Raw genomic sequence first — 1153433 nt, forward strand, 5'->3', positions numbered from 1 at the left:
TTTGTTTCCAGGCATTCAGTCTGTTCAACTCACCACAAGAGCCCTAACTATAAAACAAAGTGGCCCGCACTACACAGGAGCTGTACCAAGATGCTGTGCCTTACCAGGAAAAGCAGCTTCCTTAACCTTAGCGTGGCGCTCACCCAGCAAGAGAGACGCAGGGATGGAGCACAGAGTGCTGAAGTGAATGTATTCGACATGGGAGCCGAGCATCCTGTGGCCAGCTTGGATGGAGGCTTGGAGGACGTTTGTAAGTAGAGGGCCACAGAAACTACAAAAGGAGATTGTGATTTTTCCTCCTGTTCATGGTCCCCCAGCTCCTGGGCCAAGATCAGGGTCCGGAATTCCTAGTGGCCTGACCACACAGGGTGGCCACACACACCATTTCCCACGGAAGATACTACAGGGGATTGACCTCAACTGGGAGCACCAGAGAGCAAGCCACTGGCGAAGGAACAAACATGCAGTACCAATTCTGTTTTATGGCCTTATCTGACGCTGGAACACGTAGAAAGGGCACCAGGTCATCCCTGGTGCCACGGGGACATAAATCAGGCAGCACCCTGCTTCCTGAGTCCCTTGCCGAGGAATACAGGGCTCGGCCGGCTCTAAGTGAGATCAATTACAGGCCGTTTCCCTGCTTGTACCAGTTACTTCCACAGGCTGGTGCAGGCCTGGCCCCAGAAGCAGTTCACAGACTGTGTCTGTGACAATAGGCAGAGCCCCTGTAGGTCAGACCAGAGGCAAAAGAGCTACACAGAGAGGGGAGAAGGAAGGCCAGCAAAACAGGAAGAGCTCCTTCGGTGTATGTGGCCAGCTACCCCATGCCTCAGGAAGCTGGGTCTTAGCGAAGTTGAGTGTCTCGCCTTGGACCACCCACCTAGGAAAGAGCAGAGCCCTAAATCCAAATTCACCTCTGACTGCCTCTCTAGATTGGGTTCTAAAACGATGGTTAGGAGACAGCAGACCCGAAACAGCTTTTTGTTTTCGTTTTATTTGAGTCCAATAGGTTTGGATTTGAATTCTGGCTTTTTCACTTCTTACCCATGTGGCCCCGAAGCAAACCACCAGACTCCAGAAGCCAGAATTTGCTCATCTGCAACTTGGGGGGAACAGAACCCACTCCAGTGACACTGTTATGAAGATTAAGAATAAGGTATGTAATGTAGTTAGATGTGCACGGTAAGTGGTTGAGTTAGTACCATCTCTGCCATCAACATTCTTACCTCTGTATTTATTTATTTATTATGTATACAATATTCTGTCTGTGTGTATGTCTGCAGGCCTGAAGAGGGCACCAGACCTCATTACAGATGGTTGTGAGCCACCATGTGGTTGCTGGGAATTGAACTCAGGACCTTAGGAAGAGCAGGCAATGCTCTTAACCTGAGCCATCTCTCCAGCCCCCTACCTCTGTTTTCCTTAACACAGTCAAGTGCTGCAGATGGAGGCGGGTGCTGGTGAGGGTCAGTGTCTGCCAGCAGGAGAGAGGCAGTGTGTCTGGAGACCGAAGTGGTGGCTGACTGCGAAGGGAGTGGCATAGGAGAGGACTAGCCCCTGCGAGGCGGCTTTGGAAACCAGAATAAGGATTTAAGGATGTATGCCAAGTTAGGTCCGGAACCATTGAGCCATCTTCCCCAGAGGGAGGAGTAGAGCCGTTGGCCTTACACGGCTCTGCGTCAGCTCTGCTGAAAGGCATGGGAGGATAGAGAGGTAGCCTGTGAGGTTTAGCTTCCGATGCCAGGGGAGGAGGAGGGTCATGGGAAGTCAGAAGGTTGAACAATCTCCTGTCTGTCATAGGTAGAGCTACCGATTAGGAGTCACAGTAAATATACTTCACTTTCTGACACTAAGGATGCCAGCAGGAGGTGGGTCAAACAGCAGTGGATGGAAGATGGGAAGTGAGGTCACAGGGCTCGAGTGTAAGACGCTCTTGCGGGTGACCTGACGGGAAGTGGGGAGAGGCAGAAATAGTCAAATCTACAACAAATGAAGCTATCTCTCCCCTTGTCTCTGTCTCTGCCTCTACTCCGCTTCCCTCTGAGGACATTTACAAGCAGGAATGTTTTGGTGGATAGAGTTTGAAGATGGAGGAAAGAGAGAGCCTTCCGCTTTTCTAGTTGAAGCTGACCTCCAGCAGACAGGAAGCAGGGGCGTGGTTAACTTTGATTGCCAACCTGACAGGATTTAGAGTTACCTAGGAGACACATATCCCAGTGTGTGTGAAGTTCCTAGATGACCGGATTTACTGAAGTGAGGCGATCTAACCTGAATGTGGGCAACACTGTTCTACAGGGTGAGGTTCTTTACTAACTAAAAGGGAAAGGAGCATCAGCTTTCCGTTCTCTCTCTCTCTCTCTCTCTCTCTCTCTCTCTCTCTCTCTCTCTCTCTCCCTCCCTCTCTCTGTCTCTCTGTCTCCTTCTCTCTCTCTCTCTCTCTCTCTCTCTCTCTCTCTCTCTCTCTCTCTTCTTCCTACTGTGGATGCAAAGCCACCAGTCACTTCAAGCTTCATTGTCCTGCCTTCCCCAAGCTGAACCCTTGAACTGTGAGCCCCCAAACCTTCCTTTCTAAAGTTATTTTTGTCAAACATTTCATCAAGGCTATGAGACAAGTGAAGTGCAGGGATTATGTGTAAGATGCAGAGGAATGGCCCTGAATTTTTCTCCAAGATGGTGGGAGGCAGTGAGGATGGGTGGTGGTGACATTTGTCGATGGGAAGTGGGGACAAATGCCACACTATTCCTTCCTTAAAGCTTGTTTCTAGGAATGATCCCCAAGGAAAGGGATTCGGATGTAGAACAGGCCATGGCTGAAAAAGAGGAAAGGAACCCATGTCGGGGTTTGGCCTGGTTCAGGGTTTTGTACATTTGACAAATGTATCCAGAGTCTACCAAAGCCAGCCCAAACCAGTCGAGAGACAGAGTACAGTGTGCCTTATAAATCTAAAGGTGTGTGTGTGTGTTTGTGTGTGTGTGTGTGTGTGTGTGTGTGTGAGAGAGAGAGAGAGAGAGAGAGAGAGAGAGAGAGAGAGAGAGAGAGAGTGGTTCTTGACTTCAGGAATATCCTGGTTCCAAGTAACTGTGTAATTCTCTCCCCTTAGTGGTGCCTTAGTGACTGGCCTGGGCACCGGAAATATGGAGGGAATGGGGACTCAGGAACGCTAGAAACTCAGAAGACATCCGAATTCCTACAGGTCTCAGGGACTGAAATAATAACCATATCCAATGCCCAATAATAACAATTCGCAAGCCCTATAACTTCATCTCTAGCTGTCCTGGTGCCCTGCTGTTGTTGTGAGAAAAACACGGCTGAAGGCAACGCAAAGGAGGAAAGAGTTCATTTCATCTTACACTTGCGGGTGTCAGCATCGGGGAGAAAAGCCCATGCAGTGCTAGCTCTGAGCAGGGAACTCACTCACATCCTATGACGTGTGGAGGAATGGCGCCTGCTGGTTCAGGTTCACTTTCCTCACACAGCCCAGGGGATGGTACCTCCCACGGTGAGCTGGGCCCACCACATCAGTTAAAAGTGGAAACAGTCCCTCATAGACATGCATGCATACAGACCAACCAGACAAAGGCAAATTACTCAACAGAAACTCTTCTTAGGGTTGTGTCAAACTGACAGCTAATGTTAACTTGGGCAATAGCCCAGGAACCCTGAATTTTAGGGAATGTCTGGATTGCTTTGGCAGGAGCGGAATACTCTGCCGCATCCCGTCAGAACATAATCAACACCCTGGCATTAGGTAGTCTGAGACACAGTTAAGGAAGGGGAGTGAAAAGCTGTGGGCGGAATTTAGGGAAACAAGTGTAGCAATATAGCATGGAGCCTGCGGCTGTGAGGGCAAGGATGCTGCAGGCCTCGAGCTGAAGGTCAGAGAGAAAAGAGTAGTCGCCTCACTTCAGGGTCCCTTCATGGACAAGGCCACCAACAAGAGCTGAAGTCAGCTGTAGCAAGCAGCAGCATACAGCAGCGTGGAGGGATAGGTCAAGGAATGCATAGCCTACCTCACCCCTCGCTTCCCTTACCAGTCTTTCCTTAGTGCGCCTATTCACCAAAGCCAGCCGAGGATAAGAGCTCATGGACAGGTGCCTGGAGCCCAGCCGCTTGGTGTCTGGAGACGAGTGGATGATGGTAGTGTTTGTGGGGGGTGGTAGTGATATTTCTCATCACTGTGACCAAACACCTGCCGAGAAGCGACTTAAAGACGCACACATGGCTCATGGTTTGTGGGCACAATCCATCACGGCAAGGAGTCATGGAGGCAGAAACAGCTTGTGTCTGAGGTGGCAGGAGGGTGAGGCCACTTGCTCACATTTGGAGGACCAGGAAGTAGAGAATAGACAGGAAATGGAGTCCATCACCTGATGATTTCACAAGTTTTCAGAACACTGCCCCCATCTGGAGAGTGTTGGAACATACCTGGTCCACCAATAGGTGAGCTGTAGAACCACCTTATTCTGTCTTAAGACACTAGCCCTGTACTTTGAAACACCGAGGAAACTCACTAGCAGTTACTACCACAGTCCTTTGACTATATCAGGGACTCTGCACGCAGCAGCTGTCCGAATGAAGGAGGCTGGAAGGAAGACTGAGGCAGAGGAATGGCAATGGCTGTTGGCACCAGGTCAATTATCTACCCATCTCTGGGGATGCAGAGGAAGAACCATCTTTCTAGGTGGCATCTCAGGACAGCAGCACGTTGCCTGTGGCTCGCTGCAGGGGAATACCAGGCAGGACCTAGAGTCAGGGCACAGGTTCTGACTCTAGGAGGGTAGCAGACAGCACTCCCAGCAAGAGGTGAGCTGGGAACACAAACTGTAGGGTGACAGCTGCCCACAGGGAGCAGAGGTGCCGTGCCTGAGGTAGAGTGTGGGAGATGAGCACCCCCAACTAGTCCAGCCAGGACAGGAAGCCGTGATGACGCTGGAAGTTGGGGAGAGAAAGAGAGCAGCCTCAGAGGTCTGGGCCCTGTGGTTACATGGACAGAGTCGGGCAGAATGTGTCCAAATAATGCAGCGGTTCCATGCATATGAACCAGGTCTGCCGTGGCTCCCGTGACAGACAGAGGGACTCATTAGAGGCAAAACTGTACCCTGTGCCTTCCCCCAAAATAGGTATGTTAGTGTTGTAACCCCAGTACCCCAGGATGTGACCTTTCAAGATAGTCTTTCAGAGGACATTGAATTAAAATGGAGTCATTGTCCCAAGGTGACTGGTGTTCTTACAAACAGGAGAAATCTAAACACAGAGGACATCGAGGAAACACAGGGCCCAGAGAGATACAGACAAACCGAGGAGAGAGGCGTGGGGCAAATCTTCCCCCTCACAGTCTCCTGGAGATGCCTTGACCTCACCCTGTGGTAGCCCCAAACATTGTCTCCTGTAGGGTGAATAATAAAAACCCAAAGATGAATATTGGGGTTCAATCTGAAGATCAGAGAAGCAAAATGTCCAGCCGCTAGAAAAGTCTACCTCTGCCAAGACTTGGCGACTGCAGACTGAACCCCGAGCCTCTGTCTTCTCCCATTTTATATTCCCCTTTAGTGCTGGGATTACAGGTGTGAGCCCCCCCACCACCACCTGGATCTGTTTCTGCATTGCTTTTGTGTGACCTAGGGTGGCCTTGAACTCACAGAGCTCCGTCGGCCTCTGTCTCCCAAACCCTGGGATTAAAGGTGTGTGACACCACTGCCCGGCCTCTAGTGGCTTAGTTTTACCCTCTGATCTTCAGGCAAGTTTTATTCATTAAAACATAAATAAAATATCACTATAGCCTCCTGCTGCTGCACATTGTGCAGGAGGTCAGAGAGCTTCAGGATGTGGGGTAGGGGAAAAGATAGGCATGGATGGAGCTGGGAGAGGCGGCTGCGCAGGTCAAGTCCTGTGGCGGAGAAGAGGAACATCCATTGCGTGACTGACGAGTGGCTGCAGGCCTCCGCAGTTGACAGCTGTGCCTGGCGGGAGCAGCTGTGTGAAACTCACTTGGAAGGAAGGACGAGCTCTGTAAGAGGATGTTGGAGGCCCCGGGGTCAGCAGAATGGCAGGACTGCTGTGGGAACAGATTTGTTATCTTAGCATAAGCGAGGCAGAAGACGGAACCCAGGGACCTATAAAACTCGGTGGAAGCGCTTTGCAGGGGGCTGGGGCGAGTATACGATGACTCAGAGTCATAAGCCACAGACTCACAGATGGCCCTGATTCTTTCTCCCCCTCCCCCCCGCCCTCAGCAGCCAAGGTTACCCGCAGCTGGCGGTAGCATCCCTTGCCTCTCTTCCATCTTCTCAGACGTCATTGCTCAAAGTCATCATGCCCTAGCTGTTCCTGCGAGTTCTTCCCACACGAAGCTCTTGAAGCCTGTTTAAAACAGAGTGGGACACATAAGCGCCTGTGCGGTGGGCACTGTGCTCAGCGCCTTGGAATTTAGGAACAAAAGCTGGGGAGAAAGAAAAGGAAGAGCAGGGAAACCATGCCCAGCTGGGCACCGTGTCTCTGGGGGCCCAGAATATCTGTGAACATCTGTGGGTGGTGGCAAAGTGCGGAAGACTTCATAAAAGACTGGGATTGAGGGAGGCCCGGGTCCAATTATGGCTTCTTCAAGGTATCCTCAGAATCCAGCTTAAAATGACATCCATCTCTGGACCTCCCCACACCTTTTTTTTCTTTTTAAAGACTTTCAACTTGCAAAACTCCTGCCTCAGTCTCCCCAGCTCTGTGGTCACAGGTGTGAGCCACCGGGTCTTGCTTTAAGAAGGCTTTTAGCCATATCACTGAATGAGGAGCCGAGTGTGTCTGCCATCTATTGACTCATGTCTGTAGATGGCCGTCCAGGATTTGAATATCTACCAGTTCCCAGTGCTCCGGCCCTCTGTGAATGCATAGCACAACCCCAGATAGCATTCATGTTGCTCACAGACCTGTGGTTGGGGAGAGCTTGTCAGAAACAGCGCATCTCAGCCCCTTTCGGTATTGTGGGGACAAGTGAGATCATCGGAAGGCCCTGGCACTAGCAAGTCTGCAAGTGGAGGCTGGGACCTTAGCTGGGGCTGAACCAGACCCTAGAGGTGGTCTTTCACTGTAGCCTGAGCTCTTTCATGGAGTAAGGACTGGGTGCTATGGGTAGGTGTCCTCAGAGTGAGCGAGAAGCCTTTGAAGTCTTAATACATATTGGGCTACATTCTACTTATTAGCAGCTCACTGGGGTCTGGGGTCTGTCCATCTGGAAAGGAGAAGGAACTATTAAAACTATGCCCTTGGAAGTTTGCCTGCCTCTCTCTCTCTCTCTCTCTCTCTCTCTCTCTCTCTCTCTCTCTCTCGGTTTTTCAAGACAGGGTTTGTCTGTGTAGCTTTGGTGCCTGTCATGTAGCTAGCTGTAGCTTGTAGCTTGTAGTTCTTGTAGACCAGGCTGGCCTCAAACTCACAGATATCCACCTGCCTCTTGCCTCCCGAGTGCTGGGATTAAAGGCGTGAGCCACCACTGCCCGGCTGATTGTCTTCTATATTTTAAAGAAGCTGGGTAACTTGCCAGAATGACATGGGCTCCTAGAGATAGAAGTGGGGATGGGAAATAAGAACAGGTACTGCTCTTGCAGCGGACCTGAGTTCGGTTCCCAGCACATTGATCAGCTCACAGCCACCTATAACTACAGCTCCAGAGAGTTCCGTGCCCTCTTCTTTGACTTCTGTAACTGCTGAGCCGTGTTCCCTGCCTCTCCACATGTGTCTGAAAGTTCCTGATGTTGCTTTAACGGCTAGCTTCTCTTACTTCAATGTGCTCCTCTCTCATTTCACAAAATGATTTGGCATGAAATTCTATTTTCTTTCCACATCACTACGATGACCAAGTTACTCTCTTTTCATTGTTGGCAAGACTTCAAAGTATTTGATTTGGTTTTAGGTTCAAAGACCTGCTATCTGCTAAGAAAATAGGATGGAAGGAAAGAGCCTCCCGATGACCCTGGAGAATTGTTTTGTCTCCGGCAAAAAGCCTCTAAAGAGATGGCCCATCTACAAAGCCATGAACTTTGCAGTATTAATTCATAGTTGATCGCAATAGATAGGCACACAAGCCTTTTCACAGAAGAAGACACATCTACAAAACAACCAGTCTTCCTGAAAGCCTAAGTATCCCCACCCCCACAGTGAGGCAGAACTCACTGAGTCCTGAGAAGGTCAAGCATGACTTGAGAGAGGGAGAGAAAGATGATGTGGGAGGTAGGCAGGGCTAGCTCAGGCCACAGCAAGCAAGGCAATTTTATTCTCAGTGTGCTGGGGAGCTGTGGAAGGGCTGCAAGCAGAACAGGGAGATGCCGTGTGTGTCTTTAAAAAGCTTACTGTCCATTCTGTGTGCAAAGTGGGTTGTAGGAGGCCAGAAGGAGATCAGAGAGGGTCAGGAGAACACAGCTGTGGTTCTTGCAGAAGGTGATGGCCACATCATCTAGAAGTCTGCGGATGGGGATGGGGAGGAGAGGGTAGGGCTCCAGTGTGACCTCCAGGGCTGGCTTCTGGGGATGAATGAAAGAGCAACCAGGAGTGACTTTCAGTTTGTGGATTGAACAACTTTGTACACAGGGTTATACTATGCACTCAGATTTCCTTAGGAAGAGACACGCAGGGCTGGGGTATATAGCTCTGTGGTAGCACATTTACCTAACATGCAAGGCCATGGGCCTGGATCCCCAACACCGTCATAAACAGAGAAAGGTGAAAGCATGTAGAGGAAGTAGGACGGAGCAGGCTGGAAACTGGAAGTTTAGTTTTAGCTAAGTAAGTGTCCAAATTGATTATTTGGTACCCTGCCCCTAAAGTGAAGATGGCTAATGGGTAGTTGCATAAGAACCTGGTGCTCAGTGGGAGGCCAGGAAGTCATGGGTAAATAGATGCTATCTGTGAGCCTGGGGACTGTACAAGACAGCCTTGGGAGGAAACGCAGGGAAAGGGAATTCAGGGGCCTTAGTTTTGTTTCTATTGCTGTAATGCAACACTGACCAAAACCAACTCAGGGAGGAAAGAGTTCATTCCATCTTACACCCTACAGTCCATCATGAAGAGAAGTCAGGGTAGGAACTCAAGGCAGGAACCTGGAGGCAGGATCTGAAGCAGCGGCCATGGAGGAGCGCTGCTTACTGGTTTGCTCCTGATGACTTCCTCAGCCTGCTCTCTCTTTCTCTCTCTTTTTTTCTCTCTCTCTCCCTCCCTCCCTCCCTTTTTATTTTTTAAAAGATAAATTTATTATGTATTCTGCCTGCATGTATCCCTGCAGGCCAGAAGAGGGCACCAGATCTCATACAGATGGTTGTGAGTAACCATGTGGGTACTGGGAATTGAACTCAGGACCTCTGGAAGAGGAACCAGTGCTCTTAACCTTTGAGCCATCACTCTAGCATCTGCCCAGTGGTGGTACCACTCACATCAATCATTAACTAAGATGTCTCACAGACTGGCTTAAAGGCTCATAGTATGGAGACCCATTATCAATTAAGATTCCTCTTTCAAGACATTTGTGTCATGTTGACAAGACTAACTAACATATCAGGGCTTACTGGGACATGCTCATGCATGGGATGATGAAAGAGTGGTGTTTGTGTCTCACCCTAAAACTATGCAGAATCCCAGGCAGAGAGGGATCGTCCAGAAGGTTATAAGAAAGGAGGATGTCAGTGGTCCTCTCTCTTCACCTGAGCACCTACAGTGGATCCCTGGGGTGGCATGGGCTGGGGGAAAATCAGAACCTGTTTCTAGAAGAGTTAAAACCATCCTTAAGCAGGTGTTCTGGGTGGTGATAAGTAGATGAGCTATGAGAGGCACCAGAATAGCGAGGGGCGGGGTTCTTACACCCTCCAAATCCAACCTTTGGTGTGAGTGCAGCCTGCTGGTCCCTGGGAAGTGGTGACCACCGGTAGTCATGAGGCCGAGAAGTGGCTATGGCTGGTCAGGTGGCAAAGTTGAAGCTGAAATAGGAAGTGCAGAGGGAAAGAGAATAAATAGGAGAATCTGTTGCTACTACTGGAGTTAGGGCCAAAGTCTGGTCCACTTGTCCTTAACAGGTCAATTAAATAAAGCACTAGTGGAAATGAGATTTATTCAGCATACCACATTTTATTTTTAAGTATGTGCGTGTATGTGTGCGTTTGTGCACGTGAATGCGTATGCTCACAGAGGCCAGAAGAGGGTATCCTAGCCCCCGGGACTGGACTTACGGGCAGCAGTGAGCCTCCTGGTGTGGGTGCTGAGACTCAAACTCATGTTCTGTGCAAGAACCATACATGCTCTTAACTGCCGAGTCATCTCTTCACTCTTAAATGTGGCCACACTGAGGAAAGGAGCAAATAAAAACATTCGTTGATCCCCACAAGTTCAGCCCTGAGGTCCCGATATGAGACTTAGGTTTAAATAGAGGCCAAGAGGTATTCATAGCTAAGAGGAGGACCAGTCAAAGTGTGGCCCGCGTTATCTCAGCTTTAGTCTGCCTTCCAAGAATGGTCTGCCAAGTTCCCAGAACTATGTGAAATCTCTTCCTGAGAGATGAAGTTCAGCTTTTCCACTCTCTCAGCTTGAGATCCCAAGGGGATTTTCAGTTCCTTGTGGGGGTTCCTTCGGTCTAAAGCCGAAGGGAGGGCACACGTGTCTCTAGAGATCATTTTCCTACCTTCTGCCTAACCAATGGCCCACTCCTGGTTCCCACCTCCCCCAGGGACCTCTCCCAACTAATTTAAACTTCCTTAAAATAGCCCCACTTCCCCCCAGTTAATACTGCCCGGGCAGTTGTAATTTATTTGTTTCCTGACTTCAAAAAACCAAAAAACCTTCTTCAGGAATGTTTAGCTAGGGCGCTTTGGCCTCCTCACAGTGCAGGCTGGTGCTGTTGCCTCCCACTGGTCTGCCCAGCTCTCAGGTCTGGAGTCCTATTCTCTGGAGGGCATTCTGTGTGTTCTGCAGATAAGCAAACATTTCTCTCCCAGTCTGATGACACTTGTCTGGACTCCTCTGTCTATCCCGGCGATGTCTGAACTATCAGGAAGCAAGAATGCCTCTTTCTCTGGGATATTTAAGAATTTGAGAGTGAAGACACCGGGGACAAAGTTGGAAACAAGAAGATATCCATTGTCCAAACTTCCATTCCCTGGAAGCCCAAATGGGGAAGGGGTAACTCAGGGCCTTCTGCAGAGAAAGAAACTATCTTGGAGACTGTGGAGGTCACTGAACTTCCTTGGGAAACAGGTCTTCATCTGGAGGTTGGGGAGGGGGAGGAATTTACGGAAACCTAATCCTGAGGATTAGGGGAACATAACAGGCATGGGACTGTAGCTCAGTGGTACAGCACTTGCCTGGCGCTAAGTCCTCATTTTGATCCCCAACCCTGTGGGGTGGGCAGGGGTGGGAAGGAAGAGCACATAATATATTTTCAACAAATGCTAGTTATGTTTATGATTAAAAGGAACTCTGGCTGGTTAAAAAGGGGAATTTTGGAATATAAAACACTTCTGACTCTGTTATTCAAACGGCTTATCAAGATGTTTGATACACAGCCAGTCTTTTAGTCTGATCTTTCTTCTTCCTTTCTTCCTTCCTTCCTTTCTTCCTTCCTTCCTTCCTTCCTTCCTTCCTTCCTTCCTTCCTTTCTTTCTTTCTCCCTTCCTTCCTTTCTTTCTTTCCTTCTTTCTTTCTTCTTTATCTCTCTCACTCTTCCTTCCTTCCCTCCCTCTTTTCTTCTTTTCTTTCTTTCTTTTTTTTTTCTTCCAAGTAAGAGCTTCACTGTTTAGTTATGGCTGTCCTGGAATTCACTCTGTAGACCAGGCTGACTTTGAACTCACAGACATCCACTTGCCTCTGTGCTGGGATTGAAGGCAAGCGAAACCACCTCTGGGCTTAGTCTCTGAGATCTTTGACAAAATCTCCAGGGAAGGGAAAGAGACGTCTGCAGGAATTCCCCAATTTTCCCACTAAAGACGGTCTTCCTCGGCCCATTCTTCCCTGCACTTGGGAAATAGGATAAAGAAAATTCATCTTCATCTCCCACAACAGAGGGAAACTCAGGCAATCTCATTTTGGCATTTCCTTCCTTTCTACGTGGCTGCAAATTCCAGTGGTTTCACTTTTATTATGTAGGCAAGAGCGGCGAAGGAAGAGGCTCCTTGGCACTAAGAGTTTAATGTCCTACAGTTAGAGGCCAAAGGTTGCTTGTTCCTGCCAGTGTGCTGTCCCCATCCATCCTACCCACAGACTGGGTTCTGATCTCAACCACCACCAGAAAAGGTAACTACAGTTACAATTTTTAGTTCTTTGATTTTTTTAGATTTATGTTATGTGTATGAGTGAGTGTTTTGCCAGCAAGTATGTATATGCACCACATGTGTGCCTGGTGCCCTCGGAGGTCAGAAGAGGGTGTTGGATCCCCTGGAACTGGAGTTTTTGATAGTTGTGAACCACCATGCCGGTGTTGGGAATTGAATCCAGGTCCTCTGTAGGAGCAGCATGTGCTCTTAACCACCGAGCTACCTCTAGCTTCAGTTTTGAATTCTTTATGTAAATGCTCTATGTTATACCTTAGGGAGGGGCACTTAAACACAAACCTTTCTTATAATAGTCCCTTACACCTATCTCTCCCACTAGGCTGTGGCCTCACAAGCAAAAAGGCCATGGTACTTTAACTAGGTGATACTAATGAAATTAGAGGGTTGAGGTGTCTGCTTTCCCATCCACAGCTGATGGAGCTGAGCATCAGATGCTGACGCTGAACCCAATGACATGAGCCACAGACATGTGGGCTTTCTGCTAGTGAAGGCCAGAATCCATTTTATCCATCCAGTGAAGAAAGTGGAGGGAATTTGTTGGTTTTTCTGTCTGCAATTCATTCTTAACAAAATCAGAACACAGAGCAGCAGGTTAAGGTGCATACTCCCAAAAGGAAAGGAAAGAGGAAGGCAGAGGGGGCACACCCACTCTTTCCTCAAACTCATCTTTAAGGTAAGCCCCACTTCCTCTCTGAAAAAGGAAGGAGAAGGCAAGCTGGGTGGGTCATACCGAAGGCGGTTCTCCACGTGCTGCAGGCAAAAACCCTGAATTCAATATAGTTCACACAGGCTAGTGGATATCAACCATCCCTGGTGCTCCAACATCCCAGTGGGTTTTTTTTTTGCTTCCTTTTGGGGGGTGCTTCCCCGCCTTCTAGGAAGGTGGGGAGGTAGGGTCTGGTCATTTCTAGAAGAGAGGAAAGTGCTAGGGAGGGTCTTGCCTTCATCCCTCCTGAGCTGTACTGAGAACCATGGACTAGTATTTGGCAAGCAGGGGTGCCTCACACTTCCAAATCATAAGGCAAGATTCCCAACGTTAGATTCTGTCTTCGGTGATCAGTCCGAGGGGCAAAAGACTGCTCTGTCTGGTTTCTATGCTGGCAGCAGCTTCTGTGTGAATGTCTGGGAGACTGGGAAAGCCAGTCACTAACCACAGCCACATCAGAAGTGGTCTCCCCATGGGACTGATTCTGGTGTGTGGCCGCTAAGTCTGGTTCTCATTGTCCCTGAAGATTCCACAAGTTCACCAGAATCCAGATTTTAAAAGTTTCTTTTCTACTTTAATCAGCCTGCATCAGAGTCCGCATGCAAATGGAACAAAGCCGAGACAAGACTGTGTACGGAATGACTATTGACAACAGGCCCAGGAAACAAGGCTGAGTCTGAGAACCGACTCTCAGGGCTTGCTGGAGCCAAAGACTGTGAAAACTCAGATTTCAGCAGTGTGCTCTACGGAATTAAGACTATTTGGTGAAAGCATTAGAACTTCTAGTCACTCAGAATGAAGTGCCAATTACAAGCAAGGCTCGAAGACTCAGGGTCATTGCCGTATAGCAGGATGACTGTCATGGAGATCTGAGGAACAAGGACGTGGCATGGATACTTCTAATCACGCTGTCCAAACTCATATTCGAACTCCCAAGCTCCAGGGTTCACCTTCAGTTGCTGTGATTGAAGACGCATCTATTGTCTGCAGAGGCAGGGACCAAGGGGAATGCTAGCAGGGCTGCATTCAAAGTTCAGAGCCAAGGGAAGCTGGCTCTAAGACAGATCTGTCCTTTGGGATTTAGAGTGGTGGTGAGTTTCAGAGATAGTTAGAAATTCCACCAATGGAGAGGAGCGGAAGACATACTCCAGGGGCTTCCTTCTCTTCAAGACTCTTACACGGAAGATGTGGAGTAGAGGGAGGGATCTGAGGAAGAGGGAGAGGAGGAGAAGGAGGAGGGAACTGAGAAAAAGGAGGAGAAGGAGGGGGAGGAGGGAGAAGATGAGGAGAAGTTGGGGGAGGAAGAGGTGGAGGGGGAGGAAAAGGGGGAGGAGGAAGAAGTATCTGAGAAGATGAGGAGGAGAAAGGGATGGGAGTGGAGGGAGATGGGAGACAGAGGGGAAGGGAGAAGAGAAAAGATTTTAGGAGACCAGAGATGTAGAACTAGAGATACCTCATTTGGCACTCAGAAAGCAGTTTCTACAAAGTCAAACCCAGGAAGAGAGGCAAAAAGGGCTAAAAAAAAAAAAAATGTGGTGATCTATTGGCAAAATGTAGACGCTTATGGAAACAGACCCAGAGAGTGCAGACCAAGGATGTGATCCTGTAATTTTGGATTGGACTGAATTCATTAATGTGAAGACCGAGATCCTTATTTTGGTAGGAGATTTTGAGTAGCCAGAAAGTTCCATTTGCTTGGTTTGTTGACCGAATCTTGGTTGAAATAGTAATCTACAGAACAAAGCTACGTGATGCCATAAATTCCTGGTTTAAAAATGGAAGCTTGTTTCTATGTGTGATGTGCCCCATGCCTTCACTCCCACCCTCTCTGCATTTCCACAATGGGCCTGAGGCAGAATGAAAAACACAGGGGAAACTTGGGGGACTTGAGAAACAAGAGGAGCCCCTCACACCAGGATCCAGTGGAAAACTCTTGCCAGCAGGAAAGCAGGAACAGAAGCGCCATTTCCAGCTGCCCCAGGACTTCCTTGCTTCCCTGCTGGGCTCTTCTAGCAACCTCACCAGAAGCTCCTTTACAGGAAACGGGCACGGACTAAACCCGTGACTTAAGACATAAACTTCGTGACTCCTGGCTTTACCTTCTGCAACATCCAAGACATTGTTGGAGCCACTTTACTTATCACTGTTGTCAAAAGGGACAGAGAGACAAGACAAAGATTAAGGCACCTCGGTAACCTGTAGAACTATGACTTTGACAGTTACAAAAAGTGGCAGATCCGGCTCAGGCTAAGGTGTTTAATTGCAGCCATTCCTTGAGGAGCCCCAGTTACTCCTGGGTGTGCTTTACTCTGTCAGACTCTCTTGAGGAGCGCTCACCTACGCTGTCAGTGCCTCAGTCTTCCCACTCTCTCGGGGAGCAATGCACACTTGGCTTTGTCTTTCTTTCTGGAGCCTTTTTTCTCCTTACCCCTCATACTTAAGCCTATATTAAAACAGCTCCTATCAAACCAGCAGTCTGCTTCAGGCTGGCCAGACCTGAAACAATTCTTCTGTGTCAAAGCCACAAGTCTTCGTTTAGCCCGGGTTCCTAAAAGGCTAAGGGAATCCCCCAGGCTTCTGAGGGTGACAACATGGAGCTAGAGCTCTGTCCATGATTGCCGACAGCTCTGGAAGTCAATCTGTCTGTGAAAACATTGAGAAATACGTATGCTATTATTTCTAAAAGCTGCTGCCAGGCTTGAAATGACTCTGAAATGGGCTCCCTGGTTTCAGTGAAGGTAACAGTTCCAGAAGTTTCATTTTGTTTAAAACATTTTCCCATCATGTTCATGTTTTCCTTTAAATCATCAGGCATACTAAGCATATTTATATGAGCTAGTCTGCCATTCTGTTGTCTCCAACATTCCTGAGTGTTTACATTGATTGAACTTTTTCTTGTTTATAAATCTTATTTTCTCGCCTTTTCACTTATAAATTTATTAAGTGCCAGACATTGCAAAGGATACATAGCTGGCAAGCTAAATCTTGGTTTTTTTTTTTTTTTCCTTTGGAGGCTATTGAGGTTTGGCAAGCAGTGGTTTGTGGGGCCACCTTGGTAATTCTAACTCTTTTAAGGCTGTGCTCTGGGTTACTTTAACCCTGTGGTGGTGTGAATAAGAATGGCCCCCATAGGCTCACAGATTCGAAAGCTTGGTCACCAGGGAGTGGCATATTAGGAGGTGCAGCCTTGTTGGAGTTGGTGTGGCCTTGTTGGAGGACGTGTGTCACTGGGGGTGGGCTTTGGGATTTCCGAAACTCAAGCCAGGCTCAGACTCTCTCCTTCTCTTCCTGCTCCCTGGGGACCCAGAGCCCCTGGAAGAAAGATGATTGATTAGAATGGCTGACTGTGGTCCAGCTGATCCAACAGTGACTGGCTATGAATGGAGAGTTGAAGAATTCAGTACCTGCTCAGTCCTTGAGTCTGGATGTCTTAGTTGGTCTTCAGTGGATGCTGGAATCCTGGAGAAATAGGCTCTAATGCCAGGGAGGGAATGGCTTTGCTAGCAAGGCAGGAGCAAGCAGGCAAAGAACAAAAGCTTTCTTCTTCCATATCTGTATATAGGCTTCCAGCAGGAGATGTGGACAAGATTAAAGGTGTTTCTTCCAGCCTCAAGATCTGGATTAAAGGTGTGTGTCTTCCTACTTCCCTCACAGGTGTGCCCTTCATTTTTGGATTTTAGTTAATTCCAGAAGGAATCAAGTTGGCAACCAAGAATAGCCATCACAAACCCTAGTGCTAAGCTATGACCCTGAAGTCATTCATTCTCAGAATGCTCTGGGTTTTGAACAGTGTCCTTACTTTGGGCTGCCACATGTACGCAACTCCCCGGCTTCTGAGAATTCTGGAGGTTACTGTTCTCCCGGCTCTCCCCCAGTTAGTGACTGTTCCCACGGCTCCCTACCAGGTAGTGACTGTTCCCACGGCTCTCCCCTAGTTCGTGACTGTTCTCACAACTTCCCAACAGTTATCCTTTGCGTTGGCCTGTGGAGTTTCATTCTAAATACTCAATTTAGTGTTTGGCCCCAAAGGCACCCTATGTGGCTTTCTGGAGCTCAACCTTTCCCTGGCTAGCTCTGTCCTGTACTCTGCCCCTCAGGCAGCAGTTGTCCTGACTGGTGATTCGTTTCTTGATTCAGTAAGACTGGTTTGGTTAGCTCAGCTTCTCTCTTGCTCCCTGTGCTGGCGTTTAGTAAATGCCAAAAGGTAAGAAGTCCTGGTAACTCTTGTTCCTGTCTCTTGGGGGTTATCATCCTTAATGGCCATCACCATGGTTTCCCCATGTCCCTTTCAGAATTCAGATGCTGACAATGTGCTATTTATTTATTTATTTATTTATTTATTTTCATGACACGGTTTCTCTGTGTAGCATTTCTGGTTGTCCTGGAACTTGCTCTGTAGACCAGGCTGGCTTCGAACTCACGGAGATCACCTGCCTTTGCCTCCTGAGTGCTGGGATTTAAGGCGTGTGCCACTACCGTCTGGCGACAATGTCTTATTAAGTAGGGTTTTAAAAGGTGATTAGATCCCTAAAGGCTCCGCCTTTGTGAATGGAATTAAGACTCTTATAAAGGAAAATTTATGCATGGTCCAGCCAGCTTGCCTTTCTACCCGCCGTCATGTGCCAGTTTGGGGGCAGGATGAAGATGTGGGTACCAAGTTAAAGCAGAAAGCAGCCTTCACCAGACAGCCAGGCCTGCTGATGTCTTGCCCGAGGATTCCCAGCCTCTAGACTGTATGAAATAAATTGCCTTTTGTTTTTCAATACAGAAAATAGTTTTAAATAACCATTTTAGCTAATTACTAGGTGGTTTATTTTGGACACTGTAATTGTTACAGTTTGTCTCTCTATTGCTGTAATAAACACCATGAACAAAAACAACTTGTTGAGAAAAGCCTTGATTTCATCTCATTCTTTAAGGTCACAACCCATCATGGAGGGAGGTCAGGACAGGAACTCAAGCAGGAGCAGAGGCAGGAACCATGGAGGAATGCTGCTTGTTGACTTGCTCCCTAGCTCATGTTTGGCTACATTTTTTTTTTTCAGAACCCAGAACCATCTGCCTACGAATGGTACTGACCATAGTGGGCTTGGCCTTCCTGTATCGATTAGCAACCAAGAAAATGCCTCACAGACAGGCACACAGCCCAATCTGATGGGAGCAGTTCTAAATTGATGTTCTCTCTTTCTAGACTTTTCACATTGATAGCCAAGATTAGTTACCACAGTGATCTGGAAGAACGGTGTTTCTGCTTTTTGTTAGCATACAGAATAGTGAGTTTCATTATATATTCCCATATATACCATTATACTTTGACGACATCTTCTCATTGCCTTTCTTCCTTCCTTCCTCCCACATCCTGCTCCCAAGTTCCCATTTATTTTACAGTGCCTGGTCTGCAGTATTGTGCCGAGGCAGCACAGACATCCTAGAGATGGCATCCACTACCTGGGAGAGGTTGTTTGATGTCTCCAGTGCAGAATGACGGGTGTTCGTGGTTGGAATGTGCTACTGTGCAAAGGGGAAGTGGGAATCTTCTTTTTTGTAATTGTTCCTTTTCTAACTTTTTGAGGATGTGCCTAGATTGTGACTTTCAGCTTTTGATGCTGGTTTCCAGATGAGACTGGGCATGTCTGGGAGGTGTGGCTATGAACTTGGTGTGGATTTTTGAACACAGGCATTTAAGGGTGGGTATTTACTTTAGTCAACAGGTTTTGCGACGTAGTATTTTCAATTTTCATTATTATTCAATCGAAAAGCTTTCTGATTTTCAGTATGTTTCCTTCTTTGATCTATGGGCTATTTGAAGCTATTATATTTTGCAGGTATAAGTCCTTAGACACACACACATGTTGCAAGTACCTCCTTCTGCAGGTAGCTTTTCTTCTAGTTTCTTGGTCCCATCCTTTAACATACAACTTTTTGATTTTGGTGAGGTCAAGATATGAAAAACGTCTCTTTATAGCTGGTGTTTTTGTAGCTTATTTAAGAAATTTATGTTTCTCTAGCTGGGCAGTGGTGGCGCACACCTTTAATCCCAGGACTTGGAAGGCAGAGGCAGGTGGATCTCTGTGAGTTCAAGGCCAGCCTGATCTACAAGAGTTAGTTCTAGAATGGGTCTCAAAGCTACAGAGAAACCCTGTCTTGAAAAACCAATAAATAAAAAAATACATAAATTTATGTTTCTCTCAGGACTGTGACAGGATTCTGTTTCCACAGTTGGATTGATGATGCAATGATCCTAAACTTTCCTGATGCTGTGACCCTTTAACACCATTTCTTGTGTTGTGGTGACTCTAACCATAGCGTTCTCATTGCTACTTCATAACTGTAATTTTGCTACTATTATGAACCATAATGTAAATATCTGGTATGCAGGATATCTGATATGGGACCCCTGTAGAAAGGTCATTTGACTCCCAAAAGGATCTTGATCCACAGGTTGAGAATTATTGACTTATGTTGTATCTTGAGTTATCTTTGATGAAGATAGGTAGGCTTAAGCAGGGTTTTCTTGAAACAGGTGACTAGATATAATTATAACTGTATTCTGCCCACTTATCTATAAATTTATTTCAATTTTAAAATTTTATTTTATGTGTAAAGGTGTTTTGCCTACATGTATGTCTGTGCACTGTGTGTGAATGGTACCGACAGAATTCAGGAGAGGGAGTCAGGTCCCTGGGATTGGAGTGACAGATGATTGTGAGCCACTACATGGGTGGTGGGAATTGAACCCTGATCTTTGGGAAGAGTAGTCAGTAGTCTTAGCTGACCCATTCCTAAAGCCCCACTTACCTATAGATTTTTGCATTCTCTTAATCAGTCTCCCCTACCCCACCCCAATGCTGGGGATTGATTGAATTTAAGGCTCCATGTATCCAACTCTTAGACGGTATCCTCAGACTTTGCTGTTTGTTTTGGGACAAGGTCTCACTATGTTTTCCAGGCTGGTCTTGAACTCATCCTGTAGTCCAGAGGGAGGGTGATATTTCAGTCTCCCAGGAAGCCCTGGTTAAAACTGAGCCACTAGATCCAAGTTTAAAATTTTTTATTCTGAATTTTTATTTATTTATTTTGTGTGTGGAAAGAGAGGTGAGTACTTCCAGGTGGGTCCTGGTAATCATATTCAGGTCATCAGGTTGACAGCAAGCAGCCCCCCCCCCCGATCTATCCATCCAGTTCTTCATATATATTTTTTAAGTACTTTTTCTCTAGGTTTGAGGTATTGTTTGTTGTGGAACACAAATGTACAAAGACAAAGTCCTCAAGTCTGGAAGCATTTGATTCATGTGTTTAGCCCAGTTTGACGGGTGTTCATGCTGGGAGGCGTGGGTTACTTCATAAATGGAGGAAGTCGGGTGGTGTTTCTGTTGGCTTATTCCTTTTCTAACTTTGTGGCCTCACTAATTTTCAGATTTTGTCCTTTTCTCCTTCCTTCCCCTCTTCACTCTCGCTCTGACCTTTCAGTCAGTGTCTTTGTATTTAGCTCAGACTAACCGGGAACTCACTATATAGTACAGTGTGAACTTATATTCGCGATCCTCCTGCCTCAGTCTCCTGGGCACTGACTGGGGTTATGAGCAAAGTGTTTCCTGATCCTCGGCTGCCAGCATCTCTGCTGTCCTCCATCTTCTCAGTGCTCAGGGAATTTACCAGGATGGATTTACATATGGGGTTCCCCCTCTGATTTGGGGGCCTATGGAACATCCAAGGACAAGATCAGAGCCATGAAGTTGAGAGAGATTTGAACATATAGACACCTATTTTTCTATGTCTCCTCAGGTACCATTGCTCTTCTGGAGATAGCTTCAAAACTCCTCCAGGGTTCTATCACTCGTGGTCCTTCCTTTCTAGGAGAGGAGACAGCTCTTATGTCTGCAAATCATGCCTGGGCTCCTGATCAACCCATTGGTGCCCCCTCAGCCTGCCTCCTAACCCCTTGTGGTAGGTCTTTTTGCATAGTAAATTCTTAGAGACACCTTAGTTTGAACGTGTTGTCTGTTCTTTATAGTGACGCTGACTAACTCACAGGCATATTAGAAGAATTTTAAGAAACCGGACCTAATACTAACATCTTTTTTGCTGTTGTTTTTCGAGACAGGGTTCTCTGTGTAGGGTTCTCTGTGTAGGACAGCCCTAGCTGTCCTGGAACTAGCTCTTGGAGATCAAGCTGGCTGGCCTTGAACTCATAGAGATCTGCCTGCCTCTGCCATCGAGTACTGGGATTAAAAGTGTGTGCCACCACTACCTGGCCAATACTGAACATCTTTGCTAAATATCCTTTGTTTTATGGATTTGGTTTTAGAAATTCTCAGGTTTCCCAAGCAGGCATCAAGCATCCTGCACATGGTAACCTGATGTGGGATTCCCCTCTGTATGCTGTGATTACCATTGATAAATGAAGGGATTGATTTGGGCCTATAGCAGAGCTATAGGGGAACAGAACTAGGTGGGGAAAATCAAGCTGAATTCTGGGAGAAAGGAGATGGAGTTAGAGAGATGCCATGTAGTCCCACCAGAGACAGACGCCAGAACTTTAGCTGGTAAGCCACAACCATGTGGCGATACACAGATTAATAGAAATGAGTTAAGTTAATATGTAAGGGTTAGCCAATAAGAAGCTAGAGCTAATAGGCCAAGCAGTGATTTAAATAATATAGTTTCTGTGTGATTATTTCCATTTCTGGGCAGCCGGGAAACAAACAGGCGGCCTCCTTCAACAGTAACCTTCGTGTTTCTTCTTTTAAAATACCTTTCATTCCATTGTTTTCATTCCTGTCCTGTCATTCTTTGATCCCCATGCTGAGCAGAAATGCAGTTGGCTCACTCCTGGCTTTACCAAAGGCACTGAGGATGGGAGATCTAAGCCATTTGAAGTCGAGAGGAATCTCTTCTTTCTGAGTTTGTTAGTTTTTCAAATCATAAACAGATGCTGACATGTGCTGAACGCCTTCCTTCATGGTTTGAAGTAATCACATTGCTCCTCTCTTTCTCCTTCTGCTCTCCCATGGGTCCCAGCCCTATTCTGGCAGTGCATGTCACAGTCAAGGATGGGGGACTTTCTTTCTTTGCCCCAGTCTCAGAGAGCAGAGGTGGAGCCCTCCCTACTCCCAGTCCTCTCAGGGTGAAATGACTCTTGGGATTTTTCCTCGCAGAGTCTACAAGATGTCCTTGACAGACTCAGGGTGATGTGTACAAAAGAGAACATTCCCTTTTGTGTTTATCCAAGAACTCCAGGGTGTCAGTAAAGGAAGTCATAATGAAAGTGATGAGGAGAAAAGCCCATGCTGACCTGAATCTCCATTTGCAGCAATCCTACAGAGCAGGGCTTAGTCCGCATCCTGGACAGAGGTGAGAACAGGCTCACAAGAGGTGAGATGCTTTGCACAGTGTGAAAGTCTGACTGGATCCAAATCTTGAGCTTACAAACTCTACTGGTGGGGTGGGGGTGGGAGGTGGGGGTGGGGGAGGGATGCAGATGTTGCTCAATTAGTAGAGTGCTTGCCTAGCACGCACTACCAAAGTCTGGCTTCTAACCCCAGCACTGCCTTAACTAGGTACAGTGGTGCACACCCGTGATGCCAGCAACTCTACACCTTGAGTTTCCAGACAGCCTGGACTGTACATGAGAAAGAAAACAAGAAGAAGAAAAGAAACTCCCTTTGTTTTCTCCTAACAGAGAAGTGAGACCAGGTTCCAGTTCACCACCCTTGGGCTTCCCTGCCCTGCCCCTTGGAGACTCAGCCCCATGTCCCTGAGTCTGGTTCCTCACTTCTTTCTCCCAGCTTCCCAACTTCCACAGCGAGAGGCCCTGTGGCCCTTTATCTATGTTCTCAGACCTTGCAGGGTTTCTGAAGTGGATGCGTCTCCTGCCCGTCTTGTGAGTATTGGCAACGTACACGAGTTCCTCCCTGCTCTGATTCTGCTGGTGTTGAGATGGGCTGGCACTCGCTGCTGCCTGGCCTGCTCCTTTGCCTGCCTCTGGCGACAGGCTGGACTACTTCCAAATGCCTACTGACGGAAGGCTCCCAACTGCCCCTGGTCTCTCGCTACTTCTCTCTCTGCCCTGTCTCCCAGGTGTCCTTCCTTGCCACATGCCTCTCAGTGACCAACCTGACACAGACCTTGGCAGCTGTGCCTCGGACTATAGAGGGGCTCTGCCTCAGCGGCTCAGTGTCTTCTCTGCCTCCAGATGCTTTCTCTGCTTTTCCCAGACTCAAGTTCCTGGGGTTGAATTTGCATCTCACCCAACTCCTGCCAGGAGCTCTCCGAGGCTTGGGACAGTTGCAGAAACTCTCTTTTGTAGACCATCCTTTAAAGAAGAATCCCCTCTTTCTACCTCCCGAAGCCTTTGCCGACCTGATTTCCCTCCAGAGACTCTATATCTCAGGACCCTGCCTGAACAAGAAGGCAGGCATCCGACTGCCTCGCAGTCTACAATGGTTGGCTATCAAGAACGGTTGCCTTCAGGATGTGGGGGAGCTGGCTGGCATGTTTCCAGATCTGGTGCAAGGCTCTTCTTCCAGGGATCCGTGGACCCTACACATGTTGGATTTGTCATTCAGCCAGGGACTGACGATGGCTAGTCCTGGGTCCCTCCAGGGTCTCCAGTTGGAGACTCTGAACCTGGACCGAACACGTCTGGAGGCAGCGAAGGTGAAGGCCCTGGGACTCCAAAAACTCGACATCTTGTCTGCGCAGCTCACTGCCATGGCTGAACTGCCCGCTGAGGCTGTGGCCCACTTCAAGCTGCAGGAGTTGAATGTGGGAAGCAACAAGATAAGAAATATATCTCAGGAGGCCCTGGCTTCCTGCCGCAGCCTGAAGATCTTGAATCTTCCAAGTACTGGCCTGTCGAAGCTACCACCGGGGCTTCTGGCTGCCATGCCTAGACTTCAGAGACTGAACCTGGCTGGAAACCAAGTGCAGAGCCCGACGCTGTGCATGAACGAGACCAGAGACGTGTCAGGACTGATGACTCTGAATCTGGCAAGCAATGGGCTGCGCGTTCTGCCTCCGGGCACCTTCTCCTGTTTACCACACTTGCGGGAACTGCTGCTTCAGGACAACCAGCTGCTCTCCTTGGAGGGGCAGATCTTCCAGAATCTACAGCAACTAGAGACCTTGAACTTGGATAAAAACCCCCTGCTTAACCTGGGTAAGAACTGGTTGACTGCTCTGCCTGCGCTGACCACCCTTAGCCTGCTAGACACCCAAATATCACTGAGCCCAGACCCTGGTTTCTGGGGAGCAGAGACTCTGCATACCTTGAAACTGAATCTTCCCTCTCTCCCTGCTCCGGCAGTATTGTCCCTGCCCATGTATCTGACCAGCTTAGAGCTTCATGCGGCCTCAGGCCTGAAACACTGGAAGCTGTCCCCGAACGTCTTTCCCTTTTTGGAGAACTTAACTATAGGAGGCAGGGGACTGAGGCTGGAGGTGCAGAATGCCTCAGAGGTCTTCCCTGCTCTTCGGCAACTTTCCTTGCTCCAGAATAGCTTGGAGGCCTTCTGCTCCCAAGACACCTCCAACATTTTTCTCTGGCAGCTCCCAAAACTTCAGTCCTTGAAGATCTGGGGTGCTGGAAGCCATTCCAGACCCTGCCTTATCACTGGGCTGCCCAGCCTACAGCTGCTGAAGCTGGAGAGCCTTCAATCCATAACCCAGCCCCGGGCAGTGCAGCTGGAGGAGCTGGTGGGTGAGCTTCCCCAGCTCCAGGCACTACAGCTGTCCAACACAGGGCTCAAGTCACTGTCGGCCACTGCTTTCCAGCGTCTGGCCAGTCTCCGAGTCTTAGCGCTCTACACTGAGAAGGACTTGGTGCTGCATGACAGTCTGAGGGAGTATAGCCCTCAGATGCCCAAGTACATATACATTCTGCACTCACCCTTGGCTTGCCAGTGTGCCAATGCATGGGTGGAGCCGTGGGTTAAGCAGTCCACTCTAACATACATCCAAATACTAGGCCCTCAGTTATGCCCAGCCGAAGCGGGCGAGCCTGCCAAGCATTCCCTTTTCTCCTTTCTCTGGAGCCACTGCCCCCAGACTTTGGAGTTAAAACTCTTCCTAGCTAGCTCTGCTTTGGTGTTTCTGCTAATTGCCTTGCCACTCTTCCAAGAAGCCAGGAACTCTTGGATCCCTTACCTGAAGGCCTTGTTCAGGCTTTGGCTCCAGGGTCGGAGGGGTCAGGGGGATGAAGGAAAGAGATTCCTCTTTGACGTCTTCGTGTCCCACTGCAGGCAAGACCAGGGCTGGGTAATAGAGGAACTTCTGTCTGCCCTGGAGGGCCTCCTTCCAGCTGGCCTGGGGCTGCACCTCTGCCTCCCTGACCGAGACTTTGAACCTGGTAAGGATGTAGTTGATAATGTGGTAGACAGCATGGTGAGCAGCCGTGTCATACTCTGTGTGTTGAGCGGCCAGGCCCTGTGTGACCCTCGCTGCCGCCTGGAGCTCCACTTGGCCACCTCTCTCCTGCTAGCTGCCCCCTTCCCTCCCAGGCTGCTGCTAGCCTTCCTGGAACCCATTTCGCGACACCAGCTCCCCGGCTACCACAGACTGGCTCGGTTGCTTCGGCGAGGAGACTACTGCTTGTGGCCCGAGGAGGATGAAAGAAAGGATGGTTTTTGGGCTTGGCTGAGGAGCAAGCTGGGGGCAGCCAGGCTTGGAGTAGGGTGGCACATGTGAATTTTAGGGTGGAGGCAGGAGAAGCAAGCCAGCTTGACAGGGGGTCAGTGTGTCTGTGGGGGAAGAGGGGTACAGTGGGGCTGAGAGTCTGAAGTCAGCTTTTACGGGTGCAGGAATCCACATGCTGGCGACACAGGTTGGCGGGCGTCGGGGAGAGACGGGGACAGATTGGAGGTTGAAGGAGGAAAGCTGAGAGATGGCAGGTGCTCGTGGGGCATGTGGCATTCCCGTGATCTCTAAAACCTCAGTAAACTGGCTAAATCCGAGAAATGATGGGTTGGTTAATTTTTTTTTATACAGTGGAAATGCAAGAGGCAGAGGGTCAAAGGGGAAATAAAGGTGGGGCATGTTGGGAAGAAGATAAAGCCTTCCTAAGCTATGGGACTTGGTACCAGGTCAAGTTCAACAGGATCCTCAAGAGGCCAAGGGGTCCTTTGGTGTCCAAGGTCACAGAAGATGTTTTCTCGCCACTTCTGTGGCTGCGATAAAACATCTGAGTCAAAATCAACTTAAGGGAGGAAAGGGTTCTTTTTTTTTTCTTCCGATTCTATGCCACCGCTCTTGTTGAGGGACATCAGGGCAGGCCTGCTTGTTATTTCACACATCACTTCCATCAGAGAGAGCACCTCACAGCCAAGAAGCACAGCAAGATCCACGGAGGGTGCCACTTGCTAGCTGGTTTATGCTCAGCTATCTTTCTTATAGGGTTCAGGACCACTGCCTAGGTTTGGTACCGCCCATAGTGAACCTGGTTCTCCAACTGACAATCAAGCTAGTCCCCCAAGTCATGTCCCAGGCCAATCTGTTCTAGGCAGTTTCTCAGTGGAGGCTTTCCTCTCAGATGACTTTAGACCAGGTCAAGTTGACAGCTGGGGGTCACAAAGCTGGGATGTGGTCCAGGAGTAGACAGGTCATTTCTCCTTCAGTGAAAACGCCAAGATAAGCTTGTGTAGATCATCCTCTTGAGCCTCAAAGCCACACGGTCACCCCGATGCTCTAGCACATGGAGTCAGCCACACACGGCTCCCAGAGCACCATGAACTCTTGCCCCTGGACCTTTGCACATACTGCTTCTCTACCGACAAGACCTTTCTCGGCAGGCACCTGCTAAACATCCTTTAAGATTCAGCTCGGCCATCACTTTCTCCAGAGGCCTGTGCTGAGCTCCCAGCCTGGGGCCAGGTTTTGGAAGAAAATATATTAATATTCCCTTCCCCCTCTCCCACTTCCAGCAATCCCCAACCCCAGCCCAGCCTGACTTTGGAGGCCTCTAAGTAACTGGGCTAAGAACTTCCGATCGTCTTGCCTCCTAATCTCAAGTGCCAGGATTATGGGTATGTGTGTTTTCTGGCCAACTATATTTATTTCTCCTTTCTTTTTAAAATCCCACCTTTTCTGAAGCTCGATTGCCTGCGTCTTAACTGTGTGGTTTTGGTACATCACTTACTCTTTGTACCCCAGTTTCCTGCTGTGTAAAATGGGGTTGCCTCATGCCTCCCTCAGTATTTTGTGATGATTAAATGCTTTAATATGACTGAAGGAACAAGAAAAGCAGCTTCCGATTCATTACACATGTGCTCAATAGCAGTTTCACGCTGCAGGGCTGGATTAACAATCTATACTCAGTGGTTAATGAGCCATACTGTTCTGAGTTTGCAGTCTAGCACTTACTTTGGGGCAGCTCACAACCACCTCTAACTCCAGCTCCAGGGCATATGATGCCCTCTTCTGGCCTCAGAGAGTACTGACACTCTTGTGTACATACCCACACCAACACATACACATAATCAAAAAGAAAAAAAAATAGTCCAGCAGTGATGGCACATGCCTGTAATCCCAGTACTCAGGAGGCAGAGGCAGGGGGATTTCCATGAGTAGTTTGAGGCCGGCTTGGTCTACAAAGCAAATTCCAGGACAGCCAGAGCTGTTACACAGAGAAACCGTGTCTCAGAAAACAACAAAACAAAACAAAAAAATGAAAACCAAACCAAACCAAAGCAAAATACCCCCCCAAACCAATCAACCAACCAACCAACCAACCAACCAACCAACCAACCAAACAAACAAACAAACAATCAAACGAACGAACAATAAAAATACTCTTTTAAAGACCAAAAACTAAAACATTGTTTTATATACTATATGCTACATGTGTGTGATTTATGAGCAGATACACATGTGTTGGAAGCATGTGCTTTGGAAGTGTGTTTTACTCCCAGGAATACTTGCTCCAGAAGGTTTGGCGGTCAGGTCCTGTAGCAAAGATGAAGATAGACAGCTTCATCTGTGGAGCCTACTTCTGAGCCCGCTGAAAAGATTCAGACAGGCATGCGCAGAGTGCTGCCAAACCAACAGATCCCAAGGCTATGTCTGCCCGGGATTTGGCCTCTTAGGGATTTTTTTTTTTTTTAAAGTTTTCCACTTCTGTAGTAAAATGCCAGATTTTAATTAGACAAAGGCTAAGAGACACCATACAGTTCCAGGCTGGATTTAGGGCGAGGGGTGCCCTCTTGTGGCCTAGTGGTATATGTCTCTTTTTGTATGCAACCTCTGTTTCTGTTCTTCAGGACAGACTTGGCTGATGTGAAGGTCTCACCGGACAGTCTAAAGCTGTCTTTCCACCTTCGGACACCAACACACGCACTCTCTCTCTGATGTCTCAGCCCACTCAGCCCTCTTTACCGTGTCAGAGTTTACTCCAAGTTCTCTCCTCCTTCCATCTACAGTTTCTTCCTCATGAGAAGTCAGGAAAAGAGCAAAGGCAACGTCTGGAGTTTCAGGGCATCAGATTCCAGCCTAGGTACTTGTGTGTGTGTGTGATATTGAGCAGACTAATTTATACCTCTAAGCCCCAACACTTTTGTAAGTTGGCATAGCAATGCCAACTTCATAGCACTGCAGGGACAATTGAATAAGGTATGCCAATAGTAACCTACTAATCCCAACACATGACATACACTAACTAAATCATGTGACATATTAAGTAAGGCAAGATATAGTTTCTAGCTAAGGAATTGGAAATGGGTTATTAAAACTAAGGCGTACAACTTCCCCTAAATGTAACTGTAGCTAATGTAGTGAGCCCTATCCAAAAGCTAGCTACGGTCAATTTGCCTAAGTTTTATAGCTCTCAGTAAAAAAAAAAAAACAAAAAAACAAACAAACAAACAAACAAAAAAAAACAGCAAACCAGCCAGTAGTCATTCAACTTTTTGAGGAAGGTGACAGACTCTTCACATTCCTTGCCAACCTTTTCCTCAACAGTTCTTAAAGGAAGATTTCACTATTATTCCCACCTTCCAGAAAAGAAAACTAAAACATTAGATGTGTAGGGGAGACAGCTCAGTTGATAAGGCGCTTGCCACATGATCAAAAAGGGTTTGAGCTCGGGTCTCCAGTGTCCATATAAAAAGCCAGGCATCCAGGACAGGCTCCAAAAACTACAGAGAAACCCTGTCTCGAAAGAAAAAAAAAAAAAAGCCAGGCGTGACAGTGCCACATGTAAGGCCGGCACTGGGGGATGGATGGGGAAAGAACGACAGGCAGATTCCCGAAGCTCATGGGTTAGCCACCCTAGCTGAATCTTGGAGCTCTAGGTTCATTGAGAGATCCCACCTCTAATTAACAGGGTGGAGAATGTTCTATGAAGGACGCGCATCCTGACCTCAGGCTTCCCCCAAGGAAGTGCACCCGTGTGCACGGTGCAGGTGCACCTACCCACACAGACACACATGTACGAAAGAGGTGCTAGCTAGCACTCTGCCCGAGGGTTTGCGGCTACTGAGTGTACAAGCATGCGCCCTGCATTGCAAGGTAAGTGGCTTGAGCCCAGAGTCCATGGTTTATCCACATATTATCTTTAATCTTCAAAATACCATGAGACGTAGGTTCTGTTCTGTCCCCTGAATTTGACAGATGAAAAAGAAAACCAAAGACAAACGCTATGTGCTGCTCTCTTCCAGGCTTCACAGCTAGGAAGTCGTGGAGTCGGGATTTGGCTCTATGCCTGACTACAAACCCCACATTTCCAGCTTCCTACTAGATTGCGCATCCCTCAGTGTATTTACAGTGAGCATCTTAGCTTGCGTTACTATTGCTGGGTCACGACCAAAGCAGTTTGGGGAGGGAAGGGTTTATTCAGCTGACACTTCCACATCGCAGCCTGTTGTTGAAGGAAGCTGGGACAGGAACTCAATCAGCCAGGAACCCAGAGACAAGAGCTGATGCAGAAGCTAAGGAGGGTACTGCTTACTGGCTAGCTCAGCCTGCTTTCTAATAGAACCCAGAACCACTAGCCCAGGGGAGGCTCCACCTACAATTGACTGAGCCCTCCCCCATCGATCATTAATTAAGAAAATGTCCCACAGGCTTCCCCATAGTTCGTCTTATGGAGGCATTTTTATCAATGGAGGCTCTCTCCTCTCCGATGACTCTAGCTTGGGTCAAGTTGACATAAAACTAGCCAGGACAGTGATATAGAGCAACCACAAATTATACTAGGATGATTCCACAACAAGGGTTGACTTGTTTCCAACACCCACAAGGATTCAAGCTCCTACAAACCGATTTACATAATAATGGCCAATATCTGCTATCCGCTGTTGGATCCTGCCTCCGAGTAAGCAGTTCTAGGTTTGTTTTACTGACGCCTACCGGAAACCTGTGACATAGGTGCTACTATTGTTCTTACAAGTTAAAAAGGGAGGTACAGAATTCTTCCAAACCACTCAAACTAAGTTGTGACCTGGAAACTGTAGTTTCAACTGCCCAACACTTGCCTGCTCAACAGAATGATCACTGCAGTTAAGTTTCAAACCTGAGGAGCCTACTTAACATATCAAAGCGAACTTGACCTTCCTGCATTCTTCAGTCTCTATAGGCACGTCAGCCATTTGTCCTAGGTTTGAAACCTAACAGTAGCCACCCTCTTTCCCTTTTTTACTATTATTTCTTCCCTACTTTCTCTAGCTTCTTTCCCTCAGAGGGCCCTACCTATTATAATCTAGGCTCCGCCCACTGGGCGGTGCTGTTACCGAAGAACCAATGGAAAGAGTCAGAATCGTCTCGGGCTACTCCCCCAGGCGTTGACCCTGCTAGATTTGTTCCGGTGCCAGAGCCTATGAGAAGATGACGCACTCATTGGCTAACGCCATCTGAGAGGCGGCCGACAGGGGGAGTTGTCCGCAGACGCCCGCGCAATGCGTTTTGGGAGTTGTAGTCTCGGAGACCTGGTTCCTAGACTGGCGCCTTCGGGACTCCTCGTCCCAGCATCCCCCGCACGAGCCTGGGAGCACTTCCGCCCTGCTGTGAAGTAGGTGTCTCGGTGGGTGAGTCCGGGTGGCGGATGGGGTGCCCCGGAGAGTCAGGCGTTGAGCTGGAGACTTGGAAGGTGGTGGTACCCTGGGGGGTCTGGGAAGGTGAGAGGGGAAAGTAGCGTGTGTGTGTGTGTGTGTGTGTGTGTGTGTGTGTGTGTGTGTGTGTGTGTGTGTGTCGAGGGGAGGACAGAGGATGCAGCGTCTGGAGATGGGTCACCGAGGGGTCGGTCCGAAGAGTGAGTTGGAGGAGCCGTCAGTGAGGCGGGGCTTCCAGAGGTCTGCAGGTGAGGTGGAAGGGATGGGTTTTTGCCCCGTAGGGAAATCACCTTAAAGTCTGGAGAGCAGACAAGGGAGAGAGGATTCCAAGAGCCCTGGCAAAGAAGCGAAGAGGCCCCGAGCCGAATGAAGTCTGACCTTAAAGTAGTGTGCTTCATTCTCCACACCCAAGTTCAAGTCATTTGTAATGGGACTCGCTTTAGTGTTCAGCCCCAAACCTTTGCTTCTTCCCTCATTCCTGATGGCAGTGAAAGGCGTCTTCATCTACTGACCCGCCCACCCTCTACTGACCCGCCCACCCTCTACTGACCCACCCACCCACCCTCTACTGACCCACCCACCCTCTACTGACCCACCCCCTACTGACCCACCCACCCCCCCTACAGGCCCACCCACCCCCTACTGACCCACCCACCCTCCACTGACCCACCCACTCTTACTGGCCTACCCATCCTCAACTGGCCCACCCACCAGCTTACTTGTTTGACCAGCTGATTCCTCCTGCATTCTTCCAGAGTTTCACATCTCGCCTTTTCTTTAGTATCTCCTAAAATTACCTCTGTCTTCTGAGGGTCTCTGCAGAAGGGTCCACATTGTCGTTTCTCCAGCTCTGACAAACACTGCAGCCAGTGCGATCTGTTTAGCACTCAAGTCGGACTGTATTTTCAGTCCCCCAGCTTGGGATCCCGAACTGGTGTGCAGCGCGATGAAGGAAACGTGGTATTACAGGGTTTTCGTAACTCTCTTTGCAGCCCACTTTACACACACTCCACATTCTGGGGATTCCAGCCAGAGTTTTCCCCATTTTCTGGGTGGGCCATTTGGTTCTCCACTGTTCTATATCCTTTCTCTCTGCTGTACTCATCTCCCATTCTCTACGAAGAGGTAACCCCCGTTGAATTCCTTAAGTAGATCGTTACCTCCAACTTCCCAGCTCCCCAGTCATACTGGATTTACCACTTTTGATTAATATAATTATCTGTGACCTTTATCTAGGTGGCATCATCAGGACAGAAAATGTCCAGCTCGTCTCTCCATTTCCCTTTGTCCAGCTCAGGACAGTAAACACCTAATGTAGATCAAGCAAATGAATAAATGCTTGGCGAATGTGGGCTAGCAATCGTCAGGGTGAGCTTTGTTAGCCTAGGCTTGAAGATGGCTATGCACTTCCAGGCCTATGACCTTTAGTCTTCCTTCTGCCATCAATGTGGTCTGCAAGCTGAGGCTGAATCAGTGGCTGATGGGGGTTTAAGGACATGAGGCTGAATCAGTGGCTGATGCGGGTTTAAGGACGGGCTTGGCTCATAGAGATGCACGCTGCTGTTTCCTCTTCTCAAGGCCTTGCAACCAATGCTAATTGATCACAACATATATTCACACAGAATTCGTTCCTCAGCAGACTCCTCTAGGTAGCTGCCTCCAGTGATTGAAGTCTGTGTGCTAAGCGAGGCCTAGCTGCTGTCTCCAGTTGAGTCCTTTAGATGTGAGTCCCCCCTGCTTTAAGCCATAGCTTGTATGTTCAGCCAAGTGGAACTGAGAACCTTTGGGAACTTCCAGTTCCTAACTGTCCACAACCAATCTGGTCTCTTTTCAGGTCCCCGGGAGAATCTTCTCTCCCCTCCTATTGTTGCAGGGGCACATGAAGGATAGAACTTATGTCCACATTCGCATTCAGTGTCCCAGGAGCCAAGCCCTTGCTCAACTTTCCTGTGGTTAAGTCATCCCAGTTAAAAACAAATAAGAAAAGTTAAATCTGAGAATTTCATATTATGAGTTCTGGTGGCCCTGATTTTGATGGAACACCTCTCCCTCATTATTTAGTGGCAGCCCATGTGGGGTGAAGTCTGCCATCATGCTTTCTTGAGCCTTCAGGGTGTCTGAAACAATTGTGACTGTTGCCAGCACTTGAAACTCCAGAGGTCTGGTTTCTCTTGGAAAAGGCAGAAGACCTGGGGGCATCCTGGGCCCACATCCCCTCAGGGCCTCATGGTTGGTCATAATCCCTACCCATTCCACATACTTGTTCCATTTCACTTTCACTGCCTGCTTATTCTGCCCGTGTGTGTGTGTGTGTGTGTGTGTGTGTGTGTGTGTGTGTGTGAAGTTTGCCTGGGGCAAGTGCTTAGATAGGTGGCCACAGGAGGCTGTCTGACCTGTCCACGGTCACACAGTATGGAAGAGGCAGAAGCGGATCTAGAGTTCGTCTTCTCTCTCTTCCTTGATGTCTTTTTTTCTCCCATACCATAATTCTAGCAGGTTTGAGGCTGTGAGACGTGATTGAGGAAAACGATGGAAGAAGACTGACTCGGGCCTGTGTCCGACCTCTGCCACTTGGTGGTTCTCTCTCTCTCTTCCTCTCGGAAGCTCAGTTTCCCTCTGTCCTTCACAGCTGTGTCATCCCTTGGTAAGGAGCCATTTCGGTCAGGACACAGTCTTTGCATAAGCTCCCAAACACAGCTGGGTTTTCCAGTGTGAACATGATACAGAAGATCGACTTTGGAGTGGGCTAATGCTGTAGGAAAGCCACCCCACTTCCTTGGGGGACAAGAAAGGCTCACGAAACTGAAAGCAGGCAGAGAGTAGGAACGACATAGGGCTCAGCACCACATGCCCTCTCTGGAGCGGACTCAGATGGAGTCAACTCTGAAATGTAGATAGTGTCCCTTCTCTCTCTCTGGTCTTGTGTGTCACAGGAATTACAGGTTAGTGACTAATGGCCTTACACTCAGCACTAATGGTCCATTTGCTTGCCTGGAGGATTCCTTGCAAATATGGGTGGGAAATCCTGAGATGTACTTAGCGCCAATAAAAGACACCTCTTGGTGACCTGGATATAGTGCTGGTGCCTCAGGACTAGAGTTTGCCCCTGCCCAGCTGTTGGTTGACTGTGTTGACCTCCCTTCCCCCATGGTAGTCCATATGAAGAAGATTGATTTTATATATATATATATATATATATATATATATAATTTATATATATATAAACCCCCAGTGGTTTCTGATGTCTGTTTGAAATAAACCTTAGAGGTTTTGAGGATCTCTCTCCCAAAAGATGTTCTAGGCTCTGGCTTTGGTACTGGTGGCTGCTCTTGTTTGATGATTGTTCCCTTTGTGCAGAAGCACAGGAGTCTTTGCTTGCTGACTTGCTATCTGTCCCAGCTATTGTTGGATCTGTAACTCCCAGTACAATTCAGGGCATATAATGCGTACTCTGTGAGTGCCTGACAGCTTAGTCTTTGGGTGAGATAGTGACAGATATGTGTTTGGATTAGTGTATCAGAAAAAATATGTTTTTACAAAAAGTTATGAATGTTAATTCTTTAATATAAATCATGGACATTCTAGACTTTTGATATAACAGATTCATATATTTAATACAAGGCAACAAAGTTATTTAATGACTTTACTGTTTATCATATATGAGGTGCTGTACTGGCCTTAGTGATACACTGTAGTAACATTGTCCAGTGTGGAAAGAGGTGACTGCAAAGCATGGGTGATCATTTATGTCAGAGGTGTGTGTCAGCTGGGACCAGGATCAGGGATGAAGGTAGGGCATGACAAGGCCCCCCGCCGAAATTCTTCCTGAAGGAAGTGACAGAGGGATGAGCCTGGAGTAGCCCAGTGGCCATGCGTTTTTCGCTGAGCATCTTCCTAAGTATGTGGACATTTTTATAGCCGGCCTCTATTTTTTTTTTGTCACCTTTGCCTTGTTTCTATATAGCCCAGTCAGATGACCCAGAATGTTGTCAGGGTTTCTGTCCTGCCCAGTTCCTACAGTCATTAAGTCCCCCCCAAAATCACACAGAGGTCTACATTAGTTATAAACGGTTTGGCCCATTAGCTCAGGCTTCTTATTAACTCTTATATAGCCCATTACTAGCCCATTATTCTTGTCTGTATTAGCCATGTGGCTCAGTACCTTATTCAGCAGGGCAGTCATGTCTTGCTTCTTCTGTGGCTGGACCAGGGACTGCAGAAAGAGCTTCCTTCTTCTCAGAATACTCCTGTTCTCATTGACCCGCCTCTACTTCCTGTCTGGTTGTCCCACCTATACTTCCTGCCTGGCTACTGGCCAATCAATGTTTATTTAAAAGATAATTGACAGAATACAGACCACTGTCCCACACCACCAGAATACCAAATGCCATTGTCCTTCTCCTCTGGGTTCTGCTGTACCATTCCAGCTTCAATGTAGACATCGATCTCCTTGGGTTGGGTATGTTTTATGTCATTAGACTTGCCACAAAGAACTTTTCTAAGGGAACCCAGTGTGGGTGTCACTAGGGAGATTGTTCTCTCTTTCTTTCTTTAGATGCCAATGTAGCATGATGGCCAGCTTGTTGGGGTATCTGTCTCACCCGGTACCCCACAGCTGGCAAATCCCAGAGAAAATCAATCACACAGAGATCTCTATAAGTTATAAAGCTGATTGGCCCATTAGGTCAGGCTTCTTATTAGTCCTTGTAACTTATATTAATCCATTATCATTATCTATGTTAGCCACATGGCTCAGTACCTTTCTCAGCATGGCAGCTCACATGTTGCCTCTTCGGTGATCTGGGCAGGAATGGCAGAGGGAGCTTTCTGCTTCTCAGAATACTCCCAGTCTCTTTGCTCCACCCCTACTTCCTGTCTGGCTTTCCCGCCTATACTGCCTGCCTGGCCAATCAGCGTTTTATTAAAATATGATTGACAGAATACAGACAACTCTCCCACACCATTTCCCTCTTTTTTTTTTAAACAAAGGAAAATACCCATAGTCCATTTGTTGGGAATGTGGGCGTAGTATTTCAGGCTACTTCCTGCTGGTTGGGGGCATTGATGATCTTATGGGGACCTAAAGAAAATTTAAGAGTTATAATCAAGTCCTGACTGGAGTATCCTGTGAGTCTTGATCATCTCAGGCAGCAGTCTTGAATCTGTTCTGGATGTAGAACTCTGTCATCTGGGCCATCTGTTCTTATCGGAGATTTCTCAGGTAGTCTTCCTTTTTCGAACCTGATTTTTCTTAACTCAGAATGAATCAACAGCCTCTCATTTTCTGTGGAAACAAAAGCAAAATCTCTTCTCCAAAGTAACATACCTTTTGACTTCACTTTTGAAGCCAAGGTATTTTCAAAATTTCTATCTTGGATTAATTCAGCAGCATTTATAAAGAAATATCTTTTAGCAACTATTACTGCTTGCTCAGCATTCAAACAATTCAAAGAGAGCGTAATAGCATACAGTATCAAGATTCTCTGTGTATTTTCCATCTTTATGCAGCTTTATTTTAGCCTCTATTTCTTTTATTTTTACTTTTACTTTTTGAGACAGGTTCTCTGTATATCTTTGCCCTGGAATAACTCTGTAGACCAGGCTGTCCTTGAACTCACAGAGATCCCTCTGTCTTTGCTTCCCCAGTGCTGGGCTCAAAGGTGTATGCTACCACAACTTGAACTCAGAGATCTGTCTGTCTCTGCCTCCCAGGCATTGGGTTTAAAGGTGTGTGCTACCACACCTTAAAGTCACAGAGGTCAATCTACCTCTGCCCCTTGAAGTCACAGAGGTCAACATACCTCTGCCTCCCAGGCATTGGGATTAAAGGTGTGTACCACCACACCCTATTTCTCCCTTTCTTTCTTTTTTATTTTTAATGACTTTAACCTTTAGCCTGCATATATTTTTAACACACTGTAAACCATTTAGAGGTTTTCTTCGTCTTTGAATCTCTCATTACTGTATATCTCTCTTTTTCTGACATGAGTCTTTAATGGGTAGGACTAAAGCCGTGGCTTTGACAGTTAGATCCAGCCCATTCCTTAGCTTTTCAGCCTCATGGCTGAGATACCATAGCCAGAGCTGTGTTCACTGCCACAACTCTATGGCATTTCAAGGTCCTTGCCAGCAAGCAAGCTGCAGCATTCTGCTCACAGACCACACTCTGTCGGACTGCCTGCCTGAAAGAGTCAGAGTTTGCCCTGGCAGGACGACCAGCATTTTAAAACAGCGCAGCTTTTTTCCTGCTATGGCTGAAACTGAAAAGCATGTGTTCAGCTTTTCATCAACACCGTTTAAGTGTTTCGTGGCCGGACCTCTTAAAAGAGCTGAAGGGTTTTGGAGCTAAAGCTGAGTCAGGAAGCCTCTCTTAGATGAGAGCGCTTGCTTGCCTCTAGCAAGCAGAACAGACCCGAGAAATTGCTGCTACCAAGAAAACATGCTTTACTCTATTCTTTCCCAAGCTTACTCAGATTTTCTGTGGATGCAGTTATCCACGTCTGGGCACCATATGTAGCATGACGGCTGGCTTGTTGGGGTATCTGTCTCACCCGGTACCTCACAACCGGCAAGTACCAGAGAAAATCAATCACACAGAGATCTCTATAAGTTATAAATCTGATTGACCCATTAGGTCAGGCTTCTTATTAGTCCTTGTAACTTATATTAATCCATTATCATTATCTATGTTAGCCACACGGCTCAGTACCTTTCTCAGCATGGCAGCTCACATGTTGCCTCTTCAGTGATCTGGGCAGGAATGGCAGAGGGAGCTTCCTGCTTCCCAGAATACTCCCAGTCTCTTTGCTCCACCCCTACTTCCTGTCTGGCTTTCCCGCCTATACTGCCTGCCTGGTCAATCAGCATTTTATTAAAATATGATTGACAGAATACAGACAATTCTCCCACACCATGCCAATATGCACATGTCCCTACAATGTGTTATAGAAGATGGTGTAGTGGAAAGGTAGAAGTTGAAGAGAAAAGAACCCTTTCGACATGGGTGGGAAACCAATTGTTCTTAGTCTAGTTTGCTCCTGTCCTTAGGAATTCACCATCCACAACTTCACTGTTTGTTGTGCTTCCTCTGTGGGCTGAACACAGTGCTAGATCCATTGGAAGCTGTGGTCTGGGCACGGTAGGGTGATCATGGTTGTAAGGGAGTGCCCAAGATGCCACGGAAGCTTGTGACTGAGGACAAGCCCAGTTTCAGGGACTGGGAAGGCCCCATGGAAACGTGCAGTTTAAGGAGAGACCTAGGCAGATGAGGAAGGGCTGCAAGTGGCTCAGAGGGCAATGGGGAGGAACTGTGGGCTGGGCAGCTGGAGCAGGTAGTAGTCAGGTGTTGTGTAGAGTGGACTGGGCATGAGGGTGAGAGCTGGAGAAGGAGATGGCCTGGTCATGCATTGGAGGGCAAGTGAAGGTTGGATGTGATGGTTCTGTGGCCTGATGTGGTGATGGTTGTGTGGATAGATGTGATGGTTCTGTGGACTGATGTGATGGTTCTGTGGACGGATGTGATGGTTCTGTGGACAGATGTGGTTTTGTGAACGGATGTGATGATTCTGTGGACTGATGTGATGGTTCTGTGGATGGATGTGATGGTTCTGTGGATGGATGTGATGGGTCTGTGGACGGATGTGATGGTTCTGTGGACTGATGTCATGGTTCTGTAGATGGATGTGATGGTTCTATGGACTGATGTGATGGTTCTGTGAATGGATGTGATGGTTCCGTGGATGGATGTGGTTCTGTGGACAGATGTGATGGTTCTGTGGACTGATGTGATGGTTCTGTGGATGGATGTGATGGTTCTGTGGACAGATGTGATGGTTCCGTGGACTGATGTGATGGTTCCGTGGATGGATGTGATGGTTCCATGGACTGATGTGATGGTTCTGTGGACTGATGTCATGGTTCTGTGGACTGATGATGTGATGGTTCTGTGGACTGATGTCATGGTTCCGTGAACTGATGTCATGGTTCTGTGGACTGATGTCATGGTTCTGTGGACAGATGTGGTTCTGTGGATGGATGTGATGGTTCTGTGGACGGTTGTGGTAATGGTTCCGTGGACTGATGTGATGGTTCCGTGGACTGATGTGATGGTTCTGTGGACGGATGTGGTTCTGTGGATGGATGTGATGGTTCTGTGGACGGATGTGGTAATGGTTCTGTGGACTGATGTGGTAATGGTTCAGTGGACCAGACATTCAGCTGTGTCTCGAAGGATGGAACATGTCTGTAGAGTGAGCTAGGTGCTGGCTTCGGAGCCTGATCAGGGTCTCATTCTCTGCCCTTTGCAGAGGAGCATCTTTGTGTCTTTCTGTGCCTTCCACAGCTGGAGTGTGTGAGAGAGGTGAGGAAAGCGATGCTCCTGCTCCTCTCGCTCACTCTGCCCTCTGTTTTCTGCCTTTGCAGTCCTTCCCCAGGAGTCCCTTGAAGGACACATTGCCAATGCAGGAAGTCACTGGATGAGGACAGCCCAGCTGAAGTGAAGCTTTCAGGCCCAGTGATGGCTGTGGCCTCGCCTCCACCAGAGCCTGAAGACATCCTGATTGTGAATCTGCAAGAGGACTCTTGGGGATCAGACTCCAAACCCCAGAAGGAGGCGCATGGCCACGTCCCTGGCCCCGAGGTTTCCCGCCGGTGTTTTAGACAGTTCCAATACCAGGACGCAGCTGGACCTCATGAGGCCTTCAGCCAGCTCTGGGCTCTTTGCTGTCGTTGGCTGAGGCCTGAGATCCGCCTCAAAGAACAGATCCTAGAATTGCTGGTTCTGGAACAGTTCCTGTCCATCCTACCCAGGGAGGTGCAGACCTGGGTGCAGGCACGACACCCTGAGAGCGGGGAGGAGGCTGTGGCCCTGGTGGAAGATTGGCACCGAGAGGCCTGGGCTGCCGGGCAACAGGTGAGGCTCATAGTCTGTTCTCTGAGCAGCTGGTTAGACAAGGTAGGAGGCCTGGGACTGAGTTAATAATTGCCCCCAAATCACAATAATAGTAATCACTGAGTAACTGTTATATACCGAGCCCTGCTGTGTAGTAGTTAGTATTCTAAATGCTTGACTTGTATTAACTCATTAAATCCTGCTGCAGCTTAATAAGGTGAGTCGATACTGTTAGCCTAATTTTACTAGTAAGGATATGGAGGCAAAGAAAAGATAGGCAGTTGGTTCAAAGTCACTACCTACTGGACTGTAGAGCCAAGATCTGCACTTGGAAAAGTAACTAGAGTGTGTATAACACCATTGAAACTGCCTCCCAGTACATACAGCGCGCCTCGTCTACACTGTTTTATGTTTAACAGTCATTACACATACTTGGATCTATTTGGGTGCTTGTAGCAACACGTAGACAGAAATAATATTCCTGTAGGATTTTGTAGGTTAGGGCTCCAAAATCAAATTGTTCCCGCCAGAGCCTAAACTCCCATCCTTGGGTTTCAAAGCCATGTTCTTTCCACTCCAGAACGGGTATCTCGTCTGCAAATGTGGACTTAAAATACCTCCGAGTGTGAGGCTGAGGTGAGGGGTTCACTGCCATTTCCTGAGCACCCACAGTGCGTCAGGCCTGCTCTGAGCCTCTTATGTAGATTCCTCATCCAGTCAGCCACACAGTCTGGAAGGCAGGTTCTCCTTTTGCTGTTTTTTAAATGAGTTAACTGTGAGGTAAGTAACATAGCCAAATTTGTATAGTGAAGTGGTATAGCCAAAAAGGGAAGTGGTGTTAGGATCCAACATTCATAGTTTCAACAATTTTTTTTTCAAGACAAGGTTTCTCTGTAGCTTTGGAGCCTGTCCTGGAACTCTCTCTATAGACCAGGCTGACCTTGAACACACAGAGACCTACCTGTCTCTGCCTCCTGGAGTGCTGGGATTAAAGGCGTGTGCCACTACCACCTGGCTAGTTTCAACAGTTTATAAGCAACTTCGAGCGCCTACTATATAGTAGGGCCTACAATGTAGTATGTAATTTTTCTATGACACAGAATTTGAATCCTGCTTGCGGCTGCCCTGTGCAGTGAGCTCTGTAGCTGGCTTCAGGCTGAGGCAGCCTTCCAGACCCTTCCCCTCAAAACCTTGCAGCTCTCCACTTGTTACAATCAGAAATCCCTGTGGATTCGGCCTTGAGCACATTTGGTTGTGAGGACTTGTGTTTGAGAATACACGTGTCGTGAGTGGCAGGGCTTCCCGTCCATTTAGACCGTAAAGCTCTGAGCAGATGTGAGAGTGCGGGGGAGGGGGGGGGCCTCATGTCAGTGGCTCTGCTCTGGGGTTCCTTTACAGACTGGTGGAAGGCCGCCATTTCAAGTCAGAGCATGAACGCATGCCTTTTGAAAGCGTACCCCACCCTGTTATTTCTTTCAAGAAGCCAGCTCTTTGCTGTAAGTGGCAGAGAAGAAACAATGGAAGCCTTAGAACTTTGGAGCCAAGAGATGCAAATGTGGGACCCAGAGGTAAGGGCTGACTTAAGTTGAGGTCTTTTGGATCCTTTGTCTGTAAAATGAAAAGTCAGACTAGAGTTTTCCAAACGACACCGCTGTGAGCTGACCAAAGGTTAAACTGTTTCTAAAACGGAGAAAAGAAATAAAGTAGTGGCATCCTGGCTGGGTCCCCTTCCCTATGACCTACTTTTATCCTCCGGCTTCCCTGCTTGCTCCTGGGTGCTCGCAAACTGCACAGGGAAGAGCTTCCTTCAGCGCATGTGCACAGCTGTGGTCTCACGCCGCCAGCTCCGACTCATTACCCTCTATGAAAGCAAAATCTAACTTTCTATAAGATGATGAAATTTCCGTTCCTCTAAGCCACCACCTCAGAAATGTTGGTGCCTTCGTTTAAGGCTAGGCTGGTGCCTTCATGTAATAGCCCTAGGATATTCCCTGGAAGGGGCCTGTGAGTGCCATTGTCTTCTCATCTGGCATCCCTCATGTGGAGCGCCACTCTTCGTCAGGTATTCTGTTAAGGCGTACATTATTTGTAAGATGGTTTTTGGTTCAGAACTGAGCGGAGAGTACGGTGTTCTCTGAGACGCCCTTGCCCCCAGTAGTCTCCATCACCCCATCAGAGGAGAACATTTATTACCTCATGAGCCTGTGCTCACCTCACCACCCAGATCATGTACTTCACACTGAGGCTCACGGTTGGTGATAGGCATAGTATGGGTTTTGACAGGCACATAATGACATGTGTCCACTATGATGGTGTCATACGTAATATTCTCTCAGCCTCAACAGTCCTCTGTGTTTTACTTACTAACTCCTCCTTCCCACCCCTGGCAACCACTGGTCTTTCTACCATCACCTGGCATGCTTTTTCCTGAATGCCACAGAGGTGGAGTCACGCAGTCTGTGGCCTTTTTCATTGGCTTCTTTTACATGTACATTATAGTAATACGTGCTTTGTGCTCCACCATGTCTTTTCATGGCTTGCTGTTGCTTTTGTTTTTAGCATGGAATTCTGTGTTGTTGTGCTGATGTACCAGTTCCTCCAGTCAAGACTGAAGCACATCTTGGTTGTGTCTTCATTTGGCATTTACGCATAAAAGCACTGTAAATGGTCACATGTAGGTTTTTGTACAAACATAAGATTTTATGCCATCGGGTACAACTGAAGAATTACACTGTTAGATCTTATGGCAAAGGGGTGTTGATAGTCTTGTAAGAAATTGCCAAACTGTTTCCGAAAGTGGCCGTACTATTCTGCATTTGTGAGCAGTGACATGGGTATCTGATGTTGCCTATCCTTAATAGTCTTTGGTTTTTGTGTTTGGATACCAGGCATTCTGACGGTTGTGAAATGGTAGCACATTTTAGCTTGGCGCGCGCGCGCACATTTGTGTGTGTGTGTGTGTGGTTTTTTGAGACAGGGTTTCTATGTGGAACAGCCCTAACTGTCCTGGGATTAGCTCTTGTAGACCAGGCTGGCCTCGAACTCACAGAGATCCACCTACCTCTGCCTCCTGAGTGCTGAGATTAAAGGCGTGCCACTGCCCAGCTAAGCTTGTCATTTTCTATACAATGTGGGTGGGTGCACATGTGGGTGAGTTCATATGCACATGTATGTAGAGGCAAGGGGTGATATCAGGAGTCTTCCACAACAGGGTCACTTACTGAGTCTGTAATTCACTTATTGGCCAGAGTTGCTGGCCAATGAGCTCCAGGGATCCCCCTGCCTCCACTTCCCTAGTGTTGGGATGACAGGTGTGTACTGTTTTTTATGTGGGTTCTGGGGCTCTGAATTCAGGTCCTTAGACTGCTGTGGCAAGCACTTTACTGATTGAACCTTCTTCCCATCCCCTAGTTTGCCGTTTCTTTAGAGTATAAATATCTTTTCATGGGCTTGCTTGGCACCTGTAAGTCTTTGGTGAAGAATCTGTGTTATTCTGGGTCTTTCTCCTCTCCATATAAACTTAGAATCAATACTAGACAAAGATTCAGCAAAAAAATTATAGGGCAGTCTCCTTAATGAATATAGACACAAAAAATTCTCAATAAAATACTCACAAACCAAATTCAAGAACACATCAAAAATATCATCTACCACAATCAAGACAGCTTCATCCCAGAGGTGTAGGGATGATTCAACAGTAATCAATAAATGTAAGCTTCCACACAAACTGATTGAAGTACAGAAACCACGTGATTGTCTCAATGTATGCAGAAAATACCTTTGACAAACTCCAACACCCCTTTGCAGTAAGAGTTTTAGAGACTTTGGGAACACAGGGGACATATCTCAACATCATGAAGGGTGTAATACAAGCCCACTGCCAATATCAAACTAAATGGAATATTTCCACTAAAATTAGGAACAAGACAAGAATGTTCCCTCTCCTTTGCTGTTTAATACAGTGCTTGTATTCTTAGCTAGAGCAATAAGATAGGAGAGAGATATAAGGGAGAAGCAAATAGAAAAGGAAAATGTCAAGATATTCATAGATGATAAACACATTTTTTAAAGTATCAGGATAGAAAGTTAACACATAAAAAACAGTAGCTTCCTATATGCCAACAACAAACACACTGAGAAAGAATCAAGAAAACATGGTTGCTCACGATACCTCCCCAGTCAACCAACCAACCAACCACCCAACCACCCAAACCAAACAACCAACAAACCAACCAGCCAACCAACCAATCAACCAACCAACCAACCAAACAAACAAACCAACAAAAACAAAAACAAAAAACAAAACCTTGGAATAAATCTAACCAAGAAACTGAAAGACTTGTACAGTGAAATCTTTAAGACACTAAAGAAATACCAGAAGATGGAAGCACCTTCCATGCTCATGGATTGTATATTAATATTGTAAAAGTGGTTATTGAACTGAAAACAATCTACAGATTTAGTGTAATCCCCATCAAAATCCCAACACAGTTCTTCATAGAAACTGAAAAAAATCTTAAGATTGATATGACCCAGGATAGCAAAACCAACAAAAACACTGCTGGAGGCTCACTGAGTCTGATTTCAATTTCAAGTTACACTTCAGAGTGATAGTAATAAAACCAGCATAGTTCTGGCATTAAAAAAAAAACCACCACATGTAGCCAGGTGGTGGTGGTGCACGCCTTTAATTCCAGCACTCAGGAGGCAGAGGCAGGCGGAGCTCTGTGAGTTCCAGCACAGCGAGGACTACACAGAGAAACCCTGTCTCAAAAAAAAAAAAAAAAAAGGAAAAAAGACCCCCAAAACCCACATTTGATAAATGGGATTGAAATGAGGAACTAGATAAAAGCCCACACTCCTACAACCACCTGATTTTGACAAAGAGGCAAAACAAACAAACAAAAACCCACATTGGCGAAAAGACATCTATCTTAGTTGCTTTTCCATTGCTGTGAAGTGATACCATGACCATCATTCGGGATGTGTGGTGGTGGACAGACATGGTGCTAGAGCAGTAGCTAAAAACTTACATCCTGATTGGCAAGATGGAGTCAGAGAGAGAGAGAGAGAGAGAGAGAGAGAGAGAGAGAGAGAGAGAGAGAGAGACAGAGACTGGCCCTGATGTGGGCTTGAAACCTCCAGTGATACACCCCCCCCCAAGGCCACACCTTCTAATCCCTCACAAACAGTCTACCAACTGGGAAGCAAACATGCAAACATAAGAGCCAATGGGTGCCATTCTCAATTGAAATACCGCAGTAATGTCTTTAACAAATGATGCTGGTCAAACTGGATAGCTTGCTGTAGGAGAATGAGCCAGATCCCTAACTTTCTGCCCAAAACACCACTCCACAAGGATCTAAGACCTCAACATAAGACCTGATAGCTTGGATCAGATGGAGGAGAAAGTAGGGAATATGCTTCAGTTTACAGGCACAAGACAGGGCTGTCCAGGCAGGACCCCTGCAGCACAGGTATTAATTAAGATTAGCATTTGACAGATGAGACCTCATGAAACTAAAAAGCTTTGTACAGCAAAAGGATATCCTCATTTGAGCAAAGACACAGTCTACAGAATGGGGGAAACTTTGCCAGCTGTGCACCTGACAGAGGGTTAGTATCCACAATAGATAAAACAAAACAAAAACCACCCTCAAAAATTAAACAAAAACAAAAAAATTGCACAAAACCCTAAACAACAAACAACTAGACAAAACCCTTTTAAAATTTGGAGCATGAAATTATACAAAGAATTCTCAAGAGCAGAAATACAAATGTCTGAGACTTTTTTTTTTTAATGTTCAGTATTCTTAGCTACCAGATAAATGCAAATTAGAACTACTTTGCGATTTCATTTTAGCCCAGTCAGAATAGTTAAGATTAAAACAACAAGCTGGGCAATGGTGGTGCAGGCCTTTAATCCCAGCATTTAGGAGGCAGAGGCAGTGAGTTTGAGACCAGCCTGGTCTACAAGTGGTAGTTCCAGGACAGGCTCCAAAGGTAGAAACCCTGTCTTGAAAAACAAAAAACAAACAAAACAAAACAAAACAAAAAGATTAAAGCAACAACAACAGAAAATAACTGGCAACAAATGGTGGTGTGGATGTGGGGAAGGGAAACCCTGTTAGTGGACACGTGAACTGGTGCGACCACTCTAGAAATCAGTGTGGAGGTTTCCCAGAGCTAGACGTAGATCTACCATGGGATCCAGCATATTCCTGAAGGACTGCATTCTGCCACAGAGATACTTTCTCACTCGTGTTCATTCTGCTTTCTTCACAATGACCAGGCAATGGAAACAGCCCAGGTATCCTTCTGACCATAATGAAAATGCACATATATAGAATGGGATATTATTTAACTGTTAAGGAAAATGAATTATAGAATCCACAGGTAATGGATGGAACAGAAAGTAATCATTTTGAGTGTTGTAATCCAGACCCAGAAAGACAAATGACGTGTGGAAAGTAAGGAATGTCATCGAGTCTAGACATGCAGTGTCTCTATAGATCGTAACCACTAAAGAGGCCAACGGGCTTATGAAAGGCTTATAAATTACATTTTCATTTCCCAAAAATTTTATGTAATTTGTCTCTGGGAATCAAAGGCACTTTGAATAGTGATCACCTTCTTGAAATATTTGTACAACCTCCCAGAATTCAACAAGACAGAATTCATTTAATAGTGTAAATGCTGATTTGTTTACTAAAGTCAGTCTGGTAGCTTTCTCATCGAGTCTGAACCTCTCTTTTGAGTCTGTTAACCCTGAAACAGATTCAAACACAGAATAACATTCCCGACTCACTGAAGGGGCCTGATTGGACTGATGACTGGAAGTTCTGACTTCGTATGTAGGGACTGGAGCTGTACACTGAAGACTGCAGATCATCCGGAGCAGTTCAGGAACATCAGAACTTCCAGCTGCCACCAGCGGGTCACCGCTCTGAGGCACAGCGCCGGAAACAGCGGAATACACATCCTGACCTTTCCAGGATGCCATCTCAGCCCTTGAAAGAGAGTGGTCAGTACCAAGGCTATGGGGACGCGAGAGAAAGAGGCCTTTCTTCCCAAGGGACAGGCTTGAGAGGTGGGGAGAAAGGATGCGCAGGATTCAAGGTCCACGATAGGACAATGTCTGATGAATGTTGTCCTTGAGCAGTAAAGTTAAAAGGCTCTGTGGGAGAGGATGCTGTAGGTACCACATTAGCTCTATACAGTTATATATACAGAGTTACACAGAGGTGGGGGTGTGGCAGTGGGTGTGTGCTGCTCACAGGGTGGGGACAGGTACCTCGCACATGGCACAGGAAGATAGTTTAGGACTCCCAGCTTCTAAAAGGAAAGTCGAAGGAGAAGTGTACACTGGGCATGGGATACCCTGGCTTGACCTGACATGACCTTTGGGAAGCTGAGTCATGGAAGGAAGTGGTTTAGAGAACCAAAGTTCATGTCTCACAGGGTTCTTGTCTTCTCCAGCAGTCTTCACACCCCAGGCCCCAGCTGTTCCAAAGATGGGGAGCACTGGAGATTGGGAGGTGGCAGCCAAGTCCCAGGTAAACTGCTGTTTCCTCTTCCTGTTGTCCTCTGCCGTTCCCCTCTCCCATGGCCTCCCCTAGCAGAGGGGTATAGGGCATAGGGTGTTAGCCTTTGCCCCTCTGGGCCTGCTGGTACTCACCGACCATGATGCTAGCTCCCCACTTGGCATCGCTGAAGTGTCCTCATCTTTCTTAGGCCTGGTCAGGTTCCCAAATGCTTTTAAAAGTGTCAGTGACATTTAAGGTCCTTTCTGTGTGTGCCACAGATGGCCCTGAACCCTGGTAGAGGAGCCAAGGAGGACCCCACAGGAGATGACCGTGGGAATGGTGAGTGCCTGGGGAAGGAAACTGCCCTGTTTCAGGGCCTAGCTTGCCTGTTTCTGACACACTCGTTCCTAGACACACTTGTTCCCAGAGAGGGGTTCACCACCCCTCAGAGCCATAGCTCTGCGTGCTCTGAGCTTTCAGGGGAGGAAGAAGGCTGGCTCTCTCCCCGCCTTCTCTCCCTCTTCTCTCTTCCCCCTTTTCTCTCCGCCCCCCGCCCTGTCTCTCTCTCCCCTCTTCTCTTCCCTCTTCTCTCTTCTCCCTTATGTCTCTCCCTGCCTTCTCTCTCCCCTTCTCTGTCCCCCTTCTCTCTCTCTTCCCTTCTCTCTTTCCCTCTTCTCTCTCTCTCTCCCCTTCTCTCTTTCCCTCTTCTCTCTCTCCCTGCCTTCTCCCTCCCTCTTCTCTCTGTCCCCCTTCCCTCTCCCCTTCCTTCTCTTTCTTTCCACCCCTTCTCTCTCCCCTTGTTCCTGCTATCAGAATTTGCTTCATGTTTAGTGTTGTTTTGTCTTATAGGTAACAGTGTCAGTGGAGGTCTGAAGTTTCCCAGCAAGAGAGAAACACACACACCCACACACATACCCACACACACACCCACACACACACACTTGCTCCTTCCCTCCAACAGTGGAGTTGAGTCTGGTTGGGTTGTTTGAAGTCCTGTGTTTGTCATTTGTGGATCTGTACTGGCCACCCTGTTGCATGATGTATTTCATACCAACAGCACAGCAAATGAGGAGCCGGCAGGTCCCTTTCATGTTCAACGAGGTGGTCCTGTTGCTTCTAGGCAGCTTTCTCCAGGGTGATCAGGACTTTCTCATTGGCCTCTTTCAGAAGGACGGGAGTTTCCGGGACAGTGTGGAGAAGCACAGACCAACAGGTCGTTTCTGCTCAGGCATGTCTATTCTTCCTTTTGCATAGGAGTTCCAGTTTCAAAGCCAAGTGTCACCTCCCAGCATGAGCGAAGACCAGAGGATTTGGACCTGAGCCTTCTAAACTGTGGGAATGGGAGCCCTGCAGATCATAGTGTGGGCAGTGAGCCAAACAATCCAGCCGAGGCCTCAGCCCAGAAGGACTCCAGGGCCTGGGAGGAACAAGGCGATGGGGAGGACGTGAAGGTGTCAGGTGTACACTGGAGCTACGAGGAGACCAAGACCTTCCTGGCAATCTTAAGTGAGTCTCCTTTCTTGGAAAAGCTCTGGACTTGCCACCAGAACCGCCAGGTGTACCGGGCTATCGCGGAGCGGCTGAGGGCACGGGGCTTCTTGCGGACTCTGGAGCAGTGTCGCTACAGGGTCAAAAACCTCCTACGGAATTACCGGAAAGCCAAAAACAGCCACCCGCCAGGAACCTGCCCTTTCTATGAGGAGCTGGAGGCCCTGGTGAGGGCTCGGACGACCATCAGAAGAGCCACCAGCGGGCCAGGAGAGGCTGTGGCCCTCCACAGGCTGGGTGACAGTGACGCTGAGATGGATGACCAAGAGGAAGGGAGCTGGGAGCCCGAGGAGGCCACAGAAGACTGCAGTGGTCCTGGCCTGGCTGCAGAGGAGTCTCTTCAGGGTCCCAGGAGTGCAGGGGGTCCAGCTCTGCTCCAAAGCCGCATTGGTAAGAATATGGCGTGTAACTGGATGACTATCAGCCAGACTGTGGCTTCCCAGGTTAGAACTCAGACTAGGAGACGTATCAGTGACACTAGAGTAAGGTGCCAGGTCCCTGGACCACCCTCAGGCTCACACTGTCTTCTCTAGTGGCCACATCTCCTGGTTATAGGAGCAATAATTCTAAAGCCTTGCTAGACCTGGAGAGACCCCAGTTGCTTCCCAGAGTGTCACTGGTGACTCTCCTAGGTGGCACCAGAGCGAATTCTTTCATTTCCATAGGTGTGTTTCTCCTAGTGTGTGTGAGATCAGCCCAGTAATTCCCAGAGAGTGAGTTTGGGTTTAGAGAGAGTGAGGGAGCCCGGCAGTGGTGGCACACGCCTTTAATCCCAGCACTTGGGAGGCAGAGGCAGGCGAATCTCTGTGAGTTCTAGGCCAGCCTGGTCTACAAGAGCTAGTTCCAGGACAGGCTCCAAAGCTACAGAGAAACCCTGTCTCAAAAAACCAGAGAGAGAGAGAGAGAGAGAGAGAGAGAGAGAGAGAGAGAGAGAGATAGTAGAACACAGAGGAGACACTCACAGTGTGGACTTGAGAGTCCGACTGTGACAGACACGCCTCTTGCAAAGGGACAGTCACTGACATCCATGAATGAAGCGTCTGAAGCCTCAGGAAGGAACAGGGTCTGGGCTCCTGCTCATGTTCATAGTCGCCCATCCCACCGCAGCTCCCATGCTGCCTCCTTGGGTTACACGACTTACCTGTACTGGAATGGAGACCGGACTACGGTGACCAGAGAGGGGAGGGTGTCCTCAGCTGTATTCTGTCACCTGGTTATTCAAGGTCCGTTTATGTCTCTGGTCCTTGGGGATTCTCGGATTCCATATGAAAGAATTCACAGAGGAGACGAGATGTATTCTGAATAATACAGGGAGAATCTCGTGGATCTCAGTGACTCATTGACTGAAGCCAAGGGAATGGCTCCCTTGATGCCATTGCTAAAACATGGCCACTGTTTCTCCCTTGAGAGGGTGAGAGAGGATGCCTTGGCTCATTTTCCCAGCATACCCCTGAGAAGCAAGTCTGTGTTCCCAGGTACTTGGACAGTTTCTGAGACCCGTGCTCTAGGGATCTAGCAGTCAGGTGATGCTGGTCCTAATGACCAGGTAAAGCTCCTTAAGTCTCATAACTCTGAACTCTTCACTCCGACAGCAGGTGTGCACTGGGGCTTCGAGGAGACCAAGGCCTTCCTGGCAATTCTCAGTGAGTCCCCGTTCTCTGAAAGGCTTCGCACCTGTCACCAGAACCGCCAGGTGTACCGGGCTGTTGCAGAGCGACTGTGTGCGCTGGGCTTCCTGAGAACTCTGGAGCAGTGTCGCTACAGGTTCAAAAACCTTCTTCGAAGCTACCGAAAAGCAAAGAGCAACCACCCACCAGGAACCTGCCCCTTCTATGAGGAGCTGGACTCACTAATGAGGGCTCGGACTGTGATCAGGGCCATGGAGATGGTAGAAGAAGCCAGAGGTCTTCCTGGATCTGGGCAGAGTGGTCCTGAGCCTGAGGACCAAGGGGCCTGGGCTGAGATGGAAGATGAAGATGCCGTTAGACTTCTGACTCCACATCCCCAGACTCCAGACACAGGTGAGCCTGCAGTCTGGGTGTCGGCAGAATCCGCAGCCAGTGCAAAGAGGGGAGCTGAAGGGACTGAAATCTGCCAATACATCCCAAGACTAAGTTCTCAGCACCAAGGAGGTTCATTTACCCCAGGGGGACAAAGGGCAGGGAATAGGAGACAAAGACAGATGGTAGAGATGAGGGAGAAGGGAAGGGATATTTGCTCCAAGGGACAAAATACTACCTCTGGTTGGAGAGGAGACAGACATGGCCCATAGGCCACAGCAGTTTATAACGGCCAAAGGGGAAACCCCATTTTAGGATGAGTTGGTTTATTTTGATTGGGCATGTTAATTAGGGTGACCAAAGGGGGCTTCTGATGGCTGGACTTCAATACTTTGATAGCTGGACCTTGGTGGTAAGCCTCAGGAGGAGGAAGTGGCCAAATAAGGGACTAGACCTTGGTGCCCAGCTTTAGGAATGTAATCTAACAGTTTGACAAGGCAGAAGAAATGGGGAAAAGAGAAGGCCGGCTAGAGCCATGTTTGCCATGCTCAGGCCTACTAGAGTCCTTCAGGACCAGGTATATTATCTTTGTCTCTGAGCCACAAGAGGGAAGGAGATCAAGTAGGAAAAGATTTTGTGCATTGCCTAGATCCTATCATCTCTGGTTTAGTGTTATCCTGCACACAAGGTGGCCAGTCTGGCTTTATAGGGACACGTCTGGGTAATTATGGAACAGATTCAGTCTTATATGACACAGGATCTGTTCAGTGTACTGGAGGGTGCTATGAGCTGTTTAGTACTGAGTACAGACTTCAGAGGAATGGCCGGGATGGGATTATTGTATTCCAGAACACTCCTCAACTTTTCAGAGTGAGAAGCACACATGTATCCAGAAACATGGTAACATTTATAAGCTGCGGAATATAAGATTCAAATCTGTGTTAGCCAGATTTACAAACTACACGATACAGGTACGTTAATGCTAACCAGTGAACGGACAAAAAACTTCCATTTCTGTCAATTCTTTCAGGTTTTGAGTTGAAGCATATGGATGAAGACGGAATTTCAGAGCAGGATGTTTTTGGGGATTTGTCTGGAGCATTCTCAAAGTATCCCACAGACGCCATTTGCCAGCCCCGTGCCTGGGGGGAGGACAACGAGGATGAAGATGAAGGGCAGCGGCGGAATGCTCTCCCGTGGGAAGAGTGTTCCTCTGAGGAGGACTTAGAAAAGCTCATCGACCATCAAGGCCTGTACCTCACAGAGAAACCCTACAAATGTAACACATGCATAAAAAGCTTCACTAGGAACTTCCACTGCATGGCCCACCAACGAACCTACCTGGGTGAGATGCCCTACAAATGTCCTGACTGTGGAAAAGGTTTTAGTGACCGCTCCAACCTCAGTTCCCACCAGAGAACCCACAGCGGGGGAAAGCCCTATACATATGGGGAGTATCGGAACAGCTTCAGACAGGGCTCAGACCTCCCCGAACGTTGGAGGCTCCACTCGGGAGGAGCTCCTGACCTGTGTCATGTGCCTGGGGAGGAATTGGACCACAGCCCATCTTTCAGTGCTCGCTGGAGAAACTCTGCATGGGAGTTACCCAAACCTGCTCAGGATGTCAGCGTGATAATCAGTTCTCCTGGGCCCTGTCACCCCACCTCAGGGGAGAAGCTGTACCCGTGTCCTGAGTGTGGAAGGCGTTTCTCTAAGAGCTCTGCGCTCACCAGTCACCAGAGAATCCACACGGGCGAGAAGCCGTATGAGTGTGGAGAGTGTGGGAAGAGCTTCAGTAAGGGCTCTACCCTGGCCAACCACCAACGGACGCACACTGGCGAGAAGCCGTACAAGTGTGCGGCCTGTGGGAAGTGCTTCAGCGAGCGCTCCAAGCTCACCACCCACCAGAGGATCCACACGGGGGAGAAGCCCTACCGGTGCCTCACATGTGGGAAGTTCTTCCGCGACCGCTCCAACCTCATCACTCACCAGAGAATCCACACGGGCGAGAAGCCATACAAGTGCAGCGAGTGTGGAAAGTGCTTTAACCAGAGCTCCAGTCTCATCATTCACCAGCGGATCCACACCGGGGAGAAGCCCTACAAGTGCACAGAGTGTGGCAAGGACTTTAACAACAGCTCCCACTTCAGTGCCCACCGCAGAGCCCACGCTGGGCGGAGAGCACTGTAGACCGCACCTCCTCCTGATCGAAGAGCAATAATGCGTGTTTATGTCTCATTATTACTTCTAAAACATGTGAGAAAGAAAGCGTCCAATGTCTAAGCTTGGTGTATACTTAGAGATGTTATCTTGGTAAATTTCAGGTCATTTAGATGTGTTACACCTACAGGGATTGTGATTTGGAGGTACTTGTCAAGTGTAATCTGGTTTGTCTCCCCTCACCACCACCATCACAAAACCCCTCTAGAATCGTTAGGCTGTCCTTACATCTGTCTCTCGAGAGCCCAGCCGGTGTGGGAGGCAGATGGGTGGTGTAGGGTTAGAGTTAAATCTCTGACCCAGCGTATTGACTCTACGTCCTCGCTCTGCTTCTCACTGTTCTACACAGGAGAGTGGTCCTTGGTAGTATGCAGCTGGGGCAAATCCTTACGGAGAAATCTTGGGACTTCATGCTGAGAGCAGGCATAAACTGAGGACCGGTGCCTAGGGCACTCACTGCAGGGTCAGCAGCAAGCGGGGCAGCAGTGGCATCGTGGCAGAATCAGCAATAAGAGCAGAAATAGCTGTGCATTGAACATTTGCTCTTGAGCAACCCGTAGCAGTCCTGCTTCCCAGAGTAGAAAACAGAGGGCTGGGCAGGTTGGGTGACCGCATTGATCACACATCTGAAAGTGAGAGGCAGAATTCGTCCAGATGCATGTGTCCCTGGAGTCTGGGCAACTGTGCGCCTCACTGAGTCCTCTGACAGGGAGGCAGTTAACTAGTAATCGGATGGCAAAATATGATGACCAGTGAGCATCCCCCCTCTAACGAATACAGAAGCTGAGAGTTCCTGCCCATGAAAGGAGTTGGGATGTTCAGAACTGGCGAAGCCCTCTGTGTAAGGCTGAGCTGATGGGCAGGAGTCCCGCCTTTAGTCATGGGTGAGAGACGGAGGTAGGCTGAGACTGCTGTGTCTGCAGGGGGATAGTGCTTTGGTGAAGAAGTGGGTCCGAGGGTCCTTCTTTCAGGTCAGTCCTGCTTCTCCTAGGTTTATAAGCCTTGCCAAGCAGGCTCCCCTCCCATCCCCAGTCACTCCTGCCTTTTGGTCTCTCTGACCCATTTTCTTCATTTTCAGTCCCGATTCCAAGACCGAGGTGGAAGGCGTTGACGCCTTGTCCTCCTCAGAGAGGACTTGGGAATGGTTCCGTATTCTAGGTTCTCAGCACCGGTTCAGCTGGTGTCCCCTTGTCCCAGGCTGCTGAGTGTGGTCACCCAGACCAGCGACTCACACAGACAGGTCAAGTCACAGAGGTTCATGCACAGTGGTTTTGTTTGTAACACTTTGGCCTCCAGAGTTTTTCCTTAGATGGGTTTAAAAGTGTTGACCAAGGGCCTTGTCTTTCGTGGATTTTAAAGGAAGATGAGTTTCTTACACCTGTGTGTGACCTTATGATGCTGTTCATATCCCAATTATTTTATGGCCGTGGGAAGTATTGATTGGATAATAGCTGTGGAGAACTTGGAAGACTTGAACTTTTTCTTTGCATGTGAAAAGGGGGGTGGGAGGCCTTGCCATTCCCACTAAGGAGGTCACTCCCTAGCCTTTCCTTAGTTCCAGAACCCCTTCCCAGGAGCCAGTCCACCTGAGGCTACCTCCTACCTGCTCTTTCCAGCTTACCTTCCCTGGCTTATGTCTGAGAAGCAGAGGTCATGGGATGATCCCTGACTAGCAACCAGAAAATGCCAATAGCTGCATAGAAAGATATATAGAATACTCTGGGTCCAATAGGAGGGGTTGTGAAGGAGAGAAGAACATTCTAGAGAAAGTTACCAAGGTGTGAAATAGCATGGGTTTCAGGTGGAGGTAGAAATCCAGAAGGTTTGTAGGGGTTGGGGATGGGGGTGGTGGCATCCAAGATTATTCAGGTGCTGGGGCAAGGCCATTCTAGATGTAGCAACCCCCCCTCCCGGCTTTTTCCTTTCGCCAGTTGGAAGCTTAGCTGGGTGGGTCCTCAATGGTGCTAATCTCTGTCAGTTCCAGCCTCTCTTCCAGCACATGCCTTAGCTGTAACATTAAATCGCCAAGTGCTTTTTTTTCTCTCTTCAAACTGTACATTTTGTATTTCTTTCTGTCTCACTTACTGTTTTTCATTGTAGACCTGCATAAGACTTACTGGCACTAACTATGCCACAGGTACAATGTTATGCTGTCTTGAAATATTCCTAAAGAAATCAGCTCATTACTTTTAAATTTAGCCTTGGGCAAGTTCTTAGAGCATGGGCAGAAGACAGCCAGGTTCTTTGCCAGAATATCATCCAAATGGCCTCATAGCCCAGTTGTTAATAGACCTTATTTTCTTCTGAACCCTCTTGAGCTGGGCCCACAGTCTACATGGCTCCCAGCACTACTATTGCCCAGCTGTTAACTGTGATGGTCCACTAAGGGTTGCTTACAGCATTCAACCTCAAACAAAGCAAACTGGAATTGGGTGAGACTATAAAGCCATGAAAGCCAGTGATGTGCCTTCCTCCAGCAAGGCTCTGTCTCCTAAAGGTCCCATCACTTCCCCAGCAGCACCACCATCTGAGGGCCAAGTATTCAAATACCCAAGCCTATGGGAACATTTGACATTCAAACCACCACAGTCCCATATATGTGGAGCTTCAATGACAGACTCAGGGTGATGTGTTTTTACATGCATTGTCAAAACTCAACAACCGATTGGAGCTTGAATGTGTCGCTGCCAGGTTGCCGGTTGGGTTGTATGGCAGGGTTCCTGTTAAAAGAGGTGAGGGTTTGAACTGCTACAGTGGCTCTGTTGAGGTGAAGAGACCTTGCCAGAGTTTCGGAGGCAGCAGGAGAAAGTCAAGTGTCTTTGGTGACTGGATGGAGCGTGCATCACTCTAGATTGGGGACACGGGGAAGAGATATAGACTTAGGTGAGCAGAAAATGTAAGCTTAGTTTGACACTTCAAACTCTGGGTGGACCTTTGAGTAACAGTTCATTTGTATGTTTGAGCCTGAAGTTGGGGGAGAGGTTAGGGCAAGAGAGTTGTATATGTGGGCACAATAGGCAAGCTCCCAAGGAAGGGGTTATGTTCAAAGTCAGAGAAGTATTGTGCTTAAGACAGAACTCCAGAAGTACCAAAATGTGAAGGGAAGCACCCCTCAAAGGCAGTGTGGGCTACACCCACCTCGCTCTTGTCATCTTTGGACACTGCCTCCCTTGCTGCAGATTCCTGACTTTAGTGTAGGATCACTGACTTTTGAGCTTTCTGGAAGCTTCAATGTGAAGGACCGAGCTTCCTGTAGAAATGGCCGCCCAGACTTTGTTTGGGTGCCAGTCATTCCTTTGCTGTTGGGACTGTGCTAGTGTCTCTTGTTTTCAGTAATGACTTCTGCTGCCTTTCGTTATCTTTTATTGTCCTTTGTTCCTCTTCAGGAATCTTTTAAGTTCAGCCAGGGTAGCTGGGGCCTGGAGAACCCTTGGCCCAAGTGGTCCCATCTTCTGTCTAGTCTTTGGGAAATCACTCAGGTCATGTCTGTTCTGGAGCTGACCCATCACCTTGCTGGTATTCCCAGGCATCCCCCGGAAGGACTTTTCTGCTTGAGTAAACTGGTATCTGGGTTTTACTGTCCTCTGTACGAGCAGCAATGGTGGGTGGTTCCTCAGCTCTGACTCTGGAAAGCCACAGTGGTGCTGTTACACCAGGAGGACTTTGGTATTTGGTTGCTGAAGGCAGGATTGTATCCTAAAGCTCCCCCCACCCCCGCCCATTTCCACAGACTCTACACAGACCCAAAGGGAATGGAAGGGAAATGTGGGCAGGGCTGTTCTGGAGCCTGAAGCAGTTTCTCTGAGGTCTGGTCCCAAGCACTGAACTCACAGTCAAGACTGGCTTTCCTGACCACTCTCCAAAGCAGCACAAAGCAGATGAGGGTTTTGTCCCAGTGGGGCTAGCTCTGTTACAGGCTGCAGAGAGCTGGGAGGAAGTCTAAAACAATTGGCCTTTATTGGTTTGGGGCTCAGGAAGCCCTACTTTGGTGGCACTTGGTGACTCAGGAGAGAAGGGGGTCTTCTCTTTCCTCACAGAACCTGGGTTTGGGCTTCTGTCTCTCAAGAGGCAGGCGAGACCAGTGTGAGGTGCTTCAAGGGCGCCCCCTGGAGGCGGTGGTGAGAACTTTCTACAAACCTGTGGACCCAGAGCAGGAGAGGGCATCTGTGGGTGGCGGAGGACCACATCTGAGAAGCCCTGATCCTGAAGTTCCCAAGAAGTGAGACTAGGCAAGCCGGAAGCAGGAGTCCCACCAAACCTCTCGGCACATTCCGGGGACACAGAGCAGCTGCAAACAGCAGGGATTTCCTGATAGGCTTGTTGTTAGAAAAGTAGACATTTGTGATCGATTTTTGGTTCCATTGTGGTTTCTGAAATTAGAATTGGTTGAATCTTACCCTGCAAGAGACTCTGGGACTGAAGACCTTAACTCTCAAACAAACCAGCCCTTCAGTTTGTATTGTTACCTGGCTTTCCTTTACCTTATTATCCTGGCTATCTTCTCAAACTTTACTATTTTCTTTCTTTCTATGCTAGGCAAACTCTAATTTTAGAGTGAGGTGGCCTGGTGAGTAAACTAAACAATGGCCACAAAAGGGATGGGGAGGAGAACAAACTAGATTTGGATTCTTATAGGTTCTTTGCCCCCCAACAACTTTCTCCGCTGATGCAGCAAGCCAGATCAAGCTGAACTGAAAAGGCGGAACAACGGTTTATTGAGAACAGCTCCTGGGTGGGTTCTCTGGTCCGAAAGATCGAGGCCAGAGACGTTGCATTCCTCCACTCCAACTAAAAGCGGGGAGATTTTATAGGTTGTCGGTGAGGGGTGATGACGTGTCTGCCACAAGCTAGGTTTTGTTTGAAGACTCTCTGAGCTGGCGGGGTTTGGAGAGGCGAGTGGGGGGGAGGCCTTTTCAGATTGTTTATGGGCGAGCTGGAGTCTCCAACCTAACAGATTCTTCTAGCATCTTCTTTGATAGGCAAAAGCAGTAAAGATGGAAGGGGACAATCCAGGCACAGTATTGCCTTCAGGGAGATGGAGCCCAGATCTTTAGGCCTGTGGGTGTGTGGGGCAACTCCAGCTCCTATTTTCTCTGGGTTTTCAGACATGCTTACTGTTAGGAAAAAGTCCTAAAATGAGCTGCTCCGCCGGCACAAAGAAATCCAATCAGGTCAAATCAAACCAAATTAAAATGCCCATGTTTTATTAAATGCAGTACTCTTGGGTGGCCGACAGCATGGCAGTGGAGACACAAAAAGGAGGAGCACATGCAAAACCTGGGACGCCTGTTGTTCTTCTGGGCACCCACTTAAATACCCTGTGGGAGTGGTCCTGACCCGAGGTCATGCTGGGATTTGGAGTCCAGACCAACGCAATTCCCCGGGCCAGGGGGCTGGGATGGATGCCAGAGGCTGGGTTAGTGCTCCCTACTTAACATCACATTTATCAGTTTGCTCTTCGCAGTTTGCTCAGCTTGCTTTTTTTATATAACCTGGGCCTACCTGCCTAGGCATGGCGATGCCCACAGTGGGCTGGGTTCTTCTAATGATTAATCAATCATTATTCAAGAAAACGCCTCACGGGCATGCTGACAGGCCATCTGATGGAGACGATTCTTCACCTGAGGTTTCCTCTCAGATGATGCAGCTTGTATCAAGATGACAAAGAACTAGGGAGCAGGTTTATGCACAGGAGACCCCAACCAGTTCTGTCCTGTTGGCCTTCTTTAATAGGACAGGGTTTGGGGAGGGTCATTAGACCTTCACCGGAAACTAACCATTCAGTCCTCCCAAGCACCCCCTCTCCCCACTGAAGGAGAAGCTTTTGGGAGACTGTCATCCATGCTGCTACTGGTGGGATTTTTGGTGATACAGCTGTTTTTGATGGTAAGAAATAGACCCGCAGCCGGAGAGATGACTCTGATTAAGGGTCATACTGCTCTTCCAGAGGACCCGAGTTCAGTTCTCTGTACCACATGAGGCAGCTCACAATTGCCTGTAACTCCAGCTCCAGGGGATCTGATGCCTCTGGCTGCTGCAGACACCTGCCCTCAGTGGACATACCCATACACAGACACATAATTAAAAAGTAAAACTAAATTATTAAAAAGATAAGGATCAGGGATCTCAAGAATATGGCCACACAAGTCATTTTTGTTTTTGCCAGAGCAATTGAACAAATCCAGCCAGGTCCTGCCGGTGTTTTATTCCTATCTCAGAGGGTTTCCTGTGGTTCCCTCAGAGTGGGCGGAGCTCAGCCTCACAGTCTCACACCAGTGGCTGATCTGGAGCAGAGCAGGGAGAGATGCGACATGAGTGTGACTTCAAGGGCTGGCCACGGAGGAATTTGAGTTTCTGCCTAGTGGCTTCTTCTTTTCTGAAAATGGAATTTCGTCTTATTTGGCCTTCTGTCAGGATAGACAGCACATTTCTACGGTTTCCACAACTTCCCCTTCCTTTACTACCTTAAGAAGAATGGAATTAATAGTCTGACTTGTGGAGTAGTCATCAATAAGTCTTTTGGTAGGATGTAGGGGGTCTGCCAACGGTAGCTGTTTTCATTAGTCTTTGGACCAGCCCTTGTATGCACGAGTGCTCTTCCCTTTCTCAGCGCTGCGAGTGCTTCTGCAGGGCCTGCTGCACAGTCCCCTGCTGCACCCCCTTAGATGTTCCTACAGATGCCCCTGAAGAGGGGTTCTGTGAGAGAAAAGTGCCTGGCGTCAGGCATGACTCTGCCTCTAGGTTGTCCTCATGAGGCTGACTTTATTGATCATGTCTCCTCCTGTTCTGGACTGCTGCTTCTGCCTGAAGCTCACTTCCTCTGATACCCATCGTCTTCCACAAACCCAGCTTTCTTGATGTCTCGATCCCCAGTAATCATTCCCACTTCATTTAGCCTGGTGCCCTCCTCCTGTTGCTGTGTTAAAATAGCCTAACAAAACAAGTTAAAGGAGGGAGGCTGTAGGTGACGTTTCTCTCCCGCCTGCCAGTTCTCAAATTACTACACAGAGACTTGATATTCCTTCTAAAGTCTCGGCTGATAACTCAGGTTTATTACTAACTAGCTCTTACAACTTAAATTGACTCATTTCTATTAATCTACATTCTGCCATGTGGCTCGTGACTTTATGTCCTCCAGCATGCCCTGCTCCCTCTGCAGCACCTGGCATCTCTCTTGACTCTGCCCTTCCTCCTTCCAGAGTCCTGTGTTTGGTGGTCTGCCTATACTTCCTGCCTGGCTGCCTGACCTGTTAGGTTTTTTATTAGCCACTGAGAGTAATGCATATTCCCAGTGTGCAGAAGGGTTGCTCCACAGCAGGAGGGCTTGCAGTAGTGTGCTCTGTTGCTGTGATAGAACACAGACCAAAGCTAACAGGGGAGGAAAGGGTTTATTTGGCTTATACCTCGACTTCACAGTCCATCACTGAGAGAAGTCAGGGCAGTAACTGTTGCAGAGACCACCATGGGGGAATGTCACTCGCTGGCTGCCTCCCACTGATCCAGCCCAGGCCCACCTGTGCAGGGGGAGCACCATCAGAACGTTGAACCCTTTAACATCAATTAGCAATTAAGAAAATGTCCCCACAGACATGCCCACAATCAACAGAGGCAGTTCCTCAGTCGAGGTTCCCTCTTCCCAGGTGTGGCTGAAGCTAACCCCGAGGGTTTCTTTGGGCTCACAGTTTGGAGCTACAGCCATCCGTCATGTCAGGGATGCCACAGAAGCGGGAGTCTGTGACATATGGTCAGGAGGCAGAGAATGGGGAGTACTTGTGTTCACCTCATCTTTTAAAACAGTCTAGGATCCCTTCGTAGAGGATAGTGCTACCCACAGTGGGTGAGTCTTCTCATCTCCCAACCTAATCAAGACAGTCCCCTCGCCAAGCATGACCAGAGGAGTACCTCCCAAGTAATTCTAGATCTCAGCAAGCTGACAGCTGAGGTTAACCACCATAGCTGGTCTTTCGGAGACAGACTGCTGAAAGCCTCCCTGGAAGCCTTGTCAAATGACTGGTCGGTGGCTCAGAGCCCACCTGCCTCTAGGTGGGGACACAGGTGTGCCGTTCTCTTCACTCCACGCTCACAGTGTCACCTTCTTCTCTTCCCTGTCCATCTGACCGGTCATCCAGAGCTCTTACCTGCGAAGGACCTATGTCCAGCCCCAGTGAGGGTCCCGCACTTTACAAAGAGGCCCAGGTGTCATGGGTCTAGCCTCGATGAGTTCGTATGTTCCAGGGTAGGGGCATGCGGATTAGAAATGTTAGGTAGAATAGACAGAGATACAAAAGAAATACAGAGACATAGGGTAGTACCATGAGGGCAACTCAGTGAATACTGAATCCACCGTATGTATTTTCCATATCCTTATATACCCCAATCCAAAGCAGGGGGTGCTGGTGAAGAAGGCAAGAAACTGCCTTAACAGGACTCAGAGGACAACCAGAACAGTTACTTGCTTCAGTACTTGAGACATCAAGCCACTATTTCCTGAGTTAAGCATTCTGATGTTTTGTGTAGGACATGCAGTGACTACGCCTTAGACCAAGTATCCTGTAGGCAGCCACTCCCTACGTCAAACCTCCTGTTATAAAATGAAGGGGCAGGAATAGGCTTGAATTCTCTGACTTTGGTCAGGGTGGAGTGGATCCACCTCTAGGGGCCACTTTAATGTCCAAAACACCAAGTAACTACACCCTAGGTCAGGATATCTTGTTTGTTAACAACTTCGAGAGAGTAAAAACAAGCTCAAACTCTCTGACCTTTTGTCAAGGTGGAACAGGACTCACTTCTGTGGGCCCCCACACCCAGGTTAGTAACTTGCTTTAGGTAACATTCCACTGCTATGCAGAAAGCCTAAAACACAAGTCAGCTGTAGTATTTTGGCTGCAGGGCTACCCTCTTAACCAGCATCCCACCTCAACCTTGGAAGACTTTGCTCTGAGTCTCCCACTCTCCTTCCCCTGTCTGAGTTGGTTCTCTTGCAGCTTACCAGGACTTCCTCCCCTGACTGTGGTCCTCCTCTGCCTCCAATTCCTGCTGTCACCTTGGCTGACTCGGACACTCATAGGCGGTCAGGTGGGATTGCCACCTTTGACATCACAGTTGCTCACTCCCAGCCTGGGTCTTGAACTCTCCACCATCAACATTTACAATTAGCATGATCTGGACTCCTGCCTCTCCAGTGATCCAGATTTTCTCTGCTGGTTGTTTGGCTTCTCCCTTGGCTCTCAGCCTGTCCGTGTGGATTTAAGACTGCTTACTAATCCTCCACCCTCTTTGTTTCACCAATAAAGAATCCATCCATCCAGACATCTCAGTCAGACATATGTCAGCCCCCTTTGAGTCTCCTCTCCCATTGTTTCTACACCCAGGCAGTCTCTGTGTACTGTGAGATCAATCTCCCCAAGGTATCTCCACTCCAACCATCTCTGTCCATCTTACCATTGCTGCCTCCACCCTAGCTGTGTTTACCCATCCCTACCTGTAATGGTCTGTCCTGTCTCTTTAAGAGACAAGCCATGCCCACTCCCTTCCCTGTTCCACAGGCAAGCTGATCTTCAGATTCCAGTCTGAGTCCCTCCCTTTTTCTGTCTCTCTTCCAGAGAGGTAGCTGCTGCTGTGGCTCCTCTCCTCCCCCACCCTCTGTTTCTCTCTCTTTTTTTTTCTCTCTCTCTGCTCTTCTCCCCTTCCCCCTCCATAACCCACTAAATAAATATTCAGCCTCACTCTGCTTGGTGTGCCTATCTGTCTGTCTCTTGCTCATTAGGTGGCTCCCTGCCTGGGACCAGCCATCTTTGGAGACCTGCAGCCCAGTCTTGTGGTGTACCCATCCATCTGTCTCTCCTCGTGGGACTGGCTGCCTCATCGAGGTCTCTCACCCACCACGCGGCTCCCTACCTGGGACCACTGTCCCTCATGGCCCACTGCAGCCACTTGGGGAACTGCACCGTTCCAGCTTGAGACTGGCTGCTCTCAACCCGTTGCCTGCTGCCTGCTGCCACTTCAGGGATCTGCAGCATTTTACTAAAACCATCAACATTACCCATAGCCAGTTGCCACCCACCCATACCCAGTTGCTGCCCCCACTCATATCCAGCTGCTGAACTGAGACATCCACTGCTATTTTGGGTTCTCATTAACACATGCTCCAAAAGCTGCCTTCTACATTCTCTGACATTGTAAAGCAAGGCACTGCCATTCTCTTCCTGTCTTGGTTGTGTGATTTGGCCCTTGCCTCCTGTCACACGCTCTTCTCCATACTTCATGGTGCTCTGTCTGTGTTTCAGGCAGGTCCTCCCTGTCTGGGCCCTTGCCAGGCTCCACACATGTCATTCCTGCTACTGGAATGCTCTTTCCTTGCATAGCAAGTTATTAAGCTGGGCCTCTCTGGACCCTTTGCAAGCAAATCTGGCTAACTCCCAGTGACCTTCCAAGTCCCAGTTTAAGTCACAGAAAGTCAGGCCCTAACTCCCACGCCAACTTGGGTCATTCCCTACCCTTTGCTCTCCATGTAACGCTCATGATAGTTTGTCAGCACATGATATTTCTTAGTGCCTGTGCTGGACCAGGTTGGTCTTTCCGAGGACACGGTGGTGTTGTTTGTTTAGGGGACTTGTTCCTCTCACGAAGCCAAAGCCACACACGACACAGCAGAGAGACAAAGTTGGAGGTCCTAGCTAGACTGATCTCAATCAAAGGTGGTGTCTGGCTTTCCTAAGTCAGCACACTGTCTCCTCAGGTTAGTCTGAGTTGAATTTTCTCTTCTTTGCTGCAGAGAGAAGCATGCATCAGGACCTTCCTCTCCTCCCCTCCACTCTGTCTCTAGTCCAGGCATCGCAATTCAGATATTGCTACCAGAAGAACAAGCCTTACATTTCTTCTGTGTTTTCATGTGTGCCCGGCACAGTCTATCATGCAAGGATCCCCAAACTGCAAGCTCTCTGTGCACATTCATGCTAATTGACTGTGACCAGAGGAGAAAAAAAAAGCACAATCAGAAAGATTGTCACCAAAATACATTCACAACCAATTAGGTCCTAAACAAAGCCCGGCAATCACTCCATGAGGTTGTTTATGGCAACAATATGATGGCAAAACATTTAATAATGGAAACATTCAATAACAGGGGGTTGGATACAAATTACAGCACTGGCAGGCATGGAAAATAAGCAGCCATTTAAAATGTGGCAATAAGATGCATTGATGTGACTGCATATAAAAACAACCAGATAAGGCAAATAGCTATACAATAAATAGCCCACAACAAAGAGTTAGCAGAGATGTGTAACACAAATGTGCATGTGGCGTGATCACATGCCGGGTTTAATAATACAAAGCTAATGTGATTATCTCAGAGTTACAGATATTTGTTCTTTTGAGACTTTTAAAAAAAGTGTAATGGTCAAAATTAATCTTCTCTAAAGTGAGGTTATTTATTTCTTTATAAAATGAACACAAGGGCCGGAGGTGCCCAGGGACCTTCACTACCTCTTTCTGTTCTTACAATGCACTCCAACGGAAGTGCACAGACTGGGTACTGTGTGAAATTTGATTTGGGATATTATTTAAATTTTTTTATCTTATTAGGTTCACTTGTTATGCTTGTGTTTAGTCTTGGGTATTGGTTTATTGTTTCACGTTTGTGGGGAGTTTTCCTTCCGTCCACCCCTGAAATGATTTATATGGGGGATGGGCCCCATTGTCCTTGGCGAAATTCCTCTTTAAATACCCTGATGTGTACATGTATAAGCCCTCTAGTCACTAGGGGAAGGCAAGTTCCACCATGAGGAGGTTTCTCGTCTCACACCTGTTAGGACAACTGCTACCAAGAAGATTCGAGAGAATGCTTAGGACGTGAAGAAACGGGAGACCTGCACATGGTTGGCAGGGATGGAAATGAGCCCAGCCATTCTGGAAATCGGTAGGGAGCTTCCTCAAAAAATTAAAACTACAACCACCTGAAGACCTGGCTACCCCACTACAGGCTGTTATTTCCAAAGGAAAGGAAATTAAAGTGTCAAAGAAGCATCTGATTAACGTGTGTATCACATCACTGTTCAAAATAGCCAGTAGAAAATAACTTGTGTCCACTCACAGGTGGAGGGAGGGCTAGAGACAATGTGGTACATATACAAGACGGAATATTACTCAGCCTTCCATGCACCCAGAGACGGGGCCACAGGACCGATTGGATCTGGGCAATGCATCAATTGCGTCTGTTTTTCCAGGTGACTCCTGGTTGTGAAGAGCTGACTATAAGAACGAACCAGGACAGAGTGGAGGCTCATGAGCTTCTCTGCTGCTCTATATGAGGATGTTGAATGGATTAACATTGTGTGGGCCACCACACCTGCAGTAGAGTAGGTTCCTGAGTGCAGAGGTCACGGCTTCGCTCTGGTCCTCTCCAACCTCTGGCTCTTATCATCTTTCTGCCCCCTCTTCTGCAGTGGTTCCTGAGTCTTGGAGGGTGTGCACGACACAGATGTCCCCTTGGAGACTGAGCTCTCTCCTGACATTCTCTGCACTCTGACCAGTTGAGTTTCTGGTTGTGGGTGTCTTCATCCACTGCACGGATCCACTTCTTCGATGAGGTCTGAGAACTCATATCCAGATAGGGGACATACAGATTTAGACATAAAGACGACAGCTTGACACTAGGCCTGCTTAGCAGAATAATAGTTGTCGGTTCATGTCTGGGACCTGTGAGCTCCAAGGATGGGTTCTTGGCCAGATTTACTTTAACAGGTATGTGTTTCCTTCTGAGGAGTGGTGGTGGCTGTCATGCTGGGTCATAGCCAGGATTTATTTTAATGAGGTTTACAGATGGCAGCTCTAGAATTCCAGTCTTTATTTACTAACTAGAAACTTCTAGAGAGAAAAAAATCTCCCTTAGTGTTAGCTGATACCTCTTCCTCTTCCCTTTCCCTTCCCCCACTTCCTCTCTTTCCTTCCTCCTCTTTTTCCTCTTCCTGCCTCCCCGTTTTCTCTTCCCCCTCCTCTTCCTCTCTCTCCTCCTCTTTTGGGTCTTAGCATAGCTCACACTCACCATTCACAGTGTGGCTTCCCATGTATCTTTGTGCTCTTATCAGAGAAGGATGATTCTATTGCTTCTTTGCGTATACCTCATGTTCACAGAGGGAAGCTATGCCTCTTTTTTTTTGTTCTTTTTTTCAGTATTTTTTTAATTAATTAATTAATTAATTAAAAATGTCCACCTCTTCCCTGCCTCCCTTTTTCCTTCCCCTCCCCACCTCCCCCTTCCCATCTCCCCCTCCCCACCTCCTCCTCTCCACCTTCCCTCCCTCTCTAGTCTTAAAGCAGTCAGGGTTCCCTGCCCTGTGGAAAGTCCAAGGTCCTCCCCTCTCCATACAGGTCTATAAAGGTGAGCATCCAAACAAACCAGGCTCCCACAAAGTTAGTCCATGCAGTAAAATTAAATCCCAATGCCATTGTCCTTGGCTTCTCAGTCAGCTTTCATTGTCAGCCACGTTCAGAATGTCCATGATGGATCACATGCTCCATCACTCCCAGTCCAGCTGGCCTTGGTGGATTCCCATTAGATCAGTCCCCCCATCTCAGTGGGTGGACGCACCCCTCGTGATCCTGACTTCCTTGCTCACATTCTCCCTCCTTCTGCTCCTCATTTGGACCTAGGGAGCTAAGTCCAGTGCTCCAGTGTGGGTCTCTGTCTCTATCTCCATCCATCGCCAGATGAAGGTTCTATGGTGATATGCATTGTGGCTATGGGACAAGGCCAGTTCAGGCACCCTCTCCTCTGCTGCCCAGGGAACAATCTGGGGATCTCTCCTTGGACCTGGGAGCCCCTCTAGAATCAAGTCTCTTGCAAACCCTAAAATGGCTCCCTTAGTTGAGATATTTACTTCCCTGCTCCCATATCCATCCTTCCTCCATCCCACCCATCCCATTCCCCCAAGCTATTCCGAATCCTCCCCTTCTCCCTTCTCTCTACCCATCTCCCCTTACATCCACCCCCCCAAGTTTGCCTGGCAATCTTGTCTACTTCCAATATCCAGGAGGATAACTATATGATTTTCTTCAGGTTCACCTTCTTATTTAGCTTCTCTAGGATCACGAATTATAGGCTCAAAGACCTTTAATTATGGCTAGAATTCACTTATGAGTGAGTACATACCATCTTCCTCTTTTTGGGTCTGAGTTACCTCACTCAGTAAAGTGTTTTCTATTTCCATCCATTTGCATCCAAAATTCAAGATGTCATTGTTTTTTACTGCTGAGTAAAACTCTAATGTGTATATGTTCCACACCTTCTTTAACCATTCTTCTATTGAGGGGCACCTAGGTTTTTTCCAGGTTCTGGCTATTACAAATAGTGCTGCTATGAACATAGTTGAACAAATGCTTTTGTAGTATGATAGGGCAACTCTTGGGAATATTCCCAAGAGTGGAATTGCTGGGTCCTGAGGTAGGTTGACTCCCAGTTTCTTGAGAAACCGCCACACTGATTTCCACAGTGGCTGCACAAGTTTGCATTCCCACCAACAATGGATGAGTGTTCCCCTCACTCCACATCCTCTCCAGCATAGACTATCATTGGTGTTTTTGAGTTTAGCTATTCTGACAGGTGTAAGATGGTATCTCAAAGTTGTTTTGATTTGCATTTCCCTGATCGCTAAGGAGGTTGAGCATGACCTTAAGTGTCTTTTGGCCATTCGAAGTTCTTCTGTTGAGAATTCTCTGTTCAGTTCAGTACACCATTTTTTAATTGGGTTAATTAGAGTTTTAGTGTCTAGTTTCTCGAGTTCTTTGTATATTTTGGAGATCAGACCTTTGTCTGATGAGGGGTTGGTGAAGATCTTCTCCCAGTCAGAAGGTAACCTTTTTGTCTTAGTGACAGTGTCCTTTGCTTTACAGAAGCTTCTCAGTTTCAGGAGGTCCCATTTATTCATTGTTTCTCTTATTGTCTGTGCTACTGGGGTTCTACCTAGGAAGTGGTCTCCTGTGCCCATGTCTTGTAGACTACTTCCCACTTTCTCTTCTATCAGGTTCAATGTGGTCAGATTAATATTGAGGTCTTTAATCCATTTGGACTTGAGTTTTGTGCATGGTGATAGATATGGATCTACTTTCATTCTTCTACATGTTGACATCCAGTTATGCCAGCACCATTTGTTAAAGATGCTTTCCTTCTTCCGTTGTATACTTTTAGCTTCCTTGTCAAAAATCAGGTGTTCATAGGTTTGTGGGTTAATATCTGGGTCTTCTATTCAATTCCATAGGTCGACTTTTCTGTTCTTATGCCAATACCAAGCCGTTTTCAATACTGTAGCTCTGTAATAGAGTTTGAAGTCAGGGATGGTAATGCCTCCAGAAGTTCCTTTATTGTATAAAATTGTTTTGGCTATCCTGGGTTTTTGTTTTTTCATATAAATTTGATTATTGTTCTCTCAAGGTCTGTGAAGAATTTTGATGGGATTTTGATGGGGATTGCATTGAATCTATAGATTGCTTTTGGTAGAATTGCCATTTTTACTATGTTGATCCTCCCAATCCAAGAGCAAGGGAGATCTTTCCATTTTCTGGTTTCCTCCTCAGTTTCTTTCTTCAAAGACTTAAAGTTCTTGTCAAATAGGTCTTTCACTTCCTTGGTTAGAGTTACCCCAAGATATTTTATGATATTTGTGGCTATTGTGAAAGGTGATGTTTCTCTGATTTCCCTCTCTGCTTCTTTATCCTTTGTGTATAGGAGGGCAACTGATTTTTTGGAGTTGATCTTGTATCCTGCCACATTACTAAAGGTGTTTATCAGCTGTATGAGTTCTTTGGTAGAGTTTTTGTGGTTGCTTATGTACACTATCATATCATCTGCAAATAACAAAAGTTTAACTTCTTCCTTTCCAATTCGAATTCTCTTGATCCCCTTATGTTGTCTTATTGCTATAGCTAGAACTTCAAGCACTATGTTGAAGAGGTATGGAGAGAGTGGACAGCCTTGTCATGTTCCTGATTTTAGTGGAATGGCTTTGAGTTTCTCTTCATTCAATTTGATGTTAGCTGTCGGCTTGCTGTAAATAGCTTTTATTATATTTAGGTATGATCCTTGTATCCCCAATCTCTCCAACACCTTTATCATAAAGGGGTGTTGAATTTTGTCAAATGCTTTTTCAGCATCCAATGAAATGATCATATGGCTTTTTTTCTTTCAGTTTATTTATATGATGGATTACATTGATAGATTTGCGTATGTTGAAGCAGCCCTGCATCTCTGGGATGAAGTCAACTTGATCATAGTGGATAATTTTTCTAATGTGTTCTTGGATTCGGTTTGCCAGTATTTTATTGAGAATTTTTGCGTCGATGTTCATGAGTGAGATTGGCCTGTAATTTTCTTTCTTGGTTGTGTCTTTGTGTGGTTTTGGTATCAGGGTAACAGTAGCTTCATAAAAAGAGTTTGGCAATGTCTCTTCTATTTCTATATTATGAAATACACTAAGGATTATAGGTATTAGCTCTTCCTGGAAGTTCTTGTAGAATTCTGCATTGAAACCATCTGGTCCTGGGCTTTTTTTGGTAGGGAGATTTTTGATAACAGCTTCTAATTCTTCGCGACTAATAGGTCTATTTAGATTGTTCACCTGGTCTTGGTTCAACTTTGGTATATGGTACTTATCTAAAAAAATGTCCATTTCTTTTACATGTTCCGATTTTGTGGCATACAGGCTTTTGTAGTAAGATCTAATGATTCTCTGAATTTCCTCTGTGTCTGTGGTTATGTCCCCCTTTTCATTTCTGATCTTATTAATTTGCATGCTCTCTCTCTGCCGTTTGATTAGTTTGGATAGGAGTTTGTCAATCTCGTTGATTTTCTCCAAGAACCAGCTTTTTGTTTCATTGATTCTTTGGATTGTTTTCTGTGTTTCTATTTTGTTGATTTCAGCCCTCAGTTTGATTATTTCCAGTCTTCTACTCCTTCTGGGTGAATCAGCTTCTTTTTTTTCTAGAGCTTTCAGGTGTGCTGTTAAGTCTCCAGTGTGTGCTTTCTCCATTTTCTTTAATTGGGCACTTAGTGCTATGAACTTTCCTCTTAGCACTGCTTTCATAGTGTCCCATAGGTTTGAGTATGTTGTGTCTTTATTTTCATTAAATTCAAAAAGACTTTAATTTCTTTCTTTATTTCTTCCTTGACCTAGGGGTGATTCAGTAGTTGACTGTTCAGCTTCCATGAGTTTGTTGGCTTCCTGGGGGTAGCATTGTTGTTGAATTCTAACTTTAATCCATGGTGATCCGACAAGACACAGGTGGTTACTAATATTTTTTTGTATCTGTGGAAGTTTGCTTTGTTACAAAGTATGTGGTCAATATTTGAGAAGGTTCCATGAGCTGAAGAGAAGAAGGTATATTCTTTCCTGTTTGGGTGGAATGTTATACAGATGTCTGTTAAGTCCATTTGATTCAATACCTCCAATAATTTTCTTATTTCTCTGTTAGGTTTCTGTCTGATTGACCTGTCCATTGGTGAGAGAGGTGAGTTGAAGTCTCCTACTATTAGTGTGTGTGGTTTGATGACTGCCTTGAGTTCTACAAGTGTTTCTTTTACATAAGTGGGTGACTTTATATTAGGGGCATAGATATTCAGGATTGAGACTTCTTCCTGATGAATTGTTCCTGTTATGAGTAAAAAATGTCCATCTCCATCTCTTCTGATTGATTTTAGTTTGAAGTCAATTTTGTTAGAAATTAGAATGGCCACACCCACTTGTTTCTTGGGTCCATTTGCTTGGAAAACCTTTTCCCAACCCTTTACTCTGAGTAGATGTCTGTCTTTGTGGTTGAGGTGTGTTTCTTGTAAACAGCAGAATGTTGGATCCTGTTTTTGTATCTCTTAGTCTGTGCCTTTTTATAGGTGAATTGAGCCCATTGATATTAAGTGATATTAATGACCAGTGGTTGTTGACTCTGGTTATTATTATTTTTTTTGGGTAGTAGAGTTTGTGTGTTTCCCTTCTTTGAGTTGTGCTTGTGAAGGGTCGCTAGATGTCTGAGTTATTGTAGGCAGTGTTGGCAATGTTGGATTCCATGGGTTGTGATTTTTCTTCTATTACTTTCTATAAGGCTGGATTTGTGGCTACGCATTGTTTAAATTTGTTTTTATCCTGGAATATTTTGTTTTCTTCGTTGATAGTGAACGATAGCTTGGCTGGGTATAGTAGACTGGGCTTGCATCCATGGTCTCTTAGTTTCTGCAGTACCTCTATCCAGGACCTTCTGGCTTTCATGGTTTCCATAGAGAAGTCCGGTGTAAGTCTGATAGGTTTACCTTTATAAGTTACTTGACCTTTTTTCTTTGCAGCTCTTAATATTCTTTCTTTAATCTGTATGTTTTGTGTTTGATTAGTATATGGCAAGAGGATTTTTTTTGGTCCAGTCTATTCGGTGTTCTGTACGCTTCTTGAACCTTCATAGGAATATCATTCTTTAGGTTGGGAAAGTTTTCTTCTATAATTTTGTTGAATATATTTTCTGGGCCTTTGATCCACAATTCTTCTCCTTCTTCTACTCCTATTATTCTTAGGTTTGGTCTTTTTATTGTGTCCCACATTTCCTGGATGTTTTGTGATGAGAATTTGTTGGATTTGCTGTTTTCTTTGGTCAGAGCGTTTATTTTCTCTATGGTGTCTTCAGAATCTGAGATTCGTTCTTCTATCTCTTGTATTCTATTGGTTATGCTTGATTATGTAATCTCTATTCATTTACCTAGATTTTCCATATCCAGCCAGCCCTTGGTTTGTGTTTTCTTCATTGCCTCCATTTCAGTTTTCAATTCTTGAACTGTTTCCATTACCTGTTATTGTTTTTTCTTGGTTTCCCAGGGTATCATTTATGGATTTACTTAGTTCTTCAAACTTTTTGTTATACTTCTCATCCATTTCTTTAAGGGAGTTATTCATATCCTGTTTAAAGGACTCTATTGCTTTCATAATGGCACTTTTTTTCCACTTCTTCTGGATTAGGGTGTTCAAGTCCTTCTGTTGTAGGGTCGCTGGGATCTGGTGTTTTCATGTTGTTTTTCAGATTGTTGGAGGAACTCTTGCCTTGGCGCCTGCTCATCTCTTCCTTCAAATGCTCTCTAATGGATCTTCTGGTACCGGGTCAGGTTTCCTTGTTGGCCAGGGACCTCACTACAAAAGGCCTACCTTTCTGCAGGCAGGCTATTGAAACACAGGAATTCCCTCCTTCTGGGTTGCACTTACCACCCAGTCCCAGTGCTCAAGCCGGCTGAGCTGGGGGATTTTATAGCCCCAAGGAAGGGATAAATAAAGGAAGGGGTTCCTGGGTGAATGCTGGGATGGGATAGGAGGCAAGAGGGCTTAGTAGGGTGGAGCTGCCCCTGCAGAATGACCAGGGAGTCAAGGGGGTCAGGGAATGTCTGAGCTCCTCCTTGCCAGGCTTCTGCCGCCAAAGCTATGCCTCTTAAAGGGTGAGTGACATGTAAAAACTTGACCACACACACCGCACCCATGTGGCTTGGTTCTGGTAGAAACCACACACACCGCACCCATGTGGCTTGGTTCCGGTAGAAAAGTAAACACCCATATTGAGATCTGGTACTGGTGCGCAGGGATCTGCACTCCGCCCCCTTCCTTACTATCACAGCATCTCTCCCACTTAACAGCTTCCTTGCCTCCACTATTTGGCTCTCCCATTTGTTCCCCACTGAAGCAGGGTTTCTGCAGCTTCCCACCACAGGTCTCTACAAAATGCTTCCCCTTTTACAGCGGGCTTATTTTTAAATGAGACTCAGTTCTCTTTTCCCAGAAACTTGGTGACATCTCTTGGCATGTAGGCCAACTCTTCTTTAGTTCTAGCATTTTAAGATACATCTTTAAATATGAATTCTGCCAGATGTATTTAGGCCTCTTCTTTCAGGACTCCCATCGCACATGCGTCAGCTTGTCTGCCTTCTCCCACTTTCTTCCTCACTATTTTTACATTTCTGTTTCTTTCTGTGTTTGTGGATGTTCTGATTTCTCCCATGGGACCTTTATTGTGCTTTTGGTCCTTATCTGTCATCCCCCTTTAGAGCGCTCTCCATTTCTGAAGGATGTCTGTCCATTTCTAATCTGAGTTTTTGAATCTCTGACTTGTGCTGTATTAAAAAAAATATTTGATGTGTATGCATGTCATGTCTGCTTGTGTGTCTGTGCACCATGTGCAAGCAGTGTCCTCGGCAGTCAGAAGAGGATGCTGGGCCCCCTAGGACTGGCGTGACATATGGTGTGAGCAGTCATGTGGGTGCTGGAAATGGACTGGGTTCCTCTGCAAGAGCAGTCAGTGCTCTTCACTGCGGAGCCATCGCTCTGAGCCCCTGTACTGTATTTTAATATTTGTACTTAATTTTATCTAGTTAACATTAAGATGCTTCCAAAAGGCATTCTCTCCTTATATATTTCTAGAGGAGTATTTTAATTAGTTGCTGTGCTGTACTACTGTTTTCTGCATTATTACTGATTTTGTGTGTGTGTGTGTGTGTGTGTGTGTGTGTGTTCAGGTGAGCATGTGTACATGCCATGCACAGGTGTGGAGGTCAGAGGACAGCTTTCTGGAGTCAGATCTCTCCTTCCACCCTCTTGAGCTGGTGTCTTCCCTGTGGCTGCGACTGTCCTGTGTACTTCAAATCAGCTGGCCTTTGAGATGCCAGAGGAGTCTCCCATTCCTTCCCCCACCCTGCTGGAGGAGCGCTGGAATCACAGAAGCATACTGGACTGGATCTGGCTTTTCCACATGGGTTCCAGACTCGGGTTGTCAGGCTTGAGCAGCAAGCGCCTTTACCGGGGCACCTCTTACATTTTATGCTCAAGGAGACTAGGAAGATATGCGGATGCCCCTATTCTTGTCTATGATAAAAGAAGTGTACAGACCTAGCCCAGGTGTAATGGGTAATTCTGGTGGTGGGAGGGGTACAGTGGCTTTTTCTTGCTTATGATTTCTTAGTTCAATGGTGCTGTGTTGGTTATTTTTCTTTTTGCTGTGACCGAGTACCCGTGGGAGCAACTTCATGGGGGAAGGGTTTCTTTTGGCTTACAGTTCGAAGGAATACAGCTCATGGTGGTGGGCAAAGTTTGGTGGCAGGAACCAAGGGGGCTGGTGAGTGCAGTCAGAGGACAGTGGTGAGCTTCTAGTCAGCCCCAAAGCCAGCCCCACTGACTTCCTCCTCCGCACAAGGCAGCTCTTTTTCAGAAGACCCACAACCTTCTGAAATGGCATCAGCAGCCAAGGACCAAGTGTTCAACCACATGAGCCAATGGGGGATGTTTTATATTTAGACCACAACAGGTACCCCCTTCCCTCAGTGCAGAGGGGTGGTGGAGGTCTTGTGTCTCCCCCTCCGCCATTGTAGCTTGGCTTGCCGGTCTTTCTGTGCCCTGAGACTTATGGAAATCTTATCCTGTCCTGGTGTTTGGGGCAGTGAGAAACCACTTGCTGTTCTGATAAACTGGGGTAGGTTTCTGTTCTGAGCCATCTCCTTGGCAATAGGGGCTTACTTCACCCAGCACAGTTCCTGACTGAACCCTGCTAAGCTGAGGGGAGGGGCGTCCAACTGCAGGGATGGGTCTGTCCAGCTGTCCCTCAGTGGCTAGCAGGTAAATACCAGATGTTATGTCCCAGACAAAATGCCTTCACTGAAACTGGGAAAGTTGGTTTAAAGTTGAGTCACCGAAGAGGGGAAGCCGGCACTAACGTACAGTGCAGATGTAAGGTATGATGGGAGAGCAGGAAGCTGAAGGTAAGCTGGATGCACTTTTCACATCAAATGACAGCTGCTTAATTCCCACCAGGCTCCCTGTTCCTTTAGGGGGAGACCCCTGCCGTTGGCCTTCCTTTCCTATAGACATTCTACTTTCTCACCCACATCCTGGAATCCTTGGATCTTGACCTCCACTGTCTCAGCCCAACTCCCATCTCCTCATCACAAGAAATACCTGCCCCCAGCCACAAAAGAGGTCATAAAAATGGAAGAAAACCAATGCAAAAATTTATATTTTATTTGAATTCAAAAAATTTAAAATTGCTTTCAAATTCCGGAAAGTACCATAATGCAGAACCCCAGGGGGAAGCCTCATATACAGAGACAGATAAATTAAATGCGTATACTGCAGACAAGCCGAGAAGGGGTGTAGATTACATATTTACAGCATGTGATGCTTTCTGAAAACCATATTTATACACTTTATTACATTTACAAAAAAGGCTTCCGCTACCATTTACCTACAATAATGAAAAAAAAATGTACACCTTTTTTATGTCTTTTTTTGGTACTGTACAAACTTTGTATAATAAAAATATATCTCTGTACAAAAGATTTTTTTTTGTTTTTGTTTTGCTTTTTTTTTTCCTCGTGGGATGGAGGTGGTAGGTAGAGGGTACAGATGGTGGGCGAAGGACTTAATTTGCCTCGTCCCCTTCCAAGCCTCTGGGACTGAAGAGAAAGTGCCCAAGGCCAGAGAGGGAGAGACGCAGCAGGTGCTCCTTGAACATCTCCAGGGACCTTCTAAGGACACACAGGGGAGGGAGTAGGGCAGGGTTGGGAGAGCGCACTGGGTTGGCTGTGTGAAAGAAGGGGGAGGAGCCCGAGAAACGCCTGTGTTCCTTACCAGGGGCAAGAAAGAATGAGCATGAGCAAATTTGTCTAGACTGGTCCTCTCCACCTGGCGCAAGGATGCTGAGTCCCAGAGTGTGTGTGGGCAGGAGTGGACCCTTGCAGTCTTCAAAGCATCTGCTGGAAATCGAGGCCCCTTCTTGTAGCCCATTGTCATCCAGCTCTTTTACTGGCCCCAACCCTGGAGGGGGCGGGGAGAACTGTGTGGTTCCGCCCCTCTGCCCCCACACGGTCTCTCTATCATTTCAGTAGGCCCAACGAATATCTGAGGCTGGAATCCCCATGAAAGCAAGGGTGTACACTCGTGGAGACCTGCCCGAGGACAGAGAAAGTGACTCTACACGTCATTATGTGGATTCCTAAACTCATGACCACACTCATATGGAGTCCATTAATGCCCTAAACACAGTGACTTTGTCTAAATTAGTGGTTCTCAACCTTCCTAACGTGGTGGTGCCCCTTTAATATAGTTCTTCACGTTGTGATGACCCCCAACCATAAAATTATTTTCATTGCTACTTCTTAACCGTAATTTTGCTACTGTTGTGAATTGTAAATGTAAATATCTGGTAGGCAGGATGGTCTTAGGTGACCCCTGTGACCGGATCATCCTACCCCCAAAGGGGTCTCGACCCACACATTGAGAACCATTGGTCTAAATGAATCCAAGCCACCAGCAAGGAGCTGGAGAGAGGGTGACTTTCACTCAGTTCTTTTGACTAAGGAGCTGCCAGATCCTCTGCTATGGTTGTGGGCTGTTGGAAGTCAAAAGGCGAGCACCAATTCAGGAGGCTGGGTTACTGGGTCCTTGACCTGGTGCTGCCCAGGCACAGACAGCAGAGCCTTGATTAGACACGAGCATCCTCTTGTGGAGATTCCCCCGCCTTCCTGTCTTTGGTGCCCATCATAGCCCTGGGTTGTTTTGGCAGCAGGTGCAGTAGACTTCACGGTCAGAGAGATTCGCGTTGGCCTCAGCTGTGCTCCTACACTGTGGCTCAGGCCTCCATGACCTCTGAGTAGGAGTAGCAAGTCCTGCTTTGGTGGTGTTTTAAGAGCTAGAAATACCACGTAGAGTCAGGCACAGAGAATAAATCAGTAAGCAGTGGCCGCCACCCTGTGGGAGCAGGGCTGCCTTGCTCTGGTCCTTTCCAGCGTGTGCTGTTTGGTGCACAGAGTTTTTGCTCTTCTCTTGGTCAACTGACAGCTGGATGTGACCCTGGGCTTCCGGGCCAGATTCCTGTTCTATCCCCCAACCCCGACACTGCTTTACCCTTCTTTTCCAAACGTGACCAGGACCCAAATGACTTTTGAATTCACTGGGTTTAGAACTCAATGCCGTTATGGTTGAAGAAAGTTGAACTGATCACCAAACTGTATCTGAAGATTCCCGCCCCACTTTCTTCCAGGTAATCCTTGCTGTCGTTTGTGCAAATGGAACCACCCCTGCAGACAGGTGGCTTCTGCATGTACCTCCCATGAGATGTGTCCCCACACATGGGACAGGGACATGTTGGTCAGAGAGGTAATGGTGCCTCCCTCATTTCTTCTGTGTTTGTGGGGAACAGTGTCCAGAGAACCTCTCTCTCTCTCTCTCTCTCTCTCTCTCTCTCTCTCTCTCTCTCTCTCACACACACACACACACACACACACACACACACTTCCCTTTTTAAAGCCTCTGTGGTCTCTTCCATAGGACACAGTGAGGGAGAGGCTGTGTGTGTGCTCAGGTGCACACCCATGATTTACTCTGTTATTTGAATCCATGAACTGCCTTCCTCCATCTGCGACCCCTCTTCCTTTACTGCCCCAAGCCAGGGCATAGTGGAGTCTTCTCCAGGGTGGCGAGCACAGATGGTGGCCGGGCGAGCAAGGGCCTGAGTCCCAGCAGTGGCAGACGTAGGCGGAGGGACAGACGAAGATGGGCACTGGGCACTGCGCTCAGGGGAGCTCCTTCCTGCCCCCTGGGGAGCTGGGAACCAACAGACCACAGCAGGTTGGGAGAAGAGAGGAAGGGGTGGGGGCGGGAGGTGGGAAGAGAAGTGGGTGGGACAAAGAAGCAAAGCCAAGCAGGAAGAAAGAACGAAGGGCATCAGTTGGGTCCATCTTCTACTTTTGGTTTTCAGTCTTCTCAAACTGGGGATGGGGACAGGTAGGGAGTGCATGATGACCGAGCATTTACTACCCCCGGCTGTGTGTGCGTGTGTGTATGTGTGTGTGTGTGCTGTGCTTGAATGTTTGCATATGCATGGGCACACATTGTGCAATGCTCATGCATGAATGTATATGTGTGGAGGCCAGATGTTAACTCTGATATCTTTACACATCAGCAAGTCTGAAAGCCAGCTTGACCCAGACACTCCCTGTCTCTACCTCCCAGACAATGGAATTCTAGGCAGTTGCCACATCCCCCTGGTTTTTATGAGTGCTGAGGGTCCGAATTCCCCCTTCAATCTGTGTGGTAAGAGTTTCCATCTGAGCTGTCTTCCAGGCTCTTAACCCCTGTGGCTCAACTTTCCAACCGGGGGTTACATTCTGATCCACTCTTCTTAGGTGTGTGCTCTTGTTCAAGTTCGTTAACTTTCAAGTGCTTAACTTCAATTTTCTCTTCAGCAATGAGGGTCCTAACACAAGTGGCCAGCTCTTTGTGCCTGTGGTGTGGGGTGTTCATGTATGCAGGACTAAGGCATAAATAGGTCCCTGTGTCCTCTGCCACCAGCCCGTCTCCCACCCTCCAGCCCCCAATCTCACCGGCTGCTGGCGGCGGGACTCTCGGTGGCGGTGGCAGTAGCAGCCAGGCCTGGGGGCTATACCGCAGTACACACTGTGCTGACTGTGAACTCCGCCTCGTTGCTCATGATGTCTGTGGGTTGGATGTTGCGGTCATACATGGGGTTCTCAAATGTGGCCCGAACATTTGTGTTCTCGTGGCCAGCATAGCCGTTGAATGGAACTTTGGGTCTTCTCCTGGGAATAAGAGACCGTGACCTTGAATTAAAGAGACACAGGGTCCAGAGCAAGCGAGGAGAGGTTTTCTTTCTCCCTTTTAGAAAGCTACATTCTGAGTCAGGAGGTGCTGGCTGGGACGGGGCGGGCTGGGTGCTCAGCTACATTCCTCAGCCTCTGCCTTCAGAGTAATAGGGCTGGGTATCAAGTCCCTGGCCTCTGACTTCAAGGTATGGGGGGCGGGGTTTACAGCTGCTCTCCCTGGCCTCTGACTTCAGGGTACAGGGGTGGGGTGGCACAGCTGCTCTCCCTGGCCTCTGTAGTCACAGTACCTGTGCTTGTAGAGATAGAGCACGAAGCCTGCGATGATGAGGGCGATGAAAGGCACCAGGATGGCAGCGGCCACTGAGCTGCTGTTGGAAGCAAAATGGCGGCCGATGGACTCTGGATCTGACTCCAACAGCTTGAGGTCTGCGAAGTGTCAAAGCAGGAAAAGCCAAGTTGCACACTCACCCACTGGGAGGTGATGGCTTCCTGTCGGCCACTCTCCCCCTCAGCAGAGCATCAGGTACTGTCACGTGATCTAGATCAGCTGTGCCCAGACCTCAGCTGCCTGCCTCACACTCTCTGCTTCCTGGAGGCCAATGGGAATTTGCCTGTGCTGGTCACATTGTGTCCAGAGGGCTGTGCCTGGGTGCTGACCTCCCATCTCTCCCCAGGGATCCCAGGGCAGACAGCAGGCAGATGAACCTGAAATTCTATCTGTCAACATGACCTTCAAAGGATGCAGTTCTTTGGAAGTTTCTATGCTTTTCTTGACCATCAAAGCCTGATACCAGATGGAAACTTTCATCAGATGAAGCCATGATGTGTGTGTATGTACGTATGTATGTCTATATGTATGTATATGTACCACAATGAGGCTGAATTGTCATGGCTGGGGTGAGGTATTAAGGCTCACAGCCCAGACCATTGACTCCTTCTGAAGGACCTAACTAAGGGACTAGGGATCAACGGGAGACAGGGAGTTGGCTGTAGAACTTTGTTTGTTGGGGTCTTTGCTGTGCTTAACTGAGGGTTCTGGGACCATGTCAGAAGCTGTAAGGGCTGCTGCACGTTGAGTCCCTTGAGGGCAAAGCTGAGATGACTGTGTGGGGGGAGGAGAGAGGAAGAGGCACCATGAAACTATCTGAGCTGACTGAAGAGACAACTTTCTGGCGGTAGGAGCTGCTGGAGAAGGTATTGGCTTGCCTGATAGGCAGGGCCCTGGGGGTGGGAGGTCATGGTGCGTGGGGTACAGAGGTGGCTTTCAAGGACACATGATGGCCTCCTGGTTTTTCTTTTACTGCTTCCGAGAAGCTAGGACCGGAATCTCTGGGTCAGGGCCTCTGTTTGGAATGAGGATGCTTCTTTGAGTGTTTCCAAGCCTGCAGAGTCCCAGTCTGAGAGGGACAGACAGGAGAAGGTGCCTTAGTGCTTGGGTTTCTTGTCTGTGACATAAGGACAATCCCGGCCTCCTGGGAAAATGCTAAGGAAGAAATGACATTACAGGGAAGGACGCCCTGATGGCTCATGTAGGGGTGCTTCAGGGAACCCCTACTCCTCTGGGTAGGGCCGACGCCTGTGGCACTCGGTGACTGGGACAGCAGTCCAGGGCTGAGCATCAGGTCTAGGGTCTGTTTTTGGAGAGATACCACAACTTTTCTGAGTCTTAGAGGTATTCAAGATCCAGATGAGCCTAAGACACCCTTTCTTAGGTGGAGAAATTCACCAGCTTCCTTCTCTCCCCCAGAATACAACTTCTCCCCTGCCCCCTGAGCTCACACTCCCAGGACACATGCTAGTTACCAAGTCTCTGAAAGCCAAACTGCCCAAAGCCTTGGCCCTTGACGGAACCTTGGTAGACGAAGGTGCCTCCGGAAGACTCTGAGGAGACCTGTGACAGCAGAGATGGGGAGGGAGAGAGGGATGGAGGAATGGGGAGGGGAAAGGAGAGAGAGAGAGAAGGGTTGAGAGGCAGAGAGATGAAAGGCATGCTAGAACAATCTGGAGCTCCTGCCAAACCAGAGCATAGCTGATATGTTTGTCTCAGCTGGCAGAGCAGGGACCCCTACTAGATGTGAGGTAGAAAGAAAAAAAGGTTTTTTTTTTCCTTCTCTTTCTTTTTCTGGATTTTGAGGTAGGGTCTCAGGTAGCCTAGGCAGGTCTCATACTTCTGTAGAGCCAAGGATGGCCAAGTACTGGGACTGGAGGCATGAGCCACTGTCCTTGTCCTTCGGCTTCTACTGTTCAGATCACATTGTGCTTACGTTCTCGTTTGTAGAATGGTAGGTATGTCATGCCATGATGTCTTGAGTGACAGACACAGTGATGTCCTCAGCGCCATCTTTAATGGGCCTTGGGCACATGTGAGCTCTTACTACTGTGATGAAAACTGACCTGTGGGTTGCTGCAGAGCCAACAGAACTACAACGGAAATGAGCCCTGCAGAGTGAATACATTTTGGAGAGTTTCTGGCAGTTCTATAAGATGCTGTTTTTTGAGGTGGCTTGGACATTACCTGACCTGACCCTCATGATGTTTCAATGTGACCTGCCATCTTTGTACCTGGAGTATGCTTGGGGATGCTGCAGGTGTACCCCTTGAACCCATGCCCCAGCCTTGGGGTACCCTTTGTCTTCATCTGTTCCGTCAGACAGACCCTGACTGGTGGTAGAAGGGACTCTAAAGGTTTTCAGTTGCTACTGGCCCCTTGATCTTCCCCTGGCCTGCACTCCCCACTCCAGGTCTCGCCTTTGACCCTCGTCCTTTTGTGTGTGGCGATCCTTCTGGCATGGTCGAGACAACTTGTTCCTTCTCTTCCCTCTAGCACTGCTGAATAGATTTTCCCTTCTCAGCTTTGGAACTGCTATTAAGACTGGTACTGAATCCCCAAGGGACATCAAGATACCCTAGGAATGCCAGGGAACTGACTGCAGGTGCTGGAGAAGCCACTTCCAGTGGGTTTACAAAGCAGACTCTCAGCCACAGTGCTCCACCAACTAGGCCTGTCCTCAGTGACACTGCTCCAGCCCATTCAATCTCCTGTTCTTTCCCCATTCTCTCTCTTCCCTCTAGAAATCCAAGACAGCGAGGTGGAGGCTGGGATAGGTGAATCCCATGCTCAACCCTCCTCCCACTGTGAACTCAGAAGGACCGTCACTTAGGGACTGGTTTCTACTCCATGATTCTACAATGTGTGTAGTTCACACAAAGGCATGGAAGAGATTCTTGCCTCTCTCTTCTGGGTCCTGAACTCTCAAGCTGTGCTAAATAATCCCCAGCCCACATCTCAAATTTAAGCACACATCTCAAGGAGTCATTGGAGTTCACCTTCTTCCAGCCCGTACTCATTGCACTGTGACCTGCACTCTCACACCCTGACCCCCATTTCTTGCTTCCTGTTCCATAGAGGAGCTCATGCTTCCCTCTCAGACATGGCAATCCTCGACTCTGAGTCTTCAAGCCGCTTTTATCCTCCCTTTGCCTGCTCCATTTGCTGACTCCTAGTCCTACTCTCAAGACTCCTCAGGATTCTATGGGACCCCAGCAGTTCCCACACCCTGTCATCCTTTCTCTGCCAACACCCTGGGAACGAGGGTAGGGTGCAAGGTCTGGTGAAGACCAATTTGCCACACTTACATGGCCATCTAGTGCCCAGTGGTCGTCTTTGAACTTATCCACAAAGTTCTCCACTGGCCCCGTGACATGGTAGACCTGAAGCAGGAGGCGAAAATCTTCCTTCCTATAGTTTCCTGAAGAAAGAAAGCAGGTTACACTTGACACTCTGAGAGATCTCAAAACCCCCCTCTGTGGGTGCCAAAGGTATGAGTGAGACTTCCGGTGGACACTGGGGAAATGCCCCCTGCATGACTTTGGTGCATTAGACCAGTACATATGTTTGTATGCGGTTGAACATGGATGTGTGCAAGAATGTGAAGATGCATCCTGATAACTGAACTACTAGGTGGAGACAGTGATTCTATTTTTTTGTGTGTGTGTGTGTGTGTGAGCAAATATATGATTTCTGTGGGACTGAGATGGTCCAGAGGGGAAAGACAGGGGCTGCCAAGCCTCATGACTGGAGTTTCATCCCGAAGAGCCACGTGGTGGAAGGAGAGAACCTACTCCTGAAAGCTGCCCTCTGATGCCTACACACATGTGGCATGTGCACGCGTACATACACAGCTACCTACCTACCTACCTACTTGCCTACCACCTACCTAACTACAATTTAAAAAGTTTAAAAAAGGAATATGACTTTGTGTATTTTGATTTGACCATGGATGCGTAGGTATGTGCACAAGTCCCTGGGTACAGGATAGCAGACACACTTGTGGGAGTGTGTGTGCGTCTGTTAGAACAAATGAGTGACTAGGACTGTGTGGTTGTGTGTGTGTGTAGGGCATGGTTCACACATGGACTGTGTGTGTGTGTGTGTATGTAGGGTATGGTCACACATGGACTGTGTGTGTGGAAAACATGGTCACACATGGACTTTGTGTGTGTGTGTGTGTGTAGGGCATGGTCACACATGGACTGTGTGTGTGAATGACATGGTCACACACGGACTCTCTGTGTGTGTGTGTGTGTGTGTGTGTGTGTGTGTGTAGGGCATGGTCATACATGGCCTATGTGTGTGGAGGACATGGTCACACATGAACTGTGTGTGTGGAGGACATGGTCACACATGAATTGTGTGTGTGGTGGACATGGTCACACATGGACTGTGTGTGTGTGGAGGGCACGGTCACACATGGACTGTGTGTGTGTGGAGGGCACGGTCACACATGGACTGTGTGTGTGGAGGGCACGGTCACACATGGACTGTGTGTGTATAGAGGGCACGGTCACACATGGACTGTGTGTGCTGATTCATCCATCTATCCATCCATTCAGTTATCATCTATTCAAGAAACTCTTGTTTTCTGATCATACAAAAGCTGAAGCCTGAACAAGCTTTAAAAAGTGCAGAGATGCTTGAAGGTAAAAAGAAGTTTCGGGTCTCGCTAGTTACCATGGTGTCCACAGATAAAGAACCTTAAAGAAAGCTGCCGGGAGTGCTTTGCTGGGATGTGTTTTCTTTCCTAGGAACATAGTTTTGTGGTTTTTTAACTCTAAAACTTGGAGACACAAATGTATTACAATGGGGTATATTCACTCTCAAGCTGGCATTTGCTTCGAAGTTTCATTTACCATTATTAAAATGTGTGTGTGTGTATGTGTGTGTGTGTGTGTGTGTGTGTGTGTGTGTGTGAGCGTGCACACACACGCATGTGCGCAGGTACCTGTGAAGGCCAGAAAGAGCTGCCTTCATGTGGGTGCTGGGAATCAAACGTGGGTCCTGTGCAAGAGCAGCAGGTGCTCTTAATCACCAAGCCATCCCCCCAGCCCCCAAATCGGCCTATTTTTTTTCCTGTAGATATGATATAATGAATCAACTTACATTTATCCTGGGGAAACATTGTGTTTCTAGCTTTTTGTAATATAAATATAATTCTAAAGTGAATACTGTTAATAACCCTATACATTTTAAATGCTCCATTTCAATTTTGCATGGAGAAATAATGAATGAGCCCAACAATTTTCAAGAATCCTGTTAGGAGCTGCGCAGCCTTTCCCTGGAATGGGCTGGTCCGCTGTGGGCTTTGCCACTGCCGAGCTGGACCACCAGCAAGGTTTACACCTCAAGGAGTTGGTGGAAACTCACATTTGTGTTTGCTTTTCTCGTCTGATTATGATTGAAAGTATTTTTTCTTTAGTGTATTGACTGCACTTGGGTTTCTGGGACATCTGTGCTTCTCCCCTTGGCCCAGGCTTCAGGCTACTTCTCTTTTCCTTGAGAGAGTTCTTCATGTGTTTTAGTGGTCATGGTTGTCATTGGTTCATGGGCGAGGAATATGGATACGCACTCTTCCCTGGCCATCAGGCCAGGCCGAGCCCCACCTGACCCTATGAAGTAGTGACATAGAGTCATCCTGCCTGGGGTGTGCACTGGTCACCCCTGCCCCTGTCCTGCTTCCCCAGACATAGTTGCTTCCTTACCTGCCAAGTGCAGTTCCACCCCACTGTGGTCGATCATGGTGGCGTTGACCTTGCTGTTGGCTATCTGGAAGCCAGTCACTCTAAGCATGGCTGGCTGTTTCTTCCCCTGGTACTCATAGGCTCCTTTCCACAAGGAATTCTTGGCAAAAACATCTCCTGGAACTGGAAGGATTGGCAAACATGTGAGTTGGACTTTGAATGTTGCTGGAACAGCCAGGATCACCTGGTAACTGATCCTAGCTCATATGTGATGCTTTGTCTTGAGTGTCTGAAATAGGGGTGATGGTAGGGCGCTCTGGTGATCGTGTGATACCCTTGTGTCCTAGAGTGGACAGGTGGAGGGAACTGACACTGGCATATTAAAGAGATATCAGTATGTCCACGTTCATTTCAACTACCTGCAGAAGCCAAACTATGACAACGGCAGTATCTGTGAATGGATGAATAAAGAAAATGGGCTAAACAATAAAATATCACTTATCTCCACAAAAGGGAAATCTTTTCCTTTGTGATAACATGGTTGAACTTGGAAGACATGATGCTACATGAAATAAGCCAGAGGTGGAAAGATTATTGGGAGGTATCACTTACAGACCAGGCTAAGACATCAAACTTTAGAAGTCAAGAGTGGGGAGAAGTGGAATTGGGGGTGTAGATGCATGGTCAAAGGGAACACATTTTTACCTGGGCAGGAGGGACTTTAGTGATCTACCGTCTAGTATCATGGCTATTGTTAATAATACTCTATATATTTTAAATGTGCTTAAAGAGTATATTTTATATGTTCTGAAGTGATGAATGTTAATTAGTTTCATGCAATTATATTACTGCATATGTATGTATATATATACATACACACACACACACAACATTGCTTCATATTGTGCCTCATAAACATGTACCTATCTGTCAGTTAAGAGTGAAATATAAATGTATTTGTTTATATGTGGAGGGGTTAAGTCGATGATAATCATCCATTGAACCACAGAGCTTAGGTATAGAGTAAGAGATTGAATTCAGGGGACAGACAGGACCCCCTCCAGAAGGAAAACAGAATAGATAGTTATAGATGGATGAGAAGCTGGAATGTGAGGACTAAGTGGGCGGGGAAGAGAGGGACGAGGGAGGAAATATGGGGAGAGATAGCTAAAATTATATCTGTGTATTTTTGGAAGTTTTTATTGTGTTAGATTTCCATACTACTCCTCAAATGGTCCTTAACATCTACACAGCTCATTGAGCATAGAGAAACCAAGCTGGCGCCCACAAAAAGCCTTTACCCGTATAGGCTAGCATCTTTTGGACAGGAAGGTACTATGCACAATACCAAAGGAGCAATGTAAATACCAACCTAGTACAGACTCTTTGATCTACAATGGTGCTTTCCCTACAAGATATGCCAGTGCAACAGTCTATGAGATGGAATCCATACCTGATGCTACTTTGATGATCAAGAACCTGAGACTAGATAGCTCAAGGACCTAGGGTAAAACCAAACACTACTGTTCTAAAAAAATTATGTCAGTAAGGTAACTTCTAATGACATTCCGCTATGCTCATAGAACTGCCGTATTCAGCCATCATCAGAGAAGCTTCCCCCTGTAGCAGATGGGAATAAATACAGAGGCTCACAGCCAGACATTATACAGAGAGGGAGAAACATTGGAACACTCAACCCCAAATGGGCTATCTCCATCAAATCCACCCTTCCTGGCTCAGGGAACCCCATGGAAGAGGAGGTGGAAAAAGTGTAAGAGCCAGAAGGGATGGAGGCCACCAAGAAAACAAGACCCTCTAAATCAATACAGTCAATGCACTTAGGAACTCACAGAGATTGAGGTAGGGTGCACAGACTCTTCCTGGGTCTGCACCAGATTGCAAGCCTAGACCTGAAAGGAAAACTGGGCACATGCCCCCATTTCTAACCTAGAAGCAATCTCTGTTGTAGGATACTTGTACACTGTGGGAAGATGTATTGCTATGGTGGGTGTAATAAAAAGCAGGAGGTATAGGCGGGACTTCCAGGCAGAGAGAGGAAGTAGGAGGAGGAATCGAAGTGTGAGGGAAAGACATAACTGGTCAGGGACTAAAACAGCCTCTGAACCAAATCCACAGAACTTTAACACACATGCCAATGTACCCTACTGTTTGGGTCTGCAGTGTTTCCCCAGGAGTTCACTATTAACCCTTAGTTCCCAGACTGGTGCTCTTGGGAGACCATAGAAACTTCAGCCGTTGGTTTTAGGTCAACAGGGTATAACGTTGAAGGGAATAGTGGGGTTCCGGCCACTTTATCTTGTTTTTCTTACATCCAGTGGAGAGGTGAGTAGCCTTTCTTTACAGTGTGCCCCCACCATGGTATTTACTGCCTCACCACCAGTCTCGAAGTTTCAGGGCCAGCCAGTCACCAAGGGACCACCAGAACTGTGAAGTAAGGCAAACCTTTGGTCTTCACGATTTGATTGGATATGATATTTGTGAAGGTAACAGAAAACTAAGAAGTATGGTCAATTAAAAGGAAAAGGCCCATAATAGGACATCAAGGTTGGTAAACATTTTTCACCGGTCAAGCTGCAACTGGGGTTCTGTGTCCAGCTCTGGACGTGACACTCTTAAAGACACAGCACCTGTCTTAAAAGCGGTCCCAGTTTTCGGAAGCTCCCTGAGCATTTCCTGGATCTCTGGGTTAGTGACCACACACTGGTGGGTGCTGTGCCAAGGAGGGCTGTGGTACCCAGTGGTCACTCTTCTAGGGACCTTGGCTTCCTCTTCTGCTGAAGTCTTCCCTGTAAGGCCCACTCTCCCTGAAGTCAGCCTGGCTTAGGAGTTGGCAGAGAACTGTCTTGGTGTCGACAGAGGGTTTCCAATCCTTCCCACGGTGTGGGACCTATGTGCCTGAAGCTGGCTGATGGCACAGCAGAGACAGCATCCGTTTCATGAGCCAGAGATCTGGACTCTGCCTACCTGAGGCTTGGGTGAGCGGTGGCTCACGCGCAGTGTTGATGGGTCTTCCGCTGGGCCGGGCCTCTGCTGGGGAAAGGGAATGGGAGGAAATGGGGTCAGCCTCTGGTCCACATTGTATGGGAAAACAATGATGGCTGCCTTTCTGAGGTTGGGGGAACATGCTCGCTGGGGTCTTGCTTTGGACCCCTCTTCTCCTTCCAGGACAGCGATGGGTCTGGTGATGCTACAGACCATCTCAGAATAGCACAGTACACAGAAAAATGAGGGCCTCAAACAATCATTCACAGATACTGGCATATCAGGTGAGGCACTAAGATGCACATGCTTATGTGGCTGTCGCTGTATTAAATAACAACAATCTGGTGTAATCTCGAAATAGTTAAGAACAACTAAAAATAGAATTATATGATCCAGCGACCTCACTACTGGGTGTACACCCAAAGGAACTGAATCCGGCATGCTGGAGATGAGCCCTAAGCCTGTGTTCACTGCAGCAGTGTTCACAGTGTCCAAGACATGCAATCAACTTATTGGTCCATCTAGTGTGAACACACACACCATACCACATACCACACACACATGCACATTCCACAATATGCCACACCACATACTATACACATACATACACACATCTTATGCCACAATATACCATATTACGTACTACACAAACCTCATACCACACACACACACCCCACACCATATACCACACATATACCCTAGACTCAGTCTACAACATATATCACATATATACACACAGTATATCATATACACACATACCTCATACCACATACCAAATAACACACACATACCATGTATCATGTACATACCTAACATCACATATCACAAGCAAACACATACATAGACCACATCATATATCCCCACAGCATACCTCTCTCATATATTCACCATACCATATAACACACGTCATACATCCACACAAACATATAACACACACAGTGTATCACATACAACCATGTACCTCCATACCATCTCTCTCTCACACACAAACACCAAGTATTACACACATATACCAAATACCACACACACACACACCAGGTATCATATACATGCACATCATTTCCTCTACCACCACACCATATGCCTCCACCACAAACACACACCATACCATATACCACACGTGACCTCCTCCAGGAAGTCTTCCCTGGCTCCTGCCCTCCCCTTTAACAGCCTTCCTCATCCATCCCAGCATTCAGAGCATCTCCTGGCTCCTGAAGCGGTTGTTCCACTGCTCGATACATGGTAATCAGCATCCCTTGCAAGCTTTTGTTATTTCTGTTTTCCACGTACGCAGCAACATAATACATGGTGACATTTAACATGACAACATTTTAAAATACCAGCTGTGTTAGGAGAGCAGAGGCTGCAGAGAAACTACATCAAGGCTAATGTACAGAAGAAGCTGCCAGAGAAAGACTAGAAGCCCCTCCCTGCCTTGGCTTCACACAGCATGTTCAAAGAGAGCCTTCCCTTCACTGTACAAACAGGAGAGGTGGGTGCTGGGTGAGTGACCTAGGAAGGGCACGGCACTGGTGGCCAGTGCTCTGGGGCTCTCTGCTCAGTTCTCCAACCCACCCCCAATCCTGGCAGTGTTTCCTCTTTGTTCCTAAACTGTCTTTCTTCCCACTTCTACCCTCATGGGCCTGGAGACTCTGACAGGTGCCCCCGGGACACGGGGACACCGGGACACCAGGACACCTATCACCTGTAACATGATACTGTGCCTTACTGTGAATTCCATTAGGAGAGAATCACATCTTTCATCCCTCAGCACCCCAGGGCCAGGTCAGGCGTGGCTGAGTGACAATAAGACTAGCTGGAGGAAGGGATAAAGACATGCATTCTTTCAGCCTGGCAGAAGGAGCCAGGGGGACAGTGTGGTGTTGTACTTGCTTAAGCAAAAGGGTTGCCGTGTGTCTGCTGAAGTGAAGGCAGGCGGTGGTTCGATACGGGCTTGTGTGAACTGTTCTGCAGTGGTCTCCTGTCTCAGCAGAACTTCAGCCAGAAGCAGGGCTTGTCCTCCTCCTGGCTATTACAGTACCCGCCAGTCCTTCCTCCCCAGCTTCCGCCCTAGAGAGGCCTCGCTCACCCAGGCAGACGGGCGGCTTGCCTGTCCAGCTGCCGTCAGCTTTGCAGGTACGGTGTTCGGAGCCACCCCTGAGGGAGAAGCCCTCCTGGCAGGAGTAGATGAGTGTGTAACCCATGGATGGCAGGTCCAGTGCCCCAACATTGGCATGTGTGGGCGTCTCTGGCTGCTTGCAGTGGTGGGCTGGGTGAGAGAAAAGACAACGTTAGTCCAAGGAATTCGGGATTTGAATCCTCCACCCCCTTTTCCTATATAGAAGCCTGTTCCTTTCCATCTCTGCCCTTTCATGCGTGAGCTCTCCCTCCTTCATCTCTTTGCAAACTCACACTCCAAGTCTCTAGGAATGTCCTAGCATGATGGCTCAGCCAGCTGCAGGAAAGCTCAGTCTGCCACACTGAGAAAATGAACCCAATATTGGCATTGTTTCCATGACCCTGCCTCCATAGTCCTTAGTTCTTGCTGGCTCTGTATTGCCTATTCTTTGCTAAGGCATAGGGATGGCCTTTGAATTCCAGAAAGGCTTTTGTGTAGAAACATCCATGAGGCCCCAAGACGTAGGTACTATAGAGAAAAGCACTGGTCTTAACGGGAGCACACCCCACGACGCCAGTCTGGGCTAGTGGGTGAAGTATGGGGTTAGGTGAGGGTGGCACTCACGGACACAGTCAGGTGGGGTTCCACTCCAGGTCAGGTTAGGAAGGCAGGTCCTGCTGGTGGAGCCCTGAAGCAGGTAACCTTTTTGACAACGGAAGAGCACCGTGCTTCCGACCTGCAGCAAGGACAGAAGGGCGCATGTCATCTGCCAGCTAGCAGTGCTTCAGAGGCAGCCAGTCACTCGCTTTTCAGGAGAGAATGCCAGCTCAGGCTGTTGCCTCTGCCGGCACCATGAAGCTTCTCTGGCTGAGTCTGAGTCGTCCTTTGGGGCAGTTGCAAGCATGCTGTGTGGCCAGATCAGTGCTGTTAAGGGGTGCAGAATTGGGACACCCATTTCCTCCTTGAATGGAAGACTAAACCCTAGTCTCCCTGGGCACAAAGGATGACACTGGGACTCTGGGACATTCAAGTGTGATGGTGAACTTGAAAGCATCTTATAAAATGTGAAGAACTGTGCAGAATTAAACGATCACTTCTGCGTCCGTTTCTTCAATGAGACTCCACATTCTAAGAACTGGAGACCTGTCCTTGTAATGGGTGTGGCCCCTGGAGACCCTGTGTTTTGGAAAAGTCTGTCAGAGAGAAGTGTTGCCCCCTTTCTGCTTCTCCCTCTGATTGGTCGTGTCCTCTCTGTCCTTCAAGAGTCACTGACTGGCTGGCTCCACGGGCGTCTTCTGCCCATTTGGCTTAATGGACAGGTCAGTTTCCCACAATGCAACTCAGACTGCAGCATCGCTCAGCTCCACTGTGCTCCACTGCTCAGACTCAGACTCGAGGCGGGGCTCTTTATTTCTCCGGTTTCCTCCACACCCAACCTGTCCTCCTAGGCTTCCTCCTTTGGTACAACACATTGGGCACCTTTATCTGCCTCCTTGGCCAAATTCAAACCGGCAAGCTAAGTCTGATTCCTCTCCTCTCCAATCCTGTCATGGGTCCTCTCAGCTCTAGAGATGCCCAAGTGAACACAGAGCCCCCTGAAGGTGCTACAGTCTCCACTCTCCCACAATGCTGCCCCCCTTTCAGCCCAGTTGTGAGAGCAGGGGTTTCCTTGACTACACGGTTCGTGCTTCTTTTCTGAGCCTCTGTTTTCTGTGTTTGGCTCAGCAGCCCCAGTGTCACTTTGAAACAGTGGGTCTGAGTCATTGCCTTTGACAACAACAGACTCCAGAGGACACACATTGGCCTCCGCCCCTACGAGCCACACATGCCATGATGTGATGCAGAGCCACCCCACAACCTGTGATGGCTGGAACACAGGTGCCTCATCTATAAGCCCCCCACCACGTTCCATCCCTCAGCTCTTCTCTGGTAACAGCTATCTTGAATTTTGTGTTTTTAATTGCTTTGCAAAAAGAAATTCTATCATACATATGTCCAAATAAGTGAATGTGTATCATTTTAACCTTCACGGCATCTTTATTATCCCAAAGTATGTTTCTATGACCCACCCATGTCACATAGAGCTGGGGTTTATTTATGTTGCCCGCTGTTTAATAATCCATTCTGTGAGCATAACACAACTCTCCTTGCTGCTTGGTGACAGGCACAAGAGTGTCTCTGGGGTGTGTTTCCATGAGTGGAATGCTTGAGGCACCGAGTGTGTGGCCTCCCGGTCAGCATCAAGGTGCCTTTAGGCCTCACTTAGGCCTCTGATCTCCTTTTTACCTGTTGTACTGCATTCCACCCAGCCTGGTCTGTCACCCGGGCCTCGCTCTGCTCATCCATCCCCTGCCTCAGTGTTCCTGTATCAGGGTTATTTACTCAATCAGAAATGTGGCCCTGTCTTGGATAGGGCTGGCTTTCTTGTCATGAAGCCCACAGTTCAAACATCACCTTTAGGAGGGCTCTTCCCTGACTCCCATTTCTGAAGCAGCAACTCGGCCCATTCGCATCCTTCCATGTGACACCGTCCGGCACTCTGTGCTCTTAGAAGTGCTCAGGTGTGCATGGTTGCTGTGGTCAGGAAGTCCCGTGGGAACAGAGCCCCAACCAGTCCATCCCCCCCCCCCCATGTCTAGAAACCGGGACAGCTCATATTTTCTGGGTGAGAACAGGACAGATAGAGAGAATAAACTATACCAGTTGACCAGATTCCGACCAGATTAGTTCAGCACCCATCTTGGGCCCCAGCTAACTGTCCTGACCTGAGCACACCCTCATCTCCCTGCTTCTCTGTTCTGCTCAATGTCAGCCAAGCTGCCTATGGCTCACTCTGAGACAGATGTGCAGGACTTATGTGCAGAGAGGGAGGCCCTCTGGAAGATGCTGCAGGCCTAGCTCTTGCTGACACCCACTGCCCAAATGAGTCCTGTTTGTGGCTGGAGTGTGCATGTCTTGTTTGTTTTGGTATTTTCACAAACATCCTGCCCCAATTCTTGGGTTCCTGGGAACTGTTCAAGGCTCCACCTTCTGTATCAGTTGCCTTCTGTATCACCCTGGCTGGTGGACCCCAGCACCTTCCATTTCTGAAGGATGCTCCATGGAGCACATCCTTCCTCCCTTTCTGAGGTCTGCTCTCCCTGCACGGCTCCCAGGGCCTCTGGTGCTAACAGTGGCAGGGAGGGACAGTTGACAGGAAGGCTGATTCGAGCTCATACCTGGTAGCCCTGGGAGCTGTTCTGTATCCCGAACTGCGGCATGCCAGGATCTGCACACGTGGTCAGTGTAGGATCTGAATGACCAAAACAAAGAAGCAGACCACATGGTGACTGGTGCTTTCACTGCCCACCTCGTTCTGATCTGAACGCCAGCAGAAGAGACCACAGCAGCCTCTTGACCCCATCTTCTGAGCTTTCCACTTGTCTTAGAGGCCTGAGATACCATTGTATTCCCTAGTACAGTAGCCCTCTGTCCCTCACTCTGCTCCCTGCTCAGAGAAGGGCTCCTCCACTACAAGTAAGACAACGAGGATGGAAGGTGGAGCCATCACTCAGCCTCCCTCTGCCCACCAGCCAGGCCACTACCTCCAGCCCCTCTTACCCCTCTTACCCCTCTTACCAATACAGCTGGGCTGTGTACCGCTCCACGTCCCGTCCGACTGGCAGAACCTCCGTGGGGAGCCCACCAGCACCAGAGGGGGATGGCAGGAGTAGGACACAGAAGACCTGTAGGAGAAACCCCGATCTTCTCTCTTCCCTCGAGGTGGGACCCCTGGATCGCCGCAGAACACGGCTGGAAAGGCAAGAGACAGAAGTGGGCCCAGGATGCTTTTTAGAATTTCTCCTTTCTCCTGCGTGGGGTGTGTATGTGACTGTTTTCCTCTGGTTCGCTTGATTTCTGGAAATGGGGGCATGCCTGGGTAAGAGCTTGGGGTCTCCGCTTGTGTGTGGTCACATGCTTCCCTCTTTGCTACACCAAGGGAACTTATTAATCTGCTCCCATTAACAAAGTAGTGTTACAGGAAGTTCGAACATTGAGGAGGATGGGGTTTGTAGCGGTCAGGTGTGTGCCTAGCCTGTGTAAGGCTGTACAACTGAGCCCCAGCCCCATAAAACAAACAAACTGACTAGAACATTCTCCTCATTTTCACACATGTGGTCTCTGGTTTTTGTCAGTTGTATGCACCGTGCCCAGTTGCAAAGTCAACGCCTGCCCACGATTTCAATCGCTAAGTCATTTCCCCCTGTAATTCCATCTCCATTTTCTACCTCTTCTTAGCAAAAGCAAAGCTGTGCTCCCCTAAAGGCTGAATCGGACATTGGGTTTGGTGGCCCTGGGTCCTGGTGATGTTGCAGTCAGGAGCTGTGCTTTAGACGGCTGAATGATGGCTGGCTCTAGCTGGCCACCTTTTCTGCTGCGCTTACACACACGGCCAAATTTGCGGTAAAGGATCAAAGATTTCTCTGCTTCTTAGGGACTTGTGGTCCCATCAGGTAAGTGCTTTGTTTAGCCTCCCCACTTTTCTTAGGACCACAAAGCAAATAAAGGTATATATAAATAGTTGTCTGTTATTCTTCAATGCCGCCTTGTTGACTGATTTATGGTTATGTTGATATATGGTTATCATGGATAATTGTGAACAACCAAGAAAACTATAAGGAACAACCAAGAAAACTATAAGGAGTGGGGGAGGAGAATGGGGCTGGAGAGATGGCTCAGAGGTTAAGAGCACTGGCTGCTCTTCTAGATGTCCCCAGTTCAATTCCCAGCAACCACATGGTGGCTCATAACCATCTGTAATGAGATCTGGTGCCCTCTTCTGGCCTGTAGGCATACATGCTGACAGAATACTGTGCACACATAAATAAATAAATCGTTTAAAAAAGGAGGTGGGGAGAGAAAGGAAAAGAAAACATGCTCATGATTATTGGTGGGGAACGTAAGGTTGGATGCTCTGTCTGGAAGGCATTTTGGTAATACATGTCAGAAGTACAGAGTGCCTACCCTTTGGCCCAGCACACTCACTTCTAGAACTTTTCTACAGGAGTGAAGAAATGCTGTTTTAGGGATTTTTATTACTTAGCTGCTTATAACGTGACTGACTCTTAATTCCTCACCAACAGAAGGTTAAACAAATTGAAGAATGTACAACAAGGAACACTTTAAAGTTATCAAAAATGGGGGTTGGAGAAATGGTTTGGTGATTAAGAGCACATGTTGGTCCTGCAGAGGACCTGGGTTTTGTTCCCAGTAACTAGGTCAGGTGGTTTACAACCACTGGCAACTCACACACACAAACACACGCGCACACACACACGTAGCACACACACACGCATACAATTAAAAATAAGTCTTTAAAGATGTTTTAAAAACCATTAAAATGATGGTACACAGGTCAGTATGCATTGACAGACATAGGTGCTTGGAAAGCTCTTGGCCCATCAACAAATACAGGTCATAAAATAATGTGTCAGGATCCAATACCATTTATAAGAACTTGAACACATATCATTATAATTATGGGTATGTTTGGAAAGTTTTATTTTTTTTTTCTTTATAATTGTGTGTGTGTGTGCGTGCGCACGTGCGTGCACACATGCGTGTGTACATTCTGGTGTGTGCCATATGGGAGTCAGAGGACAACCTCAGCTGTCATTCTTCAGGCGCAGTCCACCTTGCTTTCTGAGACCCAGTCTCTCACTGGCCTGGACCTTGCCGAGTGTGCTAAGTTAGCTGACTACAAGCTCAGGGCGTCTGTCTGTCTCTGCCTCCCCAGTACTGGGACCACAAGTGTGTGTCACCACATTCAGCTTTTTGTTAAAAATGTGAGTTTTGGGGATCAAATTCAGGTTCCCAAGCTTGCAAGGCAATTACTTTGCTGAGTGAGTGCCCAGTTACTGTACAGTTTTCATTGTTTATTTACAATGACCATAATTCATTGTTGTTTTTTGTGTGCCAGGGATGGAACCCAGAATGCCATACTCATTATGCATGCATTTTGCCACTGAGCTACAGCCCTTACCCTTCATAATGATTATTTAAAGGCAATGCAGGTCTTTGTTTCATGAGGGAAAGCAAAGTTGAGTCCAGTCGACCCTGAGGTTGTGCCCTAGTGTCCTGAGAATGTCATGGGTATTAACCATAAACAATGTCTCCCCCCCTCCTTTTATTTTCCTGAGCTACTGATCCTAAGTATGGTGGCGACTCCCAAAATAAAGCTGAATTCTGATGTGGGATTCCTTTCTGTATGTTATTAATATGTTTTATTACCAATGGAAAATAAAAAAACTGCTTTTAGCCAATGGATTAACAGAATATAGCCAGGCTGGAAATGATATATAGTGAGAGCAGGCAGAGTCAGGGAGAAGCCATTTAGAAGCCAAAGGAGAAAGGAGAAAGACACCCACAAGAGCCCGTTGGAACCTTGTCAGTAGACCATGACCTTGTGGTAATGTACAGATTAATAGAGATGGGTTAATTTAAGATGTAAGAGCCAGCTAGAAAAATATATATATATATGCTAATAGGTCAAGTGTTTTAATTAATACAGTTTCTGTGTGATTATTTCGGGTCTGGGCAGCTGGGAAATGAATGAATGAGAGGCCTCCATCTACAGAATTCCACAGGTGGTGTGGGAGGTCCTTCTGTCTATGTGTTGCTTTTATTGGTTAATGAATAATGAACTGCTTTGAACCTATGGCAGGGAGGAACAGAACTAGGAGGGGGCAAAGCTAGGCTGCATGCTGGAAGAAAGTAGGGTGGAGTCAGGGAGACGCCATGGAGCCGCCGCCAGAGATAAATGTGCTGAAACTTTGCTGGTAGGCCATGACCTCGTGGTGATGCACAGATTAATGGAGATGGGTTAAATTAAGATGTAAGAGTTAGCCAATAAAACGTTAGAGCTAATGGGCCAAGCAGTGATTTAATTAATACAGCTTCTGTGTGATTATTTCAGGTCTGAGCTAGCCGGGTGACCGCGAAAAACAAGTGGCCCTTCCTCCAACACAAAGGAACCTAAAGGTGGCCAGGGTGTGTAGATTATTCCTGAGGGCTAACAGTAGGAGGAAAACTGGTAAACCCTACTGTCGTGTACAGCATAAAGAAGGAAAGATTTTTCCAGAGCCCACTCATGGGGTGCATCTAGAATCCCACAGCCCACTTCCTTTGGAACCCAGGAAGCCCGAGTCCTGGAATGGACTGGAGCTCATTGGAACACAGCCGGGCCAGGTGGATGATGGGTAGTTTCTCGACAGAAAGCTGCAGTCCACCAGATATCTTTTCCATGAAGAGACACATGTCTTCAACATGGGGTGACCTCACACCCTGGGGTGCTTCTCCCACCTGGTGAACAACCCTTCAGATTTTAGGACATTGCTGTTAGCCCTGACTTCATTTATTTCTACTGTGACTAAATTCAGGCCTCCATTAAAATAGTCTCAATTTCTTCCTTTAATCTCCCTCCTGCTTTAATGGTGTCTTGAGAAAGATCTCTGCTTTGGGGGAGGGGGAGTAATGACTCTATGTTTTCCACAGCAGAGCTCTGCATACACACGTGTGTGAGTGTGAGGGGGAATGAGTGCCATCACGGAGGACACGCCTACGGCCCCTGCGAGTCACTCACGGAAGCACTGCGGCAGCTCTCCGGTCCAGGATCCATTTCCCTCGCAGGTGAGCACGGCAGGCAGGGAGAGCTGGTAGCCCTCCAGGCAGGCATAACTCACACTAGAGCCCCACATGAAGTCGGATCCCACCACTTTCCCGTTAGGGATGAGCTGAGGAGGTTTGCACATGATAGCTGTGGGGAGAAGAGAGAGGGCTGAGTCCTGGGGCTGATCTGAGGAAACCAGCCCGATTCCTGTCACCGACACCAGCAGCTACCCTGCACCAGCTAGTGTCCGGGCCAAGCAGAACTGGAAAGGATCTGTGGCCACTGCTCTTTTACTTGACACTGACCCATCCTGCACAGAATACTTCTGTTCTCCCATCACATAAGATGAGGATGTTTGAGGCTCAGACCTTTTCTCGGTACCTTGTAACTTCCTAACCATCACTGCACAGGACCACCTTGCGCTTCACCTTGCACACCTCTGCCATGACGCCAGCCCTCCCTTCTATCTCCTTTGCCCCCTCCCCCATCCACATCCTCAGCCCCAAGATGTACCTTTGCAAACTGGCTTGGTACCGTTCCATGTCCGGTCCTTGGTGCAGCTCAGCACAGAGACTCTGTGTGATTCCATCATGTGACCAGGGATACACTGGAATGTCACCGTTTTGTTGTACCTGAAGTCGTTGCCCAGTCGGATGCCATTGGCTGGGATCCCAGGGTCACCACAGTTTATGACTAGAGTAAGAGAGACACAGCACTGTCCAGTGCTAGCCCAGACCTTGGGTCTTCAGCATCTTCCTCCGTCTCCATCACTCCTGCACCCACCCAAGAAGGAACTGTCACACCAGCCAAGTCCTGGGTACCACTGGGCACAGCCAAATTTCCCTTCATCAGCCGACCCTCAGGTCCACTGCCCAGTCCTATACTATGCACACCATCCAATTGCACTGTGGCCACCCTTCTTATTCAAACCCATTCCTCTGAAAGGAAGGACCACATGACTTTTTTTCCGAAAGTAGATGAAGTCCTGGGCAAGGAGAATTTCTAGACTGAAGAACCTCAGGTGTGTTTATTAATGAATCAAAAAGACAATTTGCCCAAGGATATAACATATTCCATGACAGTCTTTCTTGGAGAGTTTTTTCAGGCTGGAATGGTCTAGAAGCAGCATCTTAGGACCTGTGCAATAACCAAGTCTCTGTTTGGTATGCCTGGTGATCTGTGAATTTAACATGGGGTTTCCAAAGGAGTCTGAACTCTCAGAGCTGACTTTGAAAGGAAGAATGTCAGGGTCACTCAGTCCATCTCTTCCCTCCATCTGGGTCCTACAGTACTTGGCCTGCTAAGGAAAAGGGTCTGGGGTATCTTGAGAGGGCCAGGGAAGGGGAGCTATGCAGACACAATGCTGAGGAACCGGGCTGGGGTGGAGATGGGTCTGAGGAAGGGAAAGATGTAAAGATGGTGGGTGGTGGCAGCTTCAAAGCGGAGGGAGTGTTGTAGCCCTGAGCCTTTGTCCAGAAAGGAAAGGGAAAGCCCAGGGGATTGGCTAGAGCTTGAACAATGGCTGATACATTGTATCAACCTCTCTGAACCTTAGCTGTAATATCTATAAAAATTTATTGATATACTATATTAATACAAATAACAATTATATGACATAATATATTATATTCAATATATTATTAATTCTTATTGTCAAATATTAAGTATATTTTAATTCTTCTTACTAAAACCCAATCCTCAGAGAATAGTACCCACTGCTACCTCATAGGGTTTTGGTGAGTCTCCAGTACCATGTACACGGGAAATGAAGCATTTAGCTCCACGGTTGCTGCACGGAACATGCTCAGTGCACAGAAGCTATCCGACTGTAAGCTTCCATTCTGGCTTACGTTCCCACTCCCATCATTTCCCCAGACTCCCACGGACAGCTTTATTCAGGAGGGAGGGACTGGATGGTCTGAGCTACCATTTGCTCCAGAACCCAGAGGGCCTGGCTCTCACCTGTGCACTCTGGGTCACTGCCTGTCCAGGTGCCATTGACAGAACAGTGTCGGCTGAGCAGGCCCGTGGCATAGTAGCCTTCACGACACTCGTAGACGATGGAACTGGAGAACACTAGACCGTCACTGAACACCACTCGGGCATTGCTTGGGGTTCCGGGGTTCCCACATGAGATTACTGGCAGAGCAAAAGAATGCATTATTCTCCAGAACCAAAACTGCTTGAGTCGAAGACCCACATAGGACCCTGAAGAGGGGGACACATCTCAAGCTGCTTTTGGGTCTGACTGTGTCACTTATAGAAAAGGTCAGACCTGTAATAGATTTCTACTTCAAAATGATTTTATTTGTATGTGTGTGTATGCATTCCTGTGTGCATGCGTGCATGTGCATGTGTGAACACATGTGTGGAGATGAGAGTGGCCACTCCCCACCTCACTTTTTGAGACAGGGTCTCTCATGGAATCTCAGTTAATTGGTTTGGCTGATTGCCTGGCCGATGGGCTCCAGGGAGTCACCTGTCTCTGTCACAAGGCTCCTTCCTCCAGCACCGAGGCTATAAGCACAAACCATCATGCCCGCTTCTCCACGGGTACTGAGGGTCAGAACTCAGGTCCTCATGCTCACACAACAGACATTTCACTGACTGAGCCACTCCCCTGCCCTCGTTCTAATTCCATGTTCCTGCCATCGGCGATAATATTTACATAAGGTTTCTTCTAGACATTTCTCCAGAATGCTGGGTAATGGGCCTCTTGATCTGGTTGATTTTTTTATTTTTCAATTGAGAATAAAGTTATTTTCATACAACATATGAAACATCTCCTCCTAGAACCTTCCTAACTCCCCACTGCCCCAGCTCCCTGCCATCTTTCTCTCTCTGGTTGTTCTGTTTCTTGGGTCTCTGGTATCCACAGAAAAGGGAGTTGAGAGCTGGAGAGAAAGGCAGAGGTGAGAACTTTGTACCCCAATTACCACAGGCCTAGCCCTCAGCAGCAGATACTGACTTAGCTTGTCATACAGTTAGCGAAGAAAGGTTGGCTCAATGCTTGACTGTTTTCCCCCTCATTTTTTTAAAATTAGGCATAAGAATCACAAGTTTTGTTTCCTAGCATTCTTCAAAGGTGAGTTTATTTAGGAGCATTTGAACTCCCGGATTTAAATATATTTAGCATTCACTGCTATTGTTATTACTGTTGGCATTCAAGTAGCCCCACCTTTGGCTGAGGGGAGCCCCACCTTTGGCTGAGGGGAGCCCCACCTTTGGCTGAGGGGAGCTTCTTCACTATGACCCCTGGGTCTCTTTTACATGACCCCAAAGGGTTCCTTGCTGGAGAGGTGGGATATTCCAGGTTTATCTTGTATATTCCATGACCAAGCTCCGCAACGATTTCTCCAAAGAATTCAGATCCTTTTAATGGAGAATAGGTTTAGAACCATAGTGTGGGCACTAAGGGTCTGCATCATGGCCAGGCAGGCATTGATTCCAGATGTCTGGGCTTTGTAGATAACTTTTTGAATAGAAAATATGTATAGTGATACTGCCAGTCTAACCTTGGGATTAGGAGTTTGACTTGACTTTTTTCTTAAAATCCAAAGTCTTTAAGAAATGTGTGTGCGTATGGTGTATGCACACAGAAACATGTGTCTCTACAGAGGTCAGAGGATGATATTGGGTATCCCACTCTACCATTCTCTCTGCCTTAAACCTTTGAGTCAGGGTCTCTCACTGAACCTGGATCCAGGGTGGTGGCCAGCAAGACATAGCAATCCTCCTTTCTGTCCCCTGAAATACTGGAATTATATGTACATTGCTGTTGTAGGAGCCCGCTTGTTTGTTCCCGGCTGACCAGATTCAAAATAATCACACAGAAACTGTATTAATTAAGTTACTGATTGGCCAATTAGCTCTAGCTTCTTATTGGCTAGCTCTTGCATCTTAATTTAACCCATTTCTATTAATCTGTGTATTGCCATGTGGCTGTGGCTTACTGGCAAGATTCTGGCTCATTTGTCCCTGGTAGCGGCTACATGGCATCTCCCTAACTCTACCTTCTTTCTTCCAGCATTCAGTTTAGTTTTCCATGCCTAGATCTGTTCTGCCCTGCTATAAGCTCAAAGCAGTTTCTTTATTCATTAACCAATAAAAGCAAACATATACAGAGGGACTTCCCACACCACATACCTACCTGTTCAATTTTAATGTAGGTGTTGGGGACTTGAACTCAGCTCCTTATAATGTGTCGCATGCACGCCTACCTGTGAAGCCACCTCCCTGGTCCCTACTTCTTTATTTTTATATGCTGAAAATCTTGGCTCTTAATTACCATAAATAATTACTGTTTGTTTTGTCTATCTATTTTACATTTCATATGTAATAGTTTTTGCATAATAATATCAACATTGTCTCTGTTGGGAGCCAGGCAATCCAAAGCTTTCCCTAAGGCCCAGATATATGGAGAGTGAACATTTGTTTAAAACCCAGAATATGCTTGACAAGGTCAGTAATGACCTGGGCTAGGGCCTTGGGGGAGCTGTAACTTCATTCTGAGAGCTCAGCTCTTACCCTGTAAGGGTTATGGTTATCAGTCCCAAGGCCACTGACTGCCATACACTTGAGAGATCTGTGTTCCCTTCGTGCAATATTGCTTGATTAGCTTTCTGTTGACTTCATCCAACTGTAGATAGGTTCTGCTTACTCTGGCCCTACCCCCTCTCCCCGGCCCTGGAAACTGTATATAAGATGCTGTTTTTCTTAATAAACTTGCTTGGGAAAAGACAGCTCGTGTAAGACCTCCTGATCCCATCTTTCCTATCTTCTCTATTTTCTGTCCCCCTAGTCCTTCCTCTAAGTAACCTGTCACTGAAGAACGACCTTCTGGTCCAAGTCAGTTTCTAATACCCCGATGGCTGAAAATAGTTTGAGAATTCTTTGTAGCTTTCTTTGTCTGTAGGATGCAAACCAATCCCACTCGGCTAGAGAGTTGAAATAATTCTCTGAATTATAAATTTATCGACTTGATCTGTAGTTAGGGTCACTTGGGCCCACCAGGATTTTTATAGAGAGGGTGTATAGTTCTAATAGTTGATTTGATTTTGCAGTGGTGAACATTTGGGCGGACCTAGAGTCTACAAGTCTACATAGTCGCTTCTGTATCATCAGCACAGCAGACCGGCCCTGCCTTCCAATTGCCAAACTGATTTTTGTCCTGTTTAAGGAGCCTGGGACACCGTGCACAAGTCACAGTTCCCACATTTAAGGACCTGAAGTCTGTTCTTTCTGTGTGGTGGTATATGTGTGTAGTGCATGCATGGGAACGTGCAAGTGCCTGCACCTGTGCACATACATACAGAGACTGGAGGAGAATGTCAGATGGCCTCCTCTCTCACTTTCCATTTTACTGCTTCAAGACAGGGTCTCACGGAAAGGAAAACTTGATGTTTCAGCATGGTTCACTGGTCATCAAGCTCGCAGGATCCACGTCTCCATCCTCACTGCTGTGGTCACAGGCACTCAGATCCGTGCCTGGCTTTTTATATGGGTGCTGGAGATTTGAACTCATGTCCTCATGTTTGCAGTGCTAACGCTCTTACTCACAGTGCTACATTGCCCTTCCTCCTAGTCTCCGTCAGGCCTCAAGTCTGTTGGTGAGAAATCCACACACTAAACTATGGTATAACACCGTGAGCCAGGTAGCTTTTAAACACTGCAGATTCAGTCACTTTCTACTTCAGAGGCTGAGAGACCCAAGATGAAGAGGCCCATAGATTCCACGTTTGGCAAGAATCTGCCCGCTGGTTTGTGGCCAGTGTCATCTCACCGTGTCCTCACACAGCAGGAAGGGCAGGGCGCTCTCTGGTCCCTTTCATGAGAGCTTGACATGAGGGCTTACCTCATGACCTGGCCCTTCCCAGAGGACCCACCATCTTGGTGATCAGAGTTCACCCTATGTGAATTTGGGAGGATGAAGGTGGTGTGGGAGGTCTTTCTGTCTACATGTTGCTTTTATTGGTTACTGAATAAAGGAACTGCTTTGGGCCTATAGCAGAGCTATAGGGGAACAGAGCTAGGTGGGGAAATCTAAACGAAATGTTGGGAAGAAGAAGGCAGAGTCAGAGACACCATGGAGCTGCTGCCGGAGATAGACATGCTGAAACTTTGCTGGAAGGCCACGGCCTCGTGGTGATGCACAGATTAATGGAGATGTATTAAATTAAGATGTAAGAGTAAGTCAATAAGAAGCTAGAGCTAATGGGCCAAGCAGTGATTTAATTAATACAGTATCTGTGTGATTATTTCGGGGCTAAGCTAGGCAAGCAGCTGGGAAGAACAAGCAGCCTCCTTGTTCTGTGAAGGTATTTAGATCACACAGTGGGTCTCCTCTGGTCACCAATGTGCCTCCAACACAGGCTATAAAATTTAGCACATGATTGCTGAATTAAACTACAGGGAAAATTAATCATCTATGGGCTCATTTAGGTTTTTTTTTGGCTTTTTCTTTTTGATGTGAGGGGAGAGCATATTATCTTCCGATTGCTAATAAAAATGGACATGAGCTGTCTGTTGTTGTCCACTGTCCAAGGCAGGGCATTTGGGGGCGTGACTGGGAGCGGGAGTGCTGGGGCAGGGCAGAGGGGAGGAGCAGAAGGGCCACATACATTACCTCCACACTCAGGCTGTGACCCGCTCCATGAGCCATTGGCTTGGCAGGTTCGCTCTGAAGATCCTCGGAGCACGTGGCCAGCTTCACAACTGAAGCGCATCAGACTGCCCGGGGCAAAGCTGTCCCCTAGACGGATGCCATGGGCTGGGATCCCTGGGTCACCGCAGACACCTGTGCTGGTTCCTGAGGAAGGAGAACCCAGACGACATTGAGGGATTTTTAGTGTGTGTGTGTGTGTGTGTGTGTGTGTGTGTGTTATGGATGCAAGTGGAGCTGAGGTCTGGGGAGAGAAAGAGATGCACTGTGCTGTTAAAGAGGAAGCGACGAACCCATGGATGACAGAGGTGACAAAGGACTGGGCCCAGCCCACAGTGTTTGCACCAACCATAGCTTAAGTGCTCAGGAGGTGAGGTGAAGGAAGGCAGACAACAGGAGACAGAGCCTGCGGGAACCAGGTTCCGTGCTAGGCAGACACACTACAGAGCCCCACGGAGGAGGAAGATGTCAGAATAAGTGTTCTGCCTCACTACTCAGTAGTCAGAGCACACAGATCCAAATCCTTGGTAAGTCCTCAGGAGCCACAAGGAAGGGAAGCTCATGCCGGGCTAGAGCTTCCGTGGTCCAGGTTGCACATTCTCTGTTCCTCCCTCTCACCTCATCTCCTCCCGCAACTGCTGACCAGGGGTGTCCTCTCCAGTCTCAGCATCATTCTTGGTCTTAGCTTAGTCGCAAAAGCCTCCCTAACAGCCCCTTCCTCTTAATCTCTCCCAGCTGAAGCACCAGCCTTCATCACTGACCTTGAAGAACCATCTCGCTCCGTCTCTTTCCTGTAAGAACATCTCTGGGGGATTTGTAGCGCTAACAAAATAAAACCCCAAACTTTTAAAATATTTATGTATGTATGTATGTATGTATGTATGTATGTATACAATATTCTGTCTGTGTGTATTCCTGCAGGCCAGAAGAGGGCACCAGACCCCATTACAGATGGTTGTGAGCCACCATGTGGTTGCTGGGAATTGAACTCAGGACCTTGGGAAGAGGAGGCAATGCTCTTAACCTTTGAGCCATCTCTCCATCCCCAAACCCCAAACTCTTTACCACAGTTCTATCCTCTAACAGCTCAGCCTGAACTGGATTCTTCTGGCCTTTATTTGTCTTCTATTACTTTAATTTTTTTCCTATCTGTCTGTCATGTGTGTATCTGTGTGTGTGCACGTGCAAGCATATGAACACAATCGGCCATAGCATGTGAGCTGGCTAATTTTGTGCCAACTTGGCACAGGTTAGAGTCATCTGAGCGGAGGGAACCCCAACTGAGAAAATGCCTCAATGAAACTGGACTGTAGGCAAGCCTATAGAGCATTTTCTTAGTTAGTGATTGATGGAGAAGGGCCCAGCCCTTTGTAGGTGGTACCATCCCTGGGCTGGTGGTCCTGGGTTCTATAAGAAAGCAGGCTGAGCAAAACAAGAGGAGCAAGTTAGTAAGCAGCACTCCTCCATAGTGTCTGTGTTAGCTCCCACCTCCGTGATCCTGCCCTGACTTTCTTCAGTGCTGGACTATGATGTGGAAATGACAGAGTGTTATGTGGAGATCAGAGGACCATTCGAAGGCACCAGTTGTCTCCCTCCTCCGTGAGTTCCAGGGATCAAACTCACTCAGCCTGTCAGGTAAGCATCCTTACCTACCGAGCCACCTTCTGTTACTTTTAAAGTTTCGTTTTACTTTTACCTGATTAGTAATGATTAATAAATGATATAACAAGAACTGGGTATATATGATATTTTGATGCAATGCTGTCCATGTTCTTGCCTTGAGGAAATGGTAACTATGTGGGGTGACTAATCCTGGTCCTTTAGGTGAAGACTGTCTAGCACAAACTTGACTGCTTTACACTCTGCCATCCCATTTCTGCCCTGCCCCCTCTCACGTTTGCCTGCCTTTTGACATCCTGCAGAGCCTCTCAAGAGGGTGTTGAAGGACCCAAGGAGCCAAGGAGGGCAGACAACAGGAGACAGAGCCTTAGGATCTAGTGTCTGAGGGAACTGGGCTTCGTGTTACAGAGACACACTGTGGAGCTCCGTGGAAGAGGAAGACGTGGTTTGTCATCCCTAGGAGTACACAGACTCAGATTTCTAGATAGGACTAACGCTCCAGGTGGACCTCATCAAGCAGTGCCCTTGGCCTTTGGCTGTTTGGACTCTGTCAGAACTGACGAAGGGCTGGAGCACACTTGAAGTCCATTCTAGCGGTGCTGTCTTGTGAAAGATGGGCTCCAGGCTCCCAAGTTGTAATGTTCTCATGTTCACGAACTGTGCTCCCACCAGCCAGTGCCCCTCAGGTGTCCTGCACACCACATTCCATACCTGAGCAGTGGGGAAGGGAGCCTGTCCAATGTCCATCTAGTCCACACATGCGGGTGGCATTGCCCACCAGAGATCGCTTGCCAGTGCAGCTGTACCGCACGATGGCCCCCACGATGTAGCTGTCTCCGGACATCTGGGCATGAGGTGGAGAGCCAGGATGGCCACAGGACACCACTGTGGGGAGAGAGTAAACATATCAGTGACTCTGTTGGGGACGGGCCACCATCACTCCACACAGGCTTGCTGTGGGAAGCCAGAAAGGGAAGGAAACCTTGGTACTGGTGGGAGTGAACTTCCTTCTGGCTCATGCATCAGGCATTGGCAGACAAAGCCTGCCCACTTCACACTGTTTCTAAGTTGGAAGCAAAGGGTAATAATACCTATGCTGCACATAGTAGGTATGCAGTAACGTTGGTAATACCTTTGCAGTACATAGTAGGTATGCAGTAATGTTGGTTCCTTTTCTTGTCCATTTTGCTCACCTCTCCCTGTTTCCTCCCTGCCACAGGGCAGACCCAAGGTATGCCCAAGTAGAAAGATGGTTTATACAGAACACACAAGAAGCCGTCCTTCCTGGGCTGCTTTCATTGGTTTCTTTCTCTGAACTCAAAGTTGCCTCACCAATTGTTCCTAGCACACCTCCTACACTCTGCAAATTCCTTTGCCTGAAACATCAACATATAGCTGTGAAGGCCAGGGATAATATTAAGACCCCAGAACTGAGCTGCACAGATTAGGGTGCCAGAACTGGGCTTAGTTTTCCCCTTACAGGTCAGCACCTTTCTTGGTCACTGTACCTTGTTTATTGCCTATTGTGTGACAGGCTCCGGTCTGTGTGTATGGGGAATAAAGTTCATGCACTCTTAGATCTTATAATGGGGAAGAGAGGCTAAAAAATGAGTAAATGAATAGCGGTGTTAAGATAAGAGGCAAAGCCAAGAAAGGGCAGGGGTGTTTGGGTAGCAAGCCCAGGGGGCTGCTTTAAAACAGGGTGGTCAAGAATGGTCTCTGCGAGGACAGGTCAGGATTGTGCCATCTGGGGTAAGGACATCAAGGAAGGAACACGACCTGTGCAGGGCTGAAGCCAGGATGAACTTGGTGTGTATCTTAGCTACTTTTGTTGTTTCTATGACCAAGTAGCTGGCAGAAGCAACTTGAGGGTACAGGACTTACTTTAGTTTAGTTTGAGGGGCTATGGTCTATCATGGTGGGGAAGACATGGTGGCAGTCAGTTATCTGGGTCTGAAGTCAGGGAGTAGAGAATGGACAGGAAGTGGAACTGGACTATAGATCACCAAGGCTTATCCCCAGTGGCCTGCTTCTCGAAAGGAGGTTTCACCTCTTAAAGCATTCAGAGCATTCCCTAACAGCACAACTAACTGGAGACTTGGTATCCAAACCCATGAGCCTGTGCAGGACTTTTCGTATCTAAGTCACAGCCGTGTGTAGCTGAACCAGGGAAGGGTGGACCAGGCTGTGGAGGTGGCACTGGAAACAGGTCATGGTGTAATGCTCTGATTTTATTCTAAGCATAATAGGAAACATCAGAGGGACATGACTCAGTTCTTGCTATGTCAGGATCACACTGGTGGCTCTGTGGAGGGACAATCGGGATGAGGCCGCCATGAAGCTGTTTCAGAGGATATGATCATGGTTTTGAGTATTTCCATGAGGCAGGTGTTATGGCATAATCTTTTTGTACACTATGAGAATGTGTTGCTCTCATTGGTTTAACAAAGAGCTAAACAGACAATAGCTAGGCAGGGAGAAGTTAGGCAGGACTTACAGACAGCGAGAGAGCTCTGGGATGAAGAAGGGTGGAGCCGCCAGGAGACCTGGGGAGAAGCAAGTTGAGCATGCCTTGCTGAGGAAAGGTATACCGAGTCACGTGGTAGAGTGTAGGTAAGAAATATGGGTTAATTTAAGTTGTAAGAGCTAGTTAGTAACAAGCCTAAGCTATTGGCTGAGCACTTATAGCTAGTAATAAGTCTCTGTGTGCTGTGTGGTTATTTGGGAGCTGGCTGGTGGGAGAAAATTCTGCCAACAGGGAGGAGGATCTTCACAGTCACCACAGCTTATATCCAGACAGAGCATAAGGCAGGGCACTGATGCTGGGAAGGAAAGAAGACCAGAATACCCCTTATTATGATCGGAAGCCACTAACATCTCCAACTTGGCCAGCACACTATATGCAGACAATTGTCCATTTAAAAGTCCAAACAACTTATCATTCATACAAGGTCTGGGAGGACCATGTCAGGGTCCTCAGGCAAGAGAAATATTGGCAGTGAACTATAACATCGGTCTCCCACTATCCCTAGAAGCAAGGGGCTTTGTATAGAGTCACCCAGACTGGAGGGCTCACAATAGGTGAGGGCTCACAAAGACTGGTGCACTGGTGATGGCCACAGCTCAGTAGCCATTAAGGCTTCAGGAGTGCACCTCTGCCTCTGTGTCAGGGAGATGGGGAGGAATAACCCACGAGATTCCCCTTCAGCAGCAAGAGTGTGGATTCCATAAGACTGAGGGGTCAGCCACCAGCCCCTCCCCTGGCTTCGCTTTCCTCCATACTATCCCTGTAACTTTCCCTAATAGTGATGAATGCCACTATCACTCATGGAGTAGCCCCAGGTGCCAGAGAGTAAAGGAGTGCCCTGTGGATTCACCCATGCAGCCTCTGAACAACCCTGTGGGATGGGTAGCCCAGAATTTTCCTTTTCTTTATTAACAGTCGCAAGGAAGGAAACTATTCAAAGGTGATATGGTGACAAAGACCAGAAAGAAATACATTGTCGAGAATGACAACGGATCCCATGAGTGAGGGTACTTAAGGGCTCCACAGAATGTCTGGGGCTCGCTTTCACAAGGACCAAAAGAAAGAGTTCAGTTGCTAAGTGATGTAGTGTGGGTGCTTCTCTGTTTCATTTGACAGGCTTGGATTAGGTAAACCGTTTCTCACAGTGCATGTTCTGTTCCATGATGCATTTGATTTTTAGTATATGCATGTCCAACTATCCTCATCATTTTCTAAAGGAGCCATGACACTGGGAGGATAATGGGTTTCTCCAAAGATGCATGGTTTGTTCAGTGGCAACGCCAGAGTTAGCATCCAAGCTGACCTGGATACTGGCATCCAGACAGACTGGCAGTTTGCTTCAATCCTCCTGCGGAAAGGGGCTCATGTCTCATGTGATGATTAAAAATTAATTAACAACATGGCAAAATCTAGAATTACCTAGAGGACAGCCTCTGGGCTTGTCTATAGGGAGCTTCTGGACTGGGTTAAGTCAAAGGGAAAAACCCATTCTAAATGCGGTGGTGCCATTCCAAGGGCTGGGTCCTGAGCTATGTAGAAAAGGAGCTGAGACCAGCAACTCCTCACTCCTCGCTTCCTCTATGGATGCAGCATGACCAGTTGCCCCAGACTCTTGCCGCCATGACTTCCCTGCCACGGGGAACTGTACCCTCAGACTGTCACCCAAAAGCATCCCCCCTTCCTAGGTTGCATTTGCCAAATATTTTGTCACAGCTACAAGAAAGATGACGTGTTATCTTTTTGGAAAAGCCAGAAAGGGGTAAAATGATGATAAGGTGTCGCACCACACAGTCAGCTCTGCAGGGAGGGATCCTCAAAGGCCTTAAGGGTTCACTGGCAGTACCAGAGGGGATAGAGAACAGCCCCCATCCAGGAAGAATGTGTGCAAATTAGCATGGCACCTTTGCAGCAGGGCCCCAAGAAGGGTCCTGACGTCCAAAGAGCAGCCAGAACGCTGCAGTGATATAAAATGCATATACACACAAATGAACACATTGTGGGGGGGGGTGGTTCTGTAATATGTCTCTCCACCAGTTACGCAAAGCAAATAGATCTACTTACAGAGACACTGTGGACGGGGTCGGTCCCAGGTGCCATCTCCCTGGCAGCTGAGCGCCGGTGTGCCCAGGAGGTAGAAGCCATGGCTGCACTGGTACGACACAGTGGTCCCGAAGCTGAACCTGTGGGGGCCGCTGGCATGGATCTGCCGGACGCTGTTCTCTTGGTGCCCAGGGTCCGTGCAGTTGATGACTGTGATTGGAAGCGACAGTGAGACACTGAGATCGGGTTGTGAGGATGTCTCAAGTTCTGATGGCAGCTGGAGGAAGCCATCACAGTTTGACGACAACAAGCAGGAAGCTGGTCTGGCCCTGAGGCCGCAGCCCTTCTGCTCTGCCTTGGTCACCTGGTCATGGGTTCATCCTCTATGTCCAGATGGCCATCACCTCCCCTGAGGAGCCGGCTTCCCTTCCTAGACCACTCAGTTTCTCTCCCTCAGCGCTCCCAGTGCTGACTGCCCTGGGCTGATTGCTTCCACCCTCAAGAGCCTGGCTGCCTTGCCTCTGTGTGCCTGATCCCTGGCACAGCGTGGCTCCTTCCCAAAGCTCGCCTGTTGTGACACAGACACACCGAACCTGGTTTGGGTAGCACTTGTTCTCTCTCTGAAACTGTTTTAGTTACGTTTTAGAGTATTTTGAAAGGCATTAGTATCCCGGAGGACTCAGCTGGTTTTAAAATGAGCAAGGGTTTCCAAAGAAGCTGTAAGCAAAATCAGAGTGTTTTGAATCATGACAATACTTGTCATAACCCATACCATGTGCTTTGGCTTCCAAACACTTCCATGTGCACCATATTACATTAGTCTCATATTCATAGAGTCAGGTGGTCAGAAAAAGCATGGGTATATTTTCCGTCTATAAAGTGGGATCTCTACTTTACTATATAAGGTTTTGTTTTCCTGTATGTGCATGTGCACTCAAATGTTTATATATTGGTTATATACAGGTTAGAGGACAACCTCAGGGGTGTGGGCTTTCTTTCTTTCTTTCTTTCTTTCTTTCTTTCTTTCTTTCTTTCTTTCTTTCTTTCTTTCTCCCTCCCCCTCCCTTCCTTCCCTCCCCTCCCTTTCTTCTTCTTCTTCTTCTTCTTCTTCTTCTTCTTCTTCTTCTTCTTCTTCTTCTTCTTCTTCTTCTTCTTCTTCTCTCTCTCTTTTTTGGTTTTTTGAGACAAGGTTTCCCAGTAGCTGTGGGTCAGTCCTGGAACTTGCTTTGTACCCCAGTCTGGTCTCGAATTCACAGAGATCCACCTGCCTCTGACTCCCAAGCGCTGGGATTAAAGGTGTGCACCATCATCGCCCGATCAGATGTGGTTTCTTAGGTGATGTTCACTTTTTAAAAGCTATCTATGTGTGTATGCATGTGCATATGTATATGAACACACGTGTTTGTATGTGCACGTGGATGCAGGACAACCTTGTATGACCACATTGCCCACCTCCTCTGAGACAGGGTTTCCCACTGGCTGGAGCTCAGCAATTAGGCTAGACTGGCTGAATTGAGCTCCTGGGGCAAGCTTGTGGGTTCTGGAGCTTTAGCTCAGGTCCTCACACCCCTCAGGCAGAGGCTTTAATGCCTGGGCTGCCTCCCCAGCCCTAAGGTATTTGCTTGACCTTTGATGAGTCTCTGAGGTTTCACAGATGGACTGTTGTGAAAAACCCTTCACAGCCAGTCTAAACTTATCCGGGCACATCTGACTTCCTCTCTGCATCTCTTACCATCCACCCTGCTTCTTCATCCCAATTAGATCTGTTTGCATTTGCTTTTCATTCCCATTCTGCTGTTTAAATCCTTTCCTCATCAACAGAGCGCGAGTGAATGTGGTTACAAAGAAGCCACAGCAGCAATTTTGCAACCGTGAGAAAAGACCAGGATGTCCCTCAGAGAGGATACAACTTCTAAATTCCTTGTTTATGTGAAAGAAGACCTTCTGTGCGCGCGTGCGCACACGCACACGCACACACACACGCACACACACACAGGCATGCATGCACACATATATGCAGTGGCATTACATGATGATAAATTATTTGTTCTATGAACTAAATAAGGCTTGCAAGATGAAACTTGATTTCTTCTTAAGACCCATGATGAAGTGTTCCACAGCTGTATCTAGGGGTTTAATGGCTCCATTTGGGACCTTTTACAGCTTCAAGGATTCCTTGCATGATGGAAATGCCCCTGGGACTGAATGCCAATGGCTAGTCCTCCTAGGCTGCAGAAGCCTACAGGGTTGGGGAGACAGCAGGGCAGGAAGGGTGACTCACTTCTGCAGGTGGGCAGAGTGTCACTCCACTGACCACTGGCCAGGCACTGGGACCTGGCGGCCCCCTCAGCTATGTATCCTGGGTTGCAAACGAACTTGACCACATCGTTGAGGTTGAACTGGCTGCCCTGAGTGAGGCCGTTGATTGGATTGCCTGGGTGTCCGCAGGTAATTGCTGCAATCAGAAGAGAAGATAGGTGAGCCTGCCTTCTATTCCACAGCCCCACACCAGCCTCTTCTCACCCGGGATGCTGCCTGACCTGCATCTGTCTCCAGGGAGAGGAGGCTTTGGCTAGATCACTGAGGATGCGGGATAGGCGGGGTATGCCTCGCAGTCAGTATTATTTGCTAACTTTGTGCCCGCTGGGCAAAGGATCATGATACCCTCACCAAAGCTAAAAGCCAATCGATCTAACTCAGAAGTGTGATGAATGACATGACAACTTGGGGAGCCCCGACTTTTAAGGGAAGACAGACCAAAAAGCCTTCAAGGGGAACTGAGGAGGGGGTCAGAAACAAAGGTCAGGGTAGTTCAACATGAGGCGCAGACAGAGCCGAGGGAATAATCCCAGGCCTCAGAAGATAATATAAAAGGTTGTCAGATAGTTCAAAGAGGGAAGAGTGCCAGCCTGTGGGTTCACTGGTGACCCAGGTGTGTCTTCTGCTGTTGTAGCCCGAGTTCACTGCCTCCCCCTTACTCCCAGGCTGCAGACCTTGTTCAGGGACAGAAGAAATAGCCACGGCCACCCATTGCTATCTCCTGTGCACCATTCTGCCCCTAGAGCCCTGTGTTTGCTGCCTGCTCCAGAGCTTCGTCTGTAACATCCTGTCTCTTGCTCTGCATCTCCTGGCAGCGGGGCTCAGAACCAGGGCTCCTTTTCATGAGGAGGTTCTTTCTGACCGGAGCAGAGAGAACTTGACTCAAACTCTAGTGGCTTTTGCTGCCAATGAGAGAAGCAGAAGATGACTGGGGTGGACATCTGCGCTACTTCACTTGAACTGTCACCTTGACTGAGTGGAGAAACACCCTGAAGTTCAGAAATGCCCATGTCTGCATGCCTCGATGAGGGCACGCCCAGACATGAGAACAGGGCTGCTCTGACCCAATGAACAGACTAGTAATCCCTCGATGGAATGATAGCGCTATGGCAGTTGGGAGATGGTGGAAAGGAAGAGGCGGGGTCTAGTGAGAGGAAGTATGTCATCAAGGGCTTGTTCTGGGGACCCTGGCTTTTCCTGTTTTGCCTTTCTGTGCTTCCTGGCTGCCGTGACATGAACTCTGGGCCCCACCACCACCTTCCCACCATGATGGATGAATGCTTCTGAATCCTGGAACCTAAAGTAAATCTTTCTGGTTGTTTATGCCAGGCACACCGGTTCACGGGGCTGAAAGCCCGAGTTCTTATCCCAAGACCTGTGACTTTGACCCAAGTCTAACCAGAGTGCCTTTAGGCTAGTGAGGCATTCTCTACCCAGGCCCTGGCATCAGGTATTTTCATGTGAGCCTCTTAGGTGTAATGAAACGTGTTTGATGTAGACACATCTGGAAGGAGGGCTGACTATGGATCGGTTTCACTTTCTGTAAACTCAACACTGAGGAGGTCGCTAAGGCTGGTTTTAGACACTACTGTGGAACAGCCTGCTTGTCTAGTGGCCTGCTCCATGTATGAGGAGTTAGATGAAGAGGAGCAATTAGAGACAAAACTTTGCCTTATAGCAGTGAAGAGCAAAAAACCTTTGCATTTTACATAAAGGCTCACTTTAGGGAACTCTAAAAAGTGAAGAATTTTCCAAATAACTTGTAGGTAGCAGAGGATCATGGTGCCCATGTAAATCCCCCAAAAGCAAATTAACAGGAACAAATAAAAGAGCAGGAAACCTAGGCTTGCGACAACCAGGACAGGACTGCCCCGGGCTTTCAACTGCCTGGAGCTGAAGAATGAACAGGCCAGGCACAGCAGGCCTGAGCCAGACCTTAAAACTGTAATCTAGGAGGAATAAGAGTAGAATGGATGCATTCAGAGACCCACAGGATATCCAGGGAAGCTGTCTTGTAGCATTCAGCTCTCGGAGAAATATTAGACTTCAGGGGCAAAGTGAGAACCACATAGAGGCTCCCTGGAAACCACCCAGTGGGAAGCTAATACACTTCTGCAGGTTGAATGTTCAGATGGAGCGTGGATCAGTGGTTGCTGAGGGAAGGGCAAGTGCGAAAAGGAAATGCTGGTGTGATGATTCAAAGGTGCAGCCACACAGGACTAGGGACAATGACAGAGTCTGGGGCCCAGGGCACAGCACAGCGCCTGCAGTTAACAGCGCTGTATTGCACACTGGACTTTTCCCCCAGAGAGTAGGCTTCAGGCATGCTTCCCATCCACATGAAAAAAAGGAAATGATATTGTAATTTTCTCGACAGTTGTCATCATTTCCCTATGGACATGCATTCTGAAATGTGTTTAAATAAATAGAATAAAAGAGGCGTGGGCTTACAGGAACACATACAGTAACATACACTGATAAAATTATGATGGAAGAATATTTTATAAAAATCAGAGAAATAACTTGTGATCAAGGATTTTATGGCCAATCTGTCTGCCTTTCGAGTGACAGGGAATAGAAAGGAGTTTCAAGCAAGCAAGCAAGCATACCTTTATGTTGGTACACACCTATCACACCAGCGCTCAGGAGCTGGGAGGACAAGGACTGCAAATTTGAGGCTACATAAGGAGACCTGGTCCTAAAATACCAAGAGCTGGGGATGCGGCTTAGTGGTAAAGTGCTTATTTAGTACATACCAGGCCATGGGTTTGATCTATAGTGCACGTGCGCAAACCCACCACCACCACCACCACCACCACCACCACCACCACCACCACCACCATCGGCAGCAGCAGCACACACACATACACAATCACCATTATCACTGTGCGTGCGCATGCGCGCACCCCCGCCCCCCATCATCATCAGCAGCAGTAGCAGCAGCACATACACACACACATGCAAAACACATGGAGGAACTTGAGGAATACTATGTAAAGTGTGGCACTGAAGATCCCACTAAAGATTAAACTTGACCCTGCTGAGAAGTAACTGGGAAGGCTTCAGTGGTACTGGTGATGAATTTAACTGTGGGTCCAAGAATAAAGCAAAAGCGTGGGGGGACAATAGAATTATAATCTATGAGGTCCGTAATAGATGTTCCCAGCCACTGAGAATGAGAAGCGGAATGAGGAGCATGCTGTGTAGCCATTAGGTGAAAGTTCAAGTACACTAGTATTGACAAACTAGGTAACAAAGGGTTGAACAGAAAAATGGGGAACAGAGGGCATTTCGGTGTGACAAGTTCAGGGCCAACAACAAAGATCCAAATATCAAAGAGAATGACATATCATGATGACAGAAAACACAAGAGAATTAGGACCAAACATGTAAGACTTATCAACCTATATGAATGACTTTAACCTATGAACAGGAAAATTTCCATGTTGGCCTGGGAAAGTGTCTGCCATTCGGGGATGGTCCAAGATGTGTCAGGAAAAAGTGTGGCAGTTGGAATTCTAAGTCTGAAATTGAGAAAAGTAAAATTCAAGCTAAAAAATATTAAAAGCAATGAAGAAGATAATCTTAAAGGTGAGAAGTCAGAATTTTCAACAGAGCTATAGTAGTTGTGAATATATATGCTCCATACAACATGGAAACTACTGCGGGAGAGGTAGGGATGAATGGAAATGCACTGATCACAGAAAACCTTAAACATGCCTCTCAAAGAAAACAGCTCAAGTGGGCAAAAGGCAGTAAAAATGCAGAGGCCGTAATCTATAAAGTGCCTCTTAGGAATACACCTGTCCATTTGTATAGCAGAATTATCCACAATGCTCATCTTCTCCAGGGCATATTGGACATTCATAACAATTGATCAACTGTTTTTCACAAGAAAAGTGTCAATAAATTTTAAGAAATAGAATTATCGTTCATAATGAACAAACATACAATAAAAGCAAACGAGACCTCTTTGGTTTAGAAATAAAAAAATTATTCTATTAAAATCTTCCAGGTGTTGGGAGCAATTAATGGCAAATTAAAAAGCTTCTAAAAATAAGCATTTATTATTAGTATGTATGAGATACAATTAAAACAGTTGATCAGAAGAAATTTTATTGCTCCAAATGTTTACAATCATAAAAATGACACAAAATGAAAGAATGAGAATGAGTGAGGTTGCCTGGATATGCTTCTGTTATTTGCTTCCTGTATATGCATGCGTGTAGTATAATTTGCACACAAACTAGAAAATGAGTCAAAAAAAAGCACATTAGAAGAAATCACAAGGGAATAATAAAAAACAATTAATGGCATAGAGACCTGAAGAAATAGAGGTAGTGATCAGATCTTTGGGGGTAGAAAGAATATACAAAACCTTTAGCTAAGAGGTAAAGGGAGGAAGCCCGTGTTGACTCTGAGCCCCGAGGCTAGCGAGAGGGGCTGACATACTTACGCACACAGAAAGGGGTCTTGCCCGACCAGTGATGATCCTGCTGGCAGATGCGCACAGACATGCCAATCAGGCGGAAGCCAGCGCTGCACTGGTACACCACGCTGCCTCGGTAGTTGAAATTTTCCCCGTTGATGTGCCCGTTGACAATGGGCTCTGGGGTCCCACAGTGTCCAGCTTTGGTGGGATGGGGGAAGAGAGTCCATCAAAGAGAAACTCATAGAAAGTGGGGTAGAGCTTAGATAGGTTCTAGAGAAAGGACCAAGTACTCAGCCCCCACCTTCCCCAGAGAACAGCGATCTAGGAGTGACTTCAGGAACCCCAGATGGGACAGGAAGGGGGGCACGGGGACCCCCAACACCAAAGCTGCAGTCCGAATGACCAGGCCCTCTGAGCTGTTCCTGTGTTTGTGCACAGGTCACTGCTCCTCCAAGTCTCTGGGGTTGCTATGGTTTGAGTAGGTCCCCAAAGCTTCATGCCTTGGAAGTTTGGTGCCTAATCTCTAGGAGGTGGGGAGGAGTTAGGTTATGACCAGGAAACTTATTCCTCTGCTCCTGACTCTGTCATTGTGTGCTACTTCACCATAGTCCAGAGAGCGGAGGCCAAGAGATCATGGGCCCCAAATTCTAGAACTTTGAGGCAAGATTAATCTTCCCTTGCTATAAGCTGATTATCTCGTGTATTTTATCACAGTGCTAGAATCTAACAGAGGGACTGTCCCCTAGGCCCCTACCGTCTAGTGAGTATCACAGCCTAGTTAAAGCCGTCACAACTTGTCCTGCTGATGACAACCGTGCAAGACCTGACACCTGGCCAAATTCATTCTTTCCGCGTGTCACCTCAGTGAGTTACTTTTATTAAAGAAAGCTTGGGCACAGTAGTTTGCTGGCATCCCTTCAGCTCCTTTGACCGTGTAGCAGTGACTCATAACTGTATCCCAAGCGAGTGCCCCTGAAAGTGGTTACTGGCAAGGACCTTCTGTGCCCCGGAGGTCATGAGCCTGGATCCCAGGGACAGATCACACAATCTGCTCTGTTGGGCTCATAATGTCGAGACCCTCCTTGGGAACTGGGAGAATCCAGAAAATAGTAACAAGAGATAAAGCTCAGTCAGGGAGCACATTAGCCCTGGGAGCAGTGGAAGCTCTCTCCTTTGTAAGCTAGATGTTTGTGAATGCTCCTGCCATTTGTTGTATACATTAGTGTATGTGGGAGCAGTGGAAGCTCTCTCCTTTGTAAGCTAGATGTTTGTGAATGCTCCTGCCATTTGTTGTATACATTAGTGTATGTGCATGTGTGTATTATAATATGCATACATAGATACATATGGATACATTCAAAACAATCCTCCAATAAATAAATAATATAAAGGATATTTTAGGTGCATTATAAGAATGTGTCTCTATAGGGTGGAGGCCAGGCTGCAGTGGTTATCCTAGGGACTAATTAGATGAGGGAGTTGTTCTTCTGATAGAATGTTAACCCCCAGAAACTAGTCTTCTCATTATTTTGAGTTCCCCAAGATAAGCTAGTCCCCAGATTTAGTCACAGTGGATGCCTGAACATTGGTGCTTGGAGTAAACAGGCAGGTAGGGTGGGGCTGGGGGGGCACTCACCAAGGCAGCGGACTTCAGAACCACTCCAGAGCCCATTGGCCAGGCACTCCCGTACCCTGGAGCCCACCAGCGTGTATCCAGAATTGCAGGAGAAGATGGCGGTTGCCCCATAGACAGACATTGTTCCAATGCGGTGTCCACTTGGAGGTGTGGGGAGCTCTCCACAGGAGATGACTGAAAAAGATCATAAAATGCTCAATGAAGCAGTCCCAAGATAGGGACATGAGACACATGCTGAATAGGATGGAAGCAAATAATGACCAAAGCCGAGGACTGCCTCGCCTTCCGGAGGGTGACCAGAATGCACGGTGACACTGACTTGCCCCATCAACAGGTATCCCAGGAATCCAGGTTCCATCTCTGGAGACGATGCTCGGCTCTACGGGTGACTATATGGAGCTATGGTTAGGAGGAGATGGTGAGTCTGTGGTGTGCTCAGGGCAGACAATGACATCAGTCTTGTCCTTTTCTGCTAGGGCAGTGATAGCCTCACAGTCCTCCTCAAGGCAGCATGCCAACAGCTTCCGGCTGATGTACAATGTGCAGCTTGGCCGCCGAGGCTATGCCACAGTGAGGCTGTTCTACACTCATGACGCTACTGTCAGAAACATGGCATTACAGCACAGGGTCAGGGCTTTCCCTTCCTGTCTGTAGGAGATCCAAGAACACATACACCAATTCATCTAGGTATCGGGGACTGGCCTTTGAGACTCCAAGAACCAGAGGAAAGCAATAAGCCATGGAGAGGAGGCAGACAGACTTGGGTGATTCTCCATGCTTCCTTCTTCCCTCCTGTACACACCCAGCTTCAGGTCTTATCATATATGGATTATAACCTCTTTCTCTTGTCTCTCTAGTAGACTGTAAGCGGCTGACAGGCAAGAGCCACACTCTGTTTTATTTAAATTATGGTGTGTGTGTGTGTGTGTGTGTGCATATGTGTACACACGTGACACTGCATGTGTAGAGGTCAGAGGGAAACTCCAGGTATCTGTCCTCCCTTTCCAACGTGACTGACAGGGTCTCATTTCTGCCACACACACCAGGCTAGCTGGCTCCGGATTTCCCAGCTACTCCTCTGTCTCTGCCTCAGGTCTTGCCGTGAGAATGCTGGGATCATGAACGCACTCATTACCGCGACCCACTTCACTTGGGTCCTCATACCTGCATGGTAAGCTATTTGCCCACGGAGCCATCTCCCCAGGCAGGCCACAGGCTTTGATTTTTGTACCTCTCTGGTACCTGGCATATAGTTGGGCCCTAGTGAATGAGTTAATCAGAGCATGCTGAGCTGGAGGTTTATTAAAACGGAGCTTTTAGTAAGATGACACGGGGCTAAGAAGCAAGCCTTTTCCCGGCTCCGGATGCTAGGTGAGTGTCCAAAATGAGGTTTACTGCACTCGCTGGGGGTTACCCCTCAATCTACCCCATGTATATGAACCAGTTCAGGAAGGAAATACCATGCAAACGGGCCCATTTCGTCCTTGAGCTTACTTTGACAGGTAGGCATAGACTCTCCCAGGCTCCATCTGCCATTGGCCTGGCATCGGATGACCCTCTGGCCAGTGTAGTAGTAGCCAGGGTCACAGATGAGCATCAGCTGGGCCTGGAACTGGTACTGGGTCTCATAGATGAGCCTCCACCGGCCGTGTTCCACACTGATACTGCTGATGTCGGGACAGGTCACAGCTGGGGGAACAAGGAGCAGGGACGAGAATGAGCTAATTGATTATGGAAGACAGCACAAGAGTGTAGCATGAGGAACTGGGGGGACTGAACACCGTAATGATGAATCCAGGAACATTTGGTTCCTAGGCAGCTTTGATGAATGGATGAAGAAGGCTGGGGAGGAGGATGCAGCAAGTGGGGGAGCACAGATCTATAAAATAAAAGGATAAAGCTGGCATTGTGCCAGGATCAGTTACTGGCTGTGCACTGCACAGCCCATTGCTCAGATTCCAGGATATCCCCCTGCCCCGCCCCGTCCATTCTCTTTTGGATGCCTGTCAAATTACCCAGGCTAAGGGAGGCTTTGAAATTCTGATTCTCTTGCCTTCATTTCTGGGGTGCTGGGATTCCAGGCAGGAGCTACCACCCTCAGCTTACGCTGTGTAAGCACTCTGTTAACTGAGGTGCAGCCCTAGCTGGAGATCTCTATTGTTTTTTCCAGAAATCTGGATATTTGTTTAAATTTTCTTGATTATAAAACCTTAAGTAATATGCATACTGTGTACACATATGTGTTTACACACATATATCTACATATTTTTTTTTGTTTTTTTGAGGCAGAGTTTCTCTGTGAAACAGCCCTGGCTGTCCTGGAACTCACTCTGTAGCCCAGACTGGCCTTGAACTCACAGAGATCTGCCTGCCTCTGCCTCCCAGTTGCTGTGTTACATGTACTACAACCACCCAGCTATATGTCCATTTTTAATGAAGCAAACAAAATAAAAATCTGTATCACTGGACTGAATCTGGCCCAGTAGGCTGCCTATTTGTCTTTGATCCCTGCTTTAGAATTCTGTGATCAAGGGACATTCACGCAGCTTAGCGGTCATTCTAAGTGCCATAGTGGTTCATGAAAACACCCCAGAGCATCATGGTCCTTCAGTGTTCTGAGAGTAACTCGAAATGAGGACCATAGTTGGTAGCTGCCCACCTTCATCCTCCCTGAGTCCTCTAAGCCCTGCCCCCCACAAGTTATTAGCTCCCTACTGTACTCAAAGCCCATTCTTACAGAAGTCTTTCAGCTGCATCCCCAACTCCTGACACCTGCCACCATTGCCCCTCGACTCACGGACACACTGTGGGGGGACATTGCTGTTGCTCCACAGGCCGGTGTCCAGACACTCTGTGGTGGCCTCGGCACCCGTCTGGAGGTGGTAGCCTTCACTGCAGCTGTACACAGCCTTAGTCCCCACCGTGTACTCCTTGCCAAACACAATTCCGTTTTTGGGAGCGTCAGGGAGACCACAGGAAAGAGCTGGTAAAGGAGAAAGGATGCCATGAACACTTCTGACTCAGCGTGTTCCAAGACTACACTTTCACATTTCCCGTTAAGGCTCTAAAACTTGAGTAAAGACCGACAAACAAAAAGGGCCCCACGAAGAAAGGGGAACTGTCATTAGCGATCTCAGAAAAGAACAAACCAAGGATGGGACAGAGAGAAGTGTGTTCACAGATTGAATATAGGGAAAAGGCTGTAGCTCAAAACCCACAGGAAGGAGCTCCACAGAAGACTTCCTTCCATTCTGCTCCACGGATGTGGTGTCAAGGCATCCAAGCCTCTGTTTGCTAAAAAGAACACCTCTTCCTTAAGGTGTGGGGACAGAGTCCCTTGAAAGAGTCAGGAGTGCCAAGGTGGGGGCTATCTTTCCAAGGGATGCTCTTTTTAATAAAAAATTTCTCATTACATTTGATTTAATTAATTAATTGTGTGTGTGTGTGTGTGTGTGTGTGTGTGTGTGTACATGTGTGCATGTGTGTACTTGCTTACATGGGGGATTCAGAGGAAAATTCTTTCACCACGTGGGTCAAACTCAGGTTGTAGGGTTCAGCTGCTCCATGGGATTTAGGGTCCCTTCACGTGAAGGCTTACCACTCATCCCTGCTGTGCACCCATATCCAGATTTCATTCATGGGAGAAACTTTACGGGCAAAGACAGCTACACAAAAGAATGGAATTCAACCACCTGCTACCTAGCTTCTACTTTTTCAATATGGACAATCAAACGTTACTACACAGATGGAGGAAACCTGTGGTGTCAATTGATAAAAGTAAGACTAAACACCTGGTGGATGGCAGCAGGGAAAACCCCTCCCAGGAGACAGAGCAAGTTTGGGAAATGGGAGGTGTGGGATTGTTGCACTGGGCAGTCAGGGGTATCCTGAGGTTAAGTGACACACGACATTCATGAAATGAGAAGAGAGAACTTTGAAGACAGCAAAGGAAGGGTTCCTTCAAACTGTCAAAACACACAGGAAGTCGACGTATTAGATATTAAAAATAAAAAATTTCCCAGAATAAAGACCCAAAAGGCAGAGTGAAAACAAGAGAAAGGGACCGAACATGGAAAGAATCTGTCTGAGGTCTGATGTTCAGCTGCTTAGAGCTCTAGAGATAGCAGGAAGTGGGTGGGTTAGCAGAATGATCCTAAAGAAACATTTCCAGGAGCAGAAGAGAGACACAAGTCTCCAGGCTGAAAAGGAACCAAGGGAACCATTCAGAGGTCGAGGGGATCCCGATGGAGGATGGGAGTCAGGGTGACCCTTCTCCTCACCTGTACAAGGTATCCAAGGAAAACTGAACAAAGCCTTCAGGTTTGTGAATGAAATTATCTCTAACTAGAATTTAATCTAGTCACCCTGCTAAGCATATATGAGGGCTAAAGTCATGACACCTTCACACACTTAGAGACTCAGAAAGACTTCCTCTCATGAATCCTCTCTGAGAAATGTACTTGAGGGTATTCTCTACCAAAAAACAATATGAAAACCAAGAAACTGGAAGACAAAGGAATACAAATAGATGGAGTGTCAAAGTGGATGCTTCAGACACATCCAGGAGCATGGTGAGGTCTGTGATTGGATATGTTTCCTGGAGGAATAGGCATAAAGAAAGATGAACAAAAGTCTGAGGACTTGCTACCATCCCTTACCCACAGCCGCTGGTCTAGAGCTCAGGCCCTCTCCCTTCAGAGCCAGAAGAAGCTTTGGCGGTGGAAAGGCCCCTAATGGTGGCCAATGATGATGCATGATTCTGCTGAACTTTCCAGAATTTCCAGAGGCCTTAGTCTAGGACTCCATTTTGATAAGGAAAGGTTAGCTGCCCAGGGGTGGGGAGGTATTTGGGACACAAGAGAGAAAAAGGATTCAAAAATTGGTTATGGAACCAAAAGATGGGCGTAGGGGGTGTCAATTTGGAGCTCATAAGGAATGACGAAGCAGGAAGCATCTAAAGACAAGGCTAGAGTAGGATTGAGCTAGAGTAGGATTGGGTCAGCTAAACCGTCATAGCAGGTGAACTAACTGCTCTGCTTGCCTGAGCCCCCCTCCCCAACCCAGGCAGAATTACCAGATCCCTATAGATGTTCTGCTTGGAGAATGGACCTAGGGGAGCAACCAGAGGCAGTGATGCCAGCCCCTTCTCATAGCCCTGGCCTGACTCCAGTTGGTACAGATAGCTGAGAAAACAAGGTAACTCCCTAGCTGGGGAGCTTGCAGCTCAATGGATGTCCTTACCCCAAAGGTAGGAGGGGCACTCTGTGGGTAGGAAGTTTGAGGAGATAATAAAAGCACAAAGTGTTTAGAAATTCTTGTGGGATGAGGTATTGGGAAGAGTGGGTGTAGAGAGGGCAGTTGGCTGGAGTCATGAGTATGCAGTGTCTCCTAGAGAAGCCACGGCTTGAAAGCAGGGACAGGCAGGATGCCAGGGTCTTCCAGTTTCTGAGCTATATCAGAAATGGTGGTGGTGGGGGATTAACACCCTCTATTTGTGAAGGGGCTATGTATATGTTTTCAGGAGAACCTTCATTGAAATAGAGGCGGGAGGGAGATGAGCCTGCTGGGGAGTAGGTGGGGGCATTTACTTCTTGGTTGTGGAATATGGGTTCCCGAGAATACAGCAGCTGAGAGAAAGGGCGTGAAGAAAACTTTGGGTAGAGAGCCGGAGGTGAGGACACAGACCCCGAGGGACAGGCTGAGACCTAACCGAGACCAGACACTTGGACATTTCCAAATGGATTCTGGAATAGAGTTGTCCAGGCTGATGCCAATCATATCCGCTGTGTGTGGCAGCTAGTCCCTCTGCAGAATATTTTTGGTCTTTTCCAAAGTAGACACGGGTTAGGAGGCTGTGAGGGTCAGAGGTGACGGATGTCATTAAAGACGTCAGCCCACTGGGAACCAAGAAATGTAAAATCAAACAGCGGTGCCTCCTTGGTCCACAGTGGGCAATGCTTTTCTTCTTTCTCCAGTGTAGCACATGATGTTGAGGCCCAGAGCAAAGCACTTTCACTGTCGCTGGGAGAAGCGTGCATGAGGAAAGGAATCTGAGCAGGCATAAGGCAACAAAAACTGTATATAGTGTGTCTGCTGTGGCCCAACAATCTTCTTTCTGGGAATTTCATTTGAGGAAATGAATAGGAATGCTCATAGTGATAGAATTATAACTATATAGCAACAACATACATAGACACAGAATGCTCATAGTGATAGAACTGTAACTATATGATAACAACATACATAGACGCTCAAATGACCCACAGTAGGATGACACCTAAGTAGGTGTCAGTTTTCCCATAATGCTATGCAGCCATCAACAATAATAACAAGGAAGTATTGGCAACTATCTGTGAGATGTTAATTGGTATTTAGAAGACCAAAAGAGACTAAATTATTAATAGTAGTGATCTCAGGGCAGAATTATGGTTCATTTTCACTCTTTTCCTTTGTGCTATTTGCTCTTCTTACTTTTCCAGATGTCTAGTCTGGAAGTATATTGCTTTATTTGTGTGTATATGTGTGTGTTCAGATGCACATGTGTGTGGGGGCATGTGGAAGCCAGAGGACAGTGTTAACTGCTGTTCCACAGGCAGCATCCTAGGTTTTTGAGGCAGCCTCCCATCTTCTGCCTGGGGCTCACCAAGCAGGCCAGGATGAAGCCTTGGAGATCCTCCTGTCTCTGTCTCTCCATCAATGAGATCACGAGCACGTGCCATTACCCCTGGCTTATATATACAGGCTCTACAAGATCAAACTCAGGTCCCAGGCTCGCCAGGTCCGCCCTTTACTGACTGGGCCGTCACTCCAGACCAGCCACCATGACTTTACTTTTTATTTGTGTTTATTGATCATACAGCGCAAGATATTTCATCATGACAAGAATGCATGTTCCTATAGAGGGAAAAGGCCCCATAAATCCTAAAAGGTAATGCATGCAAATTGAATGGCAGATCTCAGGGATTCGCTTGACTCCTTTGTTTTAGGAGCTCCCTGCCTTAGGGAGTCCTTAACTGCTAGGAGGAGGCAGGCGCCTTCTTACCATGGGATTGCTGAGCCCCGCCCCCTTACAACACTTCCTCTTCCTGTCACTTCAAGTCCTCTATCACCATCTTTCCTGTAGGGTTGGGAACAGAGCCCACTGTGCATGTGTCACCCCCAGAGCTGTATATGCACAGCCCTTTAGCAAATGTCCAAACCCCGGGAAACTCACACGTGGCCCGGATGGCTCCTGAGACCAGCCCCAGGTGACTTGGAGCTGAGCCACCAGGTGGCTGCTTTAGCCCCTGCTACTCACCTTGACAGAGAGGAATGGCCTCACTCCACAGGTGGTAGCCTTGCGGGTGTCGGGTGCAAATGGCCATGCTGTGTCCCACCAAACGGTAGCCCCTGTCACAGCCAAAATGGATGGAGCCACCCGGCTGCGTAGTGGTCTGACCCAGGATGAAACCGTGGAGTGGAGCCTTAGGCAGGCTGCAGTAGGGAGCTGAGGAGTGAGAAGAGGCTAGGCTGAGCGCAGGGGTGTCAGAGTATGGCTGCCCCATAGCAGTTCCCGCCTCCTCCAGCTCATTTCTGTGGCCATTGCCAGTTCTTTGCTATTGAGGAAGGCCTGAGTTGTTGACACCAACAGTTAAGTAAAGCCGGAACAAGAGCAAACAAAACAAATCAAAACAAAGGTAATTGAAAACTACACCAACAACAATCTGTTTGGTAAATCACCACATCTCCTTTGCTGCCTGAGCACAGCCCGAGTTGCTTTCAACATCCTCGCCACCACAGGCAACCCTGTAAAGCGGGCCCCAATGGGACTGGTTTCCTAACGTGTGACAACCCAGCAAGTCACCAAAGCTTGTTTAATTTTAGCTTCCTGTCTGCAATCTGCAATGCCTCCTTCACAGGTGCTCGCATAGAGAGAGCGAGAGCGAGGGAGAGAGAGAGAGAGAGAGAGAGAGAGAGAGAGAGAGAGAGACCATGAGAGTAAGGCATCCCAATGCAGCACAGGGCACTTAGTGCTCAATAAACGGCTGTTCTCTGTTGTGTTGGGGTGCCTGGAGATCTGGGATAGACATTTCCCAGCAGGGCTCATTCCCTGTACCCCCAGCGTATGGCTTTGGCATATTTCATTCATTTATCCAGTGAAGAGTTCTCGGGAGTCCATTCAGTGCCAGCTGCTGCTCTACCATGAGGGAAGCCAAGGTCCCAGATGGAGGGAACTCACGCCACAGCCCCTGCCTGCCGGGGATCCTTGTGCTGTGTGACAGCTATCATTGACAACTTGACAAGGCCTAGAATATCCTAGGGGACAACTGTGCACGCTGCGGCGAGGGAGCTGAGGTGGGAAATCGGCCCTCGAGGTAGGCAGCACCATTCCCTGGGCTCGTCCTAGACGGAACGAAATGGCGAAAGCCAGCGGAGCACCAGCAGCATGCCTTGCTCTCTGCTTCCTGACTACAAAGGCAAGTGACCAGGCACCTCAGGCTCCGGTCACCTTCCTATCATCATGACAGACGGTATCCCCAAACCACGTGCCAAGATAAACCACTTCCTCCTTAAGTGGGTTTAGCCAGGCATTTAGTCATGGTAAGAAGGAAATAGCTAACACTGTGCGTGGAGGATGATCCAGGGGCCTCACATCAGCCCCCCCCCCCACACACACCATTTGCCTGAGGGTTTCTGGCTGGGCTTCCCTTCCCGGATAGATAGGGATGAGCAGATTAGGGACCACAGAGAGACCTCTGGCTTCCTGTCTCAAGGCTGCGGTTCTGTGTGGGTAGAAATGGTGTTTTATTAAGTGTGTGTGCTCTGAGCTGGAGAGGGGTTAAGAGCACTGGCTGCTCTTTCAGAGGACCCAGGTTCAATTCCCAGCACCCACATAGTAGCTCACGACTCTAACTCTGCCTCTAGGGGATCTGATGTTCACTCTGGCCTGGCCAGGCCTCAGGCACACATGTGGTACACAGACATATATGCAGGCAAAACACCCATACATGTAAATGTGTGTGCTCTCCCGCTATGCCTCCTGTGTCAGGCACATCTCAAATCTACGTACTTCCCCTTCACCCAGAATCCTGATATAAAATATGCTTAGTCACTGCGACAGACACAGGGGTAAGTCACACACGTCGGCTGGATCTTAATTATTAAGTACCAATTGCTGTACTGTGTAATGAATTTCTTTTCTACATGGCATATGTACTGTAATTACAACTGACTCATTACTTCCAAACACATTAGTCTCCAAGCAGTAAGGCAAAGGGAACTCCTTAAGAGCTCTTAGCTCCAAATTTAACAGCGGAGGTAGGAAAATGCCACCTTCCCTTCACAGGGGCAGCCCCCAGGAACTCAATCCTGAACTCCCCAGTGGGTTATCTTGAAGTTTCTTTTAAACTGCGGCCTGAACAGTTAAGTGCTTTGTCCAATAACCCTATTGCCAGCTAGCAACAGAACAGATCCCTGATCATGGGGTCACAAGGCCGTCTTCTCCCCAACCATGGGCATCTGGGAGAGGAGAGCGTGGGTGGAATCTGCAGAGGAAACGGACTTTGAGGGAGTCAAGGCAGGCCTCCTCTCAGCTCCATCTGGCCAGTTCTTCTCACACCCAGTGGTTCTCCAGAACTACCCATGGGTCCTGACAGTGTGGGCTGGTCTCGCAATGAGGGGACCCAGGAGAAGATATGGACAAATGGTTCTGCAGACCGAACTTGATGGTGTGACGTTCTGCCACCAATATTCTTGTGTGTGTGTGTGTGTGTGTGTGTTTCAGTGTGTGCTGGTGCAGTGATATGTGTGTACATGTGTGTGTAGAAGGTTGAGGTCAACTCAGATGTCATTTAGGATGCCATTCACTATATTTTTTTGAGGCAAAGTCTCTCTCTGGGATCTGGGGCTCATTGATTAGACTAGGCTGGCTAGCCAGCGAGCTCCAAGGATTCTCCTGCCTCTGCCTCCTAGAGGTGGGATTAATATGCATGCCACCACGCCCAGCTTCTTACCTGGGTCCTGGGGGGTTGGACTAGGGTCCTTGTGCGGCAAATACTTGACTGACTGAGTTATATTCCTGGCTCCCTGAAACCACTGTTCTTTGAAACTTTGTCTAATACTTATCCGGCATTCAGGCATGTGGTGGAACCCCCATGATCTGAAGGCATTCCTTGTAGCCTCCAGGACTAACAAGCACTGCCAGCAGTTCACTGGACTGCCCTTCCAAGAGACATCAAGGTTTCAACTTATCAAACAGATCAGTGGTCCCCACAACAAGAGTTCAGAGAAAGTCTATTTTCTCCACCTAATTGTATCCCAGGGATATTTTTATCAAAGGCCTGGCCTTTGATCTGACCATGCCCAGATGATATGTCTTTTCAAAAGAAAACAAAAAAGAGTGAAATCCTGCCAATTGCTGCAGTGTGGACGGAAGTGGAGGACATAATGCTAAAGGAGTCAGACACAGAAATACAGACCCGTGCGTTCTCCTTCATGTGTGGCAGCTAGGGAAGGTTGATTTTACATGAGTAGAGAGTAGGACAGGGGTCGCCAGAGCTTGGGACCAGTGAAGGCAGAGAGGGCAGAATGAGGTTGGTTACCGGGCACAAAAATAGGACGGGCTAAGTTCTCATGTTTTGCGGCACAGAAGGGCAGCTGTAGTTCATAACCCACTGACTACGCATTTCAAAAGTGGTAGAGAAATGGATCTCAACAGTCTCCAACACCATGGAATGAGCTGTGAGCTGGCAAGTGTGCTGATTGCTCCCTCTGATCATTATGATTGTACATGTGCATCAACATGCTGTATCGTACACCTCACAAACATGTCCAGTTGTCATCATTAATGAAATGATAGTAACGAAAGAGATATGGCTTGTGCGACAGGAGAGGGTTTTCTCTGTAGCCTACCCTATGTGATTCTGGGTCTTAGAGTTGTCCCATCAAATGAATTCTAGAAATATTTCCTAACTATTTAAGGGGCTAGGCTCCCCATGGCTCTCATGGGGTCTCATATTGAATAGTTACAATCCTGGAGACTAAAGGCGGAGTATGAAGAGGTCAGAGGCAGGAAAGGACCTGGACATGAAGAGGTAGGAGTCCGCCTCCGGTCTTCTTTGTGCATTGTTGGATGAGGGAGACAGAGGGCAGGAGGAGGCTGCCCCACCTACGCAGGGAAGGCTGCTGCCTTGTGAGTTGAGGCACCACGGCATCTTTGTATGTTTCCGGTGAGAAACTTAAGAGGTCCAGAGTGGAGGCCTCCTTAGAAGTTCTCATGGCCAGGGTGGAGAGATGACTCAGTGGTTAATAACACTGACTGCTCTTTCAAAGGTCCTGAGTTCAAGTCCCAGCAACCACATGGTGACTCACAACCATCTGTAATGAGAACTCATGCCCTCTTCTGGCCTGCAGGCATACATGCAGGCAGTACACTGTATACATAATAAATAAATCTTTAAAAAAAAAAAAGAAGCTCTCATGAGCTACTTACCTGAATACCGAATCTTAAAACCCTTCCGATTATAGGCGTGGTCAGATGACCAGCGCAGGTACACGGAGTTGCTTGAGCTGGTGACAATCAGGGGAGCCGAGTAATTCCCACTGAGAGCTTTCAGCAGAGGGCTTTGTCCTGAGGGACCTTGGGTGAGAAAGACACCGGATTATAGGCTATTCCAAGTCTAGAGAGAGGTGTAAGCATAGACTCAGCTGGGATGGCTGGATGACCTTGAATCTGGCAGCCTTGCTGAAGGATTCTTCTTTTATCCCCCCTTATCTGGAGCAGTGCTCTGGAGCTAGCAAGTGAGAAGAAATCTATTTGCTGGTTGCCAGGGTCAAGTACTTCGTTGATGGAAGTGTTGGTTTTCAAGCTGGGGACCCTCTTCTGATTTCTTTTGTGCATGCTCCAAGTAGCATGGTGCCCACATACAAATTTAGTTTATTGAACAGGTATACGTAGAGAGCCATGGAGCCTGAGGAAAGTGATAGCTCCCAGGCCGTAAGTAATAAAGCTTCCCAACATGCCTTTCCAAGGCTCCCCAGGAAAGTGCTTTCTTTTGTGCCCTACCTTAAATGTCTGGATTGTGTCTTGGGGCTCTGGTTCAAGGAGCATAATAGAAGTCTGGGAAACTCTTAACCCAGGATTTATCGTCCTGGGGAAGACTGTGAGTGAAGGTTCCCATACACCGTCCAGACAGCTCTTGGAAGCTTGGAAGAGCTTGGAAGGGCACAGTGAACAAGGTAGGGGTGTTCGAGCTGCTGTGGCAAACTAGGAAGGTAAGGGTCCAGACGTGGAGGAGATACAACATACTCGAACATTTCTGTCTTGAGAAAGGAACTCCTGCCTGAGAACTGTGTTCCTTGGGAGGGCCTGGGGGTGGGGGTGACTCCACGCACTAAAGCAATCAAGGATGCTCTGGTGAGGACTTGCTGTCCTCAGGAGGCTGGGCTGAGGAAACCAGGTTCTTTAGGAGTAGCAGGGATAAGGAAACTCCAGAACAGAGAGCTCAGGGGGAAACACGTCACAGACTAAAGCAATACAGCCATAACTGGAAATGGGGGATGAGGCTGAGGTGGTAGCTGGAAGGTCCTCGTCTACAGAATCCATGGGGATCATCCACTTGTGGTTACTGTGGTTACTCCTAAGGGCAAGCTAGCTGGGTGGCCAAAGAGAGGAACTAAAATAGGATGGAATTATGAGCAGAGCAGGCACCAGTAGGGAGGAGAGCACCCCACCTTGCTGGTGGAAAGATTCAACTGTACAGACCCAAGCCAGGCTTCCTTTCCCCATCATTCCAGAATAGTTTGGCTAAAGGAGATGTAGAGTCCCTACAAAAAAGGACCCTAGAAAATGACACCAATTGTATACATCAATCATCCCTCTGGTTTTTCCCTTCATACACCCAATGCTGTTTAGCTGTATGCTGAATGCTGTAGACATGAGAACACCTGGAGTTATTAAAGACTTTAGATACAGAATCTGGAGTGATGCTAACTCCCGGGGATCCCAATCCTACCATGGCTACTCTGTCAGGCAGCAGCTCGTGAGGAGAAAAGCCGTTTCTATCCCATCGTGCGAACTTAATCAACTATCCGCAGGTAGCTGAAGGCCCTGTAGCATCTTTACCCGAGCAGACGGGCACAGTCCTGGTTGCACAGAATACAGCTGTGGATCTGTAATGTGCTCTTCTCCAGGCTGCGAGGAAGGAGGAGCAGAAGCAGCCTACACTGGCGTGGGGTAGGCTACAGTATAATTCACAGGGATGGCCCAGAGCTTTGTTGCGAAGCCCAATTTTTATCATGATACAGAGAGAGGGGATGTGGTTCTGGTCATCCTGCAGAATGTAGCCGTCTGGTTCTCTACATAGGATTTTATGAGCCACCAGGGACAATTAATACAGCTATCTTAGCATGTCTCATGCTCCAGAGGGTGGGCGATAAATCCTACAAAGTTTGACATGGTAATTTGATGGTATTATGGTTTGGGACATGCTAAGACTCCTTCTCTAGACACAACAGCAAATGACAGTGCCTCTTGTTCTACTTCTAAAGTATGGAGTTTGGTAGACAGACCTTCTTGGGTTTCAGAGGGAGCCTACTCCTCATAAAGGACCATTGATTGGATGATGTTCAGCGGTTCTAGCATTGAGAAAGAAATGGTTTGTAATAGATTTAGACTACGATGAAAGCAACAGCCACACAGCTCATCAATTCCCTGGTCTCGGGTTTCTCTGGTAGGGGTAGACGGTATGCGGTGCCTCCAGCAAGTTCTGATAGGAGAATGCAGCTCAGATGCCCTCTGGGACCGGGAGCAAGTGGTGCCATCCGTAGCAGAGGACAGCATGGTCTCTGAGGGACTCACCGTCAAAGATCTCAAATTCATCATACTGCTTCTCGCTGAGGAAGTATTCCACCGTGACAGAGATGTTGTACTCCGGCTCCACCCTCACCAGCCAGGAGCAGGTCTGGAACTGTGGGTAGCTTCCAGGGTAGCTCTGGCTGAGGATCACGCCCGTGGAGTCTGTCAGAAGCTCATTGGTTGGGCAGTGTACTGGGAGGAAGAAAGAGATGCTATGTACATGACATGGAGACAGAACAGGGCGGGAAGGTCAGCTTGTCCATAGTGTAGGTCTATCACTGCAAACCTAGTATTGGGGTATTTGAAAAAGTCCCCACACTCCCTGTCAGAGTGCCCCCTGAGAGGAAATAACTTTGGATCCCATGCCAACGTAACAGTATTATTGGAATTCACAGCAGGCCAGTTGGTTGAAATCATTTCCTGGTTTGGGTGTGGGTGCTACTATCTGGATTTAAGGTAGATGAAGGTGGTACATATATCCCAGGCAAGGCATCCCACACTCCAAGAGCCACTCTACAAAATGGGCTGAGTTTGTACAAAGATAGAAGAGGGCAGAAGTAAACAACAGATTATTGTAGACAGAGACCGCAGATGGGTCAAACACACTTGGATTTTAGAGCCCAACTCTACCACTTATGATCTGTATGGCCTCCAATAAATTATTCCCTGATGTGGGTTTCCCTTTGTATGCCGTGAATATGTTTTACTGCTTTTGGTTAATAAAGAAGCTGTTTCCGGCCAATGGCTTAGCATAGTAAAGCCAGGAGGAAAATCTAAACAGAGATGTAGACAGAGAGTAGGCGGAGTCAAAGAGATGCCATGTAGCTGCTGAAGGAGACAGACACTGGACAGAACCTTATGGGTAGGCCACAACCACGTGGTGATACATAGATGAATAGAAATGGGTTAATTTAAGATGTAAGAGTTAGTTAATAAGAAGTATGAGCTAATAGGCCAAGCAGTGTTGTAATTAATACAGTTTCTGTATGATTATTTCAGGTCTGGGCAGCTGGGAAACAAACGAGCCGTCTCCGTCTACAATTCCCTTTCAGTGTGATAACTTTTCCAACACAAACAAGAAATCCCTACCTCACAGGATGGCTGTATCATAGAACACGTGCTACATTATATCAAATCACATTTGCAGCATAGAGTCTCAACACACCATAGAGATGGTGAGGGAAACAATGGTAGGTAACTGCATCAGGAACAGAAAGATCTGCAGGGCTTGGTGCAGCCCGATGCATAGCATTAAGGGGTCCACAGAAAACAATGATGCCCTAGGGAAGACAGTGTGGACCTCCAGAAAGAAGAAGCAGGAGGAGAAGGAGGAAGGCGAGGAGCAAAAGGAAGGTAGAGAGGAGGTGAAGGAGCAGGAGGGGGAGAAGCAGTAAGAGAAAAAGGAGAAGGTAGAGGAGGAGGAGCAGTAGCAGGAAGAGAGACAGGGGAGGAGCAGGAGCAGGAGGAGCAGGAGGACCCACAGCTCACCACAAAGCGGAGGGAAGAGGCTAGAGCAGAGGAGCTCTGCACACACCAGGCCCTGGGGAGCTGCTCTATCCTGTAGCATGGGGAAGTGTCCTAACATTTTGCACGAAACAAATTTCTGGACAATTTGCTTCCATTTACTTGGACCAGGGACCCCAGTTAAGGCTGCAAGGACTGAATCAGTTTCCTTGTGGTCCTCGGTAGCTGTGTAAGTTTTCCAGCCTCACAGCAGCCAGCATGGGTCTGATGCCACCTTCACATGCTTCAAGCCATTGGCCACTCCCCACCTCATAACAGCCCACAGCCTAAGTTCAACCATTGTCCTCAGCTTACAGGGCAGTTAGGAGCTCTGTGCGGCCTTGGGTGCTTCAGGAGTGGGGAAGGGTTGGATTTTATCTGGGTTAGGCATAACTTCAAGGCACTGTCTTGGGATGCAGGAGGCTGAGGTCTGGGGTTGCAGGGTTGCACATACAGGTTACACACACACACACACACACACACACACACACACACACACACACACACACACACCAGTACATTCCAAAACTTAGTACACAATTCCAGAGAATGCTCAGGTAAGGAAGAGGGAGGGGGTGAACTGGCTCTTTCACAGCCCCCACGTCAGAACAGGGGACGCAGCAAAGGGCTCTCAGTTGGCCTTCCTTCACTCATTCATCAGACACCACTGACCTGGTGACCTCTTTTCAGAGAGCAGGAACAGAGCTGAGACCTGGGGACAGGAAGAGGAGCAGAGCTAGGGTTCTATGGGGGAGGAAGGTGCCGTTTAGTGCAATTACCTTCGCATATCGGGGGTGGACCTTCAAACTGCAGGTAGGTTCCTAGCTTGCAGGTCAGAATTTCACTCCCCACTAAGGTAAAGCCTGGAAGGCACCTGTAGCGGACGATGTCACCTGTCAAGAGAAGAGCATGGGCATCCCCTGGAGTAGACTCATTTAGAACGGTTGGCACTTTAATACCTCAAACCCACTTCTGTTGAAGGTAACCAGCACTGGACCATGGTTCAGTAACCAGCTCCACACTGACCTGGTGACCCAGGCAAATGCTCTCCTTCCCAGCTCAGCCTTCTGGATAGCTCCATATTCTAGGAAATTCTAGGATACCCTAAAACTTTTGAATAGCAGAGGGAAGCCATGTTCCCAGCTCCCCCCTGGGTCTGGGTGAAGTAAGGTGGTTTACATTTTCAAACTGGGCTAAACTGCCACCACCATGGGCTGGGCCTCTGTTTTCTTCTACGTATATGGAGCCACCACCCAGTCTCCATCACTTCCTGTCCCCTCTCTGCCACCCTGGTTTGGGATCCCTGCCATGTGGCAGCAGTACCTATGTTGAATTCTTCATTCTCTGTGACGACTTCAGCATTGGGAAGGATGGTTGGGGGAGGACACTTGGTGAGTGGATAAGCTAGGAAAACAGAAAGATACAAGTCAGGGGCGATGCATTACACGTGGGCCTTAGACCAGTTTCCCAGACTCTGATTTCATTCATTTGCACAACAGACAGGCCTTTATTTGTATTGCACTGACACAAGGTGTTAGGATGTATCCCAGGCTTCCCTGAGCTTACTGTGTAGCTAAGGATAAATAATCTTGAACACCTGATCTTCCTGCCTCAGCCTCCCAAGTGCCAAGATTACAGGTGCTCACCACCACCATGTCTGGTTTAAGTGGTGCTGGTGACCCATCTAGGGGTCTGAATGTATTATGAGAGCATTCTGCCAACCGAGCTGCCTCCCCAGCCATTCACACACAGATATGTATTCATGAGCATCCCTCTCTACTCAGGGGCGGTTCGGCCACACACTCTTGGGCTTATCTTCAGTTGTCAGATGTTGGTACAAAACCCAGGAAGACTACTTCCCCACCAGTAGTAAAGCAAGGAAGGGCTACATTGCAGAGCTGCTACTTGAACATGCAGCAGCCAGAGAGGAACCTGCCTGCCGTACCCTGGGTACTCAGTCTTCAACAGTATAGGAACAATGTGCTAACAAGGGTACCTTTGTGCACCCTGACTGCTCAGCTGCCCAGCTCAAACCGGCTATGGCTTTGAGTTGTGTCCTTTCAGAATAGCCATTCTTCAAGGATTTGTCTACCTAAATCATATCACAGCACATGCCATATCAAACCAGCAGTATTTGCATCTAATAGGATCTAAGAAGTGTTCAGTGATGTCACTGGCCTGGAGGTAGGGTGGGGAGGAGTGTGGCCGAGGACATCCTTCCACAGACTAGCCCTCTAAATCTCCCAGCAGCTGACCCTGCAGTGTGACTTGTGAGAGGTTGCTAGATAATAAGGTAAAGTTACTTCCCCAAGAGCCTGCAGGAAATAAATGGTGCAGGCAGGATTTAAATCCAGATCTGACTGCTCCCAAGCCCAAGACTTCCCACTGGCCACAGCCCGGCCTCCCCACCCTGTGTGTGTCTTCTCAGCTGACCTCGGTGGATTCTCCAAACTGGAGTCTAGCCCTTGGGGCAGAGACTGGATGGTGCCTGGGTGCAGAACGGTCTGTGAGGGATTCTAACGGCTTCTATTATCTAGCTCACGGCTGAGTGCTATTGATTGCTCTTAGTGCTGCTGTGGCTGCCGCGGCAATGACTGTTTCTGAAACCTCCATATTCCCAGCTATGTTTTTTTTTTTTAAATGTATAATGTCATTAAAAACCCAGGGGTTTTCTATGAAAACAGTAGGAAGAAAATGAAATGTATCCATTGTCTTCTCAGTCGTAGCTCTGTTAACCGTGTGCCACAGCTTCTTTGGGTATTTGTTCCCGGCATAGCTCAGGGGTTTTCTGTTAGCAGCTCCGCATCATCCGGTATGCACTCAGCGCTGTGCCTTGCCAGTTGCTATTATATCAGAAGAGATTTCCCATACAATAAAATTTTTGCAAGAGTCAGACGAAATGACTTTGTGAAATCTAATCATATGGATTTACTGAATGTATTTCAGATGCGATCGTGATGATAATTGAGTTTCTTAAGTTTTTCTGTTGAAAACTGTGACAAAATTATGTATCTCTCTGTCTACATCACATGTGTCTGGGTTTATTTTTATTTTTAAGACAAAGTTTCTCTGTAGCTTTGGAGCCTGTCCTGGAACTCACTCTGTAGACCAGGCTGGCCTTGAGCTCACAGAGATTTGCCTGCCTCTGCCTCCTGAGTGCTGGGATGAAAGATGTGCACCACCACCTGGCTCTGGATTTTTTTTTTTTAAAGAAAATCTCATGTGCCCCAGGCCAATCTCAGACTCACTGTGCAGCCAAGGATGAGCCTGAATTCTTGATCCTCTGCCTCCACCTCTCTAGAGCAGGGATTTCAGGTGTGCAGCAGCATACTGGCTTCACAGTATCTTTTGTATTTTTTAAAATTCTTCCTTCTTTTCTTTCTGCTGATTCTTTTAAACTAGAAATGATTAGAGTGCACATCCTTTATAAAGCATGCAGACAACCCTTGTCAGATGTCAGTAACCTTTTCCTGTACATTTATGCTGACTCAGACCTCTTTATCAATACTTTAAGAGGGAAAAGATTCTACCGAGTTGGACATCGAAGTCCGAAAGGAAATTAAAACACAATAAAAAAAATATGTGTGTGCATTCAGAAGCCATTACAATAGAAGCTGGGTACTTTAAAGCATCAGTTCAGGATTACCTACAATCAACACGGCTATAAGAATGGCATAGGACATTGACAGGAAAACTGCATCCTGGGTATCACAGCCACAGTGTGTTGTGGAAGACTTTCCAGCGTGGGGGCTCTGTATGGCAGTCACAGTGGGGATGTGTTCAGGATAGGTGTGCAGTGTGACACCTTCCTGAGACCGCAGTATCCAAGACAGTTCTCATTATGCAATTGGAGCTACCTTCCAAATGTTCCCTTGCGAGCTGACATTTCACTGAGGACTGACAACTGGCAACTGGAGACTTCGCCTGTGCCTGGTTTTATGTGAAATGTTGTATTGCATTGGGGAATCTAACTTTAAATTTTTATACAGATGTGCTGGCTCACAAGGGCCATATTGAAAGAGATACAAGCTTTAGCAGTGAGTGTGTCAACACTTGAGAGGCCCTCTTGAGGTACCCAAGTGGCTTTCAGCTTGGTTTGACAACAGAACAATGTCTGCCCTTGTGGATTTGCCTTGTCAGCAGACAACAGCCGCTGTGACACAGGGCGCCATCTTCCTCCTTTCAGGCAGTTCACTGAGATTAGCTGTGGGGTTCATCTTGCTCAGAACTGTGTGGGTTCTGGAGATGCGAGAGCCCATGAAGTTCTTGCTTATTTAGAAATAGCAACCTACTGTGGGCAGACTCATCAACTGACTTGATGAACAACACCCAGCACTTCCTTTCCTTTTGTTTGTGGCAGTGTGTGTGTGTGTGTGTGTGTGTGTGTGTGTGTGTGTGTGCATACGAACAGTTGTGTATGTGTGCCTGTGCATGTAGAGGTCAGAGTTTAGTGTTGCGTGTCTTCCTCAGTTGAAGCTCTCCACTTTTTTTTTTTGAGACAGCATCTTGCTGTGGGGCAATGCTCTTGTACCCTGCAAAGATTTGTCACTTGTATTGGTTTAATAAAATGTGGATTGGTCAGTAGCCAGGCAGGAAGAATATGTGGAGCAACCAGAATAGGAGAATTCTGGGAAGAGGAAAGGCTCAGTCTGCAGTACTCACTCAGATGCAGAGGACTCAAGATGAGGATGCCTCACTGATAAAAGGTACCAAGTCATGTGTCTAACACAGACAAGAACTATGGGCTAACTTAAGATGTAAGAATTAGTTAACAAGAAGCCTGAGCTAATAGACCAACCAGTTTATAATTAATGTAGGCCTCTGTGTGTTTTTTTGGGACTCAATAGCTGTGGGACTGGGCGGGACAGAAACCACTGTCAACAGTGCCTCTTTCTTAACCTGGAGCTCACTGTCAGCTCTGAGAATGTGCCTGTCTCTATGTCCCCACCCACCAGCATCGGGGTTACAGCAAATGTCACTCCCCTCAGTCGTCACATGGATGCAGGGGTCTGAAGTCAGATCCTTAGGCTTGTGCATAAAGCATTTTACTCACGGGACCATCTCCTCAACGACCCTTGATTATTTTTAGTTTTTCATATGCTAATAGGTTTTATATGCTATTAATTTGCTTTTCTCTTTTTAATTGTTCATTCACGTCCTTTGTCCCTGCTTTTCTTGTGGGACTGAAGGACTCTCTGAATGCTGGAGCTTGACCTTGGCTTGTCAATTCTATGCACATAGTTTATCATTTGTTTCATTTTAATCATGTCATTTTTCAATTTCTAGAGATATGAAAATCCTATTTAGTCAGCTGTCATTTTCTTTAACAGGTTAAAAAAATTGATCTCTTCTGAGCCTCATCCTTGCTTTAGAAACTTCTAAGGCATGACCAAATTTCCTAGAAAAAAAATCAATACACAGAATTATACCCGAAATATAGCTTTCAGAGTCTGCATTCTGTGGTTGTTAGGGGGATTTCTCATTGTGTTGCATTTTTAAATATTATAATTTTTTTGTTCCACATAGTAAGCTTGTGGAATAATGACAAGAAGCAAACAAAAGTTCCTGAAATAAAAACAAACAAGCAAATCACTAACCAAAACTAACAGCCAACAAACAAAAAACCTGTCACACGTGGTGGCACACACCTTTAATCCCAGCACTTCAGAGGCAGAGGCAGCCGGATCACTGTGAGCTCAGGGCCAGACTATACATAGGGAGCCACAGGCTGGCCAAGGCTACTGAGTGAGACCCCGTCTAGAAAACAAAGCAAACAACCAAACCAAACCAAACCAAACATTCCTGAAATCCCCCTCTAGGCGTAAGGTGTCTCAACCATTATGAGTATAGATTCAGGTTAGCAACCCTTTATCCCCAGCTGAAGCAGTCTTCCCATGTCTGTCACGCTCTTAGAACCTCAAGACAGACACCTTCGTTTCAGTTTTGCCTTTCCCTATTCTCACTGCGGGTAAGGCACTGCAGTGAATTATGAGGCCCAGAACACATTAGCACGGCCATCAGGGTGAGACACTGCTCTGGTTTACCCAGGCTCTATCTAGTCCACGTTAGTTGGTAGCTAGTGGGTGGAGGGACAGCCGCTCAGGTCTGTTGCAGCCCATATTCCATCTGTAAATTCTGCTCTTCCCATGGGTCATTCCAGGTATGTTCTTCCTCAGGCTGCTGGACTGGTCTATGACTTAGACATTTCAAAGCAAAACATGGTTCATGGGTTCATTTGCACATATCAGGCTACTTTCTGCGGCCTAAATTTGGGGCGCAAGCCCAGGTACTATTGAAATGCCCCTCTCTGCCATTCTTCCTTCTATTCATATCTTTCTCAACAACCTCACAAGGACTGTGGCCTAGTGTAAGAAGGAGCCTGTAGTCATGGCCTCCTGTCAACATTCAAGTTCTGACGGCAGCCTGCTTTCCATTTCACTGAACAACACAAAATAAATCTTTCCTTAAATCAGTGGATTGTAATCTGCACGCATGATATTTAGTGATGACATTTTTATCTGTGTGTATGCGCATGTAGGCATGTGGCTGAGTGTGTACGGATAAAACGTGTATAAACATATAATCTGCAAGCCTCATCTGTTATTTTATACTTAGATCATTCCTAATTCATCAGCTCCAAATACATTTCAAAGAGTGTCTTCAAATGTGTATCTTTTGCAGGAAGGCGGAGGGCAAGGAGCCAGAGGGCCATCAGGACCCAAGGAGTTGCTCCCGTGTGCCTCCATGCTTCCTTTCTCTGCATAGGGTCTTCTGCCTCTCAGTTCACACGACCAGCAGTAGGGAGGCAATCCGCTGCACCGAATGACATCTTGCCTCTTTGGGAGGTAGAGGGGATAAATTTGGGTGCAAGCAGTATCTCTTTGTTTTAGTTTCAAGTTCTGAAGAGAAGTCATTGAGCTAGGCCACACATCTACACGTGGTCCAGGGTGTCCAAGGTGCTGTGGCTACAGGATGTGCAGGGGGAGGTGTCAGGAGGTGTCAATAGCTAGCCACCCACCCAACAAGGGACAGGAAGATCACTGTGAGGGCTGCAGGCACCGTAGAGCAATTTGGTCTAGCTGTGTTCTGCTAAGTCTTTCAGCAGGAGTTCTCAAACTCCTCATCACAGAGGCATTTCCCCCACAGGCTTTGCAACGATACGATTGCCATTTAAAAGCCTGTGCTGTACTGATGCCACCCCGCAGCTTTGAGTGCATCAGCCAACAGGAGGCGGCAACTCATGTCCACCACTAGATTACTAGATAATAGAAAACATGGGATATGCACATCATGGCAATCCTGACACAGGACAGCATAGGTGAGACGTGAAAGGGTTGTGCTGTGTGAAGCAAACCTGTCACAAAGGGATGTATCATGGATGGTCCCATTTCTCTCAGGTACAAACTAGACAGACTCAGAGACCGCAAACAGAAGGGTGGGGGAGAGTGTAATTGACTCACAAGGACCAAACTTGAGTTTCAAAAGATGAAACCTCCCTGGAGATAGGCAGGGGTGACGGTTCCACAAAGAGGTATATACACACAGGGCCTGTGAATTGCTCGATTAAACACGGTGCACAAGCTCTATCACAGCCAGGAAGTATATGCATTCTATGATATAAAACAACTCACTTCTTCCCCACGTCTTCTTTTTTCTTGCTTTGAATTCTGCTTTTGTGTTTCTATTGTTGTTCTCATGTTTGCCAAACATGTCACTGATCACTTGTCTACTTTTGTCCTAAGGTCACACTATGTAGCCCAGGCTGGTCTTGAGTTTGTAGTCTTCCTGCTTCAGCCTGCCATGTATGAACACCCTTTTATTTTTAAACAGTTAAGAAGCTGCCATAGAAAATCAGAGTTGGAGCCTGGTCTACAGAGTGAGTTCCAGGACTGCTAGAGATATACAGAGAAACGCTGTCTCAAAACAAAGAAAAAAAGAAAAGAAAAGAAAAGGGAAAAAGAAAAAAGGAAAGAAAAGAAAAAGAAGAGTTGGGTATTATTTAGTGAAATCTAAGAGTATTTTTATAGTCAGAGAAGTGTACTTCAATAGATTTACACACGGAAGAATAACGGATTCTTTTTTTTTTTATCTACTACTTCATCTTATTCTGTGTTTTCTCTATTTGCTCCTAAATTGTCTCCTTTGCAGTCGACTGTTTATTTGGGATTCTACTGCACTTGCCTCTTTGCTTGTGGTGATCTGGAAGTGCTGCGCTGGCTGCAGTTAATACCCGAAGCCCTTATTTCTCTAACCATCCAAGTCAACAGTTGAATGATTCCTACTGATTCTGTCATCCCCAAGATAAGAGCATCCTCCTGTCTCTCTCTCCGCCTATGGGCACGTTCACTAACAGAGAGACCACTGGTACCCTTTCGCCAACACTGGCATTTCTGCATTTTGCTCTGCAGAAAAATTCCCCATCATTACTTAGGCAAAACTCTTGCTTAGCTGGGATCTGTGCATCCCACTTGCTCTTTTACATATGGTTGGATTCTTGGCTCATGTCCTCCTTGGGTGACCTTGGAGTGATGATTTAAGCTGAGACAATAGCAGTATTGTCTTTAAATCTCTGAGTCCCTGCAAAGAACAGCCGCATCCATTGGCGTATGAGGGAAGCTGGCATATGAGGAAGCTTTCTCCCTCCTCCTCCTCTACAGCAGTGGTTTCTCAACCTTCAACCCTGCAACCCTTCAAAATGGTGCCTCATGTGGTGACCCCAACCACAAAATTATTCAGCTGCTACTTCATAACTGTAATTTTGTCACTGTTATGAATTATAATGTAAATATCTGATATGCAGGACATCTGACATGTGACCCCAAACAGGTTGAGATCTACGATATGTAATCTTTGGGGTGGAGAGATGGCTCAGTCGGTGAAGAGGGCTTGATATCAAGTGCAGGCATGAGGACCAGAGCTTGGATCTTGGGGCCTGCTCTTGTGCATGCCTGTAACCCCGACACAGAATGGGGCAGACAGGGAGATTGCTGGGGCCTGGTCTTGTGCATTTCTGCAACCCCAGCACAGAGCTGGGGCAGACAGGAAGATCACTGAGGCTTATGGGCTATTAGCTTAGCCACAAACATGAACTCCAGGTTCAAGGAGAGTTTCTACCTTGAATGAATATATGGGAACTGATAGAGGAGGCTGCCCATTACCTCCCTCTGACTTGTGCGCACACCTGCATGCAGACATGGGTTATGTGAGCTCTCTCTCGCCCTCTTTCCCTCTCACTCTGTCTCCTTTTATTTTCTTCCATTTAATACCAAAAATTAGTCTGGGAACTGCCTGGTTTGGGTTTCTTTGAAGCCGCTTTCCTCACCCTGGATTCCCGGTCTTATCACTTGAAAACACTGCCGGGCTATTCCCCCTCCAGATATCCGGTACACTGCCGGGCTAGTCCCCCTCCAGATATCCGGTCAGTCCTTTGATTCTCCGCACCAGGCTTTGCTTCATCTCGGAGGTCATTTATTTCTGTTCCACCCACTTCTCTTCCTGCAGGCTGGCTCTCTGTCCACTGCGTGCCCTGCTGCCCGTTCTCACCATAGCGGCGCCCTTACCCTTTGTCCTGCAGCCATTTTCTGTTCTATTCGCCTTCCCCTCAATCACTCCTCTACAGAGCAAGTCTGCCCTGTTCTCATTCTCCTGCCGACTTAAATTGTGCCATTGCATTCTTCAGTCTTCATTCTCATGATTTAGCTCCCTTTGAAAAATGAAAGTTTTAATTTGAAGTAGTCACAGATGTATGAGAGGGCTGGGGACATGAGCTTGGTTGGAAGAGTGCTCATCTACCATTCCTGAAGGCCTGAGTTCCCCCTTCCCCCCTGGTATGGAGCATAACTGTGGTGGCACAGGCCTGTAATTCAACCTCTTGGGAATTGGAGGCAGGAGGATTGATTACAGGTTCACGTAGGTTCAGTGTCATCCTTGGCTACAGAGTGAGTGCAAAACCAAACTAAACCAAAACCAAAGCTATGATTAAAACTAGGAGCACAGCACAACCCCCAATCCTTTGATTTTTGAAATATCTATGAATATTTAAAACAGCAGGCCCGAACCAGAACGCTTCGGTATCTACTTCCTGAACAAGCAGAGGTTCCTGTGTAACCACAGCGGCTGTGAGCATCTGGAAACACACACAAATCCACAACTGCCTTCCAGTCGTCACATCACATGCAAGTTCTTCGAGCTGGGGCTGAGGTGAGTGCCGGTGATCTTGTCCAGCACACACAGCAGGCTGGTGCCATGCCACAGCCACAGAGAGAGCAAACTTGCCTGCTTGTGTTAGTTATTTGTCATGTGGTGACAAAATGCTTGACAAACGCAACTCGAGGAAGGAGGGTTTAGTTTAGGATCACGATTTGAAGGTGCTGTCCATCGTGGCGGGGGAGGCATGGCAGCAAGGGATTGAGGTGGCAGGTCACATTGCGTCCTCGGTCACAGTGCAGAGAGAGATGAATGCTGGTGGTTCCTCCATTTTCGTACAGTTCAGGCTCCCAGCCCACAGGATGGGACCACTCACATTTTAGGGCGTATTTGCCCACCCAATTAACCTTCTCTTAGAAACTCTCTCATAGGCTGATTGCCTCCAGGTGGCAGTCATCACTGTGAGTACCCGCAGAAGCCTGAGCAGAAGGCTGTGGCTCAGAATGGCCACTACAAGAGACCTGGCACCTCCTTTAACGTGGAACAGTCCAAAGCCTTCCCCTGACCTTCAGGGCTTTTGATACTTTGGATGGTCACATGTGGTGAGCTGAGGCCTGATGAAGCTCCTGCTGAAGTACATCTGATCAGGCTTCTTTGGACCATCATTGCAACGAGGCTCTTCTGATTCTGGCATCGCCCCGCTGCCCCATCGCCACCAATGCCTCTTGCAATCCCTTGGTTAAGGTGGCATGCTCCAGCTTCTCCTTTCCCGTTTGTAATTATCAGCCCAGAGGATGACTCGCAACTATGTAAGCATCTCGTCCTTAAACAACTTTCAATTTGCTTCTGTCTGTTTTGTTTGACAGATTACTTACTATTTGTTGCTATTATTAATGACTCTGATTTTCAAGTTATCTCCAACATGGCCAGCAGATGTCCCTTCAAGCCAGTTTCTATGTCTTTCTGACTCATCCCCGTCATTCCCTGGCCATTTCTTTATTTTCAGGTCTAAGATGCTTTCGGCTTGACTTGGGCCCTCTCTGCCCCAGCCCTGGGATTGACTGTTTCTTCATGGACCCTGGTCCTTTTAGTAGAAAATGCTATTTAGAAACTAAGACCCTGTCCTAGATGCTCTCACTACTCCCAGAAATGCTGCTCACAACCTCTAGGTGGCAGAGCTGAGCAATCTAAGCATGCATGTACACACACGTCTCCAGATGGACACACACACACCCTCACACCGCAAGGAATGGTCTCAGAGTGATGGTGCCAGTTTAAATCCAACAACGACAGCTGCATTCTGACCTTTACTCTCCCTTCCTGAGTTGTTGTGGCAGGCGTCCTCTAGCCTGAGAAGCCAGTCTTCTAGTGTCCTTTCCTCAGGTGATGAGCCACGGTGCGGAAATAAGTTCCCATTCTATTGTCACCTTTCCTCCACCCCATCTAGACTTATCTTCTGTATGGACGTGTTCACGCTCTGTCTCCTCATCTGTCCCCGAGTCTGACACCATGTGCCTATTCCCTCCCCTTCAGATACCACTCATCCATCACCGAGGGTGTCAGCTGCCTCTGTCTCCTTGTGTCCCCCACCCCCGTCGCCCTGGCTGAAGCCACAGTAGCTCTCATTCCCTCTCCTCCCTGGCAGGAATAGACGCCATTGTCCCACTTCCTGCCTCAGTGTCTCGCCTTTCATTTGAAGCTCATGCTATCTATATGCTTGATGCTGGAGGGAGATTCTTTCCCCAGCTCTGCTTATTCCTACGCTGCTTCAAGGACATTTTCCCTGCTACTCAAATCCATTTTCTCCTTTTGAAAACATGTCACAGAGCCATTTCATAAGTCTCCCGAGGTATCTTTCCTTCCTGCTTATTGATGCTTACATGAAAACAACGCTAGTGGGGTGCTGCTTAGCTAAGGGAAGGTGAGCACCGTTCCCCGCCCAGCCACACACACGCATGCACGCCCCTTCTCTCCTCGCTCTTCAGTTGCCCTCCCAAAGCACCAGCTTGCCACACTGACTCCAGAGGAAGTAGGGCTCCCCTCCATCCCACCTACCATTACCACTCACTTGCCTCTTTCCCAGCCTGTGCTATCAACCACAGAGGATTTACTGCTGCTGTCTTCTCTCCCTGGAGGGAGCAAGGTCCCTGGGGAGTTGGGTTTTATAGGGCAGGGAGCACACATAATTAATGGAGATGTGAAAGGAGAATCACCAGCCCTACAAAAAGTGGAACGCCATTTGATGGGTCCCCCAGATTGGTCAAAATAGTAAGAACTTAGTTGATGTGGGATGCCCCTCTGTAAATGTGTTGCTTTTATTGTTAATTTTATTTAGTGAATAAAGTTGTTTTGGCTAATGGCTTAGCAGAATAAAGCCAGGTGGGAAATCCAAGCAGAGACAGAGGAGGAAAGAAGGTGGGGCCAGACAGATGCCAAGTAACTGCCGAAGGAGAGAGACGCCATAGCCTTACTGGTAAGCCACAACCTTGTGGTGATACACAGATTAATAGAAATGGGTTAATTTAAGATGCAAGAGCTAGCTAGGAATATGCCTAAGTCATTGGTCAAACTGTTGTAATTAATATGGTTTCTACGTGATTATTTGGGTCTGGGCAGCTGGTCAACGAAAGAGCAGTCTCCATTTACACTTAGTGTTTGTGAGGGCGCTGGACATGAAGAGTGCACCCTCTGTTTTTGATTTTAACTTTATTCTAATCACTTTGTAAGATACATTTTACAGCCAGGCAGTGGTGTCTCATGCCTTTGATCTCAACATTTGGGAGGCAGAAATGGATGGATCTCTGTGAGTTCAAAGCCAGCCTGGTCTACAGAGCCAGTTCCAGGACAGTCAGAGCTACACAGAGAAACACTGTCTCAAAAAAAAAAAAACACAACAACAACAACAAAAAACAAAACAAAAAACCAAAGGTACATTTTACATTCCCTAAAAACCTTGGATATGTGAACGTTTTCAACCTTACAACGCTGGGGGCTTGAGAAACTCTCGTACATGTCTGTAATGAGGAACAGATAATAATGTTTATAATGAGTAGATAAAGTCAGTGCTCATTAACAAAAGACTAGGTAAACTACTCTATTTTTATGCTATTGAATATTATACAACATGAAAAACTGAGCTAAGTATAGTCTTATGCATCAATGTGAACTTTACAAATCAAGCAGGTACCACAGAGTTGCCCCAGCCCCTCGTGACGTCACACAGAGCTGTCAGTATCTAGAATGATAATGGTGACGGTAAAGCTACCATTTATTGGTTCACTATCCTCAGCCGGGCCAGGCATTTCCACACACGGTTGTAGGCAGCCCTGTGTGGTCAGGCACCACTTCTACCCCACTTTGTAGATACTGAAAGGAGACATCATGAAATTCCAGAAAGAAAAAAGTGCCCAGGGTCCCATGGCTCTTATGGGGCAGAGCCAAGACATGAACCCCAAGCTATACTTCTGGAGTCCATGCTTTGTTGCACCAGGGGAGGGTCACACATAGAGTTGAAAAGAAATTCAGAGCCTGGGTCCCCCTGATTGGGGAAGAGGCATCAACAGGAGGGACATGGACACCAAGGTCAATGGAGGAGGTGGAGTCTCACATCTGGGTCGCAATCACCCTAGCAGCTGGGAGTGACAGAGTGCTCTCTCTCTCTCTCTCCCCCCCCCTCCCTTCCCCATCCTCTCTCATGTCTGTCTGTCTGTCTGTCTGTGTACATGTACACACAAAGGCACACGTCATGGCACACATGTGGAGGTCTGAGAACAACTTCCAGGAACTGGTCCTCCCCTTTCCACCTTGTGTTTGAGGCAGGTCTACTGTATAGAACAGGCTGGCTCTTTGTGAGCTTCTGGGAAGTTCTCCCATCTCTGTCTCCCACTTAACCTAGGCGTGCTGGGATTACAGATGTGCCCCATCACATCTGACTTTTTATGTGGGTCTGGGGACTCAGAAGCAGGTGGCCAGGCTTGTGGGTGAGCACTGTCACTTTGGAGCCATCTCCTTGCCACTTCCCTGTGTTTGTGATGTGGAGATCAAACACAGGGCCTTGTGCATGGAAGTCTGCACTGAACTAACCCAAGTCTTTTGTGTACCATTTACTTTGAGACCTGGTCTCATTCTATAGAGTCACCAAAGCTGGCCTTGACCTCACTCTGGCTTATCCCGGCCTTGCACTTGACCCCCCTGCTTTAGTCTCCCGAGAAACTGGGACAGGCTGACACCAGACCCAGCGTGCCTGTAGTCTTGACAGGATCCCTTTCTCTGTCTCCGGGCGCAGGGCCGAGTACGCCTAAGTTCCCGTCAATGTACACATGCTACATCACACTGAAAAGTCACACTAGATCCCACTGCAGGGTCAACTGCCCAAGTGCTCTCCCCTCATTCTGCCTGAGCATTCTGGCCAAGTCCTGAGACTTTTCTTGGTACCTTTTCCTCACTTGTAACATGGAGATATGAGAAAAATAACTTCACAAAAGTCTTAGAGATGGAGGTCACCAGCAGGGAACGGTCACACAAGCTCATACAAACCTGGCCCCAGACAGAGCTAGGAATAAACTTCCTGTTCAACCATGCACACTGCTCTGTAAGCTGATAACATGGCTGTCACTATATAGAGGAGCACATCCCTTAGGGGAGCACAGCCCATAGGGGAGCACAGCCCATAGAGGAGCACAGCCCATAGAGGAGCACAGCCCATAGGTGAGTACAGCCCATAGGTGAGCACAGCCCATAGGTGAGCACAGCCCATAGAGGAGCACAGCCCATAGAGGAGCACAGCCCATAGAGGAGCACAGTCCATAGAGGAGCACAGTCTATAGAGGAGCATAGCCCATACAAGAGCACAGTCCATAGTAGAACACAGTCTGTAGAGGAGCAGAGTCCATAGGGGAGCACAGCCCATGGGGAGCACAGCCCATAGAGGAGCACAGTCCATAGGGGAGCACAGCCCATAGAGGAGCACAGCCCATAGAGGAGCAAAGCCCATAGAGGAGCACAGCCCATAGAGGAGCAAAGCCCATAGAGGAGCACAGCCCATAGAGGAGCACAGCCCATAGGGGAGCACAGCCTATAGGGGAGCACAGCCCATAGAGGAGCACAGCCCATAGAGGAGCACAGTCTATAGAGGAGCATAGCCCATACAGGAGCACAGTCCATAGTAGAACACAGTCTGTAGAGGAGCACAGTCCATAGAGGAGCACAGCCCAAAGAGGAGCACAGTCCATAGGGAGCACAACCCATAGAGGAGCACAGTCCATAGGGAGCACAACCCATAGAGGAGCACAGCCCTTAGAGATGCACAGTCCATAGAGATGTCTATGGTGCTTCTACATTCTGTCTGCTATAATAAGTTTGAGAAACATTCAGGTCCCCAGTGACTCAGACTCTTAGAAGAAAGTAGGCAGCGGGTGAGACAACCCCACCTGGACCATTTATACCCATCCAGGATGAAACCACTATGTCTGCCTTTGCACTACCAAGCAAGGGGTTGCCTGTGAGGTCAACAGAGCCCCAAGAGTTCTGTGGAAGACAGCTTTATAGAAGTGAAGGGACAAGTTGGGGGATCAGGGAGATGGACAGGCCAGCTGTGAGCTGGTGTGGATAGGTGGCTTGGCACCAAAGGCTGGCCCTACATGCCTGTACGCCGCAGTACCATGAGGAAAGCAGTGGACTAAGGGAGTCCTGGGCTGGGGATGCTCCCACAGGCTGTGGACACCCAAGCTTTCAGAGGCCGCACGACTCACTCAAAGCCACACAAATAGCAAACACAGCCTTGATCAGAAAGCTCGCGTGCCCCACCCCGGACAAGCTCTCCTACTGACCTGAGAAGGCGATGGCGAAGATCCCACCCGTGGCCGTGTCCCGGTGGAACTTGAGCAGGACCTGGTTAGAGGAGCTGTGTGCTATTTTCTTGGACAGACTCCGGGTGAAGACGCCAAGCTGTAGAGACGTCTGCTGTGGTCCGTCCCTGTACGTAGGAAAGAAGGCCCTGCATGTCATCAGTTGTCTTGAGTATCTGCTGCTCCTGGAGCCGTGGGGTCTCTGAGAGAGATCTGGAGCGGGTGGCTGTGACTCCGGAACTCTCCAACCCTCCTCCGTGAGCCCTTCTGACAGAGTTGATGGAGCCTTTGTTCATTTGGTTCTTCACTAGTCCTACCCCTCCCCCCGGTGGGCTCTGGGGCAGCAAGAGCACCATGGGGCGGGGCTGCTGGTCTTCTTTGTCAGGGCCCAGGAACTGCAGCGGAACTCTGATCTCTCAGCCAGCCCTTTGCCACCAAGCAAAGGTGCACCCATGCTACCTTTAGAGGAAAACGATTTCTTGCCTGAAACCTTTCATATCCATTGCTTGGAAATTCCTCAGAGTTTTGAGAAAAATTATTCCACACCCTTCAGTGATTCCCAGAATGGCATTATTTCCAAAGGGTTTTTAAAATACTACATATCCTTGTCTATAGATTGAGTTGATTGGGGGGAAATTGTCTAGGAAATTACCCTTAACAACCAAGAATTTTTAAATTTTCATTTTAAAAAACATTCAGGACACTGCCTATGGGGCTCTGTAACTAAATGCTGCGTCGCTCAATTCAGTAACCACTAACTGTACATGGCTACTTACGCTTAAGTTCATTAAAATGAAGCAAAACTTAAAAACCAGTCTGGTGTCTGTCATGTTGGGTGGATGGCATGGGCGTGAAGAGTCACCATCAGCTCAGAATGTTCTGTTGGGCAGCGCTGGCTCAGCACATGACAACCTGAGGAACTCTGTATAACGTCATGCTAAGCCCTCTCTGTTAGTCTGCACAGCTTGGTTAGGTGTATGGAGACGGCGGGAGCAAGTTCTGGAAATATGAAGGAGAGCCTGCATATCCACGCCACTCCCAATCACGCACCCACTGGCACCTTCACTGGCTGCAGAAAGGGATCCAGGTTGGGGACCACTGGCCTTTCATTCCTCTCCCTTCATCGCTCTGGTGACCTGACACTGAGCCTCAGCTTAACCCTGAGCCTCACAAATGCCTCTTTTTGATTTGCCGTGGATGTGGCATCTGATCTTACCAGACAGTGATGTAGTCTCCAAAGGGTTCTATCTGCAGCAGGCTGAGGTTGAGATGGACACCATGGCCAATGGGCACAGTGATCAGCCAGACACAGTCCTGGGAGCTGGAGTAGGGGCTGGGGTATCCAGGTGAGTACACAGTGCCATTGAAAGAGGTGATGTTCCCACCACAGGGGACTGCCAGGGAGGAAACACAAATAAGTGAGTATTTGAGAGTCCTACCCAGCCAGCTGAGAACCCAGATGCCTTCCCTGCAAAATCCCAGCTCTTATTACTGTTTTGCAGGAGGAAGGCGGAGCAGGGAGGAGACACAGGGCCATGTGGTTATGCTTGGTTCTGTTCACCAACACTGCTCCCTGGCTGTCTATCATCACCCCAGGTGCCTCTGTGATCACCCCACCTTGACCTCCTCTTTTTCTTACAGTCCAGTCCAGTAGAGACACGATTACCTTTGAGAACGCCCCTGATCTCTGCACTGAGGATGGGGAGGAATGGGGCTGTTAGGATCGGGGTTGTAATACTTTTACTGGGAGGAGTTGAGGGATTATGGCAATCTCTCTCCTTTCTGACTTGTTCTTTCTAAAGTGTTGCTTCTGGCCTATTTTTTTAAAAATTGAATTCAGCATTTACTTATTTATTTTGTGAGTATGTATGTGTGGGAGATGTGACATATATATATATATATATATGCACGTTTGCGCGCGCGCGCGTGTGTGTGTGTGTGTGTGTGTGTGTGTGCAGGCATGGGTGTGCACTGAGAACTGAGGTTGATGTTAGCAGTCTTCCTTGATCATTTTCCATCTTCTCACTCGGGGCAGGGTCTCTCAATTGAACCCAGAGCTTGCCAATATGGCTAATCTAGTTAGATGGCTTGTTCCGGGGGAATCCCGTCTCCACCTTCTGAGTTCTAGAATTTCAGCTGGGTTTCCACACCCACCCACTATTTATACAGATTCTGGGAATCTGAACTCATGTCTTCATATTTGCATAGCAGATATTTTATTGGCTTTTGGGTTTTTGCAGTGAGGCTAAGGTTGGGTTAAAAATCATAGTTATGTCACTTATCAGTCATATGACCACAGACAAGTCATTCATTCTTTCTGAGTCTGTTTCCTGAGGAGTTAAGAATACTTACGCTTCATGGGATTGTGGGGGTTACTAGATAAGACAATGTATAAGAAATCGTTGGTCAGGGCTGGAATGAAGCTCAAAGACAGAGAGCTGGCTGCCTAGCATGAATGAGGCCTTGGGTTTGAATCCCAATACATCAGTCAATGAGTCAATGAATGAACGAATCAGCAAACAAAATGTTTGGCTCAGCCCAGAGATGCTGTCCTTGTTTTAGGTCTCCTCCTGTACAGAAAGGTACTACAATGCATTCCCACTGCAGGCTGAGCCACTTGTGGGACCTTCTGACTCTCAAAAATGTCCTGCTTTATTAAAGAAGGGAGTGAAACTCAGTGACAAGGCACAGAGAGGGACCCGACAGCTGACCCCGGAGCTGGGATGCTTCCTTCTGCTGGGTTACTGTCCTTGCCGAGCCTCCCCATTTCAAGACTGATTCTAGCATCTCTCCAGGAAAACTGTGGGCTGTCAGAATAAGGTAAGAGGGAATGTGGAAGTGGGGTCTCTTGGTCATCTCCATCCTGGTTCTGCCTAAGGAAGAAGGCCCAAGAACCCTCCATCTCAGCGACCTAAGATTACCAGCTCGTCTCTCACCAAATACATGTAGGAAGAAGGGGGAGGTGAAAAGGAGCCAGAATTCTCAGGAAAAGGTGTTATTCTCTTCCCTTTGGCTCCTCCCCATTCAGCTCCTACAGTCTCACTGTGGCCCCTTCCCGCCTCCTTGGGGGACATTAGCCCATCAGAGCAGATCTTCCTACAGGCTGGATATGCCATTCCCTTGGCTACAGGGCACATCTCCCGGTCCTACACAGAACTTGCTCAGAGCTCTGTCACCTAGGCTCTCTCCCTAGCTGGGCTGGCTCACAGAAACAGGGTAAGCAAAGCTTGCTTCACCTTTGGCGATCCCACAGAGGAACCCCAGGAAGGACCATCAGGGCAGGAGGGGGACATACCTTCACACCTGGGTAGGGGGTGGTCCCAGTTCCGATTGGTGCCATGTTGACATGTGAGGACAGGCTGGCCAGTCAGCTGATATCCCGGAAGGCATTCAAAGGTCACCGATTGTCCAACATTATAGCCAGCTCCCCTCACGATGCCATTAGCAAAAGGCTCCGGGTCTGGGCACTCTTGAAGTTCGTAGGCTAGAAGAGGTCAGGGGAAAAGGTCACTTTATTCTTTCTGGGGCATTTCTTCCCAAATGGAAGACTGTGGTGCCCCAGGACGGGGGTACCTACAGACCTGACTGGTTGTTGGCTTTGGATAAATCCCTCAACTTCTCTATGCCCCCCTTTCTTGTAGTTATGAGAATAGAGTGCCATGATATTTTGTAGCCCTTTGCACGACACTGGCATGTGGGAGGACCCCCATAAATGTTACTGATTGTTCTTAGTTCCACTGGGAAGAGACGCTCAAGGAATATACTGACAGGGGAACTTCCTGTTAGTGAACATCTTCTCAGGGTCAGACGTTAGCCTAGGTGTCTCCATGTTGTTTATCTCTAGGTCACAAACAGAAACAAGGAGATGAAGAGGTAAGTGGGGTCTTTCCAGCTCTGCCAAGTTAGAACCCGTGAAAGCATTTAGGGGGAGTAAGTTAAATCTACAGTCAAGATGGGAGCTTTGGCAGGGGCTGGGTAGCGGGAGGGACTAGGTGGGCCACAGGCATATGTGACTGCTGTACAGGGACATTTCTTGGAGGAGTAGGAAAGCTGCCCTCGTGGCAACAGCTGAGGCCTGTCCAGCAGGAAGAGTCAGCCGAGGCACTGGCTGAGTGTATACCACAGAGCAACGCCTCTGACTAATTGGGTACACTGGATGAAGAATATTCTTTGTGGCAGTAATTGGGCACTCTCTACACAGGGAACTGGCAGAAGAAGGAGATGGACGGTTTCCACAGCGGCTGCACTCAGTAGGAACAGCTGAGCTGAATGATGCTCCGTGGAACCGGATGATTTATAACATGCAATAAGAATAACTGTGACCCCCAGGCTAACGGTTCCTCCATGCCCACTCCGCAGTGGTGGCTGGGTTCTGCATTTCTATTTGACACTGTGAAGGGCTGTTTCGGTGAGAAAATATACACGTTTCACTAGAAATCATTTTTGGAGAAGCTTGGGGAGAAAGCTCAGTTGGTTTGTTCTGAAAGCAGGAGGACCTGAGTTTGAGAGTCAGGATCCACGTGGGCTCGCCTGCCTGTCTGCCTTCCTTCTTTCCTTCCTTCCTTCCTTCCTTCCTTCCTTCCTTCCTTCCTTCCTTCCTTCCTTCTTTTTGCCAGGATTAATAGCAGTGTGCATCTGTAATCCCAATACTGAGGATGCAGAGACAGACCGACCCCTGAGCTTATTAACCATCAGGCCTACTTGGTGAGACCCAAGCCATGAGAGACCTGGTCTTAAAAAAGGGCACATAGTACCTGATGCATGGTGGATGACATAGGAGTTGATCTTCTGTCATCTGCACACACACACACACACACACACACACACACACACACCACACATGTACACCTGCAATACACACATGTACTCATGTGTGTGTGTGCACATACACACACCACCCACACACAGAAATCATTGAGGTGACTGCACCTTTCAAGGAACCGAGGAGCCACCACTGGCATGGGTGGACTAAAGAGAGGTGGCCCTGTCAGTGGAGTGCCTTTGGGTGCTTTGCCCATAATGTCTTGGAGGAGGTAGGATCCTGTTGCCCAGGTAGGCTGCATTGGAAGCCTCGGTTGGAGTTCTGTGGCCTGAAGATGGACAGCGAGGAGACTGAAGGGAACAGCCACAAGTCAAAAGCCAGAGTAGCTTTGACGAGAGTGGCAAGTGTCACTTGAAGAAGAAGCTTTTCCAAAAGGGAGAAACTTCAGGGAGGGCTTCCTCGATTCTTTTCATTCCAAGACAGATCTGGGAGTCCTAGAAGATGCTTCAGAAGGAAAGATAAATTCTGAAGTTACAGTGTATGTGTGTGTGAGTGTGTGTGTGTGTGTGTGAGAGAGAGAGAGAGAGAGAGAGAGAGCATGTTTGTACATGTGTGTGCACGCATGTGTGTGTGTGTGTGTAGGTCTGAGGTCAATTCAGGTGTCTACCACATTTTGAGACCAGACCTCTCACTGAACCCAGCTGTTGAGTAGACTAGTTGGCCAATGAGCTCCTGAGATCTTCCTGCTTTGACCCTCCACTCCCAGTGCGAGGCTTGAGTGGCAAGAATTTTACCTATTGAGCCTTGGAGTGAGTTAAGAGTAAGCAAACTTAGCTACCAGTAACCATTTTCTGTCAATGTCTGCCTATGGAAAGACAGAGGAAGCAGCTGACTAGGGATGCTGGTCTGTCCAGCTGGAAGAATTTTGAGGAGAAAGAGCTAGATTGTTCCAAAAAAAAAGTTAAGGAAATCAAGAGAACTGGGGTCCACATAGATAGCCTCAGCGGGGACAGGTGGCTCCTCTACAAACCGGAGACCTGAAGCCCATTTTCTCTACAGAGGAAGCACAGTGTGTGCGTGTTGGGGGGGGGGCGCTCAGAGCTCAGAGCCTGTTTATACTGAACAACTCTGGCGCATGTGGCCAGTTGGTCAGAGAGAATCATTTGCATCTATCACAAATTAGAGGCCTCAGTGGAAGCAGCTGGGCCTCTGGCACTAGAGACTCCCTAGGCTGAGAGGTCGGGACCATCACAGCAAGAGACCTTAATGAAAGCTGAGTTTCGGCCTGAGAAGAAGCAGGTGGCCTGATGCTGAGTGACATGCGGGCAGACTTGTGACTCAGGGGAGCAGAAGGCAGGTCCTGGTCACAGAAAGGCTGACCCATTTTGCGGTCCTTGATTCCTCAGAGGGACAGTTGGAGACCTCAGGCAGGGCAGGTTCAGCAGGGGCGAGGATGTTCTCTGATACAGGGTGGCAACTGTGTGGGTGGGAGGGGCTGGGTCTCTTGTGGGGAATCCAGGAGCCGGTGGTGTTGTCAACACTTACATTCATGAGAGAGAAGTGTCGGAGGGAGCACAGGCTGAACTGTCTCTGCACAGTCACGAGTTTGAACGCCCAGAGTGTCAGGAAAAGACCTTATGTGGAGAGAGGACCTCTGACCATTTCACATCAACCTGAACGGCTGTAGGGTAGATGATGATCTAATGCGGCTGGTGTCACTATAAAAAGGGGGAGCTTGAGGGTCCTCCATAATACATTCCATGATGTCTCTACTCATTTACCTTTTCACCAATAGCACAGATGATTCCTTTCCTCAGCACACAAGAGAGGACATTTTGAATGTTAACCACATCAAATAAAGTGTGAATGTTTAGGTTGATGGGACTATGAGCTACCTTGATTTGATCAAACACAATGTTCCTGTCTTGAAACATCCCACTGTATTCCATACCTATGCACAATAATTATGTATCAATGAGGGCAGGGGAACTAGAGTTTTGAAGATGGATGCCATATGAAGATGAAGTCAGAGCCTGGGTGATGATTCTACAAATTGGCACAAGGCTGACGATTTCTAAAATCCACGCAGATCCAGTCCCCGATCCGGAGCAGATCCTTAAAACCCTCAGAAGAAAACCTGGCCTCTAACACCTGAACTGCGCTCTCACTTCCATCCCTAGACCTGTTGTTCGAGTCACAGGGCCTTCAGTACTCTGTAATGGCCTCCCAACAAACAGACTCAGAAGTGACGGCAGCAGGGTGTGTGATGGGGGACCACATCTATTCCAGCCAGAGCATGGATCCATGTAACTGGAATCAAGTTTGTCTTCCATAGCAGACCACTGTGACAGGATGACTATGGATGTGTCCTGCCTCGTCGGTCCTCCATCCTCTCCCCCTCGGCCACAGACACTCTTCACAGGAGCAGTTTCTGAGAGAACCCCTCCCCTTCCTTGGGTGTGGCCGCCTGGTCAGTATCATCAAGGCGACACAGTTTGCCTGCAGTATCAGCCTGCCATGCTGGCATGCACACCTACCCTGTGCAACCATTCCAAATGTGCCTACCTCAGGGGACACACTTTATGGCTGTCCCAGAATGAGAAGCCCAGTTCTTGCTAAGTATTCTTGCCTGACAAGGAAGGGACCCCCAGTCACAGGGATGAAAAAGCCAAGGCTCTCAGAATATACACTGTGTGGTATTCTTCTATACTAAAAGCATATGCGATCGAAAACTTTACATTTTCTTCCAAGGTGTAAACACACACACACACACACACACACACACACACACACGAAATAAAGAAAGGAAAAAAGAAAGGAAGGAAGAAAAAAGAAAGAAGATGAAAGGAAGAAAGAATGAATGAATTAATTAAAAATTAGGGGTGGTCTCTAGGAAATAATCCTGCCCCACTGCCATTTTTTCTTGTTTGTTTTTTAATGAGGTGAATGTGTTAGTGAATTATCTGTATAACTGAAGATTAACTTTGAGCACAGGAAACTGCAAGGCTGCACTGACAGTGGGATGCAATGCCGGCTGGACAGAAGATGACACATTGAATTAAACTCCCTCCGTGAAGGGGCTGGAGTGGGTTTATGAGAGCAATGTGACTCCATGACATGTGACATAGCCTGCATGCTCCCTCAGCCAGTACCACACACTGAAGCCTCATCCCCTAATGGGAGGGCATCTGGAGATGGGGAGTCCGTAGGTCTTCCTGGAGAGCTGGACTAGGGTCCCTACAGAAGATGCCTTAGAGGTCCTTCACTCCATCTACCAAACACGGACACAGCAAAGGGTGCCGCCATGAGCTGGAGAGCAGCCTCTCCCAGGCATGTGATTCGCCAGCACCTTGACCTTAAGACCTTTCAGCCCCCAGAAGAGGGAAGAAGGAGTTTCTGTTACCTATGAGCTTCCTGCTGGTTTGCAGCATTTGTTATAGTGGCCTAAGCTGGCTGATGTCCCCTGCTCATGGAAACATCTGTACAGTTTTAGGGTTTTTAAAATAAGCACGCACTAGTTAGTATTGGCAAAAAAAAAAAAAAGAGTCTAAAAGTATAGAGTGGGGAATGAGTGAAAGGAGCTGAGACGGGCTGGAACAGGTGCTTCACTCAGTGACACGAGGGGAGCATTCAGGGCAGAGTTAGGACTGTGTGGGGCTGCCAAGCACAGCCAGGCAGGTTGGGCAGTCACCACTGCCAATAATGAACGAATGGCGTTTCACACAGCAATGCCTGCGTTGGCGTGACGGGGTTCTTTTCTGTGAAAACATACCAGGAGCACTGGACCTGCCATCAGGTTTCACCTCGGGAAATAGAACCTTTGTGAGCATACGGGTGGGCCTCTGCCGCCTGAGGTGGGCGCTGTTAACACTGTTACTGGAACTTTCAATTCTGTTACAGGAGATCTTTGCTGAGACTGAGCCTCTCAAAGCCAAGGGAAATGGTGGACCCTGTTAGGGATGCCTGAGGGGAACTGACGGGCTACTTGTCCAGGATGCTGCTGGTTATTAGCTCTAGCTACTAGGAGCCTCGGTGGACACTGTGGTACCCATGGCTCTGGAAAACCTGGGTACATGTAAGCTGTCTGTCAAACAGGGTTAGGTAGCTACTGAGGTAGCTGCCAATCGGAAGCCTCCACAGAGAGATCTGCTGCCCCTCGGCCCTTCTGGCATCTCTTCCAGGCAGAAGGATGGGGGGATGGGTGGCTGTGGGCCAGACGTGGGGCTGACAGTGGTGCCGCCATGACACTTTTGTCCTTACCCTGGTACTCCAGCTTGAAACCTGGCCGGTTCTGGGAATGGTCGCTGTGGAAATATACAATGGTATCGTGGGACGTGGAGAGCAGGGATCCCGGCAGCTCGCTCCCGCTGAACCTGCCCATCATGCGGCTGGTCTCAGAGGGACCACTCCGGATTTCTAAGAAGTCGTGGTTAGGTTCCGTAGAGAAGTTCAAAAACTGGATGTGAGCACCTAGGAGAAGGACAGAGGCACACAGTGCTGTTTCTGGCAGCATGTCCCTCTACAGTGTCTCCTACAGGGTCCAGAGTCCCCACCACCAAAGCCCCAACCCACACAGGTCTCCCAGGGCAGTTCTGAGTTTTACCCATCTAGTCCCTCCTCTGGCCATCAGGAAGGGTCAGAAAGTCAACAGACTTTTCATTCAGCAACAAAGGCACCAGTTATTTCTGAGTCCCACCCCAAGTCTATTGACTTTATGAGAAGTCAACTTCGGGGTCAAGATTTGATTTCATTTGAATCATGTCTAGTATTGATATAAAGATAGGTTTTTTCCCCCTAGAATAAATGTTTAGTTAAAAAGTAATTACCCCATTGAGTCAAAGGACACACATGACCTTTCTTGCTGGTATTTCTAGAATATTTAGGTGATTCAGAAGGACATGGATCGGAAGTGTATATTGTACCATCTAATCCACTGAGAAGCCAAATGAAGTTTACCCTTCGGGACTTTGGTGGGTTAATCAAGATCACTTAGCCACCTGTCAGGGGACATGGATTTAATTAAGCCCCTAGGGTACATATTTACATAAGCCACGGAGAAGTGAGGTTGGAACAGCAACATGGGTATTTGTTTACAGACAAGGCTTTTCAAAATTGAATTACTGTTGGAAAATGTTCTCCAAAGAAACCTATTCACCATGTATAACAAAGGTCCACACATTACATTGTTAACTGAGAAAAATCAGGTTGGAAAAAATAGACACTGGGAATAGAAAAATGTAGACATCCATTGCAATTTTTATATTTTTAGGGCCTGGAAGAATACTTATTTGTTTGCTAATACCAGATGAGCATATGCCATGGGCTTGTGCCATGCTAGGCACGGCCCTGGATGAACAAGGTGAGATGGTCCTTATGCCCACGAGCACCAAGCTGTTGTTACTAAAGATCTCTTTGTGATGAAGTCGCATATTTCAATTTTAAAATGTGCTCAGCTGTATTTGCGAGTGTGATAGAATGAACACGTATGTGCAACTGTCTGTGTGCCTTGCTATGTTAAGAGCGAAGGCTAGATCTGAGGTGCTGCAGACCCTTCGTTTCCTGTCCTATTCAGTCACCTTAACCATGCGCTACACGATTCCATCCTGGGCACCATCTACCTCCTCGGCTCGTTCCCCTCGCATGAGCATAGCTTACTTCCACACCTTGGACTTCTTCTCTAAGTCTGTAGAGCTCTGCCTTGCTTGCCTGTGCAACCTCCCGTGTGGGAGAACTGCAGGCAGCCTGTGAGCCCAACCCTGGGTTCTTTGAGCTGCATGGAAAGAACAGGGCTGTGTTCGTCGTCTTGCAGCAGAGGCGTGTTACTGCAGAACCCCTTGCCTTCTAAATGAGAGAGAGGGAGCTGGAGTCACTGGAAAGCCAGAGATCCCATAGCACCCCTGGATCTGCTGCAGGCCCATTAGAGACAGCGTGCTTTGGTGGCTGAATACAAGGACTCATAGCAGGCAGTTACCCCATTTAAAGTCCTGTTTGCCTGTGTGTTACCCTCGCCTGCCCTTCACCTCTCCAGATTTTTTTGGTCCCAAGCTTGAAGTCAGAGCAAAAGGGACTCTGGCCCTCTTTTCTTGGTGTCTCAAATCTAGATTCTGCCAAGGCTGCCAAAGCTGTCTCCACTTTCCCGAGTTTCCTTCAAGAGATGGTACGAGACACTAGACTCTAGCCTTTGAGGGTCACCTCACTTGGTGCGGGAGAATTGTCTGTAATCTGTCAATCATATTTTAAATAAATGCTGATTGCCCAGGCAGGAAGTATAGGTGGTAAAACCAGACAGGAAGTAGAAGTGATGCAATGAAAACAGGAGAATTCTGGGAAGCAGGAAGCTCCCTCTGCCATTCCTGCCCAGATCACCGAAGAAGCAACATGTGAGATGACAGCTAAAAAAGGTATCAAGCCATATGGCTAACACAGACAAGAATTATGGGTTACTGTAAGATGTAAGAATTAGTTAACAAGAAGCCAGAGCTAATGGGCCAATCAGTTTATAATCTTATGGAGTCCTGTGTGTGATTTTCTTTGGGGCTTGCCGGCTGTGGAGTACTGGGCAGGACAGATACCCCAACAAGCTGGCCCCTCATGTTACACCCACTGTTCCCCTCCCCTCCATCCTGATTTAAAGACCAGTGGTACCATGGCTGTCCCTTATCAGAAGACATACTTGGGACCTATAACAGAAGATCAAATGAGCGGTCTTCACACTGAGGCTAGCAGACTGAGAGGTTCTGGACCTGTGAGGAAATAATCCTCACGGAAAGAGAGAGGAGATGAAGGGGCAACACCCAATGGGGCGTGGTTATCACAAAGGTTGTCTGCTTCACAGTCAAACACATTGCTTTGTAGAGCATTATGCTTTGTAGAGATTATGTTAACACAAATGTATAAGAAGGAGGACTCCCCAGGAGAGGTCTCTTCCTAGGGACAGAGCAGAACTGGGCCAAAGGACCTCCATGGACAACCCATCAGTTCCTTGTCGGCCAAAGCCACCATCTCTTTGGCACAGATAACCAAGGTTATATTATATTGCCAGTACATGAATTGAAAGCAATTAAAATTTTTACCTAGACTAACATCCTTCCCAGCCAACAACCCCCACACCTGGCATAGCCCAGCTCTCCTCTCCCCATCTCCAGGCCAGCTCGAATGTGTCCGTGAAGAATGCCAACTCAATTTCATATTGACCTTGGCTCAATTTAATTAGGATGATAAATGGCACAGGGAGGTAAAAGCACAACTTGCAGCCTGGTCTCAGCAAAACGGCGTTCCTTTTCTTTTATTCCAAGTAATTTCTTTCCTTTTCTTTTTATTAAAGGGTCCTGGAGATGGAACCATGTGTCTTGTACAAGGCATGCTCTCTGGCCCCAAGCTGTATCCTCAGCTACATCTCCAGTTGAGTTTCCTATTCTGTACCCCTGGGTTTAGTTTGGGACTCAAATCAAAGTAACCCCAAAGATTTCTTCCCCTTTCACTTAATTTCTGCCTTTCCCCTGAGACTGAACAAGACAGCACCCAGTGAGCCAGAGGGAAGGGCGGTGCTGGTGCTGAGCTTACGCTGCGATTGGGCAGAGAGCTGATTTAATCCAGGCCTGGGGGGGTTGCAGACTCACCAAAGCCCACGGGCAGCACGATCTTCCAGGAACAGTCCATGTTACTGGGGTAGTTGCCTGGGAAACCGGGGCTCAGGATCACCCCCTCCATCTCTTCCACTTCTCCCCCACATTGCGCTGTGACAAGGAGAGCAGTCGGGTTAGGAAATCGAGGAGAGGGTGGGGCTCTTCGAGAGTGCAGAGTCACAGTTTTAAACGTTCCTTGAGTCACAAACCCCTCTGAGAATCCCAGTAGGTCTCTCTGAACATCGGTACACCCAGGTAAACTGAGCATGTAAACTCAGGACTGAAGCGCAGTGCGGGGCATCCAGGAGTGTCAGCCTTGACCACGCCCTCCACAGGTTGATGACCTCAACAAGGCCATGCAGGAAGTGACAAAACTCTGCTCCAGAAGTCTGACTCTTCCAGTCCTTACACGACAGCCCACCCCTCTCTCCTTCCTCTCCAATCCGGTCTTCATGAGAGCAAAGGACACAGGCAAGAGAAGGGAGTGGCATGCATCCTGTCCTCTCTCTGTGCTTGCAACTGTGCCAGACTCTCCCCAAATCTATCCTCTATGGGGAAGAATGGCCTGCCACCGAGGTTTGCCATGACCACTCAGCAGCGAGGGAGGATCTGGAGACATTAGATTTCAGGTTGCTGGGGTGCCTCAGTAGCTGCCCAGCTGAAAATGATTTTAGGTTTCACGTTCTCTGAGGAAAGCCTGTGTGAGCAGAAAGGGGCTAATCAGCCATGGAGGCCCAGGTGTTCGGGAAAGAAAACGCCAAGGTCCAGACCAGTATTTTTCTGGGCAGAAAATGAGTAGGAAGCACACGGGGGTGGAATAGTGCCGCCACTTACATCACAATTCCCACTTCACTTCCTGAGGGACTGTGGATGAAATGTATGCCCCCCTCCCCAGCCTGGTTGCCAAAGCAGCAAAATGACGCTAAGAACAGCACCCAGCTCGGGGAGCTGCTGTGATGCCTAGGACTTCACGTGTCCAGCCTGCTCTCTATAGGAGTGCAAGCACAGAATGCTGGCATGCCAATGTGACATTCCTTTGACTCACTCACTTTCTGGGGGACAAGGGGATGCTTTGTCAGCCTGGCATGGATGAACCTTCACATTCCATTTCCCACTTCTCTTTAATCTCTGAAGACAGATTTCTGGGCTGGGGACGATGTCTCCCTTGGTAAGGGGCTTGCTGTGAGAACCTGAGTGTGGATGTACAGCATCCACATAAAAGCCAAGTGCAGTGATGTACCCGTAGCCGAGTGCTGAGGGGCAGGGAGAGGAGGCCTCTTAGAGCTCATTGGCCGGCCAACCTAGTGCAACAGGTGAGCTCTGGGTTTAGGAAGCTCAATAAAACGTGGAGAGCGATTGAGGAAGGCATGCATAGGCACACTCCCCCACACCAAGTGTATAACACACACACACACATACACACACACACACACGCACACACTGGAGGGCTGCAATGGGAAACTGGAGTCTGGCATTTAGTAGACACCCAATCACTGTTTGTTTCCTGCTTTCTTGACCTGACCAAAAAGCTCTGAGGTACCCCATCTTTCCTTGTTTCTGTTAATATCCTCAGCATCGTCTAGCATAAGTTAAGTGGCAAAAAGACACCAAGTTCTTATTTTATGTGCGATCCGTGACACCAGAAGCAGGTCTTTCAGTCTGCACTTTGACAAAGTCATGGGAAAAGCCCAATGTGCCTAAAATTGCCTTCTGGGGTCTGGCTGATTATATGAGTCCACAATGGTCCTCATTATATTCTCAAGTGGGCAAGCTTCTTGTGATTTTTCAGTAGGCGGGTAGAACCTTCCAGAAGTCTGGATAGCTTTGAATGAGAGTTAGAAATTACAAAAATGTCTTTCAGGAACTACTGACTTGGAACAAATCCAGAACACTGGATTTTTTTTTTGACTTGAACCTGAACTCAGCAGTATAGCAGAGAGCTCTGGTCCCCAGGGATTTGGACTTTAGTGGATTCTAAAGTTCAGTTCTCTTACCAATGCAGAGTGGAGGAGGGTAGTTCCATCGGCGCACAGTTCCAGGCATGCAGGAGATGTGGGCATGGCCCTGGAGGAATCAGAACAGTAGCGGGCTAGAGGTCCCCAGGGGCACAATTATACACATAACCCGGAACGGGGGCTTGCTCTAGGCCTCACATTAAGAGACAAGGCATCCAGACGCATGAGATCATCGTGGGATTTGAGGTAAGACAGAAGGAGAGATATTTGGGGCGGGAGAGACCACTTACTAACAACCATTACTAAAGAATTCTCATTACAGGAGGTTTCCTTGTGAGTTTCCTCTAATTACTAAATTCCCTCATGGCCCTCAAAGGGAAATTAAATTTTCCCAAAGTCCAATCAAAGCCGACTTTGCAGGAACGCGTTTCAGGCTGGATTGTCCAGGGTCCTTACCATCAACAAAGTTTATTTCTGTGAGGATGACTCCAGGAGTGGATAACTGTCCCCAGGGGATATGGAGGCTTCTGTCCCCAGGGGATATGGAGGCTTCACCATAACCAGCTCCGCCGGTACAGGATTGGGTAACGAACTCAGGGGATGCCTGTTCCCGGCCCTGGGGTTATTTGGGTGGGGATGGGTACCTGGAGGGCATATCCTGGCTCACACTGGAAAGAGACCACGTCATTCACCAAGTACCGCTCGCCTGTCTTCACCCCGTTACTGGGAACAGCTGGTTCGGGACAACTGCTCAGGCCCACCGCTAGACAACACAGAGAGGGAGAGAGAAAGATGGGCAAGACTGGTCGGTTAAGATGACAGAGGCTGAGGATGCTGTTGACTTCTCGGGGTCCAAGGCTTGTGCCTTCCTGGGCCGCCTCTTCACCCCCAGCATACAGAGGAAGTCAGAGTGTGTAGTATGGAGGTTCATTAGATCAAAGCTGGAATAGGGGGTGTCATTGCAGGGGCTCAGAATGTTTCGGTCACCTATTGAGCTCAGCATCAGGACACCTTGATTGCAGACTCCCAAGACCTTTGTGCCTGAGTCACATCCCCCACCCATGTCCCTGTTGTCCCCGCTCTCAACGTCTCTCCCCTTTCTCTGCCCTTGGAAGACAGAATCTATCAGAGACCCCAGTAAAATCATCAGAGCTCCTGATGTGTTGGGAACACACAGTGGTTATTTGCTGGCGCCCACCGGTTCCTCCCTGCACCTAGTGTGAGATGGGAGCTGGGCCAGCGACCCAGGAGGAAAGTCATCTCTCCAGAAACCGCTCTATGCCCCCAAAGGTGCAGCTACAGTCCTTGCTGTCAGGGATCTTAGTAGTGACTAGAGGGACTCTTGTAGATAAGTGAGATTTTGAGTGAGAGAAAGAACTTTGAAGATAACACCCAAATGGGTATCAGAAGTCGGTCTGCAGAGGCAGAGGAGAGAGCACCTCCATTTTCTTACATCCCAGATTATCTACTGGGGTCAAGGCTGAAGTACTTTCTGCCCTGGTTCTAAGGCATAGCGATTCAACGCTTCAGTGGGTCCTGGCTTTGTCCCATGGTTGAGTATGCAAACTTGAGAGGGTTTCAAGCCTTCTCTAACCCTTAGCATCTTTTTCCAGTCAGTGATAGCTTTAAGTGCGGAGGAGTGGGCACAGCCCAAAATCCACGGAGGGTGGGGAGTCAGCCACCATTTCCTCCCACCAAGAAACCCACACACGGCCACGACCCTGGATTCTCACTTTTGTATTCCAGGTGGAAGCCGGCAGCAGACACACTGATGTCGGAGTAGAAGTGGAGGTAGAGCTGGTTGGAGGTGCTGTTCAGCAGGGCAGGCACTGTTGTCCCTGTACAAGAACACCAAGGGTCATTCAGCGTTCCCTCCACACACCAATCTCTACCTCATTCCTGTTTCTACTCCCTGCTGGCATTCTCTTCCCAGGGCCCCCAATGCCACCTTCCCATTATCAAACTTACTAAATGACAAATGCCAGGTAGTTAGTGGGCCAGAGAAGGGAAACTGTGGACGTGCAGTGCTATGGACCTACGCTGTCAGGAGGTGATGCTCCTCAGGCAGTGAGAGGGCTGTGCGTCTGGTCCCTATTCAGTCATCCTCAAAATGATTCCGCCACGTACAACTACCTGGTCAACCCAGCAGGGCAGACAGCTTATCTGGATGTGAGTGGATCATCTTTATATCTTAGCATCGTGATCTCTGGGCCTAGCAGCTTTGGGTAACGGCCTGGCCATTGGGCAAAAACACATACCATATTCTGGCACAAATGTGCCACTGAGTAGGCAGTGGGGAATCCGCTTTGGGAAAGCAGTTTGGTTGTTCATTAAAAAAAAAAAGTGAGACAATGGTGATTCCATTTCTGGATATATGCTCTTGAGGACGGACAACAAAAGGGACACCAGAGCTTGCAGGTGACTCTCCATCCCAGCATTAGCCACAGTAGCTCCATAATGAAGGTGACACAGCCATCACTGGGTGACGGGCATATGAAGAAATGGACCACTCACACAGCACAGTGCTGACTCAAACTGACACTGAGTGAGTCCATCAGACAGAAACCCACACGGCCTAAGATTTCACTTGTATGAACTGCGGACAAGGGCAAGTCCACGGGATTGGAAGATGAATGATTGCCAGAGGCTCAGAGCAAGTAGGGGAGGTAGAGAACGAGTGCAATTGGTACTTGGTTTCCTTTAAGGGCTACAGAAATGCTCTGGGATCGTTTAGAAGTGATGGTTGCAGATCATTGTTAATATATGAAACCTCAGGCAATGGTGCTGATGGTGATAATGGTGAGGATAATGGTGGTGATGATAGTGGTGATGGTGGTGATGATAGTAGTGATGGTGATGATGGTAATGATGATGGTGATGGTGATTGTAGTGATGGTGGTGATGATGGTGATGGTAGTGATGGTGGTGATGGTAGTGATGGTGGTGATGGTGGTGATGGTAGTTATGGTGGTGATGGTGGTGATGGTAGTGATGGTGGTGATGGTAGTGATGGTGGTGATGGTAGTGATGGTGGTGGTGGTGGTGATGGTGGTGATGGTAGTGATGGTGGTGGTGGTGGTGATGGTGATGGTCGTGATGGTGGTGATGGTGGTGATGGCGGTGATGATGGTGATGGTAGTGATGGTGGTGATGATGGTGATGGTAGTGGTGATGATGTCAACCACAACCCTCCAAATGAAAGCTCTGGATGTCCCATCTTACCTGAGAAACTCCCCAGCATGGTTACAGTATTGTCTGCTCCATCAAACACTTCCAGAGAGTCCCAGTTCTGCTCTGTGACAAAGCTGATGACCTGAATCTGGAGACGGAACGATTGAGTTGTTGATTGCATGGCTCAAGTGCCCCCTCCCTTCTCTCCCCATTGGTAATTCAATTTATCAAAAACCTCCTCTGGGCCTGACACTGTGCTGGTTCCTTCCCATAAAAGTAAGATGTGGTCCATACCTATCTCAGGAGCTCACTGTCTGGTGGGGAAGACAGATGTGAAATATGATCATAGGACAGAAGGACACTGACATATCAGACAGTGGGAGTACTTCTGTCCAGCTGGCTTTCTCCCCTGCCTTTTTATTTTATTTTATTTGGAGACAGGGTCTCATGTAGCTCAGGCTAATCCTGAGTCACCATGCAGCTGAGGATGACTTTAAACTTTTAATGCTCCAACCTCTGTTTTCCTGGGGGTTGTCAAAGCAAGCATGCAGAAGCACATCTGGTTTATGTGGCGCTGGGATTGAACCCAGGGCTTTGGGCATGTCAGGAGACAACTCTACCAACTGAGCCGCCTCTCTGGCCCCTTCTCACACTTGGAATAGTCTTTGGGTTCCTTACTCCCATTGGCTGTGGCCAGCTCTGGTCCTGATTGCTCCATTGGCCTGGCAGGCTCTGGATCCTCTCCTATGCCTCTCTGTGTTGCTCCTACCTTGGGTACATGTTACATTGCCCAGTCGCCCTAGCTGTGTATCTGGCTGTTCTCTCTGCCTCACTTGTGCTTGGTGATCTACTCTTTCCCGGGTCATCAGCAAGGCCCCCTTTTTCCTCTTTAATAGCCTTAGCTAAATACCTTGAACCATTTGAAACTTTCCCAAGACCCCTCCAAATTCATATTCCGGCTGCAAGCCCACATTCTTCTCCTGGCTGACTAGAGCTAATTCCCATTTCCCATTCTCCCTCAATTAGCTGTCTTTCCTCTCATCTTTCCCCAGAGATGCTGTGATCTCTTGTTTGGGAGCCATCTCTCCACATCTGCACCGTGGCACCAAAGCCACAAGGACAAGGACAGAGATGTTATTTCTCCTCCCACCTCAGCCTGGCTCGGGGTCCAGCAACAGCCAGAATCTGTGGGCAGCCACTTAACTTAGGCACCTCCTTGCTCCCACCTGAATGCCAGCTCCTTCTGGTACCACGATCTTCCACACGCAGTTGAGGCTATTGAGGTAGGGCTCCGGGAAGCCAGGCGACAGGATGGTGCCCCTGCGTTCAGTGAGGTTGCCACCACAGGGTACTGGGAAGAGACACAGGGCTGGTCAGAGGCCCCTCAGCTCCTCCATGGGAGCCTCTCTGTGTGTTTCCCTCAGGGCCTTTGGCTTCTGCTGAGCCTCCTCCTGGGCTAGCTTCTTTTATGAATTTTAGCCCCACTTCCCTCAGGATCTTGGCCTCTTCTGGGCCACTTCCATGTGCTGGCCTCTTTGACTTTCCCCTCCATCCACCCCTGTTTCTCCTGCTCCTGCTCCCCATCTCTCTTAGGATCTCCATCCTGCTGTGACTCATTCTTGGATTGGGTTTTTTTTTTTTTTTTCTCCAGCTCCCAAACCTCACCTGCCAGTCCCACCCCCTGTAGGGTCCCTGGCCTCTGCTAAGCCTCCTTGCCATGCTGGCTTCTCCCTTAGGGACCTTCTGTTCTTGGCGACTTGACCTCAAACAGTGGTCCTCTCTTCACAGATCTCCCTCTCCAGCTCCTTCCCCTCTCTGTATTCACATGCCCAGTGGGACCAGAGAGTTACTTGGCCTGAGATGCTGAGAAGGGCTGATGCATGCCTTGGGGATCTCTGACGACTGGCTGTGTCCCTCAGGGAGAGAAATCTGCCCTCAGTCCTTCCTCTCCCCATCTCTCCATCTCTCCTTGCCCGGTCTCCATCTTGGCTATCACTTACCCACACAGGTCGGCGCAGAGACATTCCACTGGGCCAATGCCCCAGGTACAGGGAGACACTCGATTTCTGGGGACCCCTGAAGGGCGTAGCCCGAGTTGCATTCGAAGCGGATGATGGCCCCCACGGAGAAGTCACTGCCCAGCCTTTTGCCATAGCGGGGTTCTGGCACAGAACTGCACTGTGTGGCACTAGTTCGGGGCACCGCTGTGGGGACAAAGGCACTTAAGGGGGCAGACCTCTCTGCTGTAGAAACTGGCCAGGGATGGTGCATGCAGGACAAGGCTGGAGGGGACCTTGGGAGCTTAGGGTACATTTTCAGGCTGGCACGGACACCTTCCAGGGCAGGGCTCATTTGAGGGATTCAGTATTGAGGCACAGCTTCTAGGAATCATGGTAGTGAGAGGCCCAGGGCCCAAACTTAAGCCTCAGAGATTTTTCTTCTTTGCTCCTTTGGTGACACTTCTTTCTTACCAGGGCCTCGTGTTCCCCAATGGCAACATAAGCCCTTTCTCCGCTCTCTCAAGCCCCTGCCCAGGGTTTGCCAGCCAACGACTTGAGCAAAATGGTGGCTTGCGGGAATTAGGAATAGCGCCCCCTGTAGTAGGATCTCCCCCTGCACAGGGCTAGACATGGCCTCGTGGGCAGGTGTAGAACAAACAGGGAGGGCCTTGCTTAGAGACTGGTGGCCTTAACAACGAGGCTGTTGTTGGGCAGGGAAAAGCAAAGATGCTCCAAGGTCCTGTTGGGTCTTAGTGACCCAGAATGAACACTGATTGCCTGGCTGGTTATGGACTTTTAATCCAACCAGTATTTATTACCCTCATTTCATACTTGAGCAAATGACGGTTCTAAGACGTGGAACGGCTGAGGTCCAGCTCCCTGATCAGAGTCCCGGCTTGTCCGTCCCTTTACTATGCACTGCAGACAAAACCAAGCTCCTTGGGATAAGAGGGCAGGGACGGCATCCCCAGCACCATCAGAGATGTACTAGACATTGGGTAAGCGTGGGGCACGGGTCAGGGAAGAAAAGGAATTAACTTCCCATGTGTGGTTTCCTTCCAAATTCAGCACAGAATTTAGCCCAGAAACTGTTGCTTGGGTAAGCAAATGTATACAGTTGAATGAATGTCAGGAAATTATCCCCCACAAAGTAACTGCCCCCCCAAGTCCTCATGGGGAGGTGCAGATGGAGGTAAAAAGGTCTCTGTTTCTCAGGACACAAAGTCACTGAGATGACATCTGACCCTCCAAGCTCCACACCTTACATACCTTGGTAGACAAAATGGAACCCCTTGGCTGGTACTTGGCCTTTGGCGCTGAACTTAATGAGAACTTGATTGGAGGTGGCCAAGGGCAGTGACTCTCCTGCCAAGAAGAGTGAGAAGAAAGGAAGGGAGTGAGCCTGGCTGTAATGCCCAGCGGGTAGAATCCAGGCTGGGAAGGTGGGGGAGCCATGCTGTACACAGTGAAGCCCTCCACAGCCCAGGACTTGCTGCAATCTAGCTCACAGGCTGCACCTCACAGTGCAGCTCACAGATGGCGGCTGGGGATGTGGATCCACTGGTAGAGTGCTTACCTAGTGTGCACAAAACTCTGTGTTTGAGCCTCCAGCAGCGCGTGAACTGCGAAGAGGGGTGTGCTCCTCTAATCCCAACACATGGGAGGTAGAGGCAGAAGGATCATAAATTAAAGGACATCCTCCATCCCTAGTTACATAGCATGTCTGAGGCCATATTTGGCTACACAAGGTCCTGTCTTAAAAAAAAAAAAACAAAAAAAAAAACCGAGAGATGATTTTACAACCATGTTCTCTCTTGATCTGCGGTCACTGTGAGGCCAACATGGCGGAGCTCGGCACCCTCATTTACAAAGCAAGATAAAGAGGTTTGGAAAATTACACAACCTGTCCAGAAATGAGAAGGCTGCTAAAAATGTATGGATTTATGGGGCTGGAGAGAATGGCTGTTACCATGTTGGCTGGAAGTTTACCTGGAAAAGTGAAATCAGACCGATTAAAAATAAAAACATAAAAATCGGACACCGGCTTGTGGAGGAAGGGAGGAATAAGGTCATCTGAGAGCTCTGGCCTTTCCCAGACACCCCTGGAAGTGATAGAGATATACGACTCAGACTAGCATGTCTCCGAGAGGAAAGGCAGTGCTTGTCGGGACGCTGGAGGGACAGCTCAGTGGACGCTGGGGCCGTCTCGGGCATCCCGGCATGTGCAATCCTCCAGTCACATTGTGCAGAAGATAGGAAAAGTCTGTGAGCATGCAGGGCACAGAGGAGTGCTGGCACAGACAGCCTAAGCACGGTCTTCTTGGTGTGGTACAGATCGGGGAGGGCAGGGCAGCATCAGCCAGACCCACAGCCATGAAGCACGGCCCTGCACAACTTTATCTTCCTGTGGAAGCCAAGATAGGATGTGGTGGTGGGCAGGGGCATGACCACTCTGCCTCTCTTTGACCTTTGGGATCCTCGACTCCATCTTCAAAAAGGGAGGGGGAGTACAGAGAGCCAAGCGGTGCCCACCAGGAAGAGGGTTGGAGTGCAGATCAGCAGGGGATCAGAGGGCCCACTGATGCTTCTGGGAAGCCCCTTGGCGCCACCAGCCACAGGGATCAGAGAGAACCTTTTGCTCAGCACATTTAGACTTACATGTGGTCCAGAGAAGTTTATCCTAGCTAAGAAGCACTGCCCTAGAAAACTTCTGGCTGCTGAAGCAGAAGGAACCCGTGGAAGACAAAGTCTCCCCATCCATGATCACCATCCTTCCCAGCTCTCCTTTTCAATGGGGGTGAGCAGAGGGAACCACCATGTCGTCCTGTCTTACGAATGAGGGCTCCAGTGATGGCTGGCAGAGCCCAGGTGACTTCAGTCCTGGCCACACACAGACTTCCCTCTCCTAGGAACTGCAGGCCACAGGATACCTTGTAAGGGACGGGGTCACTGCTAGAAGTCAAAGTAACTCTTTCACATGAATTACAGGGGGGGGGACAGAGTGAAGACTTTGGTCATGGCTGTGACAAGGTCAAATGAGCAGGACATCTGCAACGCCAGAGGAAGATGTGGCAGAGGGAGGCGCTGAGGTCGGTGAAGGCTACATGGGAAGGCAGGAGATGCTCTAACATGTGGGCCAGGGAACCCCCACATGTGGCTTGTGGATTGTGCAAACATCCAGCCACGGCGGGGAGGTGAGTTTGGGGTATTCTTTCAGAATCTATAGGAAAATAAAAAGATATTGTTTTGTATACAAAACAATAAAAATAACAAAAAAAATAATCAAACCTTGGGAGAAATGACAAGCAACACAGAGGATAGATGGGAAAATCCAACAAGCTGATGTAGGGAATTCCAGAGAGGGAAAGGAGGAAACCCCAAGGAAGAGTTGAAGACGAAAGATCCTTGCCAAGGCGGGGCCCAGGCTATAGCGGCTTGCCAAAAGCACCAGAAAAGGCAAGAGAGAAAAGTTTAGCCTAGTGGGCTGTTCTATTTTCTAAATAAGAAAACACAGAAGCCCCATGGATGGCAAAGCATTGGCGATTCGCAATGATGAGAACTCAGCCTGGAACCCAGTAGGAAATGTTGGAATAGAATGGAGCAGTCTGCGGAGTTTTTTGTTGTTGTTTTGTTTTTGAGAGAAAGTGTGTGACTTGAGGTGCAAGCAAGTTGGTGTCTATGTGGAAGAAGATGGGGGAAGGGAAGGGAGATAGAGACAGTGGTTCCGAGCACCATCAAAGGAAAGAACTAAGGGAGAGAAGCCAGGAGCCAGCAAGGAAGAAATTCTAATTCTGCCGGGGAAGGATCGCTAACCCCAGATGATTCTTGTCAATGAGGTAACGACTGAAGGCCGATGTCAAAACTTATCTTTGGATGAGAAATTAATGATTTAAAAATAATTAGGAAGGCCATGAGCATAAAGTCCAAGTGTCCAATCTTGAAAACTAGAGACGGGCCTAGAAAGAATGGGAGAGCAAGGAAGTGCCTCCCACACCGGGAAGCCGTCCCTAGGGAGAAGGAAGCGGGCTGGCAGACACCAGCACAAACAGCTGTCTCACCTGCAAAGTCTCTTCTTTCCCAGAGAAACTGAGGAAAGGAGCCTGAGTAAACCCGGAAATGGAGACTGACAGAAATACAAAAAGCCCTCCACTATCCCCACTACCACAATTTCCGTGGAAGATGTTTCACACGCCACTCTTTGTGTTGTTGTTGTTTCTGTGTTTGTTTTCCGCGACAGGGTTTCTCTGGGTAGCTTTGACTGTCCAGGAACTTGCTTGGTAGACAAAGCTGGCTTTGAACTCAGAGATTTACCTGCTTCTGCTTCCCAAGTGCTGGGATTAAAGGTGTGTGCCACCATGTTTGTCTTGTCTTATCTTCTTGAGACACGGTCTCTCCCTGAACCTGCAGCTCGGCAGCCAGCTGTCCTCCTGGCTTCACTCCCGCAGAACTGGGGCTGCAGGCGTGCACGCTGCCATGCGTGGCTTTTTATGAGTATTGGGTTTTCAAGCTGAGGCCCTCAAGCTTGAGCAGCAGGTATGCTTACCCACAGAGCCGCCTCCCAGCCTAGAAGAGATCATCTTTTCGTATTTTAATTAAAAAGGAGTTTTAGGCTTATTTTTATATGTATGAATTAGTTTGCCTGCATGTACATATGTGCATTATGTGTGAGCCTTGGGCCTATGGGGGTCAGAAGATGGTTTCTAGTTTCCTGGATCCGGAGTTACAGATGGTTGTGAGAAAACTCGTAGGTGCTCGGAATTGAACCTCCTCAAGAGCAACAAGAAATCCAAACCACAGAGATATCTCTTTAGCCCTAGAAGAGATATTCTTTTTTTATGATTTATTTATTTATTTTTATTTTTTTATGTGCATTGGTGTGAAGGTGTCAGATCCCCTGGAACTGGATTTTTTTTTTCAGTTGTGAGCTGCCACGTGGGTGCTGGGAATTGAACCAGGGACCTCTGGAAGAGCAGTCAATGCTCTTAACTGCTGAGCCATGTCTCCAGCCCCTAGAAGAGACATTCTTATCTCTTGGGCAAAGGAGTACCATGTGTTGAAGTAGTATACATCAAACAGTACATGTCAAAATGAACGACACAAAGCCCAAGTGAGTACGCTGCTGTAAGCATGCTCAAACTGAGCACACTACTGTAAACATGTGTGTTCTTGTACAGGGAAGAGTACAAACAACGCTCTCCACCCAGGAAGTCAGGCTGAGAAGAACACAGTCATTTGCAGAAGCAACAGAGGAGAGAATTTACGAAATAAAAGCAGCGGCTAATTAGAAAATGACAAACTCCATAGAAGGACCACTAAGTCGGAGCAATAAGAACTCCCCACAGCGACGGAGGTTTCCTATAAACCTCTAGCAAGCACAGCCAAGCAGGGAAGGGGGCCGCGAACACAGTGCACAGCGCTCCAGAGACCCGGAATGTAAGCCCCGGAGCAAGGGCATTAAAAAAACCAACCTTGCATGTTACATAAGTGACATCGCAAAATGAAGCGAAGTTATGAAATGAACTTTACCAAAAGGTAAAATATTAGCATTGAAATTAAAAGAATATACCTGGATAGAGCAGGAGCCATGGAAGGAAATCAAAGAAAAGCGACCGAGGAGGAGGAGGAGGAGGAAATAAAACAATGAAGCCAATTTATTTGCAAATGATGGTGCTCCTCATCCAGCAGCCAAGAATTAGCCTGTGATATCAGCCCTATTGAGGACAGTTCACTGGGTCTGTAAGAGGAATGTACTCTGAATGCCAGCCTTAGAATTGATTAGCACAGACTAGCTAGAAAACATAAAGGGAGCAAAAAAGACCCATTTATAATAAGAGAGCAATAAAGACAGCTAAAATCCTCATGAGATAGCTGGGAATAAAGCTAACAAAAGCAACAAATCGCTACTGGTTAAATGTAAGCGGCAGCCTGACCCCCAAAGTGTCTAACAGATAAATAGAGACACATCGTATTCCCTGTGGGGCACAAGGGTTAATATAAAGATGTATAATATACGGATGTATGTCTCTAACATAAGCTATACATTTTTTGAAATTCTGGAGATAACTTATGTGTTTTTTTTTCTTGTTTTGCATCAGGGTTTCCTGTAGCCCAGGCTGACCTTGAACCTGCTATGCAGCTGAGGATGACCTTGAATTTCTGATTCTTCTGTTTCTACCACCCAACTTTTGGGGTCACAGACCCGCACCATTGCACCAGGCTTATGTGGTGCTAGGCACCAAACATGCTTGCCTTTGTGTGTGCCGGGCTAGCACTCTGCCAGCTGAACTATAGTGCCATCCCTATGCATTTTTAAAGCTGACTACAGTGCCATTTTATTTGTATCTTAATAAATAAAGCTTCCCTGAAGATCAGAAAAATAAAACAGCCACGCTGGCCAACCTTACAGACCAGGCGGCGATGACACACACCTTTAATCCCAGCAGCCACAGTAGCTTGTCATAGAACCAGGTGGTGATGGTGCCCGCCCTTAATGCCAGCGCTGGAGAGGATTATAAGGAAGGAGGAGACAGTTCTCAGTCACAGTCTCATTCTGAGATTCCTGGAGGCAGGATCGCCATTTTGGACTGAGGAAGAAGTAAGAGCCAGTGGCTGGCTGTTTTGCTTTTCTGACCTTCAGGTTGAACCACAATTTCTGTCTCTGAGTTTTAATCGTGCTTCCACTGACAACATAGTTCTAGATGATATTTGGAGGTGACAAGCAAGAATGGCCAATTTAAAAAGTCACAATAGTTAGTTGTGGTATTGAGTGCCTGGGAGTCAGGAGGATGAGAACTTTGAGGCCGGCTTGGGATAAATAAAAAGACCTGTATCAAAAACAAACAAACAAAGAACGAGCACAGGATGATTAGGAACACAGCTTTTGAAGTTACTGCGGTGGGGCTGGAGAGATGGCTCAGCAGTTAAGCGCACTTGTGGCTCTTGCAGAGGTCCTGAGTTCGGTTCCTAGCACCTCACAACAGTTCCCAACCTAACTCCAGTTCTGCAGGATCCAGTGCCCTCTTCTGGCCTCCTTGGGCACTGCATGTATGTGCTGTACTTCTATACATATCAAACACCCATACACATAAAACGAAAGTAAATCTTTGAAAAGTTCTTGTGATACCAAGTACCATTACAGCTTTATAATCACCAAAACCTGTACAGGGAGAGATATACACTTGGAAGAAATAGATTAAAAGTAAAGAAAAAGACTCAAACACCATAAACATTAGAAGATATAAACTTGACATTTTCAAAATCCTGGCAGGACAACTGATTAATTGGTTTGAGTCTCTGTAACAAATAAAAAGTCAAAATAAAATTCAGAGGAATAAAGAAGAAGCGATAGAACTGGAAAGAATAGACAGAAAAAAAGGGGTATTCATCTGCTCTGGACACAGCGAAGGCATAAATGATGAAAGAAAGATCTATTTGATACAAGGGGCATTTTAATTTTCTGATATCAAAACATACCCCGAAGAAAATTACAAGGCGAACAGCAAACTGGAGGGGAAGGCTTTTCCAAGTGTATATGATTCCCCTGGTATAGGATGTATTTTGCCTGTAGCCATGTGGGGTTCTACTTCCTGAAGGTGAGGGCTAATAGAAAAATCAACACAAATTTGCGACAAAAATGCTTGGGCCAATAAAGACATTATATATATATATATAAAAAGTTACCACCTCACCAGCAATAAAAAGGCAAATTAAAAAATGATATACTGTTTGTACATTTCAAATAGATAACTTTGAAAAAATTGTCTCACTTTTGGAGAAGAAAGCTGCAAGATCTTTCTACCAGGGTTATTTGACAATCTACACAGCAAGCCTCAGTGACCTCACTGTAGTCTTTGCTCAGCCACTCTTAGACATGCCGAGGTGCAGTCAGGGATATGTATAAAGATGTACGTACAATGCAATGAGATATTATTCATAATGCAGAAGCAAGCTAAATGCAGAGCACTAGGGAATTTGTTATATAAATCTTAAATAACTATAGGAGGAACGAGTAAGAAGCATTAAAAACCCTATTATAAAAGAGATACTTAACGACAGAGAAAATGTATGGTAAGAGTAATTACAATGAAATGTATATATAGTTTTGTTCAACAGAATATGTAAAAGTCTGTCTGTGTGGATCTGAGTAGAAGGACACACATTGCATTGTGGTAATCATTCGTTCGGAGTGTTGTATGTTTAAACTCTCCCCTATGATGATTTTGGTTTGGCTCCCAATTCCTACAGTGAAAACACAACATGCTCATAGTGAAAAGAAAAGTTGGGGTCTGGGTATGAGGCTGAGGTGTACCTGGGTCCTCTGTTACGTGTGGCCCTTTTGATGTGGAAAACTTGTAGCGGATTATAAAACAGCACCCCTCTGGCCCTGATGGGTATAGGCCCTCATTCCTGGCAGCAGTCCAGGCATGGGTCAGCCTCCCCTTCCTCCCTCTCCCCCACCCTGGCCCACCCGGATCCCTTGCTGGCCCTGGGTACCTGTGTGAGAGCCGGAGAGTGAGCTGAGGAGCCGGGAATGCTGGCTGTAGCCGTCGTGAACCTCCACTATGTCGTTGAGGGCTGTGTGGAAGAAGGCAAACTGGCCAAACACCACTGTGGAGGAGACATGGCAAAAAAATCAGACAAAGTGTGGCTGAGGTGGGGTGGGGCGGAGGAGCAGCGCTCTGCTGGCCTCGGGCCAGGAGGAGAGACATTAGAGGGGTTGCTGGTGCAGGGTTAGGGGGCCTTTCTGCGGCAAGGTTAATAGGCTGACAAACTGGGCACCAGGACACAGATGTCTAGGGAGTCCCTGAGAGTCTTCTCCACAGGGGTCAAGACGGCATTCACATCTGCTGCAGCTACTGAGGACTTGCAAAGGCTTCTGGTGCCATCCTCTCCCCCATCCCCCACCCCATCTCAGTCCTCTTCACCAGTTCACCTTTGCCCCCTCTCCCTCCAACATACACTACGCCTGTGTGTGCACTTCTTTCTCCTCTTGGAAAGCCTTCTCCTGGTGTATCCCAGGATGCTCCCTGTCCCGACAGAGAGGCTGTCCTTCCGGGTCTCACAATGGAGGACCCCGAGGGCTTGCCATTTTGGAAGAAAATGGGAGGAATCAGAAAACAGAGAAGCAAGTCAAGGAAACCCTACCGTAGTCCTTAGGCACGGTGACAAAGTACAAGCAGGTCTGTCCACTGGTATAGTTCTGGGGGTAGTTTGGGGACAGGACCACTCCATCTGAGCCCACATACTGTCCACCACAGGGAGCTGAAAGAGAAGCCAGAGAGGGGCCTGGTGACTCGGTGACACTTCATCAGCTGCTCACCCTCTCTTCTCCCAGCCTGGGCCTCTGGCCCTGCCCAGGCCGAGGACATCTTGTCCCTCGTCTGGAATTCACCTAAGGACACACATTGGTCTTTGCCCTCTAGGTGTTAACACTGGCATGGGTCCCTGAGGGCCCACCCTTGGGGCTCACATCATGAGACTTTCACGCTTATATGCAGGACCTGGACGTGGTCTTTGGCTCCATGGCTGATCCATGAAGGCACTGGCATTTACTGAGCAGGAGGCTGAAGATTCTCTCCCCACATTTCCCTTCTGGGGACCACTCAGTCAAGCTACCTACTGCTCCTGTTCTTGGTGCCAACTTCCACAAGTGGCCTTGGTGTTGGCCTCGCCCACTTACCCAGGCAAAGAGTCCTCATTATTTTTCAGTTTGGGGGGGCATGTTCTGGGGGCTCTCACACACAGGTGGCAACACAAGACTACCTTGTGGCCTTACTTTACACAGACATCACTCAGAATGTCCTCAGCCCAAGGTCACCTTTATCTCCCTTTCCTGGTGTGTACTTCCTGGATGGCAGGCCTACCAACCTCATTTGAGCATCTCTCTGAATGTCCAGAGAGGTGACCGTCCAGAGGGACTGAGACACTGGGTGGATGATGAAGCCAACCCTCTTCTTTGCGAACCCACTTATCAGACCTTGCTTGCTTCTCAGGAGTCCCTTTGAGGCCATGTCCTGATTCTCACCCCCCACACCCTTCTGCCCACCATTCATCTCAAGCCCTTAGATCCCCAAGGTCCTGGCTATTCTCACCGGTACAGACTGGCCTTGGGTTGTTCCACAGTGGCTTCCCATCAGGCCCCAGGATGCAGCTCAGGGTGGAGGCACCCTCAACCTCGTAGCCTCCGTGGCAGTAGTAGGTGATGGAGGAGCCCAGTTTCAGGTCAGAGCCCACTCGAGTGCCGTTCTTGATGGAACCGGGGTCAAAACATGACTCCCTTGGGTTTTCTGGGAAACCAGAGAGGAAGACAGAGCGAGTGAGTGAGGAAGAGGGGGAGGGGGAAGGCTCATTAGAGACTTTTGAGTATCACAGAAGCGCTCAGGATGGCCAGTCAATTTCCCTGTGTGTCTAGAAACACCTCAGAGAGCTGAGGTTAGGGATGGCCTTCAGGGCTGATTCTCTCCAACCCTGTGAGCCGCAGAGGAATAGTGAAGTCTTCACCTTGGATATTCCTTTCCATCTCTTTGCTGACGTTCTCAAGGAGAGCAGCTACTGCTCTGCCAGCCGTGAGCTTACGCCACTTCCCACACCCTGGGGGAAGGCAGGGGTCAGTCAGTGCTCAGGTCTGGCTCCTGGCTCCTCTCTCACCCCTCAAACTGGTATAGGCTAGGTTTCCTTGGCTTCCTATCTCCAGCCACAAGCCTGGCAATGCCTAGCATTTGGATTCATCTCTTTCTCCGGATTTTTTCCTTCACTGTGCTGGCCTGAGGGTGGAGCTGATGTCTGTTCCTCAGGCTCACATATAGGGCACTAACCTCAGATCTAGGGAGGATGTGGGAAACCTCACCCCATATCTGGTTGGATGCCCCAAACCCCTTGAATACCAAAAGCTCCAATATGGATTTCTACGTCTTCACTGGATACCAAGTGTTTAACATTCACTGAAGTAATGGTGGTTGCTGTCTGGTCACAAGACTCTTAGGTGGTTTCTGTTACAGGACAATTGATTGCAGTGTGAAACCTCAAGATTGTGTTAATAAAATCAATCTTGGAGCAGAGGGCAGAGCCAGTGGAATTGACCATAGGGAGTATGAAGGAGCCAGGAATATGGATAGAGAGATGCACAGGAAAGAGTAGGGAGGGATTTAGAGATTCATGGCCTTTTTGGTTTGGGATGGCGGAGAGATGCTCTCTTGCTGGGTCTCTGGCCAAAACAGAAGGTCAGTTGGTTGCTTCTCTGCCCCTCTGAGCTAGCGGGTTTTCACCCCAACATCTGGGTCTCTCTAGTCTTTATTGGTAAATAAACGACAGAAACGTAGGTAAAAACTACATTTGGCGGCAGCAGCAGGGCCAGGTGCCAGCGGGACAGTAAGTCCTGCCAGGCCACGACCTGAGCAAGATGGCAGTGACTGCAGGAGCTTTGGGGGGGGGCACAGATGGTAGTTACAGCATCAGTAGATTCAGGTATAGCCGCTGTGTCGGAGAGGAAGCAACAGTCTTTATAGGCAGGCAACTGTAATTGTACCAAGCCATTTATTCTTTTGACATCTTTCTGCACCATACTTGGTGTTTCCTAAGTGCTGAGGGTACCAGCTGGGGCCCGGTTGTCTGAAGGGGAATTGACACTCTGATCTTTTTCCCCAAAGAAATCCAAAGCCGTCCTAGAAGGCAGCCCTTATGCTACCCGCGGCAGCTTTTTCTCATCCTTGTCACCAGGACTGTCAGCCAGGCAGTGGCAGGACGCAGCTAAGAGCAGACGACACCAGGAACCTGTCACTGGTCCTCGGGGTTTGGTCAGAGTGTCGATGCAGGGCAAGGACACCGCGCAATTCTTCATGTGCTAGCCGCTTTGCCGGAAGTGCTCTGAGACAGGACGAGTGGAGCTAAGGAGGGAAAGACTGGCAGAGAAGATACCAGAGTTCAGAGATGACTGGCTTGCGATGAATGTTGCTGAGGGCACTTCCTGTCACCGGGGTACCTTTTATACACATGGCAGTCATTGCTCGAGGCTGTCACTTAGCTGCCAATCAGCCCGCTGAGCGATGGGACAAGACCCCGAGGGCCCATACTCCTGTCATGTCCATCAGCTCTTACACGTGAGCCCTTCTAATTTCTCGGCTCTTCAAGTCTTCCCCACACAGTCGAACACGCAGCAGTCCTGGGTGTACTGCTGGGGCTCACTAAGCCCAGAGATCCTTCACTTGCCAGGCAAAGGGCCCCTCCTCAGCATCCTGTGTGCCCTATGGTACTTCACCCTGACCCCTGCATCAATTCTGGTCTTTCCTTACGCCTGATGCTCTGGCTAGACTATAAATGGCCACTGGATGACCCACATTCCAATAGCAGAGAGATGATGATCCGTGACTATAAATTCATAATGAGTCAAATCACATTTGAAATTTAAGAAATTGAAACCAAGCTCACGCAGAGTCCGAATCAGTTGCGGTACCCGCTTTCCATTCCCTCTTCCAGTTTCAAAGATGGAACCCAGGCACCAGGTAAGACCTACATATCCCAGCCTCTTGGGCAGTCAGGTCTGGTCTAGGAGAGGGAAAGCACAGGCAAGACTTTCTGTTTTCCTCATAGGAGACAAAATCCTTCCAGGCCTACAAGGGCCCTGCAGATGCCGCCCCTCTGTGACGTCACCCCCTGCTGTTCCTTTGCTGACTTGCTCTGGACTCACAAGCCTCTGTGCACAGTCCATCCCCACATCTGGATAAGGTTCCCATCTCACTTCCATCAGGTCTTGTCAACGTTGCCTTCACGGGGACAACTTCTTTGGGAAGTTCCTTAAAACTACAATACTTGGAGCCGGGGAGGTGGTTCAGCTGGTAATGCGTTTGCCTCACAGGCGTGAGGCCCTGAGTCCAGATCCCCAGCACTCATGTAAGAAATTGGGTATGTGTCAGTGTGTGCATGTAACCCTAGTGCCGGGAGGAGTGGAGCCATTTGGATCCCTGATTGCTGGCCAGACAATCTAACAAAACTGGCGGACTCCAGGTTCCATGGGAGAGACGCTGTCTCAAAAAACCAGGTAGAGGGTGCTGAGAAAGACAAGCGATGATGCTGGTCTTTGGCCTTTACATGCATGCGCATATATGAACATGCATGCACATGGGTGTGTAAACACACACACACCCAATGACAGAAATTTCTGTGAGTACTCCCTTCCCTGGTGCTCCGTGTGGTTAACACTTTCCCTGGTGCTCCGTGTGGTTAATACTTTCTTATCTGTGTCATCTGGCAGGACAGAGGACACAAGACACAGTGAGGACACCTTACACACCCTGCATGACAGCATCCTGGTTTCTTTCACTGGGTGGAGAATAAAATTGCATCTTGCTTAAACGACGGTGCTTTGGGGGCAATCGCTGCAGTAGCATTGCCCCACCCCCACCGGATATGGCCGCCCCCATGTCGGTGTTCTTTGTCTTCTATGGTTCACTCACTTTTATTTTTAAAATATTACATATTTTTATTAATTGAGAATTTTATATGCTGTATTTTGATTATATTCATCCCAATCCTAACTTCTCCCAGACCCAACCCCGCCTCCCTAATACTCCGATTTCATGCTTTTTTTTTTTAATTGAATAACTCACTGACTCCAATCTATGCAGTATATATACTCCTCGTGTGGAGTTTTCTTCTGGAGCATGGGTGACTCACTGGTAGATTTACCCTCAAAGGAAACCGACTCTTCTTTAACCGGAAGTCATTAATTGTCTGTAGGTTCCCACTTAGGGGCACTGGCTTGTGGGCCACTTCCCATGCCATGCCAGAATGATGACAGGCTCTCTTGCACTTTTCAATGCTACCCTCTCTGAGCAGGTTTCTCGAACTTGGCTTTCTCCCTGGCCAAATCTGTTTCTCTTTCCTGATGATAATATGCATTATATTCTCTGGGTAGGCTTGGCAAAGGACATTTATTTCCAGTGACTTCCAAACTCCTGGGGGTTGGGGACAGCTATCTAGCCTTCTTAGAACCCCAGCAACTGCCATAGACTGTAGCTCCAGGGCTGGCCATGGGTGGCACAGAGAACAGGTCTGATAAACAATTGCTGGATTGGCTGAACACTGAGGGGCGTGACCAGTCAGCAAGCTCTTCGATGATCCTGACTCCGGTCCACTGTGTATTCACACCCATATTTCAGAAGACGGGCTTGCCACGCTGAGTGTTATCACACTAATAAATAACAATGACAGCCCCACACATAGGAATGTCCCTGTGTCATTCTCAAAGCCCTTCCGAATCTGTCATCTCATCTGCGCCCTCAACAGGCAGAGCCAGGTACATTCATGCTCAGGATTTAAGTGGGGAATGTGGTCATCAGAGAAGCAGGATGGGTTCCCCAAACCATTCAGCTAGTGAGAGATGGAATGAGAGCCAACCAGAAACAGACCTGCAGCTGGCCGGAGCTTGGCTGTAAATAATAAGATGGGATGACAGAAACACCACCACCATGGTCATAAATAAAAACCCAAGCTGCCCGGAGCAGTGAAACAGGAAGGGCTTCTCTCTGGTCCTCACAGATCAGGTCCATTCCTGATCTTCCCAAGAGCAAAATCCTGGGACAACAGTCAAACCATTCAATCAGTCAGGGCCAGGCAAAGGCTAAGGAGATGGTTCAGTCAATAAGGTGTTTGCCCTGAAAATATAGAATTCAAGTCTACCCCCCCCATAATCCACACACAAATTCTGGGTGTGGGACTGTGTGCCTGTAATCCCAGCACTGGGCTAAGATGAGTGTGTTCCCTGGCCAGCTAGCCTGAGCTACTTGGTGAGATATGGACCAATAAGAGACTAGCTCTTGAAGGAAGTAGAAAGCACTCTTGAGGATGAAATGTGAGGGTGGGTGACCTCTGGCCTTCAGGTGCACACATATTCACACACACACACACACCACACACACACACACACACACACACAGAGAGAGAGAGAGAGAGAGAGAGAGAGAGAGAGAGAGAGAGAGAAAGAGAGAGAGAGAGAGAGAAAGTGTTACCCCTTTGAGTGGAGCCACATCCTCAGCTATTTTGCTCACGCTGAATTCTCAACATCTTCACTGCGCATGGCAGGAAGTAGGGCTAAACTGTTTGACACATGTGCACAGACACCTTAGTCTCTTCTGCTTCAGAAGAGACCAGGGCATAAGCTGGGAGAGGTAACTGAAGGTCCCTGCAGACCATCCTTCCTGCTGACATCCCCACCAGGAGGAAACAGTATGCCTCCCTGGGATTCAGCAGCAAGACAACATTTCCCTTGTTTCTCCCTAGCAAAGAACAAAGCCACCCGAGAGGTAGATTCTGATGAGCGATGATGGAACAGAAACCTACCAGTGGGTGCTGTGCTGCACTCAGAATCACTTTATGCAGCTGACTTCCAGAAGGGTGGGTACATTCCCTCCTCCTAAGAATCCCATGTCCCCCTTGTCCCCTGTGTAGAAGCATCTGTCTGTCTGACTGTCACTAATTTCTGACCCCACGGAAGCAAGGCTTTGGTTCCCCGCTATATTCTCAGCCCGGATACTGATGTCTGGCACACAGTGGGTCCTTCTTAACTAGTCTCTGCCGAATGAACAGGCAAAGAAAGATGGAGTGGTTCTTGGTCCCTGAGACAAAGTTGTGCACAAGGATGCCTCTCAGGAGAAACCTAAATTAGGCCTGGTCCCTCTTAGGATCCCTTACTGAATTTGGGGCGGGGATGTAAACTGGGAAGAGATCCTAAGCCAGGAATGAGGTGGCCATACTTGTCCTAGGGGGATGAGGAATCCAGGACACCTGAATGGAGAGGGAGAGCCGGCAGACATTCACCAAGGAGGAGAGGGATCAGGAGGGGGTCCCAATTCCACTCTCACCCTGACTCGAGCTACCCAGGGGCACTGTATGCCTCCTGCCTCGGCTTTCACAGCCTTCCAATATATCACTGCTGAGTTACGTCAGAGTGGGTTTCTATTCCTGAGTTACTGAAATACGCACCCTTTCGAGTCTGAGCTAATTTGGTGGCTAGCTGGACTGCAACAACAAAGTCTCCCCTCTGTCTCTGGGTGGACTGGGTGTTTGCTTCCTTCCTTCTGTTGTGACTCACTGGCCTCTGATTCAAACAGCCGCCATCTTGTATTCAGCTGTGCCTACTAGTAAAAGATAATGGTCCTGCTGACTATGTACCCCTTCACGGAGGGCTGGGCAGGTCATGAGACCCTCATCCGAGGACCCCTTCCACCTGGTGTGTGCTACTCTGCATTAATTGCATGGAAGACTAGAGGGGACTCCATCTATACCGCTATGGGGACACCTTCATCCTTGCTGGGTGAAACTTTGTCAGTTCAGGGCAGGAGCCCCCACATCCCTTTAAGTACCCCTCATCTATGCTCTGTGAGGAAGCCCTATAAACTCACTGGATCTCCAGAGTGAATTATGGCAAAATTGTGCCTCAGTAGTCACTGGGACCTTAGACGGAGGAATAAACATTGTCTGCACCTTCCCCCTGTAAGTAGTTTCAACAACATATTTAAAATTATCTACCCATTTATGAAGTGCTTTGTTCGTTTTTGTTTAAACTGGTCTAAGTGGGTTTTTTTAACCTGAAAGTAAAAGCTTCTCTTAGCCGGAAGCTAAGCTAAGAGTTGCTGATTCCCACTGGGGACACTGTCAGGATGTGGGATGGGGTGGGAAGTGGACGGGGCTCTTGACTTCTCTGCCTGGGGTCCCTATGGTTTGCACAGCACTCAGTCTCATTGTCTTGAGTACCATCTCTGCACAGAGGGCTCTTGTAAACTTCCTGTACCTCCAGGCAGGAGGCCACAGACAAGGTGACTAGTTAGGGGAAGCTGGGGAAGCTTCTACTTAATAGCCTATTCTCTGCAAGGAAAGTAAAATCAAGAAGACACATAAAATGATATTTGTGGCATCTGGAGTGAGATTTTGGAATTTTTACACAGAAGAACACAGTTAAGAGAAATCAGAGTTGTTGCTGCTGGTGGCTGAGACTTGCCTGGGGCTCAAAGGGCTCTAGAAGGCCTGTCTTTTGCTTGTTGTCCTTGGCCATTGGGGTGTGTCCCTCCCCCAATTTGGAAAGGCTTATATAATAGAAAGACTGAGAGGCAGAGAAATTAGGGTACAGATAAAAACATGAACAAAGAGAAGAAGAATAAGAAAAATAGCCAGGATGACATAGCATTGGGGTTGATGGGCAGAGGAGCTACAGAGATTCCGGGTCGGATCTTAGTTTTAGTTAGAATATCAGAAAGTCAGGCTGGGGAGATGACTCAGCCAGTAAAGAGTTGCTGGACAAGCATGAGGACTTGAGTTCAAGTCCCAGATCCCGCGAAAGGGCTGGGCATGGGGGTGCATGTCTACAGCCTCAGCACTGGAGAGATGAAGAAAAGAGGATCCCTGGAGCTCCATGGGCAGACAGCATGGTGGACAAGCAGGTGAGAGACCCTGCCTCAGAAAATAAGATGGAGAGAGATGCCAGACATCCACTGATGGACATGTGACCATACAATATACATAGGTGTCTATATATACACACGCACATTCATGATCATGTAGACAGAGTACACACCACACACGCGCACATATGCTTGCACACATCAGAATGTATGATTGTTTGTCCTGGATGGGAATGTGGAGAATTGTGGTTAGGAGAGCTCTGAATGGTTCTCAAAGAAGAGAGGTGTCATGCTAGGGTTAAAGATTAGCTTGACAGAGTTTAGAGTCACCTGCGAGATGGGCCTCTAGGTGTGCCCGCGCGATTCTCTTGGTTCTGTTACCTAAGGTAGGAAGACCTGCCCACTGTGGAATCCTAGACTACAGAAATGGAAACTGGAATTGCAAAATACTATGCCCCCCCACCCCGTCCCCGTTTTCTGACTGTGGATGTGATCCGATCAGCTGCTTCAAACTCTTTCCACGTCGTTGACTTCCCCACTGGGATGGTTTGCACCCGTGAATTGTGGGCCAGAGCAAACCCCATCTCCCTTTCATTGCTTTTGTTAGCATGTTATATTACAGCAATAGGAAAAAGCTCAGACAAGAGAACAGGACGATGTCCGTCCCCAGGTTTCTCCTGTGGCAGGAATGCTACTGCATCCCATGCTCCATGTATCTTCTAGAACTGCGCATGACAACTGGCAGACAATGAAAGGAGTCAAACCAGTTGATGGATAAGAAATACCCAGGGAACGTTGGCAGTGTATAAACATGGGTTAAGTGGCAATTGTGGCTAGTATTATTTGTGAACACATATGTGGTGTTCTCAGGGGTCACCAGAAATGTTTAATTAAGGGACAATTTAAAAGGTGGCTGGGGTCCTATACTATGCAAGTGGAAAATGAGAGCCAGAAAAAAATTAATTTTAACTGGTAACATGAACATGTTTGTACACAAAGGCTGATGAGGTCTGGTTGAACCTCGATGATGGTGAGAGGAAGGGAATGGGCTCTATAGAGTACCTGGAACATTCTAGGCATTAGGGTAATACAGCATTCTCTTGTTCTCTCTCTCTCTCTCTCTCTCTCTCTCTCTCTCTCTCTCTCTCTCTCTCTTACACACACACACACACATATACATATATATATATATACATGGATATATGTGTGTGTGTGTGCAAACACAGATAAACAAACAGTCTTTGATCTTAACCCTTTGCAACATAATTTTTATTGCCCCAAGTTCACAAATCAAGGAAGAAGTAGAACTTGACTTGGGTGATGCTATCTGGGATAATTAAGGAAGAAGAGAAAGTCAAAGGGGGAATAGAAATAAGGGAGTAGAAAAATGTGGAGTGCCTGGGAGCCCAGAACACTGTCCCGACTGTTCATCATCTCTAAAGAGCACAGGGCATTTGATATATACCAGGTACTGTACCAATCACTTTAATGCACAGGACCATCGAGATTTGTAACTTTGCTGGGAAGGAATGTTCCTGCCATCATTTTATGAATGAAGAAGTGAGAGGTAAAACAACCACCTAAGGTCACCCAGTTGTTAAGTGGTAAACATGAACTTAATCCAGTTAACTGGCAGGCTATGCTCTTGCCAGGCAGGGACCTCAGCTATTTTTTGTGAGGTTTGATTGACACATGGTTATGCACATTTCTTTCTGCTTTGCCTGTGGCTGCTTTAGCCTTCAAGGGAAGAGCTGAGTGTGACAAGCTGACCTAAAATACTTACATATGCGTGCATATGGTGTATGCACTTCTGTGCGTGGTGTATGCACATTTGTGTGTGGCATATGTACATGCTTGTGCGTGGTGTATGCCCATTTGTGTGTGGCATATGTACACATTTGTGTGTGGGTATACACCAAAAGACGACATTTGGTGTCCCGCTCTCCCCTTTCCATGTTATTCCCTTGATGCAGACTCCCTTGTTGATCTTGAAGCTAGGCTGGCATCTAGCCATGCGTTAGCATTCCTCCTCTAAGGTCACGAGTGGGTGGATGGGTGGCCATGCCTGGTTTTTAATGTGGATTCTGGGATCTGAACTGAGATCCTTATGTTTGCTCTCCATGTGTTCTTACCCATAGCGTTGTCTCTCCAGCTCACTGGTTTTATATATGGGTGCTTGGGACTCAAACACAGGTCCTTGTGTGTGTCAGTACCTTATTGACTGAGCCATCTCCACCTCTCATCCTGCTATACCCCAACTGGGTTTTCAACACGTGCCCATGCCCATTCCTTTATGTTTTTGTCTATGGCTATTTGAGCCCTACAAGGGCAGCTGAGAACCTATGACAGAAAAATATTTATTATCTAAAATATTTGTTATCTTTAAGAAAAAAACCCATCAACTTCGTTTGAGCTCTCCAATATCCACTGGCTTAATTCCAAAATTCAGTAGCAGTACATGAATGGAAAAGACAGGAGAACAGGATGCCATCAGATGTATCAGGAGGAAGCCAGTCTGTGACAAAGTGCCAGTGTTCAAGCACTAGGGCCCGAGAATTTCACAGACTGCTCTGTCTATCTGACCTGAGACAGCTCGGCTGTGGTTTGTATGTACACCCCAAAGGTTGGCACTTGGTATCCAGTGTGATGATGTTGAGGTGCTTGTGAAACCTTTAAGTGGTGGCATTTCCTAAGGGTGATCAGGTCAGCGGGGGCAGGGTGATGCCTTTGTAAAGGATTAAAGCAATTCCAAGGGTCCCTCCGTTATCATGGGTGGTCATAGGAACAGGAAGCCTGGTTCCTGTATCCTTCCAGCTTTCTGTCCATCTCTCTGGCCATGTAATCTCTGATGCACGGATTCCCTCCACTGTGGGGCTGCTCTCTCTCCCCCCACCCAGAAGACCAGACCCAATCTTGGACTTTCAGTCTGAAACTATGATAACTAGATAACCCTTTTTGCTTTAAAAAATACAAAGCCTCAGGTATTTGTTATAGCAACAAGAGATGAAATAAGACATGGGCAGTTTGCCAAGATGGTGGGAGACTCTGGCTGGGATCTAGAGGAAGACTGAGATTCAACATGGACCCCTACAATGGATGGAAACGACCCAGAAGGTGTTAGTTGATGGGTATCAAGGGAGACTATGAGGTTGAAGTAGAGTTAGGAATGACCCTTATAGAGAAGGGGGAAGAGAAACAGTGATTTGGAAACAGAAACAGGGTGTCAAAAGAATGCTACTACCACATGCCCTGGGGTATGTGAATATGCAAGACTAAGCCAAGTGGGGGGGTGGCTCTCAGGGATGACATCCTCTGTAAGGGACCTCCAGGCTCCCTGTGGTCAAACCTATCTCTCCCCTTCTGTACCACACTGCTCTTCCACTAGCCCTACCCGTGGGACTCGCTAGCCCCAGATCCTTACCCGTGTAGTCAATGACGAAGCCGGCATTGCTCACAGATGCATCACTGCGGAAGGCGAGGAAGAGGCTGTTGCTGCTGCTTTCGATGCGGCCCGGGAGCTGGGAGCCATAGAAGCTTCCTATGAGAGGGCTGAGAGAGTCCCGTCCATCGTAGATGTGGAGAAAATCATAGCCAGGCTCCAAGTTAAATCTGGAGAACAAAAACAGCCCATCCCCGTCCTGGTAAGGTCAAACAGGCTTTCACCGGGGCCTCCCAGAAAGCAAGCCCATCATCCCATGTGACCCAACCCTGAAAACTGAGACCCCAGAGACTTTCCAGTCAGGAGAGATGCTACAAAATGTGATTTGGGGCACAGGTGGTTAGATTCTAGTCAGTGAGTGTCCTCAGTTCTGTAGCCAAAGACTTCAGGTTTTGCTCACGCAGGAGGGAAAGCAAATTGCCAACTGCAGACAAGAGGGAGTCTTGTTACCAGGGAGTCATCTCCAGCAGGGGCCTGCCGCCCTGAAAAGCCCACTTTCTTCCCTCCCCCTCAGGCCAGCCACGGAGCTCGTCAGCATCTGCCACCACTTGGACCCTAGCGTCGCCTTGAGATGTCTCTGAGCTACTCTGAACCAGGTGTGGGATGAAAAGCCACACTAAGAGTTTAGCAAATTGAGAACAGGAGTTCATGGAGGTAATGCATCCCCCTAGGGTACCTAGCAGAGGCATCTTAGTTTTTGATATTGTGACATGATTATCGTCATCTACAAATAAGTCAGGACACATTCGTAGCTATTGTGGGACCCATGAGGCCTGCAGGCTGCAGGCTGGACACACCTGCCTAGAGAGACCGTAACGGGAAAATGACAGATTATAGGGAACTGGGGTCTTAGCATTCCTTATTCCCTGATAGAGTGTTATGCGAATTAGTTCACCCCACTGGGAACTCCACATGGTCTATCTGATAACTCTTAGCGTGGACCTGCTCTCTGATCCGTGATTCTGCTTTCAAGCACGTGCCCAATAAAGGCAATTTATACGAAGTCAAGTGGAAAAAGATGAAAATAATAGAGAAGTAAATGTGTTTTTCAGAAAACAGATTTCTGATGCAAAGGCGCCCATGCCCCGGAAGAGGTGGGGGGACACTGCGATGCACCGTTTTGACAGACTGAGAATGAAGTGGCGCTTCTACCCTACAGGTGGTGTAGACAGGGCGCCTCAATCAGGCCCGAACAAAGAGGGTGACGTGAGCAGGGAAACAGGGTGGGAGTTTGGAAGCAGACGTGTGTCCTTTATACATGGAGTCTTTCCACACAGAGTTGACCACAAGACTGTCTCTTATTTCTGGGTGACATAGTCTTCTTGCCCTGGAAACTACCCATTCTTTCAAATCTCTTCAGGGAAAGTCTCTGGCTGAGTCTGTCTTGGTCACAAATTGTAGAATGATCTGGTATTTTTTTTTTTTTTAAATTTTTCTGTGATTTTGAGACAGGTTCACATTGTGACCCAGGCTGGATTTGAACTCTTGAACTCCTTGCTATCCTGCTTCAGAGCTGGGAATACAGGCATGAGTATTTTTCTGCCTGTCCCTGTCCCTACCTTCTTCATGTCATGAATTTTTAACTGAGCCCCCTCCAGATGCCTAACTGTGCCTGGTGCCAAGGACGGGGGGGGGGGGGCGTGCTAGACACGTGCCTTCCTTTCCAGAGCCGCCGGTGCTGGGAGAAGCAGCGACCAGTCTGCTACTGTAATGTTCGCTATGTTGGTAGACTGCCATGTGCTGCTTGGGCTCTCTGAGAAGCTGACTCTCAAAGTGGGGCTGCATTCCCCACTCCTGCATTTCAGATCCAGTGCTCCCCACAAGTTCCTAACTCTGTGACAAGGAGGGTGAAAGAGCTCAAGAATAAAAACCCAGGGAGTAAAAACACGGTCCTTGAGACTCACTAGAAGGTGAGGCATTTTCAACAGAAGCCACTATTGTTATCCCACGACACAAAAGTGCCTGCCGTGGGAAAGAGACAGCAGAAGTCTATCCACAGCCAGGGAATGCTGACCCACTGGGCAAAAGCTCACAGCCACGGAAGGCTCAATCACTGGGCAAAAGCTCAGAGTCATGAGATGCTCAACCACTGGACAAAAGCTCACAGCCATGAGATGCTCACCCATTGGGCAAAAGCTCACAATTATGAGATGCTCAACCACTGGGCAAAAGCTCACAGCCATGAGATGCTTACCCACTGGGCAAAAGCTCACAGCCATGAGATGCTCACCTATTGGGCAAAAGCTCACAATTATGAGATGCTCAACCACTGGGCAAAAGCTCACAGCCATGAGATGCTTATTCATGGGCCAAAAGCTCCCTGGGAACCCCAGCTGCCTCAACTTTCTCAGTTGGTTTCTGTTGGATGCTGTGGGTATCTTATTTGAAGGTGTTGTCTCTGTCTGTTGCTCTTTCTTCTCTCACTTGAATATTTTACAAGAAGGGACACTCTGCTCTGTCTGGAACAGGCTCTACCGGGATCTCCAGCTCGCCGCCTTAAACAGGCATCCCAGTTGATTCCTGCTGGGTCCTTCGAGTGCCTGATTTGATGACCAGTTTGCTCTCTCATTCGTTATTATTTTGCATCAGCTTTCTGTACACTTAATGAATTTACTCATTAAACACAAAAACCACAGCTACAGTAGGTCACTCTCCTGATTGTACAGAATGGCCAGGAGTGTATACTATAAGGTCCATAAGATGTACAGTCTCCAGGGAGGGAATCACTAAGGTCTTCATGTTGGTCCAGCCCGAGTTTATTCTGGGCAAAGAAATAACTCTCAGCAATGAGACAAGGAGGAAAAAGTCAGTCACTGGGAGACAGAAGCAGGGGTGAGGCTAAAGGGCACGGGAGGGTCTTTGAGACTCAGGAAACCACTGAATTTCAGTCTGGCTGGAGCTCCTGGTACAGAATGGATGGTGGCCCGCTTGGAGAGGTGTGTGTGTGCCAGATTGGAGGAGCCAGATCCAGAAATTCAGACTGACTTACAAGCAGCAGAGATTTAGTAAAGGATGAAGAAATAAGGGACCTGTTTGTTTCTTTGATTTTAAGATGTCTGTAGGAGAAAGTATGTTAGAAGGCTAGTCGGGACAGAGGGGCCAATATGAAGACTAGAACAGCATTGTGATGGAAGACAAAGGCTGAAGCCAGGCAGGAACAGGATGGAGGGGAAGACACGTGGGAGTTTGCTGGTATACATACATACATACAGCGCCCAACTCAGGCCATTGTTCCCCAAAGGCTGCTCATCTTGGTTTTTGAGACAGAGTTTCTCACTAGGCTGGGAGCCCCAGGGAGATGCCTATCTCTGCCTCCCCAGTACCGAGATTACAAGCACGTGCCACCATGTCCAGCCTTTTAAATTCAGAGTCTTGGACTTGTATGGCAAACACTGACTAAGCCATTTCCCCAGACCATGTTGGAGGTTTTGTTTTGTTTTGTTTTAATCAGAAATGTCCCTAAATGGACTGTCAGGGCAGCAGCCAGGCTTTAGTGGCTCTGGGTGCCCCTGGGGGTAGGAAGCAGGATAGGGCAGATCTATGGAGACTTGCTTGTGAATGGAACAGAGGTGGGGGGCATGGGTTAGGTGGAAAGGTCTTGGAGGCCTTCAAGGCCTCAGGATGGAGGGAGGCCCTGGGGAGAGAACATGCAGTGGGGGAAGGGAAAGGGGACCCAGGTGGGGCTTTCTTTTTCTTCTGATTTTAGTAACTCCAGAAGTATAAGAGAAAGAATGTTAGCCACTTCAGAAACTATTGCAAAGATTCTGTTGACACAGAGCCTGGTACAGAGGAGACAGCCAATGCCAACACTGGACACCCCGTCCGTCTCCATCTCTGTTTTACCCCTGGAACTGAGAACTCTGCCACACATCCACGAGTACTCACCTAAGCACCCAGGTCCTCAACCCCCTAGCTTCTCAAAAGCCCTCAGCCTCCCACCTTGGGGAAGGTACATACATGTTAAATACCAGGGCGATGACGTAGTCTGGGGAGACGGTCACTTTCCAGTCACACTCCTTGCCTGGTGGGTAGGGTTCTGGGTAGTTTGGTGACAGGATGACTCCTGATGGCCCAGTTAGGTCTCCCCCGCAAGGAGCTGAGGAGAGAAGAAGGCAAGGGTAAGGTTGTTCACGTTACCTGGTCACTTATAAACGGGTCATTTTATATTATGTTCATTTCACCTCAATCAGTAATAGTATTGTTGTTGTTGTTTTTATGGTTTGAGACAGGGTCTTATGTAGCTCAGGCTGGTCTCTAATTTGCTGTGTAGCAAAGGATGTTTTTGAACTCCTGATCTTCCTGCCTCTACCTCCCACGTGCAAACACCCAAGTATAGATGATTTTTCCACCACACCAGATTTGACATGATGCTGGGGATTGAACCCAGGGCTCTGTGCATGCTAGGCTATCACTCTGCCAACTGAGCTGCATCTTCAATAAGTTATTTTAAATAAATACCAGGTTCTTCCTGGCTGTGACCTCAGGGAAATTACCTAACCTCTCTGGCCTTGCATATGTTCCTGTCGTGGTGAAAAGAGGTGATGTCTCTCAGGAGGGTGTCTGTGATACTTAATGGACAGGTTTCACGGTCAAAATGGTCTCGTCGTGGCCTGTCAGGCACATGAACTACTTGGCATCTTCCCACTGTCTGGTGTCCAAAATTCAGGAGAGCCTCAGGGGTGTTCACCGCATCTGTCTGTGATACAGGATATCACAGGGAGCGGAAAACACCATCACGCTTGCCTGCCAAGCACTGTTGGTCTCCTTGGCTGCCAGTTCTGCTGGCATCTGCTTGGAGCCCACATGCCTTCCAGCCTCTCAAACTCCTTGTCTAAGGATGAGTGTGCACCTCATCAGAAGCAGTGTGCTCCAGTCCCTAACGAGTCCTCAGTGGCCACCCTCTCCTAGACTGCTGGACTTCTCAGCAGATGGGGAAAGGTGGCCAAGGACCCACTGAACTACTTTCCCAGGGGACTTCTTCAGTCTCTGCAGGTCCCAGGCAGTTCCCTGCATCCTGGCCAGGGATTATGTGGTACGGGGTGTTGAGTAGAGCAGATGCTGGGTGCATCAGGAGTCAAGAGCCAAGAGCTGGTGGAGACTGGATGATGGCTTCGATTGGAAACCAAAGGCACTGCCAAAGTTTGTAGTGGATGGCGGGTCTGTTAGAGTGCAAGGAGCTGTGAGAGGTGGCCAGAAGGCACAAGATAGGCAGTGACCAGAAGGCACAAGACAGACAGTGACCAGAAGGCACAAGATAGGCAGTGACCAGAAGGCACAAGACAGACAGTGACCAGAAGGCACAAGACAGACAGTGACCAGAAGGCACAAGACAGACAGTGACCAGAAGGCACAAGACAGGCAGTGACCAGAAGGCACAAGATAGGCAGTGACCAGAAGGCACAAGACAGGCAGTGACCAGAAGGCACAAGACAGACAGTGACCAGAAGGCACAAGACAGGCAGTGACCAGAAGGCACAAGATAGGCAGTGACCAGAAGGCACAAGATAGGCAGTGACCAGAAGGCACAAGGTAGGCAGTGACCAGAAGGCACAAGGTAGGCAGTGACCAGAAGGTACAGATAGGCAGTGAGCACAAGATAGGCAGTGACCAGAAGGTACAAGACAGACAGTGACAAGAAGGCACAAGATAGGCAGTGACCAGAAGAACAAGATAGGCAAAGAGGTTGCAGGAAGGTGGGGTCTGTGCAGGTGTGTGTGTGGGGGTGGGGGGGACAAAAGTATGTAGCAGAGGGCCAAAGGAGTGGCTCTTGGCTTGTACTAGAGCTGACTTGTTGCATTGCTTAACACATTGCTGATTTGGTCAGCTCCCACAAAGGTGCCTAAAAAGGGTAAAGTCCCCAGTCAGGCCCCAGAGGCCCTAGCACGGGTGAATGTTAGCCCGGAGGACTCATGAAGAAGGTGTCTTCTCCATGGAAAGACCCAGAAACGCTTGAGCAGGACATGTCCCCTCAGAAAAAGTGTTCGCTCACTTGGTCTCACTGACAGTTCAGTGAGCGGGACATGGGGACGGAGGGCACTCTCCTGGATGATACACAGAGAGGAAACCGAGGCCCAGAGAGGTAGAGTCACTCTCCTGGTCACTCTGAGACTCAAGCCTGCACTTCCTGCCTCCACAGTCGGCCTCCTCCTCTGGACTTGAACTCGGGCAGCTGGAATCCAGAGCTCTAAGCGCATGTGCTGATTTCGCTGTGATCCTGGCTAGCCCGGCAGCCAGCACAGATGATGCTTGACAAATATTTGCTTGCTTCCTTTGTTTTTCTTCTGTAAGGCAGGGCCATCAAGGCCAGCGTGCTCCATTCATGGCAGACTGCCAAGGAGCCGGAAATGAGGGGCTTATCACTGGGATTTCCAATCTGTTTGCGAGAAGAGGCAAAGACATTTATTCTGTAGCCTGAGGAACACTCCCCGAGGCTGCGTGTGGAAGAATGCGCAATGGAAGCTGAATTAACCTCCTGCCCTACTCGGTGCCCAACGTAGCCTGCCAGCTCAGCCCAGCACAGACCTTCTTTGAGGCATGCTGGTGCAGGACTTATTTTTCTGGAAAGTATACTAGAGAGCCATAACCTTAGGGGACAGAGGACTTTGGAAGGGGCCATGGAGCCCTCTGGATGCTCCCCAGCAGAACTACCGCCCCAGCGCCGCCAATGGGATTCTGGCTCAAGGAGAGGAAGGGAGCCCAAGGATTTGAAATAGAAAACCAAGAAGGGAATTGGGGGCAGAAAGAAAGGAGACAGCATTTGATGAGGTGAGGACTAGGCGTGGTGTCTCTACACAATGTCACAAAGGAATATGTATTTTCCCTCACAAGTGAGCATCCCAGGCTAGTTGAACAATTTTTCCAAGGCCACTGAGCCAGTGGGTAGCAGATCCTTGCCTGCACTTGGCTTTGACTGTACCTGCAAACTTGTTTCCCAACACTGAACCCAGCTAAGCCCATTTCTACCCAGAAAAGGGATTCAGTGTCTTCCTTTCAGCACCAGGCCCTAGAGCTGGGACCAGCAAAGGTAAAGCCTCAGGTGTCAGGGAGGCATTCCCACGAAACCTTCCAGTAAGAACGCAGCTGGGAGAGGTCACAGGAAGTCCCTAAATCTATCTCTAGCAGAGCTGGAGCATGGGTGGTGGGAACGGAGAGGCTTTCTGTTCGGTCTGCCGTGGGCGGGAATCTTGGCTCTTGTGTTTCTTCGTAATGCAATTTGGGACAAGATATCCAAATTTGTCTATTTCAGTTCCCATAGCTATAATGAGGGAATGGTGCTAAATTCAGAGAGCTGCAGGGAAAAGCTAAATGGGGTTATCTAAGCAAATGTCTAGTGTGAGCCCGGCACATGTACAGAATCAGTGGCCTTGGGTTCTCTGTTCTTCTGAGTCCACCTGCCACCCACCTGCCATGAGCACAGGCAACAACCAAGTTCATCATTTTACCCAGGGGGAAAAAGAGCCACAAACATGTAAGCACCTGGAGCATGTGGACACCTGGGGCATGCGGGCACCTGGGGCATGTGGGCACCTGGAGCATGTGGGCACCTGGGGCATGCGGGCACCTGGGGCATGTGGGTAGCTGGGGCATGTGGGCACCTGGAGCATGTGGGCACCTGGGGCATGCGGGCACCTGGGGCATGTGGGCACCTGGAGCATGTGGGTACCTGGAGCATGTGGGTACCTGGGGCATGTGGGCACCTGGGGCATGTGGGCACCTGGAGCATGTGGGTACCTGGGGCATGTGGGCACCTGGGGCATGTGGGTAGCTGGGGCATGTGGGCACCTGGGGCATGTGGGTAGCTGGGGCATGTGGGCACCTGGGGCATGCGGGCACCTGGGGCATGTGGGTAGCTGGGGCATGTGGGCACCTGGGGCATGTGGGCACCTGGGGCATGCGGGCACCTGGGGCATGTGGGTAGCTGGGGCATGTGGGCACCTGGGGCATGTGGGCACCTGGGGCATGTGAGCAGCTGGGGGTTGGCTGCTCTCTTACTGTCTTTCCGTCTTTCCTTGCCACCTCTCCTTTTAAGTCTCCCCACCCACCTGTCTCAAGTAGCTGAGGACAGGATGATGGAGTCCCCTTCCTTTGTAAGCAAAGTTACCTTTTCTTCCTTAATAGCCTTCATCGGTTGAATGGAGATATATATATATATTTTTAAGACACAGGGCAGATCTCAGGAACCCCAGTCTAGCCAGTCAACAATTCCTCAAGAGAGGGGGAACAAATGTCTTTCCTTTGCCCCTGGGATCTGCTATCTTCTGGCCTAGGGTGACTGGCCCATACACCTAGACAGATGGGCCAGGGACAGAGGGACAGGCTCGCAACTCTCTGAGATAATTTTTAAAAGTGTAACATAGGTAGTGGTGTGTGTGTGTGTGTGTGTGTGTGTGTGCCTGTGAGTGTGGTAGGAAAACTGGATTTTCCCTACCACTCTTCTGTTCTAAATCGCCTGGCCCAGGCTCAAAAGGCAGCTGCCTCCTGTGTGAAGAGGCCTGGTGCCCACAACCCCGAGACTGGAGGAAGAAGCAGCACCCTCAGCTGCGCTGTACCGATGCACGTGGGTGGGCTGGGCTGCCAGAAGAATCTGTTCTCGATCCTAACGCAGTTGATCTCCGCACTCCCCTGCAGCGCGTAGCCTGGGTCACACTGGAAGACCGTGGAATCACCAGCTTCCCAGCTGTCGCCACTCCGACTCCCGTTCTGCGGAACTCCAGGGTCGTTGCAGGATGTCGCTGTGGACACTGAGGCAAGAACACAGAAGGCGGAGTGGGGCTGATTGTCTGCCAGTCAGCAGGCTCACCGCAGTGCTCCCTGTCACTGCCCTTGCTGGCCATCTCCACTGGCACCTCCCTACTGCTGTCATCAGCGGTAGCGACGACCGCATCCTCCTTGGCCCTCCTTGCTGCCATTGCCTCCACCAACATGCCACTGTCACCCTTGGACCAATACCTTACCGTGAACATCATTTATAGTCATCTAGCACAGTGGTTCTCAACCTGTGGGTCTCGATCCCTCAGAGGGGCTGCATATCAGATTTTTACATTACGCTCCACAACAGTAGCAAAATTACAGTTATGAAGTAGCCATGAGGATAGTTTTATATGGTTTGGGGTCATCACACCAAGAGGAAGTGTATTAAAGGGTCGCAGTGTTAGGAAAGATGAGAACCACTAATCTAGCAGGAAGTATACTTGTTAAGCCTGGTTGGATGGTTATGACTGCAGAAATGAATTTCGTTTTCAATAAAACATTGCTACACAGACAAAGTTTTGCTATCTCGTTTCAATTCCACGGATCTGGGTTTGGGAATGGTTTGGGAAGGATTTGGAGCTGGCCTGCTAGGGTGTTGAGTAGTTTCTTGCAAGGGACACAGGGAATTTGTTGAGGTAAGGGCTCAACAAATGTATGTAAAAACAGCCACGGACCCTTTAGTTTTGCGCCACATTCAGGGAAACAGCAGCTATTTGTATCCAGTGGCAGAGCAGAGCTCAAAATCAACCTAAGCAGCTGGGCCATATTAAAAACTCAGACAGGGGGCTGGGCAGATGACTTGATGATGAAATCGTAAGGACCAGATGACCCTTGGAAAAACTGTGGGCATGGCAGGGGCCTGTGGTCCCAGCACTTGGGAAGTAGGCTCATGGGATCTCAGAGACAAGCTGGCAGGCTATGCTGACCAAACTAGAGAGTCTTGGGTGCAAGATTCTCAGCCACCAAAGCATAGCATGGTCCAGGAAGATGTCGGTGGTTTGATTAAGAATGACCCCACAGACTCATGTTTGAACTTTTGGCCCCGAGGGAGTGGCACTATTAGGATGTGTGGCCTTGTTGGAGGAGGTGCCACTTTATTGGAGGAAGCGCGTCACTGTGGAGGCGGGCTTTGAGGTCTCATGTATGCTCAAACCACGCTCAGTGTGACAGTTCACTTCCTGTTGCCTGCAGATAAAGATGTAGAACTACCTCTCCAGCACCATGTCTGCCTACATGCCACCATGCTTCCTACCATGGTGATAATGGACTAAACCTCTGAAACTGCAAGCCAGCCCCAGTTAAATGTTTTTCTTTATAAGAGTTGCCGTGGTCAAGGTGTCTCTTCACAGCAACAGAGACCCTAACTAAGATAACACCCAACATAACTTCTATACCAAACAAGACTTGCACATACATCCATACATGAGAACATGCATCTACACATACATGGCACACACATAAAGCAAAAAAAGGATCATCAATAGGAGATGGTTGTGATCTGGTACTTGACCAAGTCTAAAAGGGACAAGGCAAGAAGCGAATTGAAGGGTAGAAGGATGGAATCAGCTAAGAAAGGAATGGGTGACTACGTGGGCAAAGGTGGCCTGAGAAAATGCAGCAGAGGTGGTGGCCTAACAGAGGGCAGAGAAAGAACTCAGGCAGTCCCTGTATCCTAGCTGCCAGAGGAGACAGCAAGGCCTGTCCTCCCAGCATGCGCTCTGCAGATCCCCAGGAACAGGAATTTTCTGCAGGCCCTGTGGTTTACTTACACCTCCCTACCCCACAATTGGGAAATTTTATTCTATATTCAAACAAAAGAACCTGTTTTGGCCTAGAACATACAATTCACATTGGTTTTTACACAACAGCATGAAGCCTCAAATAGATTCTCTACAGGCTATGCTTTCCAACCCCCTGGGGAGAGGCAACCATTCTGTCTTGCCAGCAGGAGCACTCCGGTAGAAATGACCAAGGAGTGGCGGCCCAGGAAACCTGTCACCAGTATCACCCAATACAAGATCTGGGATGCAGCTGACAAACTACAGCACACAGGCAAATCTGCCTCTGTACTTAGTTCCACAAATAAAGTTTTATTGAAACACAAGCAATGGTCATGGTGTCCACCTCTGCCTTCATGCTTAGAAGGAAGAGAGGGAATTGCAACGGCGAGCCACGTGAACCATAAAGGCTGAAGCCTATGGTCTTTGACAGGAAACGCTCTGGAAGCCCCTGTATGGATGGAGTCTTATCTTCCCTCCTTTTCTTTTTATATGCTTCTCCCTGTGTTCCTTCATTCATTTGTTCCTCCTTCCCTCCCTTCCTACTCCACTCTCCCACCTTTGGAAAAAGTGATCTAAGAGTTGACCCTCGGGCCTCTTCATGCTAGAGATGTACTTCACCCCGTTCTGATTTGAATGTCTTCAGTGTTTAGCTAGGATCTCACTAAGTCACACAGATGATCCTTGAACTTGTCCTCTTCTGGCCTCTGCCTCTCGGGTGACTGGGATTACAGCCTTGTGCCTCCATGCCCAGGTGGCATCCTACCTCAAGTCCCCCCTCCTTTGGTGACACATTTGTAAATACACTCCTTTGTTTTATTTAACTTCGAAGATGTCCCATCCCTATGCTCAAGCCATATTCCTTAAAATCTCCCCACACTGTCCCCTATACCTCCCCCCCACTTCCCATTCATAGGGCCTTGCACAGCTGCTTCTTCTTCCTGGAATGACCCTTCTATGGCGGCTCCACCTTGACATCCTTGACATTCAGTTTTCAGCTCTATACCACATCTTAGACAGGCTTCCTTCATCCCCTCTTCTGGGCTCACCCCTAACTCCCCCCATCATTTCCACCAGGCTATCCTGTTCAGTTCTTGTCCCAGCACAATCTGTAACAATCTGGCTAATATACTTGTTTGCCTCATCCTTGTCCATCACTCGGGCATCTCTCTGCCAACAGGGACAGTTCTGCTCATCGCTGTATCCCCAGGGTACTCAGTACTCAGCACACGACTGTGCTTAGTAAATATTTGCTGGATAAAAGAATGAATGAGCGAACAGATCATCGCCATTTGACACCCGCTGAACTTATTTAGAAAGTCAAATAAGAACCGTCTTCTGCCTTCCCAATTAAAAACAGACTTAGCTTTCATCCCCAGGGTCACGGGGTGCTGTATACATGTAAATGATTGTCTGGGAAAAAAACAGCCCCACAGTTCTGGCCACACTCAGAAAGGTTATTTATATGGCAGACAATAGAAATGCAAAGATTAAGAATTTTGTTTGGGATTCGGACACATGGGTTTGGGTCCAGGTTCTGCTACTTAAGAACTACATGACCTTGTATGAGAAACCACACAGCCTGTGCGGTCAACATGGATTAATAACGATATCAGTAGCATCCCGTTTCTGCAAAAATCTAAGAGATGATTCAGGGGGAGCTTAGCTGCTGCCTGCTCTGTACATGGCTGAATCGGGCTGCCCGCTCACCTCTTGGGGTTCTCATTTTCTCTGTTGAATGCTCCTGGATTTGAGCAGCTTGCCAAAGCCTCCAGGGAAAGGCTAGATCCTCCAGGTACTGACAGGATGTTAGATGTTACCTAGTCGTGTTTACTTAATAAAGCCAAGCTTGTGCTAATCATCCCTGGCATTTCTGCCCAGTCCCTCATCAAACATGCACGCTCACACTCATGTGTGGTAAGCCATTCCCTCTCCCAAGGGGAGTTCTGGTATTTGCTAGCTGATGACAGCAACAGGAAAGGTGACCTTTCCAGAACCTTGGGTATGCCCAGAGCTCTGGGGCCAGGCTGTCATGACCCTTTTGGAGTCCAGGCTATGTAGCTGGGATTACTTTGATCAGCATACAATTGCCAAAGGAAACGCTGACGTTGGGGAACCCTTCCGCTCATTTGTTCAGGACTTCATGCATTTGAACACCTGCTGCATGCACATACTCCAGGGAGCCTGAGAGGTCTGACTTAGTCTTCATAGTTTATGATGTAGGATGCCAAGGAGGTGCCACCGCAAGACAGGCAGGAGGGCTGGAATTGACTGGTGCTAGAGAAATAGAAGTGAGATGCTTGAGGGTGCCAGAGGTTGCAGCAACTTATTCAGAACAGAGATCAGAACAGATCCTGATTTCTGCCAGTTGGGCAAGGCACGATAAAGCTGTGTGAGTGAGGCTTAGCGGGAAGAGGGTGCCTGGGGACCATCCTGCATGCCTACAGCGAGGACACAGAGGAGGTCAGATGATGTAAATCTGTGGGAGACTCATCTAGAATGGTGGGCCTTTTGTCATTTTGTTTTAAGCCATCTCTGTGAGCTCGGGCATAGTCAGAGAAAATGCACATATGTTTTAATTATTCATACTGCTCCTTCCCCCAGAGAGTGCCCGGGAGTCTCTCTCTTCCACATTCTCCTCTCTGTATGCTGGGAACCTTCCGTAGCTTCTATTGCTCATCCCAGCAGTTGATAATGTTTGCTCCATGAGATGCCAGTCTCCTGAGATGGCCTCAAAAAAAGTCATTCCTGGCCAAATGCATTCGGAAGCTGTGACCTACCGCACATGTTTTGAATTTATGAATGTGAGCATACCAAACGCTCTCAGGAGCCGCATTAGCGTTTCAGATAATCTGCGTAGGTTTGCCTCAACCAAGCCTCTTTCTAATACGACTGGATCCCACATGCTGGTTCTTTCGGTACCTATTTAACATTCCATGGAACTTCAAGAATAGATTGGAGATGCCAGGCCAGAAGACTGCACATATGTCGTGAGGACAAGTTCCAACTCCTGGTGTCCCTCAGGATCCCAGAGGGACTTGGCTCAGGCACCCTCCCAGCTATGGATACTCAGATCCATGATGCTTAAGTCCCTTGTGTAAAATGGTGCAGTTCCTGCATAAAACTCCTATGGTCCCCTTGTGTATTTTAAACCATCTGGAGATTACTTCTAATACCTAATACACGATATGCAAATAACTATTATCCTATATTGATTGGGAGCAATCATAAGAAAAAGGTCTATGCCTGAGCAGCACAGATGTGATTCCCCACCCCCACCCCCAAATTTCTGGTCCAGGATTGGTTGAATCCATGGTTACAGCACTTCAAATACAGAGGGTCAGTTGTAGGATGGAAAGTGGGAGCTACCGGAAACCTAACCAGATCTTGGAGACTCCCCCATCCCGCCCCACCACACATGATGATAAATGCTCATCTTCAGGGAGAAGAAAGACGTTGGGATGAGCTGGAAGTAGGATTGGACATCTTACCACAGTCTCATGGGCACCTTGGGCTGATCTAGCTAGGGGGGACTGTAGAGACCAAGCCACCTGTCCCAGAGTCACGCAAACACCCCACCCTGCATAGCAGACCGAGGGGATGGGAATGATGACAGCTATCTTATAGCAAGTGTTAGCACAAACCAAGGCAGACACAGTTGCTCAGCAAGTTGAGAGCTAGAAAGTTCAGAGATGCTGCGTCTGGGTAGATGAGTCACCTTGGGACTTGGGTGTTTGAGAGTAGCCCATGGGGAGGGGGAACTCTTTTTCATGCGTCTCTGTAAATGGCCACTGTCATGCACATTTAATTGAACTGAGATCACCAAAACCACTTTCATGCTTGGCTTCCAGTCCTTTCTAAGACCTGCATTCAAGAAAGAACCAGAGCATGTGGCATGTGGCATCAATGGCCCACGCCAGTGCGCATTGCGTTTTTCTTCGTCGCCTCTCTCCAGTCACCCTAGGGAACTGCTTTCTACTTCCAGAGCCACTGCTTTCTCCCACTGTTCTTTGTGCCTGGGCTGTGCTATTTTCTCCCCTCCTGCTCACTGGGGTCCACAGAGCCTCCAGCATCCAGCTCGGTGGTATCTTCCCAGGGCACGATATCCCATCCTTCAGACTCTTCCATTTCCTGAGTTCTTTCTATTCATTCCTCAGGCATGAGTGTGGATTTTCTAGAACATTTTCCTTGATGGAGGTCCTCACGGTGACCTCAGCATCATGGATGTCTTCTTCACTCATGCGCTTGTAGGTTAAAACCTGAATGTCTCTTAGTTTGTCTGATTTCCCTACCTGAGTAAGCTCATCAGCGTGCATGGAAACATTTTTGTGTGCACTCAGGAGCACGTGTGTGTGTGTGTGTGTGTGTGTGTGTGTGCACACGCGTATGTACCTGTGGAGACCAGAGGCCAACCTCTAGCATTATATATTGTTCCTGAGGAGCTGTCCACCTTTTTCTTATTTTTATTTATTTATTTATCTATCTATTTATTTACTTACTTATTTTTTGAGGCAGAGTCTCTCACTGGCTACCTTACCTGGCTTGCATGAATTTATTTATTTATTTATTTATTTATTTCAGATTTTGGGATTCAAACTTAGGTCTTTATGTCTGTGTGGCAAGCACTGTACTGTCTAAGAGATATATACATATATTTGGCTCCTCAGCATGGTTGTTTGAATAAACCATGAGCCAGATACATACATACATGCCAATAATATCTTTCCATGGATGGAGAGATGGAAGCAAGGAGGGGCTCAAAGACGCTGGCAGCGGGCAAGCACATACCTGAGAACTGGATGGCAAAGCCCTGCTTGCTGGTGAAGAAGTCCGTGCTGAACTGCAGGACGACCGAGTTGAAGGTGCTGTGCAGGTCCCTGGGCATCACCGGGCCACTCAGCTCCTTGAGGAGCACCCCGCTCTCCACGGGCCCATCCCAGATGCGGAGCACGTCGTGCACCTCTTCTGTGTCAAACACAAGGAAATGCAGCCTGGACAGAGAAGAGACAGGCGGTCACTGCAGGTTCTACGGCTTTCTTCCCAAGAACGTCCGGTCAGGAGACGTCACCGCCCGGGAAGACTGACAGGGAGAAGGAGAGGCATCATCTGGAAGCATCTTCATGCTTCCAATTGGCTGGCTCCCTCCACTGGGGCCACTAGCAGTGGGGACGGGGATGAGAGGGTGTGGATTTTGTGCATGTCAGTATGGCCACACTTCATCTCTCCTAACTCCCCACGGACCAAGAAAGGGTATAGTTTTGTTTTTTTTTTTTTTAAGTCAAGGATGCTGGTGAGACAGGCTCAGTAGATAAAGGTGCTTGCCACCATGCCTGAAGACCCGAGTTCATCTCTGGAACTCAATAGTGCATATAGATTCTCTTCTGAGTTCTGCATATGTGCCATGGTATGTATTCTCTTCTCTGACCTCTGCATATGTGCCATGGCACGCATGCACACACACACACACACAGACACACACACACACCACACACACACACACACACACACACAGTTTTTAAAAGGCACAGACAAGGAGAACTGTTTGATATCTCAGAGGCTGACCACCCATGGGGAAGCTGGGGCAGGCCCATATCTGGGTTTCTCAGAGCAGAATGCTGAAGCTGTTAGCTACAGACAGACCTAGAGTAGTGAATCTCTGCAGAGCAGCGCAGGCAACACAGGGGGTCTCTGCCTATATGGGGGTGCACACCACACCAGACTCTCAGAGCCTGTTGGGAGCCTCAATTCATCCCAGAGGAAAAGGGGTTGAGCAGCTGAGGTTACTATGGCTACAGACCTGGAAGACAATGACACCATGAATCAATTTCCTTTCACTTTGGGGATACATTGAGACTCTGGCGAAGTGGCAGAGATAATAAAGAGAATTCCTGTGGACCCTCACTCAGTTCCCCATCAACACCTGTGGCACACTCGTCATAACTATAAACCAACCCTGGCACATTATTATTTCAAATGAAACCCCAGAACCCACACGGAACCCACACGGAACCCTCACGGAACCCATACAGAACCCACACAGACGGCCCTGCTTCCTACAGTCATCATTTCTCTCCTCGCTCACCGCGACTGCTTTAAAAATCTATCTTTTTAAATTATAAAAATGAGGCACACGCAATGCAGAGACGCAAACTGCATACAAATGCTTTGAAATGTTTAAGGCTCTCATACAATCATCCAACTCTCCAGGTTTCCCACTTACTATTAGCACATAGCCCTCTTGTGGGCTTTTTCTCAGTGGGCACATACACACAGTTTCCCCCAACATGGGCGTGTATCTAACCTAGCTTGAGGCCTCTCTTCCTCCCCATTTTCTTATCTCTCCTGCCTCTTTTTAGACAGAGTTTTTTAGAGTTTTTTTTGAACTCACGATGTAGCCAAGAATGGCTTTGAACTTCTGACCTTCCTGCCTTTACCTCTGCAGTGCTGGGATGACAGGTGTGCATTATTACACCCAGTTTGTGTGGTGCTGGACTCGAACCCATGGCTCCATTCATGCGAGGCTAGCACTCTATCCACTGAGTCACATCCCCAGCCCTGGTTTTCGGTCTCTCTCTTTCTTCAATAGTTTACTGCGGACATATATACCTACTTAATTTTTTCCTATAGAAATGTACAATCTGTTCCCCAGTTTCTCATCAAACTGCATGAACAAGCCTCTATTGGTGGGACCCTTCCCATTCTACTAATGTTTCAGTAGACGTGTAGAAATAGTTGTTTGGGGCGGGGAGTAGAAGAGCATCTAAGTTTTCCCCTAATAAGTGTTGTTAAATTAGCCTGTCATGTGACTCTGTCAATCTCAGCTCCCTCCAAACAGCATTAAGTTTTTCTAGTCTCTGTAAACTCCATCTCTACAACACCAGATATTACAGTGTTGCAAATATATCCTACATTAAAATACTCTCCCATCTGCCAGACCAAAATGGAACCTCACTGGCATTTTGAATTTAGATAATTTAGTATTTTACATAACACTGAAAAAAAATTTCTGAATATAATTTAGGGACATTTTTATTTTTTCATATTCTTTTATCCATCTTAATTGGACTACTTATCTTTAAAAATTCTGTTTGCATACCAAGCTCTTTATTTGTTATTTTTACCTAAATTGGCTCCTGTTGTGGGATATATTTTTCAGTGCTAGTATTATCTCCTAGTGTCTGGTATTCCTTTTTTGACTTTAAATTTTGTTTATGGTATCTATATCAGTAGAGAAGTTACTCAAATATGTTAATCTTTTCCTTTAAGGATACAGGATATCGTGTTATACCAGGGCAAACTTCTCTACCATGATTTCAAACCCAAAATACAGGATTGGCAAGATGCTTAGTGGATATAGGTGCTGCAGTCAAGCCTGATGACCTGAGTTCAATCCCCGGGCCTCCCATGGCGGAGACAGCCACGCCCCACAAGTTGTCCTCTCTCCTCCACTTGCACGCTGCTGCCCGTGTGAAGATACATAAACAAAAATACATAAGCACAGGACACTTTTTTAAAAACACTGAAGGGGATGGAAAGATGGTAAGAGCCAGAGGAGTAGAAAGGAAACTGTTTGCCGGGTGTCAGAGTGCATTGCATACATGAACTCACAGAAGCTGTGACTCGGTGTCCAAGACTTAAACAGAGTTCAGCCGTGGATGGGGCACTCATGAAGCCCCACCCATAGCTGAGGAGTGATCGGAAACTAATGGCTGTTAGGGGACAGAGAGTCAGTTTCTTCAGGCGTGTGGTCCCTGAGAGGCTATGATCCAGGAGATTGGTAGATGGTCCTGTGGCCATTCATACACCGTCACTGCCCAGAGGACTCAGTAGGTAAAACAAACAAACAGCACACAGACTGGGGAGGAAAGTGGTGGTAGGGACACAGGAATTGGAAGGGGAGGGATGGGGAGGATTTGACCAAAATACATTATATGCATGTATGACATCCTCAAACAATAAAAAAGAAATTACTTTTTTATAAAAGAAAATACTAAAAATAAAACCTAGTTGCAATATTTTCCTGGAGCTTTCAGTTTCATGCTCTGAGACGGACAGTATCGATATTTATCATTATCATGTATCTACTCAGCAATAACTTAGCCCAGCGCCTACCTGGAGTGGCCTCCTCTGTATTTTAGATACTGAAGCCTCTGTTTACTCCCGCCTTAGCACCAATCAGCACATACTTAGTGTGCTCATTTGTTTTCTGCCTCTCCAGCCGGGTATGGATTTTGAAGGGGTGGGGTCCATCTTCTTTCCTAACGTGACGCCATGCTCAGGGCATGCTTGCTTGTTCAGGGGCTCAAGAACAGGCAAGACTCATAAGCGAACACTCCGGGTTCCCTGACTATTTGGCTCTGCTGGTCCGGAGAGCTCTCCTTTGCCTGTGTGGTGGCAAGCACTCCTTTGTTTGGGATGGTTGCTGCTCCTCATGACCAGGAAAACGGCTCTTCGGCATCCTTGCAGCTTCCCAAAGCCTCATATTTTGTTATTCTAACACAAAGAGGTCCCCTTCATCTTTATCCCCCTAATTTATTCAGGTATGTCTCCAATTTACTCTATCAGAATGAACTTTCTGGTATCAACTTCCAAAATCAATCCCACTGAGATTGAAATTGGAATCGGCCACACTTAGTATTACGGAGGACGGACATCTGTGTTACTTAAATGAACCCAGGAGGGAACGTGCAGATAACCGTGTTTTACTTTGCTAGTTGTTCTTTGCACATTCTTGGATTTGTTCCTCAGAAATATTAAGTGTATGATTTTGGCTTCATTATAAATGAGATTTTGTTTTTATTTCCTAGTCTAGTCAAAGGATGGCTAGAGAGTAAACCAAAGTTACCACGGCACTATCTTCCAGGCTAGACATTGGCCTTATACCCTTGACATTGTACTTATCTCCTGGAAGATGCAGCTCTGGAGGACGGCCAGGCATGGATGGAGAAGACCGAGCCACAATTAAGAGTGGACCTGAGGACCACCCGGAGGCAAGGCCATGTTCACTTTGTTCAGCTTGGCTGATCTGATAACCACGCAGGAACTTCACACTGACGAGTCTGAGAGAAGAGGAAGGGCAGGAGGAGGAAGAGCAGAGAGGAGGGAATGGGGAGGGGTCCTCTGTATGCACAAACAGTACATAAACAACCGACTGGATAGAACATCCAAATCCAAACCCAGGATGCCATTTTCCAGGAGCTGCTGGAGCTGGCAACGTTCCCTCACACATGAACCCACAGCAACGAATGCTGGGGAGAGGACTGACAGAAGGCTGAGGGAGAGGAATCATTTTAGGGACAGAACACGCGGACGACCTCTCAGAGGGGCTGACATTTAAGCAAGATGGCAGGCTCAGAGGGAGCCGGCCACAGCAGAGCAGGGCAGGTTAAGAGGTGGCAGGCAGCGTCCCCCAGATAAAGGGCAGCATGTGCAAGGGTCCCCGGATGGGAAGCTGTGCCAGGGCATCTGGGCAACAGAAAGATGGTAAGGGCTTTGAAGGGGCAGGCAGGAGCCAGGCCTGCTGAGATGTTGCAGGCTGGGAAGAAGCTTGAATTTTATTCTACTGGCTAAGGAAAGTTGCTGAAGGATTCTGAGACCTGACAGGGTCTGGTTTGGAATTTAGGGTCATTCTTGAGAACAGGTGGATACGGACAAGAGTGAGAGGCAGGGGGACTTAGCTCTTTTGGTGGGACTTGATGAGAACTGGTTTTGCTAAGTCGCTCTCGGTGAAGACTTTTCTCATCTTGTAGAGATCAAAGTCTATAGGCTCTGGTGGGAACTTCTGATCAACAGAGACCCGTGCAGGCCCCCAAACTTGGCTTATGTGGGCTTCATCCTTTAGGTGAGTGGTGAGGCCTGACATTGGTTTGAAGATGGCATCTGTACTATGATCCCAGGTGAGGAGGTATTGGGGTGACTGGGTACCTCTTCCTGTGGCTGGCTAGCTCACACACACATGTACTTGCTTGTTGAGGCCATAGACACAGAACAGGGCATCTCTCAGGAAGAGGGATGGGGCATATTGTGCGTGAACCTCTTCATTCAGAGAGTCCAGACTGTGCGGCACTGTCTCTGCCCCGGAGCCTGCTACTCACCAAAGGGGACACGGCAAACACAGTAGCGTAAGTGAGCAATGCTGAAAGAGCGGCATACACAAGGCACTATTGAAATAACATGGGGAGAAAGAATGCTAAGCCTTCGCAGGCCGTCTCCTACTTGCTGCTTGCTTTGTGTGTGCTTCCAACATCCTCCTGGAGAGGTGGCAGGTGAGAGCCTTAATTCGTCACTTTGCAAAGGTGGAAGTGAGGGTCCAAGGGGTTCGTGTAGGTGACTGACCAGACAGCAAGGAAGGGTCCGAAACCCATGTTGTAACCATGTCTTTCTGGACCAGCTTGCAGAGCCCTTTCCTTGACCCCATCTTCCAGCTCACAGATGTAAAGGGGCTTCTAGGAGGAGGTGTCTTTGAAGCAGTATTGGAGGAAGAAATGAGATGGACCAAGGGGCGGCAAGAAGATAGTGCAGCTTACACAGATGCAATCCATAAAGGGGAAGTAAAAGAAAAGCCAGAGGACTCCCTGGGCCCAGGCTCCTGCCCACCCCATCTCCTGCTCTCCTAGGGTTGGGGAGATTTCCAAGTCACACATCTGACCACATCTGCTGCTGGTCTCTATGTCAACTACAGCCTGCGTCTAAATAGCCAGGAGGGCTCTGAGCCGTCATCTCAGGATCCGGCTCCCAACCCCACATCAGCCCTCAGGGCTATTTGCAGGCAAACCCTTCCTTCTGGAATTCCTCCGTGCTCTTAAGACTAAAGGAAATCTGAACACATCAGGCTTCCGGGACATTGATGGCTCGTCTGTATCCACTGAACAAGCAAGCATGAGGAAGCGAGAAAGCGAAACACGTGGTGGCGGTGATGACTTCAGTTGTTGATTTCACACGCCCTCTGACTGGGGGGAGCTGGAGGCTGAAAATGAAAGCACCACGGGTGGGCGGGCATTCTCAAGGACCTGTCACCACAGTGTGAATCCCAAGGACCCTGTGAGGGTTGGCATGGTGAGAGAGGGTCCTGACCTCAAGGGAGAGTGGCCTGTAAGTGAACAGCAGCTAGCGGGAGAGAGTCAGACACCGGTCCCCAGTTGAGAATGCAGCTTACTGGAAGTGACAAAGAGAAAATCAGGCTTGCCCTACCAAATGTCCCGCCTCGGAGCCACTGGACAGAAAACTCGCTATTAAGCCATGATAGTGACAGCGGACACAGGGATGAAAGGATGCTATCCGAAGAACAAACGCTGGGCTGACAAGTGGGGGCTCCAGGCCAGCGGGGCTATTGGGTGCTAGCTTCGGTTCTTGGGGTCAGCTGGAACTGGGTGGGCTTCAGGACACTGAAGAAGTGGCGTGACCTTCTAGGTGGGTGGCTGCTGTTTTGGACACAGGCTGTTGCCCCAGGCTTTTCTCTTAGGTGCCAAGTGACTTTGGACCTGGAGCTGTCTTTGCATTGTCATCTGTGAGGGACTTGCCAGTGGGCTGCCCAGCTTCTGGGACTGTGAGCCATGCGCATTTGTTGCCGGTTGTCCTTCATTTATGCAGCTGGTGGCTGTCACTCTGAGTCACGCTTGGTCACTTTTCTTGCAGAACTCTGCAGCGTCACGTCCTCCTCTTCAGCCTCAGACCCTGGTGCATCTCCTGTCTGAGTGCTTTTATTTCTTGCAGGGCAAATGCTGCCGCTGAGGATTTTAATTGTGGTGATGCCATTATTTCCTTCACATCCCAACTTGTCGCCATCACTTCCTTTCTTTCTCAGGGATTCCCCGCCTCCACCAATCCATTCACCTCTATTAGCATCCCTATGTTTTATAATTAAACGACAGTATTTTATGTATATTGCCCATTATAATACCTACCTACCATCTATTCTGTTTTTAATTTTTGACATCCTGGGGGTGGAATCAAGGGCTAGGTGTCCTAGTTATCATGAATTATCAACTTGACACAGCCTAGAGTCACCTGAGAGGAAAGCCTAGTTTGAAGACTTGCTGAGATCAGACTGGCCCGCAGGCGTGTCTGCAGGCGATTGCCTTGATTATTAATTGATGGAGGAGGGCTCAGCCCACTGTGGCTGCCAGCATCCCTAGGCAGGGAGTCCTGGGCTAGATAACAAAGCTAATTAAACACAAGTCCATGAGTGAGCCAGAAAACAGCTTCCGGCCATGGCTCTTGCCTTGAATTCCTGCCCTGACTTCCTTCACCGATGAACTATAACCTGGAAGTATAAGCTAAGTAAACCCTTCCTTCCCAAGCCATACTTGATCGGAGTATTTCATCACAGCAACAGGAAGAAACTAGACCACTAGACAAGTGTTGCCACTGAGCGACAACCTTATGTTTTTCCTGTCTCCTGGAGTATTAAAAACAAAATACATCTTTTCTTGAAAAACAAAATTGGTACTGTTTTTGTTTTTTTGAAAAACAGTTATCTTTTCTCAGGAGTGCCATACTTTATGAAACATCTTGTGCATTTATCTTATTTGTGCATTTATCTTATTTGTGCATTAATCTTATTTGTGCATTATTATTTTTAATCTGTCATTTTGAAGCGAGGGATTGTTATGGGTCCGGCACGAGAAGGGAGGGATTGTTATGGGTCCAGCGCGCCAGCCAAGAAGACAGGTGGTGCTGATTCCCTAAGAGACATCAGACTTCACACCTGGGATCCTAGGCCGGCAGCCAGAGGGTGTGTTCTGGCTAACTCCACTACTTGGGCCGGTTTGGCTGGATTATTGTACTTGGATAATTTGAAGTAGCTTGTGTTTCTTTCTCTAGAGGCCATCCATGGAAAATGAAATCACCACAGCACGCTGCCGTTCTGAAAGCCACATTTATACCCACCGGGCTGTCCACCTCCTCTCCTTCAAAACAACTTTCTGGCGCTTTTTGGCCATTTCCTAACTCAAGGCAAACTCACGGCTGAAAAGCGATGCCTGCTGGGTGTGCTGATCTGTGTGGCTCCTTCAGGAGGTTGCTCTCACAGCGCAGCTCCGCGGACCTTCACTGTTTAAAGTTTAACTCACCGTTGCTCTTTTAAAAGAAACCTTCTGGAAGCTGCTGAACCTAAGGCCAGTATCCCTGGCAAGATCTGTGAACACATGCTTTGCTTCCAGTACCTTCTGCCTCCTCTGGGCCAGCTGCCTGCTTGCTGGCTGACCGCTGTGGAGAGCAGCTCTGGAGTGTGACAGATCTGAGAGCGCGGCGGGGGCTCTGGGCTGCGCGCACAGCCAGGTATTTTGTCTAGTCCGGTTTCCTCCCAGGAAGACAAGCTCCACTAGGCAGGGAAGCTTCTTCCTCAGAACCTCCTCTTGGCAGCCTTGCTGCTGGGGGGCCAACAGCTAAGAATGAAGCTTGCAGCTTACCCTCACCTTCTCCACTAAGAGGCCCTACAAGTTTAAAGGAACAAAGAGCTACTTACTGGCCAAATAGGAGTATGACAGCTGTATGGATATTAGGCAGAGAATCAATGTTCAACAGCAAAAAGATTCCCCACTTCCCACTGGTCCCAGATCCCCGTAGGGAGGTCACGCCTGTAAAGGACCATCACATCTGCCTTCCTGCGGCTGCTCTATATAGTCCTCTATACATCTACAGCTACTGGTACCAACTGCACTTGTATGCAAGAAACGCCATTCTTCTGAATGCAACCAGGGTTGCCAAATGGTCATACTATGCCCGTCTCTGGTTCCCAACCAGTTTCCCCACTGAATTTCTACCACTGATCTTCCTGAGGCAGCAATGTCCTCTGTCACTCCAGATGAGGCCATTAAGCAAGGCTATGCACATCTGTGCCTTCCTCTATTTTATAAGCCCGGAAGGCCCTTCCTTCTCAGCCTCCACACTGAACACCTACTGTTGTTGTTCGTGTGTGTGTGTGTGTGTGTGTGTGTGTGTGTAAGATCCAGGCACATATTTGTACAGGTGTGTGCAGGTGTGTAAAAGTGTACATATGTGCACTGGTGTGTGCATATGGACACATGTGTGAGTGTAGAGCCCAGGCTGCTCTTCCTCCAACGCTCCCCACCTTACCTGGCAGAGGAATGGTTTACCACGGAACCCGGGAACTTACCGATTCCACTAGATCAATGGCCAGTGGGTCTCAGTGATTGACTATTCCTGGCACTGGAATGACAAGCCTTCACTGCTGAACCTGGTTTTTCCGTGAGTTCTGGGAATCCCCATTCACATCTTCAAGCTTGTGCGGTAGACACATTGCCCACTGATCTGTACCCCAAGCCCCACTCCCTCTGCTCTTTTAAGTATAGCTAGTTTGTTTCTTACTCCCCACCTTCAGGTGCCACTCGGACCTTCTGCTACATGTCTCCATGATCATATTTTGCTGGACTCTTGGCGGATCTGTGCTGTTTCTGAACCTCTCCCCTGCCTCTGCTGTGGAGACTGTTAGACAAAGAGATGCTGGTTCTCATTTTCTTCAGTAAGTTCTCTCTAACGACCTGTAGAAAGGGCGGCATCTTTAAAGGTAGCAAGTCCTCCCAGGAGCACACACAAATCCTTATGAGCCGAAACTTCCAGGCCCTCCCCCTTCCTCTCTTCTAGAATGGAACACAGATATGGCACCTGGAGAGGCAACTGACTAGTCAGCCACACGGTCGAAAGTCTCAAGATGGCACAGCAATAGCCTAGGCCAAGGTGCCGTGGGTACCTGGGCCAGGTCTGGATGGGACCTTGAGAAAAAAACAAAAACAAAACTCCCCATCTGCGAAGGCAGCTTAAGTCAGTTTTTCTGTTTCCATTTCTGATAGACATAATTTCTCTCTGAGACCCAGATGGGAAAAGACTGTCTTACGTATACTCTTGGTGCCTGGTGCAATGCCTGATGCTGGGGAAAAAATGCTCCACATTTTTTAGTTGAACTGAATAGTGTTACTTTCTTAGAAGTGTTCCAACAGCTCCTGTTATATGAGAGCTGATGCAGTGGTCTCCCGACCCTCAGGATCCCGCTGAGACCCTTGCTCCTCCTACACCAGCCCACCACGCAGCTCCGGTATAGTGGGCTTTGCTCCTGATTGGGTCATTGCTTCCCTCCTTCAGTTGGAAGGATCTCCCGCCCTCCAGCAAGGACTTCTCTCTCTTTTTGGTCACTGTGTTCTCTGAGGTCTGTGCTAGTGGCGTCTACCAACTGTGGCCCCTCAAGCCAGGACTGGGCTTCAGTCTGCTCTGTGTGTTGTCCCTGTGTGCCATGACAAAGACCCTGGTGCAGAGCGGGTCTCTAATGCCCACTGTTTCAAGCGCAGCAAGGCCAAGGGCAGAAGGGCAGGTGGAAAGAGCAGTGGCTGGAGAGACAGATGGGCTCCACATGCCCCACACTGTTTGGGCCTCCAGGGGGTCCTGTGTAAGACAGGACTAATGACACTGGTCCGGAGCTTGGCATGCTGTAAATGCTTGATAGACAGCGATCAGAGGGGCAGTACCAGGTGCCTAAGCCTTGGCCATCTTTTCTTTGTCTAATACTCTGAACTATCCCACAAATCGTAGGAAGGAAAATTCCTGCCCCACTCTGGAGATGGTGAGGAGGCCGCAACATTAAGGGGCGACCCTTATATTCCCCCTGTTGTTGTCAGATGGAACTGCAGGGAGGACACCATGTCCTAGACCTTACTGTGTATGAACTGCCAGGCCTTGGTGGAACTCTTGGAACCCAGGAAAGAGCACCCACTAAAGGCTGCGGAGGTCACCATTTCCATAGGAAAGGTTAATTCGCCAGCCCACTCTGGCAAAGAACACCAAGCACTCTCCAGCCTGGCTACACCCAGGGCACGAGCAGGGGCTTGGCTAGGTTCAAGCAGCTAGGTTTAAGCAGGTGACTTACATCCTGCAGGGCTTAGGGGATGCACTGACTAGGTAAAATGGACATTCCTCCTCTCATTTCTGGGGCAGCTACCATTCTAAGTGGTTTGTAAACCTGACCCACTTAACCCTCCTAAGGAGCAAGAACCTCTAATCTCCATTTCACAGGACAACAGAGACAGACAGTGCTGAGAGAGAGTGCCAAGCTGAGCCGATAATAAGCTGTGCCCCGGTCCAGCTCTTAGCTATGACTCAAAGTGGCACAAACAACGGAACTTGTGGGACATCAAGAATCCAGTTGAATAATCAGGCCCGAATGGCCTCACTGCAACACGCAGTGGATGCTGGAAAAACAAGTGACATCGCAAAACAAGACACAAGTGTGTCCTCGAGGGATGCAGATGATGGCACATTGATAAAAACAAATGCAGGCTGTCAAGAGCGGTCGGAAAACAAAAGGCTTGAAGTGAAAACAATAACAAGGTTTCCGGGAGGAAGGAGGGGGGTGGGGGCTGTGATGGGGGGCGGGGAGATGGCGACTGCTGAAAACAGAACGGAGAACTTTCAACCAGAAGAAAAACAAAACCAATTAAATCGGATCAGCCAAGGACAGGAGAGAGTCAAAACCGGAAGGACTCTGCAGAGAAGCCCCAGAGCATCTTCTGTTGGAAGGAACGCAGGCTGCATAGGATGTGAGAGAAATATAGACCCTGGAGGCTTTTCAGGACTTAAGCATCTGGGGAAGGTTAGTACAACAGATAGGCTGAGAAAGTCAAAAGGGCACAAATGCAGTAGAAATAAAAACACCGTGAGGCCAGAGTGATGGCCCAGTCGGTAAAGTGCCTGCTTCATGAGCGTGAGGACCCGAGTTCAGGTCCCCAGAACCCACATAAGAAGCTTAGCCCTGCAGCTCCTGTAACCAGCGCTGGGGAGGCAGAGACATAGGTCCCTGGGCCTTTCTGGTCAGCTGAAGAGGTGGGCTCAAATTTCAGATTTAGTGAGAAAGCTCGTCTCAGAGAGCACAGTGGAGAGCAATTCGGGAAGATGTTGATGTGTCTGGTCTCTATATGCAGGAGCACACAAGGGCACAGACACCTACACACACACACACACACACACACACACACACACACACACAGAGCGAGAGCGAGAGAGAGAGAGAGAGAGAGAGAGAGAGAGAGAGATCATGCAAATCATAGAAGCACTTACTGACTTTAACAAAGATGTGAGATTTTCCTGTATTTTAAGCTGAAATGAGAAAGTGTTTAGAAATGAGCCCAGGCAGACACTGTGTGCAGAAGTGCAATTCCCCGGCCCCACAAAAGAGCTGGACGCAGTAAAACGGTAAAGGGGAGGAGGAGAGGCACAGGCAGAGATGCTGTGTGGGAAGCCAGCCTTCCCACAGGCCACTGAGGGTGAGGAAAGCTGATTCAGTGTCTGGGGGGAAGTTAAGGTCAGGTATCAACATTTGCCTTCAAAGAGTATGTCTGAAAGAAATAATTGGATCTGTGTGCGAAAATTTATATACAAAGACGTTCACTGGAGTGAAAAACCTGAAACCATTTGCTTTATCTATAGGGAGAGGCTCTATCAATTATGGCTGCGCACACAATGGCCTTCTCTGCAGCCTTCATCCAGGGAGGCAGGCCCCTTGATCTTAGTGTAAGATCATGGCCACGGTTAAGTACTAAAACAAAAAGCAAGTTGCGAAGGCTGGCAACGAGAAGGACTTGTTTAAGAAACTGTGCTCGCTGGATTTGCTTTCTGTATGTGGCTACACAAAAGGCCTAGAAGAATTAAAAGAACAAAAGGGAGCAGGGGTTATTTTAAGTGGCCTGTGGGGAGGTGGAACATTCCACAGGGAGAGCCGAGGACTTGGGGTTTATACTCTTTGACCTTTGTTACTGTGGCATTTTGAATTTAAAAAAAAAATGACTTCCTATTTTTATTAAACAAAAAATATGGACACACAGGTGCCACAGTGTGCATGGAGGGGGAAGAAGAGAGAGAGGGAGGGAGGGAAGGAGAGAGAGAGAGAGAGAGAGAGAGAGAGAGAGAGAGAGCGAGCAGCTTGTGGTTCTCTCCTTCCAGCATGCGAGTCTCAGCATTCAAATTCAGGTCATTAGGCTGAGCCATCATTCTGGCCTCTTATTTTTTTAAAATAGAAAAATTCTAATAATATTCAGCATAGAAAAATACTAAATAGGGACTCAGATGCAAATCTTCAGATCTGTGTAGTTATTAGCTCCTTTTATTCAACTGCTGCTTATTCAAGGGAAGAAGTAGAGGGGTGGGAGGGGAGGAGAGAGAGTTGGAAAAAGGAGGGAGGAAGGGAAGGGGGAGATAGGGAAGAAAAGAGAAAAGGAGTCAGAATAAAAGGGGGGAGAGCGAAGAGGGGATGAAGAGCAGAGAATGAAAGCACGTGTACACGGACTTGTACACATGTGTGCACAGATGCAGAAGGATGGTGGAGTTAGGCAGAGACTCGAGGTGGGGAGTGTCTTGTCCTCCATTTTCACTTTTGGTACCTCTAGTGTGGCTGGAAGACCAGCTTCTTAGCAGTAGCTCCTGTGGTAGTAGCCGTGGCTGGGAGAAGCATGTCAGAATATGCAGAATATGGTGCATCCTCATATTCCTTCGAAATGTTTATTTCCTTATTGTGTGTGTGTGTGTGTGTGTGTGTGTGTGTGTGTGTGCCATGACAAGCTTGTGGAGGTCAGAAGGTAACTTGGGGAAGCCAGTTAGCTCCTTCCACCATGTGAGGCCTGGAGATTGAACTTGGGGTGTCAGACTTGGCAGCAAGTACCCTTATCCACTGAGCCATCTTACAAGTCCAAATATTCATATTCTATTTCCCTTTGTGTGCACGCAAATACATGCGCGCGCACGCACACACATAGAATTGAGTGTGGAATGCACATGAAGCAGGCCCCATGGCCTCCTATTTCTTGCCCTGTTCTGGAGAGGCTATCTGTCTGTCGTTTTGTCTTTGACCCGAGCCTCCTGCCTCCCCTCTACTTCCCGGCTGGCTTTGCTCAGCAGTGAACTTGTCTTCATTCTTGCTATAAATCCTCACTCATGTTTCTCATGCTTTCTCTGTAGTCCATGAGTCTGCAGCCTGTGACTCTCTCCTGTCTTCTTCTAGGCCTGCTTCAAAGTCACAGTTCCTACAGAAGTGCTGGAACAGCTCTTTGGGAGGCTGATGGGGGCTATGCCTTCTCTTCGGACAGTGCTGGTCAAATGTATCAAGCCTCAAGACGTCATCAATGGATGTTTGAATGTTCCAACCAAAGAGTAAAATTTCGAGGAAAGAAAAAGAAGACAAAAGAGCTAAATTCCCAACAACCCTCATTAAATGGCAGGTGCTGGTTATTACTCTTCTAGAATTTCTGTATATTGTAGGTATTGTTCCTTGCACCATTAGATATCATTTGCATTTTTACTAAGAATGGAGTCAGTTGGTGGGAGTTGGTTCACATACCTTCTGAACTGGTTTCTCCTTCCTCATCTTAATTGCAACTACCTGGTTCAGGTCTCCTCATCCAGTAAACCCTGGAGACAGCCTCCTTCAAGGCCCCAGTACAGCCTGTCCCTTCAGTTCACTCTCCACAAAACTGCCAGACGCCCAGGCTTAGCACACAGCCCAGGGCTCTCCATGTTGTGACCCCTGTTCTGCCGGCCCCTAGGGCAGCCAGCCTCCAAACCACAGCATTTCATCTAGGCGGGCAATCACCCTCCCAGCTACAGCTTCTGCATGGGGGACTTACCCGCGAGAAATACCTTGCCTTGCTGGGAAGCCCCTCCCCTGCCTGCTGCCTTCCTCCTTGGCTACTTGGTAACCCCTCACCATCCTTGAGGGCTCAGCTCTGGTTTCAACCCTAGAAACTCCTGATCTCCTTTACATCCCCTTCCCCCTCAACCTTGCTCTGTGCCTGCCTGCAGGGTTTTCCTTGAACAGTAAGTACAGGGCCTCTACTTGGGGAAGAATAGGTAGTGAGAGTTGTCACCGAGGGAGTGAATCAATGGGTGACTGGTGCTGAGTCAGGAGAGTCAGGAGAGCGCCTGCTGATTTGCATATGCATGCCCTAAAGTGGACCAGCCCTTTGCTCTCCAGCATCCACTGCCTGAGGGTCTTTCCAGGGTCACTAACCACACCACCACCTTTATATCCCAATCCTTCCTGTTCATTTATTCATTGGGCTTTCTTGGCTACGAGTGCACACACAGGGCTATCTTCTCCAGACTATCACTGCAGGTAAGTGTTGAGAAAGAACAAGGAGGGGTTGGTTGAAGCCATGGTGGTACTGAAAGCTGGAATGAGATGCTCAACTGGTGATACTGACAGCTGGAATGAGATGCCCAACTTTCACTCTGTGACATGTCAACGGACCTCATCTGGGGCACACAGACCAGTGTCTCAAAGGCCATTCTAGCAGCACCGTCTCTTTATGAAATCCTAAGTTCCCATGTGTGCCATTGACTTCACAGCGTGTGGGGTATAGCTGAAACGTGTGGATAGGTGAGCACTGTATTTCCTTGATTCCAAGTGAATGGTGCACCAAGGAGCATGAGTGTTTATCTCTATTTCAGCAACACCTTCACATGTGCTGAAAACCCAAGGGTTGGGACCTGCTAGTCACAACTCTACCCCTTGCTTGGCTCCCTCTTTATCCCTAGTCCTCGATGGTGACTTCCTGTGAGCTCCCTACTATCAATAACCTTGGTGGACCAAGCCTGCTCAAGACTTGCCATGGTATCCTCTTATTTGTGGGCGTTTCGCACCACTGAGCACACCGCCCCTCTGACCTGCTCTTTGCCTCCTACCGCCTCTGAACCATACAGTTCGAGGCTCACCCTGGCCAGCAGTGTAAAATAACAGGAAGACCTGGGAAGAACTGGGATATTCTCTGTCTTTTTTGTAGCTTGCCAAGCTTAGAAATACACAGCGTCTGCATGACCGCTTAGCTGTCAGATGGACTCGTGTGCACACGGACTTGCATATGCACCAGAGTTTATTATTGCTAACATCACCAATAGGACTGTTGGGGAGAAGTCAGGAGACTGGCCAGCCATGCACCTGTCAATCAGACACCCCTTTCTTCTCTGATGGCCTGGGACTCTAAACAGTTCCTGAGTCAGGTGTTGGGAGGAAAATGTTCCAATGCCAGACTTTGTTGGCTTTTGTTACTTAACCCCACACAGCCCTGAAATATGAGCCCTTCTGGTCCTCATTTTACAGATGAGGAAGCAGAGAAGAAAAGAGAAGCAACCTGCCTGGCTCACATAGTTCAAGCAGATCTGGACTGGTCTCGAGGGCTGGCCCTGTCACTGTGATTGATGTACCACACTGAGCCCAGTATGCAGTGTGTCATTCCAGAGCTTTAACTGAAGCCCCATCTTCAGAGGAAGAGACTCACAGTGATTAAGTCTCACTAGCAGTCAGTGAAGGAGCTAGGCTCCAAATCTGGGCTGTGTAGCTTCAAGCCTGGGCCCTGCTGCTCTATGGTAGACATGTCAGAGCAGTGAGCTGTGTGGCCTTGCATGTAGCCCCCATGAGGCTAAGACTGAGGCTGAATCCCACATGCCCAGTCCAAATGTAGAGTCTCCATGGTGACTACAGACCCCACAGGCCTCTAGCAGAGGTAGGAGGGCCCTGACAATAGCTAGGTCTGTCAGTGATGCTGGCGACAGCTCCCCTTGGCAACAATGGCACGTGTTTCTTTATTAGCTCTGGACACTTACCCAATGGTGCATCCGGCGTCTGCCTCGATGGTCCAGATGCAGTTGAGATTGTGTTCATAGGGGGCTGGGTACCCAGGCGACAGCACCTGCCCTGACACCTCTCCTCTCACTGTCCCGCCACACTCCGCTGAAAGAAATGGCAACAGAACGAGCATCATGGGGTGGCCTGAGCATTCAGCAGCCGCCGAGTGCCTCCCAAGTCCCTGTAGCCCATTCCATGCAAAGAGCTCCCGGGGGGAGACTAGAACATAGAACCAGAAACAAACTCTTAATACTCAATTAAAAACTAGGCAAAAGATATTAGTTGATATGTATCCAAAGAAGATATATGAATGGCCAACATGAACGAGAGGCGATGCTTCCATAATTTATCATTGTTATGGAACTGTCAATCAAAATCACAATCACCCCATCCTCACCAGGATGGCTTTTTGACAGGAAGACAGGTTTTGATAATAAAACAACGAGTGTAGGCGAGGCTGTGGGGAACTGGGGTCTTCCTATTACTGGTAGAAATGGCCAATGATACAGCCATGTTGGAAAGCAAGCTGGTAGATAGTTTCTTGAAATTGTTAAACGTAAGTCACCATACAATATGTAACTCCTCTCTCAGAAGAAGTGAAAACATAATGTCACATAAAAACTTGAACACAAATGTTCTGAGCAGAGTTATTCATAGGAGCCAATAAGTGCAGATAAGCCCAGGGTCCATCAGCTGAAGAAAGGAAATACAAAATGTAGTCTGTCTATCGACAGAAGACTAGGCATCCATAAAAAGGAACGCAGTTCACATACATGCTACAATGTCGATTTGGAAAACGCGATGTTAAGTGAAAGAAAGCAGACACAAAAGACTAAGATATTGTATAATTTCATTTATATAAAATATCCAGAATGAGCAGGACTAGAGAATGGAGAACGTGTTGTGTTTGCCAAGGATCGGGGGAGTAAGCAATGAGTGAGTGTCAGTGTGTGGGGGACTTCCTTTTGGAAGGAGAAACTGTTCAAAATTTAGTGGGAATGGTTGCACAGCCACGTGAATGAGCAAAAACAACTGAATTGCGTATTTTCAATGGGTTAATAAATGTGTAAGTGAATCAGTCCCCAAGGTTGGGACTAGTTGCCTACTCTATGACCAAACTCCTTGGAGTTTCTCAGGGTAGAAGAGGAAGGGGCTTGTGTCTGGTCTGAAGCAAAGGGACCTGTGCTAGCTGCCAGGGAGCACACTGGAGACTGGACTCAGTCTTTCTCTAGGCCAGGGCCAGTGCAGGACACACAATTGCACATTCGCCTATCCCGGCACATGCCCAATCCTAGCAAGCGATGGTGCCCAGGAGGAAGAGGCCAGGTCCCTCTGCTGCAGGAGAGAAACTCGGGGAGGGTTTGGATTTAAATGCACCTCAAAGAAGGAGGCAGAGTTGAACAGCTTGTGTGGTGGCAGGGGAGGCAGGGAGGGACAGGAGGAAGAGACTTTACAGTCTGAGAGACGAGGAGGGGCGTGGTAGGACAGGCTGGGGATGTGCGGTGGTGGGCAGCAAGGCTAGAGAGCTGGGCAAGCGTGGGGTGATGAAAGACGATGGACACCAGGGTTCTGTGAGGAAGCGCAGTGTGTATACATGGGAAGGAACTCCCTTTGCCAAAGGAGAGGACTGTAGTAGCAGCTCAGGGGGCACAGAGGATTGAGCCTCAGGGCAAGGAAAGCAGTGGAGAAATCTGTGCTCCCCATCAGAGTGAGTCACTTAACCCAAGAGCTGGTGGCCTCTCCAGCCACAGCCTCCTCTGGCTAAGGCCCTGTCCCTAAATCTCTGAGAGACACTTTCCACATTGTCTCTACTTTGTCTCCAATGCTAGAGTCTTGGCTCAGGCCCTCCCTGTCTCTCAGCTGGCACAGTTGTCCACCTCCACAGTGCTATACCTGTGTCTTCCAAAGAGAAGAATGTGTCATGCTTCTGGTCCTGCCAAGTCTGATGAACTAACTCCACAGCCCAGGCAGCCTCTGCTTGGACCAACAACATGGAAAGTACCCTCCCCTTGACAGTTTTGGGACACACCTCCCCTGTCTAGGTAAACTGGATACTGTATTCCTTTGTGTCCCCAGCATAGTGTGAATGAAACAAGCACATAGCACGTGCATTAAAATAGCGTCCGCTCTCCTGTCATCCCAGGCTCTGGGCTACAGGGACCTTGCCGTAGACTGCACGCATATTGAGCGTGTGGTAGAGCGTAGGGCACACAACACAAGTTTAATATGTATTTACTGAATGAACAGATGCATGGCCCAGTGAGTAGAAGCTGATTGCTTCCCAGGAAAATTACCGTGCCTGAACCAAGGAAGCATGAGGGAAAATGAAGAAGTTTAAGGCTGAGCTGTGTAAGAAAGTAAGTGATTGGTTAAGTAAGGAGCTGAAAGCTAGAAACATTCCAGAGGGGGGACTTAGCTTCAGTTTTGACAACTGACCCATCAAGCTTCACTCTGACCCTGAGGCTTCACCTGGGACCATGAAGGCAGGGAAAAAGAGAGAGTAGTAGGGGGTGGTGGCTCACACCTTTAATCCCAACATTTGGGAGGCAGAGGCAGGCAGATATCTGTGAGTTCAAGGACAGCTGGGTCTATAGAGAGTGTGCCAGGTCAGCCAAAGATACACAGAGAAACCTAGTCTCAAAAAGCCAAAATATTAAAAAATAAAAATAAAAGAAATAGAGGTTAAAATAAAGCCATATAAAAATGAAAAATATACAAAGTGTCTGGATACTGTGTGTTATTGTGTTGTCTTTAAGTTGTTTGATAACTGAGGGAGGAGCAAAAGCTGCTAAAAGACATTTGATTATAAATGCTGCTAGACTATATATATATATATATATATATATATATATATATATATATAATGCTTTGACTTTAAAATCTAAGTCAAAAGATAATGTTACTTTGAAGAAGAGGTTTTGCTTTTTTTTTCCACAGGAAGTGAGGGACTGTGGATTCATTCTGCATTAAGAAAAATCAGGTTTGACCAAGGAAGACCCCCTGAGAAATCTCCAAGAGTAGAAATGGCCCAGATGTCTGAGTTCTACATCCAGAACAGTTCAAAGACTGCTGCCTGAGATGATCAAGCCTCTCAGGATACTCCAATCAGGACTTGATCATAATTCTAAATTTTCTTTAGGTCCCCATAAGATTATCAGTGCCCCCCAATCAGCAGGAAGTAGCCTGGAATACTATGCCCACATTCCCAAAAAATGGATTATGGATGTTTGCCTTTGTTTAGAATGTTAGTTAAAGTTGTTATGGATAATGGTCAGTAAAAAAGCTAAACAAAGGAGATTCCATTCAGAGTTCTTGTTTAAAAAAAGTGGGGGGAGTGCTGTGGAGCAATGGTCTGTACCCTGTCACTTGTGTTTTAAATAAATGCTAATGGGCCAGTAGCCAGGCAGGAAGTATAGGTGGGGCAACAAGGCAGGAAGTAAAGGTGGGGCAATGAGAATTCTGGGAAGCAGAAAGTTTTAGTCTGCAGTCGTCACCCAGACACAGAACAAGCAAGGTGTGACTACTTAGTCTAGAAAGGTACCAAGCCACGTGGCTAACACAGACAAGAATTATGGGCTAATATACGAAGTTATATTATAATATAATATAATATAATATAATGTAAGAGTTAATAAGAAGGCTGGGCTAATAGGCCAACCAGTTTATAATTAATATAGACTTCCTTGTATTTCTTTGGGACTAAACGGCTGTAGGACTGGACAGGACAGAAACCCCTGTCAGCACTGGCTACCATACTTGGGTTTTGCTCCTTATCAATGGAGGAGACATATGTATATTTAAAGCCAGAGTAGTCACTTCAACTGAACTCTACCCTCAACATGGCATGTGTAACACACACACACACACACACACACACACACACACACACAGCCTCACTTCCCTAAATGCAACAGGACCTGGGGGAAAGTCTCCCTGAAGAAGATTTCAATGAGTATCTATAGTAGGATGTACTGAAGTATGATGGTCTTTCTAGCCCCAACTGACTGAGTTCTCTACATCCAATGTCACTGACAGTGGGTTGGCAGGGGGATCTGACAGGGAATCCTTTCTGCAAAGCAAACAGTTATCTTATGGGAGCCATAGTCTCTCATTTATTTTGCTTGCTTTGATTTGCTTGCCTTGTGGTACCACACTGCTGTTTATGCATGTGTCTCCATGGCTGATCCAAGAGTGCTTGTCTCTGAATTTTAAGCACCCATGTAGGGCCTGGAACGTGAGTGAAAGAAGGGATTTAAAAAGAGGAATGGTTATAGACGGCAAAGTCCTCGTGCCGTAATCTCAGTGCTGGGGCAACAAAGACAGGAGAATCTGTGGGGCTAACAAGCCTCGCTGAATAGGTCATCCCCAGGTCCCAGCGAGAGACCCTGCTTCAAACACACAAAATGGATGACTCCTGAGGAAAAATACCGAGGCTGACCTCTGGTTTTATCATGAGTGCACACACACACACACACACACACACACACACACACACACACGAAATGGAAGAGACACGCCTACAGCCTATCTTAACCTCAGTAACAAAGGAAGAAGACCCTAAGGGCTGCTTATGGATTGCAACTGTCTACCTTCTGGCTTGAAATTCTAGCTCTTGACCCTGTGTGTGTTATTCAGAGACACCATTACAATGCAGTTATCCAGGGGACTAGGACCAAGCATGGTCACCAAGGCTTCTCACCATGCTGTTTATCTGGTTGGCCCTGCATGTGCTCAGGCTAGACCATCTGCCTACCCACCTAGCCCTTCTGATGGCGAAATCTTGTCTATCTTTCCAAGTCTCAATCAAACTGTTGCTCCCAATTGCAGAGCCCTCTCTCATTGTCCAGAGACTCTGGACAGGATGCATGCTCGTGACAAGGCTCCATCTGTGAGCCTACCAAAGAGATGCGGTAGAACGGGGGCTTCCCAGTGGCACGGACACCTGCCGGCCTATTTCTAGCATGTGTGGTTTGGTAGGCACTCATGATTTCCCCTCAGCAACTATTTCATTCCCATCAGCTCCACCTGTGGTGTTCAGGGACACTGCAGTGCTGGGAGCAGGAGGCTTGACTAGAAAGAGCTGGTTTGGGGGAAACAGGATGAGTAGGGCCATGGGATTCGGAGTGGCAGGAAGTGAAGAGGTTAGAGAACCAGAATGGTGGCTTTTCCACTTATGCTTCAGTTCGGCTTGGACCACACTTCCTGGTCTGGCGCAAGTGCAAAGCCTCCAGGAAATGTCTGCCGATGACGTGCAAGAACCACAGGCTCAGGAAGACGCACGCTCACCACCACAGTCTTCTTGAGGCAGGAGATCAGATCTAGCTCTTTAGCTTAGTCTTTCTCCCAGCACCTCCCTGGAAAGGGGAGCGTGAACTCATTTCACCTCCAGGGAAACTGAGACCCGGAGTGGACGGGAGTCTCATTTGAGTCTTGGTGTTGCAGGAGGCCTTGAGCCGCTCCTTCCTTCTAACAGAGACCCCCTCCACTGCTCTGATGCCTGGGCTGCAACTCTGAGGGCATGACTGGACTCTGACCCTACTGACGAACTGCAAGGCAATGGCAACCCCGTGGCAGGACCAGGCAGTGGATGGTCCTGCCTGTGCAATGAAGAGGGAACGTGAGGAAATGCAGAAGCTTGGCTATCAAGCCACAGTGCTTGCTAACAGACAAATCCAAGGCTGGCTGATGGCCCCAGGCCCTGGGTACCATTTCTGAGGCCGGGGCCAGAGCTCAGAGAAGGGAAGGGCCAAGGAGTTCCTTGTCAATCAAGAGGCATCCTACCGACACAGGTGGGCAGTGGTCGGTCCCAGGTCCTGCGTTCCCCACTCAGACACATCAGCTCCTCACTGCCCCGCAGTGTGTAGCCAGGGTCACAGTTGAAGGTCACAGAGCTCCCGGCAAAATGACCTCCATCGTGAACCTTGTAGCCGAACTGTGGGGTCCCTGGGTCTTCACATCGGATGAGTTCAAAACCTGGGGAAGACAAGAGAGAGTGAGCAGAGTTCATGGTGACAGAGCCACGGTCCCCTCCCCTCTAGCTTGTACCCTGAGGTGCTCTGGTCCCTGCCCCAGGTGTGCCAGCTTCAGGCTCATGACCCAGCCCTATATCCATTCTCTGTGGAGGGAGCATGTCTCTGCGGCTTTAAGAAAATGAGTTCAGAATTTAACAGCGTGCATACTTGGGGCTGGATTTTCTATTTCTTGGGTTGAGCCTGTAGCATTTTGGGAGTGGGGTCTGTGGCTTCCATTTTGATCACTGGGACCCCATGAGAAGGTAGGGAACATCACCATGCAAGCAGCTGTGTTGAAAGGGCGGGAGAAGGAGCTCCCAGGAGCTCCCACTCCACTCTGTGGGACTCCAAAGACCTTGCCTCTCATTTGTTATTCATAGGGGTCTCACAGGTGGGTGTAATTATTGGCACTCTACAACTGAGAGCACTGACTTGGGAAGGTTAACTAAATTGCTCGAAATTCGCACCATTTTCAGTTAATAGAAATGGAATTCAAATGTGAGTCTATTTAATCCCATTACAAGGAGCCACTTCTGAAAGAGGCAAAGATCCCTGTGTGAGACATCTCAGCACCCAGACAAGGGAAATCCTGAGAGCTACTGGAGTCACTACAACACAATCTGTCCATCTCAAGCAGTGAACAGCCTGCTGTCTCTTACACTCACATAACTGTGAAATTATTGCCACAGTTGTAGAATATTTCCCCCCTTACTCTTTCAGCCAGTGTCCTCTGTCTCTGTGCGTTAACTCTGTGAAGTTCTTAAAATGTTTGTCCTTTACGTCTGATTTGTTTTGCTCAGGGTACTGATTTAAAGCATCATATATGTTAAAGCATGAATCATTTTTTTCTTTTGATTACCAAATAATACTCCACTGTATGGACATACCACATTTTCTAGATTCATTCATCAGTTACCAATCCACCCACTGGATTTAAAAGGCATATATAAGCATGCATTTGTGTGTGTGTGTGTGTGTGTGTGAGAGAGAGAGAGAGAGAGAGAGAGAGAGAGAGAGAGAGAGAGAGAGCACATGCGTGCGTGTGCATGTCTACTGGGCACACCAGCTCCTATGAACAAATGGGGAAGCCTGACTTAACAGTCTGTTCAGACCCAATAAAGACTTACTAGAGAACTGAAGCTCAAAGCCTTTGCTGGTGTTTTCGGCATCTGTAATGAAGTCGAGCCACAGGCTGCTGGATGTGCTGTTCAAAGTCACCCCCAACATCTCAGAGCGGCTGAAGACCCCCAGCAAACGGGCGGAGTTGTTACTGCCATCATAGACCTGGATAACAGAAAGCCCACCCCAGTGACGTCAGAGGTGCCCATTTTGAACAAGGTCCTCTTACCCTGCAGCCCACATTCCCACGGGTAGCATCAGTAACAGCTGCTAGAGAGGCAGGTAGCCGTCAGATGCTCAGAAGGTGGCAAAGTGAAGCCAGCCGCGGAGCTGGTTGCCGCCTTTCCCCACGCTGATAGCGCTGTGCCCAGTGTGTCTCTAGTCTTTGGGAATCGGTTGCTACTCTAGCAGCCCCGTGCAATCTGCTCTTTCCCTCAATGCTCATATGCTAGCGGCTCACACTTCGGCAGCCTTCAGAGGCCAGGCTGGGGTGGCTTGATTCCCCAAGCCATCTGTTTCTATAGACAGAGAGGCTGAAAGCACACGGCATGTGTGTATCACCTAACACACACTCCTGTCCTTCCAGTAGATGATACAGTCATTGTTCTGCCTGCCTGTGGCCAGGGCCTGCTTGCCTGTTCTACTGGACACGATCCCCAGGGCATGAGCAGGATGTAGTATGGTGACCTGCCTTTCCCCAGGCCAAGCCTCTGCCCCTTCCTGGCATAATGATGGCTCTAGTCTAGGGCCTGCTGGGTTTGTCAATGGGGGAATAGGGCTGGCATCTGGCTTTCCTCATTCCCATCTGTCCTCTAACTTCTGGGTACCAGCAAAGGCAACGATCATTAGAATAATGAGCTGGTTCCCTAGGTCTCGAGGTGGCTGCTCCTTTCTAGATAGTGGTACCAATAACAGAAGCTGTGATGGACTGAGAGGCCCCCTGGCACTTTGGAAAATATCAAAGACGGCATCTATGGGTGGGAGATGAATGTCTGAGCGTGGCACACAACACGGTGCCAGCTGCCAGCAAATTGAACCAATATTTCCACCCTCCCATCTCGGACGCCAAGCCATCCTTCCAGCTAACAGCAGTGCTGTGCAGGGCAGAATTCTGTTAAAGCCCCGGGAGCCCAATCCCTTTCTGGACTCTATGAAAAGAATCCTGGGGTTCCATTCTGAGATGACACCTCTTCAAAGAGCAGAGCCCACTGTGGTGTCCAAATTGTTATAAAAACATTCCTCGAAAAGGTGTCTGTGCGCATCCATGTCCCTGCGCAGGCACAACACGCATGCCATGGTGTGGGTGCTGTGGCCAGAGGACGGTCTTGGGTGTTCCTCCTGCCTTCCGTCTTATTAGAGGCAGGGTGTCTTGTTTACTCAGGTTCACTCATCTGCCACTGTATGCGCCAGGCTGGCTGGCACAAGAGCTTCCAGAATTCTCCTGTCAACACATTCTGTCTTGCAGTGAGGGCTCTGGGATTGTAGATGCACACGATCATACCCAGCTTTTAAATGGTTCTGAGGATTTGAACTCAGATCTTCATGGTTGCACAACAAACTCTACTCTCTGAGCTATCTCCAAAGCCATAAAAACATTTAAAAAAATTCCATGAAGACATCTGGACATCACGACAAGAAATCAGACACCCTGTGCTTCTTAGCCGAGAACAGACCACTGTGGACACGGTTGTTGCATCTACCCAGTAATATCAAATCAGATCAAAGAGGATTTTTTTTTAAAATCGAATTTCTACCTAACAGGGAAAAACAAGGTCAGAAGTTCAGATGAAATGATGACCCAGGCAGGTCGAAATCAGAATATAGAAAATGCCTGGGAACAAATGAATGCATGCCTCAACACATAAACCAGACGAGAAAAAGGAAAGGAGACAGAGAAAGGTACAGGCTAACAAGCAGTCGACAGCAAATCCAGCATGCAGATTTTATTTGGATCCTGGCTCAAATAAACTGTAAATCCAAAAATATATGATGACATTTATGAGACAACTTGGAGATCTCAACATTGCCTGGATGTTGTATGGTGGTATTAAGAAATTATTGTTAATTAATAAGTACAACGGGTATGGGGTTTTTCTCCTTAATCTCAAAGGATAATTTGTTCTAATCCATTAAAGATCAAAAGGTTATTTGTATCATTATGATAAAATATTCATGGCAGAAAAATGCATAAAAGAGAAAAACACAAAGGAAAGAAAACAGCTTCTGAACCTGTTATGTTCCCTGGGAGATCATTCCAGGCTTGTGTGTTCTGTGCAGTGTATATGTGTGTGTGTGTGTATGCATGTGTGCATGTGTGCACACATGCACATGCAAAAAGGAGGGGCTGGGAAGGTGGTTCTGATGATAAAATGCTTGTTGCTCAAGCATGAGGACTTGAGTTTGAATCCCCCGAGCCCATGCTAAAGAGCCAGGTTTTAACCCTGAGAGCTAGGATTCAGGTGTGAGTTACCAAGCCAGGCTGGAAAACACTGCGTGTAAAGAACTCTCCCCACCACTGACTTTAAAGCCACCTCTCCCGCATATGTAATTCTCTATTAGTTCATAAACTCAAATTTGCCTGTGAACTTTCTCTTCTATTGCTTTAGGCTGTCATTCTTGTGCTTTGCCCACACTGATTTAGTTAACGTGGTGGCGGCATGTGCCTGTTACCCCTGCACTGGGGAGACAGACAGGACCCCCGGGTTTCTCTGGCTAACCAGTCTAAACTGGTGAGCTCCGGGATCAGTGAGAGGTGAAGTGATTAAGACAGGCACGTGGCATTGATTGAACTCTGGTCTCCAAAGACACGCACACACATTTGAATATGTACAGACACACAAACAAGATCAAACTATAGACACATATGGTAATCAGCTCTTCCACTTAATACAGTGCATATCATTTTCAAGTCTTGAAACAGTTTCCACAACAACATTTAAATAGCTGTAGGGGGTGTAGGGATACTCAGCACAAAATTAGCACAGTCTGCAGCATGATTATTTACTTACCCGCATTCAGAGTACACGCTGAGGCAGGTACATTTGGCAAATACCACCAATAAGAAAGCCAGTGTTTTCTTCCAATATTTTGCCCTAAATCCATTTAATTTATTTTACATATGATGCAAAAGTCTACCTTTTCCTGGTCCATTAATTATGCAAAAAACAAAACAACAACAACAAAAAACCTTGTGGTGGGGGAGGGCAGTTGTTTGTTTTGTTTTTGGAACACGGTTTCATAATGTATCTCTGGCTGGCCTAGAACTTGCTATGTAGAGAAGGCTGGCCTTAAACGCACAGAGATTCACCTGCTTCTGTCTCCTGAGTGTGCACCCACCATTCTAGGCTTCAAAAGCCTGTTTGTAAATATCCCATCCACCACCAATTTTAAATCCACCTCTATCATGTGTATAATTCCAGTGTGATCCCATGAGTAAGAATTTATTTGTGAATTTTTCTCTTCTGCTGCGTTTGTCTGTCCTTCCTGTGCTCTGTCCATACTGTTTTAGGTATCATAACTTTGTAATATTGTTAAGTATGCAGCAGAAGTTTTCAATTGTTTCCTTTAAAAAAGAATTCTCTCATATTTACTATCCTAGATAAAAGGAAGAGTTTTCCAAATTTTTTAAAAAAGGAAACAATCCCTTTTCAAAGAAAAATCCTCTGTTGGTCCGACTGAGTTCCATGAAGTTGACTGATCTGAAAAAAACAAAGCACTGATACAACACCAAATCTTCTGACACATGGCTTCATCTGACCGTGTTGTCACTGTATCGTAGAAAGACTCTCTACTTACTCCTGAGTGGTTTTATATTTTCCTCTGCTATTGGGAAGTAAATCTTAAAAAAAATATTTCTAACAGGTTACCATTTGCTGGACCAATTCCTTGGTAGACAGAGGGAACGGGAACATCTCCCTGAGACATCCAAGACAATTTACAGACGTCTGGCTCACCTCCCTCAAAGCGCAAAACTTTCCTAACAGAATGATACACTGGAGCAGCATTTCTGTGGACATTCCTGCATGTCTGCTTGCAAAGCTGGGCTTCAGTTCCTCCAGGGCAAAGAAGCTGCCTGCGGGGCAGTCCCCACCTTCCCTCACGTCAGATGCCACCAGGCTGCTCTCCAAAGTGGGATGCTGCTCAGCCTTACACTAGTGGCACCCAGAAGTGTCCCTGGCTTCATAGCCCTGCCAACGCTCAGCGCTCTCAGGCTAAGTTAGGCTCTTTGGATGGATGTGGACCAGGCATTTCCATTCAGCTTTCCCAGATCACCACTGGGACTAAGCGGGGGTGACTGTATGCTGACCACAATTTTACCACCCTCTTGTGAACTTCCGGTTCATATTCTCTGTGGGCATTTCCCCACACATATTACAGGTCTGTCTTCTTTTGAAACCAAATTTTTTAATTTTCTTGTAAAGATTATTTGTGTGTTGGGGGGGGAGAGCATATTTCTAGATGTTTTCTGGTTTTTGCCTCAATAACAAATGAGAATTTTATTTTCCTGATTACATGTTTTAATTGGTTACAGAAACACCAGCTGCTTTGTTGAGCTGTCTTATTGGTTCTGATAGCTTATTAGTTGAATCATTTGTGTCTTCTAAATAAACAAGACCATTTTCTACTCTCTTTTCTGATTTTTATAGCTTCCTTTGTTGTGTCTGGGTGTAACTGTAATGGCTTGGATCAGCAGCACAATGCTGAGAATGGTTGGCAATGGAATGGCGTGGTCACCGGCCTTGTTGCTCAGCTGCCTGGAAACCTGCTGAAAATTTCCCATTAAACCTAATACTTATTGTGGTGTTTAGAAGGGCTTTTCTGGTGAGAAGGTTCCACTCTCAGTTTGGTTTTTAAGAATCTTTTAAGAATCCTGACTGGAGATTGACTTACATGGCAGAATGGGGATGTAGCAACAGGATCTTTTCCTTCCTTCCTTCCTTCCTTCCTTCCTTCCTTCCTTCCTTCCTTCCTTCCTTCCTTCCTTTCTCTCTCCCTCTCTCCCCCCTTCTTCCTCTTTCCTTCCTTCTTCCTTCCCTCCCTCCCTCCCTCCCTCCCTCCATCCCTCCTTCCCTCCCCCCTCTCTTTTCTTTTTTTCCTCTCTCTCTCCTTCCCTCCCTCCCCCTCTCTCTCCTTCCCTTCTAAGGGTATTACACTGAAGCACAACAAATTCTCACTGTTTAAAGAGTTTTGACCTAGACAATGGCAATCTCATGCAGGCAGCCTAAACAATAACATTGCGAGGGGTTCTTGTGGGTAGACACAGCCTCACAGTCTTGGATCCTGCCTGTTTTGCTATCTTTGTATTGGCATGCTGCTGGATTCAATCCTATATTGTCCAGGAATTTTTAGATCAATAATCATAAGTAAGATTGGCCCAATAGGTCCATGCTTGTTTTTTATTTTTTTTTAATTTGTAGTTTTTACAGTATAAATTATATTGACAAGTTATAACTGTGCAGAATATGCAGTGGTGCTATGATTTAAGAAGAGTGAAAAGTTAAATGAAGCTAATTAACATATCCATCAACTCAACTGCCCGCCCCCCTCCACTTTCTGACAGACACTCTCCCTGCATCTGGAGCTCACTGACTTGGCTAGGCGGGCTGTGTAGTGAGCACCAGGGTCTCCCTGTATCTGACTTCGGTACAGGACTGCAGACACACACCAGTGAGATGAGTCTGTCTCTCAGGTGGGTTCTGGGGATCCGAACTCAGGTCCTCATGCTTGCGTGGCAGGCCCTCTGCTGAACAGCCAGCCTCTCCAGTCCCATTTGTCATTCTTCACTGTGTGATTTTGAAATGTGCAATCTGCTACCTGTACTCTATCCATCCCTTTATGTAATGGATCCCAAAGACAAAGCCCTAGGCGTCTGCCCAGGTAGGGCTCTGCACCATTTGACCACCACCTGCCTCTCTATTGCCTCCTCCCCCAGCCTCTGGGAACCACCATTCCTTTCTTTAACACCGTGCCATTTATAAACGTGAATGGGAGGTGGATCTTTGTCTTTCTCTGTTTCTGTAGCACCTTGATTACTGCAGGAATTATCTGTACCTGGGCTGGGACTGGGGCTTTAGTAGGTGATACAGGGGTTTTCAATTTGCAAAAATGGTGTTTTGTTTATTTGGGTTTTCACTTTCTAATATCAGCACTTTTAAAAATATTTTAATTATGCTATGGGTGGCAACGCAAGCCTTTAATCCCAGCACTCGGGAGGCAGAGGCAGGAGGATCTCCATGAGTTTGAGGCCAGCCTGGTCTACAAGAGCTAGTTCCAGGACAGGCTCCAAAGCTACACAGAAACCCTGTCTCGAAAAACCAAAACAAGAAAATTAATTTGCAGTTATGTGTGTCTTTATGTGGGTATGTGCATGTGGATACAGTGCCAGCAGAGGCCAGAAGGGGGCATGAGATCTCTTGGAGCTGAAGGTACAAGCAGTTTTGAGCTGCGAGTGGTGTTCTAGGAGCTGAACTTGGGTCTTTTGGATGATCAGCACGAACTCAACTCTGAGCCATCTCTCCAGCCCCGAATGTCATCATTTTATAATTATACATATAATTTTATAGCTGTTCCTATTTCCCTATCACCGTAGTCTGGATCACATCTACATCCCTTTTAACCCTAGTATTAGACACCTGCCATTACTTCTTTTGATCAGTCCTGTCAGGTTCATGAGTTGCTTTTGAAAAGAAAAGTTGATTTTCCTGTTAATGCTACTGCTAGTTAGTATTTTCCCTAGTAACTTCCTTATTTGATTGGTTGATTGAGACAGGATCTCATCGTGTAGCTCGGGGTGGCCTGGAACTCACTGGGTAGTTGAGGCTGTCCTTGAACTCATGTCATTCTTCCCGTTCAGTTCCCAGGTACTGGAATTACACACTGGAATCACCATGCCCAGTTTCTGCTCATCTTTTGAAACTATCTTTTCCAGTCTGGGTGTACATATGCCTGCCATCCCAGCATGTGGGAGAGCTTGGGAGCTACACCTAGAGACTCCCCAACACGAGCAAGCAGACAAACAGGTGTCTTTCTTCTCCTCTCTTTGGTTTATTCTGTCATGTTATTCAAGTCAGCAAGCCCTTATTTATTTTTCATGTGGGTGATAAGTCAGAACCTCACAGAGGTATATTAGAATTTTCCAAGGAAACCCCTACAATTACTAACTTTCCTAGTAGCCATGTTATTTGGCATATCAAGTTTTATTGTGGATTGGTTGAACATTTCATTAATACGAAAGAATCCTCTTCTTCATTTCCTTTTGAGATGTGAAGACGTTCTCAAGAGCGTCCTGTAATGAGCTGATTTCATTTTTTCTGTGTTACCACCTCCCTCCATTGTCTCCGTTCGGTGTTTTAATTGGATGATCATGTTTTTCATCTCCATCCAATCTTTCCTCATCGGAGATAGCTCTGTTTTCATTATTGCCTATTTTGTGCCATAAATACAATATTCTCTCAACTCCTGCGAAGAATACCAATTAGGAGCTTTAAAAGCATGCTTCTGTTCTTTGTGGCAAACAGAGGGGCAATTAGCTCCGATCCCTCAGACAGGTCCCCTTCTCATCTGCTGAATATTCACACATATCTGGTTAATTTCCTTGTTGGCCCATCATTGCAGAGGGAAAATGGAAATGGAGACTATAAATACCCCCTACATTCTAAGCGGGAGCAAAGAGCTGTGCCCGAAGGTGCCCCAGCATGTAGAACTATTTCCAGTGGAGGGGTGTTGGGGATGGTGGCAGACCCTTCTCTACTGAGCCTGACAACTCTTGATGATCTTTCCCTGGCGTGTCAACAAAAGCCAGAATGTCATGTCAGGATAGAATCGGGACTCCAACGTCCCTCAAACCTGATACTCATGTTGAAAGCAAGGAGGAATGAGATCTTGTCCCCAACAAAGTCTTCGGGTTATGTAGCTGGTGAGGCTAAGATGGCTGACCAGAGAGCCCCAGGATCCCCTTGCTTCCACTCCTTCGGTGATGGTTTCACAAGTCTGTGCCCCCACTCCCGGCTTTTTGTATGAGTATTGGAGGTAAAACTTGTGTCCTCATGCTTGTGCGGGAGCATTATATCCACTTAGCTATTTCCTCAGTCCTTCCTTGAATCTGTGATACTTAATTCCCAAGCCGCGAATCATCACAGGATGTCCTCACCAAGTTACAATAAACCAAGGAAGCTCTCTTCAGAAGCAGTACCATGTTCCTGGGCTCACCGCCTCTAGAACTGAGAACTGGATAAACCTATATTTTTATGTCCGTTAAAAAATTCTTGTAAGTTGCATATGAAAGGCACTCTTGCCTGATTTCCAGGACTAAGACTATCTTTCTTCAACTGCCTTTAGCTATCCTGGTGGGACCCTGTGCAGGCTGCAGTATGTGCATGGGCTTCCTCTGATATCTTGATCTGGGAGTTGTCTTTCTGTACGACTGTGTTTTGTGGGCCCTCCTCTCTGGCTCATGTCAGGCTGGCAGGCAGACCAGCTGCAATGACCATATCAAAAAGAGTGAGGTGGCAACAGGAAACAAGCCAGAGCATGTGGACTAATCTACACTTTGGAGAACTTTTATTTTTTAGGGTAATGACCAGGTCGGAAGTCATATATGCAGGAGAACATGCCAGGCCATAAATACAAGCCCTCAGGTTTGGAGGATCAGTCAGTTGCATGAAACAGATCAATATCATCTCGGGAGACAAGCAAAGTGTGGAGAAGATACCCAGGTCTGTTCAGGTGTGTGTGTGTGTGTGTGTGTGTGTGTGTGTGTGTGTGTGCTGAAAAACAAAAGCCACTGATATGTCTCAATGCTCACTGGGTTGTTTTATACACTACTCAGTTATTTCATGAGGACTGAGGTAAGAATGAGAAATGCTCCCACCAAAACAAGAAATGAGCTGTGTGTGTGTGTGTGTGTGTGTATGTGTGTGTGTGAGAGAGGGGGGGTGTATGTGTGTGTGAGAGAGAAAATGTGTGTGTGTGTGTGTGTGTGTGTGTGTGAGAGAGAGAGAGAGAGAGAGAGGGTGTGTATGCGTGTGTGTGAGAGAAAATTTGTGTGTGTGTGTGTGTGTGTGTGTGAGAGAGAGAGAGAGAGTGTGTATGCGTGTGTGTGAGAGAAAATTTGTGTCTGTGTGTGTGTGTGTGTGTGTGTGTGTGTATGTGAGAGAGAGAGAGAGAGAGAGAGAGAGAGAGACAGAGAGACAGAGAGAGACAGAGAGCATACACTGGCTCAAGGGATGGGTCAGTGTACCAACTGTGCATAAACATGACTGTCTTTAGTGGTTCTTCCTTCCTTCTACTTCCCAGAGTAAAGGCCTTTGGTTGTTCTGAATGTTCCTCATGTTAGTATTTCTCCAGCTGCTGAGAATGAAATCGTATTAGGATAAGCTAGTAAAGTTCCTTGGCTTAGGATGAAAATGCCTAAATCTGGGCGATGTTTTCCGTATAATCCGTTTTATTACTGCAGTTCTTTAGTAGAGTCTCCAAGTTCAACTGTTTATTACCCACACACGAATACCCTTCAGATTATCAGTGACAGCCACTTAAGCACACACAAAGACATCCAAGGCAGATGTCTCTCCAGCTCAGAATAACTTCCTCTATTGTCTGAATCCTGCCATTTCTTTCCCTAATGAGCTCACGTCCTTCAGCCTATTGACACTCAGAGGCCATTGTCACACCAGGGTGATGCTACTGCATGCTCAAGGCATATGTAAGAACATGTGCACAGAGCATGATGACACATGGTGCAGGTGGAAGCAAGCAGATGTACCAGACCAGGCACACAAGTTCACATACATGTGGAAACGTATGTAAGAAAGTGTGCGCACACACACATATCATGTACTCACACATTCATGCTACACACCCCAACCATGTACACAATAACATACACGCATGTGATCACACATACACTACCCACATGTATTCATGTACACAGGTACACACATGTACTCATACATATACCACACACATAACATATATACACATGAACTCATACATATGCTATACACAAAACATGTACTCAGGCACACAATATCTATAAGCACATATACACAGATACTACACACAACAGGTACAAATGTGTAATTACATATATATCACACAATATGTACATACATACACTGTATATAACATGCACATGCATGCTCATAACACACAATTGCAACATGAATACAAACAATGTGTATGTACATATATGCACACACACTACACATGTGTACACAAAAATACTTTACACACATACATCACACACACACTGTCTTAGTTAGGGTTTCTATTGCTTTGCTAAAACTCCTTGACATAAAGGAACTTGGGGAGGATGTATTTCGTCTCACAGGTCCACATCACAGTCCTTCACCGAGGGAAGTTAGGATAGGAACTCGAGGCAGGAATCTGGAGGAAGGAACTCAAGTAGAAGCCATGAAGGAATGTTATTTACTGGCTTGTTTTCCCTGGCCTGCTCAGTTTGCTTCTGAATACATGGTAGAACTAATGCCAAGAGGCATTATCCACAGTGGGCTGTGTCAACCCACAATGAAGAAAACGCCCCCATAGGCTTGACCACAGATGAATCTTAAGGATACATTTCCTCCATTGTGGTTCCTTTTTCTCAGATAACTCTAGTTTGTGTCAAGTTGACAACCAAACAAGACAACAAAAATACAAATAGGATACATATATGCATATGCATGTGTGACACACACACACATATGAGCTCTTAATTGCTCAGATTGAAGATCATGGTCCATGTCTTAGTTTGAATTTCTATTGCTGTGAAGAGATACCATGACCACAGCAACTCTTATAAAGGAAAAGATTTAACTGGGTGGCTTACAGTTTCAGAGGTTTAATCCATCATCATCATGGTAGAACATGGTGACATGCAGGCAGACATGGCGCTGGAGAAGGAGCTGAGCTCTTACATCTTGACATGCAGGCAACAGGAAGTGGTCTGAGACATTGGGCGTAGCTTGAGTACATACGAGACCTCAAAGCCTGCCCACAGTGACACAGTTTCTCTAACAAGGCCACACCCACTCTAATAAAACACCTCCTAATAGTGCCACCCCCATGAGCTTATGGGGGCCAATTACAGTAAATTACCACAGTCTACAACGGAAAATCTGACCCACTGACTGCTCTGAGTTCATCACTGCTTTGTAAAAACGTGCGTGTGTATGTACTGAACGTGTACAAGTACACTTTTACGTGTGTGAATCTGTGTGTGTGGTGTAGCATATGTGCAAGTACATGTTTCACAGATATGCATGTGTGTATGTACTTGTGCATGTGTGTATATGGGGTCGATGTTAGCTGTCTTCCTCTGTAGCTTTTCCACTGATTTTTAGAGACAGGGTCTCTCACAGGACCTGGAAATAACTGATAGGCCAGACGGGCCACTTAGAATTACAACTGTGTCTACCATGCTGGGCTTTCACATGGGTGTAGGGGACCCAAATTCTTATGCTTACACAGCGGGCACTTTGCCAGCTGAGCTATCTCCCATTATTTTTATCACGCAGTGTTAACTCACATCTGTGGGAGCAGAATCAGACAGTTCCCCAGCAAATACTAAGGCCCCCCCACCCCCCACTTTTGGTTTTTTTCCCAGGTAAGGCTATCCATCAGGACTCAAGGGGCAGAGGGAGGCTTGTCCACCGTACCAGAGAGAGAGGGGGCGGGGAGTAACTACATTCTGCACATGGTCTGCCATCACCTGTCATTACCTTGAGGAGGTCTCCTTCAGCGAGTTCAAATGCCTTGGCTTTAAGCTGAATCCCCTTCCCCGGCTGGGTCTGGATGGAGTAGATACATTCGTGATTGTTATTGTAGTTCACAGGAAAGTTGGGGGACAGCAAAGTGCCCTGAGTGCCCGTGACCGAATTCCCACACTCCGCTGGAACGACAATCATAATATCCACAGATTAACCCACTCACACGAAACGCTACTCGCTCTGCATAACCTCACAGGGGCGACAAGGCTGCCTGGCTTCCCATCTGCCTGTGGTCTGTCTGCCTCCAGGACAGCCTATCAAACTTTTAACAGCACTAGCCTACCCACAATTCCGCCTGCTTTCTTCATCTGTCTTGCCCTGCTTGTCCCTTCTCTAGAAATAGAAGATACACCACTGGATGTCCTTCTCTTTTACTGTGTTAGTTTATAAAGCACTGGTTCCCCACATCTGTTTGCGTGGTATCATAGCAACAGAAGGATGCTAGAGAAAGAGACAGCCATACCTTTTAATACTCATAGACAGGAGCTAGGTAGAGATGCATCACGATCGCTAACCCTTATACACAGAACACCGCAGCCACATTACCAGGGTCATCCCAGCCAAGAGTCACAAATACCAGACCCAACAGGCAAGTACAAGCCCTCTTTCCTAGTGTAGACACAGGAGCCCACACTTAGCTGCTTGCACTTAGTGTCTGTCAATTCAGAACAAGGATGGGCTGGCAATTCCACCTTCTTGGGCCTGTGTTGGGGACCTGGGGCTCCGGAGAAGGTTTGTGCAGAAGCTTTAACAAGATCCTGCATCATTTGCCAGTCAATACAACCACCCCACCTGCATCTGGAAACCTGTTTCCTGTCCCGCAGAAATGGCCTTTCTCGGACCTGTATTTATAGCAGGCATCACACTCTACTTGACTTGTTAATAGTTCCATCTTCTCTGCTGTCTTATGATTCTTCAGGGGACTGTTCACAGCTCCCTCTCGTCTACACATGGGCAGTGCCTGGCTAGCTCAGACTTGGTGGCAAGGCATGGCGAGGGACCCTGCAGCGGGCTTTCTAGGATGACTAATTGTGGGACTCTCCTCGCTAACGCCCTGTGTCAAGGCCCCTGCCACATTGCTACCTGCTAGCCTATCATTTGCATTCGTTTCTTACCCAAACTATGAGCTACACAAGGCCAGGACCATGCTTCAAGAAGCTGTACATTTCCAAGGCCCATACCTATAAGACAAATGTTTGTCAAATACATGGATGAATGGAGGAATGTGGCCGTACACCCATCTCAGTAGAGGCACGGGGCTAAAAATAACCCGGTTCCAGAAGGGTGGAAACAGGAATCCAGATGGCAACTCATTATGTGTCTGGACAGATGGGAGGTTTGGAGTATGTCTCTGTGGTGGTTGGTGGCATGTCTGCTTTTCCCTGCTGCTGCTCTGTGCCCTTACTCTTGGCTGGAAGGACCTTCAAGTCCACTAAGAGGCCATTAGCCAGCTCTAGTTGCCCTAAGCTGGGAGTGGGGTAGATGACACCCACAAGGCACAGGGAAGCCTTTGGAGCTGAGTCTTTGTCCCCAAAGTTTCTCTTAGTTCTTTTAAAGTGGCGGCTATGTCCCACTACCAAGTCTCTACTTTTCAATGGGCTCTGATCTCCCGGTCCCTCTGCTATTCTCTGCTTTAGTTTCCCAAGACTGCACAGGGTCTTGTTTGTTTGTCTCGAAGGAGGCAGGGTTCCTTGAGTGCCTGAAACTCAGTTGTTGAGCAAAGGGACAAAGTTTCAGATGAACGAGAACAACAGGGATATAAAACTGAAGGGACAAGGTGCGGAGGCCCCCTGGGGCAGCCGTGGCTGACAATCTCAGCAAGCAAGTTTCTAGACTATGTATTTTCTGGGGACCCTCAGATGAGGCGGTGTGGCTTGGGGGCAGTGCTACGGCTTGTGCACAGATGACTCGGTCTGTCAGCCGCAGTGCCCCACAGTCATCTCTGGACTTCACATTTTTTCCCTCCAGCTAGGCAGAGGCATGAGATGAGTAGGGCAGACAGATTTAAGAGGCAGACAAGTGGTATCAGCTTTCTGAACCCTGGGCTCCTCCTCTGGATTGTAAGAGTCTCCTCCTGAGACTCGAGAACAGAAGTGTACAGGTTGACATGTGAAACTGGTGAACACAGAGGGCGTGGCCAAGACCGTGGGCCTTTGCTCTGTAATTCTTCGTCTGGTTTCCAACTTGTCTGCCTCCACCGAGCGTGGCAGCCTGTCTGCTCTGGACTGTCAGGAATCCTATGGGAAGCTTGTCACTGCTCAGACTCACAGTACCCTTATTGTTCCTAAAGCCCCTTGCCCTTTGCCCAGCTCATGACAGCTGGCTTCCTCAAACATGGCCTTTAGATTGCCTTCTCAACCCCAGCTTTCTGCACACCAACTTTCTGCCCCACCTCAGTCTAGTGAGACCCTCCCGTCTCCTCCACACACTAGCACATATGTAAGAAAGGACACAGGACTGCTTGCCTCCTAGGTTGCCAGTCCCTACCCAGTGATCAAGCCCTGACTCTCTGCCAGAGCTTTTCCTGGTTCTAGGTACCAGAGAAAGGAGAAGAGAGGGAAGGGGTGTGGCACTTGTTTCTGGGAGAATTTCCAGAGAGGCAGGGGAGATGAGCAGATGCCACAGGAAGCCAAACACGGGCGTAAATGGAAAAACAAACCAGTGTTCCAGAGAAACAAACGGGCACATGCCCAGAAGTGCCACTGCCGATCCATATATCTGTCGCCCCTGTCAGATGAGGTCTCGGTAAGGGCAAGGGCTGGATCTTATCCATCAGTCTGGGGCTCCTGAGGCAGAGGGTCAGGTCTTCTCCATCACTGTGGGTCTTCCAAGGACAGGGCCACATCTCTTGTTGTAGCCTGGGGTCCCCTCCCAGGGTCAAGGCTGTCTCTTCCACATCAAATGCAGGAGCCCCTGAGGTCAGGGGCTGGCTCACCCTGTCACACCATGAAGTAGAGCTCAGGGCTATTTACATCCTCCGTGGCTGGGAATGTTCCCAGTGGCACAGAGTGGACTAAATCATCTAAGTGACACCTACAGGGAAGGTGACAAGCGAGAGCACCCCCACGGGTGGGCAGGCCTGCCATAACTCTGGCGGGAGTCTCTGCTGCAGGGCTGGCTGTAATTAGAGGTGATTATAATTGCTGCTGCGTTATTAATGCCATGTGAAACAGAAGACAAATGTAATAATGAAAATATTGTGTGGTGTCATGAACAAACAGTAATTGGAATAATGAGTTAAAGGATGAGCCGGTGTAACGAGACTGGCGAGGCGAGAGCTTTGGTGGTGGTGAGCGTTTGGGGCCAGGAGAACCCCGTTGGAGGCAAAGTCTCTCCAAGCCTCTCATGGAGGGGGGTTTCCAGAGGTGAGGGCCACTGCTGGCGGTCAGGTCTGAACTGACCTTCCCCAGGGTGCGTTAGTTCTCTTGCAGCCTTTTGCCTGAATGCTCCTCCCTCTGAATTTGTAAAAGATTATTGACAATGTAATGACAAGTCATTAATCCATAAAGGGAATGATAAAAATGTTATTGGCAAAGTGACAATTATGTGGATCTCCCTGGCTTATGGAAACGATGCCACCTCATCTAGAACAAGTCAGATGTGGTTATCTCCATTTAACAAATGAGGAAGTCAGGCAGAAGGGTCTGGTGGTGCTAATGGTTTGGTAATTGGCAGAGCAGAGACATGACCTTGATTGGTGTGCCTGCTCAGCAGGGCACAGCTCATCCCGCTAGCCTGGGCAGTTGTTCTCTGCAGAGCCCTGGTCCCCATGGAGTTGCCCAGGGAAGGGCTGATCACATAGGCTTGTTCGCTTTTTGCTTTTCCTTTTCTTTCTTGTTTTTGGGTGTTTGTGCACTTGCATGAGTACACGTGTGGAAGTCAGGGGACAATGCCAGTTCTACTGCCCACCTGGCTTTATTTTTGAGACAGAGTCTGATAAACCTGGAGCTTGCCAGGACAATAAGCTACGTGGCCATCCAGCCCTGGGGGTCCACTTTCTCAGTGTTGACTTCTAAGTGTCTGCCACCACACTTGGCTTTTTTATGTTGGTGCTGGGAATTGAACTCGGGTCCTCATGCTTGCAAGACAAGCACTTTACTGGCTGAGTTACTACCCAGGCCTCTTCTGTCTTCTGGGTTTTTTTTCTCCTTCCCTCTTCCCTCCTCTCCCTCTCTTCTCCTTCCCTCTTCCTCTATCTCTGTCTCTCTGTCTCTCTGTCTCTCTCTCTCTTTTCACTTCACAATTGAACCCGGACCTCCTGTATGTCAGGGAAGCTCTCTATCACTGAGCTATGCTCCTCACACCTCAGGGGCTTTGAGATGCTGATTCCTGTCTTAATGGATGCAGGCTTCTTTGATCTCTTCCTTGTGTTTTCTGAGAGGTGGTGAGCACCTTACTAACTCACCCTGTGTTCTACTTGCCCCTGCACTGAGGGCATTGAGCAAACAGGATCTCCAGCCTTATAAACCACCCACAGTAATAATTGTCCTAGGCTGTCACCAGGCATCCCATTCCCTCTGGGCCCTGAGCCCTGATTAACCTTCTTCTGGACTCTGGCAAGAATGTATGCCAGTCTGGTGCCTATGCCCTGCACACTCCCTGTCCTCTTCAGCATCTCTGGTTCCTCTGCCACCTGCGCCCAGATGACTTCCCAGGCAGCGTCATGGCTGAGGCCTGGCTACTCTATCCCCTCACATCCAGCTCCTCCCTATCTCTGCTAGAATGCACTTTACTAGAGTGGCTCTTCCTGCCCACCTTCTTGAAGATGCAGCCTCCCTCCGGCACCTCCTCTGCCGCCTGCCTTTCCTCTGTGCTTCTCAGTACAGCTTCCTAGGTACACATCTATGGGTTTCTGGTGTGTTCCCCTCCATGGGAATAGGGGTCCCTCTCTATGTGTTCACTATTCATACCTCCTGCCCTTCCCTTGCCCTGGCTGGGTGGAGGGTCTTTCTAGGGATTTCCCCAAGAGCAGACACCCCTATGCAGATGGATTGGGACTCCTTTTGGTCAAAGGCTTGTCCTCTTCCGCTAGGCCCCCAACTACAGTGCTATGTAAGAGACATCTGAAAGCAGAAGCCTGTGCTAATGGCTGGGGGTGAGCGGACTGGAGTCTACTGGAACTGCTTGTCAAAGGGCCAGGTCAGGCCACAGAGCAGATTCCTCTGCACCTCACAGAGGTCTTTAGGCTACCCATCCAGCATCCCTCTGTAGGTAAGTGTAGCTATGCTGATCCTTGAACCCAGACCCATCAGCCTCCCGGTTGGTGGCAGCCCTCCACCTCACACCACTGAACTAAATTTGGCCCACCCCATCAAGTGAAGCAGAATGAAAGCACGTGACCACCTACCAACACACCTTGGCAGAGGCGAGCTCCACAGGCGCCGTCTGCCCCCCAGGCACGTGATGCGGGCCGTGCCCTCCAGACGGTACCCGGGGAAGCAGGAGAAGGTCAGGGTGTCACCCACACCAAACTGTAAGCCCTTCCGGATGCTGTAGGCTGGGACCTCCGGCTCCTCACAGGGTTCTAGGTCATACTCTGCAAAGGAAGGCAGTGGGAGTGTTAGGCACAAAGACACCTGGGGATAGCCCCAGTGCTGAGGAAAGGACCAGAAATAAAAACAGAGACTCTATAGCATGCTAGCCTTCAACCAGTGTGGGGAAGAGTCATCCTGAGGGCTGAGGTCAAGAGAAATTTTGGGAATCCTCATTACTGGGGCTCAGGGTTTTGGAGAACTGCTCCTTGGAGGATTTCTGAGGGTCCTCCCTCCCCTCCTTGTTCCTTGGGTTCCATTTGAACCCCGAGATCTGGTGCTTTCTCTCCAGGCACTAACCAGCCCGACACAATCAGCGGTTTTCAGGGGGTCAGAGTCTGGGACTCTGCTTCAAGCAACTTGCACTAGGATCCTGACTCCAAATGGCTCTCTCGAAGTTTCCTCTGGGTGAGGCTGGCTTTGAGACCTATGGTAAGCACAGCAGGTGGCAACGATGGATCAAGGACCCGCATGATGTCTTTAGTGACATCATGAAAGTGACTATCTCTCGATGCCCAGTGCTCTGTATAGTAGGGATGAGGGTCCGACTGGTCAGGCCTGCCCAGGCAGGTGACCTGGGGCTCCTGGGTAGAGGGCAGCAAGGGACTGAACTGAGATACAGTCAAGGAGAACTCCTTGGTATCTCAGTATTGCTAATGCAGGAGACCTTTGAGGACCTCAGGATGAGGGTGCTGGGGACAGCGGTGACAGGAGCCAAGCCCTCTTCTCTCTCCCTGAAGGCCAAGAAAGAGCCTTCTTTTCAGGATTCCCCCAGTATATTAGTCTGCAATGAGCACTGGTGCTGACACTAAATGAGACTGAAGACGCGGACACACTAACCCCCAACTCTTTCCTTCTGTGATTGTTGGGGCTGTGAAGCAGTAGAAGTGGACCGAGAGGAGAATGTAAAGCCAGGAGAGCAGGAAGGGGCGCCTAGGAAATCCTCACATTCGGTGAGTCACAGAATGAACCTACTGATCCCTGCTGAGACCATTCCTGGGAAGTCCTTCCTTATGTTTAAGCTAAGCATCTCTAGCTGCGGTGTTGAGGTCAGTCACTGTGAGACTGGAGAGCTACACCAGAGGGGGAGAGAGAGAATGGCCCCTGGTTTCTTTCTCCCAGGACGGTCATGCTCATTACCTGAGAAGGTGATGTTGAATCCTTCATAGGACATGGAGAAATCAGAGATGAAGCGGACTTGGGCAGTGAAGTTGCCATAGAGCCCAGCGCTGATGGGTGCTGGGAGCCTTGAACCGGTCAGCTGCCTCAGGGGCTGCGTGAAGCTGCCGTTCTCAGTGATGAGGAGGTAATCATGGCCGCTCTCCAGGTGGAAGGTGTGGAAGGTGAAGAACACGCCTGCAGAGAGAGCAGAGGCCCCAGCTGGCATGGGTAGGTGGCTGGAGACAGTCAGGGACAGCCATGGCTCAGCTCCGACATGGCCTCACAGCCGTTCACTGTGGCTTTCGGGAGTCTGTACCATGGGTGAGGATCTAGCGTGTTAAACAAAGGGCTGCCGTCAGAGGGATGGGTGCTAGACTGAGTGTAGACCAGCCTGCTATGGGTGCCTGGACAACAGTCTACAGCAGGAGGAGGGGCTACAGCAGGAGGAGGGGCTAGGGAGATGGCTCAGTCAGATGCTTGCAGTGAGGACCTGAGTTCAATCCCCAGAATCCATGTAAACAAGCTGTGTGTGTGTGTGTGTGTGTGTGTGTGTGTGTGTGTGTGTGTGTGTGTGTGTCTGTGCACACGTGCGGTTGTTAATCCCACAGCTGGGAAGGCAGAGACAGGCTGATCCCTGAGGCTCACTCAACAACCCACTCTATCCCTACCTGTGAAGACCAGGCCAGTGAGAGATTCTGTCTCCAAAATCATAATAGACAGCTCTGAGGAACCACACCAGAGCTGTCCTCTGGCCTCCACACACACATGTGTGCCAGTGTTCAAACACGCACTCACAGAAGCATGCACGCGTGAATGAGTAATTGATTAAAAAATGTAGCAGGAAGATAGGCGTATGGGACAACTTTGCAAAGAATTCAACCTGAGTTGAATTTTGATGGCAGGATGCACAGTCATTCGGCAGATTAAGATAAGGAGGATTGTCCCAGCAGGGGACCAGCCTTATCTCTGGGGACAGTGCAGCTGTGATGTCCAGAACTTCAAGAGCAGCATGACAGCTGGGCATATTTAGGGAGAAGCACCTAGACCTGAAGCTGGGGACAGACCTGGCACTTCTGTGGAGCGAACAAGAGAGCTGTCCCCTCCCACCACAGGTCAGTCTTTGGTTATAGCAAGATGGCGGTCATGAGAAGGACGGAGCTGGAGGGGAAGAGGCAGAGAAGTCAGTACAGCGATGGCTGCTCGCACCGGAGCAGAGGTGGGGCTTGGCATCATGGGCAGGAGCAGGAGGTGGGTAGGGGATGCCAGGCAGGAGGGCTGGCAGCAATGGCAGGGGGGATGCAAAGGGGCAAAGGGGTGGCTGGGAGTGCTTCAGCCTAAAGACACGCAGCTGCCGTAGAGAGCAGAACAGTGGCTCTGGTGCTGGACCCGTCCTGGGCAGCATCTAGGCTTCGAGTGAGCAGCTAGAGAAAGATTCAGGAGTTTGGGACTTGGGTGGGACGTCAGTGGATCTGAGAGTCACCAGCAGAAGGTGGCATTTGAAGCCGCCAGCGTGGACGAGCGCGCTTAGGACAGTTTGCAGCATCAGAGAAGGGACAGTGGAAGCTGGGGAGTGACCTGAGATAGAGCAGGGGCAGAGGCAACCAGGAGAACTAGAGCGGGGAAGCGGGGCACGTGAGAACCCTTGAAGAACAGTGGAGATGTAGCTGTGTCGTTTTGCATAAGGACATATGTCCATGGCGCCTACAAGTGTTAGAATTCAGGAGGGAGGTTAAAAGTGTAAGGCAAAAGTAGAAGTAACAATATTTCTTCACTGAGTTCTAAGTCCCTGGTACCACTATTATTATTATTTTTTCTGTTTTGCTTGCTCTGAGGCCAACACTTAGCAGCTGGAAGCGAAGCTGTAGAAATGGATCTGCCAGTTACCCTAAACTGTGGATGTGATCTGCTCCCTCTCCATCCATTTTGTACCGGGGTAAAACAAGGCACAAAGAGCTGAAGTCATTTCCCCAAGGTCCTTCTCATAGACAGCAGAGCTGAAGCCAGGCCGCCTGACTGCAGAGGCAATTCTGTCCTCCTCCCTCTCAGTCCCAGGATGCAGCCTCTCAGGCAGAGGAAGAGAGGAGGTGGCGATGGGGGGGGGGGCGGCGGGAGGAAGCTGATGGAACAGAAGGATATTAACAACCAGCGCAGCTCTTGAGCTTGTCCTGACTTCTGTTTGTGTGGATCTATGCGTCAGTGTCTGTGTGAGCCAGGACATCCATGGGCCATGTAGCGTGACAAGGACAGGGCTCATTTGCTACTGTGTGTGGGCTATGGACCTGCATTATGGCATCACGTGGGAGCCTGGGAGAAATGCCTCTCTACAGACCTACTGAGTCACAATCCGCATGCAAAGCAGCTTCCACTGGCTGGCAGGCACCTAAAAGAGCCACCTCTGCACGTTCACCACCACAGACGCACTTTTGGTAACTGATGGATGGATCGAAGGCCCTAAGGCTAAAACATTTAAAAAGGTTTTCATGTTCTCACCTCCCTGCGGAGAGGGAGGAACGGGGGTTTCCCAGGTATCAATGAGAGCTGGGGAGACAGAAATCACAGAGGTGGTGGGGCTAGGGTGATGGTTTGTAAATACTTTATGTCGAGGTAACCAATACGCACCCAAGTACGGATATGTCCAAAGATACAGGTCCTGTGTCCCTACCAAACATTAGGCTTGGTGCTTAGAGCTGAGAAAGATCTAGTTTAGTGAAGGAAAGAGCAGCAGTGGGTAATCTCAGTGGGGCTGGAGTCTGAGCAACTGTGCCTAGGGACCTTCATGAGAAGCCAGGGAGGGACTCACCAAAGAGGGTAGGTACGGCCCTTGGCAAACAGGTCTGAGCATGCGTGAAGAGAACACATGGGTCAGACACAGTAACCAGCAGAAACAAGTGGATGAGACACCGGCCTGGCCCTGCTCCTCCAGCGTGCAAACACAGCCTCTCCTGGGGAGTAAACATTTGGCTGGGAATCTAAGGATGAGCAAGTTCAGCTGAAAGCCTCAAGTTTCCCAGCTGTGTTGATTGCTTGGGGCTTTTTGGCCATTGTGAAGAACGGAAGATATTGTCATAGAGATAGGCATTGCACTAGTCGGAGTTTGAATCCTATTCGGCGTGAGAGATGCATACAGTAAGGTGAGCTACCGCACAGGGCAGAAATCGCAGGGAGCCCCTGTCTGAGCCCAGGTGGAAAGGCAGTAGCCAAAGCTGCCTGGGTCCCTCCCTCGGGAGGCTCCTTCCCTCAGCTGCCCTGGGTGAGTGGCAGACTCTCCTCCCAGGCGGCAATTAGTCCTGGGGTGAGGCACAGCTGGAAGAGCCACACTGCTAAGCTTCCCTTGCCATCCTGGCACACAGCAGGGGCCCAGCAGGTGATCTGGCCTCCAGGTCCCCAGGGGACCTAGAGGTTAGAAGAGGCCATTCCTGGTGTGGCAGGGACTAGTGGCTAAAATGCCAAGATTAACACATCAAAGAAGCTCATTTGCCCAGGGAACCTGGAAGTCCTTCCTCACCTTGAAGTGGGCTTCACAGAACAGAGCCTTGTGTGTGTGTGTGTGTGTGTGTTGGTTTGGTACAGACGGGTGGTGGTGCAGGTATTAGGAAGTTATAAGGGGCTCTCTTATAATGTAGCCTGATGCTTTGGGGATGTTTTTCTCAGTTCACTTCCATTCTTGGAAGTGCTTTTTCCTTCTTGGTAAGCTGTCTTCCATTTCCATTTCTAACCAAGTATCCCTGGGCAATCCTTTGTCCTGGGGCACAAGAGCCTTGGGCATGCAAGCTGGCGAATCTGTGCCCTGTGAACTCAGACCATAGTCCTAGGCCTGCTTTTGGGCACACACTCTGGGCTTCTTCGCTGCTTCTGAGCTCCATGCCTAGAATGAACAACTTCCTCTCCATCTCCTCTCCACTCGGCGGCTGCCTGGATTTGCATCTTGCCTGTCCTGTTTTTTTTTTCCTTGAAATTTAAGGAAATAGTCCTCAAACTTCCAAGTCTGCCTTTAAATTCCTTTATTAATGATATTAAGGACCCCAAAGAAGGAACGCCATTTTCCCAGTAACACTGAAGTCTCTTCTAAGGACCCCCTGCAGTGCTAATTCCCTGCACCACACCACACCCATGAAACCTAAAGACACACTGTACTCCCTTTGGCTATGGCACTATTGAGGTAGAGCATTCTGGGTGACTTTGATTTCATGCTGAGGGAATGCCATATGGGGAGAAGGAGTGGGCTGGGATCTTGGTGTTAGCCAGAGTTGGGGCTTTTCTCCAGGAAGGAGACTTCACGCGCCATTCTGAGAACTGGTCATCTTGCAGGAGAGGCTGGAGCTGAGATAATGGTGATGGGTGAGACCAAACCTTGCCCAGGATTGCATAGCTCTTGTTTAGGAGTCCCAAGATAGATGTGGAGTAGTAGTGTAGTCACTGTGTGTGTGTGTGTGTGTGTGTGTGTGTGTGTGTGTGAGAGAGAGAGAGAGAGAGAGAGAGGACCTCTTTGTTCCTCTGCTGGATGTGTCCACATTGAAAAACTCTCTCTTTTGTGCTTCTCACTAATACTTTATTCCCTTAATTGGCCTATTGAGGATGGGTGGCCGAAGCTGGTTCTCTCAGGCTGGGTCTGACCCTGACTCCAGAAACCCTGACATATGGCGGCTGAACAACTCTGAATAAAGTTCAACTTTCTCCAGCTGGGTTTCCCCTTGTTTGGGAGCAGTTCAAATAAGCAGCCGGGGTCTGTTAGCTCAATTGTCTTAGGAGCAGATCCCAGGAGAAGGGTGTGGGCTGATCCTTTAAGTTCACCCCACCAAACAGATCTGCACTTCCTGGTGTGTCAGGAGGAGGGGATGGGGAGCTGGGGACCAGGGATCTACCCTTCAAAGAGCTCCAGATATGTCATTGAGCTGGGGGTTAAAATGCAAGTTTGGAACTGTCTTCTCTCCCCTGATGCTGACAAGTTCTAGAAACTGAGCTGAGGTCTGGGTAGCTAGGACTTAGCAAGCGGCTGAAGAGATCAGCTATATCCTGGGGCTTCCCTCACTGGTTTACTTGGGGGTTCGATGCTATAGGTTAGGGGAAGCCTTTGCATGGTTCTAAGGAAGGTGTAAGGAGCTCTGGTCACTCACCACCTCTCATTGATTATAGATCTTTTACCCCGGCCAACTCCTTTAAACGCAGGCTCACATTTGATCTCTGGAACACTTGTCTAACATTCTAAGCTGGGCTCCAGTGTCCAGGACTTTCTGCCTGCTTTGTCATGGTACACTGAGAGCTGGATCAACTTCATCAAACAAGCGTTTGTTAACTAGCCAGTGAGCTGAAGTGCCTTCTAGGTAGACATGCACAGAAATATAGTGACATAGACCCTTACATGATCACAGATGCTTAGACATAGAAACATGGATCCCTCTGATCATACATGACCAGCTATGGGGCACCTTTACATGATCACAGATGCTCAGACATAGAAACATGGATCCCTCTGATCATAGGTACCCAACTATGGGGCACCTTGAATACAGGGGTTATCTTTCCAGGGACCCTCAGGGCTGCCTTGATTACCAGGAGGTTTCTTTCTATCTTGCCTTAATAGAAAAACTCTGAGTGTTCCTAGTCCTAAGCAGAATTGGCCTTGACAGCCAAGGTAGCTATTTCAATATGTGGGGTATGTATAGAAATGATATTTCTTTCAAGTATTCTTCTTTATCCAAACAGTGTGATTACATAAGAGATATTTCTCATTAATGGGAAAAGGAGTCCAGAGATGAGAATAAAGGACAGCTAGTATGACATGTGGGGTGGATATGTGCAGAGCATCACCTATACAAATAACCTCGCTTATGCTTTATAAATACAGCATATTTGGGGGGCATACTTTGCTACTCAACTTCTTGGCACACCTCTGATGGTGATGGTTCGCAGACATTTTTTCCCACATTACTCCTTTGCAAAGCTGCCTGCATTTCATTCTGTGGCTTCACTGTGTTTATTTCATGGTTATATTTTATTTGTGTGTGTGTGTGTTTATATTACAGGCAGTCACAAACCACCTAATGTGGGTGCTAAGAACTGAATTTGGGTCATCTCTCCAGCGTCATTAGTTCTGATTTAATTAAATTAGCTAATTAATGTGTATGTGCATCTGTGTACTCTGTACATGTGCATTTGTGTAGAAGCCAGGGGTGTGACATCGGTGTCTTCCTCTACTGTTCTCCACATTATTATCTGAGGCCAAGTCTGAACCTGGTGCCTACTGATTTAGTTAGCAGCTGGCCAGCAAGTCCCAAGAAGCCTCGTATCTCTGCATCCCAGCTCTGGTGTTACAGACATGAGCTGATGTGCCTGGCTTTTTACATCAGTGCTGGTGACTTGAACTCAGATCCTCACACTTGTTGAGCAAGCATGTCATAAACTGAGGGATCTCTCAGCCCTAATTCTTAATTTTTTTGATGTAATTAAAAAAAATGTCCCCGACAGTTCCATGATAATATGCCATTTTACTACGTGTATTCAGGTAAATTAACAGTAAGTGAAATTGCTGGCGACAGAGGCCACACTGATTCCCTTTCCTGGACCACTGCTGGGAGAAGCCAAGGCTTGTCTACTGTGGTCAGCAGGGAGGCAGGAAGGCAGGGAGGTATAACCGTGTCTGTACTACACAGTGCATTACGATGTCCTCACGCGGCATGGAAAGAGAAACTGTTTCATTACTGGCTGAAATTGCATGTCTTTAATTATTGGTGGGGCTGATGTTTTCAATTTGTATTTCAATTATGAAGTGCTAGTTTAGAGGTCTGCTCATTTTTCAGGCTGATGGGCCGGGCAGTTTTCTTCCAGAATTCAGGGGCTCTTTACACATCAGGTTGGCAGGCCTTAGTCAATCACACACATCATAGATAGTTTTTGCCTATTTACTATTGACTTTGCATTTTCATGGAGGGTTTTTTTCTATACAAATCCTATCAATTTTTAAATTTTAATTGAATCTATCAGCCTTTGCCTTTATGGATTATCTCTGCTAAAGGCACATCCTACCAGAGGCCAGACTGTCTTTTCTATTGCTGCTATCTATGCACTTTCGTGGATGAGACAGTGATGGGATTTTTAACTTTTTTTTTTCAAATTGTTAAACTCACTCAGTATTTGTGTGTGTGTGTGTGTGTGTGTGTGTGTGTGTGTGTGTGTGTAGATGTACATGTGTAAGGGGAAGCTGTATGTGCATTGGGCAGGTGTGTATGTGGAAGACAGGGATTAATTCCAGGTGTTTTCCCTCAATGGCTGTCCATACTGTTTTTGGAGATAGGGTCTCACTCTTGGACCTGGGGCTCATTCATTAGGATTGGTTGACTGGCTAGTGAGCCCCAGAGAGCCTTTAGGATTACAAAGCTGAGACAGATACCATGTTCTGCTTTTTTCACATGGGTGCTGGGGAATCGAACTCGGGTCCTCACACTTGCAAAGTGAGCATTTCACCAACTGCAATTCTTCTCTAGTCTCAGAATCCCACTGTTTCTAAATTCTCTTTATTTAACTTCTTCAGTAGATCTAAAATGGTACTTCAGTCATGTCTTACAGTCTGTTTTGTCTGTGTGCACAGTCATGTGCACATGACTGTGCACACAGAGGCATCTATTCCTGGAAATGCACTGTACCTCTGCTGAGTAAAGTATGTCCACTCCCAGACTAGTATATTCACCTCACACTGTCAGCTCATAGTGGTATTTGGGTATCTGGGAGGGTTATTTTTCTATTTCAACCCCCTCACCCCATTCCTCTGCATGCTAATTCCTCTAGATCAGAGTATTTATTTTATTTTTATTAAAGGCATGCATCACAATTTTCAGTGGCAGATTGTTGAACATAGATGCCAGTCTTCCACTCCCAGTGTAGAAAAGCCAAAGTTGTGAGGCCAGGTCCTGAAATTCTTGCTGAACTGCAGACTGGGGGAGCCACCTCTACAAGGATGTTAGACTATCTGAAGGGGTGTGGGCTGTATCAGCCTGCTTCCTGCCCATCTCTACCAGTGTCTACCATACGGGTGCAATCTGGCAATCACTGCTCAGAAGTATGCACTAACTTGTAACTAGCACCTTGCTTTGAACTTGGACTCCCAAAGACTACATTTGTTAGGGAAACTGAGGCAGCAACAGTATCCAGGGAGGCAAATGAATGCATGTCGTCCCCAAGAATAAGAAAGATGTGTGAAAGGAGGCTGCCACGCTCTGAATCTGAAGGATGAACATGGGGAAGGGACATGGGGACAGACATGTTGTTGGCTCCTCTAGGATACAGGGCAAGGACAAAGGTTTCAGAGACACCTAAGAAGCGATGCAGAGACAACAGGTTTACCAAGAATGATAGCAGTCAGGTCTGGCAGCACAGACTTGCAATCCCAGACAATAAAACGCAACAGGATCACAAGTTCAAAACCAGCCTGGATAATTTTGCAAAACCCCGGCTCGAAAATGTAAAAAGAGGGCTGGGGAATCTAGCTCTGTGGTAGGGTTTTGCCAAGTATGCACACGGCCCTACATTCAGTTCCGAACTCTGCTCCCCACTCTGAAAACAAAGATAATAGATGCCTTTTCTGTGGAAGAGCTTCCCAACCCTGTACCAATGAGGGTGTGTTGCCGTCTTATGGGACATGCTCCGCTGAATGGTCACTAGTGGGATCTCTTAAAGCATGGGGAGGTTAGATTCTCCACAGTATTTACTGAACGATTACTGTGATACAGACAGATGTGTGAGTCCTGCAAGTTTTCTTACTGGTGAGAAAACTCAGACTAAAATCACATGTCACTATATAGTGAAATCTTCATGGACGTTGCTCTGACCTGGGACCCTGGAGTCCTGGCCGTGAAGTCAGTCCCTGCCACACTCACCCTTGCCGTGTGACGTCTCGATGACCCAAGTGCAGTTCAAGTTGTTGGGGTAGAAGTCGGGGAATCCTGGTGACAAGATGGTGCCACTGGAGCCTTGAATGAAGCCACCGCAGAGAGCTGCGGGAGTGAATAGGGCAGAGAGAGAATCAGAGTGTCTCAGAGAGCTCCCCTAACCATCCTTCTTGGATACCAGGAACCCCCAAACCGCCAACCTCACTGATGGGTGTAGGGGAGTCAGTGCCCGAGGCTTCGGGGTTTATCAGGGCAGGAAAAAAATGTGCTCTCCAGTCCCCCTGCTGGTGTGCCTCACCTTCGCAGCTGGGGAGGGCCCGACTCCATTGGAAATTCGGCTCACACTCCAGGGGCTCCCCATCGCTTAATGTGTAGCCCGAGTCACAGCTGAAGGTCACCAGAGCACCCACATAGAAGTCATTTCCATGACGCTGCCCATTGACGGGGATTCCTGGGTCCAGACAGTGGTCTGACTGCAGGGTGATAGCTGGGAAGGAGAGCTCACAGTTGGAAGAGGAAGCATGTGATGTCACCATGGAGGAATCCCTCCTGCCTTATCAAAGGAGGCCTTGCTTTACAAAGGCAGAAGTTGCCAGTTACTGACTCATGAAATGTGGTCCTTGGTATTTATTGTGGGGGGGGCACTTGAAGGACCAGCTCTCAAGCAGGGCTAGGCTAGTTAACGCACTCAACACAGGTCTACTGAATTTTCCCTAAGGGTTAGGCACCATACAAAGGCTTTGTGACAAGAACATGAATAAGTCAACGACTCTGTTTGCATGATGCTCTCAACCCATACCCGTGGCACTTCCTAATTTGGTCTGGAAAGTACTGATGTGAGGTTAGTCCTCTAAATCAAGGGGACGGATAGGGAAGATGATTGGAGATGGCAGGTGTGAGGGAGATGCCAGCTAACTTCAAGACCATGATCAGTCAAGCACTTGATTCCAGGGCAGGGCATGGCAGCCTTACACCTGTAGACAATGGAAGTCAGGAGGTGTGCACACGGGACCTGGCCTGAAGGTCATGAGCAACTCAGCTCCCACAGCTTTTGAGAGGGGCTGAGAATGGAGAAGAACCTTCTGGGTGCATTTTTGCAGGTGACTGGGGCTGGACCCATGGCGGAGCACAGTCAGGGGGCTTCCACCCACCCAGGTCAGCCTGGCTGTCTACCTCTTGGCACCACCCCCTGAGACTCACTCTCATAGCGGAGCTGGAAGCCAATGTCCGAGTGACTCTTGTCAGTGGAGAAGAGGAGATAGAGGTAGTTACTGGTGCTGATGAGAAACTGGGGCACCTGGGTCCCGTGGTAAACTCCGATCAAAGGTGCTGAATATGTCCGCCCGTCTCGCACTTCCAGGGTGTCATAGTTGACCTCGGTTTTAAACCTGCCAAATGATGCCAATGGCGATGTCTTAAGAATCCCAAAGTGTACCACTTGCCCTGCTTCCCCCAGGGCTCCAGATAACCAGACTTCCACAGCCAGGATATTTTAATGTAATTTGCATAGATTTACTAATCGCGTGGAAGGACCTTCCTCTACTGCAGTTCACTCTCTTCCTCCTTCCACTCTAGGAAGTGCGTGCCCAGAATCCATCTTAAGATCCAGAGACAATGTTCTAGGCCAGGGGTCCACCCAAAGCAATGAAGAGTAGGTCACACATGGGCAAGTGCCCCACGGAGCACACCATGCTTTCTATGCCAACCTTCACAGGACAGTTTGCAGACCATGGAGCTCATGCCACTGATGCTCCATCTGGAGGAAGTCTAGGTTCATATACGTAAGCTGCTGGCCCACCAAGGAGCTTATGTAGAGCCTGGGAGTGGGGCACTTGAGCAGGATTTAGGACAGAGATAGGGGAGCACTCCTTCCCATGCTGAGGATGTGTGGCTCTGGTCCTCAGATGCCATATGTTTTTGGTTTCTAATGGTGTCTACCTGCCAACTCTCTTTAAGGGCATAGTAGACAAAAGGGCCCTAGGGCCCAGGTGATCACCCACTTCCCTTTTGCTCCCCAGCCACAGACTCCCAACGAACCAAGCAAACTCAAGGGTAAAGCCCGTGAGCTCTGTCCCCACACAAGGCAGTGGTCCCCACATTCTCCCCGCTGATGTTCTAGCATGGGTGCCACCCTCCTCCTGACAACTCTGCCACAGTGTGGCCGTCATCCAGGCCACCCCTCCCCGAGGCACCTGTCAAACGTGATTTTGATGGGGTATCCAGGCTGAGCTTCTATCACCCAAGCACAGCTCAGAGCATCCTTGTAGAAGCCAGGCCAGCCTGGAGAGAGGATAGTCCCGCTGGGGGAAGTCAGGTGACCACCACAGGGAGCTGGGGGCGGGGCAGAGGGAGAAAAGCGCATTTGTTGAGAAACAAACACATGAACAAATAAACAAAACCCCTCTTTATAAAATGTGTCAGCCAGCAAGGGCTTGTTTTGCTTTTTTTTTTTTTATGGAAAATTACATAAAGTCTGAACTGTGAGCTTTGTCGACTGGGACCCGTATAGATGTGACCGGTTACATCATTTGCAGGTTTATAAAAAGCCAAGTCTGTTTGTCATTCCACTGGGGCTAATATTTGGATCATGCTGCCTTTTTCTTTGTTCTCCCCTCAACTGTCAGGCCTGAGGCAGGGGCATTAGCTCTGTCTACTTCCTCCCATCAACACTGGGGAGCTAGGGGCTAGACTTGGGGTCAGTTCAGGGCAGCGCTGTGTCTCACCACATTATGGGTACCATGCTCCTTGCCTTCTCCAAAAGGAATGCCCTGTATGTATCAGAGCATCTGATACACAACTGTTCCTCCATGGTTCTTTGGTGATGGGTAAGAGAAGGGATACGGGGATGGATGAATGCAGTCTGGGGTGGGTGACTCTGCAAGACACCTTCTGGCTGGCTCTGTTCTCATGAAGCATGCCACGACCTCCTGCTTAGGCTCCTCCCCATGATTCCTTCTTCCAGACACCATGCCCTAGCCTCTTGGCATATGCAATGGTCATCAGAGCATCTCCATCCCTCTTCCTTCAGGAAACATGGTGGGTTTCACAGTCTACCACTGCTGTGCTAAAGTCACTGTGAATGAGCTAAGTATGGAGAGACACTTCATTGCACAGGCTACTAAGCTAAACTAACATATATACTTTAAGGGTATCTTGACTTCAAAATTTGGGTCTAAGGATATGTTGCTTTGGGAAACAGGTGCTGTTTTCCTTCCACAGAGAATGAAAACCTGTGGATTCCTTCCAGACTAATGTGGTTTGATGGGACAAAACCCCTCAAAAGGTCTCCGTGAACTCCCCAAACATATACTTTGTCCAACAAAAAGCAGGAAGCAGTTTGGAGATAACTACGCCCAAGCTCCCTAAATGATTGTTTATAAATGTTTGTTTACATTTAAAGGAGAACATGCTATAGAGATGAAAACTTTGCATTGGTATGGATCTTGGTTTACTGAAACAAATTTAAGGTCATTTTTGTTATATGTGTATTTCTACTTTTGATTAAGGTATCGTGGTTTGTGCAGCTCAGCTAAAGATGAAATGTATAATTAAGAAATACAGATTAATAGATAGTAGTTTATAATATTCAAGTTTGTAGTCATTTTAGTTAGTTTTTCTAGATATATAGAGATATATTTCAGTTAGATATGTATTCTTCAGGCCTTTTAAAGACTAAAAGAATATGACATTTAAAATGTTTTAGGAGCTTAGGACTTTTCATGACAATGAGACACATCTGCTCCTAGCAGCACCAATTACTTCAAGAGAAAGATGGGCATCAAAGAGGCTCCTTATGGAGTTTGTTAGCCATTTGGGTAAAAAACTGCTCTTGCTTGGACTGCTTGATGGTATGTTATATGAACTGGACATGCAGGACCCACAGAAAAATGACTTCTGATGTTACCTAAAGAAAGTAAGACAGTCCTTCAGGGTTCCTGCTTCACAAAAGAGTCTGCCAGACATGCTGCAGGACACAGAAGAAAGTGACGACAAACTGCCAATAGAGGTAGAACTGTCTTTGAAATTTCCTGCTTCATGGAAAAATCTGCTGGATACTACAGGCCTGAAGGCAGAAGATGGATGCCCCAACGGTACAGAAGAACTTTGGGTGATTGTCCAGGCAGTGAGATGTCTCTGTTAATTCTGGAGTTTTGGAAGCTGCTTACAATGTACTTCCTGTTTACTTAGGTAATATTATTTCTTTCTGGAGTCTTTGATGGAGTTGAAGAATAAATAGTTATAATTATACTTTTCCTTAATTATGATAAAAGATAGATTAGATATAAAATTTTAGAATCACAAAGATAGGATAGATGATAGAGTATTTTCCTTAATTTGCCAAATGTAACTGGACTAAATATTGTAACTGTAATTCTTGCTAGATACCTGTTTTGTTGTATGTAATTTTACTATGTTAAAATCTTCCTTTTTATTTAGACAGAAAGAGGAAGGTGATGTCAGATTCCCCTATGTATGCTGTGAATATGTTTTATTGTCGCTGGTTAATAGAGAATCTATTTTCAACCAATGGCTTAACAGAGTAAAGCAAGGTGGAAATTCTAATCAGAGATGTAGAGAGAGAAAGAGTAGGTGGAGTCAGAGGAATGCCATGTAATTGCTGGAGGAGAAAGATGCCTGTGCACCACTGGTACTGGTAAGCCATGAGCCTTGTGGTAAAATATAAAATAATAGAAATTAGTTAATTTGAGATGTAAAAGCTGGCTAGAAATATGCTTAAGCTATTGGCCAAACAGCATTGTAATTAATTAGTTTCTGTGTGATTATTTTGGGTCTGGGTAGCCAGGAAATGACTGAGTGGACTCTGATTACACAGGATGGCCCCAAACTCATTAAGTAGTCAAGGATGACACTGATTCTGCCTCCATCTCCAGAGTGCTGGGGTTACAGGACAGCGCCCCCACATCTAGCTTACACAGTGCTGGGGATCAAACACGGGGATTTGCACATGCTAGGCAAGGGTTATTATACTAGCTGAGATGCATCCTCAGTCCAGGGATTCTTTTTCTAAACATACTGTGCTTTATTTGACTATTTTACATGTTAAGTGTTTATCCAGCCTTTCAGTGCATCATGTGTGTACCTAGCGCCCGAGCAAGTCAGAAGAGAGGGTCACATCTCCCAGAACTGGAGTTACAGGTGGTTGTGAGCAGCTACGTGAAAGTCAGGACTTGAACCTGGGTCCTCTGGAACAGCAGCAAGTGCTCTTAACCACTGAGCCATCTCTCCATCCCCAGCCCAGACATTAGTAGAGAAGTATATTAGGAATTTAACACAGAAGATGACAACAGAAAAGCGCCATCGCCTCCGGATGACTTACTCATTGGGTTGCTTTAACATGTCATCCAAATGCAGGTTAATAAAGTTGTTATCCCAGTTTTACAGAGGAGGTAAGCAAGGCCAAGTAGGTTAAGACCCTCAATAAAGGCTATTAAGCGAATGAAGTCAGAGCTGAGATTTAACCTGAAGACCTCTGTCTCCCAATCCTCCCACAGCACAGAGCACACTACTGTCATACAGACAGACAGGAGCTGGAGGGTACCCAGTGCTTGCCAGGTGTCGGGGCTTAATGTGGATTATCCTTGTGAACACTGCAAAGCAACAAGGCACATATGTTATTACCCTCATTCTATAGAAGGGGATTATTGCTCTGATTTCTGTGAGTGGAGGCTTAGAGAAACTAAGTAATTAGATGGCGTCTATACAAAACACCGAGAACTAAATCACATACGTGTATTATCGCTTCTGTAACTCTGGTTTTCAAAGCCGATCCATCATCTCACTGAATAAGTTCCTTAGGCACATGTATGAGGGCTCAGAGGTGGGTGGCATGTGCCTGCTGCTGTGCCCCAGAGGTCTCAAGCAGACAGGGAGTCCTGGTTCTTGTTCATCCCAGGCGCCACCTCTCTGGCTGCTGGATGTTGACCCCCTTGTTCAAGTTCCAGGAAGCCACAGACCAAAGGCCAAGTTGCATGCCCTGGCTGTAGATGGGTAAACAGTGCTGTCTCAAATCTCCAGAGGGGAATTTAATTCCTTCCTCTGATGGCCCCCACGCTCTGGTTTTTCTTTGTTCTATTACACTGCTTTAGATGGTTAATTTCTTCTTGTGAACATATGATGGCCAACTGACCTCTCTATTCAATTCTGTATTCTCTTACTTGCATTTCCCAGAGTGGCCCATGGCTGGCAGGATCTAGACAGGAGGAGTCCTAGATGCAATGTCTCCTTAAGAGTTCAACTTCTGAACATCAATTAGAGAAACAGCATCATATTTTCTTTATGCCTCATCTGAGCGAGTCCTAACACTTTAATACTAATTTAATTTTTAAAGAATTTGTTGTTGGAATTTTTTTTGACTGAATGCATGCAGCGTGTCTCAGTGTGCATGTGCATGTCCTTGGTTCTGTTTATCTACAGAAGACCTAACACGAAAGCTAAACTAGAGGCTAGAAAGATGGCTCAGTGGTTAAGAGCAAGTACTGCTCTTACAGGGGACCTGAGAGACCTGAGGTCTGTTTCCAGCACTCACGGGGGTAGGGCGGCCCGGTTCACAGTCACCTGCCGCTCTAGCTCCAGTGGATCTGGTACTGTTTACTGGCCTCTATAGGTAGCTGCACCTATATACAAATAACCACACATAGACATACATATGACACACACACACACAATTGAAAGGTAAAAATAAAACTTTAAAAAAAGTTAAATTAGTACTAAAGTGTTAGTACCCACTCAGATGAACAATTGATGAACAGGTAAATCAGGAATACGAAGCATCCCCCATGGGTAGCAGGGATACACTCAAGAGCTTTACTTTCCCCAAATGTGCGTAGTTTTTGACAGATTTAACTCTGGAACTATGTTGTCACTTTGCATAATTAAAATGCGTAAATTTGATGTGCAATTTCTAAAAACTTAAACAGAATACAAGACTATACTGCATATTTATGTATCAGAACCTAAAGAGATTTCAAATGACAGTAATTTGATAGCCCATCCCTGTGAGGAAATAATATAAAGAACGGGGTGACAGCCGGGTGGTGGTGGCACACGCCTTTAATCTCAGCACTCGGGAGGCAGAGGCAAGTGGATCTCTGTGAGTTCGAGGACAGCCTGGTCTACACAGCGAGTTTCAGGACAGGCTCCATAGCTACTGAAAAACCCTGTCTTGAAAAAACAAAAACAAACAAACAAACAGACAAGACAAGAAGAGAACAGGGTGATGGTGGTGACACACAATGACAGTTTTGGTAAAGCATGTTAATATTGGTAGCACTGTCTTTACTATTCTGAGAGTCCTGGAGAGGCATGGCCACACGGAACTCATGATGGTGTTGTGTGGGGCTTGTATTTTTGAGCAAGAGTGAAAAGACAGGCGAGGACGGTATCGAGGAAGATAAGGTTAACGGATAAAAGCTTCTTTATCTGAAATGAAATGAACCTGCATGCATTTTCTTCGAAAAAGCATTTCTCCGCTGCGTTCACTGAAAGGCTTACACGCACGGGGCGAGTCAATAGTAATGAGCACTCTTCGTACTCTAGGTTCTAAACATCAATTTGCACTAAACGGCACCTTAGAGAAACAACCAATTCTAGGTCAGGGGCGGAAAATGTCCAAGAAGAACCATCGTCAAAGGGCTGCTGCTAGCCAGGAGGACAATGCGGACATCAGCTAGAAAAAGAGCTGTAAATAGACAAGATAAATGTATGTCCATTGACCGCTAATGACGTTTAAAGCAATCCAACTTCGGAAGAAGTTAGGAAGTCCATTTATTAATATGCAAATAATAAAAAAATATAAAAAATAATCGTTTCTCCGATCTCCCCTTTTTGAACTATATCTTAGCATAAGACACGTTTTCTTCAAGTAGTTCAGCTTGCAAAAGATGAAACAAATGAAGTGTTGCCATGTTACAGTCTCCAGGCTGGGATCACAGACAGCTCCTAATGCCCAAAAGAGAGGCAATAGGACATCGTGTGCCTTTGATGGGGGTACAAAGCCCTGCCTATTAAATGGTCTGGCAATTAAAGAAATGAAAAAGGAATCCAAGTTTGATTAAGAGTTTAGATCTTCGTGCCAATTAAAGTACAAGGGAGAGGGGACTGTGTTAGCAGCCACTCAGGGAAGTGATGGCAGAATGCAGGATTCAAGGGGCTGGGAGGTAGTTCAGTAGGCAGAGAGCTTGCTGTGTAAGCCTGCGGACTTGAGTTCAAGTCCCAGCACACATGACAAAAGATGGGTGGATTACCGGGACTCTGCTGCCCAGCTAACCCAGCTTAATTGGGCTAAGTAAGAGATTCTGTCCGGTAAAATGGGTGAACAGCTTCTGAGAAATAACACTGGACCTCTGGTGTGTGAGAGATTCCCAATAAGAGACTGTCCCAACAAACAAACAAACAAATGAAAACAACAATGAAAAGCAAGGTAGATAGCTCCCGCGGCATTCTTGAGGCTGTCCTCTTGTCTACATGTGAGTGTATGAACATGCACACACATCTGCACACGTGCATCCTCACACTCTTATACATACATGCATTTGCAGACACACACACACACCTGCACATACCTTCTCACACACAGACAAATTCGGAATGGAAGCGATGTCTTGTGATGAACAATTCAGTTTCAACAGAAATCACAGGAGGAAGAAATAGACTCCCAGAGATGAACAAACGACTTGAGACCTGTCCATCCATTAGAATGCATGAACTAGAGGGGTACTTTAAAATTTGTGTATAGGTGTGCTTTCACCTATTAGAGACGATCAGAGAAACTTATCAGACTTTTCTTAGGGATGCAGCAGCATGCTGGAAGTTGGTCCCAGAGCAGCGTGGTGGTGGTGGCAACAAGTGGGTACTTAACCCAAGCAGAGCTGGCTAAGGGTTTGGGTTTGAGGCTGAAAGGGCAGGGAGGGTCCTGCCTTGATTAGGTGGTACAGGCTCAGTAACAGAAGAGAGGCAAGCTCCTGGGCCTACCCTAGTGCCTGACACACAGAAGATGCTCAACCAACATCCGCAAAGGGATGAGATACTGGTTATAAGCAAAGCTGCTTGGACAGGAGGCCTCAATGTCCAAGGCCCAGCTTGTGACATGAGTGTTGGGAACCCGAACTCAGGTCCTGCTTATGTGGCAAGCAGCTTACTGCCTGAAACATCTCCCCAGCTGCTGCTCCGAATTCTTAAACAGTTTTCCCACGGGAAACGAACTTTACTTTTTTTGAACTTAAAAAAAAAATTGCACATGGACACGGTTTGAAAGTTTCATGACAGCCTCCTTTTACAGACTGACATATGAAGGCGCTCAATAGAGCTCACCGTTCTCTTTGTTCCCCAATGTAATTCTGTGAGCCTGAGTGTTTTCCTGGGTCCAGTTTGAGAGTCTTTGTTTTTAAGGGGGACTTAAATTACCTCCATTGTCATAACGGATACGTTTGTCTCACTACTGTCATTTCCTTATGCTCCCATTTTCTGGGACTTGTCTTGGGCGACAGGCAATACGCTTCCCTTTGTTTTAATTTCCTACTGGGATGTGAGAAGTAGAAAACCTGCTTTTTGTTCTCGGGAGGAATACTTTGAAGTCTTTCATGAAGACGTTTGATATTACAATCTCTGCAGCGATATAATCCTAAAAGGGCAGCCCAGGATCTGAGTGTAAATCCTGGCGCCATTGTTCACAGGCAGGGAGGGTGCTGGGTAGGTGACCTGTCTTCTTGGACATCAGTCAGGCCAATAACTCTCCCTGCTCCTGGGGGCTGGTGCTAGGTTGCAATTCGGTGACATATGCCAACACCTGCCACAGAAGGACACGTGATTTGGTTCTTCTGATGACGAGATGAACATGCAGGACATCCAGGCACTGCTGGAAAGCAGCCGCCTGCATCTGGAAACCTTTCTTAGGACATTTCTGACTTTCACATACCCAACTACAAACACTGCTGTTGGCCACTCCCAGCTTAGCCACGCAAGTGAGGCCCTTGGCTGCCTTTGAGAGGCAGCGACAGAGTGGAGTCGAGAGGTTGAAAGTATTCCCTCTCTGGCCCTTTAAGAAAACCTCTGTCCCCTCCTGCCTTCAGATCTGCAGGTGCCTGTCTTTCTCCTTTCCGAATTTAGAAGCCATTTCCTTCTTACCTTGTCCTATTACAGTCTCTAAACCGGAGTGGCTCTCAGAATTTATTAAGAGTGCCTAAAAGGCCATTAGTGTCTTCATTTAATTGTCCACCAGGTGGGGATACTTAATTAAAAAAAATACACAGAAAAGAGCCAGACAAAGATGCTGATCAAGAAGCTGGTCCTCGCCAGGCTCAGACTGGAGCAGGAAGCAAGGTGATGAGGGCACACTCCTGGGCCTTGTGTCTCCCCTGCTCTGAGATTTTTAACTTTACTGTTCTCAAACATATGACCTCTCCCTCTGATCTGATTGGTCTGATGAAGAAATGGTTAAAATCAAGTTCAAATACTATCAACCACCACACATACTGAGGGTTCTCTGTCTGCCAGTCACGCCTACAGCAACTCGGCTGGGAGGTTCTTGAAACACCTGCCTTTTACGGATGGGGAAACTGAGGCACAGAAGGGCCATGTAGCTTCCCCAGCGTGACCTAATTGGTTGGCCATTGGTGGAGAGAGTAGGTTTGCCTGTGACACATTTCTCATGGAGGGTATGTGTGCAGGTTAAGGAATCATTCATTCATTCATTCATTCAACAAGCAGCATTAACTGAGTGTTGCGCAGCTGTTGGACACTGCGGGTGGAAGGCTGTGAGCCAGGATAGTCTTAACTTTGCGGAGCTCCCGCACCAACGGGAGCACAGCGCTTGCTTTATGCTTGTTGGGACCCTTGAAAGATGCCTATCTTTTATCATCCTCTCATCTCTTTTCTGTTTTCCAGTTGAAAAACTAGAGGCTCCAGAGGAGAACCGGCTCATCCAGAGGTCTCCGGAGGGTCCTTACTATCTCACAACTCTCAGCTGGGTGGCAAAGCCCACTCAAGAGCCCTCCCCTCCTTATCCTCCTGGGACCTCTCACTTATGGGGTGGGATCTGGGTCTGAGGCGGGTCTCACAGGTCTCCATCCTTTGTCTATGACCAAGACAGACAAAACCACAGCCCCTGCCTGTCCAAACGGCACGACCACCCTAAATGTACCTTTGGGACATGCAGCATCTATCTATTGAGAGTCTCGCAGACCACTGATCTGGGCCAGGCCCTGTGCATGGTACACAGATTCGACATGAGCCCTGTCCTCAGGAGACACCCTGTGTTTGAAATCTGCTGTCTGCTGAATCAAACGCTTGTCCGGGAAGTTCCAAAACTGCGCTGAGACACAAGGTAGGGCTGGGCAAGGTAGGGCTGGGCAAGGTAGGGCTGGCCAGGTAGTGAGCCTGGCACTCACTGAGAGTCACGTGTCTTCCAGTTGGCCTGTCCTACATCACCTGGAGAGTGACCATAGGATATCGAGGCAGCGTTTAAAGGGTACAGCTGCTGGAGCAGGGAGAGGCCAGAAATAAGAAGACTGAACATAGGCAGGAAAGGACAACAGGCATCCCTGTGTGTGGGACTAGGGACTCACTGGGACAGGAAGTAGAAGCCCAGGTCCTCACAGCTGCTGAATAGTGAGCTCTGAGTTGAAAGAAGACACCCTATGGTGACTGACATTCCAGAAGCAGTTTGGCCTGTTTAGCTTCTGGTTACAGTTCAAATTCTCAGGCAAAGCATTCCCGTCAGGCCTTTCACCCCAGTATGAGGGCAAGGAGAGGCCCTGGGTCACTGGAGGAGAAGACGGACGGACGCAGAGATGGACCATGGTGACTGGAGCCACTCATTCAGTCTCCTCAGCCTGCGGGATGACAGCCACCGTCGTAGCCCGTGGGCACTCACCTTCACAGCGCAACACGGCACTGTTCCACACCACGCTGCCCTCCTTCAGAACACAGGTGATGGTCTCAGAGCCCTGGGTCCCGAGGAAGCCTTCGTCACACAGGAAGGAGATGGAGCTGCCCAGCTGCAGGCTGTCACCAAACCGCTTGCCGTTTACTGGAACGCCAGGATCTGGGCACTCGTTGTGCCGGAAGGCTGAGGAAGGGCGTGGGAGACCCAGGCAATGATTAGATGCAGGGGGGGGGGGGTCACACACATGAACCGACAAAGAGAAATGAGCTGCCACTAGCCTCAGAACTCCGTGGCTTCCTTAAGAACTTGGCATGCTGGGAGGGATGCTACACTGTGGTTATGAAAGATAGAATCCATTGGCCACGAAACAGGCCCACAATAAACTTGAACTTCGGCCTGTCTGAGCGCTTCATTCTAAGGAATGCTGATAAATCAGGTGGTGAGCTGTGTTCCTCATGGTCGCTAATCGAATCACATCAAAATTCTATCACGGAGATATGATTACCCTCCTTTACCAGAGGGGAAACTGAGGTTCCATGCAGCTAAGTGGCAGATCTGTCTTTTCAATGTCAAGTCCACTCCACGCTTCAGATCGCCAAGGGACCACAGATGGTGCAGGGAAGATGGGCCCCAGCCCTGTGACACTAAGAGAAGCCAGACATCATGAAGTAGGTGCCCTGGAATTAGCCTTGTCTGAAGCCATTGCCTTTATGACCTTGCTGAATGCCAGGACTGCTTCTCCTTCTGCCAGGTAACTGATAATGGGATGAGTGAGCCAAGAAAGAGAGACAGGACACTGTGCGTGGCACTGAACATTGTCTCTTATTAGCATGTGGTCCTGGGCCATGTTTGTCAAGCTACTACATCTCAGTTTCCTGACCTATAAAATGGATCGTGCACATCTCCGACAGGGTCAATGGGGGTCATTCTGAAGGTTGAGGCTTTGGTGGCTGTATTTCCTGAGCATGAGTCCCTGTCCTCCAAGGGACTGCCCTTCCCTGCGGGAAAGGATATCCTTTCCCCCACCAACTTGGCCAGAAACATTCCTGGTCTTTATTCACCGATGATGCCTGGGAAGCCAGGCCCCGTCTATGCCCCCGATGTACAAAGGATGGAGACAGGCTCCATCGCCGCGTGTGAGTGGACATGAAGACTGTTGGTTTAACACAAGCATGGCTGAGTCTCCACACCCTTCTCTATGAAACACGAGGGGCTAGGTCAGCCTGGACTCGGTCTCCCCCTTGTCCGCATTAGGAACTATGGCCGTGAAATTGACACTGAGAGCTGAGACGAGTGGAGCTTGGGGCTTGAAAGTCAAAACCCTACCAGTCACATATATGTACATGTGCACGCACACATGTATGCACACATTTCTGCATGCATGCGTACACACCTATTCAGCAATGATTTGGGGCTCTTTCTTGCAGCTGAGAGCTTGCAAGGGCATGGGAAGATAAATAACATACGTGCTCCCGTTCTAGAGCCCATGGCCTCATGGAAAATGGGTTTGAGGACAGAGAAGCTAAAGGCCAGAACCATTAGTGCTAGGGCAGCAGGCATAGAAGATGGGGTGGGGGTCCTTCTATTTCCTTCTATCCCTAGGCCATTGTGACAGGAACTTCCTGGTGATGGGGTGGGGAGGGAGACAGAGTGGGCACTGATTATTTCCAGTGAGTCTGCTGCCCTGGAATTGGGTGAATGGGGCTTCAGCTTGGGTTACAAATGGCTAATCCCACAGCACCTAGATTTTAAAGGGTGGGTGAGACAAGGGACAAGGCTTCTGTGACAAGGGTGGGAGCTGGTGCTGGGAGGAGAGAGGTTCTGTCAAAATGCGTGAGATGGATGAGCAACTGCAGAGCATTTCCCGTGTGTGCATGTGTGTGTGCATGCGTGTGCATGCACGTGCGAGTGTGTATGTGTGTGCACATGTGTGTGTGCATGCATGCGCATGCATGTGTGAGTGTGTGCATGCACGTGCGAGTGTGTATAGGTGTGTGTGAGTGTGTACATATGTGTGAGTGTGTGCACATGTGTGAGTGTACATGTGTGTGAGTGTGTGCACACGTGTGAGTGTGTGTACGTGTGTGTGAGTGTGTGTTTGTGTGTAGAAGTCTGAGTCAGAGCCTAAATTTCCCATCCTGGTGGAAAGAAGCTGGTTAATGACTCCCAGTCACAGCCAAGTTCACCAGGTTTATGGCTTCCTGTGACCTCATTATGGGTTGTTGCTCCCTGGAAGCTTGCCATTCCCAGGTCTTACCCATTTCTCAAGTCCACTGAATCTGGAGACACAGACACGAGAAAAAAACCATGGCTGAGCTTCAGGTTGGGCTACAAGCTCGGGAAGGAGAATGAAGGTGACAGCTTCCATACTGGCCATGGGAGCGACTGTGAGAAATGACTTCTGAGAAGCTGCAGTAAGCCTCTGGGGAAACGTCAGGGAAACACAGCTCAAGGTCCTGGTTTCTGTTTGATTGTGGGGGAGGGGACTAGGCCAAGGCCAAATGCAGAATGGCAGTGGTCAGGAGGAAGCGACATTTGGGGATCTGGGGATTTGGGGGTGGGGAGCTGACGAGAGAACTTAAGGGGCGTTTCCCCCTAGGGCCTCCCTGCTTCTAGCTGGGAGAAGACATCTATGGAAATAAATGCTTACAGGCTGTGACACCTCAGGAATGAGCAGTTGGCCTGCCCAGGAGAAAACTCTATGATCTTCCTGGAAACTGGGAGCTGGGAGGAGCTGGGAATAGCTGGGAGGAGCTGGGAGGAGCTGGGAGCACCAGCAGACCCAGTAGCAAAACCCACTTTGGGGCTAGCCCACTGCACTGCTGATCCTCCATGGGAGCACCTTCAATCACTCTCTCAGTAGAAGCTCAGAGGGAGGACTCACTGGTAAAGGCGATGTTGGTGACAGAGGGAGCACTTACTGGTAAAGGTGATGTTGAAGCCCCTCTTGCCTGTGGAGTGGTCGGTCTGGAACTCTAGACGGGCTACGTGGCCACTGCTGGTGATGGAGGAGGGGAGCTGATTCCCTGAGAAGGTGCCTAGAACCGGGGCCTCGGCCGTGGCGCCATCTTTAATGACTAGGAAATCAAACTGAGGCTCCACGTCAATGTCGTTGAAGGCCAGGTGGATGCGGCTCTCAGGCCGGGCCAGGATGAGCCAGACGCAGTGAAGATGGTTGCCGTAGTCCTCAGGGTAGTTAGGAGACAGGACGATCCCAGAGGGGCTGGTGAAGTTGAAGAAGCAGGAAACTGTAAGGGAAGAGCAGTGGGGGTTAGGGAGTACCTCCCGTAGTTTGCAGGAGCCACTGAGGACTGGCCCTGGGAGGATGATCTTCATCTTCGCGGAAAGAGAAAGAATGAATGACACCGGGTTGGGCTGGACTGGCTGGGTGCAAGGTTGTAGCTGGGAGGCATGCTGGGTTCCATGCTGGGTATAGCGATGAAGTGCCCTTTGGCAAAAGGCATCTATGGCAGAGTTGGTTTTTTATTAGCCTCTCTCTCACTTCAATATGCCCACCCGAGGCAGCTTTGCTGTCCTTGGTCCCTTGGGAAGAAACCACCATTCAAGCAGACTTGAAGAGGCACAAGCTGACCCTTCTCAACTTGGTTTATAGTAATAAAGGACATGACTTAATGACACAGGGGTGACAATCTCCCAATAGAGGGGACCACACCCACCTCTTTCCTCTAAATGTCTTTGATAGGAGAGAATCCATGTCAGATCCATAAGGATTCTAACCCCTTCAAACCCCAATCACATTGTGCTGTGTGATCACCATATTTCAGAGGCCAAAGCCTTTGAGGAACAAGATAGGGGCCTGTGACAGAGTCCAGATGCTCTGCCCATTTCCTGTCATCTCTCTCCACTCTACCCCAAGGATCCACTCAAACGGAAGCCTGGAGTTGTCATCATGCCGATTCCTAACAGACCCTACAAGGAGGTTTAGGGAGAACACTGCAGTGCATGGAAAAGCAAACCAACGTACTAAACCAAAACTTAAAAGGAAAATGACAGGGTGGAGAGAAAAGAATCACAATAGCTATGATATAGGGAACATATCAGGGCTGAGCAGAAGTTTATCCATTACTCTAGGAGCTGCCCCGAGTCAAGCAAAGAGTACACTCAGAGGATTCGGATGGGAAAGTAGAATCCCTGTGCAAATGCAGCACACGCCAGTAGGGAAAGCACAGAGGAAAAAAAAAACATAAAAATCAACACCAATGGGGTTGCATGAGCGCTCAGGCACGCAATCATTGCGGGCTGTTGACTAAAGACACAATCTTTTGGGGAGGTAGGGTATGATCTTCTAAGAGTCACAGACTACACCACACTCCAGCTCCGTAATCTCTGGGAATTAATTCAAAAGACAAAGAGACACAGGGATAAAGATGTTGATGGTGATATAATTCCATCACAGAGGAAAAATGCCAACCACCTATATGTCAGCCCAATAAAGGGAAGTAAATTATAGACTTTAATGTGGTGCCGTGTGAAGGCAATCATTAAAGTGATAAATACGACCCTGTGGAAAGAGCGCTAACTATCATTTTAAGTAAAATAGTAGGTCATAAAATTATACGTGTACCTTTGATGATAGCTATTAAATGCTTGTTTATATATGGGTAAAGATTGGACAGGAGCCCCCAAATAAAAACTGTATTAGGGTTGTAGGTTTCTGGGAGACTTCTTTCCAAATGAAATAACATCTAATTTTTGTGGCTGCAGGAATGGTGCAGGCTCATTGTAAACAAACAGAACCACAAAGAGGTAATAACGAACAAAGGCCACTATGTGAGTCCCCCTTTAACACGAACATTTATGCACGGTGTTAATGATACCGCGGCTTAGGGACTGGGGACGTGGCTCAGTTGGTGGGCGTGTCTCACAAGGGCCCAAGTTGCCTCCCTAGCACCTACATGAAAAGCTGGGGGGTGGTGGTATGTGTTTGGAGGTGAAGAGAGAATGTCTTCTGGGGTTTGATAATCAAGCAGCCAAGCCTAATCAGTGAGTTCCAGGTCCCAGGAAGAGGTGCCTCGAAAACCAATTTGGATGGCACCTGAGGAGTGATACAGGAGCTTAGCCTCTGGCCTCTGTACAGACATGCATGTGTGCACGCACACCCACCCACATATACCCACCAACGGATATACCACCACACAGATACCAACATGCACACATACTCCCATGTGCGCGCACATTCACACACACACAAATACTGATGCCTGGATGAATCTATTTGAGTTGCTAATTAGAATAAAGCCAAGTTGAAAACGAAAATCATGTTTGCTAAATTTAAAAGACAACAAACACACGGAGGAAGCACCGGCTCCGTGTGCGGCATTTCAGGCTGGCTCTGCTGCCCCAACCATGTCCTTTTCTGAAAGAAGTGTGTCTTTTCTAGCCGCCTCTGGAAGCGCTCCCATTCAACTCAGCAAAAGGAGCTCGGATACTAAGATCCAGCCAGTTTATCCCTGAGATCATATTATTGCTTAAGTATAGGAAGAACCTGTGCCAAGGGGAGAAAGGGGCATTAAAAACACTTTCAGGCAGTGCGAGAGAAAGTTGATGGTGGTGATTATTATGTATTATTGAGCATTTACTAAGTATAGACCCTGCTCTAAGTGCTTCCATCAAAGACCCGATTTAGCCATCCCAGGACCCCCACAGGGTGGGTACCATTACTAACCTTATTTAAAACGGAAGCCACCAATTCACAGAGAGGGTAAGTTGCCAAGGCCACTAGTTCGTGCTAGGCAGTGCCAACCAACTAGGCAGTTGAAGTATTCCGACTCTGGGACTGAAGCTCATAGCGACTCCTTCCAACTGTCTCCCACTCTGAACCAAAGAACATCCACGGGACCTGAGTCTGCCGGTGGAGACCTGGAGGAAGCTCCTCACATCTGCAGGAGATCTACCTGTCTACCCGAGGCATGACGTCAGCACCAAGTTAGGCTAGGCGGGGATCTTCCCACAGTCATGCTGTCTCCAGATGTGGACAAGTCCAGATGGAGCATCATACAAACGACAGACAAAGGTAATAACCTTTGAGACGGACAGGAGACAGTCACGTGGTCTGTTAAGGAAGTCTAAAGAGACTTGCTGTGAGAATTTAATTCCTACCACCTGAGCCTGCTGTCACCGTGCTGAGACCCGAATCTCTTTTGTCTTTCTATACAAAGGCACTATTTTGCCTTGTTTTTCTCACGGTGCTGCACGGTGAGCCCAGGACCCCTTACATGCTAGGCAAGTGTTCAACCACTGAGCTATGTCCCCAGCCCTTATGGGTACCTCTTGGGACCCTTAGAGCAGTTACATATGACAGCTTAGCTTATCTTGCCAATCACCTTGTCACTAGGTCAGCGTATTATAGACTTGCCCCCTTCACTCCAGAGGACACTTCTGAGAGCAGGAATCTTGCCAACTTGATTCTTTTAACTTCTGAGTTAATGGCTCTCGTGGCCGCTGGCACACAGTAGGTAATCAACTAACGCTTCCTGAACTGAATCAGCCAGCATCGTCTACCTTGAAAAGAGGGCGATATGAGGATGGACACCTCATAAGCCCATCCCATTCTCAAACTTGGGCACCTGAATCGGCCAAACTCTGGAAATAAAAACTTGAGTCAACTCAGGAACCTAGGGGAAAATAGGGTAGAGTGACCTGCAAGGCATTTCTCTGAGACATGGTACAGACGTGGACCCAAGTAACATAGGGTGCGATCCAGCTGAAATGTGAGAGCCAAGATAAGAGGAAGTTGCTCTCAGATGTCCAAGGTTTCAAGAATGTATTATTCACATAAATATCATAAAATGCCACTTGGAGGGATTTTTTTGCCCCATGCCATGAAGGGATGAATCAAAATGAAGAATTCAAGGACCAAAAAGATGTGGTTCATAAAAAATAAAAAGTCGGCAAAGAACAAATACACGGAAGAATCTGGTAATTGCTATGAAGGTGACTATAAAATGGAACGTGAATATAAAACATGTTCCTTGGAAGAGAGCACATACAACATCATTCCACTCAGAACCCTTGGGTAAAATATTTCAGATTCTACTGATATCATGGGGAAAGGTGGAGCGAGGAGATATGCTAATTTCCTCATCTTGCAAGAAAGTCTGTTTTATAGTTTCTGTGGTTAATTAGAGAAATATAGGTTAGAGCATGTATTTAAAGATGTTAAGTGTAATTAGTAATAGAATATGAAGTAGCTTATCTTCAAAATTACCAAAAGGGGAGAAAGCAAAAGCAGTCAATTTAGAAAGGAAAAAAAAAGTGGATTTCAAAGGAAGCACCATGGATGTTTAAATGCAAAGCAGGATGCTTTAAAAGGAAGACAAAATGTAATTTGTAACAACAAATGTGTACAGGTTTACTTGCTAGGAAGACAAATCCTTCAACTGGGGCTGAAATACAAGGCTAAGATAACGAGACCCTGAACAGTGACAGGATAGGCGGGATTACCCAGTCTTTACCCTGGAAGAGAGTTCGAGTTCACCCAAAGCTTGGGTCCCCAAATATCACATTTCAATTGGTTGAAGGGGTCTAGACATTAGGATCATCTTCAATAGCAGCCAGGATGTTAAAGTCCCTGGGGCTGGAAAAATGGCTCAGTGGGTAAAATGCCTAACCAGACAAGCGGGAAGACTGGAGCCGAGATCCTAGCACCCATAGGCAAGTCAGGCGCAGCAGGTACAGTAGGTACTTCCAGTGCTAGGGGTGGGAATGGGTGGATCCCTGATGCTCACTGGCAGCTGGCCTTGTCAAATCAAGGAACTTAAGGTTCAGAAAGAGGTGCTGTCTCAAAAACTAAGGTGGAGAGTGGCTAAGGAAGACACCTCAAGTTGACCTCTGGCCCCTATGCATGTGTTCCTGTATACATCCATGTACACGCAACACACACACACACACACACACACACACACACACACACACACACACACACACACCTCTAAATTTAAGACTCAGTTCCCGGCTGTTGTAGTACTCCTGATTCTTGATCCTTCTTTAAGGTTAAGGGCTTTCTGGAGAGTTCCCCAGACATTTCTTCTCGCACTCTGAAGGAGACAGGGCTGATTACTGACACTATTCGAGCAAGGATGTGACCTTTCAAAGCTCTTGCCTTCCAGCTCTAGAGATGACCGAAACCTGTCCCAGGGCGGGCAGGCAAAGAAGTGCTCTCTGTCCCAAAGAGCTCTACCCTTCCTTGCTCTGGAATATTCCACAAAGGTCACATTATCAGCGAATGGGAGGAGCTGTTTTCCTAGTGTCCCGAAAGAGAAGCACTGGGAAAGAGTTGGATCGCATCACCACCAGCAAGCATCCATCTTAGAGGGCGAGCCAAGCCGGGGATGCTCTGCTGCAGAATCTCGACCTTGAGCAAAACTTCGCATCAGAGCGCTCTTGTAAGGCCCAGGCTCGAGGAATAATAATGGAGGAAAACTCATTAACAGCTAGGTGTGTAATTACTGGACGTAATAGGAATTTAATATTGATCTTGAGTGGGAAATACAAGAGGCTTGCTAGAAAATTCACCGTGCTTTCCTTTTGGTGTTCTTATGCAAACTTTGCTGTTTTCAAAATGTCAATTAAAATGGATGGCTGATAAAGCCAAGGTTGCTTTCACTAATCCTGACAACGACTTAAAGGCCAAAATGATATTTACGACACGGATGGGAACATTCAGAATGAAGACATGTCAGTTACGATTTTGTGTGTCCCCAAGGTACCAATGTAGACATAATAAAATATCTAAATCTGAGGGCCAAAAGAATAAAGATAAGAAAAATCTAAAAGGTCTAATGAATGGTGTGTATTAAATGATACCTTGTGGCCTTTAAACTTGGGACACAACCTTTTTTGTGTGTCTAAAACAGGGTCTCACATAGGCCACGCTGGCCTTGAACACCCTACACAGCCAAAGGATGACCCTGAACTTCTGACCTTCCTGCCTGTATTGGGAAGCATGTGCCACCGGGTTGGGTTTCATTTGTTTCTCTCATCTGTGGCCTTGCTTTGTAGCCCTACCTGGTCCAGTGCTTGCTACACAGCCCAGGCTTGTCTGAAACACATGATGATCCTCCTGCCTCAGCTTGCCAATGTTTCACACACGCTTATGTGCCATGTCTCTTTGGAAAATGACCTTCCTCGATGCCCACAGGACATTAAAAATGTGGACCCTCCATTAGACTGCAAGGCTATCTCCACCAATTCAGTCACAGCACAAAACCTATTGCATCATTTGCAGGGAGACAAATGTCACCCAGGCTAAGGACTGGCTTGATCATCCTTTTGGCTGCTAAGCCACCCAAACGATAGTAAGTGACAGTCAGCAGGTGCTCCGTGACTTCATCCAAAATCAAAACCCAAGCTCAACGGGCAGCAACTCAGAGGCCACACACAGACAGGTGTAGAGCCCGGAAAAGGGACCCAGTGACATTTACCTCTGTTCTCTGATAAAGCCACGAAATCAACAATGAGAGAATAAGGAAAAATGCCTCATTTCTGGAAACCATCAAATAAGTTTCTGGGTTCAAAGGGGAAAGAAGAATTGGGCTGTCAATACGAAAGCCTCTGTGCTGGTGCTGGCAGCCCAGTGCTGGAGGGAGGGCGTGGGCTTCAGAGCCTGACCTGGGACTGCATAACAAAGTGAAGATTTTCAGTGGAAGAGTTCCAAAGAGAGCAAGTAAACAGGGTCACAGTGGGAAGGGAGGACACACGCAGAAGAGCAAAGAGCAGGAAGAAGTGGCTGGCTTCGGAAGAGACAGAAAAATTTCTGGTCAATCTACTCCAAATATACAGAGTGTATTCTGTATGTTCGTATGGGTTCATGCAGGGATGTGTGCATGTGTACACACATACACACACCTATACCTAGAAAATGAAAGAGGAGGTTCTAATAAAATTATGGTGATAATCTAACCACAAAAGACGGTAGCCAACATATTAGTGAACGCACAGCTGTGATGTGAAGGTGAGGATCCCCCAGGCAAACAGGAATCTGAAGGAAAAACCTGAAAAGGAGTTTGGGAACTGCTGAGTGGGCGGGGCCATTTCAAGGCCAACATTTCACCGGTGTTAGGCTTATTAGCAATATCCAAGCAGTTCAAATTCACACTAATGAACAATTTCCATGACAATGTAGGGATGTTGCGCATATTCATTCCTGCCTCCTCCCACATGCCAGGTGTAAAGCCCCAGCGACAACACAATCCTGGTCCAGATATTAAATGCAAGCCCCGTTCCTGCCCCCCCCCCATGCATACAGGCAGGAACAAATCAGGGAAACAACCCTCCATTTTAGAAAGAGGTAACATGGCCCAGGCTACAATTATCCTATATCATGGTATAAAGTAAACCCACTTCCAGGTAAGATCCACACTGATTATTTATTCCGGAACTTACTAAAATGTTTCACCTGTTAATAAATGGATCAAGTGCCAAGCTCTCTGAGAACAGCGCTGGTGGCTTATGAGGTGCTAGTTGGCATGCCGAGAGTGTTATCACTTCATTAAGAACAGCAATTGCTGAGGGGGACAAGTTAGGAGTTATCCCATTTTACAGACACGTAAACTGAGGCTGAGAGATCAAGCAGCCCGCTCATCATCATCACAGCCTTCACAAATGAGGCTGAGATGATGAACTCTATTAGCCTGGTGGTTCTCAGTCATGACACCTGATTCCCCCCAGTGGAGGGAAGGCTTGCCAAGCAGACACTAAATTATTTAATGTATTAATACTTGTTATAAAGCTACAATGAAAAAAATTCTGTATGAGTTGATTACAAATGCAACTAGATAAAGCAAGTCCACACACACACACACACACACACACACACACACACACACACACAGGAGTTCAGGAATGTAGCACGCACCCAAGGGCATTTTCAAGACAGCAAGAAGTCAAGACAAAGGGTTAACCAGTTGTTGGAAAAAGTAGGTCTGGGTCTCTCTCTGTGCAGCACAGAAACACTAGAAGAAAATATAAGTAGACCCTGCTTGCAGATGTGGGTGCCGAGGAAGATGATTTTGTTATCCTGAGAGGCCTGAGAAAACCAAAGGCAGAGAGGGCATGGCTGTGCCCGTCTAGAGGTAAATAATAAGAGGAAGATTTGTGTTAAGTTCCGAGATGGGAGAGTAATTTCTGAGCCTCATTCCAAAGTCAGACATCATAAGAAATAATTATTATTTCATACCAAAGAAACGGAAAACTTTTGCCTTTCAAAAAAGACGACAAACAAAAGCTAAATGGTGAGGGACAAACGGAGGGGCAAATCCACGCCTGCTATCACAACCACGCATTCACCCACTTCAGATACAAAGACTGCAGCTCAACAAGAGAGATTTCAAACAGAACTGCTGGCCATGGGAGTGAAAAGGCAACCCACCAAAGAATAAAACCAGCCAGTGAAGAGACAGAAAAATGTACATTATTACAGAACACAAAAATGCTAAATTCCAGTGATTGCACCACCATACAAAGAACATTAGCATGAAACTATGCACAAACAAAACTCAAGAAGGGCTGTCAGGGCTGAGGTATGCATCTCCAAGCGGAAAGGAGAAAGAGAGCAGAGTCATTTGGACGAGACGGCCTCTGGGGGAGGAATGTTTCACTTCTTTGAGACAGTCTCCTGTGGATCAGGCTGGCTTCAGACTCAGCATTTGTCAGGGGGTTGCCCTGACTTTCTGATCCTCCCCTTCCTGTTTCCAACTCCCCAGTCCTGGAATTGCAAACCTGCACCATTATACATTTTGTGTAACATGGGGGACTGAATCCAGCATGTCATGCACGCTAAGCAATTGCTCCTCAGAGCTATGTTCCCAGGCCCTAGAGTTGCATTGCTTTATTTTTTTTATTTTTGGTGACACTAAATGTATTTGAAGGTCTTGAAACCTTAAGCCTAAGTGTAGGTATGTTAAATCTTCTTAAATCTTAATTCTTAATTATATATGTGTGTGAGAGGGTTATGTGCAGGCATGCAGGTGTCCATAGAGTTCAGAGACATTGGATCCCTGGAGTTGGAGTTACAGGTGGTTGTGAGCCACCTGATGTGGAGGCTTATAATTGGACTTGGGTCCTATACAAGAGCAGATGCAATCTGAACGGCTGAGCCCTCTCTCCCGGCCATACATCTTTTCTTGATGTATAATCTATAGCGGTGTTTTGATGAGAAAAATGCCAGATCATCTCATGCCAAAGAAGGCAAGGATGGAAAAGTGAGGACTCTACGGGGAGCTGTGGCCTTGGTGTCTTTAGCGTTAGAAGTTGAGTGTGCTGCTGTGAAGGCAAGGTCATCCTCAAGGACACTGGGAGGGTTGGGGTGGGCTTAGGGAAGCAGAGAATGCTCTGGGCAGTTTCCACAATCTAGTGGAGAACACAGATGGATTGCTGGGCACGGTTGCAGGCCCGACTGAAATTGGTAACCGTGAACTTACAGCAATGCCAATTTGCCTGCTTGGGTGATTCTCTGCAGCAATGCTCACCAGAGCACAAGTGGCCCAATCAGAGCCTCCTTGCTTCATCGTATGTCTCTGGATCAGCAAACTGAGGCCATCTCTGGGGATTGATAGTGTGGCTGAGCTGCAAGCAGGGGTCTTACAAATGCTCCTGTTTCTTTTGCTTTATTCATATATATATATATATGAATATATATATACACACACACATGTAACATATACATAAACACACACATACACATATGTATATACGTATATGTATTTACATATATGTGTATGTGTAAATATACAATATATTAAATGTATTTATGATTTTACTTCATTTTTAGAGAGAAAGCCTCATGTAGCCTTGGCCTGGAAACTTGCTAGGTAGCTAGGATGTTCTTGAACTGATCCCTCCCTCAACCTCCTTAGTGTCAAGTCTACAGGTGTACACATCCTTGCCTGGTTTATGTGGTGCTGGGGATTGAACCCAGGACCTCATATATCCTAGGCAAGCACCCTACCAACTGAGCAACATCCCCAGGAGTCAGCGTATGCTAATGTATCTTTCAAGTTTTCCTGATACCATTTCTGGTGTTAAAGATTGCTGAAAGATATCACCCAACTTTGTTAGCTCCCAAGAGGCTGTGCAAAGTTCTCCAGCGATGTGTCAGGTACCTGGCGGGGGCTCATCTTTATTGTAAGAGCAACTTCAGCCTTTGTTCCCTCTGAGAATAGCAGAGGTGCCTTCTAGAAGTATATACATTGCAAGAGGAACTGCCCAGAGTGTACAGTACTGGCTATGTATTTCCTGAGCACACGGGGTGTCCCATCAATTCAGATTTGCCATAATCTTACTCTAAAGTTACAAATCGAACTCAAGGTTTTCCATTTGCTTTTATTTTTCAGTTCAGGTCCTACTGCTTGGCTAGGCAGGGTTTGGCCACTGGCATCCCCACTTGTGGAGCGTTTTCTTCCCTTGTTTCTGAAACACTGCCCATCGGTGGTCAACTCCACACTCTGCAGGGCTGATGTCGGCATCCGACTGCACCTTCCTACTAAGAAGTCCTCCCTGCCACCTCACTCTGGTACCTTGTAATGCTCAGGGTTCATGTTCCCCATTCCTGGGGTAGCCCTGAAACTGAGGATCCAGACATCCCCAGGAAGATTACTCCAGTCAGAAAGAATGGTAGGTGCAAAGGCCCCGAGGGCAGAGGGGAATGCATGTGGCATATGGGAGGGACCGGGTACTCCAGAACAGCAGAGTGTGGTAGCGGAAAAAGGGACAGGGTGAGCTGCGGAGGATGACAAAGGACTGAAGGGTCATAGGAGGGAGGTGGGGCTGGATTACAGGAACCGAATGAAGTGGGCCCCAAAGTAGACTCCTGGTTCTCCCAGATGCAAGGACCTAAAAGATCTCCAGAAACACTCACACTGCAGACACAGTTTTAAACTGCCAGTTACGCGTCTCTACCAGGCAAGCCACTGGCACCTCCAATGGAATCCAGAACCAAATTTGTATCATTTCCCAAAGACTCCTTCAGGCCTTCCTCTGTGAATGACTCCAGAGGCCCAAGTGAAACATACCAGTGCCTTCTCCCTTGTGGATCAGTTCAGTGGTTTTGAACCTGTGGGTCGCTACCCCTTGGGGTTGAATGGCCCTTTACAGAGGCTGCATATCAGAGAGTATGCGTATTATATATTATAATACGATTCACAAAAGTAGCAAAATCATAGTTACGAAGTAGGAATGAAAATAATTTTATGGTTGGGGTCACCACAATATGAGGAACTGTATTAAAGGATCACAGCGTTATGAAGGTTGAGAACCATTGTCTTAGCCCATCAGTGACTCACTTTCTCCTACTGCTTCATTTCGGCATCTCCCGTACCTGTCACATGTTTATCACACCCCCAGAGGCCGAGCCCCCTGCCCATGCTGCCCTGCTCCACTCTCACACTTTAGGTCTTGCCTCTCTGCAATCTATCCTCCATGTTGGCGCCATCTGGATGGTCAGTTTTGGATACCCCAAACGGTTCTGTGCTATGCTTGTTTGAAGCGCTCTAAAGACTCCCTGCTGCATAGAGGATGAGGTCTAGACTCTTCAAAGGGCGCAAGATTCACAATGGTGAAAAACCAAACACTCCGATCCTCATCCTCCTGCCTGAGTAAGTCCCACATTCCAGACAGACCTTAAAACTGGCAGCTCTACAAATGTGTAATGCTCACCCCTTGCTCACCCTGTATCTGTTTTTTTTTTCCTCCAGGCTATTTCCATTTTCTAGAATGTTCTTTTTCTCTTGTTCACCTGTAAAATGATTAAGCATCATTTCTGGAGAGTGATGTGGCCCTGCCCACTCCACACTTAACTTTCCCTAACTGTAGCCATGGAGTCTGTAGATCAGGCTTACCAACCCCATGCCAGTGACATCCGTAGCTACAACCCCAGCAAACGGAGGCCTAAGGAGTAAAATTCTGCTCTCATAGGGCTCCAGATGGCCAAGGATCTTCCAAACTACATCCACTCCCACTCCTGCCTTATTGGCTCCATCTGTATCATGACACCCATAGCAACACCACTAATAGTCACTATAAGGAAAACAGAGGCCGAGACTCACTACCCATGTGCAGTACGGTTATCACTGGGGAGACAACAGTGGCCAAGACACACATGGCTCTCTGCCTTCCGTTTAATGCAGCAATCACTGAATTTTGTTATGGATGGTGTTAGTTCTTCTCCCCACCCCTACTCTACAGTCTGGTTGACCTGGTTGACAATACCCTCTCTTCTACTGTAACTGACCTTGGTTTGGGCCTGTGATAGAACAAGGAACTGTACACGGATATGACCCAGACATTTACAAACAGAGTGGGGTGGGGGTGGGGGTGGGGAGTGGTTTGTCCCATGATTTCCTCCCGCTGTGAGAACAGCATACTCTCTGCATAGGCTGGTCCCTGAATGAGACGCCACACGGGACCCAACAGAACCAGGATTCATATACAACCCTCATGGACCTTGAGACACTGGCGGTTGCAGGACAGGGTGCGGCTTGGGGACTGGTGACGCCACAGGTAAAGCTGAAAGGGTCTAAAGGGAGTAAACGGTAATGGATGCTCTTCTGGAAAGGTGGCTAGAGAAGGCCTTTGGGAGGATACGGAGGAGGGATGGTCAGGAGGGGGCAGCGCTGTGAGGCCATTCATGGGCAAAGAAGCCGAGGTAGGAAAGCGTTCTGAGGGAAAGATGGGCAAGGGGCGAGGGGGAGTGGGGGAAGGGGGTCATTGCAGATGGGTTCCTAGCCCTTCATGCTCAGGATCTCCCTTGGCATCCAAACTGCCTGCCTGGCACGAAGTCAGCTGAGTCATGGCTAGGGTAGGCATTGCCCAGACCAGGAAACTTGGAAACAATGAAAAGGCGTTACCTAGAACAGAAGGTGCTGGGAATTCTCCTGCGCAAACTGGGGTATACAGGCACTCCACCCTTGGTCCCTTTCACCCGTTACCCTTCATCACGTAGCAGCAGTGTTCCGGTCCATGCTCCTCACTCACCACTAGCGCCCAGCCCTACACTGAAGCTTTCCAGTCGGGTCTGGCACCCAGGTTCTCGCTCTTTGTTCCCAGAGTCCCTTTGAGACCGGCTAGGTTCTTGCTATCGAACACGTGTCCCTTATCAACTCCACCTCTAGGGTATGAACTGGGGGATATTCTGAAGTCGGGCAGCTTCTTGTCACATCTGCACAATCCAGCCCACCCAGTCAGTCCGGGTGCTTAGCCTCGCCTCCAGTCCCTCAGCATAGCCAGCCCCCCAACTTCACTATTCACAGTTTCCAGACGCTGGCTGAGGCTTCGTGCTACCCGCTAAGAAGACAAGTTCCGGCAGCCCGTGAGACAGAGCAGGCAGAAGGCCCCTGGATCAGTATGCCTGGCTAAGTAGCTGAGTCTGAACTCTGGGGTCTCAGTTTTAAGCTTGAAAGCAGACCACGACTTCTTTGGAGAGTGACGTGGAGCTCGGGAGCCCTAAACAATGTGGGCTCGTGTGTCAGTTTTCCTGCTGAGGGACTGGGAGGAGAGGTTTGCATTTTACACCAACTGACTCTGTTTTTAACATGTATAAGAACAGACCAATGACTTGGAAGCCGTGGCTCTATTGTAGAGACTCAGTGCAGTGGGGCCTGGCCGCAAAGCACAGACTGTGCCCGGTGCTTAGGAGGGTGAATTCAGTTTCTAATAATGTTTGAAACAAGGAGTGTGGCCTAGGTCTGTGGCTCAGGGCAGGGTCCACCCTCACACTTTCTCCCAGCATCTCTACTGGGCTCAACCAAGATTGCCCAAGCAAGGCAATAAGAGACACAGGTCTCCCACCCTCCCTGTAATATAGCCGCTACCAAGTCAGACCCCAAACCCAGGGTTTTCACTCTCCTCCTGGTCAATCCAGACTTAGAAGATTCCAGATGAACCCACTTACAGGTGGTGTACCCCTTGGGCAGAAACTGTGATATAAAGGATGCCCTGTCAGTGTCCTTGGAGTGACAGACTACATAACCTGGACTGGAGGGCCGTGTGTTCTGAGTCTAGAGTCTCCAGTGCGATTCTGAGGAACTGAGACACATGGGATGAAGCGTGGTACCTAAGCATCCAGTTTCTTCTGTCCCCAGCAATGGCTGCTCACAAGCGTGTCTCACCTCTGACCACAGCTACCTGTGCCCAACCTTCAAGAACTCTGGATGACTGTTTTATATCTTTGTTCCATGAGCAGGTGTCAGCTGGCCTTTTGGGGTCCTTCTAGAGTTAGCTTTAGTTCCTATTATCCTGGGAAGTCAGGCCCAGGATCAGGGCGGAGAAAATACCAATCTATGCGGTCTCCTGAACTCAGAGGAATTCAATACAGGGAGTGGCTACATCTCCGACAGCTCAAATGGTGCTGTGAGCCCGGGTTCCTATGGCTCTCGGGCCTTCAGGTCTGTCCTCATCCCCGATAGCTGAGCTCTGTCATAGTCTGACAGGTTCCTCAAGGTAGTTTCAGCAGGGCACCCTCGTGGGGTCCAGAGACAACCTCACCCAGTCATGCCTCGAGCTGCCGCCCAGTGAAGACTGGCAAAGAACACGGAGGGCCATTTAGTATGATCACATGGAAGTGCATTTACCCCCAAAAGATGGGCACACAGAGGAACACACAGCCTGAGGAGTCTTGTACTTTAAGTCCTCTGTGGAGCCTCACCGGAGTTAACACAGAGCGGGGGAGCTAGCAGCCCCACTCTGGAAACCCCATCCCGTGACCGCCCTACAAGATGACCGTTAGAGAGCTGGAGGGACAACCATAAACACGAGGCTCCCACAGAAAGGCGAGTTAAACCTTCCTGAGCACCACAGAGCCTGAAGAAACCCACAACCAAGAAGGCTGCACTTAGATCCCAGGCTGATGATGAATTCTCTGAGGGGCTCAACGTGCACGGAGGGGGCACCAGCAGAGCCTCAAACTCCAGTTCCAACACAGAAGCTGCGAGAACAAATGCTGGCCTGCGAAGCTCGGCAGATGCCTCCACAGATCTCTGAGTCAGACGCGGTGGAGCTCAAGGAGAAAAAGGCACAGCCAGATCTCTGGGCATCTGACAGAGAGAAGAAGGCCTGCTGGCATGCTGTCACGCCTGGAGGCACAAGTGGGAGTTGATGGTGATAGCCCATTGTGCTGCCAGGCCAGGTGACTGAGCATGGCTAGATACCATAGCCTGGTCAGTTTCCCCAGTCCCTGCTGCACCCAGACGCTCCTTCCTAAAAGTCTAGACCAGGATTTGGAATCAGCCGGGTTCTCACTTTAGTTCTGGATGGATTCTGGGATTGGAATAGATTATTTTCACGGTGCCATAATCTGAGAAGACTTTGGGAGCCTTGCAGCTAACTTTGCAGCTAACTGCAACATGCTTCCTACCTTCCTGGTGACCACACAGATCAGTGTAATTAATTTGGAAATTGCTTTGTCATAAAAGCGTGTGCTCACCAAACAACCAAGGGCTCCAGGAGGACCATGGGAGAAGCATCCCCTCGATGGCCCCTTCCACCACAGCACTCAGTAAGCAGAAACCCTCGGCAACCATCCTGCTACATTGAAACTAGAGGAAAGCCGAAAACCGCTACAAGATGTGAGGTTCAAGCACGGCGCCATTCATCCTGTCCTTGCTAGGATACCAATGTGCAGCTAGAATTCCATAGACTCCAGGAGACTGTGACCACCATGACAGCTGAAGCCTGGCCAGCCCCAATGTCTGATCATAATATATCACTCCATGTGCCTACGGTGCCACCCCTCACAAGCTGCCATCTCAGCATGTGACCAAACATCTCAGAAGACGTCATAAAAACTCCTAAGTGGCTGACACACACGTCAGTGGTTCAGACGTCTTAATATTTAGATCACAGAGGAACATTCTAGAACTATAATTCCTGGGTTCAGTGAACAAGAAATTTCTGAGAACGAGGCCAGGAATTTCGTATTTTAAAATGTCCAGGCGTGATGTTAATAATGAGCCTGGTTTGGGTCTGTTTTAGACTGAACAGAGCCATCCCAGACACCTCTTTAACGCACAAAGTATTTATTTAAACAAACAAACAACCCCCGCCTCCAAAAAAGAATAGAGCGTGTAACAAGTGATAGATGCAGGATCCATACCGGCCTGATGCTACCCCGTTGGCCATTCTAACAGAACGCATGCAGGGAGTATCCACCATGAGCCTTTGCCTTCTCTGTCCCTGGCTGGCTCCATACTTATGTCCCACAGATCTACTAGTTAGAGCTAGATTCTAAGCCAAGCTTACAGTGACTAGACTATTCCATTCCTACAGTCAGTGACTGAGGTGTAGGATGGGTCCAGAGTTGGCATCTGGTGTGTGTGGGAGAGCACAACTTACCCACAGGTTCTCTGTCCCTCTCTTGATGACCCCTTTCCCAGTGCTATGTCCCAGCCAGCACTGGGGCCCTTGAGCTGGTTCTTGACTTCTCAGTTTCTGCTCTTGCCAATGTACTTTTCTGTCACTGTGGCCCCTGCCTGGTGGACAGATACATGCTGCCAGGGTAGATTCTATTACCGAGAAGTCTCCTCTCCCCATAGCGCATCTGTCTATTCCAACACAGATCTGGCCTGGTCTGACAGTGTTGACTCCTTGGCAATGCTGGCAGTGACCAGCATGAGCCAACATTTTACCCAGAGTCAATTCCTTCAACCTTGGACTTTCTCAGCTCTGTCTTGCCTCATCCAGGTTGACCCCAGGGCATCACGGAGCTTTACAGCCATGGCCACCATGCCCATTTCCAGCGCTGTGACAGACATTGCACATCCTGAATCTCTGGTAGCCCACTCTACACATCGCCAGTCCACAGGCATTCCCCACTTCCCATATCTCTAGCAAGACCAGGCCACAGGTTCTTAGTGGCCATGTTTTTGAGGACTAGATGATAGAGGGAGGGGTACCCTAGAACTCCTGAAGTGCCTGGTTTATTTCCTCAGGTCCTCTGAGGTCCGTGGACCTGGATGGAAGCCTTGAGGGATGAGGATGCTTGAGCCGAGGAAGCTCTCCTGGCAGCTCTTGCCCCATCACGGAGACCCTCAGGAGAGTTATACCCCAAACAGAGGCTGATGCTTTCAGATCTTGGTCCATCCCAAGCCTGGTTCTGAGCATTTGAAAAAATGCAATTTTTGAGGGCTCTTGCTATTGTGATCATCTTTTCTGGGCCAAGGAAGAGGCAGTTTGAAATGGGAAATTTGGGGATTTTATCTTTACAGGGAATACCAAGCGCTGGCTACAGTCAGTTGGGAACAATAAAGGGTAAACGTCATCTGGGCATGGTGCACGACACAGGGGTAGGTGGGTTATCTGGGCATGGGGCATGGCACAGAGGTAGGTGGGTTATCTGGGCATGGGGCAGAGGTAGGTAGTATCATCTGGATATGAGGCATGATAAAGAGGCAGGCAATGTTGTGCTCAAAGCACCTGTCAGTAAGAAGGCAGGTAAGGAGTCATGGATGTGGCCTGTATACAGCAAGCAACAGAGCTGTTATATTTAGACAAATGCAAGAAGAAGGAGCAAAAAAGACACGCCAGTGTCTAGGTGCGAAGCTGTGTATTAGGAAAGTGTCTATTTTCTTCAAGTTAATTTATAGTTTAACAGGCGCGCACACGCAAAATCCCAGTAGGCTTTTATTTTTATTCTGACAAAGTGATTCTAAAATTAATCTTGAACAACAAACAGATGCGAATAACAATGACTACTCTGAAAGAGAAAATAATTAAGGGAGGAAGGAATCGTTTTTAGCTGTTCTAGATATTAAAACATATTATAAAACAACAATTAAAATTATTCAATACCAGGGCCAAGACAGACACTGAGTAGCGGAACAAAGGGTGGCCCAGGAAAGAGCCTTAACTACATTTGAGGATTCAGAGCATGAGGAAACAATCTATCTCCCTAGGATCACAAGGAAAGAGAATTACTTAAAAATTAAGTTGGAAGACTGCCTAAGAGTTTGGACAATATTACACACTCATCCAAATAAACTCCAGATGGATTAACGATTACAGCTTAAAATCCAACCACCGACAAATAGCTAAAAATAGGACAGACCGTCTCTCGGATTCATGACAGAATGATAACTCTGTCAGCTTTGGAAAGAAACCACAAATATTGGGGGAATTTGTCTACATGGGGATGTAAAACAACTTTATAATGCAAAACAGCAAAACACAAAAACAATGAAGATTGGTAGAGTGTGGAGTGAAGGCTGCGCGGGGTTTCAGTCCACACCACAGAATGAGCGCCTTCCTCCTGGAAAGGAAAATGGCGGCCTCCTGGAACTACACACGAGGGTCCAGGACCATCCTCTGTTGGGCTGGATCCAGGGCTGATGCCCCTGTCTAGTGACCAAGATGGAAATTCCAGGATCCCCCTAACAACTCTTTCATACCTGCTCCAAAAGGGAGTCAGTAGCTCTTGTCAGAGTTCACTGCCATTGGATCCCACTGTCCCTCACTCACATGTGCCTACAGCAGCCTTCCTACCGCTCTGTAGACACTGCAAACACAAGCACCCAGGTTCAATGCATGAGTGTGTATGTGCGTGCAAGTGTGTGCATATCAGTATTAACATGTATGAGAGTGCGTGTGCATTTGTACATAGGTGGGCATGCTTGTATGCATGTGTGCTTTTGTACGGATGTATGCTGATATGCACACGTGTGTGCACAGATGTACAGGCACGTGGTTATATGTGTATGAATTCATTTGGGTGCATTTGTATGTGTGTGCCCATGGGCCGTCCCCCCTTTGCACAGGCCTGCACATGTGCCACAGGTCCTCTGGGACTCCATGACACTGATGCCTTCTTTTCCATCATGGCCCTGATTCTGTCCCTGCATTCTAAAGTCAGGTCTTCTAGCAGTGGATGACGTCCCATTCGCTCTGGGACAAGAGGACCACTGCAGTCTGCATCTGTGGCAGTGACTGCTACCCGAAGACTGGTAAATGAGACTCACACAGAGGCAATCTAAGTGCGCCTGCCTCACCAAGATCCCTGTTTGAAAAAAATCTGACCTACAGGGACAACTTCAATCACATAATCGGGTCTGTCTTCCATGGAGAGAGCTTCTGGGGGGTCAAGCCTTGTCCCCTTACTCCTGGGTTTGCAGCCCTTATCATAATCTTGGGAGTTCCCAGAAATCAACTGATAAATGCTGTAGGGGGTACATTCAATATATAGTTATTACATTCTCACATCTAAAAAGGCCACACAAAGATGGAGGTATAATGAGGCTGTTATAGGTGACGTGCTATTGCATATGTCACCTATAGGAGGAAAGACACGAAGTTGTTCTCTCTGAAAATGTAAAGGCAGATGAGCCCAGAATGAGATGCCACATTTCTGGATGGGAAGACCACACATCTAGCAAACTTCAGCTTATAGATTTTTCTACTGGCATTATGAATGGGTATGAATTGGGGTCTGGAGAGTCACACAACAGTGTATATTCATAGAGAGTTATAAAGATGTTCATCTACTGGCCTGATCACAGGAAGTAACATGCATGAAGATTTTCATTATAGTCATAGATGAAACAATTGAACATTAATGGTATCATGAAGCTTGGCCCGTTCACCAGACAGACTATGCCACTGGTTTAGAAAAGATAAACTTGAAAGCCACATAGCCGTCTGGTAAGGGATACAACGTGGTGAAGACTTAGCAAGTGAAAAGGTATGCCCAACATGATTGAGACCACCAGCAAGGCGAGAAGGGAAGAGAAGAACAACCTTCAGTTGTGGATCCGTTGAAACGACTTTTCACTTAAGGGAGGGAGATTGAGAACACTTTATTTAAATTGTACTTTATTTAAATTGTACTTAAATCATCCTATCTACATGAATGTAAAAGATTCTAGACTGTACTAAAGTCTTGTGTTGGGTGTTGTCCCCTGAGCTGTGGGAGCTTCTGGAAATCGCACCTGGTGGTATGGGCAGAGGTCACACTTCAGTGAAAGCAGTCACCCCCAGGGTATTACAGTTTAGAATGTGACTGGGAACAGACATACCCGCTGGTCCACTGACTTTGGACACAGAGAGCTGCTCAGAACATGAAGATGGATGGAAAAGTGACCGATGGAAGGAATGAGAAGCGAGGAGAGGAAAAGGGTCCAGTGCTGCTCCCCTCAGGACCTATCCTTCATGGATGAGTTACACTCCGTACCCAGCAGTTACCTCCTGTGAAAAGCAGCCTTGGACCTTATCCTAAGTGTTCTTTCTTTGTTCTTGCTCCTCAGCTGAGCCCTCGGATGCTGGGAATCTAGTGTGCTGGAAAATGTACGGGACTTGGGGGAGGAAATCTGGCTTCTGACTGTTGCTCTGTCCATGAGTGCTTCGGATTCTCTCCCACCATGTGATGGCTGCATAGCCTCCGGGTTAGTACCTTTCCCACCCTTGAACTTGCTTTTTCTCATCTATAATCAGAGGGAAGAAACACTCTGCAACACTGTTAGGAAGGGTCCCATCGTTCCAACGACATGAAACAAGCAAACACAAACTCAGCCTCCTCCCTGCCACATGCTCCCTCATTGTCAGGATGCTTCAGACTTTAACCACAGCCCCCCAAATGCAGGGGATGCCTTGAGACAAGACTAAGTTACCAAAGAGCATGGGTCTTTATCTGGGATAGGTTTACCACCAAGGAATGTTTGCCAGTGTCTAGAGATGATTTTGGCTGTCCCAGCTGGTGTGTGGAGTGTGCGGCACTGGTGTTCAGTGTGGCAGAGGACAGAGATGCTGCTGAAGACATCTACAAGACCTGACAATTCTCTGGGATAAAGTACCAACACTACAGCACCTGAAAAATCAGGAGTAAGCACCCTAGCAGCTGAAAAGTCTTCGTTCTGATGGCCCCATGATCCAGTCCAGTCCTTTCTTCAGCATGGAGGTGGGATGGGGGGTTGGGCACAAACTGAAGGAAGGACAGGCAGATGCCAGGAGAGGGCTATTTTGCATAGCAACCCGTCTTCCCCTTTTTCCTATCTTCAAAGCCAAGTTCAATCCCAGCATCCTCTATGGCATCTTCTCGAGCACCCAAAGGTTCCATTCTCCCTGGTTGAACCCTCACGACTTTGCTCTTGATGCATAATTCGAACTGCATACATCCCAGAAGGCCCCTCCTCCTCCTTTTACACATGCACCCTATACATGAAGACGGCCGCAATTAGGATTCTCACGCTCTTATGGGCTTCAGGAAATGGGCGAGGAGAACGGGGTTCTGTGTGCTCCTGGCCAGGCTCTGGTGAAAGCTGTCTGGCAACTTCTTTGGAAAGTGGCTGCTAATGGACTGATAATTGGTTTCCTGCCTTCCTTATGAAGTGTGAAGTGCTCTGCTAGCCTGTCAACAAAGCATCAGGGACTATGCAAACCACCCTCAGAGTTATTTGTATCTTCCTTCCCACTGTCTCTCTGGAAAGGCAATGACTGTCTGCCTAAAGATGCACAGAAGGGCACCTCTAGCCAAGATGATGCGAAAACAAACCGAGATTCTGAAAGGTAAGGTATACGGGTTTCCTTGCCACAACTCTGTCCTCAGGACAACTACAGTGAATAAACTCCCTAAGCAGAGATGGAAGAGAACAGCAGAGAGCCCTGAGCCTAGCACTTGGCTAGGGGCAGACGGTCAGCAGGGCAGACTGGATGGAGAGGAACAGGCATCCCTGTGGAAGAAGAGTGACTGAGGAGGCTAAGAGAGCTAGAAAGGAGTTGGCTCTGTGTGTTCAGTTGGAGTCCTTCAGTGTGAGAGGCACCATCCTGCTACAACCCTAGATGGGGAAAGATGGTCCGTGGAGCACCCACCACTGTGAGGGCATCACAGAAGCCAGGGAGCCACGCTGAAGCTGCTGCTCGCCGTGGCAAGTGCTCAATAGTGTGAAGGTGGAGTGGCTGTGTGTGGACCTGGCAGGACAACTCCCCAGAAGGAGCCGTTTTGAAGGCAATGCTTCCTCTGAAGAACAAGGCAGTGCTTCACATCGCTCTGAACAACCATTCTAAGACATTTCAGCCAGCAATAAGAATTTCCGGGGCCCCTTTCTAACTCCTCTGGACACGAGAGCAATATTGGTTGGCGAAGTGCCGTGTGGATGTATGTGTGCTGGGACGAATGTGGGGGTGAGTCTCCAGACGAGCCTTCTGCCGGAGGTGCTTTTGTGTGGATGTGTAAGGAACACTCTACGCTACAGATAGGTGACTTCACTACGTCATAGTTTTATGGACATTTATAGACGCTGTCCTGTTTCTATTGATCAGAAACTATAGTGTATTTGATCGAGAGCGGGGAACAGGAACATCTCTCAGTCAAAGTATGGCCTGTGCTGTGATGACCCAGTTTGTGGACCAGTTTCCAAGCACTAGCCATCGAAAGTGTGGGGGCCTCTCTTGCTACAGTTATCTTTGGCCATCCATATGACGATGGAGAGGTAGACTCTGGGAAGTGAGAATGTGGGGCCACCCTGGAGAATGGGGAGATATCCTGTTGGGTCAGAGAATACCTGGAGAGAAAGAAGATGCCCTGGCTGCAGTTGGGAAGCTTAGCTAGAGGCAAGAATTGGGTCTCTAGACATCGATCGTTGAGTAATCTCATCGCCGTTCTTTCATTGCCAGACCTGGAGCTCCCCAAGGGCAAAGCCAAGGCCCATGGAAGCAGGAGCTTAGAGACTGGGGATTCGGCAGAGAGCAGACAGAGGGCAGCCCCTTGTGCTCATGAGGTACAAAGAGGGTCTTGCTCTGAGGGGAGAGTTGGTTAGGCCTGCCCTCCTCCACTCACGCCAACCTCACTGGGTCTCAAGCTGTATTCTTCTAGACCCGAGTGAGCAGACACAGGAACTGATGGGAGTGAAGAATACACTGTCCTCTCCCATCTTAGAGCTTTCCAGAGAGCATGTCATGCCAGCTACACGGAGTGCCTGCTTTGTGGTTCTTATTAATATGCCCTGGGTCCTTCATCCCTGCTCCAAACAACAGCGAACACAGGCTGGACCCACGGTTGCCAGTATAGCCCAGGCCTCCTCTTCTCAGTTATTTGTAAACAGAGTTCAACACGCTGCTTCTAGAGATGAAGGGCCTGCAGGGCAGCACTTCAAGAGGTTCAGCCCTTAGAGAAGGTTCTAGAAAAATGTTCTAGAACGACTCCCCAGAAGCACAGCATCAGATGTGCTTCCCTGAAGCCTCCAGTGGTTCTCACCACCCTCCCCCTTGCTAATCATGTTTTGTTTTGGCTCGTGGGGTCCAGGAGCTGAGTCTCCTTCTGAGCTGGATTCTCCCAGGTTCCTGCCCATGAAAGATCACCTTCTTCCAGCGTTTCCTGCCTCATTTTATCAAGGTAAATTTCAAAAATTAAGCTCCATGCTGCCTGGGAGAAGCCCACTGTCTGGGCCTTTCCGTCTTAGGTAGGACCTGAGAGGCGGCACAGCCTACTCTGCTCCCCTTTGCCTAGCTCGGTTCTACTGTGCTGTCAGAACTTTGGGTTGCTTACTCTGAGCTATCCCTGCTAACTATCCCTGATCCCTGCATCCCCATGGCTCCTACCACTCAGTGGTACCAACACTGACAGTCTGCTCTTTCCCATTTACATCGGGAGCAGAGCTGGGCAGATACCATGCAATTTGACTTCGTTTTTCACTAAGAGTGATCCCATGTGGATCTAAGAGTGATTTGATCTTTTTAAACCTCAGAAGAATTTTTGCATAAACTTATCAGACATAGAAAAAGCTTTGTCAGACAAAGTAATTATTTTCAGTTTGAGCAGTGTAACCACTGTGGTATGACCCAGTTCACCCGCCTACTCTCATTGCAGGGATGTCAACCGGCTCCTAGGTTCTCCCACCCCCAGCCCCCAGGGGCTATCAGTCTGTAGCATACAGTATTCAGAGGTCCTGAGATGCCCACTAAGGTGGGCAGAGGATCTGAGAATCAGGCCGAGTGCCCTTTCTTGAGATTTCAAAGAAAGAGCCGGGAGAGTTGAGTGTTGAGAGCCAGGAGAAGAAGAGGTGACAACCAGAGATGTTAGAACTTCAGACCTCCTGACACTGGCTGTGCGGCTTCCTTCCCCTTGCCATATCAGCCCCTCGCCCTTAGACTCTCACTGCGACTAGTGACTCCTGATGTTCGTGATGCCGCAAAGTATGTCCAGCACACACAAGAAGAAAGATGGCGGGCTTCCTTGAGTATCTCCATGGAACAGATTCCACTCTCTTCCCCAAAAGATCAGCCATGCAAGGACAGCTGGAGCCCTCCTCCCTCCCTAAAGCCACACACGAGGCAGCGATCATAGCCTCAGATCCTTGGAGCACAACAAGGCTGGTACACCATCTGCCAACTTAGAGCCATCTTGCCCATCCCACAATACATGGTGTAACAGTGGTGACAAGAATAAGGAGGAATGTCTTGGTCTGATCTTCAAGGGCCATGCTCAGTGATCTCTAATTTGCTTTAAGGATTACCATCAAAGGTTCTGTTCTATCAAAGAAGGTCTCCAAAGGTCAAGAGCTGGAGCCTACATTAGATGGGGGAACCCAGATAGCCACCTTCCTAGGAACAAGAGAAACCACCCCAGAAGGAGTACCCAGTGGAGGTTTTCAAAGACAGGGCCTTAGCTAGGGATCTAGCCTGCCTCTCTGGGGAGCCCATCCATGGCCACCCCTGCTCACTTACACACACAGCCTGGCTTCTTAGCCGACCACTGGTTATTCTTTTGGCACGTGATTGATTTCTGCCCCACCAGCTCAAAGGCAGGCTGACATTCAAACTTGAGTGTGTCACCATGACGAAAGTGAGAGCCTTCTCTCCGGCCGTAGGCAGGTACGCCAGGGTCTCCGCAACTGCCCTGTTCGATCTCTGAAAAACAAGAAGACGAGAGAGAGAGAGAGAGAGAGAGAGAGAGAGAGAGAGAGAGAGAGAGAGGACTTTACATCTGTCCTGAAGGCATAGGGTCCCTAGGGCATGCTCTGTTGCCCTAATACCATGAGTCAGGGCATGGGATTCCATAAATACTGTAAGATGGTGCCCTAAGATGAGAGGGCCTTCAGTTCTCACAAGCCCCTGACTCTGTGTCCACACACTGTATCCCAGGTACTTGGATATTTTCGTTCATGAAAGGTGGGTGTTACAGTCTTGGGTATGAACTTTCTCTTGCAGGCTCGTGTGTTTGAACACTAGGGAGTCCCCCAACTGGTTGGTATTGCTTGGGGAGGTTGCAGTACTTTGGGAACAGTACCCTGGCTAAGAGAAGCCGGTTGCTGAGAGAAAGCCTTGAGAGACATCTGCCTCTGGTTCTATTTGACTTGAGCTCCACGGATGGAGCCCCGTTGAGGTGGGCACTATCCAAGACATCGTAAGACAAAATAACTCTCCCATTCTCTGACTGCATCCTGTCATGCACAAATCCAGGAACCAGTACGTTCCAGTGTTTGGAGACATCCTGCCCAAGTTGCACTTTCGGTCTGACTGTGAACACTGCTGGGGAGATTTTCAGAAAGGTCCATCTGAGTGGTGAAGTCAGGCTAGCACAAGCGAGAAGCTGAGGTCCTGTGAAATCTGCCCTCCTGGCAAACCAGAGTAAGTGGGAATCAATTGCTGGCTGCCTTCCGAGGCACCTCTTTCAAGATACATATATTTTGTAGATCCAGTTGGAGACAGTAGCAGATAAAAAGAAACAAACGACTCATTAAGTACACTTAAAGTATGCTCGAGCCAATTGGTGAGTCAGCCTGTCTCAGCCCTGGAAGATGGGGTCATCCCTGGGAGTCAGCCAGGGCCCAGGGGCTTCAGGTAAGGAGTCTGCCCTGGCTGTGCCTTTAGAGGTTCCTGAGTCACCCTTTGCCCTGCTCTGTGCTGTGAGAGGGGATGGGGGAGGAGCTCCATCTCGGGAGGAAGATGGCCTACAGGGGACAGGAAGCCACTGAGAAAGTGTCAGACAGTGGAAGGAGACTGTAAGAGACCTGGGGTTTGGGAAAGCAAGGCCTGGAGTCACCCCGGGAGAGTAGGACAGCTTTCCAGGACTCTGGGGAGAAAGGACCTGCCTTTTCAGTGGATGCCAGTATGGGTGGTCCGTAGCCCAGGCTTCCAGAAGTCACTGTGGTTCTGCCAAAGCTTTCCTGCTGTGAACTGTTTCTCTGCACTGATCGGAGCTGTAAAGGCTCAGTGGCTCCTGACTGTCACCTTCATAGTTCATATTATCCCCCAAACTGCTGAGAGGAGGCAGGACAAAGGATGCTGTGCAGGGACTGTGTGTGTGTGTGTGTGTGTGTGTTTGTGTGTCTTCCAAGTCAAATGTCAGGGATCGTTGAAAGTAGGGATCAGTATGACCATGCAAGAGTACTACCAAGGGATAAGTCAGGTCAATTCACCCTAATCTCAACTGTCCCTGCCTCATCCTACACACACAGACACACAGACACACGCACACAGACATACACACACACACACACACACACACACACTGGGGGGACTTATATATACATGTTTCTTTGCAGCTGGCTTTGTGTATGCTGAAGGACAGGGATGGCGCCACCCTGAATCATTCCAAGGAAGTGGGAGTTTGCTTCAGATTCCAGAGCTCCAGTCATCTGAAGGACAGGAAGGGTCCTGTGAACAGGGTTCCCCTGTGAAAAAGGGATCTGAAGAAGCAAGCTTCAGAACCCACCTTCTCTCTGTGTCCTCTGACATGCTGTCTGTGATGTAGGAACTGAGGGCAGTGGCGGTAAACACTACCTGGCCGTCTGAAGACAGAGCCCATATTTAAGGTTCCCTAGTGAGACCCTGTCAGACAAAATATATGCGTGGGGTACATCTGACTGAGCCTCTGCCATCAGCTTGTCTGAGGGTCTGCCTGCCTCAAGAGAGCATGCATTTGGGGATGTGGTGGTCTTCTCGTCCCCCATTGCGTAGTCAGATCTCTTTGCACATAGTCACATCTGCCTAATTCCTCCCGATGAGCAAGACAATCACAGGCATATAATACGTACCTGCTGTGTGCTGGGGCCTGTGCCAGTGTCTTCTATACTGATTATTACAACACAATCTTTTTAAAGCCATGACTATTTTATGTTAATCTTGATTTTAAAAATATTGTCTTAAATGCCATTTATCTTAAAATTGGAGTTTGAGGCCCCACTCTCAAACTGTGTGCCCAAGGCAAGGGTCTCACTCATCTCGTGGAATCCCAGTCCTGGATCACAGAGAGCTTCTCAGAGAAGGTGTTTTCTGTGCTGAGGCCTAAGAGGAGCCAGCAGGAAAAGGCTTGGCAGTGAGAAGGAAACGAAGGGCCCTCTACATGGCGGGAAGAGGCCAGGTCGAGTACCAGATGCAGGGTCGTGTGGTGAACAAAACTACTGAGTCATTATTATCACAACCAGTTTCCCTTTATGGAACTAGCTATTTGTACCCTGACTCCAGCCAGTGGCCACTGTGAACATTTTATAGATTAACCCATGTTACCCTCACAGTGTTTCTAATAGAAGGTATTTTTTTTTCTCCCCTTTTAAAAAGAGGAAACAGGCACAAAGACATATCTGACTACACAGAGCTCAGAAGTGGTATATCTGAGACACACACACAGGTGTCTGGCTCCAAGGATCCTCACCTCTCTGATACCTTCCTACTGCAAGTTCAAGCACTTTCTCCAAGGTGGCAAGAGACGAGGCTGGAAATGGCTCTGATGGGCATGACCAGCCCACAAAAGGGCCCGTGCCATCTATGGGGGAGACTGAACTCTAGATGGTCAGGAATGGGAAGCTGATAAAAGATTCTACTTTACTCAGCAGTAGACACCTATATGGGAGAAAGCTCACTCTGCCCCCTGCCTGGGGAATGGTCTAGGATCAGCTAGCTAGAAGCCAGGAGAGGATTTGAATTCATTTACTCAAGAAATATTGGGACTGTCAGTTTAGTGTGGGCCACTTGAATAGTGGAGAATGCAACAGGGACCAGGACAGAAATGAGCTTTGCTTCTGTGGAGCCTCTGTGTTGGTGGGAGATGTTCTGATGGAATTCTACACTGGGTCCAGGAAGGGGGGATGGAGAGAACCGGGAAGATGTGAGCAGTCTGACGTAGGAAGAAGCCACAGGCTTACCAAGAATAAGGATGCAGGAATAAAGAGGGGGGCCAAGGTCTACTATACCTATGGGTGAGGCTTGGTCACGAGGGTGTGCTTCCCTCAGACAAGAGTGCAGGAGGCAGGAGACTGCACGGAGGGTCATAACAAAGGCAGGATGCTTTTTGAGATGTTGCCACTAAGGAGCAGTTATATGGATTTTAAGTTTAGAACGGAAGTACAGAATTTGAGATACAGCTCATAAATGAGCCAGGAGAAATATGAGAGCAAAATAAGAGATGTCATCCCAGAATGGGACATAATGGACGGTTTGGGGGAGTGGTCGGAGAATAGATACAGCCCAAGGCGAGTGGGGGGTTACGGAGCTCTGAGGAAGATGAACTGAGGTAATCAAGGGACACCATGTCACAGGGTACTTAGGGTGGGACAGAAAGTAAAGGAATAAAAGGGACCACTGCTGATGTGGTGACGAACAGTTGTCATGAGAACCAGCACCCGATGGGAGGAAGGATAACCAAGATTGGTATTATGATGAACATTGTCACGAGAGCCAGCACCCAATGGGAGGAAGGATAACCAAGGCTGATGCTATGATGAACAGTTATTACAGCCAGCATCCGATGGGAGGAAGGATAACCAAGGCTGGTACTATAATGAACAGTTGTCATGGGAGCCAGCACCCAATGGGATAGAGGGTGGTACTATGCAATGAGCAGAGATGGAAAAGAGGAGGGTTAGGTCGTAACTCTGAGGTCGCCACCTTTGGATGGTGGTTAAAATATTCTAAAGATGGAATAAGCTTGGGTGTAGTTAAATTTCTAGGAAGAACAAGAGGGAGAGGGATGCTGATGGAGACTGAATGGCTCACTGAGGCTGTGGAGAAGTGAGGAAGGGCAACTGGAGGCTCCAGAGAGGGAGGTAGCAGAGACCCTGTGCACGTTGGCTGGCCTTGGTGATCAGGGCAGAGGTGATCAGGGCAGAGGCTCTCAATGACACCAGTGAACAGGGCCGGTGTGACACTGAGTTTCAGGTGGAGAGCAGGAGACCAAGGTCTTTGGTAAAAAGCGAGGTATTATTCCCAGAGAGCAAGACTGGATACTGGCAGGACCTTCTGAAACTGTCACTCTAGAGAACAGGAGACAGAAGCCCAGGGGACAGCCATACGCTGTGACCCACTAAGGGTGGAGCCGACTCTCTTGCACCTGGCAGCATTGCCTGCCTCGCAGAGGCAGACGCGAAAGGGATAGTGGTACTGACTGTGGGTTGGAGAAGCCAAGGAACTGAGGTTTTTGCTACAAGTGTGGCTGAGTGGTAGCCGGGGCTACAGGACAAGGAAGAAAAGGATGACAGCAGGAGCTAAGGGCGAGATGGGGGTGTTCAGGGAAAAGATAAGCGATGGGAATAAGGGGGCTGACGAGTAGAAAGATCCAAGAGACGAAGGACCCCACAGCAGGGGGCATGACCCTGATTTCAACAAAGCCAGAAGACAAGGTCCACTTCTGGGAAGAAGTGGGAAGATTGGGATGAGAGAGACAAGGAGATGGAAGACTTGGGGTAAGGAGGGGAGGGGCAGTGATGATGATGAAGCAGGAGCTGGAGGCCATGGGACGTCCAAGGAGAAGGCCATGGGGTGGGCAAGGAAATGGAGCTCATGAGTCCCCTTCCAAAGTGATGGTCATCAAGTGTGAGAGAAGGAGCTGTTCTCCCTGGAGAGGATGATAGTGATGTTGACCTCAAGTTGGGTCAGGTGTCGAGGGAAGGGCTCCCTGAAGAGCTCAGATCTGGAGGTGGGACGATGAGGAATGGGGCTTTTATGGTTGGGAACTGGGGAGCTAACCGGCTTCGGTGGGCCTTCTCGAGTCCACCATTGGACGGAGAACAAAGAAACGCAAGGCAGAGCCTTCCCACAGAGGTTTCTTGCTTGGTGAAAAGGCTCCTCCTAGCCAGAGGCCGACCATGTCTGATGTCAGCATCCAGAATTACAAACATAAATTCAATTTTGGCTTGGAGAAAAGTAAGACTTGCAATTTCCTATCATCTGGTTTAACCCAATTTCACTGTGTTAGTGTGTACGCCCTGCCTCCTTTGGCCCACCGAAAGCAAGCCAGGGGGCCTCAGATGTCTGTGTGGAAGGTGTCGGCATTCCACAGGGACTGGCCTTATTTGCTTTTTCCCTGCCTGGTAGTTCCAGCTCTACCATCCGTGCTAGACTCTCAGGTTGCTCCCTGTCTTCTCGGGCTTTTCAATTTCTGACACTAAATTGGAATCCTCTTTTATGCCAATGTTTGCACAGAAGGGACTGCATCGTGTGCGTCTCTTGATTCTGAGTCCTTTGATGTGTTCTGAGAAGGGAAACCACTTGGAGGCAGCTGGTATGGGGGTTGGGGTGCCCAACCCGAATCGCTCTCTACTGCCCTTCCAGAGAGTCCTGCTGTGTATGTCTGTTCCTTACTTTATGATGCCCCAATCCATGCTAGAACTTCCCCTTCTGCTTTCCATATGCTCTCCTCCGGTCACCCTCTCCCAGACACTTCCCAGCCTATACCTTAGATGTCACCCACTCTCTTTTCTTTGGCACGGCACTCCTTCCCCTTATGGTGCCGGTTACCCTTTGTAGCTACTCATCCTTGCATTCAAGAAGTGTTCTACCGGCTACTGTCCTAGACACTGGAGATAGAACAGTAGGGAAATGGGGCCAGGATTACCCACCTGGCATCTCCTACCTTGCTGGACATCAGGGACAAGCTGAGTCCCCAACTTGACAACTTTGCTCATCCTAGCCTCACGGTCTCCTTACCTCTCGTTGCCCCAGTATCCCCAGAAGTAAGCCCTATGAAAGCAGACATAGGTTGATCAGGTATCATGGACCTCTGGGTACCTAGCACTCCACCAGAAGCAGAGTAGATGTCTGGTACAATGCATAAGAGAGACCAGATATTTATGTAGAAACTGTCAAGTGCCAGGCTCAGTAAGCACTGAAGATCCAGAGCTACCTGACCTCTGAACCCTGTGCTGGGAGAATTCGCAGTCATGTATGCATGGGGAGGTTTCTTGGAGGGTGAAACAGAGACTTCAGAACCTGTAGATGCCACCCTCCCTTCTCGTATCTCCAACAGGAACCTTCTCTTTGGCTGTTCTTCTAAATACCCTGGCACCCTGGTTCCCTGCATCTTCTCTGCCCAATTCAGGCTCCCATAATTTCCCAGCTGGCTGGCAGTAGCCGGTTGGCGACTCTCTGCCTTGCCTCTCTCTATCCCACATTCTTTGATGTGGTACAAGGTCATCGAAAGCCTATCAGATTGTACAATCCCCTGATCAGTTTCCCTATGGCTTTCCAAAGTCTTCAGGTTAAACCCCCACTTCTGTTTATGTAGGGCTCTTATCCCCGCCACCCACCACCAACCTAGGTCTCATCTTTGGCCACCATCCCCCTTGGAATTTGTATATCAGGAAACAGAGCGATCTGTAGGGAGGTGACTGTGTTATGATGGCTATGAGGCCAACCTGGATCCTGGTTTTGATACTATGTAATAGACCTGGGTCGCATTATTATTCTTAAATGTATGTGGGAGTATGCATGCCATGGCACATTTAGAAATCATGGGACAAGCTCGGTGCTGGCCCTTGCTTTCCGGCTTGTTTGAAACAGTCGCGCTGCCCACTCCATATGACAGGTTCACTGGACTATGAACTTCCAGGAATTCTCTTGCTTCTGCTTCCCATCTTGACATAGAAATGCTGGGCCTATGCTACTGTGTTCAGCTTTGTGTGTCTTCTGAGGATCGGAACCCAGGTCCTAATTCTTGCACTGCAAGCGCTTTATCCACTGAACCGTCTAACTCGCTAGCCCCTGCTGCCAATTCTTTCTGACCCTTAGCTTTTGTTTTGCATAAAATGGAAATTGTAATAACAGCTCTGCTGACCAGGGTCACCGTGAGGGTTAACCGAGCTTATGTGCATGCAAGTTGTCAGCCAGGATGCCCAGAACATGGCATGGACCCAGGAACGAGGTGGCACTTTCTCATTGTTATCATGGTCTCTGTTGTTTGCAGAGCCCTGCCAGCTCGCCCACGCAAGAACTGGGCACCTGCTGTCTGCTCTTTCTAAAATGAACACCCCCTGCTTATCTGCCAGACAGTCATCTACCAGTGTCAGTCCAAGTACATCCAATCTGGGCCTCCTTAGACTCATGAGGCTGGCTCAGGAGCACTTCTGGTGCCCGGCTGCAGCGGTGATCTACACTCCGGGTGCGTGTTTGGCTCCAGTCAGTACTTAACGTCTCAAGGGTCCAGGGTAGCATTTCTGAAATGCAGGTATCCTACTTCTTATGGGACCAGGAACCAGAGGGCATCATTAAGTGCCAGGAGGAGGAGTTTGGAGAAACCAGATTAACACGTGAGGACGTACTAAAAATAACAGGTGGAAGGCTGAGATGATTATGCACCTGACATCTGGCAAGACCAGGGCCAACCATGCCCTAAAGGGACTGCAGTGATGCTGGGTCATTGCCTTTGGATTCCTTTTAAGCCAGTGCTGGCTCTTTTGGGAGGTGCTACAATGCTCATCTTCAGGGTCACGTGTCAGAGAAGGAGACATGAGCCTTACCCTCGGAGGCAATCTTGGGGTCTTCTCCCTGCCCATTCTCAAAACTGATTCCAAGAGAAATTTTAATTTTTAAAAATGTCTTGTGTTTATGTGTATGTGACACATCTTTATGTGTGTGCATGTGCATATGCATGTATGTGCGCCTATGCATGCACACGTGTGAAACTGTGTATGTGTGAGTGCTTGTGTGTAGGCCGGAGTTTGATAGCAAATGTCTTCAATGATGACCCATTTATTTCCGGAGGCAAAGTCTCCTTTTGATTTCCCCCATCTTCTAGCACCTACTCCATGCTTATGAAAACAGCCTATGAGTTGGGTGAAGGCAGACACAGCCCTAACCACTGTGGCCTCAGTGTCCTGAATAGTGAGTGTCTCTAACACATCATTAGGCCTTAGGGACATGAGTCAACAGATGATCTCACTTCTGTCACGAGTCCCTGGGCTGTCGGGCATGCTTCCTGAATGATCCTCACCTCTCTGCACCTCCATCTCCCCAGGAGCAGGACCCCTACTTCTTCCTCCCCTGGGTCAGCTCCCAGATTGAGCATCAGGGCTGCCAGATCCCAGGCTCCAGCCAGGAAGCAAAGAGACATCCAGATTGATGTGAAAACTTGTTAGCAAGTTGTGTGTAATTTTATAATGTTTCTGGTAAGTGCTAATTGCCTGTTCCTTAAATATTTCTGGTTCTACTGGGAAGCAAAGCAATTGAAACTGTGAATGCGCTTCCCACAGCTGGCGCCCCCATGGAGGGAGCCGGTGTCTCTAGGCTCAGAGGGCTCTCATGTTGACAGATTCAAGCTTTCTCCCCTACCCAGGACGGAACGTTGACAAGCAGAGTAGGAAGAATTTCTGGAAGTAAATGCCCCAGTTTTTCCACCAGGGCTTGAGGTTTTACTACTGGAGGAGAAAGCATTGTTTTCTTTTTCTTTCGGCGCGTGCATTGTGTGTGCGCATGCGCACTTATGTGTGTATGTGAGCGTGGAGGCCGGAAGTCAGTCTCCGGCCTTGTTCCTTAGGTCGTTATGCACCTTGCTTTTTAGACAAGGTTTTCCCTCTTTTACTTGATCTTTGCTGATTACACTAGGGTGCCTGGTCAGCAAGTCCCAGGGATTCACCCATCTATTCCTCCCCCAGCTTTGGGATTACAGCTGTACACCACTATGCCTGGCCTGTCCATGTGGGTTCTTGGGAACCAAGCATAGGTCCTCAGGCTTGCAAGGCAAATGCTTTACTGCTAAGCCATCTCTCCGATCCCGGGATAGGGCGGAACTTCTAAAGTGGGGAGGCTACAGAACTACTTCCCTGCCCCAAAGTAGCATCCCTCTTATCACCCAGGCAAAGGGGCCAGGTACGCCCAGAGGAAGCAGGGGTCGGGATGGATGTAGTTCCTGTGTTAAATGCCTGCTGACATCCCATAGGGTATCTATGTAGGCCAGCTTCCCATGCCTGGGCCAAGATGTCTATGCAGCATGAAATTTCTCTGAAGCTGGAATCAATAGAAAGCCAATGTGGAGGTAGATGTAACAATCACAGACTCTTCGAGCAGTGGTCTAGGGTGGAAGAGCCACAGGCCTGAGGAGGAAGGAGGAGAGGACAAGCTTTTGATCCAGTGACTCCTAAATGGTAGGTCGTATGCTGGGTGCTTTGGCATACCAAATCTTTGAGAGCCGTGGTGAGCCGATCAGTTACCTGTACCTTTTCATGGACAAGAAAAGTCAGGTTCATTAGTGAAGGGACTAGCTCACAGAGGCGTGGAAGAATCTCATTGTAAGCTGGGTTTGCCCAGCCCTGAAGCCTGAGGGAAGGGAGAATGCATTCCATTTGGTGCTTGATCACCATGTGGTAAAGGCGAGAAAAGAGGAATCAGGAGGTTCCACGGAAGGTATCTGACTGTGCCAGGATAAAGTTATCACAAATGAATTCTCCAAAGCTTTCTGAGCATGGTATAGACAGGGACCTGCAAAAGCTGGGGACAAGCTGCTATCTCTGCCTTGAGTGGAATCCCAGGAGCCAGAATGTGGCTTAGGGATGATCAGGAAGAACTTGGCATGCTATGTGGAAGACTTGGTACTTCCTCCTGAAGTCACTGAGAAGCGAGAAGCTGTCACTCAAGTCTGTGTGCTTTATTTTTTTCTCCCTTAAGTAGGAGAACACTATGCCAGACTTGGAAACTGGGAAGATCATTGTGTGCCATGTGGCAGATGGGGAGGGAAGGGTGCTGGGTGGGAGGCCGGTACTGTCAGCAGCACAGTGACAAAGGATGATGGAGGTCTGGACCATGGTGATGAGAGTGGGATGCTGCTGAGGCAGAACCGTAGGGATCAGGAAACTGAGCGAGTGGAGGGAGCAAGGAGGCTGAGATGGGGCCTGGGGATGGGTGGTGGTACTGCTCACTAGCACTGGGGCACAGATCAGATACAGGGGGTAGGGAGAATGAGGGGCAGAGATGAAGAACTTATTTTGGGGTGATGAAATGGACTGAACATTTATGTCCCCTGATTTGTATACTGATGCCTTCAGCTTCCAGTGTGACGATTTGAAAAGATGGGTCGCCGTGGAAGTCATTCAAGTTGAATGAGGTCAGAAGAGGGGGCTGGCCGGGTGGGATTTCTGTCTTTATGGGAAGAGAGTGCATGCTTTTATCATGGAAAGGCTACATGAGGAAGCAAGGAGAAGGCAGCTGTTGTGAGCCAGGAAAGGAACACTCAATAGACATTCACTATCTAAGGCCTTGACCCCCCCAGCGCTATGAGAAAACATATACACCTGCTGCTCAAACCATGTAGTCTGTGATACTTTGTTCTGGGGGCCTTGGCTTACAAGTATGAGGGGGCTGCTATGAGGTGCTGGGGGGGGGGGAGCTACCAGCACAGGTAATGGGAGAGCTGTAGGAGAGAGACAGAGGAGGCAGCCGTTAGGGTTCAAGTCAAAGCCGGGCACGTCAATGTGACCAACGGCTAGAAGAGGAGACGGAAGGCCGAGGACAGACTCTGCGAAGCAGCAGTAGGGAGTCATGCGGTCATTGGGAAGGGACAGCTGGATATGGTGGAGGACTAGGATCTGGCAGTGGACTTAACCTACCATCATCTGATACCAGCGGCGGTGTAAGTCTGATGGTCTCTGTCCTCAATGACAAAGCCCAGGCAGAAGGAAGGGGGCAGAGGAAAAGTGGCTCCTACTGCCTGAAGCTTTCCCAGATTCTCCCACTAGACCAGGTTCAAAGGCTCCATGCTGCCCCACGGCATCCTGTGAGTGGACTCCTGCCTCTCTTATGGAGATTAGGGATGCAATGTTGCAATGTCCCTTTCAAAGATTGTGTATTGAAAGTTTGGTCCCCAAACTGTGGGAGGTGCTGGTAAGCTTGGGAGGTGTTTCTTAGAGAAGGAAGTAGGTCACCTAGAGTGGGCCCTTAAGGCCATCTTATTCTTGTTCTCGCTCAGGCTCCATGTTTTCTGTTCACTGTGACATGAACAGTCTTTGCCTTACCTTCCCACTGCCAAGACCTTCATCCTTCCCCAGGATGAAGACCGAGTCTCAATGGAGACCGGGACTCTGGACTGAATCCTCTGAAACTGTCCTTCCTCCTGAAGGTTATTAATGTCACATGTTCTGTCACAACAATGAAAACTCACTAATACACCCCCACACCCGACAGGGACCAAAGGGGGCCATCCTGTTTTCCATCCAGCGTGGAGGGCAAAGGATGTGGCACGAGACAGGTCCTAATGTCGGGTCGATGAGCAAACATGATCCATAGGACAAGAACCCGAGGGACTGGGGTGGAGGGAGCACTGGTGCCCCATGAGGAAGGCTCTGTTTTCGTGGCAGACAGCGTGCACAGAGTTCCGCGGGATATTATTTCTCTGCTCTAACGGTGCTGAAGCCAGCATCATTATCTGTTTTGTGAGTGGGAAAATGGAGGCTCATGGAGACCACATGGCGTTCTCGGGGTTGTGGTTTAGGAACCGTGCTGAGATTCACCAGGTCTGATCCAATTCCAGAGTCTATTTGATCATCAGAGACCCCACTGCCTCTCTGCACACAACCTGATGCAGTTGTGAAGGTTAGAGAGGGCCTAATCATACACAGACTGTCCTTCCTAATCTGTCACGGGTTCGGGAAGTCCTGACGGCACTTGTCTGTGACAGGCATCCACACAGGTATGTTAGGCCACACCAGGAGGTTGGCCACTATGATTGAAGTGCCCAGGTCTGAACTGGCCAACAGCAGGTGTTGAATCAATCCTGAATGAGTGAAACAGAATAAGAACTAAAAAACATGCCGCCAATCCCCAGTGACCTGGACTCCAGGCTTCTGCTATATAGTATACCTGATTGGGGCAAAGTTTTGGTTTCTATAAAGATTTTATAAGGAATTAAAATTCAACAGCTTTGGGAAGGTTTTGGTATAGAGGGAAAACTATGCACTTTGAGGGATGTGGGCTCAAATCCCAGCTCTGTAACTTTCCCAGACTTCTGGGTGTCCCCAGGCAGTTTACTTAACCCCTCTGTGCCTCGAAGGGGTTGAGATGAGATGAGATGCTATTTTTTTCTGGTATTTAGTTATGAATCTTCTCTTAAATGGAGGCTTATGAGGAGTGAAAGAGAAGGGGGTAAAGAAACAAACAGAAAGGAAGACAAAACAGAAAAAAAGGAAGAAAAACAGGCCAGTGTTAGTGCCTGCTCCACACTGATCATCCCAGGGGCTGCACCAAGTCCGTCTACAACAGCACCGCACCCTCCCGAGAAGACAAACACGGCTGCTACCACACAGTAGGCTCTCAGCAAATGTCATGCCCCTTTCCTTTTCCGTTAAATCTCAAACCAATCTGATTCCTTTTTCCTGTGTGACTAACCTTCAAATATTTGGATTCAGTTATTCAGTCTCCTGAGTCCACCCCCTGCCCAACCAGGTAAACATTAGAGGGTCACAAACATTTCTCATGGGGATTGACTTAAGTCCGTCCAAAGCTGGGGCCCTCCACAGCTAAGCTCTGCTCACCAGTGGCTGATCAAGACACAGGAAGCACAAGAATTGCTTGCTTACATTCTAGCGACTGGGGTTTTTTTTTAAATATTTATTATTATTATTTCACTATCTGCTACTACTTTAGCCAATAGCTCCCCCTGCTCGAGACTATTCTGTTTGCCAGCTGGTATTATTTCTCCTAGGTTCAAAGCATTTGTGTCTTGTCCAAACCTCAGGCCAAGCAAGAACCGATTAAGGACATGTGGCTATCAGGGGGCATTTCTGCCCCTGGATGGAGACATTCACAGGATTTGTACTTGACACTGATCACCCAAGCATCCTGTCTGGTGTTCTGCCTCCCCTCGCCCCAGGCTCTCTGTGCTGGGAAGACTGCATGGCTATCTTCGCTCTGACAGCACGCTGAAGTGAGCGTTAGTTAGTATTACAGGCCGGGCTCCTAGAATCTGTTGAGTTGCTATAGTTCTGAATCCCTGCATCTGGAACAGAGCTTATTTGGAAACAAACTTTGCAGGCATCATCGAGATGGTGGCAGCCTGAGTAGGGCGGGGCAGGCCCCTAGCCTGCTGGCGCCCTTAGGAGACGACACACACACACACACAACTGTGTATGGTGGCAATGGCAAGGACAGGAGAGATGTCATCACAAACTCATAGCCACCAGAGATGTGAGGAAAATGAAGCAGGATGCTACTGGCGTCTCAGAAGGAGCATGCCTTGCTGACATCTGAGTTCCAGATTTGCCACCTCCAGACAGGGAGCCATGTGTGTACAGGAACACACTGCTGTGGCTTTAAGGGACCTGATTTGCATGTGGATTTTGTTTGGCTTTGTTTTGTTTCTTTTGTTTTGTTTTTGTCGGTGACACGCAGCACCTCTTGTGTGCCTGGGGTCAAAACACAACAGGTCCTGGTTTGAGAAGAACCTTTGGTGTGCTAGGTAGGTAGTGTGTATGGGAGCCACCCTGAGGACATACGTCCCTCCTCTGTGTCCTAACCCTGTCTCCCTAATAACCAGTGGATCATTTTTAGGACTTAGTGCCCACTTCCCTAGAAAGACGCCTGCTCCCTTTTTCCCATTCCCGTGGGCTGGGTGGGTGGTCATCATGGATTAATTCCCATTTGTTCTGTCTCCCTCCTAGAATGAAGACCGCCTGGGGTAAAGCCTGGGTCTCATAACTCAAAGGGCGCAATCACGCACAGCATGACAGACGTCTTTTTTCTGGTTCCTCTCTTTTGAACAACAGGAGATTTGGAAGTTCGTGAAGGGTGTTAACAGGGATACCCACGGATCCCAGAGTGTGCCATTTCTTTAACGACAGTTACCCAAAGGAATGAAGACTCCTGTTGGCATCTTCCTCAGGCCATCAACAGTGGTGGTCACCTGTCCTCCTGTGTTCAACACAGCCACTCATTCATCACAAGGTAGCTTGGGAGGCCACTGACCCCAGTTTAAAGATTTCAAAAAGAGATGAGACTCAGCAAGTCTGTACATGCCAGGTATGAATTAGGGATGAAGTCCTTGCCCATAGCTGGTATAGGATATCCCCCACGCCAACTAACATGTCCCAGGTAATCCTCAGAAATCATATGGTACAATGCGATTGAGGAGCACTGAGCAAAGAAAAGAGATGGAAGCTCAGCCAGGTCAAATAATGTGTCAGAGGAGAGGCATAGAAGGGGCCCGAATTTGAACCCAGGCTTCATGCTTGCAGGTGGAAACCTCAAATTTCCTCCTCCCCCGGTGAGCCTGCCAGGTTCCTTGGAAGCAGTTACCTTCGTAGGAAGCCTTGAATCCCAGGGAGCTGCCGCTGCTGTCGCTCTGGAAGAGGAGCCACATTTGATGATGGGTGCTGACGATGAGGTCTGGGACGGAGGTACCTGTCAGGCTGTTGGGAGAGAGATACTTAGTGGTCTGCACCTGCCAAGAGCCAAGGGAAAGCTGGAAGGAAGCCAAGAAGCCAGGCCCGCTCTGGGTCTATAACACTCTCAATCTGGAGCTAGGCCATATGCACCAGACAGAGACATTTCCAGACCCCTTGTTGGGTTACTGGCTTAGGTGAAAGGGAACTGAATGGTTCCCCAAAGCAGAGGCCCAGCCCAGTGGAATTCCAGGACAGCCTGGTATGGCTTCCTTGATGAGACTTTGTCATATTGGATTTCCTTGGTCTGGGAAAGATGGGCATTGTGTCTATGAAGCTGTCCATGTCTCAGATTGTTCTGGACATGTAGAAAGGTCCAAAAACACTTCTGTTGTCTCAGTGGGAGGTTAGAGCCAGGGACAGATGTCACCTAGAGAAGAGACACTGGGAGGTGGCAGAAACAGGATGTTTCAAAGAAGCATTTGGCTGGTATAAAGAGCCAGGCACACAGGAATGACGCCTTTGTTTGACTTTGCCCAACATTGCCCAGTCTGAACTTCATGTTCAGATTCTATGAATTCTCTTCCCCTGGGCTGGGGTGGGGAGAGGCAGATGGATTAGTGCAGACACCAGGAGCTCTGCAGGACACTGTCCCTATAGCCCTGGGTCTGGAGACCAGGGTGGGCTCTGTGAGCCTGTCTATCCCCCATCCCAATCCAGACACAATATTTCACTTACATGTAGAGGACTGTCTTCTGGTCCCCATCCTGCCCACCGTCCCCGACCGTCAGGGTGTCATAGCCCCTCTCTAAATCAAACTCTTCAAAGGCCAGCTTGATCACCTAGAGGAGGGAGCACAGCGTTAGGGACTTGGCGGGGGCTGGGAGGAAGTCTCTGGAAGCCTCACCGTGTCCAGACATGCTCAAAGTCTCTAGGGGTCCCCTTCCTCCACACATTGCCCATTTCTGTGCCATCCCGAGGAACATGACTATTTCTCCATAGGCGATATGGTCCCTGGGGTCCCCTGATGTCTCTGAAGATGTCTGAGGCACATCTGGCAAGTTCTGGCAGCTGTCAAAGAGCTACCAGGCACAGCTGGCAGACCACAAGATGATTGGATTCTTTCTTCATGCTTTCATGGCCAGAAATCCCCTTGGGCTTCTGTATCAGGCCACATGTGGAATCTCAGCTCTGCTGCCCCCTGGGACCTGGAGAAGACACCCCAGACTTTTCCTCTCTCCTCTACCGACTGTTTCCCATTTCCTCTGTTGGTTAATTTGTCGGCAAAATGAATGCTCTTGGAAGGAGATTTTGCAAGACCTCTCTGTCTCTGTCTCTGTCTCTCTCTCTCAGCTTGCCTTAGTCCCATCTACCACAAATATTTACAAAAGCAGCTGCCATAGACAGGTTGGAGTGGGTCCTGCCATTACCATAACACTGTCCCTGCCATGCATGGATGTCATTAGTATACCAGTGTCCCTGCCTTGCTTGATGTAGGGGTTCCAAGAAATACACTAACACCCCAGGGACAGGTACGACAGTGGGGGTCGTGGAGTGAGAACAGCCTGTGGTAGATGGAGAGAGGAAGGGGTGCTACACATGATTGAGGCCTCTGAAGGAATTCTGAAGACTGTGGAGGTTCCCGTAAGACCTCAAGGGTGGCTGGTGGGGGCAAGGGATGCACTAAGAGGGAGTCCAGTGCACAGAAACGGAGCTACAGCAGAAAAGGAATGTTCTAGAATAGACTGTAGACAACAGGACTACAGATAGCAGGCATGTCAACTGCCTTACTCTGGAGGCCGTCTAGCTGGACCTGCAGAGCACAAAGGTGACTCAGAAGGTTTAGAACTGCAGAGTTTGCCTGCAACTTGGTTCAAAGTCCTTTCCACTACCACTGGCTTTCTCCTCAAGGAGGCGACATCAGTCTGGCTTGGAAATGACTGGCAGTTGTGAGCTGGGTAGTGAGGAGGGTTGAGGCCTTTGGCAGAGGAGCAGTAGAGGAGACGGAAGAGAGGCCAGGCCCTAGTGGCATTTGGGGATGTGTGACTGGGTGGATGTGGGGCTGGGATAGGGTGGGAAGAAGGAAGGGAAATCCTGGATGACTGACAGGTTTTTGGCTTAGACAGCTGGGCAGTGGGGGTGGGGGCAATTGCTGATACTCAGAACCAGCGAGGCCTTCTTTCTACCTCTTGAAGTCTAATGCTGCTCTTCCCAGAAGCTGAAGCTGCCTTTTTGCTGTTGACACGACAAGCCAAGAAGGACCGACTTCCTATGTGATGGATGGCCTCTTCAGGTTTCTCGGCCCAAATCAGGCAGCCTAGTGCCCAGCCTGGAGGCCACCAGAATCTTCCTCGTATCAGCTCACTTACTGCATAAGCAAGCTAAAGCTGCCCACAATGGCGAGCCTGACACCTTCCTCGCAGACCCCTCAGCTTAGTCATGGGGTTCACAGAGGAAAGCAACTCTGGGGAGAACATTCTGGAGCACCCCTATCATTTTCCATGCTGGCTGGGAGAAAGCCCAGGGGCTCACTGGAGAAAATGAAGTCCTGGAGGCATTTGGAGAAGGAACAGTTTGGATGTGGGTGATAAAACAATCGTCGGAGTAGAGGGAGTGCAGCTATGTGGAAATAGTGGGACTTGTCCAGAGACTTCTGTGTGTGCGTGCATGGTGTGTGCATGTGCATGGTGTGTGTGTGTACACGGTGTGTGTTCATGTATGGTGTGTGTGTGTGTGTGTGTGTGTGTGTGTGCACGATGAGCGTTCATGTATGGTGTGTGCGTGTGCATGGTGCATGTGTGTGCATAGTCCAGTTCATGTATGGTGCGTGCGTGTGCATGGTGCGTGTGCGTGCATGGTGCGTTCATGTGCATGGTGCGTGTGTGTGCATAGTCCAGTTCATGTATGGTGCGTGCATGTGCATGGTGCTTGTGTGTGCATGGTATGCATTCATGTATGATGCATGTGCATGCATGGTGTGTGTGCATGCATGATGCGTGTGTGTGCATGGTGCATGTGCGTGTGTGCATGTGAGTGTGTGTGTGCATGGTGCATGTGCGTGTGTGCATGTGAGTGTGTGTGTGCATGGTGCATGTGCGTGCGTGCATATGTATGTGCGCACGCTTGTTGAGGACAGAGGGCAATCTCAAATGTTTCTCTGATAACACCAACCCCCTCTATTACCTTTCTTTAAAGACAAAGTCTCTCACTGGCCTGGAATTCACCAATGAGGCGAGCCAGCTAACCAGAAAGCCCCAGGGAACCTTGGGGTTACAAGTGTGCATCCTATCGACAGGTCCTAGGAATTAAATTCCTGTCCTCTGTACCAACTGGGCTGTCTCCCCAGCCCCTGGCCAGAGACTTCTACAACTCAGTTATTTAAGCAAATGGTAAGCAGAGAGTGGTGACTTGGAAGCCATAGGAGGAGCCAAGCTAAGAAAGGCTATCCGCCATGCTACGGATTTGGGCTGGCATCCTAAAGACAACAGGGAACCAGTAAGAATGTTGAGGTGTCTGTGGCAGAAGCAACAGCATCGTTGGTGGTCTGCAACCCATGAGACCAGTTCCTCCTCTTCAGAGAGGATCTGGTGAGGGAGGAAGCGCTAGAGAGATGGGATGGAATTCAACAGTCCATAGTGAGTGGCTATTCTTCCCTGGATTTCTGTCCGGAATGTTCTCTGTCAGCTAATGGCATCATCCAACGGCCCCTTGTTTAGGCTGGAATCTCCTCCCCATCGCTCATCCTCCACAGTCCTGCTATATAAAATGATTTTTGGAGCAACGCATTCTAGACTGACACATATATTGAGAGTCCTTCCACATCTGCTCCCTGTCACATGCCTGACATGGCCAGCTGAGCTCGTATCACCATGAACCCTTGGTCACCATGGGTGGCATTGTTTTGGGGGGATGTGACTAGACTAGAGGAAGTAGGTCACCGGGGCCGGGATTTGAGGTACACAGTGTGGCCCTGCCTCCTGTTCTCGCTCTGCTCTCTGGTCTTTTGAGATGTGGGAAGTCCAGTCTCATGCCCCAGCCACTCTGGACCCCATCACACCTTCTCACAATGGTGTGCTGCAGCGTTCCAAACTGTGAGCTGAGAGGGAACTTCTCTGCTCTTGCCGCTCCAGTCAGAGTTGGTCATAGTGATGGTCACCCTCAGGACGTGCTTCGCTTCCTTCCCTGTCCCCACTGCTGCTCCGGCAATGTCTCTGCCCGGGGCTTATCCCCTCTATACCTATGCATGCCCACAGTCCAGACATATGTAGAAGCTGAGCAAGCATCTGATAGCCTGGCACTTTCCCAGCCTTTTCTGATTCCCAGCCTGGGCTGGGCCACCAGACTGTGGGATCCCTCGCAGTATTGGAATACAGGCTGGTCAGCCCTTTCTGAAAAGGGTCACATCGGAAATCCCTTTGAGAGCCAGGTGGTGGTGGCACACACCTTTAATCACACGGCCCTTCTCTATGCAGCAGGAACACAGCCACACACGGTAGGTGCTTAAGTGGACGTGGCAGCGTCCCAGTAAAACTTTATAAAGCAAGCAATGAGCTTGACACCCCTGGGTCCTAGTCTGCAGAGCCCTGGCATAGGAGGCTTCCTGAGATGCCTAAGCATAGCCTTTAATCATCTTATGTGATTTCTTTGCTACAACAGCTAATGCTTACCATGAAGTTAACTATGTTCTAAGCGTATTGCACAAGTCTGCGCATGTGAAAATCAAGGTAGCTCCTATTTCACAGAGAGGAAGGCCCAGGCACAGAGAGGTGATGTGATTTGCCTAAGCTCACACCACATCAGTGCTGTCGCCAGACAGGCTTCTTGTCACTGTGCTTTACTGCCTTGGAGCACCCCAGCAGGGTCTCCCGTGCACAAGGCAGAGACGGTGACCTACCCTCTCAAGCGGCTCCAAGTTCTCAGCTGGATCTGAGCAGGTGCTTGGCAAATGCATGCCACACAGAAAGCATCCCCAGCCAGACGGTGTGCCAAGCAGGAGGATCAGCTACCCTCTGCAGGGTCTACAGTTCTGGCTAAACATGGTCACTGCATCCAGCTAGACCCGGGGCAAGGGACACCACTTTACCAAGCCATCTCTACAGAGGGAGTGCCTGATTACCAGACCCCTAATGTGAAAGTACTGCTTTGAAGGGCAAAACCTGGAGCCATTAAATGATTCCCATCAGTGGCTCACACTGCCTTTGGACGTGAACCACATCGCGGAGCACTGACCAGGATGCAGGGGCTAATTACATCAAGAGGCAGGTTCAGTACACACGGACTTGCCTTCCAGCAGGCCCCAGCACACGGGGTTCCCATGCTCTCCTTTGTTCTTTCCTCCTTCGCTTTTGGCCATTGTTTAAAGGCAGGATCCTATAATGACTCATTAACTAACATGCAGATCAATCAAGCTCACAAGGCCCCTTTGTGAGACAGGAGAACCTTTGCGGGGAGAAGCAGGCGCGAGCAAGAGCCACATTTGTATCCAACTCAGACATCCAACTTAAGACCATTAGATAAGCGGATAAATAAACGTATCTTCTGGGACACGGTTACCGCTATGCGCCACGCATGAAGCTAGTTGCTTCCATTAAGTTATCTTGCCACAACTTAGTGCAGTATCACAAAGCCAGGATGCACACAGACTAGTAGCGCTGGGGAAATGCAGGAAAGAAAAGAATGGGAGGGGGATTCATGGAGGAAGGAGAGGATGCATGGGGCCTGGCAGTGCAGAGGAGGGCACGGGGCTCAGCAGCACATGTTGTGAGCAGTTCAGAGTAAGGGAGGAACAGGGAGGCCAACTGAGGCAGGGGTGAAGAACAGCATGGATGAAGCTGCAGTTGGGTGGTGCTCTGAGTCTGGAGCCGGCTGTTTGTACTAACTTCATGGTCAAGTAGATGGGAAGCTGTGGCTCAGAATGATGTGTGGACAGAAGGCATGGAGACCCAGTGGGAGCTGGTGGGGGACCCAAGGTGGGAGGAGGGGCTGGTAAAGCCAGGGTCTCTGACAGTGGCATAGAGAGAGAAAGTCAGAAGGGGCTGCGGATGAGACCCTCAGTACAGGACAACCTCTCTTGAGAATGGCGCTAAGTGTTCTTGAGCAGAGAAAGCCCAGGAGCCGGGCCTGGACAAGCTCAACAGGGCAACGTGTCTCTCCACTGAGTAGTGTGCCCACGGTGGGAGAGATAGGCACACTGGTGGCCTTGCTAGTCTTGCTTTTGGGGAGACTAGAGAACCAGAGACAGAGACACAAAGCCATGCTGGTAAGAAAGCAGAGGCAAGAATGGGGAGCTGGGCATGTTGAAGTGATGGAGGCTTTACAGAGATGACCATGGCATCTCCCCAGCCTGAAGGGGCAGAGATGGCACAGGGACACACCTCTGAGGTGCTAGACAGAGGCCTTCAAGGGCCAGGCATGTCTTTCAACCAGAGTTCATGGTATCTGCCACGGGACTTCTAGGGTGGGTAACAGGAGCAGGACCAGAGCTTGGCTGGAAGGATGAGAATCCTGTTTATCACATTCTGGCTGGTGGGGCCCTGAGTGCTCCATAACATAAGGCTCCAGGTGTGCACGGCACTGCTCCATGTGTTCTTTGTGAGGAATGGTCTTGGGAATCTGCACCAGGACGGCCTCCCTAGGTATTTCTGATGGCGAGCCAAGTTCAAGGAATATCATGGTAGGCAGATATTATATTCGCACTAAGATGAATATAGCAAGAACTTGGGTGACCCGAATGCCTAAAGTCGGCCTGGCATTGCCCAAGTATACCACACAACTGTTTCCCCTCTCCTTGACTCTGCCAAGCTCTTGGGAGGCTAGGTAGTGGGGTTACTAATATCTATCTAATGTATTGAGAAGGGAGGGCCCTCTGCTTGGCTCCCCTTTGCGACTGTGCTCTTGTCTCCACAGTGCGAGTGTGGAACCTCCAGGTTTTTGGTTCCTGTCTCCATGCTAATGCAGATTCATGGGCATCCAAAAACCCAAACAGCTTCTATCTGCAGGCCTGGAACATTCCCAGATCCTTCCTGAGCACAGCTAGCAGGAGCTACAGAGAGGCAGCAAGTCCAAGAAGGACCTTCATGTTCTCATATGTGTTCAGCTGCCTGCGGAACATAACCGCTCTCCCAAGGAGGGGCTGAGTGACACATGTCCCAGTCCTCAGGCCCCAGACCCACCTGCCATCATGCCTGCTCTTTGCAAAGGGAGCCATGCATGGTCTTCCGCCCTGGCTCCACACTGCCTAGCCAGAAGTACTCAGATCTCAACACCTGCCTCCGCTCACCTCTCCACTCTGAGTCTCGTTGCTTCCTTGGCCCTGGCCTGGCCTTGGCCTCCAGTTTCCAGTCAATATCCCAAACAAAGAATGTCTCAAGATATCTCCATCCCTCTGTGTCCTGGGCCACTCGCTGCCAGGCCAAGGCATCTTTGTTCTCAGCCTCCAGGGACTCACCTTCTCCTGCCCACACCCCAACCCTGCTGGCTGCTCCACACCCAGGCTCCACTCTGACAAATGTCCCCTTTTAGACCAAGGACAGCCACCCCTCAGTCTTCTTCCACTGTCCTTGCCAGGCATGTCCTAGCTAGGGAAGCCCTGCTTTCCCATCTGAGTCTCAACCTCCCTCCCCATGGCTCTTCCACGTACAAGCACGGTGCCCAGATCCACTCAATCTCCCAGATCTCTTCTCATTTTCCAAGAAATTATGTCCCTTCCTTAGGCTTCTATTCCTACCCATGTGCCAGTGATGACATCTGCCCCTCTCTCTCTCCCCTAGATTCATGAGCACAGAGCATTCATGGAGTGCACAGATGTACGCCACTGCCTGTTCCTCCTTTGCCCTGCATGACATATTATTTCTTTTGTATTCTCTTCGTGTGTGTGCATGTGTGTATGGATGCATGTGTGTATATGAGAGTAAGGGTGCATGTGTGTGTGTGAAGATGTGTGTACAAGCATGAGTGTGGGTTCATGTATGTGCACATGCCTGCTCACAAGCACACATGGAGACAAGAGGAAAGCCTCAAGTGATCCTCCAGAGCCATCTACTTTGTTCTTTGGGAAGGAGTCTCTCACTGGGACCCAAGGCTCTCTAATCAGTCCAGGCTAGCTAGCCAGCAAGCCCCAGGGTTGGAATTATGAAAATAATCACACACCATTATGCCTAGCTTTTAATATGGGTTTTGCAGCTGAAATTTAGGTTTTCGTGTTTGCAAGGCAAGCACTCTCCCAAGCTGAATTATCAACTTCTAGTCCCTCATTGGCTCAGGCTAGCTGCTCATTTCTTCACTCAATTAGTAGAGGTTGAAAGTCTTTGGCGTGCTAAGCACCCTGCCCATCAATTAAGATACTGTGTGGAATAAGAACTGCCCGTTTCTCCACTCTTACCCCCATCGTCACTGTACCCATCCTATCCTCTAAATCTCTCATCTGCTCCCATTTGATGGCACCATCTTCCCACTTTGTTAAGGGCACCGGCTTCCTAAGTGGTCTTGCTTCCTTGGTATACCCTCTGCTCCTTTCCACAGCTGCCCTAGGAATTTTGTCAAAGTTCCCTCACTCCAAGGTTGTTCCGATTCACCCCACCCTGCCTATTCTACAGCACCAAACCCAGCGGCTCCCATCTGTACCTTTCCAGTCCGTAGCAGAGAGTGTCAGAGCTGTGACCGTGGACACTGGAGCCAGAAAGACGGAGGTCGGATCTGCCACTTCCCGACCATGCGCGCTAACCATCTCCAACCTTTAACCTAGCTGTTCTCCAGTTTCCTCACCCATCTGGTAGGTCTGTTAAAAACTAATTCATTATGCAATGAAGAAAATGCAATGGATCGTTTATATAGAGGGATTCATTTGCTCAATGGCTGGCACGGAAGAGATGTACAGCAAAAGCTGTAATTGTTATTAACGACAGCCTGATACATTCAGCTTTGCGTTCTTTGGCTTCAGGATAGAATCGAAACCTCTGGGCTGAGCTCGTGGGTGCCTCATGATGTGGCTCCTGTTTGTCTTTCCCTCAGTGGCTGATCCAGGCTTGGGGAACAACTTGCATTTTCAGAGGCTGTTCCAATCTCAGTACCATTGCATGGGCTCTACCCTGAGCTCCCTCCTAGTCACCCATCCTTACAGCCCTGCTCAAAGGTCTCCTCTGTGAAAACACCTCTGACGTACTAGTTAGTGATGTCTTTCTGGGTTTCCCTAGTACCTGGTCCCCTTCCAGCTGGACTTCTCTGTACTCTTGTTTTTAGCTCACACACCCATCTTTACTGCTAGCAACCTCAAGCAGAAGATGTACCTGCAGTCGGTGACCAAGCAGATGGCCATCTCTTAAAACCCACTGGGGACTTAGCCACCGGGCTTTTCTGCTGAAGGAGATGTCCTGGGGTGACTCCCCCAGGTGCCACTTCCAGGAGCAGCTTAGAAAGTGGGCACTTGCCCTTCCTCTGTCAGCAGGAGGCCACTTCACCTCAGCACTGCAGCTTTGAGATAGCCACACCCCCTGTTGCAGGGCATGCTCTCTGGCTCTCCTCCCACCCAATATCAGGGCGCTGGGGGTTCTTTGAGATGTACAGAGAAAGCACTAGCTTCCAGAGAAAGCTTGTCTTGCTCTCTCAACCCTTCTGGTTTTCCTCAGCCACTTTTGGAAACTTCTTCAAGACCTGCAGAGGTGCTAGGAGCAACCTTCTCTTTGGAAGGGCCTTCTCTTCAGAGAACCTGGCTCCAGGAGCCGAGGCTGGAGCAATCACTTCTTTGACATGTGGTGGAGAAGCCAATATGGGGTCCCAAGGCTCCATACATTGCTGAAGCTTTGCCTAATGAGGGACACAAAGTGTTCCTCAGAGAATTTCTAAGCCTCATCGAGACTTCCTCCTACCTTCAAGTTCAAAACAAAACCTAGCTAACGTCTTCGATTATGTTGAGGAGGAACGCTCTGTCCAGCCACTTAACAACCTTACAGTAGAAGGCTTGGGTGGCCTAGTCTCACCCCACGTGGCCGTGGCAGTTCCTCCCCATCAAACAGCTTCACTACAATGCAAGGTAATAAAACGTGGTAAGATGCTATGGAGGGGGACCAGCTTCCTGGATTTTCTGTGCTCTGACCTTGAACTAAAAGATTTTGAAGTGTTGGCTAGAACTAAAAAACAAAGCAATTCAAAAAGCTACTTAAAATGATAGAGACTGAATGCTATCGTTCTTCAATTCCTATGTGGAAGCCCCCTGGACTTTATTAGGGGTCAGGCCTTATAGAGTGGTAGGTAAGATAAATGGGGTTCTAAAATGGAGTCCTAGAGAGGCATGGTGTCCTCACAGAAGGAGGAGCAGGACCAGCAGGCAGCAGTCTTGGAGGGCTCCTTTTTATGCAGAGAGGTAAGGGCAAGGAAGGACAAGATCAGTAGGGGGTTTACAAGCTTGGTAGAGTCCTCTGCAGAAGCCAGATCTTCTAGCAACTTGATTACACCTGCTACCCCGCAGAACTTCTAGGAAATGAAGATCTGATATCTAAGGCCCCCTGCCTGGAGTGCAGCCATTTTGTTGGAGCAAGCATGGGGACCCCCGAAAATGACTTGGTGCTCACAGTCAGCCTTGGCCTTGAGTGCATTGTTAAAATTTAGGGATGCGCAGCTTTGGATTTAGGAACTTCTGAAGAAGGGTCAGGAGCAGGAGGCCAGAGCTCCCCAAGGTGGGGACACCCCTGTGTAAAGCAGCAGGGGGGTTAACTAGAAATCAGTCTGTGGGTGAACCAGAAATCAGTCTGCCTGTTCTCACCTGGGCTCTCTGCCCTGTGAGCAGAGCAGAAAGCTGCAAAGCTCAACCCTTGACACTGACAGAAGAAGGCAAGACTTCCCCTGACTGCCCGTGAGGACAAGGGACCCTTGCATAGGACTCTTATGTTCCTTATGCAGTTTGAAACCTTTGTGGTGAAAACTTAAATCTGAATGGGTTATAACTGGAGGAGCTCCAGCACCAGGCACAGGCCAATACAAACTCCCCATGCAAAAACAAAACAAAAGAAAGCAAATTCTGCCTTGGTCTCAAATGATTCTTGAAGTTTATGACTATTCTAGTCATATAGTCAAAAGTCAAACAACAGAGCTTGAAACATGGTTCTGGGAGTCATGGGAGGTGAAAACTGACCCCCATATCAAATGTACAGACTTCATACCAACAGACACAGAATACAAAAGAGGCTTCGTTAGAAACCGATGAAGGTTCTCAGCATCCCAGGATGGGGAAATGTGATCAAGAACATGTCACAAAGGACCAGGGATGGCTCCACAAGTGAATGTTATTTACAACTGGTCTTCGGTGAGTGAATTTAACATCTAGGAAGAGAATAAGCGACCAGAAGAGAGGTGAAAAATGTGAATTGAAGAAACAGAAGACATGTAGAGAAAAGTGAACTTTTTTGGGGGAGGGGGGAGGTGAGGTTTCAATACAGGGTTTCTCTGTAGCTTTGGGGCCTGTCCTGAAACTAGCTCTTGTAGACCAGGCTGGCCTCGAACTCCCAGAGATCCACCTGCCTCTGCCTCCTGAGTGCTGGGATTAAAGGAGTGTGCCACCACTGCCCAGCTGGAAAATGAACGTTTTTCAAACCCTTTAAAAAAGGGGGGGGCAATAAAGACAAAGTGACAGTGAGAAAGATAATGGCTAAACACAGAGCTAAACACTTCCAGGACTGGAGGAGAGGCGCAAGCCACAGATCCAAGAAGCTTGGTGAACTCACAGGAAGCTGTGTGAGATGCCAATAGCAGGTCACGGGCAGTGAGATGTTGGGCAGCAAGGATGAGGAGGAGGTCAGGAAGCAGACAGAAATGGCACCATGCAAAGACGTGATGACAAACTGAGAGTGAATACAGCAGAGTGATAAATACACCCGCAGAGAAACTGTCGACTCAAAGTCGGGGGGGTCTTCTCCTAAGAGCTCGCTAAAGAGAGCATCCCAACACAGAGAAGAACTCAGAAAGCTTGCTGGCAAGGGGAACGTGGCTGCAACAGCAAGGAGATGGGGCAGGAAGAAGGGAATTCTCCGGAGTAGGACCGTGATGGAAGCGACTGGAAATTGGGAGGCGGTGAGCACACAGGGGAGCCTGACCCAGAAGCCTGAACCAGTGCTGGTTTATTAAACAGTAAGCGGCAGAGCGTGGGAGGCCATGGTGTGACTCGGAAACCCCTGCAGCGGGGAACAGCCCGGCCACTCGAGGTGCAGTGTTTTCAGAGCCCTGACCTCTCGGGAAGAAGGAAACAAGAGATTATAAAACTTGGGACTTATTAAATGCATATGCATATTGTCAGAGTTTTATAAGCGAACTCTAATAGACAGAACTATATGATTAAATAATACGATTAAATAGTCTGAATTCTCTAGTTAAAAGATTATTAGTTTTAAAAAAAAAAACCCAGCAATGCACAAAACACCAAGAAGTATCAAGTAAAGGTTGAAAGTAATGGAATAGAATAATAAGAAACTTGATCTAATTGCTGGGGGTGGGGAGTGGGGAAATGTCAAGGAAAAAATTACCAACAAGAGAGAGTCATTACATAATTCTTTTGAAATAGTTGATCTACCAGGAAAACGTGCAATGTTCAACTTGTGTCTCTAATTACACAGTCTCAAAATACAGGGCACAAAAATCGACAGAACTTGAGAGAAAAACAGACAGACATAGTCACAGTGGGGGATTTTAATATCTCTTCATCATAGGGCATTGATTAAGAAGGCAAAAAATGTCAATTGAGACGTAAGACACACACAACTAACAAGCTTGATGTGATGGAGAAATCAGAACACAAAAGCTGCCAAATGTGCCGTGAGAACACATGTGTTTCTTCAAGCACCCATAGAACACGCTGAAACCAACTGCTTCTGACCCAGAAAATACATCTCAATTGATTTCAAGTGATTCAATATATAGTTTTCCCTAAACATAGACTTTATAACCAGTCACTTTATAACCAGAAGATTTTCATTGTTTAAGAATCCAGATATACTTCTAAATAACTCATGATTGAAAGATGAAACAATCATGGAAAATGGAAGATACTCAGAACAGGGCTAGGGGTGGAGACCAGTGGAAGAGCATTTGCTTAGCATGTGTGAGGCCCTGGGTTCATTCTTTAGTGCCAAAGTTAGAAAAGAAATTTAAAAGGGGTGGTGGTGGTTGTTCAGAGGTTAAGAGCACTTGCTGTACTGGCAGGAGACCTGGGTTTGGTTCCCAGCACCTACATGGTGACTTCAGTTCCAGGGGATCTAATACCAACTTCTGACCTGGTGTGGAAGGTCCTTCTTTCCGTGTGTTGCTTTTATTGGTTAATGAATAAAAAAACTGTCTTGAGCCCGTGATAAGGTAGAGCAGAACTAGGCAGGAAAAACTAAACTGGATGTTGGGAGAAGAAAGGCAGAGGGAGAGAGAAGCTATGTAGCCCAGCTGGAGCCAGACAGAAATTTAGCTGGTAAACCACTACCACATGGGGATACAGAGATTAATAGAAATGAGTTAAATTAATATAAGAGTTAGCCAATAAGAAGCTAGAGCTAATGGGCCAAGCAGCGATTTAATTAATGCAGTTTCTGTGTGATTATTTCAGGTCTATGTAGCCAGGAACCTACAAGCACCCCCCCAACACTGACTTCCTCAGATGCCAGGCGCACATGCACGCACACACACACACACACACACACACACACACACAGAGAGAGAGAGAGAGAGAGAGAGAGAGAGAGAGAGATGAAATATCCAAATATAAAATATAAATAAATAAATCTTAAAAATAAATCAAAACCTAGGGACTATCAGAACTAAATGTTGGAACTGTGCACTCTCTCCAAATGTGTGTATGTGTGTTGTTCATTTAAATTTGTAGAAGTATAGTAAAAATAATCCTCAGAGAAATATTTGTAGCTTTAGATGCTGAAGTAAGATAGAAAATAATGGATTAAGCAGGAAGAATAAAATGTTAGATGAAAAATAAAATAAAACTGAATACACAGAAGGTAAGAAAATATGAAGAACAGAAACGGATGAAACAAAATGTTTTTAAAGGCATGGCAACAAAATCAAACTCGGTTCTTTGGAGAGATCAGCAGGTATGGAGCTTTTGACAATACTGAGTTTTTTAAAGATGTAAATCAAAAAGAAAAAATAACAAAAAAGCACAATATTAGCAGATATCAGTAAGCATAACTGTGCACAGAATACTTTTATAATATGTTTGAACTTTTAGTTAAATGAACTCAAGACAGAAACAACTGACCTAGATTACTCTTTAGTCATTACAGATATTGAACCTGGAGTCTAATCCCCCAACACCAGATCCAGACATTTTGGCTGAAAAAGCCCACGAAACTTTGAAGGCAAAAGTTATTGCAATTTTCCCCTGACAATCCCAGGAGGCAGAGGGAAACACTTTTCAAACTATTTTATGAAGCCAGCATTTTTTTTTTTTTGATGCAAACTTCTGGCAAAGATAAAATAAAAGACCAGACCTCACAAAACAGAAACACACTATTAAATAATATTAAATTATTATTAAATTAAAGATGGATGAGTATGACAGTGTCCACACTAAGTGGTGAGTAGAGGACCTAGGAATGAGGCCGGTAATGTCACGAGAACCATCAAACGCAATTCGCTACAGGGTGAGAATCAAGGAGCAGAACAAAGATGGTATGACTGGTGTGGGATGCTGTTTGATAAAAATTCAACATCCATCCTCAATAAAAAAGCCTTGGTGAACTAGGATAGAAAAGATACTCCCCCAAGCCCCAAAGGAGACTTTCTATATTAAAAAGAAACATTCTCCAGGAAACAGCACACAGAACAGAGAAGAAACAGATTCCACTCAACATCAATCCACCACCATCACCAATGTTAAATGGATGGGATAGGAAGAGACGAAACCGTCATTCTTTGCAGATGTCAACTGCCTATAAACACGGTGCCAAGGAAATCTCAGATAAACAATCTCAAGATATTTATTCTTTATAAAGAAAATCAAAGTACAAAAACTGACTACATTTTTGAATGAGCATCAAGAAACATGTAGTGATGGATTTTGAGAGTCATGATTTATGTTCATACGAATCATACTGTTATATTAATGAGACATAAGATATATATATACTATATATAGATAGATAGATTTATATATATAAATACTATATATAGATAGTATTTAGGAGCAAATATATCAAGAAATGAGTAAGAGTTTTAATAGAGACAAATTTATTGAGAGTCATTAATGAAACCCTAAGCAAATACAAAGGTATACCATATTCATGGACCAAAGGACTCCATATCAGCAAATCAGACAGAATTCAAATGATCCAGACAGGCTACTGTGGACCCTGGCAAGACTGTTACAGTTTTAAAAGATAACAAAAATACTTGAAATTGTAAAAAACCAAAAACCCCAAACAACAACAACAACAACAAAGCCCTCCCGTATGACAGAAATGAATACATGAAAGGTTTTGGATGGCAGAGAGTAAGACTGCACACAACCTAGAAAAATGGTGAGGGAAGTTCATTAAAAAACAAGATTCCACTCATGCGCAGTTCAAATGCCGGCACATGAAGCTTTGTACTCTAGGGACACAAAGTTGAGTGTAATAAACAAGCATGCTCAAGAATAACAAATACACTTCAGGCCATGGCTGTGTCTGAAGGTGCTCAGGTTGGGAGATGGTTGGTCTGGGTGGAGCACCATCAAGATGGCTGATTTCTTTTCTGCTTCTTATGCTGGGACAGGGATACTCAGTGTTTCTTGGATTAATGTTATTTATATCTTCCTTATGGCTTACCAAGTTTTCTTAAATTCAATAAAAGCAAATGGAGGCTCTCTGCAGAGAAGTTACCACCTGGAGGATGGTGGGTTGGCACTCCCTTGTAGGCAATCTGTCCCTAACCTGCACCTGCCCACAGGACCCTGATTCCCCACTGTGGGAGCCTTACCTTAGCAGGGTTGAGCGCTGTGATGATCCACACACAGTGCGCGTTGTTATCATACTGAATGGGGAAGTTGGGGGAAGTAATGATGCCTGAGGGGCCTCGGAGGTGGGCATCACACATACGGGCTGTGGAGAGGAGATAAGACAGACATTTCAGTTTAGAGCAGATACAGCCCTTCCCATCTCCCATGCACAGCCTGGAAGCGATGCCACCTGGACAGATCCTACCCAGTATCCACCTCCTTCCAGAACCCATGCCCACCTTTCCCAGCATGCTCAAAGGACGCCACAGTGCCTAGAGCACTGTCTTATGGGCAGTGATGAACTGCCAAGGTAGGCTCAGCACTCTCCTGAAGTCTATTCTTCCTCCCCAGCTCCACCTCCCTAGAGAGTATGCAGAGCAGGTCTGGATGGGCCACAGGCACCTAGGGACGTGCCGAGTATCCTGTGCCATTCCTTCTTGTGGCTTACTTCTCCAAACCAGTGATGTGCTGCACTGAGCCCGTAGAGTGCATGCCTAGGAGCCTGACTTCAGTCCTTTCCTCTAGCGCCTTGCAGGCTTCCTGAACTAGGATCTCAGGATGTCCTAGTGAGGGCCACCCTACTGGGCTCAGCATGTCTGTGCCCAGGGACTCTACCAAAAGACCCGACTCGGTCCAGCTCCAGGCACCAGAGTGGCTTCAGAGGCAGCCTGTTGCTCCTCTCATCCATTCCCTACTCAGCCCAGGCCTTGGAACAGGCTTTTGACTGGAAGCGTAAAGACTCAAGGTGAATTAGAAGTGCTCTCCTCAAGTAGATATAAAGTGTTATCAATCACGGCTTAATCTAATTAAGCTCTTTAAAATAGCTTCGAAACTAATTAGATTAAGGGGTGATTGATCTCATTTAAGGTTCCACATTGGGTCTAGGTGTTGGCTGCCTTTTAAAACCATGTGCCCGGAGTCCTAGCCACCCCATTTTTCAACGTTAGCACACAGCTATTTTAATAAAGGGCTCCATGAGCCTGGGCTGTCATCGCCCACATGGCGATTCATCCCAATTGTAGGCCGAGCGCCTAACAGTAAAGACAGAGTATGCAAACTCAACAGGCCTAAGCATGTGAAATGGACGTGCTGTCAGGATTGCTTTTGGTTGATGACCTCAAGCTTCTGGAAGCTCCTCTGTGTGGAGCCAGGCATGACAAAGCTTCAGGCTTTCCCGGGGAGCCCCTCCCTGAGGGGTCTGAGAAGCTGGACCCAAGGCCCCCTCCCAAGTGTAATGAATTGCTACTCATTGTGTGCGTTGATTTCCACGCTCATTAGTTCCAACATTTTTTATGGGCCAGCCAGAATCTGGGCTGAGAAAAAAATGTCAGCAGGGCTCCGCCTCTCTCAAGGACCACAACCAGAGCTGGAGGCCTACGTGAGAACCTGAAAGCCTTCACATATGACCACAGCAGGCATAGTTACAGGGCTGTTTTGAGGGGCTCTGGGTCAGCACTGGTGTGTCCCCCACAACAACTGAGTTAAATATGGATCGAGTTTATTCTGTGTGCATGTGTGAAGGTTCCTGGGTGTGCACAGACCAGAAGTCAATGCTGGGCATATTTCTTCATTGCTTTCCAGCTTAGTTTTTGAGACCGAGTCTCTCAACTCCTCGGAACCCAGAGCTCACTGATTTGGCTAGGCTGGCTGGCCAGCAAGCCCCCGGAAACCCCTAGCACTGGGTTACAGGTGTGCACTGCCACACCCAGCTTTTACATGGGTCCTCACATTTGTGCGACAACCAGCTTATCCAATGAGCCTTCTCCCCAGCCTGAATTGGGTTTTGACACCCCAGTCCCCATGCTCTCCTATGTGTCCAATTGCTCCTCTCATTTTGTGGTCACACTTGGGGAGGATGGCACAGATGAGGACAGGCCAACCCTGGGGTCTCAACAACTTAGCCTTTCCAGTCTAAATCTGGCTGTTCAGGCCTGAAGGACTGAGAAACCCTTCTCTGTCCCTGACTCTTTCTCTTCCAAGTGGAGCAGGTGATAGCATCTCAGTGAGTTCTGGTGTGAAATTATACTTGATGACAGACTGTGCTAGGGACAGTCTCAGGATCCAACGAAGGGGTCCCGGGTCTGCCGGACTCAGTGACACAGACAGGAGAACCCTGTGCTAGGGACATTCTCAGGTCCCGGGTCTGCCAGACTCAATGTCACACTCACTTCCTTTCTCTACAGTCAGGATTACCTCCCAAATTACAGAGTGCTAGTCTAATTTTTCTTGAAGTTTCTATGTGGTCTCTAAAGACATTCATTCAGGAGTACGTGGGTGTCTTATTCAATCACTTCCCACCTTAGTTTTTGAGAGAGAATCTCTTACCGTGTCTACAGCTTGCCAATTTAGCTACGCTGGCTGACCAGCAAGTTCCAGCTCCCTACTTGTTCTGCCTCTTTAGTGTTGGGATTACAGGTACATGCTGCTACACATGGCTTTGTTTGTTTTTTCTTTTCTTTTCTTTTTTTTTCCACATTGGTTCTGGGGCATTGAACTCAGGTCCTCACACTTGTGTGACAAACACCTTACTGACTGTGCCACCTTCCAGGGAGCCCAGGGAGCTTCTCTACATAGGCTCTTCTGTCTGATATGATGCCCACCTTTACAAAGAGGACCTGAGGATTCAGTGCTCTAGCCCTGTAGAGCATCCTCACCCAGCTTCCCTGGCAGCATCTCCCACATCTTTTTGGGAAGTCTGATTTTGCTGCCAAAAGACTCGATTTATCCTGTGCTTGTGTCTAAGAATTAGATGGTATTTGCAGTGTGTTAAAATATGCCGAAGGTAATTAGAGAGAATAGGTCAAAAAGCATTTACCACTTTAAGGGCTTGGAGGGGTTTAATTAAAATATTACAGTCTGCAGATAGCACCAAGTACCTTAAGACTGGTTCAGGATGGAATCTCAGCTGCTTTTCCTGTCTAGGCAAGGTCAGGCAGGGGATGTGCCAGACAGACAGACACCTTCCCTCTGAGCAGCCAGCTCCAGGGATCCCACCAGAGGATGGAGAGCTCCTCGCTGTGACCCAGATGGGCTGGCCAAATGACAGCTTCTCAGTGTCTGGATCAATGAATGAATGCATCTTCCCATTTTCTTATTTGCAATTTCCTGTCTAGCCTCTTCTCCAGAGACTTCTGCCCATTTCTGGGGTTCCCACTCTTTCCTTGGGACATCACTGTGCTATGTGGCTGGAAAAAGGACCACCTGGACCCACAGCCAATTCTAGACTTGAAATAGTATGACTGCAAAGCAGGGAACCAATTCAAGAGCAAGCGGTGTGCAGTGCAAACGCCCCATCTCTATAGCTTCTAGCTCCTCCTGAAATCTGATTGCTACCTCGATTCAGGCTGCCTGCTCTTGCTACTCCTACGGCTGACCTCCCTCCATCCCTGAACACAATTCCCACCTCACACGAGTTACTTTTTTTGTTTTTTTTGACAAGGTCTTGTTATGGGAGCCTAGGCTGACCTGGAACTTGTGGTCTCTTGCCTTAACTTCCCCAGTGTGAGACATGCAGGCATGCGCAATTACACCTGGCCTCCTACTACCCATTCAAAGGTAAAAAAAAAAAAAAAATCCCATTGTAGTGCAACATCTTCGGAAGCCTCCTGCCTAACAGAAGCCTTTCTTCTTCTCTCCAAGCCCTGCTTCTGATGTCTTCTGCAGCAAACACTTTGTTCCTTCTGCTGCCACTTCTTCCTGAGAATGTCTGCCAATTCTGGGAGCTTATATCGGGCCCATGGCAACTGCCGGGGTCTCTTCCGTTTTCCTGGTGTCCCTTCCATCCTAACCCAGCTTAGACCCCAAGGTCTACCGTTATGATCATGTTTCTGCAAATGCCAAGTCTCTCTTCTCTCTCCTCTAATCAGTTGCCTGGGAGAGACATCAATTGTGGATCGTCTCGCCAGTATTCTCCACAAAACTGAGCTTTGACAGGAAGAAAAATAAAAGAAAAGAAAATCACAGGAGAGGGAAAGCTGTCGTTTCCGTAAGATCATTACCAACCTCAAATGCTTCCAGGGACGTTCTCAACCACCCTGCTCTCTTAGTTCACCAGCTCTTGCTACTCAGAGGCCCTCTCATGCCTTCCATATGCCCCTTGGACCTTTTCCCCTTCCCTTAACCCAACTCTGTTATGGATGATGATTTTGCTGCCTTCCTGTATTTGGAGGAAACAGGAAGCCATTTAGCAGACACCTCCTCCTCCTGACTCCCCAAGGTGCTACCTGCCTGCTGTTTATTCTGCTCTGGCAGAGAAGTGGCCCCTTTGAAGTGCTGGTCCTTTCTATAGACCTGAACCACTGTCCCCTCCATCCCAGGAGCAGCCACATCAGTGGCCACACACCAAACCCTGGTGTCCTTAGAACCAGGGAGTCCAGCCGATACAGCCACTGACACTTCCGGCAGGATCACCCTGTTCACGACGTCCCTGGTGCCCTACTTCCTAGGACCCTCCAGTCTACTGACCTCTATACTTATTCCCATCTACTGGACCCTCCTGACTCCCTTTGGGCCTCAAGACCATTCACTAGGATCCCTCATATTTACCTGGTCAAAAGCCTACCTTGACTCAAATGTCCTATCTACTCTTTTTACTTCTTAACTTCAGGGTCTGGTGGCCACTAGGACAACAGTGGTCACACCACAGATTCAAGGTTTGCCGTCCAAACAGGTCAGCCTCCTATCCCTGGTCCTTCTTCGATTCCGTCCCCAATTCTCTGCAGAATAGCTCCAAAGTCGTGCCAAGTCATTTACTCCCACTGGTAGCTGGTAGCTAACCCTTGACCTTTCTGACTCAATGGCCCATCTCTGCTTGAGCAACCACACGCATGCCTCGGTTTCCCTCCTACTCCTCTGACCACACTTTCTTCCTTCTCCATTAACTCTTCCAAAGCAGTTGCATGAATCCCACGTGGGGGTTCTCAGTATGTTAATGGTAATTTTTTCTATGTACTTGAAATTCAGTCAAAACAAAGCCATTAGCAGGGTAGGGGAGCTGCTCCACACTGCTCCCCCACATTCCAACTCTAAGGAGGTCCAGGTGCACTTCTCAAGTGCAAGTAGCCCAGAGCCTTTGGAGCGAGGGGTTGAAACAGCTCAACTGATTGGCTTCGTGCCCTTGGGCAAGTTGGTCAACTACTAGAAGCTTCAGCTCAACATGAAATATGGTTATTGCCACTTGCCTCGTAAGGAAATGATGAAAAATGCCTAGTGTAATGCTTTAGACAAGTATAAATGGCTTAATAAATGGGAGCTTTGTCATGAGCACAAACAGGTAAGGGACTTGGGGACATTCTTAGCGGTGGGACAATGAGGCCTGGGTTCTAGTGACATCTCTACCAGAAAAGGAAAGAGGAGAGAGGAAAGGGAAGGGATGGGAGAGAATGGGGAAGGAGGGGAGAGGAAGGGGGGAAGGGACAGGAGAGGAGGGGAAGGAGGGGACAGGAAGGAGGGGAAGGAGGGGACAGGAGAGGGAATATAAGGTGGACACCAGTGTTTATGGGGTTGGCTCAGGATTCTGCTCTTGTGATGGCCACTAAGGAGGAAAACAGACATTGTAATGATCATGCCATTTAGTCCAGCCTGCTTTGTGTACAGTCCCCAGGTTCCCCTTCCAGTTTACAGTCGAAGGAAAAGATACAGATCCATTTCAGCAATGTCTTCTCTGCCATCGGTGTGTTAATAACAAAGGTGGGACTTGAACTTTGAGTCCAAGTATGGTATTCCAGCTACCCAAAATTATTTTATTCTAAGTGCATATGCACAGACAGAGACAGACACACACAGAGACAGACACACACACACATGCCTACATACACAGACACAGACGCACACACATGCCCACATACACAGAGCCATGTTTTTTTGTTCGCTCCCTACCAGGTGTTTGGTGACATCAATGTAAACGTCACGAACACAACCCATGTCCTCCCTTTCTCTTAGCCTGCTCTGCATGACCAGGCTTTTTATAGGGCACTAGGTGTGGGACTATGTGTCTGCAATCCCCGCACTTGGAGGGTAGAGGCAGGGGTTCAAGGGATCAGGGTCATTTTCAGATACTGAGTGAGGTAGAGGCCAGCCTGGGCTACATGAGGCCTTGTATCAAAAGTTAAAAGAATGAAGGTTTTCTAGGAGTCAAGGCAGAGACTAACTCCTGAGGGAGGGAACGGGGAAGCCGGAGCACCACCATCAATTTCAAAACTTCCGAAATGAGGGCACGGTTCCATCGCCCTCAGTCACATCAGTCACAAATCCGGTTCGTTCTGGTGGCCCTCGAACGTTTACAGGGAACCTATTATTTGCATGTCTGTGTGTTTTAGTATAATTAATTGTGTGGAAATGTGAATAATTAAAGCCACAGCACATTCTACACTCATTGGCAGGAAAACAATAACTCACGTATGGTAGCCAGAGTGCTTTAGGTTGCCATCTTTTGGCAACCTGTTTCAAAGTGGAGCTTTGTGGAACTGAAGGACTTTTGTCCCTTTTTAATAGTAACAGCAAGGTTCACTCACCCAAGCTGTCCCCACTCCATCCCACACCCCCCCCCAAAAAGAAAAAAAGAAATCACAATTACAGTAGAAATTTCAATTAGTTTAAAACAAAAGATCGGGTGAAAGCCTTAAAGACTACCGAAGGAGACCACTGCATCTAGTATGGGCTTTCGGGAAAGCTGGGGAAAGACAGCCCGACTCTTCATAGCCTGTGCAAGAGGAACAGTGAGGAGGAGGACAGGAGAAGGCAGGAGGGTCAGGCTGTGCTGAGAACTCTCCCCATCCCCCACTTCAGTAAGTGCCCAGCTTCCATTTCACAGTCCCCAAGCAGTGCAGGAGTGATTTTCTCCTTCAATAATGAGGGTACTGTGACCAAGGCTAATGACGGGCCTCAGGCAGGGCCAGCCAGCTGCGGGACCGCAGAGGACAAGAGAGTGGCTTCTGAGAGAACCCACAGCCACCGGAGGACGAGGTGTGCTCCGAAGTTCCAGCTAAGCGCCAGCTGTACAAGCAGGATAGGCTACACAGTTGTGCGCATGAGCCCAGCGGACGGGCCCAACCAATTCTAAGTGAGCTCTAATGAAGTTCACTGCTTCACGTGGTGATGCTGTGGGGGAAACAGGGTAGTGTGTCTTCACTTTAGCAGGAAAGGAAAAGGGATTCAGCGAGGGGAAGGGCCCAAGGGCACACAGCTACAGAGTTGCAGCAATGGTTGGATTTGAACGGCCACCCCCACCACCCACTTTCACAGTAGTAGGGCGTGCAATGGAGTAACACAGGGGAGAGCATCCCAGTGCATAGTGAAAGTGTGCAGAGAGTTTAGTGCAGTGTCAGAATCACTGGGGATGGCTTCGATGGGACCCAGGACACAACTGGAGAAAAGAAGTGAGCATATCGCTTGATGAAAATCCTTCGAGAATGCTAGCCCTTCCCCATCCTGGGCTTTTTCTTGTGAGCAAAGTGTCATGACTAAGAACAAACTTCCTCCAAGGGAAAGGATCCCACCACTGGCAGACGGCCTTGCTGCCTGGGCTTCTAAAAGAAGTTCTGAAGGGACAGAATGGCCCAGGGTCTCCTGGTCTACACACTGGATACTCCATACCTTTCTATGCAGCTATCATCTTGGAGTTCTGCACCTAGACTCATGGGCCATTCAGTCATTCATCCTTTCCACCGACTCATTCAACACTTGTTCTAACGTACCTACTATGGACGAGGCCTTGTCCCGAGTGATGAGTAGAACAGGGGTCCCTGCCCTCTACAGGTTGTCCACCTTCCTTCTAACACCTACCGAGCCATAAAGCAGTTATGTCACCTCAGCATCACCCAGTCAGTGCCCTGAACCCTGTGACCGAGCGTGGGCAGGTACTATTGAGCACATTTGGAGGGAAGAGGTTAGCCCAGCGGAAGTAGGTAATCTGTCCAAATGGTCAGTTATACTGGGGATTCTTAATTGTAAATAAAAATAAAATAAAATAAAAGGCAGTAGTAGTCACGGAGGCTCTTTGGAATAACTGGGTAGAGAGGAGCAAAGGACCATCATACACCGCAGATGGGGGCCACCTTAAACTTGAACAAACGGGCATGAATGCAAGGCCTGCTTGGAAGACATTTTCATGGCTCCCTGGGATTCCTCATCAACAAGATGGACCAGGTTTTAGCTCTGACTTTGTGCATTCTTCTGGATGATAACGGTCTGGTTGTCTTCCACAGCCCCCTCTCACTCTGCACGAATTTCATCTTGATGCAAAGGTGCTCACAAAGCGAAGCATCACCTCTGGTCAGAAGGATGCAGCCTAGAATTGTTTTGGTGGGCCTTTTAGATAGACCTTCTCTCCAAGTGAGGTCCTCTGCTCTCCGGGGCAGTCTAACAGCTAAGCGCCGTCCTGCCCCGCTGACAGCCTCTTACCCACTTCCAGTATTTTAATATCATTTATGGCCATTGGCAGGCAGTCTTCTTCGGCTTATGAGAACATGGGCAGTAGGGCTCTTGAGGACAGGTACACTGTTAGAGAAGCCCACAGAGCCACCTTTTGATGCCATGTTTCATATATATCTCTGTATAGCTAAAAGCATTGCTTCAGAAGCCACAGGTCTGTTTACTGCAGAGTGTGGGAAAACAAGGGCGCCGGGGGCAGAAGGCTGGGATATGTCTCTGTTATAATGGATGGATCTAACGCAGGAGGAGAAGGGGTGGCTTGCTTTCCTGTTTCCGCGTGGTTCTGATCTCCTTGTGCACTGTGACAGCAGCCTGCTTTCCATGTTCCTCTCCCATCAGACTGTGAAATCCACGCAGGGCAGGGGCTCTGTCTGTCTCCCCACCTCTCTATGCCTGCTCTTAGCAAAGGCCTTGGCACAGAGAAGATGGCAATAAACACGATAATTACTCAAAGTTGTAGGACCTGAGTTCTAGGGAGCAGTGGAGAGCAAGAAGAGCCAGCCTGGGCGAAGGCCCCGGTCTCCAGGCCCTGGCTGTTTGAATGGCCTCCCTTCTGCAGGTGCCCTCACCTCGGCAGACTGGCCTGTGGTCACTCCAGGCTGCAAACATGTCGCTCACTTTCATGCAGGTGATCCGCTTGGACCCTTGCAGGTCATAGCCTTCGTTGCAGGTGAACTGGACGCTGGATCCTAACCTGGGAGACAAGGTGTGTGTGAGTTCATTCCCTGGGCCTGCCCAGCCCTGCCCTGAGGAGTATGCCCTGACTCCCAAAACAGATCTCCCAGGGGAAGTTCTCTCTCCTTCTGGCCTTTCATCTGGACTCTCCTGTTCAGCACTTAAAATCTGTTGGAGGATACAGCTGCCCTTCATCTTAGTTGTTTGGGAACATTTAATGGTTTTAGGTTTGAGTTAAAAGGAGACTCTGAGAGCAGAGAGAGCTGCCGTGAGATAAGCATCCATGAGGGCTAAGGGTGGATGGATGGTACCCATAAATCACGGTGGCAAAGGGGGACTATGGGAAGATGCCTTGCTAGTTCAGACCTCTGCAAAAAATTCACCGTCCGAGGGGCTCTGAGGTACCCCAGATGACTGTAGGCCTGTCACCCTTATGTAACACAGCCAAGAGTGACCCTTTGAACTCTGGCTGCATTCATTTTGCGACAGTTAACGGGGCATGTTTTAGTGATGCTCCTTCACAGTTCATAAGGCAGGGACATCCTCCCAAAGATCAGACTAAGAAGGACCACAGCTTTCCCCCAGCGGTGTCACTCTCTCCTACAGCCACCCCACCCTCTCCACCCCATCTCCAGAAGGGGCAGGCCTTGTTCTCCCCATAACCAGGCCACTCCACCCCATTTTCAGCCAGAAAGTCCCCCAGTAGATCTTACCTGAAGTCTGAGCCTAGTCTTTTGCCCTTTTCAGGTATTCCAGGGTCTGGACACATATTATGTCCTTGGGACACACCAACCTGAGTTACTACAAGGCAAAAAAACAGCACACACATAGACAGACAGTCTCAGAAAGGCACTGGGCTGAGCAGTGTCTCGGGGTGGGAGGAGGAGACAGGATGAGGCCCTGCTCACCCAGAGTTGTGGAGGATGTTGGGCCTCTCTAATGGACAGGGTTTTCCTGACTGAAAAGTGGGAGACTGCTTTTGATAAAAAAAAAAATCCTTTGCAAGAAAATCCAAGCGAAATTCTTTGGGACCCTGTGGGCTCTGAGACAGTCCTCCTCCCCAACAGCCATCCTGTTCCCTCGTCCCACACCCGTGGCCGGAAGTGGCTTCTCCAAAGGCTCTGGTGACCTCCCCATCCTGCACTCCAGGTCCAGGGATGGAGACTCTAGATGAGATGACTCCGCCCCTCCCCCCTCAGCCCCAGATGGAGAGATGACTCAAAGAAAGTTAAATAAAAGGTGAATGCATGATCAGAAACGGTAAAGAATGAGAGAGAGTTGCAGCTTCAAGTTCAAAGCAGGGACTTGAACTCAGGACGCGGACATTTCCTCTGAGAGCCCGCTTCCCATCAGACCCCCAACAAACCACACAGTAAGCAAGTACCAGAATATTCTCCCCCACCCCTCCCAATTCTACCGGCCAAGTGCACCAACCAGATGTTATCTGGGCTATTTCTATGATGGTCTCACACCTTTTTACAACAACCATATGCATGCCTGCCTGAACTAGAACAGAGCTTGGTCTAGGACGGACGATACGAATACAGCACACACAGCAGGCACCTCCTACGGCCCTGCCTGCTCATTACTCTTGATGGTTCACATAGGTCAGGCTGAACTAAACTCATATCTCTGGATTTCCAGAGTGGAGGATGACTGACTATGGAAGCCAGGCAGACGGCTTGGCCAGAGAAGCTTCATACAAGGACCCACCAATCCCATGACTCTAACGGCAACTGAGGGGTTACGGGTGTCTACAGCAACAGTCTCTGAGCTTGCTCATATTCCCCTCGTCCACTCAGCACCCCATAATGTGAGAGAGGTACTGCACCCCTCCCTTACACCCTACTCACTCATTCCCCACAGAGGGCACATATTCATTGAGCCCTTTTTTGTACAAGAGTTTCTTTGGCTACCAGGGGAGATGCCAAGGGTGATCGGGAATGACCACTATCTTCAAGGAGTTTCCCGTTGAGGGAAGCCGTGAAGCACTGAAGACACTTCAGGACCAAAAGTGGGAGGTGATGAAGGGATGCTTAGATGGGGGACCAGTCAGTCATCCATTACTGGGAGAAGTGTCAAAGCTTTCCCAGAGGAGGTGACATTGAACATGGATCTTCTAAAGAAGTGAGATTTAGACACCCAGGGACAGTGAAAAGGGCAGAAGACAGGCAGAGAAGAGTAAGGTGGAGGCAGAGAACTGGGGGCTGTCAGGTGCAGCTGGAATGTAGGGAGGGGGAAGAGTGTCGAGCTGAGGCGTGAGGCTTCAGAGATAAGGTTTTTGAGGGGCTGTGAGTCTTATCCTGAATAAACAGGAATGGGGGGCTCCTGGAGAACTCTGTGTGGCTGGGTGTGTAGCACACACCTTTTATCCCGGCACCTGAACAGCAGCGGAGGATGTATCTCCCTGAGTTCAAGGCCGGCCTGTTCAACACAGCAAGTTCCAAGTCGACCAGGGTCACATGGTCAGAAAAAAAAACACAACCAACCAACCAACCAACCAACCAACCAACCAACCAACCAAGCAAACAAAACAAAACAAAACAAAACAAAACAAAACAAAACGAAAAACAAACCCAAGACCTAAAACAAAACAAATACAAAGGTATTCCTTATGAAAGGAAGGTCTCTGCTCCTTGAGTCAAGGATGATGAGTCTGGTGAGGTGTGTGGTTCAGGGAAAGGATGCAGAAAAGATGATAAGGTGGGAAGAGGGGGAGCAGGAGCCTCGTGAACCTGGGGCTGTGGGGACACTGGGAGCTGATGGGAGGTGGTGGAAGATGGGGCACAGTTGAGGCTTCGGCTCACTGCTGCAAGTGGAGGCCTGGGATGGCCCCTGCTCACAAGTAGTCCAGGGGGCTGCTGACAAGGGAACCCAAACACTGAGACAGGTTCCGAGCTCAGGCCAGACACCGGCTGAATTTTCGGTTGTGTGGCAACGGCGGCAAGGCCTCTTGGGTGGCTCCACACTGCCAGGTTGAGGCAGCTCTCTGGACATTGGTTTTGACCCTGTTCCTTTCCTTATCAAGCCTGTACTTCCAATGTTTTTACATCCACATCTTAACGGAACTATTCCCACCAACCCTGAAGCCTGCAGGCTGGGACAGCAAGACTGAAGTTTCTGAAGCAGAGTGAGTTTTCAGGGAGTCATGGTGTTTGTCCAGGCTAAGAAAGGAGGCAGTAATTGGGGTCCCCAGGACATCAGGAGTGTGAGAAGTAAAGGTGGTGACCAGGAGGGGAAGATGGTCCCTCATCCCAAGAGCTGCCCTCGATGGCTTTCTCATTCAGCCTGTGGACCATTCCTGCAGCAGATTCTAAGCTCAGTATCCACCTTCCTCGGGTTCTGCCCATTCAGCTTGTCAACCCAGGGTCCCTTGCCAATGGAAATACCCACCCCTCAGCAGCACCTTCAGGCATTTCCCACCACTTCTTTTGCCCTCAGTACTGATCACCATCAAGGAAGTAGGTGAGGCCAAACCAGAGCCAAGGATGACAAAGCTCCCCGCCCTGCCTCCCTGAAGTCAGCCAGCCCCTGAGGTTTGGGTACCATTCAGGAAGTTAGAACACACTGAGGCAACTCACGGCCAGGCAGCATCCTTTCTCAAGGCATTGACAAGCAAACTGACATTCCAGGATCAGATGATTGTGGATGGCAGAAGCAAAAGGCATTCCCCTGTCTTCAGCACTTCCCGCCTCCACTGCCAGTCTAAATCAGACACTTGTATCTGACTTGCTGTTGGCTACTGGGGGGAGGAGTCAAGAACTTGGGGTAATCCTGACCCCACCCTTGAGAGCCCCACAATAAGGGAAATCTATGGTAGTGCCTTCTACCCAAAATGAAGGGAGATGCCAACAGATGCACTGCCAGGAACCAGAGTCAGAGGAGGAAATCAGTAAGGCCTGCCCCTTCCTTGAGTTGAAGACATCTGTCCGCAGCGGGTCTGGGCAGAATATAAAGTCTATGCAGACATCAGTAGCTACCTTGGGGCAATTTGAGCCAAGTTCACCCCTGTTTGAGGAAGTCTTACAATGGACATTAAAACTTCGTCATAAGAAATACGATATATTTATTATATATATGGACTAGTTTCTTCATTTTTCTGGGGCTGCTATGGATAGCTAGGAAAGGTATAGGTGGTAAAAACCATGAACTCCCTCTAAGATAAATGCACCCCCAACATCACATGTAATTTTTCTCAGCTACTTTGTGGGCCTTCTACAGTAGAGAAGGCCCATCTTAGATCCAATAGCATCCTAAGCATTTAACACCTGTAAAATGTGATGCAGAACCCTAGCCCGCCTTTCTCCAATCTGTGGGAGGAAGGCAGGCTAGGGTTCTACATCGCCATTTTACAGATATTAAAACTGAGTCAGTAGTTTCTTGGGTAGCATGGGATAAATATTTGGTCCCCCCAATGTTGAGCATTTTTCTAAGCTTGTTTATGGCTCTATGGCAAAGTGTACAACAAAGCCACAGTGGCCTTGGCTCATACGGTCTCCATGGCTACTCTTGGGCCCAGGGCTTAAGTAGATCATTCTCCGCATGGTCCTGGGCTGGACCAGGGTTTTCCTAGGGTCCCATCTTTGATCCTGATGTCCTTAGTCAAGCACAGAAACAGAGTCCCCTAGCTTCCTTCTGTCATCCAGCCTCCTGGAGCAAAGACCTACAGATTAACCCAACAGCCACCAATACCTCTGACTCGAGGGAACTTGAGACTGGGACGAGCCCCCGCAGTCTGATTCATTCTAGTTAGGCTCCCAACTGCCTCTGCCTTATACTTCTTGTAGCCACAGATACCAGCAGAAACCTTGGGAACCTGGTGGTTTTCTACCATCCTTCCTTACCAAGTATATGTCTGGTAATTAAAGAAAAATGAGTACCGGAAGGTGAGGCAGGATGGGGCAGGAGAAGAAATAGCAAAGAGGGAAGCAGAGGGCAGGGATGGGGGGTGGGGAAGAGGACAAGGGCACTGAAAGGAGTGACAGGAAGGAAACAGCCACAGTCCCCTGGGGTACCAGAGTAGCCTCCTGACGGAGTGTCTGCACCCTATCCCAAGGCTCACACCCTAAATTCCTTCATCACAGGCCCATCAGGTGTCTCTCTGGACATGATGCTCTAGACCATTCCTAAGCACCAGATCTCTTCATCTTCCAAACCAGGGTACCAGGAACAAGTTCTCAAAGACGCAATTTGCCCAAACAGGGTACCACCATGATTTTCCCACCACCCATAGAGCCAGGACCCAATTCCCCACTTTGCTCTGCCCAGACATGTCCAGCACTCTTGGTGGAGCTTTTTAGATTTGCCCCTTCCTCCTCTTTAACCTCTGACCTTGGGAGTCGACCCCCCCCCCAGGTCCTAACCTGAAGAGACGCCAGAAAGAGAACTGTCTTAGCAGGTGGAAGTGATTTAAAAGGAAAAAATAAAGAGAGAAATGCACAGTAATGACTCCCTGGACTGCAGATCGAATGGGAAGTGAGGAGGGAATTAGAGGGAGGCAAGGGAAAGAGAAGGCAGAGGGCAGCCTGAGGCTGCTCACTGGCTGCAGGCTCAGCAAGGCCATGCGCAGATGGAGGGAGGGAGGGACCAAGGAAGTCATCTAGTAGAGGCTGGCTTCCCTGCCGTCACAGCTGGTCACAACACCAGAGGTTCAGAGCCAAGCATGAGGCCCTAGACCCTGGCACAGGGGGCAGGCCAGCCGACACTTACACACAGACGTCTTCTGGTTGTTGTCTTTGCTGGGCATCAGCTTCACACCTCGGGACTTCAGTTCGATTTGCTTCTTGACTAGAGAGGATAGAGAAGGGAAGAAGGTTAGAGAGGGAGTCTGCGACCTGGACAGGGTTCTTGTAGAATGAGGGGTGCCCGCTCTTTTGACAATGGCGACATAACATTGTCATCCACCTTCTGAAAACCATGGAAGCCAGCAGCAACAGCAAAGACATTGCCGACGACAACAATCTCATTCTAAGTGAGCTTATGATTTCCTATTGGGCTGCATTCATGGCTGTGTTGGGCTCCACGTGGTCCACATGAGCCACAGGTTGGACACACCTGCAAGTCAGATTTATCCTGTCTCTTGGCTTAGGACAGACATCCATGGGGAAAGACTTTCTGTATAGTCAAATAGCAAGGAGTGGCAGGTTCTGCCACGAAGGAACAGAACTCTGAGGGAGACTGGAAAGGGGCTCTGTCACCTCTGTGATATCTGAAGGGCTCTGGACCTGCTGAGGCCCTCTCCTGGTGAAGTTCTGCTACTATTGAGGTTCCTGGGTATGAACTACCTTCAATCTTCCCCTTCGGGAGTCTTTTGTGGGTATCTGCAGCCAGCTAGGTTTGGACCTGGAGTGCTCCTCCCCAAACTATGTACTAAGGATTTAATTGTCAATCTGGGATACTATCGATAGGTGCCAGAAGCTTCTGTAAGTGGGACTTATGGGAAGGAAGTCAGGTCATAAAGCATGTGTCCTCAAAAGGATTCTTTGGTCTCCAGACTCGTCCTGTTTCTCTGTTTGATCCCCTGCTGCCATGGTGAGTGGCTCCTCCACCAGAGGCTCTCTCCAGCATGGACTACACTGCCACAGGCCCAGCCCATAGATCATAGAAGCCTCTTGAAATCATGTGCCCAAATAACACTTTCTTCTTTTTAATTTGATTCGCCTCGGGTATTTGTTATAGCAACAGAAAGCAGATGAAAGCACAGTTCACTGACTGCATGTTTGCTACTCTGTAGATTCTTCCCCAGCCAATTTCTGAGCCAGCCCAGACAGGGAGTGGCAAAGTAGGTCAAGCTCAGATTGTCACTGGTTCCCATATCGTATCATTTGTGATATGGATATTTGTGGTACTGGGAATTAAACCCAGCACTCATGCCTAGCAGTCAGGCACTCTACCACTCAGCTATAGATATCTTTGCCCTGTGGTATGATTTTTGTAGCCATGTCAGAAGTGAGGTATATTTCTCTCCTATCCCTCAACCTTAGGTTTGGCCACTGGAAATTCGGAGGCCTTGAATCCAAAGTCTTGAAAACTACCTGCTGGATTAGACTTCTCTGTTGCAACTTTACCATCATGGGAAGATGTGGCTGGAGGGTTGAGCCCCTGGGTCCAGTCAGACTCCGCCCGCACTAGCTGACTTGCGGTCAGGGGAAGCTGAGTCCCGGAAGTCACTGAGGAGTGGAACTTGGATGGCTACCTGATGTGCTAAATAATAGTCTTGGTTCTGTCTATACGACAGGCCCTCTGCTCTTTGCTGAATGACATGCAAACCACAGAGCTCCTGGTGACAAAGGTCCATCCTTCCCCTCATCAGAGCCCCTTGGTCTGGCTTCTCCAGTCCTCCAGGGCATTCTCCTAGAGATCAAGGACTCACTGCTTCTCAGTTGGCCTCTGCTGCTGGCTCAACCCTGCTGGTTGATGCCCAGCAGTGGTAAGAGCTGTGCCCAGGCACTTGCTGTGTGCCAGGCTCTGGGTGCTTTATACGTTCCTTACTGGCCTCCTTGGCTCCTGGCTCTCAAACCACACACCATCCCTTACAGGAAATCCTCCCCAGTACCTAAGCCACTTCCAACAATCTCCATACCTGTCACCCAAGCTGCTGCTACCTCCTCTCTGGTTCCCAGGACCTTCCAGCTTTCTCTTTTGTCTCTGTGTGGCTGCTCTTAGCAAAGGGTCATTGGAACTCTGGGTTAGCATGAGTCAGACCACGACACATTTGTTTCTACTTGGAGTTCTTTAGTGGAGCACAAGCCAGAGTCCGTAAATGACCCGCAAAGACCAAATGCTCTCCTCACGGCCTCACTGGCTTTCTCCTTGACCTTCACCTCTCCTCGCCAACTTCACAGGTCTCCCTGGGGTTCCTGCAATGTGCCAGGAGTACTGACTGCCTTGGTTGCCAGTTTTTCTAGAATGTTTCCTCTTACATATCTGTGACTTGCTCCCCCTTTCTCCGGAAGTAGTTGGGCGAAACCCTTTCCCTCAGTGAGCCTTTGCTCAGCACCCATGAAAATGGCCCCTCCAGTTCCAGCTCTCTTGTCCATCCTGAGTTCATCTCCTGAGCGTTCTATCATACCACACCACTTCTAGTTTTGTTTCTTTCGTTAATTAATTAGTTGGTTAATTTCAATGTTTAAGGCAGGCTCTCACTGTGTGGCCCTAGCTATCCTAGAACTCATTATGTAGATCAGCCCGGCCTCCAATTCATAGAGCTCTGCCTTCTGCCTCCCCAGTGCTGGTGCATTTATCACCCCACACTGCAGTGTAAGCAAGGCCAAGGCAAGCCCTCTTGTTAGCTGCTATATTCTCAGTGCCTAAAAGAGTATCTGGGGCCCCGGGCATCAGTCACTGCATCCTTAAGCTTCCAACCTCTTTGCCTGGTAGCTGTTATGCTTACTTGATACAAACTAAAACTGGGAATCAAGGAGGGTCAGGTGCCTGGAGTTAGAACACAAAGAGGAGGCCCAGACTTCCTGTGACCGGCCCCTTACGTGATTCCAAGAGCACTCACCACCTTGCCCAGCCTCTCCCTGTCTATCCCCAGGTCAGTTGCTGAAGACTCAGACTTAATTAGGACTGGAGGAAACACACTCCTTCCCAAACCAACGTCCATAGAGGCAGGTGTGCAGGGGCTTCTCCCAGTGCCCCCACTTCCGGCTAAATAGAAAAACTGACCAAGGAATTTGTTCCCCTGACAAGGATGGTTTCCGTGGAATGCATGATGAGAGTCAGCCACCACCACGGAGCCCCATCCTCCCTCTGCGCTCTGGAACTTTCTTTATAAATGTACAGAGCTCTCTGTGTGTATCCAGCAGGAAAATTTCCAATGAACACTAACATGGGCACATTATCCAAAGGACGGCATTAGGAGGGAAACATGCATTATTCAAACCCTGCTAATACGGCATGGCTGAGATTCAACCATCCCTGGGAGAAGCAGAGCTGTCCGAGTGCCATGACGTTTCTGTCCCCAAGATCCCGGGGCAACAAGGTAAGTGTGGGGTCTGTGGTCCAGGGCAGCCCATCCGAGGCAAATCGGCAGAGATGCCTGTCCAAGAGGCAGGGGTGTGGCTGGGGGATTCATCGCAGATTCTCATTTCTGATTCTAGAGTCTATAGGAGGGAAGGGGCGAGGATGTGCTCAGAGCAGCACAGACACCATTCCCAGGGGCTCACGTCACATGGGGTTTCCTTACAGCTATTGACGGGGTGTGTGAACTGTGGTATGAAGAGAGAGGCTACTGAGGCTGGGGGGATGTCCTTCCTCTCTTCTCAAAAGTGCAGCAAGGGAAAGCCCCCCCCCCCCGCAACCCTCTTGGGACCCTAGGAAGACTCTTGATTTGGGGGTCTTGTGCTGCCCAGTTTTCTGTCAACTTGACACAAGCTGGAGTAATCTGTAAAGAGGATTTAAATCTGTAAACCTCGACGGAGAAAATGACCCTACCAAACGGACCGGCGGGAAAGTCTATGAGGTGTTTTCCTGATTAGTGACTGACGAAAGAGGGCCCAGCCCACCGTGGATGTGGTCATTCCTTGGCAGGCGGTCCTGAGGGGTATACGAAGGCAGAGTGAAACACCCAGGAGGAGCAAGCCAGTAAGCAGCTCTCCATGGCTTCTACTTCAGTTCCGGCCCCAACTTCCTTCAGTGACAGTGCTGTGTAACTGTTAGCTGAAGTAAACCCTCCTCTCCTCAAGTTGTTTTTGGTCATGGTGTTGTATCATAGCAAGAGAAGCCCTACCTAAGACAGGATCCACCCTCTCTATTCTACTCACCCCAGAAGAACAGCCTAACCCTCAGGTTCAGGACCTGGCAGCTGTGCTGGGGTCAGTAACGAATGACGTCATCCCCCAGCCCAAGTCAGAGTACCTTCCCTTCCCTTCTCCTCCCCTCAATTCCCTTTCCTATCAAGTCAATGTATTAACTTTGTTACTTTTTACTCTTGGAGCAGGGCCTCTAGGTTTGTACCATCCAGGATACCTCTGGACATCAAAAGGTCGCTGGACACACGTGGGAATCTATGAAGACACCCAGCCAGGTTCAGTTGGCTCAGGCCTTGGCTCTGGGAGGTACAGCCTGTAGCTGGCCCACGACATGAGGGAGCTGAAGAATGGGTCAGTATTACTGTTGATACATAAAACGTCACTGGAAGGCTCATGAAGCCCGGGGTACTAGCTGACGGAGCTTACTTGGAAAGGAGCTGACAACTTTAACAAGAGTGGGTCCTGCCTGGAGAAGGTCGGTCATGGGGTATCTTAGGGTCTCTATCCTGTGCCAAACCCTTCTGTGTGTGTCTCTCTCAGCTTCCTGAGCACTGTGACGTGGGTAGCTATGCTCCATCACATCCCCACAGTGATGGCCAGCCTCACCTCAGGCCCTCGGTGATGGGGCCAGTGGACCCCAGGCGGAAACCTTTGAATGGTAAGCAAAAATAAATCTTTTATCCATGAGATTTATTTTATCACAGCAACCAACATCTAAACAGAAATGGCTCTGGAGAAGTGGAGCTTGGTACAGTGTAGGTCAGGAGCCTTTGGAACTAGTTTGGGGAGGGAATTTAGAGGAATTTGGAGAAACAACCTGAGAAGCCTTGAATGTTGTGAGCAGAGATCAATGGGAAGTTTTGATTGGGCTGCAGAAGATAATCATGTAGACAGGATCTCTAATGAGAACTGGATGCCAGATATCCATGTTACATTGTGACAATGAACTCTCCTAGATTCTGTTCAGGTTTTAAGGCTCTGGAGTGGGAACCACTGCTTTTTCTTGGTTAAACTGCAGTTGTATCATGGTTGGATGGAATCAGGGACTTGTTATTTTTTTTTAAAGATTAAGGATGGCTTAAGGGGCCACCTTTTAATGTCAGCTTAACCAGGGGTGGACTCAGGATGGACTGAGAGACATCTGGGACGGTTGGACAGCACACAGCTGGGTGTGTCGTGTGTGCATCTCCAGACATGATTCGACTGGGAAGGCTCTGACCTGGTTGGTGATTTTATTCATTGACAGATGTCAAATCTGAATGGATTACTAGGAGGTTGGAACTGCGAGAGGTGAGTTTCACTGGAGGAAGTGGATCCCTGAGGGCAGGCCTTTGAAGGGTACAGCTGGGCCTTGGCCCATGGCTCTTCTCTTCTTCCCGGCTACTTGAGGCTGCTGCTCCACCACACACTCCCACCATGCCTCAGTCCCCAAATGATGGAGTCAGGGGCCTTTGAACCAAGACAAACCTTCCCTTTAAGTTGTTCCTCTTGGGTGTTTGTCTAACACAGTCAGGAATGTGGATCTGGGTAAGACATCACCAGGGACATCAGCAACAAAGAGCCACCTTCACATGCTGGGTGGGGCCTCAGCTTCGAGGATCCCAGGGACACAGCCACACTTTAGGTTTTGCATAGCAAAACAGCCTGCCCAGGTAGGTAGACCATGGCACACCAGGGGGAAATTATCCACAAAGTGGGCTCACTGATGAACTAACTCAGAAGATCCAAGTGGACCATGGTGCCAAGGGGCAGGGCCCAAGCACAGAGCAGGGGTCAATATGGAGCCCCTAGAGCACAACTCCAGGACCAGTCAGAGAGGAGGGTCAGTGAATAGTTGGGAAAGTCAGTAAGAATCTTGGGAATTTCTGGAGGACGTTCATTCACAGTGCGCACACATTCATCCATTAGTGGGCGTGCTCATAAGTATTGTGCCACTGGGGTTGCCTTCAGGCACTAGTTGCTAGAAAGAGGGAGGATCTTACCTAGGAAGTTGGAGAGATGGCTTAGTGGTTAGACTGCTTACTGTCCAAACAAGTTCAGATCCCAGAACCCCCATAAATACCAGGGGCATTATGTTGCCTCACCTTAATTCTAGCCCTAGAAAACAGAGACAGGGGATGACCCAGAGCAAGCTGGCTAGCCAGACTGGAAATATCAGTGAATCTGAGTTTGATTGAGAGAGCCTGTCTCCATGAAGACTGTGGAGGAGTGAATGATGAAGGAAAACTTCAGGCAACAACCTTAAACCTTCAAAAGCATGCATCTACAAGTGCGTCTATACACACATGCATACATGTGTGAACATGCACGTAAACCCTTTACACAGAGACACATGAAAAGAAGGGAAAAATAAGAAAGATTCTGTGATCATCAATGAAGTAAACAAAAGGTGCAGCCTGGTGCTGCCTTGGTGTTTCTCAGCACACTCAAACGTACACCCCTTGGTGCACAGAAGCATATAGGTGTCATCGATGCATATGTGGTCATTCATGTCTGCAACCAGAACCCTCATAAGCATACATGTGAGCCTGTGGCTAAAGATATTCACACAGAGAATCCAAGTCACACTTGGATATGTGCTTTCTCACTGTAGGTGCAGAGTCAGGACTCCCAAGAGAAACATGCCAGCTCAAACCGGTTGATGGAAATCCTAGTAGGTACATCCATCTCCTCCGAATGAGAATGGCTGCCAGGCTGCCTGCTTATCCCTTCCATTCTGGCTAATTATACAAGACATTTCCCTGCTGTCATAAAGGTTAGCGGGACTCATGGCATGCGGTGAGCAGGAGGAAGCTGGTGGTACAAACAGCTCTCTAGTCTGAAGTTCAAGTTATCAGACTGAGCTAACAGGAGACAAGGGTGTCTTAGCAAAGTGGGAAGCCTGTCCTCTCTCCATGGTTCTGGGAGTGCAGACATAGACAGAGCCTGTGTCTGTGGATTCAGACTCAACATCCTCGGCCTGTAGTTGGCTGTCCTGTTGACTAAGTCAATCCTAAGCCCCTTGTGATCACTCATCCCCAAATTGTTTCTCCAACTCTTCTTGAGAGGATCTCAGATGCTCAGATTTAACCTTACCCTCTCTTGCTTGGATTTTGTTTTGCTCCCTTGAGTTCATTTCTTGAAAGCTGCTTAGGATTGTAGTTTGAAAACTGAATTCTGATCTCCTCTTTTAGGGACATAAGAAGGATGCATGTGCATCTTACATCTCACTTCCTTCAACGATGCTGCGCTGCTGCTGCTGAGGACCAGCCTTGCTGCTCCATCACCCGATGGAGCCTTGCCAACTACTCATCCTCTGCTCGTGTTCAGAACACTAGCGACAAGTAGGACGGATGCCTGAGGCTGAAGGCTATAGGATGTAAACCTAGCAGTTGCTGGAGCCACCTCATTGGAACCAATGGGAAGAATGATGATTCCTGAATGCAGCTAGCATTGTCTCTAGGCCAAATGACTCATAGGGTGAATCCAAAGTATAAGCGCCAGGCTTGATGAGTAAGGGGCTGGATAGAATAGCATTACTAGCTACTGCACTGTCATGCAGAGTTGAGTGGAAGAGTCAGGGCAGAGGTGGTCTTCTGGTAGAGACCAGGCCAGGTGTCATGGTACATGTCAAGACCGTATTTAAAGAACTTAAGATTCAACCTAACCTGGGACATTTCCCAAAGAGAGGATTCATGTATTCTCAAATACAGATAGGGAAATTAGTGGCATCATTTCTGATGTCAACCCCCAAAGGTTGGCAGGATATCAGCATAGCAAAGGACAGAAAAATATTGAGTGATAAGTTAGAAAATGAAGGCACAGAAGACTAGACACCAACGCCCATCCTGCACACAGCACATCTCAATTCAGAGAAGTGAGCCTTGGGATGCTTAGGTTTCCAGGACCCAGGGCATTAGACTCTCTTGAAATTGATAAAGACCATCAAAAGTCTGTGGTCGTACTGCCAGAGATCACTTGGATACAATTTTAGCTGGAAGGTCCAGCAACCCATACTCTCAGGCCAGACATGTGCTGCCATGGCCCAGAGGTCACACAAAGCAGAGAGCGGCTATAAACATGGACCAAGAAAAACAACAAGCTTACTTAAGACATTAGGAGATATTTTTTGTTATGAGCTTTGTAACTTGGTTACATGTTGAAAGGCTGGACGTGCCTGTGGGGCTCTGATGGCACAGAAATCATTAGCAAAGCTATTGTGACCAATGGCGTGGTGTTTGGAAAGGAGGGCCCGGCCCTGATTCATGAAGGACTTAGAAAACGTGGGAGAGGCTCTTGGGACAGAAGATGGTGGCGTGTTCTCACACAGGAAAGGTGATGAGACAAACCCGAACGGGAACGTTTGTTTAACAGTGAGGTTCCACTACTAATATCCTGTGGTGAAGGAAAGCTAAGGGGGACATCTGGCAGAATGTCAGCGCAGTAGCCATGCCAAAGGCCGATGGTGACATGGAAGGAGACAGGGAGACATGGACATGGTTAGGCTGAGGGTTTCAGGAGATGCTGATGGGGAAAGCTACTGTCAGGGTGCCCTGGCGTCCTTGGAGTCACTGCCCCAGTTAATGAAGAACAAGCGACTGCATAGAAATAATGCAGCGAGCAACCCGAGTCCTGGCACAGGCCACTGCCGAGAAGCCGACTGTTGAAGGATCACTGATAATTGAGAAAATTATGCAAAGCTCCTCAGAGCTGGCTGCACATGATGCTTGGAGGCGTTTCAAATCTGACAGAAAGTCTCCTGGTGGCCCAGCTGAGGTTCTGAGGAATGCATTACTGGATGCTGTAAGTGTGACCTCTTGGTTAACCACCGGACAGTGTGTGACTACTAGAATTTCTGAAGGAAAGGAGACCCCTGCTCTTTGCATTGTAGAGGGCACGGTGTGTGTGTGTGTGTGTGTGTCACACACACTGTCTCTGAGCCACCAGGGTTCACATGGAAAGACAGGCAATGGGAGGGGCGGTGGAGCGCAGGCTGGGATGTGGTTCTGGGATGAACAGATCAGACAGTGATCATTCGGTGAGATGAAGGACACATGCAGGAGGAAAAGGGGGCTACCCCACTCCTGTCTTTTCTACTGCACAAGAAGTCCAAACAGGTTGGGTGGGCGTATGGCTGAAGGCTCCTTTTCCTAAGCACCTACCATTGTGTCAGGGCTGCCTTTCACTTCCTGTAGTCCTTATGGGTGAATCACATTCCCTGTCTCCAGAGGAGAGGGATTGTAATGGGTGCTAGGCCATAACACATGTGAGGGAAGATGTTGTCATGATCTGAACGTGAAATGTCCCCAACAGGGGAACATGGGCTTGAACACATGGTCCCTGGCTGGAAGAACTGTTTTGGGGGTTGAAGAACCTTTGGGAGGCGGGGTTCAGTTGGAAGAAGAGGTTTCTCTCACCCAGCCCTCTCCTGCCCACGCTCTGGTTGGCATACTTGCCTGAGATGGGCAAACACTTTCTGTAAAGGGGCTGCCTAACCATGGACGTGGGTTTTGAAGGCCACCCTCCTTGGCTAGGAACAGTCTGTTCTCTGAGAACAGGACCAGGTGCGAAAGAATATGAATGCAAATATGTTCCAGGGAACCCATCTTCATGAAGGCCGAAATCTGGATTTCATGTAAGAGCACGGTTCATGTCTGTGCTCATATGTGCATGTTTTAGGGGATGTGCACCTGTGTGCTCACCAGAGGAGGCAGTTTGTTGATGGAGGAGGGTCATCTGTCTATGTGTTACTTTCATTGGTTAACAAAGAAACTGCCTTGGCCCTTTGATAGGATAGAAAATTAGGTAGGTGGAGTAAACAGAACAGAATGCTGGGAGGAAGAAGGCAGTGAGGCAGTCGCTACGACTCTCCTCTCCGAGGCAGACACTATAGCTCTCCTCTCCAAGATGGATGCAGGTTAAGATCCTTTCTGGTATGCTACACAGTTATTAGAAATGGGTTGATATTTCAGGTAAAGCTAGCTGGGCGGGCGGCGGGAAGCGGCCCCACTGTTCCTTCAACAGTTTGTCGGATGGCCTGCTCGAGCTTTCTCTTACTGCCTCTAGATAGGGTCTCTCACTGCACCTCAAGTTAGGCTGGCACCAGGCAAGCTGCAGGGATCCTCCCGTCTCTGCCCCATTGGCAGCTGAGGTTACAGGCCCTGCCTGGGTTTTTACAAGGTGCTGAGGATTTGAACCCAGGTTCTCACGCTTGCATGGCCAAGTGCTCTTACCCACTGAGCCATCTCCCCAGCCTCATTTCACTGTGCTATTTTTCCCTTTCCTTTCAGCTGTCTCAAAGCACAGAACCCACCCTTAGGTTAGGGGCCTTTCACAAGCAGGGCGGGCTAGACTGGGGCTGCCATGGAGGGATACACAAATGGCCACACAGCCTTCCATGTGGCAGATGCAGACTGGGCATTCTCTACCCAGAATTCCCTGTTCTACTGTGTATCAGCCATCTGTGTGAGAACCATCTTATCTTACTACCTCTTTCTTATCGTTGGTTTTGTCTTATTTTGGTTTGTTCTCTAACCCATTATAAATCTCTCCCATTACATCGTATCTGAGAGTTTTTAATCGGGCCCAACTCCGGTTTTTATCACGCTGTAGGGAAGGTACAGATTCACCTCTGTGTCTGTCTTTAAACTCTTCTCTCAGCAGCTGAGCTGAACCTCAGATACTCATCCTCCTGTGCCAGCACACAGTGATGTCACACAGGGAACACTGTGAATTACATACAGGAAGATCACTCCTGTTCTGGCAGTCAGTTAGAACTGAGGCTGGTTAGGGCTCAGACCTTCTGACACCATGGTAGTAGCTGGAATTGTGCCTGGCCGCAAACACAACTAAACTCTCTTGTGATTATTATCATTGTAATTGTTGCTGTATGTATGGTGTGTGGGTGTGTGCATTTGCAGGTATTTGTGCAAATGTGTGCATGAGTGTGGAGGACCGACACTCATGGCAAATGTCTTCCTCAATCACTCTCCACCTTATTCTTTATTTACTGAGGTAGGGTCTATCACTTGAACCCAGGGCTTGCCAGTTTGGTCAACTAGCCTGCTTGCTCAGAGGACCTGCTGTTTCTACCACTTGAGCACTGGGAAAACAGGCGGGGTGCCACGCTCACTTGATATTTGTGTGAGTTCTGAATTCTACTCTTACACTTGTATAGCAAGTACTTTATCTACTGAGTTGTCTCCCAGCCTCATCACCACCACCATCACCAACTCCGTCATAATCATCACCATCATCATCATCATCATCACCACCTCCACCATCATCATCATCATCATCATCATCATCATAATCACCACCTCCATAATCATCACCACCACCACCACCATCATCATCATCACCACCTCCGCCACCATCACTACCACCACCATCATCATTATCATCATCATCATCACCAACTCCATCATCGTCATCACCATCACCTCCATCATCATCATCACCATATCATCACATCACCACCTCCACTTCCATCATCATCATCACCATCATCATCAATATCATCATCACAACCTCCATAATCATCACCACCTCCATAATCACCACCACCAACACCACCACCTCCATCATCATCATCATCATCATCATCACCACCTCCGCCACCATCACTACCACCACCATCATCATCATCACCAACTCCATCATCGTCATCACCACCTCCATCATCACATCACCACCTCCACCTCCATCATCATCATCAATATCATCATCACCATCTCCATAATCATCACCACCAACACCACCACCTCCATCATCATCATCATCATCACCAACTCCATCATCATCATCATCACCTCCATCATCACCATCAATGCTATCATCACCATTAGAAACAAGGCACCAGGGTCACTAAGCAATCCATATCTGTACTGAGTCTCCCTGGACTGGAATGCAATAAATGAAATCTTGGGCCTGTAGTATACCAGTCCTGGGTCATGCCTTATGCGCTTATAAAAACATAACTGCCAATACACCTGCTTCATGCAAACTTGTTTAGAATAGAAGAGAGTCAGTGGGGACCAAGTACTCATGACCTTGGCAGCCCTGAGACACAGCAGCACAAAAGTCCCGTGTGGGAGCATGAGGGGACACTAACTGGAGGGCTTCAAGAAGCTTCAAGAAGGACATGCCTGAAACAGAACTTCTTGGATTGTGAGCCAATCTCCACTTCAGACTTGTGAAATTAAGTCAGAGTTTGTGGCTAGCATGACCAAGTGGAAGAGCAAAGCTCAGGGTGCCTCACACCAAAGCCAAACACCCTGGGTGACACATATACATATATGTATATATATATATATACATATATGTATATATATGTGTGTACGCATTTTCCCAATATATACATATACATATATGTGTGCATACATATATACATATGCATGTATATGGACATACACATACATACACATGTTTATGGTGGGGTATGATTCACTCACCAAAAGTTTCAAAGTCACTGACCAGAAAGGCATAGGGAGACAGCTAAGCACAAAGCCTGCGATTTTATGGATCAACTCAGAAAGACTTTGTAGGCAAATCCCAGTTTCACCGTGCAGGTCGGGGCTGTGTGCTCTTGGGCTGGTGACACAGCTTATCTGAGCCTTTGCTGAAGGGATTAAGAGCTGAAGGTTGCCTTGCATGGAGCCTAGCACACAGTAGGTATTCAGCAGCCACACAGGAGGGATGCAGTGAGGGGGAGACCTAGAGACTGTCCACACATGGTAGCTAGGGAGCAGGCACGCAGCAGGGATGTAATCAGAGACCCGGAGACTGCCTGGTGCACTTGTGGCTCTGGCCTGCCATTGCGCTTTCCCCTATCACAGAGACATTGAGAGCCTTGAGAACTTGAGCTCTCAGGCACGCCCAGCACTTACTCCCGCGGGAGGAGGTGCACTCTTGGGCGCTGCTTTTCTGTTTGGGAGAACACGACAGGAAGGTGCAGGTGGCTGCCTCTGTCACTCAGGAGCTAGATCTCAATGGTGGGCTACACTGTCTCCAGGAAATCCAGGCAACGCAGGGCCTTCAGGTCCCGTGGGTTTCTGGTCTGTTATTTTTTATTTTTATGTATTTTAAAAATCTCCTTTAGTGTAGGCAGAGGGAATGAGCCTACTCATGAAGCCCAGATATGACGATATGGTTCCAACACCTGCAGCTTTGACCCCAGACTCCAGGTATCTATCAGTTTTGAATACTGTCCAAACTACAGGAAAGGTTTGGAGGCATGCCTGGGGCCCTACCATGCATCCACTGCACGTCTGGCTCTCCCTCACGTATAGAGTGTATCCCCTTTCGGGGTTAACCCATTCCTCTTTTAGAGGTGGCTCCTGGGGTCCAGAAGCCTTCCTTATTGGAGCGTGAACATCCTATAACATATAAACCTATGTTTCCATGCGCCACCTCTGCTCTGAGTTCTCACCTGTATGGGAGGTGGGAAGAAGCAGGGGTCATCCCTAGGGAGATTCTGCCTCTGCTTGCAAAGAACTGTGTTCTAGATAGGATGAGAAGAGTGGAGGTGTGGGGAGCCTCCCGACTGTAGGGAGATCAGCTAACAACTGCTGAGAAAACACAGGGCTCTGGCTTAGGAGAGTGGTGGGGAGGGGAGCGGGGAAACTAGTGTCTCTCGCTAAGGAAGGGATGTGTAGCCAGCATCTACTCAGCACAGAGCGACGATGAAGAGCAAAGGAGGTGCCTGCCACGTTCCTCACACTGCACCTGACTCTTAGCACTACTCATGATGACGACCCTGGCCTGAAGAGTGACAGTCAGGCCTACAGCACCTGGGAACTACCACTACGGCGGCTAAAGGCTACCTGGGCAGGTGCAGAGGTGCAATTGTGGAGACCTCTGGGTCCACAAATGTAACGGACCCAAGACAATGACGCCTGAAGTAACATGTGTGTCCAAGTGTGTGGGACTGAGGCCTCTAAGGTCACTTCCATGACTTTTGTCACTGCTCTCAGAGGATGCCCCAGTTTGGCTGTGCCTACCTTGGTACTGGGCACTGAAGCCACGCTGCCGGTGGTTGCCATCCGACGTGAAGTGCAGCCGCAGCCAGTTCTTGCTGCTGATGACAGGGGCTGGGAGACTGGCTCCGGTAAACCTGGGTGGACAGGACACAGAGAGGTCAGGAGCAAAAGAGGACATCAAGGGGTCGACCCACCATCTGTACCCCTCTCTAGCAGCCGGGGGTCTGTGTGGCTAGAGACATTTCGAGGCAAGTTACTCCCTTCATCCCTGATTCCCCTAATCCATCAGATGCTCTGGGCCTGAGACCACCCCAGGAGGCGAGAAGACAAGTTGAGTGTCCTCTATGCACAATCCCATTGGCATTGCACTGCCTTTCCTACTGTCTGGGTCTTTGCTGTCTTCTGTCTGGGGACTGTGTCACCTGTTTCCCTTCTTCCTGCGCTATACTGTCACTTGTCAGGATACTAGAAGTCCCTGAAATACCCCAGGTCCTAAGCTTCTGGACTTGAAAACCACATAGGTCTTGGCTTAGACTCAGACCAAGGCTTCCCTACTGTGACCTTGTACCCAGCACCAGACCTTTCTAAGTGAGAATCCCAGCCCCCATGTCTACGGGGCTAAGCAAGCAAATGTTTAGGTACTAAGGCTAGTCCAGAGCCTGGCATATCCCAGTCTGTCCACAGCAACTCCTTCCCTACCCTATTCAGTCATTATTCTGCCACGTCTCCCGAAGATCACCCCTCAATGATGGCTGAGTAGGGAATCATCTGGGTCTATCCGGGACCAGTTAGCTGCACCGTACAACCTCAAGAAAGTCACTTAAACCCTCGAAGACTCTGTGACCTCATCTATGGAACAGGGTTGTTGAGGTCCCCTTTTCAGGGCTACAAGGGTTCCACAAAATGATACCCTGCAAAAACCAGCATGATACTTGGTACAAAGCAGGCGTGGATTCCTTGTTAAAGTGATACAGGCAATGGAGAAGCCAGTATGAAGGGAGTAGCTCCGGAGGCTGGTACTAAGGGATGGGGTGGGGCACAGGTAGTCGGGAGAGGGGAGCTCATTACCATCCACTCCCAGAGCAGAGGAAACACAGGAAACACCCTGACCATAGGGTTGTCTGGCAAAAGCCATTCTCTACCCAGATCTTTGCCTGGTTTCTGAAAACCTCAACAGGAAAGAGCAAGGAAGGGCCAACCAGAACACACTCTCGGCTTCCTCTGTGTCCCTGCTGAGGCTCCTATTGATTCAGCCAATTGGAAACTTGATGCTTGCCCACAGGTGAGTCTCCCAGACAGAGGGGAAGGAGGAGAAGGCAAGGGGGTGGGTGTTGGAGGGGCACAATAGAGAGCTAAATAGTGGCTTTCCATAAATATACATTACACAAAAGATTTAACCAAGAAGCCTGGTACCCTCTGAACTGAATTTTTACTATCAGGAAAATGCTGACGCACACAAAACTCTAGGAATATAACCCATAGTGCTTGGGCAAGAACTATTATAGAAACCAATTACAGTATTTCACCAGATCCCATTTAAAATAGTTTATTACATGGTGAGTCATTTAAGTTTCCTAAGGAGCCTCAATTGGTACCGTGGGCTCCCCACCCTAGGCCAAATTCAATTTGGGCTCAGTGACAGAGTTTGGAGGCTATTTACATACGGAAACAGAATTAGGCAAAATTCACCTGAATCATTTAGACCCCACGGCTTCTGCTTAAAAAAAAAGGCAAGGAGGGGTTGTCTAGCAGTCCAGAGTATAACTGGAAGTTGGGGCAGGGAACTTTCCAGTTTAGGAGTGAAGTGGGTGGGAGTGATGCTTGGCTTCCTGGCACTTTTGAGCTGCCCATCTCTCCCCAGACCGCAAGGCTCTCCTCTTTCTCCTCTCTTTCTCCTCTCCTTTCTTTCCTCTCCTCCTCCTCCTCTTCTCTCTTTCTTCCTCTCCTCTACTCCTCTCTCTTCTCTCTCCTCTCTTTCTCTCCTCTCCTCCCCTTCACTCTCTCTCCCTCTGCCTCCCCTCCCCTCCCCCACTTTCTTTCCCTAGCTCTGCTCCCTGTCTTTCCAAGCCTACATGTTGAGCATTTAAGGGTGTCTTTGGCCCTTTCGCAGAACTGAGGACTTCTGTAGCGGGATGCTCGTCAAACAGCTGTGGAGAGGTGAGGCCAGCATGGGCACAAAGCTTTTGATAGAACTAACTACAGTGGCTCTCTCCAAGAGTCTCAGCCCCTGGGAGGTTGAGTCAGGAGGATTGCTGAGAGTTAGAGGCCAGTCTGTGCTGCTCAGCAAGATAACCTGGTTGCCAAAAATCAAAAGGCAAAACCAACAAACAATTCCTTTCCACACCAGTAAGTACAAAGATATCGGTAAACTTGCAGGCTGAGGTCACTGAACCAGAAGAGTGGAGACTTAGGGGACTCAGGTGGTAAAGAGAGAGTGGTGTGGGCAGATCCGGACCATGGAGAGTGAGTGTTAGACAGTATGGGTCATGAGTGAGCGTCATGAGTAAGGTCTGTGAATGCGGACCATGAACACGAAAGGCACAATGCGGTCTCACTCGCTGGCACTCTGGGAAAGATGGGTTCTCAGTGAGAGGAAGTGGACCTGTGGTAGCCAGAGCTGGGTTGGGAGCTGTCCGTGGATCCTGCCTGTCTGAGAAGGAGGCAAAGGGTTTGGATCTAGGCTTTGTTAACTGCGTGGGAAGGATCTAGGCTCCATTAACTGTGTGGGAAGGCCACTTTTACCAGCAATTCAACAAGCTGCGCACTCACGACTCGGAGTATGATTTTGTATAAACGACCCCTAGCGGCGTTCATTAAAAAGGAAACAAAGCAAAAGGAACCCGCAGTGCCTCTCGTCCTTAAAGTCCATAGGCTGGACCTCCATGGCCTCCAGCAAAGCCCCCCTTCCCTGCTTACACCTTCACCTCTTGTTTCTTATGCTCTAAACATGGACTGCTTGCTGTGAAAACTGCCCAGGCCTGCTTCTGCCCCGGGGCCTTTGCACTTGACAGTTCCCTCTGCCTGTCCTGCTGGCTTTTTCTCTACTGGCTCACACTCCCTCCAGCTGTCAGGCAGATGTCACATTCTCAGGGGAGCCTTCCCTTTGCTGGCCTGTCTCCTGCCTGGCTTTCAGCTTGAGCATGTGCGTGCACACGTGTGCGTTCGTGCACACACACACACACACACACACACACCTTTGCACACACACATGCACACAGCACTCTTACTAGTCACGCAGGAGAGCTTTGTAGGTTGGAAGTAACACTGATCTCTGAGTGTGTCCGCCCTCACATCTGTGCTCTTATACTGTTTCCCACTGGGCCACCTGGCTACACAGAGAGGTAAAGAAATACACTCAACAGCACACAGCATTTAGTGGCAGAGGTGCGATTATAACCTAGACCATCTCATTTGGAGCCTGGGCACTCAGCCAGAGAGCCACTGTCACATACAACCGTGGAACAGCCTAGGCAGAATTCTATCCTATGTCTTCCTTCCTTTCCTCCTACCCACCAGGATTCTCTTTAATTTTGTTCCCTCTCAGAATCGTAATTAAAGGAGAGAAACACAAAAGGAGAGGTTCCCCCTTCAAACCTTTCTGACCACATTAACTTCTCTCTGGGGGGCCTGGGGAATTCCAAGCTTGCCCAGTAAACCGCTACTGCAGTACTACATAAAATGTATTTAAGCAATTACACTCGAGGTGGCTTTTGGCTTTTTTTTTTCTTTTTGGTAAATTGACTTCTGTTAAATGGGGCTTCATTAATGGAATCTGGCTTGGGGAGAATTAAAAAAAAATCACTCCCTTTAATGCCCACAGTTGATTAGGGGGAGAATGACTTGGGGCGCTTCTGCAGAGTGCGCTCAGCCTTGCTCGTGGCGGCAGGATGGCGGCTTGTGAAAGCATTTCTTCGCGGAAGCTTCTTGTGCTGTCAGGGTGTTGGGGTGCAACAGTGAGTCCCAGGGCACTGCTGCCTGTCAGCAGAGACACAGGAGACTGGTTTAAATACCAGCATCCCTGAAAACGGCCAGTCCTAGGGGACACACGTGTATCCAGGCACCAGATATGAAGCGTGCAAGGGTGTCACGAGGAGCTGAGCTTCCTGGGTTGGGCAGTTCCTGTCTCTGTGAGGTGCATCTGGTGTGAGCACCCATGGCCCCTCAAGTGGGCAGTGGTTCTGAACCAGCATAACCTCGTGGGGTTGTGGGGCTCTGGGCCTTTCTGTACCTCAGTCTCCAGTGTGAGCCATTTCTCATCCTCACGGCAGGCCTGGGAAAGGGCCAGATAGGGGAGAGAGGTACAGTCTTATCTCATGTCTTTCCCACCGCCTGTCAGGGGGACGGAGGGGACACTGTGATACAAGTAAGCTAATCCTGGTAAAGTCCTAGTGGAGGGACAGATCCACCAGTTCCAGAACCGAGCCCAAACTCTTATGTGCCCCACCTCGTGACACCCAGGCAGGAACACTCTGAGTTCCTGCCTCTGCAAGTGATGCTCCCTCTACACAGAGCGTCTTCTGGCTGCCCCTCCTGACTCCCTGGCACAATGCCACTGGTCCTATATGCCTGGTCAGCTGTTCCTGGTCAGCGTGTCCTCTCTGCAGCATGGTCACTTGTCACCATCCTAGGCCTACTGGCTCCTGATGATCTCCCCAGGCTGCATGTGAGGCAGGATGGGAGCTTCGCCTATCTCCAGCCCCACCGAGGGACAAATCAATAACAAAGAATGTGGCTGCCAAGCAAGACTCCTGTCTATTTCTGTAGATACAGTCTCCCCCTCTGCTGACTCACAGCCACGCCCATCCGTCCATTTGCATACTGGCCAGTGCTGCTGAGTCCACTGTGCTGTGTCATGCCACAGAATAGGCATTGGTCTAGGGACGGGTAGAGTTCAACACCCCAGAGCCCATGAAATGGTTACAGTGGCTATTGGGAGGTGGCCGGGCTGAGGGGAGGGGACAAGGATCAGAAGTTAAAGGTCATCCTTATATAGTGAGGAAGCTTTCCATTGTCATTTACTGTCTGGTTCTTTATAAAGTGTGTTCATTCCCAGCACACAAGCCTCACGGACGATGCCACTAGGCAATTAAAGTTGAATTTCTAGGGAGGGAACCATAAAAAGACAAGCATGTGACTTAGACAGGTCATTACCATGTGTACAACTTAAACATCCATGGAACTGCCAGTTAGCTTTGAATAGGACTAAGGCCTTTCCCTGACCACAAGCTTGTACTCCAGACTTTGTATTTTGTCTAAGTCACAATCATGATGTCATTTATCAGGCACCAGGACAACAGATGTTTACTAACTAGTACTATTACCAAGCTCTTGATCTTGATCTGAGGGACCTAACTTTGGGGTGGCTGTGCCCTTCTGATTCTTTCCAGAGACTCCTTTGCAGAGTCGTTCAAGAGAAGTCGATGGAGTTTCCATCTCGGCGACTGTATTTCCTTCCGAACTCGTATCTCATCCTTTTATGTGATGTTTAATTTAAATCACATAATTACAATAACAAATATGGCTTGCACTGGGAGAGCTGGCAATGGACCCAACCGCTTCTCAGAAAGTGCAAGGCTCAGCTGGAGGAAGCCGGAGCATGGGGGTGGGAGGGCAGGGTGGGAGACGGCTGGCTGGCAGCCAAGGGCAGCGGCAAGAAATTCTTGTCAGGGCTGTGGGAACACCAGAAACTTGTTGGGGGGAAGGTTCGTGTGTGTGTGTGTGTGTGTGTGTGTGTGTGTGTGTGTGTGTGTGTGATGAGAGAGAGAGAGAGAGAGAGAGAGAGAGAGAGAGAGAGAAGCTAACCTTGGGTACCATTCTTTGGGAGCTATCCACCTTGTCTTTTGAAATTGTTTTCTCTCATTGGAAGACTCTAGAACTCTCTAGCCAGTGAGCCCTAGGGCTCCTCTGGTCTCTGCTTCTCCAGCTTTTAGATCACAGGTGGCTATCACCATGCCTGACTTTTTTGCATGGGTTCTGAGGATTGAACTCAGGCTCTCATGTTTGAGCAGCAAGCACTTTACCAACCAAACTTCTCTGCCCCGGGACACTTATACTTGCACTGTACATGCACGGACGGATAGATGATAAACTAAGGGCGATCGCTTACTTCCATTGGCTGGGGCTCTTTCCTAATCACATTCCCTCTGCAGTCAGAAGGGGGAGAATGACATTGATTAGATTCCAGAAGTCCTTCGGGGTCTCCTAGTCCTGATGCTCACCTTGCATGAACCCCTCTGTGGCTAGTTTTCTATCAACTTGGCACAAGCGAGAGTGATTCCACAATAGAAAACTTCTGCCAGACTGTCCTGTGGGTAAGCCTGTGATGTCTTTTCTTGATTGGTGGTTGACGTGGGCAGACCCAGCTCACTGCGTGAGGTGCCACCCCTAGTCTGGTAGTTCTGACTGCTGTAAGAAAGCAGTCTGAGCAAGCCACGCGGAGCAAGCCAGTAAGCAGCACTCCTCCGTGGCTTTTGCATCAGCTCCTGTCTCCAGGTTCCTGTTCTTAGCTCCTTCTCCAACTTCCCTGGACAATAGGGTTCAAGCTGTGAGATGAAATAAACTCTTTCCCCAATTTGTTTGTGGTCATGGTATTTATCATGGAAACAGAAGCCCTAGGACAACCATCCTGGGTTGGAATGTTTACAGCTATGAGCAATTGTCTTCTCGCAATTCTCCCTGACCAGCTTTCTCTACATATCCTTATCCCAGCTACTTCTTCTCCTTTGAGGGGATGAGCATTAGCAATAGGAAACCTACCCATGAATGCCTGGCCTAGTTTGCACCTCCTGGGTTCCCAGGGCTCACTGTACTATCTCCTGGGCCCGTGTCTCTCCGGGCAAGGAGCATTCTGAAGAAAGCCATTGTCACTTTCTTGTCTGCCCACCCTTCCTCGGTACATGGCAGAGTGCCTGCTGCAATGGGAAGGACTCACTGAAGAGACCACGGACTGAGCATATGAACGAGGGGGACCCTGCTGGGGAAAGGAGAGGTCACATGCAGGGTGGGGACAGGAAGGAGGGCTGTCGGGTGCCATGCTGTGTATGTCCTGGTTGTGAGAGCACTGTCCACTTGTACCAGGAAGACATGGGTCACCACATTGATTGTGGCCTGACTTTGTCCCACCCCCACTCTCTCAGCACCTCCTGGCACCTCCCCAGAGGGATGCCCAAGATGCAGACACTCTCAGCCTAGCAGCCATGGAGTCTTTTTGCTATGGGCAAGTGCTTCTGTCTCCCTACAAGCAGTTCCATAAACTCCACAAATGAGCAGAACTTTGCAGTTTGGCTGACTGTTTGCTCCAGGGAGCCCCCAGCTGCACCAGGCAAATGTTTTCCCTTCAGATTTGTGGCTCCCTGGAGGATGTGTCTGAGCCTGGAACACAGAGGAACAAGGCCCCAGGTTGGGTCTGTGGCTGGGGTAGCGAGCTTTGCTGTTGACATCAAGGTCTTCTGCTTTGGGTGGCAGTGCAGCAGGAGGTGTCACCGGGGCGGCAGTAGGCTGGAGGTATTGGAGTCTTCCATCACAGGCTCAGAGTCGAAGGACTGGATGCTTCCTGCCTGACATCCACCATGTGTCCTGAGATGCTGATGCAATCAAACTGAGAAGGTGCTTGGGATGCTGCATCAGGGGCCTGGGACTAGGTCCTCACATTTTTTAGAAATGATGCCCTGTCCCCTTCTGTTTCCAATCTAAGTCACATGGTTCCACTCTTCCCTAAGCACTAAAAGACTTCAAAGAGAACTCTGTGCCCCCCAACTGGTGGCTCTGGAAAAGGACAACCATGCACATGTATTACATGACAATTAGCAGCAGCCAACTGGATCCGGGTGGTAGATCATGTGACCTACGCTAGACCCATCAGTAGAGAGACTCCCGGGTTGAGGTTGCCTGGTGGAGAGGAGGAGTGGGTGCTCACTGAGATGAAGAGGAGGGGGACTGCCCCTCTGGTGTAGGAGGGCCTTCTGTTCGTGTGCTGCTTTCATTGGTTAATGAATAAAGAAACTGACTTGGCCTCGTTGGTAGGGCCGAACTTAGGTAGGAGGAGAAAACAGAACTGAATGCTGGGAGGAAGAAGGGCAGAGTAAGAGAAGCCATGGATCCTCTGCCTGAGATGGATGCCAGTTAGAATCTTGCCAGTAAGCCACAGCCACGTGGCAATATACAGATGAATGGAAATGGGTTAAACTTACATGTAAGAGTTAGCCACTAAGAAGTTAGAGCTAATGGCCAAGCAGTGATTTAATTAATAGAATTTCTGTGTGGTTATTTCGGGTGTAAGCTAGCCGGGCGACCGGGACAAACAAGGGACCCTCTCCATGTAATACCCCTCCACCTAGTTCTGTGGGTGATGAAGTAGGGAAGGTGTGCCAATATCTCTTCTTCTACTCCTGGAAACGTTGTCTTTCCCTGGCCCATATGTCCACTAGTCCCCTTCTAGCCCTGCTCCAGGCTGCATGGGATAGTGTCTCAAAACAGACTGTACCCTCATGGGTCTCAGTAAGGCTCTGCTCTGTTCTCATCCAGGTATCTACCACAGCAAGGAAGACCCGAGATCTGGGACAGTAATCTTGATGCCCTGGAACATTGAAGCCCTGTAGTAATGAGACAAGTGAAGAAGGAAGAGCGTGGTTGGGTGTGGTGGTATACACCTTTAATCCCAATACCTGGGAGGCAGAAGTAGATTGACCTCTGTGACTTCAAGGGGAAGAGGTAGATTGACCTCTGTGACTTCAAGGGGCAGAGGTAGATTGACCTCTGTGACTTTAAGGTGTGGTAGCACATGCCTTTAATCCCAATGCCTGGGAGACATAGGCAGACAGATCTCTGAGTTCAAGGTGTGGTAGCACACACCTTTAATACTAGCACTGGGGAGGCAGAGAGGGTGAATCTCTGTGAGTTCAAGGACAGTCTGGTCTACAGAGTTATTCCAGGACAAAGATATACAGAGAACCTGTCTCAAAAAGTAAAAGTAAAAATAAAAGAAATAGAGGTTAAAGTAAAGTCACATAAAGATGAAAATACACAGAGAATCTTGATACTGTATGCTATTATGCTCTCTTTGAATTGTTTGAATGCTGAGGAAGGAGCAACAGCTGCTAAAAGACTTTTGTTTATAAATGCTGCTGAACTAACCCAAGATAGGTATTTTGAAAATACCTTGCCTTCAAAACTGAAGTCAAAAGGTATGTTATTTTGGAGAAGAGATTTTGCTTTTGTTTCCACATAAAATGAGAGGCTGTGGATTCATTCTGAGTTAAGAAAAATCCAGTTTGATCAAGGAAGACCACCTGAGAAATCTCTAATAGGAACAGATGGCCTGGATGTCTGAGTTCTACATCCAGAACAGATTCAAGACTGCTGCCTGAGATGATCAAGACTCACAGGATAGTCCAGTCAGGACTTGATTATAACTCTAAATTTTCTTTAGGTCCCCATAAGATTATCAGCACCCCCAATCAGCAGGAAGTAGCCTGGAATACTACGCCCACATTCCCAACAAATAATCTATGGATATTTTTCTTTGTTTTTTTTTAAGAGGGGGAAGTGGTGCAGGAGAATTATCTGTATTCTGTCAATCATGTATTTTAATAAAATGCTGATTGACCAGTCAGGAAGTATAGGCAGGTCAATCATACAGGAAGTAGAGGTGGGGCAATGAGAACAGGAGAAGGCTAGGAAGGAGGAAGCCCATTCCTCCATTCCTGCCCAGACCACAGAGAAGCAAGATGTAACCTGCCCCGCTGGAAAAGGTACTGAGCCACATGGCTAACATAGACAAGAATTACAGGTTACTGTAAGATGTAAGAATTAGTTAATAAGAAGACTGAGCTAATGGGCTCATCAGTTATAATCAGTTTATAACCTAATGTAGACTCTGTGTGATTTTCTTTGGGACTTGCCGACTGTGGGGTACTGGGTCGGACAGAAACCCCAACAAGCTGACCCTCATGTTACAAAGCCCCTCATACCTGGCATGACTAGGGGCTATGGAACAGGCTTTCAGAGCTCAATGACCATGACAATCTCATAAGGTATCAACCCTTCTCTTTGTCTGGTCCAAGTATCTGCTGATGCCTCTGGCGGATTCTACACAGGTGCAAGTGAAGAAGTTTCAGGGTAGGGCTGGGCCTGGGAACCAGCCAGTCCTGAGTTTAAATATAGGCACTGCTCTTAACTAGGGAGACATATAACATCACTTCTAGGAGGGTCTGATTCCTCACCAATACCATGGGATTCCTCCATACAGTTGTGCTCCCACAGACTGCACTCTGGGGACTGTGCTGATACAGTAAGGGCCCCACAGAAGGAATATGAGTGGTACCTGACCAATGTACAAAAAAATGATACCTCCAGAGAATACAGGATTGATTAACCAGACAACTCCCCCAGTAGGCTTCCAAGGTCAATGAAAACACTAGCAACTGCTCTGGGCACTGAACAGAGCTAGGGTGGAAAGGAAGCGACCTCAGAACTCTCTCCCACCAGCAGTTCCTACCTTCTCAGTCCTGCCATTTTCCTCCTGCACTGGAATACGTGACTGGGAGAAAGAGGAGCCTGCCTCTTCTAGGGAGGGTGGCTACAACTGCCTTATGATAGCTCCTAGCATACTTCTCTCGGAATGCTCACACAGATGAAATGTGTAGATGGCTTCCAAGGGCCTTGTCCACACCACTGATACTCTGAATATTATTCCCTTGCCCCCAGAATGTGGCTCTGAAGCATAGCTGGGTGATCTTGCTTCCTGGGCAGTAGCATAGTCAGGGCTTTAGACCCTATGTGCACACTAAGGCCAGCAGGGGGTCTCAAGAGTGTCATGGAGCTGGATTCTGTTCTCACTGCTACACTGGTCTATGACCTTGTGGCAGTGGCTCTACTCTCTGCATCCACAGTCACATACAATGACAGGGGACAGGATGCTGCTTTTATGATGCTAATTGCTTAGGCAGAGCTAGCTGTCAAAAAGCCTCAGTGTATAGCAATGACCTCTGGGCAGCCAGGGAGCCTCCAGGGGTAAGGGAATACCAGAGGGGAAGCAATGTGAGGTAGAGACACCACACAGAGGTCCCTTAAGAAGTCTGCCTGGTGACCTGGACTAGAATCTTTCAAATCCTTAGCTGGCTCACTCAGGGTGAGTAAAGTGCCTGCTATGGGTCTCAGTTTCCCCAACTATTTAGTAACAATGACAATACCTACTTTGAAGGACAGTTGAGAGGTCAGGTGAGGTGCTGTCATCTGCCACTCTCCACACTGTGTCTCATCACAGCAAGGTCCAGACACAAACATGGGGGCCATGAGGGCCATGGTGTATGAGGCATACACTATGTCTGGAACCAACCAGGGTTGGGCTGTCAACATGATAAGGCTGCAGTTGAGGAGAATCAAAACCAGGGAGAGGAGAGTTCCTGTCTCCTCTTATCCCATCCCATCATGCCTGTGTCCATGCTATGTATCATGTCCCATCACACGTGTGTCTGTGCTGTGTGTCCTGTTCCATCACACGTGTGTCTGTGCTGTGTATCCTGTTTCATCACACATGTGTCTGTGCTGTGTATCCTGTTCCACCACACGTGTCTGTGCTGTGTGTCCTGTCCCACCACACGTGTGTCTGTACTATCTATCCTGTGCTATCACACGTGTGTCTATGCTGTGTATCTTGTGCTATCACATGTGTGTCTGTGCTGTGTGTCCTGTCCCATCATACGTGTGTCTGTGCTGTGTATCCTATCCTATCACATGTATGTCTGTGCTGTGTATCCTGTCCCATCACACCTCAGCACATTCTATGTATGGGTGGCTTCACGTGGAAGAAATTCAAATCAGTCTGGAGCAGGGAAGCAATCAGTAGTTGTTGTAACCAAACCCCAGAAGATCAGGGCTGCAGCTGGCTCAGATGTCCAGAACTAGGAGCTCAAAGGCCACCAGCCTAGCTCTGCAGGGCTGTCTGCTGGCTGACCACAAATGGCAGCTGCTTGAGGCTGAACCACAGATTCACCATGGCACCTTCATCACCAGAAAGAACACAGATATCTTTCCTAATGGTAAACAGAAAAAGTTCACTGTGGGTCTCAGGTCATTTGCCTAGGCCATGTGCCCATCTCTTAGGGCAAGGACATGGTTTCCAGAAGGACCCTAGGACTAGTGTAGGAACAGTTCTCCAAAAAAAAAAAAAAAAAGGAATGAATTGAAGGGATGCCAGGTGTCAGGTGGACAAAAGATGGCCACTGTGGTTGGAAACAGGTCAGGGGGTTGGAAAAAATAGGTACAGTCTCTAACCCTGTGGGTTGAGTGGTTTGTCAGGGCCTGTAAGGGATTCCCCCCCATACATGGTCTAGTTTTAGATCTGCCTTTCCAGAGGTGACCAGGTTGGTCTGACCCTCACTCCCAATGGGGATCCATTCTTGCACCTGACCGTCTTCTGTTTCCTGTCTACCTACCCGCCAGACTGTGGCTCTGCAAGCTCCTCCCCCATTCTCTAAGGCTGGAATCATACTTAAAGAACATGCATTAAAACTCAGAAATCAGCATCGCTACAGCACTGTCTGCTGGAAGGCTTAATCTAGATGTTCCCAGCTGTCTCCTAATGCCCTCTGCTGATTCCAATATCCAACCTGGCATCTCTCCTCCTACTGAGTTACCACACCACTTCGGTCTCATCCAAGGTGTGTTAGATTACTTGTTTCTCCAAGACCTGGATGTCTAAAGAACACCAATCATATGTTTGGAACTTGGATGTGGCTTGGTGTAATGTTTTCTTGGGATTGAACCCAGGATGTGAGTGTGGAGGGCCACCACCGTGGGGGCAGTGCTCCAATTATGGCATCATAGAAAGGGCTTGTGTGCTGTCAGTGTGACCCATTACTGCTGCTGACCCCTTGGGCAGGTTTGCTGAAGTGATGCCCGGCAGTCTCCTCTGCTATGAAGACACAGCTGTCCTTTCCCTGACCCCGAGTCCAGTTCACACTGTAGTGAATAGCATGGTGCCAGCGGCCTTTCCTCCTTTCATTGCACTATGTAAATCCTGGCTCTGTCGGCATCCTATACTGCTTTTCATTGTCTCGTGTGTCTGTGCTCACATGTGTGCGTGCGCATGTGCATGTGTGTACATGTACACGGAGGGTAGAGGTCAACCTCGGGTGCTGTTGCTGCTGCTCTCTGCCATGTCTTTTTGACACAGGGTCTCCCTCACCGGCCTGGGGGTTGCTGATTTAGGTAGGTTAGCTGACCAGTGGCCACCAGGGACTCTCTCGTCTCCGCATGCCAGTTTTGTTTCCCTTTGTGATGTGGGTTCTGGAAACCAAACTGAGGTCCTCGCGCTTGCACGGCAAATGCTTTCCCAAGGGAGTCATCGTCTCAGCGCCTGTGGCTGCTTCTCAATGACTCGGCCGAAGACACCGCTGACAAGCAAAGCCAGCTCTGGAATTCCTGTCTGTCGAGCCCTGGAAGCCATACTCTCCCAACTTCACGTTACCAGCACCAAGGGAAGGGGCCCTCTAGGACCTCAAGTGAACTTGCCTAGATGGAGTTCTGTGATCAGCTGGAACTATTAGCGAGCCAAATCAGTCTGTGGGTTTTCTTATAACCATCAAAATAGAATAATACATTACACACATACTAAATACGGTTCAGTAAAACTGGATACCGTGGCTTCCTCCTTTCAATGGGAGGGAAAACTGTGCCACCATAGGGTCCATGAATGGATCATCATTCTCAGAAACAGGCTCATACCCTTTATTTATGTACATGTTAGTTAATGAGCCATGACAAAATATTTTTTATTATAAACTACAATCAAGAGGCCTGAAACAAATACTGAACTCATATGACCAGACCAAGGACCAGAAGATTTATAACCCTTAACCCATAGCCTGTTTGTACAGATAAAACTTTATTGGAACGGACATAGCCATTTTTATGCATCATCTGAGGTTACCTTTGAGTCAAAATGTCAGAGCTGAGTATTCACAACGGAAGTCCTGCCATCCACAAAGTCTGAGTTCTTTATTGTCTGACTGCTCGACCATTGCCCCTGTCTAGAGGACGTCTCATAATTCAGGACATTAGATGCCTCTGCCTAGGCTGGACCCTTACCCTTGGCAGGCACTCTCCCTGAAGGTCCTCCTGGGTCTCGAGGGACTGTGGGCCTCTGAGTATCTAGAATCGTCTACTTTGCAGTTACTGTCTATACAGTGAGAGATTACCGGCATGGTGCTTTGGTCAAGGTTCCAGCAGGAAACAGATGGTGACTCAAATTAGAATAATTTGAAGAGTGTATAATAAACAGACTGTCCACCGAGGTGAGGGGTAGGCCTCAGGAAGATCCGGGGGTGTAGGGAAGTGACAGAGGACTCAGAGTCAGTGACAGCACAACTGTCACCAGCCTAGACAGGAGAAGACAGGAGAGGGAGGGATTTATGAGCCTGGGAGGAGAGCTGTTCCCAGAGGACATGGTACCATCGGAAAAGACCGCTGGTCCAGGGAGGCGAGAGCTCCAGGTGACCTCCAGGGGGTGGAGGCAGGAGCCAGGCGCCTCAAACTCACACCCTCCATTCCTGATCTCTTGAGGTTCCTCACTCTAACTGGTCACATGACATGGACCTTGGTGTGGCTCAGGCTGATCATCTTCCTAGGAGAGTGGCCCTCTGGCTGCACACCAACAGATTCCCATAGCTTTTGTATCCATTTTGTCTTTTCCTACTGTGTCTGCTAGCATACAGATGGTTATCGTGGCTATGACGAAAGGCAGCTGCACATGAAGCGAGTGTGTGTGTGTGTGTGTGTGTGTGTGTGCGCGCGTGTGCGTGTGCGCGCGCACAGTCTGGTAGTATGTGTAGACTAACTGAAGTTCTTCCTCACACCTCACTTTTGATATCAGGAAGGATTGTACGCTACTAATCTCTGAAGACCAGGCCAACTCCAGCATATTTGGAAAAATCAACCTTTTCCCCTCACAATAAAGAGCAAAATATTACTGATAAATGTCCTGGAGTAACAAGTTCTCATTGACGATCTCAGTCTCCTTTCTCAGCTCCTCAGACACATATGTGTGCACGTGTATACACACACATGGGAAGGGGGCCTTCTACTGGTATGGTATCTTACAGTTCATCTGGAGCAATGACCCCTTCTAGTTCAAACACATTTTAGGAGAAATCCTAGGCTCACAGCAAGATGTGTTTAGATGCCTTTCCTCACCACAAGCCAACCTTTGAAGCCTGTCTTGGAGGTCTCATAATATGTTCCTTGTAGGACTCTGCTGCTGAGACCATCTGTATACTTCTGGACGACCCCCCTCCCCGACACACGCTGAACCCCAGGAAATAATGTGCACAGGCTGAGACCAAAAACTCACACCTAGTCCCTCCCAAAACAGTTTTCAGCATGGTGGCTCCAATCAGCCAACACTCAAGAGTCATGGCTCCTGCCTGTTGGGGGCTGCTTAACTTTGGTCCTTTTTATGCCACTGAGAATTCGTTTTCTTGTCCTATGCGTGTGGCATGGTCACCCGCTGAGTTCTTAGCAAATCCCCTTGCACACAGACAAGTCTGCTGGCCTCTACTGCAGTCTCTAGGGAGTCTTAACTACTTATGTCCATTTGCTCGGCTGTTACTTGCGTTTTGTACACTAACCCTAAGAAATGAGAACTCTTTCGAAGATGGTGAGGGAGCCGCCCAAAGAGCTAAGAATTCATATTTTCAAGAACTCCAGTGTAATTAAGAAACTCCCCGGTTCTCCTTCTTCCTTCCCCTCAAAGATCAGTCAGACTCTGAGCCCAAGAGCTTGGGTTTTAAATTAGACAACTTTGTCCTGACAGGAACCGAGTCCCAGCTGTCATCGCTGATTATTTTTAGTCACTACTAAAGCCCTTTGTGCGGCAGGCATTGCCACTGCTCAAGGCAAACAGAAAGCCTTCACATATTATCCTGACAGCTCCGGAGCCATCCACCCTCCTTGTGTTCATTATTTCTAGCCTGGGTGGAGGATGAGGAGGCGGCATCCTGACAATCTCCCAGGGAGAGAGGCAGCCCTTGCTATGACCCACTGTAGGATGAGGATGCAAAGGTCCCGGAGGCTGAGCAAAGCCCACAGCCTCCAGGAAGCCAAAGGAAAAGATTCTCAGGACCAGTAGTTACTCTAACAAGGTTGAGATAAACCCTCATCTCTCCTTAGAGGAAGAAAAAAAGTCCCTGGAGTAACCAACCACTAGGAGGGCCTACATGCCAATGACTGAGCTTGGCTGGCATTGGCCAGCTCAGGGATGACATCACAGTTTCCATTCTTTGACCCAACAAAGCCACCAGCACTGAAAAGCCGGAGCTCTGACTGAGGCTCACACACAGAGAGAATTTCACCACAAGCAGAGCACCTTCTAGACTGCTCCTGGGGGGTAGAGACGGAAGTCTCTGCTATCCGAATTAGTGGAATCCAGAGAAAGGAAACCATGGTTATATAAACATGGGGAAAGAAGTACAGCTAAGGCCCAAGGTGAATGTCTCATCTTACATTCACTTTATGCTGAATTACAGGAACAAGTTCAAGGAGCAACAGCCAAACGCCTACCTTGGCTTTAAAGAGTTCTCTAGAAAGTGTTCAGAAAAATGGAGATCTATCTCAAAGCATGAAAAGGCAAAGTATGAAGCCCTGGCCAAACTCGACAAAGCCCGGTACCAGGAAGAAATGATGAACTACGTGGGCAAGAGGAAGAGGAAGAGGAGGAGGGACCCACTGGCGCCTCGGCATCCCCCGTCATCCTACCTGCTCTTCTCCCAGGATCACTATCCCCAGCTGAAGCACGAGAATCCCAACTGGTCAGTGGTGGACGTGGCCAAGGCCACAGGGAAGATGTGGTCCTCGACAGCGAACGTGGACAAGCAGCCCTACAGACAGAGGGCAGCGCTTCTGCGAGCCAAGTACTTCGAGGAGTTGGAGGCCTACCGCAATCAACCTTGTGGCCACAAGGGGAACTTCCGGGGACCGGCCAGGAGGACCAGTTTGAAAAAATAAAATGTCACTGAACTGCCTGTCTGGCCCTGGTGTCCTGTGTGGTTAGAGTGCCGAGAGTGAGTGGCTTGTTTTGAGGTCCAGCCGGAGGTGGTTCAGGGAAGGCTGGCTTTCAGAGACACAGGCTTTAGAGAGAGAAGACTGGCTACAGGGACCGACTCACCTGGGGTGAGGTGGAGCATGTGAGTGAAAGTTAGGAACACCAAGCCCAATAGAGAGGGCGGCAGGCCAAGAGCTTAGTCCCGGCTCTCACTTGATCCCACAGGCAGCAGTGAGCTGGACTTGGAAGCCAGAAGAGTCCCAGCCTGAAGTCTCCAGGTACTTATAGTGTCCTGACTAGGACACCCCTGGAATGGGCCTGGGGCTGAATTTATGGACTAACCGGCACCCATTCCTCTTCCTCTAGGTCACACAGCTTCCTTTGTGACCAAAGTAATACGATTTATTAAACTTAGAAGTCCTATCTACTGCCATTTGTCTGGGCCCAAACAGGCTGAGGATTATGCTGTCTGATTTTCTTCATCTCCACACACTACAATTAAATTCTGGGTGTAGAATCGGGTTGACTGGGTTCCCACATGCCAGGTCCATGTGACTGGGGCTTTGTGAAGTCCCTGCCCTGTGTGATAACCTAATGACAGAGAAGGTTATAGCATAAAACACAGCACCGGGAGTCGTGACGAACGGAGGGAGGGGACAAGTCCAACCTTGAAGTTTTCATGTTAGTGAACCCCTCCCCCATGGCTGACAGCTGGCACTCCAACTTGGCTCGGCTTCCCCTCCACCCTCTCAGGAGACATCCTCATTTTCTGCTTCATTGAAAAGACAGAGATCCTCAGAATTAAGTGCTCTCCGTTCTCTCCAAATGCAACCCACACTCATCCCTCCTGCCTCGTGGCTCCTAGGGAGCCACCTTCTCTGCCTCGGAAGTGGGATACAGCACCTGCCTTATGAGTTAGCTTTGCCACGACATGAGGCGAGGCAGTCCCCAATACCTAAAAGGTGGCATTACTTCTAACCAACGGTACTCTACCTTGCTAGCCAACTTACCTTGAAAGTTTCCTTGCTGTGGGACTCAGAGAACTGAGGGGATGTTAAACCAGCCTGAAAAGTAGAGGCTCTGCCCTACACACTCAAGGGACCAGAAGCTGTGGCACCCATACCAGCAGGCCCTGCATCCCCACAGTCGAGGCATCCCGTGACAACTCAACCATGGCTGGAGACCTTGGTTGTGGCCTCGTGAAGCCTCAGACATTGGATGCTAGTCTTAGGGTGAAGATATTTGTGACTTAAGAACCTCCTGGCTTATTCCCTTCAGGAAGTTCAAGACTGGTGAGTCTCCATAGCCAGCAGACGATTAAAATCTAGAAAGGTGCTGTGTGAAGACAAGGCTCAACAGATGCCAGCTGGCATCCTTTTAGAAGGCACTACTGGCCGCCACGTTTCTCGGCCTATTCGCTGCCCTGTCTATTGTCTCCAGCCCTTTGTTACCAACAAATCCTTGAAGCGAAGATTCAAGCATCGTCCCCTCTGTCCAGTACTTAGACCCACACGATCCTACTTAGAGGCAGGTGGTAGCTGCCCGGTGGACAGTTGCATTGTCATGTCACACTCTGCTCTGGGGCCTCACACCATCCATCCTTTCTACGTTCCCGTGTGGTTATGAGAGTGTGGGTAGTCAAGCCAGGGTGTTGGCCACAGGATTCAGAGCCGCTAATGAAAGAGAATCACCGTAACTGGGAGGAGATGACTCTGTTGGCTTCTAATGACCACAATGTGATGGCATGGGGAGGAACATTGGGAGGAGGAGAGGGGAGCCTGCATCTAACACGATGGGTGAGAGGGCAGGCAATTCAGTGAGGCCTCCCTGCCCTTGGGGAGACAGAGAGCAAGCCTCTGGGCCCTATCTCTGTGCTTGTTCATGTAGTCATTAATTTATTATTCATCTATTTTAGAAACTTTCCAGCGTCATACCAGTAACTTCTGGTACTTGAGGACATATTAAGGGAGGAAGAAACAGAAAAGTCAGCCAAATACACTAGAATCATCATGTGTGCCAGGAGATAGACAGACAATGATGGGTTAGGTAGAGGGCGCTCTCTCTCTCTCTCTCTCTCTATCTCTATCTCTCTCTCTCTCTCTCTCTCTCTCTCTCTCTCTCTCTCTCTCGTGTGTGTGTGTGTGTGTGTGTGTGTGTGTGTGTGTGTGGAATTAAGAGCGCAACTCTACCATCCAGGGGTCAAACAAGTTGTCAGGGCTCCACAGCAAGTGCTTTCACCTCTGGAACCACCTAACCATCCCAGGGTCTATGTTTAAAGCACCTTTGAGCATCCCAAGTCCCGAGGGGAGAAAGTCCATCAGAGCACTAGGGCAGAGAGGGATAAGGTCCGAAGGCAGGAAGCAGGCATGGCATGCCAGAGCGCCTTGTGTGAGACGAAGTCTGAGAGGTTCTAGGCTTGGCAAGTTCCTATGAAATATGAGTACAGGGGCCAACCACAGAGGGCTTTCAGTGCGGCTGGGAGGAGCCGTGTGCTTCCATTTATGGTGTCTGTTATTGATCATTCTAGAATCTTCAGAGACTATCAAGTGCCAATCTCCCATGATGAGTGCAGGAAAAGGAGGCAAAGCTAGGAGATATGAGGTTAATAAACTCATGTTCTCCTCCAAGAGCAGAGATAATGAGGATCCTCCATTGGGAATCGCCTGGAGTAACCATAGCCAAAAACCTAGCGTGACAACTGTGAGGGTGCCCTCTGTGTGGTTTGTTCTCCCCAGAATGGGGACCGGTAGGCATGGGTATCAGAGTGTTCCAGAGAAATGTTTAACCTACAACCTCACATGTCCATGGGGGGGGGCAAGTTGTTCTGCACCAGCCCTACCCCTAGCCCCCCTCCCTGTAATGAGCTCAGGTCTGCCTTCTGATCAGTTCCCCAGGAATGAAGTGGACCCTCCTTTTGCCTTTCCTTCAGCTGCCAATTGATTCTGTGCTGGAGAGGGAAATAAGTATATTTCATTTATTGGGTTTCCCTTCAAATCCCGACAGAGAAGCAGATCAAGGACGCAGGGCAATCGATGTGAGCTGTCACTCAACCACACTGGCATCTTTTTGTTGGCTGCACCGTCCACTAGGCCCTCAGCTGTTTAGGGGACTGAAGCTCCAGTTCTAGACAGGGTGTGGTCGCTAAGGTGAGGTCACAAAGCCTGGGGTGTCCCATAGTCTTGTCGTGTGACCTCTGGCCACACTTCCTCAGACGTCATTTGCCCTGCAGTTTAAACTGAAGATAAACCACGGCCACTGCTGTAACTGGTGTGATGTGTGGGGTGCCCTTGAGAATAGGGGTGGTGGTGTTTGGCTAGGTCTGCTGGAAGGTAGCTTAAGGAGGGTGAGGGCATTGCCCTAAGGAAGCAGAATCAGAAGGACCAGGGGACTCTGAGGTTTTCCTTGATGTTTGAGTTGGGGTGCAGGGACAGAGAAGTTCCTGTTAACCCCCCAACAGCTTTGCTGTCCTCATCTGGGGTTCCTGTCCCAGGCTCTACTGTGCAGACTGCTGGCTATGCTTCTAAGATTCTCCCCTTTAACAATGACATGCTTGCCCGGTCACCTGTCACCTGTGGGAGTCAGACAAGACATAATCAGGCCATGGAGGCCTCACCAGTCCCATTGTCCCTAGGCTTGTAAGATGGTCTTAGTGGCCCCACCTCCTGATATTTGCAGCCTACCCACCTAGTGTGGGCTGGGCCTAGAGACCCCATTCCAATAAACAGAACAGTACAAAAAATGTTGGATTGTCATTTGTGTATGCTCATGTGTGTGGAAGTTAGAGGACAAGGTCAATTTTCAGGTGCTTAGAACATACCACACACACACACACACACCACATATATACACCACACACACACAGAGAGAAACCACACATGGTCTCTCACTGGCTGGAACTTGCCAACCATCTACCTGTCTCTGGTCTGTGATGGATTATAAGAGTGTGCCGTCCTTCTTGGCTTCTTTTATTTAGGTTCAGGGGACAAAAGGCAGACCTTTATCTAACTGAACTACCTCCCCACCCACGTCATTTTTACAAATACCAGGCTGTAAATCCTGAGACTTTACACAGATCTTCTTGCTTGCTTGAAACACGCTGACATATGGAAAAATGCCTCTGAACAAAGGTCATGAGGCAAGGCACACAGGGTAGATGGCAGTGCACGCAATGGGAGCTGAGGTACCCAGCCTGGACTTCACGGCACTGAAGCCTTTCAAGATCCGAGAGAGAGCCAGGAATGGACTGTCTTCAGGCAAGAACTGGGCTTTGTCGTCCCAGGGCCACCCGCTCTGCTGCTCCAACTCGTGACACAGAGAACCTAAGAGGTGTATCATTTTAATGCCATTAAGGCTTGGGGGGGGAATCATTTGTTGCCACCTGGAATAGAGTGGATGAAGATGCTGGGCATCAAGATAAGACAGCCATGACACAGACCTGTAAAATGTGAGACGGCTTTGGAGTCAGGCGTCTAGGGGGCAAAGACTGGGAGTGATATTGTTGGAGTTCAGATGTTCTAGCAGAGTGTTGAAAGGCAGACATGGAGGGTGCTGCCTGCAGGAGCTCAGAGGAGGGGAGGAGTGCCTATTAGACACTGGAAGAAAGGCAGCCTTTGTGAGGTGGGATCCAGTGAAGTCTAGTGATACTGTCATGTGTGGTTTTGTAGCAAAGAGGGGGTGTCTGGGGTTAGACAGGATTCCTCACTACATCCTTGAGAGAAAAAAAATCCCTGAATCAGAGAGGAACCAGGACCTACTACTTTTCAAAGCTCTCTCTCCTGAGAGCAAATAATGTTAAACATTAGGAAAAGGCTTTGGAGAGATGTTTGGAGACAAGGTGGGGTGGGAATGATATAAGCCTTTGGTTAAGACTTCAGAGGAGCAGAAAGTTCCCAGAGACTCTTAGAGATCAGGTTTGGCCTCAGGGACCCTCTAGATCAAACAAGAGGCCCGGTGGGACCTTTGAGAGCTGCCCCTTGGCTGTCTTGGCTGGAGGTCTGGATAGGGAAGGCTTATTTCCAGTGAGTAGGTGGGTGTTGCTACAGTCAAGTAAGTCATTAGAAGTGAATCTCATGGTCTCTGCGTTCACTCTGAGTTCACTATGTACTCCAGGTGGTGACACATGAACTTAACCCCGAACAGCACGGGACACCTCTTAGGCTTTGTGTGTCTGGAGCCCACTGTGTTTTAGAGCTGGGCCACAAGCTGCAGCACAAGTGGTTCTCGGGGCTGAAGAGTCCAGTTCTTTGCAGATCATCCTAGTGCACATGGTGGTGATGTCAGGGAGAGTTACAGGAGACCCAGAAAAGTTTCAGGAAAAACCTTACTGGAGAAAAGACCGACAGCTGGAGCCCAAAAAAAGGGGCTGGGAAAGAGCAAATTTCATAACGAGTGGGTTACTCAATCAATGTTTGTTTAGTCTTGCAATCTATCTGGCCTCAAACTCACAGTGATCCTCCTGCCTCAGTCTCTTGAGTGCTAAGATTATAGATGCACACTCTTACGCCGGGTCCAGTACAACATTTGAAAGGGCATTTGGATGAAGGACCAAGCCAGTGCCAAATGCATGCTTTTAAGGAAAGTGGGTTTATGGGAAAGATACCAGGAGTTGAGGAAGAGACCTGAGTCATGAAGAACTGTCTTAGACTTTCAAACAGGATCAAGGAAACATCAACTTTTTTTTTTCCTGGCTGGACTTCAAAATTCTTCTGGGCCCGTGACTCCTCCAATGTCTCGTGTTTCCCTTCTGAGTAGGAATGTTTGGAGTTGTGACCTAGTACCATCCTATGTTAAGACATGAGGAAGGGTCGTGTGTGTGTGTGTGTGTGTGTGTGTGTGTGTGTGTGTGTGTGTGTGTGTGTTGGTTCCATTTTGGAAATTGCCAAATCCAAATGGTCAGCTTTCTGGAGTCTCTACTTAAGGAATGTGTGCCATAGCCTCATGCACACTGGACCAGATTCACATGCGGATGCCATAATGGGCTGGGGCTTTGGGAACAAGTGACCATTTTGCTCATGGAAGAGACAGGAACCCGCAGGGATCGGAGGGCAGACTGTGGTCTGCAGCTGCAGAAGAGACTCAGGGTGACCTCTCCATGCTCCATCCTTGCTCGGGTGCCATCCTTTCCCCTTGCGTGCAATCTGGGCCAAGAGACTCACGTCTAATGACTTGAACACAGCCAAAGTAGCGGATGTCACTTCTGATAGCAGGTTATATAGAAAAGACTGTGGCTTCTGTCATCTTCCCTTTGGCTTGCTCTGATGAGCAGAGCGGCCTGTCAGAGCTGCTGTGTGGAAGGGAACTGAGGTGGTCTCCCGTTGACAGCAACTAGGAGCTGCAGCCTGTACATCCTTCAGGAAGACGTGGAAGCCATCCTTTCTCCAGTGGGAGCCCTGCTGGACGACCTGATCTACCTTAGTGTGAATCTAAAGCCTGAGAATCCCACATAGCCACACCCAGGCAATAGGAGAGAATAAACATTATTCCAAACTGCTAAGTTTGGGGGTAACTTGTGATAGGCAGTAGATAACTGATACACCCACTCTGAGGTTCTGTAATGCATTTCCCACCAGAATCGTCACCCTAGTTGACCCTCTAGTGCTCAGGGTCATTGCTCCCTATACTCTAGTCTAGGATCACCCACCTTGGTTGATTTATTTATTCTGTGTGAATGCAAGGGCACATGTGTGCATGCATAAATGTGCCACAGCACGCACATAGAGGAGGTCAGAGGACAACTTGTGGGAGTCGGTTCTCTCTTCCCGTCACATGAGTCCTGGGAATCCAACTTCAGGTCGGCAGGCTTTGGGGGCAAGGGTCACCTGTTGAGCCCTCTCTCCCACCTCAGGATCCATCCTTTCTATCTTTGAGGTCAGGAAGTATTCCGATCATCCTATGGTTCAGGTACCACTTCCTCCAGGAAGCCCCTCTGCTCTGACCTACTACTCCTCCGTGCTTCCATGACAGCTCTGTAAGCCAGCGACAGCCATCGTAGTGCACAGTAAGCTGTAACTACTGCTTGTCTCCCCAGATGGTGGAGGCAGACAAGAGCCTTGCCTCACTCAACTGGCATCCTAAAACATGATACAGTGCTTCCCACAGATTAATAATAATAATAATAATAGTAATAATCTTGTCAATGTTTATGCCATGCCTGCTACTGTTTGAAACTATTTAATGCAATTATCTTACTTAATAAAAAGACCTAGAGAGGCGAGGCACGTAGATGCAAAGCTATAATTCCAGCACTCAGGAAGTTAACACAGGAAAATAGTTGTCGCAAGTTCAAGGCTAGGCTGGTTGACTGGATTCTATAAATAAGCAAGCAAACAAACAAACAAAACAAAATCTGAATGAGGGAGAGAAAGAGAGAGAGAGAGAGAGAGAGAGAGAGAGAGAGAGAGAGAGAAACACGAGAGAGATTGTGATTGTGGCGGCCAGAGGTTGACCACAATGTCTTCCACAATAGTTTGTCACCTTATTTTTTGAGTCGAGGTGTTCTATTGGACTATCCTCCTAGTTACACGACCACCAGGAGTTCAGTTGGGCCTGCTCACAAAAGATTACCACAGCTGGGCTTGTCTGTAGATTCCCTCAGTGAAGGAAGAGATGGAAGGGTCCCTCCCAACCAGTTGTATGCAATTCTGCCCTAACTGCACACGGCCTCAATGTCTCTGATAGGAGCTGTAGTATATAAGCAAGAATAGGCTGGGGGTTGGGGAGGCGCCCTCTATGCAGCTGTGGGGAAACTATCATCCTTGCTGGATTCCAGTCTTCCATGGTGGTTGTGATACGGTCACCTATGCTCCTGCCCAGAGGCCCTTGCCCATTGTAAGTAAACCTAATGAACTCCAAGTTCCCCATGAAGAGCTTTGGTGGAATCTAACTTTGGTTTGTCCCTGGGACCTTGCGAGGAAGGGGTGGGTAGACTCTGCCTGGCCACCACTTGTGTCTATCCAGGGGGAAAACTCTCACAACACAGGGTCTCTCACTTGAAGCTGGAGCTCACAAATTTGACTAGACCAGTTGGCCAGCAAACTCCATGGGTCTGCCTATTTTTGCCTTCCCAACGCTGGAGATACAGGCATGCATCAACACCATCCCCAGCTTTTGATGTGGATGCTGGGCGTCTGACTCGGGTCCTCATCCTGGCACAGTAAACATGTTACAGGCTGAGCCATTTCATCCCCTCCACAATTCTCAAGGGTTTAGGAATGGAAGCCAAGGCCTTGTCCAGGCAGGTGCAGTACCACTGAACCACACTCCCAGTCACAAGACACTGGAAGCATGGCATTTTGCCAATGAAATATGTAGACACTGGGTTATAAGCTCACTTGTGCTTTCTGGGGAGTGGGCGAGTGAGTAATGAGAGGTGGCTTGTTCCTCCTATGCTGGCCCTCTGACTTCAGGACATCTTTGCCAGCACCAGAGTGAAGTCGCCCCATGAACCTGGACACATATTCTATGCTTGGCCGGTTAACCTGATCTACTCCTGGGTGCCCATGCACAGAGGACTTGCCTGGCATCGCAAGCACACCTCCATCACTATTCCTGCAGCAACACGTCTGGCTCCCATCCTGTCATTCTAAGCCATCCGAGCTCCCTGACACATCTGTTAGAACAAACAGATGCTGCCCCGTATCCTTAATACATTATCTGCAATTAGCAGCAGCCGTGGTCATGGAAGAGATCCGTGGTCCCCGGGGCTGCCCTTCCCGGTTACCGCTGCAAATACAGGCGTGCTAAAGAATCTGGCCAGGCGCCTCTGTTCCACACTTCCCTGTCAAGAGGGGGAATCTCCATCCACATAGCATTCTGCCCCCGATTCCTGTTCCGTTCCATTGCCTACTTGTCCCCTCTGCCATCTCTCTCTGTCCCCTAAACACCCTGGCAGAATGTCCTCCATGGGAGCCCCCAAAGGCAGGGTAGATAGTTGCCCTCAATGCCCTTGGGGAAAGAGGTGGGCCTGCAGGGTGAAGCTGAGGTCTGTGATATGTGGAAGGGTCGGGTGCCTGTGAGGACTTCAGTTGAGAAAGGTGCTGCAGGAAAGAGCTCCCTGGGACTGCCCAGCTCCCCTGGAGTAAACAGACCACTCACAAGCAGCCTATGGGGCACTTACTGTGTCCTGCCTTCAAAGTGACCTACAGGCATCGTCCCATTGCATTCTAGATGCTGTGTCCATGGTTCCTCCTTTCTCAACTGAAGGCCCTCGGGAACCCACTTAGGATGGGTTAGCCTCTCATTGGCATGGAGAGGCAGGGAGAAGTTACGTCACGGGAAACCAGTATGGCTAGGGAAAAAGGTGCTGGTGAGAACCGTGGGTGGAAAGGTGAATTTGTCCTGGATTCCATGTGGTCGCGAGGCAGGTATAAATCCGGGAATGGATAGTTCCCGAATTCAGAGAGGGAGCAAGGAGACTGAAGCAAGGCTAGGGTTGCAGCTGGCAGCGGGCAGAGAAGCACCGTGATGGATGGAGGGAGGGGCTATGAGACTGGTTTTGTATTTTGAATAATGTCCTTCTTCGCACCCGAGTTCCGATGGTCTCTAGAAAAGCCCTTACGTTTGTCTTATTAAATAACTCAGGTCACAGAACGACCTCATCTAATGATAACATGGATGACCAAGGGGCAACAGAAGATCCCCAATGCCAACTTGCAGGATCCAGCCCCACAAGTCCCGTCAGGGTTGGGCCACTGCTGACTACTAGGGTCTGTTGCTCTCAGTCTTGGTGTCTTGTGACAGCTTCAACAAAGACACAGGAATTTAGCCACACGAACCAGACTGTTCACATTCTCAGGACGGAAATTGCTGTGGAGATTCCGGGGACGCTGATACTCGGGTGTTACCGAGAGCTAGCAGGGGGCTGGAGGGGATGGACTATGAAAGGCAGGGTTGGCCAGAACAGGAAGCAGCCGCTGGAGAGATGAGAATGAATGTGGGGTCTGGAGGCAGACATTCCATCACCGGGACTGTCCCTGGCACTGACCAGCGAAGTGGCCCTCAGCAATGTACTGAGTGTGATAGATGCGGTTTGCTCTCCTGCTTAATGGGATCCCAAACTCTGCTTCCGGGGTTTATCTTGAAATAAAAATGAGGTGTGGGATAAGGTACCTAAGCAATTCCTGGTGGACAGAAACCACGTCAAGCATCCACCGTGTGCCAGACGTGGTCCTAGCTCCCTCATACACACTGACACAAGCAACTCACACAAGTGTCCCACTAGGCAGTGTCTGTGACCACTGCTGGCCAACCGCTGGAAAGATGGAGGCACAGAGAGGTTAAATCACTTGCGTGAGGTCACACAGCTATCAAGAAGAGGAACTTAGATATTCTGGGTCTATCACACTTACTCCCCTGCCCCTTGGGGTAGCTGTGGGACTCCTTTTCCCCCACGGCCCGCAACACCAGCTCATAAGCTTGCAGACTATAGGCCAGATTTTGATGGTGATTTAATGCCTCAGAACTCCCCAGACCCCAGACTCTCTTTGGTTCAGAGAGCATCCATTTCCTTATAGAAGGTCAAAGCATTCTTGGTGTGACAGATGATATAGATTCGGGTCACTGCAGTCAATAGATCAAATAAAACAGCATTGCCCTGTTGGGATAGCCATGCCTTTCAGTGGGCATTAAAATCAGAGAAAGCACTGGAAAGCCGTGGAAAGGCTGAAGCGGGAAGGGCTGGCAGAATGCTATGCTTGGCCTCTGATTGGCAAGAGTGCTGTGTGGGCAGAAGGCAAACGGCCACTGAGAGGAAATGGGTCAGACTGGCAGGTTTCCTTCAATCCTTTAGCAGCACGGAGCTGCCCAGAGAGCTGGGGCTCACAGCCCAGGGCTGACTCAGTCCAGCATCTTCTCAACCTGTTGAGCTGGGTTCAGGGGCATCTCAAGCGCTAGGTGAAGGGAAGATGCAGGACTCCTGGGCCCAGCGACTGCTGGAACTGTGGTCTCCTCTACCAGGCTCCTCCAGTCCTCTGCACAGCCACATGGGGGAGATGGGGACTTGGAGCTCAAATCCCATCACAGCTCTCTGTGCCGTTTGGTACACTCCCAGACTCATCACCATCAACCTCTTCTAGGCTCATCTGCTCTTAATTAGATCTCTAAATCCCAGGGCATCACCACTCTGAGAACTGGGGGAACGCGGCTACTTAGAGGATTCAAAATAATCACAAGGATTCTCTTCCACAGTCGCAAAGCCACACCGACCCCCGGAGATGGCTCTCAAGCTCTCTTCGCAGAGCGCAGCCTTGTTATTCTGCATTATTTTGCTTAGTTCAAGGAGGCTGGTGCAAAGAGCAGTTTTCTCTATCACCTCCTGAGGGAGCTCAAAGGAAAAAACAGGGTTTGGGCCGATGTGGAAGCTATGTTAAGGGTTGCTGGCCCAGCCCAAGCCCTTTCTGGGGACTTTTCCTCCCCGTGACAAGCCATCACGGAGGAGATGGGTCTCTGCAGTCCTGCCTGCACCTGCTGAGCGCATACGCCTCTTCCTAGTGGGAGCCGATTGGACAAGGCGTGGACATCAACTTAGGAAGAGGCACTCAGACTGTCTCTCCTGGCACTTTGAATAAAAGATTCAGAAATGGTATCAGTTAATACAATCTCTAGCGCTAGAAAGTCAGGCAGACACAGGGGCTGAAAAGATCATTTGGGATTAAAGGGGAGTGGAAGAACCTGAGTAGAATCTAAGGTTGTTCTCCAAAACTTCTTGCCCTGTAGTTCATCCTCTCCCCAGCCCTCTAGAGCCAGGGGTCATTCTCTGAGGTCAGAATCACATGAAGGTGAGCACTGGAATAAACAGAATTCCTACTTCGTTTTCTCAGATCCATGAGAACTTCTGAGCCTCAGCAGATGAGGACTGCACACCCTAGGTGCTCACACGTGAGAAAGAAGCAACCCCACTGTCCATCCAATGGGTGACAGCGAGTAGGAGGTGACTTGAGAGTAGGTGGGAAACCTGCACGTAGTAGACCCTCCCCCCTACCGCCGACTTGAATCAGATGCCAACATGGACCTCCCCAGAGCCTCGAGCCTGTTGAGCAAGGCTGTCTGTGACCTCCCCAGCTTGACAGAAGGACAGAGCAAAGACCCTGCAGAGGAGCCATTGTTAGGACACAGTACAGCCACCTGCTCCCACATTGATCCAACAGTGAGGATTGAAAGCAGCCAACAGAGGCCCAGGGAGCGGCGCCATTAGATGCACGATCCTCATTGATCGGCCTACCTGCTGTCCAGACTGTGTGGGAGAGACTCAGAAGGTCAGAGCTGCAAAGGCACCTGAGGGGGGAGCCCTGGGATAGCACAGAATCATCGCAAGTGGGACAAGCCAGCCCCCACAAACACGACTGAGCTGTGACCTTTTCAACCTCAACCAAGAGACTCCCGATGGCTCCATTGTTTAGGGGACAGCCTTGTGGAGAGAAAGGAGCTGGTGTGTTTTTGAAACCTCGTGGTTAATACGGGGAGGAAAACAGAGGACATACACACACAATGAACTAAATAGGACCACACCAGAAGCTCCTGAGATAAAGGGGAAAGACATGGTCTTACCCTTATAGGATGATGGCTCTTGTCCACCCTCACTTAGCACATTTTCAAGTCAATCCAGCCTGTCCCAGTGCCATGAGCCTCAGCTGACAATTTAGAACTCTCCCCTCTGGTCAAGTGGCATCCGCTGCCCGTTTCCTTATCTATAGTAGCGTTAAACCGTCGCTCATGGGGCTCCTGTTCTCGGAAGCTAAGCTATCTCACCTGACTGTGGCTCAAGTGCTACCTGGTCTACATCAATCTACATCAATCTCTCTATTGTCTTCAAGTCCCCAGTTCCTATTCCTGTCACCCAATGGCTAGGCACCCATTGAAACTCACGCCAGGAAGCTGGGATCTAGGGCCACCTCCCCAAGGGCTGGGGTTTTCCCCTCTCTATTTCTATCAACTCATTTCTAGACCCATGAACATCTGAGTTATGTGCCCACCTGGCTCCCATAGGCTTTGCTTCCTCAGACACAGGTGAGAGTACATCTTGCCTCATCTCTTTGGTTGCCTTGGAGAACTGATCTACCCCCAAAGTCCACTGCTGTGAGCTCCACTACGAGTCTGGGCACTAGCTTTAGAGGAAGAAAGAACTGGCTTGGAACTTCATATACACCACTGCTTGACTGTGTAAATTTAGGGGAGCTGACCCCACCCTTCCAGAAAGAGATGTTAAAACTCCTCAACAGGCTGCGAGTAAATAAATGAGAACAGATGAGAACATCCAAGAAGAGCTCAGCACGGGGCCTCTCGCCTAGCACGGATATGTGGCTATCCACCCAGGGCTTACCCGACAACACGGATATGTGGCTATCCACCCAGGGCTTACCCGAAGACGTTCAATTCTGTACAAAGTGTTTTGCAAGTGTCATCTTATTTAATCTGCACAACAATCCCGTGAGATCCTATTATCCCACATTTTTAAATGAGGAATTTCAGGTTTGAAAGGTTAAGTAAATTGCTCGGGGTCAACGGCTGGTCAGTGGTTGAACAAGCCCTGGCTGTGACCTCGTGGAGACCAAAGACTGCAATTTATCTGGTTCAGAGTCATAGCATAACACCCATTAAATGGGAGGAACTCAAAAGATGTGTATTGAATGACTACATGGCCCCCGAGTTGGGGGTCCTTCTGCATAACTGGATTGGACCACAACTCTACCCACTTAGTGGCTTCCCTGTTGTTATTTGTGTGTGTGTGTGTGTGTGTGTGTGTGTGTACGGGGGCTACACTGTGGTTCTTTCTCTGCTACAGTTTTGTTCTTCCCCTTTGTATGGTTATTACTGGACCTTCAAAAATATTTATTTATTTTGTAGAGGGGGAGGCACCTATGTACGTCATGTCATAGTGGAGGACGGAGGACAACCTTTGGGAGCTGGTTCTCTCCTACCTTTTTGAGGTAGGGTCTCCCTTGTTTCAGTCACTGTGCTGAGTACTCCAGGATACCTAGCCCTCATTTCTGGATATTTCTCTGTCTCCATCACCTCCGTTTGGGTACAGGTCTGGGATTACAGATACATGCCATTGTCTGGCTTTTTACGTGGGTTCCAGTGATCAAACTGAGGTTTCAGGCTTGAAGCTATAGTGCTTTTACCTGCTGAGCCATCTCCCTGGCCCTGCTACAGAATCACTGGATCCATTGACATATTCAAACTGTCGATCTCAATGAGCACATTTCCTTACCACCTACTCTTTAATCAGAAATTAGGTAATTGCAATTTACAGATTCAGCACTTTGGACAGATCTAGGGAGGCGGGTGTGTGTGGTGTGTGTATGTGCCTGCATGCACGCACATGCACAAGCAATGCTAACGTAGCCGGTATTGGATCTGCATTCTAAAATTGCTATTTGCATTAAATGTGTGACCCATATGAGAAAATACTGCATTCCCCACTTGTAGCTCAGTGGTTCTGGCGCTTGCTTCCTCCTCTGAGTCTATGAGATGAGGAGAGATTGCCATAAAGATTTTATGAGTCCAAGAGAAACATTACTCAAGCAGGATTTATTTCCAAGGCGTCATTCTGGAGCAGTGGCATGCCGCTTAAAGGGGAAGCAGAGTTTGCGTGAGTGGGATCCTCACAGTCAAGCAAAGTTCAAATGCTGCAGAACAGCCTCTCAGTGTCTCGCAGGTAAACAACATCCGCAGTTTGGTTCAAGTCGTCAGACTGTGTGTTAAAGACCAATAGCACCTTTGAGGCTCGTTTAGAAACCAGAGAGAAGTAACGACAACATGGCCTTTTGTTGTGGGCTGAGCTGGGAGGAGGGCGGTCCTAGGATTGTTGCTTTAAGACCTTTGTACTTGGGGAGAGGAATGAGCTGGCAGTGCACAGTCTGTGTCAGATGCCTGGCTGAGAACTGCAAAGCAAGCAGGCAATTTTCTGCCCGCAGAGACCTCCGTGGCTCCTGGGATAGACACAGATCCACCTGTTGAAGACAATCCAGCAAGGTAAAGGTTGAGAGAGAAAGAGGGGTGGGACTGGGCCAGCTGGGAATTCATTCCAAAATTGTGTGGACGACCATTGTGTTTGACTGAGATGACAAACTCCTATAGGCCCTCCAAGAAGCCTCTCCTAAATCTCCAAGAAAGAACTTGTTTTTCATCCCCAGGGGTTCCCACAGACTCTCGGAGAAAGGAAAATGGACGTGACAGGCATGACATAGGTACTTCAATGGATGCAGAGCGTTCCCTGGGAAAAATGGTGGTCGGGGGCTGGGAGGAAGCCATCAAAAAGGAAAAGGGGGAGGCTGGAGCTGGATCCCGAAGCACGTGAGAAAATATGCGCAGGCATGGCAACAGAAACAGCTGCGATACTTCCACAGAATAGCGGACAGTGTGGCACGGTGCATGGAATGATGTGCGGGGCGGGGGGGGGGAGGCTGGGGTGAGGACAGAGGAAGGTTGCAGAAGCTGCAGGTATGGGGTCGAGGTGGAAGACAGTCTGAAGCTCCACTTGGGAAGCTGACTTTACACCTGTTGAGTAGTGGGACTTATCCAAATGCATTTAAAGGGGCTGAGACGCAGTGTGGAGGGACAGGTCATTGCTCAGCATGTGCAAGGCCCTGGTTCTGCCCACAGTGTTACAAAAAATAAATACGTCTCAACTTCTACTGATTTTTTTCTACAGCTAAAAAGTAATATAATACAGACATTATAGAACTTCCAGATAAGACAAAAGAATATAGAGGGGGAAAGTCCATTAATACCCCTGTATGGAACTAAGGATGGTAACACTTTTATTGGCTTTTTTCTTGTTTTACAACTATTATATGTGAATACACGTAACACTTTTAGCTTTAGCTATACATTCAGCTCTGTGCACCCATTTTTCATTTTATATATGCTGAGCATTCTCCACTTTCTTTGAATATTAGTTGAAATTATCATTTTAATTGCTCCATTTTTTATCCTCCACATGTTTATTGAACCGTTAATGCTGGACATAGATGGTTTCTCGTTTCCCTTCCTAATAAATATCACTGTGGTGAACATCCTCTCCATACCACTTCCCAGGACTCTCTTCCTAGGTCCTTGATATAAACTCTGAACAGTGCCATGCACATTATACATTTTAATCATAGCTCTGAAATTACCTCCCGAAAAGGTTGTGCCAATTTATAATCCCACCGACGGGGCACGAGGCTCAAATAGGTTAAATGACTCGTCAAAGATTAAAGGCTTGTGAGTGGAAGGCCTGGGATCCAACTCCGGCCCTGTGCCTGTGTGGCAAAGGTAGGATTTGTGTGGAGCTGGGAGCGCAGTTTCTAGGGGTAATTGAGTGTGGATGGCGACAACTGCCTCGGAGGAAGAGGGACGGTCTATCTAACGAGGGGACTTTAAAGGGTGAGCGGTGGGTAGATAATACCTGTGATTTCACCCTTCCTCTAAAGCTCCTCTTTCCACTCCCCCCACCGAGGAGCATTCAGACCAAAGAGAAGCGAGCCACACTCACTTCTTTCCTGCCTAGAGTCCCTCAGGAGCTTCACACTGGGCAGGCATCAGTGGGAAAGGCCGAGGTAAGACCTACTCTTCCCATACTGTCCTGGGCTTGCTGAAGAGGTTCATAGTGGACATGTGCTTCAAGCCATAGAGGAAAGAAAACCAGAAGTGCCATCTGTCCCTCTGACTCAATGAAGGAGAAAGAAAGCAAGACCCGTGGAGCCCATTCAAGTCTCTTACCCTGATCTACTAGTTGAAATCACAGGGACAAAGTAATCACATGAGTCAAGGGTCAGAACCGGACTAGATTCAGGGAGTAAAAACTACTGTAATTATTTATCTTAAATGTCACAGGGTTAAAGGACAATCAAAGTTATATATGCCACAAACCCCTTGCAAGACTTGTTAGTTCAGCTTTGCATGCATGTGTGTATTTGTGTGTGTGTGTGCGTGTGTGTGTGTGTGTGTGTGTGTGTGTGTGAATGTATGCACAGGTGCATGTGGAGGACCAAGAACATGCTCTAGTTCTGTCACTAGACAACACTTCCTCCTTTTGAGACAGACAGCGCTCTCACTGGCCTGCTGACACCAGGTTAGCTAGGCTGGCTGTCCTGGCAGTCCCAGTGTCTGTCTCTCTTTCCCCAGGGCTGGGATTGCAAGCCTCACCCTTATACAAAGGTCGTAGGGACTGAATTCAGACTCTCACACTTGCATGGCAACAACATTACCAATGGAGCGATCTTCTGAACCCTTACCTCCTTATCACCCAGAAAACTAGTTTAATCTTGAGAAGGATCCTCGCGCTGAGGCAGGGATGGGTTCTTGTAACTCACCATCGGTTCAGTTACACAGCTCTAAGTGTCTGCTCCTACAACCTCAGGTGCCCTGCGTGCATTTACAGCTCAGTGTGCCCAGTCTCCTCTGTCATTCCGCTCACCAGCCACCTAAGCCAAAAGCCAGCAGCCCAGATCCTGGTGTCTTCCCTCTGGTTTACTGGGAGCCATCTAGAGATGGCTCCCCTCTGAGGTGTTCCTTGCATCTCTGCATCCCTCCTCCCCATCTCCACCCACACTATGCTGATCTAGACCCCACTGAATCTCATCTGAGCTCTGGAAACCACAGAGGCGACTGTCATTGTCATCTGTCTTGCTCTCCTTCCCTCTGCCTTGTCCTCTCAAAGCAGCAAGGGTGACCTTCTGAAACTGCGAAGCTGATCAGGTCACTTTCCCGTGATAAACCCTTTGGTGGCTCCCTATTGCTCCCTGAATGAAACACGGGCATCTGTCCTCTCTCTACCTCCCCGACTCACACCCTCTCAGGCTTCTACATCTTTCTGCTTCTTCTCTATGCAGGGAGCCTGGGAACTCCACCTTCCTCCACAACCCTGACCCCACTGGCTTCCTTGAAGACCATAGCTTCGGGTTTCTGCCTCCAACTTGACTTCCATGTAAAGTCTCCCTGTCCATTGCCTACAGCTCACCATGGTCAGGAAAGAAAGGACAGTTAGAACTGGTGCCCAAACCTGGCCATTCTGGCGATGCACAGTGCACAGTGAGATCAGTGTTCTATTCAATTCCTCGGCTTTTAATTACAGCAATATCCACACAGGGCACAGACCGATGAGAAACCGAAGGTCTGGAAAGGTTAAGTAATTAGAGCAAGGCCACGCAACAACAAAAGGCATTCAGATGTTTGACCTTTGAGACCTATCAGCAAACGCCATCAGAGAACACGCGGGGTCACATCTATTTCCTACGGCCTATGCAGGGAAAGCTACTGAGTCCCAACAGGAAGTTCTCCGAACCAGGAGTGCTCAGCCTGGCTTCTGGGGAGGGCGACGTGATCTAGCACAAGGTTATGAGGACAACAGTGAACTTAGGCCCCAGTCACTGCTCAGAAATGCCCGCTTCTCAATTCAATTTAGTTGAATGCACTCTCATTTAATTCAGTGCGGTTATCAAGTGCTTACCACAGGCCCGCTGAGGGCTCTGAAATGCCCAGAGAGCAAGGTGCAGCCCCTCACAGGGAAGGACCTGCATGCTCAGAGCCAGGCTTCAGGGCGGGAATTCCATGGGCAGCTCTGGAGCTCTTGGAAGGTTTTCCGACTCTTTTGCTAGTCTTTGGTTAGTGAGTAGCTAAGTAGGGCTGTAAGGGTTTATTATTATTATTATTATTATTATTATTTTCCCATTCAGTATTCCTACAAGATATGTCCACAGAGATATCCATCTATGACAGTATCTGGAATGTCTGGGGTGTCTGGGATATCATTGTCTCCCCCAAAGGTTCCCGTGTTGGATCTCCGGTTTTTAGCTCTATTGAGACATGGGGGAAACCAGTTAGAGGAAGTATACAGTTCTTGAAGGAGATTTGGGGGTTTTGGCACACTCTCTTGCGCCCCCTCCATCCCTCCCTTCTTCCCTCTCTCCATCCCTCCCTCTCTGACTCCTGAGAGCCATGCTGTAAGTAAGCACTTTAACATCACACATTGCCCACCATGATGTTCTTCCCTGGCACAAGTACTGAATGACATCACCAAGCAACCATGGACCAGATCTCTAAATGCATGAACCCAAATACAACGCCTCCTTTCATTTTTCATGGGCATTTTCCTCCACAGTTATGGAAAGCAGATGTGCCCCCAGCGTACTTTAATAGTTACCTTTAGACATGTTACATGGTGAAGAAGTCGGGAAAAAGGATGTGGCTCTATATGTTTCAGATGAGACACCTCGAGCAAGCGATTTTGCTTCCTGAGGTTCAGTTTTCCCCAGGAAGAAGAATGGAAATGAGGCCTGTCTCATAGAAGCCTGGAAAGGTGGGAGAGGTGTTAGAGAAAGGGGAGGTACTAAGGGCTCAGTGCAGTCTCAAGTATGGAGAAAGTGTACACTTAGCTACTATGTCTTGTTCTGGATTGGTCAGCTTGAAAACTGACCAATGATAACTTGCACATACCTTGTCTGGCCACTGGCCCTTACAAAATGCCCTGGAATAAATGCATGCATGGGTGGGTATGCATGATTTAGCACCGATAGTCACTGGAGGACCTCAGGACTCAAGGAGAGGCTTTGGATTCTACTCCAGGGATGGCAAGAATCACTGAGGCGTTTTCAACTTGGACATAGTCCTAATCAGCTATGGGCATTGGGCAGGTTTGTTCTGGGTTCACAAAAGAGGAAGGGCACAAGAGCCATTCTGCAGACCATAAGGAGACAGCTTTTGGGTATAGTGTATCTGCACAAGGTCAATATCAGGGGCTGGGGTGCAGAGAAAGGGGAGCGTGGCAAGACACTGATGCACTAGAACAGGTACTAGGCAACCAACGGAGGGGTAGCTGAGAAGCACCATGCTCGGTGCTGTGCCCATGAGAGAGAGACCAACACTGATGGACTCTCTGGAGGCTTCACCCATGGGTCTTCCCAAGGATGCCAGGGATGGCTGCTGTTTTCATTTACCCAGGCACAGAGCAGAGTTCTAGCATAGGAGCTGAGTGGCCTGCACAGAGACACGGTGGGCAGACTGTGGCATTCTTCCACAGAGCAGGACTCCAAACTTACATAGCTGGGGCCAGCAGGTAGCTGCAAGAAAGGGTTTCCCCTTAGCAGATGGGTTTCCGCTAAGGACAAAAGTCATTCGAAACTGAAGCCTGGTTTTCAGGGGAAAGTTCCAAGCTAGTTAGGAAGGGAGAACCTCTGAAAACAGTCCGAAGAGAGGGGCTCTCTCTCATTTGCTTGTCGCTACTCTGTGCCAAGAGCCATCACTGGCTCTCATTCAGCCTTCAGCACGACTGCAGGAGATCAGCCCACTTTGTACAAATAGGCAAACAGAGGTTCGAGAGCTTCTTATGAAAATAGGAACAGCTCAGTCGGTAAAGCATTTGCCTTGTGACCATGAAAGTCTTACTTCAGTTCCCGAAACCCATGTAAATAGAGACAGGTGCAGCAGCCGTGTGCACTTGCCATTCCCGAGGAGGCACAGGCAGTAGGATCTCTGGGGCTTGATGACTGGCCACCCTAGCTTACTTGACGAATTCCAGGCTGGTGAGACCCTGTCTCATAAATCCCTGGAGATTAACACCTATTGTTGAGCTCTGACCTCCATAGTTAGATGCATATACATAGACTTAGGAACACACACACACACACAAAGAAAAAGAAAAAAAAGAAAAGAAGAAGAGGAAGAGGAAGAGGAAGAGGAAGAAGAAGAAGAAGAAGAAGAAGAAGAAGAAGAAGAAGAAGAAGAAGAAGAAGAAGAAGAAGAAGAAGAAGAAGAAGAAGAAGCAGCCCAGTGTTTCATGAGAAGACCCAGGAGAAGCAGAATTTGAACCCACCACCCTGACTCCAAAGCCTATTTATTCTCTTTCCTGAAGCGATGTTTCACCTTTCAGTTGAAAAGTCTCATTCCCATAGTGCAGCAGCAGTGTGAAATGATCGAATGCTTTTAGGAAGCAATTTGGCAATAAGCATCAAGAGTCTTAAAAAATATTCATTCTGGGAATCGTTCCTAAAGAAATGATCATAAATTCAAGGAAGGGGGAGGGGAGCTTTAAACACACACACAAAAAATGTCCCTTGCAGGAGTATTTATAACATGAGCAACGAGGAGCAGTCTGGATGCCCACAGAAAAGAGGAATGGTTAAGTAAACTGCGATGCAGCCACTCGGCAGGCAAGCAAGGGCAAGGGTTCATTGTAACTGAAACGCCGCCTTGGTGAGCTCAGCACAGTCGCGGTGCAGAATTCCACCCGCTGCCTTCCAGGGATGGGGTGGTCCATGCACTTACACCCAGCAAGGGTTCCTATTTGGGGGCACTTCTCTTTCCAGTGTCCAGCAGCTCCTTCCAAACCAATTGCTCCTGTGTGTGTGTGTGTGTGTGTGTGTGTGTGTGTGTGTGTGTAAGGCATTAATATGGAAAATAGGGTTTCTCAATTTATATTAAATGAGAATAAACCATCTCTAGGAACCTGGTTATGTTTATTGAGCTGTAATAGAGAAACCTGCAGGTGCTGTGATTGCCTGTAAGTCCCTCTTACGAAGGAATCTGGGAATTGCCAACTCTTTCACTTCTTTCTGGCAGCCCTGGGCATGGAGGAAGCTAAAACCAAAAGAAAGAGACTGAGAGGGTGGCTTCCTTGGGAGACTGCTTGCTGTGTAAAGGATGAGGACCTGAGTTGGAGGATTTTTGTAGCTCATTGGCCAGCCAGTCTAGCCAATCAGCGAGCCCCAGGTCCAGGGATAGACCCAATCCGGAAATAATGTGGCTAGGAGTAAGGAGACAGCTCAGTGGTTAGGAGCACTGGCTATTCGTGCAGAGGACATAGGTTCAGTTTCCAGCACCCACATGACACCTGTAACTCCAGTTACACAGGATCCAATGCCCTCTTCTGGTCCTGCAGGCACCATGCACGCATGTGGTGCACATTCATATATGCAGACAAATACTCATACAAATTGTTTAACCTTAAAAATATAAGGTAGAATTAGTGAGGAAAAATTTTGATACCACCCTGTGCCTGTCACAAGCATATTTACATATATGCACACACATTCTGGTACTCACAGGTATACACACGCTCTCATGCACACGTCCTCACGTACATACACCACACACACAGGAAACAAGGCAAAGAGCATATACGTTGGGAAGGAAGGAGCGGAATGACATTGCGTGCAGCTAATATGATTGCCTAACCTAGAAAAACCAAAATAACCAGTTTTAAAACCATTAGAGCTAATGAGAGTTCAGCTAGATGGCAGGTTACAAAGGAAATATACAAAATCAATACTTTTTTTTCTTTCTTTCTTTTTTTTAAACCAGCAACAAACAATTAGAAAACGCAATTGCAAAATGATCCTATTTACCAGAACAAGAAAAACCTGCGTAAAACACTCAGGGATAAACCTAACAAGCAATTTACTAGGCCTACACGATGGGAACTATAAATGCTTTATTAACGACCTTAAAAAGGCACCTGAAAAGTGAGAGGTGCACCATGGTTCTGGCTGGAGAGCCGAAAGCCTTAGTCTGAAGCTCACCAAGGAACAAATGCGTATGGACCCCAGTAGGTTTCCACAATAACCAAGAGGGCGGTGGGAGTGCTGGGGAGACAAGCACGCGGCAGCGGGCTGAGGTTGGTGCCTAGAGCAGGGCGCTTGCTGTGCAATCCTAAGGACCTGCCTTTGGATGCAGAGCTCACAGGAGGCTGGGTATCCCAGGAGGCATCTGCAAGGCCAGTTTGCCTAGGAGAAGATGGGAAGCGGCAACAGGAGGATCTCTGCAAGTGCACGGGCCAGCATACAGCGTTCTTTCCAAGAGAGTAGTGATTCTCAGCCAGTACGAAACTCTGGAGTTTTACGTGATCAAATTAGGAGATGAGGCGTTCTGACATTTAAAATGCCTTTTATGGGGAGAACAAAGCAATGCTGTAAGGCCAGTTATTGATCGACCGAACTATTATTTTGTCAAAATATATAAAGAGCTCCTACAAATCAATAAGAAACATACAAGCAGAAAAGCAGGGAGAGATTATCACTTGACCATACTGAGATAAAATAAAAATAAGCATAAACCCATGAAACTGCTACACTCCTAACTGGATGAATGAAGAATCAGGAGGCGAAATCATTATTTTCCTTTTTGGCTTTTGTTACAGTCTGGTCCGGGCTGCTGGGTGTACACAAAAGGCCCTCTTGCCTCGGCTTCCTATGTGGCTGTGGTCTGCAGAGGAATGCCACTGTACCTGGTTGGAAGTGATTATTTTTCACTCACTGAGATGGGTTAAAAAAATAACAAAACTTAACTTTGAGAGAGGAAGTAGAAAAATAGCCAGCCTCATACATAGTTTATGGATACCTCAAATTGACACAGAATTGGTTTCTTTCTTTTTTTCTTTTTTTCTTCCTTATTTTGGGGGGAATACATTTTAGCAGAACACAAATTTAAAAATAACATCTGCTTTGACCCAGAAATCCCACTGTAAGGAAGTTTTCCTGCCTGTGCACCAGTGTGCACCAAGACAAATGCCTGAAGCTGCTAATTGCAGCGGGCTGCAGGCAAAGATGCATTACCAGGCAATTGCTAAAAACGAGTGTGCCCACCCCTGATCCGGAGCACTCTGGCTCACAAGGCTACACACCAACTAGTTACTTACACTTGCCTTTCGGGAGGGCAGTGTATGTGTTGAATTTTTCAGGATGAGCACAAATTGCTTTGGTAAATGACATGCACGTGCACACACATAAAACACACACACACACACACACACACACACACACACTCCCCCAATGCAGTTGTTTAAATGGAAAACACAGCAAACCCATGCTTAGTGGAAGCAAACAGAATGCATACAAATGTCTCCATGTGGCTGTTTTGTTATTTATCTAGCATTTCTCTATTTTCTGAATTTCCTTTGATGGCCAAACCTTACGCTTGTAATGGAAATTAATGACTAAAGCCTTTTATTGCTTTTAAAGTTGGGTTTCCTTTTCAGCTGGGTAACGGGTTGGTAAAATCATTGCTCTTTCCTTCAGTTTCTTCAGCGGGTGGAGGGGTGAATTGGAAGTGGAAAGTGGGGAGGGGCTTGGCACCCTGGGGCCCTGGGCATTGACTTGAACGTACTGTAGGAGGCAAATAATAAAAGCTGGATGCCGAACACAGCAAACACAGCTCTGGAGAAAGGGTTCACGTTATCCCATTAAAAATGATGAATGGTCCATTCCTCACATAATAGCATGAGTGCAATAAATTGAGGGTGCTTTGTGACAGCTGTGGCTGGAGCATGCTGCTACCTGTCCATCCACCACCCACCCATCAGTGCAAATGTCTGGGTCCTATCTTTGCCAATGGCGATCACAATGGCTGAGGAAGGACTAAAATCAAAACAGAGAGAATAAGAATTACCCAAAAGACTGCAGGGCAGGGAAGGGGCTTTTATTGAGCACTCACTCAGTCCTATTTGTTCCTTGAGCACCACTTGGGGCTTTGCAGATGGGAACCCTGAGGGATGGAGGTACTCGCTCAAGGTTGCCTCGCGGGACCTCGTTCATGTGGGCTGAGGTTCTGGGCTTGTCACCGATCTGCCAGGTGGAGCGGGAGAGGTAGCCGAGTTGTGGAGTGAGGCCGGCGGGTTCACGCACACCACCGTACTTCGTGGAAGAACTGGACAGAACACAGAGCCCCTTTCCCTCTCTGAATTCCGCAGATTCTTTTGGTGGCTCCGAAAAGGAGCTGGGGTGTGTTTAAATAAAGCCCTCGGGTGAGCGGTCCCACTCAGCTATGCGGAAGCTCTCTGTGCCTTCACCTGGTGCCTGTGGCTTGGGGAACAAGCCAAGTTCACACCATCCACAGCCCCCGGAATACAAACTTTTCAAAAATATTTGAATGTTGACAGTAGACTCTCTTACCTTCTTGTGGTAATTGGGGTGTGTGAGTACATGTTGGTGTCTGACCTAAATTCCGTGAACGTCATTTTGTGGCTTTATAATTGAGGCTTCATGTGGTCGGTTTTCCAGATTTTCGTAACTAACTGATGGAAAGACAACCCAACCTTTCTCTGGGACCCTCAGGCCTGGAGATACTGGTCCCCAAAGCAGTCCTTTTGCTGGCTACAGACTGCTGAAGTGGTAGGAGAACCCAGCATGCCTTCATGTCAGGTCTTCTCCTCCTCCTGTCCTAAGTGGTCTCCAGGGCTGATGTCTAATATTGGTGACAGGGGTGGGCTCAGAGTCACTGCCCCAAGCATTATTGGACCACCAATGTTCTCTTTGCTGTCTGAGCCTCTGTCCCCTCTGCAGGTTCTGTGGTTGCTTAAGTCTTAGTGGCTCCCACAACAGAAGCAAAGATGCTTTCTCGGGTCATAGAAAGTGAGTCAGGTCCCAGCACACAATGGCTCTGCCTCAAGGCAGGCTGTGCTGGCAGACCAGTTCCATGCAGCTCTCTATTGTTAGCGACCTGCTTGGCATCTGGGACTTCTCAGAGGGGCCAGCTCACTGCCAGCTGCCAGCATCTGTATCCTGGTGTCTGGGGGGTTTCTTGCTACAATTCAAGTCACTTTGCCCATGAATACAGCAGACAGGGAAGGATGGTTACTGAAGACCCGAGTTCATTATATGGTTCCCAGTAACTAGTGCCTAAGAACCCAGCCCCTGCAGGAATGTCCTGTTTTAATGTCAGCTTTTTCTCCTCTGTCTGTACCAGTGTGACTTTCCCTCATAATAAACTACCTGCACTTGAACCCTTGTCCCAGGTCTGTTTGGAGGATATGCAAGCTGAGATGATACCCTGATGTCAGATGGGTAAAGGGTCTAGCATTTCTATGACGTATCAAGAAAGGGCCCTTTTCTGGGACCCTCTCTTTATTTGAGATTGCCTGTTGGTTCTCCATCCTCTGCAGGGCGTCTCCTTGGGAGATGGCACCCTTATCTTGTAGGATCCCAAGCCCAAGAGGTCCCAGAGGGCATGTTATGGATATGAGCTGCTGCCATGGTCCCCAAACATCTCTCAAACCCCAGCACTGAGATGGAGCACTATCTATACTGTGTGCAAGAATTTCTGCTTAGAGTTAAGATGAAATTCACAGCATCTCCAAAGAGCATACACTGTAACTCCCCAAGTCCTGTGTTAAAGCTCAGGAAATGGGAAGACTGGAGATGTTAACCTCTAGCCAAACCATAGTGCTGAGATGGGGGCTCAGGTCCTATTCTGGAGTGAGAAACAGCCTCTAGTAATGTTGGTAGCCATAGCATGAGCTTGTGTGTGTGTTGCTAAATACACACACATATAGTGTGTATGTAGTAGCCACAGCATGAGCTCACAAACATGTATGTGCGGGGGCAGAGGATATACAGGTGCATACATTGTATATGTGGTAGCTATAGCATGAGCTCCTGCGTGCACACATGCATGGGAGCCATGGCATGAGCTACTGGGCAAGCGTGTGTGCATGCATAAATGCAGCAGTCACGGTATTAACCTCCTGTGTATGATCAGGGAGGCAGGACTTTCTCTGTATGGAGGGAGTAATCAGAGTTCAAGGAGGTATGGACCCAAACTGGTCCAGTCTAGGCCAACAAAACAAGATCTCAGGTGGAGAGATGGACTTGTCTCTTGGCTGAGATGACAGAGGTTTTGAGCTACATCTTAAATTGAGGGAATCTTGGGTGTGGCAGGAGCTTGGTTAGTGGCAGTGGGGGCAGAGCCAGGACTGGGTTTGTGGAAGGATGCTAAAGGGCTTCTGACTAAGCTTTGGTTTTCTCTGTAAGGGTCATGCAGAGACAGTGTAAAAATCCGGCCTGATGGTGTTGGCAAACAGGTAACCCTACTGGGTGTCCTTCTCCATAGAAGGGAGCTGTATCTCATTGGGGCTTGTAGACACAGGATGTAGACTGCATTGGTCGTGAGTGCTGTGTGTGGAACCATGCAGACATGTCCCTCTGGGTTACCAAGCAGGGATGTGTGAAGCCACATTGCTGGGGTATCCAGGGGTCTGATATCCTCTCTCAGCTGGACCCCTTGGTACCTTGACCCAGTGGGTGATGAGCTCCACGGCCCCTCCCAACAAGACACCCTGGCATCTCCTACACGTGCCAGATTCCCAGAAGCCAGGAGCCATGCTGGTCTTGAGAACCAGGCTGAGTTCACTCCTGCTAAGTCCTAGGATGAAGCCCTTTACATATTAATCAGGTTAGGAATCTGAGCACATATCAGGGGATTGAAATATGTAGATTCTGATGATGAATTCATGCTCATCAGAAAACCAATGACTCATCCTAACTTCATTATCAGGAATTATTTGATGGGGGAATTGGCAGGGGGTGAGGGGGTGGGGAGAGCGAGAGGTGGAGAGGAGTTTGCTTTCGGTTCACAGCCCTGTCTGCCTTCACTTCTAGAATCAGGCAATCGCAGCAGGACAGTTGGTCTCAGTTGGTCTCTGTGGTGCAGGGCGGAGTCCCTTACAGGGTCACAGCTCAGGGTCTGCCGCGCTCACTGTGGCTTTGAGGTCATCCTGTATCAGTCAATCCTTGTTTGCCAGTCTCCTCATCTGGAGAACGAGGGTGATTGTACTCAAGAGACAGAGCTTCTGGGGCCAGGCACCCTTTGGGGTGTGGAGTCAGCTGCGAACACTCACACATTCTGAGCACGGCGAGAGGCACTTGCCGTCTGAAGTAGGTGTTCCTAGAAGGCATTGCTGAGAACGCCAGCCTAGAGGCGGCAGCTGAAAGAGGTCAGGGACTGAGTTCTACGGAAGTGGAGGGCGGGAACGCTCTGAATGAAGGAAACCGTGACTGTGAAGGCCCTGGAGTGGGAAGAGTGTGTGTGCCTCGGAAGAAGCAGTCATGAGACTGGGGTGGCTGCCGTGGGAAGTGGGGAGAGAATGAGAGGGATCGAAAGAAAAGAGAGGAAAGGAAAGAGGAGGCAGAAGAACGGACAGAAAGGTTGTAGGGCAGAGGGCACAGGGCCTGTGAAAGAGCATACAGAGGCTAAAACAGTATTGTATTGGGAAAGGAAGCAGAAACTAAAGAGGTTCTGTGTGGTAAACTGAGGCAAAGCAACAGGTAGCAGAGACACACAGACAGGAGTCATGGCATGAAGCAGGCTCCACATGGATACAGATCTTGTTGAATAGGACCACCTGTCTTGACCCTGTCAAACAATGTCTGGCAGATGCTAGTCTAGGGACATGGTGACAGGGGACGGTGTCATCGAAATCTGAGGGAACCTGACTTGGGAGAGCTCAGATGCCTCCGTGGCTCTGCTGAGTGATGCTGGCACTCCTTTTCCTTATCTGTGGAATGCGGAACAATAAATACCCTTTCAACAAAACTTTCTGGGAGCCTCAGCTTCTGTTATTTATCTACATGTTCTCTTCCCTAAAATTATGGGTTGGGGCTGGTCTCCTTAGCGACACGATTACAAGTCGACAGGTATATGTGCATGTCCCATGTCTTGGGCCCTGAGATCCCTGGGCTTGACGTTTATGGGCTGAGGTCCAGGGGCCACCCTTCTCTTGTCTGATAGTCCAGTTCCTTTGGGAGTCACAGAGGACACTGGGTGGCATAGAGCAGGGGTCACCCAGCCTGCAGTCACCCAGATGCCAGCTGGAATAAACCAATTCTTTTTAGCTTTGGGAACAGGAAAGACCCTTTCCAGGTAACCCCCCTGAACTGAGATGAAGGAGACAAAACAGACTGATTCTAGCTTAACACAGGCAAACTTCATGCCCTCTGTGGCAGCTGGAATGAGATGTCCAGCCAACCCCCACTCCCCAGTCTCTGCCATTTCAATACTTGCTCCTCAGCTGGTGGCTATGTTTGGGGAAGCTCAGGAAGCGTGGCCTTGTTGGAGGAGGTGTGCCGCTGGGGGCTGACTTTGGAAGTCCAAAGACTCTCATCACGCCTGCTCTGCGTTTGCAGCTCAAGATGTAAGAAAACGGCTGTAGGGTGGAAATATGGCTTCAAGGAAGCCCCCAGCTTCCTGCGTCCACCACCATGTTTTTGCTTTACCATCATGGACTCTAACCCACTGGAACCATAAGCCCAAACAAACCCTTTCTCCTGGAAGTTACCTTGGTAGTTCTATCCCAACCATGGAAAAGTAACAAAGAGACTCTCCACGGAAAAGCTGCCTTCATATGCCATCCCTTTTAACCCTCCCAGTTTGGAATGAGGACACCAAGATTTAGATGTCAGTTCTTCCAAGGTCACATCTCTTGTAAGTTTGGGTATAAGGTGACCTTGATAAAGGGCCTTTGATTCTAAGCCAAGTTTTTATTTTTATCTGTTGGACTGAAAATGGGATCTAGGGCCTGTACCTTCTAGGTAAGAGCTCTACCAAAGAAGCACATTCCATACAACAACTACTATTTTACAGTGTACTATTCATTGTGTGTATGTGTGTGTATGTGAGTATATGTGTGTGTGTGTATGTGTGTGGTGTTGCATGCATTTGAGTATACAGGTCCTTTGACGGAGAAGCCTTGTTAGCCAATTAACTTTAAGAGGTGGGTTCAAGTTAAGGTGTGGCAGGTGTGCTCTCTCTATTGATTCCCACGGAGCACAGCTGAGTTTGGACTTCTCGTTCCTGTTTCGTGAGTTTTCCCTTTATAGTAAATAAAAATATAATTGTTTTATCCTTTAGCTAGCCTGGTTATTTCCCGAATGGAGCTAACTTCTACACCTTGTGGCTGTGGGCATACATAGAGGATGGAGTTGAAGATGCGGGAGTCTTCCTCTAGCATTCATCTTACTGCATTGAGACAAGGTCTCCCTGGATGGGCAGCTCTTGCTGGTTTGACCAGACGAGCTGACCACCGAGTCCCTAGGCTCTTCCTGGCTCAGTCTCTGCCCCCAGTCCCGGAGTTGCAGGCATGCACAGCCATTCCTGGCTGTTAAGGTGGGGGCTGGGAATCTATGTCCAGGTCCTTATGGTTGCTCAGCAAGTGCTCCGATCCTCACATCCATTCATTGATAACCCTTGCCCTGGCCCTAGGGGGTAGACTTAGAGAGGAATGAGCTGAGGTTCAGAGAGGCGAAGCACCTTGCCCATGGTCACACAGACCAGACCGTCACCATCATTTCCTGCTGACTCACAGAATCCGGCTGCTAAGAAACAGTGATGGCCTGCCGCTCTTCTAAGCAAACATCCCACTCCCCAAATCCACCATCCAGGCTACAGCTCCCACTGGAGGGATCTGGTGGAGTCATTATGACACTCCAAAGAGACAAAGCATTGCAAATTGAACGGCAAAAATCTATTTTCACATGCTGATGAAGACATAGCTGACACTGGAAGAGTGAATTGCTCCACAGAAACACGCAAGCCATGTTTTTCTGAAACACACACACACACACACACACACACACACACCAGAAAACTTGGAGTTATAGCTTAAGAAAAATAAGAGCAGCTGACTATCACAGATAAAAATGCCCTTTTGCCTAATTGGATGTTTAATAAGGACTCCTAATTAATTCCCCTGAATGGAGAGGTTTTACACTGGTGTTATCTCAACCCCCTTGCTGACGGGGCTGGTTATTTCTAGATACAGAATAATGAATCTTTTCCAGCCAGGCCAGGAGTCGCCAGAGACTTGTCTACTTCCTTGTGAAGGTAATTATTCGCTAAGGCATCAGGGGGAGGAGGAAGTGGGGAAGGAGCTGGGTGTGGATAATTACAAGCAGAGGGGTTGGAGGGTTCTTTTGGGGGAGCTGGGGAGCCCGCTGTTGGGCAGGGGTTGAAAAGAAGGTTGGCAATCGCGTCAGGATCCCTGGTGGAAGGGAAGATGGAACATCAGTGTCTGGGATGTCATCTCTGTTCAGAGTGAGGCCTGGGGACACTTGCCCTCCTGTGAACAGTGTCACTTGATAGAGCTTGACAGTCTAATAATTGTGAGTCGATTGGGCTGCAAGCCGAAGTCAGGAAGCAAGCCTGTCTGCGACTCTTCTTGGCTGGGTCAAAGGCTGGGCTGTCACTGTCTGGGGACCCTTGTGGCACCACCAAGATGACATGAAATAAAATAGGTTATCTGGACAACTCAGGCCTCAGACCGGCAATGAGGACGACGTGGCTAAATGACACGGACCATTTGTCTACAGTGACAGGGCTCTCTTGAGGAGCAAGGCTGGCAGCAGCTGTCCTCGGCTGTCCCACACTGGCTACAGGGGCTACCATCCAGCCACAGCCCAAGAAGGCACCCTGGCACAGAAGCAAAGGGACCGGGGCAGAGGATGTGGGTCTACAGATGCCTTCTCTGAACAGACACACACCTCCGAGATCCGGGGGTGGGGGGAATGAGGGGTGCAGAAAGAGAAAGAGGCTGGAGGCAAAGGAGGGTTCAGACTCTACTTATGAAGTTCTGTGACCTTGAGGGCGTAATCTCTAGGAATCTGTCCAAAATAATTGTTTAAATATGCAAAGGAAACAAGGAGGTGCCTGGCACACAGTAGGTGCTCCACAAACATGGCTCCCATTTTTCTTCCTCACACAATACCGGCTCCCCGAAATATCACTTTAGGGGGCAGAGCTCCTGCTTAGGAGGGGAGTCTACAGTGCTGTGCTCATATGCAAATGTGTGGGCATTTTGTGGTACTAAAGTTTCACATTTCAGCAATCTGGGAGGAAGGCCTGCAATCTGCAACCTGCCCTATGACACCGGCATAATGGGCACTCAGCATCTAGTGGGACTCACCCTTGACTTTCTCCTACGGTCCTTTAGGACAGTGCCAAATGACTCTGGTGTATTAGAGCCACCTGGCATGGAGGGACATCACTTCCTCCTGCTGTGGCTTCTGCCTTGCACCAGCTTGAGGCTGTGCCCCTGACTCAGCAACCGCAGAGGTTGAAACTAGCAGCACCTTGAACCTGGACGGCATGCTGGGAGGCCTGGACCGCATGCTGGGAGGCCTGGACCAGAGGAGGGGGTAAGGCAGAGAGGCCAGTTCCTGTCCTAACGCTATGCAAGGTCTGAGGAAGGACACACGGGATAAAAAGTTGGGTCTGCTCAAGGCCCACTGTGCCAAATGAGTTCTCGTAAGGCTACACAAGGGCCCCAGAGGGCAAGCGCACTGAGGACACACGGATTGCTGGCAGTACATCTGGTTCTGGAATCCACTGGGAAAGCCACGCTTCTCCAGGCTGCCCTCCTGGGGGTCAAGGCAGAAAAGTGAATTTGAGGACAGAGGAGGAGAGGAAAGAGGGGAGGACTCTAGATCTGGGCTCAGAGTCCAGAGATGGGAGCCTCACCTCCTTCCCAGCTGAGAAAGTTATCAGCCGGGTGACACTAAGCACCTCTCTTTACCTCTTACACCCCAGACTTGATGAAGAATGATGGGTTATTCTTTTAAGGAGAACTTCATAAGGTTCGAGGGTAGTGTCCATGAACCCTTGGCCCAGCGTCCCACATTCGATAGCTCTTGACACAACTCTTGCAGGTGTGCTGAGGCAGGAGGGCAGAGGCTGGGAGAGGCCACATAGACTACACCACAGGGCCTGCTCTGAGGGGAAGGGAGGACCCTGGACCAGCTGGCATGGATCTCCCCAAGGAGTCAGGTGGAAAACTCAGCTGCTCAGGAGAGTGTGTGAGAAGGAGATTAAATCTCTAAGGTTAGTTTTCTTTATCTGTAAGATGGCCATGCTGATGCCTAACTCGAAAATGGCAGGGAAAGCTGGGACAAGACAAGGGTCGCATTCGATAGATACAACAGCCTCGATTCAGTCAGAGGCAACCAAATGATACTGGCCTGTGTTTTTAACTTTAAAAATAAAATTTATGTATTTCTGATAAATAAGATGATGTTTTAAGATATGCATGTATGCAGTGTTATGCACGTGGTCGCTATGGTGGAGTTAACTGGCCTATCTACCATCTCACAGAATTAACTGTGCCCCTTGCTCCCTGTGGCATTAGCCAGTCACAGAAGGATATATACTGATGATCTCAAAAGCAGAATTCCCCAAACAGAGGAAGCTCATACATACAAAGAAAGTACAGAAATATGGAAATACACACACACACACACACACACACACACACACACACACACGAGAAAGAGAGAATAAAAGTTAGTTTCCCAGATGGAGGGGTGGGAGCTGGGGAAAAGTACATCGGAGGGCAGAAAGCGGCTCCGATATAAATGAGTGAGTGGCCATGGATGGACAGCATCTACAGTCAGCCACAAGGTTTATTTAGACAGCGTTCATTTATCTTGAGGGCATTCCCACTACCAAATGGCTCTGAGACTAGGCCTGAGGAGCCCGGTGCCACATGCCTTCCCACTTGGGGGTGGAAGAAAGAGCCTGCAAGGAGGTCATGGAGACGCTTCAGGTCACAGTTTGCCTGCCAATCTTTCCACCTGTTGGCATGGGGACTCGCACTGATTCCCGAGGGCTCACTGATGGTGGGTCAAGTCTGTGCTCTGAAAGAGTTAGTATCGGGAGGAGGATGTATGAAAAAGGCAAGTGGCCCAGGCCAGTGTGACGGGAGACTGAGAGCTGGGGAGCTGAGAGAGAGCTGCTTCCAACCTCAAGGACCCAGGAAGAAAGCTATCTTCTGCCAAGGCCTACACAGAGCAAACAAGGGGGTGAAGTCAACTTCAGAAGTCCCTTCAAGGGTCCCTTCTTGCTCACTGTCTCCCAAATCAGCATGAAAATGGCAGGCAAATCTGTTTGTGAAATACATGAAGAATGTCCACCAGGAGCCAAAGGGCTTCACTTTAGGTCATAGATGTGCCGGCTCAAACTCAAGAATCAATCCTAGCCAAACATGTATGTCAAGCGTATGTTGAAAAATTCAATAATGAGTCCATTTATATGAAGACGGACTACTTCTCAAGGGCGGAACCCACCATTTTCCTTATTGCTCTGCTAGAGCTCCTCCACAGGCCGAGTGGCTCTAAAACTTACATCGGCCTCAGAACTCCCACAAGAGTGTTAAAAAACAAACAAACAAACAAACAATGTACCCTGAGGCGGGAGAAGTATTTCAGTGGATAAGAGTGGGCATCGGCTCTTGTAGGGGATCTAAGTTCCGTTCTCAGCACCCACTTTAGGTGGCTCACAACCACCTTAACTCCAGGGATCCAATGCCCTCTTCTGGCCTCCGGGGGCACTGCACCCACACGCACACTCACACCTAGACACATACTTATAAATAACAATTTAAAACATTACCCAAGTGCTATTCTGAGAAGTTTATGGTTGTGGAGGCTGGGGAGGAGGGGAGGGGCATCAATCTGCTTTTTGAAACACTCTTGCTGTCAATTTTCTGAGCAGGAGATTGCTGGAGGGAATTTGAAAAGTATAGTCAGTTCTAGGGGGCATTTTGGAAAGCAGGAGTAAAACCAAGGGGGTGTCTTTGGAAGCAGCTTTGCGGTCCCTGAAATTTGGGGTATCTGTCCACCTCTTCTCCCTGTGCCCTGCCTATCCCCTAACAGACAGGAGACAATGAGTTCCTCAGAGGGCTCACCCCCTGCATCAAACCATTTGATGGTCCTCACGTCTTTCCCCCAAAGCTTTCAGGCCTGGGACCTCCACAGCAGTGCACACTGAGACCCACAATCTCACCCCAGGGCATCCAAACATGGCTGGTGAGAGATGTCGCTTTCTTCCACTGATATTTCTTCTTACGGCAGTCGGGGCTGCACACCGCTCATTCAGTCTGGCCTTTCTTCCTGCCCCTTCTCTTTGGCCAACATCCACCCACCTCTCTGCTTTCTCTACATCGCACCTCAGTCATAACGCAGTGAGTGACCCATGGAGGAAACCGAAGAGGATGAAGCTCCACACAGGCCTGCCTGGCTTTGGAGACAGGAAGTAATCCTGAGACTTAAAAGGGGCCCCCAGTGGGAATCAAATTCAAGGCTGACGATGGAAGTGTGCTCATCCCTCTCTGACAGCCTTTTCTACTGTCACCCTGGGGTTTGCAGGTAGGAGGCAAAGGGCACTTGAGGGAATCCTGGTGGGACAGGTGGTTGGTAAATTGATTCCTCCCCAAGCCTGGGGCACAGCAGCGAGCCCTGCCCGTTAAGTCTCTCACTTATTGCCAACTAGGGGTGCCAGTCCAAAGACTCTAGTGAAGAGATGAAATGGATGGGGCTACAGAAAATGGCACAAGGCGCCAGACAGCCATTTGCTTAGCAAACTGGCTAATTTTAACCTCTGCCTCTCAGACCAAAACTCTTTTGAAGGGAAAGAATAAAAAAGAAAGTGATATTTAACACATTTCTATATCTGTGCCAGAGTCTCTCTCTCTCTCTCTCTCTCTCTCTCTCTCTCTCTCTCTCTCTCTCTCATTCTAAGTAGGAGCCCAAGTGATTTCTCGGTCAAAAGGTGGTGAGGGGAAGGGAGGGAAAGATAAAAAAGCGAAAGCAAACACCCCAGAGACCATCCATGGCTCCCGTGGTCATCAGTCCTCTCCAGCCCTGCCCACCGCTGGGCTGTTTCTGGGTTTTTAGGACTGGCCAATGACTTGCATGATTTAAGATCTTTCCTGGCGCTGATCAGCTTTCTCTGGACAAGCAGTTTGCTGATTAATTATTAATCAGACGGAGTTTAGGAGGAGTAATCAGCAAGAGTCAGTGCTAATTTGCAAATGTCCCCCAGGAAGGTGATTACTTAAAATACTTGGTTGGCGAAGCTCCATGTTAACCTTTGCAATTAGCCACAGGACGCTGAGATGGGCCAGGCGCGGTCCTGGGGCAAACCCAACCCAGAGTCCTACTAAGTGCAAGGACCTGGGCCTTTTCCCCCCTCTTTTTCTTTCCTTTATCATTTTGCAGGCAATTGGGATGGAGTGAGGGAGAGAACAGGAAGGGTATGAAAAAATACAGATATATCAGTAAGCAAGGTATTGACAAAGGCCTGGAATACAGCAAGATATTATGCTAGACAGCTAATGTCTGCTTGAGGCTGTGTAAAAAGGGAAGTTTTCCTGGGCGGGAGATATTTAAAGTGAACTGAACCTTTCAAAACATACAGGTCAATTAAATGAGTGTGTGTGTGGTGGGGGGGGGGGAGCGAGAGAGTAAGAGAAAGAGAGCATGCTTTGAAGAAAGAGGCCTTTAAGACTGAAGGAGGAATGGAATCTTAAAGGAGGTGGGTCCAGACACAGATCCTGCAAGCCCATCTGGAAAAGGATGAAGCAATTTGTAGCTGGGCCATGGGAAGGATGGGAGAGACACTGAGGAAATCAGAGGGGTAGGCTAGGCAAGGTAGAACCTTGCTGTGGGATGAGACAGAAAGCCAAGATCCAATCTGATTTACAAACTAGAACGCTTCCCTTGTTTCCTGGAGAGTGGATGCTGGGATACGTAGAATCGGGTCACTGAGCGGCCCAGAGACACTGGCTGCACAGAATGGGTTTATCCTTGGAGACAGACTGACGTGGGAAGGGGAGGGGAGGGAGGGAGAGGAATTGTTATAGTAGGAAGGGAAGGAGAAGTCAGAATTGAAAAGAAACCGTCAAACCCAGTGAAAGCATAGGCAAGCCAAAGGACACACGGGCACACAATGGATGCTAAGCCTGAAAAGAATGGAACTCTGACACCCGGCGAACCTGGAGAGCATCATTCGAAACACAAAAGAACACGTGTGCAGCCCACCTCCCTGAGACACCCAGAGGAGCCTGGCTCAGAGGGACAGACAGAAGGGCCACAGGCTGGAGGCTGCCATTTAATCGTTGTGTAGCTTCAGCTGGGGGATGAGAGGGTGGGCAACGTTGGGCGGGATCGGTATCCAATGTCCTTGATGCCACCAAATTGTCCACTTAGTGGGAAAAAATGGCAAATTTCATGTAATACATATTTCACCACACTAAAAAAGACACCTACTTTAGATGTGTTCGTTTTGAGATTCTTTTTGCATATACATGGAGCTCGGAGGGCTGAAATTTGAACGGAGAGCTATCGGCATGCAGACGATATTGAAAACGGATCTGTGAGGTCACCTGGGGAAGATGAGAAGAGGGAGGGTCCTGGACCATCTTGGATCTAAGAGAAAAGGCTGAGCAGATGCTGAGCAGTGGAGAGGAGGGATAAGGAGGCACCCAGGAACGACCATGGTAGCAGACACAGGGCATCCTGGTAGCCAAGAGAAGGAAGCTGTCTTAATGAGGGTTACTGTTGCTATGAGGAACCAAAAAATAAGCTGGGAGGAAAAGGGGTTATTTCACTTAAACTTCCATATCGATGTTCATCATTGAAAGAAGTCAGGGCAGGACCTCAAACAAGGAAAGATCCCAGAGGTAGGATCTGATGCAGAGGTCATGGAGGGGCACTGCTTACTGGTTTGTTTCTCATAGTGCTCCTCAGCCTGCTTTCTTATAGACCCCAGGACTGCCAGCCCAGGACCACCACCCACCATGGGCTGCGCCCTCCCCATGAACCACTGATTGAGAAAATGCCTTGCGGGCTTGCCTACAGCCTGATCTCCCAGGGGTGTTTCCCCAGTTGAGGTTCCCTCCCTTCTGATGACTCTAACTCATGCCAAACACATTTGCCAAAAAAACCAATCACGTGAGGATGGAGGAGTGATAGTGGATTTGGCCACCTGGGGTCACTTGTAGTCTTAGTAAGGTCTGCTTTAGTGACAATGTCGGGCACAGGTAAGAAAGAGAATGGTTTCGGCACTTGGCTAGCTGGTAACTGAGTGGGGTGGAGAAACAGGAAATTTTGTGAGAATCTTACCGGTTTCGGGTTTTAGGTGAGAGACGCTAGAACCTGGCTGTGTGCTGTTAGGCGTGTTCAGAGTGGGCAGGAGATAAGGAGATAAAGGACACAAGATGAGATAAGGTGTCTCTAGCAGGGACTTCTGGAGAGGGTGAGAGCCAGAAACAGGGAGAGGCTGGTTTGGGGCAGAAGCAGGACATCTTACCTGTGGGGACACAGGGTATGGCAGAGGTCACCTCACCAAGCATTTTAGCTGCTCACCCACATTTCCTGGCTTCCTCAGAGCTAGTATGGGCCATGTGGTAATTTCCAATCAATGAAAAAGGAACCAGGAGTAAAGGCTATCATATCGGGGTAGGACAGTGAAAAGCCCCTGCTGGATTCTTAACTCATCGTCCCTGCCATGCCACTGGAGAAGGTCACATGTTCCAGATAGTGCAGACATCAGATGGGGGAACATTCTGGAGAAGGTCACATGTTCCAGATAGTGCAGTCATCAGATGGGGGAACATTCCTGAGCCCCTGGGTACAGACTCGCATGACTCTGAATTACAGACACTTCATCATAGTATTACATGACTGAGTTTTAGGGTCGACGGCGTTATCTTCTTAAAATTTATTTATTTTATGTGTGCTTCATCTTTATTCATATTTATTTTATGACGGTTGCTTCATCTGCATATATGTCTGTGCAAAGTGAGTGGACCTGGTGCCTATGAAGCGCAGAAGAAGGCACTAAATTCCCTGGAACTGGAGATGCAGATGGTTATGAGCCATCATGCGGGTGCTGGGAATTGAACGCAGGTCCTCTGGAAGATTGCCCTGAATTGATGGCTTTCAAATTATAGGGGAGGCAAGAGATGAGGCTGGGGTGGGAGGCAAGGGCTAGTAGGATCCAAATGAACCTTCTGTGCCTTATCAAGGCTTTGGATTCTGTTCTGTGAGACAACAGAGAATGACGGAGAGCTTTCGCCTGGGGCTCAGAATGTCAGAGCTGCATTTTAATTAAGCCATTCTGATGGCAGTGGGGAGAATGAATTAGAGAGAGCCAAGATGCCGGGAGACCGGGAGAACGGCTATTAAAACCCACAAAGAAGAGAAGATGATGGCCGAATTCGGAGAGTGGCAGCAAGGCTAGAAAGACATATTGTCGGAAGTACGCTGGGAGAACGTAGCCCTTAATTGGATGTGGCTGGTGAGATGGGGGAAAATCCCAGGATTTGAGATAACGAGGTAGTGCCAAAAACTAGAAAACAAAGAAAACCAATTTGGCCTTTATGCAGTCAACGATGAGCAGAGATGGGGCAGTCTTGGCAATGGTGCCATGTGGCTGGGGCAATACCCACCAAGTTAGTGGCTCTATAGTTTGATATTCAGTGGAGAGGTGGGCGAGGGATCCAGCTTTGGATTTCAAAATGAACATATGTGACTGAAGCCTTGATAGCAGGTAAGCTCACCCAAGGAGGATGTGTTCCTTGAACAGGGCAATAAGGCTGGAAAGGGGCCTGAAGGCAATCAAAGGAGAGACGATTGGAAGGAGGGCTTAGAGAGGCCCAAGGAGGACCAGAAAGAGGGTAGTGGGGATATAGCTCCAAGGTAGACCATTGCTTAGCATTTGCAAGGCCCTGGGTTCAAATCCCAGTAATGCATTCAACATAAAACAAAGCCAAAAATTAGAAGGAGGAGCCTGAAGGCAGAGAAAGAAAATATCCACTATAAAATGCCCAATAGTAAGAATTACAGAACATCTTCCAAGACGGTGTCTGAAATGCCTTTTGGAGTCAGTAGTGGGCTTTGTTGAGGGAACAGGTGCTCTCTGATCTCCGAGTGAACAGCCTCAAGGAAGGTCGAGGTTTGAAGAGGGAAGTAGATGAGGGGAATAACAGGTACCAAAGTCTGGGAACACAGTGTAGACCACTCTTCAGGAAGTTTGGGTTAAGTCGGGTGTGGTAGCTCAGGCCTTTAATCCCAGCACTTAAGAGCTTTGTGAACTAGAAGACAGCACAGCCTACACACAAGTTCCAAAACAGCCAGGCCTATACAGAGAAACTCTTAAAAAACAGAAGCTTGGGTGGCAAATGAACTGGATACCAAAAGTCATACCTTCCATGAAGTCTCCCTGTTTGGACCAGTTTCACTCCCTCCCTTTTCAAATGACCCAGGCTGCAGAGTTGAACCACTCCAACAGATTATCAAATGCCAGTTTTCTACGTGAATCCTACTGCCTCCGTGGATCTCTGAGTGTCACACCCTAGCCACTGGTTGGAGAGAAGCTGAGATTAAATTAAATCTGGGGAGAGAGAGAGAGAGAGAGAGAGAGAGAGAGAGAGAGAGAGAGAGAGTCAAGAATGTTCTGGGAAAGAGATTGCAGGAGCCACAGAGGGGAGAAGGGAGAAACTCTGGTGGAATACAGGCTAGACTAAGCCAAGGATGAGTGGAGTGGACATTTCTGGCCAAAAAAGGAAATGGAGACCTTGGACATTCTGAATGAATCAACACTGTTCCGGAAGATGGGACTTGCCAGAATGTGGGGCCTCCCAAGAAGGGCCTAGAACTATTCCTTCCATCTGTCTTAGCTGTGCTGCCAGGCACCTGGCAGCTCCTCGGGAGAGGTTGAGGACAGCATCTTGTTGTCTGTGCCCTTCACAGCCCTGGCACAGGCCTCCTAGCAGATGAAGTAGTTAGTACAAACCTGTTGTATGCCGTCAGAGCCATGGGGGGCAGGCCAGCTGCCCGACTTCGACGTCCCGCGCACAGGACTAAGAGCCCCAGCTTCAACAAAACCCCTGTGTCTATGGCAGACGACACAGCACAGCCTTGAGCCCTGCTCCTCTGGGCTCAGCCTTTTGCGCTCTTTCTGAGAGCATGTTCTCACCTGCAGAAAGGAGGAGAGGAAGCCACACTGCTCCTCACCACAGAGCGTGGGAGCTGGGGCCTTGGCCCTGCAGACTGTGCATGCCAGTGGCCTGCTAGGGCACTAATCCTTTCCTATGGCTTGGCTGTGGAGCTTGTAATGCTATTTCCAACTCGAAGAGATGCATGAGATGAGATTTTAAAAGGCTAGTTATTTATGGCCTGGCTCCTGATGGATACAACAGATGCGATTTCATGGGTTCCATCAGAAGCGAACAGTCTCTTGGTACGGCTTAAAGCAGTGGCATGTAACAGGGAAGGAGAGGCAGTGGGGGCATCACACAGCTGGGGACAGGGGCAGGGTCTTAGTCTCAGCCTCAGTTGGTTATTCCCCAGATTCCCTGAGTGAGGCCAGTGTGGGACCTTGCTCCTGCCTAGTTTCTGACATTCAAGGAGAATAAAACCTTAGAAGACACATTCTGGGCCTTGTATAAAGTTCAAAGGCAGCTAGGGCATGGTAATGTTTCCTCAGGCTCCTCCTGGGGCCCAGCAGAAACGTTTCAGCTTCCACCCTCCCCCCAGTGATGTCTCTCCTGATCCTCTTCTCCTATCATGGGGTCCTGGCTGTTCTTCCCCCATTTTACTCATTTCTGTTATGAGATTTCACGGGTGCTTGCTGTTCACTCCGCGGTTGTTTTGGGATCCTAAGTTCCACAGAAGCACAGGCCTCTATTATCTTCTCCAGCACTGTGTTCCCAGGGCCAGGCCCAATGCCAGACAAGGCACAGGCCTAAGGACTACGTAGAGATAGAAAATCTGCGATGGTAGGAGACTAGTGAGAAAGATGGGGTGGCCCAGGACAGTGAGGGTAAAAATAGAGAGGAGCTGTTGGCACTTCAGGGAAATCTGACACCAAATTTGGCTGTGGTGACTGCTGAGTTCATTGACCACCCTGGCAGGTCCTATCCCAAAGTCCTGTCATTAGAGCTATGAACAGCTTGGAGTCTTCTTTCCATCATTGCAGTAGACTTGGCTTCCTTACAATGCCTGCTTTATTCTAGAATGGCCAGCATGTGTTACCTATCTCCTCTACCTTAGCCCCACCTCTTCCCTGTGCACTCTGTTCAGTATGTGTCCACCTTAGCCCCGCCTCTTCCCTGTGCACTCTATTCAGTATGTGTCCACCTTAGCCCCGCCTCTTCTTACCCTGTGCACTCTGTTCAGTATGTGTCCACCTTAGCCCTGCCTCTTCCCTGTGCACTCTGTTCAGTATGTGTCCACCTTAGCCCTGCCTCTTCCCTGTGCACTCTGTTCAGTATGTGTTCACCTTAGCCCCACCTCTTCTTCCCCTGTGCATTCTGTTCAGTATGTGTCTACCTGAGGCCCGTCTCTCCTCTTCTTACCCTGTGCACTCTATTCAGTCAACAGTCATTCATTCAGAGACATGGACAACCCTCAATTCCTCTCCTTCATTCATCATCCTTCCTGCGATTCTTCAGGTCTCATGTAGCCCTGCTAGCCTCAAATTCACCACATATCTGAGGATGACCTTGAACTTCATGATCCTCCTACAGCTACCTCCTGAGGGCTGGGATTACAGATATGCGCACTCAGTTCATTTGAGACTAAAGATTGAGCCCAGGCTTTCTACATGCTAGACAAGTACTCTATCCACTGAGCTCTCACCCCAGCCCTATAGCTGAGATGTTTTTCAGGTCCTCTCTTCCCTACCTCAGAGCAGCCCAGGCAGGTCCTTCTCCAGCCCCAGTGCCTGCAAACAGGCTTGACAGCTGCCTTCTGGCCCTTCAGGTTTGACCCCATTAAAATTCAGAGTATTCTTGCTGCTGTGCTTAAGGCTTTCAGTAGCTTTGCACCACCGTGGAAGCCTCCCTGTGAGCACAGGGTAAGGTTCTGAGGTCACATGTCTGCTGGTATTTGGAGCTTCATGCACTGCCATCTTCTTGCCCCATTCCTAGCACCTGGCTTACAACCCCCCAACACTAGGATCCTTCCATTCTGTTCCGGACTATTGGAAAAATCTTATTCATTCTTGGGCTCCACATAAAAACCATCCCTGGGGACACATCACTCAGAGTCTCAGATGCAATGTCCCCACTGTGTCACAAAGTTTGACAACTTTTTTGAAGGACAGTCTTCTTCTTTTTTTTTAACAATCTTATTTTACATACCAATCTCAGTTCCCTCTCCCTCCCATCCACCAACCTTCTCCCCAACCCACCCCCATCCACTCCAGCAGAGAGAATGAGGCCTCCCATGGGGAGTCAACAGAGGACATTCAACTTTCTATCCCCTGGAGTTTCGCATCCTTGGACTCCTCCTTACTCTACTCCCAGTAAGAGGTCTGCAGTCATGTGGCATGACTCTGGCCAGTGAGAACATCTCTGGTTTCAGAGCACTGAGGGGAGGTATGTGATTGAGTACAGTTGCGGTATTGCCTTTTGCACGTACCATCAAGAAAGGTAGGGGTCACAAAGACACCCCTCAAAACACTACAGCCTATCTCGACTGTTCTTGGTTGATCTTGTGGACAACTTACTTGACGGTAAGACCCGATTGCTGAAGACATTCTGTATTTGACTCCCAGAACATGAGGAGCTCAAGCTAGTGCTGACCTGGAAGCTTCATCCTTACTGGCTAGTTTTCACAATGCTGGAAGGCATTATGCATGCTACTGGGAAGAAAGATAATTGCAGTCTTACCTAGCTGTGAACCTGGCAGGCTACCGTAATGACTGACCTGTCAAGATAAATGCCCACTGGCAATAGAGGCACCAACGTTATGGGAGTAACCAAACACTTTCTGGTTGGAGTTAAGGTCCATGCTATAAATCGAGGCCTTATTCCTGGCACCATTAATGGAGCAAGAACCTGAGGCCAGCTAGTCACAGGCCCTAGGGAAGAACCTACCACTATCTTTCTGCTAAATGGACACAATATTAAACTGACTCCTAGAGACATATTGTTATAAGCACAGATCAGTGCATCGCTCAACCCTCATCAGAGAAGCTTCTTGCAGTGGGTGGTGACTGACACAGAAATCCACAACTGGTCCACGTGGAGAGAATAGGAGATTGCAGAGTGCTCGGTCCTAAATGGAGCATCAATATCACATCCTCTGGCCCCAGGCTCAAGGGTCACTATGGAAGAGGCAGAGGCAGTGGTTGACTACAGTACAACAGTGTTCGCTGAACATGGCAGGGGAGCTGTACACATGAACTGATAGTGACCATCCAGCACAGAATCAAGCCACACGAAATCCTGACATGGAGTGGGCTGTAGGTCGGGAAGTCCCACACCTAGCTGAGGAGTCAACTGATACCCTGCTGGGAGAGGGGAAGCCCTTTCTCTTTAGCAATGTGGCCCTTGAGAGGCTACCCTTGCTGCAACAGATGGTCCCACACTCATATATGTACTGGCCACACTAAATGTGTTAAGAGGAAAAAAAGAAGAAGAGAACACATGAAACTGGGAAGAGATGGTCGTGGAGGGGATGGAAGAGGAACTGGAGGGAGGGAGGTGGGGAGTGTCTTGATCCAAACACATCAAATGCATGTATGAAATTTTCAGTCAATTAAAAAAAACAGTAAGAAGAAAGAGAGGCACTATGCCCCCTTCCGACCAGGATGGCTAGCACAGGTGGGTGGCAGGGACCTGGTGGAAGGCATTTTGGCCTATTCATGGGGAAAGCCCACCTGAAAATGAAATGAATCCATAGAGTGTGAAGCAGGGAAGGAGAATGGCATCATTTGTTTGCCTTGACCCAGCACCAGCTGAAGCCCAACTCCTGGATATTTTAGTGACAGAAGCCAACACATTCACTTTTAGCGTTAAGTCCGTTGGAAATGGGGTTTCAGTTCTTGAACTGAAAGTCTCTTTTTTTTTTTTAGCCCCTGGGAGAACCTCTTTTATACATCTTAGAAAAATAGCCAACACACAATATTGTGAACCGTCGAATAATATTCTCCTTCTGGTACTAGCCGTGAGCTCCAGGGTCCAGTACAGTGTGAGGGATTAGAAAAACACTTGCGGAGTGAATAAATAACTTCCCAGGACCCCGGCCTGTGCCTGTGTGTCCTCAGTTTCTAGGAAATCCTGGTTCATAGGAGGGTCTCAATAAATGTCTAAGGCAAATACATAGGAGCGAGTAACAAAGCACACAAAGAATAAAAACCGACTGTTGGCTGTGAATGAGCAAATAAGCAAATAGGTATTATAAGGAGACCCCCACAGACACAACGCCGTGCGCCTTCTGACGCCGGCTGCTTTTACTGGGCCCTCGCTGAAACACCTAGGCAAAAGTCGCCAAGATCAAATGGCTCCATTGTGCTTAAACTTCATGTGTTGAAAGCCCAATAATTAAAAATGAGGTCTTTCAAAGGGAGAGAGGGTGTTGCCCCAAAGCATTGACACCGACTACCTTCGAAGTAGCCTGGAACTTCTGTGCCCCTGACTACACAAACAAAAGCAAGGAAAGACAGGGGACTAATGTGAGGGGACTCTGAGGGTGAGAATGAAGTCTGTGGAGTTCTGGGTTCCTAGGGATGCCTTGCCCTTTGTCTCTCCAAGTATAGACCTGGAGTGGTCCCCAGACCCGGAGGACTGCACCAGGGAGGAGCCCGGCAGCAGTGCCCATGTTTAATCTTCTCAGTGTGGTCTATAGCATGAACCCCATTTTCAAGTGTGAAAACAGAGGCTCAAAGGGGTCATTTACAATCCCCGGATTACATAGCTACTTGAGGCCGAGTGTATCTGACTGCCAGGCTTGTCCTCTCCTCCTCTAGATGGCCTGATGGAGCTTTAGACTTAACTCTAGAGGGGTTGAACTGGGAGGATGGGCCACAAAACAGAGGAAGGGGGAGAGGGGTAGGTCCAGAGGTCTCTCCTCGGCTTTCCCTGCAACGATTACCCCATTAGTGGAGAGGCAGTCTTCGTAGCCAACTGGCAATAACTTCTCATCTCAATCTGACCCAAAGTCTTCCAGAGACCCAGACCCCACATAGTAACAGAGTTTCTTGCATCCCCAAGCCCAGCCCTTTGATGATATCATGGTCTCCTAAAGAGAGCAGTGCTGAGAACATTTTCATTTAACGTAATGGAAAGGTGTGGGATTCATTGAGAGTCAGAGTTCAAGTTCACCTACTGGGAAACAGCAGAGCATGCAGACAGGCCCCTCCTCTGTCAGCCAAAGAACATCTGGTGTGTGTGTATATGTATACACACCTGTGAAAGGGGTGGGGCACTGACTCAGTGGTATATATGTGGCATTGATATGGAGAGATAGGCCTGGGCACTGTGGCAGCTCATGCATGTCAGGAGTAGCACAGACTGTGCGGGAATTATTCAAGCACAGCCTTTGCTCACGAGCAACCCTCTGCTCCCACACAATGAATGAAGGGCCTAAGTCTAAGTCCTAGGACTCTCTAACCTTGGTGGGACAGCCCATCTTAGGGCTCACAGTAGTAACAGCCTTTCCTACAACAGGCACTTGGGGATTCTAGAAGGCCAGTGTAAACCAGGAAGACCAAGTCCACCAAGAGGTTGCATGCTGGTGGGTTCTGAGGATGGGCTACCTTACTGTTTATCTGCAGCCTCCTCCCCACTACCCGTCTTTCATCACATCACTGCGAGGTCACCTAGTGACTGTTACCTGCCTCACTCTTGGCTCCTGGTTTCCTGTTTTATGCCCTCCTGTGCTGAGAGGTAGCAGGCTCACTTCTAAAATAGCCTTACTTGGCAAAGCAGAAGACTGCAGTCCATTTCTGCACCAGTCCAGAGCAACCCCATGAACAAAGACCTTCAGGAAAACCCCGGTGTTTTTCCCACTCAGCAGAGGGAAGAATGGAAACTGAGTCAGGCGTATTGGATGGCCCCTCTCCTCTGACTCCATGGCAACCTGCTGCTGGGGGAGGGGGTGGCAGGTGTGCTCTATCACAGAACCCTCGCCTCCTCTGCAGCTAAATAGGCGCCCGTTCTGTCTCTTCTAACAGCATGCAGAGTTCAAGAACACAGCCTGGCATCTCATCTACGCTCGCAAAGTAGTCTACCCAAACCAGTAGCACAGCTTTCTGCAAGCATCCGGGGAGGAGAGGGACAGGGGAGAAAGTTTCTTCTTCCCACACTCCCATCCTGAACCCCAAGCTTATTTTGCCTGTGATTGCCAGGTTCATACAAACTCTAACAAAAGATGCATCCCGCCTGGCACCTCTAACGCTAGCCCTCTCGATAACCAGAATTTCATCTTATGACAAAGAGTTGGGAATGACCTCCCTGGTGACCTCTGTGCAATGTCTTCCCCACTGGGTGACTTAAAGGAATAGACAGACTCTTTGAGATCTGTTTCAGGGCATGGATTTGGGTAATGTGTAAACTCACAGCTGGTGGCAGAAGCCATAGATCATTCGGTCTACAGATGAACAACTGAGTCAAACGGGTCTGGGGTTGGAAGAGGGGGCAGGAAAGGACCTCATTCTTACATCTTTATAGACGCTGAAACAACAGACCTAATTAAAAAAAAATAACCATGCCACAGTCTTAGCAGTGAGAGAAAGACACTGTAGCTAGCTAGCTAGCCACATGGCCATGGGGCACCATGACAGAAGGCTTGCTATAGCTAGCTGAGAAGACAGGTTTTAAGTGGGGCTAACCTGGGCTACAACCCCAGCACTATGTGACATCAAGCAAGTAGCAGAACCCCTTTAGTCCTTATTTTTCTCTTTTATCAAGGTAGGGAAATTATGCAACTTACTTTAGAGGGATCTTATGAACATGCAATGAAATTATAGCTGTGAGGGACTTAGAACTGGCCTGGCACCTACGGGTAAAAATGCTCGAGAAAATGCTCAATAATTGCCACTTTCATCATATTCTATTTTGGAGGACTCTGTAATGATGCAAGGAAAATTTTCATGATTCCATGCTAAGTTAAAAATACATGAGTAGAGATATTCAGATATCATTTTATAATATTAAAATATATAAATAGCCAGCTAGAGGGGAGAAAGGGCCAAAGGGGCATACATCATAGAGTTAATCAGGGCCCCCCACTTCTCCCTGTCTTTTCATATTTTCTCTAAGGAGCACAAAGATTGCATTTGCTGGCAGAAGAATGAAGGTTTTAAAACTGAGGCTGGAGCTCCATGGTCTGCAGGCTGTGCAGCTCAGGGGAACTCCAGCTATGTCCCCAACACTGCTCAGAGGTACACTGACAGACTACTCCACCTCCCAGGTGGACTTCACACGCGACTGCCAACGTGGGCTTCTCTGCCCAGCAGAGCACATGCTCCCCAAAGGACTGCATCTGGCTCAGGAGGGCTTTCACCACTGTGATAAGGGGCACACAGGAAGCATAGAAACACAGCCTTCCAGTCTTCCTTTCCCTCCTAGTTCCTTCTTCCTGCCTGACTACCCACCAATAACTATCCCACTCATGTCCTTAGACATTTTCCCCACTTCCCCACTGGTTCTCAAGCCCCGACTTCCTGCTTCTTCTGGAATTTTCAGCAATGCCCTTCTGCCCCTGTCCCATGTCCTGAGCCATCTCTGCCACAGAATCCACAACGATGCCCATTCTAGTCTGACCTACATCTGGAAACATTTCGGCTGGATCCTGATGTGCCAGCCACAAATGCCTCTGGACGACCTCATCCTGATAACAGAGTCACAGTGTGACTCTAAGGTCACACATTTCTGTGTCACACAATCGAACACAGGACAAAGTAAGACTAGTCACACAACAGGCAGGTAGAGTCTTCTCTACGCCGTTCTTAGCCTGCCTGGGCACTTACTAACAGACACCAACCAAGGATGGATGCCAAGCTCCTATCCTCTGAAGCCCTCCCTCCTCCCTGACCTGCCGACATCTGGGAGTATCTGGGATATTCACGAAGAAGAGTAGCCCTCTGGAACAGTAGGTAAGAGGGAGGCAAGATCCTTCATTACTCCCCCCACATCTCAAGGCCCCAGCAGTGCTTGGGAAAGCAACGGCCCCTGAAGGTGGCTGTGTTACCCAGAATTGCAACAAGATTCCACACAGTGCTACCAAGGCTCAAGTCATGAGACCAAGACATTTTTAGCTTTAATTCGGGTTTCTTAACCAAGTTACATCCTTAAAACTCTTTAGCAAGGACACACTTGGAATCAGATATGAAAATCCCTGTTAAAAAAAAAAATGCAGCTCCGCTTCAAAATCATGCAGTGATTTCTCATTATGATGAGATGCAAAGACTCCAGGGTTCAAAACAAGCCAGGGCGGGGGGCAGGGAGAGGCTGGGAAGGACACCTTGGGCAGCCCAGTCCTCCCCAGCTGCAGAGGCCACAGGGAAGGAGGGGGCTGACAGGGAACTCACCAGAGAGAGGAGCCTTCAGTCCCCGTGACCTCCAGGAAGTCATAGCCATCCTCCAACTGGAAGTCAATGAAGACTAGGGCGATGGTGTCCCCAAGCTCAGCCAGAATGGTCCACGTGCAGTCGGCATTGTTATGGTACTCGGCGGGGAAGTGGGGGCTGGAGATGATGCCACTCTGCCCCCGCAGGGTTCCGCCGCAGGCGTCGTCCGCTAGGGAGAGAGACACAAGGTTCCTGTGAGTGGTGGGGTTTCTGGGCCCTGGTTTCATCCACGGAGGCAGAAGAGATCTGAGCTTGTGCTTGTGTGAGCAACTGTCACAAGTCCGGACTCCTAAGAGGTCAGCTCGTTCTCTAAGGATATAAATAAATAGCGAAACATGGTACTTAAAGGAGTCAACTCGGGAAGCAGACACAGAAGAGGCCTCATTAGAGCTGGGTTTTGCAGGGTAAGAAGGAGTTCACTTGGCAGAGTAGGTGTGGAAGAGTGGTTCTTGGAGGAGGGAACCAAATGGCCTCCCTGGATGGTCCCAGGGGAGGAACATCTGAAGGATGGGACATTCACCCAGCCTTGAGAGAGGAATAAGAGAAGGAGAAAAGGGATCAGGAAGGAGGAGGTGTGGAGAAGCAAATAGATCAGGGTGGACCATAAGCACTGGGTGCAAGAGCCAGGAGCCGAGGTGGGAGGGACAGGTGGTCAACTAGAGAAGCTGCTAAGTCTTGCTGAAGGGTTTGGACTCTGCTTGGCAGATGGGAGGAGAGCTGCAGGGCGATGAAGGATCTCAGCAGGGAGTCAGGGGCCAGACCCAGAGTAGTAAGACACCCTTGGTACTCAGGGAGGTACCCGGCTGGTGCTGTGGAGCAGAGCAGCCTGGGTAGGAGGGCAGAAGGGAAGGAGGAGATGGAGAAAGGAAGAGTCAGGAGGAAGGGCTCAGGTGGTAACGGAGCCTGACCAGAGCAGCTGGTATTCCAGTCGAGACCACAGGGCTTGCAGGAAGTCTCAGCCTAGACCTGGTGTCCAGCTGTTTGGCCAGAGTGTCCAGGGGATAGGAGGAAGCTGGCCTGGGGCGGAGAGCTTTCCCCTGTATGCTGTGTTCTCCTCAGTTCACCGAACTTGCCTCTGTGCAGCCTGTCCTAGACCTGTGTAGGGGTGGACCTGCTCCTGCCTGCTGACTATTTGACGTCTCCCATGTCCACGGCACACACCTGGAGGTCACATGTGCTTCAGTCACCTCAGCCATGGCTCCTCCCCCAAATCTCAGCCTGATCTCCCATCCTCTCTCATAATGGCGGGGCTAGACGGGCACAGGGGTGCCAGTCTGATCCTATGTTTTCGCTCTGCAAAAACCACCCCTAACCCACTGACACTCCAGATCAGGGAAAGGCCCCCTACCCCTAAGGCAGAACAAGCTCCCTCTTGGATCCCTTCACCAAAGTTCACTTATCTCTCTTTCTGGAATCTTCTCTCTCTTGTTGAGCCTACTCAGTCGCCTCTTAAGCTTTTAGGTCTTTGTCTAAGTGGCACTTCCTCAAGGATCTTTCCAGAAACAACCCCTAGCCCCATCACATACACAGTATGCTTTCCTATAATTACTTCCCACACTTCTTTGGTCAATGACGTTATTGTTTAATTCATATATAGAGGTCAGACTCCCCAAAGGTAGAGACCGTCAGCTCTGTGCCCAGCACCTAGCACATTTCCTGGCATGAGATAGGCATTCAACGAGTATCTGGTGAACCAAGAGACTACACAGGGAACCAAAGATCAGAGAGGTTAAGCTACATTGCCAAAACCACACAGTAAAAGTGGCTAAGTCAGGGTTCTAGCCGAGTCTCGATACCAGGACGGCAGTCTCCTCTATACTAAAGACCCTTTCATTTTGACAGCGGCTCACTAGGTCCTTGGAAGACTTTCAAACGCCCCAGCATCAGTCAGGGACCCGTGGACCATCCCGAAAGCAGGAACCAAGTCCATAAGAACCCTTAGACCAGAGCCACCTGTGCACTCAAAGAATCTGTCCTTCTTCCTCCACCCTGGGCTCCTCTGACCTGCCGGCTCTGGAACCATCCCGTTGTGATTGAAGACTGCTGTAAAAGCTGTTTGGAGATTTCCCTACACTTTCAACAAGACATCGTATTTCACAGTTACAACTTTGGAGTCGTAAAATACGACCTTCAGCTGATGCCCAGGCCTTAAAATATTCATCTACACTTTCTCCTCTGGCAGTGGGCCTCCTGCGCCGCCATCTAGTCATGTGCCCCGGGTGCAGGTGCGCCATGCTGTTACTTGCCTTCCCAAGCTTATGACTTTATTTATGATTGGCTTTAGCTTCTCCTGAAGCCTCTCCAATTAACTATAATTTCAGAAAGCCATCCCTCTGTCCCTTCTGCCCCTGTAAGCCGAAGGCTCTTCAGTGACTCACAGTACAGGAAAGAATGAGAAGAACAAGGAAGAAGGACGCGAGGCCTTCCTCTTGAGCACACTGGGATGTCTGGGAGTCATAGGGTCCTGGCCTAAGAGTCACAGCTTTAAGGATCTTCCTAGAACCAGACCTTCCCCATCATATGCTTTCAAATATCCCTGTATCTAATTATGCAGATTCTGTCCATCTCCTCCCACTTAGGGCCCTTAGCCTCAAAGGAATGACAGTGCCAGACACTTTGGAGTGAGGTCACTATCCTGAAACCCCAGAGTGAATCAGAAGCAGCCAGGCTCAGACTCCCTGAAAGCACAGGCCCAAAGCGGGCACACACACACACACACACACACACACACACACACGCACACGCACACGCACACACGCGCGCACACACACACACACACACACATGCACGCACACACCTTTCCTAACCATGCACTTAGAAACCTGGGACACCGCCACATGCCCCACCCCAAACTGAGATGCATGGGCACTGTCTTCTAACACAGCAGTTGGCCAGCTTCACCTGAAATTAGGGGTAGGGTGAAGATCTATTCTGAACTGACTTTAGGTACCTTTGCAGTAAGGTGTCTGGTGTCCTCAGAATGGATCTATAGGGAAAAACCCTATTTGTCATCCTATGCCCATACATAAGTGTGTGTGCACATGATTACAGCCAGATGCACCATGGGAAAAGGAACACACAGTGAGCTAAGGCTTACATAGCCCTAGTCTGCCATTCAGAACAAACAAACAAAAAGACCACTCATCCCATGCCCTCTTCCTCCTGGAGCCACAGCTTTGGGCACTAACCAGGGGCTCATGAGAATGGTGCCATTAGCCACCAGACTCTTTCCACAGACAGTGTCCCCTCATCTGGATCTCCTGAGGGGAGAAAGACATTTAGCTCATCCCGGTGGGTGTAGTTTCACAAAATATTCTTCAAAAGGTTTGTGCTGAACTCTTGACCCCAAGGACGAGAGCCCATAATCAAGAAGTGACGGGGTTCTAAGGGCCGCACCTTCCTCCATGGATTGACCCATTAATGGGTTCATAATTTGATGGAAACTTCTGGAAGTGGGGCACAGTTGGAGGAAATGGGTTGCTGGGGGTGTGTCCTTTGAGGCCGTCTGTTGAGCTGTGAGCCCGTTTTCTCTTAGTGCTTCCTGGACATCTGTGGGGAACAGCCTCCTCCACACATTCCTGCTGCCATGTTCTGCCTCCTCTGGAGCCCACGGCCAAGGAGCCAGCTGACCTTAGCCTAGAGCTAATGAAACCACAAGCCGAGACAAATCCTTCCCCCTATTTAGTATTTTCTCTCATGGATTCGTCACAGTGGTGGAAATCTGATCATCGCGGGCTGGGACAGGAAGCTCTTTTTTGTGGAGTGTCCCTCATGGGCTAGGCTGTGCACTGGAAACCCCCACGCCACTTAAGAAGTCTGCTGTGTCACCCCTGTGATGGCTAGGGTCAATTGTCAACTTGACAGAAACCAGAATCACCTGGGAGATGGGGCCTCTGGGCATGTGTGGTGGGGCTTCTCTTGACTGTGTCCATTCCATGAAGACCGCCCACTGTAGGCGACCCCATTCCCTGGCTGGGATCCTGGACTGCCTAAGAGAAGACAGGGGATTAAGCACCCTCGTTCTTCTCTCTTTCCCGAACAGTGGATGCAATGTGGCCCAGCTGCTTCCGACCACCTGCAACCTTGACTTCTCTGTTGTGACTGACCTTAGGTCCTTGAACTCAGGCCAGAAGAAATACTTTCTCCTGTCAGCTGTTTTGATCTGAGTATCCTGTCACAGCCCCGAACAAGAAACTTCGGCAACCTCCATGTTTCAGATGAGGAAACGGAGGCTGAGTTTAAAACAGCCTTGTAGCTATAGCTACCTATGCCAGAGCTAGAATTTGAACCCAGGACTCCCTGGCTTCAGAACTTCCCCCATCCACACTGGTTTCTCTGCCCCACGAGCCTCGCTGAGCCATGTCTGATCCAGCTGCGCTCAGGCAGATACACTAGACACCCTGGCACTCCCCTCCCCAACACGGAGAGGGCCCAGCTCTCAAGCCCTGCACCAGCAAGGGGAAGGAGCTTCACCATCAATGAGTTGCTGTGATTATGAGTCTCCTGCTGAGGTCACTAGATGGCCAACATCCTTGCCCATGGTGGGCAGTGGCGGTCAAGACCACAGGCAGCGGGAGCACAGCTGTGGGCTGTCTCAGCGTCACTACCTCTTACTATCCCATAAGCAGAGCCACCCACCTGTCTCTCCAGGCCTTGGCCCCTTCATTCCCAGAAGGGGCTGGCAACACCATGGCCTCTTTAGGCTTCTGTAAGAATTAAATTCGACAGAGCCAGGCCATCATGTCAATCAACGCTGGACAGCAGTATCTGCGGCAGAGAGCCGCAGCAGTAGCTGGAACAAAGCCCTCTGCCGGAAGCATCTATAAGCAGAATCTCGGTTTAGTTTGAACTTCGTAGTGCCATTATTCCCAATGACTGCTGGGAAAATGGGCACGGAGAGACTGAGGGATGAGCCCAAAGCCATAGCAAACTGATACAAATGACAAGGCGCAGACCCGGAAGAATGAATGTGACTTCAGACCCCACACTGTGACTTGTCCTGCTCCAGGTCGACTGTGGGAGCTGCAGCTGCACCGTTCAGGCTCCGTTACTCCCAAGTCACACTGTAATTTATCCCAGCTGCAAACTGTTCGATTTGAATGACAGTCACAGCAGGCCCCATGGATGGTACCTGGGTCCCCTACTATCTGCAGTACTATCTGGGACATCTGACTCCACCCCGCCAGTCTTCGCTGCACAGTCGTGGCTAGCTCAGGACACCTTTGGCTGCAGAAAGATCTTTCCCATAATGCTGGCTCACAAGCACCCTCAAATTTTACCTTAAGGAATCTAATTCTTGAGCTTCTGGAGGGCACAGACCCCTGCCCCTGTCCTGGTCACCCTCGACTTGCCCATCGTCATCCCGATCTGGCCAGCACTTTAGAGAGAGCTTTCTGTTCAATCTCAAATCTTTGCTTATTAGCAAGGCCTATGAGTTATACTCTAAACTGAGACCCAGATCCTATATGTCTTCTACCTGGGTCTATTGTATCAGCCCCAGTGAGCTACAGGTAGCCATAGGTAGAGGCAGCAGCTACCTCCTAATTGTCTTCGTTATGTTCCCTACCTAATTACAGTGCCTCTCCTTCTTGTATCCAGACGGAATGCGTGTGCATGTGTATGAGTCTCTGTGTATATGTTTGTGTGAACATGTGTGTGTTCTAGTGTGTGTAGGCTCATGTAGAGGCCAGAGGTCAAAGTTGGAGTCTTCCTCAATGTTATTTATTTTTATTTTTTGGTACAGGATCTTTCAATGAACCTGGAGCTTATCAGTTTGCTAAATGGTTGATAGTGAGCCCCTGGGATCCCTCTGCCTCTGCCTTCTCAGCTCTGGGATTAAAGGTGCGAGCTGCCTGGCCCAGCTTTCACAAGGGTTCTGGGATCAAACTGGAGTCCTCACGCTTCCCCAGGACACAGTTCACCCACTGAGTCATCTCCCTGCCCCCAGCCCTGGGGCCCTTCTTTAGAAGTAAGTTGAATTGGGCCTGCTTGTCATGTAAAACCCCACCACCACTACCGCTGCCCTCTGAATTTTGACCTCAACCCCACCTTCTCACCCTGCTGCCCTCCCCACTCCCATGTTGCCCCAGAAGTCTGTCTTCTGTTCCTTTAGCAAGCTCTTCTCTAAGTCCGTCTCTATACTGGCTGCCCCTTTTGCTGGAATGTTCTTCCCCAGTCTGTACCTAACAGGCTCCCTCTTGTCATTCAGGACTCAGTTTACCTGTCACCTCCTGAGAACCCTCTCCTGAAGCACACCTAAAAGGCCGAGCTTCGTCCATCCATCTAAAGGAGCATTCCTAGTTCTCATCCCTGTCTGAGTTTACTCAGTGGAGGACCATTTTCTGCTTTCTGATTACTAGGATATAAGCGCTGTGAGCTCACAGGCCTTGAGTTTGCTTCAGTCATCACGGTAGCTTTCTGTATCTAGACCAGTACCTCCCATAATAAGCAGTTAACTAATGATGCCTATATGGCCCACAATAGGCAGATGATAAAAGACATCTCGTTGGTACACAATATGTAGACGCTTAACAGGAAGTTGTCAGATCACTGAGGGAATGAGTGGAGATTAGGGATTAGCCCTGTAAACCTCTTGCTAACCTACCAACTTCAGGGCTCAGAGAGGTTTAGCTGCCTTCTAGGGACCACACAGGTCTAGCTGCTGTTGCTAGGACCTGTCTGACTCCCAGCACTGCTGCATTTTACAATCTGCAGGTACTGACCCTTGGGCCTAAAAATACCTACTGCAGCTTGAAGCCTACTGTCCAAACTGCTGACTGAATGCCCGTCCCCTGGAGGTCTGGTGGCAGTGGGCAGTGCTTGTCCTGACTCTTCAAGGCAAAGCCCATCTTGCTCTAGACAGTTTCTCCCAGTCACTGGCTTCTTGTCCCCTGTGCATCTGAAATCCCTCCCCCCACCGCCGCTTCCTAGAGCTGTCTTTGATCCTGTTCTGATGCTCCTCCAAGTCAGAGGCCGGCTGCTGTAACACACATGGTCTTCCTCGCTAGGGATCAAAGAGCTTCCACTATGTTTCTGTCTCTTAGGGACCTCTGCCTAGGGTGGCAGATCAAGGGACATCACGGGCCTGGCCTTCTGCTCTCCGCTAGCTGGACAGAACCCAGACGGGCAAGGAGCCTCAGAAGGAGGGATCCTTGGAAGTCAGCTTCAGGACGGCTGTGCCTGGGACCCCAGTTGCTCCATAGCCCACCTCGGCCTGTGCTCTGACTTGCACCTTGACCCCAACCCCCATTTCAGTGGACAGATCAAGGCTTTTGTGTCTGATTGGGGAGCTTTGGCCGTGTGTCCGACAGAGAACTCCCTCTTGGGTTGCTTGGGTAGCATGCATTCTGGACACTAGTGCTGAGCACGGTCTACCCAGGCTGCTGCACATTCAGCAAATACTTGCAGACAGCTTTCCATTGGGGAGACTAATCTCATGAGATCAGCCCTGGAGAGTCCTGTGTGGGAGGCTCCTTCCTGAGCATAGACCAGCCATGCTGGTCCAGTGGTGGCACCTGGCATGGTCTGGGTAACTGGTGAGCACTTTTGCTCCAGGGAGACTTGACCTTCTGAGAACAGCCTAAAAAATCATTTTTCAGATGAGCACTTATATCCTGAGGACACATCAATAAAGGCAGAACTCTTGGGGTAAGAGGGAGGCCCAGGATTCTGAGATGAGGAAACAACTGCATCTCAGCCACATGGGCAGGCAGAAGACTGCCCTGAGCTCTTCTTCTGGGTGTAGATGAAGACATTCTCCCTGTGGCTCACGTGGGAGCTCTTTCAGAGGAGACTGAACAGCGGGAGACAAGCTGGTCTGGGGTTCTTTCTAGAAAGATCTTGTGCTCCATGTTAAAGACACAGACGTTGTCAAAGTCAGTGGAAAAGAGCTCCTGGGGTGAGCAATGAGGCTCGCTCAGACCTGTGCCATCCACGGTGGGAGAGGATGGATGGGAGAGCGTGTAGGTGGGGCAGGTAGGTGGCAGTCTACAAAGGGACACCTGCATTGTGAGGGGTCATAGCAGGTGACCAAGTGTGGAGCTGCAGGAGTTGGAGGAGATCAGGGGAGTCCTAGATGTGCCACACTCATGGACTACAGATGGGGTGTGGCTGCTGTCAGCGGGGTCAGCAGGCATCCATTGCTCCCATGGCCGGACACACTGACATTGGAGAGTGGTGGCCTAATCAGACCTGGCTCTCATCATTACTGCTGCTACTGGGGTTTGCAAGGAGACAATTTAGCAGTCAGCTCCAGAGAGGGGGGGCAGAGGAAGAGAGAGAGAGAGAGAGAGAGAGAGAGAGAGAGAGAGAGAGAGATCGATCTTTGGTTAAAAAAAAAGGCCACTCTATGCCTAGGGGAGAGGGGAGTATTAGAGAATGTAAAATCAGGAGGGGAACCAGGGCTTTTGTGCTTACAGAGTGGATAAAAGTCCTGAACCAAGGCCAAGTTACAGGGAGCCTCCAGGCAGAAGGGGCTGGAGAAAGAAGAGACAGCCAGCATCTTGTGTCTTTTAGGAGAAGCATTGCCACCAAGTAAGAGCAGGGAGGCTAGGCCACAGGCCTCCGGGTCAGTCACATGTTTGTGGTAACTCATTTGCTGTGCAGGGATGGACGGTCCCAACACTGCCACACTCTTCAGTGAAGGATGTGGTCCCGCAAATGCCTCTGGGCCTCTGCTCACTGAAATTTAGAGGGTTTGGGTTTATAGAGGCAGGATTGTTCAGAAAAAAAAAGTGCCAAGTTCCCATTCTACTTGCCGGAGTAGAAGCAGGGCTGGGAGTTAGGTGAGAGGAAAGGTGAGGAAGAACTCCAGAAGGTGTAGGCAAATATGAGCTCTGTACACAAGACTTGGATTACATGTGTATTTAGTTTCTGTCGTGGACCAAAGGGTGTAACATCTGCAGTGCTTAAGAAAGGACTGTGCTTCCTGGATTACAACTGAGACATGTAATTTTATCTACTCTTCATTTCCTATTCTAGTACTAGGTCACAATTCTGACATGTCCCTCAGAATGTGAGTATGTGAAGGGTGACATCCCCAGGGCCGAGTATGGGTAGAGGCGATACAACAAAGGCCAAATGCACATGGGATCAGGCTACATAGGGCCACACACCTGAGAGGGAGCCAAGCTCTGACCCAACCACCTTGGCCTTTCTTGCTAAGCTCCTAAAAAGATGTAGATCCTGGGCTAGACAGGGGACCTCAGAAGATGGGGGCAGCAGCGTTAGTCCCACGGGCTCTGTCAGGAAAAGCCAACACCACTGAGCCAGTTCTCTTGGAGGAATAAGCAAGCATTGAGGCAGTGGCAACTCGGGTTGACGGGTGGCTTGCCTCTTGGAAGACAGACTCCAGCAGGCGAGGGTGCTGGGATGAATGGATGATGTCTTGTCATGTGAGTGGGGAGAAGGGAACAGGTATGTGTGCCACGTAATTTTCATTCCTGCTGCTAAGAATAAACTGTGCAGACGGAGGGAGGTGAGAGCAGCTTGGCCCTGGGGCTGGTCTTTCAAGAGGAGAGATTCATCAGAGAGGAGACTCCAACTTGAAGCAGGAGAGCTACCTGCAGATAACGTCTGAACTGCCAGCAGAGCTCCCACACAAGCATCAGTGGGTTCTGGCTCCGTAATATTTGAAGAAATTTAGGAATTTAGGAAGAAAAGAGTGGCCAGTCATGCAAAAGACCATTGGAAAGGCAGGCAGTCTCAGGGTCAGAACAGTTCCCATTTGACTGGGGCAACATGGTGTGGGAACAGTGTACAGGGCTAGCCTTCAGTGGAGAAACTGGGGGGTCAGGATAGGTTGCAAGCCTGGCAGCAATTTCAGGAGCTAAGCTTGGGGCAGTAGGAGGGGAGAGCACAGATGCTGTGGGTGATGCCACCCCTGGGCAGGTGGTCCTAGGTGGTGTAAGAAAGAAGCCTCTCTCTTTCTCTGCGGTGTAAGCCACGGAGAGAAAGCCAGTAAGCAGCATTCCTCCAGGGCCTCGGTTCAGTTTGTGCCTTGAGTTTCTGCCTTGGCCTCCTCTGGTGATGGACTGTAAACTATCAGCCAAATAAACACTTTCTCCTCCAAGTTGCTTTTCGTCATGGTGTTTTATCACAGCAATAGAAAGCAAGTTAAGATACACATTCTTTTGAAGAACTAAGAAAACATCACCTATAGGCATAATACCAACCCAGGCACAAGCTTTAAGAAAGAAACAGACCAATATACAATGGAAGATAATAAGAAGGTATGACAGTTGATTTTGATTGACACCTTGACAAGCTTTGAAATCACCTAGAAGACACACCTCTGGCCATGTCTTTGAGGGCTTTTCCAGAGATATTTTATCAAGCAGGGAAACTCATCCTGAGTATGGGCATCAGCATCCCATGACTTGGGTTGCCACACTGTATCAGAAGGGAAAACACCAGCACTCATCTCTCTCTGCATTCTGGCTGCAGACACAATGAGCTGCCTGATGCCCCTGTAACCATTACGTCCCCGCCATGATAGATTGTATCCTCTCAGACTGGAAGATCAAATAAGTCTTGCTTATGTACATTGCTTTTGTCAGGTCCCTTTGCCATAGAAATGAGCGAAGTAACATGAAAGTGGTGCACACACATCATGATGGAAGATGGTGCACACACACAATGATGGAAGATGGTGCACACACATACCATGATGGAGGTTGGTGCACACACACCATGATGGAAGATGGTGCACACATAGTATGATGGAAGGCGGTGCACATATACCATGATGGAGGGTGGTGCACACACACCATGATGGAGGGCGGTGCACACACACCATGATGATGGAGGTGGTGCACACACACCAAGACGGAGGGTGGTGCACACACACCATAATGAAGGGTGGTGCACACACACCATGATGGAAGGCAGTGCACACACACCATGATGGAAGGCGGTGCACACACATCATGATGGAGGGCGGTACACATATACCATGATGATGGAGGTGGTGCACACACACCATGACGGAGGGTGGTGCACACACACTATGACAGAAGGCGGCGCACACACAACATGATGAAAGACAAGGCTCTCGCACTATGGTTGAAATGCATAGATTTTGTTTTGTTCCCCCTCTTTTCTTTTTCTGTATCTTCTAAGCTCTTAAAAAAAAAGATCGTGCATTGTTTATTGTCAAATAGGAATGATTGACATTTATTTGGCTTTGGAGTGGGGAGGAACAATAAAGAATAGTAGGATGACTGATGTCTTGGCTTGCTGGGGACTGAGTGGGCTTCCTAGTACATGAAGCTTTCAGAACTAAAACCAGGATATCCTAGGTAGATGGGGATATTGGTCACTCGAGTTGTGAAACATGTTAGTTTGGATGGTAGTGAGAGGCTGGAAGGAGGGGATTTTTGAGCTGGGCGAGAAGTTGAACTTAAAAGTGAAAAAGGAAGAGCTCCAGGCCAGTAGACGTCTTCTGGGGAGTGCTCCATGGATGAGGGATTAACAGTGATGGTGTCCAATGCCATAGAAGCGGACACTTCCTCTGAGACAGGACCAGTGAGCCGGCACAACAGTACAGTGAATTTCTTACTATGGGAGCAACCTGGCGAGTGCAAATCCAAGGACTAGGAAGTCAGGTGGGGCTGAGGAGCCTGGGGGAGCACCTGGGGACCCAGGGACCTTCAGTGTTCCTGGATTTGAGATTCCCACAAAAGAGATACCATTCCTCACTGGGTGAGGTGCAACTCCATCCAGAGACAGATCCCACTAGAAGTTGGGTCTCCCCTCCCAGCCTGCACAAGCTCCCACAGGCCCCCTTTAGTGACCTACCTCTGCAGGAAGGCAAAGGAAAGTCCCACGTGGCGCTGTTCTCGGAACTGGCATGGCAGGTGAGCACCGCGTGACCCTCCAGAAAGAAGCCAGGGTTGCAGCTGTAGCGGACTTTGTCACCTAGGTTGAAGGTGGAGCCTTGCTGGACACCGTTGGGCAGCCTCCCTGGGTTCCCACAAGTGTGGCTCGGGAGAACTGTGAAGAGAGAAAGACGAGACTGGTGAGCTGTGCTTAGCCTTAGGCACCTTAGACCCTAGCAACTCCCCTTGGGCCAGGGCAGCTGTCTGGATCTTATGTCTTCTCTGGATGGGATCGGCCACTACTGACCAGCTCTCCTCTCTTAGCTGCCGATCACTGAAGAACAGGTTACGTGTAAGAGGTCACAGGATGAGGACTTTCCTTCGAACTCCCAAATGTTCTGTTTGTCCATATGCAGCACTGGGTGTGAGTTACATCCACCCTTATTACTAAAGAAGAGAGCTCCCCCTTGGGAGAGCGGCACACTAACCTCTCGGGCAGAGCTGCCTTGATTCAGAACCTACACAAGAGTCAAAGAGTAGGGCTCTTGCTCGGCGCTCTTTAAGTCTGGTGTCCCTGCCTTTGTGACTGCCGCCCTACCAATGGTAGAGCAGAGGCAGGGAGTTAAAGGGGTTGATTAAGGTTGGGCTAAGCACAGAGGAGGGGAGACGGACTTGAATTCTCGTGTCCTCAGCAGAGCTGGGAGCAGGCTGTACAGTATGCAGCTGGAGCCAGAGCAATCACAGCACCTACGAGGGTCCTGTCATTATCCAGAGCGAATGGCCTTGAGGAGGGCGCAAGAGCATCCTGACCTGTCACTCTTACCAGGACGATGCAGCACTTCTAGGCTTGCGTGTCTCCTATTTTCCCCTGACCCAAAGGCCACCGCTATCCTCCCACCCCGCCCCAGCATTGCAGGATTGCAGCACAGAGCAATGGCCAGGGATATCAGCCTGAGGAACAGGATCACTGTTCACTTTTTCTCCATGAAGCTTCGCCCTCCCCTTGCCACCAATAGTTTAGGAAGCCACCCCTGAGAAGCCTGGGATGTAAAGGGACATTCTTGTGTCAAAAATTAGTGGTTGAAGCTATTCATTCATGTATCAGCTCATTCGTGCAACAAAAATTTATCGTGGGCCGACTGTGCTCAGCGCTTGGAGTATAGCCATCTAGGTAGAACAGGCTTGCTTTGCAAAAATGTTAAGGATCTGGGCATTCTCTATCTCTGGCAAGTCAGAAGACCCAGGTGAAAGGATTTGCTTCTGCTACTCTGCCAGTTGGCTCTGGTTAGTATTTCTCATGAGCTTCTGCTATGGCTCACTTGTTGTTTCCCATGATCAGCTTTTGCTGGATCACCAAATAAATGTGTGCCACAATCCTCTGCTGCTAGCTCACTGGATGTTTCCCACAATCCCTTGCTGCTGGTTTTATTTTCCCATGATTCCTCACTGTTTCTTTCCTATGATCCTCTGTAGTTGGCTCAGTTGTATTTCCCATGATCCCCTGCAGGTGGTTCTCTGAACATTTCCCAGGATGCCCAGCTATTGGCTCAGCTCTACTTTTTACGGTCAGTGCCCCACATTGCTGGCACATAGAGAATTTCCCATAATCCCTTACTGCTGGTTCATCCAGCCTTTCCCAAGATGCCCTGCTGCTGGCTCAGTTTTATTAGCCATGATTCCCTACTCCAGACTCATGCAGTCTTTCTCCTGGTGCCCTGCTGTTGGCTTACAGCACAATAAGGTGATTGGTGTATGAGCACTGGGAGTGGAGGGAGCCAGGTAAACATTTAGAGAGGAAAGCAAGCTAAGGTGAGGGGAGGAAACCGACAGCAAACAGGCTGAGAACTGGTGTAGAACTAACGTTTCATTTGCCGCAACAAGACGCAAAGACCCAATTTAATTAAATTACTAATGTCAAATTTTTAATGAACCTGCTTCTGCTTTGGGCTTTCTTCCTTTGAAATTAATGACTGGAACGTCACTATAAATAAAAGTTGATTCTTCTTAAAAAGTCCCTCTCAAATGCTTGCTGCTCCTTACTTAATGAGCTGTTCTTAATCAGCCCACTCTGAAGTGGGTCTCAGCTGGGACCAGGCTGTAATGAATGGGGTCCACTCCTCATGTCACCTCTTTAATCCCAATCTCTGATCCAGATAGGTCACACAGTAAAGGGAGAGTGAGCTGTCTTTGGGCTCAGAGAGAGAGGGGTTCAAATCCAGCTCCTTTACCTCGAACAGGATGAACCAAACTGTACCCCTTGCCTCTCTGGGTTTCCATTCCTTATTTGGAAATGGGTCCGTCTTTCTCTTCTAAAGGTCATGCTAGCCAGCAGGGTTGATGGTGTAGCAAAGTGACACCAGGCACTAACAAATGCATTCTTTACTGTCATTGCTGCATAGTTAGAGGACGCAAGGTCATAGTGAGGAAGCCTTGTCTGGGCCGGTGTGGATGGGGATCGTCTTTCCTTCCCTCTTCCCACTTTCCTGGCTGCAGGCAAACTCTGGGGTTCTTAGGGCACAGATGTACTTCCGTGTATGCCGCCCTTCTGCTATATCTGTGTCCTGTGCTGGACAGGGTACACCCTTATGACCCCACTGTGAAGCCATCTTCCGCAAAGACTATTCCTTCCCAGAGGTCACATTTGCAGGTCCTGGGGACTAGCTCTTCAACAGATTTTTGGAGACAATTCTGTTTAACACATAGTAAGGCTGTTGTGGAGGCGTTGAGTGCTAGGCACACTTCTGGGCCTGTGGAACAAGTTTACTTAACCTATCAAAGGAAGTTATGGGGTATGTGTGTGTTGTCCCCACTTTACAGATGACAATGCTGCTGCAGAGAGGAGGAGCAGCTTGCTTGATCAAGGTCATGTAGCCAGCAAACAAAAGAGCCTGGTTGTGAGAAAATAACATTCTTTCCAACAGAGGCACAGCATGTCCACGTGTGTTCCCTTTCTCCTGCATCCTTCTCGGGATGAGGACTGGAGACATTAGAGGCAATTGCCTGAGAGTCTACATTTAATACTCTGATTTGTAAACATTTCATTTATCCATCCTATACATTTGTCCCTAAATAATATCAAGAGTAATGTCCAAAGTCTAGTCTTTTACTGTGTGTCTGATGAAGGTCTTTGGACAGACACAGATAACAGATAAGCCACAAAATCATTTTTCTGAGGCACTGGGTTCCTTGATTTGTTTTGTTTTGTTTTCTATGAGTTTTTCTGCATAGATATTATAACCATTCTTGCTCTCCTGACTATAAAACTTCCCTTTGATTGCTTACAAAATCACGAGTGGGATATTTACATCCAACACAGCCCAGAACGGCATTGTTAACAGCGTGCTTGGCATGGAAGAGTTCTGGTGTAGATTAGTGGTGGGGATCTTTGCCCTTCTACAATGCCCAGCTCTTGCCAATCAACATACTATGCTCTGTGATTGTGTGACGATGGCTCTCCTCTGTGGCCGGATTACAGCTAGAACTACATCATGCTAGGTTTATTTTTAATTTGAGACTTGGACTCCCATCCTATAATGAAGAGCCACGTATGTTACCCATGAACACCCTCTGTATGTCTTGATGTCTTGCCGCTATCAAGTAACTAGTCTCCATAGTCATGTGATTGATGACTTAAAGAGGTGAGACTGAGGGTAGAGAAGCCTGTCTTCCCACAGCCCCCAGCATGCAAGAAAGAAAGGAGGCTGTGGAAGTGATGAGTTTGCATCTAGCCAGGGTGGGCCCGGGGGAAGGGTGGAGAAAGAGAAGAGATCTGATTAGTGGCTTGATGCCAGGCCCTTCAGCCTCACCATTATCTTCATCACCTTCACAACATCTGTCGTTTTAGCTGCTGGACTTTTGAGTGGAACTCATTGCACACTTACCAATACCTTGCTTTGACAAGGGTTTGCTTAGTCTCAAAAGAGCTGTCTCTAGTTCATCTCAGCCCTTCTGTTAGATCAGAGGTGAGGATATCATACATTTGATATTTATCATCACATCGTCATAAAAAACTTATAGACTATATATGTGACTTCTTTTCTTCCTCACTTTTCCCTTTCATATGCTCTTTGAGTCCTTGATCCCCTCTGCCTCTACTTCCAAAGTCTGGGATTATAGGTGTGCACCACCAGGCCCAAAGCAGTAACATACTTTAACATATAATTTAATACGTTTATATAACATCAGTTATGAGCTATCATCTGCTGGGTCATCAGGACGACATGGTCACTAATTAATGGTGTTACCCTGCTCCAAAGCATATTCCATGAGGATGGCATTTGGAGGCCTAATTTGTTCTCCATTGGGTTTCATAGACTAATGCTTGGCGTGTAATAATTCTAATAAAACTTCACTAAATGGCTTAATGATCTTACCCAAGCCTCCCAACGACCTATGCACAGAGACACTGTGACTCCTTGGTGAGGTTACCAGGGAATGCGGGATGCTGACCCAAGGCTAACAGGCCAAATGGCAGAGCGCAGGGCTGCCCCTGTCAATGCCTGGCCCCTCATCCTACATGCTTTCCCACTACACTGGGCTCTTCCCTGTGCTAATCATTCCACGTGACGCCCTGACATGCTGACCAGGGGCTCACACTGTCCTATCAGGAAGAGCAAGGGTGACAATAGGGCCAGTGGACCTGAAGCTTGGTGTTGTTCATTTCCTGCTACCTGTCAATCAAACCAAGACAGAGGTGCCAAGGACCCCACAAATCAGTGGGTTTGCCCTGTCCAGTGCCCCCTGACCCTTGTCAGGCATGAGTCCTCCACCTTGAGCCTGTTCTTATGACTCAATCTTTGCCTTCCTTGGGTCACAGGTCTCAGAATCTCACAAAACCTGATGCTTGCACTGAGTCCTAAACCCCCTGAATAGAATAACTTCAGTTCCAGAAGACAGCAAGGCAGACCTGAGATTGACGGCAAACAATGATAAGCGGTTCCCCTTCGTTTTCCAGGCAGCCTTGCTTGGGGAAATCGCTGGGCTCTAGCCTGGGCAGCAGACTCAGGACCTTTCAACCTGAATGCAGTTGCTGGCTTCTCCGCCACACCCTGTTCTCTGAACATCATATCGGGCTTGCCATTCCTTTCTCATGTGAAATTTGACCATCTCTCCCCTGGATCTGTGTGACTGACTTCCCCACTACCAGCTTCCCTGTTTCAGGTTCCCTTTCCCCATTAGTGCCTCAGGGAGTCCTGTAGAGTACCTCTCAGGATGTGCCAGCAAACGCTCGTCCTCTGACCTCCCGATGACTCATTAGAGAATAAATAATGATCTGGAAGAATAACACAGAGTAACGGAAAAGAAAGGACCCTTTGGATACCTTTTCTTATTCTGAGGATAAAGCCAAATAGAGGTTCCCTTTGTGATCTGACCCCTGCAATGGCTCACTCTGCGATCTGACCCCTGCAGACATTTCTGCCTTCCTCCGTGCTCCCCATCTCGTACCCACCATCACCACTATTCTAAAGAACAGGTACCCCAAACACCTACTCTCTCCAATTCACCATCGAGCAAACGCATATTCATCCATCAAAACCCCAGTTAAACATCACTTCCTCTACGAAACATCAATCACCATCCTCAGTATCTGGGATAGCTAATTATGGTAGTCAATATTGTTATGTCTAGAATCAACTAAAACTCAAGTTCAGCACACCTAGGGGGCATTTCTTCATTTGATCATCTGAGGGGAAAAGACTCACCTGAAATCTGCCCACATAAATGACAAGGAAGGAGCTTTTGGCCTGCCTACCCTCATTCTTGTTGACAAGTTCATCTATCCTGCTGCTGAAGCATCCCTTTGCTAGTATTAGAATCCACTTCTTCAGGAGACCAGCAGATTTCTATGAATTCCTTGGGGATCCAGCACCAGATTGAGACTCCTGATGTATCAGGTCTCATTGGACTGAACGATTTCTTGACTCTTGGACTTTCCCGTGAGAAACAGTCATTGTTGGACTACCTAGGCCATAATCTCTAAGCCATTCTAATAAATCCCCTTCATATGTATGTATGTATGTATGTATGTATGTATGTATGTATGTTTTCTATCAGTTCTGTATCTTGAGAGAACCCCTATTAATATGATGGCTTACCATAAACCATAAAAATCCCTTAAGAGCATGTCTTCATAGAATAGAAAATACTGTCCAATGGTTGGCTGTGGTAACTGACTTCCATAATCCTGGAACTCATGGCCCACTAACTAAGCAGGCTTTCTCTGTCACTTAACTCATCTTAGACTTACGTAAGTCCACACTGTAAGTGCTTGGAGCTTTCGGAGACCTTCTGTGGAGTTATATAGGAGTTTTGATTACATGTCAATTTCTACATCACTCATTGTCATTCGTGTATTCATTCATTCAAATTCCCTACAATGGAGCTTGTCTGTGAGTTTTCTTTACATGACTCTAGACTACTGGAGAGGAAGGGATAGAGTTCTTTACACAGCTAGTATATGATTTACTGCCTGGCAACACAGTATTATTGAGTGAATTAAATATAAATAACTATGCATTCTATAAATGAGAAAATTGTGTCATTTATATTCATATGTGTGTGCATGTATGTACAAGATCTAATAAATATGACCTCTGTAATGGCTCAGTTTCCCCTTGGTGTGAAAGATGGCAATTGGTACTATAGTCAAACCTTATTCTATTTATAGGAATAGGCCAGAGGACCCCTAGGCTGCAGACAGCTACCCCTGAAGGACCAATATTCAGCCTGGCTTGTGCCTGATCTGGGGTATATGACTTGTATTCTCACTTTTATGGCTCAGGTTGGGCTTAGAAACCCCATTTTACTGAACACAGCAGAGGATCTAGAGAGTCAATGAACCACAACCTAAAAAGCAGAAGGAATCTCATGAGCTGCTGGATGCTTAATACTTCCTAGTGTACTGCTCAGAGCTTCATTTGGACACTTTTTACACTTATTTGCTGGTGTGTGTGTGTGTGTGTGTGTGTGTGTGTGTATGATGTTGGGGGGTGCAGATACTCACATGCCCTAAGGCACATGTGGAGGTCGGAGAACAACTTTAACAGTCATTTCTTTCTCCTTCCACTATGTGGGTTCCAGGTATGAAACTCAGGTCAGTGGGTTTGGTCGCAAGCACATTTACCAGCTGAGTCATGTCACCAGACTTCATCTGAACACACATCTCACACAGACAGAGCTACTATAACTGTCTTCCTTCCGCAGGCGAGGAGACTGAGGATCAGTGGGGGCAGGGGAGGAGAGGGTTGTAGCATGAGGGGCCAGCTTGTTGGGGTTTCGGTTCCTGCCCGGTACCCCACAACCAGCAAGCCCCAAAGAAAATTAATCACACAGAGAACTCTATAAGTTATAAAGCTGATTGGTCCATTAGGTCAGGCTTCTTGTTAGTTCTTATGACTTATCTTAACCCATTATTCTGATCTATGTTAGCCATACAGCTCCGTACCTTTCTCAGCTGGGCAAGTTACATGCTGCCTCTTCGGTGGTCTGCGCAGGAGTGGCGGAGGGACCTTCCTCCTCCGTAGCCTTATTCTATTCTCATTGCCCCGCCTCTACTTCCTGTCTGATTGGCCCACCTATACTTCCTGCCTGGCCAATCAGCGTTTTATTAAAATCCATGATTGACAGAATACAGATAATTCTCCTGCATCAGAGGGTAGAGCCCAAGGTCACACAGCTGATCAGGACCAGGCTGGGCTTGAAACCTAAGCCGCTGACCTGGGTACTGCATCCTTGTCATACACTGACTTTGACCTCCTGGGACACATGCACTCCATGTTGCTGCCCCACATCGATAACTCTCTCTTTGGTCACTTCCTCTGGCCTAGCCGAGTAGAGACTTCATCTGTCACCTGATCAGTGGGGCCACAGAAGGCATCAGAACAGAATCCTCCATGCTTCCTCACCCCATGTCCTCCTCTCTGTCACCTCTAATTCTCTAGGGACCAATGAAACATCACAGGCCCCAGAGCAGAGCTCCCAAACGAAACAAAGGACAACCAGTGACAGTCATATAAACACAGATGAGATTTTAGCATCAGTGGAATCCTTGCACTATCTGAGCTACGGGAATGGTGAACACGATCTGATCTTTGCAGTGCAGATGTACTGGGGCATCTTATAATCTAACTTGTCAATCTGGTAACTGGGACTGGAGGGGCATAGTTCCTTATGCATCAAAAACTTTGATCTCTAGAAGAGCTGGGGCAGTTTCTTCAGGGGAAGGAGGAAAGTGAACAGGGGGAAGAATCAGAGCTTGGCTCGCAAGAGTGCACCATGGGCCTAGAAGAGCATAGGTTGGGATCCCAGAGCACCCTGGGCTGGGCCCGAGGACAGTGAGGTAAGGCAGGTTTCCAGGGAGGCCACCTCCTCCCCTGGTCACTCTACAGGGAAGCTGAGCTTTTATTGCTCAGCTTTCCCTCACTCCACATGCTCATTCTTGGGACTGTGAAGTACGTCTAGGCATGAAGCTCACAAAGAAGTAGGCCATAGGGGACATGTTGTGGAATAATGCTAAATATAAGCCAAGCAGCCGCATGGGCACTCTGGGCCTAACGTAGTAACTGCAGGATGAAGCTGAGATGACCAGTGCTGACTGGCAGACTGACAGATTCTAGACTGATCTGTGCATGTCTGCAAGGGAGTTCCCAGATTGGCTTAATTTAGGGCAGGAAGACTCACCCTGGGTAGGGGTGGTTCCACTCCACAGGCCAAGTCCCAGAGTGAATAAAAAGGAGAAAACAAGTTAAACACCAGCATCTCTTACGCTAAGCCTCCTGACCAGATATGATGTAGTGTGATATAGCCAGCCATCACACATTCTGCCACCATTATTAGTTTCCAGGCATCTGTACTGGCCTGACCTTGGGGTATACGTCCTCTGCTGTACCCACTAAGAGCACCTCCTGTGTACATACATTATGTTCCCCCTTAAAAGGGCCCTGCCCTAGCAATAGAGGAGAGGGTGCCCGGACTGGCCTTGCCCTGTAGTCAGACTGATGAATATCTTAAATGTCACCATAGAACCTTCATTCTGAAACTGATGGAAACAGAGGCAGAGACCTGCAGGGGAGCAATGGGCTGAGCTCCCAAAGTCCAGTTGAAGAGTGGGAGGAGTGAGAATATGAGCAAAGAGGTCAAGACCATGATGGGGACACTCACTGAAACAGTTTGCCTGAGCTAATGGGAGCTCACCAACTCCAGTCGGACAGGGAAGGAACCAGCATAGGTCCAAACTAGTCTGTCTGAATGTGGGTGACAGTTGTATGGCTGGGCAGACTGCAGGGCCACTGGCAGTGGCACCAGGATTTATCCCTACTGCTTGTACTGGCTTTTTGTGAACCTATTCTCTTTGAATGGATACCTTGCTCAGTCTAGATATAGTAGGGAGGGCCTTGGACCTTCCCAAAGCAATTTGCCTTATCTTCTCTGAGGAGTGGATAGGGTGGGGTGGGGAGGTAGGTAAAGGGAATTGGAAGAGGGGAGGGAGTGGGGACTGGGATTGGTATGTAAAATGAAAAACAGATAGCTTGTTTACTTTGTTAAAAAATAATATAAATAGAAAAATAAATTTAAAAAATACATCAATAAATAAATAATAAATAAATAAATAAATAAAAAAGAACGACCCTGCCCATCTCCTGTCTCTCCCTCTTTCTATCTCTGTCTGTCTGTCTGACTTGCTCTCTCCTGCCACTCCTGTCTCCAGAGGTCCCTCTCCTCTCTACCCTCCCTCTTTTTCCATTCAGTTTTCCCCAATCAAAAAAAAAAACAACAAAACCCAACAACGACAACAACAAAAAAACCCCTTCACCTGAGCTCTGTCACATGATGTCTTTCTCTTGTACACTGCTTTTTCTAAATGACAATGGCCATGGCTTCCCTGCCACAATGGACTACACTCCGTTGAACTGTAAGCCCAAATGAACCCTTTCTTCCTGATGCTTCTCCAGGTATTCGGGCCCAGCAATGAGAAGATAATGAATGCTGTAATGTTTGGCAAGGGTTTGAGGGGCCTGGGTATATGGTTCAGTGGCAGCGTGTACTTGCCTGGTGTGAACAAGGCCCTGGCTCTAATCCTGGGACCAAACAGACACCAAGTGTGGAGTATATACAGCAGTGGGTGAAAAAGAAATCCCATGAGGAAACACAGAGCATGCTAGAAAATTTGGGAAAAGACCATGGAAGCCTCCTCCTATTGAGGATAGCTGCGCTTGCTACTGTGTCTGTGAGTTTAGATTAAGCCTGTTCAGCCTGGCTTGCTTTAGAATCCCTCTTTGCCTTTTCCTCACTCTCATACCACCCATCATCCTCTGCTCTGTTCTCTGGGCCCCGAGGGAGGTGCTGGTTCTAGGAGAAGGTCCACCAGCTCCTCTGTATCAATCGGCAGAGCACTAAAGCAACCTCAGCCACGAGAGTTCAGCTCTCCACAGGATGCTCTAAGCTGATGTGTATAGTCTCCTCCTCCTCCTCTCTCCTCCTCCTCCTCCTCCTCCTCCTCCTCCTCCTCCTCTTCTTCTTCTTCCTTCTCCAACCTTCCTTTTTCTTTTTTTGTTTGTTTAGTTTTTATTGTTGAGACAGGTGGTTATGTAGCCCAGGCTAACCCTTTAATTCTGATCCACCTGCATTAGCTTCCTAACTGCTGGAATTGCAGTCATGTGTTTTAATATTGGGTTAACACCCATTTTCTTTGTATAAATATGGTCCCCTTTGAAGCATACAGACTGCAAACGTAGGCTTTTCTGGAAATAAGGCTCAGATTTCCCTGTGTCCCCTGCTCACTAACCTTTGATGTTAGAGTAATTCCTGCTAAAGAGGTAAACTCATTACTTTCAGCTAATGACACTGTATATTCCAGAAGATGGGCAAAGGATTGGGCTCTAGCTTGTCCTTTGACAATTTATAGCAGGGGATGCTTTTTGTTTGGCTGAGCAGAACAACCCCACATATCTGGGGACTAAGGCACAGCTATGGGTGACCCCCACAATACCCAGCTGCCAATGAAATACCTTCACTTGCAGGCTGAACCCTGACACACCCTGGCAAAGGAGTCCAAAAAGGCTCTGAATCCAGTCAGCAGGAGGGTGATCCTGTCTCGAGCTTAGGACTTGGAGCCTCCTATTAAGATGTCTGCTTAGTAGGCCTAAGGAGAGCTGCATGGCCAGACTGGTTTTTTCCCTTAAACTCCTCGGGGGGATTCTGCTCTGAGGCAATCTCTGCACACCAGTCCCCAGAATGGGGTCCTGGTCTCCTGGTCCCTGCCGAGCATCAGAGAAGTGCTGTTTAGACCCATTAGAACCCCCATGTACGTGGAGATGCCCTCCTCAACAAACTAGCCCCTTGAACAACTGCTCCCTAGCCTTCATTTCTTCCACCTTGGCTCCCTGTCTGGGACCCTTGTATCCCACAGAAATGATATCCCCTGGTGCAAAGGAGGAGAAAGGAGGCCTCTAAATACCATCATCCACCTGCTTCCTGTTCCTCCTTCACAGGAAAAGGAGGGTGGCTGCTACACTTACAAACAGGGTGCACATGGCCCTCACATGCTATTTGAGACCTGCCATTCTCTTCACCATCACTCACCGATCACATCTGTGGGCCAACGATGATGTGGACTCCCCTCTGTATACTGTGAATATGCTTTATTACCATTGGTTAATAAAGAAGCTGCTTTGGGTCTATGGCAGGGCACAAGATATCCAGTGGGGAAATTTGAACATACATACATACATACATACATACATACATACATACATACATACGCGTGTCTGAGTGTGTATATACATAGAGAGAGACAGACAGAGAGAGAGAGGCAGAGAGAGACAGAGACAGAGACAGAGACAGAGACAGAGAGACAGAGAGAATAGGCAGAGTTGAGGAGATGTCCTATAGCTGCTGAAGGAGACAGACGCCAGATCCCTACCTGTAAGCCACAGCCTCTTGTAGATACCCAGATTAATAGAAATGGGTTAGTGCAAGTTGCAAGAGTTAGTTAATAAGAATCCCAAGCTAATAGGCTAAGCAGTCTTGTAATTAATATACTTTCTGTGTGATTATTTTGGGTCTAGGTGGCCAGGAAACAAAAGGACAGCCTCTGACTACACAATTTTACCATGACTCTGTCCCTTCTACACCATGCACTATCACAGAGCGGAGAAGTCTCCCTGTCATAGGAGACAAAATCAGAAAGGTTTGCTGGCTCTTCTCACAGCTCAGCGCCCAAAGGGTCCCTCAAGGGGGTCAAAGACAGAACTCAGTGAGCAGTTTGAGTTCGAGAATCACAATGGAGGAAAAGACTTGCTTTTTCTTGCCTGTTTCTTCATCTTTATTCAGTGTTCAGTGGCTTCTGCCAGGGCCTCATGGAGGCTCTGTGGCAGGTGGAGTTCCTGTGAGCCATCCTCAGGGTCACAGGGCAGGAGTTAGAACAGGCTCTACCCTGGAGAAACACATTCTAGGAAGAGCCACCAATGACTTGCATACCTGCCCAGACCTCCTTATGGTCTCATGCCACACACACAGATCCGTCCCTAGGGCACCCTTTCACTCATGAGTGTGCACACAATTGTGCACGCAGGGAAACAGACAAACGGAGAGCGAGTCATTTTCTTCAGTTGGGGAGCCTCTTAGACATCACCTGTGTTACAGTCAAAAGCCCCTCACCTGTGCTCAGACGGTCAGCCTTGATTAAAATTAACAAGAATCATCTCTCTCCCCCTCTCTCCCTGCCACATGACTAGTTAGGAAAAGTGAGACGGGGATAAGACGGAGCAATGGGGGTGTGAATACAATCACAGCAGATTATAAGCACGTATAAAGTTGTCAAGAGCAGACACATGCAGAACACAGTTACACACCTGCTCCCCCTGCCACTCTTTAGTTTCTCCCCAACCTTACAGCACCAGGCTCTCAAGGGATGTTGGATGTGTGTGCAGGCATGTGTATGTGTGTCCATGTGCGCATGCACACATGTGTGTCGTGTGCATGTATGTGCGGTTCCGTTTGAACCCAGGGGCTCATGCATGTTAAGCAGATGCTACCTAGAGCAATGCCTGCATCCCTGCCTCTTTCATTCATGTACCTGATAAGAAACTGAAACCACCTCTCCCTGCATCCTCAGAAGCAGTCTGTGCTTACGTCAGAGCGCTCTCCCTTCCTGTGCAGCCACCACACTTAATCCTCTGTCCTTACAGGTGTTTCTCCCACTAAAAGCTGGTGTCACGGCCCCCACACTCACAAGCCTGGCTGGAATGTGTCTGAGTTCTGGAATAGTCTGAAGATTCATACCAGACCCTAGGACTGCATCAAGTATCCATGGGCACATGCAGGGTCTGTAAGGGTTGGGAGGCCATGAAGGCCACGGGTCTGAGAAGAGCTCTTCCATCCTAAAGCCCTGGGTTTGGATCCTGTGCTCCCACTGCCGGGGTCTCAGCAGTTAGGACAGAGTGGGAAGGGGAGCGCACGGTTTCGTTCAGATCCCAAATCTGCAATGTAAATAGCAAGCTGCCCCATCTCTCCAAATCTCAGCCTCGTTGTGATGACACAGGGACACCCCATGTTCAGCTCAGGGGACTGTGGTGAGGATTAAGTAAGACAGACCAGGCATAGTGCTTATCTCAGCGCCTGGCACCAAGTAAATGCTCAATAAATTTGGGCTGTGATTACATCTATGTCCCTGGAGCTCCCTGGGAGATGCCAGGTCTCTGTCAGAGGGTGAAGCTGAAACAGAAAGAATGTGGACAGCGGCTGGGGAGAGCAGTTGGCCCCAGGGCTGGCATGGGCAGCTGTCCCTACCACACAGGTGGTATCACTTGGATCTGCAATGCTTTCATGGAGCCAGGTGGGGACCTGCTGGTCTGAGGCTTCAAAGTCTCCTTTGGGCCTCAGAAGAACAAGCACGTGGTTCCATCGACCCCAAGTGGTCAGGGAAACATGGACCAAAAACCATGAGGGAACTTGTAGATCTGGGCTCAGATTCCCTCCTGCCCTCTGCGACTGCCTGGTGCTGCACCAGCTCTCCAGCACCTGGGAATTGTGGGGAGAAATGAAGTAGCTATGCTTCCTGGAAGAAGCGTTCAGTGTGGTCCTGGGAGAGAAGAGCTGGCATTCCAGGTAGAGCAGCTAGTCCTGACCCAGGAACACAGAAGCCCTGTCGCACGTTCCCAAGCCCCTGTCCCAAGGGTCATTGGCTCATTTGTGTTGCAGTCAAGCCCAGGACAAACCATCCTCTTGACTCCAGCCCCTTGCTACCTTCAGGCTCCTCCATTGTACATGACCCAAACCATCTCCCGCCCTGCTCCAGACTCACCTCCTCCTGCTGGCCACAATCAGTCCTGCCTAGTGTGGCTGGATCTATTGGGCCCAGGGGCTAGATCCAGGAAGGCCTCTAACATTTGGGAACCAGAAATCTTTTGAGAAATGTTAAAAACAAACGAACAAACAAAACAATAACAAAAAACTCTTCTTCAGTATTTGCAGGGTCTCCAAGCCAGGTCTGGCTCCCTCTTGCTTTTGCCCAGCTGGGCAGCCCAGAGCTAAACTCAGAACACTGAGGCCTAATGAGGACCTTGCCTGGAAAACTCACTCTATTCTCTGAGAGGAATGAATCGATTTCATTGACATTGTAGCCAGCGAGGATCATGTCAAAAAAAAAAAATGTATGAACTGAGCCTCATTGCTGGGTGCTTCCTGCAAATGAGCATCTATTGGCCAGAAGCAGAATCCCAGCATGGCTGTCTGTTGAGTGAGAACCCAAAGAGTCCTGCAGTCTCGATTTCTCAGAGAAGCTGCAGGGATCAAGTCGGATGGTCCAGACTGAACATCCCCAGGATGCTTGGCATGGGCAAGTGGCTGCTGCTGACTCCCGTGTCCCCTAGCCAGCTCCGCAGCACATGTAAAGACCCTGGGTCTACAGATGAGGAAACTAACAGCAGTATGAGTTAATCGTCTGGAATCAAAACCGCTCCACACTGTCATTCTTCCCAACAGCCCGTGGATACGGATTGCCATGGAGACCTCCAGGCTCCAGGTGAGATCTGGTGAGGTATGCAGAAGTACTGTTCAGATGGCAGTCCTGTCGGGTGACACTGGCGAACCCCGATCACACGGATTCCCACAATACAGACAGTCACGGTCAAGGCTGGGGTGAAAGACGAGGTAGGCGGGAGTCACACCAAAAGCAACTGAAGAGTTCATCCAGGATGAATGGGTGTGGTTTGTCTGTACCGTGAAATGCTGTTGTTCGGATTTGAAAAGGAAGGGGGTGCCCTCAAGTGTCACAGCAGAGCAGGACCCCAAAGGTACCATGCCAAGTAAAACAAGCTTGTCACAGATACAGCTCCCGTGGGGTCCCGGAAACTAGCCAGCTCCCAGACACAAGGGGCACGATGGTGGCTGCCAGTGTAGACGGGGAAGAATGGAGATGCTCTAGTGAGGACAACAGCCAACAGTGATGACTGCATGGCCATGTGAACGTCCTTAGTGACCCTGAATAGGCGCCTTCAAATGGTTAGATTTTGTTACGGATATTTCACCAGGTTGGAAAACCAAAACCAAAACTAGTTCTCAAAAGCAGAGAGTTAGGCAGTGGTCCCTGATCCCCACCAGTGGGTGAGCCCTACCTCCCTCGCCCCATAGAGCCGTGCTCTGGTGAACCTGGCTGCTGAACCACCCCGCCCAGCTCTCCACCTCCTCCACCAGACTCATCACCGATTCCAGGATGATTCATCATCAAGGGGCTGCCGGAGATGCAATGTCAATTAAGAGCTCAGCTTGATCCTGTTTTCTTCTCCCCGATGAGGTGCCGCCTGAGCGGGGCGGGGCAGGAGTGTGCCAGGCTTTGTTGTGACTTGTCAAGCAAAAGCAGTGTCAGCTGCTGCACAGGAGGCTGAGTGGCGAGCACCCTGGGGTCCGGGCAAAGGATGCTCATTTCAGGATCCCTTTAAAGTGGCCCCAAGAGCAGACTACCAAGGAGCCCATACCTTCCTACCATCCTAATTAGTCTCGCCATTTGACCTGGGTGTTGGAAGAAAGGCACCAAAGCTTGGAAGCAAACAGGCCAAGCTTGAAATCTGCATCCCATTTCATAGCATTGCATGAGCCTCTTGCTGTCACATGGCCTCCATCCTTCCATCTGTAGAACGGGCACAATGGAAGCATCCGTGCTGTAGGTCACAGTTCGAACCAACAAACCATTGTGTACAGGGGGACTGAGGAGATGGCTCGGCGGGTCAGAGTACTTGCTACATAAGCATGAGGACCTGAGTTTGAATTCTCAGCACTCCCACAAAAGGCTGGGCAGGGCCGCATGTGCTTCTGAAATCCCAGTGCTGTGGGGGACAGAGACAGGAGAATAACTGGAGCCTGCTGCCCCAGGTTCAGGGAGAGACAAACAAGACACATGATGCCCTACTTTCTCTCCAGCGTGTACACCATCATGTTTTCCTGTACCCATGTGTGTCCACCTGCACACATATGCACACACACACACATGAGCATGTGTGCTCACACACAGCAATACAAAACATGCATGGAGCTTGACCCAGGTCAGTGTGTGGAACTGACAGTGTCTGTCCATGTCACCAGCAGCGGCGGCACCTGTCTTTGTTTCCACTGGGAACAAGTACTCGATGGAGCAACTGAAAGGGAGATCTGTGTTGGCTCATGGTTTGAGGGGATACAGTCCCAGCCCATTGCAGAAAGAGCAAGAGGAGGAAAGTCCATGCTGGTGGCGGTGGGACTGGTCTCTGCCTTATGTCTACTCAAAACAGAAAGTGGATGGTATAGGAAGGGGGGCTGGGCTATTGGTTTCAAGCCCCCCTCCCCCAGTGACACACTTCCTTCAGGAAGTCTCCACCTTCTAGAGGGTTTTCAACAGAGTAAAACACTTGTGCCTGTCGGGAAGCGGGCAGGGTCAGTTCACATTCAGACCACAACAACTTCATTTCTAGAGTTGCTTTGCTCAAGGAGCCAGTGATCCACAAACACAAGTGCTGGCCTTTGATTCACTTCCTGTTGTCACTCTCTTGAGGACAGCATTCCATTGGCTGGCACCAGACTAGGCACACAGGTAGGGATTGGTGGAGGAGAGGAAATGTTGCTGCTCACGCCCTACACCAGTGTTTGGTGGGGACTGCTCCCTAGCCAGGGCTGGTGTCATGGCTGTGTTCTCATTCAGACTGGGGACCTCTGTTTCTGGAAGTGAGGTGATGGGGCAGTCAAGCACACCAGGCCTGAGTCTTGGGGACTGACTCAAACCTAGCTTGGTCTCTTCCAACATAGGGCCAAGACTTTTGTTTATTTATAGTAAAATACACATAAAAGAAGACTTTGTCTCGTCTGCTTTGGTGCTCAGGTGGGTGGTGCGGCCTCCATTCATCCAGTAGCATCTCTAGGCTCCACCGGTCTGGTTTCCCTCCCCTTCCCCCCGCTGGGGTGCTTGCTCATTGTTCTGCTTTCTCTTTCTCAAATGTCACCCTTTGAGCACCTCCCAAGAGTGAAATCACATAACATTTGTCCTCGTAGGGGTAGTTCTGAGGTTTATCCACACTGTGGCAGGTATCCAGGCACCTGTGTGGGTTACAGTCCAGCTCAGATAGATTCTCCAACCACCTTGCTTCTCACAGTAAATGGAGGAGGGTAGACGGGATTCATGGACCCTGGAGTGCCAGGTGTGGCCCCGATAGGCTGGGCGGAGAAGAGCTGGCAGGGCCACCACTCTGTTATGCCTGCCCCAGTGACACTCCTGAGCTGAGAATGGTCCAGAAGCATCTCTTTCCCCTGACAAAATTCAAGCTAGTAGACCATCTGGCTGACCATGCTTGAATGCATACATCTCTTTAACTCCTGGTGGCCCAGTTCTATGGAGATTTGTGTACCAGAACCCAACCATGCCTGCAATTGAGCTTCTCCCAGCAGTAAAGACTGGAAAAGACACTCTAAACATGTCTCCTCCCTGCCAGCATCCCTCTGAAAGCTTTTCTTATGTCCTTTCCAATGAACTTGTCAACCCTACCCAAACCTAGAGTCTTCTTGGCCAACCTCTCTGGAACCTATGATCTTTTCTCATCTTGTTCCCACCATAGGGGGCCACTTTATCCTGTTTCTCAGACTCATGAGGTCAGTTCCTCAATGCCTGTGTGGGTCACTTTTAACTGTCAACCTCAGTTGTCACTTTTAACTAACAGAGCTCAGAGTCACCTGTAAAGAGGGATTTCAATTAAGAAACTGCCCAACTGAGCAAACCAGTCTGTAGCCAGGTCTGTGATTGATGGATGGTGAGTGTGGGAGGGCCCCCCGACCACCATGGGTGGCGCCATCCCTAAGTAGGCAGGTACAAATTGTATATAGCCAGATCTGTGACTGTCTTGACAGATGGTGGATGTGGGAGGGGCCCATTCCACTGTGTGTAGTACCATTTCTAAGCAGGTAGGTACAAACTGTTTAAGACAGCTAGTTGGTTTTCTTCTTCTGTTCCTGCCTTGACTTCTTTCAGGGATGGATTGTGACCTAGAAGTGTAAGCTAAAATAAACCCTTTCTAACCCTAAGTTGCCTTTGGTCACAGTGGTCTATACCAGCAACACAAAACTCCTCCCTTGCTGTAACATACAGTTACCCTCAGCACAAACTTTGACTCAGATGTCCAAAACCATCCCACTCCACACACATCCTGCAGTCTCCGGCACAAGTTGTTTCTGCTTTAATTATTCACACAGCACTTTCCACAGCTCGCTAGCCTCCCCTCCTTTTATCTAGTGTCCATCGTATGAGCAGGGACCCCATCCAGCTCACTGCTTCCCCTATGCTCCAGAGCCAGGGCTCACCCAGTCCGTGTGGGAGGAAATGACTGACAGGTGAGAATGAGACAGAATGTGGGCAAAGCACTTCACATGGGGTCTGGCACTAAAGCCCACTAGATGGCAGTCACAGTGATCATCTTGTCATCCTTTGCCACCCTGGACTTCCTCCAGCCTCAGCCATCTGCAAGGTCAGCCTGGGGTTAAGACAAGAGGCAAAATCATTAGTGTCCCAGACTGTATGTGTCCTGATGGGAGCTGGAAGCCATTTAAGGGAGTCTCGTGGCTGATTGTAGCTGAGATTAACTTCTGAGGGTCCACACTATCTTATCCCATCCTGTGGGGCTGAGGCTCCATAGCCGCTGCTGGAGAGTCTGGGGAAAGTAGGGCAGGGAAGGACGAGGGTCCTAGATGGAAGACAGAAGCTGGAAACAGAGGCAGCGGCTGAGAGCAGATGTTCTCCAAAGACTGACAGCGTCACCGCCATCTTAACCTGCCTGGTTCTGATCCGGTTCTGCGCGGCGAGGACACAGAGCAGAACCCTGGTTCTACCGATGAGAGCATCCACTTACCAATGGGCCTTCGGCTCTCCTGGCATGCGCCTGCTGTCAGACCTTTTAACTCAGCCACAGAGTACGCGTGTGTTTGCATGGCTGCTCTGCGCCTGCAGATGCCACCCCGCAAAAATAATCAAACAGCTCTTTAAGTGATGCTCCATGCAGGGTTTCCATGGCAACGCTTTATGAAACAGCAGCGAGAACTTTGGTGGGCTCCTCTCTCCTCTTTTCCCATCCCTGTCACAGAGATTCTCACTCGAAGAGGTGTCAGCAAAGGCCTGGGTCAGCTTGACTGTGGGACCTTAGGCTTATTACACACCCTCCCTCTGCCTCAGTTTCCTCCCTTGTATAATGCAGGTGCTAACCATGTATATCTAGGATTGCGTTGAGGATTAAACACAGGGATGTATGTTGTGAGTATGGTGGGTAGAATTCTAAGATGGCTTCTAAGAATTCCGGTCTTGAGTCCCATCCCACAAACCCCTCTCTCTAGGTGTGCTGGCAGCCATGTTTATGATGGGATGTTTCTGTCCTGATTAGGCAAAGATATATGGCAAATGGGAAGAAATCTTTGCACATGTAATTCAGCCCCCTCCTTCTTGTTGGTGACTCTGAATTAATGGGGAGGGAAGCTCTCCCGCATGGGCCTGGCACAATCTAGCTAAGCGCCAATGGGTCAGAGGGCAGACATCCAAAGGGATCAAGGATTCTGCTGACCACTGACCTTGAAGAAGCAGGTTTGCTGTGATTCAAAACTGAGCCCTTTTCACAGTCCCCTGACCTGGACAGAGGACTCTCTCCCCCAAAGCCTCCTGACAAGATCCTGGCCCAAGTGACACTTGGGGATTCTTGGATCTTCAAAAGAGAACCTAGCCAAGACGGCTCTGACTTCCAACTCGCAGAAGCCTGAGACTCTTCATCTGTGCAGGCCAGGCAGGTAGTATTTGTTACAAAGCAGTCAGAGGCTGATACACTGAGAATGAATTGCATGTTCATTCTCGAGGATGCTCAGGCCCTTAGCACACTGCATGGGAACTGTCCCTCTGCCTCAAGTCTCCTGTTGTCCAATGACCTTCTGACACAGGTCCCCAGTGAAAGTGACTCACAGCTTTATGCTGAGAATGACCTGGGTGTCAGACAGTGTGTGCTCAGGATCAAAGTCACAGTACAACAGTGTCCATAAATGATGCCTCATTGATCTTGCGGCATTGTTGGCTTAAGTGACAATGCAAGGGACCACAGAGGCCCTTCGCTCCACAAGGGTGAGGTGCGCACCCCACCCTTTCTCAGTGTTGAGCGCAGCACCTAGGCAATCTACTCAGAAATGAGCCACTCTCTTCCTTCCCATTGTCAAAGCCCAGGCGTGGCCTTCATGTGCCAGGCCCTCTTCCTGCTATACTTCTGTGACCAACTTTGTCCTGTTTTCCCTGGGATGTAACCAGGTCTAGGACCATAAGTCCCACATCCTGGGTAATCAAAGCAGCTAACCTTGGTAGTACCTTCCCTTCTTCTAGATACCCTTGACACCCTCTGCGGGAGCTTGCAGAGGCTCCACCTATAAGTCCGTTCACACTCCACACTGGCTCTGGCCCTGTGGTGTCTTAATGCTCCATGGCGATCCCTTGGGTTTCTGCTCTAGGGTCAGCTCATTTAGGAAGCCCCCAGAACTGCCAGGGATGCAAGTCACAGCTCTCTGTCCCTCGCCCTGCTTGTGTTTGTGTTTGTCATCATCCTCATCATCAGAACCATATGCATATTTGGCTGACGCGTCCCCTGGTGGGCTGTATCCCAGAAGTCAACCCCATGTGGACTTCATCGCTACATGCTGGGTTCTAGTGACATGGACAGACGTCAAATCAATGGAGCAAGATCTGCCTGCTAATTTGACTTTTATTCCCCCTCTGTCTAAATCCTGTTCCCTGATAACAGAGTCCTCTGGGTCTCAGAAGATCAAGCTGGACTGTGGAGGTTGCTCTGCCTGCCTCTACCCCTAGCCCAGTTAGGTCATGCATTCTATCTGCCCTGCTCTGCGCAGGCTGTGCCCCTACCCCAGCCATTCTCCCACTGAGATGGGTACTGGACTCCCCAGAGGCCAACCCGTGGCCTGTGGGGAGATAAGTGACAGATAAGTCAGAGGTTTGAGAAATTCCTGTCTGTCCTGACTCTGGCTACCCTCAAATATGCAGCACATAAGATCCTCCAGTGATGGGCCCACTCACAAGGGTATCATCAGAGTGTTGGCTCAGAACTGGGGTTTCTCCTTAATCCTGCAGGAATTTATGCTAGTACCATGTGAAGTGGTCTGAGGCCAGAGACACATGGTGGGGGTGAGGGATTGAGGGGAATGTGGGAGATGTGGGGGAGGGCAGACTTGAGACAAGGGGCTCAAGGTATGGATAGGCAAACAGGAAGGTAGGAAAAGAGTGGGGACCTTTTCTCCCACAGATGGACAGTCTTGGTCACTAGGCTGGCCTGGGCAGTCAGTGGCCTCACCCTCAATGAACAGGGTTTCTCTGAAGAGAGCCAGGGCTTCCTCCTGCGTAGCAGAATCAGCATGCAGGATGTCAGAAAGCCCCCCCTGACTGAGGGGACAGAGACTCTACAGTGACTCTAGAATTGATGAGTCTGGGGAGGCAGCAATCCCTACGAGGATACCCACAGCAAGCAGGGGTTTCTAGGGGTCAAACCCTTCCTTTATCGGCTCCATGTTTTGACCCAGACAACCTTTGGCCAGGACTGTTTCTGTCTCCTGCTCTTCTCTCCCACTCCGGGCCAGCACTGGGTCTAGAACTAAATATCATCTATATGCGACAGACAGCAACAGCCCTTCCCTGGCATGCACCCCCGCCACACACACACACTCACCAGTGGACTCTGAAAGAACTGAGGAGGAGAGCTATATAGATCAGGGGTCGCCCTGTCCAGTCTTAGCCCCTGTGTCAGCCCCTGCTGAGGCGTCAAAGGACTCTTTAGGCTTTCAGCTGGTGTGCTGGGCACCCTTCCGAGACTCAGTCACTTCCTCCAGCCTTGTTTCGAATCCCCCTGCCCCAACTGTTACAGGTGTCCCATTAAGCCATGGAGGGCTATATGGGTGGGCTCACCACTAGCCTAGCTCATTCTGTCCCATTGGGAAAGATGCCAGTGTCTCTGTGACGGCTTAGCAGGGGTGGTAATGTCACAGAGAGATTCTAAGCCTAGTTCAGGAGTCAGACAGACCTAGGCATCTGCTTTGACTGTGTGACTTTAAGGAATACACTGCTCCTCTCTGGTCCCCAGCGGTCTCATTTTCACAGACGTCTGGAGAACTGAACTGAATGATGCAGCTAACATAGCAAACGCCACAGATCCTAGTGTGGACTCTGTAAACGGGCCTGTAGTTGTTGACGGCGGCTGGAAGAGAAATCAGCCTAGCGAGCGCCAGTGGTTTCAGCCAGCGAGAAGAGAAGGCACACGTTCCTTTGTTCAGGACTCCAACTGCAAAGTCAGGCAGCCTGGCTTACAATGGAGAGTTCCCCTGTATGCTTCCTTCCCTCTTTGCAGGCTTCATCTAGATTTAATGAGGGTGAGAGGATCCGCCTGGGAGCAGCCCCCGGGGAGGAGAAGCGGACTTTGTGTGTGGGCAGTAACTGCTATTTGAGGGCTTTGCTCTCTTACCCAGAAGGCTTTGGGGTTCTGGAAGTCACATCAAAATTTAATAGGGAAATGCGCAGTTCGGTCTATACAAACCCACCTGCTCGCCAGGATCTGAACATCGCATGCAGCCTGGGTGTACTGAGGGGATTTTAAATGAGATTAACTTGACTTGCAAAGGCCCAGCAGAAATAGATGTAACGCCACCTCTCTGTTCAAAGCCGCAAAGCTGCCCCCAGCAACTTCCTGTGAATGCTTGAGTCCTTGCCAAGACCTGCTGGGGCCCCTTAAAGTGACCCTTCTCTGTCTGTCCTCCTGTTATCCAACACATGATGCTCTTGCCCCCGGGCCTTTGCATAGGATCTTCCTCTTCTCAAATCAAGGCGATTCATTCCTTCATCTCCTTCAGGCATGACCTCAAATGCCAGTTTCTCTGTTTTGAGTTCTTTCCAGGTCCGTCCCTAGGCTCAGCACTACAAGCCCTGGCCCCCACCTCCATGTCGGTGACCATTTTCTTCATGGAATTTCCAAGCGCCTAACATGTCCCAGAGGACATATAATCACATCACTTATTTTATCTAGAAGGTTCCCTAAGAAAGAGGGAGTTTGTTCCATTTGTTTTGATCCTTAGTGCTTGAAGGTCTATCAGGCACCTATTTGGCCCTCAGTAAATAGCTATTCCACACCCAGGGAAAGAAGAAAGGCCCCACCCCTGCCCTAGTGCAGATGCTGCCATTGAAGGGAAAAGAGAATTGACGTTTCCTCCTCTTGATCTATTAAATAAAATATTAGCCCTTTTATTTGGAGACACAGTCTCTCTCTGGCCTGTGGGCAGGCTGACCAATGAGACCTTGAAAACCGCCTGTCTCCAGCTCCCCAGGGATGAGATTACAAGTCTGGGTTTTATGTGGGTTCTGGGGGCCCAGCCTCCAGTCCTCAGGCTTCCAAGGCAAGCACGCTCCTGGCTCATCTGTCTTCCTGGCCCCGCCTTGCCACTTCTCTCTGACAGTCCAGTGGAGTCTCAAGGAGCCTTCCCAGGTACTACGGTCTGGCTCTTTTCCTAAACACTGATTTATTTGGTCTGGTACGAGGTCTAAGTACAGAAATATTTCCCTTCCATTTATAATTCCCTTGGAGTTATAATTTCCCACAAGAAGCCACACACACTGTAGGTGTATACTGATAAATTTTAGTATCCTATGTGCAGACGACACAAATCTGCCTTCCCTCTTAATTAGTTTGCAACTGCTAGAATTTGAATTTTGCACAAATGGAAACATACTATGGTGATGGTCTGAACAAGAATGGCCTCCATAGGCTCATAAATCTGAATGCATAGTGACCACGGAGTGGCACTGTTTTAAAAGATTAGCAGGGTTAGGAGGTGTGGCCTTGTTGGAGGAAGCACCACTGGGGGGTGGACTTTCAGGTTTCTCTGCTTGTGGATTGGAAGGCAGCTTTCAGTTACTACTCCAGCACCTAGCCTGCCTGCTATTATGCGATGATAATGCCACAGCGATGATGGAATAAGCCTCTGAAACTGCAAGCAAGCCCCCAGGGAAATGCTTTCTTTTTTAAGAGTTCATTTGGTCATGGTGTCTCTTCACAGCAATAGAACAGTGACCAAGGCAACTTTATGACAACAGTGGTGGTTGTCTGAATGAAAAAGACCCCCATAGGCTCGTATATTTGAATGCTTAGTTGCCAAGTAGTGGCACTATTTGGAAAGACGAGGAGGATTAGGTGATGCAGCTACCCCTCCTAACCCCCCAACCCCCCAAAATGAAAAAAAAAAGACAACTCTTGTTTGGGTCTGGATTTTCCATCCAGGATAATTCATTTGATATCCATCCATGTCGTAGGTATACTTGCTGTTCTTCTTGTTTGTTGTTGACTGCTATTCCACTGAATGGACATACCACAGTCTGGCTATCCATTCACCTGCTTATGAACGTTTGCATAATTTCAGACTTTGGGTCTTACAGGTCAAGTCATCAGCATCCGAGTGCACCTATTTGGGTGGACACACATGTTTATCTTTCTTAAGAAAACACTTGGGGGTGGAATGGCTGAATTACACGGGAGGTGTGTGTTTACTTTTTTTTTTTTTTTTTAACGACCAAACATTTTGTCAAGGTGGTTGGATGAACAGTTGTGTATTCTCACTGGCAGTGAATGTCTGCTGGTTGGCACCGGGATTACTGAAGGTTTCCTAGGGCGTTCTAACATTCAGGTGAGGCTCAGAACAATCACTCGGAGCAGCAAGACCTTTGTAGTGGAAGTAGGACCAGGGAGTGAGCATCACAACACTGTGTGGGTTCAAATCCCAGTTTCACCACTTGCTGCACATAGGACTTAATCCCCTCGCTGTTCATAAGATGGGGTGGCGACAACACCTACCTCCTGGGGCTGCCCGAGAATACACACATGATGTGTGTCAGTTGTGTGACACATGGACCCTGGCGTGGGGCTAGTACATCATCAGTGCCCAACACTGGCTCCCACCTCTGCCCTCTTTGTACTTGGCAGGGTACAGACAGAAGAATGGGATGAAAGGAAAGCAACTGGGCTGGGGCACTGACTCAATTAAGTGCTTTCCACACGAGTGTGAGGACCCGCGTTTGATCCCCAGAACCCACATCGAAACAAACCAAACCAAACCAATGAAAACCCTCAAGTGTAACAGCGCATTTGTAACACCAGTCTTGGGGAGCCGGGGAGAGGCCTGGGGCTCGTTGGTAAGCAAGCCGTGCCTTCGTGAGTTTCAGGTCTGGGAGAACTTCTCCTTCAAAAATCAAGGTAGACAATGCCTGAGCAATGACACCCAATGTTGGCCTCTGTCTTCTGCATGCACACATGTTCAGGTACACACACATAGACACAGAGAGAGACACACACACGCACACACACACTCATACACACACACACACAGGAGGGAGAGGGAGATAGAGACAGAGATGAAGGTAGAGAAAGAATAAACAGAGAGAGACCGACTAGAGTGGAATCCTCCAGGTTCTTCCACTGCAGGCTCCACCCAACCCTTGCTATGCTGGCATTCTTGACTCCACTCCTAACCCGGCTCCTGCCCCTGTACTTTCCTGCCCCAAACCCCAAACCTCCTCTCTTCAATCTGCTCCCTCCTTATGAAGTCACGGGTAGGGTTCCTGGCTGCAAAAGGCCAAAGGACACTGGAATGCCTGGGCTTATCCCCGTCTCATCCCTAACTAGCCAAGTGATGGGAGACTTGCTCTCAAAACTACATTTCTTGTTCAGACACATAACCCTTGCCCGACTTCCCATGAGAAGCCACAGAGACCTTAACAGAAACTTGGGGAGTCACATGACAAGTAGCACACAAGTAAAACTCAGGAACTTTTCATTATTGTTCTTCGCACCTTGAAGATGTAGAGGCAGAGGGCTGCTACGCGGCCAGGGTGTCTCCTCTGTCCCTTTGCCTTTGCCCAGTGAAGTGCATGAACCCGAAGCTGGGGGCACCTAGCCTGCCGTGGCACTTTTCCTACCCCCACCCTCTTCCCTTCGGCCCTCTTCCTGTTCCCCACCGAGGACTTACTGGGACGAGTCCTGATGAGGAGCTTGGACTTCTGGTGCCACGTCATCTCTTATTTGTGCAGCCTCGTCAGAACCTGTCATGTCTGGCTTTCTCGCCGTCTGGCTCTGAGAGGATGCCAGGGACAAACACATGCTATGCTTAGCACCATAAACACAAGGCCACCGCAAGGAGGCAGAGGGCCATGCTGTAGGGTCCGCATGAGGGCAAGTGGCCCTCTCCTTTTCATCCCACACTAGGCAAGGCCATACCTCAAGGGTGGTAATGAAGGATCCCGTCTACCCAAGCCAGCTGGGCACTGTCCAAAGGGCTCTGGAGCTGGGATGCCTGCCTTCAGGGCTTCTCATCTCGTACTCAGCTGACATCAGAAACCCAGGCCCAGCAGAACGCTGATCCCCACTTATTAAGTGTAGACAGGAATGGCTACTAAATATGCAGGGCCCAGAACCCAGGGAAGTGTGGGGCCAACTTGTTTAAAGCATGACCATGAATTCCAAGATGGCAGCAATAGGGGATGGAGCCATACAAGGCTTGGTACCCTGGGTGACCGCTCAGGTTGTCTATCCAGAGAGCTAAACTCAGTGCTGATAGCTACATCAACCACGGAGCGAGCACCAACCATGGACCTGGGGGACAGTTCCTGCCTAGAGCCACTCATGGTCTGATGGGTATGGGAGCTGGGGACAGGAAGTGACAGGAAGCACAGCCTCCACATGCTGGATGGTGGAAGTCACACACCTGCTCTGGACCAGCAAGACGACAACATCAGAGAGGAAATGTTGCGAGATCCGAATCCACACGGATCCCAGACCTACCAGGGAGTTCCCTCCTTCGTAAAGTCAGATTTTGGGCTCTGGTGTAGAGGGCAGCTATGGTAGCCCCCATAAACTCATAAGGAGCGGCACTACGGGGAGGTGTGGCCTTGTTGGAGGAAGTGTTGTCTTGTTGGAGGAGGCTGGAGGACACACACCTTTAATCCAGACCTTGAGACTGGAAGGCACATCTTCAATCTGGGCCACACTTTCTGTTGGAAGTGTGCCACTGTGGGGGTGGGCTTCGAGGTCTTTTTTTTAAGCTTCACTCCATGTGACAGTCAGTCAACTTCCTGTTGCCTGCAAGATGTATGTCCCTTGACTATTTCTCCAGCACCGTGCCTGCCTGCACACCACCATGGTCCCTATCATGATGGACTGAACCTCAGAAACTGTAAGGCAGTCACCACAATGAAATGTTTCCTTTCTAAGAGTTGCCGTGGTCATGGTGTCTCTTTACAGCAATAGGAACCTGACTAAGACACAACCCTTGACAATCTTAGCCCCACCTGCACATGCCTGGGAAGCAACAGCAGCAGACAATTTCTGCGCTTATGATTAAAATCTCCAAGGTATAGACCACACAGATGAACTTCCAGCTCAATTTGTAAGTCCTAAATATGCCAACGCTTAAGTCTGGATCACCCACGAGGGAGGCTGGCATGTGGGGAGGGCACCCCCCAGCAAGGAAACCTAGCTGACCTTCACACTGCAGGCTGTGAGAGAAGCTGTGCATGATTCTGACTGTGCAGTGTCCACTGATGGAAAACCTTTGCTTTGACTGTGAAAAGCTGTCTTGCCAAGTCGAGCCCACTGGTCAGGGTGGGAGCAGAAGCGGGAAGTAAGTAAGGGAGCTGAGGAAATAAGAGCTTGTAGAAAACAGAAGCTGGGGGTGAGAGAGGGAGGGGCGCCCGGTGGGTCAGAGGCTCCGATGCAAGGGTGTTTGAAAACAAGAGAAGATGACTGGGTAAGTGGTTTCAGCAAATGCTTCAAGCCAGGGCAGGAATTGCTCACTGAGTGGGAATGGGTACTTTGGTGACAGTTTAAAAGGCAGTGGGAAGCCTGAGACCATGAGAGCATGCCCGTCTCTGGGAACAGATGACCAGGGTACAGCTATGAGCCACATCTCTAGTCTCGTTAAGCATTAGGTGACTTGGGCAGCCCTGTGGAGTGGCACCAGCTTTTATGTCAGAGGACAGATTTAAAGACTTTGCATGGTTCTGTCTCGTTGAGAAGGAAGAGGCTGAGGAGGGCGTGGCATCTGCAGGCCTGGGGAGGGCTCTGCAGCTTCTAGTCAATTCCCTGTTAACGTTGGTCACCGCAGTGGGAGAAGGAGCTGAGGCAGGAGAATTGACTTTAATATTTCATAAATGTCTTCCGTCTGGTATCTATTGAATCATTAAAGGTTTGAAGAGGTCACTAAAACATTTATTTTTTTCCTCAAAATATATACTTTTCTGATTTTTTTAAAGACAGTGTCAGGAGCCCAGGCTGGCCTCCAATTCACTCTATAGGCAAGGATAACAGGGAACACCTGGTCCTCCTGCCTTCATCTCTCACGTGCTGAAATCCTAGGCCTGCATCAACATGTCCAAACTCCTGATTATGGAGTAGGAAATATTAAAAGGATGATGCCTGAGAGGAGCTGGGGAGATGGCTCAGGAGTTGAGAGCATTTGCTGCATGCACACAAAGACCTGTGCTCAATTTCTAGCACCCACATAAAAGCAGGGTTTGGTCACATGGGAACCTGTAACCCTAGTGCTTTAGAAGCAGGGAGAGGCAGAGACAGGAGGATTGCTGGTGTTGCCTGCCAGCCTATTTCCAGGTTCAAGTGAGATGCGCTGTCTCGAGGGAGGAGGAGTAAGGAGAGACATAGACGAGGACACCCAGTATATGCATGTAGGCATACACATGTATGCAACGCGTACACACATGCACACACACACACACACACACACACACACACACACACACGAAAGGAAGGAAGGAAGGTATGCTCTGGTGGGGATATCACGTGTGTCGGGTTACCCTGGTGGGGATATCACGTGTGTCGGGTTACCCTGGTGGAGATATCACACAGCACACCTGCATCCACAGGTGAGCTCAGGTTTTAGCGCCCCCCCCCCAGACCTAGCTCTCTCTTTCTTGACTTCTTTCTTTTTCCACACATGCCACTTTCTCTCCTCTCACGCCCCCACACCAAACACACTTCACCAGTCCACAGACATGCCTCTGGAGGGCTTTCTAAGGTCCTCATTAAAACAAGTTGCCTCTCTGTGACCAGCTGGGTGCTAAACAGCAAGTTAGGGCTTCCCGATGTAGAAGAAGCGTCACCAGGGCCAGGTTAGGTAGTGTGGGTGCTTCAACTCAGTGGCTCCCCTGAAAGAGCCAGACTACTCTCCTGGGCTGCACTACCGTGACTCTTCCGGACCTCTAGCCTGTGAAGGAGGATCACCGTGGTGCAGCATAAACAGAGCGGATGGAGGGTGCAGCAGCAGGAAGCTCCAGCAAGGTCAGCAGAGTCTCAGAAGGATGACCTTCCTATCTGCACGGTTTCCTGCAGGAGGCCAGCAGCCCAAGTGAGTCTGTCCTTGCTGGAGCACGCTCAGTTGCTAAAACACAGGCATCACCCACATCGACTGCTGCTCCGGGCCCCCAACCCCTGGTTAGATAACAGAAGCAAGGAAAATCTAAAATCACGGGAACAAACAAAACTTCCGGCAACTCTATAAGGGAGAGTCTTGATTAGGGCAACTGAAGCGGAAACTTCAGTTTCCTAACTGAGGGTGGCACCATTCCCTAGGCTGGGTCTAGGATTGAAAAAAAAAATGAAAAAACAAGTTGAGCGCCAACATTTAACTTCCTCTGCCTCCTGTCTGTGGACTCAGTGTGACCAGCTGCTTCATACTCCTCCCACTATCCCCTCCCTGCCATGAGAAGACTTTAACCCCAAACTGTGGGTGGAAATAAAAGCTTCCTTTCTTAAGTTGTTTTTTTGCCATAGCAACAAGAAATAATCTAATATCCAAGATGAAGCTCAGATCTGCACACAGAGGAGCAGACAATTTAACATCCCCTTCACCATTCTGCCTGCCAGGGCAAAACAGATGTTTGGCCAAGAGAGCAGCTGGGCCCTTCCGGAAAGGAAGGTGGCTGCTTCTCTGGCACTTCCCTGGTCTAGCCAGATTATGTGTGACTGAGGAAGGGCCCTTTGCCCCCATTTGCCTGGATTCTGTCTCCCACTCCCCGGAGCTTCAGGACCAGGGCTGTGAAGTTATTTAGCAGGTAGATGGCAAACTCTGAAGTGTCGCAGTGATCTGCGTAACCGTAAGATACATGCTGTTGACCAGAGTTCACGCTGCTGCCCTTTGGAGCCAGCCGGCTGCACCACCATGTCGTTCCCCAGCCTCAGTTTCCTTAATAGTGAAACCAGGCTGGTAACGATGTGACTGCTGGGAGGACTGATTGGGATAATGTGTCTGAGGAGCTGAGCACAGTGTCTGGCCCGCTTAAACACTCCGCAAATGAGCGCCATGATCATTATCGGAGCCATTATCACTGTCGTTAAGACAGCCCTTGTGGTGTCTGAGGATAGCTCTGAAGTGGCTGGCATTGAGGAGGACCATGGCCAAGGACACCTTCTGGAGAGGAAAGTGGCTTGGGGCTAGTGATTAACATGCAGTGGCAGGCCTACACCTGCCTTTGTCCTCCCTGGAGGCTCCACACCGGCCACAGCAGCAGTGACCTTGAGCCCTTGAGTCCCTAGGACCGGGCAGAAGTGGCCTCACGGAAATGAATGCTCACGGCCGACCCATCTTTTTCCGACCTCTCAAATGTTTATGGACAGGAAGACCTGTAAAAGTCTCCAGCAGTCCATAGCCAGGTTTGCGCCTCCCTCCTGAGGCCCTAGAGTATGAAGCTGGACACATCCTGGTATTCTTCCCGTACTGTGTGGGGGTGGGAGCTGAGCCGCAGGCTTCCAGGCAGCTCCAGGATTCACATCCCCGAAAAGGGAAGCCCCCTGCCTTCACCCCCAGCTCAGCAGAGAGATGCTTACTCTACACTGTTTGGAACTCTTAGGAAGGCAGACCCGGTCCCACCTCCAGCTGGATAAGCTGGACAGAGTATATTTCCCAGAATTCCAGCCTCTACCTGGTGCCCTCTGGCACTTAGCTTCTTCTCTAGGGGTCCTGGGAGTCACGGGGTTTGGGGACATGCTTTAGCTTTACAAGATGTGAGAAGGCAAGGACAACTGGAGTGTCAGCTGGGGAGAGAGACACGCACACCTGCCTGGATGCTTGATGCTTCTTGCATACGAAGCAAATATTCGTGACGTCCACCTTCCTGTCATAGGTACTCCCTAGGACAGCATCTTTCAAGGTCACTGCTTGGGAACGGACAGTATGGCTACGTTCCGGAAAACCACTCTGGCCTGAAAACCCCTGGCCAGGAGCAGGGCAGGAGGAACGGGCAGATCTATAGGGACTCACGGGAGCCTGGACGGTATTCAGGGCTTGAGAAAGGGCTGAAAAGTGAGCTCACCTGGTCTTGAAAGCTAAGCAGGGGCTGACCTGGTTAGAAGATGGATGGTAGAGGGTGAAAGGAACTGGGCAGGATGAGGCCCTGCCTGCTGCACCTGAGCCAGGGTAAGTCCAGCCCCACCTCTCTGCACAGTGTTATGTAGCTGGGCTACCAGAACTCACCTGAATGCCTTTGTCTAATGGCTATTTATTCATAGTTTTCCATTTCACGCTGGGGCTGACTTCATAATCACTCCACCTAGATATGTCCATCCACATCCCAGTTAAAAGACCTAGGGATGAGACGGTCTGTTCTAAGAACCCCGAAGCTGTAATTCAGGGTCCTGAGATGGGGAGGGTGCTCTGGGGTTATCCAGATGGACGACTTGGACCCTTGGGGAAGAGTGGCAGGATAATTAGAGAATTCAAGTCAATGGTTGAAGTTGTAACCTTAGAATTCAGTTTGAATTACTTGGGGATTCCACAAGCCAAGGAATGCAGTCATCTAAGATGCCAAAAGGGGAGCACATACGCTCTTCCCCCAAGCCTCTAGATGAAACCAGCCCCGCCCACACCTGGACCTCAGTCTGGTGAGGCTGATCTTGGACTTCTGGCCACAAATGGAAAGAGAACACTTTTGTGGTTTCCTCAGATTTGCTTCAGTGACAAGAAACAGCGCCACATGAGCAGCCGAGGAATGCGAGCTTGTCTCCTCACGCTTCCCATCCCAGTTCCCAGTCACTTGTTATTACCTCAACCCTGCCCACCTATAACCCCTCCTCTACCAGACACCAGGCTCAGGCAGGCCGGAACCCAGCATTTACTATCTGCCTTAGAAGGCAGTGGACTGACTGGAAGAGCCCCCAAGGTAGTCATGAGTTGGAAGTAAAAGAGCGGGCATCTCTTTCCACTGCAGAGATGAAGCACAATCCTTGCAAGAAGATGGAGACAAAAAAAATAGTTTTGGGGGACTACCCTGCCCCTCACTGTTCAGCCATCCATGGAGATAGAGTCCCAGGCTCTGCAGGCCTCAGACACTCCTAGGCTGACTTAGACAAGGCCTGCCAGTGGAAGGACAGTATTCGAGGGACGTGGGGGACATTGTAGTTGACTCTCCCGGTCACTGTCACCAAACAGAAAGCAGCTCACATGAGGAAGGACTTATTTTGGCCCATGGTTTAAGAGGGCAGAGTGCATCATGGAGATGGCATGGTGGAACTGGCTGCGGCACCATGTGGCTGGAGCTCCTTGCATACGGGGAGATCAGAAATAAACTAGGGGATGCTGTTCTGGGATCCAGTCCATGGGTAGGTGTTGCCACATTGAAGGTGGGTCTTCTTTCTTCAGTTCAGCCTCTCTGGGAGTGCCCTCACAGACACCTAAGGTGTGTCTCCCAAGGGATTCCAAGTCCCCAAGAAGACGAGAAGGCTAAACCATACCGGAAGTGAAGAGCATGCAGCTGCCTGAAGATGGTTTTCTTCGCACTAGACTCTTACATGCAGGGAATTCAGGAAACTGCACTCAGATCAAGAGGGCCCTTAAAGGGACAACCATGTGCCAATTAGGGCTCAGGAGCTGGCTGAAAACTCAGGGGTCTCCTATGGGAAAGACTAGCCCCCCTGCTTAAGGGGTGGGCACTCCCTCTAGTTTGAGATGGGGACATGGACCAGATCAGACCTCAGAGAAAGGGCTGGGACCTTTGTAGGACAAACACAGACAAGTTGAGAGGAGAAAGCAGGGAAGGGCTGGCACTGTGGACTCTCTGACTTTAGCGCAGGTTGCCCTGGCTTGGGCAAGTGGCTGTGGCTTTACCTCTTCCAGTCTAGCCAGAGTCCACAGAGCTAGCAGCCCCAAGCAATGGCTGGGATCCTGCGAACACATATTATTCATCTGCCTACTTTAAGGGCAGCTTGTAAGCCTTTCTTTGTGTGTGTTTTCATCAAGAAGTAATCTTTACAACCACCAAAAAAATGTCCAATAACATTTTTCTCCCTTGGCAAACATCCTCCGTATATCAAAGGCTCAAATACACAATGCAGAGGCTCAGAGGGCCAGGTGCTGGCAGCGGCTTTATAGCAACCGGCAAGAGCTGTCTGTGGGTCATGTGGGCCCACACAGATCTCTCATGTGGCTCCCAAAACTGAGAATCCCACTAGCGGAAGGAATTCCTCCTGCCCTTTGCTCATTCTGCCTTTCTTCTGAACCTGCTTCTGAAACCAGGCACCATGCTGGGCAACAAAGGCACAAATATAAGCAGGTCAGATGGTGGTGTGTACCCAAGGAGTTAGCTGTATTGCATGGATGGAAGGCCCTGCTTGTCGTAGCTCGTCAAAACTTTGCAGAAGCCGGAGGTGACTGGCTCCATTTCACAGATGAGGAAACTGAGACCCAAAGACATCTAAGTGGACTTCCTGTTGTCTTGACAGAGATTTTCTTGCATGTGTCCTCTAGGGGACCAGTATCCCAAGGTCAAGTGCTAAGCTGCCCGGGCTTATGGCAGCCCTGAAGACAACAGCAGCAGAAGTATGAAAATGAACTCAAGAACCAGAAGAGACTACGAGGACTATCTCAGAACTTGACTCCCATGCTGCACCGCGAAGTCACTGGGTTCCAGAAGCTTCTCCTAGAAGTCACCTCAGGACTAGCACCCTTAGCACCTGCCACTCTAGCTCATTTGCATAAATCTTCTTTCTTGAGTGCCTTATAAGGCAAGGGTATTATAGATGGTGCCACCACTGTGAGCCACACAAGATGCCCAAGGAGGGGGCTGGGTGGGTGCAGCTCAGCTGGATCAGGCCGATGTTCCTCACTGCTGGAGCTTCACTCAGCTGCCCAGAGCCAGGCAACTCCAGTCTGCCCTGCAGAAGCCAGTACAGGCTGGGTGCAGAGATGGAGGCCCACCATGTCTGTCCCCAGCTTACAACCCATCAGAGAGGGCCTGGTCTCTAAGGCACCTCACCTAGACCTGTTCTCCAAGTATGCTGGCTCCAGAGACACCCTTCACGTGCTCTGAAATCTGCTCAGGGTCCACACCAAGGGATGCTAATGGCTCTAGGGTTCTGTTCACCAGTGCTCTTGTCAATGTTTCTGTATGTTCCTTAGTGAGCTTGGTTGTCCATGGCACTCAAGACCACAAGGCCTGGGATGACTGCATCTGTTTGTTTATTGACTTTCTCCTGGATCAGAGTGGACATAAACTTTGTTTAGCTCTTGGCTCTATCCCTAGTACCCACAGGTTCTAGAATATGGCAATTGCTTAGCAAGTGCATTTTAAGTAAATGGATAAACCCATCTGAATGTATAAGGACATGCAATCAGGTTGGAGAGATGGCTCAGAGCTTTAAGAGCACTGACTGATTTTCCAGAGGACCTGGGTTCAATGCCCAGTACCTGCATGGCAGCTCATAACTGTCTGTAACTACAGTTCCAAAGAGACCCAATACCCTCACACAGACATGTATGCAGACAAAACACCAATGCACATAAAATAAAATAAAATCTTTTTAAAAAGGACATGCAATCAGAGTCCGTCCCCTTCCAAATGTTCACATAAGCATGTATGTATGTGCATGTGTGTGTGTACATGCACACACACATATATATATACACACACACTGAATAAGCCAGGGAATCCCACACAATGTCTGGCTGCCCAGACCTCAGATTCCTTCTATGATAAATTCCAGACAACCAAGATCTGGTTTGCTCTAAATATAGGAAATTGCACACATGGCGACGTTCACATGTGCTATGTATGTGACCACCTGTGGCCCTGCCTCCCCAGCGGGCCAAGGATTTATGGACAACAAGGCTCCTTCCATCACACCTGTGGACACTCTCACTGTGCCTGGCAGTAGTCCTGCCCTGAGAATGCAAAGTTGGATATGAGTTCTGATGACCTCCAGACAGCAAGAAGCTCAGCCTGCATTCTTCTCTGCTGGCACCCCACTGCCTCTAAGCCTGACTAATGAGGATGCCTGACCTCACACACTCACCCTAGCAACCCCACAAATGTCACTCAAGATCCATCCTAGAGTTCGTGTGCACTGATCACCAGATTTTAGAGTAAAAGTTATATCCTTACACACTGTATTTCTCGCCTTTCTCAAAAGCAACAACTAGCCGGTACTTCTGGGGCCTTTGGTGCTGAGTCATGGGAGCAGGGTCACTGTCTCTTTAGAGTAGAATGTCTCAACCTGATTCAACCTGCCTGGGAGTCTCAGGGTGTGGATAGTTCAGGGTTCCATTTGCCGCACTGGAACTCAGGAAGCAGTTTGGCTAATTCTGGGGCTGAGTGGGGAGTTGAACAGAGTGGCATTATCTTCACTGGGAGAAGGAGAGAGAGAGGGAAGGAAAGGGGAAAAGAGAGGGAGAGAGAGGAGACAGACAGACAGACGGACAGACAGAGAGACAGACAGACAGACAGACCGAAAGGGGGAGGGAAGGGGAAAGAGAGAGACAGAGAGAGAATGTGTGTTTGTGTTGAAGTATGACTTTTATAAGTCTGTGTATATTGGTTGGCTGTGCCCTGATTCTCAGACTTACGCCACAGGTGTTACCAAGGGCCCTGGAAACTACCTGCCAGGGTTCAAAGCCCTGTGCTGCCATGAACTAGCTGTGTGGCCTTAGACAATTTCTTTCACCTCTCTAAGCTTCGGTTCAGAGCAATGCCTGGGATTCAGCAGTGGCTTTTTTTTTTTAAAAGGCTCTAATTACTTGGAGTCTCTGGGATTCCTGTGTCTGCTTGAGTCTGGGGATTGCGTCTCTTCCAAAACGGCAAGATTCTTGCAGGCAGCTGGGCAGGTGGAGTGTGTGACCCAGAACCAGGAAGAACTGTCACTATGGACCCTTTAGTGGCCATGACAATGAGCAGCGGCAGCCAGGCCGCAGGCTGCTCTAGGAGTTCAGGTTCTTGGGGAGGACAGGGTTGGTCCTAGAATGAAGTCATTAAACGACCTTGGAAATAAACCACAGATACAGAGAACCACATTTGACACCGTTGGTCCTCAGGGATCATCGTGGAGCAAAGTCCTCTCTTAGCACAGGTAAACTGCGGCCTAGAGGTCATGGGTTCCTTCCATGCTGAGGCCTGGAGCTGGGTGAAGAGAAGCTGTGGCACAGTATAGACATAACTCGGGTCTTTCAATTCTCTGGACAGACAGAGAAAAGGCTTGGGAATGCACAACCAAACTGGCTAGGAGGGGACTGACCATGGGGTGCTTAATTAATGAGCTCGGTTCAATTTAATGAGCTCGGTTCAATCAGCCATTACTTTGGCTCCTCCATCTCTTTGCTCATCCTCCACATATGAGCATCTGCTGCATAGCAGATTCTAGACCATGGTGCTAAACTCATGCTTTCTAGAAGCTTCCAGAAAGCCCAATACATAGGCACAAAGGTGCCCTCATCAACCCTCTTCTTGAGGATGAAGTCATGAAAGAGGATGGAGAAGTAGAATTTGGCCTAGGCCCTTTGAGAAAGTGGTACTGGAATAGGGAAGGGCGGGGAGAAGAGGGGAGGGGAGGGGAGGGGAGGGGAGGGAAGGGAAAGGAAGGGAAGGGAAGAAGATCATTCAGGAGTGTGGACGGGACTTTGAGCTCAGGAGAGAACCGCTGGGGATACTGGTAAACTTAGGTTGGGTGAAGGGTTCAAAGGAGGCAAAGAAGGATGCTGTGGAGGGACCTGGGGTCAGTGAAGTCTACAGGCCTGAATATGTGTTCCCACTTCTGCTCCCAACTCTTTCCAGCCTCCATCCCAACTGCTTCGGGCCTGGCTCCCAGCTGCCAGACTCAGCACCAGATCTCTGCATCACCATCCACCTCTTTGTGGGCCTCATGCTCAGGCTCCAGCGGCCTTGGCGCCAGCTGCCCTCGGCCACCACCCACAGACATTCACAGCCACTATTCTCTCAGCTGGTCTGTCCCCTCCGGCTGTGCAAGAAGCCCTCAAAGCTCTTGGCCTCTTAGGGCTGCTTGCAGTCACCACGCCAATCACCTGAAATTTCCATCCGTATTTGGGCACCATGGACGGCTTCCTCGAGACTGGTGATAGCCTTCCCAGGCCTCTCCAAGGGCCTAGGTCGAATTCTACTTCTCATCTAGTGTCTGTGTGGGGCAAGGACCTGGGCAGCATGCATTCACGTGACTGCTCTCTCTGACCTCACAAGGCCCCTGGTTTTTATTCACTTATCACTTATTTCTGGCCTGGGTCGACGCTTTGCCTTGGGCTAGGTGCTGTGAAGACCAGTGGTGAGCAGACCCCCCAGCCTCCTACAGCTCTCAGCCCCATGAAGAAGACAAATGACCGTTGAGTGACAGCACTACTGTCATCACAAAGTGGAGCGGGGTTCTGGGAGACGACTCCACTGATAACTCCGGGGAGCTGGGTTCCTGACCACAGCATCCACAAAACAAAACAAAACAAAACAAAAAACAAAAAACCCTTGCGTACGACCGGGTACGGTGGTGTGGACCTACACACACACACATAGACAGACTCACGAAGCATGCCTATGAAGCAAAGGCGGTCATAGAAGGACCCTGAGGATAGGAACTTAGTTGATGAAGGACACAGTTGGTTTAGGGTAGAGGTTGTGGGCCTCCTCAGTCAGAGGGGAACCAACAGGTGATACCTGGGAGGGCAGGGGCTAGGATCATCAGCTGCCAAAGAAGAAAGCTCAGTGTGTGAGGCCAGAGCAGCCCATGAAGGGATAACTTGGTCAAGATGACTGGGAATCCCATCTAATGGGCATCAGGAGCAACAGTGAATACAGCCAGGCAATCGATGGGGTACCCAGGGCCAGCAAGGACGATGGGGAAGTAGGCTGGTGTGGGCAATGATGAGGAGATAAACAGGAGGAGAGGGTAGAGACCACCGTTTCTGATTCAGGCAGGTCTACCCACTGAGCTGGGAGCTCGGAAGGAGGAGCCGGGTGAGAGGATTTGAAGGACAAGCAAGGGGCCTCTGCCACCAGTCGGCACAGTGGTTCTGTGCCTAAGGCTTGGCATCTGAAGTCACTTCAATGGGGGATTGCGGGGAGGTGTGGGAAGCAGGAGGAGGGGAGGGAGTGGGCCTGGAATAGGTATGTAAAATGAGAAAAGATCGTTTTAAAAAATCAATCAATTAATTAATTATAAATAAAAACAAGTCCTGGTCTTCTACCTCTGAGCTGTTTGCCTCTGAGCAGGTAGGCAAACTGACTCCTCGATGCTTTCATTAACAAATGTCAGAGGGAAGGGTTCCCTATCCTGCAGTCTTTGGTCCTCCAGGACCTGAAGTGAGGTGGCTGCACCTACGGTCAACTCTACTTGGTACACGGAGCCTGGCAGAGGCTTGCAGAACTTGTGTTGACCGGCTGAATAATGGACGTGCTTGGGAAGTGGCTTCTGGGATGTCAAGTAGATCTGGGGAGCAGAAGGCATGTGGAGGGTCTGGAAGAGGCCCAGCCTGGGGACCGAGATGGCTCAGTCGGTAAAGTGCTTGCTTAGCAAGTCCAAGGACCAGAGTTTAATCCCCAGAAGACACAAAACCTTGTGTGGCGATGTACACTTACACTGGGAAAACAGGAAGAGGGGAGTACCCTAGAGCTGGTCACCACCTCACTGCACCAGATAGGGTGAAAGGAAGCAAAGGGCCCCTGGACAGGGGGGCAGAGGGATAGCCCTATAATCAAGGCTGCTAAGAACAAGAAGTCGGGGCCTCTCTGCTCCCGAGTTAGAATGGAGCAGCAGGATGGAACCCTGCAATCTCAACGCCAGCACCCAACCACGGCCCTCAGATGAAAGCCGGGCTGCCCTGGCAAGGCGAAGTCACCAGCGACATTCTGACATCCTCCGTGCGGCGCAGTTCTGAGGTCTGTATTTCTATGCAGCCCTGGTCCACACTCAAACTTTGGGTCCTCAGACCACAGTGGGAACAGCAAGGATATAGTCGTGGAATTCCGGAGGACAGAGTCTTAGATTTACCTCAAACTCTCTCTTTTTTTTACCTCAGGATGATCCTGAACTCCTAATCCCCCTGTCTCCACTTTCTCTTATGCTAGGATCACAGGTGCACAGCACCATACCCTGCAGTGCTGGGATTGAGCCCGGGCCATTCCTGCATGCTAGGAAGTACTTTAACACCTGAGCCACATCCCGTGGCCTTATATTTGTTTGAAAGAAACAAACCTCTCAAAAGAACGCTTGAGCCGAACTCCCATGCAAAAGGTAGATGACGCTAATATAACAGTACCACAGACACACAATTGTATTCGGTTTGCTTATTATAGAAACTGTCAGTGGAAACAAGGAGGTTTGGACAAAGACAGGAGTCGGATGTTAGTGAGCACTCGCTGCTCTCGGAATCCATCATATTCAAACCAAATACACACTGTAGCTGAATGCCAAGGCATTAAGACGGTACTGGCTGGGGACGGAGGAGGGCCTGCCTGGAGGGGGACCATGGGGCTGGCTGCCACTCTCTCTCCATGGGTACTCAGAGCTCTAGACAGCCTTCCTTTCCCATCCATCTCACCCCTCCCTGAGAAGATAGCCTAGAGCCAGGCTTTCGGGGGTTTGAGGGATGCGAGCAAGCGTGAGGGAAGCTGTGAACAATTGCTCTCACACACTGGAGTCCATAGTGCTGGGCTGAAGGGCTGGACTGCTAGCTAATGCTTCGGCAGTGGGGAAGGACAGGAGGGACAGATTTGGGCCAGGGCCTGAGGCAGCCGGGGCTCCTCTGAAGGGAGGCAGGCCTTGGCAGTTGGGTGGAAGAGCCTCATTGTTGGGAAGGTATCTTGGCTGGCGGTTGGGGTGGGAGTCGGGGGGCGAGAGGAAGATCTGACTTGCGGAGCTGGAGGGCCCAAGTGAGAATTCTGGGTATGATTTGCTCACCGTGTGTCTCTAGGTAAGTCATTTAACTTCCCTGGGCTTTGGACAGGGAAAAGCGATAGTTTTGGATTTCAGGAGAATTAAAAGGGATGTGTACAAAAGCACCAATTCAGCGGTTCAGATGCCTTTGCTTTTCTCTAGATGGGAGCCAAGGTCCTCAGGCCAATGCCTTGCTTAGTCCTGCTCCCTTCCAAGTTAGCAGTGCTCACCTAGAGCCTGGATCCTCCCTAAGACACACCCCAGGGGAACACAGTAGACATGGTCTAATCCTAGGCCCTTGGGAACCCCAACATCATCAACTACTCCCTTCTGAGCTGTTCCTAGCTCCACCCTTGACGGTGTCATTTAACACTCTGGCTGGAATCGCTCTATGGATGGCATCACCTGCCCATTGCCTGGAGTTCCACATGGACAAGATTCCTCCTCGACCTGGCACCTCCCAAATCTAAGCCAAGGCCTAGCCCAAAACTGGCACCGACCAGTCCCTTCTTGAGCTACTTCTGCCCACTACTGGTTCAGTCCTGGAAGCCTCCACATAGCTGCAGTGTTCAGGGCTCAAAGCCCACACTCTGCTCACTCAGTCCACGTTCTTCCCATGGCTGCATAAACTGTGTCCTCTGCAGGACTCTACCCTCTGGGGGAAGGGAAACCATACATAAATCCTTGGCATAGCCTGAGTCCTCACACAACCTGGCGAGGAATAGCCAGTGTTACATGCATGCTGCCGCAGAGGGACCAAGGGCCAGGGAGGCCCAGTATTTTGGGAGGAAGCCGGAAGCAGAGCCAGGCTTCACGTCTACATGTGCCTGCTCTTGGTGCTTTTCTCTGGCCTCTCTGCTGGGCTTGCACTCAGGCCATTCCTTAATCCGGCTCCTGTCACAGGGTCTGCCTCTGCCTGCACTTCATTTGCTAACAGCCTTCCCTACCGCAAGTCTGCACCCCTGGCTTCAGCCCCAGGCCTCTACGCAATCTTGGCCAGGACTCTGTCTAGCTTTCGTCTCCAAATGGGACACCTGGAACATAACACAAGACACTGAGAATGGTTAATAGACTCCCATCAGTCTCTGCACAAATCTTTGCCCCCTCTGCTCTGGCCAGGAATGGGCACCATCTGATTCTGACTTGGCACATGAGCTATGGGAAGAACATCTCTCCATAAAATGCCCAAGATCAGAGAGCCAGGGGTGCTCAGAAAGGGGCATTCTTGGAAGGGGATTCTAGGAAGGGATTCCTGGGACAGAAAGGATCTGGTTATAAAAGGTAAAAACCACCTGGTGGGTCTAGGCAAGGCAGTGTCCCCTGTGGGGAAGGCCTGTGAGCTAGTCTGCAGGGTCCCCTGTCCCCAGGTTTGAGATTTAAAGGAGCTGCTGCTGGTTTGCAGCACAGATGTGACAAAGGCTCAGAAAAATGTTGGTGGGTGACCTCTGCCCGGAGGGGTGTCAGTCAGGAGTTCAGAAATGTACAGGGCTTTGCCTACAAGGGAGACATCTTTGCATGGTGGACTCTAGTGATTCCACTATCTGATCCCTTGACTCTTGGCCATTCTCGCCTCTGTAAAATTGATAACGATGCTGCTATTTTTTATTGGAATTAAAAGATATTATAGCTAACAATCATTGGCCATATGGCATAATAGCACACCAAGTAGGATGCTTGCACCAAGTGATGCATCCCTCATAATACCCCATGACGTAAGTTTATGATCCTTAATATTTTAAAAATAAAGCCGAAATAGAAATGAGGTGGCTTGCCCAAGGCTGTTCTGTTAGGAAGTGGTAGGGTTGAAATTTGAACCCAAGGAATTGGGCATTGGATTCCAGCATCTTGTCTAACATACTGAAACCTTGGCGATGTTCCTGGAACAGAGAACGCATCCATTAGATATTCCCCCGAGGTAGCTAATCTCCCACTGGTGTCCATCACAGTCTCTGTGGATGATCTCAAGGTATGATATCCAGCCTACACTTTTTTCATGAGCAAAGACCTTGAAGTCTGACAACACAGCACTAGATATTTCTACCAGGATCTCCTTACCCTGACCATGTCCCCCAAGGGCCCCTCCATGGTGCTACCTATCCATTCAGACCTGTTCATCCTCCCATGTCTTCTGCAGAAATGAATGGCACCAGCAGCTCCTTTTGCTCAGGTCAGAAACCTTGGGCTCCTACTCTCCTGGTACTCCTCCACCAGTTGAATTCATATCTGTATCACGTCTGACCTGGGCTATTACAAAACTAGCCTAGATTCAGCCTGATTGTTCTCCCACCCCTGGGAAGAAAGCACCCAGCCCAGCGGCCATACAATAGTGAGAGCTGTTGTTAGGTACTTCCTGCCTGCCAAACAATGGCCTCATGTCCCAGATGCACGCAACCCTCCTCTTACACCTGCACCTGTTGAAGCAAGGACTAGGCCCAGCCATTCATTCGTCCCTGTCTCCCCAGGGTCTAGTGTTGTGCCAAGGACACTTAAGTGTGCTTTGGATTAAAGAAAAGGATGATGGAGTCAGATCTGCTGAAATCATCCCTAACCACCTGCAGCTAAGACACAGCTTTATAAGCAGCGGACAGCATCAAGAACACAGAAGGGACGGTGATAGGACTTCTGATGAAACATGGGCTGCACCAGGGGTCTTGGCCCTAACAGTGAGCCCTAACGGGAAGCCAAGATGGACATGGAGTCTCTGGGGCTGCAGGGTTTTGCCTTAGTGCATATCTATAGAAAGGAAAACCTACCCATGTCCTATCTATCCTTCGGGTCTCTGCTCAAGAGCCGTCTTCTCTCTCCCTCACCACACCCCAGGCTACTGTGCTGCTGTACCTAGCCCTGTCTTACCTTGCTTAAGTGCCTACTTTATTCTTGTAGCTACATTTTTGTTGTCATTGTTTCCTTTTTCTCATCTCTCAACATCCCTTCGCACTATCTTCTGTAGCCCCCAGCCTCGGGAGACCACCGTTCTTAGCTCTGCTTCAAAGTTTAACCTCTTCAGTCCCACACCTAAGTGAGAATGTGGGCACTTTGTGCCCGGTTTGCTTCACTCAACACGGTGCTTTCCAGGTCCATCCATGCTGCAAATGGATGAACACATAGCAGCGTTTACTTCTTCTGAGGACTGGACAGTAGTGTTCCACTGCATATGCAAATCTTTGGGTCAGTTGTCTCCTGGATCTAGACCTCAGCCTCCATGACAACAGAAACACCTCCCTGTTTCCAGTCGGTGCTCAGCATTTGAAATGATGCTTAGCACATGGCAGAAACTGAACAACTATATGTTAATTGAAAATAAAAACTGGAAAGGGGTAAGAGCTAACAGGCAGTCAGCTGCGTTGTGTCTTAGTCACAACATCAATGCACTGGAAAAGTTCGAGATCCCCTGGGGGAGAATGACCCTTGACCCTACGACTCTTATGAAACTATTAACTCCAAATGAGTCATAAGTCAAAATAAATGTATAGGAAAATATACAACTTCTGAAGAAAATAAGAGACACTGCTTAGGACTTCAGACAGGCAAGAATCAATCAACCAATCTCTCCTTCTCTCCTCCTCCTCCCCCCTTCTTCCCTCTCTCTATCCTCTCCCAAACCACAAACACACAGACACACACTTATATATAAATAAAATACACATATATAATCATATAGCTATTAGGAAAACAAATACCAGAAAACTTAAACTGCTACATCCAAATGGTTGTGAAAAGATGTCTACTGTCATCGGCCATCAGTGAATGCAAATTAAAACCACACGAGACTTGTAAGAACAATTAAACCCTAAAAGCCTGGGGATACCATGTTTCGAAAGATATATCCACCGCCTTTCATCCATGAGAACAAAAAGTGGTATAACCACTTTGGAAAATATTTAGGCGGGTGTTTTTTTTTTTTTTTACATAATGAAGTTCAACATACACTCACCACACGATCCACTTCATAATTTCATTCCTAGATATTTCCCCAAATGTTCACACTAAGAACAAGACACAAAGGTTTCTTCTATAGTACATTTACCTAGAATAGCCTGAAACCTGAAACAGTGCAAATTTCTATCAATAGGTTTATAGATTAATACTTTATGGCATATGGGCCCAAGAGGTGGATATCCCTCACTGGTAGAAAGGAATGAACTACAGATTAAGTACACAGGGGAAATTCAAAACCTTGACGCTGGAAGGAACTGGGCCTGGAAAAGTGGATGCTGTATGATCATATTGTGTCTTTCCATTAGGTGACATTCTGCAAGAGACAAATCAACTAGGAAGTGGGCTGCCTCAGGCTGGAGGTGGGGGAGGGGTGGAGGATTAAACAGGGCGGTGAGGAAGATGTTTTGCCTGCATCTTCTAAGTGAATGTATTAGCTTGTCAGATTCCCAGACTGCACACTTGAGGACAGTGCATTGTAGAGCGGGGAAGATGGCTCAGTTGGTAAAGTGCCCACTGTGCAAACATGAGGACCCAAGTTCAGGTCCCAGCACCTCTGTAAAAATAAGGCACAGCAGCAAGTAACTACGACACCAGTGCTGGAGGTGGGGGCCGGCAGGGCATGGGTAGTGACAGGAGGTCTCTGGGGTTTGCTGGTCAGCTAATCTTGCCAAATTGTTGAGTGTCAGATTCAAAGGTGAGCTGGTCTTAAAAAATAAGGTGGAAAGTAGTAAGGGAAGGATGTTGAGCTGTGTTCTCTGAATGCAAGATGCACACCCACTGTATGCCACACACACACACACACACACACACACACACGCACACACACACACGCACACAAGTTGGTACATGTTAATGGTATCTCTCAATAAAGCAATGAAAAATTTAAAATCAGTACCCAACAAAATGAGAGCATGGGTAGTAGCGTAAGATACACAGTAATCAGAGGCCCAAGGATCCATATATGAGCTGTGAATTTACTCCTGGGAATGGAGTTAGAGCCAATTAAATAGTTATTTAATCTGAATTAATGTGGATTCACTCCATTTAAGGTGATGAGAGTCTTGAGGGAAACACACATTACTCTCTTGCCTTCCATCCCCTCACTCCGCTTTCCCCATGGCATTGCCTCTGCATTCCTCTCAATGTTCCTGGATGTCCTTCCCCATCCCGGCGAGGGGCAAGAAGAGAGTTACATCCCGCTCTCAGAGCAGTTAGGCAAAATCATATATTGCAGTCACAGTGATCCACATCTCGGCTCTGCCCGGTCACCTGATCTCTTTGCACCTCACCTTCTAAAACCTAAACACATGGGCATTTAACGGGGTTACCCTTTGTTTAAAGGCAGAGGTGGGCATGTCTTGTCCCACTGGGGCTGTCAAATAACCATAGGATTTCAGTTCTACAACGAAGGGTTGTGTTAGTATAAGCAAGTGCTGAGGGGCCAGAGTTATGCTGGAATATCATATGGGACTTACTTAGAACTAAAAGGTATCCATTACTTACTTGAACTTCACATTCATCTGAGGGTTTTGATTTCAAATTGGGAAATCTGAGAATCCCATTCTCGGTGGCCCCTGAGGCCACTACGCCTGAATTGTCAGGGTTCCAGAGAACATTGGAAGCCATTTAGTTTACAAGAGCATCTCCTCCATGAACTTGGCAAGTCTCTGACTGTCATTGGGAAGAAGAGAACAAGGAAGAGACGGTGTGGAAGCCAGCAAGAGCCGCCATCACAGATTCACACCATCACCATCACCGCCATGTAACTATGCCTTAACCAGCCCTGCAACCAGATGCAACTGGGTGTGTACCTCCAAATGTCTTCAGCTACACAGCTATCTGAATGGGAGGCCTGGGAAGACATACCCTAGAGGCTGAAGACAAACTTCTCAGAATAGGAGTCAAGGAATCCTTCTAGCCTGAGGAACCCTGCACAAGTAATTAAAATACATCTTTTACATTTAATCTTCTCTAAAATATGCCCCCAAAGAAAGTTTAAATACAAGGCACAGAGTAGAAGGGAAAACCCCGTAATAGACAGAGCAGAGAAAACCGTGAAACCAAAATATAACAAGTCAAAAACAACAGGCAAATAATCAAATGGGAGCAGGGGATATGAGCAGGTAACCCACTCGGAAACAAAAACAAAAGCAAAGGCTAAGCAGATGATAAAAGGAGCCTCATTAATAACCAGGAAAATGTAAATGAGAGCAACAATGAGGAAGCAGTATTTGACAATCAGATTGGCAGAAACGGAAAAAAAAACAAGCTGATAAAATCCAGGACCCGAAGAGGGAGGAGGAAAACAGCCGAGGAGGTGATTGTGGATGGAAATGAGGGTGGCTTTGGAAACCGAGCCTGTGTGTGTGTGTGTGTGTGTGTGTGTGTGTGTGTGTGTGTGTGTGTGCGCGCGCTCATGTGTTTGTGGGTGTATGTAATCACGCCCATGGAGACCAAAGGTCACTAGAGGGTGTCTTCCTCAATCTCTTTCCATTACTTTTTTGAGACAACTCTGCAAGCCTGGCTGGCCAGTAAGCTCTAGGAATCCTCCTGTCTCTGCCTTCCCTATTTTGGGGTCACTCATGTTCAACTTTGACACACATGTTAGGGTCGACTCAGGCATTTATCGACCAAGCCATCTTTCCAGACCCAGTGCCAGCCCAGTGGTTCTTGACCTGTGAGTCTCGACCCCTTTGGGGGGTCCAATGACCCTTTCACAAGGGTCACATATTAGACAACCTGCTTATTATTATGATTCATAACAGTGGCAAAATTACAGTTATGAGATAGCAATGGAAATATATATATATGTATATATACATATATACATACATATATATATATATATATATATATATATATATATATATATATAATTTTCAAGACAGGGTTTCTCTGTGTAGCTTTGGAGCCTGTCCTGGAACTTGGTCTATAGACAGGCAAGCTTTGAACTCACAGAGATCCGCCTGCCTCTGCCTCCCAAGTGCTGGGATTAAAGGCGTGCACTACCACCCCGCTGCAATGAAAATAACTTTACAGTTGGCGGGGGGTGGGGGGTGGGGGTCACTGTAACATGAGGAACTGTATTAAAAGACTGTAGTATCAGGAAGGTTTAGAACATCTGTCCCAGAAAATCTCTCCCCCATCCATCTGACAGAATTCTAACATAAGCTCCTAAGTTTGCTGGTACATTCCCACAATGGCTCTTCAACGACAACTAGAAGCTACTTCAATGCCAGTCAAGAACCCAGCACGAGAACTCCCGTCAGAGATCCTTAGTCATCTAGAGAGCTCCACGAGCATCCCAGCACGCAGAGAGTTCTAGAGCTATGTGGCGTGAGCAGAAAGAGCGAGCTTCGGAGCAGCGCGTTATCGTGTTTATGCAAATAAAAACAAAATCACGTCTGTATTCATACATGTTCCTCTATCTGTATCTCCATCTGGAGATTTCTGCACCGCTCCAGATGTAGAGAAAGAGATTTAAAGGCTTCACACTGAATCATGCACCCCAAGAATTTCTGCAACACCCATAGAGGAAAGAATCAACAAAGGGGACCCTAAGTTATACCCTTGGTGACTGTACTGTTTGGATTTTACATTTTTATCACTTTAAAACTCGGCTTGTATATCTGTGATGGGTTATCACCGTGTCTCCCCTGGCTTCCCTCCCTCTCTGTTCCCCTCAGTTGCCTTCACCTCTGTTGCCCTCTCACTCAGAAGCTCTTATCTCTTTGACAACTGTCCATACTGCTTTTTCTGGCTCGTCTCTTTCAGTGAGCCCACCCTCCTGGCACCTTCACCCACCCACCCAATCTCTCTTCACATCTTTCCTTCACTGATTCTACTTCCAGATGCCATCTTGCTTGGCTCTTATGAACCAGCATCTTAAAGGACACTTCCTGAGCTGGCAAGATGGCTCAGTAGGTCAGAGTGCCTGCCACCAAGCCTGGTGACCTGAGTTGGCTCCCCAGAACCCACCTGGTAGAAGGATAAAATTGACTCCAGCAAACTGTCCTCTTCTAACCTCCACGTGCATACTGTGGCACACGTTAAGTCCAACACATATGCGCACGCACTGATTAATTAATAATTAATTAAAAAGACATCTCTCCCATTACTCTGATGCAGAACTTAGTGCCACCTAGTTTTGGTTCTCTTCCTATCACATGAATGAAACACTTCTCTGGATACTTCCATTCTGCGGCCACATGAAGGCTTTCCTTTGTTCCATGCTCCCTAAGCCCCTGGACAACACTGAATACTGCCCACGCTCCCTAAGACCCTGGACAACACTGAACACTGCCCACGCTCACTATGCCCCTGGACAACACTGAACACTGCCCACGCTCCCTACGCCCCTGGACAATACTGAACACTGCCCACGCTCGCTATGCCCCTGGACAACACTGAACACTGCCCACGCTCCCTAAGCCCATGGACAATACTGAACACTGCTCCTTTGAGGGTCTGTCCCAGCCTCCTCCACCTACTTCTTGCATCCAAATTCCCTTCATTCTGTGCATGGCTCAAAGGCTGTCCCTCCCAGGAAACATACACTCTTAAGCTATGACATTCTATGACCTCCTGAGTATCTAACCCATAACCATGAGGGGTGGGGTCATGGTTTGAACATTTAATGCCTCCTCATGGAGTTATGTTTTAAATGGTCTGTCTCTAGCTGCTGGTACTATTTTGAGATATTCTGGAAATGTTGTGAGGTTAGGTCTGGAGGATGTAGGTTACTAGGTGTGAATCCTTAAATGTCCCTTCATGTTTCCCTTCTTACTCTTCACTTTCCTGGTCCACGTGATCAACAGCCTGTAGCACACATTCAGGTTACTATCATCTGAGATATCCCACCATGCTATACTGCCATAATGGAATGAATCCCTCTGAAACAGTGAGTCAAAATAAGGAGCCATGCTCCTACTGGATACCTCAGATTAGCAAATAAAAACCCCAGTGCAAGGACCAGGTTACCTCTTTTTGAGTTGCTGTGCAATAGGGCTTACGTAGATACCTGAACATTATAGGCTATTGCCATGGCTCTTGGTTACTCTCCAAAACTTGATGGTAAGACCCAATTGCCGAAGATACCACAAATTTGGGTCATAAAACATGGAGATGTCAAGCTGGTGTTGACCTGGGAGATTCAAACCTAGTGGCTAGCTTTCCTAGTGCTGGAAGGTGCTAGCCACCCTGCCAGTGGAGAAATTTATCATCAACTTTACTGAGCTGTGAACTCTGAGAGCTAGCGCAAAGACTGGCCTGGCAGAGTAAGCCTACTGGTACAATAGTGATGTAAGGGTTATGGGAGTAACCAGTTGCTCTCTGACTGAATTTAAGGCCTGCTCCACAAGATGGAGGCCACATCTAGCACCATTACGTGGGGGGGGCAAGAACTAGTAACTAGATATGTCACAGACCCTTGTAAAGAACTAACTAGTGTTATTCTGCTCAATAGACACAGTATTAAAACAACTCCTAATGAAGTAACACTGTATTCATAGTTTAGTGCATCATTCTGCCATCGTCAGGGAAATCCCCGCAGTAGATGGCAATTAACACAGAGCTTCCCACTGGTCAGTGTGCAGAGAGTCAGACTCCAGAGCGCTCGGCACCAAATGGAACATCTGTATCGTGATGTCCTCCCATCCTGAGTTTCAGGGATCTTTGCAAAAGAGGGGCCAGAAAGCATCTAGGAGCCAGAGGTCATAGATGACTACCTTGCAGTGTTTTCAGCACACAGCGGGGCAGCTGTTCAGATGGACCTAGAACCATTATGACAGCATGTACAAGACCTGTGTGAGCTTAAGCCAGACAAAGTCACAGCTTGGAGTGGAGAGGACGTCAGCAAGCCCCCACCCCTAGCTAAGCTGCTATTGGCAATGGATAGTTGCTGGGAGGAGGAGAGTCAATTTTTTTTTTTCTTTACTGGTGTGACCCCCCCGGTATTTTGACCACACCTACAGTAATCATGTTTTTCACGCTCAAGGCTTGACAGGCTTTTAAAAAACAAGAGAGGCAGAAGTGAAGGTGAATGGGAAGAGAGGTGGGTCTGGGAGGAGTTGGGGGAGGGGCTTGTAAAAGGATATTTTAAAAAGGTAAAGTGGGCACCTTTGGACGGGCCCCGCCAAGGTATACCACTAAGCAAACCCACCATGTGCAGCAGGGTTAGTGCAAGAGGTTTAATGGGGGAGGGGAGAGCGAAGGCGTGAAAGAATGACAGGCCATGTCAGAGTGGGGGCAAGAAGAGGTAAGAGAGGAGCAAGAGAGGAAAGTAGGGACAAAGAGAGGAGTAAGAGGCAAGAAAAATGAGAGACAAGAGAACAAGCTGTGCCTGGCGGGCACTTTTAAAGTTCTGCACATGTCACACAGCTGACATAGGAGGCACCTGGCAACAGGTGATGACCGAGCTGCTTTGGCAGTGGCGGCTGACCGCTGCCTCTGCTCCGGCGGAAACCAACAGTACGAATACGATCAAAATTCTCAAAGAATCCTTTTTTTTTTTTTTAAAAAAAAAATAGTGTTTAAAAATAAGGATTTCTCTGACTTAAGTGGTTTATTTCAAGTACTCTGGTGGCATCAGTGCAAAAGAACTCACTGGGTTCATCAGCATTCACCATGAGCTGTGGAGAGAGCACTGGCAGAAGGAACGCAGGGAATCTGACTCCAGAATGTGGGCAATTGTGGAATAAGACAATGGAGGTCAAGGGGGTGGGGTGTTTCTTGGAGAAATCCAGGAGAGCAACAAACAGAAAAAGACAGAGACAGTGAAGAAGCCTGTAAAGGGGTGCTAGACTCAGCACCCCTACTTGGGGGCGCATTACATAGCACCCAGTGAACATGCAGATCAGAACTGTGTTGTGGAGTAGGGTGGCGGAGCTGCTGACGGGGAGAAAACAGAAAGGAGAGAGCGAGGTTCACTGAGCTAGGACTGCTTTCTCTGTGTCCTTGGTGAGCTCCGGCTCTCCAGGGTTGACTCAGAATCCACCACCTGCCACAAGGCTGGCTCTCCCAATGCCACACTCATGGCACCTTGGGCTGCTCCTCTCTGGTCGTATTTAGGGGTGAATTTAACACGTGTTTACGGGTTCTATAAGGGATCTTGCTCCTTTAAGATCCATGGAGGGAAGGACAGCACCTGTTCTTGTTTTTCATTGTATTTCCATATCCCAACCTGGTTCCCGACACATGGTAGATATTCCATAAATATTCACCCAAAGAACAGAATTCAGTTAGCTGTTAGTTAAGACGGCTGTCACCCTGGGCCCCTTCCCTGAAGTCATTTCCACTTCTCAATGCTGACGGACTTGGGAATCTAATCTCATTGACTTCATCCACAGACCAGCTGCTTTTACAGAACTAACAAATATTTTCATGAGGTCCCCTCAGCCCCACACACAGGAGATACCTAGGAAATGTGTTTCACTTTGATGAACAGAAAAACGGAAATCTCCAAAGTGGTCTGGGCAGACTCCCATGAGGATCGTGCTGTCTTGCACTCTTCTGGCCTCTTTAAGGATGACTACACCATGTGGCAATCACATGTGGGGTCTGGTTCTATCCTCATTAGAATCATCCACTTACACTCACGATGGCGAAAGTATGTATGGTCTCTGACACAGACTGCCAAGAGGCAGCTTCGGGCAGAGCCTGGTAGCTTCGGGGCTGTGTTCTGGGCCATCAAACCTTTGGCCTCCACTTTGAGCCAGCTCAACAATTTAGGACTAGAAGCCATTGCCTGCCTGGCCTCCTGCCTGGGGGATTCTGGCTCTCTAATTGGCCTCCTGATCAAAGGTCTGTTAGGAACCTTGGTAGCCTCTAGAGCACTTAACTCTAGCATGGTGCTCAGAAACAGAAGCCAGACAACTGTCTTGCTAGTTGCCCCTGCCCATCCTGAACCCGCCACTAAGGATTTTATTCAAAGTGAGCTTCCACTACCAACAGGGTCCTATTATGTTTCTCGACTCACTTTTCACCAGGGAAAGAAAATTACTGATTTTGAAGAGGAAAAGCCGTGCTTTAGACATTTCAAAGTCTGCTTTAGCAGAGGCACATCTACATTTTTCCCACTGTGGTACACCGGGCAGGTGGTACCCAAGGGAGTGGCCACAATCATCTCTGTAGGCATGTATACCTGGATATCTGAGGACAGGTGCCTGCCTCCGTGGAGTCAGATGGCGAAAATCATGACTGGCAATGTGAGGATGAACAGCCGACAGGAAGAAAATACTCCTGACAGACCCAGCCAACAACGGATGCTCTAATGGGATTCCGAGCTTCTGTGCATGGCTGCAAAGCGGAAGGCATCCAAATGACTTGAGAAGACACAAACAAAAATTCCAAAGGGTAGGAAATAGATGTGGTCAGCAGGGTGGTGGTGGCACGTCCCTTTAATCGCAGCACTTGGAGACAGAGGCAGGCAGGTCTCTAAGATCGAAGCCAGCCTGGTCTACAAAGTGAGTTCGAGGACAGCCAGGGCTATATGGAGAAACCCCGTCTCGAAAAAAGAAATGGATGTGATCATCTGCACATATGCAACTAGCTCTCTCTCTCTCTCTCTCTCTCTCTCTCTCTCTCTCTCTCTCTCACACACACACACACACACACACACACACACACACACACACAGGCACACACACACCTGGCACTCCCTGACACCCTTTCAACCTGTTCCAACCTGGGACACACACTGCCTGCTGGAATAAAACTCAGAGGAATAGGAAAGTGTCGAGGGTGATAAGGGCAGCTCCATAAATACTCACCCAGAGAACGGAATCTAGCTAGCTTGTAGTTAAGATTCCTGTCACCTTGGAGCCCCTTCCATATTCTGCGGTGCTTGGGGTCTGTGTGCCTGGCTCTTCCATGAAAACTGCTCTGCCCACAGGCCCTGGCATGGTGTCTGGACTCTGTGCCTATCAGCTGTCAGAGAGCAGCATGCTGGGAACAGACAGAATGTCTTGGCTGCAGAACCTGGTCATCCCGGGACTGCAGGGAGCTGGGAGACAGGAAAGCTGAGCCAAGTCCTAGGAGGGGAACTTGATAGCTTAAAGAAACTGGAAGGAAAGCATTACTCAGGCAGGGCTTGCTCTTCAGAAAAGGGAACGGGAGCCCCCAAAGGACCATCTCTGTGTGAAACAGGTTTGTAGGTGTGTACCCTGAAAAGTCAAATTAGAGAAGCATGCAATCGATTTGAAAGAACTGATGGAGGACATTGGAACTGATCCTGTGAACCAGGGGGCGTGGGGAATAAAGGACGCAGGGAAGGGAAGAGGAAAGGAAGTAAAGAAGAGAAAGAAGGAAGGAAATATAGAAAGAACTAGAATGATGGAGGAACGGGGAAAAGGCATGGAGGGAGGAAGGGAGAGAGAGAAATGATAGGAAGTTAGGAAGAAAAGAAGGAAGGAGCAAAAGGAAGAGGGGGGAAGAGAGGCATCCAGTATGGCTCTCTGCAGTATCACCTTGGTGATTCCATAGACAGGGAAAGATCCTTAGCACTTCCCCAAGGATGGTGAGCAAAGGTGCCAGGCACAGCTTTAGTCCACACTGTGTCTCTCTGAAGCCTGGCCTTTAGACGGGGCTTGCTCCCAAGGTCCAGGGACCCAATGGGCAGACCCGACTGGTTTTCTTTTATACTCTTGCCCTGGAAGCTGAGTAAATTGGCCAAGACTAACAAGAAGGACTTAGAAAGCTGCCCTTCTGCAGGTTTAGACCCCTTGAGAGAAGCCAGGTCATGGGCTGTCACTCAAAGATGATTCCCAGCTCAGGTAAGGTTCCCTCACATCCCTTTGGGTCCCCATGCATCCTTAGTAATGGCCTTATTATTCCCTCTCTGAGTCGAGGCTGATTAATCTAATTTGCACATGTGAACACGAAGCTGCTCTGATCCATTTAATGTGTTGGGACCATATCCCAGCTCATTTGCATGGCGTGGATGGCCAAAGGAGGTGGCTCCTCTCCTCTGCCTGCTTCCCTCCCCTGTCCTGCCTCCTACCAGGCAAATTCTTGCTGAGGAGGCAAATGGTGATCCATGCTGCTGCTTTTAAGTCTTAAAACCCATTAGGAGTGTATTAGCAGACGTGCTGAGAGCTCATTTGAGTAATAAAAATCTTTTTTGTGTATAGCTAATAAAACAGAAGAAAGAGAAGCAAGGAAGAGATATAGAAGGGAAGGGGAGGCTGGACAGCTGTGCTGATTAGGGTGGCATCGTGGGGTGTAGTTGCATAGTTATCTGAAAGGGGATCCTTTACCTTGGCCATGCGATGGTGCAAAAGACATCTGCATTTCTAGCAGTGTCCTTAGACCAGCTGCAGCCCAGGCAGGTTGGAAACACATGCCATGGGCCCCTGGGATACAGTTCAGGACCCTCAGCTCACCTGCATGCAAAATGGTTAGTTTTTAGTATGACCAGTTACGGTCACCTGGCCAGAAGACAGTTGCCTTGTCCAGGCGGCCCTCCATCTATATGCCTGCACTAGCCTTGCTATTGCTCCCAATGGAGGCTGTCCTGACTCCAGCCCATGGGCTGGTAGACTCCCAGCCTGGCACTGCTCAGATCTAGTTCTCTGGCCTTCGGTCAGGCAGCCTCTGCTGGCCCAGGTGAGGAAGTTCAGAACCGTGACATGGAAGATCAGTTAAAGCATCAGTATCCAGTACAAAATAAAAAGGCAAGACCCCCTGTTCAAGCATACAGGAAAACTTAAATAGCAGGGCAGGGGGTCACTGAACTAGGCTTGAGGGTCTTTTGATGCACAGCCAGGGTCACATGCCCATGAATCTATCCCTAAGTAAATGTGAGACATTCAATTATTTGCCATTTATATGTGGGTACTCCCAAAGGTTGATCCATACGGGTGTTGTGCACAGCCTGGAGTCTGTCTCAATGAAAACGAACATTGAACAAAAGGCTTTGGAAGATTCTCCCTAGCACCCGGCCTCCTTGATCCTGCCTCTGGCTACAGCTGGCCCCAGATGTTACAGTTTCCCCTAATGGCCCATTAAGGCCCCATAAGCCAAGACTTATGTGAGTCCTTTTGTATGAACCCAGGAGAAAGGCTGCAAAGAAATCCTCTTACAGATAATCCCTCCAAGAACAGGGCCTGAGACGACAAGAATGAGTAGCCAAAGGAGGAAGCAAATTAGAGAGGCTTGCCAGTGGGAGGGGTCTTTCCTGTGATGGACAGAGATGCGCACCAATGGCTAGATAGCTGTGCTGCTGTCATCGTTGGCCTAGCTGTGGTCCAGGTCTCAGTAACAAGAGTCTTGATGCCATCGGGAGGATGGGAGGATATCCCTAACCTCTTGGAGGCTTCCTCCCAGATCTTTAAATTTGCTTGAGGCAACTGGACAAATACTCAAGGCCATTCACACAGTCTGGGTGGTTTACAGTTATGAAAAGAATGCAAAAAGATGGAGATGAAATGGAAGTAGAGGAAAAAGAGATAAGGTTACTGGCCTTCAGGAGAAGATTTTAAAATGGGTCTTATAGTACAGAGGCCTGTAATCCCAGCTACTCAGAAGGTTGAGGCAGGGGCAACTTTAGGCCAGCCTGGGCAACTAAGTAAGGCTCTCTCTCTAACTACAACATGGAATATCTACTCAGAAAGCTGAGTGGAATGCTTACCTAGTATGTATAAAGCTCTGAGCTCAATGGAGAGGTAGAGGAAGGGAGGGAGGGAGGGAGGGAGGAAGAAAGGGAGAGAGAGAGAGAGAAAGAGAGAAGGGGGGAGAGAGAATAAATTTTGGTAAATGTTGTTAGTCGTTACATCAGCATAATGGAATTTTATGTAACTATTCAACAATGGTGATATGGGAAAGATTTCTTCTTAGAGATGTCAAAGAAAGACAATTACACTTTTTATTTCCCTTGATATCTAAAGGGAACAGAAGCAATGAGAACAAAGCAGGGCAGTAAAGGCTGCACCTCAGCGGAAGAGGACAGGGCCGAACCACGAAGCTGCAAGTACAAACACAATGTAGATGCAGGCAAGGAAGAAAGAGGATGGGCTCCACATGCATGTGCAGACGTCAGCCAGCCCAGATGTCACTATGACATAGCATCTCACCTATGAAGGTCTTCTGTGAGTGTTCAGTAAGAGTCTCAGGAAATGCAAATATGGCATCCATAGATAAATTGGAACAACAGAGGGAGATTTACCACCATCAAAAAGGGAGGAGGGTACTGGAAAGGTAGCTCAGTAGTGCACTGGCTGTTCTTCCATCTGGAATTGACCTGGGTTCAATTTCCAGCATCCACCTGGTGGATTACAACCACCTGGAACTCCAGAGCCAGGGAATCTGATGCCCTCTTTGGGCCTCCACAGGTACTGCACGCAATGCAGGCAACACACCCAGAAACAAATTATAATAGATAACAAATCTTGGAAAACATGCTTTAAAAATGAGGAGTCAGAAGAGGTTATAATGATCCCCACGCGCCTTTGCTATGGGATCCCAATGCTACAGGCCAGCTTCTGTCTTAGGGACACTGCAGGGGGAGATGCTGGGCAGAGAGGCTACAGCCCCAAGCCACACAGAGCAGCTCTGGCACAAAGGAGACAGACAAGAGATAAAGACAGGGCAGCCTCACTCCCATCCTACTGTGCACCCTCAAACCTACCCTGAACTGTCAAACCTGGTCCGCAAGGCGGAGCTGCTCAGTTCCTTGTTCTCTGGCCCAGGGGCTGGCAGTTTATTCCTCTGTAAACAGCTAACTCAGGGAGAGAAGGAGGAGTGGGAAGGGAGAAGGGAGGGAGGGAAGGGATCAAAACAAATAAGATAATTAAAAAAATACTATTATTCTCTAGTCTCAAAGAAATAGCCAATTACTATTAAAATTATTTATTAAAAAATAGTATCAAGATGTCAACGAAGCATTAAGGAGGAATGGAAGGTGCAGGGGAAGAAAAAGACTACCTGGAATATGAGAGAAGGAAGAGAAACAGCAGGGAGCAGAGCAAGAGCAGGAGGAAGAGAGAGAAGAGGGAAGGATGGAGGAGGAGAGAGGAGGACAGGGGAGAAGTGAGGGGGGGGGGATCAAGTGAACAAACCCAGATACCCTAGCCAGGATCTGGGTGTTGCCAGCAAACTTGAGGAAATTAAATAAATAAATGGAAAAGATCAAATATATGAATACAAAAGAGGAAGACAGTATTGACAAAAGAGACCCAATATAGCCATAGAGAAAACTAATAGAAAGATATAATCAATGAAAACATCCCTGAAATAGAGAATGTTGCATCTGAAGATCATGAGCCCATGAGATCTCCCAAAATCTTATACACAGCCATCACCTCCGAGCGATACCCTTATGAATCTACTGACCTTCGAGGAAGAACGAGTGAATCATTCAGCCATCCAGGCAGAAAACCCAAGATAAACAGGAGAGAAATAATGCTGCCGGGCCTCGCTCTGATCAATCTGTGCCAGCTCGGTGAGAATTACAGCTAAGAACTGTAGCCTCACCCAAGTTGTCATTTAAGTATTTGGACAACAGGCAGACATATCGGAGCATGTAAGAATTTTAAGAATACAATACCCATGAGCCCTTCCTGTAAAAACTACCTGACAGTGAACTTCAGTAGAACAAGAGATCAATCAAAATACAGAACTCTTGAATGCAAAATACACAGCAAAATAAAAATGGGTGCTAGGTGGTCAGTCGTCTTCAGTGCAGAGCTGAGACTGCGCACCGTGAGAAGAGCTGCACAGATGGTGACTCAGTGGGGAGAGACACCTGCTACCAAGCTGATGACCCAAGTGTGATCCCTGTGTCCCGTATCGTAGAAGATGAGAACCATCGACTCACAAAAGTTGTCCTCTGACCTCCATACATGTGCCATGGTACACATGTACTCAGAAACTCCATACATGTGCCATGGTACATATGTACCCAGAAACTCCATACATGTGCCATGGTACATATGAACCTAAAAGCTCACTTACACACACACACACACACACACACACACCAAATAAATATGGGTAAGCATAGCACACACCTTTAATCCCATCACTCTGGAGGTAGAGGCAGGTAGAGCTCTGTGAGGTCAAGGTCAGCCTGGTCTACATAATAAAACCCAGGCCAGCCAGAATTATGTGGTGAGAGTTGTCTAAAATTAGACAACAAGTAAAAGCAATAAAAAATTAATGAACAGACAATCTTTTGAAATAATAACTAATGTTGCAAAAACAATCATCATAAAAATAATGAAAATAGGGCCAGGGAGATGGCCCAGCATGGAAAGAGGACTCAGTTCAAGTACACGTGAAATCCCAGCGCTGGGGTCAAACCGGGAGCTCCAGGTTCAGTGAGAGACCCTGCCTCAAATCATAATAAACAACAACGACAATGGCTATGCCTTCCTGACGAGCTCGCCAGACTCGGTTCTTGGCTTTATAAATGCATTTTAGAACTAGGTTCTATTTATACAAAGCTTAATGATGCCTTCGATTTTTCTTTAATTTTCTCCATCTGTTGAAATTAAGTAAAATTTCCAAAAGTTAAAAACAAAATTGAGAGCATGCAGCCATCCCATTTTTCTCAGAAAGACTTCCCCTACAGCTGTCCCGAAGACTTGATGTCTTCCCAAGGTAACCAGATGAACAGGGCGACACTCTGAAAAAACGCTAACGATGCTTCGCCCTCCCGCTGTTGGAACGCTGCTTGATTACAAAACGCTTTGTACTTTCCTTTTATTTTTTCTTAACTGTACTGCTCTCGTGTTTGTCACAGACACGAGTTATTTAAAAGGATTAAAATCACGATCTGCTTCTCCATGCTGGAAAGGTAGCTCCCTACCAGGGTGCCTCATGTGTGGTCAAATCAGACACACGTTCTAGGGTTCTGGGATGCCCTTGAGTTGGAGTTTGACTATGAAATGCTCCCCACAGGTTCCTGCGTGTGTTTGTATACAGCTGGCGGTGCTGCGTGGAGAAGTGGACTCTGCTGTGGGAGGCTGTGAGGGCTGCTGCTGATTCTCAACTTGACTGAACCTGGGATCACCTGTGAGACAGGCATGCCCGTGGAGATTATCTCCATTGCATTAACCAGGATATGGGAAGACTTGCCCACTGTGGGCGGCACCATTCTCTGGCTGGGATCCTGAACTGTGTGAGTGGAGAAAGCGAACTGAGCTACAGGCATGCATGCCTCTCTCTCTGCTTCGTGACTGCAGATGCCATGTGACCAACTGTCCCCAACCTCCACAGCTGTGACTTCCCTGCCGTGGTGGCTTATAACCTCAAACCAGGAGCCCAATCACACTTTTCCTTTCTAAGTTGCCGTTGTGAGGGTGTTTTTATCACAGCAATATAAATGTAATGAAGACAGAGACCTAGCTGGAAATGGCACTGGGGCTAAAGCCGCTCTGAAGCTGTAGCCTAGCTTTGCTACTGGACCAAGCTCTCTGCTTCCTGGTTGGTATCCTGAGAGTGGCAGCTATACATCCTTGCTGCCACAGATTAGCAAACTACCTCGGCCATCACACCTTTCCTCACAAGAAGGAAGTGCATCTCCGGAACTGGCTGCCAAAATCAATCCTTCCTTTACCAGGTGTTGGCCACAAGCAACAAGGAAATTACTCAACACACTCCTCTCCTAGTCTCTGGTGCCTCACTCTTCTCGCCTGTCAAACGGGAACAATAAGAACTCACGGCATCCACTTCAGAGAGCAGCCGCGAGGAGCGAGCAAGATAATGATCGGCTTGTGCCAGAGCAACGTCAGTACTTAATAAATGTTAATATTCAGAGTGGCCACCAAGTCTCGTTGCGTGCTAATTGCAAGTGATTTGCATGCTATCTTCTACGCAACACATAAATTTAAATTTCCCCCACGTTCTTTGAGGAAGAGTTCTCTGATTGTTGTCTTTAGGTCCTCAGCAGTTGTTAGGCAGTTAGTTATTAAGCGAATAATTAGCAAAGGGCCTGCTCGCATGCACAGGGACTTGGCGGCCATTCTCAACCCCTAAACAAGCATCGCTGCGCAAATGCACTCTTGCTCTGTCTGCTCCTGCAAACAGAACCTTGCAGACTCCATTCCGTGTCTGAAAGCAGCACAGGTGGGTCAACAGTGGTCACTCAGAGGCCAGGTTCTTCTAGGGGGCCAGGTAAGAGGGCCAATGGCAAGTGACCAGGGGTGGGGGGATCACTCCCCCAGCCTTCAGGAGCGGACTGACAGACGTGTCACCTCTGGGACTTTGCCCTGAGACAGGAAAGAGGTCTGTCTGGGTTAGAGGACTTCCCCTGACTCTTCCCAACCTCCCACTCCTACAGCTTCCTTCCTTCTCCCCTCCCCGCAGTGCCCAGGTCCTGGGTGCATAGGGACTGGAGGAGCGATGCTCTAGAAGCTGCGCTGAGATCCATGGGAATCACATCTCCTTCCCCTTGAGGTCTCACCAGCAGCGCTGGATTAATCTCTGAGAACAAGTGCTCTTGCTTCCCAGGGCAAAACAGAGGCTTCTGATTTTTATGAGACAGACTCCCCTGCAGGAGCTTGGTTTTGTGCCTTACTGTCATTGCTCCTTACAAGGTGACTAATAAATAATCCCCATTACACAAACCCAGCCTGCATCCATCATGCCCCGACTGCCAGCACTGAGGGATGATCCCTAATGGGCAATAATAATAGCTCCCATTTATTGATTGGGTGCCGGGTGCCAGGCACTGGCCACAGCATCCTGCTTATTTTTTTTTCCTTCGGGGGAAGATATGGTGGTTCCGCTGCCTGTAGCCTGGTTTAAGCTCCCTCTATGGGAATTTGCCCAGATCTGGTCCCTCACGGGAGGCGCTCTCATCCATCTGCACCCTGGGTGCTCAATGCTGAACTGGCCTCCCTTCAGCCAGGAGTCCAGAAGCAAGTCTCTGGTGGAGAGTCGTCCTTAGCTCTCCCAGAAGGCCAATTCAAAGCAATCGGCTCTTGCTTCATTTCTTCAGCACGTGTCTTGCAAGGAAGAACAGACTCACCCCATCTCAGGTGGTTCTGTACATGTTTTCAGTCAAATCACAGTACCCTCTGTGCTTTCTTGACACCATCGGAAGGGACAACTGTGTTAGCTACTTGTCTCATTGCTATGCCCACATCTTAACTCTGGACACAGACAACACAAGGCAAGAGAGGGTTCATTTTTGACTTGGGATATTAGTTCACAGTGGTTGCGGGAGAATGTGGCAGCTGTGGGGTGAGGATCCTGCAGGAATCAAAGCCGCTTAGTGGCCAACAAGAAAGCAAAAAGCTCAGGCCAGAAGCAGGGCTGGTCTACGATGGGGATGGGGAAAAGTCCCCTACCTGTGAGCCACACCCACCAGCCCCACCTCCAACCCCAAGAACTCCACAACCTCCCCATATAATGCTACCAGTTAGAACCCACAGGTTCCGATATGTGACCTAAGGAGACAGGTTACATCCCAGCCATGACAGCCTCCCATCCCAACCTCCGGCAATTTTCTCTGAGGTGTGACTCGTGACCCAAAATGGCCAAGACCAAGTTGTGTGGGACTTTTCTCTTCCAGGCTTACATAAGCTAAAGTTCCAGAGTCCTCCTTGTTGGCGTAAGGAGAGACAGAGTAAAGCCACATGATGGACAAGGGAAAGGCACTGGATACAGCTGATCCTGAAACAACGTACCCCGAAAACTAAGTCAATAGAGCCCCTTTCTCACTCACACTCTTCTGCAGCAGCTTTTTCTCGCGCACCACGACAAGTTGCCACAAAAGTAGGCCAAAGACATTTTCACTGGAACCCCGCCAGCTCGCTGGAGCACTGGGAACCCCGGCTTTATCTAGTAATCAAGGGTTTCTTTGCCAGCCTCATGCTTTGAATATCTACCGTATTTCCTTGATTCGAGCGTGCTTTCAATAATGACATGCACTGTCAATTTAATTAGAGTCTTTCTGGAAGAAAAAGAGGTAGAAAAATAGAGCCCGGGCGAGAGTTGTTGATTCTAAGCTGTTTCAGTGTCTCAAGGGTTAAACCACTGAAGATCTGGGAGGGCAGGAAGCACACACTGGAATCCTGGAGGAGTGGGTTTCCCCCAGGGAACCTTGTAGGAACAGATGGTGTGAAGCAGGGTCCAGGTTCCCCTGCAGCCTCTTCAAATGCCATCGTAATTCCATCCAATTGATCATCTCCAACTGTCCCCTATGCCGTGGAACATGATGCTCTGAGAGAGAGCTCCATGAACACCTTCAATAATTCTGGGTTAGGAGGGGCAAGTCAGGGCCTGCTGTCCTTCATGGGTCATCCGCCAATCACCTCTTACGCCAATCACCTCTTACGGCCGTAGACACGGAAAGGCTGCAGCGGGGCACCGTCGCCTACGATCTTCCATCAATGGATGTTTGTACTGATACTGAGATTCACGAGCTGAATCCCCGCTCAGGGAAAATGATCTCTCAATAGGGAGGCCAATTAGAGGTGAAATGGAGAAATACCCAAGTAGAAATAGAACCAGACAAAGCGTGTCTGCCTCGGAGAACTTTTCTGTCTCAGCCAGGAGACACAGAGAGAGTGTGTAAACTTCTGCTTGGTATTTTATAGGGCCACCTCTGAGGTAAAAACACAGTGCCAGGCTTTAGAAGAGGGTTTGGTGTGGGAGAAGGAGAGAAGCAGTGATATCAAAATGTCCCCAAATGGGCGGGGTAGATAAGTCAGTAATGTGTTTGCTAATACAAGCAAGAGGACCTAAGTTTGATTCCCAGAACCCATATAGAACCCATATAATATAGGCAAAATTGCCAGCATTGGGGAAGTGGAGACAGGTGGAACCCTGTAGCTCAATGGCCAGCTGGTCTAGTTTACTTGGAGATTGCCAGGTCAATCAAAGACCCTAACTCAAAACAGACAGATAAAAAAAAAACAACAACAAAAAGCAGACAGCATCTGAGAAAAGACCTGCAAAGCTGTTCTATGGCGTGTGTACACACACACACACACACACACACACACGAGCTCACACTCCTCACACCTCAGTGCTGGAGAGCCTCCAAGCTTCCCTCTACAGCAGATCTGTGGTTCCTTCAGGGGCAGGTGTTCTCCATGCAGCCCCTGATGACTCTGAGGCACTCTGGAAACCGGAGTTCTGCCAATGGAAGGTGGAGCCTACATTGGCTGTGTGGCCACAGGCCTGGTACCATGAACTAGGAGGGTCCTGTCCTCTGGTCTGCAGCCTTCCCCCTCACTGGGTCAGTCCCGTGTGTGCCTGGGTTCCTGTCTCCTTTTCTTCAGCTGGTACTGCGGCTCCCCTGACACCAGAAATATACCTGAATTTGATCACAAAGGCTGGGATCCTAATGACCTGAGGAGCTCAGGGATTCTTCTCCCGTAGTTGGTACCTATTTCTCCTCTGGTACCTTAGACGAAGGCACCGCTCTTCTGGAGACAAGTATAAATCATACCCACTATCACGGCGGCAGGTGTTGTCCCTTCTACCAATCCAGTGGTGTCTTCTGCGATATCTAAGATCAAGGATGGCAGAAGAAACGCACATACCACCAATCTCCTCATTCAGATTTAGGCGAACAGTGATTTCTGCTCTCTTCCCAGTGAATGCAGGCATGGCAGTCACTCCTACCTGCGGCTCTCTACAAACCTCAGCAACTCTTTTGTTTTTTAAGACATTTGTTTATTTTGTGTGTGGATATTTTTTTGCCTATGTGCCTATCTGTGCACTTGTGGAGACCAGAAGAGGTGGTCAGATCCCCAGGAACTGGAGTTATGGGTGGCTATGTGTCACCGGGTGGGTGACGGGACTTGAACCCAGGTCCTCTGCAAGAGCAGTCGGTGTTCTTCACCACTGAACCATCACTCCAGCTTAGCAACTCTACTTTCATGGTCAAGCATATTCTGAGGTATATTGTAGAGACAGGGACGGTGCACCAATCCAGACTGCACTGGTTTGGAGCACATGCACACTAAGGTAAATTGTGTACTCTGAAGTTGTAGGGGGAAAAGTCCTCTTTGCCATCTTTAATAATAAATAAATAAAATGTGGTATGTGTGAGTGCCTTCATCAGTTAACACGTACCACATGCATGCAGAACTCACAGAAGCCAGAGGAAGGTATTAGATCTCCATTGGTGCTAGGTACCAAACCCAGGTCTTCTGAAACAGCTAAAATTGCTCTTAACCACTGAGCCATCTCTCCAAGTCCATTTGTTGCCATCATATGCCTGTGTGTGATTGGGTGTGCATGTGGCTAAAATGAGATGCATCGTGGGAAAGGGCATTCACACTGAACAAAGCCTTACATAACGAAGGCCTATCAATCAAAATGGAAAATCACCCACCTTCCTCCATCCCTAGCAATCACACCTCCTCTTGCACTCCCAAAAGAAAGCCCCAGTGACCAGGGGGCTCTTGAGAAAAATCCCACTCAGAGCCCACTGTGAGGTGGATCAATTCTGTGCCTTCATTTTGCATCCAAATAAAATATTTTTGTGTTATTTTCCTTGAGTCCATTCTTGGAACAAGACATCAAGAACCTAGAAACACATGGTCCAGGCAGAGACCACAGGCAACAGGAGGGGCACACAAGCACCCCTAATTGTCCTAGGACGGAAGAACAGATGTGTCCAGGAAGTGAGTAAGTGTTGGTGAGACAGGCGAGTGCTGGACTTCGGTTCACTAGGGCCAGACCAGCTGCAGGCTTCTGGAGGCCGCATCTACTTCAGGAGGAGCCAGGCCCTATGACCCCACTCAAGCAAGTTAGAGCCCATGGTAGAAGCTGAAAGATGATACTAGAGACAGTGCCCAGAATCCCATCCAAGATGAGAAGGAGAATGGCCTGGCCAGCCTGAGGCTCCTATTTGAGACTCGGATACTCCTGAGCATCAGATTGAACCTCAGTGCCCTGGAGGTGCCCTTTGTGGCAGGGCTACCTGGAGCATCTTCTTGATCCTCAGGAGGTTCTCACTTAATCTTAGAGCAGCAATCCTCCAGCCCTCAGGGAACATTAATTCAGCTCTTAGGGAGCACCCACTCAATCTTTAAGAAGCAATCGTCAAGTTCTCAGGGAACACTCCTTGGTCCTGGGAAGCATTTCCTCGGTCCTCAGAGAGTACTTTCTTCAGATCTCAAGGAACATACTCACTTGGCACTCCAGAAGTACTCATTCAGTCCTTAGGGAGCACTCCCTAGACCATAGGACACACACCCTCAGTTCTCAGGGAGCACTCCACTACGATCTCAGTGAACAAAGTATGAATTGGGGCTATGGCCCGAATATGACACTTGTGTTGAGTTTCCCACAGAGGCTAGGATGAGGTCAACATCCCTGGCCTGTCTCAGCCTTCTGCTGGCTCCTGATGGTGAAGACCTTCACCATCTGGGTGAAGCCCTGCCCCAGAACTGAAGCATCGTTGTTGAAAGATGGGGAGGATGGGAAGAAATGTGTATACATTGCTGGTAAGAATATTAATCTTTCCGGAAAGCAATGTGAAAACCATACAGCAAAAGTTTTTGAAGTCGTTGTGCCTGTATGGATTTATTCAAAGGAAATAATCAGATGCAACTCGGTGATTTATGTACAGGAATTTTTCATTGCACCATTATCTATCAGGGAAAAAGTGGAAACAAACTAAATCTTAAACACAGGGGACTGCTTAAATAATTACAGCAATATAAATACTATAAATATGTGGAAGTGTTTTATATATACATATGTACATATGTATTTCTAATTTTATGCACAGATGCGTGGAAGAACAGTATATTAGTTATAGCTATACAGGGGTCAGATAACAGATGGTTTTAATTTTTCACCCTGTGACTTTGTAATCCGTCCCCCACTGCCCACCATGAATGCGTGCCATAATTTGTAAAAGGAAAGGCAAGGGAGGGACTGGGGTGTGGGAAACACAGGGAGGCCCGAACAGATGTGTAAGGAGCAGATGACGTCCTGAGTGATTGTATATTGCTGACAAGTGCATGTCAAGGACCAATGCCTTAGTTCCATAAGAAGCTGGTGAAGCCTCCCCTATATGGGTCAGGCTTGGAACTTGCAAGGCTTTCATCCTCTGTCCACATAGGAGTGTTTATGAATGATTAACCAGGGGATGCAAAGACTAGCAACTGCAGCCTTCCGTTCCCAGATGTTTACAGCCTGAGTCTGCTCCCCCACAGACAGCTCCTAAGGAGAATGTCCAGACCCCTCTCCCTGTGCTGTGCATAATAAACACATAGTCCGACTCCATCAAAGTGTGCAGAGCCCACCCAAACCCAGCTGTTCCATACCCATGTGTCTGTCATTTCCTTAGCGTCACTGTCCTTTCTGCATTCCCTTGCCACCCCAAATTAGGACAAGACCAAGCTCTGGGGGTGACGTGGCACTGGAGGATGGCTCAATGAGTAAAGACCTTGTTGTGCAGCCATTATGGCCTGAGCTTGATCCTCAGAACCCAACGAAAGTAATCTGGGCGTGGTGGGGCATGTCAGCAATGTGAGCCCTGGAGAGGCTGGGGCAGAAGGTTGCTGAAGCTTACCAGCCAGTCAACCTAGGAACTTGGCATATTCCAGGTCAACAAGAGACCATGTCTTAGGCAAGTATGTCTTTTGGCTTTGCATGCATGTGTGCATGTACACACACACACACACACACACACACACACACACAGAGAGAGAGAGAGAGAGAGAGAGAGAGAGAGAGAGAGAGAGAGAGAGAGAGAGAAACAGTTCTTAAGGAAGGGATAAGCGAATGAATGTCCCCAAGGCTGGCTGCCAAGCTGTAGCCAGAGCCCAAATGTTCTGAGCCTTAGGGAAGCCTAGAGTTGTCCTTTCACCCAACCAGACAAGGATGCTTTATAAAAGCACGTGACGCGAGTCAGGATTCTGAAGCTCATCGCTGGCTCTTGAAACTCCTTCGCCAGCGGCTCATTTCGGGGCGGGGGGTGGAGCAAAGCCCACAGCTGCACGTAGCACTCAGTGTCTCACATTTATCCTTCCCCAGGCTCCCACCTCTAGTCTTCCATATCCATGGGAGAAGACACAACAAGCAATAGTTTAACTTTCAGTTCCCAAGCTGTCCCCCCACTGGCTCCAGACACCAATGCTTTCACCTGGGCCATATTGGCTCCCATCATCCAAAGTGCTGGGACTGGGTGGGAGCTTCAGCGAGTCACAGTGAAGAAACGCTAAGGTGACCTGGGTTATGACCCTGGGCTTTGGCTGTTGACGGGAGTCTCTGGTGGCCAGCCACAGGGAACCCAGCCCCATCCTATCATCTTCCAAGAACTCACCCAAACGCAGCACAGCCAGCTTCTAAATAACTTTCTCATCGCACCCACAGATGGGAGGCCTCAAGTAAAATCTTATCAAGAATAAAAACAGAGCTAAGATATTCACATATTCATATGTTCGTTTACTTGTTGATATTTATTTATATGATATTTGAATGCAGGGTTATATGTGTAATGTCTCTTCCCTTCATTAGACTGGAAGCGTGGGCCAGATCCTTGCTTCCCAGAACTATTTCCAGTGCGTCTCGATGCCTTGCAGGTAGGGAGTGAGGCATTAACTATGAATAAATGCATGAAACAATGAATGAATGAATGAATGAATGAATGAATGAATAAATGGTAGTTAGAAATGTTCTAACTTGATGTTCTCCTTTTGCTTTAACTGAAAATAACTCATGACTCCTGGGTTTCTCAGCCAGCTCTCCCCAACACACAGGATGCCTCTGAACCTATGAGCATCCTTAGAAGCCTGCAGTCAACTGGGCAGAAGGGGCCCTGCCTCCTCCTAAGCCCGCTTCACCCTCCCTCAGGACTCTGCTGCCATTCCCTGCCTTCCAGTGAGTTCTTTCTTGCTTTAAATCTAGCCTTGGTGCGCTAACTCAAAATTACAGCTCACCTCTCTTCTTAGACCTCCAGGGTGTCAGGAGTGCCCGACCACCCCTCTATGGCTCATGTCCACTTGAGATTTCATCCCCACATTATGCCAAGTTGGGGGCCCCACCACAGAGATCCCTGCTTGGGCAATTGGCCAATGTGGGATCCTCAGTAACTAGGTGGGCTTCATCATTCTGTCCTGTTGGCTTGGCTGTACACTGTACCGTTCCCCATTCTGGAAACCAGACACAGGGCCTATGTCCCATCCAGCTAGATCTCTGTGGTGGCCTGATGGCTTCTGTCTCCTCCTGCCCTCCACGTGTCCAGGGCTCATGCACGGGTCTTAGAGCCCTGTCCAGGGACCCATAACTTGTGTGAAATGAGCCAGGAGTCACATATGCTCCCCCTCAGCACACTGAAGCTGCCTGGCCTCCTGGGGCAATGCTAAATCCTTCTGATGTTATGTCTAGGAAGAGCCTCCACTTCCCATATCCCACCCCCCGGCCAAGCACAGGCCTCACCACCTTGCAGGATCACTGAGAGATTTTCAACCCATGTGGAAGCCCACTGGCCATCTTTCCCTCAGCACCACAGCAAACCTATGGCAAGTCTGATGCTGCCATTCCTTGGCTTCCAAGAGCCAGGTCACGGTGACCCATCAGCAGAGGGAGCATTTTCCATGCCCAGAGGCTTTAGACCTCACCGACCTCGGTCCCTCTCCTGCTCTTGTTCCGGCTAAGGAGGGAGTTTTACACATCGCTGGCCAGCCTTGTCTGCCAGACCCTTGGTCATGCCACCCTCATTTCTGAAACCTTCCCTCATTCACGTCTTCAGCCCTTGCCTGACTCCTATTCTTTCTTTAAGATTCAGCCACACAGTCTGCCCCAGGGAGTCGTGGCTGCAGGGAGGTGAGAGTCGCTGCGATACTCTCCCCTGTGGGAACACCATGCTAACATGGCTACCTGCTGAGCTCGGAAGTGACTTGGCTAACTTGCCCTCTCCTGCTGCCTCTTTGCCCTCTCCTGCTGCCTCCTAGTCCTTGGGAGAATTCTGCAAGGGCTACCTGCTTTGGTGCATCTCCACTTCACAAATGGGAAACTGAGGCTGAGAGAGTTATCGAGGGCCAGAGGGTACACAGTCTCTGTGTGGACCATCCCAGTATACCATGTATCCTCCATGGCTATACAGTATCGCCCTGAACTTGCCTGGCCTCCTAAAACACCCCTTCAGTTTCTTATCCATCTGTGTTGATTTCCTCCCCCACACTGAAAGAGCTTTTAAAAAGACAAAACAAGACAGGATGAGTCTTACCTTCAAGGATGTGCTATAATTTAATTGGCAGAGATTTTCTTTATTAGTTTGAGATGGATACCAATGGCTTCCCTGGCAGGGCTTGATCAACTAAATAGCTGCTTGATTACCTCCAGAGATGGGGAACTCACTACCTCAGTAGTCAGTCACTCTAAATTACAGTCACTAAAACCATAGCACTCCAGCACCGAGTCACATTCCCAGATTTTTTTTTTTTTTTGGTAATTTTTGAGACAGAGTCAAACTAAAATGTCCTGGCTAGTTTGAACACACTCTGTAGCTTAACCAAACCTTGAACTTGAGATAGTCCTGCCTCAGTCTCCCAAGTATTCCTGGAACGACATACAGGTTTGCAGGACAAGACCCACCTTCCCATACCTTTCCATCCACCGGACCTGACTCTGCTCTCTGGAGCAACCCGGAAAGAACATTTGCTTTATCCATGACACACTCATCCTTCACCCCCAGATCTTTAATGATTCTCAACGAGGTTACTACTTCCCTCATTCATTTCTCTCAAATATCTACTCTACTTTGGGTCCTACGCTGGCGGTAGGGCCCGTGACTCTCTAAAGCACCTTGATGCTTATCAGGGCTTTATCGTGTGAGTTTCTTTCCGGGGAATTTATCTCTCCAAGACCTGCAGTCTAAAATGCTGCTAATAAAGCCACAAGACATTTGGTTCTTGTTGGAGGCATTGCCAATGAAAGCCCTGTGCACTCCTCTCACCTGTGAGGGCTTCCTCGCTGCTGTATTTGGTCCTGATTTCTGTTCTGAATGTGGGCTAGCTCCAGCAGCTACCAATCACACAGGCAACACCAAAGCAGCCACCAAAAGGAATTCATTAAAAAAGAAAGAAAGAAAGAAAGAAAGAAAGAAAGAAAGAAAGAAAGAAAGAAAGAAAGAAAGGAAGAAAGAAAGAAAGAAAGAAACCTTTGGCAGGGGGCTGGAGAGATGACTCAGTGGTTAAGAGAACCGACTGCTCTTCCAGAGGACTGGGGTTCAATTCCCAGCACCCATATGGCAGCTCACAGCTGTCTACTACTAGTTCCTGAGGGATCTGACTCCCTCTTCTAGCCTCTTTAAGCACCACACACACACACACACACACACGCGCGCGCGCGCGCACTCACACATACATATACATGCACACACACACGCACACATACACATACATGCACACACGTGCACACACACGGTGTGCACACATGCATGCAGGCTAAATACCCACATGCATTAAGACACACATTTTAACAACACTTTCAAATCCCGTCGATGGTCTCCTTCTCCGCCCCACTCTGCCCACTGCTAGCAGACTCCCTAACACGGCCGTGATAAATACAGCGAAGCATTGTGCTCCACTTTTGTCATTGAAAATCATACCCTAAACATCTTTCTGGATTTCTCCGTCGTGCCATTATACTTTTAAATGGCCATGTAAATCCGTTAGGCAGAGACACCATAACTTTCCCAGCCATTCCCCAATTGTTGGACGTTTTTACAGTTTCCAATTCCTCATCATTATAAATAATGCTGAGACCAGGACTCTCGTGCACAGAACTTTCTTCTGCTGCTGAATTATTTCTGTAGGGTTTGTTCCCTGGAGGGAGATTAGTGGGTCAACTGCTATGAGCACTTTATGACTTTTGATATACAGCTGTCAGGTTATGGTCCCAAAGGACTCATTTATATCACCACCAGCACCAGGGCCAGTGTCCCCCCTCTTTTCACAGCTGTCCCAGCATTATACCAATCAAAAGTTTGGGGGAGTAGTTTAGTTTTATGGGGACACAATGCTATTTTGGGATTTTTTCCCCCTCTGTAGGTGCTGCAGATGAATCTTGGTGCTCCTTGCATGGCAGACAAACACTCTACCAACTGAGTCACACGCCCAGCCCTGTCCGTCTTTGATAACTAAGGGGCCTTATGGTTTTTCTGTGTCTTGATTTGCTGGCTCTATCTCCTCAGCTGCCTTGACTAGAAACTCTCCCCCATGAGGACCTACCCAGCGTTTACTGAGAAGCTGCCATACACTGTATGCAAGGCCCCTGACGGGCACACACAGCTGTCCTCGCAGCATTTAATCCACGACAGTCCCTGTGATGAACACCTGACGACAAGCCCATGGTGTGGGCTTCCTACCATCATCCGTGGTAAGAGAGTCGGGAGACCAGGTGAATTGGAGCAGAGCAGGGAGGGAGCTGTCAATTTTCTCCCCAGCCCCTGGGCTCCAACCATGGTGCTCTCTGAAGCTTCTGGCTATTGGTGATTCGGGAATGGAGAAGCCAAAGAGAGCAAAAAGCCCAGAAATAAAAGTATGGTTTGGGGAGCAAAGATACCATAAAGGCAGGGGATCTTGGGCACAGAGGCGGTCTCCTGGATTGGAATGAAGCAGAGACTAGAGGAGTTTGGGGGAGTCGGGAGGGGGGACTTGGCATGGTTGAAGGATGATTGGGGAGACAGCCTGTCTTCTCCAAGGGCTTGCCAGTGGCCTGTGGCTGGAGGAGGAAGGGATGGAAGGGATGCCAATGCTCCAGGGTTTGATTGACAGCCAGGTAAGGCTCAGAGTAAGGTCGCCACTCCTGTGACTCTGGTTCAGTCCTGCAGCAGTGTACTCACAGTGGAGACGAGATCAAAGAGTCGGCTGCTCAGCCCGTACTCCATCCACCGAGCCACGTACTCAAGGGGCCAATCTGTCCAACAGCACCGTGTGCCCAGACACATGGGGATCCAGGTCAGGAGAGGCACGCACCAGCTACTATTGCAGGGCCCCAGCTGTGTGCTAAGGAAAGACGGCAACGACAGCAGGAGCAACAGAAAAAGTAGGTGACCGCCCTCGCCTTTGAAAAACCGCAAGGCTGACCAAAGGTTTGACAAAAAAAAAAAAAAAAAGAAGTTTTTTTTTTTTTTTTCACTCTTGAAGCACATCACAACCTGTTGCTGTGGTTTCTTTGACAGGGAAACTATCAGGAGTCAAACGTGAGCTGAGTTAGGAGCTTCCCACGGCTTGGTAGTGATGCTTGCGGCCCCTAGGAAGAAAGAGGGTCACCCAGGTTTCAAGAGAGCATCTGAGAGGTCCAGTGTCTTGCTGCAGGCACATCAGAGACAGGGCATAGCCGACCTAACCTGGATCTCCTTGGCATTAGCCAAGGGTGGGTGTAGCTTTCCCTCGTGGGATAGAGCTAGTGTTGGCTGTACGGTGACTCTGTACCCACGCCTCAACTATGAATCCTCCTTACACCCCGCGGGAAAGTGGGTGACCACCTCTGCTTTGCAAATATGCGGTGCATGGGGGTCAGGAGAGTCATCCGAGGTCTCCCAGTTGGTAGGAGGGAAGTCTGGGCATTGAGTCCTGCCTAGCTGCGTCCAGCGTTCTTAACCCACCCCAGTGTTCTCAGTTCCCAGGCACAGCAATTCACAAAAGGAGGGGCTGCTTCTGCATCGGTGTGCCTACCTTAATGCCCCCTGGGAGGCGGTCTGGGGCTGCAAACCATGCTGAGTGGATGAACAAGAGAAGGGGCATAGCAAAGCATGGTGTACAACTCCACAGCTGGCACATGCCTCCCCCACCCCACCTCTCAGTGCCAACTCCTCTGCCCCCTCCCCCACATGACAGAGAAGTGACCAGGGCATGGCTAGAGCTAGCACACTATCACATGAGAGCCACCCCACGTGAGATCAGCAAGGGGCATGAGGAACGATCTGTGGGCCCAAAGAAGACGTGTCATGAACATCCCAACCCCCGCTGTGTGGAGAAGCGCCGTACAATTCATCTCAAAGGTCATATCTCTCGTGTATTAATTTGCTAATTCGAAGCCCTGATTAAAAGGACTGTTTCCGCTCTCAAGGCAGAGCCGTGGAGAATGGACTCAGGTACTTAAAAGGCGCACATTGGTCTTTGTGCTGGGAAAATGGACACTGGTCACCTCTGCCCCTCAGGAACCTGTGCCCTGCTGCTTTGGCCCAGAATGACCTGAATGGAGCAAATTGCATATTCAGACTGCATATCCATATAGTGCCAAATGGCTTCCATTAGCCCAATTTCAAGATATCTGGATAATGCCCCAGAACTGGAGTCTCTTTCAGGACCAGGAAATTGTCGGAGAGAGCAGAGCTCCTGGGGAGGGGAATCAGCTATCTAATTGCAAGAAGAAAGGAAAGTGGAGGGAGATTTGGGCCCTAATGTCCCGGGCTCTAACTCTGCAGCCCAGCTTTCTCAGGAGCTCAGTGGTACCGTGATGTCAGCTTCAAGCGCCCCATCTCCAGGAGACACAAGAGCACATGTCGTCCCTGGACTTGCCCTCCCAGGACTGCCATCTCCAACTATCCGGCCCTGTTTGGAAAGGCAGAGGTGCCACAGCTGACCTGCTCCCCGCCCCCCAGGAACGGAAGCACACCCTGCTGGGATCCTGTGTGAAACAGCTCTCCTTCCTCACCCATCCCTTTGTGAGGATGGGGAGGGACCACGGGTGCAAACTGGGACTGTGAAATGGGACTCCAAAGGCTGCAGCCAGTAGTTGCTCAGTTAATGCTAGGGCATCTACCACCAACTATGTGATGTGTACTGCCAGCCCTTCTGGGCACAGGTTTTCAAGTGACATAGGGCAGTATGGGGAGACATGGAGCATCTGTGAACTCTGTGAACTAATATTGTGTTGGTGTGTGTGTCTGTCTGTCTGTCTGTCTGCCTGTCCATTGGTTGTTCCAAACTTCTAGAGACTAATAAACCTGCTATAAGACCCTTGGTTGAAAAGCCAGCATCACTGATGCAGAAAGTGGCAACGATGTCCTGGCCTTGGCCTCACTGGCTCCAGGGTGCTGCATGGTAGGGACTGTGCTCCATCCATGGCCAGCAGGCCAGCTTGTGGGTGGGGCCAGGAGTCCTGGATGGAAACATCGCTCTGCTTTTCCTCATGAGAAGCCACAGCCAGGCCCTTCGAGTAGAGCAGCTGGAGAGATGGCTTCTTTATGTAAACAGCTGGATGAAGGATTTTATGTAAATTCAGGGTGAGGCTGGGACCGGGTTCTGTGGGGCTGGCCTATTTCTTCTGTCTCCTGGAGAATTTCAGTCAGGTTAGGACAAGATGAGAGTGACTTAGTCAGGGAGATGGCAGGGAATGAACACTGACCAGGTGCCAGGTCCTGAGCCAAGGGTCTCCTGTGACCCTTGCATTCCCGTCAATCTTCACCATAGCTCTACAGAGCTAAGCTGAGTGTTCTTAACTAACATGTCTCTCATTTGATGCTCTCAAATGTTGTCTGTTTCTCAGGTTGGGGGCTATTTCTGTGTACCTATGAGAAACTATGGGGACAGAGCCCTCATGGGCACAGAAATGACACTTGTCTTGTGCATACTTGACACACAGAGTCTGGTGTGTACATAGTGTTTTTGGAGTGTCTGAGCTTAGACAATGACCTGTCCTACGATGTCAGGTGTGGAATTTGAACACGTGGTGTCAGTTCAACACTTAGCAGGTTTTGCACACTGGAATTGCCCAAATCATTCATTTAGACAGACTCCATCCAAAGCCAGGGAGATGTCAGCGGGTAAAGTGCTTGCAATCCCCAGGACTCATGTGATAGGTGGATGCACAGTACATATCTGTAATTCCATTCTACAACAAGAGATGGAAGGCAACAACACAAGCCAAGAAGTGAACACTGGAAACAGCTCAGCCTGGTGTACGCCGTGGCCAAACAAAGACTGCGTCAAACAGGGTGGAAGATAAGGCCCCACACTCGAGGTTGTCCTCTGATCTTGGCATGTCCACCTGCACTCACACACATGAACACACACACGTACCCACATCATGCATACACATATGCATACAACGATATTTTTAAATAAACACTCTTCTTGTAATAGCCATACACGGCTGGAGCGCAGAGAAATGAATAAGTTACTCGAGGGAAGGGCGACTTGAAGGAGGCGTAGGATTCCAGGAATCCAAAAATATAAACACAACCAAAAACATAGCCCCAAACCCAGGCTCTTCAGCCTTGTCCTGTGCTGCCTCACCCATGTGATCACCAGAGAGTTTACAAAACTAACTGTTCTTCATCCTTCCAGCCTCCAGATGGAGTTAGGGATGGGGCAGGACAGGTCTGGGTTTTGAGAACTCCTCCTGCACTTGGATGGGGAGCAGCCAAGACCAGTTACACTCAACAAAGAAATACCTCTTTGGAGATCACCTCTGTTGAATAGATCTAAACTGACCCAGACCCAGCTCTCAGATGGACTTGTCTTCTCCAAGTAGCAGAGTGTCTACAGGAGATTTACATGAAGGTCAGCCATGACAAGCCGTCCTGGACTTTAATCTAATTGGCTTTCTCCTCTCCTTTCCCTCCCTCCTTCCTGTAGTACTAGGGACTGAACCCCAGGGCCTTTACACATCCTAGGTATGTGCCATAGCGCTGAGCTACATACCCAGTCCTCTGTATCTTTTTTCCAAGCTGACCTAGAATTCACTCTGTTGCCCAGGCACGCTTTAAACTTGGAGATCCTCCTGCCTCAGCTCCTAGGGTACAGGGATTGAAGGCCTCCACCAGCCTGGTTCCCCACTGACATGTCTGATGTGTTCACAAACACAATACCCAGTTTGGGATAGACACAAACAACCTCACACTGTCCTTGAGTGCCTTGTGAGAATGCTGGGAAGTGTGAGGCCTTGAGGGGAGAGAATGAAGCAAGGGAAGCAAGGCCAGAGGCATCTGGGGGACGCTCTGGGTCACACTGGGGAAGGTCCAGGCTTCCCACCTTCAGGGACTGACACAATGAACATTACTCTCATGCTGGGAGGTAGTCATAGACTCCAAGACAAATGTCACTCACCTCCAGGGGGGTTTAAAGTAAAAACCAAAAATTATACAAAGGATCAGAATGAAGACTTGGGGAGTGGCCTCAGTTGGTCAATTACAAAGAGCTGAGTTCGATTCCCAGAACCATGTAAAAAGTTTAACGTTGTAGTGTGTGCTTGGAATCCAAGCATCGGAGCTGCAGAGACAGGAGAACCCCCTGATATTCTCTGGCCAGCTAAACAGTCTCAGCTGATGCTCGCGAGAGACTATGTCTCAAAAACAAAGAGGGATAGAGACTGAAGGACAATACTCAGGGTTAATCTTTGGGTGTATACATGAGCACCTACACACAGGCACACGTGCCAGCACATACACATATGAGAATAAGATGAACTTTTAAATGATTATTCATCTGATCTTGGCATGGGGAAGAAAAAAAAAAGGCCTTTCTGAGCACGGCGCCCAAAATAAATGTCATCAAAAAAGTTTTTTAATTAAAATTTTAAATTAGTGACATATAAATTAAAACTGCTACACATCAAAAGAGAAGCCACCACATTAATATCCTTAATATGCAAAGGAGATAAGAAACATACTAACAGCCCCAATGGAGAAGTAAGCAAAAACTGGGACAGGCAATTTAGAAAATGATCCACAAATGGCCAGTAAGTGGTGACAGGTGTTCCACCTTCCCTATCATCAAAGAGACGTAAATTGTCACCGCAAATGAGATTTCATTTTCCACCCATTTGAATCAATGAAACTGATTTAAACCTCAGTAGCACTCAGGGTAGGCAAGGTGAGGGGAAGTGGGCCCCAGCCTGCCGTGCCTGCTACTGCAAACATACATGAGGCTCTCTTTCCCGAGGACATGCTGGACTTGGGCAGCAAAGTATAAAGCCCGCAGCCCCTTTTGGCTCAGGCAATTGGCCTTCCAAGAATTTGTCTGAAGAAGATAATTAGATGGGGCCTTAAGTTGGATAAACACGGGTGTTCTTTATCTAAGTGTGAGCAAGTGATGACTGGTTAGACAATTATGGTGTGTGCAGACCCCCATGGCTCCCTCTCTAATGGACCTTGGGAAGAATGGAGGGGGGCGCCTTTTATTAACAGGCTAACCTCCTTAGCCAGATTACCGAATCGCATTTCTAGATAATCCCGTGTGGGCCTATGTGCTAGTATGTGGTGTGCACACTGGAATGACACAGGGGAGGCTGGACCTGGACACAGGCAGAGCAGGGCAGGGCGGCAGTACCAGAAGGAGGAGCAGGGAAGACAGAAGGAAGGACTCCTGGGGAATCACTTTCAGATTTGGGGCTGGAAATGAAGGGTCTAAATGAAGCAAATCAAAATGCAGACTGCTAAATAAAATTTGAATTTTAGATGGATGGATAAAAAACCTTCTAGTCTGGAGGTGGGGAGTCTGGCTCGGTTGGAGAGTACTTGCTTTGCACACACAAAGACCTGAGTTTGCTCCCCAGGATCCTGGTTTAAAAGCTGGGTGTGGTAGTGCATGCTTATAATTCCAGGGCTGTGCGGGCAGAGATCTGTGGTTCCATGGAGCTCTGAGGCTAGTCAGTTTAGCCTATTTGGTGATCTCCAGGACAGTGAGAGACACCGCCTATAAAACCAGATGGATGGGCTCCTAAGGGAGAATACCCAAGGGTGTCTTCCGGCTTCCACATGCATGTGCACCCACACATGTGTATACCTGCACACACATGAATGCACACAAATGTTTAGTTCATGTCTATCCCGCAAAGACCCTGAGATACCTCAACACTGAAAATTATTTCAATGTTTAATATCAACTGTTTTTCCTGATGACCCCCACCAGACCCTGGAGAGGACATTTGCTGACGCTGTGGGGTAGCCCAGGTCATCTAGGAGAGACTCTGGAACCACGACAGCCTTGCTGTGTCTTGTCACTGCCTTAGCTTCAATCCTCTTACCTGGGAAACAGACTTTAGCCTCTCCTTTACTCAAAGAGTTTTGCGGGGCTCAGAGTGCAAGACACAGGTCTTTTGTGACAGAGGAGGATCATTAAAACCCCTGGCCATCAAGTCTCCTTAAGCAGCACCGTGCCCATCCCCCCCCCCCCCGACTTGGCTTAGCTGGTTAAGTCTGTAAGAACGAGATAGGAAGGCCGGGCTGCAAACTTGTCGTGGGAGATTAGAGTAGAAAATGTATGTAAAGTGCCTGGCATACAGTCAGCGCTTAATACACGCTGATCCTCTTCCCTTTGGTCCACGCTCAGCCCACGCTCCTGTCCCCGAGGATTACACACCGAGCACCCCTCTTCTCTAAGAGCTTGAGGAGCGGCATTTGATCTCTGCCTTGAAGTGGTGGCTGTCACTTCACCTGCCTTCACCTTCCTCCCAAATCCCCAGCCACAGTTCAGTTCCTTATCTTCGCTTTCCACACCCTGGGGGTGGGGGTGGGGGCAGGGAGCAGGAGGATCGGACTTGCTTTGATACCAGAGACAGGCAGGATGCCAGCCAAGAAGAGCCACTGAGAGCAGCGCCCCGATACCATCTGGAAATGGAGCAGGTGGCACGGGGATGGAGAGCACGGGGGAAAAATGGCAGCTGGAGTCATGGCATCATGAAGAAGGGATCTCGGATCTGCCTGATGATGAAGGGATCTCGGATGTGCCTGATGAAGTGTGTGGAATGCTCCCTTGACAGAGGAGTGGGCCAAGGGTCATGGTGCAGGAGTTTTCCTAAAGCTTTATGAAGGTCTGGGCTCAGATAGACATTCAGAAGTGGTGATGAACAGGGACACCGTGAGGAACTAGGGCTAAGCTGGAACCCCTGTGTCCGTTACTCCCAGGGTCTATACAGGTACCACTCTAGTGCCACCAACACAAACAATCTCTCCAAAGCCATCCACTACGGAGGCAACTACAACCAGGGATTTAAGACACCCATGCTGATGGGAATGTGGGGAAAGAGATTATACGTTGATGGTGGGGATGCAGGAACTCAAAATAAACACTGGAAATGAGTACAGAAGTTCCTTTTAAAAACTAAAAAGACAGCTACCATATGACCCAATTATGGCATCCATGATGAGTCTTTGCCCAAAGGATACCAAGACAGCCTACTGCAGAATCACTTGCACATTTGTATTTAATACAACGTTATTTACATCAGTCAAGCTATGGGGCCAGCCTAGGTACCCATGGACACATGTGTGGATAAAGAAAATGTGGCATACATCCATAATAGGGTCATTTTTGGGGTCATAAAGACGAATGAAATTGGTGGAATTAGATGGTTTGACTGGGAAGATGGCTCAGTCAATACAGTGTGTGCCATGCAAGCATGAGGACCTGAGTTTGAACCCCAGTATTCACATCAGCAGCCAGGCATGGGGTGCACGTACAATCTCAGCTCTGGAGAGGCTGAGACAGGTGGCTCCCTGGGGCTTTATGGCCAGTCAGCCTATATTCTATTTTGCAAGTCTCATGTGTCAGCGCATTCAAAAAACAGGGTACATAGCTCCTGAGGAAGAACACCCAAGGTTGACCTTTGGCCTCTATGTGCATGCACAAACATGCATGTGCACCAAATATACATATGCACCTATACACACACATAAACAGGTGGAACTGAGGATTAGAGTATTAAATAAAATATCCCAGGTCAGGAGACAAATATTCCATTTTCTCTCATATGTAGAACCCAGAGTTTACATACACACACACACATACACACTATGAAAAAATGGAAGTATAAGGGGGCACTCTGAGAAGAAAGAATAACAGTAGAAGATATTGGAAGGTGAATATGGTCGAAGCACATGATACTTGGGTATGAAAATATCATTATGAAATCCATTTCTTCATACACGAATATACCATAATGAAGAAAATAAAATGAAACTTTGAAAGAGACGTCTCTCAAGAAAGAGTCTGAAGCACAAACTAGGGAGAGATTATTTGTGTGCAGAACCAGTTAAAAGCACAGCGACGATGGCCACGGTCACAGACTTGGTACTGGAAGAAAGTGGTCACGTTTTTAAGCATGCATCTCAGGGACCCTGAGTTGAAAGGCAGGTGTGTGGAGGTTAGGGGCTTAGGTGAGGCTCCAGTCAGGCCAGGAGCCCTCAGTTAAGGTGGATGGAGTTGGATCAAGACTCCTCAGCTGAAGTGTAATGTAGTTAGGGCAGGAGCCCTCCGTTAAAATTATGCACAACATAGTTGGGAGCCTTTGGAGGAGTATTTAGTCCAGATATCTTTTCAGAAGTCCTTAATGGATCCAGTTACTGCATCAGCTATGTCCCCATGCCTCTCCCAGCTGGGTTACTCCTGCCAAGGAGCCAGACCTCAGCCACTCTGCCTGGGGTACTCCTGGCCTCTCAGACAACGGTAGGATCAATTTCCAAGTTGCCGCTGTCTCATTCAGGAATGCACCACTTATACTCTGAGTTCATAAAGGTGAGGAAAGGAGGAGGCTTTGGAGTAATTGGCATGCTTTATTGGGGTGTTATGTCATCACTGTTATTAATTATCATTAACAGTCTTAAAATACGCCTATTAATGATCTCAACACAAAAGCGTGGTGCAGGTCTTAGCCAAGAGCAGAATAATTACCTATTAATGAGATGTAAATTTCCCAAGGAAGTGACAGAGATGTACAGGATCCACCTTCTAAACTAACATAATAAAGATAATAATAATAATAATAGTGTATAATCTGAAGATATTAGTGTTAATTTGAATTCCAGCACTGTCTTTAAACAGATCATGAGAAGCAGAAATCATTTGTACAGCTCAAGCCAAGAAGCCCTAATCCACACTATTAACAAAAAATGGATTATTCTTCCGCCAATAACACGAACCATCCTCTTTGCCGTGGCTGTGTTAAGCACTCTCTACTGCATATTTCCTTGTACTTAGAATTTATGTCTCTCTTATTTTCAAAACAAATCTGAGCTACCTCATGGAACTAATTCCAGTACAGAACAGAGTTCAAAAACTAAAACCACACCAGAGCCAGTAAGACGGGGCAGAGAAGAAGACATCCCCAGGCCCTTTTGATAAACCAGGACATCTGGGCTCGGCAATCTACAAGCCCCAGGAAGGAGGTAGCGGCTGCGGCAGTAACTGAGTTACTGGTTATTAACTCCTGTCATTAGGCAGGTCCAGGCTTGGATCTACAGATCCAGTGTCCCGGGCAGGCGCCCAGACCTGCCTGTGGCTAGGACAGCACCTCGGGTGTCTATGGTCACAGTGGGAGGGAGGCACCTACCTTCGTAGCTGGCACGGAAGCCCTGGGCACTGACTGCATAGTCGCTGATGAGGCTCAGGGACAAGGTGCTGGCCGCGCTGACTATGGTGGCCGGTAGCTGAAAGCCAGTGAGTCTGAAAAACAAAGAAGTTTGAATGAGAAGAATGACCTCATCAGGAAACTGCACATCTCTTAAGGATCCCTTAAGTACCTGTTAGAGGCACAGGAGAGCTCTAAATACAAGCAATATCGGAACTGGAATATGGCCAGCGTGTTGAAGGCTTGGTCCTCAGGGTGGTGCTCCCGGGAGTGGAAGAATCTTTGGGATGGTGTGCTGGCCAGTCTTAGGTCAACTTGACACACTAACTAGGGTTATCTGAAAGGAGGGAACCTCAACTGAGGAAACGCATCCATAAAATCCAGCTGTAAGGCATTTTCTTAATTAGTGATTGACGGGGAGGGCTCCCAGCCCATTGTGGAGGGGCCATCCCTTCACTGGAGTTCCTGGGGTCTATAAGAAAGCAGGCTGAGCAAGCCAAGGGAGCAAGTCAGTAAGCAGCACCACTCCACGATCTCTGTATGAGCTCCTGCCTCCAGGCTTCTGACCTGCTTAAGTTCCTGTATTGACTTGATTTGATGGTGAACAGCCATACGCATGGGTAAGCCAAATAAACCCTTTCCTCCCCAACATTTTTTTTTTGTCATGGTGTTTCACCGCAGCAACAGAAACCCTAACTAAGACAGAGGTGGAGCTTTGTGGGAAGAAATTAGATGATTGGCTGCGCTTTCAAAGGGGAAAGTTAGGACTCGACCCCTGCCCCCATCAACCTCAGGGCCTCACACATATTAGGCCAGCACTCTACCATTGATCCACACCTCTAGTGTGTGTGTGTGTGTGTGTGTGTGTGTGTGTGTGTGTGCCCATGCACAGGCTTCCTGTCTGTCATAAGTTGAACAACTTGCTCCCAGCTACCATATGCTTCCTCACTGCCAGCCCCCGATCAACAGGAACACAACTGGCCATGGACTGAAATGTCTAAAACTATGAACCCAAATCCACTTTCCCTTCTTAAGGTGACTGTTTCATACATGTTGTCACAGTAAGGAGAAGCTGGCTGGCAATGAGAGATGGGAAAGAAGCCCAAACTGCAGGCAGGGGGAGAAAGTTCAAGGGCAAAGTGACCCCCAGCAGAAGACTGGAAACAATGTTTTCTGATACAGAAAAACAAAGGGGCAATTCCTCAAAGCCATGGCCTGCCTCCGGTACTGGTGGTTTGTGAGTTTTTTTTTCTTTCTTTCTTTTCTAGTTTCATCTCCTAGTGTCTCCCTTTCTGGCTGATGTCCTTTGAAAGCCTGAGTGAAATCCACGATGGATTTACAAGTGACGGCTGCCCTCAGACAAGATCTGTTCACATACTGAGAAAAATACATCTGACTCCTAGGAGCAGGGTGTGGGTGTCTCTTATGACTGTTTATTCTTAAAAGGAACAGCTACCATTTTATAGAAATAAGTGCTTGTTAATATAAAAAGCAGAGAAGATAAAGGACCCAACACCATCTAGCTATCATCACTCTTGACAGTTGACATTCAAAGAGACTCGAGGATCGCCAGATGAGACCCTAATTCCATGAGATGACTTCACACGAACTGGATCGTGCTGGGCATGCTTTGAATAGAAAAAAATGTTTATGTTTTATTTCTAGAATTTACATTAAAAACTCGGGTAAAAACAGGGGTATTGTTGAGCCTCAGATGATACATCTTTAGCATTGAGTCATTTTTAAAGTCCTCTAAGGCTTAAAATATGACATTGGACACACATAGTGAGACTTGTCTTACAATTCCTAGCACTCAGGAGCTGAGACAGAAAGATCACGCAGTCAGAGCCAGCCTGGGCTACATAGTGAGTCTATCTCAAAAAAAGAGAAAATATTTACATATACATGTACATTATTGATCTATGAGTATTGGACACCAGGGACATATTTAGGACATATTTTCCTGTCATTGGTCATGTGTGCATGACAGCTCCCACCAGAGACCTGACTGTGTGCAGACTGGTGTGAAGCTGCTCAGTCTTTTGTTCATTTTTGCCATCCAGCCCCTTGCTGAGACTCACCCTGCCTCCTCCCATCCCCATGAAGGCACTGGGAGAGGACTCGACGTTCACCTTTGCCCTCACTTTTAGGTAGCCCGGACGTCTGTAGATACTCAGCATTTTTCAATAGCCATCACTGCTGCACATCATCTTGACCCTCAAGGTGTCCCCTGAAAAGCTTTAGGCTCCAGTAAACAGCAATTGTAAAAAGTCCAGTGCTGAATGAAGCTCTTCACCCTCCCACCATCTTGTAAGATCAATAATAACTCAAAAGAAACTCAATAGAATGGAAAGGATGATTGGGAGGGGAGAAAATATGTCTCAATGTATATCTCCAAGCATAAAGACATCTAACAAAGCCTCCCTACCCCACTCCATATCCACATTCCCAACACACATACACACATATGCATACACATGTGCATGCACACACATATACACACGCACACATATACATGTGCACGCACATACACACATGCACGCACAACTATGTATGCATGCACATACGCACACGTACACATGCATACATGCACACACATGCAAAAACAGGTATGTATACATGCACATACACACATACACATGTTCGTGTATACACATGCATGCGCATACATACATGTGCATACACACTCAGTCTTTTTTTTTTTAATCACCTATATTACAAGGTAACAAAGTTTTAGAAGTCCATTATCAGGAGGAAGACTCTTCTCAGAGGGACTTGCTAAAAGAACTTCTTTTATTTCATCCTGTCCATCATTCTTTCCGGGAGCCATCCACAGCACGGAGTTCTGATTTGTGCCCAATTTCCCACCAACCACTTTCAGGGACTGGTGTGGAGAGGAGGGTAGAGCTGACATCACCCTAGCAGGGCCACCCTGAGTCCTTCTATGTGGTTTGAGCCATTGCTTCTGAAAGCCTTTTATGTTGGGACTTAAATCAACGCAACAGAAGCTTTGGGCCGCAGCAGTCTTTTATCTTAGCAGAGCAAATGATATCACCACACAGAGATAAACAAAGCTGAACCACGGGCCGGGAGACAGAGGCCTGACCACAGAGCTGCGAGGCCCAGACTCCAGCCAGGTGGAGAGACCTCACTCCTCGGTGCCCCCTTACATAAGCCAGTATCTCTTTTCTTCTTTCTTTCCTTTTGTTTGGTCTCAAGCTGGTTTGACTTGGGTTCTGTCTCTTAAAATTGATCAAGTACGGTTACAGCATGATACTCAGCGGCCTTAAATGTCTACTGGGTGAACTCCATGAAAATTAAAAGCCTGCGTGTGTGACAAAAGCAGCAGTAAAGGGTGACGAGAACCCAAACTGGGAGATTATGCAGACCACACGTAACTAGAAGGAGCGCTTCCAAGTCGGTACGTGAGAACGAAAAGGCAATGGATGTGGACGCACAGACCCTGAAGGATGTGAAAAGCAGGGCTGGAGAGGCAGCTGAGAGGGAAGGCACTGGTCCCAAATGCACACACATCCTGAGTTCAGGTCCCATGCTGGAAAGGAAAAAGGGCTGGGCATGACTGGCATATGGTTGTGAGCCCAGCAATGGGAAGGCAGAGATAGGTGAATCCCTGGGACTCATTGGCCAGCCAGCCTAGTCTACGCGGTGAACTGTGGGCCAGTGAGAGACCTTATTCCAAAAACAGATGTAGCGGGTAGAGGAGCTAGGGACATGGCTCAGTGGGTAACGTGCTTGCTGCTGCACAAGTTTGAGGACCTGAAGGCAGATCCCCAGCACCCCTGAGAAAGCTGGGTACAGCCGATTGTGTCTATAATTCCAGTGTTAGGAGGCAGAGGCAAGAGGATCTAGGGGTTTGCTGGTCAGCCAGTCTAGTCAATCAGTGAGCCCCCAGGTTCTGAACAATAAAGTAGAGGGGGTGGAGAGGCAGCTCAGTGATTAAGAGCCCTGGTTACTCTTGGAGAGGACTCAGGTTCAATTCCCAGCACCCACATGGTGGCTCACAACTAAGTGTCTGTAACTCCAGTTCCAGAGACTGCGACACTCTCTTCTATGCCCAGTGTGCAGACATATAAAACACGCACATACGTGAAATAAAAATAATAAGAGTTTAAAAATTTTTAAAAGGTGTAATAACAAATGTTAGAGGAAGACATTTGGTACCAACCTCTGACTTCCACATACACACGCATAGCATGCACATCTGTATGGGCACACACATGCATCCTACATGCAAGCACATACACCTCACAGGACACGGAATGAATGACTGAACGGATAGTGGATGGCACCTGAGGATGCCATCCAAGACTCTCTTGACCTCCACATGCATGTGTTCACACATACATGTGGAACTGTACCCCTCAAATCTGCACACACGGAGACAGAGACAGATACACATGCCCCAAAAACTTAAAAAAAAAAAAGCAAAACAAACTATGAAAATCAAATCTAGAAATTCACTCTTCAATTCAGTTTATGAGACTGGCAAATATCTAGAGTTGGCAAGGGTTAAGGAAACCCGGTTTTGCAGTTATTAAAATAAAAGCCATGACTGAAGAAGGCACATTCTCTACAAATTAAATGAAAATGATCAGTTACCTCAAAAGTACACATTCCCATACCTTTGCCAATTTGATTAACCTTACAATGATTATACAAATTGAACTGGTAGCCTTAAAGCTCTCTGAAAGGGGGAGGGCTGGAGAGATGTCTCAGTGGTGGAAAACCGGATGGCCAAATGGCACTTCCAGAATACCAGGGTTCGGTTCCTAGCACCCACTCAGGAGGCTTTCAATTGCCTGTAACTTCAGCTCCAAGGGATCTAACATCCTCTTCTGACATCTATGGGCATCCTCAGACACATGGCATAGACTCACATGGATACACCCATACGTATAAATAAAATAATAAATCTTTTTAAAAAATTCCTTTAAAGGAAATATCCAGGACTAGATAGATTCACTATAGAATTCCACTGACTGTATCAAGACAAAATTACCCCAATTCTACTAGGCACAATCTTCTCCAGACAATGTAAAGGAGAAAAACCCTTCCAGGCTCCTCTGATAAGGTCAGTATTAGCCTGACACCAAAGATAGCACAAATAACAAAAATCAAAGACCAACAATATCCACATGCATATCTGCCCCCTAAGTAAACTATGAGCAAAGACAATTCCACAGCACATAAGAGTAATTGGTACCATGACCAAAGTGGGTTACTCTAAGAAGGTAAGGCCATTTCAACATTTGAGAACAGTTATTAGCACTACCATGCTGGCTGGCTAAAAGCAAATATTCATTTGGCCATATCAACTGAGGCAGAAACAGCATTTGACAAAAATTCAACATCTATATCTATGTTTGAATGACATATATGTACACGTGTGTGTATGTGCACAAATAAAGGGAAACTTTTTTCAACCTTGTAAAAACCATTCGCAACATGCCCAGTTAATGCCACCCAATGGTAAAAAACTGAATGCTTTTCCCTGAGACTAAAAACAAGGATAGAACAGACCAATTAGACAATAGCAAAATAAAGGAAGCTATTTACCAAAACAGATACCTAGATGGCAAATAAGTATGAAAAGATGATGACTATCTTAGCAATTTATAAAAATGTGAAATTAAGACTCACTGACAGGGAGCCTGCTCTGTGCTATTACCCTAAGCCAATACAATTCTTAAGTGTGTTCTAAATAGTTTTCTTATATCCACGGCTAAGTGTGGTTCTCACACCTTGCCAAAGAAACTTCTTTCCGCAGCAGGTGGTGACGGTTACTGAGACCTGCACCTGATCAAAAGGCAGAGAGCAAATGACCGCGGGGTGCCTGACCCCAGCTGACACCTCTCGTGACACAGCCCCCACACCTGCGGCTTAGGGCGACTCTCCAAAGACTGGGCAGTGTCTTCTGCACAAGACAGCAAGGCTGCACCCTGTCTCAGCCAGATGACTGCCTAAAAAAGACTTGCAGATTGACACCATCAGCTGGCACGCCAGCGTGGAAGACAGAAAATCACAAGGCCTCCCTCTTGGAGGAAGGGCTGCGGGCAATCAACAGCTGCTAAGGGCAGGAGAATCAGTGTTCCCCAGGGATGAGCCACTTGGTAGGTTAGCCAATCCCAAGGGGTCAGCCCTAAACACATGTACATATGAGCAACACTAAAGAGACATAGGGTGTGTATGTGTGTATACATGCATACATATATATGTGTGCATATGTATATTAGTATATTGAAGAAGAGGTCATGAATTTGAAAGGGAGAGGAGAGACACAAGAAGGCTTAGAACAGGGAGAAAGATGGGTGATAATGAGGTAAATACTCACGTATGGAATTCTTAGAACAAAAACAAAAAGACCCAATGAGATATGGGAGCCTATGTATTAACACAACTAAAATAAGATCATGGCTTATGCGATACTGGGAATATAAAAAATATACAGTTACTCTGGAAAAAATTCAGCAGTCTCTTAAAAAGAAAGCACTCCCATACACTAGTTACACAAGGCAGCAATTGCACCCCTGGATACTTATCTTGGAGACATGAACTTATATCCACACAGAAACCTGTATATGGCTGTCCACAGGAGTTTCGCTCATAATGGACCAATTCTGGAAACAGCCCTAACACCCTACAGTAATAGAGACCTGGTTAAATAGATTGCAGTGCTGCCTCATAGAATGTTCCCCAGCAACAGAAGGGAATGAAATACTGAGACCTGGAGCACAGTGTACCTCTCCCGTCTCAGGCTCAGTGGGAAAGAAAGTGACTCATGAGATCAGAAAGCGGGAGACTCCAATGTGTAGTGCTCCTCTTGTGGTGGAGGGGAACTAACTGGCTCTGGTACCCAACTCCTATCCTCACGGGGTCTTGGGTACCACTTCTTCCCAGTGATTTCAGTCTCTGGCAACTGGGTCTCATGTACCCAAGCTGGTCTCAAACTCTCTACGTACCAAGTGTGACCTTGAACTTAAGATCCTCCTGCCTCTGCCTCCCAACTGCTGGGATTTAGGAGTACAACGTGGGCTTCGTGCAGCTTTCTTGAAGGGGCCGAGTTTGTGGGATGGAGAAACAGACGGTGGGAGGTAGAGGGTGGGGTGACCAAAAAAGGGGAGGCACTGGGCAGATTTGTGTAATGGAGCAGTGCTGTGTCTTGGTAGCTTGTGAGGACTACCGAATCTATTGTCATGAAAACGACACCGTAGAGTTACTGGTGGGTTCTCTCTGGACCAGTCTTTCCAGGTTCTTGGCATCTTGCTCAAAGAACTGACAAAGTAGAAACAAATAGTAAAGCAGGAAGGGAGTTTGTTCAGAAGCGAAGTGGGCCCCAGGGCAGATGGGCCGCAGGAGATCTGCAGGCGCTGGGTGGGAATTGCAAGGACCTAGTTACTTTCCTTGTGAATCTAGGAGAAGGGTTTGTCGCTATGAGTGAGGTATAGGTGGTTTCCTGTTTTGGTTGGCAGGCTTGGATTATAGAAGCAATTGTTAACCGTGTATGGATTTCCATGATGCATCTCTTTCTTTAATCATGTGCTTGATATAAGATGACAAACAGGGAATTATCCCTAAGCGTGTCCTCAGTGAGGAAGCTTCCGGGTTACTACCAGTTTGATCCCTCAAAGTTTTATGTCAGAAATATGTGCTGTCTTTATCAATATGATCTTACTTTCACATTCTAGCAGACAAAAATAGCCTGTGTTGTTTTAGGAATCTCTGGGAATTCTGAACCCATAACTAACAGGGAGGGTTCCCATGCCCAGCGCTGGAGGTTTTGTTTGATAGTCCACCACAGAGAAAGCATTATCATCCCATGTGGGGTAACTCTAAGCTTTACACACATACACACACACGCATAAACACACACACGCATACACATAAACATACAAATTTGTATGTTAGCATGCAAAATAACATTCTCTATGGATTTTTCAAATATCCTTAAAAATGCTTTCTCTCTTTCCTTCATATTCTTCTCTATTATTCTTCCCTCCCTCTCCAGTCATGTCACTGCTGTGATTTGACGCAGGGAGCGGTTGCTCACAGACTACATGGTCTAATGTGTCTGTCCTTCCTAAACAACAGAACACTTAACTTAGGATATAGTGACTTGCTGTCTCAAGAATTGAAAAAAGTAATTGGTTTGTATTTGTGTTATACTAAATCAGTTTTTGCATTCTTCCCCTCACTTTGTATTGTGCTTTATAAGCATATGGAAAATAAACAAGGGCATATCCAGTATTCACTGGATTGCCCTCCCAATTCTTTAAAAAAAAATAAAAAAATAAAAGTCCACTCAGAGGACAAAGTTTTCCTTACCGTGCATCCCAAACCAGCCTATACTGGATCAGCCCACACCCCCTAGTGTTGAGTTTGGTCACAGAGGCACAATTACTAGAGGCTGTTTTGTGTGACGGGTGGGAGCTCAATGTAGGCGGCATCCCAAGCTGCTAAGCGGATTGCTTCGAAAGGAGTGTGTGTGCTGGTTAAGCCCAACAGGGTCCCCGGTCCCTAAAGTATCCCTACACTTGCCTGCTTCCGAAGAATACACACCTGTTGCTTGAGCATCATCTTCCTGGCTTTCATTTCACTCCGGTCAGGTAAGATGTTAGCAATGCAGACGTCTGAGAGAACAGCGATCAGGGCCTCTCTGTCCTACCTTTGCAACTTCCTGGAGGGCATCATGGTGCTAGTTGTCTTTTTTTGTTGCTCTGGTAAAACACCTCAACAAGAGCAACTTCAGGGAGCAAGGATGTATTCAGATTCACAGCTCAGGAGCAGAGGCCATCATGGCAGGGGCGTCAAGACAGCAGGAGCTTGAAGCAGCTCTTCCCATCGCACCCATAATCAGGAAGCAGAGAGCTGAATGAATGTTCAGCCCATGGAATGGCACCGCCCACAGTGGACACGTCTTCCCACTTCAACAATGTAATCAAGACAGTCCCTACAGGTGGATGCAAAGGCTCATTTCCCAACAGACTGTGGATTTTGTCGGGTATGGTTAATACTACCAGAACAGTAATTATTTCAAAATTAAAACTTAAAGAATTATATATGTGGCTCACATTCTATCATTGAATCTTTCATTGGATCAGATCTAACATTAACCTCTCTGGATTGGATCTTGAACTTGAGTTGATTCTTGTCAGGCCCATGCTTCTCCTTCCTTCTCTGAGAGCGCCATCTGGGCTCCTGACTGGAAATGGACGGGCCCCAGACACAGCCAAAGCCACACATCTCCACTCACAAGAACTTTAGTTTCTTGTAGATTTTTCTCATGTACCAGAAACTCTGCCTCGCCCTCAAGGCTGGCATCTGCCGGTGAGAGATTTCTGCTGGGTTCTCACCACCACTGAGGCTCAGCCACTAACTGGCTCTGATCTCCTGGCTCCACCCCTTTGGCTCTTGTGGCTTCTGCAAATCGGCCCAGTTCAGAGCAACTGCCATGGATCCCTTGAATGGCGCTGCTGGCTCCATTTTAGAGACTCGACCTGGGTCGAGCCTTGTGCTTCAGTGACAAACAGTGAGACTTTTTTTTATTTTAATGACACACAGAAAACAGTTGTTATGAATCAATACGAAATGTCCTCCACCGGCACCTGTACTTGAATATTTGGTCCCAATGTGGGGGTTTGAAAGAAAATAGCCCCCAAAGGGAGTGACACCGTTAAGAGGTGTGGCCTTGTTGGAATGGGTGTGGCCTTGTTGGAGGAAGACTTCACTGTAGAGGCAGGCTTTAGGGTCTCATATATGCTCAAGCCATGCTCAGTTAGAAAGCCCACTTCCTGCTACCTGCAAGTCAAGATGGGGGACTCTCGGCTCCTCTCCAGCACCATGTCTGCCTGCACACCACCATGTCAGACCATAATGATAATGTCTAAACCTCTGAAAATGTAAGCCACCCCGATGAAATGTTTCCCTTTAGAAGAGTTGCCATGGTCATGGTGTCTCTTCACAGCAATGGAAGCCCTAACTACGATAGCCCCTAACATGGATGTTGCCTGGGAAGGTTACTGGAACCTTCCAGACACAGGGCCCAGCTGTGACAGGTAACCACAGGTTTCCGGAGCCAGCCTTTGAAGGTTACAACCTAGCCCCACTTCTGGTGCTGCTTCCTGATCTACCAAGGTATGAGGAGTTCAGCCAGGTCCTCCCACTGCCGTGGACTCGGCCATCCCTTTCTCACTCTGATGGACTGTATCCCTTTTAAACTCCTGAGTTGAAATGAATCCTTCCCCCTCAAGATTCTGCTGTGCTGTGGTGTCTGGCTACCACAATGAGAAAAGTCACCAACACCGCGGGGAACTTCCAGACCACCAGGGTTCTTCTTGTGCAGGTGCCTTTGGGAATGGCATTCCTCCACTGTGTGGACACTGTGAATCTTGGTCCCCGAGTTAGCTTCACAGTGCTCCTGTCCTGTCCCTGCAGATTCCTAGACCCTAGCTCCTCGGTACTTCATTGACACAAGCTGAGACTAGCTAATGTATACTGTCAACAAACAATTACAGCTTTATCACTTGCAATATAAGGAACTGCGGCTTGCTAGGCATTTCCTCTAATCGGGTATTTACCAGCGCTCTGCTGCTTCCCAGGGATGGTAGATAATTCTAGCGTGGAGCACTCAAAGGCACTAAGGCTGGAGCTGGGGAGAGTTAAAGCTCCAATAACAGGATACATAAAGTATCCTTTTCCCTCTTCCTCTACTTCCCCGTCCCCTCTGAGGTCAGTTCTGGACTAGCAGCTGACTATGAGGCCAGAGGCGCCATCGTGTTGCCTGTTGGAAAGAGGAGAACAAAGCTCTCTAATCTCTACCCTAAGTTAAAGAACATACTAAAAGGCTGAGAGGGTCCTTCAGAAGCAGAAGCCACAGGTAGTAGAGGCACGTGTCACTGCTGGGATCAGCCCTGGAGACTCTAAAACGCACTGCAGGTTCTACAGGTGAGCATGGCCGGACTTGCAAACTAAGTCCCTGTTTCCATTTATGGCACCTGCTCCCTCTCACTTCCTCAAACCCTTTGTTTGCACAGTCCTGTCCAGAGTAACTGAGAGCCTCGGAAACTGGTAATTTCCAGGCTTCCAAACACTCTTACTTCAGAATCCACCCACAGTTTTCTGCAGTGCGTAAACTCAAGGGCAGAATCCCCGATAAAAGCCACACATCAGCCTGACTCATCCCTACCGTATTTTCTGCTCCACTCCTTCCTGTCTCTGATCCCTCCCATCTTCTTTGGCCAGGGGCATTTCAAGGGCTGGGAGCAACGGTCTGTCCATGGCATAGGCAATAGGGGAGAACAATCGCTGTTGAGCATTTTAAGACAATAAAGAAAACGACTCCAAGATTCCACTTACTACCATGCATGCACAAACCAAACGGTGTCACTGTGCTCTTCCCGAGTCGCTCTGGTCCCCATTCCTGTACACCACTGGCATCCGTTCCTTCAGGGTCCGTGTCCTAGTCTCAAGATACTGGGATATGCTGTTTCCTTCTCAGAACGCTCTCTCATCCCCCGTCTCCCCTCCCAGCTGTCAGCTAATGAACTCCTCTCTGCCATCCCAATCTCATCCCAGAATCTCAGCATTACTTCTGGACACGGCATCTGGACTTTTCAGACTCGTCTATTCTACAAGCATAGGTCCCCGTGGAAGTCTATGGACTTCTCCACCAGGCATCCTTGAATTTCTATGTTTTCTTTCCGGTCCAGGGGGATGAAGCCTTGCATAGGTATGGCCTGGCTGTAACCTGGACTTTAATTGTTGAAGTGTAGGGAGCTGGGAGCATGCTACATCCTGGAGGGAGCTCTTTTTGCCAAATTCCCCTCTGGTCCTTGCTGTGGTGATACTGGACCTTAGTCCCCTAGGATCCCTGGATCATTCCATGAAACAGAAAGCTGGGAAGCGCTTTCCAGAACACATGGCTAGAAAGAAGTGAGCTTCAGTGAACTGAACCATTGGGGTGGGGAGGTCTGTTGGCATAATGCCAAATGAAGCTGTAGTATTACCGAGTTCAGTCTGGTCAACAGATCAAGAGACACTGAAAACAGCGTCTGGAGTCAGGCAGCGTGGCTCATGCCTGTAATCCTAGCTCTTAGAAGGCTAGGGCAAGATGACTGTTTCAAGTTCAGAGCAGCCTGTGCCACATGGTGAATTAAGGACAGCCTGGGCTACAGAGTGAGAGACCGTCTCAAACATCCAAAAGGAAGAGGACAGGGTCACTGTTGTACGTGCCACATGGGGAGCCACTGGAGTCTATGGGAAGCAGAGGGCTCAAGAAGGGTGGGGTCGAGCCCTTTATTGTGGCTCACAGTGAAGGACAGGCAAGTGAGACAAAAGCTTGCTGGGCCACACACTCCACAGGTATGATGTGGGCGGTGGGATCCAAGCCCTGGGGTTTCACTGGAGAGGGTAGCAGACTAAGCAGCTGGCTTTGGGATGGCTGCATTGATAAAAAGCACGGCTCTGGTTTTTCTGCCTTACATCAGCAAGCCATGCCCCTCCCACCCAAGATGTCAAAACATCAGAAAACCAAAAGATATGATTAATGGCCACATCATAACCTGACCTCTCCTGACCCAAATCTCATTTTCTTCCAAGCACTAACCCTGGACATCAGAAGATGCTTAGTGCGGTTGTTTTATTTGGGTCAGGTCTTTCTGAGCAGACTGAAGATGCCAGGAGTATCCTGTCAACTCTGCAGGGAGGCTTTTAGATGGATGGATGGATGGACGGACAGACAGATCTACTATCTGCATTTCTATGGGTAGTCATAAAGTCTCACAAGTGTCTGTCTGAGAGGTATGGCCAGCTGGATGGAGAGACCCTCAGATGTGGGCTTGCCAGAAATACCCCTATCCTTGAGGTCAGAAACAGAAGTATCTGGGAGTTTACCAACCAATTAGGCTAGCCAAATCCCTACTTTTCGGGTTAAAAAAAAAAAAAAAAAGTGAGAGTCCTTTTCTAAAAAAAAAAAAAAAAAAAAAAAAAAAAAAAAAAAAAAAAAAAAAACCCAAGACAGAGAACAGCTGAGGAAGATGCCCAAGGGCCCAAGGTTTACTTCTGACCTTGATGGAGTAAGGTTGATATCTGAGAATGACCCATGCCATGGAGTAGGCGGAGACATCACGACAAAACAGACAGTCTTGAATATGGTCTTCCCCAAAATACTCAGGAAAGAGAGACTTTGTAAAGTATGTCATAAAGAGTGGGGGTCAGAAGAAAGTGTTTGGAGAAAAGAAAGGAAGTCAGGAAGTCTGCTGGAAGGTGGGGTTGCTACAAGTTCAGAGGGCAATTAAAGCAATGGTTATTGTTCAATATGGGAAGACTGGGGAGGACCTAGTGCCTAGCAGAGCTGCTCCCCAACACAAGTGGCAGGGTGTTCACTAATTAAACAGAGACTTGGGACTGCTAGCCCAGGACTTTTCAGAAGCACACAGAAACAAAATATTTCTGAGGCTTTTAATAAACTAAAATAGGGACCCAGGGAGACCAGTCAGTCAGTGAAGTGCTGGCCTTGCAAACATGGGGACCTGAGCTGCATCCCTTAGAACCCACAAAAAATAAATAAATCAAGCACGGTGGCATACACTCACAGTGCCAGTGCTGGGGAGATGGGGCAGACAGGCTTGGGGTTTACCAGCCAGTTAGCCTAGCCAAATCCACGAGTTGCAGGCAGAAAGACCAGGTCTCAAGAAATAGGAAACAGGTAAAGAACAACTTAGAAAGATGCCTGAGGCTTATCTCTGACCTCCTCATACATGTACACACATGCGCTCATGTAAATACACACACAGATGCGCGTGCGCACACACACAGGGTCAGCGCAAACTTTTCAAGCAGGAATGGATTCTAAGCAATAGCTTCCAAACTCTACTGATTACTTAACTCTTCATACATGCTGTCTACTGGGGTTCTGTGGAATCCTCTCTAGGGCATGACGTGCCCAAGGAAGCCAGGTCAGGGGCTCCAGGCCGTTACTGCACTGGCCACGAAAAGGTTGCCGCTCGGAATCTTGGGAATCTTGAATCCAGAGCACCTGTTTGGAGACTTCAGGCCCTGGCAATAAAGGCCCTTGTCTGAGGGCCATCTATGCATATCACTCCTCTTAACTTAAAGAGCCCAACTAATATAGAATTATCTAGAACTAAAAAGTAATACAGACAACCGGGTCTTTATTGAATGGGTCTTATTTAAGCCTCTTAGCACATCAAACAATAATATCCAGAAAAGTCATGTCAATTGACCTGGGGAATAAAAGAGCAAATGCAGGCAAATCTGTCAGACTGAGAGGCTGGGCAAATAGTGTTTTGATCTGCCAGCAGCCCCACACCAGACAGCAGCCACTAGTAGATACATAAACCATTAAGCTAAAAACAGAACTATCATTACGGGTATCATCTAGTAATTTGCAGGTAATTGATGGACATTAGTTATAATCACACACAATATACAGACCCCCTCCCTGCACCCCTAGAGACTCAGGCTCTCCCTGGAAATCCCCATCTGCATTTCATCAAGAGCTTCCCAAACTGGGAAACTTAGGGGGAAAAAAATCGGGCTTCCTGTGTATTTCAGTGAAACCTCTTGGAAATGACAGACCCAGAGAAGGCAAGCCACAGAGGCTAGGGAATTTCTACATCAGCCAGGAGACCACTAGCACTATTGATCGTGGGGTCCTTAAAATCTCTAATGATTACAAGGGAGAGCAGCTGAGTCTGGGTCTGGCGGTGCCCCAATAGCTGAAGACTCTGATATGACTGTTTGATGTATTGAGAGATTTAAACTCCCATTTTCTCAGGGTGAGCTGGCACTGGCCAGGTTCCTGCTGAAAAGGCAATTGAACTCCCAAAGACTTCCCTCCAGTGGGCCCCAGTCTCTCCAGAAGACATTTTCTGGTTCTAGAAAGCTCTGCAGTCAGCTACATGGTACATTTGTCTGGAGAGTCCAGGATGCAAACACTAGGCATACTTGGATGCGGGCAATGGCAGCTTCCGAGCCCCTGTGCACACTTCTAGGCTGTGTACTGACTTTGGAGCCAAGAACCGGAGTCAGAAAATGTCCACCTGCTGAGGGCTAAAAATAGGGAAGCAGTGGTGTTCAGGCAGAATGCAAATGCACCAAGCACAGGGACTTTCAGAGCAGGGGTGTGTTCCAGAATCCTGCAGCTCCTAGGCCTGCCAACTGCGTACCCAGGTCATGGTGCAGAATGTCATTCAGGGAGGTGAGAAGATTTCCCTGGGAAGGTGGACAAATCAGACCCCATATAAAATTGAGCTGTGGCTCCCAACCATTACGACCAGGCCTCCCAGGGCAAGCCTGGGAATTTACAAGGACTCTGGGATAGTGTATGTCCCAATCAGTATACGGGCATTGTCAATCAGCACTTCTCTTGAGAGTTTAAAACAGTGGGCTGGCGGATGGCGAGGAGTGCAGCCTCATCAGAAAGTTATGCTTCTTCACATAATGTATCTTTGCAGAGCTGTGGACCTGGGCTTTGGTATGACACAGAATAGATGTCATGGGATATTGGCAGTCTTCAATTCAGTCCCAAGAATGGAGATTCTGAGCAACAAGGACATACCTTCCACTAGTCTCTCTCTCTCTCTCTCTCTCTCTCTCTCTGTGTGTGTGTGTGTGTGTGTGTGTGTGTGTGTGTGTGTTAGGCACGGATACAAGTTCGTATGTGCATACATGTGTGTAGTATTCAATCGGTTGCGTATGTGAGTGCACGCGCGTGGAAGTCAGACACTGACATTGTCTGTCTTCCTCTACTACTCTCCACCAGAGACAAAATTATTCACACTGATTTACTTTGTAAGAAGAGGCAAGAACATGCCATAGGTGCACGCGTGGAGGTCAGAGGGCAACATGCAGGAGTCGGCTTCCTCTTTCCACCATGTAGATCCTGGGGAACGAACTCGGGTCATCAGACTTGGTGGCAAGCCCCTTTGTCCACTGAGTCATCCCACTAACCCTCCACCATAGTTGTGAGACAAGGGCTCTCACTCAAGCTGGGACTCACTAACAGCAAGGTGAGCTGACCAGCAAACTCCAGGAGTACTCCGGTCCCTGTCTCCACAGTGCGGGGATCAGGCATGACAACCATGCCCAGGGTTTTACATGGGTGTTCTGGGTCAGAGCTCGGGTCCTCAGTCCTCGTGTGACAAGTACTTTACTGACTGAGCCGTTCATCCAGACTCTAGTCATAGTTATTAAGAATGCAAGTGAAATCTTTCATCTTTTCATTTGTATTTATTTTAGCTGCTAGAAAGTTGTACACACACACACACACACACACACACACACACACACACACACTGTTATCTGGTTCTATTTAGTATGTGGGACTAATAGACTCCTCTTTTGACCTATGGAGCACCACAGGACAATGGCAGGGGCACTACTGGTACCTTGAATGAAGATGGCTTAGGAACGTTTGCATTGGTATTCTAAAGGCTCTGAGAAGTCCTGCCGCAAGGATAAACACACAGTTCAAGCAGCAGACTCTGCAGGACTTTGGCATGAACAGTCGTATTTCTGGCATCAGCTTGGGAAGGCTAAGCAAGAAATTGCCCGAGATTTGCTCTATGATCTGATAGAGTCGAGAAAAAGGCCCGAAGCCGACCTATTCCCACTGGTAACATTTAGTAATTTTTGCTCGTAGTCATTCATGCAACAAATATTCACTGTGCGCCTGATTAAATGTCATGTTCTATGCTTGCTTCTGAGGGTAGATATTCACAAACCATCAGTGTCCCTCCAGGACTGCATCCTCAAAAGGAAGCATGTATAGGACTGGGGAGTCAGCAGAGGGGGTGAAGTGCTCCCCAAGCACGAGGACCTGAATTCAACCCTCCGCACCCACATACACGCCAGTGTGGTGCTGTGCCTATAATCCCAGAACTGAGAAGGTGAAGACAGAAGGATCCCCTAAAATCACTGGCCAGCCAACCTTGCCAATCAGCAAGCTTCAGGTACAATAAGACACCCTGTCTGAAAAAAATAAAGTGAGGAACAATAGAGTTAGACACCCAATGGTGACTTCTGTCCTCCACACATGTGCATCTGGGCATGTGCAGTCACATATACATGCATAACACACACACGCACACACACACACAGAGAGAGAGAGAGAGAGAGAGAGAGAGAGAGAGAGAGAGAGGCACTTACATGAGTGTATCCAAAAATCAGCCAATTCTCAACACCACATTCTCATCGCCCTGGACCAGCCCAGCCCAGCTCTCTCCTCTGTCATTGCCATCACCTCCCAAGAAGTCTCCTTATTTCCCCATTTGTGTACCTACAACCGTGATCATCGCAGTAGCCGGGAGCATCATCTGAAGTCAGAGCAAGCCACTTCCCTGCTCAGAACTTTCAAGGCCTTTCCTCTGGTTTGGAATAAAGGTACAGGTCTTCATAATGCCCTAAAGGTCTCTCCTATCCCTCCTTCCCTCTCCCCTTCCCTCCCTCCATGTCACGGTAGCCTCCCTTTGCTCTCACACAAACCTCCAAGGGCCATGGCTGCCACTCAAACACACTGGGGCAGTGTCTGCTGCAGGCTCTCACACCTGCTGCCCCACAGCTTCTGCAGCCACCTTCCCCAGCTGTGTGCAGCTGCATTCCTTATTTTCTGCGGGTCTCGGCTTGCACATCACCTGTACCAAGGATGCTGAACACTACTCTGCTACACACTGGAGATGTCCTCCTGTCTGTCCTCTGGCTTCTGAGCTTCCTAGTCTGTGTCTTCTCCAAAACAAGGACCAAAATCCAAAATGTTCTCAGACTGATCCTCACTTAGATATTTTTAATCACATTATTTATTTATTGTGTGTGTTTGGGGGGGATGATGGTATGTGCATGTCACATGCCATTGGACAATTTGTAATAATCAGTCTTCCCCCACTATGTAGGACCTGCGGAGTAGACTCTGGTTATCGGATTTGGTGATGAGTGCCTTTACCTACTTAATCACCCATCTCCCTGGCTCTCTTCCTTACTCGTGCACCCACTTTACCAATGAGAACATACATCTGTGAGGAAGGAGATTCGCCATTGGCTTAACTGACCTGACCAGAGCACTGAAAAGAGTGCTGGGCACATCAACAGTTACCGACTAGTGTCTTTACTGCCATCATCATGCCACCCAGGGAGTGCAGTGTTAGGTGTACCCAGGGGGCTTGACCTCGCCGGTCTGCATTGATCTAACAGGGTAGGCTCGGTCTGCATTGATCTAACAGGGTAGGCTCAGGCTACCGTCTAAAGGGCATGAGGAGCCACAGCACGAAAAGGAGGACACTTCAAGCCAAGGGATGGTGCGTGGGGGAAGGGGAGAGAAGAAAGCCCAACTTCTGTGTAATTTATGAAATTGTTCCGCAACCAATGACAAGAGAACAAATGGCTACAACCAGCTGTTCGTCCTCATTTGTTTACCATGACTGCTTAATTACCAGCCTCCCCAAGAGAGGGGATTAGTTTTTTTGGAGCCTCCTAGCAGATGTAGACATTATTTCCTTCCACAGGAGCCTGAAAAACTGACCCAACATCTGGGACAGAACCTGAAGCACAAGAGCCTTGAGGGAAAGATGGGGAATGGGGAAGAGAGCTTTGACGAAGAGGGGCATTGTGGTCCAGAAGCCTGCTACCTCTGCATCTGCCTTCCCGAAATCACAGCCAGGGAGCATCTCTCGCTAGAGAACGGGAGATGCTCTTCACCAGGGCTGCCACTGAACCATGCATCACTCTCAGGAGCTCCCTGGGACAGCCAAAAACTAGTGATGCCCTTGCATGGTCCAGCCTATGATCTCCACTGTCCAGAAAAGCTCTGGAGGATGAGGATGTATCTCAGTGGCAAAGCACTTGCCTCCATGTATATGCTCCTGAATTCAATCCTTAGCACTAAGGCCAAGCAGAACAGAAGAGTTCTAAAGTTTTCTTCCCCATGAGCCAGAGAGTCACATGCAGCATTGGGTGTCCAAATACTAGTGAATGGCCAGGGGATGGGAAATATGTGGAATCTCTGGTGCTCTAGGAGAACTCAAGATGCTGAGAGAAGGCAGTAGTCTGCACAGAGAGAGTAGAACAGACTACTCCATCATCTGACCTTGGACCACAAGGTTCCTCTTGCTGGCTGCCGGTATAACATGCCTTTCTCTGTCCCACCAGCAGTTCCCAAATCATGACATGAAGATTTATTATGAAAACTCAGCCTTAGCTTAGGCTTGTTCCTAAATAATTCTAACTTAATTAACCTGTATCTATTAGACTTTCTTTTACATGGCTCTGTTACCTGTACTCCTCATCCTGTTTCCTCTGCGCCTGGCTGCTGATTACCCCTTTCTTCCCAGAGCTCTCTCTGTCTGGAAGCCCCACCTATACCTCCTACGTAGCTATTGGCCATTCAGCTTTTTATGACACCGATCACAACGAAGCAGTTTCACACAGTGTACAAATATCCCACAACACATCAGAGTTTGTTTTGAGTGATGTTCTTGGTCCAAAAAGACTGCGCCTCCTTCATAAGCTATCAGTGGCGATGTCCATGAGAAAGATTGCAGGAAGGACTGCAGAGGCGAGGCCTTACCAAGTAAGAAGCACCTTCATGCAGCAGCCTAGCTATGAAAAGGTTGAGCAGCGATACGCTTGTGCCTGCCCACCTTCCTGCTTGCCGGTGAGGACCCTGACCTCGCTGCTGTCACCGCTGCTGCCATCCTTCACTGACATCAAAACTTGGCTTCTTCGGCCTTCCACTGATGACTGAAGGCTCTCCAGGAATCCTCCAAGCTGTCAGCGGCAGGTCGGGACTGCCGAAGTATCCAGTCTTGAGTGCCAGCAGCTATGGGGTTTTCAGCCTCTGCCGCATGCAGACAGGCACCGCTGGATCACCCATTTAGACTTCACCAAGTAGCTAGGCTAGTTGCCAGAGCCCCAAGGAATCCTCCTGCCTCCACTTCCCCTGAACTGAGATTACAAGTGAGCCTTTGTGGGACCCAGATTTTTATATAGGTTCTGGAGATCAAACCTGAGTCCTGGACTTACATAACCAGCATTAACCGACTGAGCCATCTTCCCAGCCCTTACATTCCAACTTGATGAGGCCCAGGGTGCTGGGAAGTTTAGTGAGGCCATTATTCTGGCCTGTCTGTGAGGGTGTCTCTGGGTGAGGCTAGTATTTGAATCAATAGACTGAGTTAGCACATTGCCGTCCCCAGAGCGAGCGGGCCTCGTTCGATCTATAAAAGGCTAACTAGAACAAAAGGCTGAGGAAGAAAGAAGTCACCTGTGGACTCTCTTCAGCCAGGACACGAGTTTCCCTTCCTCGCTCCAGATTGAGCCATGACCTGGCCTTCACAGCACCCGGGTCTCCTGGGTTCCCAGCTTTCCAGCTACAGATGTTGGGATGATGTGGTCTTCATAGCCTCATGAATCATGTTAAAAATGAACTTCAGAATGGTTCCAGTTCTCAGGATGTGTGACACATTCACATGTTCTAACTACGTAAGTTACCCAGCTGCCTCTGCTTGACAATATAAACTCTGTTCCACACAAGGACGTTGTCCTTCTGCCTTAGTGTGCGCCATGCCTACATAGATCCTGGCACACAGTACTTGCTCATGAAACACATGGGAAACAGACTTAATGATAAAGAATTATAAAAATAGTGCTTCAAGAATGAAGTCGATGACAGAACCTGCTTGGTGTGTGTGTGTGTGGGCGGGGGTTTAGAGTGGACCAAGAAGGTCAACAGAGTTGGCAATTTGGAGAATGTGGAGACTCCTTCCAGAGTAGCATCTGTGGATCCAAAGGGGAAGGAAGCCTGCGAAGCCGCTGAGGTCAGACTGTTCTCTAAGGAGTGGCTTTGAAAGGTGGGTCACAGGGAAACTGCTCTCCAACCAAAGTTGTTTTGGTCTCCTAATTGGAACATGCTCATTCTTGCTTTTCTCTCCTGCCCATCCCTTCTAGTGGCTTCTCTCCGGGCACACACCATTAATCATCTCTCATTACTTTATTTCTTTTTTTTAATAGAATAAGCAAGTTCATGGGTGTCTGATATCCATTCTCTTGGCAGGATAATAATTGACACCATAAGTGACCTCATTAATCAGCAGGGACAATTAGAAGGGTCTAAGTGGAGGGCAATTTGCTGGGTAGCCTGTCTGGGAAAGAAAGAAAGGTCAGCGGATCTCTGAGTTGGACCAGGACACTTCTCTGGGTCACTGAGTCCTCATTAGTCCACTTTCTTGAATCCTTTCAAGACAAGGTAGGCGTGGGGGCCACAAGAAAGTCCCAGAGAAAGGTTAGCATGTAGGGAGACAAGGAGACTCAGCATGAGCCCATTGTTATTACAGGGTTGTTCTACCACCCAGGAGAGGAGGCCAGTTCCCTCCCTTCCCTCTGTGTACCTTTGCCTTGTTCAAGTAATTTCTGAAGAGGCCAAGGGGAAAACAGCTTTAGTAGACAAACGTCTTAAGGCAGAGGCGACCTCCGGAGAGTCCTCTCTGATCGAGGGAACTGTCTCTGCAGAAGCCCTTACCACCTGCAGTTCTTTGTAATTGTATAAATGTACGGATAGGGCAAAATTGCTTTCTTTAAGGAATTATTTATGGGCCAGCAAGATGGCTCAGCAGGTAAAGGCCCTTGCTACCAAGGCCAATGACCTGAGTTCAATCCCCATATGGTTGAAGGAGAGAACCTTACTCCTGCAAGTTGTACTCTGACCTCCACATGTATGCCATACCATGTGTACACATGTATGCAAGCACACACGCTTGAAACAAACATACACACACAATCAATCCAATATGATAAAATGCTTTAAAATACATTATCTTTAGTTTATTTGTGTGCGTGTACACAAGCATGAACGCACATTACATGGAAGCCATTGGTTGACATCATAAGTCTTCTTCAAGAGCGCTCCACTTTAATTGTTCTTGAGACTGTCTCTCCCTGAGTCTAGAGTTCACTGGTTTGGCTAGACTGCCTGGCCAGCAAATCCCAGGGACTCCTGTCTCTACCTCCCCAACTCTAGAATTCCAAGCACACACTTCTCCCTCCCTCTCTGCCTCCCTCCCTATCCCTCCCTCCCTCCCTCCCTCCCTTAAATACATGGGTTCTAGGAATTGAACTTGGGTCTTTATGCTTGCAAGGTAGCCACTTTAGCAACTGTGCTGCCTCCCCAGCCCTCACGCCATCAGACTGAGGAACGGAGGAAGGGTGGATGGTCATTTCACACGTCATATCCGGAAATGGGTAAGACACATTGATTGCTTTATGTCTCACATAAAGCCATAAGGCACCCCTTGCACAACCAAGAGCCAGATCCAAAAAGTTCTATTCAGCAGCAATCTAGAGGACTTGCATTAAAAGCAGGAAAAAGAAAACTGTGGTCTCTACATCCTAAACCCAAAAGAGAGAAGCCCTTTCCAAACAAGCCATTGCCTGGGAGCTGTGGTCGACTCTGTGAGGCTTGGGAGGCCTTAGGACTCTTCTCTAGAGTTGTCCCCAAGGAAAGACTGATGGTTCCCCATCTCTCCCCACATTTGTCTTCTACATGTTTTTGTTTCTAAGTCACAAAACACGGGAAAGGAGGGGCAGAAACATAGTTTGCACCTGTGTGTCCAAAACCTGCCAAGAAAATGAGCGTCACAGCCCAGTGGGGAACCCTGGGTAGCGCGCTCTCTCTCTCCTGTTGGCATGGTGACACGACCCTGCCTGTGTTTGCTGCTTCTCCTCCCCTCAGTCATCAGCTCTCAGTTCAAACACACAGGATCAATTAACAAACAAGGAAAACGCCAGACGCCAGTTGGCTGCCAGCTCCGCAAACCTCGGGAACGTCAGTTTCCTGTGTGCCACAGTAATCCGCTAAATCTAGACTTTTCCCCATCGTTCCCCAGGTCTGGACTGGGCCTGCCACCTCAGCCACCCTCTGTAATCTCCCTCCTCACTTTCTCCTGGAGGCCTCACCTGAGTGACACCCGCTAGGCAGTGCCAACCCTGTCCCCCTCGCCGCCCCCCACCCCCGCTCCCGTGTGCTCTACCTCTGCCTCCCCTGGCTTTGTGCCCCTCCAGGCTTCACTATGGATTTGCGTCCTTCATGGTCTGCCTCAAGACCTGGAGTTTTCCAAGATCCAAAATGGCCTGCTTCAATTCTGGGTCCTAAAGATCGGGCTGAAAGTCTGGAAAGGAGAGATACTTGAAGAATGCTTGAAAGGCTTAGAGTTTGGTGTCACAGTTAAGGAAACTGTCAGGCTTTTTGGTTTTCAATTTAGTGTGTGTGTGTGTGTGTGTGTGTGTGTGTGTGTGTGCATGCGCGTGTGTTCAGGTGCACAAATGTAGGCACCCATGCGTGTGTGTGCATGTGACTGTGGTAGCCAGAGGTCAAGACTGAGTGTCCTCCTCAGTTGTTCCCCACCTTAGTTTTGAACCTGGCACTCACTGATACAGTTAGTCTGGCTGGCTGGCAAAGCCCCAGGCAGCATCCTGTCTCTGCTCCCCCAGTGCTGGGTGGCGATGGCAGCATGCCACCACCTTCCTCTTTTATGAGAGTCTTAGGAACCAGACTCAGCTCGTCGTACTTGTTGGCTGAGCCATGTCTCCTATGAAATGCTTGGCTCGGGATCTGGCTCAGCTATGTGGCCTTCACATTGATCGCTGCGGCCCATGGAAAGGTTAGAAAGGTTAATAATGGCATAGAGCTTCTAGACTGCTAAGATGACCCAGTGACTTAGCACCGATTAAAATGTTGTAAATGGTACCTGGGACACAGAGTGTTTCAACGGCTAAGAGTCACTCCTACCAGAGGCTCAGCTTCTAGAAGCAAGGGTCGCTTGGGTTGGGTTTCCAATGAGGCTTGGCTAGGGAATCTGGATATAAGTGAGTTTCGCTGGGAGCTGAGTTCAGGAAACACAGGGCAGAGCCTCTGAACTCTCTTTTATGACATTAGAGGACATTAGCTCTAACCACTGAGCTACAGGTGGGGTGGACCTGGCAAGTTCTCTATACTCCCACCATCAATTGCATAGCTAAGGCATGAGCCTGGAGGGCTAATGCCCCACGGGACCTTCAACGAGGCCCTACCTTGCTTAGCACCTGGCTTGTTCCAAATGTCATGGGCCCCTTGCTAGGTCTCTGTTCCCCAAACAGGCACCCTAGAGATACAATGCTGGAAAATACTGGAGGAAACCAACTCCCAGAGGCTGATGTCTCCCTTCTAGACCCTGAAACTCGAAACCTGAGCCTCCTTCACCTCTTCCTGATGGCATTGTCCGCATCCTTCCTGGGGAGAACCTCCTGGCTGAGCAATGCCTAGCACAGGGGCAGGACCCACACCGGCCACAGCTCATTAAATTGATTTATGGCTTGGTCTCTACCCTCCCAGCAGGCGGTTTGGTTCGGAGGCTGGGCCAGTGGTGTGGGCACAGACTGGATCCAGCTGCTGCTTCCAGCCCTCCACTCCCTGCACCCGGGCTCCCAGCCACTGCTTCTCCTTCTCTGCCCTCCCTTCCACACACCCTTCCTTGCCTGTCCTCGTGCACACAGTTAGACTGTGTGTATCAAGCCGTGGGATCCCGCACCGCTCACCTCCGCTCTGCTTCCCAGAGATTTTCCCGCTGGGCCCGCAGAGATCATAAAAACAACAACCCACCTTGTCACTCTGGCTTATTTACTAACTCGGCCATAAATAATCAGGGTGATTTGCATATTACTATTCGGCTTTTTATAGCACCACACATCTGAACACTGGCAGGCAAGCTGGGGGTGGAGGTGGGGCCAGGAGGTGAGCCATGCTCCGGGCAGGCAATGGCACTGGCCCGAGTGGCTCCAGGTCCCTCTTCGAACCCACAATGCCTGGCAGTCCTGACTTCCCCGGGCCTGAAAACGGAGAGAGAACCACGGTGGTATAGGGAGTATGTGACAGAAAAAGCCAATCATTATCACCTGATTGGGGACAGACACGGATACAGGTGTAGCTGAGGATGATAACTCTGAGACAGCCAGTAACAAGGCACAGTGTTTGAGCTACGAGCCCATTCACCTATCCTGCATTGTCTAGAAGCCAGCGGGAGCTGATGCTCACACTCTCCAATCAGACAGACCCCCTGCCTCTGCCGTTCACACTGTGCAACCCTAAGTGGGTCACTTGCCCTCTCTGAGCTCTCTTTCCTCATCTGTATATAATAGGAACCATGGTAGTGCGTATCTCAAAAACCCTGTGTGCTGATTCAGTTATTCGGGTGGGAAGGTGCTCAGCAGGTCTAGCACAGGGCAAGGAATGGATGCAGGGGTGATGATGGCGGAAATAATGATGGTAATGATGATGATGGCGGTGGTGGCGGCGGCAGAGGCTATGATGGTGATGACAGAATATTGAATTCTCATGGGCTAGTGATGCAGCCGAACAGTACGCTCGAGCATAGCCTGTGCAAGGCCCTGAGTTGGATTCCCAGCACATCCTCCCCAAAAATGGAAGGAAAGAGGTAAGGACCAGAAGGAAACCCTCAACATGGGATGTAGCTCAGCTGGCAGCGTGTTTAGCGAGCACGCAGTTAGCTTTAGAGCCTGCCCCCAGAACCAGATTAAATAAAGGGTGGTGGGCACCTGTCATCCTGGTACTCTGTAGGTAAAAGCAGGAGACTCTGAAGTTCAGGATCATCTTCAACTACATAGCTACATAGTTCAAGACCAGCCTGGCTTATAGGAGACCCTGCCTCAAAAAGAAAAAAAAATATCATTTTACTTCTACAGTATTAATGAAGAGAAATAAGAGCTCACTCCTAGGAAAAGGAGGCCATCAGTATGTAGGACTGTGTATCACATGGAAGTGTGTGAAGGACCCATAGAAGCAGAGATTCTGTCCACTACAGGATCTGGGAGTGTCCACCAGGGTGCCTGTCCTGGCTCTTGGTACACTCCTGGCCCTTCACTGGCCTGTAGCCATACCAACCCCATCAAGTTCATTCCAACCCCAATCCAAGAAGCCTGACTCCTCCTGCTCACTGCACCCCAGCCCTGAATGGCCTGTCCATTCCACCCATGCTGGGTATAAAGCATTTATACAAACTGGAAGTCCAAGATGCTCTGTTCTCAGCTCTCAATGGGTTTCCCGATGAAGGTGGTGCTCCATGTCACACCAAGCTTCGGGATCCTCTACCTCTCTTGCTGGTCAATCAACAGTCAGAGCAATAGAATCCAGTAATTCTATTGTATTCCTATTGTAATCCTGGTAATTCCTATGACAAGGTCCCTGCTGGCCTGGAGACTGAATTGAATGAATATTCCATGGGATGGAAAAGAGGTAGTTTGAATGTAATTAGCCCCCACAATCTTATAAGAAGTGACACTATTAGGAGGTGTGGCTTTGTTGGAGTGGGTGTGGCCTTGTCGGAGGAAGTGTGTCACTGTGGGGTCAGGCTTTGCGGTTCCCTATGCTCAGGATACTGTCTAGTATCTACGTCCACTTCCTGTGGCCTGCCTATCAAGATGTAGCCAGCACCACGGCTGCCTGCATGGCACCATGCTCCCTGTCATGACGATAATGGATTGAACCTCTGAAACTGTAAGCAAGCCACCCCAATTAAATGTTTTCTTTAAAAGAGTTGCTGTGGGCATGGTGTCTCTTCACAGCAACGGAAAGCCTAACTAAGACAGATGCATAAGGACCTAGCAGGACACAAAAACTGAAGAAGTGACCACAGCTGTGTGCCTGACTTCTCCCTGCCAGGCTCAAGAACACAGTAACACTGTGGCGAGACGACCACTGTCACCCGGAAATAAGAAGGACAGTTACCAGTGTTTCCAGGAGACAAGGGGCTTCCTGGACCAGGCAGAGCTTCACTCTGATTGGCTGAGGTGGGCGAGTTAGGGACTGACGGACTTTCTTTAGTGCCTGGAAAAAGGACCACCTCCTTAGCCAATGGATTTTTGCCTCTGTCTCATCCTCTTCGCTCAGAGGCCCCAACCCTTGTAGCCTCCCCTGCCATGAATACTCAGGAACCCAACTGCCCTGCGACTCTGCCCAAGTATCCCATGTCTTCCTTTAAAAGCTTAACAAGGGGTTTACGGTGCAAGCAACGAGGAGCAAGCTCAGATCTACCCGGGCATGCTGGTGAGTGTCTGGAACCTCGACACTGGGTAGACACGGACAAGAGGATCCCTGTGGCTTCCTTACTACCCAAGTCTACCCAAACCCGTGGGCTCCAGGTGCAGACACACGGCCTCAACCAGTAAGGTGGAGAGTGACGATGGAGGATAACCAGTGTTGACCTCTGACCTCCACAAGCACAGAAATGTGTGGGTACTCAAACATGTGCACATACTACACACACACACACACACACACACACACACACACACAGAAAGAGAGAAAGAGAGAGAGAGAGAAAGAGAGAGAGAGAGAGAGAGAGCATGCTTATCAAAACGTTAACCCTCTATCTTTTACTCTGTTTATTTGCTTCTTTCAGAAGATAGGCTGTGGAGAGCCAGCCATTTGTGAGTTGTGCATTGTGTTTCTCATTTTCCAGAGGCTTTGTTGTTGGTGTAGAGTGACCACTGCCTGGGATAATTGGCACTTGATAGGATCTGCTCAGTTCTCGGCCCCTGATAGTGTGCCCCTTGGAGGATGAATGAACCGCACCACAAAATCCCATTCTATGCTTACCATAGAACACCCGGGTCCTGCTGGCTTTCTTCTGCCCTTCAACTCCTCCAGCTCCTCCTCTGGACTGTTCCCGGCTCTGCCTCACCTGTGTTCCCAGCAGTACCCACTTCTGTCCCCTGGCCAGGCCTGACCATCAGACCATCATGACAGGCCCTCCCTAGACCGTTGATGCCATAATTGTGGTTTGAATTGCATCCTTGGTTTCCACCGCGCATGAGGTTTAGAAGAGGAAAGACCAGGAAGACCTGAAGAGCAATGAGCCTCTTGGGAGGCCGTTTGAGGGGGTGTGGCTGGAAAGAGCGGTGCCGGAGGGGCGGGGACAGAAGAGGAGCCAAGAGGATGCCACCACCAGTGTGGGAGGACATAGGGCAGAAGGGGCCAAAGGTGGTTTGTGTGATCCAAAGGGATAAAACCAGGTCTCAGTGTCCTGGAGTAAATGTAAATGATTCTCTCCGGGTGACAATATCCAGCTGAGTTTTTAAAAAATCCATGAGGATGGTCTGCATTTTCCAAGTTTCCTATAGTTAGAATGTCTACATCATGCAAATGTGTACCAGAGGAAGGGAAGGAGGAAGCCAAGAGGCTGAGGAAGTGAGGGGGGATCCTGGAGGAGGGTGACTGTGCTCTGCTCCCCACAGGCCATCCGGGAACTCCTATTCTGGGCCTCACCGCTCAGCTCCCTGGCAGCAAACGGGCGAGTTGAGCAGGTCGTCGGGCCCCCTGTTTCTATTTTCTTCCTTCTCTTTCCCACTTTGTATTTTGTAAGAATCTAATTTTAACCTCTCCAGATGCCGTATTTTTGATCTTTTCAATTGATTCTTTGCGGAAATGGAGTAACAGAAGGGCCATGAATCTTTTTTAATGGAAAAAGATAAAAAGTAATTGTATGGCTGAGAAACAGACCCTGTCTGATCCCCTCTCAGCCTGGCCTCGCCTTCACGGTCCCAGCCTCCCATACCCCTGCTTCAGTCATGAGTCTGAGAGGCACAAGGCATGTCTGGCCTTCTCTGCAGGTGGCTGACCATAAAGGGCCCATACACAGCCTATGGCATGAAAGAGACCCAGATCGGGTTGGGGTACAGACATGTCTTGTCTCTTAATTCCCACAGACATTCCGACCCAACCCTAGGGACATTGAAAACATCTTGGTTTGTGCAGTAGAGGCAGAAGTGCTACTAACAGCCAGGAGTGTAGAGGTCAGCTCCCACAACAAAGACTGTGCACAGACTCAGAATTCAGCCATGCCACAGTGGAGAAAGGCTACTGAGCCATGTGCCAAGCTAGGTCTCATCTCCCTGGCCCTAATATGCCAGTAGCTCTGACCACTGCTCATCCTTGGGTCATCCAGACATTCAGAATGATGGCTCCTTCTGGAGCTAAGGGTTATCACTGACTGCTGTCCCAGCATGGAAAATATGTTTAATTCTCCATGGACTAAATTACCATTGTAGAGCTGAAGCTGGGTGAGATGAAGTGAGATGTAAATAGGCGTTCTGGGGTTCAACTCATGTAGGCGAGCCCTGAGAACCACCTTTAATAGTGGGACGGCATCTAACACACAGTAGCTGTTTCTCTGGTAACCCAGGGGACCGAACAGCATCACTGGGCTGGCCCTAACCATCATGCATCCCCATCGACCCACAGATTGACCCACACCTCAGTCCCCAGATCCCTCTTTGAGGCCTATTGCCTGATGTTGCTGCTATCGTCCATGGGCATAGTCTAAGACTTCGAAACTCTCTAGAAGACTTGCTTCAAGATTCCCATACCCGCAAACAGGATCAGTGTGCCGAGTCACACCATGGGCGCTAGAATGGGACCACACCACAGTGCGGGACTGGCCAGCCTCCCCATTTAGGGGTAAGTCAAGACAGACAGACGTGGCTCTTTCAACCCTCAGCTTCTTGACCTTGAAGAACCAGAAGTCAGTAAAGACAGGTAGTAGTGTTCGTATGGCGCTTGATCTCAATGGAACACAGAAACCGTTCAGAGGGGACCGTTCAGAGGGAAAACAGTAAAACACGAAGCAGGACCCCTGAGATGCCGCCATTACACTCTGAAGCAACCTCAAAGTAAACGCTCAGGCCTTCAGTTGTTGATTAGCATGTAAGCCCTTGGTAGCAAGTGAGAGGCCTGGACATTCTGATAGTCATTGGAGCGCACATGCTTTCAAACACTCAACCAAGAGGTCCCACTGTGGCCACGTTTCAAGGATACATCTAAGCCATTACCATATCAGACTAGGGGACACAGAGACAAGGAAGGGGTGAGAAGAGAGAGAGAAGGCCCTAGGGCAGGCCCACGAGCATGAGAACCCACACTAGAGGCTACCCCAGGAGGATAGTCAAAAGCAGCCTCGAGTGTCTGTCTGGGCCTGGCCTGTTCAAAGACCCCAGTCTATCCTTGCCTCTGGTCTCTAAGGCTCCATTCTCTGAGACCCAAGACTAAATCCTGAAGGAAGCCAGCAATGACGCTATAGAAACACACACTCTAACCCTTACCTACAAGATGGGGCCCCCTAAAGGTGCTGTCTCAATCTATGACAGTCTCTACTCCAAGAGTCTTCTGGAACACGACTCTTCCTTCCAATGTCCAGTTCTGTCTTTGTCACCCCACATCCCTGGCTGTCTTCCTGCCTTCAAAGTGGGGTCTGGATAACTGTCAGATCTTTCTGGGGACCATAGTGACAAGTAGCAGGCCCAGTCGGACTGGACTCAGGTCCAAATCTCTCAGGTGTGGAGGGATGGGTGCCAAAACTCTCATGCACATGTGCACACACACGCCACGAAAAATAAATTTTTAAAAGTCTTCCAAACTGTCCTTGGTCCTCTGGAGCCTGGGTCTAGCCGAGGATCACGGACACCACCCATGTCTCATGGGCCACTTCACAGTGTATGGAGTCTGACTCTGAGCTGAGTCTGGGCTTAGCACTGTGACTTGATCTCTCCAAGCCTCTTTTTGTTGTCATTGCTGTTTTTTCAAGACAGGGTTTCTCTGTGTGACAGCTCTGGCTGTCCTGGAACTCCCTTTGTAGACCAGGCTGGCCTCGAACTCACAGTAATTCACCCAACCTTGCCTTCTGAGTGCTGGGATTGAAGGCACATGCCACCACTGCCCTACTCCAAACCTCTTTCTATCTGTGAAGTGGGGGGTAATGATGCTCACCTTGTGGGACCAGTGTAAGGAACAAAGTGTTCAATTCAGTCTTCAGTCAGTGCTCAGAGGGCTTCTGGCCTTCAGCCAGGATACCAGGGCTCATAGTAGGAACTGGGTCCAGGACCCAGGATGCTAAGTCCTTGGCTACTACCTGGCAAGAATGGGGCCTTCTGACAGCCAGGAGAAGTAGAAAGGGCCCAAAGTCTAGAGGAGGGATGGTACTACAAACCACCAAGCAGGAGTGATAGAGAGTGAGGTATAAGACACCAGAATCTTCTCACCGTCCTGAGAATGAAACTGCTCTGCTGGGAGCAGGAGAGCAATCAATGGCATTGGCAGGCCCCTCCTGCCCTCACAGATTCCTGGAAGAGGAAGCTGTTCCCACCCCATCACACCTGCAGGGAGGGCTAGCGTGTGTGTCCTCACCAGAGCAGGAAGGGGCAGCCTAAGAAGCCTGGCACTGGGGGCTGAACTCAGCTCCTTACAAGGACTCGTGGCCACCAGGAGAACACAGAGGGGGAAGCACTGAGATGCCGACAGACATTCACTCCAATCCCATGCTTGAGCGGAATGAAGCACACACATCATTAGCCGGAAAAATCAGATTAAGACAGCATGGTATTATTTGCAAATGGTAAACAGACATGGATACAAGCAGAACGCTGCAAAGAAAATGTAAATCTGAGCCCTGGTGCCCAGCTGTGGAGTTGCTGAAATTCAATCCGGCACACTTGGATTGGTAAAGGGGAGAGGGTGGCTGAAATGGTCCTTTGTGCCTTTCACAAGGTGACCAACCACCAACTTGAGTCAAGTGACCAATACCCCACCATTCAGGGAAGCCAGGGACCAAGGGGCTGGCAGGAAGGGTCCCAGAGCACAAGATGCATAGGCCGTGAGTCCAGTGACCTCAAGGGACACACAGATTCGTGGGTCCTCCTCCGGCATTCTACATGAGAATGGACATTGCCACAGATGACCAGGAAATACCTGAGAGGTACCCACCTAGACCAGGCAGTCAACCATGAAAATGCCCAGAATCCCTAAGAATCCGTATAAAAAATAAGCACTCTGTTATTGTCTAAAGTTCAGAATAAAACACATTTAAAATATCAAACTGGGACCAGGGAGATGGCCCAGGGGTAAAGGGCTTACAGCGTAAGCATGAGGACCTGAGTTCTGATGCCTAGCGCCTACACAGAGAGCCCAGCACATGCCTAGAATGCTAACACTAAGGAGGCAGAGTCAGGAGGATCTCTGGAGCTCACCGCCCGGCCAGTCTAGCTGAATTGGTCATTACACTCAGGGTTCAGTGAGAGATTCTGTCTAAAAAAATAAAGAGGAAAGTAATTGAAAGTGACACCTGGTGTCAACCCCTGGTCTCCATGTGCATATGCGCACACACACACACAAACACACACACACACACACACACACACACACACACACACGTCATGCAGAGTCGTCAGCTGTTATTCTCACGGCCTTTTCTTAGCCTGTGCATCTCTCGCCCCTCTGGTTGTCATAGGACACAACTCTCCAGACATCCAGGGCTGCAGGAGGTATGAACAACCCCTCCCCAGCTACAGAATCATTGGTGCAGAACTACAGACCCACCATGCCCCACAGAGGGGCAGTCCCCAAAGCGTCAACTCAACAGTTGACACTGATGATTGCCGAACAAGGGAGTCCCATCCCAGAGAGATGTCAAGGTCGGAGGTGGATTGAAGTTTGCTCTCCCGGAATGTCCGCAGCACAGCCTGAACACAATGCCACCATTTGATGCAGCTCCAATGTCCTTTCCTACAGTTGTGAGACAGACCTCACCCCATCCCCCAAGCTCCCCTTTTTCCAGTTAAGCACCAACACACACCTTCTCTTCATCCTGGACTTTGCCCTTTGGGCCCACCAGAGTCTGTCCCTCTGCCATGTGGGTGGGGAAGAAAGTGTTTATGGTTTTTCTTTCTTTTCACATTTAACTTTAAATCGACTGAAAATGCAACATTGTCAAAAAAAAAACCCTCTTAAATAAAGAAGAATTTAAAACTACTAAACCCTCCCCGTGCTTGTCTGGTCACCATGTGCCTTTTTCTCCTCTGTGCCTTGTTGGCCACATCCATGTTTCCATACAGCCATAAACCCCATGCACAGATCTTTGAGGCCTGTTGTGTGTGGTTTTAAAATCGCATTTACGTATTTACTGTTGGGAGTGTTGTCAGCATGGCACAGAGAACATATGAAGGTCAGAGGACAACTTGTGGGAGTCAGTTCTTTCCTTCTGCCATGTGGGTTCCAGGGTCAGCACCTGGCCTGATGGCAGGTCCCTTTACCACTGAGGCATCTTGCTAGCCCCCGCTTTATGTTTTTAAACTTCATCATTTTTCTAGGTTATATCATCATGATGGTAGAGCCTCCTGCTCCAGTTTGAAACTGAGAACGCATCTTAGCCCTGAGACCACTTGACGTGGTCTAAAGAGAAAGGATGTAGGCTCCCCAGCAACACTTACCAATGGCTACCGCCCACCACGATCTACATCCCCAAGCTTCGTGAGTGCGGCAATTTTCAGCACCATCTCTTCCACTCTCTACTGGTGTCACTTGCTTCGGGGCCCTCTATGTACCTAACACTCATTCATTTCACTAGACCAGTATTTGCTGAGGCTTAGTATGTATCAAATAGAGGTGTCAGCAGCTACACGTGCAATAATGACCAAGGTGGCAGTGGCCCCATAAGCTCGTAAAGGGTTGATGGTGGTGGTGACTAGAGTAATTCATCAAAGAGAGAGCAGGGAGAGGGAAGGACAGACATCCAGTAAGATCCCAGCGCATGCAAGACAAGGATGCTTCATGTATATACATCAGTTCAACATGTCCTCTCCAAAATGTGCCCTTTACAGATGAGGGAGAGGAGTTAAAGGGTGCATTCCCAGGATCGGAGAGCAAGTAACCAGCCAGCAGAGGCAAGACTCAAACCCAGGCCTTTCTGTCTTCAAAGCTGTGCCCTAGTCCCTTTCACGTTCACTGAGGTGAAGCTATCTGTCTCTACTGAACCTCCAGCAGGACTTAGACAAATTAAAGGCCATTGCAAAATCTCCACAATGTGTTTCAATTATTTCAAAAAAAAGAAACCACAAAAATAAAAAATAAATGGGATACTGCCTAGCCTCTGGGACATGACTACTTTTGGGAACTTTCTACCAGGCACATCAGCCAACTCCATGACTTAAACAGAAGGTAACTTGGGCACCCTATTTACATGTGCACAGCGAGAAGACATTTGTGCAATTTCACCCTTTCCAGGACCACTCTGACAACTGAGTACCCAAGAGGCGACTCCATCTGCCTCTTCTCGCCATCAGAATTTGAAAGCCCCCTCCTCCTGCATAATTGCTGCAGGCAATCAGCACCAACTGATCAATCAAACAAAGAAAATTGCAGGTTTGAAGCTTTAATTAAATCTATCCGGCACTATCTAATTAAAGAAAATCTTTACGATTCTACATACTCCAAAATAGAAGGAGCCCACTCCTTTGGGGTTCTACAGATAATTCACCATGCCATGTCAGGGCCTTCACCCTGCTAACGGTGTAGGAAGAGGCAACAGATAAAGACAACTGGTCTACCTTGCATTCTATTTAAGCTAAGTTCAAATCAATTTTAACATGGCGGGTCTACGGGGTTGCAGGAGAGGATGGCTATATGGAAGAGATTGTCTTTCATTCACAACACTCTCCACATTCCTTAGGGCAGATAAGCATTTATTTAGGTCATGGACCTTTATCTTATCCACCAGAAGACTGGTCACCATATGACCACGTTGGGGCAGAGAGAAAATGCTGAGAACTGGCTTCTTTTCAGCCATGAGTTTATTGGTCATTATGAACTTCCACTTTCTCATCTGCAAAGTGGAATGAATGCAATATGCCCTGGATTGTTAGAAGACAAAATTACATTTCTATGACCAGAAAGCTTCAACAACTATACAGGACTGGAAGAAGCTGCATTCAATAGCTGCACCGGAAGGGAGAAACCAATTGGGTGGTAGATTTTCAAACTCACCATGGTCTGGGAGAACTTTACGAATTCCTGCCCTCTCCTACCAAGGGTCTGATGGCTTTCCAGCTTTCTGAGAGACTTTATCTCAGGACAGCTACCCTGTCCTATTATCACTAAAACCTGCTAGATCATGAGAGCTGGAATCTGTCACTGTCCTCTGTATTCTGGAGTTTGCATATGTCTAAAATCAGCACTGCCTGTGACATGTAGCTGCAGGATTCTGGAGGAAGGACAAGTTGGTGGCGTTTCTGTCAGTCAGCCAGAACATTATAAAATAGTCCAGTCTTTTGGGATAAAACAGAGGAAGCAGAGGCAACACACAGGCATCTTCCCTTCTGTGGCTCAACAGGCATGTCACTGTCTACCAAAGAATAAAACTTAGAAGGTGATGAGAAAACTGAACCAGGGGCTGCAGGGCCGCACTCTGTCATGGGCATGGGAGCTCAGCCACCCGGGCTCAAGGTACTGTCTTGCTCAAGGGCATCACAAGGTCAGAAATCACTTCAGTGATTGCCACCCACAGACCATGCCACTCTCTGTATTGCCCTGACTAACTTCATCACTGCTGCTCCAGACTGCACAGGTGCCATGCTGTGCACCTCAGTGTCAATCATGTCACTAGGAATTTCTGGATGTCAGGCTCCTCTCCCTTAAACTTCGTGCATAAACACACAAAGGCAAACAAGTAGACAACAGGCCCCTCTGGAACAGTGGGAAATGGGTAGAGACACCCAACTTTTTTCTTCCGGGCTATGACTCAATAGTTAGCTGCCTAGTTACAAAGTCCTTGGTCATCCTATTCGCTTCTTAGCCTTTACAAACATCTCTCCCTGCGCATGAACTCATTTCATACTTATTATTGTTGCTCCCTACTCCCTGCCCCTCTCCAGACTGGGGACTGAACCTGAACCCCAGGGCTTTTTTTGTTTGTTTGTTTGTTTCTTGGTGTTCTTTGGTTTGTTTGTTTTTCGGTTCCTTGTTCCTTTTTGATTCACTCTAAGTGTGGATGGGATGGCATCTTTGTTCAATGATTATAACAGAGACACTGAGGATGATGGGATAAGACAGGGCCAGAGACTTTAGCACAAAGGCTGGGAGGAGAGGAATAAGCAGAGGCAGGGCCAACCAGAGAAAGAGAGAGAAAGTACCAGAAGGTGAGAAGGACCTGTCTCCATTTCCCTCTCTGTCCTAAGTATTATGTTATTCCCTAAACAACACAGCATAGCAATTGTTGACATAACATTTACATTGTATCGACATACATAATCTAGAGAATAATTAAAACGTAGGGAGGGTTGCATACACTGTATGCAAATGATGTGCCATTTTATATGAGACTTGAGCATCAAAAGACTCCAGTGTCTCTGGGGGTCTGTGCTTATTTGAGCTACTTATTGCTTTGACAAAGAAAAAAAGGGAAACGCTGACAAGAAACAATTAAAGATGGAAGAGTTTATTTAGAGTCACAGTTTGAAGGTAAAGTCTGTCGCGGTGGGGAGTCATGAAGGCAGGGACTTTGAGGCAGCTGGTCACGTTTTGTTCAGCCAAGAAGTAAGTGGAAAGCATTGAATGATCATGTTTGATTCGCTCATCCCCACTAGCCAGCCTATGGGATAGTGTCACCCATATTTAGGGTGGGCCTTCCCACGTCAGTTAGCCTGACCTAGGCAGTTCCTCACAGTCACACTCAGGGTTTTGTCCCCTTGCTGATTCCAGGTCCCACTAATCTGAAGCTCACTACCAGCCATCACAGAATCCTAGAGCCAAATATGAGAGGCCAATATTTATTATGTTTCTGTAGGTTAACCAATGGCTACTGTGGTCAACTATATTTAAAATGCCACATTAGAAGCCATGACCGCGTCTCCCAAGAGAAATAGGAAAATACAGTCGAGGATAGGAGGTAATCCTAATTCCAGCCAGGAGCCCCCAAGTGTCTCTGGAAGAAGCGACACATCAGCCAGGAGTGAGCAGGTGGAGGGTGGTGTACGGAAGAACAGCAGCAGGTTGAGGGCTGGGAAGAGCTCACAGCTTCTAAGACAGGAAGGGCAGCCAGTGGCGGAAAAGGAGAACTCCAGGGGAAAGCGCAGCATCCTCCCTAGAGAAGAGGACCTGTGAGACAGTCCAGCCTGGCTGGGCTCCAGCCCTGCAGTCCATCGCCAGTCGGTACAGAAAGGCCCTGCCCTGTGAGAGACACTGCATTTCAAGCCTGCACACACAGTCCCAGAAGCCCACTGCTAGAAGCCCACTGGATTACATGAGCAACTTGAAGGTGAAACCCTTGCCTTATGGATGCTATAACGCAGTGCACTGAATGATACATGATTTATAATGCTGGGATGCATGAAAAAGCGGCCGTGTCATTCATTCCTCAGCCTAATGAGCAGCTACCGTTTGCCTGGTTTGGTTACTGGGGATACCAGAGAGGACAAAGCCCCAGGCACATGAACCTTACATTCCAGTCCACAGAGGCTGCCAGTAAGCACGGAAAGTTCAAAGTCAGATGGTGGTCTGTGCTACAGAGGAAAATGGACAGTTGAGAGCATGCATGCAGCATGTCAAACACATATGAAAATCAGCAAGGTAGCTCTTTATGTGCTGGGTACTTGCTGCGAGGGTCTCAGTGAAACGTCCACCAGGGCTGGAGGACAGTTAGCAAAGGCCCAGGACTGGAGGGCTGGCTGGGGTGGAGTGGGTAAAGCGTGACAGAGAAGGACGGGGACAAACCCCAGAAGACCTGACTTTAATCCCTAGAAGCAACATTTGAAAAGCCAGGTATGGTGGTGCATCCCAGGAGGCAGAAACAGGACTATCCCTGTCTCTGGGGCTCAGTGGCCAGCCAGCATAGTCTCTAAGGGACTCCTGTTTCAAGGAAAGGTTAATGGTTCCTGGGGAACAATAGCAGAGGGTGTCCTCTGGTGTGTGCATGTGTGTGCATATGTGTGCAAACACACACACACATACAGTCTCTCTCTCTCTCTCTCTCTCTCTCTCTCTCTCTCTCTCTCTCTCTCTCCCCCAAGGGGGAAAGGAATCCCCTGTCCCTGTATATAATTCAGGGATAACACTACTCTGTATGCGCTTTTCATGGTGGATACCCAGAAGCATGCATTTGTCAAAACTGATGGAACTTCACAGCACTAAGAACGAATCCCTGTGTTCATAATTTAAAAAAAAAATTCATCGAGGGGGTCCTAGGATGACACGTTGGAGTAAAGGCAATGGCGAGGAACAGATCTGCACTCCAGACGTATTGGACAGCATTGCTAAGGAGAAGAGAGCACTGCTGGGTGACTTTGGGAAGCTTCAATGGCTGTCAGAGGAAAGGCTGCAGGAGCTGCAAGGAGGCCTGAACTCTAGGCTATAAAGCCACCATGACCCATGAGAGTGTGGGCTAACCGTTCTCACTTACCACTCCTGCTGGACAAGTGTGCAGACGCCTGGTGGGTGGAGCCACTTCTCTTGCTGTTGGCGTAGGTTATGGACTAAGAGAGACACGTCATGATTCACATGTGATTGAACTCAAGACTTCAGTCTGAATGTATGCTGTGTTTCATAGAAATACTGGCGTCTACACGTGGGGATAGAGATATATTTCCTACGTATGGGATACTGTGCTCAGATAGTCCCCCTGCCTTTTCAGCAAAGAGAACCTCAAAACAGTGACATTCCAATGATCACACATACACCCCAAACCCAGATCCTCATTTCTAGTGCATTTGTCAACAAAAGAAACTGAAGTTCCCGGGAGAAGTGACTGATTCGAGAGCTGGGATAGGAAATGCAGGTGACAAATGTGGAGCACCATGACAGGTGACAGCAGCAGTAACATAAATAATAATGACGGGAGCATCAAAGACACAGGAGCCCACACAACAGCTTCCAAGGAAATACGTGTGAGCAGCACTGGTTCACAATCCAAAAAAATTCAATAAATATTCATGGTCCAAAATGATATGAATGAATGATTGAACAGATGCACAAATGAGGACTGAGAAGATGGCTCAGTCAGCAACATCCCTGGTTAGCATCCCAAACATGAGAATCAAAGTTCCATCCCAGCAGACATGTAGAAACACAGGAGTGAGGGCACACACCAGGCAAAGAAAGGCACTGCCAGCCTCTCTTACCCAGGAAACCACAGGCCACAGTGAGAGACCTGTCTCAAAAGCAGTGTGGATGGCCCCTGCAGAATGACATCAAAGTTGACCCGACCTTCGCACGAGCATAGACATGCATGCACACCGAGACACCAGACACACAAGTACACAAACACACAAAAATGGATACGTGGAAGAGAATAGATAAAACCCTAAGGCAGGAGAATCCCACATGATGTGAGAAGACTTCACTCTCAACAAAAGGAAGCAGCCAGGCATCTCTTAGGTGTGAGCTATCTATAGCAGACAGTACTTCCTTTCACAGTGCGGGGGGTGGGGGTGGAGTAACTGGAGCACACAGTGTGGGGTGGAGTAACTGGAGCACACAGTAGTGGGTGGAGTAACTTCAGCACACAGTATGGGGAATGGGGGTGGAATAGCTTCAGCACATAGTGGAGGAGATGGAGTAACTTTCAGTGGGAAGTTTGACAAACATTACCCCTACCAGATCATTTAAATAAAAGTTTACTTCTTAAATTTTATTGGCTTTATTTATCTAGCTCTGGGAATGGGGGAGGTGCATGTGTGTCACAGTGCACATTAGGTCAGAGGACGACTTTCAGGGCATAGTCCTCTCCTCCCACCATGTAGGCCCTGGGGGTGGAATTTGGGTCATCAGACTTAGCTTAGCATTGAGTGCCTAATCTGAGCCATCTCCCCAGCTGCAGAAGTTTGTTTTTTAATAAGAAAATATGCAAACAAACAAAAGAGTTCTCATCTTTGACCTTAAGGGCAGAATGAAGAGACAAGGATGATAGCAAGGAGACCCAAAAAAAGGCCTTGGACTCACTCAGACAAGAAGTGACATCAGCGTCACCAAGGTGAGGCATGGGGTGGAGGTGGGTGGGGCTAAAGGGGTGCCTAGAAGAGATGGACCTTTGGACAGGACAGTAATATAATAGGGGAACATTTTCTGCATGTTCACTGCGTGTTCAGAATATTCTAGGAATATTAATTCTTTCTGAGAGCTGGGTCTTCACAACCTGTCTACGAGGTCAGCAATATAGAAGCCTGTCCTAGCTTCATTCAGCCTGTTGTCACGATTTAAAAAAAAAATCCTCTGACCAAAAGCAATATTAGGGAGAAAAGGGTTTATGAGGCTCATAATTCCTGGCTGCAATTCTTCATTAATGGGCAGTCAAGGCAGGAACTCAAGGCAGAAATTCAAGGCCGGCCTGCCAGCCTGCTATTTCACACAGCAGTACCTCCAACCAAGGCATTCAGTTCACAGCCAATGAAGTACAGCAAGAACCATAGACAATGCTAGTCCTTGGCTCTCAAGCCAGTTTATACTCCGTTAGTTTCTTAGGCTGCTCAGGGCCACCAGCCTGGGGATGTGGGTGCTGCCCACAGTGGGCTGGACCCTCCTACATCAACGGACAATCAACACAGTCACCAACAGACTTGCCCACAGTGCAGTTTGATCCAGGCAATTGCTCCGTTGAGATGACTGTAGGCTGCATCAAGTTGTTAGCTAAAAACAACAAAACAAAAAACAACAACAACCAGGACAGAACCTGATCATGAGGGAGTGGAAACTGAGGCCCAGAGGGGGGTGGGAAGCCTTCTCAAAGTCAAGCTGTTAGCAGGAGGTTGAGCAAGGATGTTCACCTGGGACACTTTTCTTAACCTAAACCTTCCTTCTTCTCCCCATAGCCTGTGTCCTGCCTGCTGCAGGGAAGGCCTGGGGGAGGAACTGCAAGAACTGTACCTTGATGTCAAGAAACAGGCACCAGAAGACAGGGCCACGGTCAGCCCTGGGGCCACACAACTGTAATCCAAATTATTCATGAGATTAAAGCAAGAGAGTTAGACTCACCTGGGCTACAGAGTGAGTTCAGAGTCAGCCTGGGTAATTTCAGGAGACCCTATCCCTACATAAACAGCAAAAAAATATATATGACTGGGGATGTAGTTTGGTGATAGAATATTTGCCTTGCATGGGTAAGGTCCTGGATTTAATACCCAGCACTACAAAAGGAACAAGGAGGGAAGGAGAAAGGGAGAGAGGGAGGGAAGGAGGGAGGGAGGGACAGAGGGATGGAGGGAGGGAGGGACAGTGGGCCAGGGGCACAAAAAAGAATTGCTTAAAGTCACTCCTTACTGCTTAAGGGTATATGGGGCCAGCTTATAGCATCAACTTTTCAGGGCACACAAGGCCCAAGGTCAGCCTGCCAGGGAAGCTTATGGCCCGGGGTGTCCTGAGTCCTTGTCTGCCTGTGAGCTCGAAAATAAACTTATAAATGCATCTCAGAGCTTAAGCAGCTAAGGAAGCACCAGCTGCAGTGCAAGGTGAACCTGGACAAGGGTATTTCTCCCTTATGTAAAAGCCAGTCACTGGCCAGGAGCAGTCGATGGGATGGGGTTGGCTCTGCCTCATGGAGTCACCTAGGGACCCAGGTTCTTCCAGATCCCAACTCAGGGAAGGAGACAGAAGAACACAGTAGGAACGCCTTTCTGGGCCAAGCCTGGACAGAGAGCACATGACCTCTGCCTCCTGGCCATGAAATCATGTGGCTCTACCTAGCTGAGCGGGCAACTGCTTCCCACCAACATATCGACACGTCAGAAGGGAGGCAAGATGGATGGTGAGCAGTCAGCCTTCTGTGCCATGCTGCCTAATGTGCCAGGAGAAAACAAACCTTGACGTCAAAGACAAACGGTGGCCTTGTGGAGAGCTAATCTGCAATACCTGACTAGGGCAGAAATCACCCCAGAAAGTCAATGGTGCTTTCTGGCCCTTCTACACACACCTTGGGCATCTCTCCATCATAGGATGTCGGGGCTGGACCAAGCGGTGGGGCTCCCCTAGATCTGAGTCTTCTTTTTGTATGTCAGGAGAATGTAGCTAGCCGTGTGAGGGGACAAGATTAAAGTAAGTCTAGGATGTGACTCAGTCGGTAGAGTGCTTGCCTGGCATGGGTGAGGCCTGCGCTCAATTCATAGCACAGGGTGAAAAAACCCACAAATGTGATGACACTTGCTTATAATCCCTGCACATGGGGGTAGATGCAGGAGGATCAGAAGCTAAAGGTCATCTTTAGCGACATGAAGAATCTAAGGCCAGGCTTGGATGTCTGAGATCCTATCTCAAAATGCCAAAACACTACCACCGCCACCAGCATCGCCAGCATCAGCACCACCACCACTTCCACCACCATCACCACCACCTCTACCTCCACCATCACCACCACTTCCACCACCATCACCACCACCACCATCTCCAGAAAAGCATTGGCCAGGAGGGGATGGAACCTAGGTCTCCTAATGCCTCTTACCATAGCTCACCCTTACACATTACAGCCCAGATCATCTAACCGTGTAACAGCTTGCCCTGTTGCTTACACAAACAGGATTTGGTGTCCTTTTCTATTTACTTAAATTCTAAGAGAACAAGAACTCAAGCCTCAGGTGTGTCTGTAGGTACCATCTCTGCTGATCAAGACAGAAAATTAGAAAGAAACGCAGGTTCTAACCTGTCTAGATCTTGAAAAGAGCACCCCTGAGTTATTAGGGGAGTCTGAGTAACAACTTTTGCTGCCCTCAAATGTCCAGGTAGAATTGAGGGTAAAGAAAGGGTGGCTGTACTATCCTAGCAAAAGTGGAACTGGCAAGAGAGGAGCAGGTGAATATGCACTTGTCAACTTCACTCTGAGTGATGCTGAGTCCGTGACCATGGCAGAGTCAACTTCACTCTCAAGTGATGCTGAGTCCGTGACCACGGCAGAGTCAACTTCACTCTCGAGTGATGCTGAGTCCGTGGCCATGACAGAGTCAACTTCATCTTGAGTGATGCTGAGTCCGTGACTATGGCAGAGTCAACTTCACTCTTGAGTGATGCTGAGTCCATGACCATGACAGAGTCAACTTCATCTTGAGTGATGCTGAGTCCGTGACTATTGCAGAGTCAACTCCACTCTCGAGTGATGCTGAGTACATGACCACAACAGAGCCAACTTCACTCTCGAGTGATGCTGAGTCCGTGACCATGACAGAGTCAACTTCATCTTGAGTGATGCTGAGTCCGTGACTATGGCAGAGTCAACTTCACTCTTGAGTGATGCTGAGTCCGTGACCATGATAGAGTCAACTTCACTCTGAGTGATGCTGAGTCCGTGACCATGACAGAGTCAACTTCACTCTGAGTGATGCTGAGTCCGTGACCATGACAGAGTCAACTTCATCTTGAGTGATGCTGAGTCCGTGACTATGGCAGAGCCAACTTCACTCTTGAGTGATGCTGAGTCCGTGACCATGGCAACACAATGGATGGGGCCAGTGGTGAGGATGGGTAGAGATAGAACCACCTCTTTAACCTAGGTCTAGAGTTCCACAGTGTCTTAAATACTGACGGCTATTAAACAGTACAGCTGCACATTAAGCAGGGTGAGCCTTTGTCACAACAACGGTGAGACCCTGCTATGGATGGCAAAGCATCCCAGGACCCCAATTCTGCCACCCACCTGTCTCTGTACATCACCTGCAGCCACCTCGCCCCTCTACCATATCTGCCCAGACCTACCAGGGCACAAGGTATCCCTGAATCACTGCAACTGATTGCCAGAACTTTAACCCTGGGGGACTCCTCCCTCAAATTCCTGTCAGCCAACCTGTGTCAAATTGGGTTTCAGGCAATTCTGAGAGTTAGAAGATGGGTGCCACAGCTGCACAGGCTCAGAGATAAAAATGGAGGTGATAATTCTCATTTCTGGGAAGATTAATAGAGAGAGAGCTAACAAAGTCCCTGGCACTAGAAAGAAATATATTTACTCCAGTCCCATAGCTGATTCTCTTCTAGCCATCTAAATGAACAATCACGAATCTAAGGCCACACAGAGAAATCTTTCTTCAGAAACTGTCCTCTAGACCCAGCCTTACTCTCTAGATGCTCTGGGCCTACAACTTGTGGTGGCATTGCTGTAGGGGACCTCAGCAGGCATTCATCTCTTCAAACTTTTCGTGGTTAGGATTAACAAGGATGTAGACTATAGTGGCTTCTAGCTACCAACCCTGTTCTGCCCCCCAAAGCTCTAGCCAGCCAGACCCCACAAAGTGTGCTGTCTGGACTCCCACAACGACTCTTCATTCGTCATAGGTAACTCTTCTGAGGGAAGACACGGTTCCCAGAAGCACATGTCCCCCGGATACAAATTTGAGCATTTAGGGCAAATCAAACATATTTACTTTTGCAATGTTGGGGGCTTGAGAAAATCCATAATGTCTTTGGCCTCAAGCCCTTTTCCTATTAATTATTAAACCCTTGTGTGTTTCGAGGGTAATTGAATCCATGTTTCTAATTAGTTTACACTTAATTCATCAGAACAATTTTTAAAGGGCTGATGGATGTCCCAATAAGCCTCATGGGCAGTTAATGAATCTTTATTTAAGAAGAAATTGGATACCCACCAAACTGCTAGCAACGGCTACCTCCAGAGAGCAGGCTGGGACAAGGGCAGAGGACGAAGGCACTGGGGCCATGTTTTCTCCTTACACTATTTGACTTTTCTGTAGTGATGGGTACTAACTGCTCTTACTATTGGAAGGAAATTGCTTCAAAAGATGTGAGGTGAAGTTTCTTTTCTTTCAAGAAATGAAATGTGTGTCATGGACCCAATGGAACGGTCAAAATCTCTGGTAGAAAAGGCTAGTTTGAGGCTCTGGAGACCACAGTCTACTTATTCCCTGGCCTCTTGGCAGTGCAGAGACTTGAGACACTGAACCTTGCCACTGTGTATTTTTGACTAACAGGTGGCATGAATAACACCAGTTGAAAACCTTCCTGTGTGCCCTGATTCTTGCGGACATAATGCAATGCCAAGCTCCCTATAATGGATGCAAAGCCCCCGCCCCGGTGATCTGGTCCCCTCTCTACCTCACAACACTCCAGCCACAATGAAGCAGCCCGCTGTCAATCATTCTCATCTTGCCTCTCTTGCTTTTGCCTGAACCTATCATCACAGCTTACCTTCCCCACGTCTCCCTCTACACTCTACTGCACTCCCTTCCTCCAGAGAGCATTTGTTCATTCATTTGCTCAGTAGATATCTGTCGAGCACCTGTTATATGTCAGTCTCTGGGGTAGACCCTGGAGCTACAGTAGAGGGGAAAGCAAGGGTTCTGGAATCACAGAGCTTATAGTGTTGTGGGGTGGACAAACACCACACACATGTATAACCTGGAAAGATGGATGCACGGTCACCTGAGTGGGTATCAGATCAAGAGGAAGTGTACAACAGCAAGAATCCATTACGGTGTAACTGTGAAATGTCTTCCATGGTCTCATATACTCAGAGACTTGTTGTGGATTATTCCTTTATACTGTGCGACAATATATCACTGTGATTGGTTTAATAATCTAAACGGTCTACAGTTAGGCAGGATTTTCAGAGCAGAGAAAATGTTGGGAAGAAGGACAGAGAAGACAGACAGACACGGAACAAGTCAGGGATCGAGGTAAAAGCCATGTGGTTGAACATAGATCAATAAAAAATATGGGTTAATTTACATTATAAGATCTAGTTTGGAACGAGCCTAAGCTTTCAGCTAAGCTTTCATAAGAAATCTCTGTGTGGTTATTTGGGAACTGGCTGGTGGGATGGAAAAATTCACCTACAGGGTCTGGCCATAAGCTAATGAGCTTTCGGGAAGCCCCCGAATCTTGACGAGTCAAATGTTCACCCTCATCTCACTCACCTAGTATTAAGGGTGTGGTCACAAGCTAAGTCACGGACTTTGGGGAAGTGACTGGACATTGAGTGGCTAGGCCTGATAAATACATAAGTCAACTCATAGAGTCAGCATTTTGGCATTTTTAGGAGGTGGGTCCTAGGAATTAGCTCAATGCGCATACATCCTCTATCGTATATCCTGCCCTAGCCTCTTCCTGTGCTCACCTTCCGCTGCTTCCTAGCCACTACGATGTGGCTTTCTCCACTCTGCCACACCCTTCCCACTATAACAGACTAATACCTCCAAAGCCCTGAGCCAAAATAAACCACGCAACCTTTTAGGTTGTCTGTGTCCAGCCTTCTGTTGCAGCGACAAGGTAAGCAGAGACTCCAGACTCCCTGGCTGAGGACATGACAATTGAGTGGAGATGTGGAAGACGAAAGGTAGCCAAACAGGGGGTTAGTTGGAAGGAGAGCATCTCAGGCCCCAAACGCGCATCCATAGATGTCCCTCACCCCCAGACCAGGACGCTTCCTAGCTCAGCTCAGTGTTGTCGACTGTCTGCCCGATTAGTCACCTGGCTCCCTCAAGATTCTACAAGTTCCTTGAAGGAAGATGCTGTCTTGTTAACTGTTATGTCTCCAACACCTGGCACTCCTGGTAGGCATCCAATAAATGTCAAACCCTGACAGTGAACGGATCAGAAAATGCGTCCAGCATGGTGGCAGGCACACAGTGGGCTTGCTGCGTCAGGTAACTTCTTGTCCTTCCCCAGTGTCCTCTCTCCCTCTCCCTCCTACCAGAATATTTCTTCCTCACCCCCAGGGGGCCTCTCAGCCACCTCCTGTTCACAAAAAGCACATTCCCGAAGGACTCCAGGGAGCGGACTAGCCAAGGACGGCCCTGTCGCTGTGCGAAGCGCACTACAGAATCCATCGGGAAGGTCCTAGGATGGGGGGAGAGGGCATCTGCTGCAATTCATATTCATAAGGAGACCGTAAATCTGGCAAATTTGTGGATCATTACAGTTTCCAAACAGGTGTCTAACGCCAGTTGAGTGAGATGGGGCACCAGCTCCAAACGGCTGCGACTACGCTCCACCTTAGGCTGATGACAGAGCGTCTACTGCCAGTAACGGAGCGAACGAGTCGTAGTGCTTCCCATAACTGGAGCCTGAACATCTAAATTAAGGGATGCTTAGCTGTGCTTAACTGGGGCAGTCATCACCAGCGCCCTATAAGCCCTCCGCCTCACAGAGACGCGGTTTATTAGCAGAGCCTCCATAGATTATGCTAGCTTGCGCTCCATTAGCAAACTTCATTCCACATTAAACTGCAGTTCAATGGGATGTTTGCCAGCTCTGAAAGGCCATCTAATTGTACAAAAGCAGAGACGTGGGGACTGTTTCAGTAATTCATCCAGGCAGGGCTGACACTGCATTATCTGGGAGGCACTTTGTTCTTTTCTTACTAATTTCCAAACTCCTACAGGCTCCCCCCAGCCTTCAGGACCGTTCCCTACCCCATTCTCCCACCCGGATCCATTATGAGAAGAATCTGATCAGCTTCTATTGTAAATGTGATTTCAAGCAGCCAGACGCTGCCTTCTGGCACCCCGGGATGTGGCGGCTGCTGAATAGCACTGGATGAAATGTGAGATCTTGCAAGGAGATGCTCTGAGCTCCCGCTGGAGAGAGGCAGGCGCGGGGAGACGAATGTTGTCTTCATAGGGCATAAGCTGCGCACACACGGCGCCCGGTGCCTACTGGCACCTCTCTGTCAGCGGCGCCAGGTGCGGCTGCCAAGGTGGTCTCATTGAGGAAGCTCCATCCCGCAGAGGAGGCAACTGAGGCTCACGCGGGTTGATTTGTTTGCCCAAGGTCACGGACAGATAAAGAAGACCGACGCAAGACAAGTCTGAAGCTGAGGTCCTGGAAGACTCGAGCGTCCCCAGGGAGGCTCAGCTGCAGAGCTACTGCATTGGCAGCCAGAGTTCTCTGCTGGGCACAGGCATCCTGCATATCATGGGGTTTGTAGCAGCATCCTTGGCCTCACCCTGCCAGCTGCTCCTGGCATCCTGCAGACATGCAATCAAGAATGTCTAGGAGGGCCAGGATTGTAGCATAGTGGTACAGTGCTTGCCTCACAAGCCTGAGGCCCTAGGTTCAATCCCGGACACTGCCACCTTCACACACACACACACACATACACACACACACACACACACACACACACACACACACACACCAATTTCCAAGTGTTGTCAGAGGGTCTGCTAACTTCTAGACTGCCTCCAGTCAAGAACCACTGCTCTTTCTTTCTGACAACTTGGAAATTTACACTTGCATTTTCTAGGTTTTTCTGTAAATGTTGTTTTTACCCATATCTAGCAATATTCAAGCCAACATACACATGTGGTTTTATTTAATTCCCACTGCCAATCATGAGGAAATTAAGATAGGCATGATAGGCCCATTTTATAGATAGGGACACTGAAGGTAGTGTGGAAGCAGTCTAGCAGGCCCTCACAAAGAAAGACCTGGAGCTCTTACGTGCTGTCTGCTTGCAGGGTGACAGACAGCACAGGTCCCTGCATGGTTCTGTCACAGTGAATCTGGTGAGAGGCTTGACTGCCTCAAGGCGCTTAGATTCCAATGTGTGTGTGGGGGGGGGGGATTTAAAGCACAGCTCAGAACCCACCCCAGGAGTGAGCAACTGCAGAAAGGTGGGTGGGTTAGAAGGGTTGGAAGCTGACTATTGATCAGGTGTTGGAGGGATACAGAGAAGAGAGGGGTATATTAGGAATGCAGAGAGAACGGCCACTGCATCGCGCCTGCCTGCTATGGTGCAGGCAGTAAACAGCGCTGCAAGTGATGCAGGTGGAGGGAAACCTGCTGCAGGCCTCTTGGTGGTTCCACTCCACCATCGGCATGGAAAGGAAAGGGAAAGAGGAGCATTATGGGATCTAGAACATACTGATACATTACATACATACGTGGCACACGCACCATACCCTGCACACACATTTCATACACATACACGTTAGACAGATTTGTGACACACTTCAGACAGCTAATGCTCCTTTACATATGTACACATGGCACACCTGTGCATGCTACATGATCTGCATATATGTTGCATGCATAAACTGGCTGCATTGCGTAACGCATATCACACACCTTGATGCATGCACAATCAACTTCCCTGAGCACAGCGCTTTTCCCGGCATCTTCCTACAGTGCCTGCAATTTCCTGATGGAGAAGTCTGACAGGAAGGCACAGGTGAAGTGTCAGGACAGGCCCAAAGTCTTTCAGAGACGGCCGAGTCCTGAGGCCTCAGCTCTGAAGGGCAGCAAGAATGCAAAAAGCAGTTCTGGAGCATGTCAGGAACTACAGCGGAGAGCTCTCATGTGACGACCCTGGGAGGTGAGACAGTCACCTCCATTTCACAGCTAAGGCTCAGAGTAGTCAGACTTGAATGACATCACACCATTAATAAAAAACAGAGATTGGGGGCTGGAAATAAGACTTGAGGTGGGGTAGAGTGCTTACTTTGCAGGTGTGAGGCCCTGGGTTCAGTCCCTTGCACCATAAAACAGGCATGTAAATACGTGTGTATGCGTATTTACACATATATACACATTCTCTCTCTCTCTCTCTCTCTCTCTCTCTCTCTCTCTCTCTCTCTCTCACACACACACACACACACACACACACACGCACAGATTATAAAATCTAGGCCTATATTCCTGTGAGTGTCCCACAGGAGAACTCTGCCAGAGATGACTCACCTGTTCTACTCGATGAGTGAAGAAAAATATCAGTGCACAAACATGCTCGCCAGCCACGTCCTGGCCAGATGGTAGGACACACTGTCCTGTACCCACACTTCACACATCACATCACACATACCTATTAAATGTCTGTGTCCTATATTGCGCACATCAAATGCATGTTCATTGTACATTGCATGCATACACGTCATATACATATCCGTGATATATGATATGCATGCATATGTAGCATGCATGTATGCAATGCACGTTTTCCTGTGGACTGGAATTTACTACAGACTCATGTGACCTGTTTCCTGTCTCTGAGCAACACATCACTGAGTCATCCTCTACTTACTCTCTTTCGTCCCCTCCAAGTCCCCAGAAAACCACTAGTGACCCTTGGGATAACTATTTCTCATAACATAAAAATCCATCCCATCTCCCTCTCCATTGTTCTGGTCCAGGCTGCCACAGTTCTACCAGGCCTGGCAGTCTCCTGAACAGACCCCTTCCCATGTATTTCTCATATAGCATCCAGATTATGCCAAAGTTCTCTGCTTAAAAACTTGTAGCTGAAGGGTATCTGCAATATATCTATAGCTAACATACTCCATGGTGGGACCCCCGTTACCCAGAGACAAGGCTGCCACTCTCACCACTTCACAGTGTTGTGCTGGGTCTTCTGGCCAGTAATTCCAGCAAAAGAAAAAGAGGACTATCCCAACTACAAAGGCGGTAGTCAAACTGCTCTCACTCAGAGATGTACACAGAATTGGATGAAGCAGGAGAGAATTCGGTAAGGTTATGGAGCACCAATCAATACAGCGAAGTCAACTGCATTTCTCCGGATTAGCAAAACTCAAATCGGAAAAATCGATTCTAGTCACAATGGCATCAAAAGAGCAAAAACCTGTTCGTTGTTCAGTCGGGAACGGAGCATCAAGGCAACAATGGGACTCCACTCCACCTGATCTCAGTCCTCGTGGAAGTGACCCGGGGTGTGAAAGAAATGCATCAACTCTGGAGACGAAGAAGAGACCTCGATCCCTATGCTCTGCAGCACTTAGGAACTTCCTCCAGATGACACCAGCCCAGCCAGCCAGACTCCATTAAGGGAAAGGTTAGCAGGATGTTGACAGAGAGATGCCACTTAAAATATGCTTCAAGGGAGTTGCTTTAACCACGCGCAGAGTGAAAAGCAGGGGAAAAGTAAAGAGACCTTGTTCTCGAAGACAGGGAAAAAAGGAGTGACAGCAACGGAGCTTAAAAATGGAAAGCGCTGAGCACCAGAGCCGAGTAAATCCATCATTTACACTCCAGAAGGTGAGCCAACGAAACTCTGCCGCTGAAGAACGCAGACCCTGTTAGGAACCCTTAAAAGCCCGGCGATGCTTAAGGGATAAGAGCTATCCCTGAAATGATGCCATAGGTAAATTAAAATAGAGGAACTGGCAAAGACTGCCCCCAATAAATGCAATTCTAAAAGAAATGAAAAGCTGGCAATATCAGTATCTAAGCAAAACTAAAGGCGAAAGAAATCACTGAATAAGGAAGAGAATTTTTTATATTGAGAAAGTAAAAAATTCACTGTGAAGATTAAATTCAAAACATATTTATCAGGAGTTGGGGAGATGGCTCAGTGGCTAAGACCATATTGATCTTACAGAGAACGAAGTTCAGTCCTCAGCACCCATTCTAGGCAACTTACATGTGCCTGTAACTCCAACTCCAGGAGATCTGATACCCTCTTCTGGCCTCCAAGGGCACCCATACTCATGTAGACACCCATGCATGTCTACACACACACACACACACACACACACACACACACACACACACACTTTAAAATAATGAATATAGGTCTTTTTAAGATTTATTGGGCAGGAGAGATGGCTCGTGGGTAAGAGACTTGCTGTGCAAACATGGAGACCTGAGTTTGAATTCCCAGAACCGGGCTGAGCATGGCCATGCAAACTCATATGTAACCTCAGTGCTGTAGAGGAATGGAGACAGAAAGATCTCTGGAACTTGTTGGCTGCCATCAAGTCCTGTGTTCAATGGGAGACCCAGGCTTAAATGAACGGGGCAGAGAGCAGCAGACTGAGGTGCCTGATGGACTCCTCTGACCTTGCTGCACGCAGGAGTACCCACATACGCATGTGTGCACCACATACACATGCCACACACTCACATCAACATGTGAAAATAAAAATATGCGTATGTTGAAGATACTGCAGCCAAACACGTAAAGTTAAAGCTTAGCTGTTATGGATAGCAGCAAGGATAACAGACAGGCAATGCAAGTCTGAGACCAGCCCACTGCTTATCTTGATGAATATCAATTAAACAATAAATACAAAATTATTTATTTTTAATTATTATTTATTAGTCACAAGACTAATAACGTGAATTTTCATTCATCAATATGGAATATTTGATTTTTCCAATACTTATAGAACATTTATAAAACATGATCTTAAAAGGAAGGAGGGTGATCAACAATCCCCTAATGTTGAAAGGCACAATCCAATCATAATGCAATAAAACTAGATCATCAGTTTTAGGAGAATAAACAAATAATGCATAAAAATTTGAGGCAAAGCCTCTGGAGTCAGGGAAAGAACAAAACTGCAATTAGAAACTCTTTCAGAAGTAACAGCTACCCATCAAAATTTACAGGATATGGTCAAAGTTGCACTTAGGGGGAAAATGCCTCTTAATGCTTTTATTATCAAACAAGAAATAATGGGACTAATTCAATTCATGAAACCCTCAAAGAGCAACGCCAGCCTCAGGTAAGTGGAAGAAAGGAATGGCTAAAGATGAAAGCAGAAATCGATACGTTAGATAATGGAGAAAGAATAAAATTGATAGCCCCAGCACTGGAGGTTTTAAAAGACCAATAAAACAGGAAAATGCCTGCCAAGACGGAAGAGATGGAAAGGACATGGGCGCCCATGAAGAAGAAGAGGCGGGCCTAGCAGCCATGAAGGCAGGAGCACCCAGTCCTAGGCCCCTCCATGACAGTGACTGATTTCTTTGAAACACGTGAAGACAACTGACGCGTGAATAAGAAAACCAGAACTCCATAATGTGAAGGGGATTCAGACAGACCTGGGAGTCCCCACCTGCGAGAAGCACCACCCCACCCCTCCCAGGGTGGCACACAACCATGCTCTCCTGGTGTGAGCTCCCATACTGCCGAGGAGAGCTCAGAGGAAGTGGGATCCTCCCAACTCTTCCTCCTAGCTGATGCTGCAAGACTCTGGCTTCTTCCGAAATGAACTGAAAGGAACATCACGGACACCACACAGGAGTAACCTACCAAAGGACAACTAGAGGCTGGTAACCAGAGCAGGGTGGGCTGTGCTTAGAAGGAACGCCCTCCCAAAGGCCTCAGTACCACCTGTGCCTGTGGCCTGGACACTCTCCCTAGATGCCGACAAGGTACAGCTGTCACTTCCCTTTCAGTGCCTTGCCCCCCAGTTACCTCCCCCCGCACTGCCTCCCCAGCTACCTTCATGCTTCTTTGCCTGCACAGCATCCACCGAGGAGATAACCCACACCAGGCTCCACATCAGCATGTGAACTCCATGGCGACAGTGGCTTTGCTCTGCTGACTGCTATGTTCTCCAGCCCTCAGGTCAGCACTAGCACAAAACAGGGAGTCACAGAATATTTGCTAAATGAATGAAAGGGGACTTTAGTCCCTTTCACGAGGTTTCATTAAATATTGCCTGTGTGCCACACCCTGTGCGATGTCACGGGAAGATGGATCAGCTTCGTCACGCCGGGAAGAAACCACCTCTGCTGCAGGCTTCCCAGACTCACTGGCCAGGGGCCTGCCCTACACATGGGGTGTGACATATTCTAGAAATATCCTCAAGCCAGGTTGGAGGGTAAGCCTGAGATAGGCAAGCTCACCCCAGACCTTCCCCTGACACACACACACACACACACACACACACACACACACACACACACACACACACACACACACACAGAAACTTGGCTGGTTAAACCATTAACCCCTCAGCAACCTGAGAAGTTTGGAAGCCTAGGTGAGAAGGCAGGACCAAGGTTTGTGATGGAGAGCATCAGGTCTCCAGGCCACCAACGAAACATAAGCTTGTCCTGGAACTTTCTGCCCAGAAGCCTGCCGTTCCTGCAGAGGGCAATTCCCTCTGTCTCCTCCTCCTCTGTGACCTCCTTGTCTTAGGAGGCAACTCCGTGGCCCAGCTGTCGGCCATCTTAGCCTCTCCGTGGTGTTAGCTTCCACCAGATGTGATGGCGTTAAAAGGGATGAGGGCCATCCCAAAGTCTCAGCTCTAGTCCCACACACAAGGCACCAAATGCAAGGGTAATTTTATCAGGTCTCCATGGTCCCTGACCCAGGATGCATGGCAGAGCACCACCCATCGCTCACAGCCTTCAGCCTCACAGTGACTTGGAGCCAGGCAAAAACACCAGCATTCCTCAGTGTGGGGAGGACATGACAGAAAGACAGACAGACAGACAGACAGACAGACAGACAGACACAGATATACTTGTGCTGGCAAAATCAATTTCAGTGAAAAGACTGGAATTTCTCCATCACCCCTTCTGCTTTTTACCCAGTTTTCCCAGGTGCCTGACATGGCCTCATCTATTGGATTCTTCAAAGAGAAAGGAATTGAGTGTCTTAAATGAAACTGAGAAGCTAGGCAGTCTGTCAATAAACCCCACACTCGGGAGACCGAGGCAGGAGAATTACAAATCTGAGATCCTGGGCTACAACGGCAAAACCTTACACTGAAAACAACGGCAAACAAAGGTATTGACGGAGGACCTCACAAAAAGGAAGTCAATGCCCTGCAGAAGACTTCCAGGGAGGGAGGGGCACACCTCTCCCCTTCCTGGGAATGTTTTTAGGTAGTTAATGATTGCTGGAGGTGAGAAAGATGCATTTTCTGCAGTGGTGTGGGCACTGGTAAGGTGTCTGTGCTCCTGCAAATAAGGCCTCACCCATGCCCTGGAAAGTAACCCTAATCTATATCTTTGGTTCACACATAAAATCAGAACATGAAAGATATGAAAGAAGAAGGGGAACTAATTGGAAGATGTGAAGGGGTCAGTGGGAGTAAGGGAGGGGCAAAAGAGCGACTATACTATACTCAAAATACATTCTATACATTATTATTTGTAATTGCTATATACTAACAGAAACTTAAATAGTAAAGCAGAGGTCCTCTCTTCTCCAAGCTTGGCTCGGGGCCCAGCCATCTGCAATAGGGAGTGGGGAGAACGGACCTTGTACGGAGGTTCTCTGCCTGGGGTGGGCCATCAAACACTGACAGAACATCGAAGTCCTCTTCCAGGGCAAAGGATTGGAACACGAGCTGGATCCGGTGCTGGTCCTCCGCGGTGATGGTCCATGTGCAGTTGGCATAATTGGGGTAGCCGTAAGGGAACCCTGGGCTCTCCACTGTCCCATTGGGACCTTGCAGTTGGAATGTGCAGTTCTGTCCTGGAAGAGAAAAAGGAAGCAGTTCAGCGTGGCCAGAAGAACTCCAAGACGTTTCCAAGAGGTGGAAATACTATCAAAGAGAACCAACCATCAGTCACTTTTCCAAGTGCTTCCTATGGGCTGCCCTGGGCTTGGCAGCCAGGGAAGAAAGATGGGGAGGGGTGGTGCATTGTGTTCAGTGATACTGAAGCTGGGGGACTCTCTCCAATCTCCTCTCTTACCTGAGGTTCTCTGTTCCCTGGCCTCACTCCCACCTTCCCTAGAAAACACAGCTACCAACGCATCTGCCCCATGCTACCCTCCTTCCTCCTCCACCCAAATGGGATTGTTGGAGTTACTTACTTTCTAGCCCTTTAAGAACATTTCTCACGCACACCCTGTTGTCCCATCTGCACTGAGGGTGCTTCCAATTTCAAATGTGCTTCAGACTCATCTTTCATAAACACTGCTCCATGCCACTCCTCCTGCAGTCTCTCTCCTCCCGCCCACAGTTAATTGAAACCACAGTAGGTCCCCTCATCCTTGGCCATGTCCATCAGGTCTGCCTTACGGTCCTACATGTTTGTCTGAAAGCAGGTACAGTGAGGTCCCAGACCAAATGGGCTGGGGATGTGCAACCCAGCTTCCTGCTAACAGGTCTCTCTGAGCCACTTACGCTGCTGCCGAAGCTCAGGCTTCACTCTGCTTCCCAGCCACAGATCTGGCTCCAGCAGAGCTTTCAAAGGACGATAAGTGATAAGCGGGAGGTTAGGAGGGGTTGGCGAGGTGGCATTTCTCCTTGGTTCTCCAGTACCTCCCTAGAAACAGCCAGTATGTGGGACCCTCCTGTACCACTGTACCTTCTCTGAATGCTCTGCTTCCTTTCCGGGCTCCATGCTGGAGTCTCTTGCCTCGGTCTAGCATAGAGGACATCCCATTTATGCACTGATGACGTACACTGCACAGTGCAAGCCAGCTGCCATTCCTGGGCCCCCAGGCCTGACGACTGCTTTGACACACACCCACTCTTCCTTTGGCTGCCGCTCACTCTCTTAGGGGATGGGATGGTATCCCCGTCACGGTGTCTACAAGAGACTGGAAATGATATCTTCCTCTCTTCACAGCCCATGGCCAGTGTCTCTGTCCACCCCATTACACCAAGCTCTTCCTTAGACTCCCAAGTACTCATTCATGTACTCTGGTCCTTACCAATCTCTTCTCTTTTCAACTAGGACTGGGTCATCCCCATCACCACTGCCTCCAACATCCAGGGGCTCCTCTCTGCTTTCAACAAGAAAAGAAAACTAATATCCACAGTGTTGGGGGGCCGGGGGGGTCTCCACGTGGTTTGGTGCTTTGAAAGCTCTCCCTTCCTATGCTCCAGCTTCCGGGCCAAAGCCCCACCTTCCTCAGTCCTGTGTCCACAGCCAAAGGCTTAGCAGTGCGCTGAGTTCAAGCCACCTTGCCCTCCGTCTGCCAGCACTTGACTCAACAGCACACTTCCACACTTCCACATGAATGTGGGAGGCTGTAAGCAGAAGAGCAGGAACCCTGTGGGTTGAAATTTCTAAATCCTGCCATCTCAGTAACAGGCATGCACACAGTCAGATCTCAGTCAGCTAGTAGTAGGGCCCACGTAGCCAGACAGTCTTTGTCTGGACAGTTTAAGAGCTCTGCCTTTAGTGACTTAAATTCACAACAGCCACACATTTGGACACTGTTAATATCTTCACTTACAGAGGCAGAATTAGAGCAGAGGGGAGTTAAAGAACAGGGCCAGTCAGGCAGTGGTGGCGCACACCTTTAATCCCAGCACTCGGGAGGCAGAGGCAGGCAGATCTCTGTGAGGTGGAGGCCAGCCTGGTCTACAAGAGTTGGTGCCAGGACAGGCTCCAAAACTACAGAAACTTTGTCTCAGGGAAAAAAAAAAAAGAATGAGGCCACAGCTACTCAGTATTGGGACGTCACGTAGGCAGGACACTTCCTTTATGATTGTGCTGATAAGTTGACTCAACACTAATTTTTTACAGCCACTTTAGGGATTAACTGACAAAGGACACTTAATCTCTAAAATGACCTTAATATTAAGAAATCTCTTAATACAAAGTATTCCATTAAGGGGGGGAGTTAAGAGCTTGTGAATAAATGCTAACGAGGCATTTAATAAAATCAGACATGTAACTCTGATTAACATAAGCATTCAGAGCAAGGCAGAGCACTGCCTTTCCATTCAGCAGCCGCTGACACTGTGCTTTAGATGAGGCATCTGACAGGAATCAAACACGCGACAGAGATGTCAGCATCCTCCCTCCCTTGGACCACGTGCCTGACTGGAAGAGCTCAGTGTGCAACGCCCGAGAAAGAGATGAGAAGGGAGACTGCAAAGAGATAATGGGCAGACAGTAGGCTCATATGCCTGGGAAGCCCAGAAGAATCGATTACAAAGCTATTAGAACGAAGAGAAATCTCAGCAAAGTAGCCCAATGCAAACTATGCAAAATCAATAAGGTTCGTACATGTCAGTCACAGATGAAAGCAGGAGGCTAAACTTCCTTTCATGGCAACTGCGGAGTGCATAGTATACACAGAAAGGAACCTAGTGAGAAACATGGAGGCAGATTCCTGGGTGTAGTGTATGTTACTGAGCTCACCCGGGGTGAGTGAAGCCCCGGGTTCTACCCTCAGTGTCATAAAACAGAGGGGGAGAGTGAGAGAGGGGCTAAGAGAGGCAGAGAGAGAGGGAGAGAAGGTCAAAGAAAGGGATGGATAGAGGAAGGAAGGGAAAAAGAAGTGGAGGGAGGAAGTGAAGGAGGGAGGGAAGGAGAGAGGGAGGGAGGGAGGAACGGAGGAAGGGAAGAAGGGAGGAAGGGAGAGAGGGAGGGAAGGAGGGAGGGAGGGAGGAAGGGAGAAAGAAAAAGTGTAAGCACAGGTTTTTAAAAATTCAGAATAAGCAGGGCAGTGGTGGCGCATGCCTTTATTCTCAGCACTCAGGAGGCAGAGACAGGAGGATCTCTGTGAGTTCGAGGTCAGTCTAGTCTATAAGAACTAGTTCCAGGACAGGCTCCAAAGCTACAGAGAAACCCTGTCTCAAAAAGCCAAAAAAAAAATACATTCAGAATAATTGGAGAGAAATGATGTAGTCTTGAGTGGAAAAGCCTAAGCACTGAAAGGTTAATTTATAATATTAACCTCTCAAAGAGTTATTGAAAAGTTAATTTATCTGCCTGATACAATGCTCATCAAAAGCCCAAAGGCATGCTTTAACTCTAGGGAAGTGATACCTAAATTTAACTGGGAAAATAGGCTATTTGGACAGTGTATTGTCTTTTAAAGGATAGAAAAATTAGTATTCTCACAGTAAAGACTATCAAATCATATCATGAATGGCATGGGGAAACTATCTGGGGCAGGAGGTTCTCAGTGAACAGATGCAGCTAATGCAAAAACTGAGATAAAGAGATATTTCTTGATCAATGAAAACAGAAAAAAATATTTTTGGAGAACAAAATAATTAACTATTTCAGGAAAGAATTATCCTCCAAACTCAGATAATATATCAATTTAAGAATTTTAAAAATTCTTAAATATATCAATTTAACACATTTAAGAATGTGTTAAAAAAAGAAAAACCCATGTTATCTGCTTTTCTAATTTCCTAGAAGACACTATAGGTTAACAGTCTTATATAAAAACGAGTGTATGTGTGTGCCTATATATGTATGTGCACATGGGAGTGTGTGAATATGTGTCGGTGTGTATCGTGTGTGTATGTGTGAGTGTGTGGATAAATGGGTATGTGTGAGAACGTGTGTGAGCGTGTGTGAGAGCCAGAGGGGAGAGAGAGCATATGTTGTGTAAAGTAGACAAGCGCAAAAGGCATGCAATCATTGGACTGAAGAGTAATTCCTTCAGTATGAAAGAATGAGTACTGATTACTAACCACAGCAAACAGAACGAACACTGTATGTGAGCCTGGACAGGGTATAAACAAGTTCACAAATGAAGGCACCCAACTGCAAGAATAAAGAAACAAAGCTTCCATTTTACAGCCTTCCAAGGGGCCCAAGTGCCTCTCCCTGGGCACCCCCTTTCTGTCATAGGCACCAAGACTGCTTCATCTCGGAGCCGTGAAAGCCTGTGATGTCACTGCACTAAGTCATTGATTAGTTTGCTCCTCTAAACCAATCCTATGATCAGCCATGGGGCCTAGATCATGGATTAGATAGGGCCTCCATCCACCCATGGAAACAGTACTTTAATAGTACACCTTTAGGAGTACATGCAATGTTTCTGAAGTCTAGACCCCTCAGAGGTTTCAACTTAAGATCTGACCTCGTTCATGTCTAGTACAACCACTGGTATCCATATTGCCACCGTCCTCACTATAGGGATGGCTGCCCCAGCTCAATCCTGTCCAAGCTTGGAGACACTGACCTGGAATCTACCAATGATCTTTCCTACTATAAAGGGAAGCAGAGGGGCTCAGAACATGGGCCCTGAGGACAATGCCCGTATAACCCACGTAATGGGCCAGGAAGGGTGAAAGTGACAGTCAGAAGACAGAGACAATGGAGGAAGAGACTAGAGGGAGCTCTTAGGGAAAGTGACAGAAAGTGGAGGATGTCACCGAGAGACTACGAAGAGAGTCTTGGATGAGATCACTCAGTTTGTTATCTGACCGGTCCCTCTGGAAGTAAGATCCTGTAGCTTGAGAGCTCAGTACTGGCCCTGGCACGTGCCCAGTGCCCGGAATTCAATCAGCAATTGCAGAGAAGATGCCATCAATTCCAGTGAAGGTGAACAAGAAGGGGTGAGCAAGGTGAGTGGAGGCTAGGCTGTTCCAGGCAGAGGCAGGATTGGCCAGCGGGAGGGTGCGAGGCCGCCGTATGTGAAGTCATAGCATACACTTTGCTCTCTGTAGCGCACTTGAAAAATACAGGCCAGGTTTCAAAGGATGAAATGATTTTAATCTCACATTCCTTTTCAGAGGCGATGGCTATTAATGTTTTCATTTTCTAGACACTTCCATGCACAGTTAAAATTGTTTAGAAAATATCATACATATTCTTTGGAGGGCTCTGTAGTAAATTATCCTTCCACTTAGATTACAAAAGGCAGTGTCTACTTATAATACACATAGACACTCAGGCATAAATAACTCTATTTACAGCCTTGTTTCTTTAGGACTCTTACTGTACAGGCTGAGCTAGGAGGACATACTATATTCCCTTTCTTAAGCACTGACCAGTTACCCAGGTCAGCATCCAAGATGGTAGCCCACCAACCCCCACCAGTGCCTCCTCTTCTCTCATGCAAGCATATAGACACATTCTGGGAGAAATTCTATGATTTTGTTTTTAAAATGAGATTGTGGGTTAGCTCATTTCTCTGCAATTTGCTTCCCAACTTAACAATACGTTGGGGACACCTTTCGGGTCAGTAGCTACAGCTCTAACTTATTTTTTAAATAAATGTATAATGTTGCCTGGCATGGATGTATCTCAATGTGTTCAGTCATTCCTCTGTGTATGGCCATTCAGGTCATTTCTTGGTTTTCTTTTATAACAATTCAGTAAACACAACATGAATTTTTTCCCCAAGATACTGAAACGGCACATAAGCTGCAGCTTTTATTTTTTTTTCCGAGACAGAGTTTCTTTGTAGCTTTGGAGCCTGTCCTGGAACTAGCTCTTGTAGACCAGGCTGGCCTCGAACTCACAGAGATCCGCCTGCCTCTGCCTCTCACGTGCTGGGCTTACAGGCGTGCGCCACCACTGCCCAGCTATAAACTGTATCTTAAAAGGACGCCCAATGTCCCAATGTACAGTTAGCCTAGAATTTACCCAAGCACAACCATCTAAATCACTTCTGGATCTTTTCTTTCTTTAATCCTGTTTATAAATGCAACCTGTACCAGAGCAAGGTCTGGATGCCAGTCGGTGCAGGAGAAAGTGGGTTTCCATGGCCAGAGGCCCAGGATGGGCGTCCATTTCTGTGGTCACTGCACCCAGCTTTGCGCTTTGCCGGGACACTGTAAACCCAGCCCGACTGACCTCTGCAGTGGGCACTGTTGGATATAGTTAGAAAGGAATGAAAGTGGGGTTCATTTGGAAGCTTCTCTGAAATCAAAGGGATGTCAGTAAGTCGAGAAAGTTAAAACCCAGTGCACCTGCTGCCGCCAGAGATGCTGATGAACTGGAAGCCGGGGCTCACATGGCCAGGAGCCCTTTAGTGTCTGGGGGTGGGGATGGAAAACCCGTGAGGGCCCCTTGCATCTTCTCTCTTCCAGTAACCACAATGGTCTTCCTGATCCCGGGGCTCTGGTTAATATGGTTACTCCACAAAGCCAAAGACTCAAGAACAACCCCAGAGAAGTGGATGGGAAGTTTTTTTATTTATTTGTTTTTAGATGATTTCTCAATGACAAACCTTCAAACATGCAGGTTACTGTGTCAAAGAGGATGAAGTTCCCTGTGGCTATGAGTCTAGATTGCCAAAATGCCTTCCAGAACGTGTGTGCCGGTTAATTTTCTCACAGCTGAGTCTACAAATGCCAGGCTCCAGGCATCTTACCCAACATTGTGAATTGTCTTCCTGAGAAGGTTTCGCGAATTTGATTGACTCAGAATTATATCTAGCTTTTTCCTTGGCATGTGTACACATGCTCGTGTGTGGACACGTGTGTGTGTTAGTTCTATGGCATCTGTACATAATTGCACATGCCCATGAACAAATGTGTGAGGCCAGAGGAGGACCTCGGCATTCTGTTTGTCACTCTCGACTTCCTTCATGTGAGGCAGGATCTCTTCCTGAACCTAGAGCAAGGCCTGTGGCCGGCAAGCCCAAGGGCATCTCTAATCTCTACCTTTCATGGTGCTGGGGTTGGGTTGGGGACTTACCTATAACCATGCCTGGCTTTTTACATGAGTACAATGGATTTGAACTTAAGTCTTCATTCTTATATTCCAAGTGTTCATATCCACTGTCACCTCTCCAATTCTTCTTTCCTTTTCTTTTTCCTCCTTTCTTCTCCCTCTCTCCATTTCCTCCTCCTCTTCCATTATTTCTCATCTTTTTTACTTTTATTTTAGGGAGGGAGATTGGGTCTTCCTATGTAGCCCAGGCTGGCTCAAAACTCAAAATTCTCCTGCCTTAATTGGTATTGTAGACACACACCATTATATAACACTTCACCTTTTCTTAATCATTTTAATTCTTCCTCTTGGGAGTGACCAATCAGATGAAATACTTTACTCATTTTTTGCAATCATTTTTCTAGTGATTTACATATTTATATAGCATGTATATTACATGTAAATCCTCTCTGCATTCCATGTGCCTTTTAATCTTATTACATTTGACACAGAAGTGCTCTAAACTTTTCTCTCAATTCCTACATCCAGCCTTGCTCTTTCTTGTCTGTTTGCATTCACCCTATAGAACCAAGCTCTTAATCTTCCATCCTGTTTGGTACCAGCATTGTTTTCCACCTGGTTGTGTGCCTTTGGTTTTGCTTAGATTCCGCACAGAGATTAAAACAGATTAAAACATTCAGTTTATATGAGCAGCCGCACTTATCTCTCTCATTGTCGGTTACATTCCTTCTCTATTTACAATGACGAAGTCGCTCAACCAGGAATCTGTTAGCTGTTCACCACAGTCATCAGAAAAAGAAGACAAAGTCCTTTCCTGGCCCCAAAGCCTTAAAGCACCCACTGCCTGTTTCCTGCCTCCTCTCTCCTGACCACCATCCCGTAACATGCTGCCACGCATTGGGGATGCACCCACAGCCCATCACGTGCCTTCCTCATGACCCTGGCACGTTCTGGCTCTCTGGCCCCTCCCACAAACCTCCTGCTTCAGTAGCAGGTCTGACTGACATCTGACTGACGTGCTCACCTCTCTCAGGAGTTCAAGCCAGTGTCACACCTTCAGAGGTCACCATGGATAAGGTCCAGGTCTTGCTCTTCTAAAACCAGCACTTGTGTATTGTGACAATCTGCATGGCCACCTAGCCTCCAAAAGTGCCCCCCATGACAGCAGGGCCCTATTTATTCTCTGGGGTTTGTCTGGCCCCCAAGCCTGCACCTGGCCCTTAAATGATGCTCACAGGGGCTGAATGAATGAACAAACGCTAATCGCCCACCCAGCTCTGCACACAGCTATGCCTCTAACTGCAGACACTTAGAGCTTCATTACCTCCTCCAGAAGCCTGCCCACAATTCTCAAGGCATCCTTGAGTAGCCTGTTGCCCGCTCATCACTCATTCTGAGCATCGTTGCTTCTACCAATGGTGATATAATGACATGTGTATGTGTGGCTGTCTTCATCAAGAGCCTCCTGGAGATTGCATTCAGATTGTCTCTCTAGTATGCAATCCAATAATTGTCTGTAGCGGGAACTCAGTACATAGTTTTTCGGTAGATGATTAAGTGAGATGAATGAATCTTTATTATAGCATTCAGAAAATACCCACTGACTTCACGGGACAATATACGGGTCATTTGGGAGGTAGATGAATGGACAGGTAACAGGGACAGAATTCAGAAGCCAAAGTCTTGGATTCAAATGTCATGTTTGCCACTTTAATACCATATGGGCTATTTCTGTAGACTCATTGAGACTTGGTTTCAGCTCTTTGAAAATGAACACTATGCTCAAGTAAGATGGCTCAGCAGGCAAAAGTGCTTTACCATACAAACCTGGCGATCAAATCCTTGGAACCCTTGTAAGGAGAGAACCGATCCCCCAAAGGTTGACCTTTGACCTCCACATGCATTGTGACGCATGTCCATGCATGTATGCACAGACAAGCCTTAATAAATAACACTTAAATAACTGAAGTGAAAAGCCCCTTCTGAGATGGCTGCGCAGGCAGATAGGGTAACACCAGCTACATGGCTCACCTTTCAGTAAATAGTTGGTTCACAGCAAATGATCAATAAATACAAGTCAACCCTAGAGGGGAGATTTGTACAAATCTTTATGTAAGTCCTACCCCATCTTGTGCAGGAAATTCATGTACTTTTTGTTGCTCAAGCAAACAACATTTTTCCTAATTTCTCTAACCGTTATTACCAATATACAGAAAGCCCATTGATTTCTTACATATTCATCTCACATCCAACCAGGTTCTTAATTCGGAAATTTTCCTCAGTTGATTCCCTTAGGTGCTTTAGGTACACAATCGTGTTGTCTAGAAATAATGATAATTTTTGAGGAGATAGCTCTTTTGAGAAATTTGGCAGGAAAATCCAATTCAATTCTGTAAATATTTATTGACTGATAAGGTCAATTTTGGACAAATTTAGTTGGAGATACCAGTGGGACATGCAGGCAAAGATGGCCAGAAGGCAATTAGGCTGGTGAGTGGTGTCTGGGAGTGCAGTCTGGGCTGGTGATACGGATTTGTCAAAGCCTTGCAATTAATGAACCTGCCTGAAGAGGAATTGCAGGAGACGGTGGCAGATGCTGGATAAATCATCATGACCGAAGGTACCCCACTAGTCATACGGACACCACTAAACACCTCCGGTGTATATACCACTGGCTACTGGCCCATCTCTATGATGCTTCTTGGCAGGGCATCTTGAATGCAGATGGCAGAGGCTGGGCCTAGCAGCATCACTGGCTTTTCAATAACCCCTGAAGAAAGGACCAAGGACTCCTCAGCATCCAGGATGCTGGTGCCAGCTGCAGCTTAACTCCTCTCACAGCGCCTCGTGCTTTCCATACATGACCAACAGATGCCTTACTGTGAACTCCCCAGGTCCTTTCAGGCCTTCACAGTTCTGGATACTTTGCCTGGTGCACCCTCCTCTGCTGAGTCTAACTCGCTGTTCCATGTTCAATCTATAGCCCACCTCTCCAGAGCCTTCCTAGTGGGTGACTGGCAGATAAAGGACCCTCCCCTCTCCTCCAACATTCTTTCCAGTCTAACATCCCCCAGATAGCTCCGTCCTTTCATCCCCAATCATTTCTCAATCCAACACAATCGTCCTTCATTTTGAACATTGCACAGAAATTAGTTCCATCCAGATTGCTTAGACTCCTCTTGGTCTAAGTCAGGATCCCATGGTTTATTCTTCATCTTCTCAATTGCTTGGGGGCTATCTATCTTCACCTAGTCAGCTACCTCGTGGTTCCACACTCGCGTGACATGGCGACCTCAACAGTGTCCCAGGTTGAACAATTCTCTCTCCCCTTTCCAAGAAACCAGGACACCCTGGCACTCTTGCCTAATGCCCTTCATCGGCTGTTCCTCCCTTGGTCCCAGTCAGGGCACCCATGTTCCTCAGGAGCCTGCCCCTGCTCTTCTCCCAGGCTTGCATCCTGACACCTCCTAACGGATGCTCCAGCTGGAGTCGGTCTCCTTTGGGGTCCAGTGATGGTCCATGGTGTCACTCACTCTGAGATCTGTAATGTGTTCCTTTCTCTGACTGAAACTTCCTTTCTTTGTAGCTCATTTCCACCAACTCCACTCACCCTTTAGTTTATAGTCCCTTTACACTGAGTGGTACCCCCACCACACACACACACACACACACACACACACACACACATTCACACACACACACACACATACACACACATACACACACACACACATACACACACACATACACACACACACATACACACACACACACAAGTACCCTGCCATGTGTTCTCAGGCAGCCTTGCAACTCTACTGGGTCTGGGTCATAACCCATTGTTTAGCATCTGTCTTTCCTGAGATACGGATGCTGTGAGGGTGCAGACCACGACCTATTCCATCCAACCTAGCCCCAGGTGAGTGTATTACTCTGTCTCATTGCTTCAGCATCCATTTGAAATACAGGTTTGAGTTTCTTAGAAGACTCTTCAGCTGCCCCAATGCAATCATGGCCCTCCAATCTTCCCTTCCCTCACAGTGCCTCATTCAGATCCCAGTCTCGACCACCTGCCTAAGGGGCAGTGAGATATGGCCTGCCTGTTGCTCCTCTCACCCCTATGCCCCAAATGGACTGTATAAAATCGCAGCATGATGTCCTGGAACTTGAACCTGATTGCTCTAAATTACCAGCTAGAACATCTGACGGAGAACGCACTTGAACAACACTCTGCACCCCAATAAAGGCCTTGACTCACAGGTTCATTTCTCTGGCCACTGCACCCCACCCTCTGAGTATGGGTATTCCCCACAATTTCCCCCTTCCCATTGATCCTGGGAGAAAGGCTGTTTTCTTCTTTCTAGGATCTGGAAGCAATAAACACTGGAGTAATGGAGGTAGTATGAGCAATGCTAGTGTTTCCAGCACTCTCCTGAGCTGCTTTCCTCACCTGATGGGCACACCCAAGCCTAACTCTCCTGTCAGAACTCTTCCAGAGAAGAGCTGTTGTGGAATATACCAGTAAGATCAAGTTAAGTCAAGAAAAGCAATCCACGCCAATGAGCCGAGGCTCCTACAAGAGGATCACAGGTTGACAGCCAGTAGGATATCTGCCAGGACAAAGAGGCCCTATGAAACACATGTAAACATCTGTGTCTCCCCTAGGTCCCATCAGGGCAGGGCTACAGCTTATAGCCAGATGCTCTGAGAGAGACTCAAAGGCCAGATTCCGGGAAGCTATGACAACCAGCAGTCAGCACACTGTCTGGCACTCGGCAGCACCTAAGTTCAGAAGGTCATATCCTATTGCCCTTCAGCCACAGAGCTGCCTCAACACACTCCCCTCCATGGTCCTGGTGCTCAGGCAAGCATAGTAGAAGCGCAACAAGTGTTGAATGAAACGGTGATCGTGGATATTTTCAATGAAGTTAGAGGCTATTTTTTCCCCCAGCAGATGTAAGAATCAAAGGTGCCCAGACGACTGAGCAGCTAACCCAGTAGTTCTCAATCTCAGCACTACGGACATTTTTAAGCATCTTTGTTTTGGGGTCTTTCCTGGGCATGAAGAAAGCTTAGCGATGTCAGTGGTCTCTATTCACAGGACAACTAGATACCACCTCTCATTTATGACAACCAAGAACCGCTCCAGAATTGACAAGTGTCCCCACCCCCCCCCCCGCCGCCGCCTTTGAGGTTGGGGAAATCACACCCAGTGGAGAACTGTTCTAATTCTCTAATACGTGTGGGAACTTAACCTCTCACATGGTTTTATTCCCCTCAGGAGATTTTTGTCATTTTTTTTTTGTACCAAGATTCCCTTGAGCAGCCTGGTGACCCCTTTGCGAAAGATCGCTTCAAACGTGTAGGAAAAAACATTATGAAGAATTGCAAATGGCAACCAACTATGCTGAAATACAGTTTTCAAAAATATTTTGAGATTTTGTTATATAGTACTGGAGGCCCGCATTTGTCCGTGAGCTCACTGCCATCAGGAACTGGCAGCAGAACTGACAATGGCTGTGAAGATGGTTTTAGCAGCTGTAATATTTTATGGAAATAACCTGTGATCATATCAGGGGCAAATTCACAGGTGCAACTAACACTGGTGTGCTTTGCTGTCTGTGTGCATGACTGATAGGAATGCTAAGTTTCAAATAAAGATGTAATTTCCCCCATCCAAGTTAGGAACTCCCCCTGGTTCCAGTGAGAATCTCAGAGGCCCAAGTTAAATCCAACCTTTCATTCAGCAGGAAGGGGGAGGGCTGCTTTGTTCCAGGCAGTTCTGGTTCCTGGCAGAGCTGGAGAGCAGTCAGAGTGGGGGAGAAGGGAGGCAGGTTGTGCAGTGGCCCTTTGCAATGGCTGTTACACCTCCGGCCTTGTCACTTCAAGGTGAAGGCCTTGGGTTCTTCAAGGTTTAAAAACACATTCAATGAAATTATATCATTTTCAGGAAAATGGATGGAACTAGAGACCATTGTGTTGAGCAGAATAGCCAGACTCAGACAGACACACATTACGTGTTTTCAAGATCTTATATATGGAATTTAGATAGGAAAAAAACATACATGAAGAGCTGATAAAGGGCTCGCTGTTGCAAGCAGGAAGACTTGAGTTCATATCCCTGCATTCATCAGGGTGATGATAACACCTGATGCTTCTGCATGTGTCTGTAACCCTAGTGCTGGGGGAGACAGGTGGCTCCCAGGGACTTTATATAGCTAAATAAGCAAGCTTCAGGTTCAGTAAGAGACCCTGTCTCAGAAAAGCTAAGGTGCAGAGTGAGCGATAGGGGACCATATCTGATGTCGACCTCTGACCTCCACATGTGCAAATACAACCAGATTCCTCCCCTCTCATGCATGTGCCCCTTGACATTTTTAACAACACACACACACACACACACACACACACACACACACACACACACACTCCTACCTTAAAACGGTGTGAAATAAGAAAGTCAAAGGAAGATGACTTTTCCCCTGAGAAGATGCAGGGGACAAAGAGGGAGAAGAGGGAGGACAAGAAAGTGCAATGGGGAGGGGGTTATGACTGAAACACACAACGACGTATATGACAGTGTTACACCAAAACCCGTTATTCTGTATTGTTCGTGCATGTCGAGGAAACGGGACATGGGAACACTTCAGGGTTAAATCAGTAGCTGTAAAAGAACTGGAATTCAAACCCAGACCAGTAAAGGCAAAGCTCAGGATGTTCCGGGCCACTGCCCCTTCCCCCTTGGCTGGCTCCAAGGACTGCAGTCACCATCTGGGGACAAGCTCTCAAAGCCACAGCCCTGGCTGTCTTCTGCATCTAGCACCTCAGATCAGAGCCTAGGATTTACTAGACAGAGCTGAGCACAGTCATGTCCTTCAGGGACATGAAAACCAACCAGGGATCCTTTTTCCTTTCAACCCCAGGACACGGGTAACAAAGACAGGACACAATGCATGGCAGGAGAGGCCAGGCAGCAAGCCTGTCCCTGAACCACAACCAATTGCTCTGTGGGAATAATCTCAAGCCACTCGGCTTCCTAATTCCACCTCCAGGCTCTCAGATTCTGTTGGACACATCAAACACGGAAGCCACCGCTGTGGACTAAAGTCGATTTTCTCTGCCTGGCCATCTAGATGCCGCTTGTTTTCATGATCATCAAATGCCACCAGCCAGGAGCTGTTCTCCGCTGAGGAGTCCTGGATTCCAGACAACATGGGCATCTATTCTCTGCTGGTGGCAGACTCTTGCTGGTTGGATTATGCCATGTCTCTGGCTGCATTCACCAAAGCACCCAGGTGTGTCTGGAGACAGGTATCTCTGCCGGTCTGGGACTATTCCTTGCTGGCTCTTTCAGAATGAAAACAGGGAACTATCACTGAGTTGTCTGAGTCTGAAAAGACCCTTGAGCTATGGTTTTTGGCCCAAGGGAGAAAGACCAAGCAGTAGGCCCAACACCCAAGGCTTGATTGATCCCACGTCCTCATCTGAATAATAGCACTGTCCAGGGCATGACCTCTGATCTTCTGGAGCTTAGGGTCTAGTCATGGGTCGTTCTGTGGTTTTTTTCCTGTGCCAAGTTCTGTTGTCTAATGCATTTTACATGTAGCAATCCATTTCATAAATCCTCATAATTGCATTAGATGGACACTATTATCATAATTTCCATTTCACAGATAAGAAAACTGAGATTCAGGAAAATTGGGTAACTTTCCCAAGATTGGTTGCTAATAAGTCATAAAAGCAGAAATTAACCTTAGGCAATAGGAGGCAAAATTCTACCTCCTTACCTACTACTCCATCATTCATGGATGGATGTATGGATGGATGAATGGATGGATGGATGGATGGATGGATGGATGGATGGATGGATGGAAGATGTGCGATAGAGGATGTAGAAAGTTTAGCCTCTTCCTGGAGCACTTTCCGCATTATCTTCGGCTTAAGAACCTCTTTCCTCTGTTATCAATTAGGTCAGATGGAACTCCTAGGGTTCTGCCAATTTTCTCTTACTTGGGGCATGAGCCCACAACAGCAGGTTCTCACATAGCAACCCAGGGGAAACCACATGGGGAGAGCTGTACACTTGGGGCTTCCCAGAAGGAAAATAAGAAAATAGCAACAGGAATCTGGCTAACAGAAATGGAGTGACGAAAGTGTGAGACCACAATGGGTTTTCTACCAAATCCACAGCCAGGTGGTGGTACCTCACAGCGCTCCGCCTGCATCTGCGGAATGAGCAGATTAATGTGCGGTCATTACCCGTGCCTTTATGTACTTATGCTGGATCTCTATTTGCAGTTTTATCCATTAAAAAACCCGTGGACATGAATTGGTCTGATCTTTTCATAGTGGAAGTGGCCTCAGTCCAAAGAGAAGCAGACCAGTAAGCCCTTTGTTTGCCTGAGAATCAGGCCAGTAAAGGCACTTGGCCTTAAGTCTGATTGGGTGAGTTCAAAACCCCTGGGACCTAGATGTTGGAAGGAGAGAACTGAGTCCCACAAGTTGCCCTCTGACCCCCCCCACCGCCAAATACACAATATCACATATGTGCTCATGTGTGTATGCAAGTGAACACACAAGCATTAAACAAATAAAATAAAGTTGTTGGTTTAAAAATGGTGAAACCAGGCATGCTGGTGCACACCTTTAATCCCAGCACTTGGAGGGCAAAACAGGCAGATCTCTCTGAGTTTGAGGCCAGCCTGATCTACAAAGCGAATTCCAGGACAGCTAGGGCTGTTACACAGAGAAACCCTGTCTTGAAAACAAACAAAGCAAAACAAATGTTAAAATCCTTACATGGTTTAACAGGAAGAATCTAAAAGCCTGGGCCTCTACCTCTGCTATTCACTAGCAAGGGGCATGGCTGTGTTGCTCAGTTATCCAAAGTCCCAGTTCTGTCAATAACATAGGGTTCTCGAGCCACATAGAAGACAGCGATGGGGTGCCCTGTCCATGGTGCTGAAGTACTAAAGTCCTGTGGTGCAGCTGCTTCTCCTGAGCACAAGTCCATGATGGATAGACGGACGGACGGACGGACTGACAGACAGACGGATGGATGGATGAATGGATGGATGATGGATGGGCGGGTGGCCGGGTGGGAGGGTGGGTGGGCGGGTGGGCAGATAGATGAATCATTGGGGATACCTGGGCAACATATCCTAGGGTGGGAAATGAAAAAATAGTGGCTAGATAGTGACAAAGGAGAGGGGAGAAGAGCAAGGAAAAGGGACTGAGAAGGACATTGACTCTGGAAGTGTGCATGCTGTGCCATTCAGCCTTGTTTGAGAAGGAAGCAGGGTTCCTGTCTAAAGTGATTCGCCATAGGAATCTGGGGGTGAGGGGTGAGGGAGAACGGTGACCCCACAAAAGTGCTTTCCTTAGGTTCCGGGTATTGTGCACCCAATGACAAGGAGGAGGATAGGCAGGAGACGAAGAGATGAAGAGTAAGAAAGCTCCAATCTGACAGCAAAGGTCTGAGAACCGCAGCACACAACCTGCTAGACACAGCCTTGCCTTCCTCTGTAGCAACCTCAACCCCTTACTCATTCAGTCCCTTTGAAAATGCCTCTGGTGGAGACACTCACAACAACTATAAGGCCAGCCCAGCCCAGGCTTCTTCAAATGAAGACACTCAGGGGGCTTTCGCCCTGTCTCCCCCCATCTTCAGCGGATGTGTTGCCCGTTTTGCATGCAAACGAAAAGGGCTTTGTGTTTTCCTGCCCCTAACTGGACATTTGAATTGTGCATGAGCTCTGCTGGTGATCTGGAAATTTCTCCCATCCAAAGGGAAAGCCCAAGCTAATTAGCGGGGGATCAGTCCTGGCCTGCCTCAGCTCAGACCAGCCTGGGAACCAATAGAGATTTAACATGGAGGGGTTGTTTGCTTCTGGCCCAAGCTAGGCACAAGGCAGACAGCCTCTATGCTCCTGGAGCTTCCTACTCTTGTTCCCATCTCTCTGGACATATCTGCACCCCCTGCTCCCCCAATAAATGGGCCATGTTTTTTCCTGGAGCCTTTGAACCTGGTTTCCCCTCCTTCTTCCTCCAGAGAAGCCAAGCTCACTTTGCTTTCTTCCTTTAAATCTCTGTTCAGCATTGCCTCCTGCATGAGGTCTTCTGACTACCCTCTATGAAAGATCAACTCACTGCTTGCCCCTGCCCCTGGCTCCTTGGATGCCCTGACCCATTCCATATGCCTTTTCTTTGGTAAAGTGTATCTCTCTATGGCACTCTATGGCACTTACTTTCATACTGTGTTTATTGTTTGGTTTCTCCTGCTAGAACATTTTTTTTGATTCATTCACTGATGCATCCCAACCAAACAGAATAGTGCTTATCACATAGTAAGCCTTCAGGAAACAATAGCTGAGTGAACAAAGAAGCGGACTATAATCTAGTGCACTTACAGTAATAAAATCCATGTGACAACCACAGGCTCAGAGAGCACAAGCAGTTGCCATGGCTCTATCTGAAAGCATTTGGGGACAGAAGAGTCAGAGATCAGCACTCAGGGCAATCATAGTTGGACAGAGTGGATTCTGGGTACAATCTGCTCGCCACTTCTCAAGATGCCCCTCCACCATAGTGAGCCCCTGGTGTCAGAGAGTATGGCCTACCTCTTTTCTACTGCATCCTAGAAGGCGCAGCATGGGATTCAGATATCAGTGAGCAGACAGTCAAAGGAAGCGCCGTCACCTGCTATCCAACACTATGTGGGTTTCTTACATGTATTAGTCACTTTTAGCCCTGGTTACCAAATAAGGGTTCGTACAAATAACCCAGCCACGTCCACACATAAAGAAAAAGCTGGCAAAACTGGGGATCAAACATCGCTTTATCTGACTCGAGAAAGAGATCTTAACATACTTGTTCTATACTGTGGTGGAATGACAGGGAAGGACAAGGCAGAGCAGAGGGAGAAAGAGGGGGAGAATAGACAGAGCTGGCCACATGCCATGTGCATCATGGAGAGCTGAGATGCTAACTGAAAATGCTGGCTGCAGCTAAGAAGGTTTTGTTGTCCCTTAGTAGGATATGACAAGACGACTTCTTGACAGCTTTGTCCCCTCTCCCTGTTCCCAGAGGGAGGACAACATGGCATATCTCACCTGGAAGAGAATTTATTTTTAAGTCATTCGTTTGTCATCTCTCTCTCTCTCTCTCTCTCTCTCTCTCTCTCTCTCTCTCTCTCTCTCGACAGAGATAGACACAGAGCTTGAGTGAACAGAGAGAAAAAGTATTTCTGAGTGGGTAACAGATAATCTAAAATGTTGCTAGAGAACAGTTAAGAGATACATTACCCTAAACATCTCTATAGAAGTAAATCCTAATGGTTCTATCATTGTCCTTTCCCCATATACAAGTTAACCACAGTAAACTACACTTGAGCCTGGGCATCTGCAAGGGTCTGGCCCAGAACCTGCTTCTGGGACCCCAGTGGCCCCAGTCTCCCAGCATCATTTCCATGACCATTTCCCTAGACATCCAGTTCTGACCCTCATGGTCTTTGTTAATGCAGCCCCTCACTCACTCTGGTCAGCCCCAGCTCCAGATGACATGCTGAATGTCCCAGCATCCTCCCCACTCCAGCACTGAGTACTATCCCTGAACACTTTGTAGAGGATTCCCAGCAAATGGCTTGCTCTGAATCCAAATATAAGGTACCCAGAACCTTACAAGAGCTCCAAAAAATGTCTCTAATGCCAGTCCCCTTTTCCTGCGTGCATACTGAAGTAAAACTATCAAGACAGAGACGGGGGCAGGAAATTCCACCTTTGAAAATAATCGTAATTATTTATTGAATAAATGAATGAATATATTTGCCTCCCAGCAGGGGAATTTGGAGTTAGCACAGTCTGGTACGAGTTTCTAGAATCCACATGGTCCCCAGGCTGAGGATTTGATGCAAAAATTTTGTGGATTTAAAGACTGTGGGACTATGGAAGGTCAATGCTTCTTCACTAAGGCTTCTCCACAAGACAGCATGACCTCCCAACAGCGGTCACAGCTGAGGGATACTGGCTGAGTGGGTGGGACCCAGCCTCATCTCTGCTGCTCTGAGTCAAGTTCTGCTCCTCCTTGGCTTCAGGCCTCAGAATTCTTAACTTTATTGGGAAGTATTTCTGCCCCTCAGTCTCCTGGAAACACATCTTTTCTGACCTTTACCCTTGACTTATGCCAATCACAACAGAAGCATGAGTATGGCCATGAGTGTCTTGACAGAGGACAACACATGAGGGCAAATCACAGTGGCAGAGCTGGGAGCCACATCCTCTGGCTCCTGAGAAAATCCCAGAGCCACAGCATCCTCTTAAAAGCAGGCCCATCTCCCAAGTGCCCAGAAGTATGGATGCTTTCCTGACTAACATGGGTGAACAAAACAGTAGCACACGTTCAATTCCATGTTAGTCTGGAATACCTTGATCTAGTAGCCCCTACTGAGAGACAGTGGGAGAGAGTGCCTAGAGGGCATGACATTTAAAGGTGGCAAGGCCCAAACACGGTGGTACATGCCTGTTACTCTAGTACTTGACGTAGAAAAGACAATATGATCCAAGTTAAAGAACCAGAGACCAACATTTAAAAACAATACACTTATGAGTTACCAGAGAATTCGAAATGACATCTTGAAGAGGCCCATGAGCCTCAAGGCCACACAGATAGAAAAACCAATGGAGTCAGGAAACCATTGCAACAACAAAGTGGGAAAGATGAAATAACAAAATAACCACAGACACTGTGGAACTGAAGAACATAATATTGAGAGCAAAATTTCACTGGAGGGCTGGAAAGATGGCTCAGTAGTTAAAAACACTCCCTACCCTCCCAGAGGACCTCAGTTTGGCCCCCTGCACACAACTGCCTGTTTCTCCAGCCCCAGGGGATATGATGTCCTCTAAGGGCACTGCTGGAAACATACATGTACTCTCACAGAGACACACACACACAAAGACATATAAATAAAAATAACTCTAAAATGAATAAAATTTCATTGAAGAGTTCCAATGACCAAAAGAATACATGAATTCAAGGACAAGTCCCATGAAATTATTGAGTCAGAGGAACAAGAGAATGAAGAAAAGGAAGTAATCAAGCCTGTGAGACTTAAAGGAAACTGTCCAATGGGTTGATCCCAGAAAAGGGACTCCCCTCTGCATGCTGTGAATATGTTTTATTACCATTGGTTAATAAAGAAGCTGTTTTGGCCAATGGCTTAACAGAGTACAGCCAGGTGGGAAATCCAAACAGAGATATAGAGAGAGAGTAGGTGGAGTCAGAGAGAAGCCATGTAGCTGCCGAAGGACAAAGATGCCAGCCAACCACAAGGAAACCAGACATGTAGAATATGAGGTAATGGCATGCCCTTGTGGCAATACACAGATTAATAAAAATGGGTTAATTTAAGACAAAAGAGCTGGCTAAAAATACGCTTGAGCTATTGGCCAGTGTTGTAATTAATATAGATTCTGTGTGGTTATTTGGGTCTGGGCAGCTGGGAAACAAACGAGAAGTCTCCAATTACAACCATCTAATGGGCTGATCCCAGAAAGGGAAGTGGAGAGTGTATTTGAAAGAATAGTTGCCGGAAACATCCTAAAGCTAAAGCGGGAAATCAATGTCTAAATTCAAAGAGCATTTTAAGGATTCCAACTTAAGTCCAAAGGGGACTCCACACCAAGACTCACATTAGTCCAAAGTCAAAAACAGAGAGGGAAACTTGAAAGCGTGAGGAAGTGACTCATCTCATGCTAGAGAGGTCTCTCAAGATTAGCGGCAGACTTCTCAGCAGAAACATGACAGGCCCAAAGGGAAAAGGGTGATGTGCTCAAAGTTCTGAACGCAGCGGACTACCAAGAACACATAATCTGGCAAGCACCCGTCCTTCAAAAATGAAGGAGAAAGAAAGGCCTTCCCCAATAAACAAAAGCTAAAGCAATTCTTACCAATAGATCACACTTATAAGAACTGCTAAAGAGAATCCTTTGAGTGGAAACGAAAGGGCATGGTGGACAGCAACATGAAAGTGTGAAAAAACATGCAACTCCCTAGTATGTGTACATGTACATAAATATATAGACAACAGGGCATCCGGGGAGGGGGAACTGTAATACTGGAGCACAGATCACGGCCTTCCTAAGCAGCATTTTAGAAACGAAAGTATAAAAACAAGATAACTCTAAAACTGTGGTAACTGATGCAAAATATAAGGAAGAAATGTAACTTGTGACATCAACAAGATGTGTGGAGGATGTAAAGGAGTGGAGCTCTTCATTGTGATTGACATCTACTGGTTGAAGATTTAAAACAGATTGTTATTAGTGAGATGCTTGATCTAGTATTCATTTTAACCATAAAGAAAATACCTACAGAGGATACACAAAAGGAAGTAACAAACACATCAAATCCTGTCATAACAAAACAGAAAAATCAATGAAACACAAAGGAAATGTCCTACTTAGCTTTCGCTGTCAATCTGACACAGCCTAGAGTCATTGGAGAAGGAAGTCTTGATTAAGAGATTGCCTGGCTCCGATTGGACTGCGGGCATGTCTGTGGAGGATTGTCTCAACTGTCTTAATGGATGCAGGAGAGCTCGGCCCATTGTGAATGGTGCCATTGCCTGGGTATGTGACCCTGAGCTCTGTCAGTGAGGAAGGAAGTCAGCAAGCAGTAGTCACCTACAGTTTCTGCTTGAGCTCTTACCCTGACATCCCTCTATGATGGACTGCAATCTGGACACATAAGACAAATAAAGCCCTTTCTGCCCGCCCTTAAGTTGCTTTTGGTCAGGGTGTTTTATCACGGTAACAGAGGGGAAACTAGCACGGCAGGGAAGCAAGAGAGGGAAAGAGGGAAGGAAGAATTGGAAAACAGACAGAAAAGAAGTGACAAAATGAGAATTAAACTTCCCTACTGGCAGCTGTCTCCTATGGCAATGGATTAACTCCGTCACCAAAATACACTGAATAGATAAGTGGATTTAAAAACAAGCTCTAACTATACACTCTCTACAAAGGATTCTCTTTAGATACAAAGGCACACGGAGGCTGAAAGGAAAAGGATATTCTTTTGAGATGGTGAACACAAGCAAGTAGAGTGACCAAACTTACTGTGGACAAAACAGAATCAAAAACCTGTCCTCGGGAACAAAAAAGGGCATCATACGATGAAAGGAGGTTCAGCTTGTAATTACCCTTGTAATTATAAACACATATGCATCGAACAGCAGAACAAATGGATATATGGAGCAAACACTGGCAGGATTAAAGGAATAATAGACACTTCACAAAACAAGAGGTTTCAGTAGCTCACCTCCAGTGATAGATCAAGGACACAGAAAGTCAACAGAGCCGAAGAGAACCTGCATCTCAGATAGACCGTGGGATCCTTAGAGACACAGGATGCTACATCCAACATAGAAAATAAAGAGCATTTTCCAGACTAGATTACATGTTAAGCCACAAAGAAAAAGAGACTAAAAGAAAAGGACAAGTCTGAAGAAGTTTCAGAATGGCCAGTAGACGGCTCGGTGGAAACAAGGGGCTACAAAGAAGCCTGACAGCTGGTGAGCCATTCTTAGCCTCGGGAGTCTCACCGTAGAAGGAAAGAAATGACTCCCAAGTTATCCTCTGTCCTCCACATGTGCACTTAGGTATACAAACACACACACGCACACACACATGCACACACACACACATACAAACACACAAATAAATTCATTTTTAAAAAAGGCTAAATCACACCAGTTATCCTTTCCAACTAAAATGGAATGAAGCTACGCATTGACAGCAAAAAGGCATTCTAGAAGATTCACGAGTATGTGGAAATTAAACATTAAATCCCTGAAATGAAATGGCTTCGAGCAGAAATCATGAAGGAACTCAAAAACATCTTAAATGAAATGAAAAGACAACAAAGCAAAATGATCAGAATTGAGGGACAGGGGGCTGATAGCAGTGCACCTCACAAAACTCCCAACACAATCATTTACAAACAAGCTTTAACACCTCAAGAGCTAGAACAAACTAAATCCCAAACTAGGACGAAAAAATTAGCAAAGATAGGAGCAGAAACTAAAAGAAAAAATAAAAAACAAGAGAATAAATCAATAAAATTAGGAATTGCTTTCTAAAAGTCCAACAAAATTTACTGACTTTAACCAAACCATCTGAGAAACACTCAAAAATAAGAAGTTTTTTTAAAAAAATGCAGTGATATCACCTAAATAAAAAAGATAATAGTGGACGACTTGGAAAAGAAAAAAGACTAACCTAGGAAAAATAGATACATTTCTAGAAACACACTGTACAGCTACAACTGAATCAGAGATTAAAATATGTGCAGACATAACCAGCAAGTAGATTGAATCAGTAATCAAAACCCTCCCCCAAACAAAAAGCCTAGGACCAGATGGTTTGACTGGAGAATTCTACCAAACATTTAAATAGGAATTATCACTAATCCTTTTCAAACTTTTCCCCCTCAAAAGAAAAAAATGGATAGAGTACTTCCAAAATCATTTGATGCAGCCAACATTATTGGGTTAGCAAAAATCAGATGAACTATAGAAAAACTAGTGGCTAATATCCATGATATAAATTATCAACAAAATACTAACAAATCAAATTCATCAATACATTAATAGGTTAGACATCACGGCCAGAGAGAATTCATTCCTGGAATGCAAAGATAGTTCAACAGATGAAAATCAATCTCAATATGATTTGCTAGTCAATATTATAAAGGTCACACACAAAAGGCCAGTGTCACACTTATTAATGGAAAGCTAAAAGTTTGTCCTTAAAATTCCACAGCAAGCTAAGTATGCCCTTTTTCATCATGTCTATTTAATATAAATATTGAAAATCCTAGCTAGAAGACAAAGAGAATAAATAAAACACAGCCAAAACAGAAAGGGTTAGAAGGAAATTGTTTCTGTCTGCTGAAATGATCTCATATATATATATATATATATATATATATATATTCATAAATATTATATTTCATGTACACACATAAAATGTGTCAGAAATATAAACTAATTAAGCAAGGTTGCTGGATATAGAATCATTGACACACAAACGTCAACTTTGTTTCTATGTACAAGCAATGAACAATTTTAGGAGAGAATTGAGAAAATAGTCTCATTTGCAATGGCATCAAAAAGAATAGCATAATTAAAGATTAAACTTCACTAAGATGCTAAGAGACATGAATAATGAAAACTACAAAATATTGAAAAAACTAACAAAAACACAAATCAGCAGAAGGACTCCTAATCCTAAACTCCTGGATTGAAAGAAATAATGTTAAAACATTCATATTGTCCGGAGCCATCGATAGACTTAGTACAATTTATATGAAATCTCAATGGAATATTTTCAGAAAGAGAAAGTGGGGGAGGTCCTAACATTAACGTAGAATTTCAAGACCCTGAATAGTCAAAACAATTTTGAAAATGGAGAAATTGCATTATGCTTTCATCTTACCCTAGTAAGGAAAACTATCAAGAAAAAACAGGTTGATGGTGGCACACACCTTTAAACCCAGCACCTGGGAGACAGAGGCAGGAGGATCTCTGAGTTAGAGGCCAGCCTGATCTACACAGAGAGTTCCAGGACAGCCAGGGCGAACCCCCTGCCTCAAAAAAGGAAGGAAGGAAGGAAGAAAGGAAGGAAGGAAGGAAGGAAGGAAGGAAGGAAGGAAGGAAGGAAGGAAGGAAGGAAGGAAGGAAGAACACTTCTAGTTCTACACTCAAAAGATTCAAAACTACCTGCACTATTTGCAAGAGTCAAAATATGCAACCAGCCTAGCTGCTCATCAGCAAAAGAATGGGTAAAGAACACATCCTACTCAGGCATTAAAACACAATAGAATTATGCTGCTTGCAGAAAAACGGATGGCTCTGGAGATGGTCGCCTTAGGTGAGATAAGCCAGTCCTACAACGATGGGTTTCCAATGTGGGGAATATAAACTGGGGGACCAGGTCACATGTCCTAGGCTGCTTTCTCTTGATGTGATAAAGACCATGGCCAAAAGTAACTTGGTGAGGGAAGGGTTCATTGCATCTTAAACAGTTAGGGTCAGAGTTCATCATCAAGGGAAGCCAGGAAGGAGCTTAAGCAGAAACCCAGAGGCAGGAACTAAAGCAGAGGCCATGGGGAATGGGGCTTGCTGGTTTGCTCCTCATGGCTTCCTCAGCATGCTTCCTTTTATGTAGAAGGAGCAGCGGGCTGCGTTCCCACCTGGCTCCCGCACAGCTAGCTTTATACCCAGAAATAACAACACACAAACTGTATTCATTTAAACACTGCCTGGCCCATTAGTTTCAGCCTCTTATTGGCTAATTCTCACATCTTGCTTTAACCCATATTTAGTAATCTGTGTAGCACCACGAGATGGTGACTTACCGGGAAAGATCCTAACCCGCGTCTGTCTCAGAGAGGAGAGTCATGGCAACTGCCTCACTGCCTTCTTCCCAGCATTCTGTTCTGTCTACTCCACCCACCTATGTTCTGACCTATCAGGCCAAGCAGTTTCTTTATTAATTAACCAATGAAAGTAACAGAAATGCAGAAGACCCACCTACATCACTTTTACATCCCTGAACTATCAGTCCGTGAGAGGCACCACCCACTGTAGGCTGAACCCTCACACATCAATCATTCATCAGGAAAAATGTCCCAGGGGCCCCAGGCCAATGGAGGCAATTCCACCAACTGAGGTTCTTTCTTCTCTGGTAACTCTACTTTGTGTCAAGTGGACAAAAGCTACCCAGCACACTAGGGAAGTAAAGGGGACTGTGAGGGGTGAGGAGCAGAGTAACAGGGGGAGTTAGAAAGTCACCCAGACACATGAGAGGCTGCTCAGAGGGGAGGGATGTGCTGCTCTTGCCGAGGCCCCAAGTTCAATTCCCAGCACCCATGTCAGGGGCCTTATGGCTACCTGTAACTCCAGTTCCAGGGCATCTGACGCCCTCTTCTGGTCTTTGTGGGCTCATGTACTCAAGGGCACAAACCCACGCGCAGATGCACACACATACACACACATATATATAATAAATTACAAAGAGCTATGGAGTGGATAAGTATAATCAAAGCACATTACATGTATGTACTAGAACCGTCATAGTGGAACCATTTACTTCACACAATTAGTATACACTACTACAAGGGAAACCTACCAGTGAAATCATGTGATCAAAACCATGTGATCCTAAATAAAGGCATAAGGACTAGTGAAGAGAAGAGAATCCCAGAAATAGAGCTTAGTATATATGCTCTGTGAAAGGCTGCCAACCTTCCACTACAGGGAAAGGGCAATACAGTCAACAAAGGACTTTGAAAAGGCTGGACACTTGTATACAAAAGACCTTAAAGAGCTTAGTTAGATCAGTGGTTCTCAACCTTTCTCATGCTGCAACCCTTTAATACAGTTCCCTGTATTATAGTGGCCCCCAATCATAAAATTATTTTCATTGCTTCTTCATAGCTATAATTTTGCTCCTGTTATTAATTGTAATATAAATATCTGTGTTCTCCAATGGTCTTAGGCAAACTCCCACCACAGGTTGCAACCCACAGGTTGAGAACCGCTGCCTTAGCTTATACTACAGACAGAAGTCAACTTAAAGTAGACTTAAAAACTGGCACGCATTAAACCTGAAACTATGAAATCCTACAAAGACCATCAGGAAAATGTATTCATCTTGTTGGGCAAGAGAAAAAGCCCACAAACCATGTTTCTCAAGGGGTAAGCGTCCAGAATGTGTGAAGAACTTCTTGGGGCTGACAGATGGCTCAGAGGTTAAGAGAGTTGCTGCCCTTGCAGAGACCCTGTGTTGAGTTCCCAGCATCTGTTTCATAGGGCTCATGAGCATCTCCAGCTCCAGAGGATCCAGTGCCCTCTCCTGGCCTCTGAAGACACCTTCACACATGCACATGTGATCTCTCTCTCTCTCTCTCTCTTTCTCTCTCTCTCTCTCTCTCTCTCACACACACACACACACACACACACACATACACTTTTAATTTTTTTCAAGAACTAAAATGCAACAATAACACAATAATCTGGTTAAAATAAGAAAAGTCTTGAAATTTTGCTTCTCCAAATAAATTTTACAAATAGTCAACAGGCATGCAAAATATGCTCCCAGCCAGGTGGTGGTACACGCCTTTAATCCCAGCACTGGGTGACAGAGGAAAGCAGATCTCTGTGAGTTCGAGGCCATCCTGGTCTACAGAGTGAGTTCCAGGACAGCTAGGGCTGTTACACAAAGAAACTCTGTCTGGGAGATGGGGCTGGAGGAGAGATGATGATATTGCCATTGGACCATCAGGGGAATGTCAATCAAAACTCACAAAAGGAGGGTCACCTATTTCACAGCTGTTTTTGAGTGAGCATGGCCCCCACAGGCTCATGTGTTTGAATACTTGGCATCCAGTTGGTAGAACTGTTTGGGAATGATCAAACGGTGTGGCTTTGTTGGAAGAGGTGTGTCACTAGCGGGTGGATACTGGGGTTTCAAAAAGCCCATGCCATTCTTAATTAGTTCTCCCTATCTCCTGCTTGTGGATCAAGATGTAAGTTCTCAGTTACTGCCCCGGCACCATGCCTGCCTGTCTGCTGCAAGCTTCCGTCATGATGGTCATGGATTCACCCTCTGAACTGCAAGCCCATGATAAACTCTTCTAAAAGTTGCCTTAATCATGGTGTTTCATCATAGCAATAGAAAAGTAACCAGACCAGCGGCCATTATCCAGAAGAATGAGATACGGGTGCTGCTGAGGAAGCAGGGAAATGGAAACAATGAGTCAGTGGTGGACACGAAGATGGTACAGTTGCTGTTTTAAAAAAAAAATAAAGTATGGAAGTTCCTTAATTTTTTAATAAAATTATTATTTGACTCTGGAATCCTACTTCTGGTTATGCCTATAAGAGAATCAGAAATTGGTTCTCAGTGAAATCTGCCTGACAGTCATTATTGTTATGCCCCTTATTATAGCAATGGAGAAAAGCTGCAAGAATGCTCACCCATGGGTGTCTGGAGGAAGAAACTGTGGTGGGCACACATAACAGCGTATTATTTGGTCTTTTCAAAAAGAAATCCTTTGGTTGACTCCAACACAGATAGACCTTGAAGCTACAATAGTAAGTACAATAAACTCGTCACCAAAAGACAATTCTGCTGATTCTCCTCATCTGAAGTACCCAACGTTGGCTCAGAGAAAGAAAATACAGTGGCGGTTGCCATGGACGGGGAAAGTGGAAATAGCCGTTGTACCAGAGTCAGGGTGTCCTAGTTTGGTTTCAGTTGCTGTGATGAAACACTGACTACAGGCAACTTGAGGGAGGAGAAGACTTTCTGGACTGAGAAGTCTCGGCCATCATTAGAGGAAGCCAGGGCTGGAACTCAAGGCAAGAGCCTGGAGGCAGGAACTGAAGCAGGAACCACGGATAGTCTGCTTGCTGGCTTGCTTCCCAGAGCAAGCATTCTCAGCTAGCCGCTTATACACCCCAGACCGTCCTGCCCAGGGACGGCAGCATTCACAGTAGGCTGGGCCCTCAATGAGCAATCAGGCAAATGCCCCATAGTCATGCTAACAGGCCAGTCTGAGGGAGGCAGTTTCTCCATGGAGGTCACCTCTTCCTGTGGGACTCTAATTTGTCCTAAGCTGACAACAGCTGGCATGGGGTTATTTCAGATTTACAAGAGGAAGATATTCTGCAGGGGATGGGGGAGATGTTTGGTTGGTAAAATGCCTGCTATACTAGTGTGAAAATCTGAGTTTAGATCCTGAGAATCCTCATAAAAGGGAAAGCAATGGAATATGCTTGCTGATGGGGTGTGGGGAGATCGAGGATCCCTCAAGCTTATGAATTGTTGAGCTTCAGCTTGATGGAGACTGTCTCAAGAGAAAAACAAAACAGCCGGAAGGTAGAGAAATGATCAAGGAAAGATACCAACATCAACCTCTGACCTCCACAGCCACATGGGCATACATACCATGTGCACACACATGCATGCACACACGGCACATTCACATTCATGTGCAATTACATGCACACAAACATGCATACATAGTACACACATGCATGAACACAGAAACACACACGCACATGCACACACATACACAGGCACACACACAAACACACAGTATTCTAGAAATCTGTCACACAAGCAAGTGTACACACTTAGCACTGCTATATTGTACCCTTAATAGTTATGAGAATAAACTTTATGCTACTTTCTTTTGAATCACCATAAGATTTGGAAATTGATGTGAGATTAATAAAAAAGCAATCCGATGAGTTGAGCAGAGTGATAATCTCAGTTGATAATTTTAATTTCTCTACCAATTAAGGGGGAGGGGACTTCCCACCCCCATCTATATGTTCTGAGAGGTCTTTTCAATCACTGTCTTCTGCTTCTTTTCCCACACTGCAGTGCTTACCACTCAACACAATATTATGTATTTAGTTATGCTGTTTGTAAATTCTCAGATTCCCTCAGGACAGGAATTTCCTCCCTTCCTTCCTTCCTTCCTTCCTTCCTTCCTTCCTTCCTTTTTTCTTCCTTTTTTCTTCTTTCACTCCTTCCTCCCTCTATCTGTATAAAAACATATATGCATGCATATATAATACGTATGTGTGTGCGTGCACACGTGTGTGTATTGTCTTTGGATTCTCAGTGCCCATAAGAGTGTGTGGTAGCCGGGCAGTGGTGGTGCACATCTTTAAGCCCAGCACTCAGGAGGCAGAGGCAGGCGGATCTCTGTGAGTTAGAGACCAGCCTGGCCTACAAGAGCAAGTTCCAGGACAGGCTCCAAAGCTACAGAGAAACACTGTCATGGAGAGAGAGAGAGGGAGGGAGAGAGAGAGAGAGAGAGAGAGAGAGAGAGAGAGAGAGAGAGAGAGAGAGAGAGAGAGGTGTGTCACTCTGTGCCTAAAATCCCTGATGATTATATTAGGAAGTATGGAGGTGGGGAGGAGCCTGGACCTTCTTTCCTCATTCTTCATTCTTCTTATTCTTCTTGATAAAGAAAGAAAAGAAGAGAGGGAGAAATACACATAGCAGGCATAGGAGATGTCTTTTCACCCAGACAGTGGAGGTAACCAGAAGGTGGTCCAAAGCCCAAATACTAGGCAGACACATCTCTGACGCTGTCTCTGTCCCTTGTCCCTTCTGCCTTGGCAAAAGAAACAAGACTGTGTCAGGCTGATGTAACCGTTGTTCTGTAAGAAGGCTGACATCAACTCCAGCACATCCTTCTTCCTGTATGTCTAGCCAGTGCATTTCAATTTTGGTGTGTGTCATGACCATCCAGGTATTCAGAGGGTCTAGGTGTGGGCAGAAGGGGCTGAAAGCCTGCATTGCGCCCACATATACTCACCCTTGCTTGAGGTTTTGTTTGCTTTTTACAATGCTCAGGATAGAAACCAAGCACTCGCTTACACCATCCCATCCCATCCTCAGCCTCACAAAGCCTTACTTAAACTGGTTGGCTTGCAACTGTATGGACCTGGGAATTTGTGAAATTAGTGTCCAGGATCCCTACCCCAGACCAATTACACTTGACATCCACCAGCAGGGCCCTAGCATTGGTGTGGTTTGCTTTGAGAATCAACCCTCCAGGAGTTCTGGGGGTGGGGATACATACTCACTCATAAAGTCGTATGTTTGGCTCTAGAGCCCTTGACCAATCACTGTGTCTTTTCTCAACAGAGTCCTCGCTTCATTATGGTGCTGAAAGCCCCATGCTAACATAGGCCTGTCTGGACCTCGGATATGCAAGAGCATTCATGTTCTGGACAGCTACAGGGAATTTTTGCTGTATTTTTTCCTTCCTTCCTCCTGACTTCCATTTGTCACTTTCCTTCCCAGCTGGTAGAGAGTGAGCATCCTCTCCCAGTCCCGACGAACAACTGGGGGCTGAAGTTGCTCCCAGGGAACATTTGGTAATGTCTAGGGATGTTTATGACTGTCACAACTCTGGAAGAAGAGGGCTGAGGTGTGATAAACAGATGGAAGGGATGGATGGGCATCCACAATGGTCAGGTCAGCACTCCACAGTGACACACCCAGCCCAGGGGCCAAGGCTGAGACACTGCAGAGTAGAAGAGGGCTTTACAGTTGAAGTATGAGGCAATTCTTTCACCTTTTCCAAGCTGCCCTCTCCTTCAGAAGGCACTGGCATCTGTGGGACATGGGGGATAGGGCGGCTTACACCGATTACACTCCTGCCTTCCCCTCACGGCCCTTGTGTTTGGGCTCTCACTGTCAGATCCCTTCATTTTCCTCAAGTTGTTGTTCACATCCAGTGTTTGTTAACTTTCCTATGGCCTTTCCCCAACTTAGCAGACACATTCACATAAGTTCCACCTGTGCTCAAGATTCTAATTCTTCCTCAGTAAGTCCTTCAACACCATGGAAATTGTGGGTATGCTTGGGTACCAGAAAGGTAAGGGTCGGCTCACTGGAGAGCATGTGGCCTGGTTTCTAGATGCCTTCACATCTGCATCTTCACCAAGACACCCTGCTACACATGTCCTGTGAGGGCAGTACTACACTCATCCCCATGGATGAGCACAACTCAGGCAGAGAGCTGGGCATGCAGCCAGGACATAATAAAATGAGGGTGAACTCAGGAAGCTTAGGCCCAGGTCCCATGAGTCCAATCATTGCCCTGAATGGCCCCTTGTACATTTCTTATTTACAACAGCTTGGGCATACTCGAGATGTGTTCTTGGTCTTTATACATAGAAACCAGCAAACTAAACTCCCAGAGTTTCACAGCTAGCTTAGACTGGAGGGAAAGTCTAAGATAGACTTGAAATTCTGTGCTCAGTTCAGGAGAGAGAAGATATAAGCTCTAGAAGGAAACACCATCTATTCATTTGCTCATCCTTCTTTCATTCATGCATCACTCATCCATCCATCCAGCACACATCCATACATCTATCTTCCATTCATTCATTCATCCATCCATCCCTTCACCATCCATCATTCACCTTCATCCATCTATCTGCTTTCCATCCACCCATCCATCATCCACCCATCCACCCATCCACCCATCCACTATCCATCCATTCTCCATCTATGCTCTTTCCATTCATCCACCCATCCATCCACCCATCTATCCATCCATCCACCCATCTATCCATCCATCCACCCACTCACCAATCCATTCATCCATCCACCCATCCACCCATCCATCTACTATCCATTCATTTTTCATCTATGATCTTTCCATCCATCCATCCACCTATCCATTCTCCTTCCATAATTTATCCATTACACGGTCAGTTTACCCATAAATGCTTCTTGTAGGTCAGGCTTGTACTGTGAGGATCCAGAGAGAAATGAGCTAGGCTCCCTCTGCTCAGGAGACCACATCAATTGGACAGTATAGAAACATAATATAGACCAAACGGGCTGAGGATGATGGGGAAGGTAGAGGGCATAGAAGGATATATCTACCCTTGTCCTCTGGGAAGCTGACCAGACGTGAAGAAGGTGCCTAGCAAACTCCAAGGGAGCCATCCCATACCCAGGGTAGTCACCTGAGTCACATGGGGCTGACCCATGCTCACCGGCACAGCTATGTTGTCTGACTTTCTCCCCATCTGTTCTCCCTGCTTGCTCACAACTCCCAAATCCTGAGCACAGCTCGGGGAGAGACGGGATGAGGCCATGCACTCCCCTCAATGGATCAATGCAAGGTTGGCATCCCAACTTATCATCCCGAGGTCCCAGAGAGAAACCAAATTGTGACTGTCAGGAACACGACAGAACTGTCAAAAGCAGGCAAAATCAGCCCATAAATTGTGAAACCAAAGTCACAGTTCTATTTGTTCTAAGAGAGTGAGCAACTTATTTTTTTTCTTTTTTGTCAAGATAGAAAATAAAAATACAAGACAAACTGGGAGACTTGCAAGAACTTCATTTCTGTGGGAGGGGAAAAAAACTTGCCCCCAATCATCAAGTCTCAGTGGTTAGCCATGCCACCTCACCATGATCCTATGTCCACTTCCACTCAGTAAATATTCTAGTGGACTCCTGGTGGGGCTAGTGGAGTCCCAATTAGAAATTATTAAGATCGAATCTCTGCCCTTGACCACTTCATATTCAACTAGCAAAACTGAACATAGGGGATGGAGAAATGTCCCAGTGGGTATGAGGCCTTGCTGCAAAGGTGGGTGTGGAGGACGGAGAAGCGGCTCCATGGTTAAGAGCACTTGCCGCTCTTCTAGAGGACCTAAGTTCAGTTGCCAGTACCCACAGAAGGAAGCTCATAACTGCCTATGACTCCAGCAATAGGAGATCCAGCACCTTTGGCCTCCGTGGGCACCTGTACTCAGGTGTGTATACCCACATACAGACACACACCTAGGCAAAATTTAAAATAATAAACAATAATCTTTTTAAAAGGTATAACCTTGTGTACATCTATAAACCCAGCACAGTGGAGGATGGAGACAAGAGAGTCTCTGGGGCTCACTGGCTGCCATATGCTCCAAGTGGCCACATAATACCTGGGCAGAAACAAACTTGTCTCAAGGGGATAAGACAGAGAGAGATAGAGCAAGATGTTCAATGTCTTTACCTGACCTCCGAGTGCACACACAATGTATGTACACACACACACACACACACACACACACACACACACACACACAGGGAGAGTGCGAGAGAATATAGAGCAGAATCAATCAAATATAATAAAGCAAGAGATAACCCAGAATGTGAGCTTATGGCAGAATCAGAAATTGTTTCTTGGCAAGAGGGAACGTCTGCACTGGTATTTGGAAGATGAATACAATTTCACTGGTATAAAAAAAGAGGAAAGGAAACTACCAGAATAGGGGGAGGCCGATATGAATGAACAGAAATGGAACAGATAGAGAAAATGACCCAGGATAAGACGGGTGCAACAGCCCGACGAGGAAGGCTGAACTTGCGGGAAGACCCTGCTAGCAGTCTGAGATACAGGGATCCATGACTTGGAAAGCAGGTGCTGGGCTCAGGTGTGTGCTCCAGGGTGCACACAATAGGCTGTACTCAGGCAGTGCAAGCAATCTTCTGGTCAGCCTCAGTCATACACATGCGAGTGTATGACTGGGGATATGTCCATGCATACGTGAATATTAGTCAAGGTAATGGGTGTGTATGTGTATGTGCGTGCGTGCGTGTGTGTGTGTGTGTGTGTGTGTGTGTGTGTGTGTAGCTGGAGATGTGCATGCGTGCGTGCATGTGTGCACATGTCCAGGGCAATCTGGCAGGCCTTCCTGCAGAAGCCCTGCAGCATTGCTGTTTCGCACCAAAATAGCACCAAGCAATTTAGGTCAGGAAGTAAGGACTGTGTTATTATTACTAGTTACTGGTGAAGTTATTTAATAAGAATGTCACATCCAATTGAGAGCATGGTGGGAACTGTCAGCAGGAGGGATGTAATTACACTAACCGAGGCGCTGCAGGGCCTGATGCTTCAACACCTCCACGGAGCCACACAGACAGATTTCCCAGGCTCCACGGCCACTGGAGGGCAGTTTCCTCGATGGGGTCACAACATTTTGCCCAGAACATACATTACACCTGTCTAGACCCTAGGAGAAGCTCTTAGGGGGATTGTCATAGCCCACTGGGGGTCCCCTAAAGAGCTCAGTATGTGGCCCCTGACCCAGTGATGCTCGAAGGACACGGACCCCAGCCTCCTCAAAAGAATCTAAAATCCAACAGGCATCACTGCAGCCACAGAAGACAAAAACACTGTAGACAAGAAGACACAAAGACGTTGTAGACAAGAACCCGTTCCACCTGAGTGGCGGTCCAGACAAGCACCAGGTGCCCATATGGCCTAGAAACAAGCCCTTGCCTGAAGCCCACCAATCCCCATTCCCCAGCTGGTGTTCTGACCATCTCCACTTAACCTACTGCCACCGGAGCCCCAGTTTTAGGCCTGCCTCAAGGGACCCCGAACCAGACACTCTCACTTCACTTCCCATCCGCGGTACTCCCCAGTTCACTGCCGCGAAGGTAAAGCTAGGCTTTGCCTCACAGTTCCTGGCTCAGCTCATAGTCTGCTTCCTGCTATTGAATGAGCCCAGAAATGAAACACCTTTCCTTAGCTGGGCAAGGACCCTGGCCTGGCAGAGATTCTTCGATGCTGTAGGGCTGAGTCTGTTGAGGGTGCTGCTGCTATGGTATTCAGAGTTGGGGTGCCCAGCATGAAGCCACCGTCCAATCACCAAGTGTCATCCCGAGATGCAGAGGGTGCTGAGTTCCCATTTTGCTCCGACATTTACACCCAGTGGGGTTTCTAAGAGTCCTGAGTACTGACTTCCTCGTGGTAGCAGCTGGATATGAATCTAGAGGGGGGAAGGGGAGGGCACAGGATCCTATGCTCTACCACGGGGAGGAGAAGCACAGAATACTGCATTGTCCTGGGAGTGAGGCGGAAGACAGGAGATTCTGGTAAGGACAGTAGAGAGGACACAAAGGAAGAGTGGGATGACAGGACAGGGGATGCAGTGACAAGGACACAGAGACACACAGGGAGAAAGGCGGACAACGGCAGAGAGGATGAGGGGCTCGGGAAAAATACCAGGCTTTAAAGGAGATGGGCTGATAGACAAAAAGACACAAAGGCAGTCTGGAAAAGAGTCAGTGAGAGAGCAAGGGAGCCAGGCGGGAAGGACCCAAAAGGCACAAGTGTCAGGGACACAGTGGAGAGGCAGACGTGCGCAGAGACCAAATCAGGAGCAGCGCCAGGCAACAGCCGAGTGACAGAGGCAGACAGGAGAGAAGTCAGCGTTCCCAGAAGGGACCATGACAAAGGCCCTGTCCCTGTCACCTGCTGTTCAGAGCCCCGTGCAGGAGTTACCTGGGAGGAAAAACGAAGGACATACGCAGTGAATGCCATGATGTTAAGTGGACGAACAGGGCAAAAGGGGATTCGGAGGAGAGAGGCGCGCACCCATGCCCCTTTTTACTGTGAATGCTCTTTAAATGTAAAGAGGCAAGAAAAATAAAATGAGTGGGATCTAGATGAGAGACAAAAACCAGAGGAGAGAGAGAGGAGTCGGGGCTCCAGGCTCTGAGAACCCTAGGGAAAAAAAATCATACCCAAAGGCAGCAGGTGTGGGTGGACCCCAGGAGGGGCAGAAAGCCATAAAACTAAATTCATTTTTTTTTCACATGTACATATAGAGGTCACAGTTCAAGACCAGGGTGTCTTCCTCAGTCACTCTCTACCTTCAGTACAAATATTTTCTTAAAGAATTGTTATGTTTTTATTTTATGTGTGTGGGTGTTTTAATATCATATGTGTCTGTGTATCCCATGCATGCCCAGTGTGCTTGGAGGCTGTAGTAGAGGCTATTTATTCATTCCCAGCCACCCAGACCCGAAATAATCACACAGAGACTAATTAATTAAAACACTGCTTGGCTTATTAGCTCGGGCTTCTCATTAACTAACTCTTACATCTTAAATTAACCCATTTCTATTATTTTATATTTTACCACAAGGCTCATGGTTTACAGGGAAGGCTCTGGTGGGCAGACATCTTTCTCCTTTGGTGGCTGAATGGCGTCTCTCTGACTCTACCTTCTTTTTTCCTCTATCTCTGCTTGGAATTCCTGCCTTGCTCTATTCTGCACTGCCATAGGCCTGAAGCAGCTTCTTTATTAACCAATGGTAATAAAACATTATTTCAGCATACAGAGGAGAACCCCACATCAGAGGCCAGAAGAGAGTATTGGATTCTCTAGGACTGAGGTTATGTATGGTAGTAAGCTACTATATGGGTACTGGGAATTGAACCTGGGTCCTCTGGAAGAGCAGTCAGCAGCCACCTTTCTAACCCCTCCACCTTGGTTTTGAGACAAGGTCTCTCACTGAATCTGGAGCTTGATGAGTGGGCTAGGCTGACTGGCCACTAGGCTCCAGGGATTGCCCTGTCTCTGCCTCCCCAGCATTGGATTCCAGGTACATCTACCATACCAAGCTTTCAATTTATTGATAATTTAATTCTATGTGTATGGAATTGCCTGTATGTCTGTTTATCACTTGTGTGCCTAGTCCCTCCAGAGGTCAGCAGAGAGGATCAGATCCCCAGGAACGGGAGTTACCAATGGTTGTGAGCTGACTTATGTGTGCTAAGAGTCTAAATCAGGTCCTCTGCAAGAGTGGCTGATGTTCTTAACCTCTGGGTCACCTCTCCAGCTCCAGGCCCAGGTTTTTGATTTGGTTTGGTTTTATTTTCTTTTTAATGTAGTTTTGGAGATTCAAACTCAGATCCTTATGCTTATGCTACAAGGACTTTACTAGCTAAGTTATCCGCCCCTAGCCTATGAGTCAATTATTGATAGCTCTCAGCAAGATGTACTTGTGACTATCCCAGGATGGGGTTAGAGGTTGGCTTAGATTAAGTCAAGCAGCTCACAGGAAGGATGGCAGAAAGATGGTCAGACTGGGCTTAAGTTAGGGTTTATAGAGCCCCAGTGGCAGCAGGGTCCACATTCCAAGGGACCAGACAAGATCTGTCTTTGGGACTGCCACAGGTCAGAGGGCACAGAGCCAGTGCGGCCCCAAGAGTGAGGGCAGAGCAGTCCCCTGGGCCAATCAGTGGAGAAAAACAGCAGAGGAGATCCTCCCCAAAGAAGGGAACAGACTAGGAGGAACTCCCTGAAGAGGCCAGGGAAGGAAGAGGTTCAACCCACAGCTCCGGCAGAGTCCTGAACAGTAAGGCACTGCCCATTCATCGCCCCACCCTCTTCTGGTACCTTTTCCACCCTTGGCTTCCATGACCACAAATTAAGTCCAGTGAAAACCTTCGTTTGCCGTTGGCTGCCGTTCCTGGTTCACTCCTCCCATGTGGGGAAATGGCAGCTCAGCCGCACTGCGGCCAGATTCCACATGTGTGACTCCCACCCAGTGTAGGTCACGATGTCGTCCCCAGCCTCCTGGCTAGGCTCTGAGCTCCATACTCCTCCACTGAGGCTTTCTCCACTCCTCCAGACTAGACCGAGCTCAGCAGCTGGCACTACCTGCGCAGAGCCTTCTAAGGCTCCTTCGAGTGGTGGAATTGGGAAGTGTGGACCTGCAGCTAGGCTCCTGTGATAACTTAGACAGGGGAGCCACTTCCCAGGGGACCATGCCCCTTACAAAGCCACTTAGTTGAGCCTGAGGGGAGGAGCAGCTTCTCTCTTCCCTCAGCAGTCACGCACAGCATGGGCCCCAAGTTCTCAGCTTATCCAATGAAAAGCAAAGTCCTAGGTGTCCAAAAAAGTCAGAAGCTCAGAGGTACACTCTGGCTGCTGACCTCCGTGTGCCAGGCCGCAGCCTTCCCAAGCAACACAGGGCCCTGCAGGCTCCACCTGCTGCCAGCCTCCACGATCCTCGCCTGTTGCCAGGCACGGTTGCCAAGCACAGACTCACATCCCAGCCTTCTGAAAGCTGCCTAGAGACAGGAAGGAGCAATCCTGGGCTGGGCGGTGTTGGGGACAGGAAGGCATGGCTTCTGTTTTCCCATCCAACTCATCCTACACAGAACCAGCAGTGTGGTCTAAACAGGAGCCAAGGAGGCCCTGAGCTATACCAGCTATCAGAGAGGGCTTGGAGTGGCAGGGCAGGGGGCGGTGTTCAAAGTCAAGGCCTGATTGCTCCTGGGTCTATGCTTCCAGAATGGCAAGATGTTCCCAGTGCCCAAGAGCTGACATGCAGACTTCATGTTCACACATGAAAGTGGGGCACACACACACACACACACACACACACACACACACACAGCACAGCCTCCTGATGCCAGATGTGGCACAGCAGGATGGATCTGGCTTGGCTTATGGAGTCAGACACATCAGAGTTCATGACTGCTATCAGCTACTTACTGGCTGTGTGACCCTGGGCACCAGTTCACCCTCTCTGAGCCTCAACTCTGTGATCTACACTAGCACCGCCCTTACAGACACACGGAGATGATTAAATAAGCTTGTGGGTAGGATGCTCAGTCCCTAGGGAGCTTGATACACACTAATCACCATCCATTCTCTCACTGCCGCCCACCCTGGGGCCTCTCATTCATGCAGCCGATAAATATTTATGCAGCGCTAACTGTGCGTCAAGACTGCCATAGGCAATGAGGGCTCAGAGTCCTTGTCCTCACGCCCCACCCAGTTTGTTTTCTAGTAAGGGAGACAGACGACAGCAAGGGAACAGTAACCAGATCATATATGATCACCATGCCGACAGGTAAGACGGGGGCGACAGGCATGTGCCTCCTCTACAGTGGTCACCCCTTAGGGTGTCACGCCTGAGTAAAGACGGGCAGGCTGAGTATGAGTGGGCTATATGAGGAGTAAGAAGGAATACATTCCAGGCAGTGATGATGATGATGATAAATATCGGGCATAATGACAGGAGGTGGGCACATTCTTGCTGTGGACAGGGTAGCAGTACGATCACAAATCATACTCAGAGCTTAGTGAGACTGAGCCAGGTGTGCGTGTTCTAGGGCTTCCCTGTCAGTGCTGGGAGGACTGAACTTGAGCTGAGACTGTGGGACAAGCCCGGGGACAAGTTTAAAAGACTCTCCTGCCCCAGCCTGTCTCCCACACTGTCGCTACTTCCATCATTCTGGGGCCCCCTCTCAGGAGCCTCTCATGGCTCCACGCGACAGAATCCACTTCCCATGTGCCACTCCAGAGTCCCACAACCACCCCCGCAGGCTGAACCCCGCAGGCTGAACCCCTCAGGCTGAACCCCGCCAGCACTTCTCTGGGACACCATTTCTGGATGGTGGGGATTCACCAGACTGGAGAGTCACAGGAACCAGTTTCTAGGGAATGGGCCTCTCTCTTCCGTGCATAGCTATGTAAGTCCTGCTGGATGTGTTCCTCAGGGACCACCCACCCAGGGGAACTCCAACCCATTCAACTACAACACTATTCAGATTTCCCTGTAGCCCAGGCTGGCTTGGAAATCCCCATCTTCTTCCTCAGCCTCCTCTGGGTGGCTGGGATTAGAGGAGCAAAGCACCCACTGTGCCTGGCTCCCACACTGGTTGAACATCTTAGCCTTGAGTCAGGGCTTAGGACAGAATGATGGAGAGGACATTGTGTTAGAACCTTCTAGAGATATACCTCTTGCTTTAAAATTTGTTTTCCTTCCCAGTTGCTCACAGGTTGCCAGTCCTTCCTCCAGAGGTCTCTGGCTTATGCTGTCCCTGCCATAAGCCCAGGACTCTGCACCTGACGTTGTCTAAGCAACTGAATGCAAACATTGTAACTCCATGACGGAGCATTCCTTCAGTCTCCCCATCCCTGTGGGTTGTGCAAAGGGCTGTTTCCCAATTTTCTAGGTCTGGACCTCCTTTCGACAGCAATCCTCGATACTCAATCAAAGGGACAGGTCAGGGGACAGAATGCGAGGAGACAGCTCTGAGGAGGCCTTAGGAAAGGGGGTGGGGGAGTCTGTGTCTCCATCTCTCTAGAAACATCTGCTTGCCTGGAAGCGGCCTCCTCACTTTGACACACTTGGCCCTCACACATCAAACTTTTTTTCTTTTTCATCTCAAGTTTATCACAGCAATCGCCTGAAGAGGAGGGAAGCATCAGATGGGGGCGTCTTTTCTCTCGTGGGCCCAAGGGACGAAAATGCTGTGCAGACAGCCTTCGGGTTAATTCAGAAGTCAAAAAACTTCACATTTTCATATTTCATTAGGCAATTACTCTATCGCCATAGTAACATTTGCTGTTCTGTTTCAGTTTAGAAATTAAAAAGAGAAAGAGGCATCAAAATTCGTTCACGGTTAACTTCTGCATAATATTAAGAAAGACCTTTCTATGAGTATGACACACACTCAGAGGGATAAAATACTGGCAAATACCATAGTACAAATGCGGAGCTTAGATAGATAGATAGATAGATAGATAGATAGATAGATAGATAGATAGATAGATAGATAGGTAGGTAGGTAGGTAGGTAGGTAGGTAGGTAGGTAGGTAGGTAGATAGATAGATAGATAGATAGATAGATAGATAGATAGATAGATAGGACAGACAGATAGAAAGTTAGATATCACAATGGTACAGACAGCATTCAAATGGGGGAAAATAAACGCCAAACAACTAAACAGTGTGTGCCACCCACATGCAAAGTGTTCTCACAAATCAGCAAGGAAAGCATGATTAACGCTATAGAAAATGATCAAGAACCCATCAAGAAATGCAGAGGACTGAAAAATAAATACATGGAAAGATGTCTAAGAGCTTGGGAGATGGCTCAGAGAGCAAAGTGCTCGCCACACAAACAAGAGGACCTGAGTTTGATTCCCAGCACCCCCGTAAAAAGCAGGACATAGTGGTGTTTGCCTGTAACTACAGAGCTGGGAGCTGGAGGCAGGAGGATCCCTGGGGCTTGCTGGCCAGCCAGTCTAGACAAATCAGCAAACTTCGGGCTCAGGGAGACACCCTGTCTAAAGAACAAGGTGGAAAGAGATAGAGGAACACACTTGAGGTTGATATTGACCTCTGACCTCAATGTATACTCAAACAGGAACATACATATACGTACGCAGACACATACATATACAGACACATATATATATACACACATACATACACAGAAAGATACACATACACACGATGTTGGGGTTTATTAGAATCAAAATAATCCAACGGTGATATTCCTGACTGGTATGCATCAGATTGGGAAGTTCTGCCAAAGGTCCTAGGGGACACGAGGAGTGGGACTTGAATGCTTCTCAGAATCCACTGGCAACTTAAGACAAGTAAATCCTCTGGCTGCACCCCAAACCAGCTCTCCAGCAGACATACCCAGCACAGGGCCCACTGAGCCATGAACTATGAGACCCGGAAACCTGCACTTTAATAAGCCTTCTAGAAGATTCTGAAGCAAAGGGGAAAGTCACCAACTCTCAAGTCACCCTGGACAGCATTTAAACCCATACAGTCTAGCCTGAGTCTCAGCAAAAAAGTGTTCACCCTCTGGGGTAACTTATCCATCCTACAGGCAGGGTTTGCTCCAGTTAAAATCACACACACACACACACACACACACACACACACACACACACACACAATTCTTTTGTCGTGTTGTTTGGGGGAGCCAGAAATCATAAAAGGCCTAAATAATACAGAACTGATTGACTAATTCATGCAATTTATGAATATTATGCAGCCACCGAAAGAGGGGAGCTCAGTATGGAAATGCCTACCCAGAAAGATACACTGAAACATTACCGAGTCAAAATAAACAAAACAAAACAAAAGCCCCGCACCTTACAGAGTGGTCTCAATGTTCCCCAGTGACTCTCTTCTGTGAAGCTGAAGTCTGTTTTATGACTCCATTTCCTTCTTAAATTTTCTAGAATATTTCAGAGAACACTTTTAATAATCAAGGCTGGGAGCTGGGGGTAATTTTTTTTAACCATCTGTTCTTCTACGCTGTCTTGATTTTTGCCTTGAGCATGGATCACTTTTATAGTAATTGAGAAGTAGTTATAGCTAATTAAACTTAAAGGAAAGAGAAAGAGTGAGTATGTGATAGACCCATGGCTGGGAGGGGAAGGAAATTGGGTCAGTGAGGGCTACCTACAACTCGAGACTGGGCCCTGCCTGCGAACCTGGAGACCTGTGCTCCGGCTTCGGCCGCACAGATGGATTCGCTGACACAAAGCTTCTGGAAAACTCAGCTTCGCTGTATCTGTTGCTTTCGAACCAAATTATTTGGTTCCCAAAGAAAAATTCCCCTATCCCTGAGCTAAGCCATCACGCCCAGGTGAGTGTGTATAGATGTGCTATGGTTTGCATCTTAAAAAGTCTCAAAAGCCGGAGTTCAAGGCTGGACCTTCTCGGAGCAGCACTGAGGATGGGGCTTTAGAGGGGTGACCGCTTCTTGAAGGTTCCGACCTTATCAATGGGTGAACCCCTTGATAACAATTCATAGGCTAACGGCTATTGGAAAGTTCTGGAGGTGAGTCACAGAGATGTTCCTTTGGAGGAGATATTGGGGTACCTGCCCCTCCCTCCTTCCTGGCCACCACAATATGAGTATCTCCGGTTCATCGCAGGAGACATCACACTCAGTTGGTTGAGCACTTGCCTAGCAGGCATGAAGTACTGGATGCCAATCCTTGCCACCGCATACACCATGCTGTGATCCGTCCTTCCACTCCAAAGGATAAGGTGGCAGGATAAGAAGTTCAAGGTCATCTTCAGGTACATAATGAGTTTGAGGTCATCATGGGCTACATGAGATTTATCTCAAAACGACGTGGGGAGGAGCCGGGGAGATAGCTCGACCTGCAAAGCTCTTGCCACACAAGCAGAAGGCCCCGAGTTTGGGTCCCTAGGGCTTGCTTAAATGCTAGATGGGTGTGGTGTCCTGCCTTTGATCACAGCTCTGAGGAGACAGAGACTCCACTGGGCAAGCTGTAGAGAGAGAAGAGCCAACAGCAAACTCTAGGTTCTGTTGACTCTGGTTCAATATGTAAGGTGAACCACTGTGATGTAGGAAGACAGAGGACACCAACCTTGGACCTCCACAGACGTAGGCACATCTCACACATCTGCACACACATGTGCACCAACTCAGCCACATACATACACACATGCATGCACACCATATGCACATACACATGAAAGAAATGGGAACTTCTGCTCCAGCGCACGCGCCCCACTGTGATGCTCTGGCTCATCAAAGACCAATGCCAGCAGGGAAGTCATACAATGAACCCTTGAAACCACAAGTTCAGAAAAACCTTTCTTCCTTGTCATAGCAAGAGAAGCTGGCACAGGGCTGTTAGCCACGGAGTCTCATGTGGCTCCAGGCAGAATCCAAACAGGTGGTAGCCACTACTGGTAACACGCTGAGTGTAGACACACCCAGCATGTGTGTGTGTCAGACTCAGTAAAGACTGTGCATGTGAGTTAGAATAGACACTGGCTGTTTCCATGGAGCTGTATAAGCAGGGTCTGTGTCAGTGCTCCTGCATTATGTGCCAAGAGATTCCATTAAAAATATGAGACTTGGTAAAAAGGCACTGAGCCACAGACATTCCCTCCAAGGAGCGGCTATATGTGACTCTCCAGTTCATCCTGACTTGCCGCTTTGAACTAGCTAGTCCTTAAATGGGTTTGCTTAAGGAATAAATTCTGAAAACCTTGATCTATCTATTATATAATCATCTTTGCCTCTACCTATCCAGGATTCTTTCCTTTGCTCCATCCATCTACCCAATCACCTTGAAGTCAACCAGTCACACGAACGTGCTCATTGTCCTCTCCACTATTCTTTTTCCACTTAGACACCCCACAGCATGTCTATAATCCCAGCCAGTCCTTCCATCTATCAGCTCATCCCCGAGCTCACTCTTCCATCTCCTCATCCATCCCATCCTGCCTTCCTCTCCCATCCATCCCTCCATTTTACCGGCTCATCAGTCAGCCACTTCCTTCGCCCTGTTCCCCCAAGCATTCATCGCTCCCTCTGCATCCGAGGCCATCCAGCTATGCATCTGTCCTATAAGCTAACCCTCTCTAGGTCTCCATCTCATCTACCTATCTTTCCCTCCATCACTTACAATCCATGCAGCCATTCATTCAGCAATCCCATCTCCCCACTCCAGCCCAAAGCCTGCACCTGACTATGCCACTGGAGCCACCAGGGTCTAATAACTTTCCAAGAAAAGAAGTGAATGAAACCCTACTGCTTCCCAAGCCCAGCTACATTCTTTCTAACACAGAAACTCCCTTAGCAGCAGTTCATCATCCAAACTCCACCTCCTCTTCTCCCTTCCCTGTCCAGGCTTCCCCACTATTCTCCAATTAGGTGAGACTTTAGTATCCCGACAAGAGAAGACAACAGGCTTAACCCTAGCCTGCAACCTCTAGGAGGCTAACCATGTAACTAACCATGCACCCCTCTCCCTCCTTTGCTCTCATCCCAGCTTTGAGCCCTCGCCTGGGATGTCCTGGCTGTGATCTCTGCAACCCTGGACCAGTTTCACCCTGGTTTGTCTGACCTATTACCATCCAGCCTAATCCAATGACAACCCACTGGCATTCAGCAAGCTGTCAACCAAAACATGTGCCTTCTAACTGAGAAGACAAGCAACCTACCACACAACAAACACCCAATGCGGCAAGGCAGGGAGGATGTCAGGGTCTTTCCATTTTGCATCTGCAATTCTCTGACTCAGGTAGGGCAACTCAGAGAGGTTAAGTAACTCATTTACAATCACACAGCAGCTGAGACTGTTCCAATCTGGATCGAACTCCAAATCTTTAGTTCTTTCCACTCCAACAAGCTGCCATTAAAAGAACAATTCGCAGGGTACCCCAGGGAGAAGAAATTAGAATATCCCATTTTCCCAGCTGATTCACTAGCTACTAAAACATGACCATGTGAATCAGCAGTTAAAGTACTTATGAAGAACTCTGTCGCCAAAGGGCTTCCCTTCTATAATTTAATTTTAAGAAGCTGGGAGTGGACATCACTGTTGATCTTTCGGGAAATTCCCCTACACACCATCGCTGGGCAGATCCTAGGCTCCAGTGATCACGGATGTACACCTTACACCGTGGTGTTGCAAAGCCTCCACCAGGACTTGGGTTAAGCAGCTGGTCCACCTGTATCTCAAGCCTAACAGTGACATCATATCCAAGCCTAAGTTCCCCCGCCCCTGCAGAATGGAGGCAATCTGAACGCCTGCCTATACAGGACAATCGAGACACCTCATTTCTCTTTCCGAGGCAGCTGCCTATTTAACCTTCCTCTTAGAGTTAGCGGCGGAGTTTCTGCTCTGCTCGTCTACTATGAAGAACAAGACACATCATACACATAAATGGCTGCCTGCACCACCAGCTATTCTTCAGGGTAACTCTTTGAAATGGAATACTGAGTCCAAATATATGAATATTTTATAGGCTGTTGATAACGCATTGCTAGGTTGCTTTCTAGAAAGTTTGCAACAATTTACACTGCTCCAGGGGGTTTAGAAAAGAGCCTGTCACTCTGCCCCCTTGCCAGCAGAGTCCCTTTCTCCTGGAACAATCTCGTCCTTTCTTTCTCCATACTCACTCCCTGGCAATCTTGCCTGGATGCATATGTACGACCTTCTCATGAATACTGGGATTACACTGTTGCCTTTGATTTTTTTCTTCCCCCTTTTCCACTTGGCTTTGCCTCCCTTACTCCCATCTCCTCTATCCTCACCATCCACTAAGCCAACGCACAGTCCTAGGTGCCTGTTTTAAAATCGATTTTTGCATCTTTCAGTTTTATTCTTGCTCATAACTCATACACAAGCGTAAGCTTACATATCCCGTATATATGCTCACATATGCAATAATGGGGTTATTTTTGTCTAAGAAGCATTTTTATTCTAATTGGGGTGTTGGGGTGCACGCACACGCTCGTGCCTCTGTGTGTGTGTATGTGTGTGTGTGTAGTTACAGGTATCTGTGAGCTGCCTGATGTGGACGCTGGGAACTGAACCCAAAGCCTCTGCTAGAGCAGTAAGTGCTCTTTAGCACTGATCTATCTCCAGCCCCGCTTAGCTTTCCACATGGGATCACAGCACACGCCCTTCTCAGGATCCTGCTTTCCTCATTCAACAACGATGCTCCCCCTGAGTGCAGTGCTATGCACAGGGTGCCCGGTGCTTCGACTGGCGCGTGAAGCACAGGGTAGCCACTGCTGCTGCTGTTTCTAAGGAACTGGGACTCTTCTAAAGCTGAGTGAGTCTCAGCTCATGTGGTTCCCTTTGCCATTCTCGTTTGAAAGGAACAGGGTAAGGCAACTATGTATGTCATGTCCCTTCTTAAGTCACATGTGTGTGGACATAGATACATGTATGAAAGCGTACCCATGGTGGAAGGCTGAGAACAAACTCAGCTGTCATTCCTCTGCCATCAACCACCTTGTTTTTTGAGATAAGAACTGGAGCTTGCCAAATAGGTTAGGCTGGCTAGCCAGCAACCTGCCTGTACCTGGCTTTCCCTCCCCAGTACTGGAATTACAAACACATACCACCATGTTCTGATTGTTTTTTTTTTTTTAATGTGTGTTCTAGGGGCTCAAACTCAGGTCCTTGTCCTTGCAAGGCAAGCACCTTACCAGCTACGCTCGTGCTCCAGCCGATATTATTGATATTAGCTGGGGACCTAGCATTTCCTGGGGACTCTCTGTGGCTCAGAGACTGGATGACACACAAAGCCTGTTGAAGCTTGTTTGCATTTCCATAAAGGAAGATGACAGTAATAGATAAATGATTCCGGCATATGATCAACTGAGATAAGCCCTCTGAGGAGCAGGGACACAACCCTATAAGGACGACCTAGACTGGGGCGTCCAGGAGAATATGAAACCTCAGTCATGGCTAATGGAGTAAGAAGAGCAAGAATCCTCCAGAGAGAGAGAGAGGTCAGCATATGCAAAGGCCCTGAGATGGGCAGGAGGGAGCATGGCCTTCCAAAGGCCTGAGGGACAGGCACTGCTGGCTCCCAGAGCAAACACAAGGCCCCTCCCAAGTGGAGACCAAGACCACCCTGTGTCTCATCCTGAGCTTAAGGAATAAGTTTCCTCTCAGAGTCATTGATCCCACAGAATTCAGAAGGCCCTGTCACCTTGGCAACCATGACTTAGGACCAAGCCAGGCCTAGCCAAGTGCTTTGTGCACACTGTCTTTCTGGTTTCACAGCAAAGACATTGTAGACTAGGGATTAGGGGAGGGGAGCGGAGGCCAGAGGAAATGGCAGTCTCTTCTACATCAGGGCCTGGCTAGCAGCTCTGTCCCTCCAAGCTCCAAAGCTCCTACGCTTCTGATGTCTCACACTGTCCCATGAGACCCTCCATGATCATTTATCTGCCACCAGCAAGAGTGACTCACAGGGCTCCCAAGACCGAGCTGGGTCCAGACTTACTTTCCCATAAGCACCTACGCTCATCTACCTGTCCACCTCCAAACTCACTTCCTGCTTCCAGCCCCTGTTCAGCCAGATACATTCCCACCATGCGGCGGCTGTCTATTCCTGTGAAGACAGTCTACCGGGTCTCCTTTCCCAGCTCTTCCCACCCCTACGAACCCGCTGCTCCTTTAACCCCTCTTCCGACACCCCAACAACAGTAGGCAATGCTTCCACACCCACACCGGTGCTTCCCCCCTTGAGTGGGCTCCCATGAATATTTACTGTCTCTCCCTCTCTTTACTCAATACCACATAAATATTCATAGGGCCCCTACTGTGTGTAAGACATCTTTCCTGGCATTGAGTATGCCACAGAGACTGAGACAAACTCCCCAGTGGCGTGAGACTGAGTGAAGGAGAGCAGCAGGAAGTGGGAAAGGAACGGACGGATAATCCGTTGGGTGTTCAGAAGACTCTGGAAGTTCTCAGAGGGAGGGCATAAAGAGAGTGTGACTGCAGATACAAGAAGTGACATCCACCGGAGGATGAAAGGGATGAGCTGAGACTGAGGTGCCCAAGGGACGGGAGCCCCGTTATCAGATGGGCAAAGATGGCCTTAGCAGCACAAGCCAGAGCAATATCGAGGTAGAGGTGAGGTCTGGGGAGAGGAAGGGGCATTCCCCTTCATGGATTGAAGTTCTCCAGCTGCTGGGCAGTAGGAGAAATGGCAAGATCAAAGATGTCTTTCTTTGGGGAACCACAAAAAATAAAAATAAAAAAACGAAGCTAAGGAGGGGGGCTGGGGCATAGATGGAGCAAAGAGGATGTGCTCACGTTTCAATGAGAAAAGAGAGGAGGGTGCTGCCTGGCTCCCAAGGCCCCACATTGTGTAGTGACCACTTCCATGTCTCCTTGACAGGAGCGTGAGTTCAACAAGGCAGAGACTGTCATCTCTGTAGCCCGTGCAGAGAGGATGCGGGGCAAACAGCTGAGTCACAAAGTCCCTGAGCAACTTCCCTGAGCCCCTCCCACCACCGTATGCACACACTTACTGCTATGGCCTTCAGGAAAGAGATGGGTCATCGTGTCCCTGTGGTCTCTCCCTCCGTCTCCAAAGAGATCATCTTTCTCATCTGGTGGCCATGAGAAATGATATACATATCCAAGAGACAAAAGGCTGGATGATTGAGCGGGGCAGCCTGTCCATGGAGCTGAGGCCCAGAAGCGGTTTCTCAGTCCCTTCCACCTCCTTTCAGACAGACACCCGCTCCTGGGGAGATGGCAGCTCAAAGTTCATCTGCAAGCATCTCTCCTGCCCAGCGAAATCAACATTCGCCAGGTCTGTGGCCAACTCCGTTCAGCAGGACTTGGAGTCGAGCTGTTTGGTCTGCCTCCCCAACACTGACCCACCTTGAACATCACTGAACCTCAGTTTGCCCATCTGCAAAAGGGAAACAATAACACTATCTGCCTTGCTTTGAGGCTTCTACGAGTTGGTAAAGAGGCCCACATCAAAAACCCGGTATACAAAGGAAACAGTATGACCTTTGCCTGTGCTGGGCTCTGCCTAGGGCTCCCTGGCTCAATTCTGTGGTGGGAAAAGCTGTGGAAAGACCATCAAGAGGCTCCACATGGGCAGAGGCCACTGTTCCAGGCCCACGTCTTCCTTTCTCGCAGTGGGACTTTGGTGGGAACTGTTCCATTCCTCCAAACCTCAGTTTCTATGTCCATGAAATGGACTGTTCCACCATCTCCCTCACTGAGGTCTGGAAACCACAGAAGCTGATCCTGAATATTAACCATTCAGCATGATACCCGGACACAGTAGCACCCCCAACACCATCAGAGTCAGAGCTGGGCAGGGGCCCCAAGGCTCCAGGTGCAAGTTTATTCTAGAGGAGCCTCTTCTCGTGCCTTAGCAACAATGGTGGCCAGTGGGAAAGTCCTCATTCTCTTTCCCCAGCCTTGACCAGACAACTCAAGGTATCAGTAAACATGGTCACCCTCAGGGAGTCCCTTCTGATCCCCAGTCTGTATCTTCCCCTTCCTTCCACTCTGCTCCCATAATCCCCTTCTGATGTCCTTCTGTCAATATAATGCTTTTACTGGATGATGAATAAAGCTGTTTTGGCCAATGGCTTAGCAGAGTAAAGTCAGGCAGGAAATCTGAACAGAGACATAGGGACAGAGTAGGTGGAGTCAGAGAAACACCACGTAGCTGCCTAAGAAGAAGGATGCCGGAATCTTCCTGGTAAGCCACAGCCTCATGGTGACACAAAGATTAATAGAAATGGGTTAATTTAAAATGTAAGAGCTAGCTAGTAATACGCCTATGCTATTGGCCAAACAGCATTGTAATTAATATAGTTTCTGTGTGATTATTCGGGTCTGGGAAGCTGGGAAATAAGCAAGCAGTCTCTGTTTACTTATTTACCTCCCAGACCATGCTAATCACACTGCATTTAAATTATCTGTTTAATTATCTGATGTATTGGAATGAATGAAAGCCTAAAGGACAAGGTGGGGTGGCAGATGCCCTGACACCCTCAGCGACAGCCTAGAGCAGTGCCTGCCACAGTGAACCTACATACAGCTTGATTAGATGACTACATGGGTGGCTAGATATATAAGAAGAAAATGGCACAAAAGAAGGGAAGAAGGGGGAGGAGGGAGGGTGGAAGGGAGAGAGGGAACAGGGGAGTAGGTAGGGAGGGAAGGCAGATGCAGGAAAGCAGAACAAGGTCCTGGATTGTCAGGTCTCCTGCTTTAAACTTCCTTTGTCCTTCCCAGCTCCCCTTGCCCTGCACCTGTTTCCCCCTTCCATTTTGTCCCGTCACCTACAGAGCAAACAGGACATGGAGCTGTTAACCAAGGCAAATGAAGCCTGGCTCCATCCAGCGCCCTCATGCGTTAAATGGTGCCCCAGAAACCGCCCCGCCCCCCATTTACCTGTTGAAGCAACTTCCTCCCCCACCCACTCTTCCCAGGGACAATGAAGAGAAAAAGAAAGACAGTCAATTTCTTTTCTTATTCAAACATGTCACACAGATGAGTGAGCCGGGTGATCAATGCCTCCTATCAGTCTGGATGAGGCCTCCCCTTCCAGGAGCCTCCATGCCAGTGGCATCTACAGCAGAGCCCAAGGTGGGTGGGAACCCTGCCTTCCTCCCTAGCAGGTGAAACAGGACTTAGCTGCCCCAACCCGGCTCAGTTGCCAGTGGTACTGACCCATTAGGGACCAGGTCCACCTGCAAAGATAGGCCAGAGAGCTGATTTAAATCCTGTCTGGGAAGCGGGGGAGGGGGGATTCCTACTCCAATGGCCCCGCAGACAGGCAGGGTACTGATGGCATACGTCTCCTTTTGGTCTGTCTCTGGCATCTATCTCTCCCCAGACTGAAACAGGGGGATTTAGGGGAGAGAATTTGGCTCCCTGAGCTAATATCCAGCCTGCCTCCACTCTTGACCCTCATCTATCAGCCTGGCCCTGTGAGGGAGCGTGAGGTCATCACCTCTGTAGAACAACGGGTACCTAAGTCCTTCTGATTCAAGAATAGTGTATTAAGAAGCGAATTTGGCCACACATCAAAGGCTACGTTCTCCAGTGTGCTTGACCAGCTAGAGAGCCAGCATAATAATCTCTCCGTTCAACTCCTATTGTGTTTTCTACTCTCTTGGTTCCAAACTGAAGAGGGAAATAGAGGCATGTTGGGAAGAAGAGGGTACAGTGGGGAATGAGACAACATCTGTGGTCCCCATCTGGGGTTCCCAGACCCCTACGGGTCTTTAAAGGCAATAATGAGAGTTTGGGAGCTATTTTCAATATTTCAAGACTCCATCTACCCATGATCAGAATGCACAGGCCAAATAAGTGCCAAATATCTGCTTCAGGCTGGACCAGTTCCTAATCAGTGAGGTCACAGCTCTTTGTCTATGGGTCTGAGTTATGGCCCACTGGGGAGTCCAGAGGTTTGACAGTTAAAGAATGCTATGTCCCCAGCCCCCTCTGCTTGACTGCATGACGAACTCTCACCCTTTTGGCAAGACTGCCTGTATCTTTATTTATTTTTTTATATTTATTTATGTATACAATATTCTGTCTACGTGCATGCTTAAAGAGGGCACCAGGCCTTATTACAGATGGTTGTGAGCCACCATGTGGTTGCTGGGAATTGAACTCAGGATCTTTGGAAGAGCAGGCAATGCTCTTAACCGCTGAGCCATCTCTCCAGCCCCAACTGCCTATAGCTTTGAATGAGGGGATTGAAATGAAGTACATTTGGGAGAATGGATGGGGTAGCTTCAATCTTAAGCCAAATGAATGAGAGCCCAAGAAAAGTGCTTCTCTTGGGTTCAAGGAACAGAAGCACTGAAGTTAAGAAAGGGAAGAGTTAGCGTCAGACTTACACAGAGAGGGCAAGAAAGGCCTCGCTCCTCACCTGGACGCTGTTTTGCCCCCTCACAGCCTTAGTGAACTAGGAGGCCTTTGAGTACTCTGCGGAACTTTGTCCCACACCACTGCTGCAAGGTGACTGGGATTGAAGGATAGAGCTGACATGGGCCAGAAGACCTGAAAACACAGCCATGGGGCTGGGAAGAGAATCCGTGTATTTCCTAAGAAATGCAGCCTGGGGCGGGTGAGCCAGTTAAAAGAGTCAAGTGCTTGTCACGCAAGTGTGAGTACCTAATTTGGATCATCAGCCCCTGTAAAAAGCTGCATGTGAGCCCAGTGATGGGGTCAGGAGGGAGACGGACACCTGGAGATCACTGGACCTCCAGCCCAGGGTGGGGGGTGGGGAGCACTCAACATCAGTAGCCATGACACAGCTGGGTCATATCAGAGGCAGGAGAGATAGCTAGGCCTCTCACCGCTGCCTAGGTGACAGCGTCACGAGGAGAGGGAGTTGCTTTCCTCTGTCCACGTGATGGAGATCTAGGAAGGCAATTTGCCCTCTTCTCCTCTAACAAACACCCTGTTCTCTTCTGCATGTGGAAAATGGGGCAAAGTCCCTGTGTTCATGCTGAGGACCACCTAGGAAGTGCACGCTGGGTCTGAGCTGGAGACTCAATCCTCAGCCCGGTGCAACAGATGTTCTAGATTTAGTTCCCGATGAAAGACAGGCAAGAGCCTGTCTGCCTCAGGGGGAACTGTGTTCTCCAACATGAGGCTCGCTGGCCTGTGTTGGGAGAGTGTTCCATGCACCCAGCCACCAGGAAACGAATCCCTTTATTGCTTCAGTTTGCCTGTTGCTTGACATTTGGAACTGCTGCAGGAGAGGGTGCCAGTGGCTCGCCCCCTCAGACATCTTCCGTGACCACTCTTATCCATTTTTATTTCATTGGCTTTCCGCTCTTCGCTGCTTCCTCAGAGACATCAACTTCTCCCCGATTCTGATCTTGTCTCGACTCCTCCAGCTCAGAGAGGAAAGCCAGCCCTGGTGTTGCCCTATTGATTCATAGTCCACTCACTGAAGGAGGTCAAGAGAGCCATGGGGGACAAGAGCACTGTGGGGACAGTGGGTTCCCACAGTCCAGGACAAAAGGAATGTCAGTTCCAGGCCATGGCCGAAACAGAGACAGGGGCAGGCTGGAGGATTAGTGGGGAGGTAAAACCCCAGAGGCTTCATTAGCAAAGGGGTAGATGAGAGAGAAACTCAAGGGTGGCTTCTAGGTGTCTGACTCAGGAAGATGCATGGCTGCCAAGGTCATTCATTAAGGTGGGGCAAAGATGAATGTGGGGTGGTAAAGCTATGGGGCTCAGGGGGCAGGCACAGAAGGGAGCACAGACAGGAAGAATTCCTCCTGTGGCTTTTGAACGCAGACCATTCGTTGCTATGTGGGTCTGAAGAGCGGTGAGCAGTCACCAATCCCCTCCAGAGACTTAATACAGCGACAGTCAGCATTCGCACGAGGCAGTGAAAGCCCCAAGAGCCAACAAAATGGAGACTAAAAGCAGAGCCAGCCAAAGGGTAGGTAACATTGAGAAAGATTTAAGTGGGAAGGAACGAGGAGGCTCTCCAGACCAAAGCGGGGAGGCAGGCGGAAAGACAGCAGGAAGGTCAAGAGGCTTTGCGGCCGCCAGACTAGTGATGGTCCAGGAGTCAAGAGAGCTGCCTGGAGTTGGTAAATAGGAAGTCACATGGTGCCCTAGGCTAGAGCACTTCCCCTGGGCTGAGGAGGGTGAAAGCCAGATGACGAGCAGTGAGAAAGGACTTGGCAGACGCTCTCGCAGGAAGGCAGGCTGGGATAGGAGGGAGAGAGACGGGGTGAGAGCCAGGAGCGGATGCAGAGTCAGGGAAGGGTGTCAGTGTGTTTTTAAGATTCAAATCAAGCATGCTGCTGGGCTAAAGGAAACAGAGGGGCTGGCATACAAGGGTGGGCATGAGAGAGATGGGAGGGAGGGTCCCCAGCAGCACAGAGCATGGGATCTTCAGCCCCCTGCTGCCTACATTTAGTGGCAAGGCGTGCACACACACACATCCATGAGAGTCTACTTTTCCATGATGCAAGAGATGAAGAAGTTCAGCAAAGGTAGAGGTGGCAGGGAAACACCCCAGAGATATGAACACTATCAAGATGGAGTATTGTGTCCAGAAGGGACAAGAGCCAGGAGCAAGACACACCACAAACAGCGACAAATGGGAGGGGCTGCTGAGGGCCAGAGCAAGAGCGAAGGGAGACAGAGAACTGGTTCAAATTAACGTTTTGGGATGAAAACCTGATATTTCTCCTTTCAAAGCCATCAGTTCATTCTTACTGAGGCCCCCATCTACCTTAGTACTTCACTGCAACAGCGGCTTGCAGCCCAACACATCTGTAATAATCAAGTCTTCCTGGACATAGTCTAACGAGAGCATACCCTCCCTCCATATCTAAAGCATCCCCTGCTCCCTCGTCCTGCCTCTGGACAGCCCTTAGCCAGGAAACAGCCACCATACAGAAAACAGAAAGAAAAACCCGCACTTGCTCTGGGAAGCAGCCTCCAGGACGTCCAGTTTGACTGACAACCACCGGATGGGCATTCATTCACTCAGTACTTGCTGAGCATCTCCCTGGCTACAGACAATGTCCCAGGTACTGGGGACAATGCTGTAAAATAAAGGTCCAAAGCTTGTCAGTGGACAAGAACACCTGCCAGGCACGTTGCAAGTGCGGGTATTCACAAGCATGGTAGTGAAGACACAATCTCCGTCCATTTTACCAGTGCAATCAAGGCTCAGGAGAACCTGAGCCAAGCTTCGCTCCCTGCTGACTTTCAGTCCGGAGTTTGGGCTCAGAGAATTTAACACCTGAGCTCTGAGATTCTTGAGGGGGTGTAAATTACCTATGGATCTTGCTAAAATGGAGATGCTGATTCCATAGGCATCACCTAGGGAGGTGAATGTCTAAGAAACTTCCTAGTGCTTTGGGACATGTTGCCAGCCAGTCTACTGTGCCTATTCTCCAGACTCACTAGTCTCTCCCTCACTTCCTGAATGACTGAATACATGAATAAGTAGGTAGGTGAGTGGGTGGAAGGGTGGGTGGATGGATGAACAGATGGGTAGGTGGAAGGGTGGATGAGTGGGTGGGTGAATAGATGGGTGGATAAACAGATAGGTGAGTAGAAGGATGGGTGAGTGGATGGAAAGATGGATGGATGGATGGATGGACGGACGGACAGACGGACAGACAGACAGACAGACAGACAGATAGATAGATAGATAGATAGATAAACGGACAGATGGGTAATTAGAAGGGTAGATGAGTAAATGGGCAGATGGTTATCTAGATAGAGGGAGGGAGGGGAGGAGGGAGGAAGGGAGGGAGGGAGAGAGGGAGGGAGGGAGGGAGGAAGGGATGGATGAACAGACAGATGGGTGGACAAATGGGTGGATGAATGGGTGGATAGATAGATTGACAGGTCTATCCCTGAGCCTTCTATTGTCTGTAGACTTCCGGTCTTAGCACTTCTATTTGCATAACTGACAATTTACCTCAGTTTCCCTGATAAGCCTCTGACTTTTCTCAGGGAGAGTTCTAAATACCAACAACTCTGGTGACTTCCTCCTGAGGAGTAGGTCCTTCCCCATCCTGGGGAGACATGAAGACTGGACTTGGCTGGTCCACTCTGGAGTTTCCTCCCACGCTGCCTCCCACTAGCAGACCTGAGAAAAGCAGGTAGGTGCTTCTGTCTGCTTTTCAACAAGCACTAAATCTAGAGGAGTGGGAATTCGTACACAAGGAAAACTGAATCAGGCTTCTAGAGTGTCCTGAACTGTCACCTAACAGATCCAGGCTGGGGGAAGGACTTGGAGTTCCCACACCTCAGGGCTTGTGTGAGCAGCTCCGGAAAGCTAAGCTTGCCCAGTCTCCTCTGGGGGCTGCACATCTCACTAACACAGCTGTCACCTCCAGGATGCAGTGGCCTCAGGAACGGGGCTGGGACTCATAAGAAAGGTGAGGCACAGGGGCAGGAAGTAGGGAGACAGAGTGAATGGAAAGGCAACTGCCAAGACAATGATGACCTTCCTAGGTTCCTTCGTGGTCAGGGTCACAGGGATGGGACTGCTTTGTGAGAGGGTAGAAGCTGATCTTCAGTAAACTTTCCTTCCGCCCCTGGGGAGCTGGATCCCTGAGTGGCTCCTGGACAGGCACAGACAGAAGGTAGGTCAGGGCAAATGCATGAAAAAATGCAGGGATTTGGCTTGCTCCTAGATACTCATTCAGAAGTTGAGAGAGACGGGTTGGGACTTGATGTCTTAACTGAAAGCTGTGAACTGGCTGAGCCTATGGGCTTTTGAAATAACAAAATCTCAAGTCCGGACTCTCCCTTCCTGCCTGTACTCGAACAAGTAACCGATCTTCTTAAGCCTCAGTGTACCCAAGTCCAAGAAGACGCATTTCTTTGGAGAGCTGTAAAGTATTCGGGAGAAAGGTGCAGTCCTCAGCACAAGAGTTCTGTCAGGAACAGTTCTGGAGAAACAGTAACGATGCAGAAACAGGGGTGCAAATGTAACAACCCCCAAAACAGCCTGCTACTCCAACATCCAAGCCTGTATCCTTGGCACCAATTAGTCACCTGCTCATGCTTGAAGAATCTGCAAGACGAAGGCAGCCCAGGGCAGCCACCCCCCCTTCCTCGCTTTGTTTAGCGCTCCCTGGGCCTTGGGTACCTTTCAACTGTCCTTCAGGGAGTGAGTGAACTTGGTTTGAAATGGCATTTGCATCTGTGTCCCCAGCTCAGGGCCACTTGGTTCTCAGTTAATGTTCTAGTGTGCTCTAGCCCTCGGGACATAGGCAGATGGTGCAAGTGAAGGTCTTAAAACCCTGCTAGCTGGCAGAGCTGTTCCGGCTGAAGAGGGACTTGAGGAGAGGCCAGAGAAGAGGTCCTGGGGTCAAGTTCAGGAAGAGGCTTGGCTCTGAGGAACGGTGAGGGTTGGGTAGAAAGGGAGACGACCTCCACAGAGACTGAGGGTCTTGGTGTCCAAGGAGGAAAAGGACTAGGAAAGAGGAGTACCAGAAAGGAAAGGGGGGAAGGGAAAAAAAGGGCAGGTCAGAAACCAAACTGAATGGTACCCATGCTCGCTCAGATGAGGTTGCCTATGCAGTCTCCCCACAAGTGGAAACCGCGAAATGCCTCTAAACCAGTCCCAGCAGCCTCCAGCTCTATTGTCATTTTTCTCTGGGGATGAAAACTTTGTGACACTGACGTGGAGGTAGCACAGTGACCTAGGATCCAGGAGTGGCTTTTATCGGCTTCTGACAGCTCCTTCAGGCCCAGGAGACTGGGGCACAAGGCAGAGACATGAGACGTACGGGGTCCTCTGAGCTTCTCCCAGCTCCCCTCTCTCTATAATCCTCTAGGTTCCCCCAGCAGCACCTGTGTTCACCAGACCACCCTACGACCCCCTCTCTTCCTTAAGCCCGCATTTAATTTTGTTGGATACTTAACCACGTCAAAGAGAAAATTAACTAGCACAGGGCACAATTCAACATCATTAAAAACACTTGTATTTGAGCTACCCTCACTGGCATGCATTTATCCCTTATCTGCCACTTACATTTAGGTGGCTACCACCTTTTATGTGAAAAATGATGCCGTGAACACGCGTGAGATTACTGAAGCCCATCGAAGGGCCTGGGACAGTGCAGGCCCTCAGTAAATGCCTTCAAAAGGCCTCTATTTTCTCATATTCTCTAAATGAAGCCCCCATGGATTAGTTAATTTTTTCTTTAACTGGGGGTCTTCAAGAAACAAAGCCTTGAGCCAGAAGGGGGAACTCTTGGAGAATCTGAGAGTGCAGAATGGATAGGAGGGATCTGGGACTCTGTAACACAATGGGCCAGGTGGGACTGGGAGCCTGTCTTGTCCCCAAGCTCACCAACACACCCAGATTTCTTGGCTCCTGCCTTCCTTACAACACTGCTGACAATGAGGTTGTAACCCAGTTGCTATAATGCTCATTTTGGCATGCAAGAGGCCCTGTGCTCAATTTTCAGCTTATAAACCAGGCATGATAGTATATGACTATAATCCCAGAATTTGAGAGGTCAAGGCAGATAGAGTAGAAGTTCAAAGTTATCTTACATAGCAAGTTCAAGACTAGGCTGGGACATATGAAACAAACAAACAAACAAAAAAGTGATGTGTCAGAATGAGTCAGAGTGAAACGCCTCTCTCCAGAGAAAGAGGTGGCAAACAAGACAGAATATCTTCAAAATATACAGATTTGCATATACAGATATGCAAATCAACCCCTCAAAATTTAAGAAACCATTTAATTTAGGGAGCTGGAGAAATGGCTCAGAGGCTAAGAGCATCAGATACTCTTCCAGAGGACACAGGTTTGATTCTCAGCACCACATGGCAGCTAACAACTCTCTGTAACTCCAGTTCCAGAGGCACCAGGCACACGTGTGCACAGACATACATACACGCAAATCACCCATCCACATAAAGTAAAAATAAGTAAATAAGAAGAGAGAGAGAGAGAGAGAGAGAGAGAGAGAGAGAGAGAGAGAGAGAAGAGAAATATCCAATTTAGCAATTTGGCTAGGTCTCATGGTATAGGTCTATACTCCCAACTACTTGGGAGGCTGAGACAGGAGAATCACAAGTTCAAGATCTGTCTGGGCAACTTAGGCAGATCCTGTTTCAAAGTAAATGTGAAGGAAGAGGAGACTGGAAATGCAGTTCAGTGGAGAGTGCTTGCCTAGAATATTAGAGTTCAGTTTTCAACTTTGCAAAAACTACTATAATTTTAATACATAATGAATAAATATAATATGCATTAACAAGTCACAAAAAGAAAAGGCCAAGAGCTGACAAGCAGATAGTAGACTTTCAACGTGACTAGTAATCGGACAATGCAACAGTCATTCAAACAGTGACATGTCACTTTGACCTCACACCCATGGCAGAATCAGGAAAGTGTTGGCAATAGAAAGTATTGAAGAGGATATGGGAAAGCAGAAACTCAGGGTACTCAAAGTAGAGCTGGTATATCAGCCGCTACAAAACACCATGGAAAAACAACAGAAAATCAGCCTGCTACTGGGGACCTCAGGCCCCCGCTCAGAATAACAGAATTATCGTCAAGCAAGGTCACAAGAAAGCATGTAGGGGATGTGGAAGGTACAAGGAGGTTCTTCAGCACTTTGTGCATGGTCAGAGATCAAGGAAAGCAAGGGTGGAGGATTGAGTGCAGAAAAAATATAAATAATTCCTGATGCAACAATGTCTCAGAAACGCAAGTCCCAGGCTAGACACACATAAGGAGCCCAGCGGGATCTCTTGCTCTGACTGTCCTGCAACTTGCTTTGTAGACCAGGCTGGCCTTGAACTCACAGAGATCCATCTGCCTCTGCCTCCCTGAGTGCTGGGATTAAAGACATCCAGCAGGATCTGCAAAACACAGGGTTGAGTAAAACAAGTAGGAAAATGGAAACGAGGAAATGTATAGGGCAATGTCATTTAGAAACACCCCGCCATATTGGATAAGGACCATGCGCATTTCAAGAAGAATGGTGAAGGATGGATAAATTTATCAAATAAATACATCAGGCAAAGTTGGAGATCTCAGCGTAGATCTTGTCTCCTGAATGGATGTGTTTGGGGAGTTCACAGAGTATTCCTGCCAGAGGTCAGGGGTGTGGGAGCTGCACACAGGAGATCTGGAGAGTTCAAGGTTCACAGCGTACTGCTGCCAGGGGTCAGGGGTGTGGGAGCTGCACACAGGAGATCTGGTGAGTTCTGGAGGGGATGAGTTCTTTCTTCTTTCCCAGTTATGGACTGACTTCTAGTAGACATCCATCGGAGGGGTGAGTTTGCTTCTGGCCCGTGGCAGAAGCCCGGCGAGGAAGAGTTCAGTCTTTCCCTGACCCCCTAGACTCCCAGGTCATCCTGCAGTGGTGGCTCTACCCTGTTAAGCTCTCCCGCCCAGTTATGAGGAGCAGTTGTGCTGGCTTTATAGCAGGGGAGGTGGGTGAGGGGTTGGATGCTGAGGTCCATCCTCACCCACTGCCCTGAGGACCCCAAGGCACAGGCAGGCAGACCATAGGCATCATTTCTACAAGCTCACGTGCATCAGTTTGATTACTAAACAGAGCTTACAATGGTAAACTTTTGAGTTCTAGCGTGACAATTCTGGCTTCCTTCTGTTTTGTTGATGCAAGAGCTTCTAAGTCCATCCTGGCACAGACAGGGTGGGCCTTACTGTTGCTTCCATTTTACAGGTAAGGAAATAGAGACCCAGTTAAAGAGAGGGAATTATTTTCATTATCTCAAGGCCATACAGGTTGTGAGAGGCCAGATGAAAACTAGAAGACTGGCTTGCTGATTCCTGGGTCATACAATGCCTTTCTCTTGGTCACTCTGCTGGGAACCAACCTTCTAGGATTGTACATACGACAGGAACCAAGAGGAAAAGAAACCAGGGTGTTATCGTGAAGGTTTTATGCTGGGACAGTTTAATGGGGAAAATAAACCATTACGTTTTCATCCCCTCCTCTCCATAACATATCAGACACACCCACTCATCCCAATCCTGCCAACCTCTGACTTTCTGGCCACCTCTGACCTCCATGTCACCTCAAATGACACTATATGATTGTCGATGGGACTCAAGCTGGGGCGGGGGTAGGGCAGGGAGGCAGGCAGCGCTGGAGAGACAAGCTCCCAGACGCCTGCCTGCATCAACTCTACCAGACCCACTCATCTCAGAAAGAGCCATCGATCAGGCCACACAAAATGCCTGCACGCCCTCTGATAATACACCCCACCAACAGTCTAAATTTCAGTCTCCGCTTTCTCCTTCCAGAGTTACAACCGTCACACTTGCTTACTTTCGATCAATAAATAGATGTCGCGACTTAATAGTGGGACTTACTCGGTTTTTCTTTCTGGAAACCTAGAAGACGGACACGATTCCCGTTTGGAAGTTTCTGGATCATAATTGCACTTAAGTGAGTCTGAAGGAGACACTGGCAGAGAAAAGGCCTCTTTGTGCAGCAATGTGAGCCCTAGACCACACAGAGAGTCTCAAATAAACTTCTAAGAGATATTTGGTACTCTCAGTAATTGACCTGTGCTATTTTTAACATCACAAAAAAAAATCCTTGTGATGATGATTCTGTCTCGGAGAGGACCAACATCCTTTTAGAGATCAGTTTTAAATTTTCCAATGATATAGCAACAAGTGATAGGTAGAAAGTAAAATGGGGTTTCCGATGGGAAAACTCTCCCCAGTAAGGAGAGTACAGAGTCAATGCCCCCTTGTCCACCCAGGCATTAAATGTTGATGGCCCAAATCAGACACAAAGGCGTTCTATGTACTGGACTTGACATGAGTGACCATTATACTCCTGGCTCACGCCAGACGCATTTCTCTGATATGGCTCCTGGTGGTGGTCACCCAGGACTCTCCCTGAAGAATGTTCTATTATAGTGGGATAGGGAAACCCACAGCATCTTGGGATCCATGTCATGTGGGAGAAAAAGGTGAAAATGAAGTCTTTGTTACCCTAGAAACTTCACAGTCCAGGCCAGAAGCTCACGGGGTCTTGGAGAGGAAGACAAAGTTCCTCCTGTCACATGACACAGGGTGACATAAGCGCCCATGTCAGAGTTCTCCCTAGATAGGAGCCTGACGTTTAAGAGTAAAATGACTTTACAGTCAGTCATCTCTGAGACATCTGTATGGACGATGGAGGAGCCTTGCTTTTTGATGACTACAAGTTTGGGATCCAGGGCAGAAGGATTCCAAATGATTGATACCTCTTGTGTTCCCTGAGAAAAATGGCATCTGGAGGAATGTGTAAGGGATCTCAAGTCAGGTAGACCTGAGTCCAAACTACGCCTGGGCCGCTGCTGTGCACACAGAGTTAACACATGCCAGAGCTGGAGCACATTAGCCCGTAAGTTCTCAGTGCACCTTGGCTACAGGTGTCACGTCCTGGCTGTCCACACAACTTTCTGAGAACCCCAGATAAAGGCACACAGCCTCCCTGGCGGGCCCCTCTGTCCTCCACGTTGCTGCTGGGACCCACCTTCCCCTTTAAGCAACACCTTCCGGAGGCAGGTACAGTCTGAGTCGGCTGCCCGAATAACTTGTCCCCTTGGAGGTGGGGGCCCTGTGCCTTAGCTCTGAGGATCAGCCTGATCTCCAACAGGAGCATGTGTTCTGCTGACTCCCGCTGGCCTGCCAGAGACAATGACGTGGGTAAGCCAGGTACAGGGGGCACTGCTGCCAAAGCCACCTGCTGGAGTCTCCAGGACCAGCAGAGCCCATCAGTGTTTCAGACCCTTTACAATAATTTTCCAGTCCCTTTGATTCAACAAAACCACACAAGCCACCAACCCTAGACAGGGCCAGCACTGCCTGCCTTGTTTTTTTTTGAACCCACAAATTAATTATAAATGAGACTCCAAACCCAAACACATCTTGGTGACCGAGCAGTTAGTTACCTTTTTTTAGACATTCCCCTGTTGGGAGCTAGGGGTGTTGAGGACTTGTTGCGTTGCTTCTAGAATCTAGAACACTAGCTCATCAACCTGTGACATTTAGTTGTAGAGCAAAAACAACGGGGAACGGAACTCAGTGTCTGTCACTGCGTTACCTCTACAAACCAGCTGGCTCTCTTAGTCCCTAGAACTCAGTTTTGCTTCATCAACCCCTGGGAAACTCTCCAAGGAAAAGAATATGAAGACCGTCTGCTGGGGGAGCAGCTAGCTGTCCGTCAGACACCAGCTCGATGCTCAGCAGACCTCATGCAGCTGGGTGCTGGGGCTACCAAGAGACATAAAACCCTGTCTCTGCTCCCGGGGAGCTCATGGGTCAGTAGCTGAGACAGACAAACACATTTCCATTTCCTTGGTACCACAAGAGAACACTGGCTCCACGAGGTGCAAGAGGCAGGCTGAAAGCCAGTCCTTAAGAAACAAGCAAGACAAAAAAAACATCAACTGCAATTCATTCCTTTTAAACCATAAAGGTGAGGACCTAGAAGAAAATCAGAACTCTTTACAGGTACGGTTTCATATCTGTTCTATTTGTAATCACTCCTTGGGGATGAAGGGACATCCCAGCCTTTTAAAAACACCGTTTCTCAATCCAGAGAAAAGTAGCTGTGCTTGAGAAGAACTAAGGGTGTAAAATTGCAGGCCTCAGTGGCCAGTGATGCAGAAGGTGGGGGCCCACCTAAGGCTCTGGGATGGGTAACTGTGAAGTTCTGGAAGGGAGATATGAGAGCAAATACCTTAGGAGGGAAGCACCAAGGTAAGGCGCCCCAAGGGCAGGTGGATGTACACGCTGAATGGACTGAGCGTTTCTACGAACCGGGAAGCCAGCAGACATATCTGGAGATGCTTCACAGGACATAGCTGTCTGGAAGCTTCTGAATAGTGTTAGAGGACTGAGCAGGGATGAGCTCATCTGGGGAGTGGGGACAGGGTGAGGAAAGTGAGAGCTCTGGGACACAGCACTTCAGGGAGAAAGCTGAGTGTTAGAGAGTGGGAGGCAACGAAATCTAAAATCCCAAAAGCCCAGAAAAGAGAGACTTCAAAAGAAGTGGCTCAGAGTGGCCAAGGCCACAGAGAGTGGGCAGGGGAAGTACAACGGGATTGCCAATGAGGAGGTGTGCACTGATCTCTTCTGGAATGTTTCAATGCCAGGCTGCTGGAGTGACTGGGAGCAGGGGGGTGAGTGAATATCCCCTTGGATATTGGGAAGGTAGATAAATGAGGTTAGGAAGGCCAAGTGTTTTATGGTCTGATGTGAAAGATACACTTGCTTACAGGCCAAGAGGAAGCAGGTTTCAAAGAGGGAAGTAGAAGGGGCGGGTTACCAATGAGAGGAGGGGAGGCTGGGGTCCAAGGGAAGTGACGGTCGGAGTGTGATGGGAGGCAGGCAGGAAAGATGAAATGGAAGGAAACAGGCATGGACGAGAAAAGCACACACACACTCGTACACGTGCCCCCCAAGTCCTCCTGTTCACTATATCCGGCAGCCCCCTAGCCAAAGCAGGTGCTCAATTCCCAAAGCATCTTTTACAGTCAACAGTGTGAAGAGATCCCAAAAGGAATGCCCTTCCTTCCCCCCATGCCTCACATACCACATCCTGCAGATCTGTCACTAACTCTGTTTCCAAATGTCTGCTTGACTGCAAGGCCAGACAGCGTGTGGAAGCACAGGAAAGCTACTGAGAGAAAGGAACCAGAGCTGCGCCTGCCAGAGAGCAGCTGCCCCTCCTTGAGACACACACACTCTCAACTTATATACCTACCCAAGAGACAACGACAAATGGGTCTCAAAAAGGCAGTCTTCCAGCAATGCTGAACCCTGTGAAGGCCCGGGTGAGTCGGTCTTTTTCTCTCTCCAGGGACCTGGCATACTCAAGGGGGCACAGACAAACCCAGCAAGAAAAACAAATTTGGCAATCCCAAATGAGTTCCAGTTGGCCGAGGCAGAGAGGGCCCTGGCCTGGACAACCATTTAATGGGCCCTACAGCACGTAACAACGGAGCCCACAGCCCATGTGAGAAGTCTTGGTGACTAGAAAGAAGCATTGGTATGAGCAGCCTCCGGGTGGGTGTGGGTGTGTGAGAGGCCAAAGCTGAGAGACAGGTGCACCACGGGCGCCCCTCTCTGGGTGTCAGTGGCTATGACTCTTTTGGTGAACTGAGAAAGTCCGGTCTAGAAGGGATAGACAGGCAGGACTGTTTTGGGGAGCCCTCCCTCACAGGGAACCCCAACATTGAATGACTATGGGACCGATGGCAAGGTCTGAGTTCACAAGATGCTGTAGGCCAGAGACAGCCTGAGAGTTTTTACCGTTTACTCACTGGACAACCATGGGTGGGGTGCACTTTCTAAGAAGCGGCAGGGTTTGGGGATGGCCCAAGCCAAGGCTTCAGAGGCTCAACCTGTAGTTTTAAAATACCAAGCAAACAAGCAACAACAAAAGCGCTACTCTATGCCGGAGGAGTGTCCCGGCTCCAGGCCCAGGCATCAGGTACTTGGGGTTTTCTTCCCCAGCGGATGTTAACATCCAGTATCCAGCGAAGTGAAAATGCAGCTCCAGGCATCCCTGCTTGGACTGGTCCCCTCACAGGCACAAGGAACTTTCTAGGTTGTTGCTAAGCTTCAGAAGGTGCCATAGGGAAAGTAGGAGAAGACCAGTTGAAACCAGTAACCTTTAGTGTGTCTGGGTTCACTAAAAGGTCCACGTGCCTCCCCCCCTCCCCACCCCTACTAACTGTAAGCTGCAGTCAGACATCCATCCTAAAGTCCCAGGACTCTCCGCACCTTTCAAGTCTGTCCCGACTGGCTTAACGAGACCGGGTCCTGCCACCCGCGCCACGGTTGCCGCAGCCCAGGCGTTCGGCTGCAGCAGGGCGCGGGAAAGGGCACTTTGGCGCGGAGTGGGAACCAGGCAAGGGGGTATGTCGCACGGACCCTGGTGGCGACATTCCCCTTCCTCCCTCCCAACTCAACAGGATCCTTGCCTCCACCACCAGTGGTTCAGCCCCTTCCAACCACCCCACATGAGCCCTTCAAGAAAGACTGCATGGGACCCCCAACCAGGGCGCGCGCCTACCTGCATCCCGCCCCCAGCCCGAACACCGAGGGGGCGGAGGGCATGTGAAGAGGGGGGTGGAGACCGCAGTCTCTGGGCTGCTTGGGCGGGGGCAACGGCTTTGGTCTGAGAAAATGGGCGGGGGCAGGGGAAGACCGACCCTGCAGACACGGAGGGGGCGCGCCAAGCCTCTTTAACCCCCGGGACGGGCGTGCCAGGCAGAATGGGGGAGCAAATGGGGGAGTAGGGCTCCGGGAAAGTTTATACCAGAAAAGCCTGGCACCTTGTGGGGCTGGGAGACTGGAGAAACTGAAGCCACAATCCAGGTGCCCCGCAACACGGGGAGGGGGATGTCTGTCTCCCAGGCCCCACACACTGGCCGGATCCGGCCAAGTTGCGGCTGGGCTTGGGGACGTCAATGAGGGTAGAGGTGAGGACGTGGTCGAAGATGGAGTGGAGGTTCTAGGCAGACAGAGGCGAAGATGAGAAGCAGGGTGGGTAATCAGGAGGAGGAAGCCAAGCTGGGGTGGGGGAAGGGACTGGGACCGCGTCGAGGTTGGGTGGGCTCGGGTGGGGCGCGCGGCCCGGCCGGACTCACCCGCGGCAGCCGAGGCACTGAGCAGCCCCCAACCCAGCAGCAGCAGTAGTGGCGGCGGCGGCGGCGGTGGCGGCGGCGGCGGTGGTGGCGGCGGGCGGCCCCAGCGACTCCCGGTGCCCGGCACAAGCGCCCAAATCCCGGTTTCGCCGCGAGCCCTCCCTGCCGGGCAGCCGCAACATCCCTGCTCCGGTGCCCGCGAGCGCGGCATGGCGCGGCCGGCAGCCCGAGGGAGAGGCTCCGCTCGCCGCCGAGGAGAAAGGAGGTCAGGAGAGCTCTGAAGCTTTTTTTTTCTTTCTGCTCCGGGAGGAAAAAAAAAAATCCCGGTACGCGGGAGCCCTGAGCTTCTGCGGCTGGAATGAACCAAGTGTCCGCCCGGCCGGGGAGAGGCGCGCTGCGCTCTCGGAAATGACTCGCTCCAATCCCGCTTCGCGGGGTTCGCGCCGGGGGGCGGGGGGGTGAATTATCCCCGGATTAATCACTCCGGAGCCGCTTCTCCGCCGCTCCAAATGCTGGGGGTGGAGGCACAGCTAAGGAAAAAAAAACGGGGGGGTTAGCTTCAGCGCCACCCGCACCTCCAGATAAACCACAAATTACATCTAAAGGGTTGTTTATTCCTATTTGTTTTACAATTGACCAGTTTCTTTTAAGTTCAGTCCTCCAGCTTTCATTTATAATATCAGCATTAATACAGCCCCTCCCGTACACACACATACACACGCATAGAGGCACACAGGCACATACACGCCTCCTCCACGCTTGAAAATGGGAATGCTGGCTGGGGAAAGGTAACCGAGAAAGATCGCAGTTCCCCGAGTCGTGGCTCTTAAAAGATAATTTTGGGTGCTGGCTTTGAACTTGCAGTCTTGGAGCTGGGGAGGACACGCTGTAGCTCTTCCCAGGAGATGGATGCGTGGACAAGGAGGGAGGCAGGGTTAAGAATTGAAGAGTGGGTGAAAGGGGTTGAAGGGTCCCTTTCACTCGGTCCAGGGCAGTCCTACCCCTAGCCTAAGAAAAATCGCAGGGTTGGGGCAGGGATGTGAGGTTGGGGCGAGGACTGTGTTAAGACTTACTTGTACAATTTATCCTCAAATTTAAGTGTCTGGGCCCTGCTTGTCCCCCACATCCTCCCAGCCAGGGTCCCAAATCAGATGAGTTTTCCCCAAGGAAGTGAATCCTTTTCTTCCCCCAGGTTGGGAGCAATTGTCATCAGACCTCAAGGGCTCAGGGTAGATTTTCCCTCACCCCATCCCCCACCACGCCTAGGCAACAGTCTCGGTCTGGTCTACCCAAGGCTGCTCTGCCAGTCACGATGGCTCCTTCGTTGTTAACGCCAAACTCTTGCCTAGGGCCAAGAGACGCTTGGAGAGGCCGGAGGGGACCACGAGCGACAAGGCTGGGGGAGGAGGCCCCGCCTGGCGCGCGCGCAGCGTAGAAACACCTGCCTGTGTACACCCCACCCCCTCTGCCAAAAGCACCCAGAGAGGCAGCTCTTGCGTTTAGGGAGTCTCGCAACCGAGTGATTTGGCTCAGGAGACAAGGACCACTGATGACAGGCGGCGAGGCCGGGACATTTCCTGGGAAGGACCAAGAGAGGGACTTCAGGGTTGACGACTTGGGTTTGGAGTGAGTGTGTGTGTATGTGTGTGTGTGTGTGTGCACGCGTGTGTGTGTGTGTCGGGGGGGTGGTAGTGAAACGAAAGTTGGCCAGCAGTGAGAGAGCCTGGGAATTTTCCGGGAAAGGCTTGCGGGAGGGCTTAGGGGTTATGGCCGGGATTGGAGAGGAGGGGGACAGGCAGGAGGATTGGACACTAGTTTCTTATTCCCACCAAAAACTTGCTCTGCAGAGCCATGCTTTCTCAGAGCGCTTGGTATGAATCTTTCTCCCTCCCCCATCCCACCCGTGGTGGTTCCGGTTTCCCTGCATGAGCTCATCTCACAGCTGGGGAGCCAGTCCGGTGCCCCCCCCCCGAAGTGGGCACGGAGAAGTCTCTGAATCTCAGTCCCCACCCCCATCACATTTGCTTCCCCTGGCCCTTACAGACACAGCCTCGCTGAGTGCCAAGAACCAACTGAAGCAGCCAGAAAGCCTCAGTGAAAGACCTGCTTTATGTGCCTGGGGCAGGGAGGAGAGGGCTATTCGCTTCCCATTGTCCAGACCCAGCCCCCCAAAGAGCTAAGCCAGCCGAGGCTCCCACCAGCCCTGCGAAGGGAGGGATAGTATGGTGCCTTGGCCTTAGGAAGGTTTCCTGCTTCCTGGACCTTGCCTAGGGTGGACTCTTTTGGTCCTTCTCTTAGCTCTTGTGGGCAGGGTTCTCTTCCAAGGAGAGGCATGCAGTGATGGCTAGGCCTCTGCAGCCCACAGCTGGGCTCTTCCATAATTGTGGGGCTCAAAATGTAGGACTTTCTCCTACCCAATAAACCGATTGACTGGAACTGGCAGATAAAGTTTACCCTGGATTCCTCTGGGAAAATGCTCTCCACCCTTCCTGGGTGCTGTGGAAGGCCGGGGCACAGTTTAATCCCTGTAAACGACCCACTTACTCATATCCTCCGCCTCTGGAGCTTACTCTGATCTATTTGGGTCCACACAAATTTACACAGGGCCTCCTGTGTTCAGGGGCCCTGTACTAGGCTGTGCTGTGAGCCCTGCAGAGATGCTCAGTGTGTGGTCCTGATTTGGGAGGAAGCAGGTGGAAACCCACAGGTAACTGATGCAGTCAGACAGCTATAATCTCCACAGATGAAGAAGAAGCATGCTGCACAGAGCCATGTCACTACACACTAAGGTGGCTTTGGACTTGGTGTATCAAGAAGGCTAATTTAAAGAGGCCAGGAGGATCTGGGCAGGACCTTGATGCCAGTACAAGGACAAGAGGATGAAGATCCACATACACAACAGATACTTACTGAGCACTAACGTGTGTCTGGGCACCATCTTAGAAAAGGACAGTGGATGTTTCTTAACTTGATGAAACCATTAGGTAAGCAAACATGCCTAAGGTCTCTATGAAGGATGTTGATGAAGGAAAGGGCGAAGAATGCGGGGTGAATTTCATGGGGACCATCTGGGAAGCCCTCTCTGATGTGACCATGAAAACGTATCTTAAATTAAGCAAGTCACAAAGGGGTTTCTGTACCGAAGGATCACGCAAGACCTTCCTTGTGGAAGGCTCCAAGTGACAGTGGGTAAAGCTGGATTGAGGTGAGCAGGGAAGATGGCCTAGAGAGGCAGAGATGGGGAGCCCAGGCCGGGAGGCAGATCATACAGATCTCCTCAGGGCTGGTGAGGATTTGGGACTTTATCCCGTGCAGTAGGCAAGAGCTGGACCTTTTTGCTGCGGCCGGAATAGCTGCAGATGGTGTGGCTTACGCAACAATGACTGCTGCACAGCCGTGGAGGCACAGGATGCCGCTAAGCTCGGTTCTTCCTGAGGTCTCTTTCCTTGGCTTGTAGAGACAATGGCTGTCTCCTTGCGCCCCTACATGTGCTCCCCCCTCTACCCACCTGCATCCAGAGTTCCTCTTTTGAGAGGAAATCAATCATTTGAGGTTAGGATCCCACCCTAACAGTCTCGTTCTAACTCACTTACCTCTTTAAAAACTGTATCTCCAAATAAAGTCACGTATTAAAAATGGGGGAGGGGCATCGAATTATGTCTTTTGTTGAGTGGAAGCACCACCCAGTCCCTAACAAGTGGAAAGGGCTTTGCAGGTGGAGGAGGAGCAGTGGGATGACGGTCAGAATACACAGGTAAGGAGGTATCTGTTGGGGCTGAAGGTGTCCTCCAGGGTAAAGTAGCTGGCTGGCACACATGAAGCCCTGAGTTTGATCCCCGGTGCGGAGGTGGGTAGAGGAGTAAGAGAGAGGATGTGTGCTAGGCTGTGACCATCACAGGGGGCTGTAGCAGTGCTTACTGTGGAAGCTGGATGCAGTACTGGCTTAAGAGGTATATTTTCATTTCTAGCCCATGGAACCAAGTGGCACAACACTTCATTGTACTCTGACCTCTCTGTGAAGAATGAAAAGGAAGGGGAGGAACACAGGAAAAGGTTGACACTCTAGAGGCTACTGCAATGGTCTGAGCCCCAGATCTGAGTAATATGGGCAAAGGCAGGACTGGAGAGACCAGGACAATGGCGATACCTTCGGGGAGGCTGAGAAGTAGGAATTAAAGATATTCCAGGCCCTCATCCCTTAAGCATGGGAGAGGGTGGCTGTCAGCCCAGAGCCGGAGCCAACTCTTTGCTCACCCCTTCCATTCCCCAGATAAGCAATAGGCAGCCTTGGGTCAAGGTCTCTTCATAATATCACATTGTAGGAAGAGAAGGAAAGAAAAAAAAAAAGCCAATGCAGTGTAGTGACTTACCGAGATAAGCCTAATATCCAGATAAGATCCTGGTTTGTTTTAGGAAGAAAACAAAGCCTGATGCTTCGGAGGACTCAGGCTGATTCGACTAAGAACTGTGGTCTGGGCGCCCTGAAACTTCCATCCTGACCCAAGAAGAAAATCAAAGAGCCTTCTGAAGCTGGGGGAGAGAGAAGGAAAGAGGGAGAGAAGACAGGGTGGGGGAGCAGAGAGAGCACAAATGGCTGCTCCAGGGGTGGGAGGGCCAGGCTGGGATCTGGATGCTGAGCCATAGGAGAGAGCCTGCAGGGAGTCTGTGGAGCCAGGGCTGGCCTCAGAAGGAAGGCTGAAGTCCGGCTTAGGGCTGAGAGTGGGATTCTAATCCTGAGTATGATTTCTCAAGGGTGAGGCTGACACTATGGTGGTAGAGGCATGAGTGACAGAATCATGGGTGAACAGCCCAGGAGGAGCCACAGTGAGCTCCACAACACAGAGGCAGAAGTGAGGAGGGCCAGAGTCCAAGCTATTCCCTCCAGTGTTCCTGAACGTCAGGGTCACCAGATTCTCATATTCTCCCAGGAAAACCTCTAGCTGTGAAAGGAGGGAAGAGACGGGGCTCACATCAGGGACAAGATGCTTCAGGTTTTCCCCCTTTGCTGCCAAGTCTTAGTCCACAGAGAAGGGGCTGCCCCCGCTTACTGGAGCTTCTTCAAGCTCACCTTAATAGCGATTTGCCTTCCTCATTCCGCTTCCCTGCCTGCAGCATCACTTCTCCTAACTACCACCCAGCTCAGGTGCCACCTCCCCCTGGCAGTCTTACATAAGTCCTACCGGCTCTGCCCCACTGCTGGATGAGATGACCCTTAGGCACCTGCTACTAGCTGGACATCACAAATACCTCCTCCCCTTTGCAAAACAGAGACATTTAATGGAGGGTAATTTTTCCCTCCAGGGGACTTCTGCTCATGTGTGCAGACATTTTTTGTGTCACACTGACGGGTACTATTGACATCTAGGAGGCAGAGGTCAAGGTTACTGCTAACCTTCCTATGATGCCTAGAGAGGCTCTTTCCAGCCCCAAGAATGGTCCCACCCAACCATCAATAGGTCTGAGCTGTCGGTGAAAAGTGAATGCCAGTCAGGACTACATCTCCCAGTAACCTTTGCATTTGGGTGCTGTGTGAGACAAGGTATTAGCCAAAGGAATATAAGCAAGAGTAGACTAGAGGTAGACCATTTGGGCATGGCTAAACCGCAAAGAGGAGGAAGCCTGGGTCTCGAAGTCACCACGGGAAGGAAAGTCACCTGCCCAGCAGAAACACCCATTCTGGATCATTCTGGGTAAAATATTCTTGTACAGTACTAAGCCATTAAGTGACTGGGGGCTGTTAGAGCAGCCTGCCATACCCTGGCATAGCTTTGGTTCCTCTGTGTTTTCCTAGGCAATCACAGTCATGAATCCCTCACTCATTCATTCATTTATGCTACAAGTGTTCCTTATGTGTCGGGCTCTGTGTGAGGATCCAAAGAAACACTTGTAATGAACGAGACCTCACACAAGGTTCCTGCCCTTACCTGGCTGATGGTGTCCTAACAGTTAAATGACAAGGCACAGTTAATGATGCCAGGAAGGTGATGGGATGCAAGGGAAGCAAGGGCAGCTCCATGCTCGGTCAGGAGAGAGGGAGGTAGGTAGAAGTAGCATTTTCTAGAAAGAAAGCCCAGGGTGCAGGGAGGTAAGATACACTAAGAAGATGCTGCACCAGACTGTGGCACCAAGAAAGGGCACAGGGGCACCACAGGCCTCTGTCTGTGGTACTCTGGGCTCTCGAATGGCCAGTTTTCTCATTTGCTATGAACCAGGCTGACTGGATGCTCCTGAAGGCAAAACCTTTTTCTTGTCTCCTGGGTTCCCAGTGCTTGTCTCGTGCCTGGAATTCTTTCCTCTCGGATGATCCAGGAGGTTTTCCCTTCCAGCCTTCTCAGACCAGAACTCATTTCTAATCTCCGTTCAGTCCTCCTGTCCAGCAGGCATTGTTCACACCCACAGAGACTCCAGAACCTGCCTGGATAGTCACCCTGGCCCCCCATGTCCACATGATCATCAGTCTCCTAAAATCAGCCTCCTTAGTGCCTTGAAGATCCTGGCCAAGACCTGCTTATCCTTTTCCGTGTTTCCTTCCGGCCACTCCGCCACAGGCACCCTGCCACTGCTCATCCCCTTGCCCGTCTTTCTCTGCCATCAGTTAGCCTTTACAGTACTAACGTCATAATTTTGCTGCCCTCCCTGGACTTTCTGTGAGCCTGCAGGGTGAAATTCAAACTCCTGCCAGGCCCTCCCTGCAAGGGTCTTCATTGTCTGTCTTTGCTCTGACATGCTCTGCTCTGGTTTCTGGTTTCCTTAAACTTGACCTCCTAACTCGAGCCCTACTGAGGCCCTGGCACTCTTAAAGGAAGCCTTCCTTCAGGGTCTTGCTGTGTGCTCCTGTGTCTACCTGGAATGCTGCCTACCCTCTTCTGTGTCTGGCCTTTGCTTATTTGCCCTTCAAAACTTAGCACAGCTGCGAGAGCTCTCCAGCAGTCTTCCGCCAGTGCCTTGGTGGATTTTGTCACTTGAACGTGAAATGTCTCACGTAGGTTCACATGCTGGAAAACTCAGTCTCGGGCTGTCTTGAGAAATGTCTCACACAGGTTTCCATGCCGGAACACTTGGTCTCCGGCGGTCTGAGAAAGCGGTGGAAACATTAGGAAGTGGATCCTTGTCAGAGGGACAGGCCTTGGGACTTTACATTCTGACCCACTTCCTGTTCAAGCTCTTTTTTTTCCTGAATGTGGATAAGCCCTTTCTCCTCTAAGCTACTTTTACTAGGGTATTTTAGCGTAGCTACAGACAGTGGCCATTCCGTGAACTTGGTTGAATAGATGAACTTTGGGCTGGCTAGATGAAGGAATGGATGGGTGGAGGGCTAGATGAATGAATGGACAGATGACTAAATCTTTGAGGTTCTCAGTGGTATTTGTGAAATGGACTCACTGCTCTCTCCTGGACTTCATTGACTGACTTCCTTAAGGAAACGCCCCCCCCCCGAGTTATGATTTATTGCTACCCTCTCTGTCTTCAGAGAACCCTGTTATGAGAAACTGACCAACTTAACAGCATTTCTGTCTTTTATGAAAGCAGAATTGAATATATTGCCCACTGTGTTACTCGGTGTCCTTTATACAAGGACTCATGATAAATTCATGCTTGGGGTTATTTCCAGGAAACACTTTGTCTCCGCAGATAAAGATGTGTGCTTTCTGCTGGCGGGAAATAAAAACCGCCTCTTGACCGGTTTCCACTTCTGCTTTAGCTCACGAGTAGGGATACCTAGTTTTATTACCTTATTAACTCCATGCAGTCAGATCAATTCAGAGGCCTGAACGTGGCAGCTCTTCCTGCCTTCTTCCATTGGAGTCAGTTTGGGCTTTACTCAGTAAACGTTTTGCACTTATAAGTCTGAAATCTTCCTTGAGCCAGTATTGGTGGACCAATGTCCCAATGCGGAAGTCGGGAAAGGGAGGGTAAAACACGAAGCTTCTGGTTGGTGGCTTAGTTAGGGTGTCTAGTGCTGTGACAAAACACCATGCCCAAAAACAACTTGGGAAGAAAAGATTTATTTCATCTTGCCCTTCAGGTCACACTTGAACACTCAGAGAACTCAGGAAGGACAGGAGCCGATGCCGAGGCCATGGAGGAGTGTGGCTTCCTGGCTTGCTCCCCATGGCTTGTGCTGCCTCTCTGACAACACCCTGAACCAGCAGCCCACAGCTATGGACACCACCCACCGTGAGATGGGCCCCCTCCTATTAATCATCAATTAAGAAAATGCTCCACAGGCCAATCTGGCGTGGGCCTTTTCTCAGCTGAGGTTTCCTCTTCCTGAATTACCCAAGCTGGAACCAAGGTGACATACACTAGCCAACTCAGCAGGGATCTTGTATAGAATATCTCCAGAAATCTTCACCTGGCTAAGCATAACTGGGTCTAGCAGGGAGACCAAAATGGGAGGTGACGAGCCAGCCTGATTCTGGCTTTGTTGCTGTCTTATTGGGCAAGCCACTTCCGCAGACCATTAGGTTTCAAACCTGGGACAAACTACCAAGGTGCCTATTTAACATATCAAACTGGGCCCTGACAGCCAGGTTCTTCCAATCTCTTCCTGTTACAGCCCCCCCCCCCCTTGGCCAGCATACCCTGCCCCCTACTCTGAACTCCAGCCCAGGGTCTGGGTTGCCCTTTCCTATACAAGTCAAGCATTTTGGTTACCAGGTCTTCTTGCTTACTCTCTTCTCTCTTTAGGCTCCTGGCTGTTGCACCTGATTCCCATCCCCCTCCCCCATTCCTCACATGGCTTGAGGGTCACGTGCACTCTGGACTCTCCCAGGTATCCCTGCCTCTGGCTATGCTCTCCTGCACTCCCACAGATCTATAATAAACTTTCTCCTTCACCAAACCTAGGAGCTGTCATGTCCTTGCCTTTTTATTTCTTTTTTGTTGTCGTTGCTCACCAACCATGGCCTTTCTTTACCCCAACTTTAAGTGCAGATCTCATAGACTGACATTTTTACAAGATTGCTCATAATAATTGCTGATAATAATATTGATTTTCCTGTACTGAGGACCAGACTTCATACCGGGAATCTTACATGCATCTTGCCCTGTTTATTCTTTTTTTAGTACTGGGGACTGAGCCTAGGGCCTCTCACTCATGGTAGGCGAGAGTCCTGCCACTGAGCTATATTTATCCCTAGCCTGCATTTCCCTATTCGAAATCCCCTTAACTACTTGTGTTTGCCCTTTGCATGTGAAGGCAATCCCAAAGGCACACACCAACTCAGCAAATAGCAGAGCAGGCATTTTAACTCAAGGGCACCAGTTGCACCTTCCAAGCTTCTGCCTACCCCCTTACCTTGGGCAAAAGGGAGCTTGAAGAATAATCCCCCACCACACGGCCAGGAGTGAGGGATTGCTGGCGGTGTTGCCAGGAGACAGATGACACAGTCACAGTCTTGCTTCCAGAACACTCTATGTTCCTTTCCAGAGCCCTGGAAATGACTGTCTAGCTTACAGCCTGCTTCCATTGCTGAGACAACATGGCAGCAACTTCCTCTTTCTCCTGATACTTTGTCCTCGGGTGTCCCAGTCCCACCTCTGGGCAGTTTGACCCTTTAGATAGAAAAGAAATGGGGAATGGAGTACAGTTGTCTATAGATTTTTAGGGACTTCCAAAAGAATTTGAGGCCTTTTTTTTTTTTTTTTTTTTTTTTTTTACCGGGTTTCTCTGTAGCTCTGGCTGTCCTGGAACTAGATCTTATAGATCAAGCTGGCCTCAGACTCACAGAGATCTGCCTGTCTCTGCCTCCCGAGTACTGGGACTGAAGGTGTGCACCACCACCACCTGACCTAGGCCTGGAAATCTTTGTTAGCCCCACAATAAAAAGAAAATGACAACATGGAAATCAGTAAATATTCAATCAAATGCAAAGTATAATATTATGTCAACTTCATTAACCGTCAAATTTGGTAAGCATAAAAATTTTATTACATTTCATAAGGATTTATAGGTAAGACTTTTTCTCGTTGCTCAAGGTTTCTTGAGTAGGCACCAAGATGGGGTAGAAACCTCAGTTGCCCAGATATTAAATAAATTATTCATGGCCAAAAAAGTTTTAAAAGAAAAAGGCAAAAAAAGCTTTGCAATTTTCTTTTTCTTTTTTCTTTTTATTTATTATGTATACAACATTCTGCCTCCATGTATGCCTGCAGGCCAGAAGAGGGCGCCAGATTTCATTACAGATGGTTGTGAGCCACCATGTGGTTGCTGGGAATTGAACTCAGGTCCTCTGGAAGAACAGTCAATGTTCTTAACCTCTGAGCCATCTCTCCAACCCTGTAATTTTCTTTTATACTTGAAAAGGCGTATGTATTGTAAGAAGTGACATATGCCAGATGAGGAAAAGGGTGGGAGGCATTTGGGTTTCTGTTTATTTATTTTCAGTTTTTTGGTTTGTTTGTTTAAGATAGGGTCTTACTATTTATCTCTGGCTGTCCTGGAACTCAGTATGTCCACTAGGTTGGTTTCATATTCAAAGAGTTCCTCCTGCCTCAGCCTCCTGACAGCTGGCTTTTGGAATTCTTTTTCTTTATGTATGCTAGGGTAAGTACTTTGAGTTGTACCCTATGCTCCATTAAGGTTTTAAAAGAGCCCAGGACACCCCCACTTTTTTGAGTTTTGCAACCTGGTCATATTTGTGTCAGAAAGGGAAGTGGACTTTGGAGGGCGCATAGGAATGCTGCCTTCCCCTGAGATTGAAAGCACAGGACTGGAAAGAGAGCTCATAGGTAGAGTGTCTGCCTAACATTCATAATACCTTATGAACACGGTGTGGCAGCGTGTGCCTGGAATCCCAACATGTCTTTGGGAAGTAGGGACAGGAGGGTCAGAAGTTCAGGCTTGTCCTTGGACAAGCAATAAAACAATAAAACAAAGTGTTGTTTCATTGAGAATCAACAGGAAAGGAAAAAACTTTATCAAAGTTAACTAAAAGGCAGAAAGGTAATATCCAAATTAACAGTCAGAAACAACCGTGTTTTTGTTTCTCTAAGCAAGGAAAGAAAAGTAAAAGAAAATAAGTAGGAAAAGCAGGGAGTGGGGGTTGGGGTGGAGGTGGGGGAGCAAGAGTCCCCACTATGACAGCTAACTTGCAGTGGAGACAATGTATTCACCAAACCACTGAGCTCTTCCCATATATTGTCTCAGTTGGCACCAAACAGCTCTCTGAGGTCAGGGTTTTATTAGGTCTATTTTGTAGAGAAGTCAACTGAAGCACACAGGGTGAAACAAGCTGCCCAGGGTCATATTCAGAGTAACAGGGAAGTTAAGAACTTTCCCAAGTTAAAAATAATTCATAAATGAAATAGTGTCTGTGACCATTAATGCCAGGCTTCAAGAAAAGAAGTGGAAGGCAAGCCTGTCTTGTTCAGTATTCTGTCTTCAGTCGTGGGTGCTAGGGGGATGTAACTCCCTGGACACTGGAATTAACTTAGTCTGTGCCAAGCACTGGTGGCTCGCTTTGGTATATACAAATTTTGTATGTTGAGATTAATTTTGTTAGAACATACTGTACATACATTTTTACTCTTGTTCAAGGTGTTATACATACATTTAACAATGCAATGCAAATTTGTAGTCCTTGAAAATTATTATTTCCAACTGTTTAGGATAATAAATGCAGGTTAGTAGTTAATCACCTAAAATAAACTTGTAGTCACATAAGGTATGTTTTTAAAAAATATTTATTTTATTTATTATGTATACAGCATTCTGTCTGTGTGTATACCTGAAGACCAGAAGAGGGCACCAGACCTCATTACAGATGGTTGTGAGCCACATGTGGTTGCTGGGAATTAAACTCAGGACCTTTGGAAGAGTAGGCAATGCTCTTAACCTCTGAGCCATCTCTCTAGCCCCCATAAGGTATGTTTTCAAGGTCAAACAAAGATATATTTTAGATAGCGAGGTCATCTTCAAAAACACACATCCACACAGAGACATACAGAATATGGCATTTAAGATGTCTTAATAACATAGGCTTTTTTCTTATGACAATGAGAAGTGTGCTCCTGGCAGCACCAATCTACTTCAGAGAAGATAATGGGCATCAAAGAAACTCCATATTGAGTTTACTTTCTTTGTGGCAAAAGTAAGCCACTGAACAAGAAAATGCCCCTGCCTCCACTGCTAACAGTATGCTGTCCTAATTGGACAAAGACATAAAGGAGAGTGACTGCCAAACATTGTCAAGACAAGGAGGGAGAGCCCCTCGGAATATCCTGCTTCACAGAGAAGTCTGTGAATATGTTATTAGATATGCTAAGTATTTAGGCCCAAGATGGATACCCCAACATTGCAGAGGAACTTTGGGTGACTGTCCAGGTAGCCAACTGTTTCTGTCATTACCCACAAGTTTTGGAAGTTGCTCACTTGCACTTCCTGCTTACTCAGTTAATATCATTTCCTTCTTGGGTCTATGAGGGAGTTGAAGACTAGATAGTTATAGTTTTCCTTGTTTACCTGATGCAGAAAGCAAGTTATAATAGAAAGTAAATTAGGTGCAAGACTTTGGACTCACCAAGATAGGATAAATATGGAGTATTTTCTCTGAATTTGTCAAATGCAAATGGACTAGAATTGTTGATGTATTTATTGCCTGTTTATATTGTATATAGTTATAGTGCTTATTGTATATAGTTTTTATTATGGTAGTTGTAGCTTTTTTATTTTAGACAAAAAGGGGAAATGTAGTGACATTTCATTTGTATTTTAATAAATAAAGCTTGCCTGAGGACTAGAAAAGTAAAACAGCTACACTGGCCAGCCTTACAGACCAGGCAGTGGTGACACACACCTCTAATCCTTGTATTTTAATAAATAAAGCTTGCCTGAGGACTAGAAAAGTAAAACAGCTACACTGGCCAGCCTTACAGACCAGGCAGTGGTGACACACACCTCTAATCCTAGTAACCACACTATTTTGCCATAGAAACCAGGCAGTGGTGGTGCATGCCCTTAGTCAATTCAATATAAAACTTTTAAAACTAGCAGTTGCTTTTAAAAAATAGATTCAATAATCTACCTTTTTAATCTTGTTATATCTATTTCTTCCCATTTTTCTCTTTAGAGTAGATTCAATAATCTGTCCTTTTATCCTATCATATCTATACCCCCTTTTTCTTTTCAAATTAAGAACCATGAATCTAATCTCCTTTAACTTTTTTCCTCCCATTAATTCATAACAACTTGTAACAAATACTCTGAACAAAGACAAACATCCAAAATCTATTTTTGGAGAATGTGGGTGTAATTTTCTAGGATACTTCCTGCCAATTGGGGGATGCTGATATTTTTATGGGGACCCAAAGAAAATTTAGGATTATGGTCAAGTCCTGACTGGAGTATTCTGTTAGGCTGGATTTTCTCAGCCAGCAATCTTGAGGCTGTTCTGGATGTAGAACTCAGACGAAACTGCAACAGAGGTTCTCTGAAATGTTGGATCATCTGGGCCATCCGTTTCCATTGGAAATATTTCAGGGAGTCTTCCTTGATCAAACCTTATTTTTCTTAACCAAGAATGAATTCACAGCCTCTCACCTTCTGTGGAAACAAAAACAAAACCTCTTCTCCAAAGTAATATACCTTTTGACTTAAATTTTGTTTTTTGTTTGTTTGTTTTTTTAAAAAAATTTAATTATTTATTTAGTATACAATATTCTGTCTCATGTCTGAAGGCCAAAAGAGGGCACCAGACCTCATTACAGATGGTTGTGAGCCACCATGTGGTTGCCGCGAATTGAACTCTGGACCTTTAGAAGAGCAGGCGATGTTCTTACCCACTGAGCCATCTCTCCAGCCCCTTGACTTAAATTTTGAAGTCAAGGCATTTTCAAAATATATAGATTGGAGTAATCCAGCAGCATTTATAATCAAATGTCTTTTAGCAGCTGTTGCTCCTTCTTCAGCAGTCAAATAATTCAAAGACACCATAACATACAATATCCGGAGTCTCTGTGTATTTTCCATCTTTACGTGGAAGCTAGATTGGAGCAGGAGGGACCTGAGAGCACTTTTTTTTTTCTCCTGATCCCAGGTGACTAGGCTTGACTTCCAATTCCTAGAGCTGGAATTCCAATCCCAGTTCTGGCTTTAGCTGGTAGCTTAAAAGCCTTGGGCAAAGGACTCTTTTGTAAATTTGTACCCCAAAAGTTAAGGGCCAAATGAAGCATGATTAATAAAAACTCAGAGACAGATATTGGGGTTCAACCTGAAGACCAGAAAAGCAAAGCAGCCAGCCACTGGCTCTTACCTTGACCTCAGTCCAAAAATGGTGATCCCGCCTCCAGAAAACCTCAGAATGAGACTGAGACTAAGAACTATCTCTTCCATTTTGTAATTCTTTCTAGTTCTGGGATTAAAGACATACACCACTACCGCCTGGCTTCTGTGGAAAACTAGTGTGGCTGCTGGGATTAAAGGTGCATGTCATTGCTGCCTGGTCTGTAAGGCTGTCCAGTGTGGCTATTTTACTCTTCTGATCCCCAGGCAAGCTTTATTTATTAAAATACAAATGAAATGTCACTCCACTTTGCTCCTTAATGAGGCAGTGATCTGTCTGGGGTACAGGACTCCCCTAATCCTTGTGCCTTACACTATGGGGGCCCATGACTGGTGTTCAGAAATGCAGCCAGTGACATGGGGTGGGGGGGTCGAATAGGATGATACAGTACATGAAATGCTTGCTGCACATGCATGAGAAAGAACTCAACTGCCCAGCATTCCCATAAAAAGCCAAGTGGCTATAGTAACCCCCTTTTAATACCAGTATCCGGGAGGCTGAGAGAGATTTCCCGAGGCAAGCTGACCAGCTAGGTTAGCCCCAACGAACAGCTCTTGGTTGGGGAGGAACCCTGCTCTAGGAAACAAAGTAGAGAGACATCAAGGTAGACACCCAAAGTCAATCTCTGGCCTCCACGTGAATGTGCACATACATGTACTCATGCACTCACACACAGGAGAGGTGTGTCTACACAGGCACGTGCGCGCGCACACACACACAAACACACACACACACACGAAAAAGTAATCAGAGCCTGGAGAGGCTCACATGATGACTTCCACAGTTAAAATTCTCCGTCGCTCCACTTAGCCCAGAAGCTGCAGCTCAGAGACTCTGATAGTATGCGATTCGATGTAATTAAAAAGCAGACCAATGCATAGTGCTTCAATAGGCCTGATCCATGCCAGGTGTTCTAGCAACTACTATGTGTTAAACAATTACTTCATAATAGAGCATCTAGCACCATTCCACTCAACCCTAGAGAGTTGCTTCTCTCTGCCTCCCCAACACTGGGATTGCATGCAAGTACCACTGTTTCTCACTTTTTGCTTGGGTGCTGAGGATCAAAGCCAAATCCTCATGCTTGTGTGTCAAGCACTTTACCAATAGAGCCATCTCCCCAACCCCTCATGTTGTTTTAAGAAAAGGAGATTGAGATAGGGTCATGCACAGAGACAGTCCCTGTGAAGACAAGGGAGAAGATACTCAACAGCTAGGAAAAAGAGAGCCTGTCTTAGTTTATTTATAATCACTGTGATAAACTACCTTCAGAAGCAATGGATGTATTTTTCTCAAAGTTCTTGGTAATAGTTGAGGGGATGCCAAGGCATCAGAAACTTGAAGCAGCTGGTCACTTTACACCCATAGTTAAGAGAGGATAACAGTGACTTCGTGCATATATATTGAAGCTCAACTCATGTACTTCACTCTTAGTCAACTCAGGATCCCCTTTAAAAGAAATGTTGCCACCCACGGTGGATGGATCATCCCACTTCAACATAATATATGTTGATGATCTGTCTTAGTCAGGGATTCTACTGCTATGATGAGACCCCGCTACCACGGCAGTTCCTATAAAGGAAAACACTTTGCTGAGGTGGTGGCTTACAGTTTCCAGAGGTTCAGTCCATTCACATCATGCCTGGGGGGCATGGTGGGTGCTCAGGCAGATGTGGTGCTGGAGAAGTAACTGAGAGTCCTACATCTTGCAGGCAACAAGAAGTCGACTGAAACACTGGGGATATCCTGAGCATAGAAAACCTCAAAGCCTGCCCCACAGTGATGCGCTTCCTGTGACAAGACCATAATCACTCCAGCAGAGCCACACCTCCTAGTAGTGCCACTTCCTATGAGATTATGGGACCAATTACATTTAAAGTACCACATTGTCTCATCACCCACAGTCTTGCCCTCAAGCCACTGTAATGCTCGCCAACACTCCCTTCCCATGTTAAAGAGTCTGTCAAATTGTCTAGAGTCTGATCATCACACTTCTGAAGAAGACAACTCTGCTGATAAAGTTGGAGTCCTATATCTTGAACCCCTAGCCTCTAGAACTACTGAAAAGTGAATTCCTAATTTAAGCATGTAGTGTGACAGCCTTCACAAACCATATACTAAAGCACATGGTGCTCACCTCCGTTTCCTGTGACAGGTGCTTGGCAACTCAAAACCTAATGAAATCTTGATTTGGACCCAAGTCTTGTAGTATGTTCTTTGTACTATCCGACATGATAATCCCAGACCCAGATGGCTCTTGGGCACTTGAGATGTGCCTAGCGCAGGTGAAGAACCGTTTTTTCTCTTTTATTTATATAGGAATGGGTGTACATGCACGCATGTGCATTCATGCTTGTGTGTTCCTACGTGTGTTCCCCAATGTCTCTAAGAAGGTTTCTATTGCTGTGATAAAGCACCATAATCAAAAGCAACTTGGGGAGGAAAGGGCTTATTTCAGTTTATAGTTCCATATCCTAGCCTATCTAAAGGAAGTCAGGACAGAAATTCAAGGTATGAACCTGGAGGTAGGAGGCCAAGGGGAGTGCTGTTTACTGGATTATTCCTCCTGGCTTGCTCAGCTTGGATTTTTATACACTATAGGACTTCCAGCCTAGGGCTGTACCACCTATAGTGGGCTGGGCCCTTCCACTTCAATCGCTAGTTAAGAAAATGCCCCATAGACTTGCATGCAGGTTAATCTGATGGAGGCATTTTTTCAAGGATTCCCTCCCCTCAGATGGCTCTTACTTGTGTGGAGCAAACAATAACCTCTCCAGGATACCCAGGAATCCCGTTTCACCTCCCCAGCACTGGGGTAACAGTTGTGTGCTGATGCCTGGCTTCTTTATATTGTCACTGGGGACCTAAATCCATGGTCTTGTGCTTAAAGGAAATACTTTATCTATCAAGTCCTCTTTTTTCCAGCCCAAGAACTGAATTTTTAAACTTATGCTAAAATACAATTAAAATTTCAATAATCCCACGGTGGCGGGTGGCATTCAGATCAGGTGCAGCTTTATCCTCACTTAAGGATTTTTCAGCATCTCGCAGACGCCTGTGTGCACTAAGAACCCCATCTCCCTATCTTTGCTCCCTATCCCAGCTTGTTTTACTTTTTTCTCTCTCTCCTGTTCTTTCTGATTTAGTCCTCAGTGCCTGGATCCCTGTTCGGGGGAAGAGAAAGCAGAGGAGGGGGCAGCCAGACTGGCTTTCCGGAATCCTGTGGCCTGGGCAGTGCAAGGTCTTGGCACTCTGCTCTAAGCATGGGTGTTAGCCAACCAAATGCCAAGCGGCACAAACACCGAGTGACATTTTCAGAACTATTAATATTTCATCAGAAGTGATCACTTTTCCTTTAAATACACTCTTAAAAGGTTTTCTACATTCTTAACTATAATTTTATTCCGTCTAGGTCCTCGGAATTTTCCCCAAAGGAGCAGATCTTCAATTTCATAATGAAAATCAAAAAGGAATGAAGCTTGGCTTGCAAAACTCAGAGTCAACATTTCCAGGAACTCAGCCCCTCTGTAAAGAGCAAAGCTACACTTTATATACGGTATACCATTAGTTTATCTAACATGTATTTATCGAGTACCTACTCTGTGCCAGAATTGTGATGGGCACACTATGTAACTCGGGCTAGCCCGGAACTTGAGGTCCTCCTGCCTCAGCCTCCCAAGTGCTGGGTTTACAGGTGTGTGCCACCACACCCAGCTCAGAAATTCAGTCTTCGCCATCAATTACTTTGCAGCAACTCTTTGGTCTGTGTGTACTCACTGCTTCTGGCTTTTTGATTTAATAACTCTGTCAGAAGACAGTTCCATGAGAGGAGGTACCAACTTTTTCTCCATCATCTTCTTCAGTGCCCAGAAGTTTACCTGGTACAGAAAGAGGGTCCGTGAGTAACTGGAGGAAAAGGAAGATTCAGGTCACTGCGGCTGACTTCTCCAGACTGCTTCTGTGTGCCTCTATTTTTTCTTCCACCTCCTGCTGGTTCTTTCCCGGGTGGTCTATTGGAGGAGTAACCACTGCTTTGGAGGACCAGGGAATGCTTGACAGGCAAGGTGCTGTGTGAGCTTGTAAGGAGAAGCTTCCGGTGGGGGTGGGGACTATCGATTCCTAGTAAAGAGTGAGTGAGCTGTTTGTCTGTTTTCCACCTCTGCCTGCCTCCCGCTCCCAGCGCTGGGATCTGCTCGGGAGCCCAGGGCACCAGATCGAGACTAGAGTTTGGAGTTTTTGAATTCCAGACTCCCTTCTTGAACACCCTTTTGGATACACCCTTTCAGGACTTGGAGACTCAGTTTCCTCCCGTCGTGTACACCGAATAAAAAGTAGTACTAAACTCTTGAACTTGAATAGGATAAGATTTGAGCTCAGTCCTTGGTGATCCCTTGGAATTGCAGTTAGGATTAAAGCCAGGGGACACAGGGGCAGGTCACCCACTCTCCCAGGCTCTTAAATTTGTATTCTTTGGTGGGGTGGAGACAGTGTTTCACTTGGACTTGCTTCAAAAGGGAGGCTCCTGCGGTCTTCCCAGCAGCACCCCGCCCCCACTCCACCTGAGGTCCTTGGGTACGAACGCTCGGCCCGTGCCACCGCGCACTCAGCCGCCGAGCCGTTGCGCTTGAACCCACAGAAAGAATCCCAGCAGCTCTCGACCTCGACGGCAGGGGTGTGTGGGAGCTACTGGGCACGCAAATCTGCTGACCCCAGCCCGGGCCCGCCCTGCTCAATCGGCGCCCTTTGAAGGGTTGGGACCCTCTGCGGTGCTGGGTCGCAGCTCTGCACGGAGGCGCGACAGGTGTCCACTGGGGACTGGGGCTAGGCAGACTGCCAGCACAACACCGCATTGGAGAGTTCTTTCTAGGGAGGCAGAGCAGCGGCAGCCTCCACAGCGGAGGGAAGGGCAGAAGGGGGCGGCCAGAAGAGCTAAAGCCAGGACCTGCTGTCGGCGGGCGGGGGCCGTTAGCCCTTGGTGTGCACCTGATCTCTGGGAAGGTGGGAGGTGACAGTCTTATGGCCTGTCCCCACTCAGTCTAGAACAGAGTCCAGCCCTTACTCAGCCCTCCTGGCGGCTTTACAGTCGAAAATGGGCTGAGTCTCAGGCCCTGAAAGGTGTCTCAGGAGTCTCGCAAGGGGGAGTGCAGGGTTCTGTGGGAGAGCCAGTCCTCCCCTCCAGTCGTTCCCAGATGTCATTCTGCCCGCCCAGGCGCTTGGTTCCTGAGTTCCGGGGCATTCCACGGTTACTAAGTTACTGGTTTTTGTTGACTTTTAAATATTTTCTTCTACGGGAGAGGGGGAGGGGGGCAAAAGCCAGGAAAGAGCAAATAAAAGTAAGTCAACATAAGCCCCCCCTCCCCAAAAGAAAGTTGCTCCCTACTTCTCATCCCCACCCAAACAAAAGGCCTCTGGAACCCACCCCTTGGCTGGAGCAACAGCCGGCCAGAACTGACTGCTTCCCAGGCCCAGTCTTCATCTCCCTTTCTGGTGAATGAGGGCTGGTGGTGGACAGTCCCTTTGTCTCCCAGCCCTGGGTGGACAAAGGGGCTTCCGGAAAGAGAGAAAGAGGATGGCTAGTGGAAATGGGCTCCCTCCATCCTCGGCCCTGGTGGCCAAGCGTCCATCCGCCCTGGGGCCATTCCCCAGATACGTCTGGATCCACCAGGACACACCCCAGGATAGCCTAGACAAGATTTGCCATGACATCTGGAAGAGAGTTCAGGGCTTGCCGGAATCCCTGCAGCCCAGGACCTCACTGGAGAAACTCTCCGCGCCGATGACTGCGACCGTCAGCTTCCAAGAAGAGTGAGTAGTCATCTGTTTGGTTGATTATCAAGGAGTGGAGGGAAGAGGAAGGAAGTCTGACTTTGGGTTGACCACTCTGTCTCTCCATCCCCATAATCCTCAGTAAGGGAAGGGCGAAGGAGGGAGCTGACCAAGGTCCTGAAGTTCCAGGGACGCGGGCGGGTATACACCATTCCTGGAGGCTTCTTTCTAGCTGTTAGGGAGACACTTCTGATTCTAAAGGCCTGGGTAACTAAGATGAAGCTCTGGGGTCATTACAAGAGCATCCTCACCAAGCCTAGGGTTTAGATTACTGTATCCCGAGGCAACTAGAGGCTCTTTCCGCTCTCCCAAGAAAAGTTCAGGCTTCGGCACAGATGAGTTTGGTGGCTGGAAACCACATCTGGAATCCCCTAATACAGAGAGCAGCTGTCCCATTCAGCATCCATGGAGCTACTGCAAGAGCGCACATCAAAATATTTACTGGGAAGGCATTGACATATTCAGAGGACATAATAGAAAATTAAAGTGCTGGGAGATGGCTGTAAATAGCCAGCTTCCCGGATGGGAAATCCCACGTGTGGGAAACCCAGAGCTAAGTGTTTCTGCATTAGGGAAAAGTTGAGGAGATATTGTTGGGCCTGGATATTGGAAAGGAGAGGAAGGATCAGAGAAAAAGAAGGGATCTCATTAGGAAAAGGAGTGCTTCCGCTGCCGTGATTAATGTCACTGTTGAGTACTCTTTCAAGGCGCTGCATCTTCAAAGTGGACTGCAAGCGTTAATTAATCCTCCCGGTATCCCTGTGAAACAGGTATTAGTGTCCCCATTTTGCAGATGGATTAAGTGTTAATAATTAAGTGCTAATTAAGGACTAAGTGATAATTAAGTGTTGTCTGCCCCCCAACACATGCTCCGACTCGGTTCAGAGATGGGGGAAACCGTTCAGGCATTTATTTGTCTGCCGCCTCAGGTTTCAGGGCTCTCAAAGCTATGGCTGAGAGGGAAAGCCAAGGGCAGCAGATGCTCAGGTCTGCACTTGCTGCAATCCCTTCGCAAGCTCCTTTGCTTGATGCAGATGAAGGTAGAAGGCATGCTGGCTGCTTCTGCCTCCTCTGCCCTGTGCTCAGCAGGACCGGCTCAGATGGAAGTGGCCTTTCTAGAGCCAGAATTCTGTGGCTAGTCTGTTCAGCGGCACTGAGCTCCTCTGCCCGTTCATTGCCATCTGCTTTAGGACAGCACCTTGGCACGGGAAACCTTGGGGCTGTAGTCAGCTCTCTCAGTGGCCAAGGAGCTGATTGTCCACTTTCTGGATCAAAGGTCAGCAACAGTTTCCAGTAGATAGCCCTTCCTCTGCCAGTTCACCCCGAATTCATGGAGACAGACTACTACTTCCAGTTCCCTGTTGGCCGGAAATTGAACTGGCCTAACTTTGGCCGGCTGATTCACTCCATTTGGCCTTGATTTCCTCATCTGCAAATGGAGGATGACGTGCCCTGCCTTGTCCAACTCAGAGTTGATAACGAGGGTCGAATGTGATGGGAAACCAAGAAATGAAAGATGCATTATGCAAACAAACCTGCCTTACTATGTAATTCATCAAGGTTGGGAATGGAGGGTTCCTGCTATCGGCTATCATCTGGAGTTTTCATGTTGTGCTCCAAGGCCCGAGGGTCCTTCAGATGGCCACCCTGGAGTCAAGTGGGCTGTGCGCTGGGCCCCACACATGCTTCAGCCAGAGCTGTCCAAGCTTTTGCTGGTTTTACTAACTGGAGTTCTGAGTATGATTCTATTTGAAAGAGTTCAGAGACTGAGAAGAGACCTGGGAAACCATTGATTGAGGTGAATAAACCACACCATAACTGTGTAAGCTATCTACCTAGTAGAACGCAATGAGTGCTTCTTGAAACGAGAGGCTACCAGGTTCAGCCCTGTGCCAGCTGCAGAACCTGTGACTGTCAGTGGACCTGAGCTTTGGTTTCCTCATCTGCCAAATGGGGGTAATGGTAGGGGTTGCTGGAGGTGGCAAATCAGAGTCATTCAATGATCCTGCTAGTAGTTAGGGTGATAAATTCCTTCTAATGAGAACAGCTAGAAAGCAAACCTTGCGTGCTTTGCAGGAGGTAGGTACCGTTTCAAACGCCCCATTTTTATCCATTATACAAATCTGCAAACCTCCCAAATAAATTTAGGTAGTGAGAGTCTATAGATCTAAATTTCTATAACTATCAAACTGCCATTCTGGTTTCTCAGTTGCTCCTCTCTTCCCTTTAAATGAAATTCATTCTCATTTATTTGTTTTATTTTTATTTTTTTTCTTTTCTTTTTTTTTTCTTTTTGGTTTTTCATGACAGGGTCTCTCTGTGTAGTTCTGGTTGGTTTAGAACTTGCTCTATAGACCAGGCTGGCTTTGAACTCACGGGTATCCACCTGCCTCTGACTCCTGAGTGCTGGAGTTAAAGGCCTGTACCACCACCAGCTGTTTGTTTTCTTGAGACAGGTTCTCACTACGTAGTTCAGACTGGCCTGGAACCCATTATACATCCCAAGCTGAGCTCAAACTCACAGTCTCCCAGATGTTAAAATACTTTGTTACAGAGGAATAGGCTGAGGTTTGAAGAAGTTCATTTCTTTGCCTGAGGCCTGAGGTTCGACTCTTAAGAAAGGGTAAAATTTCAGAGATGAAGTACTGGACCATCATGGCCCAGCTGTAACCAGAGTGGCTCATCTTCCCCTAGAACACGAGGCATCTCGGCACAGTCACGTTGCCTAGGAACCCCATGTTATGAGGGATCATGGGTAGACTTTAAAACTAGAGAGCACACCAGGGTGTCTTATGTGTTTGAGCCATGAGACCCCGCCTGTCGGTCTTTTCCCTGACCAGTCTGTAAAGTTTAGTTTGATGGTGTCGCTTTTCAGGATAACTAAGCAAGTTCTTGGATCTTAAAAACTTTATAAACTTTAAATAGTTATGTGTGTCGGTGTTCTGTTTGTATGTCTGTGCATCACATGTGTGTCTGGTACCCACACCAGAAGAGGGCATTGGTCCTCCTCAGTCTGGAGTTAGAGACAGTTGTGAGCTGCCATGTGGGTGTTGGGAATTGAAGCTGGGTCCTCTGGCAGAATACCCGATGCTCTTCAGTGAGTCGTCTCTCCAGATCCCAGAGAAAGTTTCTTGACCCTGTCCCTAAATGTCTCAGAAACCTGAAGGCAAGGTTTTGGAGGCCATCCTGGTCTGTCTGAGTCACTTCCACGATGTCCTTGCCAAGCAGCCATTCACACCCTCTCAGATGGAGGAGTGCCACGCCTGAAACCGCCACCTCTCTCAAAGGGGCTTGTTCTCCCTGGAGCTGAAATTGGTTCCCATCAAACTAAGTGAGCCGTATTCTTTTCTTGGGACTGCAGGATTACTCTCTCTTCTCTCTACAGTGCTTTAGATGGCAAAGGACAACAGCAGACCCCTCACCGGACTTCTCAGCTTTGCAAGCTGAATACCCCTGGTTTCCTTTTACTTTTTATCTGACTCATATATTGGCTTCCTGTTCATATTCCTGGTATTCATGGCAATGGGGTCCTCAGAACCAAGTGTGGTGGGATCCGTGCATGCTGACTGTATTCACCCCTGTATTATATAGTCCTATTACTGGTAACTGACACAGCAATCACATTCTTTTTCATACCATGTTTGCTCTGCAGGTGCATAGGAGTTCATTTACTCAATCAGAAAATACTAAGTAGCTACTGTGTGCCTAGTGCAGTGCTAAGTGATGGGGGACAGGTCTTTTGAGTCAGATAAAATAACAGAAAACAAGTAAGATTTAAACAAACAAACTAACAAAAAAAATTATGATAACATCAAAACGTGAAGGTGTTCTCATCGGAGGAGACCAGTGATAAGCACATAAAAGAGGTGAGATAATATCACCTAGTAACAAGTGCAATGGTGGAAACAGCATCCAACAAAGAAACACCAGGAGACCTGTTAGGCTGAAGTGTAGGCGCCTGTGAGCTGAGTCTCAGATGCCAGTAAGCAGCTGGGCGTCTGACAATCCTGGAAGAGACATCTAGGTGGAGCGCAGGAGACACAGCAAGCACAAGGACTCGAGAGAGGATGATGTGAACTTTGGGAGACAGAGTGTGGCTGGGGGTCCTGAGGGATAGGGGGGCGCAGTGTCAGTGGACACCCGAATCGGGCTGGTGAGGTCTTATGTGACCTCAAAGTGTCACCGCACGGAGCTGAGATCTAGTGTGTGTGTGCCGGCACACTCTGGGAGCTTTTCCAAGATTCCTTCAGTTTCTGCACAAGCGTGGCTTACAGTGCATGTGAGAAGTCAGAGGTCTCTGGGAAGATGCTGTGATGGACCAGCTGAGGCCCACTTGGGGCAATATCTGGCCCACAGTGACTGTACCACGGATGGAAGGAGTAGGGGGTTCCATGTGCAGCGTGAGGGAACCAGGGACGTTGCTGATGGCTTGGGCACATGGAGACGAAGAGGGAATGCAGGGTTTTTACCTTGGGTTGTAGGTTGAACAATGGTTCCTTTTAAAGAGGTGGGGGAAGAAGTGGGGAGAAATGGGTTTTGGCAAGAAATCAATAGTTCTGTCTAGAGTCAATTAAACTCCAGAATCCTGCTCAGTTATCTTTTAATTATTCTTAAATTTGGGCTCAGAGAATTGTGGCAAGCCACTTACTAACTCATATTCGAGGATTACATATTCATTCATTCACCACAGCATCACTAATAAAGTTCCTCAGCCTCAGAATGGGGGCTTTGGGTTTTCTGCTGTCTCCATTGCTCCAACTACACAACAGTCCTTGTTCATTCATTTCTATTTTGATGCCTTCGGTGAATGCTTGCCATTGCCTTCTGCAGACCAGGCCCAAGTGCTGGGCCACAGGGATACAGGGCTAAGAAGGACAAATCCCCTTGCCTTGAAAAGTCACCTGTCCAGTGAATAGGGTGGGACACAGACTCAGCAGGCTGCAGCAATACCCAGGAAACACTTAATGTGCACTTACTGGCTTTGGTGAAACATTATTTTGTGATGGAAAGAGGACACAGGCCCTGACATCTTTTGTGGCGCTTCGGTGCCTTGCAAGGACAATGGGTGACATATGACAATAAGCATGCTAATGAAGGAGCACATGACTGAGGCTTGGGGAAGGCTTTTGGAATAGGTTGGGCACCCCCGCACTGTAGCAGAAGACATGGGTACAGTTCCATGGTAGGAGACTGTTAGTTAACCATAACTAACAGTTGTCAAGTCTTCCCAAGCGACACGTGTCCCAGGTCTTGAGGATGGAGAAGGTGGAGCTCGAGGAAAGAATCCAGCAAGTTTAGGGAAGGATGGGAGCTTCCTAAGGGGTGAGTACATGGTGAGAGAGGAATGGAATCGGAAGGTGATCTTGGGCTGGCTGGCTGTGAGCAGCTTCCCTGACTGCTTCCAGGCCCTTCCTGGGCACCTGAGCTTGTCAAACCAGGTTGAACCTGGTTTGCAGAGTTCAAAGGCTTTACTGAGCATTATGCAAAGTCTGGCAGAAAGATAAGTTGGCAGAAAGAAATCCGAATTAGGCATTCAAAGTCCAAGCAAAACAAAAAGCAGAATCGGGAATGAGCCTAGCATCCTGGTGGTTCGCACTGACTTCGTTTGTTCCAGTAGGACCCTTGCTCACCCCATCTACACGGGTGTAGGCAGCGACTACTCCTTTGTTCCTGGCTGCCCAGACCCAAAATAGTTCACACAGAAACTATATTAATTGCAATACTGTTTGGCCAATAGCTTAAGCCTATTTCTAGCAAGCTCTTTCATCTTAAATTAACTCATTCCTATTATTTTGTGTTTTACCATACAAAATAGTAGGTTGTGGCCTACTGGTAAAGTTCCAGCAACTGGAACTTTTTTTTTAAGTTCTTCTTCGGTGGCTACTTGGCATCTTCTTGACTCCACCTACTTTCTCTCTACATTGCTGTTCAGATTTTCTGCCTGACTTTACTCTGCTAAGCCATTGGTCAAAAGCAGCTTCTTTATTAACTAATGGCAATAAAACCTATTCATAGCATACAGAGGGCAATCCCACATCACCTCCCCTTTTCTATCTAAATAAAAAGAAAGGTTTTAACTTTAACGTAGTAAAATTACATGTAACAAAACAGTTATAAAGCAAAACTTATAGTTACAATATTTAGTCCATTTACATTTGGCAAATTAAGGAAAATGCTCTATCATCTTTCCTATCTTTGTGAGTCTAAAGTTTTATATCTAATTCATCTTTTATAATTTTAACTATCTTTCTTCAAACTCCACCAAAGACTACAGAAGGATATAATATTACTAAAGTAAACAGGAAGTGCATTGTAAGCAACTTACAAAACTCTAGAATTGACACAGACATCTCACTACCTGCACAATCAGGTATAGTTCTTCTATAACATTGGAGCATCCATCTTCAGCCCACAGGCCCATAGTTTCTGGCAGACTTTTCCATGAAGCAGGGAATTTCAAAGACAGTTCCACCTGTGCTGATAGTTTGTCACTCACTTTCTTCTGTGTCCTGCAGAATGTCTGGCAGACTCTTTCATGAAGCAGGAACCTTGAAGAACTGTCTCACCTTCTTTGGGCAACTTCAGCAGTCATTTTTCTGTGGGTCCTGCATGTCTAGTTTATAAAGCATGCCACCAAGCAGTAAAAGCAAGAGCAGTTTCTTGCCAAAATGGCTAACCAACTCCATACGAAACCTCTTTGATACCCATCATCCTCTTGAAGTGGATTGGTGCTGCCAGGAGCAGATGTGTCTCACTGTCATGAAAAGTCCTAAGTTTTTAAAGCATTTTAAATTTCATATCCTGTTAGTCTTTGAAAGGTATGAAGAATAACTGTCCATCTGAAATTTATCTCTGTACATCTAGAAAACATAACTAACATAATTACAAGCTTGGCTATTACAAATGATTGTCTATTAACCTGTATTTCTTAATTATACATTATATTTTTAAATGAGTTGCTCAAACACAATGCTTTAATCAAGAGTTGAAATATACAAATAATAAAATTGACCTTTAATTTGTATTAATAAATCGAGATCCATACCAGTGAAAAGTATTCATCTATATAGCACATCTTTATAAGCCAGAGAGACTTGGGATACTAAGGCACTGCCTTGTTTGAATGACTCTCCCAACAGGGCAATTCTTTCTACTATTGTTATTAAGGAATTGATTGGATTTACTTTACTGGAGAAATCGCTTCAGACATGCATTGTCTTTTATTATTATCTTGAAAGCGTGGAGCCTGGTGATGAGAGTAAAAGCAACAAGACCCACACGTAGAGGGAGACCCAGCCTGACACATGTCTTCCATTCTAGGCAGTTCTGGGTATCTTTGTGGTCTAAAGTGATAAGCGATGCTTTCTTCCCCTCCAGGAGTTAGTACCTCCTTGAGAGTCTGTGGAAGGCAGTCGGGCATCCTGCTGCTGGAACACATTGTCCCACATCTCTCAATAGTTGGAGGATGATGTCAGGAACCCATAAATAGGTGTGCCTCCCTCCTGAGCTCCCCATTCCAGGTCTCAGCATCTGTACTACTGGCATTGTGATACCCACACCCCCATCCTTGCTTGACCCATGAACTAGTATGTGGCATTCAAAATCCAAGCAAAACAAACTCAGGAATGAGCCGGCAGCCTTTTGCACTGAAGTTCATGTGTTCCAGTAGATCCTTGCTTACTCCAGTCTTCCACACAGGGTAATCCAGAAAAACTTGAGATGCAAAGACGCTGCCTTGTTTGGATGATTCTTCCAATGGTACAATTCTTTCTACTGTTGTTATGGAGTAGTTGGATGAATTGGGGACATGGAAGCTCAACAGTCTTTGAGCCATTCTTCCTCATTTTTGTCATGTTTGCCATGGTTCACCTTCCTGTTCCAGTGCCTTTGCTCCCTCTCCCTTCAGGAGGTTCTCCACCCTTCATGAACTTCATCCTCCTGAAGCTTGTCAGTAGCTCTGCCCAAACATCTCATGTTGGCCTCTGTTCTTTTGGCTTGGGTTGGAGTCTGTGTAGCAATTCTTAGTAGTATTTCTAGGCATACACGTTGCTATTTTCTTTCAGTGTTCTGTAATCTAAGATGAGCACTGGTAAGCATGCATGGCCTTGCATCTGCTCCAGGATGCATGGCCTTGCGTCTGCTCCAGCTGCTCAACTATCAGAAATACCCTTTTGTTTTCCTGTTGAATTCCTACCTGCTCTTAGAAACAGGAACTAGGATACTATCTTCTTTTTCTCCTCACCCTCTCTCTCTCTCTCTGATGCTAGGGATTGAACTGGGGACCTGGCAAGTGTACTGTTCCTAAACTTCCTGCCCAGAGATTTGCTATTCACATATACCACTTCTTTCTTAAGAGTTTTATATGTTTCCGTATAACAAAACTAGACAGGAGGATTAGACTCACGAATCCTCTAGTTTTTCTAGTTGAAACCAAGTTCCTTAGGATGTGTCCCTTGTTGCCCTCTTCTGAAAAATGGAGAAGGGTCATAGTGACTACCCTGAAGGGTCCTGTCAATGGAGGAATGAATGTGATGCCTGATGGCACTTGGGATAGGATAAAAAACTCATGTGCCTCGTTGCCATTATTATCATTGCTCTCCCCATCACTGTGACACCACTGCCATCATTGTCCTCACTGCCATCATCATGATTGTCATGGCTGTCACTATCATCATCCATCATGATCATCGTCATAGCTATCATTACCATCACCAGCACAAATCCTACCAGTATCATGCCATCATCACTATCAGCATCACACTGCCACCATCACCGTCATTGCTATCACCCCTATGGCTGTTAGAATCATCATCATCACCACATCACCAGCACCTGCATCATTTCATTGTCATCGTCGTCATCACTGTCACCACCACCACCATCATCACCACCCTTATCACAATTATGGTCAACATCATCACTATCAGCATGATTATCACTCCACCACCATCATCGTCATCATTGTCACCCCCATGGCCATTACTACCGTCATCATCACCATCACCACCATCACCTCACCACCATCATCATCACTAGTCACGCCACCACCACCATTGTCCCCATCATCACCATCATTATCACCATTATCCAAATGATAACTCTCAGCAGCAGCATCACTCCACCATCATCCCACCACTGTCATTGGCGCCATCGTGACCCCCATCCTTCTCATCACCATCGTCACCTTCACCATCGGCACTGCTGGTAGCAAAGATGAAATGACAGCGCGAGAATGCAATGAGGAGAGGAGTGTCTGGGTCTCATCAGTCAAGCCGGAGGAAGGAAACTACTCAAGTAAGGAAAAGAGATTTGCGGGAGCGAGGTGGATTTTGTAACTTATCACATTTCACGAGAGAAAGCAGAAGAGATGGGCACAGGAGACAAATGCCTCCCTAGCAGCATGGGCAGGGCAATGTAGTCTCTGTAACGGTGATGGAATTGAAGAACTACATTAGAATCCGTGCTCTCGTTGCCTGTTGACCAGAAGCGTGCCTGTCAGCTCCATCCTATCACGGGATTCTTTGTGTTCTGATGGTCACCTGACGCATATTGTGTGCTGCCTGTGGCGATGGTTCTCTCTAGCACTGCACCATGGGGTTCCTTAAGGACAGGCCTTGTGTCTTACTCATCTTTGTCTCTCCGGTGTCCAGCCAAGTTCCTGGCACTCCGTGATTATGCAGTTTGTATGAATGAGGGAGGAAGTGAATGATGGATGAGCCATTAAAATGCCACCTTGAGGAGAGTGAGGCCTAGCAGTGGCTAGGATCCAAGCAAAGGGGCACGGCCCTCAGAGAGAGCATGGAGGCATGTAGGGCGAGAATATCATGCCCGCCAACACATGGCAGATTTTGCCCTTCTGCCTTAGGCTGCATAAAAGGGAGCTAGCATGTTCTTGGGCAGCTTGTATGTGCGAGGCTCCAGAAGTCAATGTACACTTATTTCCGTTCCTAGCAACCTTTCCATGGTTGTAGCCGGTCACTGTTATTCTCATTTTGTGATGGGGATGATGCTGGGGCTCAGAGAGGCTAGGCAACGTGACCAGCTGGAAGGGAGCTGAGGTGAGATAGGGAACCCGAGGGGCTTCAGTGCCTGAGCTCACTGGACACAGGCTCCCTTCTCAACAGCCGTCTGTGCCTGCTTAATGCCAGGAGCCATGGGCAGCAAAGGAAGACGAATCATGATTAACGTCCGCTTCCCGTGTCCCCCTTTGTAATTTGATTTCATGGGTTTCGGGGGCTGTGTCGCAGGTTGTGGAAGCCTGCAGAGATGGGCCACCAGTGGTTTGGTTTAATCCCCTTTTTAATATCTTTGTTGCAACGTTCTTTCCAATTCAGCTCCCAAGTCACATTAAAAAAATACCTCTTCCTTGGGGTAAGCCTTCCCTTATTAAACAGATTCAAATGAAAAGTTTTAAAGATAATTTGAACAATAAGAATCACTCGGCAGCTCCCAGCCGAAGCTCCTTTACTGCTGTGTTTATTCCCAGTATTTCCTGTCTCATTCCCCAGCTCACTGAATCCCTCATTCCCCAAACCCAGCTCTCTCAGGCCTTGGCTGCACTCAACACTTGATTCCTTGGGCAGTAGAGGGCGGGGGGGGGGGGGGGGGGGTGTGGACTCAAGGAAGGGGCGTGGTTTGAAGAGGTGTGTCTCACTTCCCCTTGTCAATGACTGTTAGTCCCAGGACTGCTGTGAAGAATCTAGAAGGGGCTCTGGAGAGATAGTTCAGCAGTTAAGAGAACTGACTCTTCTCCTAGAGGACCCGGGTTCAATTCCCAGCACCCACATGGCCGCTCACAATGGTCTCTAAGTACAGTTCCAGGGGACCTCACAAAGACAAAACACCAGTGGATAATAAGTAATTACACTTCTGGAGTACTCTAGGGGTCCAAGGAGAGACATCCTAGGCTGATGGGTTTCAAAGGAAAGCGTGGCAGGTGATCTTTGCTGAGTCCTTCAGCAGCATTGCTGGGACTGTTAAGGAAACGGATTTCACTGTGTGCGGAGACCTGTGCTGAGAAATGCGATAAACAGGCTTGGCATTCTGGGAGCAGAGCGATTTTATAGTGTTGCTGACCTTTGACTGGGAAGGTGTCACCATCCTGTCCCCACTTAGCAGCTGAAGAAACGAGGTCTCAATGATTTTACACCTTGGTCGGCCCTGGTGATGCGGGACTCAGGCTATGTGTGAAGCTGGCCTGTGGGACTCTAGCGCCTGCCACCAACCGGCCAGGCTGGGTCTGACTCCCCGGCTCACCCTGCTGCCTCTCAGTCAGAACCGCTAACATTTGCATAGTGCGCCTTACAATTTACCCAACGCTTTCGCATTCATCATCTTACTTAATCCTGCTGAGGGCTGGAGAGGGGAGGAGGGCTGGAGGCAGGGCGGCCAGTGCTTTTTCAAGGCCCTCCTTTTCCACTCTCCACTCCCTAACAGAAAAGTAATAGCTGGGAGCTCAGTGGGGCTCCAGGTACTTTTGGGACCTAGGCCACCTAGACGACTACTGCACACCACCCCTAAACTGAGAGAGGTGGTCAGGGTCTCCCGGTGGCCAGAGAGTTGGGCTCAACCTTGGTTTGCAAACGAGACAGTTAGGGTGTTGTTTATGTGTGTGTGTGTGTGTGTGTGTGTGTGTGTGTGTGTGTGTGTGTGTGCTTGTGCATGTGTGTGTGTGGTTTTGGGGTATATGTGTGTATACACAACTGTGGTGTGTGCATGGGTGCATGGCTACAGTTTGTGTGTATGGTTGTGATGCGTCTGTATATGCCTGTGGTGTGTGTGTAGTGTGTGTGTTTCACTATGGCATGTGTACATGATTGTGTGCCTGTACGTATGTTTGGGGTATATGTCTATGTGCATGGGTGCATAGGTGTGTGCATAATTGATGTGTGGGCATGGCTGCATATTGTATAGGAGAGAGAGGAGACCCAGCAGTTCACCGATTGCACCTGAGCAGGTGAGATGGAGGATGGGTCAGTTTGATGAGCTAGCTGCCCCGCTTTCCTCCCAAGCCGTCCCAGGTCACCCTGGGAGGGGTGATATATGTGTCATGGGAATCGTGTTGGCCTCTGAACCCATGCAAGTAGAAAGGCCAGAAACACCATCATCTTCAACCTGAGCTGACATGGGTCTCCCTTGGGGAAAATTCAGACTGGGTTCCAGGGCTTCTGGCTCCTCAGGTAGGCCTCTCTTTGAAGCCCTTGGATGCAATAGTGTAGGTTGGCATCTGTGGTTGTCCAGAACTTGCAGTACATTGCTCCAGGATCCTCTGGATTTTAAAGTTTGCACTAAGGAATCGTGTTATTCTGATGGGTTTTCCTTTATATGTGATGTGATTCTTTCTCTTGTATCTTTGAGAACCCACACTTTGTTGCGAATATTTGGTGTTTTAACTGTGGTAAGACGTGGGGAGTTTCTTTTCTGGTCTTGACTTTTTGGTATTCTGTGTGATTCTTGTATCTGAATGGCGGTGGATCAAATTTCCTCAATTTGGGGACATTTTCTTCTGTGGACTTGCTGAAGATATGGTTCAGGTAACTGGCCTGTCCTTCCTTCTCCTTCATCTAGGTCTATTTTGAGTATTTGGATCTTTTCGTGGTGTCCCACAGTTCCTGTGGGCTCCCTTTATTTCTTTGTTCTTCCCCTCCTCGTTCCCCCCATCTCTCCGCTTTGCTTTGTGGTCTAATTCCTCTACTTTAACTTCAGGTCTTGATAGTCTAGTCTCTACTTGATCCATTCCACTTGTAAGGAGTGAGTGGGTGGTGTCCTCTGTGCAGCTTGAGCAGGCCAGAGACACGGAGGCAGAACCTGGAGTTTTGGTTGAGTTTTTGGTTGAACAATGAAGACATTTAAAGAAGTGGGGGAGAAAATGGGTTTTTGTAAGGAGTCAGTCATTCTCTCTAGAGTCAATTAGACTCTGGAATCTTGTTGAGTTGTCATTTAATTAATCTTAAATTTGGACTTAGAGAATTGTGGCAAGCCACTTACTGACTCATAGCCGAGGATTACATCTTCATTCATTTGCCTCGTTACTGAAATTCCTCAGCCTCAGAATGGGGGCTTTGGGTTTTCCTTTGACTGACGGACAGCACCTGTTCATTCATGGTTTGATTTCTTCCACGAATGCTCATCATGGCCTTCCGTAGGCCAAGCCCTGAGTTTCTAATTAGGTTGTCGAGTTCTTTAAATTCCATCTTGATTTCAATTTGAGTTTTCTTCAATATTTCTCTACTGCATTCGGTTTTCAAGTCTTGAGTTGTCTTAGACACTTCTCTCTGCCATATGTTTGTGTTTTCTTGGGCCTCAGTCAGGCATTTACTGCTGTTCTCACAGAGTTCGCAGAGCTGATTTCTTATCCTCCTCTTTAAATCTGAATTTGAAGAAGCTGATGATTGTTCTTCTAAGTTCTGTGTCTTGGAGTTCATCCAGGCAATTCTTATTAGAGAACATGTCTATGGGACTGGTGGACTTCATGGGATACAGAATATAGCCTTGGCCTTTGATATTATTTGTGTCTGTGATGAGACCTGGGTTTGTGGATTTCTTTCTTTCATTGGTTGTGTCTGTGAGTCTGAGACTAGGCCTGATGGTTGGGGATAGTATGGGCAGACGAGGTTCCCAGGACGCAGCCAACTGGGACACACATGTGTATCCCAGGCTAGCCCTGGAGGTTGGGCATGGTGTGGAAAAGTTAGCATCAGGCAGACTTATGAGGCTGAGATGGCACACAAGATATGTGACTGGGTCTAAGCCTGGACACATCTGTACAACCCAAGATAGGTTTGAAGATTGGGGAAGGTACTCGTGGACTAGTGTTAGATAGAATCACCAGGCTGTATTGGGGCACAGCATAGGATATGTGACTCAAGCTAGGGCTAGCAATTGCAACAATTAAAAAAAAAAAAAGACAAGGTTTCTCTGTGTAGTCCTGGCTGTCCTGGAACTCACTCTGTAGACCAGATTGGCCTCAGACTCAGAGATCTGTCTGCCTCTGCCTCCCGAGTGCTGAAATTAAAGGCGTGCGCCACCGCCACTCAGCCACAAGCACATTTTAAGTCTTTGCATCTTACTACATCCTGAAGAGAAGCAGCTACCAAAGGATCTGATGAAAGCATGATGAAGTAGAGGTGTTTCATCAGATGATCATGCTACCCCAGCCAGACTGTGGTGGGGCTGGTGCTCAGAGCTGTACCATGTAATCAATGTAACACTTGTTGTCCATTTCCATAAAGCAGACCTGTGACTTAGATACGAGGCCTCTTGCTAAAAGATCTGGCCTCCCTCTGCAAAAGGTTAGGGAGTTGAGTCTAGTTTCTGCCTCAGCACTCTACCATGCTGTTCCCCACCAGGTAGACACAGAACCGTGAGGCCAGAGGTCAGTCTGCAGTCTTCCACAGTTCAAGCCTCAACCTGCTTCAGCCACGTGGCCAGGACACTTGGCTTGCGTGATGTGTTTGCCATTGGTCTAAGATGCCATAGCTGGAAGAAAAGATTTGTCCTGGTGTCCGCCTTTGGTGCTAACTTGCTGCTTGCATTTTTCTGTTGTTTGGCTCAGTGGAGTAGCAGTTTTCATCCTTGCACACAGAGCTGTTGCTAGGGGAGCTAACCACACGCTTGCTTAGTCATTGTGCTGGGAAGGGGTGACAGTCAGTCAGTAGCCTTTATTTTTACACAGTTCTGTACACTGAAAATGCAGAAATGACACAGCATTGGAACTGCAAGCACATGATTGTCATTTTCAGAGGTTGGTGAAGTAGAGGGGCCAGCACGGACCTGGAGTCCTAGAACCTTGGCATGGCTTCCGACTTGATTCCTTTGTCAGGAGCCCAGGAGTTAGGTTGCCTTCTTGAAATGACTTACTAGATAGAGTCTGGTAGATATTATAGCATTTATCAACCCAAAGGAGAAAGCAAACACCAGGGGAGGGGGCCAGTACTAACAAAATTCAGGGGGGAACCTAGAGGCTGGTGAGATGGTTTCTGGGTAAAGTGCTGCGTGTGAGCACAAGGACCCGAGTTTAGATTCCTGGCACTCCAATAAATGCTGGGTATGACAATGCACATCTGCAGTCCCAGGGCTGGGGGTGGGGGTTAGGGACAGAGGTAAACAAATTCCCCAAGCTCATTGGACAGACAGTTTAGCCAAATTGATAAGTTCCAGGTTCAGTGAGAGATCCTGCCTCAAGGCAAAAAAAAAAAAAAAAGGTGGAAAGTGATCAAGGGAACCGTCTAATATAGAACTGTGGCATTGATGCTATGCGCGAGGGGGCATACACAGGCATAACTCTCTCTCTCTCTCTCTCTCTCTCTCTCTCTCACACACACACACACACACACACACACACACACACACACACACACACACTTTCCTGGTGGATTCCAGGAAATATGTGCTTATCTTTGAACTTAGCAAAGTTAAGTGGTGCTTAGACTATGTGCCCATGAAACCCCAGCTTACAACATGAGAGACTGCTTGTTGGGGTTTCTGTCCTGCCCAGTTTCCACAGCCAGCAAGTCCCAAAGAAAACCACACAGAGGTCTCTATAAGTTATAAGCTCAGGCTTCTTATTTACTCTTATAACTTATATAGCCCATTATTCTTGTCAACATGGCTCAGTACCTTCTTCAGCGAGGCAGGTCACATCCTGCTTCTTTCTTCGGCGGTCTAGGCAGGACTGGGGAGGAATGGGCTTCCTCCTTCCCAGCATTCTCCTGTTCTCATCGCCCCACCCCTACTTCCTGTCTGGTTGACCCGCCTATACTTCTTGCCTGGCCAATCAGCATTTATTTAAAATATGATTGACAGAATACAGACAATTCTCCCGCACCACCAGCTCACTCACTGTTGAGAGGCAGTGCTGGCTCCCTGAAGGTTTTTAATGCATGCCAGTGGTCGGCTGATGAAAGGCCTCCACCTGTGCCTCCCGGGGATCAGGCTAAGCGGGAGCAGCAGGGTGGTGGCGAGGGCTGGGGGGGGGGGGGTGTGTCTTCTGATAAAAAAAAACAAAAACAAAAACAAAAAACTAAGGGGATGCCAGATCAGAACTGAGTGCAAAGCCAGACAGGTTGCAACAAGCAGAAGAAGCAGGCACAGTTCTTGGCCAGGAGAGGGAAAGAGAAGCACACAGCCACACAGCAGGAGGCAGAGACAAAAGAGTGCCTTCATTCAGGCAATCAACAAAGCCTTGCCTAGCTGGAGCTGTGTGCCAGGTGCTGTTCTAGGCTCCAAGGCCTCTGTGATGATAGAGTCTCTGCCTTTGTGGAGTGCATATGATAGGGAAGTAACATCTTTTTAATAATAATAAACACTATGATAAAGGCAGATGTTATGAAAGAAACAGACTGATAGAAACCCCCCACAGAGCGTGCCTCATGAGAGAGGAAGGGACTTTAAAAAAAAAAAATCAGATAGAAAAGGGCACTTGGAGACTCTGGCATCTGAATTGACACCTGAATGGTGCAGAGGAGCCAGGTAAGGAGCAATCCAGGGGGTGCCCGGAGCATTCATTCCACGGGAAATGCAAGGGCCCTTTGCCACAGGAATGAGCTTGGCATTTCAAGGAAGAGATAACAGATCAGCGTGGTGGAAGGAGCGGGAGGTGGGGCCAATTTGCGTCGTGTCCCGGGGATCATCAAGGGGTTTGGAATTTATCCTGTGAGTAATGAGAATCCACAAGGTGGTTTTAAGCAAGGGAATTGCTTGATCTGAGTTCTGAGAATGTCCCTCCTCTGTGGCCATGAAGTTTTCTAAAACAAACAAGAATGAGCCGATCTTATTTTCTTGGGGGATAGAGGGGGCTAAGGAGGCGGGGAAGACAGAGGATTAAGAATTTCAGGATACGTGACAAATCTTGATCACTGTGGAGTGTTTGATAAAGGTTCTCACGGAGGCGTGGAGATTGGCTGATATCAGATTGCTTTATTTCCCCCACATGTTGATCCCGGATTACTGTCATGCTGGATGCAGGGTCTTTGACAGTGTCCCCATGGCCTTGCCCTGGAGTCTTCCCCAGTTCGACATTTCTACCTGTGAACTGGTGGAAGACTCAGAGGACACGCTCATCAGACACACAGCCGACATGTGGCTGTCAGGGATGGCTAACGTCACAGATGACAGGCTCAAGGATCACGGTGCTGATCCTCCAAGGACTGGCATTAGGGGATGAAAGTGACAACATCCCTGATTGCATTCAGACTGGGGAACAAATGCGGTGGGACTTTGATGGAGGAACTCTCCAGAAAGAAAGCTGGCTAAGGCTGGAGGGGTGAGTACAGGAAGTGGACCAGCTGTGCTCCTCCACATCAGCCTCCTCCCTACCATGGTGACAAGGTCCCCCATCTTTGGAAGGGAAACTGTTCCTGTCTGTGAAGTAGGGATGTGGAAGGGGCCAAGTGTGTGCATGATTGCCTATACGTGGCCTCCCTGCTGGCTATTGGTAGATTCATAATAAATGATGCCTCCCTCGAGTAACCTTTGTGGGTGATACCAGGAGAGCTCATAGCCAGAGTGGGCTTCTCTATTTTAGGTATTTTAGGTACAGTGTTTACTTCTAACTTTCTTTTTGTTTCTTTTTTTTCTTTGTTTGTTCCTTTTTTAGTTTTTCAAGACAGGCTGTCTCTGTGTAGCTTTGGAGCCTGTCCTGAAACTCGCTCTGTAGACCAGGCTGGCCTTGAACTCACAGAGATCCGCCTGCTTCTGCCTCCCAAATGCTGGGATTAAAGGTGTGCGCCACCACCGCCCGGCTACTTCTAATTTTTTAACAAACCCCATCGACCTTGGCTGAGTATCCAGAGGGGAACGAGCTGGACGAGCCGGGATAGAACTGATCCAGGTGCCCACAGTCCGGTGGTGATGGCAGGCTTTACAGAGTGACCGGCTGGCTTGCTGTGTAGCAGGCTTGTGCTACGTCGGTGGCTAACTTACCTACTTCATGCTATCGTCAGAGTCTAACCCGGAGAAGAGGGCGTGGCCTTACTTGACCTATGCCAGGGGGAAGACAAGGCTTACACGGGAACTAACAACACAGAATTCCCACTCAGCATCCACTGGTCCTTGTCCACCACCTGCTTTCCAGGTTGGGAATGACGGGGTTTGGAGGAGGTACCAGTTGGGCATCAAGTAGGGACTGTGCCTGGAGTGTTTTTGATACCAGGGCCTCAAACACCTTTTAGAAGGTGTTTCTGTGGAGGACTGAGGGGATGGCTTAGTCATGCAAGTACTTGCTTTGAAGTGTGAGCACCGAAATTCAGTTCCTAGAACCCACACGAAAGCGGCAGGTGTGACCTATGTGCTTGTAATCCCCACCCTGGGGAGATAGAGACTGGAGGATCACTGGGGCTTACTGGTCAACTGGGTGATGAACTCGAGGCCAGTAAGGGGCCCTGTGAACAGTATTCCTGGGGAAGATAACTGAACTTGACCTCTGACTTCACACATTAACCCCCCCCCCCACACACACACACACACATGCACAGCTCATACATACTCACATACACAAACACACAGAGAGACACTGGGGGGAAAAGAAGCCGCTTTCCTGCCACTTTGCAATTTTGAAAATTCAGTGGTGACTCGTGTGTGTGTGTGTGTAACCCAGAAACCAAATATAGACACCAGTAGACTGACTAGCGCGATGGCCCCAGGTGTCTGCTTCCAGCTTTCCCCATGATTGACACGTGCGGCCTGTGAAGGATCTTGTGTGTTGTACCCTCTCTCTCTCTCCCTCTCTCCCTCCCTCCCTCAGCTGGCTTAGTTTTAAAGGAAGCCCCAGACATCGTTGATCTGTACATATTTAACATGTAGCTCTGAGAGATAAGGGATGCTTTTTGTTTGTTATTTAAGTGTGACCACAATGCCATGTTCACAGTGTTAAGAAATAAGCATCATTGGGGTGAGGCGAATTCAGAAGAGCTATTGGCATACAGCTGGCTTTGCAAGGCAGTGGAGGCAGGGAAGGGAAAGCAAAAACCAGTCCTTCAAGGGACTGATCCCTAGGACTTGAGACTCACCTGATTCCTTGAAAGGAGGAGGAGGAGGAACTGAAACTTGGGGGCATCCTCTTTACTCTGATTGTTCCTGGGGCACAGCAGTGAGAGTAGGGCCTATTTATAGCCCTAAGTCTAGACATGAGAAGGAGGGAAAGGGATGGGAATATTCGAGAGGGCTGGGGAGAGCGAGAGAAGAGTAGGAAGGAAAGAGAAACTGAGAAGAGAGGAAGGAAAGCAGGCTGTGGACTATCAGGGACAGGCTCTGCTCCACTCTGGAGGCAACTGTGAGCCCGCCTGTTTCTGTGCAGATCTCTGTGTATCGAGGTGTGCTGCACACTGTGTGTGTGTGTGTGTGCGTGTGTGTGTGCACGTGTGTTCTCATAAGCAAACAGCACTACCAGGAAAGCAGGGACATCCCATGAACACCGTCTTGGGTATTTTTCATGGCTTCTTGGTGGATAGCGGATTGTCAAGACAGACCCTCTTTGATTTGCCCACAGTGATGCTGCAGGAGCTGAGCCCCACTCATGCATCCCGTTCATTTTTTTTAGCCTCTGTCTCTTAACCATCTTTCCTCTTTGTGTACCTTGAGTGGCTGCTGAGCAAGTTTCCAGAATGTTCCAGGCATAGGCAACTCGATCTACCCCTCCCAGGAACCCTTCCTGTATGCATAGCAGGTACTTCTAAGCTGCGGGAACCTGACTCCCCTGGGAATGCAGTGGAGGAAGGTGCACCCCTCGCCAAGATTGCTGGTGGGTAGTTGAGAGGCCAGGCTTACCAATTTCTCCCTCACCTGAAGAGAACCAGTAACCAGCAACTAGGAATTCATTGGCTAATCAAGCGTCATCAGGCTATTGGAGTCTAGATCAGTAATGGAGACGAGGGACAGGGACACAGGAGGACAGGAAGGGCCTTGTGAACTGCTTCAGGGTCCAGCCAAGTGCTGCTGTCATCCACAATAACATTCCAATTCAGAGGCCATGGCCCTGGCAGAGGCCATGCCAGCGAGGCTAGCTACAGATATCCAGATGGTCACACTGTGGAATCCAGAGTTCAGGGTCTGGTCAGACTGAGCCTGAGCTATCTGGACATAGCTGACAGGTGTGTGACCCTTGTGACAGAGTGTCTACACTGTTCAAATGCCCCCTCCGTGGCTCCTGGAACTCACACAAGGATGCCGGAGTATCTGAGATGCTTGCTCAGGGCCACACAGATTAAAGTTGACAGAGGTTGGTGTGAGCCCTATCGCACGCTCCACTATCCTGCAAGAGGGGGCTAGCTGTGTTGTACTCCTGGGGAGACTTCTTCAGGCTCTAGATCGTTTGCTTTGAACTGCTGAGTCACAGCCAGCCCCTTTGCTGCTGGGCAAATTTCCCCAGGGAACTATCTCCCTGCTGTTTGTTGCCTCAGGGCTGAGGAGGATAGGACAGGCGTCTTCGACATTATAGCCTAGTAGGTGATGTTGGCTTTGTGTCCACCTGATGCATGTTTCCCTCTTGAGAAAGCAACAGGTTTTTCTCCTTAGGAAACAAATTTGAACAGGTTGTGACCCTGTCTTCTTCCCCGGAGGCCTGCGCCCTGCTGGCGAGCCACCCCGTTGATGAGAGGCCTAACTCCACTGTGTCTTTGAACTTTTTGCAGAGCTCTGGAGCTGAGCAGTGGCAAGGATGAGATCTCCCTGCTGGTGGAGCAGGAGTTCTTGAGCCTCACCAAAGAACATCTCATCTTGGTCCAGGAGGGCCCTGGGGAGCTGGCAACACCTATCGTCACTTCCCAGGGGACCCCGGAGCTGGCTCCCTGCTTCCTTGTGCCTCCTCTGGAGGCAGACAGCACTGACTACCCGGGATCCTCTCTAATGGCTGGTGACAAGCTTCCGGAGCAGAAGCTGCCCACTCCCATCATCAGTAGCAGGCAGGACTGTGATTCGGCCATGTCTACAGTCACAGGCATCCTGCGTGCCGCCAAGGTCAAGAGTGTCAAGGGAACTAAGGACAAAAGCCATAGCCTGGGTGCCTCTAATTCAGAGATCAGCAAGCTCCTGGCCCAGTTCCCACTGAAGTCTACCAAAACGTCCAAGGCTCCCGACAACAAGATGGTGCTGGAAGAGACCAAGGTCATTAAAGATTTCCTGCAGAATAGCATGTTCAATGGCTCTGGACCCCGGGAGCCCATGGGGCTGGGCCCGTTCCTGCTGCTGCCACCCCCACCCCCTCCTGCACTCCCTGACAAGCCCCCAGAGTTCTCTTCTCCGAAAAGGCAGCTCCCAGTGTTTGCCAAGATCTGCTCCAAGACCGAGACTGACCCCACTCTTGAGGGCCACCACTGGATTGGTGAGTGGGCCTGGGAGCAGGGATGCGAGGGGTTTCCAGGGAGGAGGGCCTTGCTCTAAAAAACTGATGAAGGCCACGTTATATCTTGGTGCAAAGCAACACAACACAGCACCCTCCCCTCTCCTGTGTGTGTGTGTGTGTGTGTGTGTGTGTGTGTGTAGGCCAGAGGTGTCAGGTGACCTCCCCTGTGCCTCTCCATCTTATTTCCTTAGTAGGGCCTTTCACTCACCTCATAGGTAGCCTACCAATTCATCTAGAGGAGCTGGCCAGTGGGCTCCAGGGATCGTGGCTCTGCCGCCCCAGGACGAAGATTCCAGTCACACATCACCACATGTAGCTTTTTATATAGATGCTGGGAACACAAACTCAAGTTCTCAGGATGCTGTGGCAAGAATCTCACTAACTTAGCCTCTTTCCGGGCCCTGGGAATGGTGTAATTTCTGACTTTCCTAGGTACCCAGAAGATGCTGGAGGAAGTATTTACATTATAAGGAAAGATCTCAGTCTGGGGTCCAGGCTAGGAGAGAAAATTGATTGGCAGCTGAGGGTATTTGACTTCTAATGGAGGCACCCACCCTGCTCATCAGGACTGGTCCACTCTCTCTAGGGCTTAAGGTATCCAGACACAGTTCAAACTGTTGGTCCTAATTTGTTCTCTAAAGGCTTAGCTACATGTGTTTTCAACCCCTGAACGGGGACTCCACAGTCCTCCCAGAAAACTCAACCCCCTTGCAGTGCTCCCTACTCTTCCCTGAGTTTCTGCATTGTGTATGTTCAGACTGAATGACAGAGCCATTTGCCCACAGTCCCCAGTTACTAGGAGAATAGATTCTACTCATGACAGCCAAAAGAAAGGTCACCCCCCAGGCTGAAGTGTGATGGCTACCTGACAGTGCCTGCCCAAATCCACTTCTCTGAGATCCAAGAACAAGGTGACCTTCCAGAGTATTCTACATTCTGGAGCACTTGTGGGACCCCAGGAAATCAGAGCTGAGATGAGCAACTGGACTCAGTGCCCAGCAGGCCTGAAGGAGTCACAGGCTTTGGGATGATGGCCGTGGGTATGAGAGGCTTGGACCCCCACCCCCACCCCGGGAGGGAGGGAAATACCTCTCATTCTAGAGGGGATCCTTCATGTTCCTTGCTGAGAGGGGCGCCAGGTGATGGGTATCTTGTCTGTCTCTCCTCCCCACACTCATAAGAGCCCTTTGCACAAACCCATGGGGAAGGTTGCCAGAGGGAGCTTCGTGCAGGGTGAGAGCATTCGTTAGGGAAAGCACAGGAGTGGCCCATCTGAGGGTGCCTGTCTGTATATCGGGGTGAGTGTGTTTGTCATGTGTGTGTCTGTATAGTTAGGAGGCAGAGGGTAAGATAGGTGTGTGTGTGTGTGTGTGTGTGTGTGTGTATGTGTGTGTGTGTGTGTGAGAGAGAGAGAGAGAGAGAGAACCCAGATGTCAGCGGGGTCTTACAGATGTTCAAGGGGCTGACTGTAGATGTGTGAGAAGCTGCAAATATACCAGTCTCTGGGGTGGTGGTGGCTATTATTAGTGAGTATATTATTTCAGCATTCTAGCTGGGGGCTAAACTCAGCATCCAGAGGAACTCCTGGAGGAGACTCTGGGGACATGTTCTGCTAAAATTGTCCTAGACTTCTAAATTGGTCTTAGCTAGAGCAGGGCTTCCCTTTGCTGGGAAGGTAAGGTCCAGGTCCATGCAGAGACTCTCAGGGGCCGATGGGCTGGGTTTCAGGGGTCCTTGATACGGTGGGATCACGTCTAGCCATAGGTAATGACTGAAGCACAGGGCCTCAGATCCAGTTGGTACCAGAGTTCCCAGGTGCCCACAGGCTGTTCAGAGCAGCACAGAGCCATCATGGGCTTCTTAGCCACGCTCTGTGGAGGCTTTCAGAGACAGTCGGTCTGAGGAAAGAGTGAAGGGCAGAGGGCAAAACCCACTTTCTGCTTCTAACAGAGAAATGCCTTAATAATAATGATGTCCACATGTGAATACACACACACACACACACACACACACACACACATAATTTATGTGTATACACATTTATAAAGCAGTCTCTCTAGTTCTTGGTCCCAGGAACCCCTCAAATATTCAGCCCATAGATGCTCAAGAGCCTTATACATAATGGCATACAACCTCCGCATCCCCTCCTACACATTGTAAGCCATCTGTAGATTACTGATGCTGCCTAATCCAATGTAAATGCTGTATAAACGGTGATTACAGCCTCTTGTTTAGGGAATGATGACAAGAAATTCTGTGTGTTTTCAGGAAGAATGCAATTCTTACTTAGAATGTTTTGCATCCACTGTTACACACACACACTCCATTCATGATAACATGGAGGGAAATGTGGATGAGAGCTCCGTGGAGGTGTCACAGTGTCCTTCTGCAGGGGATGGGTGCTCGGTATATTTGCAGTGAGACCTGAGTCTGGCACCCATTGAGTCCCTTCTGTAAAAGTCGTTTATGATGACGCTCTTTGTCCCTTTCATGTTTCCTGGTATGTGTCTGTGGTTTCCCAGGCCTGTAATGCATGCCTGTTGACCATGAATGAGAATCTTACTAAACCTTCTTTCCTTCCTGCTTGAAGGATCTTCTTAGACAGACGAGATCCCAGTCATTGTGTCCTCTCCCATTTTGTCTCTTTGTCACCTCATGGTGCCCATCTGCCTTGTCCTAGAGCTATTTTTGGGCACATCTCCCTCTTCCTTGTGTGAGCTTCTGCAGGGCAGCCTGGCTCTGACTCATCACTTTGTCCCCAGTACTCAGGGCAAGGCCTGGTGCTGATGGGAGAGCTGAATTGCCTGTGAGAATCACAGCAGGGGTGAAGTTCATGATGAGGGCCTAAGCAGCATGGCTCCACTGTGTGTCCTGTAGGGATGTGCATCTCTTTACCTAGGCCACGTGTTCCCTCATTGCTAAACCACGTCCAAGCTACCTCATGTCCTTAGCCTGGCCCTACAGATAGAAAGAAGGAAGGGGGGCATGGTAGGAGAAGGAAGAAAAGAAGGGAGGGAGGAAGGGAAGAATGAAAATTAATGGCAGGCATAGTGGTACATATTTTTAGTCTCAGCACTCAAGAGGCAGAGACAAGTAGATTGCTGGGACCTTAAGGCCCTGGTCTACATAGAGAGTTTGAGGTCAACCAGGGCTACACAATGAGGCCCTGTCTAAGAAAGAAAAAGAAAAGAAAAGGAAAGAAAAAGACATGTGTAGATGGATAGATGAATGGATAGACAACTGGATAGATAGATGCTAGGTGGATAGATGATGGATGGACAGATAGGCAGACGAACAGATGAATGAATAAATGGGTAAGTGACTGGCTGAATAAATCAATGGACAGATGAATGGACTGGTGAGTGACAGGGAAGATGGATGGATGGATGGGTAAATAGACAGACGGATGGATGGGTGGACAAATGGTTAGATGGATAGATGGATGGATGGATGGATGGATGGATGGATGGATGGATGGATGGATAGATGGATGGATGGATGGATGGATGAATATGTGGGTGAATGGATCAATGGGCAGATGGATGAGGAGACAGGTGACTCAAGAGTGCCTGTCTAAGACAGGGAGGTCAGAATGGGCAGCAACCAGAGCAGACTTCAGCATGAACCTGGGGTTGAACCTGACAGAGATACACACAGTCCCTGGACCTCAGTATGAGATATGGGCTGCAAGAAATTAATCTACAAGACATATTTGCTTCCCAGAGGCTTTGACTCGGTTTCCCTCTCTCTGTAGAACGAACCCCTGGCACCAAAGAGCTGACCAAAGGTCGAGAGAGCCTCTTTCTCAGTCAATGGCCCCAGAACCGGAAGGACAGTTGTGGTGAGGAGGGTCACAGCGACTCAATGGGCACCATCTCCATGACCCTGCCAACCAAGAAGCCTGTGTGGCCGGCTGAGAAGAACCTGCTTTACGAGTTCTTTGGGGCTGCCAAGAACCCCAGTGGGCAGCTGAGGCTTCGAGGCAAAGTGGATATGGATGGGCTGGATCTGAAGTGTAAGTGGACCTTCCCTGGGTGAGTACCCAGAAACCATCATAAGTCCAGGCAGGCTACCTCATTCTGTCCATGGGCAATCTTGGGTGTCAGGATTTTTAACTCTGTAAAATGGAGGAAATGATTTTCTCCCAGCATCCCCTAAGGGAATCCAATTGCTAGAGGAGTGTAATTGGTTTTCAGAGATCTCACGGGCACAAACAATAACTGATGTTGTCCACAGTCCCAACCTGAGATTTATTACAGCTTCTCAGTGTGTCCAGGCCACAGAGAAACCCGTACTTTGTAGTCTTTCCATGTTAAGATTACCCAGGGTGTCTTCCTCCCCTTTACCTCATGACGGCTGCTTCGGTCATGAAGTCAAAACCCCTTTCCAAACACAAACAGATTAACACAAAAGGATGCTGCGGAGGGACGTGTTTCTGGTTCCGTTGTCCATGGATGTCTCTGTCGAAAAGAATAACAAATAATTAAACATAACCTCATGCTTTAGAACTCAGTGTTAAGTTAGCCCACACTGAACTATCTCATGTTTCTGAATACTCAGGAGAACATTGAGAGCTAGAGAGATGGCTCAGTGGTTAAGGGAGCTGACTGCTCTTCCAAACGACCGGATTTCAGTCCCCAGCACCCACTATGGGTGGTTTACAGGCTTCAGGAGTTTTAACACCTGCCCTCTTTACACACACATGCACATAAAGAAAAATAAAGATTCATATTTAAAACATTTAGGAAACTATTCCCATATAGGAACAACAACCTGTACAGAGTTTCTAGCATCACTCAGTATCCAGCTCTGGTTGGGGTAGGTTTAATCATTAGAGGGAGACCCTTTGCAACAGCTTTGCACTTGTTTGCATAAAGCTAGAATTTGGTTTTGCAAGCAGGTGAAACCCAACCTTAGCCACGTGATTTATTGCATCCCTTGCTCACCAGCCTCATTTACCAGTGAGTGATAGAGAAGCCATTCCTTCCAAACGAGCAAGCGGTGCACTAATGATGGTTTCCCGGAGCTAGAAAGCTCCTGGACTTGGACAGACCCTCCTAGCCCTTAAAGGATGTGACACCGAGAGTTTGCATCCCTGGGTAGCTACCGTGCAGCCTCCCCCTGCTGCAAGCACTGAGCTGCCCCCCCCCGCTGTGACTTGCAGTTAACCCACCGACACTGGCACCAGTACCTGACAAGAACATTAAGTATGCCGGTAATGTGTTTGCCCCACGCTTCACCGCCGCCTTGACCTCGACCACCCTGAACCAGCCTCTCTGGCTCAATCTGAACTGTCCACCTCCACCAGTGTTCTCCAGCCACTCCACTTTCCCGCAGTATCAGGTAAGCAGGTGGCTCTGGCTTCGCAAAGGAGCCTGCTGTGCCAAGGGCCTTGGGACTCCCCTCTGATGCCATCCCTAACCAGAGGCCACTTGAGAACGAGAGTAGACACCGTCAGGCTGTGAAGCTCTGCTGCTATTTCCATTGTAACTGCACCGACTCACCACTTGGCACGCACACTCATGCACACACACACACACACACACACACACTTATATGCTCACGCATATGCATACCATATATGTACACATGATCTAGGGACCCTGTCTGAATGGGAGTTAGAAGTGCCACACAAAGGGAGAGTGAAGAACTTGTAGCCGGGTTTGAAATTTTACTCACGGAGCTTATTTATGCAGGGAAAATGTAGTTTCTTCATTTTGTCCATTTAACTTAATATCCCTTAAGAGCCGTGGCCCACTTGGTAGAAGGAAGAAAGAATCAAATAAATGTCCACTCTAGTTTAAGCCTGTGTCCGATCCAATAACTTAACAGTCCCCTTAGGTAGTGCTCCGTGTTTTCAGGAGAGGCGCTCAGCATCAAAGATTTTCCCAGCTTCAGCTCCCATCCCTGGCTCTTCTCCACAGGGGCTCAGCCCTGCCAATCCAGGGCTTTGGCCATTTGCTGACCTGGCCATGTCTGGAAAGGGGGCCTGGAGAAGAAATTGGGGTCACACTTGTCTTCCATCACATACCTTCTACCTGGAGCTAGTGCCTTTTCTTTGTACATACCAGAGCAAGAATGTGTATGTGATGGCTTAGACTTCTTAGGTCGGTTGAGAGCCTCTCTACTCCAGGGGCTCCCTGAGCTGACACCCCTTCATCTCCCTCTTAAAGAGCTTTGCAAAGAACCTGTCTCTGTTTCGTTTTCAACCTTTTCAGGAAGCATGAGTCCGCGCTTCTCCCTCCCTCTACAGGTAGAACACCTTGCAGTTCAGGACGAGGTGGAGATCATCCAGGGGCAACTGCAGGGCATCCTCCTCACATTAGTAGCAACATCCTCACACAGGCTCGAGAGAGGCCTCTGGGGCATTCATTCATGGCTTCCTTCACTGGCGTTCTCAGCCCCTTGCAATCTGGGGCTTGGCTAATCCCCATTCATTTATTCACCTACGCATTGGCCGACTCAGTCTTATTTATTTATTCATTCAGTTTTCTTGAGTAATCTTAAAGACTTCTGCTCTGTGGTTACTTTAGGTTGAGCACTGCACCGGGTGAGGGCACTCAGAGGTGAAGAGACTTGGAGTCCAGTGTAAGTTCAGGAGCAAATCAAAGGCCAGGGGGATACACTCGACCTCCAAACAGGAGACAATGGCATGCATGCTTTCCCACGGTGGGAAGTCACTCTCGCTGAATGCATGTACCGAGCAGGGTGTCAGGCTGCGCTGCTGTGCTCCACTGCTTGGCTTTTTGAGAGAGTAAAGTTTCGATATATTTTTCTGAGCATCAAATCCGTCCTGTGTCTTTAGAGACACTGGCGTTCATATTGTAGGGCTGACTGTGACTTTCCTACAGAAGGAGAGAAACTGAGTCAGTGGCTCTGGATGGCAAATAAGTAGAGAATACTTTCTTGTCGATCACATGGTATATTTTTCTGTAACACACACTGAAAGTTCAGCTCAGTTTAGTGTCTCAGACAGCTGTATCCCCAGGGAGATTCTGAAACATTCTCTAACTGCTGCTTATTCTGGCCTTTCTGCTTTATGTATCCATCTCTCCATCCACTTGACTGCTCATCCATTTTCCCCTCCATTCATTTACATACTATTCCTCTACTTATTTATCCTTACCCACCCATCCATCCATCCATCCATCCATCCATCCATCCATCCATCCACCTATTCATCCATCCATCCATCCGCCCATCCATCCATCCACCCACCTATTCATCCATCCATCCATCCATCCATCCATCCATCCATCCATCCATATACTTATTCATCCATCCACCCACCTACCCACCCACCCATCTATCCATCCACCCATCTGCCCATTCATCCACCCATTCACCCACCCACCCACCCATCCATCCATCCACTTCTGCAAAGAAGTAATGCCCTGGCCTAGCTAGGAGGACCTACTAGATTTTGTGAGACAGTTCAGGCAGTGAATGGGCTCAACCAAAGATGGCAGTGAAGGAACTGACCCTCCTATGTGGTGGCTAAAGACAGCATCTCTGCCTTCTCATGGTGTCTCAGAATCGCCTCGTGCTCGTTTTGAGACAACTGATCAGGAGGCCTGATAGAGTAGAGAGAAGGCAAATCTGGAAACCAGAAGATGGGTGAGAGGGCTCTGCAGCATCTTCATTGTGTGGCCTTGGGCAAGTGCCTTAACTGCCCCAGTTTGTAGGGGAGCCGGGCTTATCATAATTACAGCAGCCGCAGAAACTGATTTGGTTGTAAGGATTAATTGAGCCCAAGCATAGGGAAGAACTCTTAAAAATCTCCAGGGTGACACAGATGTTCATTGCATTAATATTCAGCTCCAAGAATAGGGGGTCAGGGAGTTCAGTAGACCTTGAGGGGGCAGAGAGAACAGGGGACTAGTCTATCACGGTCTGTTCCACACAGGGCCTAAGGAATAAAGATGAGGCCCCAAATCCAATTTACTCAGAGTTCCGTGGTGGAGAGACTCAGAGATAGGAAGACAAGGTCCCTAACACGGAGAAGCATGAGCATCTTCAGATGAAGACAGGAAGCCATGTGGGGAAAGGCCATGGCCTCAAGCGAAGAGGAGTCAACGCTTATTCGCCCTTACTTGCTCACGATTTTACAAAGCTGCAATTCTAATAACCGCAGACATCCCTAGAGTCAGGCAGTCTTTCTCATACTAATGAATGAGGCAACGTCTTTTACAAGGAGGGGGCAGGGCTGGCCAGCTGTATGCCCTCCGGTGGCCCCAGCGTGGCCTAGTACAGAACAGGTGGTGTTGGTGGATGGCTGTCTGGTGTTGGCAGTCCTGGAAGAAGTGACAGTTAAGCGTGTTAGTGGAGTTCAAAGGAAACGGCAGTCGAGGCGCCCTGAACAGCCTGACCAGAGGCCTGCAGCCTGGAATGAGCAAGGTCATTCTTTTGGGAAGACTTTTCTGACTACTTTCATTCTAGGGTGGGGTGGGAGGGACTGGGCGAGGTTGTGATGGGTGGTGAGTGAGGCTGAAGTAGTTGCAGAACTTCAGGCACTAGGTCATGAGGTGGGGGAGGGACTGACTTCGGGCTGGGACTGGTGGAAGCTGGAGGGGCCAAGACAGGAAGGTCTCAAGTGTCACTGCCTAGTGACGGAGGAAGGGCAGGGCTCTCTGATGGGAAGTGCGAGTCTCAGAGACCTGGAACCTGGAACAAGAGGAGCTGGGAGGCTTTTGAGGTAACTTCACATCAGAGATCCTGGGGCCCTTCATGAGGACCTAAGGGGTATCATCAGGAGCATGGTGTCCACCACTGCCATTTTGGTGATTGACCCAAACCAAGCCCAGAGCAGAAGTAACACTTTGGGATAAAGAATGCTCTGGAAAGAGGTCCCAGACTGAGAGGTGCACTGACTTTGAGCATCATGCTAGGTGCGATGTGTCCAGATGTTTAGTGTCTCTCGGCCACACGGGATGGCGATGAGTTGCCTCCAGCAACACGTTAAATCTAGGCATGTACAACCCATGGCCCTTGGGTTGCAAGAGCAAACATGCTTACTTTACATGGCATTTTGACAGGTCTTTGTCATCTGTGATGTCCATGCCCTAGAATCAACCTGTCAAGTTATAAAATAGTTGCAAAACAATCTTACAATGATGTTTTAAGTAAGCTTACAATTTTATGTTAGGCTGCCTTCATAGCTCTCCTGGTCCCCATGTGGGAACATGCAGGGCTAGGGTTGGGCACCCTTGTGATGTAGGTAACAACTGGGTAATCAGTTGGAGCCATCATGGGTTGGCTCAGTTGGAGCAGTCACGGGTGGCCCACCCTCTGTAACATTTCTGCTAGGTCTGTGAGTTTTGTATCTGTTTGAACACGTGGATATCCCAGGCTCCACCCTTGGGCTAAGCGGCTAGAGCTCCTAGAGGGAGGGGCCAGTGGGGGGATGACGGACAGACTTAACATTTACAGAGCCCTTACTATGTGCCCAGGTGCTTTCTCAGCTTTTTGTTGGCGTTCCTTTATTTATCTTCCTCCTTACCATCACCACGGGCAAAAGATACACACAGGCCGCTGGCAGAAACCCTAATGAGCACACACGGGGCCATTGTTGCACATCTGTACACAGAATCACAGCTGCCTAGACCCTAGCCCCTGCCCCTACACATGCACGTATACTTGAACATGGCTTTTTCAATACTGGGGCCCAGATGTATAGGACACCTCGCATCTTAGGTGAAAGGTAGAACTGGCTTAGGGTAAAGTAGAACAGGCCCATGGTGGCTGAGGAGACAGCTTGGTTCTTAAAGTGCTCGCCTTGCAAACTTGAGGACCTGGGTTTGATCCACCCGGATTCAAATAAAGCTGGATATGGTGAGACAGAGTTGCCGTCCTAGTACTGGGGAGGCGGAGGTGGGGATCTTTGGGACTTCCCAGTGGCCCACATAGTCTACTTGGTAAGCCTCAGGTCAGCGAGAGACTCTATCTTTAAAAAGCAAAAACAAACAAACAAGGTGGGCAGCCACAGAGACATGACACAGGAGGTTCACCTCTGGTCTCCACACCTATGTATGCAGATCCGACAATGAGAATGTGGCCGTTCCTACAGGCTTCCTACAGGCTTCACAGGCCTGGTCCCACACACCTCTGAAGAATAGCTTTCTCGAGCTGGAGAGATGACTCAGCAGTTAAGAACACTGGTTGTTCTTCCAGAGGTCCTGAGTTCAATTCCCAGCAACCACATGGTGGCTCTCAACCCATCTGTAACGAGATCTGGTGCCCTCTTCTGGCCTGCAGGCAGACATGCAGGCAAAATATTGTGTACAAAATAAATAAATAAATCTTTAAAAAAAAAAAAAAGAGTAGCTTTCTCAGAGACATGGATCAGCCTCTGAAAGGCCGAAAGTCTTTGGCACTTCCAAAACACCCCTAAACATTCAGTTAGGATTCCATGTCTATCGAAAGGGGCTTGCCAAGTGGCCTGAGCTTTGCTGACCTCAGCTGGATCCAGTCAGCTCTAGGCAACGTCAAAGAGACAGCTGAGGGATGGGAGGAGGTCAACCTAGAATGTAGATCTGGGCCTGTGAGTGAGACTCCTCTAGGCTTGTGAGTGGGACTCCTCTAGGCCTGTGAGTGGGACTCTAGGCCTGTGAGGGGGACTCTGTGCTCAGGCTAGGGACTCTCACATAGCACTGGGAACCTTTCTTTTTCTCCTTAGGGCCTGTACCCACAGCGGTCAACAAGGATGCCCTACCAGCAACCCGTGCACCCCCCACTGGGGTGCTACTCCCGACAGGTGAGTAGATACTTCTCCTTCTGTGCCTTGACTCCACAAGGCCTTCAGGTCAGGTAGCTATCCACTCCTTCATCCTAGCCTAGCTGTCATCACCATTACTTTCTAGTTCTTCACCGACTTAGCACACGGTGAAGCCAGATGTGACTTAAAAGAGTTCTTATTGCATGAAAATGCCAGGCCTTTCCTGAAGGCATCTCCTACACTACTTTAACCTTCTCCACCACCTTATGAGGCATGCTATTGATGGGGAAACTGAGGGATAAAGAGATTAAACCAAAACAGTAACACCTAAGTTTGGGTTTGCTGTGATAGCAATTAGCTTCAACGACTCAGAGACTTTCCAGGAGTCTTTAGCTCTTTCCCACAAGCCTCTGGGTTGGCTGAACTGGGCTGTGGATCAGCATCAGGGTCTGTTCTTGACCTTTTGGGGTCTGAGCCGAAGATGCAGGAGCTATTGCTTCTCCCTCATCAGGTGACAGAAGCATGTAAAGATAAAGGGAAACTCACAGTCCTTCCAGAAGCCTCGGCTCTGTGCATGGAGATGTCCACACACTTTCAGTTGGATCAAACCCCACAGCTCTGCCCAGCATGTGTGTGGCAAGAGTCATCCTCATGCTATGTGAGCTGGCTAGTTCCCAAACAAGACACTCAGTTTGCTTTGAAATTCAAATAAATAATGAATACACTTTTAGTATAAGTAAACCTTAAATATTGCACGAGACATATTTATGTTAAAAATGCATTCACAGGTTATTTCTGGTATGGATTCAACTAGTGTCCTGTAGTTTTATTTGCTGAATGTGGCAGTATGAATTGCATTGGTACTTCAGGTACCATTGCCTCTTAGGTATTAACTAAAGAGCAGCCTTGGGCTCTTGGTCACCATGCTGGACACCTCTTGCACATAGACACACAAAAGTGCTGCAGTAGGCAGCAGAGATAGTGACAGACCTACGGAGAGAGAAACAGAGAGAAATAGGTGGTGGGCTTGGAAGATGGCTTGGTGCATAAAGTGCTTACTTTCCAAGCATGAGGAATAGTTTGACCCCCTAGGACCCATGTAAAGCTAGACGCAGTAGCATGAATCTGTAATCCCAGTGTGCCTATGGCAAGGTTGAGAATGGGGACAAGAGAATCCCCAACAACTCATGGATCAGCTAGTCTGACATATATAACACTGAACAGCAAGAGACCCTGCTTCAAAATAAGGTGAAAGGTGAGGACTGACACCCAAGGTTGTCCTCTGACCTCCACATGTGCACAGTGGTGTATGTACCTGCACATGCACGCGCGCACACACACACACACACACACACACACACACACACACACACTCACACGAGAAGTCCATGTAGTTACTCACATACTCTCTAGCTGCTTGGCTGGCATACTTGCTCACATATAGCTCACATATACTCATCAACAGACATGGAAACAGGCTCAGAGGTACTAGTATTGGGGCAAAGATGGGATATGAGCAAAATCATTTAGATTGGGGCTGATGACAAGTGTTCCTCATTCCCAAGTGGATTTGCACCTCACACACAGGTCCATGGACAATCCACATTTCACTTCCAGCTTATTCTACCTTGACCCCTCCCAGGAATTCCCGTCCTTTCTCTGAAAAGCCTCTTCTCTGAGCTGGCATAATGCTGGTATGTTCTGGCGGGTAGAGACGGGCCCTTAGGTGGAAACTAGCTTGGGCAAGACTCTTTCATTAGGAATAAGAGTCTTGCCCATCCTAACTGGGATGAGAGAGCCTGTCTCAGGATCCCAGTCACATCACCTCCACCTGCAAACAGTAACACCCCCTCATGGCTCAAAGAGTCTTTTTAGGCAATTATGAGTGTGTATATATCTGAAGGATCTGTATAAAGCGTGATAGGAATTTTAAAGACAAAGCCCACTGCGGTTTCTTGGGTTCTTTTGTATCTCTCATGATGACAAACTAGTGGGACAGTCGTCCTTCCAGGGTTTCAGTACCCACACTCAGTATCGCTGGGCCCTGCATCCTTTCTTTGAGTGGCATGGCAAAGATTGGGGGAGGGGCTCAGCCTTCAGAGAGTGCACAGCATAGGAAGGCTGGAACAGAACCAGACTCTGGGCTCTCCCTGGGGGTTCTGGCTGTAATTTAGGACTGGAGACAAGTTATTTTACTTCTGGGAGCCTCAGCTTCCTTATCTCTCAAATGGAAGTAATGGGAACCTGTGTCATTTTGCTCTTTGTCATGATGAAGAACTGGCAAGGGCGACTGAAGGAAGGGTCATTCTTATTTCTCTGCCCAGTTGGAGAGTACAGCTCATCATGGCGAGAAGACATGACTCAGGAGCATGAGGCCATTGGTCAACAGTGCACCCACAGTTAGGAAGCGAAGAGAGATGAAGGCTGGTGTTCGAGTGATCTTAATCCCCCTTTTTATCCAGTCGAAAACCCCAACCCCTAGGACTCAAACTGTCCACATTTAGGGTGGTTCTATCTCAGTTAAATTTCTCTGGAAACACCCTCACAGCACAGCCTAGGTGATTCTAAACTCCATGAAACTGACAATCAGGATAAGAGCAGAGGGTCTTGTCTCACAGGGTTTGGAGCTGTAGCAACAGCCGTGAGGTGACGGGCCTCTCACAGCCTGACAGCCATGAGGTGAAGGGCCTCTCGCAGCCCGAGGGGTTCAGACACATTTGACTAAGTAGCTTATTCTCTTTTCTTTATTCATTTTGGCCTTTTGGGGGGTTTTGTTTTGTTTTGGGGACAGGATTTCTCTGTGTAGCAGATCTTGCTGTCCTGAAGCTTGCCCTGTAGGGACCAAGCTGACCCACCTGCCTCTACCACCCTCCTGAGTGCTGGGATTAAAGGAATGAGCCACCACCACCCACCAAGTGGGTTTATCTTAGACATGAACTTGTAGGGAAAGGGAAAGGGGACCTTTGAGTACGGTGGCTTCTATGATGGGAATCCAGAAACTTTGCCAGCTCTGTCAGAAACTCTCTCAGCACGCAGGAGGATCCATGTGAAGAAAGACCTGCCAGTAATGGGACATGTTGTTCCTGATGAGTGCTCCCCATCATGCCATCTGATGCTTAGTGCTCCCCCTTCTTTCCACTTCCTCCCTGGCCTCTCTTACTGCATCCACTCTGCTGTCTCAGAGCTGCAGAAAGAACAATGAATAAGATGGGTGATACCCTTGCTAGTTGGGGGTAAGAAAAGAGGAGTCCCAGTCCTCAGTGGGCATTTGCCCAGGTATCTGGCAGAAATCCCACTGAATTCCCGTCTTCCCCTCAGGTTTTTGTTGCCCTGCCTCCTTTTTGTGCTTTCTTATATGTCAGCCAATGCTGCAGCTGCTAGGCACGTGTGGCCATTTACAGGAATCACAACTCAATAGCATCCAGACTTTAGCGCCTCATTCATCCCAGCTGGATTTCAAGCCCTTGACAGCCATAGCTGACAGCTACACAGCAGTCTTCACAGCACAGATCTGTTCTTCCCTGACAGGGATGTTCACTGGGTAAGGTTGTCTAGGGCTCACAGTTTGTTGAGGTCTGAAGGTAGAAGCCAATAGCGTGAATCTCAGCAGAGTGGATAGCGTCTGTCCATTTTACAGATTAGGAGTTTGAGACTCAGATACATAAGACAAGGAAGGCATACACAGATTGATAAGGTAGCAACTGGGGTTAGGGTCAGGGCTGGGAGATGTTGATCTTTTTCTTCTCTCTGCCCTGCAGGTGACACCGTACAACCCACAGCAGATGGGACAGCAAGTTTTCCGCTCTTCCTACACACCCCTGATGAGCTATATCCCTTTCGTCCAGCCCAACTATCCATATCCTCAGAGGACGCCCCAGAAGCTGCCCGCCAACCCCCGAGATCCTACCCCAATGGCAGGAGATGGGCCTCCATACCTCTTCACCCAGGGATATGGGTGAGTCCTCAGCCATGGTGGGGGTGGGGAGCTGACCTGAATCCAGATGGCCGTCAGAGAAGGCAGGTGAGCGGGGTGGGCTTCATAGAGCCTTTCTTGGTATATGTGCCCCATGGTGGTGGTGGGGGCATGTCTTTGTGCCTGTGCCCAATGTCTCTGAGGGCCTGGAGAAACACCTGTGGAGGTGAGCCTGGGCTGGGATTTAGGAGGAGCCTTTGAAAGGTATTTTGCAGACTGCCACCTACAGGCTAGTTGTAGAACTGCAGCTGTGCAATTACTTCACAGGTGGCTCAGGATGCTATCATTATCATTGGATGATTTACACAGAATGTGGTTAACTAATCTCTATCCACTTCCTGATGCATCTGGAGTCCTTGCCAGACTAATCTTCCAGGATTAGCCTGGACTTCTGACAGGTCCTGGTGAAGGGTCCCCCACAGCTTAGCCATTGATGCCCCCCAATCAGTATAAAAGCCTGGCATTTCCTGAGTTTGTGCAAGGGTCTCAGCTGCAAACTATCAACACAAACTGGGAAATTAGGGTGAAAATTCCTTTTGGATTGTGCATGGTTTGGAGTTACAAAGTTGTGTTTGCTTTAACATAATTAACAGGTGGCTACTCACTCCCACAAGTCAAAACCTCAGCTAGTATTGGTGACCCAAGGCAGGAGGTGCCATACCATTGCTGTGGACCTCAGAATCCTAGGCAGACCATGGGGCGTGTGTGTCCCACTTGGAAAAACTCAGGTTCTAGGTTAAGGACATTGATTCCTGCCTTCCTCACTTTGCCCAGGAGATACCTTTTGGCCTCCTGACCCACGGCATGACCCCAGAATCTTGTCCTTTGTATCTTGCATCTCCCCTAATATCTTGCGAAAAGGGATCAATGTTTCAGAGAGGTTGGATAGTTGGATCTGTTCAGGGGAAACTGTGAGAAACAAAGACAGTAGGAACTCTCAGATCATTTAATTTCCCGGGGTGCTCAGGGAATGTTCAAGAGGTGGTATTTGAATATGATATCCATGACTTCTTTTTATGTCTTTCCTTTCTCCTCTACTTCCTCCTCTTTCCCCTCCTCTCCTCCCTTTTATTTTGTAGAGCACAGTGTGGCATGTAGAACCCCTACCACCATCCTCATGCACACTAGAAAGTACTGTGTTAATTCATGGGGTTAATGAGAGCTTAGCTTACAGGGAATTCATAGATAATAAGGCATACTTCTTCCATTCAAAAAATGTAGGGCTAGGGGGCTAGAGACATGGCCCAGCTTACTGTTCTTACAGAGGACCCAGGTTTGGTTCCCAGCACTGACAGTCTGACAGCTCAAAACTATCTGGAACTCTAGTTCCAGGGGATTCAATGTTCTCTTCTAACCTCTGCAGGCATCCCTCCCCCATATATTACATATGTAAACTAATGCAGACCCACATACATACACATAAAGAAAAAGACTGAGGACTGGCAGGATGGTACATGGTCTGGTACCGTGAAGATGAAATGGTCCGGGCCAGAGGCAGGACCTCTGATGGCACAGGGGTATCCTAGTGAATGCAATTCCTGGAGGAGGCAATCTAGGCAGGGAGAGTCGGGCCCTGCAGTGGGAAGGGGCTAGGCAATCATTTAAATGCCCCCTTGAGCTCTTGATTCTGAGGGGCCAGGAATTGAACCCAGATTCTAACTCATACTAGGCACATGACTTCAAGCCCTAAAGGTGCAAGGCAAACTAGAGGCCTAGGGACAAAGGCGTGTGTGGTTTGAAGTAGTAGATTTGTCCCTGGAAAAGGTGGAAAATAGGATTGGAAAAGGAGGTTGAGATGGGATTATTAAAGGCTTTGGACTGCTCGGCCTGGGGATCTAATAAAGGCTGTGCACATCAGAGTGAACACGCAGGCCTACGGGAGAGAACAGGAGACAGGGTGTAGTCAGGAGGTCTCAACAAGAGGTTATCTATTACCTTCCTGGAGGAGAGAGTGAAAGAGGCTGCCAGGGACACAGAGGACCCCCCCCCCCCAGCTAGCAGTCACATCTGTGCTACCGCCCGTGATGCTTCCCAGGGACAAACCAGAGTGCTGGCTGTCCAGAGGGCCAGAGGACTTGTAAAACACAAAGGGCAGAGGCCTGGGGCCTGCGTGTCTTTGGGGAGACAGTGGGTGGGGAGAGGGACAGGAAGGGACAGTCCAAGATGTAGGCACAAAGCTGGGAAGAGCGGGAAACACTGGAGACAGAGAAGAGCCACAAACAAGGGGAGGTGGTGAGTGGGGATAATGATGCCTCAGGAAGCTGGGGAAACCGGGAGGATGTGGCCGGAGACAGGTGCCAGCCTGGATTTCTAAAGAGGATGGTTTGTTCATTTATCAAAAAATAAACAAACAACTGGACAGTGGTGGTGCATGCCTTAAGCCCAGCACTCGGGAGGCAGAGGCAGGCGGATCTCTGTGAGTTCAAGGCCAGCTTGGTCTATGAGAGCTAGTTCCAGGACAGGCACCAAAGCTACAGAGAAACCCTGTCTCAAAAAACAAAACAAAACAACAAAAACAAGCAAATAAACTGACAAAACCCAATGGAAGGAACTGGGAGATGGCTCAGTCCATAAGTGCTCACTATGCAGGCTTGTGGACCTGATGTTGATCCCCAGATTTTGCATCGGAAGCTGGGCAGGGTGGTACACACTTGTGATCCCAGTGCTGGGGAGACAGAGACAGGTGGACCCCTGGAGCCCACTGGCTAGCTCGCTTAGTCTGCTTGGTGATCTATAGACCCAGTAAGAGAATCTCCAAAACCATGGTAGATAGTTCATGAAGAAAGACTCCCAAAGTTGACTTCTAGTCTCTGTATGCTTGAACACAAGCATGTACATGCATCTATGCATACACACACATGTATATGCGCACATATAAATCTTCTTGATTTTTGAGTTTGTGGGCACATGCCTGTAATCCCAACACTTGGGAAGTGACTTGGGAAGATCTTGAGTTTGAAGCCAACCTGGGCTACATGGTGAGATCCTGTCTCAAACAAAACAAAATAAACTGGCTAGAGCTATTCCTGGGCCTGGCACTGTCCAAGGCAATGTGAACTAGAGTGAACAAGAAACATAAAATGCTTTCTTCTCTTACAAAGCTCATGGTCTCTGTGTGTTCAGAGACAAGATGCAAACGTGTCATCAGAGAGGCCCAAAGGCGGAGAAGGCTTCTTCTCTCCACTTCCTCTTCTCCTCTTTCTCTTCTCCTTCTTGTCCTCTTCCTCCTCCTTCCCTCCTCTTCCTCTTTTTCTTCTCTTCCCCCTACTTCTTCTCCTTCTTCCTTCTCCTCATCCTCCTCTTCTTCTCTTTTCCTCTTATTTCTTCCTTAAACAAGGTCTCACTATGCTACTTAGAGCTGGTTTTGAATTTATAGCCATCATCCTGTCTCCCCCACACAGTATGTGTGCTGGGAGTAAGTTATGAACTACCACACTTGGCAAGGAAGGCCTCCTGAACCATGGCCGTTACTGTGTGTGAGAGGCAGCACTCCACCCAGAAAAATTAGCCATGCAAAGGTCCCTGAGTGAACGGAGTGCAAGGGAATGGTGAGAGTGGGTAGAACAGAAATCAGAAATCAGTCAAGGCTAGACAGGTTGGGACAGATCAGCATGGTAAGTGCTTTGAGAACAGCAGGATGTCCTGGAGACCTTTGACCTGGGGACGAGCATGCTCTCATTTCCTGTGTAGAGCAGATTATGTTGGCCAAGGTATGAAGAATGGTCAATGGGCGTGAGGGCTGACGCAGGAGTCAAGCCTGGGGTCTTCAGTGCTGCCCATGAACGGATGCTGACGGCGTAGACGGGGCTTGGTTCCTGTGAGAAAACGGACATGTGACCCCATCTAGGATGCTCATTTTCTTGGCAGAACCAGTGGGCCTCGATCATGGTTACATAGGGAATAGGGACAAGGGACGAGGATGGGCCAGCTTGGGGGGGCGGGGTAGACAGCACAAGTCCTAGGTTTCTGCACTGTGACCCAGATGAGTGGCAGTGGCAAATGCTTAGGCTGTCGTGATTAGAGCAAGGCTGTTTGTCAAGGGTTCCGTCGTGGACATGGAACTACTTGTCAATGTTAGTTACTTTTAGTGTGATAAACCATCAAGGTCAAAAGCAACTTACAGAAGGGAGAGATTATATGGTCCTAGAGGAATCCAAGTCCATCTTGGAGGGAGGCGTGGCAACAAATAGCAGGCAGGAAGGCAGGAACTGGTTGGCTGAGAGCTCACACTTTGAGCCCCAGCCTGAATCAGAGAGAGCAAATGAGTTGTCAGTAGAGGCCTTACACTCTCAAAGGCTGCCCTTCAGCAAAAGTAGTTCCTTTAGGAGGCAGCACCCCCTAAACTTCCCCCAAACAGTGCCACCAACTGGGGACTGGGTCTCCAAATGCCTGAGAGTATGGGTGGAGGCATTTCTCATTGAAACCATCACCGGTAGATGAGTGCAACTCTTGGTAGACAGGCGGATGCAGGAGCCTGGAGCTTTGGGGCAAGTTTGGGGCTGGTAATGAATTTGGGGTTCATTAGAACGTAAATGACAGATGAAGGCATGGAACAAGATGAATCACTAGGGTGTGCACATGCATAGAGGAGACCCAAGGCCCAGTTCTGGGGCCTCCAGCGGGTGGAGGAGCTACAAGGGGCAAAGCGACTGGGGAAAAAATTTGGGAAGCAAGTTGTAGTGAGGTGTGTGTGTGTGTGTGTGTGTGTGTGTGTGTGTGTATACCATGGGGGAATCAGGAAGAGAGTGGAAGTGATGTGCAGGAAGTGATTCTGCAGGGGATCACATGATCCAAGTGTGGAAATGCAAGCCGAGCACTATGGGGGCCAACATGGGGAAACTCTGGGTAGTAGTATCGTTGTTGAGGGAGTTATGAAGCTGAGGACTGAACAAGACCTGGTGAGGCTGGATCAGGCAAGGGAAGATGTATGTGTGGCCATAGGTAGATAGTTGATCTGTTCTGAAAGACAGGAAGGGTCATCAAAAGCAAGGAAGCAATAGGTAAAAGGGGATGAAGTGGGATAGACAGGAACAAGGGCCCCATGCTCTCAGAGGAACAGAAGGAGGAGGAGGAAGAGGCAGAGGAGGAGAAGGAGGACACAAAAGAGGAAGAGGAGGAGGAGGAGGAGGAAAGCCCTCAGTCCCTCTGTCCACTTGATTTGCATACCCTATCAAGAATGAGAACTATACAATTTATCCTCCAAGCAATAAAATATTAAGTTTGAGCATTTACTGAAGCATGAGTAACACTTGCTCTGGAACAGTATTTTATCAGTTGCCTCAAGTAAGTCAGGATGCATGTTCATCACACTCTAGGACAGTGACTCTCAACCTGTGGGTCACGATCCCTTTGAGGTCCAATGACCCTTTCACAGGGTTCACCCAAGATCATGAGGAGGCACAGTTATGATGTAGAAATGAAAATAATTTGTAAATGGAGATTGTACTTTCGTTTCTGGCTGCCAAGACCCAAATAATCACAGAGAAACTTTATTAATTACAACACTTGTTTGGCCCATTAGCTCAGGTTTCTTAAGTAACTCTTACACCTTAAATTAACCTATTTCTATTAATCTCTGTATCACCATGAGGCTGTGGCCTCCCAGTAAGGCTCCGGCGTCTCTCTCCTTCGGCAGCTACATAGCGTCTCCTTGATTCCATCCACTCTCTATAACTCTGTTCTGATTTTCCACCTGGCTTTATTCTGCCCTGTCATAAGTCAAAGCAGCTTCTTTGTTAACCAATGGTAATAAAACATATTCAGAGCATATAGAGGGGAATCCCACATCAATAATCTTATGGTTGGGGGCCACAGCATGAGGAGTTGTCTTAAAGGGTTGCGGCATTAGGAAGGTTGAGAACCTCTGCTAGGAGCTGATGTAGCTCCTCCTCCCCTTCCTGTTACCCTCCCTCCTCCTCCTCCTCCTCCTCCTCCCTCCTTACCTCCCTGTTACCTCTCCTCCTCTTCCTCCTCCTCCTCCTCTTCCTCCTCCAGGAAGCATTTCTTGGTAGCTTTCGTCCATATGCACTGTTTCTCCTCCTGGCCCTCTATGTGCATGCAGTCTCGACCTTTGGTGATTTCACTGTTGGTGATCCACCCAGAGAAGCTGGGGCTGTGGAGCACAGTGATCGGATATGAGGGACAGCATGGTTGATTTATTATTGATAGTTGTTGCTACTGTTTCCGCTTTTATTTTATAAATCAGATCAAAATCTAGGGCATCTTATAATAACATCACTTCTTGCCTTCCAAGTGCTGGGAATTAAGCCCAGGACCTTCTACATGTTAGGCAAATACTCTTGTACGGAGGCACACCTCAGCCCCTGTTTTTGTGAGACAGGGTCTAGTGAGTCTGAACTGGCCTCAAATTTGTGATCTTCCTTTATCGGCCTCCCAAGTGCTGGGATAACAGGCACAGGCTGTGTTGCCATCACTGTCGATCATTTATAATTCAGAAGGCATATATATTTATTTTCATTTTATGGATATATGTGTTTTGTCTTCATGTATGTCTATGCACCATAGGTGTGCAGTGCCCAAGAAGGTAATAAGAAGGTGCAGTATCCCCTGGGACTGAAGTAATAGATGGCTGCAAGCTATCATGTAGGTGTTGAGAATTGAACCTGGATCCTCTGGAAGAGCAACCAATGCTCTTAACTGCTGAGCCATTTCTCCATCCCCTTCAGTGTGGTTTTTAAAAGAGGAAAAGAGATGTGTTTTCCATAGGCAATTAGACTGTTAGGGATGTGCTGGCAGGCCCTGGGTTGGGTGCTGAGCAGCCAGGTAACCGTTGCTGCTGTCCTGGAACTTGTTTTAGAGAGAAGGCTGGTCCGTGGACTGATACAGCTAGGGAGCCACAGAGGTAAGCAGCGGAGGCCATTAGACCCTCACCCTGGTTTGTTTTCATCTCTCCTCCCTCCTCTAACATGGCTTTGTTGTCTCTCCATCTGATGGGAGAGCGAAGGTGACTCTCCTTCGTAATGCGCATCTGCCCAGCTGAGAAGTGCTTGAGAATCCCTGGATTAGACTAAATCTTGCTGTTTGCTCTGCTGAAGTTTGTATTAAGCTCTACTTCCACCCGATGGATGATAGGAGATGGGTGAGGGCATCACAGTCAGAGCCCGGAAGTTCGCATCATCCAATGGATGATAGGATGGGTGAGGGCATCGCAGTCAGAGCCCAGAAGTTCGCATCAGTCTCATCTGAAGAGGTCATGGGACAGTCCATGGAGGAGTTGACCTTTGAACTGTTTGAAGTGTGCATACAAGTATGTTGGTGAAGAAATCAGGAAGGCGTATGGATTTCTGCTCTTTGAAGTAGAGGCATGCCTCTCCTTGCTTCCCTGAGAGTCGAGCAGTGTGCCCAGCACTCACACAGTGGTCTCTCAGGGTTGCTGCTCTGAGGAGTATAGGGACAAAGGGGCTGAGGGGGGGGGAGCAGCTATGCGGGGCAATTGCACCAGTGCTGGCTGAACTCTGAGATCAGATGCCAGGATGTTCTGTGAAGTTGTAAACTTCCTTAATGTGTTTGCTTCTCTAAGACAGATAAGTGCTCACAGGCCTAGAGGTGAGGTGCTCAGAATCGGGTCGCTTCATTTTTGGTGGCCCCTTTGTGGAGACAGCATGGACTCCAGACATGATCCATACATGCCCTCAGCAGCTCCCTGCACCAACATAGTAAGGGACGCAGCCCTTCATTGTCCTTTAACGGTGTTATTTGGGGTTTTAGTTGCCCAGAACCTAAACCTTGTATAATGTTAAAGCCTTTTACCCTCCAAGCGCATTCCAGCTTTCCAACCTTGGACAGCCACAAAATCAATAGATGATGTTTTCCCCAGTCTCTCCAGGAACACCAGAGACTTCATCACTGTTCCTATCTCCCCTCTCCAGGTTCAATTCGGCGTCCAGAGCCCCCCTGATGAACAGCCCCTATTTTTCCTCCAGTGGGAATGGAATCCGCTTTTAGACTGCTTTCTCTCTCCCCACCTCTCTGTGCCCTCGGACCAGGGCTAAAGGTTTCTGGATTTCTGGATTCTGCAACAGCTTGGTGTGAAGTTTGGAAAGTCAAGGTTCCAACCAGGTGGCCGCCAGAAAACAGCAAGACCAGACTCATCTACTGACCAACACTTAACCTGCATAGACTCCCTCACGTAGCGCACACCGCAGACACACCCTCCTATTCGTAAGACCACACAGGCACCTGTGTTTAGCTAACATGACTGGTTTTTGTTTTTGTTGTTGTTGGTAAGATAGAAAGTAAGACTCTTAATTTAGAACGTTTATATTTTATGATAAAACTATGAGCTGCTTGAACACGCGTGTGCCTGTTGGTTTATTTTTGCTGTGATTTCTGAAAGCGGCACGGCTCACTTTCCTCCCATGAGTCTCAGCGTTTCTTCAGACACAGAGTGGGGGCTTGGGAGTGCTGCTATCTACACGTGGACCCTCAGGGGTCAAAATCTTGAGTGCTTATCTCTTCTCTCCTGTGAATTGCTTTCTCTAAAACGTTCCGGATTCCACACCCCTACAATGGGTATTATACAAGGAATATTCTCCCCTGTGGTCTGCCTCAGGTAGAAGTTTTACAGAAAGTCTCTCCTGGACACAGCATTGGCATAAGATACAATTTCAAAATGAATCTTCAGGGTCGATAAGATGGTTGTGCTAGTCAAGACCCTTGTTTCCAAGCCCAATGACCTGAGTTCGATCCCTGGGACCCGGTGAGTGAACAGAGAGAGCTGATACCTAGAAGTTGTCCTCTTACATCCATACATGTGTACACACATGCACACACACATATATACACACACATGCGCGCATACTCAAATAAATGGAACAAAAGTCATTCTGAGACATGACAAACTCTGTTCAAGTGGGAGGCCTAATGTCGCTGTCCTTGACTCTGTCTGGTCCGTCTCTGACCTGCATGGCAACCCTGAGAGCCTCCTGGTCACACTTATGGAGAATGCATGATGGAAAGAGGAGACAGCGGGGGGCTGGTTCTCTAGGTCTACACCCACAGGCAAGCATCACGAGTCAGCTGCCGGGTTTTGCGCCCTTGAGGCTGGTCAGAGTTGAAGAATCCCTTTCCCCATGGTGCTGCAAGCAGCTGTTATCAGCCAGAGTTGGTCTATGCTGTGAAATCCATGGTTATCCTTTTAATGCTTGTTATCAAGATGAAATTAAATAGAAGTTGTTAATGTCAGGATGAACTCTTTGGTCCATGCACATAGATGGACCACCACTATTTCCTCTATATTGCTCTTTTATCAACAGTGCTGGGTACCTGGGAGCTGACTCTACAGGGAGAGTTGGGTCTGAAGAACATTTGACACTATATTCCAGTCCTATACGCAATGACAGGCAGAGGGTCTGAAAGGCACTGATGTCTTGGAATGGGCGGAAACCACAAAAAGTATTTCTCTTGACTCACAGTATGATGTCACTACACTCACTGACCTCTATTCTGGAAAAGTAATTTCTTCCCCACTTCCCTTAAGACTAATACCTTATCTTCCTCCATGGCCTACATTTGGGGCTCCTGTTATTCTTTGGGCCCATGCTTCTCATATTGCTGCTTCTTGCTATGTTTGGTTAACAGGCTGCCCCATATTAATTACCTTCCTGATTTCTGAAAGAAAGTATCAGAGCAAAGCAACTTATGGAAGAAAGGGTTTGTTCCTGCTCATAGCTGAAGTTCATCATGATGGGGAAGGCTTGGCAGCCAGAGAATTGAGGATGCTGGTTCTACCACATCTGCAGTCAGGAAGCTGAGGGGGAAAAATGTTGCGTCTCAGCTAGCTTTTGCCTTTTGATGCAGTCTGAAAACTGGGCTCATGAAATGCTGGTCCTCCTCTCCAATGCCCTTACAATAGAAGATTTTTTTCAAGTCATGCCCAAAGAGTTATTTCCAAGGCAAGCTCACAATGTAAACTAAGGGTGTCTTACATCTAACTTGACTGTAGTTTACCACCCTCCCTTGATCTCAGCCTGTTGAGAGGCAGAGATAGATAGATAGATAGATAGAAGAGACAGAGAACATGGGAATTATCACCGGTCAGATCCAGTTTCTTAGAAACTTCTCCACTTTGACATTGGTGAGAACTCACCCCCTCTGGACCTGAGTCCTTTTAATGGTAATGGCAAGAGTTGTGAGGATTAAAGGATAGTGTAGACCCGAGTCAGACTTAATGTCTACTCAGTGGAGGCTATGGTATAAGATGCGGCAATGAAGACATTTCTGCCCTACTCCTGAAACTTTCTCCCAAATAACATCCATTCCCTGTGCTGTGCTAAAACACCATGACTGAAAGCAACCTAGGGAAGGAAGAATTTGTTGGGTCCTCAGTCCCATGTTATAGTCCATTGTAGGAACTTAGAGCCTCCCATCCGCAGTCAGGATTGCAGAGAAACGAATGCATCCTTGCCGCCTGCTTGCTTCTAGATTTCTCGACTGTTATATAGTCAGAGCTGCTCTGTGTAGGGAATGGCACTGCCCACAGTGGGCTGCGTCTTCCCCACCTCAACAACCAAGACAATCCCCCACAGGCCAACTTGATGTAGCTCATTCCTCAGAAGGCTCTCGTCCAAAGTGACTGTAGATTGTGTCAAGCCCACAGTGAAAAGCAACCAGCACATCTACCCTGAACCTAAGGCAGAGCTGTGGTGGAGGAGTGGTAAGCACCTCGGAAGGACAGATCACGCTGAAATGCTGAAGGATCGATGACAAGAAGCAAGGTACACTTCCTCGTGAGGTTCCAGAGTCTACAAAGCTCGAGGTCTCACATGCTGAGCATCACGGAACATGAGACCAGAAGCTGATGAAAGCGAGAGGTCTACGCTGTAAAGCAACTTCCGCCCCTGCCTCCCAAACTCCATAGAGCTGTTTGGAGGACAAGAGGTGCTGTCTCCAGGGAAGCTTAGGGGTCACACACCGAGGTTGTGGAGCTTATGGAAAACTGAGACTTAAACAAATGCACTTGCATCCCCTGAGGGCAACAGCTAGGCTATGGTGAAGCATGGGGCCTTTGGAAATTAACCCACAGTGAACATCCTTCTGGAAATAGCTCCTAATCAACATCAGGACCTAATGATCGACATCAGGACCTAATGATTATTTGAAATGGATATTCCCCAACAAGAAACATCAAGATAAAGGAAAAAAATTTGGCAGTGATGATGGCACACACCTTTAAGTCTAGCACTTGGGAGGCAGAGGCATGGGGGATCTCTGTAAGTTTGAGGCCAGCCTGGTCTACAGGACAGTCAGGGCTACACAGAAAAACACTGTCTCTGGGAAAAAAAAATAAAGGTAGAAAGACAGATCAAAATTTTCTAAAGGCAGTAAGTGAAATCAGTAATAGCTATATTTACTTATTTTTAGAAAGGGCAATTTTTCTATAAGCATACTTTAAATGCCTAAAACAAGAAAACTATTTTTTTTTGGATTCATTTTTTTCTTTCTCCTTCTTATTCAGGACTTTTTCCTGTGAAGGAGTTAGAAGAAGGTTAATGTCAGATTGATCTCATAAAAAGGAGAATAAGCAAGGGAATGGGGTGACCTACAAGGGACAGACTATAAGACAATGTGAAACTAAGACCAGGGCCCCTGGGTGTCAGCAGTTCCAGTAACCAGAGAGGTGGATGCTGAGGTGCTCTCTGAACCAGAATGGTTCAAACCACTGCTCCAAGAGGTGAGCAGAGGAGACTTAAACCAATGTATAACCTTAGGAAATTTCAGAGTATAGCACTGATAAAGGAAAGGGAATAGTCTAAAAACTCCAGAAAGACCTTGAGCAACACACAGACTGACAGTCACACCAACGAGAGCTTGAGAAAAAGAAACCTTGAGGCTCACCCCACAAGTGAGACACTTCCTCCAATAAGACCACACCTACTCCAACAAGGCCACACCTCTCTCCTATAGTGTCATTTCCTTTGGGGGACCTGAAACACAATTAATAAAAGCTCAGAGAGAGAAATTGGGGTTCAACCTGAAGACCAGAAAAGTAAAACAGCTAGCCACTGGCTCGTACCTCTACCTCAGTACAAAAATGGCCATCCTGCCTTCCGGAATCTCAGAATGAGACTGTGTCTGAGAGCTGTCTCCTCTCGTTTTATATTCCTCTCTAGTTCTGGGATTAAGGGCATGCACCACTACTACCTGGTTTCTATGGCAAGCTAGTGTGGCTGCTGGGATTAAAGGTGTGTGTTATTGCTGCCTGGTCTGTAAGGCTGGCCAGGGTGGCTGTTTGAGTTTTCTGATCCTTAGGCAAACTTTATTTATTAAATACAAATGGAATGCCATTACAGAGGCCACTTTCTTTTTTTCATTTTTATTTTATACTTTATTATTTTTAATTGAGCTATGCATTTCTCCTCCCTTCCCTTTATTCTTCCCCTTCCCCTTCCCTCCCTTCCTCCCTTCCCACACATTCCCAATTTACTCAAGAGATCTTGTCTTTTTCTCCTTCCTAGGCAGATCCATGTATGTCTTTCTTAGGGTGTTCTTTGTAGTCTCGGTTCTCTGGGGTTCTGAACTGTAGGATGGTTATTCTTTGCTTTATGTCTAAAAACCTCTTATTAGTGAGTACATATTATATTCATCTTTCTGGGTCTGGGTTACCTCACTTAGTATTTTTTTTCTACTTCCATCCCTTTGCCTGCAAATTTCAAACCACCACAACCCAAGTTCTCAATGGTAACGCCATAGCCTAGAATATCGGTTGACAAAATCATAACACCTACTGAAAATGATCTTCAATCGGGAATTCCAAACATGGATGCTAACTGATGAAGGTAGAATGAAGATGTTTTTAGATGAGCAAAGTACCCAGAAGTTTATCTCCCTGCATCTTTGCCAGGAAGGTGAGGAGGGGGCATTGAAATTGGCCCTCTAAGACAAGGGGACCAAACAAGACAGAGGAGATGGTATTCAGGAAACAGAGATTCAGGGCAAGAAGGATGCTCAGGGGGATTTCCAGGGTGAGAAAGGGCTTAGCTTAGGAGTCACAAAGCAGAGCCCCTCCTAGGGCCGCCACCACTAGTTCTGATTGGAGTAGGAACTTGGTGACTGTGAGAAAGGAGGGACCTGGGAGCAGCTGTAGAATAGGAAAGTGGTCAGCCAATTATCAGAGGTGACGCAGGAGAATTGTATCGGCAGCTATTTCATGGTGTTAGTGGGAGTGGAAAAATTTAGCTGAAAACTCAAGCGACAGTGAAAACAAAACAATTGTTAACTCATCAGTGAGGGGTACGCACTCCTAATGGTACACAACAATTGTTAACTCATCAGTGAGGGGTTCGCGCTCCTAATGGTACACAACAATTATTAACTCATCAGTGAGGGATACGTGCTCCTAATGATACACAGGTCAAATGTGGATTTAAGCAAAACTGGTGATATAACTATAGTAGGAAGATGGCTGGAAATGAAGAGAGCAAAGTTGCTCATCATGATAAGAAGACAGGAGGTCACGCCTGAAATAGATGCTCCCAGAGACTCACAGAACCATCTAGAAGTCTGACTATGAACACCAGGATAAAGAGTCAAGGGAGTTGAAGGGCTCCCTGTGGGAAGTAGGATGGGTTAATACTGGGTGGTAGGGTGGGGATTGCTGTGTCAGCGATGAGATTTGCCATTTAAGCGCTCTCTCTCTCTCTCTCTCTCTCTGTGTGTGTGTGTGTATGTGTGTGTGTATGCACATGTGTGAATGTGCCCACGTCATTTACGAGTTCAGACAAATGACATCTGATTTTTGAAAAAACATCCCTGGCATTTTGTCAGCTTTTCATCACTGTGACCAAAGTGTCTGACAAAGGCAGCTTAAAGGAGGGAGGGCATATTTTGGTTCAGAAGATTCTGTCCCTTGGCTCTGTGATTGGAGGTGAAGAACACCATCATGGAGGAAAATGTTCACTTCATCGTTGACCATAAATCAGAGAGCATGACAGGGAGGGGCCAGGGCCAATGAACTCCAAAGGACCTGCTGCCCCCAGTGACCTACTTCTAACTGGTGGCCACATCTCAACGTTTCCAGAACATCCCAAAAGGGTGCTGTCTGTTTGCAGTCCTACCCAGACGTCCAAACACTGAGTCAGGAAAAGTTCCCAGGACGCCTCTTCCCGTGGCTATTTCTGGGGCCCCTTGAGAGGTGAGCTGCACCAGGGAGGGTGTGATGTATTTGGCAGCCATTGGGCATCTGTGCCAGGTCCTCCCCTAGCTGTGTTTCCCTCCCAAGAATTTCTTAAGGGGACACAAGGTCTCAAAGGCTTTAGAGAATTGATTCTCGAACAACTTTTCAATGCACGAGCCCTTTGGAAGACACACCATGTCTAAACCAGAACACATGGTCACTGTATCAAACCTTCATATAGCCCATTTTCAACTCATGCATCCTTCCCCACCCCTTGCCAGTTCCTTGACTAGGGCAATGATATTTTCAAATCTCAGAACTAACTATCTCACATGTAGTTCAGCAACAGAGTAGGAGAGTGGCATGTTTTCATGGGTTCCAGAAATTCTTCATGAAATTATAGCAGCCACTTATTGCCGAGATCTTCAGTGGGGCAATCACATGCTACATGAAGCACCTTTATTACCTAACACCATGATAACTCCACGATATACCTGCTTATTGCATATGCAGAAAGTAAAGTAGAGAGAGATACAGGACAAACACCTTACTTAGGGCCACTTGGTGATTCCCTCCAAGGCAGTAGTTTTGCCTGCTTTCCTGCTTCTGGTAGCACAAACCCGAGTGATTGAACCTTGTTATAACTTAGATCATCTGTTTCTTTGTTATGAATATTTTGGAAAACTAAGGCTTCTAAGAAACTCTCCAGCGTTAGACCGTTGTGATAAGACATGGAGGTGTAAGACTCAAAGGCTTGAAGGAGATTGGCAGTGGGTCCTCAATCAGGAAATAGGAAGGGGACTGCTTGAAGTTGGTAGGGTGACTCCCGGCCTTTGAGCACCCCCACCAGGACTTCAGGGCCTCTTCCAAGGCTTGTCTGATGGTAGGGCCTCCTCACTTCTCAGTTATTTGCTGCTTGTACTGGTTATGCATTTCCAATGGGCCCTTAGGTATAGGACCCTACTTGCAGACAAACACTTCACTCTCTAGCCTGACCTGGTTTTAGCCAGATGGGAAGCAAGCAGCAATGTGGGCACTGTTTCTGGAGGTGGGGGCTACTCTGCGAGGCAGGAAAAGCACAAGAGGGAAGGGATCCAGCTCTTAGCTCTCTCTGGCCTCAGAGTGGCCAGGCAAGTCTTGGAGTGTCTGGGCTTTGCTTATCTGAGAAGAAAGGAAAGTCTAAATAAAATAAGATGCTACTTTGAATTTCTTTCACATAGAGCCATTTCTAATTTTGGCATACTAAAAAAAAATGAAGCAACAACATTTATTTTTATCACTAGTAAATGTTCTTGAGGTCAGGTACACACATACATGCATACATATATACATACTCATAACATCTACCCACCCATCTGTCCATGTACCTTCCTGTTCATTTGCTTGCTTAGAAGACATTTTGGGGGGAGTTGCATGCAAGTCACTTATGACACACCTACCTCCTTTGCACCAGACATAGGCCTAGATGTTAACTACACAAATGGTCACATTTTTGCTTTAACAGACCTATCTGTCTGAAAGAAGAAAGCCTTTTTTTTCAACCAGGCATGTTTTCCTTGCCACAGCCTACTCCTCAGACATTAGCCAGGTGAGAGGCAGAAAACTGACTTAGTGGGGTCAGACTCATAAATGAGACACATTTGCCATTTGCTTTGCTTTAAAAGAAAGAAGTCCTGGGGGATCCAGAGGTCCCCCTGTATCTCAGGATGGCATTGTTCTGTCAAATGAGGCCAAGTTCTGGCTGTGAGTCAGAGCCAAGGCCAGAGACGATTGCCTTCAGCTCTTTCAGCAGACAGAAGTATGTAATACAAATACTTGTTAGCCCCGCACTGAAGAACTGAAAGGGCCTGAAAAAGATTTCAAGAGTAACCCCCAAAGTAGCAACTGTAAGAAGTAGCTGCCACTCAACAGAAGTGGTTGGGGTTAGGAAAATACAAAAGGCTTAGAAGCTGTAGAGAGCTGGAATTCATGTCGGTATCTGGGGAGCAGGGCTATTTGGGGTTAGTGTCTCTGGACTGAGGAGGTGATCTCCACCTCTGAGGAGAAGCTACTTTTCTGGTGTTGGTGTTGGAAGAAGCCAAAGTGAAGCTGTTTTTACAAGTGTTTGGGATTTTACAAACTGGATATAGCAACGGCTATGACGGGGGAAACACCATTGTTGGATGATGCTGACCAGAGCAGGAACTGACGATGCATGAAAAATTGTCCTTCATCTTCCAGCTTCGGGTCTCCATCCAGTGCCCCATATAGGCACAGCCTAGGTAGAAAGAAGCAGGCACAGCAGAAATGGTCTGTAGAGTTTCAGGACCATTGGGAGAGGGTTTGGGCCAAGGACCAGATCTGGTACCCAGCACATTCTTTGTTTAAGGATGAATGCTTATGTCCTCCCAAACTGAGCAGGGGGGAGTCCAAATTCAAATCTCACTGTGATGAGACAGACTATCTGGAGATGGTGTAGGACTGTCACCATGGTGTTAGAGTCTTAATAACAAGAGATACTAGAGGGCATGTTCACTTTATAAACAGGACACACAAGAAGAAAACGAGACCAAGCCACAGTGATCAACTGCCAGGCATGGCCAGAGGTCTTGGAATCAAACCTTGAATGACAAGCTTGATCTTGTGTTGGTCCTTTGGACATTCAGAACACAGAGAAATAAATCGCTAATGTTTAAGTCACCCAACATACAGCCTTTTGTCATGATAGCCTAAGCAGCAGGAGGGGCCCCTTAGTGACCTTGGTGTGGAATCTTCCTGAGGTTGGTGAAATGTTCAGAAGTTACTAGCCCTAAGAGCTGTTTCCTGAGAGCTACCCTCACCTATCTGTTAAGTCTTAGAGGAGAAACAGAGAGACATGCGCGCATGCGCGCGCTCGCACACACACACACACACACACACACACACACACACACACACAGAGAAAGAGAGGTGGGGGTGGGTGGGTGGGGGAGGGGTCCTGGAGTAAAATGCCTTGGCTAAACCCTATTTCCACAGCGTTCTCCTGCATCTTCACTCTTCAGTGGCAGCTGCTGTCCTCTAGGCTGCGTCCCAGGATCCAGGGCTTGGGGGAGGGGCTATCAGAAGTTATTCATCAACACACCAGACCTCTTCTTGCTGCATCATAAAGTCTTAAGGCCGAGCTTCAGCAGTTTACTAAATTACCAGAACGCCAAGAAAAATAGCTTTAATAACACATTTCTGCCTATCTATTATTTTTTTATAACCCAGAGTGGAGAATTAAAAGGCTCCCTACCATTTAAAATAGCATTTTTTAAATTAAAATGAACATGTTAGGAGGAATTTTTTTTTAACTCACAAAAAAAAAGCCATTGATTCAGGGTGTGATTACTCCAAGCTGAAATTTTATGGCTAACTCTTTGTGTGGTGAAGAAGAAAGAGGAGAAATAGTTTTCATTGAAAGGTTTAAAAGGACATCAATTAGAATGGGTAGATAGACAGGTTGTTCTGTCCTCTCACGTAGTTTAGTGTTAGAAATACTGTTTTCAAGAGTCGCATGAGGGTCTGGCAAGATGACTTAATAGGTAAAGGTACTTGCCACCCAATGATGCAAGCCCAGTGACCTGAGTTCAATCCCCGAAGGCCACAGAAAGGTGGAAGGAGAGAGCAGACTCCTGAAAGTTGTCTTCTGATCTTCATATGCATGCCATGTATGTGACCCCCCGACCTCAGCGTGTGTGTGCGCATGCACACACACACACACACGTAATTTACAAAGAAGAATTACAAGCTGAAGACACTTAACTATATTGTCCAGGGGACCAGATGGCCATCCAGCTGAGAACTCATAGGGAGCCAGGCCACAATTCAGTTTCTTCTCCAGAGAGCCACAAAATTAAGAATTTTATTAGATCCAAATAACGGTCTAAATGCCTAGGTTAACACATAAACTCAACTCTTATACAGATAGCTATTTTAAGACAGCATCATGCTATGCAGCTCGTGCTGACCGTGAACTCATGGTCTTCCTAGTTCTGTGATCAAAGGACTGTGCTCCATCCTTGGATCCAAAAATTTGCTTCTAATGAGGGGCTTCTCACTAGTGCTTTTTTTTTTTACCTAATAATCAAGTATGATAAGAAAATAGAAAAAACCCGCAAACTACAAGCTTCAGACTAGTGAAGCCATTATAAAGCACTATAACCATTATAAACCATTTATAATTATTATGAACAAGAACTTATACCATCACTACCAGCAAAGAAACCATGTCAGACCCCGGAACCCTCCTTTTGTATCCCTGTCACTCACTCACCCCTCAGAGGTAATCATGAGCCTGACATTTGGCGTCATACATAGTTAAAGTAAGTTTTGAATTTCATATGAATGCTCTCATGATACACATTGCTATGTTTTTATTACTTTCTTTTTAACTAGTATATATTTAATTGTACAAAATAGACATTTTCTTTCATATATGTAAGATAGTTGATTATATTTGCCTCTTCTTTCTTCTGTAACGACCTCTTTTCTATTTTCATGCCATTAAAAAAATTCCATATGTTGCTTGCCTTTTAGAGTCCAGCTTACTTTACTTAACATGGATTCCCCTTTTCCTACAATGGTGGTTTCTTTCTCCTTAGTGGGTGAGTACTAACTATGCATAAACTTTTTCTTTATCCACTGGCTTGTGTTTCCACCCCCTCGTCTATTGTTAACAACGCCACAAAAAACCTGAGTATAAAGCCTGCCTGTAGTCTGCTGTCCTTGATGCTTTGGGGTGCGTACCCAGGAGTGATATAACTGAATCACAGGTGAGTTCACTTTCCAGTGCTCAGGGGCATAGCCACACTCGTTCTCACAGCAGCTGCCACCAACAGTGTGGAAATGTTCCGTGAATTCTGAGGTTCACACAGGTACTGTGCTGTGAGAAAGCAATGAGCAAATCAGATTGTGCCCAGGGCGTTTGTGGTATGGGTGAAAGGAAGGATGACAAAAGCAGACAGTTATCTACCTAGAGTACTTGGCTATTATAGAGAGTGCAGATGCAGGGGGATGGAGTATTAGCTAGCCACCATTCTCCAGTAAATTGCTCCGATATGTGATTCTAGCTGTAGGAGTGTTTCTTTTATGAACTTGGGTGCCCTTGCATTTGGTGCATAGATGTTTAGAATTGCAATGTCCTCTTGGTGGATTTTCCCTTTGATGAGCATGCAGTGTTCTTCCCTATCTCTTCTGATTAGTTTTGCTTTGAAGTCTATTTTGTCAGATATTAAAATAGCACTGCCTGATTGCTTCTTGGGTCCATTTGCTTAGAATACCTTTTTATTTTTTATTTTTTTTAAAAAAAAACCTTTTACCCTCACCTGATATTTGTACGTCACAGTGTGGGGTGTTTTGTAGATGCACTCCAAGACCCGCTGTCCTAAAATGACAGCATTTCTTGTCTCCCTTCTGTCACTCATGGATTGTAATCCAGGGGTCTGCTGGGGTTGCAGTCTGGTGGGAGAGCTTGGCTGGGGAAGACTTGTCCCCAAAGTGACTATTCACGTGTTCGTTTCCTTGTGTACCATTGGCTAGAGGCCTCCCTTGATTCTTTGCCCTGTGGATCTCTCCAGTGAGGATGTTACAGGCAGTGGAGAAGGCAGGGAAAGTGCCGAAAAGAAAAGAGTCTACCAGCAATACGGAAGTCACAGTCTTTATACCTAGGCCAATTGTGGACGAGGTAGTTTGTCATTCTTGTCATATTCCATTTGTTGAAGGTAAATTAAAAGATCCAGTCTGTAGCATGAGGTCCTGCTTGTTGGGGTTTCTGTCCTGCCCAGTTCCCACCCACAACCGGCAAGTCCCAAAGAAAATCACACAAAGGTCTCCATAATATTATAAACTAATTGGCCCATTAGCTTAGGCTTCTTATTAGCTCTTGTAGCTTATATTAACCCATTATTTTTATCTATAATAGCCACATGACTCAGTACCTTTTTCAGAGAGGCAAGTCACATCTTGCTTCTTCCATGATCTGGGCAGGACTGGGAGGAATTGGCTTCCTCCTTCCTAGAATCATTCTGTTCTCAGAGCCCTGCCTCTTCTTCCTATCTGGTTGACCCGCCTATACTTCCTGCCTTGCCAATCAGCGTTTATTTAAAACATGATTGACAGAATAGAGACAATTCTCTTGCACTACCAGTCCACACTCAAAGAGGGAAGGAAGCTCTTCCAAAGATATCCATACCAGGATTTGAAGGATATTGGGAGCCATGTCAAGAAATGTCTATATCAGCTATCTTATTGTGAGAAGAGGTGAGTTGGGGAGCTTCTTGGAAGAGCAGAGCTCACATGTAGTTGTTTGTGATGCTAGAATCATTTTGCCTTTATTCAATGCCTGACTCTACCACCCACAGCTTTCCCCAAGTCTCTCCTTGGTAATGGGGGTGTTTAATGAGTGTGAAGTGTTTGCCAGGTGCCGTGGAAGAAGCAGAGGAGGCAGCAGTAAACAAAGTTGCTGCTCTTGTGGAGTTTGCAGTCTAGTCAAGGAGGACATGAGCATGGCTGTGGATATCAGAAAGCCAGGAGGGATGGAGCAGCCTGTAGATACCCAGGGGAGGAAGGATTTGTGGGAGAAGGAGTTGTAAGGGCAATACATAGTAACAGCGGCTACCTGCCAGGGAAGAAGATACATACTGTGCCCAGTGATGGCAAAGACTGCAGAGGAGAAGAGCAGAGGAAAGCATAGGGATGGGGCAGTGCTACACTTACTCTCTGCAAGAAAGAGTCCCATACAGCTTTTACTCAGTTTCTCTGATGTTTCATCTTGCCGGGTTCCCATTGGCATTCTTCCTTTAATACTAACCATCCTCTGAGCCATTTGAGAGCAAGTTCCTGCTAGGCTGTCCCTTTGCTTCATCCATTAATATGTATCTCTTATGAGCAAGGGCTGTTTTATTTTTGCAGAGTGACAGACCAATTATAAAAGTCAGAAAACTGTGGGTTTCTAATACGAGGAGTGCGATACCTGTTTTATTGAGTCTGGCTTCTTTCATTTAACACGATAATCCCTAGTGCCATCCCTTTTCCTGGAAATGACACGCTTTCATTCATCTCAATGAATAAATAACATTCTGTAAAGGTAACACATTTTCTTCATCCATTTGCCCACTGATGAGCTAATTCCATAATGGCTGTTGTAAAGAATGTTGCAGTCAGCATGGGCATGCAGGCTCCTGTGTAGTCTGCTGCCTTTGATATTATCTAGTATATACGTAAGAATGGTGTGGCTGGCATATTAGTTACTTTTCTTTGGCTATGATTTTTAAGACCCCATGACCAAGGCAACTTAATAGAAGGAAGGGTTTATTTGGGGCTTACGGTTCCAGGGGATTGGGAGTCTATTAGCAACACAGTGGGGAGCCCAGCAGTAGACAGGCATGGCAGCAGGAACAGGAAGCTGAGAGCTCACATTTTGGTCCCCAAACAGGAAGCGGAGAGAGCTAACTTGAAATGGTGTGAATCTCTTGAAACTTCAAAGCCCGGCCTCAGGGACATACTTCCTCTAGCAAGACCATCATCCTTCCTAATTCTTTTCAGCCACCAAGTGAGGACCAAGTGTTCAAATGCCTGCTATTTCTGGGGGCCATCTCATTCAAACCACCATAGCTGGATCATGTGGCCACTATGTTTGTAGTGTTGTAAAGACTCTCCACACTGACTTCCGTAGCAGCTGCCTTAGTCCCCATCCCCAGCATTAGTGTGTAAGTGCGTTTCCCACCCCCATCTTTGCCAACATTTGTTGCTGTTTTGTTTCTTTGATTATAGCCCTTCTGACTGGGGTGAGAGAGAATCCCAATGTGGTGTTGATTGACATTTCTCTGATGGCTAAAGATATTGAATATTTTTCCCCCTATATGTATTGGCCCTTTGTGTTTCTTCATGTGAAAACTGTTCAGCTCATCTGCCCACTTACTGATTAGATTATTTGTTCCTTGAATGCTTAATATTTTGAGTTCTTTAAACATTGTAGGTGTCAATCACATATACACACAAAACCTATTATTTGTACAATTAACAGAGTCTAATAAAATGATCTGACATCCTGAGTCGGGATAGTAACATCAATACTATTATTTCCTCTATAGACTTATTAAAAATGTAATTTATGCCAGCAGACTACTTTAACCATGAAATCCTTTGAAATACAGAGTAGTTATTTTGCAGAGTGACCTTTCCATTTGGGCACATTTGATGTGACAGGAAAACCGCAAGCTGTGGCTTGTCCCTCCTAGTGCATCGCCTCAGGAGGTACCTGGTGGCTTTGTCCCATCATTGGTGTGATTAACTCGGATCACTGAGTTAAAGTGGTGTTTCCCATCTTTCTCCAGCATAATGATATAGTCATGGTGAATGACTATTTCGTGGGGAGACACTCTGAGCCTGCATAATTATCCAGTTACGCATCAAGCTTTCCCTTACTAGCTTCAGTGATCATCCTCAGCAAAAAGACCCTCACCTGAATCAGCTCCTAACATGATGCTGGCCAATGGTGATGTCTTTAATTCTATAGTCATCCCCTCTGGATTATTAGTTGGCTTTCTCCAGGAGCTATTTCCAGACACTGTCATGTATCAATTCCTTTTCTCATCACAGTGATGATACTTCTGAACAAAAGCAACTCAAGAGGAAGGGTTTATTTGGGCTCACGGCTTGGTGGTGCAGTCTTTCCCCCACCACAAAAAGATTCAGTTCTCCCGATGGGTGCCTCGTGACTTCTCGCTGGTGCCCTTTGTTTCCATGGGCAGGCTGTGAGAACAGTCCTGTTAGTCCCTCCATAATGAAGAGTAAAGGTCCAGCGTCTCTGTGGGTAAGTACTGACTTTACACTATTTGGATAAGTTGTCCTCGGTGCTGTATGGAGCAGAAGCACAGAAGACAATGTCTGGATGCAAGGCTTTTCTTGAAGAGAGAAAGTATCTTAGTTACAGTTTCTATCGCTGTGAAGAGACACCATGACAACTCTTATAAAGGAAAACATCTAACTGTGGTGGTGCACTTACGACTCAGAGGGTTAGTCCATTATCCTCTTGGCAGGAAGCAAGGCAGCTTCCAGATAGATGTGGTACTGGAGCTGGGAGTCCTTACATCTTGATCCAAAGACAACAGGAAGTGAACTGAAATACCGGGTATAACTTGGGCATCTATGAGACCTCAAAACCCACCTTCACCGTGATACACTTCTTCAAACAAGATCACACCTACTCCAACAAGACCACACCTCCTAATAGTGCCACTCCCTTTGGGGGCCATTTTCTTTCAAACCATTGCATTCCACTCCTTGGCCCCCAAAGGCTTGTCGCCAATGCAAAAATTCATCCAGTCAACTTCAGACGTCCCCATAGTCTATAATAGTCTATAATAGATTTTTAAATAAGTCCCAAACTTATTTAAAAATCTAAAGTTCAAAATCTCTTCTGAGATTTCTGCAAACTGCAGCTATAAATCCCCTGTAAAATAAAAACAAAGCTCACATACTTCCAACATATAATGACACAGGAATACATTACTATTCCAAAATGTAGAGAAGGGAGCTTAGTGAGGAAATAGTGGGCCAAAGCAAGACCAAAACCCAGCTGAGCAAACTCTAAACTTTGTATCTTCATTCATGTCTGACGTCAAAACACTCTTCAGATCTCCAACTCCTTTCATCTTTGTTGACTGAAACATACTCCTTCCTCTCTTGGGTTGTTTCCACTCCCCGTTAGCAGCTACTTCTTGGTAGGTGTCCCATGGCTCTGGCATCTCCAAGGCGACCCAGGTTTTACCTTCACAGCTTCACACAATGGCCTCTCTAGGCCTGCATTCAGGAATGGCCCTGACACATGCCTGTCCTCAGCGGGGAGATTTCATAATGCCCCTCTTCTGTCCTTGAAGCCAGAAGCTCGTGGCCAAAGCTGCCAAGTTCTGCGGCCTATTTGAGCTGCAGCCTGGTCCCCCTATTCAGTTACATCTTCACCAGCTTTCCGTTTTTAATGGTTTCCTTCACCGCCTAAGCTTGAATGTCCTAAAACTTTCTCTGTAGACTAGACAGGCCTCAAATCCAGAGATCTTTCAATTAGATCTTACCAGTTTTATGTTTTCAATGATTTTCTTCACTGCCTAAGCTTGACTGTTTTGGAACTTCCTCTGTAGACCACAGACTGGCCTCAGACTCAGAGATCTACCAGCCTCTGCCTTCCCAGTGCTGGGATCAAAGACATATATACCACCACAATGGCTCTAAGCTTTTCTTTAATTCCTTTTTACAATTGGAAACTTAGCTGAGTGGGATCTTGCCCTGAGGTCAACTCTCCCTTTATTCCATTTGTTAATCAGTTTATCTCCTTGAATACAGAACTTAGCTCCATTCCACTTTCTGGTGCTCCTTTCCTCCTCAATTATTTTTATTTGCTCAGGTTGCTCCTTTTCATTATCTTCATTAGAGTTAACACTTGTAACCACATAACAGAGTCAATAATAGACTGTTAAGATTTCCTCTGCTAAGGGAATTAATCCAAATTTTTTTTACTTTAGCCTCTGGTAAACTTTTCATACAAGGATAAAAAGCAGTCACATTCTTTACCAAAAGATCACAAGAATGATTTCTAGGCAACATATTAAAATTCTTCTCTGAAACCTCTTGAACCAGTCCCTCGCAGTTCAAATCACCCGGCACTACTGTCTTTCACGCTTCTACTGATCTGGCCCATTAAGCAGCACTTAAAGCATTCCACTGCTTTCTTAACCCACACTCCCAAAGCCCAAGTTCCTTCAAACAAAAGCATGGTCAGGCCTTTCGCAGCAATACAGTAGTTGCCGGTACCAACTTCTATCCAAGTGTTCAGAATGGTCCCTCCCACACAAGTGATCTTTTTGGTTGAGTAGAATTGAAGTCTCATCTAGACATGTGATTTTCTTTTTAACAGGAGCCATTTGTCCCCCCTGGGGCAATGTTTTCAGACATTTCGGGTTGTCATAATAGGGAGGTGCTATGGGCATTAACTGGGGAAAGACCATAGGTAAGGCCCAACAGCCTCTACCTCACAGTCAGTGCCTTCCAATAGCAACTATGAAGACCAGAAAGTGAAGTTAAGAAACCATGATATCAACATGAAGAAGACACCCACTGCATGGTATCAACATAGAGATGCCCACTGCATGGTGTCCCGCGCTACTGTCTCGCCAGCAAGAACAACGCAGGGCATGTAGGATCCTTCTGCAGAACAGCCTTTTAATGCTTCTTGAGAGCGAGAGCATAAGCCGACATGGCAGAGACCCAGAGCGAGGCAAGCCCAGCCCTTATATAGGAAACAGTCCCTGCCTCGGACGTGTCACTGTCAGATTGGTCAGCTGCCCATCATCCCAGATGACGCCTCAGGAGAGGCAGGGACTACAGCGTTGGAAATTTGCCAACACATGCGCATTATCCTGTTCACCGGGCGGGGGAACCGGATGTCAGCGCCATCTTGCAATGGCGAATGTGGTTGCGGTCCTCTACATCTCCCCCTTTTTTTTACTTCTTTGCAGAAAGGCAACTCCCTCAGAAGGCAGAGATAGAGGTCGCACTTCCCAAAGTGGAAAACATTATAATGGGCTTGCATGGAATCTGCCCCTAGGTTCATGACACCTGGAACTTATCCGGCCTGCCCTCTGCCATTTTTCTGGGAAAGGGAATATACGGCAGGAAACCCTTATGCAGGTCAACATATCTCTCAGAGAGGGCCATTCTCTGTGCGATGCTCTTTAGCTCGACAACCTTCAGGGCTAGCTAAGCCAAGCACTCCACCCTGTGCAATGGACAGAGGTGTCCTAGGGGTGCAGGAGCTGGTTGGCATAAACCTTACTGCTTCAGCATAGATAACCACATCAGTAGAGGTTCCCTGTTCCAGGGCAGCCAGCGCTTGTGCAATAACCACACTTTGTCCCTACGACTTTGGGATTTGAGTCAGCAGACCAACCAGAGGAGAAACACTGATCCTCAGCATAGGGCTGTTCCAAACATTCCCACCCCCACCCAATAAGCTTATAAATAGAAGGTAGGGGAGCCCCAGAGTCTTATTGGTTGTAAAATAAAAAAAAAAAAAACGAGGAAACACTGCCACTCTATGGCTGACTGGTGTTGGTTTCAGGAAGGCCGAGAGTATCCCCCATCGCTGCTCCTTCATAACCGTTGTCATCCATCCGCAAAATGGTAGGAGGAACAGAAGCCAAATCTTTAGGCGAGTCCGCGTGTTGTGGGTCACCCCTCACCGTTCGGGTCAGTCTTTCTGGCACCCAGAATGGATTTTCCTGGTCCTGCGGGAACACACAAACAGCTCCCCTGGATCTCAACAGGATGGGATCCGGGCCTTTCCATTCATTAGAAAACACATCTTTCCATATAACCAAATCCTTAGGCCGCTGCGGATCCGAACCATGTCGTGTTGCAGCATTCTGGCCATTATCGTCCAGATTTAAAAAATTTATAGTGAACAGAGCCATGGCAATGGCTACTCTTGGTGTCGGGGGTAATTCCTTCAATATTCCCCCTTTTTGTTTAAGTAGATAAGATTTGAGTGTGCGATGTGCTCGCTCTACAATACCTTGCCCCTGGGGGTTATAAGGCAGGCCTGTAATGTGTGTGACTTGCATCTGTGCACAAAATTGTTTAAACTTTTGAGAAGTATAGGCAGGCCCATTATCCGTCTTTAAAGATGTGGGCTTGCCCCAAGCACTCCATGCCTCAAGACAATGTTGAATGACATAAGAGTTTTTTTCTCCTGTAAGTGGTGTGGCATGAATAACGCCAGAGCATGTGTCAATTGACACATGCACATACTGAAGTTTTCCAAAGGCAGTGATATGAGTCACATCCATCTGCCATATTTGCAAAGGCGCAATCCCTCTGGGGTTTACGCCAGTGTGTCTGACAGGGAGAAACTGGCAACAATTGTGACATTGGGTTACAATATCACGAGCCTCCTTTCTGGTAAGAGAAAAACGTTTACGCAGGGTTTCAGCTGTAACATGAAAATTATCATGAAAGGTTTTAGCGGTCTGTAACGGGGAGGCAAGAGCTACCGCAGCAAGCTGCGTAGCACGATCAGCCAGATCATTACCTAAACTCATGGGGCCCGGGAGCCCCGAATGTGCTCTTATGTGTGTGATAAAAAATGGAGCTCTCCTATTTAGTAAACAGTCCTGTATCCTCTGGAAAAGAGCTGCCACTGTGCTAGTAGGTTTTATAATTCCAGCGGTCTCTAATAATTTAACAGCATTAACCACATAGGCAGAATCAGAAACAATATTAAGAGGACAATGAAATTTTTGAAGAACCTCTAAAACCACCATACATTCCACCACCTGGGGTGAGGTGGCAGAAAAGTTCTTTGTATATATTTTAGAATCCACAACATAGGCTCCCACACCATTTTTGGAGCCATCTGTATACACCATCACTCCGTCTTTTAGCGGGGCAGAAGATGTAACTCGGGGAAACACAATGGGATGATATGCAGCAAACTGCAGCAGAGGGTGTTTGGGATAATGATTATCAATTTTTCCTGAAAAGGTGGTAACCAAAATTGCCCAATCGTCAGAGGTGGCGGCCAAAGTTTGTATCTGAAAGGAGGTATAGGGAACTATCATAACCGCTGGATGCTTACCAAAATGACTAACAGACATTTTAAGGCCTTTAAGGGCAATTTGAGAAATAGCAGCTGGATACCAATCAATACTTTTGTTAGGAGAAGCATGCAGATGGATCCACAGTAACGGTCCATCCTGCCATAACACAGCAGTGGGTAGCTTTCTTGTTTTAAATACACATAGAACAAATGGTTGAGTTTCATCAATACGGCACAGCTGTGCCTCCTTAATGGATTCCTCCACTAGTAATAAGGCTGCTTCTGCTGCCGGCGTCAAGGCCCGAGGGGAGGTAATATGAGTATCCCCTTCCAAGATATCAAACAATGGCTTCAAATCAGCAGAGGGGATTTTTAAAAACGGTCGCAGCCAATTAATATCTCCTAACAACTTTTGGAAATCATTTAATGTTCGCAAATCGTCCCTATAAATTTTTATTTTTTGTGGTAGAATCTTTTCAGGAAGAATAACAGAACCTAAGAATTGGCCAGTGTCTGTAATCTGGACCTTCTCAGCAGCTATTTGAAGACCCCATAGCTGTAAACTCTTAATGAGCAATGGGTAGACTTCCCTTAGGACCTGTAAGTCCTCATGACACATGAGTACATCATCCATGTAATGAATCACAAGCAAACGTGGGAAACGTTCACGAAGCGGTTCAAGAGCCTCCTGCACAAACATCTGACAAATTGTTGGACTATTGGCCATACCCTGAGGCAAAACTCTCCATTGAAAGCGTTTATCAGGCTCTATATGATTAATTGAAGGAACAGTAAAAGCAAAGCGAGGCCTATCAGCAGGATGCAATGGAATAGAAAAAAAACAATCCTTAATATCTATTATTACTAGACTCCAATTTTTGGGTAAAGCTGAAAGCACTGGGAGTCCTCGTTGCACAGGCCCAAAAAGATGCATTTGTTCATTAATGGCTCTCAAGTCATGCAACAAGCGCCATCTTCCTGATTTTTTTTTAATGACAAAAATGGGTGTATTCCACGGAGAGGTGGATGGTTCTATGTGCCCCAAAACGAATTGCTCATTAATTAGCTGATTCACTGCTTCCAGTTTTTCAGAGGTAAGTGGCCACTGAGGAACCCATACTGGGGTCTCTGTTTTCCATGGTATGGGCCGTGCTGCCCCAGTGGCGCCTAGGAAAAACCCAGACCCTGTTTATTGATATTAGGTTTAGGATTTACTGACTCCCGTATTCCTTGCTCGGAGCGACCCAAGCCCTTTCCTGGCCTATGGCCCATTCTTAACATTATATCTTGGGCCTGAGATGAATATGCATTAGATAAGGTCAATCCCATACCCTGCATTACATCTCTTCCCCATAAGTTGACTGGCAGGGGAAGGACATATGGTGTAAAATATCCTGACTGCCCTTCGTCTGTTTCCCAGGTTAATCTGGTGGAGCTAATGGTGGGGTTTGCGCTATAACCCAAGCCCTGTAGGGCATGAGACGACTCAGTAACAGGCCAGGACTGTGGCCACCAGCGCGATGAGATAATACTTTTGTCCGCGCCAGTGTCCAAAATGCCTTCGAAGCATTTACCATTCACCCAAAGGGGCAGTTTGGGTCGATCTTGAAGGCTAACAACCAGGTAGGCCGAATCCTGTCCTGTTGACCCCATTAATTTACTCCCCGGCCTCTGGTGGGTGTCTGCCGGACGAAACAGTAACTGAGCTATCCTGTCTCCTTTACTGATGGAAAAAACTCCACTAGGACAAGAGCACAGGGCTTGTATCTCAGCAGTGTGCTGACTATCAACAAGACCTGGGTGGACAATCAGTCCCTGCAGGGTAAGCGAGCCACACCCTAAAAGCAGGCCCACACTTCCAGGGGGTAGAGGCTCAGGCAGCTGCACAGGGACAGGCTGCACCCCCATTTGGGGCATCAATAGGAAGTCGGTGGAGGCACACAAGTCCATTCTTGTTCTACCTCCGAGGGTTCCTTGGTCGTTGCCCTGACAAACTTGTTCCCATATTTCTGAGGGCCCTGGGACCGAGGGCCCGTCACCCCGTTTTTTGGATCAGTCTGTGGGTTTCCTAATGGTGGGAGGATCTTGCCATTGACATCCCTAACGGAGCGGCAGAGCTCAGCCCTATGATAACCTTTGCCACAGCGTGAGCAGAGGGTAGGAGGCGCTCTCTCCTTTTCTGATGACCTACAATCCTTTTTTAAATGTCCTGGCTTCCCACATTTAAAGCAAACTCTTCTGTCTGGCCCTTTAAAAGGGTGTTTTTGTGACTGCATGATGGCTGCAGCCAAACCCGCATTCGTCAGGGGTCCTCCTAGTTCTCTACAGACCCTGAGCCAGTCCTGTAATCCTTTATTTTTCCTGGGGGCTATGGCCGCACAGCACTCCTGCGTAGCTTGCTCAAAAATGAGCTGCTCTATGAGTGGCGTGGCCATATCAGTGTCGCCAAAAATGCGTCCTGCTGCCTCAGTCATTCTAGCCACAAAATCTGAAAAAGGCTCCTGAGTCCCTTGTATAATCTTGGTGACCGGGGTGCTTCCTTCTCCCTTTTTAGACAAAGCTTTCCATGCTCTTATAGCTGTATTGGCTATCTGGCGGTAGGCGTCATAAGGGTAGTCTATCTGGGCAGCGGTGAAGCGCCCTTGCCCAGTCAGGAGGTCAAAAGTCCATTTTTGTTGTTCTGGAGTTAAGGCTTGAGCGTTAGCTCTGGCCTGTTCCTGGGCCGCCTCATGCCACAGAGCTTTCCACTCCAAATATTGACCCATGCTGACAAGCGACGCTTTTGCAACTGTCTCCCAGTCTGCCGGAGTCATGGCACTCAAGGCTAATCTGTCCAATTGGGCTAATGTGAAATTAGCGGTCACTCCATATTTTCTAACTGACTCTGCTAATTCTTTTATTTGGTTGTACTCCACAGGCGCATACACCCGTCCATTTTCCCCTTCGTAAACGGGGAAGGCCAGGTGCAGCTTTCTCTTGACCTTGTCAGGGATAAATGAAAAAGTCTTTGGCCCAAGGTGTTCCTCATAAGGAGGCACCGAAGGGGCAGTCGGGCGAGGGCGAAGCTCGTAAGGAGGCGGATGGGCCCTTTGGGATGACCTCATGGCCCTACCGCTGGTTAATTCTGCCTCCTCCTCTGTACCTAGTTCTTCTACCTCTTCTCCTGAGCCAGAACTTTCATGCTCACTTTCATGGTCACTTTCAATTTGCAGAGCTTCAAGCTCCTGCAGAGGATATAAACTACTGTCCTTTCCTTTTTTCTTATTGTTGGTTCCAGAAATCTTTCGACCTTGTAAATCAGTCTTCTCCCCCATTCTTATTTTCTTAAAACCACTGGAGGGTCCTTTTTCCTTATTTGAGACTGTGCGCGCACCTAACCTCTCACTGTACTCAGTTTCTGAAATGCTATCCTGGACTTCCTCCGTTGCAGCAACCGCCTGGCAGGATTCGTCTTTTAAGCAGTCTTTGGCGAAAAATAAGAGGACTACTAAAAGAGGTAGCAAGGCCCCTACGAAACCTTCCCAATGCGGAAACAAGTCAAGCCCAAAACCGAAAAATCCAGGAAAAGCCATATCTCTCTGAGTATACAGACCTGCAGTTCTGAATCCTCCTTGTGTCCAAGGGGTCTCCGGCGGTGCGAGCAGTTGTCAGGGTCCCTCAGCGTCCCAAGGGATTCGTCACCAGATGTCCCGCGCTACTGTCTCGCCAGCAAGAACAACGCAGGGCACGTAGGATCCTTCTGCAGAACAGCCTTTTAATGCTTCTTGAGAGCGAGAGCATAAGCCGACATGGCGGAGACCCAGAGCGAGGCGAGCCCAGCCCTTATATAGGAAACAGTCCCCGCCTCGGACGTGTCACTGTCAGATTGGTCAGCTGCCCATCATCCCAGATGACGCCTCGGGAGAGGCAGGGACTACAGCGTTGGAAATTTGCCAACACATGCGCATTATCCTGTTCACCGGGCGGGGGAACCGGATGTCAGCGCCATCTTGCAATGGCGAATGTGGTTGCGGTCCTCTACAGCATGGTATCAACATGGAGAGACCCGCTGCGTGATATCAACATGGAGACACCCACTGTATGATATCAACACAGAAACACCTAATTTATGGTATCACCATGGAGACATCCACTGTATGATACCAACATGGAGACACCCACTGTGTGATACCAAGATGGAGACACCCACTATGTGATACCAAGATGGAGACAGACACCCAGGAAAGCCTTTGCATTCTCCAACAACAGCAGAAACAACCCTTTAATGCTTATTACTCCCAAACTCAGTGTGTCTCTCATCTGACCAGGGCTGGGTAAGCATTGTCATTGCTTTGTTCTGAATTCTCTTAGGGCTTCATAGAGTACAGCTTCCCTGCACTGACATTATTTCCTTCAACCATCTCTTAGGGACAGTTCCCTGCTTTGGTATGGGAGGTCCCAAGTGATGGACTAGCCAGTGTTTGACGATCACATTTCAAACATAAAACACAGGCGATACATAGATCTGTAAGTCTGTTAAAAGGCCACTAATTGAATGGATTTATTTCATACAGCTAACAAATCTAAAATTACACACCACAGTTAGCTACAGGGCCTCTCAGGATACCTTCATTGATTTTTGCGGACCACTTGTAGCCACAGCCAACCAAGGAAAGCAGCTAGGGAATAAGTAGAGGACTGGCCTGACTGGCGGCTTGTGTTTTCTCTGCATTAAGGAGCAGGACACACATGAGGCAATGAAGGCTTGCCAGGACTCCCTCCATTCATCATTGCTGTGAGCAGCGGCTTTGCCAAGCCAGATAACACTCCAGACAATGGAGGAAGGTTCTCTCCTTGTGCGCCACTCTCTGTAACGTTTACAGACACGGCGGGCTTTTCCATTTAATCTGCACCATTAACATTTTATCCGCTCACTTTTTAAGTTCAGGCAATCAACAAAACAATAACCGAAGCCCTGATTTGTAGCTTTTCCTGATTTCCATGGTATAAACAGTCCCACCATGACTGATTTCAAACCACCAGCATGATGTCACTGAACACCGTGGGGAAGAGATTTGGGGGAGAGGTAGTACCACAGGGCACTATTTCTACCACGCATGTGCAATCAATGAAAATAATCTCAAGAGCACAGACAGCAGTAAGATAATTATGATGTGATGAGATCTGGATACTTACTATCTGTATGTTTAAAAAGCATTTGTTATTGTTAATATTTAATTTGTGTGTGTGTGTGTGTGTGTGTGTGTGTATGTGTGTTAAATGTGCACAGTTGTTATAGAGGCCAGAAGACAGTGTTAGATCTCCTGGGGCTAGAGTTACAGGTGATTGTGAGCTCCAACTACCTGTGTTTTTTAAATACAATTTAGTTATTTGCAGATTTAGAGAATTGAGCTTAAAACAATAATAAACTGCCTGGTGGTCATTTGAGAAAATTGCAGAAATCTTAGCAATCGACTTCTGCAAGTTTGTGAGCATGCCCCTGGCTTACCTAACTGTAGCCTAGTCAGACTTAATCCACAGTTGATGTCTAAGAGATCCACTATCCAAGAGGCAGCTCACTCGAAAGTTCTGGGGTTTGTGCTCTGACTATGTACACGGAGTGTGTTCACACCAATCTCATAAGAGCTTGTCCTGTCCACACATCAGAGTCTTGGCCTAATTAATGTCATGGGAAGAAGATACTTGACTTTTGGCAGGGTTTCTCTCTGAATCAGTCCTGGCTGTCCTGGAACTTGCTCTATAGACCAAGCTGGCCTCTCACTCACAGAGATCTGCCTGCTTCTGCCTCCTGAGTGCTGGGATTAAAGGTGCGAGCTACTACCGCCCAGCAATATTTGACCTTTAAAGCCTGGTGGAATCTAGCATTTCTTTATCCTCCTAGCGGTGGGATTCTCCCTCAAGAAGCTGGGCTGTGCAGGAGAGGAGGAAGCATGGACTGGGAAATCCTAAACGTTTTAAAGTCACACAATTAAAACTGTTCTGCCACCAAACTTCTCACCAAATATATTTCATGTTTGTTTTTTTATTTACTTATGTATATATATATATATATATATATATATATATATATGTGTGTGTGTGTGTGTGTGTGTGTGTGTGTGTGTGTGTGTTTATTTATGTGCTTTGGTGTGAAGATGTCAGATTCCCTGGGACTGGAGTTACAAACTGTTGGGAACTGCCATGTGGGTGCTGGGAACTGAACCTGAGTCCTCTGGAAGAGCAGTCAGTGCTCTTAGCTGTTGAGCCATCTCTCCAGGCCCCTACGTTTCGTGTTCAACTTACAGTTTCTCCTCTTGTAAGTCAGCACAGGTTCCCCTTAGTCAGTTTGAATGTTGAGGCTATGATTTGTTTTGTGGGAAGCATTTCTTTGTGATTTTAGGCAAACAGCAATAAGAGCCAATTCTGGACTAATGGTTGGGAATGCGCCAATGAACAAGGCAAACCCTGCCCTCCTCCCAAGGAGCTTTGGGTTGGGTTGGGAAGAATGACATTAAGCAGCATGGGAGAGAGAGTGTGTGTGCAGGAGCTCACACATGTGTGTGAAGGCACATATCTATATTTACCTATAGCAGTCTTCCCAAGAATGGATATGCTTTGTATTGGGGGCCAGAGAAGGTATAAGGATGGGAAGGAACAGGTTGCAGGGGCAGCAGCGTAAGGATGGGAGAAAGGCAGGAGAGGGATGATTCCTGGCCAGGGAGGAGCAGGCAGGTGATGTGGGGTCCGATGGGGGACTAAGGTAGGTCAGATAGAGACAGAGCTTGCTAGTGTTTTTAGCCTAATCTCAAAGAACCACTGCCATCTTCATACAAGGGAGAGAGCATTCCAATCAATGCACATTCTGACAGGGTCGCTCAGCATGAAAGATAGCAGTGGGCTGGGAGACAAGGGAGCACACAATGAGCCTGCGTGAAGAGGTGTTTGTAGTAGTCTGGAGGGGACATCATGGCAGCGTGAACCTCCGTGACTGTCATAGAGAACAATGAGCAGAAGGAGACAGGAGAGAGAGAGAGAGAGAGAGAGAGAGAGAGAGAGAGAGAGAGAGATCAAGCATTTGGGAGGTGGAAAGACTGAGTACCAGGGAAATAGTTCTGGTGAAGGGGATGGATGAAATGGAGGCTTCGTGGATGGAGCTCAGGTTTTTAGTTGGGCAGAAGGAAGGGTCCCTTTGGGAAGACTGTGGGTGCCAGCAAAGAAGCAAAGCATCTCCGAAGGGGAAGGATTGTCCCATAAAGAGGGGAGGAGGGGATGTGGGAGAGACACAGCTGTTGTCACCTACTTCCATTCCCTTTGAAGGCGAAGGAGACGAAGAGGGGACACCCTAGTGATGAAACAAACTGCATGCCTTGTCCCCTCCGATAATCGGCGGGTCCTCAGTCTCCCCGTGTTTTTCTGACCCAGCCCGAATACAGTGTCCTAGAGAGTGTTGAGCCGGGAGCAGCACCCGGCACCTCTTGAGCGGTGTGCATGTGACTTCCCGAGCTGTGTGGATGTGCCACCACATCACACCAAATCACACAGTGAGAAAGTAATTTCCTTCTCAATTCTTCTCGAAGCCTTGTGATTACATCAGGGAGAGAGGCTCGGTGTGGTGTTAGTATGTCTTTACACCTTTCGAACACTTGATAATCTCTCTTTTTAACAAAGAGAACAAGGCCACAGTCTTGGAGTTGTTTTTAGCAGGCCACTGTCTCTGAAATGAATTTAATAACACGGGTTTGTTTTTATTGTTAAAAAAATTAAGATTCCCTCCCACTTGGGGCAAATAATATTGGCTTTTATTTGTAGCTGTGTTAGAAGTAAATGTATTTAAAAATGAAGTTCTAAGTACATAAAGGAAGCCCCGAAACATGCTAATTAAATAAGAGTGCTCTTGGTACACAGGCAAAGCGAAGACGACAGAGGGAGAATTTGTAATCAAAGTCTAGAAAACACAGCATCAGTGAGAACAAGCAGCCATTGTTACTGTGTGCCCATTCCTTCTTGGGCCAGCGTTGCTCGACTGGCTTAATTTAATGCCATCTATTTGTTTTTCCACCTATTTATTGTGTATTTCTGTGTCTTTTGGGGGGTGCTTGTGTATATGTGTTTGTATGCCAGAGGTTGACACTGGATACTTCAGTAACTAATTTTGAAACCGGGTCTCTTACAGAACCTAGCCCTCACTGCTTCGACTAGACTGACTGGGAAGTCTCTGGAATCCCCTGTCTCCACCTCTCCAGTGCTGGGACTTGCAGACAGATTCTATAGCCATCCATCTCCCTAGGCCTGTGATTTGCTCTAATCAAATGAATCACCCTTTCTGGCACCAACTCCAAAAGAGTTCGATTTCCTTCCTGACCTCTAGGGGACAGCATGGGGCGGGAGGGGGGGCTAAATCGAGCATCTGAGTAGTGATTGGCTGATGTACAAGATGGGACCAATCAGATTCAGAGTAAGAATCTGAACCCAATTTAGCCACCGAGGCTGTGCAGAAAACCATCCAACTACCTGTCTGATGCTGTGGCTTTTGAGTCGAGGTCTCAAGGCTAAATAACAAGATTAAGAGATCAGATGACTGACGCCCGAGGCCGCAGATGTGGTCAGGGACCATCATGTCTCCGTGAGCTCCATTTCAGAACAGCAGGGGACCCCTGGAATGGTTTTTCTTTCAATATGACATGCCTAGATCAGTTCTCTGTCTGCCTCTCTCTCTCTCTCTCTCTCTCTCTCTCTCTCTCTCTCTCTCTCTCTCTCTCTCTCTCTCCCCCTCTCTCTCTCTCTCTCTCTCTCTCGTCCTCCCTCTTTTTCTCCCTCCCTCTTTCTCTCCCTCCCTCTCTTCCTGTCTCTTCCTCTCTCCTACCCTCCCTCTCTCCCCCCCTCTACCTGTTCCTCTCCCTCTTTCTCTCCCTCCTTCTCCCACTCTTTTTCCCTCCCCACTCTCTTCCTCCTCACCCCTCTCTGTTCCTTAATGCCATTCTTCCCAATCAGACCCAAAGCTCCTTGGGATTATGGTGACACACACTTTTAATCCCAGAACTCACTATGGAGACAGAAGTAGGAGGATCTTGAGTTTGAGGTCAGCCTGGGCTACATAGTGAGGCTGTGTCTCCCAAAACCAAATGTACACTACAAACCAGGCCCCTCTGGCACATACCGTGCGTAGCCTGAAGTTTGGTGTCTAGGAAATGCATTAAATTGGAGATGTCCAGTATTTTCAGTGGTGCACAATTAGGCCTCAGTAAACGTGCATCTCATCCTCTGCCCTTCTTCTTGCTTTGGAGTCTACCCTCTAGGGTTGAACCCCTAAAGGAAGCAGTTTTAAGTAGGAAGAACCCTGACCCGGAGCGGTGATGTTCAGAGGGTACCTGGTGCCGAGAACAGGGCAGGGGATGTTGCCTTCAAACTCTTGGGTTTTCAGTAGAGCTGAGTTTCTGAAGTTAAAAAGGAAAAACCAAGTTTGGATTTTAGAGTGAAGAGTTAATGAAGCAAGGCGAAGTGAGAAAAAAAAAATGAGATTTAAAAAAAGGCACGCTAGCCTTGACTGGTTAGGGAAAAGTCCTGTCTTAGCCTGAGCTGCCGGCGTCAGGGCCGCGTGCTTTTCTGGGTCACTGCCAAGAGCAGACAGCATGTTTAGCCTACAGGAAACAAGGTTTGTCTGCTCTCTGCCCTGTCTGCAAGTGGGAACGAACGCGCAGCTACAGGAAGAAGATGGGAGTGTAATTTCAAGATAGAAGGAGTCAAAGGAATTCAACTGAGAAATAACATCCTGGCACAAACTTAAGACACAAAAATAAAATCAATTTCACAAGGCCCAGAAAACCTGACTTTTCTTGTAAAGCGCCCCGCTCCCCCTTGAATCCTGGCGAGCTTCCCGCCGCTGGCTTCAGAGCCCCTCCCAGCGCAGCTCCTTTGCTGCAGCTCCCCCCCCCCCCCCCCCCCGCCTCCACATTCGTAGTCCCTCAGTCTCTTTGAGATAACCCACTTCCCCTGGCCTCTCCTTGCTCTGGCCTATACTGACTCTTATCTTTTTTCTTTCCACGTGAGCTCTCTCTCGTGTCAAGCCAGCGCGGCTCAGTTTGGGCAGGCTCTGTAGTCGGACAGGTTATCCTGGGGTATTGACACATGGCTAAGAGAGAGGGACCTTTGGTGGCAGACAGCTAGGTTTAAGTTCTGGTTTCCCCACTAACCCTGAACACTCTCTTGGATATGTTGTTTTATCTCTGTGGGACTTCCTTTCCCATGTGTAAAACAGGGATGATAATATCACGCATTAAATAAATTCACAGAAACTCAGAAACAAAACTCAAGAGTGACCTGGATGCTGAGACTTCATGCACTCGCCTCTGGCCTGTGCAGGGAGCACCAGTGCCTAGACCTTTTGACTTTGCTGCCTCTTTCCGCAAACATGTGTGTGAGGCTCCCAAATCTCCTTTTCAAGGAGTCTGGCAGTTTCCTAGTGAAAGATTCTAGATTTAATATCTGGAATGAGGCTGATCACAGAACCCACACCTACGTGGCTACCCGTGAGGGCAATAGGAGGTGACGCAGGTGGCCTTGGTGAATGGTCTCAGCCACTGTGAGACCAAGAGACCCAAATGCATCCTGGGCCTGCTTCTCTATCTCCACCTCTGCTTGCATTGAGCTCCATCAATTCTATTTCTCTCTCTCTCTCTCTCTCTCTCTCTCTCTCTCTCTCTCTCTGTGTGTGTGTGTGAATGAACATACATGTGTGTGTGTGTGTGTGTGTGTGTGTGTGTATGTATGTGGAGAACAGCTCAGAGATTAGGCTTGACTAGCTAGTCCCTGGGGTTGGTGTGGCTCTGCCTCCTCATTACTGGGATAACAGAAGCATGCCATTAGGCCTGACTGTTTTTTGTTTTTTTTTTAAAACATGGTCCCAGGGTCAGTTTCAGGTCCTTATGCTTGGACTTCCCTGACTAAGCAGTTGCCTCAGCCTCCCAGCTCCCCGTTTTCCCTGCTTCCTGGATAGGTTTCTCTCCACACATTGGCACCACTGGCTGTCACCTCAGTGTGTCATTTGTTCTCTCCTCACTCACAGAATCTCCCAGCTGGTCACTCTTTCTCTAATGAGTCTTTCCTTCCATAACCCATCACTCCGGATCAGAAACACGACGGTAAACCCGCCTTGTTTCCCTTATTGCCTCAGTCAATGGGAGACCCCTCACCCAGCCCTTCATTTAACATATCAATGTGTCTAGACACCGCCTATAACCTGAATCCATGATGGTTGCATATGCTTAGTGACTGTAGGTTGAGAGAATACACCATGCTGCTAAATATCACAGCTTTTTAAATGTATCTCAATTTTGAGAAATCATAGCAATATTTATTTACATTTAAAAATAGGATGCATAATGCAATATTTATAATTCAATACTTAGTGCACATAAGAATTTAAGGATTCATTTTGGATGGTTTCATGTCTTCAGGGAGTCAGATTAAGCATGATGGACCAGGAACTAAGCTTCTTCTATTGCTGTTTGTTTTGAGGCAGGGTCTTACTCTATGGCCCTGGACAGGCTGGAGAGAGCAGGCTGACCTCGAACTTGCACCGATCCTTTGGTTTCTGCCTCTCAAGTCTTGGGATTATAGGTGTGCCACCAAGCCGGGCTCCGTGTACCCCCCTATTGCTAACCACCAGCTCCCCACACAGATGCAAGTTCAAGCCACAAAATCTCTTTGCTTCAGCAGAGAACCCGGGTTCCTTCTCCAGATTCCGAAACCATCAAGTTCTTGTCTCTTCCTAGGCCCGGATGCTGTCTCCCGATGAGCCCAGTAGCTCTCCCCTGCACATAGAACCCAACCAGCACCCAAGTTAATGGGAGGTAATTACATGTTAATATATTTTTCCCTCCCTTTCAAAGCTTCTTATGCAAAAATCCCTAGTCTGTTTTGTACCTCTGTGTCATCCCCGCCAAGACAGCACCAGCAATTAGTGAGCACTTCATAAATGCTGGGGCTAATGAGTGAATAAGGAGCAGTTTCTGAAGAGAGCTGGTCTCTTCTGTGTGGATGTGCTAATGGCAGACAGTCGGCTCGCTGGGGAAGGAAAGAAGACGCGTTTTAGCGCAGACGTGGAAATGGCACATGGCCGGGAGCATGGATGGTACCGAAGACATCATCCCAGGCACCTGATGACCCCTCCTTGCTCATCTGAGTGCTTTCCTGTCCTCCCGTGGTTAAGAAAGGGAGCCCAAAGGCTTACCCCTTCTTCAGCTGTGCGTTTAACCCTGGGGGGGGGGGGTCCCTGCTGCCCAGAACACAATGAACCTGTGCCGGCAGCCGCAGCTCCCTGTCTAGTTCTGCTTCTAGAAGAGAGAAACTCCTCCACAGTGGCCGTGCTTAACTCATGTCGGGTCTGCTCTGCAGCCTGATCTCCTAACTCTAAGAACTGTTCTCCAGGGAGGAGGCAGATGGTGTCAACAGTGTTCATGGAGGGCGGAGAGAGCCGGCTGGTACCCCGGCCAGCTGCTAAGCCGCCTAAGGCCCCAATGCATTGGGCTTCCTTTTGCAGGCAGCGGCTAAGTCTGTTTCTTCCTCTGTGCCAAGGTTCTGGAGACTCAGGGTCTCAGAGGTTAAATGGGAGGGTCTCCAATACCCGATTTCAAATCTTTAGATACAAGTAATGTATTGAAAAAGAAAGGAGTTAGGATGGTGTTTCAAAAAATAAAAATAAAAAAAGGACAGAAACTTGGTCACCATATGTGGAAAGTAGGAAACAGGCAGTATATTTGACGCCCCTACATACCCCACTCCAAACTCATTCCTACCCGACCCTTCCAGAAAGCCCCATGGTACCGCATTACCAAATTACCCATTATCTCGCTCTTGATAGTTTCCCCGCATACACAAACACTCAGTGACAGAGATGTCCATGAGCTTGGGACATGTAGTCATTTCAATCAGTATGATGTTTATGAGACTCACCTGTATTGATGTGCTTAATATCCATTTGTGTTCTCTCCTACATCATATTCCATTATGTAAATACACTGCTATCTTCTTGAAAGCAGGTGCCTGGCTTGTTTTGAGTTAATGGCAAATACATATGAAGCTGCTGTGCACATTTAAATACTGGCCTTTGTGTGGACAAATGTGTTCGTATCTCTTCAGTAAACACCTGCTAGTGGAATTGCTTGCTTTTCAGGCTTAAAAAAAAAAAAGGGCTTAACATGATAAGAAATCTCCAAACTGTCTTCCAAACGGTCTATGCTCCTCCATACTGGGAATCAATGAGTGTTTCAGTTGTTCCATTTTTTTTTGTCAGCACTTGGTATTGTCAGTCTTGTTAACTGCAACCATTTGGCTGGGTGTGGATAACTCCATTATTTTCATATTCATTTTCCTGGAGACTGTTAGTATTAAAAAAGTCTTTTATGTATTTGCTTTTCATTCATATATCATCTTGGTAGAATCCTCTGTCTTTCTCTTTCCTTCCCCCCTCTTCTCTCCTCCTCTCTCTCTCCCTCCCTGCCTCTTTCTCTCTCTCATATCATGTGTGTATTGCATGTACACAGGTGTATGAAGTTTACTGTCCACACACGTGTGAACCAGAAGAGGTGTCAGGTATCCTGTATTATTGCCCCCCATCCTGTTCCCCTGCCACCAGCTTTCTCACTGAACCTGAAGCTAACCTCATGACCAGCAAGTCCCAGCAATCTTCCTGTCTCCCCACCTTACCACAGCACTGGGACTACAGACGCACATGGTCATGCCTGGCTTTTGAACTAGGTTCTGGGGATTCGAACTCAGGTCCTAAATGTTTACTCAGCGAGCACTCCTATCCACTGATCCATCCCCATAGCTTAAATTTGCCTATTTCTTTAATGAATGTTTTTGCCTTCCTATTACTGAGTTAGAGGCATTATATATTCTAGATACAAACCACTCATCAGACATAAGAATGTGAATATTTTCTCCTAGACTGAGGTTTGCCTTCTCCATTTAAAAAAATAGCATGTTTTAAAGATCAAAGAATTTCATATGGACATAGACTGATTTGCCATGTTTTTCTTTTTTAGATTTTGCCCTCTGCTTGCTGAGACATCTTCACCTTTCTGTCAGTTGATAAAGATTTTTAGAAGTTTTATTCTTTCATCTTTTATACTTCAGTATGCGATCTATTTCAAAGTACTTTTTGTGGCTGGGGTAAGGTAATAGCTAGGGTTCATTTTCCCATATGGACATTGAGCTGAACCAGCATTAGCTGGTGGATGGACAGGTTATGGTTTCCCCCACAGAATTGGTCCCGCTACACATGGGGTATATGAGACAACCCAACAAAGGAGAAGTCAGTACAGAGATCTATCTATGGTATTAATATTCCTAATCTTCAGATAGGGAGGCTATCCTGCATGGTTTGGGTTGAACTAACCCCTAATAAACGAAGAAGAAAGCAGAATAGAAATTGCATAGGGGCCAGGGAGATGGCTCAGTTGATAAAGCGCTTGGCACACAAACACGAGAGCCTGAGTTCTCATCCCTGGAATGCGTGTAAAAGAACTGTGTGCTCACGCACGGCTGTAACCTCACTGCTGAGGTGGGAGAGATAGAAGGATCCACAGAGCTGCCTGCCAGCCAGTCTAGCTAAATGGTGAGCACCAGGTTCAGTGAGAGACCTTGTCTCAAGAGATGAAGTAGAGAGTGACCATGGAAAACAGTCAACACCAACCTCTGGCCTTCACACATCCACACACAAAAGTAAAAGTGCGTGTACATGCATGTGTGCAACGCATACACAAGAAAGACAGTGTGAAGCAGTGTGAAGACCAATTATGCACTGTTGTTGTATTCGAAGACAGAAGGATGCACAAGACACACTCCAAGGGTTGTGGTCAGCCTTTGGTAGTCAGAAAAGGTGAGGGAGCAGGTGAGCCCTTGGAGTTTCCAGAAGGAACACAATCTTGCTTACACCTTCACTTTAGCTTGGCAGGCAGCGAGTACTGGGCTGATAACTAGTAGATTTGTAATGTGGAAGCCACTAAATTGGTTGTTGTGACCTCAGCGGAGGACTAACGCGGATATATCTAGAGGATGATGGGAATTTTTTCAGACTACTGAAATAAAGAGAGTGACGGGAGCTTTTATTTCAGTGGTGGGGGTTTCACCCAGGGCCCCAGGCATGGTAGGGGAGGGCTCTCTTCCTGAAGCACATCCCTAGCTCTTGAGTGATGTGGTTTTGTTTCTTTTTCTTTGTTGTTATTTCTGTTTTGTTTTTCTCAGTTCTTTAGTACACAACGGCTGTCTTCGTGCCACCCATGGTCCGTTAACTGGGCAATAGCATTATGTATCAGAGACAAGAGTACATCCCTTGTTTGAAAACACATAATTGCCAATAAATGCTAAGAATTCCCTGAGCCATCAGCGAGTCACATTCTTTTCTCAGTCAGCTTGGGGTGGGAGTGGCGTCTGGACCTCGAATTAATGTATTAAGGTCATGGTGGTGGCTACAGTTTCCAAACAGCAGAGCAGTTAGCCATGTGGATTGACCCTTCCCTTCACTGAGACCTGTCTGCAGTGTGTGAGGCTGTTGTCAAGCATTTTATTTACAGGCGAACTTCTCTGAGAGCTGGGACCCATCCTCTCAGACTCTGCCCCTGATTTATCAGCCAAGTGTGTGATGCCAAGCAGCCTGTCATCATCACCATGACGCTCACAGCATCTTCTCCAGGTGCAGCTTCCATCTCTAGAATCCATTCTCCTTGCTCAGCCACAGGACATAGCAGCTCCCACGGAGTTTCACAGTCCACACACACTCTCACGTTCCTAATTTGCATATATACAAGCATCAAAAGTAAGAATGTATGTGGGAAAGAGAGCGGGGGATTTTTTTTGTCTTTCAGAGACTAGGACCCTCACTTAATATAATATTTATATTACATTCTGCTTCTATTCTATATTCTGTGTCTACTCATTCTGCAAATCTCACAATTTCATTTTTTCTAAACAGCTGAACAAAATTCCGTTGAGCTTGCTGAGTCTGCCAGACCTTTGGATGAATAAGCCATAGATCACCACCAGGTCTAGCCTCGGTTGTAAATCCCGTGTTCTAGCCAAGTCTTTACTTCAGACATGCAACAAAAGGGAAGAAAAATAGACACAGCCAGGTCTCATCACAGAAACAGATGTTGTGAAAGGTCTTGAGTGTGTGCGTCACATTCACCTTCTCCATTCTTCTGTTGGCAAGCATCTGGACTGTTTCTATTTCCTTGCTATTGGATTGGGCAGCAATAAACGCGGGCATAACTGTCTCTGTGGTTGAATATAGAGTTCCTTAAGTGCTTGCCCAAGAGTGATGCAGCTGGTTCATATGGACATTTCTAGCTTGAAATTTCTGAGTAACTTCCATATCCATTCCCACAGTGGTTGTTCTAGTTTACATTCCCATCTGCAGCATGAGCTCAATAAAATTCTTTAAAGAATAAAAGGGGGAGCTTATTTGTTCAAGTTTTATTAGGAGATTGTCGCAATTCAGCCACATCTTCAGGCTCCTTTTCAGGGTTTCCTGCTATTTCTACCTCACCCGTAGTTACTCCCGCCATTGGATTCTTGGGCCCGTCCCGCTGATCCATGGGAACTGGAACCGGCTTTCTTTCAAATGCCTGTTAGTGTTGGGATTTTGACTTCCACCCTGATGCCACTTTGATAGCGGCTTCGAGGATGGCAAACCCTTTCCAAAAGACTTTTGGTGCCCGTTGCTGGAATCCATCAGAGATATCACCACCACAGCGGTGGCAGCCATATAAAATGTATTTCTCAAGTAATAAGACTTGAAAGTCAATATTATGCCTTGATCCATGGGGTACACAATGGATACTGTGCCTGCAGGCATGAAAGCGACATTAATCTCATTGTACATCTCCATCAGAGCTCCTGGGTGACCAGGTGCATTGTCGATGAGCGGTGGTATTTGGAAATGAATCCCTTTTTCTCTGATCAGTGGGTCTCAACTAGAGGCTTAAAATATTCAGTAACTGTGCTGCATGGTAGGTGCGCTATCACCCTGGGTTTTTGTTCCACCGACAAAGCAGAACCTGAGCAAATCCAGTATGATTCTAAAGGGTAAATGAGCACCGACTTTAACTTACAGTCACCAGCCATCACTAGTCTTTGGCAAGAGTTAGTCTGTTGCTGAGACCTTGAAGGCAGTGAATGACTTATCTCTAGCCATGGGAGTCCCAGATGGCATCATTTTCACTCAAAGGCTGTATCTTGGTCACCAGGAGTCTGGTGCTTAATGTATCTACTTTCCTCAATGGTCTCAGCTAGATTCACTGTGGCTCCTGTTTTTCTGCCTTGCACTTTTGTTTTATAGACAGCTTCTTTCTTTACGCTGCCGGAACTGACCTGGGCTAGCTTTCTTATACAGCTGTCTCACCTCCCAGCATTTCTAGACTTGAAGACGATTTCTGTTTTGCTCTTCATTAGACCTGGCTTAAGGACTTTTGTAGTGTGCTTAGTCATCCTCCCAGACCTCCCAAACTCTAAATGGTTCATCTATACAACCCCTTCAAGCAAGACGCAGGGAACATCATGAAAGAAGGGGTAGAAATGTGATAGCTAGAATATGGGAAGGAGGGTTTGGGAAGGCTGCCTTCAGACAGAGTATGTCCATAGCATCCCCTGTGCATGACCTGCTGCAGATGGAGCCCAGCAACTTCTTGTGGACGGGAGAGATGCCCATGAGGTTGGCAGTTAAGTTTCTTGGGGAAGGGGAGGCAAACAATTCCCTGAGTGGTGTGGCCACTGTCAAGCTGCCCATGCACCAGTAGATAATCCCCACCATGGGCATGCAAGAAACTCTGACTAAACTCTGTATCATGCAGACACAAGACACGAAGGTTGAGGGAGGCGCAGCTGGGGAACAGTAGGGACTCAGTGGGTGGAAAGGTCAAGAGAAGGCAGCAAATGGTGACTATAATTAAAATACAGTGTGTGTGTATGCATGTGCGTGAGTGAGTGTGTGTGTGTGTGTGTGTGTGTGTGTGTGTGTGTAATTACCCCCAAATGAATTAAGTAACCTTTTCTTTATATCAATAGGCTGTTTCACTTTCTTCCCCTTTTCTGTAGTGACACTTTTCTCTTAGACTTCTCTTTTGTTCCCACAGCTTGGCTACTTTAGGTACCCAAAGCCCAGCTCCAGCCCACCTTGTCTTCTGACCCACCTTCCATCTTCAGGTTAGTTATTTCTAGCTTTTCATATGAAATGAGAGCCATCTAAAGCCTTTACCTTCGGTCCTCAGTGCCACTGGATGCTTATTATTTTGCTTAACTTTGGTCCTGGTCCAGAGAATAGGGCAGACTGAGGAGAGGGAAATGACCTGGAGTAGTCAGAACACTCTTCTGTGGTTAAGTTGGTGATCTCATATTGATATGGTTCAGAGAGCCTCTGGAGCACCTCTAACATTGATATCAAAGATCACTGGTCACAGACCACCATCTTGAAATTTGAAGTGTGGCTGTGTGGCAGTTTGAATGAGAATGGCCCCCTTAGACCCACATATTTGAAAATTTGTTCCCTGGTTGGTGGAACTGTTTGGGAAGGATCAGGAGGTATGGCCTCATTGGAGGAAGTATGTTACTAGGGGTGGACTTTGAGGTTTCAAATCTAATGCCTCCATTCCCAGTTAGCACTCACTGCTTCCTGCTTGCAGATAAGGATGTAAGCTCTCAGGAGCTGTCCCAGTGCCTTGCTTGCCTACCTGTTGCTATGCTCCCCACTATGATGGTCCTGGACCGTATCCTTCTGGAACTGTAAGCCCTCAGTAAGCCCTTTAAATTGTCTTGGTCATGGTATCTTGTCATAAAATAGAAAAGTTGAGGTTGAGACTATCAAAATGTGACGGATACAGATATGTATGCCGCTGGAAAAATACCACACTCAGATTTGTCTAATACAGGATTGAAACAAAACTGTAGTTTGTTAAGAAGTTATAGTATCTATGAGGTGTGATAAAATACTACATGCCTGTTCATTACCTTTATGGAAAATAATCTGGCCAAAGAAATCTCAGTTTAAGTGAGTCTACTCCCAGAGAGGTTGCATCAGTCCGTATGGCCACCCTTGTGCTGATGTAACACTATCTCACGAATTTCAGCTTTAGCCGTGGCTCAAACCCTTAAGTCAGAGAGTAGAATTTCTGCATTTTGTTCTTTTCAAAATAGTCTTTGTTCTTCTATAACATATTCATTTTTAGCTTTTTGTTTGTTTGCCACAATGTATCACATAGATCAGGTTGGTCTGTAACTCACTACATAGCCAAGGATGACCTTGAACCCCTGACCCTCCTTCCATCACCTGCTGAGTGACAGCCCAAATGGCAACTGTGTGCCACACGTCCTGGTTTATGTATTATGCCTTTGGTATTTCACTTAAATGTTAGAAAACACTTTTCAACTTCTATAGGGAAACTGAAAGTCTTAGCTTTGGATTGCCTAAAGCTACAAACCATTCTGGAGAAATATGATAGTCCCCTTGACAACATTGCATCCATGTTCCTATAGATGATACATCTCTTTGCTCTTTCCTTCTACTTTCTCAGTTTTTGTTGCTACCAGTCTGGAACTTATTTCATTGAATTCACTCCAATGTATTTCATGTCTTTCAATGCTATTATAAGTAGGATGCTTTTCTTTCTCTAATTAAATACATGTGGTCTGCATTACTGTTGTCCATGTTGTATACTGACCTCCCTAAGTCCACTTATCGGTACCAATGGCCCTCTTTGTACATTGGTTAGGGTTTTCTACATGGGGATGGTGTCAACTTCTGCCTTTGGTATCTTTGTCTTCTTGCTTTATGCTGCCTGGGACATGGAGTACACTGTTGAATAGCAGTACTCTGAACGGGCTTCTTTGTCTTGCTCTGAATTCAGGGGGCAAAGCATTTAGTCTTTCACCATTAAGTATAATGCTGGCTTTGGTGTTTCTTTTTTAGATGTCCATTATCGGGTTGAGAAAGTTCCCTTTTATTCCCATTCGGCTGAGGGATTATGCCATGAATAGGTTTCAGATGCCTTTTCTGTCTCTATTGAAATGATCATAGGCTCTTTTCTTCCTTTTTTCTCTTACTATGCTAGGTTACATTGATTGATTTTTGAAGGTTAAATAATATTGCCTTCCCAATTAGTTAGGATGTGTTATCTTTTTATATGTTGCTGAATTCAACTTGCTAGCACGTAGTTAGGAATTCTGTGCTCATGTTCACATAGGGTAGTAGATTGTAGATTGCTTTCTTCATAGTGTCTTTGTCTACCCTGGGTGTCCAAGTAATTCTGTACAAACAGATCATTTGTCATTTATTTTTCTCCCAATTGTGTTGCCGGAAACATTTTGTATGAAACTTGGATTTTGCTTATTTTTCCTTAGGTATTTCACAGGATTTACGGGCAATGCTACCTGGACCATGTATCTTCCTCATGAGGAAGCTTTAAATTAAGAATTCAATCTGGTTTGGAAGATGGCTCACTCATGCCACACAAGCATCAAGACTTGTGTTCAGTTCCAAGACCCCAAGCAAAACATCCAGGAGTGGCAGTGTGTACCGGCAATCTTGGTACAGGGGGATTAGGGTGGGGTAGGACAGTGGGTCCATGAGACAGGCTACTAGCCAGGTTGATTCCAATTATTCTGAATAAAAGTGTTTCAAAAAGCCAGATGGATGTCTCTTTGACCTCTATTCCCACATGTACATGTACACGTACATACACACACACACACACCTATGCACCCACATGTGAACCCACACCTATGAGCTTACATACAAATACACACATATACATAATGAATTAGATTTTATTGATAGATATAGGGTTTCTCATATTCCTTGTTTCTTTCAATGAGCTATAGAGAATATTGTTTGTCAAGGTACTTGCCCATGTTTTCTAAGGTGCTAAACTCATCGCAGGAGACTGCTTTTTCTGTGCCATTGGTTAATAGAAGTGTTGGTCTTGGCCTTTCTTAACATTGGTTGTGTTTCTCTAAATCTTGATCAAGTAACTCATTACAGATTTCTTAATTAAATTGGGTTTATTCTGTTTAAAATGAGATTTCTGTTTTATTAATTTTCTCATTTTAGTCCATTTTCTAGTTTATGAATTTCTTTTTTTTTATTGTTTCTTTACTTACTTTGGTCTTAAATAGCTTCCTTTTTGTATCTTCTTAAGGCAGAAGTTCAGATACCCCATCTTAGACACTTCTGTATTAGATGTGGAGGTAGAAGCTTTGCCTTTCTCCAAGTCCCTCATCAGCAGCATTCTACAGGTTTCAATACACTTCTGTTTTGTTTTTATTTAATTCTGAATGTTTTCTTAGTCCCTTGTGATTTTTTCTTTGACACGACTTAGGGAAAAATGTTTGGCTCAGCATCTAAATATCTAGGGATTTTTCTAGTTACTTTTTGGACTGATTTTTAATTCAATTTCCCTGTATTCAGAAGAGTCACTGTTTAGGATTTCAGTGCTTTTAGATTAACGGAGACCAGGTTGGTCTTGGTGAACGGCACGTGTCTACTGTTTTGGGGGCAGTATGTCACAAATGCCATTGATTCCCAGTGTTTTGATAGGTCAGGTCTTTTGTACCCAGACCAACTTTTCCATCTTACTGACATTGTAGTGAGTGCTCAGAAATGCCCACAAGACCCTTGGACTCTGATTCTGAGTTTGTCCATTTCCTCTCTGACTCCCTCAAGCCTTTATATATTTCATAATTCTGTTACTGTGAGTCCACACATTTAAGACGGCAATGTATCTTTGATGAACAAAACTTCTATTGTGATACAATAATCCTCTTTATTCCTAGTACTTAGTTTAATGTCAGTGTAATTAGACCAAGTTTTCTGTAGTTAGTATTTGCTTGGTGTCCTTCCCTGTCACTTAGCCCACCTGTGTCATTATATTTAAATTATGTTTCTTATATACAATATACAGTTGATCTTTGCTTTATAATTATAGCCCAACAACCACTCTTAATTGGGATGCTGACAATATTTACACATAATGTAATTATCAGTGTCGTGATGTTTCTATTTGCAGCCTGGTAATTTGTTTTCTACTTATCCCGTGCCGCTTCCTCCTCTTTTGTTCTCCTCCATCTCTTCCTCCTCCGCCCCTTCCATGTCCTCCTCCTCTTTCTCTGTCTCCTCCACCATTTCCTTCTCCATTTCTCCCTTCATTCTCCATCTCTGCTATGTCTCCTCCTCCATCTCCTTCTACCTCACCTCTTCCTCCATCTGTTTCTTCATCTCCTCCATCTCTTTCTCCACCTTGTCCTCCTCCTCTTCCATCTCTTCCTCCTCTATCTCCTCCTTCCGCTCTCTTTGTCATCTGTCTACCCCCACCCACATCACCTGACCAATCATACTCTTATCTTTTTATTGTTCCTCTAATCCACTGAGGCAGTTTTAAGCCATTCATAGTGCTTAACACTTCTAACCATGCTGTGAGTTAAATTGGAATCCAGATGACCTCAAACTGTGCGTAGAGATATTGACATTAAATGGGATTCTGGTGATGTTAGGAAGGAAAGAGAGGTGTCATGAAGCAAGCGACTATTGTCACAGAGGGTGTCCACTGAATAGTGTGTTTCTAGAAACATGAATGTGGAAGGTGTGTCTGGTGAGGGTTCAGACAGGAGCAAAGCTGGGCATGCTGCCATTTCCTGTCATCTGGGAAGAAGGTGCCTGTGAGTATTTAGCAGAGAAGATGTTTACACCAAGTGCTAAAGGCCTGGTCTGCTGAATCCTCGCTGAGAAAGGAGAGATGAATTGAAACGAGACTCTGAAGTAAAGGGAAAGCAGCCCTCGATGCTGTGGAGAGCCAGCCTCGGCAGACTGCCGTGTGCGCGTGTGGTGTGCTTGGCCATGGCTGCGTTTGGGCAATCACTTACTATGAGAGTTGGTGCTCGTCATGTGACTTCCAGGGGAAATGTGAATAGACGACTGCTTATCCCAGCTAGGACACCGATGGCTGGTGAAAGTTACCATTCCTCCCAAGTCTGACTTGCTGAGACAGTGTGTTTATTAGGCACATGGGTGAGGAGTCAGTTAACAGCAGACTCGGTGCACCTCCACCCCAGGTCCAGCCCCAGACAGCTGCATCACCGACAACTCTCGTCTTCAGTTCGATTTCTGTATCCTCTGGTGCTTCTTGAGACCAGGTGCAGAGTTACAGATAGTTGAGAGGATGCACAAGAAAGGGTGGCTAGAATCTCAGGTTGGTACCTAATGACTTTCTCTCCACCCCCTTTCTTCCGTGAGTGGATGATCATCAGCCCCGACGTTAGAGTTCACTTTTGGAGAGCACAACTTCTCTGATTAAGATAGTGATGCCAGTTCTGCTTGTAGCATAGCATTCTACGATAATGTGGAACGTGGAGACTCAATCAACGATTTTCCCAGGACAGGATGCACTGCTATACATAGTACATGTGCATGACATGTGTATGCACAGTTTACATAATGTACGAATGAGAAACGGTTATTCAGCAAAGGTGCGTGAGACCCTCTCGTGATGGCATGATCCCACTACGAATTTTGCAGGAGGCCAATAAGATTTTGAAAATTTTCGTACCAGCAGAAGCATTTCTGGCTTGAGTGGAAAGGAGCAGAGACTGGCTGGTATAGAGAAATTGGAATGTTGAGAGGAGAGCCACTAGCATGGAGGTCAGGGGCTCTGTCATGGTCACAAAGCTCTTACTCAATAGGGCAGGACTTTCCCATTTCAGTGGGTCCTAGAGCGACAACTAAAAAATCTAAGAGAACGGTACAGGAGCCTTACAATTGGATGGCATTTTCCATCTGGACTTGCTCGGGAGCTGCGGCCCCTTCTAGCTGTTCTCATGTGCTGTGGGATGGGTGTCTAGGCCGTGGCTTTGTCAATGCTGCATTTCAGGAACAGATAACAGGTTCACAGATGGAAAGGAAATGATTCCCCAGGAAAACCGCACACTGGTCACTACCATGTCCGACGCAGGTGATATTTAGGTGACATTTTAGATTTAGGGTTGATGCTGGGACAGCTCAAGGCTTTGGGTGATCCTAGGATTGAGTGTGAAGCATTTTGTTTATGCACAGGACATGGAGTTTGGGACCCAGAAGATGGAAGGTTGATCATATGCTGACTTGTATGACCTCTGTCACCCATCTGCCACCTGCTAGAAAAAATCTGCCCTAAAATCTTGTAGCTCGGCATGAGAACTTGGGGAAATTGGGTTACTGCAGATGCAATTAGTAAGTGAGGATGAGATTATACAGAGTAGGGTGGGCCCTGATTTGATACAGTCGATGTCTTTTCAAGGAAGAGAAATTGGATGTAGACGTGAATTATGGGTTACATTACTTTTCTTGGGGAGACCACTTCTGCTCACCCCAAATAGAGACAGCAATGACAGACCAAATAAAAGATTCCAGCTAGATCCAGCTAGGTGGACCAATAGTTTATTGGGGTAACCTGCAGAACACAGGAGACCAGGCAGCTTTGTTAATGAAAAGCCAAACTCCACCTTGGGTGACAACTCAGGAAAGCCTTGCCACTGGAGTTCCTTGCATAACTCGCAGGCAGCTACACCGTGGAAGAACATCCTCTCCCCCAGCAACTGCCTACTGCTTTTATAAACTTGGGTAGGGCCCCTGAGCCTCTGAGTCTCATGAGCATACCTCTTCCCTTGAGAGGGGACAATTTCAGCCAGAGGTAACGGCCACACAACATCAAGGAAAACGCAATGCGGAGATGAAGGCAAAAAAAGATTTGGTAAAGTCTCCTAAGTCAAGGAAGGCCAGATGGAATGCAGAGGACTGTGGCTCTGGTTCTCCCTTCCGGCCTTCAGAAGTAACCAAACAAGGACCTGGATGCAACTTCATAACTCCAGCACCTGGGAGCCTGGGGCAGGACGACGGTGGGTTCAAAGCCAGCCTGGGATACACAGGTGGAACCGGACCTTGATTTAAGACCATCACACTGCTAAGGGACAGAGCATACCTGTTTAAATACTCAGTTTGTGACATTTTGCCAAGACTGTCACAGCAACGAACGTTAAAACATAAATAAACCACAGCAGGTAATACAGAAGGGAGCTTTCCTTTCTATTCCCCCATCATCTGGCTATCATTGCCGCAATTTCCTTCTTACATGTCTTAAAAGCTCATAATACATTGCTCTTAATTTTAACTAACTTCAATGCCAACAAACTTACAGTGTTGTGTGCCTCATTGTTGGTTTTTCACTTTAAAATTGCACAGGATAATTAGTTTGATCATGGTATTTTGTGTACATGCGTCATACTATCCCTCACAGCCTCAGTTATTCGCTTTTGTGGTGTGGGAGAATTGTCTGTATTCTGTCAATCATGTATTTTAATAAAACGCTGATTGGCCAGGCAGGCAATATAGGCGGGAAAACCAGACAGGAAGTAGAAGTGATGCAATGAGAACAGGAGAATTCTGGGAAGCAGAGAGGTTCCTCTGCCACTCCTGCGCAGACCACTGAGGAGGCAGCATGTAACTTGCCCAGCTGAGAAAGGTACGGAGCCATTATGGCTAACATAGATGAGAATAATGGGTTAATATAAATTATAAGAGTTAACAAGAAGCCTGACCTAATGGGCCAATCAGCTTTATAACTTATAGAGGTCCCTGTGTGATTTTCTTTGTTGCTTGCCGGCTGTTGGGGTACTGGGAGGGACAGAAACCCCAACAAGCCGGCCCTCATGTTACACTTTTGCCTCCCACTGGTTGCTTTTTTCATCCCTAATAGTCTGCTCCGCCATCTTTTATTTATTTATTTATTTATTTGTTTGCTTGTTTATTTATTTATTTAGGATTCTTCACACAAGAGAAAACATGCAATGTTTGTTTCCTGAGTCTGGTTTGTTTTGCTTAATATGATGAGCTCCATTTTTGTTTATTTTCCTGAAAACAACACAATTTCATTTTTCTTCAATTTTTTTTCTTTTTAGTGCTAGGGATCAAACTCACAGCCTTGCATCTGCTGGGCAAGTGTTTTTTCATGGAGATACATTGTCAGCCCAATTGTCAGCCCAATTCCATTCTTCCTACTGGTTGAATAATATTCCACACATACTGTGTGCCTGCATGTCTGCATGGACACGGACACACACACACCATTTTCCATAGCCATTCCCCTGTTAATGGCACCTAAGTAGGTTCTGGAACTTGACTGGGGCAAACAGTGCTGCAGTGGGTGATCAGGTGTCTCTGAGACATGACAACTTAGATTCCTTTGTGTGTCGTCCCCAGGAGTGGTAAGGTTGGATCGTGTGATGAGTCTGTGTTCAGCTTTCTCAAGAACCTTTGTGCTGATTTCCTCAGCGGCTGTGTTGATTTACATCCCCACCAGATTGAGAAGGGTTCCTTCTCTCTTGTCTTCTCTAGCATTCTTCTCTGGTGAAAAGGAATCTCAGTGTAGTTTTTATCTATATTTCCCTGATGGCTAAAGATGCTGAACATTTTTTTCATGCATTTAGTGGCGTTTTGCATTTCTTCTTTTGAAAAGTCTTCAGTTTATTTTCCCCATGTATTAATGGATTACTACTGTTCGTTTAATGCTTTGAGCTATTTAAATATTGTGGACATCAATCACTCTCCTGGCAGATGGAGAGCTGGGGAAGGTTTTCTCCTGGCTGTCTCCTCACTCTGGTGGCCTCTCTCTGCCACGCAGAAGTGTCTGAGTTAAATGCGGCTCCACTCATCAGTTCTAGTTATCATTTCAAGATCATCGAGATCCTACTCAGAAAGTCCTTGTCTCTGCTCAGATATTGGAGTGTTTCTCTGTTTCTTTCTAGCAGCTTCTAGGCTTGGGGTCTTATGTTTAAGGCCTTTGATCCAGTTTGAGTTTGTTTCCATACAGACAAGAGGTAGAGAACTAATTTCTGAGTCTGACATGTGTATATCCAGTGCTCCCAGCACCACTTGTTTAAGAGGCTGGGTTTCCTTCAAAGTATATTTTGGGCTCCTGTGTTGGGAGAGCGCTGGCTGTGGACGGATGTGTTTGTTTCTGGGTTCTCCTTGTATTTCAGTTGGTCTGTGTGTCACAAACATCTGTGGGATACGACTAAAGAACAAAAAGTAGTTCTAAGAGGGTTGTCTAGAGCTATGAAGGACCCATATTAAAAAAAAGATAGAGAAATCTTAAATAAATAACCTAATGATGTGTCTCATTGTAGCTTTAATTAGCTTAGAAAATCCTTTACAACCAAGGAAGTTTTTTTTTTTTTAAAAAAACGTGGGTCATTTTTATTCCCACATATCTCTGGTAACTGACTTTTCACACCTGCTGTCTGCTTTTTTGTTTGATTTTTCCCATTTTTTTCTTCTATTGATTTGTGGTAGTGCTGTGTATTTGCTTAATATGAGTCCTCTGAGACAATCCTTATTTATGTCTATTTTTTTCTTTCTCTCTGGGCTCTCAAAATGAATAGAAATCTTAATTTTAATGAAATAAAATTTATATTTTTTTGTGACATATTCTTGAAGTCTTATTTCAGAAATTATTTCCTACTCTAATGCTTTAGAGCTATTCTTTTTGACTATTTTTTGTAAAATTTATATAATTTTTACATGAAATATTTCAAATGTTTCGAATTGATTTTTTCCTTATGATTTGAGACAATATTGCAACTTACTTTTCTTCTCTAGCTCTACTAGCTCTCCAAGGAACACTTAAGAAAAGTGCTATTCTTTTCCTATTTATTTATACATTGTTTCCAGATATGTCTGGGTCTGTTTCTGGCTGCTTTAATCTGTCCCAGTGGATATTTTTTCATAGATTTGTGCCTTCAACAAAACAACACTGTCATAATTGCTCAAATTGCATAATACATCTTAAAATCTGATACAACAAATTCCTCACGTTAATTCTTCTATAGGGTGTCCTTTGCTTTTTCTTGGAAACTTTAGAGCTTGTTTGTCAAACTCCATCAGAAAGCCCATTGGATTGTGATACGAATTACATCACTTGATGTATTGCTGTTTTTCTTTTTCTTCTGGTTGTGAAAAGTCTATTTCTTCACTTAATTATATCTTCTTTAATTTGAGCTTAATAATTTTCTCCCAAGTCCTACATAGTTTTACTTTAAATTTTCCTTGTATTTGACTGTGGTTCTTTAATAAAAAATTGCTAATATCCATCTTTTATCTATCATATATTTGTCTATGTATCTATCCATCTATCTATAATTCTCATATCTATCTATGCATCTATGTATGTATCTATGCATGTATGTATATATGTATCTATCTGTCTATCTATATCTATCATCATTTACTTATCTATGTATCTGTATTTATCATGTATGTATATATTCATGTATGTCTGTATATATGCATTGTATCATATGTATGTATGCATGCATCTATCTATCTATCTATCTATCTATCTATCTATCTATCTATCTATCTATTTATCTATCTATCTACATATCTATCTATCTATCTATCTATCTATCTATTTATCTATCTATCTATCTATCTATCTATCTATCTATCTATCTATCTATCTATCTATCATGCCAAAACTGTGGTATCTTCACTTCCTCAAGTCCCTTAGCATAGGTACCTCTTCAGTGTTGCCATGATAGGATGCCTGACCGAAGCAACTTAGAGAATAAAAGGTTTAATTTTAGTTCACAGTTTCAGAAAGTTTCAGTCTATCATTACTGGGGCTAGAGGCTGGAAAACTCAGTGCAAGGTTTTGGAAGTGGGAGGAGGCTGCTCACGTCACAGAGGACCAGAAGCCAAGACAGCAGAACTAGAAGCAGCTGCTTCAGATCTTCCAAGAATAATGATGGTTTTGTTTACTCTTAGATAATAGTTATGGTTTCAAATTTTTCATGTGTTGTCCAACTGCTTAGGAGTGGAACATAGTTTTTACTAGTTTAAAAAAACACACACTTAAAGTGTTCTTATTTTAAATTTAATTTAAGCAAATTTAAACTAATTAGCATGTTCTCTGCTGTGAAGCTATTGAAGCCACTAGATCAGTTTAAAGAGGTTTCCTTCTATTCTTGACTTATTATAGTTTATTATAAGTAAAGTAATCAATGAATACTAAAGTATATTTAATATATTTCCTCATCTGAGATAATCACATGCTGTTTCTGACCTAATCTCTAGTGATATGAATTATATTTATTGATATTCTGCTTCTTCAGCCATTTGCTATCATTTTGTTTAAATTTTTATATCAGTATTTGTGGATGAGAAACCGTGATTTTCTCTTATTTTGTTGCTCTTACTAGATTCAGGTGTTAAAGTGTATGAACCCCCATAAAATGCACTGGGGAAATAATCTGTGTAATCTTGGGATGTCCTGTCTATTAATATTTTGTATAATTCATTTGCTTTTGTTTCTGGGTCCTATGTTTCTGATATGGGGCAGTCTTAAGATATTGGTGCTGTTTCTTCATGCTAGAACTATTTATACTTTGTTTTGTTTTGACAATATTAAAATAGTTTATTTCATATGTTTTTAGTTTAGTATCATTTGATGATAAAATTTCCTTGTTAGCTTCTTATTCTGCTATGTCTGTCATGTGTCCCATTTATATATCAAATATATTTAAATTTCTCTTAATATATCTTACCATATATTTGACAATTAGTTCAGTCTTGCTGAAGTGTTTACCCATGACTTTCTTGATCTTTTTTATTGTATTTACTCATACTTTTAATGACTTGTTCATATTCTTGTTTTCTTGTTTCTTCCTTACTGTCATTGGGTTTGTAGTAGTTTGCATGAGAATGACCCCCATAGTTTCATTATGTTTGAATACTCGGTCCCTAGTCAGTGGAACTGTTTGGGAATGATTAGGAGGTGCGGTCTTGCTGAAGGAGGCATATTGCAGTGAGAAGGGAATGGACTCTGGGTTTCAAAAGACTTTGGCCCTTCCCAGTGTGCTCTCTTTCTCTGCCCCCTATTGGTGGATCAAGATGTTGTGGAAACAGTGCTGTGCTGTTCCTGTGGCCATGTCCTTGCTCCACCCTCATGGATGCTACCCCTCCCAAACAGAAGCTCAGTTAAATGCTTTCTTTTATGAGTCACCTTGGTCATGGTGTTTGTCACAACAACAGAAGAGACTGATACAGGCTTACTGCGTTGTTCATTATTCATAAGTTGGACTCAGTTTATTTCATTAACTTGTAGTTTTCTTTATTAATATAAACATTTGAGTCTATGCATTTTTCCAGTCAGCATTATTCAGCTGTATGCCACAGTATTGACTTGTAATGTTTTCAGTATGGCTTAACTTTAGACACCTTCCAATTTACTTTCTCTTTTTTAGGCACATGAGCTATTTAGAGGCCTGATTTTCGATTCTCAAGCAAGGATTTTTCTAGTTGTTGATTTGCTGCTGTTTTAACTTAATTATATTATGGTCATTAAATATAGTCAATGGAATACAATTTTTTTAAATAATTTGTTTAGACTTCATTTGACATTCCTTTTTAACAGGAGGGAAAATGTTACTATTAGTTGTTGCCATGGAGTTCACTTAGATCAAGCTTTTAAAGTTTATATTCAATGTATGAAAGCCTGGATCTAACTCTTGAAATACACACACAGACACACAGACACACATACACACACACACACACATTTTCATATCATTTACATTCCTATTGACTTTCTTTTACTTAACGTATTTATTAATACATATTAACATATAACTATGTTTTAAAACCCACATTGTAAAGTTAGGTTTACCACATTTTTTTTTAGAGTTCTATCTATTGTGTTTTATTTATATTAAAGCAATGTGGTATATGCATGCAAATTTGGGAGTGTTAAATCTTCTTAGCAAATGAAGCTTTTATCAATATGTGGCAACCATTTTTATGGCTGGTAGGCTTTCTGCTTTAAAGTCTACTTAATCAGACAAGCTCAGTAGAGCCATATCAGCCCTTTTTAGTTTAGCAGCTAACTGGCATATCTTTTTTCCTTCTGCATGTTTTAATCTTCTGTTTGATTCTGCTTACTTTCTGTTTATACACAGGATAGACAAAAACTGTTTTGGGTCAGCAAATTGGCTGAAGTAATGGACCTTGTTGCCAAGCCAGACGATCCTTCCACATGGTGGAAGGAGAAAACTGACTTCTGCAAGGTTTTCTGTGACACACACACACACACACGCGCGCGCGCGCGCACTCCCACATGCACCATACACACATATGCGAAATCACACACAAACACAATCACACTTATACCATCACACACAGTCACACACACATAGATACACACAATGCAAAAAGAAAATTCTAGAAGGGCACTGCTTGTATTCGGGCAATCTTTTTATTTTAAGCGGAGAATCTGTTCCTTTTATACTTACCAGGAACACCGCTAAGGCTGGAGCGCTTCTGTCATTTCCCTTTGTGCTTCCGGTTGGAGCTGCCTTTTACTCTGCCTTCTCGGTTATCCTGGGTTGTTTGCTTAGCCTCAGTCACTCCATGCAGCCCTAGCTAGTAATAAACTTGCACGGGCCAGGCAGAGCTCAGGCTCAGAGATCCACCTGCCTCTGCCTCTCTGTGCTGAGACTGGAGGTCTGCATTGTTGTACGTGTCTCCCTGATACTGTCTTGCCTTCTTTTGGAGTGATTGATTTCCCCCTAAACGTATTTAATACTCTCAAATAGTATGGAAAGTATGTGCAACCTTAGAAATTATGCCTCTGATTCTGAGGCAGAAGCTAAAGCTTGGGCTGTGAAAGCTTGGATCTAAGTTCAAAGGGCATTGGTAGGATAGGGCTCCTGGTCTTGTTAGGCAAACTGTATGCGAAGTAACCAGCGATAGTTGTGACGCTGGGAACTGCTACAGGGAAAACCAGCTTGCCCATGTCAGTCCCCATGGGTCTCAGCCGTGCATGTTCGCTGGGCCTTGTCTGGTCTGTAGATTGCCCCAACAACTGTTTGAGCGACTTTCAGTCTTCACAAGCAGGAATACTGCCTACAATCCCTGAGCCTTCCAGGGTGCTGCTGGGAGAGGGTCTATCTCACTAATGAGTCTTAGAAAGCAAAGTACAATAGTCGGAAACAGAAGTGCCAACAAACAAAGAAGAAGACACCTTCCCAGCCCCCAGCAGCGCTAGCCTGTCCTTGGAAAGCCAGGTTCCAGGGCATGGCATTTGTGGGCAATGGCATGTATTCTCCTAATTGCAGCGGGAGCTGCTGGCCGACTTTACGTTACTCCTTTGAAAGGGTATTCACCTCCTTTCCCTTCCGCGTCTGTGAGCTAGCGCTCTTGCTACATAATTATTGCATGTATCGAGTTTCTGCGTTTTGTGAAACTGTAAGTGGATGGGAGTTGTAAAGGGAGCTGACATTTATTGAATATTTTACAGTGTGCAGTCTTTTTGTATACACATAACCTCATTATTTCATCCCACAGCAGGGACGGGAAGGCAGAGTGAAGAAACTCATTTCGCAAATGAGGAAACTGAGGTTTGGAGAACAAACGTGACTGAAGGGGCCAAAATTTGAGTTCAGGGCAGTTAAGCCAAAATATCATCATATTTCTTCAATCTTACCCCCATTCAAGATGTGGACAATGAATGCTTAAGTAGACAGTACTCTAGAGAATGTTCCAGAAGTGGATGGTACCAAACATCTACCCAAGACCAATCACTGCACTTTAGGGAGTACCATTTGTTGTGGTTCCCAAACCATTAGGTCGGGAGTTTGGAAAACAAAGGGGAACACTCTCTCGCTGCTCTTGAGGGAAGTCATTTGTTGTGCAAGGAGGAAAGAGTTTCTAGAAAACAGCAGACCACTACTAGCATATAGGGAGTTGAAAACAAGAGACACACATGGAGGCCAAATGCTACCATACACACAGAGGCCATAATGCTACCATAAGTGCACAAAGCATGCTAAATGCACATGCACATTTAGATCCTGGGTGTCATATGGGAGGCAAGGCCCATATCCCAGTTACTGGGCACATCCATCAGTCCACTGACAACACCTCTGTCCATTACTGCCTTGAGGGAAATCAAGCTAGCCTGACATCATCTTCCAATTTCTCTAGGGTTCTGAGTGACATCTGCAGATTCTTCTCCACGCCGCCTGCCACTACTCAGAATGCCGTTTTCAGAGAGTTATCAGGCCCACTCTGATTTTCTTCTCTTCCTAGGTCCTTATAGATTCAGAGTGGTACTCACTTGGGCCGCAGACAGGCAGGGTCTGGAGGAAAGAGGGGAATCCAGACTCCTTTTCCAAAGGAGGTGTTGCGTCTCTGAACTGAAGGTTCTGCTTGGATCTTGACTTGAGGTACAGGCGACCATCTCAAACAGCATTTTCTTATGTTTGTTGGTGTTACACGGCTCACCAATACAGACTCAGGGAAAGGATGGAGCTTGTGTTTATTGCATTTCCTATGAAGGTGGCTGTGGGCATTGTATTTTGAGTGCATGGTCCCTGGAAGATAAAGAAAATTTATGGTTGCTTGAGAATTCATGAAATCTGTAGTCAGATTTTTATGTCCCACTTGCCAGCTCCCAAATAACCACATGGAGACTTCGTATTTGTTATGAAAGTTTGGCTGATAGCTTAGACTTGTTTCTAAATAGTTCTTTTAATTTAAATTAACCCATATATTTTAATCTGTGTTCTTCAACGTGGTTCGATTGCCTTTACTTTGCAATGTTCATGCTGCTCTCTCTGTATTCATGGCATCTCCTCACAACTCTGCCCTTCTTCCCAGCATTCCTTGTGCCTGGAAATTCTGCTATCTATTGGCTGTCCAGTTTTTTATTAAACCAATCAGAATGACACAACTTCACAGTGTACAGAAAAATTATTCCACCAACAGAAATTAGTCCCGGAAGCTGTGAACTCCAGTTCTGGCTCTCCTTGTGCAAAGTCTTCAAGATGCAAAGTAGCCATGGCTTCTTCAGGAAGGTGGCCCCATGGTCATCCCCAGAAGCCTTCCTCTCCTCATCTGCCATCTTCTCTCTTTTTCTCTTAGCTTCTAAAGGCCAGGCCTGGAGACCTATTTGCTACATTTCTTCCTTTTCCCAATGGAAGATGAGTGGGCTTGACTGAGTAGAAGCCTGAAATGTGTGGCTTTTTACTTCTGTATGACTTCCATCTCTGATTTGTTCCTTCATCTCTCAGAATGGTCACATCACAGGCTGGGCATAGTCCTTCCACCTGACTTCAAGAATGAGAAGTCACTTGGAATACAGAGGCTGGTCACATGAGCACACATTTCGAGCATGTGACTTGGGATTGAGGAATTGCTACTCTAAGCTGACTACACACTCGACTTTACCATTGCTTGGCGGTGTGGTTCAAACTTGATAGTCACTGAGGCTTATTGTGGAATCGGTCCTGTCTATAAACTGTCATAGGGAGATCTCAATGAAGGGGCAGAGGGAAGACAGAAAGGTAGGTTAAGAGGCCTTCATGGCTGTCAGATGGCTGACTCAGCCAGGGAAATCAAGAGAATATCACTTCAGTGTGGGGTCCTTCTAGAAAGTGACTCTGCTAAATTCTCAGGGACAAAAGAATTAGAGCAAGTTTGTTTGTTTGTTTGTTTGTTTGTTTTTCTTGAAGAGTGAATAGCTCAGATGACATCCAAATCCAAATCCAGGTCCGCTGTGACAGAGGCTTGGAGCAGATGGCCTCGGAGACTCTGCTCTCTGCTTCCTTCATTGAATCCGGGCACCAGCCTCACAAAGAGCACAGAATCGATGACCAGCCTGTAGTCATTACTGGTTTGTGCCTTGAGTGATGTCAAGACCCCCAAATGATCACGGCGGGTTACTTTGCTTTGGAAACCTACAGAGTCAAATTGGGCATGCCCCTGGGGTGAGGCAGAGTTTTGTGGAGACCCCACTTCCATTCGCCCTAGACATCAGAACCAGCAGGGGGAGAGGGTGGGGTCCCAGATGCCACATCTGTACCACAGCCAATAGAGAATGACAGCCCCAGAATGAGGGATTTACTTGTGTTCTCACGTTCGTCAGACCAAATGAAGAGCTCCCTCATCTGAACAGAATGGATCGCCCGCGCTAATCCCAGAGTCTGTCTGGAGTAAGCGAAGCATGGGAGAAAAGCAATGTGAAAGAATCTCTGCTGGGAAATATATTGGCTCCAAGTACAGACGAGAAAAGGGTAAAATAAGAAGTCGACCAGAACACGGTTCCAAGTGCTGAATCCCTCAGTTAAATCCCAATCAGTGTCAAGACACTTCATTACAGGCCCCTCTGAGCCAAGTCGTGGTTTTTATTCCCCCTGTGCTTTTGGTTTGTTTGTTCAGTTGTAACTAAGACAAAGGGTTCTCGGCACAGCACCTCTAACAAACTGCCTGATTCTGCTCCCACCATAACTGACTACTAAGAGCTGGACTCTTTCTCTGATTGACTCCTCCAGAGTGTCCAGAGCCTGGTGCATATCCAGCACTGCCCTAGACCTTGGGGACAAAGCCATGATGGAACAACTTCTGCGTCATGAGTGTCCATTTTTCTAGAGTCTTCAGATGTCTTCCTTTAATATTGATCAATACTCCCAGCTAGGCAGGACCCTAAGCCCTACCTTGCCCCCAACTCCTGGGTTCCTTTTGTGCCAAGTTCCCCTCTTGTGTGTTCCCTCATTAGATTTCAACTGTAACTGTACAAAGCAAAGACACAGAAACCCAGAGTCAAGGGGTGTCCTTATAGTAAAGGGACATTAGTAGAAAGGACATTGCTGCCCTGGGCCCTTGAGTATCACCCATTTTCAGCTGAGTGTTTTCTGAACTTGGCTGGGGGGCAAAGTCACTGTGGGTTTCCTGGCACCTTCCTGAAAGAGTCCTTTCTTAAACCTTGCCATATAACACGACACTGCTCAATTTTGAGAACACTGTGCTAAGTGAAATAAGTCAGTCATGGAAGGACTCTGAATCAGATGCCTTTAGCACAGAAGCAGTAGGTAGCATGGTAGATGCCAGGGGCTGGGGAAGGTGGAGGATAGGTGTGTCAGTCGACAAATACAAAGTTCAGTTACAAGAGATGATGTTCTAGAATTCTGCTCTATAGCTTCGCATTCATGGATAGTACTATGCTAAAGGGCTAGTGCATGACGGCGTGTAAAGGGGGATGAGCTCACGTGATTTCATGCTACACTAATAGCAGTAGTAGCAGTGCTAGAGAGATGGCTTAGCAATTAAGAGCACTGGATGTTCTTCCAAAGGCTCTGAGTTCAGTTCCCAGTATCCACACAGCAGCTAACAACCATCTGCAAATCCAGTTCCAGAGAATCTGATACCTGCTTCTGGCCTTCTTGGGCACCAGGCACACAAGTGATTCACAGAATACATGCAGGAAACACATACCACCACCACCACCACCACCATCACCACCACCGCCGCCACCACCACCACCACAAAACATCAGCAATAATAAACAGTTTCTTGTTTTCTCCTCTGAGCTGGCAATGTGGTCTGAGTGCTGTGGCTGGAAGGAGTTCCTCCTCCTTCTTCTGGGTTCCTGTCCATATATTGCCAGGTGAGGCTTCTCATCCAGTGAGCCAGCACTTCCTGAACATGGGCTCTGTACCAGCTACTCTCTGAGGCACCGCGGAAGCAATGGCAGATCGAACAGATACAATTTCCGTCTCTCTGGAGACTAGATTGCCCTGACAAGATCAAATAAGCAAACACACTTCAAAAGCCTCACTGTAGACCAGAGCAAGGTTCTGGAGGAAAACGATGGGGTGATTTTATAGGACCTTGGGGCTGGGTTTTAGATCCAGTGCCTCTAGAGACCTGAGAAATGACAATAACCCAACTGTACCAAGAGTGGGAAGGATGATGGGACATTCTACACACAGGGAACTTCAAACACGAAAACTGAGAAAGCAGAAAGGTTCATTACGGCCAATGACCAGCCACAAGGCCATCAAGAAAGGGACCCGTGAGCAAGGACAGCATTCCAGCCTGGGATTGGAGAAGCAGGCGGAGTTAGCATATCTCAGACTTTATTAGGGGCAAGAATAAAGATCACCTTGACTGTGATCTGTAAGCATAAACCATGAGCTGCCTCTCTGTTCTGCTTTTAAAATGGTCATTCCTTCTGATGCATGGAGAAACTACTGAAGGGAAAAGAGGAAGCCACAAGAACACTCTGGAAGCTTCGAGAAATGTTGAAGGTGGCCAGGCATGTGCTCACGAAGTGGGAGCGGAGGTAGAGGCATTTCTGGAGGCAGGACCTACCCAACCAGCTAGTACTTTACATACACAAGGGCAAACAGACTTCAGTGCATGTGGGCCCGAAAAACCCAAAAGATGAAGAGGGCATTTGGAAGTCACAGAAAAGTTGGAAGAGGAATAGATCTGAGGCTCATGGGAACTTGACATCCAAGTGGGAGTAATTGTTTTTCTGTACCTGGAGCTTGGTGAACAGGCTTCAGGGCAGCAGGGCAGCATGCTGGGGAGAAATGACAGGGGTGCAAGGGGCCGGGTGTTGTAAGGAATGCACTTTTCTGTGGATTTTTTAAAAGAATAAATAGAGTCAAAAATAAGTTCTTGTTTTTGAGATGGCATTTTCTTTTCTTGAAATAGTCGCTATCTTCCCACACCTGAGGAAGCTGTTTTCCCCGGAAGGTAGAGAAATCATGGAGATAGGGCTCAACAGCTTGGTCCTTCATTATATTCATACCTCCAATTATTGGGGTGACCCTGACATCCAGGAAAACCTTTTAGGTACCAGAGAGGGAACAAATGACCTTAGGTGAGGATTCATTGCTGTCGGACAGTGATGGTATAGAAAGTCCTTCTGTCTATATGTTGCTTTTATTGCTTAATGAGTAAAGCTGCTTTCGACCAGTGGCTGAACAGAGTAAAACCAGGTAGGAAATCTGAACAGAGATGTAGAGAGAGAGTAGGTGGAGTCAGAGAGAAGCCCTGTAGCCGCCAGAGGAGAAAGATGCAAGCTGCCTCCTGTAACCTTGCCAGTAGGCCACAAGCCTTTGGTAAAATATAAAATAATAGAATGGATTAATTTAAGATATAAGAGCTAACTAGCAATACTCTTAAGTGATGGGCCAAGCAGTATTTAATTAATACAGATTTTTGTGTGATTATTTCAGGAGTCTGGGAGGCTGAGAAACAAACGAGCAGCCTCCAACAACAATTCATGGCATTGCTCAGACTCCTGCCAACCCAGAAGCTAGCAAACCACATCTTCTGGGTCACAACCAGATCTACTTTCTGTCTAGGCTTTTCATCCTGATCCACTAGACATGAGGTAAAGAATTCCAATTCTTTGTTTTGCTACCATAAGGCTTCTGACTCATGTAAAGCTCCCTGTAGCTGTGTCTTCCCCTCCATGATGGACCATGTCCCCTAAAACTGAAAACCAGAAGAAATCCTTTCTTCCTTAACTTGCTTTTAGCAAGTATTTTCTTTTGGTTACAGCAAAAAGAAATCAACACAGTAACCTAGGACAAAATCTTCCTGATCTTCCAGGAAAGAGCAGGTTGTAGGGATGACCGCAAGGGGAAAAAACCCCAGCAAATAAGGTATCCCAGGAACAGGCCCATATACCTAGGTGGCTCTGAGACTGTAAGGTAGTTTGAGATATGAAAGACTCTGCTTGATAACCAAGCCATCCTGGCACTGCCAGCCACCTCCAGAAGCATGGAACAATTGACCCCATATGAAGGTGATAGGGACACAGTTTTGCCTCTGAGTCATTGTATTTTCATTCTTATCCTCTGTCTCCCTCCTGTTAACACTCTTAATTGAGAATTTTGTTCTTTTAAAAATACTTGTTTTCACTTTTCTAATTATGAGTGTGTGCGTATGTGTGTGTGTGTATGTGTGAGAGAGAGTGTGAGTATGTGTGTAAAAGAGTATGATTATATGTGAGTGTGTGAATTGAGAGTGTGTGAGTGTGTGAGAGTATGCATGTGTATGTGTGAGTGTGTGAGAGTGTGCATGTATGTATGTGTGTGAGTGTGTGTGAGACATGTGAGAGAGTGTGAGTGTATGAGTGTGAGAGTGTGCGTGTGTATGTGGGAGTGTGTGAGAGTGTGAGTGTGAGAGTGTGCATGTGTGAGAGCGTGTATGTGTGTGAGAGAGTGCGTGTGAATGTGTGTGTATGTATACAGGTGTTTAAGGAAGCCAGAAGATGGCTTCCCTGTGGTTGTCATCAGCATGATGTGGATTCTGGAAGCTGAAATCAGTTTACCTTCAAGGGCAGTGTGTGCGCCTTATCTGTGAGTCATGTCTTTAGCCCTGATTGTTCTTTTGAGACAACACTGTCTTCTGACTGGACCAAATCTGAGGCCACCATCCACTGGGATCTTATCAGGTATTTTATATCAGAAGTCTCTGTTGACGGACTCCATCTGTCTGGTTCCAAGGCTGAGCATGCTCTGTGTTTGATAAAAATGGCATGGGCAGTGTTTCCTGTACAGAAGCCAGAGCACTGTTCAGAGCATCATCCCACATGGAGTGGTGGGGCAGCCTGGATACACATACCTGTCTCACAGATCCTGTCATCCGTCACCAGCTAAATGTTCCCTCTGGTGACCATGTTTCTCATCAGGACGTGAGGGAGAGGTGACTCACATCTGCTCAGCTCGGAGGACTGTCTATTCCACTGCTATTTCCTTCTTGTGGAGTGTTGCATCCTCAGCATTGCTATCTACCTTCATTTCTCTGCAAAGATCCCAAGTTGCTCAGAGAAAACTGCCCTTCTCACTCCTCAAGCCCCAGTGAAGGATGAAAAATGTAGCCATTTGGTTCATTTAGATTTTCCAGATGTTGGATGTTGGGCAAGGGATTCTCTATGCTGACAGATGAACGTTTTCACATTCCACCCACATGTTTGACATTGTGAAGATGTAGGCATCTGGAAGGGGAGATGGATTTTTCTTATTAATGGAAAAATCATGAAATGATACTGGAGAAACTTGATGAGTGTCATGTGATCCCCGTGCTACAGAACAGCAGCTGCCTTTCTACTCACACACTTCCTTCCTGTGCATGTTTCCTTCCTGTGCACACTTCTTCCCTTCTTGTGCATGCTTCTTACCTGTGCATGCTTCCTTCCTGTTCACCCAAGGCACGGCCAGTCTGTTCTCTGCTGCTGTAATAAATGCCTGAGTCAGAGCCATTTATGAAGAGGATACATTTATTTTGTCTTACATACTTGGAGGCTGGAAAATCCAAAAGCATGGCCCCACCATGGCTCTGTGGACTTCTGATGAGTGACTTACAGCAACATCACGGCAAGGTGGAAAAGCAGGGCACATTCCGGTGTGTGGAAAAACAAAAAAGACACAGGCCAGGGAAAGATCTCAGGAGTTGCTCCTCAGGTACTGTCCCCTTCCTCTTTTAGACAGTCTCTTACAACCCTGAAACTTGCCATGTGGGCTAGGTCTCTGGGGATCCAGATGTCTCCACTTCCCTGCCTGGAGAATTACAAATACTATACAGTAACCCTTAAAAACACATTTATTTATTTGTGTGTGTATAAGCGTAAATGCATATATGTAGAACTCTGAGGCCAGTATTAGGGAGATCTCTCCTTCCACTGTAAAAGAAACCTAACTCAGTTTGCCAGGCTTGTGGCAAGTGCCTTTCCCCACTAAATCATCTTTCTGGCTCACAGTGGCAATTTTTTTTAATGTGGGTACTGGGAGTTGAACTTTGGTCCTCATGCAAGCATTTCACCGAGCTATCTTCCAGCCCAAGAAACCTTGTCTTCAGCAATTCAGTCTCCCAGAAGCCAATCTCATTCCACGTGAAGGTTGTCAATCCTTCCTCATGACCTAGTCACCTCTTTGCCACCAGCTGTGGACGTTGCTACATTAGATACTAAGTTTCAACATGAAGTTTAGATCGGGAGAACTCCAGTCAAGTCACAAAAACCTGACTGTAAATGTGACATCCCCACGGTCTGCTCATTTGTGCCTTTCACCTGCTATTTCATAGACATGTTCTCCATGTTTCCACATTACCCTTAAAGTTATTGATCTCAGTGACTTCCTACTAACAGGCCATGGGAGAGGCCATACCATTTCTTGACCGTATGCCGTGAGCACAGCCTTCAGTTAGGTGGTCTCATTTAGGACCTCCAAGTTCAGTGAACTGGGCAAGTTAGTATCTGAGCTCCCCTTAGCTTCAGTTTATACATCAGTGATGGATAGAAGACACTCATAGGGCTTCATCTCATAAGGCCAATGAGATAATCCTATGTAAAGCATGGGTCAGGAAAAGCAGTTATTTTGTGGTCACACTCCCCATGTCTCAAAGGCTTCAAAAGCACACGCTTGTGTCTTCTTCATGTTAAACATGTAGGGATTGGATATACTTGATTTTTACAAGATAAGATTATGGAACTCTGTCACTGTCATTGTTTCTATAACATACAGAATTGTGGTGCAGATTCCAGGAGGGGTTGATATGAGGGTCTCCGAGTGAAGCCCACAGAACTTCTTACACAAAATGGTATAGTGTTTGCACATAACCTATGTGTAACCCTTTTGCCTTTCAAGTCACCTTCAGACTCTCAGAATATCCAAACCAATGGGAATGCCACACAGAGAGCTGTGGCGTGTTAATGGGAAATGAGAGAGTCAGCCTGGGGAAGCTGCTACACCGTGGCTGCAAACCCCCAAGCAACAGATGCTTAAATAACACAGGACTGTTTCTTCCTCATGTTATATACATTTAACAGATGAAAGCTTTCTAGAATGTTCTTGATTGCGCTTGATTGGATCGGTGGATGTGGATCTCACAGATGAACAAAGGGGTGACTGTTATCGAAATGGCATGATTATTCCCATAAAGTTCTCAGTGTAGTGACTTCCTCAGGGACACTGAGAACAGGGAAGAATAATGCTGTCAGGATTGCTGTTATTAATGTTCTTACTTGGGTCTCTCAACTCTTTTTGCTGCTGTGGGTGGCTTTTTGATAAATATCTTAATGATGAAGTTTTTTCCTCTGTTGCTTCCTAATGATTATTTTTCATTAGGAACTAAAGTGCTTTGGCTTTGAGATCTGACTGAGAAAGATTCAAATACTGAATGGTGGGCTGGAGAGATGGATTAATGGGCAAGAGAGCTTTTACCAGAAATACGAAAATGTGAGTTCAAGTCCTCAGAACTGACATGTTCCACCCGGTGCCACCTGGTCCCGCAGCTGTTCAGTCCCAAAGAAACACACAGAGGCTTATATAAATTATAAACTGTTTGGCTCATTAACTCAGGTATGTTATTAAGTAGCTTTTACAACTTAACCCATAATTTTTATCTATGTTTAGCCACATGACTTTGTACCTTTTCTCAGTAAGGCATTTTCATCTTGCTTCCTCTGCATCTGGCTGGTGACTGTGTCTCTGCCTTTCCTCTTCCCCAAATTCTCCTAGTCTTGTTGCCCTGCCTATACTTCCTACCTGGCTACTGTCTCAACAACATTTTATTAGACCAATATGAATGACAAATCTTTATAGTATGCCAGAGCATTATTCCACAGCATTTCCCTTTTTTTCTTTTCAAAACAAAAACCCTGAATCTAATATCCTTTGTTTAGCTTTTTTTCCTGACCACTATCTGTAAAAATTGCTAACCAACATGTTAAACAAAGACAAACTTCATAATACATCTTTTGGGGGAATGTAAGCATTGCTTTCTAGGCTACTTCCTGATGATTAGGGGAATTGATAATCTTATGAGGATCCAAAGAAAAGTTAGGATTATGGTTAAGTCCTGACTGAAGTATTCTGTGAGGCTGGATCATCTCAGCCAGCATCTTTGAAGCTGCTCTGGATGCAAAACTCAGAGGAAACTATAACAAAGGTGCTCTGAAATGTTGGATCATCTGGGTCATTCATTCCCACTGGAGATTTTTCATGGGGTCTTCCTTGATCAAACCTAATTTTTCTTAACCAAGAATGAATCCACAGCCTCTAATTTCCTGTTGAAACAAAAGCAACACCTCTTCTCCAAAATAATATATCTTTTGACTTAAATTTTGAAGTCAAGGTATTTTCAAAATGTGTAGTTGAATCAATCCAACAGCATTTATAGTCAAATGTCTTTTAGCAGCTGTTGCTCCTTCCTCAGCAGCCAAACAGTTCAAAGACAACTCAATAGCATACAGTATCCAGATTCTCTGTGTATTTTTCATCTTTACATGTTTTTAAAACTCTCTTTCTTTTACTTTTATTTTTAATTTTTGGTTTTTTGAATGGGGTTTCTTCTTTGGCTGTCCTGGAATTCACTCTGTAGATCAAACTGTCTTTGAACTCATAGAGATCTTCATATCTCTGCCTCCCAACTGCTGGGATTAAAGGCATGTGCCACCAAACCCAACTACACTATTTCTATCCTTTTTCTTTTATCTCCCAAGCCAAAAAATTGGTATATTTTTAAACACACTGTAAATAATTCAGAGTTTTTTTTCATGTGAATCTGTATTTACTGTGTAAATCTTTTTCTGACCGCACGAGTCTTTATTCTGCTAAGTAATATGTCTAGGATTTAAACTGCAGCTTAGTGACTGACTCCACCCCATTCCTTAGCTTTCTGAGAGTCTAGTTTCATGACGGAGGTACTGACAGGAGCCTTATTACCACAATTCTGTGGAATTTTAAGGTCCATGCCACCATCAAAAAGCATGCCGCTGGCTGCTCATAAACACCATTTAAAGGAGCTGCCAGTAGACTTTGTTGACTTCCCATTGGAAGCCTTACCCTCTCTGAGGAGTGGATGGGGAATGGGGTGGGGGAGGTGGAGAGAGTAGGAGGTGAGGGAGTGGGAACTGGGATTGATATGTAAAATGAGAAAAGATAGTTTAAATGAATGAATGAATGAATAAATAAATTAATAAATAAATAAAAGAGCTGTGAACTTTTCACCACTAATACTGAGTCAGGAAACCTCTCTGAAAAGAGTCACGCATCCGCTTGCTTCTAGCAAACACAGCCCACCTAAGAAAATGCTGCTACTAAGAAGCCATACTTGACTCTGTTCTTGTCTGTCTTAAATCCTTTTTTTAAAGCTTTCTCAGGCTTTATATGAAAATTCTTGGCAAATGTTGGGCACCATTTTTAGATGGAAGCTTCTGTCCTGCCTGGTCCTACAGCTGTACAGTCCAAAAGAAGCATACAGAGGTTTATATTAATTATAAACTGCTTGTCCTATTAACTCAAGTTTGTTATTAACTGGCTCTTACAACTTAAATTAACCCATAATTTTTATCTATGTTTAGCTGCATGACTTGGTATCTTTTTTATCAGTAAGGCACTCTTATCTTGCTTCCTCTGCCTCTGGTTTGTGACTGTGTCTCTGTCCTCTTCTCCGAATTCTCCTAGTCTGATTGCCTCACCTATACTTCCTTCCTGGCTACTGAACAATCAGTGTTTTATTGAACCAATATGAGTGACAAATCTTGACACTGTACAAGAGCATTATCCCACAGCACTGACATAAACCTGGGCATGGCCTTCCATATGCCTGTAACCCCAGTTCTAGCAGGTAGAGGCAGGAGAATCCCTAGGACGTGCTGATTGCCAGCCTAACTCCAGGTTTGGTGAGAGACTCTGTCTAAAAGAAAGCAAGAGAATGATTGCACAAGATGCCTGCCATCCTTCAGCCTCCTCATGCATACATGGACACACATGTGCATATATGAATGTGCATATTCACACACACACACACACACACACACACACACACACACACACTTTACTGGATGAAGAACCAAGGTTGGAAGTTTCACTTGTGCTGGCAACAACTCCTACTGTATATTTGTAGGGACTGATCAGAAGTCAGAAACACGTTACTTTGTTGAGTGTGCCGCGCCCTTACGGCACCCTTCCCTTTCTGTGGACCACCCTTCCCTTTCTGTGGACCACCCTTCCCTTTCTGTAGACCACCCTTCCCTTTCTGTGCCACAGTGGTAATGCAGACAAAGTACTCTTTTTATCTGACTGGCGTGTGGCTTCGGCTTTACTGAATTCTAAGCCACCTGGCGATGTCATTCCCAAGAGCTGACGTGAAGTCAACACAATTGCTTTAGCTGCAATGGAAGTGGTGAGAAATGGTGTTCGCATTATCTCTAGCCTGTGATGTCATGGTCTAGCGCTAGACCTAGGGTCTAGCCTGAAGCTGGTTCGGGCTTGTGTAGTTTGCCTGAAGGTAGCTTTGCTTCTGACTTTGAGCAGCTAGTTCCCTGACAGTCTCATTCCTGTGTCCACTCCTCAGGAAACAGATGCCCCGATGTCTTCCAATCCGGTAAGGCGTGGCATAAACTTGACATTCCTCCTCTCAAGAGGAGGCAAACCTGCTTTGTGGCTTTCGTTGAGTGAAGTTGGGCTGGGATGTGACGGGTGCAGGTTTGTCTCTTAAATACTTCGATCAATGATTTCCAACCTCCATGAATATCCAGAGTCCCCAGGGGTGGGGAGACTTAAAAACACCGAAGTTGGCATCCCACCTCTAGAGACTATAATTTAATTGGTCAGGACTGTGGGCTGACCACTGGGAGTGCTGAAATTTCCCCAGATGCTTTTAATAGCAAAGTGTGAGGACTGTTGACCCGACTGGTGCTCCTCAAGCCCGAGGGTACAGCCAGAATCCCCTGGAGAGCTTATTAAAACCTACTATAGGGACCCTCCTCCAGAGCTGCTGTCTCTGTGTTCAGAAGATGTAAGGGGACCCTGGGATTTGACAGTCTCAAATGTTTGTTGCTGCTGTTGTTCATTTGTGCTGGTGGTGCAGGGTTCCACAGTGCAGAGGCACCAAGGGCTGATAATCTTGTGTTCTGTCCTTCAGTTAAGGGCTTCAGAAGAGAACAGTCAAAAGCAGCCCTTGGAGAAGCAGAAGGACAGGCAGAACTTTGTCTCACAGCCTTCCAGAGTCACTGTTGTGGAATCTTGTTTGTTTCACTGTTTGGGACAGGATCTCACTTTGCAGCACAAGCACAGGCTGGCCTTGAACTTGCAATGCTCTCACCTCAGCATCCTGCAGTCTGGGACATTGCAGCTGTGCCACCACGTCTGGCAAGCTATCGAGTGTGTGTGTGTGTGTGTGTGTGTGTGTGTGTATACACACATATATATATATATAAAATTTTAGGAGGCAGCAGCTTCTGAAGTACATAGTTGGGATCCCGATCAGGAGCATCTTGCTCATCTTGCAGCCTGGAGACATGAGTCTCTCTCCTTCCATCCCCTCCATTAATGCTGCTATCTTATTGCAGTTTTTCCTGGCTGCACGAGTTAAAGAATGCTGTCTCTCTAGCTGCATTTGCTCTCTGAAACTTCCAAGACAAAGAGGAGGGTCTTTGGGTCTCTGGTTCAGGTGATTATATTGATTCATCCGTGGGGTGCACGTAGAAGAGGAGCAGCCAGAGTCACGCTGGGTCCAAACATCCCATGTCTGAAGCCAGATGGCCTTCAACTGTCTGAGCAGCTATGAGGAGATGAGCTGGGTGGTGGCGAGCAACTGTGTGGAAATGTGTGGTTTTGTATGACCTGACTGGCTGGCTTGAACAGTCTGTGGCATAGCAAGAAGGTAATTTAATTACCTGGAGTTTAATGAGGAAAAACACCCCATTCTGTATACCTTCTGCTTTGGCAGGTAAAAGTTTCTCAGAACCAACAACAACAAAAGCAACAATGACGGTGATGATGATGATGATGGTGACGATGATAATGATGATGATGATGATGATGATGATGGTGACGATGATGATGATGATGGTGGTGACGATGACGATGATGATGGTGATGATGATGATGGTGATGGTGACGATGATGATGATGATGATGATGATGGTGATGATGATGGTGATGATGACGATGATGATGATGGTGACGACGATGATGATGATGATGATGGTGGTGACGATGATGATGATGGTGATGATGATGATGACTCACAGGAGCACTGGCCCAGGCTCAGTACTCCATCCACACTTCCCACATATTGATTCACCCATGCAGGAGAGTTTTATTACTCCCATTGGAGAGATACACAAGCCGAGGTGTGAAGTCAGTTTATTCACTCAGTGTTAACCAGGTCACCTTTCCATGTTGGTTCTTAGTGCTTGGGAGTCTGTTTGGGAGGGAGCCTGGTGATGGTTCAGAGTAAGGAGCCTTGCTGTTCTCAAAGTCTATAGTTAGGTTCTGTGGGCTGAGAGCCCCTTCCTGACCCAGGCATAATTAGGTCAAGTGTGCTCGCTAAATAGCACTCCCTCTGGAGTTCCTTGCGATGCCTGGTTGCCTTTAGGCAAGAGAGTGAATTTCCCCACCTTCCATCTCTGCAGCCAGGCCTCCTGCCACCCTGCATCTTTCCTGAAGCAGCCCTTCCCCCAGCCTCTCAGACCCCCCCAGCCCCCACCTCATAAGGAACCTAATGGCTGCTTGGCTGAAAGGAGACAGCAGATGTCTTTGCTTCCTCGAAACCTCCAGCCACCTCAGTCATAAATGCCTTCCCCCGCCCCTTTCTCGCCAGTCACCATTCTTGTGCCCATGCAATACAGGACTACTGGTCAAGCCAAAGTCTAGTCTGGTTTTGGCAAATGTCAACGGTGAAACTGTTTCTAATGGCTACAAACAATGGCTGTGGCATCAGGGAGACCTGGGCTGGTAGCCTCGCAGTGTCTGGCTCTCCGGCCACCAACCTGTGCAAGGGAGACATTCATTCTGATTTGCTCTTGTTACTGGGAGGAACCATACTATCTGACACAGAGAACAAGATGCCACTAATGTTAATTAGAGCACCTGTTGTTCTGCTACTCCCTTCCCTGGCCTCAGTTTCCCGGGCGATGAGGCTGCTTGGTGTCAGAGACCTTTCCAGCCCTGACAGCCTCTGACTCATGGTGCCACTGACTCATGCCCATTTCTGCTCCTGTATCATTGCTTTCCATGAAAAAAGTACCCTCCTTCCTTTTGTCCTCTGACGATCGCCCCATCATCTCTGTCCTGGGGGGAGGGGCCAAATATTTCAAACCAGTCACCCCGCTTTGTGCCACCATGGCTTTGAGTCAGATTGCCTTGGATTTCTGAGGCATCAGAAGAGTAGGTAGTGGATATGAATAACCATTGCATCGGGGAGGGCTTTTGCTTCTCTCTCTGACTGATGACAGCTAAATTACTGCTAAATATAGACCCCGAATTTGCATGAATCTGCAGCTTGCCACAGCCAGGCTGGGGGTTTTATTGACAGCTGAGGCACTGGAGGCAGGCAGGCACCTGCTCGTACACCTCTTCCCCAGGAAGCTCGGAGTGGAGTGAGGCGACGCACGCCCCTCCATCACCTCTTCTCCAACCATTCACTCCTCTCTCCAAACCTCCAGTTCTGTTGGTTCTAACGAGAGAGGCTTAGGTTGTTTGTTTGAATCCTCCATCTGCTATCTAGCTGTGTGATACTGAGCAAGCTACCTGACTGCTCTCTCATCTTTCTCCAGCCTTGGTTTCCTCGCTGGTATCATGGGCACAGAACACAGAACGACTGACCTCATCTTACATAAGCAGAAGTTCTGGGCTGGGCTGACCCAAGTTTCTGACTTGTTACTCCAACGTGTTGAAGGATTTGTCTTTAGGTTGTTGGTTCTGAACCCTGAAAGATAGCCCTAGCTGTGTAATCACATTGCAGTCAGGTTCAGCACAGGGGAAATGAGGCAGTTTTCTTTGTTGCCCCGACTTTTCCAAAAAGCCACTGTTGCATAGACGTCACAATGAGTTGTTGCATTTATGGCTCCCACCTATACTTATCACGTGGGAAACAGTGTTTATTAAGTCTTTATAACACTTCAGGCATCTCTCGGCATAACTTCACATGGGTTAAGTTCATCCCCTCCAAGAGCCTATGAAACAGGTACCAGTTCTAAGCTGCAGACAGTTTAAACTACTTGCTAAGGATACCCAAAGGGTAACAACTCTCAGAGCTTTGAACCCAGATGGCCAGGGCTCGGCTGTAGTGAGGATTTGATAGTTGTGTTCATGTGATCGGCTTATGCTATAGCTGTGTGAAAGATGAGAGCCTGGACTGCGGACAAGACTCTTGAAGTCTGTTGGCGCCGGAAACAGAGGTGACGCTGGAATACTATGACGCAGAAGGGTGGATGGCATGGGGGCATAAACCAGGGGTGTCTTTGCCATCCCTCAAATAGGCACTGGAGATTAAGACAGAATGTGCCCCACTCAGGCTACCTGACAAATATGCAGGGACTGGGTGTCTTAAGCTTACGTGTATTTCCCACCATTCTAGAGGCTGGGGGGGGGTCCACAATGAAGGTGTAGAAGGTAAGCTTTAGTTGAAGTCTTGATGTCTTGGCATGTCGAAATCACCATAGTGCTGTGTGCTCACATGACCTCTTTAGTATGGAGAGAGAGGGCTGGAGGGAGAAAGACAGGAGTTTCCCTAGAAGGACACTAATCGCATCACTAGGGCCCCAACCTTATGACCTCACTAACCCTAATCAACCCCCAGTGGCTTCATCTTTCAATACCTTTACTTAGGTGTTCGGGCATCAGCATATGATTTAATAGAGCCCTCGATCCCCAGCCACAGTTAGGTGCCCTTTCAGGGCAGATGGCCAATAAATGAGCCTGCATCTCTTTCCCTCCTCCTCTAATTATTGACTGAATTATTTGCTTTTTTTCACATGGACTATGAGGCTAAGCTCAAGACAGCACAGTCTACTCACGGGGAGAAGACAAGCAACAGTTAAGTCACGACTCACAGTGGCATTTGTTCAAGGGCCAAGTGCCTGGGCTCATTCAGGGCTGTGCCAGATGGAACAGCAGGTCCAGCATCTCTTGTCAATCACAGTGGCCAATCTGCCCAACTCCCAGGTCTTTCCTAGGCTGAGCTGCAGCACAGCAGATCACAGTTAACTTGGGGACAGGTTTTTGGACATCCTGGGCTAGACCATTTAAGGATAGAAAAATCTCAGCTGGCAGAACCCGTTTTGGAGAGAAATGATTTTCTGGGGTTGGGGAAAACTGGACTAAATGTGGATGAGGAGCTGGTTTAAAGACTGTGACGTCATCGGTAGATATTTAGGGAGCGATCCTAGCCAGGGGAGACAGCGTTCATGGAAGAGGAGACAGCACACACGGGACGAGGAAAGGCCAGGCTGTCTCCCGGATGTCAGCTGGCAGAGTGGTAGGTGAGCCGGTATTCCAATGGAGGCTGGAAAGAGACAGCATTACCGAAGCAGGAACACTAGCGTTCAGAATCAGCCATTGGAAGAAGCCAGAACAAGGGTGGAAATGTGTTCCAGCTGCCTGGATCTCATACTGCCCTTCGAGAGAACAAATGAGCTAGCCAGCAAGAGAGCCAACAAGAGCTGAGTCCAGTTCCCTGCCAAGGAACACGGTTGTTGTGGTTATGGAAATGGCATATGAAAGGCCACGAAACAAGATATTCCTGCAGTGTGACTGGAGGTGTCAATTCAGGGCAAATGACAAGAGAGTGGAATGACACGGTGGCCTGGCTCTCAGAGCCTTGTTTCAGTTCTAGACCCCCACGGCCGTGAACTTGGACGATGACTGTAGCCCTCTGCATGTCGTTTCCTCCTCACCTCGTTAATAAAGAACATTGAGGATTGCAGAGCTTTAGATGCTGAGTAGACAGTGGCTGCAGAGGGAGGGTGTTGCATAGCTGCTTCTTGCAGATGGCAACATTCTCCTGTGGAAGGAGTGGGGGAGGCTCTTAAAATTCCCAAGAAAGTTACAGGACTCCTGAGGTCCCTTCTCAAGTAGTAAACAATTGCTGGGTGAGAGGAGACTTTCCCTTGGGTTGTGTAGATGATCCTAAGACTGTAGTCTTCACAGGCTGTAGTCCACACTGGGATGGGTTTGATGGTGATGTAGCTGCCCCAGAGTCCTCTTTGTGCCAGCAAGTATCCCCAATAAACTGGTTGGTTCAGCAACCAAGACTTAGATGCAATTGGTTTCAGGGGTGGTGTTAGGTCCTTTTTGGGTGACTCTCCCCAAAAGTCACAACAGAGAGATACCCCCGAGTGAGGTTCTGTGGTTTTGCATCTCTGGAATAAGAGCTGGGAAAACGGCCGTCTGTTCCTTTGGACCTTCTCCTATCAGCATCTGTTCCAAGCTTGGGGAAGACTGTGTCCTAGGGAGCAGCTCTCTGAATCTTTTCTTTCTGGAAGATGACTTGGTGGCCAGCTGCAGAGGCAGGTCTTCTAATTCCAACTTCCTCCAGATTCTAATGTCTCCAAGACGTCTTCTTTAGGGAGGACCCAGGTCACTTCCTTCCCAGATTTAACTCAGGGAGGAGTATTGGAGCCTCTGGTCCTACTCTATCTACCTCGGACCACCCAATTGACACCCAGGCTTGGCTTTTAAAGGCATTTCTGAGGGTTCCTGGATGTGCTCAAATTCCAGGGCACTCCTGGACAGTGGCCAGCCCCATCCCCACCCCATAGAGCCCAGGAGCAGAAAGTCTGTTCTGGAAACATCAGCGGGTTAGCAGTATGTTTAGCTGTTCTTTGCAGAAAAAAGTCAGAGGGCCTTGAGTTAGACGATGTCACTGCCCAACTCTCTCTGAGCCTTGAGGTAGATGATGTCACTGCCCAACTCTCTGTGAGAACATTCCTCTATTGTGTTTTCATACTCACCCACTCTTCCATCTAATCCCCCAAGGACTTTCTGTCTTCTTCCTGGGTCCTCAAACTCCTCAAGCCCAGGCGAGCCCACCTGCCTCTGATTCTCCCCTGCCAGCCATTTTTCATCTCACACACATTTTTCTCGGTTCGTCTTTCCAGGACCCTGAACTGATGGAGCTGGTCTGCCCATGCCCCTTAGAACTTGAGTTCTCTAACAGTTGGTTTCCTTGATTCTAGCTCTGCCTGCTGTAGGTGCATCTCTGCTGGCTCCATCCCTATGTCACTGTATGACACTGTCATCTCCTCAGCAGGGCCAGTGGCCAACCAACCTCTGTTCAGCTGCATGGGTTTGGGGACTGGGAAGTTGGATACATGCAATATCGACATCAGACTTGGATGTGAAACACTGCACTGTATAAGTGCACGCTCAGAGCTTTCTTCAAGTGGTCTATGACCTACCAAAATATCACGGCTCAGGAGACAAGTCTTTTTTAGGAGACTGGAGAGATGGCTCCGTGGCTAAGAACACTTGTTTCTCTTTCAGAGGAAAAGTGTTCAGTGCCCAGCACTCATGTTAGGTGACTCACATCCATCTGTAGCTGTAGTTCCAGGGAAATCTGACACCCTCTTCTGGCCTCTGAGAGTGCTTACACACACACACACACACACACACACACACACACACACACACACACACACATCTTTAAAACAACAGCTTGTTGCTGTTACAGAGCTAAAGACTGAACTCTGGGCGTCACACACGCTAGGCAAGTGATCTACGACTAACTGACTGAGCTGCCTCTCTGCCCCCGAGAGTGCTCCTCAGTATCCAGCTTTAAATGCACACCCTTGAAGTCAGAGAATGGTGTCCTCCATTACTCTGCCAGTGGTTCCCACCCCTGCGCCTGACACAGGCTGGTACTCAGTGAGTGAAAAGCAGGGTGTGTGGTGTACACTTGTGATCCTAACACTTTGAAGGCTAAGGTAGGAGGGTGACAAAGATGAGACCGACCTGGGCTACGTAGCAGGACTGTCTCAAGAGCAAAGGATGTGTTCGGCGATGAAAGATTCCTTGCTCATAAGACACCTATACACTGATTTTCTTCTGCATATTAAATTCGGGGCCTTTCAATTTCTCTCTCTGACTTGGGTTTGGGTCTGGGAGGCTGCACAGAATTTACTCTACCTTTTGGGCCCTGTTCTAGCTTCATTTCTGTTGCTATGATAAAAACACCCTGATCAAAAGCAACATAAGGGAGGAAACAGTTTTTGTTTTCTTTTGGATTGTAATTCCTGGTTACAATCCACCATTGACGGGAAGTCAAGGCAGGAACCTCAAGGCAGGCCTGCTGGATAATTCACATCATTCATCCCTGATGAAGAAACTCTCTGTCCAGTGTCAGAAGAGAGGCTGAAACCGTGGACGATGCTGCATGCTGCCTGGCAGCGGGTCCATGCTCCGCTAGCTTTTCATGCTTCAAGACTCCCTGCCTAGAGAATGATGCTGCCTACAGTGGACCGGCTTCTCTTACATCCATTAGCAATCAAGGCAATTCCTGCAGACACGCCTACGGGCCGATCTGATCTAGGCAACTTCTCAATGGAGACGTCCCAGATAATTCTAGGCTGTGTCAAATGGACAGTTGAAGTTAGCCAGGAGAGACCCCTTAATGCACCACCACATCAGTGGTATAGACATCACCTCTTCACATCTGCCAGTGTCGGTGGTGTTTGCTGTGCCTGACCAGGATCTCTGTTCCTACAGTGACCCATAATTCTCTTACTAGGGCAAGGGAGATAAAAACAAGGGAGAGCTGTAGGGCTCAGAGAAACTGACTGCCTTAGGTATGTACCAGTACGGTGATGCCCAGAGAGAGCTGCTGCATATTCTTACACCCAGAGCCAGCTCCGAGTTCTCCTAACCCCCAGCCGTGTGCCCCCTTGCTGTCCTCTACAGTCTCCTCCTCATCTCCCATCATGACGAACTGGAGTTCTGTAACGCTGAAGGCCCATTGAGTTCCACACACACCCTCCCCCTTTTTATTCATATCTCAGTGGCTGGGGCGACTTTCTGCTTGGCTGAGGCATAGGATTGGCCGAAAGGTTGCCGGTTAGCCTCCTCCTCAGGTGCTCGGTTCTGGGCTGTGTCAGACATCGCAGGGTCTCATGCAGCTATGGCAGTATTTCCCACGTGATCTCTGGAGCCAAACCAGGGTTCAGATTCCAGGTCTGCCACTGTCTAGACAGACATGCGTTGTTGGGCAAATGACTTGTCCGTGTCTCTATTTCATATGTACATAGTGTTTGAAGTTGAGGTGAAATACTTAGCTCAGTGATCCCTACCTCAGTGGTAGGTAACTGTTAGCAATGATCACTATTGACTCCATTTGGAGTTCCCTGCCATCGCTCAAACCACTTTATGTGTCAGCCACCAGCTGTCTCTGTGGGGACATGACCCGGGTTACCATCTGTGCACACGGAATGGTCCCTGGCATTAGCAAAGAGGGGATCCCTTACGGTGCCCAATGATGCTTTCAACAAATTCATCCAAAGAGTCTATTGCTGCTGGGTAGCATGGCTCAGGGGTTAGAGTCATCTTCTGGGTTTGCCCTTCTGGGTTCACATCTTGACTCTGCTGCTTCCCCAATACCAAGCTCCTTCTCCTATGTTTGACTCAGTTTCTTTATCAGCCAACAAGGGCTATGACAGGAACAAAAGCCCTGCGTGAGAAGTAACGGATGTGAAGCATGGTGCCGGGTGTTCACTATGTCATCGTTAGTGGCGATGTGAACTGATATTTATTGAGTACTAAGTGTGTGCCAGGCGCTGATTCAAGGGCTTTTCAATATATTAATTCATTTCATCTCTGTAGCCACCCTATGCGGTAGACACACTTTCTCCTCTTTAAATGCTGCAAAAACCAAAGCCTGGAGAAGTTCAAGGAGACTCGCTGGTGACTCAGATTGGCAGCTGGGGGCTGCCACACTTACCACGTGCCACCTCAGGGGCGTTGCAGGCTGTAGGATGTAGTAGTGGCTGCACGAGCTCTCGGGTTGTGTTGGAGTTTGTGACGTATCGCAACAAGACACGAGACCATCTGGTGCCACTCTATCCAAAGAGCCTAGGCCAGCCTTTGGAATGCACGAATAAGCCTGTGTTGGAGGGGAGAGGGAAAGAAAATGACCCCTAGCAGAGATGGGCTGCTCACTGTAAGATGTCATAGCCAATGACCACGCCCCCAGGCTGGTGGCCAAGGCTACAGCAGCTGTTGGCACCATCTCCTAGGAGTGTCTGGCAGAAGGAATCTACTATTGCAACTTGCAGTGATCTAAATTGCTGCTGAGAGGGAAGGAATGGGCAGTACAGAGGCTACAGTCAGCTCTTTGGATGCCATAGCCTGGGCTCCCTGGTCTAGCCTCTGACTCACAGGATATACACAAAGCTCCCAGAGCCTCCCAGGACTACCTGGGCTTGTCTTGATCTCCAAACTATCAACATTCACAACCAACCACAGATCTGTCCTGTCCTAGAAGGAAGTCCACCCATCTTTCTAGCCCTCAGCTTTCTGGGAGCTTCATCAACTGGATTCTCTGTGCCGAACTCTGAGAAGACCAGGAAACTCCCAGACTACTGTTCACTTGTCCCAGTCAGACCCGTGACAAGGAAGCCAAGCTCTGCTTTTGGTATTACCCCAACTCTTACCAAGTTGTCATGGGGCCAGCGCTCAGTAGGTGTCCAGATAACCACAGTGCCTGTCATACAGTAGGTGTCCAGGTTACCAACATACCAAGCACACAGTAGAAGTCAAGACTACCTCATGCGTAACCCACAAAAGGAACTTAATAAACTTGGGTATTTATCGGGAAGAAATCTTGGGGACAACATTGAATAGGTCAGAAGGTTAGGAAGCACATAACCTGATCACAGGGGTGGTTCATGGCAAGTGATGCCAGCGGCAGCAGAAGGCAGGCCACAGGATCCCTACTCAAGGGAGATCCTCAGTCCTCCAGCCCTGGCTTGTGGTACCCAGTGCCCACAGGCCCAGCACAGATCCCCAGCAGACAACAGTGCCCAGGACTGGAGTCGCCCTGACTAGACAAACAGTTCTCCTGACAGATCTCGGGATGCTGGGGAGCAGTGCTGAGGACTCTGGGACTAGCTTAGGACTTCAGAGAGTGTGCACAGAATCCCTGAGAGCAGAGCCAGAAGCCAACAACTGTGTCTGGATCTCCCTCCAGGTGCAGATCGCAGCTCCAGGAGGCAGCAGCTTAAATTCTCTACGCAGATGCCAGGTCTGAGGAGCAACTGTCAACAGGAAGCCCCTTTGGGGGTTCGGTTTCTTGCCTCCTGACTGTCTGACTTCCTCCAGTTGAAGCTGCCCAGTCCTTTGATCAAGATGTTTTCACACAACGACCTTAGGCAAGAGCCTAGTTTCATGCTTGGAACTACAGCTTTGGGACTCAGGTAGAGCCTTATATTCCAGAGAATGGGTCTTCCCTTCCTGAGAGTCTGGCTAGAGACGGTCTGCGTGTGATGGAAAGAGATCCTCATTGCTGTACAACTTCAGTTTAGACAGCTCTGCTTCTGAAAATAGTCTATACATATGTAATCCTGTTTTGCATCCACGATGAAATGCTCAGTACCTTGCTTTTTAAAAATTAATATGTCTTCGATGCGTCTATATCAGCTGTCATCTTTTTTCATGGCTGCCTAATTTTCCATTGCGTGGCAGTCTATAATTTATCTAACTAGTTCCCCATTGACTGACATTTAAATTATTTCTTGTCTTTTACTATTACTACCAATCAGGAAATCTTACATGTCTTTGACACATGCATGAGCATATCTGAAAGCTAGGTTTCCAGAAGATAGATTGCTATGTTAAAGTGTACATGCTGATTTAATATTTCATTGACGAGAAGGGGTGTGATCACATATGGAAGGTAGAGTAGAATTACATGAAGAAAATGTGGCGGGTGTCTGGGAATGGGAAGTCACTCAAACACTGACCTGGGGATCCATTCCTACAATTACCAGGAAGGCAGAGGTGATGGCTTCCACTGTCACTTTCTTGGAGGACGTGCCTGTTACCATATCCCCCGCCACCACATCCTGTCCCTGGACCGTTTTCTTCTGGGACTTGGCTCCATGATGAAGGGAATTTGGGTCCACGATGGCTCCCTCTTTTGGATTGAGGTAACAGGGTTCAGAAAACTCACAGCGTGGGGGTCCTTTGTGTCAGCAGTCTGTCTGTGCGGATTCCACAGTGACAGATTCTCATAGAGCAAACTTTATAGCCCTCACCCATTCCATTTCTCTAACGACCAATTCTACTTGTACGGTACAAACATTGTGACCCACACCCCTTCCGTTTCCCACAGGCTGCTTTTTGATGGCCTTTCTGGGAGAACCCAGGGTACCCAGTGGATTCTGGAACTTTGTTGGCATCTTCACTAAATCACTGGGCAGAGCCAACCATATTCATCCACCTCAGCACCATGGGAGTGTAGGGACCAGGAGGGAGAGGAGGAGATGCCATGCTCTGGGCTGACATGGTCTGGAAGGGATTCCCTAGAGCTGCCTGTGTGGCTCCTAGGAAGTGGCTGAGGGCAAGTAAACTTGGGATCTTTTTTTATTTCTTTTTTCCCCTATGCAGGTCTTCTCTGTGGCTTTGGAGCCTGTCCTGGAACTAGCTCTTATAGACCAGGCTGGCTTCGAACTCACAGAGATCCACCTGTTTCTGCCTCCCGAGTGCTGGGATTAAAGGCGTGTGCCACCATCGCCCGACTAGACTTGGGATCTTTAAGGACTGTCCAGGAATACTGCTCTGTTAGAGGCATGAGTTGTACCCATTGTACCCATCTGGCCCCCTCTTTCCATTCTGAGAGATGCTGCCAAATTTCGCTCCTCAGAACCCACACCAATTTGTGTCCACTAACAGCACCTAGAAAGGCCGATATCCTCGCCCTGTGCCCTCCTTGGGCTGTAGCAAATCTCCAGATTCTCTCTCAGACCAGTTGAAGATATCTCATTCCTTTCCTTCCATTATAAAAGTGACTTAAATATTAAAAAAATGGCAATATCCATCTGCAAGTCTTTCTTGGAGTTGTCTCTGAGTTTGATGTTATTCAGCCCATGCCTCGCCCTTCTGTTGGTTCATTTGTTATATTCCTATTGATCAGCAACATGATTTTGACAAATTAAGCAAAACTGGTCCCAGCCCCATGAGCTGCAGATGTTTTTGCCCAGGTTGTTTGTTGTCTTTAACATTTATTTGCAGCGCTCGCTTTGTTCAGAAAATTCCCCTTTTCTACTCAAATGAATCAAGTCCTTACTTTTCTCACTTGGAGTCTTTGTCTTGCTTAGACAAGCCTGCTTTCTTCTACACCCCAGGACCACCTGCCCAGGGGTCGCACCACCCACAGTGGGCTGGGCCCTCTCATGTCAATCATTAACCCAGTAAATGCCCAGCAGACTTCCTACAGGCAATCTGAAGAGGCTCCTTTCCTCCAGGAATTCCAAGTTGTGTTGGGCAGTTACCAGGGTCGCGAGAAGTGGAGCCAGAAAGCAGCTTAGCTTGTCCAGAAGATGAGCTGCTGGCCTGAATACACCTGACTGAGAAACCTCTGCTGCCTGAGGGTTTCACACGCTGTGCCCATCCCGTGCTAAGCTCCTGTATTCTTACTTTTCTCTTTTCCTCCCTTCTTTTTCCTTTGGAGACTGGGTCTGCCCTTGTAGCCCTGGTGAGCCTCCAACTTGTGCCCATCTTCCGGGTGCTTCTTTCCCACTCTGAGATAGCAGGTGGGTGCCACTGCCCGCCAGGCTTCTGTTCTCTTTCCTGCAGTTGACTTCTTTAGCATAGACTTTTATTACGTTTTGATATCTGTCAAAGCTTGCTATTTTTCTCTTTTACTTTTACTTTATGTTTTAAAAAATTATTCATTGAGAGTTTTACATATATACATATGTGAAATTTTCAAAGAATATATATACATACATATATATATATAAATATGATCATATCTGTCTCCCACCTCCCCTTTCAACTCTACTCAGGATTGCCCCTCTTTTACTTTCAATTTCAGAAGCCCCTCTGGCTCATGTCACATTCTTCTTTCCATGCCGACTTTCAGTCTCTGCTCTGGGTCTCCATGGGTCTCCTCATCCGTGGGTCCTATGGGTGCACGCGTGAGGAATATGGCACCTCACAGGCATTTCTCTTTCCCAGAAAGACAACAGCCTCTCTGGGCTCACAATTCCTCAAGTTTGAGAATAATGCAGTCCTCCTGACTCCTTCGCAGAGACCCCTAGACTGGATGTTCTCTTGTCCTGCAATGAAAAGGCTTGCATGACTCACTAAGTTAAAACCTTGAGTTGAAAGCAGTTAAGCAATTTGCCGCGGTGCTGCCTTGTCGGATCTTGATGAATACCTGCTTGCCAAGCACCAAGTGTCCTATACAGCAGCAAGAACACAGAGGAAAGCACTGGGCAGGGCCCCACTGCTGCTGGGGATGGCAGGGAACAGCCTGTCCTTGCTGCTTCAGGCCGCTGTTGGCTCTAGCCACTCTGGAGTTTGTGACTGTCTCATTCATCTCTGCTTCAGGGTTCCGATGTCTCCTCTCCTTTCGATGCCTTCTCCATTTCTGTCTCTTAACTCAGATGCTTAGTGATCACTTGATAGTTTTGAAGGCGCTCATCTCAAAACTCTTTAACTCAGCTGCATCCGTAGAAACCCTTTCCCCAACAGCATCACGTCCTTTGCTCCCACCTCTAAGGAGAGTGTACTCTTCTACATAAGGATTGTGGAGGGGGCCCACCCCTCCTTTTTTTTTCCTTCTGAGTTCCAGGTCCCTCCCTGAAGTTGCTTACTGACATTCCCCCAGGAGGGTCCTAGTCAGCTAGCTCTTTGTATCCATGGCCTTCTCCACCTGAACCTATCCATCTCCAGCCATTAGCACAGATGCCTATGGAAGCTGAATGGGAGAGCCCCAGCCCCTGTCTGAGTGCCTCTCCCTCCTCTGACAGTTCCCAGGAGACTCCGGTCTTCAAAAATGAGCTCCACAGTTTTCTTCACCCTCTCCCAGGTTTTTGATCCAAAACAAAGAAAATCTCTTACCTTCCCTGATTCTCCCTGTTGAGATGTGCCTGTCAGACTGATGCTGAGGGGTATGAACTCTCACGATGCAGCTGAATGGATGGAGGGAAGAAGGGAGGGAGGGAGGAAGAGAGGAGGAATGAACACAGGCAGTGTCAGCTTCGAAGTCCCCAGTATCTCTGGGTTCATGACCTTGACCTGTACTCTGACTTCCTGTGCCTCTGGGTCCCTGGGTCCTTCTGTCCCCTGGGTCTGCTATGGCTTTGTCTCTGATCTCCACACCCTTCCTCGCGCCTCTTCCCACGCCCCCCTTCATAATGGGAAGTCGATGGTAATCACTAAAGCACAACTGCTCAATTCTCAGACTGTTGAGAGGGAACTTAATGCCCAGAGAAGTCCCCAAAGAACCACAGGCTGCCTGAATTATGGAAGGGTGAGCGGAGGGGGGGATGAATTTCATATTCAGAAAGCCTTTCTGGCATTAAAGTTTCATGGGAAAACTGAACCCTTGGATTCATATTTCTGGCCAAAGCTTTTCTTTCTTCCTTCAGAACACATTTATTGGACTTTTATTATGTACAAGACCACAGTCTAGGGCCACGGGGGTGGTCGGGGTAGGGAAAGACTAATGAATCAGGCTCAGACCTTTCCTGCGGCTCCCCCAACCCCACAGACCAGCACCCAGGGACCAATAAGCTTGTTTGAGATGAAACTGTCCCCTGATGGGCCCTGTATCTTCCCTCTCTAACCCCCTCCTCTTCTTCCATCACTCACCTAGCATGTGTTTGTTGAGAGCCTACATGAGCTGGATGCTGTGCCAGGCATCAGAAGTTTTGGGCTAAGTATAGTATGAGAGAGCTATTGAAAAGAAGAACACAGGATGGTCCCAAGGTTGAGATAACTGTTAAGATGGGTCCTGAAGGGTAGGTATGATTTGGGTAGGATGATTATACAAACTCATGTGGAATACAAGTGGGGCCAAACCTCCCATACTTTTCTCCTTTTGTAACATGAGGGCTGACTTGTTGGGGTTTCTGTCCCGCCCGGTACCCCAGCAAGCCAGCAAGCCCTAAAGAAAATCACATAGAGGAGACTCCATGAGATTATAAACTGATTGGCCCATTAGCTCCAGCTATTTATTAGCTCTTATAACTTATGTTAGCCCATTATTTTTATCTATGTTAGCCATATGGCTCAGTACCTTTCTCAGCTGGACAGCTTATATTTTGCCTCTCCGGTGGCCTGGGCAGAACTGTGGAGGGAGCTTCCTGCTTCCCAGAATATTCCCGTTCTCTTTGCTCCATCTCTATTTCCTGTCTGGTTTTCCCACCTATATTTCCTACCTGGCCAATCAGCATTTATTTAAAATATGATTGACAGAATACAGACAATTGTCCCGCACTATCTTTTCTCTTCAGAATATTTGAGCATTCCAGGGCAAGGTCAGTTCAAGCTCCCTTAAAGAGACACTTATCCGCACAAGCTTTTCCCTGCTGAACAATCTTTTCTCCCTGCTTCATATTGAAGCAGGGTCCTCATGGTCCTAATTTTCCTAAGAATCATTATGTGAGTTCATTTTCTTGTGTGTGACTATAACAGATTACCTGATGCTAGGGACCTCATTAGAAAAGAGGCTTATATACTTCAGAGTTCTGAGGGCTGAAAGCCCAGTCATCAGGCTGCCTCGTTCACTAAGTCCCTTGTGACTCTCTCCGCCCATCCAATGCATCACAACCTGGCAGAGAAACAGAAAGGGACATGAGGCTCCAAGGAGAGCAGGAGCACACACCAGATAGTGCAACATTAATCCTTTGGTAGCAATGACTCCCTGAAGCAAACACCTTTTCCTAGACCCGACCCCGTAACGTCCACACCAACTTAGTGCTGTTATCCTGGGAACCGAGCTTTCAGGGGGCCAGGCTGCATCTCACCTGTACGAGTGACCAACACAAAGCACAGAGGTGGACCCCTTCGCCCTTCTGGACTTACTTCCTCTCCTTGAAGATCTACAGAAAGGATGTCTCAGAGGTTCCATCACCTTCTTCATCCTCACTAGGGTCTCAGCCAGGAGAAAGAGCTCAAAGGCAGGTCCTCAGCTGGTAGGAGCAGAAGCCGCAGCAGGCAGAAGCCTCTGTCTCCCTTGCTAATTGTTTTATAGCCTCAAGATCTTGAAAGGAGTTAAGGACAATGTCTGGTCCATGCCATGGGACCCAAAAGCACTTCATTTGTTGAATGAATTATTTCATACTCTGACCCCCTAAGATAATTTACTGTAGGGAAAAGGGCGGGGTGCAGGCAGAATGGCATTGGCAGCTGTCACACTAGGCTCCAGTCTTATCTTCTCATGATTTTAATCTTACATGCCTGAGAGTTCCTGTGTGTCCAGGTACCTGTGTGTTTGCATGAGCACCCCCCCCCCTCTCTGTGTGTGTGTGTGTGTGTGTGTGTGTGTGTGTGTGTGTGTGTGTTAAGGAGGAGTTGAGCATGCATGTGTGTGAAGGCCAGAGTACAACATGGAATGTCCTTCCTCAGGAGAGATATCCACCTTCAATTTGAGACAGGGTCTCACCCTGCCTGGTGCCTCCCTAGTAGTCTAGGTTAGCTGGTTATCAAGCCCCAAGGGTCCTCCTGTCTCCATTTCATCTGTGCTGGGATTGCATTGCACACCTTCGTGTCCCACCCCACTTTGAAAGTGTCTGGACAAGGCAAACTTCATCCAGAGGTTGCGCTAGGAATGCTGGGAAGAGTAGACACAAAGAGGCTTGATTTGTAGTCTAACCCAGGTGGTGACTGTCTTTTCCCCGTTGGCTGGGATCTAATCTCAGTCATATCTGATTGGCTAGCCCGAAAAGAATTTGGAAACAAAGGATGAAGGGGAAAGGGGTCTTTGCTCCCAGGCCTTCAAATTTCTGGGATGCAATATGTGTAAACAAAGGTTTTACTGGATGAAGAAGGATTAAACATCTCATAAAAATCATCTGAAAAATCTCTGAAGATGGGGAAGATAAAGAGACTTGAACTCCTTGCCCTAAACACAAGTTTTACAGTGTCTTCTTTATTCTTGGAGTAAGAGGCTGTAACAGAGAGGGGATTCCTATTTTGTAAGTGTTGATTCTCCAGCCTGAGGTGGGCCGCAAAGTGGCTGTTGCCTCTTCAGTGAGTGGAAGGGAAGAATTAGAAAGGCAGTTCAGGGTTAAAAGACCCTAAAGAAAAGGAACCAACTTCTTTTTTGACTAAAAGCTAGAAATGACCCTGGGACTCTTGGCAGTTTCATTCTTGCCAGAGCCAGAGTATTTGGGGAACTCTGCTCTCTAATCTGAATGATTAGAATCTAGATGATCCTGGGGTTTCCTCTGTAGGGAGGTCGACCATGACAGCACCAGTGCAGTCTCTTAGAAGGAAACTATTCCTGGTCCAGAGACTAGAATCTCTGGCCTGGGTGCAGACCTAGCATTCCAATGGGGCTACCTCGGCCTCCTGGCCAAGGAATCATTCCTGCAAGCATGGCTCTGTGCTAACGAGATACACACCTGACTTTTGAGTGTGTGTCTGGGGCTTGAACTTGGGTCCTCATGCTTGCTAGACAGACACTTACTGACTGAGCCATCGCCACAGACCTTTTCTCGCTGTTAGAACACTGGGTAGCACTCTTTCTTGTTACTGTCTTTGACACGTGCTGTTCTGGTGACAGTGGCCCCCTTGAAGGTGCCAAACATGCTGTTGCCCAGACCCGCTGTAGAGCTGTTTTGATGTCCCCATTGTGTTTCTTTGCCACCGGCTATGTCCTCCCCATGTGTATAATTCTATCTCTGCTCAGAAGTCACCTTTTGGCCACTCTGTCTCATCACATACAGCATCGTCTGACACCATCATAAACACATTCATGTATTGTCTCTTCCCTTCGTGAGCAGTATCTCCGCAGGACAGATCTGGTGATTCTTGTTTACCTCTGCAATGCCTGTGCGGGTACCCAGTCCATAGGGCCCTGGTGCTTGAATAAAGGAAGTGAGCAACCACAGATCCTGCCACAAGGCTGTCCCTGGGGTGGAACCCAACAGAGACACGGAGAGAATAGCAAAATCAGAGCCACGAGGAAGGGGGCAAAGCAGAGATGAAGAGCCCCACTCACCACCAGGCCAGCTCTAGAGAGGCAGGTCAACAACGTGTCAGGGTGGTGGGAAACAGCCTGGCAAGGTGACTTAATGCTAAAGGTGTCTGCCACCAAGTCTGATGACCCAGGTTTGATCCCCAGGACCTGCAGAGTAGAAGGAGAGATTCAACTCCTGCAAGTTGTCCTCTGACCTCTATAGGTATGCTGCGGTGAGACAAAAGTTCACAAGCATCGAGGTACTCCCCTCACTGTAGGTGCATGCAGCCTCCTGCAGGGGACGCTGTATGAAGAGGACGCTGGACTTCATCTGACAGCCATCCCCAAGGGCAGGTGCCTTTGTGCAGGCTACACACGGAGTAGTCCTGTGATTACAATCTTGTTAGGGACAGTCAGAATACCCATCATGATAGTTCTCTGTTGCCCAGTTTTATAAAACACCAGCAACAGTAAAACTAGCACGCTGAGTTGTGGCTTGCATGGAGCCGCGTGCTGCTGTGGAGCTGAGCTGGGATGTGAGCTCCCATCTGATGACTCAGAGCGTGGACTTGCAGGGTATCTCTACTAGACACAGTGCGTCTTGAGGCTAGCCCTGTCAGTGCCACCTGGCGGATCTTACAACATTCTGAACTCGGAACTCCAGGTTCTGCCCCAGACAGACGGACTCAGAACCTGCATTTGACAAAATTCCCAGGCCATGTCTGCACCTGTTACTGTCTGAGAATTCCTGCCTCCCATTACTCCTTTGCACACTCGCCTTGAAGGGGTTAAACTCTCCCACTTTTACAACTGAATTTAGGTTTCAGTTCTCTGAGGACACACAGGTGTCTTTCCAGCAAAGGGTCACTCAGGGCCGAGGGAAAGAACAAACATAGAGGGCCAAAGTCAGCCTCAGCATCTCAAGAACAAATCCAGCAGCCCCCTTCTGAGTCATGTCCAAGCTTGTGCAGATGTGTCCAAAAAAGATAAGACTAAACTTCAGCCAATTAGAAATACACTAATGTAACTGATGCCTGCTTAATCTATTAAGTTTGAGATGGCCCAATTGCTCCTAAAACTTCCCTTAGCTATGCTTTAAAGAAGCTACATGTTCCTTTCAGAGTTCGTCACCATTTTGTACCAGTGAATGACCCCACATGCATTTTGTTTAATAACTGCTCTTTCTAATTGCATGCGTGGATAATGGTCTTTTGCGGGGCTTCTCCAGGTATTAACGTCTACTCTTCCTGAGGTTGGGTCTCTTTCTCTTTGTCCACATGGTCTGTCCCCAGGGTTAAGCAATGTGTAATTCTAGAAAGGACGCTAAATGTTTAGTGGTTGTTCCTTGGCTCTGTAATGTTGGACAAATTCATCAGCCCTATGAGTGTAGGCTTTTTAACCTAGAGGTCAAAATGATCTAGCACTTTCGTGGGGTTCAAACTGTCTAACAGATTTGAAAGGGCCCTGTCAATTGTGAAATTCTATCCAGATGCAAAGAGCTGCTGCTCCCACATAGCGTAATATGAAGGTCCCGGACTGAATCTCACTCTTCTCTAGAATGTTACTTCAAAAAATTAGGAGGAGGGAGAAAACTAATGGTCTGGAATTCATAGACACCAATTAGCAGACAGGAAAGAGATGCCGGGGTACACGGATTAATTTAGCTTACCTGCGGGTTTCAAACAGGCTTTGGTTGTGCGGTTGAAAAGAGGAGAGAGAAGTCAGGGTAGGGTGTGACATTTAGGTGTGGGTGTGGGACGACGTGGTAGCCATGCACTGGGTGAGCATGAGAGGGCAGGAGGAAGTCTTTGGATAAGAGTAGCATCCCAGAGGGGCTGGGGACACCCGTTCCTCTCATGCCCAACAGTGTGCATCCTGAGGAAGGGGTCAGTGACGGTGGAGTCACTTGGCAGGGAGCGCTTTTGCTCAGTTGCGGCAGGTTGGGGAGAGGGTGGTGCCAGTCTGTTCTCTGTTACAGGACGAGGGTGGGGGCGGGGGTGGCGGAAATCGGAATCACTGCTGCTTAGGGAAAGTCAGAGCTACCTAGGCGCTGTCCGCCTTACTTCCAACCACAACAGCAACAACACAGCAAACCCTCAGAGAACGATGTGTAGAAGGCTGGAGACCTTCACACCTGGAAGCTTTGTCCATCACAGCACGATCCACTTGAATCGTCCACTTTCACATCTAATCTCACCCAACTCCGAGGCCCCGCAACCTCCACCCGCACAGGCATCTTTCGCTGTCTTTCTCCCACCATTTCTTGGTCTTGGTCTTCCGTTCTCCGGAGGAGGCGTATCAGTTGTTTCTCTGTTGTGGTAAAACCCCGTAAGCAAAGGTAACTTAGGGAAGGAAGTGTTTATTTTGATTTTGCTCCCACAGGGAGAGTCTAGGCTGTTTGGGGAATTATGGCAGCCGGCAGCCAGGGCAGAACTCCGAGGGACCGCCTCTTCAACTGCAAACACAACGCAGAAAGGGAAAAGGAGTGGAGTGAGGTGGTGATCTCTCAATGCCAACTCCCGGGATATACTTTCTCACCAACTCTACACTTCCCAAAGTTTCTGGAACCTTCCCAAAAAGTTCACCAACTGCAACCAAGTGTCTGAATAACCAGGCTTGTGGGGGGACACTTTTCTTTCAAACGTCCACAGTATATAACTTCCCTTACCGTACGATTTAAATTAGAATTACATAATTCCTTTTCTGTTCACTAACTGTCCCCTTCCTGCAATGCAAGATAGAAATCCACTGGATCCAGGAACGTTTCCTGCCTTAATTCATGGATCTCTCCCCTAAGCTGTGCACGGCCCACACTTAATACTCAGCAAGAAATTCTAAGTAAAGTTGAATTTAATTAATTAGAGAGTGGTTCTGTCATACTTATTTTTCGTCTTATTCTGCAGCTAAATCGTTGCGTGACCCAGGTCACACCTTCATCTCTCAGCGCCTCGATCTTCCCTGTGAGGAGGGTGGATCTATTTCTGGGGATCCTTGTAGTCCCAGCTCTGTGACACCATGCCAGTCATCCTTCAAGATGACTTTGGAAGACTGTTCTCAGGAGGTGATGAGGAAGATGCCACAGAGGAAGCAAGCAGACCTAGGTGGGAGTTCTCACACAACGCCCAAGATCTAGGACTTTAGGTGGGGCGTTTGACTTCCATTTCGTAGCTGGTGCTCCCAGCACAGGGCTTGGCACAGCGTAGGAACTGATTAAATGTTATCCTTTCTCTCCTCTTGCCATCTGGGCTTGCGTGCTTTGTGCCAAACGAGCCTTGGCTCACACCGTTACTCAGCAGTAGGCTGGGGGGATAAAAACTCTGCAAACTGTGAAGTGCTCTCCCAGCGTAAAGGGTTATTGTGATGACATCCCCCACCCAAACTCTGTACACACAAACGAAATCAAGACCAGCTTCTATTTATACCCAGACCATCTTCTGATTCACCAGCCTCGCTGCTCATCAGAAATGGCGCACCTGACGAGGCCAAATTCACATTGGGTTTATCAAAGTCTAATTAAAACTTGATCGTCATGTCTAACATGTTGCCTTATTATTTTGGCTTAATTAGAGCGATGAGAGGGGGCTGGAAGCGGCAATTCCAGCAGTGCCGTGATGCAACATCTGGAGAGGAACGGGGCTTAGCCAGATGAGCAATTAAGTGGAGCTGCACACATAGCAAGGATCTTTGCATCTGACAGCTGTCTGGCCAGCTACTCCCCAGCTCAGGCCTCGGGAAAGCCGGATTGGTGTCCTTCCTCTTTCTTCTTTGGAAGTACCAGAAGCTGGCAGAACCTTCAGGAAACAAGGTAGCAAAAGCCACCAAGGCGGGAATGTTCTGCTGTGGTTTTCAGTCAGAAGGGTTAGTAAGAAAAAAGAAAAATGTTCCCTGAATGATACTGGCGTTGGACAGCTGTAGTCACAATGCTGATGCAGATAATGCTAGAACATTTTCTTAGAATCTTATCACTCGTTCTTTACCCTGCAGTTACCCATAACCTGAACCTAAACACCTCTGCCTCTAGAAACGGGTAGATACACGAGGCGCCAGAAATCCCCATACCAAAACTGAGAATAAGCCATTAGGCTTATAGCAACAGTTAAGCAAGATAGATGCTGTAACAAATAGGCCATGCAGTTTCCAAAAAGCCTGCCTCCTGGCTTTCTTTCATAGCCTATGGTTCTCCTTTATTGCTTATTATTAGCCTTTGAGTGTGGGCTAGACAGAGCGACTTGTTTCCAGTGAACTAACTGTGGCAGGAGGCAGCGATTTCCCTGCTGAGATGAGGTTGGGAACTCTGACTTCCATCTTATTCCTTCTTGCCCTCCGGCTGTTGCCCGCCGACTGCGGTGAACATGCGTCCACGTCGCAAGCTCCTCTGTGAAGAGGCTCACATAGCCACCAGCTGAGGGCTGCTTCTGGCCGATAGCCTGCGAGCCACTAAATCATGCCAACCATCTTGGGGACGAGCCTGGAAGTAGATATCGCATTCGCTAGTCAGCCAAGCTCTGGATGATTGCAGCTCTGATGGCCATCGAATTGCTGCCTCTGAGGACTTTGAAGTGAGAAGCAACCACTCCAGTAACGCCCTGCCTAGAGTCTTGACTCACAGACACTGTGATAGAATATATGTCATCTTTAGGCACTAGGATTGGGGACAATATAGCACACAGCAGTAGATAATTAACATACATAAACCCAGATAAGTACACTGGCTCAAATACAACAGAAATGTACTTACCTTGTAACTGTGTTTATAGTGAGAAGACCTTTCAACAGTTCCAGGGCTTCCTAGAATGTCCTAAGATTGTCTCCATTTCAGCCTTTGGAAGGGAAAAGTAGCATATTTGGGATTTTAAAGGTCTTTATAAATGTATTTTATATAAAAAATTTAAAATAAGGTGAAATATGCCATCTCACAAAATCTGTCATTTTAACTGTGTCAAGTATACAATTCAGTGGCCTTAAGCACAGCCACCCTGCTGTGCAGCCACCATTACCATCCGTCTTCAGGCCTTTTTACTTTGGAAGGCTTTGATAGATGAGACTTTCTAAAGTCCAAGCCTGCATATTCACATCTCCTCTTCCTGTACTGCAATGGGTAGAACTTGGTCTCTTGGACACATCTGAGTGCAAGGGATACTGGGAAATGTAGTTCAGTCGTGTACCCAAGAAGAGGAAGACATGGATTCCCTAGTCTTTGCCACACTTATGCTCAAAGGGGAACCTGTAGTCCAAATGAATGTCCAGCTGTTGTCACCAAGGACAGCGTAACACACACTCTCTACAACCCTTCATTTTCTATTCTTGATTTGAGAGCTGAGGTCTTAGAGGAATTCCTTGAATGGTGGACAGTTAAAGACTCCTGACGCTTCCCTGAGAAATTTCTTGAGATATATTCTGGACATGATTCATTGTCACATCAGAGTTTGCTCCCTGAACATTAATGGTTTCTTTTTTAATTGCCTGGTACATTTTCCAGAACCCAGGATTCTGTTCCTAAAGGCAACTTCCTTCTCATCAAAACAAAGTTAGCGGAAGTGGCCTTGGTGGCCCTCTGCTGTGTGGTGCCTTTGCTTCCTGGTTTGGTGAGGGCAGCTTCTGAGACTTGGGCTCTGAGCAAGTCTCTCCCATGCTGCACAGGGTTGGTTTTCATTATCGAAGGCAGGCACCCACCCTTGGGGTCTATTTCAGTCCTTCGTTCCCTGAGTTATGGGCAAGGCGACCGGTTTCATTCCATAAATCTCCCATCGCTAGCACAATTTTAGAGGCTGTTTTCAGTAGAAAATGTCTATTGGCGAAACGAAGGAGAGAGAGCAGAGCCCTCTTGATCTCTTGCCGTTTCTCTTAAGCCGGCATACTCGGGCGTGGGATGAGCGACTTTGAAAATGCCCTGTCTGTGAGAAGTTCATTTTAAGACTTCCTGCTTTAGACATTGCCAAATGGACTGAGTTTCTGGTTCCACGAGAGCAGCTGGTGATTTGAGCAGTTTGGGGTACTCAGCCTCTATCCCTCTGACCCTGCCTCTACCAACATGACATTTGGGCAGTTTCTCCTTCGGAATAGTTTGGATCATGGTCCTTGGCTGAGCAAAACAGACACAGCGATCCATGGCTCCTCTCCTGGGGCCGAATCCCTGACTAAGAGGTTCAAGGACCAGGGAGAGATACCCAGAGTCAACCCAAGGCCGTGGGAACAGGCAGGTTTGCGCCAGTGATGCCTTAGTTGGAATAGAGGAGGAGGGATTCCCTGGTCCATTCTTAGGAAAGGAAAGGAAGCCAGAGATGCTTCTTAAGGAACTACTGACCCATTGGAGGTCTCAGGGGTGAGTAAGAGATAAGGGAAAACACAAGGCTGGAGTATATAAGAAAAGGTACATTAATAAATGTAAAGAGATTAGAACATAGTATACCCCTGGGCTGTAGGTATTGGGGGAAGGTAGTGGGTTCCAGAGTAAGATTCAGAACTCCAAAGACCTGGGTTGAAAGTTTGGATCTACCACTTTGTTCTGTGTGGTTCCGCAGTCAAGCCGTTAGCCTCTCTATGTCTCAGGGGTTTTATCTGTAAGTTGGTGCGATGGGTGCAATTTTGAACCATCTGGGGAAAGAGTATGAATGAGGCATTGTCTACAATAGCTTGACCTATAGGCTTGTTTGTGGAAATTGTCTTAATTAACTGGTATAGCAAGACCCAGCCCAGTGGGTGACAACATTACCTAGGCGGGGCTTCTAAACTGTGTGAAAGTGGCGAAATCAAGCTGAGCTGAGCCCAAGCAGATATGCTTTCTCTCTCTCTCTCTCCCTCCTCTCCCTCTCTCTCCCTCTCTCTCCCTCTCTCTCCCTCTCTCTCCCTCTCTCTCCCTCTGCTCTCCTCCCTCCCTCTCCCCTCTATCCCCCTCCCCCGCATCTTGACTGTAGATGTGATGAGACCAGCTATTTCACGCACTTGCCACATCACCCTACAGTGATGGGGTATAACCTGGAATTGTGAGCTAAAATAACCCGTTCTCTCCTAATCTGATTTTGGCAGGGTGTTTTTTTTATCATAGCAACAGAAACAGTAGGGCAGGTGGAACAGTGAAAAACCCCTAACACTGGGTGACCAAGAGAAACCTGTGGTGATATTTCATTTGTATTTTAATAAATAAACTTGCCTGAAGTTCAGAGAGTAAAACAGCCCCACTGGTCAGCTTTACAGACCAGGCAGTGGTGACACACACCTTTAATCCTAGCAGCCACACTAGTTTGTCATAGAAACTGGGCAGTAGTGGTGCATGCCTTTAATCCCAGCACTAGAGAGGAATATCAGACGGGAAGAGACAGCTCTCACACAGTCTCATTCTGAGATTCCTGGAGGCAGGTTTGCCATTTCGGACTGAGGAAGAGGTAAGAGCCAGTGTCTGGCTGCTTTGCTTTTCTGGCATTCAGGTTGAACCCCAATATCAGTCTCTGAGTTTTAATAATCGTGCTACAGATACCTCTCTAGCATTACCTCTGTCACTGCCCAGTAGGGGAATGTTATAGAGATGGCAGAGCTATGCTGGAGACAAAATGTGAAAATATGTCATACATGCAAGTAATACCTAGTACCTAGCCTACACTCGTCACCCTACCCTCTCTCGTCCTCCCCAGTAAACCCTCATTTCTCAATGAGTCCCTAGTCTACTCTCAAGTATTTTTGTTTTGTTTTTGTTCTATGACCCACTGAGCTTAACCAGGGCTGCCTTCATGGGCATGGGTATGGAGCTATCTCCTGGAGAATGGGTAGCTCAGCAGTGGTCACATCTGCACGCAGTAACCTCCTTCCCCCAAGAAGCTGTCAATTGCCACCAGATCTCCAAGGACAGCCCAGGACTCTTGAGACCCTCTGTCATCAATGACTGGACGTTGACAGGGTCAGTCTTGTGCAAATCCTGTGCAGGTAACCCTAGCTGCTGGGAGTTGATGCAGGCGATGACCCTGGCATGCTGAGCAGACAGTGTTTCACAGCGCTGCTCTGTATGATGTGCCTCTTACGTTCTTTCCACCCCCTCTTCCGAGTTGCTCTTTGAGCCTTGGAAGAGCTGATACAGATGGTCCGTTGAGTGCGGAACCATCCCTTGTTCTCAGCACCTTGGCCAGCCATAAGTCTCTGGATCAGCTTCCATTTTCTGAAAAAGCAAGTTTCTCTGAGTGAGTAAGACTGCGGGCAGCTCCGCTCTGTGTCGGTAAACGTGATTATACATGGAGACAGTTTGGCAACACATCCGCTGGGCTAACTGCCAGTTTTAGGACCTGGAACTTTCCCAAATATTGTCCTTTGACCACATCCATGGTAACAGGTATGAACTCTGTCTAACTAGGCTGGTACTGAAGCCTGTAAGGTCCACAGCTGTCGAAGACCATGGATGAGCTGTCTCCTCCAGTAACCTGTAAGCAACTTCCGGGACTATGAAAGCTAGACATCTGGGAGGAAGCTTCCAGCTCAGCTGCAGCATGGCTTCTCCATGCCCTGCGTGCAAAATGTGTGATGTCTTTAGCAATAGGGTCTTACCATCTCGTACTGGTTGGCAAACAAAAACATGGTAATAACTTGTGTTGTTTGGAGGTCTTCCGGGACCTTCTTGATCAACAACAGCTCATAGGGATGGATCTCATAGCTGGCGCTGGGATTTCAATTTAATAAGCTTCGTCTTCTGGGATCAGTGTTATGTACTCAAGCAAGGCATCTCTATTCAAATTCTTTTTCTTGTAATTATATTTTTAAATTAGCTTATAAAGTAGTAAGTTTACATATGACATCAGCACGTATCCTTAGTTTCGGCTAATCTTCCCTCGAACTCCTTCTCTCCCCACCCCCACCCCATCTTTGTTTGGACCTTGCCACAATCTGCATTCCCACTGTGTTTTCACACCATATGTGTTATAGATTCCCTTCTCCCCTTATGGTCTCTCCCCTCACAATGGCCTCTCTCAGGCTCCCCAGTCTACATAGACAACTTAAATGCACAAATTAAAAATTCAAAGCTTTGATCCACGTATGAGAGAGACCACGTGGCGTTCAGCTTTCTGGGCCCATGTTTCCTCACTCACCATAATATTTTCTGGTTCCATATGTTTTCCTGCAAATTTCATTTTTCTTCACACACGAATACAATTCCACTGTGTATTTGTACACATTTTAATTATCTGCTCCTCAGTTGATGAACATTTAGGCTGCCTCCATTTCCCGGCTCCTGTGAATGAAGCAGCAATGAGTACGGAGGCACCAGGGTCCCAGCTGCAGAACGTAGAGTCCTTGGGGCCCATGCTTATGTGTGGTACAACTAGGTCACATGATAGTTCTAGGTTAGCCTTTTGGAGAAGACCCCAAATGGCTATCCAGTGTACAACCCACCACCAGGAGATAAGGGTCCCCCTTCCTCACACCCATGTTCACATCTGTTGTTACCTATTGTCTTCAGGATATCTGATCTGATTGGATGAGATGGACTCTCCAGGTAGTTTTAACCTGGCTTTCTCTAACAGCCAGAGAAAGATGTTAATCCCTTTTTAGTGTACTTACCGGGCACTTGTATTTCTTATTTTGAAAACTCTCTGTCCAGGTCCACAGCCCATTTTTTTAAATTGTTTTCTCGTTTAGCTTTTTGAGTTCTTTCTCTAGTCTAGACACAAAGCCTCTGCCAGATGCATAGCTGGCAATGGTTTTCTCCTGTTCTTGGGCTGCCTTTCTGCTGGACCAAAGTTACCCTTGCTGTATATGTTTGGATTCTCATGAGGTCCCATTTGCTGATTGCTGGCCTTATTTTTGACGGTATTGGAGTGCTGTTCAGAAAGCCTCAACTTCCCTCCTATTTGTTAAATAAAATACATCCTTAATTTTTCCTCTAGCAGTTTTAGAGTTTCAGGTCTCAGGCTGAGGTCCTCCAAAACTGCTCTGTTCAAAAAATTAGGAAGATCTGAGCAAGTTTGAATGTAGTTCTAAAAAGGAGCTAGAGGAGTAGCTGGGTACTGATGAGGAGAAAGAGGGTAGATAGAAGAATAGTCAGAGCGAATGGGAAGGTTTGAGACTCAGACTGAAGCAGTTACCTGAAGGACACTCACCAGACTAGGGAGAGATGGGCGCATGTCGTGTGGGACTTAGGGAAGCTCACAAGTTGATGAAGAAGGCTGGGATTTTTTCTGCTGGCTCCTATTTTCTGTGAGTGCCGTGAACTCACCAGCTCGGGAGAGAAGTGGGGTTTAGGAGCGGGTTAAAGAGAATCTGCAGGAAGCACAATGGAGTGTGATAGAGCCAACAAGGGGGCTAGAGAAGGGCAGCCAGTAGCCCTGGGGCTCACTGAAGTCACAGACCGTAAATGCAGAGGGGCACCAGTGCTTTAGTGCCACCAATCCCTGGGGGTTTACAACACTGCTTCACAACCAGAGATGAGTGGTCCTTGGATTCATGCAGAGTTGGTATGTTGCCAGAAATTGGGTTGGGGAGTCTAGAACTGAGGGTAGTCATGGGGGACAGAAGTGGAAATGGTAAGAAATGGTATCTGGACTGGGTGGGGAAGGATGTGAAGACGGGGGGGGGGGATACATAGAGAGACGGCTGTGGTGTCGTGGACCAGCGAGCTTTCTCAAGCTTGTCTTCAAGGAGAGCCCTTCCTCCGTGTTTTATTCAGGCTCCCCAGTCTCCTCCTCACTGTGAGCATTCTCTGCCCTCCTGGCCCTGACAACCTAGAGCCCATGAAGAACCTGGCAGAGGCATACAGTAGAGCTGGCCAGGGAGCACCCATCTGTGCCTTCCAAGGACGTCAGGAAATGAGCCTACATCCTCTCAGCGGCCCAGCTAAAATCTGGAGAGTCCTGTTCGATTTTGTCATGTCTCTCGTTCTCCTTTACAATACCTATTACCAGGTCTTGACAGTCTCTGTTTCCAATGTGTCATGCGCCTGCCCTCCTCTTACCTGTATCTAAGTCTCCCCGACTGCTCACCTGGAAGTTGCTTAATCCTATCTTCTCAAGTTCATTCCTGATACAGTCGCCAGGTGCCCTTCAGGGACATAAGCCAACAAGGATGTCGTCACTCCTCCGTCTCAAACTCCTTCAGCGTCTCTGCTGCTCTGACTCATCACCTTAGAGTTCTGGCTGGGTATCAGCGTAACAGCACTCTTTGGTCAGGAGGAGCCAAGCAAATTCAAAGTGCAGGCTAGATATAAGGTACAGAGGCTGTGGGGTGTTCAGTGAGGTGGAAGACCCAGGTAGGGTCTGGATCGCGGGGCCTGGAAGAAGTCTTGGTAAGGAGCTGGGGAGAATCATACTTTGAAAAGACCATTCTGACTGTGATGTGGAGACCAGGCAGGCAGGCAGGCAGGCAGGCAGGCAGGCAGGCAGGCAGGCAGGCAGACAGACAGACAGACAGACATACAGGAGGCACGAGGGACTGCTGTTAGTACTCAAGATGTAGGATGGGTCATCCTACTATGAGATCCTGGAGAGAGAGAGAGAGAGAGAGAGAGAGAGAGAGAGAGAGAGAGAGAGAGAGAGAGAACAACAAAAAGCAAAAACCCAGAAAGAAATAAGGATAGAGGAAAGGGGGAGGGAGGGAGAGAGAGGGATGAAGAAGGAAGGGAGAGAGGAAAGAAGGCATGGAAGAAGGGATAAAGGAAGGAAGGAAAGAAAGAAAGAAAACTAGCTTTCATTAGAGTAATCCCAAAGACAGTGGACTAATTCAGGCAAGAGTGGGTGTGACTAGCTGATTCAGGAGTGGGTAAACAGCTTCAAGAGAGATTTCTGAAGGTGCAATGGAAGGCTTGGAGCATGCCCTTGCCTCCTAAGTCCCCTCCTCCTGTGTGCTGGCTGAGGACTGCTCCCTATTCTCAGGTCATTTTCTTCCTCCTCAGGCTCTTTCCCTGACATTCCTCAGGAAGTTATACAGAAGCCTAATCACTACAGTGGACCCAGATGACAGTGTTTTCTGCTTAAATGGGAGGGACTGGAGCATAACTAGAGAGGAGGGGAAAAGCTGGTAGACATGGAAAAGGTAGGGACGGAGTAGAGCATTCAGTGGGTAAGAGCAGTAACATGAGGACCTGAGTTTGAACCCCCAGGGTCCGTGTACAAAGCTAATCATGTCTCCCTGGGCACTTGTAACTCTAGGTTGCCATGGGAGCTGGGTAGAGACAGGATCATTGGAGCTTTCTGGATGTTAGCCTGTTTTTAGGTCCATTGAGAGACCCTGTCTCAGCAGAATATGATGGAGATGGTAGAGCAGGATTCCCAATGGTTTCCTTTGAGAGAGAGAGAGAAGAGAAAGAGAGAGAGAGAGAGAGAGAGAGAGAGAGAGAGAGAGAGAGAGAGAGAACAGAGACAGTCAGACAGAGGCAGAAGCAGAAAGGGGACAGACAGACAGACACAGATTTTTAAAAGCAGAAGTAATCAGGAGTGTAGCATTCCGAAGGAGGAAAGGGATGTCGACTCCAGACCACAGAAGGCGTGACTGTCCTTGGTTTGGAGGATCAGAGGACCTGACTCTGGGAGGCTGACCTCTTCCTGTGGTCACCAGTCCTTTCTATTCCGAAGCCCCTTTGAACCTAAAGATCTTTGCTGGCCCTGTAGATAGAGCCATGCATTTGAGATCTATCACCCAAGAAAATGCATGCTGCTCCAGACTCTGTGAATTCAGAAAAGCCTTTAAATGAATTCCTCTGTGTTAATCACAACTTCTTTCACTTTCCTTGAAAATAGCACATCTATGTGTGAAATCATTTTTTCTTCCCCTCTTGGAAAATGCCTTGTGAAATAAAACTTTGGCAATCTGGGTTCCCCCGCTTCCTGCTCCCGAGTCTACAGATTGGGAATCAGGACCCAGTCACAACCATTTCCTAACAGAAATTGATCTTATCTGCCACTGCCTGTCTTTCTCTAGACAAGGAGATTGGTAGGCACAGGAAGACTGTGTGTGTGTGTGTGTGTGTGTGTGTGTGTGTGTGTGTGTGTGTGTGTGTGTTATCCCTTGCTTCCAGCACAGGACATGAAACAAAAAAAAAAGTTTTTTTTTTAACATTTCTGGCAGCTTGAATGAAAATAGAATTAGTTACATGATCATTTTCCTGCTATTTAGCTGGCAATATCCAGTCATTCACATATGCGGTTTTTAAATAAGTGAAGCCCTGATTTTCTTTCCCTCCTGGAGACGAAGCACACACTAAGTCAACCTGTTTCTGAAAGGTGTTGGTCTGTGTGAGCCGGGCGCGTCTGCCCTGGCTCCAGTTCATTGTTCTGTTTCTCGACGTCTTTAGCGATGCATCATCTCCATAAAGCGCCTGGCTCTCTCTACAGAGGAAAATGTACTCGGTGTGCAGGCACATCCTGTCCTTCAGACGTTCCAGCTCCAAACTCCAATTTCTGCATTTGCACACGCTTATTTTGGCTAAATGTGTCTTGCAGGATTAGCTTAAGCCACTGCACACAGCTGGCTTTTTAAAATTGTTGAACATTGACTCGCAAATCTGAAGGGGGAATCACCTGACCTTACGTGGATGAAATAAAGAGACTCCTTCGCGCCTGGCACTTTAATTGGATCCTTTTGATGGGAGGTACCAAGTCTCAGGGATGCAACTCTAACTTCAGGGTGTCCTTGGGATAATGGAAAACAAGCTGACTGAGCTCCTGGGGCAGTACTTACCTGGAGCAAAATGACAAACGATGGGGAAGTTTGATTACAGTATCTGGTGTCATTTTGCAAGTGATCTCCTCTTACCACTGGGTAAGTGTGGTTCTTCCTACCACCAGTTTAAAGAGGTTAGTGCCTCGCATAAACAGTAGAAAACCAAAAATGTGGCTTTGGAAATGGGCTGAATGGTGACCTAGAAACAGAGGGAACACTGGTCATGTACACACACACACACACACACACACACACACACGCACGCACGCACGCACACATACACACACACTTATGCATGCACACACATGCGCGGGAAGGCTGAAGCCCAGGCAACCAGTGCAAATGCCTCCTTTGATTGGGAGGCTTCATATCCTGTTTAGCTTCACCATGCCCTGTTTAGCTTTTTCTTCTTTATAAGAAAAAAAAGATAAAAATTTTTTAAAGATTTATTTTATTTCCATGCATGTGTTTGCCTACATGTATGCATATACACCACATATGTTTCTGATGTCCACAGAGGTCAAGCCTCCTGGAGTTGGAGTTCCAGATGGTTGTGGGCCATCAAGGCAGTGCTGGGAACTGAACCCAGGTCCTCTGCGAGAGGAACAAGTGCTTTCCACCCCCGAGCCGTCTCTCCAGATCCACACGACTGATTTTGAATCACAGCTGCTGCCTGACATACTGCAACTCTGCTTTCAGGTGTGCGTTTTTATATAATTTCACATTTTAAATTATGGATATTAGCCGTATATTCTCACAGAGTACAAAACAATGTTATGATTTATTAATACAACATAAAATGATTAATTCAAGTTGATTAGCACATCTATTACATCAAATGCTTTTTATTTACTGTGTCCAGAACATTCAGGAGTTAGACTATTAACTATATTGAAACGTACTACAGTATATTATTATATGATACTGTGTGATGTATCTCAAAAGAAAACACATGTTCTGTCTAATTGAGGGCTTGTGTCTTTGCCCATGAATTCCCCAATCACTCCATCCCCTCACTTTCTGTAACCAACATTCTATCTTGTTTCTTTGGAGTCAATTATCTCAGATTCTGCACTTCAAAGGCAACATCTACTTGTCTTTCTGCATCTTGGCATTTCTCTTTTCTGATTCCATCCATGTCGTCATGAGTGACAATCTTTCCCTTTCGAAAGACAGAATAGTATTCCACTGTGTGTTTATTTACCACATTTTCTTTACCTGTCCACTGGCTGGTGATGGCTTGGCTGATTTCAGAACACGATTATCATGAACTATGCTTCAAGGACCCCAGGACTGCAGCTGCCTCTTCAATGTGGTCATGCTGATCCTTTTGGATCACTGTCCAGAAGTAGGGTTGCTGGACGTTCTGTTGATTCCATTTTTCGAGGCACCTCCATGAAGTTTTCCATAATGACTATTTTAATTTATAGTCCCATCTTAGTTACTTTTCTACTGTTGTGATAAAACATCATGACCAAGGCAACGTATACAAAACAGCATTTTATTTGGGGCTTTTAGTTTCAGAGGGTTTGTGTCCAAGAAGGTAGAGTAAAGGTTTAGTAACAGAAACAACTGAGAGCATTCATCTTGAGCTGCAAGTTGAAGCCAGGGGTGGGGGTGGGGATGTGATGACTCTGGGAATGGCGGTAGTTTTTGATACACCTCCTCCAGCAAGGGCACACCTCTCAATCCTTCTTTAACGGTGCTACCAACTGTGGACCAGATTTTCAAATGTATGAGCCTATGGGGCCATTCTCATTCAAACTACCACAGTTCCCATCAACAGTTGAAGGGTTTACTTTTCCCACACTATTACCAGTAATTATTTCTCGTTTCTTTTTCTGGTTGTAGCCATTCTTGTAGGAGTGAAGCTATGACATTTTCTTGAGCTTTCTGTCTTCCAATGATTGGTGCTGACATCTTTTGCTTGTCCTTTGGCCATTTGTATATTATAGTACGTTTTTTTTTTGAAATGCTCATCTCATTCCTTACCCATTTAAAAATTGTATTATTAGTTTTCTTTCTGTAGAGCTATTTGATTTGTTTGCAGTTGAGATATTAACCCTTTACCAGATAGATGACTTTGAGATTTGTCTTTCAATCTATCAGTGACTTCTTTACCATTGCATGTTTCCTCTCATGTGACAATATTTCCACTTTGCTTATTCAATTTTGTTTTTGCTGTTTGAGATCCAGTCTAAGAAATCATTCAGTTAATATCTTTTCATTTTCTCAGTCTTTCTTGTCATTTTACCATTTTACTACTTATGTTTAAGTCTTTAATCTATTTTGAGCTCAATTTTGTATGTAGCGAAGAATAAATGGCAAGTTTTCCAAACACCATTTATCGAATAAGCTGTCTTGTTCCCAACGTGACTGCTTGAAACCCTTGTAGAAAGTTGATTGGTTGAGTGTACACGCTTGGGCTCATTCCCAAGCTCTCTCTTCTGTTTCATTTGTTGTAGAGGCTGGGTCTAGATCAGTACCGTGCGGTTTTGATTACAATTGCTTTGTGGTATATCAGGTGGTGTGATTGTTCCAACTTGATTAACTTTGTTTACAATTGCTTTGGATAATTAAGGATTTATTTTGTTGGTCCCATGTGTTTTAGGATTGCTTTGCTTATTTGTATGTGAAATAGCATTGGATTGTGATAGGGATCAGGGTGAATCTATAGGTTGCTCTAGGTAGTGTAGAAATTTTAGCAATATTAATTCTTCTCATTCATGAACAAGCAAACATCTTTCCATTTACTTAACTTTCCAATACACGGGTCTTTCAATTCCTTGGTAAGATTGTTTATTCCTAAATATTTCTAAGTTTCATATCTGTGATACATGGGATCATTCTCTCATTTTCTTTTGTAGAATGCTCTAGATTTTTTTCCTTTTTTAAAACAAAACTTTGCAATAACTGAAAATGGAAATATAACATACCAAAACTATGGGATGCAATAAAAGCAAACCCAAGAGAAAATCAGACACCTACATCAGAGAAGAGAAAAGACCTCAGACAATGCAGCACTCTGCTTTGAGGATTCAGAAAAGGGGCAAACTAAACCTGATGGTGGCAGAAGAAAAGAAATAACGCACATCAGAGCAGAAGCCAATTCAATAGAGGCTGGCAAAACAATATAAAAGAGCATGCTGAGTTGAGCTTTTGGAAAAGATAATCAAAATATACAAACCTTGAGCCAGACTAAGGGAAAAAAACTCAAATAAATAAAATCATAAATGAAGGAAGAGATACTACATCCAAAACCACCAAAATAAAAAAGAGCATAAAAGACTATTATGAACAAATGCACAGCAAGAACTAGATGATTCAGGGAAAATGGACAAATTTCTAGACTGAATCAAGGAATCTAGGCTGAATGATGAATCAATTGAAAATATGAGTGAACCAATGGGTAAGGAGATGGAACCGGGAGTAGAAGGCCTCCTGTCAAAGCAAAGCCCAGGACCTCCTGCCTCACTGGTGGGGTCTACTCAGCATCCAAAAAAAATGCTTCACAAACTTTCCAAAGAGATGAAGAAGCGGGGCTGCTTCTAAACTCAGTATAGCATCGGCAGTCCCTGATACCAAAGCCAAAAAGGACATCATGGACAAACAAAGGGGACAGGTCGTTGTCTCTGATGGACACAGATGCCAAAGTCCCCTGCAAACTAACAAAGTCAGAGTCAACAGCCAGTGAAAAGAGTCATTCACCATGATCAAGTGGGATTTATGCCTGACATACCAAGATGGCTCGACACAGGCAAATGGATTATGTTATGTTGGCAGAAAGAACAAACAAACCCCACCCATTACTCTCTCAGATACGAAACTCAGGAGTCTTGATTTTGTGACGGGGTCTTCCTATCTGGCTCAAGCCAGCCTGGAATCCACAATGTGGCCCTGGCAGGCCTTGAACTCATGGCAGTCCTTCTGTTCTGTCTTCCAGGCTCTGAGATTACAGGTGTGTACCACCACACTTATTCATAGTCAGCAGATTCCGTGTAGAAGGCGTGAGCGTGAGCACAGGCCCGTGAAGAGAACTCACAGAGAATATCATAGCCAATGGCAAGAAACTGAAGTTCACTGCTCTGGAAAACAAGGAGGGCTGGGGAGATGGCGCGATGGGTAAAGCACTTGACAGGCAAGCTTGAGTCCTAAAACCCACACAAAGCTGGATGCGGTGGTGTGCATCTGTAATCTCCACACTCTCGCAGTCATATGCGGGGGCAGAGACTGGAGAGTCCATGGACGCTCCCCTACCGAGCCTGCCACATGCAGGGAAGAACAGGAGAATCTGCCTCAGACAAGGAAGAAGGTGAAGACTGATGCCTGAGGTGGTCGTCTGACCATCACACGCACATGTGATACACATACATGTTCCTGTGCACACACGCACGCATACACATATATACACACATATGCCTACACACATACACATATATACACTCAGAGATTTAATGAAAGGTTTCATGTGTGTTCATTCTTACTATTCCTATTCGTCATAGTCCTGGGAGCACGTGTGAGGGAAGAGAAGGAAATTAAAGGCATTCAAACAAGACAGGAAGAAGGAAATCATTGCTGTTTGCTAATGGCGAGGCCTTAGATGGAAAACACAAGAGTTATAACAGAAACCTGCCAGAAAAACTAAACACAGCAAGTTGTAGAATATGAAACCAACACACAAAAGCCAAGATTGCACTTCCAAGGGATGGGACTGGTGTTCTCACAGCTGGTACGAGACGACTACTATCTCTGAGACTATCACACATGAACCACCTCCTATCTCCCACCCCTGAGATCCTGAGCACCCCCAAGGTCCACTTAAATAACTCCACAAAGAACCACTGTGATGGACGAAGCTGTGCCCACCAATGGCTCAACTCTTGATCTCAGAATGGGGACATTTGAAGTCAAGGTTAAAGGGAAATTGGGGTCACATGAGGTCAAGTGGTAGACTTTTATCTAACTTATTGTTCTTATACGGGAGAGCAGGACACACAGGCGTAAACAAGCAGAGGGACCCCACTGTGGACACAGGAAGACGAAAGCAGCCATCTCCAAGCCAAGGAAAGAGCCACCAGAAGAGGCCCAATTGTCCAACACCTTGATCTTGGTTTCTAGCCTCTAGAATGAGGAGAAAAAAATGAAATGAGTTTTTATTGCTTCAAACACATCGCGTGGCATCCTTAACACAGCATGTTAGCTTGGGGTTTGTATAGTCATCCTGCAGTGACATTTCACTCCGCTGCCGATGTCCAAGTCTCCCCAGTAGACTCTAAAATACCCACAAATGGCACTAGAGCTTCTAACATGACTGTCCCAGGACCCGCTCCCTGAGGGAGGTCTGCTGAACTCCTTCTCACGTGCACACTGGATCACTCTGAAACACAGCGTCGGCGTCCCACCCCCGGCACACACGGGTTTTCTTTCCCATCTGTCCTCCCTCCACCCTCCCCAAAGACTTCAGGGCCCATGACTATAATTACTTCCTTTCAAAGAACCTCAACGCCTTGATGGACCTCTTCATTTACCATATTTTTCTATGAGGTTTTTGTTGTCAAGTTTATTTATTTTGTCAAGTTGCCAGACACCTCCATGTAACTAAATCCTGGATAAATGCAGCCACATGCCGTCTCCATGCCTGCGTCCAAGCACACTGCGGCTGTTGTTTTGCCTCTGAATTTGAACCCCTTTCTTCATGGAGATCTCTCTTTCCAAACGCCATCCGCTATTCCTTGAGCACTGAGCTGTCTTTAGGAGGACTCTCCGGTTTAGAAGGAGCCAGCATGCCCATGCCCACAGTTATCCAGACACCTCGCTTTCCATGCCCTAAAAGCCCACATCGTACTTCCCCCTTTCTCAGACTCTTATGCCCCACTTTCCTTGGTTCTTTTCATAGCAAAGTGTCTGAAAAGGGAAGGCAGCATGGGCTCTACGCGGTCACTCATTATTTCTTCACTTAGAGTGGTGTCGATTCTGCTATCACGCTCTGACCATGACGGCTTCTGTCAAGTTGCCAGCCATTGCCATGTTACTAAATCCTGCGGATACTTTAGTCTTTTTATCCCTACTCAATTTTAAAATTTTATTTAGCATAGCTGACTGCTTTCGCCTTGAACACTTCTAGACTATCAGCTTACTTTCTTTCCATACGCTCTGCTTGTGTCTCCATTTTCTTATAGATTTTGGTTTCTGCACCCACCTTCTATTATTCTGCGTCATCCCCAGGACTCACCTGAGACCTTTGCCCTCCCTTCTCTCTTTATAAACAGAGCTTCAAATGCCACCAGAGGCCAAAACCTCCAACTTCCCTCTTGCCGGGTTCTCCAGCAGAAAGGTCCTCACACAGGGCACCAATCTGCCAGGTTCTCTGAAGAAAAAGCAGGGACAAAGCCAGAACTGATGAACTCTCTCTGGGGCTGAAAGGGGGCATGGTGAGAGTTGCAACTCAGCCCTCCCTCCTTGGCCACCAGAGAGTGGCCAAGATTCCCACTGAGTCGGGAGTCTGTGAAAGCAGGAACTCATTTGATAATATCAAGCAGGGACTTATATGGAGTTGTAATGGGGGTGGAGAAGCCTGGGATGGGCCAAGGTGGAGCTAGGAAAAAGGGCCAATAATATTCTACCACACTAAAGGTAGCTGGGTGGAGACGGGTCTAGGTCGGGTAGCCAGAGGCAGGTCTCCAAACTTTAGCTAGGCTCAGGAAGTTACACTAGGCCTCATGCCAACCCAAGTGTTAGGCTCAAGAAATTATGGCCCAACACCCTGTGACTTCTACATTTGAACATCCAATCATCCCAGAGATCTTTCCTATTTCATTCTCAGACTCCCAGTGTCCTTCCCACACACAAGTGTCTCCAAACATGCCATACCTTTGAAAATGGTACCGCTTTCATCTCTGTTTCTGGAATCTTAAGCCTAGCTACCAATCCAGCTTCTTGAATCCAGTCTCCACACCAACACAGAATCAACCTCCCTACCTCTTCACTATTTCTAACCTATTTCTAGCCTTTCCCTGCTTCTGTTACACAGCAGTTATTAGCACTGGCCTCTTTTCTAGGTTCTCTGATTTGCTGCTGGGCTTCCTCAGTTTATCCTCACCCAGCTGTTATTGCAATCTTCTAAAGTAAGGCGAATTGGACATGGCGCTTCCCACCTTAAAGTCCTTCGATAGCTCTCCTTCATGCTTTTTAAGAGGGCACCCATTTACCTGCTTTCCTGGTTGTGCCATTTGGTCCATATACACAGAACGGCTCTTCACTCTGTCTCCCTTTGTTAGCTCTGTGTTGTGGAATTATCTCTTTATACACTGTGAAGATTTGTCACTCAGACTGGTTTAATGAAATAGTGAACAGTGAATAGCTAGGCAGGATTTTCAGGAGAGAGAGAATGCTGGGAAGAAGAAGGGTGGAGTCACCAGGAGATGCCCATGAGATGCAGAGCAAGCAGGATGTATGTAGATGAAGTAAGCAAGCCTTAGGGCAGTGCATAGATAGATAGACATGGGTTAATCTAAGTCATAACAAGCCTAAGTTGTTTGTTGAGCTTTCTTAACTAATAAGAAGTCTCCATGTAGGTATTCACAAGCCGGCAGCCTGGACAGAGAAGTCTGTCTACAAAATGGCACCCAACATCTGGCCACAGATAGCCACAGAAGACCTGAGAAAGCTTAAGAGAAAGTTCTAAACACACAAAACCAGAGACAAATGCAGCTTCCTAATCTTGTGTCTCTCATGCTGGCCACAATATGGAGAAACGTCTCCCAGCAGCTGCCTGAGTGCTTAAGCCACCGGTGTACCATGAGCTTAGCCATGTGGCGAGTTTAATGTTTTGTTCATGCAGACAGAAAAGATTACAGTTATGGAGTAAAGCAGGTTCAGATGGGAAAAAAAACCTCTAACCATGTTACATTGTGTTTAATTGTGCACACGTTGTTAAACACATTAAGAAAAAAGTGGGTATAGACAGTCATAGAAAAAAGTTTAAAAATAGTAAAGTCTGGATTTATTTGCATTCTTCTACTTATTGACATCCAGTTATGCTAGCACCATTTGTTGAAGTTACTTTCTTTTTTCCATTGTATAATTTTAACTTCTTTGTCAAAACTCAGGGATTCATAGGTGTGTGGAAAAATAATATTCGGGTCTTCAATTTGATTCCATTGATCAACCTGTCTGCTGTTATGTCAACACCAAGCTGTTTTCATTACTGTAGCTCTATAATAGAGCTTGATGTCAGGGATGGTAACACCTCCGGAAGTTCCTTTATTGTATAGGATTGTTTTGGCTATCCTGGGTTTTTTTGTTTTTCCATACGAAGTTGAGTATTTTTCTTTCAAGGTCTGTGAAGAATTGTGTTGGGATATTGATGGGGATTGCACTGAATCTATAGATTGCTTTTGGTAGGATTGCCATTTTTATTATGATGATTCTACCTATCCAAGAACATGGGAGATCTTTCCATTTTCTGGTTTCTTCTTCAATTTCTTTCTTCAGAGGCTTAAAGTTCTTGTTATACAGGTCTTTCACTTCTTTGATTAGTGTTATCCCAAGATATTTTATGTTATTTGTGGCTACTGTGAAAGGTAGTGTTTTTCTGATTTCTTTCTCAGCTTCTTTATCATTTCTATATAGGAGGGATACTGATTTTTTTTGAGTTGACCTTGTATCCTGCCACATTACTGAAGGTATTTATTAGCTGTAACAGTTTCCTGGTAGAGTTTCTGGGGTCACTTATGTATACTATCATATCATCTGCAAATAGCAAAAGTTTGACTTCTTCCTTTCTAATTATTATCCCCTGGATCTCCTTTTGTTGTCTTATTGTGCTAACCGGAACTTCAAGAACTATGTCGAATAGATATGGAGAGAGTGAACAGTCTTGTCTTGTTCCTGATTTTAGTGGAATCACTTTGAGTTTCTTTTCATTTAATTTAACGGCGGTTGTTGGCTTGCTGTATATTGCTTTTATTGTGTTTAGATATGTTCCTTGTTTCCCTGATCTCTTCATATCTATCCCCATGCACAAAACTCAAATCCAAATGGATTAAAGACCTCAATATAAATCTGACCACACTGAACCTGATAGAAAAGAAAGTGGGAAGTAGCCTTCAATGTATGGACATAGGAGATCACTTCCTAAATATAACACCAGTAGCATAGACACTGAGAGCAACAGTAAATAAATGGGACCTCCTGAAACTGAGAAGCTTCTGTAAAGCAAAGGACACAGTCAATAAGACAAAAAGACAGCCTACTGAATGGGAAAAGATCTTTATCAACCCTACCTCAGACAGAGAACTGATCTTCAAAATATTTGAAGAACTTAAGAAATTCGACATAAAAATTCCAAATAATCCAATTTAAAAAATGGATACAGCTATAAACAGAGAATCATCAACAGAAGAATCTCAAATGGCCAAAGACACTTAAGGAAATGTTCAACATCCTTAGCCATCAAAAAATGCAAATCAAAATGACTCTGAGATGCTATCTTACACAAGTCAGAATGGCTAAGATCAAAACCACCAATGATAGCTTATGCTGGAAAGGATGTGGAGTAAGAGGTGCTCTTCATTGCTGGTGGGAATGCTAACTTGTACAACCACTCTGGAAATCAGTATGGCAGTGTAATGGTCTGTTCTGTCTCTTTAAGAGACAAGCCATGCCCACTCCCTCCCCCATTTGCTGAGACAGGTTAGTCTTCAGCTTCCAGCCTGAGTTCTCTCTCTTTTCCACAGTTTTGGTCTCTTCTCTCTCTCTCTCTCTCTCTCTCTCTCTCTCTCTCTCTCTCTCTCTCTCTCTCTCTCCCTCTCTCTCCTTCCTTCCTTTCCTTCCATACTTCCATAACCCACTTAATAAATATCCAGCCTCACTCTGCATGGTGTGCCTATCTGTCTGTCTCTCACCCTTCACTGTCACATAGCTTGCTGCCGGGGACCAGCCACCTTTGGAGACCTGCTGTTTGGTCTCCTGTGCCGTACCTGCCTGGAACTGACTGCTTTCAGGACCCCCTGCCCTGATGCCTACCACCACTGGGGATCCTGCAGCAATTTTTAATAATCCATTACAGGTGGTATCTCAGAAAATTGGGACTCAACCTAGCTCAGGACCCAGCAATACCACTCTTGGGCATATACCGAAAGGATGCTCAATCATACTACAAGGACATTTGTTCAACTATGTTCATAGAAGCATTATTTGCAATAGCCAGAACCTGGAAACAACCTAAATGCCTCTCAACCAAAGAATGGATAAAGAAAATGTGGCACATTTATACATTAGAGTACTACTCAGTAGTATAAAGCAATGGCATCTTGAAATTTGCATGCAAAAGGATGTAACTAGAGAAAACCATCCTGAGTGAGGTAGCCCTGACCCAGAAAGTTGAACATGGTATGTATTCACTCATAAGTGGATATTAGCTATAAAGCAAAGGATAATGAGCCTACAGTCCACGACCGTAGTGAAGCTAAATAACAAGATAAACCCTAAGAGAAACATATATAGATCCCCATGGGAAGGAGAAATAGACAAGATCTCCTGTGAAAATTGGGAGCATGGGGGTTGGGGAGAGGGTTAGGGAGGGAGGAGAATTTGAGGAAATGGGATAGTCGAGATGGGGGAAAGACAGAGATAGAGAGCTAGGAAAGAGATATCTTGATTGAGGGAGTCATTATGGGGCTAGCAAGAAACCTGGCACTAGAGGAGGTTCCAGGAATCCACAATGATGACCCCAGCTAAAACAATAAGAAATAGTGGAGAGGGTGCCTGAACTTACCTTGCCCTGTAGTCAGATTGATGACATCTTAAATGTCACCATAGAACCTTCATCCAGCAAATGATGAAAACAGGGGTATAGACCTGCAGAAGAGCACTGGGCTGAACTCCCAACGTCCAGTTGAAGAGTGGGAGGAGTGAGAATATGAGCAAAAAGGTCCAGATCATGTTGGGGACACCCACTGAAACAGTTTACCTGAGCTAATGGTAGCTCACCAACTCTGGCTGGCATCAAGATTTATCCCTGATGCTTGTACTGCCTTTTTGGAACCCATTCTCTTTGGATAAATACCTTGCTCATCCTGGATGTAGTAGGGAGGGCCTTGGTCCTTTCTTGGAGCAATGTGCCTTGCCTTCTTTGGCGTGTGGATGGGGGGGTGTGGTGGGGGGAAAGTGGAGGGAATGGGAGGAGGGAAGGAGTGGGAACTGGGATTGATATGTAAAATAAACAAAGATTGTTTTCTTATAAAAAGAAAAAGAAAAAGTAGTAAAGTCTTTAAAGAGATGTGGTGGTATTTTGACTTGCTTGAGGATTGGAATGTGGAATGAGCCACCAGTCAGCCATAGAGGCCAAGGAGTGGTGGCATACACCGTTAATCCTAGCACTAGGGAGGTGGAGATAGGCAGGAAAATGTCTGGGCAGAGAGAGGAATATAAGGCAAAAGGAGACAGGAGCTCAATCCATTCAGTCTGAGGACTTGTAGAAACAGGATAACCCACTCAGTTTGAGGATTTGTAGAAACAGGATCTTGCCCCTTTCGTTCTGAGGATTTTGTAGAGGTAAGAACTAGTGGCTGGATGCTCTGCTTCTCCGATCTTTCAGCTTCACCCCTTAATATCTGGCTCAGGGTTTTTATTATTAAAACCAATTAGAATTTTCACAACAAAGAGAGAGTAAAGTAATAAAAAGAATTATTCACATAAGGTGAAAAATACATAGGGAGTCTGGATCTATGTATTGCCTTTTCCTCACAGTTCTGCATTTGAAACAGCTTCAAGAATGCTGGTTGAGGGCTGGAAAGATGGCTCAGCCATTAAAGGCTGGGCTCACAACCAAAGAATGCTGGCTGAGATGATTCAACCTTACAGACTGCTCCAGCCAATACCAGAGATAAGCCTTGCGCTTTCTCATTGCACAGAGACTGGACAACAAATGTTATGGCTAGCTTTTCCAGGGCTTGACCATTATCCTAATTTTCCCAGGGTCTCCCAGAGATGACAGTGCACCCAGACACCAGGAAACAGTCTAGATAACATGATGCCCATACTCCCAAGAGGTGGGTAAGTGACTTTTAGTCATTTGATGGGTTATAGATGATTGTCATTGTTTAGGGGGGTTGGTTACAAGTTGTTATTGGTCATGGTCAATAAAAAAAGGCTAAATAAAGGAGTTAGATTCAAGGATCTCTTTCTGAAGGAAAAATGGGAATATATTATAGAGTGATAGGATAAAAGGGTGGATTGTTAAATTTAATTTTGAACAATCACTAGTATCAAATATTTTAAGCTGGTATGGAATTTTGTATATTGATACAAATTTAATATTATTTTTGTTAGAACACATTTTCTATGTTTCTATTCTTGCATAATGTATTGTACCTATTCTGTTCATTTAACAATGAAAAGTAAATTTGTAGACCTTGAAAATTATTATTACAAACTATTTAGGATTATAAAGAAATGCATGATAGCAGTTAGTAACCTGTTGCATCAAACTTGTGGTCATGTTAGGTATGTTTCCAAGGTCAAAGAGACACATATTTTAGATAGTCAGGTGATCTTCAAATACTTCAGAGATCTACAGAATGAATGACAGTTGGGTATTGTAATAACATAAGGCTTTTTGTGGCAATGAGACACATCTGCTCCTGGCAGCACCAATCTACCTCAAATGAGATGATGGGACCCCATATGGAGTTTTCTTTCTTTGTGGCAAAAGCAAAAAATTGACCTTCCTTTGACTGCAGATTGTAGGTGTTATGATTTCAGCCACAATATCGCTGACACTTCCGGGTTCTAGGTTCATGCATGCACAGACAAGCCCTCAGGCAGAAGTGCCTAGTGGTCCTGGAAATCTTAAAGAATCCCGTGTGACCCACGTGTAGCATGGTTGCATCATTTATGTATGATGCAGCTGCGTGAGCCCTTGCATACATGTGTTAGCTCTGTCATCTACATATGACACATCCACATCATCCTCCTGTGAGCGTGCACTAGGCAACCTTTAAAAGTTTGATGTGCTATCTTCAGTGTTCTCTCTCTCTCTCTCTCTCTTTCTCTCTCTCTCTCTCTCTCCACACCGAACTTCACCAGGCCTATACACCCCCCCCCAATAAATTCCTAAGTGGATCTGTTGCATGTTCTGTATTTCCTTCTCACTCACATCAGGTAATTTTAGTAGACTCTTCAAATTGAACAAGTAGGACACAAAAGAAAATGACTGCTGAACTTTGTCAAGACAAGATAAGACAGTCCTTCAAAATTCCTGCTTTATGGAAAAGTCTTTTAGATATTATAAAGCTGTAGGCTTTAGATGGGTGCCTCAGAATTGCAGAAGAGCCTTGGGTAACTCTTCAGGCAGCCAGATATCTGTCATTTCTATAGGTTTGGAAGTGGTTTGCACTGCACTTTCTGCTTACTCAGGTAACATTATGTCCTTCTGGGGTCTTTGATGAAGTTGAAGATTGCACAGTTATAGTTATACTTTTTCTTAGTTATAATAGAAGGTAAATTGGGTATAGAGCTTTGGATTCATAAAGATAAAATAAATAATGGATTATTTTCTACAAATATGCTAAGCACAAATGAATTTGACATCGTAAATGTAATTCTTACCTGATAATTGTTCTTATTGTTTATAGTTTTTTATGTTAGTATTAAAACCTTTTCTTTTTATTTATACAAAAAAGGGAAATGTTGTGGAACAATATTTTCTGTATACTGTGAAGATTTGTCACTCAGATTGGTTTAATTAAAAGCTGAATGGTGAATAGCAAGAGTAGACAGAAAACTGGGAAGAAGAAGGGAGGAGTCACCAGGAGATGCTGAGTAACTAGGATGGGAAGTATGTTTATAGATTAAGGGCAGCACATCGTTTGATAGAAGTGGGTTAATTTAAGTTATAAGAGCTAGCTAAAAATAAGTATAAGCTATCAGCTGAGCTTTCTTATTTGGGAACTGGCAGGCTGGACAGAAAAGTCTGTCTACAGATTTATGCCAGCCCTCTTGATGTTCAGCCTTTTCAGACAGAACCATCCCTGCGCCTTAACTGGACTTAATAGACTCCATCCTATGTGCCTTTATACTCTCTGCTCACTCTGTATGGCTGATTGCTTCTGATGTTATATTTGTATTCAAAACAGTTCTGAATTTTAAAACAAAATACATGTTTACATGGAAACACACAAATAAAAGCTTTATAATTTTGACAGGTTGATAGACATCAATGTAATCCACATCTCTTTTGAGAAATTCCCTTCCAGTTAATCTACCCCACCCCAGAGGTGAGTCACTGTTCTAACATGTTTTGTTCTTTGTTTAGAACTTTTTGCATACATGTTTATGCTGTGTGGGAGCTCTTTGTGCCTGACTTCCTTTGTTCTAGTCACATCTGTGATGTTTATCCATGTTGATGCAACATGTCTTTTTTATTAAAGAGTATCCTTTGTATGAAATACCATAATTTTGAAATTTATTCTTCTAGTCATATACATTTGGATTGTTTAATTTTTTCTGTTATTAGGATTAAATTTTCCATAAGCAACTTCTCCAATGGAGATTTGTTTTCATTTCTCCTGGGTAAGTGCCTGGTGCTAGGAGCTCACAGGAGATTCTTGGCTTAACTTTATAGCACAATTGCTGGAGCTCTTCCAGCGTAGAGACTGCTTTTTAACCTCACTAAGAGTAGATAAGAGTTCAGGCTGCTTCAGACTCAGTGAAATTTTGTTTTGTTCTTTTGATTGTTTTTTGCTATTCTAATGAGTCATAATGCAGCTAACTGTGGTTTTAATTGCATTCCCTTGACAACTACTGAGACTGGGAACCTTCTCATTTGCTTTCTGGCCACTCCTGTCCATCCCGCTGTCTCTCTCTGAGACACTTTGGACGTGCCTCAATTCCTTTATCTGTATATTTATTAGGTTGTTTGCCTGTTTTATTTCAGACTTGTGGTTCTTTACATTTTCTGGGTACAAGTCCTCTGTAAGATATATGTTCTGTGAATATTTGCTCCTGTGCTGTAGATTGCCTATTCATTTTCCTAATGGTGTCTTTCATGAGAAGAACATTTAAATTTTGATGAAGTCTAATTTATCAATTTCTTATTTTATAATCATGCTTTCCATGCCAGTCCCAAAAGACAACTCAAGGTCACAGTTGGAGTCTATGGCCTTTTCTCCCTAAAACTTTATAGTGTCAAGTTACACTTAAGACTTTCTATACATCCTAAATTGATTTTTATATACAATGTGAAAGAGGATTTGAACTTCTTTTTTCCATATTGTTCTCAAATTGTTCCAGGATAAGTTACTGAAAGTTTTTTTTGTTTTTGCTGCAGCAATTTATATATGTATGTGTGTATAACTACATGTTTATAATAATGTTTGCCACCTAATCAATTTTCATCATACAATTCCACAATACATTTATTCTACAGTACACAACCACCACTACTCTTTATTTTCAAAATGTGTTTTTAAAACCATTTCAAGCTATAACTATTCAATTATATAACTTCAGTTCTATAACTATTAATACATAGTCTGTTTCCATTCACCTATAGACTCAGACAATGGTACCCTTTATTCTAACTCACATCTCTATGAAAATGCCTGTCATTAACATAAATCCCAGTCTCTGGTCTCCATATTTGGAGACCCCGCCCCTGTGCCTGCCAAAACCTTGACCTCTACCCCGGAAGAGGGTCAAGGTGTTCCACCAAGCCTTGGCTCCTCCCCCGGTCTATTTAAACTCCTCCCCGGAAAGTCTTCCCTCCACACCGCCCCCTATCCCCCTCTCGTGGTCGCAATGGCGGCTTCCAGGTTCCCCTGGTGGGGGGCACCCGAGAGCTCAGGAATCCCATTAAAATCTGGATATCTTTTAATTCGGCTTCTTGTGATTTGGCTTGATTGGAATTTTGGGCGTTGGCAGAGAGCTCGCATTAGGAAATATTCCTAACAATATTTCATATAGGAATTTGGCTTATTTTACTTACTGTAATATATTTAAAGTTTACCCATGTTGCAGTATGAAATAGAACTTCTTTTTATGATTGATTTATTTCCCATACATGGGAAATGTATATATTTCTATGTATAAAATATCTAATCTATATGTGCCATGTATATGAGTTTATATACATATAAACAAAATTTTCACACATATTCCATAAATACATACATGCAAATACACACAAATATATATGCATACAGACATACACACCCATACATATATATGTGTGCACATACATACACACATGTATACATACATATGTACATACATATATGCATGAATACCCACACTTTCCTTATATGGTTGCCTGCTGGAAAGACACTTGGGTTTTTTTCTACTTTTTGACTGCTGTAAACAATTCTATAAGGAGCAAGGTCATCCATATCTGAATTCTCTGACAATTCCTGTTTGCTCGGCACTATTGGGACCAATAGCCCCACTTAGGTTTCCTTTCCCCTCAAGGAATGTCCTGAAGCCTTCTTGGGACATCTATGAATGTGTCCCTTATTCACCAAACTCACAAGCTTATTTAAAAACATTTGAACACTTTTTGAGCTTTCTTTTGCTCACCTGATTGCATGGTTCTTTAACATGAACCCTGTAAATGATGGCTTTATGCTTCACTGTCAAAAGGTTAGATACACCAAATGTTTGGCTCCTCTTCCTCTCCCTTGCTTATTTTATTAACCACCCCCCACCACCAACGACACAACAACAGCAAAAGTCAGTCCGTTCTCAAGGATTCAGTTTCCTGTTCTTTTTTAAATCCCTTGGAATGTAAAACTACAACATGGCAAGAGACCTTTCTTTCAAAGACTTACTTCATTTGTATTTTTATGTATCTGTGTCTTTGTATGTGCATGTATACGTAGATGTCCATTGGAGCCAGAAGAGGACACCAGATCCCTTGGAGCTAGAGTTACAGGGTGTCAGGGCCCATAGGCCCTGACTTAGAAAACTGTTTTCCCTAACTGGACTGGTACGGAGCCGCAAGGAATAACCAGACACAGCTTACACGGTCATCACGGAAGGGCATCTCAGGCTTCTCCTCCCTTTTCTTAAAACCTCAATATAAAACTAACAATACTTAACCTCATAGAAGAAAAATTTAGAATTAACACTTGATTGCACTGGTACATTTCAAACACAGCCTCAGTGGCAGACACACCGAGAGAAACAATTAGTAAATGAAATCTCCTAAACTGAGAAGCTTCTGTATATCAACAAGTCATAATATCAGGCTATAGAATTGGAAAATAACTTTACTAATCACTAATCCACTTCAAAAAACATACAAAGAACTCATGAAATTAGTCATCAAAAGAACAAACAATCCCATAAAAATATATGCAACAGACCTAAACGGAAAACTCTCAATAGATGAACTTAAAATGACTGAAAGACATTCAAAAAATGCTCAAATATAACATCCTTAACAATTGGAGAAATGTAAATCAAAACAACTCTGAGACTCCATCTTATCCCTGCAACATGACCAAGCTTAAAAGCACTGCTCACAACTTATGTTTAAGAGAAACTCCTCCACTGCTGGTGGGAGTGTAAATTGGCACAGCCTCTTTGGATCCTAGTATGTCGAATTCTCAGAAAATTAGGTAGTAAACTACTTTAAAACTCAGTTATACCTCTTTTGGGCCTACATACAAAAGATGCTCAACCATACCATAAGGACACGTGCTCAACTATGTTCACAGCAGAATCACTTGATCATACATAGAATCTGAAAACAACCCAAATGTATCTCTTCTACACACCTGATAAATGAGATAGCCACAAATACCATAAATATTTTTGAGTAACTCTAATCACACAAATTGAAAAATCTGTATAACAAGAACTTTAAATCTTTGAAGAAAGAAATTTAAGCCATCAGACAATGGAAAGACCTCCTATTCTCTTGTAAAACAGCGTCAACATAGCAAAATGGACAATCTTACTGAAAGCAATCTACAGATATAATGTAAATGCCCTTTAAACTTATAACAAAATTCTTCAGACTTCGAAAAAACAAAACAATCCTCAACCTTATGAGAAAAAGACAAAACTCAGGATAGCCTAAACAATCTTAAAATCCTGTACAATTAAGGAACTTCTGAATGCATTACAATTTCTGACTTTAAACTTTACTACAGAGCCACAGTACTGAAATCAATCCACCTCGGATACAAATTCACCTGCCTACAAACAACAGACTTTTGACAAAGAAGCAAAATTGTGAAATGGAAAAGAAGCATTTTAACCTGCTTATCTCAGAGGCTACCTTAATTTAAACCTGTCCTTTTTTTTTTTTTTTAAGTTGCGCTGCATGGCAGGTGGTAAGACACAGGCTCACTTTGTCATTAGATCAGGTGGATTTTTAACTATCTTTTTTATTTTAACTTGTAAATCATAAAATTAGGAGAATTTCTGGATCCTCTCCTCTGTTCTGTAGACTGTGTGAGGTTAAATTTGTTCTCTAAACTTACTCTTGCCCCTGCTTGCCTTTTACCCGCAGATGAGTTAGGTTAGTTGGCTACTGTGCTCACGTGGCGCCTCAATCTCAGCAGTAACTTGGTGATTCTTGGGCCACAAGTCATGCTTCCTTCACCTTTCCTACTCATTTAGCAAGCAATAAAAGTTGCAATTCTGCATCTATCACGCTTGCAGATGCTCAATAACTCAGCCATTGTTCCTGCTCCATTCTCACTCCCTTTAGTTACCAACATATATAACTGAATACTTTTTCCTTATCCCATATTTCTATGTTTACAATTTTTTTCTCTTGATATTACTGTCCCATTTGGTTATCTTGTTGTTGTGGAATGATTGACATGTGGGGTACACATTTAAACGTGTGTGTGTGTGTGTGTGTGTGTGTTTACTAGTTCTAGTTCATTGAAATTATTGTTTAAATATTCTGTTACCTTATTTATCTTCTGCTTAGATGTTCATTTATAATCAAAGGAGGGCGTTAATGTCTGAAAATGTCTTAATTTTCCTCCCCTTTACTAATTTTTTAAATTTTGTTTTGTTTTATTACATGTTTGGGAGTTTGTCTGCATCTATGTCTGTGTACCATGTGCATGCAGTGCCTGGGGAGGCCAGGAGAGGGTGTCAGATCCCCTGGAATTGAAGCTGCCAACAGTTGTTAGTCACCGTGCAGGTGTTAGCGATCAAACCTGGGTCCTCCGGTAGAGCACCAAGTCATCTCTTCATTGTTCTTGTCTTTTGTAGCCCTGGGAAGCCCTAGCTGGACTGGAGCTCACAGAGATTCATCCTCCTCTACCTCCCATGCCAGACTTTACTCCTTCAGGCCTTGTCAGATACCAAATTCTTCATCGATGCCATTTCCCACCCAGTGCTCTAAGTACACTACCAAACTCCCTATGGCTGCCACAATTTATGATGTACAATTAACATTTTGAGGATCTTTTTTCCTTACAAAAAGCTTCTTGTTGCTGCTTCCAAAAACATTCTCTTTGGTTTTAGCTTTTGATAACAGATGATAGTGTGTTTCCTTAATTTTTAAATCTATTCTACATGCAATGTGTTGACTTCTTGAATTTGTCAGATCATGTCTCTCAATAAATCTGGGCAGGTCTTGGCTATTCCTTCAAATACCTTTTTAGCCCTATCTTTTTCTCACCCAGATCTCTCCATCCTCTGCTGGTTGGCTTGATGGCAACCCACAGAGTCCTCTGACTCCACCCATTTTTCCTCAGTATCGTTTCTTCCCGTTTGTTTGGCGCTCACCACCTTTAATTTTGCCACTTCCTGCTTTTGAGCACTGTTAATGAAATTCTCAGCTCACTTCTCTTCAATAGTGACAAATCAAGCCTCGCAGAGATTATTTATCATGTTTGGGGGGCAGACACAATGAGCTTAGAGCTCCCCACACTGTCGTTTTTGCTCATGTGATTGCTTAGAATAAAACTTTCTCTGGCGTCTCTGTTGGAAATCGATTGACCGCACCAGTGGGAGTCAAGTCCCACGCTTCAGCTCCCGTAGCATCGAATATGGGTTTTGTCTGTTTCTTTGATGCCCATCCCGGAGGGCAAGACAGTGTATCCTATTTAACTAGCTACTTTTCCTTTTTGCTTCTACCCCTATGTTTCTGATGTCTCTGATTCTCTTCTGGAGTACGCCCCTGTCTCGGAGACCTTTTTAGCACCTGTGAGTCTTTTTGAGAACCGGGAACACGTTCTTACACAGTTCCTTGTCTGAGACTATCTTTATTTCGGCCCTGAAAGACTGTAGCTGTTTGTTGTTTGTCTGGGTGGAGGGCTGGATTGACAGTTTCCTCCAGTAGTTAAAACATGTTAGGGCATTTGCTACTGGCCTCTGTGATTTTGAATGAAAAATCTCCAGTCATACAAACCGTTTCTTTATTTTTATTTTCCACAGTTTCCCCTCCCTCCTGTCCTCCAGTTCCCTCCACCCACCTCCTTTCTACCCCTCCTCACATCGACTCCTTAGAAAGGGTAACGCCACCCATGGCCATCAACAAAGCTTAGCAAATTAGGTTGAGGCAGGATCAAGCCCCTCTCTCTGCATCAAGGCTGAGTGAGGCATCCCACCATAGGGTAGCTTGGTCTTTTTGTGGGGCCCCTAGCAATGGGATCTGTCCCTGATGCTCGAGCTGCCTTTTTGGAACAAACCATTTCTTTATAACAATGTGGCCCTTTCTTCTGGATGCTTTCAAATCTGCTCTGTCTTTAGTTTGATTAAGATCTATCAGCGCTGCTTGGAGATGACTCGGTCCATAAAGTTCTCAGCATGCCAGTGTTAGAAATGGAGTTCAGATCCCAGCATCTCTGTAAAAGTTGGGCGTGGCCACGTGTCTGCATTCAAGCACTGGGTGGTGGAGGCAGGCAAATGCCCAGAGTTCTCTGTCCAGTTTGCTTAACCAAAATAATATGCCCTGGGTTCTGGGAGACATCCCATCTCAAAAAATAAAATGAAGAGTCTTAGGGGAAGACTCCCACATTGGCCTCTGGCCTCAACACACATACACATACATGCGTACACACATACACAGAACACACATAAACACTTACAAACTCTACACACACAAAGAGACATCAGAAACGTGGAAAGTTTGGGTCTGCTGTGTTTGATATTCATGGAACTTGCTGAATCTTTCTTAAACACAGTCAAAGTTAGGAAGTTCCCAGGCATTACCCACCGTTACGGTGAATAATTTTCCCACTTGTTTCATGAATATGTACATCGCCTGTTGGAACATTTTCGGAGCAGTGACTTTTTTTAGTCTTAGATAATTCAGACACCAGTGTCATCTCAATGTATGTTGACTGTCTTTACCAAAAGTGCTGAGATTTTCCTGATTTTTCATATTATAAGACATGCTTCAATTGTATTCTGGCCATTTTGAATAATTTGTTATGAAACATTGCCACTTACATATTCCTACACAGAGGCTGGTCTTATTTTAGGGAGCAATCAACCCGGTTAGCTTCAATCTTTGAGTTGAAGCCTTGTGTGGGTGGCTGCTCCAAGGTAGGTGCAGTATATTTGACTCCTCTTTGTGCGCCACCTAGAGGCCTACCATGGAATTGTTCTATCCATTAGATTAGATCTCAGAAATCTTTAATGTGCTGATTATGACTGTCTTCACACATGTGTAATTTGAGCGCAAACCCAAGAGTTCAGACTGATTTTTTGGAGGTTTCTTTATTTATATCCGTTTTCTATGTGATTTACCAAATACTTCACGATTCGCCAAAGTGTCACTTTTTGGTCCTCTGGCCATCAAATTGGAACTTTAATTACCCTATTCTGTGGGCAAGCTTTTGTAACTGTCTCACATCCATGGCCAGACCTGAAGAGGAAAAGGAGAAGGAAGAAGAAGTGGAAGAAATAGAAGAGAGATTTTCTGAGACTTTCTTGAGACTAAACCGGAGACCTTCACACTCCAAGTTTGCAAAGCTCCCCTCCCACTCACTCCCTGAGTTAGAACTAAAGACTTCCCTTGTAGCATTAAATAGATATAGATATGTCTAGATAGATAGATATGTCTAGATAGATAAATATGTCAGATAGATAGATAGATGGATGGATGGATGGATGGATGGATGGATAGATAGATAGATAGATAGATAGATAGATAGATAGATAGATAGCACCAGGGATTGAAGAACATGCATTGCTCTTTCAGAGAACCCAAGTTCAGTTCCCAGCGCCCTGGTCTGGAGGCTGTCAACTGCCTATAACTCCAATTCTAGGGGCACCTGGCGCCCTCCTGTGGTCTCTGTGAGTAACTCTACTCACAAGAGCAAATCCCTTCCCAAACTCACACATATACATAATCAAAGTAAAAATCAACTTTTAAAAATTCACTTCAGAGCTCACAGTTTGGGAATGTTTGGTTTTAGATCCACGGATGATAGAAAAGGAACATTCTGGCAAGTTCTGCACAGGAATAACGGCACCTCAGATTCTTTGTCTTTTCCAATCTACTTGTGACTGTTTTCTTTCCATAGCCCCAGACAGCTGCTCTGTGCGGTCTATTGGAGCCCTGTGGCTGCATTCGGTGGGAGAAGCAAGAGTGTGCTCACTCAGTTTCCGTGGTGGGTGTCTGGGTGACCGATTCTCCACTTCCCTCACCTGCCCACTTAGGTTCAATTTTGGTGAACTGTTTTCCATTTCTATTCTTTGTGTATAGTTTCTGATTTCCCTTGTTATCTCTCTTTGGTTACTATTAGAGTGTATTGTCTAATTGAGAAATGTGGCTTTCTGGTTGGATCCTCCCTAGCTGTGGTGTGTGTGTGTGTGTGTGTGTGTGTGTGTGTGTGTGTGTGTGTGTGTGAATATGGTACTATCTATGTGTGCCGTGCAAGCACATAGTGTCAGGCTCTGCTTGTGTGGAGGCCAGAGTAAGGCATGGGGCATCCTCCCTTCTTGCTCTCTCCTTTACTGTCTCCAGATGAGGGTCTCCCACTGATCCAGAATCCTGACACCAGGTTGGGTGGTTCTGGTGATGCACCTGCCTCTGTCCCCCAATGTTGGAATTACAAACACACTCAACCACGTCCAATTTTTAGTTGTATGGTAGGGACTTGAACTCAGGTCCTCACGCTTACTGAGCAAGTGCTTTTACCCACTGAGCTATCTCAAAATCCCCTGACTATCTTTTTATTGCTTATTTCTTATGTTGGCTAGAGAATGTATCTTGGTAACATTTAAAGATTGGGAGGGAAACTTGACAGAGATGTGGTTTGGGACCAACATATTTTTTTTTTTGTCTCGTTGAACATTCCATGTGCCTCTGAGAAGTCTGCATTTTCTGTCACTTAAGGTCAAAGCAGTTGGCAGTGATATTTAGAACCTTAAAATCTTGCTTTAAAAAAATTGGTTATCTTATGAATTTCTGAGGACTCAAATTACATATTTTTCTCTGTCTTCCCTTAATTCTATGAATTTTAGCTTCCTGTATTCTGAAACTCTATTATTAGATGCAAATGTATCTGCATCTTAGTTCATTTTCTACTGCTGTGACTGTGGTGGTTTGAAAGAAAATGGTCCTCATAGGCCCATAGGGAGTGTCCCTGTTAGGAAGTGTGGTCTTGTTGCAATAGGTGTGGCTTTGTTGGAAGAAGTGAGTCACTATGGTGTGGACTTTGAGTTCTCAGATGCTCCAACCAGGCCCAGTGTGGCATTCTCTTCCTGCTGCCTGCTGATACAGGTGTATAATTCTCAACCATCCCTCCAGCACCATGTCTGCCTGCGTGCCACCATGCTTCCTGCCATGATGATAATGGACTGAACCTCTAAACTGTAAACCGGCCCAATTAAAAGCTTCCTTTATAGGAGTTGTCATGGTCATGGTGTCTTTTCACAGCAATGAAAACCTATCTCAGACAATGATGAAGTACCACAGACTAGGGAATTTATAAATAATAAAGTTTACTTGGCTCACCATTCTAGGGACTGGGAGTCCAATGGCAAGCCCCAGTATTTGGCAAGGGCCTTTCTGGTGTGTTGTTAGACGGCAGAGAAAAAGAGAACCCGCAGGCAAGATGGAGACAGCAAGCATGGCCTCTCCGAAAGTAAATTCACCCTCATGATAACAAATCTACCTGCTGAATAATTGAGAATAATGGTAATAAATGAGAATAGTAATAATCTCATTAACTCCTTCATGAGGTCAGAGAATTCAAAGTCTTATTATGTCTATTTGTCGATCATTTAACACCTGAGATTAAGTGTCTAAAGCATAAACTTTTGTGGACATGTTCAAATCATAGAAATTTGTGTTCATTATGTTTTCTAAAGCAATGACATTTTAATCTTTTGAATGAAAAACCTGGCAATGCTCTCTGCCTTAAAGTCTATTTTGTCTGCTGCTTACACTGTCATTTCATTTCTTAAATATGCTTTTATGCATGGGATATTATTTTCCTTATAAAAGAATATTTTAAAACTAAGCCTGGCATGGTTGCATGCTCTTGTAATTCCAACTCTGGAGGCTGAAGCAGGAAATTTCTGAGGTTCAGGCTAGCCTGTGCTAACATAGGAATTCAAGTCCAGCTTTGTCTACATAGTAAGAGCCTTTCTCAAAACAACAAACAAATAATGTCTGCACTATTTGTGTCTTTGTGTAAGTGGTATGTTTTATAGATAGACTCAGCCATCATTTGTATCAGCCTGGGACCTCCTACCGAAGGATGGTGCTGCCTCCAAGGTGCTGGGCCCTCCTACATCAATTAACAATCAACACAAACCCTACACACATGGTCTCATCTGATCTGGGAAATCCATCAAGTGAGATTTCTTTCTCGGATGACCTTAGGCTGAATCAAGCTGACAATGAATGCTAATTAAGACACTGTTCAACATAAATTTTAGAAATAAGCTAGGGCTTAGGGGCACAACCTAATTGATCTTTAATATAAATTTTATTGAAATAATTATAAATTCACATGTAATTACAATGTGATTAAAAAATGCTAACTAGGATACTATTTAACATAATTAAAAATAAATTTGGGCTTAGGGGCACAACCTGCTAATTGATCATTAATTAAATTTTATTGAAATAATTATTGATTCATATGTAATTGCACTATGGTTAAAGATACAAAGCTTCAGATGTGCAAGGCAAAACACCCTGGAATCCTATAACCCATTGACTTGCATGTATTATTTTTTTGAAATGGAGTCTCATGTAACCCAGGTTAGCCTCAATCTCACTATACATCCAAGGATAAACCCCTGATCCTCCTGCTTCTACCTTCCCAATGCTGGTAGTGTAGGCCTGTGTCACTAGCCGTTCTCTGTCCCACCTGCCAGCTCCCAAATAACCACATGGAGACTTCTTATTAATTTCGAATGTTCAGCCTTAGCTTAGGCTTGTTACTAACTAGTTCTTATAACATAAATGAGCCCATATCTTTTAATGTACATTCTTTTACATGGCTTGGTGTACCAGGCTTTTTCTTTTAGGCCACCTACCAGCTCCCAAATCATGACACGGAGACTTATTATTAGTTTTGAATGCTTGGCCCATCTTAGGCATGTTTCTGGATAGCTCTTTTAACTTAATTAATCTATGTAGTAGGAGACTACTCATTTGTCTCCCGGCTGCCCAGACCCAAATTCTGAGCTAGTATGAGACCTATTTTATTTTAATCTGAAACAAACCTGTTTCTCCTTATCTTCTTTTTGCCTTAGGGCTCTCTGTTATATATTGTTCGCTTTGGAAGCTACTTAATTGTACTTCATGCCTGCTCAAGTAATATTATCTCCCTTCTCAGGCCTTCGATGGGGATGAAGATTAGATAGTTATAGTTACTGTCCTCTTATGATCTAGCCAAGCCATTTCCTATACAAGACTTATACACCTTAGGATAGGATATTTATTATGCTGGTTGTAATTCTAATCTTATACTTGATATCTGTTCCTAGTGTATATAGTTTTGTATTGAGTTTGGAACTCTGTTATTTAAACAAAGGGGGGAGGTAGTGTGGGAGCACATTCTGCTCCTTCAGCCAATAGCCTTTAAGATACCAGCCCACTTGGGTGTGGTCTCTTACATGGTTTATGCCCCATCCAGCCTCTTTTCCAGCTGTGGGATTCAGTTGCTGTTCCCCATTCCAGCAGAGGATTGTGATCTGTGGGTCTACCCCTAAATAAATAACCTTTTATTATGCTCAATTCTGAGCTAGTATGGGATTTCTTTTAACCATGCTTCTTCATTTACCTTTATTGCTTCTGTATATCTTACTTTCACTGCTTCTCTACGTTTGGCTGGTTTGTGTCTACCTGACTTCTTGTCCCAGGTATATCCCTCATTCTCTCCTCCTCTCATTCTTCCTCTTCTTGATCCTAGATTTCTCTACCTATTTATTCCCTCTCCCTGTCAGCCCTGCCTATACTTTCTCCTGCCTAGCTATTTGTTGTTCAGATCTTTATTAGACCAATCAGGTGCCTTAGGCAGGCAAGGTAAAACAAATGCATTGCATCTTTACATAATTAAACAAAATGCAGCATAAACAAAAGTAATTTCCTGCAGCATAAACAAATGTAAGACATCTTTACATATTAAAGTATTCCACAAAAGCTCAGTTACCTTTACTCTGTACTATCTACCCTGCTTCTTCTGTGCCTGGCTTTCAACTTTGCCTTTCTTCTTTTCCAAGACCTCTCTGTCCCTAGAAGTCCTGCCTAACCTCTACCTGCCTAGTTAATGGTCATTCATTTCTTTATTAAACCAATCACAGTGACACGTCTTCATACAGTGTAAAGGAATATTCCACAACATGTCTGTGTCACCACACCTGGGTTTATGTGGTAATGGGAATTGAACCCAGAGCTTCATGTATACTAGGCAAACATTTTATTTCTAAGCTACATTTCCTCAATCCCAACTATATATATTGTATACTTAAAAACTGAAACAAGGGTAGCTCTCTCATTAAATGTTCATACCACAAAACAATAAAAACATTATACAGTCACAGGAAGAGACTATGGGAAGTCATGGGTGTTGTTACAGCCCTGACGGGGGCAATGACTTCATGAATGTTTTCTTATTTCAAACTTTATCAGCTTGTATATATTAAGTATGTACAGCTTCTTCTATGTTAATTATACTTTATTAAAATGTTTTGTAAATGCCAAAAATTATTAAAACAAGTCTTTTGTAATTTTGGCCTATTTTCCCCTAAAGGTAATATTTTGAGAAACCATTGGTGATGCCACAGTCAGGATAGTGATGTGGATGCAATCTCTCATTCTTTCTTACTTGGATGTCCCGAATTCTGCTAGTACTGGTGTGTGTGTGTGTGTGTGTGTGTGTGCGCGCGAGTGCGTGCGTGTATGCAGTAGATTCCATACACCTGTACAGACCTGCACAGCAGCAGCCACAGTCACAGCCCTAAGAGTTCAACACCACTCCATCCCTTCTACTGTCCTCTTCTATCCCAGGCTCCCCACTTCCCCTCCCAAACCCAAGGCCACTACTGCTCTGTTCTCCACTTCTGGAAGTTTGTCATTTCAAAGGTATTCTGTAAATGGAACCCTAGTTACAGAAAAAGACACGTGGAAGAAGGGTTAGTTGGAAGAAGAAATGGGTAGTTAAGGGGTTGCAGGAAGACAGAAGGAGGGGCTGGGATGGAATGTGGTTGAGATACTTTATGTAACCATAAGAAAATGTTGTAGGAAAGTCATTACTGTGTGCAATTAATATAAACTCACAAAACACTTGAAAAAGACATGCATTAGCTGAGTGTGGTAGATCACAGCTATAATCTCAGCATGGGGAGAGGCAGCTAGAGCTCTGTGAATTTAAGGCCAACCAGGTTTACATAGTAAGTTCCAGGCCAACTTGGCCTGTGTAGTGAGATCATTTCAAAGAATATATGCATGTATGCATGTACACACTCGCATGCACAAATATGCATACATGCTCCCATGGACCATGGTAGTATATAATCTTTTGTGATTGGTTTCTCTTCCTTTCATCATTCTTCCTTAGAGAAGGAACCCAAATTGTCTGTATCAAGTCACAGTTTGCTGGTACCTGTGGTATAGATTCCATGGTGTCTATGCATGAAAGTTGTTTAATTGATCATTGGCCAAAGAACATCTGGATTCATTCCAGTTGTTGCTACTAAAAGAAATGTGTTAGAAGAAGTCCTTGGTAAGTCTTTGCGTGAACACACTTTTTCCTTTCTCTGGGATAAATGCTCTAGAAGGTTACTGCTAGAGTTTGTGATGGTTGCATGTTTGTTTTCTCTTCTTTTCCTGAATTTTATGTTATGTGACCTGGGGTTTTGCCTTCATCTATGTCTGTGTACCATGTGAATGTGTACACAGATTCCAGAAGAGGGTGTCAGACTCCTTGGAACTGGGGTCACAAATGATGGTGAGCTCCTGTGTGGGTGCTGGAAGACAAACTGGGTCCTCCAGCAGAGCAGCCAGTGCTCTTAACCACAGAGTCATCTCTCCAGCCTCCTATATTTAGTGTTCAAAGAAATCGCCGCACTGTTTTCAGATTGGCTGCATCAGTTACATTCCCTGCAGCTATGAACACATAGTCCCGGTTCTCTGCATCCTTGCCAGTGTTTGGTCACTGCTTCTTCTCCCTGTTCTGAGAGGTGGGCTGCAATGTCCCACATAGTCTTTAACTCTATTGGCCTGATAGCTAGCGATGCCCCACATCTTTCCCGGAGTCATTTTCTACCCAGGACCCTTCCATGGGAACCATCTGCTCACATCTATCATTCATTTGTGGACATACTTTGGAAGTTCTCTATAGATCTGGGATAGTGGCACTTTGCAGAAGGTAGTTGGCAAATATTTTCTCTCTACATGGTATTTTCACGTGGTCTCTCACAGAGTGAGAGTTTTAAATTTTTACTTCAAAGATAAAAGAGATTCAAAGCACCAGGCTTTCCCTTTTATGGGTCTTGCTTTTGGTGATAAGTCCAAGAATTCTTTCTTTGGCCTTAGATCCCAAAGGGCTTCTCATATATATATTTTGCTAAGTTTCTTATTTTATATTCCATCTTGAATAAATTTTTATTTGCGAGGCGAGACTGAAGTTGAAGTTCATTTTCCTGTCTATATAGGCTCCAAACTCCAGGCCCATTTGTTAAAGACTGTTCTCTTCCGTCGGGTTGTATGGAGACCTTTGCCGGAAATCACCTGGGCACATTTGTGAGACCCCCCCCATTCTTTCCTATTGATCTACAGGTCTTCTGAAGTCACCGCACCTTTTCATAGCTGTGGTTGTGTAACGCACCTCAGTGCTGGATGGCACTGTCTGCTTTGCTCTTCTGTGCCAGTCTCTCCTATCCTGGATGTGTTTCTTTTTACGCAAAATTTCAAATAAATATTTATTTGTTACAAACCTTGTAGGAATTTGTAAAGCTTTTCCTCTAAAACTATAGCTCAGTTTGGGTAGAATTTGCATCTTTGTTATATTAATTTTTCTAATTCACAGATTTAGTAAAATCTCTCTATTTATCTGGTATTTCTTTTCATCAATATCTTGTCATTTTCTTTATAAAATATTTATTTCATTTTTAAATTGTGTGTGTGTCGTGTGTGTGTGTGTGTGTGTGGTATATGCATATGGATATGTATACATGAGTGCAGTGCCTACTGAGGCCTGTAGAGGGCACCAGATGCCTTTGGAGCTGGAGTTCCAGGTTGTGAAGAACCCAATGTGAGTGCCAAGAACCAAACTTACAGAGTGCCAGGCTCTCTGTAAGATCAGATGCTCTGTGAACCGTTAGGCCTTTTTTCCAGTCTCTTACCTTTTCCTTTGCAGTATGCAGATGATTACTGAAATCATCTTTAGACATAGAGGGTGCGGGGAGTAGATTTTGCCTGGCCTGTCTATGTTCACTAAGCCACCTGCAGTTTGCAGCATTTCTTCCTTTCTGACCTACACCTTCTAATGTCACACCTTCGCATTTTGTTTTCTTCGGACTTACTGTGAAAGGATTGTACTTTGAATTGTGGCTTCTGCACATTCATATATTTGTATGTTAGTAATAGAAATACAATTGTTACTTTATCTTCTGTCCTGCTGTTCTATGAACACTATTGAATTTGTTTATTAATTTTACAGAAAGATTTTTTTTTCTTTTTGGTTTTGTATTTTTGGAATGTATCTTAGCTGGTGTTCTATTGCTGTGAAGAAAGGCCATAACCATGGCAACTCTTATAAAAGAAAGCATTTAATTTGGATTTGCTTATGGTGCCAGAGGTTCAGTCCACTCTCGTGATGACACAGGCTGATACTGTGCTGGAGGAGCTGAGAGTTCTACATCCAGATAAGCAGGCAGCAGGAAGATAAAGAGTCACTGGGCCTGATTTGAGCACATATGAGACCTCAAAGCCTGCCTCCTCAGTGATGTACTTCCTCCAACAAGACCACACCTACTCCAGCAAAGCCACACTCCTAATACCTTTCAGGTAGTGCCACTCACTGATACATTCAGATACATGAGCCTGGGGCGCCATTTTTATTCAAACCACCACAGGCAGCGATGGGTGGCATGGGGGTAGGGGATGGGGGTCAGGTAAGGTAGGGTGGTGTCTGGATAATTTTGCCACTATGTCATCTACAACTAGATTTGCCTATGCTTTTTCTTTCCAAAACTGTAATGTCTGCTTATTATTTCTTTTATCTCACCTTATTGCTGTAGCTAGAATTTCCAGGTCTGTTCAGTAACAGCCATTAGAATAGGTGTTTGTTATGTTATTAACATTCCACCTTTAAATGTGACATTAACTTGATTTGTGAAGGTGCTTTTTATTTAATAAGGTTGAAATAATTCTTCCTATTCTCCGTTTCTGAAAGTTTTTCTCATGGATGACTGTTGAATTTTTTCAAATGCGTTGAATAAATTTACACAAGCTCACAATTTTTCTCTTTTCCCTTTATTTTGGTGGATTATACTGATAGCATTTTGAATAGTGAACTTCCCTGTTACTCTTGAAGCCATGTTTTGTATGGAATCTAAAAGGGCTTTAATTAGGATATAATTATTTTATACATTGTAAGCTTTGGTTTTTTCTTTATTCTTTTTATTTCTTTTGAGGGTTTTCATGCTTGAAGTTGTGCACAGTATTGTCCTGGGTTTTTGTTTTTGTTTTTGTTTTTGTTTTGAAAAATTTGGACTGTTCTTATCTGAATTTTGGGCCAGGGTAATACTGATCACATAAAGAAATTGGGACGTGTGGACTCTGTGTGTTACCCTCTTCCCCGTGAGTTTCCTGTTGCTGCTGTAACGAATTACCCCACACTCAGTAGCTTAAAATACAACAAGAATGGATCACTTTACAGCTCTAGAGCTGCGGAGCTAAAATAAAGATGTCATCTGAGATGCCTTCCTTCTGGATCTTGGGGAGAATCTGTTCTTTCACCTCTTTTTTTTTCCAGTTTCTAGAAGCCACCTGTACTTCTTGGCTCCATCCTACATTTTCAAAGCTATCCACAGAGCATCTTCAAGTCTTTCTTTCCCTAGGATCTTGCAGTTCCCCCTCTCTGTGACAAGGAAAGAATAGGAGGAGTCACCTGCTTGCACTATAGACGGAAAGGAGTCAGGGAGAGCTGCAGACACCTGTGGGGAGGTGACAAAAGGTCTAACATCAACGTGAGAGTCCCAGAGGCAGACAAAAAGTAGTGTTGAAAGAATATTGGAAGAAACATTGGCTGAACATTCAGAAATGTGGTTAAATACGGAAACCAACAGACTGAACACACTTTCACAAACCTCAATCACAATAAATCTTGCGATGACCCTAGATCTTTCTGGATAATCCAAGATAAAGTTCCTGTGATGGCTAATCTCAGTTGTCAACTTGACAAATTTGGGAAACAAACTCAGCTGAAGAATTACCCTCATCAGATTAGCCTGCAGACTTGTCCGTAGAGGTATTTTCTTTTTTGTTAGTTGATATAGGTTAGCTCAGCCAACTGAGGGTGGTACCATCACCACTCCTGGACAGGTGGGTTTGGGCTCTATAAGAAAGGTAGCGAGCCAATAAGAGTATTATTTGTGTTTTCTGAGTCCAGCTGCTGCCTTGACTTCCCACAGTGACAGACTATAACTATTAAGTTGAAATAAACCCTTTCTTCTTGCTTTTGGTCATGGTATTTACCATAGCAATAGAAGCCAAGCTAGGATCGCTCCCATGCCAACATTCTCAACAATATTTTTATCATGTAAAGTACCATTTGCAGATCTCAAGGCCACTGTTCTGCCTGCCACACGCCTACTCTTTTGGAAGAGATTATAACAAGTCAATGATAATTCTTCTTTAAACGTTGCTCAGCTTCTCTGGTGAAGCCATCTGGGCTTGGATATTTTTTTCAGGAATTTTTATGGATATGCCTTCAATTTCTTTGATGGTCTCCATACTCTCAAGATTGCCTATCTTGTCTTGATTGAGTTTTGGTAGTTTGCAATTTTGGAAGCATTCATTTCTCTAAGTTGTCAAATTCATGAGTATAAAAACTCTTTATCCACAATACAATAAATGTAAAACATTCTGCTATTATCTTTTAAAAACTAGATGGTTTTTGAAAGCAGCTTTAGATTCACAGGAAAACTGAGCAGAAGGTACACAGAGTTCCCCCGTAGTTCCAGCCACCGCCATCCCCTCACTCTAAGGCTTCAGGAGCATCAACCTCAGGGTCCCTGCCCCCTCCCCTCCCTCTACAACTTCAGTTCCATCCACCTCATAGTCCCCGCCCCCTTCCCTCTACAACTTCATTTCCATCCACCTCATAGTCCCCGCCCCCTCCCCTCCCTCTACAACTTCAGTTCCATCCTCCTCATAGTCCCCCCTCCCCTCCCTCTACAGCTTCAGTGACATCAGCCTCTCCCACCAGACCTACACATTTGTTAAAGCTGATGAATCCACAATGACACAAAATTATCGTCCATATTCTAGAGTTTCCTTTGGCTGCATTCTTGCTGTACAATTCTCTGAGTTGGGAACCCAAATACGACATGAATCTCCCATTCCAGCCTGACACAGCAGTTTCATGGTCCTAAAAGCCCTCTGCGCTCTGCCCATTCATCTTTCCCGTCTCTTAAACCCTCAGAAATCACCACATTTTGTTTCTGAGATGGAATTCTATTATGTAGTCCAGGCTGGCCTCAAACACACTGTGTGACTCAGGCCTGCCTTGGACCCCCGCTTCTCTGCCTCTTTCTAAGAGCTGGAATTTTCCATATAAGTTCTTTCGACAAGCACTTCAGATTCGTTTGCCCTCTCCAGAGGTTTTTGTTTTGTTTTTTTTTTTTGTTTTTTTTTTCACCCCAGATGTGATAAAATTGGAACTACAGAACAGGAGACTGACTTCTTACACTGAGTAATTTGCAGTTAGGTATCCTCCATGTCTCTTCATGGATTGACAGTTCGTACCTTTGCAGCCTTGACTAATATAACATTATTAACAAAGCCGGAGAGATGACTCAGTGGTTAAGAGCACTGGCTGCTCTTTCAGAGGACCTGGGTTCAATTCCCAGCACCCACATAGTGGTTCATTGACTCATGACCATCTAATCCCTAGAGATCCAGCACCCTTTTCTGGATTCTGAGGGCAGTAGGCATCCACACTCTGCACAGACACGCATGCAGGTGAGCACTCATACACAGAAAATAAAAATAAATCTTTAAAAATATATATTGTATTGTAGAGCTAGATTTCATATAATTAATCCAACCGTCTCCTGAATTACAATTTGTTACTCCCAAGTTTTGATGGTTCCATGCCCAGGTGTTTGTGTGGGCATACATTTTTAACCCCTTGGAATAAATGCTCAGGAATGGGATTGCTGGCTCCCGTCACAAGCCATCTTCCCAAAACCACGTCATGTTGCATTCACACCAGCAACGGGTGAGTTTTTGGTGCTCCGGGCCTTCCCCAGCATCTAGTGTGTTCGGCATTTGGTCATTTGAATACATGCCTCCCATTCCCATTGTTGTTTCAATTTGCATGTCTCTGATGACAAATGATGTGGAACATCTTTTCATGTGCTTATTTCCGTCTGTGTATCTTCTTCAGCAAGGTGTCTGTTCAAGCCTTTGACCTATTTCCTTCGTTTGGGTTGTTTGTTTATTTATTGCCCAGCTTCACACGTCCTTTGTGTGTTTTGAAGAATAGCCTTTTATCAGATAATGTCTTCTGCAAATATTATCCCGCAGCTCACGCCTTGTCTCTTTATTCTCTTGACAGTATTGTTCACAGAGCAGTGAGTTTTAATTTTAATAAAGTCTATCTTACCATTTATTTCTATCATGGATGGTGCTTTGGTGCTGTGTCTAAAAAGTTGTGTAGATTCTCTCTTATATCTACAGCTTAGCAGCTTGACAGTTTACATTTGGGCCTATGATCCATTTTAGGTTATTTTGTATTACATTTGTGTGTGTGTGTGTGTGTGTGTGTGTGTGTGTGTGTGTGTGTGTGTACCAAGGCCCACGTGTAGAGATAAGAAGATAATTTGCAGGAATTAATCCTCTCCTTCCATCATGTGGATCCCAGGGATCCAAGTCAGGTCACCAAGCTTGGCAGCACATGCCTTTACCCACTGAGCCATCTCCACAGCCTTTGAGTTAATTTTCATGACAGGCATAACGTCTGTCTCTACATTCTTTTTTGGCATATGGACGTCCAGATTTTCCAACATCATTTGTTGGGTAAACCATCTTTTTTGCAGGGTATTGCCTTTATTGTTGGCCTTGAATGTTTTAGCACCCCCTCTTGATTTGTTAGAGTGAATTTCTCTAGTGTTCTTATGTTTATCTGAGTACTACACTGTACACATTCGGCCCAGCCCGCTGCTATCGGCATGTGATCACTTGAGCTAATCCACAAATCCTTCGCCTTCCACTCAGGTCCTCTGTGCCTCCTCATTTACATATGTTTGACCAGGTATCAAATGGTACCTTAATTACCTTCTCATAGCCGTGATGAAATAGCTGACAAAAGCAATTTAAGAAGGAAGGGCTAATTTTGACCCACATGACTCACAGTCCATCATAGCTGGGAAACCATAGCTGCGGGCGTTGTGTGCCGGACATTCTGTCTTCACCATCAGGAAACAGAGAGATGGGCAGTCAGCATCCTTTCTCCTTTCAGTTCATTTGGGTACTCCAGGAATGGCTCCTCCTACCATTAGGGTGGGGCCTCCCACCTCAGTTCATCCAATCGACATAGTCCTCTGTTCGTCTATCCAGAGGCTAACTAGGTCTGGGAACTCCCTCACACGTGTGCCCAGAGGCTTGTTTCTATGATTATAGCTCCTGTCAAGATGCTGAGCAGTGTCCACCGTCACAAATGTACAGCAGTGTAAGCTTTGTCTCAGTCATCAGATGGAACTTGTAAAGTTCTACCCATAATCCCACTCTCACCCTGCTCTCCTGTACTTCCCGATACTCCAGGACTCCTACCCTGACTTCCCTCTGTCTAGAGAACTCTGTTCCCATTTGGAAGCACTGATCTGTTGGTGACAATTCACTTTAGCTGTCTTTCCTCTGAGCATGGTTTTCTTTCCCCCATGATTCCCTGGAGAGACTTTCCAGAGAGTCTGCAATGACAGGGCTTGTCTCTCAGCCATGGACAATACGATGCCATTTCCTTAAAGACGCCATCACTTCAGCATGCCGCCGTTAAGCCGGTGTCCTTCCCTGTATTCAGATGGCACAAGTTCTGCTCTTCTTAACTCACTTCACTGACTCTTAGCATCTCTGCCGCCCCTGACATCATCCAGTCAGAGCCGCATTTACTGTCTTCTAAGTTCTAGGCTTCTAAACTGACGATTTCCTAACCTGGACTACTTACGCAGATTCTCTATTTTTAATCATTTCAGGAAACAGTGTGATTAATCATTAAAAATTCTTTATATTGCTGCTCCAAAACGTGTGTTATATAATTTCTTTGGCTGAGTCAACTCAGTGTCAGCATTGGTTAATTATGTGCCTGTGCTTCTACTGTTGTCCACGCTAAGAACCGGGATAGAACATGGGTGCCAGGTAGAAGCAGGGCTCTGATGTCCGAGGGTGCTCTCAAAGGCCGGAGGGCACTGTGGGGTCTCAAAGGCCGGAGGGCACTGTGGGGTCTGGGACTGGGGTCTGATACCATCACCCACTGTTTACCTGGTCTTGACTGATCGATGTTTTCTCATTTGCATTGTGGGTTTCTTGGTAATGGCTTCTCATGATTAGCAATTCTTTAGAGGTATTCAGGACCTATATATTCTGCCAGTGTGTTGAAGACCTTTTATTTTGTTTCAATCTTCACTTTTCATGGCAGATTCCTCATTTAAATCTAGCACAAGAACCTCGGCCGGCTCTGCTGGACTGACAGTGTTTCCATCAGTGATCTAATCCGCAGAACCTCGCTGTGAAGTTTTGTTCTGGCTCCTGCAGGTTCCTTTTGAGGGGAAGGAATGAGTCTCCCAGGTCTACACAGCTGGTGCCATAGAAGAGAAGAGATTCTGAGGGGATACAGTTGGCGTCTATTAGCTGGACAGGAAAGTTCTAGACTTTTGGAGACAGGGCTTCCAGGGCCACGTCACAGTCTATGTCTGGGTCTGTTTCTAGGACTATTAGGCTACCTGGAGAGTCTCCAATCTGTGGGAAGACAGGCTTCCAGATCCATGTATCTTAGTGGATCCTCTTGGATTGCCCCCTTCTCCCTGGTCAGTCTGATATCTAAGTGTAGAGGGAGGAACTGTGGGTTCAATGAGAAATAAGAACCCCCCTCTGGCAAGGAGACTCCCCTGTTGGGAACTTTATACTCTCTGTTTTTATTTAACAGACCTGTTGCTCAGTCCAGTGCAGCAGGAGCGGGGACCATAGAGGAGCTGAGCGAGTCCTGGTCTTTTGCTAGACTGGAGGTCAGGGAATGTCAGCATGGACGAGTGTGCTCTGCTCCTCTTCTGGGAAAACGTCAGGGTCTCTGTCATCAGGCCTTTCTTTCTGATTTCCTACTTCCTTCTCACTAGAGGTCTCTGACAGTCTCTCCTGTCATGTCCAAGACTTGTAACTCCACACCAGGGAGGAGTCGGGAGATGGGTGTGCATCTCCTTCATGGACGGCTATCCTGCTGGTCACCAGGGAGGAGTCGTGAGTCGGGTGTGCATCTCCTTCGTGGACGGCTGCCCTGCTGGTCCTTTCTCACCTTGGCGGTGCTTTATTCCTTCACTCTGCTGTTCCTGTCTTCTGTTGAGTTAGAAGAACACTCTCAGCACTCTATTTGGATGATTGTCTTGGCTTTTTATCTATATCCCTGCTGTATATTTTGGTGGTTGCCCCAGAGATTATAATGCCCATATTTTACTTGTCTCAGTCTCCTGGGTTGGCTTCCAGGAGTTTTATAGTTTTGAGTCATAGATGTAGGTCTCATGTACATGGTGAATTCATGTTATGAGAGGTGAGCTGTCTGTATTAGATTCATGGCTTTCCTTGTGGGTGTGCAACTGTCTCAGGCCCATTTGCTGGGCGGACTATTGTTTCTCTTCTTATTGTCTGTGCTTCTCTGTCAAAGGTTTGTTGACTTCAAATGGGTCAATTCCTATCCTACTCTGTCCCAGCAGGCTACTCATCTCTTCTTTAAAATACAAAAAGCAAAAAACACACTCTCTGCATTGATTCAGCCACACGAAGTGCTGCGCTAGGTAGTGCCCGTCCTCCCACATGGTTCTTCTCCATCAGCACTGTGTGGGCTATTCTCTGTCTTGGGCCTTTCAGTATAAACCTCAGGATCAGTTTGTCAGTACACAAACAACAACTTGTCGAGATTCTATTTGGGATTGCATTGAAGCAATAGATTGTGTTTAAAATAACTGACATCTTAATCTCAAGCCCCCCCCACACACACACTGGAAAATCTCCCCATTCGCTTCTATTTTATTTCATTTAGCTTTTAGAGTTTTAATGCTTTCTTAATATAGATTCCCCTCCCCCCTCTCTCTAGCTTTATATCTCTGCATTTCCTTTTAGGTTAGCTCATATCAAGGGTGATATTTAAAATTCTAATTGCAAGTGTTTCATTATAACACATACATTAGTTACTTTTCTCATTGTCGTGGCTAAACAGCTGACAATGCAAATTAAGGAAGGTGTGGCGGTCTGAGTAGGGAAGGCCCCCACAGGCTCATATGCTTGAATGCTTGGTTCCCAGTTGGTGGGACTGTTTGGGAAAGACTAGAAGGGGTGGCCTTATTGATGAAGTATGTCACTGGGGGCAGACTGTAAGGTTTCCAAACAGCTACCGCTCTCCCACCATGCCTACCAGCCAGCTGCCATGGTCCCGATGGTAATGAACTCACCCTCTGAACTTGTAGCCCCCCCTAAACTCATTATTCTGTAAGTTGCCTTGGTCATGGCGTCTAATCACAGTGACTGAAAAGATAACAAAGGGGAAGGGGTGATTTTATCTCACAGGCTGAGGGTCCCGTTCACCATGGTGAGGGAGGCAGGCCGGCAGGCCATGGCTGCTCGCATTATGTCCCCAGCCAGGAAGCAGAGAAAGATGGATGTTGGTAATCGGCTTCCTGTTTCCATTTTTAATTAGCCCAGGATCTCAGTTCGTGGGCCAGTGCTGCCTGCCTTCGGAATGGGTCGTCTTCCCTTAGGGAAACCTTTCTGGCCATAACCCCCCAAACACAGACTAAGGCATTCTCCTCGCTGCGTTGCACGGGCATTGGGAGCGCACACCACCATTCCCGCTTCTCATCATGAAACAGGTTGCCAACTGTGGGGCTTTGTAGGGATATTTTGTCAATTTGAGGAAATCTGCCTCTTTTTTTTTTTTGGTATATTGCTGAGTATTCTTATCATGAATGGATAATTTTTTTTTCAAATAGCCTTTTATGGATTTATTTGTATGCGCCTATGATTTTTCTTCTTTGGCCTGCCAAGGTGACGGATTACATTAATTTCTACTCGCATAGTTTAAGCCACATTTCTCACTGTTGGATGTGTATACGCATTGTTCACCCGCTTTGTTCCGTGGTTTCCATTAAGCTGGAAAGTCCAACACATGCTGAATTAGCACCCATAAATATTAACCCAATACGTGAACTCTCTCCAGCTTGTATCTCTGGTGCAGGAGGAAGCTACGGAAGGAGAAGGGCAGCTTGTTCGAGTTCAGCTACAGGCTAAAGACAGGAGAGACTAGTGGGAGACATGGCCTCGGAGTCTATTCCTCTCTGTCCCATGGCAGGTGTGGGCCTCACTGGGTGGGACATGAAAGCCAGTAACTGACTGAGTTGTTTTGCGAGTGCTGTTATGGACTTGTGGAAGAGTAAACTGCTTTGGGCCTAGGTGACAGACTATGACAGAACTGTCTGGAAAACTGGGATTCTGATTTATAAATGTTGCAGTCCAGCAGGTGGGAGCTGGGAGCCACGGTGATTCGAGCATTACAGCTGACACCCTATGCGCCTGCGGGCTGCATATGGCATCTATGAATGTACACAATAGCCAGAGCTCTGCCCGCTATGCCTCCAATTGTTTTGGTTTTCCTCGAAACCTAGCCAATTTCTTTCCCAGGCATGTTTATCTTTGCTCTGAGTCTCTAACCCAGGATACTTCCATTCTGTCTGACTGTCAGTTCCAAATGTGCTCTTGTGTGGTACCCAAAATGGGCTGCTAAGTGCTTCTGGGTCTCCAGAACTGCTGTGACCCAGAGCCCTCCAAGGCCAAAGGCGTTATCCAAGAACCTGTTTCCTTTCGTAGCTAGCCACAATTTGCCTGATTTTATTAGCATCCATTATTGTGTTGGCTAGTTTGGTGTCAATTTGACATGTATTAGAGTCATATGAGAGAAGGGACTCTCAATTGAGAAAATGCCTCCGTAATACTGGCCTGTGGAGAAGTCTCTAGTGCATTTTCTTAATTAGTGGTTGCTGTAGGAAGGTCTGGCCCATCGTGGGTGGTACCAGCATGGGCCTATGGTCCTGGGGTATAGCAGTCTGAACAAGCCATGAAGAGAAAGTCAGTAATCAACATGCCTCCGTGACCTCTGCATCCGTTCTTACCTTCAGGTCTTACCCTGCTTGAGTTTATGCCCTGACTTCACTCAGTGATGAACGGTGATGTGGAACTGGAAGCTAAAATAATCCCCAAGGTGTTTTTGGACACGGTGTTTTCTCGTCTGGTATTTTATCACGGCAATAGCAACCCTAACTAGGACAATGGTCTACACTTTTGTGCTTCGTTCTCAGACAAGCCCAGACTTTCCTGTGGTCCATATTCGATTGCTAGCTGCCTGCAGTGAGCGCTGGGATCGATGGCAGCTCCCATTGACACCTCTAGGTAAAGAGGGGGAAATAAAAATGAACCCAGGATTTCTTTTCAGGAGCTGACGTTCTCTACCCCAAACTCTTAGGGTGCAGGCGGGTTTTGCACCTGTCAACTGTTTGGTGGATCCCCATCTAAAACCAATTAGGAGCTGTTATTGGTTCGGGCCTAACCACACAACTTTACTGGGTCCTAAAACTCAGGTCTAGAACCTTTGTAACCACTGAAAAATGGTATGTCTTCCTGCTGGATGCATACTGTGAACGAGGGAAGCTCTGGTGGTGCCATTGCTTCTAGTGGCCCTCATGGAGGAAGCTGCCAAAGTGTCCGTGTGGGGGAAGAGCTGGCTAAATGAAAACACAGGGGCGGGGAGCGGATCTCTCCTGGCATCACTGCCTCAACTCCTGCACCCAGAGGGACCGGAAATGAACATTCCAGTTTCGTGATCACAAACTACCTTTCTGATTGGTAATCCACTTTTTAAAATTTTTTTCTATGACTTTTAGCAAACAACCCCAACACTTCACTTATTTCTTGTATTCACCCTTGGGTGCTAAGAGCTGAAAGTCGGGCATCCAGATTGCCAGGCACGCCCTCTGTCACTGAACTGTATCCACGTTTCCGCTAGGACGCTCACCCTGTTTAGAACACTTTCCGCCTAAGTTTCCTTCTGCTCTGCTCCCTGCTCTGTGTCACTGTAGGTGTGGACTCTGGTGCCTGCTCATTCCCTGACTTTCTTGAACTTTGAATTGATGATGCCTTGCTCTACTTGATCGGGTCTCCTCACGAGAATGTTTGCTTTGATTCCACAATCCCACGGCCTATCTAGAAGGCTGACTTCTTGCCTGTTGACACTGTCCTCAGGCAGACTACAGATTTTGGCTTCTAATTAGGCACCTCTGAAATTGCATCACCACAATACATGTCTGCCAAATTGTGCAAATTGCTAGAAGTTCCTGGGCTGTGTGTCACAGGCTGTTACCTAGTGACTCAAGAGGCAGAGTCTAGAAAATTGTAGGTTGAACGTTTTCCTGAGCTACAGAATGAGGCTTTATCTGAGGCAAATTAGAGAGACCCTGACCCAAAATAAAAAGTAGAATGTAGCTACACTGAATGTAGCTCAGTGGTAGGGTATTTGCCTGGTGTGTGCAAGGCCTTGATTTTAATCCCTAGTACTGCCAAAAAAAATTACTAACATTCATTCACAATTGTCCACAGGAAAAGCTTTTTCTTCACTTATCAACTATGTTTATATGCGCTCAGTAAAGAGCTCCATGAAGTTGTATCTTTAGAGATTTGTTTATTTATTTTATGTGTCTCTGTGTGCCTGAGTGTATGAATGTGCATGCATGTGTCTGTCTGCAGAGGCCAGAAAAGGCATCAGATTCCTCATAGCTGGAGTTATAGCCTCCACTGTGAGCTGCCCACAGTGCAGATGCTGGGAACCAAGCCCAGATCCTCTGTTAGGGCAGCAAGCACTCTTAGCCTCTGAGTCGTCTCTCCAGCTCCTCAGCAGTGTCTTTAACCATGGTGTGTTGATGTTGGTGCTGATCTTGGACCTCTTAGGAAAGTGTTCCAGTTTCTTTTCTGTTTCCCCAAAACAAAGGAGAAAGGGTTCTAGAGGAATAGAGTCCATCATGGTGAGGAAGATGTGACAATGGCAAGGAAGGCATGGTGGCACAAGCAAGGAGCTGGCTGGTCACATTGCCTCTGCCCTCAGGAAACAATCAAACAACAGCAAGTGGAACCAAGCCATAAACCCCAAAGCCTGCTTCCAGTAATGTAGCAAACCCTAAACCCTAAAACTTCCAAAACCTTCTTAGACATCACCATCAAATAGAGACCAAGTATTCAAACACACCATGAGCCCATTGGGGACATCTAATATTCATACCACAATAAGAGAGAGACTCAGTCTCTCCTCCTCAATCCTCACCTTCAGGCAGAACCTGAGAGAAGACAGGTAAGGTGTTGTTCGTGGTTTTTTGAGGGAATATGATGAAGACTGTCCGTAGCTCCAGACATCGGTTCTATTCCAGTTCTTCCAATTCGCTGAAAATCTGGGTGTTCACACATGTTGAGGAACCCAGTGAATTATCTGAAAGCCATTCATTCCTGTTGAAGATGCTCACATTCCTGTAAGTGTCAGCCGTAGCCAAGGTACCATGAGGAAATAGCACCGCATCGTTCTGGGTTATCCTGCAGGGCAGGGTGAGCCCCGGATTAGCCTTTCTTGCTTTTATATAAAAGTACCAGAGACTGAGATTCACGGTGCTGTTTGTGTGACAGGGGCTGAAGGACTTGAAAGTAGCTTAAGTTGCTCTCTTGATATCCACAGAAAGGAAGCAAGGTCCTCCAAGCTCAAGCGACTTGCCCAGGGTCACCCAGGGTCAGGATAAACTGCTCAGCCTCTTTGCAAAGCCGTGTCCTTTGACCACGTCCCTTTGGAGCTTTATAGTCTCTGGTAGGATTTCCACAGAACTCTACATGGATAGAAGAACTTTGAGGACATACCAGAGTCAGGGGAAAAAAAGTCAGATCTAAATCATTCCTGTAAGAAATCATTTCCCCGGGGCTGGAGAGACGTCTCAGTCAACGAGACCTGCTGTGCAAGCAAGGGGTCCTGAGTTTAGATCCCTTGAACTTGCATAAAAAGCCAGGCGTGGTGGTGAGAGCTGCAATCATAGAGCGAGGGCTGGGGGCAGGTACAGGAGTGTTGGCCAGAGAGTCTTACTGAACCGGGGAGCTTCAGGCTGAGTGAGAGATCTTGTCTCAAAGGATAAAATGGAACGCAATTAAGGGAGACACTAAACCTTACCTCTTGCCTCCATACACTTGTGAATGTCCATATACCACACATCTATGTAGCACGATTAATAAAATCCCAGAGACAGGTATTGGGATTCAGCCTGAAGCTCAAAAAAGCAAAACACCCAGCCACTGGTTCTTACCTCTACCTCAGTACAAAATGGTGAACCTGCCCCTAGAAATCTCAGAATGAGACTGTGTGTGAGAGCTGTCTCCTCTCATCTTATATTCCTCTCCTCTCCGGGGCTGGGATTAAAAGCATGCACCACTACCACCTGGTTTCTACGGCAAACTAGTGTGGCTGCTGGGAATAAAGGTATACGTCACCACTGCCTGGTCTGGAAGGCTGACCAGTGGGGCTGTTTTACTCTCTGATCTTCAGGCAAGCTTTATCTGATTAAAATATAAATGAAACACCACTACACACATACACAAAGTGCATCCATTAGTTCACTTAGGATATTTAAGTCCTTCACATAACAACCATTGGTGATGACTACCAGGTCCATGAGTTGGCAGGTCAGCTCTTATCATGGTTGGACTAGGGCGCCCCTAGCAGCTTTCTCTCCCATCTTTAATGGAGACTGCTGGTCTAGAAGGAGATTGGCTGGGATGATTAGGTCTACTTTTGTGAATCTTTCGGCCTCCAGCAGTATGACCTGGGTTCGTTCATGGGACAACTTGGAAGTTTATAAGGAATAAAAATGATTGAGATATCTCAACATATCAGTGGTATGATGTCACTTCCGTCACTTTCCATTTACCAAAGCAAGTCACAGCCTTGCTGAGATTCAAGATCAAAATGGGGTCTGGCACTGGGTGGAAGGAGCTGTGATATTACATTTTAAGTGGGAGAGAGAGAGAGAGGGAGAGAGAGAGAGAGAGACAGAAAGAGAGAGAGAAACTTTAGTCTTGAGACACAAGCTTTTGCAGGGACACTTTGTAAACACAGGGAACTTCCTGACCAGGGAGAGCAACCTGACCTTCATGAATGGCAGAGTCGGGTCCCTCCCCAAGACCATTCAAGCGGAAGACCTTGATTGGTCTCTGTTCCTAGGATGAGCACATACTGGGTAATGGTGCTCTCATTTCTGTGTTAGAAGACACAAGGTTTTCAGCACAGGCAAAATATTTCCTAGAAACTCATCTCAAAAAGACCACACCAGTGAAAGGCGCCCTGCTTCTCTCAGCCATGAAACTCTCCATCCCTCCAGCACAGCACAGCCCCAAGAGTCAAGGTCACCACGATTCTCAGCCTTCCGTTCTGAGCTGCTCTAGTTTCATGGCTCCACAGTGGTTGGCATCTGTACCCTTTGGTTCAACCACATGTAGGTCATTGACTTGTTCACAGCCTGTATTCGCTGAGTGCCAGGCATGGGACTAGATGCCTTAGGTACACAGAGTAAGAGTGGTAGTCATAGCCTCTTGTCTTCATCCTTGCTCACCGCCTAATGGGGAAAGGGGGAAACATGAGGTGAAGCTGTCCAATATACAAACATTCAGCCTCGCGATGAATGATGTGAAGGGGAAAAAAATAGAGATTTAACAGAGGATTAAAAAGGTATCTTAAAAAAATCTCTTTCCTAATTCATATTGGAATTTAGTTGTCATTGCCACGGAATGAGGAGGTGGACTTTGAGGGATCACCCCCAGGTGTGGGGATGGCACTGTCATTAAGAGGTGGCCATGTGTGGGAGGGTGGGGAGCATTAGGCACTGATTCTGAGAGCCTAGTGCATGCTGGGTAAGCACTTCACCATAGAGTTACAGCCCCAGCCCAAGTCTGCCTTGTCTGGTCTCTCATCCTCCTCTTCTCCTCTATGGGAAGCCGCATCAAGACCATTTGCCAGATACCCACCTCCCTAGTCCTGGACTGTCCAAGCCTCTAAACCCACGAGCCAACACATTTCTGTTTGCTGTAAATTCCTCCATCTCAGGTTTTCTATACTAGTAGCAAAGTGGATAGGGACAGGAAGAGAAGCCAGTTTAAAACGGGAGGCCCTGAAGGTCTTGGTTAAAGAGGAGATGCCGGGAGCTGCAGGATGAGGGAAGAGGTGTACTAAAGGAAGAGTGTGGGTGAAGGTCCTGAGGCAGGAAAACGCTTAGTGTTTAGGGGCTCAAAAGCCGCTCATCGGAGCTGGAGTGAACAATAAATATCAATCAAGATGAGCGTGTTGACTACGAGTGTTACTTCCAGAGCTGTGCTGTGGAGATGACATTCTATTTTGTTTTGAACTTCTTCGAAGTTGCTCCTTGACAATTTCATACGCTGATGGCTATAATCCCCCACCCCCTCGGTCTCTCTCCCACCCCTACCAGCCCCCACCCACAGTTCCTTTCCTACCATTTTGTTATGACTGAGTTTAACCAGGATCACCTGTGAGGCCAAGGGTTGAAAATTGTCCCCTGGAGTCTGGTAGGTTTCTCAATGAGCACACAACGGAAGATAATGGCTATTTCTTCTATTTGGCTGTTTGTACTCTTTTGGCTCTTGACTCCTTGTGGGTGCCCATCACCCAGTTTCCAAATAAACCACGTGGAGGCTTCTTTCTTATAAAGAAAGGCCTTAGCTTGGTTTTTTTCTAGACAGCTTTTCTTAAATCATCCCATCTACCTTTTGCCTCTGGGCTTTTACCTTTCTCTATTTCTGTCTACCTTTCTTTACTTCTTCTTCTGTGACTTTCTGTGAAGCTGGGTGGCCCTGGAGTCCTCCCCCTCATCCTGGTCCTCCTATATTTCTCCTCCTCTTACTGCTCTCTGCCTGCCAGCCCTGTTTCCTGTTTCCTGCCTGGCTATTGGCCATTCAACTCTTTAGGAGACCAATCAGGTGTTTTAGACTGGCAAAGTAACACAGCTTCGCGGAGTTAAACAAGAGCACAATAAAAGAATGCAACACAGCTTTGCATCATTAAACAAACGTTCCGCAGCATAAACAAATGGAGCACATCTTAAGCTAATATTCCACAACTGTCCCTCCAGAATCCACCAGTAGACAGCATGCCAGCAGGGAGGAGCAGGAGCCGGGGTGGGGGGGCCCAGATCTGTGACTGGGGGCTGTGGAGATTCATGGCGGTTGTTGCTGGCTGTGCTGGCTATGGCACACCTGAAAGACAGTGCTTCCCAGCCCTTATCCCTGTCTTCTGATCTTGCCTGGGCCACAATAACTGCTTTGAGTTTGTGTGAGAGCCATGCTGACTCTTGAGACCAGCCTTTCACGGTAACCCTTCCCATCCTCCGGCTCTTGCATTCTAGGATATCAGCGGGGAAGCACCCCTTGGATCCTCAGTCTCCAGAGGTGAAGAGGTTGTGGACCAGTCTTGGGGACTGGCCTAGACACAGACCGAAAGTTATGCAGCCTCCCTGGACTGAGCTTTGTATTCTTGAACTGTGGAGGTTCCTTGCCAGGCCTGGGGACTCTTGTGTCCTTAGGACCCGTCCTCCTCAGAACCCGTCATCTCTTTTCATGCCATGGAGCTGAGGATATGCCAGATAGCTCTCCATTCTCAGCCAGGTTGGCCTTTGTTTCTACCTCTCCTTTCCTGGCTCTTGGACCACAGAGCTCCCCTTGCTCAAGACTCTCTATCCCGTAGCCTAGAAACGGTTCTTTCTCTTCTAGAAATCCTGTCTTTCTCGGGGCCATTTAGTTCAACAGATGGGTGGTCAGCTTTTGGGGAATCTTATCTTCTTGGTCATTGCCATGGACCAGTGCTGCCAACATATCACCACCATCACACCTTTCATTCTTTCTTCAACTCCCCCCACTAACCTGATGTGTTGAGAGGCACTTCCCAAGGTCATTGCATCTAATAACAACCATTGCCCTTTACCAAGCACTTTCTATATGCTAAGCTTTGCCTTAAGTGGTCTCCGTGTGCACGACAGCGGTGCAAGGGAGGCAGATTGCATTTTCCAAAGCTGATGACACAGCAGTACGCCTCTTGGAACTCCCTCCTCCCACTTAGAAGCAGAACTTAATTGTATTCCCCTTGAACTTGACCATCCCGTGACTCACTCATCACCAAGAGATGGAGTGACTGGTTCATTCTAATGTCTGGGTGATAAAACGCTGTGTTTTTTCCCTTCTTAGAAAGGACTCTCTTTAGGAGCTATTAAATGCCACATGAGAAATCATGCCCCCAAGACTGCTTTTCTGAGGAGCCATGTGTAGGCACCTCAACAGCTCACCAAATGTCAGGAAACAGCAGACACTGTGTCCTGTGATTCTACCGTTCTGGATGTTGAGCTCAGTGGAAACTTCAGACAGCATAGGCCCAGATGACTTCTCATTCCAACTGTGTGTGCCCATTCTCATAGTCCTTGTGCCCATTCCCACAGTCCTGCCTTTCCCATGTGCCTGAGCCACAAAATCAGGGGGAGTTGTTTCAACCTGCTAAGTTTTGGGGGTGGGGCTTCATTATACAGCAGCAGTTATCAGAACCATTGGTGTTACTGTTGGTCATTGTTGTGGTGTGAATCTGCAATGTCTCTTGCAGGCTCATGTTATGATGGCTGGTCTATAGCTTGTGGCAGTATTACGAAGACAGCAGAGGCTCTAGAAGGTATGGGCTAGCTGGAAGAAGTGGACTACTGCTAGGGACAAGACTTTGAAGTTTGCGTCAGCTTCTGGCTCTTGCCTGCTCTCTGTTACTTGATCTGCTGAGATGTAAGAATTGCCATGAATTCTGCGATGCCATCCACGTTATACTGAGACCCTCTGAGATCATGAACCTAAGCAAATGTTTCCTCCCATAATTCTTTTCTGTCTGACATCATGTCACTGTGATGGAAAGGTATCCAATATTTTATGTTCCAAGTACGAATCTGAGCTTCAGACCAATAAATCCCTTGTTCAGCAGCAAGATCTGAGAAGTGCTAAAATGAGAGGCATAGGTTTCTCTCTTTAACAAGACCTGCACTGTGGTGATCCATCTGTCTGTGCGTCTTTGGTATGAGTTGAACACAAGACTTCTAGTCTAGGGGTGGATCCAAGATTGAGAGCTCTTGAGCTAAGGTCATCTCAGGAGCCGCATGCTAGCCTCCAAGGTGGGTTTTAGGAGCATGGGGAGTCTGTAATGCTCTGTCCAGTAACTATAAAGGGGTTTCCTTCAGCTTTTAAAGGCAGCAGAAGCTGCAGGATGAGGGCACATGGACCACACCCTGCCACTGAACCAGTGCACGAACTTGGTGCAGTAACTTAAAACAGGTCCCAAGAGAAGCTCAAGTAACAAAGTGTTTGCTTTGCAAGGACAGGGATCTGAGTTCAACCTGCCCCCAGAACATTTAAAAAAGCAAAGCCAGGCTTGGCAGCCGTCTGTGACGGAGAGGTATAGCCAGAAATTTCTGGGGCTTACTGATCTTCAACCTAGCCCACCTGGTAAGTTCTAGATCAGGGAAAGACTCAAACACAAAAGGGAAAGGCTCAAAACCAAGAAACAACATCTAGGGTTGTTCTCTGGCCTCCACATGAGTGTGTACATAACTACACATACACATGTACATCCCTATGATCCTGTTCACACACACACTCACACACACACACACACACACACACACACACACACACACACTAGACAAAAATAAAGGGGTTATCTCAATGTCTAAGCCTCCATGTTCTCAGGTGGCAAATGGGAAACAACCAAGTTCTCCACCCAAAGAATCAGAGACTCAAACCAACACCATGCTAACAGACTGATTCACGGATTGTGTCAGCTGTTCAGTGACTTGGTGTACATGAGGTGCTGATCACATCACTAACAGGTTTCACTGAAGTGTTCCCTCTCTGTTAGTTACGATTGTTATTACAAGCTAGAGACAGATATACGTTAAGCCTGGGGAGAAAAGTGAGTCTCTTCCCCTGTCTACTGCTCTACAGAGCCTATTTAACCATACTTCACTTGCCTGGCTGTCCACATGAAAGCACCAATTAAAGGTGGAACACCTTCTCGCGTGGGTAACAAAGCCCACGCTGAGTAAGCAGCCCTCTCCTTCCTTCTTCACCCGAGGCAGGATGGCAACGGCAGAATGATTAGCAATTTGGATCCAGGTCTCCTCTGGCTCTTTGTGCTCTCATAGAAAAATAATGGGAACGGTATTGACTGCCTCATGGTGGCTGTGAGCAGTCGAGGGGCTGATGGATATCTAGCCCTGGATGATGATATTTGCAGGAGACTGACATTTCTTCCTCCTCTCTGTTCTTCTTTGGATCGTTCTCCAAAGGGTCGATCAGATTCTCCCTCTTTCGCCCTCCCCGCAGTGTGGCCAGTGACCTCGGCATTGCAGCAAGGACATTGAAGGGACTGGATTCTCTCTAGGGAAACTTAAGCAAAAGACAGGCACGTGGAACTCGATCCTTTTCCTCTGTTCTTTTCCACCAAGGCAGGAAGATGAAGAGTTTGGAGATTCCAGGGGGTGAGGCTCAGGTATCAGTCAGGCTTTGGGAAATCCAGGAGAAGCAGGAGGAGCAGCAGTCGTGGGACAAGTATTGGATTTGAGCTTCAAAAGACCCATGCAGCAGACTCTTACCTCTCTCCTTTTTGGTCCATCTCTACTTGGCCAGGACATAGTCTCACTTCTTTCGCTCCTGGGAATAGATTGTCCTAGCCAGCCCCACGGAAGCCAACTCTAGACTCAGCCTCTAGCAGACAGCTGTATGCAATCGTCAGGTATGGTGGGCTTAACAAAAACAACCAGTCCCTTATTTTACCCAGAGAACAGCTATTGTGTGTCATTGCTGTAACATGAAGGCCGGCTTGGGGTTTCTGTCCCGCCCGGTACCCCAGAACTAGCAAGTCCCAAAGAAAATCACACAGAGATCTCCACAAGTTATAAAACTGATTGGCTCATTAGCTCAGGCTTCTTATTAGCTCTTGTCACTTATATTAATCCATTATTCTTATCCATATTAGCCACATGGCTCAGTACCTTTCTCAATGGGGCAGCTCACATCTTGCTTCTTCGGTGATCTGGGCAGAACTGTGGAGGGAGCTTCCTGTTTCCCAGAATACTCCTGTTCTCATCGCCTGCCTCTGCTTCCTGTCTGGTTGACCCACCTATACTTCCTGCCAGGCCAATCAGCGTTTATTTAAAACATGATTGACAGAATACAGACAATTCTCCCGCACCACATTGCTCTTATGAGTATTGGTTTATTAATGAAGAAAACCAAATGCAGACAGGTTAAGTAGCTTACCCAGGGTCATGCCACTGGTAAGGGATCTGGGGAAGGTGTTGAACTCTGGATGTTGGTTCCAGAGCTTTGATACCCAGTCATTTTACCACGGATTACCCGCTAAGCTCATCTCCATCATTTCTTGCCGAGATTCTTACAGAATCATCTAGAAGGTGTAAGTACCCCTGGTCTCATGCCTATCCCTACAAACCACCTCCATTCAGCTACCATCTAACATTTTCTAAAAGACATCCTGGGCTAAACCACTCTGGCTAACACTTTTCACAGAATGAAGACCAGGACCTCCAGTTGGGCCACAAATCCCTGCACCGTCTGCCTGCTGTGTGCCCTCTTCCAACTTCATTCCCATGGAACTCTGTGGAATTCATCGTACATTCATGGATGCTGTAGTGTTCTATGCCATTTTATTATTCTGCTGCATCTTGGTGAATTCAATCCCTCTTTCCTCCTAACATCCTTCTTCATTACCTAAAATGCCTACTCACACAACTCCAAGACAAAGCCTTTCCTGCCTGCCCAGGCCTTTCTCCCATCATAGAATCGGTCACCCCAACATGACACCATTTATCTGTACACCTATCTCAACAACATGACCAAAAGTTCCCGGAGGCAGGATCCTGTTTTAATGCCCAATCTCTTTTCATATGGCCAATAAAATAGGGCATTGATACACACTGCTTAAAAAGAGGGTCAGAGAGATGGCTTAGCAGTTAACACTATATTCTCTTCTTACTGAGCACCGAATCTGGTTACAAAACATATGCTGGGCACTCAGAGCTTCTTGTAACTCCAGCTCAAGGGGATCCAATGCCTCTGGCCTCCATGGGCTCTACCACTCACTTACATATACCACCACATATGCACAACTAAATATAAGAAAAACAGTCTTCAAAATGCTGTTAGGTGTGACTTCTCTTTCCTGGTAGCATGATGGTGCAAACCAAGCTAACATCACTTTCAGGGCTCTGTCCTTGGCTTCTCATAGGAACTCAGCAACTCAACCAGGCCCCTCCTCTGGCAACTGACACTAGAAACCAAGAGTGACTGGGTTCCAGCATCCCGGTGTCTTCGTCTCTTTCTCCTCTCACTACCCCAGCTACTTGGGTTCTTTCTCATGCTGGAGACACCTCCAGCACAGGCCACACCAGACCAGGTTCACCTCTGAGACACCATTTGCAACCACCCTTGCTGCCACCTTGGTATAGCTGAGATTAGGCATAGACGTTTCAAGAGACATCTTTATTCGTGAGATACTAGGAGCTAGTGACAGTGGGATTCTGTGCCTCCTGAGCACCTATTTGGATCTAACTTCTGTGCTAGTCTGTAAGCCGTTCTATAGTCTCTTAGACAACGTGTCATGCCTGGGCTGGGAATGATCCTGGACTGAATGCATGAGTGAGCAGATGCATACATAAATAAATGGATGAATGGATGAATGAATGCATGCAAGAATGAATTAGTGCCTTGCTGGGTGAGGATTTGGCTTAGTTCTCTTGTCAGAATATTGCTAAGAGCACCACCTGCATCAGGGCTACTGGAAAACGCCTTCTGCATGAAGCGACTAGTGGGAGGAGGCAGGAATTGCTCCTTCAGGACTTCCCAGGGCACAGGATGCCTCAAGGCCAGGTCTCAGTCAGAGGGAGAAGCGGCAGCACCTTTTTCCAGTGGCCAGAGACTGGAATTCCAGTTCTCCACTTGAAAGGGCAAACAGCGCCAGCTATTGCTGTCCAGCCCCCAGGGTAGTTCTGTGGAAGGCTGCCAGGGAATCTGCCAGGTGTATTTATGTATTTATTTATTTATTTATTATTTATTTATTTATTCCTGCATTGGCATGTAAATGACATCTAGTTGCATTGCCAGCAAGAGGAAGGTTTCTGCTTGGTTTAAGCCCTGGAAAGCCACTTCTAGCAGCCCACCACGCCCGTAATCTGCAGCCCACCACATTCGCAGTTGACAGACCGCCATTGGCAGTCCAGCACACCCACTGTCGACAGCTCACCACACCTGCAGCAGTCGGCAGGCCACCACACCCGTGGTCCGCAGCCCACCACGCCCGCAGTGAGGTCTGCCTCATTGTGCATGCAGACTCACTTTCCTGTTCTGCTTCATGAGCCTTGGCTATTTATTGCTCATGCTGCAATGCATGGGCTGCTCCCTCTTCTGCAACGCCTTCCTAGGGCTGTGGCTCATCTCTCCACACCTCCCCCTGTCATCTAGTCTGCATGAGCCACACATAACCTCCTCAGTAGCACCATTCGCCTGAGCTTTTACTATATAGCCATCACACCAATGCTTGTAGGCTTAACCCAGGCAAGCATTTATGAGCTGGCCACTCAGTAAGTGACCCTGTCGGTCTCCTTTGGGCTTCATCCTGTATCTCCAGGCACTTGTCTGTCAGGCAGGCTTGCATCCTTGGGTTCTAGCCTCATTGCAGTACAGATGCCAGGCCAGGGGAAAGTGGGAAGTCGGGCACATCCCATTTGACCTAGTTCATGAGTAAGGCAAGCCACAAAGGCCAGCACTGGATTCAGGGTGCGGAAACAGGCTTGACTCTAAAGGGTGGAGTTTTGAGTCTCTGCTGCAAAGAGCTGTACAACCAGGAAGAGAAAGAGCCCAAGGCCATTTCCAACCACAAATGATCTGATGTTTTCATTACTTAACCAGTGCCTAGTAAGGATTTGTATGAAGCTAGAGTGTAGAAAAATGAGTTCCCTCACACTATCTAGGGAAAATATCTAGCATGTAGTCTACAGTAGCAGCTTAGGAGTCTTCAGAGTGGGGTCTGAATTGTGTCTGTACTTATTCATCATGGGATTTGGGGCAAATCATTTCCATCTTTTGAGCTTTCATTTTCTCTTTTGAAGAGTAGGGAAATTGGGGCTGGAGAGATGGCTCAGTGGGTAAAGAGAACTTTTGTGACACATGAGGACCCGTTTGAATGCCCAACACCCATCTAAAAGACGTTGAGCATGGCTGAGTGTGCCTGCAGCCCAGCATTTGGGGTGAGAGCCAGGTGGATCTCAGAGGCTTGCTGACAAGCCAGCCTAAGCCTAGTCAAAACAGTGAGCCTCAAGTTCAGTGGAAGACCCAGTGGGAAGGCAATATGACAGAGAGTGATAAATATCCAATATGTTTCTTAGGCCTCCACATCCATAGGCACGTGCATGCCACATTCCCTAAATATCCGTTAAAGAAGAAAAACAGAAATGTCTATAATACCAACAATAAGAACCAAAGGACTCATGTATCTAACACCCTTAGCACAGTGCCTAAGTGATATAGAGTCAATGCTTAATAAAACTGGCTTTCATTATGGTTGTCACTAAAAACAATGCCATTATGTCACCTGCCACTTGCTAGAGCCATGGAATATTCACCCCCAATTTCCTATACTCCAGCTTCCCCAAGGAAAGACTGTAGGCAGGGAAATATTTATTATGGTCTTGCTTATGTTGGGGAGAAACATGAAAGCTGCATAAATACCCAACAGCACAGGGTTGGTTAAATGAAGTTTAGTGTATCGACCCGAAGCATTGCAACATAGTCATTAAGGATGATGGAGTGTCCGTGGGCTGACACGGAGAGATGCGTGTGACGTTTCATCAAGTAGAAGGAAGGTGACAAAACAGCGTAGACTGCGCTGGCCTAGCCATCTGTGAAATACATGTATGTGTCTACACAGGGACATTCCAGCAGCTGTGAACATTCAAAGGTGTAAAAACCAGCGAGAGCGGGGTTATAGGACTCCTCGGCTCTCCGCTTCATTCCGGCTTTTCTGACTTTTCTACAGTTTAATATATTCCTGTGCTAAGTTATCTTTGAAGTGGCAGCAAGAGGGGCAGCTGGTAGTGAGTTTGCCTTGTGTGTATGAGGCTCTGAGTTTGACCCTCAACGCTACCAAAAGGAAAAAGGGAGGGAAGGGAGAGAAGGAGGGGAAGGGAAGGGAAGGAAAGGGAAGGGAAGGGAAGGGAAGGGAAGGGAAGGGAAGGGAAGGGAAGGGAAGGGAAGGGAAGGGAAGGGAAGGGAAGGGAAGGGAAGGGAAGGGAAGGGAAGGAGGAAGGAGGGAGGGAGGGAGGAAGGAGGGGAGGAAGGAAGGAAGGGAGGGAGGAAGGGAGGGGAGGAAGGAAGGAAGGAAAGTCTGGAGAGTTGGATTGGACATTAGGTGTATACCCTGCTCTTGAAGAAGACCCAAGTTTGGTTCCCAGCACCCACATCAGGCAGATTAGAACTGCCTGTAACTCCAACTCCAGGGAATCCCATATCCTCTCCTGGCCTTCTCAGGTTCTATGTATGTGCTCCATACATACACACAAAGAGACCTTTTAAAGGGGGATCATTTAAGAGTTTTTAAAAAGCTGCCATGGGAGAGCTGTTTCTAGGCCACCATCCAGGCTGGTTTCAGGACACTGCCATGCACCAGATCCTGTACTTGGCACCCAGAGCTCTTGAACTTGCAAGTGCTTGATGCTATGCGGGTACCAGTGGCTTTTAGAATTCTCCAAGAACTACAAGGATCACTCCTGATGGGGCTCATTCCATGAGAGCACCAAGAGTCACATGCAATTGTTTCATGCTCTTCCTGTACCAGGTAACAAAGTCCAGTAGTTCCCATGAAACTGGGTTGAAGAAAGGAAAGGTTCTGCTGCAGGGACTGCCCCCTCCCCTCCCAAGATGCTCTAGTGATAACTCAGGCACCCAGGCCGGAAGTTCAGGGCTTGGTCTGGGTGCAGCAGCAGATCTGGCTCCTCTGGGCTAAGTACCCCTTGTCCTGATCGTGTGGATCAAATCAATGTCAGAACTGCTGAGAAGGAAGAGACCCACCCAGGGTTAAGTGTGCAAGTGTGTGTGCATGAGCCTTTTGAGGTTCAAGACTGTATAATAGCTGTTGTAATCTCTCCTCTGGGGTGTGGGTAAGGGATAAACAGTCCATTCTGGACAACACCATCTCTCTCCATCACACTCAACTCCCCAGCATCCTTGGGTCTGGATCTGTGTACTTCCATAGCTCAAACAATCCCTGTTAGACCCTTTCTCATTGATGGGCACAATGTTTCCCTGTAGGGTCTCATGGCTCAGTGCTAAAAGGAATGAGAATCCCCAAACACTTAGACAAGAGGACATTTGATGCTATCCAAAGGTACTTGCCACACCAGAAGTGAACACTCCAGCAGAGGTGGGCTAGCTTGATGAAGGAGCTACAGATGGCTTCAGGCATCTGGAAAAACAGTGGTTGCTAGTATTACACAATGACTGGGAGCTTAAGGGCCATGGGATCGAGGGATTAAGGAAATGGAAAAAGCAGCCTGGTAAGGAGACTGATACATTGATCTTTATTTAAATGATTTCACTGAAGCAGTTTTCACCCACCTCTTTGACCCCATCATCAAGCAACATCCCTAGTAACTCAAAGAGAAGCATGTTCAGTGTGGTGCCACCCTTGTCATGCCAAGCGCAAAGCCTTGTGGGCTTGTGTGGCTGTCATGCCTAATCATAATATTGTTAATTATGAGGAAGTTTGGGAGCTGAAGCAACTTTCTCCCACCCCTATTTGTCATCAAGTAAGGCAGGCTGACTGTGAGTCACTAAGCATCATCTCCCCTTGTTTTTTATCTCTGCTGTGCAAGTAACTCTCCCGAGCTTAAGCTAAGTTGTAACCCTTCATAAGAGAGGCCACCTGTTGGATTTGTTTCCCCATCTGGGCCCCAAAAGGAAGAAATCTACCATTTTGCATGGGGAATGAAATTAGTAGCAGAGCCCAGAGTGATACAATGGGTGCTTGATCCTCAGAACACACAGCAATGATGAACATCTATAGTGGAAAACAAGACTTCCACCGTGAAACTTGGTCCTTTCCTTCAGGCCCCTTTTGGCTCTGCCATTTATTGGCCGTGGGAACGCGAGCATTGCCTCAGTTTCTTTGGTGTTGACATAATAGAATACTCTTGGCAGCATCAACTTAAAAGAGTAAGGGTTTATTTAGCTCACAGTTCAGGGCTCCAGCCTGTCATGGCCTGGAAGTCAAGGCACCAGGAGCTTGTAGCAGCTGGGCACATTACTTGAAGAGAGCAGCAAATGCATCCATGTAGTGCTCAGCTCGCTTTCCCCACTCTCCTAGAGTCGAGCATCCCTTGCCTACAGAAGGGTGCCTCCCACAGTGGCGGGTCTTCCCACTTCAATTAATGTGTAATCAAGAGAATCCTCCACAGATATGGTCAGGAGAGTCTATCAATTAGTCCCAACCACTACAGGCAGAGACATGTCAATCTCTCTGGGTCTTTGTATTTTCATCAGCAGAATGAAGTTTAATAAGTTAATCCATTAGACATGCTTAGAATATTATCTGCTATACCTGTAATCCCAGCACCCAGAAGACTGAGTCAGGGGGACTGCATTAGTTTAAAGCTACTTCTTAAGATATATAGCAAGTTACAGACCATCTTGAAGAACAAAATAATTCTCTGCCCTGCCTCAACCTCCCCCAAAAGAATGCCACCGAGTAGAGAGGAATTCATCATAATGTGACACCCACAAATCTACGATTAAATCTTATGAAATTTCAAGGGCACAAAAACACCCTGGTACCCGAGAGATCCGGGGACTACTGAAGAAAAATGCAGCTTGGTGATGGGATTTCGCTTTCCTGTTTTAACCTGGCTGGGGTTATCTAACTCCCTGTCCACAGGTACACCTACCCACATACAGCTGCATGTAGCCTCTGTGAACCAGCCAGCCATTCTGACTGCTCTTCCTTCCAGAGTCTGTCCTTCCGGAGTATGTCCACCAACCTCAACTAAGCCCTGAACACAGTCTGAAATTAACCTGTACTCTCATGGCTCCTGCTCACTCTGCTCCCCCCTTCTTACTCTTGGTCACAAGCTTTCCTCCTAATCCCACAAGAAAATGGCGACACTCTGAAAAGTTGTCCTGAGCATCTCATAGGGCTGAGCTGACCCCCTTCCTGTGTAGAACTGCATGCACATCCATCAGGGCTAACCCTTCAGTTATACCCAGAGTCTCTTCCCTTCTGGCCTCAGAAGGATGCCCATTAATCCCGAGTCAGTTCTTCCCAGTGACTCCGCGTGTTCCAATCCAAGGTCATTTCTTACCCATTTCAATCTCCCCACAGCAGCGGACACTTTATCAGGTCTCTGTGCCAAGAACCACTCTCCTCTTTATTTTAGATTTTCTTTTTGCTGTCCTGGACAGTTCTCCACTTCCTCCTTGGTCTCCTTGTCTCTGTTGACTTTCAAGAATGAAGTATGGTTTCTCCCAGTCTCAAACTTCTCTATCTGAACTAAGTTATCTTATTGACTTTGTGACTTTAAAAGTGTCTGGGCAAATGATGTCAAGTATGGATCCCCACGTGGACAGCTCCTCCATGATGAGCCATGTATATGATTATAGTGTATTTCTCTATTTGAATAGCTAAAATTGCACTTCTAGCCTGAAATATTCCAAATCAAACCCTAAGATCTGCCCCATTTCAATGTCTCCCAAAGCCTTTCCTAGCACAGGGAAGGGAAACCTCTTTCTTCCAGTTGCCCAGGCTCAAATCCCAGAGTTGTCTTCACTTCTTCCTTTCCTTCCATATCTACATTGCCAGCTCCACTCTCAAAGCTGGGCCAGAATCAAGCTATTTCACACAACTGAGACTCTGCACTCCAGCCAAGACTTTAGCTTCCCTTGTCTGAATTGTGATAAAATAACTGACAAGAGACTCTGGAAGGAAAGGTTTTATTATGCCTCCCAGTGTGGGGAGAGGAGCCCACCCTGGTGAGGAAGGCCTGGCAGCAGGAGCACCGGGCAGCTGGTCACGCAGCATCTGCAGCTGGGGAGCAAGATGGAGGCTGGCGCTAAGCTCACTTCCTCCATTTTACTCAGCTTGTGACCAGAGCCTAAGGAATGGTTCTGCCCACCAGTGGGTCTTCCCACCTCACGTTAACCTAATCTTGATGGATTTTCACAGATATGCCTAAGGGCTTATCTCTTAGGTGATTCTAGATCCTTCTGCATTGACAATCCAATCCACATTACCCATCGTCATAGCCTTCTAATTGGTACTCCTTCCTCCACTATCACACCTGTGCACCCACACTCTGCACCCCTGCTTCTACGCCCAACCTAACTGCCGGGTGGGATTTTGATTGCTTAGAGGTACACATCATTGTATTCACGTATCAGTGAGATCGTATCATTCTCACGGCGAAACCCACCCCCATCTTAACCTTAAAGCTTGCCTGAATAATGAACTGAAGACCTTGCAACAACCCAGAAGGTGCCAACCTCCCACCATCTTCTAGACCTCAGATCCTCTGCCACCAGTCAGCACTTGACTCTGCTCTAGCCATACTGACATCTTGATTCCTTGAGTGCATGGTATATCCAACCTCAGGGTATCTGCATTTGAGAGTTTTGTTTCGAGAAGCATTTTCCTCCCACAAGATTCATTACACTGGCTGTTTGCTTGTGTAATCTCTTCAGAGGGAACTCTGAGTTTTTATACACACACACACACACACACAGAGAGAGAGAGAAAGGGAGAGAGAGAGAGAGAGAGACACAGAGACAGAGACAGAGAGAGACAGACAGACAGACAAAGAGAGAGAGAGAGAGAGCGCGCTTTATTGTCCTCCATGGAACTCCCCCGACAGCAGAACTTCTCAACCCTTCTGCTGTTGCTGTCGCTCCAGAGGGCACACATGGAGCAATTCTCACTGATGCCCCGCTGGAGGAAGGCATTCACTCCGCCAGGATCTTGTCCTGGGGCTACAGTGTTGGGTTGGCAGGGAGGTAGGAGAAGCCACACCGTGGGAATTGACATTTCAGTCTAACTAGCAATGTCACCACCTTCCCTTTGAAAATCTCTTCCCCTTCTTGCTTATCTGTGCCTCTTTGCCAGGAAAGTGCCCACTCAGAGCAGGTTATCAGCCCAGGTTTCAGTGGCTTCTCAAACTAGGACTGCATAGCTCATCCTTGGTGTTGGGAGCGTGAGTGACCTTTAGGTGGCAAGTCTGGGACCCAGATCTACCTTTCTTAGGATTCTATTAGCTCTTCCAGCCTTGTTCTCCGTAGAAGCACTGTGGGTCAAACGGAAGGAGAAGCAAGCACCATGTACAGGATGCTACGTGAGCTAGGCCTAGAAGCGGTGAACACAGCCACTCCCATGCCAGTACCCAGAATTCAGTTACATAGTCACATTCAGCTGCAAAGAAAGCTGGGAGACATTACCCAGTCTTGTATACAAGAGCAAAAAGAAGGGATTCTGACACCTCATCATTGAGCTCACTGAAGAACCACTTTGGCTTGCCCAGGTCACATGACAAACTCCATTTCTTGGATAACCTGAGATGCATTAAAACCATTCTGCCTCCTTTTATCTCTCCAAAAAATCCCCTTCTCCACTCTTTATTACAGATTCCATTAGCTAACTCTGCCATGGTGAAACGCTTCACATGGATTTACTCAGTGAGTGAAGGCTTCTTCGTTTTTCCGGGTTCTATTGATGAAAGTTCGCTTCTGTTCTAGCTGAGATCTGAGGCAGTGGCGGCTTAGCAAAAACTTCCATCCGATTCCTCTGTTGTTATTCATTAGGGAGAGCAGCCCAGGCAGAGACTCTGACATAAGCCAAAGCCTGGAGGCAGCGCAGAGTCCAGGGTGGCAGAGGAGTAGCTATGGCCTGGAGGCTTGGCACAAGGACTCTGGAATCCGCTAGTGCCAGCCGGGTGAGCTTGGCCACGTTATGCAACACCCAGGGCTGAGTTCATTTTTTTGTAAAGTGTGGATGTCGGAGGCATTGATCTTGCCAGCTTATGATGGGGATTGAATGAGCTGACACATCTGGGGTACTTAAAGCCGTGCCTGGTGGATGAATTGTGATTATTGTTAGTCTGTCACCGTAATGGCACCATAACTTATCGGCCACCCTTTGCCTGGGTCCTTGCCCCTGAGAGCTCATCCTTCTAAGTCTGTGTCTTTGGAAACCAGTGGCCAAATGACGCAAGCGCAGCCATCGGGGACAGACTGCATCTTTGCTGCCATGTGGGCTGTTGTTCCTTTGACATTCCCCTACATCCCTGCTTCGGCCTCATGGCCCAGCTTCTCTTATGGCCTGTGTTTGGAGGGCTTAAATGCTCCTCAGCATCGTGTCCATCTGTCCACTCCTGGCCTGTTTATTTCATAACCGCATCTCTGAAGCCAGAGTCACACTCGTATGAAAAAGGAGGCAGTTTGGCCCGGTTCTCTTACGCTCCCTTCCCCAGGCAGAGAGGCTGCCCTCTCTGCTCCTTGAGGACTTATTCGAGACTGCCAAGGGTCAAGGAGGTGACCAGGAGTCTTCTATGTGAGGACCTCTGAAAACAAGAAGTCTCAATCAAGAGAATCTCTGGGCCCATCTCAGCTTTCCGTTCCAAGCAACAAGCACTAAAATAGGTCCTTATACAGAGGGATCTGACAGCTGACGGCTCTTCCCGTGATGAGGGTGCAAGCCCAGAGGAGCTGGCTTGCTACTGGCAGCTTTGTGTGGTATTTACCTATGGGAGGGGGCTAGAATTAACCCTTCATGAGTCCAACTCCATTTTAGCTCTACTTATCCATTCATTTAACCTGTCCGTCAAGAGCTTAATAAACAGTTACTGCGGCGTAGGTACTGAGAGTACAGTTGGAAACACCTTGGTAAAAAAAAAAAAAAAAGTTGCTTCTTTTCCTGAAGGGGCACACACACACACACACACACACACAGAATGAAGCACAAACTAGCCTTCAACACACTACAATTGAACCGTTTAATGTCACAGGGACACTGAGGAGCAAGGGAACCTCCCAGGGATTAGTGAGTCAGAGAATGGTTTTCTTCAAAAGGAGACCCAGGCTTGGGCAAGATGGCTTAACAGATAAGGGTGCTTGTGGTTAAGACTGACAGTCTGAGTTCAGTCCTTTAACCCACATGGCAGAAGGAGAGAAATGATTTCTGCAAGTTGTCCTCTGATCTTCGCATGTGCATTGTGCCATGCCCACGTGTGTGCTTGTTTACACACACACACACACACACACACACACACACTCACTCACTATTCTAAGAGACCTCGGAGAAAAACAAAAGAACAATGAAGTCCTACAGTGAGGAAATGTTCACAAGAACTTCAAGTTTGGGGAAGGTTTTGTTGTCAGGAAAATTATTAAAGTTTTGCTTTTAACATTTAATGTCCAGGGTATTTCCTGGAAGTAAATGCTGTATCAAACCCATTTAATTTATACTAGTTAACCTAATAAAGCCGCCTTTGATAAACTAAAGCAGAATGAAGGCTACCTTACTTTAAAAAAATTAAAAGGGATGTAGTGGTTTTAATGGAACCGACAGAAAATCAGGAGTGTACTGAATCGGGTTGTTTTGGTTGTAAGGCACTGAAAAGGACCGATTAGTTTAAGAGAAGGGAGTTATTGGGATCCTGGTGAGTGTAAAGAATCCAAAGAAGCGATGAACTTGTGTCGAGAGTGGCAGGACCACACTGGAGAGACTCGGGGAGCAGCTGTCCCCAGCCTCCCTCCATAAAGTCAGCACTGAGATGGAGTTGAATATTATTTTTAACTCTTTGGGGTGCCCGCCACCCAGCTCCCAAATAAATACATGGACACTTATTCTTACTTATTAATGTCTGTCCTTAGCTTGGCTAAGCCTTTTTCTTCCTTTATTAAATATGTCTTTCTTTTCTTCTTACTACATGGCTGGTTGTGTGGTTGTGTGACTGTGTGGCTGTGTGACTGTGTGGTTGTGTGACTGTGTGATTGTGTGACTGTGTGGCTGTGTGACTATGCGACTGTGTGGCTGTGTGACTATGCGACTGTGTGGCTGTGTGACTGTGTGGCTGTGTGGCTGGCCCCTGACACCTTCCTTTCCTTCTCTTTTTCTCACTCCTCCCTTCTCCATTCTTCCTTGAGTCTAGATTTCTCCTCTTATTTATTCTCTCCGCCTGGCAACCTCACCTATTCTTCTGTCCTTCCTTGCTATTGGCCATTCAGCTCTTTATTGGACCAATCAGATGTTTTAAACAGGCAAAGTAACACGGCTTCACAGAATTAAACAAATGCAACATAAAAGAACGCAACAATTCTTTAAACAAATATTACACAGCAAAAATGAAGAGTTTAACTCACCTTAAACTATTGTTCCGCAACAGTGAGACTTTGCTTCCAGATCTAGCTGGCCTACTTTGCCTGCTCCTTATTTCTGATCAATCACACACACACACACACACACACACACACACACACACACACACACACAAAAAAAAAACAAAAACCCTGTCAATCAAGACTAAGAAGGAGCTGGAACTAGGTGGGACCAGGATTGAGCAGGTGGCTCAGCCCTAGACTTTAGCTCTCCGTCCTTGATGCTGTGCTCCTTGAGTTGCGGGAAGCTTGGACTGAACTCTAGGAGGCTCTTGGGTTGCTTAGGAAGGCATCCATCTTTAAGTAAGAGAAAATTAGTTCAAATTACCTTTAATGGCTTGCGAATCTCACACCATAAGGCAATTGGAGGTAGGGAGCTTCCAGGAATGGCTGTTGGATTGGGTCAGAGATAAGGTCTCTGAAATCTCCTTGGATTTACCTATGTGATTGGTTTCATAACTGAAGGGTGGCTCCTTGGGCACAGCACCCAAGTCCAAGGAAGGAAGAAGAAAGAAGAAGGCCGGAGACAGTTCTGGCCTTGAATTTCCCCTTTATCAAACGAATACAAGATTCCAAGAACCACTAAGTTTTCCAGGCAGATAAGGTTGGCACCAGATACCCAAAGGATCTTGCTTGCTGAGAAAACCAGGTCTTACATCATTGTACTTGGATTAGAAAACTAATCATGGTCTATCTCTGAAAATTGGGAACATTTTCACCCTGAAGGAAGCACAGCTTCAGTAGGCAAGGAAAAGAGGGAATGGACATTTGAAGAGCATTAAACAGAACCTGCTTACCCTTTACCCAACAATTCAACCTTGAGACTGTGGCTGTAGTAGGTACCCTGTGCCTTAGGGGAATACATGAAGTGGGGATGCTTGAGCTCAGCCTGGGCATTTGGAGGCACCATGTGCTCCAAGGAAGTGAACTGTAGCGGGGGGAGGTGAGGAGAGCAGGTGCAGTCTTGGCCTGCTGGCCGTTCTTCTGCACACTTTCCAGATGCTGCAGGGCCCTTGGACTCCTCCCACAGGACTCCAAGTAGTGGCTGGTTTCCAGGACTCTCCACCTTCACCAGTCTTTAGCCTTGGTTTTCAGGGCAGCTGCTCCTTTGCAAATCAAAGCTTCTAATGTGCTCCCAAGCCAGGCCTTGGCAAGCCGGTAACTCGGCAGAATCTGAGTCTTGTCCACCTACTGGCATGTTCTCTGTGCATCTTAGGAACAAAGTCCCTGGGAAGCAGTGGGAAGTAGGGTATCTTGTCTCCATTGCCCATCTGGATTGCATATCCATGGAGACAGGATCCTGACTCAGTTTCTTTCTTGACATCTCTGAACCTTACCATAGACACTGTTGAGTCTTTGCAGGGTCCCTTTGTCTACCCATGCACTGCCCTCTGAGCTGCTGCTGCCACTTTGAGTACTGTTGCTCCCAGTTTGTGACCATGATACTTTCTAGGGATTTGCCCTTGTCCCACTAATATCTCAGATGCGGTCTTCAGTGACAGGCTGGAATCTCTGTGTGAAAGCATGTCCCTTCTGTCTAGCCGAGTAACCACGCTATGCTATGATTTACTCGTTGAGATAGACAAGGCTAGATCTTGCTTGGGTCTCTCCCCTACCATTGCCTGCTACCCTCTGTCACCTACAAGCTTTCCCTAAGAGTCCCCTCCCAATAAGGCACACAAAACCAAATTACTAGGCTGTCTTCAGGGACTCAAACCTAAGATGAGGGTCATAAAACCAGGCTGCAAGTGTCATCAAATCTGAGTGCTGGTTAGGTGCCGCCACCTGGAATCCAGCTGTTCCCGACATCCCTACCCCACCCCCAACATCACACCTCTCTCATCCATCACTACTTACCTCAACTCCTGAAGACTTGCCCTCCCACCAGCCTCTGCTGCCTCCTGCCCTCTCCTTCCCACACCACCAAGTCCTGGTCTAACCTCTCAGCTCCCATCCCTGCTGCTCGTCCCTGTCCTCTTGCACACAGACTTCCATACCCGCTGTTCTCAGACTCTTCCAAGAACCCTCCTGCCACCTCCTGCCTTAACTGAGAATAAGATTTCCCCAGAGGACCCTGCCTCCTCCATGGCCTCCTCAAGATGAAGCTGCTCATTCTGCCAAGGTACAAAACTCTCAGATCAGCAACAGCTCCCCCAGCCTCCCCCACTCCTCAGGAACACTTTCCAGCCATTATGCCTCACCCTCCAAAAACCGTCTCTTCTGTGTCCAATGCCACCTGGCCATATCATTCAAAGGGACTGAAGGCGTATCCCTCAGCACAGCAATTCCCACATACGGAAGTAAGAGTGTGACGTGGACGGGCATCTGGAAGCCCTTGTGGGAGCACGTTTAATAGCAATAAAGCAAGAAAGAAATGGAAATCATCTGAGCATCCACCAACAGAAAGCCAACCAAAAAAATCTGTAGTGTCACGAGAGACCGTCACACCCTGTGGGAGAAGGTGTTTGGTATTCTCTTGAGTCACCGTGGGGGCAGGTGCATGGTATGTAATGGTGAGCCTAGCAGGGAAAAAATTGACTGTAGACAAATGGAGTACGAGCTCATTTTGTAAAAGCAAAAAGAGAAGCAAAAAGACACGCAGATGTCTTTAAGATGAAAATGGTCCTTGGGGGTGAATGACCTTTGTCTAGCAATGATGCTGTGGTTGCTGCTCTTGCCTTAGCCAGGAACTGCTCAGAAGAACCTGCTGATCTCCAGCATCCATAATAAGAGGGCAGAAGCTATCTAGCTCCTGCTATAATATCTGGATGCTTGCTTTGTCCTCCTGGCAGGAGTCTAATAGACCGCAGTAAAATTCAAAGGCTCTGAGAAGCCCATTTATGAAGCTCTTTAAAACAGACTCCTTGAAGTTGTGTATGGGGTGGACAGGGTGGCATTCCCATCTTATCGCTAGACTGGAGAGACACAGGCAGCGGGTATGTCCTGAGCCAGAAGCTTGTCATAAACCGAAAGCCTGATTGCTTCTCCTTCTCAGGTCAGCCCTGCCTCAAATTGAAATAAAATAAGTCTAGTCCGTTTCTTGTTAGTTGGGGAGTGGTGGAAATGCAAGAGACAGAGACCTATAAGGGAAACTATAGGAGAAGGGTACTTTGATGAGGTATTGAATGCTTTTGTGATATTTGCCACAGCTGCTAGAAAACATGTAGTATCTTTGTAATAACGAATATCAAAAATGAATTTAAGGGCTGGGGAGACAGCTCAGGCAACAAAGTGGAGGCTTGAGGACTTGAGTTCAGATCTCCAACACTCGCATGAAAGGCCAGGAGGGAAGGCAGAAAGAGGAGAAAACTTGAGTTCACTGGCAGCCAGGCTGGCTGAGCTAGTGAGCTCCAGACTCAGCAAGAGACTTTGTCTTAAAAGAATAAGGTGGGTCGTGACTAAGGAAGACAATGGCCACTGGCCACTGGCATCTGCCCAAAGATGTGAATATAGCCAAAGACAGTTTACAGAATGAGAAAAGATCTTCACCAACCTCACATTGGACAGGGGGCTGATCTCCAAAATATATAAAGAACTCAAGAAACTGGTCACTAAAAGAACAACAATCCAGTAAAAAATGGGGTACAGACCTAAACAGAGAACTCTCAACAGAGGAATCTAAAATGGCTGACAGGTACTTAAGAAAATGCTCAGCATCCTTAGCCATCAGGGAAATGCAAATCAAAATAACTCTGAGATTCCGTCTTACACCTGTCAGAATGGCCACGATCAAAACACTGATGACATGTTATGCTGGAGAGGTTGTGGGGTAAAGGGAACACTCCTGCATTACTAGTGAGAGTGTAAGCTGATACAGCCTCTTTGTAAATTAGTACAGCAATTTCTTAGAAAATTAGGAAACAACCTTCCTCAAGACCCAGCAATACCACTTTTGGGTATATACCCAAAGGATGCTCAATCGTGCTACAAGGACATGTGCTCAACTATGTTTATAGCAGTATTGTTTGTCATAGCCAGAACCTGAAAACAATCTGAATGCCCCTTGACTGAAGAACAGATAAAGAAAATGTGTACATTTACACAATGGAGTACTACACCACAGAAAAAACTATGACATCTTGAAATTTGCAGGCAAATGGATGGTTCTAGAAAACACCATATTGAGTGAGGTAATCCAGACCCCAGAAAGACAAATATAATATGTTCTCACTCATAAGTGGCTTTTAGAAATAAAGCAAAGAAAACCCAGCCTACAATTCACAACCCTAGAGAACCTAGACAACAAAGAGGACCATAAGAGAGACATACAATACATGGATCTAATCTACATGCGAAGTAGAAAAAGGCAAGATTTCCTGAGTAAATTGGCAGCATAGGGATCATGGGAGAAGGTAGAAGGGGAGGAAGGAAGAAGGGAGGGGAGTGGAGTAAAATATATACCTCAATAAAAACAAAACAAGAAAGGAATATAGCCAAAGACATGAACGCTACACACACACACACACACACACACACACACACACACACACACACACACAAACATGTGTGCACATGTGCGAATTCACACAAAGAACTGAAACAGAACCACATGGTCTGTGCTTCCAGTGTGGCGCCTATGTGTCTCCATTAAAGGCTCTTTCCCAGCTTAGTGGCAGCTTCAGGAAGTGAAACCTTGTTTTCCGGTCACTGCCACTATACTCTTGAAGTGGGTAGTGGGACCCCTCTGCTGTACCCTTTTAATGCCCCAGCTGTGAGGTAAATGGCTTTGTTCAAACATCGCATCACCTTTCGATCATGGACTGGAAGCTCCAAAACCATGAGCCCAAACAAACCTTTCTGATTTATAAATTCTTTAACCGAGCCATTGATTAAAACAACGGAAAGCTAACCCAGCCCATCATGCCTACAGTATAACTATTGCCTAGCCAAAATCCTGGTACAGCAGCTCTGGGTGGGTGTACTGATCAGGGACAAGGACTCTGGAACTAAACCATCTGCTGGTTACCTTTGCGACCTTGGGAAGTTTCAAAATGTCTCTACAGATCAGCTGCAATTTGTGACCCAGACAACTCCAGTGGACTCCATTCATACGGACCACGGATTACAATGGCAGGAGCCCTTGGAGCTGTGTGGTATGGTGGCACATGGAAACTCTGCTCTTGGAGGTTTAGTCTTTAAACCAGGACAATGATGGTGCCCACCTCCTAGGTGCTCAGCCCATCAATGCATGTGAGGTACATGAAACTGCAGCTGGAGCACAGTAGATAAATAATAACCGTTATCCAACACCATCACATCACAACCACCAGGGTCAGGATCAGCACCACACAGCAGGGATGAAGGCTTCAGTGTCTACCGCGGGTGGAGAACCCTTCACCTGAGAGTTAATGGCTTGATAGAAGCCATGCAGGCAGGTTGACAGTCTCAGGGTATTCCAGGACAGAAAGGAACTCTCCATGTTCCTGGTCTCTCCACATCCAAATCAACTTTGAGCTCTGCCTCTGGGCTTTGTTTGGTTGGATCAAGAAATTACCCTGCTAAAGGCTTGTCTGAACTCTGAAAGCTGTTCCCTTTCTTGAGCATAGCTGTGCCACAAGGACACTTAACCCAAATTAAAAGAAAATAGGCTGCGGAGTGGGATTTCCTGACCTTTAATGGATGAGACTGACAGTCTTTCTAAGGGGGTTTACAGAAAGGTCTACTGTTACCACTATCTCCAGTGCATCCCAAGGGGCTTGGTCTTCATCATGGGCCCATAAACAAGTCACCTGAAGTCAGACGCTCTGTCATGGGTCCATAAGCAAGTCTGCTTAAGTCAAATCCTCAGAAATGGAGCAGAAATGGATGTGTCACGCAGCAGAACCTGCACAAGGATGCAGGAGGCATTAGGGTCATGCCCTGGTATCTCCTGTCAGTGGGGCAAACCTGGCTGCTAATGGGAATGACACTTGTCTTTCTCCCAGAATGATCTATCCAGGGAGTGAGAGCAGGAATTGGCATAGCCCCTCCTGAGGCTTCTCCACTTTGGCTTTCTGCAACTGGTTAGTTTTGCAAAGCACTTAAGGGAAACACAAAAATTAGTCAAATCCCAGGCCAGGTACTGCATTCATCCTTGGATCACTGTGGACTTAGGTGGGCTGGTGGTGTTAGGGCTGCAAGAGTGTCAGGTTACATCCGGCATGATAGAAGACGCATCTTCTTGGAAGGGAGCTGGTTTGTTTTGTATAACATCTTTACCTTCCATTTTTTTCATCATTTCTCCTCCTCACAGAGCACCTGTGAATTCACTGCCCGCATCTCTTCTCTTCAACCTCTCAGACTTCCAGGTCACTGCCACCTCCACACCCTTTCCTGCCGTGGGCAACAGCTAAACAGAACATGCCCTCATTGTACTCTGGAGACTTCGTTGTGACATCATTGTGCTCAGACTCCATGGTCTTCATGGCCACTGTCCTCACAAGCCAATAAACTTTTTGTTAGATTCTTTTGAAAACTAGAGAAATTAGAGTCTTATTTTACTGTGTGACCTTGGGAATACTAAAAGGTATTCCAACTCGTATGAGGTTTGGAACTTGTGTTAACAATGGGAACAGGATAATCAAAGTACATGAATTAGTCGCTCGTGTGTCGCCAGGGCCAAAATATTGGGCAGAAACATTTGATTGGAAATAAAGTGTATTGTTTCTAAAGAATGTCACCGTGAAAAGACATGGTGGGGGTCTATGGTGGCAGAAACATGTGGCAGGGACTCCTCTGCCACAAGGCCCTGTCTGCTGACAGGTTCCACAGCCACTGAAGCGGCACCTCACACTAGGGGTCAAGTCTTCAAAACGAGCCTACATTTCAGGTTCAAACCACATCAGCATGCAGCACCCTTCTCTGCTACCTTACCAAAGACCTTTTCTAGACCACAGACTCCTGGAGGTGTGAAGCAAACACATTTCCTAGTTTCAGGTGTTGCTCTTATATTGAGTCCCCAACAGGCTGGGGATGTATATCTCCCATTCCTTAGAGATAACTGCCACGCTATCATTTCTTACAGCAAGGTGCCGGCTTGTTGGAGCAGAATAATAATCATAACGATCATGTTGCTAATAACAATTATTATTTAACAAGTATAAGCTATAGGCTTGTAATTGTCTGTGTGTTTTACCCGCACAGTGACATTTACTCCAAGCCATGTTGGTGAGCCAGCCTAAATCTAAGGATGTAGACTAAAGCAAAGAGTTTGGTCTGTACCCTCCCCCAACCTCCTCTTTCTATTAGGGGATTTAGTAACCTCTGCCTCTAAATCCCATCCCTCTGGAGGTGCATGCCCAAAATATCCTTACCTTCCCATCTTCCTTGGCAGCTTAATTGCCCAGCAACTCATTTGGAGCCTGCAGAAAACTCAAATTCCCGCGTGCTCCTGCTGCCCCTCCCTCTGCCCCTAGCATCTTCAGCACTACATCTGAATCATGCTATCAAGCCCTTGATTAGATATCGACTTCTAGAAATTGATAATAACACTAATAGCAGCTACTGTTTATTGAGCCCTTACTAACTACATCTGCTTCTTTGCACAACCACCCTGACTTAGCAGCATTATAATTCCCATTTTACAGATGTGCACGTTGGACAGCCAGTCATTTGCCAAAGATCACTCAAGCACTAAATGTCCCAGCTGAGAGTTGTGCCTCAGTGTGCCTCTCTGCATAAGCTGTGCTCTTAACCAATGCTTTTGGATCGTTTGTCTTGATAAGACAGAAATGAGGAGCTGGGGAAGAGGCTCAGTTAGTAAAGCATATGCCATGCAAACATGAGGACCCAAGTTCGAGCCCCGACCACGGTGACTTATACTTATAACCTTGTTCTATACAGGCAAGGCAGGTGATTTCCTAGGGCTTTCTGGCCAAACAGCCTAACCTAGTTTGTGAGCCTCAGGTCCAATTGAGAGACCTTGTCTCAATAATCAAGGTGGTTGGCTCCTGAGGAACAAGCACTTTAGGTTGCTCTCTGGTTTCCACATGCATGTACATACACATGCATGTATAATACATGTGTATGGCCACCCACAAATGAACACACAACCACACACACACACACACACACACACACACAGAGAGAGAGAGAGAGAGAGAGAGAGAGAGAGAGAGAGAGAGAGAGATAGACACAGCAAAAATAAAAGCAACGACAAAATGGCAGAGATAGTCTGAGGACATGGGTTTTTCTAACAGAGGGCATTCAGTGTAAGGGAAATGGAGAGAATTTCCCCTAAGAAGACAGTCGCAGTTTATCAGTTACCGATGACGAAGGGCCTCTGCTGGAAATGGAAACATAGTATGTTAGGAACGGGAATAAGAAATGAAAAACTGCTCTAATGTGAGTTGAAATGTTGGGACCTCAGTTAAGAAGGCACTCCTACCAAGGGACTGATGAACTGAGGAAACACAATTAAGACTTAGGAATCTTACCCAGTTCTTCTCTTCTTAGGATTTTTTTTTTTGTACAGAGTCTTACTATATAGCCCAAGATGGCCTGAAAATTGCAATGTAGACAAAGTTGACCCAGAACTCACAGAGATCTGCTTGCTTCTGTCTCCCAAGTGCTGGGATTTAGTAACCTCTGCCTCTAAATCTCATCCCTCTGGAGGTGCATGCCCAAAATATCCTTACCTTCCCATCTTCCACCATGCACCACCATGCACCACTAACTATCCGATTCTCTCTCCTGGCGTGGCAAACCGTACATTCTAGTAAGAGAGTCTCACAGAAAATCCAGTCAGCTCCCCCAAAGCACTGATTAAGGGGGAATTGACATGAGAGACAATGAATTTGTGGAAGAGTTCAATGGACAAAGAACACATTATTGTACTAGCCTTTTATATTAAAATAGGAACATATGTCACAGAACTGTAAGCCTCTCTGTCTTGCCTAGTATCCCAATATGTCTCATGTACTCTCCTGAGCAGAGGGTCGGAGAAAGAAAGCAAGTCACTGACTGTGGAATGTGCTAGAGAGGTAAGATAGAGCCACATTCTAAGAATAGATACTGAGGGATCTCCGATGTCTCTTATACAATCAGGGGTGAATGCTAAGAGCAGGAGACCTGATTACCAAGCAGTCCAAAACTGGAGGCAGATCACGACGAAAGAGGTTTGGTTTGGTATGCAAGCTCTTAAGCTGAAAGGGGGTCACTGCAATTTCTCCTCACACTCCAATTTCTTCTCACACTGATTCTCAGTCAAGTCGGATGTTATATCAGGTGGCCAGCCCAACCCTTCATTTGATCACCCACAGACTTTGTCAAAAGGCCAAGCACCCAGAGGATGCAAGACAAAAGGCCAAGCACCCAGAGGATGCAAGAGGACTGTTTCCCGTAAGTCCTCGGAGCCACACCCAGGAAGTCCTCCCACATCCCCCCACCACACTGCGCCCTTGCCGTCCCCACTTCTCACAGCACGCTGGCTGGCTATAGTTTTCTTACACCAGCTACCTTCCTTCAACTCATGTGCCGCATGCCTCAGTCTGTCTCTTGGATCTAATGAGTGCTGGAGAGGAAGGCACTGGGTGTTCACGAGATTGGAAGCTTCCCTCCATCCCTTTTGTCTCTTAGATGTACATATTCAGTTATGTGGGGCTGAAAAGAGATCACAAGCCTTGCTTGGATTCTTTCTGATTCCTAGCCCCAGTGTGCTTTCCTTTTGCTTTTGAAGTTGACACAGACACTTGTATAACACAGATTATACATCTGTGGGATTTTAATTAATATATGGGAACTCAATTCACACATGCCTCCATGTAGGCAAACACTGTGCCCCTTCAGCACATTCTAGGTATATCATCTACTTCTTACCATAGGATCTGCTCCTTGCTTGACAAAAGGGATGGGTGGATAGGTGGATGGATGGGTGGATGGATGGATGGACGGACGGACAGACTCCTTCTATGTGATCTCAAGGTAGAATACCTCTACTTCTTTTCATTTTAACCTGTCTTCTGGGACTTTCTTTCCCATTGCGTTCTCAGCCCAGGCTTCAGAAGGGGTCATCAGACCTCTAATCCGCTCTGTTCCTGCCTGCCGACCTCCCGACTTCAGAAGAAAGCTCTTCATTTGAAACTTCTTCAGCTTTTCTGGAGACAGGAGCAGAGAGAAATGGGCCCTTCATTTAGCTGATTGAACCAACAAAAGAGAAGTTTGAGACAGAAAATGAATATAGATCCTGCTCCGGCAATTAGAGAGGAAATCGATAGAAGATCATCAGCGGCGTGAGCCCTGTGTAAGTCAGCGTCTCCGGGGAAGGGTTGCCAGAACCGCGTTCATTTCATTTCTGTTTTCCTAACTTAATCCCTGACAAGTGAAGAGGGGTAGGTGGGGTGTGGAGGGGGGAAGGAGGATGAAGGAGGGGCTTGCATAGGGAAGCATGGATGCAGAAAGGAAACGCAGTCAACGACCCCTGTGCATGATGGGTAAGTTCATGGAAAGGAAAGCCTGATCTGGTCTCAGGCAGCGCCAGGTCTATGTGACCATAGTTCTGGGATTGACTGCGGAATACACACGTGCTATGTGTTATAGCACACTTTTTTCTTGATTTAATCAATCCCCTACAGAAGCAACATCAATGGGAGTTACTTTTGCATTACTTTAATAAAATACCACAAGCAAACGCAGCTTAAGGAGGAGTTTATTATAGCTTATGGTTCCAGAGGGGCCAGATGGCCGTAATGACAAATGGCGTATGGCAGCAGGTGAAGGAGCTGAGAGAGCACACCTCAGTCTCACACAAAAGCAGAGAGATGGTCAGGGCAATGGCATGAACCCAGCTGCTCCCAGTGATGTACTTCCTCCTGCAAGTTTCCACCTCCTGAAGGTTCCATAACCTCCCCAAGCCGCACCCCTAACCAGGGACAAAGTATTCAAATGCATAAACCTGTGGAGGAATTTCCCATTCAAATCACAACAGGGAGAAAGGGGTATTTTTGTTCACACCCTGCAAGCTGTGGCAGAATGGCTCTGTCCATGGTGGCAAGGGCTTGTGGTTGGTGCTTCTTACATCATGGCAGACGGGGCTGGAGAGATGGCTCAGAGGTTAGGAGCACTCTCCGCTCTTCCAGAGGATCTGAGTTCAAGTTCCAGCACCCACATAGTGGCTCACAACCATCTATAATGATAATATGGTGCCCTCTTTTAGCTTGAAGACAGTACATTGCATACATAATAAACATTATGACAGATCAGGGAGTGGAGAGCTCAGAGCCTGAAGAGAACATCGCCTTCAAGAGCCCCACAGTGACCCACTTCTGCTAGTTAGCCACAGTTCCAAAGAGTCCATAGCCTCCCATTTGGAAATGACATAGTCCAACTTCATGAGCCTTTGGAGGCCATTTCACAGTTAACCATAATGCATGGGATTACGGACAGTCTGATGAGCCATGATGCATGCACCTGCACAATGGGCATCAGGGTCGTGAGGAGGGAATGAAACCTCCCACAAGCCCAGATGACAAGGCACTGGCTACCACACTACAGGCCTCATAGGCAGTGTGAGTGTTTTGCAATAGTTCCTTTCTCTGTGTTTTTACTATTCAAGGGTCTTTCCCACGTTTCCCACTCCCCCTCGTGTCGAGGCTTTTGACTATGTCATATCACACATGTCTTTGGTACTTTAGTAAGGAAATATAGTGTGAAAGCAAAGATAAGGATTCACAGTTGTCTGGCTCACCTGTTACCAGGTATGTTTTCTTGACCATGTAACTGTCTCCCCGTGCCTTAGTTTCTTCAAGAGCAAAATGAGGGAAACAGATCCCACCTACCAAGACTTAAAGATAAAAGTTTGCAAAAGTATATCATGACATGGATGCTCAGAGCATTGCCCAACACACAGTAAGGTTAGTCGGGGCCATGATTAATAAAATCAATGGAGCTCACCCTAGGAAAGTACATTCCAGCACACAATCTTCATGTTCATGAATGAATCCTTGATTTATGTTTAGTAATCTCAAACTCTAGCTTGGCATTTTCTACTATGCATTGATTAAACCCTTCTCTCTAGAACCAGATATACAGGTTCATGGAGGCTGCTTTAACAGGGTACAGAAAAACGTGCCTAGTTCTAACCCACAGCTTTTTAGCTCTGTCTACTTTAAGCCAATATGCAGGTGCTGCTACTAGGCCTTGATTTTGGGCAGAGACCCTGCTGCAAACAGAGAGGGGCCAGCCGTCTATAGGCCCTCTGAACTCTGTTCCAGGATTAGGCTAACATGCAAAAGGTGGCTCCCAGAAACAAGGAGGAGGCAGTCCCAGGTCTCCTGGTTATTTCAGCTTGGGAGCGTACATTCGGGCATAGGGGACTCAGACAGCAGCGGAGAGCACAGGGAAGCAAGGTTGAGAGAGAAGTGGTGGGGTGTCTCAGTATGTGGAGCCAGGTCCCAGCCTGGAGGAGGGTCAGGAATCTGATCAGAAGCCTACACGTAAAGTACAGGTTCTAGGATTGGCTTGGCACTCTTCAGCACAGGCACAGCACAACTCCCTCATCTAGGAGAGGACCAGGCGTCTCTCACCTCCACCAGGCAGGTGACTGTGGGTTCTGAAAGAGGGCAGAGCCAAAAATTAATGAAGCAAGAGGTTTGATTTTACTCTCAGAAAAGGGAGTTGGAATCTAGGACCCGACTGCAAAGGTGTACCCACCTTCAAAACACTGGAACTGTCACTGTTCTTGATCCAGAAGCAAGTAGGAAGGACCTGGAGGCGCTGCCACTAGGAGGCTTCCAGAACAGTCAGCCTCCAATGCAAGGGTGTGATCAGCCAATGGCTAGAGAAAAACGGAGCTGGCCTGTGGAGCTGCCAGACTAAGCATCTTGTGGTAGTCTTTAGCCTGGATTGTTCTAGCTCGGGGTGGGAGGGGCACTGGAAAGCATACCAGGTGAAATTGTGTGGCCCTACTGCAGTGCCCTCTGCACCCAGAAAGTGACATTGCTCTTGTGTGTGATGCAGCCATGCGGTTCAGCCCCAGCTTTTAACATCAGGCTGCGGAGATTGGAGATCAGAAAGAAGAATGGACGGGAGCGTGCATCAGTTACTGGGCCTGGCGTGAATGAGTTTGCACACAGGACTCAACTTCTGCTTGCCTCAGTTGTTCAGTTTGTAAAATGGAGAGTCCTACCCATTTCAGTAAGAATCCCAGTTTGAGTTTAAGTGAAATTCAGACAGATTTGGAGTGGACTAAACAGAAACTACCTGATGTTTTATCAGTCCATCAGTCTAAGCCTCCATATCTGTGTGCATCCATCCATCCATCCATCCATCCATCCATCCATCCACCCACCCACTGTTCCTTCATTCTTTCCCCTCACACACCCACTCATCTATCAGTCCACATACTTACCCATTTATCCATCATCTTTTCCTCTCCCCCATCCATTTCTGTATCCATCCATCCACGCGATCCGTGTATCCACTTACCCACCCAAGCTTCACTGCAACATTACCATCTATTCCAGCAGTAAAGCAAAGTCAAGACAGTCAGACAGTCTGTGCTTGGAACATTTAGGAGTTGCATGCAGCTGAGTCTGAGGGTCAAGTTTAACATAAAACATCCTCATACAGTGAACACAGCTATCTCCACTTTGAGATGCAGAGACACTCTCTGGAGAGAGAATTGGATGAAAGCCAGAAGGAAGGACAGGCTGGAGGAAGAAAATGAGGTAGAAGCTAGCCTTCTTGGGGCCACAGCCTCTGCTCAGAATCGGGTTGCCTTGGTGACAAGAGCATCCTGCTGACTCTTCTCCTGCAGTGAACTTTGTGTGAGAGAGGAGAGGGAGAAGGCAGGATTACTAATTACGCTGCTCGCTAATACCTTTGTTCACCTCATTGTAAGTCCTGGACTGTGAGGGGCTTGGCACTCATTCTGCCTACAAGAACAGATGGCCTCATGCTAGCCACCATGTTGCCGTGGGCATCTTCCGTGGTCCTCAGGTGAGCTTTCAGTCCTCCTCTTTCAAATGAGACAGATCTGAACCTGACTGACCTTGGTGCTGGGAGTTCAGTCCTGCTGCTTAATACTAACAGGGCCATTGTTAGGACCTGTTCTACCAAACCCAATTATTTTGTTCTTGACATTTTATTTTCTAAATATAAAAGTAATTCCTGATTAATTCAGAAAATTTGGAAAGCACACAGGAAAAACATAAAGGAAGTAAAAAAATCAGTAATCTGATGCCAAGTAGACAAAGTTAACATTTAGAAAATACATGTTCACAGAAACGCATATACATACATACAAACATACATAAATACACACACCTACACACATGTAAACACACATATATAAACCCATAGAGATACACACATACATACATACACCCCCACTCACATAAAAAAATGCACACATGTACATACACAGACATACACATATATCATATACACATATATAAATGCATACACACATACATATATAACCCACAAACATTCATACACACATAGATAAATACATGCACACCATGGTGTTTATCTTTTCTTGTATTATAGCCCTCTTTAGTTAGCGATATGTTAACACATTTTCATATGTTAGTAAATATTCTTCAACAGCTTCATTCTAATAGCTCCTACTATCTCACATTATGGATATTCTATACTTTGTTTTACCAATTGCCTATGGTTGGCTCTGCAGATTTTTTTCCAGGTTTCATTAACATAAATAATGCTTTATTGAATATCCTTATGCATAAACAGTTTGCATATATATTGGCTTTGATCATTAAGATAAGATCTTGGAAGGGAAATGGCTGAGTCAAATATATAAATGTGCATTTTAAAGGCCTTTGATAGATATGGCCAATTGCCCTCTGAAAAGGTTACACCAGCTCACACTCCTTCCAGCAGAGCCTAGGAAGCCCAATTCCCCACACTCATTGCTGATTTAATTTACCAAGCTTTGTTTCCAGCCAGGCCGAATCTGCCCTCATAAGTTTGTTGTCTATTTGTAATTTTTCTTTAGTGAATTGCTTATTTATGTCAATTGCCCATTTTTATGGGCTTGGTTATCTTTCCCTTTTTGACTTCGGAGAGCTCTTCCTATGCATCAACCTTTAATCTATAATATATGCTTATTATATTTCCCCCAGTGTGCCATTTGCTTTTTAATTTTGCGTATGGTGTTTTTTTTGACCCACAAGAAGGTTTTGTTCTTAAGTAATCGAATTCATCAATCTTTTCCTTTATTGTTTTGCTTAGAAAGGCTTGCAAACTTAAGTATGTTTAAAAAGGCTCAAATAACCCAAGTTTATAAAGCATCTTTTCAGACATATTTATTTAAGAAAAAAATCTTTGAAATTTTTGTACACGCAAACCACAATGTATCTTGGTCATACCTACCTCCTACTTCCTCCCCCAAGTCCTCCCTCTCCTAACACATCTCCACCCCAATCTCATATTTATTTTCTCTCTCTCTTTCTCTTTTCACTTTCACTTCCTTCCTTCCTCTTTTAAATAACTCGCTGAAGTCTAATTAGCGCCACTCATATGTGCTTGGATGGGAGTCATCCACTGGGGCATGGGCCACCTACCAATGACTCAAGTGACACTCTTCCCAGCAGCCATAAGCTGCCAATAGAAATGGGGCATAGGGATCCTTTTCCCACTAGATGCTGGATTTTTTAACTGGTTTGATCTTACATGCAGGTCACCATAGCTTCTGTGAATTCATGGGTGCAACAGCCTCATGACCAGAGGCCAGCATTTTCCAGCGCTCTGCCCCATCCTCCGCCATTTGCATTCTTTCCAGCCCTTCCTCCCTGTTCTCTGAGCATAAGAGGAGGGTCCAAACAGATGATCCATCTAGAGCTGAGCATGGAGTTACTTAACTCTGCACTTTGAACTGTTCTGGATCTCTGCAGCTTCTCTGACCAAGGCTAAGAACAGCACAAATCTGTGGAAATGAACGTGAATATTTAGAAGGCAATTCTATCAGATTCTCTTATGGTTTCAGTTTTTATGATTAACTCTTTAAGTACCTGACGTTAATTAAACAAAATACTGTTGTTTGCTACACAGCTGCAACTTTGATTCCCTGCTCTCAATGAATCCATCCTCTCAGATCCACACTGCCATTTCTCCTCGTCTGAAGTAGATCTGTACAATTTAAATAATATCAAGTATCTTTTAAAGGTGGAGGGATTTCTCTGGATAGGGTAGTGACTAGAAACAAGAGTTGGGAGATCTATACTGCTTTCATCTTATCCTGGGTCGGGACTTCATAGTCTATTAGATATAAACAATGTTGTTGTTGTTTTTAAAAGAAATCTCTGAGTCCAATTAGTGCTGCCTTTATGTACAAGGGCATGGGGTCATCCTTTTGGGCTTAGCATGTCTGCTCTGGGAGTCTGCCAAGAGAGAGGGGTGGATAAAAGACCAATTCTGCTTAGTGTTTTGCAGTGTCTATACCCCCTGTGTTGTGGGTATTGGCGTGAGCCTCACAGAGCCCTCTTGGAGAGGACGACATGACTCTAGGGGCCTCAAGGGCTCAGCAGTGTTAATTGTGGGTGGCTCCCAATGTCCTAGGTAACTACTCTGCCTCATCCATGGCTGTGAACTTGCCCGGGGCCATGGACTATTCCACTGTAGCCTGATTCCCATAAAAGACCATCTAGTAGAGTCATAGGAGCAGGGACCTTTGGAGGGATCACTTAGCTGTAGGATCTAAGGACTCTGACAGCTATTGCATCCAAACTAAACTCCTCTGCTTTTCCCTGTTCCACTCAGCTGGGCTTGCTGGAGATGACTCCCTCCTTCAATGCCTCCACCTCTGAGCATTATACACCCCCGATGCAAATGACCACCATAGTATCTGTTCCCAGGAGACCTCTACCTGAGAAAGCCAAGAGGTCTTGGCTTCCATTTGTCAAAAGATGAGATGGGGAGGGAGAGTAGATGGGAAGGCGATCTCTGGGGACACTGCAGGCTGACATTGGCTAAGCTAAATCCAGCAGGCTTGGCACCATCTTCCTTATGAGAGCTTTATGTATTATGCACAGGCCATCTCTTGAATTGCATAATGGTCTCTGAACAGAAGGACCATTTAGCATCAGAATTATGAGTTTTACTTTTAACAACAGAATTATAGCTTCAGAAACTCTCTCCTGTACAAATGTGTACCAATTAGGCCCTATGCTCAGGGGCCAGACACTAATAAATGTCATGATTTAATTGGCTTGTTCTCACCCAATCCTACCTGGTGTCGCTTCATTTCCTTGGTCTGAATAAAACAGGGTCCTTATCATTTAGGCTTTAAACATAAGCAGGTTCTGCCCATAGGACTAGTCACATGACTGCTTCCATTTCCTGCCTGATATGAACACCGTGTGTGTGTGTGTGTGTGTGTATGTGTGTGTGTGTGTGTGTGTGTGTGTGAGAGAGAGAGAGAGAGAGAGAGAGAGAGAGAGAGAGAAATGAGAGTGATTTGGAGGACCAGGTTCCTTTCCAGATCGATAACAGCACAGGCGATAGGGCAGCCAGCTCTTCTGAGACGTCCAGATCTAATCACACATTTTGCTTTTTCGGTTTTGGCTGCAGCAAATTCAACTCAATATCCCCAGACAATAAGAAGATTTATTATCGCATATTACAAGTCAACCAGAGGCAGGTCAATCCTAGGGCTGATTAACTCAAAGGCTACTGAGGTCATGGAGTACCTGGGTTCTTTTGGTATTTTCCCTCTTCTATATAGAAGATCTGTCTTATATGTAAGATATATCTATATCTTGGCTTTGTCTTAGGTTGGGTTCTCCTTAGAGCCACATCTGCTTCCAGGCATCACAGCCAAGGCCGTTGACAATGACAGAAAGATAACATGCCTCTGTCCCTGTAACTTCAAGGCCAGCCTGGTCTACCGAGCAAGTTCTAGGGCTACACAGAGAAGTCCTGTTTCAACTGCAGCAACAACAAAAAGTCTTTCTCTTTTCTGGGTACTTTTAAGAGCAATTATACCACTTTGTGATATTCATATTAGACACATCGTGGCTGTGGGAGTGAGCCATCAGCACCCCCAGAAGAGGAAGACAAGTGCCTTCCAAGTGGTCCCACCTGCTCAGGAATGCTACCTGCAGATGCTTGGTTCACAGTGTCCTCTCTCAGAGCTTCCTTTGCTTTCTAAAGTTGGACCTTACCCAGGGTCATGTGCCATCCCAAGACAGCTCCTATCCCGCAACCGGCCGTATAGTAAAGCCACAGGCTCAGTTACCTCCGAAGGGGCCACTGAGCTGTGGAAAGTACCATGATCTCAGACATCTATTGACTGCACCCCAAGTCAAAGCCTCCCCATTCCCAGTCCCATCCACCTGCCTCTGGCCTTTCCAGATATGACTGTCTCCCCTCACACCTCCCAATCAGAACCCTGTATGTTTTCTTCATAGGTTTCTGGCCAGAAATGAAACCCTGTCACTGACAGCGAGTACCAGAAGGACCACAGCTCAGATTCCAAATGCATAGGCTGGGCTAGGTCCATCACACATGGACAAGCTGGAGATGGTGGATATCCAACAGAACAGGGAGTTCATAAAGAAGAGGAAAGAAAAGACAGGGACAGATATTCAGGGCAGGCAACCACCAGACTGTCACATGTACAAATATACATGGGGAAAGACAGGGCAAGAATGTTTTGCCTGGGGTATCATATGAGACCTACAGGTGAGATCAAAAATGGTAAAGAGAGGGGGAGGGGATGGGTCTTACATGTCCCAGTGCATGGGAGCCTGAACCCCATGTGCACAACATCCCTGCTCTGCTGGTGTACCCCTCCATACCTCATATTTAAATTCTGGTCTGTTTGGCATAAAATCTTTTTTTAAAAAAATTTGTGTGTCTGCCTGTCTGCATGCCACATGTATGTGGACATCTAAAGAGTCCAGAAGAGAGTGTCAGAATTCCCTGAAGCTGAGATTGCTTACAGTTATGAGCCACCAAAGACAGATGCTGAGAACTGAGCTCGGATCCTCAGGAAGAACAGTGAGTGCTCCTAATGGCTGGGCCATAGCTCCAGCACCTGATATGAAATCTTGGGCACATTCCCCTCTCCTCCATTCTTAAAGGGTCCTCTATAGTTGAGTGATCACAGAGAAGGGGCTGGCAGGGAACCAGATAAAGAGAGCTGTGAACAGTAGGGTGTTTCTGAACTGCCTACAGATCTCCTATGGCCATGGGGCAATCGCCAATGCCCTCCATATTTTAGCACAGTCCTTGGCCGTTAAGGTCAGAGCACACCCTGGTGTGGACAAAAGGAGTCTACAAGAGGCCGGAAGCTCTGTGCGCAAGCTCTGAGCACCACGTTTGTCCTTGCCTCTGTGCTCAGACAACAAACAACATGCTAAGATATTTTTAATTTCTTGGAGAGGTGACCGCCCAACCATGACTTGTTGATTGTTGCACAACAATGCTAGACTGATAGTGGCTGGACATCTGGGACAGACAGACGTCATTCATCTTTTCAAAGTCTTGGAGTGCTGGTGGGGAGGGGATTCTGTAAGCCATTGTCTTCATCCGGAAAAGCTTATCCGGGATTGATGAGTTCCCAGATGGGGAGTGATGCGCACTGTCAGCTGCATGGGTACATTCCCAGCAAGTCGTGTCAGACTGACCTGAGCTCCTCCATGGCTGGGCTCACTTAAGTATGACAGTGGGATTCACAGTGGACGTAAGGCCGGCCCCCATAGGAAACTCGCAATCCCATCTCGCTCAATCTTGACAACAGCTAAGTCGCCACAGGCCTGGCTGGTTTCTTTTCCACAGTGTGTCTTCTCCAGGGAGAGGCCAGCATTAATCACCGAGGACCCCCAAACAGACAGTGGAGATTCTAAGCTGTGTGGCTGTCCGTTTGCACACTCATTTATGCGCTCACTCACTCCTGCATCACTGCAGGATTTTCCCACATGCTTGCTGAGTGTTTAGGGATGCTAAATATCAAAACTACAATTGGAAGTAAAGCAAACCCACTTACGGCTCCAGTTCCTGTCCAGTGCAGCGGGACAGCAAAGAAAGGCCTGCACTTGGATCCACTGTCCTGTATGTGTACTCAGAGTGCTTTTCAATGTCTAATGTGTCGCATGTGTGTCTGTGAACGCCAGCCAAAATATAGGTCCAAAGCATCTGACCGTCACTGGCCTTGGCAGGGAAATAATTTCTGTATTTATTACATTTCTTATTGCTGTATCAAAATTCTGTCAGAAGAAACCTAAGCAGGGAGGGTTTATTGTAGTTCATGCATCAAGGGTATATAGTTTGTTATTGTGGGAAGGGTACGGTGGCAGGAACTTGAGGTAGCCAGTCACATGGTGCTCACAGTCAGGAAGCAGAGAGAGTCGCATGTGAGCGCTCAGCTCACAATACTCTTTCTTTATGCATTCTGAGACCCCAGCCAAAGGATTAGCACCACTCACATTAAGGATGGGTTTTCCCACCTCAATTAATACACTCCTCGAAGGTTCCTCACAGATGCTTCCAGATCCTGTTAAAACGACAGTGTTAACTGTCCCAAAGTTTTTCCCAACGGACTCAATGCTGGGGCCCAGGGATCTCTTTTGCATACTTGTAGAATCTCTGCATCCCCAACAGTGATGGGAAGGAGGTGAAGAATCACGTAGCCAGTTAATTCCCACCCCTCCCTCCCCACCTTCTGTGGCTGAATGGTCATCTTCATCACCCATGACCCTGGCATTACATCTATTTCCCACATACCGGAAGCTGGCCGTTGTTTTGATATTTGTGGTAGGCCTGGATGCATGTGAGTACCACCAACAAGCCAGACAGACAAGCTTTGCTAACAGGTGGGTTCATATTAGTGCCCCCCATCATGTGGGTGGGGGATCTAGGCACCGAGAAGTCAAGTACCTTGCCCAAGTCCACATGGCTTGTACCCAGGCTTTTGTGACTCCCTGGATGTTCTGTGCCTTTTAGCCACCAGTTTCCATTGTCACAGACATGCTGAGTTGGTGCTGAGAGGGACCTCTGATTCCCCCTGCCAGCTCTCTGCTCGGTCTCCTCTGGGGGAGGAGCAGGAGGAGGAAGAAGAGGAGGAGGAGGAGGACAGGAAAGGACATGCAGAGACTGGATGCCTCTGAAATCTTGGTGAGATTAGATCTGCCTGTTAAATTGCCTGTGCTTCCAGGGTGGATTTGGGGAGCTGAGGGGAGGCAGAGGTGTGGAGGCGGCTGCGTCTGCTCTTTCATAAAGAACAGGCAACAAAGGAGCCCAATTTCCTGGTTCTCACTGCAGAGCCTGGGAAGAGAGACAGACTAGACATGTGGCACCTAGCAACCTGAGGCCTAGTAGAGAGTTCCTAACGTGGGATCACTCCCTAGGGATGGGCCTGTGGCCTGCTCTGGTGGTAGAGGCACCTGGAGAGATCGGCCCCAACAGACAGTGTCCACCACTCCATCCGGACCCTCTCATACCTACGCTCACTGAGAAACTTATGTTCCGGAGGGTGGGGGACAGGAGATGAGATCCCCAAGAACCACATCAGGACTTCACTATGGATAGATGGTTGGCTGCTCATTTACTTGCTTACATTCTGAACATCCTCCAAATAATTTCATGAACTTTAAATTGACTTCCCTGTAGCCTCAGATTTCCCAAACTAGCTCTGGTCCACTGGAGAAATTATCAGTTATGGGGAAATAAACTTGATCCTAAAGGCATAACCCAGAGGGCTGGAGAGATGGCTCAGCTGTTGGGAGCACTTGCTGCTGTTGCAGAGGACCTGGGTTTGGTTCCCGGAAGCCACACATTCAGCAGCTCACAACTACCTACTACTCCAACTCCAGGGGATCTGAAACCCTCTTCTGGCCTCCTCAGCAATGTACACACACACACACACACACACACACACACACACACACACACACGGGGAAAGAGAGAGAGAGAGAGAGAGAGAGAGAGAGAGAGAGAGAGAGAGAGAGGAAGGTGAAGAAAGGATAAAATAAATATTTTTTGAAATTTTGCACTAAAACCTTGGAAAACCCACGGTGATGAAAGGGCCATCAGATCATGTGCGCTTCAGTACTGGGAGGAAGGGATTTGTGAAGTTGTCTATCTGAGTCCTGGCTGCTTTGTGTGATGTGCCTGGAGTCTAGGCCTACCCCACAAAGCCTAGCTCTCCCATACTTGGCAGCTGGGAAGTAAGGCAATTTCAGCCATAATGTTCCATCTTTCTGTTTCCAATAGCTTAAAGTCTGTGGACTTCTTTTCTCCACTTCTGCAAAATGAGAAGAACTTCTGACCTTGGAGAAAAGTGAAGGGGCCCTGATTGACCAAGAGTCTCAGGTTTACCTACTTGGACCGGGCTAAGCTGTGTGTCTCTTCTCTAGTGTGCTAACCTATAAAACGTGGGAGTTGGGCAGTTTCTAGAAATGCACAGCTTCACTGAATGTACACCATGCTGTGGAAACATAGGATTCAAGGAGAGGAAGCTGAGTATGGCAGGGTCAGACAGTGCTAGGACTGGGTGGTGGCGTGTGGACTGGTGCAGCCGCACTGTGGAGCAAGCCAAAGAAGCATATGCCCTATGACCCTGCAGTCTTCCAAAGAAAACTCTACACCAGCCCAGAGAGACACGTACAAGAACACACAAGCCCTGTGATGTTGCAAGGAGGGTCTGCTTGTTCGTCCTGGCCACCCAGCTAGCTTAGCCCCGAAATAACCACACAGAAATTGTATTAATTTTAATTAAATCACTGCTTGGCCCATTAGCTCCAACTCCTTATTGGCTAACTCATATATTAATTTAACCCATTTCTATTAATCTGTATAATATCTGAAACGAGGTTGTGGCCTACCAGCAAAGTCTCAGCATGTTTATCTCTGGCATTGGGTCCAAGGCATCTTCCTCCAACTCTGCTTTCTTCCTCCCAGCATTCAGTTCTTCTGTCTTCCCCGCCTACCTAAGTTCTACCCTATCAACTGGCCAGGCAGTTTCTTTATTCATTAATGCTAATCACAGCACACAGAGGGGACTCCCACATCACCATTATGTGTAGAAGAGGGAGCCAGAGACAAGCGAAATGTTCTTGGAAGACAAGGAGGCAATGAAATGAGGTGTGTGCACAGCGACATGGGCAGAAGCCAACACGGGGATGGAAGACACAAGAAACATGGTCATACTCCTACGACTAATGCAACCCTTACTTCCCAAAGGCACGCATGAGCTCAAGGATTCACTTAAGGCCTGGGTGTGGATGCCAGCAGCAGGAGGGTGGAAAACTGAGAAAGGGGGGTACACATAAATGCACAAATTGGAGGGGGCATCCTGTGTGAGTCGTCACACCAGCAGCTCACAGACTCAGGACGCTCTGACTGCAGCTCCTGCATCCTGAGAGAACTCACTAAAGGCAGGTCTAGGAGGTCCTACAAGCCTAATACAAGGATCTAAGAAAGAGGGTTGGGGATAGGGAAGTGGGAGGCAGTGAAAAGAGACAGAAATTTCAATTTCTTTTGTCCTTCCCTGGTGTGTGTGTGTGTGTGTGTGTGTGTGTGTGTGTGTGTGTGTGTGTGTTTGTGCGTGTGTGTAACTTTGGGGATGGTGTTTGTACATGTGTTTGCACATGGGTGTGGAAGTCAGAAGTCAACCTCAGATATTGTTTCTCAGATGCTGTCCACCATGATGTTTGAAGCAGGGCCTCTCATGGGCCTGGAAATCACAGTTCAAAGAGGCTGACCTGACAGCAAGCCCAAGGACCCACCTGTCTGCACCTTCCAAGTTTTTACAGTGCAAGCAATTACCAGCACACCCTGCTGTTGTATCTAAGTTGTGAGTTCTAGGGATCAAACGGAATTCCTCATGTTTGCATATCCAGCGTCCTCACCTCTCTGTGATTTATGCTTTTCCTACAGTTCAGTCTATTTGTCGAGCCCTCTGAGTCAGGGTTCTCTGTCCATCACCCCTTGTCATCCTTACACCCATCCCCTAGGGTTTCAGATAAAGCAGTCAACTTTGACCCTAGGCCTTTATGGATAGAATTTCCCACTTATTGCCTTGAGTATGTCAGAACCCCACCACCACTACCATTCTGCTTCTCCCAGCTGGGAGCTATCCACTTGCGCCACTTCCTCCCTACTGTGCCTGGCTGCTTGCCTCTATACTGGTATATTCTTCTTCCTGGGGAACAGTGACCCGCCCTGTTCTCACACCGAGTGTGCCGATAGCACGTCTTATTCCTGACATCTGGCCCAACTTGAACTTAAACACTTATCTCTGATCTTTGAGACCCTACACTGGTGTCACCCCATGTCACCTGGCAGTTGTTATGAGGCAGGTGGATAGGCTCACACAGCAGGGCAGCAGGGTGGCATCTAGGTGTCGCTACTCCAGGCCTACCACTCTTGACATGGGCTGGACTGCAGAGAAAGAGGGGAGGTGTGGTCCCAAGGTCAAACTGCTGATCTCCAAGGACACTAGCAACTGCTACCTGCCAAGATGTAGGGAGCCACTTGGAGACAGAGCTCAGAGGAAATGCCTCTCTGTGGCAGACGAGTTTGATTTCCCGGGAGGAGCCCAACAAGGCCCTTGAAAGGCGGACATCAAGGTGGGAAATCAATTGACTTTTAAGTTTTCACCTTGATGATTGATCTACTGCTTCCAGCCCCCTTTTCCTCCCTCTCTCTGTCCAGTCTCTGCACGGGGCCTCTCTGGCTTCAACACTTTTTCCTTCTCATCTTTAAAGTGCAGAGTTTCTTGATTCTGAATACATGGCTTTATGCAAACTGACCAGATATATTGGTCACAGGCTGCCAAACTCCCTTCATTTTCTCTCTAGGAGAGAGACCTCGTTAACTCACTAGGAAGGAAAGGAAGAAAACTCACTCACTGAGTTCCTTCACGTCCTCTTAGAAGCCCACCATGCCCTTCTAGATGTTTCCATCCCCTTGGTCCTATTCAACTCTGGCTGTGGAATCTCAAGTACTAAATGAGGACCCTGGAACTCAGAGCTGGACATTATCCAATGCCTGACACGTGACTTGAAAAGCTAGAAGAAGCAGGACTGAAATAAATACTCTGGTATGCTGCCTCCTTGCTACAGGACCTGCAGAGTACCCAAAGCAGAATGGGCATCACAGCTGGGCTCCCCAGAAAGGACCTTGAGCACACAGGGTTCAAATACCCAAGAATCCTGCTCCTGAGGACCAGGGGGTTTAGAGACACAGGAGACTGCAGAGCTCAGCATGGTCAGGAGTGGAAGTCTCTGGCAACAGGGCTGCCAGTTAGAGTTCAAGGCACCTTCAGAACCTTGTTGAAATCGAGACTCTGCATACTGGAGTGACATGATGACATTTGTCTTTCTGTGCCCGGCTTGTTTTGTTTAATAAGGTGATCTCCAGTTCCTGCAAATGGTATGCTTTCCTTCTGGGTGGCTAAATGATGCCATTAATACATATCAATAAAAGATCACTAATGTTTAATACACAATTTAAAAAATCAAAATGAATTTGATTTTCAAATAAGCCACAAGTTTGCTTTCACTGAAAGTATATTCTTAACACTGCACGGAGGCATGCTTGCTCCAAAGGAAATATTTGATGATTATCTAGAAATTTAGATTCAAGTGAGCATGCTAGATCTCTTTATTTACTTTATGTGTGAGAGTCTTGCCTACATGTGTGTCTGTGTATGACTGATGCCCTCAGAGGCCAGAAGAAAGTACTAGATATCCTGAAACTAGAGTTGCATGTGTTGTTAGTCACCTTGCATGTGCTGGGAATTGAACCTGGAATTACTAGAAGAGTAATTGTGCTCTGAGTGCTGATCTATCTCTCTAGACCCTGCTAGTATTTTTTTTTTGAAACAGAGTCTTATGTAGCCCAAGTTGGCATGGAACTCACTATATAGAAGATGATGATCTTGGATTTCTAATCTGCCTGTTTCTACCATCTGAGTGCTAGGATTACAAACTTAAACCACCACACCTGGCTATGCAGTGCTGGAGATCAAACCCAGAGTTTTGTGCATGCTAGGCAAGCCCTCTACCACTGAGTCCTGAGCTCAGCCCCACTGTGCTGTATTCTATCTGTCTGTCTGTCTGTCTGTCTGTCTGCCTGTCTCTCTGTCTATCTATCTATCTATTTCTGAGTCTTTTGACACACGGTTTCTCTGTGTAGCCCTGGCTGTTCTCGAACTCGCTTTGTAGACCAGGCAGGCCTCAGGCTCACAGAGATCCTCCTGCCTCTGCCTCCTGAGTCCTGGGATTAAGGGTGTGCACCACCACTCTCTGGCTTTATTTTCCTTTGCTCCGTATGGCAGCCCTTCTTTGTGGGTCACATGAAAAGGTTCAGATTTGAAGAAGAGCAGTGTGACCCCTCCTGTGGCCTGGACCACTGCTTTGGGTGCTTTATGGAGACGGGTCCTGAGTGAGGGAGACATCTTAGATACACGACTCCAAGTCCTTCCATGCAGGCATCCGTCATCCAGGTGGCTCCTGGCAACCAGGCATGCTGCTATCATTGCCGCGCCCAACTTCAGTTACTCAGTGGCTTATCATGTAGGCATGAGCACCACCAATGTGGCAGGGAGGTTTGGAGAAATTTTAAAGCCTCACAGGGCAAGTTATCTGTTCTTCCTCACTCTGAAGATGGCTCTTGAACCTGGCACAGACCAACGACATGACTGAGTGGTCGGTAACAAGTCCAAAACTGGAGGCAGGAAGGTTTGGGCTGTGTTGTGCAGGCTGCAGTGGAATGTTGGGTCTCTGTTGCTATGGTTGGACTCTGTACGAATCCATTTGCCCTTCTGATGCTCCTATTGCTTGACTTTATAGGGAATTTTGTTTTCTTTCCTGTGACTGTTAGTGTCTTTCCATCGATCACAACACCTTCACCTTGAGACAGCCACACACCAGGGAAGAGAAGGTCATCCAAGCCATGGAAAAGGATGTGCAATGGCGTGGAGACAGAATAACATGGTGTCTTATGAAAATCAAAGAGAGCTTGGGTTTGTGGGTCAGCTTGGGAAGAGATTTGGATTAAGAAATGGATGCTTTCAGGGCCAAAGAGATGGCTCAGCAGTTAAGAGAATTTGTTGCTCTTGCAGAGGACCTAGGTTTGGTTCTCATTACCCATACAGTGGCTCTAACTACAGTTCAAGGGGATCCAATTCTTCTTCAGGCCTCGGAGGGCAATTAAGCATGTATGTGGTGTGAATAAATATATGCAAGCCAAGCATTCATACACATAAAATAAAATAAATCTTTTTAAAAAGCAAATTTTAAAAATTTTAAAAGTGCTTGGACACTTCCAGCACATGCTTGCGGAAAAGAGAGGAGCTGGCATTCTGAGCTAAGGTGCTCCGGGCCACGTCCTGGAGACATATGCTGATGGGAGAGCAGAGTGCTAGCATTATGCACGTCTTAGATTGGGTGGTAAATCAGGTAGAAGAGTCTCCCTCTGGGTCTAGGGACCTATCTATGTTCTCTTTCAGGAAAAAGAATTAAAAGTCAGCAGTGCCAGGTTGGTGGTAGGGAGACGGGGCCCCATCTTTCACAACTACAGCTGAACTCACACCTAGTGGATTTTGGAGAGCTGCTAGCCACACCAGGACCTAGAGATATTTGAAAGGTTTTAAAGGTGTAAGGAAGGCTCCCTACCCTTACATGCACTCTGTGTGTACATGCTGTGTGTGTGTGTGTGTGTGTGTGTGTGTGTGTGTGTGCGTGTGTGTAAGTCTGTGTGTGAATGGGTGCCCCTACATGTATATGAGTGTGGAGGCTAGACATTAATATTGGGTGTCATTATCAATAATTCTCCATCTTAAATTTTGAGATAGGGTTTCTTAATGATCAAAGAACTGGTCAATTAAGGTAGACTGGCTAGCCAGAAAATGCTAGAAAACCCCCTAACTCCATGTCTCTAGTGCAGCCATGTGCTTAGTGCAAAGATTTTCTCATGTGGGTGTTGAGGATTGAATATGTGTCTTCAGGCTTGCTTGCAAGCACTTCAACTACTAAGTCACCTCCTCAGTCCCAAGAGCACCTTCTTAATGTCTTAAATATATTTTTGACTAAAATGAAAATACTAACAATAAAAAACTACCCTCAAAACATACTAACCCAAAACTGTTGCCATTTCTTTCCAAGCCTATAGATCTGCAGGTATGCTGGGGTCCCCCTGGTTCAGACTGTACCTCAAAAGGTTGGTTGGACAAACTCTGTTGTTTGTGTATCATTCTGGAGTCCAGAATCTTTTCATGATGTAAGATGGATGCTCTTAAAAGACAAGGAACACTCTGTGCTGCCTCTACAGCTATCTCATCTTGAGACTTCACCCTTACTCCTCACTACTGAGAACAGAAGTCAGAGAGTGGAGACATTGCAGGTTGGACAAGTATATAACAGTATTTGTTATTTTCCTCTTTGCTACAATAAAATCCTTGACAAAGCAGGGTGAGGAAGGAAGGGTTTGTTTTGGCTCATAACTCAAGGGCACAGCCCACCGTGGTGGATAAGACACGGACGTAGATGTATGATGTAGCATGTGTGATCACATCCACAGCTGTGGAGCAGAGAGCGATGGATATTGATGTTCAACCTACTTTTTTCCTTTATATTCAGTCTGGGACTCTGGCCTACAGAATTGTACTACCCACATTCAGGATGGAATTTCCCATCCTGATGAACCCAATCTAGAAACAATCTTACAGACACGTCCAAAGGTTCATTTCCTAGATAATTCTAGATTGTAATGAGTCTTTCTCTGTCCCACCAGCTCCCAAATAATGACACAGAGACTTCTTAGCAATTATTAAAACTCAGTCTATAGCTTAGGCTTGTTCCTAAGTAGCTTTTATAATTTGAATTCACCCATTTTTATTAATCTATGCTCTACCACATTGATTTTGGCTGTTACCTCTCCTCATGCACATCCTGCTTGCTCTGCCTCTTCTGGTGTCTGCCTTTTTCTTCCCAGAGTTCTCTCTGTCCCTAAAAGTCCCTCCTATATCTTTTGCATAACTATTGGCCATTCAACTCTTTATTATACCAATCACAGCAATACATTTTCACACAGTGTATAAATATTCCACAACATTTCTGGAACCCCTTTGTCTAAATAAAATGGAAAGGTTTTAATTCTAACATGGTAAAACAATTACAATAAGACCAATTATCAGGTAAGAATTACATTCACAGTGTCTAATCCATTTGCATTTGGCCAATTCAGAGAAAATACTCCTTTATCCCATCTTGTTTAGGAGTTCAAAGTTTTTATTTAATTTACTTTCTACTCTAACTTATATTACCAACCCAAACTATCTTTTTGGACCTCAAACATCTTCTTAGATAAACAAGTTTTTATGCATCTTAGCCTTATACACTTTATACCTCTTTTGTGAATTTTTTTTAAATTTGGTAATGAAGAAAACTGTAACTATAACTAGCTTGTCTTTAACCCCATTAGAGACAGTTGGTTGCATTGATAGTCATCCAAGTTTCTTCTATAATATTGGGGCATTTGACCTACAGGCTTAGAATACCTAAAAGACTTTTCTGTGAAGCAGGAATTTAGAAGGAATGTCCTACTTTGCCTCGGCAAGCCTGGCAGTCCCTCTTTTTTTTTATGTCCTGCTCATCCACTTTGGGGAGCATACTGTCTGCATTTAAGGCAAGGGCAGTTTCTTGCCAAGATGCTTTGTCATATTGAAAGCAAATTCCATATGGAGGTTTCTCAATGCCTATCATTCTTTCTGAAGTAGATGGGTGCTGCCAGGAGCAGATGCGTCTCATTGTCATCAAAGAGACACCTTATGTTATTAAAACACCTTAAATATCATATTCTGTAGGTCTCTGAAGTGTTTGAAGACCACCTATTTATCTAAATTATATCTCTGTTTATCCTTGTAAACATACCTAGCATCACTACAGGTTTGATTATGATAGATGATTAACTACTAACCTGTATTTCTTAATTATACACTGCATTCTTAAATGAGCCATACAGGTACAACACCTTAGATAAAAGTAGAAACATGCATACAATGCATATATAATAACAAAAATAATCTTAAATTTATACCAATATACAAAATCCATAATGATATAAAATATTTTAAATTAATAATTGTTTTTTGTTTATAAGATTCAATAATCTACCCTCCTATCCCATAATTTCTATACTCTATCCCCCCTTTTTCATTTTAAGAATGAGAACCCTAAAACTAATTTCCTTTGCTCAGCTTTTTTTCTGACGATGACCAACAACAACTTGCAACTAATTCCCCTAAACAATGACAAACATCCATAATCCACTGACTGACCAAAAACCACCCACCCTACCTCTTGGGAATGTGGGCACCATGTTTTCTAAACTGTTTCCTCTTGACTGAGGGTGACAGCATCTTTAGCTGACCCTGAGAAAACTGGGATAGTGGGCAAATCCTAGGGAAACAAGCTGTAATTTTTGCTGTCCAGTCCCTTTGTAATGGGAAAGTAAAAGGATTATCTGACTAGAGTAGTCTGTGAGGCTGGACCATCTCAGTTAGAAGCTTTGAAGTTGTTCTGGGTGCAGAATTTTGAGGAAACTGCAACAGAGCCATTCTGAAAGACTAGATCACCTGAGCTACTTGTTTTCATTGGTGCCAGGTCTTGTTTTTTATCTGAAAACAGACAAACTTTTAAAGGTAACACGCATGTCTGTATTAATGTAAGTATAGAATGTGTGGTATGCATAAGTCAGCAAAAAATGATTATTTTCTGTTTTGTGATTGAGCAGGTAAAAAGGTTAATTTTATGGGTCCATTTTCACTGTATAACCAAACCTCTTTCCATGCCGTATGAAAGGATAGCATATAATAATAAGTCATGAGGATTCTGTAGTCAAGATTTATCATTTCTCATTCAGTCTTCTCAGAGATGTCCTCATAGTAGAGGGATCAGCATATATATATATATATATATATATATATATATATATATATATATCACCTATCCTGTAGTGTTTCCTGGTCTATTTCTTTAAGTCTGTAACCAAGATTTTTAGGAGGTCTCCCTGGATCAAACCTGGTCTCTATTAATTTTGAAGGAATCCATAGATTTTTGTTTCCTTTGGAAACAAAAGCATGGCCTCTCCCCCAAAGCAAAACATTTTCCATTCTGAACTTCTATTCTGAAGCCAAGACATCCCTAAGGTATAACTAAACCAGCAGTTTAATTCAGCAATTCCTTTTATAATCCAGTTGTCTCTCAGTAGCTGTTATTCTCTGTTCATTAGCATCCAAAAATTTAAGATTAGCAAAGCACCATGTATGATCTAAACTCCCTACATGATATTATTAACCATCTCTATGTGGAATCAGTTTTTTTTATTACTTTATTCTTTCTTTAAAGAATTTATTATTTCAACTATTTTTTTCTATGACTGTCTATACCCTTTTTCTTTTCTTTTCTATGACTGTCTATACCCTTTTTCTTTTCTTTTCTATGACTGTCTATACCCTTTTAAAGCATACTGTAACCTATTCAGGGGCTTCCTTTGCCTGGACATGGCTTTACTAACTGCCTGTAGTGTTTTTTGATGACATGAACCAAACCTTAAGCCCACACATGGCACTGGTTAGTTCAAGCCTGTATGCTGCAGCTCATGTGAGAGATTATGGAACTAGAAAGCCATGTCTGGCTCCATATTTGTGTGATTGGAGCTTTTTTTTTTTTTTAAGTTTTCTCAGGTCCGATGTGGAACTACTGCCCCCAAAATGGACACCATAGGCTATATGTAATAAGTCTTCCTCTGTCCCTCCAGCTCCCAAATAATGACACAGAGACTTATTAATTACAAAATCTCAGCTTATAACTTAGGCTTGTTTCAAACTAGCTTTTATAACTTAAATTAACTGATTTGTGTTATTCTATGCTTTGCCACATGGTTAGTGACTGTTACCTCTCCTCTTGCCCATCCTGCTTGCCCATCCTGTGTCTCTTGGCATCTCCACCTTTCTTCTTCCCAGAGTTCTCTCTGTCCCTTGAAGTCCTGCCTATACCTCCTGCCTAGCTATTGGCCATCCAGTTCTTTATTACACGGTACTACATCCTCACACAGTGCATAAATATCTCACAACACTATATCCCATCAAGTCAACCATCACACGAATATCACAGTTAGAACAAAGAGGCGTCTTTGACTTCGAAGCACAGCTACAAAAACAGAGATCCTCTTGCTCCACCACGAACGCGCTGTTCTCTAAATTCCAGCTGAGAAAAGCACCAGCGTTCCTATAAGCAGGCTGACCTTCTCTCTGTCTCTGGATCAACGCATCCCTTGCACAGTGTTCAGGAATTAGGCAGGAACCATGTGTATTTTACAGGTGAAAGGGTACAGGAGATGACAGCATCAGCATGGATGGGGTTGAAGAATGACCGAATGACTGCTGGGGCTAGGCCACAGGAGATCTATTTGGATGGGAGGTCAAGAAGCCCACAGACAAGTGAGTCAGCCCAAGAGAAGGATGATGCTGGGAGGTGTCTAGCAGAAAGCCTCTTCTATGGCTCATTACTCACTTCCCAGGAACTCCTGTGTAGGGGACAGACACAAATATAGGCTGCAACGACTTCCACGGAGAATGGGTTTGACTTCAGAAGGCTGGTGGCATGTCACATCTGGATGCTTTAGAGGCAAGGCTTTCAACCATAGGCAAATCTCAGCAGAATGTTCAACTGCATGTGATGTAAAGACCCAAAATAAATGGACACAGCCGTATAAGCTAGGGTGGCCATTCATAGTGACTCACACCTATAATCTCAGGACACAGAGTCAGGACGACCTTGAGTTTGAGCTCAGTCAGTTCCAGGTCATCCCAGAGTAAAATGAGACTCTGTCTCAAAAAAAAAAAAAAAAAAAAAAAAAAAACCAAAGGAAGAAGCTGTGACAACAGTTCCAGGACATCCTCATGAGTGCAAGACTCTTTCATCCACACCACAGGCCTTCCTTTCTGTCGTCTCAGGGTTAATGATGGCTACTGAGGCTCCGGCCATCACATTTGCTGCATTCTGGATGAAGAGAGGAGGAAAGAAAAAAGAAGAGGAAAGATGCTCCTCCTTTGTCATTTTAAGGAGATGTCTCTGCAGTCTTGCATAAAGTTCATGCACCAATATCATGGATAATTTGACTTTCCCAGATGCTTATAGCTGCAAGAGAGGCTAAGACAGTCTTTCTGCCAGGTGGCCATATGACTGGCTAAAAGTTAGAAAACTTTTTTACGAAGAGAATAGAATGGAAATGGAATGGGATGGTATGGAATGAGGTGAGACTGGATGGAGTGGGGTAGGATGGGTGGGTTGGGATAGGATGGGATGGAATAGCACGGAATAGAACAAAAAAAAAGAATAGAGATGAAACTAGAGAAAAGGCACAATAGTCTCCCCTAAAGAGAGAAGGAAACTGCCTGGGGAACCTTGGTACCAGGCAGTATCAACCTTTTCCTGGAGTCAGCAAGATGAACCATCACACTACTGCAGTGACAACAAGAGTGACCATCACACTATCAACACTGTGACAACCGAGAAACATCTCTGACCTCGGGGCACAGCCCCCAAAGCCACTCAGGAACAAACATCTTCAGCGAGAGCAGACATGTTCACTGTGGCTGGTAACAGCAGTTATTCACAGAGGTATAGGGTGAAGGAAGAGAATGGATGTGGAGATCTACCATGAAAATAATAATAATAATAAAGAACATACTGGCCTCCAGGCCATTAGGACTGAACTCAGGAGATGCTGCAGGTGACTGAAGCATGAACTCCATCTGTACCTGGGCTGGAAGATAACCAAGAGTCCAAGTTCAAGCACCTCTCTCGAGTCTTAGTGCTGCGTTTCTTGGCCAGACAGGATCCCTAGCTCTCTCCTAACCCCAGTCCCTCCACCTGTGTCTCTGTTCAGATCCCTGGTCTGTGTTACTGAGCTACAGAGACTGTCTTCTTCCCCATGGGGACTCCTCAAGCTGCTTGTGAGACCTGAAATCTCCCCACCCACCCACCCCCCGTCCCCAGTGATTTTGCTCAGAGCAGTAACAGCACCCCATGCGGTAGAAGCCTCATCTTCATGATCACCGCCATTTGGAACAGCCCATCATCCAGCAAGTGCTTCCATTGGAGAGGCATTGCCACAGAGAAAGTTAATCTTTTCAAAAATGTTAATTTTTTTGGTGAGGAAATTAAATGGGATGCCAAATTGTCTCTGTCATTATGTTCCCCTTCCCTCCTGAGCACTTACTGCTCTGATCAGAGTGACATTTCCACATGTAGTGGTGCAGATGGGGGAAATTTCCCTCCTGATGGAGACCTTCATTCGCCCGTTCATCAGCTCGGAGCCAGCATCTCTGCCAGCTCCATTTCACGGTCCGCTGGGCAGAAGGGTAGAGCTGGAGAGACCCACAAGCATGATCACCCTTGGGAGGTAAACAGGGAGAGCCTCTCGGGAAGCACAAACAAATCAGGGCCCCTGGGATGCTATCAGTGTGTGGGGCGGGGAGGAGTTGGGAGGCAGCTGGGACCTGACCCCGCTCCTTTCTGGAATAAAAGGTCATCCCCAAGCAGTGTCCTTAGCTGTGACTCCAGCTCCTCCAGGACCCAGCTCAGCGCCACATCCTGCCCTTGTTCCTTAGATCACCTTGGGAAATATCCATCTTGGGAACTCTGCTGAGAGCCTGCCCACACCAACACTAGGTACACACGGACTATTCCACTCACTGGCCTCCAGGGTTAACCCAGGCCTCTGGCCAGGGCAAGTATGGTTAACCCCTTGAGAATTATCTCCAGGGATGAGAAACTTCACAGACATTAAGATGAACAGGAAGTCTGAAAAAGATAAATGCTGGGCTGGGGAGGTGGCTCTGATGGTGGGGTGATTGTTTAGCATGTATAAAGCCAGGGCTCAATCAGCAAGTACCACAGCAAACCCGGTGTGCGTTGTACACACCTGTGACCCAGCAGTTAAGAGTTGGGTGTAGGAGATAGGCAAGGTGCGTCTGGACTATATGAGACCTATTACAAAACAAAAACAAAAACAGACAGGGATGTAGCTCAAGGGCAGAATATTCGCCTAGCATTCATTAGGCCCTCGGTTTGATCCCTAATATCCCACAAACCAGGCACTGTGGCTGGAGGACTAGAAGTTCAAGGTTGTCCTTAGTTACCTAGCAACTTTGAGGGCAACCTGGGCTACATAGGATTGTAGCACGAATTCTAATTGGTCTTAATAAATAAAACCCAGAGTCAGATATTGGGGTGAAAGCTGAAGGACCAGTGAAACAGAACAGCCACTAAAGAGACCTTTTATCTCTGCAAAATCCTCAGACTGAAGGGGCAATCCTGTCTCTACTAACCCTCCGACTGCATGCTCAGATGGCGTCCTCGGACTGCTTGTGAGCTATTGTTTCCTCCTATCTTATACTCCTCTCTACTCCCAACCATATCCCTCCCTGTCTCCACCTCCCTAGCCCTGGGATTAAAGGTGTGTAAATCTCAAATACTGGAATTAAAGGTGTGTGACTCCCAAGAACTGGGATTAAAGGTGTGAGCCACCACTGCCTGGCCTCCGTGACTAACTAGTGCCCTGATCTTTAGGGAAGCTTTATTTGTTAGATTACAAAAAAATATCATTACAAGAGACCCTGTCAGAAAGACAAAGATGAAGGGAAGGAAGGAAAGAAAAGAAAAGAAAAGAAAAGAAGAGAAGAGAAAAGAGGAGAGAGAGGGAGAGAGAAAGGTAGGGAGGAAGGGAGGAACAAAGAAAGGGAAGGAGGGAAGAAGAAAATAAAACTGATAATTTTTAAGAATATAAAATAAGGCAGCAAAAACCAAAAGAGAAATTCTGTTGTTTACTCAATTGTCTACAATATGCAGCGTTTCGTCACATCCACTGGGTGCTAAATTTAGTAGTCATAAAAACGTCAGCACGCTTAAACACTATTTGCTGGTTCAATCGTCTCCTTTTGAGAGAATTCCCAAGCCTACATGGTGATTACCGTAGTCAATCATGAATTAAATAAGTTACCTAGAGCCAAATTATTTCAAAAGCAAAATCATAAAAAAAATCCTTTCAATTTTCACAGCAAAGATGTATATTTGATGTGAGATGTGTTTGATGTGATATGGGGTAGTGACTCCAATATGAGTGTTCAGGATCTGTGGAAGTCCTCACATGCCTGGAACCTGTCATCTTGAGATACAGAAATTCACTCTCAAAGCCTGCTAGATTGTACACTGAGCTCTCTAAGTATTGTACAGCACATGATAAACTACTATGCAGCTGGTAAAAAGAATAAAAGGAATCAAGTCTACAGACAGGGCTAAGAGAAGACATTTGAATTATATTGCTACTTGAACAAAGCAAGTGGAGCAATATCTACAGTGTAATTCATCTTACATCAAATCATTTGTGTGGCATGTGTGTATGTGCACACAAAAAAATCTGGAAGTGTGTGTTGTTGCATGTGCAGAGAACATTGTGAAATGACACCATAACCATAGCAGTTGTTTAGGGATCAGAAAGCAAGCATCAGGTGAAAGGGAACTTCTATTTTATACGTACACACACATATGCACGTGCACACACACATATGCACGTGCACACACACATTAACACACACACACTCACACTTGCAAGAACAAGAATCATCATCAGGTGCCCTTATGATTTCAACAACTTTGAAACATGACAAAGTCGCAGAAGGGATTGGTCATTGGTCTACAAGAAAGTCAAAAAGAAAGGCATCTGAAGACCAGGAATTGACTGGTGAGCCCATTCTTTCCAGGGGAGAGCCCTCTGTGTGGATGACTGGGATGTCCCATCACTGTGGTAGACAGAGGGTCTTCAGCACTTCCCAGAGCCAAGGCACAGCCTTTCAAGTTGTGGTCTTGCCAGTGCTTCGATTTCGCACCCCTTCAGTAACTTTCTGACCTGATGTAGCTTCATGGTTCAGCCAACATTCTCTGAGCATCAGCTGTATGAGTTTTTGATTGTTGTTCTGATAAGTTACCACAAATCTACTAGTTCCAAACAATACCTAGGGCTGGGAGAGCAGGGGCCACTCAGAGGGCAGAGTATTTACTGTATAACCATGGGGACCTGAGTGCAGAGCCATAGCACCCGTGTGTGTGTGTGTGTGTGTGTGTGTGTGTGTGTGTGTGTGTGTGTATGGCACAGTGACAGGTACCTATAATTCCTGTACCAGAGAAGCAGAGGCCAACAGATTCCTGAGGCTTGGTGGTCAGCTAGTCTTAAGGAATCAGTAAGTTCCATGTTTAGTGAGACATTCTGCTTCAAAAACCAGTGTGGCAAATGATTAAGGAAGATACCTGACATCAACTTCAGGCCTCTTCACAGGGCTTGTACACCCACACATACTCCACACTCATCTATACTCACACATATATGTCACACCCGCCCACACTCAAGCACATCCACCACACACACATCCACGCACACACACATACACACACATATACATGCACTTACACACGTACACCACACCTATTCATACACACATCCACCACACACACAATCATACAGATGTACACACACACACATACATATATATTTATACCACCTATACACCACACTCATTATATTATCTTATATTATGGCAACTCAAAAGTCCTAAGCCCCAATGATCTAGAATTAAGGAGTTAATAGCACTGTGCCTCTTTCTGGAAGGTTCTAGAGGACAGTCCATACAACCTTGCCTCTAAAGAGTGCAGCCCTTGGCTGTGGTCTTTTCACATCTTCAGAGCTATAAGGGACACATTTTCAAATCTTTTTGACACTAACCTGTCTCTCTCACCCACTTCTAAGGACCCCAGTGTTAGCACTGGGACTACCCACAAATCCATAACAATGTTCTCCCCTTAAGAGCTCAGCATTCTCAGGGTGATGGTGGCTCACGACTTTAATCCTAGCCCTTGGCAGGCAGAGGTAGGTGGATCTATGAGGCCAGCCCCATCTACAGAGTTAGTTCCAGGACAGCTAGGGTTGTTACACAGAGAAACCCTGTCTCAAGAAAAAAAAAAAAAGCACAAGAGTTTTTTAATTTCACTTGCATATTTAACTCTCCTTTCAAATGTAAAGTAATTAAACATTTCCACCCATTTGGGGAACTAAGATGTAGTGGACAGTTTGGTGGCCATTTTCTGTCCATTGAAATTATTCATAGAGTTAATGTCCAATGCACTTCTGGGATATGAAGCACAGACCAGATACAGTCCCTGTCCTTAGGAATTCTCCATGTAGAGTGGTGGCAGGGTACATGCTTGCCCTTCGACACAGTACTGTACATAGAAAGGGGTGACCCAAACCTGCTTTAAGAATTTCACTTGTTGACCACAAGTTTGAAGCATTGGAGTGTAAAGATTGTGGGAAAGAATGAGAGTCATGGATGGTGGCGACTGGGGAAGGGACCTCTGAGGAGCTTGACTTCCGGGTCTTGGAAGTAAGGGTACAACATTCTAGTGCCAGACTCTCACCTTCAGCAAGAAACCATGGCATGGTAGACATGTCAGGCAGAAAGAGAGCAGCCACACTGATGTGAGGACAAGCTACAGCTCTGGAAACCAAGGGAGATGCAGTGCAAAGCACTTCCCATGAGTCAGCGGGCCCCAAAGAAAGCAATCTTCTGAAGGAATTTCCCAAGAACCTTTGAGTTGGCATTGGATAACATCCAATGTGCGGTAACTCATACCAGCTGGGCCCACCCTGTCCTTACTTTCCCTCCCTTTTCCTGTTTTATCCCCAAAGAGTCGAGGTCAGCTAGAGGATCTGGGAGAGGGGGAAATAGCAAGGCGAAGGGAGAAACGGAAGGAATTTGCATCACCTTGTCTCTGCAGCAATGAGTGAGGGCTGCAGACAGGTCTCACTTTCACGCCCTCAGAGTTGGCTCTCCTACACCTACACCATGGGGCCATTTCTACTGTGCTGCCCAGGTAAGGTACAGGGGCCACTCTCCTGAGTGCTGCAGCTGGTGAGGGACAGGGACAGCCCTCCTGCTCTTATGACCCCAGGGTCAGCTCCTCCACCTATCTCGGTTATTGATAGGTAGGGGACATCTCTTCTCCACCCATGCCGCCACATGCTAGAGGGGTAATAGGGACAGCTCTCTCTTGCTCACAGTTTTGGGGCTGGTTCCTCCTCACCTCTGACCACTGGACCAGCTCCTCTATTCCGCCCAGGTGAAGAGCAGGACCTGCTTTCCTGAGTGTTGCAGCTGATAAGTGGGAAGGTCAGCCCTCTCATCTGTTGCAGGTGGTAAGGGGTGAGGGGGTAAGGGGGGCATCACTTCCCTTCCCACATCACCACATGACAGACAAGTAATGCGGACAATTCTCCCATGCCCACAACTTTGGGGCTGGCTCATCCTGTGTTGACAGGGTTGGCTCTATTGTACGGCCCTGATGAGGTGCAGGGCCTGTCTCCACAGTGTTGTAGCTGATGGAGGTCAGGGACAGCTCTCCTGTTCTTAGGACCACAGGGACAGCTCCCCCACCTACCTCAGGTATTGATGGGGGGAAGATTTCCTTTTTCAATAAGCCTGAAATTTTCATAGTGTACTGACCCTGGGTGTGCCAACTTTGGAAATGAGACAAGTTTGAGGTGTTAAAAGTGACCAGAGGAATACATTATAAAGGAATAACTTAGAAGAAACAGAAAAGCCGGAATTAGAAAAGCGTGAACACATAAAGAAATTGGCTTCTGTCTTTTCCCAGAATTTTGTTCATGTTGTAGACCACCTAAGCTGACGTCCAGCCCACTGAGCCAGGGCCCTGGTATCCAGACTGTGATTTACCAGTGTCTCCCACTGGGGCTGTAACTCCACACTACAGACCCCCTAGCCCTGTGGGCATTCTAACTAGTGATGCCCAGCTACCAACCTGCCCCAGTGTGACCCCAAATACGTCCAGCCCTTGTGTTTCCTGGTGTCCTTCAGAGGCCACCTCTCCCTTTTAGATGGCGTCTAACTCCTTCGTTTCCCTCTAAAGTCCCTTCACACCTCACCCTACGGCTTGTCCCACTGGGTCCTCTGTACTTTCTCTCTCAAGACCTCATCAACGGCCAGAGCAGGGAACAAGGCTAGGATGCCTGCTACAGCCACAACATTATACAGGAATTGTTCAGCCATCTTTTCACGAGTGTCTTATCAGAGTCAGTAAAGAGTCAGGCCATGGTAAAGGTCAAACCAAAAACAAGGTTTTTTTGGTATTATTGCTTTGTGGATAAAGTGGCTGTCCTTTTGTTGTAGATTTTTGCTCTAGCTGACTCCCCTTCTGATACATATTTGGGAATTAATTCCCACAGTTCAGAACTGTTTCCCTCTAGCTGTGTGTGAAAACTGTTTCCTATTGCCAGGTCTTTGTTCCTCTCTCCTAGGTAAACGCAGAGATCTGTCTCCCTGCAATTAGCTTTATCAGCAGGCATTTAGTCAGGGTTTAGGGTCCAGGAAAACGTATTCCACTTAAGATCATCACAGATATCCAAGGACATAGAATTGCTGCTTGTCCAAGTGGCTGATGCATAGCTGCTGAGATAGACAGAAGAGTAAGCTGCCCTGGTTTCGCCTCACTTAAAAGATTCCTAACTACTTACACTCACTTTTATCTCAGCTTACTGATGATTTTTAGTTCAGGAAATTTACTGTTTGTGTTTTACTTTCAAGGACAAAAGAAGAGATAATTAACTACAACCCAGAGAAAGACCCACAAACACTCATGATCAAAAGACTGATACCAGCATACCCCGGTGATGTGGGACACCCTTCTATATATATGTTACTTTTATTGGTTGATGAATAAAGCTGCTTGGACCAATGGCTTAGCAGAGTAAAACCAGGTAGAAAATTAGAACAGAGATAGAGAGAGTAGGGGGAATCAGAGGAATACCATGTACTGGCAAAGGAGAAGGACACACCAGAACCTTACCGGTAGGCCACAGCCTTGTGGCGACACACAGACGGATAGAAATGGGTTAATTTAAGATGTAAAAGCTACTTAACAAGAAACCTGAGCTAATAGGCCAAGTAATGTTGTAATTAATACAGTTTCTGTGTGATTATTTGGGTCCAGGTGACCAGGAAAGGAATATGCAGTCTCTGTCTATAGCCCAGAACTAATAATTTAGAGGTCTAGGTCTTCTCTTTGTTTCTACCGCCTAGAGCAAAACTCCAGACATAGGCCCATAGAAACTGCAGTGTCTAGTGAATGTGCTAATCAGATCAGGAGCCATTAGCTTCCCCTGTCTGTTTACATAGGTTGCCTGGTTATTCACAGATCCTTTATGCATGATGGGAGAAAAGAAGAGGCTCACTGATTTAAATAATCCATACTCTATTTATGATTTTATTGAAAATATACCTTTTAGCTATTTCATCTATCACCTAAAAAATGTAGTATAGTGCACTAACATTCCCCTTTAGAATTTCCTGATGATTTCATTGCTTTTTAAACTAACTTTCTCCACTAAGGAGTCCACTGGACCTGCAGTAGTCACCCTCACCTTTGAGCTGACAGCCATGGATCTGTGTGTATGTCTGAAAACCTTTATTTGATTTTTTTATGGGGCAAAATAATTCCAGTCCTAAAACCTGCTAGGACTGGGGAGTTGCTGGTTTTCAGGGTATATATTACTGGAAACATTTGTAATCCGAGTTTTAGACCCCCTTCGCTTATTGTGGTGTCTTTGATTGAACTCTGAGAGGTATTTGTGTCTTAAGAGCTGGACTCTTAGGGACCACATTAGACTCCTGCCCAGAAAAAGCTTCCCTTTCATGGTCTTGGTTGTGACTCTGGACTTCTGTCTATGAGAATTTCCCCAAGAAGAGAGGTGTTTTAATCTCACTGGCCCCACAATTCCCCTTTCCCCTTTCTGTTGCTGTTTGTTTTGGGGTGCGTGTGTGTGTGTGTGTGTGTGTGTGTGTGTGTGTGTGTGTGTGTCTGTCTGTCTGTCTGTCTGTTTGTCTGTCTTCTTACCTGCCTGCATCTTCACCTGGGTCCAAAGACAAGGACAGCAGCAAAGACAATAGCAACTCAAACATCTACAGCCTTCACTGTGGTTTAGGCATTCTTTGACATGTGAAGTTTTAAAGCATCCATTCCAGTTCTGTCAGGGATATGATTGCTTTGTTTTCAGATGAGAAATTGGATCTCAGAGATGCTAAGTTGTGTGCCCAGGGTCACAAATTTAGTAAGTGGCAGAGTCTTCTTCTAGGCTTATCACGCTGGCTCTCAAGTTCTTGGGTTTAATCACCGTGTTAATCTGTTTGCCTTTGTTTCTAGAATCTTCTTTCTTTGCTCAGTATTTCCTAAAAGTTCTTCTCACCCTTCAAAGTCCTGCAAGTATCAAATCTCCATGAGTCTCACGTGGACATTGCCAAGTTGCTAGTTGGACTCTGGTTGGGTAACCCTTGACAGAGCTAGAGTCTGGGTCCAGAGTTAAGGCCAGCACAAGGTTCAATGACAACGGGCATTGTGGTGCTCAACGGGATTCATTACTTACATCTCCTTCCCCAGAGTGCCATGTGCTCCAATTTTCTTTGGCTTCATGACCTCAGCCGAAGTCTAACTGCCCTTATTTGCCCAGGAGACTGTGAGGTGAAATACAACTGTGTGGGCTACAAATGTCAGCCGGGCTCTGTGCCTGTTCTAATGCAATCTCCATGACTCAGAATCCCTGGGCTTGAGGCCCTGGGCTGAAAGGCCAACTGCTGGCCAAAGTCCCAGCTGGAGCAAAATCCTTGGTCCTGGCTGATAGGCAAGGAAAATCAGACAGAGGTCTAGAGCCCCTGCATGCAGGGGCAATAAGGGAATCTGAACTCTGCAAACACGGGACCACCCCGTCCTGTTACTCACTGCAAGGAGAGGATCTCACAGAGTCTAGGAACTGGAAGCTACCTTCATTGATGTAGTGTCTAGCCATCAACAAGTCTGGTAAGGAGAGTCATCATCCTGCTAAACACCTTCTGCAGCTTCCATCAGTCAGCAGACACATGTCCAAATCCTCTGTGAAGGCTTGTAGGATCTGAGCCCTGCCTGCTTCTCCAGCCAAGTCTCTGGGCATCCATTTCATTTAATCACACAGGGCTCTGGTCATCCTGGACTTCTCCTCATCTCATGGTTTTCTGGGATCCCTCCAACCTCAGCACTTCACACACAATGCACTTCACTGCCACCTTTACCTAGCAAATCTTGGCCATGAGAATTATTTGTGTGAATGAATGAAATTGCTCCCTTGCTTGACTGATTGATCAAGTCATTCCACATGTAGGTTGAGCTATATGCCTGGAATGATGATTGGTCCATTGACAAGGGAGCAAGACAGCACTCTTTAGGCCAGAAATAATATAAATTCTATAAGGGCCAAAGGGCAGACCACTGTCTCCCTAGGATAAGTCCAGAATTAGAGACAGAAGAGCAGGATAGCCTAGTGGTCGGGAGCATGGCCTTTGAGGACAGCGTCCCTGCATTAAACTGCTTATTCTATCATTGTAGTGACCTTGGACAAACTACTCCATTTAGCTCCACTCCTCTTTCCCTGCCTATATGCTAGACATGATAAAGAACTTTTTGTAGGGTGATGCTCACAGAGGGGAGCACCTGGCATGAAGTCATCATTATATGAGTGGTGTTTGTTTGCATGATGATTTGGGTGGACCCTTGTATGTCACCATATTTTCACTTGAAGATGATACTTGCATATAGTTTGTAAAAGATGGTGTCCAAAGCAGGTGGGGGAAAACGTTTTTTTCCACTCAGATGCCTCACACACTCTTTTCCCTTGGGGCAGCCTCTATCACTAGCTCCTGAGTCACTTCAAAGAGATACTTTGTAGAGCAGCAAATGCATGTGTGAACACTGTCAGTCTGGCCTTCATCTGTCCGCTCATCCACCCATTGCTGTCGTTTATCCAGCTACCATCTATCATGAATCTGCCACTAATTTGCAGCCTTTCAGCCCCCATTCTGATTTCTGGGCCTTGCTCTTATTTCATTAGCGAACTAGAGAGCTCAAGGAATGACCCAGACTGTTTGGCTCATAGCTCTGTTTCTTCCCAAGGCTGCAGAAATAAATCGGGAGACACAAGGGTCAATGACTTGTCACCCTAGTGACCCATGGAGACCCCTGTCTTGGTTCCTCACCCCAGAGTCCTGTTTTCCCCCAGAGTTTCAGTGTAGGTACAACACTAGCCCCCATGTTTTCCTGCACATGCGTCAGGACCCCTGTTGAGTTTATTAAGGGCTCCCCCTCCAGGGACTTCCTGGAGTATCTGCCATAGTCCATTCAGGAGCATGCAGAGCCTTCTGAAGCAGAGAGCTGTCAAAACCTACACCAAAAACCAAATAGATTCCCAGCCCTAAAAACATGTGTCATGATTAAGGCATTTATGATTCACACGTCACACTGAGATACTGAAGCCTGACACATAGTACAGATCATGTAAACATACAGCCTAGTTAGAACGACAAGATTCAGTTACAGAAGACAGCGCTCCTTGATTGTTCTGGCAAGGAGAAGCAAGGGTGAAGATGGAGTCCCATGTGATTTCAAAAGAATGTGGGTTTGAGATAAAAGAGGTACTTCCTGGAAAAAGCAATGGCTTTCAAAATGCTCTCAAAGGATGCTGTGGTTTCCATGTGGCAGGTTTCCCTACAAGTCCATGTGTTTAAAGACTTGCTCTTCAGTTGGCAGAGCCATGGAACCCTTAGGAAGTTGGGTCTTACTGGAGGAATGTGTCACTGAGGGAGGGCCCTGAGGTGTCAAAGGTCTGCCCCACCCTTCTGCTGTCTGCTTCCTATTTCAACAAGATATGATGTGAAGAAGCCCAGCTTTCACATTCCTGGCACTATGGAGCCATCTGCCACGCTGGTGGACTGTATGCCCTCAAACTGTAAGACAATGTAAATCCTTCCTCCTTTAAGCGACTGTTTATTGGGTACTTGGTCATGACTGTAAGGAAAGATGCTGCTACAAAGGATGCAGAAGAACAGGTAACGGAAGAGAAAAATACCTAACAATATAGCACAAGGGTATGATGGGATATTCACACTGGGAGTAGAAATGGGAACTACAGCAAGCAGAGAGCATCTTATAGCAAAAGGATGTGATGGAATATTCACACTGGGAACAGAGACAGGAGCCACAATCAACAGAGGGCATCTTATAGCACAAGGGTATGATGGGATATTCACACTATAAGCAGAGACGGGAGCTACAGCAAGCAGTGAGCATTTATAGCATAAGAAAGTGCTGGGATATTCATACTGAGCAGAAATGGGGCCACAGCAATTGCAAAGTATCCTTATGCAAATAAAAATCTACACTAAGCAAATGCAGTCTAGAGCACAAGACTGGGGCAGAAACTTTAGACTGGAGAACCCCTTTCCCTGATAGATGACCTGGTTGGGCTTCAATTTCCAATCGTCATCCTCTTGGCCTTCAGGCCTAGCACAACCACTCATGGTGACACTTAAGAAAAAAATGTTTAGATGTCATTGAAGCGGGGACCATAGGAGGCTTAGGAGAGAATAAAAGAAATGAAGTTGGCTTTAAATACACCGGAGACAAGCCTTCTTGGGGAGATTCAGGAGAATCCATCCGGTAGGCAACAGTGGGAGAGTCTGGTTCACAATTAAGGAAGAACTAGGACCCTTTGGTTGGTTATAGACTAATCACAGGATGTAGAATTACTAATAAAAACCCAGAGACAGATATTAGGGATCAAGCTGAGAGATTAAAGAAGCAAAATGGCCAACCACTAGAGAGCTCGTACCTCTACGAAATCTTCAGACTTAAAGGAGAGCAAGTTCCTGTCTCGTCCCACCTTATATTCCTCTCTAGTGCTGGTATTTGCCATGCGATGATGTTCTTGTACACTGTAAATATTTGTTACTCATATAAGTTTAATAAAATGTTGATTGGCCAGTAGCCAGATGGGACATATAGGTGGGGCAACCAGACTAGGAGAATTCTGGGATGGGAAAAGGCAGACACACAGTCACTGGCTAGATGCAGAGGAAATAAGTTGAGAATGCCTCACTGAGAAAAGGTACCAAGCCATGTGGCTAAACATAGACAAGAATTAAGGGTTCATTTACGTTGTAGGAGATAGTTAGTAATAAGTCTGAGCTAACAGGCAAACCAGTTTATAATTAGTATAAGTCTCTGTGTGTTTCTGTGGTTCTGAACAGCTGAGGGACCAGGCAGGACAGAAACTTCCATCTACAAGTATAAAGGTGTGCACCACTACTACCCAGCCTATATTGATATTTCATTTGCTAGGATTCATGGATTGAGGGTTGTTAGGGCTAAGTAAATGTCAGATGAAAGGAACTGAGACAGAAACCACAGGATAGAATTAGAAGGTCTGTTTGGTCATACAGAAACTACCAAAAAGCCCAGAGTTTATTTCAGAACTTGCTTATATACAAAAGCAGAACAAAGCACAGCACAGACGGTCAGTCAGTATCTAACTTTACAAGACCATTCCTGTCCTTGGGTGAGCAGCCTCTTCTCCAACATGTGTTTGCTGCTCAGAAGCGGCCATACCTTCTATCCGGATGTTCCTGAGGTTTGTCGTCAGCAGTATAGTTTCTATTATTCAGAGTGTTCTTTTCTCACAGGCAAAATCCGAAGTCTCTTTCAGCCCTCAAGGTTATTGGGAAATGGAGTGCAAGCAAGCTTCACCTCAAATGACTTATAAGTCAGAATGGACTCCAGATGGAAACTGAGTCACACATGGGCTCCCACAGTATCTTAATAAATAAAGCTTGCTTGAAGATCAGAGAGTGGTCAACCTTACAGACCAGGCAGTGGTTAACACACACCTTTAATTCCAGTAGCCACACTAGTTGCCATAGAAACTGGGCAATAGTGGTAGGTACATGCCTTTAATCCCAGCTCTAGAGAGGAATATAAATCGGGAGGAGACAGTTCTCACACACAGTCTCATTCTGAGATTCCTGGAGGCAGGATCGCCATTTTGGACTGAGGTAGAGGTAAGAACTGGTGGCTGGCTGTTTTGCTTATCTGACCTTCAGGCTGAACTACAATTTCTGTCTCTGAGTTTTTATTAATTGTGCTACACCAGCCTCTAGGGCTAACTAGTGTGGCTGCTGGGATTAAAGGTGTGTGCCTTCACTGCCTGGCCTGTATGGCTGACTAGCGTGCCTAGCTCTGCACTCTGTTCTGCAGGCAAGCTTTCTGTGTTAGCTGATAAACAGAAGATCACCATAACAGGATACACCCTTAGCTCTCCCATGGACCTTGCAGTCTATGGGAAAGTGGGGTACACACTTAGATTTCCTGGTGTGCACACACATCATGGAGGAGGTTTGTCCTGTGATAAGCATGACAATCAGGGATCTGCTCTGAGCTGGTAACCGTGGTTAAGAACTGCAGGGCAGATGTCCTAAGGAGGTGGCTTTTGTGTAGAGCTGTGACCAGGCTAAAGGGAATGGGGAAGTCATACGTCCATTAGAGTGGTGACTTCATTTACATCCCGGCTCTCCAGTCACCTGGTACGGACCTTGGCCCTTGTCACTCCCATCTCATCAGCTGGTTTCTACTGAGCACTGAGAAACTTTCAATTTGCTCCTTGACTTGCTAGCTTATATAGTTACATATCTGCTGAACGTTTTAATCTATCAAGGTGTAAAGTTCCCTTCAAGTGGGGACCTTACCTGCTTTTCCATCTTTGTATCCTCAAGACTGAAATGTTTTGCCCGTTAAATGAAGTATTCTCCTCCTCTTCTTCCATCTTCCTCTTCCTCTATCCCTTCCTCTTTTCCCCATCTTCTCTTCCACCCTCTATTCCATCTTCTCTTCCTCTCCACTTTCTCCATCTTTCCATCTCTACTTCTCCTTCCTCTTCCTTCATTTCTTCCTCTTCTTCTCTTCCTCCCCTTCTTCCCCTTTCCCTCTTTCTTTGGCTTTTTTGAAACAAGGTCTTATTCTGAATCAAGGCTGCCCAGGGACTCACTATGTAGTTCAAGCTAGCCTGGAACTCACAACAATCCCCCTGTTTCAGCCTCCCAAGTGCTGAGATTACTGACGTGAGCCACTACTTTTGACTGTCACTGGACTTTTTTTTTAACTGAAAGAATTGCTAAGGGCTGACAAAATGGCTCAGCAAATAAAGCGCTTGCCTAAGAACCTGAGTTGGATCCCAGTAATGGTAGAAGGAGGAAAGACTACGTCACAAAGTTGTCCTTTGACCTCTACACTCTCTCCATGGCTCCACATGCACCAAACACACATCAAAAAGGATGGATGAGGTAGAAGAAACGTCAAAAAAAATATTGCCACAATACTGTCTCCATGGTCCTTCTCTGAACTCTTGTATCATAGTCATGGGATAGGTGGTCTGAACCAGAAACTTCAAAGGATTCCCTGTTCTCCAGGATGAATTCCTTCAGCCTGTGGCTGTGGCCCTGGGAGCAGCGTGAGTGCTGTGATTCCATCCCCAACCTGTCAGTGTGATCAATACCCTGACACCCTGCTCTGGGCTTCAGTCTCCCTTTCTAGACCATCTCGCCTTGCCATGAAGAATCAGACAGGGAAATGGTTCTTTTCACTATTAGGTATGACGTCAGCTGAACAAGCTCTGGGATTGGTTGTCTTCATTCCGATCAGCCTGGAACTGAGGAGGCTCTCAGACATCAGTATGCAAGCCTGAACGTTGAGATGTGTTTATTTCCCTGGGAACGCAGAGGGGCTTCAACCTCAGAACAAAGCATTTGCCAGAGGGTGGGCTCAGTGAATCCCAGAATGTGTTTTAAGTTGAAGACTCTCTGGACCCAAGAGTAGAATTACTCCACGCTAAATAAGTAGGTCCTGTTTTCATTCTGGGGTAAGGAAGCTTGGAGAACTTCTGTGACCCCAGCAACCTTGGATCCACCATCAGGGCTGGGCTATGGTCCAAGAGCAATCCTGTTTCTCTATTTAAAAGAATACCATTGGCAATGACATCAATTATGTCTCCCTTTTAAATAAAATTCCACTTGATTCTAAACGTGTGTATTCATCAAAGAAAATATGAAGACAAATGATGTAAAGAGAAGGAAATTAAGGTTGATATCATTCAGTAACTTAAAATGCCAATGTCTTGAGTTTTGAAAAGCCTGGGGCAAAGGCTTTACTGTTGAGCTATGTATCCTGGCCTGAGAACAACACTGTCAGCCTGACCCCTCTCTGCCCACTTCGTCTCCACCCTCCCGTTTCTTTGCTCCACACCCTTTTTGCGCTCGCGCACACACATGCGCACACACATACACACACACACACACACACACACACACACACACACACACACATTTCTCTCACTCTGTGGCCACCATCATGTCACCCTAATCACACTCACAATGTCTCTCTATAGACTCTGGGAAATGCACCATCCCGGGGTTCGTATTGCCTTTGTCCTGTGGTGTCTAGAGCCACCCTGGATGGGGTATGGGGTTGTTTCAGCCCCCTCTCTCCTTGTCTGTAAAATGGCGATAATAATGAATGGTATCTATCCCATGGCTGTTTGAGGGTAAAACGAGATAATATGTGTGAATGGCTTGGCATGGTTCCTGGATTTTGAATACTTAGAAAGACCTGGTGGTGAAATCTTAGTGGGACTCCCAGAATGCATTCTTAGGAATGGCCTACCCCTAAGTAATTTTGAGCATATTTAAGGGTTTTGTTGTAGAAGTGCTTGTGTTTTGGCCCCTCTCTTGGTAATAATGCACACTTTAGGGTTTTTTTTTCTTTCTCCCAAGAGACATGTGTTTGTATTTTAATCTTTTTGATAATGTGGTCAATTTTTGCCTCTGTGTGTATGATTGTGTGTTTGCAGGTACACATGTGCATCCATGCATTGGAGGCTGGAGGTCAACCTCGAGTCTTGTTTCTTGGGTGATGTCTATCCTGTTTTAAGACAGGCTCTCTCACTGGCCTCAACCTTGCTGAGCAGGCTAGGCTGGCTGGCCTGCAAACAAGGCTCCTGCGTCTCTTCCCCCAGTATTTGGATTACAAGCATGTGCCAGCACACATGGATGTTTACGTGAGGCTGAGTTCTGGTGCTGGAATTCAGCTCTTCATGCTTGCAACTGAGCTATGTTCCCAGCTGGGACTGAAGGCCTTAAATACATTAATTGGTTATTTTCTTTACAATTCATCTGTTTGTGCATTTTGCCTATTTTTCCTATTGATTCTTTGATAATTTTTTATGAAGTTCTCTATGGTCTGGACATTACATGTGTGTTTATTCATGTGTGTATTTATATATGGTGTGTGCATGTATCTGTAGGTATGTATATGTGTGTGTTTGTGTGTGAACATGCGTATGTGTATTTGGATGTGTGTCTGTTTCCAGTTTTCTTTGTTCTCCTTCAAAATTAATTATGAACTTTTCATCAAAGGAATTTCTTTGTTTCTAGTGTTCACATGTTATGAGGTAAGTTGACCAGAGACAAACACATGGGCACACTTAAAGCTGAGAAGCAGGTCTTTACTGCTGGCCAGTAGGTGCATGGGGGAACTTGCCCAAATCATGCAGCCTCAAGCCTTACAACTCTGTCTTTTGTGCACAGAAACCACATCCTGGTTATCACATTTGAGTTAGCAAGAAGTAGAACTACAGAAGGCAAAAAACAAGGTTAATACATTTAGGGATTTTCCTGATACTATGGTCTAGTTCTTGGTTTCCATTTTGGAAGGCTTTGGGACCTAATGCCAAGTTTTACGGTCAGAACAGGGCCTCTAAGATAGCATTGCTCATGGTAAACTCTGGAGGCCTGTTACGTTTATAGTCTAATCCTATTTTTTTTCTATTACCTATTTTTATTCCTAACTCTTTTTGGCTCACTGCTTTTATCATTATTTTTGGTTTCTGAATTAGAAACCCACTTTTCACCTAGAGATGGAACAAGACTTTAGCTTTCTTTTATTCGTATTTAATTTCTTCCATTTTATGGCTTATAGTTTAATATTTTAATCTCTCCTATCTTCATTTATGGATGAACTATGATGTAACAGTCAATCTTATTAATTTCTAATAATTAGCAAGTTACTTTAACACAATAATGTTCTGTTCTTTGCCCAGTGTCAAAAAAATACTATCTTCTCATATAGGCTTATTCTGAGCATTCTTAGTAGAATAAAGTAATAACTTCACCTTTACCAGAATGTACTTTTTAAATTAATGCATGTTTAAATATACTTTCAATATCAAAAAGAGAGTGCCCCTTTATTCTCCTGCTTCAGTTTTGATTTTGATTTTTCTCCATGTTTATCCCTTCCAGTATAACTTAAAATTCACTTTGCCAAGGTTTTAAGGATTCAATTTGAATTTTTACTAGAATTATATTTTATTTATGAATTAATTAGAAATAAATTGAATCTTTAAAGTGTTGAGACTTCCCATAAGGAACACGGTGTATTTCCACATTAATTCACTTGCTTTTATGCTTCAAAGTTTTAACTTTCTTGTGATATGAACTTGGATGGATTTCAGTTCGTCACATAAGTGGGAGTCTTTTAATCTTAACAAGGGAGCCTAGCTTATTGTTCTAGATCCATTCTATTGCTGTGATGAGGCGCTCTGACCCAGAGCAATGTCAAGGAGGAAAGGGTTCATCCAGCTGAAGCTTGCAGGTCACAGCCCATTGTCAAGGCAGGAACTCCAGAAACCATGGAGACAAGCTACTTGCTGGGTCACTAACAGGTTCATGCTTAGCTATCTTTCTGACACACTCCAGGACCATCTGCCCAGGGAATTGTACCACCCACAGTGGGTGTAACCTTCCTATATCAATGAACCAAGTCTACACAACCCCCCACATACCAATAGGCATACCCGCAGACCCATCTAGTCAAGGCAAGTCCACCTGTGAGACTCCTTTCTCAGGTGGCTCAAAACTGTCAGGTTGACAGTTGAAACTCAGTAGGACACTCTTATCTGAAGTCACTCTCCTGCGTCCTACCGAAAGCAGGCAGTTTGGTTTGTGTTATAGTTTTTGGTTTTATGCTTACCTATATTGATTCTGTTTTTGCTATCTTGGCTCTATGGAAATGCATTTGCTGTTATTTTTACCTGAAGAATTCAAAGTTTATGCCTTGTTTTGTGCTAGGAAGTTGCTTTTTTTTTTTTTTACAGATAGCATTCTCCCTAGCACATGTTAGGAAAGGATCACACTCTCCCTAGTACACATTAGGAAGGATCACACTCTCCCTAGCACACGTTAGAAAAGACACTTTCATCAATAGCTATTCAGAAAAGAAATCTACTAACCCATTCTGTCATCTTTGTGGCTTGGTGTTTTTGAAGCAGGGTCTCCTGCATCTCAGGCTACCCTCAAAGTCACAGTGTAACTGAAGATGACCTTGAACTTCTGACCCCCCTCCTGCACCTCCCAAAGGCTGAGTGATGTTTGTGTGGCAACACACCCAGCTCCCATTTCTCAGTTTTCACAAGAAGAAATGTAAGATGTTGACTCTAGGTTAGAATGATGTATTCAAGGCATTTTTAAAAGAAAGTAGTCAGAGCTTCCGAAACGCCATCATTTCCCCTTAGCTCCATCTCATGACTTGTCTTCCAGCTCTCGAGAGTGTGGCCTCCACAGTCCAGGATCCCATCTGCCACTCTTAGGTGCTGGCCTCTAGCTTCTGCTGTTTTGTTGTTACTGTTGTTGTCTAGTTCAGGCACAGTCCATGGGAAGCATGCTCTGCGCCCCTTTCACATCTGGGCAGACCTCTCTGCTGACTGCACGGGGACCTGCACGGGGACACTGATCTAGACTAGCAATTAGACTTCTCCATCTCTCTTGTTGTTGTTGTTGCTCCTCGTCTGACACGTTGTGCAGGGATCTAAAGTTGGTCTGATTTCCTTCCTTTGTGTTACAAAGGAAGACAATTTCTTCCTTTGTATTGCAAAGGAAGAAAAACGTTCATTTGTTCTTACAGTTGGCAAATCTTTTCCTCCTTGTCTGTGAAGTTCATAATTTTCACTAACATGTTTTCAGTTTGGAATCTGGGTTTTCATTGTTGTTGTTTGATGGTTTGGTTTTTGTTTTCATTCATTTGTGTGTGTGTGTGTGTGTGTGTGTTTGAGATTTCTCTATGTGGTCTAGGGGAAATGCCTTAGTCAATAAAGAGCTTGCTGTGAACCTAAGTTTAATCCCTAGAGCCTACATAAAGTGCCAGACATGGTGGCAGGCACTTGTAATCACAGCACTGGAAAGGTGGGGACAGTTGGGCACCATGCCTGGCACTCACTGGCTAGATAGTGCAACTGGATCATCCAGTCCCTGTCACAAGGAAAGAGGCTGGAAGGCAACCCACGATCAGCAAGTCAGTAAGCCTTGATCCTCTATGGCCTCTGTTTCAGTTCCTGTCCCCCAATTCCTGCCCTGACTTCCCCTCATGATGGACTATGTGCTATAAGATAAAATAAACCCATTCCTCCCCATGGTGCTTTTGGTCATGGTGTTTCTCACGGCTGTAGAGAAAACAAGCCAGCGCCGGAGTGGAGTTCCGTGTTACTGAGCGCCAGGGGAGAGTACAGCGTTGTGCTCACTGGATGCATCTTGTTGACACTGTGCTGATCCCTGTTCACACATCGCTGTCTTGTTTGTGCTTTCTGAAGAGATGCTATTTTCAATTCCCTTTCTACAGGGTACCAATGGGCTCTGAGATGTTTGGACAATCACAGTGGGTACATGTGTGGAGCGGCATGCATTCCAGGCTCCCGTGGTGCCTGCCTTGCCTCCTAGTCTCATCTCTCCTAGGCTGCCCTCCCCCCACGCTTTCTTGAGTGGGCTTCTACTTTGAATTCACAGATGCAATGACACTTTAGATCTGGCTAAGAGGACATATATAATGACCTAAATTTATCCTCTGTCCTATAAGTAACTTCACAGTTCGGGATAACATGTCCTCTAATGTCTACCATGGGCCACTTGTTTTTGAACTTCTGTTTCTTTCCCCTTGTGTTGCGATTTTCTGACTCTCCATTCTCCCAGGAGAAGCCTTGTTTCCTCAGTATAGAAATTTCTAATCAGTTCTTCCTGAGATTCAACAGTTAGGATGGACTATGTTCCCATGGTTTAAATTCATGTGAGAAGAAACAGAAGGTTCTATTGGCCACAAACTAAATCTGAAGACACGGTAGTTTAGAGGAAACTCAGGGGATGTTCCTGAGGACTCTTTGCCAGAGAGCAGTGACCTGCTACTTTGCAGGGGCTATCTCACAGCAGTGGAGCAATAGAGTTTGCTTTCCCTGAGCTACCCTGGAGCTGACAGTTTCACTTCTGGCCTTGAAGTGCTCACAGTCTATCCTTACCTCGAGCCTTCTTACTTTCTTCTTAGATTTCAGATGCCTTTGACTCTGCATCACTCACCCTCCTTGCCGTCCTCATGAGGTGGCTTCTTGTCATTCAGCCTTAGTGCACAGCTCACCTCCCCTGAAAGGCTTTCCCAACCACGTGTGTGTGGGACCTGGTTGTCCACAAGGTGTCCACTGCAACTCATGACACTCCTCACTCAGAAATGCATTTATCCCTCAACTGGAATATAACTGTCATGAAAATAGGGTCTTGCTTTCCTATTCTCTCTGCTGTGTCTCCAATACCGCGAAGAGTGGAAGACACTCGGCAAGCACTCAGTAAAGCTTTTTCAAATGAGCAAAGAGATGCTGTCCGGTCTTCAGCCTGAAGTCAGCCCTCTTTTCCTCTAGACCAGTTGGTTTTTCTCCATCATTGAGAAATCTCCCTGCCATTTCCACTGGCTTTGCCTACTGCAGAGAACAGGATCAATGACACCATCAGGAAAACAGGTCAGGTGGTAGGAGAATGGGTTTGTTATACGTCCCTCTATCATGCCTCTGATTCTGCAAGCAAGTTCACTGAGTGTAGCGCCTTGATCCTGGATGTCCCAGCTTCCTGAACAAGCTGTAAGAGATGTATCTTCTTTGCATAAATGACCTTATATGTAGTCCCGTGCAGGAAGTGTGCTGACACCCCATCATTATCTTCAGGAACCCGATTCTCGTCTAGGACATTCTTCCTTGACCATAGCTCAAATCCCCCCAGGATGCAGGATTCCAAGCTTAGAAGGATTGAAAGCAGCAAGTGTGTCGTTCCCCCCCCCCCCCCCATCAATCCCTCCAGCCTTCCCACCAGGGAATTCCTTCCTCTAGAAGCAAGGGACCACCAGAACCTTGTGCTTTCCGGCTCAGGAGGGACAGGACTGCTTGTCCAGAGGGTGCGAAGCCTGGCTTTCCACTGTGGGACACACAGGCAGGGCACTGGCCGGCACCCACAGGCTGTTCTTCCCGAGTACCTGGGTGAGATCTGCTGACTCCAGGAGCTGACTCACCCCTGCAGGGAGCTTTGGACCAGACTCTAGCAGAGCAGATTAGCTCAGCCTTCTGACTCATACAGTGATGTCAGGACAGTTCCAGGGCACCTGAGCACACACATTCGTGGGAGAAAATTAGCCATCATTTCCAGTGGGAGAGGAACATTTTGTAGGCTTTCAGTGGGTGAGGTGAAAATGAGGGGCTGGTGTTTCTGTATTCAGGCAGAAGTTCTCACGAACCTTCTAGGCTTTAAAGGACATCGTTGCAGAAGTCAGTGGAATGAAACTTAAGAGAGGAGCCCGGGGAAGGAAGCTTGGACAGGCAAGCAGAGACTGCCTCTTCACCAACAGTTTGCAGTGGCCGTCCAAGGCCAGCGACTACCCATTAGTCCCCATCACAACATTTCATTTAAGGGTGTGCTAAAGAAAAGCACCTGATTGGCAAGGAGTAAGCTCACTTAATAGCCCTTTCTCCCTGCCAGACATAGATTAAAAGTGATTTTTTTTTTGCCTAAATTACATTTTATTTTCTCACCAGCTGCTAACTCTCTGAGACAGATTGGGAGATAAATTATCACAGCAGTGAATGAATCTAATTTTTCAATATAATTCATGGTAATTCTATATTTTCCACACACGATGGAAATAGCACTGGCTCTTTGCCAAGAGCCAAACTTTCAAAAAAGCCCACATAATATCTTGGACTCCCAGAAGTCTATGAGCTTGGAATGTTCAGAATGAGGAGCTGGCAGTGAGACGTCTTATAGTTTGGGCAAGAGAAGGGACAGGGCTAAAAGGAGGGGCTGGAGGGGCCGAGGAGGCCGGGCTGAAACCATGAGCAGGAGGGAAGACGAAATGGATAAAGTTGACCACATTCTTGTCAGGGTCACAGTAATTCAGCCTCATGGGCCTTTCTTCACTCCCAACATCCCTAGCCTCCCTCCCTGCCTTTCTCTTTATCCCCCTCCCCGAATGGTCTTCCCCTGGCATCTTACAAAACTAACTCTTAGTGGGGGAGCTGTCCCTGCCCCTCACCAGCTGCAGCACTCAGGAGAGCAGGCCCTGCACCTTCCCTGGGCAGCATAGTAGAGTTGACCCTGTTGGCAGAGCTGTGGGTGAGCCAGCCCCAATGTTGTGAGCATGGGAGAGCTGTCCCCACTATTCATCTGTCTATGGCAGGCAGCATGGGCAGGGGAGAGATGCTGCCCCCCACTCCCTGCCCATCAATGCCTGAGGAAGGTGGGAGAGCTGGCCCTGAGGTCTTAGAATGAGAGAGTTGTCCCTGCCCCTCAGCAGCAGCAGCAGTCGGGACAGTGACTCCTGCACCTTGCCTGGGCAGTAGGGCTGACCCTGAAGGTTTGGAAGAACCGACCCTGAGGAGGTGAAAGCTAGAGAACTGGCCCCACCCCTTGCTCATCTCTGCAAGGAGTAAACTAGCCAGGGCATTGCTGGAGAGCCCACGCTTGTGGTATTGACAGGGGAGAGCCGGCAGGCTAACCAACCCTGCAACTATCCAGGCCCCAAATAAGGGATATGTGTTGGCCCATTCCAACATTCAACCCCATCTGTGGTGTGTGGGAGCATGGTGAGGGGGGACAGGTAAGTCCTGTGGACCCAAGACTGTAGGCTCTCCATGACATAGGGTAGTAACGGAATGTCCAAGCATAGACCCAGTGAGAACCCAGCATGGATGGTTCAGGAGAGATCAGGGACCTCAAACAAGACCAAAGATTCTTTCTGATAAACATCTGCATGTAAAAATACAAGGACAAAGGGATTAGCGTGTGACTCTCTGTGTAACACTGCAGCTTCCATGATGAGCTTTTCCCCTTCTTCCTTTTTCCCCCTCCTTATTCTCTTAAATTTCATTTTGTTTTATGTTGGGGTGGGACAGGAGATGGATGGGATCAGGAGGCATGATGTGAAAGAACAAAGAAAATAAAAAGCACACACACGCGCGGCAAACACACATGCACACACCACCTAACTCTTATGGAACACTCAAGTTATGACTCAGCTGTCACATACCAGAAAGGTCATCATTAATCAGTTCTGTGGTCTCCATGTGGTTTGGTTTGTCCCCATCAAAACCCACATGGAAACTTTGAGGTTCCCTAAGGTACTGGTGTTGGGAAGTGGTGGGGCCTTTCGGGGTGAATTGAGGTTATAATGACTCAATGAATCAATGCCATTTTTAGGAATTCGATGTGGGACTAGCTTGACTACTGTGGCCGTGGGTGGTCAGAAAGTAACTCAACCTCTTTTGGCCACTGTCCAGAGCACACATGCTCCTTCCACACCCCTACTTCTCTTAGTAGAAAGGGAGCAGTGGAGCAGTGTGTGGTCCTCACTAGAAGCTGAGTGAATGTTGGTCCCTTAATCTTAAACCTCCCAACCCTCAAAACCATGACCCAAGATAAACATCTTTTTTTTACAACTTTTTCTGCCTTGGGTACTGCCTTAGTTAGGCTTTCTGTTGCTGAGAATAGACACCATGACCACGGCAACTCTTATAAAGGAAAACATTTAATTGGGGTGGCTTACAGTTCAGAGGTTTAGCCCATCATCATCATGGCAGGAAGCAGGGCAGCATACCGCCAGACACGGTGCTGGAGCTGAGAGTCCTTACATCTTGATGCAAAGGCAACAGGAAGTGAACTTAACACACCAGGCAGTATCGTGAGCATAGGAGACCTCAAAGCCCACTCCCACGGTGACACACTTCCTCCAACAAGGCCACACCTACTCCAACAAGGCCACACCTCCTATTATTGCTGCTCCCTTTGAGGGCCGTTTGCTTTCAAACCACCACAGGTACCTCTTACAGCAACTGAAAATAGACCAAACTGATCACTCAGTAGGAAAGAGTTCCTCCCCCTTGCCCTCTTCCCATTACCTTAGTTTGTTTTCTTCACAGTGCCTCCTATTACTGGAAATGCTTAGCTTATTTTGGGGGGTTTAAGTCCCCAATTTCTGCAGTGACATCACAACACAAGAAGGGAGTTCCTGTATTATGCCAGTACAGACCTGGCATCAGGTGGGCACTCCCTAAATATCATCAGATTCTATGAAACGTGAAGAGGAAGAGAGAGGCAAGGAATGGGGTTCACTGCAAACATCTCGTCGGGTGCTTGGTCTCAACAACCGCAAGGGTGTCATGTAACAGTTTGTTATTGTTAGTGGGTTATTGATGGGCGCCTGGGAGAGGGAATGGGCAGAGCAGTGCTTGGTCAGGTAGCCTGGCCTGGCCCTAAGCACGGCTGCACCTCCTGTCAGTGAGAAATCTATCCAGGCTCGTTTTTCCTCTGCAGAGCCTTCCCCTGCCAATACTCCAGGAGAAATTCCACATGGTAACTATTAGCAAGGTTGTTTACTAACGAGTCTTTCCCACTTGGAACCAGACCAAACACAGCTGGGGCTGGCTGACTGTTTCCCCTCATCCCTTCCTGCTGCTCCTGGCGACCTAAGGCGCAGGCCTGCAGAAGTCCCTGACTGGGCAGCTGGGCCCCAGCATCCAGGCCAAACACGTTTAAATAATTGAAAGAAGTGGCATCCGCCATAGGGAGAGAATGTGGCCATGCTGTTTACTTTCAAGCGGCTGAGACCCAATCTGGCTTAGATCTGCAGGGACTATAAATGATGCAATTAATTGCCTATAATTTACACATCGTCATTTGCACAGAGCTCTGTGAGAAAATGTATGTTTCCAGAATGTATGTTGAGAACAGGAGTGAGGGGTGTTGGGGGATTTAGCATCATACTCACTACCTATGGAAACTGACTCAGAGGGAGGCTCAGCCACAGGGCCCCAGCTGCACACAAAACGCCCTGCCTGCATTTGACTAGTTTCATTTCCCCAAGTCTTTAACTTACATTTGGTTTCTGCTTTGTTTCTACACTGTATTATGGTGACTTTAGCCCCTCCCCTCCCCGTGTATGCGTGTGTGTGTGCGCATGTGTGTGTGCGTTCAGAGGAAATCTTCATTGTTGGTCCCCCCCCCACCTTCCACTTTGTTTGAGAAAGAGTCTCACCGTCATGTGCAACAGGCTAGCTGGCCAATGAACTGAGAATTTTCATATCTTTACCTTCTGTCTCCCCACAGAAGTGCTGGGACCACAGATATGTGCTCTGTGTATGGTTAAGGGAAGTGAACTTGGGTTTCAGGCTTGCACAACAAGTGCCTTATCCACGGAGCCATCTCTTCGGCCCTTTCACTCTTTGCATGTGGGTTCTAGGTATCAACTCAGGTCCTCCTGCAAGGCAAGTGCTTTAAAAACCGAGTCAGCTCCCCAGCCTGTTTCTGCCCTTTTTCGAGATTCAGAACTCAGTGATGGGTGATACTGGCTCTAGAAAGCTTAGACACTCTCCTCCTCTCTCTTCAGGGCATGTCTGTTTCTCATCCATTATGTATAGTCACAGTGTGCTGCATAGCATCACAATGAAGATGAGGATGGATAGCCACTCTCTGCCCATGGCAGTCAAGGGCCACCACACATATCAGGAAAGAAAAGGAGAAAAGAAAATACTGATGGTTCAAGTGACCCTGGGAGGGATGGAGAGAGGCAAAGCCTATTTACTTCCTATGTAGAAGCTTTCTGCTTTTGACACATTATTTTAATAATGTCCCAGTGCTCAGATGAATGCCCAACATCTTTTCTTTCAGGTGAGACTGCCTGCCTCATGCCTCCATTTCTCTTGTTCCATGCCATTGGACCAGAACACTATGACCAGCTCAGTCCTGGCAGCTGAACCTCTGGGCCATCAAGAGCATCCCTTGATGCTTGTGGTATGAACTCTGAACTGGGTCTACTGGTTTTACACTGGGTCTTGTCACTAGGCAGCTCTCAAGCAGCTATCCGCCCAGGTTACCATAAGGCACCAGAAATCAAAGCACACAACTTGATGGGCAGTGAAACCCAGGACAACAATGAGGAGCAGAGTCCTAACGGCATCCTCTGAATCCAATTAGACCAAATGTCGCTTTCCTACTCCCATGCTTTTCAATTACACGAGTAAGGTTGTTTGTCACTTGCGGGAGAAATGCCCGCCCCTCCCCAGCAGATCCTTGATGCCTCTGCAGGTGAACTGTGGCCTGAGTAATGACTCAAGGAAGACTCGATCGATGGTGTCAAGGAAATGTTCAACCTCACTTATAATCAGAGAGCGGCGAATTAAAACAGCGAGATAACATTGTTTGCCTATCAACTTGGCAAAGATTAAACATGAAGATAATACTCTGTGGCGAGGAGATAAAATGTAATAGGTGCGCTGTGGACAGGGTTTTATAATTGCTACTGGAAAGATCATTTGGTGAGGGATTAATAAGTGCATACTGAAAGCCACGATGTTCTGCAAATCAGTTCTGTGGATCTGGGAAGGTGATCCAGAAAGAATATGTGCATTTAAAGGATAGGTATTGCTGCGACTGGCAACAGCTCAGCAGCAAAGAGACCGGGCTGCCCTTCTGAAGGATCCGGGCTCGATTCCCGCCACCCAGATGGTGGTTTGAAACCATCTACAGCTACATTTCTAAGAGAATCGATGCCCTCATTTGGCCTCTGTGGGCACTAGGCTTGCAAGTGATGCTTGCACCTACATGCAGGCAGAACACTCATACATAAAAATAAAAACAAAAGAGACTATGCATCCCACTAGGTAGTCATGAAACAATGAAAGTGAAACATACTATAAATGTCCCACAGTAGAGGATGAGTTAATCGAATATTATGTAACTTTTAAATCTATAGCTTAGAATAAAATTCATTTTTAAGTAAAGACTATATGTAATAAGGGATAAAGCAAGTTGGCACATAAAATATTTCCTATAATCATTTTCTTCTAGTGACATTCTGGTCAACAAACAGAGACTGTATCTATAATAGGGGAGTCCCATGAGATTCTATTGACTAGTGATATCACAGCCATGTAAGTTTGTGTAAGTAAGTACACTCTTTGCTGTTTATACAATGACAAGCGTACCTAACAATGCCTTTCCCAGGATGTCTCTACTGTGATGCAAGGCATGACTGTATGAGTTATAAGCCAAGAAAGGTATACAACCGGTAACTAGAGCTTCATCCAAAAAAAAGAAAAAAGATTGGAAGTATTTTAAAAAATGTGTCTTCCTTCATATTTTGTCTAGTTGGTTCAACTGTCCAAACCAAACTACATTGGACCCACTCACACTCCTTTGGCTCTGAGTTTGGTGCAGGCTCTTGCCTCCTCTAGCATGAATGACTATAAGAGCCTCTGGCTGATCTCCCTTCTTCTGTTTCTCTGATCCCCATACACGTTTGTCTCATGTGTCTCCAGACCTCCACAGCTTTCCATTATACTCATAATAAAATCTAACAGCCTCAAGTCACATGCTAAAACCCACTGCACCTCTAGACACAGCTGAAAAAAAGGAATGAGTTCGAATTGAGACCGATTAAAAACTCTAAAATCAACATACAAACAGAAAATAAAAATTAAATACATTGAATAGAATGGTCAAGCCTGCAAAACAATCTCAGCTAAATGCAACCACTTGAGGTATGAGAAAGAAAAGTAAAGTAGGAAACAACAGAATGAACATCGAAATATGGATGGAGAATTTTTAAACATTAATTATTAATAATAGCCATTGACGGGTCTACAGAATGACATACCAGAGATCCAGGAAGCTCAGAGAATAGCAAACCAGGCAAACACCGAGAAGGGGTGACGGCCACCAAACTACATCATATTCAAACCACAAAACATCAAAGACAAAGAAAAAACTCTCAAAGAAGCCAGAAGGCAATAGAAGAGGGATTTGGAAAAGATTTACCATGCTAACACAACTCAAAAAAAACCAAAAATGTCTACCTTCATAAAGATAAAGGGCTTCAAAGGAAGACCATGATCAACAGCATCACTATTAATGATAGAGGTCTGTCTTCAAAGAGAAAGAATGCTGTGTGTGTTAGAGAGATGAGGGCAGAGAGGCTTGCAATCACCAGTAACTCTGGTTCTAGAACTCTGACGCCCTCTTCTGGCTTCTGCAGGCACTGCACACACATGGTGCACATACATACATACAAGCAAAGCACTTATACAGATAAAAATAAAATAAATACATGGAAAATAGTGGAACTTGACAGAATCACCAATGTATTAGTTCACATTAACATTTACAGAATACTTCTTCAAACAATAGTGTAATGTTTACAGTTGGCCCCCTGTATATTTCATAAAAAAAAGATGTGTTGGTTCAGCACATAGTAGACTTTTTTGTCAGAATTCTCTAAGTAATATAGTGTGACAAGTGACTGCACTGTGTTTACAGGGGGATAGGTAATGAAATCTGAAATTATTTAAAGTACAAGGAAAGAAGAACATAGTTGATAATAAGGGACTCAATTGTTCCAGATTTTAGTGATTGAGGGATGTCATGAACCTATTATGGTTTTGTCTCAAGCTAACATGGGGCAGTCAGCAAAAGAGACAATATGCTGTGCTATTAAACATACCTCAACAAATTTAGAAGAATAGAAATCACACAAAGTATATGCTTTGATCACAGTGGAGTTAAACTAAAAATCAATACCAATAAGATAGCTGGAAAAAAATCCCAACACAGTTGGAGGTTAAAGAATATAATTCTAAGTAGTGCTTGGGTCAAAGAAGAAATCTCAAGAGAAACGTGTTAAGATAACACATACTGAATTAAACTGAAAATACAGCTTATCAAATTTCATAGGATGCAGTAAAAACATTCTTCAAAGAAAATTTATCACATTGCAGACCCATATTAGAAAGTGATCACTATATGAAATAAATAATCTGAACTTGGAGCTTCCATCTAGGGAAATCAGGGAAAGAAAAAAATAGAAACTTAAAGCAAGGAGAAGAAAATAAACAAGAAAAATTAAAAGATAAATCAATGGAGCTAAAAATAGGGAAACAACAGGAACAAAATCAAATACACAATCTAGTTTATTAAATACAACAACAATAAAACTAATAAACTTCACATGAGCCAATTAAGAAAGAAAATAATCAAATCATCATGATTGAAGGAAGCGCCATCTTTACTAATCCAATAAACATTAAAATGATGATCAAGGACTTTCATGAACAACTGTACACCCACATGATGTAATGAATTTATATGAAATGGACTAACTCTTTGAAAGATTCGATCTACCAAAACTTTCATAAGAGGAAAGCAATAATATTTCCAAATCTATCAAAGAAGTGGAATAGGTAACTAATAATCTTAAAAATAAAAAGCAAGAAACCAGGCATGTGGGTGCATGCCCCCCCTCCAAGTCATTCCACACCTTGGTGTGGGGAAGTAGAGAAGGTTAGTTTCTACCATACAGGGAGTTTGGTACAAACCTGTTTCAAAAACAAAGAAATAGACAGACATATAGACAAAAAAAGCACTGGGCCCAGATGGTTTCACTGGCAAGTTCTCTTAACTGCTAAATAGGAAACACTACCAAAGCCATATGGTCTCTTCCAGCAAACACAGGAGAAAGGATACATCCTGAGAACATAATTATATTCATATTATATCCAGCTTAAGATACAAAAACCCATAGAACAAACAGTATATCTTATATCGAACACAGATTTTCAAAAACAGAGTTATTGAATATTAGGAAATAAATTCTTAACAATGTATCAAAAGAAGTAAACACCACTACCACCTAGCATTTATCCCACCTGTGACTGGCTCTGCATTTAAAAAAGCAATTAATGTAATCCCTCCCATCAGTGGACTAAAAATGAAAAATCATCTGATCAAGGCATTAGATGCAGGAAAGGTGCTTGACAGAACCCAACACTGTCGTCAAACCTCAGCACATTAGAAAGGAAGGAAAATTGCTTCTTTGAAAGTCTATGAGAAACCAATGGCGAATATTATTTCTCAACATGAGAGACTAAGTGTTCTGCAGCCAGGTAGGGACCTCATCTCTCACCAGCTCTCTTCAACACCACACTGGAAATCCCAGTGAACAAGGTAAGACAAGGAAAGGAAAGAAATTAGACCAAGACTGGGAAGGAAGAAACAAAATGATTTTTGATTACAGATAACATGGCTGATTATGTTTTTAAAAATCCAAAAGAATTGAGAAGAAAGAAACAAGAAAGGGGAGAAGGAAAAAGGAAGAAGGAAACAGAGAAAGGAAGAGGAGAGAGGTGAGAAGAGATTTTAAAAACAGTAAGGGGCTGAAAAGATGACTTGATGGTTACGAGCACTGAAGGCTCTTGTAGAGAACCCTGATTCAATTCCCAGCACCCACGTGGCAGTTCATATCCACCTGTAACTCCATTGCAGGCGATTCGACATCCTCTACTGACCTCCACAGCCACCAGGTAGGCACACAGACATGGAAGTGAGCAAAACACTCACACACAAAAAAACAAAACAAATAAATCTAGGAAATTATTTAAAGATAGGAGAACAGCTCTCTTGAATTAGTTAGTAGTCAATAGCAGCAAGGATTCAGGATACAAAACCAACACAATAAAGAGTTGTAACCTGACACTTAATACATGGTATGGAAACAAATATGGAGATTTTTTTAATAAATTAAAAAATGAAACTACCATATGACCTAACACTACCACTCCTGGACATATGCACAAGGGACTCTATAGCCTACTACAAAGATGCCCATATATCCACAGACATAATGGCTAGGGAATGGAGTCAGCCTAGGTGTTCTTCAGCTGATAAATAGATGCTACAAATATGATACATATCAATTTACATATACACAGTGGGTTACATTTAGCCATGCAGAAAAATGAAATTTGCAGGAAAATGAATGGAACTGGGACATACTATATAAAGGGAATAATGTAAGCTCAGAAAGAAAATTATTGTAAGTTCTCTCTTATTTTGGGGAAGTGCAGCATGTGTGTGTGCATGAGTGTGAGTGCATGTGTGGGTATCTGGGAGTGTGTACATGCGTACATGTGTGTGTGTGTGTGTGTGTGTAAGTGTGCATGAGTGTGTGTGTGTTTATATGTCATGAAAGTAGAAAGGAGGCAATGAGGAAAGAGACTTTAGGGCAAAGGGGTGAGGAAGGTGAGAAGCCATATGTGCCATGAAACTGTGAAAGGGAGCATTGGGAGCAGATGGACACAAACAGGGATATAATACAAACAGTATATAATACAAACAGATGGATACAAAGAGTGGCAGAGAGGTGGGGAAAAAGAGTGGGAGCCAGGAAGATCAACAAAAACAAGTAAAGATGAAAATGTCACATTTGTATGCTAACTTAAAAGGTAAATAAAACACAGTACATTAGTACCCCCCAAAATGAAGCGTGTACTTACCAAAGTAGTGCATGATACACAAGAGGAAAACCATAAAGATATTTGTGAAATCTGGTTTGTATGTTTTTTTTTTCAAGACAGGGTTTCTCTGTGTAGTACTGGCTGTTCTGGAACTCACTCTATAGACCAGGCTACCCTTGAATTCACAGAGATCCTCCTGTGTCTGCCTCCTGAGTGCTGGAACTAAAGGCACATGCTAGCTAGAGAATCCTGTTTGCTAATACTTCGTCACACTTTTGTGCCTGTGTTCAACAGAGCCACTGCCTATAGTATGGTTTTTCACATTGTCTTCATCTGGTTTTTATAGAGGGGAACTGCAATCTTGACAAGATAAATTGAGAAGTTCTCCCTCTGTGTCTGTCTCTGTGTATCTGTATGTGTATCTCTGTCTGTCTTTCTGTCTTTTTCTCCCCACTTGTGTTTCCCTGGGAGAGACTAACTGCAATTGATGCTATCCTCCAAGTGTTTGCTAGCATTCTCCATCAAAACCACCGTAAAGATTTCCTTTTAGGGAGATAAAAAGTAGTAATGCATTTTTATCGAAATAAATCAAATCTCTAGTGACTGTAAGCTTAAACGACCTGTTTCATTTTGGGTGAGTTGTAGTAGTGTTTTTCAAGGCATTGGTCCATTTCCTCTAACTTGCCAAATCCTTATGCATGCTGATGTAGTACTATACCTGTGCTTGTGTCCTTTGCTGTCCGAAGGGTCAGTAGTGGTAGCTCTTTTCTCTCTTTGATATGAATAATCTAAGTCTTGACTTTTTTCTTTGTCAGCCTTTCTATCAACATAAAGACTTTATCGATATTCTAAATAAACATGTTTCTTGTCTCCCATTGCTTTTCTATATTTCTTCCCTCCCTTCAATTATATCAATTTCTATTCCTTGCTTTGTCTTTCTTCTCCTTGCTTTGAGTTCATTTTGCTGTTCTTTTTCTAGATTGGCATAAAAGAGCTTAGGCTTTTATTTGGGGCTTTCTTGTCTCCTAATAAGTGCCTTGGGCACTTTCAGTTTTCCTCTTGGGCATTGATTTATCTGTGGCTCACAAGTTTTTTTTTTTTTCTTTGAGCCTTCCTCTTTGACTCAGGGGTATTAGAAGGATACTGTTTAGCTTCCAATGCTTAGAATTTTTCTTTCTGTGAATGATTATTTGATTCCATTGTCATTGAAAAATGTTGTGTGAATTTTGGTTCTTTTAAATTAGGTGAAATTTGCTTTATTTCTGCCTTGGGGTAGAATGTCCTAAAAGCATAGGCTAGAACCCATTGTATTGTTTGCTATTATGTACTACTGTTGGTTTTCTATCTAAAATTTCTATCTATTATTGAGAAGAATGCTTAATGTCTGACAATAATCACGGATTTGTCTGTTTCTTCTTTCAATTACATTTTACTTCAAATATTTGCCTTAGTTTTGTTGTTTTGAAAATATATATGTGTGTGTTCCTCTCTCTCTCTCTATATATATATATATACACACACACACACACACACACACACACACACACACACACACACATATATATATATATATATATATATATATATATATATATTACATCTTCCTATTGAAATGATTCTTTTATCATCATACAACACCCATCTCATCACGGGTAACTTTTCTTTACCAAGAGTCTACTGTATCTGATATTAACATCACCACTCTTGCTTCACTTAGATTAATGTGTGCATGAGGTATCTTTTTGTATGCTTCTTCAACCAGTTTTGTTGTAATATTTAAAGTGAATTTGTTATAGATGATTGAGCTATACTGTTAATTTACTCTGTTAATCTCTCTCTTAATTGGTGTGTTTAGGCCATTTATATTTAGTATAACTTTGATCTGTTAGGACTTCAGTCCTGAGAGTTTAAAAATTGTTCTTGGTGCTATTTCATTTTTGTTTTTTTGTTTGTTTGGTTTTTTTGTCCTTTTCCTGCCTTTCTATTGGTTATTTTAACATTGCTTAGAATTCTGTTTCAATTTATTTATGCTCCTGGGTGCATCTCTTTGTAAAGACATTTTAGTTATTCTAACTATGATATCACACACGTTTATTTATTTGTTTGTTTATCTGTTTATTACATCTCTCTTTGTGCTATCCCTTGAAATTGGTCTAACAAAGAAAGTGTCTGAGGCTACCTCATTATTCCTGGTGGCAGTAAAAACCAGGATTCCAAGCCAAGCTCAATTAGATGGTCAGAAGACCATCTTGACAACAGTGTGCCTCCTTCCTGCCAGGAAGGCTGGGAGTCCTGGTTCCTCACTGACCTTCATTGGTACCTTCCTGCCTAAGATGGTTAGGAGCATTTTGCTACTAAGTGACTTACACTGACCCCACAGAGAAGGTAGCAGCCTCCTTACTTCTTAGCAGTGGTAGAGCCCTGTCTCCGGCAGGCCTTCTCTGACACCACTGCCATGGAAAATGAGAAAGGTATATGGTTACTCCCAGATGGAGGTGAGAGTCCAGGCTTCACAAGTCGTGCCCCCTGATACTTTGGGAGACCAAGACCTTGTTACTGTCTGGAAAAATGAAAATTCCAGCTTCCAATGTGACTGTCTCTCCAGTGGGGGGACTAAAGCACCTATTTCCTTTCAGCCTTTCATAGGCAGAAATCTTTGCTGCCAGGGCTGGAGCAGACCATAGCTTTTACTATGACATTTGACTACAGTCAGTGGTTACAATCTAAAAGTTTCCTGTTCTGTTAGTCTGCTCCTTTCCCAATCTTTTGTCTTATTTGATTCTAGAATGTTTGGGTACTTGGTTTTTTGTTTGTTTGTTTGTTTTGTTTTGTTTTGTTTCGTTTCTTTTTTTTCTTTTTCTTTTCTTTTCTTTTCTTTTTCTTTAGCTCTATTTCTTCAGCTCTAAGTCTGAGATATTTGAGGCAAAAGATTTTAACAATAAAAACAATATAGCTTTCTCAGCTCTGTTGTGCTTGGGTTCTGAGATTCACAACCAACCTGCCTTCTTCTCTCTCCATTCCCAAGTCTCCTTATATTTGCTGTGTAAATAACACCCGGGATAGCACTTGTATTTAGCAAGAGAATAGGAAGGAAAAGCTGTCTATCCCATTATCCCAGGGCAGAGGTTCTGGGGTTATCACTTTACTACATAAAATAACCATGTCAGTTCCCTGCTTAAAATGCTCCTGTGACCGTTAATCCGGATTGTCAGTTTGATTGGATGGAGAGATGCCTAAGAGATTAGTGAGCCACACCTCTGGGTATGTGCAGGATGACATCGCCAGATATTAGATCTAACCAGTGGATTCATGATATGATGACATTATTGGGAGGCAGGAAAGGCTACATGTGAGTGCAGCCGGAGACATTTCCACGAGCTATGTTTTGTGCTCTCCCCTGCTAATAAACTCTTTCTTCTTCCTGGCTGCCAAACTCTGCTCTTTCCACACCATGAGGAGCTGACACCTCTGGAACCATGAGCTGAACAGATCCCTTCTCCTTTAGGTTGCCTATGCCTGGTATTTTGTTATAGAGGTGAGAAAAGCAGCTAGTTTGATCACTTTCTTGTCCAATCAAAACCAACATCCGCATCTCCTCCCCCACACCCTGCACCTTCAGGACCTGATCTTCCCACCTCTTCAGGCCCACCACCTCCTGGGTTTACCGTTGTATGCTCAGATCACCCCCTTACAACACCTGTCTAGCCCATTGTGATCAGCTCACTAGCATCTCTACCGCCTGGGATGATTGTACCTGAAGTCTCAGACATCTCAATGCAAATCCACTTCGAAAGAATCCTTTCCCTAAATGTAATATCTATTGTGCCCCACATAAATGTTTCCCCCCTGGGTAGTTTGCATTTCTATATGCTGTGCTATGATTTGTTTGCAATCTCCTCATTAGCATATTGGCTCCATGAAAACAGGGTGTTATGGTTTGCAAGTGAAACGGGCTCCTGATTCCAGCAGCGTGATTAGTGCAAACCTGAGGACCGGAAGCACCGCTAGCAGAAGCAGGTTACCGGAGCCACGCCTTGGAAGGTTATGCCAGCTTCCCAGTTTCGTCCCTCTCTCTGCCTCCTGGCCACCATAATATGAGCATCTCTGTTCTGTTCCACCCTCCCTGCCATGCCGGCCTGACCCTGAAACCACAAGAAACACAAATCGTTTCTTTTTCTATTGCATCTGTTAGCTTTTCATTCACAAGGACGACAAAGCAAACTACTGTAAAAAGGTTTGGTCTCTCATCGGCTTCTGTGTCCCGCCACCGGCGCCTGCATGGACACGAGACAGACGACTGAAAGCGAAGAGTAGCAAAGGCACCTGTGTCAGACGTTTGGCAGTTACCTGTGCCTGGAATTCAGGTCAGAACCAGCCGAGAGATTGGGGGTAGAGCAGACAGCGACATATCGTGACCTAGTCTCCTCCGCCGCAAGTCAGCTGATCGGGAAAATTGCTCTCTATTAGTCATATAAGCTGAGAAGATAAAGCATCCTCGGGGCTCATAAAATGAAAAAGTGCTCCACAAAATTGCTCTTGGACCAAATAATAGCAAATGTGAAAATCAATAAAAGCAAAACTACTATCTATTTAGGGACCTCCGTCTCTCAGCAAAGTCAGGCTTGGAGGAAATTAATTGTTCGTTTTTTAATGTCACATAATTGCATTTATTTGATTACAAAGTAATATACTCTCGTTGTTTGCAGAAAAACATAAACAAGGGGAAAAACAGGAGTAAACACTCATAACATTTCAGTATATATTCTTCCAGTCTTTTCCCCACTATGTACCTGTGTATTCACAGATTTATAGATTTCATTTTTACTTAACTTGAATTTGTAACTCAGGGAGATGAGAATCTGATACCTTACCTATTTGGGAGAAATTTAAGACACTAATTAAGAATAAACCACGTGCTGGTACTGCTCTGGCTGCCAAGAAAAAGAGAAAATGGGCAAAGCAAATATTAGCAGAGAACCGGAGGATCTGGATCTTTCTTTGTGGCCAAGGGGAGAAATAATGAATTCACATCAATTCAGTCTCTTTTAATTATTTTAAATTCTTCTATTAATGTAAAAACTCAAGTCAAATAAGCATTAAGTTTTAAAAATGTAAGAAAATACTGTAAGGCATTTTTGATGGCATGAATCAGAAAGCTCTCGGTTATGGATAAAATGGAAATTGTACAACAACAGCTTTTCTTTTGGAGAGACATGTTTGGAAGCATAGTGAGGCCTCATAGGAGTTGGAGGGACAAAGGGAAGCTGGTTCTGATGCTTCAACTTCCTGGCCTCACATGGCCCCCGTCTCCACTTCTCTCTGCATGGCCTCCGTTTTCTTTTTTGTGTTTCCTTAGCTCGCATGGGCTTCCTTTTCTCCCCTAATTGTAGTTTGTATGGGATTTCGCTGGCAACCGTTAAATTGATCCATATATATATCCTAAACGTGTAGTGCGGCTCCCCACAGATAACAACCGCAGAGCTGGGATCTTTTAATTACACTTCTCGTACACAACTAGCAACCCACCCTACCTTTCCAACAGTCTGTGCTTACATCAGCCAAAAGCTGTGGAGAAGCAGAAGGGGGTCAGCCATACAGGCGAAGGAGATGGACAAGGATAACGACAACAGAAACCCGAAGGCAACGGGTAAATGACGCAGTAAGTAAGAGGGATTAGTTGCCTCTTCATCACTGTAGCAAAACACTGGAAGAGATCAACTTATAAAGAGAAATCACTTGTTTGGCCTCTGATTGGATGTTACTTTGGGCCTGTGTTAAGACAACACAGTGTGGTGGGAACCCAGGACAGAGAGAGAGAGATTATTCGCCTAACAGCCAGGAAGCAATGAAGAGAAAGAAGAAGGGCTGAGACAGGAGCATGCCTCAAATGACCTAATAGCTTTATACATGTCTCTCATCTCAAAGATTCCACCACTGCCCAGTAGCACCACCTGAGACTAAGCCTTTGATCCATGAGCCTTTTGGAAACACTCAAGATCTGAGCTATTAAAGAGACCTAAACCAATTAGTCTAACCAACACCAGGATCAAACTGGCAAAATTTAGACCCCAAACTCAAATATAATGACCAACATTAAACGATTTTTAAGTGGTAGAGATATATTCTGCTAAATTGTGAGGTCGTTGGAAAAAATCAATAACTCTAAGGAACAAGGATGTTGTGGTTTTAAAGTCACAGTTTCCCGACTTTTGGGGAGGTGGGGAGGGATGGCGAAATGCTCAGCTCCAAGTGAGTCTTCTAGGTGACCCCCTCCAAGGCTCAGGGACCATGAACGGAGTGAAGAGAATGTAAGAACTGGAGGATAGGGAGGTGTGCTGTACAGAGGTGCCTTCTGGGTATGGCAGAGCTACTGTACCCACAGACTCGCGGCAGCTCTGCCGACCTGGACAAGACCTGAACAGCGCTGGGTCCATTTGCACTTCATCATGGGACAGAGGAGGGCTCCGGAGGTCCAGCCCCTCCCTGAAGGACTGCCGGCAACCATCAGCAGTCAGTGGTGGTTGGGGAAAGGGATGCCACTCTCTCCAGTGGTGGACTAACCGGTTAGTTGCCTGTGCCACCCTCCCCCACCCCGTGCTCATGCAAAGGGGCCCTGATTAAGCTCAGTGGGTCTCACATACACAAAAGTATGGAAGCAGGAAAGGGAGCTGATGAGAGATTGGTTTCAGTTGGAGAAGGCAGAAGGGGCGTGGGAGAGGATTACAGGGGTTTTAAATGATTTATTCATTTATACAGGTGTGAAACTATCAAATAGTAATTTTATTATTTCTTTTATATTTTGAGATCATAATTACATTTTTTTCTCTCTTCCTTTTCCTCTCTCAAAACACCCTATAGACCACATACCTCCTTGCTCTCTTTCAAAAGAAAAAAACAAATAATCATGGCATCCTACATTTGATGTAATAAAAAACGATGGAGAGAAGTGTGGACTTGAAGTTCATTTCCAATGTCTGCAAAGCTGTGTTGTCAACAATTCCTGATGCAAATCACCCCTGTGGTCAGCAAACTGTTCCGAAGCAAAGAATCTTGGAATGTCCACAGTAGTCCACGAAATACATATGGTGCAAAGCCTGGTGTCTGAGAGAGATGCTCCCGCAAACCAAAATCTATGGCAACACCACACGTGAATACAAAAAGAAAGTATTACTACAATGTCAGTGAGTGAAATCAGCCTACGTGAACAGAGCAATACATCAGGGGCCCATGTGATTGCTTTCTGCCACCGAAAGGTGGTGTGTAATGAGGAAACATTGCGATCGTGCACACTTGGCATAACATATGCTGCTCAAAAAGATCTTAGCGGGTGTTAATGCTGCTTTTTTAAAACTTATTCGTGCACACATTGCATGTAAACACAAATAACAGTCAATTTCCTGCCAGATAGAACAGCAAATGAATCCCGGGAAAGATTCTTGCCAGAGCAATGCGGTGTGACCAGGAACAAAACATAGATGTCCCAGGTAATGGCATCTGCCTCGAGCGTGCGTTGTAGCACTCTCGAGCAGAGAAATCTTTTACGTTCAACTCGGGTGAAATATTAAACATTACCTTACACAGAAATGCTATGGTTAATTTTCAAATATTAAAGACAATGCATCCAAAGCACACTGAATGCATTGAATTATTTTATTTTATATATGTGTGGGCGTTTTGCCTGCATGTGTGTCTGCGTGTGACTGATACAGATGGAGGTCAGAAGAGAATATTAGAATGTAGGTGCTGGGAATCGAACCCAGGTCCTCTGTAAGAGGATCCAGGGACCTTAACCACTAAGCCATTTCTCCAGCCCCATCGTAACTAACTTTGTGTAGACATAAGTAGGAATGGCATTGCTTTACTGCTTGGCACTAGTCTGTTTGCTGGCTAGGCGAGCTTCCTTTCTGTCGCGATGATGGGCACAACGACTAAAGGCGCAGGGAAGAAAGGATGGGTCTGGCGTACATGCCCCAATCAAAGTCTATCACTGAGGGAAGTCAGGCCAGGGACTCAAGCAAGAATGGAGGCAGGAACAACGGAGGCTTATACAGGTTTTTCTCTCTCTGACTTGCTTAGCTAGCTTCTTGATATGACCCAGCCCCACTTGCCTAGGGATGGCACTGCCCACAGTGGGCTTGGCCCTTCATCAATTTTTAAAAACTAACCCATAGACCAATCTGATGGAAACAATTTCTCAGTTGAGGTTCTCTCTTCCCAGGTGCCTAGAGTTAGGGTCAAGTTGACAAAAACCCAATCAGCTCAGCCTCTGTGTCAGATGGCTCTCATCTGATGTCCCCCACAAAGATGGCTAATGGGAGGGATGCTCAGTGAGGCACTGTTAATAGACAACTGTCTGTAAGAATTTTCTGGCATTTTCTCTGTATCCTAAGGAGTATCTGCTCTCACTAATGTGTTGGGCATTATAAATCCAGTATCCAAATAGAGAATAAATGGAGGAAGACCAGGCATAGAGCGCATGGTTGTAACCTGTCTTATTTGAGAGGATGAAGCTGGGGCATTGGGAGTTCAGTGCCAGCCTGTGCAACATAGCAAGACTCTGACTCAAACAAAACAAAAACAAACAAACAACAAAAGAAAACCCACAATATTTTCAGGAAGAGATATTTCCCTGGGACATCCATCATCGCCTGCTTTAGACATAAATACTACAGATTCATAGATCATTGGACTCACATATGAACTTTTATCATTGCCTTCTCTGTGTCTCAGGCCTTTGTGCTTGGAGTGGGATTGTACACCTTGTTTTACTAGACTTCCAGTTTGCAGATTGCCAGGCTATAGGACTTCTTGATGTCTATAAGCACAAGAGTAAATTCTTATACCAAATATCTATATTATATTCATCTGTAAGTCTGTCTGTGTGTCTGTCTATTCATCCATCCATTATCTATCTATCTATCTATCTATCTATCTATCTATCTATCTATCTATCATTTACCCACGTATCTATAAGTCTCTCTATCATCCATCATCAGCTATCAGCTATATTCCATTAATTCTGTGTCTCTGGAGAACCCTGATGAGGGCACCCACCACTGAGCATATGTACAGAGGCTACAGACAAAGAAAATGATAACAGAGTCAGGAGAAGAACATAATACATGACAAGATGAAAATCAAGGCTAGTAAATCTAATTAGGAGCAAATGAATATCACTTTAATTGTTAAGTAAGAAGCAGCACAACCATTTAGTGGGTGACACAAAGCATTTGGTGCCACCTAAAGTCATTATGATAAGGATATCAGAGAAAGGAACAGAAGTGTCCACTTTTCATATAGAAATGAATGCTCCTTGTGCAGGAAACCTCAACTGCCTGCTTTTTTGGTAATTGTAAACTACAGTACCTTTTAAATCATCACCAGACAATTTTTTAGTTGTTTGCTGTTATTGCAGGAGTTTAGGATAAAGCAATAACACACAAAATTCAGTTACTTGAAAGGATCGATCGTCAGACTTTGACAAAGACCAAGTGCATTGGACAGGAATGAAAATAAGGCCAGTAACAGTGACTCACGTAGCATTTATTTGCTTCTTACAGCAAGCCTATGCATTAGGAATGGCTGCTGCCCCCTCTTTATACCTGAGGAAACTGGCAAAGAGGAGGTAAATTCTCCCAAGTACAGCGTGGTAGAGAGGAAGCTGGAATTCCAATCCAATAAGTCTGGATCCAAGCCACCTCCCATCCACCAAGCCCGCACTATGTCAGACGCTAGGCTGGGTTTCATCTATCAGCATAGTCATAGCAAATAACTCCGACAAGTGGGTATTATCCTGCCCATTATAGGCTGCAGTGGCTTTGGAGTAAACTGGAATGTGTGGATTCAACAGACTTTTTATGAATGTCTTAAAATTATACATATAAATTATATATTACATATATACATGTGGCTACATGGGAAGAGTTCAATAATAAAAATTGAAATGAAAGACCAAACATGAGCCAGTATATTTGACATAGTTTCAAATAAGGAAGACCAGTCATTCAGTTAACAGCAATGGGGATTATGCCAAGATAAAAGTAGTGGTGGAGATCATGTGATGTGAAACGGGTGGCTTTTTTTTCCCTTTGACAAATGTCCACAATGAATATTTAATAAATAAGCTTAGTTTGCGAAACTGATATTTGCATGATGGATAGTGGAAAATATGCACACTGCAAGGACTTGTGATAAAACATGTATTAGAGCATTCTGTCAGGATAAGGCGCTTTTGGGGTATAAATCAGTATATAGTTGGGGTAGTCATTGGCCAGAGTGGGAAACAGAAAAATTACCCATGAAAGCAACTGAATTTTCTGCCGCTCTAGGGTCTGCCTGTCTTTGCCCACAGCAATCTCATTAAATCACCGAGTCTAGCTCACTACCCCAGGCAGGACTGCACCTGAAGCAAGCCAGATGGGTAGAGATCCCAGTAGCTCCCAGCATTCAGAGTCTGCTTCCTCCCTGGCAACCGAACTGTTGGCTACTGGTGTTTACACTGACTGGCTTTATATATGCCAAATTTGAGTCAAACTAATAATATCCGAAAGATAGGAAGAAAAAAGTGGGGCAAGATGAGTGTATGTTAAGATCTTTTTTTTTTTTTTTGCCATATAAAAAGTTCTGGTTCTTCTTGGGAATGGGACGGGACACCAGAAACCTTAGAACTGGAAGAAGACTCCTGCTGCACAGGATTTATCATACTGCTGATGTGTACTTTAAACGTCGATTGTTCTCACCCTGCAACATGGCTACAGAGGTGAACCCTAACTAAGAATGCAATTGCAGGCTAGGAAGAGAGTTCAGTTAGTAAAGTGCTTGCTGTGTACACTTGGGAACCCAAGCCCAACCCCAAGAACCCACATAAAACAAAGAAAAACCAAGTGCAATGCCAAGTGCTTAGAATCAGGGAGGCAGAGACAGGTGGATCCTTGGAGCTTGCTGGCAGAGCAGCCTAACCTGATCAGTGAGCTCAGACCAATAGCTAGCCTCAGAAGTCTGAAAGAATTGAAACCAAACCAAATCAAACATGGTGAATGGAAGCTGAAGAGGTGACTCATCAGTTAAGAGCATGTACTGTCCTTGTACAGGGGCAGACTTTGGTACCCAGCACCCACAGTGAGTGGCTCACAACATCTGTAGCTCCTGCTTCAGGAGATCCCACATCTTCTTCTGGACTTCATAGGCACCTGCACACACACACACACACACACACACACACACACACACACACACAGAGAGAGAGAGAGAGAGAGAGAGAGAATGATCCAATTCTGACAGAGGGTTTATCTCCAAAATATATAAAGAACTCCATAAGATAGACATCAAAATATCAAATAATCCAATTTAAAAATGGGATACAAATCTAAATAAAGAATTCTCAACAAAAGAATCTCAAATGGCCAAAGCACACTTAAAGAATTGTACAATGTCCTTAATCATTAGGGAAATGCAAATCAAAATGACTCTGAGATACCATCTTAAACCTGTCAGAATGGCAACAGCTTATGTTGAAGAGGATGTGGAGTAAGGGGAACACTCCACCATTGCTGATGGAAGTGCAAACTTGTACAGCTACTTTGTAAATCAATATGGTGGTTTCTCAGAAAACTGGGAATCAATATACCTCAAGAGCCAGCTGTACCAATCTTGGGCACACACCCAAAGGATGCTCAGTCATACCACAAGGACCCTTGCTCAGCTATGCTCATAGCAGCATGACTCATAATAGCCAGGACATGGAAAAGACCTAGAATGGATAAGGAAAAATGTGGTACATTTATACAGTGGAATGTTACTCAGCTGTAAAAAACAATAACCTAGCTGGGCAGTGGTGGTGCATGCCTTTAATTCCAGCACTCGAGAGGCAGAGGCAGGTAGATCTCTGTGAGTTTGAGGCCAGCCTGGTCTACAAGAGCTTTTCCAGGACAAGTTCCAAAGCTACAGAAAAACCCTGTCTCAAAAAACCAACCAACTAACCAACCAACCAACAAACAAAACAATAAAAAACAAAAAATAATGACCTCATGAAGTTTGCAAGCAAATGGACAGAAATAGAAAAAAATAATTCTGAATAAAGTAACCCAGACCCAGAAAGACACACGTGGCATATACTCATTCATAAGTGGATATTAGGAGTAAAGTATAGGATGTATAGGATAACCAACCTACAATCTACATCTCCAGAGAGCCTAACAAGGAAGGCCCAAAGAGGGGTGCATGGTTTTCCCTGGGAAGGGGAAATAGAAGAGATCTCCTGGGTAACCTGGGCCATGGATAGGGGAGATGGGAGAGGAGAACTTGAGGAAGCAGGTTGGGTGGACTGTGTGCTGGAAGTGAGTTGGGGGGGCAGGACAGAGGGAGAGAGTAATGAAAGAGACATCTTGATGGGGAGACAATTTCTGGATTAGGGAGAAACCTGGTTCCAGGTAAACCCCTAGGAATCCATGAGGATTACTGCAGCTAAGTCTCCTAGAAATAGTGGAGAGAGTACCTGAACAGGCCATCTAAGCAAGCAGATTAGTGGCTACCCTAATTGTTATCAGAGAGTCTTTATCATAACTGATGGAAGCAGACACAGAGATCCACAGCAAGCACTGGGGCAAGCTCCGGGAGTCCTGCTGAAGAAAGGGAGGGGGGATTGTATGAGTCAGTCAAGGTCATGATGGGGAAACTCACAGAGACAGCTAACTGGAGCTCATGGGAGCTCGTGGACTCTGGACCAACAGTTAGGGAGCCTGCATGGGACCAACCTATGCTCCCTCTATGTATGTGATACTTGTGTAGCTTGGTCTGTTTGAAAGACTCCGAGCAGTGAAATCAGGAGCTGTCCTTGGTACTTAGCTGCCTTTTGGGAACCTGGTTCTCCATGCTAGATTACCTCACCCAGCCTTGATGCAGGGGGAGGAGCTCGGTCCTGCCTCAACTTGATGTGCCATGCTATGTTCAAGCCTTCTGCTTTCTGAATGGAGACTGGAGGAGGAGTGGATGGGAGGGGGTAGGTGTGGAAGAAGGGAACAGGAATAGAAGACGGGGGGGGGGGGGGAACTGAAGTCAGTGTGTAAAATAAATGAAAAAATGTTGATTAAGTAAAATAAAACAATTTTAAAAAAAGGAAAAGAAATTCCACTGATCAGTGAAACATGAAGTAGTGGGGTAATGGATGTGCTCCTGCTTGTGATCCATGTACTTGGATTAAGTCTTACCAAGTGTAAAGCCCTGTAGTTGCATCTTGGTACCAGGTTAAGGTACAATTATATCCATTAGGATAAAACTAACTGCTACACACACATACACAAATGCGTGCACGCACGCGCGCACGCACACATACACACAATAAAACACCCAAAGATGAAGTGACTTAAATAAAGTTGCCGTTGATTTCCCACTTGGGCAATCAGCCAAACGGCTTAGGCTGGTGGGTAGCTCTGCTCCATGAAGTCAGTTCCGGATTCCAGAAAGGGAAAAACAGAGCCACCTCCAGGAAAGGGGACCTGTCTTCTTGCTAGAACTGACCCCAGCTTTGCATACCTTATGTCTGTCACATTCCACCACACAGAAATTAATCCTGTGATCACACCTGCCTGCAACAAGGCAAACGGAGCTGCTGTTTAATCGCATTTTAAGGAGAGATGAAGTGCTTTTCTGGCCCATTGCCAGGGTAATGGCCACTGCAGCTTCCACACTCATGCCCAGCGTCTCTCCCTTCTCTGAGCTTCATCAGTGGATCAAAGACTATGCGTCTAGCCTCTTTGGTAGAACCCAGCCATCAAACCATAAAGGCGTTCACTAGCCAGACTCAGTGCATGTGCACTCCCCACCTCTGTTCCTTTCTTCTCTTGCCCCCTCCTTCTCCTCCTCCCCCTCTCTCTCCCCCCCCACCCTGCTAGCAACTTATTCTGATTTCTCTACAGACACCCCCCCCCGATAGTTGCTCCAGTGGGAGATGTTGTAAGCCAGAAGATTATCTGAGCAGATGGACGGGGAATATTTACGGGGGCCTGGGAACTGGGGAAAAGTGTCTGCTCATATGCAGTCTCTGCTGTACTGGTCTGCTAGTGGCCTAGGTACATGCTTTAGTAACTGCAGAGGGGCTCATTCACGTTCCTTCAGATACGGCCAATAAACATGGATTCAGGTACCCCTAAGATCAGGCAGGCAGGATTCACAGTGGGAACGTGGCATCGATGGGGCCAGAGCTGTGTTCCTTTATCACACTTCTCAGGAGGCTTAGAGACTGCCTGAGTCTGGGATATAAACCCTCTCTCTCTGTGACATGCCAGCTTTGGGGACTTGGGCAAAGATACTCAACCCCCTTCAATCTTCTCATCAATACAAAGGAGACAACCACACCTCACAGTATAGTTAAGTGGATTCTTTTAAAGGAGCCTAGAACCAATAATGAGTCCCTAATAGCGAATGGGAATTGTTGATATAATTATTATGAAGCTTAAATGAGATGCTCTGTAAGAGGACCCTGACCAGGGCCGGAAATACGAAAACAGTGATTTTCTTTTGTTAGAGTTCCCAAGGCATCTTCTAGATTTCCTCAAATTAAAACCCATACCAGAGGGGTTTCCTTTTGATAGGAACTACAGGGCAAACTGAAAGGTCGGCAGTGAAGGAAGGCTTGGAGCGAGAAGAAAAAGAAAGCGCTAAACCTTAGTCAAACGCTTATTCTACCGTCTGAGTATTTGTGTCCTTCTGGATCCATACGTAGCCATCTGAACCCTCAAACTGGTGATAATACGACGTGTCTTTGGGAGATGAAGGCCTGGACAGGCAGAAGAGAGCTCCAGTGAAGAACACATGGATGGGATTGGTGTCTTTGTAAAAGGAAGTTCAGGGAGCTGTCTGCACCCTTCCACCCTGTGGAGATGTGTGGCCATCTGTGAGGAAAATCCCCTCCAGCCACCAAGTCTGCTAACCCTGATGGTGGACGTCTAGCCTCCAGAACCATGGGGAACAAATGTCTGCAGATCAGCTATCCAGTTCATGGTGTTTCTTAGCTTTCCAGATGAACTAAGACAGTTCGTGTTCCATCTGGGTGTGTGGGGACACCAGAGGGAAGATCTCTCTCTGTTTTGTCCCAAGGTAGCCTTGCTTTCTCTGTCTGTTTCCAAATCCTGTTAAAATTGGTTCTGGCAAAGTCAGTGGCTCGAAACAACACAGACTTATTGTCTTGGTCTTCTGGTGATGAGAAAGCGAAAATGAGTTGGCAGGGCTGTGTTCCTCCCAGAGGCTGCTGAGAATCTAGTGGCCTTGTGGTTTGCTTGCATTACCTTTCTCCTCATCCCAGCCTTGGCGTCTGCTGTCCCGTAGCCTTTCCTGATTCTTGCCTCCCTAACTCCCTAGCATAGCAGCATTTGCACCGACACGGACGTGCCTGGATGATGCAGAATAATCCCCGTCGCAGGATTCTTCCTTTCATCACTTCTACACAGGTGACATGGCCACAGAGGTGGCCAGTAGATATTTGGGAAGGTTGTTGGTTTGTTCATCATGCTGTTTAAATAACCTTTGTGCAGATTCCATAAACCTGGGGGTAATTAAGATAGATAAAATCCAAGTGAAATGTCTGTGTTCCCCAACACGCTTACATGCCACAGATGGCATGAGTAAGATATGAGTGGATGGTACCCACATTCTACAGTGTAGTCACTGCACGCCAGGAGAATTTACTGGAAGCTCTCGTTTTGTGTGCTCTAGGACACGGGCCCATTCATCTTTTGAGTAGCATCCTTTTTGATTGACATCTTAGTCTGTGTGTCACCATGGGAATAAATATAGAAATTCATGCATGGAAAACCACATAAATCTGAGTTAACCCAGAGCTACCTAAAGCAGTCTAGAGGATTTGAGAGAATCATAACAAAGAAAATAAGTTACAAGAGAATACAGACAATATTATATCATCTATGTGTATAGGTATATGTAAAGGATTCAATGCAATGTCACATATTGTTTAGGAATATAACAGGAGGAGTAGAACATAAAATATACATAAGAAGGTAACAAATGCATTTAGCGTACTAGTTTCTCATGGGGAGGGAGAAGGAAGCGCTATGAGGAAGTGACATATTTTTAAGACAGAAGGAGAATGTGGAGGGGCCTGACCTGCCACTCACATTGCGGATCTGCAATGGTTCACAATAAAAATTGTAAAGCAAAGTTAGATCTTATTATCTTGAAGACTTACGGAGATAGGACTCTATGTGGAGATTCAAGAAGGAAAAAACACTACTCATAAAATGTGTCTAGATGGGGACAGAAGGAGCAGTCTTTTCAAGAAGTGTGATCCCAGACACAGGGGTCCCAGGGTGGGAAGGCGCCCTTAGACCAAGAACCCTCAGCTGATAGTCTTTCAATTATGTCACAAAGCAGTAAATCCATGTTACAGGGAGACCTCTTGTTGGTTCCCAGCTGCTCGGCAGCTCAGACCCGAAATAATCACACAGAAACCATATTCTTTAAATCACTGCTTGATCCATTAGCTCTAGCTTCTTATTGGCTAACTCTTACATCTTAATTTAACTCATTTCTGTTAATCTATGTGTCTCCATGAGGCTGTGGCTTACCGGGAAAAGTTCCAGTATCTGTGTCTGGTGGGGCTACATGATTTCTCTCTGACTCTGCCTCTTTTCTCCCAGTATTTGGTGTAGTTTTTCCCACCTATCTCAAGTTTTGTCCTATCAACAGGCCAAGACAGTTTTCTTTATTAATTAACCAATCGTATTCACATCATACAGAGGCAAACCCCACAGCAAATCCAAACTGATCACAAAAGGAGGGAACAGGAAGAGAGAGAGATAGGGAAGGAGGGAGGGAGGGAGGGAAACACCATAGCTCATTGAAAGGTTCAGATAACATTTTTGACATTCCAGGCAAGACTTTCTAGTTCAGCACCACTGGCATCGGGGCCTGGTGATCTTTTGTGAGCATTTCAAACAGCCATCTTCCAACTTACACTCACTAGATGTTAGCACTATCTCCATCCCTAAGTCTGGCCTTGACAGCCCACCCCCAAAATTATAATAAACCAACAAATGTCTACGGGGAAGCAGGTAACAAACACTGCAACAGAGATCCTTACCTTCAGGAAAGCTGGTCTTGTGACTCGAAAGGTGTGATGGGGACCTGGTTTCTCATGACTAAGATGATCCTTCTATAGTCCCAGCTTCTCCCCAGGGCCCCAACATGATGGTTCCCAGTAGCTTCATACTGCCTCTATCAAAGTGAAGCAAACCTCCAACCCCAGTATAAAGAAAATGCAAGAGGGTCTTTTCTGATCATGCCCACAGAGCATAGGCTTTGGCTCCCTGTATCAAGGCCAAGCATGCATCCCCTGCCACACACTCTTTCCTGTTCAGTTGATTGGGTGCCTGAGGCAGAACCAGTCCTCTTATCTAGAGAAATAGAAGCCCACTGTTGAGCTGATTGGCCCAGTCCCGCTAAGGGAAGCAGGACAACTTCCTATATAGATGGATGCAGGAGCAGGAGCAGGCTCGGCGCATCTGATGAGTCAGTAGGGGATGTTGAAGCACAAGTAGTACTGCAGACCATTGCAAAGAGTCCAATTCATAGTTCTTAAGCCTCTCATCGATAAACCATGCAAGAGAATCTGGGCTGACAGTATATTCCTATAACTCCAGCGCTCAAGGGACAGGAGGATCTTAAGTGAGAAGTCATCCTGGGTTATGGAGTGAGACCCTACAGAGAGAAGAGGGGGGAAGGGAGAGAAGGGAAGGAGAGGGAAGGAGAGGGAAAGAGAATATGCAAGAGGAAGCTAATCAGGAATTGGGTAGGAAGACAAGCAAGGAGAATGTTTGGTGGACAATGTGCTTTCTTTCACTTCAAGCTACATAAAAGCTCTTAACAGGACCCTCAGCAAGCTATGATAGGACCCTTTTATTTGTAGGAATCCTTACAATGAACACACATGCATACACACCACATACACAACACAACACACACACACACACACACACACACACACACACCTCTAAGAAATCCCAAGAGAAAAGCTTGGCTGTCAGCCTGAGAACACACAGCCAAAGGATTGTGTGGCTGGGACAGGACCTCACTGCCTGAATCAGTCACAGAACAGAACAGGAGGGTAGCTCCTCGTGCCAGGAGCATCCGCTATCCCATAGTCATTCATATTTACAAGGGACCATCTAGGCCTGGGCAGAAGAACCCCAGTGAGTTGCTGCTGTATGTATGCCCGAGGCTGAGGATGAGGCTGAGCTAAGCATGGAGGCCCCGGGGACCTGAGTGAGGCTGGCTGGACCAAAGTAACCAGACATCTCCTTCCCCGTGTTACAAACCTCATACAACCCCAGTTCTGCTTCAAAGGAAGACAAAGACCCTGCCGGTCTCCCCAGCAAAGGGTCCTTCTAGCAGGGAATAAAACAGGTTCGGAATCATTATTATCTAGGACGGGAATATTTTAATTACTGAATGGGGACTGTATTTGTGGGTTTAAAGTGACCAGAGCTCTTTTTTATTACCTCAAAGCCAGGAGAAAATTATGGGACCTGCCCAAGACAGAGATTTCATCCTCAAGCAAGGGGAAAAATGCTCCACACTGTATAAATTTTATACGGAGAAAGAGAACCAAATGAAAACTCTGCTTCGGGCAAAGCTCATTCAAGGAGCGGTTTTGTGTCCTTAAATGAAACCCATAGAAGGGGATTCAGTCAGGCTGGGTGCTCATGTGAGGGGTCTGGGAGACACTCACTCCCACGCAGGCAGTCAGGGGGGTTGACCCAAGGGCGGCTGAGCCTCCCACAACAGCCATCAAAGAAGGAACAGGTTCAGGGGGCAAACTCCAGGGGCAACCTCGAGGTCAGAGGAGAGCCGTGGTAAGGACACAGCAAGCAGTAGCGACCATAGACGAATGTCACGCAGCAGAGCAGGACATACCAGCAGAAGCCACTTAAAGGCCACTCTTAGCCTGCCTAGGAAGCCATCATTTTCCATCTCCCCGGAAGGCCTCATCTCTCTACCAAGTTAATGCAGTTATTATTTCCCATCTGCCCCAGTTTTCGTGCCTTCTGCCCTGAAGCCCCTGTGACTCAGGAAGCAAGGACACAAAACTGCTGCTGTGTCCAGGGTCTGGAGAACCCCGGGCTGGGGCCCTCATTTCACCTTGTCCCAAGCCGAAAGGTCACAGACAAGCTCTCAGCTCCCCTCTTTCCTCCCCGAGGCCCCTCAAGGCCCTGCTATGCTGCTCCCACATTCCTCAGACTTCCTTATCTGTTCAGTTTGGCCATTAGCAGGGCAGACAGCCCACAGAACAAGGCGAAGGAGCCCACTCCTAAATGATGCCATGCAGAGGGGACAGGGGGCTCTCAGAACCTGTCCCTTCTGACAAGTGTCTGCTAATTGCATTCTGGCTCCTTGCAAATTACAGCTATTCCTTCAGTTTAAAAAAAAATGACATTTCATGTTGATTGCTGGGTTCTTATTTTTCTCTGGTACTGGGGAAGAGGGCGGGGCTGGTGGGGCTGGGTTTTACAGTGACATCATAGGGAGATTGTAGATGATGCTGCCAGGGCTCCAGGGCTTCGAGAACTTTTGTGTTTCTCATCTCAAAACAATTAGATGAAGCCGATTTCCCCCATTCACAAGGACCTCTGTTGTTTCCAAATATTCCTAACCATTATATCTTCCCTGGGGCCCTCTGATCTTGGTTCCTCTGGCTAGGCGAACCACTCTGGGAGGTTCATTTAGCTGCCCAATGCACATAGCTCAAGATGGCCAGTCGTAGCTGTGGCTGTGTGAGGCCCCCATCTCATTTGAGGTCTTGAGGGGCTATAGCAGGATTCCCATCATGTGCAACACTCTGCCTCCAGGACACATGTGCTCAGCTGTGGTCCAGGGAGCGTGTGGGGGATGGGAGAGACCTAAACTTAAACTCTTGCCGTCTTGTTGTCGTTAGGCTGTTTTGCTTTCCCTGTTCCTCTCCCATGATGCCGCTTGCCCGGGGCTCCTGCACTGTGTTCTTGCGTCTTAAAACGCTCTCGGTTTGATTTTCCAGTATGATCAATAGTCATAGATTTTTCGATGTAAACAAAAGTTCATTGGGGTCCTCAGGAATTTTGAGAGACCCAGGCATTTGTTCACAGCTGTTCAAAACTACGCTCTTGCCTTCAAAGTGATGCCCCCGCTGAGATGCCGCCCCCTCTCACACAGCCCACTGACAGAGTCAGCTAGCCCTCCTCCACGCAACCCTGAGCCATACGCTGTGTGGTGCAGCTACCCTGCCTCCCATAGCCTCCTGCAAGCCGCTCTTTCTCTAGCTCAGTCCAAAGCTCTCTTGAATTTGGCAAAACAACTTGATGAGATTTATGACACTCCGGGGGAAGGAACATTCCATTGAGATCATCCCCGAATCCCGCTGGGGCTCAGTTTAGAGATACGCTGGTTCTGGCCCATTTTACAGGAAGCGAAGAAGAGCGTCTGAAGACAGATGAAGACACAATTCCAATCCAGCAGCCTGTGCTCTTTGGTTGGAACACAGAGCCTCCCGGAGCTTCTTTTTAAAACACAGCTCCTTCTTGTTTCATCTCTTCTAATTTCACCTCCTCCCCACCCACCCCTCTCTCTTCTTCTCTCTTCTCTCTTTCCCCAGCTGTCATTTGTTCTTCCCTCGTTTTCTTCCCCCAACCTTTAAAGGAGCTACTATCTGCATCTCTGCTGTTGTCACCCTGGATAGTGCAGTGAACTTCCTAAACACACTTCACAGTGGTATCAGGACCTGTGACCTTTGGCCAGAAGCGCATGGTGGCCCTGTTATTGCTGCCCAACTCTCGGGGAGGACTACGGCTTCCTAAACTTATGTCCTCAGTTCCCAAGAAGATCCTCTCTCACTTTTTCTCAGACAGCAGTGGTGGAGCTCAGCCAGGGCCCTACAAGCCCCCTAACTTTCCAACTGGCCCCATTTCTGTCTGGCCCTCAGAAGAGGTTTCCCGCTAAGGCTGCAGACCTGTTCACACTTCAATCCACTTCTTTGAATTTAGGATCTAAGAAAAAGAAGACCAATGTCTTTCAGGGTCTGCCTCACAGGTGTTCACAGATGAGTGCAAAGGCAGAGGCACAACCCAGGCTGCGCCAGACCCCACAGCGTGCTGTGGGCGTGCCTGCCAGGTGGGTTCCATCCCCCCCCCCCGTGTCCCTTCAGGGCTGAGGGTCCGAGAGTAGCTGATACAGGAAAGCAGGCGCAAGGGTCTAGCCTGGACACAAACTGGGGTGCTGATCAGCAGCTCCCATCACAAGCTTCCAAGTCCCACACGTCTAAGCCAACGGTGATCTCTCTTAAGAGCACTGAGTGTGTCTGACAGGGGTGGGGATGCCAGAGGGACCTAGGTTTACAAACTAGCCCGGCAGCCACTTACCAATCCGTGTGATTTTGGACATGTCTGCCAGGCCCAGCTTTGCCATTGCCTGTGCGGAGAGTTTAGGAGGGTTGTTACGTAAGTTAACAAATTCGAAGGCCCTAGAAAAGTGATGGAACAGAGGAGACAGCAAGCATAAATAATGGTGGGTGGAAGTATTGTAACAGAGAGGAGCTGAGGTGACCCAGGCCTAGGGACCGAAGCACGGTGGACCACCTGCAGAAAGGAGGGAGTTGTGCCTCTGTACTCCTCTAGGTCCCTAGGGACTCGTTCCTCAGGTGCAACAGACCACAGGTGTGCAGGGAACAGGTGTCCGGATGCCCCTCATCACTCACCAAAAATGTCATGGCTCCCAACACCCTTCGCAGGCAGGAATATGGATGTCGGGTGAGTATTTGGAGAGAGCAGTTGGAGGTGAGAGGTGGGTGGTGGGTGGCTGAGCCAGGCAGCGAGTGACGGAGTCTGTGTTTGGACATCTGTCTTCACTGGTCATCCTAGGATTGAAGCACACACCAGGCCCTGGGACTCGAGGGCAGCCTTTGCCAAACAGGGAACATTCCAGTTAGATGTGAGAAGATCAGTGGGCGTTTTGTGAGATTATGTAGGGAACCAGTCACATAAATGTCATTTCTACCACACTTCTTGAAATAGCTCCACATAACTTTCTAGAAGACTGCTTCATGAATTTAAAAGTTGAGTTTTGTTATTGCATTTGCTAGAGTCTGGCCTGCTAAGAAAATCGTAGAGGAGTGAACCGCGAGAGGTGATGAACACAGTCCCATTAGTGAAGACATTCAACCTGTTGGCAGACTTTATAAATTGCCCTACATACTCTATGAGAAAGGAACCCCCAGACACTCATCTGGTTACAGATGACATATCTCTGCTAGTTCATTTAACCCTCAAAAACACCCTCTGAAGTGTGTGTAAGTATCCCCATGTTACACCTGAGGCAATGATGATCTTCAAAGTGTCTGCCTAAAGACTACAAAAATCCTGCTCTGGGCCTCTGGGAAGGTTGGTAAGGAATGGAACACCCCTCCTCAGCCAGGTTTCTTGTTACCTTCAAAGCTGAGATGCAGCAGCTGGATCTCTCTGCTCCCATGGAAATATACAAACTGATGCAAAAGAATCTTGTGGCGGGGGGTTGGGGTGCATCTTAAGATAACAGGATCTCTCCTACTTGGAGAAAGAAGCAACTCCCTTAAAGTGGTCATGTGACTCTCAACTAAGTTGCCATCCAATTGCGGTGCTAAGGTGTTCAGTGGGTGGATTTTAAGTTTTTGCTCAGTTGACTGAAAGCAAGGAAAATAACCAGAGAATTTGGCTATACCTGGTGTGACTAGTTAAAAGACCTTTGGGGCAGACCTGGAGTTTCTTTGAGGAAAGCAAGTACCCACTTATAGGCAATCGCTTCACACAGATCAGAGCTCTGACCCAACCTTCCAGACAGTCCGAGCTGAGGGCTTTGACCAACCACACAGTCATGGCAGCCAGTTCCCGCCAGTAAAGCTCTGTTTCCTGGTTCTGTTCTCCCTGGCTAATGCTGATGGATGTACTCTTCTTCCAAGCATCATCTGTGACTTAAAAACCTTTTAGTGTTCCCACTGGGCCCTTGTTTCAAACCATCTTCCTCTAATCATCCTTCAGTCCTGCTGCAGGGTCCCCATGCCCAGTCCCAGACTTTCTGACCATGACCATGGATGGAAGTCCGGGAACTATGAGGCAAGACAGAAACCCTGCCGCTTGCAGGAACTCAAGTATCACGCTTCACGTTGGTGATTAAAGGGCTGGCTGCTTCCCCCTTCCTTCCCCTGAATTCTAGAATGGGGACATGGTTTGCCTAGGGGAACCTAATATCAGCTTTATTGGGCTTTCTAGTTGTGTCAACATCACATAAAGTGTTCCAGCTTGGATGGGAAATGCTGTCTACCGGCCCTTGCATTAGAACGCTTGCTCTCCAGCTGGTGGGGCTATTTTGGGAGATTGTAAACTCTTTGAGACCTAAGGCCTGACTGGTGGGTGTGAGTCAGGGTCTAGGCCATAGGGTTATAAACCAGTCCTGCTTCTAATCCATTCTCTGTTTCCCATCTATAGCCACATGAATAAGCCTCCACCCCGAGCTTCCTCCAACATGTCTGTCCCACTCTGACGGACTGGAATTTCTGAGACTTTGAGCCCAGATAAATCGACCTTAAGTTGTTTGCGTCGGGTGTTTTGTAGCAGCAACAGCAACAGCAATAAAACTAATACAAGTGATTGGAATTGAGGCCAACATGAAGCGTCCTACTCGGAGTTCTGTGAATTGAAGGCAGTCAGGCCCACAGTAGCAAAACATAGCATTCAGTTGTCTGCTCCATTTTGTTCTAGAATGGAAAGTAGATTTCCTTGAGGGGAGGTTCTACAGCGATGGCGTGATGAACCTGGGTCTCTGAGGCAGGCAGTATCCGTATGGCAGATCATAGAATGGAAGGAAGGCTGGCACAGCTGGGCAGTACTGCTCCACAGTGACGTGTGCTGTGTTCAGCCACAAGTGTCAAGGTCATGGACAGGATGGTCCAGTCCCCAGAGGCAGCAATCACAAGGGTGTGCATAGAAGATAGAAGCTACGCAGGCTTGTTTTGATGTTTATCCTCCTGCGAACAGAGCAGCCGGCCACCTCATCTGTGCAAGCAGGAGACACTTGGATTGGGGCTGTCCCTGAACAGGGGCACTGTGTGTGGAAACACCTCTGCCAAAGGGCAGAAATTCCAATATGGTACCTGCCTTAAGGTTTCTGATGACCATGACCAAAAGTAACTTGGGGAGGAAAGGGTTTATCTTGTTTACATATCCTAGGTTATAATCCATTGAGAGAGGCCAAGGCAGGAAGTGAAGGTGGGAAGTAAGGAGGCAGCGGCCATGGCAGAGTGCTGCACCTGCTTGCTCACCTGCTTTCTTATAACTCCCACGGATGCCGGCTCAAGGGCGGCATAGACCAGTCCCATAGCCTGTTCCTTCCCGCAATCGATTGTTAATCAAAAAAGTGCCCTACATACAAACTAATGGAAGCATTTTCTCAACCACAGTTCCCTCTTCTCAGGTAACTCTAGCTCATGTCAAGGTGACCAAAAAACAAAAACAAAAAAAAAAAAACAAACAAGCAAACAAAGAAACAAACAAAAACCCAGGACAGTGCCCAAGATTTAACTTGACAAAGGTATTTTGGGCTGTTCCCTTTCCAACTGGGCCTCTTCCCTTTCTGCTGATTAGGGGATTATCGAGAGATAGGAATGGGAGAATTCAGATGCCCAAGTCTTCAGAGAAGCCCATCATCAGACATCAACATTCTCTTGGTCTCCCGCAGCTCTACAGGGACCTGTGGAGTGAAGTTCTAATGGGGACCCTGGGGAAGGCCTGATACACTCAGGAGCTCCCAAGCTGGCAGCATCGATGATGTCATTCTTCTCCGCCACCCCCAGAGCCCAACAGAAAACAAGATTCCACTCACCCTAAGACTTCCAGACCACACCCCAGTCTCAACAGCAGGTCTTTAAAATCCTTCAGCTAAAAGCAGGCGCTGGGAATTGCAGAGTTATTAAAAGCATTGTCGAGGGAGACGAAGACGATGAAGGCTGAGGCCAGCTGACTGCAGGCCTCTGCTAGAAAGCCGAGGGCCCAATATAGCTCTCCCCAGATCCTCCCGGGTATTTCCCTTTTAAGCCTGCCTAGCCCTGTGCTGTTCAAAACTGCCCACTGCTTGCTCAGCTCTGGAAGACAGGCTCCAAGTTCCTGAACGAGCTGGAGAGCAGAGGACAGACGGCCCAGCCTCTCTGCCACCCAGCAGCCTGGTCTCCAATTCCGCTGATGCCCTCAGGGGCTGTGCACAATCCCTTGCATTTGTAGGTCTCCCTATATGTAGCCCCTGAGTCTGAAAGGTCTCACCTCTTCTCTGTCTCACTGCCCATGTCTTCTGCAAACTGCACCCCAAGTTTCTCCTTCTTGGGAAGTCTCCAGAATTCTGGGTTGGTCCTCAGTGTGTCCTCTAGAGCTTCCATTTTCCCACATGTCAGGACACAGAGGGATTGGATTCCAGGCCTGTTGAATTGGAGAGCACGTGACTAGTTCTGGAGTAAGAGAGTCATGTGACATAGTCCTGGGCCAGATCACCTGCCTGCTCATAGGAGCCTTTCTAGAATCATCTTTCCCTCTAGCACAGAAACTGGCAAGAGCCCAGATGTCAGTTGCTCTTTTAACCTGGTCCCAGAGTCATTTATCACCACCATCCTGTAAATCCATACTGCTTGGTACAGGCTTTCAGACCAAAGTGCCTTCTCCCCGACTTTTGTCCCATTGTGCATAGTGTGTGTGTGAGTGTGTGTGTGCGTGTGTGTGTGTCTACATGCATGTCCAAACTTCAGTTTGATCACAGAGCTTTAGATCTGATTATTCAACTCAGAGTCGCCGCCGTCGTCAATGCACACCCCTTGTGCTGGTGGTGGTGTGGTGTCTTCTCCTCTCCCCTGCTAAGAAGTAAAGAAGTGGCCTTGACGGCTTTTATTCCTCTGGTCTGCTTCCCCTTGCTGCTCAGGCTACTAGAACTGATCTCACTTCTCCCATTTCTAGTTCAATGGAGGTGGGGTGGGGGAAGGATTCCAACTTGTTCTGGCTCGAGTGTTCTCATTACATGTAAAAATCCCAAGACTCTGACTCCTAGGCAGTTGCTTTGGGTGAGAGAGCTGCTTGGGCCACCAGGAACTCTGTGGCAGCATTAACAGGTACCAGGGCTCCTAGAATAATCCAGTGCTCCTGCCCATCCTCCCCAGAAAGGGAAGCGGGTATAGGAGATTCTGGCTGCTTGATCCTCAGTATTTTCAGTCCTAGTCTCAGAAATACACGCACACATGAAGGCTTTACCCGATGGACCTTAGCCAGTGAGAAAATATCAAGGGCTGCCCAGTGTCTGGGTGGTGTGGGAGGTTTTTCTGTCTATGTGTTGCTTTTATTGTTTAATGAATAAAGAACTGGCTTGGCCTATAGCATGGGAGGAGGAAGGTGGAGTTAGGGAGAAACCATGGAGCCACTACCGGAGACAGGAGCTGGGAATTTTACCCTGTAAACCAAAGCCACACGGCAATATACAGATTAATAGAAATGGGTTAAATTAACATAAGAGTTAGCCAATAAAAAGCTAGAACTAATGGGCCAAGCAATGATTTAATTAATACAGTTTCTGTGTGATTATTTTGGGGCTAAGCAGTCGGGAATGAAACAAGCGTACTTTCCCCAACATCTGGGAGTTATATGAACCCCATATCTTGCACCTGAGAAAGCAATGCTGCATATGGGTGTTTGTGGGAGCTTTGCACACATACCCCTCCATGAGCCATGGACCTGGTCCTATCTCCAGGTTTATGCGTCTGAGGCTTCAAGGTAGCTTCCTGCCTGATCATCAAGTCTGGATTCTGACTCCTGGGTCAACTGCTTCCTCCCTACTGAGACAAGCCTCATTTTCAGATCCTTCACATGGGGCCTCTCACACCACTCAACCTGATTCTTCATGCTATGTTGAGGATCACTACACCTGGCACCACCCCCTCCAGTGGTACGCACCCACCCAGCCTCAGACAGGCAGCAGCCCCAGCCAGAAGGAGAAGGTCCCACCAGGCTTCAGGGGCTGGAGATCTGGGGACATTTCTAGAGACAATTCCCTTCACAGGCTGTTTCCCCAGGTTGGAAGAATCCATCAATCTGTCCTTGCTAAGAATCTCTTGCATCTTCTTGCTGTACATCTTCTTTTTCCCCCACTCTTCTCCAGGAGAAAGTCACAAAAGAGACGTCAGATTGACCCCCTAGCTTACATGCCAAAGTCTTGAGAAAAATTACAGAACTGTATGTGTACATACATTCACATTCATACATACATACACTCACATACATACATTGTGTGTGTGTGTGAACATTTATTGTCGTATTTGTGTTTCAATGTGTACAAGAAAATACCCTCTCATTTATAACAGGAAATTTTGGAACAATGTGGCATCTGAGTATATTTTGGGGATACTAATATTTTACTACACACACACACACACACACACACTCCTTTATTGGGAATTCTTTGATAAAGAAAAAGAAAAGCCACTCAAATGAAATAAGGAAAGGAAGGTATGGACGAGGAAGCTCCATAGCAATGAAGTTCTGAGAATAGAGCAAGCTGATTGTCCCAATCCTTACCCCTCTGTCATTTTCATACCCTTCCATATGCAGTTTGTTTGGCTCTTAAAAAACATGGGAGATGTCACGTGATCACACGTTTTCCATAGTGATGAAAAGCGGATGCTCAGAGTATGATTTCCCTAATCTCACTATGTTTACAAAGAGCTTTTTCTTAGGTTCACAAAGCTTGGAGACGGGAAGAACAATGAAAGACAAGCTCACAGGGAACGTGCTTGGTACGTGAGAAACACCGAGTTCGTACACGGTGAGTGAATTGTAAAACCGTTAACATCTAGTTGCCGCATTAGGATAGCGGGTACAGCTCTGCGCAACGTGAAGACTAATTTGTGCTTGAGGCGAAGAGAGTCCTTACCGATGGCTCCTAGGAGAAACTGTGCCCAATAGAGACCCTGGTGTGGCAATAGGGTGTGTCCATAATAACACTCTGCCAGGTCTCTTGACACTAACGGGTGTTGGTGGGTGTGCTTTGGGAGAGGAGTCCTGAGATCACAGGATACGGCCACACTGTCGGTCTTCCGGTCTTCCGAGAAGCAACTGATAGCGTGCAGCCAGCACAGCCTGAGTTCTCAGAGCACCTGTCACTCAGATGTACCTGTAACTCACATATGGGCTCTGATAAGGTGTGATATAGTATTCCCCGAGGAAGGAAGGTTCATTGCCACAATCCCCCTGAGGCCTGGGAGAGCACACTGCAGGTTCTCTTTACAGCCAAACATCTGTCACCACAAACGACACAAGTCTGGAATCGTTTCAAAGCCACAAAGCTGTAAAGCTCAGGAAAGCGTGCGTTTGACTGGGCCTGCTGGCTTGCACCTTGCCATGTTCATGAGACAGCATGCCTAGGCTAGCCTTCTAATCCCAGGAGGGAAATGAGAGACGTGAAACTAAGCCGCCACCAACATAGCCCAGCGGAGATCGACCAATCCCCAGTCAGCTACAGATGCACTAGCAGGCCTGGCTGAGACGTGCAGGACCAACAAGCTAAGGCAGCCTGTATCAACCAATCCCAGCTGATCCAAAGATGCATGGACTAAATAATGCTTCTGATGTGAGGTGGACTTTACAGCTGTTTGCTGCAGCACTTCTGTAATCATAGTGATACCCCCACATTTCTGCTCGGGTTCCATGTTGACCCCCGTCTCTGCTGTCTGCTCTTAGAAATGCTTTCTCAAACCCAGGCTTTGCTTCCTCTGTCACTTGCAGGAAAGCTCCTGGAGGAATCATTGGCTATGATCCTGACTTGGTTTCTGGAATCTACTGTCACCCCCAGAGCAGTTCCTTTTTCAAGCTCTGGAACACTGGTGAGTTTTTTTCTTCCACGCTACTACTCCGCCATGGAGCATGGTGGTCAGTCCAGAAGAACGTCAACTTTTTTTTATCTTCCCAGATATGAAGGGGAGAGGTAGCAACAATGTTTCTCCCTATTAAGCCCATTCCAAAACCAAGCTCTCAGCAAAATTCTCTGCGGCTTGTGCAAATGACTGTCTGTCCTCATGAGAAGAGCATGCTGGGATTTCCACCCAGGTAGGACAATGAGTAGGGCATGGGGAGTAATGAGTAAGTAGCCAAGAAAGAAAGGATTAGACAAGTGAGGCCCAAAGGACAGGCACCAGGAGGGTGCCCAGCTACATCTACAACCAACTTAGCATTGGCTGTGAGAATTGCTATGACATAATGGCCCTCAGACTCAAGCATCACTCCTGAGCACTCCCCAGCACCGATCTGCTCTCCCTAGCTCTGACTGGACAAGGCTAGGTGAACTGGGACCCAAGAGAACTCAGGGAGATTCACAGATGCTGTGGGGCAGGGCAGGTCTATGGGCAGCTTTTGATGCCAACAGCCAAGGAGATTGCTCATATCCAAAGGCAGGTGACCATCCTAGCCCTGTGGTCTTGTATCCATGCCCTCTGGGTATCAACAAATCACCAGAGATTTACACAGCTAGAAGAGAGGCTGGGGCCAAGTGATGGAGAGAAAAATAGAAAGGAGGGTCTCTGCTGGTGGCAAGTAAACTGGCAGATATGTTCTGCAAAGAGTTATGGAAATGCATAATAAAATTGCCTTTGTGTAAAGTCTGTGGCTCAACAGTCATCCCCCAAGCCCAAAGACATTGCTGAATAGATTCCTAATGAACCCATCCAGATGGTCAGACAGGGGCTTCTCCAATTGACCAAAGCCTGGAGGAAGGAATAGGAAAAAAAAAAACAGTAGATGTGTTTTGAGCTAAGAAGTAGCTGAGCAAAGAACAAGAATGGGTGTTACATGTGGTGCAGAGAGAGGAAAAAGCAAGTAATAAGCAGAATAAGATCTATAGCATGATGCCATTAGTGTAAATTAAAACCACAGACACCCACGAAACAGCATTAGCTTTTAACAAGGATCCATGAGTATGCTGGACCATATATCATATACTGGAGTGCATACCTAGGGGAGCAGGAGTGAGGACTGAGGGTAAAGCAGGAAAACAAAAAGCTCATAAAACAGAAGAAAGCACCGCAGACTTCCTATGGTAATGAGCCAAGATGGGAGGGGCGTGGCCAGCATAATGTCTGCATCTGCAACCCTTCATTTATTTTTTGAAATATCAAATAAACCCGGCTGTGGTGTTGATTTGGAGGTGGGACCATCCCATCTCTGGCTGATGGGGTCAGGAGACATGGTGCAACAGATGTCCCTTCTGGAGGGGCTGGAGAGATAGCTCAGTGGTTAGGGATGCTCATTGCTCTGCTAGAGGAATCAAGTTTGGTAGCTCCAACACCCAAGTCCAGTGGCTCATAGCTGCCTGTAACTCCTTCAGTTCCAAGGGGTACAATGTCCTCTCCTCAATTCCCCAGGCACCACAAACATGTGGCAGGCATATGTGTACACACACACACACACACTGATAAAATAAAACCTGTTGGAGGCACCCCACGAGCAGCAGTCAGACAGGTAGAGGAGGCCTTGCAAATCAAAAATCCAAGTTTCTGTCTTGACTCTGCCACACCCTCATCACCTACGAAAGGTAGGACCTTTTGGTAAGTTGTGTGACTACGGCTGACTCTAATCTTCCACCTCTCATCTCTGAAGCAGAGATGGGAAAGCCCAGGGGACAGCAGAGATGTGGCACACAAAACTCTCGGCGTGGTGTTGACTTTACAAATAGTGATTCTTATTATCCTGAGATTTTCTTTTTTTTACCCAGGAGTCTAAAAGCTCTGCCTTCACAATGTAACTTCAGTTCCATCTTTCTTGTTCAGCTGCTCTCTACTGGGAGAAGCTCTGGACTGACAGCTGCTGGAGCCTACTGGGGCTCAGGGACTGGAACTGGGACCAGCCTGGGAGACCTGCGGGGACCCTCCCAGAAGCATGGAAGTCCAAGCCCACATATAGTAGGCTTTCAGGAGACAGGGAAGGAGAAATCACAGGTCAAGAACAGTGTTTCTCAACCTGTGGGTCATGACCCCTCTGGGGGACAAACAACCCTTTCACAGTGGTTGCCAAAGACCACTGGAAAACAGACATTTGCATTATAATTCATAACAGTAGCAAAATTGCAGCTATGAAGTAGCAATTGAGGATAATTTTATAGTTGGGGTCACCATAACATGAGGAACTGTACTAAAGAGCCACAGCACTGGGGAGGTTGAGAATTACTGATCTAGAGCCTTGGGTGGGGGTGGAAAGACAGGGGAAAGAAGGATGGAGAAGCATCCTGAGCTGGAATGGCCCCAGAAAGATCAGGAGATGTAGAGTTCTCTTTGTCAATGTTTGCCACCTCCCTCGCCTGTCTCTTCCTGCCCATAAGACATTCCTACAATCATCTGCTTCTCGAAGGCCGTGCTCTGGACCAGACGATTCTCCTTCCAAGATTCTTACAAATGGTGTCATTGTCTGTGACTTTTCCACAGTGATGGAGACCTAGGAAGTAGCAGGAAGGACCCTTGTCTTTGGGACATTGGGCAATGTAAATTGCCACAGTGTAAATGGCATATGTCTGTCACAAGCCTGAAGCATCCATGTACTTGGACATTCCCTAGGTAACTGACACCACTCCTCAATCCTAATCTCTCCTGTCAGTTAGTCCACTCCAGTTGATCATTCGCTCAAGAAATAAGCACATACATCCTAGCCTTAGGCTAACGGCACCAACACTGAGCAAGTCAAGACCCCACTTTCTTCTGCCCCCTCTTTCATCTCTCGTTCACCCCATATTCTTCAGTCATATAGTCTGGCTCTACTCCATAAACATTTTCCCAGTCCTACTTCTTTCCACATCCTAGACCTAAATCGATGTCTTTCTTACTTGGGATTAGACCAGTGTCCCTGTCTCCAGAAGTCCCGCTCCCATCTACTCTCCACGTACCTACAAGAGTGATGCTTCTGTCGTACAAACATGTCCTATCACTCTCGTTTAGGTTTCTAGTGGCTTCTCACTGTTTTGAGGACAAGATCTAGAGCCGTTAGGATATAACTGAGGGCCCTACTCTACTCAGATTGGATTCCAGTGTGAATCACCCTTCCTTCCAAGAGTAACCTCGCTCTCCCTACCCACCCACCCAAGCCAGAGACCTTTCATCATCTCAGTGCTCCCAGCCCTCCCCTCCCCTGGGCTTCACTCTCAGAGCCTGGCTAACTCCCACTGGCTTCCAAAGGTTAATTTCACTTCCCCCAGAAAGTTGATGATCTGAGTCTGTCAACGGTCTTATTGTGAGTTGAATTATGTTCCCCTAAATGATGTGTTCAGGGATCCCTGGAACAATGGCTCAGCAGGAAAGGGCACTTGTCACTGAGTCTGATGACCTGAGTTCAATCCCTGGAGTCCACATGCTAGAACGAGAGAACTACTCCTCTGAACACACACACACACACACACACACACACACACACATGCACACACACATGCACACACACTCACATATACACACTCTCTCACACACACACATGCACACACTCACATATACACACTCTCACACACACAGACACACTCACACATACACATGCATGCACACACACACAGTGAAAGAGAGAGAGAGAGAGAGAGAGAGAGAGGAATAATACTGATAACAACATCTTGTAGTCCATGGGAAGGAACACAGAGACCCAGAACTGAACAATCAAAGTAAGGGATTTTGGGGGCATTCAGTCCTAAATGGGGTGTCTCCATCAAACTCCTCCGCTTAAGGTTATGGGATCTATGTGGAAGGGGAAGGGAGCAGAAAAACTGTAAGATCCAGAGGTAGAGGATGAGTCCAAGGAAACGTTGTCTTCCAGACATAACAGGGCTGTGGCAGTGCAAACTCAGGCCAGCTAGGGTCCCAATGCCAAGCCGGGGAGGTGAACACGGAGTCCCACCTTTACCCAAGAAGTTATTTGCAGTTAATACCCAATGGCAAAGGGAAAATCGATTTTCTTTTCTGCCATGGAGTGTCATGGTATATAAAAACCACACTCCAGGGCAGGCTCCATGCTCAGGAGAAGGTGACCAACACAAAATAATCTCCACAAGGTTTTCTGTTTATTTTTTTTTTGTTTTGATTTGTGTGTATTTGTTGGATTTTGGGGAAAGGGGAGGGAAAGAGAGAGGAAGGGAGGGAGGGAGGGAGAAAGAGAGAGAGAATAAAGTTGGGTGGGTAGGGAGGTGGGGAATGTCTGGGAGGAGATGGGGAAAGAGGAGAAATATGATCAAAATTTATCATATAAAAAAATGAGAAACAAGAGTACCGAAGAAGGAGGAGGTGTGGAGAGATGGCAGTGGTTAAGAGCACCATCAGCTGCTCTTCCAGAGGTTCAGGGTCCAACCAGAACCCACATGGCAGCTCACAACTGTCCGTAATTCTAGGTTCAAGAGATCTAATGCACTCTTCTGGCCTCCGTGGACTCTGCATGCATATGGTGTAGACATACATGCAGGAAGAACACCCATACACACAAAATAATGATAAAGTAATTGCTAATAAAATATAAGGTATATTGAATCCTTAAACCCCAAGCATTTGATGGCAGGTCCTTAATTAGAGAGTCGTTGTAGATGTCGTCTAGTTGAGACTATAGGGGATCAGGATGGGTTCTGGTGTCTTAATAACAGGAAGTTAGATACAGGGAGTGAGACAGAGAGTGTGTGGTTGGCATCGGGGGTGCAGCTGCAGACCAAGGATGGCAAGGCCCAACAGCAAGTCCTGGAAGCCGGGCAGAAGCAAAGGGAGGTGTTCCTTTAATACTTGGGAAGACCATGCCCAACCTGTGCCCTCACTGGGATTCCTGGTCTCCAAGGCTCTCAGCACCTACACTTACACTATTTCAAAGCACGCTGCCGTGGTAATTGTTACAGAGTCCCAGGGAAAGCCACACAGGGCCCAGCCATGAGTCCCCATGTGCCCTCTCCTTTCCCTATCAGCCCATATGCCTTTCCTATTTCCATCATTGGTTTCTTTGCTCCAAACTCATCAGCGAGCTGCCTCCAGGCAAGAAAGCTATTTGACTTTTTCATTGTTGCAGCCCCGACTCATAGTTAGAATCTGTGTGTTTATTCGTTGAGTGAATGAGTAATGGACGAACTGGCAGAAGGGAGATAAGGCTGGGGGCGATGTGAATACAGACAGCGTGGGAGGCAGCAGACAGGTTGGGAAGACCTCAGAGATCTCCAGGGAATCCTGGCTTCCTATGGGGTCTGCTGGAGTCTAGAGGGGGTTTCTATGCTTCCTGCAGGGAAGACAGGACCCCTCTCTCCCTGGGGATCTCAAGGCAGATACATAACTGGTCACCTGTGTGCCTCTGCCACAGGACCTGTCTTTCTTCTTCTGTTCCCTAGAGAGGCAACAGCTTAATAAGCAGGGGAGACAAGCGGACACAGGGCTGCTTCTCAGTCTTTTGCTGAAATTGGAACACAGTCTAGAAGGGAGAAGTCAGCTCAGAACTGATGTGACAGCTCAGGGCAAGGCCTCACACCATGGGGCCATGAGTCCTAGCATGGGGCTGACCTGGGGGAGCTTTCTGGCCCTCACCCACCTACACAACACGCAGTCTCAGCAGGCCTGCTCTAGACAGAGAGGAGGCTTTGCTGGAGGCTGCCGTTCTGAATCCACACTTGATCTCTTTTGTCCCTTGATGTGTCCACCCTGGGTTGTTGTCAAACAAACCCATCTTGAAGGCACACTTTGTGCAAACCCAGGCCCTACTAACCTCGACTGTATGTCCTCACCTCCCAACTCTCCCTTGTCCATGCCAGGAAACAGGGAATCACATGGAGGTTTCTGAGATCTTGGTGTATTTTCCTCACAGTGTAGCTCAGTTTGGCTTCAAACTCGTGACATAACTGAGATTGGCCTTGAACTCCTGATCCACCTGCCTTTACGTTCCAAGTGCTAGGACTGCTGGAATACACCACCACACCCGGCAGCTCCTGAGGTTTGTACACATTCCTGACAGGCACGCAGGACAGCCGCTGACTCAGGATGGGTAGGGTGTGTTTATAGGAAAGTGGAGCCATTTGCGATCTGGATCACGTCTTCAGGGCATGGAAAAGTTCAGCTCTAGATTTTAAGGATGGCGACACAAAGAAAGACAGAAGAAACGCACAAGTAGTGGCCTTCAGAGTGCAGGACATTCGGGGCCACTAGGGTAGGAGGCTGCTGTGGACTGAATTATGTGTAGCTCCCCACAAATACATATTTGAAGCCTCTGTCAGGACCACATTTGGAGACAGAGCCTTTAGGGTAAATGAAGTCGTAAGGGTAGAGCTCTAATCTCATAGGGCAGGGGTTCTTAGGCAACATGGAATTCTTGCTGCCTCAGCCCATGAGTGTTTCCTGGATAATTTCACTGGGATCTTGAGTCCATTTCCATCAGGAAGCAAACTAAATCCTGTATAATTCTTTTCCAAGACCCAAGAATAGCCAGTCTAGGGAAGAGATTATCCGTCATCCTTGGTATCTGGTAAGGGTTTATTATGGGTCAAGTATGATCCACAAAAGGTTCCCAGTAAGTCTAAGAGAAATGAATGCATGATTCACTGATTTGTACAGACAAATGCCAGCTGTGGCCACTTGGCCTTGGCTGACTCCTCTGGGGAATTGGTATTTTAGGAAGTGCTTGGAGTGAGGAAGAAGTTGGTTTTGTATTTAGCACACTGTATGATCACAAACTCTAATCTGCTCCATCATGCTTACTCACTGGTTAGACACCCACCTCCTGGGCAAGTTGTCAGAGCGGGTTCCAGGCAGCAGAGAGGATGTGACCCCTTCCCAAAGAAGAGCTGAGGATACAGCAGATACAGGGGACTTCCAGAGACCTTGCACTCCCTTCATCCCCCTCTTCTCTTTCCCTCCTAAGTCAGAGCCCACGCTCCACTTGAAATAGAAAGGGGCATTCAGGTACCCAGATATGACTCTCACCAAGGGCCTGAGGCCACTTAGCTGTAACCATGAGCTGCAGGAAGTAGCTTACAAGTTCCATAGAACTTCCTCTTCCCACAACATCCTGTATCATTAGCACACTTGTCCCCAATGGTCACACGGGCCCTGATCTAGCTATACCTTAACTCAATGACCTGTGCAATCTGTCTAAGCTACGCCCTGCTTGGCCTAGTGTAGAGCAGTTGACAGAGCATAGGCTTGTTCTGCAAAAGGAGCCAAAGCAGAGCTATGCTGCTTATTGGCTGTGTTCATTCTTCATGGAACCCGAATCACTTTGGACTTCACCTTCTCAGTGTGTAACGTGAGAATAATGTCACCCACCCTCAGGGTTCATGTGAACAACAGAGGAATAAAGTAATATCCAGGATTCTGTATCTGTCTGGACTGCGTGTTTACACCATCACTGTGTAGGAATGGCTTCCTACTGGTCAGGACATTTGTGGTATTAGGAGACAGAATCTGATGTAGAATTCCCCTCTGTATGCTGTGAATATGTTTTATTACCTTTGGTTAATAAAGAAGCTACTTCGGCAGGGCAGAATAAAGTCAAGTGGGAAATCCAAACACACACACACACACACACAGAGAGAGAGAGAGAGAGAGAGAGAGAGAGAGAGAGAGAGAGAGAGAGAATAGGCATAGTCAAGAGCTGCCCTGTAGCTGCTGAAGGAGAAGGATGCTGGAATATTTCTGGTAAGCTACAGCCTCGTGGGGGATACAGAGATTAATAGAAATTGGTTAATTTAAGATGTAAGAGTTAGTTAATAAGAAGCCTGAGCTAATAGGCCAAACAGTGTTGTAATTAATATAGTTTCTGTGTGAGTCTTGGTGGCTGGAAATGAAAAATCAGTTTCTGTTTACAAGACTCTAACCTAATGTGACTTTAGCCAAGTAGAGATTTTGCTAGTTTACTGTCCTGTGAGACTTTTGCTGGGGAGATACAAACAAATGTCTATTCCCTCCAGATAGGGATGACAAACCACAGTAGCAATTTCACCAAAGTCCAATCTGGTGAACCCACTGATCCTGGGGTGTTCTCCTTGGAGCATGGTCAACAGACTCGGGAGTGCTTGGTTGTTGGTACAAAGGTACTAAGCCATCTACAGTCACCAGAGCTGCCAACCCCAGAGGTCAATGCCGAGTTCTTATCCAGGAGTCCTAGGAATGAAACTTACAGAGAACAGACATGCACAAAGGTGAAGAGAGCCTATTGAATTGCATGACACAGAGAGAATCAGGCCTCTGGAGAGCAATGAAGAGATGTTGCGGTTCATATCAGTGATGGCTACAGTATCCTGACCAGGATGGTCCCAAGAGTGAGTTGTCATTGTCTCAGGTTTTTTTTCCTTTTGGAAATAGAAACAAAAGAAGTTTTGCAAAGAGGAGGGCAGTAGCAGAAGCAGAAACTGCGAGTCACCATTCAGCACACTGACAGCTGCCTGCCTCTGTGTTTTTGAGGAACAAAGATGTCTTTAGCTGTGACTGTCAGGGCTTGTTACCAAGCAGCAAGCTGTCAGTTCAATAGCAGAAATCCATAGGGGCCGCATTCTGACTGCTTGATGAAGTCTAACTAACTCGTGGCCTCCCAATCAATTTATAAGGTGACTTGTAGGAGTATGAATAAGAGGTTTACTTACAGACACATAGACCACTCAGAGGCAGTCATATTGAAAAGCTCATCATAGACTGGGTGACAGCTCATGAAAATCTAAAGACAGCTGCACAGACCAGACAGTCTCCTCACCCAGGAGTTGTTTCTGCTTCCACAACCATGAGGAGAGTTCGTATGAAACTGCTCAGTTTCAGGAACTTCCTGAGAGTTGAACTGTTTACTTCCTGAGTCTTTTTTCTTTTTAACAGGTTTTCTCTGTGTAGTTTTGGAGCCTGTCCTGGAACTTGCTTTATAGAGCAGGCTGGCTTCGAACTCACAGAGATCCACCTGCCTCTGCCTCCCGAGTTCTGGGATTAAAGGTGTGCACCACTACTTCCTGGCTACTTCCTGAGTTTTAATGAGCCTCCCTCCAAGATGGGTGCTTCAATCAAAAAGAAATTGCTACATCACATGCAGATAGCCTTTGCTGGTGATGTCTTCATCCAATTCTCTCTACTTCTTCCTGTTATGAGCCCCCTTGGGTTATAGAGCACGTTCTTGGACCAGGGTGGGAGTGGAGGAATTGGAACTAGGTGGGAGTAAGGGCAGAAAGCATGTTAGCCAAGATCTGAACCAGTTGTTCATCTCTGTGACTCAGGAAGAGGGAGCAGAGCTCCAATTGGCATCCCCCCATCCCAAACAACTCAGCCAAAGTTGGGTGCACTTGGTGATGTAGTTTAAATATGTCTTCACAGTTCATGTGTTAGAAACTTAATCTCCAATGCAACGATGTTAACATAAGACCTTTCCAAGGCAGTTATGAAAGGATCAATGCTATTACTACAGAAGAGAGTAGATTGTGGGAGTGAGTGCACATCTCTCTCTCTCTCTCTCTCTCTCTCTCTCTCTCTCTCTCTCTCTCCCTCAGGGGTGAGTGTGAAATGTATGTCTCTCTCCCCCTCCTCTTCCCTCCCTTCTTGTCCTTCTCCCTTGTGCCATGGGGTGATATAGTAAAATCATAGCCAAAGAGGACCATGCCAGTTCCCAGTCCCTTGATCTTGGCTTTCCCAGATTCCACAACCATAAGAAATGAATCTCTATTCTTTATAAGTTACCCAGACTCAGGCATTCCATCATAGCAATACAAGACAGATCAAGAACACAACCCCTTAAAAGGGTCTGAAATTTTCTGAAATGTCTTTCTTTGAGAAGTGGTCTGCATTTTCTCCTCCCCTTAAACCTGGCTGGTCTGTGGCTTATATGAGTGAGCACCTTGGATAGCTTGACTCAGCAAAGCCTCAGGTGATGCAGTCCAGCAGAAGCCAAGAGTATAAGACCCACCCAATAAACTGAGTCCAGGAAATCCAGAGAATTATAAAAGATCATTTTAAATAGCTTTAAGCCACTAAGTTCATTCAATTACATGTTGATTATTGAAGCAAGAAGGGATGTGATTATGTCAAGAAAACCACAAACAATGAAAAAGAGAAAGTAGCCTTTTGACCGGAGAGGAAGATATTCTAAAGAGACACTTGTACTCCTCCCGTTGGCTGTCAGCCCATTGAAACAATGGACCTCGAGTAACTGGAATTTCCTCGGGACTCTGATGCTTGACAAAGAAAAGGGGTTTGGGGATGCCGAGCTTGCAGAGATTTCACACAGTTCTGTCACTCACCAGACCACCTTGCACCTTGCACCTGTTACGAGCTGGTGCAGGAGAGGCTAGAGCCAGGCAATAGTGGGTCAGGAGTGGGTGGGACCACATCCTGGCAAGGCTTGCTTAGTTCTGCATACCTGTTGTCCTGCATATAAACCTAAACTCCAAGGACTGGAGAGATGGCTCAGCAGTTATGAGCACATGTGGTTTGTTCTTGCAGAAGACCTGGATTCAATTCCCAGCACCCACATGCTGGCTTTAGTCTGTGACTCCATTTCTGGAGGGTCCAAAGCCCTCTTCTGGCTTATGTGGGCTCTGCATACCCATGGAGCCCAGACATACATGGAGGCAAAACACTCCAACACAGGGAATAAGATAAACTTTTAAACTTCATGTTGGAACCCAGAAGACAGACTGAGAGGTTATTAGCCTTTTTCATTCTTCTTTTCAATCTGACATTTCACTGTTCCTCTGTCTCCTTAGCTGGCCCTCTGAATATGGGTGGCTGATCCTAGCTTGTTAGATCCACAGAGACCGGGCTCTGACCTTAACAACTCCAGGCACAGGTAGGCTGCATAGACAGAAACAGTAGAGGTCTACATTAGAAGATGCCTGTAACACCAAAGGGAACTAAGGCTCACTCTTTCTTTCTCTGCCACTGACTAGAATTTGTTAAATATAAATAAGAAGACTGTCTGTCAGGTACATGGCTTATCAAATGCCCACAAAAGGTAGCATATGACACCGAGTGCCCAAAGCAATAAGCGTGTGTAGCCCAGTCTCAACTCTGTCCCATAGTGGCCCAGGGTGCCATTGCAGGGATGTGGAAGCTCAGGGGAGCACTGTACATCCCTTGCAGTGAGTGCTCCCTACCTGAGACTCCAGAGAACATCAAAACCAAACACTCAAGGCTGAGAACAAAGAAAAACTGAATTCTGACACATAAATAAAGCATCGGTGGAGGGAGCGCTGCCAATCTACAGGAGCCACGGCAAGTGTGCTTCTAAGACCAGCATCCAAATGTGAGGTGGAAACTCAAAACCAGAACCATGAAAAGGGCCATTCAGACATCCAAAGGTCCCACACAAACTCCCCGACTGCTTGGAGATGTCCTGTGGCTGTCTGTGTGGCTTCCTCCCTGCTTTTATCATCCCCAGAGGGAGGCATGGGGGTTACAGGCAAACATGCAAGCTAAGCACCCGTCTCCAAGGATATGACCCGATTTCAAATCAATTTCTTAGCAGATCTCCTGGGTTAGAGGGATGATGTGCTGGCATTGAGCGAGCGAGTGACATACTGAGTTGAGTTTGATCGCACTGGTAAAGGGATTTGTGTTTCGGCACCAGAAAACGGACATCTCCAGAATTAGCAAGGCAGAAGGTGACTGGAGAGAATGCAACCAACGCAGTCTGTCAAGTTGCAAGCAGAAAGGAGCTGGGATGAATCCTCTCTGTCATGAGAATATGACAGGAAGTAAGCAGGGCAGACGCTGTCACCACTGAACCTAACCGAAGTCTTGAAGGGTCCTTGGAGTCACACTTGTATAATCAAGAGGCAGGGTAGGCATGCTGTGTGTCCCCTCCTGCCCACCACCTTCTTAGTTTTTTTGGTCTCAGAGAACTAGCTGCCTCCAAGTTCAATCAGCATGAACTTGGCTGCCTCCATGCTCACATAGATTGAGCCCCTCCCTCTTCATTCTAGTCTGGGGAGAACCCCACAAGCTGCTGGCTCCATACCCTGACTCTCTCTTCCCAGGGTTCTGTGTGCTTAAGAAATATTTTGGAGTGCAAAGCCCTGACTCCTCCTGGAGATGTAATGATATCTCTGTGTGAAGCTTGACATAGGCAGGAAGGAGTCCTATGAGCCTGCGCCCCTACCCTCCATTCAAGAAAGTAGCTTTACCCTAGACACGCTGGGGGATGGGGAGCATGCCAAAGTTACCACCAAGACCCAATGTGGAGTCTGAATATCATAGTCAGGCTCACAATACCAGTGCCCAGCAAGGAATAACACGGGTCACCATGTGGGCATATAACAAAGCAGACCTAGGAAGACACAAAGGGTGGGACAGACCCCAGGACCTGGCTGGGAAGACTGGACATGACTCTCTCAGGAACAGGTCACTAGAGCTCACCAACAGTAAGTGTGAGAAGGGGCAGGGACTGGCAAGATGCTCCGGTTCCGCAGATCATTCATAGGTGCTCAACAAAGCTTTCACGGTCCTAGCATCATCCCTTTCCCAGGTGTTTGCTGACACTGCGGTGTCCTGACATAGTGAGTCTCCATCCCTTGTGAGTGGATCAATTGATGTTTTTATTCCGTAATCCTTTCATGTGTTCTTCCCCGTGCTGTTTGTTGTGTAGCACAAAGATGGAAATCTATTTACTAACCTGTTCAATTTTAACTCAATGCTGAAATCACCCCGGAGGAGTCAGTGCGACCGGGGCTGATGTAAATCCCTGAGTTCCGTGGCAAAGTCCCATTCGGGGCCAGTGTAAAGGAACTTTAACACAGTAGGTTCTAAAACAGAAAAGGAAATGCTCTTCACAAAAAAAGGCATGGATCACATTTTCCCTAGCTCACTGGTTTCATTGTGGGGTTTGGGCATGAATAATGTGGGTAAAAAACGCCTAAGTCTCAGTCTAGATGAGGAGGGGCCCTCCTGCTGGGTCCCCCTAGGGACCAGCTTCTTATGTTGTCAGGGCCACCATCAATAGACAATGATTAACCTGCCAGCAACCGAACTTGCCTGCACCCACGAGCTGTGTGGGAGGAAGAGCCCAGCAGAACACACTGCCTGGCACCAGCATGTGTGAGACACTGGGTTCACACATTGACAGCTGGAGACAGCTCCACCAGGAGGCTGCAGCGGGCCTCTGATCAGGAGCTTCAGGGCCTCCAAATCCAACCTGTTTGGCCCCTGTGCCCATTCTGACATGTGTCCAGATAGCAGCTAGACATTTGCCCTCCCTATGCCAGGAGCATACAGGAGCTGGACTGCACAGAATGCCCCCTCTTTTTTGTAACCTCTTCCTTCTTACCTAAGCAATTGGCCTCTGCTCTTGACACCGCCTCTCACGTGCTTGCTTCATGCCCATAAAGCATGCATGGACACTTGTGCTTAGCCTCCAGGGGCCATGGTACTGTTGCTAGCTCTCTGGCTCCACAACTGTACAAAGAAGCCTTCCCTTCCAGCCTGTTGGGGGACCCAATGGCTGTGCCTGCTTCTCCCTGGAAACCAGGCAGCTTTTCTTCAAAGAAATGATGCCTGAGGTGGCTTCTGGATGTTCCCACAGGCACCACCTGTTCCTGGCATCAAAACAATGAACTCCACCATCTTGGCTCAGGGGCCCAACTGGCACTATACCTGCCATCCATACTGATAGCTGGGAGTGTTTCCTGGGGGCTGCTCCCATCTAGGCTGCTGTTTAGTGGTTGAAGGTTCTGAGCCCTTGTCCACTAAGATACCAGATGTCATAGTGTTTTAGAGTTAGCATAGATTAGGAGGTGCTGAACTCCACCCCCAAGCTGTCTGAAGTATGCTCTGTGCTTCCCAGACTTCTGTTGGAAGTCTGAGAGGAGAAGTAGGAGGGGCTTCCTGGCACCAAAGTGTCACCGTGGTTGGCAGTGAGACCCGATCCACAGGTGTGTGTGTGTGTGTGTGTGTGTGTGTGTGTGTGTGTGTGTGTGTGCAGAGCCATCCATATATAGCACTTTCAGCTTTCTCCGTGTGTAAACACTCCTGATTCCTATCACAGATCACATCCACATGAGATAAAACGGGCTTTCTAAATTGGGTTCCCCGCACCATCCTGATGTGTGCCCTGGCATATAAAATCAATTGCTTAAAGGCAAATCAATGAGCCAAATGAAGTCTGTAGTCGAATTAGGCGCACGGCCCATACCTCTATTTTCCAGATTTCAATTCAGCTAACATTTATTGAGCAACTATATAGGCCAGGCAATGAGCTCTGTACTTTCCCAATAGGCTAGTTGGGGAACAGTCAAAAAAGCTCCACAAGGCTATTATGGTCATAGTAAAGAAGAGGAGGAGAAGGGAGAGATGGCTTCAAGGTCACTTGGCTGTCAGCAGCAGGGCTGCGGCTGGAACTGGAACTTTCCCCTTGTTCACTGGCTACACCAGACTACTTTAAAGGATGAAACCCAGGCTGCCCCTGAGGCTTCTGTTGGCATAACAGCTCAGCAAAGCAAGCCAAGCTGTCCAAATTCCCTGGAGAGCAAAGGGTCCAGATAACAGAACAGGGTGCTAAATCCAAGCTCTGATTGGTAACATCTTCCTTGTTCCAGGGTTCTTCCAAGAGGGTAAAGCATCCACCCAAGAGCTCCTGGGGCTCTAACTGTGACCTGCCTAGGCACTCAGGCCGTTGTAATAAAAGTTGTATGGGGTATATGAGAACAGAGAAAGTGTCAGTCATGTCCCCTGCTGTAGCTTCAGGACAGTGATTTACACATCGTGGGTACTCAATAAACATACATAGTAAATGAATACATGATAAAAGCTGCCTTCTGTTCTCCTCCCTGCTATACACGGGTACATTCTACAGTTGCTTGGAATGTCCCCAGGGCATACCCCAAGCATAGCAAGGCTGGCTCAGTGTTTCTTGGAGTGTGTGTGTGTGTGTGTGTGTGTGTGTGTGTGTGTGTGCACGCGCACGCGCATGTACATGTGTGTGTGTGTGTCATGGTGTGCATATGATCACTTGTGCATATGTTCACATGAGTGCAGGTGCATCTAGCTAGGGGTGAGGGGTCAACCTCCTGTGTTGTTCGCCTTTCAAAGTTTCACCTAATTTTTTTAAGACAGGGTCTCTCTTCAGCATCCAGACTTCACCAGTTCAATTAGGCTGGCCAAACAATGACCTGCAAGGACCCTCCTGCTCTGGCTCCCTGTGTTGGAATTCTAAGCACATACCACTATGCTTGGCTTTTATCCAGGTGTTAGGGTTTCTGTGCAGACTCCCATGCTTGCCCAGCAAGTCCTTTCCCCCAATGAGCCATCCCCACAGCCATTTGGGGATGTCCACAGTGGACACACTCACCTATGTCCTCACCCCAGCCATCAAGCCTCATGCGCAACTGCGGCGGCCCAAAGCCCTTTGCCTTCCCAACCAGTTCAAAACCAAGATGACTTGCAAGTTTTCTGCAAGCAAAGGCACGCTCTTAAATATTGATATCGTTTCAGGAAAAAAGTAACATTTCAACAGCAAAGGCAACGGGATGTGCTATCAGAACCAAGAGCAGTCTTCCCTTAGAACAAACGGCGGAGACAGATTAGCATATTCCCCAAAGGAAAAAGGGGCTGGCCTTTAAATTTTTTAAATACTGAAAAGTTACAATGTAAAATGTTACATGCTAATATTTTCCTTGATGCAAATGTGTCACCTTGAGGATCTGCCTCAGACGTTTACATGTATGTTGGGGCATGCATGCACCTAAAAACTCTCTCTCTCTCTCTCTCTCTCTCTCTCTCTCTCTCCCTCCCTCCCTTCCTCCCTCTCTCCCTCCCTCCCTCCCTCCCTTCCTCCCTCTCTCTTTTCCTCCCTCCCCCCCTCTCTCTCCCTTTCTCATAATAACTTAAAAGTTAATAAGCAGTTAAAAATATTCCATGAGCACTCACTCGTCGTCTCAGCAGTTCACCAACCACATTCTCTAATGCTTCAGCTCTGAGAGATGAAACTTAACCCTCAGATGCAGATGGGGACCCCAAAGTTCCTGCCTTCTCCCTGATGGAGGAAGGTGGCCTGGGGGCAAAAGGCAGAGGCCCTTCCAATTCACACCTGGGTGATTCATGCTGAAGCTGGTGTCATCCAGCCCATAATAGTCACGGATACGTCAGAGGACACTGTGACTGTCCAGGCTGATGGGGGTCCACAGAAGTACCTGGCACCATCTGCCAGTAAATCCCCAAATGGGAATTCTGGATTTTCACATGAAGATTGACAAAGAAGAGGACTGGAGAGGTGGCTCAGAGACTAAGAGCACTTGTCGCTCTTGCACGGGACCCAGGTTGGATTCCTAGAACTCAGCTAGAGGCTCACAAATGCATTTAACTCCAGTTCTAAGGGACCACGCACTCGCTTCTGATCCTTGTCAGTGCACACATGATGCACATACAAACACTGAGACACATACACAGACACAAAATAAATATTTCTAAAAGATTACTGGTGAGGGAAAGGGGCTATGGATGCTGTGTACATAGGCAACCTTGGTGAACACAGATACTCGAGACTCTATGGCTTAGTCCCCCCCCCCCCGCGGCTTGGGCGTAGGGAACATTCCAAACTATGCTTACAATGGGGAGAAGAATGGAAAGCAGCCAGCATCATCCCCCACAAATTTCATCAAGTACAGACTATGTGCTTTATATCCCTAAAGACCATCCATGTAAGAGACCTGACAGTATTTCCCAGGTGCTTGAACAAGAAATTCATTCAGGGTCCCATCCCTCAAAATATCAAAATATCTAGATACCCTCGGAAGTCAAAGTTGATATTTATTAACTAAAAGCTGATCTAGTCTCCAGGAAAGGTATCACAATGGGACCATTGATTCTTTTGGAAAGAGAAATTACGTTTTAAAAAGCAAGATACCAATTTCACATGCATCCTTCGGCTAGATGCCAGGCCCTTGGGATAGCTCATAGCATTTCTGGTTAAAGAGAGAGAGGAGAAGAGAGAAAAATCTTGGAAAGGGGGCTTTTCATAGAGACATACAAGGAAGTAAATGCAATCGATTGAAATTTCTGAAGGAGAAACATTCGTTTTGCTGTGCTATAAAAATGGCCCAAGCTACTTCATTATTCCTTATTTCTAGGACTTGGGGTGTTTTCTTTCCCATAAGCTAGACACCTGTGAGGGAGAAAATGAAAATAAGGAGAAAAATAACCAGTGGCATTGTCACAGGCTCTGGATTGTGGTAGGACAGCAAAGGCACCGTCTCATGCGCTTTGCTAAAGGCAAGGGAAAGGAAACAGAACTTGCTTCCTCCCTGGGGTCTGCTGTAATTCCACAGGGGTCAGAAGCAACTGGAACTCAGAAGGCAAATTTCCTTAGCCCACACAGTCAGCCCCCCACGTTCAGCCATCTGGTAGGTGAAGGGGGAGCAAACTTTGGGGCAGAGCTTTTCTCTGATCACTGAGGCTTGGGTTTACACAAGAACTCAAGGAGTCAGATACTGACTTGACTTTGAAAAGCACAAAAGCACACAGGTGCTCCCCAACCTACAAGGAGCAGCTCATCTGAAATGGGAAGCCCTGTAGGCTGTAATGCCAGGGGGGAGAGATGGCTCAGTGGACAAAGTGTTTGCTACCCAAGCATGAAGCCCTGAGTTTGAGTCTCAGAACTCATGTTAAATACATATATATATATATATATACATATATGTATATATATACATATATGTATATATATATATATATATCCTATACAGTGGTGACGTATGCCTCCAATTCAAGTGCTGGGAAGTTGAAGACGTGAATTCCTAGGGCTTCCTGGCCAGTGGCTGTGACTGAACTGGTGGGATCCAGGTGCAGTGAGAGATCCTGCCTTAAAAAATAAGGTGGGAATTGATAGGGAACCATCAACCTTTGGCCTCCCCACACAAAAGAAAGGAAAAGAGAAGAGGAGAGGAGAGGAGAGGAGAGGAGAGGAGAGGAGAGGAGAGGAGAGGAGAGGAGAGGAGAGGAGAGGAGAGGAGAGGAGAGGACATGTGTCTCTTACACGCGCACACACACACACAGAGAGAGAGAGAGAGAGAGAGAGAGAGAGAGAGAGAGAGAGGGAGGGAGAGAGCACCTTCTCGGTTTTTACTTGCAAATGACAATCATGCTGAAGCTTGAAGGATATACAAACAACTTCAAATGCAGGGAAGCGTAACCATGGTCACAGAGCCTTGAAAGAACATGATCCTTAACTTCACATCCTTCCTCTCTCACTCCTCAAACTCAATCTACCTGAGCCCCACACTGCCTGTATAGTGACTTCAAACCCAAGCCTGCCAAACCCAAGTCCAGCGTGCCAGATACTTCCACATGGCCACAGCACACACTGTTCTCAGGGGTACTATTCCCACACCTAAGACGTGAAACTGAGGCTCAGAGTAACTGAGCAAAGCCAGATCCCCAAGCTAAATCTGTCTTTATTATCCCGTAGCTCCAGCGAATGTCAGAAGATGGACTTGAAGTCTACTGGGCATTGACATCAGAGAGACAGCGTGGCTTTCCCAGATGGCTGAATGATGGAGCAAACCTTTGGTCCCCTCATCTTTACACGTCTTTCACGGAGCACCTCGATCAGATGTGAACCAGCATTCCTCTGAGACAGAAGGGAAGGAGATGTGCCAGCATTTGCCTTTGAGAAGTAAAGCTACGGCTCCCCGTGACAGCATAATGTTCTCTTGTTCCTTTCAACCCTCACCCTGAGCTGACAGGGGCGCAGAAACTGTGCCTCCATCTTTCCACACCCCTGAAAATGCTCCTTGAGAGAAAGAGGTCAGCTGTGGTGGGTAGCTCAGCTGGTAGGCATGCTGTGCATGCAGGGAGACCTGAGTTCCGTCTCCAGAACCCAAGCATGATGGTGTGTGTGTGTGTGTGTGTGTGTGTGTGTGTGTGTGTGTGTGTAAAGCCAGCACCTGTGACACAGAGACAAGTGGATCCCTGGGCTTTGCTGGTCAGCTAGTTTAGCCTGCTTCTGAGTCCTGGACCAATAAGAAACTCAACAAATTTCAAGGCACAGCAAGGGCCACAATGATGCCCAGGGTCTGGGCTGCAACCTTGGGCTATGATGGTGTTTGAAGGCCTTGCGGCCATTGGACCATGCCTATCTTCATGGCCTGAGCAGCTACATGGAGTCACTGTGTCGTCTGTGCCCAGGTTGCTGCTGTGGACCGTGTCTGGGTCCACAGCCCAGCAGCAGCAGGTTCTGGGTTGGTATCCATGGCTCCTGTTGCCACCAGGGGGCTGTGTGGATGTGAAGGGTCTGGAGAGCCACCATGTAGGTGTCTGAGGGCCTTGCTGCCACTGGGGCTGTACCGATCTGGGTGGCTGTGGTGTCACTTGGGCCATGGTGATGTTCGGGCTGCACTGTTGCCAAGAGGCACATCTGGGTCTCTGTTCCTGCTGCAGCTGGGATCTGGGATGATGTCTGGGGCCCGTGTTAGCACAGGAGGTCACAGGAACCGTGTGTTGGAGTCAGAGGGCTGTGCTGAGCTGGTTCCACTCCTCACTGGCCCTGAGATAGCTAGCTCTACCTCTTGATGGACACTGCAGTAGGGGAGCTGGCCCTGCCCTTCCCCCCATGGGGGAGCTGGCCTCTCTACTCAGGAGAGATGGCCCCACTCCTCATCACAGATGTGGGAGAGCTGGCCCCCATAGCATGGACTTGGGAGAACTAACTCTGCCCCTTGCCTGAGGACAGTGGTTCTAGTGACCCCATCGACAATTCAACTACCACCCAGACCCACATCCTGGGCCTTAGAGTTGGTCCACCCTAACTAACATCTACCCCATGTATGACTTGCTGGAGTGTGTGAGGGAACTGGTCTTGAGGAACAATAGCTGCAGGATTCTCATGACTTGGGCAACAGCAGGCTATCTGAAAGAAGTTTCAGTGAGGGTCCAGGGATGGTGGTGTGTCAGAGACCTTGAACCAAACCAATGACTGATTGCAGTGAAGTTTTGCCAGGTGAGGCTGATCGGACAAATGGGTGTACTGAGTGACCCGCTGCAATTCCCAATGCCACTAGGGTGGACAAAGAGGGCTTGGAAAGATGGAGGAGTGAGGTAGGTTTTGTTGTTTGTTTGTTTTGTTTTGTCTTTAATTCATTTTGGGAACTTGGGGGAACTTGCAGGGGCATGTTGCAAGGGTGAGGGGCAGATATGGTAGGTGAATGGGATTGGGGTACATGGTGTGAAATTCTCGAAGAGTTAATAAAGAATTATGTTTAAAAATTCAAGGTGGAGGAAGGCTCGGGTAGGACACTTGACATCTTGACATTACTCTTTGCTATGCACTGGTGTGTGTGTGTGTGTGTGTGTGTGTGTGTGTGCGCGCGCGCACACACACACACGCGCGTGCTATGCACCAGGTAATAGGACTGCATTACCTCAGACCCTGAGAGAAGGATTTCAGTGCACTTTATATGAGAATCAATCCAGGTGAAAGATTAGCCATTTCTGATGCAGCTGGTCGGGCATTCAGCCCCACAGGGACTCTCCAAGCTGTGTAGAACATGCTCATAGTTTCCACACCCAAGGGCAAGAAGTGGGCACTCACCTCCTACTTCTCTCCAGAGTCTGAGGTTTGTCCCCAGGGGTGTTCCCTCCCGGCATCCCTACTCCCGGAATGAGACTTCCAAAGAGAGCTGCTGCAGAGAGAAAGCTAGGTGCCTGCGAGAGTGAACTCTTGGAGGCTCGGGAGGGGAAAGGGTTTAGTTTGGCTCACTGATAGCATTTGTTAGTTAGAGGCTGCTCCATTCCAGCATCATTGATCCTAGGCCTGGGAGAGTGAGAAAGAGGAGATGGGAAGGAAGAAGGGAGGCAAGGACAGAAAGAAAGGGGGAGGAACCCAGCAAAAGCAGGGGTAGAAGGCTCCACTAAATTCCTACACTCGATCTGATCTCGGCATGCACCTGTAATTTGACAGGGATGCTCTGAGATTAGGAGAAATCACGGTTATGCCCTTTGGTAAACCTTGGTAAGACAATGGATAGACACAGTTCTGTGTGGTTCCTTGAGAGCCGAGCTCTGCCCACTTATTCAGAAGAAGCTGGCAGACTAAGATGATCTAGAACTTTCTGGAAATCAGCATGTCTGGGAGCTGTGCTTAGCTCCCTTTTGAGGACTGAGATGCCAGAGTTTAAGGTCTTCTGGGTGATAGGTCAAGCTGCACCATCTTGGTCATGGCAATGGGCCCGGGAGGGGGTCTAGCAGGAACCCCTGAACACTCAGTTTTATTCTCACATCTTGCTGCTAATGCTGTAGGTGTCACTTAGGTAGAAGCCACATGGGGTCTGTCTGCTGTTCTAGCTTTCATGATCCTTTGCTGATATGCTCTTCCGCCTCCATCTTTCCTGGGGCCATGCCTTTTCTACACACTCTGGCCTTTTCTGCCCCACCCCCTACCCCACACCCCACCCACACTTTTTTCATAAGGTGGCCTCTAAATAGGGATTGGTGGCCACCAGTAGGTGGCAGAGGGGCAGGGATGCAAGCCTGGGAAACTGTCAGAGAATGTCATTTCTATTTCAGTGCCCCCTTCGCTGTGTGGGCTTTAGAACTAATGTTGGGTGATTCATATTTTCTTTGACACTGTGGATATATTTGCTGGAGCATGATACAGACTTTACTGTAGAGCAAAGGCGACTTCCAGGGAGTAAAGAGGAGTAGAAAGGGTGGCAGGGTCTCTTAGGGGCATGTGGCCAACTCGAGACAGTCCCCATTCCTGCCACTTTGAACAACTTCTTTAGAGATCCAGCCGAAGTACCATGAACAATGTACACTATCATCTGTTTTTAACACACACACACACACACACACACACACACACACAGTCTATACCAAATAACAGTCATTTACTATTGAAAAGACAGATAAAGCAAAGAACCTTCTTAAGACTCATTTTAGATTGATTTTACTTTGTGTGTATGAGATTTTTTGCCTGCGTGTATGTGTGTGCACTGCATGTGTGCCTGGTGCCCGAAGAAGTTAGAAGAAGGATCCCCTGGAACTGGGGTGATGAATGGTTGTGAGCCACCATGTGACTACTGGGAATCAAACCAGGGTCCTCTGCAAGGGCAGCAAGTGCTCTTAACTGCTGAGTCATCTCTCTAGTTCCTTCCAATGAAAAATTTTAAAAAATCATTCTTCCCCCTCTACTCAGAAATCATCACTCTCTTTAATATGTTGGTGCCTGGTGCCCACACATGAACATTCACATGTGTGTAAAGGTCTAGCTAAAATTCTGAACCCTTGCTGGCTTTTTCCTAAAGCTCAATGCTTAAAGTTTCCAGACAAAATAGCTTTGTCCTGAAAGGAATGGAGATGGGTATGACCTTAGGAGCAGACTATTTATTTTGGGAAAACTCTTTGAATGGGCTCTTTGTTACAAAACGTTAAGCAAATGGCTCCCTCTCTTGTGCAGCCCTGAAGCCATTGTACTGGATGCTGTTGTCTTCATGAGGCAGCACTGGCCGGGTTCACTGAAGAAGAAACAAGCATTTGTACCTTGGCCACAACCAGAAAAGAAAGAGCCCACCATAGTAGGCAAGACCTGGGCAGGTAATCCTGGCGCAGGCTCTAACAGGAACCTCTGCCTTCCTCTACTGGCTCCCAGTGCTCCTGGACCTAACCTCAGAGGCCCAGATGTCTCAGGACAGTCTGGAAAAAGAAAGGCAACTCGAGGAGATAGTGTCCTACGGAACTCAGATATGACTGGTGGTTCCTCGGGGAGGGAGGCTCCATTTCCGCGGCTGGGACTGGTGTCGGTGAGACTGGGTCTGTCAAGGATGGAGGAGCCAGGAAGGCTGATGGCAAAGGCAGGGAAGGGTTCCACTCGTTGCATTGACCACGGCTCCCTGTCTCAGCAACAGACTGTGCGCATGTTTTCACATAGGTAGCCGTGGACATTCTCACTCTGACGCACTAACCGTACCCCTCTTTACATGGGTGTAAATGCAGTTTCTTTGAACATCCAGCCATCAGCTGATCACCCTTCCCCTAAGTTCCAGACAGGAACATTTCAACTGTTTTATTTATTGCCCACCTCATAAATGAACAAGGAAAGGTTGTCAGACACTCAACAAAAGACTCGAACGTAAGATGGAAAGAATAAAATAAATCTGTTGATCCGTTGTCAATATTGAACCCAGGAAAAAGAACCAAAATAAATAAATAAATAAATAAACACAACATAGAATCAAGAAGAAAGCGTAAGGTTAACACCAACATCTACTCAGAGCCATAGAGAAATGTGCTGGGATGGTGGGGAAAGTATGGTTCACAAGAAACAAAGGAGTGAAAAAGAGCTACAGGAAATGGGGGGCGCTGATTTATTAATGAGCAATTTCAAAAGCAAAGAAGAATTCTACTGGAAAAAGAAGGAAAAATGATAGAGGTGAGAAATATGGACAAAATTGCAAGATTTTGGGTAGATAACCCTGAACTTCAACAGCTGACTAACGGCAAACCCAGAGGAGGCCCAGAAGGGAGAGAAGAAGGCGCTGTTAAAGAACAGGTGGACTGGAGACTTGGTTCAGTGGTTAAAACCCACGTCTCTGCTCTTGCAAAGGACCAGCATTTTGTTCCCAGCACCCACAATGACATGCAAATCCAGCCCCAGGAAATCCAATCCAGTGCCCTCTTCTGGCCTCTTCAGACACTACATGCACCTGCACAGACACATACAGAATATGAATAAAAAAAAAAAAAACCTTGTTTAAAAGCAAAATTCCCTGTAACTAAATCATATCTTCTTCTTCAGGGCGCAAACAGGTTTTCAGAACACCAGGGGAAGAAAATCCTAAAAGTCTTCAAAGGCAGAAAAAAATATGATATGAAAAATAACAAGTGGAAAGGCATTTATTTAAGTTCCCAAGAGCAGGATGGAGACTGTGAAGGCGTCCTATTGCACTGTGAAATAAAACATGATTTCCAGGCTTGAATTTTATATGCATCCAAATTATAAACTTTGTCAGGATAGAAGTATTCTCAGACACGAGAGACTCGGATAAATTACTTCTTATGCTCCTTTCTTAAAAGAAGAAAAAAAACTACTGTGGAACGTGCCCTAGCCAAGTCATGGTGTAACCCAAGCTAGAGGAAGACAGGATCAAATAACAGAGGCGGCCCACGGTGAAGGAGAAGAGGGTGCATGGAGGACAGCTGTGCAAAATGCTTAGAGAGTAAGGAATGCACATGTAAGGGGAGGTCTCTAGAAACTACAAAAGGGGGAATTATAAAATATGATACAATGGAATTTTATAAAAAAAAACCTAATGAGTAAGTAATTAATAAGTCAAAAGCATTGCTAGGATGAAATTGGCATGGTGGCGTTAGGGATAGAGATGGGACAGCTGTCGCAAGAGAGCTAAATCAATCCTCCCACAAGGCAAGGCATCTAATTGATTTTGAAAACTTTCAAGAAATATAAGTAGGAAATACTCAAGTCAGATAGCCAGAAAATTGAGACCCTGTCTCAAAGGGAAGGCATGGAAAGGGACAGAATAGGACACCTCCAGGCGCGTGAGCATGGGCCCGTGCACTGAGGCACATGCATCCCGCCCCGACCCATCCATGCATGTCATCAAGAAGGGAAGTACAATTATAGTAAACCCTGGGGACTTATTTAAGTAAAAGACATTGCTGGGATGAAACCGGGATGCTGGGGCTAGGGGACAGGCAAGAGAGCTGTCACATGAGAACGAGCCAAGAAACAAGTACCTTCTTGGCATAAAAGAGGAGACAAAACATTAACATAAACACCAGAAGAAGGACCTAGGGAGTGAAAACGGTCAGATCAAGGGCCGCTCTTTTCCATTATGATAAGCCCTTTGGCATTTGACTTATTTTTAACCACATGCATTGTTTAAAAAAAAAATCTTTGTAGAAGCTGAGAGCTTTTTTTCTTCCTCATTGTTTAATGAAAGAAAGATCAGCAGGCCCAAGAGTATGTGCTCTTTAATGTGCTGCGTGACTACAGTTTGTGCGTGTGTGCGCACGTGCATGTGCGTGTCCGTATGAGCAAGCATTCATGTAAGGGCTCATGAACCTGTGTGCTCTCAGAGGCCAGAGGCAGATTTCAAGCATCCCACTCTGTCCCTCTCCACCTTATTCCCTTGAGGCAGGGTCTCTCACTGAACCTGGAATGAGGCTGGCTGCTTCTCCAGTTTCTGCCTCCACAATGCTGGGGTTACAGGCACGTGAGAGCTAGTGCCTGGCATTTTCCTGTGTGGACGCTGGGATCTGAACTTGGGTCCTCATGATTGTGCAGCATGCATTCTTACCCACTGAATCATCTCACCAGCCCTGCCTTTGGATCTTGAAAGTGACTCATGAACTCATAGACCAGGCAGACCTGGTTTCCAGATGTGGTCTCAGCTCTGGGTCACCTTAAATGACTTAACTATCCACCCTGCCAGTCTCTGTTTGTATAAAAAGGAGACCAATACCACTTTCCAGAAAGATCTCAAGAGGCCCACATATATGGTTGTGAACACCATTGGGCCTTGCAGAAGCTAAATAGATATCAAGAACCTGACTGAATCAAATCAAAATAAACAACCAGGTTGGGTTTCCGAAGGCTGAGGAGGGGCCTTATGGCAATATGCTGCCTGAGGGTGAACCAGACACAACTAAGTTCATCTCGGCTACTCTGCGTGTCAAGGACCCCAGAAAAGAGAATGGCACCGCCCCCCACCCCCATTTCCCTATTCAGCATTTCCTTGTGAGAAAGAAGTTCAGTCTGTGATGTCGGTGCCCCCGCGGTGTCTGGTAACCCCCTCTGTTCACGTGACTGCGCTTTTTCAAGATGTCAGTGGAGGAAAGACCACAGGCCTTAATGAAGTCAACTCATCATTTTTTCAAGGTGCAGGAGGTTGCAGGCAGCCGCTTGACTGGGGAAGAAAGATGGAGGTGTTGTCTTTTGCTTTCTTCATCTCCCCTATCCCTCTCACCCCCGCGGCCCCAGTCGCTTGACATCCTGTGCCCAGTCCTTGGGAGCTGTTTCACATAAACAAGTCCAGTGCTACCGGGGTTTCCTGAGGCCACTGACTGGACGCTAAAGAGGGCACAGAGGTCTGATGCCATTAATCACCCAGACACAGGACTAGCGCTAGAGGATTCTTAGCCCTGCTGAGCGCTCCCTCCCTCGTCCCTGCCCAGAGAGAATGAGTCTGTCGATTTTCTCTCTGATTCAACCAGCGACTCATATTAACATGGCTTCAATCATCGAGACTCCCAGAAGTCAAGGTTCTGCTGGGTTTCCTGCGAATGAGCCACCAAATTTAGCTAGAAATGCCTTCGATTTAAATAAAGACTACGCAACCATTTGGGGGAAATATGTATTTCAAGGTCTAGTTAATATCTGATTTCCCAGCTCCTCCCACAGTCCTGTGTAACTCAAATACTCTGGTGAAAAGAGATATGCGGCTGCTGCGGGAAGGAATTCCGAGGTGGGGAAAGCCTGCATTCACGAAAACAATTGCCTCAGCTGCAGGGGTGGACATCTTAGGTGCTGCCTCACCGCGCAGCCCTGGGATCCCACAGGGCAGACCAGGCCAATGCAGGCATCAGAATCCTGCTGGACTAGCGCTGGGTCTCAGAGTCTCTGATTTGGTAGGTGGGGGAGTGGGGCCTGGGAATTTGCATTTCTGCCAAATTCCCCTGGCCTTGGGTCAGCACTCTGGACTCTTTGGCAGAGCAGAACCTGAGCATTTGTTCTGGGGGACTCTGCTACCAGCACATACCCTCCCACCTGACCTTCCACTCTCCCTTACAGGCAGATTTTGTTGCTCGGCTTAGATGGACGCTAGGGGTGGGGGAGGGGATCTGATGGCCTGGAACTCTGGGTACCCATGTGACCCTGAGGTCCCAAGTTCTCCCCGACCCTGCAGAGATCAAATTCAGCCCAAGTAACTGGTGTCTGTGCTGGCTGCTGGCCTAGCATAGTGCCTGTTTCCTCGGGACTGGAGCCCTGCCCCAATCTTCGAACACTTACCCTTGGCCCTAATGTCTCTCCTGGCTCTTGCTAACTCCATCCTTTATCATTGTCTGGGTGAGGTGTCCTGCCTCCTTCACCCCTCAGGCAGGGGCTAGCGGTATCTGCTCTGACTGAGAAGCACACTGCTTCTCTTACTGAAAGACTGTACCCTGCACAAAGCCCATCCAGGCTGGGCATCCCCAAGGAGCTTAGTCAGACCAGGGATGCTCAATGAGGGTTTGAGCCTCATCATCTTCCTGAAGGTTGGCAGACTCTGCATCAGGACCCTACCCTACCTACCTCTCCTCTCCTGTATCAGAGCCTACACTATAGCCTGCACCAACACCTAACTCCAACCTTCTGGGCCTTCCTGGTACAATCTCTAGGTTATAACTGTAACCTTGAGCTAGTCCTCAGCCCTGCTGAGCCAGTTTCCTCGTCTGTAAACAGGGATCATAGCAGATGACTCATAGGATGGATGGGGGCAAAATGAGCTAATGGGTGCTGGGTGAAGCTTTTCCTTCCTTCTGTCATTGTGACTAGTCACCCCATACAAGGCTTCAGACGTCAGAAATGGGTTCACCTAGTTCTGAGTTATAGGGCCCAAATCAGGACCCTGGCAGGCCTGTTCCTTCTAAAAAAGTGGTTCTCAGGTTCTCAACATGTGGGTTGCAACCCCTTTGGGGTCAAAGGTCCCTTCCACGGGGGTCCCATTATTAGATATCCTGCATATCAGATATTTACATTTCGATTCATAACAGTAACAAAATTGCATCTATGAAGTAGCAATAGAATAATTTTCTGATGGGGGGTCAGCACAGCATGAATAACTGCGTTAAGGCATCCCAGCACCAGGAAGGTTGAGAGCCACTGGTCTAGAAACTCCAGAACAGATTCAGCTCCTTTCCTCCAGTGACTATGACATTCCTTGGCTTGTGGCCACATCTCTGACCTCTGGTCATCTTGTCATCCTTCCTTCTCTTCTGTGCCTCCTCCCTTTGTCCCCAAAAGGATGATCAGAATTGGACTCAGAGACAAATGCAGTAAGACAGGATCATCTCCTCCTCTGAAGCATTGTCACCTGACTGCTTCTCTAAAGTCCCTTTTGTGATTTAAGGTGACATTCCCAGGTTCTGGGAATGAGGACCTGGATATTTTAGGGAACTGTTACTCAGCCCACCACAGGTACCTTCTAGAAGCTCCATCTGTTTTTCTTACTATTCTTCCCCTTGTTATCAACGCGATGCTTAATCCTCAGTTCTGCCCAAACATTTTGCCTATGATTGCCACATAGCCAGCAAAGGGTTGGATGTCTACGGGGCCAAAGAGCACAGTTATGTAAGGCTTGAATAGCTAATGGTTCAAAATGTTTAGCCATTTATGCCATCTGTAAAATCCTTCCTCCCCATACGCACTCCTAGCGGGAGGGAGGACTTCTCCACGGGGTGCAATAAAAGCCCCTCCAGGTGGACTTTTAACTAACAACGTATCCGAGCAGGATGGAGCTCTAATGAGTCCTCTGAGCTCTCTGGGTGCAGCCCTGCACACAGCTTCCTCTGGCCATTACATCTGGGATTTCTTTCAAGGATACAGCTGAGCTCTGCTGTCTTCCCAGCTAACAAGAGCTGAGCAAAACCCCCTGAGGCTCTACCCCAGGGGACAGCTATGCAAAAACAATCGCTGCCCTTACGGCTGTCTGTCCACACGCTCATGGGATCAAGCTTTACCTAAGCCCTTCTTGGAACCCACACTGCTTATGACGACCTCCTGTGGGCACTGGACGCGGAAGGCTCTAAGTTCCAACTTCAATGACTAGTGAAAACCATATGCAGAGTCCAGCCCAGGTGGGTCAAGTTCTGACAGAAAAGATGGCAATTTGTAATGCCACCAAAGCCAGCGAGGTATGCCACCAGACACGGTGACAAGAGTACAGAGTTGAGGTGGGATACCAAGGTCGCTCCTAGAGAAAGAGTTAACACAAGATGGGCTAGTAATGAGCTGGGGGAGCAGTTCTGGCCATGTATATAAATCTGGACCTTTCTTGCCACGGCCTCTTCTGAAGGGTCTGCTCTACCCCATGAGAGTTTAAAGTCCACAAATAGTCAACACCCTCAAAGTGCAGTTTCTCAAAATGCTTAAGTCCCTTCCCTGGGGAACTTATGCCCAGGTAGCCTGCTGACATGGGGAGTGACCAGGTATCAACTATAATAATACCAACAAGTTCTCAGGAATACCATCCATGTAGTCCCCAAGGATACATTCTTGGGGTCTTTCTCCCATTTGTTTGGTTATTTACTTATTTATTAGTACTCGGGATAAGACCCAGTCGGGGAAGAACACCACCATTAAGCTCCATCTCTTAAAGGGACAGGCATTCAGTGTCATGGTATGTCTTCTCAGAGCAAATTTCCTTTTATCTATCAGATGACGTCAAGGCTAAGGTGGTGCTCTCAGACCCTCACAGGTCTCAGAGCCTGAGACTTGGACTTACAGGTCTCCAATGCTGAGACTTGGACTTACCACCTCCAATGCTGAATACCCCACTCATACTCAGGCCCAGGGATACTATCTCTGTCCAACCCTCTACTGAAGACTTTGAAGGAAGCTTCAAATGAGCACAGGGAAACACCTATTGAATCTGTCTCCCCATACAGATTGGTCCCTTATCCCTGTCACACATTGTTGGATGGGTTTCCCATATCTCTTCCACTCTCCGAAAGCAAGATCATGTCCACTTCCTGAAGTCTGCCTTCCTCACTCCATTCCAACACATCCCCTCTGTCTCCAGGGAAACCACCTCATCTCAGCTCCCATTGCTACGCCACCTTCTTTCATGAGGGAAGAACAGAGAAGCCAGGGTTAAATAGTGAGGCCTGCAGTCTACCCACCAGCATCCACTATGAACTCTCTTTCTTATCGTGTGACCCTGCCAGTTCAAATAAGAAATGTCCCTTATCATCTCAAAAATATGGGGACACTTCATCACTAGTTGGTGGAGCTATTTGAGGAAGGTCATGGAACTTTAGGGAGGTGGAGTCTTGCTGAAGGAAGTACATCCCTGGGGGCGGGCATTGAAGGGTTATAGCCTGGCCCCATTTCCTGTTCTTTTTCTGCTTCTTGTGTGTAGATGAAACCACTCAGCTTCCTACTGCCAGGTGGACCTCAGGTGTCTGCTGCCATGCCCTCCCTGCCGTGATGGACTGTTACCTTCTCTGGAACTATAAGTCCAAATAACCCCTTTCTTCACTAATTTGCTTTAGGTCAGGATATTTTTTCATGACAGCATTAAAGTAACTAATGCAGTAACCTGAGGGAAGACATGCCATGTACAGAAAGAGGGGCAGGATGGTCTCACTTCTCATGGAGCTGCTGGGAAATAAATGAGTTAGCACACATACAATATGGGCATTCACTGATGTGAGCAATTATTATTCTTTTGATAATAGAAGCACAACATTAAAGTGGACATAAATTAGTGGGGACAGGGGTTCTGGAGTCCCACCTGTGCCCTGTTTTAGCTCTGGGACCTGAGCGGAAGTCACTCAACCTTCTTGACCTTCAGAGCATTCATCTGGAAAAGGAGGCATTTCCTGTCCAAGGTGCAAAAGGGCACTGTGTGAACTTCTAGACATGGTGTCTGGGGCAGCATGGTGCGTGTGTTAGGCTTCTCTAGAGGAGCAGAATAGTAAAATGAACACACAGTACAGAAGGGATTTGCCAGGCTGGTGTATACGTTACCATCTGGAGAGACCAACAGTGGCTGTGTGCATGCTGGAGAGACCGAGAGTCTGGTCACTGCTCAGTCTGCAGAGTCAAATGCTGAAGTCCCAGACTAATGCTGAAGGCGTCGAGGGTTCCTTGGAAGCTGAGCTCTGATGGGCGCAAAGGACAAGGACAGCGGCGGCAACAGATGCAATGCACTCTGCAGCAAGAACAAAGGCAGGCAGGACAGCCCAGCTCTACCGTCCCTCTAGAGCTCTTTGCATCCTGCAGCTCCTTCTGGTCTGGGGGATGATCTTCTGCCCTCAGTCAACCCTCTCCAGAAGCGCCCTCACAGACCTGCCTAGAAGCACGTCTCTGTGTTAATTCCAGATACAGTCAATTTGGTCACTCAGATTACCTGTCGCCGTGGGACAGTGAGTCCTATATAAACAGAGTTTATTAATCCTGCAGCTTCCCTTCCCCTCTTACTGGCTGACCTGTAGGATATGCTTGTAGTCCTGTCCTCCATGTTGAAGAATCCTATTATTTCAATGCCCTCCATGTTCCTGTCTCCAAGATCTCCCTACCATGGTCCCGGCTTCCAGACTGCCATGGGCTCAACTATCCACATGCATGAAAAACCCTCTTTCTGTCTTTCTAAGTCACCATTTTCTCTCCTCTCCTTTTCTCACTAGGGAACTCCTAGAAAGGTGGTCTATCTTGGCCTTCAGATTTCATTTGCTAACAACAGAGGCATCACAAGTTTTTACTGTTTCCTATCAGATGTCTGTCATCTCTTAGGGACCTCTTGATAATGAAGTCCCTGAGTGTTTGAAAGTTCTTCCTGAGACATTGCTCCCTGTGGGTGGTACAGCCTTCAGAACTTTCTGTGTGAGCAGATATGGTCATTTTTCCACAGGCAGTTATGACAGTTTTACTGAGTGGCTGAATCAGCCCCAAGATAGAATTTTCCCCCCAAACTTCTCTTTAAGGAATCCATGGAAGACAAATCTACTTCGTTAAAGGACTCACGCGGAGGAGGGGGTGTTGCATGGGGGTGACAGAAGTGGGCTGGCTGAAGAAGGCAATGAGAAAAGTAAATGCTGGGAGACAATCTGATGTGAGCCATGAGCAACATGAGAGGCAGGAAGTAGTCAGAGCTTTTTCCGTGAAAGTCTGAGGGAGAAAAACACACTTTAGGCTGGAGCGTTCACAAAGATGAGTCACAGGACCAAAGGATGGCCTATGTCGAGGAGAGGAGGGCCAGAGGATGGAGAGCAGGGACAGGGAAAAAAAATCTCAAAGAAAGTCTTGTGGAGGGGTTGAGCCTCATTCCAGATAACACTCATGTGCCCGCTGTCTCAAGGTTCTCATCCACAGCCCAACTTGGATGACCAACATCTGGTCCCCACCGAACCCTCTGAACCCTGACAGTCAAGATGCCCTCTTGTTTGAGGTACCATGCTGTGGTCATGGGTTCTGGGAACTCCGAGAGAAGATGCTTTCTAAGCCCACAGTGGAGAGACACTTCTCTTTCGAGCTGACTCTCCAAGCAGGCCTGCCTTCAGGACCAGGTATGCCTGATATCTGCCAATCCACAGGCAGTCTCCCGGGGGAATGCTCCTCCAGGTTAGCCACTCCCTGGCGAACGCTCCTCCCCCTGGGTACCAGTTGGATTTCTAGTGCTGTGATAAGACACCACATCCAAAGACAATGTGAGAAAGAAACAATCGTTTGTACCTTAGTGCTCGCAATCCACCCACAAGAGAACTCAGAACAGGAGCCTGGGGGCAGGAATCGCAGTAGAAACCACGTAGGAATGCTGCTTACTGATTTGTTCTCCATGGCTAACTCAGCCTCTTTTCTTATGCCATCCAGGACCACCTGTCTAGGGATGCCATAGCCCACAGTGAGCTGGGCCCTCCACATCCATCATTCATCAAGAAAATGCCCACAGACTTGCCTACTCAACTAAAAGCCCCTTTGCCCAGATACGTCTAGGCACGTCACGTTGACAAAACCCAGCTGGCACACCCTATTCACTTCATTAATCCACCCCCAGTTTCCTTCTGTGGGATGGTATGCATCTGGGCCTGCTGCCTTCATGAGGAACCCCAGAACATAGCTCAATCTTTTCTCAACGCTTCTCGAGACCTGGCACACAGTAGGTCTTGCTTAGATGAATGAACAAATTAAAAAGTTCCTTGTGACGATTACTATGCATTTTATTACCCCTCTGTATAAACTACTTATGTACTAGGCTTTCTTTGTAACATGTTTTATATATTGACTCATTTTGTTCTCCCAAAAGCCTTGGGAGCAAGCAGTGCTATTATCCTTATTTTATTATGGGGAAGCAAATCCCCAGAGAGTTTTAGTAGCTTGCCTTAGGAAATAGAGCTAGTAAGTGACAGAACCAGGGGTTGAACCCTAGCGGTCTGACACTCAGCTGGGCAGTTAACTAGCACATTAACTGCTTCTTAAAATATTTAAGCAAGTTTCCTCAGTGGGATTGCCAACGGCACCTGTGCACAGATTAGTTAGAATACATTAGATGCTGGCAAAATTGGATTTTTGTTTGAAATGGCTTACTGCGCTAGTGAGGCCACAGGGGTCTGGTCGGAATGCACAGCGGGGAGTAGAGAGAAGGGGGTGTGTGGAATGTGTACAGTATCAGCTTACTTGAAGGTCAGGGTGGTAGGGCAGGGGCGTGGCCCCAAGTGAGCAGAGGGAGCAACGCTCATCAAACCCACCTAGACCCAGAAGGAGATTCATTCATTAAAGATATTAAAGATGAGAACATGAACTGAAGATGAGAACCGATGCTGTCTCTGTAGCCAAGGAACCTGAGGGCCCAGGGGGCCACTGAGCAAAAGGGAGAGCTGGTGAGACACCATGACTCTGTCTTGGGTTGAATTTGGCAGGTGAAGGAGAAAGACAGATGTCACTGCCAGCTCTGCCTCGGGCTGGGTATAATGGTTCCAACATGTACTTGATCCAAGGAAGTGACAGGAGCCTTGGGCACTGTGATTCTAAAAGGTCCAGGCAGCCAGCAGCTGGACTGACAGCGGGCAGGGTTCAGCTCCTGTGATAGAGAGATAAGACAGTAGACAGATCCAGGCAGGCCCGAGGGGTCCTACGAAAGCAGCCATTCAAAGGAAGTCTCAATCCATGCAAGGGAACTGGAGGCAACTGGAAGGTTGGACAGGCGATCACACCTTGAGAGAGAATAGACGAAGAAGGAAATTCAGTCACTACTGGGGTGAGCAGGGTCCATCACTCACGGGGACTTGAGATGGCTGCTTCTTCCTCTCTGGATACCACGCTGGAAGCAGTGGAACCAAACAGCTGGTCTCTCCTCCCCCACAGCCAGGGTGAGTCCTGTGGCTGAGCCCTGTGCCCTGTGTTCAGGATTTCTAGCATCCGTAGCAGACCAGGCAGCCTGGGGTCAGCATAGGGCAATAAAGGACCAGGCGATATCTCATTTGTTCATCCCAGGCATCCACTCAGCTTTCCAGCTCTTAGGGCAATCAAAGCATTAGGCATCCTACACCCTACAGGGATTAAGTCTTTTGTTTTGAAGATCCATTCAATAATTTCATGGAGCTGCCAAACAGGCGACTCCTGACACTGACTGAAGCTGGTAGTGCTCAGTGAGCTTAAGATCGTTTATCGATAAGTGATGGAAAAAACTGGAAGGTAACCGTGATGACAATGCATGTAACCAATAGGAAATGCTTCAACGTGGATTTAAATTATTTAAATATAGCAATTATTGTCTCTCCCTCCCTCGCTTGAATTTAAACTCCTCAAGAGCAGCATGTGCTTCATCCCGCTCATTGCTATGTCATGAAGACAGAAAACAGGGTCAGTAATATAGTCAATGCTGAATAGTATTTTTCTTAGTGTATTTGTCATGAATGAATCAATGAGTATTTTATGATCATCCCAGATTAACAACTGGTGAGTTCTGCTACCTTTGGTCATTGACCTTCCTTCAGATTCTCCATCTGTAAAATGGGGAAATAGCAGTACCTTCATTAGAGAGCAATGGGGAAGGTGACCAGAGACAGTGCTCACAACAGGGGGTAAATAAGGAAATTCTTGATAGTAATCATTGTGGATGCACCTCTCCACTTGTCTCTTTGCACCCTGGGTCCTCAGATGATGGGAGGAACACGCACACGCACACACACACACACGCACACACACACGCACGCACGCATACATACATACATACACACACACACACATGCACACATGCACATACACACACACACACACACCAGGAAGGCTCTACTTGTCTCTTTGCACCCTGGGTCCTCAGATGATGAGAGGAGCACACACACACACACACACACACACACACCAGACAGGCTCAAGAATAGGAGAAGCAGAGTGCAGACTTATTTAGAGTTCCACCTGGGAACTTGGCAGAAACGCAAATTCTCAAGGCCACCTGAACAAGAAACTCTAAAAAAAAAAATTATGACAAGAAATAGAAATCTATATGTTAAGAAGACTTCCAGGTAATGGTGACACCCACAAGTTGAGAATTCTGAGCCAAGAACAAGGAGCAGCTGAAAAAGGCCCCACTCCTGGCTGGAATGTCAGAGGTTTCCTCAGATATGTAGAGAAAGGCAGAAGGATCTTTCTGTCTCTGGTGCTCTAGAACTTTCCCTTTTTTCTCCCCAACCCTCAGCCTGGCCTGCGAGACGTTTTGCCTCCTTTGTTACAAAGACAGTGCCTTCAGCGACCAGAAGAGCGGCAGCTGCTGGGCTGAGCTCCTGCACACCTGCGCTGTTTGGGGCTGACTTGGCAGAGGCGCACAGGGAGCAGGGACTGAAGGCAAGAGGCGGAAGACCACAGGATCAAGTCAGCCAGAGCAGCGGTGTGTGCTGAGAAGCCTAAGGCAGAGCAAGGAGATCTGCATTTGAAAAGCAGGGAGAAAGCCCTCTGGTCCCTCAGTTAGATAAAGGGAAAACTGGAAATGCAACAGCCCCTGGCAACGGTAATTGACTGCTTAGCAAAACATCCAGCAACTCTAGGCTTGACGCCTAGGAATTGGAAAGTTTGCAGCTTCTCCTGGGGGGAGGCGTGGGATAGGGGAGAGAAGTCTGTGGTGTGGGGCAGGCATAGGGGCCTTTCGGCTCACCATGGATGCAAAAGTATAGGTGCAAAGGTTTTTTGAGTGCCAGGATTGGAGCAGTTGGTGAAGAGGTACAATCTCTAGGTCCAAGTGTCATTAAAACTCTTTCTTTCCCACTGAAAGCCTCTCAGGCCCACGGCTTACCCTGGGAAGCCTTGAGGGTTCATTTTCCCCTCTCCAAGGCATCTCATCGACGCCTGTCTACCCTCCCTAGGAGAAAGCTCTTCCTGACTGTGATGGTTTCAGAACAAGGCGGAGAGAGACAGTGCAGAAGAGCCCGCGTCCTCCTGCATTTTAGTTGTGTGACTCCGAGCTTCACTTTCCGTGAGTACGCAAAGGAAGCAAACACTCCTATCCCGGCTTCCTTTTTCTCATCTGTGAGACAGATGCAGATCACATATCCCATTCCATTTTAGGCAAAGATGGGTCTCATGTAGCACAGTGGTCCAATATGGCTAAAATGGAGCTGAAAACTCCCCATCCCCTCGTCACAATGTAGCCGTGATGACACTGTAATAAGATGCATCCCCATGGACGGACGTGTTGTGTTGCTGATATGAACAAACCTGTTGGGACGGTGTGCTGGTTAATTTGACACAAACTAGAGTCACCTAGGAAGAGGGACCCTCATTGGAGGAACTGCCTCCATCACATTGGCCCGTGGACATGTCTGTGTAATATTTTCTTAATTGTTAACGACGGACGTAGAGGACCTAGCCCACTGTGGGTGAAACCATCCCCAGACAGTTGTACCTAGGCTGTATTGTATTTAAAAAACAAAACAAACACACACACACACACACACACACACACACACACACACACACAAAACCAGCCAAGCAAACCAGAGGGAGCAAGTCGGTAAACAGCATTCCTCCAAAACCTCTGCTTCAGCTCCTCAGCTCCTATCTTGGCTCCTGCCTTGGTTTCTCTTGACAGACTGTAACCTGTAAGACAAATAAACCCTTTCTTCTCACAAGTCGTTTTTGGTTAAGAGAGACATGAAGAAAAGTTACACAGGCACCACTGGAGTCAAGCTGCCCACTGTACTCAGTACAGTGACATGCTGGGCATCCCTTTAACCTCACATTAATGTGCTATACCATTTAGCCTAGGTGTAGGAGACTATCCCAGCTAGGTTTGTGTAAGTTCACTTTGTAATGTTTGCCCAGTGACGGAATTGCCTAGCCTAGCATTTCTCAGAGTCCATCCTGAGATGACACATGACTCTGTTAATAATAAAGACAGTCACTATCTACCGAGGATTTGCCTTGCTCTAGTGACCACGGGCATTTATTAGCTCACTGTTTCTCTGGGTTAGGCATTTGGAAAAGGTCACCTACACCTTCTGCTTCAGTCTCAGAGAGCACAATTCAGGCCTCTGGTGAAGGATCTGGTCTGGAAAGGTATGTTTCCAAAATCACTCATGTGGGTTTTGGCAGGGTTTGATTCCCTGCGGGCTGTGGCATAAGAGCATTGCTCCTAGCTGCCTACCAACAAGGGTCACCTTTTATCCCTTCCTAGGTGGGCTAGGCAACTAGGCAGCACGGATGGCTGCCATCAGAGCAACACAGAGAACAAGAGAAAGTAAACAAGATGGAACCACAGTCTCAGAGGTGGAGATTTTTCTCACTATCTCCAGCCCATATTCATGGAGAATCTTCCACAAGAGTAAGGGCACCTCATGGGGCACTAGGTCAGAGTATGCCCACCACATTGGTCAGGTCACTTTATCCTTACAGAAATACTACCTGTTAGGACTGAAATCCTCCCTTAGCACCATGCTACAGATGAGGGAGAAATCTGAGGTCCAGAGACAAGCCCAGGTCATATACCTGAGAATTAAGAAGCCTAGAAGCTTTAAAGTCTATGATTTTCACCCCTGAACCCTAGTGCCCAGTGATGGGGTTAATGGGAGGTCAGGGGCAACACTGTAAATAACAATGTGTGGCCTCAGCAAATACGGCTCCTTCCCCCAGTATCCCAGTCTCAGCTCTGCCTCACTCAGTGGAGCCCTTGAAGCAAACTTGGAAACTTTTCTTAAACACACTGACAGTTTGGTCACACCCTCGGTCATTTCTGATTGGTTGCCATGCTTCATTTGTAACTTCTCAGTGGCTACCAAAAAAAAAAAAAAAAAACAACAAAACCAACAGGTTTGTAATGTGAACCATAAGACGTATAAAAAGGGGTGCAAAGGGGGAGCGGACTCTTGGATACAGGACAAGGTATAACCAGTTGCAGGGTTCTTCCATTTTGCTCAAGGGAGCTGGGAACCAACCATGCGCCACTTCGTGCCACCTGACCCGGCCTTCACTACTCGAGAGAGATTGCAACCTCTCTGTGTCTTCTATTCAGCGGTCACATCTGCAGACAAGAAGCCACTCCCTAAGGCTGGTACCCCAAAGTTATTGGCAGAATGAGTTCCCACCACACAGGTCCCCAAGATGCAGGGACTCAAAAGAACATCCCAAATATCAAATCCTCAGAGCCACCAAGCTTTATCCAAGGAAGAGGTTAGGACATGCAGAAGGACTCACCATATCCTAATGGCCTTGCTCATCAGCTAGTGACTCATGATCCCTCCCTCCTGTGAGGCGCCCATGCCCTTGTGGAAGATTCTCCGTGAATATGGGCCAAAGACAGTTAGAAAATGATGGGGTGCCACCTCCAAGATTGTGGTTGCCATCTCTGAAAAATGTGTTGAGACTAGAGTTAGGATTGAGGGTGCTGGAAGGGGACTTAGAATGGCTCACACATCTGGGTTTTGCAACCTGGGGGAGAAGTCTAGACCACATTAGAAATGACTTAATGGCCCATCAGAAGCAAGTGGCATGGAGAGACTCGTGCCTCTGTAAGTGATGCTCTCTTCTCAGTAATGTCATTTCTTAGGGGAGGGTGGCAGAGAAGCATGAGTCATTATGATTTGAATGGACTCCAACACCGAACAATAATATAAGTTTGCCAGGGATGACTTTCCAGCCCACAGTGGAGCTAGGGCTCATGGTTGTATCAAGCAGGCTGTCTGCACATCTTACATTTCATTACACCCTTTCCTCACAACTGCTGGTGTGAACATAAAGCATCTATGAGGTTGTCTTAGTCACTGTTCTAATGCTGTGAAGAGACCCCAAGGCCAAGGCAACTTAAAGAAGAAAGAGTTTAACTGAGGTTCACAGTTTCAGAGGCCGAGTCCACCATCACTATTGCAGGGAGTGCGGTGGCAGGCAGGCAGGCATGGTGGTGGAGCAGTAGCTGAGAGCGTACATCTGAACCACAAGCAGGAGGCAGGGAGAGACAGCTTACTGGAAATGCCAAGTGACATGCCTTCTCTAACAAAATCACGCCTCTTAATCCTTCCTAAACAGTTCCGTCAACTGGTGTCCAAGCATTCAAACATATGAGCCTGTGGGGACTGTTCTCTTTCAGACCCCCATACCTAACATGCACAGAGATCTTGGTTTTATCCTCAGCATTTCATGGGCTAGGTATGATGATGCATACCTGTGAGCCAGCACTAGGGGAGTAATAGTGCACACCTGTGACCCAAGATTCAGGAAATGGGGCCAGGAGACTCAGAAGTGCAAAGTCATCCTCAGCACTTCTGGTAGAATACAGACACACCTTACCAACAGCCTAAAACATGGACTGTCACCCCTTCGTGGCCCATCACATACTATTCATTTGACATTGACCCCCTCCCTTTTAGATTATTCTTTGCCCAGCAGGTGTTAGGCTTGGTTCTGAACCCCTTGTTAGCCAATGGGATATGAATAGAAAGAACAGTGTAGAAGCCAAAGCATGACAGCAGATCAACATTGCCCAAGATAGATTTTTGGACTCAAAAGAATGAGGACGTGCAATGGGGGCCTAAATTGAAGCTATGATTCAACCTCCAACTGCCTGGAGATAAGAGAACAAAAGCAAACCTTTATCATTATTTGCCTTTGAGTTTTTTGTGGGCGGGGCCCATTATGCAACATGATTGTGCTGGTGGCTAACAGACACTCTGACTAACACAGCCACAATAGAGAAATCTGATGCCGCTTAGGTGGCTCATGGGGACTTCAGAAAGAAAAAGACGACAGAGCACCCCAAAGTGCAGGCTGAGCTTTGAGGTTAGAGACTTTAAATGCAGACCGTCCCTAGCTACACTTGTGAGTGTAACCCAGCGGTCAGCACCCAAGCTGGTGCACACACAGATATAGGCTAAAGAGAACCCTGCATATTTGCTCATCAGCCCTGAGGATGAGGATGTTATGGAAGCGACCCCCTCGCAGTAATCGTGAGTGTTAATGTCTCTTTAAGCCAACACCATTTTTTTTCTCTATTTTTTCCCCCAGGAATTAATCTTTTTGTATTATTATGTTAGGTTTATCTTGAGTGAAACGTGGATGTGAATTTTATCTCAGGCTTAAGACATAATTGAGAGATAGAAAATTCAAACACCCAAGGAAAACCATTGCGCTATCAGCACTGTTGGACTGGGAAGTGAAGCAGGGCCCACGTACAGTGCCTTCTCTGACACCCACCCCTCCTACCGGCTTATCACTGTGGCCATTTGGATGAAGTTATTTGTTCAATTTAGGAAGCCATTACAAACGGCCAAGAGGGCCTTTCCTGACAGCTCGTGCACGCGACCACAGGCAGAGAGGATGCTTTTCCGGCCACACCGATGCCGCTCAGCCCTGGTTCCCCAGCTTGTCCCACGGCTTAACGAGCAGCGACTTGAGATGTTGAACAAAAACAAAAGTCACTTGAAAACACGTTTTTGCTAGTTAAATAAATGTGGAGAACTCTAGACTCACAAAGGCCAAACATGTGTTCTTGTTCCCACAGGTACCGTGGGCCTTTCAGAAGGGAACCTGATCTAGTGGGTCCAAACTGTTACATAGAATTCTCCATCTCCCTGTGTACTGTGTTTCCAGGGCCATGACAAATTTGCCAGATGTGTCTAATCTGCAGCCCATGGTCCTGTGTGCCCCAGCTGACACAGCACAAAAGTGTCAGCTTAACTTACAATGTTAAATAAGTTTCCTTTCTGTGTTTCACCCCTCCCTGTGTGCGATTCAGTCATGTAGTTCTCGTAGATGGCAGGGTCATATCACAATGTTAGAAAGTTGAACACTTCTAAGAACTTCTTAGGACTTTTGTTTTTAATTAGAAGTTACTCGGGTGGTTGGTCAGCAGGTGAAGTCGTGTGCCAGCAAACCTGATCCCCTGAGTTCTGTTCTCAGACTCCATGTGATGGAAGGAGAGAACAGAGTCATGCAGGGTGTCCTTTGAACCCCAACACATGTGCTTTGCCAGGCACATGCTCCTTCCTCTCCCTAACCCCTCCCCAAACACACAATCAATCTATCAATAAATAAATCTAAAAAATACTTTCAAAATAGTTATTCAGTAGTCGTTAATTCGGTTTGAACCTACTTTCCTTTCTAGAAAGTTCTTGCAGGAAGCTGCCACCCACTTGCTCACCATATTTTGCTGGATCTCTACAACAGTTCTGCTCCTAACAAACATCCACTTGCACAAATTTATTTTCTGCATATGGGTGTTTTGCTTGCATATTTGTCTAAATACCACATGTGTTCCTGGTGCCCATGGAAGCCAGAACAGGGCATCAGACTCTTTGTAGTGAGCCACCAACTGCCACATGGTGCTGGGAATCAAACCCAGGTCTTCTGAAAGAATAGCCAGTGCTCTTAACTGCTGAACCAACTGTCTAGTCCCAAGTTTCCACAGTAATATTGACCAGCATATGAAATAGAAGAAAATTGTGCACTCATTGGGTTCCACCTCTCTGGACCTTGGTTTCATCATCTATGAAGTGGGGACAAGAGGTGATGCCTGTGACAGGTTTAGCTCAAAATCTGATGTGTGAAGACTCTTGGGAAATGGACAACATTGTTGCTATTCCTCCTGTACCCCTGTCTTCCAACCTTCACCCCTCAATTTGGGCCACAGTGGTTTTTAAGAATTGTCCTTCTGGCTGCAGCTATGAACAGGATCAAATTCAATTTCCAGGTTTTTTGTTTGTTTGTTTGTTTGTTATAAAGTAGGATTATATGTTAGGCCCTGCAATATTATACAGATGGGATGATTGCTTTCCCAGTTCTCAAGGCTAGTTAAAGGGAACAGCTAAGAGACCCAAGTTCTTTAGACAACCAGTGTCTCAGGCTAGATGGGGCAGAAGATGGAGCCCAAGTTGACCTTGGTGATTGGAGCATTGTGTCCTGGACTTACTCTTCTCCCGCTGTGAACATCTGTCATTACTCATGAGCAGGTGGACAGCCGGCATCTCTGTCCGGAATGATGTACCTCAAACAGCCCACTATCTCTAATACACTGTACCAAGTCCCTGGAGGCCAGCTGAGCTGCCTGGGAGAGGCAGTGGATCAGAAATCTACATGCCATCATGTCGGGAAGAGGAAGTGGATGTAGAAGCCAAGGACCCAACAGGGAGATCCTCACGTCCCTCTTCCAACCCCTGACCTTATGTGAAAAAAGACAAAATGCTGACATCACACAATCCTGCTCAAGAACAAAAGGACACATTCCAGCAGGCTCAGAACTTTGCCCTGCTCTTTGTCCTTATATATAACTAAGCTGCATTTGTTTTTCCTGAATCATGTTTCCTTAATTCTGAAGGTCTGCCTCCCCAAATGGTAATCACTATATTTTTTTAAAACCCCGTTCTTCACTCCACCTGGCCCTGAAGACAGAGGCCAGCCTGGTCTTCCCCTTGCAGCAGGTTATTTTATTTATTTTATTTTTATTTTTATTATTATATATTCGAAAACAGTCCGAGTCAGCTTCTAATCCTTCACCTTCCCCAAGGAATCCAAGGCACAAGACAGAAGCGGAGCTTCCTGTTCCATCTCTGCAGGAGCTTTAGCAATGCCAAGGGTGTGAAAAACATTTGTGTACATCCAGCTGCTGTCCTTTGTTCATTCCATCAGTGTTCGCTGAGTGTCTATGAGGTGCCTGGTATAGAGCTGGGCCCGAAGGACACAATGACAACAACAATAGCAACAACAACAAAACCAGACAATTGGAGTTACTATTCGTGAATGCTGTCCGAGAGTCCGGCATTCATTCATTCATTCAATCTTTTAAACTTTATAACAGTCCTGTGAGACAAATAATAATATTTTCCTTTTTAAAAAATGCATGAAATAAATAAGGCAACAGCAAGATCAGCATAGCTCTGAAGTGCCAGAGCTGGAACCGAGGGCTGGCAGGTGATGCCAAAGTTGGTGATCTTGACTCCACATGGCATCACCCCTCCAAGGTAGCATGGTCAGGATCTGCCCTCAGATTGCCCACTGGCTAATACAGGAGACAGGTGAACAGGTAGTGATCACAGAGCAGGTTAATGCTGCGGGAGTGCCACAGAAGGTTCCAGGTTGCTCCATGTTTTGAGAGTGGTGCCTAACCCTTCCTTCTAATGAACTCTTGCTCAGTGCTCTTGAGAGCCCATGTCCAGAACACATCACAGAATTCTAGTCACTATGTAGACGTTTTGGAGTAGAGCCTACAAGTCTATGTTTCTTTTTCCTCTTCCTTTTGAAGGATTATTGTGTGTATGTATGTATGTATGTATATACATTTATATATATATTTAAATTATACTTTGAGAACTTCATATATACATTCAATGAATCTTATTCATAACCATTCTCCAAAATGGACTCCCTCCTCCCCTTGAAGCAGTATCAGTTGCTCCTCAACTGGGGTCAGGGTGCATGTACCCATCCACCGTCCATGCTGGAATGCTAACCCGCTTGACCTCGTGAAGGGTTTGCGTAAGTTCATGAGTACGATGAGAACGCATGCAGTTCTTTTTAAGATTAATTTCTATTTTTACTGTTTCACATGTATGTGCATGTATGCCATGTGCATGTGGTTGCCTGAGGAGGACAGAAGAGGGTCTCAGAACCCCTGGAGCTGGAATTACAGGGGATCGTAGTGAGCTTTTCAATGTATGTTGGGAACTAAATTTGGGTTCTCTGAAAGAGCAGCGGCCCCTCTTAATCCCTGATCTGTCTCTCCAGGCCCAAGAACCTAACTTTCTAACAGTCAGGGACAGAGAGCCCTAGGGAGAGCAGGACAAATGTCCACACCATTAGGGCATTATAACGAGGACACTCAGCTGCTTTAGAACGATGTCTTAAGTGTTAGCACGTGTCCTTCCAGTTCTAGCGGGCACACTCCCAGCAAGGACTACCCGGCCGGCCTGCACAATGTAGGTACTTCCTTCACGAGTGTTCGGCACTCGTGGGGACTCAAGGCTGGGATACTGTTGCTGTGGTCAGCCCTTCACATTGGAGAAGAAACTGTAGACTAAGTGACTTTGTGACTTGCCCAAAGGACCCGACCCTCTCCAGGGCCTTTCTGCCATCTTGTCTTCTGGATCTTGCTTCCACTCCTACTTCCCTGAAAGACTCGGAGGTAGAGTTAAGGAGTGTGTGCGAGGTCTCCCTGCTGGAAAGGCAAGCACTGGCATTCAGCCCAGGCTGGGCTTGCCCTTTTGGACAGGGTCTTACTAGGTAGCCCATGCTATCCTTGGATTCTTGCATGATCCTCCTGCCGCAGCCTCTCGAATGCTGAGGTTGCAGCCACGCTTCTCCTATGCAACCACAACTCATGCATTTTTACCCCTCTACAAAAATATGAATCTTTGTCCCCCAGGAAGTTGGTTTATGGGAGTCACAGACCATCACCAGGTTAGGAGACTCTTTTGATGGCCTCAAAACTCAGAACCCACTGGGGCTTTAGGCCACTCTTACGGTCACATGCTCCTGAGAAGTGATATCAATCCTTTTGTATTTGTTCTTCCTGATGTCAGATACATTAGTGAGATTTTGTTGGTTTTGGTCAAAATGCACTTGTTTCTCCACATCCTTTCTAGAGGGAAAAAAAAGAATTGTTCTAGAAACATCACCTGGGGGATGATGACTTTGGGGGATACTGAGTCCCCCTTGATACTACCCTGACTTGAGACCTTGGTGTGGAGCTTGGAAGAAGTGGGTAAACACTGGGCCATGGATGCTGTCCCCTCCAGCCCCAGCCAGCTCACCTAGGATTCTGCTGCCTCCCCAACCCCAGCCCCAAGGACTTCTGTACTCCTCAGCCTCTTAAAATAGCATTTCCTGCAGTCCTGCCTCCCCTCCCCTTCCAACTCCCCCTGCTCCTCTTTTTCTCCTCCGCTCCTCCTCCCCAGAGCCAACCACGAGGTCCCTCGCCATCAGTACTCCTGTCAGAGCTTTGATTGCTAATAAAAACCATACAATTGTTGATTGGGAATAAGAAATAAAAATAAAGTACTTGAGCTGACCAGCCAATGTGCTGGGCTATGTTTCAAGATTGTCATCTTGAAGCCAGGGAAACAGGAAAAATAGCTGCCAGCTCAGCCTGGCTCCCACGCCAACCACCCCACCACTCCCCAAACGAGCATCTATCACCTCCTTCCAAAGCAACAGCTCTCCTCTGTCAGCCCATGTTCTCAGCCAAAGGTTTCTAAAGCCCTTCCTGTCTGGGGTTACCTTAGGAAGACTGTGTATGTCCCCAGCTCCTGCCACCAAGGGAAACTGTGTCTGTTCCTCCACTCTGACCTATTGCGAGACCAGGGATGGTAGAAGTCTGTAAGGGCCAGTGTAGTGATGTAGAATAGCTAAGAGATCTAGAGGTGGGGAGGTATGGAACACAGAAAGCATCATGACTACCAGGAGAGTCTCAGAGCTGTCCCAGAAATGGCGGAAATGTTTACCGCCATCCATGCAGGTAGCTACCGTCAGGAGGGAGGCCAGTTTGCCCACAGAAAGCACATGATGCAGGCTCAAGATCTTAAGAAAAACGCTGGGCACCTGGAAACAAAGCCCAGCTATACATTTCAGTAGTAGCAGATGAGCTTAACACTGTGGGGGTAGCCTGGGGTCTCCAGAGGAAGTTCCCTGTGACTCTCGTAAATAATATCTCAAGGGTTCAGGACCCCTTGAGCCACACCCAGAGTGAGCCTAAGAGTGACAAGAAGCATCTTCTCCCACCACCCCAACCACTCACCTGTCTGGCTTTTTTCAGAAAGATAATAACTGTGTACTTTGGTGAGGGACCAGCGGGCTTGACCGTGAGAGCCAGAGGGCAGACAAGCCCAGAGGGAGCAGGGATGCTACGGCTTGAGTATGCCGTATCTCTCACGGGCTTATGAATTTGAACACCGGGTCTGCTTTCTGATGGAACCACTTATTAAACCACGTTTTCCCACACTCACAGAGCTACCCACTGCCCTACCGTTTCCACCACGACAGCTGAGGCCCCTCAGACTATGAGTCCAAATAAGCCTGTCCTCTCTTAAGTTGCCCGTGTCAGTTGTCCTGTCACACAGACCAGAAAAGTAACTAATAGAAAGAGAAAGGTTGGATGTGCAACGTCTTTGTGATTTCCTCATGTAATCGCAGTCAGCCATGGCCAAAAAACTACCAGAGACTGAGGGCCACATGCCAAGTAATGTGCACTGACTTCTAGGTTCAGTCTCCAGCAACGCATAAAACCAAGCATGGTGCTATATATTTGTAACCACAGCACTTGGGAGGGAGAAACAGGAGGATCGAGAGTTCAGGGTCATATTTGGCTCCATGGAGACTTTAAGTCCAACCTGGATGTGTAAGATCCTGTCAAGAGAGAGAAAGAGACAGAGAGAGAAAGAGAGAGAGAATACCTTAGAGACTTTGTGGTTGGTGATTTCCACCAAATTAGAATTCCACTTTAGGGGTCCATCTCAGAATCTGTGGGAACAGATAATCACGTATTTTAAAAGACAACAGAAGTTTAAAGATTGGGAAATAGTGTTCAGTCACACCATAATCTTCAAAGATGTCTGCACAGCAACTAGGGATGGTGTCCAAGGGTTAAGCCTTTGTGGTCAGACAGATTCAAATGGGAATCCTGTTTGTGTTACCTGCCAGTTTTCTGACCATGGGCTATTTAATTTACCAATCTTTGGCTTCTTATCTGCCCTTAAAGCTAGCCCAAAGCCTGTGTCTCCTCGGCCACAGAAGCATGGGCTGGGATGGGAGACAGGTGATGTCAGGAGGATCTTGAATTTCATTCAGGTGATCCTGTTATAACTGGTGATGGGACCCCCCTCAGAAGGATGTTGGGACTTTTGACTAAGGCGGGGTACAAAACGTTCTCAGTGTGTGCTCTGAGCACAGGAAATGCTCAACAATTGACGACTGCTCTCTGACGGATATCACCCAACTTTAGAGAGCTTGCATCATATGTGCGACTGAGGGAGAATGATGAGAAGCATGAGCCCCTCACAGAGCCTGTAGATGAGGAAACAGTGGGCAAGACCGGAAGATGCTGCAACCTCAGCCTTAGGATGAGCAAGAGCACAATACGGTCCAAGGCATTCCTCAGGGTCGTTGTCCCAAGGACTATATGTCCTATCAGACTCTGTCTGGTTCTGCAGTCAGGCTCGCCCTGTCCTCCTCATCAGAAAAACCAGGACCATGCCCGGTACACATCAGAGTCCATTACTCATTTACAGAGTTTGTACAGTTAGAAGCAGAATACAGAACTCAAGATATACTAAAGACCTTTCCAGGAAAAGGACATCAAAGAACTCAGCATCAATATCTGGCCACCTTCTTCCGTGCAGACTCCTCCTCAGCCAGGTTCTGTTGCCAGTCATAGTTATTGATTCAGGAGTGCGGAGAGACTGCAAAATTATGGATTCTTAAGGCTTTTACCACTCCAAGCAAGAGAAGAAGGAACGGGTTATCCCTGTACTGCCCAAATGGCTTCAGTCAGGAGACCTTGTTACTAGGAGATGGGGTTCCTGGAATGAGCAGCATCTTTCTGACTAACTGGGCTTTCAGATCAGGGCTAGTTAATATTTGAGGGCTTGTCTTCTGCCTCCACCTCTGAATCACAAGTATATGTACATACAACACGAGAGACAGACACAGAGAGAGAGATCACTTTCTTGCATATTTCAATCCAAGTTGATTTGCATGTTCTAGTAACCATCAATGACCCCCCACCCCCCCCACACACACACACAAAGCATTACTGATCTCAGGCTGGGTCCTCAGTAAAAGTGTGACCAGGCAAACTGATTACACAGACAGCTCAGATCCCTCGGCCTCGTCTGCCTCTACGTCCAGCCCACACCGCTGAGGTTAAATAGGCACAGGCTTTGGCTAGCTTTCCACATGCACACCAATACCTTGCTCAGCCACACTGTGCCCTGCTCAGTTGTCTCCTTTGAAGTCCTCCGGCATACCCTGTGTAGAGATTTGCTCAACACTGCATGTATGCACCGCCCAGAGGTGCAGAACAGTGATGGCTCTCTGGCAGTTTCTCCCCTGGGTGTTGTAAGATGCTTTTCTGATTATTTCATGGGATTGAACAACTACTTGCTCATGGACTGTGGCCAAGGTAGGGCATTTCTGACCCACACCCTCCCCATTCCCAGCTTCACTTCCTTATCCACTGTCACTCCCTGAGATAATATTTTCAGCAAGGAATTTGCACATAATAAAGCTTCTCTGTATCTTCCTTTTGGGGTCCCAGTCTAAGATGCTTATTTGGTCTGGATCACACCCCCTCAAATGTCCTGGATCATTTGTCAGTCACATGGCAACAAGGACTCCAGTGCTGTGTCAGGTGATGACCCTGACTCGACTGCTCCTCAGTAATTAGACTTCTGTTGGAGAGGAGAAAGCAGTTGGAAGGCGAGGAGTGGATTAGGGGTTGAACACATGCAGATAGAGATTATGGAATCCTGCAGATTAGAGAATACGAGCTTCTGTCCGTTGTGTTGTGGATACAAGGGAGAAACTCTCCAACTAGAGGTTGAAGCTACAACGTGGAAACCAGAAGCCTTCCAGGGGCGATTGGCCTTCTCTTTTATTTCTTACATGCATGAAACAGATTGTCTCAAAACTTCAGCTGAGTGTAACTGAAAAGTCAATGGTATTGCAAAGAAAGAAACTACAGACTCCATAGATCTATGTCAGTTCCCAAGAAGAGAGACGAGGGTTTGCAAGAGATCAAACCTGAGAATCCCATCACACTGCTCGTGGATTTGAGACTAAAGTGATGTAAGGACGTGTGAGGACAACCCCTGGACCACCACCGTCATAGGCCAACAGCACTCCCTCTAGTAAAGTGATTTGGGATGCAGAGGGCCAGGGTAGCTCTGGTATATTGGAGATAGTGTGCTAGCTTTTCTCTCCAAGGAGGAGTGAGCAGCGAGAGAGAAACCATGGACCTCACCTCTCTAGGACCAACGTGAGTGCCAAGCTTCCATCCTTTCAGAGGCCAGATAAAATGCTTACTCTTCTGCGAAGTGGATGTCACCCCAACATGGAGGAGGCTCGAATGGAAAGTGGTGTGCCTTTACCTGCAGGGAACTGTGCCGAGGTCTAGTGTGGCACAGTGACTTAGGGGCTAGATCAGTAGAAAGACATTTGATGTATAACTTCATTTGTATAATTTTTTTAACATGAAGATTTTACGAGTAGAAGTTGGTATCAGCCATTACCATGGAAACATCAAGTTTTTTAACTTGATTTCACATTCTTAAATTAGTTAGTGAACCCAAGCCTATTAACTGAGGGAAAGGTCCCCTTGAGCAAAGAGAACATGATACTTTCACATATAAATATGGGAAGTCTACCCGTGGTCCTTTTGGAAGGTATTATGGCTAGATATCTGGGTAACTGTGCATTGAGAAAAGGGTGAGTCCCTGGACCTCTCGGAATGCTCTGAGTATGGAGACTGGGATGAGACTGACAACTATGTGGCTGTAAAAGTAAAGTAGGGGCTATTTGAGTCAGGTGGGCATGGTAGGTCTGTTCTAAGCCCCTCTCAGGGAGGGGCCAATGAATCTTGGGTTCTTGGCCTACTCTGTTGGTGTGGGAGAATTGTCTGTATTCTGTCAATCATGTTTTAAATAAACGCTGATTGGCCAGGCAGGAGGTGTAGGCGGGAAAACCAGACAGGAAGTGGAAATGATGCAAGGAGAGCAGGAGAAGTCTGGGGAGGAGGAAGTTGATTCCTCCCACTCCTGTCCAGATCACCGAAGCAGCAGGATGTGAGCTGCCCCACTGAAAAAGGTACTGAGCCACATGGCTAAAATAGGTCAGAAAAATGGGTTACTCAAGATGTGAGAGTTAGCCAGTAAGAAGCCAGACCTAACGGGCTGTAAGATTTTAGACAATTCTGAAGCCATTTCTGACAATTCCAAACCCTCTCAGCCTCTGTGCCTCAGTGCTTCCCCTCCTCCCCTGGGAACCAAGGACCTAACAGCTACACATGCACGTACTCAGTTCCTGAACAATTACCCATACACGTATGTTTTGATTCAGCCCCCTGGGAAACGGGGTCAAAATGACCTCTTACCTCATCTGATCTGACAATAGCTCTCCAGCCAATCATAATGGTCAAGGAACAACCCCTCTTGTTTCTATGGGGCCTTCTCCTTTAAAAGTAGACTGTACCAGCTATTCGAGGTCTCTCAGCTTCCTGAATGCTGAGGGACCCTGTCATGACAGAATTAATAAAATCTTCATGCTTTTGCATCGGCTGTGGTATATGAGGTGGTCTCTGGGGGCGACTCCTTCTCGGTTTGGACACTAGAGTCCAACAGGGTAAATCAGCTTTATAACTTACAGAGTCCTCTGTGTCATTTACTTTGGGACTAAACAGCTTGGGGGCAGGGTGGGAAAGAAACCCCCAAACAAGCAGGCTCCCCTCATGCTACAGAATGGTGCCCACGTGGATAACTGCATCCGCAGAAAGCCTGAGAAAGCTTGGGAAAGACTAGAGTAAAGCATTTCAGTTTTCAGCTGTAGCAGGAAAAAAAAGCTGTGCTGTTTTAAAATGCTGGTTTTCTGGGCCATCCTGCCAGGGAAAACTCTTGACTCTTTCAAGCAGGCAGTCCCAACTATGGACACAATGTTGCAGCTTGCTTGCTGGCAAGGACCTTGAAACGCCTTAAGAGCTTTTGAGTGTTGTCTTCTCCATATTCCTTAGCAAATTAAAGACCCACATGGTCAGAAAGAGATATACAGTAAAGAGAGATTCAAAAAAAAAAACCCTAAATGGTTTAAAGTCCTTAAAATAAAAAAGAAAGAAAGAGAGTAGTTGGGTGTGGTGGTACACACCTTTAATCCCAAGGCTTTGGAGGCAGAGGCAGACAGACCTCTGTAAATTCAAGGTATGGTGGCAGACACCTTTAATCCCAGCACTGGGGAGGCAGAGACAGATGGATCTCTGGGAGTTCAAGGATAGCCTGGTCTACAGAGGAAGTTCCAGGACAAAGATATGCAGAGAACCTGTCTCAAAAAGCCAAAAGTTAAAAGTAAAAATAAAAGAAATAGAGGTTAAAATAAAACCACATAAAGATGGGAAATACACAGGGAATCTTGATACTGTATGCTATTATGCTCTCTTTGAATTATTTGAATGCTGAGGAAGGAGCAACAGCTACTAAAAAATATTTGCTTATAAATGCTGCAGAATTAATCCAAGATAGGTATTTTGAAAATACCTTGGCTTCAAAATTGAAGTCAAAAGGTATGTTACTTTGGAGAAGAGATTTTGCTTTTGTTTCCACAGAAAATGAGAGGCTGTGGATTTATTCTGAGTTAAGAAAAATCATCTTTGACCAAGGGAGACCACCTGAAAAATCTCCAACAGGAATAGGTGGCCCAGATGTCTGAGTTCTTCATCCAGAACAGGTTCAAGACTGCTGCCTGAGATAATCAAGACTCACAAGATACTTCAGTCAGGACTTGATCATAACTCTAAATTTTCTTTAGGTCCCCATAAGATTATCAGCGCCCCCAACCAGCAGGAAGTAGCCTGGAATACTACGCCCACATTCCCAAAAAATAGACTATGGATATTTTTCTTTGTTTTTTTTTTTTTAAAAAAAGAGGGGGAAGTGGTGTGGGAGAATTGTCTGTATTCTGTCAATCATGTTTTAAATAAACACTGATTGGCCAGGCAGGAGGTGTAGGCAGGAAAACCAGACAGGAAGTGGAAATGATGCAAGGAGAGCAGAAGAATTCTGGGGAGGAGGAAGTTGATTCCTCCACTCTTGCCCAGATCACCAAAGCAGCAGAATGTGAGCTGCCCCACTGAAAAAGGTACTGAGCCACATGGCTAAAATAGGTCAGAAAAATGGGTTACTCAAGATGTGAGAGTTAACCAGTAAGAAGCCAGACCTAACGGGCCAATCAGCTTTATAACTTACGGAGTCCTTTGTGTGATTTTTCTCTGGGACTAAACTAGAAAAACACAAACAAGCAGGCCCAGCCTTTTCATGTTACACTCTGTGATTGTTTCTTCAGTCCCTAGGGTGTATAGTTAGAATACATCTGTTTAGCAAGTGGGTCCTCTAACTCATAAGCTGGCAAGGTAAGGTGACATAGTAGAAGGCCCTAGAAACACTACTCCAGTCAGCCAGTCACATGAGCAGTTCAGATGCTATTCTACAGCCTTGAAGGAAATACAGAGGATCGGTGTCACCACGAGACTTAAAGACATCCCTCTTTCTCCCCTAAGTGGATCATAGCAGATGAGCCTGAACTACCATACCCTGAACTGGTAGTAGCCCCAGTCACAGCTTCCATGTGGCATCTTTACTGTGTAGACTAACATATCACTAACATTTCTATCGTTTTTTTTTTTTCGGTCCAATGAATTGTTCTGGATATTTATCAGTGAAGGTGAGCTTGTCTTGTCTTTGTAAGGGTAACAGTATATTTTTGCAGGGACTGGGACTGTGTTGACTTCCTGGTTCTCTGTTTACCAAAGAGATTATATTTTTCTTGACCCTAGTTAGCTCAGCCAGGCAGTGTAAGAGTGCTCAGCCTCATGCCTCTGCTATGATCTTCTCATCCCCTGTATTGGGTCTCTGTAGTGACACTGCAGTGTGGGCTCCTGTGGGAACATGCTCAGCATATAGGTAACTCAGAAGGGTGGCAGAGCGTCCACTTTTGACCTTTCAATGTTAAGAAGATGGTGTATAAATACTTTCTTCTTTCTATTCATGAGCAAATGGGATAAGAAGCATTTCATGGAGCTTGTTGATGACCTGGGGGGATTGACCAACTAGTCACCTTTGACAGTGGTCAGCTTAATAATACATCCTCGTATGAACTCCCTCCTCTTCCTCTCTGTTTCTTCTCTTCCTCACATCTCCTCCTCGGCAGCACATTTCTCAATACAGTCCCCATGTACACGGGCTGTGTCTTGAGATCTGTTTTCTGAAAAAACCAGACCAAGATCCTGATCTCCCCAGAAACAATGGGCAAGGAGAAAAATCTTCTGTTCCCAGCCTCATCTCTCTTATTTTATCATGGAAGCAGCAAGGAGGGGCAGCAGTTGGGAGATACAGGCCAATTTGATGAGACATTAGATCATTCGATGAGCAAAAGAATTTAGATGCAGGTACCACAAGACAGAAAGAACATTGTCAACTTTGGAGCTTTGTTCGGGTTCCCTGGATGAAAAGGAAAACATGCATTTGGGAGGCTGATAGCAGCTTTATCCAAGCCACAAGTGATTGTCTCTCTAATAAAATGTTCAGTTTCTCCAGCCCTTGTAGCTTTTCTCTCCTAGTGCTAAACCATCACGTTAGTGTTTTCCTCCTGTAAATAATCACTGACACATTTTAAACGCTCAGCAGCTCTATGAAGCAGACACCATTAGCTAAAATGCCCGACAGTGACAGGCAAGAAACTCAATGAATGACGGATGCGCCGATGCCCTAGAGCACATGTGATCAGAGCGCTGGGGTTTAGCCATAGAAGAACATGGAGCTGGTGTTGTTCTTCTCGTTGTTTTTCAAAAGGAGTTGGACATTCAGACCTTACTATGAAATCATCTGCTTCTCAAAGGTTGAAGGCCAATTAAAAATGTTGAGACCGTCAAGAAGACAGTGTCCGCGGGCCCACCGTAATGCCTCAGAATTTTCCACCCTCCCTTTACATCCTCAGTATTTAATTGGTTTCATCAAATTCCACACTGTCCATTCATGAGTACTGATAGACAGCACAGTTGGGATAACTACCGCTGACAGCAATTAATTGAATATTTCAAAGTAGCTAATAGAGAGGATTTTGGAATGTTTCTAACACAAGGAAGCAACCCGTGTCTGCCTTAGTTAGGGTTTCTACAGCTGTGGCACAACATCAAGAACAAAAGGAACCCAGGGAGGAAAGGCTTGTCTCCTTCCGCCTCACTCCATCACTGAGAGAAGAAGTCAGACAGGAACTCAAGGCAGGACCCGGGAAAGCAGAGCCCATGGAGTAATGCTTATTGGCTTGCTCCTCATAGCTTGTTAAGCCCACTTTCTTGCACACCCCAGCACAACCTACTCAGGGATAGTACCACCCACAATGGGTGGAGCCCTCCCACATCAACCAGTATTTAAGAAAATGTTCCCACGGGTTTGCCCACAGGCCAGCCTGGTTGAAGTATTACCTCAGTTAAGCTTTCCTCTTCCCAAGTGGCTCTTTCCTGTGTCAAGGTGGCATACAACTAGCCAGCACCATGCCTGAAATGATGATAGATAGATCATTTACCCTGATTTGACGATTTTACATCATATACATTATTGTAACACCAAACTGTGGTTCCAAATTTGTACAATTGCTATGTCAAAAATAAAATATGTTCATTTATACTAATTTAAAGAAATACTGATGAAGGCCAGGATATGGCTCAGTTAGCAGAGTGCCTACCTCTTCTGCAAGAATTCTAGGTTTGATTCCCTGTACTGAATGAATCAGGCAGGCATGACAACACACACCCATAATCACCAAGACCATAATTCAAGATCATCTTCAGTAGCTCAGCAAATTTGGGCTATAAGAGATCCTGTCTCAAAAGACAAATGAAACTACATACTGGTAGATTTCACTGATTTGGTCAGAAATACAAGCCAGACACTAGGTTCCACCTTTCCAGTGGCTTAGCATACACTGAGCAAAAAGATAACCCCAGGCCAGCATGCCTGTGGTCCCAGTACCTTGGAGATGGAGGCAGAAGGAGCTCAAATCCTAGGCCATTCCTGACTACATAACAAGACATTAAATACTTTAAACATTATCTATTGATGTATCTGTTAGTGTGTATGTGATATGTGTATATGTGGGCATGTGTGTGTCAGGGTCGGAGAACAGCGTTGTAGTTTCTCTGCTTCTGTCTTCGTGTGGGTTTGGACAGTGAATTCTGATCATCAGGCTTGCTCAACAAGTGCCTTTACCAGGTGAGCCATCTTGGTGCCCCAAATGTTTAAAACTGTAAAAACAAAGATTATCGCAAAACAATGTGAAAACAGCTTCACTGTGGAAGAGTTGTCTATGGGGAACTAAGCTAGCTCGGGGATGGACAGGAAGGATCCAGGGAATACAACTGGCCTTAAGCAGGCAGATGGGGAAAGGTGTTTCTAAACTGACCTGCCTTCCTTCCTGTTCTTCCAGCCTTCATCACAGGGTCTTAGAGTTACCAAATCAGGCTTCACCTTGGCACCCCTGGTTTTAGTCTTTTCTACCCCACTCTGAGACTCACCTGCTTATGACAAAAACATCTGGTCACTTCCATACGTAACGTCCCTTACGCCATCCTCATTGTCTATAGAGGTGTTCCGGTTTCCTGTTAGCCCATCAGTAGAACCTTTTTTGAGACATTGAACTCGTAGTAAACCTGTTTAATTGATTTTACTTAGAAATCGCACGTATAATTGATATGCTAGTGTGCTGTGTGCTGGCTCATGGTGGAAGGTTTGCAAACGTATACAACTTTAAGGGAGAAAAGACAAAGTTGAAAATTACAAGACATATTTTATACAAGTAATTTTTCAGCCATTAACTCAAAGGAGAGAGCTATGCAATCGCTGGGTGGAAACGCTTCATTATTTTTGAAAAATCTTAGGCTAGCACTTTTGGGTATAATCATCTGAAGGTCAGGTTGAAAGTATTTGTTTTGTCCATGGGTTTGAGAATTGACAGGCTGTGAAGCAATCGCAGAGACCTGGAGATTGAAAAGAGATGTGCGTTCTTAGCTGTGCTTTTGGTATAGTGATGGGCAATTTTCATGCCCAACTCCCAGTTATACGGAGGATGTTGTAGTCATTTGCCAAGCGGATTTTCACAGTGCGTCCATCCATTCATTGTCTCTGCAAACAAATCAGCTGTGGTGTTTTAATGTTTTGAACAGATGCGTTCAGGATCCTCTGCAATTCTTTTTTGAAAATTGTGCATGTGTGCATGTGTGCGTGCATCTCTCTCTCTCTCTCTCTCTCTCTCTCTCTCTCTCTCTCTCTCTGTGTGTGTGTGTGTGTGTGTGTATGTGCCTACACACCACAGGCCAGAGGTCAAAGTTGTGTGTCTTCTGCCACTATCTTACTTTTCTGAGACATGATGACACTGAACCTGTAACTCACCAATCGGCTGGCCTGACCGGCGAGCTCCAGGGACTCGTCTGTAGTGCGGATGCTGGGGATCTGAACTGAGGGCCTCATGCCTACACTTTACACACTGTACTTTACACTTTACACAAGTGCTTTACACACTGAACCGTCTCTCTTGCCTCAGAATTTTTTGTTTATAAGATTATTTTTTTCAAGTTTTTATGCAATACACAAGTGACCAATTTTGTAATTAACACACTGGCAGCGTTTTAATCAATAAAATCTCAGAATAGTGGAAACATTTAAAATGTCCTTTCTTAATGTTCTTTCTTTCATATAACCCTCTTTCCAAAGCAGTTCCATTCCTACCCGTCTTTTTGGTTTTTTAAGCCACTTTTACCTTGAAAGGGCAGATTACAGATGTTTATTAAAAAAACATAAACAAACATCTAATGGCAACAGGTACCTGTCAACACTGGGAAGGTCAGCAAATTTGGAAGACACGGATGGTTTTGGTACCTCTCATTGCTAAGTACAACAAGTGTGCCAGAGACCCTCTGAGTAGCACAGAACCACTGCCCAGCCACCACAAAGTACCCAGAGATGCTACTCCACCACCAGGCAAACTGTGGCAAGGCATAGCAGACTGAGACCGAAGGAGAGGACTTTGTAGCATTCTACAGGGTGGGGAGGCCCCGCTCTTGCTGCAGGAACCCTCCTGCACTCCAGGAGACACAGGGCTGCTTAATGAGTAGATCATGGAGGGTGACAGCGCCACCCCACTGTAACATGAAGGGGCCTTCTTGTTGGGGTATCTGTCCTGCCCGGTACCCCACAACCTGCAAGCCCCAAAGAAAATCACATAGAGGACTCCATAAGATTATAAACTGATTGACCCATTAGCTCAGTCTTCTTATTAGCTCTTGTAGCTTATATTAACCCATTGGTCTTATCTATGCTAGCCACACGGCTCAGTACTTTTCACAGTTGGGCAGGTTACATCTTGCTTCTTGGTGGTCTGGGCAGGAATGCGGGGTGGAGGGAGCTTCCTGCTTCCCAGAATAGTCCTGTTCTCTTTCTTCCACTTCTATTTCCTGTCTGATTTTCCCACCTATACTTCCTGCCTGGCCAATCAGCTTTTACTTAAAACATGATTGACAGAATACAGACAATTCTCCCGCACCACCCCAATTACTAAATCCTAGTAAAGCCTAATTCCTTTGTTGTTTTCAAGATGGAAACTAAAAGTCAATGAAGATCCTTTAATTTTTCTTCCCACGTCGGGTGCTTTGGGGACCACTGACTTATTGGGATGGAGTCCTCATATCCTCCTCCTTCCAACTCAGTGCAGCATCTATGAAAACGAGCATTTGTTGACATTCTGTGTCCCTGTTCTGGTCCATACTCTTCGGAGGGAGCAACCCACCCACTCTCAGCGAGAAACCAATAGAGAGAATGCCACTTTCATTCCCTTGGCGCAGCTGAGAACGACAGGAAACGACACTGAGGGACTAACCCAAGATTTGAAGGCTAGTACGTGGTACAGGCAGGATTCGAACCTAGGGAGTTTGAGTTCAGAGTACACCCTGAAATGCTCTGCTGAGGCCTCTCTACTTACTATGGCTATGCAAAACCCACCCATGTGCCAGTCCTTTAAGTCTTGAATGTGAGAGTTTCAGTCTGAAATGTCCCCCACAGATTCACGCTCTGAGCCCTCAGTCTCCAAAGTGTGCCATTTTGAAGGATGTGTTGCCTTTAGGATGTGTGACCTGGGTGGCAAAAGTAGGTCGCTGGGGCAGGATTCGAAGGCTACATCCACCCTGGGCCGATTTTCTCTGCTTCCTAGCACAGCACAGTGTGAAGAGCTGCAGCTCTGCACCCCCACGCTGCTGACAGCCACCCTGCTTCTCCCACCATGATGGACTCCAACCTCTCCAAAAACCCCGAGGCAAAATAAATCTTTTCTCCCACAGCTTGTTTCCAGGAGCTGTGTTGGTTACAGCCGCACAGCAGCCACTAACACGTGAGGATCCGATGACGTCTGTTTTGCCTGGACCAACCCCTCAAGGTTTCGTGGTAGTGGCGAAGACCCCAGAGGCTTTCTTTCACCCTGTTAGAGCATGAGTTGACACCTTGTAGGACCACAGAGCCCACAGGCATGGCTGTTTCCCTGCATGCTGTTCCAGGCATACCCAAGTGAAGCTAGTCAATCATCCCCTTTCCTGGGGTTTGCAGGTTAATTGAGAGACATGGGGACCAGGCAGAGTGGGTCTGGTCATAGGAAGAAAGATACCATTGCAAGGCAATCAATAAATTGCAGCTTTCCAGAGAATTCATGAAAATCCCAGAGTCATTCTGCCCTGTGAGTCTTGGTGATCAAGATCTTTTCGAACTCACTAAAGAAATCCCAGTGTCTTCCCCTGAATCCATTTTCATTTGCTTAAAGGAACAGTTCTAACTTAGCGAAGCTTCAGAGTTCCTTGAACTGTTTCTCTACCCTCCCTCAGCCCGCGGATCACCAGGGACTGGGTTTCAGTTGGTTCTCAGGCTGTGAGAGCCTTGTACATCCTCGCTCCTTCCTAATCTCTGAAGTTCCAGAGCCCAGCACTCCCTGTGCCCCAGAGCCGGTATTGGCAGACCCTTGCTGAGCTCACACCTGGATGGGTCCATGCAGCCCGGTACCACCACACATCCTCGTCCATTCTGTCTGCCGATCGTCACAGCAAGTGCCTGGAGAATACTGTCTCTGCAAAGAAAATCCAGGTTGGAATCATTCAACACGTTAAAAAAAAATGACCTTTACCTGCTGAAAGCAGAATCCATTAATAATGTGCCTTGTACTAGAGAGATAATGGGGACCTCCTGCTGGGGAATTAAAGAACTACGGGAATTTGGGGGCACGAGTCTTTCTCCAAAACTGCTTTATCCCCCTGAAGTTCAGACAGTGGGGCACACGCAGACCTCTCTGGCTGCAGGAGGACCATAGGGAGGGGGGGATTCGAATCAGAGAAGCATCAGGCAGGTGTATCCTCTCAAAGGATAGCTCCACAAAAGGCTCTGGTTTGTCTGTCCTCACTCCAATTTACAGTAGGGAAACTTAGGGTCTCTAACTATGGGCTGAAGCAGAGGTCTAGGCTGAGCTGGCACTCAGGTTGGGTTTTGTGACTCTGTAGGATGTAGCTGCTCCACCCACAAGCCCCCAAGACTTCCAAGTTCCCAACTCTCTCCCAGGGACGGATGGAGTCTCTGTCACTTCTGATTTATAGAGTCACAGAGTCTCCAGGTTGGAAAGACGTTAAAGGTCACCTTTGCTCCTGACGGAGATTTACTGCCTCCTGAGGCCGGCCACTCCATCTCGTAGAGTTCTGACAGGTATAATGTTCTTTGCATAGAACCTAGCCAGACCTCTGCTCCTTGCTGGGGCTACCACTCTAATCAGAGCAGATTCTGGTGTTGGAGAAACAGTCTATCCCAAGTGAAGACAATAAGAGAAAACATTGTCCTTGTAAAACGCGAAAACAATAAAACCAATCAGTTTTGCTGGTCTGCATTTAAAAAAATAGACATGTATGCTATAGGAGTATATGCATATGAGTACAGGTGCCTGCAGAGACCAGAAGAGGGCACCAGAGCCTCCTGGAGCTAGAGTTGCCGGTGACTGTGAGATGCCTGTCATGGCTGCTGGGGGCCAAACTGGGGTCCTCAGTAAGAACCCTGTGTGCTCTTAATGTTTGAGTCACACTCCAGCCCCTGCTCTTTCTCTTGTCACCATTCGCCAGCAGCTTCCAATAGCATCATTTCTCTTAACAATATTCCTCTTGAACAAAAGCTTCTGTTGATTGAATTCTAAATAGTGGTTAAAAGTTACTGTTGAATTTTAATAATATTGAATATAGAGTGTTCTTTCCTCGAGCACATTTTGATTACTTATTCCTAGTGACACGGTGTTCCACCTGGGCCCTAATTTGGAGGAGTTTCACAACTGGCCCCCAGTACTTGCAAACTCAGCTATGTGTGCTCATTTCCAGAGAAAATTCTTAAGGTTTGGATCCATTCCAGCTTCTGCGAGCACAGTAGATGTGTCTAATTCCTACGACCCTCCGGATCCCAGATGCAACGGTAAATTCAAAGTAAGCACTGCAATGCGAAGACCAAAAAGATTAGAAACAGGGTTTCTTCAATTCTGTGTGGATGCTCGATGTTTTGTTTGTTTGTCTGTCTGTGCTTTAATTTTGAAAAGCATCCTAGCAAGAACTGCAAAGTTCTATAGTTTCTGCTTGGCGGGTGCACCTGGTAGTTCCTCTGCCCTATGTATGGAGACTAGCTTTGCAACTGAAATAGGCAGGCTGGAGAGATGGCTCAGTGGTTTAGAGCACTGGATGCTCTTCCAGAGGACCCAGGTTTGATTCCAGCACCCACATGGCAGCCTACAACTGTCTGTAATTCCAGTCCTACGAGATCTGATGTCCCAATCTGGCTTCCATGGGTTCTGCACGTATATAATATACAGACAGTGTATATCCAGGCAAACATTCATGCACATTATATAAAAATAAATAAAATATCAAAAGAAAACTGAAATAATCTTTGAAACTTCTAATTTTATAATTAAGGAATTTTTGAGGAAAATCAAGCTGTACTATTAGCATACTGTGGTTGAGCTTTCCCTTAAAAAAAAACCATACTAACATGGAATAAAAATGTTAGACCCATTAACGTTTTCTTTAATCCTGTAATATTGCTTATAATTTTTACTGATATGATTATTATTAAATTTTTGATACAGGATATCTAGTCCTGGCTAGCTTCAAACACCCTACGATGTAGCTGAGGATGACCTTGAACTCCTGATCCTCCTGCCACAATCTCCCTAGTACTAAGGTTGTAGGCAAGTGTCACGATACCTGGTTTGTACAGTCCTGGGACTCAAGCTCAGGGTACTCCGCATGCACTCTACTAGCTGAGCCATCCCCCAGATGGAAGTAAGTTTAATAAAGAAAATTTTGGCCGTCTTCTTTTCCTCTGTGGTCATTATCAATCTATTTTTCTAATCTGCTAATTACAGAAAGCAATCTTGTATGGCTAGAAGAGAGGTCATTCAGCAGTCATCCTTCCCAAATGTCAAGATCAGGTGCCTCACAGACTTGGGTCCCTTCTCTCAGTACAGCCCTAGTGTCTGCCACTTCCTATCAGGCTCCCCTTGAACTTTTCCATAATCATCCAGCTCTCCCAAATGCCCTCGTGATAACTCTGAGTCTTTCCACCAGCCTTGCCACACACTTATCAATCATTAACCACTCACCAAATATGAGATAATGCATGTCTCTCATATGACCCTATGGAGCATATTTTTGTGCAATGGCTGAGAATACTGAGGCTCCAATCCACACAGTCGGTGTGTGTCAGAGTGGAACAGAAAGCGAGGAGCACAAGATAACACCAAACCTGAGTTCTTAACCGTGAAAAATCCTGCGCGCCCCCCCCCCCATCATTATCCCTGCCCTGTATGGTCCAGTTTGTCTGTGCTGCCCTCTTCTTGCTGACCTTCGGATGGAGAAATACATATACCCTGCCTACAAAATACAAACACTCCATGTGGACAGTGTCTCTTTTTTCATTCCAGAGTTCTGCTGGTGCTGATGCTGCCCTGAGATTATTGGTTTATGAGAAGCTGAAGCAGAAAGAATGGATCCCAGGAGAACATCCACGAAAGCCATGGAGGTCTAGGATGGGTATTTAGGATCTGTGAGATCAGAGGGAGCAAAGGAGCAAACCCCGAGATACGGCAGAGCATCCTCCATGCTATTTCAGCGAAGGCACAAACATTGCCGAGCCCCAAAGAGAGAATCGTACACTAGCCTCCACCTGTAGCCGGCTCAGTGTCTAGAGGACCTGATCAGGACTAGAACAGAGCAGAGGTGACCAGCAAACGAAGTGCAGACCATGCCTTAGAGGTAAGTCTGGCTGACTCCAGGGAGCCTGGGCAGAAAGCTGGACAGGCTTCGAGGAACAGACACATCCTGCTAGACTAGTGGCCCTTGATCATCTAACAGGGGCTCAGAGGACTAATCTGCAGGTTCATAGGTGCCCGTGCCAGCCCCACTCTGTGTGGTTTCTTTAAAGACGCTCAAGAAAATGCCACTGGCCCCTTGGACCCTATAATTTTCTTAAAATATTGCTACTATATGAACATTACTGAGACCAGCTTCCGAAGAAAAGACCCTTGGAGAATTTACCAACCATCTTCTGCTCCCATTTTCCTTGATGTAAGATGGGCATAGCAGGCCTGCCAAATCCAGTCTGAGCGACTCAGGGAACTCAGGTCTGAATCAGCTTGTTCTTTCATGCTAGGTGTGGTATGACCACCAATCCTACCTCTGCTCTTTGCCCCTGAAGTTGCCCCATTATACTCAGGAACTTTGGGAATCAATACAAGACATGCTTTAAATCCTTATGCATGGTCATCTCTTGCAGCCCAACCCTGGATCTAGATTGTTGAGATGTTTAGGGTCCCAAGTAAGTGACATTCCTGTCTCCCTGGGACACCGAGACTCTCAGTGGGCTGGATCTCCGGTTTCAATAACAAAATGTGGGCACCTGCTATGTCTCTGAGAGTGGATTCCATCCCACTGCTGGGAGTGGAGAGCTGGGGCCATCCTCCAATGAAAAAAAAACTAACAGAACTAGGGATACAGTAGTGCTCCCAACACCCAGTGTAAGAAGCAAAGTCGGGAATGGGTTGTGGACCTTAGAGAAGGTTGGAGAGGTGCGGGTCCTATCTGCTCCAGGGCAGCGATAATGCAGAAATGGGATGTCCGAAGAACAGCAGCTAGGTTCTTAGTTTCTAGAAGCTTCAAAGTCTGAGATCAAGGGACCTGAAGGTGACAAGTGACCCTTGACTGGATCAGGCCATGGTAGAAAGTAGACGGGCAAGAGAGAACGGATGTGAAGGGGAAAAGGAGGGAAATATCTTTCATCAGGACCCCACCCTTACGGTAACTAACCCACTCCCGAGATAACGGCACTAATCCATCCATGAGTGCCCTGCCCCCATGGCTTCGACACTTCACGAGCTCTCCTGTCTCAGAAGTGTCGCATTAGGACTGAGTTTCCAATGCATGACGCTGGAGGACGCACTGAAACGATACCCGTGGGGTAGTTCATAGTCAGGTGGTAATGTGATTCGTTGACAACCAACTCCTGCCTCCAACTCAAATGGGCCTAGAGCCTTGAGACTAGACAAGACTTAGATTCCTGGAGATAGGCTTCTGACATACAGACTCAGGCAGGGTCCAGAAAGACTGATGAGGGAGAGACAACCATGGGAACTCATGAGTGAACAAAAAGAAGAAGAGTTCCAAGGACCGGGATCCTTCCCGAACACTGCTAGGCTCAAGAAACTGCGAGTTAGCCACGGAGTGGGAATGGGGTACCACTACATGCTTTATGCCCAATGCTGTATCTTGCTGCTGTCCTTCTTATTTCCTCAAGTGCAAGGAAATGAGGGCACAGTGACAAACACTGATTAACCAGAGCCCCAGCAGGGGGAAGGACGACGCTTTCCTCTCTCTCTTCCTCCCACCCTCTCTCACACCCTCTTGCTCTCTCTGTCTCTGAAGATGCGCTGCTCTTTGTCCTAACCTATGGAACGGTGGGTTAATTGGCTTACAGAGCTGCTGAATATGGAACAGAGCCCTAATGGAGATTTAATCAAAGGAGACAGTTATGTCGAGTGAGGTGTAAAAGCCATTGAAGATGAATGGAGATGGATACAGTTTTCCCCCTAGAGTTATTCAGAGCCATTTTAATAAAGTGCAAGTTTAACTATGGGATGGATTGTGTGACCAAGTGTCATTTGGCTGTAGGGCACAGGAGGCCAGGCAAAGGAAGGAGAACTTGAAATGGCCCTCAGAGAAGGTAGAGCCTCTAGCTGCCTCCTACAACACTTCCAGGGCCAGAGCTCAGCGCTCTTGGCCAAGCCTACCTTCTGCCCAGTGGCTCATTTATATGACTCATGTCAGACATTGATTCCTGTGATCTCCGTGGCTAGTGGCCAGTACCCTCAGGGGTTAGCAAAGAAGGCAGTTCCGGTTCATGGCTGTGAAGAGAGAGCCGTAAGTTCACCCTTCATGGGGAATGTCCCCTTGAGTCTCAGCATCCTTCCTTGTCACTCTTCAGGGTCAGGTCCAGGGGCCCCTCTGAGAAGACCTTTAGAAGCACTTTTCTGCTCTTCTCTACCAACCTCTTCACCATGTGATATTACAATTGTCTTCCTGGAAGATGTTACGGTTTGATTGTGGGCTGTCCCACTACAGGTTCCTGGGTTTGAACACTTGGTCTCCAGCTGGACGGAGGTGCTGTTGGAGAGAGTTATGGAAACGTGGTGGAACCTTGTTGGAGGAAGTACATGACTGGGGTAAGGCTTTGAGGTTTTATAGCCTGAGCCCCCTCCCCCCTTCTTGCTACATGCATATGGAATGTGAATTCTCTGCTCCCTGGCTGTCAAGTTGGATTCCTGCTTCTGCTGCCACGCCTCCCTGGCCAAGACAGATGATATCCTATCTGGAACTAGAAAGCCAAAATAAACTTGTTTTCTATCAGGATTTCTCCCACAGCAACAGAAAAGTAACCAGTACAGTAGATGTCTGCCATCATGCTAGACTGAGACCTCCCTGAAGCCTGAAGCATGTGCGCACACTCAAGCGTGCATGGACACACACACCACAGGTCGGGGAGGGTCTTATTCATAGACAAGCTATTGTGTAATTTTCTCCTTTGCTCAGCAGTAGTGCGGACATCTCTTCTTAGGCCTGTATGTTTCTTGACAGCAAGCTCCCAGCAGGTGTGCTATAGCCCTCTGTATGCTGTATGTGACGCATGCTATCGAGCAAACCCCTGTCTTTTTCTCCCATCAGAAGCAGCAGGGAAAGGCCTATCCTGCCACATGTATATTTTGGGGAAATTTGTCTCCAGTTAACTCCCTCATACATTCCTGGAAGGAAACTTGTTGAGGTCAAAGTCTTAATACAATATTTTCAAACTGCATTCCCGAAACCTAAAGCTGTGTGCTCCTGCACACACCCACAGATCTGTCTGGGGGTATCTACTTCACTACAGCCTTTCTAGGCATTGTCAATCAAATTCGTTCTTGCAAATATGATGGGTAAAACTTGACATTTCATTCTTATTAAATTTGACAATGTAATAGCCCAAGAAAGTCTTCATCTAAGGAGATGACATAACCATATATCCTCCTGGGGCTTGAGAACTCCAAGAACCCAGGCTAGAGGGATAAGAGCTCCCTGAGACTCCATTTCTACTGGAGAAATGCCACAGGTCAAGGGCTGGCTCCCTACAGGAAGAGATTAGTAGTCCAGGCCACTAGGTCCAGGAGGTGCAGTCACATATAGTCTGGTTCACTTAATACTCTCAAGGAGATTCTAGACGGCTACATTTCCTGCTCTCTGTTGGTTCTCTTCAGTCATAGATATGAGAAGGCACCTACTCAGTTCAGAGTGTTAACAGGGAGACTACAAAGGCCACGGAAGTGGTGTAGCCTATCTAGAAGACACAGGCTTGTAAGAATTTCAGAACCCAGGAGCTAGACCAAGGATGGGGTTGGCCATGAGGCTGCAGCCTAACACCTCCTTGGGTACCAGTAGTTTCACATTTCTGTGCATTGGGAACTCTGAATGTAAGGTAATGGATAAAAAATGGACTCCACTGACAGGGGACAAGGACTCCCATCAGCCTACCAAGTTCAGCCCTCACTGCGTAAAGGACTTGGCAGCACTAGGCAGTGCTGGGTCTACTGAGCAAGAACTCACCTTCCTGAAAAAAACATACACACGACTTCTTCTGACAAAGTCCCTTTCTGGTTGTAGGAATGAGGGAAGTGGGCTCATCTGTGCTTAAGGAAATGACTTCCAAAGAATGCTCTTCCCACATCAGCTGGCATCAAGCTTTGGTCCTGTGCTCCAGGCTGTCCATAACCCAAGAAAATGTGGTGCCTTCAGAAGATGATGCCTGCCTCAAAGTGAAATAGTATTTGGTCCCTAAGGAGTCAAGGCTATGCCAAGCCAATGTTTGAGGCTACACTCAGCAGGTGACTAGCTCCAAAACCACAGCCACGAATCAAATAAAATGGAACCTGAGCAGTCTCTGTATTTAAGAGGTGGGTGTAGTTTAAGGAGTTAGAAACAGCAGCCTAGGGGCTAAACAAATAAAAGGACAAGAAATAAAAACTATTAGTTATTGGCTATCAACAGGTTAAGAACTCTGCCCTCTATAAGGCTAGAATGTCCAGGGTACCTCATTAAATGTCCTGTGGGATTGTGGTACATTGCTCTTTAAAAAAAAAAAAAAGAAAAAAAAACCTTAGTAAATGCCTAAGGCTGGGTGACTTTGTAAAGAATAGATATTTAGCTCTCAGCACTAGAATTTCAAGGGCTTGCATCTATGATGGCCTTCTTGTGACCAGGGTGAGTCAACACATATACTCAGGTGTGTGTGTGTGTGTGTGTTTGTGTGTTTGTGTGTATGTGTGTATGAGAGAGAGAAAGAGAGAGACAGAGAGAGAGAGAGAGACAGAGACAGACAGAGAGAGGGGGGGGTGTTTTAGCACTCTCCCTTTTATTCTAAAGGCACTAGTGTTCAGTCATGGGTCTGCCCTGCTGACCTTATCTAATCCTGGTCACCTTTCCAAGTCCCTAGCTCTGAGCACCTTTTTGTATCAAAAGGTAGTACACGGTGACTTTAAATTTCAGCACAAGACCCCTTGGGCCATATAACCCACTCTAATACAAATCACTTGCTGAGTTGGGCTGGCGTGAAGGCCCAGATTCAAGCGTGCATGCTGCCATGTCCTTCAGAGAGGCTTGATCGCCTCAGCCTTGTGGGAGGGAGAGGTGGGCGGCTCCTTTGGTTACAGCTTCCCTCGTTCTATAGATATTCACATCACCAAATGCCTCCTGGGATGACAGTGTCCTAACCTGTCACCACAGGAAGGATCTTCCCAAAAAAGTGTCCCCCCCCCACTTTTGTTTGCAAAAGTGAGCAGAGATACTGAGGTGCTGGCAAACACCAGAATCCCAAACACTTGGCTGCCAAAGGGTGGCTGACCTTGCTGTCGAGGGAGGCCCTAGACTGTAGAAGGGAGGAAATAGTGCCTTCCACCCCAGAACACACCCCTATGCTCCCACCTAGGGACGTGATCCGCTCCAGTCACCAGGGCTTCGCATGCTCCTCCTGCCTCCAGCGGCTCCTTTGTCTAAGTAACTGTTCAATTCAGATAACTCCAGGGCTTTTTCTTTCTTTTACAATTTAATTTTTAAAAATCTTTCTTTGAGACAGGTTCTCACTATGTCATCTGGACTTGACTAACTTCTGGCACTGCCCCACCTCAGCCTCCTGAGCGCTGTGGTTACGCATGTGCATCCACACGTCCTGGCCCGGATTTTCTTTCAGGTGAATAAATTAGACTCCACAGCCCTGCGGCTTTTCACCTCCCACACTCACTGCTCACTATGTTGGAGAAGGAGTTGCATGATGGGGAAGAGTCCGGTCCTCCGGGTTTGATTTCTGACTCTGCTACCCAGACACTGACGGCCGTGAATAAGCTAGGAGACCTTCTTCTCTGAGATCAGCTCCATTATCCTCAAAGTACAAAGCATTCTCATCCTGCTAAAAGGAGCAAGAGAGAAGTCGCTTGGGTTCTGTGGGGCAGACACTGAAGTTCCAAGTCCCTTCCATAAAATGGCAGAGCATTTGCAAATGGCCTGCACACATTTTCCTGCATTCCTTAAACCTCCTCTAGATGACTGGCTGATCATGGCAAACACTACTTCAGCTTTACCATGCTGTGGTGTTTAGGGAAAGACATGGGGGAAAACTGTGCATGCTTGGTACGAATGCAAAGTTTCGGCAGTAAAGGAGATAGTATTTAAATGGGGACACAGAGGAGCCTGGAGGCGGGCTGTGCCTCCCCCATGGCCTGGCTCCAAGTTGTAGATTTTTTTATAAGTATTTTTTGCCTGTCCCTGGGGGCATCTGTGGGCACTGACAGATAGGGAGGAATGATTTGCCCACAGCCCATGCAGAGTAAATGAGTCTGAACCACATGCTTAGTCACTAGTGTTTGCCGTTGTCACCATCCCCTTGCATGACAGTGCATCGCAACACCTGGGATGCTGGGAGCCAGCTGGGTGAGTAGGAGAAAGCAGCAGGCAGTTCACAGAGCTCCCTCCTTTTATGTTTATGTTGTTGGAGAGAACTTTCTTCATCTGCACGTGTATCATTTTGTTTACCGTCTATTGTTGACTTATTCTGATGAAAGTAACATTCCCTTTGGGATGCCTGATGAAGTGACTTGTGGAGTGCCTACTATGTGTCTGGCCCTGCATAATCCTACCAGGTTGCCATAACAACCAGCTGATAAGCAGGAACCAGAGCTTGGAGATCACGCCCTGGCCCCAGAGTCATGCCGCTCAGGAGCTGAAGAGTTCAGCTTTCCGATCCATGCCTGGCTAATTTCACACTTGTGCTATTTCAGATAATCACTCACGAATAAAGGAGAATGGACCTAGATAAAGACTCAATCTAGTCCAGGACATTTAGGACCTGTGGCTGCCTGTTTTGTTCATAGTCCTCCCTCCCTGTTTTCTCACGTCACACTGAGCCATTGCCTGCTCTGCTCAGGGGCTCAAAGAAACAGGACTTAGTCCAGCATCAGAGCTCAGCCTTTTAGGGTGCTTCCCAGTTTAGCCCTTCCTCCCTGAGCCTCAGCCATCACAGCAAGAACAGCAAGCTGCCGAGGAGCGTTTTCCTTCAGCAAGGGTCCTAGAATAAGAGCTGGTCTGTGGAGCTACGCTAAGCCCAGCAGAACCCTCAACGAGCCAAGGACAGCAATCACTGCCCAGCAACCCTCACGCCAGATGAGCAGGGAGTAAATGCTGCCATAAGGCACGAGAATTGACAGCGGCTGGTAGACGATGTTGCACAGGAAATGCTGGCTAAGGCAGACAGGGTCTTGAGGGTGGGGTCGGGGGAATGGACTAGGCAACCTCTGCTATGGTGGGTTATACACGGAGGGGGCACGACTCAAGCTCACCCCTTTTAGAAATCAGTAATGCATTCGGTCATAAAGGTGGGCGGGTACATTTCTGTACAAAATTAGGGATCTAAATATATTCTCCAAACTGAGATCAAAATAATGACGCCACAGAGGAGTCCAGGGTGAGAGGAAGGAAAAAGTGGCCATGGTATTTTGAGTTTCCTCATTCCGGGTGGGTGACTGTACCAAATGCAGGAAGCCAGCCCAGTGGAAGGCATTTCTCCTCAAGGAAGAATAGCCCGTGGGCTGGGCTTCCCTGTGGGTGGGAGAAGCCACCCAGGCACATATAGCCCTGTGGATTTGTTGACTCGTGGTGGCTAGACCCCTCTACACTACAGGTTCCATATAAAGCACCCCTCCTTTTGCAGGGAGGAAGAATAGTTCCTGAATCCAGCTGGGACCCTCTTTTACTAAAGGAAAGTACAAGTCAAGGAAGCATAGGGTTTCCAACCTGATAGTCAGCTGGGAGGGCTCCACTCAGCTTCACAGAGGCCTCTGTGTGCACTTTGGGGTGGCTCTTGGGAGGCAGTATTGTGCATGAAAGTACAGTAGAGTTTTTGCTGGGTGGCAGCAACAGTGGCAGTGAAGGTGACTGTACCCAGCTGCATGCCCAGGCCTGCCCCTGAACTCTGGATAATCTTTCCTGTCACTACACTCCACGTGTCCAGTGACACATAGCTCGGGTCTTTGCATAGGGTTCCTGAGGTCTCTGTGAGGCAGAGAGAGGATGGGAAATCTGGGGCCACTTCATTAGACTTCTCCTATTGGTCTTTGGCCATCTGAGATCTAGGAAAAGACTGCAGCCGGCTGAGGAGTTTCCATGGCAACAGCAGGCAGCACTGCTCTGGAGGCAAGGTGTGGGGGGTGGCTTGGGGACATGGGAGAGGCCATGAAGGAGGGGGGATAGGGGTGGTAAAGGAGTCGAGAGGGAGGGAGGAGGGAGGTAAGGAAGGGAGAGAGGGAAGAGAAACAGAAAGAACAAGGGGGAAAAAGTCAGATGAAAGGAGGGGAGGAAGAGAGAGAAGGAAATCAGGGAAGAAAGTTGAGTAAGGGAAGACGAGAGGGGAAAGGCTTGAGGGAGGCCTGAAGAGAGGCGCATGAAAAGGAAGAAGAGGAAGGAAGACTCAAAAGAACGCGACACAGAAGAAATATTGTTGTAACCCCAACTTCAAGCTCTGGGAACACGGTGCCTGTATTCTCCGAGACTGACTTGCTGGCTTTCCATGGCTGGCCAGCATGCTGGTGAGGAGCACACAGGACTAGTCCCAGAAGACCAGCATGCCAACCAGCCATTCTGCTAGCCACCATGAGTGGGGTAGCCGGAAGTTTCTAGAACAAGTTTTGGCAACAAATTCTACCTGTTTCTGGCTCCATGGGCTTGGCTAATTGTTTCTTTAAGTGCCGAGGACCCGATCTGGGGACTCACAGTTGCTAGGTCAACGTTTCACCACTGAGCAACCTCAGCCCTGCAGCCCTCCTTTACTTTATATTTTGAGACAGAGTTTGACCTTACACTCACTTGGTAGCTCATTCTAGCCTTGAACTTTTAATCCTCCTGCCTCAGTCACCTAAGTAGTTGGAATTGCAAACCTGTATCTTCTCCCTCCCTCCCTCACTCCTTCCCTTTCTCCCCTACTCCTTCTCACTGTGTCTGTCTGTCTCTTCTCCCTCCCTCCCTCCCTCCATTTATTCCTTCCACCCTCCTCTGTGCCCATTTGTCTCTCTCTACCTCCCTTCCTCCCTCCCACCCACCCTTCCCTCCCTCCCTTCCTCTCTCTCTCTCTCTCTCTCTTTCTCTCTCTCTCTTTGTCTGTCTCTCTCTGTGTCTCTCTTTTTGGTCTCTCACTGTCTAGTGTGTGTGTGTGTGTGTGTGTGTGTGTGTGTGTGTGTGTGAGAGAGAGAGAGAGAGAGAGAGAGAGAGAGAGAGAGAGAGAACAGGCCAGAGGACTACTTCAGATGTCATTCATCAGGACTTATCCCCCTTGTTTTTTCAAGAGTCTTTCAATGATTTAGAGCTTGCCAAACAGGCTAGGCTAGCTGAGCAGCGAGCCCCAGGGATCTGCCTGCGTCTGTCTCCCCAGTGCTGGGATTATAAGTGCACCCCACCACTCCTGAGTTGTTTTACACGGATTCTGAGGATAGATGCTATAAAGCAAGCACTTTACTAATTGGCCAATTCTACTCAGCAATTTCTTAACCATTCAAACTTCAGTTTTCTCATCTTAAGAAAGAAACAAAGAAGCAAGCATAATGGTTGTTTCACGCAATTGGGAAATTAAATAAAATAATACAAGGCCAGGCACGGTGGCACACACCTTTAATCCCAGGTAGATTTCTGTGAGTTCACCGCCAAACTGGTCTACACAGTGAGTTTTAGGACAGCCAGAACTATATAGAGAAACCTTGCCCCAAACAAACAAACAATAATAACAGCAATAAAAATCCATGGGAGAGCCTCAGGACTGGAACAGAGTAAGCTTTTTATAAATAAATGTTATATTTTATGTGTTTCCTAGTTACCATTTGCCCTGTCTGAGACCCCACTTCCTCATGTGTAAAGTGAGACAATCCCCTGCCTCAGACAGTTTCTGAAATACATTATCATAAGTGCTTACTAACTATTAGCCAGTACTGCTGTGTTTTTTTATTAATAATACTTTCTGGGGTGCCTGGTACGTTTTCAAAGCACAATCTGTGGTGTCCCTTCATTTAACTCTGGGACAGTCGTCAGCAATGGACCTCGAAGGGAATCCCTTTCCCTGCTGAGCCTGTGTGCAAATCTAGTCACAGCACCCATGACCCCACCACATTCCAGAAACATCCCTTCCGCACAGGCATTGCTGCTGCTGCCATTTCACAGCTGAGAACCTGCAGGCAGTGAGGAGTAAAAGGAATCTGTCTGTTGTCTGCTGGCAGGCCTTAGAACCAGGACTCGAAGGCAGAGTGACAGCTAACCTCATTACACTGGTGATCTTCACCTCAAACCAACGCTTCTTCTTTCCCCATAAATCTACATTATATTCATACTTTCATAGATATATAAAAACACTGGAAGGTACATCTTAATAAAGTGTCATGTCCAACACTTGGCATCTGTGCTGTGGTCAGCCCAGAGTGGAAGGAAGCAGACATGAGCCCTCGGATGTGGTCAGCCCAGAGTGGAAGGAAGCAGACATGGGCCCTCGGATGTGGTCAGCCCAGAGTGGAAGGAAGCAGACATGGGCCCTCGGATGTGGTCAGCCCAGAGTGGAAGGAAGCAGATATGGGCCCTCGGAGAGCCTCACCCACGTGACGATGGTCTGGACATAACATCCATAAGCCACTGGGGCACTGAGAGAGCTTCCTGGAGTAGGTGTGGAGTTCGGAACTGTGTGAACACACCAGAAAAAGAATACAGACTGAGTGAATGACCAGTTCCATCTGGACATGGAGCTAGCGACCAGTACTGTCTGGACATGAAGCTAGCGACCAGTCCCAACTGGACTTGGAGCTAGCGAGTAGACCCATCTGGACATGGAGCTAGCGGCCAGTTTCATCTGGACATGGAGCTAAAAGCCTTAACTACTGCAGGCAGAAACAGTTGACTCAGGTGTTTTTGCTTTTTGTTTTTCACAGGGAGGCAAACTGCAGATACTGCAACAACACCCCACTGTGTGTGTGTGTGTGTGTGTGTGTGTGTGTGTGTGTGTGTGTGTGTGACAGGAGATTTTAGGGAAAGAAGAAAGAAAACACGGGAAGAGAAACAGGATAAAGAACAGAAGTTAAGAGAAACACTGAGCCACAGAAAGAAGATACTGAAAGGCAGGAGAGCAAGAAAACAATGCCCAGGGACAAGGGAGAAAAACATGGAGAGATGCTGAGGAGTGGCAGGCAGATAAACAGCCTGTGACTCAAAAGCGCCTAAGAGAGATGGGCAGGGAAGCAGAGACACGCAGAGGCAGGAAGACAGACAGCAAAGAGTGAGCAGAGGATGTGGAGATGGAAATACAGGTTTGGTACCTGCAAAACCAGGGCTAGCATCACCACCACCCCCGCTACTCCCCTCCCATAAGAAAGTATTGAATCCCTCTCTGTATTCTACAAAGGCTGTGATTGGCCAACAGTGTTTGTAACAAAGGGGTTTTAAATCAGAGCTACAATTTGGGAGCACACATGTTCTAGACATCTTCTCATTGGGAAAATATAAAGAAGTTTTTATTTTATATCCAGGGAATTAAAATCATCTTTTCCCAGCTCTCAAAGAAAAGGTATGTTTACATACATAGGAACTGCTCCTATGGACAGTAGTATGTTTTTGCCACGATGGGCCTGATTCTTCTGTGGCCTTATTTGCGGTGGATTTACATCTGCTCAAAAGGCATTTACCATGCACCTACTGAATGCAGAATCTGAACTGGGCTGATCCCAGAAGCTCCAGGTAGATAAAAAAGACTTGGTCTGGCTCCAGCTTCTGGCCCCCTACATCTTTCCAACCCAGGATGTCCTAAGGCAATGAAGAGTGAGTCAATGCCTGTGAGGTGGGTCTCCAGAAGAGAAGAGTGAGTAAATGCCTGTGAGGTGGATCTCCAGAAGAGAGTCCCAACAGCAAGGCCAAGATGTGGACCAATAACCAGAGCAGCTTGCTCACCTTTCTTTCTGGAACATTTCAAAGTAATTTCTGCAGTTTCTCAGAGTAACCAGCAAGACAGAACCCTAGTTGTCCCAGCAGCAGTCACTGGCTCACTGTTTACTGCCCTCTCAGTTATCCCAATATCTCACTCCATCGCCTTCCTCCTTGAGAGCCACAAGTGAATGAGTGTTTGTACCTAGGCCCCACTGCACCTAATGGGAAGCCTCACATTGGCTCTTCTAGCTAGTGGAACGGCCCTGTAGAGGGAGACGCTTCTTTCCTCGGAGTAAAAACTCTTCTTCAAGCGGCTGATCCATACCAAAGAGTGGCTTTTGGGACCATACGGATGCTGCCTATCCGGAAGAAGGAACTTATTTTCTAGCTGCAGAGAAAATGCTAAACCAATAATCCTGCAAACAAACATGAAGCTATTACTTCAGCAAATTCTACAGAGGATAGGTAACTGGGATTCTGTGAATAGAAAATAGAACTTCGCCCCCAACTAAGTGGGTCAGGAGCACCTTCTCCACGTAAGTGACACTTGGACTGGAATAGACTGAAGCTAGAGAACATGGAAAAACACTGAGAGCAATGAGAACACCGTGAACAGCTGTGGAATTGAGACAAACCAAAGTCATGTCACACCCACGCTAAGTGATTGGAAGGTGTTTGACTTCAGTTCTGTCGGACTCCCATGTCCGAGCTCATTGAGCTATATTCAGTATCTGGAGCATAAATGAGTGTTTAGGAATAAGAGGAGACTTCTTAATCTCATTATTTATACTATAAAGAGATCAACTAGATGCTTCTTTAAATAGGGAGCTCCCGGAAGGTATTTAGAAAGTGTTCGATCACAAAAGGAATTACAGTTTTCTGCAAATGTGTCTGTTCGGTGAAAAGCGAGAGGAGCTGAGAGTCCACCAGTCGGTTGCTCTGAAGCTACTGGGAGGCCGAGCATCTTCCTAAGCCTGTTGTGTGCACCTAGCACCAAAGGAGACTTCGGTAGAGTAAATAGGTTTCTCAGAGAGACCCGTAGATGGATAGGAGCTGACACCTGGTACCCTGGGTCATAAGGCCCTCCTTTCAGAGCAGACCCAAAGAGTGTGCTATCAACGGAAGACAACATTCTAGAGTGGGAGAAGAGAAGGGTTATTTATATTCCTCTTTATTCTATAGCCCAAAGTCACGTGGTAACAAGGAAAAAACTTTAGAACTCCCAAAGAATAGTGTACACAAGGAATCTGTGATGAACTTCTTTCCCAAGAGGACTGGGGCAGTAGAAGACAATGGTGCCTTTCGTGCGTGAAGACGAGGTCCTCATCTGGAGAAAAGCGAGCAGACTGCCATGTCTGTTACACACAGAGAATATTTCAAGGACAAGGAGACCAGAGAAACTGTGGCAGTGACACAAGGCAATTGTCCCAAATACAAAGTAAGTCACATGGCCGATTCAGGAAGTTTGCTAAGTAGAAATCTAGTCACAAAATAGACAAACCCACGTGGTCTTATAGCTCTCGAATTCTGAGATCCTGTTGGAGTTTAATTCAAATGTGACCAAATCTAGCTGTAGATGCAGGCCAAACTGCTCCAAGATCAAATCCTAAAATAGAGACATCCATTCTTTGTGAGGCCACAGATTCAATTGAAAGGCAATCAGGCACACCCTGGTTCCTCTTGAGATCAGAGGTGAGTGTAATCTAATTATAACTACACTCCAGCTCATCTGAATTCAAGACTTGAAATCTGAATTTCATTTGACTAAGACAACAATTTGTGCTTCCTGAAAAATTAAATAAACAAAATACCAAAAATTAGACTTTGATATCCACTGTTTTTAAAATGTAATCTCTAGCACACAAGAAAATGTTACAAGACACAGGGGAAAGCAGAAAACTGTGGACCATAGTCAAAAGAAAAATATCAGTAGAAGCAGATTGATAGAAAACCAGTTATTGGAATTGGCAATCAAGGACTTTAAAATAACTACCATAAATGAATTACAATTCATGAGGACAAGGATGGTTAGAATTAATGATAAAAAAAAAATACACTGTCAAGCCGCTAGAGAGATGGCTCAACAGTTATAAGAACTTGCTGCTCTTCAAAAGGACCCAGGTTTGGTTCCCAGCTTTCACGCTGGGTAGCTCACAACTGCCCCTAGTCCCAGTTCCAGAGGATTCAATGCCCTCCTCTGACCTCTGAAGGCACTCCACACAAAATGGTGCACATAGAAACACGCAGGCACACACACGAGCACAACAAAACAAACAAACAAACAAAAATAAACTGCTAAGAAATTAACATCCTAAAAGTTTTAACAACCAGAAGGAAACTATGGATCTCAGACTTTACACATTTGCAATTAAAATGTTAATGTTACAGGCTAACCAATGATGACTACAATGGAACAAAGAAGAAAAATAAGAAAATTAAAATCATGTCACTAATAATTACTCAAACTACAACACAGAAAAAAGACGGCAGAGCAGAGGATTGCTTAGTTATGGAATAATATAAAATGTTACTTATACGTAAATGTAGTCTCAGAAGGAAAGCAGAAAGACAAAGGGGCCTTCTTAACTATTAAAGGACATATGGCTAATTATTTTCAAAGTTGATGTTTTAAAATCTATTCAGAGATACATGAGTCTCAATCTTTAAAACTATAAACATAAGAAAAAGTATGCCTAAGTTATACCTAAGTATAACATGGTATTGTATGGCACTGTTCTTGTGGAGGAGACATGAACGGACATTTACACACATCACATAAGGAACCAATGACAGACAAAAGTACAGATACCACCAAAGTCCAACTTGATAAACCAATGAGTTTTATTGGGGTTACTTACAAGAGTGCGGGTGAGGGGTCTCTTAGAGGAACAGAAATGACTCAAAGACAGAGGCATCATCAAATCCCACCCTACCTTGCATATCAGCTCATAAAAGCTAAAAAAACTGGGGCACACTGCACAGCCTGAATGAAGTCAGCTCATTAGGTTAGAGGATGTCTTTTCTACGTGGCTCAGTTGGTCTGAACTTCTAGGCAGCTCCACTGATTTCAGCTTTTTCTTGGTGGCTGGGCTTATCTGAAAGTCTCCTCTCAGTGGTTGTATAATCTCAGGGAAGGAGGAGCCTAGTGCATCTGGTCAGTTTCAGGGACCTCCTGAAGCTATTTTGAGTTTACTTCCTATCTTAAGGAGTGTCTCTGTAGTATTTTCTTCCTTAAAACACCCTGTTGATTCATCCGTCTGTCAATATCCTGTCTTAGGAAGAAAGAGGGTGGGGGGGTTAATAAAGGAAAGGAAGGAAGGAAGGAAGGAAGGAAGGAAGGAAGGAAGGAAGGGGAAAAGAAGAAGAAAAAAGAGGGAAGGAACGAAAGAAAGAAAGGAAGGAAGGAAGGAAGGAAGGAAGGAAGGAAGGAAGGAAGAAAGGGAAGAAAAAGAGGGAAGGAAGGAAAGAGAGAAAGGGAAGGAACAAAAGAAAGAAAGAAAGAAAGAAAGAAAGAAAGAAAGAAAGAGAAGAAAAAGAGGGAAGGAAGGAAAGAGAGAGAAAAGGAAGGAAGGAAAGAAAGGAAGGAAGGAAGAAGAAGAAGAGAGAGAAAGAGAGAGAGAGAGAGAGAGAGAGAGAGAGAGAGAGAACTGAGTCATCTTGTAAGTGTTTGGCAGGGAAAATGTTGAATTAGAACTCTGTATTTAAAGATGATATCCTTCAAAAATAAAAAATGAAACATTTTTTATGTGATAAAACCTGGGAAAATTCATCACCTATGTTGAAAGAAAGGTTAAAGAAAATTCTTCGTTGTGAAGGAAAATTATACCAGATAAAAATTCAAAGGCAGAGTTGGGAGCTCCGTGGATAAAGCAGTATCCATACAAGATTTAAGGACCAGAGTTCAGATCCCCAGAACTCACATAAAGACAGGCATGGCAGAGTGACTTATGATTCCAGTACTTCTACAGAAAGAAAAGAGGTGGGGACAGGAAAATCCCCAGGAGTTTCAGGTTAGTATGGCCTATGCAGCAGTAAACAGGAGATCTTGCCTCAAAGAGGGTATAGCCTGAGGTTATCCTCTGCTCTCCACACAGACACCAAGTACATGCCTGAACTCACATACACAGACACATGCTCACACACAGTGCACATACGCACATCATACATACACATAAGATTTTTTTAAAAAAAGAATTTTAAATAAAGACTAAATGTAAAAATACACAGGTAAATAAGAAATTATTTTTATTTTCTGAATTTTAAAAACCTTCATAGAGAGTTCGGTCTGTCCCTCGGAGGTTCTGAGCTACCTGGTAGTATGCCCACATTGTTCTCCTTTTTAGAACTCTCCCGTGGTTCAGTGTCACCAACAGGATGAAGTCTGAAAGCCCTACTTACCATGAAGTCAAGACTTTTCATTCAGAGCCTCACTTTGAATCTACAGATTCATCTCTGGTCATCACATCTAGAAACACACACACACACACACACACACACACCACATGATCTTCACTCTGGTCAGTTTCAGAGACTTCCTGGAACTTCACCCTAGCCAGACTAAAATATTTTATTTTTACATTGTTGGAAACCAAAACCATGGGCACCAAATATGCATGCAACTGTTCTGTCACTGAACTACATCTCTCACACCAGACCAAAATATTCAAAATTACTCACCCTCTAGGTTTCTCAAGTTACCCAACCTTTGAATTTGTTCTCCCCTATATTTATCAAATCACATAACTTTTAAACTTTCTGCAAACCCCAGAAACCCACATTACAATGTTATCTTGTTATTAGTTGAGCTGACTGGGACCTGAGTGAACAACATTCTATATCTAGAGAATTACTCATATTCCAAATCCCTTAATGCAAGTCATACATTACCAGCCTCCCTTGCAGCTAGGACATAGGGATATGACTTTGGCTCTGCCTCCAGTCACAGCTTTGCTAGGCTTTGAATGAGAAGCGTGTGGGGCTAGACAGATGGATGGTTCAAAGCAGTAGCTGCCCTCCTAAAGGATCCAGGTTCAATTTCCAGCACCCACAGGATAGCTTACGACTGTCTGTAGCTCAGGTCTCGGGGAATCTGGCTCCCTCTCCTGGGCTTCTGGGGGCATTGCATACATGTGCTGCTAGACAGACAAGCAGGCAAAACACCCATACATATAAAATAAAAATAAAGGTAAAAGAAAATCTTAAAGGAGTTTGTGATTTGTAGAATCGGGCACTATGTGTAGTAGATTTGCAGCAATCACATCCAGTTTCCAAAGACATCAGCTGCAAAGTATAATCAGTGTAGAGTTGGCTGCCATGTTGAGGCTCGTTAGATATGTGTGATTGTGCCACTGAATGGCCGCTGTGGTGTGACTTAGGGTGCTATTTCTGACTGCATAACCTCTGGGTCCTCATGGAGATGTCCTAAGGTTTCTAAGATGCTCACTTAAGTCTTTTTTGCTTACTTAGGCAGGGCTGGTTTGTGTTATTTGCAACTATGCTCTCTGACAAATAAACTCTCTCTGCTCTGAAATCTTCCCAGGTCTCCTCCCTGCCATCTCCCATCAACCATCTCAACTATGGATGCACAAGGACTTTCATTCCTGGCTAAGGGATCCGGTGGTACCCTGCACTGCCATCTCTCCTGCAGACATCACACCCTGCAGTTTTTCTGTTTTCTCATGTGCATGTCCTCCTTTCGATAATTAATGTCTCGAGCTCAAGATGGCAGTCTCCTTTTACGCTATCCCTCCGCCTAGTGCTTAGTACAGTGCCTGGCCAGCACAGCGGGGATGCTAAGGACCTGTGGACTGATTGTAGGTGCCATGAAACTAATGGCTCCTTACATGCACAGTGGATAAAATGTAGTACCGCCTTTTCTCAAAATCCACAACGGAGATTTTGTTAGAAAAAAAATGATGCTGGCAAGTTCAGATTCATATAATGAATCCAGCAGCAGAGAGCCAGGGTCTTCCTGCTGCTTGCAGAGGATGCTCTTGTCTAACCCAGCACTTTCAGATGGCCTCAGGAGGCATCATGAATCCACGTATGCAAGAAAGAAGTGAAGAGAACTTTGTATGGGGCCTGGAGAGATTCTTCCATGGTTAAATCACCTGCTTCAGTTCCCACCATTCATACAGCAGCTCATAACCATCTATAACTCCAGCAGGGGACCAACGGCCTCTTCTCATCTCTGTGGGCACCAGGAATACACACGGTACGTGGATACATGTGCAAAATACTCATAGACAAAATTAAAATAACTCTAAATGATTGAAAATGGTCTGTGGAGAGCGGCAGAGCTATAACAATAACTGCTTAACAACAAGTTCTTCGGAAGAAAGCAATCTCATAGTTTAACCATTTACCAATTTCCTGGGTGTCAACAGTGCTGCTGTCATTTGTTTCGTGGCGCCGGTGTGACAGTTTTGTGTGTGGCATTGTGAGGAGACACATGGCGGTGCGCTGTCAAGTAGGAATTGCACCATTCAAAGACAGTAGGCACAAATCAATAACTATGTGAGGATCCGGGGAGGAAGTCTACAGGAACAGAGGCTTAAAATAATCAGAAATTGATGAGCTTTGCATATTAATTATCAATGTTTATAAATACAACTAATTTAAATGCTGTAGAGTTTGAGTTGTTTAAATGGCTATATTTAATAACTAGCTTACAGAACTCCTGCACGTTTACTTTGGTTTACTTTTGGTTTACTTAGGTTTGCAGGAGCTGGTGGCGATCAGGATGCCACCAACTCTGTCAGCTCTAGTGACCTCATTCTGTCTTTACTATGGGGCTTCAACCCATGCCAAGGTATGAAAGCTGAGAGACCATAGGTTCGTAAGTTAGAGACTTGCCAGAGATCCTATGGCTAATTATAGGTGACATGAGACGTCAGGCGACATGGGGCTACTTCCGACATGGCAGACATGGTGATAAACACATCATAAAACCCATTTGATTCTCATGCAAACCTGTGAAATAGTCTCTATAACCATTTCCCATTAAAGATTAGAATAATAAATTCATACCCATATACATTCTCAAGAGAAGTGATTTGCCTGATGGCTCCCAACCAGAAATCCTCCAGCCAGGATTGAAGCCTGGGCAGTCTATCTCCAAGTCCCTTATTTTTAAAGAAAGAGTTTACTCTGCCTCACAATCCTGAAGTGCAGTATATCATGGTAGGGAAGTCAGGGTCATGGGAACATGAAGCAGCTGGTCATGTTGAATCCATGACCAGGAAGTAGAGAACCAGGAAGGCAGCTGGTTGCTCAGGTCCCTTTCTCCAATTACCAGGTCCAGGATCCCAGCCAGAGAATGATGCCACCTGTAGGGGGCAGCAGATATGACCATCTCAGCTAAAGCAATCAAGTTACTCCCCTCAGGCATGCTCAGAGGCTTAAAGAGAAAGTGAACAAAACAAGGTCTTTGTCTTTGAGATGTAGAGTAACAGCTTCCTGAAGCAAGGAGGAAGAGGGTCTCAAGAATGAACTACACCCAAAGTCACAGTCTTAACCAGCCTAAGTCTCAGAATTTCTGGCTTTGTACCATGCCCATTGCCCTTCTGGGTTACTTTTTTTTTTGACAGGTTCTCATGGACCCCAGGCTGACCTTGAACTGTCTACTTAGCCAAGGCTAAACTGGAACTTCTGATCCTCTTGCCTCAATGATGGGATTACAGGCTTGTGCCACCATATCCAGTTTTACGTGGTGCTGGGGATTGAACCCAGGACTCCCCACATGCTAAGCAAGCATTCTACCAACAGAGTTACAACTCCAACCCTGCCTCATTCAATTTTCAAATGAGGCAAAAGTACCCTCTCACTTCCTACATCCTTCCCTTCATTCTGTACTTACGGGATCTTTCACGGTTTGAATGATGAGTCCGTCAGGGCCAAGGAGTAGAATGTGAAAGCTTAACAGAGCAATGTCCCCTTAAACTCAGGCATTTTGAACACTCTCCCCCCGGTTAGTGGTGCTGTTGGAGAGGTTTAGGAATGGCAGTCTTGCTGGAGGAAGCATGTGACTGGAGGCAGGCTGGAGATCCATAGCCTCCCCTTCCTTCTAGGCCCCTCTCTCTGCATACTTGTGATTGAAGAAGTCATCTCTTAGCTTTCCACTTCTGCTGCTGCCAAGCCTGCTGCCGTGTTGGATTCTTTGCCCTCTGGAACTGTAAGCCAAAAGTGAACTCTTCTCTATGTTGCCTTTGCTCATGGTGTTTAAGCACAGCATCAGAAAAGTGACTAAGACAGAAACGCTCTCCATCCTTCCTGGGAAACTCATTAGTGCCAGACTTCCGGGGATCATTTACAAGTGAGCTCTTGACCAAAGCCAACAGAATCCCTTAGCAACCAAAGGCCTTTGCTTTCCAGAAGAGCAGAACTTGGATCCAGAATGGGATCCAGAGCCAGAAAGCCCCTTTACTTAGTGGAACTAGGCTCCATAAAACATATGTATTATCAGATGTTCTTAATTTATTCACTCATCAAACACTTGAATGAGGAACATCCTGCATGACAGTCACTGTGTGAAGCTCTCAGGGCCAAGCAATCTATTAGGCAACATCAAAGCCGTTCCAGAGACTCATAAGCTTTTGAGGGTTCATGAAAATATTTGAGACCTGAAGATAATTAATATCACCTCTGAAATACAAAGACTGCAAAATTAAACCAACAAACATCCACTTGAAAGTCTATAATGTATGACCTTATGCCCAGCTGCCAGCTACCTTGCAACACAGCTCTTCACGGTTATGTATAAAGAATGCCAGGTGGCAGTGGTGCCCTACTAGGTTGGGTTTTAAACAAAGCAGGCCTCTAAGGCGAAGCACAAAGAGGCCTCCAGAGGTTGCAGGCAGTCGAGAGGTGCTAGGAAAACAAAGTTGAGTGAGATGCGGTCCCTGGCTTCGAGGGCACCCGATCTTAGGTGTAGTTTGTTTACTTGTTTGCTTCTTTGTCCTAATTATGAGTCCCCCCAAAGACAAAGACTCTGCCCTGTAGTTTCTAGTTAAATTTCATATCTCTTGCTCCTTCAGAATCATACCCAATATGTCAGCTGAGCTGACATAATCAGATTAATGCTGTGGTCTAGACTCCAGATTCTGAGCTATCTGTGGATAAAGGCTCAAGAGGTCTTTCTCTTGTATTCTCTTTCGTACATGCATGTACATGCATATTGGCACACTCATGCATATTGATCACACACACACACACACACACACACACACACACACACACTAGTGGCCATTGCAGAAAGCTACAGATTTGCAGTCAGTCTTTCCTGAACAGCCAACACTTCCCCTAGCTGGTAGCTGTGATTCCCTTTGCATATGTTCTCACATGCCGGGTGCACGATGCATGAGCATAAGGGGAGGAGCAATGTCAGACAGGCTATAAAACAAGCAGGAAACAGTCACCAGAAGAGGGGCTGAATTCTTGACATTCACTCAGCTGCTCCCTTCAGTGAAATGCTTCTCTCTCCCACACTTATCAGTTCATTCGGATTCCCGGACCAATCTTGTCACTGCAGGCAGCTTTAATGGCTTTCATTTCTGCCAGCTCAACACTGTGACTTCTGAACCTCTTGTCCACCACCAGGCACCCCCAGCATTCCACACTCTCACAGAACTGAAGCATTTCCATGGTCCAGAAAAATTGCCCCATGGGAAGCTGTGCCACTCCTATGTCAGCACCCCAAAGGCAGAATGTGATTATTTCTGGGGAATGGGCTTAAAAGCTGCTCCAAAGCTCCAAGGAAGATAAGGAGGAGGAAAGAAATGTCCAGGACATGAGGAATAACCTAAAGCCAGAGTCCATTTGCACCATTCCAGATTTGACCCACATGGCATGACAGGATTATTCTGCGCCATAGGGCTTAAGGAATCATTACACAGAACAACATACATGGAAATTGGGGTTTTTACTGAAGGTGGCTTCTTCCTTGACTTAAAGGTTTGTTGCCATTTCTTTGGTTTTGCATTCCACAATCACTGGGTGTTTATGATGTTGCCAGGCGCTGCGCTGAGATTTCCGTTCTCACAGACCTATGAAGTAGGTGTGATTATTCCCATTTACAAAGTGGAAACCACAACCCAAGGATGTGAAGTAACTTGCCCAAGGTCACATGTCTTGGAAAGAGCTCAGGCTAGATGCAGCTCTACTTTGTGTTCTTCCAAAGACTTAACCAATGTCGCCGAGTCCACTTCCTGGAGCCAGAAGGAGAGATAGACAAACACAATGATTCCAGTCCTTGGAGCATGCTGATCCACTCCGTAAAAGGTAGCTGGTTCCCTACGAGAATAGATAGGAAAGAAAGGTGCAGTAGCAACCTTCCCCCAAGGAGAAGAGAGAGGGATGGAGGGACGGAGGGATATAGGGAGAGAGAGACAGAAGGAGAGAGGGAGAAAGAGAGAGGAAGAGGGAGTGAGAGGGAGGGAAGGAGAGGGGAAGGGAGGGCAGGCAGGTAAGCTGCACACGTAGTGGCAGGTGAGCTGGGTTTTAATAAAGGAGACAGTAGGAAGTGACGTGTAGAAGAGCTGAGAAAAGGTCCGGGATTTGGGGCACATGAATGGTGAGGCAGACATCTAAGACAGTTGGGATCTTGAGTGAGTACGGAGGTCCTGTCTCCAGGAGGCTGAGGAGCAGAGGAGGCAGAGTTAGCATGAGAGGTTAGCAGGGTGGCCTTTAAGAACCTGCAGAGGGAAGAGCAGTAGGAGGCATTCGGGTGAGCCGGTGGGAAGCAATGCGGCTGGAGCTAAGGCCATGAGTGGGCAACTGGAAGGGTGGAACAACGTTAGGGAAGGATTCTTTAATGTCAGTGAACATTTTTAAAGCATCGCCTGGGAAGTGACCTAAAATTGCAAATTCTGAAACCTGCTGCAAGATAATGGAATTCACTACAACTGGAGGTGGACCCTCACCTCCGCATTTTAGCGAGCGCCCCAAGTGATGCTCATGTCCACATGCCACAGACAACTGCTGCAGGGACATTTCGAGAGAGAGACCTTTGTGATGAATCTGCCGTGAGGGGAGGGGGAAGGAAGGGTTGAGTGCTAACCGCCCCCCCCTCAGGGAGCCCCATTTCTTCTGCTAACAGCCTAATCTTCTATGACATGCCTTTCCCCCAACTCTCAGACCAGGTCACCTGCATCAGGCCCCAGGCAGTCAGCCTATAACTAGCTACCTACTCACTCAGGTAAAGGGACAGGTGTCTCTCTCAGAGCCATTGTTGAGGCGTCTGGGAAGAGAAATAAGCACACCTTCTTGCTGGCTTGAACACAGTGTATAAGATGTAGCAGCCATAGCACATGGCCAGCACCTAAGAGTCAAGCCAAGAAAAAGAGGATTTGAGAGACAGAAAAATGAGAGCCTCAAGCTGGGCACGCCTTTAATCCCCGTACTCAGGAGGCAGAGGCAGGCGGATCTTTGTGAGTTCAAGGCCAGCCTGATCTACCAGAGTTAGTTCCAGGACAGGCCCCAAAGCTACAAAGAAGCCCTGTTTTGGAAAACGAGAGAGAGAGAGAGAGAGAGAGAGAGAGAGAGAGAGAGAGAGAGAGCCTCATATTCTTCCCTGTAGTTTGATGCCTAACTCCAGTCATGTCCAAAACCAGGACACCCTGAAACTCTGCATTCCGTGAACCTCTGATGCAATGATTGTCTCTTATTGCTTTTGTTACTCCATCCTGGGTTGTGTTTTCTGTCATTGACAAAAGGACCCTGCTGCTCACTCTAAGAAAACCTGATATCTAAAAATCTTATCCTTCAGATCAGATAAATGAAGAGCCGATTACGTCTATTAAAAAGGGATTCGCTCACAGTTTCCTTTGAAGAGAGTCTCCCCAAGGTATGAAGTGCAGAATTTGATTTATTAAATTTGATTTACACATGACCTTTTCGGGAGGACGATCTTAAATGCAAAGTAAGAGCTTTGCCTAGACAATTGCTCTCACAGCCACTGCAGTGTGGCTTTTGGGATGGGTTGACTAGGGCGGCTCCCTAAACTGGAAGCCACCCTGGCTTACTTGGGAGGGGCCTCTTGATGCCATGGCCTCTTGGTTCCCACAGCTGTAAAACTCAACCTGGCTGCAGCGACCACTGTTCTACAGGTCTGACCTGACAATTGTGTCATCTTCAAATGGGTGACATCTGTGTTGTTCTTTCCTCGATTCCTAATAGGAAACACACTCAGAATGTGATTGCTTAGTACATTAATTAACATATTCATTATTCTTTATCAGCGGTATGGAGGAAAAGACTCCCCACTAAGGTTGGTGTTGGGATCATGCATGGCCTTACTATTCCACAGGCAGGCAACTCTCTGCTGTCAAGGGGACGGGAGGGGCTGCCTAGCCGAAGCCTGGTGTTCAGAAAAAATATGGAAGTTTCAGCACCCACATCTGCCTTGCCTGAAGCTAGGGACAAGCTCATTTCTCTGGACCCACAGTATAGCATGTGACCGAGCTTCTTGCATGGACCTTGGTTGCATAGCATAACAGCTAAGTACCTGTAAAACTCTGAAAAGGGGGTTGGGGTGATTCATCTTCATCTTCTGGATTTAGAAGCCTCTAGAAGACACCCCTCGGGTTGTGTCTGCCAGAGAGATTTTCTTTAAAAGATTTTGTTTTGTTTTATTTTTATGTGCATGAGTATTTGCCTGTATGTATGTTTGGGCACCGTGTTTGGGCTCCATACCAGTGGCCAGAAGAAGGCATCAGACCTTCTGAAAGTAGAGTTACAGATGATTGTGAGCCACAACATGTATGCTGGGAACTAAACCCAGGTCCTCTGTAAGAGCAGCCAGTGTTCCTAACTGGTGAGCAAGTGCTCCTGAAGGAAGAGGGAAGATTCACCCTCAGTATGGGCGGCACCACCCTCAGGGGCTGGTGGCTGAGACTGAGTGAAAAGGAGAAAGTGAGCTGGGTCTGAGTGTCCATCCCTCTCTGCTTTCTGGCTGTGGGTGTCATGTGATCAGCCACCTCATTCTCCTGCCCTCTCTCTCCATCATGACGGACCGTGCCCTCCGTCTAGGAGTCAGAACAGACCTCTCCCTCCTTCAGTTGCTTTTGTCCAGTGTTTTTATTGCCAGAAACATAATGCGGAGAACACAAGCACAGATCTCTATCATGGGGGTAATAATGCCACGATTCCGAAAATTCCAGAAACTTCTTTTGTCCTAAAATGCCCAGTGCGTTAGGAGGAATGAAGTCTACTTCCCACCTGGAGCAGCAGCAACAGGCCTGGAGCCCAAACAGAAAATGTCCTTCCAGTCTAGAAGTGCCATTTCTCAGCTTGAGCCTCTAAATTGCCTTCCCCCCTTTTGTACTAGGACTTGGGTAAATGCCTTTATTTCCAACACAGAAAGCCGTTTTCATTTCCTCTTTCGATCCATAATAAGGAGCAATAAAGCTGGGCATCTCCTTCCAGCCCCAGGCTGGCTTGTGGCTCTCCTTTCTGGTACCCAGGGTCTCATTTTTCTCCCTGGGTTCTCCGTCTTCTACCTCTGAACTGAGCTAGGTCTCCCTCCCTCCTTCCCTCACCCGCCCTCCCTACTTTTCCTCTTTCCACCATTCACAGCACATTAGGCTCACCATACATCCTGGTCCACAGTGCACACTGTCAGCCCCTGCCTGTTGAAGCCCCTGGTCCTACTAGATTTTGTTTCATTATTTTTTTCCCCACTCCTTGGTCCCATTTCCCACAAGCACTTAGCTGTGCTTGGTAAACACCCCTGGATATGGGCATGCTCATAGAAAATCGGTAATATTGTTTTGTGAGTGGATTTGCTTTAAATGCACACAAGTGGCCGAGTCTGCAGCCGCCAAGGGTTCCTTTCATCTTCCAGTGCTCTGTTTTACACTTAGTCAGTCACACACCAACAGATGACTCCGTTTTCTGGCATTACTTTCTACACTGTAGTCCATGAACACAACTATGTCCTGCTTATCTATTTGTGTGTGTGTGTGTGTGTGTGTGTGTGTGTGTGTGTGTGTGCACGTATGCGTATGCTCATGGGTGCAGGCTCATGTGTACATGTGGAGGTATGCATACATGTGCATGTGGAGGGCAGAGGGGGACAACCTTGGCCCTTGTTTCCCAGATGCCATCCACTTTCCCACACATACCCCAGGGCCTGTCACTGGCTAAGCACTGGGGAACAGCCTCTCTCCACTTCTCCAGCACTGGGATGATTTGTGCATCGCTCTTGGATTTCCTTTAAGAGCGTGGGTTCTGGGGATCAAACTCAGGTCCCCATGCTTGCAAAGCAAGCTCTTTTCCAACTGAGCTGCATCCTCAGCCTCCTTTGCTGGTCTGTTTTGGGGAATGAGTATCGTGGCTGCCTAAAATTACTTTCTATCACCAACAAGGCTGCTATTTATATCACATCTTGGTTAGTAGTCCAAGAGGAACCTGTCCTCAAAGTAAGAGTATCTACGCGAGAATATGGGAAACCTTCCAGGACCCATCCCTAGACAAAGAACTACAGGCAATTTAGGATGGCAGAGAGGGAGGAATTGGCCACGCCCAGGAATGAACACTCTAGTTTGTTATCTAATTCCAGGGAGTCACTCCTGAAGTCATATACACTCAAGCAACGCTAAATGGTCTCAGCAAGCTATATTTATGTGTTTATGCATACATGAAACAATAATAGCCAAAGAAAAGAGAGCGTTAATTTAAGGGGGGTACGTGGAAGAAATTGGAGAGAGGAAAACAGAGGGGTAAATAGTGTGCTTATATTTTAATTTTTAAAATAGAAAACTTTTAATAAAAGAGAGTAAGATTGGTAGGTAACAGGCCATACACACACGGAGTTCACTCAGTGACTTCCAAATGGCTGTCCCAGGATCCCGGGGTCCCTTCTTTTGTTACTTCATCCCCAGTCTACATTTAAAGACGAAGAGGTTGCAATGCTGGCTATTGATAAGCAGGAAATTGGGTTCAGCCTTTGTCTTCACAGAAGTGTCAATAAAGAGTTGAGATCAACTCCAAGGAAACACTAGTAGATGGGGGGGGGTGTAATCTCTGGGCTGGTGGCTCTCAATCCTGCCTCACACTAGAACTACCTATGAGAATGAGACCCATTAACCAGATTCTGTGGGTGGGGCTTCTTAAGCAGTTCTGAGGGGATTTTAACAATCAGCTAAGGGACTAGAGGGCTGAGGTCAGCAGAGCACCTGGCATTTGTCGCTGGGCACATTAGGGTGGTAGCATAAATACCTGGTGGCAAAAAGAATGCCATCGTGGTAAAATATGGAGAAAGAGGCTTGCTCTCTGGAAGGATAATCTGCTAGTTCAAGGCCTGGAGGGAGCTGAATTAGAGGATATTTTAATTCATACCTAATAATTTGAAACTCAAAACTTCCAAATTATCGAATAAGTACAGAAATATGTGAACGCCTGGAGCCGTTAATGAGACTGCCACGGATCATTACCCAGGACTTGCTAGGGCCTGACTGACAGAACTGGAAGCCCTGGTTTCCTGTCCAAGGTGCTGGTACATAGCGCTGTCCAAGGTGCTGCCCCTCAGTACGTGAGCCACGGAGGCTCCTCTGTCTGCAGGGAGCAGATTGCCTAGCATCACCCAGTGCCAAGCAAGTTGGCCTCCTACGGAGTCAATTTCCCTCTGCAGTCAGTAAGGTAAATCCCTCGCCACACTTAAGCCACCAAGAAAGATTAATCTCCACCAAGAAAGATTAATCTCCAAATTGGCGGCAGTGAGGAACCGTCTGCCTTGGTTCTGGAAATGGCACTCCCATTCTAAGCCTGGTTCAATGTTTTTCCTTCATGTTTCAAAATAACCATGGTGCTCGATGGTCAAATGGTCTTTGTAACAGGAACACAAAGCCAGGGGGAGGTCATTAACATTAGTTGAACATCTACTATGAGACAAAGGGCTAAGCATTTGTTTCTTTCATTTTTACTTTTGTGTGGTGTGTCTGTGTATATGCCATGTATGTGATATGTCTAAAGAGGAGAAGAGAGTCAGACCTGGAGACAGTGGTCAATCACCTGGTTTGGGTACTGGAAACCAAACTTGTGATCTCTGGGAAGGCAGCAAGTGCTCTTAACCACTAAGCCTTCTCTCCATCCCCAGGAGAGATTTCACAGCTTCCTCTTGGTTAAACTTTACAAAAGCCTTGGTAATTACTGTTATGTATCTAGCAGATGAGGCCCAGGCAGGTTAAGGAACTCGTGCACAGTAAAAATTATTCAAATCAGGTTCTCTCTAATTTTAAAACCTAAACATTGTCTACATTTAGAAAAATCCAACTTCCTTCTAATTCATACTCGTATAAAGAATCAGTAACTCCTTGAGTCCCGTGTGTGTGTGTGTGTGTGTTTGTGTGTATGTGTGTGTGTTGGTGTTCTTTATCAGTACATTCTTCTTGATAACTGTCATACTTAGCTTCAGTTGTCAACTTGACACACCCAGGCCTCAGGGGTTGGGGAACGCTCCAGTTGAGGAATTACCTCCAGTAGATTGACCTATGGCCACATCTATGTGGCATTTTCTTACTTGCTGACTGTACATTGGAGGATTCAGCCCACTGTGGGTGGTACCATGTTAGGCAGGTGGTCCTGGGCTGGATAAGAAAGATAACTGAACTTAAGCAATAAGTTAAGATTCTGCTTCCATTCTAACTTTCAGGTTTCTGCCTTGAGTTCTCTGCCCTGACTTCCCACAGTGATGGATCATAAGCAGTAAGGTGGAATGAATCCTTTCCTCTCCCCAAGTTTGTTTGGTCAGTGTTTATAATAGCATTAGGGAAGAAAACCAGGATGGTAACCCACCTCTCAGGATAATCCCACCAGCCTAGAGAGACAGAGATAATTTGATGAGTTTGGCTCTTTGAATTAGCTGATTCCTCTGACAATTCTATTGATGAGTTAGTCAATCCCCACTGAGAAGATGGGCTTAGGTCTCTTGCTAAATGTCATGTTGCACCTGGGGGCTGTGAGCACAGTTTAAATGCACCCTGTCTCCAAACATTCATAGTTTAGAAACTAAAGCCCTCAAACTCACATGCTGATAGTATTTAGATGTGAGGCTTCTGGCAGATAACTAAGGTTAGATGAGACCATGAGGGTGGGGACCCTTGTGAACAGATTAGTGGAGCTCTAGAGGAAAAGAGACCCAGCTCGTCAGTTTCCCATCCCTCTCTATATATAACACGCCAAGAAAGCCTTCAGCAGGGACAAGTGCTGGCACCTCTTTCCAGCTTCTAGAACAACTAACCACTTCTTAGAAGTTGCCTAGTCTCGGAACCTTTGTTATAGCAGCATAAATCAGACTCATACAGCTGAAGAACCCATTCTCTGGAAGCATGCATCCCCGGAGAAATGTTTTGGTATGGGCAAGGGGGTGGTTTGAGTCCCACTAACAGCAAGGTGTGATGACTCTCGGGGCCCCTTATGAATCCCATGTTGCCACTCTCATCTAGGTAAGAGGGGTGAGGGAAAGACCCCCAGGATGCTCCAGAGCAGTGACTGTCTAAGTGTGAGTCTTGGGGCAGCGGTGTCAGTGCCACCAGGGAACTCAATGACTATGGAAATTTCTAGGTGCCAGTTCACACCCACTGCACCAAAAATCTTAGGAATGAGTAGCATCCACCCCATCATAATAGAACACACACAGAAAACACACACAGTGGGAGGGGTTTCCAAAGAATTTCTTTTCAAGTTGCTGATGGTCAGCAACAAAATAGCAAGGGCTGAAGTGTGCGCATGCTTTGACTGGGGGGATCCAGGAAAGAAAGAACTCCCCCCAGCAGACATAAAATGCCTGTCCTTGCAGCAGGTGCCCCTTGCAGACTGCAAGCACTTATCTACTGCCCACTGTGTTTAAGCTGGAAGTCTTAGCTTGGACTTTCCGGCTGCCCCCTGTCCACTCAGCTTTGCTTCCTTCTTATTTCACTTGGGTACTTGGTGCTTAAGGTAGGGATATGGAGATCTGAGTGGGGGGTGGGGAAGAATGACAAATAGGAGTGAAAACAGAATATTATTTTCCTGAAGAGTTTGTTTGTCAGGAAATAACAACCCCCCCATCTCAGCTTCTTTACAAACTCTTACATCCCTAAATACACAAAACATGATCATTTTCTCGGCAAACCAAGTCATACATAATGTATTTTATTGGCACCTTGAATAAAGATGTGGCAGACATGAATCTCAAATGTGCAGATGAAAAAGGAGCACTCACAATGGGTGAGCAGGAAGCTTGAGAGCACCTTGCTGATCTTGCCAAAACTGGAAGGAGATGCTGCAGGGGGAACCGCACCCCCACAGTCCTGGGAAAGTGCACAGATGCAGGATGGGAAGAACGACTGAGGTTGGTGGCTGGTGATGCAGAAAGGTCAATAATTCATGAAAGAATTTAAAACTGAATTCTTTGAATGATTAGTGGAAAATGTGAATACTTTGGAGAGGAAGCAAAGAGCTTGTGGATCTGTGTGAATTCATGGAATGCAGAGCTCTATTTAAATAACAATAATAAGGAGTAGGGCATCATGGTACATGCCTGCAACTCTAGCATTTGAGAGGCTGAGGCAGGAAGACTATGAAGAGTCTGAGGACAGTCTGGGCTACATGGCGAATTCCAAACCAGCAAGAGATCTGTAGCTGCGGGCTTGGCCCCCAAACACAGGATGACAGGCCCAGCTGGAGAAGGCTTGTCTGTCCAGGGTTGGGACAAATGAAACAGAGCAAAGGATAATGGTGGGTGGATGGACAGACATCGTGGTGTATTATTTCAAAGCCAGCTCTCAGAAGGGACAAGCAGGAAAACAGAGTTTGAAACTAGCCTGGGCTGCATGGAGAGACCCTGTCTATAGGAACATAAGCAAAACAACAGCAACAACAAAAAACCCACAGGGACTTTGACCTAAAAGTGGAAGACTTTGTACATACGTAGATCTGCCACGTGAAGAAGAATTTCACAGTATCCAGGACAGAGTATTGAAGATCAGTGGTCCTGGAGGTTACGGGGCTTTCCCTTCACTCTTAGGTGGGCTAAGTGGGGTGTGTGACTTCAACACTAAGATGAGCATTCTTGGTTCCTAGTTCCTTATCATCCCTACCAAGCAAGGCCATGAAAGGTGAAATTCATTTCCTAAGTTTTCAGGATCCATAAGCCAGCAGAACATTGTAACCTGTGAAGTTCCACTTAGATACAAGCTGTTCTTGCTGTCCCTGGAATATCATCCTCCCTTCTTGACCTCTTCCAGCTCAACATCGCTATGAAGATGCCTGAAGAAGGTGGATTGATTTTCCAATAACAAGCATTTGAGAGCAGGCAGGGAATGCGTTGGGATGGTTTTTATAAGGAGGTAAATCTCACGTGATGAAATATAAGACTATCAATGTTAGCTTGAGTGCTTTATGCATAAACCAATGGATAACAAGCAAGACCTGCGAGACAGGCTTAAACATCCTTAGAAGATGCTGTAGCCAAGACCTGAGATGTCTTCCTGCAGTGTGTGTTAAAGCCTTGATTCTCTACTTGATGCTGTTGGGAGATGGTGGAAACATTAGGATGTGGTGCCTGGGGCTGGAGTGATGGCTCAGTGAGTCAGCATATTAACTGATCTTGTGGACAACTAGAGTTCAGTACCCACACCCAGAGGTTCATGACCTGAAACTTCAGCTCCAAGGGAGCCAATGCCCTCTTCTGTCTTCTGCAGGCAACCTATACATGTACACACAAACAAAGACATATACATATAAATAAAACATCTTTTTACGAGGAGGTGGTGTCAAGTAGGTATGCTTTCAACCTCCCTCCCTCCTTTTATCTCTCTCTCTCTCTCTCTCTCTCTCTCTCTCTCTCTCTCTCCTTTAGCATGCATTGGTTGTCTCAGGTCTTTTGATATAGAACAGATAACTAATTACCGTGGGAGTTCAATTTAGTCAATATTTCTTGAAGCATGGGACTTAGGTGTACTTACTATGAAGCAGTATCTGTAGAAGAAGGGGGTGTTCTACTGCTGTGACTTGATCCCACGGTGCTAATGGATGTCTCTGCTCTAAGCAATGGCTGAAGCAAGAGGAGCCATTTCATCTGAATAGGGGTTTCCCACTAGTGTTCCCTGTCAGTCAAGGAGGATAACTAAGCAGCCTACTATTAACAAAATAACACAGACCACATTTTACTTTCTCAGAGTTCTAGAGTCTGGAAATCCACGATCAAGGCAAAGGCGGGACGAGTTTCTCCAGAGGTCTCAGGCTTGCAGGTGACAGCCTACAGTCTATGGTTTCTTCTTGTCACCTTTGCCCCTGGTGGCTCTTTCTCTCCTTAGAAGATAAACCACCCATCTTAGCCTATTACCGGAACTTCACAAATTCTTAATTAACTTATCTAAGACCCTGTGCACAAATACAACCATGCTGGGGGTTGGGCTTTTCAATACAAATGGAGCCCAGGGTTCCATTCCCCTCAAACCAATGGATGCGAGAGTTTTTAAAGCTCCCTCTGTTGTGCTCTGAGGAGGAAAACAGTGAACATTTAAAGGGCAATTCATGAAAATTGTTGTCCAATACAGGAAGTCTTTTTGTTTGCTTGTTTCTTTGTGGGGTGCTGGGAGTTGAGTTCAGAGCCTTGCTTCCCGGCAAACACCCTCGCTCAGCTGCATCCCTGCGGTATAAGGAGAACACTCTAATAATTGGTTTCCAAAGATAGGAATGAGCGCAAAGGCAAATTCTCCATCACGTAATATCATTTTAGAAGCCAACGGCCACTATCCATTTCTCTACAATAGAGGGCATTCCCACCCAGAGACCTCTGACCGCTAATGAAATGGGCACCTGAGACATCTGGTTTTATGAAGTTCTACGAGGCCTTATGCAGCGAAGGTATTTTGGCTTGAAAGGGAATCCGGAGGCCTGAGAATCTTACACAACCCGATAGTACTCTACATTTCCACCACATGAAAGATTTTCCAATTGTCTCCTGTGCCTGTCCCAGGAGGCTGCGCGCGCTCCCCAGAAGTACTCTACTTTCCCCCGACACACCTTTGTCAGCATTCTTCCCTCTTACATCTATCTAGCCTAATCCTACACTGCCCCGCTATAGGATCTGAAAACTGCAAGGCAGGCTGTTTTCCTGCTCACATCACCCTGTGCCCAGCAGCAGCAGCAGCAGCAGTGCCGGCATAGCTAATTCTCGCAGAGACTGGTGCAGCCAGGAGCTAAGCAGCGATGGAATGGGTGCAGGGAAGCAGGACTTCCAAGCCCAGTTGTCTATGCTGGCCATTAACTGAGACAAATCCCTACGTTTGTTTTCTTGAGCCCTAAATCTTTTACAAGATACCCAGTAATGCTATAAGTTGGTGCGGGAGAAAAGCTAGTTTCTATCTTCAATGTCCTCTAAAGCCCCACATGTTAAAAGGTTTGATCTACAAGGTGGCGCTACTGAGAAGTGCCGGGAACTGGCAGGTAGCACGTGTGTCCCAAGAACTCCAGAACTCTCCTCCTCTCTGCTTTCTCTTTTGCTTCCTGGTCAATGGGTCAGTTTGGCTCTGTCACTTGCCACTGCCGAGATGTATTACCTGGCCAGAGGCCAAGGCAATGGAATTAACCAACCAGCAGCTGGAACCTACCAAATTGTGAGCTCAAATAAGCCTTTTGTCTCCGTAAGTTGATTGCCTTGGATATTTGTCATGGTCACAGGAAACTGGCGTTCTCAGAGATCATCAAAGCCATGCACTTAATGGCTCTGAATTTTCTTGCAACCTGATGAATTCAGCTGGGGCAATGATTTCCAAGGAGAAGCCTTTTTACCTAGGTGAGGGCAAGCTATGCAAAGACAGATGGGTGGCTCAATTTTCTTAATGGCTTTGGTGGGTGTTTATCGAGGGCTTACCATGTTCCATGAATGAGTCTAAGAACCAACATTAAACAATGTATAAGAAATAGTGCCCTGCTCCCAAACCTACTGTCTAGATAGGAGGCAAAAGAATGGTTCGATTCCTATCTGGTAGCAAGAAGATGGAGTGCCACGAAGCAAAACCGCACAGGCGATGGGGAGCTAAGTGGCTAAATTACGTTTGGTGGGTCTCTCTGGGGCGTGAACACTCAGAGTCAAGTAGCAAAGGAGGAAAGCTCCTGTCTAATAAGATCGGGAAGAAATCACTGGGACACAGGAAACAGCTAGTGCAGATGTTTCTGCGGGGGGAACCTTCTTAGGTACCGCAGCACAGTGAGGTCATCATGGGAAGCATGAGAAGTGAAGGGCAAGGGAGTATTCGGGAAGGAAAGCAGGGGACAGTATGTGACATCTGCAAGCCAGGACAAAATGCCCACTGACATCAGAGGGAGGTATGGAAGAATTGTTAAAAAGAGGTGTAAATGCCACCAGATTGCTCATGTATGCTCATATGTACACACATGCACATATATGCACACACACACATTTTTCTCTGTAGTATTTTAGCCAATAGAAAACATGGCCATCGGGCTAGATTTTATTATTCGGCCTTCCTCCTCAGAACCACATATGGCTCTGTAACTCAATTCTGATAGTCCAACATTAGAAGTAAGGTGACAAACTTCTGAAGCTTGCCCCTAAAAGATTCTCCAATAGGAGACTTTTGTATTTGAACATGGAGTCTCATTACTACAAAAGTTTTCTCCCGTATAATAAATAATAGACAAACAGAGAAATATATAACATAAATTTTACAAGACATTGAACAGGAAGCAGGGCTCTGATCCTGGGGAAAGAGGAAATATGACCAGGTAGCTCAATGGTGGCCTTTGCCCTCTGCCTGGAGGCAGTGTTAATGATCTAACATAAGAGGGGACAGTCAAAACTGAACCCAGTGTTGAATTCAGGAGATAGAACAGGACTGGGGAGGCCAAGGCAGTCAGATTCTGTAGGATGAGGATCAGAAAAGAAGAAGTTGGCGTGGGAACAGGAGACCACCTCCTAAACATAACCCCAGTAGCAAGACACTGAGAGCAACAATAAATAAATGGGACCTCCTGAAACTGAGAAGCTTCTGTAAAGCAAAGGACACAGTCAATAAGACAAAAAGGCAGCCTACTGAATGGGAAAAGATCTTTATCAACCCCACATCAGACAAAAGGCTGATCTCCAAAATATATAAAGGACTCAAGAAATTAGATATAAAAGTTCTAAATAACTCAATTTAAAAATGGGGTACAGAACTAAACAGAGAATTCTCAACAGAAGAATCTCAAATGGCCAAAAGACACTTAAGGAAATGTTCAATATCCTCAGCCATCAGGAAAATGCAAATCAAAACAACTCTGAGACACCATTTACACCAGTCGGAATGGCAAAGATCAAAAACACCAATGATAGCTTATGCTGGAGAGGAGGTGGAGGGAGAACATTCCTTCATTGCTGGTGGGAGTATAAACTTGTACAACCATGATGGGTACACCCACTGAAAGTCTACCTGAGCTAATGGTAGCTCACCAAATCCAGTAGGACAGAGAAGGAACAAGCATAGGTCCAAACTAGTCCCTCTGAATGTGGTTGACAGTTGGGTTGATGGTTGGGGCAGACCGAGGGGTCACTGACAGTGGCACCAGAATTTATCCCTACTGCTTATACTGGCTTTGGGGAACCCATTCTCTTTGGATGGATAGCTTGCTCAGCCTAGATATAGTAGGGAGGGCCTTGGACATTCCCCCAAAGCAATGTGCCTTACCCTCTCTGAGGAGTGGATGGGGGGGGGGGGTGCTGGAGGGGTGGAGCAAATGGGAGGAGGGGAGGGACTGGGAACTTGGATTGGGATTATAATGAAAAAAAAAAGATAGTTTGTTTTCTTTAAATTAAAAATGAAAGAAAAAAGAAAGGAAGGAAAGAAGGAAGGAAGGAAGGAAGGAAGGAAGGAAGGAAGGAAGGAAGGAAGGAAGGAAGGAAGGAAGGAAAAGAAAAGAGGACGTTGTCCCGGAAGAGAGCTGCGGAGATCCTCAAAGATGCCGCTCTAAGTCTTGGGCTGAGCTCTAATCTATGAATCGTGAAATAGGACTGTTCGAGTCCAAAGAAAGGATTTCTAACAAGAGATATTAGCAGATGGAACAGCGGAGAGGCGCTACAGAAGGAAACAGATGCGCGATGGGATATAGAGAACTTATTAGTTGGGTTTGGGTGACAGGAAGGGTGTTAAAGCTAACATGTGAGCTTGTGCCATGAATAAGCAGGGATGCACTGTCATTTGCTGAGATGGAAAGATAGGAGGTGAGCTTTGTAGGGGGAATGAGAGAGGGGAGAGCTCAGATCTCACACACAAGCCAAAGTGCTAAGACCGACCGGATGTTGGGCAGAGCCATCGGCAGGTTTGGAAGCTGTCGATGTGAGAAGAAATCAGTCTTGGAAGGAAAACCCGTCTGGACTTGTGATTTAAAAAATGCCTGAAACTAGTCCTCAAAAGACTCACATAGATTCTCAGTAACGTGAATCTGTATCAGAAAAAGCACAAAGATCTTTAAAGAAAAACAAAAACATCTAGCGCACTGCAGAAAAAAAATACGCAGCATGCACTCAAATGTTGCCAGGCATATCAATAACAGACAGGCAGGACTTAAAATCCGAAGGAAAACCACGAGGACTGGGTAGAGGGCTGGAAGTGCTAAGGCACTGTGGGATTAAGAGAACCACCTTTAAAACGGGTATGTGTGTCCTCTGAATCTTATACATGTGCTGCAAGATAAAGGGAGAAATGGAAGATATTTCAAAGATTTATGCACAACTTCAGATGAGAAGCTTACTTACTGTCTTAAACTGGAAACAACCTGCATGAATTCACAGCAAATTCCAGGAGGAAAACGTGAGTGATCTTGAAGATGGGCCAATTTCACTGTATAGTGGAAGACACGGAGATGGAGAGACCGGAGGAAGGAAGAGCCGCTGCACTAGTGTGCCGGGGCAGCGGAAACAGCCCGACTTCCTGCACGCCCGACTTCCTGCACTCACCCACGAGTGAAGAGGCCACGGGATGTGAAAAAGCAAAAGCCAGTGTTTTCTCCCTCTAAATGTGTTTGATGAAAGACTTATAGATCAAGAACCCTACAAAATACCAAGAAAAATGAGGGAAAAAACATAATAAAAGTAAATAGTAGTCAAACTGACTAAAGCCAGTACAAAGAGAAAATATCTTAAAATTGGCCCCTGGTTTGGGGACATTATGGACAAGGTAACAGAGTCAGACTTCTTAATGGGGAAAATGCAAGCCAGAAGACAACACAGTAATGCTTTCTTTTTATTTTGGAAAAAAAGAAAACACATTGTTGGTGTAATAGGTATCTACACACTTACGAGTACACTGATGAACAATAAACTCAAGATTACACATCAGTGCACCATAGCAACCACTTCGTTGGAAGAGTGTATCACCAGGACCTCACGCTTTCCTATAACGGCCCCTACAATAGTTATCCATGTAGCCACTCTCCGAGCTTCTACAGGCATGTGCTAATCCAGTTTCATAATTACATGTAGAATAGCTGTCGCCCACCCTTTTCTCTTTGACGCCTCTCATTCAGTACTGCGGTTCTTATTGCAAAATGGAAGGTAGAAAGAACGTGAGGGTCAGAGTATGAGGAGGAAAGCGTTAAACACAGTCTTCCGGACAGGATGGGACTTAGCACCTGTTGTGGTTGTTTGCAGAGAGGGGAACGAGATGGGCCCAACAATGTGATATCGTGGATTGGGAGGGATGCATAAGCATCCTTGGGTGAGCACATCTTTCCCCCATAAGCTGTTGGAGTTAATGGCCTCTGGGAAAGGAGGAGTCATTTTCTTCAGTGGTGTAGCTAACCACTGGTGAGTTGCTCTGGTAAATAACTCCACACCCACGCTCACGCAAGCAACCATGATGAAATTCAGTGGGTCACGGAAGGAGGACAAGGGCATGCCGGGAAGAATAAGAGCTTCAATGGGAGAGGGAGAGGATGAGAGAGTAATGGGAAGAAGAAATGATCAAATTATACCCACATTTAAACTATCAAGAAATGTTCAAATTACATAAATATTTTCTTCTGAGTTTTGACTTTCTTAGTGCATGCAGTTTTAATCCATTCACTTACTAATAAGCTTATAACTTTAGAACAGTTGTATAATTGCAGAAAAGCTAGGGACAACATCTGGAACATACCGAAAGAAATATTTCAGTACCCCCATGAAAGTATTATTTTTATTATTTGTTTTTTCGAGACAGGGTTATTCTGTGTAACAGCCCTGTCTGTCCTGGAACTAGCTCTTGCAGACCAGGCTCGAACTCACAAAGGTCCACCTGTCTCTGTCTGCCTAGTGCTGGGATTAAAGGCGTGTGCCAACCCGGCCGAAAGTATTATTTTTTTAATCCAAGTAAAGTAAACACCTTTTCAGGTACCAGATAGCATTAAAACCTCATCATCAGAAGGTGGGCTTTGCAGTGAACACTGAAGAAAGCCCTACAGACAGAAGGAAGAGTGGATCTACGCATAGAAATGGGCACCTCCACCCCCACCACAGTAAACACACCAGTATGAAAGACTCCCATCCTCATGGCTTGAAATCATTCTAAATGACAATTGAATGCTCCAAACCAGAGAGTCTCTGGTTTCTGTCACACACAGAAATAAACATGAAAATTCTAACACGAAGACCAAGAGTCCTCATGCTACACGTGAAGTGGAAGAATGCCACTTAAAGGTAGCCTGCGCTGGGTAAATACACACAGCTTTAAAGCAATCTGGGAAGCAGCATGCAGCTCAGACCAGAGACAATGTGGAATCATTAAAAAGACATTTAAGACATGAAAATGAAAGGAAGAAAAAGCAGTAGATGGGAGTGGGGGTGGAGAAATGGCTCGGCAGTAAGTAGAGCTGGCTGCTCTTGTAGAGGATCTGAGTTTGGCTCCCGCACCTACATCAGGAGATTCATACTGCATGTAAGTCCAGGTCCAGATGTGATGACCCCTTCTTGACCCCACAAGCACCTGCACACACACTCACATACATTAACACTCACATTCATGCATGCATGCCTGCACACACATGTGCGCACACACAAATAACAGTGATAAAAATATATGTTTAAAGGACAGGACAGATAGCAAGTGGCATATTTAAATCCAGCCAGGTTGACAGTTATATTAAATTTCAGTGGTTTCACCACTCCAAATAGAAGGCAGTGGTTGTCAGCTTAAAAGTTGACTCAATAATAATGAGCATAAAAGCAATGCTCAATTATATACTGCACAAAACAAGCCCACTTAATTATGAAGACCAGATAAATTAGACAATTAAAAGGGAAGAGACTGTCAAAACGTTAATCAAAAAAAAAATAAAAGCTTTGGTGGCCGTGTTAACATTAGATAAAGAATGTTTCATAGCAAACAGCGTTCCAAATCTCCCTCCAAAATGCCACAAAAAGGTAAACTTGTTCAAAATAATACATTGTCGTTGAATATTCATGTATGGTTGTGTTTCCAAATGTATAGAACTAAGTACAAAATACAGAAGTGAGAGAGAAACAAATCTGTGACCATAGTGAACTATGTTAACACATTGGTCTTAGTGTTCAAAAGAAGAGAAGAAAGAGTATGGACACACACAACGGAAACTAGTAAAGCCTGAAGGTTACTCTGAAGATTTTGACTTAGCTGCTATTTCTCTGACAGTCATCTTGGTCCCTGCTTGTGCATGCCTTTCGAGTGAGCAAATAATATTCACAATCATAGACCACATCCTAAGACATAAGGTAATAAAGTTAAAAGTCTGGAATCTGTCAACACTGAAATCAAACTAAAATTTAATAACTGAGACATCTAGGAAACCTAGCATCGTGTCAAGCAACTCCAGGTATCAAAAAATAAGCCACAGTGGATATTACAGATCATGATAAACTTAACAAAAGAAAAATATATCAAAATGCAAGGGATGGGGCTGGTGAGAAGGCTCTGTGGGTAAAGGTGTTTACAGCCAAGCCTGATGACCCAAACTCAGTCCCTAGACCTCACATGGTAGAGAGGGAGAACTGACTTCATATGTGTGTGTTTGTACTTGAATGCCTACACACACACACACACATACACACACACACACATACACACACACAAATATAAAAAGTGTGAGGGATGAACTGGGGCACAAATAGTATGTTTAAAAACTTGTTTTAAAAGGAAGGGAAAAATCACATCAACAGTCTAAACTTCTATCTTGAAGGACTAGAGAAAGGAACAGAAAAAAAAATTTAAAAAAACCCAAACCCAATTAAATAGAAAACAGGGAGAAAAAAGAGAAAAATCAATGGAACTGAAGCCTGTTTTGAAAAAAATCAATACATTTGATAAACTCTGACAAAAAAAATGCACAGGAAAGAGGATGGGTGCGTGCATGATCAATACCAAGAGTGGGCATGAGTATTTCTATGGACCCTAGTGACATTAGAAGTGGCAGTTGAGACTTCTGTGAGTCCTGCAATGCCAATAGGTCAAGAAAATGGATGCAGTGGGCAAGACCCTCAAGAGACGCAAGGCTCCAAAGTCCCCTCAACACAGCAAAGGTGCCTTTCAACAACCCTGTGCCTAAGGAATCAGAATTTGTAGTTCAAATCCCTACCGTGAAGAACTGTAAGTTCAGACAGCTTCATAGGTGAATTTTCCTGAGTATTTATTTAATGAAGGAAAGGTGCACATGCACCCAGAACATGTGGAACAGAACAGGGCTCCCTCACTTTTCCCATGTGGCCAACATCCACCTCACACCAAAGCCTGACATAGACAGCTCCAGGAAGGTTTAGGTTATCCTCCACAATGAATATATGCAAAAAAAAGTCTTAACAGCACATTGGTAAACCTAATAAGCAATATATAAAAGGATAATGTAGTGTGACCTAGTAGGGCCAGCTCCAGATGGGTTTAGTAGTCAATCAGTGCGAGCTACTCTGTCACCAGAATTCAGCAGAAAGACTTCAGAATCCTCAGTGCGGAAAAATGTGTGACAAAACTGGCTGTCCCTTCCTGACTGAAAGACGGCCACAGACGAAGAATTCCAAAGAACTCAGAGCTACAGGGATGGCTCTGTGAGTGAAGAGCTTGCTGCACAAGCATGAGGACCTGAGTTCAAGCACCCACCGTCCATGTAAAAGCCAGGCATGGTGGTACACGGCTGGAGTCCCAGCACTGGAGCTGAAGAGACAAGTGGATCCCTGGAGCTCACCAGCAGCCAGCCTTGCTGAATCCGTGACCTCCAGGCTTAGTGAGAGGCTCTCCTCAGATAATATTGGGGGGGGCAATCAAGGGAGATATCCAACACTGACCTCTGACCTCCACATGTGCATGCATGCATGTATACATTCAACTTCATACAGACACACACACACACACACACACACACACACACACACACACACACATGCAAACATCCCATACCCATGCAAAATCATACACACAATTTCCATAATCAGGCAGTGGAGCAGTGGTGAAGGAATATATCTGTAACCCTAGCACTCCAGAGGCAAAAAGAAGTTCACGAGTTCAAAGCCAGCCTGCCCTACATTGCAAGCCCTGTCTGTGGTAGTTTGAATGTAACTGGCCCCCATAATCTCACAGAGAATGGCACTTTTAGGAGGTGTGACTTTTTTGAGTGGGTAAGGCCTTGTTGGAGGACGTGTGTCACTGCAGGGGCAGATTTTGATGTTTCCTATGCTTATTTTATTGCCCAATGAGGCAGTCAATTTCCTGTTGCCTGAAAGATGTTGGACTCTCAGCTATTTCTCCAACATCACATCTGCCGACAGACCACCACGCTCCCTACCATGATGCTAATGGGCCGAATCACTGAACTGTAAGGGAGTCACCCCAATCAAATGTTTCCTTTGTAAGAGTTGCCATAGTCATAGTGTCTCTTCATAGCAATTGAGATCCTAAGGCAGAAGTTGGTACCAGAGACTGGGATACTGCTGTGATAGGCCAGACCATGTGTTTGCTTGAAGGGATTTGAACTTTGATACTTTGGGTTTGGAAAGCGGTGTGATCCTTTAAGCACCGCTTCATGGGCCACACTAGTAGGAACATGGAAGACAGCGGTGCTAAATGAATTTGATGAACTGTGGGGGGCTTGCCCAAGATGTTACAGAGGAGAAAAATATTAGTGTGTCGCCTGGTAATCGTCCTTGTGATAGTTTGGTAAAGAAAGTGAGGCTGCCTTTTGCCTTTGTACAAAAAGTCTGCTTAAGGTTAAAGTGAAGAGTTTTGGATTAATTCCATTGGCAGAAGAAATCTCAAAAATAGCCTAGGATAGACTCTGTCGTGTGGTTTTTAGCAATAATTCTAATGAAGATTTATAAAGAAAAGAAGCAAGCTGAACGATGTAAATTAAAAATGAAAATTCTGAGGAGAAAAAGAGCACCCGGAAGTGGAATAGAGCTAAATTCTGTGTTCAAAAAGATCAATGAATTAAGAACCGGAATAAAGGGAGTGGTGACCTCAGGGCAACATCACACCCAGCTAAGTTGTTTCCAATTTGTGGAAAGAAACAAAAGAAAAGCTTGAAGCCGGGTATGGTGGGGCACACTTTTAATCCCAGCACAAGGGAGGCAGAGGCAGGCAGTTCTCAGAGTTTTAGACCAGCCTGGTCTACAGAGCAAGGTCAAGAACATTCCCGCTTAGGTGGTGAAGGAAAACAGAAAGCTGGTGAAGATGTAACTGAATGAGAGGACCATGTTCCAGCCCCAGTAAGGAACAGAACTTGGCAGCTTCAGCCACGTGGGTTTGGCTTTAGAGTTAAGGATAGAAGAAATGAATAATGGAATTTGCCTCCATGTCTAAAGAAAGCCACTAAGGTCAGTCATGTGTCAGGGGTGTCCCTGAATGGAAGCCTAGAGAGGCTATTGTGAAAAACTGTGAAGGTTAACTCTAGGTTGCCTTGGAGACCCCAAGATGTTGGAGATGCCAGAGTCAGATGCCAGAGTCGTTACCTGTGGAGGAGAGCTGCTAACAGGGAGTGGAACCTGCCCAACAGAAAGAAGGATGTTTTAGTCAACAAAGTTGAACATAGTTGGAGAACTGAAGACCACTTTGACATCAGGCATGGAGATACAGAGTTTGACCAGCTAGTTTTCAGTCTTGCTTTGATCCAGTATTTCCTTGCTATGCTTCATTTCCTAAATTTTGGAGTGATAATGTATTTCCTCTGTCATTATATGTTGGAAGTACGTGATCTGCTTTTTGATTTTGATTTTTACTGGTGATTACAGTTAAGAGATTCAGAAAAGACTTTGAACTCCAGACTTTAAAACGTTGTTGAGACTGTGATAGACTGGGGACTTTTGAAGTTGGACTAAATGCATGTTGCACCATGAAATTGTTACAAGCTTACGGAGGCCAGGGACTGCAATGTGACAGGTTGAATGTAATTCACAATCTCATAGTGAGTGGCACTATTAGGAGGTATGGCTTTGTTGAAGTGGGTATGGCCTTGTTGGAAGAAGTGTGTCACTGTGGGGGTGGGTTTTGAGCTTTCCTATGCTTGGGAAACCCCCAGTATCTCAGTCAATTTCCTGTTGCCTGCAAGATGTAGGACTTTCAGTTATTTCTCCAGCACCACATCTGCCTGCATGCCACTATGCTCCCCACCATGATGATAATGGACTGAACCTCTGAAACTGTAAGCAAGCCACCCTAATTAAATGCTTCCTTTATAAGAGTTGCCTTGGTCATGGTGTCTCTTCACAGCAATAAAAACCCCATGACACTGTCTCAAAACCCCATGGGATGGAGGATATGATTAAGTGGTAGAGTCCTAGGCTCCATTCCTAGCTCTGTAAAAGAATAAAATCTTTTTCTCCTGATTAGAAATCTCCTGATAAGAAATATTTATATAAAAATATTTATCTTATATGCATATATATGAACCTCATACTTGATATTAAAATTTGGATGCTTTGCCTCTTAGAGCAGAGTAGAGGCTAGGAGAGCCCCGGTCATAATTTCCAGTCAACGTCACACTGGAGTCTGTAGCAGGTTCAGTAAGGCCAAGGAAATGATACACGTGAGAGCATGGTTGAGCTGCAGAAACATTATGCTAAGTCAGAGAAGGCAGCAGGAGGACTACACATCATAAGGCTGTGTCTACATGAGCATCTCAACACAAAACTATGGTGAGAGGACACACAGAGTCTCTCAGGGCCAGGACTGTGGTAGGAAGGCTGGAAATGCTCCCCATCTTGATTATAGAGATGGCTCTGTAGCAGCACATTGGTCCTAAGACATCTGGCATCAGTCACACGGTATTGCTTGTAAATCCTCAGTAACGCTGATTGGCCACTTTGGAAATGCATTTATTCGCTCTCCTGGGGCGGAGCAAACAATACTCATGGCAGCTGCCTTGTCCCCAGAGAGAGATGTTGAGACTTGAGGGTGGCAGGGCCACCGCTGTGTCCCTGGGCTGCTGCCTCTGCACACACCAGGCTTTACTACAACGAGAGGCCTGCACACTAGCCGACTTTCTCACTCCAGGCATACCCAACTTCAGGGGCCCAAACAGACGTTGCCCACTCTTAAGTGCAGTCACCCTGTGGAGGACCACTGCTCAGCCTCCACCCTCTTACAGCTCTGTGTCCAGACCTTTCTAGACGTTCTCAAGGTTACTGCCAAGACTCCTTAACCCATCCCTGGTGCTACCTGAACCACACTCTCGCTCCCAAGCCTGTCACTGAGGCCAGGTGAACAGTGTCTTTACTGATAGGTCTAGAATGGAACATTGTAGGCAGAGATCTGGGCATGAAGCACCGAGAGTTACCAATAGGGAAACAAGGAATGGGTCCCTGGGGAAGAGGCAAGAAGTGGTGAGGCAAGATGAAAAGGGGGTTCTGGGGAGCAGGAATAACAGATGACCTCATTGGTGAGGGAGAAGAAGGGATGCCTGCCCCACTGTCACCTGGTGACAGACATTGAAGGCTAGCCTCTGAGCAGATCCGAAGTGACAAGCACATTGTGCTCCCTCTTCCGTTAGCACAGAACAGGCCCTGAATAGCAACCCCAACCTTAACTCCTAGCACGACAGTTTTTCTTAATGTGTTTATACTCAACTGAAGTCAAAACTACCATGGCTAAAGAAAAGTTACCAATGAAAATATGACAGTTAAGTCCAAGCCATGAGCTTGGGTGTATCTAAGGAGAACAGAAGAGAGCATGTTGGTGTGGTTTGTGCTAAGCTGTGACCCTTACTCCTAGATTACATGTTTAATGTAGTCTTAGCCATGCACCCAAGCTATGATCCTGTTCTAGTACAGTTGTGTCATCTTGGGCAAGTCAGTTAACCTCTCTGAGCCTCAAATTGATCACCTACAAAATGTGAATCCCACTCTTTCCCAGGATCGTGTTGTGAAAGCATGACCAGCTGTCTGCACAGGCACGGGCCTCTGTGCCTTCCCACTCCATATGACTGGACTCTTTTAGCCTTATCCTAGCTTCAATTTCAATTTCTAACACTCCATCGGACCTAGGAAAAGGAGAAAACCCTCACTTAGGAAATTACGAGGCCTGTTTGCTGTGTGCAGCCTGTTCCCAACATCCAAAATGGTTTGTTATGTCACAAAACATTGCAGATCTAAACAGCAATGATGGGGGGACAGGACCACAGCCTCAGTCTCTGGCGGCTAAGTCTGAGAGGATTCAAATCACCATGTTGTCTTGTTTTGGGGAGGCACCAGCTGATACAGGGTGGCCTTTTATGAAGCTGGTGTGAGCAGAAGCAATCCAAACCACAAGCCCTCAGGGGAGTGCTGTTAGCCTCACTCTGGCCAGGCAGAGGGTCTAAATTAGCTGTATACCCATGGGGCTGGGCGTTAAGAATCTTTTGCTGAATGGCCTGGTTATTTGGGCATCATCTGTATTGTTCCTGGGAGGTCCAGTCATAAAATACCAGCAAGCTCTGCAGACAGGAACTAGAGAGGTGATCTGGAGTCTGCTTAGCCAGAAGCATGGAGCCCAATGCCAGTAGCATGTGTACCCTCTGCTCCTCACATACACACACTCCATCCTGTCATTCACCGCCTCAGAGAAACTCAGTTGAGACCCTCATGGCCACATAAACCCTCTCATGTTCACACTAGTGAGCTTGTGCCCTAGTGACACTTCACACACGGCCATCTGCCTTCCCCCAAGACATGGCCAGCACAGACCCCTTCCATGTACAAGTCCCCCTGAAGGCATCATGTTTACAGGCTCGCAATCACCCTCAAACCCCAACATATACATGTATGACCACAACATGTTCAGACACATTGCTGCAAATAGAGACAAGCACCCAGTTCACGCTCTTCACACGCATGTCAACACACTCCGGAAACCCTGTATTCGACGGCTGAGGGCTTTTCTGTGCCTACCCCAGCTTTCCTATCTTCGATGACTTGCTTTCACTAGAGCTCTTGTTTCAGATGGATCCCCCACTGAGCATGTTATCCCAGGGTTCCCAGCCATATGCTTGCTACAAAAATTCTGCCTATGTGTCAGAATCTGGCATGAGCGAAACTCAGCCTACACGTGTGTATACATTGCGAACACCAGCCAGAATTGAGTTCTCGCGGCAGGAGAGATGGGGACCTTAGAGAGAGCTCTGGAGGTTGGCCAGGAAGGACATCTGTCTGGGAAAGGCTTCCAGACAGCTCTCCTAAGTACTCCCTCTAGGATCCACCCAGTCTCGAGGACCAGCACCTTGGCAGAATCGGGGGTCCTTCTACGGCATACAAGAAGGGTACAGCTGGAACCTCTAGGATTCATGTTTAGCCTCAGTAAGAGGCACAAGAGCCGAGGACCCTCCCTCTAGGTCCGAGTCACAGAGGAGAAAATTGTAAGTGAACACAGGGCAGCTCAAAGGTCAAGGTTTGAACTGAAAAGTGATTTGGTCCGTGAAGTGCTGGCCATGTGAGAATAAGGACCTGAGTTTGATCCCAGAACCTAGAGAATACACAGTAAAATAAAACGACAGCCAGGTATGGCGGCAGATACCGTAATCCCAATGCTGGGGAGGCAGGGAGAAGGGGATCCCCGGGGCTTGCTGGCCAGCCAACCTAGCTTAATCGGTGAGCTCCAGGCCAAGGGAAGGCCATTTACCTCAAAAGAGGAAATGACATTCCTGAGGATGATACCTAAGGAAGTCAATGACTTCCACACACAGATGGGGAGGGTGGAGAGAGAGAGAGAGAGAGAGAGAGAGAGAGAGAGAGAGAGAGAGAGAGAGAGATCAATCCTGGGGCTAGAGTTCATGCAGTTGGGTTCTAGCCTTAACATTCTCTACTCATAATGGAACTGGGCCAATGACTCAGCTCTCAGGGCCCATTTTCTCCACTGTAGGACAGGAAGGCTCGACACCTACTTCCAGGGTGGTTGTGGATTAGAAAATACTGTTACTGTCCTTGGTGTTATCTTATCATCTAACTCAAACAGTACTGGGCTCATGAAGGAAAGAAATGGCTCATAATAAGGACTTCTCTCCTGAAGGAAAGAAGTGGTGGCCACCTTGGCAGGGCTCATACCCTCATGAAGAAGGCCCTGCACACAGCAAGGCACAGATACAAGGCATAGACCACAGAAGACAGGCTGCAGTGGTGTAATGAGAGTGGCAGAGATAGGAAGAGAGCTCCAGCTGGGAGAAAGACAGGGCTGGGCAGAGAGGAAAGAGAGGCCTCTAGTTGGGAAGGTTCATTGGTCGCTTTGCACATCACTGTGACAAAATCCTTGGCAGAACCTGTGAGAATGAACGATACAGTTCACTCACAGTTTCGGAGGGCTCAGACCATGGTGGCTTACTCCCAGGAACCTGTTTCTTTGTGGCAGAAGCATGTGGTAGATGACAGCTGCCCACATGGTGGCAGGCAGACAGGAAGCAGTACAACAGACAGGCCAGGGATGAAGCTCTCCCAAGGATCTGCCCCCAGGGACCTACTGCCTCCTAAGTAACCAAAACTTTCTAAATTTGCACGGCTAACTGGAGACCAGTTTTTCAATACTTGACCCTTTAGGGCAGTGGTTCTCAACCTGTGAGTTGAGACCCCTTTGGGATCAAAAGACCCTTTCACAGGGGTCACCTAGGACCATCGGAAAACACGGGTATTTACATTGATTCATAGCAATAGCAAAATTGTAGTTATGAAGTAGCAACAAAAAGAATTTTATGGTTGGGTGTCACCACAACATGAGGAATTGTATTAAAGGGTCACAGCAATAGGAAGGTAGAGAACCACTGCTTTAGGGGTGGGGCTCACGTCGTATTGAAGCCATAACAGAAGGACTCTCCCCATATGTGTGGGGTTCCATACTCAGTGTTTCACCCATACTGCCTCACCAAAGCTGTCTGGCCACGTGGGAGGCAGGTACACCTATCACCAGACGTGGTAAAGAAACTGAGTTTCCCAGAGCCTCTCCCAACTTCCCTCCCCATCCCAGATGTAATGTCCCCCTGATCCTCCCAACAGCAGCTCTGGCCCTTTGGTTACTGCTCCATCCCCAAGGCAGCCTTGTCAACTTTCTCCCTCTGTGCCAGCCTCTCTCCTAATGTGTGTGCATGCACACGGCAGGGCAGCGGGGAGGTGTGACAGAGCCTACTGGCCATTCATCAGCCGCCTTCAAAGAGACGTCTTCTTCCTTCTTGCCGCTGCCTGATTATGATGGTCTTCTGGGCTGCGCCATCTATGACGGTTATTGCCACCAACTCCATAGGGCCACATCAGCTGCCACAGACTTTTATTCCTGCAAATAAAAATGTGAGATCCATCCCGGGGAAGCCATTGGCTAAAGAGGCAGAGCCTATAAACTGGCATTTTAAATGCGGGGAGCCCGTGCCAGCACTCCTCGGGGTACTGCCTCCCCCATCCTCTCTGCACTTGGCCACGCTGTACACAACACTCCCCCAACATGCCACCTCCCCAGCTTAGAAGGGCCCAGGTAGGAGGGTGGGAAAGCTAAGATTGGGAAGAGTGACCTTGAAGCAATCTGAGTCATCCCTCACTCCTCAGGACACACAGACTTGGGTTAACTTCCTCTAGTACCACAGGATAATGAGAGCAAGTCAAAGCCCCCTTGTGCCCTCTAGCGATTGCGTTTTTTTTTTAGTATTTTCTGAGTATATAGACATTTTCCACTAATTTCCAATGTATTGGCCTCGGCGGGGAGTCTGGGCCTTTCAGGAAGCAGGCTGGGCTGATCTGGCAGCCAGAGGCAGAAGGAACAGCTGCCTGCCACAGGAGCAGAGAAACTTCTCACAGGAGGGGACATAGATCCACCGCTAAAAGGGGTCTTATCGTCAATGGTCAGATGGGACCTCCTTCTCCCACCTTGGGGACATGGGAGCCGGGGAGGGCACCATGCAGGCTCTGGCCCATGGCAGGCTGTGCCTCCACTCTAGAGCTGCCAAGATGAGTTAGATCAGGGCCGTGGCCCCAAAGGAGTGGTTACCAGCGGGAGGGACATATGGGGAGGAAGATAAAGAAAAGTCTGGCATTGGAATGGGAGGGTCAAGCATGGGAAATCCCAGCAGAGCAGGGGCAGGAAGGAGCAGGGAAGGATGGAGGAAGGAGGGAGGGAAGGAGGGAGGGACGGAGGGAGAGAGAGAGGAAGGGAGGGAGAAAGGGAGGAAAGGAGGGAGGGAGGAAGGAGGGCTAAGTCAGCTGGAGAGGTCGGTACTTCTTCCCAAAAAAAACAGTTTTTAAGCCCCAGAAGAAGAAATGACCCCTGAAACCCCAACCCCAGCCTGGGTCATGGTTCCTCTTTCCCATCTGTCCACCTGCTGGAGTGTCTGCTTGGTTTCCACCTTCTTGATTTTTAACCTCCATGTTGTCCCCAGAAAATTAACTATTCATTTATTTATTTGTATATTCAAGCTCTCATGTGCTACATGCTGGTCTTGAACTTACTATATTGCCAAGGATGGCCTTGAACCTCTGATCCTCCTGCCTCCACTATGCTAGTTTATGAATCAAAATGAGGGCCTCGAGTGTAGGTAAGTAGTCTACCAAGTGAGCTACATCCTCAACTCCCAATGAGTTCTCTTCTACACAGAATGGGCCACTTGTCTATTCCAATACTGATCCTGAGACGGAAGCCCGGGTCATTCCAGGATGCAGAGATGAAACAATCTATCATGGATTCTCAGCATTGTGCTGAGAAACCCATCAGCTGGTCCAGCCAGGCTGACAAGTCTTTGGACTTCATCTGAAGAGTTCTGTTCAGTCCCCACATCCACCATCGCCCCCTCCTCCTGCATCCCATCCATGACCTGGGATCTGTATTGAGTTGCCTGTCTTCCTTTACACACAAACTGCCCTGACTGAACCTGTCCTCGCAAGCGGGTTCTAATCCCCCTCTGCAGTCACCAGACTCCTTTCAACACAGCTCTGGGACTAATTAAACCTAGCAGAGCAGGGCATAAGAGAGAAGAGAGATACTCAACTCTTGGAGGAAACGCCATGATTAGTATGGAAGGAAAAAAGGCGGAGAGGCAGTAGGGAAGCGGGAGAGCATGCTGAAGGACTGGAGCTTGTCTCAAAGCAGTCGAGAGCCACACAGCCCCGTGGAGAGACGGGCTCTCTCTCCCTGAGCTCTCACTGAGATGCTCAAGATGAGAAGGCGGCCTTGGTCTAATGGTGTGCGCCTCTGACCTGTTAGGGATTTGAATGGCAAAGTGGAAAAAGAGAATTCCAGGAGAGGAAGAAGGGTGAAGGCAGGGGTGAGGAAGGCAGAGGTGAAGAAGGCAGGGGTGACGACGAGGCTTTGAAGACCTATGCACAGACAGGACTTTGCTGCTGCGATGTCAGAGGGTCATGGCTTCCCAGCTTGACTCTATGGCTGACATGCTGGTTTAAGTCCAGAATCATCCTCATGGGAACCAAATGTCCACTTCCTCCAGGCTTGTTTTGTTCCTCCCAACACAGATGTTTAGTTTCAGTGGGGTCTGGATGCAGACGAGGGCATGAATTCACACTCTGTCCACGCTCGGAGCCCTTTGCCAGGATTTCCTAAATAAAACTGAGGAAGGCACGTGTGATGGCTCATCTTCATCGTCGGCTGGACTGGATTCAGTATCACCATGGAAACCCACCTCTAGGTGCATCTATGGGGACTTCCCAGAGGATTGAACAGATCAGGGAAGATTTGAGCGTGGGCGGCATCATCCCATAGGCTGGAGTCCCAGGCTGAATAAAATGAAAAATGCTGAGGGTCCCAATCATCGCTTCCTTCACAAGGTGACCACCGCCTCAGGCTCCCACTGCTATGCCTTCCCCACCATAATGGACTTTCTCCCTCTCAAACTAGGAGTCAAAGCAAACCTGTTCTCTTTTAACTGAGTCACAGCACAAACCACAAAAAGAATGCTTTCCTCTTAATTGGTGAAACCGGAGGTTCATGATTCCAGGAGTAGCCATGGAGAAAGTCCTTCACATAGACTACAGCTGACATTCAGGGAGATGGGGCATGTCCGGACAGTGTATGAGTAACTGAGCCCTCCCCTAACCTGAGGTTTGGCCACGCCCATCAATAGAGCTCCTTGTAGCCCAAACTAAATTGAATTGGGGTTTCTGTCACCAGCAACCAAAAGATTCTGATCTCAGAATTGCAGGCCAAATGGTAGATACACAAGAAGCATGCCCAAGAAGGCTTGCTGCAGAGCCAATCATGTCTGTAGCCAGAGCAGCTCTCCCGAGTCTGACGGTCACGGTCTAGTGACCAGAGCTGGTGGCACCTGGCACAGGCTCCTGCTGTAATGACAGAGCTGCCCTGGCTGCCTTAGGAGGTGGTTGCTTATTCACTTCATAAGCAGGAATGCCTGAGGCATCTCATGGCGGGGTGCAAACTCGCCTCACTTTTCCTGTTTCACGTTGTATTTCACCCTGGCAAGAGGGATTCTTCTTGGCTGGGAAACTGATTTTAAATCACTCTCCTCACTGCCAAAAATTCCTCTCCAACCCTACCTTCCCCAGGGTCTTTGCATTCTCTCCTGTCTGTAAAGCTTGTCTCCCACTCCCACATTGCAAGACCCTGTGCAGGTATGCACACATGCATACACACACACACACACACACACACACACACACACACACCAGATCTGCTCCACATTGGGGATTTTAACTTTCCCAATCTCAGTTACCAAGGTCCTTTTTTGTTTGTTTGTTTTTGTTTGGTTTGGTTTGGTTTGGTTTTTTGAGAAAAGGTTTCTCTGTATATAATAGCCCTGCCTATCCTGAAACCCATCTTGTAGACCAGACTGGTCTTGAACTCAGAGATCCACCTACCTCTGCCTCTGAATGCTGGGATTAAAGGCATGCACTTCCTGGCTATGGGTGCTGTTGTAACCAGCTCTATCTGTAGCTTTCAAAGAAGTCTGGAGATGCCAGGCCCAGAGTGTGGAAGAAGTTGGAAGAGATGTGGACTTTCATTCTTGGCATCTGCGTAAAGGAACTGAGCTGGCACTGGGTGCCACAAGGCCATCAGCAGTTCCTCAAGGAACAGGCTGAGCAAGCAGTTAGGGATCCAGAGAAGCCCATGAGTGCCACAGACCAACAGCTGAAGCCCAGACTCCAAGTCAGGGGTGGGGGCTGGGGTGTTGACAGAGACAGATGGGTGAGGAAGCAGACACTGTCATCCAAGTGTTAGCTCTGTCCCTTGCCTAGTCTTTCATGTCATGCTCCAGTGGCTACTGTATGTTGCCCATCTCAGTTCCCGTTTGCTGGAGAGATACCTTGTAAATTGGAGCATAATTTGAAATTTCTGAAATTCAGCTCCTTCATGTCCACCCCAGTTTAGTCACTTTACCTATGCAAGCCTGACTGATGAACTACGTAAAGCCTTGATCTTTTTAGTTTTAGGTGCGTGTGTGTGTGTGTGTGTGTGTGTGTGTGTGTGTGTGTGTGTGCATGCGTGCGTGCCTGCGTGTGTGTGCCTGTACCTTCTGTAGTCCAGAAGAGGGCAGCAGACCCCTCGGAGCTGGAGTTATAGGCAGTTGAGAGCCTCCTAGTGTGGGTTCTGGGAACTGAACTCTGATCTTCTGCAAGAAAAGTCAACTCTTTTACACCGAGTCATCGTTCTGACCCCACAAAGCTTTTGTGATGGCCAGACAGTAAATGATTTAGTTTTCATAGGGCTGTAAGAATTCTGCCATGACTACTTTACTTGCCTCACCCCAAACATCTTGACAGCAGCCACAGAAGGCATGTAAAGGACTGGGAGTGGCTTCACCTTAAAATTCTTTATTCACCAGAACAAGTGGCTATGCTCAGGGTGTGCATGGGCAGCCTGCAGCCCCTCCAGGGTGAAACCCTCACAGTTCTATGACAAGCCAGGAGCTCAGTCATCCTGCTCAAAGCCTTAGCATAGCAGTACTCTCTGCTGTTCCTATAGGATGCATGGTATGGCCTCAGGGTCACAAACATGAACCACATTCAAGCTTGGTTTTCTTACACACAGGCCCTGAGATCATGAAGAATACTGGCCAGCTTCAAATCTCAGTAGCATCTACAGAATGAAGACGCTAAATGGAAGATGGAGTAAGGGTCCAGTAAGTGCATTCCGTGGTGGAATGGTGTCTGGTAAGTCCTGGGGACTCTCTGGTAATTAGTCTGATGAGCTTGCCACATGAAGCTTGTCGGGAAGCTTCTGGTTGGTAGCAGACAAATGCTCTCATCCCTTAGGGAGAAGGCTGTAGCTGGGGCCCTAGTGGTAAATAGGAGCCTGTGTGAGCACCCCACTAAAGGCAAGAAGAAGCAAGTCTTGGGGGGGAAGGCTTTCATGGAGGAGCTGTACTCCTAAAGGTTGGCATTCCCAGAAGAACATCCAGGAGAAAAAAAAAGCTGGCAAGAGAAGCTGGGCAGGGCAGGTTGCACAGGGCTGTGCTCTGAGCAGCAGGACATGGGTTTTCATCTGCACAGCAGTAGACCATGGGAAGGTACAAACATGGTTATATTCAAGCTGCACTTCCCCCAGTGACTCATGGAAAGATGGATCAGAAAGTGTGAAAACAGAGGCAGGGGACCACTAGAATGTCCTTGCATCAATTACGGCTGCCCTAGGATGGCGGCCCTGAGAAGAGGGGACAGACACAATCAGGAGATGGCAAAGGAATGGGGCTGCTGACACAGACAATGGGACAGAGAAGTCAGGGGGACTCCCAGGTATCAATCAGTCTACCACATGCTTTAATCGTACCAAGCAACAGTTTTATCATGGGTTGATCCTGGGTCAGAACTCAAAACCCAGCGTATTCCAAACCTGCGGCAGGAAGGAGCCTTTAGAGGTCATCTCACCCATCCTCCTGTCTCTCAATCTCTCTGTGACCAACCCCTAAGCATCGAGCAAAGGTGGAACAAAGGACAGACATTCTGCGGGTGCACAGGGAGGCTTTGTTGTCTCTGAGCAAGCTGTGCCAACAAGAGGTGAAGGTCCCCAAACCCTGGAGCAATGGGCATTTAGCTGGGCAGAGGCACAGAGTCCTGCTTTTTCTGGGTCTTTTCCAAATTAGCCAGCAGGGTCAGCCTTCTTGCTGCAGAGAGGGAAGGGTCTGGCAGGCAGCCACTTCAACCCTATGACCACTAAAACTCTACCACCCGAGTCACGACAGATGCAGTCTATCTGTCGTCCAGGGAAAGTGGGAAAGGAATGCCCTGCTTCCCCTCCTTGCTGTTTGGAACCATCCATCACCTTGGTTATTTTTAATGCAGTGTGGAAATGCTTCATACTCCTGTGCCCCTCAGGAAATGTAAGCAAACAAGGACTCCAGGAGCCACGCTTTTTAAAAAGGCACATGAGTGATTAAGGAAGGGAACTCATCTTCCCACCCCAACCCTTCCTACTCCCTGCTCCCGGTTCCCCCCCAGAATTCCCCACTGGATCTCAGACTTCATGTGAATTATCAGCCACAACAGAGGAGTCACTCCCAAACCCCCAGAGTCTGCACACTCTGAATACAGAGCTGTTCATCGTGATGCTCTTGGCACGAGGCCTCTGACTGAAGTCAACAGAGTCAACACAACGATGGTTCAATGAGACCCAGAGGTCAAGTTCCTAGAAAGACAGGAGTGAAAACAAGGAAGTGCACAGATCGCAAACCAGAGTAAAGATGGGCACCTAAGAGCCCAGAGACACTGTGTGTCTTTCCGCCATGGGGAGGTGTGTTACACAGTGGCATTTGGATGCTGTTTGAACCTGATTAGAGTTTTGACTCCTCCATTGCTTTCAGAATTTGTAAACTGGGGATAATAATGTCTATCTCATAGAGTGGTTATGAAAATTTTCATTATAAAAACTGTGCTTTATTCTCCAGCTTGAAATCCAAAGCTTGCATTACTACATTTTTGCTGCTTCCATGGTTCCAACCTTGGTCATAAGGTACTTTACTCAGCTGTCTCCTGCTTTCTTTCCACAAGGTCCCCACCCCACTGTTCCAGCTGCATTTGGGATGTTCCAGCCGTCAGGTCTGGGGTCAACTATTTCTGCTCAGAAGCCTGGTTCCTTACAAAGAACGATGGTGTTCATAGGGCGCAGTCTAGATTGCCAGATGTTCATTACTACAGAGGCGTCACTGCTTCTGGTCCCCATCATCGTCAAACCATGTCGGGACCTATGTGTGCATTAAGTCCTTCATTACATACCTACAGGGCTGAGAGTGACTGGGACTGTCCCCGCAAGTGTTGTGTGCTGAAGACTTGCTCCCCTGCAGGTGACACCACAGAGAGGTGGCTGGGACTTGAGGGTGATAGCTTCATAGTTAGATTCAGTCACTGATTCCACAGACAAATGGACTTTGAGAAAGACAGTCATTAGAGTATGACTTTCAAGGATCCGTCTTGCCCCTAGGTGCCTCCTATCTCTTCCTCTCCCTCCCTCCCTCTCTCTGCTCTCTCTATGTATGTATAGATCTTGTTCACCATAAGGTAGGCAGCTCTGCTCTGCCACACACTCCCTGCTATGACGTTCTACCTAGAAACCACGAAGCAGAACCACCCGGGGCCAGAAGTCTGAAACAGTGAACCAAAATGAATCCTTTCAGCTTTAAATTACTTTTACTAAGCATTTTTTGTCACAGCAACAAAACTGAGTAACACAGCCAGGGATAGGCTCTGAGAAAGGCCCCCTCTAGATGATTTTCCAGCACGGACTGTGCACGGAGAGGCCCAGAGGCTACAGCCTACTACGCATCTGGGCTGTGTGATGCGGCTACTGCTGTAGGCTACAAACCTGTGCACACTTCTGTACTCAGTGCTGAAGACAACCATGGCACAATGGGAAGTCTGTGTATGTGCAAACATATCCAAGCTTAGGAAGAGAAATAAAGGGTAAAGATATAGTTGAAAAGATGTTTAAATCGGTTGTAACGGGCTGTTATGAGTAGACTGGAAACTGCTCAGGATTAGAAAGAGAGCTAGGCGGCCTCCCTGTGTACAGGTTTAGGTCATCACTGTGCACCAGATCTTATCAACACTCTATCCCTAGACTTTATTAGATTGTTTAAAGTTCTTCCTTTTCCAAATACTAAATAAATATTTTTTGTCAACAGAAACATTAGCTTACTGAAAGTTTTTTACTTTGTAAACTTCTAGGTTCTTAAATTTTTTTTTTTGACTTTGGTTTTGGTTTTTCAAGACAGAGTTTCTCTGTAGCTTTGGCGCCTGTCCTGGAACTCACTCTGTAAACCAGTCTGGCCTCAAATTCACAGAGCTCCACCTGCCTCTGCCTCCTGTGTGCTGGGATTGAAGGCATGCGCCATCACTGCCTGGCTATACTTTTTGACTTTTAATAATACTGAAAGCATAAACACTCTGTACTGATGCAAAAATATTCTCTTTATACCATTATTCTGTAAACACTCATAAATACATATATGCTAAATTTTTTCTTGAAAATTAAGAAACAAATACACATTAGTATAGACCCACACAAAGTCACAGCCATCTTATTATCCGGTCTTTGCTTCACATTTTGTCCCACCAGGAGGTTTGCAGAGGCAGTAGCACAGATACCACTGTCATTTCTGTGCTAACAGTACCTTACGGAATCTTCCTGAGGGACCTGCTGGAGGCTCTTCAGGAGCAAGTACCTTCAGGAATACACCCATTCCAGGACCAGATATATAGTTCAGTCGGTAGAGTATTGCCTAGCAGATATGAAGCCTCAGGTTTGATCTCCACCACTACAAAAGCCCGGTGTGGTGACACATGCTTATAACTCCAGACATTGAGAGGTGAACGCTAAAGGATCAGAAGCTCACATTCTTCACTAAACAGAGAATTCAAGGCCAGTTCCAGCTACATGAAACCCTACCTGAAAGAGAGAGAGAGAGGTTTGCTATATATCAGGTACTTAATAGATTTTCATTATGACATTTGCATGTGTGTATGTAACATTTTGATCACCCATGAACATAAACATAAATATTTGGAAGGCAATTTGACAGGATCACCATGTTCATTTAGCAAAACAAATAAAACTTCCCTAATAAGATCTCTGACCTCCTAGGCCACAGGCTTTTGAACAACTTGCAGTACCATGAATTCCTTCTACTGGAACGGGTCTCAAATTCAATCAGAAATGAGTTGGTCACTTCCATAATAGTCATGCCACTATTGCATCAGTAGCTACATCTTGCCTGGTGTACTGACAATGCAGCATGCCAGATTCACATCTGAATAAGGCTATTGATGCCCTTTCTCTTCCAGCAGCCTGCACAGGTCCTCTCCACCACTGTGAAACCCAACCAGAAGTGAGGAGGCTTCCAGCTCAGTTCCAACCTGATTTCTCTATAACCTGCAATCAACATATCTGTTGTCTTCAGATGCGGGCAGCCAGCAGCTACAGAAATAGATTAGAATCTTTTGGCTGCCTCAGGGGGTTCTCTGACCAGCAGCCCATTGGGAGGCAGTCCACTGCTGGCACTGATATTTTTATTTAATGACCTTTTGGCTTTGGAGAGCAGGGCTCTTCCATTCAAACTGTTTACATTTTATGTTTTTAAGATCATCTACAGGTCTATAGTATAGGTTGAATAACTTCTCTCTCTCTCTTTTTATCATAGATTCCCTTGAAAGTGGCAATGTACCATGAACATTCCTTTTTGTGGATGACAACATGTTTGTATTGATCCACATGTCCAAGCATTTAAAGGGCTGCTGAGGTCTTCAAGAACTTCACTGGCCCTTCACTGTGAATTCTCTTAGGAATTATTGCTATGTTACTTCCAGGATAGCCTTCTCCTCTTCCTCGACCTCCAACTCCCATGGTTTCTCTTTCTTCCCAGCCACTTCTGCATTCACAGATCCCTGTTCCCAGTCTAACGTCTTAAGGGGTCACAATAAAACTCGCAGTCTGCTTCTGACTGGAGCATTGATATGCATTGTGCAGCTATGTGCTCATTTCTGCATCTGTCTATTATACTGCAGCTTGGTAAGATGAAAGCGAGATGAGAAATACAGGAGAGCTTCATCTTACTTCTACCCTTTATGCTAGCTCAAAATTAAGGGTTTTTTTTCTTCTTCTTTTTTTTTTTTAAGACATAAAGCATCTAGGATGCAGGGTGAAATCTGCACATTCTCTTTCACCCCTCCACTTCCTAAACTCGACTCTCCTAAGGACATCCAGAGTTTATATAAATGAGAAGGCAAACTCTGCCCCTTGGCGTTATTTACTGTAAACTGGCTAGGTTTCAGGATGTGAGCCTTAAATGTGGCCTGAAGCAACAAATCCACATCAGGGTCTGCTCTGGCCCACTTTACTGGACCAGAGAAATGAGCTGACTTTACACTAAGTTTGAAACCAAGCCTTGGATAATATGAAGAGGGATTATAGTCTCGACTCCCTTGAGAAGCAAACCCTGAGGCAAGATCCAAGTGCTAATCATTTATTTGGGAAGTGCTAGGAACAGCACCTTGGGAGCAGAGAAGAGATCCAGAGAAAAGGACAGCCCGAACATGTGTGATTAAGGTGTTTCCCTCCCCGAGAGACCACCGGGTCCTCAGCAGGAAACTCCGGGAGATATTGTTAGATACCAGCCTGGATCTTCTCCACCTACACACAAACCGGGCCAAGTGGGATAGGCTGCTTCACACACAAGCCCCCACCAAATCTTGTTCAAGGCTATTGTAATGGAGGTTTGCTCCTGCGGCACATGACAGGTAGCTTGCAGCACCTTTGGGGAAAGCCCTGGGGACAGTGAGACAGCTGGAAGCCGTGAGGCATGAGGGAGAAGGGCACAGGCGGCACTTAGCACTCTGTCCCATCTGCCCATAACCACGCCAAGCCCTGGTTCAAACAGCTGTCGCTTCCTTAGCTCCTCCAGCTTGCCAAACAGCCCGGAGAAAGGCCACAAAAGAGGAAGAGAATTATGGCATCACCCGATCTTTTAGCTAAGGAGGAGAGAATCTGTCAAGGAAGAGCTGGTTTCATCTAACCAAACATGCATTAATCTGCAACAAGGTAGCCAGCTCTACAAATTTCCTCCAAGTGATATTAAAAATATATTTACAGAGAGAGCAAGATGGTATTTCTACATAGATGAATATGTAAATCTCTGAGTTTGGGAGCGTCTGTGGTTGAGAATGAGAATGAGACAGTGGACACAGAGCCATGAATTCATAAAATGTTCCAAAGAACTCTCCCCAACCTTGTGGCGTGTTGTGTTATTAAGGTACAGTAGACTTGCAAAGTATGCTGTAAATTCAAAGATTTAATGCATCATTTGTGACAAACTCTTCCCCTGAGATTCTGCTAAGAAAGGGCAACAAGGAGAAAGGAATGCCAGTTCCATCTTCTCATCCCCTTGAGGAGAGGAGCTGCGATGACCTGGCCTCCCATCTGCCACCTAAAGTGTCCGGTATGGATAGGGACAACATGTAAGGACATGCAGGACGTGCCCAGGATAAGTGTATCCAGCATAGTTGAAAGGAGGGACCCTGGAATCCCACTCCTACCAAGTCAAACCACCTAGGGGCAAGAATGCATCTCCCCGAGAGTAGGGCATCTTGACTTAATTTATACAAGAGGACCCATGGACAGCAGACTTCCCAGCATCCACCACGTGAAGTGCCTGAGACAAAGAGTGGCCATTGTATTCAACACTGCAAGACCAGAACTCATCCAGGATGGCAAAACCTTGTCCGGAGTGGCCTCTGACTCATGACCTCACAGTAGCTACAGCTATCTGCAAAAGACCTGCACAAGATGGAGCCTATTAACAGCGCATCATGGGTGGGGAGGGGCTCACGAGGCACCACTCCTCTCTGAGGACCTGTGAGTGACAGGGATGTGGGGGGATCATTTTTTTCAGTGGTGTAGTCTAGTAAGTAGCCCCTCACAAGTTCTCGTGCGAACAACATTAATTAAGCTCAGTGGGCTACAGAGAGAGAGAGAGAGAGAGAGAGAGAGAGAGAGAGAGAGAGAGAGAGAGAAGGAGAGAGAGAAGGAGAGAGAGAAGGAAATAGGAAAAGAAAAAGGCCTTGTTCGGACTTTGCCAGACTGACATATCAACGCTCTCTAGGCTTGGCAGCTTAAATAACAGAAATCTATTGTCTCTAACTTATGGAAGACAGAAGTCTGAAATCTAGGAGCTGGTCAAGTTGGTTTTTCCTGAGACCTCTTTCTTTAGTGTAGAGATGTCTTATCTTCTCCCTGTGTCTGCAGGCGGTCCCCACTTCTGAACGTGGCTCTGCCCTAACCTGTTCTTTTTATGAGGACACCAGTCACGTTCAAGAAGGACTCTTCCTCGTGGTCTTTTTCAAGAAAATCTCTAAATATAGTAACATTGTGAGGTAGTTGGGGGTTGGGTCTTCAACACACAAATTTAGGAGACAACCATGACAGAGAGTGACCCCAAAAGCCACTGGTTCCGTAAACAACTTGGTGGTTTCTGATTTGCCAGCTCCCGGAACTCTGGGGCTGTCTGACAGCGCTGCTGTGTCCCTGTCAACCCTCTTTCCGACAGACGTGTAAATGGAGGCGCGGATGCTTAGGAGGCAGACTGCCGCATCTCACTGTTCTGTACCTTGAGTCATGTCAACTTTCCACGTGGAGCCAAATTCACTGTGACACCCTGCTCTGGCCTGAATAGGAAATGGCCACCGTGAGGGAGCTCCTGGGTGTGAATGCTTGCTGCCCTGGTGTCCATGCTGTTGAGGGAGGTTATGAATTTTTGAAGGGTAAGACTTAACTGTAGGAAATAGTTTACTCGGAAGTGGGACTCAGATCTTATAGCCAGGCCCTATTTCTCTTCCTTTCTCTGTTTCCTGATCCACAAAGACGAGAAGACACAGCTTCACACTCCGGCTGCCATGGCCAAGAGCTACTCTCATACCATGCCTTCCCCAGCACGGCACACGTTGCTCTCAAACCATGGGCCAAAATAACCCTCCCTCCTGTAAGTTGCTTCTTCTCAAGTATTTGGTCCCAGCAGTGAGAAGAGTAGTAAGTGCCTCCACCACTGCACAGGTTCATTTAGTAAAAGGGGCATCACACCACAGACGAGAGCTCAAAGACGAAATTCATATCTATCACAGAGAGGTCACCTCCCCCACAATCCAGCAATGAATGGGCTCCATACACAAACACACTGGCTTTCAGAGACCTCGGAGTTGGTACTAGATGTGAAAACATGGCTACAGGGAGGTAACTTCCACAGCCAACTGAAAGGGGACAAACAAGAGGCTGTGAATCTCAGTCACTTCCTCACTGATGTGTCAGAAGCCCGATGAAAGCAGCATGAGGGATAAAGGGGTTATTTTGATTTACAGTTAAAGAGGAAGACTGTCCACGAAGTCACGGGAGACATGGCAGCAGACGGAAGGAATGGTGGTGAGCAGGAAACGGGCTGGTTGCCTTGCATTTGACACTCGCAAAACAGAGAGTGAACAGGAAATGGAGCCAAGTAATATAGCCTTAAGGCCCGCCCCTAGTGACCCACTTCCTCCAGTGAGGCCCTGCCTCCTGAAGATTCCACAAGGGCTCAAACAGAGCCACCAGTTGGAAACTAAGTGTTCAAACTCATGAGCTTATGAGGGAATGTCACACTGAAGCCACAACTACAGCCCTGTGTCAGCCTCTTAGCTTTCAAGCCACAATTTCTTCCCAGCCATTCCCTCCCTTTCCCCTCCTCAAATCCCTTCTCTTCCACTCTTGGTGACACTGTCAGAAATGCTCCCCCACCCCCACCTCATAGAGAGGCTGGGTGGTAGTCAGTCCCTAAGATTGCCATCTCCTTGTCACAGTCACTTCCCTCACTGTCCTAAGGTGGCTGAGAAGTAGTGCAAAGACATGCACATCACTTCCTCCACCAGGTTCAAAAGGCATCGTGACTTGTAAGTGGTCATTTCTGTAAAGAATATTTCTTAATATTAGCTCCCTGCCGACGCAAACATTCCCAATCAAGCCAAATCAAACCAAGCCAAATGATAACATATCCAGGTTTAATGGGAGATCTGCGCTCTTGGGTGGCCCCCGAGGGGGAACTGGGAAGCCGCAGGAACGTGACCCCAGGGAGGAAGAAAGGGAGACCACGTGTTCTTCTTTTGGGGGATCACTTAAATACTCTGGGGAGTGGTCCTGACCAGCTGGGATTTGGAGTCCAGACCAGGCCTGGGGGCTGGGATCGATGCGAGGGACTGGGGCCTACGCTCCCAACTTGACAATTTCATTTCTCTCCAGTCTGGAAGAAGTCATGTCATCAGAAACCTTATAACACCACCCACTTAGCTAGCATCCTGCCAACAGACACACAAACAAGCTTACGAGTGGGGGGGGGGGGACAATCCCCCAGGTCTTGCACAGGTCTTGGCAAGCTGCATTCCCTACCTGGCCCACAGCTGTGCAGCACCTGCAGCTCTTCACTGAGGAGCAGTAATTGTTGGTTGTTTTCAGGAGATAACTTGAGAGTCATTTGTTATGCGGCAATAGATAACAGATACAGGTACATAATAGATAACAGATACAGGTACATAATAGATAACAGATACAGATAATAGATAATAGATAACAGATAACTACATGCTGGGCTCTATCAAGGTGAGACCCATACAAAAGGGCTGTCAGCCAGTTGCGTCTGGATGCTCCGCCCCAGATTTTATTGGCGGTGCTGACAAGAAACAGTCATGTGATGTGGGCCACCGATTTCCCTAACACCTGCTGGTAAGTGGAGGGTTGGCTACTTCTTTAACTTTGTGACTGCCGTCGTGGAGGGAGGTGTGACAAACCCATTAAGAGTTTAATACAGAGGCTGCTTTTATTTGGGTGTTCATTATCCAAGCCCCCCGCAGATCAGAGGTTACCTGGGGAAAAGTGGGCTGAGAATGTTCATTGTGTTCTGTCGTCTCTCCACGTTCGTGCTGGGGTCTCTCCTTTCCGGCCTCATCAACGTCATTGTTTCCCTGCTGCTCACCGGCTGGCACATAATCAATGTGCTGGGAATACAATGAAAACTGATTGCAAAGTATAATCACAAACTTCTCAAGAGAAAGGGGTGGGAGGGGCAGGACTTCATAAAGCCCACGCGAGTGAAGGGGAAGAGCCGCTGGCATTGCGGGCAAAGGCTCGGACCAATCTGCATAGGGAGCGCTGGAGCAGTCAACAACTTGAGAGCGGGGACCAGCAAGGATGATGACGTTGTGAAAACTTGGAAAGAAAATGAGGTTGGAGGATCAAAAGGGCTAAGAGGGGTTCTTGAGAACGGTGGCCAAGGGCTCAGAGAGCTGTTGCACAAGAATATTCTGTTTGTGTCTTTACTGCCAAAGTCCAACCTGAACTTGAGACTGCGGCATCATTCCACTGTGTATTTTTGTTGGGAAAATGCTATCCAAAAATAAACTACTCTGGGTCACTCTGTTCAAAGGGTGGGTGGGCAGAGAATTGCATACAGAACTACAATGTTAAAGTTGGCTTGGAACTCACAATCCTCTTACTTCAGCCTCCCGAGTGCTGGGCTGCAAGAAGGCATCACCAGCCCAACTGGGTCATTTTATTTTTAACATGCATATCTAATGTTTGTAGGTGGGTGCAGATGCAAGTATGTACACATGTGCCCAAGTATGTACAAGTGTGTGCGAGTGTGTGCCTGCTTGTGGAGCCCCGAGGTTGGCGTTGGGGATCGTCCCTAATCACTCTTCCACCATAGACTTTTTGAAGAAGGGTCTCTTCATTAAATCCAATATGGCTCATCTCCCTAGCCACCTTGCTCCCTCTTATCAGGGTGGAATTATAGGCAGGCACTGTACTTGAAAGCCCTTTACCTGTTAAGCTATCTCCCAGCCAGCACTTGGCCCCTTTTGAAGGGTCATTTAAACTAATATTTTTCTATTTGCAAATATCCCAGGATATCAAAACCCAGTTCAAACTCAAGGGGTGAGAGGGAGGGGGTGCTTCTGCTGAAGAACCAGACTGCATTCACCTCTCCATTAAGCTGAATTTTATAACTGCCGTGTTCCCCCCTTCTTTCCCCCTGAGATTCCAGGGAGCTAAATCAAGCTTTACTACAAAAGTATTTTGGTGTGTCTTTTATCCTTGGTGCCACTTTTCCCTTCCTATCCACCACCCTTCACCAAATCAGTCAGATACATACTTTGTGGGCCAGAAATACATGCGAACCTGACAGTGCTCTGCGGGAGCTCTCTGGGGACTTTGCAGTTGTTGCACCAAGATAGCCATTCTCTCCTTCTCGTGGCCCTGGCCTCCTTGAGCTTGTGACCAGGTTGGCTGCATGCCCTTCCTCTCCCTTCCTCCCTTGGCCTTTCCTAACACAAAATACCCTGCTAATGTTCCCCTGACATTTCTCCCTTCCCCTTCTTGTCGTCCTTTCCCCACTGCAGAAATTTCCCTGCCTGAAACATTAGAGTCCTTTCTAGGCGTTTCTAAACTGTATCTAGAAAGCCATGGTGATCTGATGGCTCATTCCCCCAAAGCCAGCCAGGCTGATTCTAAGTCACTCTGGGGCCACAGGTTCTGATCTCCATTCCCGTTGCTCCGCCCAGACACACAGTCCTCTAATTTCCTCAACTTATTCTGCAATGTTGGAGCTATACAGAAAGGTTTAAAGACTAATGCAATGATTATTTGCATGCTTTACCCAGCTTACGCTGTAAAACATTACCGCCAAGGTGAAGCCTTCCATCTCCAGCTCGTTTTCAATTATTGAAGAAGCAGACAGAAGGGGTTGTATTTGAGGGCAGCCTGGGAGTTGGTGCCATCACGAATAAAGCACACAGCAGCCATAATTCCTGGCTTATATGCATTCCCACAGACACCGTTCACTGCAGTCTAATGAGGAATCTATTGTTCTTCTAGCTTTAGGATGAGGAAATAAGCTCAGCGGTCATCTGATGCCGTAGCGTCCAGTCGTTAAGAGTCCAGCCTAGCCAAGGAACCAGACTGCCTGAGATCGGGCCCTGGTTCCAGTATTTATGCCACTGTCCCCTGACCCTAGTTTTCCAGCGTCTAAAATGGCAGTGGTGGGGAGCTACTGCACGGGGTTTGCAGTGTGTGGCTGCAGTGGAGCTTGAGCTGTTGAAGTGATACATAAGGGTTTGCTGTTACTGTTGCCACTACTGTTATTATGATAATTACTATTTCCTGATCCTCCCATTAAAGAAGGGGCTATGTTTCACCAAATTCTCTGCCCCCAAGGGTCTCAAAATCCTATACCTACAACATATCGGCCCCTCCCGCCCCAGGTTCAGGATCTAATAATATTTAGGAGAATTTTGAAAGTCCATAGTCAGAACCTCATTTTGAGTTGTTGATCAGAGGAGTCCAAGAGACTCTCCAAAACAATGCAGTTTATTAGTATTGCCTTTAGCTACTTCCATGAAGAGAAGGCATGGCCCTATTGCCGAAGACACCACACACTTGGGACACAGAAGTTAACAGAGCTAAGCTGGAAGTTTCATCCCTAAGGATCAACTTTCATAGTATTGAAAGAAACCATGCAAGCTGCCAATGGAAAAAAAAAGTCAGTATTCCTATGTAGCTGTAATGCCTAGGAACTACACAATGACCAGACTCAAGATACACAGAAAGGAGAAACAGTGGCACTTACAATCTAGGACTAACCAACGATGACCTAATTGAACTTAAATCCTGCTGAACAGGTGCTGTTAATTTAGTCAATTGCCCATGGCTGGTGAGGCCATGGAACCTAGAGGAGAATCTACCAGGCCACTTTCCTTATCCTTACATCTACAGGTAAATGCAGTTCTCCCTCCTCATTCAAGACGTTTATTTTTGTAACAGACAGATCATTACAGAAGTTCACAACTGGCCAAAGTGCATAGATCAACCAGTTGTAGTGTGCTCAACCCCAATTAACACCTTTTACAAAGCAACCCCTGTGTTCAAGGTTCAGGGAACACCACAGAAGAAGGAAGAAAGACTTAAGGGCCAGAGGACCAGGATACCCGCCATGAGAGTCTCTTCTACAACAAAAAGAGGACATGACGTGAGGGGGTGGTAAGGGAGGAGTGGATCTGGCTAGAGTTATGAGGAGAGATGTGACTGAGCTACATCATACAAAATTCTCGAAGAATTAATAACACATTTGTTTTAAAATATGTCAGCCCCAAAGCCTTGCAGTTCACCATTCATCCTTGCCAGGTTCGGTGCTTGGTCCCCTTCTGACTTTGTGACCCTCTGACATTGGGATATGCCTTGTGCCTTATTATCCACTCTCCCTGGGCTGTGAGGTGACAGTTATAGCCAAATCTCTCTAGAGATGACAGCCTACAAAGACCACCTTATCACCATCCTATCTTCTCTCATACCCTTGCCTGGTTTTGGTGGCATGTCCTTGGGATTTTGTCAACTACATCATCAAATAAATACCCCATACCAGTGAATATGTCTTACCTGAAGATCTGAATGCCACCCTCAAATTCCCCCAACCCCTCCACCGAAGCCACTTCCATTAACTCACCACCAGTGAGGTCCTCTCTGGGCAAGACACCCATCTTGGGGATGGTAATCCTTCATCCCCTCTGGGTTCCACTTCCTCCTTAACTAAATGATTAGCTTGGTGTTTGGATCTATGCTCTCTTTCTAATCTTCCTCCATGCTTGGCGTTTACCCTCGGAGCTTAAAAGCAATTTGAAGCTGAGAGCTGGGCTAGGCCTTCACACAAATGCAATCACACTTTTATTACTGCCATCATTTTGAGTTGCTGAATAATGAGATTGATCTCTCTGAGACGTAAAAGGCAAATATGTGGCCACTCAGCAGCCAGCTCTTATGTCTGTAGCATCGGCTGATGCTGAGGACCGTGCCTTGTTTGTCCTCATTCCTGGCCACGGTCACCTCACTAGTCAGAGGTTTCAAGGTGGTACTCAACTAAAGCACAGTCCGCTTAGTCCCACTTACCTCTGTTTAGAACATTGTCATGCGGGAGAAGATTCCCTGAAAAGTTGAATGAGGAACGTAGAAAACTCTCTCCAAAGAAATAACCACTTGAAGAAACAAACATATTTAAACTCCCTGGAAATTACCCTAAAAGCATAAGGCAAAGGAAGAAAATGCCTCCAAGCAAGTCTGCCAAGTCTCATTAAGAATCAAGAGTCTATAACACTTGATCCCAAATCTGCTCTATCTCTGACTACCCCCTCAGCTCCATATTGTACAAACTCTACACAAGCTAGTATGACCAAAAGAATGACCCCCCCTTTACCTCCAGCTCCTGGTCTGGGACTATGGTTTCATCCTGACAGGAGAAGACTTGTGAATTCTTACTGCCTTCCTCTATGCTATAGAAGTTCTATTATGTTTGATGCTACAAGGAGGATTAACCTTCCCGTCTTAGCCCCCAGTCTCAGGGCAGGAGTCCTACACTAGCACAGACGGGCTGGCAGCCCTGGAGACAACTTCTCAAGCCCCAGCTTATTTGTACAAAAGGGATTCAATCTTACTAAAGACAAAGAAGAATATTTCATAATGGTAATGAAGTTCACCTGGAAGATTCAAATATGCAAAAACTGATAGAACTGAAAAGGGAAGTAGATAATAATCTAATAATTGGAGACCTTAGTAATAGGCGCAAGGCTGGCTTTCAATGGTCAGTGGAACACACAGGTGGGAGGCTGTGAAGAAAGGAGATGATGCAAGAAGTCAACAAGATGTAAAACACTGCAGAACACGTCACATGATGCCAGCATTCTTCAAAGGGCCTATGGGTCACTCTCTAGGCTAGGCCTTATGGTAGACCACAAATTAAGACCAACGACTATTAAATGATTGGAATGAAAAGGGAAAGGGATGCTTTCTGATCATTCAGAATTAAAGATCAAAACGAAAGCAAATTTGGGGATGTAACAAAGATGTGGAAGTTAAGTCACACACAGCTAACCAAGCAATGGAGGAAAAGGAGGTCATAAATACCTTGTGATGGACCGAAACAAAAGCACAGCAACCAGAACTCACAGAGAGCAACTAAGGAAGCACATGGAGGGAAGCCCACAGCTTCAAAGACTCGCTGTAAACCCAAAAGGAAGAACATGCTGCCCACTTCAACGTCCTCAAGAAATCAAACCGTGAAGAGAAAACTGAACACAAAGCTCACAGAAAGAGGGAAATAATGACTAGAGCAGAAAACGAGGAGCCCAGAATAGAAAAATAGAGAAAAATCAAAACCAAAAGATGATCCTTTTAAAAAAAACAGCAAGGGTTGCGAAGGTAGCTCAGTGGGTAAAGTGCCTCCCGTAAAAGCCTAAGAACCTAAGTTGGGTGCCCAGTGGCACATATCTGTCCTCGCAGCACTCATATGGTGAGATGGGAGGAGGAGCTATGAGACTTCCGGGAAGCTCGTAGGCCAGCTAGGCTGAGAGGTGATCAATAACAATAAAAACTGTCCCATCCAAGGTGGGAGGCAAGGGCGCACACCCAAAGTTATTCACTAACCCCTACACAGGTGCCATTCCATATATGTGCATGCCTCTCCACACATGCACACATAAATGTGTGTGTGTGTGTGTGTGTGTGTGTGTGTGTGTGTGTGTGAGTAGAATTGTGCTGAGCTTTTAAGCTCAGCTTGCTTATAAAGCCTGTCATGCACACAGAAGCTCGGGTTTGATCCCCAGCGTGACTTCAAACCAGGCATTGCAATGTAATCCTATAATCCTAGCTTTTGGGAGGTAGAGACATGAAGATCAAGTGTTCAAGATAATCCTTAGCTACATAGCAAATTCTGGGCCAGCCTGGGTTACATGAAACCCTGTCTCAATTAGTAATATATTTCTTAAAATGCAATATGTTTGAAAAAAATCAGTAATATTGGCAAGCCTGTAGCTAAAAGAACCAAGACAGGAATGAATTCTCAAATCAAAAAGAGGTTATTTTCCTTGCAGAAATAAAAAGAATTATAAAGGAATTCTAAGACTGACTGTATGCCAACAAATGTGATAAGTTAAGTGAAATTGTCAAATTTCTAAAAAGACAAATTACTAAAACTAACCCAAAAAGTAGAAAATGTGACTAACATCCGTAGTAAGTCAAGAGATGAAATTATCAATTTTGAAACATCTTACAAAGAGAAGGCCGGTTCCAGATGGCTTCCCCAGAAGTCACCATCTGGTGACTCCTGTCAGCCAAGGAACACCAATCCTTCATGGAGTCGTCCCAAAAGTGATCAGGAACCGCACCTCCCAACTCATTCCATGACACACAAATATGCCCTAATTTCAAAATGAGACCAAGAGATCACAAGGAAAACAAACGAACTACAAATCACCTTTATGAACATACTGACATAAAAATTCTAGAGATTTATTTTTATTATTTTACATCATGTGTGTATCGGTTTGTGTGTGTGAGTATAGAGTGCCCTTGGAGCACAGAGGCCCCCCGGAGCTTGAGTTACAGGCTGTCGTGAGTTGCTTGATGTGGATGCTGGGGCTCGAATTTGGGTTCTCTACAGCAATAGAGCATGCTTTCAACGACTGAGCCATTTGTATAAATTTTTAACAAAACACTCGAAAACCAATTGCAGCAGCATATAAAAAGGATTATACACCATGATCAAATGAGATTTATATTAGGAATGTACGCGAGTTAGTATTTGAAACTCAATTTAAGTAATATATCAGATTCAAGAAGAACAAAAGTCTCATTTCAAATTATATGAAAAAGTATTTGACAGGATCTAATAGTGTGTGTGTGTGTGTGTGTGAGAGAGAGAGAGAGAGAGAGAGAGAGAGAGAGAGAGAGAGAGAGAAATGGGGGGAGAGTCCATGAACATGCGTCCGTTCATGCATGTTGGTAAGCCAAATGAGCAAGTGTTCCATCCATCTCCATATTATTCCCTTGAGAAGGGTCTCTCACTGAACCTAGAGCTCACTGCTTTTAGCTTGTCTGCCTGTTGGCCCCTACAGTCTTGCCCCTGTTCAGACCCTCCACGTCTCTTTATAGCTGAGTTTACAGGTCATGTGAACCCACATTTGGTTTTTCACATGGATGTTAGGGATATAAACACAGGTCCCCAAGTCTGCCCAGCAAGTGTAACCTACTGACCAATTCCCCAGTCCCTAATATTCTTTTGCTTGTTTGCTTGCTTATTTGTTGTACGTAGCATTTTTTTTAACTAAAATCTAATCATTTTCCCCTTCTCTTTCCTAACCTGCAATCCCTCCCAGGTACTCCACCTTGCTTTCTCTCAAATGCGTGGCCTTTTTCTTTGCTTGCGCCCCATATGCATTCCTAAGTGTATGAATAGGACCCACCCAGTCCTTATTAAAATACTTATATGTGTCATTTCAGGGCTGAACACATGGCATCAGGTTACCAACCGAGGGTACTAGCCTGGGAAATGTTATTTCTCCCATTCAGCACTCCTGACTTTCCTGTTGTTTCTTGACTAGGTTTGGGGCCCAGTGAACTTTCTCCTCCCATGACAGCGTGTCATTGGTACCACTCCTGTTCAGGTCTTGTTTGGGCAGCAGGCCTGCTGGGGTTTCCTGAGCAGTGCTTCCATGACGTTTTTAGGAGGCCCAGTTTCACAGCGGACTTCCTGTTTCTCTCCACCCCCTTCTCCAATGTTGCTTCATATGAAAATTACTGCACAAATTAGGAATAGACATTTCCTTGACTTGGTTTAAAGGGGTACCTAAGAGAAAGCTTCAGCTAGGAGACCATTATATGGTGAAGGCCTGAGTGCTCTTCCCCTCAGATTAGGAACAAGACAAAGATGTCCATCTTTGCCGCATTTATTCAGTACTGCTACAGGGTTTCAAAGGCTTATGCTAGGGGAATTAGGCCAGGAAATTAAAGAAGAGGCAAGTTGAAACAGAAGAAATCAAAGCGTTTCTATTCCAGATAGCATGTGTGTACACATATGTGCATGCATTCATGGGCATACATGCATTCATGTGTATATGTGCACATACATTTAAATACACATGTAATCCACTAAAACTATTAGAATCAGCAAAGGGAGTTCAATAGGACACATGATTCACTCACAATTTTTTTTCATTTTTTTTGGATTTTCCAAGACAGGGTTTCTCTGTAACTTTGGAGCCTGTCCTGGAACTCTTGTCCACCAGGCTGGCCTTAAACTCACAGAAATCCACCTGCTTCTGCTTCCTGAGTGCTGGGATTAAAGGCGTGCACCACCATTGCCCAGATGTAATTTTTTTCTATGACCGCAATAAGCATTCTGAAAACAAAGTTAGAACAAAATTCTGTTTGTTGTATCATCCAAAAGAATAAACTGTTTAGAAATAAAGTTAACAAAAGAGAATGGGATTTGTACAACCACAAAAATTAAAACAAACTAAATCATCTCTAAGGGAATGGAGGGACCTCGTGGGTTGGAGGTTTTGATGTGAGGAAGATGGCAATGCCTCCTACTTTATGTATCCATTCTCCATAATCCTTGTCAAACTACCTGCTTCTTTTTGGCAGACCCGGGAGAGCAGAGCTTCAAATTCACATGGAAATTTAAGAGATAAGAAATGGCTAGGAAGTATCTTTAAAAAAAAAAAAAGCAAAAGCAAAAGCAAAATTGGAAGGATTAAATTTTGAGATTCCAATAGCTGACACGGGATTCCTGGGCAATCAAGGCAGTATAGTCCTGACATAAGGACAGACAAAGAAGCCAGCAGCACAGAACCTGTAGGACAGAAATAAACCCTTATGTTAACAGTCAGTCCGTTTTGAACAAGAGGACCACAGCAGTTCAACAGAGAGGAAGCAATCTTCCAGCAAGTGCAGCAGAGACAACTGTATTTCCCCAGGGCACATGAATAAATTTAACTCCCACCTCAATTATAGACAAAGTTAATGTAAAGTTGATAATTGATAATGGACTTTAAATATGCATTCAAAAACACTAAAAGTAAATTTGTACCACCGTAGGCTGGGTAATAGTTTTAGATGTTATAAGAAAGCATAAACAGTGAAATAGAAATATAGTAAAATTTGAATAGACATCAGTATTAAAACTATTGGTGCTATAGATGATACCATCAGGAAAGAAAAGTTAAAAAAAAAACAATTGCAGGATGGTGGGAAATATTTGCTAGCCATTTATCTTATAAGAGAGTTAGAGCCATAATATATTTCAAAACCTCTTATAACTCAGTGATAAAAATACAAATAACCCAATTTTAGAATGAGCAAATGATATGAGTAGTAATTTTTCTAAGGAAAAATGCAAATGGCCAACAAGCACATAAGAGATGTTTAGCATCATTGCTCATTAAGAAAATACAGGTCAAAACCACAATGAGACACCACTTCACCTAACAAGATGGCTATAATTTAAAATCCAAGCAATACCAGGACCTGCAGAGATGGCTCGGCAGGTAAAGGGCTTAGCTTACTACTCAAGCATCAAGACTTAGGATCAGATCTTCAAAACCCGCATAAGAAGCCAGCCATGGTGACCCACATCTGTAGCCCCAGTCAGATCCCAGGGGCATGTTGACCAGCCAGTCTAGCCAAAAATGGTTGCTTAGGTTCAGGGAGAGACCATGCTTCAAAACCTAATGTAGAAAAATGATTGAGGAAGACACCCAACATTGATCTCAGGCATGTACATGTATACAATGGGTAAGGGCATACACACATGCATGCACACACATGTGCACAATAACAAATCTTGCAAGGATGTGGAGAAATTGGACCCTACACAGCTATCCCATGGCTAGTGGGATACCAAAATGACACAGCAGCCCATGTTGTGATGTGATGAATCTTGAAGCATGATGTTAAAAGAAAAAAAAAACAGTCACTGAGACTACATATTGCCTTCATTTAAAATTACCGCTTAAGTGAAATGTCCAGGAATGTCCAAACTAAGGACATCTATAAAGACAGAGGGGCATGTGTAACATGAGGGGCCGGCTTGTTGGGATTTCCGTCCCGCCCGGTACCCCAACAGCCGGCAAATCCTAAAGAGAAATTACACACAGGACTCCATAAGGTTATAAACTGATTGGCTCATTAGGTCAGGCTTCTTGTTAACTCTTATAACTTATATTAACCCATTATTCTCATCTATGTTAGCCATAATGGCTCAGTACCTTTTCCAGCGGGGGCAGCTTACATGTTGCTTCTTCAGTGATCTGCGCAGGAGTGCTGAGAGAGTTTCTACTTCCAGAATACTCCCAGTCTCTTTGCTCCACCCCTACTTCCTGTCTGGCTTTCCCGCCTATACTGCCTGTCTGGCCAATCAGCATTTTATTAAAATATGATTGACAGAATACAGACAATTCTCCCACACCATTTCCCTCTTTTTTTTTTTAAATATAGGAAAATACCCATAGTCCCTTTGTTGGGAATGTGGGCGTAGTATTTCAGGCTACTTCCTGCTGGTTGGGGGTGCTGATAATCTTATGGGGACTTAAAGAAAATTTAGAGTTATAATCAAATCATGACTGGAGTATCCTGTGAGTCTCGATCATCTCAGGCAGCAGTCTTGAATCAGTTCTGGATGTAGACCTCTGTCATCTGGGCCATCTGTTCCTATCGGAGATTTTTCAGGTGGCCTCCCTTGGTCAAAGGTGATTATTCTTAACTCTGAATAAATCCAGAGTCTCTCGTTTTCTGTGGAAACAAAAGCAAAATCTCTTCTCCAAAGTAACATACCTTTTGACTTCAGTTTTGAAGCCAAGGTATTTTCAAAATTCCTATCTTGGGTTAGTTCAGCAGCATTTATAAACAAAAGTCTTTTAGCAGTTGTTGCTCCTTCCTCAGCAATCAAACAATTTAAAGAGAGCATAATAGCATACAGTATGAAGATTCTCTGTGCATTTTCCATCTTTATGTGGCTTTATTTTAACCTCTATTTCTTTTATTTTTATTTTTAACTTTTGGCTTTTTGAGACAGGTTCTCTGTATATATCTTTGTCCTGGAATAACTCTGTAGACCAGGCTGTCCTTGAACTCACAGAGATTCCTCTGTCTCTGCCTCCCCAGTGCTGGGTAAAGGTGTATGCTACCACACCTTGAAGTCACAGAGATCAATCTATCTCTACCCCTTGAAGTCACAGAGGTCAATATGCCTCTGCCTCCCAGGCATTGGGATTAAAGGTGTGTACCAGCACACCCAACTACTCTCTTTCTTTCCTTTTAACTTTAAGAACTTTAACTTTTAGCCTGCATATACACACTGTAAACCATTTAGAGGTTTTCTTCCTCTTTGAATCTCTCTTTACTGTATATTTTTCTTTTTCTGACCATATGAGTCTTTAATTTACTAAGCAATATGGAGAGCTGTGGCTTTGACGGCTAGATCCAGCTCATTCCTTAGCTTTTCAGCCTCAAGGCTGAGATACCAGCCAGAGCTGTGTTCACTGCCACAACTCTATGGCTTTTCAAGGTCCTTGCTAGCAAGCAAGCTGTAGCATTCTGCTCACAGACCACACTCAGTCGGACTGCCTGCCTGAAAGAGTCAGAGATTGCCCTGGCAGGACAGTCCAGAAAGCCGGCATTTTAAAACAGCGCAGCTTTTTTCCTGCTACGGCTGAAAACCGAAAAGCATGCGTTCAGCTTTTGATCAACACCGTAAGTGTTTCGTGGCAGGACCTCTTAATGAGCTGCAGGGTTTTGCCGCTAAAGCTGAGTCAGGAAGCCTCTCTTAGACGAGAGCGCTTGCTTGCCTCTAGCAAGCAGAGTAGACCTGAGAAATTGCTGCTACCATACCAAGAAAACTTGCTTTACTCTATTCTTTCCCAAGCTTTCTCAGGCTTTCTGTGGATTCAGTTATCCACGTCTGGGCGCCATATGTAGTATGTGGGGCTGGCTTGTTGGGGTATCTGTCCTGCCCAGTACCCTACAGCAGGCAGATCCCAAAGAGAAATTACACACAGGACTCCATAAGGTTATAAACTGATTGGCTCATTAGGTCAGGCTTCTTGTTAACTCTTATAACTTATATTAACCCATTATTCTCATCTATGTTAGCCATAATGGCTCAGTACCTTTTCCAGCGGGGGCAGCTTACATGTTGCTTCTTCAGTGATCTGCGCAGGAGTGCTGAGAGAGTTTCTACTTCCAGAATACTCCCAGTCTCTTTGCTCCACCCCTACTTCCTGTCTGGCTTTCCCGCCTATACTGCCTGCCTGGCCAATCAGCATTTTATTAAAATATGATTGACAGAATACAGACAATTCTCCCACACCATTTGTGTGGACCTAATGGGCCAATCAAGCCTGACCTAATGGGCCAATCAGTTTATAATCTTATGGAGTCTTGTGCGTGATTTTCTTTGGGGCCTGCCTGCTGTGGGGTACTGGGCAGGACAGATACCCCAACAAGCCGGCCCCTCATGTTACAGGCATGGATATAAAGAGTAACTGAGGAGTTTCTTTGTAAGGGGACAAAATGCTCCAGAATTAGATCATGGTGACAACTGTACAAGTTTTTCTTCTTTAACTATTTTTTATTTATTTAATTTTATTTTATGTACATTGGTGTGAGGGTGTCAGATCTCCTAGAAATGGAATTACAGACAGTTGGGAACTGCCATATGAGTGCTGGGAATTGAACCCAGGTCCTCTGGAAGAGCAGCCAGCGCTCTTAACCTCTGAGCCATCTCTCCAGCCCCTGCACAAACCTTTCAATACATAAATACAAACATTCTACACACACACACACACACACACACACAAGCAAACACACACACCACATACACTGAATGATAACTTTTGAATCATTTTGTATGTGAATTATCTTTCAATAAGATTGTTTAAAATATATTCATTCTCTTTGACCTGATCTATGATACAATACAAGGCTAATCAAAACTTCCCATGTTTTGTGTTTAGTGACAGACTAATGTTAAAGCATATATGGTGAAGCAAGCATGTTTTGTGTTTAGTGACAGACTAATGTTAAAGCATATTTGGAGAAGCAAACATGTTTTGTATTTAGTGACAGACTAATGTTAAAGCATATATGGTGAAGCAAACAGCCCAGGAAAGCCAACACACTGGGAAGAGAACAAAAGTCAGAGATGTGTTGCTCAGACTCAACACTCAATGAAAAGCTATGATAATCAAGACAGCATGGCAGTAGTGAAAATACATAGACAGACAGGTTACCAGAAGAGAATCAAGAGCTCACAAATGGATCCACAAATGCATAGTCAATTGGTCTCAAACAGAGAAATAACAGTAATTCAATAGAGAAAAGATATTTTTCTCAGCAAATGATTCTGGGACAACTGGACATCAATGCTTATAAAAACAAATTTAGGTACACATTGAGAGCTCCTGCCTCCATGATTATGGTGGAGAGGGATCCAGGGTGACTCCAAGCATTGTTCTTGGGCCTCTGTGGGTGCACATTACACACACACACACACACACACACACACACACACACACACACACACACACACACACGTGAAAAGACTGCTAAGAAATGGACAAGATGAACCACTGAACAGAAGTAAGGGACACCCAAAATGTGACTGGTAAGGCATTTGTAGCTAAAATACACAAGAAACACTTGACATCAACAGTAAGATGACAAACTGCCCAATCACAAGAGAGGCAGCTAGTGATCTGAACGGATGCACCAAAGAACATGCAAAACGGCAAACAAGCCCAGGAAAACTGTACAACTTTACATAGAGGTGAGTAACGATGAGCGAAAAAAAGAAAGGAATACCTCTACATGCCTGTTAGCGAACAAAAATGCAAAACACTGGCATTTTCCAGTATTGGCAAGGGCATTATTGTGTGGCATTAATCCTGGGAAGAAGCAGACAGACATCTACACACCTCAGACAGGAAACTGACCACAAACCAAATAACAATACCACTAAAGCCACAATAAACTGATAAGTTTTTCGTGTTGAATTCCAGCAGCATGGGTGATTCAAAGGCATCTACGTCACTGTCACTCCACCCCAGCATAGATGACAGCTCACAAAAGCTGGAACCCAGGAGCTCCTTACAACTAGCAGGCAGCAAAGATCAGAAAGTGTCTCTCATTTCCCATCTTGGAGAACCTTAAGGGAGAAGGCGTTTTGTGCATTTGATAAATTTCAGGGACTTCCTGAGACTAGTGAGTTTTTTACTCCCTGATTCTTAAGGAGCATGTCCATAGAACTTCTTGAATCCTATAAGACAGACATGCAGCCACAGGGACTCTCTCAGTGCTGATGGGAATGTAGAACGGTGCAGACATTCTGAAAGACAGTTTGTCAGGACCTCATAACACTAAGCCCCCTCTTGCCACATGACTCTGCCATCATACTCCATAGCATTTACCCAAATAAGTTTAAAATAGACATCTAAGCAAAATGAATCACACAGATAATTAAAGGAGCTTTATTATTGATCACCATGATGTCTTTTAACAGCTACATAAATAAACAAACCATGGTTTGTGTATACATTGGAAGACTATTCAGTGCTAGAAATAAATGGGTTATCAAGCTGTGGGGAGATAGGAAGGAAAATCAAACGCTGCAAAGCAAGCCAATGGGAAAGTCTCCAAATTATTTGATTCCAACTATGTATTATTCTGAACAAGGAAGTTCTATGATATCAATGAGATTGGTGGTTGCTAGGGTTTTAGAATGGACAGGGTATAGTGGGTTTTAGGGTCATGAAACTCTCACATATGAAACTGCAATGAGGGATACATGCCAATACCCACACAATGTGCAGCACAGAGAGTGGCCCTACTGTGCACTATACACTTTTAGTTAATGACACTGTAGGGCACTGTCTCATCAAGTGTGATAAACGAGCTAAGACATGGGTCAAAGTTTCCCATTCGTCTCCTGGGGCTCAGACACCTCCAAGTTCAGTCACTCCCAAATTCACTCATGGGGCTGTTGGAAAAATCACATTCCTTGAGGTTGTTGGATTAAGGATCTCTGTTTCTTGCCATGTTGACCTTTCTGTTGGGCAGCTCACACATAATATCTAGCTTCTGTCTTAGTCAAGGGTCTATTGCTGTGAAAGAGATGCCATGACCAATGCAATGCTTATAGAAGGAAGCATTTAAATGGGGCTTGGTTACATGGAGAGGTATCCTCATGGCAGGAAGCATGGCAGCATATAGGCAGGCGTGGTGCTGGAGAGGCAGCTGTGAGTTCTACATGTGGATCACCAGGCAGCAGGAAAAGAGAGGAAGGCAGAGAGACACTGGACCTAACTTGTGCATTTGAAACTCCTACTCCAACAACGTCGCGCCTTTTTCCTGAGCCCCATCAAGTAATGCTACTCCCTAACAACCAAGCATTTGAATCAATGAGCCTTTGATTCAAGCATTTGAATAGGTTTGAGCCTATTCAAACCACCACAGCTTCCACTAGGGTAAGCAAAAGAAAAAGTAAGAAAGAAAAATCTAGACAGCTGCCGAGTTCTTTCTGCAGCTCAGTCTCGGAACCAACTCCCAGCAGGACTCTCACAGAAACCTCCAGTCCAGTTCACAGGGAGGCTGGGTCTTAGGACAAGGCCATAATTCCTGTGCTCTGCTCCTGATTCGCAGCTATGAAATGAGGAATCACAATTGTACCGTCATCATGGAGTTTAGAGAGAAAGAAATACACTAATATATAGAAGGCTTAAGATAAATGAGGGTGGAGCCACGGGATGGCTAAGTGGGTGAAGGTGCTTGCTGCCAATCCTGAAGACCTCAGTTCAAATCTAGGGATCCACACTGTGGAAGGAGAAAACTGACTTCTGCAAGTTGTCCTCTGACCTCCACATGCGCGCTGTGACACGTACATATGCTCACTAATAAATAAATAAATACTTGGTGGTATATACCAACTGCTCAGTAAATGCTAGGTATTTTGGTTGCATGATAGACATGGATTTTCCATTAAATACGGTTTGAATCGGAAGTGTCTTCCAAAGGTTCATGGATTTGAGCACCTGGACCCTAGCTGGACTCCAGCTATTTAGGAAGGTCATGGACTCTTTGGGACACCAGTCCTGGAAGGAAGTAAGGTACTAGGGGAAGGCATCTGAAGGTTCTGACCTCTTTGCCTCTTGGGTCACACTGTAATGATATGCTTCTATCACAAATAAAAATTCCTCTGACACCACGAGCCAAAGGAAAACTTTCCTCCCTTTGTTTTCTGCCAGGTATTGAGTCACAGTACCATGAGTTCAGCGTGTGAGCCCCACCCTCCCCTGACCTAACTGAGAGCATGCGTGGCTCATGGCTGAAAACGGAGAAGGGCAGGTGGCACAAGCTAAGCGTGTCTCTTCATAGGGGCTCTTGTCTCATGAAGGTAAGGAGACAAGTTCTAGAATGATCTTCATTAACAAACTTATTGAAATTTATTTAAACAGCTCAACGGCCCATGGAAGGTTCCTCCCAGAATGCCTTTGGTGAGCCCCCTCTGAAGATACGTCTGTCATCCAGGAGAGAGCCCGTTCCTTCTCAGCCTTCGGTTTTCCCGACTTACAAACAGATGTTTGCGATTTCTTCACACAGTTAGTCACACGCCTCTGGGGCCTCTCTAGACCACTGCAACCTGGCGTGGACAGAAGCAAGACAGAGATCTGGGTGGGCACATGAGAAAATTAAGCAAGACACTGAGATGTGTTTTTATAAAACTTGACAATTCATTATTCTTTGTGCACTGGCGCTGAGCAGTTGTAGCTACTCAGTGATCTTTGGTTTGGGTTTGAAGGTTCATGCAGGGTACCCACTTCTGTTTAGGTGCCTGGCTGGCTCCCTTCTCCTTTGCAACCCCGCCACCAGGAACAGATTTCTGTTGCCTCAGCTTCCTGTGTGGCCTCCTCTGGGCAGCAGGGAGTCCTAAAGACTGACCTTCTTGCAGAACCACGCTTCCAGGCTTGCCTGTCGGGAGTGCTGGTTAAGCTCAGACTCCCAACACCTCACTCCAAAGCGCTTGAGTTCATATCTCCTGGTGAAGAACCTGGAATCCATTTTTAACAAGTACCTCCAGGTAGTTCTTAGCATTGGCCAAGTTTGGGAAACACAGTCTTAGAACATTTTCCTTTCATCTTTCCCTTGGTTCTGGGCTGGCGAGTCACTGCCTACAGTGGGCATCACTAATTGATCACAGAACCCTTTCATACGACCGAACCCAGTTAAGACCTCCCAACCTTAACAAGCACTGGAGGCGGCCACCAGTCCTCACAGAGAGTTACACCAGAGGGGAAGGATAAATTGTTATCTCAGCCCTTGTTAAAATATATTCATGTGAGCTTGACAGTTTCCCGGTCTGTTGGAGATAAACTCAGGTCGTCCAGGTGTAACGACTCTGGGAAACCTTAAATCCACCTGGAACCTTCTGCCTACAAGTGAGAGCTCCCCAGCAGGATGACTGCAGAGAAAGCCCAGAGGCGTCTATGTTCAGCATTTTCCTCCTGTTTCTGGGTAATAGAGCCATCCTGGCTGTAGGGGGCGTCGATAATTTGTGGCATAGCTGTGTTCGCCATTTCTGAGAAGCATCATAGGCAATATGGAGTGGGGAGTTTTGTGAGGTTGTGTGAGTCTTGGTCAAAGGGTAAGTCCCTGGGTTGGGTTCAGATCCCTGCAATGACAGCAGACCTGAAACATTTCCTTGACTTCTGAGAATCACAGGACCACACTTTGAATAAATCCACTAATATGCACGTAGAAAATTAATCCCCAGATTTATATTGGGTGGAATTTAAAAGTGGAGTCCTGGGCTAGGCAGTAGTGGCACACACCCTAATCCCCAGCACTCGGGAGGTAGAGGCAGAAGGATCTCTGTGAGTTCAAGGCCAGCCCAGTCTACAAAATGAGTTCCAGGACAGGCACCAAAGCTACACAGAAAAACCCTGTCTCAAACCCTCCCACCGCCCCCAAAAAATGAAATCCTGAAGAAGTAACTAAGATGAGGCCATCAACATGGGATTTCCATAATGGGACTGATAGCTTTCTGAGAGAGAGATCTGAACTGATGCATACCTGCCCTGTCTCACCATGTGACACTCTATACCAATGTGTGACACAGGAACATCCTTGACACCTGCCAAGTATAGTTTCCTGGGAGTCCTCAGCCTCTGGAACTGTGAGCCATATAACCTCTAGTCTTTATAAATTACCCAGTCTCAGGAATTTTGCTATAGGAACAAAAGCAACAGATGAAAATACACAGTATTACTGTTACCTTGCTATCATCCATAAATGCTAAAGTTTCACCAAAGGAAGTAACCAGACCAAAACAAGATAAGAGGATTTAAAAAAAAAATGCCTGGGAAAACACTGGGGTCTGTGGGGTGCGAACAGGAAATCCAGTTGTCACAGAATATGGGGTGTCTACTGAAAGCCGAAAAGGGGCATAAGAGATAAGAGCAGGGAGGGGCTAACTCTGCCTGGAAATACAGAGCGAGAGAATGAGTGTGGAGGGAGACATCCGCAGAGAGCTCTGATGGGTGGAGTCACTCCTGGCAAATGTCTGTATGGAAATCTAAACCGCTTGCCTCTGGAGGTCAGTCAGGAGGGGTAGAGCAGCATGGTGGGCAGCTTTGTCCTTCATATGGGAAGATAAAAGGAACAGAGTTTAACTAGCCATGGTGTGGCTGGGGAGGGAGCAACTGACCAATGCCGCAGGAGAGACCTTTACACAGGCCATTTATAGGAGCCTTCCCCGGCCAGCATCCTACAGACAGCCCCCAGCCCATAACTCGCACATTCAGAAGCTTCCACAGAGAATTTTAAGGCCTCCCACTGATAAAGGCCAATCGAGGTCCACCAGATGTTTGAAGAACCTCTCTCAAAAGGATTCAAATGACTAAAAATAAGCCTAGTAGGCAAAAAAAAATCAGAGGAAATAGAAGCAATGTGGGAAGGAGAAAACAACCGTATAATTAATATCTTCAGAGATAAAGGAGGAACCGTTGTATCCTTAACCAGAACATACAATTATTAAAGAGGAAACATTCAACAGAGTTCTTGAAAATCAAAAACATTGTAACAGAAATAAACAACTCGATGAGATGGTTGCAAAACTAAGAGGAAAGAGTCTTCAAAGAGAACCAAATGACTTCAGAGAGAGAAAGTCAGGGAAATGGAGGGATGGCAGATGCTCCGGGAAGTGAGAACCAGAGGGTGGGGTTACCGAAGCAGCAAGTCAGCACTTGAGATTCTAGGATCAAAGCATCACTTGGTGCCACAGCAGGGGAGGGAAACAGCTTTTGTTCATGAGGTCCCAAAGGCAGGGAGCAAACAGCACCCGGCTCCTCACCAGCAGCCCTGAAAGTGGGAATACAGAAACAATGCAGCACCCAGCTCCTCCCCCTCAGCCCGGAAACACAGGAATACAGAAACCATGCAGACACTCCAGCACCCACTCCACGCTTTCTTTGATAGTCGGTCAAACCATCGACCAAGTGTAAGACTTTCGTGGAAAATCGTCTCCCACTCTCCCATACACAAACTCAGAAATACTGTCCGCTCTGACTCCTCCTCACTTGGAAAACTAATGAAGGGCCCTCTCCACCATTTCGAGAGGGTAAATCCAAACAGGGAATGCCCAAGATCACGAAACAAATAACTTAATTCAGGTGCAGTCTAAGGGAATTCCCCATTTGATGGTGCAGGAGTGATCCAGGATGACAGGTGAGCGACAGGCCAGGGTAGAGCAGGAGGACCAAGGAAAGAATTATACCACCACGTAATTCAATCCGTGTCAACATATTAAAGAGAAAATTACAATTCTGTCAGAAAACTTGGGATGAAATAGTGATCCCTACATAGAAAACCAAATAAGTGACAAATCATGACAACCATAAGCTAACACAACTATAAAATAAAGGAAATACAAGCACAGGGCACCGTGTAATAATAACTCGGCCTAAAAATAATGCAATCATGTTGTTGGTGCTAAATGCTGATATTATCACCAGGATGCACCATCGTGTTGGCAGGGTGAGTTAAGTACTTTTTTGAGAAATAAAGCCACATCTTACCTTACAATGGGGTTAATAAATGATAAGTAGGGTTTAAAAGGCGGTATAATATACAAGTTATTTACAAACATAAAATCTATAACTGGAGAAAATAGCTAAAGAAGGAAGAAATTGTAGCTTTGGGGGGAATAAACAGAAAGGAAGAATACTGCCTTCCCTTCAAAGTCTCATTAAATATTTGTAGATTCAGTACGTGAGACTTTAAAATGGAGCACATACAAGAGGGCCATGAGTCAAGGTAAAATTTCTTGATGATGGTAATGTTGTTATGGGTGCTGAGGGGAGGGATTAATTCTTAGGAGATGCATGATGAAGCACTTACTGGTTAAAGTGACTCTGTGTGCATAAAATCGTTTTAAGTCATTCATCAAAAACTGATGAGAGAGATAGTAAATACATGATTGACAAGTATATGGTTGATACTAGACAAATGATTGATTGATTGATGATAGACAGACGGATGATATATAAATAATAGAGAGGCATGTAGATAGATGATAGGCAAAGATAGATATTGATGGTTGGTTGCAAGTAGAAGATAGATTATAGATACATAAAAGGTGATGATAGATAGATAGATAGATAGATAGATAGATAGATAGATAGATAGATAGCCCAAAATACGAATTGGTGAATCCCAACGTGAGTATATAGTTGCTCACTATGCTTGTCTTTCAGTTTTTCTAGCATTGAATTTTTTTTTCAAAATAAAATGTTTGGCAGAAACCTAAGGATGTATATTATTCTGATGAAGCTAATACTAAAAAGCAAAACAGTCCGATACCTGATATTTACTAACACTCAAAAACGGCAGCTGCCATTATTAGTTTATCACCAACATCAAATCATTTTTGTTTACCTAAAGGGAGCTAGGTAAGATCATCACCAGGAGAGTACAAAGGGAAAACACCCAGCAGAGATCTCTTTACACACCTTTTTATTCGCCGGAGTCTAGGGCCTGACACAGCCCTGGGTGCATGATCAGAAGTGGCCCTCCGTCTCTGTGACGGTGTCTAGGTAGCAGTTCCAGACTCCTCAAGCCTGAGGTGGCTGAGAGCATGCTCCACAGTGAGGTGGCAGTTCCAGTCTCCTTAGGCTTGAGGTGATTGAGAGCATGCCCCATGATCTGGTTATAGAAGCAGAAAATAGTGTTCAGTGTGGGGTGTACTATCCCAGGATGGGCCCCAAGGTCTCTGCACACTCTACACCAGAGCTGTTTGAGTGTCTACTAGGATTCCCCTCTCCCAGGGTCATTGCAAGGTCTACCTGTTGTTTCCTATGGATTCATTTCCAAGCGTACTGTAGTCACACTAGGCTCTCTCCTGTCCTCTTGTGAAGAATTGGCAAGGTCTTCCTAGAGTCTACTGCCAAGCCCATGGGACTGTAGGAGTGCAGAGTAGAAATGCTAGCATCCACCATTCCCTCAGCCCGCTCGAGATCACTGAGATTTGTTTTTAAAAAATCTTGTATGAAGCAGGTCTCATCTTCACAGGACTCCACTATGGAATGCCAGAGAATGTTCATGTTATTTTTTTATTTCTGTTTTGAGCCAGTGCCTACACAGCCCAGGCTGGCCTCCAAGCCCAGACCCTCATGCCTTTGGTTGCTAGAATTATAGGCACATGTCGACATATTCAGCTTGCTAAAAAATGCCTAATTGGGGCCTTCTACTTCTAGGTAAGGACCCAGCTTCAGAATAAGTCGTGTGTGTGTGTGTGTGTGTGTGTGTGTGTGTGTGTGTGTGTGATTGCACATGTGTGTGTATGTCTGTGTCTGTTTCTGTGTTTGTCTGCATATTTCTGTGTGTCTGTGTATGTCCATCCATGTGTACATGTGTGTGCATGTGTGTATGTCTGTGTGCATGCCTATATGTATGTGTATATGTGTCTGTGTGTATATATGTCTGTGTGTGCATGCGTGTCTTTGCATGTTTATGTTTGTGTGTATGTTTCTCTGTGTGTGTTTATTTTTGTGTGTCTGTGTATGCCCATCCATGTGTATGTGGTATGTGTCTGTGTGCATGCCTATATGTATGTGTATATGTGTCTGTGTGCATGTGTGTCTTTGCATGTTTATGTTTGTGTGTATGTTTCTGTATGTGTATGTTTATTTCTATGTGTCTATGCCTGTCTGTCTCTCTCTCTGTGTGTGAATGTGTGTCTGTGTGTCTATGTGCATGCCTATGTTTCTATGTGTCTCTGTGCATGTCTTTGTGTGTGTGTTCCTGTGTGTACATGTGTGTATACATATGTGCATGCAGGCATGCCTACCCATACTATACAGTTGAACCTCATTATTATTATTATTAATTAACCACATGTAGAGAGCAGGCCCTTCCTTTCAGTAGTGCATATGTTTCTGGAGGGATCTAGCAGGCCATCCTCTGCCCCCACACTGTAAACAGTGTCCTCACCATCGTCTGTCTTGGTGTCACTGTCCTTTGCATTTTGGTGCATTTCCTCCATCATTTTATTCTTTAATATGGTCCCAAACATGTCTTGAAGCAAGGCCAGGTGTTCGTAAGTACAAGAAGCCAGCAGCGTGTATGACAGTAAAAAATATGTGTGCTAGGGCAGTTTCATTCAAGCATGAGCTGGACTACTGGCTGTGAGTTCAATGTTCATCAAGAGCTCTATATGAAGTAAGTGACCTTTTTAAGAGAAAAACAAGAAAAGGCAATGTGATGATGGGTTCCTTGGACCAGGATTATGGGCTGCAGAGCCGAAGTCCCTGTTTCCCCAGGGGTTGCCGAAGCAGGGATTCACAATCCACCATCTCAGTGTTTGTGGTAACTGCAGGACATTAACCTCCATGTATAACAAAAATTGACTCTATAGGGGCTGGATAGGTGTCTCAGTAGTTAAGAGCACTCTTCCAAAGGAACTGGGTTCAATTTCCACCATCCACATGGCAGCTCACAACCATCTATATCTCCAGTTCCAAGAGATCTGACACCTTCTCTGGCCTCCATAGACATTGCATACATGCGATACATAGACATACATTCCAAAAAAACCCACTATTCAATAAAAGTCTGCTGCGGGAGCTCCTTCCGCTCCTACAGCCAATCGCAGCTAAGTTACCAGCCCATTGGGGTGTGGTCTCTCAGCGGCGATTGGCTGAAGGAGCAGAAGGAGCTCCCGCAGCAAAAGTCCTTAAAATTAAAGAAGTGAGAATACAGATATTCTCCCCATCTAAGCTCTTCTGTGTTTTCAACTCCCCTTGGACAAGCCCATTTTAAAAGTACAATACAGTATGGGCAAAGACCACATTCCCATAACTTTTAATATATTTGTTAGCATTAGTTATTATTAGTTTCTTACTGGATCTAATTACAAATTAAACCTTATATATAGTGGGAAGAACCATAGCATGTACAGAATTCAGTATCACCATGGGTTCAGACACCTATGGATTGCTGTGTGTGTGTGTGTGTGTGTGTGTGTGTGTGTGGTATGCATGTACACCTGTGTTTGTTGCATGCATGCATGCATGCATTTATACATATATCTTCCTTTGCTGGCTATTTCTGAAACAACCATCAAATGTTCTTCTAAGGTTACAAAGTTCTAGGTTATGATTGGAAAGAGCAGCAACTGAGCTAGGTGCCTGGATAAGTCAGGGACTTGCTCCCTTTGCAGATCCATTCTGGTGTCCTCAGCTTGGCATTGGCCTCTTCCCCTTAGCAACTCCCATCTTCTTTAGGTACCACCACCCCTTAGGTCTACTATTACTGCCTCTACTGGGGTTCCTCATGGCACCTGCTGAATGGACCCAGTTCTGTCACTGGCTTCTTCAGATTGAGAGTGAAGACTATTGCCAAAGAGAAGGAAGGAACAACGGTCGGAATCTCCTTGCTGCCTCCTGGTGTCAGCCACAGAGTCCACACTTGTAGAATTCCACAAATAGAAAACTGAGTCCAGGTGCTTTATCTTGGCTCTGGGCCACTGATTTGGGTGATATAGTTCATACAATAGTACATTGTAGGCGTTCAACAAATATTTGTAAACCAAATGAACATCTTGACATAAACAGTCTTTCTTTGCTTTGAAAATCTAATTCTGAAAAATCTGGCCCATTCCTAATGACATTCTATTATTCTTAGGGGCATTTTCTTTTCTTCCTGCCAGACAGACACATCCTCAGTTCTGCAACGGGAGTCACGGGGCAAAGCTGATCTGAGTCGGTGACCTTGACTGACTGAAACTTCTTGATCCACAAACAGCAGCACAGATGGGAAAGCAGGCAGCTGAGACGGAGGGGTTTTCCAGTCTCTGCTTGGCCCCCCGCTGGCTCCTTTGTTATGACAGATGGATCCCGATCAACATAGTTAGACTCAGTTTACACCAGACTCCATGCTGGCTTCTTCAGCCCCACTATCTGACTCCCAATCCGACATTTATCTCCCCATTCCCATATCTGTCTCTGTCCCCCAGCCTGGCTCCTCATCCCCACACCTGACTCGCTCTCTCACTCGCGCTCTCTCTGTCTCTCTCTGTCTCTCTGTCTCTCTGTCTCTCTGTCTCTCTCTCTTCCTTCCCACACCTGGATCTTTCTCTCCCCCCTTACCTGACTCTCTCTCTCCACCTGGCTTCTCATCCCCACACCTGGTTCTCCCTCCCCCCCCCATTTCTTTTCCCACACCTGACTTCCCATCACATTGAGCACCATGCCAGTTCACCATTTCTATGCTTGGCTGGCACCACAATAAAAAAAAAAAAAAAAAACTGGCATCCAGATCTATACAACTGACTAGTGCCTTAATCTTTATGGCTGGCATCTCAATCCACCCAGTTAGGAACTAGTTTACATAGCTGGCTAGCAATCCAGTCTACACAGCTGGAACCCAATCCATACATCCAGCTGACACCACCATGCACACAGACGGTATGCAGACCCATATGACTTTAGCCCATACAGATAGCAACCCAGTCTAGACAGTGGCTCCAAGCCAGGGCCTCAAAGCTGGTGCCTTGCCCCCACAGTTGACACCAGGATGGCTGCTTCCCTGGTTGAAAAGCTTCTCTTCATTCCCTACATCATATGCAGTGAGGAATGCTGGCCTCTGGACAAACTCTCGTGATCGCTCTACTCCTGATAAACCAACTAGGATTAAATCACACCAAGACAACTTTGGCCTTGGTGTTGATAAGTCATTCCAGTTTGATTCTGTGTTGACAGGGGTACAACCAGGACTTAGATGGCACTCTCAGAAGGATCCATCCATCACCAAAGATTAGACCTAGGAGAACTTCCTCCCATAGGGATCTTCTTCCTTTGAAGGTCTCCAGGTCTTTAAATACTGTCCAGTGCCTCCCATGCATGAGTATGGTTCTATTTAGAGACCTCTTGGGACAACATTGACCTGTGTTGGGAAGAAGATGGGACTCTCCATATCAGTATCAAGACTGCCTCCAGTCACAGCTAAGTCCAAAACATGAAGCAAGCATACATCAAGAGTAAGATACCTATGAAGGCCATGCTGTGGACTTTGTAAAGGCTTAGAACAGTGTTCTCAACCTGTGGATCATGGCACCTTTGGAAGTCAAATGACCCTTTCACAGGGGTCACACAACAGATACCCTGCATATCAGATATCTGTACTGTGATTCATAACAGTAGCAAAAATTAATTACAGTTATAAAGTAGCAGTAAAAATAATTTTGTGGTTGGGGGTGACCACAACATGAGGAACTGTATTAAAGGCCACAGCATTAGGAAGAGCCACTCCTTTAGAGATTCACATTGCCTAAAATTTCTCAAAATTTTGCCATAAGATTTCAGATGGAAAGGACCATCATAGAGTCATGGATGCAGGCACAGAATCCATACTGGGTCCAGCAGAATGTCAGGAACAGTGTTCTGCTAGACTGGCACACATTTGGAAAGATGCTCATGTGTTCATATGTAAGTCTTTATCATTTTTAAAATACTCTGGTGATTTATGAAGAGACACACTATTAGGATACCTGTTTAAAAGCTGCAGAGAGACCCATGTATACCCCTAGCCCAGGTAGGAACATCCATGAGAAAACAGCCAGGGAAGGTCACTCACCTTAGCCCATGGGTCTTGGTCATTTGTGATACAATAGCTCTGATACCTTGAGCCTGCATCACTTGGTGTGTTTATCCTGAGAACAAAGATGATGCTCTTCTCAGAAATTTCCTCCGGTGCTGCCTTCATGAGAGCCACTCCAATCAGATTCCCTCAACCAGAAAGTGAGATGAGAGGCCACATAAGGTCACCATGACATCTCTGTTTCTTTCTTTCCCGTACCATGCTCCAGAGGTTGCTCCATATGTATGAATTCTTCACTGCCTACTCACTCCCCACATGGATTCTGGTCAGCTTTGCCACCTAAATGTGGCACCTGTGGAAACACCTGGGGAGACTCAGCAGAGATGCAAGGGAACCAATCGCCTATTCTCTCTCTCTCTCTCTTTCTGTCTGTCTGTCTCTCTCTCTCCCAGGCTCCACTGGCTATGGCTGCCATCTTCCACCCCAGGCCATAACTTCTTCCCTTCTATATCCCTGTACAGGTCCAGTAATGCTGCCTGTCCCCTCCCCTCTCCTGGTCTACAGGAACTCAGGGTATTCCGCTGCCAGCCCCAGGATCTCCAGCATCCCTTGTTGGTTTCCCGGGTTTAGTCAGTGTCACTAGCTCCTCCCAAAGACTCCTGGGCCCTGCTGGATCCCTGACCATACAGAGATCCAAAGTGGAGAGGTTCATCAACTCCATGGCCCAAAGTCGCAATTTGGGAGTGTTTACAGAGGTTCATAAAAGGGCCTTGAAAACCTTAGAGTCAAAGTGCTGAGTGGCTGCCTGGTGATGCACTGGGCCCCTCAAATCCTGCCTGTTTATCCCTTACCTAAAACCGCTGAGTTCACCTACGACAAACTCTGCGGCTGATCTCTCACGAGTGGGTTTCTCATTTTTGAGATCCTTGAACCCTAATTAAAACACTGACCAGGAGAGTTGGCTCAACCTCAGCAGGAAAGAGTACATGCTGCTTTGGTAGAGGACCTCAGTGAATTTGATTCTCAATACTCAAGTCAGGTAGCTTACAACCACCTGTAACTCCAGCTCCAGGGAAATCAAACATCTCTAGTTGGATACCTTCACACACACACACACACACACACACACACACACTTAAAAATAATTTTACCACATTGTTTTTAAAGAAAACAACAACCCATCTCTATCCCACACTAGGATGGCAACTGCTTGCCATGTTCTGCAAGGATTGTAACTCCAGGTGAGAAAGCCTGTTCTCTTAGTCAGCAGGTACAGAATGGGTGGGGCCTGAATCCAGTCCTGAGCAGGCAGTACTTTTTGCGCATAGCCAAATCAGCCCTTAATGCATTGCTACGAGTGAATCGAAGAAAATTGTCTCCAAGGCAATGCATGTGAGGGGTTCACGGGCCCAGGATCGTTACAGTGAAGATGCTCACTTGAGAAGACCCTGGGCACAATGCTAATTGGCTAGACACACAGCAGTGTCTGCCTCTAGCCACCCAAATTGCCTTTGATTTATCAATTCTCTAGAAAGCTGACCACCCATGGCAGACCAGGAATTTCTTCCAGGTCACAAAGATGCCCTAAGGGACTTCTCATTACATGAGCATTTGCTTTCTTCTGGCCAAATTCCAAGAGTCACAAAAGAAAGATACTGAAGAAAGGGAAAGTCTGTAGAAGACATTCGTGAGGGTTCATTTTAACTATTAAATAGACCAACTGAAGAACTCCCTAGATTAGGAGCGCACACTTCTGGTGAGAACTTTCCCAGAGGTGCTTGTGTCGCGAGGACTCCAGCCTGTGGAATGAATTCCTACGTGATGGTGTTACTGGAGGTGCTGAGAGACAGAGAGGAAGGCCAAGTTTTTTAACCAGGTTGTTCAGGATACGTTCTTCCTGGCTACGTCTGACCTGGCCTCTTCCTGCATTCTTCCTTTTCTCTACTCCCTGTCCACCATAAACCCCCACCACCCTGATGGTCTGTCCAAGTGCATGTGATCAGATGACCATGGGCAGGGTCTTCTAACATGGTGAGCCAAGATTAATCCCCTAGGATTCCTGCCAAATATTTGGTCCAAATATTTGGTGACCAAGAGGTATCTAACACAACAGGACTTCTAGAACTGTGAATCTCCCAGATAGGGATACTTTGGGCTGGTGAAGTCCCACCTTCACAGAGGTTCGAAGACTGGAGACTCCTCTCCGTCAGCTTAGAGAGGTGCAGGGTTGTGGGTACTTGGTGGAGTGTGAAGGGGAACAGGGGAAGATTAGAAAGTAGAAAGGCTGCTGAGGAAGGTTCGGGCTGAGGCTTTCAGGATAGACAGGTGTTTGCCAGCCGTCAGACACCTCTCTGAACCGATGAGTATGGGGCACCAGCTCAGAGACGCCCAAACCTCTGCTGAGTCAGCAAACCGCTGGTCCGTACTACAGTAGTTCCCATTCTGACCAGGCCTGTTGACGCTCATTCAATGAACATTCATCTGGTGCCTCCAAAACACCAGACCTCATTCAAGGAGGTGAAAATAGTGTTTTTAATAAGATAGACAGAATTCCCTCTCCGTGGGGGGGGGGGGGGCAGCTTACACCCTAGTGAGAAAGACAAGGCAATTAAAAATATGTAATTAATTCTTTATGTATTCAGCGATAAGTACTGTGCAGAAAGAAGGCAGGGAAGGGGAATTAAGAAGGAAGTTCTAGATGAATAAGATGGCCAGGGGAAATACCCTAAGAAAACCACCTGAGAAGTACTTAAAGGGCTGAGAGTGGGGGAGGGATGCATTCCAGGAGGAAACTGCAGGTGCAAAGGCCTCGGGGGCAAAGCATTCTGGGTATCTGAAGAGCACCGAGGAGCACCGGGAGGGAGGAAGTCAGCCAAAGGCAACCTGACTGACTGGACCCTGAGGTCACCCAGTTGAAGACCCTTTGTTTCCTCATTTCAATATCTTTATCCATATACGGAAGACGACTTCCTGCAAGCACCTAGGAGCCAGAATGCCTCCTCCCCTGGAGTCTGAATCTTATTCTCTCTCAGTAAAAGAAGTCTAAAAGTCTGGGAGCCAGTGACCAGAAAACTAGAGCAGGCAAGCTGGGCAGGAGTCAGTCTGAGGACACATGTCCAAAGCTGACCCCCCTGCTCTCCTCACAGGACTCCTCGGCCAGGAGGAAGGAGGGAAGGGAGCAGGAGAAGGACATGTCTACTTCCTTACCCCCCAGGCCACCGTCATGACTATAAAGGAATATGTGGGTAAGGAAGTAAGGGGCCATCCAAAAAGGGGGACTTTCCTCTCTACCAAGACCAGGTCAGAAAGGAAAGCCCAGGGCCCACAATGCAATATTGTCATTGCATTTGATCTTTCTGCTCAAGGTCCCCTTCTACCTACACCCATGGACCATGGCTTCATGTGCTGCCAGGCCCTGAATGATCCTGATCTGGTGTGAGACCCAGTGAGTTGACCCAGAGCTGTTACTGGCCCTAAGTCTAGGGGAGACGGAAAACAGTAGGATTGGGGGACATAGTAGGGAAAAAATTAAAAAAAAAAAAGACAAAATATTGAGAAAAAGCAGACCAGTTCTGAGGTTCAACAGACAAGAGACCCAACCATTGGTATCTTTACCAATGCAACCTAAATCTATGGTATTGAAAACACATGATTGGGGCCACCTACCCTAAGCTCCTACTGAGGCCTCCTGAAGGAGACTCTCACATTAGATAACCTTCGAAACTCTGCCCTTCATCCTCCCCAGTCCAAGCAGACCCCATCCTCTGCTTCCTCCCAAGCCTAGGCCAACTTATCTCCTTGTCTTCCTCCCCTGCAAACCGATGCCCAGGGTAAGGTGGGGAAAGGCTATCCAGGCAGAAATTCAGAATGTCCCAGTGGAAGCTAGGGTAGTCTTAGCATAGAAAGAGAAAGAAAGAAAGAAAGAAAGAAAGAAAGAAAGAAAGAAAGAAAGAAAGAAAGAAAGAAAGAAAGCCAACACCTAAGCTCTTGGTCACCGCCAGGTGCTTTCAGTTCTATAAATTATATGTGGGAACAAACCCTCTTTCCCAAACATCATTTTGCTAACAAATGCCAACAACTGCCATGGTTGATGTTAAGTTTTGTTATACATATATATTTAATACGTATAGATATAACAGATATATTCAACTTAGCTCTTCCCCCTAGGTTTTTAAAGACAAGTTCCCATATACCCCACATTGACCTCAAACTAGCTATGCGGCCACAGATGACCTTGAACTCCTGATCCCGTACCTCAAAATACTAGGATTACAGGCATGAATCGCCAAACTTGCCCTTTTGAATTCTTATCCCCCAGTGAGCAGAGTCTTCCTCAAGCAGTCTGGAACAGAGCCAGGAAATATACACCATAGGATAATATACACGATCTTTCCCAGACTGTTCTGCATTCAGGAGGGTAGAAGCCGATACAGGAGCAGTTTCTGTCTGCGTCTCCCGTGATGCTACCCAGGCCTGTATTTAAAGTAACACTTCTAAACAAACAATGACTGCTCTGTGACAGTGAAACAAAGCCACTAAGCTTCGACAACTGCAATTCTGTCATTGTGGGGATACATCGCGTTTCTATTTGGGCACGCATTTTCAAAACAGTGTAGCAGGATGCAAACAGCAAAGCCCTGTCTTTTGTTTGCGAGGCACAAATTTTAACTCACACACGAACTCTCTCATTGGACTGGGATAATACCTTAAGCGCAAAAATACAAGAACTCGTTTTTAAATATCGCTTGCTTTGAAATGAAGAAAGGAGACGAAACTCAGACATGACAACATCCTCACCCGAGCTTGTCACAGACCACTACGCAGGGTAACATCTTGATATGATAGGGTCACGTGACTATAATTCTAAACTACGAATCCCTTAGAGTTAAAATCTCCCTTCTATAATGTCTTGCTTGCCTCTTAGGCATTTTGCCCGTGTGCTGATATGTAAGAGCCAATGAGAAGACTACTTCATTGAGTTTCTTTCCTGATTAGTATTATTGGCTTTGTTTCATGAGCGGCATTGAAAATAATTTCACTGGCTGAGGTCAAAGCTTTCCTGTTGGGCTGGACAGACACTGGCAAGCCCTGTCCCATTTCTTGGCACGATCTGCCAGTATCTCCTTCTTTTCCAGATCCGCCCCTACTTTCTAAGGTACCAGACTGCTCTCCTCTACTCCACATTCTTTTATTCAGTGGTGGGAGGGCCCCTGGTGGGAGGGGTGGGCAGAGCAGAAGGCTCGGCTATCCTTGCCTATCAGCTCACAGATGGGCCTTCCCTGGGGTTCAGCCACTGCACCCCTGACAGCTGCAACATCAGCACTCAGAGTCATACCTTCAACTAAGAAGGATTTCAGTTAACCGGGCCACAGATTAAGACCAACTGTGCATGAAGTTGCACCCGAAGTTCACTCCACACACAAGGAAACTAAGCACCAGGAGTAAGAGAATCAACAAAAGCCAATTGAACCCCCAAGAATTTGAGGTACTGGGATAGTGAGGCTCAGAATAGCTGTGAGGTGCTTACAAGTGCGATATAGGAGCCCCACAATGTCCAACGATGAAATGTAAACCATCGGGGAAAGCAGGCAGGTTTTGAAAAAGAATTGCTGGGGTAGGAGACTGAGGTCGCTCTCATACAGGGCAGGCAAGCATCTGAGCAAAGATCAGAAAGATGTGAGGAAATCTGCAGTGCAGACATCTGGAGGGGAGTGTCAGAAGCGCCCAACAGCCAGGAGTCAAGGGAGGAATGAGGGAGGAGATACATGCAAGGAGGAGGGGAGTCGAGGACACAGACTGCATTAAACTCGGGGATGAGGATGATGTCTTCCTGGCACATCCTGAGACGAGGAAAAGGCCTGGTTTAATTTCTCCTTCTAGAAGATCATGGCGCTCAGGGAAAGGCATTTGCCACACAAGTCTGACTACCTGATTTTTGACCCCAAAACCCATGAAGAGGCAGAAAGAGAGAGCTGGCTCCTCAAGATTGTCTCCTGACCTCCACAGGTGCCCCATGGGATCCACGCCCATCCCCACATCGATAATGAAGATGACAAACAAAAATTTTAGAAAAATCTTTCTGGTTGTCATTTGAAATGGTGTCAAGGGGCTTCTGGGGAGACAGAGGGACCAGTGGGATCTTCAGAGTTGTTCAGGTGAGCGCTAGACATGTCTTCAACCAGGAAACAAATTTGAAGAGGACGAGAAATAAAAGCCAACCTTCTACTTTGTGAAGAACTTTTGCTTTGAATGGGTGGTAACTTTTTGTTAATTGAATGTGGGATATTTCAAAGAAAGCAACAAATTCATCCTAACTCCTGAGCAGGCAGGAAAAAAAAAAAACAGCCATGAACTGTGATATAGAAAACAAAGAAAAGTACATTTTAAAGGGGAAAGAAATCGAGAGTTTGATGTGGGATATGTTCAAGTCAAAGTGCTCATGAGCCATCTGATTGGAGAGACCAGGCTGGGCAGGGGGCAGCATTCAACATCTTTAGCTCAAATAAATGTTGGCGCCATCAGCATTTTCCACTTCTCTGTATGTGTATGGGCATGATGAGAACGAGCATGTGTGCCTTTGCATGCCCACGGGTGTGTGATCTGTCGTGCCTTCCAGGGAGGACTGGGGAGGTCAGAGGAGACAGCAGGTGTCTATCTTTACCCTCCATCTTACTTAAGACATGCTCTCTTATTGTGCTCCACTGCATACACCAGACCATCTGGTCTCTGATCTCCACCTCCGGCGCCACCATAGGAGTGATTACATACGTGTCACTGCACCTGGCTTTGTGTGGGTCTGGAGATCTGAACCTCGGTGCTCATGTTTGCTGGTCAAGGATTTTTCCCTCTGAGCCGTCTCTTCAGTATGTGGATGCTACCTAAAGTGATCACATAGGGATTAACGTAAAAAGAAGTGAAGAGGGAGCCCCAAGGTCAGGAGGGAAAGGAGACTAGAAGAGCTGATAAAGGAGATTCCGGTGGGAAGAAAGGAAGAGGTTGGAGAGCCAGCAGGAAACCCAAACCAGCATAATCCCTTCTGCTAAAGATACAAATGCTGTCTCCCTATTTGATTTCTCTACGTGGGTGTCTAGTGAGCCCTCTGATTTTAATACAACTCTCATTTCGGGACAGTGGTATGATAGGCATTCTTCCAAGTGCTCCAAGGAAACCACTGGTTTTCTTGGATTGGCCATTAGCAGAAGTCCCTTGCCTCGATTTGTATTTCCCCAATGGCAGGCAGAATGATCTTTCTAAAACTTTTATTATTTTTATTATTATTGTCACTGTTTTTGTTATTTGTTGGGGGGGCAGTATGGGTAGGTGCCAAGGAGCATGTGTGGAGGTCAGAAGACAACTTTGTGGAGTGATCTCTTTGCATCTTTTCATGGGTTCCAGGGGTCAAACTCAGGTTGTCAGCACAGCTCACTGATGACCTTGGCCACAGCTCTCTCATGGAGAGACATAAGTGAATAGGAGCCTGACTTGTGGGAGCCCAGACCCGGGAAGGAGGTGGTGCCAGGCACGGAGAGTCTGTGAGTCGTGAGGAGGTTTGCTGCGAAAGGCAGAAAAAAAATGAGATGGAAAACTAAAGGAAGATTGAAAGTCAAGGTCAGGTTCTGGCAACTAAAATGGGGCTTGACTCGAACCCAGGTCACTGATGTCCCAATGTGGGACCCTGGCTTGACTTGACAGCCTGCACACGGACTTCAGGGCTCAAGCTGTTGTCAGCTTCAGGCATGGCGTCGAGTGTGACTACCAGGCACCGAGAAGCATCCTCATCTCCCAGCTGACCGTTCCCAGCAGGCCTCTGAGAACATCCTTGTTGCCAGAGGGACTCGGAGCTACTCGGAGCAGCTCTGCAGTTGTGACAATAGCCAGAGCCACCCTCACCCCTCATTACCCTTTGAGATCAGGGTAGGGAAAACCCAGCTCAGAAGACATGTGTAATTGATAAAGTGAAGTAATGTGGGAGAATTGCTATCTGGGGAGAGCATAATCTTGTTATTCTGTGGCTCCCCTAGCAGCCCAGTGTGTATGCAGACAGGAAGCTGTTGCAAACACAATCTAGCTACTCCCTCAAGAATTGACAAAGTGCAGGACCAGCCTTAGCGATTTGCAGCAAATATTGGCAGTTGGGAAAAACATCTGGTGATTTCTCTCATGGAGACTCAGGAGGAGAGACACTGGAGTTGACACAAGGGTCAGGCTCCCTTGATCTATGGGGCCATTGCTCATTGCTAATGCTGGCTACTTTGCATACATTTTTATCATTCATTTCCCACCCCCACCACCACCACCCAGACTCTACTCCTGGGGTATAATTATCCTCCTTCTGCAGATGTGGCTCTGAAGTGAAGGATTGCCAGTGATGTTTAACATTGATGGAACATGTGGTGAAGGGCACCGGCGTCGGGCTAATGCATTGTGAGATTGTATCAAGCCATGCAGCAATTTGCCAGGGAAGCTCCTTTATCATCTCCATTTTACGAATTAGCAAATGGAGACACAAATAGACAGGTCCAAGGTCACACAGACACCGTCAGTGTTCTGTGGCTCCTGAATGACACGGCTTGCATTTAAGCCCAGGCAGCTCTGACTTCGAAACTTAGATATTCTAATTGTGTAGATAGTCACTGATATATACAGATATATAAGAAATTTGCTTAATTTTAACGTATGTGTGTTTATTTGCAAGTTCTTTGTAATAAAGCTTTAATAATAATAAAAATTTAGGCTTCTAATTTGGTTTGACGGTGCCCACTTTTAATCCCAGCACAGGGGAGGCAGAGGGAGGCTGATCTCTCTGAGTTCAAGGACTGCCTGGTCTACAGAGCGAGCTCCCTATCGGGCCAGCCAAGGCGACATATAGTGAGATTCTGTCTCCACAAAAAGAGAGAAAATTATAGGATCTTTTATTACACTGTGTTGCCTTTGGCCACTTCTTCCTACCTCGTTGTTTTCCCACATCCAGCTGACCCTAAGAGCCCTAAAGCATGGGAACCCATGTACAGACCTCTTCTTTCCTACTTCCTACAGCTTCAGGCTTCATCTCCATCTTTAGTGTGGCTACAGGCAGGTGAGGAGGACAGCTGAGCCCACCCAAGGACCTGTAGAATAAGAACATGTTTCATCTCATCCATATGAACATGTCCTGCCCCTCTGATGTCACCCTTGCCATAGGTCCATTGACAACCAGGACCAGAGATGCTTCTGCTGGCTAAGAAAGCTTTTACCTCTGAAATTTCTAGGAAATAACCTCCAAGAATGAATTTGACTTGCAGCCTTGAGTGCAGGGGTGGGTGGGTGGGTGGGTCATCCCCAGTGGTGAAACTGCTTCACCTCTCAGGTTAGCTTTCTTAACTGAAGGTAAAGGCAACAGCCTGATCTTGCAGATGTGCAGATGGGATTGGGTGAGGCCACCCCTCCCAGCTCCCTCCATATGAGACTATAGACAGCGTTCTACAGTGTCTTTCTCCTTCCCTTCACCACTAACACCAGACTTGTTTTGCATGTGTCACGAGACTTTTGTGAGCATGAGGGTTCTCCACTAGCTTGGCATGTGCCAGGTACTTGGTAGATGCTAGTTTAAATTGAGTTATCTCCAGGATTTCTTAGCCTGGGCACCATAAGTTAGAGTGGCTGTAAAGAAGCCCAGGCATTTGATTTGGTCATCTAGGATCTGCATCTACAGGCCTGCCTGGGCGTTGTTGTCTTTCATATTATAAGGTCTGAAACATCTGCCACTATTTAAAGTCCAAGTGGTTTTCCTAGAAAACAAAACTAAGCAAGCCACCACTTACCAAAAAAAAAAAAAAAAAAAAAAAAAAAGAAAAAAAAAGTGGTTTTTCACGGTTAAATTTAAAACCTGAAAATATTTTACAAGCTCTTTACGATCTGACCTATGACCTATGACCTATGGAGAAGCCTTCTCTTCTGCCAGTCTCTTCTCCTTGTCTATCCTTGTTGCACTTCGTTCAGGTCCTTGAAGGATAGATGCATCCTTTGACCATGTCCCTTTCATGACATGGTGGCAACCATCCCATGGATCACAGTGTTTCATGTCTAACCACATGCAAGAGGATATAAGCTACCTAAAGGCAGAAGGACATGGGAGCATGCTGTGCTCCTCAGTACATCCCTGTGCCTGGCAGAGCTAGCCCCTGGGAATGATTGCTCATGCAGCACTAATAGACAGAAAGAACGTTAATTATTTGGGCCACCAAATACAAGTCAGTAAGACATGTCACTTTACCCACTCCACCACCCTGCTCAGTCTGGCAAGTCAGCATGGATCTTTGGATCTCAGTGCTGATGCCAGCCTAAATTAATACAAGCCAGTGTGTGTGTCCACGCGGCATAGAGAACACAGCTGGCTTCTTGCACACTAGTGTGTGCACACACACATGGATTCATTTATATGCATCTGGATAGACCCTCTCCTAGTGTCCTTTCTATTGCCTTGGTTCTGACCAAAAAACAACTTGAGGAAGAAATGGTTTATTTGGTGCATGGGTTGCAATCTCAGTTCAGTGCCAAGGAAAGTCAGGGTAGGAACTCAAGATAGGAACCTGAAGGCAGGAACTGAAGCAGAGACCACGGAGGAGGATGTTTACTGGCTTGATTTCGTGGTTTGTCTAGTCTTTTTTTATTATATGACCTAGACCCACCTGTCGGTGGGAAGGGGAGCATTGCCTTTCCACATCAATTATGAATCAAGAAAACGCCCCCCTAGGCTTTTCTTCAGGCTAAACTGATGGAGGCATTTTCTCAGTTGAGGTTTCCTCTCTCCAGATGACCCCAGCTTGTGCCAAGCTGACAGAAATCTAAGCAGCGCAGCACCATAACAGCATCTGAGGATGTATGTGTCTCATGGCAGCGTCTGATGAAAGAGGACATCTCTGGCATGTCTGTCAGCCGCCGTTCCTAACCCTCTTAACCGATGCTATCTTTCCTCCCAAATTCCCTTCTCCGCCATCATCACTTGGCTTTTTGTCTCTTCTAGTCCCACGTATATGCTCCCCCCAATTACTGAGAGTAACTCAGCTCTGGAAGACTCACACACCTTAATCTCTCCCTCAGCCAGACCGAAGTCCTGCCGTTAATGGCACCTCCCCTCTTTAGAAGGCAGTTTAGCTACAATCTATTTTACTTAAGGATAACCCCAGGGGGTTCACCCAATCTCCAACCCAAACCATTTATCAAAGCGGCTCTTCCAAGCACATCTATCATTTGGTCCAAGGATCTTTCATTCCGGCTGCTTAGAGGAGAACATGAAAGATAACACTTGGTCTTCAGAGTTACAGATCCATACATAAAGTCAAGGCGGGGCTCTCCTTCATCCAGCAATGCTGCGGGGATGTGGTTTACATGGCAAGAGGAAGGAAATTCACTCCTGGTGAGCACCTGGGTTTGCCCAGCCTTGAGGACTCCTGACACTGTCCTGTTTCGTCCTCTGAGGGGGCCACTCTCAGACTCATATAAAGAGACTGCAGATCAGGGAGGGCAAACAACTTCTCCAAGGTCACAGCAAATTAGACACAGAACCAGAACTTGAACCCCGCTGGCTCCCAAGTGCATGCTTTTCCAGTACCCCAGAATGCTTCTGCTCCTTCTGTGTAAATGCGCTGAATCGACATTGCAATGAAAGATCTCAAAAGTGTGCAGAAAACAGGAGCCAGGCTTGGGGTGGGGGCTAATAAGGGTGGACATCACATCGTATTTGAGCTAAAGAGGACCTTAGATTACTGTATCAACCTCCATTTTGCAGGTAGGGAAACTGGGGTCCAGAGAAAGAAAGTGGTTTCCCTGTGGTCACATAGCAAAACTAGAGCCAAGACAGACTAAAGCTCGAACCTGACAGAGTTCTTTCACCCTGCCTACCCGCTGTCCCACAAACAACACACATGCTATTCTAATATTGACTTGCATATTAACCCAGCTCTTCCAGAACGTGAGAATAAATTTTCATCCATCCCAACCAGGGCAAACTGCCAGAAGGGTTCATCTACAACAGCCGCTACACTCAGCACTCAGTGAGTAGAAGTCCTCACCTGGAAAGTCCCAGCTGTTGCAGCTGTGATCCCTCTGCCAGCTGAGGGTGCTGGCTGGTACAGTGGATGCCGCTAAGTCTCCTGTTTGAAGATGCAGGGGTAGAGTATTTCCATCCAGGCCCTTGAGTCACTCCCACAGGACAGGGCAGGCCTCTGCCTTCTGAGAGCTGGGCTAGCCAGGAGACAGACCTTCCCACCAGTCAACTTTGGAGGCAGCCGTGGTCTCTCCATCTCTGGTGCACTGCAGCCCTCACAGAAATCCAAGACCAAGTGCAAAAGAAAAAAAAATGCCTTTGACTCAATATGTAAAAACTCTCCAGCAATAAATTTAAGCAGTTCCATTTGGGGCTCTCACAATTTCCTCCACTCAGACAAACTGCTTTTTATTTCAAACGTTCCTGAAGGAAATTGGCCAATTGCTTACTTCGACTGTCAGGGCCATTATGCTGAGCCTGGCAGCAGGACACAAATACAAACTGGGGGTTTCTTAGATTCAGGTCCTTGTAAAACCGGTCACTTCAATAGGGGTCCATCCCAGATGGCCTGCAGACCTTAGCCCCTTGAGACCGCCTCAGAGTACTCTTAGACCAGAACAGAAGCAAGCAGGTCAGGCCAGGTCTCCAGCAAATTGGCAACCTAACATCTGACTGAGTAATACAGATTGGCAATTGTGTCTTCCGTCCACAGGGGTGAGGTGACCTCCTAACAGCCTGGGACAGCTTAAGAGGTCAAACAGACCAACCGGAGGAAGCAAGAAGAGACATCCGAGTCCAAAGAGTCTGGCCACAGCCATAGATGCTATGTTTACGGAGCCTTTCTCTACGTCAGGTGTTGTGCTGGGCACTTTACATGGAAACTACACTAAATTAAAACTCCCTGCTGTCCCTTTGGACCCATGCCTGGTGTACTATAAGCCCTTTACAAGTGTTAGCAACTGCTGCTGATGTCAACATTGTTAAGAAAGGGCTTCCAGGCAACTCCAAGCCAGCTCCCCCTCCAGATAGCCTGATGTACAAGTTCCTACAGCACGCTTTCATCAGAGGTTTGCTTCCTGCACTCTCTGAGCATTTGTATCACCCTCAGTTTGGGATAGAATCCGTCAACCCTGTGATCCCAGATCCCTGACCCAGATGAGTGATGCTTTCTGGGTAAACTGAGCTCCCAGAGAGTCCGGGAGGCCTGGCTGGACAGTGGCTCATGTCCAGCCATCTGTACTGATAGAAATGGTCCTCTACCTTCGCCCGCAGTGGGACAGGTTGCACATGATGCTTCAGGAGAGAAGAAGGGATTTATTTCTTTTGGTGAACAGCTCCTGACGCCAGCATCACCATGACAACATCTGGAAGGCATCCCTGGCCGGAAGCGGAGGCCCGGCAGCCTCTTTGTTCCTGCCGTGGAATTGAGGGACTGTCTCAGGTGACAGGTTCCAGGAAGCTTTCTCCCAGCTGAGCAGGAGGAAGTAGGCAGGGACTTTGTGAGCAAATCACACACACATACACACACACACTACACACCTATACACACACACACACATATATATACATACATACATACATGTACATACATATACACACCCCACACACATATCCATACATAGACACACAAACCCACATATACATACACATACATACATACACATATACATATACATACATTTACACACAAACACACACATACATACATACACACACCATACACACATATATACATACACACATATCCATCCATACACACACACACATCACACACATATACATACATGCACACACATATATACATGCAGACACACACACATGCATTCTCTCTCTCTCTCCCTTTCTCTCTCTCTCTCTCTCTCTCTCTCTCTCTCTCTCTCTCTCTCTCTCTCAGGGTTTGGCCTTAAAACACAGAAGGTTAGAAGTTGACTTTTGGTGATGAAGTCCTTTTGAAATGTGCCCTGTTGAAAGCAGTTGATCCCATTCTTCATCATATCCTACCCCAAAGAACATCTGCTTCTTCCTTTCTACAGATTCCGACAGCCTCCAGGATGGGGCTCACCATGACCCATCAGTTTATCCAAACAGATCACAGTCACACAAATACACTGTGAGTGTTATCTCCCAGCACTGAGGCCAGACACTGGCAGCACACTCCCTGTTTAAAGAGAGCACCCTGAACACCCTAGGAAACAGACTTGAAGGTCAGAGAGAACACTGGCGTCTGTTAATGCTGCTGTCCAAGGAAAGAGCGAGCAAACGCAAGGAAGAAAGGACGAGTGATGAAATCTAGCCCAAAGCCTCGGTGACATGGTGGCACAGTTACTCATGCTGCGCTGTGCAAGGCATCCACAGAGCTCCCCTCAAGTCTGTGCTTGCAAAGGGGCCTTGCTAAGCCAAGCTTGGGGTGATGCCCATGGCACATTCTGGGATGCAGCTGGATGATAGAGTGCTTCCCGGGGTTTAGCCCCCATTCCCTCCTGCCCACCCCCACAAGACAGGAAAAGGACCAGTGCCTTGCTGCTTTCTAAGGAACCTCAGTCTGGTTACATGGAGCGTTCTGTTTTACTGAGGGGATATCCAAGCTTGGGGGAGATCTGAACTGCTCATAACAGGAGAAAAGAAACTAGGACTTCTCCTTCCGTCTTACTTCGCCCCATGAGGCCCTTGTCAGACTGCCTGCAAGTCAGGGTCTCAATCACATTTATCCTAAGAGTCTCGGAATGGTAATGTAATTCTTTTTCTGAGTTAAGGTGGCTCTGTTTTGGTCCCTGATTCATATACTTCCAATGATTTGGACTCAGGCTGGGTACTGCAGCCCCATCACAGAGGTCTGATGATCTCATGACTGACAGTCTGGAGCATGAAGAGAGTCCAGGCCACCAGCCACAGGAAAAAGAAGGAACTGGTTTTGCAGGTAGTGAGCTCCCCCTCCTCCATTGATGTGGCCCAAGCAAAAGCTAGGCAACGTGGAGGAGTAGGTATGTAGAGGAATCAAGGATTCTCCCCCCCCATTCCAAGCCCATGATTCTGTGAGGCCTTTTGACCTGCCTACATAGGCTGGCCTCATCACACCACAGCTTTTATGCCCTTTCTACTATATGGATCCATTTCTTTGGTAGAAAACAGCTTATCAAATACAGCAAAATGTCCTCCTTCCATCTCCATGTGCGAGGCACCTCCCCAGCAGCAGGCAACATCATCCTTGTTCTGCCTGCTCTAAATACAGAGTTATAGCTAAAGAAGAGCACTTCCGCGTTTACAAGGAGGCACACGAGGCTGGAAAGACTCCGTGGCTGAGCCCATGTCCTGCCCTTCCAGAAAACCTGAGTTTGGTTCCCAGCACCCTTGCTGGATTGCTCAGAGCAGCCACCGAGTCTTCCTTAGCGTTGAACTGTTCCCATGGTAACCAGGGTAGCCCTCAGGCCACCACACTGGAAGGGTGGGACTCCATCTTACAAAGCACCTGCGATCCTGGTGAGCCAATCCGTTTGAACTGGGGAACAAGGCTTGGAGTTGAAGTCTCACTAACAGCAGTGCTTTAGGATCAAGCAGCAGCAACAGTAGCTATAACAGGGAAGGTGTTAGGAATGCAGATCCTGCTGGAGGTTGAGTCCTGGATAATCCCCATCTCCATCTCATCCCCACGGATGCTATCTAAAGTCAGAGACACTTTGCCCTACTGGGCAGCCCACCCAGGAACTGCTACCACTGTCTCTCGCTCTGAGGCTGCTCCACCACTTTGAATTCTGTGAGACTCCCAAAGATATTTCCAATAAATCAAATCAATTTATCCTTAAGATAGTTCAAATAGGTTTCTATGACTTGCCACCAAGAGAATCCTAACTACAGCCAGCTGAGCCTGAGATAGCACAAGAAGCCAGCTCTGTTTCCAGGACAGCATCACTATCTCCCAAGACTGGCCCACAAAGAAATCTTCACCGCCAGTCTGCCTCCTGCTCCTCTGGGGAGAATGTCCTCCTCCCTCCCCTGTCACTCTCTCACCCCACGTGTCATTAGACCTAGAACTCCCTATATATGTATACAGCCTAGGAGGCCTTGAACTTCTGGTCCTCTGGCCTCTACACCTGGAGTGCTAGGATCACAGATGTGTGCCAGCATGGTCAGTTCATGCAGTGCTGCAGAATGAACCCAAGACTTTGAGAGTACTTGGTAAACATTCTGCCACTGCCCAGTCCCGCAGTGGGATGGGTTGATACTTGTATAGAAAAGGATCACACTGGGCTAGTTAATATGCCCACTTCATTACCAACATCATTTCTTTGTGGTGACAGGACTTAAAGTCTACTCTTTGATGGCTTTTGATATACACAAAAATCTCCTCATTACGTAGTTGCCATCCTGGATGAGAAACCTAAGAACTCATTCCCTTGCTCACGGGAACTCAAGCCCCGCATGACCAGAATTTCCCATTCCTTCATCTTTACCATCTTAGTCTGGGATCTGGCAGGTCTCCATAACCCTTTGATTTCTTTCCTTTAGTCTCCGTCCTCCCAGTCTACCCCTCTGCTCCCCAGGGTGGAAGAAGCCCCTGTTTGCTCCCAAGGAAGCATTTTTCATCCTTTGCACAGAGGAAGCTGGAAGCTTCTAACAGTGGCATTCAGGATCACAGACTTTAAGATCCAGCTTCACGCTCCAGCCTGGTCTGCCTGTTTCCCAGTCCCAAGCAGGGCCACTGGTGTCCATTGCCCCTGCAAACCTCCTGCTTCAACTCCTCTTTCCTGCCCCTGAGCGAGGCGGGAAAGCTAAGCAGAGGGGCCTCTCCCACCCTGCCATCTAGGACTGTGCTCAGCAAGCAACAGATTTCAGCCCTCATTTTCTCTGTCATATGCACCGTTCCTGTCAGGTGTGTGTCTCTGCATGCTTATGTGTGTATCTGGATGTGTCAGTGTGTGTGTGTGTGTGTTTATACATGTGCGTGCTAACAATAATTTCAGTTCCCAGGGGACACTCATCAGTCCATTTATCTGCCAGAGTAAAAACAAAAAACAAACCAAAGCCAAAAACAAGCAAGCAAGCAAACAAAGCTGGCAGGCGCTAACTTGTAATCCCCAAAGCCCCAGGTCCATTTCTACTGAGCAGCAGAGTGACTTAATACTTCATATAATCCATCTTGCTCGGATGTGTGTTCTTTCCAGAGAACCCCAGTCCTTTTTACAAGGAAAGCCTATTGGGAAGGGTAACCCCCTCTTTCAAGCACCAATATTACGTTAACCTTATGCAAATTTGAGGGGCTCTGAGCCCTTCAGGTCAGACACAGTATGTATCAGGCAGAGATCCCATCTCCAAAGCCTGCATGTTATCATGGCAACTCCCACCCTGTCCTGAACTGCTCCGCTCATCCTGCTCCTCTCTAGCCCTGTGTTCAATTTTCTGTTCTTTTGATTTTTGCCTCATTTCATTCTGCTGATTACTGTCGATGGCATGGCCACAGCATTTTTTTTTTTCACGTTGTTTGATTTACTCCTTTACAATCATGCTACTGTCTGGAAAAATTACCCCATTTTCACTTGCAACATCCATTTTCTCACCACTTCCAATTTTTGCAATTATTATTCCACTTTGGTTTCCATCGTAACCATATGTCTCTCCGAGGCAGCATCTCCAGCATGCTAGCTGCCTCTGCAACTTATTGGTCATAATGACAACATTTGGAAAACACCTTCTATCTGAGCGCAAACACTGCAAACACGCTCTGACAAATCAAGTGACAGCCAAGTGGAGCCACCAGTGCCCTCTGTCGGTGGCAGGAGGAGTTGACGCTGTCTTACTACAGAATGAGAGTGGGCAAACTTCTATTTGTAAATAAAGTTTTATTGGCACACCGCCGTGCCTCTTCATTCAAGGTCTATGGATGCTTTTGAACTGACAGTGGGCGTTCCCGATGGAAACTGGTGTGGTTAAACTTCACTGTCAACTTCATTAGATTTAGAATCATCTAAACTGATGCTTGTGGTGAACTGTGCCTCTCATGAAAGTGTTTATGGATGGGATTGAGTGAGCATGGGAGACTCACCCTGAATGTGAAAAGCATCATCCCACGGCCTGGAGTCTCAGTGGAATAAAAAGATTAACAACGCACAGTGAGACTACCACAAGTGCTCCCTTTTCTAGTCTCCCAGGTTGGCCAGGTGCGGCAGTCCTCCCCTGCCACCATGATATTCTGCTCCGGCACATGACCCTAGGTAACCATGGACAGACACTTTTTGAAACCACAAACAAAAATAAACCCTCTGCTGTAGTGATATTTTATTTGTATTTTAATAAATAAAGCTTGCCTGAAGTTCAGAGAGTAAAACAGCCCCACTGGTCAGCCTTACAGACCAGGCAGGGGTGACACACACCTTTATTCTCAGCAGCCACACTAGCTTGCGATAGAAACTGGGCAGTAGTGGTGCACGCTTGTAATCCCAGAACTAGAGAGGAATATCAGATGGGAGGAGACAGCTCTCACACAGTCTCATTCTGAGATTCCTGGAGGCAGGTTCATCATTTCGGACTGAGGTAGAGGTAAGAGCCAGTGACTGGCTGCTTTGCTTTTCTGACCTTCAGATTGAACCCCAACATCCATCCCTGGGTTGTTATTAATCATGCTACACTCTGCCCTTTCCTTTGGTTCTGTAAGGTATTTTGTCACAGGAACATTAAAAAGAAGTAGCTATCATACCTTACTGTGTTGTCCCCAGCTGCCCCCTGCACCCACCAGGGAGTGGTGCTAGGTTCCTCCTCCCCACCCTGCCCCCGACAGGCATCAAAACCCATGGTTAGTTAAAACTCCTTCTCACAATGACTTACGATTCTCAATTAGCTTACACAGAGCCTTCTGTGTACTTTATATCATCTCTGGGTTCCTTACAACAGCTAGCAGGATGCAACCGCTGTGCAATTCGATAGTGAAGTATATCATTTAGGAAATGACCACAGGAGAAAACTGTTCGCTTGTGTTTTAGTTTTTTAAAAATATTTCTACCCGGAATTGGTTGGATCTGCGGATACATATATAATCCATTGATACGAGCATCCAACTATATTTATGATCTTATCTTTTACAAAATTTCCAACCCCCTATTCTGGAACATTTATGAAAATTTATGAGCTTGGGGCTAAAGCAACAGTACTGTGGCTAAGAGCACCTGCTGCTCTTGCAAAAGTTCCTAGCACTCACAGGAGTGGCTCACAAACTTCTACAACTTCTACTTCAGAAAAATCTAATGCCCTCTTCTGGCCCCCTTTGGAACTGCACCCATGTGTACAGCTAACACATATACAAATATAAAATAACACAAATGCCAAACGCCTTGTTGGAGGAAGTGTGTCACTGAGCGTGGACTTTGAGATTTCAAAACCCCAAGCAAGACCTGGTGGCCCTCTCTACTTTCTGCTGTCTATGGATCCAGATGTAGAATTCTCTGCTACTTCTCCAGCACCATGTCTGCCTGCGTGCCACCATTATCCCCACGATGATGACAATGGATTAAATTTCCAAAACTACAAGCAAGCCTCAATTAAGTGCTTTCCTTATAAGAGTTGCCATTGTCAAGGTGTCTGTTCCCAGCAATAAAACACTGACTAAGACAATGCCCAAATAGGCTGGAAGGCCTGTTTTATCAAACCTTATAGAACTTGGGGGTGCCTCTAAGATGGTGGAAACAAGTCTTTCTCCCCTTCTCTCCACTATCACCATAGATGCTCTCCAGCCTTAGGGCTTTGTCTCCTGAGATGGCAACAGTTATCAGAGCTCAGTGCTATGGCAGAGAAACAATGGTGTGGGCTGGTAGAGAGGTTAGCCCTGGCAGACCAGCGGCAGAGCTCTGCCCTTGAGCACAGTGGGTGAGAGGGGCTGTAATCCCCAGCAGAGTAGAGGTAATGTCAGAAGTTTCCAGTACCGGCAGAGCAGTCATGGCCTCCACAGGGGCCTGCCGTACCCAGTGGAGCGGCAGAACCCCCTGGAGAAGAGCATGGCACTCAGAGAAACATCTAGGGTTCCTCACAAGCTTCTCAGGACAATTTTTCAGGGGCTGAGGAGGGGAGACACAGGCAGAGAAATTTGAGTCATCCATTCTACATGGGAGCTCATGGCTACCCTTGGACTGATGGGTTCTGAAGATATTCAGGTTATACAAACGGGGGCTTCCAACCCTGAACCATGCAGCCTTTAAAACAGGCTGCCTTAAATACACACACAGACACACACTTTAAAAAGAAACAGGAGCCGTAGCTTCTCGCTCTCCCTTCTTTTCTCCCTCCTCCAGCCCCAGCAAGCATGGCTGCCTACCTGTGCTAACCCAGATTGTCCAACGAACTGAAACCAGTACCCACCCCAGGGACAGAGCAACCTGATTCCAGGAGTCTCTGGAGAGGCTCCCGGGGAAAGGCTCCGCCCTCCTCTCCGTCTGGCCAGCCCAGCCACCCCTATAGTTGGTGATCAATAAGCAAAAAGGAAACTCAGCCTAAGGATGGCTAATGGTAGGCTTAAGTACTCATTACCCAAAGAACCCCTGGGGTTGGCTCACTTACTGTATTGAGTGATCCTGCGGACCCACAGAGCAGTTCCTCCTAATGAGAAGATCGACTAAAGGCTGAACCTGAGCCCAGGAAGTAACTGGGGAGAGGAAAGAGCCCAGCAAGTCCAGCTGTGGGGGCCCAGAGAGCAGAGCTCTCCCAGTGAAGTGCCCCTCTAGCCCCAACTACAGAGGGCTGAAAGCTGTCACTAGTTGATAGTTGAGCCTTCCAAGTCAACTTGCCTTTCACCTCTGTCCCTACCTCGATCATCATTCCCCTTGATGGCACATGCCTCCCAAGAGCTGCCTTGCCTCCAGACTTCATTTGATTCCTATTCGCCTGGTCTCTAACTCTGTCCTAACTACCTCCTACCACCCCTGCCTTTTCTACAACATTTTCTGTCCCAGCAACAGCCTCCTGTGTTTGAGTCAGAAACCTAGAAATCCTTCTAAACATAATCCTCCTCCCCCCTTCTCCCCCAACCCCTTTCATAGTAATCTATCACCAAACCGTATTGATTTTTTCTTCTATACATCTCTTAAAAGCTCAGCTTTCTCCCTCTTTCAGTGTCTCATCACATCCTGCGTGGACCACCTCGGTGAACTTTGATGGTAGGGATGCTGTTGCATCTACATCTTAAACATGGTACCCGGGTCCGGCATAGGACAAGAACTCAGGAAAGTGTTCTTGAACAAATAAACACAAGGCATCCATGAATGACTGTTCTCTGCATCTGGCCCTTCCTCCAGTATCAGCTGTGTGAGCTTAGTCTCATCGCTTCGCACCCTTCGCATCTAGGCAGAGTTGTTGCGAAGAGGGAAGGGAATGACAAATACTAAAGAGATTTGCTCCACTGATAATATAAGCAAGAAGAAACTAAGGCAGGCAGAGTTTTTCTTTCTTGTCTGGTAAAGAGCAGATGGTCGAGAAGATGCCAGTACCCTAATTTTTTTGTCCCAGGATCTTCAGATCTAGACCAGGTCTTGGGTGATGGATTTTTTTCTTGTGATTAGCTCATTTGTACTAAGTAGTAGCTATATAGTCAACATTTGCCCACATTCCCAGTGAAAAGAAGAAATGTCAAGGTTAAAAGCAAAAAATCACTTGTAAAGAGTCCCAAAATCTCCTATTTTGCTAAACAATACTTTGGGTCAGGTACCAAACATCCGCTTGACTGGCTCTAACACTCACGTTCATGGTCATGGGCATCAGGAACATCTCTGGCTATATAAACTTTAAAATAATAATCATTATTTTTTTTCTGGAGTGATCTTGGAGGAGCAAGAAATGATTGGGAGGCTGAAACATTGGGACTAGAAAATGAGCAAGAACCAAGGCCCCTCCTAGACCGAAAGCACAAGAAATGACCCGGACAGGATGCTGTGTCCACTACAACAGGACACAGATGACACTAGCCACAAACCCACAGCCACAGGCCCTGCCTTCGCTACTTCAGCTGAACTCCCAGCCGTGATTCCTTTCCTGTACCAGTCACTCTCGATTGAGAGTCTGGGTAGTACCATCATGGGTCAGGCCCAGTGGATCAGTCAGGGGCTGGTGGGCACTGGGAGATGTGAGAAAGATCCATAATGTGGCTATTTACAGCGGTAAGAGGAGTCTGTGGGACAGCAGCTCTCTGAGGTTTGTAATGGTGAGCTGCCTTAATAGCCAGAAAGAGGCAAGGGACAGAGTGATTAAGAAGAACCCAGAAAGAAAGAGTTTTTGGTGGAGAATAAAAAAGGAGGGCCATCCCCAGAAGCCACGGACCTTCCAGAGGAAAACCAACTTCTTCCCTCTAATTACCTCCAACACTTCCCATTAACCACATCCACCTGAAACCCAGAGGGCAAGGCACTCGCTGGTGTAGTTGGCACGGGACGGCCTCTGGGCAGCCGAGTGGGAATGATGGCAAAGCGATCTGAGGAGGCCAAGGAAAGGTTTCTAATGCGAGTCCCCAGCAGGAGCATCTGCCACAAAGCTTTACTGCCTCTGTCCACACTTTTGAAGGTGCCCTTGAGACCTAACGTGGCCATCATGGTAGCTATCAGATTCACATCCCCCTTGGTGCTAAGGACGCCTTAGCGGATGAGATTCAGCGTTTAGTGCAGTTACTCAGTTATGCTCTCCTGTGGGATATAAATCTGGTGGGCTTGCTTCACAGCTCTGCCTTAGTTTTCCATTGGCTGGGTCAGATGCTTAGGAAAATGCCAGAAGATACCTAGGTAACCCTGTGGTTCCCAAACGAGTTCTTCTTGCCCCACTGTGTAGCAATAAATCATTTCCCTTAGCAGTCAAAATCAACAACCACCTTACCCAACACAGAGAAGCCATCTTTAGCCTGTTGTCTAACTGCTGAAGGATCTCCCTGACCAGCGGACTCTCAGCTTCCATTGCCCATGTAGCTCAAGGCCAAGAAGATAGCACAAAATCTTCATATTGGTTATTGGGACACTAGAGGAACGGTATCCCCACCTTCCTTCCGTCTCAAGTCCAAGCACTCTGGCTGTAAAAGAAGCAGCACCTGCTATTGACAGGATCCCATCCTCCCAGCCTGATGTCTTCCCTTAGCTGGAGTTGTAGCTGACCATCCAGTAGGCATCCCCCACATTATAGAGTCCACCATTTCTGGGCAATGAAGAGCAGGACATGCTGAAGAAGATTTGAGGCCCCTGTCTTACCTGTCTGAAGTATTCTCTGGCTAGCAGAGGTATTGTTGTTCAGGACAGCAAGGGGATAGATAAGGAATTCTGTAAATTCAAAAACAGGGCTCAGGAAGCAGTCTTCCAGGAAGGAATAGCAAATTGATACTTAGTGGGCAACCTACTCAGCTGTGCTCCGGCATTCCACCGGAGAGGCATTAGTGAGCGCACCGGAGAAAGCAGCCACGAGGCGCTCACCTCCTTCACCATCTCCCAGGAGCAGCTGGCCTAATCAAGGCGAAATAACCTGATAAAATTTCAGGGTGACCATCTCTACCTGAGGGTGATTATGGAGAGCATGCCTTTCTTGTCTACGCTGCTTCGACGCCACCATCCAGCCTTGAGAATGCTGGCTCCCCACCATCCCACAAAGATGAGGAAGCCCACACCGCCTCTAGCTCACACATGTATCCCCACCAAACTCTTTCTCCTGATGCCTGTGTCAAAGTATTTTCTCTGGAGCTCACTGGGAGGAGTGTACTTCTAACTCTCCTTGGGGAGGTCAGATAGGTGGTACATGAGGATGTGTTTCTTCATCCTTACCCACAAGCCTTTAGACGCCTTCCTGTATAAAAGTGGTTCTCAGTTGCGCCCCCTCCAGGCAGTCTCAATGTCTGTAGATGACTTTAGTTATTGCCAATTGGGGATTTCTACTAGGATATATGTAGGCAGAGGGAAGAGGTACTTCGAACACTATGAAATGCACAGGATAATCCCCAAAACTGATGGCTCCCAAATATTAGGATCACCAAGGCTAAGAAACTCTGCTTAGGCTGGAGAGATGGCACAGTAAGTAAAGGCGCCAAGTTCAGTCCCCAGAACCCACATGGTGAAGGACAGAAAGGAATCCCAAGTTGTTCTCTGACGTCCACATAAGTGTGTTTCTCTCTGTGTCTCTGTGCCTCCATCTCTCTCTTTCTGTGTGTGTGTATGTGTCTGGCTGTCTGTCTCTGCACACACACACACACACACACACACACACACACACACACACACACACAAATTTGATGTAAGAGGACACTGGAGAGGTGGCTCCGAGGTTAAGAGCACTGGCTGCTCTTGTAGTAGACCTGAATTAGATTCCAGCACCCTCATGGTGACTCACGGCCATCTGTAACTCCAGTTCCAGGGGATCTGATGCCCTCTTCTGGCCTCTGCAGGCATCAGGCACTTGCATGGTACATAGACAACACATATTGGCAAAACAACTATTCATATAAACCCTAAAATAAATTGGGCTGGTAGAGAAAGAGCGACAGCGTGCCCTCAAAGAAACTCTGGCACTTGTATGCACTTGACGATAGCTAATGAATACTTCCTTCTCTTGGTAGTCTGGTGCAGGAGAATTGTCTGTAATCTGTCAATCATATTTTAAATAAATGCTGATTGACCAGGCAGGAAGTATAGGCGGAAAAACCAGACAGGAAGTAGAGGTGGTGCAATGAGAACAGGAGAATTCTGGGAAGCAGGAAGCTCCCTCCACCACTCCTGTGCAGACCACCGAAGCAGCAACATGTGAGCTGACAGCTGAAAATGGTACCAAGCCATATGGCTAACATAGATAAGGATAATGGGGTAACATAAGTTATAAGAGCTAATAAGTAGCCTGACCTAATGGGTCAATCAGTTTATAACCTAATGTAGTCTATAAGTGATTTTCTTTGGGACTTGCCAGCTGTGGAGTACCGGGCAGGACAGAAACCCCAACAAGCCAGCCCTCATGTTACAGTAGCCTAACTCAGTGATTCTCAAAGTGTGTCCTTTGCACCAACAGCATCTGTCCAGCTGTGATGCCGTTAGACTGAACATTCTTGGACTTCACCCCTCACGTGTTGTATCAGCCTCTCCGAGTCATCCAGGCCTCCCCGACACCTTGGGTTTAAGAGCCACTTCAGCAACGAAGACTGGCACACTCTGTCTATAAGGTTAGATGCAGCATCTCTGTCGGATCTTCTAGGCCCCGTGTCTGTCACGTAAAAATAGCTACAGATAATTCATGAGCAAAGAAGCCCCAGCTGGGCACCAAAAGCTTCACCCGGGAACATTTAAGTTTGAATTTCCTGTTCTTCATGTATCACAAAATAGAATTCTTTAATGTTTTCATTTTAATTACTAGACAAAAGGCTGGATTTCATTTTGACATTTTTCGTATGAGAATACCATGTACTTTGTTCATATTCTCCTTACCCATTGCCCTCTCCTGCTGCACCCTCCCGATCTCCTGATCTTTGAGATTTTCCAACTGTTTTTGTTGTTCTTTGATTTTGGTTTTTTTTTTGTTTTTCAAGACAGGGTTTCTCAATGTAGCCCTGGCTGTCCTGTAACTAGCTCTGTAGACCAGGCTGGCTTCACACTCACAGAAATCTGCCTGCCCCTGCTTCCCAAGTGATGGGTTTAAAGGCCTGCACCACCACCTGGAGATTTTTTTAACTATTTAAATGTAAAGATCATTGTTAACTTCCAAGGCCATATGAAAACACTACCCTAAAGGGAACACCACACACTGCCTCAAAAAGAAGGAAAAGAGACGTTGGAAACCTAAAGAATGTGAACTGGGGGCCAGGGCAGCTCAGTCAGTGCATCCTTGAAAGCCCAAGGACACAAGTTAGATCCTCAAAACCCAAGTTTTAAAAAACAGGAACCAGGCACAGTAGCCTATGCTTGCTACCCCAGTGCTAGGAGACAGACACGGAGAGGGGTGAATCCCTGGGGCTCCCTAGCCAGTCAACATAGCCTACTTGGAAAGTTCTAGCTCAGTGAAAGATTCTATTTCAAAACAAGAGGTGGAGGGCACCTGAGAAATAACACCCAAGGCTGTCCTCTGGCACATACACGCCTCTAAAAGTGTCAAATATCTTTTTTAAAATTCATCTATTTATTTGACATCCTGGCCACAGCCCCCCTCACCACATCCTACCCTCCCAGACCCTTCCCATCCCCACTCCTGACCCTTAATCCCCTCCTCTCCCGTCTCCATCCAGGAAAGGGCAGATCTCTTGTGAGTATCAATAAACCATGCCAGCATATCGAGTTACAGAAAGACTAAGCACCTCCCCATGTATTAAGACTGGGCAAACAGACCCAGTATGAGGCAGATGCAGGGACCCCCAGTACTTTTCCGCCAGTGTTGATGGCCCAACTTAGTGTTGTTTGGATGGGACCCAAAGGTCACACAGAAGAGAGGACAATTGCTCAGGGTCTTCGAAGCCCCAGGCACCAGAAAGGCTTCAGAGATGCAGGACATCACACCTCACTGAGAGCCAGCCTCAGCCAGAGCACCAGGGTGGGAGCTTCTTTGTGTGAAACAGCCACCTGTACCTCCCTTGGGCATTCAACAAAGGCACAATCCAAGAAAGACAGATACCTTGCAGCCCAGCTCACTTGGCACATTAACCAGCCCTTGAGGCTGTTGTGAGGCCAAGGCCAGTGTTAGCTATAAACAAGGCCATGCTCTCAAGTGTCTCACACCTGGCAACATGCATCCTGCAGATCTGTCACCCTGCATGCCTCCGAGAAGCTCCACAGACACAGCTCACAGACAATTCTGCACACACTCCACAGAAGCACCCAAGTGCAGAGTCCATCATTAAAATAGAATTGTGCCCTAGAAGACATTTTGTGTTATGTACATAGGAAGTCCATGATGCCTGGGCAGATCAGGGGTTAGGTAGCTCTATAAGAAAGACCCTAAAGGCTCTCAGATCTGGGCTCCAGTCACGTGGTTAGCTGTGTGACCTTGAGAAAAGATCTCACCTCACTGGCTTGTTTCCCACTTTGGTAGCAGGGTTACCACAACGATCAGTAAGCTAACTTATATGTGGTACCTACACAGCGCCAGGTTAAAATGGGCATTCTGCAAACACTATTGCTTTCCTTCTCCATGGGAGAGGGAAGACTGTGACTCTCTTCCCCGGAAGCACCAAGACTCATGTCCCATGCCCAGTCCGCAGAGTCTGGTGGTGCTCCAGGCTCAGTCCCCAGAGCTAGGCTGTGCTCCATGCCCAGTCCCCAGAGTCAGCTGATGCTCCATGCTCAGTCCCCAGAGCTAGGCTGTGCTCCATGCTCAGTCCCCAGAGCCAGGCAGTGCTCCATGCTCAGTCCCCAGAGTCAGCTGGTGCTCCATGCTCACTCCCCAGAGCCAGGCAGTGTTCCATGCTCAGTCCCCAGAGCTAGGCTGTGCTCCATGCTCAGTCCCCAGAGCCAGGTGGTGCTCCATGCTCAGTCCCCAGAGCCAGGTGGTGCTCCATGCTCAGTCCCCAGAGCCAGTTGGTGCTCCATGCTCAGTCCCCAGAACCAGCTGGTGCTCCATGCTCAGTCCCCAAAGCCTGGTGATAATCTCATTTCATTTCTGCTTCTGAGTTGAGCTGTCTCAGAATGTTTGGTCACTTTTGACCCCAGTATTTTTTGTCTTTATCTAATTTTGAGATCAGTCTCCTGCATGCTCAATGTCCCTTTCACTGACTGGACTTCTGAATCTTCTTACTCCTATATTTTCCTGCTTTCCCTAACACTTTCTCCCCTCTCCATTTCCTACCCCTCTTCTCCCCCATTTCTTTCTTTATTGTCCTATTTCCTTCTTTCTCTTTCTTCCTCCCTCCCTTCTTTACTTACTGCTTCCTTCCTTCTGCCTCCCTTCCTCCTCTCTGCCTACTATTGCTGTCTGTAGTCTACGTCTGTTCAGCGCTGCCAGGCAGGCCACCTAATGGGCCCTCTCAGGAAGAAGACAGATGCAGCACTGGATCTCCAGGGCCTTCATTCAGATGAGAGAGACAGAACACGAGCAAATCCATTACAGCATGTTCAAACGAAGTGTTCGCCAGGGCACCAAGAGACCAGCACACTCGTATTTCAAAGGAAGTGTGGAACCACATGCAGAGCTGGCTGAGGCGGTTGTAAATCAGGTTCACATCAAGTGTGCACGCAGGTCAAGGGTCAGAACCAAGGATATATTTCAGCTGAGACTTTTCTGGAATGAGCTACGTTGTAAACCCCTCCCCACCCGGGGGAGGGGAGAGAGGCTGTGAGACACTGGTGTCCTACACAGCAATAGGGCATTATCACTGAGCATCCCAGCTGCCCCTTGATCACATGACTTGCTTTAACCAATGAAATGCAGAGAGAAGCATTTCTTTTCTAGCGTTCAGTCCTCCAGTCCTCCCTTCTCTTGCTGCAGAAACTGGAGAAGCATATTTTTCAATTTAAATGTATTGTATTAGAATTTATTCGACCTATCAGAAATATGTCAAGTACTGAAAAGCAAAAAATATGGTTAATATTTTAGCGAACATGTAACAACTCTTTAAAGTAAAAATTACTTTCTCATATGAAGCCAAAGTTAAGATCACTAAAAAAAAAATCTATTTTTCCTCCTGAAAAATTTTATTATGGTGAAATCTTCAAGCATAAACTCTGCCATATTAACTACTTGCAATGTGCTAGTTGGAGGCATCCATTACATTCCCAGCATGAGGCTGCTCAAGCCACTGTGTACTTGGTATTAGTAGTAGTAGTAGTAGTAGTAGTAGTAGTAGTAGTAGTAGTATTTGTAAAAGAACTATTTTTTTTTCTTTCAAGGCAGGGTCTCAAGTAGCTAAAACTAGGCTCAAATTTGCCACATAGCTGAGAGGGAGAGTCTCTGTGGTATGGGACAGGTGGTATTGGGGAGGTGCTCACCCATAGAACCCCAATACCAATGCTAGGTGTCTTCCTCAGTTGCCATCTACCTTCTTTTGAGAGAGGGCCTCTTGTTGGTTGATTAGCTAAATCATCTGGCCAGTGAACTCCAGATCCTGTGGGAGCCTTCCAATGCTGAGATTCCAGGCACACACAGCCAGGCCCAGCTTTGTGTGTACGGTGCTGGGATACAAACTCAGATCCTCATGATTGTCCACCAAACACTTAGCAACTGTGTCCTCTCCATGGCCTGACCTTTGTGGGTATTAGGTGAGCATTCTACCCACTGGGCTACATCCCAGTCCTGCATGAACACTTTTGAAACGGAAGTGTCCAAGATCAATTATCTGAAGCAAGTCATCAGAGGAGGATACTGCACTTAAAGGCTGTCCTGGAGCCACAGAGAGGGAAAGAAGGCAGGGTGCTTGGGCCCTATCTGGCTGCTTTGGCTGGAGCTATTTGGTAACTCAACATAACCCAGCCTGTTCTAACTAATGTAGTGCTGACCCAACTCAAGACACAGAAGCTTTAGGGTCATGATACAAACATCTGGGGTTTCTCCTTCAGAATTCCTGTTGTCAGGAGCCTGGCTGCAGTTCTTGGTGGAGCAGGACCCACAGCAACAGCTTCCCAAGCAACTCACATGGAGTTAACCCGAGCAAAAGAAAGACACGTGTTTTCATGGGCCTGATAGAACGCAAGTGCAAGAGAGAATTGGGATGGAGAACAATGTAGATTCCCTTAAGAAGGGTCATGTGGAAGGGCAAAGGACTCAGGAGAAGAAAAATGGAATGCAGTGTGATCCTATAAGATACCAGCCACCAGAGACACAAATCTGAGCCAGGAACTGTAGGCAAGAGGGGCCAAGCTTCTACAAAAGAACCGGGAGGAAAAGGGGCCGTTCTAGTTTTTCATCTGTAATTAGTTTGTTTTTTAATGAGCATGCAAAATAATGGGTTTCATTGTGATATTTTATGTACACTTTGTTCTTACTGGTTCCTCTCCCATCCCCCTCATCTCCCCTGTTGATCCCCTTTCTTCTCCCATCTCTTTTCATGCACCTGTATTCTATTACCCTCTGTCCCTGCCTTAAGATCTCTTCTTCCTTCTTTGTAGCCCCCTTTATTCTCTCTCTCTCTCTCTCTCTCTCTCTCTCTCACACACACACACACACACACACACACACACGCACACACACACATTTGCACACACACACTACAAAATATTTTGCATTTGTCTTTCTGAGTCAGGCTTATTTTACTGAACACAAAGGCCAGTTTTATCCACTTTCCTGCAGGTGTCATGGTTTTGTTTTTCTTTATGGCTGGATAAAATTCCATTGTGTTTATGCATCACATTTCCTTTATCTGTTGATAGTCATCTGAACTGGTTCCATTTCCTAACTATTACCAGCCCTGCAGCAATAAGCATGGAAGTACAAGTCTCTCTGTGGTAGAATACCGAGTCCTTTGGGTATATGCCCTGGAAGGTGTACCTGGGGTCACATGGTAGATCTATTTCTAGTTGGAGAAGAATACAATTTGAATATATGCAAGGTCCGAATGTTAAAGCTGGTCACTGCCATGAGGAGACCTGTCTGCTCCCTTACCTCTTCTCTGTCTCCCCGATCCAGCCCTGCAGATGTCAAAATCCTGCCGTGCAAGATGGCAGAGAAACGGAAGTGCCGGGGAAGAAGGAGAAAATGCCAGCATACAGCTTCCTTCTTCAACAGCTACAACAGGCATGACATGGGGAGGGGAATGCCCCCCTTAAGGCAAGATATGGGACTGCAAATACTCATGAGGAAATTACTGCCTGTCAACCTGATAGGATTTAGAATGACCAGTGAGACAAGGCTCTGAAGGTCTTTGAGAAATTATCTAGATTAGGCTAATTGTAGGAAGACCACACTAACCACTGGTAGAGCCATCCCATGATCTGGGGCTCCATCTGCATAAACAGAAGAAAGCCAGTTGAGTACTAGCATCTACTTTCTTCTGCTTCCTGACTTAGATACAATGTGACCAGCTTCCTCATACTGCCGTCACCATGTCTCCCCCTGCCATGATGGACTGTTCCTCAAACTGTGAGCCAAATGGACCCTTTCTTCCTTAAGATGCTTTGTCAGGTATTCTGCCACAGCCAAGCAAACAGTAACTAATACAGTGGGATACAAAAACAAAGTTGTTGGGGTCAGCAAGATAATTCAATGGATAAAAGGTGCTGCAGGGCAAGTCTGAAAACCTGAGTTCAAACCCTGGAACCCACAAAAAAGTGGAAGGAGAGAACCAACTGCACAGAGTTGTCCTGTGACCTACACACACACACACACACACACACACACACACACACACACACGTAACAGGAAGAGAGGACTGCTTGTCCCAGTTGCCTGGCTGTCTTAAACCCGAAATAATCACACAGAACCTATATTCATTTAAACACTGCCTGGCCCATTAGCTCTAACTTCTTATTGGCTAATTCTTACATCTTTATTTAATCCATTTCTATTAATCTGTGTATCGTCATGTGACTGTGGCTTATGGGCAAGATTCTGCTCAGGCAGGAGATCCACGGCGTTTGCCTCTCTGCCCTTCTTCCCAGCATTCAGTTCTGTCTACTCTGCCTATCAAAGTTTTGTCCTATCAACTATGCCAATGCAGTTTCTTTATTCATTATCCAATGAAAGCAACACACAAACAGAATGAACTCCTACACACACAGATATAAATAAATAAATATTTTCCAAAAATATTTTAAATAAAGCTGTTTCAAGATTTGATCTCACACATCATGCATCTATCCAGCACAAATCAAACTACAGATTTTTTCAGAGGTCAATAAAGTGATATACAATATTTGACAAGAGTGTTGAAGCTACAGAAAGTATCTGTGAGTCCAAATGAAAACTGGTTGGCTATAGATCAGAACAAGAAGAGGGCCTTGGAGAGCCAGGTTATCCCTCCGATCCCAGGGCTGAAGTTGCCATGGAGCATGACTTTGACCTTTATATTGGTGGTAACGGTAAAAATGGACATTTTAGATAGATTAGGCTTACACTGCTCTGATTTCAAATTGCATCGTTAAATCCTATTGGTCTATTATGTCAAGTTGTCCTAGGAAAATGGATGTGACTGGAAATCATCGTATTAAGCCAAATAAGTAAAACCCAGCAAAACAAGCATCACGTGTTTCCTCTCATATGTAGAATCTTGAAGAGGGGGATGGAAAAGCAGAGGAACACTGTCAGGGAAGAAGGTGGGTATCCAAGGGAGGAGGGTAACAAGATAAAAGGGTGCAGTTGGGGAATATGGTCAAAATATGTCGCATACATATACAAAAACATCACAATGAAAAGTACTGTTTTGTACAATTAATACGCTGAATACAAAGGTGGGGAAATTCAAAACAAAGCCAATGTCCTACTCTAATTACCTGTGAGCCAGGTGGTGTGGAAATGGTCCACTGGCTCTGCCGTTCACACCTTTCTCCTCATAATGGGCATTTCTGCTTACAGCGACCAAGGAGATCTTTTAGCTCTGTATTTCCCACTCTGTCTTGAAGCCAGAGCGATTAAATCCTTGGAAAGAAATAGGTTTTCCCAGTTGCTCAGGCTAGACCTTGCCGCTGAGAGTGGAGCTAAAGCGGTTCCTGCACTGAGTGGCAGAGGGAACGACACCAGCCTGCCGTGTTTGCATGTCAGGGTCTGGGTAGTGACGGCGGCAGAAGACTCCCGAGCTAGTGCATGGTTAGAGGTGTGTACGCTTGACCTCAAGAGATTTTAAGGCCAACTGTTCAGATTGTGTCCAAGGCTGTGCCTCTTCTGGTAGAGAATAGTATTTATTTCTCTAAGGCCAGCAGGATGTCTCCGCCCCAACTTTTCCAACACTTTTGGCAGCACCTGATTCCCTGTAATAAATAAATCTCTTTCTTTAAAAAAAAAAAAAAATCCAGAGTCCGTTTCTACCATCGAACCTCAGCTGACGCATGAGAGTCCCTCCTGATCATAATTTAACTAATCTGGCAGGGCCACAAAGAGCTGTTGCTCTGGCCAGAGGCTAGAAGAGGCCATTCATCTGAGTGGCACCGTCTCTCTGTGAAGCCCAACATTTCTCTTTGGACTCTTATGACGTCTGCTGGCCTATATCCGTTGGCATTTGTTCCTGAGCCTGGATGTGGGTGAACTCACCAGAAAAAGGCCACCTTACAGCATCTTGGAGGAAACAGGCTGCCTGGCCTTCTCTGGTGTCACTCCGACTTCATCCACACTTTGTGCTCTCAAATAACCAACCCACCCTTATAAGAGCAGCCCCCTCAGGCTTCACCACTCTCCAGGTAGACCTGGATAACTTGATCATGTTCGCCATCCAGCCCTCCTCCGCCGCCGCACCCTGCCAGGCCCCTCCAATGACAGAGGCACCACACAGAGATGATCCAGTTAACTGCTCAATAGGAAACCCTGTCATTTGCCTTGAAAGACATTTCCGCCCATGTGGAAAATAAAGAAAGTGAACTGGGCCCTGGTGATACATGCCTATAATCCCAGCACTTGGGAGGATGGTGTGGAGGATCATCGATTCAGGCCAGTCTGGGCTACATAGTGAGTTCCAGGTCAGCCAGAGCTACAAAGCCAAATCCTATGTCCAGGAGCAAAATCAAAAACACAATGTAGCCTGTGCTTTTCCACTGCAGCAGGAACCAAGTCGCAAAGTCGGTGCCTTGTGCTCTGTGCCTTCCCGTTAACCTGTCCTCTGCTGTCTGATCCTTGAGCTTCTTGAACGATAGATGTTTTCTTTTTTATATGTAATGTGTGGGTATGGCTATGGGGTCTGTGGGTGCAGGTGGGTGTGGGGTCTGTGGTGGGTATGGGTGAGTATGTGAGTGTGGGTGGGTATGGGGTATATGAATGTGGGGTGTGTGGGTGGGTAGGGGGCATGTGGCATGTGTGGGTGGGGTGTGTGGTGGGTATGGGGAATGTAGGTATAGGTGGGTGTGGGGTAGGTGGGTGTGGATGGATGTGAGGTGTGTAAGGGTTGGGTGTGTGGGTGAGGGTGGGTATGGGGTGTGTGGGTGGGTTTGGGTGCGTTTGGGGTGTGTAGGTATGAGTGGATGTAGGGTGTGTGGGTGTGGGTGGGTGTGAGATTTGGGGTATGTGGGTGTGGGGTGTGTGGATGGGGGGTGGAGGGTGGGGGTGGGTGTCAGGGCATGGGGGAGCTCATTTGGCTCTGGGGTGCTGGGGATTGGACTCAGATTCTTATGCTTGCATAACAGTTTACCTTGACCTGAGTCTGCCCTTTCTTTTGTCCTCAGCATCTTAGTTTTGCTAATTTTGTAGAGCAGCCTCTTAAACTTCGAGAAAGATTAGCTGCTAGGACTCGTCTGCCCTTTGTGAGCACTGTATACGTGCAAAACCAAGCAAAACTCACCGACAGGTTGGGAGGACCAACTGTCAATCTTACTGCACCCAAAGCACACTGGTATAAAGATCTTCATGTATTTCCATCCTCCTCCCTGCACAAACCATCACAAATATAACGTGCACAACTCATCTTGTACCCAGAAGGCAACATGTCACTTCGATTTTTGTTTTGTTTGTTTCTGAGACAGCTCTTACAGTGTAACCCAGACTGTCCTGGAATCCACAGAGATCCGAATGCCTCTGCCTCCCGAGTGGCATGTGTAACTATGAACTTTAATAGAAGGATGCCTTCCAGGTGTTTTAATCACCACCTCAACTATTTTTTCCCTCTGGTTTTTCGTTTGTTTGTTTATTTGATTGTTTTTTGAGACAGGGTTTTGCTGGGTAATAGCCCTCGCTATCCTAGATCTAGCTTTTGTAAACCAAGCTGGCCTCAAACTCACAGAGATCCACTTGCCTTTACCTCCCAAGTCCTGGCCCACCTTAACTTTTAACACACCTCTTTTTCTAGAGGTTTACTTCTAAAACTCTAGAAAGACGAGATGCTTCAGATGAGGACTTCAGTTTATCAACCATACACAAAGCAGTGTTGAATAAGCCACACACGACAGCAATTGTCATACCCAAAAGCATCTCCTTGTAGTAAGAAGGAGCTGCTTGTTCCTCCCGGCCACCCAGAACTGAAATAGCCACACAGAAACCATATTAATTAAATCATTGGCCTATTAGCTCTAGCTTCTTATTGGTTAACTATTATATTCATTTAACCCATTTCTATTAATCTGTATATTGCCATGTGACAGCGGTTTATTGGCATGTCTGACTCTAGCGGCTCCATGGCATCTCCCTGACTCCGCCCTTCTTCCTCCCACCATTCAGGTTAGCTTTCCCTGCCTACCTAAGTGCTACCTTGCTATAAGTCCAAAGCAGTTTCTTTATTCATTAATGGTAATCACAGCACATAGAGGGGACTCCCACATCATCTGCTAACATAAGCATTGCGGTCTAGCCCTTCATTTCTCCTACCTCCTCCCCTCCGATATCACCTGTGACAAAGGCACGCATGTCACTTACACATGGTGTTGCAATTTCATTTCTGCAAAGCCCAGACAATCTTTCCACAAATTTCAACACATAGTATCGTCCAGTTTCCCAAGTTCATTTTGACCTACATTAGCAACCTCTTTAATACCTAAGAACTGCATATTATAAAACAAGGGCTTGGGCTGGAGAGATGGTTCAGAGGTTAAGAGCACTGACTGCTCTTCCAGAGGTCCTGAGTTCAATTCCCAGCAACCACATGGTGGCTCACAACCATCTCTAATGAGATCTGGTTCCCTCTTCTGGCCTGCAAGTATACATGCAAGCAGAACACTGTATATGTACTAAATAAATCTTTAAAAAAAAAAAAAACAAGGGCTTGTTTATGCAGTGGTATACAATATGCACAACACAGCCCCATTCAATGATGTGCACTTACAAAGAGGGTCATGAATAAGCTGACATTTCCCAGCACAAATTAGCACAACACCCAGTGCAGTTTTTTTTCCCTCTCGCCCCCCTCAGTCCACTAAACAAGCGCAGACAGTACACAGTTCTCAGAGAGGTCCAGCCAGTCCATTTCCAAACACAGGGTTTCCTGGGTTTTAAAAGCTATTTCCACAAAACTAATCTACACCTTGCATGCATCATGCTTTCCCAACTAGCTAGAAGGACTAGATAGTTCACAGAACAACTTGTCTGTTATGTACACCGCATTTGGAAATCAACTTGTACATACTGTGATTGTTATATATTTTCCATATGACCATTTGGATCCAAGCCATCCCTTCTCCATCCTCCAACAAAAGTAAGAACAGACATCTATGTAAGGCTTAGAAAGAGCTGAATAGGGGCTGGAAAGATGGCTCAGTGGTTAAGGGCCCTCACTCTCTTGCAGAGGTTCTGGGTTTTGTTCCCAGCACCCACCTGGTGGATCACAACCATCTGTAGTTCCAGTTCTAGGGGATTTAACCTCCTCTTGTGGCCTCTACAGGAATGGCATGTACTTGGTGCACACACACACGCACACACACACACACACAGGCAAAACACTCATATACATAAAATAAAAATAAATGTTTAAAAATGTTTCTTAAAGGGAGTTAATTCACAGCAGAATTCATTTATGGAAGACAAGCTTTGCTACAAATTCAACACCAAGCACACTCACTATGTTAATGAGATCAGTGCTTTGTCGGGGACTGGCAAAACCCCTTTGCTGTGTGCAGACTTGGTGCTGGAACCTCTGGATTCATTTTCCCATTTTACACAGTGAAAACACAGCAAAACAAAATTCACAAAACACCCAGAAAAAAAAATGGTCCCTGAAAAGGCTCAAGCACGAACACACACGTGAGTCACCTTTAACAACTGCTTCCTCCCACCTCCTCCCAAGCCCTGAACACATGCAGATAGCACCATATGGCTCTGAGGGGCGGCTTCTGGATTCCGTTTCCTACAGGCAGAATTGCACGTGAATTTTAGCAAAAAGACATTTACAAAGTGATCTTTTACTCCGTCTACAGCTAACGTCCTCGAGGCGCTTCTTAACACCTAGACAGACTGGATAGGCAAGGCAGGTACTCAACCTGCCACTGTGTACACAGCAGTCTTCAGTTAACTGAACATGTGCAGCCATAGCGACGACTGGCAAGTACCCTGAAACATCTGCGTTCTGGCCTCAAGCCCTCCCCTTCCCCATCAGCTCAGTGGGCTAGAGCGCTCAGAATTTCCAGAAGACGACAGAATGTGGGAAATATTAACACAAAAGTATACTAAGACACGTGCACTACTAACTCTGTTTTTGTGGTGTAATTATTAACTGCTGTAATCTCTTTAGCGTCTGAATCTAGAGGGACCAGATGCTGTCCAGCAGGACTCGTGTCCTGTAGATACACTAAGCGCATCGCAAAGAGAAGCAAAATGGGAGCACGTTTTTTTTACTTCGTTCTGAGCTCTTAGACTAGCACGAGGGAGGCTAGTCTTTGGCCTGTCTTCCCAAAGCAACATTGCCTCTGAGTTTTACCAAAATGCAGTTACAAAATGTTCTGTTTTACTACTGATAAAATATATCAGGTGTTTTAGAACACCTAGAAAGACTAAATCTTTCAACAACAACAACAACAACCAAAACACAGCATCCTCAACTATCTACACAATAATTAAAGTAAAATGTTCTCAGAAAACCATGGGTGCAATGCAGACAATTCCTCCCCCAGTGTCCCATCTGGTCCAAGGCCTTCATCTCTTCTTTCTTGCTGTCTTCTGTTCCACATCCTATAGTCTACTGAACTAATGTGGACAAGTGTCACTCTTGGGGTGACTTCCAGAGGCATTCAAACATCAATGTTTAAGTCACATCGAGAAGTCACTTTGTGACTTTTTTATTGTACAGGGGGCCACATAAGGTGATTTTTATGGGGATATGTAAGTGCTTTGAGCATATTTTCCTACTTCTATAATTTTTAAATAAAGGGTACTTGGTTCTCCTCTACATTTTCATAGGTTGGTATCTAAAATGCTCATATAGAGATTATGAGTTTATGTTGAAAAGTTTGGGGGAAGGAAAGCACCTTTTTTGCATGGGCTATCTACAAATGGCTAGTAAGTCTTGCATCCATGGGCATTGCCAACTGGTCATGTTATCACAGGTCACAGTGTTCCGTCTAATTCTAGAACAAAGAGCAATAGCCTGGTGAACACTAATGTTCCCCCTGTACTAAAGTCCTGGATGCTGCTCCTTTCAAAACTATGGAGACCTCTGTCACTGTCTGGATAAGGTCTCATCCAACTGACCTAGACTGCTCATCCCAGGACCAGGTCTAGGTGACTCCCAGACCTAAAGCAGCATGAGAGTTTTCTTGCATATATCTGCCTTCTGGTGGCCCAGGGAGAGCCTATGGGTCTCCACAGCCTTACCCAGAAGTCATTCTTCTCACTGAGCCTTACCCACTACCACCCAAAATGATATGTTCCCTGTGACCTGAATCCAGGAGGCCTCCAGTGGCTGCACCTATCAGGTCATTGGTTTAAGGTAAGGAAGGATTTATCCCGCTTTGAACCCTGCAGCTGGCCTGTCCCCAAGACCCCCAACTGTTGATATAAATCCAGGAGCTATGAACAGCCTTGGGGAGCAGGACCCTTCCAGTCCTCACCTTGTTCCAAGAAGATATTTTGGAGGCAGGAACTGTGCTACTATCTCATTTCCCCTAACCTGGCTCTGGACCATGCAAAGTAAATGTTTAGGGAGCATTTGTTTAAGAGATGGATGGATAGGGTGGGTGGATGGGTGGATGGATGGATGGATGGATGGATAGATGAGATGGATGCATGCATGGATGAGATGGATGGATGGATGAATGATGATAAATGTATGTATGTATGTGTGGATGGACGGATAATGAATGGATGGATAGATGGATGATGATAGATGTATGTATGTATGTATGTATGTGTGTGTGGATGGACGGATAATGGATGGATGGATGAATGGATGGATGATGATAGATGTATGTATGTATGTATGTATGTGTGGATGTATGTATGTGTGGATGGACGGATAATGGATGGATGGATGGATGGATGGGTGATGATGTATGTATGAATAGATGTATGTATGTATGTGTGGATAGACAGATAATGGGTGGATAGATGGATGGATGGATGGATGGATGGATGGATGGATGGATGGATGGACGGATGGATGGATAATGGATAATGGATATGTGGATGCATGAATGTATGGGTGGGTAGATATATGAATGGATAAATGGAATGGAATGGATGGGTGGGTGGGTGGGTAGAGTGGATGACTCTTCTAGTTCTGGACTCTTCTTTTCAGCCATTGTCTCCTGGCTTTCTTGTGGTGTCAACCACAATAGCTATCATCACCTTGGCCTCTCTCTCCTCCTGCCCTCACATATTCTTTTATCGCTGTGTGACACATCCACCTTCAAGACCCCACTTAGGCCTCTATTTTCCCACAGAAACTTTCTTTGCCTCTCTGCTGTGTCTCCCTGTTAGGCACCCTCACAGATCCAAGTATTTTTTCATATACTGAGTTTATCACCTCTGCAGATAAACTGCCCAAGCACCTTTCTCCCTACCATGTGGTAAGCCACTAGGAAGCAGTGGTACACACGCTGTAAATTTGTGTTGAGTGAAATGATGCATTTCTTACGTTCTAGGGTTTTCTTTTCTGGTGCTAAGAAATGAGTCCAGTACTTTGTCCGTTCTAGGCCACCATATTTACAAGAATGCTATAATCCAGCCCTGTTGGAGTGAGTGGATGGATTTCTTTATGATACACAAACATGATGAGTCAGGACTTTGTTTCTAAGGACCCTCAGCCTTAACAGGTTTATAGCCACAGCACATTGAAGGTAATTCCAGTCTACCTATCTTCCTCTCTAGATAGCCCACCTTGTCTTTGACTTGTCTAAGATATATGGTGTTTAACTCATTCTGTGTGTGTGCATGCATGTATGCCTTCACGTGTCTGTCTGTCTGTCTGACTGACTGACTAACTGTCTATGGGTTTGTGTTTGTTCAGCCTATTCCTGCTACTGTGAACATGGAGAAGCTAGAGGAAAACTCCTGGATGCCAGGAATCAAAACCAGGTAGTGCGAGCTGGCAGCAGGCTTCTTTGCCCAGTCAGTAGTCTCACTGGCCCAGGGGGCTAGTGTTTCTGTTCACCTGTGTCCAGTGGCAACAACGTGCGTTTACCCTTTCTCTAGCTGCCCATCTTATTCCCTCTTCGTACGTTTTTATTACTGGTATTTAAAGTTACATTGTAAGAAGGTGTCCCTCTAAGGGACACTAAATGTCATCTCCTCTCATTCCCCTCTATCAGCTTGTTCTAAAGAGCAACTCCCTTGCTGCACAGGAGACTGACTAGTCTGGTCCCAAGAGAACCGTTAGACTGTAAAGAGTTTTCAACAGCATAGTAAGGTATTTCTCACCAAAAGTCACAGCGTCTGGTCACAAAAGGAGCAATGTGCCAGGATTCTCTCCCCTAAATAATAAATACGTGCAGCTTCCAGTGAGCCCCTCGGTGTGCGCCCCAGCCTATGCTTCACCAGACTCAGAGCTGGGAGCCTTCATCCCTAATATCAGAAAACGTATGAGAAGTTGATACTGTGAAGGGATGAATGGACAAACAAAAGGTTGGGAGGAAGGGTGGGAGGATGAGTGAATAGAGGGTTGGATGGATGAATGAGTAAATATGAGAGATGAATCTGTGATAACATGATAAAGAGACAGATGTAATGGGCAGAGGAATATGTGAGCAAATGGATAAATAAATTGACAATGAATGGATGAATTAATGAGTGAGTGAATGAATTAATGAATGAGAAGGTAGATAAGGAAGTTGGTGAACAAGTGAAGACATGGATAGATTAATAAATGAGTCTAAGCAAGCCCTATAACTCCAGCAGCAACCAAGCATGCACTTGAGACTGGAAAATGGAATTCGATACTAAAAATACAATAAAGTAATTAAAAACAAAAACCCAACAATACAGATCAGTGTTTCTGAATCGATATTCTCCTACACAAGTATTTAGTAAGGCTTCTAAACCCCTACCCACCGGCTACTGCTGGAGCTGAGGACCTTGTGAGAAAGACAGACTAAGTGACAGCGTGGGGTGTGGAGAGCATGGGTGAGTGATCAGGATGATGATGCTCTCGCTGATTCTGCTTTAAAATCACCCAAGCAGCTCTCCCTGGGCTCTTCACTCGCCTGACCTGGGAAGAGGTGAAGGGCAGGAGGCAGAAGAGGGAGGGGATTGGATTGCCTTGCCTCTGTGTCTTTGGAAAGCCTTCCTGTAGATCACTCAGGCACAGCCGGGCCTGGGAAACACTGAGGCCACACTAAGATGTTTGTTTGCTCGTTTGTTTGTTTGTGTGTGTGTTTTTAATATGTATGAGTGTTTTGCCTTCGTGTATGTATGTACACCATGGGCATGCCTTGTGCCCAAGGAGGTCAGAAGGGCTGTCAGATCCCCTGCAACTACAGTTACAGATGATTGTAAGTTATCACGTGGGTGCTGGGACCCAGGTCCTCTGCAAGAGCAACAAGTGCTCTATGCCACTGAGTCACCTCTCTACCCCACCCCCACATGAGATTTTGATGGAGATCTCTCAACATGAGCACTTCTGTAGCAACGACACTCCAACATAAACCAACAAAGGAAAAGTTGGTTTTCCCGATGTGTGTTTCTTAACCAAGAAATACATGAGCTGTATTCTCTCTACTCTACAAGAATTGCTGTATTACCCACACACAACCTAGGAAGCAGCCTCCTCTCTTCCCACCCCCACTCTCTTGGTGGCTGTTTCAGGGATGGAGAGTTGGCCTAAAGGAAGAAATCTGGAACAGAAGAGACATGGAGTAAGGTTCAAGGATGGAGCAGAGTTCCAAGAAAGAGGACACACTGGAGCAGAGAGGTGTAAAGATGCTTCCAGAATTCATTACTTGGTTAGTAATCACACACACACAATCACAATCACACACACAATCATAACCACACATGCTCTCTCACAATCACACTCTCTTACACACATACAATCACAATCACACACACTCTCTCCCACACACACACACAATCACAATAACTCTCTTACACACACATGTGCAATCACACTGATACAGTTATTAAAATAGGCAGGGATAAGGTATAGTATAGCGTGTACTTAGCACAACAAGGCCTTGGAGGCCAAAGGGATGGCTCAGTGGATGTGGGTGCTGCCTCCAAGCCTAACAAGTGGAGTTTGACCCTGAAACAAACACAGTGGAAGGAGAGAAGAGATTCCTAGGGGTTATCCTCCAGCTTCCACACATGCACCCACACTCACACACTCACAGAGATACACATACATAAACAAATAAACAAACAAATATAAAACAAAATAAACAAGGCCTGGAGCCCAACCATCAGTGTCAAGACCATAGTCTACGTAAAACGTCTCCTATTGCCCAAATGCCCCAAATAGGAGACAAGATGGCAGACAAACTTCTGTTATGCAAGGAAACAATGAAATACCTGACAGCTGCCTGGACAAAGGACAGGAAGGAAATAGTGTGGGGTGCAGCCCAACAACTCACACAGCAACCTCATGCTCTTGTTTCCACAGGAGCCAGAGAATAAAAGGGAAGATCTCTGCTTCAATGGGAGGATTAAGCTTGAACTACCTGAAATATCAATGCGATCTAGGCTGATTTTTTTTTAAGGAAGCTTGGGGGGTACGGAGGAGGTCATTCTACTATCTCCACTATGCCGAGAGGAGACACTAAAGAAAGACTAGAAGGAAAATAAGAAGCGGTGAATCAACAGGTCTCTTGGAATGAAGAAGAGGATGAGGCAGGCTGGGCCAAAGTTGTTTGTCTGTTCTCAGGTCCTTGTCCCAGGAGATGATAGAGGCAAGAGGAGAAGGAAGAGCGCGAAACTTGGAATTGGCAGGAAGTAAATTCAGAGTCAATAATGGGAAGTGCTCTTTCCCTCAGCAGGGAGCCAATATAGAGAACTCATTACCCCAGGAAGAGATGCACTAAACATAAAAGAGACCATCCTGAAACTCGAAGACGTCTATTGGCTTATTAAATGATGGTGTAAAACTGACATCTAGAAAAGCAATCTTGTTCTCCCCCAATTTGCTCTCTAGTGCTTAGGTTAAGACAGGATCCCAGACAGTAGGCATCAAGGAGAAAACCTGGTACAGTGATTCAGGGATGTCGTGTTTGATCTGGGGTTGGCATGACCTTCAAACAAACCAATGTCCTTCTTTCTTTCCCCCGGCACCAGTGACGGGAGTCATTGGTTAAATGCCAGGCACTAGTACTTTATATCCATTGCCCCATTTAAAATGGGCACCCCAAGAGTCTCAGGACCTTCCATTTCCCAAGAGTCCAGATCATAGAGAATTAGAAGGCTCCTTCCATGTCTTTAAGAAGTCTGTGTTCCATTTGAAGAGGCAGAACAAACATGCATGATATATTAAATAATTGATAGGCATAAGAAACCACCCAAAGTGAATGGCAGATCTAGGAAGCCCTGGGTTGGCGTTATGCAAGAAAAGAGACCAAAAGAGATCAGTTCAATGGTAGGCAGATCAATGACAAGTGTTTAGGGTAAGTCCCTGAGCTGGGCATGGTGGCACATGCCTGTAATCCAGGCACTCAGAAAGCCAAAACAGGGAGATTGGGAGATGAAAGCCAACATGATCTACACAGTAAGATGCTGTCTCAAAACAGAGAGAGAGGGGGGAATAAGGCCCCTGCTTGAGATGTCTGAAATTCAAATTCCAGATGTCCCTATTTTGTTCCATGGAATTTGGGTACATAGGTCTATCTCTCTTAATCTTGTATTTTTATCTGAAAATGTGAATAGAAAGAATATCCTCCCTGTGCAGCCATTGAAGGGTTCCATGGACGCACACAACACACTTGGAACCCTCCCTACCTGGAACTGTCAGTACTCAGTAAGCCCTCATTGTCAGTGCCCTTATCTCTGGTAGGGACCATTCTCAGGGAAGAAGTGGCAGGGAGAGCAGACCCACATCTTCCTCCGCTGTGTAGCTGTAGAGTAGTGATGAAATCACGTCTTTACCCAGCTCAAAAGAGCTCCAGCCGCTCTGCCTGGACCACTCTCCAGCCCGCCCTTCGCAGCCACCTCCCCTGCACCCAGCCCTCCACGTTCTGCTGCCTTCTCTGTTCTTCAGCAGGATGATGAGCTCTTCCCGCCCCAGAGTCTCCGCACATGACTTCCTTCTGCCTGGAACGCCTCCCTTCCCCGGTTCCTCACACGCCTGGCACCATCCCATCCCACAGTCTAACTTAAATGTCACTTCCTCAGAAAGACTTTCTGTTGCCATCTGCATCCCTCAGGAGCTGACGGGAATCCACAGCACACACATTCGGCTGATTCTAGGGGTCCTGACGGAAAGACTCTTTGTGAAGGCACGGGATGAGGTGAAGAAGGGACCACAATGAACAGAACAGGGCCCACCCAAGGATGGAGGGAGGGAGCAGCAGAACAATGGACACAACCATCCCAGGGTGACCCAGCATGGATGAAGTTAGGACAATACACAGCCAACTCCATCTCCTCTTACCTTCATGTCTCCTGCTGGGTTTTCCCTTTGGGGACCCTATGGAAGCCAGATGCCAAGGGGTGGGGGGGGTCTATCCAGGTCAGACACCAGGACAGAATAGCAGGAGGGAGGACCTGGGGGAGCCAAATGAAGGCACCTGTTGCAGCAACCTAATGTCTGTCACATAGAATCTTGTCCTTTGCTTTAGCCACTGTTACAGCCATGAGAATATATTGAAGAATCCTCTCTCATAATTGCCATCAGTATTGGAACCATGGTGGCTTCACTGAAACTGTGAGTTTAGTACCTAGTACGTCACTGGGGCTCAGCAGACAGTCTGAAGATGTTCAGGGTAGATGCATGAGCAAATAGCCAGAGGTGCAGATTAAATTATGCCAGGATGTGAAGCCATCCTAAACTTAATCTAAACCAGTAGTTGAGTTTCTTTATATAAGGGACCCAATTACACAGACAGGGCAGAGAGTGCTCTGAAGACTCTGGTTAGTAGCTTAAGTCACCTGTCCATTGACAGCGGGGCCTCACGTAATCGCTGAGAATGGGAGACAGAGTCCAACCCCAAGACAGAAGGAGAAGAACCAAGTAGAGCAGTGGGTCCTCAACTGGGGCTCAAGCCCCGGAGGGAGCTGGGATGCTAAAGAAAGAACCTGGGAAGATGCTGTGATGGAGACAAGGAAGCCAACCTCCTCCCATGCTCCACGGCAGCGTGATTTCTCACTCCTCTCGCTTCTCAACAAACGTTTACTCCACACCTGTGATCGCGCATTTCACAGCACTGATGGGGCTTATAAGCCCCTGCATGCCCTTGCCCCCGTCTGCTTCCCCAGCCTCCTCTTACATGCCCACCCCAGTACCCGCATCGCATACACTGAAACACTCAAATCCACATGTTTTTCTCCCTCTCTTCTTGTCTATCCTCTTCCCTCCGTTCTTCCCTGGTGTCTTTCCAGGACATCATTCCCTCTCTCACCTCTGCCTTTCCACCTGCAGGTCCCACTAAAGAAACATCCTTTACTTCTCATTATCCCCCGCCTGCTGAGCTTCTGCTGATTAGTTCCCACATAACTCTGAGAAGTGATCCCTAACCCTCCAATGTAGGATCACAAAGTCTTTCCTTCGGGCTTTGGGTTTCTCTCTGTGCCATGCCCCGCCTTGCCCTAGTCAAACACTTCCCAGTCTGGTTCACAGTTGCCTACCTAAGTGTCCAATCCCTAGGACAACGACTTTATGGAGGTGGGGCAGAGCCTGGGTCTTGCCCACCAGGGTAGAAAATTAGACACATGGCCTGGCACATCATAACAGGGCTTCTAGATACTGCTGGAGGGCTGGGCGAGGGAGTAGAGCAGACGCGTAGATGAAACATGGGACAGATCAAGAGAAAGACTCGATTCAAAGCAATGGAAGAGAAACTCAAGAAATCATACTGAACACTGGACCAAATAAAAAGGCAGAAGGTGCTAGCCCACCCATGAGGACAGACACCACAACAGGACTGAACCCGCCAGGGGAGGTTTTATTACTTGGAAGTGATGGTCAGTGTCTTAGTTGGGGTTTCTATTGCTGTGAAGAGACACCATGACCAGTACAACTCTTAAAAACAAAAACATTCACTGGAGAGGCTGGCTTACAGTACAGAGGTTCCGTCCATTCTCATCACAGTAGAGACACATGGTGCTGGCACAGCAACTGAGAGCCCTACAACTTGCAGGCAACAGGAAGTCAACTGAAACACCGAGCAATATTCCGAACATAGGAAACCTCAAAGTCTGCCCCCACACGGACACACGTCCTCTAATAGGGCCATAGCCACTCCAACAAAGACACACTTCCTAATAGTGCCGCTCCCTATGAGATCATGGGGGCCAATGATACGCAAACTACCACAGCCAGGGAGGACAAGGCTGCTGTAACTTGGGACACACTTCATGAGAGAGGTGAATGGTGAAAGTCAGAGGATGTGCCACGAGGAAACA

At 47.2% G+C, this 1153433-nt stretch overlaps 5 protein-coding genes across 15 annotated transcripts; 4 read left to right on the forward strand and 1 right to left on the reverse strand.

Moving 5' to 3' along the window:
- The first annotated feature begins 22211 nt into the window (after nucleotides 1-22211).
- On the forward strand, nucleotides 22212-27241 carry LOC125400509 (toll-like receptor 12). Of its 2 annotated transcripts, XM_085686613.2 has the most exons (3): nucleotides 22212-22357; nucleotides 22564-25352; nucleotides 25504-25647. In XM_085686613.2, exons 2-3 carry the CDS (start codon nucleotides 22943-22945, stop codon nucleotides 25512-25514), a joined length of 2421 nt encoding a protein of 806 aa, XP_085542739.2. In that variant the 5' UTR covers nucleotides 22212-22357; nucleotides 22564-22942; the 3' UTR covers nucleotides 25515-25647. The 2 variants fall into 2 exon arrangements, with proteins under 2 accessions (XP_085542739.2, XP_048290581.3); XM_048434624.3 differs by having other exon boundaries at nucleotides 22564-27241.
- A 3575-nt stretch (nucleotides 27242-30816) lies between these two features.
- On the forward strand, nucleotides 30817-55276 carry Zscan20 (zinc finger and SCAN domain containing 20). Of its 10 annotated transcripts, none has more exons than XM_087904588.1 (8): nucleotides 30817-31079; nucleotides 39463-39952; nucleotides 46790-46955; nucleotides 47411-47487; nucleotides 47736-47796; nucleotides 48712-49395; nucleotides 50598-51026; nucleotides 52036-55276. In XM_087904588.1, exons 2-8 carry the CDS (start codon nucleotides 39557-39559, stop codon nucleotides 53193-53195), a joined length of 2973 nt encoding a protein of 990 aa, XP_087760714.1. In that variant the 5' UTR covers nucleotides 30817-31079; nucleotides 39463-39556; the 3' UTR covers nucleotides 53196-55276. The 10 variants fall into 10 exon arrangements, with proteins under 10 accessions (XP_087760714.1, XP_087760717.1, XP_087760715.1 ...); XM_087904591.1 differs by having other exon boundaries at nucleotides 30817-31013; XM_087904589.1 differs by having other exon boundaries at nucleotides 30817-31001.
- Nucleotides 55277-75229: 19953 nt separating this feature from the next.
- Nucleotides 75230-637688, reverse strand: Csmd2 (CUB and Sushi multiple domains 2). Its single transcript, XM_085686610.2, has 71 exons — nucleotides 637389-637688; nucleotides 570732-570948; nucleotides 515939-516051; nucleotides 434062-434256; nucleotides 422227-422434; nucleotides 356373-356485; nucleotides 342347-342424; nucleotides 337351-337438; nucleotides 336532-336656; nucleotides 327514-327635; nucleotides 312310-312413; nucleotides 311486-311598; nucleotides 296720-296902; nucleotides 271984-272310; nucleotides 269051-269245; nucleotides 259353-259491; nucleotides 258361-258548; nucleotides 257459-257647; nucleotides 257149-257265; nucleotides 248258-248473; nucleotides 246934-247122; nucleotides 241539-241708; nucleotides 229830-229986; nucleotides 228473-228664; nucleotides 222670-222796; nucleotides 205861-206063; nucleotides 199093-199284; nucleotides 194501-194639; nucleotides 190526-190713; nucleotides 179806-180000; nucleotides 178859-178975; nucleotides 178208-178321; nucleotides 170984-171079; nucleotides 169715-169918; nucleotides 168941-169065; nucleotides 167766-167862; nucleotides 166277-166381; nucleotides 165188-165306; nucleotides 164583-164652; nucleotides 162583-162699; nucleotides 159224-159433; nucleotides 153497-153685; nucleotides 151418-151595; nucleotides 150184-150329; nucleotides 135533-135613; nucleotides 134989-135102; nucleotides 132710-132898; nucleotides 130343-130489; nucleotides 126170-126358; nucleotides 121670-121855; nucleotides 120367-120561; nucleotides 118873-119046; nucleotides 117261-117434; nucleotides 112767-112940; nucleotides 110507-110695; nucleotides 106630-106803; nucleotides 104263-104445; nucleotides 99600-99776; nucleotides 98151-98330; nucleotides 97611-97784; nucleotides 93608-93781; nucleotides 93208-93281; nucleotides 90614-90725; nucleotides 89960-90139; nucleotides 87853-87918; nucleotides 84889-85050; nucleotides 82486-82598; nucleotides 80653-80740; nucleotides 79137-79275; nucleotides 78610-78825; nucleotides 75230-77830 (listed from the first exon to the last, which is right to left on the reverse strand). The coding sequence occupies exons 1-70, from the start codon at nucleotides 637594-637596 to the stop codon at nucleotides 78666-78668; spliced, it is 10845 nt and encodes a 3614-aa protein (XP_085542736.1). The 5' UTR covers nucleotides 637597-637688; the 3' UTR covers nucleotides 75230-77830; nucleotides 78610-78665.
- Nucleotides 372662-373369, forward strand: Hmgb4 (high mobility group box 4). The gene has a single exon (XM_048434363.3). It carries the CDS (start codon nucleotides 372804-372806, stop codon nucleotides 373350-373352), a length of 549 nt encoding a protein of 182 aa, XP_048290320.1. The 5' UTR covers nucleotides 372662-372803; the 3' UTR covers nucleotides 373353-373369.
- An 18737-nt stretch (nucleotides 637689-656425) lies between the features above and the next one.
- On the forward strand, nucleotides 656426-701832 carry C3H1orf94 (chromosome 3 C1orf94 homolog). The gene is made up of 7 exons (XM_048434364.3): nucleotides 656426-657475; nucleotides 678124-678812; nucleotides 682588-682848; nucleotides 683998-684176; nucleotides 689509-689586; nucleotides 693306-693502; nucleotides 701410-701832. Exons 1-7 carry the CDS (start codon nucleotides 657162-657164, stop codon nucleotides 701483-701485), a joined length of 1794 nt encoding a protein of 597 aa, XP_048290321.1. The 5' UTR covers nucleotides 656426-657161; the 3' UTR covers nucleotides 701486-701832.
- Nucleotides 701833-1153433: the final 451601 nt, after the last annotated feature.

Source organism: Myodes glareolus, chromosome 3 (genome assembly GCF_982192425.1).
Source record: "Myodes glareolus chromosome 3, mMyoGla1.1, whole genome shotgun sequence".
NCBI lineage: Eukaryota > Metazoa > Chordata > Mammalia > Rodentia > Cricetidae > Myodes > Myodes glareolus.

What these genes read in the sequence shown, in the direction of transcription:
- LOC125400509 (XM_048434624.3), top strand. Translation starts at nt 22,943, where the DNA reads ATGGGCTGGCACTCGCTGCTGCCTGGCCTGCTCCTTTGCCTGCCTCTG.
- Zscan20 (XM_087904588.1), top strand. Translation starts at nt 39,557, where the DNA reads ATGGCTGTGGCCTCGCCTCCACCAGAGCCTGAAGACATCCTGATTGTG. An exon ending in AGGAGATGACCGTGGGAATG is followed by an intron (nt 47,797 to 48,711) that starts GTGAGTGCCTGG and finishes CCTTTTGCATAG; the next exon opens with GAGTTCCAGTTTCAAAGCCA. An exon ending in TCTGCTCCAAAGCCGCATTG is followed by an intron (nt 49,396 to 50,597) that starts GTAAGAATATGG and finishes TCACTCCGACAG; the next exon opens with CAGGTGTGCACTGGGGCTTC.
- Hmgb4 (XM_048434363.3), top strand. Translation starts at nt 372,804, where the DNA reads ATGGGGAAAGAAGTACAGCTAAGGCCCAAGGTGAATGTCTCATCTTAC.
- Csmd2 (XM_085686610.2), bottom strand. Translation starts at nt 637,596, where the DNA reads ATGCCGCGCTCGCGGGCACCGGAGCAGGGATGTTGCGGCTGCCCGGCA. An exon ending in TTTCAAGCTGGAGTACCAGG is followed by an intron (nt 153,686 to 159,223) that starts GTAAGGACAAAA and finishes GACCTCTTCTAG; the next exon opens with CCTACGAACTTCAAGAGTGC. An exon ending in CTCCCTTCCCCACTGCTCAG is followed by an intron (nt 104,446 to 106,629) that starts GTATGGAATGTG and finishes CTCCTTCCTCAG; the next exon opens with GAACCAGCACAGGTGTCTGC.
- C3H1orf94 (XM_048434364.3), top strand. Translation starts at nt 657,162, where the DNA reads ATGAGGGCTGGTGGTGGACAGTCCCTTTGTCTCCCAGCCCTGGGTGGA. An exon ending in GGATGGGCTGGATCTGAAGT is followed by an intron (nt 682,849 to 683,997) that starts GTAAGTGGACCT and finishes TGTGACTTGCAG; the next exon opens with TTAACCCACCGACACTGGCA. An exon ending in CCACTTTCCCGCAGTATCAG is followed by an intron (nt 684,177 to 689,508) that starts GTAAGCAGGTGG and finishes TTTTCTCCTTAG; the next exon opens with GGCCTGTACCCACAGCGGTC.